We start from the raw sequence: 1,102,776 nt of genomic DNA on the forward strand, positions 1-1,102,776 counted from the left end.
CTGCTCAGTGCGGCTTGGCGGAGAAATGGGAATGAGAGAGTCTTGCTCAGAAGAAAAAAAAAGATGAGCGCAAAGAGCCGAGGCCGTGGGTGTTATTTCCCCCCCGAGTAAGCAGGCTGGAGGGTCCCACGCGGGGCAGGGGGTGACAGTGCCGCGGAACCTAGGGTCTCAGGGGTCTTGTGCTTCCAACTCGCAACGGCTTCACCCAGCCGTGCAGCCCACACTCGGGATCCTCGCTTCCCTTTTAATCGCACTTCAAAACCAGGGTAATGACTTAAAGTATGGAAAGGAAGTAGCCAACAAAGACATAACAGCTCGTTTGATCTTTCTCTGAAAGGAGATTAGGGATCACTTCATAACAGAAAATGTGCACGTGACAGCGCTGGAAAGAAAAGCCAGCAAAGAGCTGGGACCAGCCGCACGTGGGGGGTTTGTGCTCCCAGGACGCTTGGCACCTCGAGGGCAGCGGCCGAGCGGGCAGCGTGGCCAGCAAGTACCCCCACCACTGGCCCCCCAGCACACAGCCTCTCCGGCCACACACTGTCACGGAGCCAGGGGCTCCGCAGCGTGTAACTACCCCCGGCTGTCCTGAACGCACGCTCCCCGCGAGAGCTTCTCCCCAGCTCTCCTGTCTCGACCAAGTGCGAGCCTCAAGCGCTGCCTGGGTTTATGCTTTTCAGTGCCAGGATTTAGGAGAATAAAATCTAAAAGCTGGCATGAGCCATGAAGTGAAGTCGCTGCCTACAACAATAACAGCATATTTCAGTAGCTGGATTGAATATGACCCCTCTTACGCAGCAGGTCAGCAAATAAATCGAGGGATTAATTGCTGCTGTCAATATATATCTCAGCAATATCCAAACATTTACAAATGTGAGCTCAGCACTGCAGTCACAACGCCAGAGCTGGCGTGTCCAGGCCTGGCACCGGCGGCTGGTCCCACTGTGCCTCGCACCGAGCGTCAGGGACGCCGTCCGGCTCACTCTGCTTCGCTTCCAGCTCGACGCTCTCCGCAACGACTCCAGGTTCTTCCAGAGCCAGCCGTTTTCAAACCACCATTTCCCCAAGCTGGTTTTGGCCCTGGATGGTGCTCACCCCTTGCTGCACGCCCCACGGCCGCAGGGCGGTGGTCTGCTCAGCGCGGAAGGAAGGGCTCTGCTCGGCCAGCAGCCCAGCGAAGGCACCGGCCCCGCCACCACGGGCCAGCCTCAGTGGGCAGAAAGACACCAGCGAGCCCCAGGATGGGGCTGGGGAGCGGCTGCCGGGCTCACAAGAACGCGCACGCTTGCTGGTTCACTTCGTTATTTGAATTCTGCATCTTAGATTCTACTGCTAATAGAGGAAAACATTATTGAACTGGAAATGCCATTTAATTATTTTTTAAGAAATGGACTCTGGAAGGTCAGTAAATGGAAATACCAGTGAGCACGAACAGCGTGGCCAGTCTTACAGCAGCAAACGCATCCTCCGTTCTCGGGGCAAGGCAGCTGTGCCTCGATCCAGCCATCAGCCTGCACGTTACTCCTGTCCTCTGATGACCGGCGTCAAGAAATCATGGGCCCTTCTGCTCCTGAAAGAGCTTCGAGATAGATACAATGGCCTATTTATACTCAGGCATTCATCAGAGAGATTATTAATTAATATGTTTTATTAGTTCTGTTAAAATCATCTGTGCTAATTTTAGACAGGATTTTAGCAATATCATTGCATTAAGTGCAAATAACCTGGAACGAAGGGATTGTTTGTCTGAACATGGATATGAACGCCTCTCCTGGAAACGCTCTGCAGCGGGGGGAGGGAAAGCATTAACGGTCCCATCACGCCGTGTTACACAAATGGCATGTTTCACTCACGGAGGGGATTTAATGGCTTGGTGCAATAACAGCCTAAAAGCTGGCAAGGGTAAGATAATGGACTGTAAAAAAATATATGTGTATTGACACTTTTCCTCATTGTTTGGATTTCCGTAAGGCTGAATCTCCTTGGCATGCCTCGTGATACTGTGTGGGACAAGACCCTCCTCTGGCAGCCGAGGTGGGAGGGACAGGGCCCAGAACACGGCCACTCCGAGCTGCACTTGGCCAAGATCCGGCTGGGAAGTGGCAGCAAACTTCCCCATGGCTCAACCCCCTGTGCTCACATGTGGTGCTGGAGGCGCGAGGGATGCGAGGCGCGAGGGGTGAGAGGCACAAGGGATGTGAGATGTGAGGGATGTGTGAGATGCGAGGGATGTGAGGCGCGAGGCATGCGAGGCATGAGGGATGCTCGCCCGCCTCCCGCAGCAGGGGCAGGTCTTGATCCCACTTTCCGCTCCCCCGCGTGCCCGGGGAGGCGAGAGGCAGCCCCAGCCCTGCGGCAGCCGAAAGCTGGCCCCTTCTGCGCGTGCCTGCGAGCACTGGCTGACACTGAGGAGAGGCAGGCAGCAGTGGCAGCCCTCAGATATATGTCAAATTACCGTTCCAGCACAATGCACAGGCTTTAAATATAAACTTCGTGAAGAGAGGCTGACATCGCTGTCTGTCTCCAGGTCCTCAGAGTCACTTGATCATCTGCCTAACAAAACACCGAGCCCTCCCAAAGACACACCGCTGCAGGCTAAGAAATAAAGTCCCCACTAAAGACACCACAATCTGGAAGCACATCATTTCTTGTTACACAATGAGATGGCACGAGCTGGCCCCTGAAGCCTGAGATGCATTTTTTAGAGGTCTTCAACATGTGGCTTTGGTTGAAGTACTCCTGCCCGGGCTGCACTCCCACAGCCTGGGGGAATTCCTGTGTTCCCAGGGCAGCTGTGCTAGTAGCCCGTCCACGCGCCGTGAGCAGAGGCAGGCAATGCCGGAGCCGCACATCACCTGCACACGCCGCCCAGGCGCTCCCCGTGCTTTTACAAGCCTTGTAAAAGCGCTAGAGCAGGCAGCCTTGCAAGGTTTATGTTCTAACCCAGCCAGGGAGTCCAGCGCCACCGAGATCCCACCGCAGACACAGGCTTGTTTGCCTTCAGCTTCTCAACACGGGGTTATAAGGGAAAGAAATGACTTGGCTACATCCCCGAAGAGTAGCAGCAGGGCAAGAAAATGCTCTTCCAGCCCTTTGCTTGCTGTACTGGCTCCAGTCCCCAGAAGCAGCCATAGCAGAGCACCAGTGCTGCCTGGAGAAATAAACCGAGGGGTGGGAGCCGTCTGTGGAGACCCAAGGCAGTCAGCGATACAGCACTTGTGATAATTGTTCTGCGTGGAATCTCATGCACCGGTAATTATTACTCTCCCCACCTCATTATTCACTATTGTGATAGGTAGCTACACCTCTCTCTACTCCTCTCTCTCATACAAACCTCTTATTAGCACTCCCTGCGATGAAATTATTCCCCATCCCACAGCTGAAATCAGCCAGGAGCAGGCTGGCACACAAGATCATTACATTATCCTTGCCTTTCCGTGGCTCCTGTCTCCCGCGCTTGCTGTGATACCAAAAGCGGGGTCACGGGAGGGCGGCACGGGGCCCTGGTGCAGCTTCCAACGAGCTGTGGGACATGTCCTTCCCCGGGGAGAGCGCAGCAGGGGAACGCAGCAAGAACCCCCCCGCCACCTCCCACCCAGGCGGCTGTCACACCCATCTCTGCTCCAGACCACACGAGCAGGGTTCGACTAGGGCTGCTTGATCTGCTTCCCAGAAAAAAAAAAAAAAAAAAAGGAAAACTTCCACTTAGCCTTTCTTACGATCCATAAAACGCTGCTGGAGGCAGAGATAGCTGCTGATATAAAAAAGTTACAGTTGGTAAAGAGAACTTATTGCTGTTCTATGGGATGGCTGCAACTGCGAGCGCGGTGCTCCTCACGCAGAAATAAAGCACCATTGCTGTTGCCATTCCTGTATCCGTTCCCGGGAGCGCCGTGCGCCAGCGGGGCCGGGTGTCTCAGGGCGGCGTTGGCACCCGGGGCTGTCTGACTCCCTCGCTGTCTCGTCCCGCGCCTCAGCCGGTGCTGTTGACGTAGCCAGGGCCACGCAAAAGCTCTGCCGCAAGGGGAGGGCTGGCCCACGCCGGTCCAAGTGGGATACCCAACTGCTCCGCCCTGAGCAGCTGAGCGTGCCGCCTTTGCATCCCACCCCGTGGGCCAAGGGCCACGGGATTTGGCAGGAGAGGCTTAACAGAGCCACCAGAGCAGCCTAATCGACCTCAGGTGCAAGGTTATGAAAAGCTGCAGGTGGGAGGAAGGACTCTAGTGCTCTTGCCCCAGTGCTGGAGGAGGAAGAGGAGGGTGTGGTGGGCTGTGCTGTGCTGGTGGGGAGGAGGAAGGAGCACCCTGCTGCCCACCCGAGCGGGCTGGAGGTGAGGCTGGGCAGCGGGCAGCCAGGGCCTGGGCAGGCTAGGTGCAGCTCAAAAAGGGAGATCTTGCAACCCTCCCCATTCAAATCAGGAAAGCCAGCAGCCCCCAAATTCTTGTCCACAATCCATCACCTTGTTTTGCCTCCTGGAAACTCGAGAGGGGGAGGCATAAGGTGGGAGGAGGGAGGGGGCGTGTGGAAGACTAATTGCAGCTACACCTCGGGGGGGGTGGGTGCTGCAGGCATCTGGGATGGAAAAAAGCAATTTTCAACTGCAAATTGGTCGCCGGATCCTTAATGTCAGCTTGGCAGTTCCTGCACACACGGCAACCTGTTGTACCGCCTCGCCACGCGGCGCTGGGACACGGCCAGGCAGGGAACAGCACAAGCCCGCGCAGCAGCCAGGACAGTGCCCCCGCGACGATGCTCCTGCGATGGTGCTTCCAGAGGGCTCGTGGTGCTGGCAGAGGGTTCCATGCAACAGTTTAACAGCAATGTTTAAAAAGAGGAAGTTGCCATGGCAACTGCTACCCGGATTTTTTTTTTTTTTTTTTTTTTGGCAAGTCAGTACAGGGAAGTACTTGCGCTGTGTGTGCCCAGCCACGGCGCAGCGGTCACGCTCCTCTGCCCACTCTGCTCCGAGGCAGCCCACGTCCCACCGGGCCCGCTCTCCTCCATGGGCACATCTGTGGCGGCTGCTGTTGGGGGCCTGTGCCCCAGAGCGTCCCACAGCCAAGCTCACAGCGAGGTGGCCGCTCATCGCCTGCAGCCCCGAGCACGCCGTGCTCTCTCATGAGCTGTGGTTTCCTCTAGCAAGCGCTTGTCTTCCCGGCTCACCCCTGCCATGAGCGCAGCGGGCAGGAGCTTACGCTCTTCGTTAAGCAGGGACCTGCTTCTGCATCGTTCCAGAGCAGCCCAGCGTGGGGATGGCCAGCGGCTGCCCTGAGCACAGGGCGAGGGTCATCAGGGACGTAACTGTTCGTTTCCCACTTGTAATTACCTTGCATGCTGTCTTAATAGCTTAGTTGCCAACTAAGACAAGATCTTTGGTGGTAATAAAAACAGTCCCTTGGTGGGTGGGGTTTTTGGCATTTATCTCAGTTCCAAAATGAATAATTTATACAAGCCTTTATTGGAGCCCAGAGTCATACAATAAATGTTCCATGCAAACACGCTCACATATTTCAATGTTAATATCTCTCCAGCGAATTTCCCTGGCAGGCCAAGCCAGCCTGGGATTGCCACATTGCTTATTTACGTAAAATATCATAATCTCACTTTTATTTGCATTTCTGAAGTGCCATTAGGGTGATTTGGAGCATATGAGCCCAGCCAGTTGATTGCAGCTGCAGCTCCTGGTCCAGGGTGGGAAATGACTTTCAGGACTCCGAGGCAAGACGTGGCCAAGAGCAGAAATAGCTGTTGGCAGCCGGGCGCTGTGGGAACAGCCCGCGGGGTAAACGCCAGGGAGATGAGCGTTTGGGGGTTTTCAAGGGGCGGTGTGTTTGTACAGGGCTGAGCAGATGGAGACGGGAACAGCGCGTGGCACCGGGAGCTGCTGAGCCGCAGCCGGAGCCCACCCTCCTGTCTTGCTTCGGGCAGCAGAGCCCAAAGGCAGTTTAAATCCAAACCAGTTCTTGCAAGACAAGGGTGGCAGCTTTCTGCACCGATAGCTGGGCTGCACCTCCAGCCCTCCCCGAACCAGCACGCTCTTTAGGGATTTCTTCCTTTCTCAGTTAGGTGAAATTGTATCCATCCAAAATTATTTCATTGCTTAAATCCCAGTTGTAGTCTCCAGAGGCTAATTACCTTCCTCCTGCATTTGCGTCATTTACATTCCAGTCAGTTTAAGGGATATGTGATGTTTTGGAAGGAGATGTGATACCAAGAGGCAAAAATCTTCCAGAAGTAAGTGGCTTGGAAGAAAGACGCAAGAACATGCATGCAGTGAGCGCAGCCACTTTGAGATGGGTTTGATCCTCCTTCCAGCTGGGACTGGGACAGGGGAGGTGGCAGAGGGTAAGTGTCCCTCAGATGAGCACTTGCCAGTGTTTCATCTGCAGCAGAGGAGTCTCCAGCGGGAACGGAGGCGTGCGGCTTATGTTCCTCCGCATCCCCTTCAGAAAGAAATGACAAGCACCAGCTTGGTGATACTGTGCCTCTCTGAATCCAGATGTCTGGCTCCCGTACAGATTCGTGCTGCTTTTGCTGCTCACAGCAGAGAGGCAGCTTTAAGACAGGCAAAAATTATTTCCACGTTGTTGCTTTGCGCACTGTTGTCTTCAGCCAAGCTAACCATTGCTGGCGCTTTCTGATGTTCTTGGTGTGATCTGAGGCTCTCTCTAAAGCTCGGGCGTGTGCAGGCACCGGTCTCGGTGATGGAGAGGAGGGAATGGTCTCCTTGCAGCCAGGATGCCTATTGACACATCTTCTGCTTTGCTCTGCTCCACAACAGGACATGGAAATGATTTTCCAGGCATCCGCGCCTGCCACTCAAAGCCTCCTCACTCCACCATTTTAAGCACATTCTCATCTGCTTTTCTGCCATTCCTGCAAACTCCACCCGGAGCTCACGATCCACATCGGCTCACGCGGCCAGCAGTCGCGGCTCCGCAGAGCGAAGGCGGTTGGGCTGTCCCCCGCACCACGGCCGGGTGGCCAGCAGCCCTCCCGGCACTCAGCAGCTCCCGCTGCTTTAGCAGCTTTCTGGGGAATAGGAACTTGCAGTGTCGCAGGTGGGCTCAACAGGAGATATCCCAATGAAAAGCAGTAATGGTTGGCTGAGAAAACTAATTTAATTTATTTGACAAATGCTTGCAGATCTAGGGAGCAAGTGCATATATGCCTGGAAGAATCACTTCAAAGAAAGCCTATTGTGACTGCTGTCACTTGTTCCGCTCATTTTTCATATTTTTTTGCTCTTGAAAGTGATATGAGCCGGAGAGCCAGTGAAAGAGGACTTCATTTCATCCAAAAGCAAACTCAGCGGCACCCGGTGTCTTCTGGAGGATCTCAACAGGCCTTCATTGTCTGGCCGTGCCGCTGTCTGCGCAAATTTAGCGCATAGCCAGTGGGCTGCTTTAGTAGGAGTGCTGCGATTTCAGGAGAGCTGGAAATTTATATTCCCCTGTAATTGCAATAGCACACCTTAGAGCTGTTGCTGTAGCAAGAAAATGGTTCTCCTCAGTGCACTGGGGAGCTGGCAAAGATGCTGGCACAAACAGGATAATGAATGTTAGATAACTTGCGTGTTTCACAGACTGAGCTTAAATATTGAAAGAGCAGCATCCCTGCATCAGAGAGGGGCTTAAAATTATCTTAAATCTAGGGAACGTCTTCCCTTCTGCGCTCTGGGATTTGCATGGGGACCTCCCTTCAGTGTTAATGGGATTTGTGAGTGTGGAACCTACCTCAATGCATTGTGCCGCTCCTATCTCTTGTCTAAGTAAAATGAGTTTGAATTTTTCATCTTAATCACAGACTTGTGATCTGGCATAGACATTCTTGTACTGAAAAGCATCCGCTTTTACGTTCGTTCCTTGGGGTATACAACGACAAAGGCGTGAACCCGGTCTCTGCTGCCCATGCGCTGCACGCCGAGAGCACAGCTCTATCCCAGTGTGGCTTGCGTTCCAGTAGCCAGAAAACCTCAGAAATTACTCACGGCTGCAGAAACACTCCCCTTCCACGGACAGGTAAGCTCAAGCAAAACCTTTCGTGCTATTATTCACTCCTCAGCTTGGAACAGTGTTTCCAGCCCCTGGCGTGGGTCTGTAAAAGGGGTCCCGGCCCTAAAGGACCCCAGGTCAGGTGTCGGGGGTGGCTGGGGGAGCAGTGAGGATGCTACAGGCTGGGTGGCAATTCCTCGTAGCTCTTGGGACCCGGCTTCCCCAGTCCTAACATCAAGCTAATGGCTTTGGCTGTTGCTGTTACCCTGCAACTGCAGCAGCGCTCTTTGAAGTTGCTGCTGTAGTGGAATAAAAAGTTATCTCCAACCCTGCAGGGATTTGGCAAAGATGCTGGCACAAAAATAGTTTGTAATGAGCTTTAAGACATATTAATGAAGAGAAGTATAATTATTATTACTGAGTTCAATTACAGCCCTGGATTACAAATATTCTCCCACAATCCCTCAAGAAAGAAATGCATCTTGTCTCTGCAATTAAATAAACTGCATATCAAGGGGAGGGAAGAGGATTAAACTACAGAAGAAAGAATTGCTTCGACTTGACTGTGGTGGCCCCTCTCATCCTCCTGGCCAGCTATCTCTGCTTTGAGGAGAAGGATCCCTGCTCAGCACAGGGCAATGATGGTAAAAAAACATTCTTGGGGAAACTGGTGGTTGGCTTCCTTCCAGAGTCTTAGGATCTGGAATGCAGCAGTTGCCAGGTTAGTAGAATCTAATAAACCTCTTTCTGAAATATTTATGGAAGTGCACACCTGTACATTTCTGTTTTCTAAAGATGCAACCTAGGCACTTCTTAAGGGGTTTTTCCTTCCCCGGTTACTGAACGTAGAGACAAAATTGAGGAATTCGCATCTTTCCCACAAAGGAGCGTGACCGAAAGCACAAAGCGGTAAGAAATGTGTAGCTGCAAATGCAGAGCGCTGCCACGGGTCAAGTGCTGGGGAAGCTGCGCATTTGAGTGCAGGGAGCTTGACCTTGACAACGCAACTGAAATATCAGACAGCAGCAAAAACAATGCGCTCCCCGGCGAATAGCAAGATCCAGGGGCTGGAGTAGCTGCCGATGTGCCTTTGGGCTGCTTGGCCAGAGCAGCTTGCTTCTGGAGAGCGCTGAGGGAAGGAGAAGCCGGTGCTGAGCTGTGTGCTGAGCAATGAGGGGCGCTGCCTTTCGTTCACTTGCAGCAAGAAATCCAGTACTGAGAGGATTGCCCTGATGTGGGTGCTGGATGGCAAAGCACCAGGCTCCCACCCAGGGTCAGAGCAGCTCTGCTGCCTTTGACACCAGCGAAGAAAAGTCTGCTAGTGTCCAGGAGATGGTACAGGCGGTCCATGGAGCAGCGCTGCTGCCTCAGAAGATAGTGCTGCTCCTCCTGCTCCCAGAGCAGCGCGGATACTCCAAACCAGCCAGAGCGGGGCTTCAGCATAGCTCTACCAATTTGCTGCACCAAAACCTATCCTGAAACACTTCTGACATCAAGATGCACCGAGCTAAGCAGGACAGTCCTTGGTGACATTGTGGCTGTTTTTCTGCAGGCCATGAAGCAAGGACAAGTCTCAGTAAATGTATGAACACGCATGGAGACTGCGATGGCAGCGGTCCTGGGTAAGTCACCAGCTGCCTTTTTCAGCGCTGCCTAGGAACTTGGTTTCTTTTCCCACTAAGCAGGATGACAAAATCACCGCCACGCATATTGTAGTAGCTTCTCCTTAAACATGGCTATTGTCTGCAGAGGGAGCGGTTTGTCTGCCTGCACTCGTCATCTCTGGAAACGAGAGCTAACGCTTGTTTAAATTCCCTCAGAACCCGCTATCTGAATACATTTCTCCTGCAGCCTGATCCTTGTTAAATCTTTCCTACCTAGCCTTGTTCACGCACTGTTTAAGGGCTGGCTTTTCATCACACTGGCTGTAGGACACTTGTTTGTACCATGAACCCTACTGCTTTGTTCCTGCAAGCGTGCTACCCACAGGGGAACTTTTGTCCAAATAATCTCAGGTTCCCCAAAGAGAGAGCTGCCAGCTTTGCTTTCTAGTTGAAGTGACAGCAAGGAATAGATAGATTTATTCTTCTATTAGTTGGTGGCTTTCTATTCGTGTATCCTCATATCAAATCAAAGTGTCAAAATAACGTCCCCGGTATGCCAGTCACAGCTCCTGGCCAGCAGACAGACATCTGAGGAACAGATATTTTTAGTTGAAAAGGATAACCAATAAGGGTTATTTAGTGAAGAAGACCTAAGACATATGTAAGAAGAAACTGTAATGCACAAAACTTACTAGAATCTGAGAGCACTGGAATTACAGCGGCTGCCCCTCAGACTGCTGCATCTCTGCCGTGTGCCAGGCAGCTCCGGATCCTGCTGGCATCCCCAAAGCGGAGCCGTCGTGAGCCCTGGCTACAGACACTCCTTCTGGGGACAGCCTGGCTCCTGGCCGGGCACGGGGCACCGTGTGCTCAGCCAGCCAGTGTCCCAGTGGAAAAAGCAGTCTGCACTGCCACGCACCCGCCCTGGGTGTGGAAGGAGGCAAGGAGAGGGACAGAAAGACGCGGCAGTCAAGTTTCCAGCTATATGACAGCGTTTGTGTTACTACAACACTTCCAAGCTCTAAGCCTTCTTCCTAGGCTTTATTAATTCTGACTCTGTTCAAGTATTAAGCGCTATCAGTGCATGCAGGAAAAAAGCCCTAGAAACTCCCTGCTCGTGAAGGAGCTCTCAGCTGAAGCCTTTGTCCGCTTACACGATTAATCTGTCTCTGTCTGAAGTGCAGCTATTGCACACCGGGGTAGTGTCCAGGCAGCCACACTACATTTTCTTTGCAGTACGCAAGCGGTGTGGATGGCAAGGCGCACAGCCGACTGTGCAGAGAGGTGGAAGATGACTACAGTGCTGTGGCATTGTGTAACAGAGCTGCTCTTGGAAAAAAACTGCTTCAAAAGAGTCAGTACACAGGAGATCCACCAGCGACTTCTTGATGGAGGCACACTCGCATGTAGAAAATACTTAAACAGATTGTAATGAAGATCTGGCTTCATTACTGGAGCCTCGTAGGGCTGATAACTGCACCGCTCCTGTTGCACTGAAGTCCCCAGTTGGAATGAATGTGCAAACGCACTGCACTCCAGGACGCTGGAGCAGTCGTCTCGGCATGAATCCTGCCAATGGTACAATATTGCTTGCTGTTGCATGAACAAAACATGTCTCCTCTGATTGTTTTTTCCTGCTCTTTTGAGATAGATGCTGCCTGAGGATCCCCACTGGTAGAAGGTCTTCTCTGAGGTACAGTTACAGCTCTTTACATGTAACCTCTGGCATCGGTAATGGAGGGTAAAAAAAATAAGTCTAAGTACTTTTTGGATGAAGCTTGCTCCTTTTTTGGAAGGAGTTTGTGAGACTTGACAAGAGACTGACCTCAGCGATGTGTTCCACGGTCCTGCTCTACGGCGTTTCAACTGCGATTACCCTTTTTTAATTTGGGGAGCTACTGAACTGTGATAATGTTCCTGGAGTGGCTTAATCTCCCACTCCTCTAAGATATTAGGGAAAAAGATGCCTCCTCAGGAAGATGCTGACAGCTTTGCTCTGCTAAGAAGGTGCTACCTGGCCCAGCCACCTTCTCCATCTCAGACTGGTGATCACTAGTGGGGACTGCAGCTCTGCTCGGGCCAGCTCTGTCCTTGGAGATACCATTTGTCTGCCCAGCAACAGGTGACCTTTAGGAGCCAAGAATTAAATTGCTGAGGCTTTATAAACTTTGTGTTGAATTATCACAAGATAAGTGACAGAAAACGAGCAAGAGTTAATTATACTACACAGAGGGAGAAAGCCACTGCGTAGCAATCATTTCAAAGGCAAACAGAAATATTTATAGACTCAGGACTGAAAAACTTGCCACTGCACTCCGACGCGAGATGTGCTATTGATTCACAGCGCAACACTTCAGGATAGGGCTTTGACGGTCACGGGGGCCACAGCTCTGCTGAAAGGTAAGTCTCATCTCAAGCTAGGTTCAAAGGCATGTGCTAATGTGATAAAATCAGGTAACATTTTGTAAAATTAGAATTTAAAATACCCTGGCGATTTTCTATTTCCAGTCCCTCTTTAGAATTCACCATCTGCACGGCTCACTGATGGCCAGTGCAGCTGTGAGGGCTCGCAGAGCTGCTCCCACCCCGAGTCGCCCCATTGCACCACGCCACCAGCAAGTGCCCCGTGCCCCTTCCAAGGGAGGGCTGCACGCAGCTCGGTCGGGCTCGGTCGCCTTCAGGCAGTGCTTGCTGCTGCCTTGGAAGCCCACATTTCGGGTGTGTGCACGGTTCGTGCAGGCGTTCACTTCTCGGGTCTTCTGCAGCTCCCTGTCGTGCAGCGTCCCACAATGCTTCTGCTCTGCAGTCCAAGCAAAGCGCTGCAGAGTGAAGAAGCTGGGGAGAGGAGACGAACGTGATCCGGAGAGCCTGCACAGCCGGAGAGGTAGAAAGGCTTCAAAACCGACAAACATCTGAGAGCGGCCACCCTGAAGTCCCCCTCCTGCAGGACGCTGCCCTGCTTTCCCGCAGCGCTGCTGAGGATTATCCCGTGCTTGGGAGCAGTCGTGAAGCAGAACAAATCCTCAGTGGGTGTAACTCATCAACGGAGTGGCACGCTTTCACAGCAGCTGCAGACTTGGCCCGTGCTATTTTTGTATTGCCAGCAGGGACTGACTAATTCTGATGGGAGCAGAAAGAATTTGCTATTACCTGCAGACAACAGAGGGAAGAAGAGAATTCATTCCCATCCCAAAAGCAATCTCTGCAGGTGGGTTTTGAGACAGGTTTCCAGCCATCTCCCTTTGGAGACCACCAAGCAGGCTTTAAATAATCCTTTATATTTTTAGCAGCAACATAATAGTGGTGGAAATTTAATAAACTTCACTATCAAATATTTATCCCATTACACTGGCTCAAGTAATTTAAGCTGCTGAAATCAACATTGTGGTTTTATTTTTAATGAGCCCTGTGTAAAACAGCCTCTTTATCATTGTCAGGTGTGTATGGAAGAGCTGCATTTACTCAAAGCATGTTTAATCTCCCCAAAGAAACACTGATAAATAATGAACATTTACCAAAATGTTACCTGCCACTGCTAGAAAATCTACCTAGGGCTAGGCAAGCCTGGTGTTTACCGGTGCTTAGGACAGAGGAAGAGTGGGGGTTTTTGAGGTTGATTTTTTTTTTTTAAATCTAAATAAGCAAATAATGCTGAGAGTGCCCTGGGCTCCAATTCTGGACAGAGTTCAGCCTTGCTGAATGCAACGTTCCCACCTTGTCCCTTGACAGCCGGGCAGGGTAGCAATGCCAGGACGAGGGGCTTTGCTACCCACATCCAGGGAAAAGAAAGGGCAGGGGTGGGCTGGAGGAGGCAGGGAGAAGCCGATCCCTACCGAGATCCACGCCAGCTGGGAACAGCAGGCGATCAGAGCTGCTGATCATGACTGCTCTGCTCCCTGGGGTCCCCAGCAAAGAAACCCGGCAAAAAAAAAAAAAAAAAAAAAAAAAAAAAAGGGGCAGCGGGGCAAAAAGCCTTGGCAGGGAGGCGGGCTCCTTCCACGCTAGCCCGTGCGGCGATGCGGTCCCCACGGACCGCGACAGCCCGCTCTGCCCACGCGTGGCTGCGGGCGCCGCACCGCCGGTCTAACACTGACCCCCAGTGCCCGGCGCCGCTGCCGGGAGCGGCGTGTCAATTAAACACCCGTCCCCGTAGCAAGGCGACAGGAAAAAAAAGAAGGAAGCGGTAGGAAAAGGACGCTTGTTTGCGTGACTGCAGTTAAAGCAACTGTTACACGCGGGCAGGGAAAGATTTCTGTAAGCTGTTGTTCTGCTTTCTAATGGCCACAGCCCATGTAATCAGATTCCGGGAGCAACGGTAACGACTCCGTCTCAGTGGGATGCTCTGTGCCGGGAGAGGTTTACTTGCATTTGGTGAAATGCTTTAAAAATCAACGCTGCTCAAAGCAATTCAGGTCTTCGGAATGGCAGGAACCCCTGGGCAAATCAGGAACCCTGAATTCCCTGGTTAGTGTTTGCAGAGTGCTTTGGAAAGGATTTGCCGCGTAAATGCTACAGACCACGACGAAAACTGGGCACGCGCATCCCGAGCGGGGAGGATCCGACTGCCAGCAGCAGGCCCCGGGCAGGGGTCCGGCATCTCCAGTTGTTCCCGTCACAGGGAGGTCACTGCCACGCAGCTGCGCGGTCAGACAAGCATTACAATGATCCAACCTGAGATGGATTCCCTGTATTCTCTGTTTCTCAGATGTCCCCTAAGGTATTTTACTAATGAATTCCATAGTTTTTCTCTTTGCTACACTTTCTTGCAAAGCCTACGTACTCTGCTCAGTTGTGTTAATTAATTTCTTCAGATGCTGGCTTTCCACATAAGATACTAGCAAGAAATCCAAAATAAGACTGAAAAAGAGACTTCTCACATGCCAAGCATAAAGTTTCATTATGTATCATAAATTCCCTGTTATTACTGTGTCAGGGCTCTCTGGTTCCTGGTGGGAATACTCCTCAATAATGAAAAGGAAGGTCTTGCTCAATTTGAGCGGCGTGGCGTTCTCAAGACGGCAGTGTTCAGGACAGCTGCGTCACAGGGCTGCAGACCCCCTTCAGTGTTTGGGTTCTCGCTGGGATATCAGCTCATCAGGAATCCATCCAGGAGGCAGTGCCTCTGGGAGCCCAGAACGGGCAGTTCACTGTCATTACCTGAATCGGCTTGACAACATCATTTGACAGGAGAGAACAACAGCTAAACAGTTGTGTCTTCAAATCTGGAGTGCAAGTCTAACCCGTACTGCTGGCGCTTGCTCTGCCGAGGAGGCAGAGAAGGCAGCGGGCAGGAAGGTGCCGTAGCGTGGTGTGGGCAGGGAGCGAGGCTCCCTAAGCCAGTTATTAGGCAGTGCATCCTCCCCAGGTGCCGCTAATGAAAAATAACTCAGCCGCCTTAACTAAAAATAACTTTCCCACAGCAGGAAAAGACCAGCCAGTGCTCCTGCTAGGTGACTGTTTAGTTTGATAGACCTCTCACTCAACAGTTAACAGCCAGTATGTTCACAGGCAGCATTTTTTTTTTTGGCTGCTGTCCCTAGCATGTCACTAATGTTTAGCCAAATGAACTGGGAGGATTATAACAGACAGGGACACTGGTGAAAGTGACAGGCACACAGACAAGTGCTGCAAGAAGCTAATTTACACATCGCTTTCACAGCCTGAACCTCCCTTCCTGCTCAATAAGCTCATCAGCTGCTGCTTTATACCCGCCAGCCAGCTTTCATAAAAATGAGGGAGCTCACAAAGTCTTTCTTTTTTTTTTTTCTTTTGGCCTGCCTGCTTAGACAACAGATTCTAATAAAAACCACTTTTTAATATTGTTGGAAATAAGTCCTCTTTTATGTGGAAATGTGGATTTAATGTAAATAGTTTGTGCTGCTCTGATTCTCTTTAAGGGCTGCTCGGCTGTTAGCAGTCCCTGCGTAGCATTTCAAGTCACTCAGGAGACTGTGCCTGCTGCTGAGACATGGACTGATCTCAGAGGGGATCTGCATTCTCACTTGCCTCTCCCGGGGTGCTCTCTGCACTACGTGACAGTTGTTTTCTCAGAGAGGGATCAGCCATATTTCAGAAAACGCAACAACATCTGCAGTTGCAAAATTGCCACTACTTTCCCGCCAAGTGACGTGGTTATAGGGCAGAATGTGGTGACCGTAGTACAAAAGCTCTGCAAGGGAGCCCTGCCATCCGGATTTCATCTGCGCAAGGTGCTTTGTCCCTTGGAAGTGTCCAAGGCCACGCTGCAGTCTCAGGCACTTGTGGTCGTGTATCTCCACCCCCGCGTGCTGTGAGCCCACGTCTGCGCTGGGTCACTGAAGCACAAAAGTCTGCTCAGGGCTCAGCCACCGCCACCCCTGCCCTCGTCGCTCTAAGACACAGGTTAATTCTACGAAGCAGCATAAAAAGTGAGAAACATACAGTGTTATGAAAAGTATTGTTGTGGTTTAGCCCTAATCGCCACACAGTTGCTCACTCTCCCTCCCCAGCGTGATGAGGGAGAGAGTTGGGAAGAAAGGAAAACTCGTGGGTTGAGATGAAGACAGTTTACTAGAATAGCAAAGGAAAATGGTAATAGCAACAAAATATAAGGACTAAAATATACAAAATGAACGATGCACAATTTTTCACCACCCAAGGTCCCAAAGACCTGTACAGCTCATCCTGAGCAGCGATCACAGAAATCAAACCGAACAGCAAGCAAAGGAGCGAGAGAGAGAGATGCCCCCCTGGCCAACCCCCACTTATACACCAAGCGTGACGTTTACGGCATGGAATGCTCTCTTTGGCCAGTCTGGGTCAACTATTCTGTCTGTATCCCTCCCAGCATCCTGCATCTGCACATTAGCAAGACCTGGAAAGACTTGTCCTTGGTTTCTTTAGCAATAACTCATCTCATCAGGGTGTTTATCAACACTCTTCACATATGAAATCCAAACCACTTTGGCTACTGAGAGGAAAATAACTCCATCCCTGCCAAAACCAGGACAAGTATTTACTAAAATTTTCAAAATTGAATTTTTCTTACTGTTTTCAGTTTGTGGTAGAAATTAAAGCAACAACCAAGTTTTCCAACTGCAGAACCAACTGCAACAACCAAGTTTTCCAACTGTTCTTCAGCCAATTCCAGTCTGTTTACGAGACAGTATAAGTTTTCACTGCCTAATAAAAACAATCATCCGTATTCTGTGGCTGCAAGCAACAACACTGTGAGAGAGTGGAGCAAGTCGAGAAGCTTTTGGAGGAGAATATGAATTATCGCAGCCAGAGCACAAAGCACAGAAGAACCCCTGAGCACTGGGAGAAAGCGCAGAACAACGTCTCAGGCATGTCTCCGAATCTTTGCAGTTTAACCGGGAGACTTTACGCTTTTGAGAAAAAACATCTTACTTGAATACTCCCATAGGTACATTCTTGCCACTTATTTCAGCAATTTAAATTGTTGCTCATGTTTTTTAAGGACAGGATGAACAGGCAAGCATTTTATCAACTAAGTTGGATTGAGGAGCACAGGTAATATCCTCAAACCACTGCGACTTGTGGTATGGCTCTGCAGTGAGCAAGAACATTAAAGGCTGCTCTGAAGAAACAAGCTCCTGTGCCCTCAGCCGGACAGAATTATAAAAATCCCCACTGCGTCCTCCAAGCACTGAATTAACAGAAGAGAGAGCTGTAGTTTAATGTGATGGATAGAGCCCCTGGGCTCCATTGCGGCGGACACTGCCATCCCTCCTCCGGCGCAGACCGTCAGGGCACGCAGTACCTACAATTTCTGGAAACGGGGAAACGTGCTACCTCACCTCCCCCAATAAAATAAGGGAAGATAATTACATACTTAAATCTAGGTGTCGGGCTGCTTTGCTACCCAGAAATTCATTTGCTATCGTCAGAGTCCTTGAAGTTAAAGAGGGATTTGAGTTACTGACATAATTTGTTCCCTGAGGGCTGTGGAAACGAACTGAGAGGCATATCTGAATAATAACTCCCCAACCACACATTTTATAACCAGAGCTAGTGTCGCTCCAGAAGGAAGACACAATGGGAAGCAAAAGATCTGAAACGTTTATAACCTATACAGCAATCAGGCAGGATTTGTTTGATTTTCCTCTCCAGGCAGCAGCCCATCAGGGAAATGTGGAGGCAAGCTCCTCTGTTTTCACTTTGCTAAAGCTTGTTTTTAACACAACGCTGCCCGTGGGCCAAGTCTGGGCTCTGGCTCTGCGTGACGGGCCCGGGCCGGCTGCCCTGCCTGCGGCAGGCCCTGAGGCGGGCTCCCCGCCCCGGCCCGGTCTCGCCCCACCACCGAGCGGGTACAAGGGCTCCCCTCGCCCACCGTTTCGGTGTGGAGGAGCTACCAGCTCGCCCGGCACCCCGGAAGGCAGGCGAGGGCAAAGCGCGGGTGCCTCTGAGCCGAGAGGCTCCACAAGATGGCGAGCGCGGGCTCCGGCGCCCTCCCCAAGATGGCGGCGGGCGGCCCGGCGAAGCGGGCGGGCGCGGCGGCCGGAGCGCGGGGTCGGAGGCGGCCGGGGACCCGCGGCCCGGCGCTTCCATGGCGGCGGCCTCCCGGGCGCTGTGTGAAGGGGTCCCTGGAGGGCGAGCGCCCGGTAACCGGCTCTGCTCAGCCCGCGGGGGAAGCGGCGCCGGCGGCCCGCTGCCAGGAGCGGGGCGGCCCCGGGACGTTGAGCCGGGTAGGAGGGACGGGACCCGGGGCGGCCTGGGGCGGGGGGAACGGGCGGCGGAGCCGGCAGTCACAGCGTGGGGAGGGCAGCTAATTATTAACAGCTACACACTGAGCATCATCGTGAGGGAATTACCTGGAGAACTTAAGTAAATTCTTCGCCTTTCCGTGTGCGGACATGCAGTGCGGGGGGATGTTTGCGTGCTCCAGGGCCGGCTCTCGGGTTCAGGCTGTTCGGAGGCGGGACGCTCTGCGGGACCTGGGGATAGTTTGTTCTGCTGCATTAACTGCCATCTACTGCATCCCTAAGAAAATATGAAAGTGGTGATTTGCCACATACAGTGCTAATTTGTGCTTTGAGGAGTAGCTTTCCTCTGGTGATGTTCTGTACACTGTGGTTTAGTGTAAGCTATCTGCTCCTCTTTTCTTCTTCTCCTGTCCATGTTCTACTAATTATTTCTCTTAGCGATGCAGCTTTGGATGAAGGTGCTGCTCGCCTTGTTTCACCTCCAGCCTTACAACTAAAGAGATCTGGTAATTTTATTTTTATTTATTTCAAATAAGCTTTAGAATCTTTTTCTTTTTTTTCTAACAGTCTTCTTCACACAAAGTGTCTGTCAGACGACCCTCAAAGAGGCTAAAATGTGAAAAATACAGTCCAGTAAAATCGGAACTAGAAGGACTTACATGTGGAAGTGGAAACCTTGCTGCATTGGGGGAAACACCTAAAACATCTGATGGGGATCAACGTTCAGAAGATCCAGGTGACTGCAATGTAATTAAACAGAAAAAAGGTGAAAGCATTCCAGAGCGTAATGAAGACAAGCAGGAGAAGGAGTATAATGTTTCTCTCAAACCACATGCAATGAAATCAAGTGGTGCTCCATCAAAAATGGACAGTGATGAAAATCTGCACAGTCACGTCTGCAGTGAAGAGGAGAGCAGCTGTGAGAGTGTACTTTCAGATGGGTCTAGCTTGGAGGACGAAGATCTCCCGAAGACACCGATACAACTAGACAGTAGTCCTTTCCTGGATGAAGATAGCAACCAGCCAATGCCAGTGGACCGGTTCTTTGGAGACGTGGAGCTTATACAGGTAAGATGATGACAGTCTGTTTGCACTTTATGTACTCAGCTCTGTTCCACTTCAGTCTTGCATCTTCAAAATTAGGCTGGCCTCAAACTTGTAGGCAAACTGGACCAGTATTGGTAGACATCTGGAGTCATATCCCTGTCCCCTCTGATTGTCGCAATCAGAGATGAAATTAATTGCCCAGCCAAGTTAATTTCAGGTGTAAAATCTTTCTTATTTAGATTGTTTAGTCCGATTCCATAAGATAGCTATTTTTACTCATGAAGACATACACAGCTGTATTATGGAGGCACAGGGTTATTCTGTCAAAATGTCACTGGTCATTGGTTCTATATTGTGATTATTGAAATTATTGTAATTCTTTGGAAGGGAAACTGGTTGCTGGCCGCCTCTGCTTTTGGACAGATCAAGGGCCAGAACTTTAAATTCAAATCCCATGTCTGCTTTTAACATTGTGTAACTTTGGGCAAGTAATGCCCTCTTTCAGGCGTTTGGCGATGATTAGTATTTAGCTGGAGTCACGGATGGTATTTAGCAGGAATGGTGAGGATTTGTTCGTGGAGCACTTCACGCTTTCTGATTCCTTCTCGAGCCTGCAGAAGGATGCCAGCCGTCACTTTGACCATGAGCAGTGACTGGTTCAAGCAAGCTCCCCTCAAAGCTCCTCTGCTTTTAGCTATCGGTTTATGCCACTGCTTCCAGGGAAGAGGTGTGGTGGTGCCTCGTATCAGACGTGGAAGTATGTGAACTGTTGAGGTAGGAGGCCTGCCATTTGCCGCAACAGACTTTCCTTAACGATTTTGCCTTTTTCTTAAAGGATCTCCCAGCAGTTGCGCTCCCAACCACAACGATGAGCAGGCGAGAATTCAGAAGGCTACATTTCATTGCAAAAGAAGATGAGGAGGAAGAAGAGGATGTTGTCTAACAACAAACTGTAAACAAATTAAACCTTTTTTCTTTTTCTTTGCAAACACATGATGGTTGGCTATGTCACTAACATAAGGTGTCTGCGTTTGCCTTTTCTCGGAGAGAGAACTGATAGAATTTGTTTTTCTGGAATTGGCGGATATGGTTTGCCCCATGGTTAACTAGGGGCAAAGACTCATTGAATTTTCAGGGATTTGGAAATAAATTGTAATTTATCACTTTAGCACTAGTATTTAAGAGAGGGAAAAAAAACCCCAGGGAAAATAGAAGTTCTTCTTGCATTTCTTAATAATTTGAGCCTATATCTAGGGTGAAGATTTGGTTTTGCTTCTTTTTCAAAAAACACCAACAAACCGTGTCAGAACTCGGTCCTTTTTCTTTTAATCCTGCCATGTCTGCCTTGTGGCATCCAGTTAGTAATGCAGCCAGTTGACTACCCAGGAGAAAGAGGGACACTGCCTGTGTTGTGTCAGTTGTGCTGCATTGTTTACATCTGAACTAGAATAATGAAACCTCTAAAATGCAGTTCTGCTGGCAAAACTAAACGCGTGGATGTCACTGAGCTCAGCGGTGTGAGTCTCTGGAAGGTACGTATGTTTTCATTGCATGGCAGCTCTCTGAACCACCACCACCATGTGAAGCTGGCTGCTCCCCTCTCCCACCAGACCAGCTACGCGTTGCCTTTTGTAACAGCTGTGTCACCCAGCTTGTGCAGTATTGTCATTTGATTTCTGTGGGTTAGGGCTAGGAATTTTGGAAACAAATGCATTGGTGGTGATACAGGATCTCTCGGTGTTGGACTTTGTCGGTAGATGAATGAGTATTGATTGCTCAGGATACGGGTTAGTCCATCGAATTTGTTACGCTGGCCGGCAACCTCAGATGGCTTCTGGAACTGGAACAGGAACTGTTAACTCACCCGATGTTTATAATACTTCTTTGAAAATGTGATTATGCAATAAGCTTCCAGATCTTTATTGTTATAAATGGTTTCTTCTACATTTCTAAAAATACAGAGAAAATGTTATCAGCAGATGGTTTAAATAAATATTAATTTCTATAGCTATAGTCTGTTAAACATTCAAAAGCCAAACAACTTGTATATGCATGACATGTTAATTTATTCACATTTCCACTCCAGCTGATGCATTGTTTTTGTCAACCATATTTCTTGGCTCCTTCTCACTCTAACTCTGTAACACAGAAAAATCTGATTTTTTTTTTTTTTTTTAATAGCATATTCATGGTTTTCAGCACAACTCCATCTTGAAGTAGCTCTCCCAGCTTTCCTTAAATGCCATATTTGCTACTGTCTCTTTCTAGCGAACATGTTTTCACAAACACTTTAGTTTCAGCACTGTGCAGAATGGTGATTTTCAGTTTGTAGGAAGTGTGCCGCACAGATGACACTGTGTTTGTCATCAGACTCTGAGCTGTGATGCCTTCCCCCATGTCAAAACCGCGTAGTGTGCATTTCCATCTTAGTTACCGATGACATCTGTTCAGTAAGGCAGTCTGGGAGCAGGGATTCAATGCAGTGGTATTAGAAATCTTGTCTTCAATTTATTCTCATGTTGAAAAGTTTGGGAGGGGGATTGAGTGTGGTGTTTAAAGTAAAACACTACTCTCTGTAGCAAAGCTCCCACACTTCTAAGACCTAGTAAGTTCTGGCTCACACAGCAATACTATCTTAATATATTTCTGTATGGATGAGCTGCATTTGCTCAGGTAAGAAAGAGGACCAGTGACATGGGGAAAATGGAGCTTTTCCCTAGAGTGATGTTATTTACATAGCAGTAATTAGTGCTCCACTCATAAACACACTTCTCTGCGCTCAGTCTTCCTAGTCTGTCTTGATCATGCTATATTACACCCCATTAACCACCTCTGCCCCCACGTACATACACAGAAAGATGAGTGCAATTTTATTAAAAAAAAAAAAAAAAGTCCTTTACACTGACGGTCCCTGAAAGTTCAGCTGCTATCAGCTGATATTAAGAAAAAAAACAGATCAAGTATGAATTGATCTATTTGTATCTTGTAACCTGAGATAGGAAGTGTTTTTCTCAGCAGTATTCTCTAAAGCAGCAGGTAAACATGATTAGACAGTAGCACTGCTTGTATTGCTTCGAGCAAACTCCAGCTAAAGAGGCAGAAACTGTTTGATAGGAGAGGGAAATCAATGGGAAAGATGACAAAGAACAAAGGTGGTAAAAGGAAAGACATGCCAGGCCTTGTTCTTCCTTCTAGGAGAAATCAGCAGCAACTGGAGCGGTCGTGGCTGAGTGCAGGTATTTTGGTACAGCTCTGTCGCTGAATCACCCTTTAGCATACCTGAAATACAGTGGTGTCTACCTGGAACAGGCACAAAGCAAAATAATTACCCTGCAGTATTCTTTGTTTGGCTTAATGTTCAGAGAAATATGAATCTACAAGTCACCCGAGATTAGATTTAAGAAACGTTTTGTCTAAGTTTCATTTCTGTGTAATGTGAATTTTGGGCCTACGCTTGTCATGGCAAGAAAGAGATCGTAGGGCATAATCAGTGTCAGCCTCTGGCCTCGTTTTTATACTCTGACTCACTGCTGTATCTTGCCGTACTTAAGGCAGCGTGATCTCAGGAAGGCTTCTAGTGAGGGAGAAGGCAGGAGAGTAGAATTAGGCATTCTATGAATTATGTGTTGCGAGATTGCAGCTGAATTACTTAGCAAGTCTCTCTTGCCAGGGACTCCTAAATAAGTTTTTGTTTAAGAAGCTAGAGCTATTTAAAAGTGATACCACATGACATGATTTTGAAAAAAGCGTAAGTCACTTCCAGAGATAGCGCTATGAAATCTTGTGGTTTTGCTTCCTTGTTTTGTAAACTTTAGTTTTGTCACAGCTGAGATTATGATTGGTTTTCTTATGGCAGGCAATATGTACAAGTTTTAAATTATCCACAGTAAACAGCAGCTGATAGAAGTATTCCCAGTTCACTTCTCTTCCGTCTCGTGTTTTGACAGCTTCTGCCAGTTCTGGTACAACAGCACGTTTCTTCTCTATTCTTCAGTACACAAAAGAGAAAACAATATTGCCATCAAAAGTTGTTTCATAATAATCAAGTCTCCATCTTCCTTTTAGAGCCAGGTGGAATTTGAATTCTTTCACCATAACTAGGTTTATGATTTTATTCTTTCCCCGCCCTGAGGAAATTAGCTTAGCAAATCCTGTTTGCTTCATAAGTGCACAATGCCTGAAAATGGGTCTGGGGGTTTTTGCCAGAGAGGAATCTTTGCAAAGGATAACGTGGTGAGGAGGGGTATGCTTGCATACAAAGAAAATCTGAACAGAAGCAAAGCAGCTAATGAGACAGCATTATAATCTGCCTTTAAGACTTTGTTACCAGAAACAGCGACAGCATCCACGCATCTTTTATCACAAGGCACTATTCATAGCGGAGCTAACCGCATAGTGCGGGGAAGGATGAGGTAAAGACTCCGCGGCCACACCTTTCCTGCCTAGGACAAGAGCATGGAGCAGGCAAGCGTGGATTAATACTTTCTACGTACATGTGATCGAGATTCCAGGTACTGAAGAGGATTCTGCTTTCCCTGTTACCGTAGGGGTTGATAGAATGCTTACATGGGCAGTCCTCTCTGTCAAAAGGTCCCTGCAAAACAAGGCGGCTACAATGAGCGGGTCATATGGCGCGTCATCCCAGTGCGGTCCTTCTGCTTGCTGGGACTAACCGCAGACAGATCACACGCACGATGACAACATCACCCTGCCAAACATGATGCTTCGCTACACAAGCATCCAAGTAACTTTCTCCTTCCTCTAGCGTCACATCACGCCACGCGCTCCCTGCTTCAGAAAGGGCTGAACTTACCTGACAGGAGAACCATCCCTCCGCAGTGCACAGGCGGACTGCCTCCTCCTCTCTTCTGTCAAAGTAGCATCCGTTATACTTCACAGATTTCAGTTTATCTGACATCAGGTCAATTATTCTTTTGTATGTGTCTCTTGCGGTAGGATGAACATTTGAAATAAAACTACTAACCTAGGCGGGGTAGAAAAGGAAAAAAAAAAAACCAAAACCCCCAATTATTTCTTGGTGCCTATAGCAGCCTGAGGCTCTTTTCTACAATCAGTATGTTGCATCGCGTTTTATATATACGTGGTCACAGAACTGTTTTTACCAGCAGCTTGAAAATAAGTTACTTCGACAGAAACTTTTACCTCCTTCATGTAGCTTCGTATTCTGCTTTCACAACTGTATCGCATGTAGCTCGATTTGTTCTTAAAACGAGACTCTAGACCTAAAGGGAGTTAGATTGTGTTGTAACTCAGTACTTTTAGTGCTGTGCTTCTGCCTAGCTGGGCATTTATCCCTTCTTTTCACAAATGCAGTATGCACGATTTTTTTTTCTTTCCCATTTTTATTTAACTCGTTCAAGACTAGCCTGCTCTTAGCAGTTAAGAGGACCGTGCAGAGCATCTGCTTTGAGGGCAGTAGCTGATATTATAGTTGTTAAGTGTTTCTCGTTAATGTGCACACACAAGACACTAAGAGACTGAAAAGAAAATAGACTTGTTCAGGAGGAACTGCAGCAATGATTTGGAAATGGGAACTTGTAAGGAAAGTATAAAGAAAACCAACAAGGTTAGCTGGCTGATACCTGCAAATTATCAATATACTATTAGGAAATTTTTAAGAGATTGTAAATGCTGACCTATGTTAATGGGGAAAAATGTATTCTACAGTGATCTTGGATGGAGCAATAGGGAACACTGCTTTTTTTACCATTTTCTGATCGTAAATATGCATGTGTTTTAAAGAAACTTAAAACCGCATGCTACTGTAAGTGATAACTAATCCCCTGACCAGGTACCAAATCCCACCTGCCAGAAGGCCTCCCAAATTTTTGAACTACTTTTCTTTCAGAACATTAAAATTGACAAAAGTGACTCTTTTGAGCAGAGTGAGCCCCGGCGCCCCTAAGCGGGTGACGGCCATACCTTCAAACCACTTCTTGTCGTCCTCCTTCTCCTCGGCCAGGATGTTTTCGTTCAGGTTCTGGATGAGATCCGCCAACAGCTTCTGCCTCTTGGGCGCCCGCTCGTCGGAGAGCAGCTTCCGCGCCGCCTCCACGACGGCATCCCTCTGGGTGCAGAAGGCAGCCAGGAACCGCTCGATGTCGCTGGCACCTGCGGTTTGCGCGGGCGAGGCGAGGCGAGGCCGGCTGAAGGCCCTGCCCCACCGCCGCCGGTTGTTCCCCGCACCCCGCGCCTCCCCGCCCGGCCCCGGCGCACTCACAGCCCCGCCAGGTCTCTCCGGGGCCCAGCAGCACCAGCTCCGTCTGCGGCGGCAGGGCGCGGAAGTAGCTCTCGGTCAGCTCCGTCCCGTCCTCGTAGAGGCAGAGCCGGCTGCCTGCCAAGGGAAGCTGCCCCCGCGGCGGGTGAGAGCCGGGCGGGCTGGCTCCAGCGACCCCGCGCCGCGGCCCCCGGCCCGCACCTGCAGCAGCCGGCAGCCCTTCCGCAGCAGCCCGCGCAGGCTCCCGGCCGCCACCCCGAACTTCTGCGGGCTGCCGCACCCGCGCAGGCGGAAGGCCCGCAACGGCGCCTCCATCCTCCCCGGGCCCCGCCGTCCCGCCGCTGCCACCCAGCTGCGCATGCGCCCCGAGGGCCGGCTCGGGCTGGCGCGCATGCGCGGCGGCGGGCGCGGCGTTGCCATGAAACGCGGGGATGGCGCCACGGTGAGGCAAGTGGGGCCCGGGGCCTGGCCCGGCCGCTTCCCCCCTCTTCTCCTCCTCCTCCTCCTCCTCCTCCTCCCTTCCTTTTCCCCCTTGCCGAGCGAGCCTCCCCCGAGGTCCCCGCCAGACCGCCACCGTGTAGGGCGGCCTTGTCTGCGGCCCCGCCGTTCCCCCGAGCCAGCGCCGTGACGCCTCCGGGGCCTGCGGGCCGCCGCCTCCTCCTGTGGCGAAGAAGCCACGGCCGGGGCTGAAACCGGAGGGGGGGACTTAAATTAATGCCATAATATCGCTACGCTACCGGGGGGGAGAGAGGTGGGAGGCAGCGGTAGTTTTTAGCGCTTGACCTGCCTGTAGTTGCCTCCCTTCCGCTGCTGTCTGTGTCAGTGGCCTAGCTGTGTGCATAGCTGTGAAAAGGTGCTAGCTAACTTTTTGGCTAAATTCACCGTGTTCTTGATTGTTTGGTTTTTTTCCTTCAGCTCGAGTGCACGGGGGATGGTATGGGTCACTCCTGTGTGAGTTCTGGAACTCAAATAATTTCAAGTCCCATCTCAGATTAGCAGATTTAATTGGGTTTGTTGGCAACCTGCTCTACAGGTTAACCAAACCCTCATTTCACTAAGTACTCTTAAAATGCTCGGCGTAAGAATATGGTGCCAGTATTAATTAAAGACAATTCAGATTTGTAGTCATCATCATCTGACTTGACAGACCACAGGATTTAGTTCTTGGACTGTAGCGTTTCAGTGTTCTTTTATTGTCCTTCCAGGGATTAGTTTAAGCTTGACACATCATTACTTTGACCAGCTCGCTTCTGCAGGATGCCACACAAGATCGGTTTTATAGTTGTTAGTTCATCGGGACACGAAGATGGCTTCAGTGCAAAAGAGCTGATGGTTCACGCCCCGACCGTGAATGGATGGCGATCACCCCGGTACTGCCAGTGGGAGGAGTGTGCATAGTTCTGAAGCGCTGAGTTTTGAACCAGCGGGAGACGTACCATGCGTGGTCAGAGTAGCTTACAGCATCACCAGACCAAACTGATTACAAAACAAAAAGCGTTACTTTAGTCCCACAGAATCCTTATCCTGGAAAAAAAAATGTGCCTTGGTTACCACCAAAAGGCATCACATTGCATTTAAATAATCATTTAAAGAAAAAAAAAAGGGAATTATTTCTGTTCTTGTCAGTTGTCTTGGAGTTTGCAACTGCTTTGGCTTAGTATTAAAAACCCAGTCTTCTCAGCACGTCCTCTAGATGTGTACGGGGCACTTTAACATACGCATGCATGCAGTGAAGTGAAGAGAAGAGCGTTTCTGCTCTACTCTTTGGTTTCTTTTTGCAATATTTGTAGTGCTGAATTGAACTATAACAACTTTGGAAAGTTTCCTAATTAAATGCTACTCAAGTAAGTGAAGCAAAGTCATCATTAAAAAAGATGATTCGGAAATTGTGTATGTTTTCAGACTCTGTCAGTATCCACAGGAAATTGTTCTGCAGTTGGTGGAGAGATGTCGAATACGAAAACTGCAGTTGCTTGCTCACCAGTACATGATTTCAAGCAAAATTGAGTTCTACATCAGTGAAAGCTTGCCTGAATACTTTGCTCCGTATCAGTCAGAGAGGTTTCACAGACTAGGGTAAGTGAAAAAACTTTAAATGGTTTTATTCCCTTAACCAGAAAGGGCTCAGGAGGAAATAATACCCATTGTGCTTTGTATGCCACATTGATCCGCTGCGCTACAAGCGGTGAAGAGGTTCTGTGCTTGCTTAGATCTGTAATAAAGCTGAAGGTGTAGGTGTAAGAGGCGTGGTGCAGATGAACACTCTTGTCAGATGACAGCACACGTTGTTTCAGTTATGAGGGAGTTTGAAACCTTACCAAAGTACTAACCCGAGGAGCAAAAATACAGCGATGTTTTTGTACGTTTCCCCTGCTTACTTGTTCCATTTTCCTTCTCAGTTATGTCCCTCTCTCGGACAATGAAAAGACTGGTTTCAAAGCACGAGAGTTAAAATCTGTGTATATGGATGCAGTCGGCCAGTACTTGAAGCTGATTTTCCATAAAAATTATGTCAATAAATACAACTTATACGGTCAGGTAAGTTGAATTAAAAGTCCTTGCTTGGTAAGCTGGATGAGGTTTCAGTAGTACAGAACAGGCGTAGAAATCTGCTCCCTTGATTTGCAGAACCTGATAATGTTGGTTGAAAGCTCCTAGTTTATTTTGGTTTTCTTTTAAAACAGAAAATACAAATAAGAGGTTGTAAGTGATAGAATCATGACCAAGCGCATGCAACACCCAGAACACACGAGTCAAGTGCACATGCATTCTGAGTTTTAGACTGCACAGCAGGCTCTGTGCTGAAGACAAAGTACTTCCTTTGCAAACAGCTTTGCGGTCGCTGCAAGGCCACTCTTGGTCTTTAGGATCTGCTGTGGCGTTAAGCAGAAGTGTTGTACAGCCGGCCAGATACCGAAAAAGCAAATATCTGCCTCTGTTCTGCAGTGACTCTTTTCACTCCATCCCAGACCAGCAAAGGGAACAACTGATGACTGTGCAATGTGGTCCATAGATCTGATGATAAATTTTTAATGAAGCATGAAGTACTTTTAGGACTTAGTGCTTTTCTTTGCTTCTATACCACCCTGGAGACCACAGGTCCTATTTTTTAATACAATTTTTTGTTCCATTTTTTTTTTGTTTCAGTTTTCATAAGATACGGAAACAGTAATGACCTTATGCATTTCCATTTTCTTTAAATCTATCCCAGGTTGCCCTGGTAGCTATAAACATTATTGGAGATCCAGCAGACTACGGTAATGACAGCAATAATCCGGTAAGTGCAAGGCATCCTTGTCTTTTTACTGTTGCTACATGTGTTCAGTTACAGGATTCTTGGGGCAATGGAACGTCTGCTAGTTTTGTGCTGTAGCAGAGTATGTATTAATTTTAAAAAAAAAATAGTGTTATCTTGAAGCAAGAAAGCTCTCAAAAATTGAGCCTAATTTGTGGATACAAAAAAACCCACATAATCAATTGGAACATTTTCATTTTCAGCCTCTCCAAATTCTGTTTTTTCAATGTGCTCCAAAACATAAGTATTGGAAGCTTATGTTGATTATGGCAAGTCAGAATTTCTGTCCTGAACACACTTAATGTTGATGAATGGGCATTAAGGTTTTTTTTTTCCATTTCTCTCCCACAAAGCCTTCCAGAGAGAAGCTGATAGACCACTACTTAGGAATTAAATCAGATGATCCTGCCTTGGATGGAACTTTCCTTGGGTAAGGTTGTTCTTTTGCATATACCCTACAAAACGTCTACTCAGTCTAAAGTAGTTCTTAGTCTCTGTATTTTGTTAGTTCCCTGCTAGTGAAAAGAGAAGACATATATGCTCAGCCTGGTCTATTTTGGATTAGCTGAAAGTTTATTTTATCCATTTTATATCTTCAGGAAACCTGACTCCATTTCACCTCTGGATGATTTGGCTTTTGACATGTACCAGGATCCAGAAGTTGCTCAGATAATACGTAGACTGGATGAGAAGAAGCGCGAAGCTGTCCATCATGAACGCTACGATTATGCCAAGAAACTCAAACAAGCTATCGCAGACTTGCAGAAGGTGTCATTGAAAGACTGTTTATCTCTTAAGCTGAACAGTGTTCCAGTGGTCCATCAGGGACCCTAGCATTTGTGTGGAATCGTAATGAGTTCCAATATATTTACAAAATAGTATTTTTAAAATCAGATAGCTTGATTTAGTAACTTGTCTGGAAAGACTGAAATGTATACACATGTACAGTGATGGGATTCCAAGCTAGCTTGTTATACCGTCTTGTAGGTGGGGGAACGACTTGGACGGTACGAAGTAGAGAAGCGCTATGCTGTAGAGAAAGAGGATTATGATCTTGCTAAAAAGAAGAAAGAGCAAATGGAAGCGTACCGCCTGAAGGTGTATCAGCAGCTGGAGCTCCACGACCTTCTGGATGCAGAGCTGCTGGTGGGTACTGTTGTTCCTAATTCAGGAGGCTTTATCATGTAAATAGAAATGGCGGAGCAACCAAAATAAAATTCAGGGAATAAGAGTTATTCCACAGTTTTTTTTTTATGACAATTACATATGGATTTTAAGTTTTCTGCTTGGATTGTGGATTTCCCTAACCAAAGACTTACATGTGGCATTTTATGAACACGCTTAGTTCTCCATAAATTACATTAAACTGCTAAGGTCTCGAGCAAGTGACATTAGAGTCCTGAATGTTTTGCATCATTTCAGGGCTACCCAATGCAGACTAAGAAGGTACTTATATTTTGGAGGGGTGTAACAGGCTTGTGCTGGCATCAAGGCTAACCATACAGAATTAATGTGATAAGATATTTGTACAGTTTTATATTGTTCTCAGAGTGGGAAGCTTTATAATCTCTCCACACACCATCCACATAGAGTTATTTTCCGATTGTTTCATAAAGCTGCATCATGGAAATGATTACATGTCTGTGAGGTCTGACATTTACTCGAAAGCACCCAAATCTTGTTGACCGTCAGAGCTGTAGCCATACTAACTCTGATTTTAGTACGTTGTTAGCCTTGCTTTACAAAATCTCCTTCCCTTTCTCAGATTCGAAAACCCCCTGAATTGCCTTTGGAGTCTATGAGTTACGCTGGCAATCAGCACACAAAAGCTACAAGTTCACCTCTTCGTGAACACACAGAACTGCAGAAAGGAGAGCCGTGGAAAGCAGAGCCTTCGCTGGAAGGGAAGTCAGCAGATCCCACTTCTGCCGAGCCTGTTGTTCCCCGTCAGTCCCCTCCTCCTGCTGCGACTCATCCCACAACCTCCAGGGAAGTGTTTCTCAAAGAAAATGTGAGTAGCGTACCTCTCTGACTGCAGAAATCTGTCAGAGCAGTTGATCTTGTATTCAAGCTCCCAAAACAACAAGGTCTTTTGTGGTTGTTCTCATGGCTTATATGCTGTCTGAAATTGACTGAGCAGTGCCCGTCTCGTCATTGGCACTGGTCTTTCTCTTTCCTGAATTTCTTTGGGAGCTTTTACAAATGTTCATTGAGAATGTGGTTGTAGTGTAACTAACTCTAGTGACTAAAAAGAGAAAGAAAATAGTGGTATCTAGTTAGCTTGATCTTTAGGTTTTGCTGCTCCGGCTTTTGGCAAAGCTAGGGAAGACTTGCGTTGACTCTGGTAGCAGTAGTATTCTCTCTTAACAGGATGTAGACTTAAAATAATTGAACAAATAAAGCTTTATGATTTGCTGGCTTTCTGTCAACAGGTGATTTCTTTTGCAGAGGTGTGCACTTCCACAAAAGGCATTTTGTATGTGTTTTATTGCATTCTGTAGACAAGAAATAACTTTTATTCACAAGCACTGATTCCATTTATTCATGATATTATTATGGGAACTTCAACATCTGTACTTAATTGTAAAGGGATACTGCTTTGACAGGGAAAAAAAATGCATTGGGGAGAATCCAGTTAGCAATGAAACGACTTCACATCTAAGTCATTTCTCTGTTAGGCTGAATTTTTACCTTATGATGAGAGACCTCTTCCAGCTACCTGTAAACACTCTGATGAAACAATTGCGTACCTTGAGCCGGAGACAACTGAAGAGTGTATCGCTGATACCCCAAGAAGTGGCGTTACTGGGGAACCAGAACCGTTAACTGAGAAGGCACTGAGGGAGGCCAGCCCTGCTGTTGAAGTTTTTGGAGAAGCTTTGGTAAAGAACAACAAATTAAACACATATAGATTGTTGTGATCTGCGTTGAGTTGATTTGGTATGCGCTCTGTCAGCAAATACCTACTGATATGATTTTTACAAGTTCAAAGATGTTACTTAAAAATCTAAGATTAAAATTTGACCTTGGACATATGGGTGCCTGTGTTCAACGCTTGCATGATGCTGTATGCTTTATGATAGATTACTTGATGAGCTATTAAGCAGATAGCATCCAGTAGACTGCTTTAGGGTATGGCCCCTGCCAGAATACCCATAACTTGCCACTGGGAATGGTTTTTTGTAGGGAGATAAGCCATTACTGTGTTTGAAATGGTTCCCAGAGCCTGACCTGTTAATCCATTTTACTCATAGTTTTTCAAAAATATGTGCAGAAACGCCTCTTTTAATAAAAGCCACATTCCTGTAGGAAACACCTGATGATTTAATGCTTTTGAGGCTGTTTCTGTTTAAAAATGTTGAATAAATAGTGAAATATCAGTATTGACTTTTTAAGAGATAAGCTTGTTCTGTGTTCAGGTTTCAGGAGCATATTCCAAAACTTGGTCGTATCGAGAAGATGCGTTACTGGCTGTATATAAGAAGCTGATGGAAGTGCCAGTAAACACTCCAAAGGATGATTTAAAGATCATGCTGAGGGCTGCCATTTTCCTTGTAAGGAGAGCCATCAAAGACATAGTGTCTTCGGTAAGTTCTGATATGTTTGATGAGAAATGCTCCAGTGAAGAACTAGCAGCCAAAATTGTGGAACCATGTGGTGAACACACTTTAAAGAATTTAAACAAATAGCTTGTAACAAAACAAAAATCCCCAAAGAACTGAAATGTCAGCTTTTGGTTAGGATCAAGAACTGGGCACTGTCTAGCATTCAGCAGCATGGAAAATATTGTCCTGGGCTGAGTGATGAGCTTGAGAAGCGACTGCTGATGCAGTAGAGGCATAGTCTGGTTGAGCCTTTTTTTCTGTTTTTGAAGTTTGTTCAGTGTTTTCTTTTTTCTTTTTAACTTAGGTTTTTCAAGCTTCCTTGAAACTTTTAAAAATGATCATTACCCAGTATATACCAAAACACAAACTAGGAAAACTAGAAACTTCTCATTGTGTGGAAAAAACCCTCCCAAATTTGCTTTCTAGAACAGGAGACTCTTCATCCCGTCTTCGCCTTGTGGCTTCTAACTTTATTCAGGTAGGTGCCTTCCTTCAGATTACGGTTTGCTTTGCTTTAAGAATGTCACAGAGCTCACAGGTGGATAACATATAATCCAACTTGACTGCAAGTTCAGCGTTTGATGCTGTAAAGGATTACACCTTATATGGAAGGCAAAGCGGTAGCACCAACTTAGGATCTTTGCAGTGTTTTTTCTAGCCGTGTATTGTCCCCTCTGTTGTGGGGGACAGTGTGGGGAGATAGCAGCTGCTGCAGGTGCAAGAAGGGTACAACACTTACATTCTTCTTCTTAATTGCAAATGATCTACAGAGGTAAGAGCAAGAAAGTACAACGTACTTCTCAGACTGTGTTGCAATGTAATTGCATTTTTGAGTCATCTTTTGAGAGTCAACTTAGCGTTTAAAAATGCCCATTTTAAAGGACGCGGTCCATTCCTTGCTCAATGTTGACAAGGAGCAGCTGTGAATAGCCGCTAGAGGATTGCAGGCTCTATTTTTATTTTATTCTCACCTTCCTCCTCCTCATATAGTTCAATGTAAGATGGAGTGCTTGGCATTTTTCTGACAGTCCAGTTCTGTAACTTACCTGAGCATGTCTAACACTTTATCGATTTCTCAGTAGCTTTCTCTCTGATGCCAAAAGCAAGACCAAACATCTGCATAACCTTCTCTTTAAAGGCTTTGCAAGTAACTTCTGGCTGCTAAAGTAACAAATAAGCAGCTACTTCTTATGGAAGGCTTATTTCAATTTACTTAACTTGTTATAAGTAACTTAAAATAACTCTACTTTGCAAAGACAGTTCATTTTCCTTATTTAGCGTTCCTACGTGCACACTGACTCTCTGTATGTTTATAGGAAATGGCAATGAGTAGTGAAGTTAAACCACTTCAGATTATTCCAGTTCATTTGGTCCAGCTGTTAAAACCAAACTCCCCAGTACATCTGGCAATGAGTCAAGTGGAATTAGTGAATTGTCTCTTGAAAGACTTGGGAACTGAAAACTCTGGGTTTACCATCGGCAACGTCATGAAGGTAGGAGCCTGAGTTTACAGCACGTGAAGGTTTTTTTGTTGTTGTTTATTAGGGCTTGTCTGACTGTTTTGGAGTGCTTGGTGAATTACTAAGGAGAATTTGAGCCTCTTGGGTGTGGCAACACGCAACCTTGTGAGGGAGCGAGATGCCAATATGGGAAAAAAGAATCACTAGCTCAAAAAGTGTTTGCAAAAACCTGTCTGTGGGAAGATTTCTTCCACTGCAGTGAAATATTTGTCTTAAACTAATAAATGAGTCCTTAAAAAGCATGTGGGAAAACCAGCATATTTTTAAAAATTATTTTCAGTTTGCCACGGCAGCTTTGGAACACAGAGTTTATGAAGTTCGTGATGTAGCGTTGCGGATTATCTTTGACATGTACAGGAAGCACAAGGCTGCTATACTGGAATATCTTCCTCCAGATGATGCAAGCGTTCGCAAGACTGTTCTCTACAAAACACTCTTTGATGGATTTACTAAAATAGATGGTAAACTTTCTGAAGCTGAAATGAGGGTACGTAATAAGACTGTAGAACATATGTAGCTACTTTAAACATTGCATTCCACTGAGCAATGTATTGATTTCATAGCTGTGTTAGACACTCAATGGCACAGGGAGCTGAGCATCTTCAGGTGTGTTGTTAACATCACTTAGAAAAGCTACTGTTCGGTTTATTACGTATTCTCACTCTTCCAAATAAAGCCTACAAAGAATACAGAGACAGTACTCCTGAAATAATACGCAGTCATTTTGGAAAAGACACATGTACTGTTTCATGCTGGCTAGCCTTGGAAACAGTAAGCACAGAGGAAATGCTATGTGTTTCTTTCAGGTTAGTTCAGAGGAACCTGGGGGCAGGGAGGTGTTCCTGGAACTGGCCAGTCATTTGACCGAGCAGGATCTTTCCTGTGCTGCACTGACCATTTGTTCTGTGCTGATGTTTTGCAGTCTCTTCTGTATGACAGATGGTTCAAAAACTTCTGTAATTGAAAGAGTATTTCTTGACAGGCACAGAGAAAGGCAGCAACAGAAGCAGCAGAGAAACAGAAGAAGGAAGAAATAAAAGTTCTGCAAGATCAGCTGGTAGCTCTAAAGGAGATACAAGCAGAAGTTCAAGCTGGAAAGGTTATGGTGCTTCAGTTTTGATTTTTATTTTTTTAAACCTTTTTTTCCTCAAGTATCACAGACTTAGATAATTAACATTACTGTTGTCTCATTATAAACTGAAAAAAGGAGGGGAAAAAAAAGAGTCTCCATGGCATACACTGACTTTGGTTCTAGCTGTCCAGCTTAAAATTTGGGGTGTTGTTTTTCCTAAAATAGTATGAAATTTGGATTCTTTTTTATAACGGCTTTGTTTATTGTTTGGTGGAGTGTTTCTACATGTCTAAGTGTTTCTGTGTCAGCTAGAGTATACAAATTGTACTGAGTGCATCAAGGCGCTCCAAAAGTGTGCTGTGCTGCACTTCATTAGGTTTTGTATCTGAACCTTAGACAGGTAGTCAGCTACCCCGCTGCCAGAAAGTGGGACTGTTTCCATCCTCAGAAGGTTGCTGCCTCAATACCCGAGAGATTTGCTGTCGGACCAGAGGCACAAATGTTGTAATGCATTGGCTCTGCTTCTAAGCTTTTGATTCCAGAGAAAAATCAGAATATAATCTGTTCTCTTTCTCCCTGGCAAGCATCACTGTCATTAAGGAAATTTCTGACTTAAATATCTTTGTTCAATAGGAGAAAGAATCTGATTTGCAGAAGCCAAAGTATCAAGGTAGGTAATTTCAAATAGTATTAAGAAATGTAGGGATATTTCAAGATGTCTTTGAAACACTGGAGATTCTTAGTGGATTGTTGAGTTGTCTCAGTTAAAGATGTGCCAGAGTGCTTGGCTGAGTCTCGGCCTGCCATAGAGGTAACCATTACGCTCACGAAAGAAAATTTACTATCAGATAATTGGTTGATTTCTAGTAAGAAATAAGGATGTCTTGGCCTGAAGCCACTTTAGATTTCTCCCCGGCCCGAGGTAGATAATCTACTACATGAAGAAATAAGCACTAAAATATTTTACTGTTGTAGATCACTAAAGCAATAGTTTCCCAGCTGCCTGCAGGTGTGTTGTCTGTCAGTGCTTGTTTACCAATCAGGCAGTGGTATGCTTCTGTTAGTTCTTTTATCATTAAGGTCCAGAGAAGCAGTGTTTCTAGGCATGCACAAAAACTAATTAAAATGTGATCTTGGTTTTAATAGTTCTCTTTTTACAGGTTGCGAGGTAAATGAAAGCCCACAGCCTGCAGCAGCAGAGATTCCAGATGATCTTTCCTCTGTTGGAAATTACATGGATAAGTAAGTTAGATGAGCAGCTTCTAATCACCTTAAGCACTTAGGATAACTTGCACACTAATGATGTTAATAACATTTTTCAGTAGATCAAAGCTAATACCTTCAGCACGTAAACAATTAAAAAGAAAATATCTTCTAACAAATTTGGAATGATCACCAGGCAATCCTAGATGTTAATTTTTTAAAGTTCTTGGATAGTGTGACCTTGAACTTGTTTTCTGAGTAGTTGCTTGTGGGATAAGAAATTGCCACAGTTTAATGTTGAGGTGTCAGTATGAAATAAGGCACAGATATATTGTAGTTCTCACGTGTGATGTAGGATGAGGTCGCAGAGAAAGCATTTGAAAATTCTGGAGCCATGAAAGCCAGTTTTGGTGAGCTGTCCTCAATGCTTGTGTGGAATTATACTTTTCAATGTGAATAAATGTTTTGTAGTTTTGTTTACCGTACATTATATAATAATATCTGTTCATGCCCTCTCCTGCAGTCAGCAGGAGAAAATAAGGTATACCAAGATGTTGAGCTATCTTTCCAAATAGTTTCTAACAGAAGAAACAGGGTTCATGCACTTCACTCTGTGGTGTTACTGATGTTTGTGGTTTTTTCCTAGCTTATGTATTTTCTGTGGTGAAAGGAACGAATCGTTCACAGAGGAAGGATTGGATCTCCACTACTGGAAACAGTGCCCAATGTTAACCAGATGTGAGCACTGCAAACAGGTCAGGCATACACTTTCTACAGATATGACAAGACATTAGCTGTTATTGTTCTGGTTTTAAGGTGCTATAAGATATTTAATGCTAAGGTAGATGAATTCTAAACACAACTGTGTGATTTTGGGTAGTGCTTTTTGAAAAAAAGCATCATTATAAATTGTATTAGTAACCAGACTAGCATTCTTTTTCCCTTTGACATTTTGGAAAGCGAGATTTAACTTCCAAAAATCGCATAAGCAGTTTTTAAAGTACTCTTCTTATTTACTCAGTTCAGTACAAATCGTCTTGGGTGCCTCTTGCTCTGTGCAGGTGGTGGAAATAGCAGGCCTGACAGAGCATTTGTTGACTGACTGTGATAAAAAGGACAGCTTTGGGAAATGTCAACGATGCAGTGAGGCCCTTCCGAAAGATGAGCTACCCAAACATATTATGAGCAAGGCTTGCAATCGTGAGTACTTTTGAACAGAAAGGTTGAACTTCAAAAGTCGAGTCAGTCAGACTTCCAAATACTGTGTATTTTTGGCAAGTCAGACCACTTCTATTTAGGTACTGCACTGTGGATCTTGAAATCTAAGTAAATCCTCAAGAGGGAACACTTTTGGAATAAATTTCCCAGTGCTTGAAATGCTTTGCTTCTATGAATGCATATGTGGAGGATGAGTGAAGAGAACAGAAAGCCTCTACCACTTCCTTGTGGATTAAGCTCTATTGTTCCTTTTGAGCTTGTTTCAATGCAGATGATTAAACACGGAACTTATTTGAGAGCAGTTAATTATGGTAGAGTAGGAGCTGGTTTAGCCATGGGGTAGTTTTATGATCTTTGTGGTGCAAGTTCTTCTCTTGTATTTGAAATTACTATGCCTTTGCCATTCTTACATTGTTTTTCTAATCTTTTCAGCTGCCGAACCAGAAGACGTGGCAAACCATTGTCCTTTGTGCCATGACAGCTTTTCCCCGGGAGAGGAGGTAAGATTGCCTTCTGGATTGGTCTGATTTTGTTATGTCACTGGCACTGAACTCGTGTAGTCTTTTAGCACTGGCTTACACCCAATGACTTAAGAACTTGCCTGGATTATTGCTGGGCTCTGTAATGGCTGTCTCACACCCTGGAGACCATATTTGAACCTGGATCTTCTGCCCTCAAAGGTGTACGTGGGAACCCCAGGGCTACAGGCTACTCCATGTCATAGAGTCATAGAATAGCAAGGGGTGGAAGGGGCTGTTAAAGCCCACCCAGTCCAACCCCGCTGCAGGGAGCAGGGACATCTCCAACCAGATCAGGTTGCTCAGAGGCCCATCTGGCCTGGCCTGGAATGTTTCCAGGGATGGGGCATCCACCGCCTCTCTGGGCAACCTGGGCCAGTGTTTCACCACCCCCAGTGTAAATTTTTTCTTCCTTGTATCATCTGAATCTACCTCCCTCTATTTTAAAACCATTGTCCCTTGTCCTATCACAACAGGCCCTGCTGAAGGGTTTCTCCCTGTCTTTCTTATCAGCCCCCTTGAGGCACTGGAAGGCCGCCCTAAGCTCTCCCCAGAGCCTCCTCTTCTCCAGGCTGAACAGTCCCAACTCTCTCAGCCTGGCCTCACAGTCTGAGAGACTCAAAGTCTGTGTGTGACTTTCTTCCTTTCAATGGGACGTGACCCTTTGGTGCTTCTGTTCTCAAAACCAAGTTTTTTCCAAATCCTTTTTACTTTGCCCAGTGTGAGGGTATCAGAAAATATCGTAACCGAGTCTGAAATGTTTGTTGAGAAATGTATGTGTTGTTTAGATGTGGGGATTTTTTTTTTTTTTTTTTTTTACTTCTGCCAAAATTATTCTTGTAGTAATTCACATAGCCTCCAGTTTGAAGAAGCTGTCATGTTTTCTTGCAGTAGCAGCTCCTACTCCGTCAGGTTGCTGAATACTTTAACTGTTATCATAACCTTGTAGTTATGCCCTCGCTTTTTCAGTTTAAAATATGTATAGATGAAAAGATTTTCCATTTTATCTGTAAATTGTTTTTCCTGATTTCAACTCAGTTGTTAATTAAGAAAATTTAAAAAACAAAACTAATGTCACTCGCTTTTAATTTGTAGCATCTGGCTGGATTTTTTTCTGTTTTGATGTACCTTTTAAGCTGTATTTTGCATATATTAATTTTTGTTCCACTTATTAAGTCATACGGTGTTCAGGCTTTTATGAGTGAGCAGATTAAAAGGCTATTGCCATAAAGTCTGTATACAGCTCTCGTTTTCCCCGAGTTTTAAAAGGTGTATGCACACAGATAGCGACTAGATAAAAGATTGGCTCATTTTGCTGGTTTTGTAATACCACTTCTTTTTAATCGACTTTAGGCCTGGAAGTCTCACCTCATGGGCGACGATGGCTGTAAAATGAATCAACGGAGATTATCCACAATAAATAAAACTCTTCTGGTGCAGCCTGGTAAGACACTGTTTTATGATAATGATGATTATGGTTTTTACTCTGTTGCCTTTACTTAAGAAAAGTATTTCATCCTTGAAAGCAAGCTGGCTCTTAATTGCTTGTTGCATTTGCGTAACCTAGCTGGTATTTGTTTATGCAGGTATAGACTGTAGTCTACTTAGGGAGCAAATCCTCAAAAGCATTCCATAACAATTCCCAAATGAGGGCGTTAGCTGAGTTGGCTGGGGAAGCTGGCGTATTTGATCAGTTCAGTCTCGTTTCCGCACAGTAGTATGGCCGTGAAGAGAACAATCAGTGGTGATACAAACAGTTAACCACCTGGAAAGCTCCTGACCGCTGACACAGAGAACCGAGAGCCGGATTTAGCTTTTAACGTCCAATCAGAGGATGCTAATCTAATCCTAATTACAAGCTGAACTGAATAGTTAGTGCTGTGTACGGCTTTTCCTTTTCAGTTCACACCCAGGAGCTAGGCAGAATTTCTGACTCTGCAGCTTCTTCACCCGCAAAGAGAATTTGATGCTGATGTCAGGTGGTTTTTAACAGTTGTCTTTATTTACAAAGCACATGCAAAACCCTTTTATTTCCTGAGCACAGAAGTTAAACAAACAAGCTATTTTCACTGCCTGCAGCACCAGAACTCTTATGGCCAGTAACATCCAAAACCTGTCCTCCTTCAGACAGGGTTCTTCAGCCTGCTGCACGTTCAGATCGTTGCTAGAGTTAACCTCCTCTGTCTGATATTTGCTTTGCTCATACCTGTGTTTCACAGTACTCCAAATTCCTGGGAAGAACTGTTGAATTGTCTTTTTCAGCTGTCATAAGTGAACGCAGTTAAACTCAACAGTTGCCAGTCTTGAACTGGACCTACAATCATGTCTGTCTGTCTGCAGCTTTGCTGTTTCTGCTTGATAATGAGAATGCTCGTTAGTTTGCTGCTGCTTAGAATTTGTAAACATAGAAGGAACTTGAATCCTGCCTGGATAAAGCTAAAGCTCCAGGCAATCTCCTAGAGACAGGAAGGGAACCCTGACCATTTAGTCCTACCAATCCTGGTGTGAGATGCACTTCCGACTGGATGCCTGCCGAATTTTAGTTGCTAGTATCAGTCATTCAGACTTAATATATCTTGAGGATCAAAATGGGAGATAAAATTCAAGACTGGGATTAGACGTGCTTGCAATAACAATCTATATTTTCTCTTCACAGGCAAAATAGGTGGCCAGCATTTAAGGAAACCAGGTCCTTCAGGAGCAAAAGCTCAACCTCCTTCTGTAGGAAGCAAGATCCCAACCCCAAGAGGAGGCCCAAATAAAAGCACCAGCAAAACATACTCAAAGCGATGACAGGACAAGTATTTTTTCCTTTGTCTTAATAACTGGGAATATAGTTGATATTAGTTATTTAAAAATTGTGGGCAACTCGTATCCTCTTTTTCATTTGACTACATGGGGCAGTTTATCAGCCTTGAGCAGTACTTGCCTAGTCCGGTAACTGCGGTATGTAACTTTTTTGTTAGCTTTCTGTGCAGCACTGGGGTTTTCTCCTAGAAATGGGCATGTTAGAACTATGCATATGTTCTGGGACAGATCTAGCCTGCCACATCCTGTATGGCACAAGGAAGGCCATGCATTGGACTGGTTCCTCATACTAAAAAAACTCCCCAGTGAGTATGGAGTTAACGTGGCCACACTGCGTAGCTGCTGTCACAGTCAGCACCGAGGCTGGGCCCTCTTAGTGGATTGCTCTGGAGCTTGGTTCTAGCAATCTGGTTTTGAGATCCAAGCAGGAATTTCCTTAAGATCCAAAGGCCATACTCACTGGTGTGTTGGCTTTCTCTTGGGGAAGAGCAAGAAACCTAGCAAGCAGAAATTGTACTAGACTTTCAGGATAGAGCTGAAGAGCATTTGTTCTTTTAATCTAAGTGTGACACGTGTTTGCAATTACACGTCCTGAAAGGCTGGGAAGTAATGCCTGTATTAGCTGACTTCATCACCTGATTACTTCAATGTAATAACTGCAGAACGTATCGCTAATAGTTTTCTGCCAAAATTGGCTTTATAACATGCTGAAAGTAATAGCGTCAATAATTTTTGTTGTCTTGCCATCAGATGCTTGTGGTAGACAAATAGGTCGCAAGGTAAATGGCGTGTACTGGTTGGCTAGGAGATAGGCTGCCTTTGTGTACTTCTGCATTACATCTGTGCATTTACAGAGAATTTGTCATAATTAGACTTGAGGAAACACCACTGAAAATACGGATATACAATGAGCAGAAAGGCCTGTTGCAGTCGCGCAGGTTCCTTTGCTGTGGTGGTGATGTTGGTACCTTAGCAATACCGTCATTCATCTGCTATGAGGTGCACCTGGCATGCGGTGAAATGAGAAACGGATGCTCGTGTTAAAAGAAATACACGTCAGACTATGCAAAATGTGTATCTCAGTTATCTGAAAGACTTGTGTGATCCTGTCATAGATAAACTCTTGAACTGATTAACGGGAAAACAATTCCATACAGCAAAATTCTTCCTCATGTGTTTGCTAAAAGAGAAAACAAAGGAGAAACTGCAGTGTAGCTGAGGAAAGCTATGGGGTTTGTTTTCCCACTGCAAACCCTGTAGTGTGGATTTATTTGGTTCAGGTAGGGCATGTTTACATGTAGAGCCAGGAACTGCAAAGCTTTTTCAGGTGTCCTCTCCTCCAGTACAATGAAGGAAGTCATGCCGTTCTTTGGTGATTCGTTTACCCGCTGTGCCAGGATCTAGTGTGTCCTGGTAGTACGAAAGACACTATTAGTGTGTTTACGACAGCTGCCTTTTTTTTTCCCTCTATTTGTCACAATGTCAGCTAAAATGGGGGAAATCTATAGCCATTGTGAAAGCCATTTGTACTAGGCTCTAAAACTCTTGGAAGCTCTAGTTGACCTTGCAAGGAAAGGAATTGGATCCATAAGGGCCATTATAAAATGTTTCCACTCATTTTTAAAACTCCTAGAAATGTTATTTTGACAGATCACTTTGCTCTCATTAATACTCTCTGTAATTTGATGAGCTCAAGCGTGTTGCTAATGTCCGGTGAAATGGATGTCCCTCCCTCGGGTCTGCCGAGGCTCTAGGAGCATAGTGAGAAGCGGCTTTGCTGTGGAAGCCTGGCCTTCACGTATATTTCAGGTTTAGAGTTTTAAAGGCAGTGGAGCAGTACCCAAAGCACTACTTAACACCAAGAATTAGCACCAAATAAAAAAAAGCTAAAGGGCTGGTTGGATATTGCCGTATGGCACGCCGTTACGTAGGAAGTAACATGAAGTAGCTGTTCCGCGCTGCCTCCCTCGCTGTGCGCTAAGTGCCTTATGAGTCCCCTTGACAGGAGGATTGAGCCAAACCGCAAGAGCCCTGTTTGGTATGTATTAAGAGCGTGTATCGGTGGAGCTGCTGTAAAAATTAAAGTTGTGCTTTCAAATCTCACGGTTAATTCTGAAATATATCCCCAAGAAATGGCCCTTAAAAAAAAGAAAAAAAGTCTTAGTGGGGCCCTGAAAAGCTTGAATTAATAAATTTAGACCTTTTTTCCTGCTTTAGTGTACTTTCTCTCAGCTTGCTTCTAAATCCAGCTCTAATACTGAGTTTCTATAGTTAGATCTTAATTAAAGTAAACATCCATAGACTACAGCGTGTTACCATTTAATAGCTTCAAAGATAACAAGTTCTATTAAGACACAATGTACGAAGCTTTGTACCTAAAGCAGCAATCCTGACATTTCTGCTTGTAACAGGCAGTTGCTTTCCAGGATAGCGTTATTGGTGCCCACCACAGGTACAAGAATGAGTGATCATGGTAATAGAAGTAGAAGTTTTGGGGGTTGGGGTTTTTTTGCTACCACAGAGTGAATTTGCGGTATTGTTTTGTATATAGGGCACTGATTTTGTAATAGGCAGATTTTATAGTTTGCAGCCTATCTACAAGCTTTCGGATTTTACAGGTAGATCGATGCGCTTGTATTTTGAAAGTCTTTATATAAATTGTTCCTTTAACTCTTCCAAATATATATATTGATAAATACATGTACAATGGGAATATATATATATTAACAAATATATTTTTATTTCTACTTTAGCGCACAAGTTCTATTTTGAGAACCCAATTCCTTAGTCAAGCGAAATAACCATTGATTTTGTTCAGAGATTGGCATGTGCAGTGGACTGCAGGCTCACGAGCTGGTGCCCAGAGCATTTTTTCCTTTTGGACGTAAAACTGTGAGCTTTCTGTTATGCTAGTTTAATAATAATAAAAAAAACCCAACAGTGCGCAAAGGTCCTCTGTGTATTTTGGATTGGCCAGCATAGTATGCATATTGAACTGGGAAATCCAGCTCTCTCTTGCTGCTCAACCGTGGCTTTTAAACCCACTCAGCCAAAGCGTAGTTAAAATAATCAGTTAAATCCTGCGTGCAGCAGGGTATGTGCTTTCTATTTTGTAGCATTATGGGAGAACCTTTTTAAACATGCTTTAAAAAAAAAATTGGTACTTGATTTTAAACAAAAAAAAAAATTGTTTAAATTTTTTTGTTTACCAACAACCAAGCAAACCAAACGTAAAACCCCCAAGACCCTCACAAACGCTGTTAACGACAGTGAGGGTCGTATTTCCCAGCGCTGGCTGGTCTGAACAGCAGAGCAGTTGGGAGCCACATCAGACGGTTTTACCGACCTTCTCTTTTTCCCTTGGGTGGCGCTTGTTTCCCGTGTTTGTGTGCGGGGACGCTGTCCTGTGCTCAGGCTGCCTGTCTCCCTGTGCGGTTCTCGGGGCTCCGCAGCGAGCGCGGTAACTGCTTTTCTCTTTGCTCCGTGGCTGAGCACCGTAACTAACTTAGGGATCTGTTAGGGATCCCTAACTTGGGGATCCGTGTAATAACTCGTTGCAGCGTTTGCACTGCGAGAAGTTGTCATGTAGGAGATTCCTGCCTCTTCCCTGCCCTTACTTCCCACCTTACTTACCTAAGGAGCAGGAATTACGTATGCGCGAGAGAAGCGCATTACAGAGCCTTTGTCAAACAGCTTTTAAAAGACAAATGCACCGTCTTCAGCACACCACATTGTGTTTTAGGCCTTTAATTTTTTTTCAAATCCAGAATAGCTTTTTAGAAACTTTTTTCAGTGAAATATTTTAGAATGCGTAACATTCCGTGAGATTGCTGGGTGTCTTGAGACTAAAAAAATGCCCTTCTAAAGTGAAGTATAAAGTTAATATTAAACTACTCAGTGGTACAAATTGGAAACAACTTAGAAGTGAAATAATGGAAAAATTTTTAGGATGTGAAAGGACCTTCTTTGAGCACAGTGGTACCACCAATGTAATTTCTAAAGGATGATTTCACTGGGCTGCTTCCTTTCACTGAACAAACAGCCTGTGTTTTCTGCAGTGGCAAAATAAACACTGGTGTGAAAAACACAGTGAAGTTTGTTCCTGTGCCACGAAGTCTTGAGCAAAATATTCCGGAGCAAAAATGTTACACAGGTGCAGGTCTGGCTAACGGAAAGAAGATACCAAAGGGCTGGACTGGAGAACTTAAATCGGCAATGACTGTACGTCGTTATTAAAGAAAGAACAGATTGTGGTCTCTTTCTCATGGGCTATTTTCTGTCTGATCTCTTTACTGTAGCTGAATGTCAACCAAGTTGTTTTCATCCGTGTAAACTGCAGGGCTGACTCGAGAGCTGCCGGTGTCCCTGCGTGCAGGAATTCATCTGGTCTTGAGTGACTGCTTGGAGTTCCACTCCCCAAGAGAGCAATTTGTATAGATTATGCAGTTCCTAAGTACCAGATAAGCAGATAAGGTATTTAAATCCTAGAGATTTTGTTGCTATCATTTCAAGATAAAAAGTCACTTCTGTTACACATGTAAGTTATTTTTATTGCACTTACTAAATAAATTTGTTTAGCAAGTTTGGGCGGTACTGCTGCATTTCCAAGCTGTTAGAGCAGAAATGGGTGCTGGGTGGGGTGCAAGCGTGGCTGCAGCAGCAACGGTCCAGCTGTCCGGCACCGGGCTAGCAAGCGCGGTGCTGGGCACCCACGCGCTCCCTTGTTTTGGTGTTTAAGATGCCACTCGCTGCACCAACGGGCAGAGCAGGTGGCGGGCCGCTCCTCGTTTCTTCTGAGGGCCCGGTGGGATGGTGGTAGCCGGTGTTTTGGGGTCTTGGCCCGCGCGGTGCGTTACTGCGGGGCGAGGGCGCTGCCTTTCCAGCGCCAGGCGGGTGCGGGGTGGCGGTGGTCGCGGGTTTCCAGCGCCAGGCGGGTGCGGGGTGGCTGATTTCGGGGCTGAGCCGCGCCTGCCCCACCTGTCCGGGCCGGCCCTCCCGGCAGCGCGGCGGCGGGCGGGCCTTCCCGCCGAGGAGGCGGAGCGGGGCGGGCGCAGCGCGGCGCGGCGGCCATGGCGGCGGCCTGGCCGGAGCTGGAGGCGGCGGCGCGGGAGCGGCGGCGGGAGCTGGCGCTGCCCGGCGCGGCGGTGGCCGAGCGGGTGGCGGCGGGCGGGGGGCGGTTGCCGGCGGAGCTGCTGGCGCTGCCGCTGCTGCAGTCGCTGGAGCTGAGCGGGTGCGCGGCGCTGCGGGAGCTGGGCCCCGGGCTGGCCGCCGCCCTGCCCGCCCTCCACACGCTGGTGCTGAGCGACAACGCGCTGGGCCCCGCCGGGCTGGGCGCGGGGCTCGGCGGGCCGCTGCCGGCCCTCCGCCTCCTCGACCTCTCCGGCAACGGCCTGGAGGCGCTGCCCGCCGCGCTGGGAGGGGCGGCGGGCGCGGAGCCGGCGGCGGAGCCGGGGGGAGCCCTGGCCTTCCCGCAGCTGCGAAGCCTCAACCTGAGCGGTAACCGGCTGCGGGAGCTGGGCCCGGGGCTGGCCCGCGCCGCGCCGCAGCTCCAGACGCTGCTGCTCTCCGGCAACCGGCTGCAGGCGCTGCCCGGCGGGCTGCTGCCCCCCGCCGCCCTCCCCGGAGGGCCCTTCCCGCTCCTCAGCCGGCTGGAGGCGGCCGACAACGACGTGGCGGAGCTGGGCGCCGACATCGCCGCCCTGCCGGCCCTCAAGGTGGGAGCGGAGCCGGGTCCCCGCCGCCCACCCGGGTTCCCATCCTCGCCGCTGACCGCCCCGTCTCTTGTCTCTTCCAGAGCCTGGACGTGGCCAACAACCAGCTGAGGGAACTGCCCGCCGCGCTGGCCGACTGCCCCCGGCTGAAGGAGGCCAACTTCAGGGGCAACCAGCTGAAGGACAAGCGGCTGGAGAAGATGGTCAATGGCTGCCAGACGAAGGCCATCCTGGACTACCTGCGGGCTGGGGGCCGTGGGAAGGGCAAGGCCGAGAGCGCCAGAGAGGAGGCCAGGAAGAAGAAGAGGGAGAAGCAGCAGAAGAAAGATGGTGGGGATGGGGAGCAGGACGAGCTGGAGGAGGCGAGCAAGCTGCTGGTGAAGGTTCTGCACGTCTCCGAAAACCCAACGCCGTTGGTGGTCAAAGTGAGCCCGGGCGTCAGAGATGTTCGACCCTTCATTGTGTGCTGTGTGCTGAAAGGAGTGAACTTAAAGCCAGGAAATGCACTGAAGAGGTTCCTGTCCGCACAGGTAACTGCTGTGGTCTTGGTTACTCGTTTGCGACAGGAACATTGTTAGCAATGTTGGAAATGGACTGTTCTAGGCTCCTTCCAGCAGATGAGTTTCTGAAACTTCGGGTGAACTCTTCACCTGGCGGGTGGTGAGGGGATGGTGGGATGGCCGTGCAGCGCGGCCTGTGCCAGCGCGTGCCCCCTGGTCAGTCCATAATAAGCAAAACTGGTTTTCCTGAAGAACCTAACAGGAGCCAGATATTGCCATGAGAGGGCGATGAACGCACATGTATTTGTGTTGCCTCTGTTACAACAGCTTGTTAGTGCTGTGGAACCTGTTGAGAACTAGTAATAAACCCGCATCCACATTAGGAGTAGCCTGGTTTGGCTCCAGGTTTCCTAATCTGTGCTGAAACTCTTGCACCCCTAACCTTCCAACTGAGGTATTGTGACCGCAGCCTGCGCCTGGCGTGCTGCTCGCCTCTCCGTTAGATGGCAGGTGTTAGCTTCTCTCGGATTACGAGGCTCGGGTACTTGTGACTGTTTTCTGATTTAAAACTGTTTATGTTTGGGTTGTAATTCAGATAAAATTATTTCACAGGCGAAGAGAAGGGCTCCATTTAATGCAAAAACGTTGTGCAGCTAGCTCATAATGCTGCAAATATAAAATATATAAGAATGCTGAACCCTAGAAGGAATAAGTGATGTTGATATCTTTGGTATATTTTGATGACATTCTTTATGTTTTAGACTAAACTGCACGAAGATATCTGTGAAAAGCGGACAGCAGCCACAATTGCCACCCATGACTTGCAGTTGATCAAAGGTCCTCTGGTATATGACGTTCGGCCTCCTGATGAACTGAAGGTAGGGCCAGTGCCATCGGTGTGCTTTTCCACTTCTTTTCCTTTTGTTTTCTGGAACTGTATAGAATGGAAAGAATTTTTTCTTACCCTATAGATCCTAGAAACACTAACTCCTTTAGAGCTTTAATTTAGAAGCTGTACTAACTTTCTTCTTTCTTCTCCTGTAACAAAGCCTGCTTGAAGAAGCCTCATAGAGCTGTCTGGCATTACTCCAGCACCAGTTAAGGGTGCATCTGTCCAAGGACTTAAAGGAATCAGAGAAAGCAGATACAGAATTTTTTTTTCCCTCTGAAAACATTCTGCTCTTGTTTAATGTGTGCCTCTGCTTAGGGTAACTGAGGTATTGGTGTTTCAGCGTTGGTCCTTTTCCCTGTGTTGTGATGTTACCACCTTAGTGTTCCCCGGAGGTCCCTGTATTGTCGGGTGTGCCTGGAGTGCCATACAGAAAAAGACGTGCTCATTTGTATGAGTGCACCTCGAATGGCAGCAGCCTTCAAGATAACCTCATTAAAATAAATTCAGATTCTGGCACAAGCTTAGACTGTATTTGTAACTTCAACCCAGAATATAGAAAGGATACTTCAAATTCGTCATCCTTATTTATTTACACGTATCTCAGTGTGTCTGTTAATATCCTGCCTCCGGAACCCATCTCGCTGAAGGACCAGTCAGGATGCTCTGACTCTGGGGCTGATCCAAAGCATTCTGCTTTCTGGACACCTTGTGTTTGTAACTGTGCTGGGCACGTGGCCCGATCCTCAGGAATGAATTGTTCGTGTCCCAGATGGCTTACAGAGCCTTTCCTTCATGGCTTCAGTTAGGAGGCAGCAGGTTTTCACATTATTCAGTGAGTAATGACAGTGAAGGAACTGGCTAAGCAAACTGTCCGTGCCTGGTTTAGTACTAGCACACGGGCCTGTTTTTTCAGGTGGGTGTTGTAGCTCACACAAAGGTTTAAACTCGGTGCGGTCATAGTAGTCCATGTTAAATAGAAAGTGTATTTCCATACGGAATGAGGTGTTAGGAATGACAACGTACAGAAGCATGGTTTTAATTATTGACTTGCTTACAGGAGAGTTTTAATAACCCCAGTGTTTGAGTCATCCTTAAATTCAAATGTTTGTTTTCTTGCATGGTGTAGATAACGCCTCTGGGCCGAAAGGAGATCAAGGCAAAGGACCTTCTCCGTCAGCTGCAGTTAGAAGCTGAGGAGCAGAGGAAGCAGAAGAAGCGGCAGAATGTTTCCGGGTTGCACAAGTCAGTATGCTGATCTCTTGTTGTTTTTTCTCCAGGTGGATTTTGGTAACTCATACTCGTATGGAAAACAGCACTGAAGAAAATGTGCTGGAATGTGTTATGAAGCATGCTCTGTAATGGTGATGGGACTAACAAACCCAGCACGAGCTTTCGGGAGTTGAGGTGAAAAACCCTGAGCTGAATTTATGCATAAAGAGTAACCTGGAGTGAAACAAGGATGGTGACTGCCTAGCTGCATTGAGTAAATTCTTGTCATATGAATTATTCTGAGAGGTGACAAATATATTTTGAATAGCAAATAGAGAGGAAACAAGGAGGAGTGAAGCATATGTCATGCGCATCCAGTAAACGGAGCAAATCAGAGGTGCGGTAAATCTACATGTAGGAACAGATGAAATACAAAGCAGAGCGTGGCACTGCCCTGTTCAGTTTACTGCTCGTGCAGAGATCACCGCCCAGGTCCGTCACTCGTACAGTGTGGGGAAATTTGCCAAGTACACGATGGGAGAAGTGTATATCGCCGTAGTAAGTAAGTGGGAAAACTACGGAAGCTGTCTGGAGAAATCTGATACTCCTGTTTGAGCACTGGCATCTCTGAAAGCACCAGACGCGTGTCGATCTACTTTCTCAGTGCAGATATTAAAATGTGAGTTACTTTATGGTTCTAACCCATCACTTTCTGCAGCTGGTGGCTTTCCTCAGCTGTATCACCGTGATACTGTTTTGCTGAGTTTTGGTGCTTTGACTTCTGGTTTTGCTACGTGGTGGATCAGGAACACACTAATTCACTTCTGTCACTGTCTTCTGCCCTTGTGTCCAGCTGCTGTTTCAGTTGCTCACCTTTTGCTTCTTTGTTTCTCTTGGCAGGTATCTCCAGTTACTGGATGGCAAAGATAACTACCCATGTCTTGTGGATGCTGAAGGCGTTGTGATTTCTTTCCCACCAATAACTAACAGTGAGAAAACAAAGGTACTCTCTAGTAGTGAAACTATGTTGATGGGAATTAAACTGTTTCTTTTTACTGATAGATACTTAACTCCAGATTCAAAGATACACACAGTTCTGTGAAACTTGTGATTATGTTCCAAATAGAAATCTTCAAAGCCTGAATCTTCCCTGCTAGATTGTCAGATTGAGATGGATCTGGAAGTTGTATTTTTTACCATTGTAAATCTGTAAAGCTCTGGCAAGCTGTTCCAAAGGCACCAGTCTGCCTTTGCAGAGAGGGCTTCATCGAATGGCGGGAGTATGGTTTTTGACTTGTAAAGAAAGGCAGTACTTCGCCTCGGCTGCATTGAATGAAAGTCTTTCATTCAGTTTGCGTATTGAAATGTTGACACATGACTGTGGGTGAGCACACTCTCATACCTTACTTGCTTTACCTGTGAAATTCTTACAGATTAGGAAAGACACCCGTGATCTGTTTCTGGAAGTGACAAGTGATAGCAGTCTACAGATCTGCAAAGATGTCATGGACATGCTAATTCTGGTAAGAGGTTCAGTCAAATAATCCCCTCTGTTCTTGGTGTGCTCCTCAGTAAAATACTTAATTGCTCACATGTGTTGAGAAGAATATTTATTATATTATTATTATAATTATTCCCTCTCCTTTACTTACTCTTCCATTCTTGCTAAATCATATAAAGTTTTTATATTCTTATATCCTGAGCAGACCTCAAAACACGCTAGAGTAAGTAATGTTGTGTTACTGCAATTGGAAATTTATCGTTTGATTCTCAACACCTTCCCCTTGTTAGTGAGCTCATGCCTTCAGTTGCTGCCAATAAATTATTTTAGGGAGATTTCTCTCCTCAGCATGCCTGACAATTAACTTGCTTGGCCCTATCAGTGTTACAGAATTCTCTTTCAGATACTGTTAGCAGCAGGACATCTCATTAAATGCCATTCTATGTGCTTGCTTTTAATTAAAGCTTTCTTACTGAAAAGGATAAAACTTGGTATATGGCAAGTACAGGATAGTATGCTGTTAAATATTTTACAAGATACTATTTTATTTTGTGCAGTTAAGGTAACCTTTATATCACATTGGTGAAGGCTGACTGATTTGTGTAGTTGACACAAGGTGGTAACAGACAATTTCAAATGGACCAAAAGCAAACTTGTAGGATCACCGCTGACAGCAGGCTCTTGTCACTTAGAATCCAGTCCTTTGACAAGGCATGAGTTCTCTGTTAAACGTAAAAAATTAAACTGTTCAGAGGAGCAGGACCTCCTGGAGGGCACAGGAGTGACGACATCAAAAGCCCTTTCGTTTTCCTGAAAGATTCTAACCCACTGAAGAATGTTTTCACGCAGATGTTCTTCCGGAGGCTGGCCAGATCCACACCGTGGAATCAACTTGGAGCTGTTGAGGCCTTAGCCGCAGAATTAATCTTGTTTTCTCTATTTTGCTTTTAACAGAAAATTGCAGAACTGAACAGATTTACCTTGGAAAATAAGGAAGACTCGGGCTCGGATAACGAATCAGATGCTCTTTGTGGACCAGTGAATTTGAACCCCAGCCAAAATGTACAGCCGATGAATTTTCCTCTGGTAGTGGAGCAGGTTCGCGTGGTGGACACAGACGGAAACTTGAAAGTACTTTATCCTTCAAAAACTGACCTAACCACAGTGTGCTCTCTTCTGACTGTAATACGTTAGCAGCTATCAAAGCTAAGAAAATTATTCCATTTTCATTTTCTTTTTTTTTTTCTCCATATTCAACAATGCAACTTGTGTGCAGTGAGGGGTGGAGGTTTGTTTGGGTTTTTTTGTTTGTTTGTTTGTTTTTTGTTTTTTTTTTTTTTAAAGAAAAGATGCAGTGCATCCTGCCTGGGTATGTAAAAACTTTAAAGTTTGATCAAGTTACGGCAAGGAGTGTTGCATTCTTTCAGCCTTAATAGAAAGTCAGCAGTATTCTGACCAGGTAGAGGTAATAGCATCTTCTGATGAGCACATGCTGTCACCTACGGGATTTCTACGTACCGGTACTGAGAACAGAATGCAAAATTGCTTTGCTGACATCTCGTTCTGCTTAATTTTATTTTTATATCCGGAGTAATTGTGGAAATTTGATTGGTGTCAGAACTTGAGGAATGAGTTTTAAAGTGATGGTTTCTGTGTTCAGACATTAACACAGCGTCCGTTTTTAAATGGTGGGTTGAATTGGCTGCAGGGCTTTGTGTGCGTTTGGGAGCCATCATCCATTCTTGTGGAAATACCAGTTGTAGTGACCTTGTGGTGTACCCATTGAGTTACTGTTGATCGAGCACCAAATTTATTCTGGCTCCTGAAGTTCAGTTCCGTTCAGAGGGTTAACGCTGCCTTACATCGACGCTACTAAAGCTCCCCATCTCCCCAGAATACAAGCGCTCTTGCCTAGACTGACCTCCCAGAGCTTTCTGTCTCACTCCCACGTGAAGAGTGGTGGGGACATCTTCTAAAGTGCAGGTAGTTGGAGTGGTCCTGATTTTTGCAGTCTGTGGGGGACTTCTACATCTGGGCTCCTACCTGTGTGAACACAAACTGCTCCATAAGCTAGGGTAACCTACAGATGGACTTTTTCTGTCAAAAATGATACAGAGCTCTAACTGAACTTCCAGATACTGTGTCAAATACGTCCACGTGTTGGGGCTTGCGTATTGAATGGAAGAATAAAACAGTTCTTGCAGTCAGATGTCACTGTGACTTGTTTTGGCACTGGTGAGCTTTCCAGTCATGTAACTGTACAAACTTCTCAAAGCAGCCGCTGTATACTGCAAAAAAGGTAACTTAGTGCTTTCTAGCTGCTTGTAACCGAGCAGTCCTGGGGAGTCAAATGTTTCTGTGCAGACCAATGATGTGCAGTGAATTGTGCTCTGGGCCAGCTGAAACAACTGAATTGGATATTCCTGCAGAACTTTATTTTAGTAAAATTAGTTTAATTGGTTAGTAAGTCACCATCTGAAAAGCAGAGAGCAGGAGCCTGGCAACGTGTTCTGACTTGGCCGTTAGGGCTGCTTTTCAGGCGCTAAAAGACGCTACCTTGTGGGGGTCTATCTCTTTCCTTTAGCACTGGCAGGCGATGAAGTCTTTGCGTCGATGCCGTAGAGCGATGGGATCTTGACACCTTTCTGTTTCAGTATCTGATAGAACTCCATCCTTTCATTAATTATTTTCTGAAAATCAGGGATGTGTAAAGGGGTGGGAAAGCATTAGGCAGAGAGCAGTACTGCAGAGTGTTTTCTTACCTCATCAGTCCCTTGCCGGCTGCTGGAAGCAGAGTTCAAAAGAGCCATGTACCTGCATTGCCTCCAGCACCTCCTCATCCGTGACCTCTGCCTGGGGGGGCTTGCTGCCTGGCGTACTGAACGTAGCCTGAATTATTTTGCTTCGATACCTTTCAAACTTTTGATAAAAGGGGAGAGAAATAGGTATGTTAAGTCTTCGGCATTTGCATGGATTTACAGAGACTACGCTGTCAGGCTTGGACAAAGTACTAGTGAATGATGAAATGGGAAGTCTGTTTTTGTGAAATTACGGGCGGTTTGACCGGGCTTCACTGCAAATACTGTGGTAATGGTGTGTTTCTGGGTGGATCGAGTCCCTTACCCAAGTGCTGGGCTCTGTGCTTTCCATGAAAATGGCTTTAAGGTGCTGTTTGTAACTTTGTGTCAGGAAGGGTATTAGAAATCTGGCAATGTAACTGTTCTGAACTTGAGTTTCTCAAGGGCTTCTGGTATTTAAGATAAGTGATGTAAGAACGGCATGCTAAAAAGCTGGGAAGCAAATGGACTAAGTTCCCTACTCCTCCGACCCCGTGGCTGCAAAGGGAAGGACTGCAGTGCGCTGGTGCATCTCCCACTTGCTTCTGCCTAAGAATGTCTCTAAGCTTTCAGATTCTCTGCTTGAAGTGGTTGAATCGTCTCCCGGGAGGGAGGTAGGAGCCTGAAGTGAAGGAGGCTGCGCTTACCTTGCTGGTGATGCATTCGAGTGCCACTCTGGTTTGCAGTTCCCTGTGCTGCAGCGCCTCAGCTTGGCTCTGGATCGCCTCTTGGGCCTGTTGCTGCTTGCGGATGAGGATTCTGCTGGTCACAAGCTCTGCCTGCAGCTGGCTGACTGTCTGTTGTAACTCACTGATCAGCTTGTTCTGCTCAGCCAGTTGGGATTCTTGTTCTGTAACAACCTGAGGAGATACATAAATCAAGGCGTTACAGCAAGGAAGAAAGGGAGCAGGCTTGGCCGCGCCTTCCATCTGGTCCAAACACTTCTTGTATTTCCTGGGCAGAGCCTACAGACCAACAACCTTGCCAGTACTGCTAACTATTATTACTTGGCATTTCCTCTAAAACTACTGGATTGAGTAGGGTTTTTTGCATGGCGAACTCCCCCAAGCCTAAACCAAGCACAGCTAAGCAGCTAATATAAGAATTTTCTATAGTGACTTTGCAGCAAATTTACCTGTCGAAGACTCCAGTTCTCCTCCTCTACTGTCAGCGGCATTTCTTCGTGTGTCTGTTCTTCTCTCAGACTGCAAAGCTTAAGAGAAAACACCTCCAGTTTTGCAGTTCACAGGTGCACCTTTTGTCTATGAGAAAGGGAACTGCTGCCTAAAGCCTGAATTAATTCCCCGCTGCCAGCCCTCCTAACAGTGATGGCCACCGCGCTCCCAGGGCGGTACCTTGGTAGACATGGCTTGCAGCTGATTTTCTTGCTCTCTGAGCTTCTTTTGGAGCACTTCATTTTCAGATTTGGCTCTCCGCAGCTGGGATTCTTGGATCTCCAGTTGCCTTTGCAAGGAAGAGATGACACCTGTAAAGTTGGAGCACTACTGTTAAGCAAAGCCTGCCAGAAGCTTCGCGGTTCCTTTTTTCAGGTAAGCGTCAGCAGAGCTGCTGTTGTGACCATCTGAGTAGAGACCGTGGATGGAGTTAATGCCACAGCCACAGTGACACTGGCTGATAATGCACTTCTGTGGTGCTTTGCTGTGATATATATTAAACTAACTTCATTGTGTGAGGTAGGAGCTGCTCTGAGGACTAGCAGAGCCGGTAAGGCAAGCACAGGTTTGCCAGAGTGCCAAACTGCTACCGGATGCCCCAGAGTACCGCTCAGGGCTTCCTCTGCTGGGTTTCCTCACGCGCTTCGCTTCTAAGGGGAGAGCGAAAGTGGTTTCAAACAAGCGGCACTTCAGCCTCGCTCTGTAAGCGGCAGCCGAAAGCAGGAGGTTGTGCACCCATGAGAACCTAACCTGGGTGTTTTTCCAGGTCAAGGGAGCAGAGGAGAAGGGGAGCTCGGTGGCTGGGATAAGGGCGCGGCTGGGATGACAGCCCGGCTCCGGAGGCCGTCCCCGGGTACCTGTGGCCATGCTGTAGCCGTCCCTCGCTTGCCGCAGTTCTTCGCGGAGCTCTCCCTCTGCCCGCTGGGTCTCGGTGAGCGCTGCCGCCCACCCCTGCTCCTGCAGGGCCCCGCCGTCCTCGGCTTCACCGGGGGCTTCACCGGGGGCTTCACCGGGGGCTTCACCGGGGGCTTCACCGGGGGCTTCACCGGGGGCTTCACCGGGGGCCACTGCGTCCGAGCTCCTCCCTTCCATCTCCGCGCCGAGAGCCGGGGCTGCGCTCCCGGGTCGGAGGCGGCCGGGCGGGCGGGTTCGCTCCCCGCGGGGCGGAGGGGGGGACGCGCCCGGCTGCCAAGCAACGGCGGCGGGGCCGGGCCTTCCGCTTCCGGGCCGGGCCGGGCCGGGCCGGCGCCATGGGGCGGAAGAAGAAGACGCTGCACGATTACGCGGCCGAGTTCTCGGAGCTGGCGGTGAAGCGGCACCTCCTGCAGCGGGGAGCGGGCGGGGAGGCGGCGGTGGTGGTGGAGACGCTGTACTGCACCTCCTGCCAGCTGCCCATGCGGGTGCGGCGCGACCGCATCCTCGAGCATCTCTCCTCCGGCCGCCACTACCGCAACCGCCGCCTGCTCCGCCAGCACGGCCTGCGCGCCCCGCTGCTGCTGTGAGTTCCCCGCCCGCTCCCCGCCCCGTCTCCGGGCGGGCTGGGGCCGCCGAGGCTCACCGCAGACCCCCCCTCTCTGTCTCGCCCAGCTCTGCAGGTCCAGACGTCGGCCCCGGCCTGCCGCTGCAGCTCGACGCGCCCTCCCTGCTCTCCCCGCCGTCCTTCGTCCTCGCTGGCACCAGCGCTGGCTACGGCATGGTGCCCTCTCCACCCTCCTACCACAAGCCGCTGGTTCCCCTCCACGCCGTCGCCGCAAGCGCGGCTGTCCCCAGGGAAGACTCGACGCCCTCCACTTCCACCAGCTGCCCCTCCGCGCTTGCCGCCTTCCATACCAGGATCACACCCGCCCCTTCGACGCAGGCCGGCCAAAGAGGGGCTGCACCCGCGGCCCGCGATGGCCCGGCGCCCGCCTTGCCGCATGGCAGCAGCGTTGGCCTCGCCCTCTTCGGCGTAGGGCTCGTTAACAAGGCCTTGTTTCAAAGCCTGGTGGAGGAAAACAGCTGCTGCTTGCTCTACGTTGTGGAGGATCAGCTGGAGGAGGTGGAGCGTGCCTTCGGCGCCGAGTTCCTGGCCGGCACCAGGGTGCTGCGGCAGCAGGACGCCGATGTCGCGCTCAGTGATCAGCGGTACTGTCCACCACTGTCTCCCATGCGTGCTTCTTCCCCACCGTGAGGCCTGGGGCGAGTGTCTCCGCGCGAGGCTTGCTTCCCCTCTCTGGAAAATGCCGCTGCGCTGTAGCAGACCCAGACCTTGCTTGTCTGGCCCCGCGTATGGGAACAAAGTGAAGCCGAGGGGCTGTTACAGGCTGAGCCTTACGTAGTGTATCATCTACCCAGAGATGCTTCGGAAGCCCCTGAGAAGCTTAGCTTGACTCGTGTGCCCAAAAACGGTGTAAAGTCAGAGGAGTTTAGTTGCAGGCAGTTTAGTTAAGAAACGTAAGAACTTCTTTTCCTCCGTTCCCACAGAGCAATGAACGACACGCTTTCCTGCTGCCTGGCAGTGTTTCTGCCTCGGAGCAGCTGGCTGACTTCAGTGGCCCTTTTGAGGCTGAGGGAAGCAAGGATTGCTGTAAATGGGAAAGATTGTGGCGTCTGGCTTTGCAGTTGAACTGAACGAGTAACATCGAGTGGTACGGTTACAGTTCCTTCTCAAACTGGTATTTTAAATACCATTGCAGAAGTGAAAGGCCGAGCTTTTAAGAAAGGTGGAGCTGATACTGGAAGTTAAGGAATGGTGGTGAGCTAAGATGTGCCGATCGCTTGTTCAGCAGCTCTTCCACAGAAACATTTTGATTTTACCGAATGTGTTAACTAGCAGGATTTAACTCGTTTTCAAAGCACACTTTTAAAACACTTTTTCCTTTAAGATGCAGGAAAAGCAAAGCAGTTCCATTGTGCCGCTTGTAACTTGAACCTATACATGTCATCCTGTATCTCACCCTTGCAAGCAGCTACTGAGTTCCTTTTGTAACGTAACTGGTTCTTCCAGAGCAATGGGGTTTTATGTCTTTTTTTAATTCAAACCTGAAGGTGCCTGTTGTGAAAATAAATGTAACTGAAAGGCGCTTTTGAGCGTTGTTCGTTCTAGTCAAAACCTTGTCTTCACTGAAGATCTTTCTTTTCCCTTCTGCAGAGTCTCCGGAGCCATTATTTGTTCACCACCTGAAGAAGCCCCTGAGATTGTAACAGAGGCTTTACGAGCGGGTAAGGGAACGGCTGGAAGTCAGCTTTTCTCTGCGGTCAGTAGCACGCATTGAGGCAGGCCTCGTACATGTGAATGGTTTCTCCTTTCAGCAGCGTCCCTCGACTTGTGCAGACTATTTAATTGTATAATTAAAGAGAAACAGGTCCACTGACGGCTTAACACCAATGGCGTTTGTACTGTGCTCATCTCAGTACGGCCACGGGAAGTGTTGTCCTAAAGTACCCCCGGGACTCACAGGGAAGCCATCTGTTGAAACGGTCACGCTTCTTGGGGTCCGTAACCAGCTCGTAACACCTCAGCTGGAGGCCAGAAGGGAGTTAGGAGCACAGTTTCATCAAATGTGCTGTCTAGACTGTCACGATATGTGTATGTTATTGCAAGATAAAATCACTTTGTGCAAACCGCATTGCCTTCAGTCCCGCGTCCTCTGCCCTTTTGCTCAGGAAAAGGTGTGTTCTGCGAGAGGCTGCCCAGTTTTGACAGGCAGACGGCAGAAGCTTGTTTTGATGAAGCTGATAGATGTGGAAGACCGTTGGTGTGTGGATTCTACAAGTAAGACCAGTGTTTTTCTTCTGGTTTAATCTTTATAAGAAGCACATGTCTGAAAGTAGCATTGATTCCTCAGACTTTCCTGAACTTGTCCTCAAATAACTTCCTTTCACTGCTGCTTGTTAGCATTGTTCATCTGGGAGTTAATTGGGTTGGATTAATTCTTCATGCTTAATGGAGGTAAAATCTAGTGAAATGAAAGCTCCGTTTATTTTAGAATGGCCAAAGGCAGTTGAGGTCCACATCTCTGCAGTCCTTTCGAGGTTTTGCGAACGCTACAGCTGGGTCGGGGCTTCAGAGGAGGAAATATTGTGACGGCACTGTGCCGTGCTTTGAGGCAGTGTCTTGGTGTGTGGGATTGGGACGTTTTTTGCTCGTGGTTTTTCGTGCACGTGCAACCACCAGGTCAGGCAGATCTGTGATTTTATTGAGCGCGCAGCTACTGGGATCTGCTTTTCACTGCTCTGTTGGAAAGCTTTTAGTGTGCAGCGCTGTTCAGCCTGGTGATGGCCTGTGACGTTAAGCTTTTCTCATGTGTTAGACTTTCGTACGAAACTTCTGCCCACATGTATTGTGCTTTTTCTGGGTCTGAGGATCTCTCTCCTTTTTTTCCCCAGTTTGACAGCTTTGTTGCAGTAAAGTAGAAATAGCATTGAAAGAAGGCAGTGAATTAGCTATCTTCTTTAAAATAGCACAGAAAAGGGCTGCTCTTTGATTGTGTTTTTGTCATATTGAGAACTCTTCCTTTCTTCACTGATTTGCTGGTTATGTTCTGTACTTAATTGGTGTTACTCCTGCGACATGTAAGTACACGTGTTAGCAAATACAAGTGACAGCTTAGAGTGACTCTGCAACAAAAGAACAAGCAACCTTTTGAAGTTCCTTTCAGAGCAGTGTCTTCAGGCAGATGTTGACCCATCCGCTCCTTAACTTTCCACTCAAATTGAATTTCCAGACACTGGGGTCTGCACAGAGCTGTGTTTTACCTCTGACTTCTTTCTCATGCTGTTAGAAGGGATGCTGCTTGAGGATTATTAACCTTCAGGACTGCAAACCGTGCGGCCGTGAGAATTCCGCTTGATGTTAGAATTAGTGGCATATCCGATGGGAACAGATTATTAATCTTTATAAAGTGATAGTTCCACTTGTGACCTTACATCTGGACCCTTCAAGATTAAATAATTGAAGCAGAAGGGAAGTAGATTAATTTTAATTCACTTCCACTCTGTTAAACTTGCGGGAACTCGGGACCTCTGCTAAAAGCCAAGAATGCCGCTTTGAACTCGCGCTCGGCATTTAACGCCATACGCTGAGTGGCTGTGGGCTGTTAGTAAACACACCTGATTGTTTCCTGCTCCTCTGCTGAAAGCAGTTAATGTCATTGCAAACAAAACTTATTTTGACAAATACATGTGTGTTTCATATACACTAATACGTAATTACGCAAAATACCTGCCCTAACTTTTGCCTGTTCCACTTGAGTGTTGTACAGGTCTGATCCCAGGCACAAGTCGGAACCTCAGCTACAGCAGGAGCTGTGGGTGGGACTCTGAGAGGAACTGTAGGTAATTCACCGCACCTTCAAGTGCTTTGAGTCCCCTAGTTCAATTTCTTCATTGAAGTTGTTAGTTTAGATCTTCACAACTGCAGATACGAGGCTTGTTTGTAAGAAGCAGAATTAATATTGATCTTCCAAACGCTGTTGCTTTTCTCTTTGAAGGCGCTTTGACCCAGCGCTGCAGTTCTTGTACAAGAAAGTCCGCGACAGCCAGGCGCTGGGGAGGATCCACCGGATATCGGCGACTAGCAGCATATACCCAGCAGCTTCTCCGAGCTTCCTGAGAACGGCAGGTACTGAGCAGCTTTCTTCTGAAAAGTTCTTTTCAAAGGACTGGAAATGTGTCTTCCCCCGCATTCTGCTGGAACGTCTCCTGTGTTTGTGTAGCTTTAACATGCATGGGATTTATTTTGAGGAACATTTTCGTTACCAATCTTTTTTTTTGTTGTTGCATTTTTCTCTTTGCTTTCAGTATTAGTTTCTTCGGTGTAGGGGACTTTCTGTGTTGGTCTCAGTGCAGTTCAGAAATGTACATTGTGAGTTTTAAATGTGGGGACTTTAATGCCCAGTTTTGCTTCTTCCAGGTGGAATTTTTTATAATGCTGCCGTGCACGATATAGATATTATCAGTTTGTTGTTGGGAGAGAGTGCACCAGATACAATATTTTCACTGGGGCATGCGTTCTGTGCAGGTAAGAATAAATATTTTGGTAGCTTATTGTGTACCTCTGGACTTCAGTACTAAAATTGGGAAGAAGGAGTGTACAAGAGCACAGTAGCCGTGACAGAAATGTTGAAAAAACTCTGAAGTAGAGGGCAAACTTCTCAAGAAGTTGTTGTAGAAGGGGTATTTAGCAATGATTTCTGAATTTTGTCAATGAACCGCTGATGTGAAGCGGTTGCTGTAGAGGCGTCACTCTGTATGGCAGTTGAGGGATATCGAGTTTGCCAATGGAAAAGCAGAGTGCAGAAAATAATCAGCAAAGCTTTACACTTACAGGGATGTCAGCGCAGCCTCTTCCAGTCCTTTGCTTTCTCTGATTTCTCTGGCGCTTTCCCGTTGATCTCAGCGCAGTTAAAATATGAATTTATTCTGGATTGTGTCAAGCTGACGGGCACGCTCTGGGTTACCAGACTAATTTAAGCTAACCGTAAAACTGGAAGCTGCCAGAGTTTTTAAATGGAAATGCAAAGTTTTAATAAAGGTAATTGCAGCTGCCGCCAACCTTGGCTGGCTGTTGTTAGAAGGTGTAACAAGCAATGTTATAATCTACGGTAAAGCATTGAAATGCAACAAACAAAATGCCCCAGGGAGGGTTTTGTACCATCTGCCTCGTTCTAGCCGCGTGCTGGAAGTTGCCTGGTCTTGGTTGTAATAAGCTGCAGAGGCACATGTGTTTGGAAGGAGGAGCGGAAGCCTTCTCTAGGGAGAGCCACGGGCTGGGAAGGTGGAGTTCAGGCCCGGGGCTGTGTGTTTCTGCAGAGCTCGTTGTTCTCCCTCAAAATGCCGATAAAGGTAAACCGGCGGCGTACGCTGCAGAAGGCGCTTTGCTGTCGCCATTGCTTCCCCTTTGAAGGGATTGTAGAGCCCATGTCGCCTCTCGAAGGAAAACGAGCGCTTTGTAGTCGTAGTACCCGCGGGTTTGCTGTTCCTGGTGTGAGCGAGTGCCTTTTTCGTCACTCAGATATGGCCTGCTTGGAGGACGCAGACACTGTAGCGGTCAGCATGAAATTTCCTAGCGGAGCAATTGTTACTCTGGACGTCAGTCAGCACTGCACTAAGAGCTGTGATCAGAGACTAGAGGTGCGTTCTTCCCGTTAAGTCAAGTCTGTCGCGATGCCACAGGCTAGCGCAGGTTTTACCCTGCGCGTGTCCCCGTGGGGCAGGATGTGTGGTGCCCCGTGCGTACGCCGGCAGGCACTTCTCACAAACCGCCTCTCTACCTCGGCAGCTTGTGTTTATTTAATCTACAGTCCACTTCCTATTTTGTTCCCCAAATTTTGCCTCTGTTAACACGTGTTCTGTTGGCATTGTAAGCTGCATGCTGTCCTACTAGAGCAGGAGTTGATGCCTGCCCTCCCGAGGCTGAAATGTGGTCGCGCAGTTCGTTTGTTGTCTTTCCAGGGTGTTTTCAGTTGTATAGCAAGCCAAAAGTTAAGGACGTTAAAGGGGAAGAAAAGTGTAAACTTGGAGGCAAATTGTCGATTCCCAAAGTCATGAACTATAACAGATGTGTGGGCTGGATTTGGGGAGTAATATCTGTACTTAAAACAAGGCCTTTGCTGGGGTGGAAAAAAAGAGTGGAGGTGTCACATAAGCGGAAGCCACTGTTACACGTGTTACAGCACGTACCTGGTATTTTGTGTCGTGGCTGGTCCATCCAAGGGGGTGTGTCGGTTGTAACTCCTCATTTTTGGAGCTACTGTTTCACCTGCTTCTACAAGCCGGGGCTTCTATAGACTAGCCAAGAGTTTAAGACCAAAAGCACATTAGCTTAAAAACTTTATTCCCTTTCCTGTTTGCTGCCTCCCTGCAGGTTCACGGTTCTCAAGGAGCATTACGGGTAGATAATCAAAATCCTCTGGGGATTACGGAGCACGGCACTTCGGTATCCGTATGTTCACAGACCCAAGCTGATCGCTACAGAGATGCACACAGGGAGCTCTTCCGACACTTTCTGAGAACCCTGAAAGGTAGGACAAAGCTCGCGTTAATGGCTAGCGTTGCTTCGGATTTGCTTTCAGTGAAAGCTTCCAACAGCAATTGCAGTTTGGTGTTTGTGTCTGAAATCCCCAAAATAAATGAGTAGATGTGAAAACAAGGAATGAGATTCGTCGTGGTTAAGTTTAAGCCAGTGTTGTGCAGGCGATGAGCGACCTCCCTGTAAATAAAGACAGGGTTCTGAGGGCTGTGCTGCCGCCCTGACAAGCGCTGGGGTTCTCAGAGGACGCGCGTTGAGCACAACAGCGCGTGCAGCTCGATAAAACACTTGCGTGGAGTGGTCAGCCTCCGAAGGAGCTGATAGTTTGATGAAAGCACAGACAACGAACCTTGTTTCAGTAAATGAAAATTAATTACTCTGCTTCACTGGGGAGTGCACTGCTTTTCTCACTTTTAAGTTTGTGAGATGGGTGAGGGATGGAGCGTTGGTCTAAAACTGCGTTCTGAGAAGAAATGGAAATTGGGAGGGAAAATTATGTTGGACCCTGTTGTAATTTGTGGAGAAAGCAGCCATTTATAGCAGCAAGGAGACCCTCATCCAGAGTCCTGGCTTCCCAGAAGGAATGAAAATATTTCCATTCTGCTGGCTGCATTGACAAAAACACAGGGTTTTAGTCACAGGGCAGGAAGGAGAGGGGGCTGAAACTTTCTTTTTAAAATCTGAGGCTCCAGCTCTGGGAGCTGAAAAGCGATGCCGTTGTGGGCAGCGATGTGCCGGAAGGCAGAGCAAATACAAATACAAATTTCACCCAGTGCTTCCTTCCTGTCCCTGCAGGCAAGGAACCCCCCGTGGTAACCAAAGAGCAGTTCCTCTGGACCATTCAGGTTGCTGCAGCTGCTGAACAGTCCTGGAGAAACGGATCCGCTGTTGACCTGCGCAACGAAGCAATAGATTCGTCGGAAATCAAGACTGAGATCATGTGATAGGCACTGCTGTTCTCTGAGGTGAAGGGTAACTTGTGAGTTGTGCTACAGCGTGGACTTCCCACCTCATGATGTCTCCACTGTAAGCATAAAATGAGACTTGCGGTTTTGACGTTTCCACCAGGAATGCTCAGAAGCAGAGGTGCTTTTGAACCAGAAGTGCTCGACACTGAGGCTGTGGATGTTTCTCGGCACGTCAGCCAGAGCCCTTGAGAAGTTCTGGGCAGTTTCATCCAGGCAGCTTTTCCTCCTGGAGTGCTCCGCTGGCATGGAGCTCTGTTTTCCTGGGAGAAGACCGATGCTCCTCGGGCCGTGGTAAGGTGGTGTAGACCACCACCAGCCATGATGGGAACGATGCAAGTGGGTGGCTTTCCTGGCAGCTTCACAGGCGACATGGCGTAATGCGCAAAAAAAAATACGGGAGCATCCGTCTGGTCCGTGCTCATTTTCCTTCAGTATGTGCAGGAACGTGAGTTCCGTGCTGAACTTGCCTTTCAGCCTTCTATTTATTGTTTTGTTTGTTGTTTTTACTGGGTTTTCTGCATCGTTTTGAAAAGAAGGTATGATGTTGTTTTCTTGAGGAGTGAGGAAAAGAAATGAAAAAATCGGGAGGGAGATCTCCGACCGTCCTGGCGTTGGAGAGATGAGAGGCTTCGTAGTGAAGCTGTAGATTAGGGCTGTTCTGTAGAGCAGCAGTGCACTTGGGCATTTCAGAACAAGCACTGCGTTATCACAGGGGTTTTTCAGAGTGCAGCCTGTGAATTTGCGCAGGGGCCCTGTACGACATCTGTCAGCGGGACACGCAGCTGCTGGGCGGGTCGTTCGGCACCGGGGCCGAGCGTCGTCTGCAGCGCTCGCCGCAGCGGCAAGGCTGACTGGAGCTGCTGCTTTCCTTAAACACAACTGTCGTGTGTTCACGCTTTAGTAGCAAAACTGAACCGATAATCAGTGCAGGAGGGGCATCTGATTGCTTATTTTAAAGTTTGGGGTTTTTTTACAGTCCAGTGGATTTGGAATATACACCGCAGAAGAAGATAGTGCCTTCAGCGCCAGGCAAGCCTGCTGTAAACCAGTTTTGTACCTTTCTGTCCTCCTGTGGAGCTTAGGGCAGACGGAGAGATCTGACGGTCCTTGTCTGTTTCTCATACGCCGGTTTTCAAGATCTTTCAAAAGCCTTTCTTATTGTATTCAAACAACGTTCTTGCCTTGAGTGTTAGTTTAGAAATGACACTTCATGCAAGATGCTTTAGTTCAATCAATTTCCAACTCCTACATACGGGCTGTGTATGACTAAAACTAGAAACGGCAGTGACATCGATAACTCAAGACAATTCTCTCGTGGAAATTGTTTTTAACGGTGTAATTTTTCAAACTCAGAAAAGCTATGTCGTAGTGATAAAGACTACTATCGATTTCATTCTCTATTTTCTAGTCATTTATTGGAAAAAGAAGAGTTTTGCCTATAAAGAAGTAGAAAATTGCCTTTCTGTAATCACTGTAGCAGTTTATTAATAGCGAGTGGGGATCTTTGTTCTGGTCGGGTTCCAGGGCTGGCTGCACGCGGGTGGGACTGCTGCGGGGTGCACGCCTCCTTCAGTGGAGCGCTGGGCACGGGGGGCAGCCCTGGGAGCTGTCGGGGTGCGGTAGGGCTGCTGGCACACGGGGAGCACGCCGCTGCCGCACGCTGCCCCGGGCAGTAACCCTCGTGAGGAGAGTGCTCTGCTCCCTCCGGCTGGCTGTAAGGAGCAGAGGGCTGTTAACGGCACTCGTGCTGCGGCGGCTGCTCCCGCTCCTGCTGCGGCTTTGTGGTCGCTTGCGGAAGCAGGGCAGCTTCGGTCCCTTTGAGGGACACTTTGGGGCTCACGTTGGCACAGGAGGGCACTTCCCGTACAATATCAGCAATGCTTCAGTTGCCAGGTGTTGTAATTCCCACATGTGCTTTTATTGTGTTACCAAAAAAAAACCAAAACAAAGAGAAACCACAGCTATAAAAATAACACCTTTTCCAAAGATAACATGACAAAAACTCCCCTTCGTACCGTGGCTGCAGTGTATCAGTTAATGCTGCCGGAAGAAGCCTCAGCGAACATTGAAACCGTGGACGATTGTCTCAAAACCTTTAGAGTGCTTGGATTAGCTGTTATCTTGGGACGCAGGTTCACATTTCAGCAGTGCTGAGGGCTCGGGTTCCTCATCGGTGCAGTGCAGAGGGGCGCGATGGCCTCGGGATGGTGCGCTCGCCCTGGGCAGGAGAGCAGAGCCCAGCCCAGCGCTGGACGGAGAGGCAGCCGCCTCCTGCGCGCCTGGGGCTGGGAGCTGCTGCTGGACACGGAGGTGAGGGCCACGGAGGGAGGACCTGGGACCCGGGGCTGCCATCACCGCGTGTGCAGAGCTCACGCTCAATTTCCCCATCATCGTCCCTTCGAGCGGGGACAGCCACTGGCCTGCGAGGAGGAGAAGGCGCGTCTGAGGCGAGCCCTGAGTGGCGCAGGTGGGACTTGAGCTCTGCTTTTGTGCTAGTGGGTAGAGGTCCAGGGCTTTGTGAAGGGGCTCCTGGCTCCTGCCCCGGCCTGGGGGAGATGGGAAAGGGGTGGAGGTCTGCCTTCTGGAGGTCTCCAGTGCACGGGCAACGCGAGGAGACCATGCGGGAGGGGAAGGGCGCTGGGCAGCGTTGTTCCTGCACCGATTCCCTCAGGCTGCCCAAAATCTCGAGTTGCTGAAGGTTGAAGGGGCAGATAACCAGCTCCTTACCCTCCCTCCCTCCCTCCCTCCATGCAGCGGCAGCCCCCGTGCTGTGCCGTTCGGAGACCGGCTGTGGGATGTCGCCTTTCGGATGTCACCTCGCAAAATGTGCAGTCGCTGGCAGGGGAGGAAGGGAGGGAACGTGCCTGTGTCCTTGCTTTCTGCTGAGGTTTTTTTCCAGCCTGAATCAACAGACAAATTACGCCTGGAAAAACCGACCAGAAACAGAGAACAAAACTGGAAAGCTCTCATGTGGCCACCTAATCCATCCCCTGGCTCCAAAGCAGGATCAAATTTACACCTCTGTGTAATCTGCCAGGTCTAACCTGTCGGCAGAACTCCGTGTGGAGCAGGGAGGGATTATCCAGACCTCCGACTTCCCAGGAGAGTTCTCTGCTTCGCCCCCTCCTCTGCATTTGCTTGAGAAGTATTCAGAGGAGGAAAGAAATGGAATTTTGAATAGATAAGGCTGGAGACAGGATTTTCTGCATGTTTACATGCTAGAACACGAAATTAATTTACTTGGCACTCTAGTGTCTCAGGAGTAAGTATCAATTTTTATAGCTTACATGAAAATAAATCTTTTTTCTCCTTACAGCACAATGAGTACACCGTATGTACATTTGCTCCTGTTTATATACACAAATATTTAAGTACGTGAGCACAGCGGGAACTGGCACATGGGTTCTTTTCTACGAAGGACCGGAGGAAGCGGGTACTTTTGGCAGTCCCTCAGGAGAGCAGGCGGTGGGCTGTGCAGCAGTCACTGGCAGGCAGCTACAGAAAACGGACCAGGTCCGCGCCGAGTCCTCACGGCGATGAGCTGTTGGGTTTGGGCACCACGGAGAACACAGAATGGTGGTGGGTTAGCAGCGACGAAGGCTGGTCTCGCCAAGAGAAAACCGTGCCCGCTTCGCGCCGTGTCTGCGGGACGCGGGGACCCTCGGTTCAAACACAAACCGCGCAAAGCACCAGCCGGTGCCTCCCCTGCCGCGGGCAGGCAGAAAATCCGCGCTGGCTTTGCTGCGCAGGCTCGGCTGCGCTCCTCTTCCCCTCCGCCGAAGCCACCGCGGTTTCCTCGCCGGGGCAGGCGCCTCCCGTGCGGCTGGGGCCGTGCTTTCTCACACGGCTTGCAGTTCCCCTCCAGACAACACAATCACACTTCTCCAGGCGCTCAAGGCTGACAATATTTTTCACAGGGGTTTTCATTTCGCCCCCGGTCGCTTGCCGCTGCCGTCTGGAGCCCCTCAGTTGATCTCCCCCTCCGTGAATTCTTCCTTTATGGACTGTTTGCGAGATTTGCAGTCCGGGAGGTCGAACCCAAAGTCTGCCCACTCGTCGGCCCCGCCGCGGTTGGGGATGGTGATGGTGTGGCGCACGCGGAAGTGCACGGCCTCCATCACGCGCTGCCGCTGCAGCTCGCCCGAGCTGCCGATGGAGATGGTGGAGGCGTTGCTGCTGGAGCGGATGAGCTGCTGGGCCCCGTAGTCGTGGCTCTGCTTGAGCTCCTGCAGACCTCTCCAGATGATCATCCTGTACTGCTCCGGGATCTTCAGTGCTCCGAGATCCTGGAAGAACAACACCGCTGAGGCACAGCCGGTAGAGACTGATGGCACCGGCGGGAGCGGCCCTGGACCCCCGAGCTCAGGGGGGCACGAGCGCCCGGCTGTGGCGGGGCTGGACCTCCCCTGGGTCTCGGCACCAAGGCCGCGGGTGCACCCCCCAAATTTCTCCCGTGTAACCAACGGCCAGTTGACCAGTTATTCAAACGCAGCTTTGCAGGTTAGAAGTGATTTTTGGGTTTTTGGAGGGGGGGTTCACATCAAACTGATGTGAAATGGGACGCAGGTCGCAGAGCAGCGTGTGAAGCGTCCTCGGGGCGTTCATGCGGGCCAGGAGCCGCCAGCCAGGCTGCCTTCTCCTCTGGTCCTGGACCAGGAGGCTGGAGCAGCGCTCGCCCCCGGGGCCGGTGTCGTGCGCTAACGCTCCGCCGCGGGCCGTGGCTGGCTCTGCCGACACTGCGGGCTGCGGTTGTAAAGCCAAACGAGGTCGATAACCTCAGGAGCGGGGGGCCTGCGCCAGAACAAACACCGCCGTAGCAGAGAGCTGCCGGAGATCCACGTTCAAGCCAAACACAGAGACTCACGGGAGTGTTAACCGGAGAAGACAGCGAGTAAGCAATTAGTAATTACAAATGCCGACTCGGACACACAGCTCGGCGATCTGGTACAGGTTTTGGCCACACCAACCGTTCCCTGTGACAGCTTAGGGGCGGGCACAGAGTTAGTTCAGAAACTGGCCCAAAACCAGGCTCAGGTCATGCAACTGGCCCCGGCTACCAACGACAAATCATCGCGGCGGCAGCGGCTGCACTGCCAGAGCCTGCCCGTGGGTAGACGCAGCTACTGCAGCCCGCCCGGGGCAAAGCGGGACGGGGCAGGGGCTCGCTCTCAGCCAAAACACCAGCGCTGGGATTTGCAGGGCTTGCTAGGGCTCAAAGGTTTAAGGGTTTTTTTTCTTTTTCTTTTTGTTTTTTTTTTTTTTTTCTTTTTTTTTTTCTTTTCTCCCCTTCTTCTCCTTACCCTGAGGAGCTGGGGAAGCCCCCGCCTTGGTGCCGCCCTCGATATCGTCACCGAGAGCCTGGGCTTTAACGGAGACCGGCAGCGGCAGAGCAGCGATGCTCCGTGCGGGCTCAGGGACTCCCGGCGTCCCCTCCGCCGTCCCCCCTGCCAGCTTCCGCCTGAGCGGGGCTGTTTCACTCCGGGGATCCCTCAACACAAACGCCCCGGCCTGGGCTCCCTTTCTTCAGCCTCCCCAAAAATCAGCAGGGAAGATGTGAGATCGGACCGGATTGAGGGGTTCCCGCTGGCTCGCTGGGCAGGGGGTTGTTTTGCTGAGCACCTCAGCCTTTTTTTTTCTGCGTTAGGTGGAAAATCTGCCTGGGGTCTGACCTGGGGATCTCTCAGCTCCTGTGTTCCTGACAGCCTGAAGAACCAGCTGAGACCACTGCAGCTGCTACCAATGACCGAGCTACTGCTAAATCCGAAGGAGCAGAACGGAATAACTAAATGGAAGGGATAAATCCTGGGGAGCGTACATCCCGTGTGCCAGGCCGGCGCGGTTTTCCCTCTCCTGTAAGCTGCTTTTGTCCTGGTTTTTCAGATGGACAGCTGATAGACACAAGTGGTAAGAACAGATCTCCCCAAAGCATTTACCTCTATGGATAGGTTCTGCAGGTGGTAAATATTCTGTAACCCTTGTGAGGTGAAATAGTCGATGCAGTTTGGACACCCCAATCCTGTTAAAAAACTGCAGAAAAAATTTGGAAAATAAAGCGGCATATTAACTTCTCACGAACAAAAGCTGCGCTCGCGACCACCGCTCCAGCAGCAAACCGTGTTTGGGGTCCCTGGGACGGCGAGGGGGCCGCCGCCTCCGGCCCCGCCACGTTCCCGCACCCCCGCGGCACGGGGGGCTCCCGCTGCTCCGGGGGCTTTTTGTCTGTGGGGCCGCTGCGGCCGCTAATGTCACAGCGAAGCGTGGGGTTACATTCACTCCTAAAACTACGGATTTTTTTTTTTTTTTTTTTTCTCCTGATCGTCGGAGGTTTCAGCTCAGTAACTTACTCGGAATAATTTGACGTCTGCGGTCTTTTAAAGGCTGAAATGTTAAAGAGTGCCCGCAGACCTGTCAGCGCGTTCCCCACGGCAATAACCACGCGGAGCCATTTCCAGAGGCTGCCGGTACGGCAGGGAGAGGGCAAGTCCACACATCTGTGTGCTGGTTTGACGTGCGGGAAAGGCTCTCGGCGGGACGCATTTGGCGTTTCACTGGGCGGGGACGAGTTACCCAGCCAGGGGTACGTGAGGGCGGGAGAGGTTCCTAACTGGCAGGAGCTGGGCTGTGGTTTCTGAGCTGAGGACGGTCTGTGCGACTTCGCGAGCAGCGATTTCTCAGTTGGGACCAGCGGCCAGTGGACCAGTTGCCAGACAGATCTGAAGGTTAGCGTGAGGGACAACAGCAAGAAACGGCAGCGGACGAGACAGACGGGGCGTCGGACGCCCTCCCTACCTGACGAGGCTGGGGTCGGGGTTGTAGGGCGGCGGGGGGGTGCAGTGCGAGCCGGAGACCATGGACTGGGAGGAGTGGCCCCCGTTCATTTCTCCGTTGGGTTGCATGGGGTGACTGTTCAGCATGCCGGGTCCTAGGCGGCGGCCGCGTCAACGCAACAAAGGGACCCGTTAGACATCGCCCCAACCGCCGCGGCCCCCCGCGCCCGCGAGGCGAGGACCTTACCCACGGGCCCCAGGCCGGGCGCGGGGCCGGAGCCGTGCTGCGTCGGCTGCCCCACCAGCTGGTTGACGGAAGGCAGCTTGTTGATTCCTCCGCCGTGAGCTTTGTTCACGGGCGAAAGGACGGGGCCGTAGGAGGAAGGCGTCTGCAGCTGACTCCTGCTCGGGGAAACCAAGCGGGCGGTCGGTCCGCTGCGGGCGGGACGGAGCTCCCCTCCGGCCCGTCGGACCTTGCCGCCCGCTGCGGCACGGAAAAGCCGCTTTGTCGGCCCTCGCTAGGCACGAGGTGCCCGGCAGACGTGCCGTGAGCCGGCCGACCAGCCCCGGGTACTCACTGCCGCTGCAGGAGCTGCTGCTGCTGCTGCCGGTACGAGTCAACCAGCTGCTGCGGGACCAGCTCCACCAGCTCCAGGCTCTCCTTTATCTTCATCAGGATCTCGAAGTTCTCCCGGCCTCGCACCTGCAGGAGGGAACGAGCCCAGGGCTCCGCTTTGTTCCCATCCCACCTGCCCACCTTCCTCCCGGCCCCTTTTTGCCACCCCGCCCCACGAGCTGCGGCGTCACCGCGGGGCTCCCCTGGCCACGCGCGGTCACAGACGCTTTTGCTCCTGCTCAGCCGTGCGGGACACCGCGCCGCCCCGTCCTGCCCAGCACCGCGTCCCCGAGGCGTTTTCTCGCAGAGGGGACGCTGCGGCTCGCCAGCACTTACAGGCACGTAGTACATCTCCTCCTCCCCGTGCCTCCGCTTCTTGACGCCGGCCCCCAGCGCCGGGATGCCCTGAGGGCTCTGCTTGAAGGCTGGAAAGGAGAGAGGAAGAGTGTCAGGATGCTGTGCTCCGGAGGGTGGGACGCCGCTGGGAGCACCTGGGCTCCCGGATGGATTTAAGCTCAAGCCGTGCAGGATGCTCGCTGTTGGCCTGGGTTCTGGCGTTGATGAGGTCCCTTAATTAGTAATAATAATGGAGAACAAATCTAGCTGGGCGTGAAAGCCCTGCGCGCAGAGCTTTGCGCTCGAGGGAAAAGGGAGCGGGTCCTATTCGTGAGACTTCAGACTCCGTGGAGAAAGGTCAAAGCGTTGGGATGCGAATGTGGATTTGAGCCCGAGCTTCCGGAGCGCGGTGACGTCGGGCGCGATGGGAAAGGAGCGGAGCGGGAGCACGGCGTGGCTTTGAGCAGCAAGGGGTGCAGGAGCCTGGGCCCGCGGCGGAGCAGAGCCCCGAGCCCCCTCCCTCTCCCGGCGCCGCACTCACTGCGTTTGTTGGCGTTGCCGTTTTTAGCTGCACTCTCGTTCAGCGCTTGCTGCTCTCGGTAATGGTCTTCATCCGCCTTGCGGTCTCTGCCGGGGCAGGCGCAGATCCGTCCCTCGAACGATCTCCTGCCCAGGACCTGGCCGCTGGGAGGAGACAGGAACCGGTGACCACCTCTGCTCGGGCAGCGCGTCGCAGCTCGGTCCGGCACGTCACGGCCCAGCGCAGAAACCAGGCCAGCTGAGCGTCGTCCCACCCCTCCGCACGGACGGATGGCGGGGGAAGCGTTCGAGCCCCCGCGGCGCTGGGCGCCAGGAGCCCCTCAGCAGCAGCCTCCTGGGGGAAGAGGGGCTCCTGGGGCGGAGGAAGGCTCCAGGTGCCGGGGGACAAGCCAACACTGGGCTGGGTCCCGGTTTTGTGCCAGCCCTTTTCCCAGCCGGTGCCTTTCCCCTGCCGCAGGCTGGGGCGGCGGGGGGCTGCCACGTCCCCTTCCCCTGTGGGTGCTCCTTCCCCCCCCCGGCCCTCCCGCAGCCACTCACTCTCTGGTCTCCAGGGTGATGATGATGAGGATGGGCCTCCTGTTCATTCCTCCCACGCAGCTGCTGTTGCACATGAAGTTGTACAGGATGGTGGTGAACTCGGTCCCCACCTGCCCGGGAGGGGAGAGCGGGCGCTGAGCGGGGCGCGACAGGGAGCCCCAGGGAAGGGCGGTGTGGGGATGGTCCCGGCTGGGAAGAGGGGACGGTACAAGGACTGGGGGGGGCCCTGGGGTCCCCCAGAGCAGGGCTGGAGGGGGTCTCCCTTTGCACCCCGCTCCCCAGGAACGGGATGCTTCCCAGGGCTGGGAGCTGCGGATGCTCGAGCGCAGCTGCCACCGGCGCAGGGAGCAAGCAGGGCTCAGCCCGAGCTGTGCCAGGGGAAGCGGGACGCCCCTGCCCTCCGTGTCCCACCAAGCAGCCCTGTCAGCGGCGGGTTCACCCCCAGCGCAGGCAGAAGCCCGGCCGGAGGCAGGGGCTGGCCGTGCCCCCCGCCCTGGGTACCTGCGGGGGCTCGTAGGGCACCATCACGCTCTGCCTTCCCGTCACGGGGTCGTCCACGTACTGGGAGAGGTTGTTACCTTCCACCCGGATGAGGTGGCTGGCTGGGGCCGACTGGCCTGCAAGGGAAACCTCTGCATTAGAGGCCGAGGCGCTTGTCCCGCGCGGGCGGGGACCGAGCGCGGAGAGCGGCACTCACCGTCGTTGAAGTCGCGGCCCAGCTCGTGGTTTGGGCAGCGTTTCACCACCTCGGTGACGTGCTCCGCCTTCTTGTAGACGGGCATGGCCCGGATGATGGTGCCCGGGGGCGGCGGGGTGGACACCTTGATCTGGATGGGACACGTTTTTGCGATCTGACAGTAGAGTTTCTTCAGCAGCGGGGAGTACTGGAAAAGAGGGGACGCCCATCGGGTGAACGTCACTGGGCCGGGTGGGACAGCGGACGCTCCCGTCGTTGCGCTGGGCTCGGGCCGATGCTCGGCTTCGACAGGCACTCCTGGTCCCTCGGCTCCCCTCGCCCACCCACCCGCTGCCTTCTCCGCACTCCGAGGGAAACGCGAACACGGCAACGTAGCGGCGAATTAAAATAATGACTCTGTCCGGAACCGACCATACGGCAGCCGCGCTGGAGGGACCGTCCCGGCGCAAAGCCGCTCCGTGCGTCGGCAGAGGGAACGGCCCCAGCGGCGCCCGCGCTCTGCGGCAGCTCCGTGACGGATCACAGTGCCGCAAACCGCTGCTGCACATTCCCAGTGCCTTGCTGGGGACAGCGACCGAGGAAATCCAGCCTGTCCTTGCGGTAACTGTTTGTTCTCTAGGCTCAATATTTGGTTTTCCCCTGGAAATATTTAAATACGACCAGATTTGCCCACACCACATCGGATCCGCTTTCCACGTAAACCAGATTCCAGGGTTTCCCAGCGGGAGCACCCACCATGCTGTGACCTAGAGGAAATCCTGCTGAAAACCAGCGTAAACCCTCGCCCATCATCACCCAGCCTGTTTCGGAAACGTTATCTTGAGTCCAGCATCGCCGGCAGCTCCCGGCTGAGCCGAGGGCTGGGGGCACCAAGGGCACGGATGCACCGCAGCCTACAGAAGCGGTGCCGGTGAGGAGCGAGAGGGAAATTCCTCTCGCGAGGGCCGCGGACCCGCTCAGCACCAGGGCAGCTCTTGGTGGCCACCGAAGTCGGGAAGGGACCGGCAGCCCGCAGAAGCAGCGTGCCTGCCCGCGGCCCCCTGCCCGCCACAGCCCCCCGGTCCCGGGCCCACCCGAGCACCGGCGATCGCCCGCAGCAGGGCCGGCAGCGCGCCGGGCAGGGGGAGGCTGCGCCCCGCTTCGAGGAGAGGGGTGGGAAGGCAGTGCCCGTCCTTCCCCTTCCAGTAAACGCGCGTCCTGGCTCCCAGGTGCGGGGATGCGCCATTCCCTTCCACCTCACCAGTGCCACGCTGGTTTCCATCCCACAAAGAATGTGTTTGCTGTACCGGAGCCCACCCCTGCCGCGCGGGGAAGCCAGTCCCTGCATGGCGGGGCATGTTCCCGCTCCAGGTATTTTATCTCATCCCCACAACACAGCTCCCGATGCCAAAAAAATACCACCGCGCGGCGTGTTTGCGAGGGTGTTAAAGCTTGTCCCGGGCCATCCCCACGCAGGTGTGCGGAGGGTAGCGAGGCTCCCCCCCGGCCCTGCCGCCGGCCACCCGCTCTGCTCTCCCGACGGCCGATGGCCGCGGCGTTTCGGAGCCAGGGCTGCCCGAAAGCGGGGGGCTCGGCGGCACCGGGCTGGCAGGGCGGCAGGGGTGGCTCGGCCCTCGTCTTCCCCATGCCGCTGCTGCGAGCCGAGCCGGCTGGGTTTGCAGGAGGGGTCTGCACTCCCCGATCCCACCGCCCCTTCTGTAGGAGCCGAGCCACCCGTGGGCTGAGCCTCCCGGCCCGAGGGGGCTGCCCCCCAGCCTGCCGGGGCTCCTGCCACCCCGGGAAATGAGCTAACCCCTTTGCAGGTGGTGCTCGTAGGGAGGTTCCGGGAGGAGATAAAGGGGAGAGGCCGCTGCCAGGGCGAAGCGCAGCGGCTCTGGCACCGTGGGGATGCGCTGGAGCGACGGCCGGCAGCAGGTACCGGCTCCCAGGGAGGCTGGCGGGGGGCGCGTCCCAGGGGTCGGAGCCCGCTCCGTGCCAGAGCGAGCGGGAAGATGCTGCGGTCGTTAGAGGGTGCGATGGGGAGGCGGGGTGTGAAGCTGAATCCGGCAGCAGGAGTCAGTCCTCGGTGTCGGAGGCACGTGGACCTGCCCAGAGAGAGAGGATGCTTCGAAACACCACCTCTCGCTGGAATCCCCAAATCTTGCACTGGTACCCGATGGCTGTGACCGTGACTCCGCAGCCAGGTTTGCCTCCCGGGCGCGATCCCGTGCCTCCAGCCGGGATGGGGCCCCAGCCGGGAGCACGGGCGGCGCTGGGAACGCCGTTGCCCCCTCTGCGCGGCTGGAAGAGGGGCTCTTGCGCGGCCACGGCCCGCGTCACCCGCTCGCCCGCAGCGCGGCGGGGGTCCAACGCGCTCGTTCTGAGGAGCCAGCGTGGCAAAAGAAGGGTTTTTTGGAGGGGGCTCTTCCTTGCCAGGTGTTAAAATCCTGACAACTCCTGTCAAAGGAGCCTTTCATGTAGGCATTCCCGGGCAGCCCTCAACACGCCTGGGAAACAGAACTGCTCGGGAAGAGCAGAGGTGCGTTATGGCAAGCTCTTTGGTAACAAATTCTCTCGTTCTACCGTGTTATGACACGGATAAATCTCTGTTAAATAGCAGAGCGATTGCCCCGCAGGGAGAAAGGCTCCGCTCCACGCAGGCATGCCTCCGCTGATAACCTTATCGTGTCCTGACAGCTCCGGGACTGCCTTCAAAGGTCCCTCCGCAACAACAAACCGTTCCCGTAAGGAACTCCGTGCTGGTAGCTCCGGGCACGCGGAGCCAGGGCTGCGTCCCGCGCGGCCGCGCTCCCGCCTCCCCGCAGCCGCCTCTCCGGCCGCTGGCGGGGCGAAGCATGCCGGCTCCCGCAGACCCAGCCCGTTCAGGGCCGGCGGGCGAACGAGCGCCGCGTTTTTGGGGTCCCAGGAGGCTCTACATCCCCGGCGGCGTTTCCAGCCCCGAGAGCCCTGGGCAGCGTGTGCTCTCCGTAGGGGACAGCGCAATGCACGTCCTGCTCAGACGCCAAGCAGAGCAGGCGCCTCTGCTCCTACGTGGTTTTCTGCATTTGCTAATAATGTGCCCCGCGCACATCTCCGCGCGGGCCTGTGCCACACAGTGTGATTCGCTGGTCCTTGGCAGCTGAGATGCGCGCACCTGGCTTGCGGAGAGCGGAGAGGCACCGCGCGTTCCTCGAGCGCAAGACAGGACGGCTGCAAAGCGGAACGGGGGGGACCGAAATGCCGGTGTTCAATCACGCCGGCTAGTGCAGCCTCACTGCTCTGTACCCCGCTTTTGCCACGGCCACGTTTCTGCCGCCTCCGGCTCTTCACCCGCATCCTTCCTGCTCCGCAGCGTTGGGACAAGGCAACCTCGGAACCGGCCACACACGGCAGCTGGGTCACATCACTCACGCTGCCGCCAGCTCGCGGCCACTCCCGGTGCAGGGACAACATCTCGGGACGCCTGAACGCTATCCCGGCGCACCAGCGTGTCCAGCCCTCGGCCCCAAGATTGCTTTGACGCCTACAGAACAGCTTGGGTGCCTCTAGGTTCAGGTCCGGCTCTACCCCGTGGAGCATCGGTCTGCCCCCCAGCTACGTTATCACGAAGGCCACCTGGTCACAGGAAGTGTCGGAGAGCGCCTGTTACCGCACGTTTGCAGGGTTCACGTGGCAGTGTGGCCTGCAGGTGCTGCTTGGGTATAAACAGCAGTGATAGCGCTGGGCAATCTACCCAAAGCTTACATCAACTGGCAGAACTGCCCTGGGTTTTCTCTGTGGCCACGCAGCGCTCGGCGTCAGCCCTCGTCCGCTGGGGTGAAAGCATGACGCCGCCTGCACGGCCGTCCCTTCCCTGCTGCTGCGATCTGTCCTGCAGCGCACTAGGGATAACTGGAAAAGCCAAATTACTTAAACACGAGCAGTAACATCAGCGTCAACCTCTGTTTCCAGGGACTCAGCACCCTGAAGTGTCTTTAGGTGGGGCTCGTTTCACCTCTGCGTTTGAAACACGGCTACTTCTTGGGCGAGACGGAGACCACGCTGCGCGGGTGCCAGGCGTAACGGGAAGCAAGCCCACCGGTGCGACGGAGCCCCGTGGCGCAGTTGGCCCCGGTGGGGCTTTGCCGAGGTTGTCTCGGTACCACTGGTGCTGGATCCAAGGAAACATCATGAGATCCAGGTGAGCCAGTGTCCCACAACGATTCGCGGTGACCAACACGGCTGCAGCGGCGAAGCTGCGCTGAAATCCAGCCTCAGCATCCGCCGCTGCCCGCCCTGAGCAAACACCCGGGACCCGCTCCGGGAGAGCCCACCGCGCTGCTCAGACCCGCAGCACAGAGCATGGAGACGACGCGGCTTTCCCCACGGACGCCGACGGCCTCGCACGAAAAACAACCCGGATCTTCTGCGCGGAAAGACCTGCCGGCGACGTCCGCCGCCCGCCCGCGCTCCCCGGGCAGCAGGACCGCTAGGAGGATGTGTCCCAACAGATTCGGAGCTGATAAAATCTTATTTATCGTCAACTGTTGACACCGAAGCGTCTAGACTTGCCTGCTTCAGGAGGGCCGCAGCCAAGTCCTCCTTTCTCTCTTGAAGGAAATGATTTGCTCCACAATTACTTTTTCCACAAATCCTCCCCCCTCCTCCCTACCGGCCTCCTCCTCCTCTACATTCCACTCTCCTCATTAGCTCTGCTCAAGACGTGTCCGGGACTGCAGTCAATGGATCCCGGTAAAGCCACTAGCCTGGCAAGAGGGAGAGAAGAAAAGTGCTGCCTCCGGCTGCTAATTTCCTCGCGCTCGCCGGCAAGCAGCTGCAGAGCTGCATCCTGGGACAGGTTCGGGCAGATCGCAGCGCAGAGGTGATAATAATGTGTCTGTCATCTTACTCCGACATGTAGCATCTTGCAAACCGCAAATACCGTTAACCGGCTCGGACGAATCTGTTACGACAGATCCTGGAAGACGTGCCGACTGCAGAGCTAATTTTTTTCTTTCTAATTTTTTTTAATAACCATTTTTTAATCACCGGCCTATATAATTCTCACCGAGCTGGAAATTCCTGCCATTTACTATGAGCCGGGCTTGGATACGTCCAGCGCATCGCTGATGCCCAGGAGGGGAGCGCTGGCCGGTGCTCGGGGTGCAGGGTGGGCTGGGCAGCAGAGCCGCGACCGTGAGGGACACCCCAACCCCTGCCCCGGCTCTGTGCTCCCCGCACCGCGCTGGTGACGGCCAGGGCACCGCCAGCCGTGCCCGGGACAGGGAGGGGTCTCAGGGTGCCCGGCACAGCCCCGCTGCTCGCCCCGGCCCTCGGCGGCCGAGGGACCCCCATCACCCGCAGGTCCCCCAGCCCCGCTCCCACGGGCGCTGGACCGGCGCCGACGTCTCAGGGCCGGGGCTGCCCCGCAGCAGACATGGCGCAGAGAGGCTGTGTCTGCTCCAGCCTGCGTTCTTCTGTCTTTATTATCATGCCATTAGTGCTAATTAAGCACCCCCAAAGGAGTCCTCTCCCTGCCTTCACCGGTGTGCACATCCTTAAAATAACCGCCAGCCGGGATCACAGCCCTCCTGAGCCACGGCCCGACCCGCCGGCGCTGGCACCTTGGGGTGGTTTTAATCTCTTCCAGAGAGCCTGACTTCTCCCGTGCGCCCGGATACGCGGGTCCTCTGCCCAGCCGGCACCGGAGCTCCCTCTCATCCAGAACGGAAGCTGGAAATCCAGCCATGCAGTCATTTCACGCTGCGTTATCCAGACTGGATACGGGGAGCAAGCTGCAGAGAGGAGAAGCAGCTGAGCATCGGGCTTGGGAATCACTGCTGGAAACTAAATGCAAAAACCAGAGCAACGAGACCAGGCTATCGGGGGAGACCCCCACCCCTCGCAGCACCCCGGCGGCTGTGCCCGGTGGGTGGGAGCCGCCTCGCATGCTTCCCCACAGCCGCTGCCCGGAGTGGGGCACACTCAGCATCTGCATCCCCGCTCCTCCGGGCATCCTCCCAGCAACGCTCTCGTGGCGGGGACGCAGCCCCGCACAGTAAAACCCTCTGCCCCCAGCTGAAGCCACAGCCCATGGCCGCTGCCGGGCCGGAGCACGGAGATCCGCTTCTCTCTGCAGCCTCTTCGTTGTCTCAGCTCCTCCAGCCGGCCCTGCGGTCCCCATTGCCCCTGCACGTTTTGGACCCAAGCGCAGAGGAGGGGACCAGAGGAGGTGACCAGAGCAGCCGCGATTCCCCGGCCCATCCTCTCCCACCTCCTCTCCCAGCTCTCCCGCAGCCGCTCCAGCTTCCCGCGGGAGCGGCAATGCCAGGACGTCGTTCCTTGACCCGCGCATACCATGCGCGTTCGAGATAGTGGAGCTGATAGCGGGATCGTGTTGGAACATCGCACGCCGAATTCCTTTGCCTTTTCTCTTAATTCCATTGTGTCTGGCGCTCCCGGAGCCCCATCCACGCCCTCGCGAGTTGGTGGAAAGCCTCCAGTGGGCTGGCTGCCTGCGACGGGCTTCGGAGCGGCTGCTGCTGAGGTTGCTTTCCCGCTTCTGGCACGCCAAAATATCCGCGCTCCTCTGCCCGGCTACGCGGGTGAAAACAGAGATGTTTGTGACTCGGTGTCCTGAGCCACGCGTGTCCCTCGCTCATCTGCAGGCCGCTGCGGTTGGACGGGTACCTCCCAAAAACAGGGTGAGGTGCCAGGGAGAGTTTGAAGAGGGGGCTCATTTTCCACAGATGCTCCTGGAGGTTTTTCCCTCCTCTTTACAACCGCCCCTCCACCCCAGCGAGCTTCAGACAGCGACTGGAGAGGGAGAACCTGCCTCCTGCCACAGCAGTTATTGCCACCCTCCTCGCTCTGCTAGCGCCAGGCAAACCACTCCGGCTCCCCCAGTGCCCACACTCCAGCTCCAACATCCATGGGGCAACTGGGACCAGTTCGGCATGGCAGCGTCCCACTGGCCGAGCGCTGGGGCGCAGAGGGGTTTGCTGTGGGTGACTGTGGGATGTGTCCATCCTAGCAGGAGCATCTGCCCTCGGCTCCCACCCTCTCTGGCCTTTCCATCCCAGGCTCTTTGCTCCCTGGAGCCGTAGGCACCACCCCGGACGCGGCCCGGACCCCCTCGCCTGCGTAGCTCGGAGGTTTGTCCATCCGCCCCCCGGCACGGGGGCTGCGTGCGAGCCTGGGCAGCTGCCCCGCGTCGAGGGCTCGAGCCCCCGCGTCCCTTCGCAGCCGGGCTGCGGGAAGCCAAAGACCCCATTAACGCTTCGGCTGGCTCTGGCGCACACGGCAGCGCTTTAGAGAGGAGGGAGCACCGCTCTGCCGCAAACCCCACTTGAGACAAATCCTAATTATCTATCAGTTACCAGCTGGCCGGCGTGGCGAGGGGCTGCCTGTGAGAAAACAGCCGAGATGGGCTGACGGCTCCGGCGTGTACGGGCAGCGCCGGGGAAGCGGGAGCCCTCAGAGCTCCCCACAAACAGGCGGGATGCCGGCATGCCCCGTCTTGCAGCGCCGCGGCTCCCCGTCCTCCTCCCAGCCCCGTCGACGCGGCCTGCCAGAGGGGGGCTACGAACCTACGGGGAAAACCTTATTTTCAGCATCTGGCCGTTGCTCTCTGCTGATAAGAAGGCCGTTAAAAATTAAAAGGGAGGCGGCAGCAGCTTGGGGGGCTTCCTGCAGCACGGACCCGTGCGGCCGCTTCGGTTCAGAGTTTGTGGTGAGGTGCGGTGCTCGGAGCCCAGCCCGCGAGTCAGGATGTCCAACGTCACCCGGTGTCCCTCTGCAAGGACAGACCCGGCTCTGGTAACGTGAGCCCCCAACCCACGTCCCACGTCTTCATCCCTTCTCCGTTCGCCCATTTCCTAAATTTAGAAATTCAGCGTTTTAAGGCTAGAGAGGAGAGATGAGGATGCTCTGGTTGGATTCCCTACGCTGCTGGCCTAAGAGCCCTGCCACCCGTTCCGCGTGGAGCCCACCGTGCCTGCTGAAGCACAGCTTATCTTTCCCGAAATAGGCAGCCTCTTCATTTGAATACTGCCGGAGTTGGAGAATCCACCGCATTCCTTGGTAAATTGTTCCTACGGTTAATTATCCTCACTGTTAAAACACTTCCACCTGGTTTCTAGTCTGAATTTGCCTGGCTCCAGCTTCCAAGCATGGAATCTCATTTTTCCATGCGATTAAAGGGCTGCCTGCTATCAGAAGCCATCTCCTGCGCAGACCGTGATCGAGCCACCCTTGCTCTTCTCACGGGGACCTCTCGTGCAGAACGTTTCTCGTGCCTACAAGGCATCCAGCTCCAAATCTGCCGTCTCCTTTGGATCTCCCTCCCAGCCCTTCTCTGCTTTGCCAACAGAGGGGCTGAAGCGCGGACAGAACTGTACTCGGTGACGCCCTGCTCCCCCTGCCCCGGGCTCCTCGGGAGCCTCCTCTCCTGAGCGTGGGAGAATGGGTAGCGCCAGCTCTCCCGGAGGCACAGCCAGAGGGATTCAGTCAAAACCCTTCCAAACCAGGCGTCTGTTGGGCTACGCGCTTCCACCAACCAAAGCTTACGATTGTACCGAAAAACGATGCCAAATCGTTTGACAGGACAACTCGCACTGAACTATTTGGTTTGGCATCGCCCGTGCGCCAGCTGTCAGTCCCTCCTTGGCCGCGTTCTCCAAGATCCCACCCCGGATCGCGGGACGCCTGCGGAGCTGCCGGCCCAGCAGAGCCTTCCTCCGGGGCGGGGGGCTCCGTGCTGCTCCGAAACACTGCCCAGCAAACTCAGCAGCGGTCCTGGCGTAAACTATTTGGTGCAGCTAGTCTTAAAGTATCGAAAAGCCGTGAGGTTTCCCCAGCCACGGATGAAACAGGGAGCGTCTTTTAGTGCTGCTTCTTTCAAAGCACTGGGTCATCCCACACGTCCTTCAGCGCACCGAGACGGTTCCTTCAGCTTTTTCTGGCTGGACCATCACCGAGCTGTGGGGTGTCGCTGTGCCCAGCCCCACGTTCAGCTCTCCTTCCCAAGGGCCGGCGTTTCCAAACAGCTCTCCTAGTCTTGTGCGCTGCTACACTCACGCTCACAGCCTGCGTGGAGAGTCACGCTCTGTGCAGGCACCACTGTTTGTATATTGACTCACTGGCAGTATATAACGCAGGGGTTTTTTTGCCGAATTCCTTCCCCTGTTTAACCAGAACAGGCGTTCGGGCGCGGCAGCGGCGACGCAGAGCTGGAGGTGAGCGGGAGGACGGCAGCAGCCCTGTCTTCCAGCACACGGAATGCGGCCGTGCGGCTGTGACGGCGTCAGCCGAGGGGACACGGCACGAACCCGGCTGTCACCGCAGCGGCACTGCTCTTCCCGTGGAAACGTCGGCGAGCCGGCTGGCCTGCACCCACCTCGGCGGTCCTGCGCTGGTGACCATCGTGAACGAAACGTCCCCCGCGCTCTCCAGGGTGCAAGACGCTGCCGACCCGCTTCTGATCCTGTCCTGGCTCGCAGGGCTCCCGGCAGGACACAGCACGGGGCGATGCTGCGACAGGCTGGGATCCGGCCGGAGCTGCGGGCAGCTCTCAGGCAGCATCCCAGCTGGGATGGCTCCGGAGAGGGAAGGGGGCTGTCACCGGCTCCCTCACCGCATGGGGCTGCCACGGGGGGGCTCTTCCAGCTCTGTCTGCCCTTCTGGGGATAACTGGCCAGAAACACCTCAGCGGCATTTCCGATTTACTCCCTGCAGCCGCAGCGTGCATCAGCTGCGACGAGGGAAGGGTATTTCCTCACCGCTAATTAACGTGAGCACGGAGCGTATCTTCAGCAGGTCCTTCGACGTGCGTCAACACGCCCTGCCCGCCGCGCTGTCCGAGCGTCCTGCGGCACCCAGCCCGGCCCTGCCCGCGGCCGCTCCATCCCAAGGCCATCCCTGGGCACTGCCAGCTGGGGACAGCGAGCGTCCAACGCTTCCCGGCCCTCCACGCCGGGACAAGGCACCCTGCATCCGGGTGAGTTTGCTTTCCGTTCGGATGCTTTAGTGGCACGGGGATGGCTCCTGTCCCAGCGCAGGTCCTGCCCAGCTCTGCTTGTAACTGGCGTGAGTTATCCCAGGTAGGGACGGATCGGGCTGGAGTCACGTCCGACCCTGAGGACCTTCAGTTTATCCAAAACCTAATGAAATGCATCCTTCGTGCCCCTTGGTGTTCGCAGGAGACACAGACCTGGCTGCCGTAGCCCATCCCCTCCTGCACCCTCGCCCCGCGACGCCCGGAGCGCCCCGTCACGCCACGCCAGCAGCGCCCGGCCACAGCCCGGGGTCTGCCTGCGTGAAAGGACGTGCCTGCCTGCTGCGGGACGGACTGTCTTGGCAATTAAACACATCAGCTTCCAAAAACAAAAGCCATTATCACACCTGGGGCTGATGTAGCGCTGCCCTGCCCGTTTGATGCTCACGTCAAACCACAGCCACGGAGGAAACCCCGCTGCTCCCGCGTCCTGTCAGTGCTCTCGTCCCAGCCTTTCTGCTCCGCCAACATTTCCCAGGGGAGAAAACCCGCCCGCCTCATGCGTGCCGGTGAGCGGCTCTCCCAGGCGCTCGGGGAGGCGTCTGCCGCAGAAATGCCTCCGACACCGGCCACAGGTGCCTTTTTCCTTAAAAACAGGGACAGTGCTACCCTCAGCCAGGAGCCAGGGTGTGAATTTAGGACCTTTTGCCACAAAAAGCAAAGCAGCCATCGCTCCTGGGTCCCTGATCCGCAGAGGGCTCCTCTGCCAGGCTGCCGGCACAGGGCCGGACCGGCTGTGGACCGAACCTGCATCTCCGCTCCCGAGGACCGGGCTGCGGCGCCCGCACCACAGGCGGCACGATGCCATGCAGCGATGCCTCTGCGACTGAAAAACCTGCTCCGCTATTTTGCCGGGACTTCTAGAGATTAGGTTACTCCTCGGGTACGAGAAGGAACAGCGTTGGAAATGACAAGCAGGAGTTTACAGAGAATGGCCCCAGTAGACGTGAGCAGATGTCCAGCTCGCCTCTGACAGCGGTCGCTGGCAGACGCGTAGGGCAGCACCACGAGAGCAAGGCAGGTGCTTCCCCAGGACACGGCTCTGGCTTTGCCGTTTTCGGGGACATTTCCCGCGGTTTAGGGAATTGCTACCAGAGAAGTTGCATTCGAACCGCTGTGCTTCACAGCCCTTTCGGAGAAAAATCCCTGAAAAGCAAGCGCTGACATTTCCTGCGTGCTTTGCTTTCCAGGGCCACTTGCGTGGGTGAAGTCGCCGTCGGGTGGCGGCTGCGTCCTGCGGCTGCCCCGCGCCAGCGTGCCCTCTGCAAAGCATCACCGCGACGCTCCAGGTGCTCGCGGCCAGCCGAGAAAACACCATCGGCAGCGGCGAGCGCCTCTGTAGCGAAGGCAAGAAGGCATGCAACTTACTGTCCAGGTGGCCGACTTGGCGGTGCTGGATTGCTGGAAGGTCACCTCGAAGTGGTGGGGACCGGGGTAGTCGGTGTTGGAGGGGATGACGGGAGCGGGGGACATGGCGTCGAAGGTAGAGCTGGGCTGCGAGTAGGGCGAATGCGTTGGGACATTGGAGGCGTGCTCGGAGCTGTAGGGGCTGGTGGAGGCTGCTCTGCTGCCGATGCTCTGATCCATGCTGTTGTTCAGCAAATTGAACTGGGACTGGAGGAAGGGAAAAGGGGAGGAGGGAAAAAAAAAAAAAAAAGAAAACACCAGCCAGTTTAGAGACATGGAAACCTCAGCCATCCAGGTGTCCTGTTACAGCCTCCTTAAAGGGCCAGCGTGCGGGGAAGCCAGCCAAAAGCGCTCATTTGGGTGGCCCGGGTTGATGAAGAGGTCGCCACTTGTGTAAGGGACAGACCCGACACGCCAGAACCATCCCCTTCCACCCGCCCCGTCCTCGCGGGAGGCAGCCAGGTGCCGGGAGCCCTGCATCTCCAGTGCACCTGGCTGCGCAAAGCCGCTCTTCTGCTCCCCGCGGGCAGGGGCTTCCCGGGGCTCGCTGGGGTGCGGGAGATGCCCCGGGAGCCACAGCCCCATGATGGGGCTCCGCTCAGCGGTGGCCTTTCCAGCGGCCGAAGTGCCGAGGTTTGGGGAAGCCGCCCCGGCACGCGGGGGGGGCGCGAGGCCACCGCCGACCCTCTCAGGACGGCAGCACTCCCGCTGCGACGGCATCGCTCCCCGGACATCCCCCGCCCGCACGCGCTTGTCGCGAAGGTACACGTGCCCGGCGCGTCGGGAAGTGCTCCTCTGGGAAGAGCCAGCTCTGAATGGCGGTTTGCGCTATTCGTCTCCTAGCCGGGATGTTTGCTTTCCGTGGCTTTCGCTGATGCAGCTCTAATTTGGGGGAAACCTCAAACCTCCAAAGCGCGGAGCTGCGGTGCAGCGCGCTGCAGTAAGGCCACAGAGCAAACGTCCCCATCTGTGCACCTACTGGCTCTTATTCCAGACGTGCTGGACCAAATCCTGACTTTTTCCAATTTTATTTTTCTTATTCCTTTTACTGTCAGATACTTCCAGTAAGAGCCGGCAGCTCTTTTATCTGCAGGCATAGCCTAAGCGATGCTACGTTCCCAGAACCCACATGGCTAAAGCAGCCTTAACCTGGGAATCAGACCAAAAAAAATCATTTTTCTATAGTGGAGAAATAAATAAATGCTAAAAAAAAATAAAATCCCAAACGCAACTGTTTCTTAAAGCAAGTGGGATGTTTTTGTTCCCCAGAAATCTGCAACTCCCAAATTGCTCGAGGGCGTTGCAAGGCAGCAGCACCCTGGCAGCCCCAGAGGCGGGCGGCTGCCTGCGTCCCACCGGTGCCCGCGTGGAGCGGCCGTTGCTTTGCCGCTTGTGACCCCGAGTCCCCCCTTCACCCCGCTCCATCCCCCAGCTCCCTCCCGCCGCGGGGACCCTCCCTCCGGCCCCCGGCAGCTCCGGGAAAGCAGGGGCCACTGGAAGGCGTCGTCGCCGTCCCGCAGCCCGGCGGGCTCGGGCTCTGCCTGCCCCTCCGAAGGGCTGCGAGGCTCACGGCGCAGGAATCAGAGACGTGTTTTAACTTGGGATCCCAACCTCACCCAAACGTCTCCGCTGCAGAATGGTTTAGAGGCAATCACCCTTCTCCAGGAAAGTTCTCCTGTTGCCTGCATCTCTCGCAAGGCCGTTGGAGCCTGTGACTAACTGGAGGAATGCTGAACAAGACCTGGCTCGCTTTCACGCATACAGCCATTTTCTCCCCTAAAACACGTGCGCAAACCCCTCTGTTCCCTCTCACCGCCCCACAAACAGCCCTGCCGACGACGAGCCGCCCCATCCAAGCTCTCCACAGTCCCAGGCTTCACCTGGAGAAGAAGTCACAAGAAACTTCAGCAAAACAGGCGTGGAAATGGCCCGCGGAAAGCCCTCGCCGCCCAGCCGGGCACCCACAGGGACTGGGACTGCGGGGCCGGGGCGGCCGCGGCGGCGGGCGGCTGGGAGGTGTGCGGCACGAGTCACCCGTGAAAAGCAAACCCGGGACGGAGGAGAGCAGCAAGGGGAAAGGCACGGAGCTCATCAGGGCTGATCCGCAGCCCGAACAACCCACGAGCATCACGGCTGAGCCGTTTTCTTCTCCCGGGACAGCGGAACAGGCCGCACGAGCCCCCGCGCCCGGCCACGCGCCTTTTTTGGGAATGAATGGGGAGTAAGCGCTCCGCGCTTGACGAGCAAACCGGGTGACATCCAGTGCTCCCCTCGCGCACCCGGGAAAAGCAGGCTCCGTCCACGCCGCCCAGCAGAGCACGGCACACGTGCTCCCGCCGTCGCTCGTCTGCTGGCACGGGAAATAACCGGGAAGCCTTTCGCCTCCCGGCGATGCCCAGCAGCCACGGGCTCGGGAGCTGCAGGGCGGGCGAGGGGTGCGGCGACCCTTGGAAAAAGACTCCGCAAAAGTCATCCCCGCGTGATTTTGTGAGTTTGCCGTGCTTAGAGCTGGACCGCGCGCACCCGAAGCCTGCGGCTGTAAGGCTTAATGGGTGGGTAAATTGGGACCGACCCGCTGCGGAGAGCATCCCGACCTCCGCACGGGAGAGAGCCTTCCCTCGGGAAACCGGCGACCTCTTCGCACACGACGGAGACGGGAGACCCAGAGACCCCGAGCTGGGATGCCCGGCCAGCACAAAGCAAGCGGCAGCGCCCCGGGTAGCGGGGCTTCGGGAACGCGCCGGCAGGGACACCCGCGGTCAGGCGCGGGGGAAAATGACCGACTGGTTTTTAAAATTGACTAAATTTTGGAAATGTTCTGTTAAAAGACAAACGAAAAGCCAGAGTGTTTGTGTGCGTGTGTCAACAAACCCAGCACAGTGCTTGTGTGCCCGTGTCTGTAAACACACACACGACACACGTGTGTTCGCCCACACACACAAATATTCACGGGACTGCAGCCACGACCTCCTGAGTGACAGCACTGCGGCACGTACACGCTTCGTACCGACCCACGCGAGGCAAAAAAGAGGAACAAAGTAATTTCTGGTGGAGAAGCACAGCCCTGCACCTTTCTATCTCCAGCTGGTCCACGCCTGCATCCTCCTTTTCCCAGTGCCGGAGAGCAGACACAGGACTGAGGAAGCAACCTCAGGACAAGGCTGGAAACGCATCGCCTGCAAGCGCGGGTACCGCTTCATCTGCTCTTCCCTCCCAGAGCCTTTCAGCCCGGGAAGGAAAGCCTGCCCGGGGCCGCAGGCGCGTGCCGCGGGGAGGTTCCCGGTGGAAAACCCTCGGCATGTCCCAGGCAGCAGGCAGAGCCGGAGCACGCGCCCAGCTCCCGCCTCGGCGGCGCGGGATGGTTTCGGATTAAAGCGGCAAGGCAAAGCCCACTGATAACGAGGAGCACCTACCGTGGGGTAATGCTGCATCGGGTCGCTGATGTACAGCATTTTAGGCGTCTCGGGATTCACGGAGCGCTGGGAAGCGTCCTGCCACCGGAGTCATGGGGTCGGGGCGGCGGCGGGGACGGCCGGGGTGGGAAGGCAGGTGGAAGGAGGGAGAGCGGGAGCAGGGCCGGGGCGGGCAGCGCCAGGGATGCTGCGCTGGCCACCCGAGTGCCGCCGTGTGCCGGCTTTTTTGCTTTTTTCATCTCCCTTAGTTCTGTCAACTCGCTGCATCCAACAACAAAACGGGGCCCACCCCTTCTGTCCCTCATGACTGTTCATTAAAGCACAGGGCAGGCCCCAGCTTGCCCAGTGATGGACTGGGCGATACCAACCATCCCCGCTGCAGGGAGAGCGGGGGTCCGGCTCCATCACCAAACCCGGCCAGGCTCTGCTCCAGAGAGCTGCCTGCGGACGCGCTGGGCTGGAAACGCGTCTGGCCGGCACCCTTAGCGAGGCAGCTGCCCTTGCGTCGCCCAGACGGTGCAGTGACTCTGAGACAGCTCCGTGTCCGAGAGATACGGAGTTATCCCTGTCTAGGTGGATAGACAGGGAGAGATAGGGATAGCTGGGTATCTAGATGGATGGGTATGGATAGATAGGGATAAGTAGGGATAGATATGGATAGATGGATATCTAGATGGATAGATAGGGATAGATGGATATCTAGATGGATACCTAGCTGGATGGATAGGGATAGGTAGGGATAGATGGATATCTAGCTGGATGGATAGGGATAGGTAGGGATAGATGAATATCTAGATGAATAGATATAGATAGATACGGATAGATGGATATCTAGACAGATAGCTATGGACAGCTAGGGATAGATGGCTAGACAGCTCTCTAGATGGACACATATCAGGATGGACAGACGGATGGATTGATATCTGGAGTGACCAGGCAGATTTCCTTCCAACTGGAGGCCAACGGGGGAGCAGTGTTTCCTACAGCCAGCCCCCGCCATGGCAGGCTGCACGCTGAGGCAGACGAGCAGTTCAGAGCGGCCTGGTCTATTTTGAAAGGTGGGACTAGCGTGCGTCGCCCGCCTCCCCACACTGCCGTGCACATGGAGACCCACACACAAGCAGCTCAGTGGCAGCGTCGTGCGTAAAGCCTAAAGCACTGCATTGTCTCGGAGCAAAAAGGGGGGACTGAGGGGTTGTTCACATCTTTAATTACAGTGAAATTTCCCGAAACAGGTTTTTAGGAGCAATGCGGCGCCCATGCAATGCCAAGAAGGAGCGTCGCACCTGACTGGAGGGCAGGTCGCAGGGCGTTTGGGTGGCCTGCTCGCAGCCACCGAGCATCAGCACCGGCGCTGGGCGCCGCAGCACCCGCTGCTTCCCGCGCATCCGTGCCGCTCTGCCGAGCACCGTGAGCAGCAGGCATCACAGCGCGGGTCGAGCGGCCCCCTCCGCCGCGACTCCCGTGTGTCACCTTTCCTTCAGGCCGGCAGCATCACGCTATCTGTGCGTTTATCGTAACGCATGTCAGGCCGCCATGCGTTCCGGTGACGCCAGCCGGCGAGAGCTGGCCGCGGCTCACTGGGAGCTCGGCAGCGCAGCGCCCGGTTGCGCGATGGGGCCAATGTAAATATTTACTACTGGCTCATTATCCCCAGCGCGGGCCAGGAGCCGGCTCTGCCCTGCCCGTGCGCGGCACGGCCAGGGCTCAGCGGGCCCCGGCAGCACCCCAGGCTGCTCCGGTGCCCACTGGGCTCGGCTTCGGTGACAGCGGGAAGGAGAAGGAAGGCGAGGGCACGCTCAGTGAGGGGCAGCTCCCCAATTAGCGCCGCCGCCCCGCCCCAGCCCTCTGCCAAGCTCCTGCCCGCTGCAGACAAAGGCCGGGGAAGGGAGGGAAAGCAAGCGAAAAGCGAGGGAAAAAGGGGCTGGGGGAGGGGATGCAAGCCGGCGAGGAGGGAAACGGCGGCTTTCTGGAGGGAGAAAACCACCAACGGCCGGCGCTGCTTCAGGGATGCTCCCGGGAGGGCACTCCGTCTGTACCGGAGCGGGTTGTGCTCCCCTCCTGCCGAGGAGCTGGCTGCAGCGCCGGCACAGCGCAGAGCCCCTGCCGCAGGCAGCGATGCTGTCTGTAAGTCACCACTATTTTACGGCACGCTGTACCGTCCGGGCGCAGACCCGCAGTGCGGTCACCCATTACGGGTTGTCAGACCCTGCCCCCACGGCAGCGGCGCCGCACCCGCAGCAGTCGTGTTCGGTTTATGAACCTGCATCCCAAATCCTGCCCCCCAGCCCTTAACCCGCTGCGGGGAGAACAGGCTTGTGTTTGACGCCGCTCCCGTTCCTGCAGCCCCAGCGCGCTCACCATGACCGAGTCACTCATGCTTCTCATCTGGAAGACGTCCATGGTGACCTCCGTGCGGTTGGAGACCTCATTGCTGCCGGTGTGGTTGGACGGAGGGAGGTCGAAGTAGGTGCTGTCCGGTTCCCTGCGCACAAAGTGACGGCACCGTTAGCCTCCCAGCTCTCCAGCGCAGCCTGCACCGCCACCACCCAGCAACTCGTGATTCCCTTCAACCTCGTCCCTTTCTCAACTTCTCCCTCCATCCTCTGCTTTTATTTTCACAGGCGAACTGCTGCCCGGTGGGTAAAGCAAGCAGAGACGGGACGTCCTCCATCCACCCGGCTGCTCCAGCGTACCCGTCACCTCGGGACGTCTTTAGGTGAGAGGATAGCGAGGAAGGAGGAGGATGAAATGAAGCACAGTCTTCCTTGCTTGACTAGAGTGTGAGGCTCCAAGACTTGCAAAAGCCTTGATGTGACTGGAGGATGTTTAATTTGGGGTAACAGCTATTTTAATTGGGCAGCCACCAAGCCTCACGGTCTCGTGAGTGGAGAGCGATGAGTAAGAGCGCATCCTCCCAGGCTTGGTCCCTGTGTCCCCCACCACACCCCAGGGGAGGGTCCCAGCCGAAAGGAGACCTTTGCTCTGGCCCTGACACCTCCTCCATGCGGCCCTGGAGCACCTACGCACGAGACCGAGGGTGTCAGGTACCCACGCCGGCTCCAAGGGCCGCGGGTCAGGAGCATCGGCCGCGTGTGTGGGCGTTCACCAGGGCAAAGGGGTTTGGCAAGAGAAATGGTCTGAGAGGAGAGATGGGAGTCTGGGAGCAAAATTCTGAAAGTGGAAGGGGAATATTTGAAAACTGGAGCGTTCCGGCCACAGTAACGATGTGCTAACGTAGATTATAGAGCAAAGGGCCGCTTCCACCTCGGGGCAAATGATCAACCCCCACTTACAGCGTGCTCCAGAGGTGCTCAAACGTCGTGCCTTCGTCAGCTGGAGATGACTGGGACATCTTCCCGGAGGGGGAGTCCGGCAGAGGATAAACCACCCTAGGACAAAGGGGAACAGCAGGGTTAGCGTTGCCGGAGTGTTGTCCCAGGTCAGCGAAGCGGCCGGCGAAGGGCAGGAGCTTCCCACCTGGCTCCCAGCAGCACAGTGGGGACCGGCACCCCGAAGGGCCCAGCCTGGGCGGATGGCACCCCGCAGCCCCGCGGGCGAGGAGCAGCCCCGGCTCAGCCTGCCCCGGAGCCTGCCGCACCGCGGCTGGAAACACGGGCACTGCGGACCAGGACTATGGAGAACGGAATAAAACTGCCGGGCTTTCCCAGAGGGGCGGCATTTCTGGCGATGACGTCGTGGGCCAGTGTTCTTACGGATACGTGGGTGTTTTGGGAAGGGCCAAAGTGGCAGGGTGTTGGGATGTCAGCCCACTTCTCCCATTTTGGATGTCTACAGCGTGCTTCAGCACGGGGAACAGCTTCCAGCCCTGGGGAGGCTTCCCACAACGGTCCTCAGCCATCGCTTTGGGCCAGCGTCATTCAGCACAGCGCCGAGGCTCTCCGGTTAGACACAGCAACACCAAACTCTCGAGTATCGGCTCTCTGAATCAAACTGAAACCCCAAGCTGGGTGGCCAAAAAAAAAAAAAAAATCTCACAGCACGAATGAAAGCCAAGGGCACCCTTGCTGCAGCCCTGGTCCGGCCTGCGTGGTGCAGTCTCCGCTCTGCTCTGGGGTGGGGAAATCCCTCTCCACGGATCTGGGGAACACGGGAGAGACACTCCTGTCTCTGGATCGTGGCAATGCCACAGATTCAGGCCACGGGCTGTACCCCGTAGGCTGGTATATGAAATACCCTCGGCTGCCACCGGCTCCGAGCAGGCATGCCGGAAAGCGGGACCGCGGAGCTCGGAGCGCTGGCAGGAGCTCAGGCATCCCCAGCTGCCACTTCCACAGCTCCAGAAGAAATCTGTTTTGACACAGCCCTTCAGCCCTGATCCTGGTTTATCCATATCAGGCATGGGGAAGTTTTTATCCCAGGAACATCGTTTGCCAGCAGGTAAATATACTTTTCTCAGGAAGCTCTGGTTGCAGATGCCCACAAATCCAGAAAGGCACACAGACAGCTACGACACCCCGACACACAGCGCAGGTTTACGGCGGAGCCATGATGCAGATATCCTAAATCTTACCTCTTCAGACATTAAAATGACCTTCCCACTCCTAAGCAGCTTGCAAGCACATTGAGTGGAATATTGTGCCCCCCAGGGCAGGAATGCCGCCTCTGCCTTGCAGGCGCGGAAGTGTTGGTGGGAGAAAGCGCGCCATTCAGCCAGGACCGCGCGCGGGAAGCTGCGGGAAAGCCCGTTGTCCAGCCAAAGCCTTCCAAACCCTAACGCGTAGACGTAACCGGAGTCATCCTCCATCCACTCCGCTCCTCCCGCCCCTGGACAACGCTTCTTGGGCTCTTCCAAGCCGAAGGAAGCTCCCTTTGTGCCCGGCACCTCTCCCACCCCGGCAGCGGGAGCGGCAGATTTGGCGGAGCCATCTTGAGCCCCACGCTGCCTTCCTCTGCTGGCGGCCCCGCCATGCCATCATCCTCCTCCTCCCTTGCCCGCTCCCCCGAAGCAGCGGGGCCGCTTCCCTGCCCCGGCTGACACAGACATGCCCCGGGCACCTCCTGGCTCCCCATTTTACCCACGCCAGCCTTAGCATCTCGTTTCGACTCGTACCGACGTCTAATAGTGAAAGCCTGAGAACTTCCTGCTTTGGGGCTGGAGCCGCCGAGCGCGAGGGCAGCCGCTTTCTAACTGAGTGATGCTCGGGGTCGCCCGGGCCCCCTGAGTCAGCTGGGGACCGGGCGGCTGCGGGGGCCGGGAGTTAAACCGAAAGCAGGGCGGTGTCCCCCGCGGGCGGCGTTCTGCTGAGTTCTGCGACTCATCCGTGACACACAGCATCCGCTGACGCTCTTCCAGGAGGGTTTGCCACAGTGGAGGAGGGCTCGTTCCCCGCGGGTCCCATCATGGGATAGCTAGCAGTGAGAGCCTGCTGTCCTCCCATCCCTCCTCATCCCACGTGTGACACGCAGCGAAGCGGAAGGACCTACGCGGCAGCTTTGGGAAAAGGAAAAGCCGAGAGCCGAGGCAGGTGACTGCTGGTGGCCTTACCCTGCTTCCATGCTGCTTTCCCTGGCCGAGGGCTGCGGCAGCTTCAGGAAGGAGCCGGGCCTTTCCCTTCGGCGGAGAAAGCACCTCCGCGCCGCCCCGGCTGTGTGGTCATGATGGGTGACACCAGCTCTAACCACGTGGCTGCTCTCGTTTTCAAAAGGAAAAAAATCTGAATATTTTAAGGGCGTTTTGGAAGTTCCCTTTCTCTTTCAAAGCCCAACCGGCGCCTGCCAAGCCATGCTGGTATCTTCTCACGTCTGAGCCCTAAACGCCGTGGTACCAAGGGACGCTCGGGCTGCCGGCATTGTTAGCGCACGTCCCTGCTGTGGCGATCACTGCACATCTTGGGAAAGCATCTCTGCAGCAAGAATGACAGCCTGGTGCCTAAGGTGATAAAGGATCACCAAAGACTTTGCAAATGGCGTTCCCCAGGCCGGCAGCCGTGCCGATGCCAGTGTCACGCGCTCTGAAAGGAGGTGCCGTCTAGGGTCCCGATATGCAATGGCTGGTGGAGGCATTCACGTTCAGGGAATGCGGGGAAGTGCTCTGGTGGTGAGGTCCAGCAGAAGGAAAAAACATCCCACCCGGAGCAGCGGAGGCCCTGTGGCACTGCTTAATTAAAGGGGAACTAGGAAGAGCCTCAGAGACTAATTCGGCATTGCTAGAGAGGCATGACTGGATGGCTTGGATGTAATCACCCCCCCAGTGCCTCAGGCTGTGCAAAAGACACTGTGAGGCGACTAACCTGGAGCTGAACTGATCCGCAGTGGCAGAGCTAGAGATCAGCCACAGCCCAGGGTCAGCTTCTCCGTCGCTTCCAGCCCCCAGGTCTGTTTGGAGGCTATTTCGCCTCTGCCAGAACTTTGTCGGCTTCCCAGCCGAAGGGAAGAGCTGAGGTATCACCCTGACTTCTGCCCGAGGGAGCTCTCTAGCCAAGCCCCCCCAGGACGATGTAACACCTCCAGAGACCCAAATCTGCTTCATTAACTGAAGGTCTCTTTGCCCAGGGAAGGGTGCGGCAAGGGGTCCTCCGTCCCTTCTGCCTCGACGCAGCAGGGAGGCGATGGGGGATGCTTGGCGTGGCCACCCGGGACAGCCGAGACGCGGGGCTGGCACGGGGGCAGCTGGGGGAGCCTGTGGCAGGACGTGCCCCGGGTTCATCGCAGGCTTTAGAGGAAGAAAAACCGAAACACGCAAACCAGGGAGTTTGGTGCTGGGTGCCAAGGCTGCTGGCGCAACGTGCCTGTTTTCACTCGGGAGAGCCGCTCTCCGCGTGCTTCCCCAAACCCGCTCCGCCGATCGCTGGATTGCTGGTTCCCTCTGTTGCTGCTAGTCAGGGCATTGCAGGGAAACCGCACGCTGGAGAAAAAAGGCCAGGAGTACGGAGACAAAGCCTGCGGAGACGCAACCCGCCACCTTCGCATCTTTCATCTCACCCTTAACTTTAAGCCTCAGTTTTAGGCACAGAAATGTCTGCTGCTATTTCACCTCGCAATAACGTATTCACCACAATCCTGCCAGTCAGTCCACGATGAAACATGACAGCATTTTTCAGCCACCTTAAAGGGACACAAATGCAACAAACCTGTATAAAAGGGCTGTTCCTAATTCCTGAAGACTGTTGGCCCATCCTGAGAGAGGAAGGCTTTCGAGAGCCATTTCCAACTCCCCCACCAAGCTGCTGGGTATTGCTCAATGGTTTGTGAAACGGCCCCTGCACCTTCTCTCCTCCCCTCCTCTGCGCAAGGAGAACCATCAGGCTCATCCAGCCCACAGCAAATAACCTAATGTTTGCAAAATGCTAACGGATCCCGAGGTGCCAACAGTACCCCGCGCTACTGCTCATTTCTCCCAGATTATTAAATTCACACCTGCAAAAACAAGGCTTGTAAAAGCGACCAAGTCCAAGCGAGCTCCCTTGAATCTCGGGGGCCAGCAGCTTACGAACAATTTTCTTTCCAAGGCACAGGCAGGTTCGACGGCAATCCTCTCTGACGGACAGAGTCATCGACAGGCAGCTCGTGACGGGGCAGGAGGCTGAACCAGCCAGCTCTCCCTGCCTCCTCGCAGCCGAGCGTCAGCCCTGCCGAGGGACCCGGCAGTGGGCAGCCAGCCTCAGCATCCCTCCGGTACCCAGCCCCACCTCCGCTTTTCCCAGTCAAGCCTTGGCTGGTTTTTCCTCCGCAAGTGCTTTAACTCTGGATCTAAAGCACTTGGGAGCAAACTTTCCGAGGTGATTTAATATTGTGCAACTAGCCTACAAAGCAAAGCAGCCGTGAATCATCTTCCAGCTGCGTTATCGAGCTCTCGGGAGAGGGTCGTCCTGAGTAACTCCCACACACAAACAGCAAGGGGTTTCCTTTTGTCGGTTTTTTTTTTTTTTGCTCCTACCTGCTCTGGCTCCCCAAGCGTTTCGAGTTCCCCCGGAGGTCTCCCGCAGACAGGAGCGGCCTGGGATTGAGGATCTATGTTATTTACTGCCCTACAATCAAGTAGCGTCCCGGTCGCCTAGGCAATGACATTGGAGCTGTTGAAAGCTATGTGAAAAGTGAGGCGAAGGCTTGTGCGCTCCTTCCTGGAATAGGAGGCAGTTGCAAGGGGGTGGGGAATGCTCAGCCAAGCGTGCTGGGGAATTAAGCTGGTCACCAGTGCCAAAGTGACTCCGGGGCAAGCCGGCTCTCGGGGCTCCGGCAGCAGCAGCCACCCTGCAGCGCTGCGTCTGAGGTGGCTGCTGGGGCTTAATCACGATGGAGTGGGGAAGGAGACTTGACGTAGAAGGAGGCTCTTCCCCTCACCAGACCGATGGTTGAGTTGGTTTCGGGCTTGTGTTGGTCGAAATGACCAGCTCATCTCTCCTGGGGCAGCAGAGGACTGGGACAGCCCGCTGGTGGAACCAGCAAGGGCCCCGCGTTTCACTGCGCTGCTTCCCATGGTGGGAAAAATGCCTTGCAGAGACGCACGTAGAGCGGCAGTGGGTGAAGCCTGAACATTTCCGACAAAAAAAATATCAGCCATGAGACTCTGATTATCTGCATTGTGTGGATCCACTGATACACCTTCTCACTGCCACCCGTTTTCCAAAGCTACCGTTTCGCTGGCCTTTTAGCCCACGCTGGGGGAAAACGGCGAGCGGCGTTCATCGCCGCTAACCCATCGCTGCGCGCTGAAGCCGCCGGCCGCCGCTCCGAGGGTGACGGCCAGCGCTCTGCCCGCAGGCACCCACGCTGGCTGGCCGGGGCAGATGGCGGCTGCGGAGCAGCTGTCGCGTTCGGCCCCTTCCCTACCGGCAGGGCCTGGGAACAGATGCATTTCCCAGCCCCTGAACACAGCGGGGTCACTGCGGCCAGTTTTGGGGGCCCAAAGCCCTAACGCGTAACAAAAACAAGACTCAAACGATTGCTCACATGCCAAGGTTTATTTTTTAAACGGCGGTGATTGTGTTCCCCAGACAAGGAGGCCCACGAGGGGCTCGCTGCCCACCCGCAAACGCAGGGGGTGTGGGCCGGCTGGGCCCCCCGCTGCCGGGTGCCCCATTCTCCTCCCCAAAATTTCCTTATTTATTTATTCTAACCCAGTTAGCATCCTGTTTGCTGGCGCGTTTCTATTGCAACTTGGACTCGTTCTGCCCCGGCTGGGGGACCCTTCAGGACACCCCGCCTGCTCTCCTGTTGCTGGCAGTAATTAGCCAGGAGGAGTAATTAGCCGGAGGGCCCGGGCGCGGGAAAAGGGGGAGCTCCATAAGGCTGGGGAGGCCCGGCGGGCCCCGGCGGGCCGCGGGGGAGGCGGACTGCGGAATGAGGAAGGGGGAGACCGGAGTCTTACCACATTGCGCCTCATTAAACGCCTCATTTGCATAACAATTACCCTCGCGAGGCGGTTTCCCGCCCGCTTCCCGCCGCCGGCCGGCGGGCGCGGCGCGGCCGCAGGACTACAGCTCCCGGCGTGCCGCGGGGCAGCGGCTCCCCCACTCCGATTGGCTGCTCGGCCACGCGGGTCCCGCCCCTTCCGCCCGCTTCCGCCGCGGGGCGAGGGCTGGGGGGGGGGGCGGTGGCGGCGGGCGGAGCGGGCACGTTTGAATCGCGGCGCGGCCGCTTCCCCCCCCCCCCGCCTCCCGCCCCGCCATGAACTTCTCGGAGCCGTTCAAGCTCTCCGGGCTGCTCGGCAGGTTCTCCCCCGACGGCAGGTGCCTGGTGAGTAGAGGCCGCCGCCTGCGGTCGGTGTAACCGGGGCCGCTTCCCCCCCACCCCCCGGCCCCTGAGGCCGCCGTTGGGCGAAGGGCCCGAGCGGCGGCGCGGGGCCCCTCGGCACCGGGCAACGGCTTCTCCCAAGCGGTGGGGCCAGGCCGGAGCGGGCGGCACAGGGCCGGTGCCTCCCCGCCGGGCCCCCGGGGCTGCCCCCTCCCCTTCCCCGGCCGCCGGGGCCGGGCACGGAGGGGTCCTGCAAAAACGGAGCTCCGTGTGTGGGACGGCTCCGTTGCTGCGGGGCTTTTTGTCACCAAGGCCCTTAGGGTGGAGACCTGGTTAAGGCTAGGTCAATAAAATAATAGTTATGAGGCAAAGAGTAATTTTTTTTTAAAAAGTAGACTGAGTTAACCAGCCGTGGCGGAATGAATGAGGATCTCTTTATTAATACACCCCCCTCCTCCCCCCGGCTTATCTATTTTTACTGTAGCTTGCAGCAGAGCGCGGCGCACAGCAAGCCTTTCTGAAATTAAAAATCCTAATTGCGCCTGAAGCCTGCCACGACGGCAGCGCGGTGTTTTGGCACGGTCGTGGTTCGAGCCCGGCGCTGGTGCGGCGACTCAGCTTTGGTTGTGTCCCTGTGCAGGCTTCGTGCGTGCAGTACCGTCTGGTGGTTCGCGACGCGGGTACCCTGCAGATCCTCCAGCTCTACACTTGCCTGGATCAGATCCAGTACATAGAATGGTCGTCCGATTCCCTGTTCATATTGTGCGCCATGTACAAGCGAGGGATCGTTCAGGTAAGGACCAGAGCAGGAGAAAATATGTTTCCTCCTGGAGATTCGTGTGTGGTGTCAGGGCTTCTTAACGGCAAGCACTGGTTCAGTGCCTTTGCTAAAGTAACTGACACTGCTATTGATGAAACGTGGCTTCAGGATAACCCAGTATGTCATTATTTTTAAAACCACGACAAACATCTTAGTTTGAAAAAAAAAAAAAAACAAAACAAAACCCAAATTTAGAATAAAAATATTTATCAAAACAAATCAAAGCTGGAGATTGTCTTGCCAGTTTCCTAGTTCAGTAGGAGATAAACACATGCAAACTTGTTAAATGAACTAAAACTTTTTTAAAGTGTTGGATGCTCAGAATATTTCTCACAGGTTAAAAAAAAAGCCACCTTACTTTACAGTTTGTATTAACCCACAGAGGCGCGGGGCTTACTTTTGTAGTGGAATCCAGCGCCAGTCCTTCATGGCCACGGGCTTTGAGAGGCTTCCCGACCTCTCTGGTATGCGGTGCAGGAACCGGCTCTCAGCTGTAGCGTGTTCTTGTAAGCAGCGGTTTTGAGGAGCCGCTCCTTTGGTGCGCGGTCTGTCTGGTTTCCTCTCTGCCCTAGGTCTGGTCCTTGGAGCAGCCGGACTGGCACTGCAAGATAGACGAGGGCTCAGCAGGGTTGGTGGCCTCGTGCTGGAGTCCGGATGGTCGTCACATTCTCAATACAACCGAGTTCCATGTAAGTGTGAAGTCATGATTACTCTTGACGGTGTCAGATGTTACTGTCTGCCCTTTGCCTCTTAAAATAACCTACGGCTCTTAAAGCTGTAGTGGCGGTGAAGAAAGCGGATACGGTTCTCCTGTATTCTTGTATGTAATCTAGGTTAATTCCAGTTTAGATGTTATTCTGTTAACATTTTATCCTCTTGCTTCTCATGGTAAGATAGAAAATGGACACTTAGATTTGAAGGTAAAATTATGTGTTTGAGAAAAGCATAGGGGTAACTGGCATTTATTGAAGCAACTTTAGAAATGAAATGTGGTATTTGTAGCTCAGGGCTTCTAGCAAAAACCTCAAACCATAAACATTTAAAAGTAGCTATGGAATTAAAAAATATGGTCAGAAGTTTACTGACCTATGAGATGAGATTTAGTTCCAGATCCTGGAAATAACTTTCATAATTGTTTGATGTTACCTATAGGAGTCAGACCGCTGTTGATAGAACCAGTTACAAAATTAAAACACCTCTAAGTGCTTACTGGTTAAGAGCCGTATTCTGGAATCCCCACTAAGGCAGAATCCAAATCTGTTTGTGATGCTGGACACTGTGCGTGTCGGAGGGCACGTGGAAGTCTGACTCTCCGCCTTTGTAGTCTTTGGATTAGAGCTGAAGGTTCACATTATTCACTGCACTGACGAACGGGCAGAAAATAACTGAGAACTACGTGCAAGAGACTTTTCTCTTTGCTGTGTTGACTCTTTTCAAAACCGTAGATGGATATGGGATGACAAGTTATTGTGTCATAACCCTTGCTAGCACTGAATTCAGATGTTACAGTTCAAATTCTTTCTTTTTTTCATGCAAATCCCAGTCAGTGCCTGGGATTTCCACTGTCGGTGGAATTTAGATGGGAGACTGTCGTCTGTGTGTGCGGACTGGAGCTAGTGCAAATGCTGATGCTGTCAAGGAAACCTGTGAAGAAACTTGCACGCAGCTACAGTGTGTAGTTTCTGATGCACATGTGGTGGAGTTATCTAGCAAGGATGTTTAGTGCTGGCAAAGTTTTTCAGTGCTGACTAGAGTAGAGATTTTCTGGCCATAAAACAGTCTGTTTCCATTCCTCTACCCCTTTAGATAGCGGGTGTCAAGGAGCGATGAATTTAGGCCTTAGTTTTCCCAGGAATGAGTCATCCTGATGGCGATTTAAAATTAAAAAACGAGTCCAGAATTTCAGCCTGAAGTCAGAAAAGATGTGCCTGCTAGTCAGGCAGCAGTGTTTGTAGGCAGTAACCCAAACTGAGGGCTGGTGCTATGTGCTACAAGTGCGTATCTCGTGGCACGTGTGCGTGGGGGTGGACTAGCAAGTATTTATTGCCTCCCAACAGCACTTGGTTTGACCTTAGAGGATTTCATTAAGCCTTTGCCAAGTTGGCATCTGTGTTGGGATAAGTTTTCTTTCCAGCTGTAAACAGGTTGCTAAATTAGCTTTTGTCAGACAGCTGCCTGGGTTATGCTGGTGTCTGAGTTGTGTTTACTCTCTCTCTGCTAAATCCATAGTCTGGTGGGACAGGCGTGAGTGGTGCTCGAGACAGAAGCTGTCAGGATACTTAATATTGGTGCGTTATGTAGGTTATCAAATTCGGCGATGGCTCGGAGGGCTTAGGGGGGTTCCCTGCCAACCACTGCAGCTTGGCTTTGGGAGCCTGACTTTTTCAAACAGCACCAGCTAATTGCTCATCCTTGTAATTCTTCAGGTCAACATGCGAGCTCCACTGTAAGCTCACAAATAACTTTCTTATTCCTAGAAATTTTTTTTAAAGGATATGGTTGTGCTGATTTATTTCTAGCAAGCCATCCTTACTAGAAAAATTATTCATCGGCTAACTTGCAGTCGAGTTCTTTTTGTCATCGGCATTATAAAGAATAACGTTGTGGGTTTCTTGTTGTGATCGGCGTGCGGTTCCTGACTCAAGATGAGTGCAGTGGAATTCTGGCACATGCTTCCAAAATCCATTTTAGCTCTGGTCAGTCTTTTGAGATGGGCAGCAATGCTGTGTGTGCACTTAGTATTGACATAACTCTGCAAATGTGATCATTTTATTGGAGATGAGTCTGTAATAACGTGCAGGTTTCTGGCTCCCAGGATTGTTACACCATGTACAGTAATATTGAGTGGCACAAGAACCTGTCTAAATCTTTAGAGTTACTGCAGAACCAGGACGATACGCAAGGCAGCTGACTGGTACAGTCTTAGCGGAGGAAGTGTGTAGAGACCCTGTCCTTTCACTTGACAGCGGATTGTTTTTCACAATAATGGATTACTGGCAGATGCAGAGGAATTTACCGTGCTTGATTACAAAAGTGTGTGTAGTACCTAGTTACTTGCCTCAAAATTTCGGAAGTGTCTTTGTGCCCTATGTTAGCCTGAGTGTTGTGTGCGGAGGGGTCATTCCATCAGCATCTAGGAAGGAGGTCTTGCTGAGATGTAGAAAATACGTAGGCTTGTTCCTTGAACTCTTGCTATGCTGGACTGGAGGATTTCCTTCTGTTGGGGACTGTCAGCACTGCTACGCAGGCTGGTGAAGGTGAGATAGACTTGCTAGGTTTTGTCGGGCCAAAAACTATTTTTACTGGGCAGCCAGATATATTCAAAAGTACTTCCAAACTTTCTGCTTGTATTTTACAGGCACTCATGAGAAGTGGTCGGAGTAGTTGCACCTTGATTTTTCATCACCTTGTTGTTTATACCAAGCTAGAGTATAGTTCTATTAGGAAAAGCAGGTTTTGTGGGGAGGGGTAATAAAGTTACTTTTTTTCTCATTTGACTAATCAATAGCAAGACTAAGTTAGTTGGAAAAACACATACTGAAAGCCAACTGTGCAAAGTCTACCTGGAATCCGAAAAAGTTAGACCACTATATTAATTATATTGATTCATGCAGGGCACTGGAAAGCAGCCTGTTGCCCCATAGCTGTCATTTGTTACTTATTTTGTAGTGGGTGCCTCCTCTCCTGCTGAAATCCACTCTGTGAGGCAGTTCTGCGTGCCTGCAGCGTGTAACGCAGCAAGCTGATCGCGAGAAGATTCCGCAGTCCCAGTTTGTTCTGCGGAAGGTGTTGTACCAGGTATCTCTCCTCTTCCAGTGCCGTCCTTCCACTTGAATTCGTAGGCACCTGCAGAGCTTAAACACGAGCTGCAGATAAAAGATACGGAGAAAGCAAATGGATCCTCTGCTTCCTCATGACTGCCACATTTTGTGATAAATAGTTTGAAGATCAGCAGCATTGTTCTTGAGTTTCTTTTAGGAGCCATAGTTATAAACTACATACATTGTACTTTTTCTAGTGCCACTTCAGGAACTGAAGCATGAAGGAGCTTCTTGGGAACTACAACAGCAGGGGAAATAAAGTGTGTGTTTCTGTGTATATTGAAGCTAATCCTTAGTAACTGTAAATGGCTGCATTGGTTGAAAAATGCTTTCTGTCGAGGAATGTGCTCTGAATAATCTTCTGAAATCCGGTGCTGACAGACACTGCTATGTAAGGAGGCCTTGTGACCCAGTCAAGTCTGGGACAAAAGTTGACAGTCATTTGAGATGCAAGGTTGTTTAAAAGTGTGTTTTTGTCCATCGAAAATCACCAGTCTTACACCTGCCTGAAGCTGTCAATGTTGGGACGTAGTCCTGAACCCAGCGCTGGAGACTGTTTATCACGTTACCATCTAAACACTTTTTATTTCTCAGCTGTTTTTAGGCTATTTTAAAAATGCTTCTGCTTTTGGGTTTGTTTTTCCACTGCAAAACAACAGCTGAAAACTCTTCAGACACCATTATCGTTAGGATTTGAGTTTTGACAACTCCACTTAATCAAGTCATCTGCGCTAAAGAGGAAGTACCCCTCAAAATGATCACTGAAGAGTTGCTTGCTGCAGACTTAACTGACCACGATCTGTTCTCCTGCTGTAAAAGCTTTTGTCCCTTCCCCACGGAGTCTCTGAGAGAAGCAAGGAAGAGCAATGCAAGTTATTGTAACTTCTGAAGTGTTTGGCTTGCTTTTTTCACCCTTTGTGCCTTTTATGTTTCTGTCTCTCATAATCGTATCTGCTAGCTGTGAAATAGCCTCTCTCAGGCTGGCTTACGTTGGCAGCTTGGGCAACGTTGTGGAATGATGTTTCAGTTCCAGTTGGGATTGTGAAGGTTCTCCCTTTTTTCACAATTTAGTTGTAAACATATTCTTACTCCATGCAAGATAGGTGTGAAGTCCACACGTTAAGCACATAATGTAACTTTCTCGGTTTATTAAAATGTTTGAGCGTACACTAATAGAACAACTGAAAATAATCCTAGTTTTGGGACTCAAAGTGGCTTGGTTTTGCATCTTTCTAACACTAGGCCAAAACCTTCAGCTTGTGTGTTGTGAGACTTGGGCAAGAGGTTGCGATGAGCTTACAGCAGAGGGTAGAGAGGGTCTCTGATGGGCAGTTGTGTGCTGCTGTTACTGGCTTGCAGCCTTTTCAAGAGATTCTGCAGTTGGAGAGAGCATCTTCTCAGTTGTTACGAGTTGTTTTGGGTATGTAATGTGTTGTTATGGGTATGCAATGTGTGCTGTTGTGACTGATTTAGATGAAGTGCTTTGGTTATCAAAGGGCTGTAGCCCCGGTGTAATAATAGGCCTTTGTTTTCAAAGGTGTATTTCTGTGGGGTTTGTAAACCGGGTGTAAACATCCCATGGGTGTGTGTTGGTTGTGTTCTGTAGAACTCCCCAGTACTGCAGTGGCATTTCAATTTACGCTGCGTAGGCTAGAAATGCTGTGTTGGGGAGGCACGTGGGGCAATACAGCACTGCTCCAACACTATCGGCGCCTGATGTTACCGGAACTTCTGGTGTTGGTGAAGTGCGTGCTCAACAGTTAAGCGCAGAATGAACAGGGAAACCGTTATTAGTGTCTCCTCTGGGGAGTGACAAAGCTTGACGCTTTTAGAGAAGGTTCTGTCTGAACAGCACACAGAAGACCGCACCCAAGGATGAGCGGACATGGATGCAGAACGACGTTCAAAGCGAAGGTGTGCTTGCCTTTCCTCTTCTGCAGTGGAGCCTCAGGCAAGGCAGGGGTGACGGGAGGAGCTCGGCACGTGATGTGCTGTTTCTCACCTCTAGAGATTTTCCTCTTCTGATGTCCTTGATGCGAGCAGTAAGGTTTTGCCTTGTTCTGAGCTCTGAGCCCGCCTGTGTGGTCCAGGATAGAAGCGCGTTTGACGCATGGCAGGCCAGGTGAGTGTTTTGCGAGGCCGAGTAGCAGCACAAATGTGAACGTAGATGCCTTTGTCAGGAAAAATTACGATCCGGACCTCAGCATGCAAAGCTTGCAGCTGCTAAGCTCGTATTAAGTGGCTGTAGAATGCGTGTTGCGTATGCTGCGTGTTTTGGTCAAGGGAGGAGCAGCAGCGGGTACATTTAACACTGCGATTAACAGGAGCAAGCAGCATATCACTGGTGCAGTTGCTATAGAAGAATGTGAGTAGGCATTGTGTTGGTATTTTTAAAGTAAATCTTGCGTGAAGAGCAGGCTAACAATGCTGTATTTTTGTAGGTCCGGAAGTGAGCAGTTGCAGTGATAGAACTTGATTCATGTTGTTCATCTAGTGGGTTCCTCTAGGAGCTGCTAAACTTAAAGCTGGTACTATAGATGTCTAGCTGTAATTTCATACCTGCAAAATAAGGGAAGGGAACAGTAAAGGCTGCATTAAAGAGTGGGCCGATACCTTTTTAAATTTTGGGTAGAAACAGAATGAAATCCGATCTCGTTGTGCTCTTTCCTGTAATAAATTAAAAAAACCAACCTGTTGTCGCTTTGAATCTCACAAGTTTCTTTTGTATATAAAAGCAGTAGGGAGAACAGCTAATGCTGCTCTCTTACTTTGGGACTCCACAAATCTCTGGAGGGAGACAGAATTTATTAGCATTCTGTAACCTGGTTTGAATACCATGTCAGTTGCTTGAGTTGTGCTTTCTAGCAAAAATAAGAATGTCAGCAATGGGAAGAAAAAAAAAAAAGAAAAACAACTCAAAAAACCAAACCTCTGTTGCAATGCAGAGTCTGTAGCGTTACCAGGTAGAACAGATTCATAGGATGCTGCCTTGGAGTCCTTTGTCACCATTGAATTGTGCCGATTACTGCAGGGAAGGAAAATGTGCACTGAGGACAAACATGCAAAAAAAGTGTGGCAGAACCTTCCTGCCAAGACTGCTGGTGATGCTGATGGCCTGCATCTGATGAGATGGTAGACAGTGCTGAAGTTTCACTTATATAATGAGTCAGAACTAATTTCATTATTCAGTTGTTCTGAGAAAGGTAGCTTTATGACCGTGATGCTTTATTTCAAAAATAATTTTACCTGCACCTCTTCGGGAACCTCTTGCCTTGGTACCAGAAAAGGTAGGAAAACACAAGAAAAAAATGACACTGGAAACATTCCTCACTCCGGCTATAAATGCATAGCTTCACATGACTTACTGATTAATGCACATATGTCTGGTGCGGCTGCCGTTGCTAAGGGAGAGTAAGTATTTGTTTTTAATTGAATAATCTGCAGATGGCAACACGGAGCTTCCAGAATGCGGGCTGTGACCTTGAAGAGCTGCGGAGAGGCTTGTTTTGCAGCTGACTGCCTTCTCTGCAGTTTCTGTGTGTTATGGATGCACGAGCCTCCAGAAATACCCCAAACTAATGTCTAATGCCTTGCTTTGTATAGCGTGTTTCGGTTCTTTTCTAATTCTTTCAGTAATTATGTTATGTTGCCTCCTTGTGGGTGGCTGAGGAGGGAAGAGCAAAATGCAGGTTAGCTGTCAAAGCTGCGTTTGTCTAGAAGTTGAGAAATACAGCTAAATTTTCATAGTTAGTAGCCTTGTCCCAAGAGATAACCTGTCATCCATTCATAAATACAAGAAACTTGTCCTCTCTCCTACAGATTCTGTGATGAAACTGTTTTTTTCCAACTGAGAAGTGTCTGTGTATGATACGTTGACAATCACGTAGCTAATATCGGTAACTTTAATGTCAGTGAAGAGCTTTTCCCAATGTTGGTATTCTGCATCTCATATACCCCTCTAGAGTGTTCAGTGTGCTTGCGATGTTAATTTGGAATAAGTCACTTTGCTAACTGAAGGCAGTTGTGAGACAATTCCTCACAGTTACTTCTTAGGGCTTTGTTTTTTGAGCTACGTAGAATACCTGCGAAGTTTGTTTAACCACAGAAGGTATATTGATCTACTTTGTATTCTTGAATTAGGTTTATGGGCTTCTATTTACTTATCTTTTTAACCCACAAAAATAAACCAACGCTTCATTGTCTCTTTCTCTTTGTGACAGCTGCGGATAACCGTGTGGTCCTTGTGTACAAAGTCTGTGTCTTACATCAAGTACCCCAAAGCCTGTCAGCAGGGTAAGTGCCACGGATCTAGCACAGGAACGGTGTATTTTTAACATAGCAAAAGAGGAGAATGAATTTGCTGTGTGATGAGGAAGCGCGTGTCTGAGGACAGAGGCTGGCTCCTCCCAGGGACGCAGGTCTCTGAGATCGGTGCCTGTGTGCCACCTACCGCGAGCGCACCAAGACGCGCTCTGGGGCTTTCGCTCGCTGTGAATGAAGGATTACATCTGATCTGTGCGCCGCCTCTTCAGATACGCAGCTTTGTTTTGCTCACCGCTGAAGCGTTCCTTAAGCCGGTACATTAAGCTGGATGCGTTGGTGATGAGAAACAGTAATCCAAAGTGGCTTCTGTCATCTTTTACACGTGAAAAGATTTGAAAGGGAAGCTCCTGTGGCTCCTGTGTAGCCACATGGCTGTGGTTAGCAGTTTCCTGCCTGAGGCTTGCGTACAGTAATACCCTGTACCTGACAAAGGCAATTACGTATTACATATAAAATAAGGGTGGATGGGGACCAGTGCCTGGAAGTTGGCGGAGTTATGGTTTAGCTAGACTAAATGAACTGTGTATTTGAAATCTGTGTTTTTATATAACAACTGTCTGTCAGTGATCAAATGTGGGTTTTTGAAGCATGCAGTTCTGCAGTAGGTGTGAAGCTGCATCCTTAGAAATGTTGTATTCAAAGTTCAAGAATTGCCAACACGAGCAAATTAGTAAAACTGTGCATTGCCTTGATTAACGTGATCTTCTGTCAGGATATCTTTCCTTCTCTTTTTACTTCTTCTTTGAATTGGCAGTAACTGTTTTTCATTGAAGAATCGTCAGCTGTTCTGTCTTTTCTCTTTTGTTTTATTATCTTTGTCTCGCTGGCAGGGCTGGCTTTCACCAAGGACGGCCGCTATATGGCAGTAGCAGAAAGACGTGACTGCAAGGACTTCATCAGCATCTTTGTGTGCAGCGACTGGCAGCTGCTGAGAGTAAGATGTGTTCTTGCCTTCCACTGCTGCTGCGCAGGCTACAAGCGTGCGTCGCACACTGCTGTAAACTCGGTCACTCGCTCTGGTTTCAGACTTACCCATGCGTTTTCTGTCCAGCACCTGGCTCCTTCCTTGGCCTGCAAGCGTGATTCTGTAGCAGCATACTGTTCAGGAGGCCAGTATATACTATATGTCGGAAGAATTTCTGATGGAATGCAAAAGTTCACCTTTAAATTCTTCCGTGAGCTTATTTACAATAAACTATGCTACATCAATAATAACAAGAGTATCAAATGCTTGATAAAGTAATCATTTGGAATGTATAACATACATTGTTGTATTTTCTGTTTAACAATGACACTAGTCTGTGAAGGATGCACGCTGGCGTGTCTTAGAGGGCTGGATGGATCTGAGAAATTAAAACCCGATAAGAACGAGCCCGTATGTAGTATCACTGCTGGTTCAGGAATTCTGAGCCTCATTAGAGGCTGATGGCAAAATTTGGGAAATGCCACTAAATGTTTGTCATATTCCCAAGCTCTTTCCTAATGATCCTGTGCCAGTCTTTCTGAAGCATAGAATTAGGCTAGCTAGATTTTTTTACTACGTTCAGTGTAACTACTTTTCTTAAGGAGTGCTGTTCATTTTAAGGTATAGCAACTCTTTGCCCTTTCTATAAAGGGAAACCAAAGAACCAGTGAGTGCAGCACACTATTACAAAATAAAATGTTCCTATGCTGGAATACAAAAGGCTCTTTTGCATTTGTGGTAGCACTTAAAAGGATAAAACTGAGCACTGTGTTAGGTCAGATCCAACAGTATTTATTAGTATAGTATTTCATGTGTTTTTGTCGTTTCTCTTTTGCGGCAGCATTTTGACACTGAAACGCAAGATCTGTTTGGGATTGAGTGGGCTCCTAATGGCTGTGTTCTGGCAGTGTGGGATACGTGTCTGGAGGTATGAGGGAAAAGCAGATTATTTTCTTGGAGAGTCCAAGTTGGTTTGTAGCCACCATATATAAAGCAATAACTAAAATAATTAGTATTATTATTTTTTTCTTTTAAACATAATAAAAGCTGAACTCAAACCATTTTAAATGTTATACTTGTATTGGTAATGGATGTCCTGACAAGTGTATGTCAAACTGTTATGTAAATCTTTAATGACAGCAAATGATCTCATTAGCTTTCTTTCTAATTTATCTTGGGGGGAAAAAAAATGTAATTGTAAACATTGCAGAAGCCACCATTGAAATAATGAAAGAATTCTTCTCTAAGACTTCTACCACTGTACCTTCCATTACATTGCACAGCAATTTTCCAGTTAACAAAAGTACTCATCCAAAAAGTTAGCAGGGATTATATAAATGGCTACCCTTTCTGCTCTGAGTAGGTGAACTAGGCACAGAAAAGTGTCCTCCTGTGGCCATAAAGTTACGGGCAGCGTGATCAAAACAAAAGCCCTGGGAACGGGCAGGGTTGTAACCTCCTAATCACACAGCTTGCAGATGCTGAGGGAGCATGAGTGTCTGCCATAATGGCATCTGCCACTGATGGTGTTGAAAGGTGCTGGGCTGGATGGGCCATTGTTCAGGCCCAGGGGGGAACTGGGCTTTTGGGGACAGGCTGGACGTGTTCTGAGCGTGCCAAAAGAGCCAAACTGGAAGCCTAGAGCTTCTTGTCTCAAGTCACGGATAAGAGACTATGCCCTCTGTATTTAACTTGCTGCATTTTAAGCAGGAAGAGTTTGGATGGAATGGTTTTGCCTGTCTGTGGCTTTTAACAATATTATTAGTCTTTAGAATTAATCTATTTATGTTTCAGTATAAAATATTGCTGTACTCCCTCGACGGCAGACTGCTATCCACGTATCAGGCTTATGAGTGGTCACTAGGCATAAAATCCATCGCCTGGAGTCCCAGCAGTCAATTTTTGGCGATTGGCAGCTATGATGAAAAGGTAAGAACTAGGTTTGTTTACTCTCTTTTATTTAAACCATTTGTAGCGCTTTGCTATAGCAGTTCTGTTCTTGCAATGCTTTCTTCATTTAGGTGCGTATCTTGAACCATGTCACTTGGAAGAAGATCACAGAGTTTGAGCATCCAGCAACTGTTGCCAATGCAAAGACTGTAAGTACGGATCCAGAGTCCATTGAATCGTTAGCAGTGCTTTGCTGCTGCTGTTTGTACCTGAAAGAAGCAAGTAAATCCATTTCATTCTGGAGACCTTGCTTTTTCCCCTCCTAGAGTGTAAATAGGGCTCAGGAAATGGCATGAAAATTTAGGGATGTAAGAAAAACAGAGGAATCCTTTCAAGTTTGATGGAATACACACATATGATCCTCTCAGCTTTAGCACTAACAGATTCTCGGATGGCTTCTGTCATATGCCAGTGTATTTTGAGATAGATGATGAGTGCATTACAGGTTTGGGTATGCAGGTGATGACAAACTGGGAAACTTAACAGGACAGGTTTGTCTCTGCTTTATAGAATTCCCAACGGGGTTGGAACTGGATTGTGATCAGATTTACATCTTGTATGTACAAGCTCATCCAGCTCACCTAAAGAACATTCCTGTGAACATCATCATTTATTTTTATCCTTGCACACATATGCAAGGCCCAACAGATTCTGGGTCACTGGCAGCAGGTGGAGAGCTGTAGCTTTTGTTCCAAAAATCACAAGCTGTTCTCATCTGGCAAGGTGAAAAGAGCACACAGTGTAGTAGTGCTGCTTCCTCTGCAGAGGAAGGACTAGTCTTGCGTCTGGAGAGAGATCCTGTAAGAGTTTACATGCGCAGACTGTAAGTCTGCAATATTCACGTGGCTGTGGTGATGCCCCTATAACCCATTAAATGCACTTCAGCAAAACTCCTCAGAACTGAAAAATGCCCTTACTTCCAGTTAGGTGTGAAATATGTAATGGAAAACAAATGGAAATAGCTCTGTTACTATTTTACACAGACAGGAATTGCAGTTAGTGCATTTTATCCTGCTGCTTGTGTTTGGGAATAATTCATTGTAGGCACACTATTAAAATATTTTTGCTCTTTCCTTTTGCAGTATTGCACTTTGTTTGCATTTATTTGTGATATTATCTGAGTAAAGATTCCTTCTTGCAAAAATGAAATCTCTGTTCGCGTTGTGATGAAGATGATTTATTGCACTGCCAGATTTAGGCAATAAGGAATGAGGTGTATTCTGGCAGACTCATTCTGCATAGACTTCAAGGTTCATTTATTTGTCACAGGAGCGTTTTCCTGATCGTGCTTCCAAATAGTAAACGATTCACTGGGAATGCTGGATTTGGTATTTGCCTGCTGAAGCCCTTTCCTCTGCTACTGAACTAGGGGATGCTGAGATATAATACACGTGAAAATGAGTTAGTGGGATGTGGATGATTTGGTGATATCCCGTGTTCCAGTTCTCTGAGGCCCTTCTGTAGAACTCTCACTTGTTTCTTTGTAGATTGTGTATAAAGAAGTGGAGAAATCCCCATCTGCTGAAACACAGAGACTTTCTTTCCCTCCAACAAGAGCACTGGCTAATTCCCTCTTCAGCACACAAAGTAAATGTAAGCCAAAGTTTACTAAAATGAGACACTTGAGTTTTCCCCATGAAGTCTTTCAATAAATAAAGATTGTAGGCAAACTCTGCCTCTTTGATATTGGAATGGATCCTCTGGAGGCTCCGCTCGAGGCTCCCCAGTGACCTGAAGAGCTCCACGGGCAGTAAGTACCCTGCTAGAGAGGATGCTGCCTGCGTGGCGCTTTGAAGGCAGGGTACAGAACAGCAGGGTATTGTAGAAGAGAACTGCAATTGCTTGGGTGTGGAAATAGCAGCCAGATCTCAGTCGTGGAGTTGCTTGCAAAAATGGTCTTAACACTGCGTGCATTTTACTTCTGATGGGTTCAATCTATGCAATGTTATTTTATGACTTGGTACAATTGTTGCAGATAATTGCAATAGTTTATCTGATTCTAGGAATTAAGAACGTTATCATAGTGTGTGGCAGTCCTGAAAATTAAAAATAATAATTAGAAGGTGTTACAATCTTGCTGTCTGTTTTAGGATAGTAATTAATCCAGTAGTTATGAGGTTATGTAAAAAAGCAGTGTAAGAAAAAGGCCATTTGGCTTTTGTCTAAGAAGCTGTAGCTGTAGCAATGCTTTAAACTTGTCTGCAGACAACAGGCTTGGAAATATTCGAGATGGCAGACAATGTATGGTTAGTATTTGGGTTTTTTTGTTTGTTTTTACTGGCTCATTGTTTGTGGTATTGTAAATCACCTTGTTTTGCATTGGTGTTTGTAATACAAGTTAAAAGGCAGCAGAAAATTTGCTCTCTCCTTTTTTTCCATAGTTTAATCTCTGACTTGCCTGGATTTCCAGCCCTTCTTTTTTTTGTAGAAGGGCCAGAACAGTAACCTGTTTATATGAAGATGCAGTATCTTAAAACAATTGGAGTTTTTGATTGGAATGTCTTGGAGAAGAGTAAAATACAGTCCTATCACTTCAGAGATTAGGGGCTTTTTATACAGTTGGAATTTAAATATTTGGTCCATTCAAGCTTGCTTAGTAAAATACTTTGTATTTCAAATTCCAGATGACATTTCCCAGGTGCCAGTTTCTTTACAGTATATCAAACCAGCTGCTGACAGGGCAAATCCCAAAGTGGGAATTGGGATGTTGGCATTCAGTTCAGACAACTGTTTCCTGGCAACCAAAAATGGTAAGTTCCCACTGCCCCCTATTAAAGGGGAAACCTACTCATTCTATGTGGTGTGTTTTTGTAAAAGAAATGAGGACAGTAATTGGTCAGTTATTTTGCACGATAGGAAGACTTACGGCCCTACTCAAAATCAGCTCTCCGTTGTGCAGATGTGTAACTACAGAGGAAATCCAGCTTATGTCTTCTAGCGTGAAGCATTGTGAGCTGCGAGAACTGCTTATCAGTGCAGCAACTCGATCTTGGCTTTGTATTTAACAAAAACAGTATGTTCTTTACATTTCTTCAAACGTATCTCAGCTCACTCTATTGGAAATGAAATACACAAACCTTTCCTTCTCCATTTACAGCAAGTGGCTCTTGAAAGGTAAGATTCTTTGTAACCTGTAGCAGGGGGGCTTTTGATTACCTCAAGTAGTGAAAGTCCTGGAATTAATGCTTAATCTTCCCCTTCGATGGTCCTGTTTATGTCCGGATGCAACTGCTGTGGTTCAGATGCAAACCCCATCAACAGCAGTTCAATTGTGAATAATCTGATAAAAGCCAGTGAAGGGCTGGAAGACAGAGTCACTTCTTTTACACGTTTTGCAATATTTCCAAGGCCAAACTGAAGGCACTGCTAGGCAAAATCTAGTGGTGTTAAACCCACGGGGTACCTGAATGGTTTGTGTTGTGTTGGACTTCATTAGTGCCTATTTCCTTAAAAAAAAAAGTGTGATCTGTTTATCTTTCAGGTATTTACACGATTACCTCTTCCTTTCTGACAGATAACATTCCGAACGCTGTCTGGATCTGGGACATTCAAAAGCTGAAACTGTCTGTAGTCCTAGAGCAGCTGTGTGCGGTCCAGTCTTTCCAGTGGGATCCACGACAACCTCGGCTTGCCGTATGCACAGGAAACAGTAAAGTCTACTTATGGTCCCCAGCTGGCTGCGTGTCGGTGCAGGTCCCAGTGGAAGGTAAGCCTGCCTGCGGTAACTTCCACAAGCTAGCAGCAGCTTCTTATTTACAAAATATTTCTCCACTTGTAAATCGGTCCAAGCATTATCATGTAAATGGCTCAGATGTGTTCTTGGAGCTTTTTTAAAAACAGGTATTTATATCCTCAAAAAAGAGGAGTTCATAATGAGACATAGCAAACATGATAAAATATATTAAGGACAGAGCATGGGGGCTAACACTGATTTAATTGTTGCTTTAGTCACATAGTATGTTGAATTCTCTCTCAAGTTTTATATTCATACCAGTTTATTTACACAGAAGCTGTAGTTGTGCAGAATGCCAAGTGCTGAAATAAACACTCTGAAATAGCTATGGTCTTCTTGGGTATTCTGAAAACAACTGAACTACAGCAAAACGCTAATGGGGAAAGATGTGCATGTTAAACCTGATGTAAAAAGACAGAAGAATGTACGTGAACCTCAACTCGAAGTCAGCCCGTGTGAGGAGGAGTTCTATGGCTGGCAGTGATGCAAGGCCATTAGCTAGATCGTATAAATGTCTTTCTGCGTATTAAACAGAGAATAAATAGCAAAGATTGAACTCTTTCCTCTCTACACGAGGAGCAGCAGTATAATTGGGGTATGCAGCTCTGCACCGGTGAACAATCTGGTGGCATCTATTTGCATTAAACTGGCGAGTCTACAAAATCTGTGCTTGTGTATGGAGTACGGGAAAGGAGTCAGTGCCGCGGCCAGTCCGAGAACAGACTGGCTCTGCTGCAGCAGGAACAAAATCTGACACCCCATTAAGGCTTCCACGGTGGGGGACAGGTTTTTTTGCAGTGCGTGTGACTTGCCCAGCTACCTTTTCCTAGAGTGACAGGACAGAGAGCTTCTCACTGACAAACTCTGATCTGTCTCTGCAGGTGACTTCCAGATTGTGTCTCTCTCCTGGCATTCTAGTGGAGACTCCATGGCGCTGCTGAGTAAGGAGAACTTTTGTGTGTGTTACTTAGAAAGAGACGAGGTAAAATAAGTGATTTGCTTCAAAAACGTTCACAAGGTTGAGGAAGAATGAGGAAAAGGGTTAAACCCTGTTGCCCCGTTGGAAGTTTTTGTATTTATTAATTATTTATTTGAAGGACTGTACCCAAATTCCACTGTGTAAAGTACTGTGATTGCATTTGAATGAAGTGACGTAGCAACCAAAGTGTAGAGAATGAAGTCTGGATTTCAAGAAAACTTTAGTACTGATGTAGTTGAGCTTTCTCTTGAACGTTGTTAACTATGAAACCTTATTTTCTAAAATTGTAGCTGTGTGTACATAATGTATAGTTATTTAAATTTTTTTAATTTCCAATAAATATTTTGTTAGTTACGTACTTGTATGACTCTAACTATACACCAGCACTCCTCCATTCTGAAGCCTGTTTCTCTGTTACCAGCGATGGGATTATCTAGCTATGTATCCTAGCATAAGGACACAGTTATTTGCACATAACAGTGTCCAGCTTATACATCTTGCTAAGACAGCTTTTTTTTTTCTGGTGTATTAGAATTAAATACTGTAGCAGAAGTAGATACATCAGTAAGAAACTTTCCAGCAAATCAATTACTGTTAAAGCAAAACAAGTTTTGTTCAGAAAGCAGATTAAGTCATCTGTAATTTTGCTTTTCCAGACTAAGATGTTAACAGGTGACAGTTACTCTGTCTGCCTTATGGTCTACCATAAATTTATTACAGGATCATAACTGATAGTTTGGAATGATATATTATAGGCAACTGAAAGGGGGGCTTTTGCCCCAGCGACCTAGTGCCAGGCTGGAGTGGACAGTTAGCAGGGCAAGAGCAGCTGGACTGTCCTTTATCTTTAACTGAGTAGCCAACCACGGTATTCTTCAAAGGAAGGGAGCCCATTGTTCAGGAATTTATTGGATGTTTTTTCTTTTGCTACTTAATTTTATAGCCTCAGTCTCCACAAAATGAAGAACAAAGAACAAACTGAGTTGAAATTTAACTTTACTGCAAGATTAATGAAAATTAAATAAGTATCTTATAAAATGCTTTGAGAGGGGCATGCAACTGGTTGCCTTCTGTCATGCCTTCAGCTTTACGTAAGTTTCATAAACGCACATCTTTAAATTCAAAAAACCACCACTGCAACAGCATTCCTTCAGCATTGTAGTTGCACAGATAAATGCTCTGATAAGACAGCATGTATAGAAGGTCAAACACAATGAAAAAGCTTGTTAGAGTAACCTCATGAGCAATCTCGGTTGTAGTCTCTCTTAAGCTGCTTCCGAGTTTCATTACTGGACCCTTAGATGAGGTTAAGTGCACAAATAAATCAAGATGGAGATACAATGCGTAAAGTTTTATCTGTCTCCATTAAAAAGTCCTGCACTGCTGCTGCCCTCAACGAGAGCAGATTTAAGAAAAATTGCTAAGAATATAAATCTCATCAAAATAGAATTCCTTTTCGGTTTTATAAATAATAGCTTTGAAGGCAAATGTGTTTGTGAGGCTTTTGGCAATATTGTCTTTAAAGAGTCTTCTGTTCTATGGCTGCAGCAGGAACACATACATAAGAAACTAGGAAGTTAGCCTCAGCTCTTGGAGGTATTTTTCCAAAAAGCTAGCAAATGCATACACAGCCATATACTTCAGTTTACAAAGTGATAGTTCATGTACACGGCCTCTGAGCAGCCAAAACAGTACAGCTTTAACAAAATCTGACTGCTTTGCTAAAGAATGACTGACGCAGCTTTCAAAATTCTTAACAGGCATTAATCAAAATGCTACGATTACTGTGATTGCGAAGATGAATACCTCTTTAAACAATATAGATCAGTCCAAGCACACTACGTGATTTGACACCATACACAGGGCCACAACTGCAGTATGGCATGAACGTTCTACTCTACCCTGGATATCTGTGCGAAGTGTTCGTAGCAGATAGCAATTGCACTTAATTAACAGGGAAGAACATGTAGTTAGAAATGGAAAACACTGCTGCTCGCGAGCCCTGGGTAAGAACCAGCAGGAACTGTAAATTAGATACAAAATACAAGAACGACACTGCCTTATGTCTGCCTCAGATTAATCTCATCTGACCGTAACAACCAGGGCCTCCCGTGAACAGTCAGATCTACAACCACTCCGTGTCGTTCTCCTAACTTCTCCACTCTCATTATCGAGTATTCTGCCACACAGGGTGCTCTCCCCAGGAGACCAATACCAATCACTTCCCCTTGAAAAGATTAAATGCAGTGAGTTTTAAAACCCAATTTTGCCTCTTGTCATGGAATAGCCGAGTTTGGCCTCGTTGTTGATGAAGGACATCAATCCCAGGTAGGTCTCGATCAGAAGAGGACGCTCCAGCACGAGCACGCCGTTAGCCCTTCCTGGCAACGAACACTCCTTGTGGGCTTTCTTCACAGCTTGAATTAGATGAGTTTTAAAGTTTTCCAGCTGAAAGAAAAAAAAAAATCACCTTGATGTTTTTCCATTGTTTTAAAAATTACTAGGCAAACAGCTGCTGATGTTGAACTGTGAAGGATTAACACTGAAGCTGTAGTTGTGGTGGATCTTGCATGCCATGAAAAACTTTAAGTTCTGATTTAATCTTTATGATACAGTTGATTTCACACCAGGACACTATTTACATGTAATTTAAACACATGGGCTAGATGTGTAAAGATTTATCAGTAACTAATATCATCTATTTCTGACTGCAGTTCTCTTGCCCTTACCACTGACATGTTGAACTTAAATTACCACAGTGTTCTGGTTTTAAGGAACCCTTCAGAGGAAAGGAATTATTCAACAAACAACTGAGGACGACCTCAGTGAAGGTTTACAGATAGCCATTAGACTATTTGTTTAATTAGCTGGCAGTGCTAGATGAAAAGTCAGGCATCGGCCAGTCAGGCAAGCAAGAGTAGGAACACCACCAAGATCCATTTTCTTTTGGGTTTTACAGGACTCCGCACCTTTGGAAGTCTCAGCTTCCTTCTTGTCTAAGCCACTTACGGGAAGCTGGCAAAAACTGACAGTTGGGCTGCCCTGCAACTCAAAATGTGGGGAATGGGGAAATGTAGCTTACAGCTCTAGGTTCTGTCTCTTTGATTTAACGGCCTCTGTTTGATTTAACTGCTGTATCTTTTCAAAATAACCTGAGCTGTACCCAGCCTGCGGGATCAACAAGCCATCTAGAACAGGAGAGGTGACGTCCTTACCAGGCAAAGAGACGCAGCCTTCTCGTCAGCGTCTGCCATCGGATGTTCGGTGAAGGTGACGTACGGGATGTTTGTGGACCACGGGTTCCATCTGCTTATGAAGGAGGCGCGGCTTTGCTTGTCCCACTGAATTCGAATACCAGTACCTTCTCGCCTGGCAGCGAAGATAGCAGAGTTAATACGGTAAGGCTTTCGAGGCTTTGAGGCAAGTTTCATTAGGAATGTACTGTCTGGGAAAGACCTGCTTAAAACTGGAAGCTGAAATACAAGTTTGATGGTAAGCTAGAAGAGTAATAGAAGAATTCAGCCCCTGAAATATGCAAAGGTACATTCTTTTAAGAGGAGTGCAAAAAGGTTAAGCTTATTAGACACCCAGGACACAATGCCTGAACTGTACTGCCTGTGACAGCTGCCGTTTACATAGAGCCTGACATTTACGTGCAGCTTGCTAGCAATGCTAGGGTGGTGGTACATTATGCATTACACAGTGGTGATGAACCTCTGCTCCCAAATCTGTTCATCTTATCCCAAAAGTCCTTGAGCAACTCGCTTTTAACGTAACTACTAACTGTCCCAGCAAAACAGCAGCTACTCTGAGGTGGTCTGATGAAGCTTCAGCAATTGTTCACAAAGTTACGTGAGCAAAAGGAAGAATTCTCAAACTTGGCCAATGGTCAGTGGCAAAGGCTGGAAGCTCCACCTATTTACAAAAACACCACAAGAACTACAATAACATTCTAGTATTGCTATGCCAACTTACCTGTTCAGAGATTTAGATGGGAACTCAAACTCTCCGACGGAGATGGTATCAACTGCACTGAGGGAAATCCTCGTCACGTGCTGGCACTGCAGGCTGATGAAGTTGTATTTGCAGATCAGGAGGGACCAATCCGTGATAAGAACAAGACGCTCCTTCTCGTTGTTCCAGTGATCAATTCTGGTAAGATAACATCACTGAGCTGTAGAAGTTTTGATTGCTGGCTAGAAACCTCTAACAGCTTGACAGAGAGAACAGACTCACTTAGGAGAACAAATCTGAAGCCTTAGGAACGCTGTATTTTTCATTTTGGCCTTTGCTTTGAATCAGCAAGTGTGGTGAGAGGTTGAGTGTCACAACATAGTCATGTTAGGACACAGGAAAATATTGAGAAAATCAGAGTAAGTCTGAAGATCTTGAGAGCCCTAGTGCCATGTCCTGTTGTTTGAGAATAATGCTACTTACCGGGGCAGACGAGTCTCCAGCAACTCTTCCAGTCGGTGTTTAACACTGTGCTGTTAGCACGTTGCCACATTTTTACTACATTAACTGCGCTTGTTCCCGTTAACTGTGCCTTCGTGTTTTCCTGCGTAAGAGCAGTCTGTCCATGCATAAACTCATCGGTCTCCTCCAGTTTCCCGAATGGAGGACCGTACCTTTCCCCGCCAGACCCGGTTGCTGAACCATCACACCACAATGCTGTCTCATCCCTAGGGCAACCTCAGAGCGGGTCGTATTTTCACTGTAAGGGTAACGAGCTCAGCTTTTAAACAAGCACCTTTGAAATCCGCTACAGCTTATTTTTAGTGTAACTGATGCAGTTGTCTTTCCTCACACAAAATTTGTCTGCTGCTTCAACAGGAACTCTGGCGTAAGGCTGATGAGAGCAAAGCTATGCTCGTTGGGCAAAGGTAAGTGCAAACAGTGGGACCAGGCAACGGGCCGGCGCGTTCCCACCTCCCGCAAACCTTTCTGCCTCTCCCTCCCGCTCCGACTTGTGCCCCGGTAAGGGACCGAATCCCAAATCCACCCCTGCCTTCTGCTCGCCCCAAGGAGCGCTCGGGGCTCGCCAGTCTGGGAGAAGCTGTCCCCCCGTCCGGATACACTCAAAGTGTCCGCGTCCGCTCCGTTCGCTGGTGACTGAGGCGGCTGGCGGCCCGTAACCGGGTGCGCGGGCACGGCTCCGGCGAGGCAGCTTTGCGTGGAGCTGCGTTCAGCGGAGCGGATTCTGCGCGCGGTGCTGGGTTTTGTAACGCGTTAACCCGCCAGCCTTCGCCTAAATCCCTCAGTGGGCCGGATTAGGCAGAAACAGCCAGGCGACACAGGCCGCTTCCAGGCGCCTCTGTCCCGTGTGCGGGGATGGTGCGGGGCCGCCCCCCGCGGTACTCACTCGGCCAGCAGCCAGACGCTCCGCACCTCCCCGTCCTCGGCCGGCGCCACGGCCGCGCGGATCTCGCTCACCGCCTGCTCGATCGTGCCGGGCTACACGGGGAGAAGGCAGAGGGTTACGGGGTGCGGGGTCCCCGGGGCGCGCGGGGGGCAGGGGGGGGTCCGCTCCGGCGGGGCCGTACCCGGAAGACGAAGAACTCCCGCAGGCGCCCGCCGCGCGTGGCCGTGCGCACCCGTAGCGGCCGCAGGCTCTGCCGGGGCTCCGGGGGGGAGCGGGGGGCGGGCGGGTCGGTCTCCTCCGGTACCAACACCGCCGCCTCCCCGGCCGCGGGGCCGCCGGCCGGGCCGCCCTCCGCCGCCTCCCGCACCTGCAGCATGGCGGCGGGGCCGAGCGGCGCCTTCCGGGGCGGGGCGGGCTCTAGGCCGGGCCCTAGGCCGGGCCTATCCACCCGCTCGGCAACTCGGGCAGGCGCGGGCCTAACCCCGCGTGGGCCTTCGCTGTCCCGCGTGGGGCCGGGTGCGGGCTGAGTGGCACGGCCGGGGCAGCTCCCGGCGCTGCCGCGGGTTTTCCGGGCGAGGAGGGCACAGGGAACCCCGAAATGAACGCGCTGCTCCGCTCCGGTACCCCGGGCGCGGGGTCAGATGCACCCACGGAACAACGAGATTTGCGGGTCCACGGCAGCCGGTCAGAGCTGCTGTGAAGCAAATCTCGGTCAGGAGTGCAAATTCCTGAGGTGCCGTGAGACTTTCCGGGCGCGGCGCGGCAGGCGAAGCGCGGAGCGAGGCAGAGCGTTGAGTTCCGCTGCGAAAGCCCGCGCCACGCTCAGGATGCGTGATAGCGGAGGTTAAACGATGCTGGGGAATGAACGGCAAGTCAATATTTCTGCGGTCTCTGGCTTCAGCGCAGACGTTATCATCATCGCTATTTATGGAGCTGAATTCTGTCTTTGACTGCTTTCCAGGGCGGTTTCACCCCCAGCCAGAGGATGACATCTTCAGCAGGCAATCGTGCTGGGAAATGGTACAAAATTGAAAACATATTAAATTGATTTCGGATCTCTGTCTTTCACATGTGTTTCACGAATTCTCTGCTGTACTCCTTGCAGCCCGGCCCCACGTGAGCCTATTTAAATGGGAAGCCTCACTGCTTTCTTTAAAGTGACTTACAAAAGAATTGCAGAGCTGGCTTTGCGCCCCGTAACTTGGCACACCGCGCTCATAAGCTTGTGTTTTGTTTTGTTGTTTTTTTTTTTTTTAATTCCCCAGAGATTCCTCTTCTCTCCGCCGGCAGCCTGCTGGGATGGCTGCAGCCAAAGGGTGACCGCGCCGCCACCTCCTGCAGCTGCACCAGCCTGGGTCCTCTTAGGGAGCTGTCTCCTGGCCGTGTGGTAGCCAGGGTGGTCACCTGAGGCACAGTTTGGGATGGATCCCTGTCCCTGGGTGCAGAGCTGTGCTCTGGAGATGGAGCGATGCTCAGCAATGCCCACTCCCCTTCCATCGCCCTGCCTGTGGGCAGAGCTGCCAGGGGCTGGTGCCTCGCTCTGCCTGGGGTTTCACTTGGACGCCTTCCGATTCCAAATCCCACAGACCCAGCACCGCGTTTGCCAAAGCTGGACCCACGCAGAGCACCCGCTAAGTGTCAGGAAAGCTTTTGGGTAGCAGCAGTAAGTTATACTGAAAGACTAAGTGGGAGCAGTTTATGGTTTCCTACTGTAAGAAAAGTCCTAGCTTTTAAAATCCTGACAGGCGAACGGAGGCCTGAATTTATTGTGTCCTGGAGCGCTCTCCGTTGTTATAAAACATCTTAGTTGCCTTTCTTCTCTAGGAAGAATGAAAGATGTCGTCTTCCCGTCTGTCAGCCTCGGCAGATGCTTTACTTCTAAGTGGAATCACTAGCCCCTCTCACCTGCTCGTGTCTCTGACCCGAATGATTTATGCACTGCTGTGACTTTGGAAGGGTTAAGGTGTAAAAAGCAGCTGCCTCGGTTTCTTCTGAGAGCCACCAAGTTTTGGGCGTGGCTCGTTGGGGAATTTAGTCTTGATTGTCTTTCAGTGGCAAAACATGTGCACGGCACAGGCACTGAAACTGCCCAAACCTTCTTATTTTACCTCTCTCTGTTTGCCAAAGGAGAGGTCTGCCTCGAGCCGCCCCAGGCCAGCGGAGCAGTGCCCAGCTGCTGCTTTGATTCCTCCTCATCTGCTTGCCGGCAGGCTCCTGGGGCGGGAGAGTTTTAGTGCCGCATCCCTGCTCCGCTCCCTCCATCCCCGTCCTGCTGTCTCGAGTACCGTGCGCCCATCCTTCCGGGATGCCCTCTCGGAGCTCCTCGGCCAAGGCTGGCAATAACAACGGGTGGTATTTGTGGCAGCTTTTTGGAAGAGGAAACTCGGCAGTGAACCATCTCAGAATTGGGCTTGGGCACTCCTCTCTCTGTTTTCTCATTTCACAGGGGCAGGGGACTGTCACCCAGCTTCAGCAAAGTCCTTGTCAGCGCCTCTTTTTGTGCTGTTTCCCTGCGTTGTAGGGAATTTGGTGGGAAAGGGCAGGTAGCAATTTAATCTTGTTCCCCAGCTCCCTCCTTGCCCAGCGTGTCCCCCCAGCGCCCCAGGAACGGGCTGCTAACAGCACTCCAGCAGCCGAGCGCGGGTCGGATGTGTCCCTGTCTGTTTTACAGCACAGCAGGATTTCCTTGGGAAGCGATCGATTTTGTTATCTGTTAGAGTGCACAGGAGAGATAAAAATCTTGGTGGGATATTTTTAGAGCTGCTGGGAAAGAGATTTTGGGTGGTGTGTATGGAATTGGCCTTGGGTAGTGCAAAAGAGCTGTCGTTGGAGAAACAACCCCGAATCCTTTCTGCCACTGTTCTGCAGGGTTTGCCCCCTCCTCTCCTCGGGGTTGGACACAGCTGGTGGGAGGGATTTCTGACTGTCAGCGAGGAAAGAAAGGAGAGCATGTGAGGGAAAGGAGCCAGACCTGGGGACGGCGGGAGGAAAGTTTTGTTACTCCTTTGAAACGCAGGGAAGCTGCTCTTAGCGCGCGCGTGCAGGACTCGACCCCGTCTCCGGAGGAAGGTGGGCAGCGCTGGCAGGAGGATGGCTTCAGCTGTGCCGGGGGAGTAAGCCAGCACCCTGCCTGCTTTTGGAAAAGCCATCTGGGAGGTGGGCTTTTCGGAGCGCGGGAGAGCACCCCTCCTCTCTGCTTTCCCTTGGCGAGCGCTGGTTTTTGTGGTGCCCTGTGAAGTGGATTGCGACTCCGCATCAGCTGCACCCGCATGGGGCTCCGTTGCTGGGCAGAACCCAGGTCTTGTGAGCCACCGGCTCTTTGGGCTTTGTCAAGGAGCAAATGCCAGAAGGAAAAGGCACTTCAGCACATTTCACTGCAAGCAAAGCAGCGTAAGAAGCCAGGTTTGGTTTTGGAAGAAACCCAGCGACAATCTGCACTCTAATCATTTCCCATGGACCGGAGAAACTTGCTGAACTGAAACCGTTCGGGAGGAAGCATCCAGGAGGGATAAATCTGCTCTCCCTGTGCAAGAATTCCCGTGTGCTCCGACAGCATTGTCCTTTGCAAGAAAGAGAGACACCGGCCGGCTGGGAACAGGAGGTTGCCGGGAGCATCCTCCTTTGAGGAACAGGAGATCCCAAGAGGTGCTTGAGGAGGCTGTGGGATTTTCGGGGCGCCCACTGGAAGCACCTGCGGGGGAGAGGAGCCGCTGCAATGGCGTTCCGTGCGGTGGCACTGTCATTCCTCCTTGCCTTGCCAGTGTCTTCTCTTGCTTCTGGGAGCAAACTGCAGCCCCATATGTAAGTAGCAAGAAAAGAGAAGCAGAGCGGTTTTATAAAGCAGAAGCTAAATACAATATTTTAAAATCAAGGGTGAAGGCAGGAGCAGAGAGAGGGAAGGGGAGGGAGGGCCGGTCTGTGTTTCTTCATCTAGCACCAGATGTATGTAAAGGTGAACAAAAATTTGAAAATCTGGGTAGGCTTTGCTTGTAGGAGGTAACGCTCTGCTTTCAACTGCAATGTTGCTGTTGTGTGAGCACGAGAGGCGATTGTTGTGTAAATAGTTTGAACTTTCCTCACAGACCTGCTGTTTTTATTGCCCTTCATGTATCTCCTATTGCTCGTTTCTTCCCCCCTTTTGCTGTTACTCTGGCAGCACGCAGTCCGTTCTTTTTAATTAAATTTTACAGTTACAGTTTGGTGTTAATCGTTTGGCTTCATTGGAAAACCTCCTTGCAAATTTGGTCTGCTGCCAGAAGATGATCTCCCGATGCAGGGGGGTTGCTGCAATTCTTTCTGTAAATGAACCCAGTGTTGCGTGGTGCGCTGACTCCAAGCTCCTCTCCCTGGTGTTTTTAACTTTTGGGTTGGAAAGGGCTCCTTTCCAGCAGATAAAGGTTTTTGCAAGAAGATGCCTTTTCTCCCTATGTCAGAGGTTTTGTGCTCGATTACTTTCAGGACTTCTTGGATGAGACCCCAGAGATGAGATGCGCGCCAAAGTGTCGGAGCAAAGAAAGCGCCAGCGCCTGGGAAGCGCTGCTTCCCGCAGAGCATCGCTGATGATGCCCGTGCACACACAGCCCCTGCTCGGGGCACGCGGGAACCTTTCCCCGCTGTAATAAATTACACAGAAACGGGGCTGCTGCCAGCCTTGTTCTGGGGTTCTTGCAGCCCTTCTTCTGGAGGCGCAGACGGCACGGGGCTGAGGCGCCCGCGGGCGGACGCAGAGGAGGTCCAGGGGTAGGGAAATCTCGCTCTGCACCGATTGCGGCTCTCCCTGCGTGGAGACCCTCATGACCTAGAACGGCTTCTCTGGCGCTCACCATTAGCGCTGGGGACTGTTGTACTGGTGACGTGATGTGTGCGGAGCTTTACCAGCCAGCCAGCCCGGCGGTGGCCACGTGTGGGGGTGACGAAAGGGGGTTCGGGGCGAAGCTGGAGGGGGAAGGAAGCGTGCCATTAATCCCAGCGGCATCGCCGGCTCGCTGTAACTGAACGGCCTGGAGCAGTCGGATGCCAGCTGCAATCTCTATGCTTCACCACTCCAAATTATTTAGTTTAACTTTAATAGAAAGTACTTTTGTGAAAACTCTCGGCCCTTTTTGAAGAATTGGAAGCAACAGAAGCAGTCCCACAGAATGAATGGCTTGTAACTTACTACGTCAGGGATAAATGGTTCGCTCTTCCTTCTTGGGTAAAACCACTGACTCGTGTTTGCTGAAAGAGAGTTAGGATTAGAAAATACATAAAGTGCAAATGGTATTTTCCTTATTTTCTTGCTCACTGTATTATAGATATTTACTTTATATACTGGAATTAGTCTCGCAGTCCTTAGCTCTGAACGAGTGAGAAAGCATCTAAGACAGCAAACTGGATTCTGATGTAAAGCAGCATTAATAAAATGATGTATCATTTCTAGCAGCAGGATAATGTTTTCTTCCCAAACACTGTCAGAAGATGCCGATGTCGTCGGTGTTTGTGAAGGAAAAGTAGTCAGGAAAAGAAAGTTGCCCATAGCTGGTGCCTATGGAAGCGTGGAAGCACTGCACTCGTCTCTCGGCGGTGTGCAGACCCCGAACTCCTCTGTGTCTCTGTGCCAGGCCGAACGTCTGCGCGGAGCCGGAGCTGGCGATCGTGGGGCACCGGCAGCCGTGCGTCCAGGCTTTCAGCCGCCCCGTCAAAGTGTGGAAGCAGGACTGCGCAGGACGGCGGTGGTGCACGGGCTACGAGCGGAGGTACGTGTGCTTCCTTCGAGCTGGGTTTGCTCCTCGCGTGGTGAAAACGGGTCCCTTCCCACCAGCGGCAGCGGGGTGTGAGCTTGCTGCTCGCTTTGCGGCTGCGCAGGGGAGAGCCCATCGCGGTGGAGGTGAGGGCTGGGAACAGCCACCTGCGTGCCCGTCCCGCTGCCCGGGCTGCGGTCTGGCGCGGGACACAGCCCCGTAACTGCTTGGTACCCTCCGAGGGGTCCTGGTGAGCAGATGACGTGGCTGTGGCTCTCCTCCAGCCAAAAATGTGGCCGTCGTGCAAGCGGAAAATGGATACGGTTGTTTGGCTGCTCTTGGTATCCCCTGAGTCGCTGACTGGCCTTTACCGGGAGCTGGGAGACTGAGCAAGGAGGGGATGTAGAGGGAGGGCTGAGAACACGTGCAACGGTGCGAATCGTGCGCTCTTACCAGCACAGCGGCCAAACTACAGCGTGCCTCATCTTCTGCGCCCCACCTGCTCTTCTGGCCTCCTCAGGCCGTTCCAAGCCTCTACAAAGCAGTAATGACAGTGGTAGTTTCAAAGCAGCATCTTGGACTGGAGACAGCTTTTAAGTCTTGACTTTAGGAATTCCTCCCAACCTGTAATTGCCGGTAATTATCTTGGTGATGATATCTGTAATAAAGGGGCAAACAGAGTCCGTCTTTGGACTGTTTTAGAGAGAGGACTTTGAAATGATCGGTGCCCTGTCTGGGTCTACTTCAAAGGCTGGGAACGCTTCAGACCCAGCTGTCCCCGTAGTTCTTTAATGCATGGCTTTGACATTGTAAATCCAGGAGCTGAAATGAGAAAACATTCTGTCCTGCTTCATTATACATACCAGAGCAGCCTGGTGCCGAAACTGAGGGAAATACGGAGGTGAAGCCTAGAGGTGCTGTACGGGACTTCACCCAAAGAATCCTAAAAGCAAGCACAGGAGAAGGACTATCAGCAGAACCTCCCCCAGGCCAGGCTTTGTCCCGTATCCCCTTGCTCTGGACTTCTTTTGGGAGTTCCCATCGCAGCAAGCTTATCCCAACAGACAGAGGATCTCCTGCCAAGCTCCCTGGTGCTGAGCAATTGAGGGCAGTGGAGCGCGCGGTTTTGGCGTTCACGGGGATGCTACGCAGCCTCTGCCTCACCCGCTGGAGCTGCTCCAGCTGGACCCGGCTCCGGCAGCGCGGGGCTCGGGAAGCGTATTAACAGCTTGGGGATCTGCCGCACACCGGGCTGGCCTGAAATTGGCCTCCCTGCCTTTTAGTCTGTGGACGCGAGCAGGAAAATCTAGCGTCAGCTCTTCCTTTCCCTGGGACACAGGCCCTGCTCCTCAGAGAGCCCACATCTGCTCCTCAGCAGATGAACCGAGCGTCCTCTGGGCTGGGCTTCTCGTTGTTCCTGGGAAAGGGATGTTTTTGCTACTGGTTCTTTCCTGAATTAGGCAACAACAGAAGGTAGCTCTGCTCAGCCCCCAGTGATGAAACTTGGAGGGGTGACAGCCCTGTCCTGGAGGGACTGGAAGTGGATTTCCAGCAGCAGGACACAGCAGGTTTTTTAAGCCTGAGTTCCATTAGTTCTGGCTCATTCAACATCTTCTGTGCCAGGGACTCCTTAAAACACAAAAGAAAACAGAAACATTGAAGATAAGGTATCTTCTGTGTGGTTCTTTCCAGTCTGCAGCATCCAGATATCCGCAGGCCACTGGGGCTGTCAAAATATTTGCATCTCCTCGAGAACCCACTTGGGCTGACTGAAGGATCCGAAGTGTCCGATCAAGCTCACCAGGGCAGAGGGAGGAGGCTGCTTGCTGCCGTGCAGCCGTTCTCGTTTTGGGTGGAAAGGGCGGTGTTTTCCGCATCGGCCCGTGCGGTGGGTGCCTGTGGTCGCACGCTGCCCGCGTGTGCCTCCTGACGTGCCCTGCCCTCGGCGTCAGGGCTGGGCTGGGTGACAGCCCGCGGTACCCAGAGGGTGCAGAGGGATCCGCGCCGGACTGCTGGCTGTGCCGGTGCCCGAGCGACTCTAAATTGCTTTCTCAGCTGCTTCTGGAACACCAGCATTTCCTTCATAACTTGTTAACAGCTCATACAAAAAGTGGTGTCTGCTTTTATTGTTCTCAGCTGTGCGTCCACGTGCTGGCTGGCACGGAGGAGCAGCCCAGGTTTCCCTCGCGGGAAGTAACGGCTCAGCGTTCTTTAGGGGCTTTTGTAGAAACACTCAGACAAAACCAAACAACTAGCCAGAGTCAGGATAAATATTTCCAGTACACATGTACAACACATCTGCTGTGCCAAATAGTTGTTGTTGTTGTTTGTCTGACGTGCTTTGGTGGAGTAGTTTCATGTTCTGCCAAAGGAGCTTTCTAAAAATCGGCTTCAAACCTTTTATCTGTGTTTCAGTTTTCACGTACACACAGAATCAGATTTCCGGGGGGAAAAGTGTCGCTTTTATTTATTCATGCTTCTGAGCAGTCCCTGCTTTACCACCCCAACTCCTGCCCTGGAAGGTGATGAGTAGGAGTTGTTTGAGGGTCCTTCAGCTCCCACCTGCGTCGCAGAGGAGTGGAGGGTTATTGGGGGGCACAGCGGAGGGGGAACCGGGGAGGAGAACGCCCTTTCCGTCAGGGAATGGCTTCTGCCAGCCTTAACCCGCGGGAGGGGTTTTAAACACCATGGCACACAGAGCTTTTTGAGCAGCTTGGCATTCCCCTCAGGATTCTGATGACTTTTTAGCTCACCAGCCCCTTGGAGACACCTGCTCACGCTCACTAAAGCTGGACTGAAATACCTGTTGTTCTTAAAATGTAAATTTCCTTTGTTAACAGGCAGTTTGAGAGGGGCGTAGAGCTGAGAAATAGTTTAGAAAAGGAGAAAAGAGCCAGGGGTGTTACGAGGACCCGGCCACTCTGGTCTCTCGTGTTCCTGATTAAAGTAAATTAAGAAGTATTTTCATAGCATCAGCGATTATTGCCAGACCAGGTGGAAAAAAAATGCCAGTACACTTGAAACCCAAATTCCTCATTTTATTTCCATCCACCGTTAGAGTTACCACTTCCATTCTTTCCGGTTTCCGTGTTCTCAGGAATTAACGCTCTCCGCGCGGTGTCTGGTTGTGTTTCAGGACGGCGTACTACACGGGCTACAGGCAGGTGTACGCGGTGAGGTACCGGACGGCGTACAGGTGCTGCCCGGGATGGTCCTGGCTCGGAGGGGATGCCGGCTGCCTCTACCGTAAGTATCGCACGGTCCGAACGAGATTCTTCGTTTGCTGCTGCCAGTCTTGCTTTTTTGGCTGAGGGTGCTCATTTCAAGTCCTGTGCCTGCACTAAGTGTTGTAAAAATGTCTTTGAAAGGAACTGGGGTTTTTTGTTGTTTGCTTCTGTTTGGCTTTTTTTTTGCTTTTATTTATTTTAACTGTGTGTCAGAAGGATGTTTCTCTGGCTTCCCAGGAAGCGCTGTGTGTTGCTTTCTGTTTTTGGAGAATTTCCTCATGGCAGCGTGAAAGGCTTTTCAGAGTCACATTCATTTACCCAGTTGCCAAATGCTACTAAGCATTTAAGATCAAGCCCAAACTGGTGTTTCAAATGATGCTGCTGGCAGAAGCTCTGGAAAGCTGTGATCCAAGCCCTGAGAGGACTTTTCATTACAACAGCCAGTAATTGCTGTCGGTGTGACCGAGTGTGCCGGTGAGGGGTCGTTTGCCGCCTGTTGGTCTTGCTCAGCGTTTGTGAGAGCGGCTTCCTTGGAAGAGGCGGCTTTGACGAATTGCACACGGGCTGGGGAACTGGCCTGGCGCTGGGGTTCGGCTGGCGCTGGGGTTCGGCTGGTGGTGGGGTTTGGCTGGTGGTGGGGTTCAGCTGGCAGCATGTGGTGCCTTACTGGTGTGTGCTCCTTCCCCGCTCCTCGTCCTGAGAGCAGGATCCATTCATCGGCTTGCTTGTAGAGGGATGCGACGCCTCAACTCCCCTGGAAAGGTGAGTGTGTCGGGTACCGGGTCTGTTATTTGTCAGACTCGCTGAGCTTGAGCTGCCCCTGCAGAGGTCAGAGATGGCTGCAGCCCTTCCCGTCGCCGGCCCCCCCTTTAGCCAAAGGGTGAGCGTTTGGATTCGGGGCTGGTGGGATCCCGCCAGGGATGTCGCAGCAAACTGCCAGCGTGGGTGAAGTGATGGCACTCAACGTTCAAAGCGGAGACCCAGAACGTGGGATGCTTGGGTTCTGCGGCTGGCTTTCCTCCTCTTTTGTGTTTGCTCTAGTGTAATTCTCTGCAAAACAGGCGTGGAAGTATTTACTTCCCAGCTGTGCAGGGAAGCTGCAGTATGCATTCAGGTTTGCATGTGGGTCAGGCCAGGGATGTGCAAATATTAGTGTATAAGATGATTTTATGCTGCTATTGTGGAAGACAGGCAGCATTATCCTCCTGGGCCCCACATTCCCGCTTCCCGCTCCGGGCTGTGCTGCTTGACATGGGAGGCAGATGCTGCGCAGCCCCCAGCTCCTTCCCCGAAACGCTGCAGCCACATCCAGCTGGAGAAACATTTCACTTTCAATTTTGCTTCTGAAATGTTGAGAGCAAAGAAAAACCTTCTCTTGAATCAAACAAAGGTTTATCTGAGCATATGCGTAGAAATAAATGTCACCGTCGAGGCAGAACGCACATGCTCCCTGTGATACGTATTCGTTCCCTGCCCCGTTGCATAATGGAGCTCTGATCTTTTCCGAACCGGACTTTGGAGGCGCATTCCTACCCTCACCAGAGAAAAGCAGCTTTCATTTTAAGTAACAGGCAGGTGAACCAACAAAGCTTTTGGGATCTGACCTGCCTTGCCGTCAAGGGAATGAGAGCCGGCCGTGTCCCACTCCCTTGTCAAAGCGGTTTTGGTTGTAATCGACCTACAACACAGGAAAGTGTCTCCCACAGCTAGGCACCTTTTGTTCTGTGCGGAGCCTGCAGATACCTTCCCTGCACTTTGATGCTTGAAGCAAAGGTTTTACAAAAAAAAAAAAGGTGCGTCTTCCTATTGAAAAGCCCACAACACGGGGGAGCAACCCCGCTGCGCCAGAGGAAACTCCACGGGTGCCTAATGACCCGCTGTCAGCCAGCAGATAATAACCTTGGGTGAACTCAGAAAAGTGCGTTCTGCAATGATTTTTCCTGCCGAGGAAGTGAGTAATCCCATCCAGGAAGGAAGCAGAGAAAAGCCGCTGAGGGCACGCTCTTAGCTCATCGTCCTCATCGTCGGGAGCGGCACCAGGGCTGGGCGATGCTCTGCACCCGCCGCTCCCTGGAGTGACAAAGAGAGGGAGGTCCAGCTCTTTTGGAGACAAAATACTTCGACTGGCCCTGTTCATTTCAAACTTGCTGCCAATGTGATGGGCAAGGCATTGCTGTTTATTTTCTTGGCGCGAATACGTCAGTACCTGTCGCTCTCTTTTGAGTGGGTCCTGTTTACGTGTTTTCTGTGTATTATTCCCAAGAGTCACAAAGCCGGTAGATGTTTAGCAGCTGGAGTGGAAGCTGAGGAACAGGTTACAAAATCCTTGCTTTTCCCTTGCTTCCGTCCGTTAACCTTTGTATTTCAAAGTGAGAACGTGGGTGCCAGGATCAGTGAAGCGGGATTCCAGCAGGAAGGACACGAAGGCACAAGCCGAGGCCAGCGGTGCGCCCCGTGCCCTGGCCTGGCACTGGTTCACTGAAATCCGCTCCCACCTCCGCTCTGCCCTCGCGGTTGCCAGCCAACCCGCTCTGCGTTGGGCTGACCCCGGGTGCTCAAAGCATCTCAGACAATGGTCCTGCGATAGCAGCTTCTGTGGCCCTGTCCCTTTTTTAACAGGGACAGCCAGCCCTGGCGATCTCTGCCAAAGCAGAATGACACCACCTCAAAAAATTCAGCCGAAATGGCTGCCAAGCTGTTGGTGGGGTTTTAAGACGGGATGTGAACTGGCGAGCAACTTGGACAAGATGCGTGTGCTGCTTCAGGGAGGGTTGTGGCTGGCTTAAAACCACTTCACTGGAAATTTTGGTGTCGCAGGAGGGAGAAAGCAGAATGTGAGAGCATCCCTGGTGTGATAGCGTGGAACTGGTGTTTATGGCAGAGCGTTTCCAGAGTCGGAGGTTGCCAGCTCTACCCAGCTCCTGCCGGATGGCCGCTGCCCCAAGCCGGGAGCTGCTGCCCCGGTCCGCAGACTGTCCTGGTGAACCCTCCTGGTTTCTGTGTAACGAAATCCTCCGTCCTGAGCAGCTCCCAGCTTTTGGTTTGCAGGGGTGTGATGGCTTTTCCTGCTGGTGGCCTTGACCTTCGCTTGAGCATGTTCTTCTGGACCAGAAGAGAGTGTAGGAAGGACTGGCAGGGGAAAAGAGTCAGGAAATATTAGTGCACTGCTGAGGCAGGGAAACGTAGCCAGGGTGTTATATCTGTTAGAGAATTTTCTATTTTGTGCATAGCAACTGAGAGCCAGCCTGCGTTCAGTGGCTGTGCTGTGCTAAAATATGTCAGCAGGATTTGTGGCCCTTCCTTCAGAGATCGTTGGTCATGTTCCAGGCGTACAAAGGTGGGGAAGGCCGTTGCTGCTGACAGTTTAATTAGAGCTGGTGGACTCCGTACGGTGGAATCACTCCAGGAAGGACATCTTATCTTGCTTGCCCTTGGAGGCTGGCATCTCTTCCCCGCGGTGCTCTCGTTGCTCCAGATGCTGGACTGTTCATCACTTTTCTCATGGTTGGGGACTGTAGCAAAAAAAAGTAGCGTACTCCTCCTCCTCACATGCAGGTTTGTGTCTCTGAGCACTTACAGGTGAGGAAGAGGCCAGTACGGAGCTGCGAGGACAGTATCGGAGCGCGTGGGCTCTGCTGGGAGCAAGTAGCTTGGAAAGAGATGGAAAATTTCCTAGGAACACCCTGTAAAATGGCGCTGAAGCCAAGTGGGCTGAGGACTAACGGCTCCACAGAGATCTCATGAGTCTTGAAGAGTATTTGCTGCCTTTGTTCCTCTCCTGCTGTGCCATTTGAAATGGTGACGGCTGTGCCTGTTCCCTTGGAGCTGTCGGATCTCACCTCGTGAAGGTAGGGTGCCCGGTTCCCCTGCAGCGTCCCTGCTTTTTGTCCCCTCTCTTCGGCCGGCAGCCTGCTCTGCCAGTGCTGAGTGCGTTCCCGTTGCCCTCTGCCTTGGGGCGTTCATCCGCTCAGTCCCATTTGGGAAGGAAAAAGGTCAGAAGTCAAGATGCTCTTTGCGTTTTTGGCATGGCATCGGGTTCTTTCCCTGCCTGATTACGGACGGATTGACTTCTCAGTCTTGAGTGGCCTCTGAGATGCTACTTGAATTCCACGCGAGTTCAATAACGCAGTTAGAGCCCTTGCTGATTAGGATGAGGGGTCTGCATGTCTGGTAATCCTCACGATCTCCGCTTTCAGCTTGAGTTGTTGAAAAGCTGGGTCCTACCAAGTCTGTAGCTCCCGATCTGCGTGGAGAAGCTGGAGTTCAGCCTGAGACAACAGGTCTGTGCCGCGTTCAGAAATGGCTCGATGAGGCAGAAAGGGACTAAGGAGGGTGGTAAATACGGAAGAGGCTAAAGAGGAGACCACTACTAGAGGATTTAGCACATGATGACCTTGTCACAGTTGTAATGTCGCCAATGAACTGTGCAGGAGGTGCCAGTGCCAGCTCTGCCTTGCGGAAAACACGGGCTTGGCTGCACGCTCCTGCGGTTTTTACCCAGCCCTCGTTAGGATCACGCCTTGCTCTGATTTTTAGCTCAGGTAGAGGTTGAGCCTGGCCTAGGTGAAGGTTGGTGAGGAGGTGGGACGAAGTGTCGGAGTCTGAGACAGAATTGAAACCCATCCGAGCATCCCCAAGGGCTGAGTAGAAAGCAGTTTAATTTTGATCGCCTCATTAAAAGAGAAACTTTTATTAGTCACAAACGGCCTATTAAAAGGCTCCAGCGTGAGTTACCCCACACTGAACCGCGTTTCTTCCTGCCAGCTCTGCTTAGCTTCAGCTGCCAGCTGGCCGCGCAGGCCGGCATGCACGGGCACGCCGGAGCTGGCCGAGCCGGCGTCGGGGGGAGCGGCTCCATTATTTGTGGTACAGGTTGGAAGGCTCGGCAGGAAACCTGTTCGCTTAACAATTTAATTTCCCTATTAGGCTGCCTTTCCTTTGTACATCACCTCTTGGCTCCTGGAGGCTCATTGTTTTGTCAGCTGAAAGGCTTTGACTGAACTTCTGAACCTTTCGCCGAGGTACTGGTGAAACTTCTGACGAACGCTCCCCTGGGAGACCGTCTGTCCAGGCAGGGGATGGCCGCGGTTTTGTTTGGTGAGCCTGTGCGTTGCGGGAGAAATGCTGTTCCCCATCTCTCTTCCTTTAAATCAGTCTCTTGTCTCTGACTTCCCGAGGGTCCTGCCGTGCCGCATCCTCGCTAAAACCCTTTTCCAGCCTTTCCAACAGAAGATGACGATGCTTTCTGTAATTTTGCCTTTCTTTCCCGTTTTCCAGGACGGCATCGTTACTCTTTTCCCAATTGTCCACCGCATTAAATGACGTCGCTCTGAATTAGGAGCTGGTTTGCAGAAGGCTTGGAAAGCGCCGGGGCGGGAGAGCCGCCGGCCCCCAGCCCCTCTGGGCTGGGAAGTAGGTTATGGTGGTTTCCACTCCGCGTGTGCCAGCCCGCAGCACAGAGCGGGGAATTGTCCGGGTCGCTCAGGGAATCTGGGGCTCTGCCAAGAATAACACCCGCATCTCCTCATCCCCGATTTGTGTCGCTGCAATTGCTTCCAATATTTTCCATTGTTGTGCTTTGGGTCTCGAGGGCTGAGCGCCGCTGGCAAGTGGGGCGTCACGCAGCCAGGCTGGGCTTTACTGGGAGCCTGTCTAAAGTCCGGTTTTTATGTGATGAGGCGAAGGATTCGGGGAAAACCGAACCACTTTATGATGCGATTTGGCCGCTCAGTCAATTCTGTGTAATAGGGCTGAGGCCTGAAGGAAAGGGAGGAAGAAGAAGACAGCCCTCCTCGCAAGGACTTCAGGCTCAGCCCTAGGAAGTCTTGGTGCATACCTGGAGACGGGAATTCGCAGAGAGACGCTCGCGGCCAGGAGCTCCTTCTGCCTTCCCGCGTGGGAGGACGCGCGTGGGGAGGTGTTTGCGATGGCAGGCATGACACGGCATGGCTCAGCTGAGCGGGATGCTCTGAAAGAGTTCCCAGTTTCCAGTGTTCTGCACCAGCGGGCCAGCACGGGGTCGATATGGGATGGCTGCGGTCCCCAAGGATATGTGGCTATGCAAAGTGACTAAAACATCAGATGAGAAGATAACTGGCTTTCTGGAACAGCATATCATCACCATTTCATTAGTTTGGGTAGATGAGTGTTTGGACTTCAAAGCTACCTTTGTATTGCTAAATAATCTTTTTTTTTTTGAGGGGGGATTTGAAAAATCATCAGGTCCTTAAGAGAGCCGACACTGAGGCTTAAGTATTTCTGCTCTGGTGCATCTGAGGTGCAAAGTCTGGGGAGCTGGGGTATCAGTGAGAACGAGACTTGGAAGGAGCTGAAGTTATCGCTCGAGCTGGAGCGGGGTCGGCGCAAGGGAGCTCCTGCGTCACAGCCGTGCGCGTCGCCAGGCTGCTCGGACAGAGGTGTTGCTTTTCCGCAGGTGGTACTTGCTCTTTCCATCCCTGATTTTGTGTGTGTATCTTAAAGTTCCAAGTCATCTTTGAAAATACGCTGGTAGCATTGCGAATGGGTCTGCTTGTGTGCGCACAATGGGCCAGAGTGCCCCAAAAATGCAAACCCTTCCTTGCCCTGAATCTGTCTGTGATTCCTTTTGCTTCCAAACGCACAACTGGTGTTTTGGATGGGCAGGGAATATTTTATGCCAAGTGTTTGGAGCCATTTCTGAAGCCTGCACAGGGTGCCTTTTCTCCCCAGTTATAATGACACGAAGTGAAATGTGTAATCACAGACCTGCTGTTTCTGTTACTAATTAGTTACAGCTTTAGCTGGAATGGGAAGAGAACCCGGGGGCTCCCAGCTTGCAAACAGGAGGGAAAAGTTATGGACAGCGTGCGTGTCAGCTTTGCAGCTTAGAGAAGAAACAAATGGCTTTTCCGGCTGTTTTTACATATTTATTCGTTCGTTCATGTATTTGGTCCGTCTGCACTCGTGAGCCCAGGTAGCGCTGACGCAGGAGATGCCGCTGCGTTGTTTTCCCACGCGATGCGCATTCCGCGTGAGGAGCTGCAGACACATTGTGAGGGCGGCCAGGAGCACGTGGGACTCCATAGTCGGTCTGAAACGTCTCGGGCTTTTTCTTCACAAAGTGAAACCCTTGGAAATATTCTCTACCCTGACTTTCAAACAGCCCGATTGTTTAAAGGAAAGCATGGCCGCTGAAGTTTTGAGGAGAAGCCGGTTCTGGTATTATTCTGGAAGGTGCTTTCCCAGAGCATGGGATCAACCTATGCTGACCAGCAGCTCCGCTACCCCACGTCTGCCTCGGGGCTGGCAGGGCCCCCAACTCTCCTAGCAGAAGAAAAACACTGCACTTATATTTTTCCCCTATTGTTTCCACTAAAGCCAAAGATAAATGTTGTTTTTCCTTCAGCAGAGGAGGCTTGGCATCGTCCTGAGGACGCGGTGTATGTTCGCAGGTTGGTGGTTTGCTCACTGCTGGCAAGTCGCTTCCGTCAGCGCCTGCGCGGGGCAGCATCCCGTCCCAGCCGGCACGCGATCCGCCGGGAATCGCAGCGTGAGCTGCGCTTGGCTCCGTCGGCCTGGGTCTGCTCGCCGGCTTTCTGCGCTCCTTCTAGTAAATCTGCGCTCTGAGCCAACAGGTTTTGGATTGCCAGGTCTGTCTTTGGTAATCTCAGCTACTCGAAATAATTACGTTCTCTGGAGCCGTCAGCCTGGATCAGTAGGACCGAGGGCCCCTGACGCAGGTGACGGTGACACAGTTGGCGCTTGCAGCGCATTCCTTCCCAGGATGCAGAGGCTGTAACGCATCGGTCCCCGTGGCGGCTCTCTGTCCGCAGTCCAGCCCGGGCTGAGCTGGGATCTCAGGGAAACTGCTGGAGCGGGTGCTGCCAGACATCGCCAGTGCTACGGAGACAGGGAACGCTCTTTTTGCTCCCTGCCATCTGGTTTGGCACGGCTTTTGTGGAATGAGGTCCTCCCCAGTCCCGTTGCTCTTGGGTTTTGTTGCTGTTTGTTCAATGAAAGTGAAAAGGGAAAGAAAAAGAGGAGGTGTGCAGGGAAAAGAAAGAAAAGAGAAATTGGCTGGCAACACAGCTATGTCCAGATCACTGGACACAGAGAATATTTCCTTCTCTGAGTCTTTAAATGGACTTAAAAAGGAAGATAGGTGCTTGTTCTGCATCCTTACACTTTGACAAAGTGTGGCATGCATGACAGCATCACTTGTTAACAACATTTCTCCTTCTGAGATGAGCGTTTTCTAGTGGGAAATGTAAAACATTGGCTGCATTTCATGAGTTTTGAGAAACAGACGTTTTACTGAAAAAAAAAATCCTTGTTTGTGGTTTTACGCAGATGCTTTGAAAAGGTGGATTTCAGAAGCCTAATTGAGCATTCTCTGCCTCTGTGTCCATTTTACACTTCACTTGGTGAGAACAGAGAAACGTGGCTGCTCAGGCTTACGTACAGTTTAGCTCTGTTTCATCCTCGCGCCCGTTCAGAAGGTGACGCGCCTTTGGGTCGCCAGCTCTCCGGGAGAGCCCAGCCAAGAGGTAGAAAGCAACTTCTAGGGGTTTGTCCCTGAAGGATGCCTCCAATTTCAAAGCAAATAAGTTATCCTTTTTGGCACAAGACCTGGTGTGATTCCACATGAGGCATTTGCTGACTATTTCACCCCCTTGGGGAGTGGAAAAGTATTATTGCACCAACAGCCCCGCAGCTCTGCTGATGTTCTCCTGTGAGTGCTCACGTAGCCACGCTTTAAGAAGAGCCCCTAGACATTGCCTAGGTATTTTACATTGCCTAGGTATTTTACTTCCTATCCTAAATTTTGAGAGACTTTGCGTGCTGTTTGAGTATCGCCTTGTCAACTGAAAAAGAGTCGCCTCTCAGAAATGCTTCAGCGGTGTTTTTGTAAGTATTCGAGTTTGGTGCGGGGCCGTGGGAACGGGTATTTGTCAGTGCACGTAGGCTTCTGGCTGGTCTCGGGAGTGGTTCTCTCCCTCCTCCCTGCAGCTGCCTGCAGCGACGAGGTTTGCTTCAACGGCGGGAACTGCGTGGAGGGATCTGCGCAGCTCTGCCGCTGCTCCTCCGCTTTCCAGGGACCTCGCTGTCAGTACGGTAAGCGGTCTTTTCACATTCTGCCTTTAATTTTGAGTCAGAAGTGAAGAGGATAAAGAGCGAGGGATGCCCCAGTGTTGTTTTTTTTATCCTAGCCATTGTTTTATCTGCAAAACTCCAATAATCTGCTTTCTACTTTTTTTGGCCGCTGTTTGTGCTGTTTGGGGAAGGTGGATGTTTGGAAAGGAAATGCTTATCGTGACTTGCTGTGAAACGTAGCTCCGTGCTGTACAATAGCCTCCATTCCTGGCTGCCATCGGCAGAGGGATTGGCTGGAATCGGAGAAGGAAGCCGATTAAAGTTGGGTCAAACAAAGAAACCCCGGGGTCGTGGCCTGCGGGAGCGTGGCGATGGGCTGCCACATCGGAAGGGAAAATCCTTCAGCTCTGCCGAGCTGGGTCAGTTGTATCTTCGGCTAGGCTTTGCTTTGGGCCTGCTAAGCTTTATTTAATTAACCTCCGCACAATATAGAAATTCTCCCTTGAAGGTTATTGAGTTTCCTGTGTTTGGTAGTTCAGGGATGTTCTAATGTGGTGACCTGATCATCCATAGCAAACCACCGCTAAAAGCTGGAATGGTTCTCTGTGCCTCGTGTTCGGTAAGGGGCAATGTGCCTCGGGCCGTTGTAGAGAGGGACGGCTGCCCTTTCTTCCTTCAGCCTGCCAAATCTGCAAGGTTCCGGGCAGTAACAGTTACCCAACTTCTGGATTTATTACAGCAAATTAAATAAGACTTTTTTTTTTAACCGCCATTAGCATATCTCTCTTCTTTCAGACGTGGTTCCTGGCTCTTTCAGAAATGGAGGTGAGTGTGCGGCTGTAGAAGAGCTGACATCGGAATATTCCTTGGCAGGAGTCTTTTCCCAGGGAGAAGGGCTGGAGAGGAGCAAAGCCTGAAACCCTCCGGCCCCGGAGTGATGGGAACAGAGGGCGGAAAGGTGACCTGGGAGTTAATCAGCTCAGGGAAAGTGTCTGTCCTAACACCCTGTTTTGAGAGGGCAGAAGCGAGGGCTCGCCGCTTCGGCTAGCGAGGAGGCACTCAGCCCCCGGCCGCCGAGCCCGCCTGCTCTCGCGCATTTTTCATGGTGCGTCTGTTTCAAGGAACTTTAATTGCTGTTGCAATGTCAATTTAGAAGTGCTTAAAAGGCCCTTAAGTCACATTTAGATAAAACCTGTAAAGAAAAAGGGGATTCTGGCAGTCAATATACGCCGTAGATCGGCCAGGGCCTCCTTGGTGCTGTCGACTTTAGGCTCTGTTCGTTCCTCGCTCTCTTTAATCCGGGTCGTTAACTGGAGTTAGAGCTGTGTTGGTTAGTCACAGGCTTTCCGTGGGCTCCACTGGCTCACGTGTGGTGGCTGTGGGTCTCGTGCCCCGTGTTCCATCACCTGCTTGTCTCAAGCAGCACCAAGCAAGCAGTTGACATCCCGCTGCGGGGAGCCGCCGTGCCCTGCGGAGATGTAGGAGGGTGCGCGTTTGCCTGGGCTGAGCTTTGTGCTGCTGCAGTCAGGTCTAGCAGAGCCGAGCCCTGCCTGGCCCCGCTCCTGCCTCCCCGCCGCGCTGCAGGAAACCGAGCGATGCCCAGGAAACCGGGCAATCCGGCTTTAATCCGCTGCTCGCTCGGAGCGCGGTGCCTGGTTTAGTGGTTGCGGTTTAAATTCTGCGTTTTAGGTAGGATGAACAGGATGCTGCTGAGTATAAAAACAATTTTCAGTTTGTTTTGCTTTTTTTTTTTGCTTTATGTTTCTAAAACAGTCCCGCTGCAGACACAATAGTAAAGTGAGTCCAAAATATTCCACCCCCCTCCTATCTGCAGTCGAAGCATGCTACTTAAAATGCTGCTTCCCTCTCATCCTTGGCCCCCGAAGGAGCAGAGCGTGGCTGATTCTAAGGGAGGTACGCGGGCCTGCACTGCTGCTTGGGTTCATTTTGCACGTGTTACAGGGTTTTCTGGGAAACAAGCAGCCCTTAAATTGTCTCTACAATTTTTTTTGTCATAGCTTCCCTCGTACAAATGAGTAAAGTACACATCGGGCATTTTCCTGTACGGAACCTGAGAGGTAAAAAACATTTTCCCATTTGGAAATGTTTCGCGATTCCCACCATTATAATTGGTTGCAGGTTTGAAAACAAAGCACACATTTCAGAGACCCCCAAATATTTTTTTTAAAAGGGAAATGACTGGCTTATTTTGGAGAGGAAGAAAATACATCTGCAGTTCCACCGATGTTACCTGCCTCGGGCGAGGGACCCAAAATTTCTGCTTTGTGTCTTAACAGGTCAGCTTGGGGACGGCTGAGGGTTGGCTTTTATTCTGCTGCCCTGCAAAGCTTTTTGCAGGACCCGCGCGAGGCAGCAAAGGAGGACAACAGCCACTCGTGTCCCCAGCGTGCTCGGGTGCTGCGTGCCCTTCAGGCGCAAGCATCTTCAAAAAGCGTTCCCAGCTCTCAGGTTTTGTTGTAACCTTTGTTTCCATCCCGCTTTTAAGCGGATGTTGCTCCTGAAGAACTCAAAAAGACCAATGAAACTGCTGTTTTAGCCCTAGCTTGCAGAAAATTTACTTTCTTTGTCTGTCTCTTGATGCTTTCCATTATTTATAGTGTTTTCCAAAAGCCACAGTCCTTGCCACAGAGAATGTGCTGATTGAGGGTACGGGAAGATCCCAGCCACAAACCCATCTTCGTTTCTTATTGACTACAGTCAATGATTTTTCTTGGTAAATACTTTTTTTTTTTGTGGAAACCTTATTGTCTGGATTCTCATCTTCTCCTTCCCTGTTGAAGTACTCTGGGTGGTTAACTTCTGTGCCGGTCAGTCAGCATCTGTGCTGGATGTCAGTGGCAGGATGGGAGGCTGGAGGCTGTTAGGGAAAGACACGGAACGGTTAATCAGTGAATTGTTTTTTCTCACCTGTCACCTGTAGAAGAAGCTATCCTGGTATTTGAGATGAAGAGACCTTCTTGAGAAATAGTTCCCCAAAATGGAGCTGTGTGGCGTTTGACTGGGATGAAGCTGGATGCGGTCCGGCGGGTTTCTGGCGAGGCTGTTAGATGGAAGCAACGTGAAAATACCCCGGAGTGGATGGAGTTGCTCCACGGTGATATTCCGTGGGGTCACTCATCTTCCAGAAATCTCAGTGTCTGATCTTAGTGGTATCACTTTTTTCTTTTCTGGAAAGAAATACAGCCGTGTTTGTTTTAAAGGCAGGACGTCCCGTGCCCAGGCCAGGCTCCTATCGAACCTTTCAGTGGGGATATTTGCAGTGGCTGTTCCGTGTTTACCCTGGCCGCAGAACAGGCGGTACCCGGTCCGTCTGGCTTCCAGGGCGAGATGCTGTCCTTCCTGCCCTCCTGAGCTGTTGCAAGTGATAACATTTGGGCCCTCTCCATCTGCTTTAAGTCATCTCACTTCGAAGGCAGGCCTCTTGGCGAGGCTGCACGAGCCTCAGGAAGGTCTGCAGTACGTCGTGTTTACCCCGCTCGGTTTCAACGCCTTTTCTGTTGCCTCGTGCGTCCCAGTGGCTTTGTGATCCTGTTAAGTGCTGTCAGCGTAGAGATTTATCTTTTTTTTTCCCTACGCGACGTGGCATCTCCTACCTGCCCTAAGCGGGGCTTTGCTGGAGCGGCAATCCGGAGGAGGAGGCTGAGCTGGGCAGCTAGGTTGTCCCGATCCCCTTCGTCATCTTCCACGTCTGGCAGGTGAAAGGGCTGTCAATGGAGTGTCTGAGATTTGGTTTGGGCTGAGGTTCTCCAGGAGCTCCCTTTTCTGAGCTCGGGTGTAAGCGACCGACACAGGGCTGGGTGCTGGGAGGGAGGGGGTGTCGGAAAACCTGGGCGCTGCTCCGAGCCTGCCCTGCCTTCCCCGGGATCCTGGGACCGCCCGGCGCTTCAGGGTCCGGTTTTGGTGAACTCGGCGTACCCGAGTGAAGGCAGCGGCGTGGCGCCCCAGACCTCTGCACGCCGAGGGCTTGCACGTTCGTGGCAGGGACCGGCCGGCTGCGGGACAGGGCGCGTGAAGTCCGTTGTTCTCTGCATCTCGCACTGTGAATCAGCTGCTCGCCTTCAACGTTTGCTTACCCAAAACTTCACGGCAGAGTGGATCGTTTCAGCAACACTCGGGCCCGGGGGGCTCTTGTGTGGGAACTTTGCCGTGCTGTAGGGACGGGACCCTTCCTAATTAGCCTGGCTGCGTTTTGAAGGCTCGGCCAGACCGAATCTTCTGTGGCTTCGCACAAAGGAGAGGTCAGCTGTAAGCAGGCAGGGCCTGTGATTAGTGTCTGCTTTTGCAAGGCCAGCTGAAATGGCTTTGTCGCGCGTCGGGAGACCATTATTGTCTCTTCCTTTTATATCACTGCCCTCATTTACACAGGCATCCGACGTGCCCTCAGTGTTGTTGGGTTGACTAATGACCCTATTTCTCCCGCTAATCTCTCCGAGCTGTTCAGTTGGAAGCCTTTGCGGTGTGGTAGGGCCCGGGCTGCTTGGGCGGAGGGGTGGGAGAGGGGGGTTTGCTGCAGCATTTTGGGCTGGAGGTGACTTCCAAAGAGAAACAGAGGGCTGCCAAGCACTCGGAGGTCTTGAAGTCGAAACGGGGAAGATTTTGTCTTTGGAAGCCAAGGAGAGCACCTTGTAGACCTTTTCTGAGATGGAAAGGCACACGTGGTAACGCTTGTCTGGACTCGGGTGGCTTCTCTGGTGAGAAGAGCCCGAGCCTGAAGGAGATTCCTGCCAGCCCGCAGCATTGCCGCGCAGCTCTGCCTGCGGGATTTTCTCTGGTTTTTGGCTCCGAGAGGCAGTGGAACAAGGGCGGCTTGTGCAGGGCTCCGCTTCGTCCTGCACTATCTGCTTGTCCATCAGCCAGGCGTTGGGTATGTAATAGCTGGCAAACAGGTCGCACCGAGCTCTGAAAAGTTAGGGAGAGGAAACGAGCCAAGGCTATGTAGGGGTTTATTCAGTTAAAAAAAAAAAAAGTAGTTTGTGAAGCGAGTTTTGAAGAGAAGGGAAAATGTGCTGGCACTGGGGGAACAGCTGGGGTTGCACCTGCGAAACACGTTCCCTCACACTTCCATCCGCAGGGCGTGCTGGGGTCCAGCGTCCTTCACCGCGACGCACAACGCGGCATTCATCGCACGCTTCCTGGCACGGCCTCAGCCTTACAAATCTGGACGTAAGTGCAGGGCATAAGGAATAACTCCATCGTTCATATGATCTGAGTTTGTGAAGGTGAACTGGAGGGCAGCAAACGGCCTTTTGCATGTGCGCTGCCACATTTAAAGCTCTCCAGCTTCATCAGCGAGTGATGGAGCGTACACGTCGGCCAAAATATTACTGACACGTTTGTTTGAGGGAACATGATAGTGGGTGAAAAGAGTTGCTGGTCTGAGAGACTGAAATCTTTAAAGGCTTTAGTGAATTCAAAATATGGCTTTCTTTGTTCTTTTCAAGCTTTCCTTGGGTTCAACTCAAGAATTAAGGATTTCATTATCATTTAAAAGAAGTGATTGTACTGGGTGACAGAAAACGCTTGGCTCAAGTCCTTTAGATGAGTTGTAGCCTTCTGCTTAGATTTTGGCAAATAAATGGGAGAGGAATCGTATCGCTGACATTGCGCCTGTTTGATCTTTCCTGCTTTTCACGTTGAGATCTGTCAGGGTAAGAAAAGCTTGGAAGGAATGTGCTTATTGTGCCATCTGGAGAAGGCCAAATCTACACTTCGTTGTGAGGGATCCGTACCTTGGGCCAAGGCATGTGAAGTACTTGATGCCATCTTCAAAGCGATGCGTGTTCTCCCTTAGTGAGGACTGATGCTCCTCAGCACCTCCCGTGATCGCCTCCTTAATTACTCCAGTGGTGAAACGTCAGGCTTGGCTCTAATCCCCCTTCAAGGATTTCCCTGAATGTTCGCAGCCAGCTGTGACCGATTGAAAAGCAGGAGGGGGTTGTGTTTGCGAAACCTCAGCGACTCGTGAAGTTGAGCTAGGGGTCCAAAGAGCTTTACGTTTTTGGGAGCTGTGTAGCCTACCCCAGGTATTTCCTTCTCAGAAACCATCTGCTGAAGGTCAGGCTGTACGCACGGAGGTGAGTCAAGGGATATTTATATGAGAACAGATCATTTTCCAACCAACGAAAAACGCTCCAGTCTAAAAAGGGACGGCTGGGATCCCATCGTGTAATGGGTAATGAGAAGAATTCAGTAGGTGAGTGTCAAGTAGACGGAATTAATGCTGGATGCTTGGAGCGTTACTGGAGAGGACAAGGCTGTCCCTCAGGTCTGCAGCTGAGGACCATCCCTTACAGCCGCCCCCTGAGCCGGCTGGGTCCCTGAGACGAGAGAGAACGATAACGAACCGCAGCCCGGCCCAGTCTGTGCACAAGAACCGTTTCTGGGATGCGCCTCTCCTCTCTCCTGCCGCGGCCCTCGGCGGCTTGCCCCTTTGCGTTCGGCCGGTTCACGTTTTGGGAGAGAAACGGCACAGGGCACCTTAATGTGCCGGACCTGGGATCTTCCGTTGTTTTCTGGGGATCTTGTGAAAACTGGCGGCACGGGGAGCCGCGCTGGCCGAAGGCGCGAGGGAGCTGGTTGCAGGTGGTTTAGGGAGTGAAATGAGGAGTGAAATGCACACCATGGGTGGGACGTGGGGCTCCTTTTGCTGGTTTAGTGGTATAGTGTGCAGTGGCCAAGGGACGGGTGGGTTTAAAGCTGTTACAGTGAATCCAGGGGATACGGTGACTTTCCTCAGCGTACCGTTGTGCTTGGTGAGGCATCCTGGATTCCAGCCCAGCAGATGCTGAGATAATGGGTGCCAGATGTGTGGCGTCAGAGGATTCCGCTTGTGACCAGCTGCAAATTGGCCGTCACTTCCTCTACCGGACATTTTCATCATGAGAAGCTGGAGTTCCCACAATTTACTGCTGTCTCAGATGTTATCAGCCTTCTCTTTAACTAGTAAGTAAGGGGCTTGTGCAGCCCAGACTAATCACATGTAGAAAAGTCAAATTATGTATTTTGATTTCTATTTGTTCCGGACCTCAGTTATTCTTTGCCTTGATAAACTTGCCCGGAAAATTATATTCTACATTTAACTTGTAAAATGAATCCCTAGAAATCTCCAAGGATTTAAGTGAAAGAATGCCAGAGATGTTTTTGTACTTATGGGAGACCAAGACATGGCTTTGCGCTTTACGGTCTCTAGTGTAACAGGATATGCACTCTTTAAAAACGCACATTTTAAAACTGCAGTACTGCTTAAAAAGAGAACGCTGAAACTTTCCGTAGCTGGAAATGCGGCACCTTTCTTGTGCAGTGCATGGGCTTTGACCTTTTGTAACGTAATGGCGGAGAGCAGCGATATTCGAAATGCGTAGGAGAAAGAGGTGTAGCAAATGGTTTTTGGGAAACAGCAGGTCAGGGAACTTTTCCGGTTCGAAGTGATCTAGGCATTATCCCCCTGCACGGCAGTCTGGGAAAGTGCACAGCAGAATACTTGCTCCTGGCAAATAAATACATCGTTTCCGCCTTGGTTTTTCCTGGTTACTCAGGATCTCACCTCGTTAATGGTGATGATTTTGGAATGCGCAGTATTTGGAGTGCCCGAGTGTCGGAGCTGTACAACAGGTCTCTGTGACACGCAGCCGCTGAACTCCGTCCTCCTGCGTGGAGACGCTCGGTTTCCCTCCAGTTCCGCTAGCCGCACGGCGCTGCGGCTGCCTCTGTCGCGCAAACCTCTCTGAACGTTAACAACCGCTGCTTCCAGAAGGTGAATTTCAGACATTACAATTGCGATTTTTTTTTTTTTTTTTTTTTTGGCTTGTGAATGTAACAAGAAGCAAGTAGCAAAAGGGAGACAAAAGGGAGCGTGCATAAATGTCCTTTGTGGCTTGGCAGTAAACTTGCTGAGGACAACACAAAACGTGCTCATTAAGTGTTCTTCAAACCACATTGCTTTTTGTTTTTGGAAGCAATGTGATGTTTCATCCCACCATTAATTGCCTAATAGCAACTATGGCATAAACAAGTCATTTGCTATTGTAACTTTTCCAATTTATTTTTCAAGGTTCTTACTCTTGACACGTATTATTCCTTTGGGAACACGAGTGGCTTTTGTAGTGAGATATAAATGATGAGATCACTAATCAATAGTTTTACGTAGACCTTCCTCTGCTATAAACGTTACTGCAGCTCTTGAGAGCCTTGCAAAATGCTTCCCTCCTTGGGTGCTTTGTGATATTGAGCTTAATTATATGGAGACAAAGAGAGCAGGAAAAGGTTATTTTTTCCCAGGGACTTTCCAGTTCTTTAGAGTAAGGCGTGTACTGCCCGTGGCGCGTTGGTAGCCTCAAAAAGGAGGTACTGCTTGTGTTAGTGCGGCATACCGTCCAAATTCTGCCGGTTCTGCCTGGAATGACTGGGCAAAGACTGTCATAGCTGACCTTTCTGGTTAGAACCCTTCTACCCGAGGTCACAATCTTCTTTACGGTATTTCGTCACTTCTGATTCTGTTCCAGCCAAAAACTGGAGGTTTGCTGGAAGGAGCAGCTGATGGTCAGCGCTGCAGAGCTTTGAGAGATGCTGCCTTAGGATTCCTGTGAATGAAGCGTGTGGCTCCAGGAGCTTCTTGTTCGGATGAGTAAGTTTAAATCTGGTTGGGGAAATAGCTGAATGTCAAACCAGTTCTTCCCAGCCCTGTACCTCTCATTTCTTACCCTGGTAGCAGAGCTTTCTCCTTCCTCGTTGTTGCTCCTGAAAATACGTTGTCAAGCCTTACCTCCCCAGCTGAGCATTCTCTGCCAGGTCATCGTCAGCGTCCACTCAATACAGTTTTCATCACAGCTTTTGACTTTGAAAAAGGCCGTCAGTCATATTTTGTGGTCTCACTGTAATTCACGTTGTCTTCTGTCAGCCTCTTCAGCAGCCCTGCCCGGCAAGGCCACGGCTGGAGGAGCTCAATGGGAGTCCCCGTGAGACTCTGTCGGTTAGGTAGTGCTTCTGGTTTCTGGTCTGTTTTCAAGCAAAAATCAAGAGGCTGATGTTGTTTGTGGTGTTAGGGATAGACAGATTATGGATACTGTGTCAGGCTGTATCCTCCTCCTCCTGGGGAAAGAACAAATCCAGTCACCATGGGTTGTTGCAGGTGTCTGTTAGGATGCTGCTTGTTTGAATTCTCTGAAGTCTCTGGGCACGCTGTGTTTGTATACCTGGAGCTTTGCTAAATTACAGGTGCACCTGGTTTCTTCACAGAAAGCATTTTTCTTGAAATTCACTTGACTACACTCATTGTGCAACACTGGTAAGCAAAGGCAGCTGTATCTCACTGGTATCCATGGAGGGAAGTGGAATTGTAATTTGTGGATGCAATATTATAGATCAGGAATAATTATGCTGAAGTCAATGCTTTTTTCCTTTTTTTTGAATGAGAGGAGAAGATAAATTTGATTTCTTTATCCTGCTTAGTCTTCTGCTTAAATGCAGGTGTCTGGGAGAAAGAAGTGTGGGTGCTGATTTCATGTTCCAGGAGAGCGAGGTTGGCAGAGGAGCAGCGCTCTGCGATGGGCACGTAGCAGCTAATAAAGCCACTAACGGGCCCGGGTGCGTTCAGCGTCACAGCCGGAAGGGCTTGCGAAGGAGGTGTCCTCCTGATGTTTTAGCTGGAGAGATTGGAACGGCAGGTTACGTGGCTTGGCCGAGGGAAGGCAACGCAGTGAGTCTGGGATGCGTCTGGAGCCCAGATCTGCCTCCCGCTGCGTGTGCGTCTGGCGCTCAGACCCGTTCACCCATCGTCGGGCCCTATCTGAACTCTTTACTGCTTCGCCTCTTGCACAGCATTTCTTTTGAGCCCTCCCACTAGGTTTTGATAATTTTTCCCTTGATTCTGTGAGGATCTCATCAGCTTTGGGTCAGGGCGATGTAGCTAGTGAGAACAAAGCTCCATGCTTTCTCACTGCCTGGTTTCCTCAGGTACATGCCAGTAAGCCCAGCTCAGCCTGGCTGCTCTGCTGCGAGAGCAGGAGGCATAACCGGGGTCCGTCCAGAGGCAACGCGCTGAGAGCCGTGGGGACACGCCGCTGAAGATCACCTGCTGCCCGGTGAGCGCAGAGCTTCGCCCTGGCACAGACTTCTGTGCGAGACGCAATTAATAACGGGAGAAAACGGCCGCTGACATTCATACCTTCATACCTTGGCAAACCCGCTTGTGATCTCACAGAGCTGAGGTCACTTCAAAGATCTGGAAACTCTGAAGGAAGTCTCCGGCTTCTCCATGAGAGGAACCCGAGTTCTTTCCCAGGAGAGCCATCTTCCTGTCTTTCCATGAAATGCAGCTTTGGCCATACAGTGGAAAAAAAAAAAAATCATTAAACACCAGCCCTTTTGTGGAGCTCCCCAAGGGGAGCCTTGGAAAGCCTGCCAAGTACAGTATATTTTTATATTGCATCCATTATATGATGTGTCAGAAAAGAATTCTCCCCACTATGGAGAGATATTTATAGCCCATAGGTTTTATGGCAGCAGCTGAGTCGAGGGTTGCTCTGGCTGGGGCTGGCCAGACCGTTGCCTCTGACTTCAGCAGGAGAAAGTCTTCAAAGAGCGAGGGAAACCCTTGTAAAGAAACGGCCCAGCTGGGTGGTGTTACCTGTCCCACCTCTGTCTCCCAGTGACCATCGGGATGACCAATGAGAAACTTGCTAAAACGGGTGGGCAGGAGTGATCCTGGGTCCCCAGGCAGGAACGTATGCAAGAGACAGGAGCGTGTCCACAGAAACCTCACCACCATTTCTTAAGGATTTAAACCGTGGATCAACTGGGCGTTCTACCGAATGAGGACCTCAGTAGAAACCAGCGGCAGAGGACAGGAACGGGCAGAAGGTGGAGATTATCTGTGGTGATGTGGGGTGAGGTGTGGCTGAGGCTTGCAATGGGCAGGAGGCTGGGGAAACAGGGAATCGCAGGACACGGGTAGGAACATGAAATGTGTGTGTTCTCAGGGAGTGAGAACATCTGATGGAAATCTTTGTCTCACCCCTGAAGGGAAGCTGCGAGGACGATACCCGGCACAGCTAGTCATGTGTATGGAAGTGCTCTCCAATCCGCGTAGCTGTTATCTCTTGCAGATGTTCTTCCCCCAGAACATTTATGCAACCTAAAGAAGTAACTCATGCCGATCTGGCAGGTATTCGCACACATTCCAGTGGGGAAGAAGGAATTCCAACAAGCCCTTCGCTTCTGTGTTTCGATGCAGATGAAGAGGTCGCAGACATTATTTTGAGTCTCCGTGAGGTCAGGGAGGCCTCTGGGAAGCCCCTGGTCACGATTACACTGAGAAGATAATGGCCTTGGCTTGGAGGAGGCAACACAGCTGGGAAAGGCGGTGAGCAGAAATGCATCTCTGTGTCACGGGTTTACCCAACCTGACCTGCTGAAATATTTGAGCTTAATTTTCCTCTTCTTTAAAAAAAGATAAATACCTTAAAAAGTAGACAAAGTCCGTTGAGTTAAAAAAGACCTGCAAAGTCTGTGGTCAACCTAGGTCAGCTCAATGTCTTATGCAACTTTAAGTTCATAGAAGTTTAAAGCCCCAACTATGCTATTGATTCAATGTAACTTGGCCATCTAACATATTTATATCTGTGAGAGGTTTAACAGGAGCCAAAAATGATAATGCACTCATTCTGGAAAGGCTGGCTGGTACTGAAGAGGGGATTTCAGGTCGCACGTACGTGGTTGGTATGTGTAGGAACGATGCCGCTCTGATAAAATGGACCTACAGCCTCCAGTCCCTCCCTCCTGGAGCTCTCCAAAGCCCGGCTTAACGCAGGCAGTGCACATATGTGAGTGTACGTGTATGTGTGAACCTTTATCTGCATGCTGTTGGGTTTTGTACACCAACATGTCTTGACAAGCATCGCAGAAACGCCTCAGGCGCTGCCTTTCCCGTTGCAGCAGATACAGCTTTGTGCTGTGTGCTTTGTGACAAAAAGATGGTGACAAAAAATTAGAAAAGCCCAGATACATCAAAAGTTCAAAAAATTACCCATAAGTGACCAGCGAAGTTAAGATGATGTCAGTTTGGACAGAAAAATTATGGAAGAAATTATGGGTGAGCAAAAAAGCCCGTGAAAAGCAATGAACATTGCACTGAGTCGGTTTTATCTGAGCACTGCAGGAGGCTACGGAGCTGTGAAAGATAATCTGCTCCCCGCAGACCACGCAGATCGCATCAGGCATGTTCTCTTGAAAGGCTGTGCTCTTTTAAAAAAAAAAAGAGAGATTTCCTGGAGGTGCTGTCTGTCAGGGCTGTTTCAATATGGCTGTTATTGTAGAGCGGAGGAGGCAGGCTGAGTCTGGCCGAGCGCTTGATGCAATCCATGGAAAGACACTGAGTTTGTGGATGGTTAGCTGGGTAAGGATGAGAATCTGGTTAGGAATACCTGAAAAATGAGAAAATATCTAATATATCCATACAATTTCTCTTTGTTACACATCTGCTTATAGCCTTGTGCTTGGCAAATTGTCTTTTCCGCCTTCAATCCCTTCTGCGCCAGAAGCGACTCTGCCCTGCCCGAGCAGGGGCTCCACCGCTGCTCGTTGTGCGGTGAGGGTAGGAATGGAGCAGTGATCCCGTCCCGGGCCGAACACCTCTCCCTCGGTGACGTCCACGGGACTTGTGGTCCCCGGGCTGTGGCCCCGGTGTGGGCTTTCCCTAGGCAGCGGTGTGGTCTGCGGCTGATCTCCTGCACATCCCGTGGGAGAAGGGGGCTGTGAATACCAAAACCTGGGTTTCGGTGCCAAATCCCAGAGCGTGCCGAGTTGTAGAAAGGAGAAACAAAACAAAAATGGAAAACTCAACAAAGAAACAAAGAAGTACCCATCAAGCATGAATTTTCTCTGTAATTTCTGGTTTGCTGACTAACTTCACACAAGTTTGGTGGGGAGGCAGATGTGACTGTGCGGCAGCCTGCTCTCGGCTCATCGGTTTGGCAGATTTTCAGAGAAATGATTGAAAATATTTTCTTTCAACGCAAATTCGGCCACACAGGTCTGTAGGACCCAGCTGCTGATGTTGTGGTGCTACATAAGGCACATTCTCCTGTTGCCTCTAGATTGTCTACATTATTATGTCACTTTACTAACCGGGTTGTGTTGCGATGGCTGTAAAACAGAGCGGCTCACATCCCCAGCGCATCGCAGCTTTTTCCCAGTACGGGTGCGTTAATGAGGATACGCTGCAGCTACTTGATTTTCAGAAAAGAATTATGCAAAGTTTCGTCTCCGGAGTGAATGAATTCAGTTCGGCGCTGCCCGGGCCCTTCCCCGGCGGCAGGTTTGGTAAATTTTCCCGTGGCCAGAGGCAGCGGGTAGGGCCCTCTGCTCCGCCCGGGACCGTCCCGGAGCCGGGGCTCTCCTGAAGCGCCCGCAGCACCTTTGGCTGCGCTGGGATTCTTCCCCTTGCAGAGCTGCAGGGTTCTCCCTCTGGGACTGGATAAAGGTGCTTTTATCCTGACTTTAACCCCTTTTAATCTAGATCAGCTTTAGCAGGTTTTTGTTGGTTTGTGGGTTTTTTTGTTTTGTTTTTTTGTTTGTTTTTTTCAAACAAAAAGCAGCAAATTTGAGGAGATTTTTTTTGTCTTATTACAGGTCACTTCTTTACAAAAAGAAAAATTGAAAAAAAATCCTTTCTTAAAACTTATAGTTTTATCAGGGGAAAAAATCATTACGGATAGAGAAGTATATGTGTATGTGTACAATGCTACACATGTACATGCAGATTCTGTGGGAAAAGACGATTTCACAGATTTTATTTACTTCAGGAGAATTGTTTCTAAGAAATCAATCTGGAACTTGCAAAGGTGGCCACAAGCCGTTGTGGGCTTGCAAGCTGCATGTTGTGAGCTCTGGGACCCCAACCATCCCCCGGCAGTGGGTGTTTAAAAACCCGGGTGTGCAGTGCAGGCACGGACGCTGCCCTGCCGGCAGCGTAGGACCAAAGACTTCTCGTCCTGTAAATACCGAGCGTGAGGTTCAGACTTGCTCTTCTCACCTGGAATTTACCACAAAGCTCCGTGCGGCCAGCCCCCGGCTCGCGAGTGGATGTGCTGAAGGGGCAAAGGCAGGTCCTGGACTCTGGAACGCTCAGGAAAGGGAAATTCTCCCTCTGCGGTAATTAGGCAGTTAAAAATTCTTTTAGTAAAAATCGGGAAAAGATGATGATGGGAAAAGGCACCGGTGCTGTTTCTCACCAGACGGCAGCGGACGGCGGTCCGGGCGGCGCTGTGAGCTCTGCGGCCCGGCTCTCCCCACGCCAGCGGTCGTTCTCCCAGGCCTTATCGCAGGGGTGCTGAGTAGGACAGATGGTTTCTGAAACACGGCATCAGCCTGTCTCCTACTGACCGGTTCGGTGCAACATGCATCGGGATGAGCGCGAGGCCTTGGGCGCCCGTTCTGTGTTTCTGGAGCCAAGGCTGGCACTGGAGCTCTCTCGTAGCCAGTGAGGATGTGCTGGCACGGGGCCCCGCACAGCGAGACCGTTCTCTGGACCATCGCGGAGCAGAAATGGCCAGCAGCCATTCACACAGCATCCTGCCAGCTGATTTTCTGTGCCGGCAGCAGGTCAGTATCGCTGAGAGGTATTTGGGGCTGAGCCAGCTGAGGATGTGAGGTTTGCCTCTGACGGATAAGCAATTCTGTTTTCTGGGAATGGCGGTGCACCAGCGAGGAGCGTGGAAGCCGTACGGCTGTCTGCCTGGAGCGCATCTCAGAAATGCGCTCCCTGAATTTGTCATAAAGGATGTGTTTAAGTGACGAGGGAGAGGAGAGAGCTGCCGGTAATTAGCTGTTGGCGTGCGAGCGGCCGCAAGGTTGGCGAGTTGCTGGGACTCAGCCGCCGGGAAGAGTTGGCAATGGAATGGAGAAAATCTCTCACCTGCCACGCTGGGTGATTTTACTCAGTTAAGGGAAATTAAGCCACTTAAAAACTTCACCTGCAGGGATGGGGAAGAGGTGGGCACATTGTCAGCAGAGTTTGGACCCTGTGCAAATGGCTGAGAGGGTTTGTGTGGAGCGCACTTAACTTTTATGGGTCCTCAGAGTAACATACAAAGACGTTCCTTTTTCTCTGGAGGGCCACGTTCTCTGCCCCAGTCCCCAAACCCCGCCTGACGGTGTGCTTTCAAGCTGGGAAAGGACTCTGGCACTTCATGGTGTGTTTTCTGGGTGTGCTGGGAAGGGGCAGCCGTTGTTCGAGGGATAGCCAGATGCTGCCAGACTGGGGTCTCCTGGCATCTAAACTTCCTTCAGGCTATTTTTACAAGATGTTGTAAAGCCGCTTGACAATAGGCTGCGAATATTAATGGTCTCTTAGCCCGAAGGCAGATGGAAAAGTGGGAGGTTTTGTTATCAGTTTAAGTTGGTGTTTTCTTTCATGTGGGAGTGTGTAACCTCCATAAATAAAATGACCCCCAAGTCATTGTAAGGAAAATGGAATTCAAGCGCATCTTGAATTTTATGGAGAGAGTTATTTGGGAAAGAAGCAGAAAACAAACCAGGTATTGACCAATAATATCGCATAGACATCTCTCCTCTAATCAACCTCTGATTCCTGAATAGCTTTAATTTGGCGGGATGTGAGATATCTGAAGATTGGTGTTTTCAAATGAGCACAGATTAGCTGAAAAGACGTGTTACATGTGTGAAAGGTCGGTACGATATCCTCTTACGTGTTTGTAACTCTTTCTTAAAAAATGGAAAGCAACCTTGTGTATGTTCTACAAACAGAGATGAATTGAAAGATGAAGTTTCACATTTAATTTATTTGCATTTACATGGCGCTTCAGTAGATGTACGAATAGCACCCGGGACAGGAAGAAGCCTTCCTCAGGAGCAGGTTTCCGGGAGCTCCGTGACGTCCGCCGTGCGTGACTTTGGAAATCAAGTGTAGGTGGAGCCTGTGGCTGCGATTTAAGGCGACCCATACTTGGTTTCAAGGGTCTGCAGGGAACCGACGGAGGGGACCGAGTGGAGCGCTGTGCATGCGATGAGAACGTGAGCGCATGAAATCGCGGTTCCCATTGAGTCAGTACTATTCCTGGACACTGACTTTTTTTTTTCTTTTAAAAAATCTTCCAATATGGGTGAAAAGTTTCATTTTCCAGGTGATGTGAACTGTTGGAGTAATTTGGACACAGAAACCGCATGCGAATAACCTGAACGGTCTCATGCAGTCCCGCCTCCATCCGCCTCTCCCCTGCCGAGTTTTTGGGCAGTCTGCAGCAGGGTTACCTCCGTACCCACTAATATTTATGGGTGACCATGCTCTTGTCACATTTCCAAGCACCGATGAGTCTGTTTGCACTCATTTGCTATCTCGCTGCTGAGCCACGTGCCACTTTGCGCACTTTTCTTCCCTGGGATTACCTTGTAGGAAAAAGCTCGGTGTCCAGGTCCACGGCCTGCGCAGCATCGCTCTCTCGCAGCTGCCCGGATGTACCCGGGCCGTCTGCGCTGCTTTGCGGTCCCCGGTTTGCAAACCGCTAATTCAGAATGCCATGCGCTAGCTCACCTCGATACCATTTATTTTTTCCTCCCAGTGGGACCTGCCAGAGCGCGTGCGAAGGGCCACAGTTGCCTTTCGGGGGGCCGCGCGTGCCCTCGCTCGCTGTGCGCCTGGCCCACGGCTTCTCCAAGGCTCCTGCTGGCCTCTGGCCGTGGAGGCAGCGGTGCTGGAGCCGGGATCAGAGCAGAAGGAAACGGGGCTGGCTCCCGGCAGGCAGCGAGCTCCGTCGGCTCGGGGCAAGCGAAAGAAACCCAAGATTTATCTGCGGTAGCAGAGGAAACGCACAGAGCACAGTATGGCTGAAGCACGCGTTTTTGGCAAAGCTGCAGCTCGTTATTCTTCCACTCAGACCAAATGCCTTAAAACAGTATTTGTCTCCATTTTTCTGCCTTCTTTTAAGAAGGAAAAAAAAAAAAAAGTAGCTTCTTAAGCACAAATACATTTTTAGAGTGCCTTGCTTAGTGCCAAGCATCAAAAATTTCCCAACAACTGATAAATCTTTTTGAAACCTCCCCACATATTTCACATCTCTAACTGAAACTTGGCATGTCCTAGTGTGGGGTTGATTTTGATCTTCTCCGATGGCTTCCTCCTCGCTGTCTCGTCCATCTCTGTTCCCTCTGCGGGCAGAAGATGTTCCAGCGGCCGTGGCGCGGCCTGATGTGCCCAGCTGAGCGATCGGCATCTCCGATATCCCTCGTTGAGTGTTTGCTGTCTCCGATGTCCCCAGCTGAGCGTTCGGTATCTCCGATGTCCCCAGCTGAGCGTTCGGTATCTCCCCCTGGGGCTGAGGACGCACGGTGTGGGGACGCGTGGCCCATCTGTGGGAGAGGCTCCCCGTCTGCCTGGCCGGGTCCCGCTGCCCTCGCCGTCCCGAAAAGCCTGGGCAGCTGGTGCTGGGTGCTGCTGGCTGCGGGTTTTGGAGATTTCGTTCTGGCGTCACGTAGCCAGCTGGTGTGTTGTAGGTTGGGAGCCTCGGCAGCTTACGCAGTCTGGGGTTTTTTTGGACTAATTAAAGCAGCTGTCGTGTATTTCGGTGGGATGTGACACTGCGTGAACAGCAGGCATCTCCAGTGCTTATGAACAGCTTCCAGAGGGGCTTTGGGCAGGATGCTGCTCCAGAGTTAGCGGGGACGTACAGGTTTCAGCTCCTTTGGGGCCCTGGCTGTTACATCCCTCGGAGCAGAGGGAGCCTGTGTATAGGTAAGGAGGAAAACAAGGACCGTGGCGATTCTTCCGTTTTTGCCCTGTGATGAGTCGTTCACTCTGCTCAAAGGTAACTTGAGAGAGGTGCTCTCTGCTCCTCACAGGTCTGGCGCCCACGCTGCTGAGGGGAAGAGAAATCTCTGGTTTTGGTAGGCTGACGTGATTTGTTCTGGACCTGAGTGACAAAAATTAGTAGAAAATGTGTACTATGTGTATATTTTAATTATTTTCAACCTTTTAGGTTAGTCTTCTCTGAAGTAATACCATTCAGGCACCTTGCGCGGGTTTGTTTGAAGGGCTTTTGCTGGAAAGGTGCAATAGTTCTGCCACTGTGATTTAAGACAAGAAAGTAAAGCTTCTAAAGCAACAGATTTTTAGTGTAAAAAAATTCTATCTTCTCATTTTCATGAAGAAGATAGCCATTACAGAGTGATAACGAATATATTCTTATCCATGTGAGTGCCGGTGTTCATCCAGGACAGGAATCTTCTGGGAAGTGGCATCCTCAGGGTCTGAGCCTGTAATAAGGGGGTCTTTTTGGGGCTGGTTAACGTTTGTTCTTCTTGTTGCCACCGAACAGTTAACGATAGGGAAATAAGCTGTACTAAAGCCGCTGGTTTTGCTGTCGCAGTGTCCGAACTCGCCCTCATCCTCTCTTCCAGACGTGAGGAGTGCGGGGTGGGGAACGGCGGCTGGAGCGGGACGGGACGGGATGGCGCAGGTAGGGACGGGGCCTCGTCACCGCCCGGCCAGAGGAGAGGCTTTTGGGTTGTCCCTCTCCTCTCGTAGCGCGCACGCCTCTGACGTTGTTCAGCCATCATTGTTCTCTGTCTTCCACTATAAATCTCCTCCTTTCAAACCAACGTGGGAGAGAAGACGCAATTTTGTGTTTGTAAAATGAAAACACTGGATGGGATTTGTATTAGCATAGTTCCCGGAGCAAGCCTCCCCTCGCGTGGCCGTACGGCTCGAGCCTGCACCGCTGTGCGCCGCGCAGGTTCCCCATCCCTCTCTGGGGCTCCATCGTCTGCGCAGGCGCTGCTTGTCCGAGCCGGCTGGAGCGGAGAGTCGGAAAAATGCACAAAGCTATTTGCTTATCGGAGCCAAGAACAAGATAATTTTTTTTTTTGGAGTACATTGGAGTTCCCGGACTCACTGGCAGTACCAGAGTCGGTCACCTTTCCTGGGCTCCGGCAGACCAGGAGTCTGGAGCTCACACCTTCTCTGGCGCGACATCCAAACGCCCGCTGCAGAGTGCTCTGGTTGCTTGGGACGGCCGTGGTGCTCTGGTGGAGTTCTCGCGTATTTTCGGCTCTGGTTTGCTTAGCAGAAGTCCCAGAGTAGTCAAAATAATTAACAAAGACTGCTGACAAACTGGGAAAGAGTCGTTTCTGTGGATGTCAGTTTGGACATTAAAAGTTTTGCAGAAAAATGTCACTTTCTTGCCAATTTGGTACATTTGTCTTGTTTTGTTGAAAATAACTGCAAAGTATTTCCTGGCTCTGTGCCACTGTGGAGATGTGTGAAGTAAACAGCTCTGCCCTTATCTTAGCCAAGCTGAAATATTTTCGGTTTCCCCAGAATTCCCTGACGAGGATTAGCTGCTCAGATGATTAAGAGGTTCGGGATTCTGGTGGAAACAAACAATCCTTTTTTTTTTTTTTCCTTTTTTTTTTTTTTTTCTTAGGGTAGACAGTGTGAATCCCTTTGCAGATATTCCTGGAATTATTTGTGGTTAGCTGTGCCCACGCGTGCCCCTCTCCCCGCATCGCGGTGGGGGTGGTGACCCCCCAGCCCGGTGTTGGTTATCCTCCCCGCGGTTTGCACTTCTCCATCAGTCTCACTGCTGCAATGGTGGGGGGACCCTGCTGTACTCGCCGCTTTTTACCTTAATTTTTATTTTTGCATCAGATAGGAAACCCTTTCCGAATGCTAATGCACGTGGGAAGGAGAGTGGATGGGATGGGATCGGTGTCTGTGCAGACGGAGGGGCTGAGAAAAGACGAAAGGCACTGAAGTAATGTTTACAGTTTGCAAAATGTTCGGCTTTTCTTGATCAAAGCCCCGGTGGAGCCCGAGCAAAGCACCCTGGGCTTCGGAACGCGAGGTTAACTGTCTGGAGCTCTGCGCTGGCTGCGCGTGGGACCAGGAGGGTTTGGACCGCGCATCTTTCCTGGGGGTGGCCCGCAGAGACGAGTCGCGCGTTCGGAGGCCGGCAGTTTGTTTGCCTCACCCTTGTGACTCGGTTCCTGGCTCTGGGCTGGCCCGCAGTGACGGCACGCTGGTCCCTTCGGAGTCCTGCTCTTTGAAGTGTCTGCTAAACAAATAGCTACGCGGTAACATCAGCGGGATGCTGTGTGTGGAGAGGCAGAAGACTACCAGGACCCAGCATTTGCTTCTAAGCTAGAAAATTTTTTGAAGAAAGAAAATTCATTTTGGCTACATGAGGACTTCCCATCCTATCCCTCCCACTCCATTCGGAAGCAGGGGTTACAGCTCAGGCAGAGCGTGCTGCCTTTCCTGCCCAGAGCTGGTTAAAATTATGTGGATTCACTCTCGGTAGAAACATGGGAGGTGGGGAATACCATTGCAGGAGCAAGGGGCAAAAAAAGGAATTTCCTTCATGCCAGGGTGTTGGCTGCTTGGCTGATGACTGGGATCTTAAAGCAAGTGTAAAGGTTCTCCTGCAGCACTGCAAAGAAATAGAAGAAAATCTTGAGGTGTTTGGCTGCTGGAGCTTGGCACGCTTGTCAGACGCCATGATGACTCGCCATGTGACATCTTCTGAGCTACAGGACCCTCCGGTAACTTCCCACTGACGTTTCCCACTGCCAGCAACGTCCACCACGGGATGGGGTTGGGGTACGTGGCCATGTGTGGCCATGTGTGTCCATGCGTGTGCGCTGCTGGCTGAGCCCCAGCCTGGTACCTCACAGGACAACTCCTGACTTGGCCTTCTCCACGCAGCAGGCAGACAGGCCATCGCAGCAGCCGTGTTTGGCTCTCCAGTCTGTTTTCACTTCTGAGCTGAAGGGATTATAGTAAGAAAGAAAATCCTTGGATTTACTCGGTCTTGGGCTGCTTTGCCAACGCTAGCAGGAAAGGAGCCAGTTAGCTCCTGTATCCATCTGGGATGTCTGACAAGCTCACTTCACGCTGGCACTGATGGTACATCCCTGGATGGTACCAGCTCTCGTGTTTATTTACGTGGTTTGGATTTGAGCTAGTGATCCAGAGTAGCAAGGAAATATACTTTATGCAAAACTACTTCTCGTGTGATGTACCGGTATCAATAACACACAGCTGACCTGGGTGCTGGTAGAGTGTTTCTGTTTGGTTGAACATAGGACGGCTCCCCGTGTTACCATGAGCCTCTCAGGTGTTTCTGTATTTCTAATTTTATCTAGAGCCATCTGTAGAGTGGTTTGGGGATGTCGTGTGTTGGGATTTTTGGAGGAAACAAACGGGCTTTCTTTTTTGTGACAATTTTTGAGGTATGGGAAATTCTAGGGGAGCTCGAGTTCTCTTTGAACAACGTCATCTTGAGGTTTGCTACGCACTGTTCCAGGATAACGTTAGGGACCTGAAAGATGTGAAAGCCCCATTTCCAGATCCACTGGCCACCGTAACTCAGGTTTAAGTCCCATCTCAGGGAAGGGAGTTCATCTTCGCAGTGGTACCAAGCCATCCTTCAGCTTTCTTGTTTTGCTGTCGGAGGTTTTGCAGAAAACCGGGAGCCTTGCCTCGCTTTTGGAAGCATCGGTGTGCGCAGGGCTCTGCACTGGCGATAGGCATGATGGAGGGAGCCCAGCCAAGCACGCGGTGGAGAGAGCTGCTAGCAAGCGTCACAAGCCAAACCTCTAAAACACGATTCCCACAAACTGTGGTTTGTTTTATCCTTCTAAGCGCCACTTCACATAGAGAGGCATATTTGAACTTTTCGTAGCCTACTTAGGACAAGGGCACTAGCTCCAAAATGAAATGAAAATTCATGTTTTAGGGGGATTGTGTGTAGTAAAGCCAATTCAGCACACAGGGCTCTCCGTTCATTAATTACCAGCTAACATTTTCCTTACGCACATGTAGAGGGGTTCAAAAATCTGTCTGGAATATTTTTCGGCACGCAGCTTGTGACTGGTATGTGTTAAATTTCCTGCGCTGTTTATCTGACTCTTCATCAGCCAACCTTACGGCACGGCACAAGGAGCATGCGAGCTGCTAATCCGCGGAGTCAAGACGTCGTGGCTACACCGACTGGAATCTGAGGGTCCTCTCAACGTGGGCAGATGGATGCAGGTGGTGCCCAGCTTCTCCCTGACCTCAGCTGGACTCTCAGGAGACCAAAGCGGGGAGCGAGCTCCCTCAGCCCCGAGCGGCCGTTGGAGGGGCGGCCTCTGCTTCGGGCCAGCCTTTAACTGCGGGCGGCGAGCCTTCCTCTTGCAGCTCCATTCTGGTAGGTCACCGTGGGATTCATGCCAGACCAGCCTTAGCTCAGTGGGGACTTCGGGGAAGTCATCTGTACCAGTGCCGCGGGCCAGTTCATCCAGGTGCTGTTACAGAACACCCTGCTACGGGAATTTCCCCCTCTTTAAATTCCCTTTCGGATGGATCAAGGAGAGCTTGATGGCTCGCTTTGAGTAAGCCAGCTCCTGACTGGAAGAGGGAGTTTGAACTCTGCAGCTGGAAAAACTAAAAGCTCTTAGCTTTCCCAGTTTGTACTTGTTCCCGTTTCTTCCTCTAAGCTAATCCTGCAATATCTTTGTTGTTTAAAATTGAAAAAGAAAATTTAAAAAGAAGATGAAAACCTTGCCCACGGTAGCCCCAGGTAGCTGAGGGTGGAACGCTAACCCTGACCAGGTAGAACGTCCCCGTGGAAGGGTGAAGCCGGTAAAAGACGCTGAAGCCAGCGCCCGCCCGCTGCTGGCCCCTCCGTTGCGCGGCGCGTACACCAGCCACGGCTGGAAAGCTTCTCGCACCGCGCGCGTTCCCGGGGAAGCCGTGCCCGCCAGGCGATGGCTCGCCCCGCGCTGAGCTCCAGGAGCGCAGACCCCGTGCCTCAGCCCGTTCCTCCCAGTTCCCCTGCCGTCCTTCACCTCTTGCGCTTTTCTGGATGGCTTTTATCTTCCCCACTTGGCTATTTCCTCTTGACTGTAGAACGCTTTTTAAAATGCCAGAAGAAGCTTGGCTCAGGGTTTGGGTCATTTTTGGATGAAGACTCAAGCCCTCTTATTTACCTAAGCTCCTTGACCCGTGTCTGTGCAGGGCCGAATTAACTCCAGGACTTCACGCGCTGCTGAACTGTGAAGTACCACCTCGTCAGCCGTAATTTGTCTGGGTTCTGACGAGGATTTATGAATGCTAAGGCTGGATCTGAATGGAATTCCGGGAGAGTTATGGGTTGGCTCCAGCTTGGTCCCTGTTCAAAGCAGCCCTGGATGTTAGTGCTCTCCCAGCTCATTCCACGGGAAGCACTAACGGTTTGCTGCTGATTGTAGCGTGTTACCGTACCCAAACCAACTCCTAGGACTTAATCGGCTGAAGTAAATTAGGTGACAAGGAAGCTGGAGCTGGCCAAGCATAACTCATTACACAAGCAGGACTTAGTTTGTGTTCAAGCCTGATGTACTTTTGGTAGATGTGTGACACCACAGAGCCACTTGGAAAAGCCTGGCCCTCTCCTCGTTATTTATTTTTATTAGCAGTCTAAGAAAATATAAGATTGACCAAGTTTGTCACATAATTTGCTGAGTGTCAGCCGCTGTGCTCGCGTGCGTTTCTGCGGGGCAAGGCGCGCGCGCTCTTTGCCGCGGGCTGCGTGTGCCTGACCGGGAGGAATTCCCAGGTCGCGGAGCCGGCGGAAAGGTCCCCTTGGCTGGTGCTCGCGGAGTCAGGGAGTCACCGGGAGAGCTGCGCTCGCTGTGACTCATCAGCGCTGCAGGCCCGGGTGTCACACGGACAGCGTCTCAATAACCTTACTGAACGGAGGAAGGCGGTCAAAGCCATTTGTCATGGCTCTGTGGCAACGCGCATTTTTGCATGTCAACGCTGCTGGAAACATTTACAGGAAAAGTGTCAACGCTGGCCATGGTAATGGCTTAAATGTCGCTGTTCCGAGGGAGCGTTCCCAAGGCGCTGCTCCGGGCCAGCAAGGAAAATTCATACTGTCTGGCAGCGCGTTGTTTTTAAATGGGGGAAGTATTTGGTAGATCTGAAAGTGGCTTCCAGCGGGAGGGCAGCGTGCGGCTGTGCGCACAGACGCATGTCGCAAAGCGACGAGCTGGGGTGGCCGGCGCGTCGCGGGGCTTGGGGAGCGCGGGCATTGCCCCTCCAGCGCTGCCGCTCCTCCCGTCCACTCCGCGTCCTCTCTCCCGCGGTGCCGAGCATCTCCGCGGGCTCCCTGGTGACCTGCCGGGAAGGCGCGTGTCACGCGCTGGCGCATCAGCGCTTTGCCCTGATGTAACTCCTGCAGCCCATTTGTAAAAAATTTGCAGCATCTTTTAGAGAAGTTACTCTTTTTTTTTTTTTTTTTTCTGCAAAGCAACTGACACATTTTTGGGTCGGATGTTTTTGTTAAACTCGAAGTATTAATGGGAAGCACGTGGAGTGCTGCAGCGGGTGAATGCTGACGCGGTCCATGAAACGTTAGGAAGCCACTCTTGCTTGGAACGATCTGCGACGGGGACGCGTAACTGGAGCCCCCCTTCCTCTGGAAACCGCCGCGGCTCTAGCCTTGCACTGGTATTTTCTCCCTGTATTCAGCTCCTCTCTGCGTTTCAGAATTTTTCACGGAATGCTATTCATTGCAGCCTAAACCACAAGTTTTAAGTTGGAATTTTACTACGGCCAAATAATAGTGCTAAAATGTCTCCAAGCAGCAAGCCCAGCTCCCCCCCGGCTCAACCCTGCGCGCACATTGTTTCAAAACATTCCAGAAAGTTAAATGAGGCTTTTGAGCTTCCCCCTGGAAAATCCAACGAGCTATTCTTACTTCTTGTTTCATGAAGAATGTAAAATAAAATTCTAGGCTCCGGCTTGCAGGAAACGGTAATATTATGGTTTTCCTTGGAGTGCTCACAGGGGCTGCTCCTCATTTCAGTTTGAATGTGTTGATTAATTTTTTTTTTTTTAATTATTTTAAGAAAAGCCCGGTGAAGGTTCAAGGGGAGCAGGGTATCAGTTAAGGACTCACAGGGGCCTCGCTTTTTTGTCGTGGCTTCCGCTCCTCGGTCGGTAGCCGAGTGGGCCAGCCAGTGGGCGACGGGCTGGGTGCTCGCAGCGGGTGTGGGGGGAGCCTGCCCCTCGGGGGGCCCCTTCTGACCCCTCGTCGGGTGTTTTGGGGGCAAATCGGGGGCTTTATTGTGCGGTGAGGGTTCTGCTGGGCTCCCGGCCGCGTCCCCGGGGGGCTGGGGCTGCCGCAGCAGGTCCTTTGCCGCGGGTGGGTCGCGTCTTTCCACGCGTGGGTCCCGGGGGCAGCGCGGGGCTCCCGCTGCCGTCCGCCCTGCGGCGTCCCGGGCGTGCTGCCCCCGCTGCCCCCTCCCCGCTGCGGGGCCGCTCCCCAGCGCTGCGCCGCCCCGCGGGGTGCGGGACCCCGGCCCGGGGGTGCGGAGGCCCGGCCCGCTTCCACCTGCGGGGCGGGGGCAGAGGGGGCGGGACCGCCCCCCCGCGGGCAGAGCCGCTCCTCCGCGCCGCCCCGCGCAGCTCCGCGCATCGCTTCTGGGCTCCTTTGCGCTTGGGTTTTTTTTGGTTATTTTTTGTTTTTGTTTTTGTTTTTTTTTTTCCTTTCCCCCCCGGCTCTCGCAGCTCGGCACGGTTTTGTCTCCAGCGTGCTGCGGGACTCTGCGTTTTGTGGGGTTGTTCTGTTGGGTTTTTTTGGTTTTTTTTTCTTAATTTTTAAAATTTCTCTCTGCATGCCTGTCAGTGCTCCGTCATGGGACGGGAGCAGTTCTGGATGCTGCTGTGGTGCCTGGGCGTTTTGGGTGGCATCCCGGGTACCGCCGGCAATCACTACCCCTACTTCTGGAGGAACTGCTACCCCTGCTACCTGGGGCGCGCGGGACACGGAGCGGGGCGCGCCGAGCCCCGCACAGGTAGGCAGCGGGCTGGGGGCCGCGCGCGGGACCAGGCCAGTGACCCAGCGGTTGGGTGGGACAGCAGCAGCCGCAGCCCCGAAGCGGTGACCCGGCTGCGTTGGCACCGGTGCTCTGCGCCGCTACGTCGGGTTTGTTCTGCGAAGTCGCTTCTGGCAGAGGGGGAGAGAAACCGCGGTTTCCTTCCATCGGTCGCTGTGCGGCTGTGTGGCTGGGTTAGAGATAGCTACTGTGCAATATTTCTTTAAAAAACAAACGCGTGTGTTTCGTTAGGGCACGCTGATTAGTTTTTTCCCCAGTTCCAAAGGATGTCGCCCCGGTCCAGCGCAACGATGTTTTATCATGGAAAAAAATCTGCTTTTCTCTCTGTGAGGCTCTCTGAGTTTGCCTGCGTTGTACGAGTACTGTATGGCAAAGGAGGGGGCTCAGCGTTCCTCAGAGCTGGTTTATCCCTGAGGAGAATCCTCTGGCAGCAGCGGCCGGAGCCGGGAGCTGGGGGTGTGCGGGCTGTGGCTGCTGGATGCGGTCGGAGGAGCCGCGTCTCACAGGTCGCACCAGCAAATCAGAGCGTTAACAGCCGGTGCCTGCTAGTAGCAGATGGAGGTTCCAGCACAGCAGAAGGTGGGCAGTCAGCTTCCGTGGTTCTGTTTCCCGGTCAGCGAGGAGCAACACGCACAGCTCATCCCTGTCATCGGGAGGTTTACTTTCGCTTGTTTGGTTGTTTCATGAGACTTGCACTTTCTGCTGCGCTGGGTCAGGCACCGCGAGGAGGCAATACGTACTTTTTTTGCAATTTCCAATATCTTTTGTGGAACTTTTCTGTGCACTGGCTTATGGAGACGGGGATGCCAAGGGAGGTGTAAACTCTGCGAGGGCACACACACGCCTCTTTCCTCCTCTTTGGGTGCACAGCTGACTTAGCTGCAGGTAAAGTTTGTGGTTGCCTGAAGATTTAGGAAATGATAGAGAATACGTGAAGTTCACTAAAGACTTGGGATGCTTGTGAATAACATAGGCATCAAGGAATGCAGCGGGGTTAGACTAGATGACCTTTGAAGGTCCCTTCCAACTCTAACCATTCTATCATTCTAACCATGATTATTATTTGGAAACTGCTGCTGGGGAGGATGGCCCAGGTGCTGCAGGCACCTCCTGCCTGCCTAGGAGAGGTGCGGCGGGAGGAGTGCCAGCCCAAATATCTCTGAGGAGCTCTTTAAGAGCCTTCCTAAATGCCCCTTTTACAGCAAGATGAGGACTGAGGGTGCGGAGGCATTTTGACCGCACAGAATGCCCTTTCATCTTTCCTTAGCGAGTCACGGGTGCCAAGCCGAGACCAGCCAGAGGCAGGTACTGTTCCTCCTCATCCTCGTCCTGGAGGAGGGGAGGGCATCCGAGGCAGCAGAGCAGGGGGATGAGGCAGTGTCCTCTCCCACGTCTTCCTTGCGCGTTGGACCTTGCCGTTGCTGAGCCCACGGTCACCAAGGGTAGCTTGGAATAGCAGGGTCCCCGATGTCTCTGGGTTATCCCTGCAGTGCGATACACGCAAGAGACGGAGTCATGCAGGGTTTGTTTTCCTTCTAGCGCATCCCGGCCCCGTTCTGCGCCCTGAGTTTCCCAGCCGTGTCTGTAGTGCGGGGCAGTCGCAGCAACGCCGCGCTCCTCTACCCTGGAGCACCCGGCTCCGGCCATCCAGCGTGCCGCTCTCTTGGTTGGTCTCCTTCCAGTCTCTTCACTTCTTAAAATCGCTGAATTAGCTTTAGCAAACTGGTACCGGAAAGATAAAGTCGCTAAATCCCACACACGCTCATCTCGATGGATTTTAATTAACCTTTCCCTGCAGCCCTGCTCTGTAATCCCGGCTGATTGCCGCAGGGATTAGAGCCTGGCGCTGCTCTTTACCCAGATACGAACCTTCACAGCGCGTCCGCTGCCGGCGCTTCCAGCTGGGATCCGTCTCCTCCTCGGCCGTTCGGAGGAGATAAACTGCCTCCGTACCAAACATTTAGTAATTTGCAGAGCTGCAGTTGCCACTTTCTTCCCTCTGACAGGGAGCTCTTGCTGGAGATAAATCAGAGTGTTTCTTCCCAAAGGACCTGTGCGTGGTCGGGGGGTGCGCTTAACCACAGCCGTCTCCTGGCACCCTCCTCTTTTTTTTGGTTTGCTGTTTGTCTGTGCTGCATTCATTACAGCATTACCCCTTGGTCCACGTAGCCGGTGTCTGAGGTCTGACAGATTGTTTCTGTTTGGGGAAGAGGCTGACAAGAGCATCCGCTGCTTCTCGGGCGACCCTGGGTCCTTGCGGATGAGGACACGGACTCCGGTCCCCTTACGCAGCAGAGGTGTGTCCCCACCCAGTGAGTCCCACTCCCAGGCTCTCGCTGCCTTTGGTTTTCACATCTGCGTCGCTGGGCTTCGGCCGGTCCGCTGCCCTGTCCATGCCGGCACGGCGGAGCGCGCAGGCACGCGGGCTCGGCACGCTGTGTCCTGGCACGGCTCCGGGTTGCTCGGTGTCAGCTGCCCTCCTCAGAAGAGAAGCCTGTATGCTTCTAATTTTCTCTCTTTGGTATATTAATTTCAACCAGATTTTGTCAGCTCTCCAATAGGAAAATAACCTCGGCGTGCCACAAACCGCCTCTCGCAGTGCGTCACGTAGGTTTTCGGGTCTTTGTGCTGCCAAGACGCGCGCTGAGGGCAACGTGGCCCTTTGCAGGGATGCTCCGTCGTGGCCCCATCGCCGCACGGTTTGTTTATTTTTGGATGAATCACGCGCTGGCGGGCCCTGTGCGTGCCTGGGCAGGTCAGAGCTGCTGTCGCTGGGGCGGAGCGGGGCCATCCCCTCGGATCCAGAGCGGGCCCCGGCACACCGTCGTCACGGTGCCTTCTGTTTAGCGACGCGTTCGGATCAAACCAGACAAAGCCCTGCTGTTTCGCGCAGCCGTGGGCGAGCTCGCTCTCCTCTTCCCCTGCCGCAAGTGCTCGTGCGGCTGCTGCGGCAGTCGCGCCCCATGGCCCCGTGGTCTTGAGGACCGAAAGCAACAGGTCCCCACTGGAAAAATGCAAACTCTGTATCAGAGAGCCAGGCGGTAGGTAGAGCATTCGCCCAGGAGCTGCCTCTTTGTGTGCTCCTATCGGAGTATGAATTTGGGCAAATTACTCCAGAAAAAAAAACTCCAGAAGGAAATACGGGACCTGGTGGGTTCCCTCGGGAGCGTGCACAGTGAAGGCGGTGGGCTCTTCCACAGCCGGGGCGCGCGGAAGGACTGGCCGCCTTCCTGGGCCAAGGTGGGACGGGGCAGAGGGGGCCTCTGGGGTGGGCACAGCCCTCTGTAGTTACAGAGATTTAGAGGGTGAAAATCCAAAGGGGGAGGAAGAGACGTTTAGAGAGGAGATGTGGAATTATTGGGTATGAGTAATGAGGTGAAAAGAAGAAGTTTATTCAACACGCCGCTAACTTTTTTGGACGCACGCTCCAGTGTTGCTCCCGATGAGGCTGCTGCACGGGCGGCGAGCGCGCCGGGGCTCTGCAGCGTCCCAGCCGTGTAAAGCCTTCGCGGATGAAAACGATTTCATTCGAGCTACGTTGCCTTGAGAGGCATCTCAGATTCATGCCACGGCATTCTTTCCCCACCAAAAAGCTGGTTTGGATTTGGGCTGCTCCTCGTAGAGCATCACTTAGAGCTTATGTTCCACTTCAAAAATCTGTTCATTTCCCATTCTTTAGAAATTAAGTGTCTTGGAAAAAGCAGAAAGAAAATACCAAACCCTTCTAAAATGCCCAGAGGGGGAATCTGCAGTGCACCGAATGAGCAGAGGCCTGGCGTTACAGAAATGGTAACTTGCCGCCGGGATAACGAAGCCTACGGCTGCCACGGGTGCTCTGATCCTTAGGTTTCAACTTTTTAAGCAGGGAGAAGCCTTCTAATGAAAAGTATTTTGAGAAAACAGACGTTTTTTGTTATTACTGTGTAGCTCTGACACACTGAGCCAAACAAGCATGGCCTTTCCCACCTCGCTTCCCTGACCCGGTCCGTTGGCTTGCTGCTGGCGGATTTTGTTGGCAATTATTCCGATTAAGGTAAAATTAATCCAGTTCGTGTAAAATTTCAGGCTTCAGTCAAGGTTGCGTTTCTCCTTTTCCTGTGGCTTTCGAAGCGCTGTGCGTCCCCGGCGAGAGCCGGCGCTGCGGGCGGGCGAGAGCCCGCGGGAGCCGGGCGACGCTTGGGGCAGGGGCGCGGGTGCAGGCGCCGGGCGAGGCTGAGGCTCGAGCGGGTTCTGGCACCGCAGGCTTGCAAAGACACGGCCGGGACACCGCCCCGCCGTGATTCATCGAGGAAATGTTTCTTTGTCTTGTTCGTAACAGTCGTGGACGAAACGGCGCTGGTCGTCGCTCGGCTCGGCGCTGAGTCGTCCTGCTGTGTGCGTGAGTCGGCAGAGTAGCGGACATATGTACAGGTGTCCACACAAATGGCAGCAGTTAAGGAGCCGTGCCGCTCTGTCCGCAGACATCTCTCTCATTTCTAATTGCGGCCATGTGAAGGAGCCTTCTATCTCAGAAGCTTGAAATTGCCTTTGACAAACTCCTGATAAGCATCGTAGTTAGCACCATGTAGCTGGGCGCTCCAAACATTCTTCCGTTTCTTCTCGGCTCTGGAAGTCATTCCCAGTGCTCAAAGGCAATTTAAGGTCGTTGAAAGGGGAACGAGTCTCCCTTTTGCTGTCTACCTCCCTGCAGGATTTTTTTACCAAGAGCTCATGGGCTGGTTCCCACTTCAGCTCTGGAAAGGTTGCTCAGCACTTGGCAGAAGCTTTTCCTGGCTCAAAACCCCTCTTTTGTTCGAGGGCCTGCAGTTTTACCGTGGAAATGGGCACGGCTTTACTGGCCAAGCGGATTTCTTGCTGCCTCGGTTCTCCTGGGCTCGCTCTGGTCGTGGAGCTGGGGATCTGCGCGCGGAGCCTCACCGTTTGTAGTCTGCTGTTTATATTTTGGGGTCGAGCTATTAATGGGTTTTCTTTCTCGTCTTCAGCGGTGCTCCGGTTCTGAGTGCAGCTTACCACCAGAAACCCCAGGTTTTGCTGCATTGCAGCAGCAGGTCAGGTGAGCTCCAGGCATAAACGGTGTGAAACACGTTAAACGCGTTGCGAAGCACTGCGATGGGGCGCGGGACAGCGGATCCGCTGGCCTTTTTGGCACGAGGCTGAGCTGGGAGGGAGCCAGGTTTTGTGCTGCAGGAGGATGAGCCGGGCTCAGCAAGGCGAGAACATCCGCTGCCGCAGCACCGGGGCGCTGAGCCGCGCTGCTTCCCATCGTCCCCCACACCCCGCCGGTAAGGTCCGGCGTTTGCGTTTATCGTTCGTGTAGGCTGGACTGGCCCAGCCTGTTTTCAACACCTAAAGAGTAAGGGAGTGCGAAATCGTAATAAATCCATAATCTTAGAGGAAATGAGAAAAGTGACTCTTGTGAGGTGAAGAAGATGAAGGATGGTTTATGCCAAGTGACAAATAAGATGACTTTTTTTTTTTCCTCCTGATTGTATGCTTGTCCTTTAAATGTCTTGAATAGCTCGACAGATGAAACATAATGAAATGGCAATCGTGTTCCTTCTGCATTCTTTCCTCAAATCAGGAGCCAGTCAGTCAACAGAGCACCAACAACCCTGACTTCAGATACCATCGTGCCCGCTTCTCTGAACTTTTTCCCCTCTTCCCTTTTCTTTTGCAGACGTTGATGAGTGCCAGGTCCACAACGGGGGCTGCCAGCACAGATGTGTGAACACCTTTGGCTCTTATTACTGTGAATGCAAGCCAGGCTTTCGCCTGCACACAGACGGCAGGACCTGCATTGGTGAGTTGTCGTTTTAACTTTCTTGAGAGCCTCCAGTTCTTTGTGGCCCTTTTCCTGCCTATACGTGCGTGGCATTGCACACAACGCGGACCTTGGCTTACCCACCCGCAGCCATCGTCTGCGCAGGGAGTAGCAGATGGCAGCGATGCGTGGCCCGTTCCTTTGTTTCTCAGGATCCTGGTGGTCTTCCCAAACATGTTTCTATTACTAGGTTCACAACGTTTGCTGTTCTTCTGTGTGGACATTTAGACTTCTTTGCGGTTCCTTAGTTTATTCTGGATCAGGAGAAGTAAGTCAGTGCTTTGGGTGCTTCTGCTTTTGGTACAGGGTGTATCAGAGCCGGCATTTTCAGAACGAATACAGAAGCTTTTTCATAATCTAGTTTAGATCGTCAGTCATTTTCACCTCAGCTAATTTCCCTGCCCCGCACGGTGGGCACTGGGTGTGACAGACAAGTGGAAACAAGCCTGGCTGTGTGTGGAGCTGTGGCCATAATAATCTCAAAACCCTCTTTCCTGGGACGTTGGTCATGCATCCGCTTGGATGGTGTCCGTCCAGACATTACAGTTCAGATGCCAGGTCTGGCTTGCAGTTGGTTTCTGGGCCAATTTCTCAAGCTATTGTTGTTTGCCTGCCCCAAATGAGAGGCTCGGAGACACCGGGGTGGAGCCTAGCCTCTGCCTTCCAGCATCTGCTGCTGTTGTTCTTGTTAAACCGCTTCTCCCTCACAGCTTTACTTGACACATTTTTCCATGTTTTGCGGGATATTTTCATACAAGTGGAAAGAATTCCTGGGTGATGGTGTTACAATGGCCATTAGCTGGTTGTTCTCAGAATAGAGTAATGTTCTGGAGTTTGCCAAAAAAGACTGTGAGCCTGTGTGTTCCCGTTGGGGATGGCGATAGGAGCAGGAAAAAAAGCCGTCTAAGAAGGGGTACGATGCTCTAGCACGCGCAGGGAGATGTATGCTTACGGTGCCAGCTCACCGAGCGCCCTGTGTTTCGCTGGAAAAATCCAGAAGCAAAAGGATCGCCAATAAAGGAAAAAGCTGATCGTTCCCAGCCCGCTGCTCTAGCGCTGAACACGCAGACCTTCGTTCCTGGCCTCTGTTTGTTGGTATGGTTAGATAGCTGAGTTGAGTTTGAGCCCTGGAAACACTCAGGGCCAGGTTGGCCGGGGCTCTGAGCAACCTGGTCTGGTTGGAGATGTCCCTGCTCCTGGCAGGGGGGTTGGACTGGGTGGGCTTTGAAGGTCCCTTCCCACCCAAACCGTTCTGTGATTCTACCCTATAGAATAGTTGTTGCGTTGGTTGGTACCTACGAAGAGATGGGTTGCGGTGTAGGCAAAGCGTGCCGCTGCGCGGGTTGGTAGGGCTGTCCGGGCCGGTAACCGCATTGCAGGGAGCACAGCGGAGACGCTGCGGTGCCTGGCTTTCTCAGGCTGAAGGGAGAAATCGGTGGTGAGTTTTGCTCAGGAAGACCTGAGCCACCTTCCTTCCCTCCCGTGAAGTTTCAGGCACTGACTTGACTTCAACCAATAATTTTTTTTTTTCCCTGTGTGATTCTGAGAGATTAGGTCAACTGATAAAAGCTGTGTTCTCTTCAAGTCGGGATATCCTTTGATTTTGCTGGACGGTGCTGCTAAACCAGGAAAAAAAAAAACCTGCACTAAATAAAAGGAATAAAGAGAAGCGGAGGCAGTGAGACCCTGGCCGGAGGGGCAGGGGAAGGCGCTGCTGGCAGCCCCGGCGAGCAGCAGTGCTGGCCAGGCAGCGCGTTGGAGACAGAAAAACCCTATTGCCACGAAGTTTCTCGTTAAGGTCTGCAAAACCACGGATCTAATTCCTGAAATGTTTTCCGATCGCCATGAAACCACAAAGGCTGCAGCGGACCAGCTGCTCGGCCCGGGAGCGCGGGGCGAGGAGCTCGGCTCTTGCGGGTGGGCTCGGGGTGAGCGGTGCCTTTCCACCCTCTGGCTGAACTATTCTTTTCAGGCTTCCCCTTGAAAAACTTTGTTTCTGAAGATGTCAGAGAACTGGAAAAGCAGATAAAAGTCTTTTGCTGCTGTCTCTTGATGGCTTTGCACCCTTGGTAGCTGTTGGCACTGTCGTGCCTGGCACTGCAGGTGATAAAGCGAGGTACTGCGCAGGGAAACAGCGGCCGCAGGTTTCGGTAGTCACTGGGGCACCTTTCATAGCCATTGCCTATGAAGGGTATTGCGGTGCCAGGTTAAAAGGCTGTTCAGGTTTGCACTTTAGTTGGGTAGGATTGGAGGTAATGTTTTCCCTTTAAACGCATTTTTTGGGGGTGTCTGGACCTTTTACAGCAAAAGCAGAGCTTGGCTCTGCGCGCAGCCCAACGGGGACATCTTAAATCTGGTCTTTGACGTTGGCCGGAGCATCCTGGGCGGTCCGTGCCGGCAGGCACATGGCGTCCCTTGCGGGACCCCTTCCTTCAGGGGGGCGGCGTTTGCCCCCCTCCACTGTCGCGAGGGGCTCCCGGCACCTCACAGGGATTCCTGCGCCGCGGGAGCGGAGTGAACGCCTGGGGAGGGGGAAAGGAGCAGACGTTTCTCCTGAAAGTGAAACAGAGCAAAAGGAGTCATTGGACGTCCTGAAATTACCTCCTCCTTTATCAGAACCACATGGGCAGGAGGCAGGAAGCTGACATCGTCGGGTCCTTCGCCGCCGCTTCGGCGGAGGGGTGAACTCCGGTCCAAGGCAGAGGATTTAATCCCAGCCCAGTGCTTTTGTTGGCCCGCGGAGCGGAGAGATGGTCTGTGTTAGCACACAGCGTGTTTCTGGAGATGGTCTGGGGTTGGGATAAATTGGTTTGGGATTACATGATGTATCCCTGTTTGTATTAAGAGTGCTTCAGATGAAGAAATCTCAAATACAGCAGTGATTTATGTAGGGAACAGGGCTGTGCCTGAGGGTTTGTGTGGGCTTGAGCTGCGTGCGCAGAGGGCAGTGGTCTGCGTGTGCTTCCCAGAGGTTTGCAGCTGGCGTGCATTACACAGGCGACGCGCAGGTTTTAGAAAATCTGAGCTTTTCAGTGTTCGGTGATGCGTTTTTCAGCTGTTTCTTAGAACCGACAGTTTGGTGTGACGCTGCAAAAAGGGAACGTGATGCTCCATCCCAGTTACCTCTGCTTGCGGTTTCTTTTAAAGTATTAGCTCGCTGCTGCCGACGGCGAATCAATCCGAAGGAGAGGGATGGAGATGGGAAAGAGGAGAGGGGGGCTAACGGCACCGCTCGGCTCCCGTGCAGCTCCAGGGCTGCGTTCAGCAGTGCCCGGGCCACGAAGGTCAGCTGTGGGGGTACAGGGCTCGGGAAGCTCCGTTATTAAATCAGCTCCCGTATTAGGCTGCTGCGCCACGGACCTGCTCCCCGCGAGCGACCAGCACTAATGATGTCCTTGTCACCCCTTTTTATCCACTCCCCAGGCCCAAGGGGGTCAGAATCTGGGAGCTGGCGTCTTTCAGCAGCGCCGCGCTCCCTTCAGACAGCGGGGCTGGAAGTGCCATCCCTCGTGCAGACGATGAAACATCATCTGTGGAAAATCTGTCTGAGCTTTAATTGCAAAAAGCTGTGTGATGTACAGGATGACACTGGATTTGGCAGCGCTGTCGCAGAAATGTTAGGCTAGGAAAAGCATCTGGGAATGGAAATATTTTTAGAGTGGTTCTGTAAACAGAAAAAAAAAAAAAAAGAGCAGTAATTAAAACAGGGCCAGCGGTGAGGTCTGCTGGCTGTGACTCTGCAAGAAGCCGGCTAAGGAGACCTGGCGTTCGAAGGTCCTTGCTTTGGTGGAAAGACGCTCAAAGCAATTGTAACATTTCATTTGCTTTGTCGTTTTATTCCCAATTCTTAAACTGTATTGGTCTGTATCTTAGCAGAACTGCGGTGCTGCTCGAGCACCCGTCAGTCCGTGCACGGCGGGTGGCTCCACGTGATGCCGCAGGATGCGACTCGCTTTGCTGGGTACGTGGCGCGCGTGCCACGTGGCTTGCGGGCGCCGTACGGCCGGCGATGCCAGCGTTAGTCTCTTGGCAGAGAAGGACTTCTGGCTCCCGTTACCCGTGGCGGTCTGGAAGGTCCCCGCCGCGGCTGAGACGGCGGCGCGCGCCGGCCCCTTCGTCCTGGCGTGCGGGCGCGGGGCGTTTGGTGTGCTCCGAGCGGCCCGCGGACCGCTTCGGTTGGGAGCCAGGGCCAGCGGCTCTGGCAGGGCTGGGCTGTGTGTTTCCCTTCTGACAAGTTCTCTGTGAGAGGTAAGCAAGGAGGGCAGTTATTTAAGCTGCAAATTCATACCAATAACTGCAAACTGGGAGGCTATTTGAGATGTAAGATGCCTTGGCTTGTTACACGTTGGCCCAGTACCGTTCCCATATGAAGGAATGTTTTGGCAGGCAGGAGCATTGTTTTAATTTTTTTTTTTTTTTTTTTTAAAATCACTCTGAGGAGAACAAGCACATTATTTATGGGTATTTTTGAATACATGTTATTAAACACTTCAATATATCAGAATATTTTTAAGTGACCACCCATCTCTGCTAAATCTTGAACGCTGTGACTCTGACCCATAACTTTTCAGGAACGCTGAGTATTTGTTGTTCCCGTCCAAACGGATTAAAGGAAACAACATCAGCACCGCTAACATAAACCGATAGTTCTTGCTCCAGCCCTGTGTTCTGTGTGGCAGTACTTTGACCCTATGAAGTCACTTTTATTCCCCTAAATGTTGTTTAGAGGCATACAATGGGAAGTTAGCTTTTAAAAGTTTGAAATCAGAGAGCTCCTCATAGTCAAGGCTTTTTTTTTTTTTTTTTTTTGCAGGAGAACTGTTTGGAGGGAAAAAAAATAAAATATATATATATATACACACACACACACACTTTTGCTTTTTATTTTCCTCCTGTGCCAAATATTTGGGTTTCGCTAATATCCAAGGGAGGCTCAGCTGAATGACTTGCAGTACTTTGTCTGTAGGAAACAGCCTTTGGACGCTCTGCCGAGGCACTGGCAGCCCCAGCGTCCCCGCGGATTCAGGGACCTGGTGAAAGGCGGAGGCTTTTACCGGCACGTGCTTCCCAGGCTCGCCTGCTCAGCAAAGCTCCCGAGGGCACCGCGATTACCTGGTGTCAGCCTGTGGAGAGCTCCTTTTCATTAGAAATATTTTTAGCTTTCTTCTAAGCTTCCTCAGAGTCAGCGCAGGAGTTTATTCTGCAGTTTGAAAAATACGTGAGACCACAACTCGTCGTACCGTTCTGCATATGGAAACGGGGTCTGCGTTTCCACCCCAGACCACGGCCGGGTTTTGGCGGTGTCGCACCCGCACAGCTTGCACGTGCAGCGCGTTACGTCTTTCGCGCACGTTAGTGTCTCACAAGAGGAGGAGGAGCAGACTCAAGGCCAGTTCCCCCATTCCCGTAAGGGACACCTCTCCTTGGAGCAGGCTCCCTGAGATGCTCGCCCGTGAAGGAGTAGGTGGGCTACCTCAGGAGACGTGCCACGGTCTGTAAGCAGGCAAGCTGGTTTCAAGGTACATATCTCCAGTTAAACATCACGCTTTCCTTGCTTCTCCTGCAGAGAAATCTGGGATTATAAGAACAGCGAGCAGGGAGACGAGTATTTTAAGGCTGATTGATGAGAGAAAGCTTGTAAAGGGAACATAGTCCACATGTTTGGTCACAAGATCTGTTTTCTGCCGTAGCCTAGGCAAAGCCTTCTGCTTTCCAGCTCTTTGAAATCCTTCAGGCAGGGAAGCGCCTTGCGCAAGGCCACACAGAAACGCCGTGGCACGGCCAGGAGCAGCCGTCGGGAATCTCAATTCCCAATCCCGCCTGCGCTCAGGGCGAGATCGCCGTTCCTGCCGGCACGTCTCCGTGCGCTCCGGCTGCTTGCGGCATCGGTTACTCGCGGCGCAGATGGGCGCTGTCCTGCAGAAATCTGCTGGTCAAAGCGCTGAGCTGGGGGTCGTTACACCCAAAGTGCGGACACACGGGATGCATCTTAAAACATTTTTCCTTAGATGTTCCTGGAAGAGCTGATGGTGCCTGCTGGGCCTCACTCCTTGTAATCGGTGAGGTCTTTTGAGCGGCACAGAGCCAGGAACCTAATTTTCCGTATCACTTTGTTACAGGAAAACCTGAGCACGCCTGAGCACGCCTCTCTGAGCGGTAATTAAGCTGAACTAGCGGTGCCGTTGCCCCTGCAGTGACTGTCTTTGAACCAAATTACGAGAATTTTGGCAATACCAAAATTCCTGCAGTGCGGGAAGCCTGTGACACGGGTGATGCTCGTTGGGAAGCGTGCCGGTTGTCAGCTTCCCTGCCGTCTAACGCCGCAGAGGACCCAGCCCAGACCCCCACGGCCTGGGCTCACCTCCCAGGAGAGCTGCTGGTGTAGAAAAAAGTGATTTTAAGCTGCTACCTGATGCTTTTGAGCTGATCTGAACCTTTTTAAAGCACAGGGCCCCCATCTCGAGGGGGTCGGCACCGTGGTGGGCAGCCTCTCCCGTGCCCTGCGCGCAGGACAGAGTTTGGTACCAACCGCTCACAATTAGCACACATCTTGCTTCCGAATTTTGCCTGAACTTCCCGCTTTAGCACAGGAGATGCCCCAGGTTTAAGTTCCCATTAGCAGTGCTCTGCGCAAGCACGTGCCGTTTGCCCCGCTCCCGCGCGAGGGTCTCATCCAGGCACTGCTATTTTTGCGCTGAGCCTCCTGTCCCTCTGTCCCGTAGCTGTGAACACCTGCGCCCTGAGCAACGGCGGCTGCGAACACGACTGCGTGCAGGTGACGCCGACGCAGCACCGCTGCCAGTGCCGGCACAACTACCAACTGCGGGAGGACGGCAAACGCTGCGTCTGTGAGTTCCCTCGTGCGCTTCAGCCTTTTATCCAGGGGCAGCTGAGGCTTGGGGAAGGGGGAGCGCAGACTCGGATGCTCGGGTGTCAAATAGATCAGACCCGGGAGTTCCTCTCCAGACGGCTTTCTGACCAACCTGCTCCCAGCTGCGGGAGAGCGAGACGCTGAAGGGGACACGGAGCAGAAGTTTAATCTTCTCGTTTAGCGTTTGGCACTCAGGGAACAGGAGGAGGGAAGTATTTAGCTGTGGAGTTGCTAAGGGAAAAGGAACAACAGGGATGTTAGGAGTGCAGCGGTCGGTAGGGGTTTGTAGGCTCCCTCCAGGTCAGAGAGCGGCAAACCCCTTGAGAGGAGCACGGGAAACAGATTTGCCCAGGGCTTGCTCCGTCATCTCCGGAGAGGGATGTGCCCGAGCCAAGCGTCGGCTGGAAAGGTTTTACCCAGGTTAGAGCCTGCCTTTCGCAGGCCCTCGCACCACGTGAACCCTCCTGCCTGGATGGAGCAGTGAGCAGTAGCGGAGATTTTTCTGCCAGGGGGAGAACGGTCCGTCACGGGCTGCAGACTTTCTGCAGCTCTCTTCTGCCGTAAGCACGATGCCAATAAGAGCTAGGATTCTGAAACAAACCTGCTGCTTCTGCTTTGCCCTGCAGTGAGGAACCCCTGCGCCGACCGGAACGGGGGCTGCATGCACCGCTGCCTCAGCCACCGCGGCACAGCCCGCTGCGAGTGCCACCCCGGCTACCGGCTGGCGCCCGACCGCAGGGCCTGCGAAGGTATGGTCCCTACAACAGAGCTTTAATGGAGGAAAAACCACACCGGTGTCTCACAGGGTGAAGTAGTGCTCCGTCTGGGTAGCTACCAGCGTTTGGGGATTTAACGGAGCGAGGCGCAAGCCTTCCGGAGGGGTGGCATGAGAGGGCTCAGCTGATGTCTGTCCGAGAGCCCTGCTCGAGTTGTCGGGAACAACACTTGAGTTTCACGTGATCCGATTTCCTAGGAAGCTTTACTGTAATTCTGAACTCTTAACTCCATTTCTTTGTCGGTCTGGACCCCGGTGAAGAATTGAGGGTGCGAAACTTGAAATGAGTAACAATTGTCCCTTTGGGAGAATGTTTATGGCTCACCCTGCTTTGCTTGTTGGTTGCTCACCTCCCGCAGACGTGAACGAGTGTCTGGCTGGCCTCGCCACGTGTGCCCACCAGTGTCTCAACACGCGCGGCTCCTTCAAGTGCACCTGCAACCCGGGCTACGAGCTGGGGGCGGACGGCAAGCGATGCTACCGTGAGTACCGCACGCAGAGCCGGGGACGGGAGGCGGGTTCGCGTCTGCAGGCAGGTGTCAGTGCACTGGTGGGGCCCAGTCAGAGCAAGCTTTTTTTTTTTTGAAGAATTTCACAGGCAAGGTTGAGGCTTTTTACTCTCCCACTGAGATAAAAAAAAACTTTGTCTGATCTTTAAAGTTACCATGAAGCTACTTTTGCTGGTTTAGGCCATTAATTTGGAGCCGTTTGTCTCCAAAGAGGCCAAGTTCTGCTCTTGGGGACTTTGTTGGATGAGTTCAGTCAGCTGCAGATGTGTGACTGGAGGAGGAATTGAGCTGGTGAAGGGATCACATCTGCTCCCAGCAAGAAAAGAAATAAACACTATTACGCAAGAGCGAGCCAGATTGTCTGTACATCTTTGTTCAGCTCACACACGTCAGCAGGGACAGCCCAACATGGAGCAACCAGCATTTAGGGCTAGCAGCACCCATACAGACAAAAGCCACGGTGGCCGTCCCAGTGCTGGCAGCTGGTGTTACTGGAAGCCTTGATGCCCCACCTGGGCGGCTGCTGCAGCTCTCACTGGGAGCCTGACAAGGGTCTGAGGGTGAGGCTTTGCAGACCATAAACGGGTCTTGAAAGGCATCAAACTGAGAGCAACGTGAGGAACGAGGTGGTTGATGTGCTATTTAAGAGCCTAAGCTTGCACACACCTTTCTTCCTAGGAACATGGTTCATCTCACGCTGCATATTCTGTAAAACAATATCCCATCGCTCAGTTTTGCGTGCAACTGCGCGGTTGCCTTCAGCTGTTGGGGTCAGGATGCGCGATAGCCAGCAAGGCTTGCAGAGGGCTGGGTTAGGAAGCCAGGTCTGCGTCTAATAAATCGCAGCTGCCTCCTCGCCTAGCACCGTGAGTACGCAGCGGGGAACATTACCCTTTGTGGCTTCAGCTAACTGGCCCACAGGTGACAAAGAGCCCAGTTTTATTGCTGCTGAGATCTTGGCTTCCAGGTGAGCCCCTGGTAAGAGATGCTGGCTCTGGAGGGTCGCTTTTGACAGCAGGGACAGTGGAAGCACCAGCCGCAGTCGTGTTCTGACGTGGCTCCCCCAGTTTGTGTGTCTCATTGCCATAACCATTGACAATACCTCTACTTTGGTGACAACTACAGAACTAAGTAGCCTTCCTGTATGCAAAGTGTTTCTCCCTGCCCCTTCTAGCATATTTCTTTTGTGCAAACAACTCCTGGTTGTTCTTGCATTAATAAGAAAAGGAAAGACAGAGGGGCTATATCCACGTTGTGAAATCTGGAAGATAGTCTTCCACCACGGCCCAGCTTTTGTTTTGACATGCACAGATCCATTCAGGAGCATCAGGCTCTCCTTCTTTAATTCTCCTTAGGTCTGAACACACTAAAAAGTCAAAAATGTTCTTGAAGACAGAAGTTGTTTTCCTGAGGTTCAGGACTGAGTCAAAGCTCCATGGTACAAGTTCCTTCTTAACTAGACTGAAGTTTACATAAACTTTGCCAAGCTAAGATCTGTGGCTGCTATTGCTGTCCACGCCTACCATTTTTGACATGTCAGTAGCAAACGTTTCTAGCTGTAGGCATCTGGATGTTTCCGTGGTGAGCTGCGTTCTGCTGCTCCCATTTCTAGCTGGCACCAGAACAACTCTGTACTTGGGAAGACCGAGCCAACTTTTGGTTGGCAGCACATTCTGCAGCTTGTCAGGAACAGGAGCAATTTTGTCTGCAGTCTGGTTCATCTCAGAGACTGTCCAGAGCCTGCTCGACAAGTCTGTCCCTGAGAGCCATTGCCTGGGACCCATCGGTTTATTTTTGTACATCACTTCCCAGCCCAGCAGTGGCCTCTGTGCAGAACTATTTTCATCCTTTCCCCGCTGCCAATCATTCTTCTCCTCAGCAGGGCTGTGCACACAAAAAAGCACGCGCGAGGAGCTCGGCTGGAAGCTGCTGCCTGGGTGCCTGCTCGAGGGAAGGCATGGCCCCACCAGTACGCACAGACATGCAGAGTCCTAACTGGTCTGCCTTTTCCAGGGATCGAAATGGAGATTGTGAACAGCTGTGAAACCAACAACGGTGGCTGCTCGCACACGTGCCACCACACCAGCTCTGGCCCAGTCTGTACCTGTAACTTCGGCTTTCGGCTTGAAGAGGACCAGAAGACATGCACTGGTAAGGCAAGGGGAAATGTGTGTTTTACAAACACATCTCAAGTGGATGAGGGTCTCTATGCATTAGCTGCCATGTGTAGATGCACCACAAACAGGTTAAGGAGGGTAGAAACTTGCAGAGTAAAAGGAGAGGAGATATTGCTCTGCTTGACGACATCCTCAAACCCCCACTCAAGACCTACTTGGACAGCAAATCTTGACTTCAGAACTTGGTGGTTTTTCCCTGCTGAACATGGCCTTAGGCAGCACTGGCAGACGCACATCTCCGGTGGCTGTGAGCCTGCATCTAGAAGGGATGCTGCTCCAGGTGTGCCATCTTGCCTGTTGTCTCAAAGGAAGCAGCAGAGTAATGTGAGTGATGTGGTGAGTCACTCCCTGCCAGCCAAGCGTGGTTCAGCCCCACCAGCTGCTATAAAGTAGATGTTGGTAACATAAATGCTGTAAACCTGAGGCATGCACTTTGTGGTGCGTTACTCTGAGCCCCTTGCAGCAAATAACCTCATCAGGAACCCGCTGTAGTGCTCACCAGCCAGACGTCTGCACCGGCGTGGGGCTGTGGGTTACTCCTGCGCTGAGGATGGGGCTGTGGCTCTGGCTCGCACAGCAAAGCTGGGTGGGTGTTTCCGTCCTTCCGGGCACCCCAAGCTGCCAAAAATCCTGGTACCCTTCCTGCAGGTCCCTAGGGAGGTCTGTGCCTCCAGCGCCTGACCCTGAACTGAGCGCTACCCTCAAGGAACTTTATTTCTTTGCCTGCTACAGCAGCCAGTGCACTTTCTATAGCCCAGCAGTGCTATTTGTTTTCCTACCAGATGTCTCCTTGGTCCAGGCCCCTCTGGTGACAGGGGGATGCTTTACAAGCCTTCCTACTCACAGGCACTGCAGTAATTCCACCTCGTAGTGCACAAATGGAGTCCCATAAATATTGAGGGCTTGAAATGTAAAGCCCCAGGGGCTCTGCTTCCCTCCGGTTGTCCAGATCCATCCTTTGGGGACTTCATGCTGAGGTGGTGTGAAGGAACCAGGCAGTTCTCACCCCTCTCTGTACTGGACATCAGTATTTTTAGTAGGGTAAATCAGAAACCAGAGGTCAATGTTACAGCTGGAGTCACCCCCTATTTGTAAGAACACAGAACATTTAATAACGATCTCAAATGAAAATAATGGTTAACTTCCCTCCAGGATTCTGGATTCCTCCCTTGGCTGGGCAGCGTGTTGCAGGGGATGATCTGGTAACAAAGCTCACTCATTTCAACAGGAGAGCGAGAACACTAGCCCAGCATTTGGCAGTCGGATCGGTAAACGCTCACCAGAACATCAGGGAGCAAATTTAACAAGTGCCATCACCACTGCAAGGCCAGATGTGCAGTAACGTCCAGTGCCCTTTGTTTTTTTTATCCAGATGTCAATGAATGTGACACTGGTGCTCACTGTTGTCAGCAAGACTGCTACAACTATCCCGGAGGCTACGAGTGCGCCTGCTTCGCGGGGTACCGGCTCAGCGCGGACGGCTGCGGCTGCGACGGTAAGCAGACATCGCGCCGGGCTCCCGCAGGTAAGCCAGCGGCCCTGCGGTCCTTGGCCTTGCGGCGTGGCAGGAGCCGCACGGAACGGGCTGCTCCCCTCGTTCTGCATTTTGTCAGCCTCCCCAGTTTGCTTCCAGTTAAGGCAGCTCAGCCGCTCTAAGCCGAACCCAAACTCCAGGCCAGCACAACTGAAGGGCAGCAACAGGGCTTTTGAACACCCTGCGCTCAACCCAGAGCATCTCAGGGTGAGCTGGTCCAGGTCCAACTCCTCAAATTCACAGAAACCATTTTGTGTTCGACCCCAGAGGCAAACATTACCCATTTTCACCCAAGAGATGTAGGCAGATAAAAGAGTCTGCATGAAATACGGCCACGACAGTGACTGTCACAAGCTTTTATTAAAGAGAACAAGAAATTGTCCTACCTGGTTGCAAACAGACAGGCATTTCCTCCAGTTTCTCCCAGCTCGTACCGGTTTTCCTGTCAGCTCTCTGATGCCTTCTTAGCGTAAAGAACTTGGGGCTTTTTTCCTCCTGATGAGTTATTCTCACTACCAAAGCTCTCCAGTAACATTTCACAGGTGAAAAACCGAGCTTACCCACCCATTTCTACACAATTAGTGATAGATGTGGGCTGAAACCTACTTTGAAACCCAGGGCTCCCCGAGTCACCCGAGCAGCCGTGGACAGACGCGTAGCTGTCCTGCTGCCGTTCACCGGAGCATCCCGTGTTTTTCAGATGTGGATGAGTGCTCTTCAAATAACGGCGGATGTGAGCACACCTGCCAGAACCAGCTAGGGTCTTTCCAGTGTGTCTGCGAGATTGGGTACAAGCTGGACGAGGACCGAAGGAGCTGCGTCTGTAAGTGTGACATCCGTGCGACAAGCGGCACGCTACCTGCCCCTCGCCCCGCTCCCCCAGCACCCAGCACGGCTGCGCTGGGACCAGCACATGCTGGAGCTCCGTAGCCCGGCACACCACCTTTTCCAGCTTTTCCACAGCATTTACTACTGGTAGCAGTGGAAATGACTCACAGCAGCGGTGAAAAGCTGTCCCCTGACAGGGCCAGTCCTATTCCAGCCACATTACGGGACGCTTTCCAAAGGGGCGCAGAGGATTTGGGCACAGCTACGCTTACTGTAGTCTGTGGTGATGGCTGCCCAGTAACCAAAGAACCAGCACCCTTCCCACAGCCTCTGCAGTTTTCCCTTATAAGAAATAAAGGGTTTTTTTCCAGTGGTAGTGTCTTTAACCCGCCACCAAACACACTGTTACCCAGCTTACCTAGTCAGGCAGCCAACACTCGCTCTTCATCCGGTGCCCCCGGTTCCTGGAAAGGTTTTCTGGGGGCTGGGCCCAGAAGAGCAGCACTTGGTGCCTCCTCACTCTGGCAAAATGGCAAAGCCTACTCTGCCCTGGCTTTTATGGGCTTGGCAGCCCCTGCCCTGGCTCCCAAGGGTGCCTCTGCTTAGCCTGATTGCCTGCTTTAACCCTTGCCTGCCCTGCACGGGAAGGAAGCCTGTAGCTGGTACATACCCTTCCCAAAAGAAGCACCAAGCTGAAATGCATCGCTTCATTTTGTCTTGTTTAATTTCCCATAGAAGTATTAACTTGCCAGAAAAACTCACAGAATCGAGTGGCTCGGGGCAAAGGTTCAATGTGAGCTCGGTTACCAGAGGAGCCAGAGCTGCCTGTCAGGGTGAAGGCCAAAGCCTCTCCTGCAGATTTTTGAAGTCATGCCCATTCCAGCCAAACCAAACAAGCAAACAAGCTGCAAAGATTTTAGAGCTGTCGATATAGAGAGAGATAAGCAGTGCAATCAGTGCCAAATCGGATGCGCCAACCCCGTACAGATATTTCTGGTCTCCCGTTCTTATTACGGAGGCTCTGTCCTAGTAGTCACCTCTTGGCCATCTTGTCTCTTTTCCCACTCTGACGTTGTCGTCTCCCTGGCTGCTTCCCTAGCTATAGAAGACGCTGTGGAAGCTCTGGATGGCCGGCGCCCCGTTATCCGCCCGATCCCTCACGTTGCAATCCTGCGAGATGAGTTCACCCAGCTCTTTAACGACGACTATGAAGAAGAGGAGGGCGAGATGGAAGCAAGAGGAGAGCACACACTCTCAGAAAAATTTGGTGGGCACTTTGCAGCCCTGGTAAATGGCATGCTTTGCTTGGAAGCCTTCAAAATTAATCACACGTGCTGGGTTTATTTGTGTTTGGTGAGCGTCCCCACAAGACTGGTCGAGTCCCTTTTCTGCACGCGCAGAACCTGTGTTACAGCACCGATGCCTTTAGCTTTGCCGCAGCGTGGGGAACACGGCGGGGGGTTTCTCTGCGCGAACTCTCCGGGATGCTGAGGCAGCACCGGGGAAGGTTTCTCACCTGCCGTGCCTCTCGTTGCAGTCTGCTTGGAGCGCACGTTTGGCCCCGACTGCAGCCTGACCTGCGAGGACTGCCAAAACGGAGCCACGTGCAACGCGGAGGAGACCGGCTGCGACTGTCCGGCCGGCTGGACCGGCGTCCTCTGCAACCAGAGTGAGTGATGCTGGCGGGCGGCGGGCGAGGACGCTCTCCTCCTCCCTGCTCCGGGATGCGCGGGGCTGCGGCAGCCGGCTGAGCGTCGTCTCTCTCGCCCCAGCCTGCCCGGCCGGCACCTTCGGGAAGAACTGCAGCCTGGCCTGCCCCTGCCAGAACGGCGGCACCTGCGACCCCGCCACGGGCGCCTGCCGCTGCCCGCCCGGGGTGGCCGGCGAGCTCTGCCAAGACGGTAAGCCCGCGGCACGCCGTCGCCTGCTTCGCGCGGCAGCGAGGGCGAGGCGTGGGGACCTGCCGGGGTGCGGGATGCTCGCCTTGCTGCAGACGGGCAGGACGGCAGCTCTGTGGGGCCCTGAAACCACGCACAGAACACTGAGGCTTCTCTTGCGCTTTCCTTTTCTCCCTAAAACTTTTTCCTGTGAGGAAGTAGCAGTAGCGAGTTGTGAGCGATGCTCCCCAGCCTGCCCAGGTAGCTCCTTTCTGTTCCTCTCAACGTCTTGGCAGAGCATCTGCCATTATTCAGTAGAGGGCTGTTATGGCCCCTCCGATGCCACTCTGACATTCCGGTTCTGCTCCTCTGAAGCCTTAAAACGTTTTCCAGGCTCCCTTTGTAGCTGTTCACTGAAGGCATCTTTCGACTCTTGTTGACCCATCCCATCTAATACAGCCCTGCTCCGTCTGACTCAGTGGGCCACCTAGTCTTGCGTGGAAAAATGTCATTTCAGTAAGAAAAAGATGGAAAAGGGGATTCTTCACCCACCGAACAGTGCTCTGGGTAGTGTTTCTTGTCTTCGCACTGTGAGACCTTTGCAGTCCCTGTTTGCTGCTCAGCAGCGACCGCGGGCAGCCACCTACGTTGCACTGGACCTTCAGTGGCGGACACAGACAAGACTGCCAAAAACGGGTGTTCAGGGGTAAACGTGCAGACCTGTGGAGGTATCTTCTGCTGAAGAAAAGCCAAAGCACTGAAAAGTTGTGACAACAGTGGTTGCCCAAAGTGCTGCAAAAGGAGGGGTCGCTTGCTGTTGGCAGGTATTTGTTCTCCCAAAGAGTTAAAATCTGGGGGACGTAATCTAAAAACACAGGAAGAGTGAGACGATAAGAGATTCAGACAAACGGTTAGGAGCATCTGGGAACTATTACTGAAGGAGGAGAGCAAAGCAGAATATAAATGAACGCAAGCGATACCCCGACCTTCTCTTTCTGTAGGGAGGAGGTGAGTGAAGGGTACAGAGGAAAAACAGGAAGGTAAGGTGAAAGTAAACAATACAGAACTGGTCCGTTGTCCCAGGGTGGCATTTCCTTTGCTTAAACCGTCTGCTGTTCCTGCCGTGCCGGGGAAGGCGCGTGCTGCCCGGGGAGATGCTGGCCGGGCAGGGGCTGACACAGCCTGTCTGCCACGTGCTTCTCGTATTGAGGTCTGCAGCGTAACAGGGAAAGCACAGTCGGTTTATTCCCTGAACAGTGCAAATATCGCTGTTACTTATCGATAGGAATGGCCTCGTGCGTTACTGTCTCACGTATGAAAACGCGACGTCTGGCCCGTCCATTGCCTAGGTTCATTTCTGAGGTGCACAGCTTTGGGTTTGGGATGTTTTTCCTGTGCTCTGCTGGAAATAAAATGGCAGGCTCATCTTCCCAGGGAATCTCTCTCTATTACTAGGGTGCCCTAAAGGATTCTATGGGAAGCAATGCAGGAAAAAGTGCAACTGCGCCAACCGGGGTCATTGCCATCGGATTTACGGAGCCTGCCTGTGCGATCCTGGCTTATACGGGCGGTACTGCCATTTAGGTATGCTCGTCCTCATCTTTTTTATGAGATACGTGTGTATTATTCTCAGATTACAGCCTCTCTGGGTACCAGCCCCGGGAGGGGCCAGCGCTGGGTGGCAAAGCATCTGTCCCTTGCCCTGCGTCATTTGGCCTCGCGGCTCACTGACCAGCTCTTTCCCTCTGTGCCCAGCTTGCCCCAAGTGGGCGTTCGGCCCCGGCTGCTCCGAAGAGTGCGGCTGCGTGCAGCAAAACACGCAGGACTGCAACAAGAGGGACGGCTCCTGCCGATGCAAACCCGGCTACCGCGGCGAGCGCTGTGAGACGCGTGAGTGGCCATAAGGATTCACGGAGTGTCCCCCTTTCTCCTCCCTCTTTCCCCCAACTCCTTTTCTTGGGGAAACGCTCGGCTTGCTTGCCACCCTCCTAAGCCTGTCTCAGCTCTTATTCAGATTAGGAGCAAAACGTGCTGTCGGACTCGGTCGCGCGTCAGTGCTGCGGGAGCGTGCCCGTCGCTTGGGCTGGGGCGGCCGCTCTTCCCGGGCCCGTCAGGTCACGCCGGCCGCTCTTCCCTTGTGACTGTGGTTGTTAACAGAGTGTGACCCTGGCCATTTCGGGGAAGGCTGCAAGAAGAAGTGTAGCTGCTCCCCAGAGGCATCCTGCGACCACGTCACCGGAGAGTGCCAGAAGGAGTGTCCCCACGGCTACCACGGGGAGAACTGCGACCGAGGTAAGGCTCCGCGCCCGCTGCCGGCCTGCGCTTCCTCACACGTACAGGCTTTTCCTTCCCAAGACAGCAGGAAGGGGCTTCCGGAATTCTCTCAGACCCCCGAGCCCACTGCTCACAAGATGTGGAAAGCTGAAACAGCTTTGGAGGACACCGGAGCGGCGGTTTGCAGGTCTTTGCAAAGCGCTGCAGCCTCTCTAAAGCAGGGACGCAGGATCTCTCACACACAATGGGTGTTATTCAGAAAAGCAGAACAAAGTCACTTTATCCTGCCGCTTGGGCATCCCTGCTTTGGTAGATGAAGGTGACAGATATTCAGTTATCTTTTCCCCCACTTTGATATCTTTTTTGCTTCCAGGCAACCAGTGCCCAGCAGAACGGTATCGTATTTTCCGCTCTATTACAAACTCCATTTGATCTGTAAGTGTAAAAAAAAAAAAAAAAAAAAATCTCATTTACATTAGGATTTAAACTTCTGTTTCTGTGCAAAGGTTGGAGCAGATGATCCCAAAGGTCTCTCCCAACCTGGTGTTCTGTGTTTCCACGGATGAGCCTCCTGGAGCCGGTGTCTGCTCTGGCCAGGGCAGTGACCGCACCGCAGAGCTCCGTGTGTGCGCTGTAATGCTCGGGCTGCGAGGGTGCGGCGTTTCAAGATCCTGGGCGATAGTCGGGGTGTCAGAGCCTGACTTTCCTCGAACAAAGGTGGTTTGGGTGAACCCCATGGCAGTGAGTCATTGGCACGGGGCGGTGATTACAAAACACACACAGTTCTTGGAAAAGAATAACTTCTGCCAGCCTCCCAGATGATCAACGACGGAAAAGCCAGCTTCCCTCTCTTGTGAGGCTGTCTCCTTCAGAATCCAACAGAAAATGCAAAAAGTTGGACTCTTGAAGCCCACACCTGATGCCACGCTGCGTTAAGAGGCTTGCAGTGGTCAGCATCCAAATTTTGATTCGGGCATCCCGGGAGTTTCTGCGGTAACTTACGTTTCGCCAAGCATTCCATCCACGCCCACCCCAGAAGTTACAGCTATTAACCTAATTAAGCTGCTAGCACATTATTATCTTGCGTAACACCACAACCAATGGAAGGTAGCTGCTCCGTCGGTCCGACCGAAAGCCGCAGATTGCCGCAGAAAGTTCCTGTGCAAGCAAGTGCTGACGGAGCGGGACGGGGTTAGGAGGAGCGGAGGGAGCAGCTTTCGCAGGGCTCGTGCCCCCTCACGGGGTCCCGGCAGCCCCGGAGCCCCTGCTGCGGCGGGACGCTGCAGCCTCCGGAGCCACGCGGCACCGCGGCGGGCCGGGCGCTTTCGGTCGGGATATTTATAAAAAGAATAAGAAAGGAGCTTAAGCCTGTAGGGGGGAGTCACAGGAAATAACACAAATATTTGTGTAGAAATAGTAGGCTCTTGGCTGTTGTTTGGATCTGGAAATTATTAAAGGGTGAAGACAAACATCTGCCATCAATTAGCGAAGAGGAGGAATAACAAAAACTCCACTGTGTCACTTGAGATCTCCGCACTGGTGTGCTTTTCCGCCGTGATTTGCGAGTGCTGGTGCGTCTGCGTCTGCCGAAGCCTTACGAAACGTTGGCTTCTGTGAACAAAAAGGACCGCAAGCGTGGAGCTCTTTTGGGAGATTTAGTGGGATTTAGGGATCTTTGGCCCTCAGCCTGCACGTAATTAGCCGACTGCTAAACTGGAGTGAACCCGGTGTCCCGCACCCCGGCACAGAGAGGGCAGGGCAGCTCAGGTCTCGGCCCGTGGGGTGACCGCGCGTGGCCGGGGTCTGTCCCGAGCCATCGGCCGTGGTGTTGGCACTGGCTGCCGCCCGGGGTGCTGCGGCGATGGAGCAGGTTATTTCTGCAGGGTTGCCTTCACCATTTAGACACCAGCTTGGCCGCGGCTGTTGGGCATGGGATGAGTCGGTCTTGTGTGGAGAAACGCTTGTTGAAAGGACAAGCAACAGCAGAGGAGCGATGCTCAGAGACACCGAGGTGGCGGTGGGAAAGGCGAGAGGCTGGGGATAACAGAGCCGTCGCATCCGTGAGCGCGGCTCCCGGGACCCTTCCACAGCTGGGCTTTTCCCCACCGAGCCGTAGGTGCACGGGCTCCGAGCGGCCGTGTGCTCTCGGGGCAGGAGCAGGGCTGTTCTCACCCCGCTGTTTTCCATGCAGAGTGTCCGGAGGGGACGTTCGGGGCGCGCTGCCGGCGGTCCTGCTCCTGCGGAGGAGCGCCCTGCGACCGGAGCACGGGGCAGTGCCTCTGCCCGCCGGGCCGGACGGGACGCGACTGCGGCCAAGGTGAGCAGGCAGCAGCGGCCAATGCGCCGAGGTAGGGATTCAGGCGTATGGCTGTTATTTCTCTTTGGCTAAAATTAGCTTTAAAAACATCTAGTGCAATTAGAATGGGCTTCATGGGGAATTAGAGAAAAATGCAGCTTTGGATGGTAAGTCAGACGGCCTCAGCTAGCTCGGCTCTGCTGTTGGAGCTGAGTGAAGGACAAGGACGCAAACAACACACGCAATGAAAAGGGTGAAGATATTTTTGGTTGTGGCAGTCCTTAACGTAGGAAAGGAGTCTTTCTTTCCCAATGTATATTTTTAATTGCCTTCAACGTATTACTCTTTATCTGCTGGAAAACTAGAGAATCCTAAATTAAAAACTTTTACGTGATTACTCAGTGCTACAGCAGCTGGAAGCTGTTAGTCATACGGAGATGTCCTGCTCCTGAGCTGAGCGCCACAAACCCACACCTGCGCAGAGCTTACCGTGCATTTTGAACTGACTTTCTTCCAGCTGCTGAACAGGGATTCCCGCCCCAGGTTCGTCAGTTCTTTGCCTTTTACTTCTCCTCGGCTGTGACCCCGCTCTCTCCTTTCTCTCCGCCCGCGCCCCAGCTTGCCCTGAGGGTCACTGGGGACCGGGCTGCCAGGAGCTGTGTCCCGACTGCGCCAACAACGCCAGCTGCCATCCCGCCACCGGAGCCTGCCTCTGTCCGCCCGGCTACACCGGCCCTCGCTGCCAGGACGGTGAGCGCCTGCCGCCGGGTCCCTCGCACCGAGGGAGGGTTGGTGAGGTTGACCTGGCCTAGAGCAGAGCATCCTGCTACCGGCCAGGCACCGTCGTGCTCATCAGAGCCGGGCTCGGCGCCGTGCGCGCCCGCGTTCCCTCACACTTTGGGGCATGGGCTGGGTTCTTCCCTGGAAGTCCCTCTAGTCCAGTCCTCCCGGTGCATCAGCAGAGCGGGAGGTCAAACCCTGAGCCCCTCCGTTCGGCCCAGAGCTGAGCACCCACGCGCGGGCGCGGAGCACGGCGGCTCAGCAGACGCAGGCTGCGGTACGCAGCGGGGCTGCCGGGAGGGAAGTTCTTGCTGCGGGGCTGCAGCAGCCGGTTACAGCGAGCGCGTGTCTGCGTTGGCAGCGTGTCCGCCCGGCTGGTTTGGGCCAGGCTGCCAGCTGAGCTGCAGCTGCAGGAATGAAGGACATTGCCATCCCGTGACGGGGAGGTGCAGCTGCGCGCCGGGCTGGACGGGCTATAACTGCCAGAGAGGTACCGTACCCGCTCTTCGTTAGCCAGCATCGCTAGAAGACGCTGACCTGTGCAAAGCTGCGCTGTCACTCGCTTCGTTGTCGTCTTCGTGCTTCGCCTGTGCCGGAAAAAAATCTCTCTGAAATCCCTTCGGTTTCTTTGTTCTGTCCTGCCTGTGCCGTTTGCTTTTCTGTAGCGGGCTTGCTTGCAGAATGAATTCACGTCAAAGACGTGCTAGCATAGCACCCTGTCCCACGGGGTTTTCTGAGGACCTTCGGCCGCGCTGGTCCTCCTGCCTAAGCGAGCAGTTGTAATAAATGGCACTAACACGCCGAGGAGCGTCGGGGTGTTCTATCCGGAGGAGCCAAGCAAGCGGAGCTGAGGACCGCGTCCCGCCTGTGTTTCAGCCTGCGACGCAGGGCGCTGGGGCCCCGACTGTGCTCACGCCTGCAACTGCAGCAACAGCGATGGCAGCTGCAACGCAGAGACTGGGCAGTGCATCTGCGAAGCTGGCTACGTCGGCGGCCGCTGCGAGAAGAGTGAGTGCTGCCGGTCGCCCGGCTCGGCACAGGTTCCGTTCCCGGGGAAAGGCATCAGACGGGAGGTCCTTAGCTGGGCTCCTTAGCGTAGCTTCCCGGGAACGCCAGGAAAGGACGGGCGCCTCAGTCTCCTTTGCTTCTGCTTGCTAGAGTGCCCGGAGGGCTGGTTTGGGCTGAGCTGTCGGCACCAGTGCCAGTGCGACAACGGGGCCGCCTGCGACCACGTCAGCGGGGCCTGTACTTGCGGCCCGGGCTGGCGAGGAACCTTCTGTGAGCACGGTGAGTACCCGAGCCTGGGGACCCCGCGCCGTCAGCGGCTCCCGCGGACCGCGCCGGTCTGCTTAGCTGGCTTTGCCGTGCCCTTACGGCAAAGAGGATCCCTCGGGATGGTGGTGGTGCTGGGGAAAACCGCCTGTCTGCAAGCTGATAAGTCTCTGGTTTTAATTCTGAAGGGAAAAGGTCTGGGGGTAAAAAAAAAAAAAAGAAAAAAAAGACTAACAAGGAGTAAACGCACAGCCGCGTGGGTCCACACACACACAGGGTCCTGCAGCGGCCTCCCGAAGGGGTCCCTGGGTGCAGGGTCTGGCTCCCGCACCAGCCTGCGCGGTCACTTGGTGGACGGAAACCCAGTGCCGCTGCCTTTGCACCGCAGCTTTGTCCTTGAGTGTCCTTGAGTCATGGACAGGCAGCCCCTGTTCTGCTGCCGGTAACCGGTGGCCATCACACTGCTGCGGCGTTATAGCGGGAAAATTGGCCACCAAGGTGTCCCTTCTGCACTGGGAGGTCTCCAGCTCTCTGTATAGGCATTTTGTGGGGATTCATCTTTCTCTTCTGCAGCCTGTCCTGACGGGTTCTACGGACTGGAGTGCCGGGAAGCCTGCGACTGCCTGAACGGCGCCCGCTGTGACCATGTGACGGGCCAGTGCCACTGTCCCCCGGGCTGGGACGGCCCGCGCTGCGCCCAGGGTGGGTGCCGCTGTCAGGGGCCGTGGCTGAGCACATTGGTGTTGAATGTAACGCGGGCTTGGGCATCCATCAGAGCGTCCCTAACAGATAAAACGATCCGTGTTTGGATGCCAGCCGCCTGTAGCACGCGGCTGTTATTTCCCCGTAGCACCGCAGGGCTGGTCGCGTGCCAGCGTGGGTTCCTCTCCCGGCCGAGTGCATTTGGGATGGCTGGGAGGATTCTGGCGGACGCAGGTCATACCTGCTGCCTGACAGTTGTGCCTGCTTCTGCTCCCACGCAGCGTGCCAGGAGAACAGGTACGGTGAGAACTGCAGCCAGACCTGCAGCTGCTTCAACAACGCCACGTGCCACCACGTCAGCGGCCGCTGTCTCTGCGCGGCTGGCTGGACGGGACCCGCGTGCCAGCAAGGTAACGCGCCCTGCCCGGGCTGGCTGCTTCCTCTGCCCGCGCGCGTTAAAAACCCCTTTCCCTGGGCGCGTCGCAGTTTTCGGTGGAGTAGCGGCTACGGAAAGCCAAGACTGTAGGATAGCAAGGCAGGATGGCAAGGACGATCCGAATTAGCTGTGCGGCGCTTCCCGATTCATTCACAAAGGGAGAAACCGAGAGTTTGCCCCAGAAATTGCGGTTCTGTAGCAGCACGAGGGGCAAGGGCTTGGCCCTCCACCGCGCTGAGTTCAGACGCCGTGTCAGCGATGCCTTGGCGCACAGCTCAGCGAAACGGTGCACAGGAACAGTTATTCCTGTGCTTTAATGGCTGTTTTTAACTCTGCCAATCCCCGGTTCTGGGTCTCGGAGAGGAGATGTTCCGCAGCTCAGGACCGAAGGCGTAGGTTACCAACGGAGCGTCTCTGAACTCACCCAGCCTTTTTTTCTTGTGTGTATTTGCCACCACCAGCACCAAGGCGGCTGTAAAGCCATCAGGCACCCAGTGCCGTGTGTCACACCGGCCTCTTACCTGAGAGGGTTAAAATTCCAGATGTCTTTACGTGGGCAGCTAAGCATCCTCAGCACAGCCTCAGCTCCTCTCCCTGCCTCTCACTGCGAGCGATCACGGCTTCATTTTTGTATCCGTCCACCCACCTTTCCCTCTGGCAGCCTACCAGAGGTGCGGTGTCTGCCTTCGGACCCGCATTCTGACCTGCGTTTTCCACCTGGTTTTCCCCTCAGCGTGCCCGGCGGGTTTCTATGGGATGAGCTGCCGCCAGCGCTGCCTCTGCCAAAACGGTGGCACCTGCGACCCCGCCACGGGGGTCTGTGCTTGCCCCGAGGGGTGGACGGGGCTGGCCTGCGAGCTGGGTGAGTGGCACATCGGCAGCGCTGGGGAGTGGGCTCTGGCACAAGCTTGTCCCGTTCTGGGCTCGTTTTCCCCCAAAAGGGTCGGGGGGTTGCCTGCACGGCGCTGGTGGTGTGTGCCCACGGGTAAGGGGGTCCCGCTCAGGGGAGGTGGGTGCCGGGGCGCGTTTCACCGTGTGCCTTCTCGCAGAGTGCGCGCAAGGACAGCACGGGGCCGACTGCCGGCAGCGCTGCGAGTGCCGGCACGGGGGGCTCTGCCAGCGCCAGGGCGGCCGCTGCCTCTGCCAGCCCGGCTGGACGGGCGAGAAGTGCGAGAGCCGTAAGTGGGGTGCTGGGGGGGGGTCCTGCCCCGGGGTACCGCGTGCTGCCGCGGTGCTGAGGCACAAGGGCATGCGGGGGACCAGCAGACTTTCAAGCAAAGACACAAGATTTGGACTTTAGCACCGCAGGCAGAGCTGGCGGGTGCTGCGATTCCGGCCGCGTGCCCACCGCTGCGCTTTCTGCTTTGCTTTGCGGGCTGTGCTAAAAGCGACGGAGCGCGCAGAGGCGACCGTGCCAGAGGGACACGGCTGGGGCCAAAAGCAGTCAAAGCAGAAGCCAAGTGAAGCTGTTGTTCCATTTATTTTAGGAGTAACAGAACATCATCTCCTTTCCGTTCTTCCTTCCCTGTATCTGGCCCTAACACTGACCCTAAATGCCTGCCTTCAGCCCCAAGCCCCCCACAATTACATCTCTCCTTCGGGTGCTGCTCTTTCACCGTAACGCACACCCCGGCAGTCCCTTCGCTGGGAGGAAGGGTTGAAAGGGCTGTTGGTCTCACCAAGAGTAGTGACAGGGACTGGCATCGAGTATCAGCCCAGCAAGGAGAGAGCCACACGCTTCCTCCCCTTTCGAGGGCTAGGACGCCTCAGCCTGGCCCGTGCCTTGTAGGACGGCGTGAAAGCCATGGCTTAGTCGGGTGACGTTGCTTGTCAGCTGAACTTGGCCGCGGCATCCAACCTGCAGCTCATCCGGCCAGGATTCTGCCGCATCCTCAGGCACATCGTCCCCTCCCAGCACTGTGCCGCACGCTTCCAAAAAACCCAGCGCCTGGAAGCCCCAGCAGCATGGTCCCCTGTCTCAGGGCAGCCGGGGTGGAGACTAGGAGGGGTGGGCGGCCGGGGGGTTTTGGCTTCGGGAGCCCCTCTGGTCCTGGCCATCTCACCATCTCAGCCCGGGGACGTTCCGTGCCTCACCCTGCCCGCAGTGGCCAGCACTGGGCTCACCCACAGGTCCAGGGTAGGTGACCACCTTCACGTGCTGGCAGAGGCCACCGGTCTTGTCACAGCTTGGCCAGAAGGAAAGGGACATCAATAGTGTGATGTGTGCCTGTGAAAAAAGACCAGCATTGCCTTTTTTTGGTGTAACTGGTGGCCTCTCCTGTGTTTGCGTGTCCGCAGCTTGTCCAGAGGGGCGGTTCGGGGCGCGCTGCGAAGAGCTCTGCGACTGCGGGGACGGCGCGTCGTGCCACCACGTTACCGGCGCCTGCGACTGCCCCCGTGGCTGGTGGGGCCGCCGCTGCGAGAAAGGTGAGAGCATCCCTTCATCCGCACAGGAGCCGGCCCCGCTCCACGAGGCCTTTCGGGGAGTAACCTGGAGGCCAGTCAGGAGCCGACCGTCCCCCTGCCTGTTGTCCCACAGCCTGCCTGCCGGGTTCCTTCGGGAAGGACTGTGCCGGCCGCTGCGCCTGTCCCCCGGGAGCGCCCTGCGATCACGTCACCGGCCGGTGCGGCTGCCCGCCGGGCTTTACCGGCTCCGGATGCGAAAAATGTACGAAGGAGGGAGCGATCCTCTTGGAGTTTTGCTGACAGGCTCTGGGAACATGATGGGTCAAGCAATTGCTACGTAAAATAGAGGGGGGGAAAAAATAGAAAAAAAAGAAAAAAAACCCAAACAACTGAGAGTGAGCTGTGCCAAGGAACAACTCACATTTTGGCAGCTGGGCGTGTGCCCGCAGAATGTTCGGAAAGCACCGGCAGCCAAGTGGGAAAGCGGAGCCCTGTATTTATCCCAGGGATTAGCAATAACTCCGTGCGAAACGAGCTCCCGAGGGTACGAGCAAGTCTGGAAGAGCCGGAGGCGTGCGAGTGCTTTCCCTACCCCGCAGTGGGGGTGTAGGTGTGGGGATGGACGCTTGCAGGAGTGTGAGGGCAGGTAGGGCTAGCATTGTGAAAGACACCTAATGCCTTTAAGTGCTCAGTTTTCTTCCCAGTCCCCGTCTTTCCTGGAGTCAGGGAACCATCTGCGTGCTGGGAACGGGCTCCCGTTGCTTTTTGGGTGGCAGAGAACTGTCGCTGTCATGACTTCCTGAATCCTGGCTTAAAATAAAAAGGGGGAAAAAAAAAAAAAAAAAAGTCCTACGCGGAGGGGTGGGGTAGCTCCTGCTAAGCAAATCCGAGGCCTCACCGCCTTCTCTCCCGACAGCCTGCCCGCCAGGGACCTTCGGCGAGGGCTGCGCTCAGACCTGCCAGTGCGCCGGAGCCGCCCGGGAGTGCCACCCGCTCACCGGCGCCTGCGTCTGCGCCCCCGGCTTCCACGGCCCCGCCTGCCAGCTGAGTGAGCGCCCGCCTGGTTCCTCTTCCGCGTCACACGCCTCCGCTGCGCGCTGCCCGAGGCTGCTGCCGCGGCGCGGTGCCGGGAGCGCCGGCGGTGTCGGTGCAGAGCCACGGCCCGACGGCGCTGGGCTGGCTGCCGGAGAATCCTCAGCTCGAGGAGCGGCCGGCTCGCTGCGGTGGCCTCAAAACGCGGGTTCCCACGGGGTGTCTGCCCTGGTTTCTTGCCGTGGTCACCTGTGTCCTCGTCGGCGCGGCTGAGGGCTGGTTTGTTCTGTCCTTAACTGGTGCCAGCTCTGGCAGCGCGGAGCTGAGCCTGTCCAGGCAAGCGTGGTCTCGCTGCCGTGTCCGAGCCTGGCCCCGAGCTCTCTGACCTCTGTGGTGTCCTCAGTGACTAATTTGCACGTAGGAGTTCATGTAAACAAAGCATCATCCTCATCTGCGCTCAGGACGGGGGTTTTTTGCCATTTTCCTTTTGACTTGTGGGCTATTTACTGGCGATACCATCAGCAGAGAGGTTCCGACTGGACCGAAGCGCCTTGGCATCGCTGCTTGTTTGCCATGAGATTCCTTAAAAGCGCTGAGCCGCCGGCGCCTCGGAGCAGCTGCCGCGGTTCCGCTCCTGGGCGGGAGGGCAGGGACACCCAAGCCTGGCTTGCAGGAGCTTGCGGGGTGTACGGGTGACGTCCGGCCCACCCTGCTCCTGCCAAGGGATGCGCGTGTGCGAGCTGCGCGCCCTTGGTGCAGCGGGCTGAGCTGTAAGCGCTCTGGAGCAGCTCCGTGCCGCAAACAGGGTCAGAAACCTTCCTCTCTGATGGCATGGCTGTACAACTCCCTGTGGTGGATTTTTCCAGGGTGTTTGGACCTCGTTCCTGTCTTTTTAGGATTTTTTTTTTTTTTTTTTTTTTTCCCCCCGCAGAGTGTTCCCCTGGATGGTACGGCCATGACTGTGAAAAACCATGCACGTGCAAGAACGGGGGCCAGTGTGACACCGCCACGGGGACGTGCCACTGCCCGCCTGGCTACATCGGCGCCGACTGCGGCGTTGGTGAGTGCGGGGTCAGCGGGGGGACGCGGGGGCGCGCAGGGGGTTCCTCAGCCGGCGGCGAGCAGTGCTGGGCGCGGGTCCCGCGGGAGACGAGATGACAGTCTGCGCTGCGCTCCTTTGCTGGCTGCCTTACCCACGGAGAAATTTCCTTGCTCCGTTCGCTTTATGCCCAAATGATTTCTCCGCTCCGACGGGGCTGACACGCCGCCCCTTGCACCACACCATCACCGCATTGCTCGCTCTCTCTGCTAAAAATGCCTCGCTCCTGCGGCAGAAGGAAACCTAGAACCTCTTTTCCTGGCCTGACCAGTGACAGGGGTCCCACTCCGCTGCCCCCGTGCCACGGCAAAGTTCCCCCTTTCCAGCCTCCGGCTGTGCCTCGGCGTGGCCAAGGCAGCTCACGGTCTTCCTCCTGCCAGGATGTCCCGCCGGCCGCTACGGGAAGGGCTGCGCAGGGGTCTGCTCCTGCGGGACTGCCGCCACCTGTCACCACGTCACCGGAGAGTGCCTGTGCCCGCCGGGAAGAGTTGGGCCCACCTGCGAACAAGGTAAATCCCAGCTGCAGGGCCGTGCGTCGGGACAAGCAGGAATTCCTAAGCGGGAGCCCGTTTCCTCGCCCTGCGCCCGCTGCCACCGCCTCTTGTCCCGCAGGCTGTGGGACGCACCGGTACGGGGTGGGCTGCCAGCAGACCTGCTCCTGCCGCAATGGCGGGCTGTGCGACGCGGCCGATGGCTCCTGCTCCTGTGCACCCGGCTGGACGGGGAAATCCTGCGAGTTCGGTAAAGCTCCCTGGGGTGCCTTGTCCTGCGCCGGCCCCGTAACTGCTGAGCTCGCTCAGCTTGGTTCAAACTGGGTCCGGTTTCCGTTGTGCCCACCGATTCTGCCTTATCATGGCACTTTTAACGGTCAGACTTGGTGATCTTAGAGGTCCTTTCCAACTGTAACGATCCTACGATCGTGTCACAGCCCTGTAAAGTGCAGGACCGGGGCCGTGGCCGGCTCTGCGCCCGCTGAGCAGCTCTGTCGCTGTGTCCATCCCGCAGAATGCCCGCCGGGACGGTACGGTGCCGACTGCCAGCTCCGCTGCGCCTGCCTGCACAACGCCACCTGCGACCCGGGGACGGGCGCCTGCCGCTGCTCCGCCGGCCGCTACGGGCCCCTGTGCGAACACAGTGAGTCGCAGCGGCGGGAAGGCCTCCGGCTCCACAGGGAAAGGGGTGGTGTTTCCTACAGCTGACCCGGAGAGCGGGACCATGGGGCGAAGGTGTGACCCACCGCAGTCGCACGCGTGGCTGTGTGCACCCGTGGGCTCTCCCTCCCACACCGGTGCACACAGCGAGCCCTTTCCGGGCAGCAGAAGCGGGATTTCTGTTCTCTGCATGGGACGGCTGGATCCAGATGTGCCGTTCCGAGGCAGCTGGGCACGCACAACGCCGCTGCGTGGCTTAGCAGCGGCCGAGCAAACGCTCCGGAGCTGAGATGCTGCTCTGCCAAGAATTGCGTTAATTTGGGAGAAAGAGGCTCGCTGCTTCTCTCTGGTGGGCTGCTGGAGGCTTTGCTGCAGCGGCAGCCGCGGCTCAGCCTGCGCTCAAACCCAGCCGTCTGTATGAGCGCTCCATCCCACCCATCCCAGGTTGTCCCCCCGGCTTCCACGGAGCCGGCTGCCGGCAGCGCTGCGACTGCGAGCACGGAGCAGGCTGCGACCCAGCCACCGGCCGCTGCCGGTGTCCCGCCGGGCTGGGTGGCGAGCGCTGCCAGACAGGTACCCCGTCCTCCCCGGCTGCCCTGCAAAGCGGCGCGATCCCAAGGGCTGTCCCGTAGCGCGTGTGCCGCATCTCGCCTCTCCAACGCAGGCTGCAAGGAAGGGACGTACGGCGAGGGCTGCCAGCGGCTCTGCGACTGCCTCGGCGACGCGCCCTGCGATCCCGCCTCGGGGCGCTGCCTGTGTCCCCCCGGGAAAACCGGCCCCACGTGTGGGTCAGGTGGGTAGAGCCACGGCCCGGGGAGGCGAAAGGGGACAGTGCAAGAGGGGGGTTGACAGCAGGCGAGAAGCCCACTCCCAAACTGGTCTTGTTGGAGCTGAATTCTCATGGAAGGGAGATTTCTTTTCTTTTTTTTCTTCTGTGTTCCCTCAAAGAGGGCACCTGAGCAGGGCAGTCACCTCTTCATCCTCTCCCGGTAGTCAGACCTGGATGCGTGCGCACCCCCAGCCCTTCTGTTTAGCTCACCAGCATCACAAGGCTGAGGCTGAGACCTTGTTGGCCTTGGGATGCTCTGATGTCCCGTATCACCCAGCTCAACAGCAGGCTGGGCTGGGGGTGCTGAGGGGAAAAAGCTCCGCTCGCCGCGTGGCAGAGATGCCGGCGCTGAGCCGCAGGAGCAGGCTGAGCCCCTCTCTGTCCCCGCACCAGACTGCCGGCCGAACACCTACGGCCCGGGCTGCGGCCTGCCCTGCCAGTGTGGCCCCGGCAGCGCCTCCTGCGACGCTGGGACCGGCCGGTGCCTCTGCCTGCGTGGGTACGCGGGACCGACGTGCCGGGAAGGTAAGGCGCAGGCGCAGGTGAGCACCGCTGGATGCCCGCGGCGGGGGGAGCCGGAAAAAGCCGCAGCTGCCGGGGGGATGCTGTGGTACCCGTGCTCGGGGCGTGGCTCGCGCCATGGCGGGTTGGTTTTGGTAGCAGCAGTGCCAACTGGAACCAGTAACAGAGGGTGGCACCTGCCTCTTCCCGAAGCCCTCGTTTGGTACGATATAATCACGAGGGAAAAAGCAGGCTGCACGCCGACAGTGCTGTGGGAATAAAGCCGGTGAGCAGCCGAACCCCAGACGTGCCCGTGGGTAAAGCCAGGACGCCGAGCCCCCTCTTTTCTGGGCACTCTGGAACAAAACCATCCCACGGTGGGAAACCACCCGCCGTATTTCTGGCCAAAGCACGGCAGAACCCGTTGGCGCAGAGTGAGCGCCCCGCGGGGCCGGCTGGCCGACGGTCTGCCTTGCCTTGCAGGTGCGACGCCTCGGCTGCCCCCGGCCGAGCCCCCCTCCCTGGGCCCAGGTCAGTAACGGACCCCGACGAGCGGCCCGCGGCGCATCGCATCACGGCGCCGTAGCATCTCCGCGACACGGCGCGCGCCGTGAGGGCTGACCTGTCCCGGCTTCCCTTCCAGCCGCGCAGCCCCCGGCACCCACCGGCTCACCTCGGCCGCCGGGTGGGCTCCGGCCAGCCCAGCAGTAGGTCCTGCCGCCACCGGTGCCACCAAACAGCCACCTGAAGAAGCCAACGAACTATTTAACGAACTTCTTCACAAGCCATGTGAGCGGTTATCGTTTTTTGTGACAGACTAAGCTGCTGCTTTCGGAGATGTCTGAGTGAGGCCGAAGCTCCAAGCGTAACCTGTTCAGCACAGCCCGGCATGCCGACACCGGCGCAGATCCTCGGCTGGACACCAGCGTAGATCCTCGGCCGGACACCGGCAGGAACCTTTGAGCAGTGATGCTCCTGGCCAGCGAACTCTGATAGCGTGTGGCGAATCGCTGGCCTTCATCTTTTGGGTGCCGGGCTTGGGCGGGGGCTGAAATTATGCTCAAAAGTAGGCATTCATGTAACGATATTTATGGGAAGCTGTACGAGAGCGTTGTCAGAGCGGACAGCTGAACGTGCCCGGCTCTGCTGAGACCACGCTGCCTGCAGAAGCACGACCTCACGGCGTTATTTTCCCACCGCGGTTGAAGCCCGGAGCTGGGAAGGGGACGGAGGCAGGAGGAGCAGCCAGGAGCTCCACAGCCGCGGTCGGCTCCCGGCTCGGGCGAGTGTGGAGTCATGGCAAAGCCCGGGGACCACAAGAGCCCCCGGCCTGCAGCCCACCCGGGCCAGGACCCTCCTCTCTTTGCACAAAGCTCTGGGGTGGGCGCAGCCCGGGAGCTGACAAGGTCAAGAGAAACCAGGCTGGAAGAAGGAGACGGGACGGTCCCGTCCCGCCGCATCTGCCTCTGCTGCCACTGCAGCGCAGCCCTGCCCCGGTGCTCGGCCGTTAAATTATTCCCACAGGGGCCAACTGAAAATAATAAAAGGATTGTTTCTTTTCCTGATGGAATTTATTTTAATCTGTATATAACTTGTAATTTTTTGCTAATTCTTTTCTTATTTTATTTCTTCCTTAACAGTATTTTTTGCATTAGCTATCATGATTGTGAAGAAATAATGTTAATATAAGCGTGTAGTGAAGGACCAAAACGGCGTCGTTACAGTCGTGCGTTGTGTGAGTGGTGACCAGGGAGGAGGGAGGTTTTGTCCGTGTGCCAAATGACCCCGACCAGCCCTGCCCGTCGCTGCCGGTTCTCCCGACAATCACACCTTTTGGTACCTTTGCCTTTCGCTGACCGCTGCAGCCGCGGGGCCGGCGAGCGATGCCACCGCGCCGCGTGTCCGGTGAGCGAGGTGCCCCGGTGGCCCCAGGAGAGCACGGAACCTCGCGCAGCCGTGAGCATCGGGACAGCTCGCTCCTGTCCCGTTACAGCACGGTCCCGTCCTGTCACAGCAGGACAGCCTGCGCCACACTCCCGGAGCATCTGTGTGGAGTAAACCGTGCGTCTGAGCACGCGACCACAGCCACTCCTTACCTCTATTTTTTTATATCATGATTTTTTTCCTAATGGGTTGTTTCCTTCCTCTTTTCACGTAGCTAGTGTCTCTCGTTTCGGATCCCATCTCCTCTCATTTAGCACTGATGAAAAGTTTTAATCCCTCCCCCATTAACAGAAATAAACAGAGAGCCTCACTCAATTTCTATTTATCTGGTGTCTCTCAGTGAATTACACTTGAAATGCGCCGCACCCCACAGCGGGTTTTTAGCCGGCCGGTCCCAAGATGTGCGCACGCCGAGGACGAGCAGCGGCCAGGAAGACGCTGCCGTCAGAAGGAAGCTTTACTTTAGGGCTCGCGATGGGGAAGCCTGGCTCCGCAGCGCCCATCCGGCACGGAGCGGTTGCGCTGGGGGACGCCGCTCAGCTCTGCCGGCTTAAACCTGGGACACGCCCGCGCTGCCGACGCCGCGTGCGGTTCTGCTTTGGGCACGGAGAACAGGCCTTCCGCTGGGAGCCGGGAATTTATTGCTAATCCAATTAATCCGTTAGCAGTTCAGTCACAACAGACGCAGGACAAAATGCTGCCCCGGTCAATCCAAAGCCAGAAATCGCTGCTGACCCCCACCTTCTGCCCAGGCACCCCCACCTGCCCACCTCGGGATGGGGAAGGCAGCCGGGAGCCGCAGCATTGCTGCTCTCCGTGCCCCGGCACATCACTTCCCTCCGGCTGCAGCATCCCCTTTCCAGCCCGAGGGCCGATGCCGGGGGAACTCCGCCTGCACCAGCCTGCGGCGCCTGCCAGTGCGGCAACGGGCTGGAAGCCATCACCTCACCCAGCCGAGGGCACGGCCGCCTTCAAAAGAACCAGGAATAATTGTGAAGGGAAAAAAGAGGGAAGAATTGGGTCAAGGAACAAGCCTAGCATATAGATTTAAATTCCTAAAAATTCTTGATTCAGGTGTGCGCTCCCCATGCCCCAGGTCCTCCAGCCACCAGGCATCGGCCCAGACGGCAGCAGGGAGCGAGATGGCGGCACGAGCCGCGCCACGGGTCCGGGACGCGGCCGCAGCCGTTTCAGCGTAAGCCAGCGCCCCGGCTGCCTCTCGAAGCCCGTGCCGGCGCTGGCTGGGAGCACTCGGACACCAGGTCTCACATTCATTTGCTGCTGTCACGGCCGCCACAAAGACCGGTCCTGAACGATAAGATCTGCCGCCTGTGACCGCTCGAGACACGAAATTCAAGACGAGAGGATCTCCCGCTCCCTTCTCGCTACGGGCGCAGTCCGCAGAGGTCTGGAGACCCCCGAAACGAGTCACAACAGAGCACCCCTCCTCGGCCGTGAGCCTACACGTCGGTCTCTATCCGCAGCCGCTCCATCCGGCGCACGTTGCACTCCACCGCCGCGCGGCTGGTGATCTGCCGGGCGCAGGCCTGGGGAAACCAGCCCCTCTCGCCGTCCCTCAGCCGCTCGCCCCAGCACCAGCCTAGGAGAGGAGCAGAGCCGGTCACGCAAGGAGGGACGCGCGTGGGACGAGGGGGCTGCACCGCTCCCCTTCCCATGGAGGAGCCGGAGGCGTCCAGGGAAAGCGTCGCAGCGGAGGAGGGTTTTTGGTGCCTGTTCTGGGGTGGTTGCTCTCCCTTGCGAGGTCTCTGCCGCTGGCTGCCCGCCACAGCCTGCGCACGGCATCACCGGTGCTGCCGCAGCAGCCGCCCGCGGCCAGGCCACCTCCACCAACCCACCAGCCAGCGAGACGGACCCCGCCAGTGGCTCTGAAAATTCCTAAAATCTCAGTTCACTGGGATCACTGAAGCTGTTCCCCCCAGCGCAGCTCTGCTCCCCGCTCGCGGACACTCACCGTCCTCTGCACCCAGCACCAGGACGACGTCAGCCTGCTGCAGGGACATCTCGTCCGCCTCCTTAGCCAGGTAGGCGCGGGTTATCTCCACCTGGCTCAGCTCTGCAGGGGACAGCAGGGACCCCGTGAGAGGGCACGGCCGGGAAACGCAGCCTGGCACACGCGGCCGGCACCCCTGCTCGGCCGCGCCCCTCCTGCTGCCCCCTCCACGCACACGGGATGGGGAAACCAAATCTTATCGACGGCTTGAGGAATTCCTGGAATTTCACTGGGCCTCCAGGAAATGTATTTAAGGGTTATTGTGCACGATAACTTAACGGGAGGCAACTCCTAACAAGCAAGGCGCGGTACCCTGACGGCTCCTCTCCACTGACACGCGCCCTCAGCCCCTTCTCTGGCGAGAACGCGCCCGCAAACGCTCCCCGCACGCCAGTACCTCCTTTAGGAGTGGTGTCAGGCTTCTCCTTCTCTCGGTGCATCAGCGCAGCAATCCACCGCGCCCGGTCGCTCCTGGCAGAGGGAAAACCCGTGTTACGGAGAAAGCCTTAGGGGCGGCATCTGTGTCGCCCGCAGGGGCTGGGAAATTCCCAGCAGGAAAGACGAAGGCTTGCAAGGGAAGTCAGACGGAGCAAACATCACGCTCGGAGCATTCAACGTAAATACTTCACAAGCAGGCACTCACAGCGTCTCTGCTGACAGCACGATCTCCTCCCGTCGGCCCTCGCTGTCCTTCTCCATCACCACCCGCAGCAGGTGCCCGCCGGCCGCCCCGCGGGCCGTGCCGCCACTCCCGGGCTTGCCGGGAGGAGGGGAAGGCGGGTCGGCGTTCTCCATCTTCTCCACCGTGATCTGGTCCAGCGTGGCGTAGTTCATCACGGTGTAGCTCTCCTCGCTGCGGCAAAGACGGCAGCGGCGCCTCAGCGGGTGCGGCCGGCGGCGACCGAGCGGCCTCCCGGTGCCGGCTCAGAGCCCCGGCGGGTGAAGTTCAGGGGGCATCGCCAGGGCCACCGTGGCGGTGAGGACAGGAGCTGGTGCCCGGGGTGGGACACGGCTCTGGGGGCTCACCGGCCGCACACGAACAGACGCGGGGCCGAGGGCTGTGGAGCTGCCCTTCTGGCTAACAGGGGATGCGTCGCTGAAGGGCAAAACAGGGACACCTTGGGAATTTCTTAGGCTACGTGCTGCTTGGGAAATGGATTTTAACCCCCTCGTCCTTTTCCAGGGGAAGGAAGGGGACCAGGCAGCCTCACCTCTTCTTCTTGGTTATGATCAGGACATCGTTGAACACGAAGAGGTAGCAGAGCCTGCCGGCGCCTCGGCGGAAGATGCCCGCCTCCTCCGACAGCAGCAGGTACAGCTCTCCCCGCTTCAGCAGCCAGCGGGAAGCGGAGATCAGCGGGAAAGGCTGAAAAAGAGACGGAGAAAGTCTGACCTACCACCTGTCTCACAAGCAGCAGGCAAAAAAAAAAAATCAGGTGAAGAAGCGGCCCCTGGGGCCGGCCGGGATGGACACATCACAGGCTTTGAAACGTCTTTAAAATTCCAGGAGATTTTCCAGGGGGAGCGGAGCAGCCGTGCAGCCCGAGACGCAGCCCCCCGAACCGCAGCAGTGGGGCACGGCTCGAGGCCGCACACAGCCCGTTGGGAAGCTGCCCGCAGCGCTTACAAAGCCGCAGAGAATTTTTTTTTCCCTTCATTTCCACAACCCCTCACCTTCTTCTTTCCAAACTCCAGCTGTTTCTGCAGGGTGTACATCTGCTCCGTCCGCTCCATCGCGCGAGCGCCCTCGTTGCAGCTCTTCACCAGCTGGGAAAGGGAAAAAACACCACGAGGAGAACGGGGGGACGCCGATCCCACCTGCCCCGTGCCAGCACGGGCGCTGCCGGCGAAGGGTCGGGCGGCCGCCCCGCTCCCCTGAGGAGGAGAAACACCGACGGGAAGGAAGAAAGATGGGCCAAAGAGGAAAGAAGAACAGATGACAAGAAAAAGGAAAAAAACCAAGATCAGGTGAAAAAGGTGAGCAAGGGAGAAGATGTGTGCATCCATTTGGAGCAGAGAAACCTCCCGTGAACCGACGCAGGGAGGAAAACCAGAGGCCAGGTCGGCAGGCTGGGGGCAGAGCGCGGGGCCGGCGCCGGAGGAGGAAAGGCGGAGAGCTGGCCGCCGGCCTCACCTTGCTGATGGCCTTCAGAGCTCTGCTGGCAGCGTCGTACGCTGCGGTGCACGCCTTGGTTTTCTGACAGACGGTCTAGAATTCCAAGATATGGCACTTTAGAGACATAACAAGACAGAGAACCGTGCATCCACCGCTTCCCTGGGACTTCAGGGTGTGACACGCGCTCGAGCCGTTCCCGATGGCCAGCCCGGCAGCGGGACAGCGCTCAAAGCAAGGTTTAACAGCGCTGGGAATCGGGTTTCTGCTGGGGCTTTCACATCGGATACGTGCCCCAGCATCACCATCGCCCCGCGCGTCCCCCTGACCCTCACTCCCAGCCCCTTACAGACCGGGAGCCGTTACCAGAAACCCCACATCCAGTAGTTTTCCTGTTCAAAGGTCCAGAAGTCCTGGATTTCAATGAAGCAGAGAAGGGAACAGCACTTCAGAGGCGCCAAGCAACGCCGCCGCGTGCCTTACTCACATCTAAGAGCAGAGGCAGCCGCGTTACTCTCTGCATAGGGAGGATGAGAAACGATATCATCGGCAGGCCTCCACATTCGGGTTTCCGTTCAATTTGTTTCAGGGTCTCCTTAAACAAGGGGTTTGTGGTTCTGGAACAGGACAAGAGAGCTCCGTTAGCGCCGTTCTTCAGTTATCAAGACTTGCCAGCAGCTTTCCGCGCAGCGCAGCGGCGGCACTGCCTCTGGCACAGCTGGGGCGGAAAGCGGGCCGGTCCGTTAGCAGGAAAAGCACCTGGAGGTGCTGAGGCCACCAAAAGGCAGGCAAAGCTGCAGCTGAGCCCGCACCAGACACAAACTCAACCTGTACCACCAGTATGATGAACACGGCGTCCCTCACACACCCCGTACATGTTACTGGCCTTGGCAAGACCCATCTGACTTCAGGACGTGGTGGCATCACCCCAACCCATCCCCATCCTTCACCCTTCTCACAGCACAACACAAATCCCATCCGAATCACCCGACACAGGCACACTGAGGTCCTGGAGCTGAGCTCTGCTCAGGAGACAGCCTTCCCCAGGGACGAGGACACCACCACCGCCCCGCGAGCATCCCCGCAGCCCGGGGAGCCCGCGTAGGCATCTCCCGCGCGCCGAGGCCTGAGCGCACGGCAGCACTCACAGCAGCTTCTGAAGTGTCCTCTGCTGGTAGACCTCGTTGGAGCAGTAGCTGACGTACGGGCTGAAGCGGTTGGAGGCGTGTTCTTCCACTATGTCGCTGATGTCAGGAATCAGGAGGTGCTCCTGGTGTCGCTTCTCTAGCTCTTCAAAGAAGCTAGAGAGAGGATTTCAAATCCCCTCGCTACGTGACTTGGACAAACCAAACCCATAAATGTTTAACAGCGTTCCCACTGCAACTTTTCCCCAGTTTTCCCAAAGGAGACGAGGCTCTGGATCCCTTCGACGCGGGGCCAGCTCCACGCAGCTGAGACGCCCACGTCTCCCACACGTGCTTCCTCCATTCCCGCACGAGGTCCCTCCTCTGCCCTAGTTCTCCAGGAAGGTTCATTCCCGCCCAGCTGTGGGAAGCCACGCGCCCGCGCAGCGGTTCCCAGGCCTGCCGCAGCCCCGCCTGCGCTCTCCTGCCACGCTTTCCCGCGGCTCGCCGGCCACCCCGAGCATCAGCTCCCAAGGGCGTTTGCTCTCCAGCTCCCAGGGAGCAGAGGCCACGCTCACACTGGCTCCTGGAAGGCGCGGTTTCAATTTTGGCACCCGAGCGATCCCCCAGCCGCTCGCTGCAGCGCCTCGGCTGCCCCGTGCCACGCTTTCGGCAAAAGCCAGGCTGCAGCTGCGCGGCTGAGCTGCAGCAGTACCGGCTCCTCCTGCCCGTCCCACCAGCCCAGGGACACCCGAGCAGGAATTTCCAGGCAAACAGGAGCATCCAGGCACAGGGATGGGGGCTCAGCCAGTTTTTGGTGCCTGACTGCAGCTGTGCAACTGAGCACCACTGCTATAACCCGTTAAAAAAGCGGGTGTCAGGGTAACGGACCCTGACGCTGGGGTCTCGAGCCTGCAACAGCAGGAAGCCTCTGCGGGGAGCGTGCCGCGACACGAGGCACTGGGAAGAAGGGCAACAGCTGGGACGTCTCAGTACCTCCAGCGATCCAAGGGCCGGTTGGTTTTACACCGCAAATACTCGGAGCTCCGGAGTCCCTCCTCCAGGCCTGCCGCGTCCCCAACCCGCGCCGCCGGCCCCCACTTGCCTGGTGCTGACGGTCAGGATGTCGCCGACGTTGGAGAAGAGGTGGTGGTGCTCCGTCTGCGTCATGGTCTCCTTCAGCGCCTCCGACCTCATGAAGTGGCACACCAGGACACCCAGGCTGTGCATGTAGGAGTACTCGGAGGTGATGATCTCAAACATGGCCTGAAAACAGCGGGGCAGGGCAGGGCTAACAGCACGAGCTGACTGACCGAGGCCGGGAGTGAAAACTCACCAAATCTTATTTACGTGCAGGTGGCACGAAGCCACTGGAAAAGACTTTGCTCCAGCAGCACAGCGTTCCCTGCATCGCCTCGTGCATCGCCTGGCCTACACCAATAACCTCAGCGTGTTTTAGCACTTTTACTCATTGACAAGCCGCAGAACTAAGACGTTTTGCGTCCCAGTGGCTACGTCCCACCAGCACCTGAAGGAGCTGCCTGCGTCCCAGCCACGATGTGTGGAGCCCTGCCAACGCTGCCTGGTCCCAGCGCTGCTGGCGGCAGCAGCGCCAAAAACCCTGTACGCAGCTGCCGAGCCCAAGGCCGAGCCCTCCTGCTCCGAGCCCACCCCTGTGCGCGAGGGCTGCGATGCTGCGCTCCCGGCCACGTCCAAGGCCCCTCTCACCTCCTGCCGCTTGCGCTCCTCGGCCGGTATCTTCTGCAGGATGCCCGCTTCCAGCACCTGCGGGCGAGAGGCCAGGCTGAGCAGACGCCCTCACCGCCCACCAGCGCTCCTCGTACGCCCTCCAGTGAGGTCTCGGGCCCTGCCCGGCCCCGCACACCCCGCTGGCTGCCCCGCGGCAGCATCTCCCACCGCCACGGCATCTCTCGCGGCTCCACAGCCTGCGGCGGTCAGCCAACACACCGCGAGCAGCGGCAAGGGCGAGCGGGGCTATTCGGGCTCCGCAGGCTGGGCTGCTGCCCCTACCTCCGGGAGCTGGCTCCAGGTCACCTGCGCCGGGCGGTAGCTCCGCACCACGATAGCGGCATCCGGAGGGGATGGCTCCTCTGGGATGGATTCCTCCAGCAAATCCTCGTCTGACTCATGGCTGATGGAGTTCAGCCCTCTCTCACGGATTTCCTGGTAGAGCTGGGGCTCTGCAGAGGAAGGGGCGCGGGGTCAGCGAAGCCTCTCCCCGCCGCGGCCCACGACTTCCCTTCCCACCGCCGCCTCGGCCACAAGCGTGGCGAGCCAGGGCCAGCGCCGAGCCCACGCTTCGCCCAGCACCAATGAACCAGCAGCTCCCGCTCCCGACGCCTTCCCGCAGCCAGTGCGCCGCTCTCCCGCCTTTGCCCAGCGCAAGGAAAGCCGGGAGGGCTCCAGCCTCCAGCACGGCAGCAACGGGAGCACCGTCATGCCCCGGGGAGTGGGAAATGGAACGAAAAGCCGCTGCCCCGGGGCCAAGCGGCAGCGCAGGCGGCAAAGGGACCCAGGGATGCGCGCGGCTGAGGAGCGGCTCGGTTCCCGGCGAGGCAACGGGAGCTGGCGCTCGCGGGAAGACGGCAGGCAGCACTCACGGTCCTTGAACGAGCCGCCACGCTTCTGCACCCGCCTGCGCCCAAAGGTTCTCTGCAAGAGGAAGAGGAGGAGAACGCGCTGCAGTGTTTCTGTGGCTCTGGGAAGCGTTCAGCTCCTTCAGGAAAGGGGAGAAGCTCCCTGCACGGCCAGGCAGCAACCACCACCCTGTTCTTCCAGCCCGGTTTTTTGCCTGAGCCCTTGTTTGCCTTGCAGAAGTGACTCAGCTCTCACCTTGCGTTATCGGGGTCACGATCTAAACCGTTCTGCAGCTGCCTTGCCCGTCTGTCTGCCTCACTCCCGGACTTTGCACCGGAGTCTCCTTTTCCCCAGACCGGCTTCACCCACGTCTGTGCACACCCAGCCGCCACCTCGGAGCCGCGCACCCGGCCCACCCCGCCCTGAAACACGCCCCAGCCGCCCGCCGAGGAGCGGGCGCCCCGCAGCCGCACTCCCCACGAAAGCCACATGAGCCGTTTCGGGGCTCCGCGGGGCCCGCAGCACCTGCGGGTGACACACAGGCCTCCCAAGGCACAGCGTCACGTCAGCCCCGCCAGCTCCGTGCTGGGCTCGCGCAGCTCCGTAACTGACGGCAGCTGCAGGGAAAAGGCTCTGCAGGCCCCCCGGCAGCAGCCCATCGGCAGGAAAGCGGGGGCTCGACCCCCCCCACCCCACAGCAACCAGCGCAAAACCCACCTTGCTCCTGCCGGGGCTGCGGCTGCGGCTGCCCTCCTCCGACACGGGTTTCAGTGAGGGGACGGTGCTCGCCGGCTCCAGCTCTGCGCCCAGGCCCTTCATGGCCGCGCGGTAGGACATGTTCCTCAGGTTGCGCTTCAGCGTCCCCCCACTGTCGTCCTCCACCTCCTCCTCCACAGAGAGGTCGGGGACAGACGCCCGCTTCGGGTTGGGGCCCAGGGGCTCCCGGCTCGACCCAGCTGCCCCGAAGCTCTGGTGCCGGCAGGGGTTGTTCTTGGTCTTGGTGGAGACAGCCAAGCTTTTGGGGATCATCTGCTGGGTTCCCACCTTCAGGGCGGCCGGGCTGTCCGTGCTGAGGACGACGCGGTGGGGCTCGGCCGAGGGGGGAGAGCCCGTGGCTGGGAGCGAGGTGGTGTCGGGCGCCGTGGTGGAGCTGCGCTTCCCGGGAGGGAAGGTCGGGCTGGGGGGCTCTGGCCGCATGGGGTGGCATCGGTACTCCAGGAGAAAGGTCTGGTCACCCACAGGGCTACCAGGGGCGCTCCGGGACATGGCGGCGGCACTGGGAACCAGAAAGCTGCATAAGACAGATGAACAGCAGATGGAACGACTTTTCCCAGTGAGGCAGAGGGCACTGACGCTTGGCCACGGCCAGCAGACCACAGGGAACCTCAGGGCAGCGCAGGACCCAGCCGCTGCTTTCCCCGGGCGCCGTACGCAGATAGAGCCCGTACAGACGCACTTGTGATGCTCTCGCTGCTGCGCATCCCTCTCGGGGCTGCCCACTGTGCAGGAGCCGGGCTGGGGGCTGCCGAAGCCCACGGCTGGCTTCAGGCAGAGCGGTGCAGGCACCTGAGCGAGCAGCCAGGGCAGGCCCGGAGCAGCGCCAAGCCCCGCGTCCCCCCCATCCCCTCCAAGGAGCCGGGGTGCCGCCAGCCTCCTGCCCCTCCAGCCTCCCCCAGGCCGACCTGCTGGGAAAACCCCGACGGGTGCCTTGCTGCCAGTCCCGTCCTCAAAGCCTGTACCTGCCCCAAACCACCCCGAGGAGCCGCTCCGCACCGCACACAGAATCACCTGAAGTCCCTAAAGCTCCTCATTCGGGGTGAAGCAACCCGTCTCCTCCCGCGCCACGCCGTACCTCGCTCCTACGGAACACGCACCTGACAGCGCTTTACACCCGCTGCCTACCACGTTATATAATTTGAGGAAAAACTATGGTTTAATTCCTCTAAGCTGAGATCTCATCGTCATCATCATCTCCCAGCTGCTCCTTTTCAAAGACCAGGAAACAGAAACCAAGGCTTGAACGCGTCTCCCTGCCCCAGCGACCGCAGCAGGACAAACCAGGCCCAGCGACAACGGCTCGCTGGATCAGGATGCAGCTTGGTCTCCCGTCCTGGATGCGGGACGGGCGCCGCTTGGGCAGAGGTCTGCCAAACGCCCCGCAGATGAGCCACGCACCTCATCCTCCTCTCACCCCCGTCTCGGCCGAGGACCAAGCGCACCCCAAGAGCTGGTGCCGATAACCAGAGACGGGCACACCCCATTTCGGAGGCGCTGGGTGCTCCAGCACCCCCGGGTGTCCGGTGCCGGAACGCCCCGCGTCCCGGGAGTTTGCGGGGACGGCAGCGCGGCGGGGCTGAGCCCCCGGGACACCGCACACAGACACCCCCCCCCCCCGCTGCCCGTGCCCCCGCCCCTGCCCGCACAAAGGCCCCGCCGAGGCCGCTGTGGCCGGGCCGGCGAGGGGACGGAGCCCCCGGCGGCCCCCGCCTCCTCCGGGGGAGCGCAGCGCCGGGGGTCGGGGCGGGGGGCGCAGGCGGAGGAGCCGGGCCCGGCTCGGGGGTCCCCGCCCGGCAGCCGCTGGCTCCGGAGCCCCGGTCCCACCCGCAGCCCCGCACCTACCCGCGGCCCCGGAGCGCAGCGCGGCTGCGGGGCGGGGCGGGGCGGGGCCGCCCCGGGGAGGGGCCGGTCGGGGGCCCCGGGATCCGGATGCGCCGGGTGCGCGCAGCCGGTTGCTCCGGGCGAGCTGAGGCGCGCTCACCCCTCTGCGCCCACCCCGGGGCCCGGGACCGGGCAGGAACGAAGAATTCGCCAAACTGCCGCAAAACCTGGGGTTTGCCGCTCCTTGGCATCGCCGCGGGTGCGCGCACAGCAGCTCCCCCGCAGCCCCGGGACCCCCAGAACCCCCCAGTCCCCAAAGTCTCCTCCCCAGGGTCACTGGGGGTTACGGGGTCACCCCGTCCCCAGCAGACACCGGGTTGTTTCGGGCGGACCGGCGACCATTGCTCACGAAGGGCACGGCCAAGGCTCGCCGTTGCGGCTGAAGCTCCTCCACCCCCACAAAACCTCCGTTTCGGGGGCTTTGGCACCCCCGGCCCTCAGCCGCGAGGCACGGGGAAAAGGGGCTCCCAGGGCCAGGACTCGACAGCCGCCCAGTAAGGCCAGGCTGACGGTGCTCTGTATTTACTGGGAACAGACTCTTCCTTGACCTTCTTTTGCCCCCTGCTCTGATTTTCCTCCCTCAAAAAAAAAAAAAAAAAAAAAAAAAGAGGAGCCTTTTTCTCACTGGTTTATGGTGAATCTCAAGTGCTGTCTGGCTGACAAAGCCCACTTGTCAGCAATATTCTGTTAAAAGACTCTGTTCTCATCTCTCCCAGGCCTGCCTGACAATCGCTCTATTATCAGAGCTTTCTTACCCGACAGATTTTTGCCTTTTCCCTCCGGGGCTAATAAGGAGAAAGGCTGCCAGCCACCACGCAGAGGCAGAGGGTTTCTACTCAAGAGTGCGGCCGAGACCGAACCCTCGCACGGCGAGCTCCAGGGAAGGGCGATTACGCTGTACGTGGGACACCATCACTTGGTCGCGATGAATGGCTTTGTGAAGCAGAGACCTTTCATCGGTTTCGTAATGCGCGGTGTTAGCTCAAAGACCCGGCTTTCAAGTCATTTTGGCTCCCAGGGCCCCCGCCGAAACATCCGACCGCTCTCGCTGGATAGCTCGCTAGCTCTCAGCTCGCAGCTGTGAAAGGAAATATCCTGGACGTTTTTAGACAGCTCACCAATCCTCTGCCCCAGCCCCGACCGCTCCCACCCTCCCCCGTGCAAACCCCCCCGTCGGAAGGACGCGGGCACGGCTCAGCGGCACAACCTGGCCCTTCCGCACCTCGGGGCAAGGAGGGGTGTCCGGTATTTCATTTTTTGAAGTATTACAAAAAACATTTTCAAGTTTTACAAACCCAGCACACAAAACATCAGACACGGTTACCGCAGGGGCGGTGAGGGCTGGTTGCGGTTTTGCCAGGCTGTTCCCCGAGGAAACGTTTCGCTCACTGCGCGTTCCGCGCTGCACGGGCGCTCGTCCCACGTAGCCCTCGGACGAGGACGCGGCCGCGCAGCCGCCCCTCCTCAGGGAAACCCGGGCACCGCCGCAGAGCCCGGCGCGGCTTTCGGGAGGACGCGTGACCAGAGGAGAGGTGGAGGATGGCTTCCTTCTGCGCCCGAGCGAGCCGCTTGCAACGAGGAGGAATAACAACGGTTATTTCTGCAGACGATAACGATGCTGAAATCCAATTTTTCCTTTTTTTTTTTTTTTTTTGTCAGACTCGTTCTTCCTGTCAGCCACCCTGTCAGTTCCCATTTCTGGTACGTTCCCCTCAGCTCTCGGCCTCGCTCGTCCGTGCCGTGCCTCGCCTTTACAACTCACCTTCCAGCAAAGAAAGAAGGCAACCCGTCCGAACAGCCCGGCACCGTGAGATCTGTCGTGTCTCTCTACCACTCTTCCAAGGAAAAAAGCTCACAGGGCCACTGCTTATAAAAGCACACAGGTTTATTGCATATCAATCTCATGTATAAATTCATCGTAGCATTGGAAAGATTACATTTGGTATACATTCCTATTCTACAGCATTAACCTCAAAATCAGCTTTGTCTATTCATTATTTTAAAGGAATTTCTCTACACAAGTACATTTGTCTTTTATCACAAGCATCAAAAGGAAATTTGTAAAATCGCTTTTTTAATTATTTTCTACACTTCATATCTTTTATTTCATTATGCTCCCAAACAAAGCGATTTCATATTTAATTAATAACTGCCAACACTTTTTTTTTTTTTTTTCCTTCCTTGGCAGTTCAAGGCTTCTAGCCTCGGACGCAGAATCTAATCACATATACAATAAGTGCATCTACGGAATTTTTTTCTTTTTAATAAAAATTTCACAAACAGACACAATAATGACTGCTAAACACAAGTCATGCACAGTTTACTTATAAACATAACAGAAGCAATATACAATCAAGAATGATATGGAACAAGCACCATCCTCTTTCTCAATGTTTTTTAAACATTATATGAAAACCAGACATTTACAATTGATTTTAAAAAAAACACTATACAGTCCTAAAGGAAAAAAAAAAACAAAACAAACCAAACCCTAAATCATATCTGTATTGTAACAATGGGAAAAGGAATGACATAGGATGCGCGGATCTATGATTCTCGCAAGCACAATATATATATGTTTTAAATTACATCTTCTGCAGGCTGGAAATGACATCAGGGCAAAACATCTCCCGCTTTGAAGAGAGCAACGAGAATGTAAAGTACATTGAGAATTACTTTCAGAATTACTTTGTTCACATGTGAATTGCACATTTGGAAATCAAAGCTGCCTTTTTTTTCTTTTTCATTCTTTTTTTCCAAAGTGGTAATAAGAATTAACGACAGAAGAAAGAGAAAAATAATCTCGGAATCATTCAATAACATTTTAATCACAGTATCACTCAACACTACAGAGAAAAAGCTTCATGGCTTTGTGAGAACACTACTGACCATCGCCTGGGAGCGGAGGGTTTTGCCCTTACGTTACCAGCACGGAGCCGCGCGGCCGGACGGCGTCGCTCCCGGCCCAGCGCCGGCGGGCAGAGCCGGGCGGGCTCCTACACCATGACGCTTTCCCCCTTCCCCCGCCACACACACACACACAGTACAGCACGTAAAACTCGACCGAGAGTCAGTAGATTGAAATGGGCTGAGGGGAGGGGGCTCACAATCCAGTGCTTTGATGCTTAAGAGTCTACACATGTTCACCTCGTTGTGCAAGTGCTTTTCGAAACGCTCCGCGTGAAGGGAAAAAGCAGCCGTTGCCAAGAACGCCTGTGGAAGTCTAAGTGCTGATGAGGGAGGAACCGAAAGCTTCCACTACTCTGCTTCAAGCAAGACAGAAACCAAGCTTTGTGTTGCGTCCCGAGCGCAGCTGCGTGAACGCGGCCGGCGTTTCGCCGTTTGACCCGCTGGGTTTGGCTTTGCTGCTGGCACCCGCCGGCTCCCGGGGAGCCCTGCGCACCCAACTCCCTTCTGCTGCCACTGCCGAGCGCGGCACCCGCCGCCGGAACCCCCGCATGCAAACAGCAAGGCAGGCGCTGCCGACCTGCCCGCGCCTGGCATGTCCCGCGGCAGAACCCGGCACAGCTCAGCACGTCCCGCGACAGAACCCAACGTAGCTCAGCACGTCCCGCGACAGAACCCAACGTAGCTCAGCACGTCCCATGGCAGAACCCAGCGTAGCTCAGCGCGTCCCATGGCAGAACCCAGCACAGCTCAGCACGTCCCGCGACAGAACCCAGCGTAGCTCAGCGCGTCCCATGGCAGAACCCGGCGTAGCTCAGCACATCCCGCGACAGAACCCAGCGTAGCTCAGCACGTCCCATGGCAGAACCCAGCGTAGCTCAGCGCGTCCCATGGCAGAACCCAGCACAGCTCAGCACGTCCCGCGACAGAACCCAGCGTAGCTCAGCGCGTCCCATGGCAGAACCCGGCGTAGCTCAGCACATCCCGCGGGAGAACCCGGCGTAGCTCAGCACATCCCGCGGGAGAACCCAGCGTAGCTCAGCGCGTCCCGCGACAGAACCCGGCGTAGCTCAGCGCGTCCCATGGCAGAACCCAGCGTAGCTCAGCACGTCCCACGGCAGAACCCGGCACAGCTCAGCGCGTCCCGCGGCAGAACCCGGCACAGCTCAGCACATCCCGCGGCAGAACCCGGCACAGCTCAGCACGTCCCGCGGCAGAACCACGGGGATTCACATCAGCACTGGCTGCTGGGCTCCGAGCGGGCGGGAGGAGGGGAAGCGCGTACGTCAGGCCTATTTTCTCCCCCTAACCAGCTCAGGCAGCAAGATCTCTCTGTGGTCAAAGCCGCGTTCAGGAGAAGCAAGAACCCTTCTCGGTGCAGCCTCACCCAGCAGCTGTCCTTATCTGTTACACAAAAAATTCACAGGCCTTCTCCCCTCTCCTCCTTGCCGTTGCAGCAATACGGCTACGAGACGTGAAAACACTTTTAATAAATAGCTCCTACACAAACAGCCTTGCTTTACACCCCGCCTCGAGCGGCTCCCCGGCTCCCAAACCAACCGCAGGCCACACGCCAGCCACCCCGCGCTCTACGCGCCGGGACCGCGGCTCGCGAGCACACGGCGCTGGCGGTGCCGGCTCCAGGGCACCCAGCGCCGGGAAGCAAGCTGCGCTCCGACGGCAGAGCCCTCCGCGACGCGCGCACGCGCCCCTCGGGAACGTCCCTCACAGCACGGGGTGGCTTTTCTCTGCAACAGCAAACCAAAACGGAGACATCTGCCACGAGCTGCAACGCGCTTCGAGTGCAATCGAACGAAAGCTAGGAGATAACGAGAGACTGGGTGAGGCTGGCTGCTTATTTAACTGTGGAAAAATTAAAACTTGTCATCAGTGCTAAATTAGAGGAGTTGGGAGATCCTACAACAAACAGAGACGCTGGCTAGAGAAAAGGGGAAGAAAACCGAAGTAGGAAATATTAAAAGAAAAAAAAAAATCATTTCATGATTTTAAAAATGGTATTTTTACCGTCCTTAATCCCTGGCTGGGCTGTGCCTCCCCGGCCCCGGCCAGGACGGTGGCCCCTGCTCTGCAGAGCCGCAGGGAGCACCAGCAGCCCCGCCCCGGAGAACGCGACCGCGCGAGCTCGGGCGGCGTCAGGAGCTGCGGACAAACCCTGCTTCCGAGGAAACAACGCAACGGACAGGAGGGCTGCGGAACTGAAGGGGAGACCCCCTACCCCCCAAATAAATCCCCACTGTAACATCTGCATTTCTCAGTGCTTGGCCCACATTTCGGAGACCAGCTCGCTGCTGCTCCCCCAGATGCTCCGTCCCCTCCTCGTGCTGAGGAGCGTGATGCCGACCTCTTCAGATTGCCTCGACCGTGAACAAAACATCGGCCCAGAGCGCGCAAACGCTTACTACCGGCACAGATCTTGGCCCCGCCAGGCAGGCAGTGCTGCGGGCTCTGCCACAGAGATGCTCGGACGCACGCTTTACCCCAGGAGATGCTCCGGGAGCCCCGGGGTGCAGCGCAGGCTCTCATGCTGTGACGGGACAGGACCGATCTGTCTGAGGCTTAACTTGGCTACGTTCCTGTGCCTTCCCGGAGCAGGGTTTGGGAACTGCAGGGCCGGACAGTCCTGTCGGGGCCCAGCGCTTCTCCGGGCTGTGCTGGCGGCGCAGGCGAGCATCCACCGGAGGAGCCTCCACGCGTGCCAGGGAGCGAAGCCGGGAGCTGCTGGGCCGGTCAGGGCTCACGAGCCGGAGGCTTTCCCAGAGCAGGACGTGGGCGTGCACCCCGATGCTGCGAAGAGCGAGTCTGCCAAGGAGCCAGCGTTGCCACCAGCTCGCCACGCTGCGCACCCTCGGCAGAGCTGCCCACGGCCCCCGGCTCTGTCGGCTGCTCCTTCCCAGGGCGGCAGCACCCAGGGGAGGCACCGCGTTCCCCAACTCCCGGGTCTGCGCTTGTCCCGGAGGGTGGCAGGGGCTGCTGGTGGGACACGCAGCGCGGTGCGCCCGACAGCTCCTGGGCCTTTCGCCGGCGCTTCGCTCGCCCTGCGGAGCCTGGCTCGGTGGAAGGGGACGTGGGGAGCGGCTGCTCGCTTTCTGCTGGAGGCTGCGTTTGCTTTCCCACTGGCCGGGGAAATAAATAGAAACCTGCGTCTGATACAGTGGTCAGCGAAAGGCAAAGGTACCAAAAGGTGTGATTGTCGGGAGAACCGGCAGCAACGGGCAGGGCTGGTCGGGGTCATTTGGCACACGGACAAAACCTCCCTCCTCCCTGGTCACCACTCACACAACGCACGACCGTAACGACGCCGTTTTGGTCCTTCACTACACGCTTATATTAACATTATTTCTTCACAATCATGATAGCTAATGCAAAAAATACTGTTAAGGAAGAAATAAAATAAGAAAAGAATTAGCAAAAAATTACAAGTTATATACAGATTAAAATAAATTCCATCAGGAAAAGAAACAATCCTTTTATTATTTTCAGTTGGCCCCTGTGGGAATAATTTAACGGCCGAGCACCGGGGCAGGGCTGCGCTGCAGCGGCAGCAGAGGCAGATGCGGCGGGACGGGACCGTCCCGTCTCCTTCTTCCAGCCTGGTTTCTCTTGACCTTGTCAGCTCCCGGGCTGCGCCCACCCCAGAGCTTTGTGCAAATACCTGAAGCAGTTCGGGTTACGCTGACTGGTGGTCTCAGCGCCTTGGGCACTTTCACAGGATGTTGTGGAAAACCAAAAGGGAAGGGTAAATTTTCTTGGAAAATAGGCTGATGCTGCTAATTTACTTTTTGTTCCTTCTGTAGCAAAGCCGCCCTAGATGCTCTCCTCCCTGGGCAGCCTGAGGCTCCCGGCTATCTAAAACCAGCCTCATGCACGCTCTTGGGTGCAAAGGGTGAACGGCAAAGGCATCGCTCCTAACACAACCTCCGCTCTATCTGAGGAGCCGTTTCCTGTGTTTTAGCATGCTGGAACGAGGCGCTGCCGTTGTTTCCCCACACTGGACTGGCACAGCAGCCTTCATCCATTCTTTTCCGTGTCAAGCAGGCAGAGAGGCTACGCGCGTCAAGCATTTACAGGCAGACACGCTGTGCGCTGTTTCTCCGAAATCAGCCACTAACCCAGCTCTGCCAGCAGTTACTACCTGATACAGTACTTACTAGAAGCACACCCCAGCACTAAAATATGGTGGAATTAATGGCAAAAGTTCCCCTCAGCTTCACTGGCTTTGATGCAGCCTCCGCCCAGCCAGCTCCCCGGAGCTCCTCCGGCTCCCAGAACTGCAACGGGCGAGACGCAAAGGGACGCGTTTGCGCTCGGTGGCAGCAGCAGCCCGCTCCTCGACATTTCTAATTCTTAGCCGCTGCAATTCGAAAATTCTCAGCATTCACATTCTGAACTTTATGTGTGTAGCCAGTGTTTTCCTTTGCAAGGCCTAACCGCTTTCCTGACTGCTCTGTAATTCGGTTTTACCTGCAAAATCCCTGCCCCAGCAGCAGACTGCAACTGCAGTGTAGAACGGCACAAACACCACAGTATTTCTGGAGGCTGCTTTGTATCAGTAAGGAAGATGAGACTTTGAAGCGATTTAAAATCACTCATCAAATATGTGCGGGCAATTTTAGAGTCAGAGAGACAATCAGATCCTCAGCTATGTGCTTGAATAGAGGGCTGCACCCCCGAGGCTGCTGAAGCCAGGAAACATTCATTTTCCTACTGGAATTACGGGCCGAACAGCAGCGTGCGCTGCACAAGCAATCACCCAGCATACCAAAGCAACTGCACGAGCCTGAGATGCCCGCCGCAATTCCCAGATGCTATCAACACGGAAAGGACGTCACTCTCAAAAAACCCTGGGAGAGAAATTACATGTGTCCGAACCGCCCCTCGCCAGGCGAGGCTCGCCAACCACACACGCTTTCTCACACACAGCTACACCCCTCCAGGCGAGGCTTTACCCCGGGACCCCTCCGACTGGGACAGTCCAAGCGTTTGCAGCAGCTCAGGCGCAGGGGCTGGGACCCACGCACGGCTCAGTGCCGCCCCCCCCTCACCAGCAGACTTTCCAAGCGTGGCTTTTTCGGAAACGCTCCGGATGCTTCAAGTCCGAGCAGCAGCTTGGGCTGGCAGGCGCTGGTAGAGATGGAAAGCGCGCTGAAGTGTGCAGCTGAGGCACGGACAGAAGGGCACTCGGGGCACAGCCCACGACCGTGAACCACGTATTTGCGTGATACATCAACAACCCCAACCTCAGCAACGCGCCGCGCCGCAGCTTGCTCAACGGCGACACTGCGAACGGTGCATCGAGACTGCAGGCAACGTGGCCTCACGCTGGAGCAGCTCTGCGCCGTGCCAGCAGGATTTGTTGGGAACAAAGGATGGGACGGTATGTCTGTGGGAGCACAGAATTTCAGATTCTTCCGGGGGTCAATTAAATGGGTTGAATTTACCCTTCCCTGGTATAACTCCAGTGACTGTGTAAGAATTGCACCAGGGACAGGCCGCACCTGGCTCTCCTTCCGTACTCCCTCACTGTTCAGCTGAATGGAAAGGAAATGCTACCGAACGTTTCAAGCTTCCATGTACACGCAGGCGTTACTGGCTCAGTGATACTGTTCTGGATTGTTAGAGGGGCCAATGTTTGATTGCACTGTTGCAATTCGTGTCTTGCTCGTGCTGTTCCTACAGACTGTGAAATCCCAGGGCTGCATCAGGGTTATCCAGTTTTGGAGAGGTTCCTTCTGATAAATTAGAAATGAAAACTCCGGAGAGATAAAAATGCAGGACTTGTAGGTCGGATGCGACAGGTTTCCTTCTCAGCCGAAAGTCCAGACGACTCCCTGAGGCCCTCTCATCCATCTTCTGCTTGCTAGGATTTTTGCTAGGATAATTGCAGCACCACCGCCTCCTCGCTTGAACTCTGGCCAGTGCCTTGTGGACCTCTCAGAGGTGGTTGATGGGGTTAAAGGTCCCCGACTCTGAAGCTGCTCCTGCCATGTCCAACCAAGCACCCAGAGAGTTCTGGGAGGACGTGTGGAGGGGAGCGTTCTCAGACAGGGACAGCATCATTGCATAAGCCTGGAGGAGAAGAGAGTAATGCAGAGGACACGCGTGAACACACTCGCAGGACAGGCTCTAACAAACCGTGAGAAGCACAGCTCCATCCAACCACGCGGGAGCTGTAGGCCAGCCAGCAGCCTTTGGCCTGGGCCAAGAACCTTGCCAGCAGGTCTACGTTTACACCCGCACCCTGGGATGACACCCACCACTCCAACTACGCAGAGTTATAGGCAGTTGTAGGGTTACTCGGGAGAGGCCATCACCCCCCGGGCTTTCATGGCCCCAAATCCGTTCTGTGCCAGCTCTGCTCCTGGTCACAAAGCCACACACTCCATTCTGGGCGCTGCTCTCAGGGAAAGCGGCTGCGTGCAGAGTGCCCATTGCTTTGTTTTGTTCTTTAAAAAAGTACACCTACAGACAAGCAAGCGGCTAAGCCAGGCTGGGGCCCGGCCGCACGGCCCAGAAACGGCGCAGCAACAGCCACGCCAGCTGTAACCTGATGGGCAGCGGGCTGCTCGCCCCGGCTCACCGCCCGGCGTGAGCCCGCTGGTGCCCGAGGAACCTGCACATATGTGTTTAGGAACACAGGCACTACCAGCGTGCTCCTACGTTCTTGTTGGGGGGTGGATTTATTGCTGCTGAGAAAAACACAGCAAGACTCCCATTTTCTCTGTAACAATCTGCTGGCTTGCTCACCTAGATGCTCCTTCCAGCACCCACACGGGTGATGTGCAGACTCAGGCAGATGACAGCCTCACATTCTGGGGGTGGGAGCCAACGTAACGGCCACCCATGATCTGAACCAGAGGAGGACATGCTCCCCACCCTCCCTGGTCTACGTGAGCTGGGGTAACGTATGCTCCTACTCTGCAAGGAAATGGTGGCCGTGCAGCCCTCTCCTTCACGCCGAGGTTGCACCCACCCACACAGGACAACAGACAAAGACCATACATCATCTGGGACACCAGCACGACGCTCGGTACGGTAGGGCCCTCAGCAATGGTGACACCATACTAACCAGTCATCCAACTTCAGCCTCTCCTCTTAAAAGCCGACAGTCAGCTCTACCTGTCAAGTCCACACATCCGTGTATTTGAGGCGTGTGCTGGAAGAGGCCCACAGCCTGAGGACACGCACACTCCTAAAACGGCCTAAGAGACAGCCAGCCCCAAAGGAGGGCTGCGCTGTGCACACAAACATTTTACTATCACACTTCCTGCACAAGAGATGGTCCAAACCAAAAATACCCTGGCCCCCATCCAAGCACAGGCCGGACCCGACAACGCAGCACAGATTTTAGAAGCGCAAGCTGTTCCTAGGCGGTTAGTACTTTGGGCACATTAGTAACAGGACACACGTGAGAGTCAGGCAAGTAGCTTGTGTTTGAATTGGTTTCACCCGGAAAAAAGCTGCGTCCTATCCCTGAGCAGACCTTCCCCAGCCTCAGCACCAGCACCTGCTATGAAGGCAGACAAATCTGGGGAGAAGACAAATAAAAAATCATGTTCTGCTTGGCAACTGCATTGAGCTACTGCTTTGCTGGATATTTCAAATAGATGTCAGCACAAATTCTGTCGCTTGAAGGTTAGAGAGGGACTCCAAGGGACCAGCTGTACTCATCCCCATGAAGGGTCGAGTACCCTCTCTCCAGTCCAGGCTGGTGACGTAACTTCATTGAACAGTTCTTTTGTGGGAATCCTTTTGTAGGGATCAAGAGATGAACTTCATCAAACCAGAATGAGCATTTTGGGTTAATGAAAAAGCAGAAAGCACAAACAGATCTGCCCCATACCTCCAGATTTTTCTCAAAACTCCAGTAGGTGCTGAGATGTCGTTCTGAGGTTTCTTGGTGGGTCTGAACTGGTCTAGCTCCCAGGGCAGATTCCCATTTTACAGCTTGCTTTTAGAAACCAGGGAGATAAATGAGGAAGTCCCCTAGACTTGCCGGACTGCAGGTCCTGGAAATACTACTGTCTCTTACACCTTTCATAATCAAACCCAAGGATTCTTTATCACTCTGCAGACCAAACCTTGAGTTTCTTAGTATCATGGAGTGGTTTGGGTTGGCAGGGACCATTCAAGCCCACCCAGTCCAACCCCCCTGCAGGGAGCAGGGACATCTCCAACCAGATCAGGTTGCTCAGAGCCCCGTCCAACCTGGCCTGGAATGTTTCCAGGGATGGGGCATCCACCACCTCTCTGGGCAACCTGGGCCAGTGCTCTACAACCCTCAGTGTAAAAAAATTTCTTCCTCATATCCAATCCAAATCGACCTCCCTCTATTTTAAAACGCTAAGCCCCCTTTAGGGACTGGCAGGCCGCTATAAGGTCTCCTCAGAGCCCTCTCTTCTCCAGGCTGAACATATACCAACTGAAGACCCATCACAAAGTGTAAACAAGTAATATTTATAACCACATTTATACAGACAGGTAAAAACAGACAGATGCTTCTATCTTTCTATGTAAGCATGGTCTCACAGCACAGGCTACATGATAAACTGATCTGGTGACCTAAACCTGACGCCCCCTCCATTTCTCCTCCATTTCAGTATAGTTGCAACAAGGCACAGCTCACATATGATTCATGCATTACAGTCCGAATTCCTGCTCACTGGAAGGGGGACGTAACCCTTAGCTAAAGGAAGCCAGCTGCTTGCTAATCCTATCGTACGTGCTGGCGGCAAGCTAGAGAAAATGTTCTGTCAGATACCTACCTGGTTTTTAGCCTGCCTGTACAGAGTCTGTTTTATTGTCTCAGAGTCTAAGGTGGAATTAAACACATCTTTAACTTCAAACGCTTCCTCGGCTGCTTTGCGAAGATCCAGCCCCTTCCCAAAATTCGGCATCTGCTCCAAATCTAACAAGCCGGCTTCGTCCTCCTCAATACACCTGTACCAATGACCAGGGGAAGGGGTTGACCCGTCGTTAGCTCGCCTCGCCGATCACATCTAGCCAGCGTGAGTGCTGCTAACCCCGTGCCTGCATGCACACACCATGGGGGCCTCACAAGCCACATGCGTGAACGGACAGACAGACAAACACGAAAACGACACAAAGTGCAAGGAGCAAAGAAGAAGTGGAGAGCACGACTACGCACAAACAAGCATTGGTGCTACAGGTATTTGTGATTCAGCATGGCTACTATTCACTTTGGTCTTCTATCTAGGTGGTGTCTGCTCTTTGAACTGTCTGGCGTTGGGTCAATGTCTGAAGAACACTGCTGCATTTTCTTTGAGTCGCAGTGAAAATAACGATGCACTGAAATCAAGTAAGATACTACTTTGCATCATGGGACATTTGTTACGAACACCAGTTGGGAAACTGAGGCAAACTGAGGAAAAAGAAAGCTAAGCCTATATTATGTGCAAAAAACTTTAATTTTAAAGGTGTCTAGGTATGGCTTGACCTTGGGAAGAAAAAAACTTCACTTTTTCCCAGATCTCCCAGAACTCCAATCGAAGTCAGCAACTTTTTGCTGCAACTAAAACGGATAGCAGCTCAAAATGGATTGCATATATGTGTCTGCTTCCTTGCCCTGACCAGTGTTTTAGAGAGAAAGACATTATCCGCTGAACTGCGGTACCCGGGCAATGCTGTTCTCTGTGTTGGACTAACTGTTCTCCTGACACAAACTTCTCGAGTCTCAGATATACACCTTATCACAGATTCTCCTTGCAGTCCACTTGTTTTGTGTCCCCCACCACGGTGAAAATGGAATCTCTCAGGTGAATGCTTAAATCAAACTGGAGGTATGACGCATGGCTTGAAAAATAAAACAACAGCACTCACAATCTACCACGGACACAGGGTCAGAAGTCTGAGCCCCCTTTGACTTCTCAGAGGGAATGGCCCACCTCACCTTCGGGTGTGGTCAAAGCTCATGGTGAGAGATGTGGGCTCTTCATCTTCTTCATCCTCAAATGCTCCTCGGGGCTCTGCGGTGGGTGATACCGTTTCATCCTGTGACTTCCCTGTCAGGCTGTCATCATCTTCCTCTTCCAGTTCTTCATCTTCATCATCCACATCTTCTGTTTTCTCATTTGCTAATCCATGACACTGGGAATTGCCATCAATATCCTGGATTTCTGGCCTGAAATATTTGGTCAAGGAGGAGAAGAAGAAAAAAGAAACAAAAAGATATGTCAAATGCATAAATCATGCATTTTCACTGTATTGCGAGACTTTGATAATTTTATAAATATATATGAATACAGAGCCACAGTTATGTATACACTGCAAGGAAAAGGAAAAACAACATGTTTCAGGCATTTAAAAATCAGCCTTCACGGTGTCTTACAAGGCTAATAAGCATGTCAAGTATATACCAATCCCAATGCTTTTCAAGCTAGAATTTTGTCTGGTTTGGATTTAAATGATGGCTTGCCACCTCTTAAAACGTAACATCTGTGGGACAAGCAGCTTCCCTGCCTCTCTGTGCTCCTGCATTCTAACAATCTCCCTTCGAACAACCAGAAGGAGGAAGCGTCCTCACGGTGTAATCTAGCAGCCAGTTTAAATTCTCTCTCGTATTTCTTCTGCTACCAATGCCCAGATGGACGTAGCAGACTCCACAAAACCGGGAGTTTTGCATTAGGGGAAGAGAACGAGAGCAGGATCACTAGTGCTGCGGAGCTGGAGCCCAACAGGACGCCACCAAGTGACAGAAAGTACGATTCACATCTTCACCAGAAACTGTACAGCAGCACGTCCCACACATCTTACTGTTCTTCACACAGATCGCATCATCGTCTGGGTTTCTTATACTTACATTCTGGGCTTAAACCTTGGCATTAAACAGCTATTTGTGAAGAGAGGGTAGCAGCAGGTGAAGCATCACTCAGCCAAAATAAGGCTTGTGAAATGGATAGATTTGAAACAAACGCGGAGACTAGAAAAGCAGGCGCCTCCAGCTTCCGTAACCGTACTCTCTGTGATGGAACAGTGGTTTCACGGCAGAAGGTAACGGTTCAACAACCACATTTCTATCTAAAGAATAAATTGTGTTTTCTCACAAGCGCTGTGCTGCAGCCGGCGGCAGCAGTCAGCCTGCCTGTCTCCTAACTTAAGTCACTTTCTGAAAAGACTTAACGCTGGGCTTAGAAGTCGAATGCAACTGTTTGTTCCAAATTGTTAATGCTGTCTCTTTTGAGCGTTTTAAATCAAGCAGTGCAGGACACAAGCTGACTAGTCTTTCAACCACGTGAACAATACATGTCACCAGAATATTTTATTTGCTTGTCTACCTTTTATCTGCTAAGGTTGACGCTTGATTCATCTCACTATTTGCAATAAAATTTCTGATTTCAGAGAAATACGAATCCTCTTTTTCATCTAAAAGTGCATGGTTGTCTGATTCCGAGTTCGGGGAAGAGGCACTGGTCCCAAGGTGGTTTGTAATGACTCCAGAGTGCTGGCTCACTGAGCGAGAGAAACAAGAAAAGAGAACAGGAGAAACAATCAGATATTGCCAAAGCTCCTATGAAGAGGAAAGATAAAGGAGGTTATGCAACAATCCTCTCACTGTACACTAATGACTTTACATTTAAGAGAAACCTCATGGATCAAAGCTGCAAAAGGAAGCTCATGTTTTCCAGACTGGTTCTACAGGGAGAAATACAGGTGACATTTAGCATTTACGGATGGTATATACAATTTAAGAACCACTATCCATTGCATAGCTGTGTGTCTGTAACTTTTCAATATTTTTTTCCCTAGGCTGGGAAACCACTTAGGTGGCCGCACGACGAGCTGGCGTTTGCTTTTTGCTACCTAAGAAACAGTGCTTCACACAAAGGCTTCCCAAGGTGACCAGTAAGACCAGACCATGGTGTCTTCTCCCTCCAGGGCTCCAAGGGAACCGCAGAGTAACGCCCCTTCCTACCTGGAACGTTCTCATGTTCGTGTTTCTTAAGGTGTCGGTCCAAGTTGGTCTGCTGCCCAAAGCATCGGTTACACAGGTGACATTTGAATGGCTTCTCCTTGTTATGGATGTTTCGAACGTGCCGCTGGAGGTTGGAGGAGATGCTGAATGACCTGTCACAGTATTTACACCTGAAAAATAGAAGCAAATGCCAAAGAGTGCAACGTGAGGGAAAAAAAAATAAAAAGAAAAATCTGTCTATCAGAAAACCAGAAAATGTTGGTCTATAAATCTTTACACAGCTGAGGACCTGGGAAGCACAAGGCATTAATCATTCGAGACAAATCTGATATTATTGTTATTCCAGGAGCAAAAAGAAAGGATTAGGATTAATTAAGAAGTGAGCCATCCGAACAAATATGAATTTTAAACTAAATAATTACTTTTCCACACATGAATGTATAAACAGGAAAGGTGAATATATTTCTTCCACTCTTCTCATTTTGTAGGGGAAGTAGGTAAAATATGGCTGTGGAGGGAGGAAAAAAGACAACAGGCAGAGGAGAAAGAAGGGAGGTTAAACGTACAAAATAGTTGTTAGGTAGCATATCCCTACATGACACAGTCATCTGGACATACAGGGAACTCCAGATTATTTGTGAAATTCCTTGTGGTACTCAAGATGTAGGCAGTGCAGCACGCCTTCAAAGGCAATGATGGTTATTATTACAGAACAATAGCTCCCAGGAAATACACCGTAGTTTCCAAACAGGGTAAGATTTACTCCACGTAGCAAATATCTGGTTTATGACGATAAAACGTGGAATGCAAGGAGCCAAGCCAGAGCGCTCAGGGAAACTGTGAGTGAAGAAATGTTCCCTCCGAAACAAACCTCTGCAGGACCCACGGTGGATGTGCTGGAAGCTCGTTCAAAGCTGCCATCCCCTTCTCTGGACTCAGATCCCCTCTAAATAAAACCAAGGCTTTGCTAAACCGGGCTGCTCGGTGAACCCGGACCCCTGCTCCCCTCCCAGCGCAGGAGGAGGAGGAGGAGGAGGCAGCCGCTGTACTGAAGAGGGCAGCTTTGAGCCACAGTGAAGAGCTTCAGTACAAAACTACAGAAAATCCAACTCCTCCTTGAATCTGCCCGAATCCCTCATTAGATGTCCCTTTAAATACGTCACTTGTACCTCAACAAAGCTGCTTTCCTCACAGCTCTACTTCCAAACCCACGAGAAGCAGAATCCCTTCTCCGCTGCCCACCCTTGCAAATCCTGTACGCTTGGGGACAAAATAAAAACTCTTCCTAAGCCCTTGTAAGTCCGCAACAAAACCGCCTGCTACAGCAGGACCCCTCTCTGTGCTCCTCTCACAGAGAGCAAAATTTGCCCCACGGAGCAGAGCGACCATCCGATGAGGCACGAAGACGGTGGTGGCTTCGTGCGCGTTGTGGGAACGCTGCTAGCTCATTGTGTGAGGGGGGCACGCAACTCCCCTTGTGTCTGTCCCTCGGGCGTGAACCTGGATTTGCCTCCGCGCTAAGGACACAGTATGGGATCCTACAAACGCAACAGGTTCAAATGCAAGCGTAAAAAATCTACGCTGTGAAACGCACACACAAATTCCAGATGTGCCACAGCTGGGATTTTTATTTAGTCTCTGAAAATAAATTGGTATTATTTTTGGAAATAGCAGAGATATATTTATGAAACACTCTCTCTCACTGAATGTTTATGGAGTCCACGTCCACCTCCGAATTGCCTACTGTTAAATCACCAAAAAGAATAAAGATATTTCAAATAATGAGCCTTTATTATGATTAACCTAGGAAAAGAGCAAAATCTGTTTTTAAACCACAGTTTTTTCAGCCTTAAGGTTTTTTTTTTTCATTTTTTCAAAAAACTGAATTGAACTACTAAAAACCCCAAGATGTCATCTGAACACCAGCAAGAACAAGCACCGTTCATACACTGAGAGGTAAGCACGCACAGATGTCCAGCTCTTATTCTCCTGCGATCTGCTCGCAACCAGCGATCCCGCTTTCAGGAGCTGCCAGGCTTCAGCAGCTTCTACTCCTCAGCGCTTCAGAAAACCGCCGTGTCCAAAAGAGCCGGTAGCCCAGCATCCCTGATACTCTGCAGGACTTTCAGAAGCAGTTTTGCCCTGCGCAGTTCTACTGGTATTGTACCATCACCCCCCCCCCTCCTCTCTGCTGGTGCCCAAAGTTTCACTCCCTGCCCGTCCCCACCAGCTCTATGCCCTCCTAAGCCAAGCTCTCCGTTCCCAGTGCCTGCCCAGTGCCTGGCACAACGGGGGCACTGGGGCTCCCAAGCGCTGCCGTGCCCTGGCCGCCCCAGTTGCCCCTCGCCCGCCTTACTCACACGAGCAGTCCCAGGGACTTCAAAGGGAGCGCCCGCCTGCGCCGGGCAGAGCGACCTGGCCTCCTGTATGTCCATTTATTTAGATGTTCAGGAAGTCTTTGAAAAGTTTGCTTTGACAGGTCCTTGCTCTAACTATGAGCTATGTGGATGCAGGTTAGGGTAGGGAGAAAGGATAAAGAGCTTGTTAGAAAAATAGGAAACAGAGGGGCATTGGGAAGGAGCAATAGCTAACGTCTGAAAGCAAAGGGATGAGGGAGACGTACTGCGTTATTTGTGGTCCCAGAGGGGTCGGTGCTTGGATCTCTGCTGGCTTTAATCTAAATAAATGACCCAGACAGAGGAACCAGCTTAAACTCAGGGAAGAGGTGAACACAGAGGAAGAAGAAAACTCCAAAGAAACAGTATTTGCTTTGTAAACACACTGACAAAACGCTAGTAAAGTTTCTTCCTTATCAGTTTAAAGTAACAAACTAATGGGCTAAAAAAAATACCACGGGGGAGTGAATGATAGCTACGAACGAGGCAAAGCTGGAGCTGGGGAGCTCTGCGGAGCAGCAGGCAACCCTGGCGAGCCCCAGGGAACGCGGGTGCCCAGCGGAACACGGCTGGACGGGGAAAACTGGCCTGCAAAACCCGGTAACACAGGAAGGAGTAACAGCTAATGGGCGCACGGCTACGCCAGTTTGGTAACACTTCAGATGTGACAGTAAGGCATTTGATAACGCGCTTTGTAAAGTTTCAACAGCGTGACAGCACTTGCAAAATTTTACACTTATTTGGTGATCAATGGGAGCTGTAAAGAGAGAATTGCAGTAACAAAGCATAAAACACACAGACAGCTCCTCCTGCTCTGAGCAACTCTTCATCTCCAGTGCATTTATACCAGGGATGAATTTAGGCTACATTTAAAAAAAAAGAAAACGAGAAAGAAGAGATTTATACTGAACTATGTGCAATCTTAAATGACACGGTACACATCAGCTTTAGTTGTTAGTTTCAGCTTAATGCAGATAACAGGACATGGGGGCCTGAAAGGAAATTAAAGAAAAACAAATTCAAAACAGACGCCAGGAAGCACATCTTTATAGGAGGAATCACAGCCTTACAGGCAATGCTCGGGACTGGGTGTAACTCAGGAATCAATTAGATGGCATCCTGGAGGGAACGGGCATTTGAAAGAAGAAGAAAAAAAAAAAGCTTTTAGTTGTTCCCAGTCCAGGTTTTATGTAGTTTATGCGATTCCAGAGAATTAAAACAAAACTAAGAAGCAAATCTACAACTACAACACAACGTTATGTCCCCGTGCTCCAAGCTCAGGCAGCCTCGCTGAGAACTGCCTGCTCTGGATTGCGCTTGGTAAGCTCCAGACGACAACAAAGTCCTGGTTTTTACAACCGGAGTTTCCAGGTATGACAGGATTTTACAAGCCCAACTTATTTTGCATTTCTGTGAAAGAAACAGTGCCGTCCAATAGTCCTTCTTACCACTGGGTTTTGAAATACAAACTACTGAATTTAGATTTGATGGGGAAAAGAAGAGTGCAAAGAAGCGTGTCGAATTTCCCTGTACAGCATACTGCTTTGTCTTTTCAAATCCGTGGATTTTTAGGAAGTGCATTACCAGGTATTTCTTACTCTTCAAAAAACACGTAACATTTTACAAAAAGAATTAATTTGCCTCCTTATTGCTAATGTGCTATTAATTCCCACTTTATACATCATTAAACAGACACCTCGGAAGTTTAAGTGACTTGGTAAAAACACACCACTTACCAACGACCACGAGGAATCAAACCAAAGCACCTCATTTTCTGCCCTGCCTGTTTCTGAATCTACACCGGGACATTGGGTCAGTTTACGTTAGCTCTAAGAACATTTCCATTCATATTTGGATGAATACGTTAACACTGACAGAGTCAAAAGAAAAAACTTTTAAACAATCAAAAGTTATAAGAAAGACATCAGTAAAACAGCGGAAAGTCAGCAACCTCCTTTTACCTGCATAAAGTCAGCACTTAAAATCAAGCTTCCAAAACAATTATTGCTGCAAAAGCTGGAAATTTCAGTTCTCAGAGAGCAAAAGAAAATCAATGACAATTAAGCTCTTCTGTAAACCAGCACTAACTCTCAGGAGTGCCATTATAACGCAACATTGTCCAGAAGTCAAACCTCTCTTACAAAAAAAACACACAGGCCATTTTCTGGGAGAAGACCAGATCAAATAAATCTTTATTTTCCTAACCTTTGTTAAGTTGCGAGTCTCCTTTTTTGGAAGAAAACTGAACTAACAATCTCTGAATAATCGGGAGCAAGCGGTTTAGTCAGACAGGGGTGCGCAGCGAATACCCAGTGTTCATTCAAGGCGTATCAAATAACGCAACCCAAAGAATCAGAACGGGGAATAGTTCCAAAATACATGTCTGCTTTAGAGAGGGGTTTTTTATTTTTAATTTACCTAATGTCTACACTCCAAATTCTGTACGACTCTGTATGGAAAAAAAAAAAGTGACTCCACGAGTACCAGGGATTATGATGTGGGAGAGAGCAGCTTCTTTAGTTAAACTAAGCATAAAAATGTGATGTATTTGACCACCTGGCCTTTTGCTGCTCATAAATTTATTTGTGTTTCTCTTTATATAATAACTATAACATTAGCTTTGCTGTGAACTTATGGCTGTGGATGGAAATACCATAATATCAGCTACCAAAACCAAAACTGTTTGAATTGTTGCTGTTGTTTGACAATGCACAGAACACTTACTCACACTACGGAAAACACAATGCTTGATCTTCTGTGAGCGCTCAACTTATCATCCATTCAGTTTTGCTGGTATATGTGTCTATTCTAACAAGAAATCAACTAAAGCATGCTTTTTTGCCAAAGTTTTTGGAAACTGACTGCAACACATTAGGAGAAAATACTGGGGGAAAAAATTCCCACTCGGTCTGCCATGAGAAACATTCCTTCATATACCTACATACACACACATCCTTACATGTATTTTCCTGTGAGTTTTACTCAGATTTAAAGCACTCACTTGAACAGGAGTCCCTCTAGGAGAAGCAGCACCTGTGTGTGCCCAGGCGGGAACTCCGTGCCTGCACGCAGGGTGCTGCCCAGGGGAAGAGATGGCCGTTTTTGCAATGAGCCCCTTTGCACAGACGCCATGCAAACTGAAGTATAAAAATCAGATCACCTTGTCCACAACTAACAGAAAATAGTTCAGCTTTCTACCTCAAACACCCATCTGAACAGTGTGCAGATTTCCCCCTCTAATCACTCCTTTTAAACTTTGTGATTTGAGGTAAGATACTCCCCAACTTAGATTTTTAAAGCAGATATATGACAGGGCTTTTCTTTTATTCTGGTTGTTTTTTGATCCACTACTCCAGGCACCTTTGATATGCATTAAGAAAAGAAAAAAAAAATCTAGCTAGACCCAGCAGTTAATGTACTGGCAAGCCCTTCAAAACAGCCCGATTTTCAGAGACATTCAGCACCTTCAGCTGTCCTTGAGATGAATGGTTAACGTGAGTGTTAAACAACACTGCAAATCAGACCGCTCATTTGCCAGCATACATCTAAATATAAGTTAAGTGTCTATCTTCAAGCTGCCAAGCCTGATTATTTTTGGCTGGTACACATAATATACAATCCTATGAATCACTGTATGTAATGCTACAGGACTGCGGTATTACGTTGGCACAGCTTTACAGGAAGGAGAAAAAACAACACAGTGGTGAATGAGGAGTGTGTTGGGAATGGGGTTTTATCTGGGGGGCAACATCACCTGTAGGGCTGCTCTCCAGTGTGTGTCCGCAGATGCCTTGTCAGATTTGCTGAGCGCGGGAAGATCTTACCGCAGTACCTAGAGAGTGAAAGCCAAAGCAACCGTCAGTGCATGAAAGTCCTGCCACCACATCATTTACAAACCCTGTATCGCCAGCTACCATCGGCCTCACTCCTTTTGATACCGCTCCCAAAACCTGAAAATCCCTTTGTGCACTCACAGCTCTAGGCACCACTGTACTGAGGGGGGGGAAAACGTGGAGGTAAGCACTAACAGCGCGACCCACCCCGAATAACGGGATTCACAGCAGTGAGACACTGGGTTAACCCATTTCCATCAGAGATGCAGAACAACGGTCGGTTATGCTGCCCCATTGCAGGGGCAGGAAAAAGGAAAAACCACTGTAAGAACGCCCAGTTCAGACCCAAATGCTGACTGAGCTTATCTTGGAGGCCTGGGCAGGTACAGAGGAACACAGTGACCATCCCCAGAGTATTCTCCCAGCTTCCATCTGAGGGTGAAGATCCTCCTGAGCCTGAGGTTGTGTCCAATACCCTTTTGCCGAGTTCCTTCCATCTATTTTTCCAAAAGCTTGTGACATCCTCAGCTTCCTACAGCGATGAGTTCCCCTGCTGAACCGTGTTGTGCACAAGAACCTCCTGCTTGCTGGAACCTGTCCCTCAGGTACTGCATGCGGTACCACCTCGTTCCCGCATTAGGATACGAGTGGTTAATCACTGGCTGGTCACATTGCCCATTGCTTGAGATTCTTATAGATAACCTTTACAGAGCTGTTTAGTTACTGATCATACAGAATCTGCTTGATCATCTTCCTCAGAATTCACAGACTTTTCTCGACAAATGTTGCAGCACTGTTACTGTTATCAGGATATACTGCGGCGAGACTGACCATCTGCTTGGAGTAAGGAAATGCAGCAATAGGACATGAAATAAGATAATAAATCTGATTCACAGCAAACTCAAAAGGAAGAGAGGTATAAATAAAAACATTAATTAGGAAATAAAGTATTAATTATGAAGGGCTGCATTCTATGACTGTGAAACCTGATGTTTAATGTCACAGAAGGAACGTATGAGTAGATGGCCTTGAGATGAACGGTTAATGTGAGTGCTAATGACAGTGAAAATCCAAATACTGACTTGCTAGTGTTCATCTAAACTTAAGTTTAGTCCCTATTTTAGGCAGAAACCTCAAATTTCTAAATAACTCAACTGAAATTTGACCCCATAGCTTTGACCCCAAAGTTGAACATAAGAGATGCACCAAATAAAACCCAGTGATCTGCTCCAATATGAGCTTTTAGAGCTGCAACGGATACGTAAGTATTGCTGTGGGTACAACTGTGTTTGAAAAAGTGGTCTACTGTATGGCATGTTTAAAACTGCACTATTTTGTATAGCTGAGATTGCACTCACATTGGAAACCGTGACATTTGCTGCCACACACAGGAGACTTGGCTCGGAGATTTCTGTTTGCTTGACAATCTCCAGATCTGCTCTCAAGGTTATTAAAAATTACAAAGAAAATAGAAGATGCTGATTTTCTACCAGACAAAACAAGCTATTTCAGAGGGAATTAGTCATCAGAATGCTCTGTTCTAATTCTGCTGCGTCTTGTTTTTCCGCCCACCCCTCCCGAGACAGTAAAGATGTCCACGTGAAGTTGCTCTGTTGCACGCTGGTGTCTGATGCAGCTTCCCATGCGAGGTGGCATCCTCCCAGGGCCGCCTCCACAAGTTGGGGGCACGGTCCCACTTCTGTGGGGTGCCCGGGCCCTTACCTGCAGGTGTAACGCTCCTTGCCCTTGCGCAGGATGGGATCGGATAGCGTGGGTGGCGGAGATCGGAAGTTGAAGGGATGATGCGGAAGGGGCTGCAGGGAAGTGCCAGTGTCTGCCTTCATGGCTGCAAAACTCTCCAGTTTCTCTGTCATCGTTTCTATGGCTGACATCTACAAGCACAAGGCAAGATCTCATGTCATAAAACTCCACAGGAAGAACAAGATCTGATGCATTAAACATGTCTTTTAGCACTACTGTGTTGGTCAAAGCCTGTTGCTGATGTTTGCTGTCACGCTCAGACGCTCGCTGCACAGCGTGAAATGGAGCCACTGAACCCAGCCAGGAAAGGCTCAGAGAAACCAGAAGATGTAACTGGCAAAGTCATGCAGTAAGCATCACACCTCAGAAACTGGGCACTTGTTTACCTTCTGCAACGTCCATGTGCTGACTTTCAGCATTTCAGATTACAAATCATCTCAGAATACGCTTGGCTTCCCTTTTTCCAGGGATGACACTGAAGTTAGACACCCTGGTCAACTGCAGGATGTAGAACTCACCGACCAAACCCTCCTCTCAAACTCAGAACAAAGTTTTGGGAAGCAAGGAGGTCTGACTTCTCATCAGCCTCCAGATTTCAAACGGCACGTGACACCCTCACACGGGCCCGGAGGGACAGCAGGAGCGAGCTGCGGGCAGGCAGGTAGGACCCCAGGTTAGAAAAGACAGAGAAGTTCTGGGTCGGAGGCAGAAGAACCCTGGCCAACGCAGAGCGGGAGCACAGGAGGATGTGTGACCACTCATCAGGGAGCTGAGATGGGGGAGAGGCTGAGGCTAGAGGGGTGAAGAAGGAGCAGCTGGGGAAGAGGAGGAGTTAAGATCCGACTCAGGATGGAGAGGGTCCCCAGAGAGTTTGTCTAGCAAAGAGGCCAACGTTTAATTACATGTAAGAAAGGTTCAGAAGCCACTGAAGGTAATGGAAGGATGGGTGGGAGATGGCTGAGCTTCCTGGAGTGAGAGGGAATTCCAGCCAAAACACTCTACATGAGCTGTGGCGGGATGAGTTACGGTTGGGAGGACCACAGCCCACGCACTGACAGCCCGTTCCGATGGGAGCAGCAGGCACACCGGCCTAGAGATGAGATGCCGAATAAAACGCTTCAGGCTGCCTTTATCAGCTCTAGTTGGTATGACTCAGCAACGGCCACGTTCTCATGTAAAGGCTGGATTAAATACCACACCAGAAAGAGGGAGAAAGGGAAAAACCTGGAGATATAGGAGAAGGGAAAGCAAAAAACTTGTGTGCAAAAAAAAGAATACGCATAAAAATCCTACCTAAAGAAAATCACTTTTACTTTCGTTAGAGCAAAACAGGAAATCCAAATCCAAGAGAGAAATGCAACTCGGAGGACTACGCTGACATCTCCAGTGCTCAATTTTATGCACTCTTGAGAGCACTTTCAAGATACCAAGCAGAAAACAGGGATAAAACAAACAAGGCAGCAATAAAGCTGCCTCCTCCCTGCAGATGACATCACCGGGAAAGAAGGGAGCGCCGGGGGGAGCGGGAGCCTGAATGGAGAGCCAGCCGGAGCGCCGGGGGACAGCGGGCGAGCGGAAGGCGGGAGGAAGCCATATATCAGAACTAGATGCTCTATTGTACAGGAAGGGCTGACCTTTTGCACGTTTACACTTTATTAAACTGGGCTCGGGGGGGGGGGGGGGGAGAGCCAAGATATTGTTTAAAATGTATGACTATAAAAAAAAGTTGTCTTAATCACCAACGAATACATTGTGGAAGGCTGACAGCCATTCATAAGCTGTAAAAAAGAGGAGTAGTAAAACCCATTTCCCGATAATAGATCCACGGCCCCTTGGTTGGAGGCTCCCAGCCCATGATAAATAGTAAGTAACACTTAGCGCCAGCCACTTGAAAAGGTTACTTGATCATTTACAGCAAAAGCTCTGCCCCAGCTGCCAGTCATGTAACAAAACCACCACGTTAAAACGCTATCCGGATCTTTCAGAGCTCTGCCACTCAGCCCTGCGCCGGAGTACCTGGAGATAGCTTTTGTTGTGCCCTGTTCTTTAGGCACTTAGTCAGAGATGTTTGCTGCCTTGATAGACGTAGGCTCATTTTAAAATTCTAAACACCGGCCACAGCCTCTCCAGTGGTAAAGGCACTTTGCTATTTAGGGAACAACTGTCTGGTTATAATAAAAAAGAAGGGGAGAAGAAAAGAAACTTAACAGGTGAGAAAAGGTTTGCCATTAAGTTATCAAAAAGTTACACCATTTATTTATGTTGTCTGGAGTTTCATTTAAAAGAGACAATGTAAGAATAACTCCCATTAGAGCAGAGAAACTCCTGTCAAAGACTGGCTAAGAAATAAAAGTTGCCTGAAATTCATTTTGAGAGAGAAAGCATCTTCTGAAGGCTTGGTCTTTATCACATCTTCTGGCTTAACCACACCCACTCAGGGCCCTCTAGGAGAGCTGGGGAATTACTCGCAGGAGAAAAGGTTGAGACCATGCTCGTGTTTAGAGTGAGAGAAACACAGGTACAGCATGACCCGGTACATGAACACTGGACCTAACGAAGAAGACAGAAGCAGGAGCCCCTGAAAACATGATTTCTCAGGAAAACATCCAGGATAACACTGTATGGGGATCCGGTAGTAAAGATCTCCCATATTCTTGAACGTATGACCCGTCTTTGTTCACCGCATTTGAAATACCCGACCGATGACATAGCATGGGAACAGCAACTCCCTGCATCAAGCGATCTTTACGCAGCAACCCACTTCATGAAAAATCAGTTACCAGGAAGTTTCGGGCTCGAGTGATTGTAAATTTCAGGCGATTCTGCGTGATAAGCTGTTAGAGATAACCAGACCTTCCACATCTTTTCCTTGCCATGGGAAGAGGACGTGGTCAGGATTTTGGGAACAATGTTAACAACCTTCCACCCAACGCTTGCTCCTGCTCAGGGTTTGTAGGTTTCTCATCGTCTTGTTGGGTTGCTTTGCCACACTAGCTCCTCCCTGCTATCAGATTCTTTACAGGCAGATATCCCCACTATTCTAACTCACACAAACACAGGATGTTCCTGGCCAGCCTGTCACCATTATCCAGCCTGTATGAAGGAAAAATCGGGGGAAGTTATTAACCAAACTCTGAGGCTGATGCGAAACAATGAGGGAACTAAGTTTAGCTGTGAAAGCAACCAGCATCCAGCTTTCACAAACCTGCAAGTTATTTATCTAAGGTGGGAAACGTGATCAGAGAACAATGCATGTGAATATAAAGGAGAGCACAATAACGACCGCAGAGCTCAGCTCCCAGCGCGTGTTCACAGAGGAGAGACGGAGGATAGCCGGTGACCGTCACGCTGCAGAGGCTGTCGGTGACCGTCACACTGTTACTGTCATGAGGCAAGAAACCCTAAGGGCAACGAGTAACACCGAGTAACAACAAGCTCTCTTCTCAGGGAGCTCAGCTATCGCTTGTAAAACACAGGGGTTTGTAAACTGGGGTTGATTCTCGTGAACAGGCTCGGTTGCTCCAGACTTAGCTGTGCCTTTCAAAGACTCTGCGTGAAAGGCCTGGCCTGGCCCGGCTGCGCTGCGGGCTGACGGGCTGGCGTTCCCGGTCCACTCTCAAACGGGAAAAGCTATCCAGCAGCGTTTCTTGCTGCTCTGCAGTGACTCAGACCCGAAGGAGGCGCATAGGGAGCAAATACCCCTGAGCTGTCAGAAGAACAGAGACCAGAGCAGCTGTGCAGAAAGGAAGGAATACAAGTTCTGCACCAAGTGACCCAGCACCTTTTGGCGCAGGCAGAACTGATCCCTGACTCTCATTGCCCTGCACCTTCACGCTTTCTAGATGAGTAAGGGAACGTCAGGCAGGTATAAAACGGCACTGCTGGGATGTGCACAGTCCTTCTCCACTTTGCTCTACTGCAAACAACTGCACCAGGTGATCCCCACGGAAAAATTACGCAGGCATTCTGGCAAGGGAAAGGGGAGGCTGGCAGACCACATGAGTTGTCCAGATCTCTTCCCTGTTCTTCCGCTAATGCAAAAGAAACAGCAAGGCATAACAACCATCATCCTCAAACCAGGCATGAAATTAGAAGTATAGGAAAGTATCTGGTGGAAAATAGCGGAGCTTCCAGTCAGGCCCTTGGCTGAGAAAGAGCCCGACCCAAGTGCCCTGTTCGTACCGGCTCCATTTCAGACTTCTCGGCACCCAACCAACGCTACACGATCACGTCACTGCTTTTACCTGGGGGTGAAAAAGCAGCGGGGAGGGTCGCAGGTACTTCTCCTTGAGGGCACCCACGGGGTCTGTCACCTTCCGCTTCTCCACCCTGCTGGACAACAACACAGAGGGTTACATACCTTACAGGGCTGCAGGCGGCACAGAAACAGCCAGAGCGTCGGCAGAGGTGTTTAAGTTACACACGTGAGGCTATTCTACTGGCACAAACAGCTGTTCTGCTGGACACCACTAAGTATGACCCACAAGTTCCCCTACAAAAGGCACTGGAAACAATACCAAAATGGGCCCTCTCCTTTGGGCAATGTGTTTTTAGCCATCAGACTGACAACTAAGGAAATATTTTGATCTTCCTGTGTCGGAGCTAGTGCCTCTGCCACAGTGGTTTCTAAGCCTCTGCTGTTGTGAAATATCATGAAAAAACCCACATTTACAGCAAAAGCAATGTTGAAGTGGGAGAAGCTCTCGAGTCCACAGCAGGGAGCCGCTGCAAGGAAAAAAAATTGCCTTTGAGAGTTCGTCTTTATCTTAAGAGTTAACACTGGGCCGGACTTTGCAGCCCCAAGGGTGCTGAAACCATTAGGTGTTTCACATTCATTTTCTGCCTTGCAGCTGAGATATAATTTGCACTGAGTTTCTTTGGCAAGCGCATGTGGACAACAATTCAAAAAGTTAGGAAGTGGTGGGAGATTCCTGAAGCGACGAAGGAACCCAAGTACTTCTGATGTCACCGGTGCACTGAAATACTCCACGCTTAAGCACCTCACTACGCAGGAATGATCCTGAAGTTAGGCTCCTGTTTTTGAAAATATTGGCTTTGCTTTCACAAAATATTCCACTTGCAGGGAACCTATGGAGTTGAATCACCAAAAAGAGAAACTGAAATGTCTTCTGTAGGAAAAAAGCGTTATGAAAGTAACTCCACTAAACGCAGCCGCATCCTTAAATTACTGGAACAGAGTCCATCTCAGCTAAACCAGCAGAAATCCAATAGTAAGAGTCATTTTAACTACATTAGTCCAGCAGAAATGAGAGCAAATTATTTTGCTGCATTTCAGCTGATTGGTGTGTGGATCAAATTACCAAAGAGTTTAAAAGAAGTCACACAGAGTGCTATTCAGCAAACTGTATTTAATCTGCATTTAATTTTTCCTGGGTAGAAGAAAAGAGAAGAGCTGGATCTGAAATGCAGTCAGAACTACTGTGCTTTGGAAGGTATGTGGTCCATGGGCATGAGTTTTCAGAGAAACAACAATCTGTACAACAGTACGTAAAAAGTTTCTCCCTGACACAAGGTAACACAGCAAACCGCGGCGAGCAGCACCCCGACCGGGGAAGCCTTTCCCTCCTGACGTGACGAAATCGGCCGCGATGCCCAGGGGAACGCCCGCGGGACCCTGGCTGTCCCAGGAGACGGCCCCACGTGCATCACCAAGCGAAGCGACAGCGCTTCGCACAGCTTTGCCATCCCTCTCCCCATGTCAGGCACTGAGAACACAGCAAACGCACAAACGTCCCCGTCAGAGCCGAATTCCGCAGCGACCGGAGGATTAAGCTGATCTTTTCAGCCCAGTGCCTGAGAACGTTACCTTAACGAGGCTGAGCTAAAAACCGCACTGATTTCAGGCTGTCTGGCTGCATTAAATTGTATCACCAGGAGAAAATGTCAAGGATTTAAGTGGCCTTTGGGAGAAAAACGAAGGAGCCAAATGATGTGAGAGAGCCTGATAAAGAGAAGTTTAGAAACAAAATATTTCTCTATTTTTTAAGCTGGGACTTGGAAGCTCTGCCGTTTAGCTCATTACATCAGAAGTCTGAGTCGCAAGCAACTCCACCACTGACTTTCTATTTTAATGTATTACTAAAACTACATGCATCCCGTGGAATGCAACAGACGATGCCCCCATCCTTCACTTCCATCTGTCTTCTGGACCTTTGCAGTTTTCCCGAGGCTGCTATTTTAATTGGCAACGGCTTTTCCAACCCATGTTTTTTTAACATTCCTACCGAGAGCGCCCAGAGGTGGCAGGATCCTAAGCTAACTCCAAGCTTTTGCCTTTCTATCCCATTTATTTATTTTTTTTCCACTACTTTTTACGAAAATAAATGCCGGACTGTGTAGATTTTTCCAGGAGGAGATGAGCAGGGAGGGTCCCAGACAGAACACACGACAGGTCCCGGGTTGTGATGGAGCCATTTCCATCACAGACGGTGAGCGTGTAAGCAAGCGACACAGCATCAACCCTGAGAGCGCTGGCAAAGCCAGAGACGCTTTCTTAACAGCAAGCAAGGAGGGCTCGCTAATCCCCATCTCAGCTGACAGCTCTGGCCCGGCTAGACACTGACATCATTTTTTCCCACAGTTATCAACCGCACAACAGCAGCCAGGCAGTGACACAGGTGCTGCTCTCCTGGCCTGCCTCTCCGGCCGGCAGTGACGGCCACGCCGCCCCTCGCTGTTCGCAGCCCTTTGAACGCTCACGCGAACCGTCCCGGCGCTGACATAACCGCTCCGCGGTGACCAGGAGTCTTTCCAGCGCTAAGAAAACACCAGCTTCTGCAGCACAGCCACGACTGCCCCGCAGGCCGGGCGGCAGCTAGGCTCGCCACGCAGCCCCGCGCCACGCCAGGGACATTCAGCTCAAGTCACGCTGAAGGCACAAACCATCCACTCCCAGGAGCGGGCTGTTCCACCAGACACCGAACCCAGGCGCTCTCGGCCAAGCCCGCCTACTGAAACGGATGGTTACGAAGCATCCTGTCCTGAGGGAGAACTAACTGCCATGTTAATGTCTAAATCAAACTAGTCCGGGATACCTCTTTTCACTGCCCTTTGCCAAAAACAAGCAAACGCTATTTGCACAAATACACCTCAGCCACGGCAGGAAGATAACAAACATCGGGCCAGTGCCCGGGTGGGTAACAGGAAAACTCACTGGTATTCTCCCCTTAAAGCTTAAGATAATTTGCCTTTAGAAAGGCGTTTTATAAAAAGCTCTAAAACAACAAAAACCACAAGTCTCCACTGCACACCTTCTTCTGAACTCATTCCTGCTGGAAGTTTGACTGGCATTTGGGTAACTTCATCCAGCCTGCTTCACACATGCTTCCCACATTCAGCTCCTGCTGGGCGTGACACAACGAATGGGGCCTTCCTCAAAACCCACCCATTCCGAGTGAAACGAGAACATTCGTATCTTCTGAGAAAGGTAAGTCTGCAAGAAATGCACGTGGGAGAGATCTGGATACTAACACGCTACCACGTATTTACACAGTACTTGGTACTCCAGACTTAAAAACGTTCCAAAGGCTGGGTCCACAACAGCAGTTCCTACGAACTGACAAATTCTAAGGAATTAGAAAGAACAAGGGAGGCAGGGAGGAAGAAAGGTGAAGTGGCTCACAAAAGGCCATCAAGTAAGTCAGTGGGAGAGCTGCATTTCCAGGCTCCCAGGGCTCCTGACTCATTCCCAAGCCATGAGAGCCCGGGCTCCGAGGCATCTGAACTCTGCATTCTTATCGAATCAAACCTCTGGAATTTCCCCAGCAGAAGTGCCATCTTAGTGTTGGCTCGTGGGAGAGTCCTTAAATAGGTCAAGTTTCTTCTTTATCAAAATAAGGACGTGTTCTTTATACGTATTGATTACGAGCACTCCCTTCAGTTATTCAGCCCTTTTGATTCAGAAAATTCAGCGTGCTGTGACAAAGGAGTGAGAAGTACAATCAGCTGCAGCAGACTTTCACTGCTCTGTCTAAACAACCCACATCCCGATCTGCCTCAAGTTGCGATGCTGTCAGCTAGAAAATCAGCTCGTTAGAGGAAATGCTTAAGGCAGGGTATGTTAATACCTGTAAATGGGGTCCATGAAAAAGGGTGATGGCTTAGCGTAATGCAGGGACGGCTGCTGAGGCAGTTGAGACTGGGAAATCTTGGGTAAGACTTCACTTGCCATCAGCTTCCTCTCCCCATAAATGTGGTTTTTCCGGGGCTCTCTCCCTCCGTTCTGACTGGCTCGGATGCGGTTGCCGATGCTCAGATCCAGTGGCTGTTCTTCCCCTGAGGATGGGGCTGGCAGGACCTTAGGTGGTGGCAAGATTGGCTTAATCTCTTTTGGCTTTGTGGTGAGATCGAAGGGCGACTCCGAGCTGGTGCTGCCTACCTTGTGGAGGTCCCTGGGTGACTTTGGTTCTGCCTTGACCAGCAAGTTGTGATTGAGGGTCCGCTCTGTAAAAGGGTAGAGTGAATGGGGGAAATTGGGGAGGAACTGAAAAGGGAACATGGAATGATACGGGAGCGAACCCATCTTTTTCTCCTGCATCCCCATAAAGCCAGGCCCAAAATATTTCTCTGCGATGGAGGCGATGGCTTTAATAGAGTCATTAGCTGCTCCCGTGGTAGGGAGCAAGTGCTCTTCGGGGGGAGGAAAGAAGGAATGCTGAGAATAGAAGAGAGGGATCTCACTCGTGTTGTTGGCGGAACTTGCAGACACAGAGCTGCTGACAAAATCTGGCTTGCTCTCTGTTTGTTTGCTCTTATCTTTCGTTTTGTCCCTGTCGCTCTCTGCATCACTGTCCAGGTCAGAACCGGTGCCAGTAGTGGTGTCCAGATCTGTGCCCGTGGTTGTATTGACATCCTCAAAGTCACTGCCATCGGACATGTCACTGTTCCTGGCTTTTAGCTTCTCCAGGTAGGAGTTTTCCAGGCTGCTTTCACATTTCTCCTCTCCTGAAGTGGCCTGGTTGCTGTTGCTCACTGCTGAGATCAGAGGAAGTGCTGGGTTCCCAAGGGGGCTCGGAAGCTTTGCGTCTTGAGTGTGGTTGAGGGGACTTTTGAGCAGTTGTGTGGGTGGTAACAAGGGGGGCCTAGGGTACAGAGACGGTGGGAAAATCCCTGGGAATCCCGGAGTGAGGGCAGGAAATGCTGGGGGGGCAGGTGAGAATGGAAGACCCCCCGGGTGCGGGCGGGATGGAAAATAATCGTTAAATCCCAAGCTGGCATGATTGAGGTTGGGAGAGGGCTTGGATTTGTCCATCATGGAAGTGGGCGTTAGGGGCAGGCCAGGGGCAAAAATCCCCCCCGGGCTGTAATGGTTCTTGCCCTCGCAGAAGCGCCGGTGTTTGTTGAGAGAAGAGGTAGTGCTGAACATCTGGCCGCAGTCCTTGCATTTGATCTGGGTGCGACAGTCCGCGTGCATCCGCTTGTGACGGCAGAGGTTGGAGAACTGCGTGTAGGACTTGTGACAGACCTCACCTAAAGCATCAACAGAAACCAACAACAAAAGCAATATGAAATTAACAGCAAACGGCAGGGGACTCACGAGAGCTTCACCGGTGCCCCCCAGCCCTTCCCCCCGCCGCTGAAACCGTGCTTGCCCGAAGAGAGAAGAAAAGAGGTAAAAAGCAGGCTATGGCTATATGCTGAACTGGATCTCTAGAAACCCAGCTCCACATTTCTCCTGCTCATGCTTCCCTACGCAACTTTCGGCACGCCGTTTAGTTTCTTTGTGCCTCGCTCTCCCTGGATAAAATCAGGCTAATGCGTTTATCTGATCGCTTCAGTTTGCAAGCACGTGGGAAAAGCTGCCTCCCCCTCTTTAAATGTTTATGCAGGACTCGGCCTCGCCGGGCTGTGGTCCTGGCTATGTTCAGAAAAGGAAGAGGCAGCCCTGGGAATCCTGGCCGAGGACGCACAAGAGAGGCGAGGGGGAGCGGGCTGGAAGACCCCAGGAGCAGCCAACAAAGCAACGCTGCGCCTGAACCCCAGCCGCCGGCCAGCTGCCACGGGCCAGGCTCACAGAGGCGACCATCCCAGAAATAAAAACACATTTCCCTTTCCACAACCCTCCTTCCTAGAGAACTTCTCAACAAGCGACTCTCTACAGAAATCTGAGGGCACGTGCTGGTCCTGCTCAAATCTTTTTTTCGGAATTTTCAGTAAAGATAATCATGCATTTTAATGACAGTATGTATTTCTATTAGCTAGTCTGCTCTCCCTGCAGTCCTGGCATGGCAGGAAGCACTGAAGGCTGAAGGGAGAAGAACTTTGCCTCATTTAATCAACCCTACCCTGCCTTTAACGCCACTAATTGTAAGTAACCGCTCCATGGGGATGTTCTATCAACACTTTGCCAGCCAGGCCTCAGTTCACCTACAAGTGGGGTGAGCTCTTCGTCAAAATAGTAAGACACCCCAGCAATGCTAAGTTAACGTTACATCAGCGTTTTCTTTAACGACCTGTAAATACTGAGCTTTCAAAATGTGACTGTTTATGACCTCTTTCCCCTACAGACTTTGCTGGTGTGGAAGGAACAGGGCAAAGTAAGAAAAAATCCCACCCAACCTTTTCTATATATCAAAACGCTGTAACTTGTTACTATCTGATGCCTCTTTCAACACAAGAATAAATCCTACTTCTTAGGGAATTAGCGCGCTCTTCTTTCACAGCAGAACTGCTGTTATCACCATTTTGTAACCACTGAAACTGAGACAAAGAGAGGGAAGGCAATTGTTCAGAGCTGGGCCGGCAAGGACCCCAATCCAAATTTTTCCGACACCCTGTCCTCCAACTCAGTGATGAAGGGGTCCTTCCTCCCTCCCTCCCAGCTTTTACTGATAGGTACACGCAAGCCTGAGTTGTCCTATGTTTTTTCTAAATCTTTAGGATTTACATCAGTGCTTGAATATCAAATGACTGTCAGGAGAATATTTCACTGGCAGCTCGGAAGGGAACTCCTTTCCATTGAAACTCAAAGCAAAGATTATTGAAATCTAACAAATTCGATATTTCAGTTCAAATGAGCACCCCAAAGTCCAGTGGATTGTCACCAAAGGGTCTGCCCTTTGGATTGCACTAGAAATTTAATAGGAACTGCCTTTCCTCAGAGAATGTCAACATTTCTGCTTTGGGCTTAGACACAGCAAGGAGCTGCAAAGGACACACAAACAGAAGGAGAACTAGAAAGTCATCAGAAAAGTTTCAGTGTTTAAGTAACAGCTTTTCCAAATCAGTATGCTCAGGCCATGCCTAGTTTTTGGCAACCACACCTTAAAACCTTTTGCCAGTTCTTCTGAACCACTATTATTGAACACGTACAGTTTTGTGGCTGCTGCATGTATTATTTCAGCTATCTTAACTTTCAAAGAAGGGGTTTACTTAGTTTTTTACTTCATTTTAAAACGTTTTCCTAAAGAATACCTAAAGGAAACACTTCTCAGTTTGTTTCCCGTAAAGCTAACGGTCTATTAACTACAACAATCCCTGTTTCCATGGAAGTTTAAGCAGAAGGATGTGTCAGCATCCGCATAACACGAGTCCCCCGGAGCAGTCCTGCCCCTCCGGGCTGTTCCCGTGCTTTGCTATTACAAGAGATGCGCTTGCCACGGGCCAGTCCGAGGGATGCCAAGCGCCGTGCCCCTACAAGGGCTGCCAGGCCAACGTCAGGAGAGCCAGTTCACCGCTGCCTCTCTCGGTTTTGATGCTACTTTAGCTGCTTGACCCTTGGTTCTAGAAAGGGTCAGTCCTTCTCTTGTCCTGCGCAAAACCAGCATCTGTAGAGCGTGGCAGTTACTGCGCACGTCCAAATGAACAGGTAGGTGCACATACTTCCGCGTAAGGATACCATGAGTAAGCTCCCTCTCAAATTTACTCATCATATCTGAAGAAATGTCTCATTTGGGTGGATTTCTTTAAAAGATGTTTGTATCCTTTTCTTTCCAAAACAAAACTACCCCTTTCTAACTTTACCCACCTCCCTTGCCACGTGCCAAGGGGTGCTATACTGTGGTTTAGAAGATGCACACAAGTTTATAATAAATGGCTCATCTGCTCAAGCAGGTTGTACCACAACTGAGGGCACCTGCTGTCAGCTTTCACTGCCTCAACACCATGTGGCGTTTGCGTTGTTTTTATTGTATGCATTCACACGACAAAAAAGAAGTTATACTCTTCCCCTGCGGCAAAACTTTATGAGAAGACTAAGGATAACAAAAGCAAAGTTTTCCAAGGGACTCAGGCTCCTTTTTCCCATTCTCCATCACAGGAAGAGTTCCTAGACGGGTCTGATGCACAAAGTTCCCTAAAGAAAAGTGCGACAGGTATGAGAGCTCACATCACCATTCTAAAATAAGGAAAACTGGAAAATTTTTGTTTAAGTCTTCAGTTATCAATGATTTCGTAACTCTGCATATACTATCCCCTCTTGCTGTTCTGTGTTCTGCAGTCATAAGGTTATCATTTGGGGTTTTTTTAGAGCCAAATATAATATCGTAACAAACAAGCAAACACACTCCCCCCACACAAACCCTTCTGGTCCACTGAACGGGCAAGAAACCCCCCCAGCGAATCCCACCTCCAGGCTCCCCTCAAGCTGCTAATGGGTTCCATATTCATGCCTGCGACTCCACCTGGCACATCTGAACCAGGCAGAATCAGGCTCAAGCTGCTCCACACACTGATTTAGACTGACAACTCCCTAATTCTTATGAGGTGAGAGTGAGGAGATTATGAGAAGAAATCATTCATCTCGCTGCAGCAATACTATGAGATCCAAATTATCTCTTTCATGTGCCCGTCATCAAATGAAAGATTGCATCAAAATGAGCAATACGAGTATTTTTTCTTCCTCCACTGACACCCATCTGATTATCTCAGAACACATTAATGAAACGAGTCTCCCAGGATACTCTTGCATGCTGTTCCCATTATACCAATAGGGAAAAAAGGCAGAAGGGGGTTCAGCGGCTTCCCTACCCTGACATCAAAGCCTGGAATCAAACACAGATCCCGTTCTGTGCCTGAACTACGCTTTCTGAGGAGTGTCAGGAAGTAGTCCCTAAAGTTTCTATAGCTTTGTTGTGACACCATCCACTTTTCTGCAGAGTTCTCAAAATCCAATAGGTGCTGTGTCAATTAAAAATATATACAACCCCGAGAACGACAAGAGATGAGACGAATGGCTCTCAAGGGAAAATGCCCTTTTGGAAATATTCCAATAAAGAGAGCACTACGGACACGGTTAATCTGCTATTTATTAGGCTTCCAAGCATTACCAAGATGAAACATGCAGTAAATAAAGGAAGAAAAAACTCTTTTTAAAAAACACCTTCTTCTCCCCTCTGTGACTATTCCAAATTCTTTATAACGGCTATGGGATTTGAGGCACCCCTCAAAAACATTTCCATCAGGCTGTGTCAGCTATTTATTTATGTCACCAACATGAACATTCAAAAATTATTAAGGAAAAAAAGATGAGAGAAAGAAAAGATATGAGAAAATGGCATCGCTAGGACTGCTGAGAGACTCAGCTTTTAACTTGTCAAGAAAGTCAAAAACTGCCACGAATGTTTACTGAAAAAACAGGGAGCATGCAAAAAAAAAAAAAAAAAAAATTGCTGGGGAATTTCATCTTGTGCTCTGACCTATAAAATTACAGCGGCTGCTCGCAGAGGGACAGCCAGTGCTGGGGGGCCCCGCAGGATACGCGCAATTATAGCAAAAGCCCGAGCTCCGTGATGGCCATGACAACTTACATATGAAAGGTTTGACAGTACTGTGAATGTGCTTGTGTTGTTTGAGGCCAGACGAGGTGGCAAAGGTTTTGCCGCAGTCCGGGCAGGCATGGGCGCGCGCTCCGACGTGCTGGGAACGGATGTGCCGCTGGAGGTTGCTGGGGTCGGTAAACACCTGAAAGAGAAAAGCCTTGAGGGAGGGGAGGCAAAGCAGTAGGGAGAAGAGGGTAGATGTGAAAAGCTTGACTATTATTTTTTCCAGTTTTTGACACCACTGCTCCTGGCACAAGGAGTGCAGGATATTCACCTCCCACGGCAAACAGACGATGAACCGCGTAGGGCTGAGCCGTGCTGCTGGCACGCTCTCCAAAGTGTGGTGCTTGCAGTTTAACAGCTCTTTGCTTCCACACCTCTGCCCTCCCAGCGCTCACCTGCCACCCCCCTGGCAGCCTCTCCAGTACCTGGGAAAAGGCCAAAGGCGCGTTGCTCGGGGCAAGGCTGAGCTCCACATCCCAACCGAGATGCCGGGGCCAGCCGAGCACACCTCTCTCCCTGGGTTACCACGCTCCACACCACTGCCGGGCCACCAGCACGGGTCACCCATCCTCTGGACCCCCTCCCTTCCCCCGGGTCCCAGCACCCCCTCCCAGGCGCAGCTGCCCACGGTTACCACGTCCTGCGCCGTACCTTAACACAGTTTTCACATTCAAACCGTTTCCCACTGTCGTGAGACATCTGGTGACGAATCAGGTTGGATTTCCAGTTGAAAGCCTTGGGACACTGGTCGCACTTGTACTCCCTCTCCTCGGTGTGGATCACCATGTGCTGCTCCAGGCTGGGAAAGACAGACAGGCTGACCTCGCACGCCGCGCGGCAGCCCACCGCCCGGGCCGGCAGCGAGCGGAGCCCGGCCCCGAGCGCCCACCTGAACCGGGCACTGACTGCCAAGGCATATACTGTTACCGAACCCCTGCCCCGAGTCAGGGGGGTCTGAAACCGAGAGAGGTGATTAGAGACGGCGACAGAGAAAGAGGCCGTGGGGTCGGAGGGGGCTCCAGGACCAACTGCTGCCGCAGAGCGCGACCGCAAAAGCCTTTGTGAAAAGGAGGTGAGCAGCACATCGGCCATCAGAGGTGCAGCGACACACAAATACTACTTCTTTTTTTGGCATTTACTTCAAAAATGGAAGCTGCCCTACTCTGCCTCAAAACGTCGCTGCGTTTTATGATATTTCTTATTAAATACCCAAGTCCATTTACAAGGGGGAAAAGGAAGGTAAAACCAGACCTGACCCTGCAGGTTCCTGAAGGGAAAAACGAGCACTTTGTGACCAAGACTTCTACGGCATCCCCACAGGGAAAGACAAGATATTAGCTGTTGCTGCTGAGACTATCGTGTTGCCGTTTTCGTGGGCACAAAGCCCACGGCTTCCCAGAACACAGCAACTTAACGTTGGAAAGAAACATGATAAGGTGCAAACACATTTCACTTCTAAATGTCAGACATCTTTTATTACTTAACTCGGCAATTTCAACTTCTGCCAACTGGCAGCTTCTCCCAAACCAGGAGGACGATGGCAAACCGAAGTGGCTGCTGGAGCAGGGCCACGGCAGGGATGGCTTTCCGAGGAAGGCACGGGGTGCCCTGCCTCCCCTACGCCCGAGCCTCTCCCCGTGCATCAGCAGCCAGCGCTCCGCCGGGCCACCCGACCAGGTGTGACACGCAGGGGAAGGCACTGCCGGGGCAGCGGGGCGGGTACGGAGCCTGGGAAACCATTCCGTTGAAGTCTGGGATGCTGTAAAACATACTCAGCAGGCTGGAAACTGCACCGCTCAGACCAGACCTCAGAAACAAAGGAGGAAAACGCGCGTCCTTTGCTGCCTTCAGGGCAGTTTAACGGGAGTTACAAACGCTCCTCCTTACTGTGAGCAATGATGAAGGACGAACTTATGCGAAATCTGCTGCTGCCTGAAATCCCCTGCAGATCGATATTAAACCACTCATACAGAACTTTAAAGCACGGCTATATTTTTTATAGGAACATTAAAACTAAACACTACTAGAAAATCCTGCCAGTCTTCATTAAATGCTGCAGGACAGCTTCCCAGCCCGTAACTCCTGGGCATCTCCAAGGACCCGAGGGATTTAGGCCCCTAGGAATCGACTCAGCCTTGCCACCTCCTCAGGACCACGCTGCTCTCACTGTTCAGATGGCTACGGGGACCTGCATCCCCGCGGGACTGTGTGCCAACAGGTACCGCCGGCCTGCACGCTGATGGAGCGCGACGGACCCGAAGCTGGAGTCCGCCGAAATTCCCAGTGTAAGGACTAATTGCACTGACACCTTTGTGTCCTGAGGGCGTTTGCTGGCACATGAACAAGGGCAAATGTGTAGAAGACGGCTTCATCACAAGCAGGTTTGGTGGGACTGCCACCTGCCTGGCAACTCCACATGCCAATCTAAGCAGCCACCAGCCTGCTACTCCCTTGAAGAACCTCCTCCTCCTTCCAGCCAGACAGTTAATATTCATGAACATGCCCCTAATAAACTGCCAATTCACTAATTCTGAAGAAGCAATATTCATTTTGCTAAAGAAACGGTGTTCTTAATACTACAAAATTTTTTACACATGCAAAGAAATAGATCCCTTTCACACACATATACAAAAACACGGTCCTGTTAACTGTGATTTACGAGTTTATTTAGAGCAAATATGGACAAACTAATACGCTGTTTAGAGGCAAGTACCTACTGGGATTAGCAAAACATTTATTTCTTTAGTCAGCTGCTAAATGCCCAATTTCAGTTCCCCAGTGGCACTCCTGATTTGGTCTGTATTAACTTCTGAAAAATTATAAGACCATCTAGGTGCGCTGACTGGATATATTCTGTGTTTTAGCGGCTTGCTTTGTACACAAAATGCAGCAGATTGATGGGGCAGGGATAGACGTGGACGTTCTCTCCCAGCTTCACTAAATCCGTCAGCGTGCGGTACACTGAATAGCGATGTTGCTAACTTTATCTTTCCCCTGTTTAAAAAAATGGCTTCATGTTATTTGCTTAAAAAAATCCCAACTCAACTCTTTGGAATCAATGGTCTAAAAGGCAACGCAGCCACTGAGCCCAGGCGCTCCTCTCACCACTCCAGACATCCTAGGACTTGGAGTTTAGCTGGAAACACCTTGAAAATGCCTCTCTGCCACCTAAGCGTGCTCAAAAATTGGAAACCCACGATAGAACACGCATGGACCTTTGCCTCAAGCTTGAGATGTTTGTGGGGCATGTCCCGAATTAACATAAAAACTACAGAGTGCTGGAAGCTGAAGAGGAGAAGGTTTCTAACACAGCTAGAGAGAAGGAAGAACCGGAATTTCTACTAAAAATCATAAATATTTAAAACATTTAAAGGAAGTTCTCCTCTTGTCAGGTAAAAAAAAAATTAAGAGAATTGCAGCCTCCTAGTATCTAACCAAAAGCAGCCAACGCAGAACCACGAGGTGAGGAATAAAGCCACCAAACCGTGCTCACAGGACCACGGCAGGGTACCACTGGCAGCCCGTATCTATTGCCAACGCTTAGAACGCCCCCAGCACAGCCAAGAGCCGAGCTCTTTCAGTACAGAGAAACTGGTGAGATGTTCTTCACGTTTCACCTTTCCCTACATTTTTTAAAATGGATTTTTCTCTTCATTTACCTAGATAAAAGATCTGAAAGTAACAATATAATTCAGTTCAAAATGACTAATCCTACTGAACACCATCTTTTTAAATTAACTAAAACGAAACAGGTCTTACACCGGCTTTAAGCTCAATGTTTTTGCTTTGCTTACATACTACATGACAGAGGATTGCAGTTCTCATAATTTTATAACAAATCTTGCTATGCGTGGTGTTTGCTCACCTAAGAGGTCAACTGAAATGAGTATGTGAGAACTCCTGCCTCTGGTAAACAGATAAAACTCTAGTCCTCATGCTGTGGAGAAAACCTTGAAAATGCAGTCCAAGAGCTAAAGTCTTAGGATGCAAATAAACACAAGCCTAAAATGATTTTTTAAAAATCCTCAACTTTTTAAAACTGGCTCCTAATACTTAACCTTTTGAGTCTCACATTGCAAACGAATCAGAAATCTCAAAGATCTCTGCTTTAAAGTTGCATTTGATTACCACCACATTACACTTGGAAGATGGACATTTTCACTTAAAACTTATTGGGACAAATAATTTTTCCTTTAAAAAAAAGTTTAATTCTTGTTTAGAGCTGCCTTATAACAACATGTGAATAATTATTGCAAATAAAAATATGAGATGGAGAATATCTTGTCTTGTTTATCTTGTAATTAAAACATAAAATTTGATTGGAAGAGAAATTTTTAATTGCTTCTTCAAGATCAAATAGGAGCTTATGACCATGTTAAGAGTTCTTGGTATAACAGCGCCTCTTTATACCCACTGATCTCAAACGGCCAAGAATTACATATTTAAAAAGTCTCCATTCAAATATTGGCAGAATGTAATACCACTGTTCTCCCTCAGACCCAGATGACACAGGAGCAGCTGCTGCAAAGATTAAGGTGAAATAAAATGCTGTCCAATAGCTAAGGACACTGAAGGATCCTAAATCTGCTTTCCTGAACCCGATGGAGAAAGGAAAGCCAGACTCCCGTAGCCGTCCTGAACCACCCAGGTCCCACCTTGGTCCCACGTTTGCCATCACCGGACAGGAGCACGCAGGAGTAAGGGAGAAGGGCAGGCCAGAGGAGTGTCTGGCAATTTTCCGGTACCTGTATTTATTGGGGAACATCCTCTCACAGTCTTTGCACTCATAGACCTGTCCATCTCCAAGACCTTCTTGCTTGATCTCGTCATTCAGGGTCTCGTACAGCGAGCTGACGGCGTTGCAGGCGTACTTCTTGTGTCGCCGCAGGTCGAGCTTTGACTGAAAAAGTTCATCGCAGTCCTCGCAGCGAAACGTGTGCTCTTCTACAACAGACAGAGAAGACAATTTTGGCTTGTGCATCAGGATGTTCAAGCAAGTCTAATTATTCTACCCAACACTGGGCTTGTAAAGAAAGTGTAATATTCTGTGAGGATCTATTAAACAAACAGACAGAGAGGAAACTTGCAAGTGACAGGAGGGAGAAACTAAGGTAGGCTGTGCCAGCAGACTGCTTTCACTTTAAGCATTAAGAAAAAAAAATAAATCACACAAACAGAAGAGATCTCGTTTTCTTTGTGTCCTGGGCTCTGCTGAGACGTAGTGACCTACAAGAATTAGCAGACACACAAAACAGGGGGGCTATTTCTGGAGTCGCGCGTTTCTTTGCAATGAGGTTTTTTGAAAATACAAATGAGCTCTTCCCCAAAAGGGGCTGCCAGGGAAAAAAGGAACAAACCATACTCGAAGTCAGACAGTGGGAAAAGCAAATTGCCACAGCACAAACTCAGGGAAGCTCCTCGCTAACGTTGTCCCCTTAACTCGTCCCACACAACTGCAGACGCGCAGCGTACCATCAGACCCGAGGAGCTCAAAACCAGAGTCCCACAGAAGAAAGAAAAGGGAGCCAAATTCTTTGTTGTTGTGCTGGTCTGGGTTTTTTTTTTTAACAAAAAAAAAAAAAGATCTAATGGACATAATAAATTATTGTAGTCAAGGTCAAACAAATTAAAAAGAGGGCAGCTATTATTAAGTTTACAAGGCAGCATCCTGACCATGGTGCCAAGCCAAACAATCAGCTCAGAGCTGTAAATTTTCCAGGACGACCTCTGCGAGGAAGTCGGGAGAGCTCTGGGTTTCTCCACCCGGCAGCCAGTTCGAAACAGAAGCTTCCCAGCCACCACTTCGTCACCAGCGCCACATTCCCTGTCCTCTATCCTCTTCCTCTGGACTCCGGGGCTCTGTTTCATGTTAAGTTTTAGGCTCTTCTTCTGACAACTTCACTTTCAAAAGGAAAGCTTGTGGTAAAACGTATTAGCTCAGAGGGAAGAGTGGAAATATTCTTGTAAGAGATGCAGCCAAAAGCCAGCACTGTGATGGAGCAGATCCACCCCGGAGCGCTGCTGCTCGGCGGGCAAGGGGACAACGGGATGACGCGTGCCGCGTCTTTGGGCTGCTTCTCTGCCTGGAGCCGGTCTCAAAATCTGCAACCTTTCGGCAAACCCTTGGTTTAAAGTACCCCACATACTTGTTTGCCCAAAGTTTTGCACAATTACAACCACTTAGGCTGTGCTTTAAGGCCTGAAATGGTGATTTATATAAATCAGGGTTAATTTTGTTAGAAGTGTGGCAGGAGTACGAGCACAGGCAGTGTCACACCCAGAGACCGCCGCCTCCCCGCCTGCACTCGGGCAATAATCTTCTTTCTCTGTTTCTCTCGATACAGCATATTTAAACTCAGGCTGTGGTTTTCGACCCGAGCACGCTGGGGAGTCTGCGACTTGCTTCTGCGGTGACTAAGAAAGACAAGATCCCGTAAGCTGCTACAGCAAGCTATGTAGGCAGACGAAACCCAAAGTGGTCCACACCTACACGGAAAGTATCGACATCTCCACAAACTGGAAAAAGTCAAACACAGCTGAAAAAGAAAATATCACTACGACACAATCAGCGAAGCCTTGCTATTTATCCAAGCAGCGTGTCTAGTGATGCTGGGCCCAGTGCACGCAAGGAATTAATAAAATACAGAGATGCTCTAGCATTTCCTGAACTGCAGAAGAGAGGGATGTAAAAAGAAATAAAATCCACCGGGACAACGTTTTCCTTTGGGGGAATTTTGACTAAAAAAGGAGACCTAAGGGAAGGTCAAGAAACAGCGTGAACCACACAATGCTACCGACCAAAATTCACCACTTCATCTGCACGTGTTTATGGACCAAAAGTGTTCTTAGTGTGAAAGCACCAAGTAAGGGGGGCGAGGGCTGCGATTAGGTGTGTTCAGGCACCTTTTCACTCTCCACACACCCCTAACTCGGGTGAGAAGAGAGAAGTCTGACAGCATCGGGTGTCCCAAACGCACGCGCTGCGTGGGCTGAGGCCATAATCTCATCATGCCATCTCTCCTCGTTATTAATGAGCTCACGCTAGCTCTCACGCACACTGAAACAAGTGTTTATCTGCTCCACCGTTCAGTTTTCACAGTCTGAGACGTCAGGCTGGACGTTGGCGCTGATAAACACGACCTTACTTTTGTTCTGGCTGTGACTCCTAGAGACGCAGGCTGGACAGACGTTCACTTGCCTCATGCAGCCCACCGAACTGTGCAGTAACAGGATAAATCCCTCAGCAACTCCAGATAACGTGGAACTGCTCTGGCAAGGTGCTCGTCTACCTCAGAACTCACCCTGCAAATCAAACGTTTCCCCTCTTTCCTCTTTTGTAAACACAGCAATGGTGCAACATTAAGTTGGCTTTTTTTTTTTTTTGCAGAAGCAATTGAAAGCCCTCTGGTCTGGGAACTCCCAGGTACTTTCACCTCTTAAGAATCTCCTACAAAACTCCCAGCATCTTGCAAGCTCAAAATGACAGCTCCCCAGACCTGAAAACTAGGAATGGAGGACACAGATTATTATTATGTTTTTCTTTTTTGACTTCAGAGAAAATGCATTAAAAGACCTTCTGCAAATCCATACTAACTGCTTCCCACTTCAGCTTGAGATGTATACAATTAATTGTATCTTATTTCACACAAACTACCCTCCAGAACCAGAAATCCACTTAGAGTCTGGAAAACTAGCCATGGAGAATAATTTATTATACACTTGACTAAAGATGGGCAACTCGCAAGCGCCCAGCCCCACAGTGCACAACCTGGCACAGCACTACCTGTTGTTATCAACGACGGTGACGTGGTTTTGTCCTTTCTATGCGATCACAGAGTAGGCAGAGAGACAGATGAAATACTTTCACAGCCTCAGTAATAACTGAAGAGATTTTGCTTCTAATGCCCCTTGTCCTTTGGCAGCAGAACGACAGATCTCGCACAAGCTACGCGCAATATAACGCGATCCTCAGTCGGTAGAAGCTGGCAGAGCTGCGCTGACACAAGCTGAGGAGCGGCCCCGTCAGATTTTTATTAAGAAATCTAAGAAACAAGACAGCTCAGCTGAGGCACGTGCATTTTTTGCTTTGGCATTTGCATACTTTCGGAGCTACACAGATTTTACAGCTCTAGCCCTTGCACGTCACTAACTTGAAAAAAACCTGTCTATTTTGTACAAGCTCGCACTTCAGTAACAACAACATTCCTCTTCTATCAGCGAACACAGCAGCTCTTTCACAGGTAGAGAAGATGGATGGTAAGAAAAGAAATGCATGTGCTTCAGAACAGATGAGTTTGGAAAAAGAAATTTTTTATTGAAAAGAAGAATTAAGAGAACTGACAAAAATACGATTAAAAGCCTTCTAGTCACGTGTTATACGTGCAGCCACTGGTTGCAAATATTATTTTGATGCTCAGACAGCTTAACGAGAGGATGAACTGACTGGCTGCTCGAGTAGCTGACTGTATCGTACCAATATCCCATTCCTCCAGCATTCCTGCTTCTGAACTTTAGAAGATGAGAGATCAGACTTCTCAATAAACACCGCTGCAGGGAAAGGAACAGACCTGCAGACTAAGGGCCAGACCATCCCCCTGCAAAAATGACGCCCAGTAACAGACAAGGCTCAGGACTGAGCTAAGACAGCCTGGCATCTACTTTGTGTCTTTATATCAGACAGCCAGTTTGCAGACTTCAGGTTCATTAAAGTTCTTTTATCTTCTTTAAGCACCAAAAATAAAAATATTGCCCTTCAAAACAAGTTCTCGTTAAGTTTTCTTCTTACATTAAGCACCACAAATGAAAACACTGCCCTTCAAAAAAGGTTAGTGCTCCTGTATCTTACAGGGAGAAGGGGATCAAAAGAAAAGAAAAATCCAGCTACAAAAAAATTGCTGCCTGTTCCCTCTGTCTTGTTTGTCAAATCTGTGGTTATACGTGTCTATCTTAAGTTCCATCAGTAACACTCAGGACAAAGCAGGAATGTAGCAGAAAAATAAATCAGTGCCTAATAGCTTTCAGAGAAACCAAGGGGAACACAATTATGTGGCATCTACATGCTAATCTACCAGACTTGAATCTCAAAGGAGTTCAAGTGCCCTACTCAAAATTCCTGCAGTGATAAGGGGTCTGCTGTGTTTGGCTGGGGTTTGGAGAAAAGATTTTTATGATAATTATCTTTGTGCGGAACGATTTTGCATTTTCTTTCTTGTTAATTCAGAATCGAAACAGGGGTGCGAGGCAGCAGGAAGATAGCATTACTGAAAGTAAAAAGTATTAGGAAGTCAAATATTTAATGTTGGCCTATTATAATTCGAAAGCAATTACATGACAAAAGCACTAGACATTACCGGGAAGACACAGATAAAGGTTACGTAATGGCAAAGATGGAAAACAAGGAGCACTTTTTGCTCGTTCACATAAAAGCCTATTAGAAACAGAAATGCAAAACAGTGAGTTTGCTTTCTGATTTCCCCCTGACATCAAAAAAAAAAAAGGTATGTGCTACTCCATCATTACGAATACAGAAATTATTTATCACTGTTTGCTGGTCTCAAGAGCATTATTAACTTTTTGGGGGAGAACAGTGATAAAATAACCCCAAATCTGACATCTCAGGGAGACAGCAGCTACCGCACCGCCTGTTCATCCGCTTCAGCCAGCGACCTTCAGCAAAGAGCTTTCAGCAGCACTACTCCTCACACCATCCCTTTTTCAGAATATTTCAAACTAACTGTGCGTGTCGTACGTATACTCCTAAAGAGTTTCACTGCAAATGTGAACCTGAAAATTACAGTCATACACAGGTAAAAGAAAATAAATGTATTTTACCACATCCAGGTAAGACAACTCAAATTTTCAGTGCTTAATTATGTAGAATAGCGTTTCCAGCTAATAGTTTAAACCAGACTGGTAGATGAGAATCTATTTATAGAAATTAGCCATCAAATGATAACGTGAAACCTGCAACAGGCTCAATGAATGAACAGAAAAAGACATAAGCAATCTGCTCTAATAATCTCTTCACTTGAGAAAATTCATGTACCTTTTACTTTGTTCTCTAACTTTCACTGTCACCAAAGATCAAGGAAACTAAGAACCTTACAAAAGAGAGCAGGACTTTGCAAGTCCAGACTGATTTTCCTCTCATTTCCGGATCACGACCTACCTCACAGGAGCTTTCTGCAATGCTCTGTTACGACAGGGTTTTGTACTCATCTCAGAAGATGTGGATTTGCCAAAAAAAAAACATTTTAAAACAAGAATCTGTGCAAATTTTGATTACTCTAGATATGTCTGTGCTGTGGCCTTGTTTTTATAATACTTTTGGGGACGGTGTAGCACATCTTTCCCAGTTTTCCTAAGAGATCTCTCCCACTGCACAGAGTGTTCGCATCGACAGGCTCTGTCACTTTGGGATACCAGACATCAGGCAGAGTCTCAGACCAACGCTGAGAAAAGCACTGTAACAAAAAAAAATAAAAGATCCTGGCGACACTCTCAGATTGCCAGAATATTTCAGACCATGTGTCCCGCTAACCTGCCCTCCCGCCGCTGACAAGATCCCACAACAGCTACTCCAGGGAAGCACGCAAGGAGCAGGTGAGCAGCAACCTGTCCCAGGGAACGCCGCCTCCCAGCTGCCCCTCCAGTGAATCAGCTCAGCCCGCGCTCCCTTCCCAAACCCCTGCGTTATATCTGGAATCTTACTGTAGGAATGCTGGCTGTTCTTACTCGGCAGTCCCAGATCTTTCTGGTTCTCGGTGAAACTAAAATTGAACCCAAAGCTTTCAACAATCTAACAGAACGACAAGCAGAAAGCTTCGTGCTGCTTCTTATTAAAAAGGTAAGTACTGTACAGCATCTCTGTGCACCATGAAAAAGGAAGAACTCAAAGTCGTCTCTTCTTTCTCTTTTTCCCATCCCCCTCTACGTGTCCCCTTGAATTTTACACAGCACTGTTCCGGTGCAGGAAGAACACACAAAAATCTTGGCACATTGCTCCTAGCTTACTAGCAAATGCTCACTTAACCTGGAAAGCATCACACAGTCTTAGATAGTCTGTATGATTATTGGACTTCCGTAATTACCAGCAGGATATTCAGTGGAAAATCGTTATGCTAATATACGAAGAAGTGAACAAGGCTTAGTCTTTCAGGCTGCTCCACACACAACAGGCAGTTAAGGAAACTTCTCCCTGTGCGAGCCTGAGCTATGCACCTCGTCCTGCAATACCAACCCACTGCAAGGCAGGAGAGACACTGCAGTCATAAAAATATTACCTGTCTTTTAAAAACAGCCATTCTTTTGGCCTTCACAGCATCATTTCAGGGTTTCAGAGGTGCCTATGTTCTAGCAAAAACAATTCTAGCAATGACTTGTCCATCCTCTACATGTAATCTAAAGCTGGACAGTCCAGTGTTTGCAAGCCCTGGAATGGTTTGCTCCATTTTTGTTACACCCAAAGAAACACGGTGACCCTTGGAATTAAAAAGGCACCTCCAAACATACACAAAACCACAACGTTCCTCAAACAGAAGAAGCAAATTCATCTGTTGCATGCCTTCAGGTTAATAAAAATTGCTTGCTATCGTTGACTAAGACGGCTGTTCTCACCAAAGAAAGCGTGAAAAAAAGCATAAAACATTAACATTACAGAAGGGGCAGGTACCGGATCAGGTTTTTGTCCCAGTTCAGCACTAGCTGAGGTTCTCAGCGTTCCCAGGTTTGCGGTGAGAGGTGCAAAAAGGTCCTGTCTAGCAAAACGAGCCTTACCTTCCATGCTGGGCGCCATGTTCCCAAGTGAATAACCACCTTCCTTCAAATACACCAAGAGCTCTTCTCCTGGCTCAATTTCTTTAATAACTTTATAATAGATCTGGGAATCAGAAACAGAAATTGAGAGACATGTTAAATATGCAAAGATTTGCATTTTACATTTTAACCAATAACTCAAATTATGCCAGCTAATAGGGGAGGCTGTCACTTGATTTCTGTGATAATTGCTACTCAGAGCTCTTTTTTCCTGCCTTTATTTTACCCTATGTGTGTCAGCGTTCCACGCGGCTCGGACAAGAAGGTAACAGCCTCTCTCCTTCGAATGACAAAATCTTCCCATTGTTTTCCCTACCTCAGTGTATTTGTTATAGCGAGGAGAAGATTCAACTGATGGAATTGACGCATTCCAGTCTCTGCTCCACTCAGCCAAAACTGGCCTGATGATTAGAGAGCTGAATTAGCGTACCTTCAGGGAATCATTCTGTGGAGCGCTCTCACTGAGAGCCTGAGGATCTGAGCCCTGAAGACAAAATCTGAGCCATTCCAGGGGAGCAGCTCACCCCCATTCAGAGCTCCTGCCTAACCACAGACCCTGGACCTTCCGAAACGTGCTGAGTACCGCACTGTCCACCTGCTGAGCCTTCATCGTTACGCTGGAGAACAAACCCAGGAACAGAACCAGACTTCAGCCGGGGCAGAGACCCCAGACCAGCGGTGTGCCCTGTGCACACTGCCATGCGAAGTCTTCAGAACGTGGCTCAGAGGATAGCTCGCCCTTACGCAGGTTTCCTGAACCAAAATGGATTCTCCCACTCCAAGGAGAACAAGCTCCGTAACTTCAACTGGGAGGGCATTTCACGAAACCCTCCGCAAGGAAAACCAGGAAAAACAGCGGCAGAAGAAAATCAACAGCAGGATGGGAGTTTGTGTGCCTGACAGAGGAGGACCAGAACTGCATGAAATCAGAGACGCTCAGCGTCTGCCTGTTTTCCCAAATTTTTAGAGTGTCCTGGACTCTGTCCTCTTCTAACAGTAATACTGTGAGAATTCTACAGCCAACAGTTCCGAACTGCAAAGTTTTCTCAGCACTGCCTTTAATCGCAACGCACGCCGTTCTTTTCCAGGATACCAACCACGATTTCCCCAGCACGACTCCCTAAGTTATCTGCCGCTCGGGCTCCGCCGATCCACCGCTCACGGGGAAGGAAGACACAGACCCTCCATCGCCCGCGCGTCGCCGCCACCCCGCTTTGTTGCGGTCCTTGGCGGGAAGCGCGAGGCCTCGGCGGGAGCAGCAGGTGCCCGGGCCGCTCTGCTCCGCGGCTGGGCCGCCCCGTCCCAAGAGCTGCCCAGGTTTGGGGGGCGCGGCGGCACCGCTCCCCGCAGCGGGACGGGGGAGCCCAGGCACCGCTCAGAACTCTTCCTCCGGGCTGAGTGCGGGAACCTCCCGGCGGGCTGACGCCCCGCGTTACCCCCAGACGTAAAGCCGCTGGCCGCAAGCCGCACCGCCCCGTGTTCCTTAACCCCACGCACCCGCTGTCGTTCATCCCGCAGCCGGCACCGCTCCGGGGAAGCGAGCTCCCGCGCCCCTCCCGCGGGCAGGCGCTGCCCGGTGCTCCCCCCGCCCCGCCGCGCCCCGCTCGGGCTCCTCCGCAGCCGGACAGCCCGGCACGGCCCGCAGCCGCCGGCGGGAACGGCGGGAGCGCGGGCCCCGGCCGCCCCAGCAGGGGGCAGGCTCCGCCCGCCGCCGCGCCCGGCTCCCGCCGCCGCCCGCGGGGTCCCGGCCCGGGGAAGGACGGGGCCGCCTGACCTGTGGGGCTCCGGGCGAGGCGCAGCGGCTCCGGGGCACGGCCGGAGGCGGCAGGCAGCCCCCCCCGCCACCACCCTCCGCGGGCCGGCCGGGGAGGGAAGGGAAGTTGGGGCTGGAAGGGGCCGGGGGGTCTCTGCAGCGCCTGGGCCGCAGCGCCCGGAGCCGGCGGGAGCGGCGGTCGCCGGTATCAGCAGGAGGGGACATGGCCCCCGCCAACGCAGGGCAGCCTTCGCAAACCCCTTCGGTACAGTCAGGGTGTCTGAGCTCTCTGGTTGCCTCCGCTGGCCCCCTCCTAAGCACGGCCTAAGCCTCCCCCCAACTACATCTGCAAATTCATCGAAATGGTAACACCTCCTGCACAAACGGACTCGCACAACCTGACAGAAAGGGCCGTGAAATCTCTTAACTGGGAGCTTCGAACCGGCGGCAGCAGTGACACAGTAACAAAACCGAACGTTTACGACAAGAAATGAAACGTAACCGCTTGTGATTTACACGGTGTCCCCCACTGCACAGAAACCCGTCCTCGCACGCGCCGGGATCCTCAGCGTGACTTTCATCACCATTTTCCACTGGTTTGTAACCAGTTCTTCCACCAGAGACACATCCACCCTCATCCCGCGCGTCACCTAGCCGATACACAACCAGGAAAAGCGAACTGTGCCACTGGAAGGACCCGAGTACCTCACTGTGCAGCGCTTTCAGGAATGTGTGCAAAACTGACAGCAAGACCCACGCCTAAGTACAGATACACAAACACGAACGTACTTCTGAAAGATTGCACTTCACTGTTTCACGTGGATCGGCTAGTTACATTTCTGTGGATTTCACTGCAAACCACAAGCAGCATAAAATTCTCCTTTCTCTCGTTATTTTTTTCATTTGCACTTCAACTCTCTTTCCTGCCTGCTCGTTCAACAAGAAAAGCTTTTCCCAGGACATAACTGCACTGAGTTTAAAGGCATACCTGCCTGAAAAACAAAAGAGGCTAAGGAATAAGCACGGACTCCTTAAAACAGAACTCACTTGCAGCTAGCTAAGAGAAAAAGAACTCAAAATAGCTATTAACAGCCCCTTTCAGCTAGTAATCCAAAACCAAATCAGCACTAAAATGCAAACCACGATCTAAAGGGTATGCCCAGGTCACAGGTACACTCACAAACCATACACTGGAAAAACCCTTCAGAGCTGTAATACTAAATGCTAACATCGCCACTGCCTCGTAATCTTCAGCTCCTTTACCCCTCCTGTTTGTCCTCAGGACAAAGTAGCTGCCCGTGTATAAAACCATGTCTGTTACAGTCTTTCCAGAAATATAGCACAAGCTTCATTAATGATTGCGAAAGGTTGGATTCTGCTGGAGTCACATTAATTTCATCAAACATTTCATTATAATAATTAACTTCATCTTGCAATCATGCTACTGATGGTCTGAATTAATTAAAATTAGTGCTGTGTTCCCTTTCCTATTTTATTTGTTGTGCACTGAAAAAGATCAGATTTACTAATCCATCAGAATATTTATATAAAACTTCCACACATCACCATTTCTTATTTCTCACAACAAAAGGGGTAGTTCTCCTAATTACCAGTCCCTTTTATTTAACACGGAATAGTTAACAATATAAGTAGAGTTTGGGTAACGCTCTCACAGACGATTGAAAACACTGCATTTCTTGATTTTTATCAAAATTATTCTAGGCATGGAGCACTAGAGGAAGGAAAAAAAAAAAGGAAAGCAAAAAAACCGTAGAGGAATCCTTTTCCAGCCTGCGCTTGATATACAGATCTGCTCTCTAACCGCCTCTGCGCTGTAAACTCGGTGTAACAGAAAGCTGGCGCGGGCTCTGTCGCTTTGCAGCACGCAGCCAAGCAGTTTGGTACGATTACTGAAAGTATCGCTAACGCAGAACCGCAGCACGCGATGGCATTCTGAGGCTGCGCTCCCTCAGAGCGGAGCACAAAGTCATCAAAGCTGGGCATCTTTTCTCTGCAAAAAGAGCGTCCTGGAGACAGACACCGCTCAGAAACAGCGCGGTAATTGTGTCAGCGTTTCCAGCATCGAGGCAATAGATGGAGACGAAACGCGTCAAGTGAGGAAAGCATGTCCGAGTATGACCTCATTATTTAGGTATCCCTCACGAGAAACAGCGCTGTTTACCTGCCGCGTGAGTTACGTCCGCTATTTATCTTAGCCTCACTGCAGCAACGCGTTTGTACTTCGGGGAAAAAAGAGCGTTAGAGAAAACAGCTGCAGTGTTTACCTAACAATCAAAACCCACAGCCACTAATTGCATCAGCGTGCAGCAGAAGTGATGGATAAAGACAATTAAAATGAGCTAAAAACGGCTGCTTTACGCTGCTGTCTTGCAAACAGTTATCTACACTAGCAGTCCAATAAAATAACAAGGCAAACGTTCCTACCTACTCTTCGTCTAAGACAACTATCAGAGCCGGGTATGTGTCTGGCTGGCTCACGGAGCGGTGAACACGTAAAAGTTTGGCCTCGTGTACTTCTGGCCAGGACGCGGCTGCACATTTTGCTTTTGTTCAGATGTTTTCCTCCTCTGGAGTAGCCTTCCCTTTGTTTCCACTAAGCCACATTGCTTTTTATTTCCTCGTTTTAAGGCATTGTATTACATACTTTGGAATCCTGAGCGGAGTCACAGAACAGGTATGTAAAATACATATAAAGTCTCTCTAATATCCACACACATAAAAGATTCGCTTATTAAACAGAGGCCTGATTTTTTCCGTCACTAGCTCCTGTTAGTCCTTCTTTTTTTCCAACATATGTCACACAAAACAAAAGCAGCAGCTATCGTCCTGAGAGCAAGCTCATGGCTATCCTATTTATTACATACACTGTTCAAGAATACAGACTCCTGAATAAGAACAGCCAAACTGCTGAAGTGTTTGCCCCGTGAAGGAAGCAGTAACACCACGAAAAAATAAAACAGAAGCACGCGCCGTTTTCCAGACGCGTTTAGCAAATCATATCATTTTTCTACCCTCCTTTTCCAGACCTTCTTTGGAAACACAATTATCTCAGTCAATCAAGGATCTTCTGTTCTTTTCAAATACCTACCAAGTCAGAATAAATATAAAGAAAACTGGCTAACATTATTTTACATTTGAAAACTGGTTTCACAATTGAAAAACAGTTAATGAAATGACTCAACTAATCTCTTTCTAAATAGCAGCATTTTAATCTGTACATTGGGGGGGAAAGCACTCAAGAGGTCCAGATTCTGCTGTCAATTTCTTCACTAAAAATACAGGAAAATCTTCCCTACGTTCCTGGGAATGTTCCCAAGTTACAGGAGTGTAAAGGAGGACAGAATGTGTCTGGGGTTGGGGGGAGGCGCACAGGACCATCTCCCCTTTTCAGGAAAAAAATAAACTTGATTATTTTTTTCCTGAAAAGCAAATGGCTTCGATTAAAGACTTGTCCTGGCTCTTATCATCACAATGCTGCTTAGTTATTTTTGTGGCTAATCTTTTATTGCAAGAGCTTTTCTCTTCTTTACGTACTTGCAAACAAAACCCCAAATCTTTGCGTGCCTACTGAACAGGAATCATAAAGCTTTTCTCTCTATTTTTTGAGTCTGTTATGGAAAAAAAAAAAAAGTACCCTGCTAGCAATGTGAAATTAATTAAAGTTAAAACCAGCAGCGTTAAGAGATAGCACTAGGTAGAAATCAGCAATGCTTAGTCACTCTGGAAATTTATAGCACGTGTCCGGCTTTCGGAGTCACCCTGGTAGGGCCCGCGCCCCCTCCGTTCTCACCCGCGGGGCGCTCAGAGCACCCGCACCCAGCAGCATCTCCCCTTCAGCGAACTGCGCTCGGGGTGTTGTGCACAAGAAGGAAAGGCTGAAGCAGACACAAATTGAGTTTTCTAAACAGATCCCGCAGGGAAAACAAGGGGATTCATTTTTAGAGCACGCAACGGCCCCGGCCACAAACACACGCTGCTGCCAGGAGCCCGGCTCAGCGCCCTTGAACGCAGCGCAGCCATCACTCCAAGAGAGCTGCTCACACTCACGGCTATCTGCAGGAAAACCGATCTGTAACACCTCCCCCCGCCTTTCATTAGCACGGGACTCACACTGACACCAGCTACACAAAAAGTACTGAAGGGTAAAAACATTTTGCACCCTCCGGCCAGGTCTGACTGCAGCACCTTTGAAAGCTTTTGCTCTGCTGTTCGGTACTCCGGTATTTCTTAGGACCGGGATGAAGAACTTGCTTTTGCAATCTAGTAATTTTATTTTGCGTGCCTAAGAGTTCAACTTCAGGGGGTTTGTATGCAAAAGGCACCTTGGCTACTTGAGAATTATGAAATCGCTGAGCGTGATGAAAGCACTATCAGCTCAGGCGAGGATGCTTATGGACTGTTCGACATTTTTCTTTTCTATTTATATTTGCATTTTACTCTCTCAGTTTTTGTGACAACCAAATACACTCACAGCCATCCTTATCCTCTGAACCTTCACAATCCAAAAGAATCATTATCAGTTTCAAATGAAAGAAGCAGCCACATTGCTTCCAGGAGAGAAAGCCGTGAGACCTGGTTTTGTGTGGCAGTGGTATGAGAGAAAACTTGGAATGAATAGGAAATTCCAGACAAACACGGTTAAATTGTCTCCTCTATAAATAATAATAGAAAAATCCACAAGGATTTTAACGCGCTGCTGATTGCTCTAAATACTGCTGCCGTTCAAATGAGTCCAGAGGCTGTCACAACCACGGCTGAGGAGTTAGTATATCCTTACTTCGGCTTTACCTCTCCCCTAAAGCATCCAGTGCCTCTAGTTATCAATCACCATCATCTGCTGCCTGTGACACTGGATTTTTTCATTCCCACCAGCTGGCCTGACCTAAGACTCTTCAATCTTTCGGGAAAGGAGGCTGAGGGGGAGACAACATTTTGCTTTGCTACTGTTCCATTATATTCTGCACCTTTTTATTTTCTTCCTCCTGAGACACATTTGCTCGCTACCCACCCCCTTTTAAGTAACTTTTAGTTAATTTATTTGATAAGAACTTGTAAAAGAGCAGTCATTACAGAGAAAATATAAAGAAAACAAGATGACTGTGTATGATAAACAGCTGTTCTTTCCAATCAGATAGCTGCACGCACTAAAAATACGCACAACCAAAAATCTCCAGATGAGGGACAAGCACAGAAGGACACGCAGTGGACTGGGCTTAGAATAAAATGTGATACAGCCTTCAGGTTTGTGGTAAATTTTGTGTATGTACATAGTCCTTAATCCAAGCACTTATAAAAAACAAGTTAACATTTTAAAAAGAAATGTGGATTCACTTAAAAAATTCTGTATCTACTCAGTTTCTTTCCCCAGCCTAAGATTTTTTTTTTTTTTAAGAAACTCAAATTTGAAGTACTTGGTTTTTCTCTTCCTTTAACATGTGCACTTTTCTACTGACGCTGGCAAAAATTCTCAATAACACCTTCACCACCCTTTTGCAAGGATGAATGCTGGGCAAAAAGTCACCTGCAGAGACTGTTGAGCAAAGCTCTGCTGTTAAGAAGTGAACATACCTAGCTGGCTAAAGCTGCAGCTGCATGCGAAGTGCTGGAAAGTATTAGACAGCGTGTGCAGTTGCATTGGTCCTGCTGAATCTTCTGGGAGTCCAGAAGGGTACCCTCAGCCCGCTGGCCTGGGCTCAGACAAGCTGTGGGGTGCACAGAAGGGAACAGAGACTCCTGCACACCAGCGTTTGCTGCGCAGAATGAAGGGTGGTCAAAGACCTGAGTGACAGGTACGGGAAAATGTAATGGCCCCTGAGACATTCATCCTGTCATTCTGTGAAACTGAGACACAGGAGCAGCCCTGGGTGTCTCACAGACAGCCCCGAGCAGCTCACGGCGCAAGACGCGGAGCTGATGATAAATGTTGGCTCTTGGTTGTGAGGCTCCTTGTCGTAAGAGCCCTTGTGAGTAGTGGTGAGTGGGCACTGAAGCAATCAGCAGCTCATTTGAGCTAAGCAGCCTGAAATTTAGAGCTTTGTGCCTCAATCTCTTCTAGCTTGCTTAAATCATGAACATTTGTGATATTTTTGTACTTTTTTTTCTGCATCTAAAGTTATTTTAAAGCTTTTTAAAACAGGAACTAAGTTCACAAAGTGGGCACTCTGAGCTATTCTCATTTTACATGAGTTGGCTTACTTCAGATTGACTCTGCTTCCCTGTCAGCACAGGTTTTTAAACGTTTTTGTTAGGAGTGTACTTTTCCATCCTCAGTGCATTCTCTGCGTGCATCCATACGAGGCTCCTGTTTGCTAACGGGTAATAACATTAAGAGTGCATTTCTCATTTAAGTTAGGTCTGAAACAGTAACTGATACCGGAATTGTGCTCAAATTGAGGTTTGTGAAGCTCCCCGCTTGGATTGCTCATCTTGAATCCATTTTTGGGTTGAAGCTTCAAAGAACTTTACAGACATTAGCTAGCATTATCAAAATCCTATTCAATCGATGTGATATCCCTCACCCGCACCCCACCTCGGGACTGCTCCACCAGCATTTCTGTAATAAGCCTGTTCGGTTTTTCCCTTTCCTCCTCCTCAGCAGACTCCCAAAGCATCTCCCCTCTTAAACACAGACAACAACTGAGCTTACAGCTTGGAATCGCGCTCCCGACCCACCACTGGCTACTGGTAACATAAACTTTCTACAGAAGTGATGGCAATGAAATTCCAACACTGGTTCCCATTTGTCTCGTCGTGTTTTGTTAACGTAACCTGTGTTTCACACCACGTGTTAACGTTTCACACCAGCTTCCCCATCACATATGGAGTCAGGGACTGGACAACCACCTGAGTCCAGGGGGTTCAGATCATTTTTGGAACGCCGCAGCGGAGCTGCTGAATGGATGAATCCCTCCGGCACTTCCACTATCCACTGTCCTCTGGCCAACCCACCCCAGTATCTGTCGCAGTGGTGAGGTGAGCAGAGCCACCTCGTAATTGCCAAAGTCATTACCTGGTCGTTAACGTGACAGACAGCTAGATTCTGTTCATCGCAGGAGCAGGCCACGCGGATGTACTTCAGCCAGTTCCCAGCTCCGCTCTGGCTAGCATCAATACAAAACTTCTCACTTCCCAGGTCATCAGCGATCTGCAGAAGAGGAGAAGAAGAAACACATGGTCACCTGATATCAAATGATAGCTACAGAAAGAAGAAAGAAAGGAGAATTCTTTGCAATGCAGGATTCCAGACAAGAAATAGAAAGGAGAAAGCTGGATGTATATATAATTAATAGAGAGACAAGACTAAAATCAGCTCTTTGGCATAATCTGAAGTTCCTGGTTAGCAGAACCTCCAAGGACATGCATCAGTCATCCATGAGGAACAGGCTCAGGATTACCATTGTTATGGAGACAAACACACGGGGCTGGTACCCACACCAGCTTAAGTAACCAAAGCAGGTAACTGCTCCAAACTGTACTGGTTTTAACAACAAGGTCCTTAACCTACTCCATCTTCACGTTATCTATTTTATCCTTTCACACAAGATCAGTATAAATAAAAAATACAAACATTTTTGAGTAAACTTTCAAAACAGGTCACTTTCCACAGTGCTGCGAAATTACATTTTTTAAAATGCTGTAATAAATGGTGCCTCTGTTCATACAGCTACAACACAACAAATCACTGACACTAGAGGATCTGTTTGGTTGAAGGCGAGATAAAATTTAGCCAGCGTGCAAAGGAGGAATTCTTCCAAATCAAACTCCTCAAATACTTAAAAGTCCAGATGTTGAAAAAAGGTTAATTAAAGGGTTGTGGTCTAAAGAATACCACTGGTTTACCAGGAAGAGACTTAGCACTTTTTCTTTCTTAAGACAGTAAAGCAAGTTCGATGTTTGGTGACATAGACACAGAAGAGATGCTCAGCATTCCATGCCGATGTTTGTGATGATCCTTTTTGCAACTCACTCAAAAAAGCACATTTGCAAAATTACACAGCACATCACCAAAACGAGGAAAAGCTGAGTCCCAAGTATGGCAAGACAACATTCTGCTCGTAAGTGGGCCTCCTTACTACAGAAACTCCTTTTTTCTTAGACGTGGATTTCCCTCTACCCCTGCTAGACCCTGTGTCATTGCAAATTATTTCAGTCATCAAAAGCTCTTAACGTGCTTTTACCAGCAATTAATTCTCTCAAAATCTCATGGGATACGGTAATACTTTCCCATCTATTTCAAGACAGAGGAAAAAGAAGAGGTAGGAACAAAGGAAAGGGAAAACTAAAACACAGCGATGATAGCAACAAATCAAGTGTAAGGACAGGCGGAGAAATCCCGGAGCGACGCCACCAGCCGAGACTGTGGCTTCCCAGCTGCAAACACCCATGGAGCGTCCGGACACGGCACCCCCGGCCTCAGCATCGCCAAGCATCCCACCTCTCTGCACCGGTCCCGGCAGACGTACCCCGGCCTCCCGCGCCCAGCACTCACCATTTTTTCTCAAGCTACGTGTATTAAAATGCAGAAAGGGAAAATCATGCCAGTAGCGTTTGGCTTCTTCCTTCCTGACCAAAATGTGGTACTGAAACTCCACTGAAATCCCGCATTTTCTCCCAGAATCTGTGTGTGTTTGGGACAGACCTGGTGAGAGGAAGAAGCCTCCCTGTGTCCAGTTTCACGAACCCCTGGCTTGGCAACACTCCAGCAGTTGCTCTCAGCCGGCGGCAGTTAGCTGAGCGCTAGGCACGGTCTCTAGCAATGGCGAAGCGCAGGAGCTCCAAGAGCTGCATCAGAATAACGCACCAAAGTCTTTTAGACAAAACCTACGCATGGCAGCTCCATGCACCCAAAGCTCCTTTAGCTCGATAACACGCTTGTCACAGTTTCCTAATAAACTCACTTTGTAGCTCAAGAAATGAGGCAGGGAGGTGGACACTGGAGGTGTCCTCGCATGCTCCCATGCTTTCAGGTTACCGCTCCGGCTCCGTCCCCGGCGCAGAGCCCCACCTGATGCTGGCGGCAGCTCTGTGGGTCAGGCTCACGGGTGTCAGACCAAGATAACGATAATGGAACACATAATAAGTGGTCCCTTCAGGCAAGTTTGGCTTCCATGACTTCCTCAGAACACAGCAGCAGGAGCAGCGACGGAGTTTAGTTTTCAATTCAACTGTCTCGGCCATAGAACATCATCCTTCCTCTTGGAGAAAAGCCCTGCCTTGTCCATGCCTCGCGTTCCAGCCTCCTGAGTCAGTAAAAGCGCGGGCAGTGTCCTCTGCCACGCTGCCCCAGTTCATTCTAGACCAGATCTATCTGCTCACGTTCAGTACGTGAGAGAGAGCTCCCCTGCCCAAACCAATACCTAATCCACAAGCCAAAAACCGCATCGCAAGACATTTTCTGCTGGCGATCTTCTTAAAATTACACTAGCAAATTCTGGTTTACGTGAGCTAATCCTCAGTCATGTGTTTCATTTTCATCTTGTTCGTTTTGTTTTCAAAGCCACTCCAGGAGCAGCAGTCCCCCCCGTGTGTTCTCGCACGCCGCGCACGTGGCTCACTGCCACCGGAGGTTTCACGACGCGCCGCAGCGAAGCCAGCAGCCGTGCGGGCGCAAGGGCAGCTCTCAGGCTCGCTGCCCTTGGGTCGCAGCGGCTTTGCGGTAGAGAATAGAGAAACGAGAGATGCTCAGGCACGCGGGGACTGCTGCGCAGTGAACACAAATCTTTTGCCCATTTCCACAAATTTCACCCCATGCCACCTAGTTCATCCTAAATTATCCAGCCCTGCCCCTCAGAGTTCTTAAAAAAAAAAAAAGCGTTCTTAATGTGGGTTGAAAAACTCTACTGGGTTTGTTCAAGCTAAAAAACCAATAACTTTTGTTTTATCTCAGGGAACCTCTAGGAGCATGGAGGCTGACTGAAGCTGTTGACTGTTGTGAGATTAGAGCACTTGTCTTGGCCTTACTGACCCCAAATTAGCTAACGAAGTGGAAAAGGCAAGCCAGCACCTGGAGGGGCTGGAGGGGGGACACACCCAGGCAGAAAGTGATAACAGCTCCCATGGAAATCAGAAATCTTTTGGAAAACAAGACCGAGAAGAACTGTTAATGTTCAGCTGTCCATTTGAAGCCACGCTGGGTACACAGCACAAAGTTTTTAACGGTTTGGACAAGCCGCAGCCCACGAACCCCCCAGTACCATTAATTTATACAGCAGCAATCAGTGGAATGAAGCCACCCGGGGAATACAGTACAGCAAACTCCAGGCCTGCGCAGACAGCCTGGTTTAGTTCACAGCCGCGTCTCACAGACACCCTCTCTCAAACTCTAGAATTGCTTGGTTGGAGGCACTCGGACAGTGCTGGGAAAACCCAGATTTCGGCTCCAGTTCACCAAGTGCTTTGCAGGGCCCCTGCACAAGGCTTTAGAATAAGGCTAGAAATCACCTGAAACTCCGTGGTTTCATCTGAGTGGAGCTTTAAAACCCAAACAGGGGGTGTGAAATCTCACAGATCGAAATGAGAAGGAGGTGGTATGAAACCCTGAGAACCTGAGCCCCCGTTCTTCACACACACTCGCTCTCCTCCGTAAATAGAATAAGGCATCACGACCCACGGCCCAGCAGCATCACGGAGCGGGGGTTTGCATCTCTACCCCTTCTCGAACGCCGCACTGTTGTTGTTATCAATAGGGAAGCTTTCTCACTGGAACAGGTGGAAAGCTAAGGAAGTGTTACAGAGGTAGGAGAGAGGGGACAGAGCGTTCCCAGCAGTACTGGGACAGCAGTAAGTCACCACTTGCCAGCTGAAGCACAGTGAAGCAGCTACGCGGGTTCTCCTATCCCACTACACCATTAGTAACACTCATCAGGAATGAGTAAAAATCAGTCACAATAGGGTGTAATTACCTGGAACAGGTGATCAGCAAAGTTGTTTGGAATGGCTGGTCTGCAGTTTAAACCCCTGTAAGTCTAGATTTATCTAGCTCTCTAACTTTCAAGGAGCATTTTCTGCCCAATGAATAATAGCATGTGTTTCTGCGCGCCCACGATCCAGGAGCAAACCAAGGGAAGTCCAGGTTAAACTAGTAGTTATTTAGTCCCTGGCAGGCAGCTGTTCATTAGATACTTGCAATTTATCTAGGTACAAAAATAAAAGCAAGCTACTATCTACAAGAACACAAACTAGTCTTACAAATCTTGCTTTTAAATGACAATCGTTCCATTAAAACATCGGTATCTGCAAATACAGAGCGTATGCCTTTCCCCTGCAGCTGAAGTAAGAAATACAGGTGACGTCTCCAGGGCTGGCGAATACCTTACATGTTGATTTACTGGGATGCCTCAATATTTGTCTAACAAAGCATCAAACTATCTGGAAAGGATGGGTTTTCTCAGACACGTGTAACCAACAGATCACACAAAGTGCCTCAGGACCAGTTCCAGAGCAGGGGCGTTCTTGAGCTCGTTGTGGTTGACACCTCTAATTAAAGATCAAGTTCACACGCTCACGCTCTTTTCAGATGTTCGATATGAAAGTTATATCACAATTTAAAAAGTACTGAGAAATCTAACAGTAATCACCAATTACTATCCGCAGTATTTATTTTTTCCCCTGTCAAATGTGCACACACAGAGTAATATTCTAAGTCCCTCTTCCCCCCACCTTAAAAAACTCCAGAAAAACAAACTGAAATCTTTCACCACATCTTCTTCCAGTTTAGACCAAAAGGAAATCAGAACTTTCCTCTGCCGAAATTCTTCAAACCAACTGTTTACAAGTCACTGTCAGTCACAAAAAAGACATTCTGTCTGAAGGCTCGCTTTTGGAACGCACAGACATCATCCATTTTTATGTTTTTTAGAAGAAGCATGACCAGCACAAAGAGATGACCAATGCTCTGAAGAAGACCAAATGGAGAAAGAAAAGGGAGGCCAACAGCATTACCTACGGGCAGATGAAAGAGAGCCAAGGGAAGCCCAGAGGGACTCACCCCGCCGCAGACAGCTGGAAGGCTCCGTTCACCACCACCACCTCAGCTGGGATGTACCCATTAAAACAGCCTTATCTAGCCCTACTAAAGCAACTGGTTATTCCCAGCTAGGACCAGAACTGAGTCCATCTCTATCAAGGACTGATCACTAGCTTTAATCACGAGACCACTCATCCGTAGATGTCCCTGCTTCCCTGGACAGGTGAAGGCTGACATCACATACTTAGCACCAACAGGAAAAAAAAAAAAAAAAAAAAAAAAAGATGTCATAGGAAGAAAAAATGCAGCAGCAAATCACATGTAATTAGCAGGAATCTGACCTGGTGGAGTTGAAATTTGATGTACTTCTGCTCGCTCTCTGCGCTCAGGCGAGCTCTGAGATCAGTGAGGGAGCAGAGAAATCCAGACAGGAAAAGAAGTTATCAGAGGAAAAGGGGCGGGGGCGGGGGGGGGGGCGGGGAGATAAAGGAGGAGAGAAAAAGAGAAAACAAATTTATGATTAGGAATTGGTGACATTTTTACAAATCTAAAACTATCAAGGGCTGAGACTGCAGGCAGTTTCAGGGCAACGCGCTTCCCCTTCGCGATGATCCAAGGTGTGGACTGCAGCCCTCCCCCAAAGCTGCGTTCCCTGCGCGAACACGTTTCGCCTGTCTCACCCTTTCCCCGAGCTAACCTACGGGTCTGGGACAGGCGCGGGCCTTGCAGAGCTGCTGGAAACGTACGCTCTCCTCTGGATTGCGGCCTGTGGGCCTTCTCATAGCGTTAATTATTGTGGGAGCACTTCCTTCGGCTCGTCTCCCTCCGATCAGTCTTCCGTTTTATCCCACCCCACCATGGATTTCTCATTGCTTTTTTTTCATTGAACATGCCAAAACCTAAGTTCATCTTTTTTCCATCTGCCGCCAATGGTGAGTTCAGTTTATAGTTATACTTAACCCAGGCACCTCCCATCGCTTTTGTCTCCAAACTTTTCTACGACTCCACGAAATCCAGCAGTTCATGGAAGCGTTCTCAGCTCGGCTCCCTTTCCTTGCCGGTAACAGTGCTCTGTCCTGCTGGGACGTTTGCTCTCTTTTCACAGAACGCTACCTCTCGCCCACCCCGCAGGCCCCATCCTTCTCCTCCTCAGTCTGGCCGGGCAAAGCCAACGCACCTTCCCGCTCGTTCGGATTACGGGGTTTAAACTGGCCCGCTGCAGAGACACGGACGCTGGATCCAGACCCGGCACGCTGGCTGTGCTTGCGGCTCAGGCTCATCTCTACCCAGCCAAAAGGAAATGGTTGTCATGTTCCAGGGCTCGCTTTGCAGCTTCATCTGCTGTCTGCGGAACAGCGTTCAGGGTTTGAATCCAAAGGGCTCATTGATCTCGCAAAGGCTCTGTTCCATAATTTATTAACATCAGAAATGCTGAGTTATGAAGCAAAAGTTATGGAAAAATTCTCTTGAACGTTTACAATTTTTTTTGCACATCATTTGAGGTTTCCTGCTTCTCTAATTTGTGGGCTCTCTGCTGGGTTGTTTCTTTCACGTTTTAATGGGCAGCGTCCAACATTTGGCCTCCGCAGAGGTGTGCTGTAGGACTGGAATGCCTGGGGATCTGTCGTCAGTTAGCTTAATGGATTCCTAGTGTGCATGAAGAAACGAAGCAACCATGAGTTTGCCATCAGTGACCCAGCGTCCTGTTGCTATAACATCCCTCCCCAGAAGCCGAAAGTGTAATAAACCTTCTCATCCCATAGTTGCAGGATCTGCCTTTGACAGTTTGGCTGATGTACGCATTTTATTTGGCAGGAGTTAGAGGGAGACTTTTTTTTTTTTTCCCTTTTTGCTTTAATGACCCACAAGCTGATTTAGAGCAATAAACTGTTGCCATGAAGTTTTGTTGTGTTTCTTTTAAATAAAGGGGAGGGAGGGACTGCTACAATTTATGACTTTCAGAAGTAACTGAAACAGAAAGTCCATTCTTGCCACAAAATGAAGAGAAAAAGACTTCATCCAGCGAAACACCTCTGTCAATGTGTAGACATGAAGCCTAGATGAACTCATAAATCCAAGCACTCTGCCTGCAATTAAGCAGGCTTCCTGGTGATTTGACAAAGAGTTAATGAGAAACGTGTCAGACAAAACCAGGTCACAGCACTGCAAACCGATGGGAAGAGCAGCCGAGCCAAACCCAGCTCATTCGCTGTCCCCAGCTTAGGGCCACGGGAAAAGCTCTAAGTATGTTCAGCAAGAACTACTTCTCTTTGTCTACATTTCTTGTCCAGACACAAGGTCCTCCAGCACAGCCCGGAGCCAGCTCCCCCTCCCCAGAAATGCCAGATGATAAAGAGAAAATGCTACCCCCTGAAAGCCTCTACCTGCACCTTACGGGTGCGCAGGATACCTCTCGCCATCACCCTCAGCGAGCTACCAAGGCCCTCGTCCTCACAACGCTCGTGCACGCCCACGGGACGCATGTACACACGTGCTCCAGGGGCTCCAGGCTCGCGTTCTAAGTGCTATTCAGTGATGGCAGGACCAGAGAACTTAATTCATCTGCAAATGACTTCCCAGCTTTGTGAACTGGCCGCGTGGCCATCCTCAGGAGCGTCCTCAGCATCCACATTTGCTCCAGACTTTCATGCTTTCAGCAGAGTGGCTGGGTGGACAGAAACCACCGGCTCTGTGACCAAAGCCCAGCGAATCCAAACACTGGGAAAGCTCAGAGGAGAGGAGAAGAGATCTTTACAGATCTCCTCCTGTCAAACAAGGATGTTGCTGTCTCGTCAGTACTGAGAAAGAGCCGGGAGCACCACGCGCGTGAGGCAACCCAGCCGGATTGCACCGAGGCCAGTGGGACCTGCGATGACGGGCAGAGGCAGGAGCGAGCGACCGCTGCCGTTCCCGGTGCTGCTGCTGGCTCGTGGGAGGCAGCTGGGCCGCGGCAGCCCATGGGAGAGAGACCGATTCAGGTTTTTAAAAGAATGAATGTTTTTGAACTTTCACTCCCACTCAAGCCACACGTCTGGAGTGGAAATTTTCCACTGGTGTATGCAGTTCTGAGTCCGCTGTTGTGCTACTGTATTATCTGGTTTCATGAAGGATCTGGAGGAAAAACATCAGCAAGCTGTAGGGAAGGCTGTTACTGAGACAGACTTTTGTTACAGAAAAATAACCTTCTCATTCTTTTTTTGACCACATCTAAAGAACACAAGACATCACATGAAACAAGGCTGTTTTTTACCAAAAGGTCCTGTTCCACTTCCAAAGCGGAGGAGTCTGGACGGCTCGCACAAGCTCTGTAAGCGAGGCTGAATTTCTCGAGCATACTTGAATCCAGCCGAGCCTTTTGACGGCCTGCCCATTATTAACTGCTGTTCTCTTACGCACCAGCACAGACCAGCCAGCGAGTATTTCCTCTATGTCAGTCAGCTTTGCATGAGGACAAAAAAAATCTGCAAAATTGCAGTGTCATCGGCGTGTCCTTCAAGCACAGCAGATTCATTCCAGCTGAACGTACATCAGACCTGACCGTAAATACAAAGCCTCGCAGGAGAAACGGGCGGCAGCAATAATCACACAGCACACCATCTACGGAGCGCGTTAAACGCGACCTCCATCAACGCATCTCCTGCTCTACAAAGCAGCTTGATGCAACAGGCACCACGGTGTTTCACACGCCGTATCGATTACGTGGTGGTGCAAGTTCTGTGCAAAGGGGTAAGGAGGAGAGGCCAAGAAGTCTTGAGAAGAAGCAACACCGGCTCTGCTTTCCCTCTCCTGCACATACCACTCCTCAGATTCTTGCTTCGGAGGTGTAGCTTTGCTACTCAGAAGACAACCCCGAATAACACAGGACGTCAAAGGAGGTGCTATCAACACCAACTCCTGTTGATGCATGAAACCAATTCCACCCCCTTGTATTTCTCTCCCACCCTCATCCTCTTTGAGGGCAATCAGCGAAGCTCGCACAGCAACATCTAATCACCACGCAGAAAAACATAAAGTAAAAACGTCAAAACAGAAGACGACTTTCAAGATGATGGCAGGCATTTGTCTCAACAAAAGCTCATTTTTCACCAGTAACGTAAGTCTTACCACACTGACTTAAATTAAACAGTAAACCGTAAAAAATTATGCTTGAATCAAATCACAGGGTTGCCTCAGATATTGTACACACAAGTCAAGAAAGGGATTTCCAGCTTTCTGTAATATACACACACAAAAACTCTGATGCTTTCCTTCTCCCTAAAGAGTTCAAGACATCACAAATACTTTTGTATTCCTCTTCATTTTCCCTCATTTTAAAAATAGTAATTAGCAAAGTTCTAAAAGCTTAATAGATGAAAAATAAACGGGAACTGGAGAGAAGTCTTGCCATGATACACAAAAACCAGAGACTCCTTGCAGGCAGATGAGGATTTAGACTGGCAGGACATTTCATTTCACTTGATCGGGAAGAGGGAGCAGAAGCAAAACGTAAGAAGCAGAGCAGCGCTGAACTTCCAGTGCCCACCCAAGGGATTAAACCAGCCAGGATTCCCTTGCAGTCCCTACTTCAAGATACAAAACGCTTTAGGGTACGATTATCCTGGTACTGTTTCAAAAGGATGATGGTGCTAAAACGGCCCTGAAAATGAAGAGTGCCAGTTAGCCGAGGGGGAGGAAGACCAGAGCAGCGCTCCTGGCAAAGGGAAGCAAACACAGGCTCGGAAGCCAAACAGAACGTTATTGTAGTACAAGGGGAACACTTTCTGGTGGTAATTTCTCCAGGAGTCCTCTTCCCGCTTGTGACACAGCTCCCCAAACAGCTCTCCTCAGCCTTTTCTCCCCAGCGCTCCGGCTCAATGAGCTTTGCTGTTTTTCATAAGATTTCTTCCTAGATTTCCCTAAGCAGTACACCGGTCTGTCGTACAGGACACAAATCTCAGCAGCCGCCACCCTGCCGCAGTGGGGAGGTTTACAACTCCGGAGTGCTCGCTAAGCAACGCACCTGGCTCGCCACCGCTTTGAACAGATTTGTAAGGCTTCAAGTCTTTGCCTCGCTGCTCTGCAAGCTTCTCAGAGGCATCTCGATGATGCCCAGCCTTGGGGAATTTTGCCACTTTTAGCAGCCAGGCATGCCTTTCGCAAATGGCAATGCTGTCCTACAAACGTCCGATTCCTGGCGCGACAGTGCCGAAGAAACAGGAAGGTGCCCACGGAAGTCCCACCGCTCTCTTTCTGATCGCTTCTCCTTCTTGCCTGCCCAGTATTTGCAGTCCCTGGGCAGGCTGAGTCCTGCGGCACGGTGGAGATGCCAGTTCCACGCAGATCTTTTGTTAGAAATACTCACTCATGTGCTGCCAAGGGCCAAAAAGGAATGATTCTCAGCAGAAGTTACGATGAGCCGCTGCTGACTGAGCGTTAGGGAACACTACAGCCCCCTCAGGCGCAGAGCAATAGATGCCATACAAAGCGTTAATTTTTGTAAATTCTGCAAATCAGGGCCCGCAAATCACACGGTTCTCTTAAAATTCATGAGATGATAAAAATGTTGATGGATTCTTTTTGCTTTCTGAGCCTGCTGTCTGTAATTGATTCACCCTGGGGTTCCCCCGTGCGTGGCAATTCGGAAACCCGAGGTCCCGCACCGATCGCTGGTTTCCGGGAACAAGCTTTACACTGAACATCAGAAGTGGCAGGACAAGCATCATCTGTTACGATGAAACCAAAGAAATTGGCTCCTTCTCCTTATTCCTACTCAAAAGGTGCTACTGCTGCAACGAAAACACAGCCGGCCTTAAAAATAAATTCTGATCAGCTTCTTCAGGTGCGTTCTGGGTGCTTCTCTAGATCAGTACGGATGGGAGGTACTGCTGCTTGCTTTAAATCATTTCTTATTACTACAGCCTTATTTTAGTAACGTTTTGGGAATGGAGCTGTGGAACACCACTAACATGTAGACCTCTTCAGAGTGATTTATTGAGAGCACCGAGTGCCAAAACCATTTGCCGCATTTTACACTCTGGCCAAAAAAGTAGCAGAGACTTCAAGCGCCCATTCATAGTGCTAATATCAATTACTGAACACCAGCCTTTTACAGCGTGAGCAGAGCCCACCGAAGGACCTGGCACGGGAAGATCCAGGTGAAATGACGTTGTCTTCTGGCCTCCTCCTCGGGAAGGATCCAGACTGAATCTGACAGTGCTGCCAGCTCCGTTCCCTTCCCTTGGCTCTCACAGCTTAGACTTGCACATTAATAATATACAAAACAAATTAGAACATCAATTATCCAGGTACCTCAGGGAAAGGGGGATAAATTCAGATAGCGGTGGTTCTTGACATGGCATGTATTTTCCATGTAATGAACAGATTTGGGGATATAAGGCCCAAGATCAAGTAACAGGAAGAGGCAGATAGCTGACACCCAGATAATTAACCCCGTGTCCTGTGGCATCTTTGATGGACTCAACTTCCGTGTCTCACTCCCTAAAGCTGAGAAGAGAATTATTCTTAAAGATACAGAGTTATCCTGCCACGCGGTTTGGCACTGGGGCCATGTTTTGAACACCCCAGTACACCAGAAAATCAAACTTTCTGTCAGGGAATTAAAATTTCTGGGAATTAAAACTACGGGGAATCAAAATTACTGTCAGAGGAGGCTGTAAGCAATGTAACAAGACCAAGCTGATAAATCTCTGGAGAGATAGGAAAGGCCATGAGGTTTTATTCTGTACGTGACTGGTGCCAGTGACATCCACGCAGCGACAGACACCGTGGTGGGCTCACCTCTGTCTTCACCTGGGTGCACGAGCCCCGGCCTCGGGTACTATTTAACGTGGCTCAGGCTGGTCACGGCTGACTGTACCAGACGCAGCTGTGCATAGAAGGGCATCACCACCAAAAAAGCACCCAGAGGTGCGGTTCAGAGAGCAAAGCCAGCAAGGGAATGAAACCTGAGCAGAGATGGGTATAATGCTCTTCCAGCACAAAACTTACTAGCAACGACGCGCTAGTAGTCGGGGGATTATTGCCCCTCCGTACTTCTCACGTCAGCATATATAACGGCAAGCAAGCAGTCTAGGAATACTCGTCTGGAAGTGCGTAAGTGAATACTTTTCCATACATCAGCTTTAAATGCCTTGAGTTTACAGCCCAAGAGGGTGGCATACTACCATAGCTCTAGCCATGACCTTACATTTTCAGCACAGAGATTTAAAAAAAGGAAAAAAATATATATACATATATATATACCCTCCCCCAGGCGACAGCGCCGTGAGCGCAGCTGCACCAAGGTTTCACTTACACAGGAAACCCCCCAAAGGTGCCGCGCTCCGACCAGGAAGCCTGCTCCCCGTAACCTTTCTTATCACAAGTGAGCACGGCAGCTGCTTTGCAGGCTGCTCTCGTGCTCTTTAGAGGTGTGAAACAGATGAATTTGTGAACTAGGCTGGCACTGAGAAAAAGAACGAAAGGATATTATAGGTTTCCCTCGCGAGCGACGCAGCCGATCAAAAACAGGAACACAGAGCCCCGTTTAAAGAGCTCCGAAAACAAAGCGGCCATCGCACTTCAAGCCAAAGAGAAATTTTCTCTTGATGTAGTAACAATGCACTGCTCACCTCTTGTAAAGCTGAAACGTGTGATTTCTGTAGAGCTGGTATTTACCAAAAACACGACCAGAAGAAGGTGCAAAAACCAGGCGATGAAGCCTCCGCACCCCTTCCACAGCAGCACCGGAGGCTCCCACCCGGCCAAGCTGCATCCTGCACAAAAGCTGCCGGCTGATTTATTTCACAAATACATACAAACACGATGGCAAGAGCCCTTCCCGGCACGAGGCAGAACCCGTTCCCTCGGCGAGGCCAGCTATCCGGTGTGGGAGACGGGGAGAGGGAGGCAGTTCCTCAGGTAGTGCCTCCTCTCTGCTTCGGGCTTGGAGAAGCGAGCAGCGAAGCGTCCAGGCTTATTTCGTCCCTTTGCCTTGCAGCACAGGGACATCTGCTGAACAGCGAGAGCAGGGTAAGGAAAGCAGATCCTCAGGGCACCTCCAGCTTCCAGGGAATCTGCTCCTAGGCTACTTGGCCTCCTGATGGAGATGAAGATTGTCCATACACTCCACATCCTGAAGGAGAACTTCAATTTGTAATTCTTACGCACGGTTTGTCTTCAGTCCAAGTGTCACTAAAAAAAGAACTGGGGACACCAAGGTGGACACCTTTGCCTTGAGTGGTTTGTTTCTGCACCAAAAAAAAAAAAGTTTTTGGAGCCCCTTCCTATCCAAAGGTACAAAAGGTTTTTACAGACGGGGAGCCATCCCTGACAGCTACCTGCAAGTCAGCATCGTTCTCACCCAACTGATGCACATAAACAAACAAAACGAGCAAAGCAACTTTCCTTCAGATTTATGCATTGAATGTAGTAGTTTTGCCCTCTAACACAGTTACCCAAACTGTAAAAGAATTCTGGGGTGCTCATTTTTCACCAAAATCTTGGAACCAATGATCTTCCTGCTAGTTAAACAATCCGACACCCAGAAGAGGCTTACAAATCTGTTCCCCGGTAAGGAAGGCATGTGAGTTGGGAGGCCAGGCCAGTGCCATCTCTAAGATGTTTGAGACACGGTGACATCCCGGAGCTGACCGCGTTTATTCCTCTAGTGCTCTGGTGTTGCTGTAGAACCCCAGTACGGAGACTCGCTGGCCCATCTGGTCCGTCTCCCAGCCAGAAGAGGACTGCTCTCCGCGGGACGTTCGCCAGGCCTTTTCCCATAGCCTTCCGCAGGGCTCCAGCAGCTCCTCTGCTCCAGGGGGAGGCAGAGGAACACGGCCCAGTTCCACTGCCCAGTTTTACCCCACCACTACTGCTTGTGACCTCTCTCTCCACGCACAGAGAACCCTGGGACGTGACAACGTCTCGTTATGCTGTTTGCTAGAAGTAGCGACACGCGTGGGTCTCAGCGCAGGGAGCCTCTTATCTCCAGAGGTTTTACCTCCACACACCAGCCCAGAACAGTTACCTTCCTTTTCTGGCATTTGCTCCCTCCAAAGAAATTGGACTGTTACCCTCTCTCACTCAAATATTCGGAAATCTCTTTTTTAAAAAAGCAAACTCTAGAATTCTTCAAGCCAAAACTTGCTGCTCTTTTCAAAATTATGACCAATGAAGGACTGATTTAATGATTTCCTTCTAAAACGTGCTGATTTGACCCCTCTGCAGCTGAACCTAACCGAGTATCTCGTCTGACATCACAAACCGAAATCCAAGTCACAAGGAAGTACAAGGGTAAATCGCACAGTCCCAAGTGCCGCCCGGATGAACTTTACCCCGAGCCAATTCACCTACTTATGAAATGAGACATCCCGGGGAATTGATTCCGATGATAAATCTGCCCTTTGAGTACGCTGAGAAACAACATTTCAAAACCTCCAGCTCGGATCTCCTACCATCTCTGGGTCAAAAGACAGTTCAGCAGAGCGACGCGGTTAAGGGAGCTGCTCAGATGCAAAGCCGCGGCCCGGCGTCAGGCGAATGCCTCAGCTCAGGTTATTTTGCTTAGGCAATTCCAACACATCTGGTTCTCTGACAGCGGGGCTCAAAACAAAACACTCTGACATACCACATACCTTGCACTGCCCGAGCGGGCCAGGTTTGAGTTAGGGGGATCCCGGTAACTCCACACAGAATTTCTTATCTTCTGTGGATGCTTGCCTCAAGTCCCGGAGACGCTGCTGAACAACTAAAGCACTTCAATCCACCCTCTCATCCAACAGGAGAAGACTTCTCCTCTTTTTAAGATGAGTTGTTTTGAAGCCAAATGAAAGGAAAAAAAAAAAGAAAAAAAAAAAAGAAAAAAAAAGAAGGAAAAAAACCCCCAACATCTGCCTTTTATAGCAATTTTCTCAACCATCATAAAGCCAGACTTCGATCCAGAAGATAAGGACCCAGATGACTTGCTGTCCCGAATGGCCCCACTACACCTCAGCCGTTGAAATGAAGGACAGTACATCAGGAAAAGGGAACCCCCTTCCCACCCAGCTGCTCTGTTCCTGCGGGTTGTCAGGGAAGACGTTTGCTCCCTGTTCAGAGTTTGCTCGCTACCGGGATGTCAGAATCACAACTACCATTGCATCTACTGCGACACGCACCTTCCCCCGGGCCGACCGCAAGAAAACCCCACTGGCCTCGGGCAAACGCGAGAGAGGACACAAAGCAAAATGCCCGGAAAGAGAGGGTCGAGGGCTTTTTCACTCTATGAGCAGCACAGAAGACGATGTTATTTTCTCAACTCAACTCTCAGGCACACTACATGCGAGGATGATCGCTCCTCTTCCAACTGAACACTTTGCCGCTACTGAAACACTCTTGGAAAAAAAATCCAAAGACTTCAGGTATTTGGAAGGGTCCACCTGATAATAATCCCAGAGTCGTCTTCATTAACAGAGACCCTTTTTTTTTTTTTTTTTTTTTGCAACAGCTTTCTCCTTAACTTATTCTGAAGTTAAAACCCATAGATTACAGAAGACAGGACTTCACAAATTCCTTCCAACCATAATAAAAAGTATTAATTTAATGCTAAGTAGGGAGCACCCTCTCCCATTTTTAGCATGCAAAATAATTGAAAATTGTTGGTGAAAACCAACATTGTCTTCATTCCCTTCGCAAATGCCTACGCAGTAAGCTGAAGCAACTTCACAACTGTTGACACAGTTTATTGAGACCTAATCCTACAGCCTTAAAAAAAATTTGACAGCATAGTATTCCACGGCAGAAACGATCCCTGTCTGTATCTGACAGCCCCCCGAGCTCCCCAAGGATGGACATAAATCCAGCTATACCAAATTAAAGCTGAACATACATAAGCCTCATAGCATTTTAATTGGGGCAATTCTTAACTTTTTTTGGAAGAACTATACAATAGCGGCGTCTACAGAGATGATATGACACACATGCTTTCTCCTTTGAGCTGCCTGCTTTTATTAATTACTCTGGCAGAGATGTATTTATATTGATGCTGTCAGTGCGTGACCAAAACCTCATGGACAAAAATGGCTTAATTACAGCAGAAAAACGTGGTGTATGGGTGGTTAGCAAAGCCGCTCTTTAAAGTCAGTAAAACTTTCATAAGCGATTAGGTAAAAATAAATCTTTGGAAAACATTTGCACCAAATATGCCTTTTACATTTCACACTGAAGCACATCACTGCAGAACGCCCGACGTGGGCGCGTGGACTCCATCATCCGCTGGCTGCTCCTCGGGGCTGGTTCCTCAGGGCTTCAGCTCTCTTCCTTCTCTGCTGGGATTAACAAACCTACCTCTTCTGTCCGAAACCGCGTCCCGTTCTCTATTTTGTTGTTAACTTCAGAAAACAAGCCAAGAGGGGATGAAGCTACACCCTGCCTTGCAATGGCCAGTGTGCACCAGTAGGCCGTTACTGGGAAAAGAGTGAACCAGTAGCAGGGGCTCTGCCAGCTCTGTTTTCCTGTCTGTTTCCAGGAGCAAAAAGGAGGAGTGTCTGTCTGTAAATATAAATATAAATACAAATGTTTGTAAACGGCTTTGAGGATGGAAAGAGCGTTTGGAAAACAAAGCTGCCCTGGCACACGCTACCCCAGGCCTTGTGCTAAGGTCCAACAGCAGACACAGCAGATCGTGCTAAATTAAAGCATTTCTCTCTGGGGCACTGTCCCTGTCACTTGAAATCAGGCAGCCAGAAATCAGAGAAGCCAGGAAAGCAGAGGTGCAGGGAGGGACGGGTGCAGGGGATGGCACCGCGGGGCAGCCCCGTCCCTCGGCACAACGCTCCCCTTGTCGACGGACAACGTTCCTCAGAGACACGCTGCCTCAGACCAAAGCCATAGATGTCGATCTCACATTCTAATAAATAAAAATAAATATCTGACCTCAAGTAAAAGATCCTTCGTTTGACACTCCTAATCGTTTTTTATACTTCAAGTTCAGTTTTTACTGGACGGGATCCAGTCATCCCATGGTAATGTAACAGTCTTTTTCTTTGCGTGAACAAAAGTCCTTTTCTAGTCCTGAGGGCCCTCAAGTTTATCCAAATATTCTCAGTTTACCACCAGCCCCTTTTGGACCCGACAGATCCCATACAAGCGCACTTTGTATCTCCGGCACCGCGCCGCGGGGCCGGGCGCTGGGGACGAAGCCGCCTGGCCGGAAGGAGCCGAGCACGTGGCCGGCGGAGACGCCTGCCCTCCCGTCCTCCTCCCCGACCAAGGGCCGATAGCACCGCGGCGAGAAAATACACACGCGGAGCAGCTCCTCCTCCGTCCCGCCACCTCCCCAGGAAGAATGTTTGGAAATGGTAAATAGTCTTTTCCATGTTTCTACATCAGTTCTTATTTTGGCTAAGCCTGTCCAGTCTGTTCGCAGCTGCCAAACGCATGAAGTAATGAGAAAGCATAGGGAGAGCGCTGACTTCACGCCAGCAGCGCTGCAGCTAACACACCCAGTACGTTCTGCGGCTGTCAGCACGTCCCTGCAGCGGACCTCATTAGCAAATCCCACTTGAACAACCAGAGGAGACGCGTTCCTTGGTGCCACCTTCCTCCTCCCGCGCACGACGCCCGACCTGCCCGTCCTTCACCTGGCTGAGGCAGCGGCTGCGGAGCCCACATCCCAGCGCCGCGTCCCCCGCTGCCCCCGGACGGGACCTGCAGCCGGGGATGCTGCCCACATCGGCCCCGGAGCCTGTCAGGGACGCGGAGGAGCAGCGAAGAGGCAGGCGGGACACAAAGGGCTCACCTGGAGCGCGTGACTCCTGCCCGGCAGCCGGGGACGCGGCTCTGGACACCCGTGGCCTGGTGCACACAACGCTGCGCCGGGTTAGGTTATCACAACCCATCCCTAGTACAAACAAAGCGCGTTCCCTGTGGGTTAGAATGAAAATTCCTCTCTGGAATAACAACATATTGGGGTACACAAAGGGACCGCAGCCCTCGGGAGAGGAGAGACGAAGCAGACTTTCACCCTACGCAGCGCTGGTACGGCTGCTGACGGGGCAGCGCGCCCCAAGAAAAGGGGCAGAGGAACCGGGGACGGCGCAGGGCAGAGCAGGGGAACGAGCCCAGGCCTAGAAACACCACTGCGAGGCAAGCGGGAAGAACTGGGGTTGCTCAGCCTCGAGCAGTGATGGGATGTAACAGCAGTCTTCGGTTCTGACACCAGGAGCTGTCTAACGCTCAAGAGGGATGCCCTAAAGGCCAATCCCCTACAGAGACCGCGGAGCCTCTGCCTGTAAGGAACAGGTCAGACAGCTGCCCAAAACACCCGGGGGACCCTGGGCTGGCCAGGGAGCGGGACCAGGCGGCTTCTGCAGCCTCTGTACGACTGAACGCGCTGCAGTAAAATAAAACGATCGGGCCACCTGCTTTGAACAAACACAAAAACCAAGGGTTTCACAGAAACCAGAATCATTACCAATAGGGGAAAATCTTAAGCAATTAAATTTGTCGCACACCTCCTGGTCCTTTTGGGACCAGAGCTGAACAGGACAGGACCCCAGGAGAGAGGCGCCAGCCCGCACCCACGGCCCAGCCCCAGAGAGAGGAGGTGTGGGCCTGCCTCTCCCACCCCGAATCTCTGCTCCGGAGGGTCGCCCGCCGGACCCAGCACCCTCTGCACCCCAGGGCCAGCCCAGCCGCCGGACCCAGCACCCTCTGCACCCCAGGGCCAGCCCAGCCGCCGGACCAGCACCCTGGGCCCGTGGTACGCTCACAGAGAAGCTGGCAGAGCAGAGCAGTAGTGCCCATCAGAACGACTGCACTGGGAATGGAGGCTGTGCGGTGAGCGGACGGATAATACAACGTTGTTACCTGGTCACGGCTGGAATAGCTGTGAGCTACTCCCAAGCACCTATTCAGCAAGGGCTGCTGTTTGAGGGGAAAAATGTTCAGCAGAAATTCTTTCTCTCATTGAAATAGCACAGGAACACAATACATCCAACCCCTTCCAATGAGTACACTGTGATAAATTTTACAAATACTTGCACTATGAACGGTCATTTTATTTACACAAGTCTTGCCCACACGATGAAACAAAAATTTCAGCAGATAAAGGCCCATAAATCTCTTTCCCTTATTACGACGACTGCTAGCTGAGGAAAATGAAGCCAGCTTATCCCTGGAACACGTGCTGCGTTTTTGACGGGGGGTTTGCAATAACGCGCGCGAGAGCATAGCTGAGCCCAGCGCTGTAATTTCCATGGGGCCGAGTGCCACAGGTGCACTAATATAGGCATTAGTGAATGATTAGGCCTCGTAAAATATATGAATGCTGTTTCTTTAAGAAGCCATAAAATTTTATTGAGGAAAAAATCCATGTGTAAGGCTTTTGGTTCGTTTCATGCGGTCATTCAGAATTTCACTCATTTCTGACAGGACTATGATAATTAAAACTGCGGCCTGGGTCTGGTTTCTATAAAGTCCATCTGGCCTTCCGCGATGGAGAGTTTTGGAAGTATGTAATTGCCTGGGCAGCAAATAACTATTTTGCCATCCGCAGTAGTTTAATTTTGTCCCTGCAGCAGGGGAGCTAAGTCAGAGGGGCAAAAGATCATTAACGTCTGCGGCCAGAAAGAGGGGCTCCCGGCGCCGTCGGAGGGCCCGTATTTGTTGAAATGCTTGACACCAACGGGCCCCATTAATGCACGGGTTAGAGACAATCTGTGGAAAAGGGTCTATTATAAAGGGATTATTGGGAAGTGGTCTGTAGTTGGGGGTGGGTGCGATTGAAGGACTTAAAACTGTTACATTAACCCTTAGGGCATTCCGAGTGGTAACAAACCTGGCATTAAAGAGCTGGGGTTTGTCACGATTTCTTCACTTCCCTCTTTCTCTGCCACAAGGTCAAAGAGATTATAAACATCCCTACTGCACTCTCCTCAGTCACAAAGATGCAGCTTGTTTTCTGTCCGCTTTATGGCCGCGGCCGGCTGCCCCGCCTCCTACGCCCACCCCAAACAGAATCATTAAATGAGAAAAGAAATCGCAAAAGACAGATAACAGCAATTATTATTTTTATATATATATATATATATATGTATGTATTTACTTATATATCGAAAGAAAGCCAACAGAGGTGGAGCAGTGACAGAAGCAGCTCTAGAGCTCTGTGCAAACACCCAAAATATGGCTGTTTGTATTTCGCTTGACTCAAAACCAAGCGGGAAATTTCACGCTTGTGAGCCGATACCTTTGCCGGCAAGAGCAAGATTTGGTTGAGTCCTAGGGAACTACACCCCGCTGTCCCGAAACAAACTGAATCACTTCTTTGTTTCATCCTCTTCCTTTCTGGTTTCACTTCACAGAAGCCCACTTAAATACAGATTGTTTCATTTACTTCTCAAACAGCATTTTGTGTGATTTCTTTGTCTTGTCACTTGGATGTGTATGTCTCCCATGAGAGACAAAAAAAGCGTGTCGGGCATTATGAGGCTGAAGCTAACGAAGTGATCAAAATCTGCATCACCAAAGGCAGGCACGTTACCCATCAGCCAGAGCTGCTCACATCTTCCTATTTTTTTTTTATACGTAAGCACACACTAACTAGTCTCCTTTTCCCTCTGGCGTTTAGTTTTCTGCTTGTGCCCAGCACGTATAGCGCCGTTTGATGCCAAGGATACCTGTGCAGTGTTTCTGACGACACAGATGGTATTTCTGTTATGAAACCACAGCGCGCTGAACATCGCGTGAGCGACCTGCCTGCTCTGTGTTTTGAACCCCACTGCTCTCATGTCAAATTTTTGGAAAGCTCTTATCTCTGCAAATAGCTCTGCACACACTGTTGAGCTCAGCTATGCGCTATTTACCCAGTGACTTCTCTAACAACGTGGTCTTCTGCTTCGTTCTGCTTGGATTCAAGAGCAAGTCCAACGAAAACATGTTTCTGTTTGGCCCAAGGATGAGGTACTGCTATGCCAGCCATCTAAAAAGACGAGGAGATTCAGGATCAGCTGAACTCTGAGTGCTTAGAAACTCAATTTGTGGGATAAGAGGTAGAAAGCGTCACAAAAAATTATGAAAAGATCAAACGCAGCGATGCATGAGAAAATAAAACATGTCTCAAGGTGGGAAACACACTGCTCCCTGAAATCCTGAAACACCTGCGTGTCACCTCAGGATTCCCGTGTTCTCTGCACTGCAGCAGTGAGATGGAGGAGGGAAAGACCAGAAAGAGGACACCACCTCCAGGCACGGGGCAGACCCGATAGCCAGAGGATGGTCCTCCTCCTTTGGCTGCAACTTGTCAACGTGACAAATTATTTACACAGGCGTGCATCACCACAACCTCAACGACTGCCATCATCAGCTACGTCAAGCGCAATTTTCTCCTGAATAAGTGGCTTTTGTTTTGCTTTCTTTCCAAGGCTTCATTCATTTAATGCGATCTTGTATGATCCTCCAATCAATCACTCGATTCACAGTGTGTTTACTACTGAGAGCACGGCAAAACGCCCGCGGCTGTAAGCGTCCCGTTTCCTTCAGGGCTGGACAATACTGTGATACAGGAACGCTAGTTACTGGCTTCACTTCACTGGGCTGCTCTGGAAACGCTGAGAGAAAACATGTGTGTCTTAACTGTTCCCTAGACCCCACTTGAAAGAACAACAGCAGATATCACAGTGGAAAACACACTTTATAGAGAATTATTGAAACCGCAACTCTTCCAATACAGTAGAAGGTCTGTTTTCTTTGGCAGGCCCATCTCTGCTCACCACAACAGTCTCACAGCATAAACTACAGTCAGAAATTATCAACGTTTAAAAATAGCTCTGCTTGGAAGAACAATGAGCTTGATTAAAAATCAAAAATTACCAAAGAAAAAGGTTTTAAAACCCTTCTCTTACAGGGTTATTCTCCACCCCAATCCACAGAAGCTTGTATACACCGAGCAGTTATGAAGACCGATCTCCTAATTAACAACATTTTGAAGTTGCTATTGCTGGTTCGTGTCCGTGTTTGCTGCTGGGTGCCCTGACCCGTTTGATGTGTGTACCTGGCAGGGCACCGGTTCCCTGCACGGTGCAGGCAGAGGGGACGGCCACACAGAAGACACCGCAAAGGCGCGACGAGCAGCCTCCCTTTTCTCAAGTGAGACACTAAAATGGAAGCCCCAGAGCCACCGCTTGCTTTTAAACAACAGTCTTTTCCAGGGAGGCAACACCTCCGGGGTTTCTATGCCATGCAGGAAGCACAGCTAGATACAACCTTATTTTGGATGATCTTACCGCAAATTAACCCAAACCCAAACTCAATCAATAGCATCCACAGAAAGGCAGGACTTCAGAATCAGTACAGATACCAACACGGTAATGACGGCAGGTTGAAGTGCGTTAAAGCCAGCCTGCGTTTCAAAGGAGGGCACCCAAATCGCAGACCCGTGGCACCCGCCGTTCACTGCGGAGCGCGACCGCAGAGCGCTGGGCCCGCAGCCACACCTCGCTGCAGCGGCTGCTGGCGCTGCTCGGGGGACGCTGCCCAGCCGACACCAGGCCGGATCGCCAAACGCGTGTCTGTACTGAATCAAACATCAACAGTTTTGCTGGAAAAAAAACAAATTTGAAACCCAAGTTCCTAATCCAGATTGTTAATAGACAGCCATCACAGCACGATCACGGGAGGAAAATTCTCCCCAAACTCCCATTTTCTCTCGACCGGGGTCTCAAGCTCAGCCCTCCTCTAACTGCAACGGGATGCGAGACTGCTAACTTACTCGATACAGGGAGCAATCCGGTGTGGCAACAGTTGTTCCAAGGAAAACATGAGAGTTTTTCACTTTTCAAACTCAAATGATATGGAAGATTCAGGAGGTTTTTTTAAGAAAACGTGTTTGACGATCACCTACAGCGACAGCAGTGCGTGCCTGCCCTTACGCAGGACACAAACCAAAGTGGCCTTAGCAAACAAAGCGCTTTCTAGGAGCTTCAAAATGCAAACGCCATGTTTAGTAAGGCTGTTCTTACAATAATCTATCCTAGATAATGCCAAGTAAAGATTTTTTAAATACTATTCTGAAATACACACTGCATACTTAATGCTCTTAATTAGAATTGCCATTACCTTCATTAGATAATACTAAAAACAACTGGCTACAATCTTAATCAGCAAATCAAACAGATCCGAACGAACTCACCTCCAAAATTTGCTAGCATCCCTTCACACAGCTATCAGAGCGCGAGCAGAATTATTTACCCACAGCTTCTGCTGCAACAGTTTGCAGTCAACTCCCCTGAAGATTTTATTTTCCTGTGCCACAGAAATCACAGCAACGGTGCTATTTTTTTTTCCTGGAAATCACATTAAAAATATTCTGTTCTCCTAAAGATACTATAGATGCATTAAACCTGCATCTTCTCTAAATCAAAGAGGGAAATTTTGCTAAGCAAAGTAAGAACAGGATTGCCAAAAATCCTGAAAAGGTCTCTCAGAAGGAAAAAAAAAAACAAAACAGAATAAAAGAAGCTGTGAAAGTTTATGAGGATAAACACTGATGACAGGTGGAGTAGAAGCTGAAATCTGAACTCCAAAGTAACTGCAAATAAAGATTTGTTACAGATGGTTTTAATATGACCTAACACTGGGATGCCAGCTACAGTATCACTTTTTGCTGTAGGCTGGACAAAACTAATAATCCAGTTATGGAAACACGCTACGCCAGCACAGACACCTACGGAACAAACGGCCGTCAGCACACGCGAGTTATACTCCGAGGAGAGCGAGACAGGGTCAGTGAAACGCCGATAGAGACACGTCGCTGGAGTCAGCAACAACACCTATTTAATACATGACATCAAGTAAGCCCCTCATACACAGGCACGGTTACAAACGTGTCTCGCGTCATGTATGTGCGTGTACGCGTGTGCACAGGGGTGTGTGCATGATGGAAGCGTTGCCTCCTGGCACGCGTTAAATCTGAGCCACTGATCTTTTGATGGTGGAGAATAACAATTCTCTATTTTCTGAAGACCGCATTTGGCAAATGTTGGGTTGTTTTTCCCCTTCGCCTTTGCTAAAGGACAGCGTAAGCTGACAATACCAGCCCTAGTGGTTACCATTGTTTGAGAATGACTTTTCAGAAGGGACCATTTGGCCTTTTCTCGGCTACTAACACTCTTCTATTTTATTCAGGGCACCCAGAGTCCATTTCCCTCAAAACGGTTTGAATTGTGTGGTATCCTCACCACTCTGCCGGTGCGAATCGTTGCGCACACTGAGGGTTTGCAGAGGAAACAAATAAGATAAAAATCATATAATCCCCTTTCATACGGCCAAATCATCTCCAGTAGCCTGGATCCCTTTGTGAAGAGCACTGTTTGCTCTCCCAAAGATGCTGGAGATGGTGGGACACCGCAGCTGGGTCCAGGCGGCTCCCTGTTCCGGCAGCCAGCTCTGCGGCGTCGAGCTGGGCACCAACACCAAACTAACGAGCCCCAGCGCTGACGGGGGAAAACGTCACAGACTGGAAAAACTCCTTCCATGCTGTTTTTTCTCTGGCAAATCTTAGCAAAAAAAGCATCCGAGAGCAAGCGACGGAAGACTACGCTGACACTCCACATTTCTGGCTCCCAGTGCTTCAGAGCAGTGACCCCGGGCACGTCATCGTCCCTGACCCGCTCCCAAATGTCTGTATGCGTTCCTGCATGCGCCCACGCTGCGGGTGCTGGCTCGCACGGTCCCACCCAGCAGCCCAGCCGCACGCGGCCGGGTTCACGCGGAGCTCCCGCTTTGCCGTATCCTGTCGTACTCGAGCACCCACACACGGGGAACCGGAAGATGCCTATCGTGGTTGTGTTTGAACGGTATCGGTGGTCGCTGAACTGGCGCAGTCCCACCCTGCTAGCGCTGAGCTGAAGGCTGGAAACCCCATCTCTCCAGAGATGCCGTCATCGGAGAGCAGGGACCGCTCACCCTGCCCCGGCTCCTCCCGAGCCCCGCGACTGCCACCGATGCTGCCATGACGTACACACAGCTCCTCCCTTCCCCAGTGCTCCGTGGTACCACTGCAGGTGACAGAGCAAGGGAAAGAAGACTTGTTTCCCCCATAAATTCATTATTTGGGCAGCTGGACCCTCTCAGAGAAGTAAACAAACCAGATCTTAGGGAGAGCTGTGAAGTTCTTGTTTCTGAGCACTGACCTCCACCCCGATTTCTGGAATCTCTACGTAATTTCAAAAGCAAAATCCAGCTGAAACATGCTTGGTTGCTACATCTTTGTCTAGACTCCCGGCATATAACCCAGTTGGCAGGTTTCAGCGTTCTTGCCGAGATCAATGACAGCTAACCTACTGCACCACAGCTGCGGGAGGATCGGGGGTTTTTTCACAGCAGGGTAAATATGAAATGCAAGTCAGGGTAGGAAATCTGCATTGTTACTGCTCTTCCCAGGATCAGCTGCCTTATTTATTTGTCATTGCTGCTTCAATCAACTTTTAGAGAAACAAATGTAAAAGCTATTAAAGAAAGAAAAACTTAGCAGGATTTTCAGAAGTGCCAAACACCCGGACATTTTAAGCCATAACTGAATAGAAAAAAGAACATTAAATCAGTAGTGTCTGAACTAAATGCATAAATGAAGCCGCTCAGGATCACGTTATCGGATCAGCCACTTGAACAAATTAATACTGCTAATGGCAGACAAAGGGAAGCTAACTTTCTCTGCCCACAGCAATATATATAGGTGTTTTATTTTATTTTTACTGGTTTTATATATCCTTCTGATAGGCATAGAGTAAAACAAGGGACAGATCAGTAAAGACCTAAACACACTGTGTGAAAAGCAAGCGAAAAGGCTCCTCCGCGGCAGCCTCCTCTCACCAGTGCCACCCCTCAAAACACAGACCAGTGGCCTTACTGGAATAACGAGCAGTTCCTCTCAACGGCCAGTAAGATTCCCTGCGTTTACCTAAGAATACTGGAATGGGTAGCTGGAGAGCTTTCCCTACAAAGCCATGCCAGGCACCTCTGAGAGCTTCCGCGTGGAAAACGAACTCATCCTCCTCACAGAGCATGGCTGACGGGCATCTGCGGAGCACAGCCTTCGTAACGGACCGGCCGGAAGGTACGGCGGGGTTGGTGGTGCGCCATAGCTCATAACACCAAATGGAGTCATCCATAAATCCAACATCAGTAATAATAAAATGTTACCACTCACCTTGTGTAACTTTTATTTTACACTCGATTAACTTTTATTACCAACTCCAAAGAATAAAGGCATTCTTACTGTACAGAATTAGAAACAGCTTTTTGGGGGAAAAAAAAAAAAAAAGAATGCATTCTAGTACGAGGGGCTGCATCCTCTGGCAGCTTAGACATCTCAAGAACAAACGCACGTCTAATTCAGCACTAAGAGAGAAACAGCCTTACCTGTCTCGAGACTTGCCAGGTAACCCCATGCTGTACTGACACGCCGCGCTCCGCACCTCCGGGACCAAACTCAAGCCATACGCTGAGGTCAGAGATCCCCGAGCTCTGTATGTACAACAGCCCAGTGTGACAGCAACTGGTTCAGCAATTACTGTTTTCTAATTGCAGCAAAAGAAGACCCCACTGCACAAAGTGATTGTTAAGATCATCAAGGCAGACGCATCTGAACTACAAGCAACAAGCAAACTGCTTCCCAGGAATTTGGGCCAGTAAACGCAGGAGGAAGCCACACCTTTCTATATTTCCTTTAACTCACGATGCTTATTTTCTGAAACTTTTATGAATGTCAGTCACGAAGAGGCTATTGTGAATAAGCCATTGTTTGTCAAACCGGACAGTGCCCTCGGCCATCGCGCCTGGGAAGTCGGGGGACGTCTAATGTCTGTTTTTAATACGGGCCGAGTCCCTCTTCCCCTCCTGGTTAGTATAATTTTATACTGGGTGGACATATTTAGGGCCTGAATGGCTTGACAGCAATGATTAATACCCTGCATTAGGAGATTCCAGTGAAAGTATTCAGGAGCACGCTGTGCAGTTTGGTTCTCATCAGATGGTCAGGTCTACGGGCCTATTAAAAACAGCAGGAGAGCTGCAGACTTAATCACAGAGGCTGGGCCCGTGGAGGGAGGAAGAGCGAGAGACAAAAAACGGAGAGAACGAACAGAATGACAGCGCAGAGGCACACGAGAGCGCGGTTTAACTTGCGCTCAAACCAGCCACGAAACCAGGTGAGGTTTTCGTTAAAATCCGTGACCAAAAATGATTCAAAGGTAAAATCTCTCCTCAAAGCCGGAGCAGGTAAGGTTGGAAGACTGTTAGGGACAGTAACAAAGGGCTGAAGGTAAAAATTACTTATGATCTAATAGCAAAAATTTCAGAAAGACAAAGTAAGACTCAAGGCAGAACAGGTAATGCTCAATATGGCAGTAGGCCCGGGAAAAAATGCGTCAAAACTGGTTTAGGAGAGAAATCGGAGAAAATGAGCCCCCCAGAGAACAGCACCCGTAAGTCATTACCGTCGTTTGGTGCCTTGCTGTTAGTTCACAGAGTCGGAGTCGTCTCGGCATGGCTGGAAACCTCGTCACAAAACACGGGCCCAAGCGAGGTGCCCAGTAACCCGGCAGGAACGCCGACAACTTCGGGCGTAGCACGGCTGAAGCCCGCACAGCCGCCTGCCCCTCGGCACGCAGGACAGTATCCTTCCTACGCATACAATCAATGACTCGCAGTGAAGAACTGCAGATGCTCTCCCAGGCAAGGCTGACAGCCTAATCTGTGTAATTAAATATTCAGCACCCTCCATCCGAACTGATGGGGATGTTGAGCTTGGAAGTCCCCAGTGCAGGGACACCTTTGTGTCTGAGGAACTCGGGACAATGTACTTAGCAAGAAGAGTGGGGATTTTTGGCCATTTCTCTCGTAGAGGAGACGACAGAGACATGGAGGCAAGCACAGAGCTCAGCTGTAGGAAGGGATGTGCTCCGGGCAGCGGGCGAGGAGGAGGAACCACCACGGCAGCTGCCTCGTTACCTGAAGGGAACGGAGCAGAGACCCGGTTCTGTAACGGCGTTCTCCAGAACGTGAGGAAGCACTCAAGGCTGGTCAGTAACACTTCACGCACTGCTGGAGCCTACCTGGCTCCCGGTGTTCCACTTGCTAACGGTTTTCCTCTCACCCCTTTCTCTGGCGCTCAGAGGTTTCAGATATTAACGATCCTTGAAACCTTACCCTACCCCATCTTCCCCGTTCTCCCCATGGTTCTGTGCAGGGCTGGGGATGACAGAAGGATTTGCTCTCCACCACAGCAGAATAATCAAGCCAACCACACGAAGATGTTAAGTTTATCTTACTGAAGAGCCTGGAACTTAGCAAGGGCTGGGTATTTATTCTGTTATCCAGAAAATAGTCTAATAGAGCACTAAATAGATTACACGCCTGTCTCACGAGAAACATCCTGTTCCAACAAAACAAAGCCATCGGCACCAATTCAACTCCCAGGACGTCCCATACAGCTTAATCCCAACAGCAATCCCGGCACTCGCTCCCCACCCCTCAGAACCAGGAGACGCGCCGCAGCTAGAGGTCCCGGCGCAGGGCGGACACGGCGTCTCAGACCCCGGCTCCGTGTCCCCCGACCAAGACGAGTCAGATGGACGGAGGGGCAGGAGGCAGCTGCGAGCCCGGGCTCAGGCCTCGCCTCGTAATGACAGGATTTCTCTGGGAAACCCAGCTTGTGTGCTGGGAAGAAAAGCTGTAAAATATCTACAGGGTAAATATAAAGGTTCTACGCTGTCGCTCCTTGAGACTAACTAGACAAGCTAAACAGATTAATGGATTGTGACACCTTTTATGGGACCGGTCGGGCCATTAAAACCCTACGTGTTACTCACCTGGTCTGCTATAAAGTACAAAGCCTGCTAGCAGGAAGGATGCAATGCCAGCAGAATGCTGCTCGATACCAAATGGAGTTGAAAGTCCTCCTTCTTTCGAGAAAATGGCTAAAATCCACAAACATGGGCAGCGAAGTTCCTCCAGTTCGAAACAAAGGACCAGCAAGGTGCTGTGACTGCCCTCACATCTTCCATTTTGTAATTCTGGCAGAGAACTTTCAAATTACATCTATTTATTTTCTCCCACACGTACAAAATTCAAATAAAAGTAATAAAAAAGATCAAGGCTTCATCCTTCCCAGGTACTCCTGCCACTAATAATGGCCACAGATTGCAAGAAAGCGACCAATAATAAAAAAAAAGGCTTAACAACACGGTCACTGCAGAGCTGATCTTTTAAAGAATTTAAAAGAAAGAACTGGAGCAATGACAGAAGTTCTGTTTTCCTGGAATAAACAGGACATTGGCTGAGGTGAGCATGGACTTAGGATTGCATTACTATTTTTCCAGTTTCTGTGTTGATCTCAAAGGTAACCATCACCTCCACTACTGAAAAGCAATATCCCGGCACCTCCCACAGCACACCGGGCAAAGAGGCCGAGCGCTGCACCGATCCTCGAGAACTTCTCGTGAACTTCAGAGCCTGGCTAAGAACAACCATTCAAAAGTTCAAGTATTTTCCCGAAACCTCTCCAGATGTACCCAATATGTGGATTCTTCCTTCTGTATTTGAAAGCGTATAAGGATGCCCTCACCGTTCAGTGTCCAGGTACGAAACAAACAAAAATTACAACTTGGTGAATACTGGAGATATTTTTTCTTTAAATTTTCAGTCATTTTTAATGAATTCTCCCAATGCATTTCTGGACCCCATCAGTTTCCAATTCCCACAAATTTGTACAAAGTCAATATTTGCTTGCCAGAACTTTGCACAAAGCTGCATTGAAACGCTGGACAAAGCACGCGGCATTCGCATGTGCGATGGCCAACCAGAGCATTTTTTCTACAATCGCCTCATTGTCGAACAAAAAAAGATTCACTTTGCTGTCAAAGGAACGCAGCCGAGATCACATATACGTCCTATCAATTGCTTTCATGAATCCGTGTGGTTTAGAACATCCACCCAAAGTATAACCAGAAGGTTTGATAAAAGAAATTGATGGCATGTTGATCAACTGGTAGAATTTTAGGAACGCTGATGGAGTCACTAACTTTTGCTTATTAAAAAAAGGAGGAACTTTGGCTATTTTTACAGTGTTTGGTGAAAGTTCAGTCGTTAAACTGAGCTTCTCTGCTCCTAACGGAGAGGGCGTACTCCGGCCGGGTTCTGAGCCGCTCTCCATCAGCTGCTCTCGACTGCTGGGGCCTCCTGGGGAAGACTGCCCGTCCACGGAGGTGAGCGCTGGGATGTGGTAACCGGGGCCTTCGTTTGGTGGGGCTGTCACCTTTCAGCAGCACTGAATTTATGTTAAAAAACAAATCATCGTTAAAACCCCGACAACACACAAACGGCCTGTAACAAAGCCCCTGAGGTGTTCAAAGTCTGCAAATCCCCTTTTTTTTGAACGTCTGAATAACAACAAACCCAAAACAATAATTAATTCTTCTTCAATGCACAGACCCAGTTCAGTAACAAGCGCTAAAAATACATCTGAACCTTAGAAACAAAAGAGAAGGCACAGAGCACTTTGAAAGTTTGCCCCAATGATTAAATAAATTAGACCTGAGCTGCTAAGAAGGGAAGGACAGAGAGTTCACCACCAGCACAAGACGTTGCCAGGTCTCGACTTGTTTACGAAGAGAAAAAGGGGGGAAACCAGCACATTTGAACAAATTTCCAAATTCCAGGCATTTTGTATTATTAAGTGACAATATGATTTTCAAATCTAGGCAATCACATGTCATGTCTGAATAACGCAAACACCATGCCCTCTGACACAGCGCTGACAGCTGCCAAGCCACGACCGCTACCGCGGAGGGAAGGGGACCAGCCAAGCGTCCTCCACGCAGAGGAGAGACCAACATCGAAAGCCATGATGGAGCTCTTCTTTTGACGTGTCCCAAAAAGCTGCTTTTTCCCCTCCCTCACGGCCGGGGCACCTCCCAAGTCCAGTGCAGGCTCTCCTGCCAACCGCGACGCTGCCGGTCACCGCCGAGGCTGACGCTCCCACACTTCAGGAGCATCCTGCCTGGGCGCTGCGACGTGACCCCATCCCAGCTCCCCGAGAACTACAGGGAGACTCCGTCTTCTCCACACTAAAATATTGTTATTGAAATCCTACGCTTTTTTTTGTGGGACATGAGGAATGCTCCCTTCACATATTTAGAATCATCATTGAGAAAGAAGATTGTCTGGGGACAGCAACACTTTTGATACGTGTTTGGTGGCAAAAAGGATTTAACTGAGCCTTCCTACATTTAAACTGGACTTACCACCCACGACCCACACGCAGAGCTAACTGGAGCCCCAGATTTTCAGTCATATTCAGAACTGCTAATCTAATGCAACAATTCTCTTTAGACACGGAAGGAACACAGGGTTTCTGTGACAGCACTCCACCGAGCCCGGGCAGAGATTTCTCGTACCCCACTGCTTTCCCATCGCTCGGACCAGCTCTGGGAGCTGCAGAAAGAATGAAGCATTTGGAAGCATCTTTTTTTTTTTTTTTTTTTTTTTTTATTGGGTGCTTGAACGTGATGGACAGCAAAAGAATACGGGGACAGGACTTCTAAACACCCTACTGATATCTTCACATTATTTGGATATGCCGGTTATCAGTGGGGCAGCAACTTCAGCTATGACCTCATTAACTAATGTGGCCACATCAGCACCTCTCCACAGCCTTTATCACTCATCATGTGTCATAATGCAGCCCGTTGACACCTCCTAGTGAATACCGGTTGTATCTTATCTCCTGCAGGGCTAGGACCCTCGCTGGGAGACAGAGAGCACGTCTAGGAATGCAGCTCGGAGACAAGTTCACCAGCGGCAGCTGACAGGGGATGATTTCTCAAACAAACACCGAGCGGGAAATTAATGGGCTTTGGTTTGCCACTGACAATGCCGAGCTGAAACACATTAACTCCTGACTGCTATAATTTAAGAATTATTATTGTAATTTCAGACCAAAGCTACTGGGACACTTCCATCACTCGGCATCCAGAACACAGCTGCTTTACTCTCCTGTCATCGCCGTGGCATGAGCAAGGTCCAGTATCTTTCATTTACCAAAACACAGACTTGTTCCAGGTGGCTAGGCAGCACAATTCACTTCCCATAGCCGAAAAGCACAACGGTATTTCCTCCCCGTTTCTTCACGTAAAAATCCTTCTTTTGCACCTCTGGATGTTGGGAGAAAAAGCAGCACACCCAAAGTACAGCAGCTCCCAACCAGCCGGCGTGGAGATTAAAATGATGCCAGGGTCTCTCACCTTGTTTTAGCCACTCTTACTCTTCTAAAGATGCTCTTCCAAGGGTGTATTTTGCTGGGAAAATGGCGCAGTTATTGACGCACAAGGAGCACTCAGCAGGGCAGGGCGCGAAGCACAGGGATGGACGGGGTGGTTCCGAGTCACCAGCGTACGTATTTTCAGAGTCACAGGGACCCCTCTACACATTCTGCCGCTGTTAAAACAAAATACAGCGGGCACGCGTATTTTCAGCTAACTCAGATGGGCCTGTTAAATGGTATATCAAAGGAAAAAATCAACCAACCCAGACAGCGTGGAAAAATTAATCAGATTTAAATGAAAATAAAGATAACATCATAGCCACTGTGAGCGCGTTGGTCACTCCTGACTGAATCAGGAGGGCTTCCTAGATGGAAATAGGCAACGGCCACAGCAAAGGTGGCGCATCCCGCCAAACCTAGACAGGAACAATACCCTGCCGCTTCCCTCTCGCGGCGTGCCGCCGGCCAGCCCGCTCTGTTTAGAGCGGCGAATAGCAAAGATGATCTGCTGCTCAGGGCATTGGAGTGGGATGGCATAAAGCTCGGGCACGTGCCCTGGCACGTCTCTGACGCAACTTCCAGAGTTCTGTCACTTTTTTTTCTTAATGTTATAAATTTGTGGTAATAATCTTTTCCCTGACTTCATTTAGACCTCTAGCCGTTAGAAGCAGCCATTCTACAATAATTACAGGAGGCGGGTAAAACCTGAAACTCCCATCCTACAGACTGGAAACTGCAAATACAGTGACAGTGGTAATTACAGCCCAAGCTCTCACCGCACGCTCAGCACAGCGGCAGCCAGTGCCAGCCCCAGACCGCGTAATCGCTTTGCGCCAGACAAATGCCAAAGTTTGCTAAATTAGTTTACAGCTTAGAATTAAAACCAAGCAAGCAAGCCAGCAAAAGCGCCTCCCTGAGATCTGGCATCATACTGCAAAAGGTCCATCTGCTGTTGCGGGTCTTCTGCCCGGCACTGGGGTGAGCTAGAGGCCGCCAACAACAGTCGCTGGACTGGGCAGCTGGACCCTCGGGAGCGATTCTGTCTGCCGCTCTCCCGGTAAAACACAACTTCTCTTAAATGATACGGCGTGCTTTTCTTACCGCTTTAAGGTGTACAGAGTACTAAAATGTAGTTTGCATACCAACTTGAATGTTCTCTTTTTTCCAATTGTCTTTTATTCTCTGCTTCTTAAAAAAGCATCTTGCTCTCAGTTATGTTTTTTTCTTCTGTAAACGGGATCACTAGGAAAGACCAGCTTGTGGGCTCTAACGGCTGTAAAATTCACAAGCCGGACAATGTGGTTCCCAGCAGCTAAACTATGAAAAATCACTCAATCTTCCACGTTATTTTCTCATATCCAAACCCCGTTATTGAGTCTGGAGAGTAAAAGATCCCTTACAATCAACACTGGGATAAAGCCCTTCCTTTCTCTATGCCTTTTCCAGACTTAAAACCAGATCTTTTATTAAACCACATTAACCTAAACATCCTCCCTTTATTTCTCCCCCGCTGGGTAACACCATGTCAGAACACGAGCTGCCAGAAAACCTCCATGTCCTGCTGAAAGCTGTAAGAGAGGCTGACTGAACGCACAGAACAGAAAACATAAACACGTCGCGCTGACATATTTTGCGTGGATTAAGCTGACCAGGAACATCAGAATGACTTTTCTCAAATGATATAAAAAAAAGCAAAACCTGATAAACATTTTCTATACCCAGCATGCCAGGAAACGCCATTTTTTTAAAAATAGAGTAAAACCAGGCTGCTCGAGGAAGGTTCCGCTCCAGCAGAAGTGGCTAAGCACACCACAAAGCCCACATTGTTCCGAGCGCGCACAGCCAACGCACCTTTGTGCCCTCCACAGGCAGCATCGTCTGGTGGCCTGCGCACCGGGCTACTGGCCCAGCTCCCCGGCGTCTGTGGGCAGCCCACTCAGCCCTGCCGCGTTTCAGCTTCTCGTGGCCGCTGACCGCCGTCCATCCCCTTCGGATGGTGTCCTGGTTAATTGCTGGTGTTCAGGAAGGGCCCTGGAGCCTGGACGGGACGATGCCAACGCAGTGGAGGTCTCGGGGAGCTCTCCAACGTGCCCCCGATGGGACACGCTCCGTCACGCTGAGTCGCAGTGTGTGACCGTGTCTCTTGCCAGACCAAGTCACACCAGACCTGGCCCACCTTTGAGAGCGACTCTTCTAAGGAGAAACCGGTATGAAACACAACACTTCTTGGCCATGTCTCCATTCTGAAAACTCCATCTCCAAATGAAATTTCATTTCATAACAAATACTATGCTTTTTTCCAAATTGTTCTTCTTTAAACTTTTCTTTTCCTCCCAGTAAGAAAAATAAAAAGACCAAAACTGAACTCCTGATGGTTATTTTTGAGTGGCCACAGAATTTAAAGCATTATGGCAGTATTCCCTCCATGTGGAAGCACTTTTTCTCGTCACCTGCATTACTGCTGTAGGTACATAGGCTTTCTGGTAACAGAACAGTTGTGGAATTTTTTAATGTCACATTTTTCAAATGTCAGATGTCTCCAGGGCCTAATACAGCCTTTGTTAGAAGTCAAAATACGTACATAATTACTGATAGTCTCATGAGTCAGAGCGACAGGACAGCCCAGCGGTCTCTCAGCGGGCTGTAGCATGAGGCTTTGCTCTCACCCACAATTTAACAGACAGAGCTGCTTGCCACCGCCCATGGAGGCCCACATGGACAGGTCTGCGCGTACACCCGCCCTTCAAACCCATGAGCGCGTGTGCACGCGCATACGTGAACATACGCCATCAGACATCAACCGCGAGCATGGAAAGGTTCACACGCGGGACGTGCGGCATCGCGCTGAACTCCTCTGCGCAGCCCAGACACAGTTTTTCCATACTCTCTGCCTTTTCCGGACAATTATCTTGAATTCCAGTACACATTCCAATTTGTTTTCATGGGAGGAGTTCTTTGCGTGAGCTGATGATACGCCCTTGTCTCTTAAATGTAAAGGATCAGTTTGTTTTTCTGAAGACCATCCAAGAGAACTCGTCCCCTGTGAATGATGACGTTTAGTTAATAATTCAGCACTGTGTTGCCTGCTGAATTTTCTGAATCAAAATACGATCAATGGGAAGCAGTTGGTTATTGAGTTCTCTGTCGGTTTTATTTCCTGAAGACATGGAAGGGAGCGCACAGGATACCTGCTGTGCAGCGCACGCTGCTGAAAAGTTACACTGGATCGATGCAAGTTTGCCAAAAATAATTATTCTCTCAGGGAATGTTCAAGACGCTCTTTGATGCAGCGACCTCGTAAAGTCAAAGCTTGGGAAGTGCAAAGACTTTTGCCTGCATGGGTGTTTTCTTAGAAACTGAAGAGATTTTGCAAATAAATACCTATGCTTCAGCAGCCTACTTCTAATTTTTTAGAAAAAAAAATTGTGCGTGGCTCAATGGGTGCCTTGCTAATCCACCTCACAAAGAGGTGATAAGGAATCCAGCGACACACGCCGTCAGACATCCTTCCCCCGTACCTCCCTAAGGACTAAAACACGACAAAGTGGGGATCCCACCGTGATGTTTGTGAATCCTGCAACGCCCTAATACCGAACCACCGTGCCGCACAGCGCTGTTCCAGTGAGAACCACCAAAAAGCGCCCTCCAGTAACGCCAACAAAGAGAAACGGATCCGAAGATGTGAACCGGGCTGTTTTCTCCCCCAGATTCAGAGCTGCGGCTTGGGTGTTCAGAAAGTGCCTAGTGTTTGCATAAGATGGGGTCTTACTTTCTCTGCTCCTTTTAAGTTCCCTGCAACCTTGCAGGTGTGGGTTGATTCATTTTTTTCTCTTTTTCTTCTTTTTTCGTGAAGATTGATTACATGCTAAGCACGGTTTCTCTAGCGAGCGCTCACATCTCTAATTATTAGCACTGCCAACTTTTCCACCACAGTGCTCAGTGTCAGATAAAGGAAATCTGGCCCTGTCTGTTCTGTAACTGATACCAGCTCCATAGTGACAGTCCCTGACCTAAGGACCCCAGGCTTTGTGTAGCGCTACATCTTTACTCTGCCGAGAATGGAGTCCACACAGATCAAAAAATCACCAATATTAATTAAATCACAGATACTGTTATCGCTTCACTGAATAATGGGCTTTTCCAAGCCACGCTGAGCAGCCTCAGCAACGCTTTTCTACTGACGACATTCAAAATCTCAGATTTCATCTTACCCGCAACCTATTTGAATTACTGGTTACCACACGATGATAATGATAAAACCTGTTAAAAATCTACCTGTGCACAGCGCAATACTCTACAGACACATATTTAGATTCTGGATGATTCTTTTTCTAATGGAAAAAATCGTTAACCTAATTACTCAATATGTATCAGCAGCCTGCCTGCAAAGCGGACGTCCTGGCAGCGTGACGTGTACCAGCAGCGGGGACATTCTGGCAATGTCTGGCACGGCAGGCTCGAAGTAACAGAATTTGGGGTTTATAAGTACATCAGTAACAGCATCACCTGCGATCAACGGCACTTTTTTTTAGGGATACCTCAGCATACCACAAGCATTCAATCCTGAGATTTCCTAAAACTCTTGTTCCACACAGCACACCAGGGTATCCGTCGAGGTACGTGACTCGCACGGGTGCTCCAAGGCAGTACAGAATCCAGAACAAAGTCTGGGAATTCTATTTTTTTCCTGAGTGGCTTTTTCAAGCATTGCATCAGAATTAGACAGATACCTGCAAGAGCTGCTTGTGGCGCGAGTAAGCTACTGTGGCTAAGGGAGAATACCTTTACAAGGGAATTTATTAAAGCCTGATGTATCAATCCTTCCTTTTTCTATTCTTCAGGGCTCTCCAAACCTAGAGAGCATATTCAGAATATAGACATTTTCTTTCAGAACTTCACGGCCAAGTCTAGCTGTCACGACTGCAGGAGCTGTCTGGATGCTTTCCACTGATGACTGCACTGGGAAATTCTGTAATTATTCACAAGAGGACTGGCCAATGCCAGCCAACTCCATCCACTTCTTTCGGACAACAACAGAGACATGGAGGCACAAAACAACTGCAAATGGGTCAAAAAAAAAAAAAAAAAGCAAGCTTCCTTTCCTACCTCCACTCTAAAAGCAAGAACAGTGAAAAATGATTTTTCAATACTGCAGAAATTCTAAGGTCCAACCAACCCGTGAGTGAATCCAGCCTGAGCGTGCCATTTCTCAAACACATCCCAACCATGGGAAGGACCTGACCTGGAGGAACCTTAAACCACCACCCCCTGCAGCCACCTGAACGCTGCTGGAGCCCTAAGACCCCTCCAGCAACAGCTGCTCACACACGCCGCCCCGCTCCTTCCTCCCACGGCGCAGAACGGGTGCGCCGCGTCAACAGAGCCCCGCGCTCCAAGAGCTCTAGGAACGTCTGAAAGCAGAAGCTGCTACTGCAGTTGGGAGTCGATTTTTAAATGTTCATAATAAAACCACAACTGTAATCAATATGAAAATACCTATTGCAATAATTTCAATACTTCCATTAATTACTTCGTTAGCTTTATTGGTTTGATAACTCTCTCAGTTTTCAGTCCTTCGGATTTCCGTATGGATCGGAGGCAGGGGCAGAGCTGAGAGAGGTTTTCCACGCGGGGCAGGAACCGTGCGGGCAGGATGCCTTACGGTGCTGAGGCACCGTCTGGAGAACGGGAGTCCAATAAACTGAGTCACACGGCAAAAGATAACGGAGGGCGATCAGAGCCCAGTTTAAAGGCTGCTGAGGCAGACATTTACAAATATTAACATTTCTTTTAATATTTAAAACTGACCTGCATTTCCCTTTTCCAAGAAGCACCTACTGTAAATAAGCACTGAAATAACCTAACACCACACATTCAGCAACATGCACAGTTTTCCACTGGAATTCCCTTTCAGATTAACACGTCCGCGGATTCCTAAAGCCAAAACCTAAAGGTAAAGTGCCACAGACCTGCAGAGCTGCTTGGCTCCTCTGAAATGACATTTAATTCATTTTGTTGCTGAATAATTTTTAAGTAATTTGCTTTGTGACTGAGGAACCACCTTTCTCACAGACCAGTCCTCACTAAGCCTAAAGGATCATTTCACATATCCAAAGGACTCGGCCCAAACAGCAGAACGGTGTAAGGTAGGAACGTCAATCCAACCTTCAGACACGTTCTCCACCGCTGAGGGGACCAGGCAGGGCCAAACCCAAAGCTGGAGAGGACGCTGAGCTGCTGGGCTCCAGCGTGCTACCGCGCGCCCACGCGTCCCAGAGGCCATCGCCTCACGGCAGCGCTGGATCCTGCTGGATTCAAGGCTGCCCTTCCCAAGTCATAGTCTGGGCTGCCACGCCTACAACCCTGCCGAGGCAAACAGACTCCCAAGAAAATAGTACAGAATTTCACGGCACGTTGATGCAACTCGAAGGAGAAACATTTTCAAATGGCGCAATGCTATTCTGAGGAGGGTTTTCCCCATTTCCACAGGGCCCCACAGATGGAAAAAGCACTGCTAGCAAGTGTTGCTGCCTTGTCATTAGGAGAGTTAGCAAAAATATTTCCTACCCTCTCCGGTTACATCGACGGGCGACACGAGCGCTCGGACTCGGCGTGCTCAGCAGCAGGGAATGCATCCTCCCGCCGCAAGTCCCGCCGCGGTCGCTGGCTGTTTGAGAGAGGAGCTGCACAATAAATCCCGGTTTGTTCATTACCAGCATTAAAACGTCTGTAAAACGAAACCTTGCAGCTCAGGGAGCCTCATGCAGACACCGGGCAGCAGCATCCCTCAGAGATACGGAGCCCGGGTCGGCTGCACGACACACAAAAACTTTGGCCTTACTGTCCACAGCGGCGGCTGGTTTGTTCTCGGGCTGCGATGATATTTTATGTGAAACAGGTACAAAATAAACGGGTTTGCAGGGAGCAGGTGAATTTCTGTGTGAACGCATCGAGTCCGTTTACAACAGAAAACTGGAATGGACGGACCATGCTAAAAGCTGTTGGATAAAAACGTTTGTAGAAACATTTTCCACCGAAATAGGTTGGTGTTTTAACTTGTTCACTTAGCGCGAGGCCGGCAAACCTGGCGTTCGCTTGTTTCTGCACCTCCACAGACCACAGAGTGGTGTGACGGGCCACGGTGCAGGGGCAAACGTAGCACCTTCAGACACCTTCCGAACTCAGGCCCCTACGCTCCCCTCGCAAACCTGAGTTCCTTTTTCACAAAATAAATACAATCGCCCTTCACGGGTGATGAGACGATGCATTTTACGTTAATTACCAGAAGCCGGTGTGTTTTTCAGCCTTAACCGTTCTTTGTGGAATAGCAGGGATGCGGCGGTGCCCTCCCTTGGCCCGCTAACGACATCTGACTGTACAGCGTGGTTATTTTCTCTGTCTCGAGAAATCATTGCAGCTGGGCGAAAAATCAGTGTAACAGGCGCTTTTTGACATCCAGAATGTTGTCCTTCCTCCTTAAACTCTTTTTCACAACTTCTTTTCATGACAGTTATTAAAGGCATGTTGATTACTTGTATAATTGACTGGTACTGCTGGTAACAACACAGCAGCCTAATTGAAATGTATGAGAAACAATTACGTGTAATTGGAATCAATTAATTGATGATTTTCTGGGAAACTGCTGCTTGATGCAGGCGAATTCTAATTACATTTACACAGTCTAGGAAGAAAACCTGAAATCACATTATAGATTTTGAAGTGACGCTGTGTTATTTTCATCAGACCAATTTCTGCTGAAGCACAAGTTTGCGACCCGAGGAGGGGAGGAGAGCTGCCCCAGCACCGTTTCTCCCGACCCACCGCGCAGCGACGAGCGGACCAAAGCCCACCCGGGTGGGCTCTGCCCGGGACACCCACGCGCAGCCTGGGTCTGGACACGGGGGTGGCTCTGGGACACCCGCCCCGCACTGTGCGCGTGGCTCTTGAGGGCTCAGCCCCCCACCGCCTTCCCGGAGGCAGGAGGGGTTTGATCCTTAGAGCAATATCTACGGCTCTTCCGCAGCCACGCTGACGTTCATAGCTTGTTCTGCAGGGGAAACTTACAGACCGATTTCCAAAACCTCTCTCAAACTTCTGCCCGTAGTTTTGTCTTCCTGCAGACTCAAAACATCACTAGAAAGGGAAAAAAGGCGTCGGGTGGAGAGAGGGGACTCAGGAGCGTAGCGCTCTCACACCTAGCTGTTGGCCTGCCGTAACGCCCGGGCACTCCCGGCCCGGGGACCGGGCGCGCTGTCCCTTCTCCCCCCAGCACCCCGCCAGCCTTCCCAGCAAGGCAAGGGGTCAAGAGAAAGGGAGAGCAGGAGGCGCGCTGGCGAGGGGAGCAGGGGTCAGCACCGTTCCTGCCGAGGAACGCTAAATGGTACTATTGCGTCGGTTGTAAACACACAAAACAAACTCCGCGGGCCAGCGGCTGCCTTTCTCCGTCGCCTCGGAGCAGAGCCGCCCGTCAGCGTGAAGCTGAGTGTCTCTCCCTTATCAGATGGGAGCAGGCTGGGGTTTCACCGTCCTGACTCCTGCCTTCTCCCCGCATTCATTCCCGCTTCCTGCTCTCTGAAAGTCAAGCTCCCATTCACAAAAGACCGGCCTTATCTCCTTACCTCTTGACCCTGAATCATGGCTGCAAATACAGGATTTTATTTCTGCCGGGCAGCTAACAGGTGACAAAGTCCTTCGGCTCTGTGTCTTTAAAGAATAAAAGAACTGCCATCTTCCGACATATTTTTGTGTTAAATACAGTAGATCTCGATCCACAAAACACCTTTAAAACAATCTACCCTTTATGAACACATCTTAGAAATTAGGACATTTGCAGTAAAATCAGAATCACCTTGCATTCTGAGGATTTTCAGCAATACAAAAGGTCGGTTGCAGTGAATTCTCTTTTGCTGAAGCCCCAAATTCAAAGTGACTCTCAGACAACTGGCCACTTCGCTGAAGACGCCCTACATAACAGCCCTTATCGGAACTGACTTTCATACTTAAGCCTGGCTTTGAGAGAGGTTTATCAGGTCTCACAGCCATGCCACTTGAGCTGAGGAGCCTCAGCGAGGAAGGGACTCCAGGCAATGAAGGTACCTACAACACGAGTGCCCATGAAAATTTAAGGTGGCAGAAATACACGTGTTACGTTAATGATTTGGGAGAAAAAAAACATTTACTTGTGAGACATTTAAACTTCTACTGTTCAAAATTAACTTTAAGCCTTCAAAAGCCTAATGATGATGATTTTTTTACCAACCCATATTTAAATCAGGCGTTACCCCTGCGGACGTACGCCCTGCCCTCAATCCCTGCTCCGCGGCAGGGAGTGTGAGCAGGCTTTCACAACCCAGCCTGCAGCTCTACTTAACATTTTGCAAATTGAAACCATCCAAATCCTCCAAACCGCACAGTAAAATGGTTTTTCATATTTATGGCCACTAAAACTTCTGCTACAATTTCTTCTACAATACATCTTACTGTCGAAGTGAAGCACTGACGCAAACAAAAGCTGACCATGCTACCTGCGCTGCCACAGAGCCGCGGAGAGCATCCCCTGCGGCGCGTGACCGAGGGCGGTACAGCGAGCTCCCCGTCCGGCCTCACCCAGAGCCACCTGGATAACGGGAGGAAACGGTTCCCCAGGGAATCACCCCACAGGCCGGGCGATCCCACGGGACGGTGCGCTCCTCGCTCCGACGGGTGACCGGGTGGAACGGGACAGTACACACGCACCCGAGGAACGCCGGCCAGGACCCCACCACTATTTATTAAAAAGAATTCAGTGCTACCTCTGCAAACTTGTCCCAGGCGAGCAGTGTCAGATAAAAGTGACATGAAAGCATTTCTCTCCAGCGCACGCAGAGCCCTCCCGTGTCCCACGGCAGGACCGTGCGAGCTGACAGTGCACAGTGGCCACCAAATTGCTCAGCAAACTATGTCATGTACAAGATAGCACAAAGAGCCTGCATCTAACAAAGTGTCCGTGGTCCTTTGAACTCGTGATGAGCTTTGTGTGTTCTCTCCTCTTTATTTTTGTAACTGCTCCAGACCCCGAGGCCGGTGGTGTAAAAAGATCAAGACAGGAGCAACAGATGCTTGGTCTGAGGGGCAAGAGAGACAGACAGACATTTGCTACTGATACAGGTATGATCCCACACCACAAGTATGATCCCACGCCACCAGGATTTCAGATTGGTCCTTTTGGATGCACGGTAAAAGAAAGGAACTCTTTTGCCAGCGCAGCTATTTCCTTTGATATGAAGACCAAAAAACATAAGTACTACCTCAAAAATATCTGCCCTTCCCTGAGAATCCTGTAGCAATTTGTACACATCAGCCGAGAGCAGAGCAAAGAGAAGTGACTGGCTTAAAATCAGAGAATAAAAGAGAGAGGAAGGAACACACCACTGAAGTCCTGACTGCCAGCTAGAGGCCACCACCTCAGCAGGAAACGGAGTTTCAATTCATGAAGCATCACTGGTTAGACTGCCAAAACCTCCTCACGCCTCCTGCAAAGCCAGCCTCCTCCTTTCCCCGGCTGACTGAAGCACACGCACACGAGCTGTGAGTGGGACATCCCTTTTCCATGAAACGTTTGGGAGGAATCAGACCCTCTGAAGGAGGAGTTTGGAAGGAGTTTTCTGGTGAGATTAATACGGCACACATTTTTCACAACGTTGCTGTAATTAAAGCGTCCCAGTTTGAGTAATGAATGTCCAATCTACAGGTGATCAGCAGAAGCTTTCAGCTTCGTTTTCATCCCCTCTTAATCGGTTTATCACCTTTCCAAGCAGCCTGAACAAACAGCTACTACGGTTAACCTGGAATGAATGATTCAGATGACCTTTCTCCCTAGCCAAGAGAAGGAAAAATGTCCTAATTTCAAGACATTTTTACTAGATGTAAAAGCTTTTTTAAGGTGGGACATTCTTCCTTGATGCTCCTCCTCTGCCCTAAACACAGCCAAGTGCAGCACCCCAGCTGTCAGTGCAATGGATTTCCCGTGACCAGCAGGTAGGTCGGTGAGCTGACACGTTCTGATGGTATCAGCAACACCACCAGCCTGAAGGTCAAATAACTTATGGCCAGCACAAACAGAATTACTGAAATAGGCCAACCTAACTTCCTTGGCCATAGCTGCATACGGCCACACAGAAGGGTAAGGGCGCAACGAAATGGGCGCAGCAGCCGAGTCCTTTCATCCCAGATGCAAAGAAACAGATTAAAGAAAATGCGTGGATGGGGACTGGTGCAAACTTACAAAAAGCTGGCCCAAAGCTGTCAATCGTAAGGTATTGCTGCCTTCGCCACTGATCTTGCAGAAGCCACAAGAAGTTTTACTTTCTGTGGTTTGGGTTTGGTTTTTTTTCAGGGCGCCTGGATATTTTGGATGCCTGAGAGGAGAGATGAAAGGTTGTGGTTATCAGTGGGGCTGCGTGCCCCACATCTAAGAAATGCGGAGGAGATGCCCCTGTGCTGTGGCTCACGGACGGAACTTCAGTGCACGGTGAGGCACCTGGAAGATACCGGAATTAGGACGGGGCCCAAGCAGAGCCCAGTCTATCCCAGTAACGAGACACTCATTTCAGAAGAGTTGCTAGCTCACCGATTTTTAGAGCACACTTCACCTCCCTGTGAAAGCACTGAGACTTTCCACGTTATAATCAGAGAAAATCCAAAGTCCGGATGCCAGCCCCATGCTCCAGACAAGCTCATGCCGACACAGGGTTGCCTGTCACAATAAACGGACACGTACACGCTCAGCATTTCTGCCCGATGCACCAGAACGGCGTATTAAAACACGCACACACAGGCTCTGACGGGCCGTACACCCGCTGAGGGGCACTGCCTTCCTTCAATTTCCAGTTTTTCAACTTTGACAAATTTTCCTACGGATAATATTTTACTACTTTTTTTTTTCCTTTTTTTTTTTTCCCCAGAACCTGCAGAAACAGCAGCGCGAGGCAATTTAACTCCGCATTCAATCTCCTACGATAACAGGTTATCTACATAGCAGCCTGCAGGTCGGGCCTCCCATAATGAGAGATGCCTGGCAGTTGACTGAAAGCTGATTCCTGTCAGAAGCTATTTTCTCTCCGAGACAGAGGAGACATTGTGCCCCTTGGTGCTTGAGTGTGGCCTTGGCTACTGCCAAAAGACCACCTTTTTTTTTTTTCTCTTCGCTGAGACAAAACAGAATCCCCCTGCTGTCAGCTCTATCTGGAGCTGCTGAAAGGAGATGTATAAGCCCAGTAACGCTGCTGAGGAGATAACTGTCAAACAGCATGAAAAACGCTGCCTATCTGCCGGGCGGAGGAACTGACGCACCATGGAGGCTACAACTCAATGCTCAACAGTTCTTGGCATCTGTGAGGTCTCTTTCTTAGTTGTTTTTTAATACCCTGGTGAAAGAAAACACTGTAGGCACCAGTGGGATTCCGAACCTGTTGCTACTCACCGAGCGCCCCGGGAGCTGGTCAACCGGGTGGCTCCTGGAGATGGGGAAACGGGCTTTGTTCTCCTTGAAAGGGGAGGGAAAACGGGCCGACACCGTGGCGTGCGGCGTGAATGTGAACTAGATTTTCAACCTGGTTTACTGTGCTGGGCTGACTGGGATAGAAAAACAGACCCGAAGAGAACTCAACGTGTGCACCGAAGTCACAAGAACGATACTCTGCGTAGCTGAGAAGTTGGGTTTGTTACCGAAGGCTTTGGCCACTGTAGCTGCGCACAAACCCACAGGCAAAGCAGTCCGCACTGACCTAGAACAGAAACTGTACATGGAGCACATACAGAAATTACAGAAGCATTTTAAAAGAGATCAAACACAGCATGGATGAACATAAGAAAACAGTACACAACTATTTGTAATTATCACTAGAAACAGGTGAACGGATGTCTTCCTCCCTGGCATAAGCTGAAGGCACAGCTGTAAGACACCAACCCTTGCGTTACGCTGCCTTCCGGGCCAGCCGTTTATCAGGGTGGGCTCCAAAAGCGTCATCAACCACCATCAGGAGCTAAGTACTCCTACATCATCCACATCTCTGCTTCCAGAGATTGCAGCTGGCCAACCAAGGTGTTTACTCAACACCACGCCTAACAAACACTCTGCATTTCAATTACTTCTGAAGACATAAAACCATACAGTGCACAAACAAGGACGTTAGTAACAGCAGGCAATAAAAAAACAAGCAAAAAATCACTCCTATTCCAATTTTTAAAAGTTAAACTCCCTTTCACAGCACTGAAAGTACAAAGGTAATTAAGTTACATAAAATATACGGAGAATGCTCCTCATTTTTTATGTATTTGAGAATGAAAAGAACGCAAATTCCATCAACGTAAGAAAAAGGCTGCAGTGTCCAGTCCCTTAAAGTAAGAATACGGGGGACTAGTCCAGATTTGATTGTGCTGCTCTCCTACAAATCTCTATGCAACATCAGTGCCCTTAGGGTAATGCAAAGTCAAGTTCAGAATCATTAGTTGGCAGGGAGGTTTTGCTCCCAAGTGCCTTTTTTTCTTTTTTTTTTTTTTTCTCCAAAACGCCCTTTTTGCTCCCAAAAGCTTTTGGCAGGCTTTCTTACGCAGCTCATGTCAGGGCGCTCAGCAGTGTTACGAGTACTTGCCTCACTCATGAAAGACGGCCTTTTTGCAGAATGGGGGGCTTTGCACAGACTCAGATTCTCAAATTACTCCTGGAAGTTCACTCTAACTTTTTATTCTCCACTGGGAATGTTTTGTCCGTAGCTTCCCATGAAGCGTCTCATTCTGTGATCACCACCGTCCTGGACAGCCTGGCCCCCAGTCTGGGTGGCACTGCCCTTCACATTACCTCTTGTTGACACCACACCACCAAACAGATGAGAAAGGTATGTCTACGCCAAATTCCAGAGCACCAAATTGTAGCAGACAAGTATCTCCTTTAAAAAGGTTTACAGAAAAATCAGTTTCATATTATGAGTTCTTTGGGGTGAACTGTCGATCTGTTACATCAAAGAGTGTTAATTGATTAAACCGTAATTGATTTTAAATGGTTGATCTGGAGGTACAACATGGCAGAAATACACCCAAATCAAGAGTAACACCTGCAGTAATCCCTGCTGCTCTCTTAGGGCTTAACTCCACGTATTACAAACGACTTGGCTACTCACGGTCAGCCCAGTGCATCCTTGCGGACATTTTCTGAGCGAGAGCTTTGACAAAACATGAGTTAAGTATTTAGGTGTCAGGCGTTTCAAGTGCAGTTACAGTCATAAGCACAATGCAGTCTTCACTATTTAAAATGAAACATTTCTGTGAGGTTATACTAAAACATAGCGAGGACTTGAGAAGCAATTAACACCATGTGAAGTCCTAGGATTGCACGGCGGTCAACAATTTTCTACCTCCTGAACCGACCGGTCCCAAGCCTCACGGATGAGCTCCAGGCTGGAGCCATGCGGGAATGCGGGGGATGCAACAGCGGCCGGCCCTGCTCCCCTCTGACCCGGGAAAATCTGCTGCGGACCATCGCACCCAGAACACCACCGCCAGACCAAGCCCCGCAGCAATTATTGTCGTATTTGAACGTAGGAAGCATTGACCCTCCCTCTGGTGCTGCTCTGTCCTGCACCCACACCTCGCCACGCACCCTGAAGTAAGCTGTCTTCCACATGCATATTTTTTAATAATACATGAAATGAGAAGGTTTCCCCCTTTTTATTTCCTCACGCTTTCCACCTGGTTTGGTACGTTTTCTAGGGGCCCTGTACAGTGTTCTCCAGCAGCAGGGACTTCCACAATCCATACATATCACTGTAAAAATCTATATATGTATGTACATGTGTACATTATGTGTGTGTATATTGCTCAGAGATGGAGCTCTGAGCAGCCTGATGGAGTTGGAGATGTCCCTGCTCCTTGCAGGGCGGTTGCACCAGACGGCCTTTAAAGGTTCCTTCCAACCCAAACCGTTCTATGATTCTATGATAAATTTTACCTTAAACTTACGTCCACATGAGCTCATGTCTTAATGCCTACAGGCATCCTTTTCCATTAATGGAGCTTCATCAGGCTAAAAGGTTTGGGGAGGAAAGCATCCACCAGATGTTTCAACCCAGCCCTTGAGTCTTTTGGAAACTTCTAACAAAAAAGTGCAAATTGAAATCAGAACAGAGCAGGGACACAGCACACGATAAACTACTGCTTAAACCATCACGACGCAGACCTCAATCCACAAAGTGATTAATCAGATACCTTCTTTGTGTTTTCATAAATGATAAGTAAATCCACTTAGTTTATATGAATTGTGCCTGCAGGGATTCCTTCCTCCTCACCCCTGTGCTAACTCTGGGATGGCAGCGAGCCAGAAGCGAGCAAATACTAGCATTTTTGAATTATGTCAACTTGTATGTTTATTTCTTTTCTCAGGGAAAAAAAATCAGTCTAGAAGGAATTGCTGCTTTCATTATTTAGTTCTGCTTTTCCTACACTTAACCACAATATCGTTATCAAAGCATCCCTTGATAAGTCAAATACAAACTCTTCCATCTATGAGTTTGCCAGCATGGCCAAGTGGAGTAACCATTACTTTCCCCTTTACTGAACGGAAGAACAATCTTCGCTCACAGTGTATACCTAAAAGTATTTTAAATTACAGATTTTTATGTGTTTACATACCTAATAGCAGAGAAGCCACTTGAGAGCTTATCAGCCACAATAAAGGGAACAGAACTTCAGGGCTTTGGTGGTAAGGCTTGGACCTTCGCCACTGGAAAGCTTAGATCAGTCTGAGAAACGCTCCCAACATCATTACATAAGATATCAAACTGCTACCGAGGGTGGCAACAGGCTGCAAATAGGCTGAAAAAAGCCCCTGACGTTTCTTCAAGGTTCCTGTAGACTTCTGAAGCAGAGCTTTTACTGCCGCGGATTAAGGGATGAGGACCCGCTCAGCTTTAGTAACTCCAGTCTTTTCCACACAAACTCCACGTCCCATATAACAATTGCAGAAATTACCATCGGGGCTCGGCTTCTACCATCAAGACAGACTCTCCTTGGTCAGCATCTAGCTCGTAGGTGAGAAGTGGCAAATTGCCACATTGAAACGTGCGTTGCTCCGTTCAAGCCCCTGTTTCACCCTCCAGAACACTGATAACCATCCAAGAGATTAACCCAGCTGCGGACAGCGTGGCAGCCCATCGTATCCCATCGGCAATGAAAAAATAATAAACCACAAATCCCTGTTGAATTAAAAAATCACTTCAGATGTGGGATTGAAGGCAAAACTAATGAGCGCTGTAGCAAGCTCAACAATCGAGCATTTTTCTTAAAATGCAAGCCCTTAGAGCAAAGAGGCCATAAATTGTACAAGAATCAGAAGCCTCCACTTTTTAAGAGAGGCACCTCTGCCAGCCTGGGTGCCTTTGATCAGAAATATTACCGAAGAGAGGAGAAACCCGAACGTGTGAATTAATGACTCTCCGAGCTGCGTGGCCGAGTCAGGAAGCCTGCTATTTAGCTAAAGCCCCGTGATACGTACGGGGAGAGTGTTATCTAAACCACTCGGATGACTATAAAATATCTTAACAGCTTCTGCTGCTTAGCTGGAAGCAGGGCTCCCCCAGTATCTAATATGAAACAAGTGGCCTGGCCTGTGAAAGGCAGCTCTATATTCGGAGGCCGCAGCGGCTGGAAGCTATGGGGTCGTCTCAGAAGCTCTCAATTGTTTTTAAATTCTGTTTTTACAAGGAGCGTGAGATTTATAGGCTCTTGAGGGGAAGAAAATGATGTAACTTGAGTAAATCAACAGGCCATTTATTCCTGGCCCTGTTTCCTCTCTGTCACTGAGCTCTGGAAGCGGCCCCCAAGCGCTCCCTCCTCCGAAGCGGCAGCCCCGAGCGCAGACCCCTCGCAGGGACGGTTAAAGGCCCCGCTCCTTTTTCCTGGCTTTTTCCCTGAAGGTGTGGGGCCAGCCCCCTGCGCTTCCCCCCGCGGAAATCGGGAACCCGCAGCCGACGTTGCGCTTGCCAGCCGGGCATCGGGCTGCGGAGAGCGGGCACACGCAGGTTTGCTCCGTCCCGGGACAAAGGCGCCGGCAGCTGCCAGAGGGGTCAATTTGGAGGTGTCTGGCGAGAACGTTTCGCAGAGCAGCGCGCTGCAAACAGAAGTGAGCTCAGCAACAGAGGGGCGGGGGGTATGGAGAGAAGAGGTGGATTTTTTTCCCCATTTTTTTCCCTCTCACATTCCTGTTCTCTAATGATAATGGATTAGTTCATTATAAACAATTTCCTAACTGCTCCTAAACCTTCAGCTTAGTTTAATTGCTGCTCGGTGACCACCACCTCATGAAGTGATGCCTACTGAACAGCAGCCCAGGACAAAGAGGGATGACTTTCCTTCCAAGGCACCTTAATTTGGGTAAAATGTCTTTTTTGCCCTTCACCCTGAGGGACCAGCTCAGCACAGGCACCAAGTGCCGCTGCGCTCACGGGGCAGGACGCAGCGGGGCCCAGGAGGGTCAGTTCCCATCCCGGGGCCTGCTGTGATCTCCCTAGGATGCTTCTCAGATGAAAACGTGACTTGGAGGGCGCGGAAAAGCGTGGGCACGAGGCGGGTACCCGCTGCAAGCGGCTCCCACAGCGCGCGTCGGCCACCGCTGAGCTGAAGCTTGCTCAGCGCCATTCCTGCGAGGCCCGGGGTCTCTAAGCGTGCTCGCTGCCACGCAGACCCGGGGGAGGCTTTCACACAGGAGCGTGTGTTTGATAATGACTTATTTCACAGAACAAACCTGAGCGGCTGAACAGCCTGCTCCCAAACCAGGTATGCCTACGGGCTCCAAATTAGAACAACATTTTAACCTTTGCACTCTTCAAATTTCAGGCCTTGTTACCATCCCCTAATTTGCTCCCTTAACCTTGACCAGAGAAGGAATTTTTTTTATTTTTTAATTTTTTTTAATAAACAGCATCTGATGGATGTACACTGTAAATAGCAGACCTTTACTCCCCCATCTCCTCTTTTTCACTGCTCTGCCTCTTCAACAGCGCAAAAAAAACTTTTGTTTCCTGCTGACACACAGCTGCCTTCAAGTTGCTGCTGCAGCAAGCAGGGCAATTTTACCTCCCGGGTCAGCCAGCCAGGTTGACCCCTCACCTTTGACAGTGATCTTTATCTAGACTCCATCTTAATTATTTATCTCAGGAAGGTCAGAAAGAAAATGCCTCTCTCAGGACCCCTGCGGCTTCGGCCTGCAGAACTTGTTAAAATGCAAGTTCTTTGAGGATGGTAATTCGACCACGCCAGCTAAGAAACCGATGCACCACTTTTATAACAATTAGGAAATGCTGATATTTAGAAAATTGCTCTCAGCCTTAAACCTAGCAATCGAGAAACCTCTCTCACGAAACTTTAACACTCAGAAGGGCCAGTAGGTCTTTGCTACTAAGAATGTAAAAGATTTTACATCATTTTGAAATCCATTAACATATTTTTGGCGTAAAGTTTAAAAGCTTAAGAAAGACAAAAACCTCAGATAAAATAAAATTTAAAACCTCTTGGAAAATACAGGTAACACTTATGCAAAGAATTCTGCAGAACTTCCGTGGTATTAGAGCTGAAACAGTTGTAAGCAAAGCTTTAATAAAGTTATTAAAAATTTAGTACTTTGTCTTCCTTGCAACGGTACTTCACAGCACAATTTAAGAAAAGCCACACACACAATAAAAGGAAGAAAAAGGGGAAAAAAGCTTGTAGTAAAAAACCGGGGTATAATTTTCTTCAATCAACTCCAGCTCATGACTGCAATTACCCCAAATCTCTCCGAACCTTGCTGTGATACACCAGGGACAGGTCTTGGAGCCTCTGTGGGTGGCAACCTTTCATCTGCCTCTCAAACTGTTCTTTATTGTAAGGTTTCAAATTAGTGCTAGCAGCAATGAGCAAATTTGATAATTCGATCTCAAATTAGTTAATGTAATGTGCCAGGAACCACTAACTAAGGCACGGCAAAGATGAAAATGTATCTTTGCAGACTCAGGATGCAAGGTTAACCAGCCTGACATTTCATATTTGAAAAGTTGCTTTTTATTTTAATTAAAATGAAATTTTGCTTTAAATGTCCCCTTTCTTTTCCCGCGGTGTATTTTTCTCATCCTGCGCGCAAAAACGTACTGTAAATACGTGAGGCACGCACTCTTTCGTGACACCCCACAGCTTGTGTGTGACCCAGAGAGCTGTGAACTGGGTGGAAATCATCAGGGTCACAGGTACCGACTGGGCCGCTGTGAGCTAACTGGGGGTATGTTTCCATGGCAGCTTTCAATGAAACCAGCCAGTGCTTCGCCTTTCAGATCCTTATCTCCAGTTTACCCAAACTCATTTGTTCGGGAAATCAAGATGAAATATTTAACCAAAAAAAAAAAAAAAAAAAACAGATGCAGATTTTCCCAGAGATTTTTGGGTCTGACAGGTTGGACTACAAGGGCCTTTCATGACACCTTGGTGGTTTTGCTTCTCTGTAAAAATGAAGCCAGAGAGATCAGGTTTGATCTTTATGCACTTCTGTTTGTCTTGGAAGAACTTCTCGTCCACCTCTAGACTCACCTTTTCTTTTCAGGGCAATTAAACCAGCTACAAAGCTGACACCAGTCCTTCCAGTATACAGGAAGAGTCGTGTTCAAGACCCTTCTTCTGAAACCGTCTGTGGACTTCTGACACCTTATAACTCATCTTTCTTTCAGTTAAAAACTTCCATTAAAATTTACCAAATCTGTTATTAGTTTCAGCCTCCTGAAAAGGAACTTTCTGGTGAATAAAGAGTTTTTAACATTAAAAAAAAAAAAAAAAAAAAAAAAAGTTGTCATAGTCTGGAGTACCAGCAGGTCTGTCTGGACTAGATGAGCACAAGCGGTATAATAAAACGTGTAAAACTTTCCAAAAACACATCACAGACACTAACACGGGAAGCTTCAGTTCCTCTCTAGGCATCATTCTGCACGGAGAGTACCGGTCGCTGTCTGCACTGGATTTGTCTTCACTGGCAGACTCACTCAATACACTTATTCGGACAGTCTGCATTACATCTGAATCTAGAGAAAACTCGAGACAACACAGACAAGCTGAGGAGCCACACAGGAAAATCGATTCCCCATATAAAATCAACTTCATTTGTTGTTTGGTTTATTTCTTTTTTGGTTTTGGCTAGGAGGGAAAGATAGCTGCTGGAGGGGAAAAAAGTGAACGGATAAAAAAATTGATAGAACAGCAGTTCTGGAAGACAGCGGGGAGCAGGGATGCCTGTGTGCACTGACATTACCTGCAGCGATCATTCCAGTGCTTGACAGTTTGTTTTAAACTCTGAGAAGCTGTGAAGCAAATTCTGGAAATTAAAATGGAACGAAGGACTGGAAAGGGTTTGAAAAGTGTCACTGTTCCGCCGGACTCCGCACCTCCGTCGGAGCTGAAGGGCCTCCGGCACGGAGCCGAGTGACAGATGATTCTACCCTGCAATGTTTTAAAACGGAACAGAAGACGTTCTTTATCTGTGTGGTCTGAGCTCATTTACTCCAGGAGAAATCTCCAGCTCCTGCCCGACTGAAAGCCAGGTCTTGTTCTCCCATCTGATGGATGAATGGAATTCAGAAGTTTGATACTGTCCCCTGAGACGTCATTTAAATCCACAGATACGCTCAGCAAGCAGGTAAAGTTATAATGTCATTCCACAGGCTCATCTCTCCGGCTCCCCTCTCCCTTCCTCTCACATACGAGCCTGTCTTCACTTTTCCTTGTTCTAAATCATAGCACCTCTAAAGGAATTATCACATTTTCTCTCTTTGGAGATGTCTGTCTGGTTTCATATGTTTTGCTACGAAACGATAAAACAGAAAAGCAAGCTCTCACACACAGCTTCTTAATCACCTGGCTACTAAAGCTAGCTATCAAACCCTGGTTTCTTTGTTATTTTTAAGATATGTAAACAAATAAGGGAAAGTAAAAGTTCCTGTCACTTCTCACTGCAAAGCTGTACTGATGCAAGCTACAGAGTGTCAGCTCTCCCACTTATTTCTGCAAGGTGGGAAAAATACAGCAGAGTCAATACTGCGCTGGCAGACACAGCATTCCTGTGTGACAAACTTACCCATCTCCTTGAGATCCAAACATAAATCCCATGCTCTACCCTAATCTTTTCCGAAGTATTTTTGGCAGTTTGATTTATTTTGCCTGTCCCGCTGCTGCTGCAGATTCAAAACTTTGAAAGCAAAAGCACGCAGCAGAGCAGCAGCAGAAGAGAAGCAAGCCCTTTTTTTTTGGAGCAAATGACTCATTTACTGCATTGACACCCCCATAGATTCTTCTCCAGAACGGACTGCGCTCTGGGGTAACTGCTGCTGAACTTGACATAAAAGAAATTCTTCCCAGTATAGCAACATATAGAATACGAGGGGCCGATTACCCACCAAAGCTCGGTCAGTCCATCCCAAATCAGCCAGCGCTAGCCCGCACCTCCTCTGCGCCTGTGACGTCCCCTTCGCTTTGGCACTAAAAGGGCTCCAAGACAGTTGGAGCTGCTACTGCTGTAATCCATACAAGATGAATAGGGGAAAAGCCTGAAATAAAACCCAAGCTTCCTGCCCCATGTGTCTGCCAGACTGCTGGTAAAAGGTCAGGGGCATCCTCACTCCAGACTGGTAATTGCAAAAAATGAAGGAGGTGAACCCTAACCAGCAGATCAAAGGGGGAGAGGATTTTACAGGGAACAGACTGGCTACAGCGGCACAACATTAGGGGAAAAAACTATCTTGTAATAGCAAAAAGCCAGATAATTAGCACTGCCTCCATGAATCAGTCAGATACCGAGTAAAACTTAGCAGATAACTAAATATAACGATCGCTAGCCAACTGTCTGTTCCTACTGAAGTACAACACGTTGATGCGTTAGGTCAGTAAATTTTCTCTGGAAGTTGTAACAGCCAGCCAAGTGCTGGAAAACTTCCTTTTCATTGACTGGGAAAGAACAGAACGGCAGCAGGATCAGGATCTTCCCAATCCCCAGAATATTTCGTGCACACCATACCTGAGCAAGCAACAACTAGAGAGGACACCCGAGGCCAGGGTGGCAGTGTCGGCCCTGGCCGCGTCGCTCCCTCCCTCCCAAGCAGCCGCGCTCTCTGCCGCGTTATCTGGAGCCGGGGAAGGAATGGGAGATCTGGTTTCACCCGCGATGTGCAGGGACGCACAAACCAGAATTCGAAGAGAAGAGACCACGCTGACGGTACGCTCCCCCGGCCCTCCCTGCCTCCGCGGGACTTGCTCCCTCCGGCGCCGCTCTGCCCACGCGCGGGTACGGCGGCACGGCCGGAGGGCTCCCTACCCACCACCTGCAGCCCAAACCCTCTTCTACGTTCACTCCTTTTAAAAAGATCTGAAACGTCTTCTAAGCCGAATAACTAACGCTTTCTCTCTCCCAAGGCAGGTAGAGTTTGGCTGTAAACGCAAACACTGCGCAGAGCCACCCATGCTGGCTGGGCGTTAAAAGGAATTCCCTGCTTTCAGGTCTGTGTATTTAACAAACTAATCCATTAATGACATTTCCTAGTTAAATGAACGAGATTATGCAACTAAACAATATTTTGCAACCAAAACGGATAATAAATCAAGCCTTTGGAAGTGCGAATGGCGCTCACATTTATTCCTTTAATACTTCCCGGTTTTGCAAGCTGGGCCAGCTCCAGAGATAATGTATTACAAACTTTCCCGCTGAAGGATCTGGGTTCCTCCAGGCTTGATTCCAGTTATAACTGGCAGCTAATACTTTCACACATTCACAAATCCCTAACTCCTCCCCAAGAGCAGAGGAGAGCGGAGAGGTTTTGGCGTGGGTCAGCAGAATTTGGAGTGTGACAGAAACGGATGGGAAGTGATGCAGCCCTCTTTAAACACCAGGCTCTAACAGCCAGAGCCCTCCCTAAATGGATGCTCGTTACGTTACACGCTCAGATATACAGGGGTACACATCTGCACTCCTATGTAATGCTCTGAAAAAAACCTAAAATTAATGTATGGAAATACAGCATCACAAATTTTCTTTCGGTCCTGTAGAAGTGCCACTATATGCCTCTGCAAAATACGCTTCTGCAAAAACTAACCATGCCGTTCACACAAATAACACCTGCACAGTATTCAAGAAATGTTTGCAACAGACACTGCCATGAATTTGCAATGGGCATAGCCTGGTATTTCATTTTTCCTAAGCCCAAACTACCCGCTTCCAGGCAAGCCCCAGCAGAGAAACCAAAAAGCAAAATAAGAGGCCGAGCTGGTGTTTTCAGAGACAGAGCTGGAGCCTGCCATGGGGTGAAGCTCGCAGGAGTTTCTTGTCTTCCAGCAGAACCCAGATCACACCAGAAGGATCCAGGAGAACGCAAGACACCACGAAGACACGGCCGGACGCTTTAACAGCTCGCTGCGCGCTCCGATGCAGCTGGTGAAGTTCCTCCCTCGGCAGCCGCTGCGCAGGAGCGTTACTGGCGCGCAAGGAGCAGGGTTACCCAGCAGAATGAGCAACCTACAGCCCCGGAGCATCTCCCAACGACACACCTTGGGTTTCCACCGCTGGCTTCCCACCCTGGCCTTTAGCCCGTCACCCAGTCTCTCGGAGTTCAGTTTGCTACCTGCAAGAAACAATGCTAATACTCGTGTTTGTGACAGGGGTAGCAGAGGAATTAGCCGGTGCCTACACAGACCCTTGCAAACGGAAAGAGCCAAATATGCCGTCAGGCTGAGGACAGAAACAAATTTCTTGATTCCTACATTGCCAGTCAATTAAATATCACACACTACCTCAAATCTAACCCCAAAAAAGCTTCACAGATGGCATCCTAATGATGGCATACACACTACCAAGTGCACGCAGAAGAAACTCAAAACTCTAAGCATCAGCCAGCGATCATCAGATGCACCAAGCAAACTCAAACACGGTGACTTTATGGAATAAAAATTCTGTGAGGTGCAGGAAAGGAGATTGTTTCAGAATGACTCACGAGAAATTTATTGAGAAAACTATTCCAGTTTCCCAAATGCACTCCTTACTTTTCAAAATGCATGTTAGCAGACATTATGCATTGTAAAATACTTCTCCACCGTATCTGACAACACCTATATCCAAGACCCTCAAGCACCTTTCAGAAGTTATTTCTGGAAATGTTGAATCTCATAACAGCAATAAAAGGAAAATATTGTTGTAGCCAAAATAAATGTCTATTTGGAACATGTTTAAAAAGCATTGGAATATTTGTGTAAGTTTGAAATACTAGCCTTCACAGAAGAACAGCCTGACTGTTGAGAGATATCAAGGAGCAGGATAAATGTATAAAGACCTCATGGTCGATTTGTCTATTTGAAGGAAGTGCTCAGCAAGATAAAACTCTGAACTCTGATTCTTTCACAGTCAAATCGCAATCCTGTTCTATCCTCTACCAAATCAGTTATAAGGCACGAAATCTAAACCGACAGCTAAGAACAGCCTCAGCACTGCGTACTTCGATCAGGTCGCTACGGACCAGGTTTGTGCTGCGCACAGGGTCAGGCAGCTGAGCGCACATGGAACCCTCTGAGAAACACAGGCACGAGAGATGAGAGCCCACCAAGGATGGGCAAAAACACTCACAATTCAAGCACAAATGGGAGAAAACTGTATTTCAAGTTTCCACTAAAACTAGACTGGGTTTAAACTTGGTTTTTTTTTTTTTCCCAAGGAAAAAATCCCCAACCCTCTCTCACAGTTGTAGCCACTTTACATCTGCCTAATGAGATCAGAAACAAGTGCTTTGGTCTGTGCAAGGGCCAACGAGATCCAGTCCAGAAAAACTCCAATCTTTCACCCAAAATCTGACCATCCAACTGTGCACTATGAAGTAAGTATCTCTCAGGTCAAGCCTCCCTTTTGGTGCAGTCTGATACGTAAGCGACGCTCAGGCAGGAAGGAATGGGGCAGACAGCAGGAGAAGAACTTTTGCCTAATGAAGTGAAATACACTCCTCCCATAAACAGCCCTTATACGTGTTCCCTCTCCCCAAAAAAGGGATGCAAGACACACATTTAAGGCTCTAACTAGAGTAATTTCAGTTATTTTGTCTGAACTTAACTGAGATCTGGACCAACGGCACTGCAACCTCCCTCCCTTTTTCTTCTGCTTTGAGACTCAACACTCAGACCTGGCAAATCTTTTTACTTTATTTTTTCCTTTTCCAGAAAGAAAACCAGATGATAAAATAGATCAACTCTAGAAATATAATGTATGGGTTCAGGTTTGTTGTTTTTTTTTAACAGAAACAACAATAATGCTTCTCTCAAGCTAGGAACGGTATCTAGGAACAGTGGAATGATTGTTGTAGGAGTGAATCTGGTTTTCATTAGAGGGAAGTGATGGGTCCAATTTCTGCTGGGGACTGTTTGCTTGCATCTCTTGTTTGTGTTCTGCGTTGGCAGTTAACCCTTTCACTGACGAGGAGCGGAGCCGCGTCCCGCCCACGCAGGGACCGCGCGCTTACGTCGGACCCTGAAGTCTACGCAGAACAGCGTAAAGTTACTCCAGGCCATGTTTGCAGCCAAGCTTAGTGCACAGGGAAGCTTTTGTCTTTGGTTTCAAGTTGGAAGGAATTTAGAAATCGATTATGGGCTGGAGAGACTGTTACACATCTATACTTACAGATACATGTATCTCGCTCTCTCTAGACGCACATCTATAAATTAGCTAACGCTGCACGCACACGAATCAAGAGCAGGTTGACTTTTGCGTCGCTCGGTGGCCCCCAGGTGCCTTTGGCCCTTGTGAAAGCTGCCATGAACTAATTACTACAGAGATACCAAGGCAAAGTCAGCAGTGAAAACTTCTGAATTGCTAGCTTCTACTTCAATAAACTACTTTAAATTATATCATTATTGATTTCATAGTACATTATATTAGATTACATTATACTATAGTATTACATTATAATATCTATATTATATCTACATTAGCGTATCAGCATATACTAATTTCACCAGCAAACTGTTGTTCTGTATTCCATCCGAGTTTCACATTCTCCAGACATAATAAAATCCCACAGTCACACAACGGTAACGAATTCCTGGATTAAATTCACTTTTTTTTAATTCCCAAGTTTCTATGAATTAACTGTCAAACTCTGCAGTGTATTCACTACTCGGAGCTACTGGCTGTGTGCGTGTTTGTGAATACGTCTTGATTTACAGACGCTTCGCGAGCAGTTCATCCCAGATCTAGTCTGTATTCCTTACATTGATAAAATCTCCTGTATCTGACTAGCTACAAACAAGCGTCTCCATTAAATTTTCACAAGACAAGGATGGAAGTATTGAAACCTTCTCTATTTATGAGTTACTTCATCAATATCAGTAACATCATTTATATTATTTATTAATTAAAATGGGATAAATGAATGGGTATAAACGCAGTTAGTAAAAAATATTTAAAAGTATAATTCCATTTTTAAGGTATTTACTATATACATATCACTGAAGAGAATTTGCAAGCCTTCATAATTCTGAACTGTATTTCCATGTATTTGTTCTCCAGTGGGAAATGGGGGAGTCGGCACTGCGCAAGCCCAAAAGCCGAACCCGTCCCAGCTCCGGGACGGCAGCGGCTGCCCTGCTCTCTGCAGGGACGGGTCGGGGGTCTGGGGGACGCGGGGCTGCCTGCACCCCACGGCTCCGGCCCCACGGACTCCGCCACGAGCGGCGTGCTGGGCCGAGCCACGCTCATCTGCCCCCTCCGCGGCGAGCACCGTCCCAACAACACCCAACGGGCTTGGATTTCAGAGGCAGAAGGATTTTTTTTTTTTTTTCCAGGTGTGCTCAGGGTCACTTTGCAAGATGCAGACTTAAGCATCTCACCGCTGGTTTTAACGCGTTAAAAACAAGTCAGCCTGGGAAACCACGCAGCAGAACTGCCGCTGAACAGGCCGAAGCGGTGTGGCACCCACCAGGCCCTGCCGGCAGGTACGCAGTCTCTCTAAGAAATGGGAACTGGGTACTGGCACACTTTCACCCTAAAGATTTTTTAAAATGCATCAATTTTGCAGTAACCAGCCCAAACAAACGTGGTTATACGTGGCAAAGTTTTCATGTGTTTTTCAGATCTCTGGGTAACGTAAGCAACTCGGATCACCTGCAGCTGGTTATAAACCCTAAAACTTTCCTCATGGTAGTTTAATAAATAATATCCTACCTTTACACAGCACTGTTCACACCATACCCTCCCAAAAAGAGCAGGGCACAACAACGTGTTGTGAAACATGAAACTCAGGGTTTCATTTCCTTCACAGACCTTGAACCCGGCGCAAATCGGCTGCGAGGTTTGCAAGCTCCGGCAGGACCCTACCGAAGGCGCGGTGCCGCTCTCAGGGTTAATTCTTAGGGCTTATCATTTGTCTCATCGCTGTGCTCGGAAAGCTCTGAGGCAGTGAGATCCATTGTTCTGGGTGCTCTTCACAGAGGCAAGCGAGCACAGTCTCTGCCAAGAGGAATTCGTCGTCAATGCCCCCTTTTCTGCAGCAAATTCATTGTACACCCACACAGCATCCCACTGCAACGCTGAAGTATTTTCAAGAAAAAAAATGCGGGTGAGATACATGCAGTAAATAAGCAAAGAGGGCAAGATCATCAACGTCAGGCTGATCTGATACTGCAGACTTTACATACGTAATACAAGAGACCCAAAAGAAAACGGCACTGTCTGGCCCTAAATATCAGAATTAGACACAACGTGGATGTCCAAGCTTTAATTATTAGGTTTGATTCACCTCCAGATCAGGTGGGATGGAAACGCTAAGCAGAACGCACTAGGATAAAACATTTGCTTGAAATGAGATCTCCTGGCCTCTCCTCTTTTCTCATCAAGCCATCTCCCATACCAATCCCAACACCCTGAACTGGGATGGCATCACTCACAAAACCATTCGCAGACCAGACTTTAGAGATAAAACAACAATCTTGCCCAGTTCAACAACCACCTCCACCCATCTGTACCCTGCTCTGAACAGACCTGCCCCGCCGCGTTGCCCTTGGCTCTGTTCCTGTCCGTGAAAACTAGAGGAACCCCCCAAACCTCTAACCCCTCCAGTGTCACCATCCTCAGAGCACAAACCTTCACAAATAAATAATGGGAAAAAATCACGTTGTCAAAAGGCTTCTGGGTTAGAGAAATCCAAAGATCCTGCCAGCCACTAAACTAATACATGCAGAAGGTAAAGAAGATTAAAAGAAGCTGTCACCACCTATTGCTAAAATTGTTTTCTGCCCTCCTCTTTCAGCCAGTCTGCATTTTGCTGGTTCTGTGGAAGATGTTATCTTGGAAGGAAAATCCTGCTCTTCCTTTTAGTGCAGGGAAACCTGGTAGACACCCTCCTCTTTGTGCTGAACACATTCCTATAGACACATGCCACAAACGAGCACCAAGATCCTAACGGCGAGGGGCTTCCCTTTGCGTCCGCGCCCTCAGCCCCGTCCCAGCTCACGTGCAGCACAGCCACAGCACGGCAGGTCGGGAAGGGTCTGCGGAGGCACGCATACGGCAGCATCTCCCCCTCCGTGCCCTACGCCAACACATTTCAGGCTCGCCGAAGCAACGTACTGTACGCCTTTTGTCTGTTCAGATAATTCCTTGAACCACTTTAAAGATCTTTTGCTGCACTCCATACATTTATTATAAACTAGGTGTCTTAAGCCAAAACATTAATTGCATCTTCTAGAAAGGAAAAAACCAACTCCATTCAGTAACGTATTCATCAAGGGGCTGATTGACGCAGCCAGAACCGGGGTTTTAAATTCAAGCTGTAGAGGAGGACAGAGCGCCGGGAGTTTCTCGCATTCAGCTGCAGTAATCTCACCTCTCTGCGGTTTATCTCTGCAAGTCGGATAATTTATCCTCCTCGTGGCAAGACAAAAAGGGAACTTGGCAGAGGGGGCAAGACAAAAGTAGACATTTTGTAGCTGCTAAGTGCTAACGTTTCTGAAGATAATTTTTGCAAAAGGTTTCTAAACAGCCCCTGTCAGCCAAGTTGTATTTTGTTATTTCAAAGTGACTGTGGGAGTCTAATCCAGTTCAAACCCTTTGTAAATTTTAATGGAAATGTTCGCACACAAAGGGCAAAAAAATGCTTAGCTGCTGCTAGATATTCAGTAAATCTAAATCTAATTTGCACTCCTAATCAGCAGTACAGTCCCAGCAACGCCTGTTGTTTCTCTGTTTTCTTACTGCAATTTCAGCTGCGGTACCTATGTTATATGAAAACACAGCTTTATATACAGCCATATACACAATTCAATATACTGATCAAAATGCAGCTTTAATTAAAAAAAAAACAACAATGGTACGCTGCTCTAACTTATAAGTGTGTGGAGTAGAAAAAAAAAAGATGATATTCATCAAAGATGAAGTGGGCTTTATTTTACACTTAGGGAAGATGATAAACATCGTCGTGCATATTAAAGCCACGTTTTCCCTGAAGCAGGCGAGCAAAGTACCTTTTTCAGTCCAAAAGAAGGAATGAGAGCTGGCTGACTCTGCCCAGAATGAAAAGGAGACGGGACCGGAGACAGAGCTCCCCTGACACCTATGCAGGGAGGACATCGCACTGTCCCACCGATGGAGAGCCGTGCTTCCCAACGGTGGCTGATAAAGAGCAGAAGAAATCCTAGGAAAGAAATGTCAATGCTCAGTGCTTAAACGGAATCAAATACTTACAGGTATGAATTAAACACAATTTTGTTGCTGACAGACAAAACCACTGTGCCCATTTTGCAGATAGCGACCTGAGGTGCAGAGAAGGACCGCGGCCCACCAGTGTCAGGAGACTGAACAGCCTTGACCTACAATACTTGGGTCTAACTGCCTAATCTGGGTCTTCAGAAATTTTGGGCCTCACTAATTATGGATAATCCTACCAAAAATGAAGTTCATCAGGATCAGACAGAGGACCTCCTTCATCGCCCAGCCTGGAAGGTTAAGCACAGTGCGATACGTATTAGAAGATGACGTCATAAGGCATTCCTTTCTCGTCAATGTTTTAGTACTTTACTAGCTTTACATTACCACGGTTATTCCTGAAGTTTGCCACCTTTTTTTGCCAGCAACAGAGCAAACTTAAGAAGTAGCAGTAATATTATTAAACTTGCAATTTATTAAAATAATCACAGAATAGGAAAGCAATTTAACGGATAAGGCCTGCCTGTGGCCAAATTCAAGCAGCCGTTCAGAGACCCCAAAGTCAGAACCAAACTGAAACCTTTCCACAGATTTTTCACTTTGCCAGCACACCGTTTTGCACAGATCAAATACATCACAAGTACTCATGCCTGTTATGGATGAGCAACATACACGTGTGAGTAGAGCAAATAGCTAACGAGGAGATGTTTGGGGAGTTCTCTTCATCACGGGAACAAGTTTTATTATTCCAGTACCCACACGTCAGAAACCACAGCTGAAGATGGGATTGCCTTTGGTTGGGTTTTAGTTTGGGCTAACAGTTACGATTTCACAGTACGAAAAGGCCCTTGAGGAACAATCACAAGTCCGAAAGGAAAGGGAATAGGTGAGAAAGATGGATAGAGAATATAAAGAAATTGTTACTCTGTGAACAGATAACAAATTATTTGCAGAGAACCTCGGGGCCCACGCAGGTGCCGGGCTGGACGCACCCCACGGCTGAGCTCCGGCCACGGGCACTCACTGCACAACTCCAGCGCTGGGACAGGGAACCAAACCCACAAACCATCCCGGGGAGCTCCCCGGCCACCTCACTGCTTCCCGACCGAAGATTCGCCCAAGCAGGTGATGTTATTGGTGGCTTTTTAACGCAGATGTTTGCAACTCTCTAAATATCATCCTTCAAAAAGACATTTTTCACAATCTTGGAAATGCAATTATAAAAGTCTGAAAAGCTCCCTAAAAAGCTCTGCAATAGGAACACGTAGAGAGAAAATACCCTAAGCTTATTGACAGCATAAATGCAACCATATGCTGTGGAGTGCTGCAACGTAAACAAAAATGTTTAGAACGGTGAAAAATCTTGAGAAATGTTTTTGAATGTATCTAAAAGAATTATGAAATTCTGTCTAAGAATATATAGCTGATAAATTTAATTACTATCTTTCACCATTTTTATTCATTTAAACCCATTTCAATACACTAGTGTGTAGTATCTTTCTTAAGCGGGACACTGAAATTCTAGGTTATACATTTGCCCTCAACAGAAAAGGCTTAATTTTAAAAGTTACAAACACTTTCTTTGAAAAAAATGACGCTTTTAAGGCGTCTCATGATGATAAAACTGCCCCCCCCCCCCCCCCACCCAGCGGAGGGCACAAGCTGACCAGAGCCGATTATTGAAATTCTGAGGCTGAGATTTCCAAACAGCTCCGGAGGAATTCGGCACGTGCTTCCCCCCGGCTCGCCCCTCGGCTGGGCACACAGCTCCTTCACGCGTGACCTGCGCCCCCCACCCAAGAGAGGGCTGCACAAACCGCCCTGCCTGGGACGGCCCTGACGAGCCCCACGCTCGTACCCAGAAACACTTCAGTTGTGCAAACACTTCGGAGTTTTCACTACTCAGCACCCTTGTGCCATCAAATTCCTCTCCTCGGATGCTTCGCGAAGGGCCGGGCTGCTCACCGCCGCGGTGCAGGCCTCTTCGGAGGAAAATCAGCTACGGGCACGCCGGCACGTAACACGACAAAACTCCGGGAGAAGCTGCCCAGCCAAGACCACGCCGCAGCACAGAAACCCAAACCGATACCAGCAACTCGCTACGACAGCGCAAAAGTCCCGGCCTGGAAACCCGATTGTTTGGCCGAACAATCTCAGGACGAGTGCGACAGGAACAGCCATTCATTTCTCCATCCTCCGTTATCATGAGAAAATGTCCTATAAAGTAACTCTTGTTCGTGTCCTTTATCCTCAAATTTATAACTGCCTCAGACAGTGCAGTCAAGGGTGAAGGTTATTTGTGTCATACTTGCCAAGAAAGTGCCCCTTTCAACACTTAAGGAACACAGTCAAACTGCAGATAAAGCAGCAGACAAAAACGATTCTGTCTTTTTCAAGTATTATTTATCTCCTCTGTGCTCTTTGTCTCCCTTACGGTGGAGATACGAGCTAGAGTAGGATTCACAGACTCAAATCCTCAAACCCAAGTCTGTAATTTAATTTTCTTTCATGTGAAACTGACATCAGATGGGAACACCAAGGGTCGAACTTGGAACTTTAGGAGTTCTTTTGCCTAAGAAATAGGCCTCAAGTCGATACCCAAAAAATTGTGTGATAAAACTAAGGGCAAAGCTTAATGCAAAATGCCCTATGGGAAGCTCAGCTGGGCCAAATATTTTTGGTTTTTTCCTAGTTAGGTGAAGTTTGCCAGTAAGTAAAGAGACGTTATGATACCTCGCAGTGCACTAAAGGGAGGACAGGCGGGAGGCCGCGAGGTGCTCGCCGAGGAGCAGAAGGAGCTCGTCCTCAGGATTAAGTCTCACCTCATTTGCTCTGCAGCAGATTCTCGGGCACGACAAGGCATGGCTTAGGTTTATGCAAAGATCAGATCATTTTTCCCTCATGCCACGGTCGCTCACAAAACAGTTCCTGCTGCGAGCAGGAGGCTGAGGTGCGGGCGGAAGCCGGCGGTGCCGGTTCGGGAGAGGCGGCCTTCTGCCCCGCTGCCCCGCTCGGGGGCCGGGCCCTCTCCTAATAACACTGGTAAGACAGTTAATAAGACTCCCGATGAATGATTAGTATGGATTTCTGCACTGCTAATTTCCGTAACTATCACTCTTTGAAAGACAGCTCCAGGGATTTTGGGTCCGGGGTGCCTCTGTCTCTCCAAACACAGAGCTGCATTATACGACACGGTTCAAATTGGCGTATCCCGTTTCACCGATCTAATGTGCGCTGCACTTTAAAATGATACAATATTTTGAAACATGCAACTGCTTTACTGATACTGTCTGTGCCTAAAAGCCTCGGTGCAGCTCCAACAATGGCTCCTATCTTATTCTTTTGAAAGTAATACAAAGCCTTGGCATGCGCTTGGTGCTTTTTTACCCGTCGCTTTGAGACTGCGCGTGGAGATCCGCTTCCACGCGGAGAGCGGCCCTTCCTCCCAGCGCCAAGCACGCGCTCCCGGTTGCCGCCGCACCGCTGTGACGGCAGGGCTGCGTTCAACGGTCACGCTGGTAAAAACACCACACGGTTCCTACCCACCCTTTGCAAAAGGAAATTGTGGCCTCTTCGTTCTGAGACGGGCACCCAGGAGCACGCGGGGTTTTGAGCCGGCCCCAGCGTCCAGGCACGGGCCCAAGCAAGGAGGAAAGCATCCAGAAATTTTTATTACAATTTTTCTCCACAATGCAGAGGGATCTGGGATGACAAACTCCATACAAACCAGCAAAGCAGGGAACAGAAATTTTGTGTAAACGCAAAGCACGAGAGAGGAGTCCCACGTTCTTTCGCACTCATGCCAGGCCCCTCCATCCCTCCTCGGTAAAAAGGTTGTATTTAGGCCAAAGCAGGCACTTTGACACAGTCCAATTTTGCAAACTTCTTGGACAGGTCATTCTATTGTAAAACAAAACAAAAAAACCCCCCACAATTTGAATGAATTTTTCTCCATCTATCTATTCATACGTGCGGACACCCTCACTCAACTTTGAGTTTAGAACAAGCAAAGCTGAATCGGTCCCATAACTTTTCCTTTTCGCAGATCGTTCCTGTGCTGGTGATCTCTTGGAAGCAGCATTTTCTGTAGCGGTCATCAACCCCAGTACTGAGAATTTAACCTGGGATTCCGGAGGCAAACCAAAAAAACAAACTAACCCCAAAGCCATCAAATGAATTAATTACCCAGAACTGCCACTGCTCGGTTTAACCAGCCCTCCTGAATCCTGGTTAGAATACAAGATTAAAGCACAAAGTCAATCTTGGAGGAGTATTTATGCATATAGATAACACTACATGCAAACTACTTATGTATTATATTAAACAAAGTGTATTTTCATAAATTACATATTGTCATTTTCGTACTCGGCCTCAAGAGTACTCTGCATTGGACATGGCAGTGAAAATACCTGAAAGCTTGAGACAATGTCCAAGTTCCTGTCAGAATGGAATGTAATTAGTGCAAATTAAGCAGCATCCTGAAAAGCAGGAGGTCAGAGAGAACTGGCAGGGTCGAACTGGGTCATTACCAAGCATTTTTACAGCGAGGCGAGCAGTAGGGATACCAAGTTATCTATTGCCACTGCAGCCTGAACTCTGGCTCTGCGTCCCAGACCTGCTTTTCCACACAGAGCGGGACTGGGATCCATCAACTGTATCAGCAGCAGCCAAAGAGCCACCGACTAAAACGACAAAGAAATCAATGCAGTTGTTCTTTTCGTCTCCTTTTAGATTTCGCTTTTTAAAATTGGAGAAAGCAAAGTGGAGTCATCAAACCCCATGGACTGTCACATTTTCCTGCTTGGTTTTGTGACAAGAGATGGCTCGGGAGGAAAAGCTTTAAAACTATATCCAGCAAAGTTTAAGTTTAAAGACTTAAAACTATATCCAGCAATGGGTATGTTCAAGTAAGGTACTGCAAATCTGCTCGTAAACGTCCACCATTTGCCTCCTCTGCAGGCTTGAAAAAGATGCCCTTAGGCCATTTCTGTCTCCTGAGTAGTCCCTTCCTCTGTGTTCAAAGATTTCCAAAACTCCACTTCACAGATGACATGAGAATATTTGACCAGAATGAACCAATTTTATAGACACATACGCATACACCCTCGCACTCAGGTACAGATACACATATAAATACATAGGGAGATGCGTACATCAGTGCTGACTACTGGAGAGTAACCTTGTGGGTAGGTATCTCAGTTGTTGGCCATCCCAATCTTCCGGGTTGGAAATCCTACAAGAACAGGTTCTGCCCTGCTATGTTTGGATAAGAGGAATTTTTCACAACATACTTTGCAGCCATGTGCTCGAACTGTCAGGCATCCTGAACAACATTTCTTTATAACAACGCAGTCTCTAACGAGTCATAACTGCAAAGTGGTAGGTGGGATAAGACTGTCCTCTTGAGCATCAACTACAATTTTTAAGTCGTTCGCCCTAACAAAACTATTGCAAATTTCTGTTAGTGCAGTAAAACTCAGAGTTTTGCCTGTTCAGTGAACACGGAGCTTCTCCCCTGCAGAACAGCACTTCACGAGCTGTTCTGTTCTACAGAATGAACGTCCTGGAAGAAAATGTGCACTGTGTGGAGATTTTGAAAAGGTACACAGTACATTAGGCATCCAGCGCTGACCAAAAGGCATATGGACCACAGTGTTCTCTCAAGCCAATGTGAGATTTCTGACAAAATCGCCTCGAGTTGGTAGCTGTACTAGCTGAACTGGTAGCTGTATGTGTTTTAAATACAACTGAAATAATTTTGACGTGTAGTGCTGAAAAGGGACTTCACGGTGAATAATCTCCCTGGCTGTTTTCTGTATTAGAAGCACGAACACCAATCTCTTCTCACAGACCCAAGACAGTTTCTGTAAATTCTTTCTTTCTGTCATACCGGAATTTTACATACCAGAAAAAGCTGCGGGAAGATGAAGGTGAGAAAGATAACTCTGAGTAGGTCACATGCTGGTTTAGGTGAGCTTTTCATGCATTTCCACTCAGTAGCTGAGTACACCAGGATCTCAATGGTATAGACTTTTTCTTGTGTCTGACAAAACACTAAAAAACCCCTCCAGCATGACAACAAAAAATAAATATCAAAAGAACATTTGAAGAGCTCGATAAATTGATCATATTCTGCTGAACCTTCACCCTTGTAACGATAGTACCATTTAAATGCTAATGTCATTTTTAAAAAAGTCAATTACAGGAGTTTTAAAGTAATGGAGTCAGCAGTCTTGATGTAAATCTGTTATATTAATCTGCTCCGTACACTGTATCCATGGGCACTGATGCATTCACCCCCTTTTCCCTGGAGGTAATGTTCCCTCGCAGTGGTACCAGTAATTGAATCAAGTTGATACAGACACCAAAAATATTGTAAGTCTTGTAGGTAATGAAAAGCATATGTTGATAAAGCCAGTTGCTGTACTTTTGGATAGAAGAGCACTGACATTTGGGAAGTTCAAAATTGGAATTAACCCTTTGATGATTAAGTGACCTGAACATGTCTTTACAAACTCTGCTGATTTCACTGAGAAAAACTGCTTGAAAACCACCCTGAGACAGCTGAGATCCTTCACCTCCCATTGTCCCAGCGTACTCCAAATTAAATTCACTTCCATAATGCAGGATTTTTTCCAATATTTTATCAAACTGGTTCAGACAAAATGGGAGAGGATCAGAGAACAAACATTGCTCAGGTTCAAGTTAATTTTCTGCACCTTCTCTTCTGGCCTAACCGAAGCTGGGAAGTCACAGTGAAAGAGACGTTTGGGCTGTGCTTTCCCTGCACAGGTAAAAAGGATGCAGCAGAAATCTGCAGGGGCCAGCCCCTCCTGACCAGATTTTGGGTACGGTTCTAAACTGAATACACTCTGATAAATCAGGCATCTGCAACCAGAGGTTTGTCACCTCTCAAACCAACTGTTACAGGTGTATTACAATAAAAATAGCCTAAGAATGTCTCATAAATTCATGGAAAGCAAGCTGAAAATGCAAGAAAATAATAATATATTCCTCCTGTTGTGCTATGTTGAAATATATATATATATATATATAAAAAAAACATTTGAAGAGGGACTTTTAGTTGGGAGCAAACTTGGACAAAGCCCTATATTTTGCAGTTCCTGAGCCCATCTTGGCCCATAATGAACTATTTGAGCTATTTCGATTCAAACAGAAGCGGCACACAGCGTACAGTAACCCGGGGGTTTATAGCCAGGGTTCCTGGGCATGCTGAGAACCCCTTTGGTGCACGGGGGCCAGAAGAGCAGAGCGCAGAAGGTGGACAGTGCTCGGACTTCAGCCCAGAAGCTTGCGGTGGGGCTCAAAGGGCTCCACAGACGTGCAGCTTTCCCTGCTCCCACAACTTGTTAACGCTGAAACGTCCCTCACGTTAAACAACACTAATTTTGGTTCATGAAAACAGGAGATTATGAACACCAGGAGACAGGCTGAACTCCCTGGCTTACGACTTGGAAGCACTGGAAAGACCTGCACCTACCTGTGCGTTTCTCTACATACGTGCATAAAGACGTATCACCATTTATCACAGAAGATAAAGCCTTCTAAGTATTTCTAGACAGTAAGGGTTATAAAAAAATAAAAGACTAACCAAACACATTTTTGTAAGTAGCAATAATAAGTGAATTGCATTCACCGTTACTCTGAAACAGAAAGAGTACTTCCAGACACAGAAAATTGTCATTGAATATATTCAACTTCTTATATAAACATGTGGCTGGTTTTGCTGCTAAGAAGGGGTTGGTTAACGGTTCATCAAGATTTTCCTGCTTCTGCCCTTTGTGAATTAATTTTCAAGTGTAGGTCTAATAAAATTTTAGCAAATGTCACACACACATGCCATAGAAATATTTCCAGCGCCATTATAAATCTGAACAACTTGGAACAGGGTACTCACAGTTATTTTGTTAGCTTAGGGCCTTATTCTGCTATGGTTCAGGGGTTAAAGGGATCCGCGCAGCATTAAAACAAGGTTCAGGCAGCTCCAAGTTAACCACAAATTCAGAACATGTCTAACAACATTTCAACATTCTCAAAACCTGGAACTTTTCCCAAAATACTGCAGGCTCTAATATCTTGAGAAATCAATCTAGAATTTCAGAACAGTTGCGTTGCTACCAAAGCCACTTGATACCCACATTACAGCCTTTTCCCTCCGCACTCCCGCTCCGGGCCGGGCGGAGGGAGCAGGGGGCCGGCATCCTCTGGCCTGGCTCCCAGAGCGGGCAGACGGACGTCACCGTGCCATCTCCGCTCTCGGGGACACCCCCGAGCACAACACGGAATATATAATCACACAACAAAGCAAAGAATCCCGCGTTAGCCAGGCTGCCAAATTCTCCACGTCGGTATGCAAAAAGTGGTATTTTTTCAACAGTCTCTGGAATAATTTAATAAACTGACTTACAAGGCAACATTTAGCTACTTCCAGAGAAATCTTCTAGTTAAATTTTTTTGCTGTTTGTGCAAAATTGAAAAGCACCATTCTGGCACAAAACTGAAGTATTTTAATACTAAAAGCATCCGAGGGCTTTGGGGGGTTTGTTTGCCTGTTTGTTTTAGCGTTTGTTTTTAAACTTCTGAGCTGTACCTCATTCCTAACAAACCTTCCCACACAGCTCTGCTCTCAGTGCCCTGGAAGTCAAGTATCCAGGAACAGTTTATTTTATTGGAATAATAATACCCAGAAAAGCGCTGTCATTTTTGATGTAGTGTTCACAGACCCACTATTAGGAACAGAACCGCAATCCTTACGGACTTGATAGAGACATAAACTGCTGCGCGGCTGCTTTGAAACCAAACCCTCCTCGAAGCTGACACTTGGAAACAAAAGCGTGTATTTGTTCAAGCAAATTCTTCTCCTGCTTAGACCAATGTAAAAGGGAAAAACTCTTCCCGTGGAAGAAATATTTGCGTAATCAGTGCTGGAATTTAGCCACTCATCCTTTATTAACAGTACCTCTGAGCAGACCTGCGATAGTGAGTAAAAAACACAAGACTTTCTCTCTTCCAAAGGAGAACTTTGAACTAAAGCTACTCTAACCTTAATGCTGGGAACTTTAACACTGGCTTTTGTCGAGAGGAACCAGGTATCTCTCATTCTGGTTTTGCTGAAAGCCAAAGGCCTGGCAACTAAAAAGAAAAAAAAAAAAAGTTACCTCCAAGTTCAGGTCTGGAACAAAGTGTATTCTGCTTGATGGGAGACCGCCTTTGAAGCGAGACTTGGTCCCCTTGAAAAACCCCACGAGCTGGGCTGCTCCCAGCCAGGCCGGTGCTGGGGCTGTGCCTCAGTTTCCCTGGGATGGAGAAGGGAAAGCAGCAGCACCCACGGTGAAATAAAAACAGGGAGAAGTCTCGGCAGTTTTGAAGCCGGCGAGCATCTCTGTGCGGGCTCCACCAGGGCTGGGAGTGGGCCCGGAGGGTGAATTCCTACCGAGGAGCAAAACTCGCTGAAGTTCTGAGGAAGAGCAGGGTGAGGCTGTGCCCCGGACGTTATCAAGGCCCCAGAAACGCTGGAGGGGTCAGTTCGGGGGTGCGGGGGAGACGCGGGTGATTTTAGCTGTCACACCTCCCCGAGCCGCGGCAGCGCCCGCCTCCCGCCGACAGGGGGCGCCGTGGGCCCGGCTGTGCGGCGCGGCGCGGCGGGGGGCAGCGGGGCCGGGGGGGGGCAGTGGGGGGGCTCCGGGCCTTCCCCGCCGCCGCTTTCCCCGCGCCGAAACGGCGGGCACGGGCTCCGCGAAACCCCGCAAACGCGGGCACCTCCGCACCGCCTGGAACGCCTGAACCGGAGCGGAGTACGAGAGAGGGCGGCTAATTCAGCACGCTTTAAAAACGCCATGCGCGTCTGTTTAAATTCGCCATCTCATGCCCCGCGTTAACGCTCCCGTTTCTGTTTTAATGGCACGTAACCTTAACGGGGTTCACGTGGAGTTAAGAAGAGCTGAGCTTAATCCTAGGCCGTGGCTCCTTCATCCTGACCCGTTACTCCACGAGTGCCAGAGCTCCGACCAGTTCACACCCCAGCAGCGCCCATGCTGCCGTGGCGAAGGCCCCAGCAAAGGCCAGTTTTCCGAAAAGGCCAAGAGAAGGCAAGTTATCCAAAGGGACAAGGCCAGTTTTCCAAAGGCCTTTCCCTCCCCAGGAGCTCCCACAGACGGGAAGGGGCAGGAGCCCGTGCCGCCCGAACGCGGGACTCACCCATGCTGCCCTTCCGCTTATTTCCCAGAACCGTTTTTAAACGGGAGTTACAACAAATCCATCTTTTATTTTGGTACAGACCAAACAAAAACATTTTAAAACAGCGTTAAGAGACAATGAAATCCAAACAGTTTCCGGAGGAAGAAACGCAGTGAAAGGGCCAGGAGGGATTACACACGCCGCAGAGGCCTCCAGCGAATTCACCGTGCGTTTACAGCAACACTTCCCCGGGATGCACACAAACAGTACGCAAAACCGATGGACCGGCTGCGGAGAGAGTGACAATAACTGCCCGAAACCAGGAAACTACAAACAAACTGCAAGTAAAGACTGCTTGTTTGTTTGTAATTTTTTTTTTTCTTTTTGCATTTGTTTCTAAAGTAACAAGTAAAAACAAATGCAGACTGTACCCTCCCGCAACCTGCTGTTTCTTCTGCCCCAGGTCTGCTCTGGCAGAGGATGGTTTTCTAACTGTTCCAAGTTTTGCCTGGCAAAGCAACACTCATCTTTCGTGAGCAGAAACCACTTTTAAACTGGGGTTTAAGAAATTGTGGAATTGGACCTGGGAAAAGGGGTAACTACTTAAATCTTTCTGACTCAAAGACAAACAACACCCAGAAAAGGCAGTCATCCTGCGTGTCTGCCACAGCCATAGCCCAGATCAACTTCTTAGCCTCTAAAAAGAAGTTACCGTCTTGTGTCTTGATTTGATATTTGCATCTGATTCTCCTGTTTTGATACGAAATCAAGGCCACAAAAATATTCCTAAAATATCTGCGCAGATCAGGGCAGAGAAAAGGTCTGAAGCAGGACTGACATACCTGCGCCAGCAATCATCCTCGCGTAGACACAGCCTTTCTAGCAGAGAGCTCTCCCCTGCGTGGTTTGCCGTACTGACCGTCAGCTTTCCGACACTAATAAAAAGCTTTGCTGATAAAGTTACAACCAAACTGCAATTACTTTGCCGGAAATAGGTATTTCTGGTGTTTTTCAGTGGCTCCACATGCAAACACAGCCAAAGAAACGTGCTAAGAAAACTCAGTCCTGTGGTATTTTTGTCACAAAATTTTGCACCTGAATTTTTGGATCCAAGTACAACCAGCCCTTTAGCCCTTCGTGTCAGCAATGCAGGTGCAGCAAGATGGCAGGGGTGGTTATTTTTAAGTTAAATTCTTTGTTAGCCTACTTCAGGGGACCCGCTGCTCTCAGTTTCCTTGCAAATGTTAAGATTTTTTAACTCCTCTCATAAAAAAAGAGAGTGCTCTTCCAATTGAAACTTGGACGTATTTGCTCATAGGCGCATATTTTACAGTTAGAAAATTTAAAAAACAAACGGTTCAGACATTTTTATAGGCATAAAAATGAAAGCCAAGTTGGTTAGTGGTTTCAGATGCTTTCTATTTGCAAATCAAAAAGGGCTTCATTTATAAATTGAAATTGTACTGGCTGCTAATCCTGAAGGCAGACTAAGGCCTTTGGCTCTACTTGAAGAAGTAGAAAAAATGCATTTTAAAGACAAATTATTTCATTTGGAAAAATGAGTGCTGTGGTTGGACAGCGGCACACTCGAATTTCTTTACCATAACCTTGCTCTCAAATGCGTAACTCAGGTCCGCGGCCTTCAGGGGATAATTTTTACTTTTGTATTGCAGCAGAACTCTCGGAGCACCAGGCTGTTTATCCCAGGTGCTGCACCACCACTGCGCTGAGGAAACTTCCAGTCCTGCGCCTCCTAAAGGCAAAGTCCGGTCTCCTCTGGTTTGGGAATGGGAACTGATGAAGCGAGAGGGTGAAGCAAGCTGCTCAAGCAGTCACAGCAAGGCTGTGCTAAGGTAAGAAATGGACCCACATCCCTCAGACCGCAGCTGCTCTTCTCTCCTGCGCTAGCTGCCCAAACTTAAGGAGCTCCCCCCTTTATGAAGCACCGGTAATAAGTTTTTTTATTAGTACAATGATTATTGTTGCCATTGAGTAACACACTGAGGTACCTTGCGGAAGACTGGGTAGTAGCGTTATTAACTGTTAGTCTGCACTGCCATTTAATGCTGGAACTTGTCACTAAACGGTGCATCTTCTGAAATGGTAAGGATGACGTTTCTGGACAAGATGTAGAAAATGGTAAATTGTTTTAAAAGGTGAGTACAGAAAGCAGGGAGAAATGAAATAGGACTGAATTATCTTTCTACACCTAAGAGAAGGCTGGACACTAGTCTCTCCATTTCTTCCTTACTTATTTTCCCTCATCCTGATGCACTCACTGCAAGATAAGTCTGCTACCTGCTGAGCTCGGCTCACTCACTCATCATCCTGCGGAGAGTATGAAAACCCGCAGAGACAATGCCAGCTTTGCACCCAGCTATTCACACAACTGTAAATGCTTATACAATAAGCAGTGTAACCACTTAACAGACCCAGAACATCTTGTTTCTGTCTTCAGCACTTCACGCTTGCCTCACAAAAAAACAACTGTATTTCAGTGAGGAGCTCCTTCGGCATTCCTCGCTATACTGTCATAGCACCTAGGAAACCCAGGCAAGGACGGGCACCTTGTAGTAAATGCTAAGTAGTCAAGTGATGAAGAAAACAGGTCCTACTTCAAGGAATCAGGAGGTCAAGAGTGAAGCAAGACATAAAAGTTAGACGCAACAAAGAAAGAAGGGCAAGGTGGGAAGAGATGAAGCAGCCATTCTGGGTGGCTGGGGGTTTGCTGTTTTGTTCCCGAGCTCATCACGTACAGTTTCGTGATAAGTGATCACTTTCAGTACGCTCCCAGGGATCAAGGCAAACTCATAGACTTAAAAGTTGATCAGAAAAAATGGCAATGGGTGCAAGGACAAATGCGGCGCAAAACTAACAGCAGTTTGAAACCATGGGCCAAACTTAAACCTTCCTCTAGCGAACAGTTAGATAGATACATGAAACATGCAGAAAATACTTGCTCCTGTTATCAGCGGGTTTCCCAACAAAACACAGAATGTATTCACCTGAGCATCAACTCCATTATTTTAATTCCCTGAACAATTACTGGTTCTCTTTCTGGTTCATGGCTTGTAGTATCCAATCTCATCCTCCTTTGCCTGCTGTTTAAATTTCTCTCTCTCTCTCATGGAAAAGAAAATCTCTGGTACTGGTGGAGTGTCTCCCCCTCAGCTTCCCTCGCTGAGATCATGCCTTGTTATCACACCAAGGCAGCACTGTTTGCTGTCTCCTGGAATTGTTTTTGCTCAAGTCAGACTTTTTTTTGTTTTTTTTTTCTGAGGGAGGGCGTTTTGTACTTTATAGCAAAATAAGAATGATTTCTTACAAGAGAAACAATTTTGTTATTACAGAGTCCCTCTGTAGCTGTATTTGAAAAGCTGTTCACTTGCTCATACACAGAAGACGGCCAGCAGACCTAACCATGCAGCTTTTTTTTCTTAACACCTTCCATATGCCACATATCAATCCTTAGCTTCCTATAAATGATAAGTACCACTTATTTTGATTATTCGCAGTTGTTTTGGGAGTTCATATGCGATAGGCTTCTCTCTCAGTCTCTCACCTCCTCCCCCAAACCGTCTGCGGCCACTCTGTACTGTCTGGGAGCGGGACCAGGGTGGTTTTCTGTTCACGGTGCTATTACAACAGAAAGGTAAAGTTCCCAGTGCTCACCACCACCGTTACAATGCCATATGACATTCAGCTGTCTGCTGGACTCCTCACAGAGCAGGCTCAGGGTTTGGAAGCGACAGCTACAACAGGCAGCTGTGAGTACCCCTGTATGCCAGCTGAAAGCACTACGGAGGCTGCCTTGGTTTTTTAGTACCAAAAAAAAATTGTCCCAAAATTTCATTTTCCTGTTTGCAAGTATGTCTGGTTCCTTCTCCAGCCCCTCCCAGGAAGGGGTGAGATTTCAGCCACACTCCTCGAGCATCAGGTGCCCTGTCACTGCCGACTCCCAGTAAAAGGCTACTCGTTTGCTTTTTTCTTTTCTATTCTCCTCCGCGCTGGGAAAAATCCCTGATAGGGCCTCACTTCTTTTGGACAATGCACCCCACGAACGCCATCCCCGGTGCAGGCATCCTCCAGAAGAGGCTGGAGCCGGGCAGGCTGTGTGCCGGCTCTGTGCGGCCCGCGCTGAAAGCACAGAGCGCCTCAATGTTCCCCTCTCGCTGTGAGGGCCGGCGCGGCCGCCCTCGCTCGCGGCAGGGCTCGTTACCCGCCGGTGCGAGCTACCTTCAGAGCTGCCGGCAGCTAACCACAGCTGTGGGCTGAACAGTATCGCCCCTTATTCTCCAACGTGTCCATGACCTCCTGTCATCTGAATGCCTTGTTCTTTTTCAACGCTTTGATCTGACCACATTTACCCAAAAAAACAACTGCTTCTTGGGGGCCCCGACCTCAGACTGCGTCAGTATCACAAAACAACGTTTTATTCGCTTCCCTATCCTCCAAACGTATGGGAGATCAGCAGCTGTCTTCACCACTCAAGGAGAAGAGCTGTACGCACCTCAGTGAGATCCATCGACCCGGTTCATCCAGCCACTGCCCGTGCGAATACGCAGAAAACTTCCCTGCTATCCCTGATCCTTTAATAAAGGAGGCATGCACAAAATTCCCGGAGTGTCTTATTTCTTTTTAAAACACGTGAGAGCCTAGTCCACAAGTAGCCTCACTCAGCCAAAACTGTATTTTTAGGGAAAAAAAAAAGGCTGCATTTTGGTAAGTTTTTAAAAATCAGCCCAGATGAAATTTGGAATACTGATCTGCTGAAAAGGCATGGACATAAACGAGAACTTACTCTCCATCACCTTCTGCCTGAGGAGCTAACGTTATGGAACAGAGATCTAGCACCCCGCTGCAGATTTCGCTGTACAAGGACAAACCTGAAAAGCAAGCAGATGCAGACCAGGATTTAAAAGCAGCTGGTCTGAGAATTTTCCAGCTTGTAGCCATCTCCAAGGATGTTTAAAAAACTCCAGTAAAGTAAGGGACCAAAGGAGAACTGATTACACAGAATAAAACCTGAACTATTTTTTAATTCTCAAAAACCTGAGTCTTTTTTAAATCCTCGAAAGTGCTTTAACATGGGCTTAATGCTTTATTGACCCTTTTGCTGTTATTTTCTTAGAACCATATATATGATTTCTACAGATACAAAGTGCCAATAAAACCTAAAAAACCGGTCATGAGGTACTTCTCGTGCACAGCTAACTACGGAGGATCAGTAATCTAGCAAGTCTGGAGTACCTGCATCCTCTGTGGTGTTTCAGAGCAACCTCAGAGCCCTCAGCAGGAGCAGGTTCTCGGGTTAAAAGCTGATGGTATACGATGTACAACCTGATTTTTGAAGACCTTTCAGATGCAACTGAATTGTGAACGCTGCCTTGTTAGAAGCCTCCTCTGTCCTTTCAGTTTAACGAGATAGCTGTATACATTTTGTGCTAAAATACAAAATCTATCAGTTCATTAACACCTGGGCAATGCTTTATTCCAGGGGCTCTTTACAGTAACTGCAGGGTTTTTTCCTCACAGTCGAGCGTCCAAAGCCACAGAACAAACCATGAATCTCGCAGGGTTCTTGTAATGGCTTTTAAGCCTTACGTTGTGGGCTGTTTATGGCGCAGTTGCATTTGCTTTAGAGGTTTGTTTTAATGCTGTTGGTGTTATTTAGGGAGATATTAAATCCAAACAGCTTTATGGTTGCTAATAAACATCTATTACCATTACAGACGTTCTGATGGAAAAGCCTCATACAGGTGCTTTCTCTGAACTATGCAGATTTGATTGATTAGGCCACAGTAGTTTATTTTACACTTCAGTGGTCACTAAATCTATCGTTAAGATTAAAAATTGCAGTTCGTGCAGTCTGGGAATAACTTTCACACTCAAGCTGTAAAATAAAAGTCACTTTACCAAAATTCTGTGGGGAAAAAACCACAACACATAGAGCAGGTTAAAAGAAGAAAAGTTTTGTAACACCTTATTCAGCTCTGTTCAGAAGATGGATCTCTTCCTCTAATGTGCATCACGCATACCGTCAAGCCAAAGACGTCCAGAAAAGCAAGATATGTGGCAAGATTTTCTTAAAGCACTTGGAAACCCTGCGTACTGGAGGGCTCTGGGATACAAGCATCACTAAAGCAAGCATGGCGTAAAACACAAGGAAAACTCAGGTTTGGAACCAGCAGAGAACTCAAGTATTTGTTACTTCTAAGCATGTAAACAAGATACAAGAATTGTTAATTAGGAACATCATTTGCTCTGTGTATTGCAGACTAAGGCAATAAATGAGGAATCTGCAATATTTTAGTATAAAAAAATACTATTCAAGATTGCAGCAAGTTCTGCTGCAAGGAGATTAATCAAGCATGCTTAACAGACTGTACGGAGTAGATATTAGAGAAACTTTTTTCCAAAGATTTATACTGAGGGTGCTACTTCAATGTATTTTATTTCTTCAGCTCCTGCATTAAATTTAATAAAGGCCTAATTAAAATATAGCAATACAGGCTTGCAGCTCGAGACCCACATCTTGCAGTCACGGAATTGAATTCTCGTTCTTTTTCCCACTCCCCTTCTAAGCTTGTTGCTGAGAGTAGGGTGGGCGATTTCCCTAGTAATTCTCCATTTAGGAAAGAACTGCTCAGATCATGGATTGGTGAGAAGATGCTTTGAAACTTACTAAAAAAAAGAAAGGAAAAAGTCATCAGTTCAACTGCTGCCATTGTTCTTTAAGCCTCGGCCTGAAGTTAACGCAAGGATGGTTACTGAGTCTTCACAGGACCTGCAGTAACGGTTCCAAGAGCTGGGACAGCCCTCAAGATCCGCGGGACCACGGCTAGCACAGCAGAATGTGAAGGTGTGAGACGGAGAGCTGGGATTTTTGTACTGAGGTACAGCAGAGGCAGCTCCTCATTTTGTTTGAAGCCGTTCTTTCCTTGTGCTGACGGTTTTGACCTGCCCATCCCACTCGGAGCGGGACCATTCCGCTGAGGAAACAGCCCCGTCCGACACGCAGCTGAAGGAGCAGCGTTTAGAAAAGGAAGTTGGTGGACTTTAAGCGTGACATTTGCACTAACAATTCCGATTCAAACGCAGTGTCATTTATTACTGTCTCTTGTATTAGCCTCACCACAGTGCCCACTGGCTCCGACTCTATCCCCCCGCCGTGCCGCAGAAGTCGAGCTTGCCTGCCTGCCTAACAGCGTTCAGACAGTGACCACCAGGGAGAAGGTTGATAAATGGCCGGTTTATAATGCTGTCATGCCAGTTTTGTCCTTTGGGAAATGTGTGTCTCTCTCAAAACAGCTTATTACCAACCTGTGGCTGAGGCAATGATCAATCAAACTGATCAGATATGGCAAACATGGTAACTGATATAAAGAAGATTTCTTACTACACAGTTTGAGGTTAACATGACAAATGATAGAGTGAGAAAGAATAACTTACAGGGAAAAAAAAAAAAAAGCCCATTAAACGCTGAACTTCAAAGTAGCTTTAGGAAGCAGAGTTAACAACAATCCCTTTTAACATGCACTCATATTCCCTGAATGTGTTCCCTTCCAAACTCCTCGTACAATCCAGAAGGAATGTTTTTGTGAACATACAGCCTGACTGCAAAGAGAAATTTAAGCCACCTAAGCACATCTTCAGTGCTGGGATATGATGGTGTCTGTAATAGGACAGATGCTCGGGTGCCAGGAAAGACAAAATCTGTTCTGTCCCAGGGGACTGAGTTGTGTCATACACTGAAGTTTGGAGTCTTACAGCCAGCACAGTACCCTACACACAACTTGAAATTTCCATTTTCTTAAATTTTCAGGAGGGAAGCAGCATGACAGAGCGTTGGACTGGAACTCAGGCAAAGAAACCCTGCGTTTTACTCCCCCAGCCAGCCACTGCCTGATGGGCTCAGTCTCGAACAGTCATTTCACACCTTGCACTTCAGTTTCTCCATCAGCGGAACGGAGATGAAGGATCTCAGTTTTCAGAGCGGATTCTGTCCCTTCCACCTGGTACCAGGGCTGAGCGGCACGCTACGCAGCACGCTTATCCCACAGCGCAGAGGCAACCTGCCTGGGAGTTTCAGCAGACCATCTCCCTCAGACTTTCTCATGTACTTACTCTGTAAGAGGTCGGGGCTGTCACTTATGAAGAATACATACACTGCCTAACACAGAAAAGCTTTGAACCTGAGTACTTTGCTGCAGTCTAAATAATAAAGGTCAATATGCAAGCGGCTCTGCCACTGCTGACAGCAACGGAGAGAGTTCGGGTGAAAAGCCTAGAGCAGAGACACATCACATCTTGTCAAAATCCCCAAATATTTTGAGATATTCTATCCTCAGCCAGAGCACAGCTATCTGAGAATGATACTCTTGCCAAACTTCATCTTTTTGCCGTCAGAACCATGGAGAAAGAGCGGTGACATTCTCTATACTGTGCATAACCCAACTGTAATGCAATGGCTTTTCCAGAACACAGACAGAAATATACTTTGCCAAACAAGCTCTGACTGTGGCTCCGTTTTGTCCCTTTTCATTAGCAGGCTTTCTCCGAGTGGTCAGATTATTAAATGCCCTTTGAGCTTCGTTGGTCACACAGTTCAGAGCTCAAGTCTGGCAGAACTGGGCGTAGAATCTGACCCGTTACCTTTTTGGGTCTGGAAGAGGGAGCATCCCGCGCAGTATCAGCACGTGTACCTGTACTTCTGACCGCTGGAGAGTTGTTACAGTGGCTGTCGAGCCTCTGGCAAACATCTGATATTATTCACTTGACTGAGTTTGTGAAAACGAAGCCTTATTTGCTAGCAAAATTAATGGGAAAAGAGTCTTCAATGAGACAATAATTTATAGCTTCTGCAGCAGCTAGCATGTACAATGAAATTCATCTGTGTTCTTCACAGTAGACGCAAATAATAGGGAAAAAAGGTGTGGATTTATTTTCAGAAAACATTGTCTGTTATTTCAAAATCAGGTTCTTAGCTAGGTATTTTATGAAATCCTTCCAAATTTGATGAAGGTTGAAATAAATGGGCCTTTGTCCCCCTCACCGTACCACTGCATTTAATGAAATAAAATTAGTGAAATAAAAATCTACTGTGTGGCTCCACACCAGAGATCAGATAATACGAACAACTCGCAACATATCTTTAATTTTGTGTTACACTGAAAATTGAGAGATATTCAAACAGGTTTAGAAACGTATACGTTCAGCATTAATTGCCGTTAGTTCACAGAAAAGCGAGCGCTGCAAAAACACATCCTTTTCCTTGAAACTCAGCTCTCTGATCTGGTCCCAAACACCAACTCTTTGCCTTTCACACACAGAAAACTGCGAACAGAAAAGCCAGAAATGCACCAGACAATCAAATACGTATAATGGCTACCAAACTCGGTTCTTCTCCCCCTCCTTTTTTTAACAGATAGGTTTTAGACTCTGTAATAATCATGCAGCTAAGATACAAGGTCTCTTGTTGGCAATAACCTACATGACATGACTTAGAAGGCAGGTGTTACTGTAATTAGCTATTGTTTGACTATCAAAAGTCAGAGCTGATTAAAGCCACTAAGTACAAGTGCACTATTTTATTTCAAAGAATATTATGAACTGCATGCTGGGACTCTTTCACTGCGGACCTACCTTCCGGAGTCTGCTAAGAGCCCATGCCAGCAGTAATCAAAACTAAAATCTGCATAAACCTTCAGGGTTTTAATTCAAGCAGAGCCCTTTCATTAGAAATATGTTACTTTATGAAATCTGGTCGCCAGCAAGGGGAGAAAAATGTGACTTCTTAAGAAAAGTGAATGGCATCTCTTTAGTGATTAACCCAAGATTAATGGAGGCTCCTACTGCTAGGCCTAAGTCCATTTTATTGCTAATTCATTTAGGTACTATTTCAGATGTACTTGATGAAAGTCACCTGCTAAGAAGTCATGTTTTGGCAAGCAAGGATAGCCATTATGGTCAAATCCCAAATAGAATTTTTATTAAAGAAGCTTTGAAAAGTGTCTCGTATTAGTCTTTCAGAGACATACTATTTAATGTACTCAATTAGTTAAAAATTTGGGGCCCAAGTCACTAATCAAACATTCATAAAGCTTTTCTTCTAATGTTTTTGTCTACATGCATCTTTAATGTTCCAGGTAGGATGAACGCTGTACTGAGCAGGGACATTTATATACAGACAAAAGAAGCAATACTAAGACTTCCCAAGAAGTGGGTGGGATTTGGGATAAGTGCTCGGCTGGATACGCGAAATGTTGGCTTGGCAGAGCATCTCTTTGTTCCCCGCGATACCGTGAGGAGCGGGGACTTATGCAAATCACGTGTTCCTAAACTGTACATAATCGTTTGGCCTTGGCTTGCATGTACATTTATAACACGAGGTTTGATCTCCTAACACAAATCATTTTAGTTTTAGGCTTTTCTGCACTTTGTTCTTTTTATAAATTAGAGTTTAGGAGATGTAATGATCAGAGAGCACACACAACTGCTTTGTCACGTATGCTCTGTACACGAGAGCCGTTCTACACAGACAAACCCACCCGAAGTTCAGGCCTTGTTTGCAGCTGGCTGCAGTCTGGTCAAGCTTTATCTTGATCCATGGACACTTCCACGTGCTCTCATCACACCCGTGTTATGTTTTTATACCCCTCACTGTGAGAGAGACAGCGCTCCATCAGACACCCTCAGCTCTGACGGGTGAGCTCTTCTGCCCTGTTTTGTTCGGATGCGAACGCCCCGACAGCCAGGCCAGCAACGCTCGCTCTGCAGAGACACAAAGCGTATCTAGAGGTGCTTCCGATGGTCAGACATGTAACTGTGCCCTTCTTTTCCAAAAAGTGGATCTAAGTCCAAAGGGAGTAAAAAATAACGACAGGTGAGAAAGATGCACGCTGCTCTTGCTCAGCTCCTCGCTAGCCAGGCACGTTCAGTGACAGAGTGTTTCCTAAAACCAGCAGTTATTGACTGTTGATAACCACTGCTGATAACCGTCACGTGTCTGAGCTGTCCCCACCATTCTGGGTGTACTTACTTGCTCACGTATAAAGACACAGGCCTGAGAAATCCCACACAATAGCCTCCCCGGCCCCGCTTTGCAACGGCAAAGAACGAGACCACTTTAGGGCAGGAAGCGTCCAACCCGACGGTGTGTGGTTTGGGGATCCCAGCTTGTTTGGGCTGAGCCAGCTCCGCACCGGGGCGATGACTGACTCTGTAATCAGCTGCCGGGACCCAGCAGCACGCGCGTGACCCGAACTCTACAAAATCCCGCTTTGCTTTTTCACAAGGTGTTTGCAAATCCCTGATCTTTGGTTGCAATCACTGTGCAAGCAGGCAAATACGTGCCCTGCTTCCCCCGAGCTGCCCAGGGCTGCAAAAGGAAAGCAGATTGTTTCTTGCTCATCCGTCTTCCCGAGGGCTCGGCTTTAACTGCCGACGACGGAGCTATCCCAGAAATCACATGGGATGACAGCTCTGGATCAAGTCATGCTCTGCTCCTTACCCTCCTGCCTTCTCTGGGGGATGCAAAGGAGCGGGCACCCTGCACAGCCGAATTCCCTGGCCACGGCGCAGGGCCCTGCGCTGGGGAGCGGCAGGAGATAAGGGTCCATCAGCTCCACTACCCACGCTGGGAAAGCGGGACCACGCTCACCGTGGGACATTTGAGAAAGGCAACTTCCCCTTACTCTCAGCAGCGAGGATTTAGCAGAACCCAGTAATGCATGAATGTTACCCGGGGCAGGGAAACGATCCCAAATTTCCCTTCAGCACAAGGCTAGAGTTTTAAGGAAGATCTCCCAAGGTCCCTTTCCCAGCAGACTGCTGCTTCGCTCCTGCTCCGTGCCCTGGGTCACCGGAGTCCTACAGCCAGCCTTCACTGGCTCCGTGCAACGGGTGCAGACACACCTATACAGGTGTGTATGAAACCAGGACAAACATAGAAGGATTTTTTTTTTAAGTCTATTTTCTTCAGAAATGTCTTCGAAGTTTCAATTTAAACAGATGTCTCTGCATGGAGATGAAGGGAGAGAACAATATACACGTGTGTGCGATGCTACAAAGCTGAAGATGTCCTGCAGCAGAGGAAGTGTGAGGTGACCTAAGGTTTCCTCTTTGTCTCCTGGAAACACTGAACACTTCTAAACATAACAATCTAGTTCCTAAACTTTTTTTTTTTAAATGACTGAGACAGTTTCCAAAATATTTACTGGGCTTGTTAGAATTAGCAGAAGCAACAAAAGCAGAGATGCGTCTGCATGATGTCAGGACAGAGCCTTGCTCGGGCACTCACTGTGACACCCCAGCCTTTACCGCTGTTACGCGCTGCACCGCGGATGCTGATGGGTGCCTGTCAACATTCCTATCAAGGGAAGCGAGGAGATTTCCAACACTCCACTAGCAATATTCAGAATTGTTAGAAACGGCAGCCCGTTCTGTGGCAGAATTCTCCTCTGTGGCGACGGGACAAAAATCAGCACAGACATTGAAAATACTTCACAGACGGGAACGTACTACTGCGAGAGCCGCCTACGTGTGATAACGGCGTTAACCTAATCTGTTCCCCCTTGTGTGCCGGGGCACTCATACGTGCAAATCTCGTCCCGTTCAACTGTGTGTGTTCACCTCCGAAGCCCTTCGGTGATTCAGATCTGCGCCTTACTATCCTATAATACCCTCGCCTAACAGTTCTTTTTAAATGCATGTGTTAATTATCTTGCCACCGCTGTAATTTCTCCCTGTAGTCCATTAATTAAGAGGTCACAATCTAAGAGCATGTTTACCCAATAAGCTTTCTTTTTTAATTATCCTAATTGCTTGGATACTGACAAAGACTCTATCCCTCCCCTTTCTCTGAGTGGATTAGAAAACGACGTTTCAAAGCCCCACACAATGATGGGTTTGTAAAACACACACACATATATGTATGACTGCAATGTTCAAACACCAAAGGCCAGCAAGACACAAGATATTACACTTGTATGGCTATATACAATGTAGATACAAATGGTTCTTCATTAGTTTATCTATTAGCCTGGAATGTTATATTGATGAGGAAAAATTTAAGCAAAACTTTTAAATCTTCAGTGCTCGGAACAAGAACTGATAGACGCATACAACTTGTTCTATTCTGGAGACCATCAGAGTCAGAAACGCATCTCTCCCTGCACCTACGTGGATGCCTTTGGATAAATGCAAGTGGAGGGGGGAAAAAAAAGAAAAAAAAGAAGAAAAAAAAAGGCTAAAGGCTTTTACTGCAGCAAAGATCAATTTCCCCATCCCCACAACATTGCCTTCCCATAGGTCACACCTTGGCAGGCTGGGCCAAATACTTTTTTTACTGACTGAGCAAAATTCAACAGACAAAAATCTCTACCACTTAAAAATGTTAAACTCCTCCTTTTGTCAAGCTTTTAAAATAGAAAAGTAGCTATTTGAATTCCAGATAGGATTTTAATGCAACAATTAGTAGAGGTTATGTCCAGAAAAATTACTGCTGTGTCAGAATGTGAAACAACATTTGATGTGTCAACTAAAGGAAATTTTTTTGTTTTAATAAAGCAAACGTCTCATTCAGACTAGTCATCTCGGGAACTATATAACAGAAGTATAATTACTTAGAAATTGCTTAGGTAAGCGTGATTGATGCATGGTAAATAGATGTTTCCAGCACTTATTGTTTCTTCCTGATGGATTAGGAAGAGTTGTTTAACAGTTCATTTGACCAGTCTCTCCTGGTGTTTCTTGAGTCTGGCTGTGCCAGTCAGCACCAGCAGTTCCTGGTAGTTTAAGTCTCTTTAATAAAGATTAAGATGTCAGAGGTCCTGCATTGCACAAAATCCCAATTTTATTAACTTCTCATTATCAGCTGAAATATGACGTGCATTTCTTTTCATCTAAAGTAAGGCACTTTCTCAAGGGAAAGAACAGATATATAACATACATTTATGATTATCAAAGGTGGGTTTGTTCCAACCTCGACCGATGTTGGTGAACATTTCCTCACATGATGGATACCACGTACATTGATATTTCTCCTCCAGAAAGCCTTCGGGTATTTCACGACTGTGGACCGTCACAACATATCACTGAGCTGGCAGTGTGAACCGTGGGCTGGAATACTCACACCACAGCGCTAAAGTCAACAGGGTTCTCATTGAAGAGTGGCACCACGCGATGTACGGGGCAGAAACACCCAACCTCCAAAGCCACTCAACAGGAGAAGTAAAACACTGGCCCTGGTTACACTCAGCCAGCGTTCCCCTCTTCGTGCTCTGCACATCGAGGAAGACAACAGAGTGCAAGCACAAGGACGAGGCGACGCTCATTAAAACAGATCACAGAAGCATTCAAAGTCCGCGCTCTCACCAGAAACGCAGATAAGTTGAATACTGTCTGTGTGAACTTAGGCAGCAACCGATAAAAGCTCCATCGCGGAAGGCAGCAGCACGGCGCAGCACCCAAATACGGTCGCTTTTGAGAGACTTCTTGTTCGTCTCACACGTATTCTAACCAGGCTCTCACACCAGATAGCTACGGGGCAACGGCACATGAACGCTCAGCCACGTCCTGTCCCTGTGTGATCCTCAGAGCCACACTTTTAAGGGATTTCTGAAAGCTGACGAATTCATGTGTTTCGCATGTTTTAAGGAAAGCCTTTGACGTACTTCTTGTTTTCAAGCCTGTCTATTGCAGGAAGGAAGCAGCTGGCACTGTGTGTACTTTCCCAGAACAGAATTACTCTCGCTGGAAACCACTCCACAGAAAGAGTTAAGAGGCAGAAACGGTTCCTCTAGCACAGCGTTCATCCTGCGCTGAGGGATCAGAGCCACCCCCGGCTTTCCAGCGCGGCCCTCGGGAGGGTTAAGCTCTATTACTTCTGGTCTCTGACACTGCTAATGGCACTCTCAAACTAATTGCATTTCTATACCTATACATATGTCGAGGCAACAAATAAGCCCTTTAATCAAACAGCTTCATCTACGTCTAATTAATTCAATTTCCGTGCCTTTTTAAGAGCACAGGAACATACAGAGATAAAGACGATAGGGTACATTCTGCTGCCAGCTGACAATTCCACCCCGCTCCAGCCTCCCTCAGGATTTAGACTAGTTCTGCGTGCCACCATCCTGAATCGTTCCTATTTCTGCTGCTCGACACTCCGCGGATTCATGCCAAAGACCGAAGGTAACAAGCGGTGCCCATGTGGAATTAGTTACAATTACCTCTTGTGTTTGATTACACATTTAGATCATTTTTTGCTTCCATCAGAACCTGTACTCGTCTTGTCTTTGCACACACAACAATGCAGTGCGAGAAGACTGCGGCATCAGCTGAGCAAACACCACGGTGGTTGTTTGCATGTCCAGACCTAACGTAAAGTCTACGGTTTGAGGGCCAGCCACCGACTTTGAAGGAAATGCTGATTCCTCTTCCACATTCACCCCTTTGATAAAATAGGTCAACGTATCAGAAAAAAACCCACCCCATCCATATTTAGGAAAGAGAAATACATCGGCCGTAAGCTGCCGATTTCAAAGGTATGTATGTACAAAAGGCACGATAAGCGGGCGCTGAATAGCTAGGAGTGGCAATTATCAGTTACACATATCGTTATAGTCTCTCCACTTTTCAATAGCGCAGAGCTCCTAATACCATGTTTACTGGAGCAGGTAAAAGGGGACCCTTAATACTGTGCAAATACGCCTTACCAAAGGACTTTGCTTTCTCACCTATTCCTGGGCTTTTCAAATCAGCATTATTAATTGGCTGCCTTATCGCTAAGTGCTGGCTGGCAGTTAAAGGATGTTTCCACCCATTGCAACGATACATAGAAACTGAGCAATGTCAGCCACAAGGACAAACAGCTTCCATGTTGGAACAGAAAGATATTTTGACGCCTTAAATCTTCTTTGTAAAAGCACAATGCATTTCAGCATTAATTTGCGATCCTTTAGGGCATCTGTTATTCCATGTTCCATCATCCTTGCTTTTCCTTATTACGCTAGTTCAGATCTCTGGCTTACAGTTACAAGTACTAGGGCTTCTTTTTTTTTTTTCCCTTTCTCCTTTTCTTTTTCTCTGCTTTTCTATTCTTTCACATGTATAAATAGGTGTTTTAGAATCCGGATCAGCTAGTTTCCACACTAGGAAACTCAACCGCACAGGAGTTTAGGAGCTCACTTTCCACCCTTCAGACCAACTTTCTCTTGACCCACCAGCTCTCCTGAGCACCAAATCCACTTGAAAATGGAGAAAAATGTTTGGCTGATAAGTAATACTGTAAACAAAGAGCACAAAACTTCCTGGGCATCATTAAAGAAAAGCCAAAAAGTGTAAAATGAGAAGAAAAGCGTTCACCGCCCCACCTCACGTGTTTAGTGCGCCACGGCCTGCCCGGAGAAGGAAAGGGCAGGTTCAGCCTCCCTGCGTCGCTCGCTCCACGGCTTGCGTTCACGCCGATTCACGAGAGAAACGCGTAAGCACCATAAAACCCCCCGAGGCCAGAAGCGATCCCGGGAAGTCACCTAGGCTATCCCATACTCTCACGCCGGACTGGGAATATCCCATCCAGCAGGCAGGTATTTGTCTAAACCTCTGAAGAGTTTCAGTGGCACGTATTTTATCTCCTCCCTGGAGAGACTGCTCAGGTACTAAACTATTCCAGTATTTCCTTTTTCTTCACATCTAACCCAAGTCTTTCTTGCTGTAAGGCTGCCTTCTCCTCATCTTATTCTGACGCATGTGTGATACAGATGATCACCCTTTAGGTTAATGCAGAATTTGAATTTGAGCTTCAGCTGTTTATTGTACAGAATGACACCTGCTTATCTTAAAGAAATTTTCCTGTAGAAGCACAATCAGATCAAATTTATTTATTGAAAGTGTTTCTGTTTCTTTTAAATAGAGTTTCCCTCTGCCACCATGCTGCCTTTGCAGTTGTGACCCACAAGATAAAATGCTCAGCAGGTTTTTCCCCTTTTTTTTTTAAAAAAAAAGGAAATGGTTATTCATTTAGGTAGGTACTTAAAGAAAAATCAAACAAATATTTGATGTGCTGTGCAAGCACGAAAAGGGGGAGCACTGTGTAAGCACAGTAAATGCAGGTGAACTGTTTTATGTGAGCGAAAGCAAACTGGGGGAAGCAGGGCTCTAACAAAGGTAAATCCTGGCTGTGCAAACACCGAGAGAGGGATGGCTATTCACACACAGGAGAGAGTTACCAAACACATGGCTAATGTAAGTCAGGGGTTGACATACTTAAGCATCACAGGAAGAGAGTGCAGAACGCACAAGACTGACAGAACCAGCAGAGATACGGGATGACATCGTGTGATCAACAGATTTTTTTGTTCCTACCCAAAGGGTCCTGCACATTTGCTGATTTCCGCTAAATATTAATTTAACCACATATCTGAAAAATATATTCTCCCTCTTCAAAGTCTAAAAATGTTAAGAGTTTTTCTCTGGCATAATATTATGACAGTAAAAGCAACTGTTTCCCATCATTCCTGCAGATCTGCGCAGGACTGCATCCATCTGAAGGCAGTTTGGGGCTAGGGCCAAATCTCCCAGTGTTGCCATCAGGCATTTTTTGGTTGTCCATCCCTCTGGGAATAAATCACTGGCATACGAGTTTGTTGTTCATAGTATTTACCATTCACTTCCTATCTAGTCCTCTTCTAAAGTCTGCTCGTTATGTCAGCCACATCTATGTCTGTGGTTCTGCTTCGTTAAGGACCAATCCACTCAGATACAGTAAAAGAAAAGGTCCACGCTCTTTAACGCTACTACACCCCTGCAAGAAGGAAAGCACACACTCAAAGCCTTGTCCAGCTCTAAAGCATTTCTGAACTTTCAGAGAAAAAGAAAAAAAAAATCCATTAGCTGCTTTTCTCATCATTTATGTACATAATTTCTGAGACTTCAAAACTTTGGCTGGCATTACAAACAGAACAGAGAAAATACAAGGAAACCTATTTCTTGGGTATTTCCAGCCCAGTTACTGTGAGGAATTAGAAGAAATTAATTTAAAAAACCATCGTGTGCAAGGTTTTTGTCAATGTTTTCCAGACCCAAGGGGTTTCTGATGAATTTCAGAGACGTATCCAAACTTCTACGCCAGTTTCCAAAGCAAACAAGAGCGCAAACTCTGACATTCATCACGGACTTGTTTGCCAGCCTTCCTATCATACAGCAAAAAGGGCCATTGAAACTCAGCTCAGAGTCACCGGCTTTCACGGCCACGGCCATTTCGGTAGCCCCCGTCTGCGTAACATGTTTAAGTCACAAGAACACAAACATTCATACAGCAAATGCCCAAAGCCTTGGTCCAGGTTCAGAAATAGCACAGACATAGCAGGATTAAACAATCAGCCTTGGTTTTCTGACTTCATTACTCTGAGAAAATCTTGTTATCTGAATAATAATAATTAATGTGTCTACTACTTCGTATTATGACTTCTTTTCTCCGGCTTAAATAACTGTACAAAGCAAAAATCATCGTACAGCTGCGTGAATAGCAAGCTGAGCACAAAGACCGTTGCCTGAAGTCATCCCAGCTCTGGGAGGAGGATGGGGTTTCCTGGATGCCGCTACCGCAGGCATCAGACGCCCACCAAGACAGCAGTACCTAGAAAAAATGCGACTGATCTTCAAGTCTGACATTTCCGTACACCAGCGCAGCCCAGTTGTGACCAAGGGCGGCACAGAAGCTGAGCTTTGCCGAGCAGGCGACGCGCTGCTGTCCGCTGTGAAGCTCTCAAAGCAAAGACCAAACAAGCACACGGCGAACAGCAGAGCTGGAACAGGAGATGGGACACCATTCAAACTAGAAGTTTTTATTGGCGAAAGGACCAGCAAATACAAACTGCCAGGAATAAATTGACGTTGGAACTTAGAAGACATGTTCTAGTCACTGGAAGACAAAAAGCCTGAAAGAAATTATCTTACTACGGGGGGGCACAATCTACGAATGAAACGTTGCCCATCCTTACTGCATGAACTGTGGGAAATGGGACACATAACCCAACGGGATTGCTCCAGAGCTCTGTGCCCACCAGGAATTGGGTGAAAAAGAAACACCACCCGTACTACGCATATGAGCGAACAGAGGAGGAATTATGTCAGAATAAAGACCACTACAGCTCCAGACAGACTGAGGTAGGGCTGAGCGCCTCAGGAGACTGACAGCGTTTTTCTCCGTGCACAGAATCACAGGGGAACCTGGGCTCCTTCAGACCTTAACTCCTTCCACCAGTTTGCCAGGATTCACCTTTTTAAAGCAAATTATTAATCTCGATTTCACGGAAGTGGTAGCTGGGCAGGAGGCTGCTTGAATCTGCCCATATAGCTCAGCAGGTAGCCCCAAGCTGTTTCTGAACATAACTTCGATACGACAGAAGATTTTTTTTATTTCAGCTACTTATAGGACACATTAAGCCTAAATAGAAGCATGAGAAAAACTTATTATAAAGTTTATAAACTATTTTATAATGTATTCCACAGCTTTCTGTACTTCTTTTCTATACTTCTACATTCTATTTTAAAATGGGAAGGCGGGGGGAAGAAGGAAAAAAATAATCAGTCGCTTGGGTAAGGGTTTAAGCACTTAATTTAGGTTCCTCTAATTCTACTACTTTTTTTTTCTTTTTTTTTTCTTAAGTGTGCGATCTTTCTGCGCGCGTTAACAGCTGGTCAAGTAGTACATGCAAAACTGTAAATTTCAAAGAAAAGTAACCAGACTTCAAATCCCTGCAGCTGCCCAACGGGAGAGAAACTGTCACTAAAAAACCCTCTGCGGCGTTAAGAGAGACAATGTTTGTTCTTCTCAGCTCAGGAATTTAATCCAGGGATTTTCAACACTTAATATCAAGCTAAAGCTAAAAATTGAGTGAAAATTACTTAAGCCATAACCGAAGATGGAAGGATAAAGTTAAATTTTCGCACGATTTTTCCCATGATCTTAAGGCTATGTGTCTGCCAGAAGGAAGTGACCACCCATTCAATAAAGGTAAAAGCGAAGGCAATCAGATAGAGAATTATCAGAGCATTGCTAGCGATCAGAAGGACAGCGTGCGGGGCTGCGAGGCTTGGCAAGCAACGGTGCGTCCCGCGCCCACGTGTGAGCAAAGCCCGGTGCGCCTCAGCCGGGTCCAGGGCATCGGTCTCCGCGCGGGGCTCGCTGCGGCCGCGCTCCGTACTCGCTGGGCACGAGTTCTGCGATGAGCTGCTAAATTTAGAAATTGCTGAGCAGCTCGTCGGGAGAAGAAAAATAAAATACGTATCTGACTTCCAGGTTGCAATCAAATAACTAACTCAGAGGTCATCCTCAACAACTCGGAGGTAACTATAAACAGCATTAGCTTTTTTCAGACTTTGTGCGTCTTCTCACCATTACCCTGAGAAATACCCACACACGAGAACACTCAGATCTGCCCATTTTAGCAGCACCAAAGCCGTAGGTCCCCTGAACCTTACACTGAGGCTCCTGAACACAAAATCCGGAGTCGATCCACGCACGCAGCGGCTGTGTCCCGTTTTCCTGGTTGCCAGCTGCAGCTCTCAGCCCAGGGCAGAAGAGATGCTGCCAGCGAGCAGGGACCAACCCTGACCGCACTGGGAGGCCTGAAAAGGAATGATGCCCACGGAGAATCCTGGACACACCGCAGCCCCCCCAACCGCTGCTTTATCCCCTCCTCGGGCAGGACAAACCCAGCCCCCCAAGCCCCTCTTCTCCCCGAATTAGCATGCGGGGGATTTTGGACTCTGAACTCGGCAAGCCCTCGTCGGTTTGAACGCTACGTAAACGCTCACTGCTATTGTAGATACCAACTCAGCCTACAAGTGATTGTACATTTCCCAAAACTATTTGGTTGAAAAACTACAATTTGATTAAATCAATGTATTCACAGAAATTAAAATTTCTCAGAAGTTAAAGGAAATAACCTGAAAGTATAACTCAGTTAGGTTTAAGTGAAGTATTTTTGGCCCAACTCAAAATGAAATAAAGTTTTGAAAACTCATGATGTTGTGAAAAGAAACGTCCGTATTGAGTAAAAAAAAAATTGAGGACAACCATTGCAGCCAAAATTTTCTCATTACCCTCAAGTAAGATTTTCTATTGCAGGTTTTAGCATGCAGCCCTCGCTCGTGCAACTCCATACCCGCCACAGAGAGCAAAGGGAGCGAACTGCATTTGCTTACAGAGTGCTGAAATTTCCCCGGGTAAAGCCAGAAGGTGCTACTGAGCATCACTGCAAAGCTGACTTCTAGTAATTATTTTTCTCTCAGAACTGCCCTATGAAAAATAAATTTGGGCTTTTTTTTCTTTTTTTCAGAACGCGTATTTTATAACAACCACCTCATCTTAGCTAAAACCCATCTAACTGGCATCGTCAAAATATACTGCACTCCTGGAACGTGCGCGGGGCTACAGTCAGATCTTTACTGCTTTGTACGCCTATTTCTAGAGCAAAATAGAAAAAAAAAAAAAAAAGAAAAAAGAACAAGCAATTTTTGTTTTGCTGTGATAGATATATTTAATTATAGGTCACTGGCATCCCGTTTCCTGCTTTTTGGCTTTTCTCTTTTTCAAGCCGCACCATAGGTGCTAGGAGCCAGCTTCAAGTCACTCTCCTGCTATTGCCCCTCTCCCTTCTCTTTCCTCCCCAATTACTGTCCAGATTTTTCTTTTTAGCGAGCGAGCTCCAACAGGCCTCCTACCCAAGATATATTCTCTAATAGCCGCACGACGTGATTAACCGAGGCAGCACACACCTCGAGATCACAGATTACGTTACCAGAACCATCTGGCTTCCATAACGTATGTAACGTACACGATAAATCCTGACTCCAAATTTCACTCTGGAACAGAAACCTGTCCTGCTCGGTGCGATCTGCTCTCACAACACTGACGTACGCTCCCAGTACCGTGCTGGCAGCTCCCTCCTCGCTGCGGTACCTACGGGCTCCAGTCTGCTCGCGCTCCCAGTCCATCCCGGGTGAGGCTCTGGGCCCAGGTCCAGTTCCAGGAACACGGCCTGGCACGATTCCTCCGCATCCATGGAGGAGTCGCGGAGCGGGCCGAGGTGGGGGCTACCTTCCAAGTTAACACACGGTTTTGAAATCCCAGAGGCTATCATTCCAAAATTTGTGATGTTTTGTCTACTCTGGTGATTTAAGGTTTGTCAGAAAATGTCAGAAAGGCCACGAGGCCAAGGGCTTCCTGATGACTGAGGATTTTCTTTCACATGACCTTCCTGAAGTTGATTTTGGGCTCCAGACAGTGCTGCCTTCAGCTCTGACAGGGGCCGGCTGGCAGCAGATTCATGGGGATCTCTGGGGCATTCTGGCATTTTTAAACTGAGCGGAGGCTGTAATACCTCCTAATCATCCAGAATATTATTTCAGGAGTAATCGTCTCACAGGCGGCACGTAAATGCCAGCCTTTCAGTTTGTTAGCAGAAAAAATAGTGTGTGCTCAAAGGTATGCAAGCCATTTAAAACATATCTTGACTGAAATGGATAAACACGTATGCAGAGAGTTTTTAATTTCATATATGATATTGCATGTGCTTCTTCAACGAGGAATCCCTGAAATTAATTACAGACACACACAGAGAAGCAGGATTGCGAGAGAAGTGTTAAAACCGTTGATGTGTGCTTGTGAACGCTTTCGCAGAATAAAGAGAGCTCACTCCCTAGGACATGTGGGTTTCGCACTATTTAGGAAGCTCTCAGCTATAAAAAAAGTTTATAAATCTTAAATTTGCATATCTTTAGCATAACCGATTACTCAGCCAAAAAGTCTTACAAGTCTCCTTTATCCGCATTGTTCCGCAGAGCTGCCCGACCTCGCCGCCCCGCAGCCAGCGGCGGAAAACGCCGCTCCACAGGTGAGCTGCCAACCGCACAGCGCGGCCGAGAAAGGTAAATAACGCGAGGTGAGCGGCAGTTGACCGTGCTCCTCAACAGAACATAAAATATTTTGAACCACTTACAAAAAAAGGAACAGAATTAATTACTTGACCAGCTAGCTAATGAATTACCATTTCTGCCTTAATGGGATGAGGTCGTGCTGATGCTGAAATACGACTCTGACGCCTACTATAAATTACTGGTGGAGTGGTTTTGGCTTTTTTCCCCCTCGAGCAGACCTCTAGCCGGGCACAGGGGTGAAACAAGACAGGAATTTGGACTTGACTCTACTGCTCACACCTCCCATTCAAGCCGGCGTGAGCGGGTTGGTTTGTTCTGTCAAGGGAACAGCCTCCCGCCTTCTCACTCCCAAAAAAGCCTAGTTGGTTTGGTTAATAACTCGACGCCGCCGCAGAGTCCGCGCGTTTACGTTTGAGATGTTATACGAAGACAAGGTGACCTCTCGTAACTGTCTCTGCCTGAAGTTAAACGGACACTTTTATCGTACGAGATACTGCTCAGCAGTGTCATTTGGAACTCCGTGTATAAATAGCTCAGCAGTACATTTCAGACACTTTCCTCTCCGCTACAGCAATTCGCTTATGCAAGAAATTAAGACCGCAGGTTATAAAGGTTATTAATTATTAGTTAGGTTATTAACCGCAGGTTATTAGTGCTAGAAAACAAATCAAAGTCATTGCTCTTTGGTTGACACTGGTGGCTGCCGTGATGTAGCAATGAACTCGCCTAGGGCAAAGGGAGGAACAGAACCATCTTAATTTACAAAAAGGTCTTACTTAAAGTAGTATGAGGAGTTGACACCGTATCCATACTTGGCACGACCTTGCCAACAGAGAACGTGGTCATTGCCATTAACCACCCTCATCACCTGTACTCCCAAGACTCCCGGGATGGAGACCTGCGCTGAGGCACGCTGTTCACATCCCATCGTGAAGCATGTGGCTACGGTTGACTCCAAGATACCAGAGATAGGGAGAGAGCAAACTTAACCACTGCCAGTCCTCTTAACTTGGCCGGATTATTGGTTCGAAGCCCCCAGAGACCTCCTTACGGAGTCATTGTCATACACACAGACTACACAATGGAGCCCAAACATCTGCATCACTGAAATTAAACCTATAGTGTTATTTCTGCAAAATAATTTAACCATCACTTTCTTCGCCGACTTTTCTGTGCCAGCCTTACACCTTTTTTTACTTTACATGCTTCATTTCAGCAAAATCAAGGATGCAAACTTCTTAGAAGTACTTAGTTTCCATGGAAACCTAAGCTGACCGCAACATTATTGTTCTCAAGAGGGAACTGACTTTACTATATGTTCATTCACTGAATTAATGGACTCCTGGTTCTTTTATTAGCAGCTCTCCAACAATGGAAAGAGAGAAACGTTATAAAAAAGACTCTCAGACAACTGTCCACTCTTTTGTCCGGGGCTTATTGGAATGACGCAAGTCTATTCAAAGGAAGATTATAAAAATCAACTCAAAGCTGCCTCTGTTTGTGGCAGCTAAACATACCTTTATTTCCTAAAGACACAACCTATAAAAACAAGCACATTAAAGCTCTTTCCGAATCGATGACTGTAAGGCAGTGACGGTGTTGAAACTGGACTGTAACTGTGCTCACCGGGCGCTGTTACACCATCTCCAGGACCCCGGGAAGCATCGTTAACCTCCAGGTCCGGTCGCCGTGCAGCGCCATCCCCGAGCTCTCGACAGTCTGGCACATTTTATAAGAACACGCTTTCCTTTTTAAGCTAAGCACACAAAAGCAGGTGGTATTTTTAAAACAATTCTGCCTGGCTAATAGTGTAAATCCTCAGTAAGTATGAAGAATGTTTTCAAACCACTAAAACCGGGGGTTCTTCAACATACAGAACTGGAAGATGAAGAAATATCCCTGAAATCTGGAGCTTAAAATCTTTGCTAACAGTTTTAGAACATATTTGATAGCTATAGATAATAAATACATTCTATGTTAAATGCAGAAGTGCGAATGCTTTGTGCGAAGCGCTGCAGATGCAGGAACTGTAAACAGCCCCAGTCCCAATCTCCAGCTCCATCTCTCTCTGCGTGTTTAATATCGGGACAGGGCATGCTGCGGCCCGAGGCTGTATGGCCCGGCTAGTAATTGCTCCACAAAAGACAGCTAACAGTTCCCCTGCTCTTCCCTAACTACCTTCCTGACTGCTTATTGAAGTCTGATTTCTGGCTCCTCTGGGTCATCATTCATCAGCGCTACAGATCCCACCGGGAGCGACCGGCCAGACCCCTCCATATCCCCTGTTGCCAGGGGCCATTTCTGACGGCCCGTGATATAGAAAATGTCTTCACAGCAATCCAGTGGGACGAACTACGGTTATAATACCCAAATAATCATTTTGCAAATTATCATAATTATCAATCAATCATCCTGTGTGAACAATGTGTTTCTGAAGTATCAGATGGTTCCTGTGACCTGTAGCATTTTGTATATAATAATAAACCCAGAGAGATTTATGGCCCTGGCCCGGGCTGTATCCGCAGGAACAAAACATTCGTTGGGTTTTACTTTTGTTTCAGGAATAAAAGCTTTCCATCTACCTTGGTTCCTTGTTTACTGTTTGATGCTTTCTAAGAGGCCGAGATTTCTAATCTTACCCACTTTCTTACAGTAACTTTATTTAAAAAAGAAAAAAAAAAAATCTTTGTGATCTGGGAGCAGAGAATAAATTACCGTGCTGAACACACTGCTTTATAGTGTCACCAGCATTACATTGCCAGCTTGTGGGATTCTGCAATGCGACTATGAAGGGGGGGGAAATAGGGGGAAAAAATGGGTTTTGTCTTCAGTTTTTGCTGTTGTGTTTTGTGCAATACCAGATTGAATGCAACTCTTTTGAAGCCGATAGCATCTCCCGCTCCCTGTGCAGTATATTCTCGTTAATGGAGAAATTCAGGCTCTCCAGAAAGTCAAAGAATAAATTTAAAGCCTTTTGCCAAATGCCTATCCTATTGGATTTTGATAAGACGGCTATTGAGCTTTAATAATGTCTTCTATCCTTTTTCAGCTGGCCCTTAACATGTCTCTTTATTTGTCCCTAAAGCCTCTTCAGCGATGCCTTTTTATTACAAGTCTCTCAGCTCGCTCTCAGGGGAGACAGGGTCGACAAGAGTGATAGATAGATAACTCTATAGATTATCTCCCACAGATGTTTTCTCTCCAGTAGCCCCTCAGGCTATTCCCTCTAAGTAAACAGAAACTAAATAGAGACTCCACTGAAGAGAGAAGTCCCTGAGGTCTCTTGTCACCACCGCCAGAAAAACAGCCCGTCCGGAGGAGGCTGCCGGGAGCTCTACCCAGAGCCCAACCAGCGGCCAAAGTGACTTTGAGAGGAGAGAGAAAGACACCTACCATCGCTGCCTGGGAAAAAGGTGTCTTGTCACGGACGCTGGCCCTGTTTCCTGCTGCAGGAAGTCTACATCTTTCATCTCCCTCGCAAAGTTAAATCAAAGTGACAACGAAGATAATGATAACAGGCCTTTTTTTTTTCTCCAATATATTCAATGCAGTGGAGAAGCTTAGACAATCCAGAGCAACAGAACACGTGAGCTGCTCTGTAAGGAAAATAAACAGCCTGCAGGAGGATGGCTTGGAGAAAAAGACACGGGAATACGGGACAATACACCCGCAGGTATAACTTACACGTTTCTGCACATCTCTCAGCGTATCCATTCAGTTCACTAAAACAGAGCGAGTCTCCTATTTGAGCATTACTTTCACAATCGATTATTTAAAATTAAACAGGATGAGGAGCTGATGTGCATTTGCGCAAGGTTAACTAAATATCAGCAAGCAAAGTGGATAAAAGGGAAACTGGTGAGGAGTACCTCACTTCTAGTCTACGGCACAGCACATTTCCAGGTAAGGAAAGATGATCCTGGATACAGGTCCTTTAATGACATTGCGAGAAATCTCAATTCTTGTGAGCCACCACGAACAAACAAACCAGCTTTCTGCCGTTAGCGTGCCCAGCAGAGACAGCAGTAACACAAACTGAGTCATACCGGCCCTCGTGGGAAAATACTTCTTATTTTGCTCCAAGCCAAAAAAGGGCCAGCTTTATTATATAATATAGTAGTGTCTGCTATGCTATGTCTTCAGACTTTTCATTACCTTTAGTTTATGAAAATTTACATAATAGAGCTTTTTTTTTCCTGGCAGCTTAAGAGCAGAAATAATACGGGGGTTAATTTTTAAGCAGAGATTGCTTCCTGTGCATCTTTCTATACCTCTCACTGCTATCATGCTTCCCTGCCCTGATCTTTTTTTGTTTTTTACTACTTTTATAGATTTTCTAGAGATTTTTTTCTCTTTCTAGTCCCTGTTACTAGCCAATTCTGAACCTGTGATGCAGCCATCAGTCAAACGAGCCACTGAAAATGACGGTACCTCTGCTTGGCTCTGCTTCCTTCCCTCCCAGTTTAAACCAGCCCACCCACTACAGTTACATTTGTCTTCAGTCACCTTCGCACCACCAACTTATCTCTGAAGGAACAGGAATAAATTGAAGTCAAATCTCAACCATTGTGTCTTCAGGATATGACAACTGGATGATTTAGTGAGGGTGCAAGAGGAAATCTTCCCCCACGAGGATTTGGAGCAAAACGCTAGAGTACTACTTACAAACAATTTTCAGATACGACAAAAATTGTACAGAATTATTTTTCATTCTTTATTTTTCACTTTCTCCTGACTGAAAAGCTGTCTAGCAGTAGTCTTTTCACAAGCCATAAAGTTTAGACTTGAACTCTTTACCTTACTGCTTTGACCTTTTTTACCCGAGCTGTAAAATCCTACTGCCCATCCTTCAATAAATTTATCACCTCATAAACTCCCGCTAGTGCTTCTCCACAATGCATTTAAAAGACAGAAGTGGAAGGCCAGTCCTTCCCTCTTGTCAAATATCATAATTGTCCAGTTTTATACCTGCTGTACAGGAAAATACTTAGGTACACAGTATTTTTCAAAGACCTGTAGTTTTTACAACATTCTCCTCTCAAATAAAAGTGATGGAGTTTAATTACAAAACCATCTACTGAACGTATAAAGCTGCCAGCTGAACGTTTCCTTCTACCCGTTTCATACAAAGCCTGCGCTCTTTAGGGTAATGCAGATTCCGCGAGATAGGGATGCAGAATTTATTTGTGATATTGTAATTAAAGACTGAGAAGAAATAGCAGAGCAGTCCTGAGCCATGCAGAATTTACGCCATCCTTGTGATAAGTGCGTTGTGATAATAAGAACCTGCCGCCTCGTCACCAGGCCTGTTCAGACAAAAGGATCCCACAGAGGCAGAGACAAACACCCAATGAGTTATGGCGATGAAGAAGGTAAAAAGTTCAGCAGTGTTGCGATAGGCCCTTTGCAAGGTCATGGGATGGTCAAAGGACATCTCATGTTGGAAGCCTGGCTTGCTAAAATCAAAGCTTATTTTTCTTGACGTGGTAAGAATAGAACGGTCCATACCGACATGTGTCTAAATATCTTTTCCCAAACTACCTCTGGAGCCTGACAAGTATTGTATTTCACTTTGTTTGGCAGGGTGAAACAAGTGTTTCCGTTTAGCTTTCGGAGTTAAGGAACAGCACTGAAGCTCGCCTCAGCGGATGGAGAGAAATGGCAGTTGCTGCAAGTTCCAGTTTAAAATACTTTCCACTTTCAAGAACTCCCGGTTTATGAACAGGACGGTGAATATCCATCATAAGACAATTGCATACGAACAGAATTACAGCTCATTATTGCACCAGGGCCGCGCCACCTCCAGACGTCCAGAGAGGCTACGATCCAACCCCACTTGTAACGCTTCACTTGGGTAAAGCTGTTAACCAGAGAGAGCCGTGGAAGGATGATCATTTCAGTGGGACTGAGAGTAACCCCAACCAAAACAGCAGTCTGGCTACCGAAATATGTAGTGTTGAGGCCGCCTCGCAGCTACTGTGAAGAAATTTATACAGCTGGGCTGTATTTGGAACACATTTTTCTCTGGTCAGTATTACCGTTTAAGCATCACAATATGATGAAAAGCACCAGCAATACATCATGTGAGTTAAATGTTCTCCTTTCACATACCTACTCCTTCTCCCTTGGACTCCACATAAGCCGCATTTACGTGGTGAAGAGACCTCTAAAAATTTAGCACTTTTAACAAAGGACCAACATTTTCTTTTACTGGAAAAGAGGTAAATGAGGTTTTTTCGATTTGGACGGGTAGCTGTTCATATTTGTAGCTGAGTCAAGGATCATTTCAAACTAATATTTTCTTTTTCGTAAATACCGGAATCACAAAAAGACAGAAAAATATGCCAACAGAACCACAATACTTAATCCAAAAAAGCAAATATTGGAAAACTTTCACGATGCTATTGCAATACACACCTCTGTTCAAAAGTAAGAGGAGAAAACAGTGTCTAGGTGTATTTCACCGCCCGACAGTAAAACAACTTGCATAGGATTGATCCGTATCCTACCTTTTTTATATTGCCCTCTTGGGAGGCCACCTCAGGATCAGTCAGTATTTGCTAAGAAAAAACAAACAGGAAAAAAATTAAGTTGAATTGCAATTAAGAATGTTATAAAATAACAAAGTTTATTATTACTATTGTTATATTTAAAGGCCAAAATTGTCAACTGCAACAGAGCGACGCAGACATTGAAGTTAGATAGAAGGCTTATACCAGAACTACCATTATATTCTCTCACACATTTTAAGTTTTTCTGTAACTTCTACAAATAATTTCTTTAGATTTGGTTGAGGAGAAGATTTGTTTCTTTCCCAAGTGGCAGGTGATGTAGAGTATAGGCACTACGAGGATGGAGACCTGGGGGTTCTCCAAAAACGAGTCCCTCTCGAACAGGCGACCGAAGCCGGCTGCTGGGCCCGGTTGGAGGAACAGTGATGGGATCAGGACTGGTGACAGCTGCGCTCCCACCATCCCTGTGCGACGATGGGGGCACCTTTCCCCCCACAAACACAAACGCTCTTCCCTCCAGCAACCAGGTGCTCAGCCAAGAACTTCACAGCACACCAGTAGCTGCATCCTAACGGCAGGGGCTGACCGCGGGGTCGGGGCCGTGGGATGTTCGGCACCTCAGCGCTTCCAGCAGCCACACAGGAAGCTCTTTAATTCGTCCTCCGACGGAGGTGCGGTGATACAAGTCATTAAAACGCTGCTGTGTTGCACCTCCGATTAGATGCAGGTCAGGAGGCATTCAGGGAGGTCAAGTACCTCAACTTTATATCACACCAGATAGCCCCGTCAGGATAAACACGCTCTACACGGACTGGATCGAGCAGCCAACTCCAGAATTTCAGTGTTTTTGCTGACCTCAGTGGGGATCTTGGCTGTCTAAGGCTAAACAACTGCTAGGGTAGAGTCGAGGTACGGAGGACTTCCGCACCCAGGCAATGTATTTTGGCAGAATAAAGCTCCAAGGAACAGAGATCAAAATGCAAGGAAACCCAGGATAAAAAGAGAATGGTTGTACATCACAAAGGAACCTTAGTTTAAAAAAAAAATAAAATAAAAAAAAAGGGCAGGAGAGGCAAGGAGGCTCTGCTGCGTTTCAGCAGCTGAGGATTTGGCCCAACGTTCTTGGACCCTTGTGACCATGCCAGGTAAGATTGACCAATTTACAAATTTAAAACATGCCGGCAAATATCTCCCGGCTCAGGTGCAATAACAACGTGTCCTGTTTTAAGTAAGAATCCTCAGCCATTCTGTACTTTACAACAGCTCTAACAGACACTGAAACCGCGGTTGAGAAAGCAGCTGAAAGCAAACAGGACCAAGAGGTGAAGACCAGAGCAATAAAACCCCGTGTGCTCCTGCACTCGTGTGCGCACACAGCCATGCTGAAATCGCCCCGAAAGTTAAATATCTGTCACGCCCAGCTGGCAGCACGTGTCACCGCGCTGCTGGAGAATCGCTGACTGCTCTCACACGCAGAGCCCTTGCAGCTCCCGTTACTTTCGCTGGGAACCAGCAACCCTCAAAAGCCTTTTGAGAATTAGGCCATGAAAATTTCAGAGCTGCAATATAAATATACCTCTGCCAAATGACTTTAAAGCCTTCGCGGAACACTGCTGCTTCCAAATGAAGACACTTAACTATAATTATTACATGCAAAAAATCTTTAAAAACAATTGGTTAAGTATGTGCATTCAGAGTGCATAATCCACCCGTTCAACATGACCGTAAACGTAGAGGGGGAAAAAAAACTAAAATGAAGTGCAAATTGGGCTGTGGTAGAGTCCTATATAAACAGGCTTAAGAGTCAGGAATTCCTGAGTCTGAATCTAAATGCCAACACAAGCTTCCTTTTGTTGGTTTGGACAGATCTGCGCTCAAGAGGCAAGTTCTGTTTCTCAAACCGTATTTATTTTTTTCCCTTTCAATTCATAGCAGATCCCAAATTTCAGAATTCTTTGAGAACAGAATTTCAGTATTTCATAGATGTTTAAAAATGGTACTTCTACAGAAAATCCTCAGTAGCTGTTCATCTAACTGTTCATTTAGAATATTTCCAAATGGCTGATTTTTGACAAGGTGAAATATTTTTTTCAGTTTCCTTCTATTACAGAACTTCTAGGGAAACAAATCTTGATTTCGTGAAGAACTTCAGTTTTGATGGAACCATCTTCACACTCAAACTGCCAGAACATTTACGTGTGGGCAACGGAATTTTTGCAGCAGTGGGAGCTTAGGAACTCTTTTTAGGTTATGCTTTCCATCTTTCCTTTACACCAGATTTTAAAAAAGAAAGATGATTGTGTCCAAAATCCAACGGCGTGGGACTAAGTTCTTCCACAGACCGTCTGCATCAGCTTGGACATGGCCCACGACCCGATGTCCCTAAATCTCCCGTTTGCCCATGGCAGTGGAGCAGGCTAACAGTTTACCGTTGAAATGGTTTTGGTGTTTGGTGGGGTGTGGTGTGTACTGTGTGTAGGGGCAGAGGAGAGATCCCAAATCCTCCTGCTGCCAGGGCTCGGACAGAACCTGCAGAAACCTTCATGGGCTGTGGAAGGAATTTCAGAATCCTTCCGCACTCCTGGTCCGGAATGAAAACGGTCTGACACCACCACAGCAGTCAGAGCAGGTACGCCGGCGGGCTGTGAGCTCCGCAGGGCGACCGGCCTGCGAGCCCGCTCCGCGACACAGGGAGAACGCGGAGACCGCAACGCTGCGATGTAAACCCTGCCTCCTAATTACGGGAGAAAGGGGGAAAGTAAGTACCAGATGCGATGTTTATTAATAAGAATAACAAAAGATACTTTGAAAACCTACTCATTGGGTAATTTTAGCGCAGGCTGGATCTCATCTTATGCGAATGCCATACGACTAAATATAGTGCTTGACGTGCACCGTGGGCTGCGCCTTTGCAGTTAACACAGATGTTCTTAAATGTACTCAAAATTTACACCATATGCTTTTTCTATCAACTGATATGTTGATTTTAGCCAAAAGACAGACATATCAGCAGCAGCCATGTCAGAAAAACTTGTGTTTCAGGACTCTGGTTGGAGGTGTATCTCCTCCGGCCGCGGAGGAACTTCGCTGCCTTTCATTTCCCGGATTCGGCAAACTGGTGGCAACTGAATCCCGAGTGAGTTACATTAGTTAGGGATGTGCTATAATTTTTGCAAAGCCTCCTGAATGTATACTAAACATGTCAAGTAACACCATGTGATTCTTTTTGAAAAACAGTTTACAAGCTGGCATTCTCCAGCTGCAGTTAACCCTGATTTGATTACATTACCGAGACAGATCACAATGAGCTTATGTAAATAGTAACGTTATCCATTCATTCCCTGAGCTCAGATAAACTGTCATTTAAAAAAAAAAAAAACAAACCCAAACTTAAATAGGGACGGCTTGATGCATTCGGCAAGCTCTCACGGCGAAGATGACAGACTAGAACCTGCCGCTGCTCTGTCACCGTGAATCTCGATTTTTAAGAAGTATTTCCATGTCTGCTCCGAGTTGGAAAGAGAAGAGAACGCCCAGTGATTCCACACCAGTCAGTATGCAGATAATGCCACTTTTTTCAGGAACTTGTTCTTTATCATCTGATTCTCCAGTAGGGCCTCAGCCCATCCCTACTGAGGTCAGGGGGACGTAAAGCTGAGCAAGCCGTGCAGGATTTAACTCGGAGCGCGGGTGCGTGCCCCCGACGCGCACCCTGTCCGAGCTATCCCGCTCTGCAGAGCCCTCGGCACCGCGCGTCCCTGGCCAGCACAGCGGCACGGGGACATCGCCTTCAGCTCGAACCCAGGCTGTGCCAGCTGCGCTGCCTTAAACCTGCCTCTCCTTCAGGGAACGCCATGCAGCTGACTGTAAGAAAAACTATCTCGTTTTGCCTTAAATTAGCTGAGGGACTCTGATGCTCACTTGCTGGCCCTGGCCCAGGCAGGTGTTTAAGCGAGCAGGACAGCGCCGGATACAGGAGGTTGGTACGGAAAGATGGATCTCTTCAACTCTCTGCCAGGAGACGCTGGCTCACTTGGCTCTACCACGTACAGAGGTTTTTAACAGCTTTATGCCTCTCTTTGTCTGGCGTTAGCAAATATCACACCAGCGTTCTCACTTCCTGGTGCCCAAGGACAATTTTACAAAAAAACCCAAGACGTGGGATGTATTTTTCGTTGTTACTATTTGCCCGAGACACGAAAAGCCGTTACTCATTGTACTGACAAACGCTGCAGCAGTACAGAGCTCAGCAGCTCTGCCATTCACAGCTCCGCAGCAGCAAATGCACGAGCAGGAGAGGGTTTGTTGTTTATTAGCAATTTGCCCATTTTGATGTGAAACCAAAAAGCTAATTTGTGCAAAATGTAACCCTATCACAACAGCTGCTGCTTTTCGAGTTCTTACGTGAAGTTTGGCGTTATATATAAAAATCTTCTACTGTATACGGCCAGGTTATCAAAAACCTTCTCCTTCTATCACATAGTCTAGATGTGTCAGTAACCACATAAAAACTTCATCCTGGATCCCACAGAACTTCCAAACAGCACACTGAACCAGTACAAAATCTGTCAAACTCATTTCCAAACAATCATTACATAAATATAGAAAAAAAATAAAGGATATATTTTGCAAGCTCTGAACTCTCCATGGAATAAAAGTTTCTTCTTGAAAAGGCTATAAATTGAGGTTCTATAGTAAATTAGTGGCAAAATTCTCAGACTATTGTGCCTCCCAGCTGAATAAACTGGAATTATTAATTATCTGATCTGTTGTCACCAAAGCTGTAAGACCTGAAACGCAAACGGAACTATTGGTTCTCTGCATGAGCGTTAGACGGATGGCCAAGCAGAGTTTCGTGAGCTGCAGCAGCTTGTGCAGAAAGCATTCAGGGTGTCAATCCAGCTCCCGATGTTATTTGAGTATTGGCAGGGAACGAGCTGGTTTAATGTTAATTTTAATCCAGATGTTTTCTGTGTAAACACTTTCACCTGTAGTTTGCATGTGTTTTTACCTTCCAGCACAGAGAGACGCTCTCCATCGGAGCTTCCTGAAGTTCCTTAAACACTGTGATGATTAATGTCCATTTTTGATACTTGATGCTTTTGTCTTTATAAATACAACATCACTCAGCTAGGAAAGCCTTGCCCAGGAATGTCTTTAAAGCACGACCATCCCGAGACCCCCCAAGATTAAAAAGCACTATAATGCGATTTGTGCATACAAGAGGGACTCTGTTGGTAACAGACCTTGAAGGAAGGTCGGGACTAAAGAACCATATGAGCATGGTATTAAAGAAAATACATATAAAACACAATAAATCTGACCCGGGATTGTCAAGTTTACACTGTGTTTCTTTACCGTCATTTGGTTTTCCACTGGGAAGCTGTCCCACCACCGCACAGACTGCTGAAGCAGCAGCCTATTCAAACCCTTCGGCCTCCTTTGCAGGTCAGAGCAAAGAGGATGAGCAAGACAAGCTTCCAAAAACTGCAATAGCGTGGCGTGGGCTCACCCTGGTGATGACTGTAAGCACGTTGCTGAATTTTGCATTCAGGAGGTGGAACAGTCCCGTAACACACATCAGCTAACTGCCCTCCAACAGCCAAGTCACAGAGATGATGCTCTTTCAGAGTAAAGCCAGAGGGAGAAGGAACCACAGAAAACCATTTCGGCACTTAAGAATTTTTTCCCATTAGCCGTATTTTTAAAATACAGAGATTTTATAGCACATTCTGGCCAACAATTTACCAAAATTTTACATTTTCTATAGTAAGTAAATTTGTGAAGCCCTGTTAACTTGAGGAAATTTTCAATATCCTGCCTGGGGAATTTGAAACGAATGTGCCTGGAATTAAGAGGAAAGGGAGGCAAGCTCTTGTCTGAGAGGAGGAATTTCCTTTCCTGGCTGGTGAGCGAAGGAGGATGAACAGCACTGCTCTGAGTGGCAAGAAACAAGCCAAGGGCTGAAAAGAGTATAAAGAATAAACCAACCATTCAGTGCTAAGGGCAACCCCAGCACAATTGGGAACACTGTAGAGCAGCCAAAGCGTGGTTTGTGGACCAGTAACAGTCCGCAAAGCCGTGGTATGCACTCCACAGACCATTTTATAACCATTTATTTTGCAGCTGAAAGTCTGAACAACAAGGTGGTGCAGTGCTGCATGAAAAACGTTCAAAATTAGGAGGGAGCCCTGGCCCTGAATTTCTGGTGATCTGCTGCAGGAACACCTCTGCACTTGCTCACGTCTTATCCTGTACGGCTTCACAGAGGGATCGCTCCTGTTTGCCAGCTTTTGGGGAACAAAATGCAGTTTACAGAGGTGAATCACTACAGGTTGTTCCAAAGGATGTTCAAAAGAAAGGAACATGACCTTTTAGGGAGAAACAGCACCTTTCACCACACGAAACCAACCTCCGTGCCTCCGGAAAGGTGTGGGGAAGCGTCAGGGGCAGGTACATTAAGAAGAGTGAATGTCAAACATCAAGAATATGTTTAAGAACAAAGGCTGCAAGGAAGAAAATAAACATGCCATTTACACACGTGGTATCGCAACTTCTGGATTGCTTTTTAAAGACAGAACTGCTCCGTGACATTGTGGTCAAGTTCAACTGTAAATACCAGAAGTTAAACAGAATCTAATGGAGAGCATTGGTAATGACTTCAATAAGCTGAGGACTCGAGACTTGCAGCCAAGACAAATAAGAGAGGGTACTGATTAGTAAATGTCACCATTTCTCTTGCCAAGCACTCAGGGACTGGTGATAGGAGAGTATTAAATATAATCTCACAGCCTTTAGGGGCTCTTTGATTTTATATCGCATTCTTATCGGCTTCTTAAAGTCCCGTGTTAATGAGCACGAGAAACGCACTCGATAGCTCGGCAGTTTTGCTAAAAGAAAATGTATTTCATTCACTACGTGTGCTCCTCGGGTCCAAGTCAGAGATGCCGTTCCCTTTCGTGCGGCGCCACATCTAACCTCCCTCTCTCCTCCTCCATCTCAGCAGCCCAGCGTCACCTTTAGCAGCCATCCACCTGCTAGTACTGCTTGAAAGAAATAGCTTCTGCCAGCTACAGGGACCGAGATCTTTAAGGACCCTGGAGCAAAGATGAAGCATTTACATGATTAGTGCTCAGCCACAGCATCCCCCTTTTGCAACAGGTAGTGACCCTTGGAAGAAGAGTAAGTCCCAATTACTAACGTAAGCCTGCAAGTCTCTTGTCTAGTATTTTGCTCACTTCTTCAGTCACCTCCCAGAAAAGAAATATGTAACAGCACACATGAGGAAAAAAAATTAAATTAAATTAATTATGATTTTCTTTAAAAAATACTCTTACAAATATGACCTTGAACCCCTTTTTCCTGAAGGGAAATTCCATTATAAAGCTGAATTCTGACAAGACGAAAGGGACACTCCTATGTCCAGCATTGAGCAGTGTGTGCAGGCGAAGGATTGAAACAGAAGTTGTAAGTATTGAATCGGATCTGTATTTACTGAGTTTGTTCATCTTCAAACCTGCGAACATACCCAGCAGACTTTACGCTAAATAAAATATGAGCACAATGTGCTTCTGAACTGCAAACCAGTTACACCTTCACTCTACCCACCGGGAAACGGGAACAGAATGGAAGCTGAGCTAAATTCTGTCTGCCATTGAACTACACAACACAATCACTTAATGTATCTAGAGCTATTTATTAACTGAGCAAAAAATCATCCTGAGGAGTGAAGTGCAGTGTTTCAGGTAACAGATACAGCGCTGCTGTGTGCAGCAAGGTAAATGGATTGGAGGGTTAGCTTTACTCATACAGGATCCATCTGTTCTCGACCCTTTTTGGTTATAAAAATGACCTTGATATTGACAGAATGATATAAATGAACTTCCGCTGTACTTCATATATTGATAACCTGTTTGTTAAGATGATCAGTAATAATCATAAGTAAATAAAGAGCGATCATACGTCATCCTGTAATGGCAACGTCGACTTGCACTTGATCTGGCATATGGAGACCTGTGGGCTGCGGCCGAAGAGCTCGTACTTCACATTAAATTGCAGCCGTTCCAGCCAGGACACACACTGACACTGAAATTTATTTACGGCGATGCACTCAAATCTTAGTATCTAACCATACATGTTATGGGTGGAACATCCTAGCGAATACCGTCAAAGGGCAGAAGCATCTTGAAATGGATTCAACAAATACACCATCTGGTCCCCAGAATAATCCATTATTCGAACCCCAGTCACTTACGGCTCCCTTTGGGCGAGGTTCACATACAGCTAATCGACTGACCTGCCTTCATTCTTGGTATCGCTGGGGTGGCATTCATTTCCAGTTCCGTTGGAAAGACTTTCCCAGACTTCCTGCCCTTCTCCCTTCAGTGAGGGAGAAGAGCTTAAGCACCTCCAAATCTATATGGCAACATCAACACTATTTCTTTTTTTCTTACAAAATCCCCTTCACAGAATCATAGAATCATAGAATGGTTAGGGTTGGAAGGGACCTTCAAAGGTCATCTAGTCCAACCCCCTTCATCATAGACAAAGTCTTGCCATTGATGCTGAAACAGACTGGCACCAATACTGTAGGAAACTGGAAAGTCTCAGCACTCCCATCTCCCCACGCATACAGTTGGCAGAGAGCAGGACTAGGATTAGATGTGCCAAGGTAAAAGATTTCCTTCTTCAGGTCCCGAGATACAGAGCACGGCCAGCTGGCTGTGGCTTCTCCCATCACCCATGCCGAACGATACAGCCTCCATCCTTATTTAAATGTCATAATGATACAGTTAAGAATTTGAGAAAGAACAGAGATAAACAACCTCATTTCATTCTCTTCCTCACAGCCTAAAAAGACACCGATAAGAATTATGAATTGTTTTACCACATTTAAAGAGGATATAACAAATAATTTTTTTTCTTAGGCAGGCTTGCCTGTCTGAGTTCAAAAGCCAAACCTCCTCTCTGCCGAAGTAACACACAACTTCCCCGAGCTCACGGGAAGCGTTCTACTTCCCCACACGCAAACACGTCAAATCATGAGCACAAACAGAAAAGCCAACTTGCAAGTCACGGCATACAGAACTTGCCAAAAATCCAGCTCAAGAAACTGCAGCTATATCTAGAGCTTGTCCACAGCTCCATCAAAATAATGGCCTTCAACGTAACCAGACAGTCCACCACAGTTAAATAGCTAAGCTGTGACATGTAGATTTTCAATCATTAATCACACTTGAAGGAAAATAACGCCAATATGCAACGTTCCCACCAATTTCTAAAGTCTGAAGGGGACAGGGAAATGCCCTGTCTCATTTAGCAGCTTAGTTTTGCTGCTCGCCCTGTGAAAGGAAGGAATGAAAACAGCAGCCCTCCCAATAGCCGGTACCGTCTAGGGGGAGCACGGGCCGTCTGGGAACGTGTCCCGGCCTGGCACTCCGGCAGGAAGGATGGGCTGCGTCAATCTGACACCCATCAGCAGGAGAACCCAACTGTCACTTTAACATGACAAGGTCACAGTCACTGTGATGCAGAAGAAAAATGGCCCATTAAAGCCTGAGGAGAACTGGAAGAGAAACATAAGGCCGATTATGGGCCATTCGAGTCCTATTCCTTTTAGCAGAAGTGCTCGGTGCTCCTTTGCAGGGACGATCCTTTCTGCAAGACACATGAGAAGACAGTGACTAGCACAGCCACCACAGGCGCTTGCCACAGAGAGCCTGAAGGAAGTTACATCACTGAACTCTCATCTCGTTCAGCAAAATAAGTCTCTGATAACTGGAGACATGGAGAGCCTTCCGCGGGCTTGAAACAGGAGGGCAATTTCCTGTGCTCTGTGTTTCCCTCACGGTGTGATCCCTGTTAAAGCACAAGGAACCATTTCTGCTACTGCGTGTGACCCTCTCCTGCCACTTGTCCTCAGGCACGGAACACGTTCTTCTTCGGAGCTGGGAGGTTAACTTGGAGAGGAATTGCCTGCAGTGATGTTCCGTGCAAGGAGAGAGAACAACAGAGGGGCAGAAAAGGGCATTTTGTCTTCCTGTATTCCAAAGGCATATTAAGCAAATGACACTCCATAACGAAGTTAAAAGGGAGTTATTCCATGGACTCACTTCAGCCATCCGCACAACCACTTATTTAAAAAGCATACGGTGCTGTTTTATCTGAATTGATAGGGGGTGCCAGGTGAGTTCCCTTTTAAGAGCTGTAGAAACAATCTCAGACAGAACTGGATAATATTATGCTTGGAATGATAATATTGTGTTTGGAAAAGGTCAATATTTTATTTAATCAGCCAGACAGAGAGTGGGTGGCAATTTCAATGCATTTTCTTGAGACAGGAATTCAGGGAGTCCAAACGGAAATACGTTACTGTTTTTTCTCGGGCTGCTGATGTCTTCCACAGGTAGGAATTTGTGTTCAGAGCCTTCAAGGGCATGATCTAATAGGGCCGGTGTAGCTCCAGTGCTTCTTTGGAGGGCACGTCATCCTGAGCGCCTACAGCTTCACTTCGCATCCCGTTTGTGAACCAGCTCTGTTTCAGCAACCGACAAATCAGAGAATTACAACTGCAAGCTAAAAAAACCCCTAAATCTAAGGCAATCTTTAATCTTTAGAGCATCTGTATAAACAGAAATATGAATTGCTTCTCAAAATAAATCCATGACAGCACATCATATGCCATGCTGTGTGTCATGCGCTCAGGAGGAGGCAGGCAGTTTCCACTTTCCCAAGCATACGGAACAGTCACCGAGATGTAACACTTCATGGCTGCAAGACTGTTACTTGGTTTGGTCCCTTTTCCAAAGCCTCCTAAAATAAAGGTAGTAAAAAAAAATTCAAGAGTGAGAGAACTTTTGTCTATGTAGCTATTTGGCATGTGTCCCAAGTAAGCTTCTAGAAAGGATGGAACCTCAAGAGTAAATCCCTCAAAAGCCTCTCAAAGGCTTTTTAAGTAATTCCTGGGAGAGAAGACCTAAACCTCCTGGTTAGAAGCGGAAGGATGCACTGAGCCTCTGAAGAACTCCGAAGATGAAGGAATGTGAGTTTTTAGCTCGCTATGAACCCTTACCCTACGGATGCCACGAGCTACCTCTCGAGGAACGCTGCCTGTTGTTCCAGGCAGTGTGTTCTGGCCGTACGCGCTTCTGCACTCTCTGCAAAAGGTGGGAGATATCCACCTCAGAAGCTCAAATCTGCTGCTTGCTTCTTCCAATACAGCCTCAGAGAAAGACTAATCACAGCTGAAAATCTCCCGATTGTCGCCTGATGTAGCTCAACACATCTCCATACCGCACAGATAACTTCTGGCCCTGGACAAGCCGTCCTGAGATGTGGATTATCAGTAAGATACAGCAGCTTTTCCCTGAGCCTCTGTCCCCACACTGAATCCCCCAGGAAAAGCACTGAGGATCTTTTTCTTTCCCTTGCCTCTGTTTCAGAAACAGTACCAGGTCTGGCTTGGCACCTACCTTTGCCTTTTCTAGAGGAGGCCTGGAGAGCACAACGGGCGCCTGCCTGCCAGCACAAGCGCCACAGCGAAGGAGAAGAGGTTCAGTGCCAAACCGTACCGAACGCCGTGTGCTCCAGTCTTACAGTAAATGGCAATCAGACACCTTTATTCTCTATGTTCCTCAGTATATATATTTCTCTTTTCTCCAAACTGAACAATTCCACACTACGTCTTTTCCAGAGGGTCTTTCCACAGCATAACTCACTCTTCCGCTCTGCCCTTGAACCTCCTTTCGGCCAAACTCTAATTTGGGGCACCACTCAGATGGTTTGCCGAGGCAACACCATCCTCCCATCTGTTTAAATAACAATTCTCTGTTTAATGTGACTTGAAAGAGTGTGGTCTTTACACATTCTCACATTGTATCTGCTTTTTCAGACAGCTGTTGAGCTCAGAGCAGAGAGTTTCAGGCATCGGGGGGGTTGTTTTGCTTTAGAAGTTCATACAATAAAGCAGCGATAGGGTATGTGAAAACTGGGGTGGGCAGTAATACACCAACACACATCTTCAGAGTCTCACAAACCACAAAAAAACACTATGTTCTATTTTCTAGAGGTGCTTGGATGCACCTCTGATTATCAAAAAGCTCCTTCTGAACATGAGGCAAGGATTCTTTAATTTTCCTTGCTGCATTCTTTTCACCAGCTTCTCCAGACGAGCTGCTGGAGGTCTGAGGGCAACGTTCCCTGAACAGCAAGATCAGGGTGCGAATGTACCACGGAATCCAGAACGATGGCTGCGTACTGGTAACACCGCCAGTTACGGCAGGCTCCGTGGCGAGGGAAAGCCCACCGCAGGCTGAGCTCCCGGAGACAGACAGGTTTTAAAACACCACCTCGCCTTTAAGCACCCGGGCTGCTACTCCCCAGGACAGAGGGAAGCCCGAATCAGACAGAACGCTGATGAAAAGAGCCAACGGATAACTAGAGAAATGAGCTTATAAATACAGCCAGGACAATTTCTTGAGGCTGGAGAACTTTACCGTTATCTGTCTGCTCGCGTTTTCTTGATTAGACATCTTCTCGGTAAAAACACCTCACAGCCAGCCACTTCAAAAAGACACTTGCCAAGACACTTCCCCCCAGCTTTGACCACAAGCTTTGAGCAATGGTCCTGGCTGTCAGCGTGCTTGCTCAGAAAATGCTGAAATCTCCGCACAAAACTTGCCTGAAGTAAGGCAAAATGGCTGATAGATTTTTTTTTTTTCTTAAATGGTTGTTTGCTGTCAGAATTGAAATGGATTGTACATTTGGAGCTTCTTTCAGAACAGTACCAGGAAAAAAAAAAACTTTTTTTTTTCATTAAAAGTTCTGAAAAGCACACACAGCCCTCGTTGTTGTTAAACACCCCAAATGGAGTTCTGAAGAAAATCTTAGGAGATCCAGCTCCGAGTATTGATTACATGGAGTTTTTTAATCTTGTGCCAAAAGGAACACTGAGGTTAAAAGATGGCTCCATACATGATCTTGCCAAATAGCGTTTTTGTTTATATCTTAAAAACTACCACCAATAGATCATAGACAAAGAAATGTCCATAATGTATCCAGATGCTGGAAAGTAAATGTATTTAAGCCACTGAAGAGGGTTTAATGAAGCAAAGCAGTTTTTTAACTGCTAGCCCAAAGTAAATAATCACTGATTTGAGTAGAGTTACGAGATCCTATCTTACTCACCAAACAATCTGAATGTGCCATCAAGGAAGCTGCTGCTTTGTGGGAATAACATAACAGCAGTTTAACATTCTCACAACCTTGGTCCTCGTCTTCCTCAACACCCTGAACCTCTTGGGACTGAGAAAGCATAAAGCAAGCACTGCAAAAGCAGCAAAGCTCCCTTGTACTCATCGGTCTGTACTGCTGGGTCAGCCGGTCCTGTCCCGACTGAAGGGACGGGAGGATGGACTCATCGGTGAACGGCTGCGGTGATCCCCCCATGTGTCCATGGCACCTGTTTGGACCAAGCTGGAAACAGACCAAAACCTGGCAAGTTGGATGGGACCGGCTGCTCTTTCTCCCAGCACAAACAGATGAACCGCTAGAAAACCAATATTGCAGCTTTTACACAGAAAAACACAATCACCTTCAACTGAACGTTCACACGTTTCTTGCTGAAGGCTATTCTACTGCTCTGAATATTTGCCATCGTTAGGTTGTGCTAGGGTTCAGACAGTTCCATGAGGGACTGAGAGGCTGGGGATGAGTTTGGGGTGTCTTCCATTTCTCAGGAGACACCTCCTCACCGCATCCGTCCATTCCAGGCTTCCTAAATATCGCCACTGTATTTAAGATGTGCTTTTTTAACACGTGGAAGTAATTTGCTTTTGTTGTTGTTTAAAACAATAAAATAATGATTTCTGGTATTAGGATAAGCAATGGAATAAAGCAGAGAAGCAAGAAAAAAAAACTCAAAACATTCTACATTATTCAGCACCTGTTTTGCTACAGCCAAGGCCCTCAACTTGACTGTACAACTGTATCTCCTCCTTCCCTAATCCAGGGATTGGGATTCAGCCTGTTGGTGAGAAGAACGTTAAAATTACAAGCAAAAGCAACAATCTGGCTGACATCTAGCTGGGACAGAAGCTCAACTCGTTTAATCCCTCACCTTCAAAGACTTGCTTCTATGCTCTCACTTCTGCCAGTTTATACGGTTTCCAAATTGTATTTTGGTTCAAATAATAAAAAGTGAGAAGAGAATTTTACAACAACGTATCCAGGCTGAACTAGTTGGTGAACGTACTACAGAGTGTAATTCACGCTTCTGAAAGTAGAAGTTCCTTAAGCAAGAGTCCTCAAAACCAAACCAAACAAGAGGTGAAATATCCACTTCAACTGCTGCGGAATAAGCTCAACAGATACATCTACTCCATTCTTTCATTCAGAAAGCACACCGGGTGGTGTTCCGCAGGCATTCTGCACGGAAACAATTCTTCAGGTGAAAAGGAAAATTCCTCCTGTATTGGCAAACAAGCACAAGAGAGCGTTTCCATCTCTCCTTCGCTCTCAGCCTTCTGTCTATAGAACCAGTGCAGCTTTCATACTGCTTCCCACCTTTGAGGATGCGCGATGAAACGACCAGGTGAGCAAAACCAATAAAATATTGACAAAGAAGGAAGAATCCGGCCTTACTGTTGGTTTTCTCTCGTGCATGTACAAAAAACATGATGTTCTGTAGAGGGAGATGTAGCCCTGTAGAACTGCTGCCCCAAGTCACTTAAAAAGAACACACAAAGCAGCCTTTGCAGCATTTTCTCATGAGCCATGCCACTAGAATTCAAGTTATATGCGTTTGTGTTATCTGCATTTATTTCTCACTGATTCTGGGCAATCTGGTTCAATTATGAATTTGACTGCTTTTTTTTGCAGAATATAAAATCCTTTTCCTTGCACCATATAATTGTGTTCCACAGCAGAAGCGGTATTCATCATCGCCCCGCTGTCCCCTAGCCTAAAAGATAAAACATCCACAGGGTAATAAATGTCAAACTATGATTATTGATGCTTTCAGTTAAATTGATTATCTATTTGAGGTGCATAGCACGGTGATTTATTGCTGTCTCTTTACGTTGCACTTGGCACAATGGCTTCCCTGAAAGGTGAGCATTTTGATTGTTTCAATAGATTTTCTATTAAATCTGATTTTTCAAAAGTGGCTCGCAGCCTCCCTAGTGCTTGGTTAACTGAAACGGCACCTGATCGAGCCTGAAATATGCTACCTGCTTTCTGTTATCTGCTGGAGCACAGGGGTTAGGAAGCAGTATGTGAGAACAGAAAAGGAAAACTTCTGTTTGAGTGATAATGGACAGAACACATCCTTGATTTACATCCACATTCAAAACTTTCATTTACAGACTGCATTAGACAAAAAGCGCGTGCAGTCTTGGGCTTTGCTGAGTACTACCCACCTCAGCAGAGAGATGAGATGACCTTCGGCTCGTCGCTGGCATTGTGTTTTTATTAGTTTCAGATAACAGCAGCTATAAAATTCCAAGACATTTGCTCGCCAATGATAATTAGCAGCTGCTTCACAAACAACGCCTTTGTTGGCTGCGTCATGGTTAAGGTGACACAAGCTGACCTTTATCTGATCGTTTACTTGAGGAAATGCCTTGTGTGGCTGGAAAACCTGGTACCAGCTTCACTGCCGCTGCCTCTCCAAACCACAGCACAGTTTGTTTCAAAAAGCAAATCTGGCTCAAAACCACCTATGGTCTCAGCAAGCTATGCTTGTTTTGTGAAATGCAGGAAACCGGCATGAGAAAATCATGATTCTCTTAATGTGCTGTTCTTGCTAGCTATGACAGCAAATCTGCAAAACTTGTCTTCAAGCAGGTAGATGTAGAGAAGCTCAGTAATAAAGCCCATCATTTTCACGGGGAAAAAAAAATCAGTGGTGATAAGCCGCTGACTTTAAACTTGAGACAGGGGCAGTTTTTTCTCCATTATTCCCCTCATCCGGTATTCCCAAGCCATGGGGGAGCATCACGCCAGATAACCTTGTGACTGAACTTCCCAGTGCTATGCTCTGCCTGACCGAGTTTCTCATCGTTTATTATTGGGAGCACCCAGGACAAAAGACTGAAGCTCAGTTGAGACAGCTGACACATAGACTGGGAAGAAGAGTCTGCCTAAAAGACCTTGTGAAAAAAGTAAACGCAACAGATAAACAGTAAGAACAGAAAAAGAGAAGGATTACTATCCCAATTTTACAGACAAGACTGAGACAAGAAATTAGGTGTCGTGTCCAAACCACACAGTCTCTGGCATTTAGAAATTGAGTTTCAAGCTCCTTAGACCTAATCTTAACAATCAGGCTGTCATTCCTCCTCAGATGCAAACACCTTTGACCCCAGTAAGCTCAGAATTACACACACATCAATTCAGACTTTGAAGCCTGGCTTATCTCTCAGGAGTGTAACTGTCCCCTCCGCTATAACTAAGAGCTATCTGAGTAAAAAACAAACAATCTAGGAGAAAAAAAAAAGAGAAAAACAAAATCCCTACAGCTCAGGTCAGAACTAACTATTTAAAATTTGCTGTGTGCTACCCCCATCTTGGCACAGCCCAAAGTGCTTTCTAATTTCTGTATATATATTGAACACAAACGGAAACGTGACCAACTTGAGAGAGGAACCACAGGAAGTACCAAAAAAGCCAAAGTAACCGTGCAGAAGAGGTAAGGGCAAATATTACAGCAGCATTTCCATTTGTTAGTGTTGGCCGCTCGTGAGAATGCAGAATCCAGGCTGAAATCTGGTCATCAAACAATGGTGAACGCCAGCTACGAGTTTCTAACGTACTCCTATTTGAAAAGTCAACTCTCTGATAGCTTGAGTTCATCAGAACATCATTCCGGGGAGCTCAGAACAAGCGACATGACCCCTGCAAGCCCCTGGGATTTTAGGAAGGGTCCCCTTTCACAGTATCAGACCCACCTCTTGTTGACCTGGAAGAGCAGGTAAGAAAAGCCCTCCACGCTGGCCTGGCAGCAGCACCTGCCCCGGCTGCCAAAGGTCAGGCTTCAGAAAAGATGTTTGGAGATCCCTACTGCTGGAACAGGTTTTCCAGCACTGGACGTGTGGGTCCCCACAGCTACCAGCCATCCATCGGGGCAGCCAGCATTGGTTTATTGGGCTGTGAAACTCACTGAGAAAAAAAAAAAGAGTATGAGAAGGACCACAAGGAACCCGGAATTTGGACAAACTCTTCTTAAAACTACAGATCAAGGCCAATTTGCTTAGCTGTTTCTGAACATCAAGGCTATTTCCACAAAAAGATAAATATATGTGTACTGCAAACTGTATGTGGCCAGCCACTACCCCTGCAGCAGAGGTTAGAAAATGTGACATCTGGTTTCCAAAGGATCTCTGTGTGGCCACGCACAGTTGTAATTATAGCAACAATTTGTAGAGAACATGCATGTATTTTTTTTGCTTGAAGGACGACGCTAAGGGCTTGGAAGAAAACAAAAAAAAAATCAGGAAACCCCATATGACGGAGGGCACCAACTTCCCTCCTTAGCACACATCGCAAGCTCCTAGATGCACGGAAATAAATTCAAAGGATCTCTGTGGTGAGGGTTCCTGCGCTGCTCCGTGTCCGCGGGCTGACTGACAGAATGTGCCCGTTGTGGGAGCAGCGGCTCGGAGGTGGAGGTGTTTGCATATGTAAAGTCCCTGGACTGCTTCCAGTCCGGCAGAACTGAGAAAAAAGCGCGTGCAGTAGGACGCAGGAGGAACACGGCGTTCCGGCTCATCCTGCCGCCTTGCCTGGCTTCTGGCCTGGGGTGCACGTCCGTGTCCGCACACGGCGAGGAAGCACACCCCGTATCGCTCCTGGCTCCTGCTCTGAGCACTCGCTTTTCACTGGCTGACAAAAACAAAAAATGACTGAGCGCCTCAAGGGGACTTGGTGTCTTTTCTTTCATTTGACTTGAGAAATAACCAAATTCCTTCACCCTGAAAAATTTCTGAACCATGAGTACCACTCCCTTCAGCACCGATTGTCCACCAATGCTTTCCTCACTGAGGCCATGCGCACACGAGGTCACGGCAAGCCTGAGGAACACGGTCCACTATTCACTCTCTGCATTCTTTGGAAAGCAGGATAACAAAAAAAAAAACCAAACACCAAAACCAAAAAGAACTACTTGAGCATTTATTGCTGCTTCCCATACAAGTTTCTTCTTAAAATTATGTTTCAAATTGTATGAGGCAAAGTTCTGCCCCAGGAAAGGCAAAGAAAATGAAAACTGAAATGGAGGTAACTGCAGTTACTCACTCAAGCACAGACTGTCTCCACCAGCCCCAACAAAAACTTCCTAAATCCTCCCAGAAGTTTGAATCGCTCTCTCCTTTCCTTTCCTTTCCTTCCTGTACTAGATGCTACCAAAGGGAACTCCCTCCCGGATCCACCGACGGGCTTGGTTTCCACACAAAGAGTGCTGGAGCTCCCCGTTCTGGCAGTAAGCATTGGGAAAGGTCTGTCTCAAAAAGGAAACACACGTTTGGCCTTCCATTCTGTGACATTCAAACCTGGAACCCCAAATAAACTGCTTTTTCTCTCTCCCTCTCTTCCTATCAGCTACGCAGTGCCGTTTTCGTACCAGATCATAAATCGCTGCCTGCTGAGACTCACGCGAAAGAAGAAGTTGTAAACTGAGTCTTAGGAACAGCATCTTCACTCCTGACACAAAGAAACCAACACGTTTGTACCTCAGAGTTACTGGACTAAAGGCAATGTCCTTTTTTCTTTTTTTTTTTAATGGGGACACATTGGAAACGTTCCTGTCTTATCAGGGCAGCCGTACACAGCTATCAGCAATAACCACGATGGCTGGACTGGGCTGTGCGCAGAGAACCGGGCAGGCATCTGCTCTGTTTAACGCACAGGAAGCACAGGGCAGGTTTTAAGAAGTATGCAGAGGATGTAATGGAGCCTCTAATGTGTTTAGGTTTCTCCAGTGGAATCTAGCTTTATCAGAAAACAAAGGTCCTGATGGGATTATCAGCAGAAAGAAACCCAGAACCTGTCTCATTAGGAAGGGGGCTGTGGAGATTGTTATGTCAAGGTGCAACAGCTTCCTTCCATGCAAAACTGAAAGCTGCTTCTGTATATCAGCCTCCCCCACCAAACTGGCTGGAATTCTGGGCCCGTGTTTAAGAATTTTAGCACAAATAAATCCGTGCTTGCCTCACGTTGATTCCTCATAGAAAGGAAAGATAAACTAAGATGTGTCTCTAGCACACTGAAGTTGCTCTAGAAGAGGCATCAGTATCTTCGCAAAATAAAACGTTACTTTCCAGCAGCTTATTAAGAAGCGTACAAAGCTCAGCCGCGTTAGACATCCGAGTGCTGCAACGCGCTGCCCCTCGCGATGAAGCAAATGAACGTCTGAAGCTGACAAGCACTTCAACACCTTCAACATCACCGTTCCATCTTCAGCTAGTTACTCCTCACCATACCCAGCCCTGGAGCAAGGCAGAAATAGGAACCAAAAGTATAGGGAACTTTTTCACAGGCAGATAAGGCTGCCATTCAGAAAGTAATTATTTGTGAACTTGATCCTTGTTGTGGTTTTTTTGTTGTTGTTACGTGATTAATACAACAACTACAATAATTACTTCAATTCAAAGACCAGCCTGTATAATATAAAAATGAGTCATGTCAATCTGTGAGTCTCAGCTCTGCTCAGTGAAGCTGTATAACAGGAAAATATCAAGGTAAAGCCAAGAAAACCAAAGCTGGTGCCTTCTGGATCTCTCAAAGGACAGCATGGACAATTCAGATCACTCGAGAGCTTCATAGAATCCAGATTTACATCCTGGCTACAGTATTACAGTACGCTCAGAATAGCGTTTGGATTCGAGAGCCCTTGATGGGACCATGAAATAAACAAACACAGATATTTTAAACAGAGAACCACAACAGCGCTGACAAACTCCACAGATTTTTTATTTGCCTTCCACGTCCCGCAGACGCGCGCTGTTCTCGCCCCTTTGTCAGGTCGCTGGCACCCTCCAGCAGTTCCCAAGGATGCCGCTCTTCGCGCGGTACGACGCATCCAAATCCGTTACCCGCACACAAGCAATACGCAGCAGTACCACTGCTCTCTTTAAGGAGCAACGGCGACGCTTGGTTTTGCTCAGGATGCAGAGCAACGGCCTGAGCCTCCATCTCCAGCACGCTAAGCTCAGTCTAATATCTGTGCGGGAACAAAGGGGTGCCTGGTGCTACCGGTTGCGTCCCAAAACGGTCACAGGCGGAGGAGAGCGGTGTTTCACCCCGCTGCAGCTCTCCGGGGTCTCTGTCTCCAGGCGGGAGGAGAGGATGAGGCCAGACCCCTCGCCGCTGCCGAGCGCAGCCCTCCTCCCCTTCCTCTCCCGTGCCCCCCTTCCGCCGCACCCCACCATCCCCTCGCCTCCCCCACCAGCACCAACTAAAAAAGGGAAAGAATGAGAAAGTGAGTCCTCTGTAGCTGGCACGGCAGACAATGTGTGTCTTGTGTGAGTAATTTAGCACTATGGCCAGTCAATCTGGTTTCTGGGCCCGATGCCCTGACCCTCTTTAGAGCGGCTCTCTCTCTCCAGCACAGTGTGAAACATTTCCTTTCACAGCACTGACACTTTGCAGATTGAGACGTCAGGCCTGTCCAACTGCAGCAAATTAGCAATTTTTCTTTTACTAATTGGAAATAAAAATGTTTGCTAAGGGAATAATTTGTAGGAATGCAGTGTTAGGTTTCCGGCTTTTTATAAGGATGCTTTAAACTTTATACTTGTCCACTTTTCCTCTGTTTTGATGCCTTGCACTGTAAATTTTAATAGGTTGCTCGACTGTTAACTTTACAGTCTCAGCCTTCCAAAGGATTAAACGAAGTTTTAATTTATCTTCCTCTCCAAGGCAGCAGGGTCGTCTGAACGCAGTGCCTAGCAGAGCTCGCCCACCTCTCAGGAAGCAAAGACAGACAGCTTGAAAGGGTTAAAAACATACACGGCTACGTGGCATCTGGATGAACCTCGGCCGGGCGGTTTGTTTGCGAAGCCTTCAGTTCACAGCTCTCCGGAGTTCCCTACTAGCATGGTGCAGAGAGATGGGTAGCAGATTCAGGAATGCTTTTCAGCGTTAACCTGCCAGAAACGGGCAATTTCATAATTCCAAACGCGCGCGTTAGCGCGGTGGCTGCGCCCCAAACAAACACAAAGCGTAACGACCGGCTCCCGTCTCTCCGCTGGTAAGGAAGCGGGGCGAGGGGGCTCCTTCCCCTTTTTTCAGCTCGTTTGCGCTAACACAGCTTTGCCCATTCAGCGAGGAAATATTCATACTTTGGGCCGGGTTTGGTGGTGACGGTGTCTGGATTTTTAAACTCCTTTCCCGTGCAAAAGTGGGTTCGGGACAGTTTGATCTGTTCGATCCTAAAAATCACTCTGCAGTTCAGAAGTGGCACACAAATGGCAGTCAATAAAGATCTCCTCAAATAAAATAAAAGTTCTTCAAGAAAGTGGGATCAGGAAAGAGCCACCTATAATCTAGAGAAACCTGCTAAAAAACCTAGAAATGAAAGCAACGTGCCCTTTTGCTGAAATACACTATTTTAGCGCAAGGTCTCTGCAGTTCTTAAGGCACGGAGCGTCTTCCTGCGAACCGCGCTCGGGCCGCAGTACATGAGCTCTGACAACAATGCCAGCGCATAAAGAGTTACTGTTCTTTCCCCCTGCACCCCCCCCACCATAAAGCATTTGACAGCCATGCCTAATAATTCTTTCTGGTGTGGTTTTTCTTTTTCTTGATGTCTTTATGTGAATATGAAGCCGCAGTGAAAGGCTTTGGGTGACCCCCGTGAGAGAGGAGAAGTATGAACTACAGAGAAAGAGAGTGAGATATAGACTCCCCGCCGAGACATCGGCATCTTCTCTGGCAGCTCACAACTTGGCTTCAGAGGGCCTTTGTGAAGGAAAAAGGACTCTTCTTCACTCAGGCGGTGACAATAGGTGTTTTGTCAGAGAGGGACAGGATAAAAAGCAGGGGGTGGGAGGCGAGATCATCATCGGCAAGGGGCTAGCCTTTGGGGCCTGCAGATGTTGGAAGGAGGATGATTTATTGCTCCAGTGTCCTCAGTGGCATTTGGCTACCTTCCCAGAGCCCGGCACTGGTGGCTGGGTGGGAGGAGAGAACGCGGCACAAGGCATCTCCATCCCTTCTATGGGCAAAGCTGGGGGCTGCTGGGGGGGCAGCCGGGACGGGACGGCCCTCGCGGGACCGAGCCTTGCCCCGAAACCGCCGTGCGGAGAACGCGTTGTACAGCAGCTACTCCTAAACCACGCTATCACAAAGAATTGAGAAAAATACTTCCGACTTCTGCCTCGACAGGTCTAGCAGAAAAAAGGTGCAATGGCTGCCCATGCATTACAGGCACTGACAACCCAGCAACAGGACAACTTTGTGCGTAGAACAGCCAGGCCCAACAAAGCCATCTTCATCTGAAAGCTAAAACCGAGAAGCTTGGGGGTGTTTTTGCGGCTGTGAACACACAGATTATCCTTCCCCAGGCCCGGTTACCAACCGGTATAACCAAGGCTATCTGTGCGTGGCCGTACCTTTGCCCGCTCATTAACAACGGAGCGAGCAGAGCCGAGGTGCAAAGCTTTCTGCTGCAGGCCAAGCAGGCTCTGCATCCCGCCGACGCATCCCAAAGACAATCTGGTCTGGTGTGCGAACGGGAGGGAGAGATCTGACGCCTGTTTCTCGCTTCGAAACTACAGAAAGGCTCCGGAGCAGGGAAGGAGGATTTAGGCAAATCAGCTGAGAAAAGGAACCAATATTTTGGAAGTCTCTCCATAGCCCCCCAAGAAAAAAAAAAATCTCAGAACCATTTGAAGTTTGCCTACTGCTCCATATATCCAGTATATTGAAAAGTGTCCCAGATCACCGAGCCAGGAAATTCTGGATAATTTCCAAGAAAAAGGAATCACAGCCTAGCAAGAAATACACACCAAGACAGTATATTGCCAGCAGTTTGATTTAGGACTGTTGCTGCAGCTCCTTTCCTCTTTTAATATACAGTTTTCCACCACACTTTCTATATAAATACTGTATCCTACGGCTGACAGCCTCTTTTAGTAGATTTATCCGTTACTGGATTTACTAAAAATGTTTTCTGCTGAAACAAGGGCACATGCTTCACCTCAGCAAAAGACAAATTCAGAGGCAGTATTAAAATACAAACCCAGTAAATCCTAGACAAGATAGATGCAAAGAAAAACTTTTAGAGTAATTTTGCACAGAAACTGCCAGATAGAAAACCTAGCAAACTGGAAGACAAAATGCAAAAGTGTAAAGTGAGTGAAAAAGGCATGAAAGAAAATCTACCAAATCCCTGAGGTGACTGCCACAATAATAACGCTTAACAAAAACCCGCTACTAAGGAGCGCTGTTAGCTTCAACTGCCGAGACCCAGCAGCACCTATTATGAAGGAAACCTCAAAATGCTTTACTAAGTTCCCACCACACTTTTCTGCGTGGACTCAAAACTGTTATATCCATGTTCAGAAGGAAGGGAAGCATTCGGAGAATAAGTGACACGTCCGAGGTCACACACAGAGTCAACGGCAGAGTCAACAGAAGAGTAAGCAGACCTTTGCTTAAAATCCCTTGGCTTTGACTGCTAGACAATGGCTCCCCCTCCCACGTAATCAACCAGTTATGGAACGGCACAAATGCATATTTGCAGGACTAAATACGTTCACTTGAGAATAAAAATGGTTGGATGGTTATCTATAAATTATATGACGTTATCCAGACCTCTCTGGTTTGGACGTTGGATAGAAATTTGATGAATTACAAGCAAGACACAAATGTTGTAAGAGAAGCTTTGCCTTGACTATTTCTCTTGGTCTCTGCAAAAAGGAAAAATTGCAGAGATATACCGAAAGAACGCGGTCCCCACAGATCTGAGTTTTCCAAAACCTCTCAAGTTATTATTGTTATTCCTGAGATTAGATTGTTTGTCACTATTGGCATTTAATACTCTACTACTCATCTTGCCGCAAACTGAGGTTTTCTAACATAAAGCAGTGACCACCAAGTCTGAGCAAAAAAATCTGTCTAAAAGGCGAAAGAAATAGTCATCTGGACTTTCACAGACCGTCGTGCCTCAAATGCGTCACGTTTTCTGATGAAATTATTAATGCTACTCTGTGAGTAAATCTCACACAGTTTGCACATCTCAGGAGTTGTAATTAAAATAACCAAGTTGGTTTTTCCTTCATTTCCATTTGTGGAGACTGCGTGCGCGTGTGCTCACATACGTACAGCTTCTCCTCACTGGAGCGCGCACATCCTGCACAGCGCGTGGTGTCAAGCTCCCTGGCTCCTGAAGGACGTCACGGTACTGGAAGTAGAATATATGTCAAAGTACGCTGTAAGGGAACACGCTGTTAAAAGCTGGCTTTGTCTAGTTTTTATTTTTTTTTTTTAAATAGGCAGTGTTTGGACTACAGACATGGATAATACTGCATCTTTAATGCTTTGCAACAAATTGCCACATCAGCACTAAATACCTCCACTTAATTTTTCATTTGGATACGATGAAGCATTTTTTCCCATGGAAGGAAAAGTCTGGTCTTTGTGATCGTGGCACTGCCAGCCCAAGTTACAGTAAAGGTTAATCACAAACAAGAGACAAGTAAAGTAGACAAAGAGCATCATACACTTCACTTTTCAATGGATGTTTTCATAAATGTATGAATAATTTAAATTATCATTGCCGAGTATTTATTCGAGTGTTTCAGGGGAAAAAAATGCCTCCTCTTTTTTTTCCCCTCCTTGATTCTTTTCATTTCTGTCTCATCTCTTTTATGTGCTGCATCGGCTGTTTTCTTGCCATCTGAATCAGTTTTTTGGAACAATGGGATGTATGAGGGCTGAGGGGGCAGTTGAAGAATACAGCCCTTGTTGTACACTCTGTGACTTGACATTGATTAATGAGGGTGCGGACATGGGCAGAATTTGATAGAGAGAGAAGGGGAAATTGGAGGACCTGAGGGCACCAGAAGGAGGAGGGCAAGGAGATGACAGAGAGAAGACAAGAGCGATGCCAGTGACTCTGCGTAGTATGTGGAAACAGTGAGCGGCAGAAGTCACACCACTCGGGGCCATCTACCGTGGAAGATCCGACACAGCCAGAGAGGCTTCCCGGATCACGAGGAAGACCTGACAGCGACAGCGGGGCATTTCAGAGACAGTCACACCTCTCTCTAGGTTTAACCTGCGCGTCAAGACTCGTTGTGTCAACACAAGCTTTTCCTTCGTATGAACGTTTGCCCCCCAAAAAAAAACCTGCAGAAAAAGCTTTGTTGCTTCCCCTATTCTTTCACGCATACCTCGGTCTCCACCCTGTTGGTTTACTTTCAAAACCTAAATACACGGAGGTTGGTAACCTTTTCTGCAGGAGTCTAACACCTACGACTGTCCTTAAAGAGAACATTCAGATCGAGGCTTCCTGGATGTCAGGGGAGGGCTAGGTTGGTACCGCTTTGGAGAGAGAGGAGTTTTACAAATCCTATCATTTCAGTGGGATGTCTTTTATTTACTCAAGTAAATAAATCAGAAGTATTAATGTTGGTCAGAAAAAAAAGTAACATTCATACACTGAAAAGCCAGAGATGTTTTTGGTTGGCTGAATGTTTGGGGGATGTGGTGTGGTGGTTTTTGTTTTTGTTTTGTTTTGTTTTGTTTTTAAAGAAACCCACCTTCCCTTTTCAGAAGTATAGGCCTACAATGTGCTTGGGCAGTCAGTGAAGCTGTGGGAGAACGTTTCTTGGCTCTTGCTGGGTGGCTCAGGTTTAATGAAGCCTGAAGCATACAGTCACCAGGTTTTCTTCAGTTATACTAAATTGGAAAAAATTAAGTGTATAATAGAGAGATTCAAAAAGCAGAACAAACAATGAAAAATGACTGCAATCTCTTAAGATCCTGTGAAATTTTTTTTTGCACACAGAAATCTTCAGATTTCTTTTCATAACGGAGCAGACAAAAGCACTTAAATATGATTAAACAGAATTTGAGGTTTGTTGCTTCAAACTTAGCATCATTCTGACCTGTTTTTTCACTGAGGTGCCAGTATACTTGCTCTTATATACGTTCTACACTACTAACGAAAAGCGCAAGTCCAAGTAACAAAAATCTTACGTCTAAGATATATTGGATTTAACAGCTCCGTAAGTTATGTGTAGGCGTGGTATCGCCTAGAGGAACGGGCTGGGTCTCCATTTTGCAGAATCGCAATTGTTGATTAATTGAAAATAATACCCGAAGTAAAATCAAGGAAATAACCCGATACAAATTACAAGGTGGCAAATAAGAAATGCCGGGCATGGCACCTGGCCTAGGGCTACAGAGAGGCGGTGAAGACACCTAGGCCCTGAGGTGGCACTCCAGTTGGCCCACAGCCATTCCTCCGCAGAAAACTGGTGCTGCTCGGCAGCACTGTCCCCAAGAGGCCGGCCAAGGAGGGTGGACAGACAGGACTCTTCCCCACCCCGCTCCAGGACGGACTGCAGGCCTCTCCTGCTCCTAGGATGCACCGCTGATCTGGGACCTGGACACAGTTGGAATTCAGGATAAACAAGATGAGTGCATCAACACAGCACAAGATACAAGCAGAGAGCTGTCACCTGTCTCTCAGATAAAGTGTTTGCTCATTCTACTGTTTCAAGGTGGAACCGGATGGCATCCGTTGGAACTAGTAACTCTTCGGCCTGTCTTGTTGGATCCTGCCCTCTGCAAAGGAAGGTGAAGCCTGCTGGCTCAGACCGAACTGAAGCGGCCACCAAAGCGCTCAAAAGCCACCTGGAAGCTGTACACCGATCTGTGTGATGCTCGGTTAGCTTCCTGGAAACGGCTTCATCGAAGAAGGTGATGTATCGAGAACACGGTGGCTTTGGGAAAGCTGCGTTAGGAGTGAAATACAGCACGTTTGGTACAGTACAGACAGGACCTGCAGTACGGCTTGTAATCATTACTCCTAAAAACATCAATAAACTTATCTTACTAATCAAAAATATTTACAGAAACCACTCCTGATGAAACCTGGAAACAAAGCTGCCATTTCAGTAACTTCAGTCAGAGAAAGGGAATCCACCCCAAAACCGCAACAGCCCAGTTCTCAGACTCACATTGAAACTGGCATTCTCCGCCGCGCCAGATAAATTCGATATCTGCCAGACTACGGACTGTTCATGTGCTAATCTGACTCAGACTCTCATTCAGGGCTGTTCTCCTTTGCATAAAACATTAAATGTTCGTTTAAGGGGACAGTTGTCCCCACACCCCGTGTGAGCGCTCTCCCGACCAGCCTTGCTGGCCGCTCTAAGCACCATCCATTTTCCCTTCACCTGGGCGACAGCGAGAGATCCTGGTTTTGCCGACGTGTACATAAAACAAATGCAGAAAAGTTTCACAGATGAGTACAGAACCTCCTCCCGGTCTCTCATCTGCCATGACCACCACCGGCTTTAATCTCTCACCCAAAGAGCGACACAAAAATACTACGCATGGACATCGGTCGCCTCCGGGTTGTTAGATGCACGCGGCCTGTTTGAGCACCAGCGATTTCTGCCTGCAAAGGCAAAAGCAGCATCCTGCCCCCCAGCCCCTGGCCGAGCGCAACGTCGTAGGCTTTTTCACGCCGAGTCCTCCAGCGTTTCCCTTTCTCCCTCTCCTCTCTGCATCCAAGACAAGCAGCTCAGCGATCACCTGCGATGGCAGCCACAGAGGGTGACCTGAGCCCTAGAGCTACTGCGGGAACAAATGAGAGAGCTTAACTAGAGCAAGACTGGCATAAAAAGGAAAGAGAAAAAAAGAGAGGAACAAAGATTCCGTCCAATTTGCTCTTTTCGGCATTGTAAAAACTGGCCTGTTTCCCAGTATATCACTCTGCCATTGAATAAGGTCAATTGCAGAGCAGTTCTTCAGTCATCCTGATGGGTTTTCATGAGAAAGTGAATGGAGTGCAAATTAGCCAAAGTCGTCAGAAGCTTTTTTACTGTCACTCTAAGCCTGACAGTCCAAAGGAAAATGAGGATTAATAAATCTAACGAACTTTCTCTATTATCCAAGCCAGGTTAGGAAACTATTTATTGTCTCTCTTTTTCTATGTTTCATCCATTTTGCCTACTGTGGTGAAGCATTTCAAGAAGAAAGAAACAACAGACGCATGCACACACACGCTTGCACGCACACACAGAGCTTAACCTCTCCAAATCTGCTAGACAGAGCCACAGACATACCAGAAAATAAAGGCGCTGGCACCACGCAAGCAAACTGAGATTTTAAAATAATTCTCTTGTACACATCATATAGTTTTATATGAATCCTTATAGCTGTGGTTTCTATTAACTAATATGTGTTCAACGTGCTAAACATACATATTTCATGGGAGAAAGAATAATGACTGCTACCAAGTCTTAAAAATTATCCTTTTTTTTTAAGATAAAATATTGGTTTTAAATTAAGGGGGAAAATTTTTTTAACAATTATATCCACATGGGTGAAGTAGATTTTAGTGTAGTTTCTATTTTTTTTTTTCTTAATAGAATAAAGCATTTCAGTAGCTACTGGTCTAGAATGCAAATCTTTACTGATTTATTAAAAGCATTTGTATTTGGGTAGCTTTTGGAAGACCAGCTTAACCCAGAGAGAGCTGCCTGGAACACTCTCAGAGACCAGGAGGTCATGCCAAGCCTGGCACCAAGGCAACGCGTAACATCTCTAGGGTCCACTTAGCATTTTCGTTTGGGGGGTTCCAGCCTGTCTGTATGTATATACATATATATTTATGTATGTATGTGAATGTACGTGCATATTCCAGTCCAGCATAATGGAAATCTGCCCACCTCCACAGTTGGACAGAACATTATCCCACGTAATCTGTAATGCATCGGTAAAGTAGTTTTCATTCAAGAATCTCAAAGTCCTTAAAAACTTTCAGGACTCAGGCCTCGTTGTCTGAAAATAGATGTACATGTTTTTAGGATATGTATATGTTTTCGGAATGCATGTTTTAAGCACCAATTAAACATTTCACATCTGTGGTAAAACGGGGGAAAGGAGACAAAGAGAGCAGTCACTTGCTAACGTCCTCGGAAATAAACGTCTGGGGCGACACCAGCACTAATTTCAGGTCAACTGGTTCCTACTGTAATCTTAACAAAAAGTGATCAAACTCCTGATTTCCCAGGTTTAGAAACACAGGAATGGCAGAAAGAAGCAAAATGCACTGTAAACAAAAGTTTGGCATCAGGAGCCTAATAAAAACGCCCCTAGAACTACGAATAGGGACAAAGATGATAAGAGAACACTGAACTAGTCACACACAAAACAAAATTCTTTTTTAGACGACAATGCTGAACATCAACACTAGCACAGTCTAAAATGATGCAATTTTTCATCTTCTTTCTGATAACCATGAAAAATGTTATTTCAAATCTTGGCTCTTGCTTTGTGTTGGCACTGACAATAAGTGTATTCCTCGCCCATTGTAATTTGGTAAACTTCTTTCATCAATAAGAAGGGAAAAGGGGCAAAGGAGAAAACACAAGGCTACATTCTGGAAGCTACTCAAAAATATTTACTTTAACTTCTTCCATATTTCTTTGAGACAACAAAAATTGTAGCAAAAAAAGCATTAAATACGTAGTTTGACATATTCATGGCTGCAGTGGGTAACAAACCAGTTTCAAGTGAAGTCAGAGAGTTTGTTTCAACACTTTGTTTTCACCTTTTATGCGAAGACACTTATCAGAATAAATTCCCCCTGAGGAAGCTCATGCTGCAATCTGACTAACCGAAGAAAAATTGTTTAGCATTCAAAGCAATCTGGGGTTTGTTGAGATTTCCCGTCTCCTACTTTTACAGTCACTTGTCATTCCATTTAATAAGAGAGAAAACTTTCCTGACCATCTAAATTATGCCATTCAAGATATTAAGGAAAACACACATACCCCAAAGTAAAGGTAAAATTATGCTGCAATCATCAAATCAGCCTTCTCTTCTTTATCCCATCTGTATATTCTCCTCGTAAACGCTCAAGTACTGCCTAGAAAGCTACAAGAGCAGCACAGTCCTACCTGCTTGCCACTTAAATTGCTGGTATTTTAATCTCATCAAAGAATCAGAGTTTTTCTTCCTGCTGTTTTGACTTTGCTGTCTCTTAGTCTTGTCACATTCACTAGTTTTGAATAAGTGCAGAACTTGCATTTACAGAATTTGCAATTTGCAAGATTGTTTAAGTGATTTATCAAATGCTTTGATTGAACACTTATTGCTGTTTCAGTTCTGAATTTCATTTAAATTGACTCGGCTTGACATAAGCCTTTAGAGCGAACGCAGAAACGAGTCCGGGCTGCGTCAGGTACGGCACGAGGGGAAAAAAGTTCCAGCGGCAGCCACAGCACTTCTGGAACAGGACACCGATAGAATCGGCCAAGCAATATATTCCTTGTTAAGATTCTATGTCAGATAAAACCGGAATACGAACAGCTAGACAGGCTTTCTCTCACTACAGATCCAACACAACGTCTCTGCAGGTAGGCCGGCAAGACACAGAGCATCCAGCATCACCCCGGTTTCTAAAACGGAAACTTGGCATTACCGGTGTCTGCGGAGCGCAAGGGTCCGCAACCTCGGTGTGCTCTGCACAGCCACCGAGACCACATCACTTAACGAGAAGTTACCACCACTTTGCACCCACAGACAGCATACAGGTCGGAGCAACGCCGGTCTCTAAGGAGCTTTGAAGCATCTGCAAAGTTGAAAAATGGTAAATTTTTGTCATCAAATGGATGATGCCCTTCTGGGGGATACTAAGCAAACTGAGGGCAAATGAGTTTGAAGATCTACATAGAAACCTACTGCCACTCCAGAAGGGGTGCAGCAAAACTCTTCCCATCAGATCAGAAAGTGATGCACCACAGACAACTATCACTGAAAGATTTTTTTTTTTTTTTAAACATGAAAAAGAAAAAACATCTGTAACCACAAACTTCCTTAGGATTCACCTCTACGATAGTGTACTAAGTGTGCACCCTGCATAAACTTTTTAGTACATTGTATTTACCCCGTTCCAAAGCTCCTGGTCACCAGATGAACGAACTGACGCCACCGGAGGTGACGCAAGTGATCGCGTACCTGACTGACACACTCCTGGCCCGCAGAGGCACGGGTCAGCTCTGGCAAGGAGAAGGCTCAGCCTCAGAATTTTCTTATCCACTTTATACTGAAATAGTCAATGTTTGATCTCCAAAGGATGCTGCAAATCCATTCCTTCCTTCAGGATTTCAGTGAAGAACATGGACGCTGAAATGGGCACGCTGATTGCGAATGGCTGTGAACCTAGCAACGGCGCTGGCAGCCAACTCTTTGAGTCTGGCTGCTCCCATCCATCGCAGGTGAGGCCACAGGTTAACCTCTACCGATTTACATCCATAAATATTATAGAGTCTTTTAGACCTGGCATTTCCTAATAACAAATAAATAAATGTTTATGGCTTTTGTTCCTAATTTTGCTGAAGTTCATGAGATTTTACAGAGCTTTACCAAACCATCTAACAGTTCCCCGTGCATGTTTAACACCTAGCGCTCGATTGAGGAACCATTTGAAATTAACTATTAGCATATTAAATTCCTGCCAGAGAGGGGCTTCCCTACTGTTTCATAGTTTAAGGTAGAACAAATACACTCTCCAAGAGCATTTGCTGTCTGCCACATCACTTTCAACGGTGTAACCATTTAGAAACAAAACTTAGAGATTACTAAAAGCACACACATGCTATAATAAATCTCTCCAGAAATAACAAGCAGCAGTGGGCCAAAGCCAGAGTGGATTTTAAGCACCCAGGATTCCGAGGTGATCAGATACAGAGTTTTCACCATTAATAACAAGCAAGCAAAGATCGACTAAACAAAGATAATTTGTTTCAGTTCATGGGAGATTAAAATTACATCCTTCTGCAGCGTAACAGTTGTGAGTCTTTCTTACTAAACCTGTTGTCTTTCAGGCTCATGGCATTTTCAATGCTTCCTCCAAACTCATGTGGGATAATGCACTTCCAAAAAGTAGGCTCTAGGTATGCAATTCTTAAAATCAACCACTCAACACGCATCCAAATAAAAGTGAGCTTTCCTACCCATTCTCCCCAAGAAAGGAAGCTCAGAGCCCTTTTATGCATTGTGAATGGCCCACCTAATTTAGACTGAATTATACCCTAACCTTCATTTCCCCTTTACTTCTTTGCTCCATTCAGCAGTTTCTGACTTCAGCTAATTCACTAACAATCCCAGCTGGTCCTTCCCAGCTCCCAGTTCTTTAGCACATTGTCCAAGGAAACTATGTGCTCCCATCTACACTGGTATTCCACTCTCCAATTAACCTACTGCTGAGAGGCTTTACCCCTTTCCACCATCCATTCCTCTGCACATACATTTTTTTTTTAACCTCTTCCTTCTTGAATTAAAGTTTATAAGATCTCTTCCAGGTGAGAAGGTGTTAAATTTATTTGCTAAACGTGGTGCTGGTTACACAGGAAGACATAACACAGGATCAGGCGATAGCTATGAAAAAATAATCTGGTTGATCCAGAGTGCGTTTCAAAGCCAAGTATTAAGGCGCAGATGTTTAAGATACAAGTAAACAAATAACAAAAGAATTTCAACACTTGCTGTATGACAGGCATATGCTTGTTCTTATGACTGAAACCACGCCGAGTACCGAAGGTCAGCCAGAGGTATGGCTGGTATTTGATCTACGCAGCCCTGCAGTAGCACTGCTTGAGACACGTAGATGGATTTTCTCCTCTCGTTATTTAAAAACAATCAATCACTTTTCTATTATACAATTATAACTCCGGTGACATTAAAATGAATGCCTGTACCCATGCAGCCACGTGTTCTTTGCTGTGTAAGTTTTACCACGTCTGCAAGAGATAACACTTCTGTATTTCAGCTCTATTTTACCTGGTACTTTAGCACAGTTTTGCCTGGTCAGGGACAGAGATGATGATCCCCGTTACTGGGTGCCTGATCATCACTCATCTCCTTGCACGAACAGAATCAACCAGGCCAGAAACAGTTCTGTTATCTCGGGATAAAAGCCAAGACTTCAACACCTTGAAGCCCCCTGTCCAACGACGATGTAGTTACACACAGAAAATTCCCGCAGCAAGCGTTCATGCACCTCTCTCGACCCGCACTAGAGACGTCTCTCCTCTGTTACGGTGGGTCTGCACGCAGCCTGCGCTGATTGAAAAGCGTCCTCCTCCTACTTAAACTGCTGCAGTAATTCCAAAAAGTCTTTCCTAGTGTAGATTAAGACCACATTTTAAAAGACCTCAACTTCAATGTGTGCTTCCTGAAAGCCATTAACATTTCATTTTCTGACACAAGCGTCGTCTTTCCAGGGAAATGGCACAGATCTCATTGTTGACGAGATCCTACATAAACCAAAGATCGTGAAAACGTAACTGATGGCTGTTAAACACCTACCTCTCCCAACTCCTCCTCTCTTGTACATTTGCTCAGAACCAAGTGAGCATAATAGCAGCACAGTGCTCAGAAAGTGGTTTTCAGAATCAGGCGGTGAGAAAGTCAATACGGAGCAGCGTGTCCATTTGTTTTGATTTATCTCACTAACTTCAATTGACAGTTAATTCATCAGAGTGGGAAAATGCCAGTCTAGTGAAAACACAGCTCATGAAGGAAAGAGAACAGAGTGGAAAACGTAGAGTGTGGATAATACGGGTAATAAATTAAAGGATACAGTATCAGTATTTTACCAGCCACATTCCGAATTTGCTATATTCCTACTTTCACCAATTACACTTCATAGTAAGCAGTAGATTTCCACATGCATTTACTGACACACATCTCACACAGCCCCTTACAAAATGAAGCGACTTTGAACAACAGGAACAGACTCCCAGCTTACCGGTAAGATCAGTCACATGGAATTTGCATAGGTTTAAATCTCAGTAAACAGAATCTCTTTCACAAACGGTGTTTCAGGAGGCACGAGCCACACACCAATACTGGAAGGTAAATGCAGACCTATGGAGCATCGTACGGAGCGATTCACGGACTATCAGAAATTGGTGAAGTTTATATTCCTGGCAGCCAAGAGAGGATAATGACAAAACAAGAAAATATAAAGATTTTCTCTTTCCTCCCCTATCTCTAACTTGTACCCTTCCCTCCTCTCCTGAACGTGTGAATTATTTCAGACAGCAGGGAATGGAAGATTCACATCTTCGTAAGGTCCTAAGAAACGTCCCGAGCAGACAATGGCCTGCGCAGCCCAGAAGCCTTAGCAGGGCAGTGCATCCCCCTCTCATCCGGGGCACGAGTTGCTGTGTTCCCTCTTTCAGTCCCTCAGCTCCTCCCTTTACGTCATTTGTTATCACCCAGAAACATTTCATTTCTCCCTGAGGTTTTTTTTAGTGGTTTCTTCCCCCCCCCCCTTTAATGCTCCCCTCTCCCAAAGGACAGCATCAAGGACATTTTTAGGGCGGGTCTTTGCCTGCCCTTATGACAACAGAATCTGGTGGCAGTATTTGGGGAGCACATGCCAGCCTGGCCAATTTCCACTGCATTCTTCTTGCAGCCCTCCAGCTTCCAGAGCCACTGTGTAGCAGGTATGAGAGAGAACATCCCCGCTTCGTCCTGCCCATACATCCATTTATGGACTGGATCCACACCGTCCCAGTCCTCCCTGCAGCTTCTGATCTACCCGCCTCCGCAGGCAGCATGGTCTGGAATTCGCTTTTCACTACGTAAAGCTGTACTTGCTTGTATTTGATGTAAACACTTTTTCTACTACTTTCATCAAATGCTCCTACTACATTATTTCTTAGACAGCAATTCCAAATTCCCTTTACTTCAACAGTATCTACTGTACTCCACAACCTTCTTCTCTCCAGACTCTGGAAATCCAGATTTTCTAGTTATTCCTCCTAGGACAGTTGTTCAGTCTTGGAAATGTTAATTGCCCCCCTCTATCCTTTCTCCAGCTCTGCTCTACCGCTCCTCACACCAGAGCTGCAGGACAGAGGCACACCAAGGTCCATACAGCAGCACAATGATGTCCTCTACCTTCTCCTCAGCATCCCTCCTGGTAAGCCCAGCGCACTGTTGACTTTTTTTGGCTGCCACTGCACGCTGAGACAAGAACCGCAAGCTCTCCTCCCTGCGTTCTGTCTGCCAGGCTGAAGCTCAGCGTTGCACAGACACAGCTTAGATTATCCTGCATTACGTGACCTTACAGTTATCCAAACGGAAGTGAACCTGCGAGCGTTTTTGCACACCCACTCAAGTTTTGCAGGGTTTGTGACATCTTGGTCAGCACCATGGATGTTTAACTTGCATCTGTAAAGTCCTGCTAGTCCACTTCACAGTAAACCCCAATTTCTGCTCCAAAGAACATGGCCAACTTGACAAGGATCTGAACTTCCTGGCTTTTTTTTTTTTTTTTAATCAAGCTTGTATGCTTATTAAAAGCTAAGCACAGCTGCAGAGGACTGTAAGAAATTAAGCTTCTTTCTGTACATTTCCCAGGAAACTGGACAAGGGCCAAAAATAATCTGTCCCGTTTGAAGTAAGTATCTGCATTTCGCCTCAACAACTCTCCAGAAAGGAGCCTTTTTATCTCCCTTCCACGCTGCTGAAATTCATTTTGGAGATGATATAAGCACTTATGAATAGCAAAAGACACTTAACTTCTGAGAGGGGAAGCGTCTGTAAATCCGTACTCAGAACAAGAGTTTAGTGAGAATTTAAGAGATGAGCTGCACACACCTTTTGTCTGCATGCAAGTAAATACACAAGGTGCAGGCTTCGTAACAGGGCAGGACTTCTGCATTATTAAGCTCTCTCAATAAGCACAATCACTGCTGAGAGCAAGAAGGACTGCATCAACTCAAAATCCTACGACTTCCATGTTACTGGCTAAAAGACTGCACAAATATGGATTGGCAACACAGGAGATATAAAGAAATCACAGCCTGAACGGAAGTTCAGACCCAAATACCTAAACTAAATCAGAACTCTTCCGAAGGCGTAGAAAAGTCTAGATGTTTCTGCTATCATCACAAGCCGCTGCATTTCAAGGGCTTTTATTGCTCAGAACGGAAAATACCAGTTACCACAGCAGGGTCTGTTGGTCCGTATGGTCACAGAAAGATACCGAAGTCTCACAGCCAAAATGCAAGGTTTGTCCAGTGCATAGGCTAAACTCCTCAGAACCTAAAAATAATTTCAAAACATCGGTCTTTTATCCGCATCCGGTTTCTAGACCTCTTGTGGCTGATGTTCGGCACCGCCTGACGCTGCAACGTGAGCGTCGCCAGCTGCCTCGCAGGCACGGTGTTGCCCTGCCACTCACTTGACCGCTCCCACGCGCCCCCCTCGCCCGTGGTTCCATCCTGTGCCTCTTCCTCCTTTGTCACCCAAAGTTCAAACAGTCCAACACGTTCAAATATATCAAAGGTTCAGATAATCTACCGACGGTGTAAAATCCGCTTGCATTAAGTTTTTACAAGCAGACGTGTCTGCCGCTCGGCCGGCACCAGCAGCTCTGCACGAGCGGGTCCCAAGGAAGCGCGGCCCTTGTGCTTCCGGAGAAGATGGACACGCAACAACACAGCACGAGCAACCACCACCACCGCCGCTGTCAGCGGCTGAGTCGCTGGAGCTGTCTCCAACTCCTCCCTTGCAAAAGCTTTCAAGTCAACTCAATTAAAGCAATCCACCACAATGACGTTTTACAGCAAGGATCCCCCCCGGCCCTCGACTGAGCAGATTCTGATTTAACAGTAATGTTCCAAAGTTGTTAAGAACCCTTTCTTTCATTACATAAAAGATGAAGAAAGCTGTAAGGTATAAGCACTAAAGAGATACCTGGTGTCTCACGGTGTTAGGGTGGAATGAGTCGATTCCAGTGAAGCTCCCAACAGCTGCCTGTGTTGCACGGACAGGACGTTCACCCAAACCATCGCTGACAACCCTCCCCTCCTTCGAGAGACAAATATTTATTCCCCTCCTCACAGCAAGTTCTTTGCACTGTGGCTGTTGTCAGCTAAAAGTGGATCTTTTATTTTACATCAGGCTTTCTGACACTTGTCAAGTTCCCTTTAAAATAAAATTTCACCTCTTGCAGCAGTAAAATCATGCTCCCAATAAAATTTTTGCTGGTCTGCTGCACAAAAATACCTTTAGTACGTACATGTGTAATCCAGTTTTAAAAATTTGCTTTAAATCAATAAATTGGGTTTAAATTTGCACGAACTCCTTGTTAACAGCTGTGGAAAACACGCAGCCCGGCTCGCTGGGAGGCAGTTTTCTGCACGGCCCGCACCCCTCCTGCGCCTCCCGGGGACGGACTGGCCTACCAGCGCCCAGCGCAGCCGGGGAGCTCGGTTACTGCCCAGACCTACCACTTTCTGACTTCGGGACGGGAGGTTTATCCCGTTCCCCACATCACTCTTCTTCTCCAAACATTGGGCTTTGGCGATTCCCCCCCGCCCCTTCCCGTCCCCTCACTCCAAGTTTAAGGCAGTTCACCACTTACGGTCATTTACAGCTTACATCTCAGTAAATCCAGAAGGTGTCTGATGAAAAAGAGGGACTAGCCAAGCATCTTAATCCCCCTGTTCATTCATGCTCTCTGTAATGTTCTTTCAGGCCTCTGCTGAGAGACTCGGCTGAAATGAAGGCTGATAAATTAGTCTGGAGGGAAACAAGGCAGATTCTGCTTGTAAAAGGTCATTCCAACTTTGTTCTGGGTGAGGGTTTATCTTGACTGCAGCTGCGACAGACAATGGCCGGGGCCTAAACGGCAGAAATCCTAGCTCTGCTCATGAAATTACTGTGCTGATAAGGGAGAATGGACTTCAGTGAGATCTAAATGGGAAAAGGGAGGTGGGGGACAAGGGTGAAATGTAGGTATTTTGGAACATGATTGAACGGGGATGACACAATAAGATGTACAATTAAAGCAATGACTTGCCCAGGCGTTATCTGGAAGTGAAGAAACATACTGCTCGCTAATCAGATCAAAAGGAAGAAAATACCCACTCCTGTGCGCTGCACACACCGCCTCAGCACAAACGCAGGCACAAGCGGGCTGAACGCTGCCGTTTCTGTACGGGCAAGGCCATGAAACGCAGTAAACACAAAGGTGATTCTTAAAGATCAGGGCTTCTGCACGACGGCATCACTCACTGCACACTGCAGCGCTCTGGGACACGGAGACTGACTTCGCTAGCAACACCTCGCCAAGGGCAGGCTGAATAAGCCCCGCTCAGGAGCGCGTGCAAGCAGGACAGCTGGGTGAGAATACTCCGCAGTGAAAAGCACTTGCATTTTTTTTAAGCACATTTTGTGCATTTCTGGGGCAAAGCGAGTAAGTGATGGCAAGTTGTGACGAAGCGCTCTCCAGCCCGTGCTTCCCGATGTGTACGCAGATCGACTCTCCTTGCGAGAGCGATGCCTCTCCTTTATTTACACACCTCACTCGAACGTGCACGTCTCTGATCAAGGCAAACACGTTAAACGGTCACGGCACGCTGTGACCAGTCTGGATCCCGGTTACGCTAACCAGCTTCCACTCAGCCCCTCGCGTTATCTGTTTGCTTTCAGAGGGGACAGAGAGAACCAGGAAATGAGGGGCGATGCACAAATGAGTCGAGGTGGATTTTTTACACAGACACTTCGCATAGCAGCTGGCCTGAGCCACAACTTGAGGAGACAAAGCACACGATTAGTAGTAACATTTCCAAAGACACTGCTACGCACAGAAACCCTCCTTCCACTCTGACCGGCCAGTTCGTCACCGTGTCCGACCACGAGACCTCCTCCTGCCGACGTGCTTCTTCCATCAGCATTTCTAACCGTGACTCAAACTGCACACCTTCCTTGGATAAACAGCCCGTGTTTTCCAAAGTTACCAACTTTCAGTACAAGGACTGTCTCATTTTGTACAGGCCCCAGTACTTTGCTGTGATGAAATGCACAAAGAGAAAAAGATGAGTAATTAAACAATCTGTTAACAAGTGAAGAACAAAGGCCCACCTCCGTCCCACTACTTCGGAGAGAGCGACAGACTCTACTTCTCATTTTCACCTCTATGTACAACAACATAACTCCCACGCATCTCCAGAGCCAAATAAGAAGCAAATGAAGTGCCCAAACGTGCGAAGTGCTAAATCCCACAAACTAAGCGTTGCTACATTTAGCAGTTCTCCAGATCTGCAGTGCTGCTCCGTATTTGCTATGGGAAGAGAAGGACGGTGCCAAATTATGCAGAGAATGTGATGTCTCCTTCCTCTAAAAGTAATTAACGTAACACTTTACTCTGCAAAATTCACTGTTGTTACTTCTTCCATCATAAAAGATATTTCATTTAAAACCTTCAGACTTTGTGATTAACCAGGAACTCAAATGAGAGTCACGGAAAGGTTTGCTAATGCCACGAACCATTGGGAGCCTAAACACAGCTCTAAGCATTTAAGCCTTGACTCAAAGTTGAGTAATGACTTTCTCTGATGTCTTAGCACAAGGTTCCTGGAACAAGCTGTACAGAGAAGGGACCCCTGGAAAATAACTGGGTGAACGCCGAAGTCCAAGCGAGGTGTGGGTGGCCTACCTGCAAGCAGGAAAGGCGCAGCAGCTCAGAGCGCGGCAGACAGTTCCCAGGGTCCCTACACAACTTCAGCGCGTCCCTGTACCGCGAGCTGGCGCTGGAGGCCTCCAGGCCATACCAGCACACGTGCGGTACCGGCTGGTAAGCAGCACAAGGGCTGTCTTCTCAACCACAAACCCAGCCCTCATTACCACGCAGAAGCAGCCCAAGAACTGCAAAGCAAGTTACCGGGCATTGCTTCCACCTTCGGGAACGGCAACCAAGAGAGCCCACAGAGTGACGCCTCCTTTCGAGTCCCACGTATGCTTGTGTTCAACTCTAACTTATCGATCGTTTCCTTTACAAAAGCCTACTGTGCTTCAGTGCTCCATCAGCCAGGCTTTTCGGGGAACAGACAAAATAAAGGTGGATTTCTATGAAGGTTAACATTCCAGAGGAAGCAGCAGTGCCCTGTATTCTGCAAGGCTTTTCACAACGAAAAGAGCTATTTTTCAAACCCTGTGGTCACTACTGAGCTATTCGTGGGATTTTCTTTTCCTCCTTTTTTTTTTTAATTTTTTTTTTTTTTTTTTTTTAAGTGTGGATGATAAAATAGTGTTTCAGAGCTGGTATTCATGGATGTCTCTCGAAGACGAAAAGAAAATATTTATTTCCTTTTTCTGCTTGTGAATCAGAACGTTCTATTTAAAGAAAGTGCCCTCTGCCGGATTGCTCATGAGTTATTACCCCTTATGGAAATAAAGGAGAAATATCAAGAGGTATTCTTAGTCATTCCCTTCCCCTGTCTCTTCTTTTTTTTCATTAATTCCTTATATACCCATGTTTTAGAGAAGTGCCTAAGATAGAGCAAGATATCTTGGCATTCCTGGGCCTAAAAAAGACTTACTCGTTTAACCTTGACATTGAAGCATTTGGTGAAACATCAAAAAATGGTACAAATCTCAATCATTTCACTTGGATGTCATAAGGTGCATTTTTCACTTTTGTCCAGGGCTGAAATTCATAAATTAACCCCCTCCGATAGCTTCAGTTGTAGAGAATGAGGTTTTGCCTTTGGTACAATAAGCAGTTCCCCTGCATCCCTCCTCAACTTTTTTTTTTTTTTTTTTTTGCTTATGTTTCCTGAACCAAAAGCTAGTGGCATGTACTTACTGGCATGCTTTTAACACCAGGCACAGGAAGCAGCCTAACAATTGACAGGACCTGGAAGCTGACTCTTCCCTTCCTCACGATGGTCGCCTACCTCCAGAACAAAGGCCATGGAGCGTGGAGAATTAAAGTGTCGATGTTCTCAGCACAGCTGTTCTCTGGACAAGGGACAGTATCTAGCACGTACAAAGCTGAGCAACTTTATTGGCCCAAAATCGCACAGTATTTAGAATATTTAGAGTTCAGTAAGTTTTTTTTTTTCCTCCTTGAGATTATTTTTTTCCACTCGAGTGCCAGGTTCTAGTCTAAAGCAAAAGCCTATCTGCACTTTGCTACCGCGTGTATATGTAGGTGCTCTCTACAGGTGCCACAGCTAGCGGCTGTGGGCAACCTGGGAGCTCCAGAGTGCTCTTACACCCTGCTCACCTTACAAATCTTCTCTTTTTCAGAATTATTCTAGTCAAACAAAACGTTGAGAAACCGTGAAGTAACCTCGCGCAGGAAACGTAACATGGAACATCTACGGAACGGCCACACGCGCTGTTCTCCAGCCGTCTCCAAGACCGCGCATTCCCTGCAAGAGCCGTAGATGTGCTCTGAAAACAGTAATTCACACGCTCTTCTCCCTGAGCGAGGGACGCTGTTACAGTAACGTTATGTGCAAGCCAAAGGGAAAGGCAGAGGCCAGAGAAAATGAATGAATCAGAAGACACACGAAGAAAAACTACAAGGAAATGTCATCACATCCTTTCAGCCTGAAAGCTGAAAGAACATTAGCAGGAGATGAGTGCAAACAGGTTTGGGATTTCTTTGCTCATTTAGAGGACTCATACTTCTTTTAGCATCTTTTGTTGAGAAACAGGACAGACAAGAACACGCTGCGTTAACAAACTGCAGCAGCTTTTAAAGGTAAATGAGGGAATTTGGGCTGTATGTTCTTTTAGCTGGGAAGCGTGACAAAACCATCCCAGTTAAAAGAATGTATGGTCTCCTTCCTATTTTAGTATTTTCAAGACTTAAGGAAATACAATATAATTCTCCTCTCAGCAATCAAGGCCAGTCGCGTGAAGTAAATTTTCCTTGGCACTTGTAAGTATTTCTAAAAATCAAACAATCAAAATAAACAAAAAAAGACCCTCACACCAAAATGTAAATACTCTGTTTTGTGGGAATGGGGAGGCTGGACTGCTATGAATCACTGACACTGTAAAGTCTGCTCAAACACCAGCAGTTTTCCACTGGCACAGATGCGAAGCCAAGAACGCTCGCTGCATCCTTAGCTGCCAGCTCTTATTTTTTCCACAGTTATTTGTCTTTCATGGGACAGCTTCTATCTGCACCCTGAAGTACTAAAGGAAAGCACTTATTCTTCACATGGAAAGCTGCTGCCTGCCTTTCGCACTTCAGTATAAGGGAAGTCTCTTGTGTGGCAGCAAATAATCTCTTAAAAGACAAATTAAAACAAAGGGACCAATAAGTGTGTTTTATGAATGGTATTTACCCTGCAAAGCAAGCTGAGCTAAAAGCATCTCTGATGGCTTCCAAATGCCCTAGAATTCAGTTCCTAAATTTCCCTCCAGGATGTGATTCCTATTCTTCTCCCAGTTAGCAAAATAAGCAGTGCTATGATAAATATCTTTATTTACTCAACAAAGTGATCAAAATCATTATGCCCTTTTTTTCTTTTTTTTTCAGGTCCCAGAGGCAATAAAGCAAAAACACGCTGTGATTTATTTGGGGTCCTCTGAATGGTATGTTCTGTGTCAGCGGGCAAGGAAGTAATGGGATCAGGAGAGCAGAGCAGAAACGCAATCACGTCACGCTAAATAATCGCCAGGCTCTTACTTTGGGTGGTGTCTTTTAAGGAAAAAAGGGGGATAAACACGACGGGCAGAGCAGTGTCAGGGAAGGAGGCACACCGTCCGACACCGCACTTACTGATTCACCTCCGTGAGCGGGCGGGGGCCGGAACACCGACACATCTCATTTATTTTTATGAAATGAGCATGAATCACTCACTGCCATCCCGGGTTAAAAAACCCCTTGAATAATAGGTGTGGTTTCATTTCAAGAATATTTTTAAAAACATATTCCACAAAGCAAATGTTGTGGGAAAAATATATAAAGAAACAAGACAGTAAAGACTTGTACAGATCAAGTAGGACACGTATTCCCCCAGTCCTGAACCTCCTCTCCAGCTGAAAGGAAAAACACCTCCAAAAAAAAAAAAACAACAAAACCCACATATCTCTTTTTCAAGATATGGCAAGTAACACATGGCAATCTGTATTCCCTATGATGTTTTAGGCTATTAGGGGAAATAATGAGCAAAGCTGAAAGTTTCAGCAAATAGCATTCTTCTTCTACCTCCTGCAGCTAGATGTTCTACATCAGAGCCAGGTTCGGATCAAACAGCTCAGATGAAAAGAGCTGGCCCCTACCTCCAAACAGGAGCCCGTGTTTCTTCAGGACTTCGAAGAAATGCAGTTAACTGTTTCGTTTCATTTTAATTGTCGCAAATCTGCTCTTATCAAAGTTTGAAAAGAGAAAGATATTTCTGCAGCATTCATGCCTTGGATAGGAGAGAGACTCATTTTCAAATCAAAGCCCTTAATAGCACATTTTCCAGCCTCACAAAATGGATTTTTTTTTTAAATACAGAAATCAGAAGAAACAGATCTTAATTGTGAAGCACAAACAGAAGCATTTCAAAATTTGTGTTGTATTTTAATATGCTGAATTAGCATGCCTAAGCTTTAGTAAAAACCTCCCCAGAACACAATAAACACGCCTTCCTACACACCTACACGAGAAGAGTCTGCTTGCACCGCCTCCCGCACCGTTTGACCCTTTACGCCATCGGCAGCAACCGGGACCCGTTACAGACAGGCACAAGGCCAAAGACACTAAGAACCGTGCATACTGAGCACGTTCAGAGGCCAGATAGGCTTTTTTTAAGCACAAAGATGCATCCTATACCACATGAACAGCAGTTTCTAGCAGAACTGAGAGGTTGCTAATGAACATCCACATCACATTGGGATGTGAAGCATTCTGAGATACCACCACCACTTCTGTTGACACTCTTAGTTCATCAAAGTGTGACAACAAAGTTCCTGTGGTGAAGGGCAAGAACTTTTTGTGCAAAAGGTAGAAATACTCCTAAAATTAAGGAACAGAGGACTTCTAAAAACAAACAAAAACGGGCCGGGTGTTCAGGATTTGAGGGGTTGGGGTTGGGGTGTCCACAGAAGTGGCAATATCAACAGTACAAACTGCAGGGAATGAACTGAGAAATACGAACAGAGAAGAAGGTTGGGTGTGAAGAACAAGCATCTTCTCCTGAAGTAAAAACACTAATCTAACTAACGGAACAGTCAATTAAAGTGTAACAGTAATATCTCTATTAGCCAGCACTAAGGAGTTACGGGCAAGGAGTGTTACGCCAGCATTCAACGTTCAAGTCACTGCAAGTCAAAACTACCAGTTAGAGAAGTATTGTCAAAAATAATGTCAGTAAAAGTCTACTCAACAAGTTATAGGGTGACAAAAACTCCTCCTCTTCTCTTTTTTCTCTTCCTGTCAGTTGTCTGCCTACTCAATTATACTAACAGAGGGTGGAAACATAGCCCAAGTTACTATTCTCTAGCACAAGTGAGATCGTGAAAAGCTGCCTAGAATACCTCTGTGAGGCTTTTCCAACCCTACACACAAAGGGAACCGCTCAGAAACCAACACGCAGGCAGAGATGGCATTTATTACATTAATTCTGCGTTAGCACATGAAGGTACCTGTGTGTCTGCTGTTCCCAGGTAAAATGCTGAAGGTACTGAGTGACTAAAAGCAGCTTTCTGAACTTTCTATAAACACACTGGGAAGTAGAAAACTTCAGGAGGTATCTGCACGTACAAGTAACGTCAAAAGAGATAGAGTCAGGGTGGGTCCAGGACAGTGTTTGAGGACATCTGATGGAGGACAAATAGTCCTTCCCTTCAGGTATGAAACCTATCTGCCAAATCAGAGAACAAAAGAATGCCGCTGCAATGTGAGAAGCGCCACAGAGAAAGAAAGTTTGTTCAATTACACTACAAAAATAAATAGTATCGCAAAGTCAACGCAGACTGAAGTTAATAGATACGGCTCATATCAGGCCTGGCGTTCAGTGCAGAATGGATACAGGGAACATTTCTTAAAAACATTAATGCAAACACAAACTTTTATCAGAAATACAAAACAAGGACAAAGTCTTGCCAAGGTTATAGAAAAAAAGATCTGCATTACTCAATTTGGTCTGACTTCCAGCAGCCGAGGAGGACAGCACTTTGTTCCAAAAAAAAAAAAAAAAAAAAAATCATTGTCTTAAAAAAAAAAAAGCCACCTACAAATACTAGGTTCAGAAAAAGAGACTTCACCTTTCTGTAGGAGCCAGTTCCACATGGCAGCCTACAAATAATCAACATTGCATACTGCTAGAGGAACACAGTGCTTTGTTTCAGAGAGACGTCAGTGTGACCGGCACACCAGGTAGGTCCAGCTCCATCACACAGCCTCCCTGCATCAGACACCTACTTCCAGTGCACTAACAGGGACGGGTTTACCCCAAAAACCCACGGTTTGAAGCTAATATAGTACTACTAATCAAATATTCTGTAATGAAATGCACAAGAAAAGCAGCTGACACAAAGGTGAACTTCTGAGGAAGGCCATCGGGCGCGGGGGGGAATCAAAACTCTCAGCTGGATTTCCCTTCTTTCCCTGCATCAGGACAGAAAAGGAAACGCTCAGCTCATTCAACCGAACTCTGATTTCAGCTCTTCAGACATTTCCTACTGCAGAACACCAAAACATGACTGAATTTTGTTTTTATAGCAAGTATTTTTGCTTTTTCCTGCACTTCCGATAAATTTTAAAAGTAAACAAAAGCATCTGGACATACAGAACCTAACCGTTCACAATCAAGAGTGTCAATGAAATCAGACACAATCTCAAAAGCTGATGCTGAAGTCTGGCCTTTTTGCCTTTGTTCTCTAAGAACACAGGGCTTCCACGCCTGCACTGCCGGCTTGCCCTCTGGCTAAGTCTCACCGGTTTATCCCTTAGTTGCTTCCCACCTCCGTACTCCCCAAAAGTTTTTAAACCACAGGTTCACATCAATTAGTGGTTGAAAGAAAAAAAACAGGTCAAGTTACTGCTTCAGCCAGGGGAAAAAGGGGGTAAAATTCAGCTGCCACGTATTTTGAGGGCCAGGGCCAGCTTACCAAAGCCAGACCTCTCCGAACAGCTGTCCCAGATGCAGTCCCTTCCTCGAGACAAAGGACAGCAGATCTGGTGCGGAGCAGGGGTGTTGTAGCGTTGGGGTGGACAGTGCAGAAGCAGTTATATATTATATATTCCATAATGGACACGGGCGCACTGGGATAGGACTGTGGAGCATAAATCCTAGGCTGCATATCGCTGTTCGCAGAACCTACTGTCATTTACAATAATTCTTAGGGGTATGGATATTTTCAAACCAGTAATACAGGAGCAGAAGAAACCACAATGGTTTCTGGGAAGATCCCAGAAAAGCAGGGAGAAAGACATGAGTTCTGGCACAGTGGTGGTTTTCCTACTGAAGATCGTTTTTTGTTTAGCTCTTAGGAAAAAATGACTTTCACATTTCTTTATCTTTGCTGCAGAACAAGAACTCAAGAACATCTAGGGTGTTAATGGGTACATGCTATTTTTCTCTGAGCAGTTAATAGCGCCTGCACAGCTAACATGGGCTGGAAGTCAAAGGTAACATACCCAACTACAAAACATGACGCGACTCATCATATTCCTTCCATTGTGACAAGTTCCGAACACAATTTGAAAATGACAACCACTTTAAGAAGTGACCCAACATCATTTAAAACCAACCTTCTAAAATGGGGCCAGAGCAGTATTTGCAGCCCAGGACGCTATCTTAAAACGGGTTTCTGTTGCTGTTTAAATATTGCATGTAATCGGGGATGCACAATAACGAAGGGAAACGCGGCATGAGCAAAGTCACTACTTCTGTCCCCAGGCCAGCAGGACTCCATCTAGCATTATGAACAGTTTGCACAGAAGACAAACGAATGTGGTTATCACATTCAACACGCTTACCTCCCATCCAAAGTTTGTTTCCTTTAACGTGCTCCTCTGTACTGTCATATACGGTCCAAATCTTTCCCCAACTTCAATCTTCTTTTTGGCCCAAATCCCTAGCCCTGCCCCTGGAATCGAAGATTCTCTGAGTTCAAAATCTGGTGGGATTGGAATGTCATCAGGAATGTAGACGGGAGCTTCATAAGGTGAGCCCTCCTTGGGAGTGAAGTCCTCACTGGTGGGAAAGGGTGACGGAGGTCCGACAGGAATGGGGGACATAATACTGTCCTCTGTTTCCTCCTCTGCACTTTCGCCAGCAAGGAGATCGGGGTCGGTCTCGTACATATTATTTACAATCTCGCTGTCACCTAAAAGGGGAAACAGCAGAACAAAACACACTGAAATACTCACGCGAACATTAGTTAATCTCTGCCTGGGACAAAGTTTCATAAAGCCTGGTTTACATGCTTTAAGGATAGAAGTAGTGGCAGAAATAAAGATAATTCTCACCTACAGAACTCAGGTAAAACTGAGGTGAGAATATTTATGCTGGTTGCACAATATTCAGAGCTACTGAAGGATGAGAGGGAAGCTAACTGCAGGCCTGGCGGGTTAGAGCGGGTCGAGAGGGAAGAAACTACAGAAGAGGTGTTCGATGTGCCCTGCAACCATTTATTGTTTTAACTGGCTCAATATATTTCATAGAGGAAATAAGAGGAATTAATGTAAAGTCTGGCTTAAGTTTGACAAGAACTGTTCGCCTAGTATTTGGGTTTCTTGGGTTCAGCGCGTCATGCAGCAGAAGCCGTGGCTGGTGCGACCACCCAGCTCACCAACGCGGTACGTCTCTGCAAGGTACCTTCCCAGGTGGAACACAGCATCACGGGTTTGTCACACCGCTTCAAGGCTCGTGTGTCCTACATGCTTTAAACAGTGAGCATTTTAAGCTACGCTCGCAACCCCAGTTCAGATGTTGTTTCACTGAACCCCACAGGACAGGGATCTGGTTTGCAGTACTGCTACAACGGTCAAAGACAAAGCTAGGGAAAGTTGTGCACCTCCTTCTATTCCACACAACATCTCATGAACTAGACAGAGACCAATTAAACCGAGAAGCATAACAACAATTATACTGAGGAATAAAAAAAAAAAAAACACACAAGAAGATTTGAAAGGGTTGTTTATAGAATAAAGGCAAAATTTTAAGTAGGAGGAGTTAACATTACTAGCCAGAATTGATAACCGCATCCAGTGAGAAACACCAAGCCAAATCTTTCACGCGTAGCATCGTCAGTCTAATGACAGCACGGTTCAGCTCAGCGCCTACTAAAGGCCGGCAATCTAATTAGCCCAGAGGAGAGGATGGGAGCACGTGTGTGTGTTCAGGGAAAACAACCAACCCCCCAAAAGTAAACACCCTTAACCATGCAAGGATTTTGAAGTTTCATTTTCCAGCAAATTATTACACTTCAGAGAATTACAAGTCAGTTCCATTATTAAACCTGTAACAACGCGCATCCCTTTTCTTGTTTGATATTGGCTTGTACAAAAATATTCGTCAAACATCCCATCCTCTTCCATCACTTGCCAAAAACAAATATCTGAGACACATTTACCAAACGAAAGAAAACTAGATTAAAAAGCTGCCTGAGAGCACAGGAGTTGACTGAGAAGTTTTCAGAAAAATGCTTTTAACCAGAAAATGATAGTCTGCTGAATCCAAAATGCTCGCTCAGACACGCATTTCAGTGATTTCACGGCAGAACTCTGCTTGCTGGGTGCAGTGCTGCTAACAAACTGCCACATTTCCTCCAGATTCCTTTACGGCTCAGCCAGAGAGGTCCATCTTCCAGGGCAGCCCTGCCGTAAGGACGCCGAGGGCTCTCTCCGGCTGTTAGAGCCGGAGTCACCCACACCTGCAGGTCTAACAGCACCTCAGCCACATTTCCACATCAGAGCCTGGACAACACCGCTGCAGCTCCGCTTGGACTTTCCCTCTCCGTCACTGGGCCATAAATGCAGGGAGTCACACCTGAGGAGGTGTCAAATCTCGGAACCCAAGAATACATTTCATTTTTCTATTTTCAGAACAAAACACTCCCATCATTTCAAAATCAATTGTCTCCTTTCTTCCTTCGCTTTCTTGACCACACAAAATTTTGAAATTTAAGTCTTTTGATTACAAAACGAATATATATATATATTTTTTTTAATGTGTTATTATTTTTTACAAAGTTCCCCAAAGACAGAACACTGTTTTGATCAACTTTCCTTTGGACTTGTAGACAGTGAAATTCCCACAGTCCAACCACATTCTGATGTACTTCTGTTTGGAATATGCTTATTCTTACCAAATGCAGTTATTATTATTATTATTATTACTGTGATTCTAGTGCTGAAAGCTCCTATTCAGCCTGATTAACCAGCCCTGGTTAATTAACAGAATTTCCCTCTAACTAAAAAAAGAACACTTTTACTCTAATGGTTTGAGATTAGAAAGTAAGTTTCAGACATCTTCCCTGAAAGCAACTAAGAAACAAAAAAATAATTACTACGTCTCTTCAAAGTGTTTCCCACATTAATTGGAGTGCTCATTAGCATATTAGGATACCTTATTTGAATTGATTGTGATGAACCGGTATTCACATGCTCCATATCAAACTGAAGGAGAACTGATATCGCTTCCAAATACAGGGGTTTAGCTGGCAAGAAAACTGTGGTTGCAACGGAAAGTTGGGTAAAATGTTCAAGTAGTATTCCAAAAATACCAGGCAGTAAGAAAATTGAGATTTATTGTGCAAAGGAAAAACGCTTCACTTGAAATTGCATTTACTGAAAGTTAGTTGCAGCTACACCATAATAAAAGCAGGGTTATTAATCACAGATTACTCCTAAATTAACAAAAATACAAGTATTCCCATTAGCTGGTGCATCAGCTTTGTAGCCTACAATTTTAGCCGTTAATTCAAACTCAGCATGGATTATTTTTTCCTTCCAATTCTGTAGCTCACAGAGCAAAAAGGGACATCTGTTAGCACCCAACTTTTTCAACACTAAACAAAAGACACCGTATCTGTTGAAGGGGGAAGCATCTCAAAGAACTGCAAACAAAATATTATTCCAGGAGGGAAATCTCAGAGCAGAACCTCTGAAAGAGGCGCACTGAAATGCAGAATCAGATTTAACAGAGGGAACGGTGCAAAAGTAGTGGCAAGCAACTGAGATGGATGAATAAACTGACTTTGAAAAAGGCAAGGTTTGAGTAGATGATCCGCACTGACCAAAAAATCAGCTGAGCTTTCCAGTTCTGATTCCTGAAAATCTGCCTGATAAGAATAAAACTGGTATGGAGATGGTCTAATTTATTAATTTAATGTTAAATCATTTCCATTAATCAGAAAATTACACATAGACTGAACAACTGCTCCTGATCAAAAAAAAAAGAGCAGTACCCAAAGTAATTCCCAAGCATTCCCATCAGAGAAGCGATGACGATCCTGAAGCATCTTCCAGTAGGCTCTAGCATCTCATAACGTGAACTGTTACCACGAAGAGTCAACAGAGCCACGGCAGCTAAAGATTCAGGGCAAATAAGCTGAGAACCAGGCCCTGTAGACACAGAACAGTTACACCCAGAACCAGATAGTACTCCAGCGCAATTCTCTGGAGGCGGCTGTCACTCTCTGGCTGCATAAGGGCATCCCCGCTGACCAGGTCCTACAGGAACACATCTGTGCTGATGCCAAACATCAGTACAAACATGAAATAAGCCTGAGAACCAAGCTACACAGCCAGTTCTGAACACGCTAAAGAAAGGGGAAAAAAAAAAAAAAAAAAAAAAAGGAAGGAAAAAGAAAAACAGCAAGACCCAGGGAGCCTGAAATACATAAAAGACAGGAAGCTTGAGAGTGAAAACTGCAGACGCAGAGGGTAACAGCATTTGGGGGCTTTTCCAAGAGGAGTCAATTGCTGAGCTACAACATCCATATGTAACGAAAACGGAGCTTTTTTTCATCCGAAAAGGAAAAAAGGGGTGGGGGTGGGGAACAGACGAAGGGGAAAAGAAAAACACATTTGTCATACAATACAAGGAGCTGAAGTATTTTGGGAGCAGATTTGCCGTCTCTCCATTAAACATGAGGCAGCATGACTGTGCTTTCACTGCGCAGTGGTTTCCACTACGATAACAACTCCAACAAGCGCCGCTTTGTGGGCCACGCAGCAACCAGAGGGACTCCCACGGCGCGTATTAATGACTGACCTCTGAGGTAACGGGGGGGAAACAGCACCCAACCAAAATCACCGTTTTCACTGCAGAATGGAAGACAGTTCTGGCTGCCAAAGAGAATCCATGAGGGAAGAACAGCTGAAAAAGTAAGGCTTGGCTTAATGTATACATACTACATCTCTTCTCCATCCTCAGAATACACCTTCTGTGCGAAAGACATCTCCTCCTCTATTTTTTTTTTATGCCTAATAAAGATTTTCCTGAGTTCATGCCTAGGAAACCTGGTGGCAGACTTTACTACAGGAGAGGATTTTCATTCCTTTGCCAACATTTTTTTTCCTCCAGCTTTTGAGAAATACAGAGAACTGCCTGCTACGGCTTACCAAGGCTTCCTCTGCTGAAAAGCGCAACCCTCCTTGCTCAAACATGTCACCAGAAACAGGCTTTCATGAGCATGATATACGCCATAATCCTGAAAATACTTGTGGTTGCTGTAAATGTTTTCTCTCCTAGCATTAGCAAGTCAAATTATTTTCTACTCTATGATTAGCCTCTTTTGCACTTAAGAAACAGGAATTCCAACTGAGTTGAAAAGCAAAACTAGGTTTATTGGAGCACGACCTGTGAATATTTTCCAATGATACAGTGAAGTATAAAGACACCTCGCTACTGAACGCTGGTAATTTAATTTCTTCTATGGCACAGTCAGGTCGGTTCTGATTAAATTTTCATTTACTCTGAAGTTGAACCCACATCTGACTGACCTTGTATTTCAAGAGAAAACATATAACATGGGTAATCTTTTCCTTCTGCCTTTTGAGCGGCTAAAAACAGTTACCGGGGACTGGCAACAGTGACAATGAATCAGAACATTTTTGTGTCACCATCGTTCTGATACAAGAGATAGCGCACGGCATCTGCGTAAGCAGAACCACCGAACAGGTACGTGTGCGCACCTTGGGTTTGTCACACATCAAATATTCAGGTCAATAGCTTTTGCACAGTACTTATTAACGGCCAGGGCTGTCAGGGAAGACTGGAGCTGCTCCTGTACCTGTCACTCCCTCCATGCACTGCCAGCGGAACCGAAGCCCCAGATCCGGAGGCGGCAGCGCGTGTTCGGCCAGCACAGTGCCGTGTCCACCCTTCCAACCCGCCGGGCCTGCCTGGCCCAGAGCATCACCAGAGCACCCAGCCAGCACGCCTCCTGCGCCTCTGAAGTGGCGAGTCCTGCTGTGAAAGAGCTCCCAGAGACACCAGCTAAACCTAAAACATACAGATCTTCTCCCCAAGTCATGTTTAGTCCAGGGATTTTAGGCAAATTCAAAGCTGCGGTTTAGTTTTGATTAGAGCTGAAGCATCTGCGACAAGGCCATCTACTCACACTACATCTTCAGTACCATTTATGAACCTCCGTGCTCTTCTCAGCATTACCCTAGACGTAACACAACCAGTTTAAGAAAAAACAAACAAACAAAAAAAAAACAAAACAAAAAACCCAAAACGTAGACCATCTTGTTGTTTAGGAACAATCTTCAGTTCTGCTGAGTTCCACCACAAATTAGCTGGCGGCTCTCAAGAGCTGTACGTGGGACGTGGTCACTCACTGATGACAACCATGCTGTCCTACATCTGCCCCTCTTCTAACGGCAAGAATTTCAAAGCTCTGGAATGTCTGGTTACTTGAAAAGCAGCACAGAAATACAACTTGACCTTATTGTTATTGTCATGAAACTAAAATTAGTCCTTCAGAGCCCACTAGCAAAATGACTCAGTAAAGAGCCCCATTGAAAGGCTGTTTCCACAGATAATCAGATATGGACACAGGCTGAAAATCTGTGTGACACCAACGAGGTTCCTGCAACAATGGGAGCGATGCTTTCGCACTGGTAGAGCCCTCATGAATAATCTGTTTAGCAGCTGTAAGGAAAGAAAAAGAAAGTCTGGTGTTAAAGGAAATGGTGGTAAAAGGAACAATGCGTTAGATTTCGGGTGGGGGTTTTGTAGGTTTTGTATTGGTTTTTGTAACATGTTTATTATTATTACCATTCTGCTAAGGAAATAGATACTGATCTGAACGGACTAAGCATCTTTTACATCCACAGACGCCGCAAAGAACATCTCCGACGCCTTCGCCAGGGACACTTACAGAGCACACCAAGAATGTGTTAACACTGGGCAACCAGTGTCTGACCAGTAAGCACGATCTGCCTCGAATTTCACTGACCTGGACATAAATACCAAACTGGGCCCGATCCCTCCTGCCTTCAGTCCTCAGACCTCCCATGGGGAGCAACGGGAATGGCCAGAGCGCAGAGAACACGGGACCGGCCCGTAACACGTGCCACACCCCATGGCTCCGTGCTGTTGGCTGACACGCGGTGACTTTCCAGGCTCAAATTTGGCAGACGGCTCCAGAACGGGGTGTTCACAGAAAACAGCTCATTTTCACTTGCGCATAAAACAACGCAGGCTGAAGGCCACAACGCTGCCAGGCCAGAGGATGCTCTTGTCAAATTGGTCTGCGTTAATGCAACATATGTGTAAAAAACCAGGTATTTTAATTCTCTACACAAGGAGAAGAACTACGGCGCCCACTGAACTCATACTTTGCTGCAGGAGCTAAGCTGGAACCTCAGGCCCAAGAAAAGAATCTGAGCAAAAGCACAGAAAATACAAAAAATATGCACGCAGAGTTGTGACTTCGTACTTTGGACTGAAACAAGAGTGACAGATGGACAGACTCTTCTTCCTTAGGGATTAATTGGTTGTTGGGAAGTTTTTTTTACTTAATTATTCAAACTTTGCAACTCATTCCTAGTTGTAAGTTTAGAAACGCATACAGATATTAAAATCGCAGCATTGCCTAGAACTGTGTGTTATGGGGCTATTATAGAAAAGGCATCAGCGTAAGAACACCTACTAGGCCGGGGATTCCCTGGGATTCATCTCCATTTTTTTTCATTCCAGAGGAAGAGCAGTGGGTGATCTCAAACCCAACCCAACGAGGGACGTCACCAGCACCTTTACAGCTACACAGAGCGTACCAAGGCTCCTGCTCTGTATGGATTTCCCTCTAGAAACATTCCCCAGGGAAGAAGACCAAAGAATCAAACAAATCATTCCAGATAGAGTGCTACATTGGAAGGAAGGCGTGGAATACTTCATGCCTCCAGAAAACAAGACCGCCTGCATTTTTAACGCTGGGGTGACAGGTTTCTGTCTCTGCTGTACTCTCAGTATGTTTCATCAGTAAAAATAAAATCATTTTTACGACCGATTTGTAGACCAGCAGAGCTGGAACGAATCAGCAACATTACAGCCTCATTCAGCCAAGAGTGTAAATACTTACATTAAGCAAGCACGCGCTTAACTCCTGCCAACAACTGACAGGGTTCATTACTCTGAGTACTGTGCTGCCCATCGATAAATGACTTCAGGTAAATTATAACACGTACCTATCCCATCCCCTGCCTTACTCCATTCGGAATTCTGCACAAACCTCGCTCCCCGCTCCGCATTGTCCTGAGGAGGGCAGAAAGCTGACAGCCAGGCGTAGACCTAAACTTAGAAGACACATCTATAAATCACAAAGGACGCTCGAAAGCACCAAAGAGCACCCACCCAAACAGAGACTTGAGAAGAGGGAATGATCTCAGTGATCAGATTGCCACCTGATGGCCACAGCTGAAATACAATAGAAAATGAGAAACCTGCTCCTTACTTGGGCTGAATCTGATTGGCCTTGGTTACAAAGCCGGATTTCCACAAATTTGAAGCGCTTTGCAGCACCAGCAACTGGCATCCCACCTCACACGGGCTCACGTTCTTTGGGATGCAGGTCTTCTGCAGCACGCTTTGCAAACGGGAGCATCAAAATAAAAAAGTCCAGGTGTCCAACACAATCCTCAAGAAGACTCCATTGTTCAGTTCATCTCGGAACGGTCTCCCAGCCACCCTCCTGGTGAAGGCAACCAACTCCCAATTGTCAGCAAGATGGTTCACCTACACACACTTCCCTCAACACACGGGGAGCCTTCAGACTGAAGAAAACAACGGCCGGTATTAGTAACACCTCAAAGAGTTAGCGTACGTAAGCCAAAGACCTAAAATTCAGTGCAAGACCATCTCTGGAAGCCAGTCTAAAATATTTGGGTTTCCTTCTACCAGAAAGGATGCAAACTGGTGCCCCAAGTGTGGTGACAGGAATTATTCCTCTTTCATGAAGGATGGAACTGAAGCATTAAATGCTTTACGGCCATACAGAAATGGCTTTTCCTCCCTCCACAGACAGGATTTGTTTAATATTAATGGCTGGAAAATAAAGAATAAGATCTTGAGCCTGTCACACAATTTCTTCCTTCCATTCACTGCAAGAACCTTTCTCCCCCATCTAAGCTGTACTGGTCGGTAGCCACAGCGTTTGCCAGGGGATGCCGGTCAGAAAGCAAGACGTTCAGCCACCAAACCAGAAGCTGCCAAAGAGCAACCTCCTGCAAGCACTGGGGAGGAGGAGAAGCAAATTCTGCTCTAAATGAACATTTAGAAATGTCTTTTTTCTCCTTCGTTCATTCATGAAAACCCTTCATATTCACAAGTTTTGCAGCTGCACAAAGACTCGGGCGATAGCTGCACAGGGAGGGAAGTGGTCACAAGAGGGAAGTGGTTTTCCCAACGTGCCAGCGTGCCAACGCAGGGCCACACGATCCGTTCTGACCTCTGAGAAATTATACTGCTAACACAATCCTCTCTAATTTTTTAGTTTAATGGGTGCTTCTGCCACAACTTGCTGTGATTTTGCCTACTTTTTCCCTCCCTAGATGCTGAACATAGCTAGAAACATCCAGCTTGAAACAGTATTTTTCTTCCCTTTGGTTATCTCTGATTTTTTCCCACCCCTAAACCCTAGGCCTTCAGTAACAGATGATGCTATTGCATAAAGCACATCAGATACATTTCTCAGTGAAGTAAGCCTCTTTCTTCTTTACAACACAGATTTTCACAGGCTCCCCAACTTTATCATCTGAAAGTAGCCAAAATATGACAATTAAAGGAGCTAGGGACAACCAGAATGGCTCTGGGTGGGGATCTGGCATTTCACACGCCCTGCTCAAGGCGCAAGGCTTGCGCAGTTGCGATAGGCTCAGTCACAAGTTACTGACACCGTGAATAAACCCTTCCTACTCAGCTCCGGCCGCCTGCCGGGCTCCAGCTCTCTTCGCTTGCTGGTCAGTATTCTCCCTTAAAACACTGCGATTGCGTTTCACTTGTGCACTACGAAGCACGGCATTTCGGGAATGCTCAGGAAGCAGGAAGATGCTGATTTTGTACAGGGGATCCTGGAAACCAGTGCTCAGGCACCACAGTCCTGCCAGACCCGGCTGCTGACGGCCAAGCTCGCTGCACCTCAGGAACATCGCCGTCTGGCAACGACCACCTGACAAACCCGAGCAGATCAGGCCGTCCTAACACACCTGCCGTCGCAGGACTATCCATGGAAATTTTGATTTCTACATGGCATTGAAATTAAGTCCAAAGCAGGCACTTAACGCGTTTTAACGCCTCTCCTGTGTACAATTTCAGAGAAGAGCAAAGCCACGTGCACCGCTCACCAGGACACTTCCCAGTTCCTGCTGTACCGAGCGCCCTGCTCTGTCACTCCAGTTACTCCGCTTTCAATCCGTGTTTAAGGACGGAACGCTGGAAACTTCCCCACACCTCTCCCTAATGCAGAACTGCTGCAGAACGCATTAAAAACCGACGTAGTTCTGGAGAACACCAGAACTGCAGAGTTACCCAGGGACAGGGACAGCGAGGGATGGGGCAGGAGGAGGAGACAGGATGAAGGAAAAGGAAAAGGACAGTGATAAAAACTGAACCTTTACAAACACGCCACCTTTCCAGGTTTAATTTGTATATTCATTTTTCAAGTTTCACATTTATGGTCTGTTTGGTTTTAATTGTAATGACGCCTCTCAAAGCACAGGCAAGTCCTTTTATTAAAAAGAAAAGCGCTGACACCAGCCGTGAGCTGTGAGGGCAGCCGGTGACTGAGGCGGGACAGAGGCAACCGGACCTGCTTTTCCACAAACATTCTAAAAAAGCAGTTGCCTCAGAGCCTGGCTGTAAGAACGGGTATTAAGGACTTAAAGTGCCTCTGGTTTTAAGTAAAAAAAAAATAAGTGTTTTCTTTTATTAAGGGATTTCTGCTGGCAGAAATGAAGAATAAAGCTCGGAACAGTATTTCAATGGGTTCCTTAATACGCATTTTCCTCCAGTAAAACCAGCGGGGAAAGTGTCCAAATTACTCTCCACTAAACGCCAGTATTCTATTTCCACTAAAAGTCTACTTCAGCCAGGCATCAAAAATAATTCCACACGAGATCCTTTTAGAACCAAACTCTTCGAGAATGTTGTTGCCCGTAACTACACTTTACCTGATCTGTGTTCAGTATTTTGTTTTATATTTGAATTCAAGACGGTATTTCTACAACTCATGCTATGTTAAAAAATTAATTCAAGGCATGTTTGGATGCAGTAGATAAAGCAGGTTCTTTTAATTAAAAAAAAAAAGCTCTACTATTTTATTATTAAAGCCACTGGCAAAAAATATTAGCCTTTGGGATTTCTGTCTCTAAACTATTTACAACATAATAGCTCCAGTGAAGCGTCACAAGAAGTGTACAGCGTATTTCGGAGTCGTAACAAACATTTGTGACGAATCTACAGAAATAATGCAGCAGAAGGAAAATCTGGAAATGAAGGGATGAAAGTCTGAAGAAAATGCTCCACTTCATAAAGAAAAATCATAATTGCTTTTCAGAGGTTTGCTTATTTTTGCTACAAAATACCTCCCCTTTAAAAAGCTATAAAACTATAGCAATGCTCCAACTCTACAGAAATTTCTTTGTTGGAAATGCATAAAGTGCAACTTCAAAAATGACGGCGAGATAAATTCTCCACAAGAGAAATGCAGCCTATTCAGAATAAACAAATAAATGCAGCCCGAGCAGCTCTGCAAACGCTAACAAACGATGCTGGGTATTTCTCTCAGTCCTGGATGTCAAACCAGAGAACGAGAATAAAGCGTTTGTGAGTCTCCAAAAGGAGACCTTGCAATTGGAATTCACATCTTTGCCAAGCGAAAGCTTTTCGGCTGTTGTCACCGTCTCATTGTCATTCCGCTCACTGCGGTTCCCCAGGGTCCGGAGCAGGAGCACCGGCGTTATTAACACGGCAGATTAATAGCAGGGGGAAACGACATTTTCACAAACACGCTAAATATTAATATTAATCGATAATAATTGCTATTTCCGAACGTGAGCCGGACAAACGCAGCCGGGCAGGGAGAGAGGAGGGCGGGCAGCGCCGGGGAAGGGACGGTGTCACCAGGCTGCAGGGAATGAAAGGAACCAGTGAATCAATGCAGGGCCCCGGGCTGAGCCGTGAGGTGGGTGTCAAGAGCAGCGCTCTGTTTTCGCAGGCACAGAGGCACACATTTTAACGCCACAATGTGAGCTGGATTTTCCACCCCTCGCCAAAAAAACTCCAGGGAAGCTCACCAATTTTATACCACGTAATAAACGGCAGAGCTCGGCAAAAACAGTGACAAACTGCTCCACGCTGTTCTTACCATCCTGAGTAACGCTGTGCTCTGCGGATCGGATTTTCCTCACCATCCACAACACTATACAGATTTTTAAAAATTCAGATAATGCAAATTTACCAAATTTCTAGATTTGTATTTCAAGCTATTTCCTACCACCTACTTCTTCTTTAAAGCCAAAACATCTGTAAAACTTGTTGCATTCTTTCTAATTAATTAATCCAGTCAAGTTTTTAAAATTCAGTCTATGAAAATCTTTACCATTATCTCACATAGTTTTTAATTATGACCAGCAGAAGTAGAATGCAGAGCCATATAGCTAAAGAGGTTCCCAAACGATCCACCACACGACGTCTGCGTTGCCTGGACCAAATCAAACCATTCCAGCCTCAGGCCTCTGAGCAGAACACAAATCCCACTCGGTCACGGAGCCGAGCCATCCTAGAGCCGCGTATGGCCAACGGAGTTTTTATTCACAGAATTCAAGGACACATTTTCACAGCAGTCTCAAACGTCAGTTTGACGCGAGAATCACGTTTTTCCAGACCTGAAAGATCGGTGCAAAAACTCCTTTCTGTGCAGAAGAGGCTGCCCAGAACAGGACACACACAGGGCTGGCAAACACCAAGCTGAAGGTTTTCTCTCTGGCGATTTCACACAACCGCACTGACTGGCGCGCTGAAGGAACGCGCACGGTCGCTGTGCACCGACGAGAGCAAACCTTGTGATGGCCAGAATGGGGACACAGCACTGCACCCCCATAGGCACCGAGCCCCTCCGTGCTGGTTCTGCCCCTCCGTGCGTCTAACTCCCGGGTTTGCGGCACAGCCTGGCTTCACCTGTTACTCGAAAGTGCCCTGGCTGTGGCTGCTGTTCTGAGCTCCCGCTCACAACCCTCAGCTTCTCACAGGATAGCGTGGTTCGGCCACAGTCCCGCGTCGCCGTCCCAAGCCTACGACTGAGAACGGGCAGGGCTCTGCAGAGAGGCATCTCTGGTCTGACTGGGAAGAGCTCCCTCGCAGAGTGCCGTTAACCACAGAGACAAGTTTCTGTGATCAGACAGCGGCTGGGAGCAGAGGCTTCTGTTCAAAAATCAACTGGAAATGGCCTTCTCACTTTCTACGGATTCCCTTCCAGAGCTGACGGAACACCGTGGGGTTTTACAGCCAGCCGCCGGCTGGCCTTGAGTTTCATTTCACATCCTTAACTTGCCTCTAGAGCCCACCGAGCCTCACGGTGGCCTTGAAACCACCACGAGAGTCACAAGTAACTGTTTTCTCTGTCTCCTGGGCATCTTCTGCATACCTAGAGCACCTTGTGGTCATATTCCCAAGTCCTTTTCTCATAACCATTAGAAGAAGGAATTACTAACCGATTTTCCTTAACAGTAATTGCCCACAGATTCACGATGCACAGCTTTACAGAGGGAAAAACATTGCAACAATCGAGCACCACGACGGCAACTGAACCTCAAATTTGCATCTGACCTTTGTGGCCAAGAGCCACCCTTCACTAAATCCATTCAGTCAACTTCCAACACACATTTAACCTGTCAGATATAAACATGGAAATATGGAAACTTCAGCAAAGCCTGACTCAGAGGTTTACCAAGTATTTCCCACCATTAGGCGGAGGAGTCAAGTTACGGATATTATGGGAACCAAACTGAACTCCCTTCCTGGGCCCAGCACCTTTCCTCCCACCACCAGCATTCGGATGGATTACAGAAACGTTTAACTACTATGAAAAAAATGGAATTTTAATGGGGCAAGCAATGATAGTAATAAACACAATTTTTTTTTTAAATCGCGTCCTCTGCAGAGATCTCTATTTCTCCTCAGAACGTTTCACATCCTAGTTTTGATAAATGTTGGCACTGTGAGCATCTCTGCAGAGACTGCTGTTTGGGGCATTTTTTTCCCTGATCACTCAAGTGCCCTTTAAAAACAGGCTTTCCTCTCTATAAGAAAAACAAAAGTACCTGACAAAGAACTAAACCTCTGTTTAATCCCAGTGTGTTTTTCCACTGAAGTCTACTTACAAGTCACTTCATACTGAGAAGGTGTTCCTAGACTTTGCAAAATGTAGGACAGGAACGAGAGCGGGACACACCACCACAGGCAACCCTTCCCAAATGCTTTGGGAACAAACACTGTGAAACAGGTCGGTTTCCTGAGCATTCCGTTGGGCTACAGGACCTGCCCAAGGAGCTAGGAATAGATGTCCAGCAAAGCGGATACATCCATAGGAATCTCACGATCTCCAACGGAAATTCACCCCATGCCCGGGAACCCTGCGGTACTTTCAGACCCACTCCAGTCACAGTCACACCACGGTATGCTTACGGCTTGGCCCGACAGATCCATTTTCAAGCTGATTTCATTAGGTGCTGTTTTAAGTCAGAGCATGGGAAGGCGTGGAAGCAGGAGGGAGACGGGGCATTTGCAGGGCACATCCCACATCCGGACAGCGGTACGCCGTCCCGCTTCCCTCCGCTCTTTTCCAAAGCAATCTTGGGTGCTGCACCCACCACCTGGCCCTATTTAAAGCCACTACATTATTCTAAAAAGGATTATTTATACTGAAAACGCTCCCGGGACTACTGTATTTGTATTTCAGGGCTGCTGCATCCCCTATTTCCTCACTGCTTTAATATAGCCCGAGGCAGAGCGGGTGAAATGACTTGCGATGCCACTGTAATTTTTATCAAGGCTTGTTCCTGGTAAAAAGCCTCTTTGTTTCAAAGAAATGTGATTTGGCCTTTTTCCTCCTCTGCTCTATTCCTTGGTTAATATACCACTTCCACCTGCCCCGGGGCTATGAAAGGTATTCCATGGAATTGGTCAAATCTCACTGTTTTTCTTCTAAATCACAACTGGCTTTTTTTCCTCGACCCTTGCTAAGCACTATCTAAGCTGACAGTCTGAACTTGAGATTTTATTTGTGCCTTAACTCTTCAGCTCCTGGATTTTAACGGTCACATGGCCACGTTAAAGAGACGCACGTCAGGACCGGTCAATCTGCCGCGGCAAAGGAGACCGCAGCGATCGGGAGCAAAGTCAGCTGTCTCTGAAAGAGGTATATTCAGCCATGCATTCATTGAGTATAAATTTGAACACTAGTATCTTCTGCCCATTCATGTAGTTTAAAAAACACTTTTCAAGGATAATTGCAGAAGAGCGTATTAGAAGTCAATATAAACGGAAAAAAACACGTAACGAAGCATGCAAGAATTTAGATGTGGCATTGTGGAAGCTCCAATTCCACACTGATAACAATTCTTTCAGAGATATGTATTGCAACAGCTTGATGTAAGTTAAAACTCAGTAGGAATTATTTAAAAAAAAAAAATTCTCTTCAAATCGAAAGTCCAGGCTAACAAAAACATACGAAAGAAAAAAAGAGTGGTATAGACAGCTAACGGGCTGAAATACATTGCGCAAGCAGACTTTGGCTGCCAGAGGCCCATGATCCTAAGTAAAGAGAACAGGCTTCCCTCAAGTAAAAGGCATGATTAAAATTACAATTAAAACCCAAAAACCCACAAGACAACAGGGAAAGAGACCCGAGTCTTGACAGCCTCACCATTTTTTTGCTAGACTGGTTCTTTTACGGAGATTCACCACAACGGTATTTGCTCGAGGAAAACATAAATCTTTTCCCGAGTCACACCTCCAGCCTCCTCCTCTGGAAATAAAGACGTAAGGCAAACCCCGCCACGCGCCCCGCCCGGCCCGCTAACGAGCCCAACGAGCAACATGGAATAGCGGGTTAGAGCAGCACAAGGTAACTGAACCTTCACACCAGGTGAGGCAGCCAGCCTCCATCAGAGTCTGGACATGGGACCCAAAGCTTGATTTCTACGACTTAAATGTTCACATGCAGACGAACCAGTGCTTCTGCACCAGCACCTACAGAACAAGAAACCAACACAGAAGCGCTTGGAGAAATATTATTCTTTCAAAACTCCTCACAGCAATTCCATTCAAAATGACACAGCTTTGAAATTTTATTTCATTGGAACAAAGGTACAAGCTCAGATTTTTTTTTTTTTTTTAATAACATGCTCCAAAATATTTCAGTTCAACATTGCCAAATCACTTCAAGTTCGAGATATTTCAGCATAGCTTAATGGAACAATGAACATTTTAGCCTTGTAAAAAAATTTCCTTTCTTGTTGGAAGTTAAATAATACTGATAAACTCCCACACAGCAATTAGGATTTATTCAACATATGTTGCCCAGTTTTATGTGAAAACTTTTTACAACTGAACAGACATGGTTCTTGGCCTAATTTCCTAGCTCCAGGTATCTCTATAAGCTGACAAATGTTATTAAAAATCTGAACATATCTACAGTGTCTTAGACAAGAACCAAACAACATGTATTTCATTTAGTACAGTATTGTTTTATGAAGTTCCAGTGGACTTTTACACGCGTTACTACGTTTAAATTGATAGTTTTCAAACTCTTCTCAAAAGACAGGCTCTGTTTCTTATGTACCACAAAAAAAAATTGGTTTTGAACACAGTAATGCTTAACCCAGATCTGGGATTGCTTAATCAAGTTTTAATTTATTCTCTCCTTCATTGACAAATAAGGCAGATTCTCCTACGAAACGGACGCCAAACCCCGTGTTCAAGTACACCAATAAAATTCACTTCGGGAGCAGAAGCTTAGGCAAGATGTTGTATAAATCTCCTGGATTTATACAATCCCGTCTGTCCCTAATACCATGTACAAATTATAAATCAGGTGTCCCAGTATTTTTTTAGACATCTCTAAACTGGTCATCTTTGGAATAAAGTGTCCCGTTTACCAGCACGCAGAGGCCCTGCAACCAGTGAAAGCACAGAGGATGAACACTTCACCTCGGAGAAAAGCATGAAACCTGTGCAATGCACCGTTATCCAATGCACTACTGCCTTTTCCCACAGGAACTGGAGTCACGATCCTAACGGGATCTCCGACAGTCAAAACCCAGCCATGCTTTGCTTACTGTGTAGCCGGAAAAGAGCATCTCCATCCTGAATTACACCCCAACTAATAATCCCTGATGCAGGAAGTTTTCGCTACTGTTCAGCGATTTGAACGCATTTCTAAATGTTGCTACCCATATAATCGTCTCTGCGTAAAGTGGATTAAAATCATAAAAATAGCATTCTGCTTTCTGGTGGTTGTTCTTCTGAGATCGTTTTCCTAGATGCAGCAAACACGCGTACATTAAATTAAATTCAGACACGAAAAAAGTTCATTAAGAGCAACACAACCCAAATGCATACAAAGCCTTTACTTCTCCCAAGGTAGTATCTACACCTTGCTGTAAAGCGCCGTGCATTTTTAAGTACTGTAAATATTTCTCCTCGTGTTCACAAGACTGTCTCTGTGAGAGCATCTTTGTGGAAAAGAGAAGACACGTAGCGTGCAAGGCCGCCTCTCCTGAAGCACACACAGCAGAGCTGCAGGATCGCTGCTGCACCCCAGTCTGCAGAGAGAAGCTGGTCACTTAACGGTCATCCCAGCATAACATTGAGGTCTTTTGTTTGTTTGTTTTTAAAGCTTCCTCATCTTTTCCTTCTCTAATTCCTGCATTTTCCTGCTCCCTGGACAGCCAAATATACAATAACTTAGAAAATGTTAAAGATCTCTGACAGGTCAAGTGGTCTTTTTCGTCATACGCATGACTTTAGAACGGTGACATTGCTTGAAAATTTCCCACACGTATTTGATAAAACAAATAAGGCCTTAGAGCAGCGTTTTCGGCATTTCTTTTCTACTTAACGCTAGGATTTTCAAATGGTTCTTCATTGGTCAGCTTGGCAAGAGTGTAAAAATTGCACTAATACAAAGAGGAGCCGCTCAAAGCGCCCCGATCATTCCGTAAGAGAGCATCTATCTCCAGCGGCTCCGGAAACCAGCACCACCAGGACTCAAGCAGGGTTTCCACCAGTCTCCCTGGAATCTGAGGGGCTGGTGGGCTGCACCTTGCGTAATATGCTCTATAGATTGCATCTGTAAGGCAATTACCTTACTAATAGGACCCAACATTTCTCACCAGCACAGACAGAATCAAAACTCCTCACGAAACCAAGCCAAACATAGCTCACTAGTTAACAGCTAACCAAGCACAGACCCCTGCTGCAGCGTCAAAAAACTCTGCGGACTTCTTCAAGGACGCTGCCTTTGCCATGCCGTTTCTTGCTCCCACATCCCGTCCTCTCACATTGTTGTCTGCAAAGCCACCAACGAGAAGCACAGCCTCTCCTGGAGCACCTCTCCACGCCCAGGCTGGGTAGGGAGTGTGAACAGTGACTTCAGTACCAGTGCAACCAGAGCGTGACTGGGCAGGGAGCTGACAGAAAGGAAGAAGCTAGCCAGCAGCGCTCAGCAAGATGGAGAGGTGGCTTTGCCCCAGTCCTGGGCCCTAGAGTGGCCAGGGCATGCTGGACACATCCTTGAAAGACTGACGAGAGATGTTGATCCACTACTTATTAATATTAAACATTCATCCTCACACCACCAGATCAAACCTCTTTTGTTGTCCCTCTCTCCTCCCTCCCAAGGCAAACACAAACTCAAACTTTCAAAAAGCCCCTGCGCATCTGAACAAACCTCTCTGGAGCACAAACAAAACCCCCAACAACACTTGCCACATCCCATCACAACTGTAATAAAGATGTTTATAGTTTTAACCATCAAATAAAGTGCTTAACTCCACCGAGCTTGTCCCCTCCACTCAGTCACTCCACAGCTTCATTTAGCAGGCCAGTGGTAAAAAAAATTCATTAATTTTTATTAACAGGGAGAGCCATTTGTTCCCTGTGACAATATTTGACTTGTCGAAATGATTTTCACCTCTGCCATGAGGTGCGCGCTCCCCACATACATCACCCGATTACTCCAGGAGCGGCCAGAGTTGCAGTCATTAGCCAGTGAATTAACGACAATCCACAGCGCTATTAATCACGCTGACAAAAGCGTTAGCTTGCTGCTGACCCGAGCACGGCTCTGGGACACGAGCAGAGGAAAGGAGAGCACAGCCACAGGGCTAGGAAAGAAAGGAATTTTATTCTTTTTTTTTTTTTTTAAGCTGCTGAGGCAGGGAAAAAAGGGATAGAGAGAGAAATTAGCCAGTGGGAGTGGAGCAGAGCAAGCTAGAAATGAAAAGTGCGGAAGGCAGAAAGGTGCTCAGAGAAGGAGGAAAGAAGGAGAAACATCAAGTCACCTATTATAACTCAAAAGTACTTCCATGAGGCACCATGGATTCATTCCTTTTTAATTGTCTAGGTGGTTCAGGAAGCCTATTCCACCGCCCTTCACCAGGGGATAGCAGGGCTCCGAACGGGCTGGAGCGACCTGGGCAGCTCAGCAGCAAGTTCCCATCCCAGCCTGCCCTCCTCTCCCCACCCACGCAGTCTCTGCAGCTTTGCGTATTGACAGAAGCCAAAAGCAGTGGTGGGACATAAGGTAGCGCTTCGGACGAGAAAAATACCCACTGCCCCTTCCACCGTCCCTGCCGGAACTTCCGAGAGGAAGGAGGCGGGAATGGCAACCTCCTAGATCAGCAGCACTTCCCAGGGGTCGCTTCTGGAAATCCTTGGAAACAGGGTTGGTTTGAGCAAAGCTTCTTCCCAAAGGCCTCTCCTCTCCCCTCAACGATTTCAAGTAACCACATTTCATAAGGAACCGAATGAATCCTCCTATTCTGCCCCTAAAATAAGGGTCTCTGAACGCTGCTGGCTTCCAGATCATCCAGCACTCTTGCCTGGAAACGCTTCGAAAGAAACTGTCGGTCTAACACACGGCGCCTTCTGGCATACAGCCCCATTTTTTTGCTTTAACTTGGCTTCTAATTTCAAGTTTCTGAGCTCTGTGTAAAATATTTAGGAAAGATATGCTCCAAACCCAAAAACTACAACTCTCTGAAAATCTGCTTTTTTTTGAAATGGCCCAGTCTCTGTGCTCTTTACGACAGTGCTGCAGTAACCAAAACCAACACATGTATTTGACTGCGATTTTTAAATTGAAAAAGCGTCAGCAGAAATAGCCAAAAAGGGAAATCTGCAGAAGCGCAGCTCCCGTACGAACCACGAGGTAGGAGACTTACACACGCTCTGCGGCAGCGGAAGACCGGGGAACAGAATGAGGTTTGCAGTAATTCCGTATGTTCCTGCTGCATTGTACAAGCGATGGCAAAGAAACCGCATTCCTCCGGCCCTGCCCCGTGCCACCAGTCCGTAACTCCCACTAAGGCCCTTTCAACAGTGAGACCATTGATAGTCATGAAGATGATAAAACCATGGTGAGAATTCAAAAAATCTCTTTCAAAAGTTTTTCCTGCTTTTTTTTTTTCCCCATTCATGACCTAAGAAGGGATTTAAGGGAGAATTTTCAGAAGTGCTCGGTGGGTTCTCCCCCCAGTTACGAAAGCACACAGCACGCCACTGCCACTCGGGCTGCCGCAGCCCAGACCACGAGGACCCGGCCCCAAAGGCGCTGCCGGGGCGTCGGCAGCGTACCACCACCTCCGACAGACAGCACGCCTCCGCTGCGACCCCCCGGCTGCTAATCAATTCTCTGCACTCTCAGTTCCCGCGGTCACAGCTGATCTTTCTCTAAACCCCTTTTCTAAAAGCAGTGGAACTGCCACCAAACAGGTTGATGCTGTTTCACTCTGACCATACAGAATAATTTTAGAACCTGTTTCTTGTTACTCACTTTCACCGCTTTAATTCTCCTTTTACAGTGAGGAATGTCGTAAGGAAAGCCGGGCTCGGAAATCCATGATTTCCTGCCAGTTAATTCATTTCAGCAAAACAGAGGGCAAGGTGATATTCTGTGCGGATACAGTAGTGACCAGGGGCTGTAAGGGATTCCATCTGCTACCATTTTCTCTGCGCTGCCGACAGCACCAGGTACCCACCTTGTGCCAATTTATACTCTTCCACCCTGAAGCCATCTTCTCCCATGTACAACTTCTATGAATTTAGACATCAAAGCAGGAACAAGAGCTGGTCTAGGTGCAAACCACTAACCCTGGTTTGACAGCAGACCGCTCACCCGTCTGGATTAGCAAAGGTTCCTATGCCTTATGCACCACACAATCAACTACCTTTCATTTTTTTCAGAGCTCTGGTTTAATGCAAAAATAGCATTAATGCCAATAAGCAGCATTCTACTTAAAATTTGTGCTGCGTGGAACACCTGCCTGGAGTCACTGTTCCAGGACTGGCTCAGCAGCTGGATGATGCTCATCAAAGATGATTGCAAAATCACGGCTTTCTAGGGCATCCACCTCGCTGAGGCAGGAGCTCTTCCTCCCTCCCAGTCCGATTCCCTGGCTCACATAGAGAGCACAACTGCTGGAGGACACGAAGGAAAGAGACGGGGAAAGAAACACTCGGCCTCACCACCCCCTCTCCTGCAGATCTAGCCCAGGAGTCTCTCCAGCTTCCCCAGTAACATGACGTTCGGCAGCCCCATCTCCCCCGTCACGGGCAGGAGATCCCTGGTGTGGGTAAGGAAATAAAGTCAGCTGTCTCGTTTAACAACTGGGGGTTGTCTCTCCATCCACCACCTGCTCAGCCCGTTGGCGCCCAGGCTGGTTACACTCTTCACTATTGATTATCAAGGTTTCCATTGAGACTTGATAGCTAAATGCAAAAGGATTTGCTGTAAAACCCGATACAACTCCCTTAGTCCTGGAGAGGTCTCTACATGTAGATCCAGGCGACACAGCAGCTCTTCCTCCCGGATTACTCCGGCTAGAATACTTTTGTTCTTTGGGCTCTACATGATTCACATTCCAGGCTGCCCAGTATCACCACCAAAACACAAGGTCTTCTCTTCCCTACAGCTTGGACTTTGCCAGGCCACAGCACACAACAGTCAACTGCCGTTGAACAAGCAGTTTTTCTGCCTTTGAAGCTATTATAAAGAAAAATATTTAAGATAAAAATATTTTTACATTTTGCTTCTGACTGGCCAGCAATATTCCCACATTGTTTGAAATATTAACTGTTACCAAAGGGAACTTAAAGCGTTCTCTAAGAGGAAAATTCTTATGCTCTCAACCAGGTGTCTAAATGACTGTTATTTTTCACTGTTTGTTCTTCAGGAAAAAAATGCAGATGAACTGAAAAGACAGCAATCAAAATTAGCACTTTATTTTTATTTAGAACTAAATACAGCTACTGTCTTGTAATATTGCCTGTTAGTAACAAAATCTGCCTGGAACAACAAAACCAAAAAAACCTCTTCCCAGATGCTCAAGAAAGCTCTATACTCTGTAAAGAATTTTTTAAAATAAATAAATAAATAAATTTAAATGTTTCTATCTTCTCAGCGCTTAAACTTAGGTTGCGCAGCACCAAACTTCAGACCCCACCTCTGCACCGAGTTGGTGCCAAGCCTGTCCTTTTCCTTTCCTTTTCATGCCCATTCTCATTCCATCCCCCTTTCAACAGGTCGGTTTGCATCTCCCCTGAAAATCTTTTACTTACCTGACTCTGCGTTCAGCGCCTTCCTTCCTGCGTTACCTAGTGTTTCATTCTGCACTCAACTTCAAACACAGCATGCGTGGAAGTTATCACAGAAAGTTCTCTTTTTGAAATGATATTTTTTAAAAATTACTTTCCTTAAACCAGTGATAGGCATGACTAGCTCACTATTTTAGCTGCAGCACCTCTGTCTCTCTTCGATCTGTGCTCTGCATCCTACTGATCTACAAAAAGTCAGGAGCAAAAACCGGGATGTGCAGATACAGCAAACGACAAAAGCCGTGACAGCACGCTGCTGTGCTGCCCCACAAGATAAAGTTAGGAAACCTTTTCAATCCGTTCCTAGATATGATCCTTGCTATCCCAGATCATGATTTTTTTTAGTTCATTCTTAAAGAAAAAATTCATTTAAAGAATTCAATGCATTATTAAATGACAGTAGATTTTTTCAAGGTTTTCAGTTACCTGAAAATTTTAAAAAACTTAAAATCAACTCAATTCATAGTGGAATCCGGTTGTCTAAATCTAGGACATCTTTGTCCTTTCATGCTTTGTCTTTTCCTTTTTTAAATTTAGGTCATTTCAGGTCACAGCTAATATTCTAGCTTTTCTGAAATAAAACTCTACAAAAAAATATTCAAGCCTCTGTTTGGACATTCTCATTATTTTCCATTTTCCTGATTGAAGCTGTTTTCCAAATTCTACCTCCAATATTTTTTTTCTTCTTTTATAAATCAATTAGCTGTTTAAAAAACCCTCAACATTACTTAAATCTGGACAGATACCCTATGCAGAGATGGGAATTTATCACTCGTCGCTTTTTCTGGAATTCTAAGATTCATCAAAGCATTTACGTAAATATGGGGAAACTGAGCAAGCGCATCTGAACTGGATCATCTCCATAGTCGTGCACACCAGCATCCGTGTCAAGTTTGTCCTGCCTTTGTAAACACAGGTTCAGAGATCCAGAGATCACAAAAAGGAAAATTTGGCGCTTAATGTTTTTTTCCGTACCACTTTCTGGCTGCTTTATATCTTCTTCTGAAATGCATGGTGAATGAAAACATTAAATGTTTCACAGACTTTTTAACTTAGGGTCCTCATCCCCACATATTTTTCATATTACTCATATTCCCCTGCTTGAGTTAAACTCAAACAGGCCTGGAACAACCTCATTAACATAAAACCACATGATAATAGGAAACAGAGCCTTTTAATGGTTTATTTTCTTATTATCTTGTGATATATTTCATCTTCTCCCCCTTTTCAGAGTGCTACTACATTCTGTTTTCACTCTGCTCACCGGGTCTGGCCGAGCCCCGGCGCGGCAGCGGGGAGCGATCCCACGTACGCCGCCACATTTCCTTAGGCCTGGGCGCTTCCGAGCTCACGGGCTACGAAACACAACATCACCACCTTGGGACACACACCAGGCCCAAACTCTTCACGCCCCAAAACATCTTCCACTGCTATAGAGCAGCTGCGGTGTTGCTGCCCTGTCACCATCCGAGAAATTCAGTGACAACGCAGACTGGTCTGCGCCCCTCGCCGTCCGCTGATGGGAACCCCCCTTTTTCCCCTCAGTTCCTCTGCTTTCGCTCGCTGCCCTTGCAGCTCACCAGTGTGGGTGCTTGGAACGCTGTAGAAGCTGATTTGGGTTCGATCACACCACCCAGTTTGGGGCCAGGGCAAGCCAAAAGGCCCCAGTAAAGGGTACAAAATGGCCTGTGAATCATTTTTATTTAACGTATCAGCATGCTATGCTTACCCTGACCTTACCCTGCCACATGGCATCTCTGAAAACAAGTCTTTACCCTCTACATTTTGTAATAATTCATGGGCTTAGATGGCCAGGGAAGCTCTTTTGCAAGAACACATTTTCTTTTTTCCCAAGATGACAATTTCAAAATTCTGGAGTTGCAACATTTTCTATGAAGGCTAAAGGAATCAGAACTTAATGAGAAACTGCATCTGTCTCAGGATGGCTCTTCTAACTTATTTCAGTCATTCTTACTTTTCATAATGAACTAAAAAAAAAAATCTTTACAGGATTTCTGCTTTAAAATATTTACTTTTATTATCTCACCATTTAAACATGCCTTAAAAAGCTTTCACAACAGCTTAAACGCTAAAGAATGGCTACAATTTCCTTGCTATTTTGTACACGGTAACTTAAACCCTAATTAATCAAAGAACACAAGGTAAGTGCGTTATGTCTGACTATAAAGTACATTAAATACAGTCAATGAATACTAAGTTAATCTGCCGCTTGAGAGGCTCAGCAGCAGCCTCAGACTCGTCTTTAAAAAGGCATGGCAATTTCTGGGATCACATTCTATCATAGCTCAAAGTAGGCTCTCTGAATAAACGGGAGATGGAAATCAGTGAGATATATTAGCACCCGGATATATTTTTCATTTCCCTCTGTCTCTGCTTCCAGAAGAATATTGGTGATGAATTTGCAAATGGTTCTGGATTATGACAGAGTTTTTTACCCTTCATTATTTATCCCCCCACTGAACACCTCTATTAGAGATTACAGTGACAAATGCATGAATAAAAGGCAAAGACAATATTTTAGCACCGCGGTGTAAATCTCCTTTTACGCATTATTAATTTAAAGAAATCCATTATGCCGTCCAGCTCGGAGGGGAAGACAAGGTTACGTAAGAACTGTCACAGGCAGCCGGGGGTCAGCCGCAGACAGAGCCCCGCTGCCGTCACCGCGCCATGCTCGGTTCTGGGAAATCTGCTTTTCTTTCATATTCTTCTCCTCTTAATTTCTGTGTTTGTTTTTATTTCACACAGGCAAGAGGTGCCCGGCAGCCTGGATGAGTTCTGCCTGTCTCAGACCGGACACCCCACAGGCGGAAAGGCGACCGGTGTGCCTCCAGTGTGGATCATTCTCCAGGTCCCATGGAGGGGCATGGAAGGAGCCACGCATCAAGGACGAGGGAGGAACAAACGCTCCTCCTCTGCCAAGTCGGCACGTTTGGCCGTCTGCTGGGATTGCAAAGAGAACGGTGATGGGAGAGGAAGGAGAGAAACCCGCACTTACTGAAGAAGGGGGTGGTTCTGCCGTGGGCCCTTACGACACCGTGACCTGGACCAGGGCCCAAACTTGGACCACACCAGCCACCCGCAAGCTCTTAGGTAGCAAAAACAGTGATCCTACCCTACCTAGGCTCCTGTTTGTAAAGCCTTCCATATGTGCTTTCTCCACAAGCCTTTGAAACAAATGAACAAAAATTATTCCTTCTCCCCTCCTTCCCCTTTTCTTTTCCCGAAGACAGGGTTTAAATCTTGGGCAGTACCCTAGGACACAGAGCTAGGCAAGGCTTTGCGCAGAATCTCCCTCTCCAGCCCTCCAGCAGAGCAAGCAGGGGAGGAAATGCTGCTCCTATCAAGGGGAAGGAAATAGGAAAACAGATGGAAAGTACTCAGAATTGGAACAAGTGCGGTTTAAACAATACAACAGGTCCCTTTTACTCCAAAATAACAGAACACTTCTGTGGAAATCTGTATACAATCATGCCATCGACAACAAAGATAACAGGGACATAATTCTGTGAACCTGAACCGAGGGTACTTTGTGTGAGAGATGCTAATCGCCACACACAATCTCCCTACAGCTCCATCATGCAAGCCCAAGCCTTTGATTTCACTTGATTTATTTTTTTAAATCTTGCAACAAAAGACTTAGGACTAAAATACCCGTGGCTTACACCTACCAGTGGCTTAAAAAATACCCACCCATTTGCAAGAATTTATCACCAGTGCATTTCTTATGCTGCAATGACTGAATTATTTGCAGTTTGCCTACCCAACAAATCTGCAGTGCTTTTTCACTGACCGTCCTCTAAGAGATTACACGTTGCTCTGATTAAGCTCAATCCTAACACACTTACTGACGAAACAACGGAGCGCAAAGAGTTCACCGGGACTCTCTCTCCCCGTGCTTAAACGAAAGCGTGAGCCCCTCAGCGGATACTAAGGATGAGCAGTGCTGGAACAAACACACAACTGGAACGTCTGAAAACGAGAGCTTTCGGTTCTGTTTCCTGCATCACTGTGGGTTTAGGCACTTGAGACCTTGTGTTTGAAAACGGAGGGTTTAAACACACAGCCATTTAAACATTACAACAGCATAGATTAAGCGCCTACTCCTGCTCCCATTGACAAGAAAGTTAATCTCCCAGTTTTAAAGAGATCAGCAACAAACTCAAACTGAAAGGTTCTCACACGTTAGGTCTTTGTCCTTCAAAAGAGGAACATTTTATCACAGTATTTGTACTGCACGTTGTCACCTGAGCCTTGTTGCTATCTCTCTACCTGGTGCTTCGTGCAGCATCCCAGGGTGCTCCGCTGAGGTCTACATCCCAAATTCAGGCTCTCCATGCAAATAGCAAGAGGGCCTAAAGAAGGACCAACACAGCTGGGGAAAAGCAGACCCCAGAAGAGTGGAAATTTTGTTCTGAAAGGTCAGATAAGGTTTGCATGGTAATTGGTGAAATTCTTTGATTTTACGCACAGGACATACTGAATATACCCCATATGAGTCTACAATAGTTCTGCCTCAGCTCCGAGTCAAAAGAAAGCAAATAAACACAAAGGAGGAGGAAAAAGACCAAATACTAGGCTTCTCAAAAGCTACAGTCTGACTTGATCTACTTGTTCTCTCAGGGGTGTTGGAAACGTCTCTCAATCATTGACTTTTAAAATATGTTTTGGGGAAATAGCTAGATTTGGAATTTTTTTTAGGTCATATATTATGAAGTACAAAAAAAATTCCATCCCTTCATAGCTGACAGGACACTGGGAAACAAACGCTTTCAAACATACTGTTTTAAGCTTTCCAGACTGAGTTTAGATGTCCCAGCGCTTGCTGTCCCGTTAGAAACATCAAAAAGGAAACGTCTGTGTAGAATGCAGGTACTTTTTGAAAAATTGGGTTTCTCTCAGATGTTTAATATTGGAAACTTAAGCTCACTAGTTCTCTTTCAAAATGTAGACTATGGTTCACTGATTTCTTTCCTTCTGAACTGAGGATCCCAGTCAAGGGGGTTGAAAATAAGATACTTAATAGTAATTTTAAACCCCTAATTTGTTGGCCCTCCCCCACGCTCCCTATACCTTCACAATAAATCCTTTGAAAAACTGGAAATGCTTTAGTGAAAAGACTGATGGGAAATGTTAAAAAATATCATGCGACCAACATCAAGTTATCTCTGTTATTTTAGGCAAAACATATTTCCTGCTTTTTTCCCTTCAGACTTACTTAAAGTCTGCTGTAGAGCTCGGGCTTGAGACCGTTCTGTCAATCAGTGGTTCGGAGGTCACTCACATCGGGGTTTCACCAGTGTACAAACCTCCTTCTGTGGAAGCGCCTTCACCTGCACAAAGCCCCGGTGTCGGCAGCGTAACCGCAGCAAGCCACGGCTTACACCGGTGCGGCGGGTCTGCGTGGGAAGAGCTGAACCCAGCTCAGCCACACAAAACCAGCTGCGAATTCCAGCGCCACCAACAAGGCCCCAGCCCTGCGAAGAGGGTCTGCGCAGAAGGAGGGCGGGCTGCAGAAGGAACTTGTGTGATTCTCTGATTTCTGGGACAGGGGATCCCTTGTACGAAGGCTTTTCCTCCACAGCGACTCAGCTTTTAAAACATTAACATTTTATAAAACGCAACACCTGAAAGCCCACGGTGTCACTCTCTGCATCACAAATGTCTGAAAAACTCCTAAGGGAACTATCGCAACTTTCTAAAATTTATGTCAAAATCACAGAAATATTTCCATAGCCCCTCACTGAGGTTGATGAAAAGGGTCATTACTGCACCTCAGCGATCCTGTCCTAATAAAAAAGAAATTAGTCTGTTTAATAACAGTGCATAATGAAGACTGTAGAATAAAGCAGTGGACAATTTGTCAGTGATTAGAAGGTCAATGGGTCAACTTATGAACAACTGAGCCGCTTCACCTGAGGGTAGCCAGTTCTGTAAGAGGAGAAAGCCCCTCCTTTGTCTCAGCTATCTCACCGCCCCACATTATCAAAATAAAGCTGGAACTCATCAGTCACAAGGGAGACACAGCCAGGTAACTACAGTGTCTATCAGCAGAACCTGGAATTCTCACGGTTTGTTTGAAACACTTCGCAAAAACAAGACTTATTTTTCCAAACGCAAATACTTTCCCCCTTTTTTAGAAATGGCAAATTGCGCTTTCATCACAACTTATGGGATTACATCACTTCTGCAGAAATTTTTTTTTATGGCAGTCATCTCAAATGGGCAAGTCTGTAGAAATAACAAAGTTTTTGCTCGATTTGGTTTGTAATTCCTGCACCATTTACCTCTGATCCCCTCCTGGACAATTCAAGATCTATTAAACACAATGCCACGCTGGTCTCATTGCTGAACAATCCACTGCAAAAAATGCTTCTTGAGAAACCTATAAAGGTGAATTATTACCTGCCAACCCTCAAATTCCAAACTCTGTATTTTTCCACAAACAGTTGCTGATATTGCTTACAGCTAAAACAAGAGGAAGCCATGTTCCTCACACTGTGCAAGGTTTTGGTGACGTTGTCAGCTGAGAGGAAAATTTAGAACCGTGAACTGCAGGTTCATGAGATCTTCCAGGTATCCCGCAGGAATTTGCATATACATTTGGGGGCCAGATTTTGCCCTCAAACGTCTGCACCTAGCCCCAATTCAAACTACAGTTTGTGGGCAAAGCAATGTAATTTATATTGTCTACAACCACGATCATCTTGTGCTAGATGCCAGAGAGACGAGAACTACACAAAATCTCTGCCCAAAAAGCTTTAGACCTGAACAAACACAAAACCATGGAATTTTTATCCCAGTGGAACAGATGAGAAACTAAACCCTAGAGATAGGAAGTGGTTTGGCCAAGGTGATAGCGCGGGGGCTAGGAAACCCTCTGCTTTTACTAAATCCTATTTTAAAGCCTTTGCTGCAAAACCATCTTTCCTTTTCGCTCCTGGGGCTCGTGCTGGGCTACAGAAACAGCTGAACCCGACTGCCAGGGATCTCTGGGGCAGGCGCTCAGGTCATCTTGAACGTGAGCAGAAACCAGTCCTGGTCCCAATTCACGCAGTGCTCTGCGACAGAAGAGGAACAATCGATCCTGCAAAGCGCCGAGCGCGTTTCCTGGAAGTATCCCATCCAGTTCAACAGAAGTCCCCCGCCTCTAAGCACTGAGCTTTAAAGTTTCTTAAAGATTACAGTATCACCTTGGCAAAGCTCTGCGCTAACAGCCCATTTAGGTATGTGGCATAGTGTGACCTGATATTCCTGTGCTCCTTTTGAAAATTTAATTCACAAGTAGATAACAAAGAACATCTCTGATCTTTGAAACGTCCGAAAGTTCCCTCCAAACCTATATGAACGCAAATAACTACTATTTTACTGTAAAACAAACAAACAAACAAAGTTAATGTAGATTATTCTATTTCTTTCTAACAAAGATTAAAGAAGGTTAAAAATATTAGCAACGATTTTCAGGGCACATATGCGTGCACACGCACAGAATCAGGTAAAGCATCTCTGTTTCATAAGATCAGGTTCCATCCAGAGTCAAGGGACAGAAAAGCTTGCTGAATTTGAATTGATAATAACATTGTGACTTGAGCTCCAAGGAATTCTCTCCCCCTTGCAACCACCTTTTTTTTTTTTTTTCCTTCAAATAATTAAATTGGATGAGGCAAGATACCTGATCAGTTAACTTTTCCATCCCTCCATCTCCAATGAAATGAAATCTAGCAACAAGTTTTTGCAAAAGATTGTGTTCTATGCCAGTGGGTCAGCGGCCAATTTAACCATAACAAATAATAGTCTAGTCTTTCAGAGTTTCAACTATTTTTTTTTTAAGGGGAAAAAAAGAATCTGAGTGCTAGAAGACAGTTTGGATTTCCTCTGCATTTTTACGCTGCCAAGTCACCAGCACGTTTTCCCTCTGGCTGGCTAGCACATCTCCCTCGTGAACACGTGCAAACCGCAGCCTCAGACAATCCTGCGGCAGCAAAGGCACCGACATCAACTGCAGGCGTATCTGCGCTGAAATCACGTCATTTCTTAACAGCACAAAACGCAGGGAACATCCGGAATCAGTGCAACTTTCCTGGCTTTGCTGTCTGCATTCTGCAACTTCGATGGCTCTGGCTGTGGAGGAGTTAAAATATTTCAGTTCTGAATTAAGAACAGTGAAAGTTCTAGTCCACAGACACTTTTTTTTCTCCTTTCCAGCGGTGATTGGCTTCCCCTGCACCTCTTTTGTTTTGAGAATTTCGGAGTACGCAGACTTGTGTAATGCAGAGATTGCCTCCAATTTAATTTAGTTGTTTTGTCTTTTATCGTAACGGAAACGAGCACAGGATCCCTCTCAGGCGTTTTGCCATACGAAAGGATGCAGACTTTACTCCTCTGGTTTCCCAGAACAATGGGGGAGGGAGAGCAGGGGGAGAAGGATTAAATAATACGCTGAGGGTAACACAGCACCTTCTGCACAGCTAGCAACTCCCAAAAACCTGCTCCTGGACTCTACGAATTGATATTTGCCTAAGCGTTACACATAGTCTGCTAGACGTCGTCCCCCAGTAACGTCAAAGAGCCCGTGCTGCATTGCATGGAGAAGAGCACGCCAACGAGCGACCCGATGAGCATGTCCTCTGCTTCTGGATCTGCAGTTCACCATGGGTTCAAATGGGGAGAGATGACATTCGTTATAAATTTAGCTCCTTACTATGCTAACAGATTGTGTTTTCTCTGAATGTGTTGGATTTTTTAAGTATCTGTGAAGAGGCTGGAGTAATCACGCTCAGTTAATTGGTTTCTCACATAATTCACTTCAGCTTTTTGCCGTTCAGGTTTCTTCCCGCAAGTCAGTGGCAAAAGTGCTATCAAACACGATGCGATGTGAGCGGACCTCGAGAAACTACCTGTGTGAACCGCAGGGCTGGTACTGCCAACTCCAGTGCAAACCAGTGCCCCAGCTGGACAACCAGCATCTTCAAACAAGGGAATAACAAATAATGACTGTTGTCTTTCACAGAATAAATATTTGAGCTAATAATCATTCAGGAGAAATATGCAAAGCCTTCAGGATTTACAAACATTTTTCCAAATCCCTGGCATTCAGCCAAGCACTTCACAGAATCTTATGCTATGAGGCACAAATCAAACCACAGGTGCAGAGAAGACAACCATTTCGGTTTTTCATTTCCAGTACCCTCCAATACTAACACTCCGCACTATTTTTCAGACAGCACGTTTCCAGGATGGATGGAGGCCCCAGATCTACGTGAAATGGTACATTCAACTTCTGCCTGTGAGATGACACTTAGACCTCATCAAATTCACAGACGACAAGTAGCCATCCTCCTGTTCAGCCAGATGAAAAGTTCCAAGAAATATCACGCCGAAGGGATGAAGGGAAGAGGTAATACTGAGGAGCGGAAGATGTATGACTACTTGTGACCAGTAAGCCTGCTTCTACTCTAACACACACACTAGGCAAATTCATGATTTCTGGCACCAACTGCAAGGGATTATGAACCCAGCAGGTTTTATCCTGCTGGACAAGATGTCTGTCAGGATCAGATCACCTAACCCCATTCTTACATGCAAATAAAAATCTCTTAGTCAATATTACTGGAGTGATTTCCACGGCAGTGCTTTGTCTTGCCTTTAATTCTCTGCGTTTTACAGTAAACTAGCTGATACTTCTCCTGGAAAAGATTAATGGGTACAGGAACTTTAAGACGCACAACATCCTTCCCAGCTCCTGGAAGGAATGTAACTGAAGTGCTAGTAGCATCCATGAGTAGCAGCAACGTTCAGAGAAGACCAGGCAGACAAATCATCATCTGGGCGTTCTGGAGCGTTCCCACAAGGACGGCACGATACCGGGGATGTTGCGTTCAGTCTGCAATCACATCCCCATTCGCTCCTTCACTGTGCGCGCTGGGTGCAAAAGAAATGAGCATTGTCTGCATTAAAAAACCCTGGGGATGGAAACCTGTTTCAGATATGAGGTCAGAAGTAGAAGAGGAAACTTTGCCCTCTTACTTGATCCTTGGAGACACATCCTGATCAGAAAAGCACACACACACGCCTCCCAGGGACTACGAAACAGCCAGAGATATTCTAAGTGAGAACTGAGACGTATTTGCAAAACCAGACACACACGCCACTTGTTCCCCAGAAAGAAATATCCTCTTGATGGGCATTTTGACAAAGGTCACATATCAAGAGAGACTATGCAATTTTTTTAAAGAGAATAACCAAGTAGATTTTAATTTTAAAACCACTTTACATTGTCAGGGAATCCTCATTTACTGACATGAGAACAGACTTTTGAGAGAGAAGTTTCAAGGAAACATGATGCACATCTATTTTTAGCCATGAATAACTATTTAAAGAAAGGTCAAAATATTAATTCAACACACAACAGTACTTTCAATCTTATAACCCAGCATTTACACACAAGAATAAGAAAATAAAGCCACAAGCACATTGAGCGCAATAATTTTGTGCACTTAGCAACTGGCTTTAAGCTTTATTAACAGCTTCCAGGAAACCCGGGGCATAGACTCTGCCGAGCCCCAAATTTCAGCAGCGCACAGGAACTGGAATTTGCCACTGTCCCCCTTTAGGCAGAAGAACGTGAAAGATGAACTATTACTGTACAGCATATTTTGACAGGGCCAACAGGGACTGGGGTTTTGGAGCTTGGAAGTTCTGACTACACCTCCAAGAACTGTCAGGTACCACACCAGTATTGCCCCTGTGAAGGTGAAACAACACAACATCTCCATTTTAATCAAGGAATACCTAACGAACCTTGAACAGTCGCAAAGGAAACCCTACACTGGATACAGAGAGCTTCTGTTAACACTGGCAAGGGGACAATCAGCTGTGGACCTACCCCTCGGTCTCTCAGCTTCTATCTAGAAGCCCAGGAGACACAGAAGTCAGAGCAATGGACCTTGATAGATCTTTAGTAATGCAGTCAGTTTCAGGAGCCACAACTTAAACATTACCGTCACAGTCAGGTACTGGAAAGGCAACACATGATGAGACGGCAGCAGTACGGGGCTGTAAACACCATCAGCTTAATATTTACATAAACCAGGACAGACAGCTCTCCACGCATCGCTCTGCGCGCCTGCAGAATGGCAGCACTGAGGTGATTTGCCCTTTAGGGATGAAAGAGATTATCAGCGCATTATAATAATTATCTTAACTATATGCCAAATACCTAAGTATTTGAGAATAAATAACACAAAACCAGCACATGCAGACACTTTTCAAAAGCTCTTTCCCAATACGTCGTATAAGCCATGTGATCTGATAATCCGCGTTAAACGGAGAGAGCGGATTACACGGAATCATACCATACGATGCTGCTGAATCGTAACACGCTACAAACACGGGATCAGACACTCATTTGTCGGTGTGTCAGATAAATTCAAATGGCTCCTCCTCGATCCTTTAGCTAACTCGTTAGCCACAGCGTTCCGTGATTTGCTGGAAACACACGCAGAGTGCCAAGTTTCTGATTACACTGGTAACCTCTTCTCTAAACATGATTCGGCAAGACGAAACACGCACACCTAGAAGTGCAAGAGTGCTTCTGCTACAGGGGCAAAGGGGCGGAGAGGCGAGGGGAAGAAACCCGCACACAACACAACACAAACAAAGCCAAACCCTTCTTAGGTATTCGTCCACCTGCTTGGGCTGCACAGGACTGTGGCAAAGCAAACAAAATCCCCACGCTATCAGCAGATAGCACAGTTCATGGTTAACGTCAAGGAGCACAGAACACACCTCTTCAGGAACGGCAGCAGCTCAAACAACTTCAGAAAAAAAGAAAACCCTCACACCCACAATCTCAGGAAGGGTGGATGTCCCTGGCTTCCAAAAATCAAAAAACAACGTAAACGAGATCACTGCTGCCACATATACAAGTCAACAGGGAGAACCCAAAATATCCTCTAATCCCCACAAAGCAGAATTTTTCAGGTGGCTCATTTTCACTACGTGAAGCCCAGAAGGTCCTGACAAATCTTTCTCCCCACACACAAACCTTTTTCTCAAGCCATCTTTAGTTCCAAACGGAAGACTATAAAATATCTTTATTAAAGTTTGGTCTTAGACTAGCCAAGAGGGCAATAACGCTGCGGCTCTCCATCTAGCGCACACACTTCCCCCCGATGATGAAGTCAGGGACCGCGGTGTGATGGCTCTCCCTACCTTCCCGATCAATAACTGGCTACGACTATAGGTCAAATGAATGGAAAGCACCTGGGGAGCTCGCTGCAGGAGCAAGTCCTCACTGTGACAGCAACCCTGGAGAGCAGGAGATAGCTAGTGTGACCCAGTCAGACAAATTAGATAATTAAATGGAAACAGGCTAGATAAATTGCACTTTCTTAATTGGGTTATCAAGAAACAATAGTGACTACGAATGACCTCACTGTCTGTGTAGTCTAACACTTCTCTCTGTAGGAACTAGGAGGGAGTTATTCGTCTAGGCGAGGGTTATTGTTGGCCTAGAAAATGAATGCTTAAGAATAACACTTTTTTTTTTTCCCCTTCTCACCAGAAGCCATTACAGATAGAAATCTAGGTCTGCTGATGTGGAGGTGGGAGTGGGCATGGGATGCAAAGAAAAGGATTGCACGAACCTTGCATTAAAAATTAATAGCGTTCTCACCAAAGTTAACCAATGTGCAGCAGATGACTGGTGCTAAAGTCTCGACTTGCTCACACCCACAAGTTTGTCACCACTTGAAACGTTCACACAAAACGGTTGTGTGCTCTGTGTGCGTGTGCTAGAGAGAAATAAAATATTGCAAATGTTTCTAAGGTGCTGCAGAGAACACAGTGATCAGAAGGGCAAGGGACTGGGAATCAGTCACCCTCAGTCAGGCCAAAAAAGAACTCATAATTGAGATTTTTATGGCTCAAATCTTCACTGCTCCATAAAGCCGTAAGTGCACATGTGCACATATTCATGGAAGTTGGCACTGGGAGAGAGTAAGACAGAAGAGAGAGGAGGAAAAGTTCTTAACTTCCCAGTCTGTAAAGTATCTGTACCCCTCTACCAAGAGTGGTGGCCGACCAGGGACTGGTATGAACATTTCCCTCTCTTCCAAGATAGCTACGCAAGGTCCGCACTGCAGTCACCCATTGTCTCTCTGGCTCCCCAATAACACAGAGACTCTTCGCTTGCACCTACTACTACATTTTAACAGGAAAGAATTATTAACAAGAACCACTTCACGTTTGCCTGCGCTGCCAGGCAGAGTGACCACTTATTTTTCTTCCATAGTGCCGGTCTGAAAACAGACCCAGGAAAACATCACTCTAAAAATGAGCGTATGCTGCAGCTGAGCCAATCAAATATTTAGAGATATCACCTCTTAAGCAAAACGTGAATTACATCCACTTCTTACTAGATTGCTACAGAACAGAGTCTAAAGCTATCTGAATTCAGTATTTTAAAATATTTTAACTAATGTCCCAATCTTGATATTAGCTGTTGAACTACCACTCCATCATCCTCAGATCCTGTTTAAAAAAAAAAATTAAAATCACATCCAGAACTCCTGTGGAGAAAACACACGAAACAACTCACATGCTTACTGCGCGTAACACAGAACGGCCAAGCGCAAGGGTGGAAAACCGAACATACACTTTAAAAGAACAAGCATATGGCTCATGTTTAGAAACCTCTCTGGACTCCACAGCCCCGAAGCTACAGGCTGCACTGAAGCCCAAGCTCAACTCAGTCTTGGTTATCTGTCTGCTGTATTTTGTTAAAACAGCCCCTCTGCCCTTCACGGAGTTAATGAACATTATGATCTTACTCTTGCCCAGTTACTAACATCCCGAAATTGACTCCAGTTCCACACACACTTCCATTTACTTCTGTTCTCCATTTACAATGCAGAAAGTAGCTGTACCCGACAAAGTAGCAGTACAAATGCATTATCGGATGTTTGCAGCTTGTTAGCTTAAATTTTAAGCACTTCCTCAAAGACAGCACTACCTAAACCCGCTTTTACTCAAGGTTCCTATTAAGATACCACATTCTCTATCCTTATTTTCATTCAAAATGACAGGAAACCAAAACCATCAAGTGTAGACCTTCTATTTAAGCCTGCAAGAGACCTAATGAAAAACATAACTAGAGGCTGCTTCCAAGAACGTGTTTGAGACTCTCTGACTATGAAAATGAGACTGACACCCTTCAGCCAGTTACCCACCACGAGACACTGGCAGGTTTGGGTATTTTGAGACCCAAACAATAATGTCAAGAAAAAGAAAGGAAGACTTCCACTTTTTCTGCACCTTTTGTTCAAAGATCTCAAGCACTCGGGCAACGTCTCCAACCTCACCGAAGCAGTGGAGTACTGACATTCTCACTGTTAGCAACAGGCAACCTGAGGCATGGAGAAAACAGATCCAAGAGAGCATCCTATTGCTCCTAGACAATGGACACCTGAGGAAAAAAATGAACGCAAACAAAAAAAAAGTCATGTCCTGGTTGACCAGTTTAAGGCAATCCCGTGCACAGCACTCGTAACTTCCTGTGTCCCTGTCCACTCAATATTAACAGGCTGGCCGAAAACAGAATGCTTTCAGAAAGAAAAGACAGCAAGGCTTTCTATGTTGAGAAACATCAGAAGTTTACTCCATCAGATACAAGTTTCCTCAAAGCCCCTCAGGACACCGGCTGCCTAGTTGGATCCACTGCAACGAACAGGCAACTGGAAAACATCCCAGTCCTGTTTCTCTCACTCCCATAGGCAGAATGGCCCCCTAACCCCATCTTAAATGAGAAATTGTTCTCATCATCTTTTGTAAATGGGTTTTTCTCTGTCTGTGGATGGGATTCCCTCCCACATACATGCATTTAAAAAAAAAAAAATCAGAAAAGAGCTATATTAAATTAAATATCTCTACAGGCTGACGTTTAACAAGGTAACTACAAGCATGAATTTTAGCACGCAAAGTGTTCTAATTTTATCTTGTTAAAATCAGGCATCCAAATAAATCTTTAATTATTACAAATTTGGATTTCCTGTGACTGACCATTCGCGCTGAATTCAAGCCGAGTACTAATTACATCCAATTTTAGCTGAAGTTAATTTTTCTCCTAAACTTTTTTCAATAAATTAATTAAACAATCCCCACAGCTGCTGCCAGAGAACTAAAATTTGCTTTTAAATTCACTCACTCAGCCCCTTCTAAAAGGAACGAAGCCATGAAGGTTACCTCAAAAGCAGTATCAGTGATGGATAATTTGCCTTTATGTACTAGATCAATGTGTGTGGGTTCAACATAAAAATATCCGTTACCGCTCAGGAGATTTACATGAACCTTCGGCAGTCCTGCTTTACAGTCAAGCAGGGGAGAGTTAATTATTTCTCCAGAATTTATCTTCCGAATGGATATTCACTCGGTCTGTTATTCACGCTACTTTGTAATGAACTCTGCTCTTTCCTACTTTTCTCCCAGGAAGTCGCAATCGAAGACAAAAGCCTGCAGATGATAGACAAGGGCAGAGGCCATGTCCAGCTTTGATATCTTGTTGATAACGTATTGTACAATTAGATCAATTTGACAATTTCCATTATGGCTGATAAAATATTTATTGAGCCTTGGAGATGATGTCTGATCCCTGTGCCATTTGTTTCACTAATGGGGGAGATATTTACCAAATCAGTGAAAAGCATTCAAATTTCAGATCCTCATAGCCTCCTCAACATTAGATTTGCAAATTACCGGCTGAAGCCATAAATTACAGCCCAGCAGAGCCAGACTGATGCCAAGCTGACAAGGTAGGTAGATGGCTTGCGATGACATTGTTTCATAGAAGCATTAATCACGGCAGGAAAGAAAATACTCTCAAATTGGGCCATAAGTCTAAATATTAAGGAATGAGAAGCAGGTTGCTGGGAGATAGCTTTAGCTGCAGCTGGAAAATTAGGAAATGAAAAACCCTTTCTATTATTTAACAAATCATCTTAATAATGTTTTACGCTGTAGTGCCAGCAAGTAAACGGAATTCCTATTCCTTCCCATTTGCTCTTTATTCTCACTGCTCTTTAATAGGAATATTAATAATCTGAGGATTGGTGCAGATGTAGCCCAAGCTGTATTTTTCTTCTGCCACAGGTTAACTTAAAAAGGATAAATACTGAAAGAAAATACAATTTTAACTTCCATGTTTAAACCATTTGCTTTGTCAGCAACACCAACGGAGGCTACAGCTCCTCTTCTGCTATTACGTTCAAGGTCAAGCGTACGTTTACTTATGTGCCAGCCAAACTTATTAAAATCTCTCAACTCAGATATCCAGCTTACTGTGAAACAGAGACGGCGTTCCATAATCTTAGGAAAATATATACATGTATCATTGTTGATTACATTCGAGCCCTGCTGATTAATTTAGAGAAAACCACCACCGTACAGGGATGATTATACAATGGACAGCTTAAAATGTTTCCCTGCTAACAGCATTGTCAAGACCCAGCACCTTACAGCACATCGGCCAAGGGAGATTCATAGCATGCCGTGACTAACCTAGGTTGAAGGTGACATATTTGTCCAGCAGACGTAATTAAAGGTATAATATCGGTGCTAGAGGTCAGAGTTGTAGAGTCCTAAGGCAAAAGCACTTTGAAAGAAAAAGCTCTGAAATAAGGGAATGAAGAATGATGTTGGTCAAGAGTCTGACACCTCTCTAGCTAAAATTGCAAAGGTTTGTTCTCAGCAGGCCTGATGCTCACGTTTTCCTACCTTTCACCAGCAAAAAAGCAGGTCACCCAGGGTTCAGAAGTCCCAACTGGAGCCGAGTCGCTAAAGCGCTGTGCCTAACAGTTCCCATCATAACACACTGACGGTGAGATTGCCAACAGAACTCAGCACTCACTGCACACCCAAATCTTCAGAAAACTTCAGCTGTTACTCAGTGCCTAAACGGAATCTGGGCATCACAACGCCCAGTTTTTAGACACTCTACTGGTATTAGGCATCTATTCTCCCTTTAGAAGTCGATGGGGAAGCTAGACAAGGATTCATAAAGAACCATGACACTGAGCAGGGAAGCGCTTGTATAGTTTAGTCACTTACAGTTTGTGACAATAAAATGCTAAAGAATGGGTTTGCCTTAAGCTTTGTCTTTGTCAAAAGCTTAAGCAGGATCTTTGTTAGCTGGATTTGTGGGTTCCGTCAAAAGGAGCAGAAGATGACCATAATGGTCTCCTGTAGTGTAACCCCTCCTCCCGTTCCCAAGGGAAGACGTCATTTCCTCTCTTCACTGGGGAAAAATGTCTTAATCGCTAGGGCCTGCATACCATCAACCGTGCCTGCTGAAGCGGTTCCTCCTGCAGAAAGCGAGACAACCAGAAGACGCCCCAATCAGCTAAACTATTGCCTAAGGTTTTAAAGACTCTCTCCCCATTAACAGAAGTTGTGCAAGTAAAATAGTAATTGCATCTTGTTGATAAATTTTCTGAAAACCAAAGAAACTTTTAATGCAGTATCGTCAAAACAGAGTGAGATGACCCACATCTTGGAAGCTGTATTTCTCAGCACAGTACACATTTCGTGTAACCTCTCCTACACAAGTATTCTTCAGTCTGCATTTTAGCATTTTGACACGTGATGACATAGGGGTGCAGAAAATTCACCTTCAAGCTCTCAGGAAAGCCCTTGCTACCCTCATAGATTCGTTGCGGGAAGAAATGATCTGGTGTGTGTAAAACAAGAGCTGATGGAACCCTCTCTCAGGATGCTCTGGAGTTGAGAAAAAAAAGCTGAACTCTGTATTGCCTCTGACTTCCTAAAATCTTTGCAGCTTTGCAAAGGCACCTTCATGCTCATGCAATCTCTCACACATTTTGCCAGACCGCAGATTCGAAACAGCTATAAATCCCTCTTCATTGCACTCCCCAACACCCTCACTCAGTAATTCACCCTGGTCAAGGGAGAAGGTTACTACACCTTTAAGAGTGAAATCCGAAAGCAGCGCTGTGTTTTGTTTGAGATAGCAAAGTTATTGTCCTTTGCGCTGTCTGGCAACCCCTTCTGTCCCTTGGATTTATCTCACACACATGATGCAGCTTTGTGGAAGGGATCGGGAGAGACTTTGCATTCCTCTGGTAGGATGATATGAGTTTGTATCTAAATCTGTTCCATATGACCCACCTCACATGGTTAGTGTCTCGCCGATTCACTTGTAAAGGTCAAGAAGTATTTCAGCTGAGGCTTCAAAGTCAAAGGGTTTGTTAATAAAAAAAAAACCCTACTGATAGAATCAGGACTTCAAAAAAAAATACTGCGACCATTGCCTATTCTTTCGTACAGGTATCTTTAGGGACCACAGGTGCAAGGGTGAGGCTTCATTTGTGGGAGTGCGGGTGCAGTGTTAAGGGTCTCACAACCTTTCTACCTTAGATGACTGAGCCTTAAAAAAATCTGGGATAACTAAAATCCTTCCATGTCCAACAAAATTTGCTAAGTCAAGAGAGGAGGGTTTCTCAATAGATTTTTAACAAACGATATTTTTTGAACCAATTGAGACACTTGTTTTCTTCTGGCCCATCAGAACCTGGAAGTGCAAAGCTGTACAGAAAAATATTTAAACCTCTCCAAAACCTACAAAATGTAAAGATGAAGCAAGTTCAAAACCATATCCCAAAGTCTCCCAGATCATCTGTCTCAATAATGAGCTGCTGGAAACCACTGGAAGTGAATGGGGCCAATACTGATCCCAATTTTGTTAACCAGATTGCTCTCACCACGTCACAACCTTGATGGAAGTACTCTGTTCAAATCAACACTTCAACACAAGCAAAAATTCAGAGTTTATCTTTGGCAAACCAGTTCTCCTTTCTCTAGACAGCACAGCCTCACAGCGTACCAAGTACCTCGACTCCACTCCCGTATATATTTTTGGGAGATGGTGACAGACGGCATATCCCAGACTACTGGAATCAGTACAGCAGAAAGCAGTCGATATTTTTGTAAGAAGAGAATTTGTGGGATGGGTGTAAAGTACACTTGACATTTTATATTGCATGCAACAATTTTTAGAATTTTAATCTAAACATTTGAAGTTCCAAACCGTGACAGTCAAAGCAGAGATCTGAAAGGAATTAACAGAGAGAACTAAGTTTCTAGCTGGGTTTGCTTCACTTTCCGATTCTTGAGAGCTGGACTCACGCTCGGGGTGTAGCTATGGCAGTAAGACTCTCCCAGGCCATCAAGTTTGTATAAAAACTTACGGTGCAGCAGTAACTCCATGGAGGCTGCCAGTGTCCACAGTTACTTCGAAATACACGTCATGTGTTAACGTGCCGCTCTTTCATTAACTATCCCACACAGCCTGTCACAAGACCTTATTGATGCAGCCATCCAGCCTACAAGTATCAGTGCCATTCTCCTGGCAAGGCTGAAGTACAAGCCAGTTTGAAAAACGGTACCAAGGTTTTATTTAGATACTTTCAGAAAAGCCTCGCAGAACTCATGGCAACTCCCAAGCACTTTACAAATTCTCACTACGTACCAAACAACCAGACCACAGCCAGCCACATCTGGAACAGGTTGGAGGTGGATAATCAGATCGCTAATAAACTGCCAAAAAGGCAGATAAAACCACTTCATTTTGTTGTGCTCTTCCATGTGCTTTAGGAAAAATGAGACTAAAATACCCACGCACAACTAACACTAACTGCTTTGTCCGAAAGCAGCACTACCAGCATCTGACTACTCCGCCTGCCCCCCATGGAAAGCACAGCTGGTCCCTCTGTGTTTGAATCCACAACTCTGAGACTCACAGCTGTCTGGAAAACTGATGTTTTGACTTACACAATTTTCAGAAAGCATTGATTTCCATAGCATATGATTCTATGATTTACAGCCTGAGCACATCTTTATTGCTAGGGCTACTCCATTTAGAATTGTCTGGCACAATTCTGCTCCAGAGTTACACAAAACTCCCACCAGCAATCTGTCCATTTAAAACTACAAAAAAAAAGGAAGAGAGAGGAAAAGTGCAAATTGAGACTAGAATGTTGCATAGCGAAGCCAAGAAACAGGAGTTTGCACTGGGATACAGACAGTGCTGCGGTATGCCTGGGGACCAGCAGAGAAGGTGACAGAACTCCTGGGCAGGAGGCTGTGGAGCTGCACAGTACGTCATCAGGTTTCTGAAGGTCAAGAACTCTTTGCAAGACTTGTCAGGAACTGAAGTGCCATACTTCCCTGGAGTGTGTTACAGAGCTGGTTCAGAAATAATCCCATCCATATTTCCATTATCTGTTTGCTCTAGAGATCTTTTCCTAGATCCAAGTAGTAGCAAATCTGGGTGCCCAGAATGAGTTATTACGGGGAAACCAAGCATACCTCCAACAAATAAGCAAGCTCATGAGAAAACAGCAGAGGTATAACATAGCCAACCCTTACACATTCCAAAATCTTATGTCACAATACAGCCGAGCATGAAGTCAGCTTTAATCCGACCATCATTAGGTAGGTCTGAAGATCATCAACAGAGATAGAACCGTGAATGGCACCACACAAAGGCAAAATGCTTTGAAATACTTCTCTAAGGGTCTGATCTTCGGGGAAAGGAAATCAAGCCTATTTCTAACCAATAGCTAACAGGAAGATTTAGGTAGCTGTTTTCCATCCTAATGTTTCTGCTGAAGTTTGACAGCAAAATAGGTGTGCTGCAGTTGTGTGCTTCACCTCTTTGAGGGATTTGCAGACAGTATGGAAATACCTGTTTCTCATCAGGCAACATGGCCCCTATAACTACCAGTGATACTGTTCAATGCCAACCATTTAAAAAGATAAATCTATGAAAAATGCCTTATTTAAAAAAAAAAAAATCCCTATTGGCATTGGCTGAGGTGATTTGAGGCTCTGATGTCTTAACACAGACAAGCAATAGAAGAATTTGTTCAGAATTTGTATTAGAAAATCTCGTTGTTGCTACCAGTTTAAACGTTAAAATCCATCCAACTGCTTTAAATCAGGTTTGACTACATCCTGCTTCACTCTTGGTTCACAGGACTCAGCTTGCCCTTGGTCAATTTACAACCAAAATACCTCCATGCTCAATCCTACATCATCATTTCTGAAGAAGTCCTTTTCCGCTATCGGCATTCGTAGTTCCTCAGAAATCAGGAGTTTACCACTAGACGTATGATGTACACGTGCATATACATCCAACAGGCTAGACTGACTCTGATTAAATACTGCACTCTTCTCAAAGTCCACTAGAATATCAACACAAGGTCTTGCAATATCCTTACCAAAAGAAAGGCAGAGAACGAAAGGCGAGGTGAAATGACAATACAATTTATCCTTCACGGCCAACGCAATCACCAAAATACGGGAGTCGATGACTGCACATCGAGTTGATGTGTCTGCAATACACAGTCGTGTTTATCAAGAACTAGTTTGAAGTCACAAACTCATTTCACACAGACCACCAGCCAAGGACAGGAGGAAGTTTTTGTACAATGCCCTGTATATGACCTACACGGACTACAGAACTACGATCACCACTCGAAACCTCCCCAGTACTGCACATTCATGAGTAGCTTGTACCCCCTCAAATGAAACATCAGAAAATTAACAACTGGCCATCTGAACAAGACCTGATTAGACACCAGGCAGCAGACAGCTAGTACCCCACGCAAAATCAGCCCTCAACTTCCTTCCCGATACAGCCGCTTAAAACAGTTACCATCCGCACTTGCATATCGTGAAGGTCTCAAAACTACCGAAGGGTAAGATTTAGGAACCTGTCTTCATTTTCAGAGATCACATGAACATGCAAAGGCCTAAGTGCTATTTACAGTCAGTGGCATCTGTTCTCCGTACCTTAACACCAGGTCACTATTAGTATAACGAATCCAAGGCTCATTTACACTAGCACTGGGAAGACCACTTGCCCCAGTTTTCCCTCTCATTTAGAGACAGCTTCTACAACCTTGTCTCTCCAACAGACCTTGTGGGTGGCCAGTGTTTTCACTGCTGCACTTGCAACTTCTACTTTTAATCCCCTTGCTAATACCTCAGCCTGATTTGCTTTACTGGCGATAGATAAGTCATGTTTCTGGGTCCCGCGCACAGTGACCGGACACCACCTCTCAGTGGCTTGCAAGCAAGCTCCATCGCTAAACAAAAGGCAGTCTGTTTGGTCACCCTTCCTTCAGAGAGGCTTAAGAACATTTTTGTCATTTTTGAACAGCTAAAATCTCACAGATGGAAAAAAAAAAAAAGTTGTCTAATCTCTTTAAATTTAATCTTTACTTTCTGAAAAATCTGAGCACAGATGCTTAGTGCTGGACTATGTTCCATTAGACTAATTAGGTCAAGATTATCTAAAATGGTATGACTCCACCAACTCAATTTAAATTCCCTCCCTCCTGTCCCTAAAGTTGCACTGTTTGGAATTTTATTCCCTTTTTTCTCTCTACTCCCCCAGAGAGCACAAAGTGTGTGGGCAACTATTATTAAAAAGCAACAAATGAATAAAACAAAATCTGAATGAATGCTGCAGGAAAATCTAAGGGATTCTCCTCTTGGTCTTCAGCATCAGTCCAGAAAATTTACTAACAATTCCTGACTTCAGGACAACCATGCTCCATGGTACTAGTGAAAAAAAAAAAGTGCTTATATTCTTATATTTTGCTTTGTTTACAACATGGATTCAACTCAGCACTTTTATTATTCAACAGTTTTGTGTTAATGAAAAAAAAGATATGCTATTTTTATTTCTTTTCCTCATTTTTTGAGGCTTTCACAAAGTTTTCAATATTTTGTACCCATTACAGCATAGAATAATTGATACACATTAAAGCAAAACGTAAAACAGCTGGTGGATTTAAGAACAAACTTTTAAAGAGATTTGCTTGCACTGCCTATCTATCAGAACACCCAGCGCTATCTGGCACACCAGTCCATCCACCTGCCCCTCAGCCCGGCCTGCGTGCCTGGCTTTCAGTGCCTGTATTTTTCCAATAAAGATTTCCCATGTTCTTCACAGCCGGGATGACAGTGGGCTGCCTGGTTTGCCGGTTGAAGATTAACACAAATACCTAAGAAAACAAAGGATACGTTTGGGGTTCCCAACTCACCTCAGAGTCTCAATCTCACTGAAAGCAGTGAGATTTCCATACCTTTCAGAAAGGTATGGAAATAGCCTCTCAAATTTCACGTTACCTGAGCCTTGTAACTAATTACTCAAAGTGATCAAACAAAACCAACATGAATGAACAATCTTAATCATTATTTTTATCCATGTGCTTACATAAGTCTTCACAGACTGATAGATTTTGCTTTTAATTCCTTCTATACTTGCTTTACTATTAAAGTCTTAAAGGAAAATGAAAAGAATCCTGACCACGGGTGTAAGTCTCCCATCCCTTCCTCCAGTCAAGCAAAAATCGGTCATTTAGGCAGGGAAAGTGTAAGGGAAACAGGGGTGCAGACTCACACAGCAAACTCTCAGCAATTTACGTTACCTTAGTTCACCTGATGCACTTAACACTTCACATTAACTTCAAAATCAATTAAATTCAGAGCAGTTAAAAAGCATTAATTCAGCACTTGGCTATTTTAAGACTGTCTGAACAGTCCACAAAGCGCTGCTGAGCCACATAACGTTAACAGCCCCAAAACCATTCTAAACGCTGCTTTTCATGACTCTTCCCAGTAGCTAACTATCCGAGCAGAAATCGGGCAGATCTCTTCAAGTCTCCGAAGAGATACACGGTGAACGGATAAGCTGCACTGGCCTAGGAAGGCCTGTCTGTGCACCTCAAACACCCAAACTTTGCCGCTGTTGATGTTCAGCTATACCAGCAGCCTGGTCCCCGGTCCCAGAGAACAGCATGTCCTGAACCCAACCAAAACCACCATTCACAAAGGAGCGTGGTAGATATCTCGGATTCTGCAGGTTAGAGATATATCAGCTGCAGATATCTGGACAAGTTCTGGTTTTTTACTCAAATTAAGGAGATTTCTCCTGCTCATGCTTCTTGGGTGCGGGCCTCCATGTTTATCAACAGTCAAAAATCCACAGACAGGTCAGGAAAAAGATAAATGACTAGGTAAATTACACCAAGAGGTTTTCCAAGTCAAACAATTCAAAACAAAATACTGCTATGATTGCTACATGTTTAAAACAGACAAGGAACTAGGAACAATATTGCAAGTGACCATCCTGCACTGTCATAACTGAAATATATAAATCTTTTCTACCATGCTAGTGAAATTAAAATGCTCTGCAGATAGTGTGCTCCGCACACTTTCAGAGAAGACTGTGTTTTAGCCACACCTTTTGTTATCAAATCATCCTTCAACAAGGAGCTGAAATTTTAGCGAATCGTATCTATCAAAACAAAGGATCAGAAACAGCAGATAACTCTAGCTTCAGTCACATCCCAGCTTCTGAAGTTCTCCAAACAGTAGTATCAGTCTCTGAAATTGAGTCAAACTACAAACGCAATCATACTCACTAAATTTTGCTATTTTGGAAAGAAATAGCATCATATCATACTACTGAAACTGGAATTATGAAGTGAGACAAGAAACAGAATGAAAATGGCTTTGGCATGGACTAAGCAAAACGTCACCAACATTAACAGCTAAGCTTAAATCAATGAACTGGTATTACTTAAAAACATGATAAAATTTATTCACATAATCAATTCCATCATCATCACTGGTCAGAGAATGAAATACAAGAAAAAATGTGCTTATGCACACAAGTGACTGGAAGAACTAGTTGCAAATTAATTTGTTTACAAAGATGTGCCATCATCATCAAGATGCAACAGGCAGTTCTCAATAGAATAGACTAAAATCAGCTCCTATAAAACAATGCTTTCCTACTGTTTTAAGCACCTTAGATTACAAAATACAAATCAATGTTAAAACTGGAGAGATTTCCCCCCACACACACACAGATTCTTATTTTCATTATTTGGCTAGTTTTGCCCACTTGCATTTTGCCTTGCTTGGACAAAGAACAAATCTGGAGAGCTTCATATACAGCTTGTGGTCAGCAGACTTTCTGGTTTCTTCTAAATGACGTGCTATCATGTTTTCGTTTCCACCTTTGAAGAAACACTGCTATATTTTTAAAAAATATTTATTTTACACATTTTTCATGCTAACGATTTAATCTGCATTTAATTTTCCTATAAGTTATATCTTTTTTTACTGATTCAGGGTTCAAATAGTTGAAAAATTGTCCCATTTCCAAACTGCTGGTTTGGGGTTTGGTTTGGTTTGTTGAATGTGCTATAATACAGACCAACTTTAAACAGATGTTAAAATATGAGGGAGGAATAGTTCGAGACTTTAAGAACAGGGACATAGTGACAGATCGTGAAACAGTTAAGCTATTACCTTGGCACACACGAGTTCCCAGCTTTGCCACAGACTCCTCTGGTGACCCTTGTTAATTCACCAGTAAGATCAACTGACCCAAGTGCCACTGAACCTGACCAAGTGTTAACACCAGCTGCTCTCCATCGCCTCTCCATCCAGCACACTGCCCCACTAGCTGCTGCTTCTACTGGTTCTATCGAATTTTCTGCATAAAAATAACATACGATGTTAAAAGGCCTCGCTTTCTTGTACTGTTACGGACTGCAAAGAGTTGACGAAACGAACAGTTAAATTGTCAAATTCCAAGGGTCGCCCACATCTGGCAGGGAGCAAGGACAGCAGGCGAGGGCAGGCCGGGCGCCGCAGCCAGCGCAGCAGCAGCTGGGTCAGTTCTGCTGACCGAGTGCCCGCGCAGCTCTGACGGATGAGCGCGGAGGGCCGACAAGGTTACTGCCCCGCCACCACCAGCCCGGCCCCTGCAGCACAGATGTCGAAGATGCTGAGCATCAGCTCCTGACCTGCTGCAGTTCACAGCGTTAACGTTGTAAGGAAAATCAGGAGCTGCGATGGTTTACTTTAAAAGTTTCATAATGGAATTCTGTTTCCTCTCTGTAAAACGGGGACGGTAGCACAGTGCTACCTCAGAGAGGCAATGCAACACCAATTACATTATGTATGCTGAAGTTTATGCTAAGATCAAAAGCATCCACTCGCTCAATAAGCAGAGTAAAATAAAGCAGAATTGGGTCGAAGGTGATCTATCCATCTTGCTGATATTTTCAAGTTTTCTTTTCTCCAGATACAAATTTTAATATTTTTACCTTTTTTACATGCTATTAGGATGGCAGGGACAACCCAGAATAACTCCATGACAAACAGCCACGGGAGAAAAAGATGTGAGTTTCTGCTTTGAGTCAGATATCGTGGGCTGGGTGTTTGCTTCTCCCTCTCGCAATCAATTCGATCCTGATGACAAGAAACACCCTTTAGAAAAGGCGTTATCAAAACTTCTAGTTAGCTTCAGGGTAAATGCTTCGAGAAAGTCAAAAGTTCCACAGAATTTTAGCAGAGTAGGCCTAAAGCAACTCCTTTTTCATCCTACAAACATTTAAACACAAGCGTAACTTTGCACACTCATTTACCCAGTGATGCGTATCAAATGTGAGTTTGTTGTCATTTCCTTTTCTTAAAAATACGTTTTGTCCAACTTAATATGGAAATTAAGACAGAGGATCAGTTATTAATATGTTCTTTCAATTTTTGGAGGATATGAATCTCTTCTTTGGCAGAACAGCATAATAGTCCATTTATCAGTGAGGAAAGTCTCCAGAGGAATGAGATTTTTATTTCAAATACGCTTCTGCAGTTATTGGAAAAGATTCAGCATTTTTCTTGGAGAAATGTCATTAAAGTAGAAAGATGAGGGAAATGCTTGTATGCAACATAGGCTTTTCACCGATAGCAGACTGGTGCCCGTCTGGACAGATCCCTGAAGACACAAGCAATCCCAATTAAATCATGAGCACGGAGCCTTGCCTACACAGAGCTGAAATCTAGATCAAGACCTTGTAATGTCAGCTTCGAAATTTCCCTGGCAATTGCATCACACAGCCTACCAATACAAAAAAAAGCTACAGTACAGGCAAGCATCTCCCTTCTCTTTCTATTTCAGCAACTCGTACCTCTAAGGGAAAAAAAAAAAACAAACCACCAAGAAATCCTAAATGCTGCATTCAGGAAAGTGTGAAAGGAATGAATTTGAGATGTACTGTCAATGAGCTAAGGGTTAGCTGATTAAGCTCAGTCTGATAACATTCTGTAATATTTCAGTGACTTCTATGGCATGAAATACAATACAGATTTGATCTCTCTCACATGAACTCAGTGAAGTAATAAATATTTCCCTACAGAATAATTTTCCTGTAAGCAGAGATTTACTGTAACCCAAATTGCAATTTACTCATTTCAGAGAGTTAAAAACTAATCAGGCTCTCACTAGAACTGACATCACTGGAAGGATTCCACAGAACGATTACGCTCCCAAACAGTATCCACAGTAAGAAAATTGTTATAGATGTTTTTCATTCACTAAGTTGGGAGCGGTGGTGATTTTTGTTCTCTTTCTAGCCATCTAGAAGACAGGGGAAAAAAAATAAGTTTATTAAAAGGAAAACAATAAACAATAGCGGCCTTTTAGAGACTGGGCGGTTATGTTTAGAACTAACATTTCCAAAATTCAGTTCTCAGGAACTAAACACAATCAAGCTTGGGTATAAAACTTTTGCAAGTAAAACAATGAAAACTATACTGGGTACAGCAGAATTCCCTGCCTTGTAAAGGTTAATTCTCTTTCCTCACTCTCACAAATCCAGAAGAAAAAATGATGTATTCGCTGCACCAAGAATTGTTAAATAACATCTTCCCAATAAGCCAAAATCACGTGTAGCAAAGAGGAGAACAATATTCAAGAAAAACTGTGTAAAAAAAAAAACATATTTGGGGAAGGTGGGCTTCTGGCAAGTACAAACACAGCCGTTAATGGATTTTTTAATAACTCTGTGCCACACAGTAATAGCGAACCACCTGCCAAAAGCACAGCAGGGTCAAGCAAGTGTCACATACACGTTACCGCCAAAGAAATTCTGTGACCGTCTACTCTGACCTTCCACAGCAACCGCCACTGAAATAGTCTCATATAATGGCACGATGGGTTTCTAGCTTGCTGTTTGTCTCATCTGTTCTCTTTTCCTTTACTTCCACGTTTATTTTGTTGCAAATACCACCTAAAATAAAAAGAAGCATTTTACGATGCCCACACTTCTCCCCTTCCCCAACAGCACTCTTTGCTCCCAGCCCAACTACGATTCCACAATTATTTGATGAGGGCGAGTGCCATAACACACTCTGAGTGAATCAAACCCAAAGGCAGGCAGAACAAACGATACAGCGTGTGTATGCGTGTACGTGTAGAAATCAATCACTCCAGGTTTCTCTGGCTTTCGGCTGCCAGCAGCTGAGCGGCGACGCTGAGAGCGCGCGTGCGCCTGCTCAGGGGGGTCGTGCAGCACCGTTTGGCTCTGCGATCCCCACGCGCAGCTTCTCTGAGCTCAGCCCTGCAAAGAAACTTCTCCTGCTCAGCTCGGCTGCTGCAAAGAATCTCACTTTGCCAACCTTGTGTGGCCTGCACACCTCCCCCAGCCGCAGCCAGAGCGGGCATGGCTTCCCCTCCCGGCCTCGCCCCGTGACATCCCCCTTTCCCCACCAAGGGGGCCCTGCGCACCCCAGACAGCCAGCCTGGCCTGCTGGCAGTGTGGCCAAGGTAGCCCCTGGACACCATGGCCAGCGCGGGCATCCAAGCGCCGCTGGCCACCACGCACATGGCTCGGCAGCTGCCTGGGCACGTGGCCCAAGGTAGGCCCGGGCCTCGGCCTTCCGGCCAGGCCTAGGTCCGGGCTGGGCCCTGGCCCTCAGAGGCCAGGCCTGGGCCCCGCAGCCCCCATGGGAGGCGCGGGGGGCCTGCTGCCACCCGGCCCCGCGGGCGCAGCTCCCCTCTGGTTTCTTGGGGCAGGTCAGAATATTTAAACAGTTGTATATTCAAAGACCACAATGGAGGGAAGAGAATTACCTAAGGACAGGGTTAGCCTGTTTGATCAATGCATAATCAGATAACTGCTCCAGCTTTTTTACAAGTCTTTAAGCAAAGATCAGCCACTCAAATTCTAATTCCTTTTGCTAATTAAGCAGCCTGTTAATTGCTCTCGGGGTCTCTAATGCCATGTCATTATGCTTTTTAACAGCCTGCTTGACATCAATAGGGCTGCAAGCTCCACACAAACAAAGCGGGCATCTAGCACTTACTGAATTAGGCTAATGCCGGCGTTGGAGCCGGGCACTGGCACGTCGCCTCCAGCGGGCGGCATTTCATTATCGTTTCATCATCCCTCACGGGAAGGAAGAGGGGGAAAAAAAAAAAAAAAAAAGCAAGTTACAAATGTTCAACACTTGCCACCGCGGGCTGCTCAAAGTGCCGAACCTGCGGAGCCAGGCGGGCAGCGCGCCCCGCTCCCCCCGGCACCGCCCGCCCGCGGCGGCACCGGCCCGGCCCGCGCTGCTCCGCGGCGGGGCCCGCCCGGGCTCGGCTGCGGCTCCGGCTGCGGGCAGGGCCCCATCCCCCGGCCGGGGCCTAAGCATAACATGTGGCTGCAGCTGAGGGACTCCAGTTTCCGCACTCCATTAGTCCGGGAGAAATTCCACCGGTGAACCGCTGAGTGAGGGGCCTTGTCTGCCTGTCACAGATTACTCTCCGGGAGGGCAGTGGCAGGGAGGGAGCGCTGCTTGCACCCCCGAGGGGTTTAACCATGACTTTTCAGAGGGGTTTAACCGTGACTTTTATTTCAACGGGCACGCACGCAAAGATACGAAGGCGCACGGTTTTTCGAGGCTGGCGGGGAGGAAAGGCAGCGTGAAACGCACAGGGCCCCTTCCTAGCAGAGGCCGGGGAGGAAGCGGTGTGTGAGGAATTGTTCCTGGGCTGCCACGGGTGACCGCCAGCCCCGCCGAGGCCGGGGGTCCCAGGGCGGTGGGATGAAGGGCTGAGAGGCTGAGCGAGGCCTGGCCCGCGCCAGTCGAGCATTCACGGCGGTGGATCCAGCGCCCTACGCGTAGCACGCACAGGAGGCCTCAGAGGCGCGCTGAGCTTTACAGCACCGAGCGACACCGCTGCAGAACCCCAAAGCATTACCTTATCCAAGCCTCGGCCATCAGGCACTGCAGCCCTCACCACAGGGGACTTCAACTATGCACCTCCAACTCCGCTCACACCGTCCCATGAGCTGCTTTCATTGCTATTTTCAGAGAAAACAGGCTGCTCCAGCTGAATGCGTCCCTTAATGTTACCAGCCTATCTTTGCAACAAAAGCTGCACAGCTCCGGGTGCAGGTACCAGCCGGGGGGTCACTCTGCAAAGCAGCTGCTCAATTTAGCCCCGAGAGCAAAGTGTGATCATTAGTTATGAGAGGTCAAGTTAAAACTCGGCTTTACAAGAACTTCCAGACCCTGAGAACTGCAGTTAGGAATCTCACCCTTAATGTGAGATCACCTAAAAATGCACCGATCTTCCCTGTTACTGAACAGCCATCATTCCTGTCAGCGAATGAGAAAGGAAGTAAAGCTAGAAAATAGCCTTGATTTCTCTGCCTCTGAGGAGTAATGTTTACAGACAGCACAGAGATCTTGGCATCCTCAACATGTCAGTATCTGAATGACCTATGCTATTAAAGAGTCACTCTTATAGTGCATGGAAAATATTTTCAGTTCTAATAAGAATACATAAATCGTATTATGTTGCCAGACAGGACAAGTTCAGATGAAGTAAAAAACCATGAACAAGCTGCAAGACCAGACCGAGATCTCCACTGAAGCAGAGTCAAAACAAGGTAACTAAACCAAAGTGCAAGTTGTACTGGATGCACCCAAACTCAACTGTTCTCATTTCAGTCTTTATTTTGACATCATTTAAAGATATTGCCAGTAACCTGAGTGAAGAATTCGGCATACAAAGAGATATCAAAAAATCCAGTAGCACAATAAAAATAACTCATATCCTAAAAAGAATGGGTGCAAGCACAAACCACCTCTTCCCAGCATTTGTTTCTTAAGAAGACTGAGGTCCCAATCTTGAAAATGCTTATGAACATTCCTAATTTTTCACCAGTTTGTAGCCGCACAGATGTGATTTAAGGGGAACTCCTCATATTGACAGAGCTAAGCACATTCTTAAACCACAGGCACAGCAATTCATTCTTAAAGTGCAAAGCTTAAAGAACACAATGTAAGAAATAAAAGGTCTTTTAAATAAATTATTAAAGCATATTTTTGTATTTTGCAGCAGAAATAAAAAATGCCAAAATGCTTCAGTAGTCTGCAAAATATTAATTTGTCAGACATCTTAAATAATGAGATAGAATAGGTAGCAGAATTTACAAAACGCTGGGCATCAATTAATAGAACAAGAAATAATTACTATTAAAACTAAATTAGGGATGACTCCTCTGTTGTCTCGACGATCAGATGTTTGGTTTCCACTATCAGGCTGTTTACTGACTCTTGATGCAGAAACGTGGTGTTTGGACAAGACGGATTCTAGGTCTGAGCTGGTCCCATCAAAAGCATCAGCAGCCCTGCTGCTCCCTTCGTGCTTTCAGCACAGTTTCACACTCCTTTGAGCTGCTTTTTAAAGCAATTGGTCTCCCAAGCTCTCTTATATTTTAAATAATGCTTGAGAGCATCCAAGAGATGCATCTTTGGTAGAAACACTGAGCTTCATCCCTGACTGCAAAGTCCAGAAATCGGAGAGGCGTGCCCAGCGCTGTTAAGATAACTGCAGAGGTGCGTCGTGAGGCCACGCAGGGCATCGCAGCATCCGCGCTGTTATTAGGATCTCAGAGCTGAGAGCAGAGTGACAGAAGCCATCTTTCAGCACAAAAACCTGTACATGGGGAATTCTCACAGGCAGCAAACAGGCAAGCGAATCAGACTTTGAGATCTGAATTCAGTATTGACTAGGAAGTGACCTGACCCCCCTCAGCTGCTGTCCTCTCCTCCTCCCCAAGCGAGGATCACTTAACAGAGGAGGCATTGCTGGTTTTGACAACCTGACTGGACTTAGTAGGTGCCTGCTTGGGGCCACTCTTCATTGCTGAGCTCCAAGAATAAAGAGAAAGTCTTGGGTACATCTCGCAGGAACTTTTGTCTAAGTTTTCTCAGTTTCTCATCCAAACCACAGCTTCACCTCAAAATAGCTAAAAATGTGATGGTTAGGGAACCTTGCCTGGTAGAGAATGGGAATTTTAACCTACGTCCCTCTCATTGCAGGTAAATGCTTTACTGTCAGGCTGGAAAAGAAGTTGCTCTCCCCAGTGCTCTCCCTCCGCCGGGGAACTGGTGTTTATTGCAGCAGAAGCCTTACATCTGCCTGCGTGGGGTTGTTTGCAGGCAGGTGACAGGTTGAGGGAGACCCACGTTTAAATTCCAGCTCCAGGTTAAGCAGTCAGAAATCTGAATCTGCACCTTCATCCCAAGCAATTGCCCTACTTACTAAGTATTTTGGAGACCAAATCCGTCTGGATTTTAATGCAAATGCTTTAAGATCTCCATTTTGTCCCTGTGCAAGTTTAAATCAAATTTTATAAACTCATTTATTTTTTCAGTAATGAAGTTCTTGTTTGTTAGCACAGTGAGGCCAGGCCTCTCTAACCCAGCTCTTCTCACACACCCCTTTCCCCACTTCTTTTTCATTATCTCCTCTCCTGCTCTTCAGTGTAATCCATCTTTCCCTCAGCCTCTTCCTCCTCTCTTTTCCTCCGTTCCTTACTCTGTCCATTTTCAATCAGCAGTAGCAGTATCCTCGCTATTACTGACAGTTTCCATCTGGTTGCTATCTCCCTGTGCGAGCTGTAGTCTGGGAAACTCTCCATGTTGTCCTCTTCCCCTCACCATTTCCTTTGCGGCTCTGGCAGGAATGGCTAGCGCTCTTCAAACAACCGGCGGAATAATGAGACAGGACGAGCATGGTCTGCCCAGAGATCTGCACTGGTCTGTACCCACAGCCTTCAAAATTTCTGTTCCAGTGTCACCAGCAGAACTCATTTTAGACTGCTTCCCTTTAAACTTTGCTTTGTTTTAGCTGCTCGAATCAATCTCCGCAGTTCAGACTGTAGCTCGTATCAAACGTGCCTAGTTATTAGCCAAGTTAAAACACCCATTTCCAGCTTCATTTTGATTTCAAGTAAATTTTGGCACATCAGAATGAGAAATATTTAGTATGTGACCTTCTGCACTGTGGGGTTGTCTAAGGAACTGCTGTTGCTGGTATCATACAGAATTAACCCTTTGGCTGTTGACTTCATATTTATTTTATAAATGAGAAAAAGCAATCTGTGATCTCCCAGATATGCTGCTGTTTGTAAGTGGAATTAATCCGAGGTCCCCATGTATGTTCATTTAGGTACAGATATTTATGTGCATGCGTGCGACAGGTAAAAATGCATATGCACAGAGAGCATAATTTTCTGCATCTCCTATGTCTGCTGCAGGACAGTAACACAATTAAGTCACCGTGACTGAGACAGTTATCCGTACAGAAAGTAAAATGAGATGTCCGCAGCATGCTGAGGAGTTTTTAAACATGTGGGAATAAAGTACAGAAACTCTGGAGAGTCATGCAGCTAATGAGCAATAAATACACACTGGCACACCCTCATCAATTTTAAAGTCTTGGTATGAAAAGAATGTAATTAATTAAGATATGTTGATTTATAAGAGGTGACATAACAAGATGGATAGAGAAATCTTTTCCCTCCAATCTGTCATGGTTTCTTTCTAGAAGACAGCCCAACATGCGACGATGCCCTCCTCGGACAGTTGTAAAGAAATCAGCTGGAGTTTTGTTTTGTCTTTCCCCACTATCGTAAGGAATATAAACTTCCTTTTCAACCCTTGTTTGCATTTGGCACAACTATATTTAAAATGAAACCATTCTAAAGGCATAAGAGGGGAAAAAAAAAAAGAGTTGAAAGAATTGTATTTAGAAAAATCCTTTCCACTTTTTTACTGTATTACGTTTCCGCGCATCGAAACATGAACCCTGTTTCCCTTTCTCCCCCCTTAGGTCAGATGACTTTTTTTGTAACTTGGCATACAGACAGTCTGGTATAAGACAGGACTGTAGCATTTGTTGAGTCAAGATGTTTAATTTTTTTTCACTCACATAATGATCCTTTTTTCCCTCCAGCCACTTGAGTTTTGTTTATGTTGCTTGAGCCCTAAACTAATACATGAATTCTCTTCACTGCCAAGATGACGACTTCGGCACCAGGCTAGACGAGCCAAAGAGGACTACGCTCACTTTTAAGGACAGAGGTATTTTAAAAGACTTTTTTCCAGTTGTAACAAATCAAATGCATTAAAGGAAACAACGGCTGTTGCGAGAGCTACTGGACTTCAAGGAGGAACTGGGAGAGTTTTATTTTCTTTGCAAGCACTTGACTTTTGCTAGGGGGCACTTTGCTCCTGTGCCAACTCTGGCTTATATTTTATTATTCTTAGAACAAAAGGTTGCAGTAATTAGAATTGGGGAAGTTGCGCTCAAAGAAACTGAGTCATCAGATAAATTTGATATCATTAAGTGGTTATTAAAAGGTGGGATTTTTAAAAAGAAGAATAACTGCTTCAATATATTGGTTTTGTCCTGTCAGGAAAAGATGAATGAGAACTACAGCTACTTTCACTCAGGCTAGACATGTAAACCTTGAACTTAATGACTGATGAGCAAAATTTTTTCTCTTCCAAGTGCAGATGGGCAAATCACTTGTAATTTCAAAACTCAAGAAAATCTAATTTTACCAGGAGAAAGCGACGCACTGTCCAAATGTTTCCCAAGCAAGAGCTTTAGGTGCTTGTTGAAGAAAAAAAAAAAAAAAGCCAAACAACATTTCTTATAATGTGATCCATATTCTACCACATGCACATTTAATATAAAAGTTATGTTTGATATATACCGCCTTAGCATTTTTTATTTTAACTGAAAGCCTTTTGTTCTGTCAAGATTATAGTAGGATTTGCTTTCATTTTTCATGATGTTTCACTCCATACATCACTAACATTAGCAGGACTTAATAAGTGCCCACCTTCTCCTTCCCCCCGCCCTGCCTGAGGTCTTTTGATGCACAGTCCTCAAGAATCTTCAGATGTTCGACATTGTTTGAGAAGTGGCCTCTCCATACCCCAGTATCAGAGATAATGAAGAGGACGAGTCCATAAAATGCCATGTGGTGCTAGCAACACCGTAAGCAAAATGTTTTGCAGCTTTAAATTCTGCCCTTGGTATGGTCTCTGTAATGGGCTTCCCTTCCTCCTTTTCTCTGCTGCAGATTCACATCTGTTTCTCTGCATTTTGAAACTGTGTTCATTTTTCACTGCTGCCCTTTGTCCCACACTTACTAGCTCTCGCCAAGGGCTTCATTTCACTTATTGAATAAGCGAGAGGCACTGCAGACGAGAGAGCTTCAGGACAAAGCTCAAACTTCTATTAGGCCTCAACAAAAATGTTTTTGTTCCCTATCAAGGAACTTTTTCCTGTTGCTTGTTGTTGGGTTTTTTTTTTTGTTTTTAATTAACATTTGTAGTTTGTAATTGCCCAAACAATGCAGTTTCAAACCTTTAAAACAAATAAACAGTAGATGCAACAAAAAAATCTATATTATCTGTTACCAGAAAAACTTTGTACGAGAAAATCCCACTTGTCCTTCACCCGCTTAAGTCTGCAGTGCTTGGCTGTATCTGCAAACACAGCGCGTTTCTGCTTCCAAGAGCCTGGTTTCTTTATGCGTCTGCACTTGTGCAAGCACTCCGCTAACGTACATTTTCACGTCTCTGGCAGCATACGCATCGCGCTGGAAAGCAGGCGGGACTTTCTGGGAATGCCCTGCCAAGGCATCCCCGGCTACGCCTGGCTCCTTCCCTCCGGCCTCTCCTCCAGTCCCAGCACTAATTGCTGTGTTTTACTGCGCAACAAAACTGCAGAGAAGAGACCAGCCGCGTAGGTTTTCCCAACACAGGATTTTTAACATGTTAACCAGTTTATTTATATCCTGTTGCTAATCTCAATACTGAAGAGCTCTTCCTCGGTATCTAACACTTAACTATCATACTAACAGCTTACTGTCTGCCTGTGAAATTATTTCGCTCCTGTGGCTATGTTCATTATGCCACAAGCACGTGAGTCAAAGATAGGGTTTTTTTTTTCTTACCAAATTATCATCCCACTACAGTGCTAGTGTTATAAACCCTCTTGTGAAACTACGAGGTTCAGGAAATATTTCTAAGTGTGTGTTGCTCAGCCTAAGATTATTGATGATGTCTATGTGCAACCCATTTTTCCCCTCGCTGTATTTCTTTAAAAGCACTCAGTCTCCTCCTATTTGAAGCCCATCTGATGCTACAGCCTGGGATACCCCCGTTACTTGCACAGGTTTCATTAGTAATTATATTCTGGTTTTGAAGCTTCAAAAGGCGTGGAACATAAAAGCCAACAACACGTGTACTTTTATAACTGCTACATCCAAGGAGAAAGTAAAGAGTGACTGCAAGCTGCACGTGTGTTGGTTTAGTGCACCTCCCCGACATGTAAGTAAATCTTTGGCCCAAGAGAAGAAACCCTGTGAGAGACCAGCAATGCTACCCCCTCACCCCTGGGTGGGCCCTAACTGCACTCTCTCTGCTAGGGGAAACAACTTCAGAAACACGAGCGAGAGGTGTCTCTCATCCCTCACCATTCCCATTTAATCCACGATGGCTTTCTGTCATTAACACAAACCTTACATCCTAGCTTCCCTGCTCACGGTGCCACGAATACGCTGTGTAATTAAGCACAGGCCCTTGTGTTCCCTGTCAGCAGTAACGGCCCTTGTGCTGCAAACACAGGCGAGGAATGAACGGTCATCAATTAGCCATCCACCTTGCTTTTGCTTAGGTATTCAGCATTGTATTTCTTCTGCATCCGGTACCCGTGCATCTTCTGGTCTCGCTATGTTATCACAGCTGGTACCGTTACAGTTCGGTTTAGGTTCTGTCTGCTGACAAGGAGTATTTGAGGGAGTTATCTTCATACCCCAACCAGTTTGTAGCCTTCTGACTTTCTCAGCTCTTGTTTACTGCAGGAGTTTTAAGTGTGGATGGGCTTCTCAAGGGCAGCCCAACTCTATTTACACTTGTTCCAGTCTCTGGTAATTTAAGCCCGTAAGTCAAAGTGAACAACTGGTGACATTAATGAGGCTTCAGAAGAATGAAATTGGTGGTAACTTGCATCCCACGGGAGGGGTGGTGACGATGGAAAAGGGAAACTTAATATTTGTGAAATTAAATAATACCCAATAAACAAAAGGTCTAAAACAGACTCTATCCATCTTTTTAATTATTTGGGGTTGGTGTTTCATTGGTTTTTGGTTGGGTTTTTTTTTGTGTGTGGTTTTTTTGGGGTTTTTATTTTGGTTTTTTTTTTAACTAGAACTCGACTGTTAAAAGTATTTCTGTATTCCCTAGCCTCCTATGGGGCTTAGAACACGTGATATTAAAAGCCATAACATTGCTCTTAGAGCGTCGGGAGGGGTTTAATTGCACAAAGCATCTTTCTCTAGAGAGCTGAATTCAAATTCATGCCGTGGTTTTCAGACACTCCCTAGCACAAACTTGCCAGGTTACCATCACAAGGGAATTTAGCATCCCGACAGCAGCATCTGTGGGGGGAAGCCCACAGGGCTCCCACAGGTCTGCACTTGAAAAGGACCACCCAGTTTCACACAGGACATGGGTAAACTGGGAGAGAGAAGAAAAAAAGGGTTAAGCAAAATTTGAGAGGCAAAACCTGCAGCCTTGTTCAGGTGTCTCCATTTGGTCACCAAAACTAGAGCTCCCAAACTCATTTTAAAGACCTTAGGGAGTCACGTATCGGGTTCTTCAATGCAGTGTAAAATATTAGGATCTATGTTGGAAGATAGGAAGAAGGAGGAGGGGAGGAAAAAAAGCAGGGAAATAGAGCAGCTGATTTTTGTTCACAAGGAAATTTCTCATTTGCCTGCTTTCCCTAACAGCACAACAAATCTTTACAGCCCTTGCACTTGTTGAATTTGGTCAAAGAATAGTTACACATCACTGTCGCATTAAAAATAGTTAAAAGGAAGGAAAAAAACAACCCTAAAATACATCTTTCAAAGTAGGTGGCTTTCAGAGTTCTACTCCATCCAAGGTCTTCATGTTTACACTTAAATTTGTCAGATTCTTCCTGTCCCCGGCTCCCCATCTGAACAAATCAGCACATGAATATTTACAAAGACGCGGAAGAAGGTAATTGTCCCCCGAGTTCTTTTCAATTGAAATATCATTTCAAGCTGGAATCATGCTCAAGATAATTAAAAAGGATTCCAAAGGGACAAACCCATCCCCAGCTCACCCATACGGCAGCACAATGGGCTACCACTGTGCAAGCGAGCAGGCCTGATGGCACTTTATTTAACACGTCTGTCTTGCCTTGATGAGCAGCTGGCCTGGTGAATCGCAAGGAAGACGTGCGACAGGACAAGCGATGCTGACAGACACAGCCTGTGCCTGTTCATAAAAGGGAAACAGCGAGAGCTCTCTGCAGAGCAGGGCACTGTCCCACTCCGTCGCAGCATGGAATCGATGCGTTTCGAGATGAATTCACGAGGGAAGTTTGGAGGGGGCGGGGGAATAGGAAGCATTAGGCACTGATAAAAACTGGAGCAGGAACCGGCATCACCACGCCAGCAAACTTTGCCAGGAGCAAAGAGAAACCAGGCCGTTAAATCATGCTATGAGTTTCTCCCTCTGCAAAATATTTATGCCAACGTGCAGAGTTTTCTTAAACCGTGTCCTCTATTAGCACTTGCTTTCATTCAAATTAGGGCCACAATAAAGACAAATGGCTGTGGCAGGTCCAATGCATTTTTACTTGTCAAACACAACGCGCATACGTTCCTTCATGTGCAGCTGGCTGTTAAGGTAGCTAGCCGCAGTAGCCCGATACGCCACACATAACCCGTAACGTGCATCTAGGCTCTTTCCAGAGTTCCCGTTTTAGACAAAATGCCTCTGAAAATGCAGAGCGTCCCTCTTTAATGCGATGCACATACAGGCGTGCAAATCCCCCGTGCTGCACAGGTGAGGAATCCTTTGGCCACTCGCTTTGGCCACAGACACGTCTAGGCTTTCTGATTTTCTTACAGAAAACAAAATTAGTAGATTCCTTTGAGATACCTGAGTGGGGAATTAGCTTTAATTTATTATATACATCAACTGATTCCAATTAACGCCTCAGTGAGGCAATACATTTATTAAAGCTAAGCAGAAAAGAGGTGTAAGCCTTTCCTGGGATTTTCGGAGCTTGCCCCCACCCCACCACCCCTACGACATGCAATTTCTCTGGCCCAAGCAACCGTGTTACAAGGGAAGACAAGCCAAAATAAATGCAAAACTCTCCTTTTTCCTCTAGCTTCTTTGAGCACACATTATGCATAAATTACAGGAAAAAAAAAAAAAAGAAAAAAGATTATACAAGCCAGTTTTTCTGCTTCTTAGTGGGTTTAAATTGCTGGTGTTCAAGAAAACTCAGAAAAACAGAGGCAACGTTTGAAATGTATGTAAAATGGCTTCGCTTTCTCGTTCTCAGCATATCATTTCTATTATTTTAGTACTGTCTGACAACCAGAAGCAGTGAGATCATGTCAGTAACCACGCCAGCCAGACAACACTGAGACTAAACTTCTCTCTGCCGGCCCCCTCTCCCCAATACACACCCCCAAATCTGATTTTAAGCCAGGTCAGCTCCCACGGAGCAGAGATCCTTAACTGGCAACTCAGCTCTCTCTTCTCCAACCTCCTTGCCTCCAGCAGTAAAAGCAAGGTATATGAGCATTCCCTCTTCCCCAGTAGTCCTGGGAAGAGGATGTCAGTCAAAAAAGTATTTAAGCAGCAATTCCGGCTTCGCAATGGCTCTTATGCCATAGCAATTGCCTTTTGGCTTCTCCATCGCCCTCGGAATGCGTGATTGGTATGAAAACACAACAGGTCCCCCCGCCCTCGCGAGGTGAGCGTGCAGGGTGAGACAGGGCGGCTGGGGCACAGAGACCGGTCTGCCACGGGCTCTCCATCCACTGAACGGCACAGGTGGGAACAGAATCGCGGCCGCCCCAGTTCCCCAGTTTACCCTCATGGAGTGCACCAGACCGAACCCAGGAGCTGCACACGCTGCGGGAGCTACGGCGAGGCTGCCGCTGGTGATGTGGAGGTGCAGTACCCGTAACAAGTGGAAGTGAAAGTTGGTATTTAGTCCATCCTGGAGAATTTAATCAAATCTTTCCCATTTATGAAGGATGCATGTGCATGAGACACATCTGCAGGACTTGGCCTTCTGCAGGAGTCCAGCAGTACCACCTTTCCATTTAAGCTTCATCAACTCTTAATCTGCATTGCATCAGTGTTGATGAGACAAGGATAGCAGGGGGAACATGCAGTCTTTCAGAGGCTGCAGTGCATTTATTTTTAAATTGATTTATTTTACAAAGTGTCCGTATAGGTAGTGGTAACTCATGTGCATTCTAGTACCTCCATACAAACTGAAAATACATTATTTTAATTACATACTACACCATTAAAAATGTTTACGTTGTTCATGGCTAGATTTCCCCATTATTTATTTCTATATATTTTGCTTGGAATTAATTTGCTGGTTTTTTATTAAATGGCCTTCATATACGCTCCTCCTATCCAGAGCATAGTTATATATATAATTTTTCTCTAGTAAAAAACACTTGCTGCCTTCCCAAAAGTTCCTTCAGATGAGATAACGCCTATTTATCTAAAATATCAAATGGGGAGAGAGAAATACCAACAGAGAAACTGATAGGCACACAAGAGGCTTGCTTTCCTCCTCTTTCTGAAGAGACTTTAAAGCTGAATAAACACCTTGGAAAAGCACAAGCAATATACGGATCTCCTGGGCTCTGAACCTGACCTTTCCAAGTTAAAAATACACATTTTCGAGGCTGATCCTGCAAACCCTTGCTCACACGAGCAGTCCGACTGATTCCATTCCTGCGAGCCGAGCCCGCGGTGGGATCTCGAGGATGGGATCTACCAGGTCGTGCTGAAGTTTGTTAATTCTTTCTGTTTTCTTCATCAAGCAAAAGCATTTGTGCGATGTCTCCTCAGCACTAATTTCATGCTCCTGATGATTAGCATATCAATCTAAAAGCATGTGTTCGTCTGTCCAAGGGATTTTTCTTTTTCCATATTCAATACGACACTAATCTTATTAGCTCAGGTAAACAACTAATAGCTATTAGAGAGTGCCATTTATCAGAAAACAGTTAACCCTTTGGAGCACGCCGGATGAAGGGAAAACTCTCAAAGCGACAGGAATGAATATTTTTAATAAAACATACTCAAACATAGCAGATTAGGTGTGTTTTACCCTGGGCTCTCGCCTCCATTGCTCTTCCCAAAGCTGTTGGAGGCTTTTGAGAGGTGAAAAGAGGAGGGACGGGACTGAGTCTGAGCACTCAAACGCAAAAGTGGCCCATCAGGAAACTTCCAGCTCCGCAAAGCCCCAGATTAAAGCTCCTCGCTGCTGGCATGATATATACCGTTGCCAAAGTAAGGCTTCAGCATCCCTCTGCCATGGGGCGGCCGCCCCCCGCTCCGGCTCGCAGCCAGAAGCCGTGGGTCCGGCTGTATTGGGTGCAGGGGAAGGGGCTGCTCGCCGGCCCTGGAAAAGGACGGAAGGGAAGGGCGCAGCCAGGGTGGCAATCGCAGCAGGACTCTGGACTTGCTGATGGGCGGGGAGGAGTCTCGAGAGCCTTGCTTAATAAAAGAAAAAACCAAACTGGCCCCTAAAAAAATGTGTGTCAGCTGGGGGGGTAGCCAGCAGAAAACCTAAAAGCTCAGCAGAGTTGCACCAAAGGCTTTGAGCACCGGCAGTTGGTCCATCCAGGTGCAGGCAGCTCCTCAGAGATGGCATCTGAGCTTTCCTGCTGCTCTGGAAGAGATGCAGGGGTGCACACCCTGCGCGGAGGTGGGGGGTGGCTTCCACTCACCTCACTTTGGGGCATTTTTCAGACTCTTCCCTTCATTACAGTGGCATTTCAGGCTCACACATAAACACACACACATTCTTACTCCTCTTCCTCGACTCCAGAGGAGGAAGGGAAGAGGAGACCATATCTGCCTGCGTCCAGGCCTGCAGGAGCTACCGAGATCCCTGAAGGGTTCTCTCCCACCTCACCTCATCCCCCAGAAGCTCCCCTTTCCTTTGCGAGCACTGCTCCCTCGTAGAGAGCCCGCAGACCTCATCCCCTGCCTTCTGTCACTTGTGGGAGGCGAAGAGAACATCAGCGCAACGCTTAACACAAATTAACTCCTCAGTGCAACCAGCAGCTGCAAAGAACACAGCTGTGGGAAACAAAAGAGTTAGAGCGGGTCCAGGTATCGGAAATCCTGCCGGACAAGGGGCTGGCGCTTGGGGAAGAGCAGACGCGTCCCTGCCCGCTGACGCAGCGTGGCATTACACGCACGGCGGGGATCAGACCTACAGGCAAGCTCTGCCTGCCCCAAATGATGGCCAGCTATTTTTTCCCCATACATATGTAAATGCATAGTTGGATTGAAGAAGGGGCATATTTCTGCATTGTGCAGCTAAATAGCATAGAAAACAGCATCCCATCAGTTCTTCTGAGTCCCACATAGAGTGAACCCAGTTTATACCAACTGGAAGTTTTGGGAAAAGGAGTGGACAAAGACTGGGGGGGGGGGGCGGCGTATTCTTTTTATGTGCACAGTCTCCCTTGAAGTCCACAAAATAATTTTTTTTTTCCCCCCCTCTTCATAAATACTCAATTCCACATCCCTGTCCCCAAGGGAAAAAAACCCAAAACACCAAAACCAAGAGAAGGCCTGGAAGAAAGCACAAAATGGCCAAAGCCTGGCAGCCCCCAGCACCGTGCCAGAGCTCCGCAAAGGCACAGACCCTGCCCATCGCTGTTCCCATCAGGGAGGGAAGGGCTCCCAGAACAGGCTCCCCTCAGCCTCTGAAACGCTAACTGCGCAGAGCCCCCCTTCCAGGTCGTACGGCGTGCTGGAGACGGCGCCATGCGCGCACCAAACACAGGCACTATCAGCACATCTCCTCTCCTGCCGTACAAACGCCGTTCGCAAGGTCTGGAGCTCTCCTGCCTGATGGAGTATTGATCCCCCGGAGTGCAAAGTCCAGCATGCCATTAGTCCAATCTGTTTTCAAGCTGACACAATCCCATCATTTGTCATCTTCTCCTGTCCTGCTGTGTTTGTTTAGGAGCAGGATATTTGCTTTATCTGTCACTTTCCAGTCCTCGCTGTATTCTTTACCTGACAGGGAGTTTATTGGGTCCCCAGTTTTCTCAGAGTCATTAACAAGGGAGATCTTGACATGCTGATGAGATCACTGGAAAATGATGATGTCGATGGCTTGGAGAGCGTTCATGAATTACGATCCAAGTATGTTTTAAGGAAGGATTTTTTTTTTTTTTTAATTTGAATCTAGATTTCAGTGGAGAAGTTTCTGAAGAACATTTCATTTTCTACAGCCAGCATGAAAAAGGCCAGCAGAAGGCTGGCAGGTGACTTGATTCAGTGAGAACACTTGAGAAAAACAGTAACTACCGTCAAAATTTCTTTAAAGGAAGCATGGAAATACCTGCACTACCCTCAGTTATGAAAAGCGGAGCAGACAGCTTGCAGAAAACATCCATGTGCATAAAACACAGGAGCACGTTGTGTGCTTGTTGTATTACAAACTTGCAGTTTTCCGCTTCATGTTTGGTGTTTAAGAGATGTTTGCATCTCATAACACAGCTCACAAACATCTCCAAAATGGAAAGTTCCATTTGATCATTTTCATCAACCTCATCACTCACTGCTGGCTGTAGAAATGCTTCGTTAGCTTGCACAGAAATCTGTTAGGATAACCACTGGTACTTCTACACTTAGGGGCATGAAAAGCACCACAAGAACAGCATCTGTTTATCGTCCGACAACCAACATTTATAGCCGATTGATGAATTTATTTGGGTTTTAATGGAGATAACCCACAGTGGAGCAGCAGAGCCCCATGGCTCAAGTGACCAACGCCACTGATGGCAAGTAGTGCCGAACCAGCTCCCGAGGCAGGCGTTTCTTTTCATAAAGCACTGGCCTCTGACTTTGGCTCATGCTTGTAAACAGTGAATACACGTATAGAAATCTGCATCAGCACACAGGAGTTTTCACACGGAAAGAGGAGACTTAGGATTTCAGCTCTTGCTCCTCTGACATAATTCAGTGTTTTTGTTGAAGGCAATACGCACTTTTGAAGTTTGCAGTTTCCACTGGAGCTTCACAAGTTTTGTTACTGCAGGATCTTAAAATAAATACAAGCAAGACAATTCTCCCCAGGCTAAGAAAGCAACAAGGCACTCACACACTTCAGTAAGTGTTTAATTACAAAGAAAGTTGCGGGTGCCCGGGAGCTGAAACTGCCGCTACCGCGCCGTCTCGCCGGCGCAGCTGGCACGGCTCTCCTGGCAGCGTCGGTTATCCTCTCCTCTCCCAAGGTTCAGCAGAGCGCTTTCCGCTGCCTGTCGTGGCAGGGGATCGGGCCCTCCCCACCCCACCCCTGCCGCTGCGTAGGCTTCCCATTGCGCTTCCTGCGCTGAAGCACAGCGTGTGCCACGCTGACCGCTGCACACGCGGCAAAATTCATCTGCGTTGCAGACCAGCTTCAGCCAAGCCCTGAAAATGTCTTATTTTCTGCAGAAGCGTCCCCATCGCACCAAAGCTTCCTTCACAACGCAGGCGCCAGTCCGAGCGCGCAGTAACAGCCCTGTGCAAGTGCAGGTTCTGCTTTTGTCCTTCACTGCTGTGTAATAATTTACTCGCTATCAGAGCCCTTCCGAAAGACGTACTGCTCGTAACTACTCGCTCTTCTTGCCTTTCCCCGTTTGTCTTTGGAACAGCAGGCAGAGCACTTTGAGATACAAAGTCACCAGGGACACACCAATATCTTTTTCTATCTCCCAAATTCTCCAAACTTGATTTTCTCGAGCCTAGGTGATAATACAGTGCTTTTCACGTCTCCTCTCTTTGTGCACTTACCTGTTCTTTCTGGCTTTTTAAAGTACATTACCCAGTTTTTGATCAAAATATGTTCTGTACGGTGGGGAAAGCAGTAAAAAGATAGGGAGGAAGTAAATAGGCAGCCTGGGTAATTTAGGAGGTGGCGTTTCAGGGGTTCTAGAAACCTCTAGCCGTGCAATATCCCTGAGAGATTTGGATTAGGTAGGCTGGAGATCACAGGATACACTCTTCAATAAAATTTTAAGCATTCTCATTAGCTAACAGAAGCGCGTACGCAGAACGCAGCTGTACAGCTGTTGCGGATTGTCTGCGCCCACGGCGCCGCGGAGGCAGAGCGCGCGGCGCTCCCGGCCAAGGAGGGCAGGGCCGGCCGGGGCCAGGGCACCCGCACCGCGCTCCGCGTCCCCGGCACTCGGACGCGCAGATGTTATCCGAGTTTACTGCCAGTTCTGCTCATTGCTTGCAGGTTACTGAAGTAATTGGTTGAACCAAGGAAAAAAAAAAGCAAACTACTGCTAATAATATAATAAAAGCAAATTCTAGCCAGTACAATAAAAACAGGAGGCAGTTTATGCCTTCTGAGCGAACAGTATGTGAATTTATGGACAAACAGGCCTCTGCGTTCTCTCCTTTACACATATTGGGGATAAGGTTACATTTTATTTGTGGGGAATTTTATGGCAGTAAAGCTCATTCATTAAAGAAAGAAAGAGAGAAGAGAAAAAACAGATGATTGTTGCCCAGAAATTCTCATCAGTTCTCCCCCAGTTGTTTATCCTTTAACTTTTTAAAGGAATTTTTAGACAAAGATGCTTTCTTTCTCCTCTGAAGAAAAAAAAAAAAAAAAGAAAAAAAAAAGGGGGGGGGGGGAAGACGTACAGTTTCAGCCAGGCGCTTTTCAAACCTCTTTAGGCAGCACCCTGAAAACAACTTTCCCTTTAACGAAGACCTTTCTGGTCCTCTCTTCAATATTCACTTAAAAAAAAATTAAAACTTCACAAGTTCATAAGGACGGATCCCTGGGTAGGACTTTTATTAAGTCCTTTCTATTTACTTCCTACCTAGATAAGATCTTAATCACAGCCCCCAAATTATCCGCAATGACATTTATCAACTCTAGTCATCTTTTCTTTAGCATGCTCCGCCTGACCAGTCGGCTTTTCTTCCACCCCTTCCTTTCAATGGAAGTTAATTTCGAGTACATGATTTATCTTGCTGGGCTAACAGCGCCGAGGCAGCCCACCTTTTCAAAGGGCTGGCCAGGGAGTGAATTATAGCAGAGTTGTCCAGTGATTGCGTTCCATAGGGAAGGAGAATAGGCAGCCAGTATGTTGCCCTGATGTGGCGCTGGGACCTTTTCAGCAACCGAAGAAAAAAAGATTGGGCCTCTGACCGTGGGGCTGACAGGCAAGCGTTATATCAGCAGACAAAGGCTCGAATACCTGAAAGGATCAGAACTCCATGTACTCCGAGATGTGATGTTGTTTACAACACCGTACGCTGACCCTGTCCTGAATTTACATGATATCAGCGCAGCGCTCTTTGAACCTTTCCTCGTCCTTCTCCCCGCATCCTCGCGCAGCCATTAGCATACAGAGAATTAGCAGCGACCACATTAAATCCACCAACACTTGGAAATCCTTCGCACGCATTCTGCGGCAAGCGTTGCTGAAATGTATAATTTCCCTGCATGCCCTGTATACATCCAGGGGCTCTGTTTGGTTTGGCAGTGGGTTTCATTCAGTATCTATTAACATTCAGCTTCTATTTGTAAAGGGCATGTACAACCCACTCAAGTACATATTTGGCACAAGCCACAGCCATTTAGTGTTGGTCCAGGAGTACAGCTGGTGCCATCTGGGGCAGGAGAATAAGAATCTTTCACAGCGATCTCAAAAGCTGTGTTTTCATGTTCCTTGTTCCTTCGCTGCGTTATACGGATGGGGGTGGTTTATGAATACGCTCCGGTTTAGAGTTAGCGGCTCGCCCAGAGCCGTGAGCTCCGACTGCGTCGGGAGGGGATGGCTCTGGTAGTTTTGAGGTGCCGTTCCAACAAGCACCCCAAATCTGCAGAGTCCCAGCTACCAACAGCCAAACAACCTGGAAGCCCTCCAATTTTCACGCAGCAAGGAAGATTTCCAGCACTTTCTGGTTTACTTCTAGAAAACTAGGTATCTCCTTGCTAATAATCCCACTTTCCCTACCAACAGGGCTGGGAAATTCAGAAAGTACAGCTTGTCTGAGGGACAGGGAGGGAATGTCTCCAACCTAACAGGAGATTCTGCAGGGTTTAGTGCAGAAGTTTCAGCTGGTTCTCAACACATGGCACAACCGCTCAAGTCAGCAGTGAAAGGAAATTTCTTAGATGATAAAAAAAAAAAAAAATCACTTGACACTGTTGAAAAACCTGGGGCCAGATGACTTGAAGTCTTCTGCATCCACTTAGCTGCTTATTTTCCTGTTTGCTGAGTAATTCTGGATGGTATGCTACACAACTCTAACACCTCACACTGACGCAGGAGAAATAAAAGCCCTTCACGTTCCGGGTGCTACCTCCACTCCGACCCTCCCCTTCCCGCAGAGCGCAGGACAGCCCGTCCCTGGGGACCGCCAGCTTGGGACGCCCGCCTGCCGTGCTGTGCTGCTGGCAGTTCCATTGGCGTGACCCAGGCCAGCCTGCCTGCAATTTTCTGCTCAGGCCAGGCATTTGCTCCTCTCTTTTAACCAGGTGGAATTTGTTTTCTCAGTACATGCTACCTTTTACTGCTTTCGTGGCTCTATGGAAAGATGCACATTTCTTTTAGTTGGGTTTGTTTGGATTGAGGGGAAGGGTGATACTGCTTTGAAGAGACCAGTGACATTTTGGACGGTCCACTGCAAATTTAACAGGAACACAACTCAATTACATCCATACAGACCTGCTCAGCCTTCTGAAAAGCAAACACTTATTTGCCCCACTTGTTACCGAGGCAGAATACAAGCAGCCGCCTCCCAAACCTTTCAGAAAGCTTGTATTTCCCTGCACGACTTTTAAAACGCTGTTCTCCACTGCCCACGTTACTTGAGCTTTTGTTATGTTCCAGCAGAAAGCTGGGAATTCAGCAAGCCGCATTCCTCCACAAGCCACCACAACTGTCAAACTTGTGAGTGAGCAGCGGGAATTCTTTACAAAGTGGAAACCTTTGGTTAGTTCTCATTCCATTTGCAATGGTTCAGATAATGTTCACCATTCAACGCAAAACTTGGGTAAAGATACAGTGCTTTATAAAAAAAAAAACAAAATAATCAGGCTTTTCTCCCCTTTGTACCACGGTGCAGCTGTTAAAGCTGACGCGCTCCTCACAGCAGAGTCACATGCAATAATAATTCTGCATGTGAGCTGGCCTGAACGCAATGTAGAATTTTCTTGAATTGCTTTACTAGCCTAGCTCTCAACGTCCTGCAATAAGCAGCTTCTGGACAAGAGCTGAAATACGAGCTCCGCGATTCTCTTTTGGTTGGGCGCATCACTCACATGATACTGTTTCTATTCTGCAATTGGTGAAGACACAGGAAGTCAGAAGCAAATTCCTGGGGATTTTTTTTTTATGTCCAAACAGAAATTTAAGTTCTGTTACCACAGATACACGCTATTCCCAACACGGCTCCACCGGCACAAGGCCGGTGGGAGAGTCATTAACAGTGAAAACCACAGGGCTAAACACAGCCCCAAATTATCACTGGTAAGCATCTCTCATCCAGTCAAGAGAAACATATATGCAGCATGATACATATAATTAAGTATTACACCTACAAGTTATCCAATAAGTTGATAACCAGAACAGGTATTCATCCCTTAATCGTTCTTTGCCCAACCGTCTGGCGCCATCCTGGTGCTGATGTTTTCCGGTTCCTTAGGAGCCATTGCTTATGGGAACAGCAAAAACCCTGAGCACCTCCAGGGTTAGTAAGAGACATCTGATTCCTTGAAATTTTGCAAACCCTCATCCTTTTAACATCTGCCTGGGGGGTCACACACACCTCTTTCCCAACCTCATCTCTACAAAGAAGGGCATGAATCAGCAATTGAAAAAATCAACACATACACACGGGGACAAAACCCATTTCCAGGTTTTACGGACATAAAATTTACCAACATTTTACGAAGAGTAAAGATCGATGTATTTTGTTCCAAGACATGCACTTCTATTCTACTGATAAACATGATTTGATAAAGATTAAGTCACTGTTCTTAGTAAGAGAAATATATCTCCTTAAAAGTTAAAACTGTATGTACCTATACTTGAGTATGAAATTGCCTCTCATTCCACTTCAGATCATCTTGTGACAGTCAAATGCATTGCACAAAGTGTGAACACAGCCACTTCTGTCACTGGAATTCCGTACTCCGTGGCCCGTGATTCTGTAAGCACATACAAGACAAACGGCATTCTGATGGAACCAGCGTGCCTAGCTTTGTTTCATTATTCACATGGTTGGATTTCAACAACGTAAGAACAAACTGCAGAGGTGAAGAGGGGAGAACATAATGAGGAGCGTAACAAAACGCAAGAGCACATTAAGGTGTTAAAAGGGTTGGAAGTGTGAAACCCAAAAATAAACATTCTGCTTAATAGATGAAGGTACTGTTGTGATGTATGCTAACCAAATCAATATCTGAGATCACGGTAAGAGGGCTTGCGTTTCCAGCTGCTGCAAGGCCACAAAAGCCGAACAGATTGTATTTGGAGCAGACCTTACCACTGCAGTGTTCTGCGGTATCACAAGCCTGCGTTTAGTAGCATATAAACCGTGTTACTCTTTATTTATGTTAGGATTAACTTTGTGGATTGACACTGAAGAAATGTAAAAAGAGTTTTAAACCCCCTCACTTTTGTGATCTTTTCCTAACCACAGTAGCTGCTTTCAGCTAACCTGACTGGCAATAAAGGCAACGGGATTTCGAGCGCTTGCTTTAGCAGGAGCCTCCTGAACACACTCCCATTTGGACACTGCCTTTGCAAGGGCTGTTGAAATGGAACCAGTTGGGACTTCCCCCATCTCAGGTGTTAACATTCAAAACAACAACCCAAACAAAAACACCTCTCCCAAGCGATGAAAGTACTACTCTCCTTATTCTCCCCATGTTGAAAGTATATTACCACAGTGGGCCAGCAGGAAATTAAACATTTTGTGAGAAAACAATCAAAGCAAACAAAGCAAACACAGCTGATGAAACACAAGGTGAGGTTCAGATTAGTTTCTGACTGGAGACTATCCCAAGACCGACGGGAAAGATGCACAACGGCGCACATATTTCCGTAGCTGATGAGCCCACCCTACCCTGCTTAAATCTGGAGAGTGGAAGCAATCCCAACCCCCATAGGAAATTCTGTCATCCCCAAAGGAAGACCGCAACTACAGAATGGAGGAGCTGGATGGAGCACAGCTGTCAGGAGCAAGAGATGGCATCCAGCGAAAGACCCTGAACAGATCATCCCAGGGGAAAAAACAAACCCAACAGGCTTTCTCCAGCCACAGGACAGACAGAGCCCGGTGGGACAGGCATCCTCACACTCTTGCTGTCTCTCAGGAACCAGGAAGCTTAGTTCCCTTCAACACACGCCCTTTGTGCTAAGGCATAATTTATTCACTAGTCCAACTTCGATTTAGTTAACCTATGCTAAACTGAACTAAATCAAGCCAGGCCTGGATTAATCTGAAATAGCAATGTTCATGAAATATTTTAGCTCAGTTCAAATGGGTCCTTGGAATAAAATGCTTTGTTTAGACCACTGAGACTACTGCAAATCCCAGTATGGAACACACCCTAAGAAAATGGCTTCCCTATGCGTTAGTATTAGACACACAATCAGATAGCATCTTTCAGGCACAAGATGACCTCCAGAGATCATTTCCAACCAACTCTTCTACAATCCAGCAAGTACAGCCTTCATCTGCACAATGGATTTGGACGAAGTTTGCCTGAGGCCCGTTTGAGATATCTTTGCTTCGTTCAGCCGCACAGGGTGCTGGGGTCAAGCCTCAGAGAAAGGTAGGCATTTTGCTGAGGTAGACAGTAAGGAACTTGCAAGCATGAACATCTGCGTTCAACCATTACCGCACAGCTCCCCCAGATTTCCTAGATGTGGAGAGACCCGCGTCCAGGGTCCCACACAAGGAGACATCTAGCAAACCTGGGACGATCCCTGGTGACGCTTTTGCAGATTAAGACCCACAGATGCCAACCTAAAGCCCAGGCAGCGGAGTTCGGAGGAAGCTGAAGCGTGCCGCTGAGGGGAGGCTGGTTTGCCAAAAGGCCAATCCACACACAAAGAGAGGCCTGTCGTTGTGGAGGAGGTCCATCTTCATGGCAAATCTGACAAATGTCTTATTATTACTATTATTTTTTTTTTTAAGTGGGCTTGTTCTCTCTGGGTCATTTTACTCAAGCCTGCCCAACCTTGGTAATAATGAGCTGAGGCTGGTTAAGCAGCTAATTAGCATGCCGTTTGTTAGACAAGTTAAGAATGTAATTATTGTGAGTAGGCAGAGCCTGCCGATGGAATGCATTTTGAAGGTTACCATAGGAATCCTTCCTTGGTCTATTCATTCTGTGTAATACTAATCACTATCATAAGGAAGGGATTGCTTGGATATAGACTGTAGGTTAACATCTGATTAGATTTCCAGTGAACAAAGCAACTCAGGCAGTTTGTTTGTTAACCCTTTTGGGGCCTGCCGAAGTGTCCTGACCTGCGCAAAGAACCTCACGCTCTTGGCTCCCCCTCCCCTGCCCGGGTCTGAAGTCGCAGCGTCCTGCTGCAGAGCGCAGGGCTCTGATTGCCGAGGGCGGGCTGAAGGCAGGCCTCCAAACGCGTGGAAATTGGTGAGGTGTTCACCAGAGCTGCCACGGCACGCCATCTCTTGCTACTTTTTTTTCCAGTTGTGATTGGTTGGGTTCAAGTTGTGCTGGATAATTCAAAGATCCAATTAAAACAGTAACTAGAGAAAACCAAAGAGCAGAACTACAGCATTATTCTTTGTTTATTTAAAATATGTGGTTCCTCAGGCACACGGTGTGGAATCCCGAAAACAAACATCCTGGGCACAAGTCCATCCTAGCACTATGGCAGCCCCACCCTGTAGCACTTACATGGGAGGTCGGTTTGCTCTTCCAGCGAGGAGCTAACCACCAGCCCTCGCTGCCTCACGGTGGAAAGCCCAGGGCAAGCGTACTGCGCTGCAGGGAGCACGCGGGCCATCAGGCCCTCCAGCAAGGCTGCGCAGGCACAAACGCTGCCAAAGGATGCTCACGTTTGACAGGCCTCAGATGCCTGGGGGGGTTGGAACAATGAGCTCAGCACCTCCGTGTTCCTTTAGTCAGGTCAGCAGAAGAACCCCAAGGGGCCTGAAAACCAGCCTTATCTCCCACCCTCAGAAGAGTTTGTCCCACAGCAGATGCTTCGGTGGAGCGTTGGGGAGCGAAGCGTCCACAAGCTGTACCGGCTCAATGCAATTCTTCTGTGGATGAAGAGCAGCGCTCCGTTTAAAGAGTGCAAGCGTGCTACCTCTTGTCAGAAGGGAAATTCATGTAAATTTGTCCTTTGTTCCCCTGTCCCCAAAAGTCACAGTCGGCAGAGATCACCAGTACGGCTCTAAAGAGCCGTGGATGTTCATTAAATCGCCTCTGCATATTTTGCTCTTTTTTCTCCTCAAGGCTGCCTACCAAAAACCTCTCAGTGGTGTTCCTTAGCTCTTATCCTAAAAATATTATAAAAGAGGAAGTAGTGAATACCACAATCTGAGTGCATTCTGTGTCCAGCACCATGCTGTTCGCCGCTCACTGGCGAGGCCCAAGTCTCGGTGGGAATTTACAATTCATCGGCGACCGAACTATTTTAATGTTATCAACACATCTTTACCCTGGCATAGGAGTGTGTGACTTACGAAGAGAGAAGCAATTTGCTTCATGAATTTCATCCTTTGTTATTGAAAGCTGCTGGATTTGGATGTATAAAGACCTGTGCCATTAAGCCACAGGGCAGAAGCATCCTATGGGTTAACAAGTTTGTTTGCTTGTTATTATTATTTTTTAAATACAAATTACTTTAAAAGTAGCATTATGTAGGACTCTGAAGGTGCTTTACTTAAATCTTGTGCCTCTTCCAAAAGATTGTAGAATATGAAGAAAAATGAATGGAACAGTCCGTGATCTCAATTCAGTAGGAAAATACCAGCTGATTTCTAACCAAATTAATGTATATAATTCAGTGGGTTTGCAATTGTCCAATCCAGTGTGCCTCTAAATAACTGTATTTATTAGAAAATGGGGATTTATTAAAACGAATTTGTCTGCTGTCTTTTTAAGAAAATTTTAAAAGATAAAGGAGGATCAGTGTGAAAAGACAATTTGACATTTACTGTACAGCTCCTCTTTTGTTACAAATGCTGTCTGCTTCAAATGAGAGCTCTGATTTGTAAAGACAAGACTCTTAAAAGTAAGAGTGAAGTTGAAATAAATGTCGAAGGTTACTGAAATAAAGTGTTTCTATTGACCAAATCCATTTTTTCAAATAATTAATAATTTGTGGACTGCTTGGAACAGCGGCAATTCCCACAGAACAAACCCCTCTTGGCTGTGGCACAGTTCAGCACGAACCGATTGCCACCACGCGCGCGCTCGGCTAGAGGGTGGCTGCGGCGGTTTTGCCCCAATGCTCCACTTCCCTCAGCCAACGTTGGTCAACATTGCGCGAGTGCGCGATGGGTAAAGAATGACACCACAATATGCGTCACCGCTCTGGCAATTTCATTACAAACCCTTTTGCATTAATGTAGGCTTCTCGAAATAACACAGTTTTGTGAGAGACCAACTCTAGCTTTTCCTTCAGCAAAAGTTGAGAACTGAGACAATTTTAGACAGGAAGAAAAAGAAAAAAAAAAAAAAAAAAAAAAAAGACAGACTTCCTGAAATAGCAAAGGACTAGATCGCTCTTTCATACAAAGGTTGGAAAAAGCAAAAAAAGTTCTTTGTATTATTTCAAATACAAAAAACTCAAAACATTACTTTTGTAAAGTTAGTGTATAAAAACAAGAAGCCAGGAAACTAAGAGGAATAATATTTCAATCCAGCTTCCACTAGATTACCAGATTCAACAAAAAATAGGAAAAAAAAGTGTTCTTTGCAAACTATTGTTCTCAAGCCAGTTCTTTCACTCTATTTCTGGCTAATTAAATTAATCTGGTAAGCAGGTGTAAACCCACTTGTTTAAGCACTGGTTTGGTTGCTAAAAGGAGAGATTGGAGGTATTTGCACAGTAAGAGATTTGTACAAGGGAGCGTTAAACCCTATCAACAGAGGAAACTCCACTCAGGATGCAGAAAATCCTGTTTAGCACTTACCAAATCGTACCAAACGTGACACGCGGCCTGCTTCTAATCCAGTGTACTAACACGGAGGTGAAGAACAACCATCTCTTTTCCTAAACTTAAGAGTCCGAGCGCTTGTTGAATGTGTTCTTCATAGCTGAGATTGTACACGGTAAGTAGAGGTAGATCAGTGCTGCTGTCCTTTGACGCTTGCACTGCACAGGCAATCGGCAGTACGCTCAGGTTTGGTTCAGGAACCCAACCTTTAATTGCAATGGAGAACTTTTTCCATGTGCACTTTATTTTGCAGAAATATAAACTGACCAGGCTACCGATAAAGATTGCAGACAAGCACATCATCAAGCACCCTAGTCATCACCAAAGGCAAGGGAATTTTTAATAAAAACAAATAAAATCCAATTAGAGAAAAAAAAAGAATATCAACAACGAGCCAGAATTTAGTCTCACCTACATAGAGTTATAATGGACGACTCTCGATTTCCAAATATTACAAATTGATTTGGTGAGATTATTGTAATTTGGCACTAAGGAACAGCAGCTGATATGAAAAATGCTTGATTTCTGTTTACAAGTGTGTTTGACCTTTCTCTGGGTTGTTAGCGTACTGGAGAAGAATGACAGTTCACCACCTGGAGAGCAGAGGAACCTGTACCAAACCTTTTGAACAATGGACCCCCAACCCAACGCCTTCTTTTCAAACACATCAAGCTCATTATCTAACACTTGGTCCACCAACCAGGCATGCACGTCCCTGTGTGCTACATTTCAGAAGAACTTCTGTGAACCACCAAAAACAATGGGACAACACCCATTCCCACTGAGGCGTCTACAGGTGGGAGGGCAGAGCGTGCTGGCATTGCGAAGAACGCTGTGAGGGTGAGCGTAAGGGGAGGAGGAGGAGGAGTGAATCACAGCGGTACAAGCAGGGACTGTGTGTCCTGCGTCCTCACAGGGCTGGCCCTTGCCAAAGACCCTTCAGAGAAGAAGCAGTGGTAGTGTTGCCTGTGGTCTCCTTCAGACATTACATCTGCTCAAAATATTCCTCCTTTCTCCAGCTCCCACCGGAGCCCCGCCCCTCAGCTCCAGCAGCTGAGCAAGTGTGCTACAAAACCCATGCAAAAATATTCACCTCGGGTCCGCTGCAGCCATCCCTCCCAAGACAACCTGGGTGGCAGAGGGTCTCTGGCAGGGCACCTAGAGCCCGTGCCTGGGCATTGCCAAAAGGCTGGTTCCTCCCTTAGGGACCCCGCAAGAGTATCATACCATTGTTCTGGGACTCCCTGGACTACACGAGGAGATCTCTTTGCCCGAACCACCTTGCACAGGAGGATGCTCCTTCCTAATACTCCACCTCATTTATTTCAATGGTGAGGATGCTGGACAGTCAAGCAAAATGGCCATTTCATTTACCTCCTTCAGCAATAACAACCTGCAACAACAATTAACATCCCTCCTCTTTTCCCCAGCCCAAAGTCCTTTTGCTCTTCCCCCTCCCACCCGCCCCTTCCAGATTTGCTCCTGTTTTTCGTCTATTTGTGAAGGTGCCCAAGACAGGAGCTCACTTAATACGTTCCCTTACGCTTGTGGCGCAACAGCCTATTCAGTACAGATAAGCCCCTTTAGAAATGAAGGGGAATTTAATTCAGTGCTTGAGTGACAGCAGGAAGATTTATCCCCTCAGTAGACAATACGGCTTTTGGGGCTTTAATCTTGCCCAGACAATGGGCTGTTTCTCGGCCCTCATCTTGTGCTTTTCCCACGATGTTCGGTGATTAACCAGGGCTCCATTGGATGGAAGCCACTATCTCTCATTTAAGAGTGTTTGCGCCTCTGTCAAGGACCAGGGCGGGAGGGAGGTGGGAAGAAGAGAAAGGAAGGGGAGGGGGGAAAAGTTTAACTCATCTGGGAGAAATGCTGCAAGGCCTAGACCGGGCCCAGACAGATGCCCGCGCTATCTGCAGTAGGCAGGGCTGGTTGACAAAGCAGATGGATACTGGCATTGTCACCTCCGGGAGAGCGCTGGGCAGGGCCCTATTGATTTATTTCAACAAACAGAAGCTCCTCATTTATTTCATTACGGCCTTTATTTGGAAAAGCACTCGTCGCACGCTGAAATCCACGGGTCCTTAGATACGTGCTGCCTAAATTTAAGCATAAGTGCTTCTCTAAAAAGGAAGGAAGCGACGCACGCTCTGAAGCCTGCTCTTAAATCAGCCACTGTGCTCACCGTTTCCAGCAAGAAGCTGGAAATTCTGCGCTTTCCTACCAAAGCTCCTCAGATGCCATAGCAAAGGACAACCACACAGAGCTGGTACATCAGAAACACCTGCAAAAGATAGCAGGTACTCTGAACACCTTACAGTGGAGGCAATTATCACCATACCTGCATCGCACGGAGCATTACAGATGATTTCATTTCATTGATGAAGACCACTTCATTAGGAAGAGCAGCACTAGTAGGTTTTCACATCCCTAGCGAGGGGCAACCATTACTGTTACTCTAATTTATAAATTAGCCTTTGTGGGGGAGAAAAAAAAAAAGTTTTACATAGTTCTTACTGAAATAATATATTCTGGACAGCAATGATTCGATTTTGGTAATGAGCAGAAATGCAGGTTTAGCCTCAAAATAACATCACACTCTTCTGAGTGGATGTTTATCACAGTAACTCTGCCAATTCAGTCATAACAGTCAATATTAAGGCACTGCGGCGTTAAGATCTTTTTAGATTGAAAAGTTCCACCAAACTAATGTAATTTTTCATTTTGATGGAATTTTATTGTCAGTATGTGTTCCAGAGTCCTGTTTATTATGAAAATTAGATTGCTACATGCACCTTCCATCGCAGACTTTCTGAACTCCCCCAGAACACAACAGTAGCCCGTTGGACACTGAGCAGGGGGACGGGACTGAGAAGTTCCTCTCCGGTGCGCAGGGACTGCAAGGGAAGGAAACATAGAGTCTCTCGTCTTTCTCAGGGGCACTGGAGCAGAGCAACAGGACTTCTGCAGGCTCATGCAGTTGTGGTTGATAAATTCCTTAGCGATCCTAACTTGGTGTCTACTTCCTGAACCACTAAACAAAGCAGCAACTGGAGGAGAACCACTGCACACAAATGGCTGCAGAACTAAAAAATTAACAAGTTTAGTTTTGAAAGAGGAATGGTTTTCTTCACTCCTGGGACCTGCCCACTGGGAAAAACCTTGCAACAATTGAGGAAAATCAGTCCTATAAGGACAGAGGGCTCTCCTACAGGCTTCCTGCTCCCAGCTGGCCAAGGGGCACGGTCTCATCAGATCACATCACTTACACTTTGGTACCTGTAGGCATCGGCTATGGCCAGAGCACAACAGCATCAGGTACTGCAATTACACGGCCAAAACAGCCTGGGGTCTAAAGTGCCGGCTGGCATTGACCGCTCCTGCCAGACGCGTCAACACGAAGCTTCTTCCCTACGGCCAGCGGACCGGCTCAACAGTGCTTTGTTGTAGCTATCGCACATTTTTCATTCTCTCATCCTACAGCTGCATATTTGGATGACTCAATCAGCTGAAAAAAAAAAAAAATTGCTATGTTCTCTTTTGTTGATGTGACTGTTTGGGAGCAGCTGAGCCAAAAAGCAAGAGCATATGTTCCTCCCTGCACAGAGACTGGAGTGTGTAATCCAATAGACACAGCCGAGTCGAGGCCACCAACAGACCCACTGCCCGCTGAGAAACAGGCACGCGGCTGGTACACAGGGTGCCCAAAGGATGGCACATGTTCTTCCTCTGAGAGAACGCTCCCTCAGTCCACTGAGAGAGAGGTGGCTGCTATCTCAATTAACCTGGAACTAATAATGACCTGGTGTTTATTGCCTTACAAAAAGAAAAGGGGTGCGGGGAAACAGTAGACAGTGCTGTTCCATGCAAGCGCTCCCCTTCCCATCGCTGGGTTTGCAGTGGCAGTCGCTTTTGGAGGCCTGCAGCAAACAGCAAGGAGAAATGTTCTGTACATGTTCCCTCCAGTTGGAATAATTTTTGGCACAAAACCGTGGAAACCGAATGACATGCGTGGGCTGCCATTCATGACAGGGCAGGGGTGCCTGCCTGCTCCCAAGGGGCGATCCCGCGGGCTCTGACCAACAGCCCAAGTAAGCAGAGATGCTCAGCCTCATCTGCAGAGCCTCGTGTAAACTACAACCTAGCATTGCCTCAACTATCACAATTTGCCTCCTTTTCTCCATCCTTTGAATCTACAAATTTCTGAATTTCCAGGTTTCAGTAATCAACAAAAAAAAAAAAAAACTGAAGCAGCCTACAAGATTGTTCAGGCAGCAGATGAAAGTCTGAGAGCAATACAAATTACTGAAGTCTGCATTGTTAATTACACGTGATGACACCTTTCGTCCCTATTAAATTTACCTTCACAGTAGATGTTTTCATACTACTTTGTTTTTATTTCTGCACTAAGAAAATTAACATGGAAAACAATCAGAGCCTTTAAGCCTCAACACACGTTAATATGGGCCCACTAGAGGATATAGTTTAAGATTTTCTTAACATCATATTTGGAACTTCTCAGTTCCTTCAACCACAAGTTCAAGTCCCTGGGGAGTCACTCAAGTTCTTCAGTCTCTAATGAGATCAGCTGAGTGAATGGGGGGTTTGAGTGGCCTTTAAGTGTAAATGGGTTGAAAAGAAAAGGTTCTATAGAATAGTTTAAGGTTTTAGTCCTATTCTTGGTTTGTTGTTTGGTTTTGGTGGTTTTTTTGGTTTGTTCCCCCCCCCCCCTAAATTTGACCACAGTCAGGCTGCACTGTGGGACACGCTGGGGACCGCCAGCCCACCACCCCTCACGGGCCAGCGTTTCTGCGCACACACCTCCAGGAACCTCCAGGACAGGAATCACGAGTTTGCAGAATAAAGTCTATAAAGCACATGCCATCAGGAGGTGTTTAAACAGCCAACAGCCCGCTATCTCGTACCAGGGACTCCCTGTCTGCACTCTTTGCCCTCTTCCTTTTGGCTTTGACTCCTGTAAACCCATTTAAGGCTCCTTTGAGGGCTTGCTGTGGTTCCTGGGAACCTTTCAATGCCTTTAGACTGCGCTGAAACGGGCCTTTAGCACACCGAGCCGAGAAGCACGTCTGTACATCCCCTCGCGTGCTCTAAATGCAGGAGGGCTTTGCTTTGCTTTTGCTGCACCTCTGTCTTAAAAGATAAAGGCCCTGTCTTCCCCAGCACTTGATGTAAATTCAGCAAGTGCGAGACCAGTGGCTTCTAGCAAGCGACCAAAGCTGCCTACAGCTGGGCAACCCACAGCCCTTTCTCTTCCCCCACAAAGCATCAGCGCCCACCAGCAACTCCGGGCCCGCTGCAAGTCAGTAACTGGGGCTACACGGGCATACTGCGATACTCCATCTTGCCTTCCAAGCGACTTCAAACAGTTTTTCTGTTCTATTTTAAATGGTGAATGCAGGGGGGAGGGATGGAGGAAAGAACATGAGAGGAACAAAAATAAGATTAAAATAAAAGACTATATAGGGAGCCCACAGAAAAACAAACGTCAAGGCCCAATTCCCATGTCGTCTCAACCACTGTGAACCCAGAGGCACTCCATTTAACTCAGAGAGATCAAACTGTGGCTTATAATTTTTACAGCACCTTTGTCTGGCCCAGCATTTAGAGGAAGTGGGGAAAGTAGAAGGAAAATTATTCTTTACAGGCTTCCTGAAAACTATGAGGGACTTTTGCGGTGGGTAAAACAGATTTGCATTTAGAAGGAATGTGTCATAAAAATCGAATTTATTTTGCAAACACCCCCGCCCCCAATCCCTCTGGTCCCCAAACCCCAGCCAGCACCAGCCATAGGCAGCACTGCAGGGAGGGGGACGCATCGGTGGCTGACAAAGGACACAGGAGCTCCTTCACCCTGCAGCCAGCCCCCTTCTTTCAGAGATACCGTTGCAGTAGGTCCTGGATGCAAAGGCTTTTGCATCCCATACTTGAAGCTACGCTTTCCCTCCTCTCTCTCGCATTTCCAGTGCAACCACCAAAGCAAGCAATAAGGTCCCTGCGCAACGGGGCCACGACCAAGGAGAGACCCCACAGCAAGAGAGGGGCTGTGCTGGGCTCTCCTGTTGGATAGCGAGAAGGAAAAACTCCCGCAGGCACAGCAGCAATGGGAACGAGTGGCCGGTGCGCATGGAGACAGGCTGACACCCTTCCAAACATGAAATAATTCCTGCAGCCATCGAGCCGGGCTCTTACACAGGATGGTGGAGTGCCCTGCTTCAAGACGGGTCATCTCAGACCCAGAGGGCCACATCTGTGATGCAAATCTGATGGGCTAGACATTGCAATACCTTCGACCCCCAAGTAGCAGCCAGACATTTAGCAACACTGCAGGCTGCAGAGAGACCGCTGATCATCGCCACGTCTTTTGATTGCCGGTTCAGCATCACATCAGCCATACCCTGGGTGCTCCCTTCACCACATCTATTCCCCGGAGAGCGCAGGTGATGGCTGCCGTTTGCCGGGGCTGAACTCCGGCTGAACCAGAGGAGGCCAAGGTTGCTGAACAGTGACAAGTGGCATGGTACAAGTGCTGAGCCAAGCTGGCAGCGTGGCACAGTCCAGCAAGGCACGTGTTTCTGGTTCCTGCCCCAAACTGGGCAACACAGACAGTTTTCTGCTTGTATGTGTCAAAATATCCTGTGGTACACGCAAATACAGCTCACCGCTGCTTCAGAGGAGCCCTCTGGAGCCAAGATGCTCCTCTAAGGAAGGAAACACCACTCATCTGCAGTAACCAGTGTCCCTTCACCCTCTTGACTTTAGGAAAAGTATTTCTAATGGCTGCTTTCAGCTCATTCAGGCTGGCTGCTTTGCGAGAAGCTGCTGAGAGGGGAGATCAGGAACACATCAGGCCCACTTTTCCAGCAATTGCTCACACTTTGCGGAGGTCTCCTCTCTCTGCACACCCTCTACAGCTCCTGAGATGAATCTGTGGGACTCACTCAACACTGCGTGACACTGCATTTCTATCTGATCTCCAGGTTATTATTAGCACGCTTACGTGGAGTGGTTCCAGAGCTACAAAGTCAAAAGCAAGCCAGCGATTCAGGTGACTGAGATGGGATACAAGACTTGAAGGGAAAAAGACCCACCTTATGCTACTTGCAGATATTTTTGCTTTGGATTTCTGATCCAGTGGAGCCCTGCCCACAAACACATACTGTTCGACAAAACTGACGTTGCCTTAACTCATCTAAGGTTATTATTTCTGCTGCAGTGATCCCCAGAGGCCTCTGACACTGGACATTGTGCCGCTTGTTAGCAAGAGTCCTTTCCCCAAAGAACTAACAAATCCTTATGTAGCTTGTAAAGGGTGCAGAGCAAAGAGAAGTGACCACGCAAAGGTTATCCCACAGGGTCGTGGCAGAGCCAGAAATCTTGCCTTCCTGAATCGGAGTCCTGTATCCCCAAAGCTAGCCCAGCTTAGAACAGGTTAGTCCAAACCACGCACATCTGCCCCCAGCGCAAAAAAAAAAAAAGGTGTTAAATAGAATTAAATAAAATCTCTGCATCCACCATTTGCTTTATAGGTTACACTCAAAATTAAACTGGCTTAGCAGCTTGTTTGCTGCCTTGGAGTTTAGCAGCACAAAGCACTTCAAGAAGTGTAAAACCCTTTGCCCTTCACCAGTCCTTGCCCAAAGCCACCAAGTGACACGATAGCTATTATACGTAGAAGCTCACCTTGTTTTTCTAATAGGTTTTTGTTTCAAGCATCTTTAACTTCCCCAGCCCCGGGTCAGCTAACATAAAAGCACGAGTATTCAGGAAGCTTCTTTGCTTTAGAATCGCTGCATTTTGGCAACAGCACTAACTCTTCACGAAATTACTCCTTTTCCTCAAATAATCCACTTAAATACATATCGAAGCAATGTGTCTGTAGAAGCTGCAGGCACTGCAATAACACAACTCCTACCCGAGATCGCGTCAGGTGTTCTATTTATAGGGCCTTTCAGTTAAACAGGCAGGTGTGCGCGTTTGCTTCGGAATATCTACAGTCTCTATAAATAGAGAGATCCTTTCCCATCGTCAGCTGTTTGACAATTCCTATTAACCTGGTTGACGCTAGATGTTATGAATCAGTTCTAACACAGAGGATTTTCCCCAGATAAGTCTCTCAGAACATAATCATGCCAACTCACTGCTGCTTGTCACACACATGCAAGACTTCAGAGGCAGCAGAACCCATTCGTTAAGGAAGATATGCTTAGACTTTTGTCCTGACCCAGCACAGGAGGTACAACTGACAGGCCAAGGGATCAAAGTCTCCCCTTTATCAACACGCACTTGGCAGAAATGTAAACTTCCCCATATATGGCTTCATAAATTTGTTTGAACTTACTGAAAAACCAGCTAAGGATGTTTCAAGGAGTGAAAACTCACTGGCACTTTCAGCCTCAGATTCTGAATAAGAAAGGCAACCCAGGCACCTTATACTGTGGAAGAAAATTTTTTTCTTCCATCTACTGTTTTTAAGTTTCCAGGGGAGAAGAACTGTGTTAAGATTAGCATATTTGGTATCTTTCCATATCAACAGAGAGAAAAAAAATAAAAGAAAGTATAAGAAGATTTTTTTTCATATAAAAGTAATTGGTTTGATAGTGAACTGCTTATTTATTTACAGAACTAATTAATTTGTGCAAATCCTAATCAAAAGATTACACTGCATCTAATCAACCTGCCCATCACTGGCTGTCCCAGTTGCAGAAGGCAGACAAGAGAAGAGCAGATAAGTCCAATGAGAAATAAACACAAATGAAGAGCAACCTTATCAGAAGGAATTATCAGCTGCAAGATGGGCAACTAGCAGTGCTGAACATGTCTCAGTGTAGATCAGTGAGAGCTGACCAGACTCATGCAGCTCTGCAATTTCTGCAGTTCTTCACAAGATGTTTTCTAAAGGTGAATTGTTCAAGAAGTTTGATTTTGAAATTTCATTGTTACATTAAAAAAAAAATCTTGGGTTCTGGTGAAAGAAAACACATCAATTCTGTCATGGTATGTTTTGTGTATTCCTTTTGTCCGTATTTCTGCAGCCATCCTTGCCCTAGAGCAAAATGCGACCGCTGTAGTACAGCGGAACAACTGCTGAAGGACCTGGAAACTACTCTGTGGGCTCCAGTGATCCCTCAGAGAAGGAGGACCGATGTGAAACTCTGTGGCTCCCAGGCTGGTGTTCCATCTGGAAAGCACAACAGCCAAATTCAGAAGATCAGATCCAAAAGCCAAAATGGCTTGTCACAGGTTGAAATTCTAACTGAGAATAAAGACAAAATGAAGGACTGCCAATGGCTGTAAAACACCAAAGCCAACAGCAACAAATTAGGTGTGCATTTAGATTTCATAGCTGCAGTGCAGTGGTTTTTATTGACAAGAGAAATACCTGGAGCAGTAGGATGTTAAAGTCTATCAAGCAGATACGCTCAGAGACAAATAAGCCAGTACCGATCAGGACACTAGAAATGAAAGGAACCCGTAAGAAATCTTAAAGATGCAGCTGGTGGCACCACAGCAACACGCTACTACATTCAGGGAATAGTTTACAATTATTCTAAGCAGATTCACATGCAAAAACACCTGCAATGTTTTTTTCTGAATAAAGGGACTATTAAAACAGAGTAATCAGTAAAGCAAATAGAAACACATACCAGACCTCTGCTAGCACCCAGCCTGATCCAGTGCTCTTCACGTTTTACTGCCCTGGAAATCTTGTATCTATGGGTCTGATGCAGCAGAGAAACAGACTGCTCCCCAGAAGTCAGAGCCACATCGCTTGGGTAAAGAAAACACCCAAGGCTCTTTCCTAAGGACTAGCAAAATTGCTCTACCTGGCCAGCCATAGGCTTCAAAGAGGAGGAATTTGAGATGTGGGTTTTGTCTGCAAAAAAAAGGCAAGACAACAGCTAGAGACAGAAAGAGGAAGGAAAGAGGGGGAAGAATTAAGAAGGAAGTGCCAGTTCTTCGACACCTTTTTGATGGAGTTAGATTTGCAAAGCAGAACATACCCCTTCCCTTTCACTAGCCCACCCTGCCTAATCTGATTTTAAAAGAACTCCCTAGAATGAATCATCGCTCTGCCGCATGTGCTGCCACGGCTTTGCCCTTGCAGGGTTCTGCATGTTCGCCTTCGCGCTGCACTCTCGATTCACTCCACAGCACTGCGCGGGGTTAGCAGGAGCAGTTCTAGCCATAAACCCCAGCCAGGTCTGGGATGGAGGTGCTTAAAGCGCCTCCAAAGGATGGACACAAATGGCAGCTGCCCTCCGGCACAGCGCCTGCAGGATATGGCGGCATGTCCCCTGGGGACCAATGATTTCAAAGCAGGCCAGAGTCCAGGTTTGAAATCCCCCTCTAATGGGTATGTAAATGCCTCGGGTTTTGCTTTCACTGCTACTAACCATTTGCCAGCAAACTTATCTTATTCGTCAAGCCCAGTTTCTCTCTCATTTATCGCCCCAAAACCCAGAGGGGCTTGATTTTTATGAGGTGCTGAGCAACCACAGCTCCTGTTCACTTACACTGCGGTTGGAGGTGGGAGGGCAAGGATGCTCAGCTCAGCACCTCCGAGAAGCAGGCCCCAAGAAAGGACGCCGAGCGCGTCCTTACGGAACACGCAAACTGGCTGAGCAACCGGGCACCTACGGCTGGGACCCGCCACTTCACGCAGCCCCAGAGGCACGGTCACTTCTGGACCTGCACCCCTGAGTTGCCACCTGGCTCTTTACCCATGAAAGAGGGAAAGAACAGGCTTTGGAGAAAGGTTTCTCTTGGCATGCAGCTCTGCCCTACTTGACACCAACAGCCGAGTTGCCTGCTCTGAAATCTGTGTGGTAATACAACTGAACTGAAGGGCTAAAGGCGTTCTTCAATGGTAGTGCCGGCAGTTGCACTCAGTAAACTGAGCCTCTCTTACTTGTTCTGATAGCGGGATGCTCTCAAGACAGCGCAGATGTCCGATTCCTGTGTTTCCCTGTGTTTGGAATCACAGTGAGAAATATGTCCCTTTCTGGTGGATGAGCAGTTGCGCACACGTTCGTGTGGCTGATGTGGGGAGTGCAATGACTGGACGAGAGGTAAACGGGAGCGCACGCACTGTCGCCTTCGCTCTGTCCGCGCGCTGCAGAATGCCACACAACAGCCAGCGCCTTTGTGCATCTCTTGCATCTTTCAAGGTCCCGGAGCATCTCCCAGGTGGAGTCCAAGGGGATTGCTTTTATAAAGTACCTCAGGAACAAAAAAATCCATCTCAAAGCAAGAACAATCTGTGACGCATGGTATTCTAATTGCTGTGTGTGAGGCCCAGCTGTAATGGAAACAGTTGTGTACATACACAGCAAGCACCATATAACACGGTCTGTGTCAGGAGAGAAAGATGAAGACTCACCCAAGGTCACACAGGGAGTTCCTAACAAGACCAAGAACAGATCCCAGATGTCCTGCATCCCAGCCCACCTTGTCAGATGTGATAGTCTTCATTTTTTCCTCAGTAACTCTTGTATATGATTACAATTCACAGGCGCATAACAGTGTCACTGAGGGACAACACAGATGCGCTCCTTGCCAGCTGACGCCGATATTTGTAAGGCAGATGATGGAAATAGTAGCGGTCTCTATGTTCCGATTGACAAGGAAAAAGGATTTGACAGGTCATTAACAAGTATCCTGATGGCTGCACGGTGCTGCATGGACGGAGTAACAGCCACTCCTCCTTGGAGAGCGCGGGGCATAGCTCAATTTTTGCAACAGTGTTGTGAGCTTTTCCATAAAAAAAATTAAATAGAGCACTCACTTTGTGATCTACCATGGCAAATGCAACCGAAGCTGAAGGCAGGCAGGCTCACCCTTCCCTAGCATTAGGCTATTTGCTGTGCTGGGAGCCATCCACTTCTCCTCACTCTCGGTGCTGTTCAGAACAGCCGCACTCATCCCAGCAGCGGACAGAGGGAGGAGGCGTGATTTAGTGAGCAGGGCACCGGCTCTCGCCTTATCTGAGCCACAGACCAACGTATGACCACAGGCAAGTTACTTCTCTCTTCACCGCTCTTTTTTCACATTTTTCTCCCTAGGTTAGGCTAATGACGGGATCTTGGGCCACCTGATTTGACAGATCTCACAGGTCTGAGCTGTTTTTAAAGCAGACCAAAGCCTGCTTCACAGCAGCATTTATTGCACTGTGCATCTGTACAGCTCCCTGCGTGCTGGGACAGTGATTTCAGCCGAGACTGGGACAGGACCCAAAATGCAAATTGGTAATTCATATAATTAGGAAAACCCATTCAAATAATTATTTCCCTTCATTTCTCTGTCATCATTAAAAAAGTAACATGGTAAACTGAATTAAGATGTCAATTAGAAAACCAAACCAGAAGTGTTCAGTAACACCAGCAAGAAAAAAATTCCTCTGTGCCAAAATTTACATTAAAAAAAAAAAAAAAAAACGAGTTTACCCTGGCAAGGCTACAACTTTTCTCTCTGAACTTTGTAAAACTTCATCCCCAAATGGATTGATTTCTACATTATCTGACATTTCCTCATTAGCTTCTTTCCTTTCTCTCTTTTCTTTGCAAAAAGGCCCTTGAGTCTAACAATGTCAGAAGTCTCTGAAATTTGACAGATCTTACATTTCCAGCTCATTTTCTAATGAGTTTGTACATCAGGACTGATTAGTGTAATAAAGAATTCATGAAGCAAATAAATGTAACATGAAGACACCTTGAAGAGAGGAAAGAAAGAGCAAGTCAAATATGTTGAGAAAAGGTCTGGCCTTTTTAACCTTCATTTAATCGTTCTGACAAAGACACTTCATCAAAGAGACTTGGCAGGTATTTGGACTTTGTGCACATAAATACCAGGCTTTGAACTTTTTCTCCCCTGCATTACCCAGGAGAACCCATCATTAGCCTAATTTAGGCAACTTCTTATCAAACCAGGCTTTTGCTAACCATCTCCTGACCTGCTGAACATGACTTAGGCACGGCACAGGATGAAATGCATCCTTGGTGACCAGTTGGCACGGGCACCCTCCCCGTCGCGAGGATTCGATTTCTCAGCCATTTCAGTGTACGCGCTCGAGCCATTTGTAAATCGCCAGGCAGACTTCCTGAAGGACAGCAACCATCTCACAATCTGAAGTCTTCAGGAAATTAGCTCTCCTCTCCATTAATGTAAATCTCAAGCAACCCTGCCAAGCAGAAGTACTGCAGTTTTTCCACAACAGCTACTGCTTCCCCATGTAAAAAAAAAAAAAAAAGAAAAAGCCACAGAAGAAAAGCACGTTCACTTGTAAGACTCACATCTGTAGATTCATTTGCATTTTATTTTCACCATATTCACTATCACTTTTCTGTCATCTTTTACTTAGCTTTCAATACAGCTTGACACCCCTCCACTCCCCAAGTTAGCTGAACTAAATAAGTGCACAAAGACAGTTTCCTCCTGGATACAAACTTTTTCAGGGGAGAATTGGCAAAGAGCAACCACCCAGATGTTCAGATCCTATGGGAAGGAAACACCAGTATGTTTTAATTTTGTTTATGCTTATTCACAGAATAAAAATAAAATAAAAATTTTGGGTTTTTTGAATAGGAGTGGATTTAATCTCTGTGCTAAAGAAACTCTAAATTTGAGACGTTTGTATGGAAAACAAGCCAGAGGGTTTTTGACCAGCTTTAGTTTGGAATCTTTTGCACCCCGGACATGGCTCTTGGCATCAGAGGCCTCAGACCCAGCGGGAAGTTGCACACGCTATTGTAGTAGCCAGTGTAACAGTAACTAATACTAACAAAGAATAATTCTATTACGTATGTTCAGATGAGTAAACTAAATTTCATGAGAGTTTCAGTATTCAGATCTATTTCACTGCCAAGTAAGAGTGAATAAGGCTCTATGAAATACAGCAAAGCAAACTTGCCGCTTGCGTCCAGGATCCCTTCAGGGTTATTTGGTCAGTTGTAACCACTGCTCTCCTTGTAAGAGAGGCTCGCTTGGCCTTAACCCAGATGTAATATAGTCAGGACTCCTTAGGAAGCTGCAAGAAGATTCTTTTGAATAGGGACTATGCGTAAGATAGTTCAAAAGAGTTCTTGTCCCGTACAGATTAGATCTGCATTTCTTCTTCAGAAGAAAGCAAAAACCCACAAGGAAAAAAAAAAAAAAAAAAAAGGAAACCTCAAATAGTTCAACGTGCATTCCCTCAGCATTTCGGTCCTCAAGAGCAAGGAGCCCTTTGCCACCTTGGGGTGACTGACTTCCCCCATGAGCTGGATGTGCACAGAGCATCTGATGAGGAGTCACGGCAAAATCATTCTTCCTGGGCCTCACTGAAGATCCACTGTCCTTTGCAAAAGTCTCTGGCTGATTTCTGCACCCGCACTGATCACTGCTGTCACTAAGGATTCTGTGCACAGAAGCACGGACTGTGCAACAGTTGTGTAGTCGGGGAGACACCTGACCTACACACGGCATTCCGGGCACTCCAGCAGCCTGCAACCTCTCGTGACTGTGCATCACCTGGTTCTGCAGTGAGAACCACCTCTGTTCCTGTTAAAGCTTTCATGGTGAAAAGTTTCACTAGGAAAAAAAATTATATAACTATCAATCTAAATCTGATTGTCCTCGAAATTATAAAATGTAATCACCTTTGAGGTTTTTCCTGCTAATGTTTTAAACTGATGTCTGTTTAAAAAATTCACTAAGAGCAATAGTATAGGAATGCTCCCCCCCCACACTTCTTATTTTCTGTGCCCTTTTGACCTCATTTATCCTAGCCACCTTATTTACCCTTATTCTCCTTTTGCATCTGATCATACCCTGCATCCTCTTTATTCTTATCTTCCATCGCCTCAGCTCTTCTCTCTCCAAGTTCTGCAATGCTCTGGCCCAAACCCCATCCCTCCTTCACCTTCCGCTTTCAAAGACATTTACCTACCTCTTAACCGAATATTACAAGAGAAAAGCTATTTCCTTCATTGTACCGCTGCTCTGGCTTTACTGCTACCCTTTGCAAAGTTTTCGTGGAGAGTAAAGCTCGTGTTATTTCCGAAAGGGAAAATACGAACTCTGGGTTCGCACAGCCACAGGCTGATGCACTGCGGGGTGTGTTTGTCTCCCGATGCACTTGAACCTTTTTTTCTTCCTTTCTTACACACTTTTAGAAAACTTGAATAAGCAGCATTGCTATGGCAGCAGGTAACAATCAGGACTGTTTTCCAGAAAACTACAGGAAAAATCAATACAAGTGAGAAGATGGTCAGAAACCTAAAGTAGTAATAGAATACGGGGGAAAAACTGTCCAGCCATTTTGGCATACCAAATCATTTATAATATAGATGATAAAAACAAGGTACAATCTAATTAGTATGGGCTTGGCAAACTTCCAGCATGCTGAACTAAATAAATGTTCTGTATTTGTTTTATAGCACAGAGAACCATTTATATTGTCATCACAGCGCCTGAGGGATAACTTTCCTGGAGTAACGCTCCATACCACAGTAGTGCAATACTGGCCCTTCATTTTTAATTCAGGCCTTCCAAACCATGGCTCGAATCCCGCTCATTTCACTGCTTCTGCACCTCTCTCTTCTGGAAAATCACAGAAACACTGCAGAAACGTCAGGGCGAGACGGGAACCTCCTGGTCCCAGCGCCCCGCAGAGCTGGGGCTCAGTCACGGCAGAGCTGGACAGAGGCTTCCAGCAAAAACTTTTATGGAAAAAGACACTTCCCGGTTTTCTCTTTCTGATCAGACTGGCCAGCAAACAAACTGAATCTTTTTCCATCTTTCCCCCTCCCCACATTTCCAGTAGCCAAATGGAAAAGGAAAACTCCATAACATTTATTGAAACAGAAGTTTCCATATGTTTTCCTGAGTAGTGTCCAACTCCTCATCCTCCCTAAAAACATGAAAACTCCGTTTCAAGACCTTAGTTTTGAAACTTTCAAAGCTGCTTGGTGTCCAGGGACAAATCTTTCACAGCCCACACCAAGCAGCCCCTGTGTCCCCTGGGCTCCGGCACCCAACCCGCCTGACCCAGGTGCTGGCTGTGCCCCGCTCCGGGCTCCGACAGCTCCCGCAGCTCTCCTCCAAGCCTCCCTAAAGCTGTGTGACACTAACCAAGGCGAACTTCCAGGTAATTCCACCACCCCACCACTTCTGTTAATAAACTTCTTGATTTGGACTAACCACATTAAACAGTTCCACCGCGGCAGCAGAAACACTCATTCTCACACAGGAGAGCAGTGGCTCAGGGACACCTTTTTTCCCAGGGAGGAGCGAGTTTGGCCGTGTGAAGCTCTGGTCATCTCCAGTTCACCCGAGAGGAGATGGCAATGGTTATGGTTAGCGTTTGGAAGGCGCTGGGGGCAAAGGCCAAAGCTCGCCAGGAGAAGGGACCATCCATCCCAGTTTAACAGCATCCTGCAGACCCTGCCACACACTGGCACTCTTCTGGGGCCAACTACAGGCCAAAGTCTTGTGTTTAAATACAACTTTTTCAACAATCATTTACAAAACAAAGTCAAGACTTTTGATAAAGTGTGTTGTGAAGAGGTGGAAGATAGAAATACATGCAACTGTCCTCTTCCAGGCCTCGCTTTTTTTTTTATTTAGCTCCGATTTTAACAAGAGCAAAAGGACACCTCTACCCTTTAAAATATAAAATATCTATGAAAACTGCTAATACAAATTATAGTTTGAAGATGGAAGCTGACAGTCCAAAATAAGTTACACTAACCTCATAAAAGGCGAGGTCAAAGAGACTGCGCTGTGGTTTCCCAGGCTGACCTCCTGTACAACAAGACTTCCTCAAATTAATTCCTGTTTGGTACATGCAGACCTTTGAGGAGGCATCAAACCTCAGTGTTTAAATTGCCAGCAGTAAAATTCAAGTCAGTGGCAAATTGTCTGAGCCTGGAAACACTGTCCCGGGCAGGTTTTAAGAACACACTCAGCAAACCTGTGTACTTTTTGTTTTTAAATAAAGGCTTGCGCTAAATTGGGTGTTGTCACACCTTTAGGGAATTGAATCAAATGGTGCTGTCAGGTGAGCACTTTAAGATGGCATTCGTGTCACCTTTTCACTTCCTCTTCATTAAACTGGACAGATTGAGCTTCTAGAACAGCAGGCAAACTGTTTATTTCTGGGGTTATAGCCGCACGTTTTCATTAGAAATTATGCATGAAGGTTTATGTTACAGACAACAAAATGTGTTTTTTGTTGTTGTTCTTTTAAAAGTTCATTTCACAATGAAATCCAGCCCCTAATCACAAACAGAGAATAGCAAAACAAGATGTATATAATCCTCTTTATTTAAAGGTTTTAATGAAATTAAATTTGAAGATACTACAGCAGGGTCCTACGCACTGCTCCCAGCTGAAAGGGAAGAAATGAACTGGCTTTAAAATGAAACAGGTTTCTCGTCTGACTGCAAGTTACAGGATGTTGGTAGTGAACCAATTAAAACACATCTTAAAACGATAAATACAAACCAAATGTACATTATCAGCATGTTCAGCCTTTTGTTTCTCGGTTCTATTTTGTATCTGCTTATTGCAATCATATGTGTTTTGAAGGAGGGGGAAAATCAAATCATTTTAGGAAATAATAAATAAAGAATTCAGTGGAGGAAACAAAGGAGGACTGCATTTATTTGAACATAAAATAAACCGTGCCTTTAGAGAGTATGTTAAGAAAGAAGCCACAATGTTCACGGATCAGTGGAGCTCAGAAATATCTAGGAAATATTTAAAAAAAAAAAAAATCTGTCTCCATTGAAGACAGTAAGTGGCATCTCTAGAATATTCTGCAAGAGGAAAGAGCCTGCTGCAGAGATGCTGTCTGGCTCTCCAGTGAAAGACATCCCGGCACGGTCAACAAGGAATTGTCATCCTGCCTGCTCCACCTTTCAGCCCCTCATTTCACCGGGAAAGAGCAATTAAACCAGGATGTTCACCACTTTTCTCCTGCCCAAGATCCCAGCTTCTTTAGATACACCTTTTTATCTGGCCATTTTTGTCATCTGAAGCATTAGCAGCCTGCCTTCTAAACGTATAGCATCTCTGTTTACCCCAGCATCACTGGAGCAGCTGGGTGAAATTAGCAGTCTGAATTTCACTGCTGTTTCCACACGAATATTGACATTTCCACAAACACTTAGAAATTAGCGCTGGAAGAAAACTGTCATTTCTGTCATGCAACAGAGTTTTCTACAGTTGCAATGAATGGGATTAAGTATCTGTGTGTATAAATATATAAAAAAAAAAATTACAGCAGCTACAGGCATTCACTATTTTCACAGTAAAATAGATGGATTTTTAGAAGTGAAAAAATGTTTCACTTTGCAGAAGTCCCAGAAACACAGATTTGTTTTCCCTACACTTTTCTTTCCCCAGTTTTCCCTTTCCCAAAGCATGATTTTTTTTCTTATTTATCTGTCCCCAATCCCATAACCCAAGTGGATATTTCTTAATGAAAATCTGCAGAACGTTTGCACAATTTTTTCATTATTTAAGGCTGCAGGTAAGTAGCTGCATAGTCCTGTGCTTAGCGGAAGGAAGTATTGAAAATCTCCTTTGCTATTCCTTGTTTCACGGTTTATAACGTGATACTTATAAATACTTTGGTAGCAGATTAAGCTCCAGAGAAACGAAAACATTTAAGAAAGAGCACAAAGCCTGCAAGTGTCCAAATGAGGGACCAGAAACTCTGCCTTAAGCTCCAGGAGGGGGTTTATGAGATGTAGTGCCATGTGCCATACAATACAAGATAAACATCTGTTGTTATTTCAGTAAACTTAAATCAGATGTGAAGCTTTTTCTTTGGGGGATAGTGGCACAAAGAAAGATCTATTTTTTCCCCCTCTCTCCTTACCAAGGTGGCCATATCCTATGCCAGGAAGACTAGGAGAAGATTCTGGAGGGGACTGAAATAAATCCCGTTAAAACAATACAGTGGTGATAAAGTGACCTTCTGGAACTTTTACTGTACCCTAGGCCTTCAGCCTCGGCTTTCAGCCCAGAGAGACATTTATTAATGAGGCGGCCAATACTGAAAGCACTGAGGATGAGTTATTACACCCACATACTAAAGAACAAGTCCAAAACTGGATTACTCCAATGCAAAGACCTTTATAGTTTTTGGTGGGCTTCGGATTAAGCCTCCTGAAGCCGCCAAGGTGACCACCCTGTGGTGGACAGCTGCTCTGCGGTACCCTCAAGGTACGGAGGGAAATGCTTAGAACCCCACGCTCACCTCAAGCCATCACAAGCTTGTGAGGTTGCTGTTCAAAGAAGGGTGCTTTGCTCCAGGCCGTTCCCATCAGTTGGGCGAAAAGTCTTCCTTCGGAGTTTCCAAGTGAAAGATGCCCCTTTCCTAAAGTGGGCAGTACCCCCTAGACACCCGTCTATGCCCCGCACAGAGTACTTGTTCCTGCAAGGATTTGGGAGTTCAGTGCCAGGAAAGGGCACGAAGCATCCCAGAGGGGGTACCACGGCCGTCTGCTGGATACCTAGGGCACCTTCTGCAGCTCCAGACAGGATGGGTCCCCCTCCACCCCTGACACCTGCTTTGGCCTTTAGACAACGAAGGCTGCGAGGATGAACTTGCTTACACAGAAGATAAAATCAAAATAAGCTAGCCCTGATCTGCCATTGTAAGCCCACGCTGGTTTGCCATCAGTGACGCACTTTGATTAAACAAAATCAAATAGTTCAGTTTGGTATGTGATATTCCCCATTTTAAATTGTAAAGGATCAGTCTTAATTGCTGACTTTGACAGCTTGTCTACTTTTCTCATTACACACTGTAAGCTGCAAGGTACAGCTAAATTAATATTCCAAGCTGTTTCTGCTCTGGACACATTAAAAGGGACCTTGCACCCAGAGCACCAGCCAGCATATGGAGCTCAGCTCTCCCAGCCTCAGGGCAGAACTGCCGGGGGTTACGCGGGACCACTGGAGACGTTGTAAAAAGGAAATTTTGCAAGGTACGGTTCCAGGAGCTGTGCTTGCTTGTGTTGCTCTGCACAGTGGTTACCAGCAGCGCAAATGAACCATAGACCGAACGCAGAACTCCGGATAAAGTAACAGCAATCTGCCTTTGTGTCCCATTCCAGATGTATTTCTGTTCAGCTTTTAATTCGGAAATTTTGTGGCAGAAAGCGATTTAACAATGCACTTTTAATGACCCAATATATATATAGATATCTTTTGTTTCATTTTTATTTACCTTAGCAGCATACTAAAATGTAACCAGCATACTTCGGTTTTTTACATTATATTTTAATTAGTGTTTTTATATATGAAAGACAAAGACACTACTCAGTACAAACACACATCTACTGTGCTGCATTTCCCAAGGCATATAATTTAATACCCAGAACACCAAGTCTCTCTCCATCAAAATTAATATTCCCTTGCTGGGCACAGGCCTTGGTCCATCTGGTAGCTGGGCTTTAGGATCTGTGTGAGGAAGGAACAATGTTTGTTGTTCTTGCAGAAGCACTTAATGTTTTATAAACTCGTGAAACTTCACAGAAGAATTAGTATCACTGTGAAAGTAACTCAGGGCCAGCAGATGTGCCCCACAATTAATTAATTCTAAGTGGGGTTTTTGTTTCCTTTTCTTTTTAATATCATGTGTTCAAGAGGGACAATGCAAGAGGAAAGACCAGGACTTTCCCCAAAATGAGAGGGGAATGCAGCCCTTCTTAGCATCACATGTTGCTTATTCCACTCTGCCTGTGTATTTTCTTACATATTTTCACGATGCAAACCCTTCCCAACAGCAGCAGAAGACAACCCCAGCAGCGAAGAGCAGATAACCACGGCCCCACAGTGCAAACCCCCGCGGCACAGGGGATGCTCAGAGCCACTTGTGGGGAAGAGTTCAGCCAAGACAGAGGCTCCGATGCCCCCTGAACCAACCCACTGACTCTTCCCTGCTTCTCTCCTCAGGATCCCTGCTTGCTCTCTCTTCCTTGACCATCCTCAACACTGACAAAACCATTCTGCACTAAATTTGGACCAGGAAAGCCTAGAAGCAGCAAGCACACATGGCCCCTCAAAAGATGACTTTGGTTCAGAGTTGCTCCAGGCTGCAGGTTCAGGCTTTTCCTCTCCATCCATAACGGTCTGGCCATCTACAATGTTAATCCTGTGCAACGTTTATGGAACATTCCTCTCCTCCTCCTCCAAAGCAAGTGCAAATACTGTTTGGCAAAGAGGAACTACCCACAAGGAAAGAGTTCCTCAGAGCAGTTGCACTAGAACTTGAACTAACCATAACATAACACGTCTGAATAATACTGTGAAAAATATATAAAATATGTTATGGCATTAAAAGTTTAAACATCATAAATCTTCAGCGTGCTATTTACTAGGCTGAGAAGGTGATAGAAACAACATTCTGAAGTGGAATGAGAAAAGAAAAGAAAACGTAGCACGGAGGCCAGAGTGCAATGAAAGCCCCCAGGACCGGGCTAAAAAACTCAGCTTTGGAAGCAGCGTTGGCCTCGGCTTTGCACAGCCACAGCTGGGAGAATTCACCTCAGCACTGCGAACACACCTTCACAGCAAACTGCTTCCTTAGTGCTCTGGAAAAAGATTTTTAAGAAACTTACCAAAAGAGATTAGAATTTAGAAGATAAAAAAAAAAAGCAGGTCAGAATTAGCAGCAAAGGAAAAGAATATCACCAATAAAATGAGGTTCTCGAGGTGCCATCATGGTGCCCTGTTCCCTCCGTGCGGCTCAAGCACTCCATTGCAAACCAGTGGTTGTGAGGGGGGAGAGCATACAGAAAACGGAGATTAAAATTGACAGCTACAAGATTTGCTCTAGCATTTGCCAAATTTCAATACTAATTCACAGTTCAAGTTTAAATCCAAAAAGCCTTTTTGTCAATTTTCAAGTTGGAACCTCGCTGAAGTATTGGATTGGTTTGAGCTTCTTCCTACCTACATGGGTACTGATTTATTGCTTCAGGCTCTGCACTACATTTCAGCAAATAGAATATTTAAGTAGTTACTGTGAAAAATATTTAAACAGGCAACTGCAAATTTTGCAAACTGTCAGTCCAAACCATGGATAAGTTATCTGGAGGCTGTGAGTGCAGAGAAACAGGATTTCTTTTTTTGTTCTCTTGAGGGCTAGGGAGGATGCTTTTTTTCCCCTTTAGGGGATGGCTGCATATACAAACGTTCACCAAGAAATCAGCAAAAGCCTGACTTCTTTGCTCCTTGAACTGGTGATTTACAGGAAACCCTATAAGACTGTAAAATCGCTTTCTTCACAGAACTCCTGTTCCCTTAACTCCCTCAAACACTGTTTACCAGTCGAGCAAATTATAATTGGTATGAGAATGCTGTTAGGGATAAGAGCTGCACATACAAACCTAGAGATGGTCCCAAGCAGTGCGGCCACCCCAACATTTAGCTGCTGTTCACCTTGACACATTGTCCACACAGACAGAGCTTGGACTGGGACCGCAGACGACTCCTCATGCAAACTAACCTTATTTCAGTTATAATACAGAACAAATCCAATTTTCATCTCTAACTGTGAATTTTTCTAGCTTTTGTAGCTTCGAGTCAGCTCATTAACATTACTTAGACATCGTTTTTATAGTTGAATTATACTGTGTTTATACTGTGGAATTCCATTACTTAATTGCTTCACTACTGGAAGTTTCAGTGGGGTTCTCATTTTTCGCATAAATCTTGAGAATAAACATGTTTCTGTATTTCTCTTACTTAATTAAGTGCATATTTCATAAAAATAGCCAACATAGACAAATTAAGCAAGGCATCATTTGTTTAATCAAATGGGAAACTCACGCCGCATGTAAATGGGGAAACCTCAAAAGCTGTGGCATTTGCTTCCGGTAACTGCCAGAGCCCAGGGATTCCTCCAGACTATCCAAAACCCGTCCAGCCTACAAATAAAAATGCGCTGGGAATCACTCACGCAGTGTTCTCACAGCAAAGACAGCCCCAACGCATATAAAACCGTGAACCAGGTCCCTGCAGGACCCCAGGGAGTAGTGTGGGTGCATGGATGCGACACCCATAGCGTAAAGGGGGGAAGGAAGCCGTGCGTGGCCGGTCCCTCCGCCTCCTGCCAAGGACAATCATATCAGCAGATTGTGTCACATCAAGCGACCCTAACGTGGAACACGACTGACGCATCTCTCCCAGGAAATCGGCTCTGGGTCCAGTTTGGGTTTGTTTTCTTCAGGCTTTTATCTAGAAAAAGTGTAGAAGTTCCATGTAGATCACTGCAGCAATGGGGTTTGGGGGTGTTTTTTTTTGTTTTTTTTCCCCTGTATGTAGCAAAATTAGTATGTAGCCAAGTGACTCTGGGTGACAGGGCTTTAATAAAAATCCATCAGTAGCACACAGGGACAACAGTCCAGCACTTTCCCTCTCCTAGTGTGGAAACAGCAAGCAGAAGAGACATTCTTGCAATGAAGGAGAGAAGCAAGAAGTGAAATTGAGAAATAACAGGAATAAGTGCCGAGTTTTAGGTCAATGGTGGGATTATTTTTTTCTTTCAACAGTTTCCTTCCTCCTCTGTACAGAAGTTTTCACAACTAAATATGTTTGGTTTGAAGCATAACAAGGAATAAAATAGTGCCTTACAATTAATAATTACTAAAATGTTAACAGCTATTTTGCATGATGTAAGCTAAGGAAAAGAGACATACACTTAAACATTTGTTCCCCCCAGAATAAGATCTCGTCTCATTCTAACCATGCATTCGTTTTAATTCTAACTTCTCTTCTTACATATCTTTACCATGTGTAGGTCAAGGTATAGGGATAGAATTTGGGCTTTTTCTGCAACTGCAAAATAACTCTCAGAATTCACTTCCTCTGCAGACAAACTGTTTTGCTTTTTAAAGCTGGTATCTGTTGTCATTCCAGCTGTCCCTTTTCTACAGGGCCAGTTAGGTACTGTGTATTTATCGCATAGTGCAAGTCCACTCCATAGCAGCCCAAGAGACCCTTTCCAAAATTCCAACACTTGACTTGCAAGAACTCCTTTTGCCAGAAACAGCTCCTACAATAATTGTGTAGACAGAACTCATTCAGAAGGAACCTCTAAAATAAAGATGCTTTCCTTGAATGAGCAGTGAGCACCAAACCAGGAGGCCTTTGCAGCTCGTTATCCCAGAGGCGGCACCATCACGGATACAGCTGCCCTGTCCTTACAGGAATTATGCCTTGCGAGTCAGCGCCATGTGCTTAGAGTTAACAAACACGTTTACTGAAAGATCCTATTTTGAGCAACCTTTTACTCAAACATCAAAACTGTTTAGAAATTATCACCTGTCTTGGCAGAGCAGCAGTAGCTAAACAATGCAGGCATCTGGATTCTGCGTTTTGGTCAGCCTTAGTGGCTGGCATTGAACGTCAGCCCCACTCATCGCTCTCTGAAACACCGCCAGATTCTTACTTCCTAAATGAAACCTGCCCGAACAGTGACATTCCATTTCACTGGAGTCCTGGAGGAATCCGGTGATTTATGGAAACCAGTTACTCACACTTGAAGCCTGGGCTAAATAATCATCAATAATTTATCAATATTTTTAATATGACACTATGGACTCTGATTTTTCTTCCGCAGAGACATCTGTCACACCATAAATAACCTCCCTACTACACCAGAGATCTGTCTGCTGGACCGACCTCTGAAGTAAAGCCCTGCTCAATCTGGCCAGTGCTGCCAGCAGCAGCAGCAGCTCGCTACGTGGGTTTGCAGTGGGTCAGGAAAACATCGAGTGGGAAGGCTGGATGGAGGCAGGTACCTTCACTAGACACTTTCAGGTGTCAGGCAACACAGCACAGAAAGAACCAAGAGTATCTATCTTTTGGACCTTCCTTTGATAACAAGAGCTTCTGGAGGCACGCACTTGTCAAGATACGCCTTTCTTCTCAGTAGCTCCGTGGTTTGCCTGTAGCGCAGGTCACTTGCCTGAGCAGATGAAGAACGCCTCATCCCAACCACAGCTCGCACGGGCTGGCTCAGCTGCCCAGCGACAGCTTCATTTGTGAACCACCTTCTCCAGGTACCATGGCTTGACAGGAATGAATACCCTGGTTTAACTAAGACAGCATCGGAAAGGACTCGATCGTACAGACAGGTGCCTCAAACAGCAGTTGTTCTAGTCTTAATATTTAGGTGCTACAATGCTTGTAGCAAAGGATTGAAGCATTTCCATTTCACCACAGGAGAGAAAGATGAAGAGGAATAGTGATGTTCTTGAAGTGTTTGTCTTAACAAGTACCAGTTCTCAGTTGCAGGGGACAAAACTAAAAGGCAATTTGACCCACTGAAATAACGGCTGTAGTCTGAAGGGAATGCAAAGCCTGGTACCTCTCCCATAGAGATACACAAGATTCTGTTGATTTTTTCCTTTTCTGAATGCAAGCGAGAAGTTGTTCCTCCCACAGCCCAGTGCAGCATGAACTGTGAGATCAGCACTTACTTGTACCACGTGTTTCCGTGTGCAAGCTGGAGTATGACAACCAAAATTATTGCAATTTTTAAGGGATTAGAAATGAAAATAGCAATTCTAGATGACAGAAAAAATGGTTTCACTTTGATCAAAGTGACCTAGCTCACGCATTTCAGAACTCAAGTCTGATTTTTAGATGTGTATTTAGTTTTAAGACTGCAGCTAGCAGTGAGAACAAACAATCCTGGATCTCCCAGGCACAGTTTGGGGGGGGGGGGGGTCTAAGGTCACAACAATTTCAGTTGCATTTGAAAATGGCCAGTGCTTCCCAACACAACTTCACACTGTTTAAAACATAAACCAGCAATAGATTTTGGAAGTCAAATAAGAAAGGGTAGTGAAAGATTTGGGGGGGAAAAAAAAAAAGTTTATGTAATGCAGAGAAAAATGTATACATAAAATCGCTATTTTGAGAGCAGTGCCTTTTTCTCCTTTCCCTCTCTTATCTTTATTCTACCGGCTCCCTTGAGAGCAAGAAGTAGGCAGGTGGGAGAACAGAGGACCATAAGTTCGGGCTCCATCACAAAAATGTTTCCCTACAAGCATAACTTTACCCTTGTAAATAACGCCGCTTGCTCTGAAAGACACATTTGCTGAGGAGTTCAGGACAGGAATTGAAACTGCAGTCACCCAGACATTCTTCCTAGCTCCTCCAGCGTGGGTATTCCATTACAGACATTGTCCCAGCACCTCCCATCCCACAGGAAAAGGGGGATTCCTCATTTTAAACTCTCCGCTTACCTCCAACACATCATGTTTACCATCATTAGCCTACCTGCAGGACACTGAAGGCAGAAAACCTGATCTGAAGCGCCTCTTCGTCTATTTCTGATACTAAAACCTTTTCCTTTGGCTCCAACACCTTGCATTAAAAATTTCGCTCTTCATCAGCTGTAGTCACAAAATCTAATACACTAATTAAAGTAATTAATGTGGTGAATTTTTGGCCCACAGTACTGAAAGTGATAGAAGGCAATACAACGAACCAGCAGACACACTGGTGAGTTTTTCCCTTTCTTGACAAAACAGAAACCAGACAAAATCATGACCAAGACAGTTCCCAGGCAGGTGAATCCGCAGGAGGAGCGGACTGGGGTGCCTCTCGACTCTCCTGCCCTGCCGCTTACAGCGGATCACGGCTTGGCCCACCATCTCCCCTCGTTAGCTCTCGGGATATAATCACCCTTGCACTAGCCACCTTTCCAAGTTGGAAATGAAACACCGGAGTACCGTATTTCAAGCTGGATGCCAACATGCCAACTCCAGTATCTTACTCCTAAGTAACAGGAGTTTTGCACCTTGCTGTAATGGCGTATTCTACTTTTAATGTATGTTTTGCCTCACTAAGATATGATTTTAAATGGACTTAAAGGCATCAGGAATTGGGACAGTAAAAACTCTAATGCTTCCAAATTTAGCTCACGCGTTCTTACTCGTATCTACAATATGAAGTCTTCTCCTGCATCCAAAAGCAAGGGGGGGTTACATTCCTTAAGTGTTTTTCTGCAACTGGAAGGAGTTTTTTACAGCAGGCTACCTTAAAGATCCAGGGATGTCATTTGGCCTCAGAAAAGAGTCACTTCTGTATGAGTGCCACGATGTCTGGAGGAGTCCCTAACCGACCTTTACCAATGGAACATTACTACACAGCACGTTTTAAAGGGAACATGACATACAAGAAAACTTTCACTTCCAGCAGGCTGGGTTGTGTCCTACACACCTGCACGGTGAGCAGTGCCGCACAGCAGTGCGGGGGGGTTTAGTCCTGGCTGGCACAGGACTGCAATGAAACACTGATACTTCTTGTAAACCCCAAAACGTTTAACATGCTGGCAGAGAGGTGCCTTTAATCTCATTTCACATGTAAAGTCCTCTCCCCTTGAAAAAAAAGCTCTTCGTCCTACAGAAACCATCCGCAGTGCGTAAACTAGCCAGTGGCCATGGCTTTCAAAGCAAACCCCGAAGTATTATTCCATTTTCCGCTGAATAAAAGTATTGAGGTTTCTTTGTCAGAGCAAAGCGAGGCTGGATTCCTTTATCCCCCTGCCCTTTCCGCTCACAATGCCATACTCTGTTTGGTGGGCCAAGGAGGGGAGTCTCCCAAGAGATCCCAACAGGATTCAGTCTGCTGGTAATGGACTCCTAATAGTTGCTAGAACCATCAGCCTCCTCCACAGTTCTCTTTGAACGAGGGTAGTCTGTCAGGAGAGGGAAGCAATTTAAAACCACTGGTAAAGAGAGAGCTTAGGTAGGGAAAAAAGAATGATTTCTTATCAAAGCTGCCAGGAGAGAAGCCCCAGGTGGTACGGCAGAGGGGGATCCCAAACACCAACCGCCAGCCCAGCATTAGCAGATGAGACTCAGTAACCAACAGCAGCTTTTAGCAGCTCAGCCCAGCCCTCAGAGGGTGGCGATTAACGCCTCTGCTGCAGGCAAGGGGAGGACAGAAACCAGCGCCCTGGGAGGTTTGCGGTGCCGGCATTGCTCCGAAGCAAGACCCGCAGGTTGTTAGCCATCCGACCCAAACCTGACGCTTCAGAAGAGTCTGCTCAGAGAACACTCATGTCTGATACATGTACGTACATGTGTGAGGAGACCAGAGAGTAGGAAGCCATGAGAACACGTGGCGTGCTCAGCCTTTAGACGCGAGCACTGACAGAGTTCTGTAACCCTGCTGGGGCCGATCTCTCGACACAAAGAGGATGGGCACAGCAGACTGACTTTTGGAATGATTTTTCAGATTGGCTCTGTTGCTGGGCCATATCAGAGAGGTGGGTCAGCCCCTAAGAACTGCCCCGTTCTATTTCATTTCTCATCTTAAGCGAAACTGAATTCTCAGTTCCCTACTTTTCTATGAAGAATCAAAGCAGTTTGTGTAAGAAACAAGCAAAGTTCTGGAAATAAAGCATGCTGTCAGGCAAAGAAACAAAAGGATCTGCTTTCACCAAAAGCTGTGATGTACAAACACCTACATGCAGAGATAAATTCTAAAGCATTGTTTTGGGACAGGAAACATCCCAGACTTCAGTACATACAATTTAGAGTTCTTCCAATACCTTTAAGTGCGTGGGGAGAAACGTAATCTGTTTTGATAACTCTTTACATTAAACAGTGATAAATAATTAAATATGTTTAACTGTTTCATTAACTAAAGATAGATTGAGAGGGCTCCATAGATAGAATATACATCAAAAAGATTAAGGCTGGCTATAAATTCCCCTGATGTTTTATGACACCATTTGTATTCTGTCACTCACTAGCTTTATGTATAGTCCAAGCTGTGAACTGAATACCCCATTCAGAAAGCCACTCACTCTGCATGTTATTGCAATTTAATATTTTCACACACAGACACATCATTATCTTGGAACCTGACACTGCAAGGAGAATTCAGTAATTTTTCAAGAGTGTTTTTTTTTTTTGTTCAAATGTGAGCACTGAGGCACAAGACTGATCTAAATGACCACTCTTCCAATATTTAGTCCCTAGACAGACAGATGAGTGGGTAGATATTCATCTGTGTTTCCAGGGATTCTTCTCATTTCAAACATGTATGATGTGATTTCACTGAAAGAACTGAAAAGAAAGATTAAGAATCTATCATTAACAAGAAGATTACCCATTACATAGTTACAGATTGCGACTGAACTAGATTTTTTATATATTTATATATATATATATGCGCGCGTGTGTGTATACATATATATATATATATATAGACAGGGAAGCTCTCAAAGTTGTCCCTTCAGTCTTCAATTACTGAAATGTGGCTATGGAATGAGATTATTCCAGTTATGCTAGGAAGAAGCACTGAACATACATTCATCTAGGCTGTTTGAGAAGATTCAGGCATCTAGCTCCTCAAATTACAGGTTAAAACCACCTATTTGTTTATCAATATTTTAAAAGTGAGGTCACATCAGAAGAAGGACTTTAGAAGCAGAGACAAAGGCACAACTGATTTCATCCATGGAAATAAGTATATCTTATACCAGACCCTTGGTAGCTAATCATTAACGAGCATTACATCCAAACTCAGATATAAGAAAAAAATCCTTGTATGCAAATAGCATTGATGTTCCAAAGAGTTCAGTGCCTTGAGGGCCTGCTCCAAAGTCCAGTGGAGTCAATGGAAGGCCTACCATGAACTTCAGCAGGTTTCGGGTTCTGAGCAGTAAGGCTGCAAGGCTGCTTTTTGCGAGTAAATGTCTGGCCGTGGCGAAGGTTCCCTCAGACAGCGATCAGCTAGGCAAGGTTAAGGGGAAACTTCCGCTGTGGAATTTGCGTTTCCTGGTCAGAGTTAGCCTCTATTTGCCCTAAGTTGTGCCCTCAGCATTTCCATTAGGAAAGAAAGGAGGGTTCCAAACCAAAGCAACGCTCCAGAAATCTTCCATAGGTTGTTTCCTTCTCTCCCCTCACCTCATTTATTAAAGCACTGGCTTCTCCAGTAAACGACGGGGGAAGTCTCTGGGCACAGAGAGTGGGTAGGAGCATGTCTGAGCTCTGTGCTGTGATCTAGGCTGAGTTACTGACCCACGAGAACCTCCGCTTCCCCAGACAAGCCAAGCAGGTGCTTCCTTCCACCGCTTGGACAGAGAATTCACCAATATAATGGGAGTCAACCCAATAGCACGGCTGTAGACATACAGAAGAGATGCTTAATAGAATTAATGCTGTGGCGGAGACATTTCTCTGGTTAGCGCCTCGACTTGTTTCAGACTGCTAAACAACAATACTTTGGAGAAAAAAAAAACCAAACAGTTACTGTCCATTGGGTAAAAATAGATTTATAGATAGGTGTTAAATGCTGGCTCCTTTTCCTGATCTACTGGAACAGACAGCACTATTACATAAATCAATATTTAGCTGGGGTATCGACTCCCAGATCGTACAAGAAACTTTCTGGTTATGGCTAGAGGCTACGCGCGTGACTACTGGCACCAAGCCTCTGCTCTTTCAGGACGCAGAGGTCTACACAGTAACTGAAGAATGACACAAAAAATGCTCTTTTATCTGAAGAGGGAGTTAAAAAGTAATACATAAGCTTAAAAAGGAAATGAAATAGATACAGATGTTAAAGGCCTACATGTTTTAAAGTATCAACCACCTGGCTGCTTGTCTGAACAGTTAGAGAATCCAGAAGTGACTTTTCTGAGGCATATTTAACAGGTTGGTATCTATTTTGCTTCACAGGTACACGCTTTTTAATAGAAATAATCGTAACACTCCCTTCCCATCCAATAAACAGTTTGAAGAGGCACTAGAATTTACCTCAAGGGCCTTAACTGCACAGATATTCTACATGCCTGGAAAACCATGCATCTCCTCTGGTCTGAGGAAGCACCAGCAGCTCCGCAGGCATTTCCTCGAGACGACCCATGAAGTTCACCCAGATTCCCTGAAGGGTCACCTTCAGCCACTGGTAAAATCCCTGCTTCAGAGACACCATCGCGAACAGAAGACGAAGAACCAACTTCTATTCTGAACTTTATCTGGATAAATACTTGAAGAGTATCCTAGCAGGAAGAATTTAAGAACTCCCAAAGTAGCAAAGATCTGGTTTTTATTCATTATATATGGGATATACGAGCAGAATTGTTTCTGAGCAGAGGGCTTTTCAAAGTTCTCCATGAGGTATCAACTGCGTTTTAAATATGACTATTGTGCCATGTAGGGATTTAAGTTTATTGTATTCCTATGTGATAATTCTAAAATAAAATGTATGATCACTTGCAAGTTGTGCATGTTCTTTATTTTACATTTATGTAATAAAATATAAAATGAAAACAGTCCTTTTCTATAAACAGAAAAAAATGGTAAAGCAATTTTATACTACATGAACTTCAAGCACAGCCATTTAAAAATTAATTTACATGATTGAGCCCAAAAGGTCCATTCACTGTGAAATATAAAACACTAAATACTATCCTGAAAGGAAAGAAAATGCCAGACTACATGTAAACAAAAGCATTTTTTATAAGCATCTGAGACTGAATAAGATATTTTTAGCTCAATCTGAAACTTGTGAAAAAAAAAATCTGATCCAGTAAATTTAGCAAAAACATCCCAACGACCTCAGTGGGAACAAAACACGAAGATCATTAACGAGACGTTTATCTAAAAATCAAAGGCAGGTATGCATATCCCTCCCATTTTACAGATGAAGTAGTTGAGGGTAAATTATTTGCTTAAGCTAGTAAAGTTTATTCATCAGCTTAGCAAAAAAAAAAAAAAAAAAAATATATATATATAATTCCTGTCTTTTCTGCATCCCAGACCAATCTCTGATCGACTAATCTTGTTTCAACATGCTCAAAGTTTGGTGGTTTTTTTGGTTTAGCAATAGCAGCGCAGGGCTCCACCCCCAGTTCCACTGCTGCACAATTCCACTTTTCCGTGTTCTGAGCAGAACTTCACATCCAACTTTCCATGTTTCCCCACAGCCAGCGAATCAGACACTCAAAGCACAATAACGCTGGGCTGAGAGAATAAATAGGTGTGCTAAATATAGCCTTTACGCAGGAGACCGGTTCCTGGCGTAGGGTTGGCCTGAGCCTCAGGTGAAGCTGCTCTGCGCGGGAGGCTTATGTAGCCAGGAGGGAAAAGTCTCCTTCTTCCCCCGTCCTGCCGCTTCCCCCCGGCCGCCCGCGCAGCCCAGGAGCAGGGCTGGGCTCTCCGGCCACCCCTGCCACAAGCCAAAACGCCGTCACGGTCCCATTCCCACCCGTGCTGTGCAGTTCACTGGCACCACCTCCGCCTCCCTCCAGACCCAGTTGCTCCTCAGCCTGACTGGGGAAATCGCGTTTACCTTCCTTAGTCCCCCTGAGGTGGTTTTCTACCCAGTAGAAGAAATAAAGCTTATGCTGTTTTTTATTTCCCCTGTAATACCAATAAAACAATAACTCGATATCACTTCTAACAAAACACCGCTGCTATAAAGTTAAAGATATGGAAAAGAAAATTAACTACTGTTTATGACAGCAGTGGAAGGGGAAAAATAAATAAATAAAAGCACAATGCGTGCAAGGGAACAGATGGCTTATGTCCAGCATGGCCCATCTTCTGTATATTACTTCTTTGGAAAGGAAGTCCATGCCACTTCAGAAAATAGCAATCTGTCTAAAATATGCTCAGGGTATATAATTGATCATTCCGTAAGTTAAGGGGGAAAAAAAAAAAAAAAAAAAAAAACAAACACGCAAGCTACATTTCTCCACCAGAGAGATCTGGTGGAGACGCTAAAAGTGAATCCCCTTAAACCAGCTATATACCAATATTTGTATATTTTATGCACATACAGACAAAATCTCTTGGGTCATGTCCTCAGCTGGTGAAAATTAGTTTCATCAATGTTGATACTGATTTACATGAGTTGAGGATCTGGCCTCATTTAAAAAAAAAAAAATCCTGAATGTTGTCAGTTTAACCCCAGTTTCCACAGAAGAGAATTAGGCACGCGTGTTCTGCTCAGTGTTATTCACTGATTATACATGCATCTTAAACCAACGCTGTGTGCACTTACACATGAAAGATATATGTATTAACAAAAACAAAGAACGGTTTTGCGGCTAAATCGTGGTATCTGAAAAATACCTTGCCTAATGAAGTGCAGGAAATGGAGCTGTGAGCCAGATAAAGTGCCAGGTTCTGCCCCCGGCTCCGGGTCGAAGTCCTGCGGAGCAGCTCTGCATTGCTGAGCACAGGTTTATCTGGCCCTTCCCGCAACCTCACGGAGTCACACCAGAAATCTCTTCTCGGGAGCACACCAGGAGAGGGATGTATGCACCCTCCCCTCTCTCAGAAGACCAGAGAAATACTCAGAATTACTTTACGTGCTACCTGGTGTGCAACATCTTAAAGAAAAGCTAGTAGAGAGGGGAGGTGGTGTTTGAAATGATGCTGAATTTCATTATGTTCTTAGTCTCCACTTCTAGGAGAAAAAAAAAAATAAAAATAAAAAAATCTGTTCCTTGCACTTCCCTTACAAAAAGATAGGCTTGCAAACTGCTACAAGAAAATTCATTTTAAAAAAATACACAGGGAAGTGCGCGTCAGTCAGCGCTAACAGTGCATCTTCAAACAGGGAGCCTCAGACAGACAGGCGTGGATTTTCTACAGGGGAAGCAACCTATGAATCGTTCAATAAAACGTACGTGCGATAATGAATAGCCAGCCTTCTTTGGTGGTGATAAGATATTTTAACTAAAAACATCAGGGCATGTTTAAAAAATGATTACAAATTATTTTAACAGTGTATTTGCAGAGGGTTATAAAAACAGCTATAATATTTTTGTCTTGGATTCTAGAATTACCAGTGTGACAGCTAGCGCAGTAATGATTTGTTTCAAATGCCAGTGTTTAAGCTGTATAAAGCTGATTTTATACATTTTTCCAGTAGGCCGCATTGTAGTTAATGAAATTAAACACACCAATCGCATTTGTCCCCAGGGGATGAGGAACTGAACACGCCACTGGTTTATTTTTTTATTAAAATAAATTGCAGCCAGCAAGATGGACTAATTGCATACAGAATTGAAAAAGAAACATTCCATTGATATAATTAAGCCAATTTTCATGGACAAAAATAGTTATAGTGGATATAAAATAAGCAGAGTATTCACTGCAGTTTGACTTCTCCCCACCCTCTCTATTTTGCACAGAACATTAACTATTAAACAAATATGTATCTCAAACGGGCTGACAGCGTTATCTAGCAATGATGGCTAAATTGATCCCAATAACCGACGCCGGCGCATTGTGTCTCATAGCTTTGGTGAGGAGTTCATCAGCCAAAAAATAAAAATAAAAATAAAAAAAAAAACAGGCCAGCAAAAAACCTACCACAGCGAAATATTACCTTAAAACAAAACACCTGAAAGATGTAAAACTATCAAGACAAAAGTAAATCACCACCCAGTTTATTTTGGTCTGACATTTCACCCCAAAAGCTTGAGCAGTCACTTTTTTGGAGAGCTGTGGCCAGCCTCCCCCAGTTTTGTCCGTAGTATTACGAAAAGCAAGCAGCTAAGAGAAGATGAAGTCTTTCCACACCAGCTCAACAGAGACCAAGATTTACCGTGATAGCAGCATTATTCTGTGGCCTACTGGAAATAATTTGGCTGTCTCAGCCCATTTTCAGCTGGAAAGTGTCTCCCCTAGAGAACCAGCGGCCTTGTTTGCAGTACAAAAGTGGGTTCAGTGGCACCAGAAAATGCCTCACGGACTTGCTGTCGCAAAGCACACCTTTGGGGTGACACGATGAAAGCTCGTCTGAGCAGAAACTTTCCTTTCTCCCACTGTCCTGCACACCAAGCGACTGCGAATTGGTACCTTGGCACAGAGCAGCACTTTACTCCGTGGAAAAGGAGTCCAGATTCCAGCCCTACCTAGCGATGTTAAGCACACATCATGACCCTTACCACAGGGAAATTTCTTCCCAATTACAAAAAAAAAAGCAAGCTGCTTATTCAGGTTATGAGCCTTCAGAAGCACGAAGAAGTACACTTATTCCAGGGATGAGAGTCATATTTCATTTTTATTAGCAAAGAGGGCCACATCATTCACTGAATGAAGCAAAGGAAAAAAAACTCTTCGGGACAGGGACACTCTGTTACAGATTTGGACGCTACATAATGCACAACCTACTGCAATAAAAATAAAAATAAACAGCCCATGAGTAGGTAGCGGTGATGCATGAAAATCCATTAAGAAAATAAAAGAAATAATAAGGTCATAGATCTTTTCCACTACGACATCACTGACCTGAAATTCCTCCAGAAAAAAAAAAAAAGGGGGGGGACATATTTAAGATCAGAAAACACAGCAGTAATTTTGGTGTGGAATGCTGTGGAGTACTGACATATCAACAGGCTGTTATCCAGAGAGTGGAAACAAATGTGTTTGCACATATCCTTCAGATGGCTCCGTTCTCAGCTGCAGATGGACGCTGTGTGTACATGCATTTATTGATAGGCTGGTTACTTACCCCTGCAGGATTAAAAATATCTTTCGGGAAACAGGCACGAGAAAAATCATTATTCAGCTAAGATTTTCATCCTTTCAGTTAGCATTCAGAATTGTGTGAGTTTATCATTCAAATAATCTCTAACTGGAAAAAAATAAACATATCCAGTAGTAGCGGGAGAGCCATCAAGTTGTAGAAACAAAGCATGAGCTTGCCCTGGCCCACAGAGAGCACACACGGTCTTACGTGCCATCGGCCTTGCACTGCAGGAAAGGCCTAGATTGTAAATGTAGATTTACATTTTGTTCCAATAAACAATTTCTCACACTAAGTTTACTGCAACAGGAAGGAAAAAAAAAATAGAGCAAATGTAAATTTTACAGTCAGAAGGGCAAAAGCATGTCTGGAAAACGGGGGCTCTTTTCCTGATCCCGTCACCAGGAGCGGGCAGGGATCCTCTGGCAGGGCATCGCCCATGCTGCCTCCGCTTCCCCGGCTCTGCCCCGGGACGTACGCCTTCCCTGCCATCAGGGTGGCTCTGAGCCTTACCGCAGCAGTGTTGGCAAATCTCTTTAGGCCTTTGTCTTGGAAGCACTACATTAAATAGCACAGAGCTTTTGTAAAATATATAAGCTGTAATAATCATAGCTGTAATAACAATAATAATGCTTTTCACTCAATAGGGCCTTTCCTTCTGAGAATCTTGGGGTGCTTTACAAAACACGACCGAACGCAGCCATGCCGCAGAAGGACGATTCCCTCAAGCAGAAGATTCCCTTGTCACTCACTCCAGGCATTCCAGTTCAGCCGAGGCCGGCCGGCGCAGGTGTAACACCCGTGCCGCAGCCCGGCTGGAGCCTTCCTCCAGCGCTGGCCACGCAGCGCTTACACCCGACGGAGGACCTGGAGTATTATTACAGCGAGCAGCAGATGAATTACACTGCTCCCGTGTCGTGAAATCCTAGCTCCCACATTGCGTTTTGCCCAGAAGCGCGTGGAGATTGTGCGCGGTTCAGGTACGCCAGGCTGTCTCCCATTTGATAATTCAGAATCCTGCCCATTTCAAAGTCTTATTATACCAGCAACGTGTGACAGAGCACCAGATCGTGTCTGTGTGCTGAACGGAAGAGCAGCTCTTTGCTCTTTCTGACCTCAGTGTCTTCCCCAGGTATTTTTAATAGCAACCCTTAGAAATATGCTTGTTTTAATTTTTCCCCTTAGTTCATTAAAGATCTAATTGGCTATTGCTGAACTTGACCTTATACTGCAGTTCAAATACCAAGTCTAAAAATAAGGCAGCTTTATTTGCTGTTAAAGTTTTTAAAATACAAGTCACAATTTCTGCACATAACATACTGGCTCAGGATCGCGCGGTACCTGTGATTTTACTGTGTTGCAAGACCTTTGTATGTGCACTGTCAGCTCAACAGACACATACATCTGCACAGACACGTCCTGCATCCGCACGGCGTTTTTATAGGACACGGGAATTTAGTGAAATGGGAATATTGTACCATTCTTTGATGCCCTTGATAAAGTTACGTTTATACACGCGCACACCAGTGCCCTGCGCTGCAAACACAGCACACCATGCAAACGCTTCGCACACCGGCTGCACGGACACCCGCAAGCACTGCCGCTACCACAGGCCAAAATTCAGTCCCCGGTTTGTGTCGCCTTTGGCACTTTAGCACCCTGAACCTGCTAGCCCGCGGGCAAGCTCCGCGTCAGCCACCCGAGCCATTCCTCCCGGTTCTTCCCGGGACAAGAGAGAGGAAGCGCTTTGCAGTAGTTCCCTCTGCAGTTCGCAAATAAATCATGTGGGTAAACTAATAAATTATATTTGTAGAATTTGGATCTATATTTTTTTTAAGATTAAACGGATCTTAAACCCCTTGGTAATTTTGGTTGAAGCGCTAATTGCGCATCACATTCAGTAGCGGATCCCCCCCTCACTGAACAAACCCGGGGGAGGCCGAACAGACCCCGCTGCTGGCCGCCCGGCTTGGCGAGCGTCCGGCCACCGAGGGAACGGCCCCGGGGCGGCTTCTCCCTGTCCTGCCCGGGGCTGCTTTCTCCGTTAGCATCAGGGTCCCGGGGAGCCGGGTAGGGATAGGGCAGAAGAAGGCGGAGGGGGGGGCAGAAAAAAAAACAAACAAAAAAAAAACCACACACCAAAAAACCCCAACGAAAAGCGTGATACGCGTCCGCCCGCCGTGCGCTGCGGCGTCGGACCCAGCCGCACGCCGAGAAGCGGAGCGGGGACCCCGGCCCCTGCGCTCGCTGGTCCTTTTCCCCCCACTGTCTCGTTAACTTTAATTAAAAAAAAAAAAAAAATTTAGGGGCGAGGGGCAGCCCCCAGGCGCGGGCCAGGGGCTTGGGCTGGGTGCCGCTCCCTGCAGCGCTCAGCCCGGCCAGCGTCTCCCAGCGCGAATGTTTGGTCAGAACCCGCGACCCACCCCGGTACCCACCGGGCACCCAGCCCCGTGCGGTTCGGAGTTTATATTTGTGCTCCGCAACCGTAATTCGGGGATTTCGGAATGGAACGAATTCACCTCAAACGAGCAGCGCCCGGCTCGTTTATTTGCCGCTTCATGAGCGGAACGGGAACCGTCAGCTGTTGTGGAAGCTTCTCCCTGGCCACCAATATTTTATTTTCTTGCCGAAGGACGGGGCCCTCTCCTACCTGCCCCGGCTCGGAGCCCTCCAGGGCTACCGGCCCGCTGGCCAAAACCGCCGGGCACCGTTCACCCGCGGGGCTGCCGCCCCTCCTCGACCCCATCACTCCGGCTCCGGCCCCAGGGGCGAGGGGCAAAGCGAGAGCGGTCCCCGGCTCCGGCCCACCCCCGCCTTGCTCCTGGACACTCGGATTAAAACTCCCGAGAATTCCCCTTCCCCCCTCCCCAGCCCTGTGCGGTTCCCCCCCTTCCCAAGTCAGGTAACAGAACCGAATTCCCAGCGGAGCCTCACGTCTGCTTAAAATATTGCCCAAAGAGATGAATTCTGCAGCGTCAGGCTCTGATGCCCCGCACGCCGCCTGTGCGTGGCCTCACCCGGGGCAGGGACCCGCGGGGGCTTCGTGCGGTGCCTTGCCCGTGTAAACGCAAAACCCGCACGCCCGTATCCGCGTTTAACCTGTTTTGCAAATAAATACTCCTGGGATATTGAAACCTTAGCTTTGAACTACTGTTTGGAACCGTGATCCCTAAAAAATCCTCGGCTGAAACCCCATAAACCGTTGGGCCTTGTATTGCGTTCAACACCTGATTTTAATCAGACCTTAGCTTTCCGCACAGACACGGCTGCTGCTGCGGGAGGGAACCGGTCGCTTCCCGGCACCGGGGGCCCGGCTCATCTACCTGGCACCTAAAATATTCAGGCACTGGAAACCTCTTCGGTCCTTCAGCTGCGGAAGCTTTGCTCACCGCTACCGAGCCGGGAGAGCACGGGGGATCGCACCCGCAGCGAAAGGCGTGTGAGCACCGCACACCCGGGCACGCATCTGTAGAAAAACCGGGATCCTGCATTGCACACCCGTACGGGCACACATCTGGAAAAAAAAAAAAAAAAAAAAAAAAAAAAAACCAACAAAAACCCGAGATTCTGCGTTGCACACAAAACCCAGGATCCTGCATTGCACACATCTGTAAAAACCCAGGACCTTCACTGCACACCCGTACAGGCACACATCTGCAAAAAAAACCGAGATCCTGCATTGGACACATCTGTAAAAACTCGGGATCCTGCACTGCACACGCGAGCACACATCTGTAAAAGCCCGCACCCTGCGCTGCACACCCGTACGGGCACACGTCTGCAAAAACCCGGTGCCTTTTACAGAAGCAAAAAGAAGAGAAGGGGGAAAAAAAAAAAAAAAAAAAAAAAAAAAGAGAGAATAGAAATATTCCACTCTAGTCCACCTCGCTTTCACAGCCAAGCGAGCTCTGAAAATTACTCTTCTCCTTAACAATTTAAAACAATAAGTGATGACTTTTAAAAAAAGTTATTATTTGAACGGGGGCGTTTAAAGCGTGTGTTTATTGAAAAAACCAAGCAGGATTAGCTGAAGGAGCCCTTCCCGAGCGGAGTGACCGGGACGCGCCGGCAGCGCTGCCCACGCCGTGAGCCGTGCCCACGGACGCGCGAGGCTGTGAGGTGCGGCCACGGACAGGGAACCCCCGGCCTCGGGGCCGGTTTGGGGGTACAGGGGCGGCCGGCGCTCGGGCTGAAGTAGAAGGGAGCTCCGAATAACGAACTGCGAGTGCGGAACAAACCCGGGAGCCCACGCATGAGCGCGCTGCCCGGTGCCCGCGCCCCCGGGTTTGAAGCTACGCCCGGAATTTCACCCAAAGCGGAGTTTGCCGGGGGGCTCCGGCTGCCCCTCACCTGAGCAGCACCCCCCCCCCCCCACGAGCTGCCGCGACCCGCGTGGGGCCGTTTCCACGAGGGGGGGACGCGAGGGGGTGGGCTCCGCACCGCCTCCCCCGCCAGCTCCCAGCCCGGCCGGGAGCCTCTTTGCGAAAATCGCCGGAATTGAACCCAAACCGGCGCCGCCGCTCTCCGGACCTTGCCGCGGGCGCTACGAGCGGAGCTCCCGGCAGCCTCCCGCTACCCCGCACAGAGCCAGAGCGAAACAGAAACTAAATAATAACAAATATTATTATTATAATAATCAATAGTAGAGAAAGACAGCGAGACTGTCCGGGCACTCCGCAGCACCGAGCCCGAGTTCATCGGCGAGGAAACAGACGAAGAATTTCCGAGCGGACCCTACGGAGCGGGGCAGAAGCAGCCCCGCTCTGCCCCGCCGAAAGCCCAGCCCAAAATCGACTCGAGCGGGAGAAGGGGAAAGGGTCCGGTGGAAGACGGAGGGAAAGGCTGCGCGAGACTCGCGGGCTGTAATTCCACCCCCAAGTAAATTTTAAAAAATTAAAAATTAAAGACACTCCCCCACGCTCCCCTCCCCCAGACCTTCTTAACCCCCAGCTGGGACACCCGAGCTGCCTTCGGGATCTTCCCTCTGGACCTGCGAATCCAAAGCCCCTGACTGAGCACGGATCCATATTTTTCCTACAAATTCTCTTCCTTCCCTCTCCTCGGCGATTGTTCCCGAGACTGGAAGGGTTTCTTCCCCCCCCCCCCAACCCCCCGCCGTGTCCCCCCCCCAGCGCTGGGTCTCTCCGCGGATGCCAAACGCAGACCTCTAGCGCCCACTATTTCAAAAGCCAGGAATATTATTTCACAAGACTTGGAACGACTCAATAAAAAAAAAAAAAAAAAAAAAAAAAAAAAAAAAAGTTGCTATCCCCTTTCGTCAACTTCCAGCTAACTTTCGCTTTTCTCCCCCGGCCCCGCGCCGCTCGCCGCCGGCCCGCGCAGCCCCGCGGTAGCGCGCCCGGGCGCAGCGCGCAGCAGCGCGGAGAAGCGCGGAAGGAGCGCGGAGAAGAGCGGTGCCCGCGGCGGCGGGGCGGGAGAGGGGCCGGAGCCCCCCGCGCAGCCCCCGGCCGCGGCCCGGCCGGCGGGGAGGGGGCGGGAGAAGGGAACGGAGGGACCTACTTTTGGGCAGTTTCCTGGCCCGCGCCTTGGATCGCATCGCGGCGGCTGGCGGCTGCCGCTGCTCCCCGCGCCCCGGAGCAGCCACACACTATCTTCATCTCCCGAGCATTGTCAGTTTGGACACCTTCGCACATGCGCACAGAGCATTCAATCTGACACCCTCACCAGCGCCAAAAAAACTTTCCAATGTATTCATCATCATCAGGGCTTTTTTTTTTTTTTTTTCTTCCTCCCTCCCCTGTCCTATCCTCTTCTCCAGACCACTTATCTCTCCCCCCTCCTCTCTCCCAGCCTTCCCCTGATCTGCCCCTTTAAGAAAAATCAGCCCTCTCCGCTCCTCACCCTCTGCGCGCTGACCTTACCCACCGGACAGTATTTAAGGATCACGGTGCCATCCTATAAAGAGGTGATTATCGTTATGTTCTCTTCTTCTTACTGCTACTGCTAAATAGCCATGCTGTAGAGAGAGTTTGTTAACGGATGTGAGCTTGTAACTGTACCTATTTTAGACATGCTTTTATTTGTGATCTGAAAAAAAAATATTTATTCACGGCAACTTTTCAGTCGGCGTCTGTCGTTATTTTCTGCCTTTTTACCCTTTCTCCCGCCTTGCTCCCAGTTTCCCCTTCCCTTTTACCCTTTCCCTTGCCTTGCTCCCAGTCTCCCCTTCCTTTTTACCCTTTCCCTTGCCTTGCTCCCAGTTTCCCCTTCCTTTTTGCCCTTTCCCCTTCCTTTTTACCCTTCCCCTCGCCTTGATCCCATTTCCCCTTCTTTTTCACCCTTTCCCCCCGCCTTGCTCCCAGCTTCCCCTTCCTTTTTACTCTCGGCTCAGGGGCACGCGTAACTTTTAAACCCGCATAATTTGCGTTTTGCCCTCTCCCGTCATTTCTCGCGTTTCCACCGGGACATTTCTGCTCGCCACGGTCGCCCCAAAGCCTTTCCCGTTTTCCTCCCCCGAGTCGATTCGCTCGTGGTTTACCGAGACCCCCCTCCCCACGCTCCCCTTCCGCGGGGCGCGGACCGGCCCTGCACTTCCCCGGGCAGGGCAGGGGTTTGGGGGGGTTGCCGGGCCGCGGAACTCCCGCGGGGTTGCCGCTTTTCTTCTGCGTTTCAGGTGGAAGCGCTCCCCAGGGACGCGGGAAGCCAGGAGACGCGCGAGAAAAAAAGACGGGAAAAGACCCCAAAAGCGCGCAGGAGCCGCCCGGGAGCGAAGGTAGAGAGCGCGGAGCCGCTTTGAAGAGAGGAGCGAAGTGCAAATAGCCCGGTGATTGATGTGCTGCCTTTGACTGCGGAGAAAGCGCTATTTTAATTCAAGTGGCCAGGTCAGATGGTCACGGCAGAAGGTTGAAAGGTAGGATTTAATGAGATTAATATGGAGAGGGGGAGAGAGCGCGCGGCTCCAGAAACGTCCCGTAAAACACCGGGACTCGGGGTGCCGACCCGCGCCGGGGCTCGGCCAGCGGAAAAACCGGGAGCCCTCTCGCTGCACAAAAAAAAAAAAAAAAAAAAAAAAGCGAAGCCAAACTTGCGGGGGTGCGGCAGGTCCCCGCTGGAAGCCATCCTGCCAGCTGCACTCTTGCCCTGCAGGTGGAACTGGGGAGGGGGGAACGCTCTTGCTAATTACCGGTTTTCCCCTCCTCAATAAACTCTTTAATTGCAAAATGGGAGCGGGGCCCTTTCAGATGCTGCCGAGGAGCCAGCGGTGAAGGGAAGGGTGGCGGAGCCGGAGTCCAAATAAAATAAATACGGCCGAAGGGAACCCGCGGCCACGTGTCGCCCGAGATGTTGACACGGTGCCCGTGGATCCCTGCCCCGGGGACGCCGCTTCACGGCGCGGCCGGCACCCCGAGGTTGGAAAAACAAGCTTTTCCCAGCTTCGCCGGGGAAACAGGAGCTCTAATGTTCCCAATCCGCGAAATATTCCTGCCGACGACCTCGGAGTCGAGCTGCCTCCCGCGTCCCCGTCTCCCCCCGCCCCCCGCCGAGCTGCTCACGGGACAGAGATTTCAGTTTGAAAAAAAAAATCTCTTCCCGGGTTATTTCTCCCCGTTATTCCAGCGGTCTTCTAGCAGAAGACGCCGGGATGCGGCCAGCCCCGGGCCCCCACATCCCCCGCAAACAAAGGGCACGGAGGGCTGGGGCGGCGGGCACAAGCTCGGGATTTTTCTTTCCTTGCCAAAAATCCCCAGCACTCGGATTCCGCCGAGGTAAATAAGCGGACCCGCTCGCAGATATTTTGGGAGACGCAAAACGCTTTTCGGGGGTGTGCGGGGCTGGGGGGGGGGGGGGGTGGTCCTCCAGGCCTCAGCTGATGCTTCTGCAAACGAAGCCACGCAAAAGCGATGGCAAAGCGGCTGCAGAGCCGGCGCCAGCCCAGTCCGGCCCAGCGTGGCCCTCGCGTTTGCCGAGGCGACCGATTTTATTTTCTTGCGTATTTCCCCCCCCCCCGCCCCTCGCTCACCCAGCACAGCCCACCCGAGCATCCCGTGGCCGCCCACCGCCTTTACAGTTTTACACCTGTTTGAGCGCGTGTCGCTTCCACGGGGAACGGCAAATTCACCAGCGTGAAGGAAGGGAAAGGGGGCTAGGAAGCATCTTGGCTCCCCCCACATCCCGGGTGGCTGCTGAGGACTCAGCACAGGGAGCCGCGGTGGCAGCCCCGACGCCTGCGGACACGCGTGGGTTTGCGAGGAGCTCAGCCCAAGTCACCCCTGAAACCGGCCGAAGGGGAAAACGAACTTCCCCCCGAGGGTGGCCGCTTTTCCAGCGAGCCTTAATAATTACCCACTCCAGCCTCTTCCCCTTCCCACCACACGCGTGTCGGGGGACAGGGACCCGCCGGGCAGGGTGGCTGGATGGGGGGGGGGGTGGTGCAGGCAAGCCGAGGGTGGAAATCTGGCTCTTGGGGGTTGATATCACCCTCCCCAGCCCCTCTTCGCACCTCCGTCTCCACTTCCCTCGCCCCACGAACACGCATTCCAACCCACGGGCACACGCATCTCAACGGGGGCCCACGGCAGCTCTTTAAGGGGCTGGGATTTACGGGTGGGTTCCCTGGCATTTTCCCTACAAGCCCCCCGCCCCCCCCCCCCGTTCCCAGGTATTTTGCCAAGCCCGCTCCCAAAATGCGCTCCAGGTGCGAGACCCCCGACCGGTTTTGTTCCAAACCGGATGAAACGCCGCTGGATCCCACCCCCTCCACGCGAGTCCCGAGCTCGGGGGTGAGCACTAGGCACTCGGGGCTGTTACGCACAAGTATTTTTTAAAGCAGTAAAGAACATTAAAATGGTTGCGACAGTCCGGCTTGTCCGGCAGCCGGGAAGCCCTTTCCCTTCCCAAGGATTTTCGTATAAATCACTTATTGTTTCTGCACAACGTTGCGGGGGGATTAGACCGAGAATTAATATTTTAAACCCCGCAAGATACTCGCGGCAGGGCTGATCCCGGCCGGGCTCAGCGAGCCCCGCACGGCTCAGAATTTCCACGCTTCCCGAGGGATTTTTCCCTACCTCATCCGCGCTTCTCGAGGGATTTTTCCCTGGCTCACCTGCCGCGGGTGAGCGCACCCCGCGCTGCCATCGGGGTCTGCCCTCTCTCCTCGCCACCCGAGCCCCTCAACTCCACCAGTACCGAGGATTTCGGGGATCCGGGACCGGTTAGGGACGGCCGGGACCCATCGGGGAGCCCTCGCCCCCTGCACCGAGCGGGCGGGGAGAAGATAAAAGTTTGGGCTGCTTTCAACAGCAGCGGCTCTGCTGCCCGGGCTGGGGCGAGGGGGAGAAACATTTAAAAATTAGGGGTGTTTTTAAAAATAAAATTAATTTCGAAAAGTCTGTAAGGCCGGCTGCAGCCTGGCCGCGGTGAGGAGCCCGGGCTGGCCAGCCCCGAGCCAGGTTCGCGCCTGGCCTCGCCAGGGTCTCTGCCCGCCCGGTGCCGGTACCGGTGCCCGCAGCCGCGGTGGCGGAGCCGCCCCGGCGCCCCTCGTACGCGGGTATGGGGGGATCGGGGCTGGGCCGGCGAGGAGCAGCACCCACCCGGCAGCTCCTCTCCTGAAAGCACCTATTTGCACGCTCATTGGTTTTAAAATCTTTTTTTATATATATATTTTTAACCCGAAAACCTTCGAGAAGCTGCAGAATAAACACCGCTCTGAGCAAGGCAGAAATGTCTGCATTTTATACAGGAAAAAAAAAAATTAAGTCACTCTTACTGGTCCTCTTAGCAATGAAATACACGGGGGGAAGGTTGATATAATTGCAAAACCTGTACATGCACGTTCCTGTCCTGCAGCTCGCTTTCCTGATACTTCAGCTGCACCGAAATCAGTCTTTGCATCAAAATGCGTTTATCAGATTTTTTTTTTCTTATTTCCAGAAGAAAACACCAGCTCATCTGGCCATGAAAAAATACCGTGTAAATCGCTATTTAAGATTTTTCAAAAAACATGTTCAGCTATAAGAATTCCTTCGAATTCGTTACACTCCGCCATGCAAGGCGACGCCTTGCTGGTCCACGGTAAGGTAAAAATGCATGTCCTAAAATAAGTCGTAAAGAGAAAAGCGACATTTACATTTGAATATCTAACTTGAGCAGTACGATAATTGCAATCGTAAAAGATCGCGCACTGCTGTCTCTGCACCGCCAGCCCCTGAATAGGGAGTTTCGGGGGAGGTGAACGCAGCACTTCTGGTCACGACAGTCCCTTGGAATTAGGGGAAATTAAGGAGTTATTTTTTTTTTTTTTAGACGTTTGATCAAAATATTTTTGCCCGGCGAACGCTTGCCCGATGAAAGCGAAACGGGAACGCCGGGCGCGGAGAGAGTTCCGCGGAGAAGGAGCCCGAGCCCCTCGGGCGGGGCGGGGGGGGTTCTCCTCCCCCTGGGCTGGGGACAGCCCTGTCCCGCGGGAGGTGGCCCTGGGAAGCGGGGAGCAGGCCGGCGATTTTCGGTCAAACCGAAATGCGGTGTTTCGGAAGAGGCTGAGCGGACCCGCGCCGCCCTTCCCCCCGGAATTGGCAGCCCCCCGCCCGCGGGTGGGCGCCTTTAACCCCTTCGGGGAGGGGAGACCCCCCCCCCCCAACCTCCCCACGCTGTTTGCCGGCGGGCGGCCCAGCGCTGCGCAGGTGCGGAGCCCTCGCTACTGAGGGCTGTGGCGGAGCCGGCTGGGTAATTATTAGCTATTAATTGAGTTCGAGACCTTTTACGGCTGTGGGAAATGACGAGCCCGACCACTAATCCCGAGAAGGGGTCTGCGCCCAGAAACCCACCCCGGGCGGGCCGGGCCTGACGCCATGGCCCCGGGGGCGGGGAAAGCACCAACGAAAAAAAAAAATCATTAGGTGAAAATTATAGAAACTTTAAAACTGAGGGATTTATCTACGAGATCCCTTCGGGGGCTGCCACGCGGGAGCGGGGGGAAAAGGGGTCCCCCCGCTCCCTCACCCCGGGACCCGACAAAGGTGAGGGGCTGCTCGGGGGGTCCCGGGAATCCTCCCTGTTTGCTCCCCAACACTGGCGTCCCTCTCACCGGCTCCGTTTCCACATAGCCTTATCTTTACACGCTTCCACCTTCCAATTAAACTTCCCCAAATTGCCAAAAAGCCTTATTTGCATGCGAGGGGCTCCGCTCAAAGATGCTAACTTATTGTCTCCTCTCAGAACTTAACATTTCTCTCTTCAGTTCCCGCTTGAAAGAAGTTTTAGAACAGTATTCAAAGACTGTCCAAACGAACAAAACCTCCCCCTTCGCTAGGGAGAGAAATCCGGTGTATTCAATAAGAGGGCATATTCTCAGAAGTTTGCAGATTTGGTTTTAAAGGCTGTATTGTTCGTGCCTTTTTCCTCAAACTTTTTTTTTTTTTCCAGAGAACGGCTCACATGCCTGCAAAGGATTATTAAAATAAAACATCATAGAGCCTTTTTTTCCTCCTCTCCTTTTTTCACTGTTTAGAATTACTTTTCTGGAAGAGCTTTCCAAGCAGCCCCCTCCGCCCCCCAAGTCATAATTAAGAACACTTTTTTTTTTCTAGCAAACAGGAAAAGTAAAGAATCAAACCCTTTCCTAAACGTTCCTTTCTCTTTAAACACTGACAGAGTTCCGTGCTTCGGAAATCCTTATCTGTTACAAATACACCTGAAAATATTCCTGCTGCTGCATAGATGTTGTTCATCCACAGCAGAACAAACGCAAGCAGCGAGGCTTTCATACCAGGCAAAGCTAGAAGAATCTCTGCAGGCATAAAATAAACGCAAACTACAATTCTTACTGGGTTCTCAAAAGCTGTTTAAAAGGTGACAGGATCTCTGCCTTCAAATGCCCCCATCCCCGTACTTTTATTTTTAAGATTAAAAGAAGATGGTCCAAAGAGCTGGGGATGCAGGACTCCTCCTGGGAATGCGATAAACTGCAAAAAGCCAGTGGCAACCCATTTATGATTAACTCCTTTTTATAAAGGTGCATAATGGAAGTGAACAGGGACCCGACGGGACATGAACATATTTTATCCATTTAATACAAAACAGCTTTAAAAAAAAAGTCTTTTAAAAAAACGCGGTTCAGAGCATAACTCAAGGGCCGGAGGGAGAGGGAAAAACCCAACCCTGATGGGGTGTGATGTGATGCTGCCGTGATCCGTGGCTGCCCGGGGAGGGTGCGGGACAAACCGCGGGCCAGGCTGGTCCCACGCGTGTCCCGGCCCTGCGGGTCCCGGCGGGGTGGGGGCAGCCCCTCAGCTCGGGGGGGTTCCCCAGAGATTAAAGTGTTCAACACACCCTAGAAGGGACTGCTGTCACATCTGTGTACCCCCAGAGCCCGTGGCAAAACCATCAGTACCAAAAAAAAAAAAAAAAAAAAAAAAAATTAGGTTTTTCAACCGTAGGGAACCACAAGTTCATTCAGATTCACAAATTAATGAAGACTTACTGCAGAAAGTAACTGCAAGAACATGTGTTAAAATGCAACAGAAAGAATTTCATCGATTTCCATGAGAGGTGGATTGCATCCAGGAAGAATGAGTCAACCTCATTCCTTGAGTAACACTCTCAGAACTGAAGGGAACTACACCAGCCATGGATTCGGATCATCTCATGCATGTGTGTCCCTATTTAATGTATTGCTGTCAGTTCGTTATCTCTTCAGTGTTGTTATGGGTCAGACAGAGCTAGACAGGAATTTTTCACAAGTGCTTCTCATCACTGCAAATTAATTATTTGACAAATCCCCGTCCCCCCCAATATCACATCAGTTACAAGTAACTATTCAGCCAGAGCCACACACACAAGACAAGACGATGCAGCGCAGGAAAGACCAGCTTAGTGTGTAGGGCACATGGAGGAAGAAACAGAAGCTCTTCTACGTGTCACAGCAATGCCTGTGCTCCAGGCTGTTTGTCCTGCTGCTAATTCTTGTCTCTCCTTTATCCACATACCTAGTGTTAAACTGCAAGGTTTTGGGTTAGCTTCCATGGAGGAGATGAAAATTCTTGAAGCTACTGTTTCCTAACGAGCTCTGTTCTTACACAACAGAGGGATGCAATTCATTTCAGAAGAAAAAGCAGCATCATTAAGTATCGAGAAATCTTTCTTTAGCCACACACACAGTCACTGCAGTAGTGTTTTATTTTACAGGTGGAAGAATAAACTACTTCGTACTTTGAGAGATTCAGGCTGAAATCTCAGAATACAGTGACAGGAGCAATGGAGAGACGAACAGTAATGCACTGTCAGAGTTTTGGTCTTTGCCTTCAGAAACCCAAAGCTGCACACAGACCCTCCCACACCCTTATTAATGCACAAAAAGCACATCAAACATCAGAAGCAAGATTTGGCTTTTCAGCCTCCCTGTTTGGTTTTTACCCCACAAACTGGCTACATGAGGGCTTGTGGCAATCCCACAGGAGTTCGGTTTTGCTGTTAGCACAAGGAGGCAGAGCTAGTGATGAGCTGATTGATGAATAGTTAAAAACCAAACTCCACTTTTAAAAAGTGGTTAGAAAATTAAATGCAAATATATACAAAATAGCCAATGGTTTCTATGAATATAAATGTCTGTCTACCTTATGACCGCTATTTTCCAGCCAGCTTTCCAACCAGTGCAGCCTCTGCGCTTCTCTATCTACAATTGTACCATTTATAAGCCAGTAGCCCACCTTGCCCATACGCTTGTTCCTACAGTGACTCATATTCCATTGGGTTTATTCCTGTGAAGACTTGTGCTAAAACAGAGGAAAGAGCAGAACCTTCAGGGAAGGAACACTACATTTTGGAAAGCACCAGACATTCACTAATCCCCAACAAAAAATGAAAACACTAACATCCTGCGTAGGAGAAAGGCTTTTACAATTGGTATAGCATTAAAAGTAAAAAAAATTCACTTGATATGTGGGTCAAACAAAAGCCTTGCTGAATAATATTGTCTACTCAATGCCTTAAAAAAAAAAATAGTCTTCCTAGAAGAGTACACTTGGGGAGAAAAACTCACAAATTGCCCAGCTAAGGCATGGCAGATTAACCTTACTTTCATTTTATCAATCTATTGAAGCCCCTCCAACAAAGTTCCTTGGAAAAAAGCTTACCACTGCATGCTGGTAGTATTTGCTGAATTCAAGAAGAAATTAAGTACCTGGCACTTTATCTCCAAGTGGCAGCTCCAAAGTAGCACACCACAAGCACAGCTGTGTACCTAGTCTGTGTGCTACAGGTGCCTAGGATCTGCAGGGGAATTTTTTCCCCACCTTTGTAATTAAGTAGCAGCACGTGACAGCTGCCCAAGAGCTCAAACAGCCACAGCTCACCACTCCCCACACCAGCCGTGCAGTTTGGAGTGCGCAAGGGATGCGCAGTCAAGCCCCTCGCTTTGCAGACACCATCTGTGTGATTCCAGCTCTAGCACACGTTTAACAGCTACAAAACGTCAGGATTGGCAGAGTCCTGCAGCTACAACTCTACCCAAATTATAAAGACATTCAGATACCAATCATCTCCAACACTGTCTGTAAGCGTCAAGGTTAGCATTCAGTTACTCTCTTTATATTAAGGGGAAAAAAAACAAAGACAAGGAACTCTCCAGGTAACAGTTGGTCTGACAAGTTGCAACTCAGGAATCCCAAGGGCACTGTTCCCAGGACTAGTTCCACCCCTGCCTCATCATTTCTGTACACCAAAATGCAAAAACCAAGTTGTGACACTTCCCATTACAATAAGCAAGGTACCTGCCAGCCAGAGCACGTGTTTCTGAAAACTGACCAGAGCAACTGCCTACAGAGGCATAAGCTGCTGTGACTCCCATCCTTCTCAGTTTTATCGCATCACCTGCTGCCTCAGGCATTTCACAGGAGGTAAACCCAGAACTTCGCCACTGCCAGAAAGGCAAAGTTACTCCTGAGGCCCAGTGTGGGTAGGATATTCCTACCCACAGGGCAAGCAACTGCAAAACCCAACTAAAGACCTGAACACAGCATTAAAGGTTCCCAAGCCAGAACGGACCCTGGCTATTCCCTTTTTCTCATGGTATCATTGCCCATTGCCTTGATCCCTTTACTAAAGTAGTCCCATTTCCTACTTTTCCCTAGCAGGCTGGCAGATTAAGCCTTTGGGCGAAGGCAGAGCTCTCTCATGAGATTGTCACCTCTAAAAAAAAAAAAAAAGTCATACAAAGGTCCCAAAAAAGGATGAAGTGTTTTATACGGAAGTGGCATGGCAAGCTGCAAACATGAATCCATTAAATAGAAAAGGACATTTTATTTCTGCAAGCCTCTCTCAGAATCTTGTTTAATTCAATTCATTTACTGTACTGAAGTTGCCCGCTACTGCTGGAAGAGTAGCTTCCAGACTCACTGATGGAAGACTATAGGAGCAAAATGCTATTATGGTAGGATACCTACATCCTCTATGCCCTAACAGAGCTATGCAGGATACTTTAAAAGAGCTCCCAGTTTTCAGAACAAACCATCTTTGAAGCTGCCATGTAAACAACAGCAAAGAGCCAAGAGGGCAGGCAAGCACATTGCACCAAAACAAATGCAGCAGTAATGCAAATATTCTGGCTCCGAGTCCTGCGGTTAGACTATGTCGTCTGATGTTACACAGGGTATTCTCAAAAATCAGAGTCCCTGCCGAGAAGCTTTGCACAACACTGTCGTACACCGCCCTTAGCCTGTGAAAAACTTGTGTACTGCTCAGCAGTTAGCTACAGTCTCACAACAGTGCCAGTAGTACTGTTTCCTGATGCATACCTCAAGGCCTTCTCATATTTTCACTCCGGATTCTTTTAGTACCCGGAAACAGATACATCATGAGTTGCTTGACTACCATTCAGCTGCAGTTTTGTTCCTTCAGAATAAATGAGATGGGGAAATAGTTTCATTTCTCTGAAGTATAAAGTTAAATAGAGTGAACTGAGAAGTTTCTTTAAAAATAATGGAGTGAGATCACCCGTACAGTGATTTTAAATGGCTCAAATAAGAGCAGTGCTTGCATTTAGCAGGCACATCCTGAGGAACAGGAGGCTCTCTCAGTTTCAGCCACTTGGGTGCATTACAAGGGGGACTGCTCATTCATATGGGGAACATATTTTCTATACAGTTATTACTAACAGCTTTTTAACTCCACTTTTAAGCAACCCAGAATGTGAATCAATTAAAGATCACAAAAGGACTTGACATTTTCAAGGGAATTTGAGTCTTAATCAATTATTTTTGTCACAAAGCTCAGCTGAATGAACCATCTAGGCAGCGAAACACTTCATTCCTAAGCATATCCACCCCTAAATCTGGGCTGGCAGGGCACAAGAGGGGTGTAAAGAATGATTGCAAAATAGTAAAACCCAGTGAAGTCACAACAGGAGAAAGAGTGGCCAGTGTACCCTGACTTCTTCTCAAAATAGTTAAGAGTTGCTGCTCTTTGAGACTAACACTCAGCTTTGCAAAAGCTCTGGCAACAACGCAGGTCAGCATTTCTGCATTGTAATCACCCCAGCCCTTGATTTTTACAGCTGGACCTGTTTATCACAGCCCCACTCTCACTAGAAAAGAAAAAAAAAAAACTATCACTTTAAACAAAGCCATTCAAAACTCCGTGTTTTATAAGTAAATCATAGAAAACAAGATTTATGTTCTCAGTGTTGTCATTCACCTAGACACTGCTGGTTTTGCAAGCAAACAACTGTTTAGTATTTCTCCCCCTACTAAACACATACAAACACTGAGATTGTTTATTTGCTCATCCTCCAGGTTGTTGGAGTCATACTTCTGACCATTTCACCATTTAGTCATTTCATACAAGCATTATCAGACAACTAAATTCTGGATGCTTCTGTATTAGTAATACCCCAAAATTTATCATACATATAGTCCAGATCTGGAAAACACTCAGGCAACTTTAGGCATAAGAACTGTCACACACTCACAGAAGCAAGAGGTGATCTATTAAAGAATATCCAAAACCCAGAACACATCACCCAAGAACAGAATCACAACGTGCAGAACTGCCTATTCAATGGGTAAACCCAATATTTTTATCACTCAAGTGGCTGCATTTTATTAAAAAAAAAATCATAATAAGAATTTTATTCTGGAAGGATGAGAAAAAAATGTTAAACATGTTTTTATGGGAGAAACAGAGATACAGACCTAGCCTGAAAAATGAAAATCTCTCATGCCCTGATCTATAAATAAAACAGTTGGGCTTTTCTTTTATACTAAATTTAAAGGAAAGTCTTTTCCATGGAGAGTTTTCTTTAAAGCAAACTATGCCCCAGAAGGACTTTAATGATGGTGTTTCGAACAAGCAGCATGGATGAATTAAACAATAAATACAGTAAGAAAGCAGCTGTATTTTTGTGTAATAGAAGCAGTTGAATGTGTAGTTCCATCATGGCTGTGTTCTCAGAGAAAAGGACCATTCCCAACAGTTCTCACCCAGATTGCAATAACAGTTTTCCTTCACCTGGTACTCCAGGACCTTGGCTCAGGTGCCATTTGCCCTTTAGCATCACAAAAACCTTCAAAGTTAGCTCCAGTCACCATCAAGCAGAAATTCCAAGGTCTACTAGCATAGACAGTACCAAATTACCCAGCTCTCTTCTGTGTTATCCCTGGGCGACGCAGGGAAAGGGGAGGAAAAATACTTGGCTCTCCTTGATAAAGTCAGGCCAGGTCTCTCACCACCATCCAGAAATCAGAGCCTAACTGCTTGTCTTTATTCCACTGCTTCCCTTGGAAGACAAACCCAAGGTCTTCTGTAATTACTCAGTCCAGAAATCACCAAGATATCTCTTCTCCTCACAAAAATCTCACAACATCCTAACAGGAGCCAGAAGTTTAAAAAAAAAAAAAAAATTCAAAAAGACACCAAAAAAAGTCTCCAGCAATTTATCTGAACATACACAAAATTCTACGATTGAAGCAAGCTCAGGAGATGCGGTGGCACCACAGAAGAGCCTCCTGTACTTTTCAAGAACAGCAGCATTTGCTTGTTAGCCTAGCAACAGCCAGTAATTATTTTCATTTGATGTTCCAAACAGATACTACCACCTTAACCTCCTGGCCAAAGCTGTTACTCAGAACTGCCAGATATGCACCACGTTCCACACCAGAAACAACACCATTTCAATCAGAGCAGAGGATAGATCTCCTTTTCCTTTAATTTGCTTTCAGCCTTGAAGCTTCCTATCCTTCAACTTTTCTAGAAAGGAAATTGTTTTACTTACAAGGTCTGCATCTGCTGCTTTCTTCTTCCTCTGCAGTGATGTCTCTTGACACATAGGAATGGGGCATCTGTACTGATAACATCAGAATCCATCAAATCTGTAAGAAAAGTTGCACTATTAAGTTGAGAAAAAACAATTTATTTCCTTATAGTAGAGTGGCTTCCCCCTCCCAAATCCCACTGATGCCTAGCCCCTGGGGTAGCAGGGGGGACTCCAAAACTCCTGAGGTAACTCCAAATCCTACTGTGGCCTAACCTCTGTGGTAGCAGGGTAGGGACTCCAAAACCCAGCAGTTTTCTTTTTACACAGTACAAAAACTACAAACATTGCAGAGGCTCTTACGGGTTACCCAGTCCTTCACTGATGTGCAATTTTTCCAGCACAAGCTTAACTGATACACACACAATACAGATACACAAAACAAGAATACAAAGCAGCTTGTATTGTGCTGCTGCAGCTCTGATTCTCTCCCTTCTAATCCTCAATTCACCACCTCAAAATAGCTGAAAAAATACAAACCTGAAAAAAGTTGTGGAGCCTCCCAGCCCACAAGTCAGCACAGAGAGGCCTCCACACGCAGCCGTTCCCTGACAGAAAATGGAGCCTTCCAGGAAGCGGCTCCCAGGTGCCTATCCAGAGTTAATTGACTTGAGGAGGGGACTCTAATTAAGGTGAGCAGAGCCAGCTGGATGTGATTCAGCAGGTGCGAGCAGGCCTCTGGGCTCTGGGCTCAGCTGTGCTTTGAGGGCAGCAGCAAACATGGCGCCCGTCCCACCTGAGATGGGCCCTGCGCCCGCGAGGGGAATTTCTCCGTGGATGTGCCGGCGGCTGGGAAGCATGAGATGGAATTGCGGCCCTGGATTGTTCCCCAAGCACGCCGACTACCTGGAGAGACGCCTACTGCGTGTTCTAAGAAATGGAGATTTGCTATGTTATGAAGAGAGATAAAACACCTGTGTTGAAACAACTCAGCTCACCAAATCTAAAGCCAGGCAATTAATGAATTTTAGGTGGGCTGTCAATAGTGACATGCAAAGCTCATCCCATGTCATACAAATACCCCTCCACCCCCTTTCATACGCTTATGGTGGCTTGGAAAAGCCAACGATGGCAGCACTGGTGACTATGGGACAGATTTTGTCTCACAGATGATTTAACTGTTAGGCATCCCAAAGGATCTGTGTTTAACACACGTGACATTTCCAATGCTTAGACTCTTCTATTTGTAGTAACTGAATGTTTTGTAAACATAAAGACTGAACTTCCTCATGCATACCCTGGAAATGCGCAAAACATAATCAATGTCATTCGACCTGCTGATATTTCCATTTCCAGAAGAGAGCAGGAACTTTGGAAAAAAAAAAAGAAAAAACAAGTCTTTCTGAGCAAATTCTGATGTATAGGATGTGACATAATGGTGCAAAAACTTTTGGCAAAACCCAGAGATTTTAAATTGCTCTGCTCTATTTTGCTGTGGTGGGAGTTTTAATGCAGCGTGCTTTGCCTAGAACTGACACAAAAGAGCAGACGATCACCTCGAGTGTGTTACAGGGAAGAACAAAGCAATTTCCCGGACAAAAATAAATTGAATTCAGTATGCTGTTTAGAGGTCACAGTAAACAGAAGTGTTTGATGTAACGGATGCTTTCTGGCTGCTAGGGAACCTTTCAAGGGCCCGCGCACAGGAGGGAGGTGACAGGTACCTGCTACAGAGAGGTGAAAGAGGACAGAACTTTATTTCCCTTTTCACAAAACAATTTGCTGGGCTCCTCATATTTGGCTGGGCCCTGTCAGAGCGGAGCAGATGGCAGCACGCTGCCACACCAGCTCGGCCGCGGCTCCGTGAGGTGAAGGGGTCCAGGTCCCAGCACTCACCTGCACAGGGGTGTTTTGTCAGGGTTGGCTCCTTCAAGAGTGACTGACTGGCCGTGCGGAGGCTGTGGGCTAGGAAGGGGCCAGTGCAAAGGTGATGTTGCTCTTGCAATCCCCCTTAAATAAAGCAGTGTCTTTCAGGGGGCCGCTCCACCTGCCAGGTGCTCTTCAGGCGAGGGCAGAAGGTGTTCCTCTATCAGAAAAAAAATTACTTTTTTGCTCAGATGGCCACGGCGCCAGCGATGTAGCTTTATTTGCTTTATTCCCCATGCATCGGCGCAGGGAGGAGACGCTTGTGTGATGGTTTGCATTTAAAGCATCTCACCTGTGCACCTTCATCTTTGCACAGTCCCCAGCAAACTGGCCTCTGCAGACCTCTTTCGAAAGCCGCTTGCCGTGTGTCGCAGTGCTCGGGGTTTATTAGCGTGCTCAGAAGCGTAGCTTTTAGTGCCGTGGCTGTTGCCCGTAACGGCAGAAGTGCACTGCAAAAGCCCTCTCTGCAAGTGTGAGCGGTGAGGACGTCCTGCGCACGCTGATGCTAACACTGCCTGCTTGTACATTCTTTCTTTTTCTCTTCCCTCTCTCTTTCTCTAATGAAATCTTTCCATATTATTAATGGCTGGGGTGGATCTATAGAGTGTGTTCCTTCCAGGACTTTCTTGTTTGCTGTAGTCTTCACATTTTCCAGTTAATTTCCTATTTTCCTGCTCTAAAACCCCTGCCAAAAAAAAAAATCCCTGAAGCATACTTTGGTACTTGAACAGAAAAAAAGCAAACACTGGAGAATAGACATTTGATCCAGACCCTTGTAAATCAGTAGCAATTTTCCCCTCAAATATGAGTCATTTTCATCAGTGGCTGACAGTTCGTCAAGGTGAGTTTTTATCTAATTAACTATGCAGATGCATTTCAATCACTAAAATAGGGAGCACTGTGTCATATCATTTATGTGAAATTAGTTGTCCAAGAGCATTCAGTCAAAACATAAAGACTGGACTTATGATAGGCTATTTAATCAGGTTCCTTTAGGAATTAAATGATTAGGTATGAAATTAATGAAATGGATTTATGCCTAGATATTCTAAATGACACTAGCTCTCATAGCTGACGAAGAAACAGGTACTCAAGAAAAAGCTCCTCACTCATGGACTGGAATATTAGAAACAAAAGTGGCTATGTAATCCCCCATGGAAAGAATTATTTCGGTTTCATGTAATCCCTCAGCGGAAAAACCTGGAAACATTACAAACTGCACTGATATTAGAGCCCAAGTGCATGATGGTGCCAACTGGAACAGGTTAGGAGTTGGGGAATTCCTTAGGACACTCGAGGAAGATAAAAATCCTGAAGTAATTTCATGGATTATTGTTGTTTTTAATCCCTTCTGTGGCTTCTGAAAGAAAATCCTCGCACATTTAGTTGCTCATAACATGGACACGTCCCTGTAAACATAAACTGAAAATAAAAGCAGTTGGACATCAGTCAAACTGGTGGAGCTGCTATTGAATGACTCAGGCAGCCTGAGATGTGAGACTGGTTATTTCAGTGTATAACGCTGGTAATCTGGGGCTGAGCTAATTCTATTTCTGGGCGTGATCCACTGTTCTTTGCCGGAGGATGAAGTAGCAGGTGACTGTAAGGGACGTTTTGCTCTGGACACCCCCACCCCTCGCTTGCTCTGCGGGGACAGACGCTCTCATCCCCGGGAAGCCCTAGGCTGTCAAGAGACCTCCGCGCCGGTGGGAAAGGCGCATTTCGCGGTGCGGCAGCTCGCAGCATCACCTCCCCAAGACCGTGCAAGGCTGCAGTCAAAACAGAGGAGGTCGATCTGCCTGAAGCGGGACACAGCACAGCCCTACAACATCACCACCTCAAATAGGAACTACTTGGACTAAATCTATTTTTTATTTTAAATATCCTAGGTTACATTTTTGTTTGTTCATTTCTTCCAGCCTTCAGACACAACTTTCTAATAACAAAAATAATCTCTCTCTGAAAAGGTATTGCTCTAAATATCTTTAATCTTTTCCACAGTATTTAAGCATCACAGAAATTGAACTGATGCTCAGAAGACACAGGTGCAGATTCAGTTTCACTGATATACATAAAGAAGACAATTAAATTAGGAACCCCGTCCCAAAAGATTTTTTCTTCAGTAAATGGAGTGATAAAAGCCCAGCAGCTTGCAGGTGGGTGAAGTCTCTCTCTCTCTGTCTCCTCACTGTTCATCTTAACCAGATTTTGAAGTTGTTTGCTTTGGTTGTAGCAGGTTAGATGGGATGAATCCAGATCTTGGTGACTTGCCCTAGAAAGCTTGCGACAGATCTGGAAATAAAACCTCCAAGAGGGCAAGCTGGAGGTTATCCAGCTACTCTGGATATGCAGGGATCCATTCCTCTCCTCATTAAGGAATAATGATCTCACCTCAGAAAAAAAAACCCCAATTTTGAAGTAAATCCACTGAAAGCAGTGGGTTTAAAACAGTGCAGCTGAAATCAGCATCTGGACTATTGTCTTGGATACCTTAAAAGTCCGTGATTTCCTCCTCTAGAGGCATGTGCTTCAAGGAAATACATATTGCTTTGGCTGAGAGCGCGCACTTCAGAGAATGTCATCAGACCACCAGCGCCGCTTAATAGTTCTGCTCTGTTCTTCTGAGAAATACTGTTTTCTGTAGGAATTCGGGAATGACCCATAGAAACAACTTTGGCAGCGCGTGTATTTCCCTTTGGATTTGTCAGGGTAGCAAAGGATCTGAAGAGCTGAATCTTTCCAAATCTTCTCAGCTCATCTGCATTACAAGGACTCAGTGGCTCACCAGTGGTTCCTCGCTTAGTCCGAGGCTCTGACATTAGCAGGGTTACGTTTGATCCAAGATGTCTCGAGAACCGCAGGGAGAGTAATGTTTTCTAACACCATCAGACTCCCCTCTCTATTCTTGGAGAGGGAGATTCATTGCAAAAACAAGCAGTAAATTCTCAAAGGCTGCAAGAGCGCAGTGCTGAGGGCCAGACAAATTAAGACAGATGTTCTGAACTTTGGGATAGCCAGGATGTGGTTTCGTGCGGCCGGCCATGTGAAGGCTCTCAGAACATCCTCCCGTCTCAGACACAAGAATGAAGCAGATAGCGTAATGAGACACAATAAATCGAATCCAAGAGGACTGTGGCAGCTGGGGTTGCAAACCTGCGGCCGCTCTCAGGGCGTGCAAACAGAGTCCACTGCTTGGCCAACTTTCCCAACTAGATTCGCACATTCCCATTTCACGGTCCTGAAAAAGGTAAAGGAGGAAAGTGTGGGCAAGTGTTTGAGAGATGGGAAAATGATTTGTCGGGAAGTTTTCCCCCACTGAAGCCTGCTTTCCTGGCTGTTCAGAAAAGCTTGCAGAGCTCTCTTAGCCAGCCCTACAAACGTTCAGCAGGGTTCAGGCCTGTCTTAGATTGTGTGATGCAGCTCTTGCATCCCTGGTGAGTTAGTTTTATTTTCTTTATGTTAACTACACAGAAGCACAATTCAAGAAGAAAAATGCTTTTTTTTTAAAATCCAAAACCATTGGAAAATTAACAGGCAAAAGCAAATGAGAACGATACCCAAAGTCAGTGAAGATACTTAATTCTTCCAGTGCTCTTTTAAGGAAGCCTGATGCTGTGGCTCGGATTTGACACCCATGGGAAGTATATCTGGGGCTTGCAGTGAGAAAGAAGAGTTTCTACCACTTTTTTTTTTCCAGCAAAAAGAAAAAGCTCAAACATGACTGACAGCTGTCACACCACAGCACATTAAATTACTTCCATACTGTCAATTGTGGTCACAATTTTTCCATCATCAAATTTATCTGTTGGGGTTTTTTTTTTTGTTTGGTTTTTTTTTGTTTGTTTGTTTGTTTGTTTTTCCCTGTTCTTCTCTTTTCTTCTATATAAATATCAGACTGTGGACACAGAACAAATCGCCTTGGTGGGAATGGTCATTAAAGACATGGGTAATATACATGCTTATTGTCCCACATGCTTTTCCATTTAAAATATTTGGCCTGAGAATGTGGGAGGTAAAGAACTTATATTTTGAGGTCTTTATAAAACATAGCTTACATCCCTTGATTTATGCTCCCTGGGACTTGCTCTATGTAAAACATTTAACTAGCTATACTTTAGATAAAAGAACCATCTGAAGCATTGGTTGTTTTGGAGTTTCTCATTCTTTTCTCTCATATATCTTCATAAAATTTAAGTGCCAGGCACAATATTTTAAGTTCAGAACCTTTCCTCTTGTTCCTGAGTTCTCTTTTCTTTAGCAATGTTTATAATATCACTTTAATGTTCTCCCCTACAGCCGAGCTCTGAGGACCGACATAGCCCCCAGTTCCTCAAAGCAGCACAGTGCACCTATCGAAGCAGGGGATCGGCATTTTAGTTCCAATTTTGCCACTAAGGACATGAGACAAAGTGTGCAAAATGCAATTCATGCAAAATGAATGATGACGTGGCAGCTTCCACTGGCACCAGCGTCCAGAGAAGCGCAGCGATATAACCTGGGGTGAGACCCTCGGCCCGCAGGTGCTCCAGAGTCCCCCTTGGCAAAGCAGGGAGGCACAAGGTGTTGAAGATCTAAAACCAGCTGAGTGGGTAGGGCCAAAACATCAGCAGCCCCTCCCTGCTTGGATCAGAGGTCTTGTGCGACATCTCTTTAGCAAACCTACTGCCTGGCGACACATTCTTGAGCAGCGACAAATAGATGTGCTTGTGCATCTGCCAGTGCAGCATCTCCGTGTCCCTTGTCCTGTCCTTCAGCCTTCATCACCATTTGGGACGCACGTGCACACACTGGGGCAGTTTGGCCTTGCAGCTATGACACTCGATGGGGATGCAGAAAACTCCGAATTAAATTCCTGGCTCTGCTACACACTTTGGTCGGGCTCTGAGCCAGGTGGTTATTTCCACCTGTCTCTGTTTCCCTTTGCTAAAACAGTGACGGGACCATTTATTTTCTTCTGCCCTGTGCGCAGAGCTCCGTGGGCGGTTCTCCACGGTGTAGGACGGTGGTGCGCAGAGGCACCTCAGCTTGCTCAAACGCGCTCCCCACGGAGAGCTGCTCAGCCACGTTCACATTCGGCTAACTTGCTCATGCAAGAAATAGGGGTACCGAGGAGGTCCAGGCGCCGTGCAAGAAGACCTCTCCTGCTTGTGCAGCGCTGGCCATGCCCAGCACGGCGGTGCGAAGCGCAGACGCGCCGTCGGGACCAAGGGCAGCCTTGGCGTCCGTCCTGTTGGGCCTTCGTGTTGGGTAAACAGTCAGAGCTTCTACCAGCTATTACTGTAGCCATAGATACACTGCCCTTAGAGAAATCAGAATCAATTTAGGCACCTAATACTGGGATGTCTGTGAGTGAATTGGTTTTGAATTAATCGAGTACAACAAGGCAGTGAAAGCCCATGTAACATGTTGGTCTGGAAACTGCTGCAGCCCTGGGGACGGAACGACAATTCATATTTTACGCTGTGAATTTTTTATTAAGGGCAGTTTTTTTATTTTTTATTATTGAATATGAATATTTTACACGTCCGGGTTCAGAACAATGCTTTTTTTGGCTGCCTCTGCACTTTTCATGGTTGTGTACCCTTGCATTGCATAACTGAGAGAGATCCATTTACACACAGGGGGAAAGGGGACTAATGAATCTCAGCAAAGCTAACTTTACTGTGTGTGAAAAAAAGCACTCTGAAGTTTTCCAAATAAAAAAAAAATAATACGTACATATATAAAATACTTGCATGGAATGGCTTAATAAAAATCAGTGTGTGTGCATGTTCGTGTGGGTGTGTGCGCGACGGCTGCAGAGCCTCCCTCAGCCAGAGCCACATCTGCCTCCACGCAGCGACACCTCCGCTGGGAAAAAGCTCTGCAGCATTCTTACCTCCTTCGCATCAGATCCCTCATACTCGGGTACTCTCACCTGGCCCTTCCCGAAGTTGGAGCAATGGAGGTGGGCCTGCCAATTTCTCGGTAAATGAACTGACGGAGCTGCCCATACTCAGCTGCAGGACAGGTATTTATCTGCCTTTGGTGACGCCGTTACCCTTTCTGGCCACCTCTAAATGTCTGCAGAGCTTGTTTGCACACTGGTCTCCACAGAACACCCCTGCAAAGTCTGCCTTCTGCAGACCCTTAGCCTCACCGCTCCTTCTTAGGCATTCCCGGCTGCGCCGGGTCTCCGCTGAACCTTGCTAGCCGCTGCTCTGCTCGGCCGCATTGCTGAGCATCTTTGACAAGCGCCGTGCTCCCACCAGCAGCTGTTGTTTCTGTCAGTGGCAGGCTGCACACGCTGGCCTGCTGGCATCGCTTCATTCCGGCCACGGATGGTGAAGAAATGCTTAATTTACCCAGACAATTCGGATCTGACCTGGCTTGCTAAGCCTGGCTACCGGCCCTGGGGTGGCCAGACAGCGAGTGTGGGATTTCTGAACTTCTGCAAGTTCAGGCCTCTCTGGACCGTGCCCCAAGCAGCATCCTGGCTGGGGAAACAAAGGGGCTCATTTCCCTCCCTTCCTCTGCCTGGTCTGAAGAGGTGCACTTGGCTCTCCACCCGGTTGCTTTCAGAACAAGCCGTCCATCACCATCCTCCTTCAAGAATCTGCAAGGCAGCGGTGAGGGCACCTTTTGCGGCAGCGTGCTCACACGGCTCAGCGTGGATGAGCGCAGGGGACAGGCAATTTGAATAATAAAGATAACAATTATTTGTCTAGCTTATATTTGAACCCAGCCTTTTTGTCGTGCACATGATAACAGGGAGGAGAGGGAGAAAGCAAGAGCTCTTGTACGGTTCTGGAGAGCTGGCAGCCAAAACCGGGCAGGGTGACAAGAACCACATTGTTCTGGGTAATCAGTGTGCATTGTCCCAGGCTGGTATTGCTGCATACCAATAAAACCTTTAAATTCACAGGGAAGAGGAAAGTGCAAAATGATGAATTGTTTGACATTTAAAAGAAAATAAAGAGCTGCTGCTGGATGGAAACTTAAATGATACTTGGGGAGGGAGGGAAAAAATTACCAGGAGCAGGTTCGGATTGTTTTGTAATTCCAGTGCAAATTTCACAAATGATTTTGTGTTTCTGATCTTGTGGCCCCAGAGTCACAGATCTTCGCACTGGTACATGCTCTTATAGTGCTTACCCCACATAGCTCGCAGGGTGAGTAAAGGATGGAACAAAAGATGGGTGTTTGTAAGCGGGAACCGATGCCTGATGAGCCCAAGATTAAACTCTTCGAATCACTGGTAAATCTAAGAATTAGCTCAGGTCTCACTGGTCCCATACTCACTAGACTAGTGTTGCTTTCTTGAGGCCAGGAAGATCCCCAAGCACTTACAATTTAAATCCTCTACGTGTCTACAGGACAGGTAAAGCATAGCTGGAAATACGTCAGAGGAAGGATTCCTGGAATTCATTTGCTATGGCATGAGGGCCAAGGGAATAAGGTCCCAGACCTCAGACCTCTTCAAAGCAAAACTGAAATATAAATGAAGTAATGAATTTCCAGCACCCTGTGCAGTGGCAGAAGCACAAGGTGACCAGGAGACTGAAGAGGCTGATATGAAGTCTGGAGTCATGGAACACGTGCCAACTTCTGCTATCTTGTTGTGCGTCCTTGAGCAAAGTCATGTCGAGGAGGTAAATGGAAACAGCCAGGCCAAACCAGTACCGTGGGTGTTACGTCCCTGTAATAACCATCTGTTGAATGATTTTCAGCCAGGAGCAGCTGAACCAGGTTCCCTGATGTAAAACATGTTTGGTACCAGTGAGTCCATCCTGGATTACATCAGGCTGTGTCTTGTGCTGCGAGGGTGAAATCTCATTAGAAGCGCACACAGAGCTCTGCTAGGTGTCACTCTCCAAACACATTTTGTGTCTGCATCTGGGTTTGCACAGTTACCATGCTTTTTCCTTTTCTTTCCTCCTCCTAGACAGCAACCTTGAGTTGCACTGTTCGCTCAGGTTCCCTCTGCTCTCCAGCACGCTGTTGGTTTTTTTTTTTATTTTCCTTTGCATTAGATTATTGGGGCAGGACTCTAAACACTGAAGTTACAGCGAATCCCTCCTCATGTGGAAGTCAGCGAGCTGTAAAATATTTAAACTGTCTATAGTTGTAGCTCGTTTGTTTACACGTTTCCAGTGGGCTGCTAAAAGGTAACACACTGCAATAGAAGAAAGATCCAAGATTGCTGATTCAGAGTTCATAGCAGCTCTGAAAGTGCTCTGAACGCTGGCATTATCGTGATGGAGTAGTAGATATCTCGAGTTTCTGAAGCCTCAGGGCCCAAGTGGAGCAGGACAGCTGCGTGCTTTACTCCGGACCCTGCTTTATGCTTTCGCTCCGATCATTGGGGAAAATGCGGTTAGGTGGAGTCATCCTCAAATCTTCCTCCGCTCCCCTGCCGACATCCTCCGCAGCTGGGTCTTTTTATTTTTCCACTTTCCCTGCTGAGGAAGTGCTCCAGGGCTCAGTGGGCAACTGAACGCGGAGTTAGATGTGCTTTCTTCAGAGTGCCTGTAAGTGTCTTGGAGAAAAGGAGGAGTGCTGTGATTCTTCAAGGGGCAGCGCGAGGAGGCAAGGGATGACGAATCAGTCCCAAGGCAGCAGAGGGCATCAACGAGTTTGAAGATTCATCTCCAGAGCGGAATGGAAACAGCCAGACGTCCTATCGAATGATTACAAGACAGATTTCAGGTCTTTTCCTATTTTCATGTTAGTCTTGAACAGAATCAAGAGGTTCTCAGGTATATCGTGAGGGGTTTTTTTCCCAAAATTTTTGAACGATATATAAATCATCGTGCTAATCAGTTTCACAAATGATGATGAGATTGCTAATGCCTGACTGGATGTGGTGCGTGTATTTGCAGGTATGGATAAAGGTGATCTCTGTAAATGCATAATTTTCAAGTTGTTTATTTGAATGCAAATTTCGTTACTGAAAATTCACACCTTTGTTATGAATTTCGTAGTTCACTTTGGAAATCCAATCATTTATCCACGATATTTATGCTAGTCAAGCTTATGTGGTGGAACCATTTATAAAAATTGAGCCTGGCAAGGCAGATTTGCTTAGTAATTCAAGGAAATATTTGCAGGATTATTTTGTCACTTTCCCTACCTCTCGGTGATGAGGTAGAGGAGCAGCATTTTCTCCTAACATTCCGTTTTTCCCAAAGGAGAATGAGTGCCAGCTAGGGACCAATGCCTCCACCTTCTCTTAGATGCCTGACCTCCAAATACTTGTTCAGGAGTTGTCTAAGAACAAACCCAAACCTTTCACCTTGTGCTCCTTGATTCATTTGCTAATCATAAGTGGCATTACATTCAGCTTTCTAAATGCAGTCTCACATAGTCCTTACGCTAGAACATCAGCGAAATGACAAATGGAGGCAACGTTTTATGAGATGGGCCAGACAACCACGCAGCAAGGCCGCTGATAGCGCAGAGACATTCTGGGTCGGCGAGCTCTGCTTTAACAGCCAGACCAACTTATTTTTGTTTTGTGAGCAAAAACAAATTTAGAAGTTCGCTCCCCTCTGAGCTCCTTCAGGGCTCAGAGATCTCCAGCGCTATGGCCAGGGGTCAGCAATACCCCGGAGCCCTCTATTTCTCCATCAGAGCTCTCTTTCCACTCTTTGGAAGTTTACAGCGGGTGGCAGGGAGCCAGCCCCCACGGGCATGGGATGGACGTGGCTTGCTCTCAAGTGTTTAAACGTCTGACAAACTGTTTGCAGTTCTAGCAGGGATCAACACTTTTCTAGAATTAAAACCAACATCTTGGAGAGCAAAAATGCTCTGAACAAGGACTCTTTCTTCAACGCAATGCACAAGGGACCTTTCTTTAGTAAGCTATAAAATCACTTACTATAAATCAATTATTTTTGTGCTGATTTATTAACTGCTCTCCAGCTGTTCAGACTGGCACTTAAAAAAAATTCCTGGATGGTCCTACTGAAATTTGCAAAAGCATTTTCTCTGGAGCCCTGTTGGTCTAACCTTGTTACACTCTTCCCTGGTAACCCACATATTCCTAAATATTCTTAAGCTGCCAAGGATGGAAGCATCAATCCACCTGGAGGACATCTGATCTTGTGGCAAGATGGGATGTCCTCATGGCAACTTGACATGAGTTGTGTTGGGAACTCCTGCCTCGAGCTCCTTCTTGGAGCCTCTCCTTGAAATCTCGGAAAGAGTCGATCTGCCCAATGACAGCACGTTCCTTAGGATGTTGGACTGGATATGCTCACAACACTTGGCGATGCTCTGGAGAACCATCCCCCAACCCATAACCCTGGGATTCTGGCCTCTGCAGGCACAAAAAGCTCTTCAGGAGCTCAGAACAGCTGGTCTCCCACCTTGACATGGCAAAATCCAGCCATGTAGCAGGTAACAGCCTTTGTGGATGGGGATTGTGACAGTGACACCATCGCCATTGTCCAGCATGGTATCCCACAACAGCAGCAGTCACCAAACAGGGTCCCTGTTCCCCTGACAGACCAGCCTTACGCTGTCCAGAGCCGATGTCAAAAATCACCGCCTGGCTCCCTGCCGCTCTGGAGCCAGACATTCTGCGCGGGACGGTGCTGTCCCTGGCCAGGGCTGCTGGCACAGAGTTGAGCTCACGATCCTCCACGGCTGTGCTGGCAGCACCGCTCCCTCCGGAGAGCCGGCACTGCAGAGCATTTTGATTTGGGAGTGAAACTGGGTGTTCCTACTTCCCAGATAAATTATAGCAGAGAATCAATGGATTTTTTCAGACCCTCAGGCACAGAGGAGGGTCGGTTACAGTAATTGCATTTGCATTGATTTATATTTGGATTCTGTTTGGGGTTTTGCTGGGTTTCTAAAGGAAACATTTTTAATGAGGTCAGAAATAAAGCGAGAGCTAGTTTTAGAATACAAACCCCAGATATCTCACAGACCTTAGCGGGACGAGTCTCCCAGCAGAGGAGGTAACGCTGTTCCCCGGAGGGCTCCAAGGCTGCGAGCCAGCTCAGGCGTCACCGCATCCCTGTGACATGTGCACACCTGTAAACTCCGCGGAGGGGAAGGGGAAAGGAGGTGACAAACAGCAATATCCTCGTTGCCAATGTTTGCAATGTTTCATTTTCAGACAGGTTTTGTCAGCCGATAACGCGTCAGCTGGCAATTCACCCAGGCTGATGCGTAGGTCATGGACCACGAATGTATCCCTGTAACAAGTCCAAGAGCTTTTTTTCCCCTCAGAACAGAATAGCATGTATTGCAAAATACATGCATGACAACAATTAAATTTTGCACAAGTGCCTCTGGCCTAGCTAAGACTCTACAGATATTTCCAAGAGTTGGTGAAGGTCAGGACAATTTTGCCTGCCTGTAAGTATTAACTGAATTACCAGTTTGCTTTTCTGAATAATGTCTGCACTGGAAGCAGACCCCTTTCAACTGAACCCTTTCTGATCCTTTCTAGGAAACTCCAGAAAGTATTTTTAGACAGTTAGAATGATGTTTGGCACTGGTTATGGCATTCTGGAATATTTTTTTCCCTGTCCTTGTTACTTAATTTAAACACTATTTTCTGGTAAAAATCGCGAAAGTGAAATAATAATTTCTGCCTCTTGCTGGTTTAAAAAACCCTGACAGCTTTAAACAATGCTTCTAAAACCTTCTAGTGCAAAGAAATTCCTTCCCGTAAGGAGTCCATATCCTAGGCGGCTGACAAGCTGACCTGCCTGCAAATAAACAGATGTCTTCCTCCCATGCTTCCCTTTCCCATTCCGCACTTTGCTGAGAACAAACTCTCCACTGCAAGTTCGTTCAAAAGGATTTAAAATATCCTAGATCTTCACAACGGATCCCCATTTCACATCTAATTGTTGTTGCTTTATTTTTCTTTAAATTTTGCTTCAAGAGAAGATTTCCCAATGAAGGAAATTTCTATAGCTTTGAATCCAATCAGATCTGACAATCAAAATCCGTTTACAGAGAAAATTTCCTTTTTTAAAAAAAAAAAAGCACTATATAACTTTGGTTTGAATCCTTGGCTGCCAGAGTTTAATTGCTTCTCCTTGTGCCTCTAAATCCAGGGCAGCTTCAAAGGAAGGGTGGCTTCTATTAAATTTAATTACTTTTTCCTGCAGCTTGCATGGCAAAGGTGCCAGCTCCTAAATGAAGGTGGTTATGAATCAGAGGCAGATTCCAAGCAAAGATATATATTAAACAGAAATTTTAAGTGTAAGCAAACGACCTCTTTGTACAGAGATGTTTATACCCCAGATGAACTACTGAGAAAAAAAACCCAAGCCATCTAACAAGGGATCAGCTCCATGCGTGTTATTTCCATTCTGCTCAGATTCCAGACGTGTTTGTGTTAAATGCCGCTCCATCCATTCGAGCAATTTCTCTAATCCTCTTAATATTTGTGTACATATATTTCCCTGTGTGGCACACTTGTTTTCATGCATGCTTCTACATTAATGTCAACAGGTGTCCCGATCGTTTACGAGGTTGTTATATGCATCGCCCTGGAAGCCCCATTTAATCCTGCGTGGTCTGCGTGCTGCTCGCAGCAAAGCACTCCGTCTTGAACATGATGTTGAGTATTAAAAATGGGGAATATTGGCTGGGATTATTAAATGGCAGTTGAACCTGGATGCAAGAATGCTCATCTGTTCCCTCATATTGGTTCTGTCGTAAATCACCTTCAAAAGGGCAGGGGTGAATTAATCTTGTTACTATAGGGTTTGTGATAAAATAAGCTAAACACAAACAGTAATTTCACTTAAGTACTGTAAACTGAACTCATAGAAGAGACAACATGAGACATCACAAATTTCTCACGCTCACCTGGTGGCATGGCTTACGCCGATGTGACAAGATTTCATCAGCTGGAACGTTTGACTGCTGTGAAGCAATGCATTAAATACATCAAAAAGATGAAAATAAGAAAAAAACAAGAGGCTGGCATGTGGTGGACATGAGTCTCAAGGCAGAGAGTCATGCAAACAGAAGTATACTGCCTTTTTACGTACAGGAGTAAGGTAGCACTTTCTGGGATATCCCAGAAAGAAACCAAGGATTTATTAAAGCGCTAAAGCTTAAGTGTTAGAAGTCTCTGCTTTTACAGCTGAAAGATCACAGTTACAGAACCATCCCCTGGAGCATGCAGAGGATTTGTGTAACAAATAGGAGTGCGTTTATGGAGTGAACCCAAATGCATCAGAAATAAATATTACAAGAGAAAAAGTGAGGAAAAGAGGGCATTTCAACCCAGTGAAGTGTGAACGAGGAGGGGCAAAACTCTGTTCAGAATACCACCACTGAAACCGAACGGGGGGCAGACAGAATGGAGGCGGCTGAGCCTTCTCCATGCCCTAAAAACCCGGAGCGCACGGAAGAATCCAGCGCGTCGGATGCTGCGGCAACAATGGATGCCTTTACCCCGTGAGCCTGTCAGCACGCGACGCTTACCCTGTGCCGCAAGTCGTGCTGGCACAGATACAACCCAGATTTGTTTCTATCGAGATGGCGCCTGGAAACCAGTCGGACTTTCCCAAGGACGGCAGAAACAAACAGCAAAAGGCCCTGCTCAAAAGGATTCATCCTGAGAAGTGAGATGTAATGGGTGGGCGAGACAAAGCAGCAGGTCGGGGTGGAAGGTGAGGGAGACAGCGTGAAAGAAATCCGGGGCCGAGAGCAGTTCTTAGCCAGTAAGAAGCAGTAATCACCATCACAGATGCTTAGCTCTAACAACTTGACAAGATCCCTTTCTTCACATAGGAGCTGTGTTTGATTGCTCCCATACTTGTTTCCATCCCAAATCCCCGTTTTGCAATGTCTTCGTGACACTCCAAACATCCACAGAGCTCTTTGAAGTTGAATTTTAATGTGTTTATTGACACCAGTTATGATATTTCAAAACACATGGGCTACAAATTGTTACCACGCACTCCTAGTGTTTACAGTAATCCCCGTATTAAAACAAACTCAGCCTTTCCTGATGATTTTAAATCTTCTTGCTGACTCACTTGCCTGTGTTTATTTAAACTCCTGTTGAGGGTTTTTTTTTTAATATTCAACACTTTTGAAACATTAAAAAAAAACCCTATCTGCAGATTTCATATACTTCTGAAACATTTTATGTTCATTTTTATGGCCAAAAATCCTCCTTTTTGCTTTTCCTTGCAGGTCTGTGACTTGCACTGTGGGCTTCCCGTGCTCAGGTGCCGCGGTTAAGGCGATGGGCAGCTCCAGAAGCTCCTGAGGAACTCGAAGCTGCCCGGCGGTCCAAGCTGAGGGCTGCAACGGGGCTTGGCCACACTCAGGGGCTCGTGCTCAGCCACGGAGGGCCGAAGGAGCTGCCTGCCCGGCTGCTGGAAGCAGCCAGGCCACAGCAGGCACTTGGACGTGGACGCTGTCGAGTCGCTCCGGAGCGTGCGTCTCGCCAGCGTCTGTGGCTCTGGGCCACAAAGAGTCTCAGCAACTCAGAGCCAGGCCCTCCACCACACGGCATGAAACAAAAACGTTTAAAAACTCTCATGTTTTAGTGTCTACTGTTACAAGTGAACAGTCTTATAAAAGTCCCTATAAACCATGAGACAGGCCTGGACTCCTCGTACGGGCTCCGGGACCCTTTCGGCACCAAACCTGCTTGGTGATGCCCTGGGCAGCTGCACCAAGCCACGCCGGGGAGGAGGGAGCGGGACGCCCTCCTGTTGGTGCCCCCAGACAGACCCTCTGGGGGGCAAAGCCCAACAGACCTGTGCGTTTTGGCAGAGAACAGCAGCACTGGGGAAGGGAGTAAAATCCATGTTTGCTAAACAGAAAAAAAAAGGATCTAAACTGGGGGGAAATACATTTGTTTTATAATACCTAAAAGGTATTGGAGGCAGGGAAATCGAAATTGTAAACAAATTATAAAATATTTTTTGAAAGTTGCAACGCATCATCCTTTTAAAAGAAACTTAAATTACTGCATTGCTAAATTGGAACAGCTCTGGGGACTCATTCCCAGACTTCTGCTCCTTAGACTCAGAAAGTCTAACCAGCATCTCCAGGGCGGCTGGGTTTAATAGTGTCATCTAAAAGGTAATAAACCCTGCAAGTGACGAACAACTGGGAGGCTGCAGAACCCACTGGGCTTCAAATTTAATTCAGATGATTTGGAAATCAGCATCTGAGAACTACTCGGAGTTCACTTGTTATTTTCCACGTTGGAGAAAAGAAAATAAGAGTCATACCTAGGAAATGCCATAAATTATGCATATAGAGAAGGTATGCTTGAAAATTTGTATATTTAAAATAATATTCTTGATTACTTGAAAATGAAGAGAAGTCCAGGAAAAGACTTATGTTGTCTGAACGCCCTGAATCAGGCAAAACAATTTCACTGACCTGAGCTCCAATCACCCATCCCCAAATTAACCTTTCCTGGGGAAATGGCAACGCTTTTTACAATCCTGGGAGAGCACTCCCCGCTCAGACCACGTCAGGACGAGTGGCTGGTACCAAGACGTTGGCTGGCGCTCTGACAACTGCCTGCGGCTCGCGTGTGCCGTTCCGTGTCACGCGTAAGGCTCTGTGTCTGCTCAGATAGGAGCCTTTATAAAAGAAATCAGAGATGTTGGGAGTTTTAAGACTGTACGACGGAAAAAAGAAAAAGCAGGGCTCTCTTACCCTGGGAAAACTGTTAATTCAGCATTAAATACATAAAGAGCTGTTCTGGAATCTCCTCGGTGCTTTATATAGCCACCTACCACTACCTCCAACACTGTTCCAGTGGCTGTCGGGCTTGGGCTTCGGAGCAAATTGTTAAAAGCTGCGTCTGAGGTATGAAAGCGACAAGTGGAACCCATTCCCATGAAGTATGCAGGATCGCTGGAGCGGGGCCAGCGGTTTAGGTCAAAACTCAGTCACATGTCCTGCTAGCTGGTCCGGAACATCCTTCAAATCCAGCTAAGCAAACAGCTCGGAGAGCCCTGCGCCAAGCGCCAGCTCCAGCTGGCACCCTGGTACATTTTATCCTACAGTTGTTGCAGTTTTGGAGGTTATGAAAAGTTTACTAATGAGAAACATTTCAGGACACCGTGCCAACAATTTAGGCTGAAGGAAGAGCTGTAACGACACGAGCATATATAACTTTGGTGGAAAGTCTGAAACATCGGTTCCACACCCTGAGAACTGCCTCTCTGTTTATAAATCCCAACAATTCTCAACATCAAGAGAAATCTGTCTGCTTGCTCTTAAGATGTTTACATTGTGCTTTCTAAATATTTAAAACCATTGATGAAATTAAAGACAACTTTCACGATGCTGTGTTCCTCAGTTACTTGGTTCAGTTTGGTTTGCAGGGCCAGCTCTTCTTTCGTAAACAGGCATTGGATGTAGCAAAAGGGTGCGGGAGCTCTGAGCAGCCAGGGATTCTCAACAAACGATTCTGGTAACCAAGAAAACCCTCTTTAAATGGCGGTACCAGATTTGTTTGGAAATAATACATTGTTTTGATTTCTAAGGAGGAAGCACTTGCAAGCACCGCTGTTTTTTCACTAGCTCAGACAGGCAGTCAGACTGTCAAGTGATGAGTTCAGCTTCCAGCATCCACTTCGATGCACAAGCCCACCACCAAACCGTATCCGACAGGAGAAAAAGCAGCAAACCCCAAGACAAGCTTCCTCTTCTCCCTGGTTTGAGCGGAGCCATTCCAGCGGGTGCTGCCGGAACTGCGCGCACCCAAGCAGTGTGCTGTGTGCCCAGAGATGCTGCTTGCTTGGCCTGCTTTTTAACGGCTACAGATACTGAGATGCTCCGACACGGGGATGGATGAAGTAGTACCTACAAAGGCAAAATACTGCACGTGTTTCTCCTTGAATCTGGGCTTGTGAAAAAAAAAATGTCCCATTTTACAAATGAATATCAGCAACGCAGGTGGTAAAAAACCCAGACATTTGAGATGGAGAAGATGGGATGGGTGGGTGGTGGAAAAGCTACCTCTCAGGTCACCAGCATTGACTATAGCCCGTTTGAGTGTTGTTCAGCATCAGAGAAAAGGAAAGGCAAGGAATCATTACACTGGCTTCTCACCACAAAACAATTTAAAGAACTTTCTCAGCCGCTGTGATTACCTCTTTTCATTTTCAAAGTCCTCCTCTGGCTGGTGCTCCAGCTGGCATTCAGCTGACAGAAAAAGAAAATAAACGCACGGTTCCCAGAGGGGTTCTAGCAGAATACTCAACATGTAAGAAGTGAAAGAAGAAATACTGAAAGTGCAAGCAAAACCTCTGTTCCCATCTTCGCTCCAAGACAATATTTGGGTGCAGCAGGAGTGCAGAGCAGTGTTTGTCTATCTACCAGTGCTATTCATCACTACGCTTACCATATTTTCCTTTTCTTTCCATAACTCCTGGCTTCGCTCATGTCTGGGTGTTTTCTAACCAGCCTTAAGGCAATAAATCAAAGCTGTCAGGGTTGGAAGAAAATTAATGTGAGAAATTGTTCCAAAGGCCACCAGCCTTTTCCCTACTCCATGAGCTGTGTTAATCCAGGATTCCTCAATAGCTTTCAATGTTTTGCTATTTTCACAAGGTTTTGAGGCTACAGATGCATTTTTTGAAGGATGGCTTTGAACTGTATCCTATAAGATACCAAACTCCTGGGGTTTCTTAAGATTTCATAGAGAAGTGAGGGTGCTCCGCACGAGTCCAAACCCAACCCTAGGCCATCTCTGGCCAAGCCACAAGCAAAACCCAGATCCAGAGTTGGAACACATCAGGGTCTGATCTTCTCATGAAGAAAAAGGCCAAATGAATCAAAACCAATCCTGTTCCTATGCCCCGTAGTGATGACGCTGGTTGAATTATTCATTGCGAGTTATTTACCCAAAAACACGGCTAGCAGTTATGCCGAATACATTACGTGCAAGTTCTGATCTCTTGTTTCATTACTCACTCTGTTCCGTACCACTCGGAAACTCCAGCCTCTTTATTTTTGAAAGTCTCTTTCCAGAGTCCGAGAAAAAGAACACTTGGGAAACAACCTTCAGCCGGTGCTGATCTGGTACGGCAAATACGTCCCTGGGAAAGGACAGCCTGGCAGTTAAGGCATTTTCCCAGAACGCAGGAAAGCAATGTTCTCACCCTGTTCAGCTGGGATGAACTCCACAACCCCGGGCAGATCACTTGGTTCCCTCTACCTCTGGCTGCATGTTTATAAAATGGACGTAGTGTTTCTCTCTTTAAGATACTGTGAGGCTAGATATGTTAAAGATGATGAATTGCCTGGTTACGATGGAAACGTGAAAAGCACCTAATGGGGATGGATGAATTTAGATATAGATCCACCTGACTGAAAAAATCATGAGCAATTGAGAGCTTCGTTAAGGAAAATTCGTCATATTGTAATCAGAAGAATTGTGGGAGCCACTCAAAACTTCCTTTAAAAGAAAGCACCGGCTTATGAGATTTCTCTCCGGGTAGACACTGAAAGTTTTCCCTTGTATATTTTCAAACCTTCACGTTTAATTTATCTCTTTAAATTTGTCTCCAAAGGCTTGGGATGTTTAGGCAGCAACTAAAATTCTTGTACTACCAAACAAAAATCATTAAAAGCAGAGCAGTGATTGCAGGAAACAGCCCAGAAGTCTGAAGGCTGGGACATATTGAGGAAGAAGTTCAATTCCAAAACTAAAATCTCAGGAGCCGTTTAAAGAGAAAGTACTGAGCGACTGCTGAATGCAACGGCAGCGGTGTTCCTCCGCGGGGAGACTGCTGATTGAATTACATCCTCCCAAAACCGGCTGCTCCCCGCCTCTTGGATCAGACCTCATCTGCCAGCCGCTCAACCAGCCACCCAGAGGCAGCTCAGCTCAGAGTTTTGTCCAAGCACAAATCGAGCAAAACTTCAAAACCCAGGCCGGCGTTTGCACATTAATCTCTGTTGCAGAGCCAATGGACAGAACCCACTTGTCGTTTCTTTTGCCCAGGTCCTAAATAAACATGAGATTTGCTTTCTTAGCGCTCAGAACCTGACTGATGAATCGGTTTTTTACAAAGGTATTTAAAATACGGAGGTTCCTGCCCTCCTGCAACACATCCAATTATAACAATTTTGAGGCATTTCAAACTTCAGTCCTCAACCTACTCCTCATTGTCCTGTCAAATTATCCAGGTCTTTGACGTGGAAAGCCGTTATTTGCAAAGACTCCCAGTAGCTGCACTTACTGACGCAAGCCTGGGCAGCTTTGGGAGCTTAAAAATGGGTTTGCCATTGCGAGCGGCTCATCGGGTTACGGTTGTGTCTCGGTGGGGTAAAGCACTCAAGGCTTTCAATCGCGGCAAGCCCTGCTGACTCAGGGAACGAAAGCTATGGAGCTGCTGGCAAAGGAAACGCTAATAATTAAAGCGGTAATCGTGACTCCGGGGCAAGAAATAAATGCCTATGGGGTGACGAGAGATTGAATAAACAAAGCAAATAAGAGCTTCACGCTGCACAACGCTGCAGAGCGGTGATTACAGCTGGCAGCACAGCCCCCCGACCTTCTGCGCCAGCACGACAGGGACCGCGAGGTAAGGCTCCCGAAAAGGCCCGCAGGCGGGGCGTCGGGCGGGAGAGGCTTGGGAGGCACGCAGCTCCGCATGCATCACCCGCTCTCCGTGTTCTGTGGAGGAAAGGCTCTCACCCAAATGCTGGAAAACCAGCACCACGCTCCAAGGGCTTGCGCTGGGCTCCCCAAAGCGTCGCACTCTTCCCGCGACAGAACGGCCTCTCATCTGCTGTAAAAGTGGCGGATGCTCCCCTTGGACACGATGGGTCCGTGCCAGTGTTAAAATCAAGAGCACTAACACCATTTGTAGTTTTTTGGCTAGAGGTGGTCTCCTTTGGGAACCACATGCACCATAAAATATTTTGGAGGTATTATTATTGAAACAGAGATATTGATTGTGAAATGACAACAGCAGCGGTAGAAAGCAATAACGATGGCTTTGGCCTTGCACCGCACATTACAGCCGAGGTTCTCCAAACCGTTTCCAAACAACTACCTCCCTCCTCTCTGAACTCTGAGAGGATTGTCAGCTGCTTAATTATAGTGGAAATAAATAATACAAATACTTTACTGATAAAAATTTTCCACGCAAGTCACTGCGTCTCCATGGTGCTAGCAGGTCGTACACTTAAAGAAAACGCTGTGTGCAACAGTGAACGGGGACAGATGCGCAGCATCCTATCTGGAAAGGAAGCGAACTATCCACATGTTTAGTTCCAGACTGCACTAAGATCCCTGAAAACACCAGTTTTCTATGAAGTACGACGTCGTTCACAGAGAAATCCTGGGTAACTCACGGCGGGTGAAGTGCTGCGCGCCTCCGAGGAAGCGCAAGCCCTCCCAGACTGGGACAGCCAGTGAGCAGCGGGGTCTCTCCCCGAAGGGCTGCGCGAAGATGCTGAGTAAAGCCCAGCCCCAGCGAAACCTGGCCCCTTGGGACGGGCAGATAACTCAATTTACTGTCAGTCAGGCGCCGGGTTCCACCTCCTTGTTTACAGAACGTAATAATACCCTGCCGTATCTGGCTTGCACAAGGGACTAAGCGAAGTAATCTGACAGCAAAAATAAGCCAACAAAAGAAGTCTTTAAATACATCAAAGGGAAAGTGTGCTACTACCTGCTGGACCATCACCACAAGCCCTACCGCTGGGTCCCTGCTCCGAAGCAGGGATGAACTTCATCTTCCTGCCTCCGGGGCCACCGGTCAGGAAATGCTTTGCTCCTGCTCGTTAGGCCTGCTGTTTGTTATACAGGATTTGCAATACTTAAAATTAATGCAAGTCTTCTCTTCCCAGTCCGGAGATTGTTCTTCCCGAGGAATAAATTTCACCCTTCATCCTCAGGTTGCAGATAGGAGGCTACTAAATTTGGTCCAGGAAATCCTTGCCAGGAAGGCACTTAATTTCAATAATAAAGACAACTGGGGAGGAACTCTGGTCCAGGATATTAGGAGCAGAAAGTAAAAATCTGCTGTTACACCATCAGTAAAATACGGCGTTGCAAAGCAGACTCCTTACAGAAAGGACTGGGAGTCCATCACTAAATACAGCTAAGAAAAAGCTCAGTGGTTTTTTTATTTTTTCATTTGCGGGTGTTTCTTTCTCTCTAACAAAACTGGCCTAATGATGGGAGTAATTAAATTATAACGCTCACACTATTGTTTGAATAAGGCAAACTCCCTCACATGCCATTAATGTAGTACTGCCAAGAGCAGCCAGGGAACAGCCTCAACAATAGCGAGGATTTTCCAGCTCACTGTGCGATTTGATCTCTATAAACCTCCCATAACATATACCGTACGGCAGTAAATCATTTATAACATTATTATCCGCCCATCTGGGATCCGAGTGCAACCACGAAGACAACGCAAGAAATCTGGGCTCCTTTCAGCACTCTGCGAAATGAACCTCGTTGGTAAGATGTCGTTAATTCAGCAATTCAACAACGAGATCACGCTCCCGACAGGAGGAACCGTGCTTTCCATTGGCTCCCTTCCTAGCATTTCCCATGGCTCTGGTATTTTTATTCTGCAGCATTGCTGAGACTTTCACTTGTATTTCAAAACGGTTATTGCTTGAGTGTGGTTGGTTGGTTGGTTGCAGCCCAGTTCCTAGTGAAAGAAGGAAGTGGTTTCGGAGGAAAAAAAAAAAAAAAACAACAAAAAAACACGACCATGTTTTCCAAGTCAGCATCAGACTTTACTCCCAGCTTAGCTTTGGTGAAAAGCCTTCTGAAGTCTCCAGCTCTGTCTGCTGCCGCCCAGCAAGTCATTAGGGCTTCGCGTGAGGTGGTGTGGAGCCATCAGATACACCCTTCCTGCCCCAGGTTGTCACCAGCTATGGACACCAGCAAAAAAGGGCGTTAAAACGCCCTCCTGTGGAGCTTTGCTTTACCTGCCATGGTCTATATCTCAGTGATATTCCTCCTGCATGAACATCAGCCCAGCTGAAAACTCAGAGGTGACACAAGACTGTGTGCCCCCCCTCACAGAGAATCTGCACATTTGTACCAAAGCCTGTAAAACACGACAGCTGCCAGTTTCACCCCACAGACGAAATTCCAAGCCGAAACCACAAAGTCAATTCAGGCAGTAGGTCGTTGCCTACAGCTTGACCAAAGAAACCGTTTGCACAATCATCTGGGAACAATTTCTGCCAAATTCCACGCAGATCAAATGAATGGATGCTCAAATATTAAAAATTATTAATTAAAACAAGAGACCACTGCTCCAGCCACTCCCTACAGCGCAAACCACAGCCTCCAGAAGGCTGGCTTTCACCAGGCCCACAGTAGCACGTGTACGAGCGGGAGAGGACGGTAGGCCTGTCCTGGAAGAGCCGGCTCTTCCGCAAGAGCGGTAGGGAAAGAGGAACGAGTCAGAGGGAGCGGGGGAAAGCGCGCGGCGCTGGCCGTGGTATGAAGAACTCGTGAGCGTGGTAGAAGATAATTTTCTGTACAATTTCTCAGCATAAAAACCAGTAATGGAAAGCTAGGGCAGTGCCACCGCAACTGTCAGCAAGCTGCCTATAATCACGTTCGTATTAGCAATGAACTTGCAAACTTTTCTGTACACACCTACAACAATATTAGCGTTAAATAAAAGTGACAGAGTTCACCAAGTCTATTCAAAGCATCATTTATTTCAGAGCCTCCGAATAATTTTATCTAGGCTTAATCAATACATATACATTAATCTATCTAAAGTGGTTACCTAAACCCAAGCCAGTTCTTTGGCTACAAGCTGATGGTTTTTCACAATAAAGTTCTTCAGAATAAAAGGAGAAATTAACTGCTTTTATACTGAGCTGTTATTAATCCAAAGAAAAGTATCAAGAAAGAGATCGACTTTCAAACAGCTACCCACTGCCCCTTAATTATTTGCTGCAATTAATGTTTTTGAGAAGATTATTTTTTTAATGTATTGAGCCACAAGAGTAGATTTTTTTGGGGTAAACATTAAAAGATAATATTAGATAAGCCCCCAACAAAACCTACAGTCCTCTATCCGTCGCGTCACAAGAGCGAACACAAACCGTGCCATCCGTGTCTTTGGGGGAATAAAACCCACCAGTTTAAGCAGCCAAGAAGAGAAGTGTCCAGCCCACAGCCACTGCTCTTTAAATTGCAAATGCCTCTGCCTGCGCGGGCTCGGTGTCCCTGCGCGATCAGCTGGCCAAGCACAATACCTTTCATTTCTTTACAAAGCCGGGGATGGCTGTCAGGCCCTCCTTTTCCTAAGGATGCCAAATTCAATCCAGCTCCTTTCTAGGACGCCCTTCCTGAAACCCATCCAAATCTCATCTCTCCGGTCCTCGTGCTGACCTGTCCGGGCTGCGGTAGGTAGCGAGCAAAGCCTTTTTTTCATCAACTCAATCCCCAGCCCTCCTCAAATGTCGTATCTTTTCAACATACCTGACGGGGCAAAGCACACCTTGGCTCTGGCTCTGCTGAGGCTGAGCACTCAGATGGCTTTGCTGGAAGCTGAACAATAGCTGAGCGAGGCTGAGATTTGTTCCGTTTGGAAGAACCTCAAACCATACCTGAATGGCTGGGCTTTCCTCTCTTTGTCACATCAGCAGCTGGGGCCCAGAGCAGCCTGCGTGTCGTCATTGTGATAATGGTGGATGAATGGAGCAGCCTCCTCACGGGTCACTGAGCACAGTCCTCAGCCCCACCACCCAAAATCCCAGTGCCCCAGTCGACCAGCAGCTCTCCTCGCCCAGCTTGGTCAGCCATCTCCTCCACTGCATGACACGAGCCATCTGCAAGGAAGAGGGGAGCAAGAGACATCACCTGTAGGATTTATCTGGAAGGCTTTAATGACATCACCTGCTTTGCTAGCCTATTCCAAATAAGCTGCAGCTGTGGATATCTCCTGGTGTCACGGATCTCCTTTCCAGGCTCCTTCTCCCTGTGTCGTACCCACACCCTCGGCCGTACCTCGCTAAGGCACCAGAGAACGGGCACCTATGCCTGGTAATCCCCTGTGACACATTCACTGGCAAAGCTAAATCACACAAAGTTCTCAAAATAAAAACCAATACCAAATTACAGATTTGAAAATAGGGACCAGAGCCATCTTCTATTCTTTTCTTGCTTGCAACTTCTCTTTTCATTTGGGCTGAAACAGCATCTTATCCTTTCAGCCAGTTTCAAATATTTGGCTTGCAACAATCTTTACGGTGGCTCAAACATTGCCCAGGTGGCACATTTCATTTATCTTTTTTTCTTGTTATCACAGACCATCTTCTGGCAGTGTCTTCGTTTGTCTGATTTTGAGTGATGACCTCTATCTGAGGAATTAAAACTTGGCATTTCGTAGTCAGGAACTGAATTAGCTGGTAGCAGACGTGGAAGCGAGCAAAAGTGATGGAAATGAAAGGTTACTGTTAGTACGCACAGCTCACTCCCTAAGTTTTAAGCAGGAACCTGCATGGGTTTTCAGCACTGCTTGAGATGAATACGGTTGGTTTGGGGGAGTTTCACAAGGAGATTCGTATGCTTTGCGTAGCTCACCACACCATCCTCCTTTCGTAGAAAATCTACAGCAGCAGACTTGTTTTCAAGTTGAGAACCTACTAAAACGCACATTTCCCACTTCTTTTATTCTTAGCATGAAGCTCATTGCACTGTTAACATTTCAGAGTTTCCCCAGGCCAAGCACTGCCGTGAGAAAATGTTCAGGCGCTGGGAACGCATGCCGTGTTCCGCGACAGCACGCACCAAAAGCAAGCAGGTCCCCGTCTAACACACGCGTACTTACCGGGGTGGGGGGGGTATTTAGCCTAATCTAACCTGAATGCCTGTTTGTAACGTAAGTGAATGTCTAAACCGATTATTAAATGTAACAGCAATAGCTTTTTTTTTTTGTGAAAATCACTGGGATTATTCACATTCTAGAGGAGAGGAAAGTCGAGAAGAGCGTCTCAGTAACATGATCTGCCAAAACAGGACGGAAACCCTTTAATAGCACCTTGCCAGAAACAATGCATGGCAGAGTCTGTTTTAAACAAGATGATTTTCCAGAATATTGTTACTGACTTTTTGTATAGTGTTAGTGAGTTTTGTGTACACTAATAAAAAATGAAAGCTGCTATTAAAAACAAATCAATGGGCTGTACCTGGTTTTGATCACACAAGAGCTGGCCATTTGCATCGGTATTTGCAGCATCTGTTCCAATTAAGACTTGTTTTCTGCTTTAAAGATATTAGTCCAATCACTAGTGTTCTGTTGAAAACATGAATAGGGCATTGTTCTGGCAGAACGCAGTTAAACAGACTCCACAGACTCTATTAAACAGCTTTGCTACCCAATTAGAATGGGAAGGAGGCAGGCAGACACGACTGCACTGGGCACCCTCTGTTCCACATGTATTTTTATGGATCCATAGTCAATGAAAAGAGTTAACGTGGAACACGTGTTGGGAAAACACAGGCTGCACGCTGTCGCAGAGCAGGGCAAATGGGGCATCAGGCAATTTATCAGGATTTAATGGACACAAAACTCAATGATAATAACGACTGCGTGTGAAACAACGCCCAAGAACGGTGAACCACACTACCTCCACGTGAGGAAAATAAGTGTTTGAAGCTTGGCAACACGGAATCCTCGAAGTCTTTAAGCAGGACTCTGTTCGCCTTTGTCTGGGTGTTGCCTTAGGTGGCTGTAGACCTCAGGCTGATGACCGCGATGGGACTTTTCCGGGGTGTTCTGTACTTGTCAAAGTGGGTATTTACTGCAGACAGCTTGAGGGCTGATACGGCTGTACAACAACGCTCAGTAGGGATGGCGTGGTGTCCGATGGACCACATTGCACGTGATACCAGAGTGGAGATTAATAAGCAGTACCTATTTCCTCCATTTAATTAATGAGGGCTAGAAAAACACTATAGGAGTGAGAAAAATTTATAAGACATTCTGCTAAGAAATAACAGTTGAGAGTGTGCTACTTGTTGATGGGTAGCAGGAGAACAGTTAAAAATGGGTTACTGCAATAGCAGCGCTGCGGAAGCTCCCCACAGCACCAAGGGCAGGAATCAGGGCTTCCCACAAAAGCAGCCTGAATCCCGAGAAGCGAACCACACTTCAAACACCTCAGCACTGGTGATATTCCTTCTTCACGAACCGCCCATCTGCAGTCCAAGCCAGGCGAGGGTAACACTACAGGGACCGCCCACAAGGTTTTGGGCTCCATCTCCAGGCCCGCAAGCTGCCTTTCCTTCAATGAACATTCTCACCTGCCTTGGACCCCGTCCCACACGCTTCGGGTCCGCAGCGGGGGCACGGGGACACACCTGGGTTACCCCAGGTTTGGCAGAGCTGCTGCGCTTGCTACCGGCTCTTTGCTGGATGCACCTGGGGAGGAGGCCACCGGGAGAAGGACCCCAGGCGACAGCGGGAGTCTGGCTTTTCCCAGACGCAGCAGGGATCGGACACCCAGGCCTCATGGCATATGCAGGGAAATGTACCTTGTGTCCCCTGCTGCAATTTTATAAGGTATTACATACGCTTCTGGGTCTCGGAGCTGCTGCTGCCTTGACTCCAGCTAATTAGCTTTTGTAGCTTTGATGGATGGATTGATTCAGCAGTTAAACGGAGATAAATTAACTGTCTATCTAAAGAGAGTTTAAGTGAGGAGGGAATTCCGATTAGAATGTTATTTCATGCAGTGCTGCTCCTCTTTCTCAGCAAATCCTGAACACCACCCGCCTCCCTCACAGAGAGCCCACCGAGCACTCCGGCTCGGACCCGCAGAGCTCTCCAGGAGCTTAGCACGGCCTTCAGACCCTTTTTTGGGTCGAGCGTTTGGCACAAACCAACGACGCTGCAATGATTTCTACAGGCTGAAGAACTGGTCTATGGAATCTAATTTCCTAAGCCTTTCAGGAGCATCTGAAATGTATTTTATTCTGAAACCCATTAGAATGCCCAAAATCCAGCAAAAAGTTTGATTTTCTATTCACTCTAAAGGACTTTTATGTTAAATGTGTTGGGTTTTTTTTGGCCTAGAGTGAGAACACCTATAAATTTTTTTAAAAGGTGTAATTGCAGAACTAATATAAAAATCTTTAACAACTGTGATAAGGGCTTAGAGAAAGACAGGTTTTGTTAAAATTGCATGCATCATTGAAATACCTCAATGTGCAAATAGTTTTAAAAAATAAATACAGCCATCACCTAAATATGTGAAACAAATATGCATCAAGCTACGTGAATTTTAGATCATTTCATGTAAATACTGACTGCTAAAGCTTTCCAACTGACAAAATTAAGGCAACAGAGAATGCCACTTTACTTGCATCCTCATACACTCAACAGTCCTGGAATGGAACCAACGGGGGAAAAGAAACAAAAACAAGCAAATGCAACGTAAAAAATAGCGCTTAACATTTCTGTAGACATGGCCAATGAAAGCTGGCACAAGGATGAACTTCTCTGGATGCCTCACCTCTTCACTAAGAGTAATGTGCTGGCACTGGAGAGGCTGGCACTTACCCTCAGCCAACTTTGTCATCTCTTCACTCAGGTGCTGGAACACACGCGCCCCATATTCAGGTCACAAAGCATAAAAAAGTGCCTTGTTTTACGGTGAAAGTGTAAAAAAGACTGATGAAGAGAGTAATTAAGCAGCCTCTAGGCAGAACAAAATAAAGGTTTTCTGGTCTCTTCCTAAAATACCCTGACTTTGAGACAACCTATCTGAACAATCTTCTTTCTTGACCTTGCTCAGCTTTGGTTGTCCAATTTCACCAGTTAGCTGTTCCACAGTGGGGGAGGAAGATGACCTTTTTGTGGTAAAAAATGTGAATCCTACCCTATTGCCTGCATTTAATCATCTCTGTCTATTCCCCTCTCTTCAATCCAGCACAAAAGCCACTTTCTCCAAGGGCCAGAGCGTAACAACCTGTCTGGTTCAGCCATCGAGTACCAGGTGCTGGGCCCAGCTCTCCCAAATGCCGGTGCCACCTTGCCCCAAGCCCCACAAGCCCTTTTCCCATCTCCCGGTGGGAGCTCAGACGCTCGCTTCCTGTTGCAACGCATCTCCTCTGTAATTCCCACCTGGCTGCGTCCTACACCACTGGTCTTCTGCAGGGAGGACGCTCAGGGATGAACATGCTCCCGGAAGAGATGAGTGGGTAGAAGTAAACCAGAAAGGGACATCTCTCATACAAAGCACTTTTTTTTTTTTTTTAAACTTCCAGAACCTTAAGGAGGCTCAGTCACAGCAAGGAGAGCCAAGGGTATGAGATTTTTCTTTTCTCTTGAAGAAGCTGTAGATACATTAAAACTAATTACTCCTTGTTTTGTGCTCCAGTAGGATGAGAAATTCCGATTAAGTCAGGATAGGAATTAATGCCAGCGGACAAATTCTTTTGCTGTGTGAAAAGAACCAACCAGGCAGAATTCAGGGGCAGAGCTGTTACGGTGCACGGCCAGATCTCGTCACGGTGAAGGGGGCCATGCCCCGCCGCCCGCAGCCCCATCTACTTGGCTTCCTGTGAAAAGCCAACGGCCCAACCGGCTTGCTGCCGGCCATTCCCTTCACACCCAGAAGGCAACGGTGGATTGTAGCGTCGCTGGACTACTTCACAGAACACCTGACTAGATGAACACAACACCTAAAAATGCAAATCTAACGAATTTTTAATAATAGACTCAATTCTTTCTCTACAGGAAAGAAACCACTGATGACAGCCTTCACTGTAGAAATGCAGTATTCCATAAATATGTTCAAACAGGTAAAATTTGGGGAAGTGAATTTGCAATTTAGACACCATTCATGGCCCCAGCACAGTCAAGCTCCTATAGATTCTGCATCCCAAAAAAAAACCAAACCGAACTTTGTGTACTTTCTGTAGCTCACCTATGCAGCAAGGACGGTCATGATTTCTGATAAACAAAAGCGACAGAATCTTATCCCAAGGTCTTTACAGAACAACATGAAAGATTAATTGTGAATCAATACCCTGATAAGGCAGAGAGGGAGCGGGCCGAGCCGGGAGGCCGCAGCTGCGGAAGCAGTGCCCCGTGCCGGCTGCCGGGCAGCGCGGCATTCCCGTGGGCAGAGACGGCCCCGGCCCTTGGAGGGGCTGCTGACAATCTCCATGTCACGGGGGCGGTTTGGGTGCACCTGGAGCTCTCAAAATGTCGTACCATTTCCTGTAATGCACACTTTTTTGAATATTGCTTTAAAAATTGAAAAAAATAGTTGTGTTCATTGCTTTTTTCTTTGCTTTTGCAACAGAAACGAGCGCAGCTTTAATAACTTCAGCAGCCTCCTCAGCTGCAGCACGTGGACAAAGACTGTCTGTTAGCCGTCGACGGCGATTCACGTGGAAACTCCAGACAAAACTTGCGTTACCTCCGCCTCTTGCTACGGCACGTGCCCGCAGAAGGCGCAGCGGCAGCGAGCGGTCACATCCCGCGTCTCCGCGAGCTTCCTCGGGGCGCAGGCAGGTCCGTGTGCCAAGCGGGCTCGCTTTCGTTCGCAGGGAGATCTGAAAGAGAGATTTCGGGTTTGTCAAGTGCTTCCAAGCTCTGAGTGCAAATTATTGTTATTAATAGGATATTTCAGCCTGTCTGGGTGAACTGCGCAAACAGCAGCAATATTGCCCAGGGCTTCTCATGTTTGTGCACTTCAAGCAGATCGCCTTACTCTCTGTAAGCGAGTAAGCACAGTTTTGTGTCACATCTGACTTTTTTTTTTTGTCTTTCCGAAGCTGTTTAGCTTTTTGTTTTTATTTTAACTGTTTATTTCTTTAACAGCTCATTATTTTCAGGGGGCTCCTGTGTCTCATTACACACAGGTCAGTTCTAGGAGGAAATTTGTCCTTTACACACGTTTATTCTGCCTAAAAACATAATCCTAAGTGTTTCCTACTCTGCTGATAGTCGTCTGTATATAGACTCTTCTGTGCTTTATGTTAGAATCTTTGTGTGAGATGTTTTACTTGCCAAAGGGAACCAGAGAAAGTCAAATACCTCCAGAAAATATTCTTGATCTGTTCTAATTTAGCCTATGTGCAAGAATTTTCACTCAATAAGACTAGCTGGGGGAAAAAAAAAGAAGTAAATCTTTCATCGCTTATATTGCCGGTGTTATTTCAACAGAACAGAAGAACTCTATCTCCATCACAAAATTTAATCACCTTCCCAGGTCTCAAGAGGCTCCGAGACAAATAGCCACAGACTAAAAAGCAGAGAAGGTTGGTACAGACAGCACGCAGATAGAAGAGATCTGAAATTCCAGCTGCGTACGTGCACCACAGGCATCTTCTGGCATTTGCCAAATGATGCAAAAAAGCTCACGAACGCGGATTTCTTTTGTGGCAGCTTCATCACTGCACCATCCCGTCTAACCAGAAATTCATCTGGAACGTATGTTATTTGGGTTCTTTCTGCTTTTTCTTTGGCCTAAAGTAGAGACAGGCATTGCGCAGATGCTCCCAAATGTCTCCTCCTATAACCCACAGTTTAACTCCAGGCTCATCTAATTCAGGAGGGAAAGGTCGGCGGTTTTTCAGGTGTTGATCTCTTTCCTGCAGGTTCTTGCACTTCCTATGTACTTAAAGCAGAGATGCCCTTTGGTTGTGCGTGGCGCAGGGAATTTGAGTCGTCCCTGTGCTCGGCCACAGCGCGATGGTACAAAGCCCCTCAAATCTCAGTCTCGCCTAGGTCCAGGAGGGGCATGTCCTGTGGTCTGCCCCGGTTTCTCCATAACACAGCGATGGAAGCTGCAAAGACCGCTGTATTCGAGGAGCAGCCTCCCGATGATGCGCTGAGGCGACGGGGCGTGATTTCACCCGTTCTGTAAATGCGGGTGATGCAGGACGCGGCGAACCCACGCTGACTCACAGCGCCCCGGCCACAACACCGTTAACGGGGTGGTTCAGAAACAGGCAGAAAAACCTGAGAAGATGCAACAAAAGATGTGAGAGGGGATGTCCGCTTCTGCCTGACACACTGCTTCCTTTCGAGGAGCCAGAAGACTGTCGTCCCACCCGCACCGCCGCACGAGACGCCTTTCCGCTGTGCCATCCCAAGAGCGGCACAGCTCCGCGCCCAGCACGCCCCACAGCCAGGAGCGAAGCCCTGGTGCAGAATTTAAATAACCCGCTGGCCCGGAGGGGACCAGCAGAACCAAGGTAACGCTGCATCAAAACTCAGATTTCTTAAGACATACATCGCTCACGTGCTGCGTCACAGAAGAGAAGTCCCAGGGTAAAAGTCCCATCACCCTGCCCGCCTCTTGCGCGCGAAGGCGTAACGCCCGTCCCAGCCTTCCGCGGCACGGCGGCTTTGCTGGGCACAGAGCCGCTCCCAGGCGCGAGCGCAACGAGGACGTTAACGTATTCAGAGGAGCGCAGCTGGCACCTTCCTCAACGAACGCTTCAGTCACCCAAGCACGCAACAATCAACGCACTTCCACGAAGCTGAGATTTTGAGGGACTGAGAGGAGAAGATAATTCTGAGCAGCACTCTTTCTTGCCGAGATCACAGTTGGTAGGAACTGGGTCTCCTGAGGCTCTTTGACCCAGTGAACAGCTGGGGGACGGTTGCAGTTTTAGGATATGTCCAAGTTTAACAGCCCTATCAGATCCAGCTTTTTCTTTTTTTTTTTTTTTTTTTTTTCTTGAGAGAAAGGTGGAATTTCCACCACAAAATAATGAGTTCTATTATTTTAGCTACCAGAGAGCCTCAGCAGGCCACCGCAACACTCGGACACTATCACCTCTGGCTCGTGGCCACTGGAGGACAATTTTCCCAGCCTGTCTCTGTCCCCCCTCCAGCACTGGGGTCTGGAGCCAGTGGTGTCTCTGAAGATTAGGTGGGGCCACCTCTTTTTGCCACCGGCAACGTCACACAGCATTGCGGGCGATGCGCTCCTTGCTTTTACCCATCTCTTCTCTCACGAAGAGCTCCCACAGGCGCGGCACGTTTGGTGCGCACCGCTGATTAAAATGACACCTCAACCGATAGACTCTTGCGAAAGAAAACTGGTTAAAAAAAGAAAAACAGTGCTCAAAAGAATCTGGGAAGCTGATTTTCAGCTTCAAACAAATCAGAGAGAGAAAGAGGGGCTGGGGAGGGCAAGAGGGAGGAAAAAAAGCCAAGTTGCGGAACCACTGAATTACCCTTCATTCTAGGAGCCCGGCCAATCCAGCATACGAATGATTGCACAGACAGTTCCAAAAATGACACATACGCTCTCTGCCTGGCGCACTCATGGCAAACCCGCGGCAACGAGTTCTTTTTTTTTTAATGCCCCGGAATTCCCATGAAAGCGGCAAAAGGAGCCAAAGCGAGAGGAGCTGAGCTGGTCAAACATCGCAGTAGCGCCCTATATTTAAACACTTCTGCCGGCCCTTCGGTTACCAAACGCCACTCCAGCCGGGGCAGCCCTTTGCCCAATACCGTCTTTCAAAATAGAAGCCCAGGAAAGGCTATGACCTGTCAGTCCCGTTAACTTTTTTTTTTTTTTTTTTTAAAAAAAAAAAAAAAATTTAACATACCTTGTCAGATATCCAGCCTCTTACAAAGGAGGTAAGTCTCTCTCTGGTGTTTTTTTGGAAGGAAAATGTGGCATGCACCTATTTCGTTTCATTCTGTGCCAGGACCTATAAAGTTACTGCGGGCTGCAACTCCTGCCAAGTTCTAAAGGTGACAGGGCAATGGGCACCCAAAGGACGCTTCTATCAATGCCCTTTTATTTCCCTCTCCTTCCCCTTCCACCAAGCTTTTTTTTTTTTTTTTCTAATAGAATTACTCTTATCTGCAAGTGATTTAAACTCTAAGGTTTACAGAAGATTTAAAGAGTGCGAACACAGTTGGAATGTTTTAAACTAACAGTACAAGTTGCATTTTAAGAAAATAATTAACTCCCAGGGGAGGTGCGGTTCTTGGAGTAATGACAGATTCAAGGCTGGCTTTCCCTATATGGAGTTTCCAAATAATAAAATATCTTCGGTTCCCTACTGGTGTCAGATGAGAACCTGTTAGTGTGCTAGTTGCTAGTGGACTGTCATGGGTTTGGGGGCTTTTTTTGTTGTTTTTTTTTTTTTTCAGTAAGCCCATTAGCGTTTTAAAGACACAGTACACAGTAGGTAACCTTGCATGCAAAGCTTTAGCAGAAAATATTGTAAATGCATTGAGTTTACTGCTTACAACCTTTCCTCATCCTTTCTTCTTGCTGAAAAAAAAAAACAAAAAACAAAAAACCCCACTTCCCTCTTATTTTGCAGTTCTGGGTCCTTAATGTCTCTGTTCTTGCTGAGGACTTCTCCTCGCCAGGGACAAGCCATAACGCAGACGTGCGCATGACACCCACCTCCATCTCACGCGCCACCGCCCTACGGCCAGCGCTAGCCGTGACACGGGGCAGCCACCCGACAAGGGCCAAGAGCAGTTGCAAACCCCCCGTTAAGAAGGCTGCTACAGCCAGGCCTAGACGGACGACAGTTAGCTGTCAGCCTTAGAAGTTTGGGCAGGAGAAGAGAGTTGCTTGGCCAGTCACTAGGTGTCTTTGGGTCCAAACCCAAGGCTTTTGCTCTGACAGCATACAAAATCTCCAAACCTTTGGCCTTTAAGGTGAAAGACAAGTACTCCTGTGCTTACCTAGTAATATCCTTTACTGAAACCTAATAATGTGCTTTAATCCTTTGACCATGCAAACCCTGGCATTTTGATCGGAGAAATGTTCACTTGAGCTTTGGGGGTTTGATGAAGGGAACGGACCAGCCAGTTAATGGAAACAGAACGTTCTGGAGGGCTGTAAGACACCCAGCGGGTATGGGGAAGAGAGGGATGGCTTTGACACCTGCTCTACTTTCAATTAATAGTTGTGTGACAGGTATCTTTCAAGCAGCTTGACTAAAGAAGGGTCAGAAGATGAATGTGAACGATGAACCCTGTGATGCAAAACACATTTAACAAGATACTCACAGAAAAAAGGGCACGATGTACACAAGTTGTATCTCGTGTCATGTATACCCATGTCATTTATTTTCCCCAATGAAAAAAAAACAGATGATCAGATTATATGATTTAAACACTCACGACTTGGCTTAGAAGCGTCCCCGGGATCGATGGGTACCAGCTCCATCCAAGTTCCACACAGCTAGCCTCCTGAAGTTTAAGGCTCCAGCAGCACACAGACGCACGCCTGTTCTCAAATACACTCTTCAGCCTCTCAGGGATAGCGCTTTCCACAAATTTAATTACTTGCAAAACCTTTGGTCATTAACACCCAACCTAAATTCTATTGCAGGTCACAGGCTATTAAAAAAAATAAAGTGTCCATGCTCCCTAAACAATGATTTGTTTAACTGTAGCTTTGATTAAAACTGAAGCCACAACAACACGGGAATCCTACTGCTAACGTACTCACCCTGTTACTCTATCTGCTAGAAGCAGTTACGAGGTAATTATTTCTTCCCAAGTTTTTGTATGACGCTTCATGATACCCTTAGCCATCCCTCAGGCCACAGAATTACTGCGTGTGTGTAGAGAAGGGCCAAAATATCTAGTCACCACGATGAAACGCACCCCCATAATTTGCTAAGGCCAGCCCACCACCAAAGCTGTGCTTAAAGACAGCGAGGATCACTTTTGGAGAAGGTTTTGTACTGGTCTGCTGTTTGAGGTAGGACCTCAGCCAGACAGAACTAACCCCTATTGAATACCAAGCCAAAAACGATGGTGCGAGCCACGTTCCTGTCAGTGGGGCGGCTGCAGGCGCACCCCACAAACTCCACGTGTGGAGGCAGATCTTTGCTGCCTTCCTGTGGAACGGGCTCCGTCAGGGATGCAGTGCAGCTGCTGCTCCTGTATCTACTACAGCTTCTTTGCTAGGCTGGCTCAAGGCAACGCAAGGCCCAGGCCTGGCGCTCCTGGAACGAAGCTGGCTGGAGAATGACACATAACTAAATCCGAACGCGTGTACTCACAAAGGGAGAGCCCTCTCGGGCTGCCTGCAGTAGGGATATTTTATTGCTTTCATAATATTTTCCGGGTTTTGAAACGCAAACCACATGTTTAATATTTTTTCAAAATTTACACATTGCACTTGCTGGGTAGTGTTCGTTCTAGCACCCGCAGCCCCAGGCCTTTCTCAAAAACAAAGAGACGGAGACCAAACCCTGCTGCCGCAGCTCCTGGGCAGCCCCGCTGCTGAAGTCCCAAATCCCTGGGTGCGCTCCTCGCCTACTTGGGTTTTACAGGGCAATAAAATGTTAATTTAGATTATCTTGTCATCAAGGAAATCCTTAACATCCAAATAAAGGACAAGAAGCTTGACAGCTTGCTGATTGGGAGGGGAGAAAGTAAACGGTTAGAAATGCTCTAAGCTGGGTTCACCTGGGGTGTAAACCTCTTAAAACGAGTTAGTTCCACCACAGATTGGTTTGGCCGCAGGCAGAAGAGACCGAGGCTCCGGGATCAAGGAATGTTTGCCCGCTGCTCAGCTGCACGGTTCCTGCTGCTTGCCACCAGGAAGGAGAGTCCTCCTCTTGTATTCAGAGGAAGGGATTTTGAGTGAATAATTCCACATTTCTGGGGGGGTAGCGAGAATTGATCTCTTGCAGTTGCAGCATTGTTACTTTGGGGGAAAAGGCCCAGTTCCAGCTGGCAGCGAGGGGCAAGAGCGGCTCTGCCCCCAGAGCAGAGATCTCTCTTGCCTTCCCCTACGAAGGTGTAGGTGAAGATGCTTGGCAGGTTGTTCATCACGCCGTGCCTCGCAGACGGAGCTCTGTGCCCATTTTAAAGAGCCTCCAGCAGGTATATGAGACGTTTACGATCACATCCGTGCTCTTATCCCCCAAACTCAAGCTATCGATCACTTCAAAATACAGCGGAGGCTGAAAGTAAATGCAAACCAGGCATCAGCAGGGAAAGCTTTCTGTCCCGGTTTGGAGGGCTGGAATCTACAGCTGCTGTGTACGCGTATGGAACACAGCATCGGCTCAGTCACAGCGAGGATGTTCACTGGAATACAGTCACTCGTCTTTTGCAAATAATTCATTAATTAATTAATCTGAAAGTTGGTAAAAAATACATATTTTACTTATTTACAAGTTTAAAAGTTGTTGGGTTTTTTAAGCAGCAGATAGAATCTGGAAGTTATTAGACAAATCCTGTTTTCCACACCTCAGAGGAGAGACTTCTCTGAAACCAAATCCTCCTTTACATCGCTACCAGCTCCTCTTCACGATTGAGAAGTTGAGGTGAGCGTCTAAACTTTCCAGTATTGCTCCAGAAGGTAATGGGTAGATTCCCAAATTTTTAAAGATATTCATTTAAAGATAAACACAAAGATTTTCAAAAGCAGCCAGGAATGGCTCTTGGAATCCCTTGTATGATCCCATCAGGAGAACTGTGGTTACTGGACGTTACGGGTGTTGTAACAACAACGGAATTATCCTGTGCCTCGGGGACAATCACAGCCGATTGTGCTCATATTCACATCCAATTTGCTGCCAAGCAATCAGTGGGATCTACGCGCGGAAGACCCTCTGTTTGTAAATCACGTCCTGTAAGCGAAGGCCAATTCCCTCACGGGAAATCAATGGGAATTAGACACCCAAGAGCTTTTGAAAACCCCGTTAAGTAGCTATTGCATCTGTAGGTTCCCTTTAAAATCTATCACTCTCCACTTGAGCCTAATGGGCGTTGAATCAAGCCCTTGATGCTTTCTGGCTTTTCCCTCACTACTTCTGCCTGGTGAGCACCCACACGGATCAGGATCCGTGCCTCACAGTCCACAGAAAATGAAGATCCTTGCCGTAATAGTTGTGGTGCTTTTACACGGAATCACGGTGGGAAAGCTCCTGGAATTTTGGCATGCAGCGTGAGATGGGCAGCGACTCACCCAGCCCCTCTTTTTTGCTGGTGCCGCATACATTCATAAAGAACGCCATGTTTTTATCATAGAAAATGCCGGCAGCGGACATTTAACGAGCATACAAAATATTGGGGAGCTATGTTTGTCGTTACATGTTTTAACGAGCATATTCTCCATGAAGGAGCCCTGCGTCCCCCAGGCAGGATACAGCCCACACTGCGCTACGTGTTGCTTTGATTAGGACTCATTTTAACGGAATAACAGGTTAAAAATGCACATAAAACTCACAGAAAGGGCCCACGTTTCTGTGTCAGGGCTCCTCTAACCTGACTCTCTTGCAGCCACCTCTCTTCACTCCCGTTGCCTCACAAGAAAAGCAGAGTAGCTGGCACATTTGTTCCAACTCCTGTTGTGCCGCAGCGTTGCCAGAAGACTCCGGTTGTTGTCAAAGGCATTCTTAGATCTCCGCAACGTGAGAACCTTCCCTGACAGATGAACAGCATCATCTAGGGGCCAGAGATGATCCACACTAGGAATCACACGTGCCAGACCGAGGAAGCGCATGGAGAGCCACAAAGCACTGCTCCTGAGCAGGACAGTCCATCCCGCGAGAGCCCCATGGCTTTCTTCTTAGCTGAAGTAACGCACTGGGCAGTGTCTTATATCAAGAAAACAAAACACAGTTGAGCTGGTTCCCAATTACAAGTCGCAGTCACTTTGGGGAATTTTCCCAGCAGGATGCAATTACCCCGGACCGGGGAAAGCAACCCAGAGCGCCTTTGCCCTGGGCTGGAGGGATGCAGAGCAGCCTTCTTCAGAAGTTGCATGGTCACGATAACATCACAACAGAAGTTGCCTAAAAAGCCTCCAGAGATCTGGCTAACGTGACTACAAGAGGTCCAAATGGGAGCTGGCTTACCCTGTGCCTGCCCAGCGTGCCGCTAGCCCTCATCCCTCGCTTGCCATCCAAACCCCAAGCAAGGCAGAGTCTGGGAGAAAAGGTTCTCATAGCAGTGAACACAACGCCCAGCCACCCCACACGCTGAAATCTGTAGAACAATTTCCTCAGCAGTGTCAGCAGTGCCGAATCCAGCTCAGGACAGGCGGCTGAGCACGTTAGGGTCATCAGCCCTCCGGCCGGTTTCCCGATTCAAATCGCCACCTCCTGCAAGCTGTAGTTTGACTCCTAAATCAACAGATTTCTGTAGGGATGCAACACATTTTTACAGCAGTGATGATTCTAAATCACATTGTGTCCAGAGGGAAGCGATATTCAGTGCGTGAATGAAAATTGTAAAAACAAACAAACAAATGATCCCATCCCCAGGGGACAATTACCGTCAATTGCTCTCATACGCTCATCCAATTTGCTGCCAAGAAATTTAGACTGTTGGGATTTACACATGGAAGAATCCCTGCGAGGCAAGAGAGTCCTAAATGACAGCCAATTTTCCTGTAGGAAATGATGATTTGCAACCAAAACTCTCTGTTGCCGCGCGGCAGATATCAGTCTGAGACCAAGAATTTATGTGAACTTCTGATTACCAAAATCCCGTTGTCACAGCTACGTAAGCACATTAGCTAATTTGTCTGCTGTCCTCAATTTGAGATACTATATTAGTAAGTGCTTTTACCACAACAATATAATGAAAAATGTGATTTCCTTGACTCGTAGCAGCGGGGACAAAGGAGTTGTTCGCCTTTTGCTGGGTAGACGAATGCTCACACTTTTGGAGAACAAAAGCCTCATTTCTTGGGATAGAGCCTTAAGCGGCGGGGGTAAAGACTAGAGCACGTTTAACACCTAACAGACGAAGCAGACGCAGATCCCACGTGGGACGCAGGGCTCAAAGCAGCCTGGTTAATTGCTGCGTCACGTAACGTGGCTTCCAAAAAATACATACGCAGAGCTCCGAGCCAAACAAGTCTAACTGAATAGCTACTTCTAGGGACTCAAAAATAAGCCCGTTCTGCAAGACACCGTCAGCCAGAGGCAGAACGGCAAGAAACCAAGCAAAGGACCTGGACTCATGCTTAAAGCCAAGCCTAGGTATAAACGCTTTGTTGGACTGGGGGCTAACAGAAGAGATGGCTGGACAACGACGGCGGCCAGGCAAAAAACTGGTCAGGTTCCTCGTTACAGGTTTCCAACTGGCTTTGGCTTGGCCACTGAGAGCCTGAGGTGGGGCAACTCCCAACTAAAAAGCCATACTGGCACAAAGGAAAATGGAACAGAAGAGTGTTTAAGGTACATAAACCCACCCCGATCGAAAACAAGCCAATAATGAAATAATGGAGGTCCCGACAGTCCATGTTCTCAAACGCAGAGTTTGGGGCGATCCCTGGCTATTATTTTCACAATACCTTGCATTCATTACTTTATTTAAAAATGGTGTACTGTGTCTGGAAAACAGGAAGTAAGCCATAAATCTCTAGTTTAAAAGCCATCTGAAGCCTGTGGACCAGATATGTTCTCAATCAGTAGTCAGGCAGTAAATAAACATTTATATACAGCAACTGCTCTCAACCAGCCTGACCTCCGGCTATTACAGGGCACATAAAGAGGAAATTTGTTTAGTCCCGTAAAAGCCCAGGCAATATATCAATAGATTATTAAAAATGGAAACAATGTAGGCTAATGGATTATATTGATTTTAATAAACATAAGTATATGGGATTCAACGATAAGAGTCAGATATGACATCCTTCCAAGCTCACCTTTAGGGATCTCTCCTAAAATTAGCAAAACTAGATCTGTCAAGAATATCAGTGACTGCTATTTTTTGCTTTGCAGACTGACGTATTTTTGGCTGAGGGACTTAAATTGGAAGGTTTGCATTTTTATTTCTGCCTGTGAACCATGAACGCAGTCAAAAAATAAAACTTGTACATCTTTTAATGTCGTTGCTGCCCAGAAAAAAATGTCAAGCAATTGCAGGCTGTCCTCAGGCACGCTAGATGAAAGCGCCCAGATGCTGCTGGGGTTTTCAGATCGCTCACGCTCGCTGCAGCTGCTATCGGTGGCAGATACCGAAGCCAGAGTCTCTTATGTTTTGATGCCCGGCAGGATGCTCAGGTAGTGGCAGTGCAGTCCGATGATGACTCCCAAGGCTGAAACCAGCCAGGCACCTCTGTGTTTGCATCGGTTCTGACAATGCTGAAACCCAGCAACCTTGCAAATCCATCTGATTCTTACAACATCTCTTTATCTTAGAAACAGTTGCCACACGCCCTGCATCGGTGTCAGAATCCTCCGATATTTGTCCACTGGTAGGGTATTTTTTCCCTCCGCCGTTCTGCCGAGCGGCAGGCTGCCTTTGAAGAGATCTCGTCAACTTGCCCGCCACGCCTGCTCCCCTTTCATTTGACCTGGGGGCTCAGTCAGTGTTGTTTTGAAAAATGACTTTTCTTTTTAACCTTAGGAGAAAGTTTGTGGAAGAATTAAAGTCACCAGCCGGGCATTCTCAGGGATAAGGGAACAGAGAGGCTTAACAAAAAAAACAGGGAAAGGCAGCCCTGCAGATCAAACTGCACCAGTAACGGTGACAGAACATTTCTGGGGTGAGGGAGCTATGAGGTCTGTTAGCATACTCCAAACGTCGGGGTAGGGAAACGGTGTTCTGTGTGGTAACTGGGTCAGCGTGATTGCAAGTTTAGTCCACCACAGCAATTATATCCAGACTATATTAAAGCAACTCTTGATGCTAAAGAGTGGCACCATGGACAAAACCTAAGCTGCTTTTCCACGAGGAGGAAAGCTTTTCCACCGGCAGCAAGGCATAAGTGCGTATACCCCAGTTGTTTACCAGTTCAGAAGATCTAAATTCACACTCCCCTTAAAGATCACACGAAGTAAATCCAAGTCCCTAATTATGAACATCCTTAAAACTTGGAGTAACTCCGCTCTGACCTTTGTGGAAGGTTAGAGTGTCTTCCTAATTTATAGGAAGGACGTGTGTCATGCATTTTATTGTACCAATCAAACAGTTCTTGAAAGCAAATAAATGCAGGGCTAACCTGAAACACCTTAGAGTTTGGATGCATACCCAGAAGTTGAATACTTAGGAGACAGCCATCTGAACTGCCCAGGATTGTTGACATCACAAAGAACGGTTATATGAAATGACTTATCTTGCTGCCTACAAGTAAAAAGTGGAAAATAAAGGAACAAGGCAGAAGGAGTTCCTTTCACTGAATTGCTAGAGATTGTCAGACAGTGACAGTTGTCCTCCTCTGTACGTTACGTGCTTCCCATTCCTTTCCTTGCAAAAGGAGGGATTAAAAGCAGGCAAGCGTACATGACCATTTATTAACTCGAAAGATCTTGGTTTCCTCCACAGACAAAATTCCGCGTAATACTTGTTGCGTGTTTTTCCCGATTACAAACCGAAGGCTGAAGTCTCTATTTAGTGTCAATTGTTTTCTAAGGAAGAATACAAGACTAAACTTACAGTAGATTTCTGCCACTGTTCATTAGCCCCCAATGGCAGAAATAACACCCTTGCAAAATCCCGAATCCCTCACAAATTACAGTAATCTACAATTATAAACTACAGTGTTAATGAGGTTTGATTGCCTGCTATTTGTGATGCCACCTATAAATGCCACTTACACTTTACAGCAGATTGACGTTAACAATCTGTTTTGAGAAGATCACTAATAGTCAAATGGACTTTTATGAACACCTTTTGTGATTTCGGTTTGTTACCTAGAAACCAAGCGCGGCCACAGAGCATTTATCCTCACCATGGCCGCATCCATTTGACTCTCCCCGTCACCGCGATTTCCCTTCTGATACTGATCTTTATGCGGGAGGGCCGCTTTTCTTAATTAAGGAGAGTAGCATCTGAATTTTTATGCTTGACCTCCAATCAACAGTATTTTGGTAAGTCTCTAAGAGGACTAATTGTGTCATTCATATACTTAAGGGATAATGTGCCTTGCAGAGCAGTACCGAAGGCAATAAACAGCTTTTACAAGAGATTAAACGCCCAAGCACAGCTAAAGCATTTAGATAACTGCAAAAGCCATTTGTTGACACTGCTCTGATGCCAAAACCCACTTGTCTTACACAGTTCTACTCATAAAAAAAAGCAGAAAAAAACCTCACAGCCATTGCTTTTCTTCCTTCTTTAGAGATCTGTGCTTTTGTCACAAAGGTGTTTCTTCAGAAAGTTAAGTAACTTTTTGGGTGGTTTGCTGAAGAAAGAAAACAAAAGAAAAGCTCTAAGGCAGGCCTTCAGAGATGTGCTGTTTTCAGAGAGTGGATTCAATTTCCGGAGCAGGAGAAATCTTGGACTGATTGACTTGAACTGAACCTGGACTTGTGCTTCTTTTCTCGGCAGCAGCACTGACACGATCAGTCAGAACGAACCTAGGAGGAACACGCCAACAAGTAAAAGCAATATTTGGGGTGCTTGGGGAACCAAAGAACCAAACCATACAGGGGTTTTTGCAGAGATGTAGTATTAAAAAAAACTAGCTGGGAAAATATGAAGCCAGGCTGCTGTGGAAAGGAGGAAATGAAAGACTAGAAAAAGTAAAGATCTAATTCAACTTCTGTATTTCATCACGCTTGACTCTCAGAAGTTGACAGCAATTAAAATCCGATGGCTAAACGCCGCTCACCGCGTCTAGCGACGCGGGAGTCACAAGGACCAGCCTAAATGCGAGCAGCGGGTCCACAGCTGTGGGTCCCTCCGGCTCCGCGGTCCCCAGGCACCGCTTAACGCTGCCGAGGGCGCAGAGATCAGCGCAGCCCCACAGCTTCACCGCCTGCAGAGCCACCCCAGCACAGAGCCAGGCACCCACGGTAACCACGGCCCCGTGCCTTTAGGGCGTTCTGAGCTGAGCCAAAAACAGAGGGAGAAACTGAATTTCCTCCCCCTCCCAAGAGCTCTGAGCAAAAGGGTCTTTTTTTTAAAAAATTTGTCTGAATTTCTGGTAAATAAACTTTAAAACTGACAATTAAATGATATTTGGACAGCCAATAGCTCAGGATAAGATGTTACCGGTGTCATCTCTTCTGGGTTTGTTTTCTAAATCAGAGGGAACGTTTCCTAGTCGGAAGCAGAAGAGCCAGGGCAGAAAAGGATGTTTGAAGTTCAGAGTGGAGAAAGAAAAATAAACCATTTGTGCCAGAGTGTTATTGTCTCCGTCTCATGGCAGACAATTCCCAGTAAACGCTCCAGCAGCAAGGCCAAGCCACTGAGGTAATTGCCAGAGATGTCCAAGGCAGACTGTTTGGACAAACCTGAGGGAAGTGAGGAACAGGTTGCCTGCGTTTTAACCCCTCAGTTCAGGCTGCCCCTAGCCCGTGTGGGATCACAAACGCACCCCAGGATGCTGGGTGCTTTTAACTCTGCACAACTCCACTGTGCGTTCTCCATCATGCAGAATCTGGCTGCGCCTGGCCAGAGGAAGGAGCATGTTTGCTTTGTGATGCAGTTCTCTCTTTTCTTAACTCAGAACTTCCCAGGGGAATGAGCTGGTCCCACACCAGCGCTGCTCGTATCCACCTGCTCCCACCTCCCGTGCCCTCAGGCCCACACTGGCTGGCTCCGCTGCCATAGGAGGCAGAGGAAAAATTGGAGGGATGCTCAGGTAAATGGATTTCTCTATTTTTCTTCCATCAAACGTATCTGCATTTACTTTTCAGACCTTTGGGAAAACTTTGTATCTTCACCAGGTCCTTGCTCGTACGCCGCAGCCAGGAGAAGGGAATTCACGCATCCCCTGCACAAGTTAAGCACATAAACTGCCGCAAAATATTAACACAGATATGAAGCTATTAGAATAAACCTCCCTCCACAAACAGACTTTAAACACGGGTAACCCAGATAACAGTAAAATAAAAGGGCGCATTAAAGTTATATCCCTTTAAAAAATTAAACAAATCAGTTTCATAGTGATAGGCACTTCAGAAAGCTGACGTTTGAAAGTCTAAGGGCAAGTCAATAAGGCGTCGCTAATTGGAGAACAAACTGACATTCACGAGCAAACAAGGTAATAGACAGTTAATGCAGCGGAGAAGGGGGCGAACAGCAGCAATCCGGGCCGAATAATGGAAAAGGACCAATTGAGCAAATTCGAAGTGCAAACATTCTGATCCCAGCCTGCTTAGCAGGGAGCAGCGACAGGCTCGCAGCCGTAATAGGGTTATTGGGGCTGTTGTCTTTGCAGAATGAATGTGTCAACCAAAAAAAATAAATCCACATAACGGCAAATGAATCCGGGTTACTAAGTGCACGCAGTGATAAGGGTCGGGTGGGTAAATACGAGTGGCTGCTCAGCACTGATAGATGTCTGAAACAACAGCGAGCAATCAGCGGCTGGCCCCTGCATTGCTTAATGGTGCGTTATCTTAATATAAAAATTACCAGGAGGCAAAAACCAGAGGACTCACTGGAGTTAAGCTCTTCCTTCCACAGAGGCCTACAGCATGGCGACAAAGAGTAGATCTGGGGGGACTGGGGACCTCTTTCTCAGTCACAGACATTAACACTGGAAGGCTCAGTAGGATTGCATGGCTTAATATTTTGCCAAAAGCATGTCCTGAACTCTCCCAGTGCTTCCTGCACACAGTTCCTTCTGGATGAATCAATGCACAAGGCCCAGAGTCACATCCCCACTGACGGAAAGAGTTTTCCTAGGCCGTGGGCTCACCACAGGCCTTAAGTTGTTGTAACACCGCTGCTACACAGACTAAAACGGCACATGGCAACTTCTTTAGGGTCTTTTCTTTAAAACCGATGGGAGGATTTGAGAATGTTTAAGGGAACAAGCAGAGAAGTGATATTTTATTGCCTTTCTGTGACTGGTGGCATAGCTTTAGGTCTAGGAAGGGAGAAGCGAGGAGGACAGGAGACACAAGATAGGGAGAGGCAAGACTGGAGCTACAGAGCTGAGTTTAGTTCTCTCACTCTAGTCCTTCAAATACAAAGACTATGTTCATTCTGAGCAGTTATAAGTAAAAAAAAAAAAAAAAAATTGGTAACCAGAAAGCTTTTGATTTCTCAGCAAGAATCATCTCCACCCCATCCCACTAGAACTTGCTCAAAAAGTCAAGGTCTGATTTCAGAAGTATAAGTGAAATTTTTTAGTTATGACTTCAGTCAAGTTTAATGTTCAAGAATACTTAACCAACTTCTGGATTTTGTGCTTTCTTTCCCAGTACAGTCATACAAAGGGCTTTTTACATATTTATTTATAGTTGCTTTTGTGCACCTTCCATTCTAATTGCATTGCCTATTAAACATCTTTCTTCCCAGCATTATTCAGAAAATAGCTAGGAATTCCCTGCCCCCCTCACCCCCTCCCTCCCCGAGGTGCTAGGATGTGTCCAAGCTCTTCACACAGCCCAGCCGGGAGAACGGAGAACAGACCCCCCGGTCCCATGCAGGATGTGCACGATTTTTATCATCTAGCATCTAATATCGGGTTACGCCTTCGCCAGACTTCCTTATCCCGTGCCCTCAAGTTCGGCAACCACCACTGCAACAGCTAATACTAACCATTTACGTGGCGTCTCAGGCATTTTGTCTAAAATTAATGAAGTCCAGCCATTGCCAATTAACATCATGCTCTTTACCCCACTCCTCTGAAACCGATTAATGTTACCCCAGCGCTTTAAGGCTTCTATTCGCCCATGAACAAGTCCGTTTGCCATCCTATGGTTTGGATCAAAAAGACGGCCAGTGCTTGCCGCACAGCTTCAAACTTTTTTTCTGGGTTTACCCTGCGCCTGCAGAGAGAAAACCACATTAGAGGGTGGGTAACGAGCCCCATGTGCCACCTGACGAGGCCATGATCTCTGCTTCAACTCCCTTCGATCCATCAGCTCCTCTCAACACTCTTGGCCGAGAAGGAGCGATTTCTTTTGTCAGAGTCTCTGGTGTCCATGGATTAATCTAGAGCTGCCAATCTAGGGCTGCAGATGATTTTCTGCAGACAGTTATCTGCCCTTACCCCAACCCGCAGAGACAGCTTTTAGAGCCTTTCTTGATTAACACATTTCCTCTCAGCTCTGAATTCCAGACCTAGGATTCAAGGTGACTATAAACACAGACGACAAGCAACAATGCTGCTGAATATAAACCATGTTTAGTACCTTTCTGTGTTTAAGATGTTAAGACCATTTTTGAATCCCATTACTCTGATTTCAACTACTGTACCATCTTCAGTAGAGTTTTCCCTGTTTTTCTTTTTTTTTTTTTAAAAAAAAACCTGACAAATTTCCCCATCTCCCTCCCTGCTATAGATGGTTTTATACAAACTTCCCCAGTGCCTTTCCTCTTCAGAAACTTGGATCCCATCCAATCCCAGTTTAGCCCTTGAAGACTCTTAAATATCCCAAAAAGACACTTTTTGTCATCAAAGAAACATTTTTGTGTTCAGACAGCGCTCAGAATAGATCTGGGAAGATTTTTAGATATGTCTATATTAGGAGCGACTAAACCAGAACGGATATAATAAGCAGCAGCTTTTTGCAACCGAATAGGCCGCTTTTTTCTTCCTCTCCGAGCAACTCATAGCCGGATTTGGGATACGCGATGAGCCGCGTGGAAGCTGCATCGCTAACAAAAAGAAAGGCTTTTGCGTCTAAGTCTCCAGCACTGCATTTCCTCCGTGCGTACATGAAAGAGCCCATGCGTGAGGAGGGATCTCCAGTGCGGCGTGCTTTCTAACAGACTCCACTGCCTGTTAACGATAACCTCATTTATTTTTGCCGGCACACAGAGTGCTCACATGGCTAATATCGATAGTTGTCTGAGTCTCTTAAAGCCTGCAAATTAACTGACTACACACAACCAAATTATGGAAACACAGTTGTGAAGGATGCTTTCTCCAACGCATTGACTCGTGTAATTGATGACAACCGTTTCCTTTCTACCCGGTTGCTGCTCCGTATAGCGAGAGGCAGCGTGAATCGCGTATCCTCTATTGCCAAGCGACGGCCAAGATTAAGCAGATGCTCACTAGGGTATTATCCCTTGTGCAAACAAATGATAATTTCCTTCATAAGGAAAATTGACCTGACCCATAAGGAATTATGTACGTGTGGGCTGTGCTGTCTGTTCTGACTTTCTTCCCCACCAGCCAGGATGCCCAGGGACTCTCATTTACCTCTGTACGACCCAAGGAGCACCTTGCTGAGGGTAACGAGACTGTACCTGGGTGGAGGTGACAAGGGGAACAAATGATGGGAAAAGCTGGAGACCTGCATCTAGAATATCTTACTGGAAAGTCGCAATCTCATGAAAGCACAGTGGTGACAATGTGGCTCTTGCACACTATATATGCAATTCTTCGTCCCCTAAGAGGGGACAAACTGGCCTAGAATAAGGACGTAACAAAGAACTTGGCAGGAGGTCACGACAGGCAGGAACCTTCATCTCTGAAGACCACGGTCCTGCTCTGTTCCCACACCACCGCCTTCTCCAGCAGCATTTGGCAAATTCCTCAGCCCGAGTTTGTCGCACGCGTTTAAGCATCTGACTGCATATGCGCGTGCCATAATTTGCAGCAGATTTCTCACCCGTTTGCTTTCACCACTATGGTTCCTACGGAGGTAATTACCTCTGAGGATTCGGACCGCAGCTGTAGCTGGTAAAGGGGAGCTCGCAACACTGCTCTCCAACAGCTCGCGATGGGACTCAGCGCTTGCGGGATTTCCACATGCTGATGCACCACTGAAGTTGGATCGCAATAAATGGTGGCTGGAAAGATGAACGGTCTCAGTATGGCAGTGGGACCTTTGAGAACTCTGGCATGTTGGTGTCTCAGAAGGCACCTCAGAATCATAGAATCATAGAATAGTTAGAGTTGGAAGGGACCTTCAACGGTCATCTAGTCCAACAACTACATAAATAAGTCTGGAAAAGCTTCAGGAGGACCAGCCCAGGCCACAGGGGAGCCCTCAGAACAGCTAGGCTCATGAAAAATCGATATTAGAAATGTTTGGTTAGACAAAGAGCAGCACATCCCTTAAGCTGCTGTTTGCGTGTGTTCTATAAGAGTCACTCCCACAACCACAGCATTTTCATCAGGACCAGCACGTATTTAAAGCTGAGTAAAACACCCCGATCACAGAGCGCAGCTACGCGCTAAGTGGCATTTGGACAAGGTCATCTTTGAGGTACAATCCATGGGTGTGAATAGAATTAAACCAAGGAAAATTTGGGTTTAATGCATTTAAATTACAGCAAGTCTTCCTCATCGGCTGTGTATTTCTAGAACATTATGAAGTTATTCCTGTATTCCCCTTTCAAATCCTGTTTTTGAGGACCATCTGCCAGAGCCGGGCCAGCCCTGCTCTCCAGCCTTGGTGAAGCAAGGTCATGGTGTCCACACAAGACACAGCTGGCTTCCGGCGGCTGCCCGGCCTGTCCACATAGCGGCTATTAAACCTTCCTTGGTGTGCATCGTTCCTTCATCAACATCTTGGATTGGAAAAAAAAAAAAAAATAAAAATCACAGCTTCATCTATGTGAGCAGGGAGCTTCTTCCCTCGGAGCCTGGGTCCCACGGGGGCCCCGGTCCAGAACACGCACGCTGTTTTCAGCACGTGATCAACCCCAGCAGCGCCGACTGCCACAAAAGGCCCTTCCCCCAAATAACTCCCCGTTCAGAAAAACCTCCAGACAGGCTTCTGTCTCAGCGCTGACGCGCTGCCCATGCTCTAGGCATTAACAAGTTTGTACAGACAGTTGCAGCACAACAGACGTCGCACTTAATGAGACCGTCTGAGGGCAACTGCTAGCAAAGAAGTCAGCGCACCGGGATACAAAAGATCCCGAAGTTTATTTTACCCGGAGTTAAAGTAAGGACTGCACAGGGGTAGCTCATTGTTCTGTTTTCATAAAGTCGTTTAAGTAGCAAATGGCCCCTGAAACTGATACCACGATTGGAGTCATGGTGGAAGACATATTGAATTAATGATGCAGGTGTGGGTTGTTGCTCCAAAAAACTTTTTTATAGCAACAGTGGGAGAGGAGAAGGGGAGGGGGCGGGGAAGCGAAATGAAAAGATTTGGTCTATGTTATGTTTTTCTAATATTTGAATTTTAGCTAAGATTGCTCTTTCTCCTCTCTTTAATATATTGTTTTAAATAAAAAATGCTAATAAATCTTGAGAGAAATATGTCATAGTGGAGTTTAAAAACTGTAGTGCAATATATAACAGTTCATAAAATATTCTATTCAAATAGCCAAAATCGGAGTGCGTTTGGACCAGAAGTAGTTAACTGCAGGAACAGCATTTTATTAGCTACTAAAATTAAGAAAGAGTACTGCTGTTTCACAGCCAGATAATTAAGTACCGTTTTCTCTTTTTTAATACTATAAAATTAAACTTCCTGTTTAAATGGCCTGGTGGGGGCTGTCGGCAAAGGGTCGTCTGATGAGCCCTGCGGGCAAATCCAGAAACACAACATAGCACTTATTCACACAAGACTTTAACAGGGTGGAAAACACTGATTGAGGGGAAAAAAAATGCTGCAGTAAGCGAAAAATTGCAGGTAATAAATCAGAGATCCATTTTTTCACATCATTTTGGCTAATCCATTAAATCTCGGTGCAAAGGAATCTATCAGAAACAGAAGCCACTGCCTTCACTTCTACGTCTCCAAATGTTATTGGAACTCCATCAGCAGTGAAAGAGCCCAGTTAAACCCAGGGCATTGATGAGATGTTCCAGTCACGCCCGGCCACCAGCTCCTCCTGGCTCCTCTCGCGTCGGTGGCGGTTTTGCTGAGTCTGTCCTTTGGCAGGGCTCGCGCTCTGCCACTTCAGCAGGGGGAAGTTTTCCCCACTTTGTTTTACAATGCACTTTCCCCCCCAGTCTCTCTCAATGCCTACCCAAAAGTAGTTGTTAGCAGCAGAATAACGCCTCGGTTAACAGCCGAGAGTAGGCGCACTTCTTTCACCCATCAGCCTTGTCCCTTGATGAATCTGAGGTGCTTGCGCACACACAGCCTAAGAGCCACCCTACTGCCAGACCTGCTGGTCATGTGGCAGTTCTATCAACAGCTGGAGAGGTTAAAACCACGCCTGAAGGCTTACTGAGTCGTAAAACATCATCTTCAGTTTTACCAAACACTACAAGTGCAACTGCTGCTGGTCTGCTCAAGTATTTTCTGTTTTGTCCAAAACCACATACTAATAAAATGCTTCCCCATACCACAAAATTACCAAAGAAATCACAACGTTATGGTTAAGGCACTTCATTAGGATTTGGGAGATCCAGACCATTCCTTCCTTTGCAGACAATGTCCTTTGGACCCTACACAAACCACTCGGTGGGAACTGGCCCCCGCCACAGGTTAGCATCCCAATAACGAGGAACCTGGTCTGACCTTCTCACTAAGGCACTTAAATTGCTCCCCAGCCTACGCGAAGATGGGAGAATCCACCTCATCTTTAAAAAAACCCCAACATTCACAGCTTGGGGTTGATGGCCCCTCAGTATGCGTGTACTCAGGTGCCTACCAGTGCCGTTCCCTTTGCTCCTGAGCACACGGAGCCCTGCAGCCACGGCCCCGCGCACGGACTGCGCTGCTCCCTGGGACCATCTTCCTCAAGGAGCCCACGGGCACGGGCTCAGGGTAGTTGAGGGAACCACACGCTCCCCCTAAGAGACTTACTTTTGTACCACCTTATAGGAGGGGAAGATCAGGTCTGTGCAGAGCAGGCAGTTCCGATTCATAAATAATTCTGGGATGTTAAAATTCATGGGGTTTTGTTAGCTGAGAGGGAAACTCCAAAATACCAAAATCAATTGAGTAATTTAAAGCCTGGACTGACTGAATATTTTAGTACATCAAAACATTACTTCAGTTTCAAATTTCCACCAGTATGTGTTCATTCTGTACTACAGAAAACACAAAAAATTGTAGAAGAAATCATAGTGACACTCGATAACACTATGACCACGGTCTGCTTCCTTCTGCTGCAGCTTTTTGCTTACATTTTTCTTCTGAAACAAAAATTCAGGAAAATTTGACTTAGCTGTGTGAAGCATTTTAATGTAATGTGGTTTCGGCGACATTTCTGTCTAGCACCAGAGCATCACATTTTGTTTGCAAAAAAATCTCAGAAGAATGTAGGATTTGCTCCGCTCAGCATTTCTCATCGTGAGTTACCACTGGTTCCTTGGAAGCTCAACACTGCAGAAGTCTGGAGAGCCTTAGGGACTGGGTTGGTTGGTTTTTGGTTGTGTAGGGTTTCCCTTTTTTTTTTTTTTGTTTGTTTGCTTGAGGTTTTTCCTCTCAAGAATAGGGACAGAAAAGAACAGGACCTGCTTGTGTCCATCCTTTTTGTTCTCTTTCCTCATGGCTTCCTGAAATCTGGGTAAAGCCCACCCGGCCCAGCATCACCCAATTCCCTCATGAGATCCAGGGGACAATTTTTACCTCGTCTCACTTGAGCGCAAGCGCACAAAGCCCCCCAGCATCCCCGAGCCCAACTGTTCACACAGCAAGACAACGACATTCCCCACAGACCGAGCCCGGCCCCTGGCAAACAGCAGTTCCTACTGGAAGGAATCAATTCTCATTTTCACAAATAAACAAAGCAAAGACAAAACAAACAATGATTCTTCCGGTGCTTCAGCCCCCATGCTGAAAGTGACCCAAAAGAAAAAAAAAAACAAAAAAAAAAGAAACCAAACAAAAAACCAGTGGTGAGGCCACTTCTCCTGCCTGGCCCAGCAAGACCCAGCTAGCTCCGTCAAGTGCCATCAGCAGGGAATCTTTAGCAGTATCCAAACTTATTTTCCTGGTTTAACTTCAGCCGTTCCCAAGTGTCCCACTTCACCAACCCCAAGTGTCCACAGTAGCCATGAAACTTTATTGAAGGCTTTGTTCGCAAAACCCTTCCGTGCATTATGGTAACGTAACACCACATTTTCATAGCAAAATACGTTGCAAACCTTGAAAGAGAAAATAAAGTCTTTTATGTTGCTATTAAGTTTGCGTAAAGCCTGGTTATCGGGTTTCGTCCCTCTGTTCTTCTGGGGCCGGTGCATCAGATTGCCGGGCGGATAAGCCCCTGGAACGGCGGGATCTCCTTCAAGCACCCCGCGCACGCACGACGGGCGCTCTCCGGGAGAGACTAAACACTCGAACTGCCTCCCAGTGAAGAAGTGCTTTGCATTAGAGCGATAATAAACCGCTTCTGGGAGTACAGCCACGCTATGCAATGTTTAGTCTCATTTAATCTAATATTGGTTGCTAATGGGCTCTGATCTTGCTTGTACACGTAAGGAACTCATGCCAAGTGGTCAAGTGTTGAGATTAGCTTTTGCATTTCATTTGGAGCACTCAACGCTTGATACCCGAGTAGGTCAGTACGAGCTACTTTTAAAATCAAATATCAAGACCTGAAAACACAAGAGTTATAAACTAAAACTATTTTTTTTAATATTTATTTCCTATTCACTTTAAAAATTATAGCGAGCATACAAAGAGATGGACAAGGACACTCACTATAAGGGGTAAATGTTTAGAAAAAGGGATGTTTAAGTTCTTCTGGAATATTTATTTGTTTTTAGAAAGTGTCAGAACACAGCAGTATTTACCCTACGTTAAGGTCTGTGAGAGAAAGTAAGTAGCAGAACACCTTTTAGGTTTTGTTTTGCTGAATTACAGAGGTTTAGATAAGATTAAAAACCATCACATTAAGGAAAAATAAATTGTGTAGGTTTTTCCTTGGGCTAAAAGGGACACAATTGCTTTTATCCAAAGCAGCATCCTACCACTACAGGTGCTAATGACATCCCTGAATAAGACCAGCTCTGATTTTACTCTTCCCCAATTTTTTCATACGTTCATTTCACTCTACGCTCAGGTAAGTTTTTTCCCCAGTTTGGTTCACATGGTTCTCAGCTGTATTTGACTTGGTCGATCTGCAATTGCAATGCTACACACAGCACTGCAAATACGAGTTGGCAGTACTCACCAATACACGTGGAACAGCCTTTTTGACACAACGGGTCACGTGGCAGCACGCATAGCGCTGAAATGCAGTATTACGAAATTATTGTCGAAACGGCAATGCTGTTCTCATAGAAGAGCTCCCTGAACACTGTTTTCTCTCGCCATGACCATGTACAGCAGGTAGGACAGCAAAACGCCTCTTGAACTAAAACGCACGGCTCCCAGGAGGGCTTCCCCGCGCCGACGGGGCAAGATGAGGTTTGGTCAGCTACCGAAAGCTCGGGCCAGCTTGACTGCAAGTTTCTTTTAAATACAGGAAGAGTTCAGACAGACTCTCAGTGAACCCGAGATGAATTTCCAGCCCTCAAACCCCACAGACACGCATGGGCCGGGTGAGTTTCGGTGTGGAATTTTAGGGTTCATTAGCGCAGTGAAAGCCCCAAGAAACGACAACTCATATGGAGTTCCCAAAATCTGTCCCAGCCTCTCCCTACCAAACGCTGCTCCAGCCGCTACCTGCCTAGGTGAGACCTACTTTTCATCTTTCAGAAACTCACTTTTATTGCACAGACCCACTCCCTTCTTTTCTGAATGCCAGGCAAACAGAGCAGTAATCTCGGCATGAGACTCCCTAATTGGCAGCAGAGCGCCGGCCCGGCCAACATCTGCAGCTGGTTTCGGCGATAATAAATCAGGGGTGGGGGGGTTCAGCACAGCAAGCTGCCAAGGAGCTTTCCTTTCCCCGTTCAGCCCAGGAACGGGAAGACAACGGGGCGAACCGGGGCAGCCCCGGTGCGCTGAGGTGGTTAGAGAGGACAAAAACCGTCGGGTGTGTCTACAGCCCGCCATCGGTCTCCACTCTGACTTGCAGCTTTCTAAGAAACAAGCCGGGCCGCGTCACACAGGGCAGACAGCAAACACCCTTCTCCCACCACTGAGCACCATCCTGTCCAGGAAACCTTGAAAACACCAAACATTCAAACACGGGCACAAACGCGGGAGCAACTGCTTCCCAGAAAGGAAGGGTCTCTACCCCAGTCCTAAGGGGGTTTCGGAGCTGCCCGAGTTCACGGCCGCTCTGTGATCACCTAACGCTCGCTGCAAACACTTCTGCAGAGAAGTTTACAATCAGACGAGATGCTCAGACCCAAACGCTGGGTTTCTCCATGTGCCTGTAGTACCGACAGCTCAACGCAGCCCTTGGCTCAAAAACCCAGGTCAAGCAAACCATGGATGTGAGATAATCCTAATTCTGAACAGGGAAACTCAGACTAGAGGGAAAAAAAAAATAAAAAATCAAAGGCTTAAACAGTTGTCCAAAACAACTAAGAAAGTGAGATTTGTAGCTGAAAGCACAGAACTCTTAATTTAAGTGCCGCTGAGTCTTTCCTGCTGAGCCTTGCAGCACAGGTTTGCACTGAGATTTGGGGCAGGTTTTTTAAAATCAGATTGCTCGGGTAGCGAGCCACGCCAAAGAGGCTGGCTGCAAGGGCCATGGCACAGCGCTCACTCACATCCACACCCAGCTATATTCTTATAGGGAGAAAAAAAATACCTCAGAGAACACATTTTTAATTAAAACAATTTGGTTACAGAGCTGCTGAATAACAAGATACAGGTCCCATTGGCCAGCACTCCCTTTGTTTTTGCAGCCGAGCGCCCTCCACACCGCCAGCTTCTGAAAGGCACTGTGCACGGTGCTCCTCACGCGGACAAGCCACTGCAGATGATGTTCCGCAGTGAAGCCCTGCTGCATCCTCCACAGCTTTTCACCCGCCGTCAGGAGCATTTCCCTTAGCTCTTGATGCTGGGACGCACTAAGGTGCCCTTGCTGTTCCCAGCCAAGGAACTTTACTCTCCAGCAGCTTTACTCTTCCCTCCACAAGAGAAGGGAAACTGGAAGAGAAGCACCAAGTGGTTTGAGCTTTCCTGAGCGTGGGCTGAGCTGGGAGCTGTGTATCTGCAGCTGGGTGAAACCAGCTGGCCTTGACTAGGTCCTTTCGAACCCCAATGAGCAGTTGTTTCTGTTGCACTGGAGAAGAGTGGTTTGAACTGCAAGTGAAAGACCTCAGGTCACGGCACAGTGAAAACGATCCTCCCATTTTAGACATGCTGTCCATTCAAAGAGCATACATTGTAGACTCTGCCTTTCAGAGTGGCCAGTGCCTTAATAATTCTTTTCTGCAAGAGACTTCTACCAATAGTCTTCACACTAACATTTCCCTCCCCAGAGCAAGTCAGTCACCTGGCTCTCAAGGCCACCTTCACACCAACCCCATATTTGCACTAGAATGCCTTCTGCAGCCTTGGGTATTTAAGGCATTTTGCGACCTTCATTCACAGTTCTGCCCGTCCCATGTAGTTTGGTCCCAGTCTTTCCTTCAGCCTTAGCACCTTGCCACCTCACACTGCCATTTTGAAGGTTCCCCTTCCAAGTACCACTACCCAGCGTGGTCTGGTACCACTACTGCAAGAGCTATCTTCCACAGGAAACGTTCACCTCGCTTACAAAGTCATGGTTACTGTTGGTCTGAATCTAGTTACGCTAGCAAAGCACACCTCTGTAGTGCAAAAATCACTAAAGAATGCTGAAGAGTGATTCAGCTACAGGACAATTTAGTCTTTTAAAAAGCAGCAATAATAATTAGCACAATTAAGAATATGTCTGCCACTTACTACCATGCCACCTTTGACAATGGTAAACAATCAGGTATTACACTACTTGGAAGCAACGATTCACATTTGCAAAAGTAATATCTGCCAGGAAGTATTTCTTGAGCTTATTTAAGCCCTAAAATCTGTGGAAGGAGCTGTGCATGATATCCTGTTTGAAGGCATTTCTAATTTAAATTAACGACCTGAAGGATATCTCAAGGCAATAATGATCTTATTGTACTAAATCCTGCAATAGCTGAAGTGAATTATAAATTCCTCTAACTGATTTAGTGGTTAACATTCTGAATCGCAGCTAACCGACGCAATGCTCTCCCAGTTCCAGCATCAGATTAGATGAAACCATATCGGCTGTCTTCAACCTCCCCGGCCGGTTTGGAACAGTCAGCGAAAAATGTTCTCTGTCTGCATTGGTGGAGAGCAGAGCGGCCCGGGAGGTGGTAAGCCTACAGACCTCGGGGAAGGCAACCGCATTTCATCCGGGCACCTCATTTCCAGCACTTGGCTCGACAGAGATGCTGGAGTGCCTGCGAAGCGGAGGAACCGACTTGCAGACATGGAGTAGGAAGGGCGAGCTCACCAGCAAGAGGAGACCTGCTCCCCACAAAGACAACTGGAGATTTGTCACCGACTTGATAAAAAGCAGGACTTGACCAGACAAGAAACTCCCCAAAATTGACATTGCTCCCAAAACGACTCCCAAAAATATGCCATTCGCTAATGGTAAGGATCGTTCTTGCCCTGGTGATGATTTGCTCATTTGTAAGTCCATATGTCACGTGTATACAGAACATAATAAAAAAATAAGATGGATAAAATTTCCCTTTGAAAAGGCATCGAACCAAATTGCCCCTGAAAAAAGTGCTTTCAGCAGCCGAGAAATGCAGCCTGTTACTTCACTTGCGGGCCAAACTTCTCATGAAGCAGTTGGTCAGGACTTGCATTTTGTATTTGCTTCATGTGAATACACAAGTCTTCCTCCCTGGGTAATCGAAGGGAGTTATCTGTAGCTTGGCACAGCCTATTTTACACATCACCTGCATTCTCTCAAATTTTGCCATCTCTTACTCTGTTCAAGATGCAGGAAGCAAAGCATTTTCCTCAAACACGGCTCTACTTCAAACTAAAGATATTGTCAGTGTTAGGGTTTGTGCCCTGTTGTGAACCTAGAGGACATACACCAAGCTGTAAAACCTGAGTTACTAGAAGTATTAGCCAAGCCACAGCCCATTTCCAAGCGACATCTCAACAGGTTTATTGTTGTGATACCTGACTGGGAGGAAGTCGGTGTTTTCAACTCTGCTTCCTTTGGAGCTGAGCAGACTTGTTTGAACCCCTAATTCAAAACACAGCTTTACCGTTCCCAGCCCATGTGGCGAAAAAACTGCTGGTGTGAGTGCAAGTAAATCACCGGTACTTAATAATTAATTATTAACAAGAACCTTGGAAAAGTGGGACTGCTGAGCTGCATATATTTCTGGCTACGGTCATCCTGACGAGACATTTCAGCAGTGAGTAACGACCTCTCGGCACTCCTCCACATCTTAACGCCCGCAGCGAGCGCGGAACAGGGCTGCTACGGCTGCCATTGTTCTTTTCACTGTTTTCCCTACTTGTGCCTAACTGCGTTCTTCAACAAGGAATCAAGTCAATACTTAGAGACACCAGGATGCCACGTAGCAGCCGCACAACATAAAAATCTCCCCGTCTTGTAAACCGCTAGTTCATTTTCCTTGTTCCTCTCCTTCCCGGTATACAGGTTATTATTTTAAGGCACTTTTCTCAGGGACAAACCTTGCCTCCCATTATTTCTAGCTTGTACTCAGTGTTGAAAGCCTGAAAAAAAAATGATAAATTAAATGAGAAGGAAATGTTTAAGGGTTCCTATTCATAACAAAAATACTTAAGGCAGCTTGGGCCATGAATCTTCCAGAAGCAAGTTGAGATGCACATAAAGAACCTGATTCAGGAGAGAAGTGTGGAGGACTTTCACGGATGCCTGCTGTTCGGTGGATTTATGGGGGTAGAAGCTGGTATGTGGGTAGGGTCCAGGCAAGTAATTAGTTCCTTGCAGAACTCAAATACGGGGTTAGCTCTTTCCAATTGTTCAAAGGCTTTTTACCCAAACAGTGGGTCAGCAACAAGCAGGTCTGCTTTCGCATCGTCCAGCGTCTGCGTGTTCCGTGGCTGGACACCGCACTGAACTGGTTGCCCCTTGCGTGTGAAGATTAATGAATGATCAAGTCCTGGGTTTTTGTCAGCAGAGACACGTGCATCTAATTAAAGGGTTCAGAAATCTGGCAGAAAAGTCCCATGGTTTTTCAAAGCCACCCAAAGTTTTTGTTTGGTTTAATTTTCCAGTTATGCCCAGTTAATAGGGATTAGCTTACAAACCTCATTTACCTTTTTCTACGTACGTCAGCTCTTGAGCTAACATAGTGGGGAAACAGCTAGATCCATAAATCCTGTGGATTTAAATCATGTGTTTACCCACGGAACGGGAATAGGCCTGGAGCATGGCAGAGAGGTGCCCTGTCATCGTGTCTCGCTCGGACACAGAGGACCACCTTTTGGGTTCGCTCCCCATCATCCGTCCTCTCAGCTCTGATGATTTTCAACAAGTGTCAACTCCTGCCAGCAAACCAAAGCTTTAGGTTGTTGTTTAGTTGTTTTTTTTGGTTTTTTTTTTTTCCAGTCTTGGAACCCACAAACTGAACCAGGCCCACCCATTTCACATAAACAAACAAACCCAAGCACAAATTCTACAAGAACTGGACGGAATGTTTAAATTTCCTTTTACCGGCTGGAGAAGGTACAGCCCTGCCACAAAGGGAAGCTCCCTTCCGTTCGCACCGTTCCTTAGGCAATAAGAGAATAACACCTGACCACGTTACTGGAATAGCTCACTCTAAACTGGGGCAAAACGAGCCCGGGCAGCCTCGCTGCTGGCCGTACGGCAGCGGAGCCCAGGAGCCGGTGAGCAACAGCCCGGGCGCACGGGATAACCAGACCTGGAAATAACCTAAGCACACGCTAATCAGCCCGCGTCTGGCCCGCTGCTGGTGGGGAATAAAACAATCTTTAAGCCTGCGTAAAATGGTGAAACATATTCATCCTTAATTTGAACCACCTCAACACTCCGCCGTGCTGAGCGCCGAGGCCTTCATGTCTAATATCTCCTAACGTCCAAATTTGCCTGGACTTTCAATTATCCAGACAATAATGAAAACATGTTGGTGAGGCAAGCATCGGGTTACAATCACAAATTCTTACTTCAATAACAGCCATAAAACAGAGACCTAAAGCATGTTTTTTGCTTTTTTTCCAAACATTAGCAACTCATCTGATACTTAGTCCAAGGATCCAGTTTCCTGCAAGCTGATGACATGCGAGACCACAACCCTGAGGCTGATATTAAATTATACATATATACATATATAAATATACAGAAAGAAAACCTGTGAAATTACAGACACAGATGTGTTATTGGTGTCATAATTTTTTTCCATTAAACACCGTATTAGGTTTATCCCCTTTCTATACTTGAAAATCTTCACATATAAAAGATGAATAGCGACTTCTCAAGGGGATCCTTGTGGTTTAACCTTGTTACGGGAGGTCAAACGCAACATACAAACTATATTGGTACAAAGATGACTGTAAAATGGAATTAGCCTTTTGCTCTCCGTTCAAATGGAAAGGAAGCAAACTTTCGTGTTTCTGAACCCCTCCTGCCTCCAAACCCCAAAAGGGACCTGGGCGCACCGGCCTCGGAGCATCCTGAGGAGCACATTTTGTGGACAAAGAGCTAAAACCGTGTCCCCCAGAGCCTGACATTCCACTTTTGAAATGCAGAACCACAATAATTTAGGTTTGAAGTAGTCCAGACTCCCACACCTTCTCACTGCTGACCCCCAGCTCTAATAACTCGCGCTCCTCTCACGCGCACCAGACCAACCTGCTCAGCTCACGCGGGTGCAAGCTTCTCTGACAGCACTCCGGTCTTCCGTGCGGCAGGAAGATGGGGCTCCTTTAAATTAAAAAAAAAAAAAAGAAAAAGAAAAAATGATCATTAGAAACAGAGGTGGTGAGAAGAGATGTTGGAAAGAGAACTCAACTTCCTGTCCTTTCTCAGCCGCTCTGCCAGCCCTGCATGCCCCCCACGCACAGCTCAGGAAGGTGGCTCTTTATTTGCACCCATTCCATTTTCCAGTACTGCCAGCTTTCACATATCTACGATGATCCCGTGATTTCTTAAAAGGGGACATAGACACAAAATACTAACTCCTCCAGCATCAGGGGCCTTTTTTCTTGACCCACACCCTCCTGACCCCATGGGCCTACGCTTCCATCTGTCTCACCAGAAGGGTTAGCAGCAGCCAGCGTGCGGAGGGAAGCCTGTGCTGTGCCCAGTTTCCAGTATGGGAATGGTCTCAGCTTCAAGCCCACCCCTTGAGGCAGCTGGGTTAGAGGCTGGGGATGAGCAACAACAGCTATGCTGCTGAAATAAGGGGGGGGACAGGGTGCAGCAGTGCTAGAAGAAGTTTGTGAGACAGCTAGGCAGCGTACTGACTCCTGCCGCAGCATTTTCCACAAGGGTCTCGTGGCCAGTCTAGAAGGGCACATCCAACGGTTCCCTCTCACTTTCCTACAGCCAACCTCAGATCTCCCCAGCCCAAGCCACGCAGCTCCAGTTTGTGAACGTCCCGCCTCCCCCCCCAACCACCAGACACAGGAACAAATCTCTCACAACATCTTTCACTGTGGGGAAACTTTTTGGGTTCCTAGAGAAAAAGGCTTGAACGTACCAGCCAACTTCCCAGCAGCCAGAGGAGCACCAGCGGAGGGGAGCAGGCAGGAGCAGAGCCTGCTTTATGAGCACTGCCCATCACACCTCTCAACCCACAGCTGCCTTCCCCAGCCCTTGATGGCCAGGGAACAAGCTCCAGCTCATCTTAACCTAATTAGCTAATTAGCAGAGAAGGTTAATTCTTCATCTGCTAGATTAAACGACGACATACAGTGCAGAACAATTAGGCCCACGTTGAATTTACGACGGTTTTTCCCTGTATTAAACCAACTTTGATAATGCGATAGCGAGGGAGGCAGCACTGCTATCTAACTCAGGGCGTTACCGACACGCTTCAAACCTGTGCCTCTCACCCAGGCACACCGCAGGGATTCGGTGCAATGAGGGCTGAGAGCCGTGCCCCAGGTTTGGATCAGGTTTTCCCGGTATTTTGTTGGCTGCCATGGGATATAAGGAGATAAACGTGGGAATAAGGAGCACGGTCTGTAGCAAGAACATCTCACAAGTAGCCAAGCAGAGAAAGTAATTCCCACCACAATAATTAATAACTCCAGATAATTATGATAGAGACCCTATCAAGTGCCATCCGAAGAGAAACCTCAAATCCTTATTTTCTCGTAATGCCCTCAGCAGCATATCCTAAGGAAAAACTTCCTTCTCCTCCAGATGCTCAGCAGGCGAGACATCTGCAGGCCGTATGAATTTTACAGTCCCATGAACAGAAACACAAAGCGTAAGAACTTGCAAAGGAAGACACCAGCAGCCACACAATAAAGATCTTCGTTATTTTTCCTTGACGTTTTCATGACAGAATTCATGTAGAACATAAAAAAAAAAAGCATAAGGCATGTTTACTGGATGTTTTATAGTTCAATAAAACATAAATAAACAGCGTTTTAGATCAAAGCTACATGAATAAGGAAGCGCTGTGGCTTCTGAGACCCAACGAATAGATCACACAAGCTGAGGTTGAAAGAAGCGCTCCGTGCAACACCACCGCCTGAGCACGGAGCTCGTCGCGAGCGGTCACTGCCGGTCGGAAAGATCCAGATCTCCTTACAGGCAGTGGAAAGGCTGCTACTGAAATCCGTCCATTTCTGGAGCAAGTCCTGGCCGTTCTGAGCAGCGCAGGTCACTCTGCGTGCCACGTGTAAAGAGAAGAGTTCTCCCTGAACTGTCCCCCTCCCGTGGATATATCCCTGCCTTCTCACCCTTTGCTTTCGGCTGGATGCACACCTGCACCCGCAGAAGAATGACCGGGCTCAGGAGGTTCCCTCACCAATTTCATTCCTGTTACATAGATGAGAGCATCTGCAGGGCTGTGGTTGCGTGTGATGCCAGCAACCCTTGAAAACACATATGCAGACCAACGCCTGGCTTAGTCACCTCCAAATCCAAAGCCTAACGCATCTTGGTTGCCATCCTGACAAACCTCTTCTCCGTCAGCTCAAAAGAACAGCACACGAAGTCAGACATGTGGAGTTTTTATTAGGGCCATACGTTGGCGTGCGCCAGAATAAACTCAGAGCATACCTGCACACGTATTCCAGGATCTTCTGCGGTTTGCTTTTCCATTCCTGCCAGAAACTGTGTGGATTATGACTTTTAAGCGTTATTGACGATCGTGCCTCCGTCTGTTTCCTGGTCTGCGTTTCATATTGTGTTCTTCGCATGGCTACGGGCTTTCGCAGTTATTTTGGTCCCACGTGTCCTAATATGGGGCAGTGGGAGCTGGAAACACCGCACAGAGCTCATCTTGGTCTGCGTTCGTCCACGCAATGCCAGGGCACTGCCGGCCACTTCCAAGCAGCTACGCCAAGCCGGCTGGCAGGCCTCACACACGCTGTCAGGCAGAGACCCATCACCGCTTTACCAAGCTGGAAAAAAAAAAAAAAAGTCTCTTTGCTAAGGATTCCCACCTGGGCCTGGAGTGCCATCCCGGTGGCAGCACGGCCCGCGGTGGCACAAACCCGCTCCCCCCGGTAGTTTCTCGGTATTTCGAAGGTGCCTGTGGCCGAGCGGTAAACCTCGCCGCGGCCCAGGGTCTGCGGCGGCCGCGAGGATTCCCAGCCCGCGCTCGCTCAAGTGTACGAATGGAAACGGCCTTTTCCTGCCTGCCTTTGTGGTGACTGTGCCCAGCACCTGAAGGCCAGGCTGTGCTTTTTCTGCCTCACACATCATCACCCTCCGCCTGAATTAACTGGCAAGACTGGTGATGATGCGTGAGGCCAAACAGAATCCAGCCCGAGCTGCCAGGGATGCCGTGGCTCCGCAGTGCTGACAGGGCTGGAAAAAAAACTACACGCGGATCTTAGAAAGTTGGATCCTGAATCTCTCAAACGAGTCCGAGCTGCAGGACGGGGCCCCGGAGATGCAGAGGCTGGGAGGCACGGAGGGATGGGAGGCACAGAAGGATGGACGACCACTGCTCCCCAAAAGTCCCGGCCGAGGGCTGCCCGTTGCCTGGGGTCCCTGTCACTGCGGGGGGACGGGAGGGTCCCTCCCCAGCCTGCGCAGCCCCTTTCGCTGTTCTGGTTTCGGCAGGGGTAGGAGCGCGGGAGGCGCGGGGGGAGAGGATGCTTTCTGCAGGCATTTTTTGTTCTTGGTCCGGCTTTTTCTACCAGCGCGAGATCTGCCGCGCTCTGGGCTGAGGCCACCAGCACATCTCCCCTCAGCCTGGCTGGGGAACAGTCACGGCCTCGCCGAGGAGACACAGCGGATCGGGAAATGCGGGAGAAGGACAGCACTTCCGCCCTCACCTTCCCCATCCCGCAGCCGGAGCACCGTGCTGTCCCAGAAAAAGTGCCCAGTCCGACGGCACAGGGACGGGACACCCCTCTGCAGGACCGTCCCACGGCGCTGCGGGCAGACCGGGCTGTCCCTGCGCACACTGCAGCGGGTAATTTTATACCAAATGTGCTTGTCTAAAAATATCTCACTTCTGTGTTTTTTGACCATATGCCCAGGATCATGAAAATTTTTCCGTAGGAAAAAAAGCTGAAAAAAACCCTAAAACCCATAACATCTTGGAATGATTTGACGACTTTCTTCTTAGGACATTCTCTCCTTTTTATAACATGATGGGGTTTCTCCTGAATTTAAAACATCAATTTGGCCTAACATGAGGAGAGCGTTCATTCTTCCAACCCATAAAGATCAGAGACTATAAACTGTTGTTTCTTAAATGTTTCACGGCAAAAGGCACTCAAAGCATAACATTAACACAAAGTTTTTCTGTAAAACAATCTGGGAAGTGTAATCTCTGTAAGAGGTTTTTTATGCACCATGGCTAATTGTTCCTGACAGTATGATTTTACGTCGGGCATTTTTTTGTAAATTCAACACCATTCACACTTTATGGCAGGTAATATTCCTTACAACTGCTAAAATCTTGACCATGGCTAAATTACTGTTGCAGAATGATTTATTTTTTTTTTTAAACTGCAAAATATTGGGAGCAAATTCTCTCCTGTCTTGCAGCTTGTGCCACTACAGAGAGCCTTGAGATTCTTCCATGACGGGGTTCCACACCGAGTCAAACGGAGCTTTTTACACGTTTTGCACACATCGACGGGCGAAGCGCGTCGCGGCACGCCAACGTCTCGTGCTCTGCCCGGTGCTGCTAGCGTCTCGCGGTCACAACGGGCCCGCGGCCACCTTTGCGGCAGAAGGGATGGAGGAAGGTGGAGATGTTTCCAGCCTTCAAGGCAGAACGCGTGACTCCTTAAAATTCAAATTCTTGAACCATTTTAAGAGGCTGTGTTTGAAATGTTGCGATTGTACGGAGCCTGGGTCAGGATCACTTCATGCCTGTGGTCGCCTACACCAAGCTGAAGGTGGCAACGTGAATCAGACGCTGGTTTTACCTAGTTGTTACCACAAGGCACCTGTCCTGCCAGCAAAATTTGTATTGTAGAAGAGAACCTGAACCAGGGCGCGGAGACGTGAGAACGCGCACAGCTGGCTGCGTTTCGGCAGAGCTCTGCGCAAGCCCGGACTGTGCTGAGAGCATCGCGCGGCTCACGCTCTTGTCCCCAGACACAACTTCTAACCAGTTAAAACAAAAGAATCACAAAATCAGTTTTACTTGTTTAAAAATCCCTGCCCGTGCTTTAAACCAGTGCCACAATTGCCAAGCAGACTGCTCTGACCAGTAAATCCGTTATGTGCTTCTCTACTTACAGTTTGCGGGCATTTCTATTCCGTATATTTGATTGAAATAAATGCCAAATAGAAGTTAACCATCTGACATACACATTGTGGAGCCCAGGAGATAAAAAGATGCACAAATGTTTTGTGTGCCCAGCATTCAATACAGGGACTGCAGCATTCAGAGATGAGCAACTTACAAAAGCTCTGGGTTTTACTGGAGAAAATGTTCATTTTGGGAAAAAAGAGAAGCACTCCTCTGTGTTCTTTTCTCTTGCACCTCCACAGCAGGAATGCGATAACATACCTACACCGTGCTTCGAAATTAGAGGAAGGTTTAAAAACCTGAGTCATAAGCAACAGCCACTTTCTGAGTATTTCTTACAAGAAATTCTTCAAACCCACAAAACGCGATCTGCAGAAGGCTGGTCCTTCACTGGTAAAATCCTCATGCTGCATCAAGGACACGGTGGGCACCAAGGACGAGGAGCGTTCTTTCTCCTGCCAGGAAAGTGACTAGTTTATGGCATCTCTCTGACCGTGGCCGTACTGTTCCCCACGGACTTCACTCTCATCCACATCCCAGGGGTCAACTCCGACAGCAGTCGGGACTGGTCCAGCCTACGCTGCCCGCCCGAGTTACTCGTGTATTAGCTCTGATTCATACGCACACACACGCATGAAAAAACTCCTTTCGTCCAACTCACCGTACCTTATAAAATATGGGTTATAAAAACTTTATGGAGCCTGCTCCTCCGAGGGGCTCATTCCAAAGGGCAGTACGCAAAACCCAACTCTTTTATTGCCCGGCAGAAAAAGGGCTCAGTCTACGCCGCGCACCTCCTACGAATCTGAAACAGGATTGGGCTTCCAAACGGACCACACAGCCTTGACCGGGTTGCTTCAAGGGCAGCGAATGAATTTGTGTCTGAAGTAAACTGGCAGGTGAGAAAACACTAGTCCTTTCTCCTAGCAATGCCCCCTCGCCCCACTGATGCGCAGTTTCACCGTAAAGGTCAAAGAGAGGGTGACCGCGCAAAGGACAGGCCTTGCACAATAACCCCGGAGAGGCACGTCATGCCCAAAAATCGTGGGCAGCCTTAAACCACCTTTGCTAGAGACAAAGGTCTCCACCTGAAGTGACTTCGCTTGAGCTGACTCGCTCACGGCTGAGAGGGAAGCTCCAGCGCATTTAGGAGCAAAGGGACTGATCCCCTCCCAAAAGGGAGAATTCCCCTCCCGGCACAGAAGGAGCGATAATAAATGCCCAGACTGTGATATTTATGAAAATTAGAGAGTAAATCAGGCTCAATGCTGTGAACAAATAAAACATTTTATGTGGAGGCTCAGGCCAAATCAAAACAGCTCCCACTTCTTCTCTCCATCCATCCCCCAAACCCCTGCACTGGGGTTTCGCCTCCCGCTCTGCTCCGTCTGTTCCTTCCCGTTGTTCTGCCTGAAATTCCCCCGCCACGTCCGCTTCAAGCCCTCGCCCAGGACAGTGAACTTCGTCCTTTAGAGACCAGGCTGCCCTCCCAGCTTTCCAGTTTTGGTTCAGCCTTGCACCAGCCACTGAACCATACTTTTTTAAGATACAACAAACAGGACACAGCAGGTTCTGCAGATGGAGCTGCCTCTCAACCACCACCAACAGATTCTGAAACGCCTTTAAAATCTGTAGCATTATCTGTACAGTGTCAGAGACTCATCACTGGCTTGTGTCTTGGGGTTATTCTGGGATAACGAAGATATTTATTTCTTAAGAGAATAAATTTGGGTCCTATTCTACAGGCAAGCCAGTTCTGACCAGCAAAGCTCTCCTAGCACACGATTTAATCTCACCGCTTTTCACCGGACCGCAGCTTACGCTTGACTTTGCTGAGGAAGGTTGCATAGAGGCACTAAGTACTTCAAACTGTGACAAAAATGAGGGAATCACCTTCATCGAGATCACCTTTCGATGGTATCTACCAACACAAAGGTAAAGGTAATTTCAAGGTGAATCCTTCAGGATAACAGGATGGACAAGCTGCACAGTCACAAAAGTTGCGGAATTCAGTGCTGTTCTGGTGACCTTCGCTCAGTGTTTATTTTTCTTGCACTGAAAGGCAATTTAAACGCAGTGTTACTCCATTTGCATTCTGACAGCGGCCCAGCACGTTGGAAACCGTGCCAGCCGGCACGGCGCTTTCCTCTGCCAGCTTTCTAAAGGACCCGGCACGACAGCCGCAGCGTCGGGATGCTTTGGCACCAACATCCTGAACAAGGGTAATGAGAATAACGAACACTCCTAATAACAATATTTCGGGACTCTCACGCCATATCTAGCTTTACTCTCATGGTTCCCGAACCGGATTCTTAACTCAGGTGATCTGGACCAGTTCGCCCTCAGATTTATTTTACACTTGTTCAGCAAATCAGTTTCCTAGGTGCGCAGTTGAATAATTCATCATACTTTTTTCTAGGATGGAGAAGTTACTAAAAGGTTTCTTTCTTCTATAAAGCATTTTCATGTTTGAGTATTAATTTTTAAAATCTCCTGTAAATCCACAGTACTTTCCAGTTGTTCGCCTCGCCTTTTTCAAATTTATCATTACAGCTTGTGAGGGCGCATGCACGCACACGTATACAAAGTTGCACAAACAGATGCTCACGTATTTCATCCTCATCTTTCTATCCTGATACTCGCTCCCCAGGCACAGCGTGTCCACCGCCCAGCACGTGTCCAGATCGATCCTTGTTGAGAAACACAACTGCAAGTCTGCCAAGCTGAAGGTGGGTGGGAAGTCTCTGGAACTGAAGGACTGAACTCATGGTCCATAGAAGAAGACCTTCACCGGTCCAGAGCTCCATCCTCCATCATTACCAGATGGATGCTGCGCTGCTAGGTAAGCTCCCGGCCCAAAAATCGTTCCCTGTCTCTGGATGGAGAGGAGCGAGGCTTATCCCAGGCCTCAGGTACCGCCCAGCCAAGGGATGACCACACAGCACCTTCTGCAGAAGATTCCTGAAATTCACACTGGGCCAGTTTCCCTGGCACCTCACTTATAAAGTCGCTAGCGTGACTTTGGGGTTTGTAATAATAAGTACCGTAAAATATAACATTACATTGTGTGTGATACTAAGCCGATACAGCTTCTCCATCAGGGACCAGACAGGCCGTACGGCAGCACGCAAGTGTCCTGTTTCTGCTATCTGCTCGTTCTGTTTTGTATGCCCACCTTTGCCGGGAAATGGAGTATTTTAAAAGCTTCAGCAGCTCCATGAGGTCACTGCAGCTACAGAAAGCTGTAAAAACTGCCTGGGTTGATGGTTCAAGCAGCCACAGGTCTTTTTCATTACAGAACAGATATAACCCTATGAAATTATTATAATAATAACATCATTTATTTCAACAGGACTGAAGCAAAAAAGCTTTATGATGGTGTTTTATATGCAACATGTGCACTATAAATATTTCCATAAAAACATACATTAAAATATAAAGTTGGCAAAAAGAAATCAAAAGTGAGGAGGAAAAAAAAAAAAAAAAAGAAAAACCCAGTTAAACAAGCATTAAACCATAAGCCATGGAGTAGTGAATAACGAGCCCTTGCCAGTCACGGCAACAGGCCGTTCTTTCTCTGCTTTCAGCTGCTTCCAAACGCGAAGGTAGGAGCCAAGCCAGCCACGGAGGGGACAGGTCAGGGAGCGATTGGCCCGAGGTCTCGGGCAGGAGCACGCGGCTGAAACAGGAGCTGAAGGCAGCCCCTGGAGATCCATCGGCGAGGCAGAGCGGGGCCGTCACGGGCCGCCCTGGGCTGTCGCCTCATCAAGGAGCCCAGACCTGCGACCAGGATTCGGAGTCCCACGAAGCGTGCTCTGCGATGGGACCTCTCGCAGTACCTGTCACGACGCTGGAAGAAACCCTCTGCCCTTACGGCCGGCGTCGGGCAAAAGCCCCGCACCAGAGCTCCCTCCCCCTCCTAAAAACCAGTTTAAGGGCTCACAGTTATTGGTCCCTTCTGTCTTCAAACACAGCAAGGCCTGAAAAGAAGCTGCGTATCTTTTGATGGCCACCGAGGACCAGGACCTCTCGGGTACCACAGCGGGTCTGAGCCATCCCAGCGCGGCTGGAAGACTCGACGGCTCGGCTGCCAACACGCAGCAGGCAGTGTTTACGCCAGCGAACGCCCTCGCAACACAACTCCGCTTCCCGGGCCAATTCTGCTGTAATTCATCATCCCCAAGCTAACTTGTCAGATTGGTTTGTCTACAAATATGTTCACACTTGGAAATACCTCCCTTCTGCGAACAGCAATCCATTAAACATGCATCTCTCTGTTTTCCCCATCTCGCTCTCTGTACATAAAATAAGTTCTCCTCCCTTGTCCTCAGCAAATGCCTATTCCACATTTTTGCATGTTTTAAATATTCACGCATATGAAAGAAGCTGCAAAAACATTGCATGGCTTATTTATTATTTAGCATACACACTTTTTCCTGCAGAATACCAAAATAAAAACATTTTAGTCTATTTTTTTTTCATTCCCTTTGTATTTCATTGCCATTACTCTGCTTATTAAAGTTTAAAACCGGCTTTGTTTCCTGACAGTTGGGATTTACACGCCTTTCTCTCAGGGAACGTATTTGTACCTGCCAACGCGACGGCAGAGGAGGGGTGAGATGCTGCCGGAACTTTTGGCTCGCCATGTAAGGGTCCAGCGCGTCTCTTGAAATCTCAGGTCACGTGAGCATGGCTGCTGGAGGGGCTCAGAGAATTAAACTAGGAGTATTAACACACACTGACCCTAGGGTTTAAAAGAGCTCTGAGCTCAGATTCGAAGCCTACAGCTACTGAAGGATAAACAGAAGGGCATTTTACTGCTGACAATAAAATCTCTGGAGTAAATATTGCCACGTGTCAATCTTTCCACAAGAGTCACCTGGTCCATAGATTTTCAGGCCAGCTCAAAAAGATGGCTCCGGATGGCCCCTTAAACAGGGACACCAAAGAACGTCACGCAGTAATGTCTCCATCAAAGCCTTAACAACTGCTTGGGTTGTGGCATCTCTCCTGGAATGAGACACCAATCTCGGTCCAAAGGCTGGAAGAGACGGAGCGTTCACCGGGTCCCTCAGGAGGCCGCTCCAACGGTAAATCATCTTCATCCTCAGACATGCGTGCTCTAGTTTCTGTTATTTTTGCACTGCTGTCACACTCCACAAATATCTCGTTCACTCCAGGAATTACTTGTACAGAAGAGCCCCGCACGGCTGGAGCTGAATCTGGCATCAGACAGCAGAGTTAACTTTTCCAAGTGTTCGCTCTGCAGCAGCAACCTAATAACCACCAATACTCTAAGGCAAGTCGGAACAGTGCCACCGTAATGCTGCCACGTTTTCCGTGTCTGCGCGCGGCAGACAAAGCAATGGAAGCACCTTGTGTCCCCACCACCACTGCGCTTCAGCCTTGACCTGAGGAGACCACCTGCGGGAGCGCGGCGTGGGCTCTGGCTCTGCGGCCGTCACAGCTCACCCTGCCGCTGACACCGCTAACGACGCTGCCAGATGGTACGCTCGTTCCAGCAACTTGGGCACCTTTCCATTAGGAACTGGACGGGAACCAAGAGCTCTGTTCCCATAGGTCACTCCACAGACATAACTACCAACCTGGTCTGGATTCAAACGACTGGCCCAGTGTGAAAAGAGCTGGATCTTGTAACTGGTGCTGTAAAAAGTGACTACTTTTTTTTTTAAAAAGAAAAGTTCACTGCTCCTGGAATCAGACGGTTGTGCATGTTCCATGTGATGGGCTTTAGTGCTCCAACGATACATCGGGAAAGGCATTTCAGGCAGAGATAGGCAGCACAGCTAGTTTTCAGCATATTTATGTGCTATTTTACAACACAGAAGTTACGCAGCACGTTGTAAAGCACCTAGTACCTTATACGCGCCACGCAAACACTATGTTATTGTGGACTGCAGAATATAAGGGTGCCTTGCCAGGGAGCAGCACCGGCTAACTTAAAATACACTTTATGTTCTTTTACTCTGTGTTTTTTGCACCTTTCCTCCCTACAGAATGCAAACACCCTGTCTGTACCCGACTTTGGGGTGTACACGCATATCTGTGTACACACACCGCACAACTGGAAATAGCCAAACCTTGCCCACGCTCCCAGAAAGAAGAGAATTATTTTTCCTTACCTTCCAGATAGAAAGGAATACCATCACATCAGGCAATCCAGTTACACCGACATGAAACCAGTCTGGGAGAATTAACCCAAGTCCTCCAGCCTTTCTGTGGGCTAAATCAGGACTTCACTGCCCTGAGGAACGCCGGTACTAAACCCATTGAGCTGAACCTGAAAAGAAGCAGAAGTTTTCCTTATGGCCACATCGTGCTCAGAGAACAACTGGCATCTTCTGGGAACATTCCTCACTTTTCCCTTTCTAATTTACCTTGAGCTATGGACTAGAGAGATTTTCACGTGTCTCCACACCACCACACTGTTCCCAAACCGTGGCAGGATGCTTTGCCTTGTTACATGTTAATGGTAATGATGTCACTGATTAGCTGGGGACTGTGCAATTATATATTTAATTAATGCACAGGGTTATTTCGAAGGTGGGACGTCAAGAACTCCGGGCACTGCTGCGTGTGACCTCCTGTGCGTTCCCCAAGAGCCAGGCATGCTCCACGTTCCGCCCCGACGGAAGGATGATCCTTCTCTCAGCGACCCCGTAACCGAAGTGTTACACTAAAGCTTCGGCGCCCAACACACGCGGCAGCGCCCATGGCCCAAATCCAGACCCACGGAGGCTCCCCTTTCTCCCAGGCTCACCAGGCGGAGCGCAGGTAAGAGCTTTGCACCCTGCTGCCTGCTGCCGGGGCTGGAAGGCAGGGGTTGTTTCTCGTTACTGGTTTGTAGTGGTAAAGTCAGGAAGTGTCATCATCACAAAATGCTTCCCAGTTCTCAATGCACAAAATGCTAAACTGGTGTGTGTGCATGAGCGCGTGCACGTGAGTGCGTTTGAGCACTAAATACTACGGAGGGAAAGAAGGACAGGGTAATACTGGGAGACAGAAAGAACAGAAAAACACAAAGACCAGGATTCTGGAACATTTCAGTGTCCTGTTGACTCCCAAGATTGGAGCAGGCAGGTACAGCCCAAAGACAGCATGAGCTAAATGTGGGCCAAGCTCTAACACACAGCAGGAACGTCTAATTTTAGTCTGTCCAGTTTTGGCAATGTCACTTTTAATTGCACGGCTCATTTGAATTGTAAAACACCTTTAAAAGCTAACTAGTAAAAGGAAATAGGCCATATTTTCTAGACTAACAGTCATATTCAATTTTAACTGCAACAAAATTGGTTTTAAACAGTTAATGCACATCAGGACTGGAGTTACCGGAGAGAACACACGGCCTGCAAACGTACATGTAGAGGTTTCAGGCCTTTAATCGAGACAGCATCCAGCTCACTTTGGGGCAATGCCTCTGCAAATTTTTTTGGGCGACCCACCATTTGCTGGTATTTTTTCCCAGCTAACAAGTTGCAGACCTCCACATTGTGCGCGTTGCAGTCAACTGCATTGTGCACTTTGGATTTTCACACACAGGACTTCGTGATGCGCTAATCGACCTGAGAAGCAGGAGTGCCAGACCAGTTCCTCTTGCTCCAGCACACGCAAGTGGGGCTGGCTTCCCACGGTGCAGGATGGGTGAAATGCCCCTGTGGCAGGGAGCAGTGTCCTTTTCCAGTCCAATTTCCAAAAAGCACAGACTTCAACAGGTACACAAATACCTTGTGCTGTTAAAAATTTGGATACTAAGTAAAATTTATTTAATAACTAGATTGTTGTGCCAGTTTAGGATTTGAAAAAAGAAAAAAAAAAAAAAAAAAGTGTTTTACCAGAAGAGAAGATTTTCTGAAAATCTGAGCTGAAGCCAAGAAGCGTTTTTTCATCAGCTGCAGCGAGGCAGGATTTTCTCTCACGTTGAGTACACTGGGCAATCTTCAAAATTCGTGATTCTGTGAATGAAGCCCAGGTAAGCACCTGGTGGCACCGCTGAATATGGATGAGAAGAGATTCGTGGCCAACTGCTCATGGTCAGCAGAGGAAGGAAAAATACCGGGAAGGGCATTTAAATAATACTCACGTTTGTGAAATAATTAGCCACCATCCTGGAAGCACAGACCTGAGGACCGGACTATGTAACGGCTTCTAGCCTTGATTGGGCAGAACCCCATTCAGCGCCAGTTTCCGCAAAGCACCCTCTGGTTCCGCACGGGAAGGGCTACCATCGGAGAGCTGCAATTGCAGGAAAAGTGCCGTCCGGCTTTTGCAAGAGCAAAATCCCGCTGAGCCAGTGATGGAGGTGAATATTTAAGGACTTTGCCGCTAGCATAACCTGTGCCGCCACCTGAACCACACTTGACAAAGAGTGCTTTTCTGTTGCTGCTGATTGTGCTGCGCACATAAACCAGCAAATCCTCCTGGAGACACGGCTCTCTGCCTCCCTCTAGAGAGATTGGTATGGCATTCACTAGTGTCAAACGACTTCTTTTGCTTTTGTTAGCATGGAGTCAGTGGGCTTCTAACCTGCTCTTTAGGTCTTCCCAAAACATTTAGGAAGGCTGACACGCCAGCCGAGCTCTTCCGTCATTTTTGGTGCCATACGGCCCCCACACCTCCAGAGAAGGACCTGTTACGGCTCCACGGATGAACTTTGTGTCCTCACACAGCCAAATCCCTGCTGCGACCATGAAACAAAAAAATGCCTATTAAGGATTCTAACTCTACATCTGCCCGTTTTCTGATATCTCACTTTCTTAAGTACATTTTGCTCTCACATTTTTCTCAGTTTTGGTTGTTCATTGCCTTAGCACCTGAAACACGCTGCTGCTGCACCATCGCTCACCCGTGTCAGCTTGTCCTGTGGGATGAGCAGAACGCTCGGAGGAGCCAGCCCTCCCCACTGCTGGGGAACCACGGGAACAGCCTGAAAATCGGTGTACAGTGTGAGCTGGGCAGTGGGATAAAGAGTCAAACTCCCTGCAACGCCCTCCTGCAACCCTGAAACAGCTTTAAATAGGAGAGCCTGTGGCAGCAGTTACACTGGGAAAATGGGAAAGTCAGACATCTCCCCTCCAAAACATCCAAGACAAACAGCAACAAGGAGTATTCCACAGACTGGGCCGAGGCTCGGCGCAGCCCTTGCCATAAACAAGCCGAGGAAGACGATGAGGCAATTGGAAAGGGGCTCGCCTCAACTTCCTAAATCTTCCTCTCGCTTCCACAGCGCAGTTGTGCCAGCTCCGTAAACACAGGCGAGAGGCTCGCCGAGAGCGCAGGCCAAGGGCTCCGCTCCGCCTGAACCTGGCTTGTTAACGGCTTGGTGTCAAAACGGAAATGCTCTTAAAAAAACCAACTATGCCAATGATGGCCCAGAAAAATGTGACCAATTTAAGAACTCTGTCAAGGTAAAGAAAGAAAAAAAAAAAAAAAGTGACTTTCCCAGGTCAACATCCTGACAAAATTTAAGCAGAAGCTCCTGCAACTGTTTTGTACGCAGGCGTTGTGGGGGTGCGTGCGGGAGTGGGAAATGGGCACACGCTGCGAGCCAGGAGAGTCCCACAGTAAACACCACACATGCAGAACAGAGCCCTAGGAGCACCTAAAAGAAAGCGCTTTACACAGCTTGAATTTGTGGCTCACATTTTACCTGGGGCTCACATCTTTTTGAGATCCAAAATCAAGGCAAGGCTCATACCCCTGTGTGCGAGACGTGGTTATTTACACCAAGGACGGTAAATCAATCTGCAGTTGCATCTGAGAAGGCATTTTGAGGCCTAGTTGCTCACACAGGTACCGCGGTGGGTAGCGTGGAACGCGTTTCTAACAGGAGTGGCAGTGCCGGAACGAGCGGTGGGTTCAGCAAACTCACCCCCGCTAGCGTTTCCTTTTCGTCCAGAACAGAGACCCGCAGGCGCCCCGTGGATGCGGCTGCCTCCCTATCTTCACGTGCGCTCCGTCAGCCCCTCACCTGCAGGCACCAGAGAGCAACGCATGAAACTCACAAAAGAATTTGTAACCAAAAATGTCACCTCTTACTCTCTTTGGTCCAGATTTCACACGGTTTTTAAGGCCATGTCTAAATTTAATCTCCAGAACTCTGAAATTATCCCTGTAGACCTATTTACACGTTAAAGGTTATGCATGTTATCTATCTTACAAAAATCATGTACAGCTGGAAGGTGTTACTTATTAGAAAGAATTGTTCAAATAATTTTAATAAACAATGCCTAATCTGAGGTTTCCGTAAGAATTTTTGTTTTGTTTTGCTTTGAATATCCTTAATACCTGAAAACACAAAGTCTTCTCCCGAGACACACAAGTCACATTTTTCCTCCTCGTAATGTATCACGCCCCTTCTGAGGTGTCCAAAACTTGATGCAAGATCTTAGGGGGACTAAATTCTATTCTTTCCCCTTAAGCCTAACGAGTCATTAGAAAAGGCAAGTGGGAAATAGCATGGCAATTAAAAACAGAATATGGAGTAAAAAATTAAAGTAATGCATCCTTGGACTATAATTTAGAGAATTTATTAGTCATAAAACCTTGATGAGTTATTCCTATGACAAAACCTGTAATAAGAAGAAAAAAAAAAATGACAAAAATAACGAACACATTTGTATGACAGTAATTGTAACAAGTATAGGGAATGAGAGAACTCTCCTTAGGATGGATTTAGCTTCATAATTACAATCATATGGATAACTTTTAATGTCATTGTTTTGGTAATTTATTGTTAATTTTATCTGGGAAACCTTTCCACTGAAACTACTTGCATTTTTATCTTTCAAAAATAAACAGGTCTCTTTTCTTCCGTGAAACAAACTGCTGAGAGCTGTGCAAAAAAGTTCCACCAGAAAAGCCAGGAGCGATGAAACGAGTCTGCTGGTGGGTTTTGGAGCAATCCCTGTCTGCCGACGGGGTTTGCAGAGCTCTGCAAACGTGATTTATATATTTGGGTGGGACTGCAAAATTAAGCAGCTTCATCTATGTGGGAAGGGCACGGTAAGGGTGTCTAAACAAAAGCAGGCAGATGGCTGATGTGAGCCACTACAAAAATAAATAACTGGGGTTCATCCAGCAAATGAAAACTCTCCTGTTCAATTACAGGCCCATAGGGAGCAGCCGGGGCGGCAGGATCAGACCTTTAAGTGCTGAAGACAGATTTACACATCAGCAGCAAAGTCTGGCCTTCGGAACACCAGCCGCTATCTGGGTTCCCCCCTGCAAGAGCGAACTGTCGGCACGGCACAGGCAGACCGCTGTGCCCGGCCTCGCAAACGCCGATACCGTGTTCACAGAAACCCAGCTGGACTAATTCCAAGCTTTATTTCAATTTCTCGGTGGTAGGACCCACCTAGGCTTAGGTGTTGTGTTTCAAGCCTGCCCGAGAGACAAGGGACCCCCGGGAGGAGCGGGCAGTACTCTTTGGAAGGACTCGCAACCCCTTTGTACAGTATCTGGGGTTACTCCGTTTGAAATACCGCAGGAAGCAGGAAAGGAAAGATTTGAATTAGACGCTGCATATTGAATTTCAGAATTAGAAACCAGATCCTCCTGAAATCCCACCTGCAAACAAACTCTAGGCACAGGCAGTTCTGGGACTAAGATTTAATGTATCGCTTCTAGCTCAACTCCCACCCTGCTGCACTTCCTCCCCATTACATTTCTTTATGCATCTCCCCAGGAGACAGATTCCGTGTCTGATCCATGTTTCAGCCGTGAACAGTCCACAAGCAAACAAAAAATAACAAGCAATAAAGAGATAGACCTGCAGCGGCGTGTCGTCAATAATACATGCCGCCGCTTCGCCCGGTTAAGTGACAGTGTTCCTCCGTTGTGCGTGTCAAGGCTCATTTAATTTCCCACGCAGCGAGCGTCCTGACAGGCGGGTGAGTAACTCCTTTCTGGTCCTCGATGTATTTAATGGGTGTCTATGAGCCGGTGGGAAGCCGGGGTCCTCCCAGAACCGTATGATCTCCGCCAGAAATAAACATCAGTTGGAATGGAAGGGCTCTGATAGGCACAATCTGTTAGCGGCAAATTGAACTGTCACCCGTGTATGTCATGTTCATTTGGCTGATTAAGGAGATATTAATCTACTGTCATTGTTACAGTATCTGTCATCCTGGGGAAAAAAAAACCCAAGGATACGCAGGCAGCTTTTCTGGATATATATAGACACAGAGAGGGGGAAGCAGAGGTGTGCAGAATACAAATGAAACTCTAATCTGCTACCAACATTGAGCCAACAACAACGATTACAGGTGCACGTACAGAGCAGACAACGGGTCCCATTCCAGGGATGCTGAAGCTGGGTTCTGGCTGTTTTTGAGTACCCCTCAAAGGCTGGAGGATGAACTCTGCAGGCATGACAACTCCTCAGAATACAAACATGTTCAGCCATCTGCACAAGGGGTATGATAAGGTGTCACGATCAGGAGTTCCTGACGCCACGTTTCATTATTTCAGGAGGCAGCATCACATACCTTCATCACCATCTTTGGCAAAGGAGTGTAGAGACACCAACTATTTTTCCTGAGCGGCTTCAAGGGAGGAAGCTCTTGCAACGGTGAACACGTCTCGCGTTAAAGCCTTTTTTGTTCCTCAGACACCAGGACCTGTTTCTGAAATGCGTGGCACTGAACACACATAAAACATCCAGAGCAACGCTGAAAAAAAAACAAAAAACAAAAAACCCCAAACAATCTCAGCTCGTCTGCCAGACAATCTTTTCCTTTCTTCTACCTCTTTGTGCCTTTTTTTACCTGTTTGTCTGGTAGCAGAAGCAACTCCTACATCCTGTTCTCAGGACCATCCTTTCCACCATTTTATCTGAAATGAGATCACTCCTGAGCTAGATTATCATTTTCAAAGTAAACTCCACGAAATCTGAAGATGCCACATCTGCTACGGAATAACAGCGCACTGAACGTGATCTGAGGATTAAGCACAAAATGCCTCCAATTTAGGGTAATTAAGAATGGTGGTGACTCACAGCAGCACATAGTGAGAGTGAACACTGACTACAGATTCCCTCAGAGAAAATGAGAAAGGAAGAAATTCAGGTTTAGTGTACAGATACAGCTCCCACTGTCTTTCACTTGAAAATTCTGGTAAATAAGTTTAAACTTGGGGGCAGTGTCAGATGGAGATAGTTCAGGTGCTGCTTTGCAGAATCCTTTAATGAGAGGCAGGCTGTCACAGCTTTTATTTAAGAGCACAGCTGCCATTTAAACAGGATTTTAATGAATATGCACACACAAAATCTTGTCTGCATAGATTCTTACTCATTTTTGTAGTGGAAACATTAATACAACCTGAAAAGCCTGAGAATACATCATTAAAAATAAAGCTGCTAGTTCCACATTTTCTAGGATGAGAAAATATATGCTAAGCCCCCCCACCCCCCTTACTTCTGCAACAGTCTTCATAGTTTCTGTTTGAGTCAATAACTATTTTAATATGGGGAGTTTAGAAAAGTTTGATTCAAATTCCTTTGACACAGTTCCATCAACATCCAGTTATAGAGCCATTCTGCATATGACTCATTAAATATTTAAAAGATTCCTATTATTGAATTAACTATTTATTGATTTATAATTTAAAAGATTTATGCTTGGCCATTAAAAAAAATTCCAAGCTGACTTTCACTTAAAGAGATGTCAGGTGCCATTTGCTGCTAGTGAATGTCTAATGTACCCTTTTCACCCCTGGAGTGAAGAAAGGACAATTACTCAAGGCCCTCTGGTTCAATATTCATACTGTTGAGATGCTGAGGTCTGTGCTTGCTTTTTTTTCCTGCGGCATTAGGTCATGCTCAGCAGCGTCTATCCATTCCACAAAATCTCAGCCTCCATGGAAATGCACAGCTTGTAGTTTCTCTCCTGTTACATTTATTGATTTGCATCCTGGATGAATTTTGCAAGCCTTACGAGACTTTCTGATTATATTCTTGTGGCAATGTTCTTGCTGAGGTCATAAACGCAAAGGGATAAACACACACAGACACACTCAGGCAGAGCGGATCCTTCTCTTCCATCACCGCTCTTACAGGGCCCGATTTTAAAAAGGTTTTCAGATTGGGAGCCTGGCCTGTGGGAAATAATGGGTTTTTCTAAAATTAGGAATGGATTTAAGAGCTCTGCTGAATTGAGACCACAGAAATTAAAATATACCCTGAGCACTGTAATATTAACTCCCAGTTTTAAACCCAACACTTACCAGGCTATTGCTTTGCTCTTTCTGTACGGAGCTGGAGTAAACAATATTAATATGTTGCCTTTATTTAGCACCTTTAATCTGAGGCTCACAAACTGCTTTGCCATCATTAATTATTAAAATCTGAAAGAGCCCCTGAGGGGTGCCTATTATTATAATACTCCTTTTACAAATGAGTAAACTGATGCACAGGAAGGTTAAGTGACTTGCTGAAGGCCACACAAAGAGTCCCCACCAGAGCCAGCTAGAGTCTTACAAAGAGGAGAAAAAGGGGATAGAGAGGAATAAATGCACCGTCTGCCCTAACTGTACAAACTCACGACATTCCCAAATACAGCCAGAAATACTACTTGGATCTGAAGGAAAGAAAGTAACACAAAACATGGGAATTACATTTTTCTGTACGCAGCTAGTAAGGGTCTGCTTCAGATAATGATCTCTCACTGTTTGTTTTACTTTTGACTTTGGGGACCCAAGTTTTAGTGATACACATTTTTCTACAACCCATTCTTGGCTCTATATCAAACCCACACAGAGTAATTAGCACAGGTCCGTCAGACAAAACCATAGCAGAGTAATGCGTTATAATGTAGAAATTGTTGCTCCAGTTTCTCCAATCTGCAAATTACAAATAAAGATCGCGATGAATTGAAAAGGCTGCTTGCTCTAAGTAGTAATTATTTCAAGCCTCCCATATAGCTTTCCTTACAGTATTGCTGGGGGGGTTTGGGATTAACCCTAGAAAAATAATTTTTGAAGTATCAGGCACGAAACTGTAATAAACTGAGGTAAAATTGATACAACAAGGAAAAAAGAGGGTATTACGGAGCCAGAGAAGAGGAAGCTCACTCCAGTGTGATATGGGAGAATACTTAAACAAATATATATATACACACGTGTACCTATGTTTGCCTTTTCTTCATTCCTCAGAAACAGGCACTGGACAGTAACACTTGGACTCTGGCGAAGGTACAGGAGGTCAGCTCAAATCAGGAAGAAAAAAAGGTGAGGCTCGAGACTAGTGAACTCCATACCTGCTCCCTAGCAATGACATCCAGATAGGCTCTTTCAGTTCCAGTTGTTCAGACCAACGCTTTGGGATGCACGCCCCCGTGCTCTACGCCCCGCTCTGCTGCGGGAGCCCTGCTGCCACAGACAAGCCGCTGGCAGAACAGACCCTGCCACTCAGATCTCCTTGGATTAGCCCGCAAGGTCCCCGCTGAACGCAGACAAATTCCATGCAGATCTACTATTTTCTTTCTCTGCTGCAAAACGGGAATAGCAGTCCCCACCGAGAAGTGCGGTGTGACCTTGGTTGGTTTATAGATGTACTCTCTCTGTAAATGAAAGGAGCTATATATGTCCCATACCTGACTGCAAAAAATATATCACAACTGGCCACAGCTGTCAGATTTTTGTTTCCTTTTCCCTTTCACGGGTGATGGATCCACAGCAACGCTGTCTCCTGTGGCATTTCTTTCCCAAGCAGTGGGTTAGAGCTGTTCACAACACAGGCTTACAAATCTTCTTCTGACCCACTCAGAAAACGATAGGCAGTGATTTATTTTAAGCACTGACATCCCCACTTGGGAAAACGTTTGTTCTAGAGTGGCCATGGCCTGTGAAGTGCTAGGAGGGGTGTGTGGGACAGGGCTTGGCAGGGCTGGGAAGCTGTGATCTGGCTCCCAGTGGAGTCCTCACCTGGTGCCCAGCAGCATCTGAACCGGCACGAGCAGACAGCTCTGGTACGAGTACGGGAAGGGATGAAGATTCGCCCCTCCAGGGACCGCGCTGACAGACAGGCTCTTTATCAGCTATGTCACTTGTAATGGACTGGAAACAGAAAAGCCCACAACAAGAAGTCAAAAAGAGTGTCCGCCTCTCTCTGCAGACCAGGAACTCTCAAGCAGTCAAAGATAAACCATCTGCCCCGCTAGCCCCGACTAGGAGCTGCATGCTCACAACTTGTTGGCTGTCCAAGGCAGCAGAACACACAGCAGAGTCCCACTGGAATTTCCACAAACCCTTGGCCATTCAGCCAGTTCCACCGGCTGTCACGGTACCTTGTCCTCCAGAGCCGTACAACGAGCAGCCTGGCTGACAAATGCCCCAACACTGAGGAACAGTTTTTAAATCTGAACTACACATATTCCAGAGCCAGATCAGAGCTATGTGTTGTTTAGATGTCCGTGCAAATTTCAGACGCTTCTCAGAACTTCTCTGAGCAATCTGATCCGATCAGGAAGCAGGCTCCTTTCCTCTGCTTTTCAGATGAACCTGTGACAAACGTTCCCGAGCTGCAGGCACGTTATCAATGGTGCTCAGGTAATTTCAGTGCTGTCCATACCCCTCGCTGTCCATACGCCGTCGCTGAACGCAAGTGCCTCCTCCTGCTCACAGGTGTTGCTTGACCTAGGATCCAGAAGTCACTGCCAAGGTAAAGGTAAGGAAAAGTTGTGAGGATGTAATCTGATCTTTGGCAATATACATCACTGCAGAAAACTTGCATCTGAACATTGAATAACCCAAAATACTTGCTCTGTAATTTATAGCCAGGCCAAAATTATTTGCCTTCATTTGCAAGTTTTTTAATACTAATCCTAGATAGCCATCACAGCAGCAATACAGTGTGTCATGTTTCATCTTAAAACGAAATCCTGAGTTTTATGGGACAATATACAATGCTTACTTATACATATGCAATCACACAGAGTAGTCAGGAACATATGCAGGGAGAAGTAGCTATATTGCTTTGATATTTAAGTACCTGCGAATTACAACATTGCTATGTAAATACATGCACGCACAGAGACAGGCAGACTGGAAAGGATACATACATGAATAGGCTAATTCAAAATGAGTGGAGGCAAAATGAATTATTCACTGGAGGTTTTTCATCTGCATTATTCACATGATGCATTGGAACACAATTATCCACTTGGTCAGTAGACCTCTGCCCAAAGTTTACTGTGCTGGACTTGCTGAAGAGACAAAAAAAAAAAAAAAAAGGTTATTTCACAAATTGAGGTTCAACCCAGCTCTGCATTTAACAGTAATCACGGCACACCAAGATTAATAGAACACCATTCAGTGACTGAGAAAGCAAGTTATGATGAAGAAGCTGTTGAAACAGGAAACACTTGATTTCCCAGGAGTCCCGTAAATCCACCCCTGATGTCCTTTCAAATTCTCTGTTATTGCTGCAAAAATTTTAAACACCGGTAAGAGGGTGAAACGGCTGACATACTCATTTACCACGAGAAGAATTGTGTTCTGGGCCTGCCTTTGCAAACTGGTTCAATGTGCTTAGCAGATACATCAAAAAAGAGACCTCCTCGGAGGGGCACTGGAATGCGCGATGGTACCGGGGGTCGGCCGCAGCTCAGCACCTCCCTGCCTTTGTTTTGCCTCAGCGTTACCGCTTAGCACCCCCTTGCTCTCCCACGGCATTCCTCCCCTTCAGCGTCTTATTTTGGGGTCTCCAAACTTTCACGTGCCTGTAACGTCGTGCCCTGGTAAAGGGCTTGCAGGGTACTTCTGCGCCGTACGTTGCTTCTAACGTTCTAGCGACAGCACGCCATAAATCTTTGCTAGGCACGCAGCAATCCAGCCAAGAGAACTCTAATACCATAGGATTTATTTTATTTTATTCTGTTTATTTTAAGTCGACTAATTTTATACTAAATTAGGTCTGATGCTGTTCTGGGTATTTTGCCAACTTTTAAATTGAGCCACCCATGAAGAGCAGGGCAGGTACCATCTCACAGCAAGATGGCAGCTTCATTTAGCTGCAGATCAGTTAAAGGCAGACCCAGAAACAGGAGAGAATACTACAGAGAGGTTTTTTTTTTGTTTAAAAATCTACTGATTCTCCACACGTTTTGTGATCCATAATTAAGAGCCATTGCAGCTGTCATCAGCACAGTAGCCCATCTAAACACTGCAGAAAATATGATTTTCACAATTCAGAACCTACATTCCCTCAGTGCAGGGAATCTGGGTTCAATTTTCAGCTCGGTTACAGATGCCCCACCTTTCCGTCGACGAGTCGCTCCCTCCGTGACTTAGTCCACCGCTCACCAATGTGTGCGCAGCCTGCTTTGTTGGCCATGCAGCCTATTTAGACTGCAAGGTAACACCACTGCAACTATTTTCCACCATAAGGATCCCTTGACGTAAATGCCTCATCACGACATTAAAAATGGCAGTGTTGAGAAACTGATAACCGGCATGTGATTCCTGAAGAGTCACAGAAAGAGGAGGCTATAGTGTCCGCACATGGTCTGTGTTTGCTATTGTGCTGAGAAACTAATTTTTCAATATCAAAAATTGCCTTTTCTTCCTGTGTGCTGAAGCACTATTGATTTTTAACTGCATTCTTTACTTTTTCACCAAATAATAAAGAACAAAATATAGATTTAAACCCACACTTGTCTCAACATCTTTGTTTACATGCTTTCCCCCCTATATGTCACTTCTATTGAAATATTTTTGTGCATGGAAAAAAGTTCACTGTGCTGCTTTCCACAGCAGTATCAGCAAGTCAAAAGCACTACTCGCCAAGGAATAAATTCCCTTTCCATGCATCAGACTGGTATTCTTCCTGCGAGGATGACGAGCACCTACTGTATTTCTGTGCTTGGGAAAGAGACGCTTTTAAAAGCGGCTTTCACAGCCAATACTTTAGATTCAGTAAATCCAAGTGAACAAGAAAAATGTTTTTTGCCCTTTTCATTTTACTGTCATGTGATGGAGATGCCATCAGCTCTCCATATTCAGTGGTCCTTGAGCGCAGCACGAATTCTGGTCCTGGAGCCAGCTGCTTCTGCCATCAAACACCGCCAGCCTCCATCCTCATTGCTGGAGTTTAAGAACGCAAAACACATTTTAACCAACAGGTCACATTTACCAAATCCTAGCCATGCATGACTTTATTATGTGAACAGTCAATTCTTATGTTTCTTCATCAAGGAGTTTTTCTTCCTGCTTGCTCAGCTGTACAGTGTCTCTGAATTTTTTTTTTTGGCTTGAGGTCTCTGCCTAATTATCTGTAACCTTCTGTTCGAAGATCGCTGTCCTGGCCTGATAAAAACCAGTAACTTTGAAAACAAACTGGGTCTTAATTTTCCTTGACAGCCCTTCTTTAAACATGTGGGCAAAGCCCTGGCTTAATTAAATGCACATTCGTATTCCAAACAAATTAAGTACAATTAAGGACTCTGAGTTATGGGTATCTATCACTCGGCGATGTTTTTGTAAAAATTACCACATTTAGATCAAACACAGAGGACCCTTTGCTTAATTGCTTCATTAGGGCCCGATGCAATAGGCTTCATAAATACGGGGTCTGATGTCTCTTTGGGAATTGCCCAAAAGACGGCTCTTAAAGTAATTGCTTCCACATTTCTCCCCGTGCAATGTTCCTGTGCTCACTGATGGAAATGGGATGGCTCTCAGACATGGAAGTGAATGCGGGTCCCGTCCTGTCTTCCAGCACCATGACTCCTGCACAGCTCGGGGCGGGCAGGTTTGGGCCCCTGGTTATTTACCTGTCCCGTTCCTGTGAGGAGTCCGGCGATTCAGACAGGGCAAGGCGTACGCTGGCAGCACAGCGCTTTTCTCATACGTCACCCATAGATCCCGCAGACTGAGGTAAACAGCATGCTCTGGGATTATTTCTCCAGAAGTTGCTCTGAAGCAATACTGAACTCGCAGCAAACACTAGATAGGTATGTCTTCACATCTTTTACTAGTTCTATCCCTTTAATTCTTACAAATGCAGTTATTATGACCCTCTAAAGAGAAAGTCTATTTACAACGATCGCTTTAGCTGAACACAACCTACTTTTGATTAAATTAAGATGTCCTTCAAACACACCTAGAGTGAGGAATGCAGTTAGGGGGAGCCCAGATTTAACCCTTGCTCAGATTGAAGCCATTCAGCGCATACGTATAATGTGGATGTAGAAAGGAACTGGGGCACAGTTTTTTCTGATGAGATGTAGAAAGAGCAGCAAAAGAAGACACGCCACTCTTCCCCTTCTTGCATTTGTTTTCTGGCTTACTTGGCAGACTCAGGAGATCTGTATTTTCACTGTGGAAGCCAAAATAACCAGTGTGCACCCAGAAGCAACAATAATGATTGCAGCAGAGCTAAGAGGTAATGGGAGCTACCTTGACAGAACAATGAGAAACGGCATGTCACTCTCAAATGAAATGTTTGCAGCATTTTGGATTTTGGTTTAAATATTCCTGTTTTTTACCAAGAAAAAAGTGTAACTAAAAGGTTTTCCTCTCCAATTCTTTCTCTTCCAGCTTCCTTTGTATCTATTTTTTTTTTCATTTTTCATTTACTCTTAAAAAAAAAGCCATCTTCCCCACAGAAAATACTTCCAAATTTTTATCTCATGCTAAAAATACACAGAAAGACATTGTTTCTTTGATGAAACATTTTAGTTTGTAGAAAAGTGCAGTTTCTTCACCGAGATCATCACTAGTTGCGCAGAACTCCTAGCAAGTTAAATCCATGCTAGTGAAAACGGCTGTAGAGGGGTTGAGCTATTTCATTTATGAACAATATTATTGCAGCATGTTAGTGTAATTTTCATCATGGCCACACTGACAAGATCAGTGTTGGCAAAAGCGGAGACAGATGCAGCAGAAAAAGTAGAAAACAGGCAACAAAAACATCAGCACTGCTGCTGCAGCAGTAGGAGTTCTCCAAACATCAAGTTAAGACAAGGTCCGGCTCCCGTATTGCCCTGCTGGAAGTAAATTAAATCATCCAGAACAGAGTTTTCCATGGCCCAGCTGATGAACGTTTGGGCTGGAGATACCCCTCTCCCACAAAAGGGCAGAACCACCCTTCCCCTGACATTTCATTAAGCATCTGCAGGTTGGTAGCTCTGCTGTCTAACACCACTGCGCCGCCATCGTTAACCTAACTGTAACGGAGGGTCTGACCATCAATCCTTTGGGCCACCTCAGCCTCCAGATCTGCTGATTTATCCCGCAGATAACAGCAGGATAAAGAACTTCGCAGTCATAAAGCGTGCGCTAACAGCTCTTCCGTAAAACATAAGTCAGCCTGATTTCCACAAGTTATACAAGTCCATCAACCTCCAGTGGCCAAAGAAACATAGCTGTTTATTTTCTGCCTGCTTCATTCTCCAGACCAATTTTCCTCAATGCTAAAGTAAAAAAATGAACGGCAGAATGTCCAGTTCATGACTGGATGGCTGGCAACAGAAATCCTATTTCCAAACTGACCCCTGCTTTCCAGCATGGCATTCATTAATTCCACAGTCTCACATTTCTAGGAAGATGTCAGTCATGTATGTGATTTTTCTATCAGCTATTAATGCCAGATCACAAGGTGAGAAAGCAGGGGTTTTAATCTCAAGACCCTCAGGAGATGGAGCTGCATACATTTGGTGTGAGCCATGTGTCTGGAAATGTCAAGGACAAATATTTTTAAAGTAAGGAGCGTTCGTATCCATGTGTAATCTTAAGTACCACAGAAGTGATCCAAAACACAGCCCTTTTCTCCTCGTTACGACTGTTTGGCTGTAGCAAGCACATAGCTGCTGCTTCCCAGGAATTAAGTTTAAATCACCTAATCAGGCACCTATGCATTTAGGAACTTGCATATTCATCCTGAGTGACATTTTAAAGCTCTCCTAAAGGATCTGCCCATGGTAGAGTGTTTAGTTTTTCATCTGTAGAAAGGAAAAGTTGTACTGTAGGAAGAATAAAAGTTCCCTGTCTCCAAAAATTGCCTGTTCCTTCTTTTTCAACATGAGACTAGTTCCTCTCCTCTGTCTTTTTTGTCATTCCCCATTAGGTTATTTTCCCATGGTCTGCAAAATCAGGCAGTGAATTTATTACAAGTCCCTGATTTCAGACCTAATTACAGATTCCACCTTCTTAAGAAATGCACAAAATTCCATTTTCTTTCCATCCTAATAACCGAATCCCATTATAATCCAGGTGTCAGCATATAGATGTGCTACCGCTGCTGGAACAGAAGTAACTAAATTACTGAGAAATACACAGAAACCCTATTAAAATGCCACTTATGTACATTTATTTGTAACATAACATACAAAGAACTAGCACTGTGCTTCACTTTTTCTCCTACAAGTTCCACTGAAAATCTAACACAGTGAAAGGTTCCTTCAAATCTGTGATGTCAGAAAAGCAGAAAAAGACCAAGCTTCTCCAAGTTTTTTGTAAATTATGGACTTGCTGGTTACCAGTTCAAGAAATGCCACAGTCGAGAGTGGGAACAGAACCTTACCCTAGCAGACGAACTCTTGCCAGGAGGGTGTACTGATGCCTGCCATGGGAGGGCTACAATGGTAGACTGCAGCGTTACCATCCTGTGGATCTTCGTGGGAACACTAGTGAACAGGGAGAAAGAACAGTTATGTCCAACAACAGAAAACTCTCTGCCTCACCAGCCCAGAGCATCATCAACAGTTGAAGAAAACATTCATGACACCTACTTCACCCACCACGGCCCACTGCCGCAACCAAGGAACGCTATTTAACTAACAGAGTGTGGCAACCAGTCCCTCATTTGCCCTTCACACGCTGTCACCAATTTCCTTTCCATGGGCCTACTTACTTATAATCATTCAAGTTCAAGACTAAAAGGGTGTAAAAATTGTCAGTCTCCCTACTGATGTGAACCAGGTGTGCGCATTCGTGTGTTACCACGTAGAGAAAGAGAAAGCTCTACAGAAACCCTGATGGTGTGCACCCTTCTGAAATCTTTTCCTAGATAGCGGCTCCATTGCTTGAAATACAGAACCGAGTCCGCTTTGAGCTGCTAACTGCTATATAAAATATTATCCTACTTACTGCATACAGTTACAAACATCTTGTATCTGGAAGCAACAAGGGAGAAGGCTCCTTTATCAAGTCAATCTCCAATTCCGTTATGCTCCCCTACAACAGTTTCCGTAAACATTCAGCAATTTTCAGTGTCTGAGTTGCGCAGCTGAAGAGGTGCATAAACAGGCTCCACTGAAATGTGAAGATGACTGATAATGTACTAACATTGAGACCCCTTGCTGTGATTATTACCCCCTGAGTGCTCCTTACAGAATGTGCCTCTTATCTCACACTGACAACGCTAATAGAATATGCATAGCCCTATTAGCATACAAGATAATAGCACCCTGGAGGGGACAGAGCCATAAAACTTTAAGTAGAAATCAAAACAGAAGAAGGAAGAAAAAGGGAACATTGTCACAAGCCAAAAAGAAAAAAAAAAAAAGGGAGCCTGAGGGCAAATTTTGCTGCAGAAAACACACATAGTCATAATTCTTGTGCTAGTCACCATGCAAATGGTAATAGTCTTTAGTCCCATGAATACTATCAGTGCCATGTTTGCTGTGAAACATTAATTGAGATAATGTGCCCCTTTCGGATGCAGCAGGGAGTCGTATGTCAAATTGTACCACAACAAAATTATGGCAACATCTGCAAGAAACACACGAGAGCAATTGGGGTACCTTGCATCGGGTAAGTCCAACTGGGTCTTCACCTTTGCAGATGGAGTCTGCGGAAGAGCTGGAGTCTGCACGGGGAGGCAAGCAGCTGTCACTGCAGACGACACGCGCGCGTACCTGTAGCGTACCGCTTTTCAGCTGCTGCACAGTTAAAAGCTTCGCAGGTTAGATGTGTTATCTCTTGACCCTACTTCAGTCGCTGGATTAAACCTCAAGCAGCTCTTTGAATGCCAAAGCCTTTCTTTAGTCACGTCTGCCCACCGCATTCACATTTGTTCCGTGTAACCGTCCATTGTACCAGACCTTTCACTGCTCACCCATAGCTGGCAGCCAGCCACGCATTCATATGCTTTCCATCTTACAGCAATAGCCAAAGTAAATCTTTCAGTGCTTGGCACAAGAGTGTGAATTCAATAAAAAAAGGCTTCAAACAAGTTTGAGATGGCTTGTCTCTAAACAAACGAAGAACAGCGAGCTTTTTTAATGCTCATTGTGGTTCAGTTCCTGCCTACAGCTAAATCCAGATAACCCTCAGCAGCACTGACAACCCTGTCTGGTAAAATAGTCACCTGTCAAGTGGGCATGAAAATATCCACACATCTAGGCTCAGGGGGGTTGGAGGGAAGTGACCTGCTTCTTACCAGGAGCTTCACCAGGGGGAATCAAAGGTCCTTGTTGTCTTCTTTGTGAGATCTGAAACTTTCCAATATTAGTGCTGAATGCACAGGACCCCGGGGTAATCGCTCCACAGAGCGCTGTACGCTTTTTCCTTTACAGAAAGATGGTGTCAGGAGGTAACAAGCACGGGATCCCTGTGGTGCATTTTGAAGCATCATGCAAAGTTTTCTGGGATTCCTCCTAGCATTCACCGCGGTTTCTATAGAGCTAAACTCTTTGTAAAGTGGCTTTGTGTTGCAAAGTTTTGCAGCTTGTGGGAGTCCGCCTCACTTCATTTTGGTTGATGGTACTTTATGCTGAAGGTTTCAGCAATTAGAACACAGTGGGAAAAGACTCTGGTAAAGAAAAAACAGCATATTTTGGAAAAAGGAAAGTGGAGTGAAGACTAGAGGAAAGATTCCTAACATAATTCCTATGTGTCTCTGTGTGTGTGTGTTTGTGCATGCATACAACCTCTGCATCTATGTCACCACAGGAAAAACAGCTCACCTCAAAAACATACAGATTTTAGAGACTGCTGAAGTACTTTCTTTAACGTTCTTTTGTGCTTGATAGAAACTCTGGAAAAACTCCTTTCTTCCTGGAAAGATAACAAAACACCAGTGTATGTAGTATAGGAACTACTGTTACCTCATGCGAATCACGGATGTGCAATTCTCATAGGTTTTCTCCATCCTAATTTTTCAGACTCGGACTGTCTGACTAGTCTTACTATCAGGACTTAAACAAGGAAATGCTAATTCCACAAAAAAAAAAACCGCATCCCAGCACTGGCCAAGGCTAAGGCAATGCCTAGTACCTGCACCTGAAGAACAAACAGCTACTAAATCTGGGTCCAAACGGGCTCTCTGAGGCATGGCTCCAGAACACTGAGCGATGGCTCCTGTCACTCAAGCACAGCTGGGAAATCTCACTGAATGTTGGTCAGTGCTTGGCCTATGTGGGAGGAAAATTGTGTACCTTGTGTGATTAGCAGTTACCCCCATTTAAATTGCTTTCTGTATGCAAAAAAAAAAAAAAAAAAATTAAAACGCAAAAATTTGGCAGAAAACTTCAGAAATGTTGAGCCATGACAATGAGAATAGAGAAAAGTGTGTGTACTTTAGATGAAAGTGAGTTACCTGACTGAATCACACCTTTGTTCAGCAAGGCACCTTCACACAGACTTATTTCTAAAAGTTTAGCATACAAATGTCAAGGTTTTGCTTGTGAATATTTCCTGGTTAGAACAGTAGACAACCTCCCAGTAGAAAAACTGCCAGTTGCATATTACTTACATAATTACTTCATCCAGAGAAGTATAGGTGCTCCACACAGCAAGGTTCTGGGTATGAGAGAGAGAAACACAGAGCATGCGCGCACTTCAGAGAGACAAACAGGGAGAGACAGCATTATCAGCCAGCTCATTTTAACAGCAGTCATTTAATGCACAAGTAATTCTTCCAGAATAAATAAGTATTTGTTTTCCCTATACAAAGGCATAACTTTTACGGATATTATCTCCAAGGATCCTCAGCAGCCCAGGACACAGCAAGGTAATACAGTGCGGTCTGGATGCTGTTATGTATTTATTAAGTTGTATCAGGGCCCATTTAGTAGCAGCTCTGCAGTTTATCACGTAAATATCGAATGCCAAATACAAAAGAGAAGAAAATAGCAACATAAAAAATTTATCTTTTGGGGGGAGGAGAGGGAGAAAGGGAGAGAGAATGGTGCTGATAATGTGATTGTGCCTTCAGCAATAGTGGCTAATATCCTTCTGCAAGGGGCGCGGTGTAAAAATATTCCAGAGCTGGGGGAGGAGAAGTGAAGAGAGGGGAGCCTAGCTGTTGTTTGTTTGTTTTAAAGCGTATTCTGGTTGCAGGCTAGGTCAGCGGGTGGCCAGACTGAGAAAATGAGTCCCCCGGGCTGTAATAATTGTAACTGTCAGGGAAAAAAAGTCAAGGTCTTAGATAGCAGTGGTCTGCTCTGACTTCTGACCATGGAGAAATATATATGAAAACTATTGCCTGGGGCACTACGGGAAGAAACCGAGAGGTTTTAACTCGTGGTGGCTTGTGCTTATGAATTGGAAAACTCATTTTGCACCTTGGTGGTTTGTATCTTTCTGATTATTTTCATTTGCAGTATAGATGAAGCTAGAGGTATTCCTTTTCTTTACACCCAAATTTGTGACGCAATGAACACCTATTTCTAGACTAGCTTTGCATTTCTGAGTCCCAAACAGCATGGAGGCTTATAATTGATCTTTTAACAGTGGATATTCGCAAGGAGAGTCTGAATTTGATTATCTCTTGCAGTGCACTCATTATTTACCTGAGTGGCCACAGCTGTCTTCAATGGATTAATCCAGAATTACACACAGGTAACTTCACTGAGGTCACGAGAAGTATTCCTAGCATAAAAGCAGTGCAAGAGAGAGGTAAGAGGGTGAAGAATTTAAACCACACAAGATTAAACTTTGCAAACAGGAGGAGAAAAAAAACAAAAAACAAACAAAAAAAACCCATAAAACCTGGGGGTTTTTCGTTTGGTTGGTTGTTTGGGTTTTTTTGGTTTTTTTGTTTGTTTGTTTGTTTGTTGCTTTGGTTTTTTGTTTGGTTTTTTTTGTTTGTTTTGTTTTGTTTTTAATTATTCAGCCATGGATTGGCTAGCTAACTGGCCAGGCTTTTTGTGAATCAACAATTTGCCCCTTTATTTAAGGAAGTATGGGAGCTCTAAGGAAAAGTTTGCTAACAAACCTAAGCCAAAAAGCAAACATTTGCAATAGCAGGCTGGGAGCCTGGATGCATCCTTCCCCTCTCATTTTGGATCTTTGCACCAAAAAAACAAAGGAAGGAGAGACAAAGCTGTGCACACAGATCTCCTGGTGAGAAAAAAGGACATGCAGTTCTTTGAATATTCCCTCCTCACCTCGCTCTCAGATTCCCATGCACCTTTGTTGTACTGGCCCTGACTTTATACCATCCATGGGGACTGAGTAGGAAAGACAGTCAAAAAAAAAAAAAAATGCTGGACAGCCAGCCAACCAGCTCATGTGGCTGGTACATGCACAGAGCAGAGGGACATTTCTGAGAAGCATCTTTGCCTGCACAACTCAGCATTCTTGAATATGTTTCTTACACACCATGAAGGAAAGACAACTGTCTGAAGTGGAAAAGATAATGCAAAATCCATTGTCTTTGGCTGGAGAACACACTCTGATGCCGAGAAGCTTCCTCATCAAAATCCATGTCTCTCTGCAAAATGTGCTGGCTTCAATCAAATGTGGTTTTTTTCACTGTAAAATGCTTTGTTCAAACATTCCAGCTTCTCTAATAGCCTTCTAATGTGAATTAATTAGTAAATATAATTCCATTAATATGAATTAGTATGTGGAATTGAAAATAGCGAGACCCCGATAAACTATATAAACATCAAACAGCAATTAATCCCAGTCTGATGGTGACAACAGCATGTAAGGCTTGCTGGTAAAAGAGGATAATTATTGCCAGAATGTGATTTACTTGTTGAAAGTCACCGTAATGGTGAGTTGGATAACTTTTATGGACCCCATCTGTACTTTACTCACCTTCCTTAGAGCCTGTCTGTGTCTTGTGAGGAAAGTACAGCATCTGTAACGGAGACAGAGAGAGCAGTAATGACAGCAGTAACTAAGTCCAGTGGAGCAAACAGACTTACATATGAGGAAAGAATATAACAATGGTACTCATGTGTTTCAGTGTTACATAAACAGCTCCCCTGCTTTGTCTCCCAGTAGCCCCAGATCTCTGTAGTACACATTGTTCATTACATTTCACAGAGCGTCAGCAGAAATAAGAGATACGGCTTGTGAAAAGAGGGACACCAATTTAGGACCCTCTTTGAAGTTCCTTCTCCTCTCTAACAAGGCAGTACTGAGACTCAAATACCAAAAAAGAAACACCAGTTCCTCTGGCCTGATCAGAATAACAGAGCCCAGACACTTTCCCCTCTCTTACCCTGCACCAGATCTAGTAAGGTTTGCTTGGGAAAGGTCTATTTTTCAAAATAGCATCCAGTATGGATTTAAAGATTTCAGGCACAGAAAAGCTACCGCTCCCATTTGATAGCTGTTCCAGCAGCTAAGGATTTCCAGTGACAGGAATAATTTACCTTATTTGAATTTGTCTCCTCACTAGCGGGCTTTTTTTTCTGCTAATGTGAGGGCTTCTTCAGGACTTTGTCTTCTCTACCTGTGAAGACACTTATACATGGTAACCATATTGCCCCTGAATCTTCATTTTACCAATAAATACTGGTTCACACAGGCCCATCCCAAGTCTTGGAACGAGGAATGTGGTCACTGGGTAAGCAAAACGCGCTAGTACAACAGAAACTCCTGCAACACCAAAAGCTTCCTGCTGTGAAGACAGGAGCAGGAGGCCAAAGTGGAAATCTCAACCCCTAAGGGACTTTCATAATTTTGAATCTTTTTGAGCCTTTGCTTACTGACAAGCTCACCCTGAAGACAGGCACAGGAATTCATGGAGCTCCCCTCTCCTGAGCATTTCGGAAACGCCAGCTGGCTGCACTATTTTATTTGCAGGAAGGAGACAAAGGTCCAGCTGTACCCCTGTGCAGTGGGCTCCCTTCACGCCCGGCTGAGGCGCAGCGCCATGCTACAGCAGAGGGGTTTCGGCAGCTCTACCTGTAGCTTGCTAGTGCACCTTGTGCCCCGACAAGCAAATGATTGCTCGAGCGATTTTCTATTTTCAGGTGAAGGTGGTACATGCAGAAGATCTCAATGTCACTACAGAGAAGGGAGGGAGGCTGTAAGGAGGAGGAAGGCAGGAACCTTCACAACTAATGTCAATTTTCTGCATCAAATATTTTGATAATTAAACAAAGCTGATCAAGAGAGGAAAACAGCATGTCTCCAGAGCTCCGGAAGCAGAGGCCCATTAAATAGAAGAGTCAGAAAGTGCCAGAGGCGGCAGCCTCAGATTAATGGCACTCCAGTAATAGATTTTCCCAGGCACAGTCACACAGGAGACAACTACTGTGTAGCCAGAGCAGCGACGAGGCCGTTAAAGCAACAGTAACATTAAATCACCTGGTACCACGGGGCGAGGGGATGGATGGGAGCGCATCGGCTTCGGCACTGCGGAAGGTGTAAAGCTCAATCTGCTTTCAGGCAAAGGGACTGGATCCCAGTGGTCATTTACAGCAGGGAAAGTAGGCAGCGCAGACGTAGGACGCATATCAAAACAGATAAACAGTAGTTCCAGAAGGAGGGCGAGCTGAGCACAAATATCTCTTCCTGAAATGGAGAAGCAGGCATTAAACATCACGGCGTTTGGTTTTGCTGAGACTCACCATGCCTGTCTTGGTTCAGTTGTCGTTCTTTTCTTACCCACTTATCAAGTACCAGTTTTACCTCTAGCGTTTCCCCACTGCCTTTCAGGGTGCTAAAGCACCGTTTGGAACTTGTTTAAATGCAGCTAAACTTCAGGAAGGGATGGCAGCAGGATGGGGAAGCAGCCCTGCTTGGTTATTATCAAGTCAGTTCTATCTCAGCGTTTGAACTGCTCCTCCTTGAAACGTCCACCTTGTCTAAAGCATTTCTTTCCAGTTTTATAATATAATAATAACAGAAATAAGGGCTTCTTCCAAGCCGGGCTGGCATGGATTACAGTCCACCGCAAGAGTACTTCGCTCCCAGCTGGGATGTATGGAAACCAGATGAAGTGGCTGAAAATCGGAAACAACTTTTAGACGTCCTTGAATCCTGATACGATCACATCACAGGGATGGGTTAAATTTATGATCTTATCTAGGATTTTTGTTTGTAATCAATCCCAGACCTACTGGCTATCACTCACTATAAGCTTATGATTTCCCGGTGCTAACAAGGAAAAGTTGGGACATCAAACTATGAAGGAGCAAAGCCAAGCTATGATATTAGCAGATAGGATCAGAACTGGAATGCAACAACAACCACCTCCCAAAAAAACCCCCACACTACAAAACAAAAGGAAAACGATAGCCTTCTGCAGCCTGTAAATTTTTGCCTTTGTCTCTTTTGGCCCATGCTTCTTCATACATAAACTATGCTGTGTGCACAAAACCCCTGTTTCCAGGCAGAAAGATTTGAGGATAAAAGCTAACAAAAACTAAACTGAAACGGAATACCCTGAAATCAAAGTACAGCTTCAGCGTGGAATACAGTTGCTATCTTTAATCATGCATATGCAGCGAGACATGCAGCAAAACGCACCAATTTCCTATTCTTCTCCCTCTGAGGTTATAGTAATCTCGTTGTACTTACGCTGCTTATTTTGCTGGCTTGCCTACCACATTTATCGTGCCAGAGCCTGAACCTTTTGCAGGTGACTTGGACAGCAAATGGCTAAGAGTATCTGTCGAGCAGACCTGGCCCTGGTAGCTCTCTTTGCTTACCGCATGCAATTAAAGAGAAGAACTGCAAACCAGGGATGCAGCCCACGGCACTAGGATCTAGCCAATTCTAGACATTAGGCAGCTTTTACAATTCCAGCTCCAACATACGAATACAGAAGTTGCATATATTTGCACATGATATCTCCCATTTTGATTAAAAGAGAGGCTTGTTTTCATTCAGTATTAGAGCCAGTGTAAGTCAGGGCAGAATAACTGCTCTTCCCTGTTTACCGCTCTGTTTTCCAGGGTCTCTTGCACATTCACGCACAGCAGACCAAACTTGCATTGCTTTGGAGTCTCCCTCATACTCAGCCATGACAAAGACACACTGAAATTTGGACAACATTTCAGGCTAATTGTGTCATCAAAGCTTGTTTGAGCATGGTCCTTCAGATGGCAGGAATGGCAGGGCAGCAGGAGTGAACAGCCAAGGGCAAGTGCATTATTTCAACTGGTTCCCTTTCTCAGGTTTCCAGATCCTCCAGAGCTCCTTGCACGCCTCTTCCTGGGGATCCTGGCATCAGCGGCATATCCTGACGCTCTGCTTATCTGCGATGGGCTGAAGAGAAACAGACTTTAAAGGCCAGATACCCTGCACGCAGATTAAATGTCGATGTTAAAGTGTACCCCCTACAACAGTTGTGTTATAACATGTAGATGCAGCAAATTTCCCCGACAGGTGACTGCTGAGCTGCAAATAAGCATCTCAGACAGTTTAGAAGCCACTGGGAACATCCCTGCTCAGCATTCTGAGCAGCCCTTCACACAGCGAGGAGCTTCCAAATCCACACTGAATTGCTTTCTTCTCAACTTCACATGGATTAGCTCCGAGACTAACAGTGTGACGAATCTGTTAATGTTTCAACAGGCAAGTCTTAATTTTGTACATACCCTTCAGTCATTTTCCATATGGAAATGGAAATGTTTTTTTCACAGACAGTCTGTTAATATTTTCAATATAGGCATAAAAAGATTGTTCAAAGTGAAAAAGTTTCAACTGGGAGGCATTCAGAGGTTTTAAAAAAATAGAATTTTGGGCAGTACCTATGGGTTTTGTAAAAAAAAAAAAAACATTGTATCTACCGTATAAATGGAATAGATATGTTTAGAGCAGAACAGGTTTAGCAGCTTGCCTAGGATCACTCCAAGTTGGAATGTAATCTATGAATCCCAAGCTCCAAACCCAACCCAAAGGGGCTTTCTCATAGCTACGAGAGCATCTTCAAACCTGCCTGTGGTTCAGGAGCTCGCAGCCAGCCCCATGCAAGCAGCAGCCTACAGAATAATGAGTCCCCCAAAGCAAACAGAACTGAAACGGGGAAATAGCCACGGCCAGGCTCTTTTATTGTGAATAAATCAGATCTATAAATCAAGGGTGACTCAGCTGAAGTTACTGGTGTTGCTCTCCTTTGGAATTAATGGATCAGAATCCGGTCCACACATTTCACACATTTCTGCGAATCAACATTTGTAACTGTATCAGTAGCCTGGAATGTCCCTAATTGGCACCAAATGTGAAACAGCTCATTACCTGGGCAAGGCAAACGGCAGGAGAGAGATGTCAGAAACTGAACGGAAAGTACAAGTAGAAACAGAAAGAGCAAACAAGTTCCACACACAGATAGGAACTGAGGTGTAACAAGCATTAAATAATAGCTATAAAATTTTATGCGGGTACATGAATTACAATATTATTTCTTCCAAACTGATGCTCACAGTAAAGGTGTGTGATGTTTTCCTCTCTCTGTGATGTAAAAATGACTCATAAAATCAGTATGTAACAGTATTTGTGTTGTGTAAATATCTTGCAAGTTTGTACATTGGTGACACTGAGATTTATGCACATGTAGAATCTTTTGAACCTACTTGACTGCAAATGGCTTCCAAACCAGCTGTGGAAATATTGTGTTACCCGTGAGCTTAGTAACTCCCCAATACAGGTGTACGCTTCGGGGTCGATGGCCCTTGCGCTACCTAATAAAAGATACGGGTTGGGATCTGTAAAGGAACTCGAGGAGAAAGACACCCATAACGTGCTGAAATCGTAGCGTCAGGCAGCCAGCTCGGTTGTTAATCTTCAAAAAAGAAAGTGCTTGAGGATCCTGATGTTTATTCAAGCAAATAAACTTAATAAATCCTGTTAAAATGTTACTAAGAGTTTTACTGCTCTACTTGAGATTTGTACCCTCAAGTCTGAACGCCAGCTGAGGAAAGGAAGTACTATTAACTAATGCAGAAAATAAAACCCTGCTTTACTCGCAACAAAGGTAACTTCTTGACATTCCCAACAGCAACAAACCGTAAGTTTGAACGATGCCACAACAGCAAGGCCAGCACAGAGATGTTAACTTTCTACTATCAGAACACTTTGGATCAGGTTCATGATGAAAAGCAGCAATTAAATGGTAACAACTACCTGTCCACACCTTCCTTTCTGAATTAACCAAGTCTCCAGAGGCATCTTAAGCACATCCTGAGATGAACCACACATGCCTACTAACTGGTCTTTGCTTGACGACCAAATTGTGGTGCTTCCTTCAGTAGATGTCCGGGATTCCACCTTTTTCTTCAGGGTCTCTCCTTTTCGCATTCCTACCTTTTCTAAACTGAAAAATAGAAGCTGACACTTGTTCTGGACAGCGAAGGCACCCTGGTCTCAGAAATCGATCACTTGGAGGCAAGGGAACTGCAGCACAACCACCAACCTTTAAGACTAATTCCTTGGGACGGGGGTGAGGGTGAGGTGCATCACAGGCGCAGCAAAGATCGATACGATTTGGGTTTTTGTTTGCCGCGAGCGGGTAACCCCCGCCAGCATGCAACACAACAAGATCTACTTAAAACACAGACAAGGTCGAAAGGCGACCTTTCCAAACCGGCCAGCCACGCTGCCTCGCAATGAGCGTTAGTACCACATCATTATCTTCTGATAAAACTCAGTTACTCTCCGGCAAAAACCCATAAATCACAAGGCTTCACCCAATCAGGGTTCTGTCACTGTAACTAAACAATGACTCCGAAAACGCTACATTTCTATTGGCTGTGACAGGGGGATATAAATCTGCCCCCGGCCAATCCAGCGCAGGCAGCAGGGCATGTCAGGAGGGGTGACAGCCAATCAAGGCCTCGGCCCAGGAGAGATCACAATCTCCCCGTGTTTGGTAAAGGGGACGCTCACCACACTTGTAGGAGCTGCTGAAGTGTCCCTAATTTTACAATACGGTGAAATGTTATTTTGGTTATCGCTGCCGAGAAAGGTCAATTTGTGCTCGGAAAGGTTGTGTGTCGCAGTCAGCACACGCTGGGAAACAGATTTCCTCCTCGCCACCCTCGCAGGTACGGAAATCCTGGGGGTTTATTGGGCATTTCGTTGGGAAACCTCAAAGTGGGCATCGTTCTTTGTGCAGCAGCCTCTGCACGAGGTCCCACCCCATGATTTTAGCAGCAGCGGCGCACAGGACCCCCCCCTCACCCCCCACCACGCTTTGTGAGGCGTCAGCACGGTAGGGAGAAACCAGGGCGTGCAAGCCGGCAGCCTCCTGAGCCCGGCTGCAGCCGAGACTTCTGCCAGCTGTGTGGGGCACATCTGGACCCTGCCTGGGGGCGCACACAGGTGAGCTGTGGCCATGGCACGAGGCTGGCGGAAAGGCCCCCTGAGGTCAAATTCCCGTGAGAGAAAGAGGCACTAAGGGCTGGATAAAGCTTTTAAAGCATAAGGTCTCACCTGAATTGTGTTTTTCCCCAGTTTCAGCAGTGCACCAGAAACTAATAATTCCTAGTCCACTGGCGAAATCACAACATAGCCTGAGCTTGGACATCTCCTCAGCTCAAAGATACCAGCTTCACCTCGTGCTCCGCAGCGCAATCCTTCATTACGTGCACCCGCACGCTCCCACTCCCGCCTAACACCCCTGCAATTGCCTCGGATTTATACCACGCCAGTGACTTGCTGTGCATGCTGAAAATCACCACTGTGCCTCAAAGGGTCACGTTGTTGTTTGCTCACCCGTCAGTCAGATTGGAACCTGCCAGAACACCAAATCTTCCCAGCACACTGGTTCTCACATGGCCCCCAGTGAGCTCTACCCAGCCAGAAGGGCATTGCCTGGCCCCAGCTGTCCCCCAGCCTCTCCCATTCCCCACGCCCTTTAAGGAATTCGAACTGCCACACAAAATCATAGGCTTTCTCTTCCCCTTCCAAGCCTTTTTGAGGCTCTGTTTCCACACCAGTGGAAGGGACCTGCCCTTCCCTCCCAGTGCATAGGAGCAGCTATCGGCAGCTCCCTCCTGAACAATTTCATCACGTCACCTCCCTTTCTTCTCAGGAGGGGAACTACTGGAACTCCAGCTACTTACCTTATTCTTCCTCCTCCCCAGCCTGTCATCCATAATCCAACATTGTACCTTCATCACAGCTTATAGGAACTACTTACGAGAGCCAAACTCATTGCTAAGACAGCATTCAACCTCCTCAGCTTTTGTAGACAGCAAACTGAGGCGCCAAGAGAGGAGAATCCTTTTCCCTAAGATAATTCAAAAAAAAGAGAGCAGAGAGTGAGCTCCTGAGATCTCAATTCACAATATGCAGTTTGTTCCTCTCAGGGTTTCTCTTCTGAAAGCTCTCACGGAGAGGCCAGTGCCTGAGAGGGAATCTCCGAGATGGACAAACTGCGCCCATTGAGAATCGCTACTTCCAAAGGGAGACAAAAGCTCTAACCAGGCACTTTGCCTTTGGAGATGGGCAGCTCTCCTTCAAGGGGAAAACTGCTGTGTGAACTGGCCCTAAAATTTAATTTGCTCTTTAAAAAAAAATCCCTGTGTTGGCATTTCAAGCAGGACTTTAGTGATTTACAACAGGGAGTGACATTTCAAAAAAAGATAATGTGGGTAATGAATTATTTGCTGATCCAAACGAACAATTGGACATACCTACTTTTCATGGATTTAATCTTTGCCGAGGCGTTAGCTAGCAAGCATGAAATATCACTTTTCGGAGGCATTTTGTTGCATTTATGCAGTGTACAATTACATTAGGCAGCTTTATGACACATTGACTCGGTCGAGTGTGATGCAATGTAATACAACCAAAGTAATACGAGCTTTTAAATGCAACATGATGGCAAAAATCCATCTCAGATCTGATCTTTGTTTCATTTCAGATGCCAACTGTCATAATTCACTGAGTGTGAAATCCTTCTGGTTTTGCTCATGTGAGCAGCTCTACCAAAGGCGGTGGGATGTACCCATGTCAGCAAGGATGCAGCAGCATTGGACCAAACCGGGGTGAAAGCACGGGAATGAATCAGTGGCATTAGCCAGTATGCATCTTTAAACTGCAACCCAAAAAGCCATAGATCAGAACTGCAACCCAATTCACACAGGGTTAAAACTAGCACATTCAAATCTAGCAGAAAAGCCCACACTATTTTTTAATTCTGTTTTGCTAGGCAGGAGTTTGCTCCCCTCGCTGTCTTTTGCCTGCATAGAGCAGGAAATTGTGCGTATGCCGGCTTTTGCAGGGAACCCAGCTGGCATTCCCTGATCTACTGCTGCTCAAGAAGCTCATCAGAGAAGATTTTATCAAAATCTTGATAACAAGCAACGCATGATAATCCCTTCCAGTGATTTCCTATAAGCAATGCCCTGTACTTGAATGGGAACGGTCAAAGCAAACACAGATAAGGGGTAGGATACAAGTTTGTTTCTTTATCCTGTCTCTCTGCGTTTGTTTTTCCTCCTGTGAGATATTTCAACTCCGCTCTTCTGCACGACTGGACCACGCTGTCAGGATCGGACGGTAGACAGAAATGTGTCCATTTGAATTTTGATTCTGATCCTGGGATATTTCTAACTCTCTCCATATCCTTGATAGATAATGGTTTAATAAGCGATCTGTTTTTTATTTAAAGGGTCGGTAGTAAAACCCAGATCACATTTCTCACTTGGTGGGTTAAAAAACCGCTTACGCTCATTTCTGCAATGTAAAACGACACTATATCAAATCAAACATTTCCAGATGTGGCCAGCTTGCGTATGGAAGTGCAAGAGGAGCGAGCATTTATGGACAAGGTTTCCCAGGTTTTTTTTTTAACAGGATTGGAACCCCACCTACTGGCAAAGACTGTTACAGTAATGTCAAGACAAGAACCCATACAGAGTTCATTCCTTGACGAGAAGCTACGCGCCTGCAATGAGGTTCCTAAACACGTCGCCTGATTTCCATACAGGCTGAGTACGGCTGGAGTCAACGTGGGCACCTCAGTGCTTGGCACTTACAAAATCAGAGCCTTAAGAGTGTCCTAAAGAGCTGAATTTTTTCCCAATGCATCTAGTAATTTAGAAAACATCAGCTTTAGTAAAGTAATTTTGGTCCTAATTTTGATAATCTAGGTCAGATCAGCCTTACACAGCCCTTGCTTAAATAATGATACCAAAAGTCTGAACGATCATATTCTAGCAGTGCACAATCATGAAGTAAGTGATACCCTCTATGGTATGGCACTTTGGGCAGATGGAAAACTAAGACAGTCAGAAACTAGACAGGATGGAAGAATGTAATTCTAAATGTCCTCATCTGAGTTAGACGACTCTGAAAGGAAGAGTTCTTCTAGTTCACTCAGAATTCAGGGAAAACACCCCATCACTGCCTATGTTACAGCTTTCCCATGAAAACAAAAATGAAGAAACCATCCTAGAGACTAGTTATGCAATCTTTGGTCTTGCGCAAATAGTCTAATGAGAAATAGAAAAAATGGAATTGTAACATGTTTCAAAGGCAGGTAATTTAAAAAAAAAAAAAGAAATTCACAGAAAGTAATTATCTACCACTGGAGATCAATGGTTTAACATTCCCAAATGAGACTTTCCACTTGCAGCCAGAACAACAGACCATTCCAAAGACAGAAAACCTACACCTCTTATTGCTCCACCACTGCCATTTTATCAGCACTAACCCAGACCGTCCCAGGTTTGATTTCACCACAAAACAAAGTGTTGCAACACGTTCTCTGGAGAAACCACAAGCATAGACTGAGGAGATAGATGGAAGAGGGTGCTACAGAAAAAACTTCCAGCCCATTTCCAAAGGGACTCATTGCTTCAGGAAAACCACGCTGACTCTCCAGCAGCTGCTGTGCATGGACTATTCCACCTTTTTTTTTTTTTTTTCCATTTCTTGAGGGCAGCACAGTAGAAAGATTTTAAGAGCTGCCTCCTTGGAGACGTGCACAGATCTGCGCAGGAACCAATACAATTTGTGACAGCAGACTGACAGTCCCCTGAAGAAATGTCCTCAGGACAGAAGCAACTGGAGGTGGGTGCATGCCTGATGTGAATCCGTCTAGAAATGCGAGCTCACGGCGAGGAACTGTGCTGGTTCAATAGGGGGATCTCTGTTAGGGGAGAACTCCCCTCTGCTTCTGAAAAATACCACCTCCTCTACCACTTACACATCAGTCTGGGCTTAAGTCTCAAAAGAGAGAGTTCCTGTAACGTTTGCCCTTAAGTACCCGCTGCAAAATACAAGAAAGTTGTGAAGGGAGACCAGCTCCCTGGCAGTGTGTTCTTTTGCTCTTACCCCGTATGCAGCAGAGAATCCAGGTCAAAGTCTACCACTGTAATGACACAGAAGGAAAAAGTCCAGATGCTGCCTGACGAAGAGGAGAGATTGGGCTATTTGTGGTATCTGGCGTATGTACCAGGCATGTCCAAATATGAAGAAAAAAAAAAGTCTCTATCCTGGGCCAAAGTACTGAGAAGAAAAAGGTTTCCAGGATGTGAGTCAAAGTCCTGGAAGCATTTTCCTTGATGAACGAATGATAACAGAAAGGTAAGTTAAAGCACCAAGCTAGCTGGCTAGATAAGGCTGAGGGAGACACTTACGCTTCCTGTCTATGAGAAAGGCAGTAAGACATGCAAACTGAGAGTGCTAGCTTCCAAGAGTTTCTTCTGCATATGGAGAAAATAACTTCCTTAAAAGTTGCACTTCCAGCACACCTGGGCACTGGCATGAAATGGCAAACAGAGGATTGGTTATACCTGGCCCGACAGAAGACCCAACAGGTCCCATCTGCCACAGGGACACCATCTGTATGGGTTGCCAACCCTCTCCTGGCCCCTGCCCCTATGCCTGCCACCTTTTGGAGCCCAAGCAGCTGCACCAAGCTTATACAGAGGGGTTTCTGAACAAAAAAAAAAAAAAAAAAAAAAAGAAGTTTGCATCAGCATTGGGCTTGCTTGTTCTGCTATCTTCTGTGATCAAAGAATTGAAACAGCTGCATGTCTCAGCTCACTGGCAATAAAACCTGCAGTTGATTGGCTTTGTCCTAACCCCACAGCTACAGGGAAAGTGCAACCACTGAAACAGGGGGAAAAAAGAAAAAAGAAAAAAAAAAAAAAAAAAGCAATCACCCAAGCTGCATTTAGCCACACTCTGCATCCTCCAACCTGCAATCTCTTAAGTGCCACTTACTCAATTAATCCAAGCTCTTCTACTTTAAAAGCAAAGCTGTAACATATTTAAACAGCTTAGAAACTCTACTCAACAAGCCATGCTCCCTATCTTATTCATCGGCTGCAGGAGTGGCTGTGCATTAACTAAGAAAGCACACGATTCGATTAACGCTTCCACTGCCGCTTCGCTGCTGCTGCTAATTTCTGCTGGAATCCTGCTAAGGCTGAAGTTTCTCAGCTTTTTTTAGGAGGGTGGATCTCATCTCAGTAGGGACTGTCTTTTGGACCAGCTCCTAGAACATCCTTGCAGAGCTATAGTAACTATTTTTATAGGCAAGTTTTATTAGGAAAGTATTTTAAATGGCCTTTGAATGCAATTTAGCAGCTGGAAATAAGGCGGTGTGCCAGCACCATGTGACCAGACAATCTGTGGAGCACTAACAAGTGCTACCAGAGTTGATCAGGACTCTCTAGACTGTGCATGAAAACCCACGATAGACTACGCCAGGAACATTCAACAAGCCAGAAGGTGCCCTTAAACTGCAAATGCCTGAAAGGCTGAGCTTTGCTATTCCTGGATCCCTTACTAGAAAAGGCCCTACCTTCAGAGGTGTCCTGAAGGACACGTTTAGAGCTGAAATAGGGATGGAAATGGTGGGTTTATTACACAGCGGAGGTCAGCTTGCCATAAACACATGTAAGGACATAAGTGGTACAACTTGCACTTCTGTACTGGTCAGTGAGTGTGGAAAAGGAGCGCGAGTCAGATGCGTAAGGGGTTGGTCCTGGATGAATGACCGAGGGTATAAAATGAAGTACCCAAACACACAGGGCCCAACGTATTCATCTTCTGCCACATACCCCAATAAAGCAGGAAAAGATCTGCTTGCTTATCCGTTTTGACCAGGGCCGAGTTTGATTCTGAACAAAGGTCTTTTTATCCTCCACTTCCATTCAAGCATTCCTCTGAGCGCGCACAGGACTCTGTGTTGTCAGACCCAAGGAGACCTCTCTTTCCAAATGCTTTTCATGCTTTCTGTATAGCAAACATCTCCCCCAAGAACTATCACAGCACTCGGCAGTAACGCTTAACGTAAGTAACGAGAGCCTGCTGGACAGACTGGGAACGTGTCCCGGGAAGGCAGGAGATGAGAGCTGAGAGCTGGCAGGCTTCAGCCCTGTGACACGGGAGAAGCGACCCTTCATTGATTCTATCTGGAAGATGGGCTCCGTCATCTGAGGAGCTGGGGCAGATGCCTCCACCAGATGGTTAGAAAACCCCTGAAAGACAAAGCTACCCATAGGAAAAAGCTGTCACAAGCTCCTCGCACAAGACTGCTTACTGTTTTTTAAAGGATGCCTGTATCTCCTGTTCCCATCGGAGCACAGCACGCAGCATTTCACAACACAGATCTGGATTCCGAAAAGCGCTGAGCACACACTAGGTTCTGTTGCCGCGGCCACGGTCTTCTGCGTGGCTAGGCTACAGCAAGTAACCAGACTGGCACCACTGCGATCAGATGACTAGGAAAGTAAAAAACAAAGCTTGAAATAGCTGAAGACCCAGTTCTAATCTCAAGCTGTACTGGCACAGCTGCATGTGGAATTACTGTGGTTTAAACTCATGCAAATGAGAGTGGAAACTGGCCTCCAGTACAAGTGCACGCTGAGGGAAAAGACAGCTTTCCTTTTAGACGTGACCCCAATTGTACAGTCTGAGATTCAATTAAGTTCTGCTTTCCTGACATCTCCTTCCAAATAAAGGCTCAGTCTTTGCGCTAGGCATTTAAAAAAAAATAAAATAAAACAAAATTCATACATTTGGCAGGACCTGGGCATTCCTGCTACTAAATTGTTCTGTACTTTATGCAAAATTTTGATGTATTAAAGAGAAGGGGAGTAGCCTCTTTGACTAGTGTCCAACTGTTTAGAACTGCTAAATGTGAGTTTTCGCCCGTGTTTACATGTGGAATGGAACACGGCCATTCAACCACAAAATGTTCCCAAAGCAAACATCCAAAACCTGGTTGCTGGCAAGGTACGCTGAAGAATCGCCTGAAACCAGTCATTCACAGAATGCCAAAACAACAGATTTCCATTGGTAGAAAGTACGCGAGGTTATTTTCTTACCTCCTGGGAAGAGGCCACTGCAAGCGACAGGAAACGGCAACTGGCGAAGCCGAATGTAGGCTCAGGGTTTTTTCACTCGGAGGGAGAAAGAAGATTGGTGTTATTTCAGATGTGCAGAAAAGCATGCCGTAACACAATAAAGCTAGCACACGTTGCCCATAGCATGCGTGGGCCACCTGAATGAGAGCGCACCTATTCTGCTAAGCCAAGAACAGCTAAGCGATACAGAAATAACGCAACAGAGGTAAAGGCAAACAGAGACAAAGCAACTCAGGCAGGACACAGCAGCTCCAGACATTTGTCAGAGGGGAAGGTGAGATCGGGGGTGACCTGTGTTCCTTCAAACAAGGGCCCACATTTTTGTGACAGTCCATATTTTTCTAATCCTGGATTGTGTCACTGTAGCTCTACGCTTACTTAGATAAATGAAAATACATACTTGAAGTTGGCACGCAGCAGAAAGAACATAACAACATGCTGATATCACCCTTTGGGATGTTGCAAGAAGGAAGAAATCTATGAAACAGGGCAAGAAATTACATCCCTGCAAAAAATGTAAGTAATAGCTCAGGACACAGCTGGGACGGATCCTTCCTAAAGCGCGTAAGTTTTAGAGTGATTTCTGGAGAATCCACTCCATTTCACACAGTGCTAAGAGATCCACCCCTCTTGCATTTTCAAAACTTTTTCCAGAGGTGACTGTCCTCCTGTTCTTTGGCCGACAGACGTGCCTGTTCACGTCTCCTCTGCCATGTCCTGTGAAAGCCAAGCCAGGGTCCACAGACTGGATCTGTTTTCCAGGATTTGCCTCCAATGTTATTTGTCCTTGTCAAAACACTGTGTCCCAGAGCAGCCAGGTTCCCTGGTACCTCCCGGCAGCAGCTGTGTGCTGGCTCTGGCAGGGGAACTTGGGCATAGGAGGGAAAAGCTGGGCATTAGCCATCGCCTGCTTCCAGTTGGTATGGGAGAGCCAGGCTTAGCTCCCAGGGAAAGCGTCAGCAAGGAAATGTGCTTAGAGGGGAAGCTAAACCAGGAGCTTTTTCCTAGCTCTACTCTATCGCACCAGAGCACGCTCATGGTCCCTGCAACCATAGTTTTCCTTGAACCGCATCAGCCAGCCTTCAGGTGGTTGTGAGGGCTCGGCAGCAACCCACCCGAGCTTCCCAAGGAGAAGGAGCCTGGGACGCGGGTCCCCTCACCAGCCCCGGCCTTGGGTCTCGCTACTGCAACGGCCTTTTAAAAGACCTGCATAACCTATGTGCAACGGCAGCCCTCTCCTGTTTCACAGAAGAAGGTCACGACCGCTTTCTGCCACCGTCAGCTTTCCATCGTACTCATGCTCTGCGCCTCTCCACTTTCCAGTGCGCAGCAGAAGCCATGGGTGCACCATACCTTACCCACCTTGCCACCTCTGATCTCTTGCCCTGCTTCTCTCGCATCTATGAGACTTATAGAGACTTAACGCGATTGCTAACCCACCAACAAATAACCATGTTCCACCATAATGTTTTATTTTCTCCCGCATGTTAACACCTCCCCACCAGCTGAGTGATCCCTGTACACACCCAGTTCTTGTTATTATTCTGCCTGTGCATTGACACCTTGTTGTACGAGCCACATTGATGGATTGCAGGTGCCCCTCGCTATGAAACTGGCCAACAACCCACTCACAAATTTGCTCCACTTGTTAATATTAAAATCATATGGCCAATGCCTTCCTAAATTGATTCAGGCTTGAGGTAACGCTGCCTCACAGTAGGAAGAGGGTTGCAGCAGGCTTTCTGCAGGCCCTGCTATTTATGGTAAACACTCCACTTTGTTGAAATAACATAAAATTTTGAGATAAACCTATTCTAGCAAAGGAAACATTAAAGTGCCACCATCTCTGCCTTACAGCACTAAAACAAGTTGCATGGCAGCTGCCCCGCGTGGTACAGAGGTAAATCTTGAAGACCTGAGGACCACATGTTCTCTGCTTTGATGGAAACGGTCAGCAAAAGATTGGAAGTGCTCCTACTGGTTTGATTATCTTTGCTTCGTGAGTACACAGTAGAGTGGGAACACAAGGAAATTTCTTTTTTTATAGCTTTATCTGGTTACAAAGCTGTCTAGACAGTGTCAGGCAGGGTTCTGCCTCTGATGTTTGTGGCGATGTGGACTCTGCTGACCCACGACTGCAAAGGGGCTGCAAAGAGTAGCGGAAATTTTGCAAGGTAAAGACCAGCTTAGGTCCTCAAGAATCACTGCCTGCCAAACCTGGAAGGATGCAAGAGAATATTAGCTGGTGCTCCTTCATTACGCAGAAGAGCGAGGGAATCCCTCTTTAAACTCCCAGTTACAAAACTTTGGGCTGACCTTTTATACGGATTGGCTACAGAAAGAGCGACGCTGGTTTTCACCTTCCCACACAATGTATTTCATTCTGTGGCGTTTTCTGCAGGTCCCAATATGATCTCTTGGGAGTCCAGCCACCATCAAAAAGAAAACAACGCACCTTAAAAGCCTTCAAACATAACACATTCTCTCAAATATTGATGATGTGCATGTACTCCTTTCATGCTCTGCTGTCTGAAAAATATTTTAACAGGTAGATTGTCAACGATGTCTGACGGCTATCTGAACCCATAACTTTACCGGTATTCCAAGAGATAAGCCCCAAGCTGTGGTTCATTTGCCTGCGGTGACACAGAGGGCTGGAGCTGTTACAGCAACGAACACGCTTGCCAGAGCGCCAGGCAGGAAACACGGTTACTGCACGGTGCCAGAGCATCCAGCCAGACTTGAGGAATTTGCTTGTTTTCTGCCAACTCCTCTCATGGAACAGAAAAACAAAGTAGCATGAAACATGTCCCTCGGTGCTGGCACGGTCCTAGCAAGAATCCCTTGCCAGCCAAGGCTGTTTCCTTCCTTTAAAAAGGTGGCCACCCTAATTTTTATCATTAACATACACAGCTTCATTATATAGCCTGATCAGCAGATCCTTAGCTACTCCAGTTGTGCTCGGATGACTGTGACACAGGTATTACAGAGACCACACCGAACGAGAGCGTTTCTTCTGACATTTGTAACGCCTTGCCAAGCAAAGTAGAATGGCTGTCATAAGCCATCAGGATCCCACCTTGCTCTGACACTAACCTGTTGAGTTAAACTGTTCAGCGCAAGAAAGTTTGAGGTCGGACTGCAAACAGAAATGGTGGAAGTATTGTTCTAAGACACCAACAATTCAAATGAGCAAAGGTCCAGGCAAACAACCTACGGAATAGTGTTCAGCTGGCCCAGAGAACACCATTTATTATCTGCCATGGCTACTGTGAATCCAACTGGAGTAATTTTATGGTTGTGAATGTCAGTGAAAGACATCAGAAATCTATGAGATTTTCCTGCAAATCCTATTTACATGTCAAAAATAAGAAAAAGTAGGAAGAGCGTGTGATTCTGCAATTAATAGTTACTCTAAAGAGAGAAGTTTATATGCCACCATTATACATTTATCACAAAAATTCCAAGGAATGTGTTTCAAAGAATGAGCGATAGCGCATGCTCCAGGATATCCTGTTAATCCTTCACAGAAAAAAACTGTGGCTTCCCTCCACAGATACAAACTTCAAAGCTTTGACCAAGATTCCTTCCATTTACTTCTAAGATATTCAAGTTATGGGCATATACATTTAAGTGTTCGGAATTTACTCTTTGCAGGAACTGGAGTTAGGGATCACACTTAGGACAAACTCAGCCTTGGGTGCAGATAGTTATTTGAACTCTAGATGCCAGACAGAAAAGCAGAGGGAGAATTTGAGGAGGCATGCAGACACAGAATCATTATCAGAACAAATCAGTTGAAGGCTGAGAGCTGCTAACAACGTCATAAAACAAATGTATGCAACTTCCAGGGGGATTTTCCCAGAATAATTGCATGCTCTTGCCCAGTACTGCTTGAGAAGGCCACCCCAGAAGTTGATGGTTTACGGTAGTTGAAGTGGGATTAGCCTTCATGAAAGACTCAGGAATACTTTTTCTCAGTGAAAGTTTACAATAATATTTTAAAGACTCTCAACCAACACCCATACTTAAGCTTTGAAAACAGATAATGCATTTTTAATGGGATTGCACATCTGACAAGGAATTTGACTAATTCCTCTGATAGCAGACAGCTTCCTCCCCATAATTCATCTCAAAAGGATCAAAAATCAAAACACTCCCTACCATCTTTGGAATGGCCCCCCTCGCTCCTCTCTGCCTGGAAAGGATCAGATCAATTCCAGCGATTCAATGGCAAGAGAACAGAGCGCCAGACACCCGACCTCCCCGCAGTCTGCTCTACCAAAATAAGGGCTGGAGTCAAGAACCCGACCTCCCCGCAGTCTGCTCTACCAAAATAAGGGCTGGAGTCAAGAACCCGACCTCCCTGCAGTCTGTTCTACCAAAATAAGGGCTGGAGTCAAGAACCCGACCTCCCTGCAGTCTGCTCTACCAAAAGAAGGGCTGGAGTCAAGAAGAGAAGCAGGCAAAAGCCCATTGAGCTGTTGACACCGAGTCTGTTGCTTCAGAGACATTTGGCAACCAGTGTTTTGGCTATCCGGCTGTAGCAGAGTGTAGCTACCAAAACCTTCAAAGTTGCTTGAGTCAGGTCTTTGCTCTGGTGAACCAACAGTTGTGAAGCCCTGGGAGACGCCTGAATCCGAGGTATTTTAAAAGGAAAAGCACGAGAGTTTTCATTAGCTTTTTTTTATGATTTGCCCTAATGAGGATTTCCTACTCATATGTTTTCCCATATACTAAACATTTCTCCAAACGAGGAGACAAGTCAGCACTCTCCACAATCACCCAGCTGTGCCTTTAATGCCACACGCAGCATAATCCCTTGTAGATGAGCCCCAGCACAAAACCCAGCAAAGTCTGTCAAGGCGTTTTTAGCATTTGTTCTGCTAAAAAAACAAGAAAAAAACCCTGAGGTATTAGGGTGCACTAATCTTTAGAAAGGTTAATTTATTCATAGAGATTTTGACAGAGATGTATGGCTGGGCTAAAGTCCCAGGCACTTCTTCCCAAGGGGAACTGCTAGTGCCGAGACAGCTTTCCTGACATAAGAAGAGAGAGGCTTCACAAACAGACCCAAACTGCATTAACTCGGGGGCTCCCTGCATTTAGAGCACTTCTGCTTTCTGCGACCGGCAACCGAAGCTTCCCCCGCCCCAACCAAACTTCAGCTGCCTGTGGACAAAGCAGGAGGAGCCCTGTCATCCTAGAGACCGTGGTCCTACATGAACTGCAGACAGCAAAAGTACTGCTTTCTCGTAATGAACCTCTTTCCTGTTTTCCAGCAGGCATCTCCCCTGTGAGCAAACTGAGAGGTGCTCCAGAGCGGCGTGAGCTGACGTTAACACGGCACGGACAGCACGTGATGCTGTCCTGATGAGAGAGATCTCCTTTCACCTATGTCTCTTCAGCCAGACGATGCTTCTGCTTGATTCTTCAGAATAACGTTTTGGATTTCCAGACAACAACTTGGTTACTTGTTCTTGGGCCAAATTTTAATGAAACTAAACAAAATTTATTTTTCTGGATATTTTGGGACCTCTTTTTCAAAATACCAGAAGATAAATCCATGGATGCTCCAACAGGACGCATCACGCCAAAATAAATTCTAATCTTGAAATAAAACACATTAGAAAGGAAAGGGGGCCAAAATTTTAAGATAACTGATCAGGTCCTATTTTTTCCACTGGGAGCAGAGCCTGCCCCACAACCGTACAAAGATCACCTGCAGATTAGAATTTTTTTTACCTTTTCAAAGTTAGGCATGGAGGATGTGGCAGAAGCCGGTTGAATCTCGTCTCTGCAGAGGCCTCTGGGACCTGTCAGGACACTGTAGGAAGCCAGCCTGATAACTGATTTGGTTCCTTCTTTTTAATTTGCTTTGGGTCTGTGCAATTAAAACTAAAGTTTCCAGCGGCTGTGGAAGGATAGAGCTAATTGGTGACTGCCCTCCGATTTCTGCAGCAATTCTTTAATGTCAGGAATACCTGTGCTGTTTCTTTCAGGCTCTTGACTCATAAAGCAACTTAATCCTGCTGACAGTTAGGTGAGCCGTATCCCAGGCTGCCCTGGTAAGAATGCAGCCAGCAGGTCCAGGAAAATGATCCTCTACTCCTAATTCCTATTGCGTCTGGAGCACTGGGTCCAGTTTGGAGCTCACCAGTTTAGGAAATATGCTGACAGACTGGAGCAAAGCCAGGCACAAGCCACCAAAATGATGGGCTGGAGCACAGGACTTACAGGGAGAACCTGAGAGGTGGGTCTGTGCAGCACACAGAGAAAGCCAAAGGGAGATCTCACTGCTGATTACCAGTACCTGATCAGAAGACACAAAGAAGACAGAGCCAGGCTCTTCTTGGAGGTGCACAGCAACCGGATAGGGACAACAGACGCAAGTTGGAAGACGGAAAATTCCACATAGATGTAAGGAAACCTTCCTTTACCATGAGGGTAGTCGAACACTAGAATAGGTTGTCCAGAGAGATTGTGGAGTTTCTGTCCTTGGTGGTGTTCAAGACTCAACTTGATATGGCCCCAAGTAACCTGATTTAAATAAACCTGCTTTGAAAACCAGGTTGGAATAGATGACCTCTAGAGATCCTTTCCAACCAGCGTTCTGTTAATTCTATGATTTCTTTCGGTGGACGTCCACTGAAGGAAGTCTCAGACACGCTGGACACATGCTACAAGAAATGACTCTCCATATAGCTTTGTGAGTCAGGCACAGCTGGGAGCTCTGCACATTTTCCTTGTGCTGCAAAGCAGCGCCCATTTGTTCCCACAAAGAGAAGGTTTTGCCTGAGCTGTTTGTGCACAGCACTTGGCTGGACAAGGATCTCCAACTGCCAGAGCACAACCTACACCTGAACGAAGAGCTCATCTACGCTTAGAGGATCCACCTCCTCTGACAGTCTACACGTGCAGACTATTTTGTCCATCATATCTCATTTCCACTCGTAACGTCTCCTCCGGTGCTAAAATCAGAACTGGCCCATCTGCAGCAAGCCTTGTTTGCTCTCCTTGTTTTCACCTGCATCTCTAGCACGGCAAAGGACAGGGGACCAGCTTAGCCAGCGTGAGCCAAAGGCAATAAGGCTCTGCTGACCATAGCTAGTTAACTGCTAGTTTAGGTTATTAACCTCTCACACTTAATGAGAGTCCTGAGGCTGCTCAAGCCACAAGACTAAATTCCTCCTAACCACAAACATGGAATCCTCATTAATACGAATCTGAGACACTTTCCTGGGAAGAAATAATTTGTAGAATACAGAATCTACCCAGAAGCAAACGATGCTGGATTTAGAAATAGTTTGAAACTTCTGCAGTTCAGTTTAATTTGTCCCCAAGGAGAGGGAGGAAGGTCTGGACCAAGAAATGGATTTTAATTTTTAGTTGCCAGGTGTCACCAAACCTTAACAAGAAAGTTTTCTGATGCTTTCCCCAACACCCCCAAATACTTTTAATTATTTTCTGGGGAATTTTACTTGAAAAATGATCTATTTCTAACTGAATTTAAGCCTGTGTTACACAAACAGTAAACCAGCTTGTTTGAAAGTAATCTGTGCCCAAGGGCTAGCAGAGGAATAAAAATAAATAAAGTATGAGAGCTTTTACAAAACCACAGACACCACTAGGCTTTCCAGGTCTGAAGGAAGAAAATCTCATTCTGTAGACTCCCTTTTATATTTCTGTAAGTTAATTTTTTTAAAGATGTGTTACAATGGACATACAGATAAATTTCCCAACAATCAGCACCTGCTGCCTCTGAAGGGGACTGCGGCAGCGTACAGCAGTGTACAGCAACTAGTGAGCACAGGAAGCAGAGTTAATTGCATTAATTTGACATTACAGAAGGTAAGGGTTTAGCAACAAACGACTACTCATTTTCAGCTCAATTGTTGATCTTACCACAAAGCCAATGCTCCAGGATTTCCTTGATGGCCACAACCGATCAAGGTCCCTGTGTTTACACTGGATCCCCACAATCAGCTCTGCGTATGCTCCCTCATCTCAGGACCATCAACCCCGTTCACATGGTACCTGAGCTTCAGGAGTGGTTCCCCAGCCAAGTCCTGGCCAGCCCCCTCGCAGCTGAGCCTGTCAAGCAGAGAAAAGCTTTTGCCAGCAGCGTAGCCGGCAATGTGAGCAGAGATGGACAGGTGGCACATCTCTCGGAGGTGGTGTAATCCTAGCAGGGCGTTCTAACGCACCATGGCTTTGAAGTAACACGTAAGCCTTTCTCCCAGGTGGGATTACACTGTAACAGAAGCAGGAGGTTGCTTTCCCCAATTGTTCTGTCCATTGTCTGAAATACAAATCCCCTGCTGCTAACCTCAAAGCGCGGCGGTGACAGGTGAAACCTAAAGACTACAGGAAGGTAGAGGGATTTCTCTGAAGTAAGACTGGAAGGATCTTAACCTTGTGCTGCCAAGATAACGCCCTGTGGGAAACCGCGGTTCAGGAACTCACATCCTCTGATAGGAACAACCCACCGCAACTGCTTCGGAATAAACGTCCTGGAAAGCAGCAGTGTGTAACGCATTATCCCCCGGTGTCTGAGCTACTGTGCTGGCAAAAGCTTTTCATAATGACAATCACAGCCCCCCCTCCACTGGTTTGCATTACAGAAAACACGGTACAACAGAAAGCCAATTCCTCTGCACGGCAATTGGGTCTGGACTTACTCCAAGCAGTCACTATCTAACAATCTCCTTCCAAGAGTTCCCACTCACTTCTCCCGTATCAATCTATTTTTATGTTGGTATCTTGTTTTAATCTTTTCTTTCACATGGATGCGAGCGCAGTACCAAGAGCAGATGTGGCTCATTTATGCGTACGGCGAGTCTCAGGCACAATGCATTTACAGAGCTTTCTCAGGTGTGTTTGTTTGGCTTCTGTAACACATACACAGCGCTTGTCATCAGGTTTATTTCTGGCAGGTTTGGTTGAAATTTGAAGGATCAGTGGGATGATTTTTCCTCTAATTCAAAAACTTTTTTGCAGTTTTAGTAGCAAAGGGATATTTTGTCAAATATGAAACATTCATGTGAAAATGTATTTTTTTTTCTGTAAGAAATGGCTTTTTGACCAAAACAGTTATTTTAATTTTGATTGCAAAATAATTATTTCATTATTGCTTGGCTTGCAGATGTGTTGGAATTCCCCAAAATACGAGAACATAAAATTTCTGCCAGCTCTACCCACAGGGTCTGTTATCGTCTCGGGTACGACAGCGATGGCCCTGCCAGGCCAAATCTGAGCTAAGGAAGGCACAGAGGTAGCATGAGCTGCTGCCACCCACACTGCCCATGGACAAGGAGCATTCCACCAGCACGAAATTCACTTCAAACCACACATCACGCAGCAGCGAATTTAAACAAGAACCCACAACACAACGGCAAGTAATAATGGACTATGCAGGTTTCATTCCTGCTGGTCATCACTAGCTCAAGTGACAAATAAATTCCACAGGCTTCCACCTCTTCCTGAAACACAAGAGCTTTCAGGGATCAGCAAGGATCAAGACAAGCCATCGGTACTGCCAAAGCCTCTCAGCAATGGGAGCTGCTCAGCTTTCCTCCGCTTCCGAGGACCACAGAGTGTGGTCACCCTCGCAGCCCCTTATCTCCTTTAAACTGCTGCTGTATTTTAAACGTCCTGCTGCAAGTGTCATTTCAGTGTAAGTTAACCCCTCTCAATGGAGCTATACCAGAGTGTCCCCGATTTACTGGATAGCAAGATCTACTTCGTAACGCCATTCAAAGTAAGTAGTTTTCACTACCAAGTTCAGAATCTACGAGTAGCTTTAGTAAGCAAACAAGCACAAGCATGGCACAAATCCCCTTCCGAACAGATGTCAGAGAGCCCAAAGACGGATTTTTACAGCAATTTTCCTTCCTTTCAACCTTCTCTCAGTGATGCATTTGATCGAAGACTGTGTCCTATCACCTCATGACTAATTCACATTTACGAGCATGTAACAACCATTTCTTCCACAGCTTCCCTCTACCTGTGCATAGTATTGGTGTTGAAGTCACCTACTGAAGAGCTCCCTTTTGTGCAGCAGATGGGTTGATGATATTTGTATTACTTTTGAAAACATACATAAAAGAAAGAAGAAACATCAGGGAAAGACAAAAGGCACAGCCTACTGCAACACGCTCAGCAATTTTACATCTCACTGTCAGTGTGCCACCTCCTGCCAGAGGCGACAGGGCACGCACAACCATGACTCACAGCATTTAACAGATTCCACTGCACGTACCGTAGCCTGACTTCCAGCCAAAACTGGCTCTGATACCTCCTTCTGACCTTTCTTTCTTCTCTGAATAGCACAGGCAACGATGCTGGAGGCTCATTTGGGCATGCGTTTCCGAATAACGATTCTGATACCTCTATGATTTTTGCTAGGTTGGGCTTGGGTTTTTTTTTGACATTTTACACAGGACAGATGTTGTCACCAAGGCTGCTCTTGTAAACAAGATATGGAGATGGTCTGGATTGGGTTACCTTGGTGAAATAGTTTAAAATAAATAAAAGGATGGTTGGTCTCTCTCGGATGAATTAGCTTGATTGGAACTGTCAGATTAAAAAGGCCTAAATAAACAGAGTTGTGCATCTACCCTTAATGGAGTTAAGGGCCCAGGACAAGTAGTAAAGATACACAAAACGGAAAGCCTAGATGATGGAATTCCTTCCTGCGCAGACACGGCTGATATGTATGTAAGTATCTCCTAAACCCCAGCCTAAACAGGGTCTTGGATTCACAGAGACCACGGATTTAGTTCACAACACCCACTAAAAGCTACGCTTGTTCTTTTTCCCTGCTAATAAATAATTTCATAGAAAGATAAAAATATTAGTCAAGGCCATCTAGAGATGAGAGACACCACCGCTGCTGCCTGTAATTCCAGAGCCCAGGGTAAGATGGGATGCTGCTCCACAAACTGTGCTTTGGATGGGTTCAACAACGTCCTTAAAAATCAAAGCTCTTGCACTACTCTGCCTCCTTCCACAGGATTACTTACGTTCTAGTCTAATTACGGGGCTCTTGCACAGGCTCTCCCTTCCACTTGTGTCCCGTAACAAATTCTTCACTGGCTGCTCTGAACTGCTGAGCCATTTTTGGTATCGTGTAGCAGACAGGTCCTGGCATGGAGGCGTACGGATGTCAGTGATGGATGAGTCTTCCTGCATAAAACTTTCTCATGATGTTGCATAGTTGTTCCAGGATGAAAGATACGTAAGTGTAGATGTTCACAGCTTTTCAGAAGGAAACACAGAATTCAATGTTATCCTCCAACTCCAGTCAGTACATTTAAAAGACCCAGAGTAACTGTGTTACTGTGGTGCAATAGAAAAACACTGATAATTAAAGACTCTGACTCTTTTTACAGTACTATCCTTTCTTATATTTACCACCTTGAGCTGTTCAGACTGATATTTTCAAAGTCTGTCTCAGATCCAAGTTTTTTCCCCCAAAAAATAATTTAAAATAGCTCATCTGTGGGTTGGTTTGTTTGTACACAAATAAAATGTAAAGAAAATTGTATTGTTTTGCCATGCTAAATATAATCTATAAATGGCACGGCCGAAAACGTCTAGGAAGATTAGATTTCAGGTTATTAGAAATTACTGGATGCTGTGCCTCTCCCAGCTAACAGCTATGAACACAGCACAGAAACAGAGGTACCTACACAAAGAATTTGGCCCACAGCAAACATATATTATTGTAAAGTTGTCTAGAAAATAGATGCTGTTCAGACCAGAAATTACCTTAAATGACTGTTGAGTTGACTGGGTTACAATATTTTAAGGATCATAAAAATAAATATAGTTGTCCAAACAGTGCGATGCAGTGTATTGCCAAGTAAAACAGCGCTCATGAAGGGGTGCTTACCCCGCGTAGCACGGGGCTGCCTGTAAACTACAGGAACCGGGATGAAGTGACTCTTTGTTCGGTCTGTGTGTTTAAAAATTGACGAGTGCTCCGTGGTATCAATCATGCCTGTCAGACAGCACAAGTGCAGATCTGTTACACTTAAAGGGTTGTCAAACGAGACATGATTTAATTTGTCATTTTTTTTCTCTCTCTCTCTTAGTGCAGCATGCACGTGCTCTTCATTACTCTTCATCATCAGGAAAATGAATACATTTTTTGTATAATTTTTTTTCTCCAAGAGGGTGGAGGGATGGTTGTTTACCAATGACCCAGCACTTGTGAAGAGATCATAAGCAGCTGTTCCCTACATGCCCTCACGATCGGAGAATTTAACTAAAGCCGTGGGAGGAGTGGGATAGGAGAAGGGGCTATTTGGTCCATTTTTTCAATAGACAAAGGCCCCAGTCCCACACAGCTCTGCAAACAGGCTGCGGGAACAGAGTCTTTGGAGCTTGTCCTGCGTTCTATTTCCTCAGTAAATTTTCCTCTTCAAACTTCTCTAAAAAATTTTAACACGGTATCTTCACATTACATTTTTGGGAGCACAATTGTCAGGGAGTTTTACCCACTTCAGGACCGCAAGATTTCATTTTAAAACTTTCTGACTTGTCTAACTCTGTGAGCATGGTTTATTTTATTCTTGGGAGAAGCTTTACCTGTTGTCGTAATCCAGGAAGTAAAGCAGATATACGAAATACCAGAACGTTGTGGAAAAAGATTAACTCATTATTTTCACAGTTTGTGTGGGATTTTTTTCCATTTAAGATAAAGAATGAATGGTGAAGGAGAAAAGAAACAATACAAGGAGAGTAATATTGCAATAGGAAAAAGAAATATTACTGACTGATAAGTATACTTTTAAAAATTGGTGGGAAACCTGAAGCTACATCCCCAGAAGAGCTTTTAGAGTGCAGTTACACTTTTTCCCTTCAAAAACAAGTCTAAACTAATAAAAATGTTCTTAACTCTAGGCAGAACTCCAAATACTTCATGAACCAGGTAAATTCCTTCGGCTCCCAGTGGGAGCCGATGTCCCAGAATTGTCCAAGGACGCCACAGTTTGGCCTCATACTTAACAATGCTCTCACAGTATAAAGCTTTACCTTATCCAAAGTGGAGAACCTCCCGCAAAGCACGCAGCAGAACCAAGGCTGTATGGTGCTTTTCTGCAGGCACTGGGCAGAGATAGGTGTTTCCCCTGTCTATAGATGAGAAAACTAGAACATCTCCAGAGTGAGTGAATGTCACTTGTCCGGTCAGTGAAATGGACTCAAACTCTGGAACAACGCCGCCAAATAGTGTAAATAAATCTGCTTCCAATGAGCCTGGAACATCCTGAGCCCAGGTCATAAGCTATTGCCTGAGCTTGGGACTGCAGGAATTCAGGTGAGATCCAGCTGCATCTTTCCATTAACATTTCATTCACCCCCAGAAGTTGGACAGGAAAGTCTAAAAACCCCGTCTTTTCATTTTTAACAACACCTCTCTTTCTCTGCCGTAAACAATCTGTCTGTTTTCTGCAAACACATTTCTCATACGGCCAGGACTAGGCCAGCTCAAAAGTAGATGTCATGAGAAACTCCTTCCAAACACAACAATGACAGTCCTGTCTCGCATGAAGGAGAGTCCAAACTGAAGCCTTACTTATTCTAGGATTTCCTATGGAAAGATTTTACAGGTCCCCAATGAAAGCGAGCTTGAATTAAGTACAGTGCTAAACTGGTCTATCTCAGGCATGTTCCATCTCGGTATATCAGCAAGGTCATTTTCTGAAATGCTTCTAACAGATGAACCTAGCCATACAGCATCAGAAATTATGAAATAGCAACTGTTAACAAGTTTCTTCATATTTTACCTGGTGATCCTTAGGTAGCACTTAGGTCCACAAAGCAGTAAATGCCACCTGTAATTTAATCCAGGACTGGGGGACAGAAATTACACAGTGAGTAGCAGAGTGAGGCATCTAAACTTTACAGATTGTCCATGCACTGATGCCCACTCTGAGTACCTGGAAGTTTTAAAGGACAGGCGTTCATTCAATGTCAGTCTTAACGGCAATGAGTACTGTCAGGAGGGAAACACTTACAAGGATTGGGGTCAAAATCAGAGCTTTCAAGGTGAAAAGGCACCTTCTACAATCCTGAGAAGAAAAGGTATCCAAGTGGAGGGCCCTGGGGAGAATATATGTAGTTTGGCTGAAGCAAAAGAAGTGAAGTAGAAGGGGGTAAAACATCAGCAGAACTGCGTGTCACGTCAGAAGGGAACACCCCAAATACTGAGCTTCACTCTAGCTTTTCAAATCCAGAATTAAAAAAAGAAGAACTTGAAATTCAGCATCTTGAAACATGTTTTCAATTTGTTTAAAAGAACAATTAAAACAGGAAAACAGAAACTGTAGGGAACTTTTTTTTTTTAAACACACAACGAAAACTAAGAAAAAAAAAAAGGAATTTGAAAAGGACGATGCTTTCAAGATTTCTTTGAAGATCTCTGCTTACTTTTGTCCTAACAACAATTGAAATGCAACGGAAAAACCATTCTTCAGAAACAGTAGAAAGCACTTGAGAATATTAAAGGGTTTCTGTCCCAGCTAATTTAAGGAAAAGGAGCAAAGTTTGACGGATCTCCCATTCTGGCACAACATGAGCTATTGTTCCTTTGAAACTTATTTAATTTACTCTTTACTTCTCTTGAATGTATCGCAAGGTGAACGCAAGACACCTAAATGACTACAATGAAACATAACTAACTTATTCTGATCTTCCTACGACCCACAGCGATCCAAAGTGTGCATTGTGCAAAAGGGATCCTTTCTGCAGAGCACACAATTAACTTGCTGACTTTCTTCCTCTCCAAACAAGTTTCATGCCAGAGCCAGAGGCAGATTCAGCCAAGGATTAGGCATGGTCTGCATGTCTTACCTACTCAGACCGTATTCCTGTTAGCAGTGCAGTAAAAGTCTCAAATTCCTAATATCTAAGAAAGCCAGAGAAGGTATTTGTTACCGACACGATTTTGATATGTTCAAAGGACCATTTAATACTGTAGGACGGCCAAAACATTTTCATACAAATACCCTACTTGGAAACCCAGTCAGAATCCTGGACCTTGAAGGACGTGAATAGGACCAAGAGATGAAGAGTTGCCTTACTGGATAGTGACGGTGCTTTTCTTTCTTGGATCCTGTCTTACTCGAGGCATAGATATTTTTCTGCCACAGCCCATTGAGCATCTTTCACAACGCTGCCTCAGATAGTTTTTCCGGACTGTATTTTAATACCAAAAAATGTAGCCAGGACGTGAGGGGACCAACTAGGATAACTGTATTCCTCGCTGTAAAGGAGCCTATATAATATACATTAAGCTCGTGCAAGTCAAATAAGAGCAATCCCAAGTCTTCTCCTATGCCACAAGCCACAGAGCAGTCCCCAGTGTCCAAAAACTAACCAGTCCTTCTGAAGGACAAGCACTAAAAGAGAGAACAGGAAAACCCAAGCACACCGCTAACACCTGCAGACTCTACAAGTAGCAGGGAATTTCTTTTACTTGATGACTGTCACAAACGAAATATCGCCAATCCATAGAGAAAGACAAAAACCAAATACAAGGGCAAAAGACAAAAACCAAATACAAGGCTCAGCTGTAGCCTTAAATTTGGCCTTTCCAAGCATCCCATCTGCAGGAGACCAGATATGCAAACCCACTAACCAACAACTCAGGAGCATTTCAGAACTGCTGTTCCTCGAGTAGCCAACAACAGTGCGGGCAACAAGAAGGACAGCAGGCCTTAAGCCCACGCTGGACGGTTTTGCTGAACTGAGTCCCAAATCCTGCTTTACCTATTAATGTGAATAGCCCTATTGAATTCAATTGGACTGCTTATGGGAATACGGACAGAAAACTTTGGCTCTACTTTGGTAAACTAAACTTCAGGAACAGTCTGAGTATACCATAACAAAGACCCCAAAGCCAGCAAGCATCATGAAAGGAGCTTATTTCATTACTAAATCAATTTATAAGTATAAACAGAGAGTTATCTGACTAAAATATGGGTATTGCCTACTTGAAATACTGCACCTCAGACTTACTGAATGTCACCACTAGGCATCCCTTAAGGAAGCAGGCAGCGTGCTGCCTTTGGATGCCCCAGCTATAAATCACCAGATTTCCTGCAGTCTGCCTGGAATAGTGGAGAGTAGCCAAAATTACATGAAGTGCTATTTGTGTGCTATTAGTTGTGGGGTGGGAGGGGGAGGAGTGTGGGAAGGAAAAAGGGGAAGAAGGAAAACCACTTTCTTAATAGTTCCTACAATGTTTGGAAGACATTCATTCATAGCACCCATTTATCAGGCTTCCATGTAATAACTCCAGGCCAAAAAAAAAAAAAAAAAAAAAAAAAGCCTGAAGGGGAGGTAGGTGGGGAGAGGAAATCAGGGATACTAGCTTTTAAGGGGGAAAAATTGGAATGTTGTCAATGTTTCCATTTAAAAGACGTAATTACAAAGTAATGTTTGTGTCTAGGTGCCCTTCAGAGGTAGCAGATGATGTCAATTCGTTCTGCTCCGCGGTTTTATATCCAAACAATAGTCCAGTCTTGGACAGAACTTTTCAGATTTTACATTCAGTCAACTGCAGCCTCCCACACTCCAGATGCATTCTTATTAACTTTAAAAACGTCATTCTGATAGCTGGAAAAACCTGCCAGCCGTGAAGGCCAGGTCCTGCAGCAGCCATGGCACAGCAAAGGACAAGAGCCTCTGAGACACCGCTAGGCCACGGCCGGAGCATCCCCGGGTTATTCTAAGAAAGGGATGCCATGACGTGTTGATAGGATGTGTGTATTAAACAAGGGATATTTATGAAAGAAAAGTCACACCCACGGCGTTCCACAGCCTGAGTTCCAGCTTTGCAGCTTGTTCTCGCTAACGACTGAAACATCGCGTAGTGGCCAGGTGAGAGCCTTCAGGGGAGCGTTCCCATTTTCTAACACGAAAAATGAAAAGGTGAGCAATTAGCCCCCGGTACCTAATTTCATCATGAACTTGAAAAATGCAGCAGGAACCAAAAAACTGAAATTAAACAATGTGTGTATGTGGAGCTGAAGACAGAGGATGGTAGCAAGCCGTTATTAGAGCATTAGAGCTGTCAGGAGTGACCTCCCCTGCTGAGTACTGATACTAGCTTAAACGCAAAAATCTTGCATCAACTGTCATTGCAAGAAAGACAGATCTCAATGCAGCTAGAGAACAAGTTCTTTTTCTTATATTTTAGCGGATCTCATTCACAGTTGTCTTTTGATGTTTCTAGCCGAGAGAACATTTTCACAAAACAAAATAAAACAAAAAAAATCTCTTTGGGAATCCCTGTTGGTGCGATGTTTTTGATTAGTGCTAATGTTTTTCTGGCCGGCTGTGAAAATGCATTTAACTATAATTGACTAGGCATTGTAATTCCAAAACTTTATGAAAGAAAAATCCACAGAGTGACAATCTGATACAGAAATCTGGCAAAAGATGATGTGTCTTGCCCCTCAGAGACGAGTTTAATGGAATAAAAATATTGATCTAATAGAAAGATTGGATATACGTTTTCCTATGGCCTTCAGTATTATCTAGGGGGTAGGGGAGAAAATTCTTAACGTGGAGACCTATTCATATTTGGAATAGTTTCCCCTTAAAGGAAATGGTGTAATTGTAATTTCAGCACTCACTGCACTGAAAACCAGACAAAGCACTGAAGACTGTACCGCAGAGGGGAACTCTACGCTGGCTGACGACACGAGTCCATCTTCCCCAATTCCAATTTCTACGATTCCATGATTTCCTTTTTCACTGAAACTGGAAGCAGGGGAGAGAGAGGCAGGAGGAGAAAAGAACAGAATTTCCTCGCTAGGATCACAGTTACACCAGTGCTGTATTCGGCCAGTCAGAGATGGACTCAAATACCATTTCCATTTCCTGAGGAGCTGCTTTTTGTGGTAGCCATAAGGAAACCATGTGTTTTCTCCTCTCAACCTCAGAACTAGAAAACGCAAGCCTGGCTGATTATCATACTGTAAATTTCAGAGAGTACTTTTAAATAATGCTCTAAATTGGACCTTCTTGTGGGAAAGACAAATCTGTCAAGAGAACAGACTTTTTAATTTGTGAAACAAGGAGCTCAGCTGTACGGCAGTAACAATGACACCATCAATTTGGTTCTAATAGTTGATACTGAACTGAAAGGGGATGACGGAGATGGAATACAGCACTGACTGCATGGCATCAGGCAACTGTCCACTGCTCTCCCTTCTGGTTCGTTTTAACCACTGAAAGAGTTGCGGATGATTTCTCTCTCTTTACATTTGGAAAGGAAAGAAAACAAAAAAAAAAAAAAAAAAGAAGAAAAGGCGACTGAAAAAAAAAGAACAACCCAAAAGACCACTGCGGATAAAGAAAAAATCGCAGCATCGAATCAATTAATGCGAGTTCTTCCCAACTTCCATGCAAGCTTTGCCTTCAATTAGCATGATCTCACTGAACCCTCTTGTGCAGGCCTGGAGCAAAAGCAATGGAAACTTTCTCCCTTCTTGTTTTAATCTTTCACCAAGTCCTGACTTTCGCCTCCAGCCCGTCTAATTGAAACTAATCTTCGCGGGCGAGGCCTGTCTCTTTCCCTTAATCCCTCTCTAAGGAAGCTCACATGGTCCCAATTACAGCCACACCGGCCCCTTTTATTCCCCTCCTCGTCTCCTTCTGCCAGTTTCATTTTTTGAAAGTTTGCATTATTAACTCCATGCTTGCGAGTTCCTGTCTGTCACGGGGGCCTAGAGATGTTATCACTGGTTGCCGATGTATAAGGTTACCATGAAAGCATTTTATGGATTACATTTTGCAAAAAGGCGATAGAGGGCATGATAGCTAGCACAGTGGCGAGCTTTATAGGAGTTTATATCTGCAATAAATGAGAGGCCAAGGAAGTGTTTATCTTGGACTTAAGTGTATACCTGCTTAGTTATCTGGAGGCAGAGACAATAACAGCTAAGAAGGGATCGCTGACATTGACTACAAGGGTTTCACAGCGATGCTTATGAGATGGGCTGCTGCCCTGGGAGGAAAGCAGGCCAGAGACACAACCGAGGAGCCCAGCTGAAGAATGTGGTTAACATTACAGAGTTAATGAGGTTATAGGAAGGCAAAAGATAGCACTCCCTGGTTCCCAAGCTGGCTCCTAATCCCAAGTCAAAGCCTAGCCCACTGGCACTGAAGCTCAAACTATTTATTAAAAATAGGAAGAGAAAGAAAATTGTCTTTTTCCCTTTTTTTTTTTTTATACTTCCTTCTCACAACTTGCCGAGTCCCAGGCAATAGCTTCTGTGTTCCCCCAGTGCCATGATTTATTGCTTGCTTACATAGTTTCTGGTTCAAAGCTAGGTGCATAAATCAATCATGGTGGTTGCTCCCCTGAATACGTTCATTTGAACGTCTCGGCTGTAGCCCTGAGAAAGGCTGCTTAGCACCACCACAGCAGCCTCCCTCCTTTCCATCCCCAAAGTTCGCTCTGGATTTCTTTGAGCGCTAGCACACGCACCCCGAAATGACCCTCCCAACCTTATCTGCCTTCTTAAGCAGGACAGCAGCCATGTAAGAGAAGGCAGTCTTCCCCCATGGCACTGGCAGTGCAGATGGCATCACTGCTGGGCTAGCTGATAACAGGCAAACGAAGGAACAGCAGGTGCGATCACACTAAGCAGCAGCTATGGTCTTAATAATCACCAGTGGTTCTATGGTTTAGGCTATAAACAACCAAACCCACCAACTGCTGCCAGTAACCAGAAGCTGGAGCAGATATTCACATCACCAAAATATAGCTCAACTCCAGAACCACAAACCTGTCCATTTCTCATTCAAGGTGGACAGCAGCTGAAGTCTCACCTTTCTATAGCAGAAGAATGTAGCACCACAACCATCTAGGATATTCAGTTGCCTAAATAAAGTAGTATTTCCTCATACTGTTTCCTTTCCCTTTGGAGAGGAAGGAAAAGCAAGGGGAAGAATCACACGTGGCAGATGTGAATGACACCTCTTCGAAGGGAGGTGACACCACAGCTTTAGGTACCCAGCTCAGCTGGTTTAGCCCATGATCCCCCTGGATCCTAGGAGAGAGGCTTCTTTTCCTTCTTCTCAGCCATTCGAGCTAGGGTACCTAAATTACAAGGTACTGGAAAGGGTGAATGCTGCAGGAGTTCTGGATTTTAGCTCTACAGATGCTTTTTTTTTTTTTTTTAATCTCAAAATATGGAAAACACTGATCTGACTAAATGAGCTAAAAAATAGAAATCTAGAAATTCCTGAAGTAAACATTTGAAAACACTTTATCATTTTTGTCAATCAAAATGTCTTTTCTGCATTTCAAACCACTCAATTTTTTAGCATTTTGAACATTTTTTTAAAAATATCTTTACTTCAGTTCACTAAAGTTTGAAAGCAAAAAAGTCACTTAAACCAAAAAAAATGACAACCGCATTTTTTACAATGTCAAAATAACATATTTGGACAAACTCAAAGCATTTTTCCAAAACACAATCCAAGTCAAGAATTTGTCAGAAACCTTTCCCACAAGGAAAACTGGCATTTTTAGGAAGGAATAATAACTTGCACATCTGGATAATGAATTCTTGGCCAACACTAACTCATGAACTGTGGTCTAGTTAGCAGCAGTTCCACCTGTAGAACTGCAGCAGACCCATAGTTAGATCCTCAAGGAATCAGCCACAGAGTAGACACTACAGCTATTTCAGTTACTCTTGCGTGAAGCCTGCTCACACTTTGGCTGTAAATGCTCCTAATCTTGCTCTATAATGGAAATACAATATGTGCTTTTCTCCAGTGTTTTTTTCAGCATGGAAATCTTCATGACTCATTTGTCATCATTTCAGTGTCTTTCATAAGAAACTCCTAATAAATGCCTGAAAATCTCACCCTTCATTAACAAAAATGTTTCTGCCTTCTACAGTTGAGAGTCAAGCTTGAAAATCCCTCCCCTCCTCAAGTTTAGAATGATAACTTGATAAAATAATGAAATAATCAAGGCTGCTTTAAGTCTAGCCGCTAGAGGTGCTGAGGTAGAGTAGTCTGGTGCAGTATTTTTAAAGTTTGTTCTGCTAATACAGATTTTATAAAGAGAAAACACATCAACACATGCTTATATATGTATGCATGCATGTGATTCTTGATGTCTCCTTCCTTTCTCCTGGGAGATTACATTGCCTTTGAACACATTTATGCCCACCTCCTTTTTTTTGGCCTAGAAAGCACAGTCAGCAAGAAACTTCACATTGCAACCTCTAGTTTGCTGCTGAATTTTTCACATGTGAGCTGAGAAGTGAAAACTCATAGCACAACATCATACATTTTATGGCACAGCAAGAACAGGTCATTCTTTTCCTTTGCCTGGGATATTTATGAGGACTTAGAGAATGATTAACGGTGGGGGTTGGTGGAAATGAATCCTTCTAAACAGTGAAGCTTTGGATTCTCCAACCAAACGAATGGCTTTTATTCCAGATTTATGATCTTCTCACAGCCTGGCTGTGATGAGTAATGACCTATCTTCACACTATTAAAGAATTTATTATGACTATTTATCACCAAAGTAACATAACAAGATTTGAAGAGGCACACAATAATGCTAGGAGAGCAGCCAACATTGTCTTAGCTGTTAGCTTGTCCAAATACCATATAGCTGAAGTGAGGCTAGCAGAGGAGAGTGTCTACTTCTGAGCACGTGCTCAGAGGGGAAAGTATTATGGGATAGTGTGTGGCTAGGTAGGAGAAAGTCCAGAGTCCAAAGAGGTAAGCATACAAGGGGAATATCTCCAAGGGAAGGAGTGACAGAGAACCTAATTGTGTGCACACACACATCTGTTTTTCCCTCTTTTTTCCAGGCTTAATGATGGGGAGGGAAAGAGATCTCCAAGATGATAACTATGTATGTAGGCTAATGAGGCTGTTCCCAACGGAGAATGAACCCCTCTAACGGCTGAGTAAATGAGACCCTAGAGATGTTGCCCTCAGCAGAAAGAGCTTTCAGAAAACAGAGTCAGTGATGCTGAGTGAATGGTGAGTACTCTGGATCAGAGGGATGCTCTCTGAGGATGTCGTAGGTGCCATGCAACATTTTTCATACCACTAACTTTGAATTCCCCAGTTTTCAGTTATAAAACTATCAGAATAACAGCTGCCTTCAAGACTTTTCAAGTTGGTAATGTAGCTTGAGCCCAGCACATATGATAAAAATCCACAGCATTTCTGCTCCTTTGCTGGCTTTGAACTCAGCACTAACACTCTAGCTGACCTCAGTGCCAGCTATCAGAAAGTCTCATAGAGGAGTTTCAAAATTCGCTCCATCATATGAGCTAACTGCTAAAAACATGGTCTCTGAAAGAAACATAGTCCAGCAGAGCAAGCCATCTACTTACAAGAGACTACAGCCTCTCCTGTTAGATGGCTTTTCCTCTTTGCAGTGGGTCGCATTCTGATGGCAGCTCTACCCATGGAATCAGGAGCAGTAATGGATTGCCTCCAGAGTCTCGGCATGTAAGCAAGATCAGGCCGTTTCACTTTTGAAGCATGCTGTCAGTAAATGTCACATTTTATTTTGCTTCTGAAAGACAAATATGGCAACACACATTTTGTTATCAGGCCAAAAGAATTATAACTGTATTTTGCTGAAAGCAATGTTGATTTGGATTTAGCCTAACACTGCTTGTAAAACTGAATTACATTGGATTTGTTCTAAACAGCTGTGACGTTAGGATCTTTACATGCGCACACACACTCACTCTGCTGGCTACAGTAAAACTGCAATTGACACTCAAGGGAAAGGCAGCTCCTCTCAAAAGCACAGGAAGTCTCTATCCACTCTATCCAGGCCTCAGGAGCCAGTGAAGTAAGTGAGAAGAGAGAATTCATAGGAAAGTCTGGCTTCTAGATAGCTGTAGATGATCTAATACCAAGTCAAACACAGACACAGGGAGCAGAACCTACACGGGTCCCTGGAATCTCATTGAGTCTCCAGCCAACAGACCCCACAACCAAAACGTAACACTGAGTTTCGTAACACTCCCATTCCCCTGACACAAGAACTCAGTACTAACGGCCCACACGCTGAAAACACCGTGCAAATTCTAGGCCATAAGCCTGTCTGAGGGTGCAAAGCCCAAAGACAGTGGGCACCACTGAAGCAAATACAGCAGTTGGAATTTAAAGAGGAAATCAGTGGTGCTGGACTAGACTCAAATATCTGATACAACTAGAGAGGCATCCACTTACTGAAGGCTTATACATCTTCCCAGTGAAGCGTGACTGAGCAGAATTGCAAGGGGCAGATGCAAGAAGTTTGCAAGATGCAAGACAATACAAAAGTGTTTGCATCGCACCCTTCTGCACTGCCATCCCAGTGCACCACAGGCACGTTATGGACAATCCTGGATGTACTTACTGGTAGGGAACTTCCTCCTGGCCCACCTCTTGTATGGATGCTCAGGTGTTTCTAACAACGCGAAAGACCTCGTGTACAGTTAAGGACTAACAAAATACTCAGCCACAAAAGAAAAGATGTGTGCAAAGCTATGCCTGTCCTCCAGAAAGTAAAGACCTCATAGTGCTCATCGCTTTCTGCTATAAATATCAATGGCGTTGTTTTATCTTGTTTTCTTCAATGAAAATGGAGGGCAATGTGAATATATACCTGTCAAAACAGTTCCAAAATCATAACACTATTTCATACATTTTCTTTCCTAGAAAAAGACTACAAACACCTGAAAGATGTTATTGCTGCTCCCTAAAGGGACTACAGGAAAGCCCCCAAATTCCAGGGAGAAAAGCAGAGAAGCCCACAGAACAGAGCAGAGCCCTACTTACTGCTAAGTCTACAGACTGATGTCTGAGATTGCTGTACTACGACACCAGCGACAGAAACCACCTGACCCATTCTGCTGTACCTGGGTTATCTAATGATCAGCCGAGATGGGACAACAGGCAGAAAAGGAACGGGAGGCTTCCTCGCGCAAAGGGGGAGGCTGTTCCCTTCCTCACTGGCAGAACAGCTGTGAGAAATAGACCCTTGTCCTTCCTAGTGCTCCAGGTTATGATGTTGGCTTCCTCTCTCCACAGAGCGCTCTGTCACAGAGGCAAGGAAGGTTTACGCTATAAGGGCCCAGTTCAAAGACTGCTGATAGCTCATTACTTTCTGATGGAGTTTAGATCAGGTCTAACATCTGAGGCAGTGGTTCCTCTCTTTCCACAATGTATTTTTGTTCCATAATCCAAAGAGTTCCAAGAAATATCACAGGGTCAAGCGCCAGTCTGAGCCAGCCTACTTTCAGGGTAGGATCCCAAGTCTGCTAGCTTTGGGCTTCCGTGGTCGCAGTGTCTCAGCTGCTCTAACCAAGCTGCTGTGTTGACCTCTGATATAATTTTCTTCATGAAGACAGGCCTAGTTACTAGGTAGAGCCTAGCTGCGGCAGCTAGTTCTAGTTTAACTACGTAAGTGGATGAGAGGGCTCACTAATAAAACAATGATGGTTTCTGTGTTTCCAGAACATAATCTCAAACCCAATATACCAATGCCGGGCTCCAAGTTCCCAAACTCCATCTGTAGCAATCATTAAATAAACTCTTAACAGTGTCTTCTGTAGCTTTTAATAGACTGGAGTACTTACACTGTCAGCTTTTACTGGGCAAGATGTAATTTTCCAATAAACACGACCTCTTCCAAAAAGCAGCACTTTCTGAACTTTTTCCAGAATCCAAAGGTTTTGGCTGCAGCTGCAGCAATGGGAATCGAATTATAAAAACAAAATCCCTCCTTTCACTCCATGCTTTCAAATGTTTTTCCAGGGCTGAAATGAGAGGCGCACTCACTATTTGTTTCTGCTTCTGTTGGCTTTTAAAAGCACAAGAGGGTAAAGGAGCTGGACGGCTGTACCTTTCACAGCTTGCTTATGTACACAGTGCCACAACCTTTGCGTCGTGCTGTGAGCAGCTGCGCTGCAATTGTATTAGTCTGACTGACTGTAAACTGTGCGGTAATATGTAAAACATATTGTGAGTGATGATGACTAATTGGAGAACATCTTGCAAGATACTCTAAACGTGTGTAAAATGTCATCCAGCTGTAAGCTGCATTCTGTCCTGTTTGCCCTTTATTACTTATCAGGGCTTCAGGGCTCAACAGCAACTTTACAGATGAATGGTATAAGAAGAAGTAGCCCTTGTTTCAGCCTCCTCCACCTTTAGTAACTGATAATTGATCAACGAAATTTAGGTATCAAGTTCTGGTTTTCTAATAGTCTAGAGGAGCTTGTTTGTCAGTGAGGAACTTGGATAAATCAGCCACCATTTGGGGAAAAAAAAAAAAAGCAAAACCCAGCCTAAAAAACCAACGGCCACCCCCCCACTCCCTGCCATCGTATTCTAAAATCTCCCTGTTTCTAGTGCTCTCACAGAGCGACTGACCTCTACTGTCACACTCCTCGCATTGGCACTGCTGCAAATGCCAGAGACACAGGGTAATAGCATCTGGTTCAAAAAGCCAGCAGCTCCTACATTCAAAAGGGAGAAGCTACCTCTTGGAAGGAGTGGGTTAGCTGCCTATTACAGGAACCAAGACTTGCACTGGAGGAAATACTAGGTTTGCTCCATTGTCAGAACACCAGCCAGTCATGCTGATCTACCTAAAACATTCTCTTCCAGCAGGGAAGGTATTCCCCATCTCAGAAAGCAATTCAGTATTTATCTGTAAGAGCCATTCTCTGCAAGTGATAAAGCCAAATCATTTGAAGTCCCCTGCAAAATTTAAGTCTGTTAAATTCTTTAGAATTACAGATACCAGACTCAATGGGATATAGCAGTGAAACTTATCTTTTAATGGACATAAAAAGTGGATCATCTCTTTTCTTAAATACCGTTATGCAACATACTCTGGAAGCAAAGAAGATCTTACAGTTACGAATAAGAGATTAACCAGACCGGCCCAGAATAGCTGTGCCAGTTTTAATAAGAGGTACGCTTTATAAAAGCATAGCTGTCCTGTTGTGCTAGTATTGCTTGCCTATGGGATACGTGAACAGCAATTGCCACGCAACACATCCACGATCGAAGTACATAGCAGGTAAATTACAACAGATTCTGATCACTAAAGTGTTACAGCTTTTGTCTAGAGAAGCCTCTAAAGCTGAAATCATGTAGGATTCCACAGAAAATGGGAAGTCCTCATTAAAAGAGAGCAATTGGTGTGTACAAGGAGACTCCTCAGGACCGTACAGTAACGTCTCCAGACACTTACACTGCAGATGCCCTATGCCTTCACAGCATAACATGCACAGAAAAACCTTCAGCAACAGATCCCCAACAATATCCCCCATTGTTCGGTTTAGCTCGCACCGGTCTGAAACAATAGGTTGGTTGTAGTCCCAATAAGCTGGAACATATCTGCTATCTGGTGTGCAGGCAACAGGGAGGTTAGCTAAGGGTAAAAATAATTCTGTCCTCCTTGGTGCTGAAAACCCTTTCATTTGTACTGATATTCAAGGCTCTAATTTAAACAGGGACCATCTCTTTCTGAACACATCTGACTGGCAGCGCAGGATAGAATTTCAGCTGTATGGTCTAGCTTGTCCATTATGCATTTAAACACTGTCAAGACGACGCTAATAAACCTCACCATGACCACTGCTCCCGAGGGATCAGAACCAGCTCCTCTGAAAGCCACAGAGTTTTTAGAGATGACCAATAATTAGCAGTGGAGTTTGGTTTCCTGTACCAGACCACGAGCACAGGCAGGACCCAAGGGAGCCTTCGCAAGAGCTTCATCGGTTGCTGGTTCGCCCCTCTGCACGCACAGTGTGCCTCAGGTGGAGCTCACAGACACCGAACACAGCAGTCTGCCAGTGACCTGGTATTCACCTCCACCACTGGTGCTTTAACAGAGCAGTTTTGTTCCTCCCTGTAGTGGAGGGCGTCCAAACAGCAAATGTTCAGTGAGGGCAGGAAGAGCGTTTGAAGCAAATTCTTGCAGAAATAAATGTGAATTTACTTAACTTACCATGTCTCCTGCTTTTCCCCTCAGCCCCCCTTTTCCTTCCTACTGCTATTCCTCAATAGCATCCCTCTACTTTCCAAGTCATCCTTCACACTCACCACTGTGTACCTCTCTGCTTTTTGCCACCCACTGCCTGTTTCTTTATTTTCTTTTTCTAATTTCTTTCCCCTACCTCCATCTCAAAACAGACTTCTTTCCAGGTGAGAATATTTTACTCAGTGATTCTATTGAAACACATTGTAAAAGAACTAACTCTTGCTGCTCTTAGCTCCTCAGAACACACTCATGTAAACCAGCCGAGCAAAAGGGCCGGGGCACCAGCAGAATCAAGCCTGCACGGAAATATTTGTTTCCTGTGTTTCTTCCTCTAAATGGGTCTGAGGTTTTATGGCTTTGTCAGCCACACAGATTTTGTCATGAGTTTCAGCATTCTGCATTAAGCTGCAGCTTTTGCATGTCTGTGTTTACAAGCTAATTGAGCTTTCCTTTATAATGAGTTTCTACCTCTCATGTTACGGACCGCAGCTTGAACGCTAGAAATACAAAGCTTCAAAATCCAAAATTTATAACAATAACTTTCCACAATAAACTTATGGTTTTAAGCCAACCTCATCATTTTGAGGTTCAGTTCATGTTTTCAGGCTCCTTGGCAAGTAATTATACTAAAGTTTGATGCTCCAATACTGCAGAACACCAAACTCTAAAAGCCAGATATCCACATTTTTCCTAAGCACAGCGAGAGAAACTCGACGGGTCAGTTCCTGCTCTAAAGGCTTAGGGTAGAAAGGGGAAGAGTCAGTCAGCAAACAGCCAGGTGAACGCAGCACTTCATCCACCCTGCAACAATTTAAACACATACACTTAAGTAACAGTCCTCCCTTCATGACAGTTTCACCCTCTCCATCCTGCTGGTCTAAATTTCCCTGCTAGAACGGGCTCTGAAGAAACACTTTCTGAAACAGAAGTGATTCTCTTCATTCATCTGCTGGGATACGTTCCTTGCTTGCAACCTGACAACACAATTCCCAGCACTGAAGTTTGCTCTGAGAGGTAGCCACTAACACCAGGTGCCTTTGCCACCCACCGAGTGCCTGGGAAGAGTTAAATACTCTCCCATTCAAGCTCAGAGCTCTTTGCAGGCCAGCAATGTTCAGAATAATATGCAGGTTGTCATTAAGTATGTTGTATTAATACTTGGTATTAAATTTTAATAGAGTGATTACAGAGGAGAAAAATTGTACCTCAGATTAGAAAGGTATTAAAGAGTTCGGAAAAAAAATCTTTATTTTGAAAGAAGCATTTATCAGGTAACTCATCAGACTATTTATTCTTCATAACACTTTGGCAGGATGTTCAGAATAGGGCAAGCCTTCCCATTAATACAATCAGAGATTCAGCAACATCTGTTCTTCACTTTTGTTCATCTCAACAATATAAACTGGAAGTATGTTTCCAAATCTAAAAAGGCACCTAACTGAAAGGGCCTGGACATCCATTCCTCCCAGTCTATTCGCTATCAGTGAAGTACAGTGAGTCTACTGACTAGGGAACCTCTTTAAGTAAACCCATCAATTCAGATACTGATGAAAAATAAACAAACAAAAAAATCCCAGCAACTTTCATTTGGCAAATCCATTGCAAACCAAACACAAGCCAGGGTTCAACTGGATCCCAGAGTCACAGCTCACGGGCCTCCATGGGGATTTTTATGGTGTCCAGTTCTCCCTCAAACTACCTGGAAGGCTTCATATTTTCCAAAGGGAGGAAAATGGTTGCACTGGGACAGCATTGGAACCATTGATCTCAGAGGCCCAGATTCTCCAGTAGCCGAAGGAAACAAAGAAGCTAGTGTTTTCTGGGAATAAGATGGAAGAAAAATAATTTTGTCTGAACTAGCACTTTTCAGTGAAAACTCTTTATGTCAGAAAATTCACAGCTAAGTCTATTGATGGGAAAAATATAAATATCTTGTCCCGTTGCTTTGAATCATCCTGACTGACTGCCGTGTCCTGACCCAAGACACAGCCGATCAAGGAATATTACAAGGAAGTTCTTTCCCTTGAATGCCTCATGGCATCAGCAGCAGAACAGCTTGTAAGAAGGAGCTCTTTTCAAGTAAAGCTGGTTACAAAAACATGTCTTAGAAATATTTCGGTAGAAGCAGAAGAGAAGATTCCAATTTTCTTTTGAAATTACTTATTTAGTTTTGTATTCTGCAACATAAAGAAATAAAGATGAAACTGGAATGAAACAGATTTTTAGTCTAACAGGACCACAGAAACACAGACATCTATATAGTTTTTGTTTCATGGAAGTCTTTCACTGCCTTTTTTTTTCCCCCTATTTTCAAATAGAAAATACTGAGTGTTTCCGGAAGTGACCAGTCCAAGCCCTGCTCTGGCTTCCTTATATACACAGGCATTTATAAAAGGCAGAAAATAATGTTTACTGTTAATTGTCAATAGCAGCCTTGCTGCCCTAACTTCTTATTTCCTTCAGGTGCACCTTGAAGACATATCAAACAAACACAGAGCCAGCAGAGAGCCTGAATAAGCTAGTGTCTCTGGACTTTCATTAGCAGAAAAGCCACAGTTAATTTCCTAAAGAAAAAAGGAAATTGAAGGGTTGGTTTTAATCTTGTCCCGGACTGAGTGAATCCAAGAGTTGAAGCAAATGGTATCCCCATAAATCTAACAGCAGCCACAGTGAAACATTATCCCGTGCCTTTTTTAGGAAGTACTTAGTGTAAGAAGTAGCAGAAATGGTTAGTGGAAACAGACCCTTGCCTCAGTGCTGCAGCCATTCCTTGATGCTGTGACCCTACCAGATGTGTCCGTTTCAGAGGCAGCACCAGGGCCAGATAAGGACCCTCACCATGGAATTAATCAGTTCCCATTTTCTTAACCCCTCATGTGCCTGCGCAGGGGGACTGCGAGCACCTAAAGGTTCTGGGGCCATCCAGTGCCGAGAAAGATGTGGTCAAACCTTACTTGCTCCCTGCAGCCCTAGCAAGAGAATAGAAATCCAACCAGCCCATGGGATGTTGGCAATTCAGTAGGGTGCCCTCGCAGCCTGGGCCCAGAAAGGAGCACCCATGAGCTTAAGGCCGCTGCTTGGAACCAACAGGCTTCATGACGACAGCAAAAAGAAGCCCTCTGCCCTGGCCTGGACTTTTCACCAGCACAATGTATTTGCAAAACACTGATAGGAGTTCAGAGTCCCAGGTCCCCGCTCGGACTGCGACCTCACACCCTCATTTGGGGTACTTGTCCTTAGACATTCTTTATCTCCCACAGCGCACCACAGATAATCCCTGGAGTAGCTCTACATGCACCCCTGCAAGTTGAATTTCATATCTGGCTTCTCTCAAACTCACCTATAGCCATTTCTTGACTTTGGCAACAGAGTCTAGCATTGTCTGAGGCAGGGCTAGTGCTCCAGTCAGTTCTCCCAGCAACCTGTTCACTTCTCACCTGTTCCTGCTGGTTCTGGTAATCCCAGTGCCTGAACTAGTCAGGAATCATTCGGATAGAGATGGGCACCCATACCTGACTGCTGTCATCCACGGAGGGAGCGGGGAATTCAAACCCTGCAGGAAGAGACAAGCTTACGTGGTTAATGTGGTGGATGACTAAACTGGAAAACAAAGGGATGCCCTTGAAATGAAACGGGGGAAGCTGAAATTAAAACTTAGGAAGAGCCTCAAGAGAAAAGTGTACCTTTTGGAGAGTAAGAGGAAGCACTAGTATCTGAACTCACTAATAACTAGCAGGAAAACTACTGTGCTCTCTCTGCCCACCTGTGCCTGAGCAACATTATTTCAAGCTTCCTCATGTTGTGTTTTTTATTTAATTTTCCAGCGAACACACTCTTTTATCATCCAGAACCGTGAAAGTAAATTAAGAAGAAATGGTTTTCTTTCAATTAGACTCACAGTTGCTTTGAGTAACTGCCTATAATTCTATTTAATGAAAAAATAAAATCATTATTCCAGTTCTGCCTGTGCCCTGTGACAAGCACACAGACGGGCCCCATTAGCAAGCACTGTAGATTTACTTAATTAGAAAAATATTTTGTTTTCTCCAATTTTTAAAAAAGGAGAGAGAGAAAAAAAGAAGCAAAAAGAAACCTCCAGGCACAATATTAATCTAACCTGTTACCTAGTGCTTAATAACTTATAAACTAAAGGCATCTATCAATCTATAATTTAGTTTTCCCTTTGATCTGTTCTAGCATTTGGTTCACAGCCTAGTCAGCAGGCTGGTGCTGTCCTACCCTTTCTGTTTCGCTTCTAAGCACGAGGTCCTGTACCCCTGCCTAAGCACTAACCAACTCCCAAACCCGGATCTCAGCTCAAGTCTATCAGTGTTGAACTTGAGGCTGGGCCTGTCTGCAGAAGCAAAGGCTGTTCGGCGTGCGTGGCTCCGGCTGCTCGTTTCCAAGACCACTGCCAGCGCAAGCCGGTCAGAGCCTGCATTCAGACAGGTCCCACCAAAGGGCCAGCTAATCTCGGGGAAATCAATGGGACTCTTCTACCAGTTCCTACCCATTTTACCTCTGCCCTAAGTATCCCAACCCTCTGTCTCCTTCCTTTAGCTCCACATGATGCTAACGGACAGGAGACTTTAAGGACATGATCTGCAGTTGTAAGTGACTGCCTTGACAGTGAGTGTTTCAGGATCCGGATTTAAAAGTTTGAGAACAAATATCCTGCTCTTCAGTTCCTTTGTTGGTCTCAGCAGCATCTCCACAGCAGAAGAGCAGAATGTCAAAGGGGCAATTAAACAGCACTGACCAGAAACAAAAGCCCCACTGTGCCAAGCACAGTGTGCTCTTCATGCAACGAGAGTTCAAACAAGGATGCTCTCTGGCAAGGAAGACTAAACTCCACATTTCTGATAACCACAGACCTCCTTATGGAGCTTCTACTGGACTGCTGGTAAAAGAAAGCAGAAAGTCCAGTGGCGATCCTTCAGCACAGCTGCATGCCTGGCACTAGGTGTCAGAGTTTCCTGGCTTTTATGGGTTACTTGAAACAATGCACTTTCATTTTATCTGCATCTTGCTTTTTTACGATGATTACTACTCCACTGTAGCACGAATGCCTCCAAGAAGAGGAAGTTTCAATTAGGATGCTGAAACCCTAAGCTGTAGTTTTATGGCTTTAAATTAACATATAGAGATTTGCTCCAGGTACCGTAACAAAATCAACATCCAGCCATGCTATCTGATTACACGAGCTGATAAAGAATTTATGGAACATAGCACAGGAAGCTCTCTCTTTACTGGCCGCCATTCCACAGGGCAGTGCCCCTCGCAAGGAAATGATGGGGCCAGTGGCAGAGGAGATAAAACGCACTAGGCTGGATCCTCAGCTGGCATAAATCAGCCATGCTTCACTGACTGGGCCACTGCTTGAGCCGTACTGGGCTGTGGGTCTGGCTGGAGCACTATAGACTTGCTTGTCACTCTTGGCTCATGCAACAATTTATCCCCTTTTCGGCATTTACTGTCTTTTCTCTGGTAAAATTGCACACAAACCTACAAGGACTGTAGTTTCTCAGCTGTACCCTTCTTCTGTCATCATCATCTCAGTTGGTAAACTACCTGAACAGATGTCCTCTGTGTGTGTATTTGTAAAGTATGTGACAATTCTTCTCAAGTATCTGAGGAAAAGGGACGAATTGCCAGCATCTGATCTCTTCTGTCTATTAAGAGATTAGGTAAATCAGCAAACACTTAATGCAAGCTTCCCCCCACTTCAGGTGGGCCCTGAACTATTATGGAGTCATGCTAGCAGTAAGCAGCTAGTTCTGCCTCCAAATGACTCAGCTCTGGGCTTCTGTAGACTGAAAGACGCAACAGGGAGGTCAAAGTGAGACCTGGATTTTTTTCCTCCGCTCAACAAACAACTGCTTCACGAGGTGGATGGTGTCACTGGGCTGCCGTTCATACGGGAACTGAGCACCATGGCTTGTTACGGCATGGCACAGTTGGCTGTAGTTAGTGACAGGACTACCGCTTGCTAAGCTGAGCTCACTTTGTCCGGGTTCAAAGTTACACAAACAAACTTTCAAAACCAAAAAGATGGTCATATCATAGTCATTGGCCAAACTACCTTGAACACAGTTGGAATACAGTGTTCAGCACAGACAGTGATTCGGGGCTGCGTTTCATTTTTGGGAGGTAGGATAGTTGCAAACACAAAACGCGAAGCAGTCTGGAGGGCATTCCTCAGAGATGTTCTGCATTATTATAAATTACACAGGCTCTTAAGAAGAAAAATGTTTGGCTAAATTCCTAGTCCTAGTTTGAAAGGAAGCTGCTCCTGCAGTGCAAGATCTCACTCAACTACCATCCATAGCCAGAAACACAACTCTTTTTTGCTCCAAAGTTCACTGAACTTCTTCGCTTTCCAGTTATTGCAACTCAAAGCCTGCCTGAGCTGGGAACTTTCAGATTTTCACCCATCCTTACAAACTATCTTGAATTAATAAGGGACAGTGATGTGCCAGCGGATAAATTTAAAAGTCTAAAAATAAAAATCTTTCAGTCTGAAAAGAAAAAAAAAAAAAAAAAAAGAAAAAGAAGACAGACAAAGCTTTTGAGCCCTCCACCATTAACTCCTTCATTACGTCTTACATCTATAGAGTTGGGATTTTGCAAGCAGCCACTCAGAGAAAATTCTGTGTGCTGAACTCACAAACCAGCAGCTTCCTGCTTTTGTGTTAGCCCCATTTAACCACACAAAAATAAAATTTTAAAAGTATTTCCAAAGAGGACCATCTCTATCCTCACAAACAGTGCACTGGTACCCTCTACTGGTAATGTTTTGTCATGGCAGAAGGATGGGCGTTGTATTACCAATAACGACAGTTGCATTGAAGTTGTAACACCTTTTAAGTTTAATTTTATGCAAGCATATTTTTCATTACACATCATAAGAATAACAGTCTTTATAATGATGGAGAGAATCCCTAGATTCCTGCGGAAAAAGGAAGCCAGCCTGATTTTGGATCAAACCTGCAGCGCAATGAGGTTTGTCAGATTCCAAATCTCCCTATCATGCACCATGGATGTTCTGCAGCCACATCACAAAAACTGTCTGGTTTCAGACCTTAGGTCCACTCTGCTATCCTGACGCAGGACCAACAATACCCAAACCATCCCTTACAGATGTTTATCTAACCCATTCCTAAAGTCTCTGGTGACAGACATTCCACAACCTCCTTGGACAATGCGTTCTCATGTTATGACAAAATTCCTATTGCCTTTCATCAAATGATTGATTCTTGATCAAACGAGAAGTGCTCTTGGCAGACTAATGTGGAATAATTCCCAGACCGACATTTTATCCATTGTATAAGCAACAGGGTGAGCCTCATGTGGATAGCTTACCCATCAAGGATCTCAGCACATGCACAGAAATCCAAATGCCACACAGATCAGTGCCCATTTGCACCGCACGTCTGCCATCAGACACACTGGGCAACAGCAGCTATAAACCGCCGTTTGCATTTCCCCTTCCTATCAAGATTTTCCTTCCTTTAATCATTATGTCCTTTGTAGTAATAAGACCCAATTCCAGCTCTCCATTTAACTTATGAATGTAACAACAACAAAAAAGTATTAAAAAGAAAAACAAGCAAAAAACCCCACTTCAAAATGCATGTGAGCTAGCTATTATTTACTGTAACGTATATCGTGAAATGGAAGTATGACAAATCTGCAAAAAGGAGCCTAAGCTAGCCTTGGTTAGACAGGCACTGTAATCAGGGTATCGCTGGCGTTCCAAACACTGCCAGCACGGTATTGCATGAAGCAGGGACCAGGACACTGCAGGAACGACAAGCGGAATCAAATCAAATCACAGCAAAGAGGGCCTAGAAGCAACAGGATTAAATTAGGATTGTTGTCAAAACTAGCCTCATGGCGCTTTAGTTGATCATGCTGGAATCTCTGCTTTCCTAGTGTCTATTTAACGCAACTATTTGGAAGAGAAGGGCAGTTCCTCTTAGAATGCTGCCAGAGCCTTCTGCAGAAACAACACCTCCTTGTAAAAGGAAGCACAGACACCTGAAGTGTGAGCGTGTGCGCACACGTGTGCACATGCCTGTGTTAGCCACGTCGCACAAGTGCAAGCACAGCGCTGCAGCAGGGAATAGCACTGAAAAAACACACTCATCTGACTTCATTAATCGAACTCTTGCTCATGTATCAAAGTGCAGCACGTTTTCTTGTAAAAATGATTAAGCTGCTAATTAAGCTGTTTATAACTTGTTTCCCTGGTTGCTAATGATAATTAACATGCAAATTAGCTGAGGGAAGAGAGGCACAGGGGTCCTCAGTTCATTACCAAGTTAATTACTGTTTGCATACTTAAACATAACAGTTATAAATGGTGGCATTTAATGTAATGGCCAAGATGATAATTATACCAACGACATTTTGAAAAGTCATTTCACTGTGTGCTATTTTTCTGGGTAATTAATGTTTCCATGGCTGGTTGATAAACTTTGTTCAAACCAATATGAGCTGGAAACTTAGTGTAACCAAATAAGTTATCCCTTAACAACATTTTCTTATCCTTGTTTGTTTGTAAAGCAGGGAAGGAATGAGAGGAAATAAAAGCAGTAAATTTCAGCATTAACAGAGGAGGAATAAAGCGAGGTGGTTAACACTGTCTGTTTAATTTGAGTTGACAGCATATCTACCGAGATGTTGCAACAGCTTCCTTTTTTTATACCTCACCGTTTGTTATTCTTTTATGTTACAGGGGTGCTAGCAGATCCCCTCTGAGATTCAGCCCATCATACTCATCATACCAGGCACTGCCCTTGGCCTCAGAAGCTTATAACCTAAATAAACATGGTAAACAACATATCACAAAAAATAAATTTGCTAATGGCCATTTTGCACTGAGAAGAATGGAAGCAGAGAGCACGATTTTTTTTTTTTACCACCACCTGCGTGGCGTATTGAGGACTTTGTTCAAGCAAACCTGCTCCAATGACTTCCTCACTGGACACAAAGGCGCTGGGCTAGTTGAAAAGTCAGCCGACATCAGACCTATTGGAGCAGACAAGGAAAATTGCAACTTTGCAGAAGACTGAAGCCCTCACAGGTATGCAAGAACCACATGCAGTTTCAGTAACTTGGAAAAGCCATTACTTTAAAGTTACTGTTACTCCTTGGAGACACTTCATTCACATCATGAACCTTTTGTTCAAACACAAGCACATCTATCTACCTGTCTGCAGAGTAGGCAGATCCACTTTACTACCTCATACAGAGAGCTGCTTCAGGACTCCCAGCACAAGGAGAACCAATTAAATTATGTGATTCCACTGCTGAACCCCACAGTTAAACCATACACAATAACTGACGCAGCAAAGTATGTGTGTGGTGACCTTTGGGGGTTTTCTGCTGTTACTGCTTTAATCTCTGGAATATAAACAAAGGGATCATTTCTTTCTCTAATGGAGTGACAACCTTTTTCTTGTAATCTTGCTCAAGTGCACCTTAATCCTGCTCTTTATGAAGGAGCTCTGCAATCCTTCACATTATCATTCTTGTTGGAGTGAACAGAGATGAAAACAGTCCAGTGCATAGAGAGATCACTTTGGCTTTCTGTGACCATATACCTTTATGCACGCAGAGAGCCCCAAGACATTTAATGTATTAACACATTTATATTAAAGCCTGGCAAAGCCAAGTGAAAAGTTAAGACAGTCATTTCCTCAAGGCTTTACTGAGAAGCTTGAGCAAAGGGGTAAATTTTGTAATACTCAGCCAGATCCAGAGTGATTGGGTCAGACTACAAAAGGACAAGGCTAAAACTTCTCCGACCCTTCATATGCTGTTCTTTATACAATATGATAGACTGCTGTTTGGTTTGACCTTGTATGAAGAACAGCAAATAAAAGGCTGGCTGAGAACTTGAATATCCTGAAAAGAAACACGTTGTGTGCGCTTTCCTACCAGATAACGTTAGGAAGTAGATCTGTCAATAACAAAGCTTAGAGGTCTCCATTTGGATCTGCTGTTCTAACCCGAAGGAACAGCAGCAGCTGTGGTCACAGGGATACGGTGCCGGGGTGCAGATTTCCTTCACGAGAGAAGAATATCCTCACTCAGTTTGATAACAGTTACCAGCAGTCTAACTCTCCTAGCAGACTGCGGGTGTGGAATTAAATAGGGATGAAATTTCATCATGTGGCTTAGTACATCACCAGAGCTTCTTGACTTCAGTGTTGTGGGCATTCAGTCACTCAGCCTGTGTAATTTAGTAAAAGTCATCTTCATTCCCTAGCCTGCATGCCTACGCCAGCCTAAATGAAACCAGAATTTGGTGTCAGCTCCCCAACCCCAACAGCTCAGAATGAAGAATGTTAGTCAAATAAATCAAAGATCTTTAAGTTACAATGCCCCACCCCATTACACTTCTTTCTATCAAACAAAATTTGTTCTCTACTTTTTAAGGCCAAGTTTTCTGTATCAAATGCATGTATTACTGGTTTCTCACCCTCAGCCCTAGCTCCACCTAGCACTCAAACGCCCTGAGGGGAGGGACTTGTTACATGCACTGAGAGCCTCTAAAAGAAATAACTGCAAGATTTCTCACTCATGTCTCTTTGAAAAGCGTTACTGCAGACATGTGTTAGTGTATCTCCTGCTTTGCAAAGCTTTCCACTTATTGTGCCGTGTTTACTCCCTCCCCATCCACCTCCCTTTAAAAATTTATCAGTCATCGGAGACATCACAAGGAGCTATTGTAGCATACTTAATATTTAATGTTTAGATAAACATCTCCACACCTTCCCTCTCCCCCCACCCTGCATTTTTACAGTCCTAGAAACAGGGCTTGCTACATCTACCTCATAGGACAAACAGCAAATTATCCGGTGGCTTGAGAAAAACGTTAGGAGCCAGGGCCTCTAAGTTACATTGCTGGTTCTGCCATTTATAACAACAGGTTTTCACACTGGGTTCTAGTCACATACCTCAGGTATCAGGCCACAGTCCTTTCCACCAGAAAAACACTCTTTTTCCATCAGCACTGAGTTTTTGTTCTTGGCTGTTTCTCTTGCTCCTTTAAAGATTTAAATTAGGAATCTAAATTTATCTAAGCTTAAGTTTGATGCACAACTTAAAACTGGCTGTATTCATGCCGCCTGCTTTATAACCCCAAGTTAGCAAAATAATTTCTTCATGTTGCTGCTACCTTTCTGGCCAACCATATTGGTTGTAAGAACATCCCTGAAACCATTCATGTGTAACAGTGAGGACACTGGATTCTTAACTGAACTGGGACTCCATGCTAGAAATGACGAATGGAGGATACCGGCATCCTCCATGTTCTTTGTCTCTACAAGGCAAAACGTGGCTGGAAGCAACTTCCACACCACTCAGTCATGCAGCAAAGTCAAATTATGGATAATGATTTTTGCAGCCTGGACCACAATCCATTGAAGGCACCGGTCTCATTTTTATTCCCACAAGCTGTGCGTGAACCTCAGTGGAGGGGCACAGGCACACACATTTGATCAACCCAGTTCCTTTTAATGTGACTTCTATTTCAGAACTGTTTCTTTTTATGCCCTCAAGTCTTTTGTGGCAATATCACCTGTGGCCTAATGTGACAGCAATGCTAAATTATATCTTGATGGCTAATTAGGGTAATTAAAGTGAAAGTAATCAAATCAAAGTAATGGGCAAACTCTTAATAAAGTGGCAAAAAATCTCTATTAATCATAGAAGAGTTTTCTCTTTTGAATGTCAAAGAACATTGATAAGGAAAAGGCTGGACTTAAAAATGGCCCTGGCTTAAAGGAACATCATCGGTCTAAACACTCCTAAAGACATAACTGACCGCTAAGCACATTTTTTAAAAATTCAGGGTAAAATCGCAGGCTGCACGACAGAGTTTGCTGCTTTTGGTAACTAATTCACTTTATCTCGTCCCACCGAGGGTCAAGGGACCCGCTGCACTTCTCCTGAGGTTTGGTTTCCCGCCCTACGCCCCTTCCCGCCACTCGGGTCTCTCAGCAGAGGGGCAGCAAAGCGCAAGCAAAGCCAAAGCAGCCCGTCCCGAACGGCACCGCCAAGTCCCGCCACCGACGCGGGAAGGGGCTGCCGCGGGGCCGGAGCCACCCCGGGGCACAAACTTGCAGTACCCGCAGCCGCAGGCCTGGTTTTTTCCCGCCGCCCCCGTTGCGGGGCCGCAGGGGGAAGGCAGGCGGCATGGGCGGCTGCCGCCGCGCAGGCCCGCTCCCCTGCCCGCCCGCGGAGCCGGGGCTGTGCTGGCGGTCTCCAGGCAACGGAGCGCCTGGCTGCCCGGCCCTGCTCTCCGTCCCGTCTCCATCTGCCTCGCCTCACCTCACCTCAGCTCGCCTCGCGTCGCCCCAGGAGCTCGGCGGCGAGAGCAGGCCCCCGCCGAGGCCCATCGCAAGGCGGCGGCGGCAGCCCCAGGCCCGCTCGGCAGCGCCCGGCCGCTCCCGCCGACGGCCGCTCTCAGGCGTTGCTTCCCACTCGTCCGCTCCCGCCGACGGCCGCTCTCAGGTATTTCCCGCTCTCAGGTGTTCGTGCTCTGGGCCCGGCGGTGGGGGATTTCCCGCGCTCCTGAGGGCCGCCCACCGGGAGGGCTCGGCCTTGCACCCCTGGGGCCGAGGAGCAGGCTCGGGTCCTTGCGCTGAACCGCATCGTTCCCACTGACCCCTCAGGTGGAAATGGGGAGAAGCTGCACGTTTTCTTCTCGCTTTCCTCATTCTTCAAGGCAAAGGAAGAAAGGCAAGTGGCGGGCCAAGCATCAAGGTGCTGTGCGGTCTCCTCTTTGTCCACCGCCAGGACTGACATACTGTCTGGTGATTAAAAATTTATCAAACTGACATCTCAGCCAGAGAGGACAAAGCCCAGTAGGCCCCCCAGCCCTGCATCCTGGGCCATCAGTGGGTTAGGGAACACAGAGAAGGTTGTGTGGCTCCTTTCTGGCCAATGTTACATGGCTGTGGACTGGGAACCTCTGTACTGTTTCTTTTCTTTATGTTGCTTCCCCAGTAAGCCTGTCAGTGACAAAATGCTGGCTTTTCGCAGGACCTAGGCTTGCTTGTGTCTGTCAATTGGAAAGCTGCCCCCCAAGCGAAAAAAAAAAAGCTGTGTTCCTGATTTTCTGTTTTACAGGCACTAGGCACATTTCCTCTGTGATGCTGCTTGGTGAATATACAAGTGCAGAAAATGTCACCTCAAGATCTCGCCACACTGCTCTGCAAAGAAGGGGACCACCATCTCACCCAGCACGAGTTCCCAGTAGCCACTGCTTTCTACATGGCTGCCTTCAGCTGCAGTGCCCCCACAGCAGTACAGAAAGTGAACTCCTTAGACAAAGAGCTCTGGGAAAAAGTGATAGCCACCCTGGAGATGTGGTGCAAAGGCAAGAATCAGATTCCCAAGATCCAGAGCAAGAATTTGGCCGTTGTCTCCCTCAATGTGGGAATAGCTGCCATCTTTCTCTCCACCCTAAGTCCCGACAACGTGGTATCCTCAGTATGTAAACTGGAGACCCTGCTCAGGCGAGGATGCTTAGAGGAGGTGGTGAGTCAATGCAATACCCTGCTCAATGCTAACCCGAAGGATTCCATGGAGCTGCTGCTGCTGAGGGCGTTGGCATGGGTGCTGTCAGGGACACAAGTTAGGAAGGGAGTTGCGGACTATATCCAAGTGTTTGTGATGCATCGGGCTGAGGCAGTGGCCTATGTGTGTACTAGGCAAAGGGAACACCTGCCACAGATTATCCAGGCCTTTTCTAATTATCTCTCAACAAATCAGAAAGAAAGCCCAGACTGCAGTTCCTTGGACCAGTGGCTGGGCAACTGCTATGACTTCCTGTCTGCAGTGGCACCGGATGATAGCTGGGTTTGCAGGGTGCAGGCAGCTTACCTCTTTAAGAAACACAAATTTGAGGAGTGTGTGGCAGTTTGTAGCAAGGCCCTCAAGGGCTTCTCTGCTGATAATAATGTCAGAGACGAGAAAGCTTTGGGTCTGCTCTTGGAACGGGCTGCTGCATATTTCTTCTTGGGTGGACGGATGCAGGAAATGATGCAGGATTTAGCAGAAGCCTTTGCAGCAACCCCTGGTCAGGCAATGAAACACTTTGAAGAGCTTTTCTCACCACATGACACTGAGAAGATAGAAGAACAGGCTAGAACTGTCCTGGAGGTGAAGTTTGCAGCATACAGGGAGGCTGTGCGTGCTCGGACTGAACTTAGAGGCAGTCATGGTACTGAACTGCTCCCTTCTGTCATCCAGACAGTCCAATTCCTCCTTCAGATCTCCCCAGGGTCCAAACGTGAGCTCAGTGTTCGGCTAGCAGACTGCCATCTCCTGCATGGACACACCAGAACTGCCCTGGATATCTGTGACCAGCTCTTGGCAGCAGAGCAGAAAACTTACTACAATACTCTCTTAGCATTGCGAGGATTCTGCTTCCTTCATGCTCACGACCATCAGCAAGCCCTGCAGGACTTTCAAAAGGTCATTGAGCATGATTCCCCGCATCCTAACAGCTGTATTAAAGCTTTGTGTGGGCGTGGACTTATCCGGATTTCTGGTGGCAGCCACTATTTGGCAGCCCTGGATTATATCACAGCTTGCCAGTTAAAGCTGGAAGAAACCGTCTTCACAATCAAGTCCTATGTGCCGTGGAACCAAAGAGGACTGCTGCTAAAGGTTCTCCAGGAAGAAGGACAGAAGATGCTCCAGAAGAAGAGGTACCTAGAAGGCAGTTCAGCCTGTGGGCAGTAAAAGAAACAGGGCTGGGCAGATTCCTAACGGAAAGAGAGCGGACTGAGCAGTAGAGAGGGTACTTGTTTCAGATAACTGAAAACAAGATATAGTTCCTTTTAAAGTTCCTAATAACATAACAGGTTGAAATAAAACTGCATAAGTGTGGCAATTCCAGCAAAATACTGGTTTGCTGGTGTGTCAGGATGCGATAGGGCCCACGTAGCCAAATGAGCTCGATCTTTCTATGGAAGTTAGTCCACGATAGACCGATTAGCCTAAGCTGGGAGCGAGCAAAATGTCAGGACATCGGATGTGACAGAGATTTCTCATCTAAAGGAGTACATACACCCATAATAAAACAGATTCGTTGGTGCTGGCTGGCTCCTTTCACTCTCAGCTCTGAAGTGAAGGATTTGGTGGGCTATGAAGTACCAAGCCCCTAGAGAGTGTCCTTCCAAGGACCTGTCCTTCCAAGACGGAGCTGAGGTGCTTCTATGCGCATACGTGGTGCTGGCAATCCCAATTCTTTTTTCAATGCTAACTATATTAATATCGTATTTAAGGCTGGGAGATCTGAGACAGGAACACTGAACTATTCCAGTTAAATCCATTAAAACCTGAGTTTGAAGGTAGAACAAGGACTCTGAGGTTTTAATACTTAAAAAGCATCTTTCTAAATGTTAGAAAAGATTGCTCATCATAGTAGTATCTTTACTAGTTTTTTGTTTCTTCCAACACAAAACAAGTTTCAGTGTTTCATTTTCAAAGTTTTATCTGACCACTCCAGGAAGTCTTCCCTTTTCTCCGAAACGGAATTTTTCTATTACTTTCTCAGTTTTCCCTCATGTGAAATACTAATATTTCAGGGGTAAACTTCAAATTTTCAAGTGGGAAATAGCATGTGAAAGTTCATCTCAGTGGCTGCTCTTTAAAACTAATACCCACATTTGTTTAGTCTCTTAAACATTTTGGTACGATTATGGCCTTTTCCTGCAGTTGCATGGCGCACATTTCACACTCGGTCCTGGAGGACAGAAAAAATATGTTAACTTATTCAGTGTTGCACTGGCAGATCAGGGAACAGACACAAGCCCCCTTAGACACGGGTCACTGCTTCTGGAACAAGAAGCTGCCTATTAACACAGTTCTTCCGAGTCCATGCGAATATTAATGCACAGCTCTTCCTTAGAAATGGCTTTTTTTTTTCTTTTCACTATCAGCATTACTTTTTCCTTTTCCCATTGTGGTATCAGCTGCAACCACAGATATGAATCATGATTTGTTGACCTTTCTTTAGAGCCACAACTGCTTAAGAATATGTTTTTATAAAGAGGGATTATGATTGTGGAATTAAGTGGCAGAAATATTTATGGTGCTCGATATGGTAAAATGTATCACCCATTTTGATACTGGACTGATAACCTGCTTCTTAGCTTCCAGGTGAGACAAAGAGGCTCTGTTACTCTCATTAGATTTTTTTCCTTTAAGGTGATCGTTTGGGGTTTTTTTGTTTGTTTGTTTGTTTGTTTTTTCTCCAGAGATGCCCCTGGGGTTTACCAGCTGGCTTCTCTCTTGGTGGAGCTGGACACTTCTGATGAAGCATCACGGATCCTTTGTGCTGATGCCCTGTACCAGATGGGCTGTGTAGAAGAAGCTCACAAACTGCTTTTACTAGCACTCTCAGGGAATCCACAAAGGTCTCCCACCCTGGCTAGACTTGCACTTCTGCAACTGAAGAAGGGTTTCATGTATGATGGCAACCAGGTAAGGAGCACCCGGCTGGCAGAGCAAATGAGAGAGTTATCAGCGACGGTAGAGTCAAGAGGGTCAACAAACCTTTTGGCTGATACAGAAGATGCATGGTAGAACTCAGGAGGGACCGCTTTATAGGCATAGGCTTGCCAGAGGGTGTTCCAAGAGCTTTCAGTTTCCCAGCACAGTGCTCTGCTTGCCTCCTGCTCCTCAGTGTTGCTGTAAGGCTCTGAGTAAAAGCCTCAGTGTGAGGCCACCTCACCCCATCGCACAACCTGGGATGGGTTTTCCAGGGAGGCTGCACCTACCCCAACCTGTGCTTCAAGACATTTCTCAGGAATGGTGGCAAACTGGTAGATAGAGGCCTCCTAAGTAGGCTTTTCTGTCTGAGCACAGGCCACACAAGGACTCCTAGCTAAGTACAGCCCATTCGTCACATGCTATTCAATGGCACTTCACATCAGACTTGAACTAGGCAGAGCGTCCCGCCCCTGGTGACAGTATTGATGGGACTGGCAATTTTCCCCTAGAGAAGAGAAAGCATAACTACTACCTAACTGATTATCCTAATGAAGCATTGTGGGGGTTGTGGGGCGGGGAAAGAAACAAAATCAGAAGCTCAAATATCAGTTTGTAGTTTTCTTTCTTTTGTGGCTGATGACTTGTGCTTGAAACCATGAAAGAGATTCCAACATGTTGCTTCTCCTACCAAAGATTACGAAGCCGAATTACCAGGTTCTGCCATCAGAGGGAACTATTGCATTTTTTTTAAAAATTAGTAGCCAAAAAGAGAAAGGTTTTATTGTCACTGCTTCATTACTCCCTATGAAAAAATAAAAGTTTTGTATAATTTGCTGCCTTTGGGAAGGCTATTAATGAATGACATTACTTTATGAGAGTTCATATCCTTGGAAGTTGGATTCCTATCTGCAGCTTCTGCTACAAGTTCTAGATAGAACGTATGTGTCACCAAAAATTTCTCTTCAAAATGTTTTTGTCCCACCTGCTTGTCAGCACCCAGACAATTGTACCTATTGATAAAAATAGAGAAATTAATAAGTTCAATGGTTTTGTCTGGCGCATCAAGATAACTTTGATCTTGTCCTGGCTTCTCTGGCTCAGATTTGAATGCTGAGTACCTGCTAAGCACATTTGCTTTACTGGAGGAAACACCTTTTGATTCTTTTCCTTAGGAAATGTAGTAAAAACATGCTTGGTGATTTTCACTCTAGTGAATGGAGGCAAAGATACCGTATATCAGGCAAGATTCTTCTTCAGGAGGACAGTAGTTTGTGGATTTGAATCCGTACTTTTCCCAGATTCTCAACAGCAATACTAAAAGACAGGCACAGTACTTCACTGGTTTTCCATTAATTCACTGGTTTCAATTTTACAGTCAAAAGGTGTCACTGGAATCCTGTTCCACAGAAATTTTCTCTCTTTGGGGCAGTCATTCTGTGGTTCAGCTGTATTTATAAAACCAGTTAACTGCCAGCCTGGAAAAGATGCTGCCCAAAGTAAGCAAAGCAGCATTATCTATGTCCCCATAATTATTTTCACAGCTGTAGTGGTGGTGGGAAAAGATAAGAAGTAATGTTTTCTCCCAACACGCATTTACAACAGGGCCAGCTGAAGAGCTAAGTAAAAGGAATTCACAGTCCTTCCCTGGACCATGGCTGGCTAGAGCCCTGGTGAAACGTGAGGAAACACTGAATAAAAGCATACTTGTCTCACCAGACACTAATATTTCCAGTTTTAGCATGACTTCATTTATCTTTTCATGCCAATCTTTTCTCTTCTGCATTTTCTCTCACATTGTTAAGCTGCTAAAGAAAGTGATCCGAATTGGAGATACCTCCTGCCTCCTGCCAATCATGGACATTTTCAAAGATGAAGACAGGAAGCTGATGCAAACTCACTGCCGTTTCAGAGCACTGACCATCCTGAAGGACAAACAGGAGGACACTGGCATCAAAGAGGCCATTGCCTACCTTTCCTTTGCCATCATTGCTTCAGGTAGGGTTATCAATATACTGATAGGAGATTTACTTCTCTGGGAAATCAGATCAGCGGGTAGGGAAGCATGTCCAAACAATTCTCATCTGTCATTTCCCCACTGAGAAGATTGAAACAGTAGAGTTACAAAGGCAGGTGAAGAGCGGGATAAAATTTGTTTAAAGTAGCAACTCATCTGGACCATGAAATGGTGCAATTAAACAGTGGCTGCAGTTCTTACAGTACCATAAGTAGCTTGTGAATGCCTTGAAATGCATTGCAAGGGCGCAGTTTGGTTCTACAGGGACATCAGCCCCTCCCCTTTTCTTTGCTTGTCCAGAAGACGCAGTATGTGATTTTGTTATGTTGGTTTTTGTTCCAACACACCCATGAATGCATCGTTCCAGTGCAAAAGAGTGAATGCACTCACTCACATGCATCATTATCCTAGCTTTTCCTAAGGAGAGAGAGATCAGGCTAACATGGAAATGCTTCTGGCACATTCCAAGTAAAAGCATGTTCATATGGAAATCTGCCTTTCACTCTGAGCAAATGTTATGACAGCAGCATCAAGAAGAAAAGAGATTGGTTTATGAAAATGGGAAAAAAACCCCGTATATTGCTTTGAGATGGTTCCATTTCACAGCCCGTGCATTCCAGCTTATCAACTCCCCACCTGCTAGAACAGATGCTTGTTAAGAAATAGATATTGTCTTTATGGGATCCAAGTGATAGAGCTCCAGAGCGATAATAACCTTTGGTACAGAAGTTTTGGACCATATCAGGAAGGAGAAAAAGCCTCATTATTGTAAAAGAATTGCTAGGAGCCCATCTGCTGGCTCATCTCTGCAGGCAGCTGTGCAAGACGCTGCATTTGCTGACCTCCCTATGAAAAAATATTTACAGTGGCACTGATGATTTATCATCCAGTATTAGGATGCCACGATTACTGATTGCAACCCTGGGCAAATTAAGATCCTTGTCAAAATTGCCTTGAAAGGAAGGGGCATGTGGATGGCAGAAAGATATATGCTCTGCAACCAGTGAATTAATGGACCATGATTTTCATTGCCAACTATCTGTGTTTATTTGGGCAGTACTTATTTAAAAGCAGTGAAAAAAAGAATCTTGGTATCACAAATCCCAGTGTATATTAAGTGTGGCAGTGAATTAGTCAGTCCTGTCTGGACTACTGTTTTGTCCAGAACAGTGTATACCTTCTGACTCCACTTTATTAAAACAATGGCCTCGTGCCTCCATCCCCACATATCTTCCTCTTAGAGCTTTTTTCTCTCATTTGTGCTGCTTCTATTCCATCATACTAAAATCTCTAAGGATTCCTTCTAATGAGTTGGATCCTAATCCAGCTCAGATCCTGAGATGATGGTCATGTCGTTGATAGGTTGCCTCCATTTGCTGCACATTAATGATGTCTTTGGAGAAAGGTGTGGTGGGGGGATAGATGTGGAGATACAAAGACATTCCCTTTTACAATAGCCTCATCTTCTTTTTGCTGCTTTCCAGAGCATCATCACAATGCTGTCTTTTAGAAGTCCACATGAAAATGCATGGAAGACTTTTGGGCAGAATAACAAAGGGCAAAACTTTCCAGATCTCAAAAACTGATAGAAGTAATTTCGTGACAACTGGCAAACATGGAATTTCTCTATACTGTCAGCTGGCTCGGTCTGGGTATCCCAGAGAAGGTAGAAAAAAAAAAATTGCCTGCGTGGGAAGGTTGAGTGCTTAATAATTGCAGGCCACTCTTTTTGCTTCCTTTGGCTGTTCTTGAGGAGACCCACTCTTGCTGAAGCCTTGAGGCAATCAGAAAAGCAGTCATGGATATTTGAGGAGAGATAATGTTGATTGACATGCATATTTGTTTTTATTAGAAACCGGGAAGCTTCTGAGCTAATTGAGCAATGTGATTTTATGATTTTCATTCTGTTACCTTTTCCACTCATTCAGTTTTTTATTACAATGTTCTTTTGGCATACTTAACTAGACTGAAGACTCTTTGAAGTGGGGCCTGTGTTTTTGGTGTGCCTGGCACGGTGTGGTTCCTTTTCCTGCCTGGAAAGTTACAGTTGAGTCACACTAGGACAGTTACAGTTATAAATCAAATTGCAGCCATACAACTACTCTCAGCAAAAGTGCCCTTTCTTTCTGTAAAGCACTGTTAGAATTTTTTTTCCTTTCTGTAAATATAATTATATATATATATACACACATATCTTTTTATCTATTTCCAGAACTGGTTCTTCTGTTTATAACAAGAAGAATCTTTTTTTTTTTTTTTTTTAATTCATCTTAGCAGCAAAATATATCCCCTGAAAAGGTTTTTTGCACATACTGCAGCCCAGACTTTTTTATTGGTCTGGGCTTGCCTGTCCCTTGGTGTACAGCAAGCATGAAGATACACTGGTTTCTGCTGTCAGGCATCCATAAGTGAGAAACATGGCTAGCTTTATGTCACAGAAGGGCCAGGTTCACATTCACATTGGTGGGTGGGCCTACTGGTCTGTGGGAAAGCTTTTAGGCTGACGTAACACCCAAACTGCTTTGTCTCTATGTCCCATTACTGTTTCTGTGGCTTGTGTCAAACACATAGAAATTATCCCAGCCAGCCATGAAAGAAGTGTTTCCCAAGTCAGATGATATACAAAGAAAGAGAGTGCTTTTTCTGAGGTCAGATAGGCATTTTGCAGCAAAGCTAAACATTGAACTCCAGTCCTGAGCAGCAGCACTGAACCACAACTCGCTATTTCCCTGCAGGACAATACTGGCATGTACACCACAAGACCTAGAACATCAGAATAGTCTTATCTTTGTAATATACACTAGAAAACACTTGCAGGATTTCACCAAAGAAGAATAATTCTTTGACAGAATTCTGCTAGCCTCAGCAGGACACTTCACTGACTCAGTACTGTTTTGGAAACCAACCTAATATAGATTCTTTTTTTCCTTTCAACTCAGAACTGATGGTATGCAACAGGAATTCCACTGGCAGCAAAAATAAAGGAAACTACCACTTAAGTACTGTCGTTGTACTTCATCAGGTATCCTCAGGCAAAGTGAAATTTTTCTGTAGCTTCATATGTATATGCTTGGATATCCTCTCTAGCACCCTCTTTGTTCTCCTTCCAGTCACATCTGTGGATTGCAGTTTCTTACCATAGCACTTTTGCCTCCATCCAGCACACCCCTCTTATTCCACCCTTGCCACAGCTCTGAATAAAGTGGTACTTACTTTTCATTCCTGCAGTCTCCAAAACACAACATGTAGGTCTACTGCATTGTTTTCACTCAGCCTCTTCGAAGCCCTTCAGTGGGGCTCAGCGGTCTGCAGACACTGGGATTTCCTGCACCCTGTTTTAGAGCAGTAGATTTGAAACATTTCAAGAAAGTATGGCTGTGTGTCTCTCCTCCAGGTGGTTATGATGAAGATTGCCTTCTCATCAGGGCTCGATGTTATGGGCGCCTTGGTCAGAAGAAAACTGCTATTTTTGATTTTAATGCTGTCCTAAAGGAGGACCCTAGGAATGTGCAAGCTCTGAGTGGACGAGGATTCATCTACCTTGCTCTGAAGCAGCAGAAGGTATTATTGCTGTATCGATTCACTGGTGATTTTTCTGATAGTATTAAGCAATAGTAGCGTGAGGTGCCACAGGCTGTGTCATGGACTCACTGAAATGAAAAGACTTTCTCACAGAATTTGGTCAGTGAACAATCTTGTTTTGGCTGGGTGTACAAGTAGTCCACTTGATGTTACTGATTTGCTTTCCCAAGTCTAGAGAGAGGAAGACTAAACTTTCATCATAGATCTTACTGTCACTTCCATGCATTGATTTGCGATGCTGCAAACTCTCCCCTGTGTTTGACCTCACATTTCCATGACATGATGTTGTGTAAGATGAAATGCAGCAATAGGAGGAAAAAGAAAGAACAGTTTCAAGGTTTAGCGAGTCCCTCTCCATCTGTGAAAAGCTCATGTGTGCAATTAGTGTTACAGTGAACTCTGGAGATTGCAGTATGTCATTGCCTGGAAATCATGGCAGATGTTTGCATGGTTTATCTGCTTCTAATACACTCAGTAGCCTTACACTTTTATCACACCAGTCCTACCGTGAACTTGAAATGGTGCATCTCCAGTTGGGTGCGTGGATTTGTGCTGGTTTATCCTGGCTGAGCCAAATCCTGCTTTCACTTAATCACTCACAGCGTCTCTTTCTTGTTGCTGTTAGAATTTTTTTCAATTATAATCTGAGGAGTTCAAAACACTTTGCAAATAGTCATTCAAACCTGACTTTATGCTTTTATATCAGCTTTGCAAGGGGAAAAGATGGAGCACAAAGACAGGGAAGAGCAAAGAGCTTCCAAAGGTGTGCAGCTGACCTGTGGGACAGCAGAGAACTGAAAGCACCTGAGAGAAAAAAATTATCAATACATAGTTATTGCTACCATTTCATTTTTTGGTCTTGTTTTCACATAGGAGGCAGTGCAAGATTTGACCTCAGCACTGAAGGTGGAGGCAGGAGCAGTGATCCCAGCAATCCTGTCTTTAAAGCACGAAGCCCAAGGGTTGATCACTCAGTGGCTTCTTCAGCATGGCAGGACTGCATTAACTGAGCTTGTTGCTACTAAAGACCTCTCAAAAGAAGAAACCCTCAGGGATCTTCTCATGATTGCAAAAGCACTAATTAAAATTTGCAAAGATTCACAATATCACATCTTCTACACAGATGTTTTGATTGCAAATGGTAAGTTCCCCTTGTTTTAGCTGATCAGACTAAGTGAATGAGCAGTAAATGAAAAGAAAGTGAATGTTAAATGGCAAGTGTATTGCTGTATAGTACTTTTAAAGAGAGGTTTGCAAATGTTTTGGGAAAGAGTATGAAGTAATTAATACCCTTAGATGTAGACTGGGGGCAGGCAACCTAAATCCTGCTTTAGTAAGTTTTCTGACATCTCTCTCTCTCCACGTGGAATGGGTGATAAAGCTTGTACTGGTGTTAACCAACAGGAAGGTATGAAGAGGCACTTTATCACCTTCAGGAAGCATTTGGCCACTCTCTTGCTGATGACTTTGCTAGCGCAAGACTAGCTGTGCTGCAGCTGAAGAAGAGGAACGTGCCTGTGGCAGCTCACTCATTCAGCATCCTAGCTAAGAGAGATGAAAGGGAGTTGGGCTTTCTCCTGAACTTCGTAGACGCTAAGCAACAGCAGCATCTCTCTCAGGTACAATGATTTTTTTTATGCGACATCTGTGGATTCAGTAGGGAAATAAATGGGAAGCAAAATTAGGCTGCAAAGATTTTCCCTGCCTTGTCTTGAACAGAAGTATGTGGGAAGACCATTTATCAGATGAACAAGGAACAAATTAGCTTCTTCCTCCAGCCTTCACTTCAGCCAGATCAGGGAGTTGAACCCAAACTTCTTTCATTGCAGTGACCTTGCTTCAGTCTCTGATAATTCATCATTACCACTTCTTACCACTTGGGGGAATTTCTTTTTGGTCTCCCTAACATGAGACGCGTTTAATCCCAATGCTAAAATGAACCGGATGTGAGAGGCGGCAGCTAGAGATTTAACAAGGTCATTGCTAGTATTGTACGCTGTACGAGTTACATGGTAGTCGTAGCTGCTTCTGGGGAAGGGGAATTAATGTTTTGTTCGTTTTCTTGATAAAATCATAGAATCACAGAACGGTTTAGGTTGGAAGGGACCTTTAAAGGCCACCCAGTCCAACCCCCCTGCAGGGAGCAGGGACATCTCCAACCAGATCAGGTTGCTCAGAGCCCCGGCCAACCTGGCCTTGAACGTTTCCAGGCATGGGGCACCCACCGCCTCTCTGGGCAACCTGTTCCCAGTGCTTCACTGTGAAACTGAAGGTTCTGATTCAGTCACATTAAATGCTTCAATCCTTTTGTATAACATTAGAAATTTAAATATATTCACGTTTTTACAGAATGACTAGCCTTTGAGGTTGGTATTGGATTTCTTAGCTAAAACTGTTTGACACAAAAATGGCACATCGGTCTAGTCTACCCAAGTATGTATTTTTCAGTATTTTTTTCAAGTTACTCTCCTGAAGTGCATCCTGCTCTGAGAAAGCATCTCCAGTAACAGACAGGATAAGGTCAGATTGATGATGAGGAGTTTTAACGTTCACTCAAGCATCTGCAATTCTGATTACCCAGAAGCTCTGTGTTCTGAGAATCAGTTTGCTTCCTTTTATTCAATTTGTAGATTGTGTGCACCCTGGTGAGAAGCTATATTGTTATGCTTTCTCCTAGTTATAAAACAAACAACATGTTGATATACTTAATGCATCTGGAGAGGAGTACTTTGTATGTATTTTAGCAAAACAGCAGGAGGATATAAGTAAACAAGTATTAATTTACTGGTCCCTAAGTATACTCCATTATAGAGAAAAGAGCCTCTCTCTTCTGAATAATATAAAAAATTCAGTCTTATGGGGAAGAGTTTGAACATTTTAGAGCAAATTTGCAATCTTTCACTGTATAAAGTTGCTAAAGGTACAATCAAGAATGTGTCTAAGGAGGCGGCTATAAATGAAGACAAGTTTTACAGCTGAATTTCCCTTGCTGCCCTGTCACTCATTCTGTAAGGAAATCTCACAGCTAAGTTCATCCATGCTGCTTTCTGAGAAAACACAGGAGGGATTTTCTTATGCTGTCAATAAGGAAAAAAAAAACAACAACAAAAACCACACACCACAACAACAAACTAATTTTTGTACAGCTTGAAATGCACTGATGTGTTAGGAACTCACTGGTGCCACAGATTAGTGCAACCTTTAAAATGGGAGAGCTACTTTATTTCTGTCTTTTTTTGACAGCTGTGGAACAGAGTCTTGAATAAAGCCCCTTACTAGTGGCTTATGTAGCATGAAAGATTTCTCTGTCACTTAAGAGAATAGGGATACCTGGACTCATTTCAAGGCTGAAACTCAACGCCAGTGTTGCAAGTAAAATAGATTTTTTTTTTCTTTTTAATCTTTAATCTTGTGCTTTTGTTCAACTGAGTAAACATTTGGACTCAAGCACCTGGGAGTCTTTCCATATTCTCTAATCTTCAATGATTTACTGAGTGTGATTGCTTTTATTAATGATTAGCCCAGAATCACTTTTTTCTTTTTTAAGTACATGTATTTCATGACGTACATCACTTTGCTTTGTATGTACTTTGCTGCGGAGGGGAAGGAATTGGTTAACTCACCTGCTTCGTGTCTCAAAGGATTTTCCAGTAGCATTTCCTTTTGCCTGCAAGGTTATTCCAGTTTGTGTGTGAAAGGAAGATCTCAGTAAAAGTGACAAAGCTTACAGACAGAATTAGTGCCAGAAAATCCAGTGACGGCCTTACTTTGCCATGGCTCCTAACTACAGTGTCAGGGAAGGCGTTCTTTCTGTCACCTCCATTTCACAAATAAGGAGTCTGAAGCAAAGAGTTTAGTGGTTTACGCTCAGCCCTCAGCCTCGGCACTCCACGCACAAAAGTATTACTGCCACATTGTTTTAGAGTGTTTGGAGATTACAGGCATTATAGAAATGTGTCATCATTATCTTGGATCTGGTCTGAAAAGCTAAAAATAATTCTACATAAGCTGAATAGGAAAGGGTGGAGGAAGGAGAGCTCCTTGATGTACTGATTTTTTTCATGAAAAACAAAGCAATAAAATTCTTCCATTATTTATAGCCTAAGGGGTCCCGTGCTAAGAAATTTGTAAACAACTGGGACAGCCACATGGGAATAAGAATCTGAAAGATTTATTAAACTGCAAAAGGTCAGAGGAAGGGAGTTTGCTTGCTGCTAGCGCAGCTTCAACCCTTCAGTTTCCTATGTCAGAGGTTAAATGCATGACAGATTGCTAGCTCCTTGTTCAGATCCTCAAGTCATCTTTTTGTATTTATCTTTGTTCAGAAGATGATGCACAAATAAGCTGCTAATTAGTCTGGCTATGGTAGACACCAAAAATGGGTCCCAGCTCAGTTCCTTCAAGTTAGGCAGAGCCAAAAGAGAATCCAGGTGCCTAGTGCCCATGTTTACTCCATCAGTGAAGATAAGAGAGAATCATTTATTCTCAGATGCGTCTTTTTCCTCCAAGTATGATAGGAAGCCACAGATCTTGTGGCTTGCTTACTTTCAGGACTGTGAGTGAGATGTGAAGAAGTCAAAGCGGTGGCTCTGTTAATAAATGGCAATACTGTATCTGGTGCAGTAAAACCAAAATGATCCTGGTTACCATGCTAGCAGGTTCAGCATTAGATTAATCATTCAGGAGAATAACAAAAATTATATTTTTCTTCTGCCATTGAGACAACAAATGCACTTTAAAGGCTGCAAATTACAGTTTAACTATACAAGACATTTTGAGGAACCATGCTGTGCTCTTTAGAGCAATGGGATCTAGGACTTTAGAATTTCTAGGGGGAAAAAAAAAAAAAAAAAATCTTTTTTCAGGATGCTCCTCACATGCAGATGCAATTCCACCTTGATCCCTTGATAAAATACTGCCACTGAGAAAACACTTGCATTGACTATTTGCCTTAAAAACACTTGAAAGGACAAACTAAATTTGCTACTCTTTGAAATGTTTACACAGATATCTGAGATGTTTTTGGCCAGAACTATTAAAGCCGGTGATTGGCACTATCAGTGAGAGGTCCTGTCTCTGTTTCTGTGTGTGGAAGCTGAGGGACTCTCCAATAAAGATGGCTACATAAAGGATTTGACATTCCTTTATAGCAAAATAACTGGGGTAGAACTCTTCATAAACTGTGAGGAATGGCTAAATTATTTCTTGCCACTGGACTCAGATGAGGTGCTTGACCTGCAGTATCGATCCATTTAATCCAGAACCTGTTTACCTTAGTTCTATTAAACAGCAATCAATTCTAATCTAAGTCAACCAAAATAAAAAGACAACGCACACAAAGAGAATGGAAGACCTGAACCGGCTGTCAAGTGTGGCTATGGAGACAGCGGCTAGGCTAACTGAATTTTGGGGAGCCACAGGCATCCAAAGGAAGTGTGTGATGTCCCATAGAATGAGAGTGATGAAAACATTTATCCTGCACTTGAAATCTCAGCTTGTTTGGCTCAGCCTTCTGTAAGACTTAAGCTGCTAGTGACAGCCTTGTTTATTACTTAAATATTCACTCTGCTGTAGCACATTAAAAGCTTTGTTTATTACCAATAAAGGGAAATAATGAGAAATCCATTTGAGGCAAATAGTTCTAATGGAGTTTTCTTTATTGACCTCTATGAACCTAAAAAGGCTCCTTCTGCCGTCTCTTTACTTGTTTTTCCCTTCAGACAAGGGCAGGTAGTTCACTTAAACTTGAGATTAATGATTAGCAAAGCCATCATTGGCCATTTTTTCCTACAGCTTGGGTAAACCTCAGTAGAGATTAACCTTCATTATTAGCACATGCAAATATTTGTGGGGCAGTGCGTGGGGCTAACTATCTATTGACCATTGATCATCTATTGACCATCAATTGATTTACTGATGCAGTTTCCATATAGTCACCTGTTAGAGCAGACCATGGCAGAAATTTGGTTTCACAGACTGAACACTCTACTTTTATAGTTTGGTCCAATTCAGTTTCCAGTTGATATGTAATTCCTAAGGAATGTAAGCAGTTCAGAAGAAATGTTCTGAGAAAGTTTTAGCAAAACATGCAGAAACAACGTGTGGTTCAGAAACTCTTGAGATAACAGCAAGCGCCCATTGATCTGAGATTTTTACATCTGCATGCAAAAAAAATATGCCAATGATATGTTCTCCAACTAGATGCAATTTCAACATTTGAAAACATATCCAAAATTTCTTAGTGTCTGTGTCTACCTGATGGCCAGTCCAGACTAGATATTTTACTCTTTTTTTCCCCACTTTTAATAGCTAATATTAAGTAACTTTCTGTCCGCAGGTAGCTGCCCAAGAAGGAAAAGTGCTGATTAAAGAACATCGCTATGAGAAGGCTCTTGGTTATTACACCCTGGCTGTCTTGACAAGCAAAGATAATCCAAGGTACCTCCGACAGAGGGCTGCTTGCCTTCTGCACCTGAAAAAATATGACAAAGCTTTAGAAGATATGGAGAAAGTGATCCAGAAGCATGGCCGTAACAGCCTTAAAACACGCGTTGAGAACCACTGCTTGAAAGGACGCCTGCTACTGTCAATGGCTGAGGAAGAAGCAGCAGTTAAGCAGTACATTGAGGCACTGCAGTTAGACGAATCTATGGCATTGTGCAGCATCATGAATGGCCCTGGCAGTGAAATTTTAACCAAAACTTTTCATAAGATTGCACAATACAATTTTGAAATGCAGCATTATGAAGAGGCCTGGAAAATCACGGACTATGGTCTTAAAATTGATAAAAATACTGAACTTAAAAAGCTGAAAACAAGACTTAAGCGAGAGGCATCGAGCTGTAGCGTACATTAATTTGTCTGGTTTGGGATTTTCCATTGTCTGATTGCTTTCTAGTTTGTTTGTGAGGCTTCAAGAATAAGGGAAGGATGCGAAGCTCATGATAAATATGCAATGGACATGGCACTGAATATGGTACAGCTAGACTAGGAGCAGAAAGCTTCAGGTAGTGAAACTGAACTGACCAAGAGAGCTATGAGAAAAAGGGAAATTACGGCATTAAGTACTCTTTAAAATTATTGTGGATGTATGTGAACTCCTGCTTGTGAAGAAAGTGTATTGTCTGACTAACTAACACATTGGTTCCAATCATAGCAAAGCAAATCATTCAAATAGCTTACAGTTTATGAATAATCATCACATATTTCCTTGCTATTTATTTGATTAGCTTTAACACATTTGTAACAAAGTAACGTTTGTAATGTGTTTTATATTTGTGAAAGACCGTGTGTTACACCGCTCAGATGACCTACTCCTGAATGGAAGGAACTGCCCTTGTCACAGTCTAGTGTATTTGCAAAGATCAGCACCAGCACAGGGGAGTAGGAGCTGGACAAATGTCAAGTAAACTGTTTTTCTGTCGCAGGGAACATAGATACTATGAACGGTGAGACTCAGATGAAACATCCAATCGAGTGACTAATACCCTGTTATCTGGGACACACAGGCAGCTGTACTCCAGACTTCACCTTGGACTTCCAGATCCCTGTGTCTCATCTTGCCAGCGCAGATAATGGAGATAATCTTTCAGTAGGGGCGTCTACAAGAGCCCGTTAAATATAATCTATCACACTCCTGGCTATTTGTGCACGAAAGTGAGCGATGTGCAAGTCAGGGTTGAAGGCAACAGCCAAGATGGCAATGTGATTGCTCTGCAGTGATTCAGCACTCGTTCCTCATCACCCAGGCTGGACAGCATGGGAATCAACATCTCGCGTGCTCGGAAGGGTTTTGCCTGCTGTCGTATATACAGCTTCGCCCCGCGTAAGGACAGCTGGACTTGGGGGGCAGCACACCGATAGTGCTGGTGTACCCAATTTCTGCGTGGTTTGGCGTTTCGGCTGTGCGATAGCAGTCTCTAGCTGAGTTTGGAGGCGGTATGCCCATGCTGTGCAAAAAAGGAAACAGTGAGGTGGAGCCCAGAACATCAGACTTGTATATTTGTTTTGACTGCTCCAAGTGAATTTGTCCCAGTGTTTTTGGAGTGTGATAATACAGCCGTGGAGAAAAATAGAAACTACTATTGAAAACAACGATCAAAGCAGTACTGAGAACCGCTCTCCTGCTTTGATGAGGATGAAAGGGAAATGGAACATTTTCTTTTTTGTTACATTGTTTTCTGAAAGGCAACATTCCAGAAACTTCATTCAGCAGCCATGCAATGGACCAAATAGGCAATGATACCATCTGTACCCTTGCGTCTTTTTCTTCTTCTCTGCATGTACCTTTTTTTTTCTTCCCTAAGAGCACAGGTAAGAGTGGCCTTCTTTCCTTTCAAATTCAAGAAAAGTTACTCTGATTTTAATCCTAGTGGCACTGATGCATACTTTTTGCTCCTAATTGGCATCAAGATGCTACAGGATAGTTTCTTTCCACACATAAAACTATATCCTTAAACAAATGTTAGCTACATTTGCAAGCTGAAAGAAATAACTTTGCTGATTTTTCTTCAAGTAGTAATCAAGAGATAGGAATTTCTCTATGTCTCATGCTGAAATTTTTGAGAAGTAGTTGTTCAGGGTTTGGGAATTTTTTTTTTGCTTGATTTTTGTTTTTGGTTTTTGATTGAATGGAATAATAAATCTCTTTACAGCTTCACATTGCAGTTCTGTTAGCATTGCCTCTTTCAGTTGCAGTTTGATTCAGTGTCAGTCAGCCGATAGTTTCTCTCTTTAACAGTTTGATCCTTCTGCGGCTTTAAAACAGAATAGTTTCAGTTGGAAGGCATCTACAGTTATCACCTCGTCTGACTGCCTGACCACTTCACGGCTGACCAAACGGTAAAGGACATTGTTTATTATTATTAAGGACATTGTCCAATTGCCTCGTAACACTGACAGATCTGGGGCATCAGCCACCTCTAGGAAGCCTCTTCCACTGTTTGACCACTCTTTTGGTAAAGGAAGTTTCCTAATATCTAGTCTGAGATATCTGTCTATACAACGTACTTGCATCGTATAGATACTTGAGACAATGTGTATATAGTCTCCTTTGCCACAATTAAAATTGCTGAAGATGTTCCATAACCATGGAAATACAGACATGCAAAGAACACACAGATGCTCAGCTGCACTCAAGTGAAATAACTTAATTACAGAGAAACCATGAATTTGCTTCTCCTCCCAGTTATCCATGCTGACAGATAGGAATAATATTGGTACAAAAACTGTATGAAGAAGGGATCGGGGCTTAAATCAAAAAGAGAACAAAACAGTCCACAGAGCCTACTGGATCAGTAGCCTTTCTGCTGAGAGCGGCAGTACCAACTTTCTGACTTTTACTGGGTAATTTCTAATGAACTGAGTATTTCTTAAAGCCCCAAGTCTTTCCATTATGTAAAAACAGGATACTCAGCTTTTCTCAGATCACCTGATAGTCATGGAAAGTACTGGGAAAACAATCTAGTTGTCCTGTCTCCAAGGTTAATATTCCAGCCATTAGCCTGGGCTGCCTCTTGGGAAGTTTGGGGGATTTGGGCATGGTTTTTTTGTTAAGTGATATATTATTCTTTGCCACTCTGAATAGAGGGCAGTTATTGCCCCTAAGTAAATTTTTCTTTAAAAATAGGGACCACGTGCATCCCGGCAAGATTGCTGCAGAGTTATGCTGAGGAAAAATTTGTTTTCAGGTGCCTATAGCTGCTGTTTCTTTAGGCACCAGGAAGGCACATAACTTCTTATCTATTTCTCCTGATCTAGATTAATGGCTGCTTCTCTCAGCAGATCCTAACTGTTCTCATCAGCGTTTTTATTTGTTTCTTTTCTCTGTCCTCTTTCTGTGCCTACTAAACTACTGTGATCGAAGTCCTTATCTTTGCCTGTGCCTAAGCTTCTGATTTGTTCTTTATTTCTCTGTTATGGGCTTGCTTTTCCAACTAATTTCTCGGAATATCGAATAGATCTCTCTGATTAGTCACAGTAAGAGAGGCTTGATTAGCAGCATCACTGCATTATGCACGCCTAGCACAATTTCACACTCACCACAACCCATTCTGACACTCATTTCCTGGAGTCCTGGGGAACAGACAGGATTAAATGTAACCCATCTATTTCCACTGCTGCCCAGCCTGTGCACCTAATGGCCAAAGCACCCCCACACCTGCAGATTCGCATACCTCCACCACTGGACTGCACTGTGCTTTGCCAGAAGGTGGTCTCTTTCAAAGCGCAACATGCTGCAGTCTGCAGGGAAGGAGTCCTCTCTGAGTACCCAGCACTTTTAATAAACAGTCCCCATCACTGGTGCTGGTTATAACTCAGGCTAATTGTGATCTTTCGTTCAGTACTGGTGAGGCCAGAAGACCATTTGAGATGCCTTAGTAGGATCACTGCACGTGAGTCTGGCTCTAGCCAGGCTGCTGCTATGTTAAACAAGCTATCACGGCAATCGGCAGAGAGGGCATTGTTCCCACTAGGGAGCTATCCTTGGCTCCTTTCCTTTCAGCCCAGTCTCCCCTGCCAGCAAGTTGTGCACCAGAAATCTATCCGTATTTATCAACAAACATCTTTCCCTCCAGGCTGATAAGTCTCATTCTTATCTGTTGCCATACCCATGTCAGGATCTGGGACTACTCAGCTGAATCACCTCCCTCATTATATACATGCCATTTTCTAACAGGATATTGTTTCCACTTCTGCCAGACTAAAGAGTCTGGATAGAAAACCTGCAGTGGTCATTTCTGTATGTTTCTTTAATGTTAAGCTGCAATTCATCAAGATTGTGGAGCTCTTTCCAGCTGCTATGAGACAAATCCCTCATTCTGAACATGCAGCTGACGGTTGAAGTTATTTAGAAAAGGAACTCTATTGTAACACTTGCTCCTTGAACGTCTCTTGTGCAGAGTGCTTTCGGACATATTCGTAGGGCATGCTGCTGTAACTGTCAGAGAACTGAAGAATTCAAGTACATTTATATGAATCAACACCGATGCAATCAAGGGGAGAGTATGGCCTGATAACCTATGTAAATAGTGTAACTAGATACCCATTTATTTGTGAGCCAGCCTGAAGCTACATTTATTGCAAGGAAAGATTAAATACCTGCAGTTTATTCAACTCTGAGCTGTATGCAGACACTACCAAATATTTCTTTACTCCCTATGAATTTTGTTCCTTTAAAGTGTTCTGCAGCCTTAGTAACGCACCAGTTAGGCTGTAATAACTGCAGCAAGAGTACCTTAGACAGAGCTAAACTTTGAACTCTTCTGATCTCATAAGGTTTTATTTTCTTTAAAATCATATCATTCCCATTTATTTTTCCTGTTTCAGTTAGGTGCTCCCAGGTACAAAGAGATTCTAAACACATCAGCCAACTTCAGCAACTGATCAAGTGCATTTTTGAAGCTGACACATTGCCTGGGAAGTCACTGTCCTTACTTTCCGTCTAATTCACCGTGCTTCCCAGATTTAGATCATGGTGGAAATTTGGCTCTGGCTTGCAGGCGTGCAAACCCAGGAACTTTAATGAGTTTCCGTGTGCATAAGTGAGGACATTCCGCTTGACTTGCAGAGGCAGATGTTTCACCTTAATGACAGCTAATCTAAAAGCCGTTTCTTTTACTGTCACTTCCCTGTGGAAGATTAACCGTGTTATCATTGTGCTGCTTCTGCATCAAGCAATTTCCAATTTGCCAGGGCTCTGAGGAGTCACTGTCACCATTAATTTAGTGTGTGACATGAAATTATCACTGGCATTATAGTCTGCCTTTGGAGTCTTGGCTATTTCACTCATATTTCAGCTAAACTGGTCTATGTTGGAACCTGTTGGTTCAGTCAGCCGTTACTCAATGACACCTTAAGGAAAGTGACTCATTATGTAGAAGGCACAACACTCCAGAGTTGGGGGATTCGGAAGGCTCCTTCTCCTCCTACTCCTGCTGCGGGTTCCAGGAATGACTTTTTCATATTCGTTTGTTCTGTAGGATGCCAAAGAATACTGCAGACCTGCACCTGCCTCACAGGTGTATACAACTCCAACACCCCAAGAACGGGGCCAGTGGTTTATTTAGTCACAAAAGTTTTTGGAGGGTAGAAGACAAATACAGGAGGATATTGCTGTTTGTAGCATTCAGCAGGTGAGACTGTATGAGGACAGGTGAGGAACAAATCTCCATCCCAAATGGCAAGGCCAGAGAACATGAGCCAGTTCCAAAGCTATGTCAGCAAAGAGTGGAAGACAATCACAATCATAGTGATGTTATTTTCAGTTTCTCACCAATGGACTGGCAGTAGGTATGCCAGTGAAAAAACACAGCTTCTGTTCTGGTCAGCTGCCACTGCCCACTCTTGCCCTTCCCTTTTGTCACAGCCTGGTGCCACTGACCCAGACCTCAATACAGATGTATAACCTACGCATATAAGACTTGCACAACTATTTCAATTTATTTAATTTCCAAAGTTTATTTTGGACGTACAATGCATGGCCAAAACCTACTTGAGACCTTGCCAAGTCTACTCCGAGTTCCTGAGAACCTGTTCTGCATGCCATACAGGACTGAGCTTCACCTGGCAGATTAGCTGGGGCTTTAGGTGCCTTCCCATCCAACCTGATCGCATCTGTATGTTCCCTGCACGATTCCAAAAAGTCAAGAGTTCCAGAGAATAAACTAGCATAAGGATTTCCCCACAGACTGTAAAGGAAATTAAGAACAGTATCTGATAATAAGTTTGCATGTCTCATTCCTGAACCGCATCACAGTAAATGAGAAAATTGAGCTGTAAAGCCAGAGGGGGAATGTAGGAGGGAGCAGGAAATACAGGAGGATGTTAATCATTCCATTCCATTCCTGTTTTGCATTTTGTTATGCCCCTCAGTTGTACTTTCATCTCCAGGTCAGTGCTGCGTGTGCTTAATGCAACCTAGCAAATATGCTTCACGGGTGTCACATAACGTGATGCACAGGGATCTGAAGTCACCAGGGAGCTATATTTTTGGATCCAGATCAGTAGTGGATGAAATGAAAAACTGACAGTGATTAGTATTTTCCCACTTAAAATGACCAACTCGTGGAGCATCTTGATTGCTTAGAAACCTCAGATGTCATATTAGAAGACATTCAAACACTGGTAATGTACTCGATATGTTCTCTAAAAGTCACATAAAAATCTTAAAATATTAGGAACACCTCTGAGTGCCGGTAACAGTGTAGGGTTTGTTCCTTTACCATAGAGTTTTAACAATAGAAACATTTATACCTTGCTGTTTTCTTATTTTTGCAACCTTGCCAACAGTATTTTTGCAATCCTCTTTCTTTTCTTCTCGCGCACCATTCGTCCATTCTTGGGCAATAAAGTCTACTTACTGGAGAAAACAGGTAATTAGCCATCTACATAAATTACCCTGTGACTACATCATTAATGTGTTTGGATATTTTAATTGATTGCATTCTCAACTGGTTTGGATGGCTTAAATGCCAGCTAATGCAATCCAATTAAGTCTCCTAATAAACCTGACTGATGAACTGCAATATAATAACACATCAAGCAGAGATGTAGAGGGAAATGCCACAGAACTGACAGTTTAGAATAGACCATTTCATTTTGAAAGACCCAAATCACTTCTCAACAGGGAAACTTCTAATTGACTGTAACTAGTGGTGGATTTGGTATCCAAGACCTGATTCAACACACCTTTTAAGCACATGCTTAAGTCAATGCCTATCCACAGAACATTTTTTGTAGAATCATAGAACAGTCCAGGTTGGAAGGGATCTCAAAGGATCACCTGAGCCAGCCTCTTCTGGGAAAGGGAGCCTAGATGAGATTATCTAGCAGCTTGTCCAATCGCATCTTGAAAACCTCCAGTGATGCGGACTGTACCACATCCCTGGGGCAGCTGTTCCAGTGATTGATTGTTCTCAGTGTTAAACAAAAAAAATAAAAATACATTATTTCTTGTGTCAAGATGAAACCTTTCCTAGTGCAACTTGCACCCCTTGCCCCTTGTCTCCTCCACATGGCTCTTTGTGAAGAGAGAGCCTCCGTCCTCTTTGTAGCTTCCTTTTATATACTGAAACATGATGATGAGGTTCCCCCTGAGCTTTCACTCTTACAGGGAGAAAAAAAAACTTAACTCCTTCAGTATTTCCTCACATGGCAGTTCTCCAGCCCATCGATCATCGTGGCCTTCCTCTGGACCTTCTCCAGTCTGTCTACATAAGTCTGTAACTGATTGAGGTTCCTCTCAAAAGCTTCCACTATAATTGTCCTCTCCACTCCATAACATGTGCTAAAATGTATTGCTATTTCTGAATTTATTTATTTCCTAGACTTTTCAGACTCATAGGGATATCAATTTATTCCTATTCAAAGACATCCAAAAAGTTTATTCAACAAATATGTGAAGCAACAAGAGTTCTAAAGGTAAGATTAGGAGGTTTTATCCCACATTTATTTTAAGCTAAGCTAAACTAAGTAGTAATCTTACCAGAAAACTGCCTGTTGGTAGTCTGCAATCAGTCACTTGAGTACCGCTGTAGCGTTCAGGTTTCTCAAGTTGATTGCATTGCTATTATCTTTCTTATATTACACGCAAATAGCAATACACATCAGACCTTATTAATGAAGGCTCTCATTCTACAAACACTGGACCACTCATATTTCAAAAGATTCTCATACTATAGACACTGCAATAGGGGTTTAAAAAAAAAGCAGCAAAGAAACAAAACAGACAAGGTGGGAGAGAAGAAATGAACAGTAAATACTACAGATACTTTTTAAAATTATTTTGAAAAGCCTAAGTCCTGTTGCCTAAAAGAATGAGTTAAGAACCTGTGTAAACTAAAGGAATAAAGAAACTCAGTGCTGTCAGTTTATCCTGGAGACAGTAACTTGAGCAACTTGGTAACTATCTCTAGGTAGCAGCAATGCAAAGGAGATTTCAGGCAACACAGGAGTCTCTTAAAAATATATTATTCAAACAAAACTAGATGAGGGAGGTAGAAGTTAAACAAACTCATACTGGAATATGATGCAAACTTACAATAGTGCCCTGCAAGCAACTTAAAGATGGTGTCGTGTCTTTATGTCAGCTCTGGAGGTCTTTTTCTAAGCCCAAACAGAGGTTACAGATTTCAGGGAGTAATCTGTGTGAAATTCTCTGCTCTGTTCTGCCAGACAGGACATCATAGCTCATCCAGCATCAGTGTCTAATCTTGACTTTGATTCCCTGTGTGACTTTGTTTCATCAGTGAAATGAGGGTAATACTCTATTGCAGATGCTTGTCAGTATCTCTTAGTTCTAAGTACAAAGTGCTTTGAAAGATACATTATTCTTACATTTTACATTCTTGGAAAAGAGATACAGATTCTCATCAAACCCTTTCCCCACTCAGTGGTGCTGGTAAAGGTCACCCCTCTGTTCTGTGTCTGATACTCGCTTGTTTATTTGCACAGCTGTCTCTGGCACAAGTAAAGGCAGAGTCAGCCCTCACTGGGAACAAGAAAGCATCTGGGCATCCCACAACACACAGCCTGCTGGTACAGATTTAGTGTTTACTTTGTTGACAGTGGCAAGGGTTGAGAAACAATAAAAACATTTTGACACCTTCTTACAGGGACGGCACTGCCCCAGAGTCTTTGCTGTGCGTGGAATCCACGTGCCGCTTCGGCGCACCCTGTCCTGTGTGCAGAGTTGGCTGCTTTGCAGAGTGAACTACACATCAACCACCTAGTACCTAACGGGAAACTCGAACCAGAGGTGCATCTAGAATTCAACTCCTTCTCTAGTCAGCAGTCAGGTACCTCTCTGCATCTCCAGAGCCAGGGTCTGTTACTGCTGGAAAGCACCTCCAGCAGTTACTGTGTGAAATAAGCAACCAGCCCTTCTACCTTCTTTTCTCCTGCAGCTCCTGATCCTGCCACAGCCACTCTCCACACAACCAGCTGTTCATTCAGGATGCAAGTTCATTACGTATTCACACTGAATGACGCAAACCTCCTAGCTTCCACACTGGCGTCCTGATTGTCAGTGGGCATGCATGAAAGAGGTAAGATATGGGTGAAAAGGGGAAGTTTGCTAAAACTTAAGCATATTTATAAATATTTTGATAATTCAGGACTTCCCACCATGGACAGTCTTGTCAAAACCAATTTATTGGTAACAATTTATTGAAGAGGATCTTAGGGTTTTGTCTTCTATGTTCAACTAAATGACGTGTGCATGGTGCTTAAATGCATATGACTACGGTTATATACTCTAAATTTTTCAACTGGTCTGAATATCTTTCCTTGGAAAATCAACTATCTTCTGCAAGATATAAACAGTACATTTAATGGATATTACAGCTGAAATTTGTATGTGCTCTGCAGCCAAAAACAATTTCAAGTAAAATACTTTAAATTCATTTTGTTTGTAATCCATCTTCCCATACCGTAAAATAATGTAAAAATATACCTTTTAAGGGCATGCACATATAATTTTCAGTTGTTGTGTCATTAAAAATGTAATTGCAATATTCATCACTGTACTGAAATTAAGTGTATGGAAAATGAGATGCTGTCTTCCAGAAGTCTTCCTGCCATAGATATTTGAAAAATCTCTTGGGAAAGACAAAGCATGTCATGTAAAATGAGAGTTTTCCTAAGAATCAATTACTGTAACAGGAGAGACTTTTCTAAATCCTAGCAAGCTAGGAAATCATCTTGTCCACTTAAGGACAGCATTGCTCATGCCTGCTGCACAATTTATTTTCCAGTCTAGATATGAAATCAACTGATTCCAAATACGGGGGAAAGGGTTAATTCTCCCTGATAAGTCTCTGAGCAGAGCATTTAATTCATTGGGCATTCTAAGCCACCTGTGTGAGAGTGAACGTACAAGGGAAAGGGAGAGGGAGATGCAGGCACAGTACTTTGCAAGACCGTTATTGAGGGCAGCCTGTTAGAGATCAATGCTGATAATAAGAATATGCATTTGCTTCTGATTGCCAGAAAACAAACATTCCAATGGCATCCCAGAAACTACAGAAGCCACCTGACATCTGCAGCTGAAAAACATTCTCTACAAGGCAGAGGTAAGACAACTTCACATTTTTACCTGCTTCTCTGTGCAAAGTGCATGCATTTAGAAATTGATTGCAGAAATATTTGCATACTTTTTATAGCTAATACCAGGAGCATCTGATTTTTTCCCATCTGATTATGTTCAAGAGACCATTATCTCTAAAGGAAGGGTGAGTGAAGAGTTTTGAAACATCATTAAACTTCAAGGCTTTCCCAATTCAAATCTGTTTCAGATGTACATCTACTAGGAGTTATTTACACTACATACATCTGGTAGCCAGCTAGCTAGAAGAAGATATTTGAGCACTGATTTTTTTTTTTTTTAATGCTAGCTGATAGCTGACAGAGCTACAGTGGCTTTCAGAGACAAACCCATTATTTTTGAGCGCAGCAAGCTATCCTCTGTAGCCTGCGTCCCTGCTACAATAAATCAGAGGGCAGCATCCAGCCATTGTCCTGCAGTCACTCGTTGTGCTGATTTACTGGGGCTAGGCTCTTTGGTTGTTTGGTTTTTAATGTCAGCCTGTAGCTTCACATTGTCTTCTGTATTTAAGGTAAAGCGTACACCAGACTCATTTCTCTCACAGTTTCTTAAATACTCCTTTCACTCTTCAGAAAGCAACTGCTTAGACTGAGGCTAATAAAGACATTTACTAACACTTGACAGTAGTGGAATAGCGCATACTCTTTTGGTTACTGAACAATACTAGTGTTGTTGACAGCAAATTTGTCCGTTTTAGGCATACATTATAAATCTTGGTTCAGGTGAGCTTTCCTATTTAGATTAATTCAAATATACAGTCTGTGTATATCTTTCAAATATATCTTTGTGTCGTCTGTGAACCTGAACGTTGAATCCCAGGTCACAACAGAGATTAGCTATCTTTCTAAACTCGTGGTTCTTTATTATACTAAAGACAAAAAAAACCCCTCTTAAGTTAAATAGAACACAATATCCCGTATTTCTGTGTTTTCCTCTATTGAAAGAGGAAAGGGTTCAGAAAGAAATCAGAAAGGAAAAAAGCAGACATGTAGGACAAAAAAAGGATTAAATTCATTGGTAAACTACTTGTCTTTGTTTTCTCACCTGTGGATGACTTTTCAAAACAAGCTGCTTTTGCTGTTTGTAGCTGAGACAAGGAAATATCTTTTCACAGAGCAATTTCTGTTAAATTACTATTGGAAGAAAACTGTCCACCCAACACACATAGGAATTTTAATTGCTAGATTTTGTAGTGTTGTTCTTTTTGAATGTGCATGTCAGAGAAATCTGTATGTATAGCATTTGTATATGTGCATACGTTATAGAATTGGGAAATGAAACAGTAAGAGAAGTTTTCCAGCTAATATGTTCTCATTTCTAAAGCCAGAGTCAAAGCATATAATCAAGTAATACTTAAGCAACACCCTTTCTGCAAGATTTGTGCTGAATTTTCAGACGCATTAGTGCGTGATGAAGTGTAGGGTCCTTTCCAGCCCTTCCCTGGAAGCTGCATCTGTGTTACACTGGTTTGATAATAGCGCTGCTGCGTCAAAACAGAGATAGCTCTTCACGCTTTGATGTGCCAGCAATACCCAGAACAGAAGGTTTGGCCATTCCAGATGAATAAATTTATAGAAAAGTTACACGTCATAGCCACATCACGCTCCACTAGGAGCTGCACTGAATTCTTGGGGAGTGTCCCATTGCAAGTCGCTGCCAAGGCCATCCCAGTAAAGCCCTCCGAAAGCCCCCGCATCAACCACCTTGTACAAAAGCGATGTTGTGACACAAGTTGCATGCCCACATCACTCAAAAGGCTTTGGATGACTGCCTAAGAAAAACCTTAAGATCTATATGTGGCTTTTTACATGGGCAAAGTATTCAGGGCAAAGTACAAAACCCTAGCATCCAGAGGTATGTGACTTTCTCTCACACCTTAGTAGGGATCAGTTTATAAGGAGATACAAAGTGGAACAGAGAAAGTGTTGTTACCATGGTAACAATACTTAAAACACACCATACTAAAGATGATGTCAGCACCACGTCCTCTTTGGTTTTGATTGCTTCAGGACACCGAACTGTTTATACATTTGATGTAGCTGTTCAACACCTGCAGGAGAACCCGAGAGCTGGGATATAACTACCCTATTGTTCACACAGTCCCCGATCTTCCTGAAGTATCTAGAGAGCAGCAACCACTAGAACATCTATGCAGATGACCCAGCACATTCAATTACATCAATACTAAACACAACAAGTCATCTTAGTGCAACCTGAACAAGTTGTTGGGAGCTCATAGTCAGTACTGAGGAAAGACTGTGCAAAACCTCAGGATGGCAGGAAGCTAAATTAGATAACAGAGTCTCATCTAATCCTAGCACAGTGTTTTTAAGGTACACGTAATCGATGGTAAAGCAAACATATGCAGAGACAAAAAATACACAGCTTTTCATCTTTAGAATCAGTTCCTTCTCAATGAAGAGCTGAAGGTCAATTTGACATGGTAGGCAGCTAAGACATAGCAACCAAACTTGTGAGAAAGGTAGTAATATCCTTGAATACTATATTCTCTCAGCACAGCGTCCCAGGTATAGCCATGGCTATTCCAGGTTCTCCAAGGGAAATATGAAAACAAAAATATTCACAGCCCTGAATCAAATAGTGTCCCAGGCAAGTGAGGTACCAGCTAGACTGTTTACTTTTCAGGGCTGAAACTCTGTGACTATAAATTTCTCCCAGACTTGAGAAACTTTCCCAAGAAGAAAAGCATTGCATAAAAACTCCAGACCAGCTCGCTTCCCTCTATAGTGGAACCACAATCGTCTGTGCAGTTTGAGATGCCTTATGCCTGAGGAAGCACCTCTCTAGTAAACAGTCATTCGTGGGGTCTTAAAGTTCACAGTAAAAACATCCTAAAAGGAGGCAGATCTCCAGATTGGCTACTCAAGTCTCACCCCTCCGGGATCCAAGCGTAAAAATCTATGATTTGAGGCTTTTTAAAAACTACAACCCATTGCAAGTTCTTTACAAATCCAAATTCCAGTAACAGAAGAACCTCCTTTAGCTACAAAGCAAGCAAAAAGGGAAAAATCCTTTCAAAGCAGCCCAATACAGACAGCAAATGCCTCGTTGCTTCGTGTGTTTTGTGTCTCAATTGCTTTGGGGAAGGGTGTGTTTTCTAGTAACTGAAAACTCCTACTATTTCTCAATTTCTGGAAAAAGAAATCCCCAGATCAATGTTCATCTTCACATTATTGTAATCAGAGATTACACTTTTTAAGCTAATTTTTAGGATAAGGGTCTAATGGATTGTGAACTAGAGCAGCAGATGAAAGACTAGCACATGAAAATTTCTGCAGGCAGTGACTGCCATTGTAGCTTTGACAAGTCACAGCACTTTCCTGTGCCTCAGTTTCCACATCAAGGTATAAAGGAAGTGAACTTCTCTTAGCAATTTCTAGTTGAAATGCACTGCAGAAATAAATTTTTTAAAAAATTAATATTTTAGTAAAATGTGAGATTTAGGGAAAAAAACAACAACAACAACAAAAACCCGCTTATATTTTGCATGATCAGATCTCCTTTACCATAAAGGCTGTAAGGTGATACTGAGACTGTGCCAGAAACCAAAATAGGTGTTTCCCCTTAGGGCAATGAACAGAACAGAGACCTCACTGCACTAGCAGAGCGCTGTCAAAATGACGGATTACTCTGTTCCAGTGACCACACAAAGTTGCTCAAGACAATCAAAATTAATAGTTCTGCAAATATGTCCTTTACAGTTGCTGATGCTTCTCCTCTTACAGAAGAATAGCACTTTTTTTGCTGGGGTTTTGTTTTCCTACCTTCTTACAGCACAGCAACTAGATATTTCTTACCAGATTTTCCATCATGAAGAGAAACATCTAGCAAAACCAAGATACATCATTCTTAAACCCAAATCATACTGTGTGGGATTGCTATCTCTGTGTCTATCATTATGTATTTTATAGCTCATGTCTCCCCTCACAAATCTCAGCACAAACCAGAAATGTATCATGTCACAAGATCCTTTCACACCCATAAGAGTCCTTTACAAAATATTCAAGTTTTTCACCCTGAGCATGTCTGTACTAAGAGGATAATTCTGCTCTCTCACACATGATTACAGCTCCCTTGACTGTCTCTAATATTAGCTCTGCTTGCCCCTCTGTAGTGAGGGGGAAGTTGCCAACAAATGCACCAGGTAGAAGAAAAACTTATTTCCTTCTGAGTTAAAAGGTATGAAAGGATTCCCTTCAGGAATGTCCACATCAAATTTTCCCAGTGTATTTCATCAGCTGAAGCGTTCAATAGTTTATTTCACCAGTACCTTAAGAACAATGACCAATATCAGCTGCTTTGTGTCCAGCACATGGGATTTTGTTATTTGCTCTCTGTATATTCTGTATCATTTAATTGTCTGAAAGGACACACTGATGGGATATTAATTAGTTGCAACAATTGTTCCTAAGCTTGTCAGCCATTCTCCGGTTGTATTCAGAGCCTGTTTTCACTCTGCCTCACTGTCAGGCACATCCTATTGGCTTCCAATTTGCTTGGTTACACCTGAAAAAGACCTAAGAGACTTAAATTATGTGCTGTGTTTGCCAGACAGTCCAAATTTGAATCTTAAGAGGATAAAAACAACTGTTCCCAATAGAAAGTGGTATTTATAGTCAGGTATTAATAATCCGTTACTTCTCTGCAATAATGGCAAACTTCTGGATGACTGCTTTGGGTTGTGCACTGCTATTGCTCACCCAGGTGCTGACTTAGTGCAGAAAAACAGGTAAAGACATCATTTAAAATAGAATCTGGAGGAACACGATAAACTTACTAATCCATTTTCTCCCTTTTCTTACCTTCTCTAACCCAAACCAGGCTCAGCGCTACCTAAACCATTTGTCACTGATACCTGCCTGAGAACTGACAATGGAAGTATTTTCATTACAAATAGCAAGCAGTTAATTTCAGAGCTAAACTGCAAGAGTAAGAGGAATACAAAATATTTGTCACTACTGAGTTTCCAGTCTAAGGTTCAGATCAGCCTAACATAACCTTTAGAAAATTCAAGCCAATGCCACTGCTACACCCAAGTACGTTCCTTGTACTTCCTATTGGAAACAGTACACCTTCTCCTCAGCTCTGCCAAGGAAGCGAAGCCTTTAGAGATACAGGAAAAGATTCTTGATCTAGTTCCCACTTCCTCTCCAAATTAAAAAAAAAGAAAGGGATGTAGTATTTTCTTATTATTAGGTTAATGCTTTCGGAAGGAACCTATTAATTTTCTCATGACATACGAGAGATCTATGTTCTTGGTGCTCATCTGTGACCTCAATTAAGTTGCTTTGGGCCATGCTCCAATCATTTATTGCAGATGTTACTTAGGACTTTGTAAGTCCTCTGTCTCTTGGGGACCTGGGGGGCTCGGGTCTGCCCCCTGACTAGCAGGCAGGCAGGCTCACTCACAGCCCTCCTAGCCTCAGAGACCCTGTTAGTCACAATGGCTACAACAGGCAACCATAGAAAGCAGTAGGAATAAAGCCTTTAGATTCTTGGCATCTTGATTCCCCACCTGTAAAACAGGCAAAATAACGCCCGTCAGTATCTTCTAGCCACATTAAAAGAATAACTGCATTAATCCTATGAGGCGCTTGCCTGTTGCAATGCTATGGACCTTAACTAGGTCAGCTTTCCTCAGAACCAGCCACACGGTATGGTAACAATAAAACTGTTCAGCAGTAAGGAAGATTCACATACGTAGGTGTCCTGGTTTAGCCCCACTCAGCAGCCAAAATACCACGCGGTCGCTCGCACACTCCGCCCTTGCCACCTCCCCCTCCCCAGTGGGCTGGGGAGGAGAATCAGGAAAGAAATGCAAAACTTGTGAGATGGGATACAAAGAGTTTAACAGAACAGCAGAGGAAGATAAAACAATAACAGAATAAACTCAAGCATGTAATTTCCAGTACAATAGCTCACGGTGGATCCTGATGCCCAGCTCCTCCTAAGAAGCAGAACCTGTCCCTCAGCACTGTCCCCACTTCATACCCTGAGTATAACCAGCCACAGGGGCCACCAGCTCCAGCGCCTCTCCCAGCTCAGGTGAGAATTAACTCTATCCTAGCCAGAACCAGGACAGTAGGAAACAAACCTTTTCTGAGCTGTAGAACTTCCTGCAAACAGAAATAAGAGATCACTCAACTCATCTTAACTGTATAGCTTTGTCCGTATAAGCAGCCTTCCCTTCTGTAGCTAGTTTTCACATATGGACACCCAGGATCCTCAAGTGCATCTATTTCTTTCAGATCTTTGTGTTCTTATACTTCTCTTCAGATGGTGGGATGAGAATAGCTGCCCTCACACTTGACAGAAGCCTAAGATAACATGACTCACGGGGGGGGGGGGGGGGGGGAATAAAAATAAAAATAAATTTTAAAAGGTAAATTCTCATAGGGGTTTTGAGGCAGAATACAGACCAGAAGAGGAGGCTTAGACTGCTGGCGGAAGAAACTGGCATTCATTGTTTCCTAACCCATTCACGGAAGCAGGTCTGCATTCAAATTCTTGGAACATTCCGCATGTGCGTTCCCAGTAAACGGGGCTGCCACAAAGAAATCCCTGCTCTGCCCTCCGCACTTCCTCCTGAACACATACAAAACTTGGAGTGCTGGTGAAACACTCAGGTCGAGAGAGGTACCAACTTTAAAATTTATGTAGTGTGAACTTTGGCAGTGAGTTATACTAGCTCGATAAACCAGCCTGCAGGGAAAAAAAAAAAAAAAAAACAAAAACCCTACAAAACCAAAAACCTGCTTCTCCCCATTCCAAAGTCAGTTCTGGAAAAGAATAAAATAAAAAGCAAGGGAAATCACATGCCTGTCCTGCTTTTGCTTTTACAGTCTTTCCTAGTTGTTAGCAGATAGATTTCCAGGCAGTAGCATAAAAGAATTCTGTGCATAGCCTGCAACAATCTATAAATCTGTGTTTTCAAAAAGCAGCTGTTCCTGCACATTGTGCCCAAAAGCTGCCAGCGCTCTCAGGGCCAGAGGGTTTCAATAGCTTTGCACCTCTCTGACTTCCCGCTCCTTCTGTGAGCGCGGTGGCCAAATAACCTGGTGGCAGATGTCAGGAAAGCTGGAGGAAACTCAGGAGAAGCTGCAGCAGAGCGCAGCCTGTGCCGCTTGCGGGCTCGGAGCGCGCAGCCCTGGCTGCTGCTGCGATGCAGCCCCTCCTCCCCGCGGCTCAGGAGCCTTTGCGGAGCTGGGAGCTTCACACGGCTGAGCGCAGAAGTTTGAGCATGGCTCTGAGAAGACTGAGCAGCTGGAGGTCACAAACTCCTGCAGACCTGGGAGCTGCCACGCGTTCCAGGAGCCTTCCACTTTCCAAACCCTTCATCTCCGCTGAGGACAGAGCAGACGCAGCTCAGAGGCGCTCGCACCTGGAAAGATCTCTTTTTGGATTCTGCTGCTGGTAACAGAGCTCTGCAAATCTACTCACATCCACAAAGGAAAAGAAAGAGGAAGAGTCTTTGAAACAGGAAGATACTTTTTGAAGTGTGGAGTGGAAGGAGGTCGTTTTCCCCTTCCAACCCTGTTTGGGAGAAAGGAGTTGACCAACCTGGTCATGAGACTTTTCCATACTTCCCAAAGCAGGCTCCTGAAGTTGTGACACTGCCCCACTGAGAGCCTAGGGTAGTGTGGTCCAGAGCAGCCCCCCAGCAGCACACCCTGAGTGCAGACAATCTGCTGGGCACAGGAGATGGAGAATGAGGTTGGCAAGTCTGTGGACAATCAAATGGACAAATACATGTAATAATTTGGAAGTTTTCTTTATCCTTGCTTTTATTCTGCTTCCTCCTTCTCCCTGATTTGTCATGCATTTATCCCTATATTGTTTTAGCTATGCTGTTAATTCTTTCTTACCCTCCTCAATTTAGAGTTACCATAATGGGGAAATCAGAAAGTCAAATGGATATTGTGGAAAAATCAGCAAAATCTGGGAAGAAATCCTGGAGCTTTGTGGCAATCGGTCTGGCTGTCTTGCTGCTCCTCATGACTTGTGCAGTGGTCGCCCTGGTGATCCTGTATGCCAGCAGCAGAGGTAAGGAACTTGTGAATAATTATCCTCTTCCCTCTGCAAACAATATACAAGTCTTTTTGCACAGCTAAATGAAAACAAAAATACAGGGAGACAGTGAGGTCACCTCTGCGAGGAACTTGGCTCTCTCTGCCTTATTCCAAGCTCATGCACAGGGAGGATTACTTGAATTTATTTCATTTTTAAATTATGCAACGCAAGATTCTATGGTTTTAATTAATTCTATGCATTTTATCAAATTCAGCATTGTTTTTATAAAGGTTAAAAAGTGTTGCACTGTTTCAGAGGGGAAGGAGTGTGTCTGTGTGCAAGGCTTGACATGTCCCTATTTTGTAGAAACTCAAGTCAAGATTCATTATCGCGAGGAGTGATAAAGCAACAGCACATCTAAAGGGGAAGTTGCTTATTACAATGTGCAAGTTTTTTTTAAAAAAAAAAAAGTCAGTGTGCTGCTGCGGAAAGGGAGACTTTTTTTTAGTGTTACATCAATTTGATCTCTAGGTGAGATTTGGTTCCGTGAGTTTCATGCCAGGAACTTGACAATGAGGTGTATTGCTTTGAAGTGCTTTGCCTAAGCACGTTAACTACAGAGCATGCTCACTCTCAAAACTAAGTTTTTCCACTGGCAAACCAAATGCAAAGTCCTATTTTAAAATTCTGTGAAGCAATCAACATGATTGGTAGCAGCACCTGCCTCATGTTTGTCATTTCCATGGATGCCTCTTGGATTCAGAGCTTCACTGAAACACTAGAGAATAAAACTAAGAAACATGAATAGCAAAACTGAAGCAAGGCATTGTTTTCTCCTTACGTTGTCTCTGCAACCCCTGCCTGCAGCGAACTGCTTTCTTCAGCACTTGTAAGTACAACAATAATTCATGAGAAAAGCATTTGTATTGTTTACTCCTTTTGCTACCAGCAATTGAATGTTACCAGCATTTGTTCCAGCGTTAGATGAAATCTGAGTATTTGGTATTCATAATGCTCATCAGAAAGTTGCTTGTATTTATTCTGTTATCTCAGGAGACAGGAGGAAAAAAGTGCCCAAAGCCAGGTCCTAGGGTAGGAGTTTCTGCATTAAAATACTGAGCTATGCAGACTTCTGTTGCTTGCATACCTAAAGGCTTTGAGAAATCTGCTCTGCATCTTGTTTCTTGGGTTCAGGTAAATCAGAAGTCAGGTATTAATAATATTTGCCCGAATATTGGTCTGTCATCCAAATCAATGGGAAGAGTCTGTGCACATAAAGCACATGCCAACTATTCCTTTTTTTTTTTATGAAAGCCTTATCTATGAGAAAGAAGTTCCAAAAATCTAAATATTTTGCAGGGTCCTATCAGCAGTTCAGCTTTCATTGGAAATGTTTCCCACATTCAGATGTTCCCGAGCAAAATGTGAGTGCAAGGTGATTGCAGACCTGCTGTGCTGCTTGTCCTGAACAGCGTGCAGCTCCTGCCGGCTGTTTTCTCATGCCTTAAGGGAGTGTTTTCGGCACTGACAGTAAGTTTCTCCCTCTCTCAGCTTACATTTAAGTGTACAGAGTTGAACTACTGCAGTAGGAGACACCACGGTGCAGTCATACCCTGGCGCAGGCGCTAGCTTTAGGAAATTCAGAGGTAGGAACTGAGCAGCAGGAACTTCAGTCTACACCGCGGTTCAGATGAGTGCCTGTATGCGCTATCTGGGTCTCACACTGAGAAAGCGAGAGCTCTTCGGTTCAACCAGTGAATGTCCCTGCAGAACAGGAACATTTTTTGGCTTGAAAAGTTTTGTCCAAATACTCCACTTAGTTCTGTTTTGATTTTACACCTAGGGCCTTACCCAAGTGCTCAGAGAAATGGCTGAAATCTCTCTCAGACTTACCAAGTGAAGAGTGTGTGTTGCTCAAAGCTGTGTAACATAAATCCTACACAGCAACGGGGCGGGTGGGGGGGAGTAGCTGAGCAGCGTTCTTGTGATAGTACCAAGAATGTTATCTTTGGGATGCTTTTATTTCTAATTTCACTCAAGTATTAATTTTGAAATGCGTATCAGATGCTGCGTAATTTACTAGGAGCAGATTCAGATTTGCTACTTCATCTTTGTACATCCTTTATCAGAATGACACAACCCAGACAGGCTTCTGAAGAATAATTCTGTTTGGCTAATGGAAAACTAAAAGGATTACCTGTCCTGGCTTGTGTTCTTGCTTTTTTTTATTTATGAAGATATATAACTTTGTGGATTAGGGAGTATATTTTTGTTCTGCTTATGTATCGCTTGCAGAAGAGCATTATGGTGCATGAAACAGGCCTCTAGTGATAGCAATAATGCATATAACATGTTAATACTGACCTATTCTTATCTATATACCCAGACAAACAAACACTGAAGCTCTCACAGCAATGCAGTTACATAGTTCTAGAAGCAGTTTGGGGATTTTTGACATCCAAAGAAGTTTTCATTCCCATAAAACTCTGTCTAAATACACTAAAAGAAAATACAGTGTAGAGTAGTATTTGGGTGATCATAGAAAGGGAGACAGACAGATTTGAAGTAATTTGTTTTGGAATCTGCACGCACCATGCTCTCAATCTTTCCATCACACCCACACATACTTGTTTGCAGTCTTTTCACAGCTCTCTTAGCTATGTTCTACAAATATTTACTAAACTCCAAGTCTCGTCACTTGTTGGAAAGGTTACAGTCTGAAGAACATTTCAAACACTTACTGTCGTTGACACATCAAGTCACAGTCAGTGACTTCTCCAGACAACTTAGAGTTACAGACAGCTTACATTCTCACCGAACTGCTGATCCTGACTACCCAAAAGTCTTGTTATTAGTTTGATTGATAATTTCATTCCCTTTCTGGCTTCCAGGTTTGTAGAGTTTCTCACAAGTAAGATTCACAGATTATTTGTTTTGTGGAGGTGTGTCTGCATCCCCCAGGTTATCACTATTCACATCTGTTGTATAGGCTGCTTGAAAGCTAGAGGGCATGCTTCTGCACCTCCGCTCTGCATCTTTACACAGGCTACAAACAAATGAACAAAGAGAAATACAACACTTGGACTAAGAAGCACCTTGTTCCAGGAGTGGATTTCAAAAAGCCCTGTTATGCTCCTGCATTTCCTGTGCTGTGAATGCGATTAATGTGTGCTTGAATAATAGATTCGCAAGAACCTGCTGACTAGGGGCAAGATCTAAACTGGTCACTGGCACGCTAAGGAGGGTTTGTGGCCGAGATCCGGCTTGTCTCCTAGACTGCTGCCTAGTCATTCTTTGACTTTGTGAACATTCATTAATGAGGCATCCATTCAAAAGAGATGGAGAATTTAAAGAAGTGGCAGCTAAGACAAAAGTCAGGATGAAGTGACATCCGGGTTGCAAGACTTCCCAGTTCTACTCAGCTGGAGCTACATGAACGTAAAGTGTGAGTGTGGCATGACGTAGGCCATACAGGGCTGCAAAGGTGGGCAAATACTCAGTTTACTGATTCTCACATGAAATTCTGCCTCAGCCATGCTTACAGATAAATTATAGGTAAGAAATCATAAGAAAGGTGGAATAAAAACCAAACACTTGTGTTATGGAGTCCGTTTGAAGATGCTGACATCTGGTATAGACAGCCCTCTCAGAGGAAAAAGGCTAAATTTGGCAATTACATTATTTGTTGCAAACACTTCGCTGTTATAACAGCAACAAAAGCAGCCTGCAGCGCTGACAGCACTTCTGCAGATGAGAGCTGTGTCAGAAATACACGAGGTGCTGAAAGGTAAAACCCACACTTTTCTGCCTGATGACAACTGGAGATGTAATTGTTCCAACGTGTGCCATCCCCAGCCATCTGCAGTCCTCGAAACACACATGGGGAAAAACACTGAACACAAACTGTGTGCATCAGAGACTGTAGAGAATGATTTGCTTCACTTTTGTTGTCTACAAAGGAACTCCAATAAGGCTGTGAAAAGCAGTCTGTATTTTTAAAAATTGTCACTCAAGAGATGAACTGCTGAAGAGGACAGTGGTGCTCTACAGATCTCAGCAGTTATTCTTACATCCTGCTGCTGACCAATAAGTGTAAAACTGTTCAGTGGCTTCTTGTAAAGTCAAATTAAGACAATAGAATTCTCTGCAGTGAATCCAGTAGGGCCTGAAGCATGTCCCAGCTCTACCACGTTTCAGGGGAGCAACTGACCCCTGAACTAGCATCTGGAGTGCTTATTTTCCCTCATTTTCTTCCATCTAGAGTAGTCCCACAGCCAAGGTGATTTTATTTAGCTCCATTAAACCTTCCCTTATTAATTCGCTGATGGTGCTGTCAGACTGAAAGTGAGGAAAGCCTTTGGTATGCAGAGGGTTCAACAGTTCTTTGCTACTTAAAAGACTATCAATAGAGCAAGAGCATGACTTTTAACAAAGAAAATGCAAGGGTAATACTGTAGGGGTCCTGAATTTTGAGAGCCATGAAGGAAGTTAGTACTGCACAAAGTAGTTCCAGTGATAAAAATCTTTCTAGTCCATTTCTGAGATCCCTCTTTGAAAGGTATACCCAAGGAAGGATGTCTCAGAGGCAGGAAAATGGAGTGCTTCATTTTAAAAGAGAAAAAAAAATGTTATAAAAAGCTACATCCTAGATGAACCTGGCTGTGGGAGGTAAGGTTTGATAGGAGGAAACTAGTATCGATTCCTCCGAAACCCTTCCACTGATGTGTTTAGTTTCTGTGCAGCAGGGGGAATGCAGGATTCAGAGCTGAACAGCCTGTACGAGTTTTCCTCTGCTACAAATCACTATCTTCACGTCAAACAGGAGCCCGTGCCTCACTTACTATTTTATATCAGAAATTTCCCATCACATCCAGCTAAATCCTGCTAGACGTTCATTTTGTTTCAGCTTTCAGGCTTTGTAGAACACTAGCCCAAGTCGTCCCTCCCACGTCTGTGCTTGCAGCAGCCTTTGTCCGTGGATGGCAAGGGAGAAGTCTCTACGTCTTCATAGCTCAGTCTGTCAGCAATATCTAACCAGGGAGGAAAATAGAGAGAAATACCTGACTTCATACCAAAAACCTGGGCAGTTGTTTTCAGAGAAGTAGTTTGAGAAAATGAAGTGCATAGAGTTGCCTCGCTGAGACTTGAGAAGCTGCATTTTGTATTTTTGTATTTCTTTGTTACTTGTCGTTCAAAAGGTACAGGGCCTCAGTCCAGTGAGCAGAGACCCAACAGATGCATTGTGAAGTAAAACAGGGCAGTGTTAGTCAGATCTCACATAGAGGCAGGTTGGCTTGGTCCTTTGTCAGGAATGGTACTGAGGCATAAAAGAAATAATTGATAGAAAGACAAAGGAGCCACTTTTAGAAGTAAACTGAGAGCCCCTCACTAGCTATTTCTAAGTATCTGGTTTTGTGGCAGAGTTACAGAGCCCTGAGTGTGCAACCAAGGTTTCAAAACAGATTTGGCTTCCCTGCTTATTCAGCTCAATTACATTTTCACAGTCACAAGGGCTTTTTTGAATGTGGGGAGTTAGACTCTTGTTGAAAGCAGCTGGATTCCAGCAACTGAAGTTAGACATTGTCAAGTTATAGCAGAGAGAGCAGGTTTAATTAACCAAAAAAAAAACCAAACCCCAAAAAAAACAAAAACCAAAAACAAAACCCACAAGGGCTTAATTTGAGTCCTCCGTGGGATACGATGAGACAAATACAGCATTATTTGTAGTACAGATATCGTTCTCACCTTGCTGATTGCTGTTTCTCCTTTATGGAAGATTTCTGTATGCCATTGAACTGCTGGTTTCTTTTCCCCAAAAGGATTCTTTTTTTGTTTGTGGGAAGTACCCTGGGTTTTTAGGTTTGTTTTGTTTGTTGTTTGGGGTTTGTTTGTTTGATTTTTTTTAATTATTAGAGAGTTTATGAAACCCCCAAAATTGGGGGTAGCTTCATCCAGTATGGAGAGAGGAGCGGAAAAAAAAAGTTAAACCTCTCTATGTGAAGCTTCACATTGTTACACATACTTTGCTCATCCCATGGTCAGATTGCTAGATAGTAAACTATAAAGCATGCAGTTATTGTAATGCAGATCTGCTCCCACGCAGCACGGCGGCATTCAGCTGAGCCCTGGATGCTACATTCCCAATCACAGTGGAGGCTTTTTATGTTGCTTCCACCGATGAACTTCAAAGCCCTCTTTTCTTCCCTACTGCTTTATTTCTATCTGAACCACTGTGATCTTGTTTGCTCTCATGTAAAACACTTGTTTGCATTGGACAGAGGTTCTTTAGTAACTCGTTTCTGCAGACATCGTAGTGTTTGCAGAAACAAACAAAGAGTTTAAAAACATGGTTAATCCTGTCGGAAAGTAAGGCTATCACGCTTTTGTTTTCCAGTGTGGAACCAAGCAGTTGTCTGTTTCAGCAGAAAGAGTTACGTGTTCATGTACAAAGGCTTCGATGCAAGTCTGCAGCAGAACTTACGGCTCTGAACTCACATCAAGACCCTCTGTAGTCGCTGCCATCAAACTCATAGCAATGTATTTATTGTAGAGCACAAAGCAGTACAAGCTGGGGACTGTTTCAGTTCCAGTTTCTGCTCACGACTCATACGTTAGAAGTGCACAGGCTTTTTCTGGATCTTCTCCACTGGAAGACTTTCACAAGCCAAGACTAAGCAGTCAAAAATAGAAAAATAATAGCAAAGAGTAACGCTTTCCAGCTTCTGCTGGAATTCTGCAGGAATAAGCATACAGACCCATTTCCCCCTGTAGAGGCACATAATTTTCTTCTATTTTAGAAGTCACAGCAAAATGCTTCTGCTAAGGTTTCATTGCCTGTGCTCCCTCTCAGATTCCTTGTTACATCACTCATCACTCCTTCTCTGCAGGCTGAATCCACCAAGTCACGAGGGTCCGCAGAATTCCTGTTTGATTGCTTTCAGACTATTGAGGAAAGTGATCAACAGGACTGAGCCAAGGTCTTGATGGAAGAAAACCCATATTTTACTAGAGAGGTGTCTCATGTCACAACCAAAACAGCTGATCCTAGTACACCCCTTAGCTCTTAGCATAGTTTGTACTACACTTGGATCTGCTACTTGAAGCACTGAGAGGCAGAGATGACCAATAATGACTTCACTGGACTTTTCCAGGCTCACCTCAAAGGTGAAATGCAGACTTGAACATAGGTCCACGGTCTCCATTAGACACTATTTCCTGAGCTGTAAACACAACTGATTTGGGAGCAGCCTCTGCTGAACAGCAAGGAGTAACCTTAAAGGGCATATCTGAAATTTTGACCAAACATAGGTCCGTTTCCTGCTCCCTCCTCCCCGCACTTAGAGAAGTAAACATAATTTGTTTTCTTAAATTTGATCTTTGACTCCAACCAGTGTGACAGCAGTAATCCAGCTATGGACTTTCTGCCCCCTGTTTAAACCTCGCAGTTATGGTTACTTTGAAGATCATGAAAGAACTCAGATATTCAAAGCATTTTAGTAGATTATCAGAAAGACTGTGGAGACAGTTAGCAGGTTTTAAAAAAAAGTCTTATTCTCCTTCCAAGAGAGTAAAAACTCACTGTCAAGCCTGTTGTAGTACTGCTTCCAATAGATTTTCCTCGTAAGTCTGTCAATAAGAGATGTCTTCACAGTTGTCATTTGGTATCATTTACTGGCACTAATATTCACTTGCTTGCTCTAAAACCAAACGGAGCTGTCACTAAGGTCAGGCTGCTGGCGAGTGACATTGGTAACAAATTATTTCCAGAACAACTAATTCTACCTGTTTTCTTGTTCCCGTCCCTGCAGGCACTCACTACAACACCAATTCAGGCAATGTCTGTACCACACCCGGATGCGTTACAGCAGGTAATGATTGTGACTCTGAACAATTATTGCAGAGGTGATGTTTTACGTGGTGTTATTTCTACCAAACCTGAATAAACAATAGTTCAGGCTTGAAGAATGAAGTTGAAAAGGAATGAAATTTCCCGTTGGGCTAGATACACATTGCTTTTACTGTCAAAGTCAGCAAGTTCAGCTGTCCTCAGATACAGGTCCATGTGTAAACGCTAAGCAAAACCCCCCTATTCTTCTCCACAGTACACTTTCTTTGTCACCAGGAGTATCATTCATAAGGAATTATTACAGTAGAATTGCCAGTGAGTGGTCAACAGTTTGCTGGCTCTGTCCTGAGCCACTAGTACGTGGATTGACCAGCACAGTCCATGTCTCTGAAGGACAGTAAAGGGGCCCCTTAGACCAAATTTTAATCTCAAAAAGAACGCATTCTACACATGGGGCTATTCACCTTCTTTTTTTTGGCATTTCCTTGTACACCTCAAGAGAGGTAAGAGTGCAGCACAGATATTCCCAGCTGCCCCCTGGAACCACTGACTTCATAGGTGGGCATCTAAGCCAGAGCCCGGGCAGAGCACTGAGCAGCACACTCGTCCCTGTAAAGTGAGAATTATTCTCCTGTGGGAGAATTATTCTGCCATTCCAAGGCTCCCTCTGTAAAGCAGTCCAGTTGCGGTGCAAGCGTCTGCTGTCAGATGCTCTCTTGCACTTTTAAGCAGAGAATAGGATCCTTTGAGTCATAATACGTGAGAATGAGTCTTTTCCACTATAGGCAGCGTAAGCAAGGTGCCTTCTTGCCAAGCAGCTTCTTGACAGTGTTTGGTTGTCCCAGAGATTACTGGGCAGCCTGTGGAATTCAACTCTCTGATTTTGATGCCTAGCTGCTAGAATAATTCAGAATATGGACCCAACAGCTGACCCTTGCAAGGATTTCTACCAGTATGCCTGTGGGGGCTGGCTGAACCGGCATGTTATCCCAGAAACTAGCTCCAGATACAGCATTTTTGACATCCTGAGAGATGAGCTGGAGATCATCTTAAAAGGTAAGATGTTATTTACTATATATTATACAGGGAAATAAACTTCCAGAGAAGTGTTGATTGGGATTATTTTTCTCTAATTCTTTAATCTCTACATCTCTTACTACACCCATTTTGTGGGAACATCCTGTTCCCACTAAAAATTAGCCAGTGGTGCTTTAGTACTAATTTAAAAGGAGCAGGAGAAGCTGTATGGATGTCCTTGTTCCTAACACTTTAGCCGTTAATAGCTCCTCTAAAGCACGCTCTAGTTTCACAGTAACTGAAGCCTACAGTAACAAGTATTTATCAATCATAGCCCTGAATTCTCAGGGATTTCTGTGAAAAGATCAAAGTGCTTCGGAGCAAAAAAATCTCACTGCAGTGGTTCCTTCCCCAGGTGTGCTGGAGACTTCAGATCAAGGGGATAGAGAAGCATTTCAGAAAGCTAAAACACTTTACAAGTCATGCATGAATGAGAGTGAGTCTCTTCTTATTCCATCAATTCTCTTGTTCAATACCAAATGTACAAAAGTACCGATGTCCTTTTAAGCAAAAGCCTAGTCAGTATCTGTCTAATCTGCATGGCCTTGCCTGGAGAGCGCATCTTCAGAGGGATGAAGATGCCTTGGTACATCACTGAGGCTTACCATGCACATTCTGGGATGCAGAAAGGCTAGATGTTTGCTACCTACTTCTGGTGTCAATGCTAAACCTTCCCTTATGAATCCAAGAGCGTGTCCCATTTCATCCTTTCCTAACACATTCAGTCAAAATCAGTACTGAAGTCAACAGAAGTTCCTGGATTTTTTGGGGGCGTTTTTCTTTTTTACTTTTCCGAAGACTAGTGTAGGAGACAGCTGGTATCTCTGTTTTCTGCTATGACAAATTCAGTTTCAGGTTTAAACTGTTAGGCCCATTACTTATGGGTTTTTGTTTGTTTGTTTTTTTTCCCCCCTTTCTCTCTCCTTCTTTTCCCCCCTCCTATGAAAAAAATATAGTAATTTTCTTTTCCTCTCTCAGATGTTATAGAGCAGCGAGATTCATTGCCTCTGCTAGAAGCCTTAGCGATAGTTGGAGATTGGCCAGTGGCTTCTGCAGACTGGAATAAGACCAAAGGTAATGCTGTGCCTGAAAGAGTTCAGTAGTGTTCAGTCAGAATTCTTTACTGCACTAAGGAGACTACTGCCATCAAATGGGTGATTTATACTTCGTACAGGCAATTGCGTATATGTAGTGTGGGTGCCTCAACTCCGGAAGCGTTCAAGGCCAGGTGGGATGGGGCTCTGAGCAACCTGGGCTGGTGGAACGTGTCCCTGCCCAGGGCAGGGGGCTTGGAACCAGATGGTCTTAAGTTCTATTATTTATTTTTATGTATTTATATATATATATATATATGTTTTTATATATATATAATATTATATATAATAATATATAATATAAAAATCTCATGTTTATGATATGTATAAAAATATATATAAAGTAATCAGTAAATGACTTTTACATCACTGAAACAGATGGTCAGTCTAGCAATTTCTAGCTGCTACAGGAATGTCCATACAAGTGTTCTCACATCACGTCCAGTTTGGTTCTAAACAACTTCAGCAATAAGTTTGCAAACTATACAACTTTAATCAGGCCTGATACACATAATTTATCAATTGTATTTCCCCTTTTATCTCCCAGAGCCAAATTGGAGCATGGAAGAAAAACTCTCCATAATGAACTCCAGATTTAACAAACGTGTCCTCATTGACATGTTTGTATGGAACGATGACCAGGATTCCAGCAGACACATCATTTATGTAAGAAAAAAAAAGAAAAAATCACAGGGAATTTCTTATATGCCAGGATCATAATGGCTAGTTATTTACACTGCATACAGGTTAGCTTCGTATAAGTCAGTGGATGTGCACGTTACTGGCAAAATGTATGCAACAGTTCTGTACCCCAAGTGGCAGATCTGTCTCATCGTCACATCAGGAAACGTTTCATGGTAGCCTAAGTTGTTTGAGTTAAAAAAAAAAGAAAGAAAAAAATCAATAGAACTTTGCTGATTTATAGCATTTAAGGGTTGTAAATTCTTGTAACTTGCGAAATGATGGTGAGGTTTTGTATATGTAGCAGGAAACCATGTTTTTGAAACATACAAATAATATTTCAGAGTTTGTTCATGTATGCTTATGCATAAAGTCTAGCCCTCAAGTGAAACAGCTTCTTTTCTAAGTTGATTACATTTATTCTTAGATCTCAATGGTTACTGAAAGATTTTGCTTAATAACCCATGCTAAGTATCCATCCTGTCCTTATCTAGAAATCCAGATTCAGAAGTTGTACCTTCTATCTCCCTCCAGTTCCTAGAAAGCTAAAATTCTTTGCTTGTTTGGTAAGAGTGTACTGTTGTCACTTCAACACTGAAAGGATGGCACGTGCAGCGTTCCGTGGTGCCTTTCAGGGATGCCTTTGGACACCACCAGTTCCTGTTCACCACTAACTAGAGAAATGTATGATTTCCTTCAGATTGACCAGCCAAGCTTAGGAATGCCATCCAGGGATTACTACTTCAATGGGGGCAACTATCAAAGAGTAAGTATTCCTTGTAATTTATTTATTATGTGCTACTGAAATGACTTTATTACTTCTCTGTGTTTTGGAAGATCAAATATATGAATCTGCATGTTACGTAACAGTCAGAACTAGGCTGTGACATTCATTGTTACATTTTTTTCCTAATTATGCCAAAATTTTAAGTTTACAAAAAGACTGAACAACTGTATAAATATCAAGCCTTCCCAGAATTGGCCAATTCATACAGATAAGAAGGTTATGGGAGAATAATCATCATGTTTCTTAGCTTCAAATAGTCTCTAATTTTGAGACATAACCTGCACTGAAAATGTGAATCTATCTTGGATTCACTTGTATCTTCTTCTAAAGCCACTTGTTCTGGATACTATTTTACAAGATACTGGAAAGAGGGATTATAGGGGTTGTAGAGGCAGATGAAGACATCAGTGAGACTAGTTTTCTTCTTACTTCAATGTGTTTGACTGTATTCTTATATGTAAGAGTAAAATATAGTCCTGTGGAGTTTTTGAGATTGTTTTGTATCATGAGACAGATGAACAGAAGCTGGCCATCTATAAAGGTGTGGAAGCAATTTCCATGCAGTTGTGTTGGGAGCTGCAGACAGCTGCTGGAACTAGGATTCTGTTCTGCACATTTCACCTATATATTGGCAGTTAAAGTAGAAAAGAGGGATATTTGTGAATTGTTGCATGAAAGTCAGGCTTAGACTGACTTATAGTAGGTATGAAAGTGAGGTACAGTACACAGACAATGCTAAAATAGAAAAAAAAACAGTACTGCTTAATACAGTTTTGATTTGAAGGTATAAAGAGGGACCGAGGCAGTGTTTTTAATCTTCATGAATAAGGAGGAGACACAACCCCTTTTTATTTGCTATTTAACAGCTCACTTCCTACAGACAATAAACCAAACCCTGATGACCCAGTCTCCCCCTGTGCTTAGTCCAGCATCTTTTGGCAAACCTCCTGCTGAGGCCTGTGGGAGTCTGGCCTGATTAAGGCCTCAGCATTCAGCCTAAAAACACAAATCATCATCATGTAAGTGCCCACACTCAATTTCACAACAGTCGCCGTATTTATCTGGTTTCCAAGGTCTACGGAGGAAGAAAAATACACAAGAATAGGTAGTACTAAGCTTTCCTATATCAGGCATCAGCACTCCCTCAGCAGCCAGATATCTTTCCAAGGTCCATTCTGACACATAAATCACAGCCATTAAAAAAATAAAGCAAAAGGTATCACTGGGAACCATCTGAGACAGAGCTTTTCTTTCAGACAGTAAGAGCAGAGAGTTTGTAAGACTGATGCTATTAGTTTCAGTGAAGTTAAACCTTCCAAGTTTACCTTGGTATTTTGGCTAGTAGGGATCACTGTTCCCATAATGTAAGTCAAGGCACAGAGCTCTCTCTTTGCTCAGGTAGTATTTCTAAGTCAGAACACCAGAGAGTTGCACAGAAAAGCAGGAAGTGCTACTTCCACTGTATTTTGAGACTGGCAACTGCACTGTAAGGTATTCCAGGATGAACAGAGCTCCTAGGAATGGCAGGAGTATCTATTATAGTAGGAAAATAAAAAAAAAATTTGAGTGGGGAGGGTTGTATTGGAAACAAGGGCAGAGGCTGTGACCCCTGGGCCAGACTTTCACAGCACACTGTAAAACTAAAATAACAAATAATGGTTTGCTGAATGAGAAATAATAGACAGCAGCTCTCCCCCGCTGGGCCCCCACCCCAAATCCTACACACGTTTTGTTTCTTGCATGCAGGTGAGAGAAGCTTATCTGCAGTTCATGATCACCATTGCCAAAATGATCCGGGAAGACAAGAATATGTCTAGAGATGATTCCTTTGTCCAAGAGGAAATGGCAAAGGTCATGGAGCTTGAAACAGAGATTGCAAATGTGAGTACAGAACTCAAGAACTTCTCAGGATGCTGAGAGGTGCAAGGGGTGAGAGGCTCTCGCTCTTTTGTGTGGCAGTTTTCAACACAGCAGAAAACTTATGGCCTAGAAGAAAGTAGGAGGAAAGACAGCCTGTGCCATGAGCAGCCTAGAAATCAGAGCCTCTGTGTGCATAATTGTGTTTACTGATTACGCTGCTACTGTGTCTACTCTAGTCCTAGCCATATTTATTTTTGGAAGTCTCCTAAAGCAGGATAATCTATCTTCTGCTGAACATACACTATGATAACACCAGGGCTAGCTCCCTTGTGTCCTTTGAAGTCTACAGCACCCTAAAAATCTCTAAGAGCTTAGTCTTCCATTCTAAAGAGGATAGAGGGAAGCCACCTAGTTCAACATATATTGAAACATTATTGAATCAGGCAGGGTCTGAGTTCTGGGACTGAAATTTAGAGAAGAGCACTGGGCACCATGAAATGAGCTCTCTTTTTCAAAATAATGTAGTTTATTCGCATATTCTTTGAGTGTGTATGTGTGCATGCAGTTTCAGCCATTGACACTTGTATCAGTTGATTCCAGTAGTAACCTTGTGAATGTCTTCAGGCAACCACCCCAGCAGAAGAAAGGCATGATGTAACCTTGTTGTACAACAAAATGACCTTAAAAGAGCTACAGGAAAAGTTTGCATTGAACGTAAGTGTTTAATGAGCAATCTAATACTTTCAGCCTCTTATTACTATGCCAATTAGAAATGGCTTCATGAGTTTATCAGTGATACAACAAAGAGGTATAAAGTGATTCCCATTCTTAATCTTGTCCTCAAAGTCTTTAAAAAAAAAAAAAAGCATTTTTCAGTAGAAAAATGCTACAATTGTATTCAATCCCATAGACTGTAGAAATTCTAGCCAGTTACTAAGGCACTTAACCACCTGGCATCAGTATATGTCTTTCTGTCTGCCTAGGAATTCAACTGGACCCTCTTCATCCAAGGGGTTATGTCTTCAGTAAGCGTTCAGGTTGACCCAGAAGAAGAAGTTGTTGTGTATGGCATGCCCTACTTGCAAGAGCTGAAAGCAATTATCTCAAAGTACTCAGCAAGGTAAAGAAACCAGAGAATATCCAAGACAAAAGTCACAGGAGGATTGTGGAAATGTAAATTGGGCCTGCTTGCTAGTTCTGCCGGAGCTTCTGAGAAAAATGACACCACTTCACTATAAAATCTGGGTAATGTCTTCTGAGGTTCTAGGGTCCCAAAGTACTGTGGTACTAGGTGTCTGCTAGCTTACTGCTTACGTGCTTAGAAGAGGTTCGGTGGAAAGAAAAAAAAACCAAACAAAAAAAACCCACAGGCTTAGCTCTTGTTACACTCTAGAAAAAAAAAAATGAATCCCTGAACACTGAACAGACGTGGTAGTGTAGTCCTCAGTCTGGATGCCTCTGCAGCAAGCCAGGCTGTTAGATAAGAACAGTCCCTTGTCAATGCTGTGAAAATTATGACTGGCAACAATTGTTTCCTTTCTCATTCAAAATTAAGATACCTCTCTGACTCTCTGCACTAGTATTGCCTTTTACAGGGGATTAAACTCCGCTTTGCTTTTCCATGCAGCACCATCCAGAACTACCTCATTTGGCGACTGGTAATTGATCGAGTCAGCAGCTTGAGCCGGCGTTTCAAGGATGCTCGGGCCAGCTACAGGAAGGTATTTCCTCTCTTCCTCAGGAGACCATAGAGCATAGAACTGGAAGAGAGAGTCCTGCAGTCACCAGATCAAGCCCTTATCAGTACAATGAGATTATTATGTCCTGAAATCCCCAAACAAATCTAAGAACAGCAGTCACAACAATAGAAACCTTTGTCCCAGGTTAACCTCTTCTGTAGGCAATAATTTAGAAAAAAAGAGATGCGTAGGCAGAATTAATCCTTGCATTGCAGGCACTTTATGGGACAACACTGGAAGAAGCTCGCTGGAGGGAGTGTGTGAGTTACGTCAACAACAACATGGAGAACGCAGTGGGAGCAATGTATGTCAGGGAGACATTTGCTGGTGAGAGCAAGAGGATGGTATGTAGCCTCCCCATCACACTATTGTTCATCTACAGTGCCCGTTCCCCTCCATGTGACCTCCCAGCCCATTTTCTCTGCTAAAGATAATCAGCCAAGAGTCAGGAGGCATAAAAAACCCCTCATTTACGATGCTCTTAAATGCCAAGTCCCATGTTTTAGAGTATAGAATTTGGGGACATCACCCTTCAGTAGGAAGCTTTTTACCCCTCCTTGCTGTGCCTGGGAAAAATAGCATGTCAATGATGAGTTTCTTATTGCCTCTCTTTCAGGTCCGAGATTTAATAGATAAGATTCGTGAAGTGTTCATCGAGACTTTAGATGAGTTACAGTGGATGGATGAGGCATCTAAAGAGAAAGCTCGTGAGAAGGTCAGAGATAACAAGGAACTTCAGTATTCAGTCATAAATATGACATCTTTAGAGTTTTGTAACTTTATAAAAAGTTATTTTATACAGAAGCATGTTATAACACAGGAGAGCAGATGGCCCCAAATGCCAACTAGAATGACAACGGAATACAATGCAATCCCCCACAGAAAACTTACTTTTTATTGACTTTAGGACCATCAGCACTGTTCCAATAGCAAGAAAAAAAAAAAAATCAGCAAGCAACATTAAACAAGGGTTAAGCCCAATCCCTGTCAGATGGTGCTGTAGGGTCTGCAAGTCTACCACAGTGGCTGGGATCCATATTTTAAAAAAGAAAAAAAAAAAATCTCACTAGGCAGTAGTGTTTAAATATTTGCATCCAGTTTTTCACAAACAGGTCAACAATAGCAGTAAGGAATTTGAACTATGTATTCAAACCTAAAAAAAACCCACAAAAAAAACCAAAACACCCCACCACACACACAGAATACCAACAAAAACCACAGTAAAGAGGAAACATTAAACTCTTTTCTTCTAGGCAATGGCAATCAAAGAACAAATTGGCTATCCAGATTATATTTTGGAAGATCAGGATGAAAAACTAGATCAGGAATATGCCAATGTAAGTATGCTGTGCATACCTCAGGAAGTACCTCAGTATAAAACCTACACTTATTGTGCAACTGTCATTCCCAAGTGACCGGACAGCATACAAAAATTGATTGTGTTGAACATTTTAATAAACAAATGCATGCAAAGAACTAACCATTAAGTGATACCTTGCAATCAAAACATACCTTCAGTAGTATGAGGAATTCTTCTTTCCTCAAAGCTTACTAATACACTTGAATATCTGGTTTTGGTTTTTTTTTTTGTAGTTAAACTTCAGTGAACACAATTATTTTGAAAACATTCTGGAAAACCTGAGAGCTGGAGCCCAGAAGAGCTTGAAAAAGCTTCGAGAGAGAGTTGACCAAGATATGTAAGTTTCCCGACTGCATGCTACAGAAAATCTAAGTTCTGAAATAATGGTTATTGTGTTTAAGTCATATGCTGTAGATAGCTGAGAATGCTTATGTCAGATCTTTTAAGCTATTTCCTGGAATCAAACAAGTAGTTCACTGCCTCTTGTGGTAGGAATTCATCCAGTTCTCTCGGAATCACTCTAATCCTTCATCAAGCAGCTTCATGTTCGGATACTACATTGAAACTACTTAACACAAGAGCAGTGACAGATCTTTGACAACTCAGCAAGGAGGAGACAAGATAAACAATACCATGGAACCTCTGAATATTTATATTCAGATTTAAAAAAAAAAGCTTAAAATACTCTGGCCAGTATTCTGTTGGAAATAAGCCGATTTTAGGGAAGTTGAACACCAGATCTAATTTATGTCCATTTCTACACAATTACTTCACACTGCAGCTGGTCAAATGTGAACATATTTTTCAGGAACTTCCTGTTACAGGTTCATGTTTGGCTGCACCATGATCCCTTCTTTGACTCCATAAATGCATCCTGAGTAAGCCACAGGTCTTAGCCTGTGTTGCCCTACCTGTTACCTCACAGTCCTCTACTCTTTAGGCAAATCCTCAGGGCTAGCACTAGCCTTAAAACAATCCAATAAAAGCAGCATGTTCATTAATTGTTACTGACAGCGCCAAGGTGAGCAGCTGGCACCATGACCAGTAAGACGCATTACTACACAACATCACCAGGACAACGCCGCCCGTCCTTTAAGTGCAGTTGAGTTCCTGCCAAGCCCATGATATGGATACATCCCAGAAATCCTCAATCCTTCCTTATATGCAGCCTGCATTTTTTAATAATTAAATAAAAGGAATGTATAAAAAACCCAACAACTAACTTTGTGTGCAACATTTATTTTTAGATGGATAATTGGAGCTGCAGTGGTCAATGCATTCTATTCCCCCAATCGGAACCAGATAGGTAGGTTTGCAACAGTTTTAAACAGCTGCATGGAACTAATTAATTGGTTGGGGTTTTTTTTGCACAACAAGGGCACTGATCTGCTATCCAGAGGCGATCCTGCCTGCGCCCTTATGGAAATCCTGGGCAAGGTAGACAGGCTGTGCTTTTCAAGCAGTCACTTTGTTGACGAATATTCCACTCTGCCGGCCCCGCCTTGGCAGGCATCATTTATATACTGTCACTGGAACAGCCTGGTGTTTGGAAGCCCAAGACAGTAACTGCTGCTGTACGAGTGCCAGCTTCAGACCAGAGAACGCACCCACTGTGTTTCCACATTCCTGATAAACATACAGGCAGCTCTCCAGTTTGCTCTCTGTACTGAAACTGTATTGATAAGAGGCATCCCAGACTAAAGGAACCTGCCTCTGCTTACAGAGTCTCAGATCTGGGAGTTTTTGCAGAGTTGCTAGGCTGACCTTGCTTGTTCTTAGCAGGGCAGAGCTCCCTGATCTGAGCTCATGATCAGAAGTTCAGGTTAAGTCTGCAGAGACTGTAGAGTTGATGCTGAATTCCAAGCACCCCAAACAGGAGAGGAACCAAATCATTCTACCAAGTAGTGCTTATTCAAATTCCCAAACTGCCAGGAAGATCTGCTATCCAAGTACTGCCAAATACTGTAAGAGGAAAAATCCATCCCTTCCTTAGGCCAGACAGCAACTCTATCCTGCTCACAGGGCAAAGGCCAGAAATGGAAAGCAATCCAACCAACCAAGGGAGAGCTCAGATAATTGCTAAAAGCAAAAACATCTGAAGTGCTCATGATTTAGCCCTCCAGCCTCACCAGAAAAAGCTGGTTTCCTTTTGTGTAGTTTCCACTTACCTCTGTACTGTAGGTGCAGTAAAGGCTGTGACCAGTCCTTCAGCCATAGCAGGGCTCTCCTTCCATTTCCTAGTGCACATCATCTGGAGCTGTGCTTGCAGCCACCCTCAGGCTCCCTTTTTATCCATGGTGGTTTTAGCTGATCGTGATCAGCTGTGAGCCAGTTTGCCAGGCAGGGAACTCGGCTCTTAAAGAAGACTGCTTCCTCTACAATTTTCTCTGTATAAGTAATATGGAAGTAACTGGTTGAAGCAACTCGAAGATGAATATGCATGTCAAAAACCCAAGCATAGCCACCCACAGTAGTGTAGATGTCAGCTAAATCCTGTTTCTTCCTGACTCTAGTTTGAGGAAAAACATTTTCCACGGTACTTTCAGTTTCCTGCTTCTGTCCTACTGCAGTCTGTCTTAGATGTTTTCTCCCCAAAATTGTACAGATAAAATCTTCTATATAGTCAAAAAGATTTTTGTCTCTAAATGAAATATTTGCTATATAATGTCAATATCTCACTTCTTAGAAACTATCTTATTAGAATGAATTGCTTGCAGTCTTCATTGCTGTAGAAGCATATATGCTTTTCATCTTACGTGGATGGGACAAGGACCCAGTCCTGTTGGTTCTATGTGAGGCTTTTCCCAGTAGACGGAGGAAGGACAGACCTTCTCCTGCCCCCCACCCCAGACTGGCACCCAAGTGCACGTGGTATCTGTAGGAATCCCTACTGTGCGTGTTTTACACACCGAGTAGTGTCGGTAAGGAGCATACGATTGCTAACCTTTCCTTAACAAAAATAAAGCAATCAAACATCCATTAGTTCCCTTATAAAATGGCTCTAGAACACAAACTGTACTTCTCTCCAAAGGACGGTGACTAAACATTTTGTTCTTGACTGACTGCAGCATACATTATAGATCAAATCAGGCTGAAGTTGAAGTGTCAGGGATGCTTGGTTCTCAAACAAGGAGATATTGTAGTTGCAGATGTGCTAAATTAAACCTTTATTAACTTGTCGTTTTCCATTTATCAAGAGAAACAATTCCACATGAGGAGGCATGATGTTGTTTCTAATCATTTTATATTTTATGTTCCTTCCTGATCGGTAAACCAAGCAAACAGTCTGCCTGCAAAGTATGCAAAAATAAAGCTGCCTTACGGTATCTCCCTCTCTCTCCCCCTCTTTGCAGTTTTTCCTGCTGGGATTCTACAGCCCCCCTTCTTCAGCAAACAGCAACCCCAGGCCCTGAACTTCGGAGGGATCGGGATGGTTATTGGCCATGAAATCACTCACGGGTTTGATGACAATGGTGAGGGGATAACTGAGAAAATGTTATTCTTTCAGTTGCACTCATTGCACTGTAAGGAATTGAAGTTACACACTGCTGTGAGTGAAGCAGCCGCACGCGCACCATCACGTTCCGCAGAGTCGCTATCTGGGAGCGGTACAGGCACACTGTTAATGCTCTGTTGAACATTTTGCCGTGAGTGTTTCATGAACTAAGCAGGTCACACAAGAAGTAAGCAGATGTTAAAAATAAATTGAGTCAGTGACAGTTCTGAGGAAAAGCTGTTACTTTTACAGCATCCTCAGGTTGGAAATACGATGCAAGCAGATATGCTGGCTCCTAAAGAGAAATGAAATCTGTGAAATACATTCCTGGGACAGAAGAGCGGTCAGTAGTGTTTTGAAATCACACAAGACTTTTTTTTTCCCAACACGAATGTTTGAAATAAATTAACTGTAGTATCCTTCTAGAATGCTATGTAAAATTGGGCAAAAACTCACTTCTGATACTGTAAGCCAGTAATTTCTTACGCATGGCTTTTCTTCAATGTGGTTTTTTTTAATGTTAATTAAGGTTGTGCAGATTACACATGAGCACACAATACAGCCTCAGAAGTCTAGAGCCATAGCAAATAAAAAACATGCGCTAGCCAGAGAGCTGAGAACACAAACACCAGAACTGCAATTCCAGATTTCTCCTGCTGCGGCACAGTAATTAATTCTCTGGGAACCTCACTTCTGTCACATGGACACACAGAATAAGCAGCTGGGACACCTCAGAGGTGGCGGAAAGTTTTGTTACATGATGTCTGCATAAGCCAGTTTTAAATAAAACTAGGCCTTAATGCTATACCTGAAGTTGGGGCTGCTGACTGAACGGGAAATAGCTGAATTGATAGAGATTAATATAAATGAGATATTAATACCTAAATATAAGTATAGAGGTGAAAGGACTGCAGTTGATCTTGTCCATCTCCTTGTGCCAAAGCAGAATCAACTGTGCCAAAAACATTTCTGATAAATCTCTGTGGCACAGACCGTCTACGTCGAAGGAGGAAAGAGGGGAGGAAGTGCAGCTCTTACATTAAAAACTAGCAGGTGCTACACTGGAAGAACCGTTTCTCTAACATACTCTCACTCAAACCTTTCCTTTTTCTTGGATTTTCGTACAGGTAGGAACTTTGATAAAGATGGGAATATGTTTGACTGGTGGAGCAATTTCTCAGCTACGCATTTCAAGGAGCAGTCTCGTTGCATGGTTTATCAGTATGGGAACTACACATGGGAGCTTGCTGGAGGACAAAATGTAAGTAACACCAACCACTTCCACACCCCTGTTCTTTTAAACAGAAAAATAAGGAATGTAAATGGAGAATTTCTGCAGACGGTGAGCATAAAACCCCACATGCTGCAGGCTAGCTCACGGTGAACTGGGCCCGTGTGTGCTTTTGCTGCCCGACCCTATGAGGTGTTTCTTGCAAGGAGCAGGGGGAAGCTGGTGTTTGCTACTTTTGCTGGTGCTGCTAGCATGTATTCTGCCCAGCAGCCCGTGTTCTGTTCATGTTATACGCATATATACTTTCTCTATTCTATTCTACAGCTTTTACCCTATTAATTTTTTATTTTCATTCTCTGCTTTCTTTGCCCTAGCACAAAGTCACTGCTTCCTTCTGTTCCAGACATGACTGTCTGTCTGTGATGTACGACTGTGCTTCAGCTGAGGTTCTGCGGGTTGCTAATGTTACTGATGACAGAGTAAATGAATGATTCTTCTTTTACAGGTCAGCGGAATAAGCACGTTAGGAGAAAATATTGCAGATAACGGAGGAGTCCGACAGGCTTACAAGGTAACTTTCAAATATACTGCAAGTTAACTTTACCCCTGGGGTTCAGCAGTGGGGTAACCTATTCTGTCACTAAAAAAATGACTGTTAACATGTTATTACCGTATTCAAAAACGTAAAGCCTCAATGGCATATCTAGAAGCTTGTGTCCCCATAGATCCAGTCACAGTGTAGGACTGCTGGCATTCCAGCACCCAGGAGAAGCCCCCCTGATTCTCCTAGCCATACTTTGAGGCACTGCAGTGCTTGATGTCACGTACTTCTGCAGGTAAACAAGGGCAGTGTTCCTAAATAGGCACAGCATTAGCTAGGAGAAAGGTAGAACACCCCGCATTTTCTAAAGCCCCTAATTCTGAAAATGGCATCTACAACTTCAAACAGCTTGTCACGTGGCAACAGAGCACTCATTTCTTGGCAACACCATTTGGTGATACTATGAAGCAGAGCATCTGGGCTTCCCAAGTTTATTTCTGTGACACTTTTTATCTTTGATCTCAAAAGTGACACATCAGGTAGGGCATGAAGGGAACAGATGGAAATACCATCCCTTTCCCAAGGGGGATACAGATCCTATTTACCAAAATATCTGTCTCTGAAAGCCTAGCTCCTCCTGTTGCTTGCTTTATGTGTTTTATAGCCTTTAGGACAATATCACAAGGAAGTCCCTTCTACCTTCTTGCTATTTATTTCCCATGCAGCTAGAAAGCAGGATAGACTTGCAAGTATTGATAATCTCAGAACTGCCCGCCTCTTCCCAAGGTAAAATGTCGCTTCAAGCAGTCAGTTATTTTCAAAACAAGAGAAATGCAACTGGCATCTCAGAGCACTGCCTCCATGCTGTGGTTGAAAAACCATGTTGTTACCTGTTACAAACACTATTGCAATCACCTTATTTCTCCTGCTCTACCAGAGGAAGTCAGCTTCCAGACTCAGGGCAGTCCAGCGTCGTTAATCCCCCGGGTTTACAACCGTCGGTATGAGTAAGCACACAGTAGTTACCAGCACAAAGGCTCTTTCCATGCGGTGTGAGCATGGGATGGTCTTTTCTGCGAATAATCCTAAATGATGTCACAGGAAAACTTTTTATCTCTGGTCTTTTATCTTCTGAATATGGCAGCAGGTAAGGGTGTTTCTAGAAGAACATCCTGAATTTTCAGAAATCTAAACTCATGATTCTGACCCTGAGGGACAGCATTAAAATAAATTACTTTGTGAAAGTGAATACGTACTTGGTTCTAAAAGCTATTACACGTGTGGAAGAGTAGCGCAGTGTGACATAAACTGCCTACATGCAGCATCCTCCCGTGCTCTGTGGTGCTGAACGTATTTTTACCCTCAGCTCTGCCTTTTCTGTTTGGTGTGCTTTGGGACTGTCTCAGCAACTAAGAGGACAAGGGAACAGACGTTTGACATTAACCAGCATGAGGACGCATTAACTTGTCTCCATCATGTCAATATACCTAAAAAAAGAAAATTGGCCAATTAATGCCTAACAATAACAGGTAATGGATTTAACATTGAGCAAGGTTATTATCTGCTCCTGTATGAGCAGTTACCTGAAGAGATAAAAATCATCACCACAGAACTGTGGGGAAGACTTAACACTTTATTTCCAGATACAAATTCCTATAGAAAAAGTCAGTGAAAGCTGATGATTTTACTTCAAACTGCAGTCATGGGCATTCAGCGTCCGTAGCATTTTTTATTTAATATGTATCACCAGCTATACTTGAAACTTCCTCATAGCAGTCACACATAGCCGTTCTTGCTGAGACACAACAGCAACCGGACGGTCCATCAGGGCAGAGGCACACCTTTCGCTAAAACGGCGCCTGCCACAGTGCTGAGGGAATTCCAAACAGATCTCCAGGTGACTCTGTAAAGAACATGCGTAGCTTCTTGCCGTTAAGGTCAACTGGCCAACAATAATTGCTACTATAAAACTCCCCTTCTATATAAGAGTTTGGTATTTTTTCCTGTTTTATAACAGTTTTCAGTTCAGAGATTACTGTACTTAAGAAGCCAAATGCAAATTATCTTTGTGTTTAATTTTTTTATTAAAGTCAGCAGAGTACTTAAAATGACAGCTTTTTCATAAGATTAGCTGTACTGTTTGTATTAGAAAGAGAAAAAAATACAAAAATACAGAAGGGAAGACATGCTGGGTTTATATGCATTGTGACTAAAATCTCTCACCCCAAAATAACATTCCAAGCGCCCATCACGACTGAACAGGCCATCCTGCTGCTTCTCCCAACTGAAGCTGTGATCTTTTCTAGGCCTACCTAAAATGGCTGGAACGGGAAGGGAAGGAGCCAAAGCTGCCTGGACTGAATCTGTCCCACAAACAGCTTTTCTTCCTCAATTTTGCCCAGGTAAGAACACTTGGATGCAGCCACTACATAAGGCATGAAAGCAGAAATCAGGTTATCCTAAAGGAAAAAATCACCACCTGGACAGCCATTCACCACTGGCTGCAGCCAACAAAAGGCCCTCGAGACAGATGTGAGACAGATGGGTTAGTGATTAGAGGAAAGAGTGTTCAATAACTTTTGTGAGGGCACCACTGAAACCTGCTGGAGTGAGGAGATAGAGAGCAGGACACCTACCAACACAAAGGCGTGTCAGACAATTGGGGACTTATCGGGGACAACGACTTTCAAGAGCTTGACATTTCATGTAAATGTTGCTTCCACTAACATTTATGGGAAAACTCCTTCTGCTTTCGATACAGACAGGGTTTCACATCCATTTTTTAACACGTGCTGGAGAAAACCAAATGCCTGAGCAATATCAAGCCAACAGCCCTGAAACAGGAATACAAATTCAGATCACAGATGTTGCTACCGGTTCCATTTATTTTCTTCTACACCACTTTACTACAACGCAGAAACAATAAAGTCTGCCAAGCTGAATTTCACCCTTCAGCCTGGATGAGAAACCCCCGTATGTTGACACTCTCAGAGTAAGCAATATTTAACAGTAGGTCCAAGATTTGACACAGTGTTGTGCCTCAGATGCTTGTACTGAAGCTCACCCGCTTGAGGAAACGCAGGGGTGAAATCAGAAGCTAATAAATCTACCCGAAGCATCAGACCCTGATCCAAGAACTTGATAAAACAAAAACTAATTAGTAAATAATTGTGTCTGTTCTGCCTCCTCTATAAAACGCACTCCAACTATATTGTAACAATTTGCGATGGCTCTTAAGAAAAAGTTTGAAGAACAGGGAGAAGGTCCCCAAACAGAATTCCCTTTAATCCTGACCTATTAATTATTAATCTTCCTTCTCTAGGTTTGGTGTGGCTCCTACAGAGCAGAATACGCCAGCCAGTCAATAAAGACAGATGTTCACAGCCCTCTGAAGTACAGGTGGGTTTCACTAACATCCGCTAACTGGTAACGGACTTGGTTCAGCCCATTGCACCAGTAAAAGGAGAGCAGCCCATTGCAGCAGCTGTGTTCTACCAGACGTACATCTCAACTAGCTTTCAGAATTCCTCCCGTAGCTCGCAGGACGCTGCGGAAGAGCACAGTCCTTTACCTGGCCTGGTGAATTTGCCAGTCTCTCAAGAATGGAGCAGAACCCACTTACTGTGTGCCCTGTTGGTTCTAGTGCTTCGCTAGCCGTACGAGCTCTATTTTTCTTGCATAAAGTATCCCATATCCTGAGACTGTAATGGCGTTATGAGACTCTCAATCAGTTCACAGACATAGCTTTCTGTTTTCCAGAGCAATAATCTCCATGCACCGTACCCATGTAAACAAGTTCCCTCTCTTTGTTTAGGGTGATGGGATCTTTGCAGAACTTTGAAGCATTCTCAGAGGTGTTCCACTGCAAGAAAGGCACAGCCATGCATCCCGCAGAGAAATGCAGAGTGTGGTAGCCAAAAACCACGTCCTCTGGTGACACAACAGACGGTTCTTGCCAACGATGTGCCTGACGGTCTCCCATTCAGTCCCAGCCAAGGCTGACGCTGCAGCTGCTGCAGTGAGAACCACGGAACCTCCGGCACCCAAGCTCTCCCAGTCCCACCGGGAAGCACGCCGGTACCCAGTGACTGTGGGCTGTGCTGAAGGCCCCGGTATGCTCCAGAACAGAAATGACTGTTTCACATGACATGCTGACTGTTACGAAGACACTGCATCAGGGTTACAAAGACTAATTCTTAACTAAAAAACAAAACCAACAGACACCTAGGTATCTATTTTTCAGAAAGGAACAATAATTTTAATATGTCTTACAACTTCGCCTTCTGAGACTCAGCAAACCTGGTTGGGGTGTGTCACTGAACTGCTTCCCAGTATTCTGACTCAGTTGCTGGTAAATCCTTCCCAAATTCAGGTTAGAGCTAGTTTGAACTCTCGTGCTGTCTGTGTACTGGCACTTTGATGACTGCTTTGTTGTGAGATTGCTGTTTGTCGCGGTGTGTTACAAAGTGAGCTGTGTGTCACGATGCCCGGCGGCTGCTGCCTTCCTGCAAAGCTGCGCTCTCCCGCTGCACTTGAGCTCCTCTACTCCAAAGAACAACTGTGACATGTCCTTAAAGTGAGCTGTCACTAGAGAGAAATCGCATTTTTAGGAGAACAAATTCTGTTATTATGGTTAAAATTACAGGGTCCTTCCCATCAGATATATGTAAAGTGATGCTTATTCTTGTAGAAAGTGTATAAAATACTTTTTGCCAAATAGCGAACATGTATCCATGGAAACAATTAAGCTGTTCTTAATTCTGTGCCTTTTCATTTTGCCATAGGCTATTTTTCAGTATTTACACTTGAAAATGTAACGCGTATTAATTTTTAATTAAAAAAAAAAAGATTACGATAGCCAATTCAACAAGCATTTTACTACAGAGAGTTTTGGGTGTCTTTCCTCAGTAAGCATTCCAATTTAATGACAATATTTTAATTTGCCAACACTGAATAGTTATTTTTAAATACCCTTCCAGCCAACGCTTTCCTTTCTCGCACAGAAATCACTGGAAAGCAAGATGGTAACTCCTACTGCTTAGCTGACAAAGTGCCCAATCACACTGTTCATTTGCTTCACAGATTTCGTTAGCACAGTAGCAAAGACTTGATTACCTAAACAACAGGGAAGGAAATTAAAATCACTTAACGGAAGCACCTTTCCCACAAGAGACGAGCCACTGAAGGAGCGTGGCCCTTTGACGGGAAGAGCTGGCTAAACCACCCAGGGAAACCCTCCCGATTTTTATATGAATTGTACCTGCTGCAGTGAAATCAGTCTACACTAAAAACCGACAATGAAGAAATGGGGAAGAGGAGAGTGCACTAACAGGCTCTGAGGGCCCCTTTTTTTTAAAGAAAAAAAAAAAAAAGACAATATTCATGCCAATTCTATTATTTTCTGCCTACCATCATGAGAGGGGCAGGAGGCCGACACATCCATGTCTGGGAGAATTCCAAAGACTTAAGTTCTGCGTAACAACAGTGCTTTAAGACATTTGCAACTGGCTGTCGAAGACAAGCCTAATGATGCTCCATTCTGGTTTTTATTCGCTTTAAAAGAGTTTTTGCTCTTGAATTAACCAAACGCTCCTGTCTCATGCCTTGTTAAAACTGACCGCCGTACAGACCAGGTCTGCGTTTGCCCCTGACGGGATTACGCGTGCAATAGGCTGGGGAACTTATTCTTCTAAATTGCTCTTTGTCTGTACAAAAGCTGACATGATCTACAAGCCTCCTTAGCACGAGATGCTGTCCAAGTTGTGTTCTGCCCATTAAGTGAGGTTCACCTTTCTAATCACATCTCAAATTGATGTTCGTAGAAAGATCATTTGACTACTGTTTCCTACTGGAAGGATTTTTATTTGTTTTAACATTAGATGACTGGTTACGGGACAGTCTCGTGCTAGTTATTGCTCTTCGTGACCACATTCACGGGACAGTTCTGGCCCTGAGAATTGCATTGTTTTACGTTTCACTGCACTCTCAGCGGAGGGCCTACGAAACTGCTTCACGCTAGATTGCTGAGGGAGCTCAGGGAGTGACAACAGTACGCCTGTGCCAGGCAAGGGAAACGGCACATGGGCGTGCAGAGGTCAGGTGGAGGAGGTTCACGCGGCTGGCAATTTAATTACTCCGTAAAATCATTAAGCTCTGGAGATGTGCCATTAGGAGTTCTGGCACATGCAGCTGCTAAAGGGATAATTAAAATGTGCCTGGGAGCTTCCATTTCAAGTTATTATTACAGCACATGGATGTTACTTTATTTTTTCACCTAAGTTTGTTACGTCTCCCACCTGCAGAAGACTCTTCCCATCTGCCGCTCTGCGTCTGTGCCAGCACAACCCAAGAGCATAAGCTGCAGCCTCCCTTCACAGCCCCACGCACGCCCTGCCATCCCACCCCTACTGCGTCCACCCTCCCCTCTCCAGGTACAGCCCCCGACACCGCACCAGCTCCGCATGACCTCGATAAACAAGAGCAAAGCGATCGACTCCAAACAGCTAGGAGACGGCACTCCCTACCCACCACTGTGCTACTTCTCCATAACGGCACGGACAAGGTGCACAGAGGAGGAGATGCGCTACCGTACGTGAGAAACAACTCCAGCTGAGGACAGGGGCAGCAGCGGGGTTTCACCGACGTTAACCCACCAGTGAGTGAACATCTACAAAGAGATAAATGCAGAGACTTTCAAATGAAGACCGTGCCTTGTTAAGCAGGGTCTGTTCCTGTGCACTTAGCTCACCGCGTGGCGTTAGGTTTCCATCTGACACCAGAGCCACCTGCAAGCTTCCCTTCCATCTCAGTTTAACACAATTGCCAATTCAAAGTTGGGAGCGGAGGTGGTAACACCTTTCCAGAAGATCCCGGTCCTGACCAGATTCAGCTTCAAACATCTTCAGTCTGTAAGTAAAAATTTTCCAGCACAGCTGGTTATTGTCGTGTGGTACAATCAATCATCCCACTGTCCAGGCATTCTGCTGGACTGTCTGGCGTCTGATCGTCACGTTGCACGTTGCTGCTGGCAGCAGCTGCACACTGGGTTTGTGACCACCAGCGGCAGGGACGGGACACAGCTTTACACGCATTCCGCCTCTGAGAGCCAGTGCTGGCAGCAGAGGGACCACTTGCTGTGGGACTATCATTTATCCCATCATCAGGTGACGATTCAGCTACAGCTGGCTCCCCCATTTCAAATCAGGACAGCAACTTCAGCCGCAACGCACACCCGCTCCTACCTGCGGTTCCACACTTTCTGCAGCAGCTGCAGAGCTGTGATGACTTTTCAGTTCTTTTCAAAGGAACAGAATCGCCTGCGGAGCCCTGCACCAGACCTTCTTTTTCTCCACCTGCACAAGTAAACAACATATTTACTGTTAGGTAAGAGTGAAATTGTCCTCAAAACAAGATCTGTAATTTTTTTAAAGGAACTCCCGATCATCCAGAGCTTTCACTCCTGAAACAGGGCTTATGAACTCCAGGAAGAAACAAGATGCATAACCTGCCGAGCTTTCAGACGTGAAGGGTTCTCCACACACATACTGCCCTACCCCAGCCCATGCAATCTGTCGGACGGTGAGACCGCCTCGCACGCACGGTCCTTCTGTTGTCATTTGCAGCTGCCACCGGGCCAAGTTCTGTACAACACACGTTTGTATGTCCCAGTCAGAGACCCTGGTGAACAGCCTCCGTTTTAGCCCCCTCTGACACCCCTCACCCCAGCCGCAACAGAGCACCTTAATCAGTAGCCAAGAGTGGACAAATACCTGTAACTGGCCAGAAGAAAATACTTTAGCCTAGTGGAAAATCCTGTACTGAGAGGTGTTTTGCTGCAGATCTGATTTCATTTTAGACTCGTGGGCAATTAGGCACCAGAGAAGCTTTAGTACACACTTAGGAAAAGAAGAAACATTCAAATTCCATGTTTTCCAGAATGAGAATTGAGGTCTTTCCTTCTCCCATGCTGCCACCTTGTGACAGATCAGGCTCCGACCTCCAAAACAGACCAAAAGATGCATCTACGCGTTAGCAAGTTTCTTCAGGCTCCATCAAACACACACTTGCTGCAGACATTGAACACACTGCTGCTATGGCAAGCACTCAAAAAAAAACATTTTTTAGTTGGTAGCTTGCCGATCCCAGTCTGACGCTGCATGACTGCGCAGAGCTCCCATCTTATCTACAGCGCCTTCTTCCAACGAGGACTGAAGTCACAGGAACGAAGGGTTCCCACCCAGGCCCAACTGCCTGGCGGCATCCTTTAAAGGGTCTTTCCAGTGGGCAGCGGGACAAACTTGGTTTCTCAAGTCAACGGGACACACAAGCTGAAATGTCCTTTGCGGTGCTGGCCCCAGAACTCTAACCACAGGTTACCGCTTCCTCCAAGCCTCACCTCTCCAGCCTCAGGAGTAAAGAAACAGCAAAGTTCCTGTGCTGTTTTAGATACATCTCTCTCTCTTCTGATCATCTAATAACTATGGGGTGAGAGGACAGATATTTCTTCGCAAAAACATCTTTGGAGCCATTGCTGCCCAAGCACTACAATAAATCCCTCCTCCAGACGACGACACTGAACAACAGTAAGAGGAAAGCTTCGGGCCAGCACGGTCTTTGTAAATGACCAGGTGATTACTGCAGAGACTCTGCCTCGTCGCCTGTTTTCCCCACACTCACGTCAACGTAATATTCCTGCAACCTCCTTTCAGGTTTGGTTGACATCGCCAGGCAGTCTTGGCGGGTTTTCTTTTCGCTCCTGCTTTCACAGCAGCACCAGCACAGCATTGCGCACTCCGATTTCCCCAGGCGGGCCTCGCGAAACTGCGACACAGAAGATGTCTCTGTTAGACGCACCAGAGACAAATGAGGTCTGCGGCATCCTGGAGCGAGCAGACAATCGGTTCCAAATTGGTGATGGTTTTCCTGCTCTGGTGGGGTTTTTCTCAGTGACCATCTGAATCACCAGCTCTTGCGGTGCTCCACTTCCTCCTTGCCCCAGGTCAACCGCGCGGGAGGGTACAAGCCTGCTTAATTTGTGCTGACATCTTCACGCCTCCCGGCCAGCACACACGCTGTTCCCTCACACAATTGGCCACAGTATGGAGCTTTTTTTTTAATTTGAACCACGCTGTGCAATTCACATGACACTGTAGTCAGTGCACCCTGTGACAGGAGCATTTGCTTTCTGAGGTAAGACAGCAGCAGCCCTGTAACTGGAGACTCCAGTGTCAGGTTTGGGAAGATCCACGTACGTGCCCTTGCCCAGGAGCTTCCACGCAGCAAGGGCATTGCAAGGTGCGGAAGGCAGAGCCCCGGTCGAGGCCAGAATCCAAGCCTTCGTTGTTAGGAGAGAAGGAGGAGGGGGGAAAGTAACCCTAGATCTTGGGCAGGGGATCGGAGGGGATTAGTTCAAGACTAAGTAGCAGGAAGTCTGTTCATGAACACCTGTTTGTGCATCTCCTTGCTTGGTCACCAAGCTGGCAGGGACCAGGGCCACCGTTCCACCTGCACCTGTCTGAACCCTCTGGCTGGTTCCAGTCCAAAGCTGTGATCCCAGATTAGGAGACCTGAATCTGCCTCAGTTCAGCGTCCATCTAACCCTGGATTATGTGGTATAATCACGGTGTCTCTGGGACAGCACCTGCAGAATATTTTGCTGCAGATCTTAACCGCTTTAAGAAAGAACAGTCTTCTGCAGCCGGGCTCTGGTCCAAGCAGGGTGCACGCAGCCTACCTGTGTTCGAGCGTACCACGTGGACAGCACGTGAAGGCTGTACGTTCACCTTCCAGAACAGGATCCACCAGCTACAAAGGTGCTGTGGGTAACACTGAACTTCCATTAACACAGACAATGTCAAATTCCACCCCTTGAAAAAGGAAAAATAGCACTACAAATCTGTTTCCAATAGCGTAGTGGTCTACGGTCCACTTTTTAAAAGCTTCATTCCCTACTTGTTTTGGTGGGCTTTTTTCCCAGTGTTTTTTTTTCTGCTGCAAGGTCACGACAGACCCCTGTAAGCTGCTTGGAAAACATAGCCAGAAATAAATGTAATATTCCCTAGTACACATAGGGAAATGAAATTACTCAAAGGTAAGTGATATTGAAGGCATCAGACAAAGAAAACTCTTTGTTCCTTCTAACTTTGATTATTTTGAAAGCTCTAGCCTTAGGAAGCATCAAACCAGAATAAATAATTGTGTGTCAACAATACATCAGTGGTGGCTTTTAAAAAGGACTCTCCTTTATGTTGAGTAGCATTTTGCGGGGGCAAAAACCTTTAAATGGAAGCAAGAGACCTGCAGAGTCCTAAGTTCTACGGCATCAAGGAACCGATTAAGTTATCCTTTACAAACACCGTTCAGATACTCGTGAGAGAAGCGATGGGAAGCACTTTGCGTCAGTGAGATGACTGTTAAAAGAATTCTACTCCAGTACTGCTGGGAAAAAAAAATAAACTCTCCACATAATTTCTGTGCTTCCTCAAGTGGCCCTGTGCGTCTGTCCGCGTACAAACCACTACAGAGTCACACACAGAAACTGGGAGGTGGAAAAGATTTTATAAAGTCTCTGGCAGCGGCTGATGCCTGGTATCTGATGGTTAAAACGAAGCAGACAGAATCACGTGAGGCACACACTTGAACAACCCCGCTTTTCCGTGTTCTCTGGCAATGGTGGTGATTACAGGCGTCGAGGTCTCTGTGTCCCAAGCCAGTTCACTTGCTGGGTAACACAACAAAACCGTGCCCTCGTTACTGGTGCTATTCACATACAGCAGCATCTCCAGCCCCGAAATGCCTGTCGCTTTACAACGTTACCGCCAAGAACTCCAGAGCGAGAGCGTGTCTGGGGACTCTGTCACCTACCTGTGGCTCCTACCACAGAGCCCGCATTCCTTTTAGCAATAAAAAACCTATCAGTGATAAAACGTGGCGGAACAAGCCATTCCTCGTCACAACAAAAGACAAATGAAAATCTGCAGAAGCAAGCGGCGTGTGACTGCTGGCTAATGTAACTGCATGATGTATTTCCAGCCCAAACATTCCATAACATCACACGGCAATTGCAGAATGATCACATTCCTTTTATCAAAATAGAATGTTTTTCACCTAGCTGGTTATCGTCATCAGTTTATTGTCACAACAAGGGAATTAGCACTGAGCGGTAGGTGATTTCCCTGGTCTGTGGACGCATCTGAGGGATGCAAGGTACTGCTGGCTCAGGCACGCCTCCCGAACTCTGAGGGGGGACGCTGGAGGAGTCCTAATTCAGGTAGGCACAACAGCAACAAAAGGCCTCACCCGGTTTGTGTGTCCTGGGCAGGGTAGCACTCACCCGTCCGCGTCTGCAGGACCTCACCACCGCTCTGCACGCAGCACGGCTCTCCCCAGGGCCTTTGGGGGATGGTTTATTTGCCCTTCTGAGCTCTCAGAGAAGAAATTGTGGGGAGGCACTAGAGGATACAAAGCACTGCCACGACTGAGCCTGTTTCCTCTCAGTACCAGGTGAAAAACCTGTGTGAAAGGACTCAGGTGCCTGCAGGGAGGCCAGGTGGCCGAGTGTAAGGCTTGTTACTCAGAGGAGCGGGTTCTGTGTGGCTGGGAGGGGCAGTGACTGAGGAAATGCTCCGTTTGATTCAGCTGAGAGAATCTGGGTGACAGTAGCACTTGCGCACTTCTTGGGGTTCAGGGTGTCAGTACTCACGTGATGGGAGCCACGAGAAGTTACAGAGTAGATGTGAGCTCCTTTTGCTTTACACAAACTCCCACCGCTTTGACAGATGAACATATTCGCCTTTTTCAGAGGCGCAAGAGGCTGCACATCCCTCAGAGGGAGAGGACTCAGACAGAAGTTGCACACAATGCATTTTATTGCTCTCTACAAACCCAGAGACGCATACACAGTATGCACGTGAGCCACAGGGCTGTCCCAGCACTGGGAGAAACACTATCCAGCATGAATTCAACCACTCAAAACAGACAAAAATCATTATTATAATGAAAATGCTAGAAAAAGCATCGCATACACCCCAAATGTATAACATTGACCATTAAGCCTTTTAGCTACTCCTTTTTCTTTAACATAAAGCAGTAACGTACTCTTTCTCTAAATCGAAAAAAGCAGCAAAACAGTAGAAATATTCCACGTAGTTTCCTAGCTCTGTTCAGCTGACACACTTTACGTACTAGGACTATCAAAGGGTCACTGGGGAAATCCAGAAACAAAGCAAAACCCATCTTTGATGCTGCACAGGTTACAGGCAAACAGATTTTAACCAAGTGTGCAGGAACCAAAGGGAGTAAATTCACCCTCTGGAGTGACTGAGCAAACCAGCGTCGCCAGTCAGGCCAGAGCAAAGCTGATGGCTCTTACAAGCAATATGAGAGAAATCTCTCCTACAGCAATTCCCGTCTGTCACAACCGCAACATTTACAAAAACACCCTCCTCCATCGTGAGGAGTTCGCCCCCCGACTGGGCGGCACGCTGCGTACCGTTATCACCAGCGCCCACAGCTAGAACAGCACTCAGCAGAACGCCTGAACTGTTGCCAAAGGATCCCACCAAAGGCAAAAGTTTGCCATTCTTTTCAGACATAAATAAAATACAGGGGGAAATAAAATTCCCTACAGCAGAGAGGATCAGAGCTGGACTATCAGATGCAGTCAGATCCTTCCTCTGGACTGGAAAACCACAGGGCGGCAACGTAAGGACTCCCCTGACTACCAGGGCCTCCAGAGAGTACCGGCATCCTTCGGAGATGCTTGCTTCAGGGTGCTGGCGTTCCCAGGGGAAAAGGCGATCTCCGTAGCAGCTGACTGGCTCTTCTGGAAGTGGCTTAAAAGTTTGGTCTGTGTGTCAGTTCGGACTTTATGAAGAGAGAGGAAATGGAAAGCTTCTTGCAAACACCTAGAGTAGCCCTCTCTGAAGTCGAACTGAGAGCTTTTATGGAAGGGTCCTGCAGCTAGAGAAGGGAAGAGAAGAGGGAGGGGGGAGAAAGAGTAGGTTAGAGCAGTTGTTCGTGGCTAGAGATTGGTAAGATTGTCATAGATTTGCAGGAAGCTAGAGACTGAAACAAAATTCAATACTCACTCCTCATCTGCAGCTGGCTCTGCTGTTTCAGGTAGCTGACGGTCATCTCCAGGACGTCGGCTTTCTCCAGCTTGGAGTTGGGCTGGTGTCTCTGAAACTCCTTCTCCAGGAGCAGTTTCAGCTGCTCGATGCTGCTGTTAATCCGGTCACGGCGCATCTTCTCCACCACCGGCTTCCTCAGCTGTAAAAAGCAAAGGAACAGAGCCCTATTATTAGAAGGATCTTCTCTCTGCCATTTCACAGGACTGTTTGGTGCCCATCACTGGTCCTGAGCAATGTGGACCAGTTTCCCAGCTGGTGCAAACTGCTATGAGAACAGTCTTGCTGCGCCTGGACTTACTTTGTTTTTCTCCTTTGGTGTCAGCAGGTTGTCGGGCTCCATGAAAACAGTGCTGGGAGCCATCTGTCCTGGGAAAGGCAGGAAGGTCTCGGAGTGGAAGTCCAGGGGAAACGTGTTGCTGGAAGCTGCCTCTCCCTGATATTTATACTGTGCAACCTCACAGAGAGTCTGTGGGTCTCCGGCTCGGCGGAGTTTCCCACACTGCACAGCCAATCAGGGAGACAGGCAGCACAATAGGAGAAGCATCCATTCTTGCATGCTCCGCTGCCGGTGAATAGCCTGCGGATAATGACCTTCTCCCAGATGAGCAGGTGGGGAGTGCGCGGTACGTGAAAGGCTAGGATCAGAATTACGCGTCAGAAGCTGGGAAAGAGCTGGCCTTCAGTGGGAAAAGGCTGCTGACTAATGCCGCAGATCAATGGCATTCCAGACGCAGCCCCGGGTTCACATGCACGGAGGACGGAGGAGGTCAGCTGCGGATGGCGGGAAACGAACCGCTGCGTGGGGCTGCGCTCCTCTCTGGGGACGCACGGAGGCACACGCTCGGCCGTGCACAAACGCACAGGCGCACACCAGCATTTGCTGGCTCTCTGAGACAAAGAGCAGAATTTCTTTAAATCCACTCACCTTGCTTTCTCAGCAAGGCAGAGCCAGTTGTTCGCCCTCAGGTGACTGTGACACTGGTTTTGCCCATGTGAAACAGAAAACAGCTTTCCCAGTTTGTCTTGCTGCAAATAAATACATTTAATTGTAAGTACACAGTTATTGAAAACATTTTCTGCTTTCATCTTTGTTCTCTTATGACCCCGTTAGAACACTCAAGCCGTGCCACAAGCACTTTATGTTTCTATTTCAAATACCCGCAAGACAAATCCGCAAGGAGAAGGATCTCAGGATGTTTTGGGATCAGTTCCGTCTCACGTGCTCCTTTCTCACTTCCTCCCCAAAATGTGTTTTACTCCAATTATTTTCATTTAATCTATGCACAAAGGAAAATCGAGCGCAGAAGAAATTAACATAGCCCATGAAGTTACGAGAAACGGAATTCCTGATTCCCCACCCTCCGCTGGGGCAGTTCCTACACTGAGATGCAGTCTTTGCTCGACAGGCGCCTGCAGCTGGGAGCGTTAACGGTCTTGCTGTTTGGATCCTACAAATGCACAGCCAGAGATTCACGTTGGAAAACTTGAGCCACACCTGCCTGCATTTATCCTGCCCCCCCCAGCCAGTACTGCTGGTTGTTACGAGCTCTAACCTCAGACGGACGCGAGAAGGAGGGAACGGCAGCGATGGTTTCTGCGTCCCCTGGACCTATTTAATGTGAATACACAGAGACACGGACACACCTCTCTCTCCCTCTGCAACTCACGACTTGTAAGACCAGGTAAGGCTTAACTGACCTCTTCCAGGATCTGCCCCTCCATCCCTATTGTGCTGCTTTTGAATGGGCTCCCTTCTTTTCCTACAGAGCAGCAGCTGTCGAGCTCCGAGTCTTTTATGTCAAGTTGTGGGAAAGCTTTTGTGACACCATTTCACATGTTCTCCTCAAAGCTTGTGGATTATCTTTGAGCCCATGTAATGCCGCCTCTGAAACAAACCTTTTGCTCCGTGCATCCCTCTTGGGGAGATTCTCTGAAACAGAAACTCCTGAGTAGCAACTCACTTCTTGAGCTCGTTAATCAGCTGCATGAAGAAGAAATATGCCAATCCCGTGATCAGCAGGGTCCACAGAAATTTCCAGAACAGCTCCGCTGGCCCGCGTTTGGCCAGGCCAAAGCCAAGTGGAAAGGAGCAGGAGATGGCTGTGCCAATGCTTTGCACTGCGATAGTGGTTGCGCGCTTGGCACAATCAAGGGGTCAGTGCTTGAAATCGCTTCTCCATTAGGATCCAAACTGCCCTAAAGCCTGCTACTGAGCAGGCTGGATGCTAAAGAATCAGATCTTTAGAATGTGTGTGGTAATCAAAATTACAATATTCAAGGTATTGTTGTGAGGTGAACGTAGCAAAATCTCCCCAAGGCGGTAAATCCACCTAGGCTCCCACTTCCTCACTCTGTGTCACATATGAATTTTAGAGCATCTAAAATAAAAACATATCTTTAAAATAGCTTTTTATTTTCTCTTTGGCTTCACAGTCTGTGAGGGGAAAAAACAGCCAATTGCTGACCATCTTGCAAGAGTTACTCAAATTAGATGCCCAGTTACCCAAAATAGACGCTCTGCTTGTGCTGTGGTTGGAAAACCTAAAGAAAAGCGATAACAAAAATTCCTCCCTGTTGTAAAGTTAGCAGAGTCAGTGGACTTTGCACTGAGGAGAATGAATTCTGAATTACACACCTTCCATTGCGGTTCCACATCTACACAATATTGCACAGAAAACGTATTCAGATCCCAAGATACCGGGTCTGGGCAAGATGTTTGAAATACGGCGTTAGCAATGGCCTTCCCCCAGAATCTCTGCCGGATGTTAGCTCTTTAGGAAGGCTTAAAGATTCTGCTGCTTTCCCAAGTCTTGCGAGATGCTGGTTGCTCCCGTTGCCTCTCCTGGTACGCGCTGCCCAGATGGCCTTTTGGGAGCAGGAGTTCCCACTGAGCACAAAGCAGAGGCAAGCACCGTTGCTAATGCGGTTTGTAGCCGGGCACACTTCCTTTGTGACAGGGATGAATATTGTTAAGAACGGGTGTGGGAAACTCAGAGGTACACAGACTTCCCCAGCCTTCTGTTAGTACGTCGTTTAAACGTGGGAGCAGGGGCAGAGCAATGCCGCTGAGCAGAGAACGGGAAAGGCAGCAAAAGGTAGGAGACCCAATTAGCGCCGAGTCCTACAGACCATCCTGAGGTGAAAAACAAAACGGGTCCAATCCTAAGGGCCGTACTTGGATCCTCTCTGAAGTCAGTAGAGGCTTTGGGCTCCACGTAGGCTGGACTGCAGCTTTTGTACCTCCTGTATTTACTAGCGTAAATACAAATTACCTCTACACCTACAGTGGGATTTTTCAAAAACTTCATCAGCAAAATTTAAGCCTGAATTTTCACCCTGCCAAACAGCAATACCAGAATCTGGTCTATTGTTTCCCAATTCTTTCATCCAAGCAACACGGAATATGTTACAACTATTAATGAGTATAAAAGCTTCCTCATAGTATTACTGGTATAAAATCTGATCTAATTTTCTTAAAAGTCAAGCCCAGCTCCTATAGCTCTCTATGGGTCATAAAAAAAGCATCATGATATCCTCGTGGTCCACAGGAGTCACCTTTTTCCCTTAACACCGTGCAGCAAAGAGGGGCAAAAATCCCCTTGCAAATCTGCAGTGATGGCAGCCTGAAGGTGACCCGTGTCGGTTCTGTTCCCAAGCGCGGTATTTCCAAGTTTGCTGGAGGAAAGCCCGCCAACTGCCATGTGGAGCTGGGAGTCAGCGCCCTGGACCATTACGAGTGACAGGCTGCAGTGGTTGCCATAACATCTGGGCAAGGCGGAGGTACGGAGCACCCCGGGGTACGCGCTGGCTGTCCAGTGGCGCCTGGTAGCAGGGTCTTCTGGACCTGCCCGAGAGTCCATGGACAGCACTACCGAAAAACCACGTCATTTTTCTGGGCAAAGCTGAACCCAGGCAGCACCTCACCTACAGCAGAGGGTCTCCAAGCCGGCAGGAGGAAATCGGTCCTGTATTTAAATTACAGCAAACAGCAATTCACATTAACACGCCTGGGCAATGAAGGACTGGAGGAGCTTCTGCAGCAGTTCGCTGTAGCTCACAAGCAGCGTGACTAAAATCAAGGCTCTGTGTTTCCTGGGACGTATTAAATAAATCTGGGGAATTAAAGAGGCAAAGAGAATACATGGCTCAGAAGTCTTAGTGTGGGCCAAAACCACCTGTGTCACCTCCAGTGGGACAATTTTCTTTGGCCTTACTGGTGGGTGAGCAAGATTCTGCTCCTGCAGCTCCTTTCCCTGTCACCTCCTCCCAGCCCTCCCTCACGCTGCTGCTGGGCAGTCCCCTGTTTGAGCCTGGCACGACTTCTGTTGGTCTGCGTGGCTTCCTTCACCTTTTTCCTTTTGCCCAGGGTTTATTTTCCCTTCATGAAGTTTTTATAATCTGATTTTTCGTTCCGTCACTCTTTTCCCCTCTGTCTGTCACAGGCAGATGTGGTCTGAGGACAGGAGTGTCTTACAGACCCGCGGACTGTGTGAGTGTGGAGCTCCCTCCAGGTTCCCACACCGCTCCCCTATTCACCGCATTCAGGCCGAGGATAAAGGAAGTGTGCCATGCTACAAGCTGAATTAGAAATGGTGTTTGACTTCCCTTTGTACTTCACAGAAACCTTGCTCTGGGTAGACCATCTGCATCGCACTCGCTGCGGAGAAACCCATTGATCAAGGGCTGTCAGCCCAGCTGGGGGAACTTGGGAAAGTAATTCCCTGTGCCACTTCAGTTCTTCAGGGCTTAACATCTGGCTGGAGGGGGAGGCGACAGTTGATGGTTTAACAGTCGTGCTTCCTTTCAAGGTTGGGATGCTGTTTTGATCCCCGATAAGCCTTTCTGAAATCTTGATTTTAATAACATGGAAAGCATCCAGAAGACTAGGAATAATGCACTGGCTTTGCATTTTCAAAGTGCTTTACAAATGCCACCTAATGAAATCTCAGCAACCTCCCCCGTGAGATAAGGATGTATTATTAGCAATGTTCCACAAAGGAAGAAAAATCAGGCAGACAGGAGAGAACCACAATTTCAGTATTTCAAGTAGCCTACCGGTTGCAGTGCTGCTATTGACAAGTGGCTATTTGAGACATCTGGTTTGCAAGGATGCTCAGCACTCACTTTTGTTTTAATTAGCTTTGGCATCTCTGAAAAGGAGCCAGCTCCCAAGCTTGTGGGAGAATTTGAATTACCGGCCCGGACCACGCTCGCAGTCATGCACCACCCTGATAAGCAGATGAAAAGTTCTCCTTTGTACCCAAGTTCAGTGGTGGTTTTTGAAAACGTTGTTTAACACAATCTGTTCAAGCCCATGAAATGGCTGAAAAGGAAGATGCGCTCAAATCCTTGATCAGGAAATACTTAATGATCTATTAAACAGAAATTAACTTGATATCTCTAGAAAGTAAACTGAGTTTTAACTTGTTTATTCATGCTCCTGAGGACCTACCAAAACCAAACCCCCTATCTTAAGCTGCAGCTGTCCTCAGCCCTTGTGCAGATCTGTCAGCACCACCTAATTTTGATCCGCTGCCTCCCAACAGTTCAGGTTATCCGGGCTTGGAGCTGCTTGGAGGGGAGGATGCAGTGTGCCCTGAATTACATGAACTCTCACAGTTTATAAGGGAATTTCAGGCCCAAGACACTTGGCCTGTATAAAACCAGCGCCTTAAAAGCGAGAAAGGAGCCGTGCTGCTTTAGCTAACACGTGCAGCGCTATCTGCAGCCGCAGCGTTGTGTGCTGACCATCGGTCGTATCCAAAAGGTGTCTGCAGTCCCCTGATGGCAGCTCCTGGGGACTTCACCCAGATCCCCAGTACCTCGTGCTGCAGGTGATCGTAGGAGAATCACCTTCAGGTGACAAACTGCTTCCCAAGGTAGGGAACAATCAAATGAGGCTCAGGGGACGCCAGGGAAGTCAGTGACTGCTATCTCCCCTTTCCACCACGGCCCCAGCTAGAGCTGAGTGATTAAATATCCGACACACGCAGACGGGATGAATTGCTGCTCCTGTAGGGAGAGGTGACTGCCCTCCTATCTGCCACGAACACGCCGTTCCCGTCTTGTCAATGACGGCAAGTGGTTGTCGGGCCTCACAAACCACGCTCCCAGTTCTCAACCTGCCCCTCTGAAGTATTCTCTCTGCAGGATACCTTCGCTTTGGCAGCACTGTTTGGTAAGTCTTGTGATTCTTATCATGAGACTCATCACACTCATGGCCTCTAGTAAGACCTCATGTCCAAGCCTCATGATTCTATAAAGAGAGAGGATTAACAATCTCAATCCAAACAAAGTCCAAATGCTCAATAATCAAAAGGTAAGTTTAAAAATAAATAAATAAATAAATAAATCCTTGGGCAGAGCTGAGTAGGGGACTGACTGATGGGGTCTGTATTTTGGAGGAGTCTTGGGGAGCGGCTGCTCCCACTGAAGCCGCCGGTATCCGGCGTGCTCCGCAGCAAAACTCAAACCCATCTGGTAGCACGTGTGAGAGAGCTGCTGGGTTGCTGGGATGGGGAACGGTGTCGTTGCTGAGATCATAACTAACTCAGCACTGCCTGCCGTAACTACAGAGCGAGGTGCAGCCGAGTCCCCGGGAAAAGCAGAGGGACAGGACAGATTCCTTGGTTTTCTACATGAGTTTTTGAAGGAGGAGGGTGGTAAACACATAACAGGGTGGCTCCCGCAAAGCCTGCTCCCAGGGCAATGTGTTCCTTTGAGCCATAATTGATCCCTGCCATCAGGCACCAGCCTGCTCTCCCCCAGGGTCAGCGCTTTCCCACATCCAAGCCCATTATCCCACAGACCATGCCTTTTGTACAACACACTCCAGCCATTCATGTGCAAAGCAGCTGTAATCCCCAGACCTTTCAGAGTCAATATACCAGGAAATAATAAATCCCTCTTGTGCACTCTTGAATATGCTGAGAGGTGACTTGTGGGAATTTCAGCTGGGCAGAAAAATAATAAGTTCTCCTTAATTTTTAATTATTTGGAATACTCACTGTAGAAAGACTGTGTCACTGGTGCATGACTATTTCAGGGTCACCCACAGAAATTGCTTTTGCCTCTAACAACCCTGAAAATGCAGATCAAATTGTCTCATATGTTTCTTAATGATCAAAGTCCACTCTCCTTCCCTTGCGCACCTGGGAATGGCAGAATGTGAAGCATTCTGCATCTGAAGAAAACCTAATTTAAAAAAGTTAAACCTGTGAAGAACGTACTTTACAGTAACAAAAGATCTCTTTTTGCCAGGGTTCTAATGTCTAAAGGAGGCAAGATAATGCCATGCTAATGACATTTAATGGAATATTTTAAACAATGGGTCTAATAACAACGTAACCTCTTCCCCTGAAAGGGGCAGATTTCACGCTGTCGGTCAGGCAGCAGAACTACGCTTGGCTTGTGAGAGCAGACGCAGCCAATCCCGAACAGCAAGTTTGGCGGGATGATTTCTTTATCTACTGCCTCCCATGCCAAACCACTTTTTAAACTATTTACTGTGTAGAATGTCGTATCAGTGAAGCACCCTGAGTCATGAGAGCACGAGGATGATGAAGGGAAGTGGTCACACTGCAAGGACGTGTGGTGCTCAAATCTAGGGATCTTAAACATTAGGATGCATCCACCCAGCAACAGTAAGGTACGGCTGTGGCACAACATACAGACCCAAGAGTCTCATCGAGCCTTCAGAGAAAATTTCTACGCAGATGTGTCAGCACAGATCTACCTGGGACCCTGGAAGGTGTTCTCATTGCTCCTGTTTTCCTCAGTGATGCTGCCGCTAGCACACTACCTGTGAAAGTGAGATCAGAGCTAGCGTGCTCCTAAAAAGCCTTCCATTTTACCTGTGTAAAGAAGCCTTTCCAGCAGCGCTAGCCATGGGCTGGCCTGAGGAAGAGACAAAAACCCACTTGAGATTGCACCCAGGACGGATCCTGCAAGGTCCTGCTCTCCAGGCGACAAAGGGGTGTCCCACCTCTGCCAGGCTCCCAACAGATGGGAAGAAAAACTCCTCTGCAAGACAGTGAGGAGAGACCTGGAGCCTTTCCTTCTCCACTTCCTTCTGGCGGGTGTTCACCCGTATCCCCAAACGGGACAGCCAGTGCGGCAGTCGAGCTCGATATTCCTGCTGGCCGCCCCACGTGTGAACCAGTGTCTCTGCCCCCTTGCCCCATCTTGCCCCCTTCTCCTGGTGAATGCAGACCTCCGAGAAACCCCTGCCTGCACGGTGAAACATGTGCTTCTCAGCCTTACTGGGTGAAAAAGCCATGCAAGTTCATCGTGCCTGGACAGGAGTGCAGGCTCCACAAAGGAGTTATTAGCACCAGGCCGTGTGGGTTTGAATTTCTCTGCGTTTCCCATACTTTTCCCCTATTGATACCATTTCTCCTTTGGACAATGGAAGCGTGCCTTGCAACTACTCACGACATTAGTGACGGTGCTTGAGCCTGAATGATTTAAAGGGAGAGAATCCAACTCCCAAAAGACCATCTGGCTATCAGTTATAATACAGCAATAAAGGTCAGGGCTGCTTCTCAGGAGTTGGGAAAAAGATGGGTTTTGACACTGAAGAGTCTCTTCAGCCAGCTTGGTACATGCCTACCTGTCAGCTCTTCGCTTCGAGGCCTGCCGCCATCGCTCCCTCGCTAGGAAAGGGATCACACGGGACATCGGCCTTTGGAGGAAGGCCAGCCAAAGAACACAGGAAAAAGGGCAACACCTTATTCTAGCTGGCGAAAGCTAGGGCACCGTCTCTGGGCTGCATCTTATTTTGTATCATAATCCTTTGAGTGCTTCAAAGTGCTCATGAGATGTCTTGTCTCCTGGCTTTCCCACAACACAGGGAATAAAGGGCTCCGAGGAGAACATCTGCCCTTCACAAAGGGCTAAGCCCATTCAGGCCCACACAATGAAAACCATGAAGCTGGCTATTTCAGTGAGACTTCCCTCCTTCCTGTCAACTGCCCCTTAAACTCAGGCTTCACTTCAGGATTTCCAAGTAAGAAATTGTCTTTGGCTTTCTTACCTCACTGCACACTTCCCTCCACCGTTTCCATTTCCCGGTTCTCAGCCACGCTCCTGTGCACAAGCGGTGCGCTCGGAAAAGACAAGCGCTCCTCTGCCTCGGGCACGACGGGCTAGACCCTCGGATGGCAGGACACAGCACACCTTTTCTCAGGTAGGTTCTGGGTTATTTTCGGTGCTGCCTCAAGGACTCATCCAGGCGGAGACTTTTCTCCTAAAACAAAATCAAAACTGACCTAAAGCATCCACACAGCTTTATTATTTTTCTCGCCTTTAGCACAAAAGAAACAATGTTTGCTTAATTTTTGTTGAAATTTTCATGCAAATACAAGCAAGCAGCACCAGCCCCATTTTCCAGATAAGAAAATGGAGTGGGGATGACATGCTAAAGGTTACACTGGGAGGTAATTAACGTCATCTCTGAGATATCACGTTCTGCCAGCTGCGGCAGGTCCAGCCCACACCGGGGCAGCGTGATGCCCCTTGGTCAGATGGGAACAGAGTGCACCAGAAACCCCAGGCAAGGAGCAGCATCCGAAGATGGGTCTCAGCTACTAAATCCCATTCATGACCTGCCTCTGCCTTCCCAAGGCCTAGGGCTTCTGGGTTGAATCTGCTGGTATTCTTCAGCCTATCTTAACCATCATTCTTGTAAATGTCTGTATGACAGAGAGCAGAAAAGGGAAAAGAAAGAGCTACAGGGGTGACTACGCATGGGCCCAGTTCTGCTAGGAGGTGTGCGGCTGTCCTTGAAGGCAATGGGAATGCTGATCCAACGAACTCACAGTCCTCGGTGTGTGAGGAGAAAAACAGAGGTTACCATCTCCACTTGCTCCCCATTCCCTGTTTATTCACCCTCTCCAGCCAGTATCCCGATGGTAGATTCTCCACAGCACTTAGAAGCATCATGCAGACAAACGTGTCCTTTCACAGGGATAACACTCTGGCCCAGCCGTTGGAAGCATAATGACTGCATGGCCAAGCACAAACGCGCCCACGCTGGCACCTGGGAGGCTGGCCGTGAAATGCCCTCTCTAAAAAGAGCAGAGATGTCCTTGGTGCTGTTGATTTTGACCCTAAGAGTGCTCCCCTTCTTTTCCCGCCTTCCCCCAAAAGCGTGCCTCCTCCACGCCACAAATGTGCCTGGCACATGCAGGGGCTCAGGAATGCCATTGATCCCAGAGAACCAGCTGGAGGGTCAGCGCTTTCCCAGATCCTGGGCAGCCCCAAGGAGCCATGCTGCACCCTCCACCAGCCAACGTGGGCAGAAGGTTATTCTCTCCAGGGCATTTGCGATCAATCTACCATGCACTAATAGATGCTTCCTCTATTGTTCAGCTGTGCGCCTGGATTGGCGGAATGGCTGTGGGAAACACCAGCGATCCCCAGACTCACGTATCTGCTGAAGCTCCCTGGTGTATAAATAGCGGCAGCCGGTGACTGCCAAAGCACAGCCTTGCGCTCAGCACAGCAGCCCGACGTGGGGTCCGTGCCCAGCACTGAGAGCACTAAGAATGGCTCCCAGTAATGCTCTCATGATCCACGTGGAGGAGAAACTGCTGCCAAAAGAAAAGAATAAAGTAAGTAGAGCCCCTGACGGAGTTGGAGAGGCTGGTCTGGGCTCTATGCAATGGGCTGCCTCTATCAAATAAATACTGCGTGGGGAAAGATGAGACAAGGAGGGAGAAAGCAGTCTGGGGGAATGTAAATGGGTTAGAAGAGTGATAAAGGAGACTATATAGCTTTTTACAAATTAAATGGAGCGGGGAACAGATAGGCTGCACCACAAAGCTCTCCTACCAAAAGAAAGTGCCTTTGAACATATGTGTATCAGTGCATCAGAAGGGGAATTTAGGTCAGGTCTCAGAAAATCCTTAACAATCTGCTCCACCTCTCTTGCAGCTGAGGAAGCCGGTGGTGGAGAAGATGCGCCGTGACCGGATTAACAGCAGCATCGAGCAGCTGAAAATGCTCCTGGAGAAGGAGTTTCAGAGACACCAGCCCAACTCCAAGCTGGAGAAAGCCGACGTCCTGGAAGTGGCTGTCAGCTACCTGAAGCAGCAGAGCCAGCTGCAGGACCAAGGTGAGTGCAGAGCACGCACTGCGCCCCACGGAAAGCCCACTGCCCCGGGCCTTTGCCCGCACGCAGAGCCCTGGCCCTGAAGCACGCAGGGGCCATAACACACCAGGTCCAGTCACTTGAGCAAGGCTGCTGGACTCGGGCTCCTGAAAGACACTTAACGCATGAATCACCACTGTCCCATGTTTTGGTCATGATCTTAACCCACTGCATTTGCTTCTTTCTTTCTTTTCTAGTGTTCATTCACAAGAATCTAGAGCAGGAGTTCAACAGCGGCTACCTGCGGTGCCTCAAGGAAGCTATGCATTTTCTGTCCTACCATGAACCCAAGAAGGAAGCTCAGGTGCAGCTGATCAAGCATTTCTGCAAAGCCCAGATGGGTGCAGATGTTGTGTACTCTCCTGCTCTGCGCAGCCCACCTTTCTCACCCTGCCTGTTCGCCAGAAAGCAGCCTGCCCAGAAGACTGCGGCTGCTGCTCCAACCATCTGGAGACCCTGGTAGACCTGCTGAACTTCGCTTTATTCCTATGTTTTGCTACAAAAACTAGAGGGACCTGTGATTTACTAGTTCCTCTTGAAAGTAGGAAACATTGCTTTCCAAAGGTGGGAGGGGGGCAGTTACTGTTTTTCTGTCACAAGAAATGAGGGTCGCTGAGTAGTTTCCCTTCATAGTGAAGGAACGCGTGTGTGTATCTTGCAGCAAATTTGCTGCTTTTACTGGTGGCTCCAAAGAGGGGACCAAGTTCTGCCATGATTTAGAGCTGATGTATTGACCTTCCTACAGCAGGAGTGCTCTGCAGAATGTATTTTGTATCTCAAAGAGCATTCAGCCTTTACCTTTCGAGTGAAAGTTGTTACTAAGAAATGCTGATCCTTCCAAGTTTCCTACGCTATTTTTAGTTTACCTTCCTGCAGAATGCTATGATGATAACAGACAGCTCCAGGGAAAAAGTCTTTTAATGTCAGTATGCCTACTCCCAGTGGAGGGATAATTGATGCCTTTTGTAAAGGACATGCCTGCGATATCCCTTAAGGAAAACCGAGAGGAAGGGAGGCAATAAGTACTCTATAATCATCCTCTGAACATGCTAAAGAGCTTAAAAAGCTTTTATAAAGTTGTGATGTATTCATCCTGTGTGATGTTCAGCTTTCATGTCTTCATTGTACTATACAATAAAAATGCTTTTAGTCATGAATCCTTTGGTTTGAAATTATTAAAGTGGCTAACGCTCCTGGACTAGTGTTGCATCTAGACTCCTCCTGCAGTGGGGAAGCTGTCAGGAGATGTCATATTTCTGAGCCCTTTGTTCCACTACGCAGTTTATATTTGTAAAATTCATTTGGCAGCACAGGATTTCAGATCCTGCAACGAAGCAGCCTCTGGAAAAGTTATCAATTTCACCTCCATTTTAATTTTTGAAGTGAGATACTGAGAGGTGTAGACCCAGATATTTAACAGCAACCTATTCAGACTTCAGCAAATCACTAACTTCACAGCCAGTTTAATTTCCCTCTGTTCCCTATTAATTTACCCACCAACCTAAGTTCAGTCTTACACTTTCTGGCCATTTAGGAGATAGCAACATGCAAAACTCATCACTTCCAAAGAGTTTGACACCTGACCCTGCTTGGGGATCTCACCCTCCTCTGTGAAACCACATGCAGTGCGCTGAACTAGTTTTTGTTGTCTTTTAATTTTAGCACCTTCTGCCATGTAAATATGAACGCGGTTAGGCAATAACAGAATTGCTTTCTTTACTGAAGTGAAATCTGCCCATGTATGGCTAAAAGTATCTAAAACTTGACAGCAAACAGAGACTGAAAAAGTATTTCTTCTCCTAACTTGCTTCCCCATACTCTTCTCTTCATCAAACATTTTATTCTCTTTCTCTGACACCCACCTAAGGCTCCAAACACGCCAGGAACAAAGCCTGTGCTTCTGAGCTGAGGAACTGCCACACTCCACCAGGCTTTTGAGCGTTTTTCCGTCCAGCCCGTTGCAGAGATGGTCTCTCTGCCAAGTATCTTTTAGATGATCCTCCCTTAATTTTTTTTCAGTCTGCCTCAATTCAGAAAACAAGTCTAGCATATCCTCTATCTACAGGCCACATGGTTCCTGTCTCCTGAGGATTAAGTCAGCTGCACGCTGGTGATATGAGGACCTGATGTAAAGGATGTGCTTGTCCTTCTCCCACACAGCTATACAAAGAGGGAATGGATGAGGTGAACAAGCAAAAAGGGATTCAGAAAGTATTTGAGGAAGCAGGAAAACAAGCACAAGAAGGGGATCCCTAAAGCCACCCTTGAACACTGAAATACCAACAGCCTCTCCAAGACCCAGCACTCTCCCCAGTAACATTGGCCCACTTTTCCTTAGAAGAGTTCCCATTCATTGCTCAGCGGGGACTATTCACCTCTTATTTTCCCTTCTCTTCAAACTAAAATAAATCTGCACAAATAATCAGTTCACAAAGCTATTACCCAACCACAGTAACACACCGATTTGGATATACGGCAGGGAATCCTCTCGTTCCTCCAGAGATACAGTAACAGCATCAGTCACCATTGCTCAACAATTTCAGCTCAGATTCCCCGGGAGGGATGCACTCGAAAAACTTTGTTTCTAGCATACGCTTTTTTCCTTAAACAAAAGGAAACCTGGAATATCTGATCTTGTCAAGGGGCTGCTGAGTTAAGCACTAAGCAAACCCCGATCTGCAAAGCTGACAAGATCAAACTGCATTCAAACGCTGCTAGCTGTATCTGGCCAGTCCTCACTTGTTTCCTGACGAAACCCTTTGTTGTAGGTATGGAAAAGACCAAAAAACCAGCTAGCCAGGTCAGGAACGTACGGCTCTACCTCATTACGGCTGCACGGATCATTTTGGTTATTATTTTACCCTGAACGCACGAGCTGGTTGAGTGCTCTTCATCCGTCTGCCAATGCAATACCAGTTCTGCAATCCTTCAGAGGCTGATGCCAAAACAATGACTAAATTAATAAATAATTCGTAAGAGATATTTTTAGATTTTGTGGTTGCTTAGTGATCTTGAAAAATTCAGTTCACCTTGCCGTGCTCAACTTGTCTTTCTCACTTAGTACAAGCTTCTGAATCCCAGCAAAACTCAAGCTGTTCATTCACGCCGGTGCATTTTTAAACTGCGCCTAATTAAGGCAGTTTGCAGATAGAAAGTTTGGGGGAGTTCAGACTCAATCAAAATGCAACGTGCCCCCAAGCACACCGCAACCTGACTGCGCACCACAGAGACTGGGAAGTCACACGTGGCAGGGAGGAGTCTGTTGCTACTACGTGGACGGAGATCTGCAGCGAGCGTGTCACCGCCCAAGTAAACCGCGCTGTGAATGTCCCAGTTGGCAGCATCGCTGCGGTTTGTTTCAAACGGACAGCATGAAGGGAAAACAGAAAAGGAAACGCAGGAAGAGCCACACAAACTGAAGGCTGCTGGATTTGAACCCAGTCTCTCTAGTTCCAGGCTAACACAGGAACAGCCTGTAGAAATCACAACCGTGCAAAACTCGTGTGAGATCACAGCCCAGAACTCCTGCCACCCATGTTGGCACAAATCTGGAGAGACAGGGCTGCTGCCACTCACAGCACAAGGTCTGGTTCTCACTTAGGCTGAGCCCACATTACGTTACTCTGGCTATAGCGGGGGAGACAATCATGCTCGGCTGCCGGTGTTCACGGGGCTCAGACCCGCTGTTAGCAGAGCCGTGTAAGGGACAGAAACACTAAGCGCCTCCTTCCTGGCCAGCGGGAAGAAACCAGGCCCCTCCAGAAAGCCTCCCTTTGCTCCAGGGAGGCAGTTCTAGGGCCGGTGCAAGCGCACGGCTTCTGTTTTTCACCAAAGGCTTTCCCCTCCGGGCTTTAGTTTACCAATTACTTCAGCGTTAAAAGCCAGACCTCCAGATTCACCACCCTTAGCACAGCAAAGGTTATGTTTACAATTTATTAATTATTATCACTTATAATAATTGAACGCAAAACTGCTTATTGCTCCTGTGTCCCCTGGGGTGACTCTCCCCTGCCCCAACACATTCCCACCCTTAGGGAAGATGTTGTTTATTATGCTGATCCCACAGCCCAGGAATACTCTCCTGACAAAGCCCCTATTAACCTCAGAGTGTGGGCCTGAGTTTCTCAGAGTTTCCCACACTTTCTTCCCTATTTATGACATTCAAAGGGACCACAAAGGAAGCGTGCCTCACAACAGCCCACATTAGTGACGCTTTTTGGCTCTGCATTGTGGTGACCAGCAATTCCTGTCCTGATAGACCATCTGGAGAGCTATTTTCCCAAGGAGCACATTGATCGATCAGTATTATGCCAGAGCCCTTTTAAAACTTGGGAACGTTATGCTCTTTGACACTAAATAGGTGTCTCGAGAGGAGTTGTCAGAAAGATTTTTAAACCATTTAAGGAAAGCACAGGAAAAAAAAATTGTAATTATCTCTTTAAAAACATCATCAATAGCATTTGTGAGACAGGCTGACATGAATGTAGGAAATGGTCTAAAATGAAAATGCTCAAAAAGTTATACAGAAAGGAAAGCTTTAAGCCATCAAGTTGTGTGCTGTAAGCACAGCCCCAGATGTACAAGGGCACTGCTTTCTAGATCCGCGTAACAGACAACACAATTCTGGTTTTCTGTACCCTTCCCTGACAGTCCGCCTTCCCCCAGACCTGTTGCTACATTGCAACACGCTGAGCTCCCCTCCACGGAAAGCCAGGCGTCACAGGGGCTAAGAAAGCTGCCAGTTGGTATTGCAAGAGGGAGCAGCTTTTGTGAAAACAGCGCGTGCACCAGGTCTGCGCCTGGGCTGGAATCACCACCTACAAACCAGAAGCCAAAAGCTCCACGGCCCAGTACTGTTTCCTAGGCTGGCGGCCTTGCAGCGGTGTGATTTACGGTCTACAATGAATACAGTCCTGCTGATGCTAGTCTTGGGCTTGGGTAGCTAGCGTGGCTGAATCCTCTGGGGCTGTTCCTCAGCTCAAAGCAACCTCCAGCACACAGATTGCTCACCATAGCTCGGGGTCGAGCGGTGAGGCTCTACAGTTGGAGACAATTAACATGGTGCTTCTTGCCTTAGGAAAAGCTAGGACTCCTGCCTGACACGCAAGGTCTGTAAGCACAGACATTGACAACTGCTCACATACTTCTGTTTCCCCTTACACTCTTCAGTATCTATACAAAGCGAGAGTGGAGACACCTCCCTGTCTTCACGGATGATTTTGTAGACTGCATCTTCATGATGCAACTCATGACTGCGCTGCGATTCAGAGAGGAACAAGGCCGCTACGGGAGCGAGCCTCTGTCCCCAGCATAAGCCGTCATCTCTCAAGAGCGGGTCCAGATTTCACATCATCCTCCAAAGAAGGGAATTACGATGTCACATTTAGTCAGCTCCGCATGTTTGGCAGTTTTGGGGATCTGTTTCTTTTAATCCTTCATTCCAAAAAGAGGGAAACCCCTGCTTCTGAGCTTCAGACAATCGATCTTTCACTCTGGCTCTGCAGCGACAGCCAGAAAGGCACGGACTCCTCCCACGGATACAAAGGATGGTGACAAAGATCTGGATCACAAACGTCTTTCAGTGGGACAGACTATTGCAATAACAGCTGAATTTTAAGAGACCAAACTAATTACAAACTTTTGATGAGGAGCAACTGGAGTGCCTACAGCACAGGATTTTCTTTCCTTACTGAAATCTCTGCAGAAAGTTGCACACTGCAGCCAGTTGCGTAATGAAGATATTCTACCGACAGCCTCAGTACAGACGATTTATTATTCTGAAGCATCAGCTGGGAAATATTATTGCCCTTAAGTTTTCAGGCCTTTCAAACCAAAGGAAGGGGAAAATATTTGTTTCTCTTTTATCCATTAACATGTACAGAGGGTAGGTGTGGCGGGCAAGGGGGGAACCGAAGATCTGCTGTCTTTTCAACGGACAGCGAGAAGGGGAGGGAAGCCGGGAGCTCGCGAGCCCAGCGGGCTGCTGTTCCGCGTGCTCGCTGCGAGGCAGCACGCCTGCTTCACCATTCACATCAGATGGCGCGAGCCCACGGCTCCCAGGATTTCCCACGTCGCCCCATTCAGCGTTAAACTGCCAACAAAAGAAGTGTGCCTCTGTGGGGCCCGAGAAGAAAGCCAACGCCTGCTGCACCATCTGCCCAGCACTTAGGGGAAGGGATAATGCTTTAATCGGTGGGAGCTGGTTTAGCCTCTTAGAGTCCAGCGGCATTGTGCTGGGCATAGGATGGCATTATTTAAAAAGCACTCATTTCATATTTCCACAACGGAAAAGTGGGTCAAAGCTTCCCTCCCATCTACTGCGCCCGCTGCCGCTGCAAACGTTCCTTCCCGCACGGTGCGTGGCAGGACCTGCCGTCCGTTGCCTCTCACGTGACCCGAGAGACGCAAAAAGCCCTGCGCTTGACTTCAAGCTCCGATAACGGCACAAATACACACAGCCGGGGATCGCCCTGGCCACAAGCAATGCTGCTGACTACAAGCTGACAAAATAATTCAGGGAACTGATTTTGAACAGGACTCGTACTCCCTGGTCAAATACAGGTTTTTGACAATCGTCAATTAGAATTGTTACACCCTAAGTGATCCATCTAAATGTAATATGTCTTTGGGCTGGACAGGGAGGAGGGGAGAAGGGCTGACCTATGAAAATCGCTGCATGAGAAGGCAGGAAGTTAAAAGGGGCTTTGTAAGCCTCAGGTTAATAAGTAGTTACAGGATCATCCTTTGCAGGATCATATCCTTTTATGCAACAATCCTGTGTGTGCTGGAACACATTGCTACCTGCGTACCCACAGACACAGGTTTGGCCCTGGCTTACAGAGAGGGATGCGGAGGGCAGGTGAAACAGGCTGACCGCGCTTGACAGCGAAATGAAAGGTTTCCTTTCTGGTTTTGAAAGGCAGGCACAGGAAATAGGTAGGGTTTTCATGAATGTTGTTGTAGTAAGAAACAGGTATTAAAAAAAAAAAAACAACACCTCCAACCTGCTAGCCTATTAGCAAGAAGCTAGGTTTACTCCCTGGCCTAGCCTTTGAAAAAAAACATCTCCAACAGGCAGCTTTAATCCCAGATTCTATCTGGTCCTTTCCACTGCCTTACCCGTGTTCATAGCAATACACATGGCATGTATACTGCGAAAGCTCAAAATCGAACAGAGTCCCAGGATATCCTAGCACCTGTATCTGCATTCTAAAAGCGGGAGAATACAAGCAAAGTAACAGACAAGAATTGGCTTTTCACTGCATCTCAGTTGTCTGTAAAGGGAAAATATATTTAGGTGCTTTACGTGAAAACTCAGGACCAAGGGAACAGTGAGGCATTTGCCAAGTGCCATGAAATTAAACAGGATGTGTTTGGGAAAGGCATCACAATCATTACATGTCACGGGCAGCCATAGGAAAGCCCAGATTACCCAAACAAAAGCAAGGAAGAGCTCCGACTATAACTTACAGTGGGATTTTTAAGTATTTAAACAATGGAGAGGAAAATATTGCAAGCTAACTGCTTAGTGCAAATTGCTTTAAAGGTTCTTCCCTTGATTTTAGTCTTTAGTTGCCTGAAAATTATCTGGTACTGTATTCATCTAAGCACGGTTTAATGTCGATGAAAAGGTTTAGTCCCTCTAATTCTGCATCTTTTCCTTTTCAACCTGTCTTTTTGTCGTGGGCACAGAGCATTATCTCTTCCTGGGATCAGTCTTCTGTGCTTAATTTCACCACAGCCTGGGAAAAGGCAGCACATTGAGACGTTGACGTTCCCAACATCAGGCAGAAGTTTGATTATAATGACGGCAAACGCTTTCCCACGTTCTTACCCCAGCGCCGTAATGCCAAGCCCTATTGTGTCACACGCTCCCCAGTCCACCTGCTCCTTTGGGAGCAGGGTATTATCCCCAGGCAATTCACAGTCAATTTGCCATGCTGTAATAGATGCTTTCTCTATTGTCCCAGGGCACGCATGGATTGGCTATCGACTGTGGGAAACTCAAAGTCGCTTCGGACCCATACATTTGTATGCAGCCACGGCGTATAAATAGAGGAACCCCCACCTCCCTTCTCCACCCGCTAACCAGCGAGCTCTGAGCTGAAACCAGCACTTGGGATAATGGCACCCAGCGCTCTCTCCCTGGAAATCCTAACACCCAAAGAGAAGAACAGAGTAAGTATCCGCTGCCTCCGTGGCCGCGAGGGCAAAGAGCTGAGAAGGGCCCAGCTCCTTCGGTAGCAGGTTATATCAGGAGGGGAAGCGGAAAAGCTCACGGCTAACTGTCCTCTTCCCATTTTGTGTTACAGCTCAGGAAACCCATTGTAGAGAAACTGCGTCGTGATCGGATTAACAGCAGCATCGAGCAGCTGAAACTGCTCTTGGAGAAGGAGTTTCAGAGACACCAGCCCAACTCTAAGCTGGAGAAAGCCGACGTCCTGGAGATGACCGTCAGCTACCTGAAATACAGCCGAGGTGAGTACACCCCCGGTCTTTTAGGCAAAAGATCGCAGCCCGTACTTTTAGGCAAAACTCCAGCCTGAGTTTCCCTGTGTAACACTTCTCTCCTCTTCTGCCCTTGCAGCTTTTGCAGCACCTGCCAAAAGCCTCCAGCAGGATTACTGTGAAGGGTACGCCTGGTGCCTCAAGGAAGCTCTGCAATTCCTGTCTCTCCATTCGGCAAACACAGAAACCCGGATGAAGCTCATCTGCCACTTCCAGAGGTCACAAGCAGTGCCTAAGGACTCTGGTTCTTCTTCTACACCCGCTTACAGCCACCAGCCCCCTGCAAAACAAGCGGCACTGAAACCCTCCTGCAGCCTCTGGAGGCCTTGGTAGGCCAAGAGCACGCTTACGTTTTTCCTGGACATTTGCTCATATTCCGGAGGAGACCGTGACTTGCCATGCAAGCGCCCCCACTCCTCTCACGAGCAGGGAAGAATGTTTTCCTTCGGCAGGGCATTACGATGCTTGGATGCCTGCTTCCCTTCTTCCAGAAGGACTGAAATGAGCCCACCACGTGGAGAGAAAGTTATTCTAAAAGAATGTGAGATGTAATCCTCCTGCTAGGATGTCTGAGAGGAGTTGTTCAGAGAGGAACGCCGACTGCTCTTAACCTCAGTGAGGTTGTACGTGTATATCTGTTCAGAAAGCAGTAACTTCTAAGATGTTCAAGCTAGCGTTTTCAAAAGCGTCCGTTCAGGAGGAGCCCTTTCCTCCGACCTGCCCCACTCCAGACTCCCAAGCCATCCACACCCGGCTGCGGCCGTGGGGGCCCAGGGAGTCTCAAGCGGAGCAGCTAGCCTAACCAGACACGTTTGAAAAGCTAGCTTTCCTGTGGCTGCCATCATGGGCTCTATGATATTTGTAGACTGTACTGAGCTTGCTCTGAAAATGGTTAAACCATAACTCAAACTACGTAGAGGAAATTCCTCGGGATGTCTTGCTCACAAAATCAGAGTACTGTTTGTGAGGTTCAGGATATGTACGCCTTTTATAAAGGCAAAAGCTCGGTTTCATATCCTTATAGGAAAGAAAGTTACGGCTGTGTTGTCGATTTTACATGAAATATTTATCAAAGTCTTTCATAAAAGGCAACTGTACAAATTATATTTACTCTTTGGTACCCTACCACTGGGAGAGAATGTGACTTCATTACCATCCTTGGAGGATGCTGTGATATGTTACGTGTGAGATGTACCAATTGTATAATCTGTGCCAGAAACTATCTTGAGCTTCAGAAGTTGCAGAAACTTCTAACAGTACAAAAATAAATAAAATCTAGTTAACAAATCCAGCAAGTTATTCTTTCTTGAGTAGTTTTCATAACTTATTTCCCTGTGGTCCCTGGGGTTAAAGGAAACAAGACAAAAGATTTCAGGAAAGCAAAGATATTCAGAATTGGTATTTAATTGCCTCAGCATTTTTGTGTCCATTTGGAACCCCTGCAATGCTGTTTTCCACAGCAGAGAACACCAAAACGCCAAACCTGAGCGCTCTCAACGCGAGACACAAATAGAGGTGCGCCTAACCAAGAAATTCTGTGGAAATTCAGCCCCAAGAGACTCCTCAAGGAAGGTCACAGCAAGGGCAAAGTCAGGAAAATTTATGCCTGACTCCCAAACGCAGAAAACAGAAGTTTGCCAAGGCACTTTATGTTACATTCCGTGTTCTTGCGGCGTTTATCTGAGCCACAAAACAGGCTCGAAATGCAGGGAATTTAAATCTAGCTTTTTGTCTCCCCTCAAGCGCGGCACTGCCCTTGCTAGCGACACAAGTAAGAGGACAACCAGGGGATGGAATAAGAGGAGGACAACCAGGGGACCGCGGACATCGCTGTCTGGTGGGCGCGGTGCCCACCAGGCCCCAGACCTCCCCGCTGGGAGCGGGTTCTGCGCCGGCTCGCTCCCTCCTTCCCTGAAAACCTCGGGCAACCCCCTCGCACCCCTCTGCCGCTCATCTCCGCCCCGCCGCCCTTGCTGCGGCGCCTACAGCCCCGCTCCCCCCCACCGCCGCCCGTTGCCGCGCAGCCCCACTCACGTTGGCTGCGCCCCGCGCTGTGGCTCCTCCCCCTCCCCCGCCCCCCCCCCCCGCCTCTTCCCGCCGGCGGGAAGGGCGGCGGCCTCCGCTCGCGCCCGCCCGCCTCATTAGCATAACCCACGCGCCCGCCTCGTTAGTATGCAGATGTATGCGCATACATTTGCATGCCGATGAGGCCAGGCGAGGAGTGGGTCGCGTTCAAAATGGCGGAGCGGGGCGGGCGAGGTAGCGGCGGTCACGGCAGTTTGGACAAGAGCATCACCCTCCCGCCCGACGAAATCTTTCGCAACCTGGAGAACGCCAAGCGCTTCGCCATAGACATCGGTAACCGGGGGTGGCGAGGGGAGCGGAGCGGCGGGAAGGGGGCGATGGTGGAGGAGCGGGCGGCGGCCTCGGCCCGTTGCGGGGACTCACCGGGGCCGGGCAGGCCGGGGGGGCCGCGGGGTACGCTGGGAAATGCAGTCCCCTGAGGCGGCGGGGCGGGCGCGGGCGGCGGGCCGTGCACTACAGCTACCGGTGGGTGCGGCGGCGGGGGGGCGGCGCGGAGCACGACGGGACCGGGAGTCCCGGCGGCGAAGGGCACTGCAAGGCCCAGCGTGCCGGCCGCGGCTGGTAACGGGCCGCGGAGGGAAGCGGGTTAGGGACAGCCTGGGGCTGCCCTTGGCAGGGGGAGGCGACCTCAGCGGGCCCGGGCGGCCGGCCCTGCCCGAAGGGGATCGGGGCCCGCGAACCGGGGCTACGCAGCGACCTGGGGCGAGGGGACGGTGCACCGGCGGCCCTAGGCCCGAGCGGGAAGCAACGCTGCGGATCCCCCACCCCACCCCGACCGACCCTAATACCTGGCCGCGGCGAGCTGGGCGCTGCCTGCGCCCCTCCGTGCTCCTGAAACGGGCCCTGAAGAAGAAAGAGGGCAGGGGGAAGCTGCTGTTCCGCCTGCCCCGGCAAAGCAGGGTGGCTGCAGAGATGGGTGGGTTTGGCTCGGGTCGGGGGCCTGTAACAGCAGCCAGCTGTGCTTGGTTCCTCAGTCACCCCCATGTCCTGTGCGTAAGCCCGAGAACACAACATTCCCAACAACACAGCATTCCCGAGCGTCCAACAGCCTGCCCCGGGGGGCAGATAGAATAATGCACAAAGTGACACCTGAGCACTGCAGCAAGGAACTGTGCTGGTGTGGGGGGCTGTGCTGGGACGCAGCTGAGCTAGGTCTGTTACCAAACTTCACCTGTGCGGGGATTACTGCTCATTCTGTGGGGGTCTGCAAAACCAAAAATGCCAGTCCACACATTTTTGCTTCTGTTTTGCAGTTCAGGTCAGTGGAACTGTTTACTAGGGAAGCCAGAAGAAAAATATTCTTCAGCCAGAGTACCATATGATACTAGTGCAAGCTTCCATTAGCCCTCTCGTTAACACTGCTCAGGGTAATGTAAGCTGAACATGTAGTGGGAATAATATATACACCATAGTGTATGATCTTGTCATATCATAAGTCTACTTCACTCCCTCAGAAGCTACTTGTTTCATGCCCATTAAAATAACAGCTGGACTTGGTCCTTTCTGTGGGTCAGAGTGGAATTAGAGTTATGGGATTAGTTACAAAGCCTAGTTACATGTCTCAGCTGGTGTTCTGGATGGATTTAAGTCTTAAAAACAGGGAGAGGAAGGAGAGAATGTTTAAAGCATAGCTTAGATACCTTTATCTGGTGATAAATTAATTGCTGAAACACCTGTGTTGTTATCAGTGTTGTACAAACAGTATGACATTCCAACACAAGCTTCACAATTCCTCTACTTGGAGATTCGGAAGGAAGTTTTTCCTCATAGCACAGAGCTACTGAGTTTAGTTTAAAAAAAAGAAAAGCAAACACCACAAAAGGTAAGAAAAAGCTCACCTTTAAGCACTGAGCTAGCAGAACAGGGTTTGGATTTTGTTTACAAGAAACTTCAAAGCATTAGCTAGTACACTGAAATAAGATCTGAGGTCAGGAAAGCTTTATTGCTTTTGTTACTGTGAATGTCTGTCAGTGATCACTCTTCAGTTCACCTCACTTGAATTTTCTGGAGAAAACCAGCTGTTTTTCTCTAGAGGTTCCAAAAGTTCTCTCATTTATTTGAGCACTATGGAAGAAATGAGAGGACTGTTATGAAGGCAAAGCTATAAGCACTAGCAGATTATTTTTCACTTGCCCATGCTGCATTTCTTGATTACACTTATTTATAAGGCAGCAGAGCATAGGGCCACTGCATTTAGCCATTATATTATGATCTAACATTGTCAGGTTTTTATTTGCTATTTTGGCTTTAATCTTAACCCAGTAGTTGGTCGTAACTACTGCCCGTCTTGAACACAACCTGTTCCGAGATGCATGGTAAACTTACTGAAAGGGGTCACGTGCCAAATCTTTGTCAAGAGGCAAATAATGCATGCAGACTTGAAATCAACTACACCTTAGGCCTACAGCACTGAGAGATATACCGCTCAACTGGCTTGTACTCCTGTTCTGAGAGCATGGATGCAAAGTTAGAACTGACTTTCTGTACAGGTGAGTGTGGTTATGGTCTGCAGCCCAGGGCACCTTTTATGCAGAGTTAAAATTAAGGGGTTTTCTCCAACAGCCAAAGCAGCCTAAAGGTTTTTGACGCAAACAGATCCCTTAATCAGATCCTAGTACTCACAAATGGTTGAAAAAGTATTTTTCTTTCTGAAGGAGAAAATAAAAGCTTGTTTTAACAAAAATAACCCAGCTTTGACAACATCCTTCAGGCTCAAATATCTACTTGATATCAGAAGCACCAGCAGGTACTGTGTTGTCCTAAGGAAAGTCAGTCAGTGCAGTTATTCAGTTTAACTTCAGAAATTGACTTTTGGAGGTCAGATGCAAAGACAGAACAGATAGGGCAAGTGGTTAAGTTCTGCTTCAAGATGAGAGTTGCCAGTTTTATTGTCTTGGTGCAAGCAGACTCAAGGCCTGAAGAGAAGAGCGTGATGAGGCTGGTCTGCTTGGACTTGCATGTTGGTAATGGCACTAACTGGTATGCTTGAGGAACATAATTCTAGGTGTTCTTTACCCTAAAGCCAAGAATAGTCTTGCAAAATAGTTACTCAGTAGAGTCATCTTCTAACCAGCTATGAATTTGTAGCTTGTCCTTGGAAGCAGGTTAAGAATATTTACTTGGGTGTTCCTGATGAAACACTTGGATTGTGCATATGGCATGCATTACTTCATTGTGGCAAACCTACTTACAAAATCATCTTATAAGCAGCAGATTTGGGGGTTTCTATAAAGAGTTTTCAAACAAGATAAGTAATATATGTGCTAGCCTAGCCAATTAAGAACTTCCACTTATTTCTGCTCATCTTCAGTCATTCCCACATCAGTTGGGCATAAGCTCAACTTGTGGAGCCACTCCCACAGGTAGTGCGTTCAGAATTTACCGTACCAAATCAGTTTCTAGGCAAGGTTTCTTTGGCTCACTGCATTGTGCATTTAGCTTAATTATATCTGGCTTCACCTGAGGAGATCTTAAAAACCAAAGAACTCTTAGGTAAAGCATACATAAACATAAGTTATATTGTTTGCTCTAAGGTGAGGCGTTAATCATAACTTGTCATCTTTTTATTAACAGGTGGTTCATTAACTAAGTTGGCTTATTATTCAACTGTGCAGCACAAAGTGGCAAGAGTGAGATCCTTTGATCATTCTGGAAAGGTGAGAATTGTATCATTAATCAGCTGCCTACAATTGACTCCTAAGAGTAAAATACTGCACTGTCTTCTCATAGTAGAATGGAAGTCTCATCTGAAGCCCATCTAGTAACCTGTTCTGTATAAAACTTCTTCTAGAACTTTCTTACAGTTTAAGTATGACCTTCTGTAATGTCTGTAACTCTGTCGCAACTGCAGCGTTTATTTTAGACACTCCTAGCGTGTACTGACACTTACAGCCATCCTTAGCATTTGTAGTGTCGCTCCTGTTAATAACCCTTTGCCATATTCCAGGGAAAAATCAGCCATTAGCATGGGTTTGGCAATTACTTTTGCTCTGCAAGCTTAATATAGCTCTAGATCTAAATTCACCGGTGATACATCGTACGTGTTCTCTTTACTGAAAGACTGATTGCAGGGCTTCAGAGTTGTGCAGCCCATGCCCAGGCAAATTCAATTACATTCCTTGCTGTCTTGGAAGTGCTTGTATTGCTGGTTAGTGCTTGAAATAGTTATTTTCTAGACAGATAAGTATGTTATTTTTGTAAAATAAGACCCTGTACAAGTATGTTTTATCATACAGAGATACTTCATGCATGTCTAATGCACAGGAGAATTGCTTATATGTGCAACTTAAGGAGAGCCAAGATTTGTTGAAACTGTATTCTTTGAAAGTAGCTTGGGACATTATATTTTTAATAGCATTAATAGTTTCAATGCAAAAGAAGCACAGGTATTGATGTTCAGTAGTTTAACATATAACCTTGTTTCTCAAGGATTTTGATCTATAAGAAGTTGTTTTCTCTTTTAAAGGACATAGAAAATGAACCCTTGTATGAAATATCAGTTCAGGAGGAGATTACAGCTCGACTTCACTTCATTAAATTTGAAAACACTTATATTGAAACGTGCCTAGATTTCATCAAAGACCATCTTGTCAATACAGAGACAAAAGTCATCAAAGCTACAGGTGGTGGTGCCTATAAATTCAAAGATCTTATTGAGAAGAAATTGGGGTTGAAGTAAGTGGAACTGTTTAAACATTATTATAAGAGCTTATTTTTTTCTTTGAGATTTTAGAAGGCTAACTTTCCATTTTGCCCATCTGCCCCACAAGATTGAAGCCATAGAATGTGCGCGTGCATCTTGGTCAGAGCAGGCAGAACCGACTTGTTAGTGAAGATGAGCTGCAAAAAGATAACTGTATCGCTAACTGCCAGGGTAGAGGTGCAGGAACAGAGCCAACAGACAGGAGCACAGGGTTCAGGAGAAAGGCAGTAAAAAGAGGAAAGCAGGGTATTATAGCTTTTTTTTTCTATAAAGGATCTAACTTGCACCTACTCCATTTTTAAGTTAAATTAGTCTGTATTGTGATTATGGTAATGGTTTTTACTTCTCACCTCTCAACTAGCACCATCTCAGTGATGGTATCCTAGCTCTCAGTAGCATGTTTTGGACATACTATTGAACTCTAACGAAGCAGAGATCCACAAACCTACAGTGGTATATAAAGTTAAGTAGTATTTGAAATAAAGTAGTAAGTAATTAGTAAATTCATTACTAACAAGAATTTTAATTGGGAATCCTTGATCAGCTACTGTGATGAGGGATGTTTAAGTGTGTCAGTCTTTCTGCTTAAAGTTTAAGGATAAAATCCACAAGGCAACTTTATTATTACAAGCCAAAACACTGCTGGCAAACACTTTTTTCCAAACTCTGTAGTTGCCTAGGTTCTCAAGTTAGAGTTGCAAAAGCTTCTGACACTTTTCCATGCATACTCAGAAAAAGAATAATTACTATGATATAGTAATTTACTATATAGCTCCTACCTAAACTTTCTGCAGAAGCACAGGCTTGCAGGAGATTAAAGGGCAGTCCCATGAATTTACAGCGTCATGAGTTTACCATGCAAACATCTTTATCAAACACCATATGCTAAAAAGCTGCTGTAAGTATAGATAAAAATGTCAGTAATTTACACCAATATAAAACATTACCTGATGTTACTGGGGAGACCATCAAGGCACCTCTCATGCTGGAATTCTGTGTAGTACATGCTTCAGTTCCTGAGGTACCTTGTTCCTCTTCTTTTATACTACCTTTTCAAATTAGTTTCTTCATCTGATAGGTAGGATTCTGCTAATGTTTTTTCAAACCAGCCTACATCAGTACCTTATTGGCTGTTACTAAGTGTCAATTAATCAAGATAAGGAGGCAATTCCCCCCTTTTCTCATGGGGTGCACCTGGCTTTGTGACTTTTTTTTTTTCATTTGGTCATGACGTGCTCAATTGGTCCACAGGCCCAAAAAGCAGCACCTTCTTATCCTGACAAGGCATTCTGTGTCGAGATGTACATTTGTGCTTTGTTTATGTATTCTCAACAAGTCTTATGATATTTCATGTAAGATATTTAGCGTATTTCATTTAATAAATTTACCATAGATCAGTAACAAGACATAGGATAAAGAAGTTTATGGAAGTCAGTAAGTGTTAGCTGATCATTCGTCTGATCTAAATTGTGTATCATGTTCCCAGACTGCATATGCAGGATGTGTACTGTTGTGAATCCTATTATTCCTGTGAGAAGTCTTTTTTTCCTGTATTTAGTAATCCCAGTAGTAGGCTCCTTGCAGTCACTTTAATCTGTCATAAAAGAGTGCTGAAATGCTGGGGGGGGACCTTTTTTCCCTTATTGACAAGAAAGGGGAAGAGAAAAATAGAAAACTACAGTGGGTTACTATCTCCTGTTTGTAAAGTCTTTAAAAACTAGTGTTCTAAAAGCACACTTGCTTTTCAGTAGGACTGTGACATTTACGTAAGGAGTTTTCTTCTCCCCCTTCCCCTCAGAGTAGATAAAGAAGATGTAATGACCTGCCTAATTAAAGGATGCAACTTCGTGCTAAGGAACATACCCCATGAAGTATTTGCATACCAGAAAGACTCAGATACAGAATTCCGATTTCAGACGAACCACCCAAATATTTTCCCGTATTTACTGGTGAATATTGGCTCTGGGGTTTCTATAGTGAAGGTGAGTGGTTGCTAAAATGTTTTGTGGTAGAATTTGAAACAGTGATCTGAAACTTCTTGCTTCTTTAGATTTCTGGTTGTTTGTTCTTGGGTAATACAAAGTTCAGAAAGAAAATAATCTTTTTTTTTTTAATTTCAATTTCTTGAATTTCTTCAATTTCTTATGGTTCACTACCGTAGTTTCTTGTTAATCACATTTAACTCTGTGTTTAGAGAAGTTGTTACAGTAACTGATGAGGACAAGGGCTGTCAGATCAGAGTTATTTTTAATATTTGTTTGTTTGTTTTGGTACACTGTTGAGGGGACCAAATTTTATGTCTGTATTTAGGATTATTGGCCAAGAATTAAATACAAAGATTTCAGAAACTGCTTGTAGTGTAAGTATGTGGAACATGAATCTCTGGAAACTTCTCACCTGATATTTACACAGTTAAATAGTTCCGCTTACAGTAATTCCACTGTTCAAAAAACCCCACATGCTCTCATATTTAACAGTGTTTATAGTTATAATCGGATTTTGTAGACAAATCTGCCTTGTTTTATTGACAGGTAGAAACAGAAGACAAATTTGAATGGATTGGAGGGAGCTCAATTGGAGGTGGAACCTTCTGGGGTCTTGGAGCACTGCTCACAAAAACAAAGGTATCGAAGTGTCAGTTTTAAGGGGAGTGGGATTAAATGAGGTGCGAAGAGGAAGCCTGAAGTCTTGGAATGCCTAACTTTTTGAGTAGGGAGAAATAGTTATTTTAAGTAATGTTTGTACAGGAAACCAGAAGTAAGTCCAACATTAGTGTACTAGAAGGTGAAAAAAAATGTCTGTCTCTTGGGGAGTTTTACCTTTTATTCAGAGTTTTCCTTTTTATTCAAAGCATTGCTGCCCTTGTGCAGAAACAGAACAGGGAGTTCTGCAACGCTCAGGGCAATTTTAATACTCTCCATTAGGTGCTTGCGGTCCTGTTAGATAACAAGGCTGAGCCCTTGACTTATGTTCGTATTTTCGACGCTTCTGATGCATAAAAGGAAGCTTTAAATGCAAAAAGATACTAGCAGAATATAGGGACAAAAATGGTAAGATGCTAACTGGTGGCAAATCGTAGTCCTGCTTGGAATGCAAGGATTTTGTCAACAAGGACAAATAATGTCTATAATGCAGAGAACAGCTTCCTCAAAGTGGCCTGTTAATTTTCTATACTCTATCTCAACATGAAATGCCTACCTTGTTCATGCAGTATTATCTGCAGAGAGCACCCAATTACTGCATGATGTCTGGGAGTAGAGAGGAGGAATTCTAACTCTGTTACACATTGCAGTTTCAGGGGTTTGTCCTTTAAATCCCAGGTTGGTAATCTGCCAGAATAAGGCCTGATTTAGTACTGCTCACCTAACTCAGATCTCAAATCATGCTGGTTTTTCCTGTCTCAAGGATCCACGTGGCTTAAATAGGTGTCCCTAAATGTCAACACTGTAGAAAAAGCTAGAATTACATACGCACCAAGTAAGAAAATGTCAAAGGGAAGATGCATACTTGCAGTGTTTTGTTTGATGCTTTTAAAATAGAAATCCTAGAACATGATAATGTCTGCTCTTAATTCTCTCTTGATTTTTGTAGAAGAAATTGAGGTTAACAGACTTAGAGATTAAGTATTGCTATAATGCAAATTGCATGCAAGTTTAATTTCAGGGACATTAAGTCTGCCTTTACTGGAGCAGAATTGCATTAGTCTTTTGGTTTTTAAACATTTTTTTCTTACGCCTTGAAGACATAATTCTGTTTGCTCTTAGTTACTGTGGTTTTGACTTCATTCCAAGACAAGAGATGCATCAGGCTTCTGACTATTTTGTATGTGCTGATCCATCTCTAGTTTTCAGGGGAAATTCAACAAATTGTTTGCAGATAACTGCAGATGACTGAAGAGGGCGGTTGTGCTTTTTGTCAGTAAAGCAGCTCCCTTTAAGATCAGGCTGTCTGATAAGATATGGATGCTGGATATGTCCCTGTAATTAGAAATCACGTATCTTTTGCTGGCAGGGTTGATTCTAAGACAAGCCAAACCCCCTGCTTTTGGTCAGTAAAGGTGCTGCAAAAATCTGGGTTTATGAGCAAGGCTTTTTGGCTGTCCAGGAAAGCTAGAGTAACTCTGCTTCTCATCCTCAGAAATTTGATGAATTGCTGCAACTGGCTTCAAAGGGACAGCACACAAATGTAGACATGCTGGTGAAAGATGTGTATGGAGGCGCCTACCAGACCCTGGGGCTAAGTGGAAATCTGATAGCTAGCAGCTTCGGGAAGTCTACTACAGCAGATAAAGGTATTGGTGTATAAATATCTACCCAGGATTACACTTAATACTTTATATTGCCTCATGGCATGGATTTGCTCCTTGTGCTAGCTTCCTGTGAACACTTAAGTGGATGGAAAAATCGTTGCCAGCTTCACCAGTATAAACATACCTTGCCTGATGCATCTCCCTGTGTTACGCGTGCTGGGCTGAGAGGGGACAGGGAGCACTGCTTGAGTTGCTGCCGTTATTTGGAGGAGTTGTTTGAAACTATTGAGAAGTGCAGCCATCTCCTCTGGCCCCTGGAAATCTGATGCGTGTAACGATCTACCAAGTAGAGCTGGAAAATAATCACCAGTCCTTTTCATGATCTTGCCTATGTGTGTTTTGCCTGCACAATATTTTATTGATTAAAAAATATTATATAGTAGTGCCTTACAAGCAGGCATTCACATTGCCGGTGTGGGATTGAGTAGGTCTAGGCAAACAAGAAAAATAGGTGTTTAGTTAGCCCCATGTTAATCCATTCCTGTGGAAATGCATGTGGCTTTCTCGGTCCAGAAAAGGACCTGTGGCAGTGATTTACTATAACTTGCAGTTTTACTTGCAGCATTGTAGTAAAACGCTTGCAGTGCATCTCAGATCAAGACAAATGGATGAACCGTCATCTTTCCTCCAGCTGTAGGCTGTTAGAAAAATACAGTCCGTCTGAGCATTCTTCAGCTGTGTTTAATTTGGCTTACCATTTCTTTCCTTTAAGAATTTTCCAAGGAAGATATGGCAAAAAGTTTACTACATATGATCAGCAATGACATTGGTCAGCTCGCCTGCCTCTATGCCAAACTCCATAACTTAGATAAAATCTATTTTGGAGGATTCTTTATTCGGGGTCACCCTGTTACCATGCGCACAATAACCTACAGCATCAACTTCTTCTCCAAGGTAATGGAAACAGAGATTTCCTAATAGCAAATTCACATGTTTAGTTATCTTTCTAGGTTGTTGGGAGACGTTGATAAATGAATTTGCACATGAAGTAAACTTAGAGGGCTGCTGTTTAGGTAGGTAAGGCAGGGCTATAAAGATCTTTTGTGGGAAGGGTAAAATAAATGTGAATTCTCTAGAAGTTCTGTCTGGCCTCTCTTTCTCTCTCTCCCCCTCCCTCCCTCTCTCTTTTTCTTTATTATTTTTTTTTGATTGACAGTCTGTCTTATAGCTGCCAAGTAACGAGTTTTCACTATTTTCTTAGATAGTTATCATTGTTATTCAATTCCTCTTGCTGACTTGCATCTATTTCTTTTCACCCCCTAGGCTATGCAATGTGGGATTGTTCTGCTGAGATAGGTAGCAGTTGGGATCAGAGGGTTTTTTTGTGGTTTGCTTGTTGTTAAAAAAGAAGAAAAAAAACGAAACCCAAAAAACAACTTAGCTGTAGTTCTTAGCAGGTTTTAAAGCTGTGGAAAATACTGAAGATTTTTCACTAGAAAAACAGTCAAGTCCAAAAACTCACTTAACTGTTGTTACAGGTAGATTAGTTCCTGCACTTTTGCAATTTTATAGAATAGGTGACACTTTTTTTTTTTTCTTATCTCGGTGCTTCAGGCAAGAGACCCTTGTATGCTGCTCCCCCCTCCCCATTTATTTCATCATCACAGTCCCTTTCTGTAAAATTTTGTTGGGTTTCAAGAAAACTATTGCAAAACTACGGCTTTAGATTCGTGCAAGAACAGCTTTATCAGTGATTCAAATTGAAATCTCCCTGTGAATCGTAGCTGATCTTTTCTTGTGGCTTACCTGAGTGTTAATTTTTCTGATAGCCGCTGCCGCAGCCGTAGCTGATTTGCCTTTAGAGAAGGCAGCGTCTCGTCCAGCCCTGCCTGGGGAAGCTGAGGGACCCTGGTGCTGGGATGGAGGCTGTTATTCTCCCTAGCAGTCGTGTATTACAGTAACAATTCAACTGACTGATTTGATGGGGGAAATGCTTGCCTATGGATAATATACAGAGTGTCTGTATGTTGTTGAATGTTAAACAGCAGTGTAATGACATAAAGATAACAAGCAGTGTCGTGAATGTGTTGGACACGCGGTGGCACACGCTTTTGTTGACCTAGAAATCAGATGACCTTGTATTTCCCGCCTGTTCAAGCAAGAGGAGTTGAATATTCCTGGAATGATGCAGTGGTCTTTTCCAGTGAAGGCACTGGCTTCCCTCTGCTTCTGTGGTTGTGCAGGCTTAGAATACACACTACTGCTGCATGTGACTTTTTTTCCCCGGCTGTTTAATAATTGTGGAATGATGTCTGTAGGCAGCTCCTCCTGAAGCTGTGTTTCAGAAGCACCATTAAAGTAACTGAATGTGTTAGATTGTAGCACAAGCTAATATTACCATCTTCTAGTTGTTTCTATTAAATTAAAGTGTAAAACTAGTGACGAAGAAGTACATACTAGCCATCAGGGACCATCCAATTGCAATGTTTCATATTGTGGCAGGGAGAGGTTCAGGCATTGTTCCTGAGACATGAAGGCTACCTGGGAGCCATTGGGGCATTTTTAAAAGGAGCTGAACAAGACAGTAAGTACAGCACTGCTATGTTCTGTATATGCTGTGTTCTGAAATGTCAGTGTAATGTCCAAGTTTCTCTTAAGAGGCTGCATGTAAGTCGTTGCCTAAATAAATACATTTGGCACTAATAAACACAGATGCTGGGCTTGAGTTTTATATATTCTGGCAGGGACATCTTAATTTCTCACTGTTTTTCCGGCTCACCTTTGAGAAGCCAGCAGGATTTGGCTCTTCTCTTTTCTGCATTTCTGCAAAGAGCACTCATGACTAAATCAAACTGGGGAAATGTGGTTTCTGAGAGCTTTCCCCTCTTTAATAAGAGACCAGCTTCTGAATTCAGTTAATGTACTGAGGAAGACCAGCATCTCAAAACTTTGTTCGTTTGAGAGTGAAAAGCCTCACAAACTTTTATGAAGGATGAGACAATTCTGTCCAGCATTCTTTGGGTATAGGGTGCTTTGGTTGAATCCTGCCATTTTTATTTTCTTTTTTTTGTATTGTTAATGTACTAGCAAGCCATTCGGCATCTTAGTTATAGGGGAACAGACAGTGATGTTAATGGTACGTGGTTTTAGTAAATATCAAATATGCCTCAGAATAATGGATGTGGGGTTCTTTTCATACCCATTTTAAAGATATGGGCAAGGAACCAGCTACTGAGGAATTAAAGACATTGTTTCTGCAGCATGTACTGTACATCTGAACTTGATTAAACTTTTTCTCAAATAAAAAAAAATCTAGAAGTAACTTTAGTATTTATATGAAACTTACGTTATGCTTTAGGAGTTTTGGAATTATATTTTCTTAATAACGGATCTAGATTTCAAAGTAAGAAGTTGTCTCTGTGATCACTGATAGGGCTTTGAAGGCATGCTGGTTATAGTCCTTTAATGACCAAAAAAAAAGAATTTTAGAACTTCATCTTATGTCTCATTCAGGCTGAAGCTCTTTAGTGCTAGGTAATTCACTGAGTGGTTAAAACATTTCTTTTGGGGGCAGAGGTAAAAGTTATGCTTATTTATAAAGACAAGGGAAAATGGCTTTTGTAGTGAAGCAGCTTCTCTGAAGGGATGCTATCTCTAGACTCACACATGGGAGTATTTTCAGTTTTATTTTCAGATTATGTGTGTCTGTCTTTCTCTTTTCTAGATCCAAATCAGTATAGCTGGGGAGAGAATTATGCTGGGAGTTCTGGTCTTATGAGCACATCACCCGATGTTTACCCTATGCAGAGAACAAGGAGTGGTACAGTATGTGGTTGTCTTTTCTAGAACCGAGTGCCTTCCCTTAGTAATGGTGATCTGAAAATCGATGATTATTCCCAAGCTAGTTGCTTCTTGCCCCTGGGACTCCTGCTTACCAAAAGAAGTGACTAACGTGGTATCTTGTGTCGTGTGTGATGTTGTCTTGTGTCCTGTGTGATGGTTTGATTTAATGTTTCATAAAAACAGGTTGTGGCTGCTACTTTGCCTTACTCTCCTTCGCCAAAGTGGTGGGGGGAAACACTCACCTGTTATCCTTTCTCTGAAGTAGCTGGATTTTGCTACAGTTGAAATATTATGCTTCAGAATTTTGAATCTGATGTTCCACTGTCTTTAAGCAGCGTTTATTTACTTCCTGTGAGAAGAGAAATATGTAATTGGACAGAAGAGCAGGAGCCCAGTCATCTCTTAAATACACTGACAATAGAGTAATTCCGATTTGACAGTGAAGCTAGCATACAGTAAGCAATCAGAAAATACCTTAAGGTTCTTAAAATATTCCAACACTGCATCTACTGAAGTGCTTTTGGAAAGAAGCTAGAATAGTAGAGCTCATTGTGTTTTACTGTCTTTTACCGGTCCGCATGCCAGTGTTTTTCATGTTGAATTATTTTAAATTTCTCCATTGTTGATTTATCTCCTCCCAGTTTTCAGGAATTACTTTACTACGCTGTCTATAGGGTGCAGGGGGGAGGAGAAGGTATTGGCTTTGTCAGTTGTCTTCTCTTGGTTGCTAGGCTTTTGTAGGCCTGAAGAGGAGGTGCAGAACTCTTACTGAATGGTTTCCCAGACCAAACCTTAACATAAGTCCACCATGAGCTGCAGATTATGGATTTTGTGGGTTGTGCCTATATAAAAAAAAAAAGTAATTTAAAGCTCTGCCATAACTGAAATTATTCTAATGAAATTGTGGATTGCAGATATGACTGAAAAATAATAATGTGATCCTTCCCAATCATAAAACATATGACAGGTTTTTTTAAAAAGTATTTATGCAGATCTAATGATCTCCTGTTGTTTGTCAGCCCTTTAATCTGTGAAAAGACTTATTTTTTTTTTCCATGCTGGCAGTGATACAGAAGTCTCAAACCAGCTGTAACGTGCTGTCCACAGTTTCTCCATTTTGAATTCTTCTGTCACTTGGCACTCTCCTTGTTCACATGAAGTGACATCTCTTTGCAACAATCGTAGTTCAGAAATATCCAATTTCAGCAGTGACATTAATACCAAAGACAGTCTTTCTATAGCAACCACTTTGGTTTATGTACACAAAGTCTTGTTACGTTGTGGGCTTTCCTTTACTTAGTCTGAACGTTTCTAGGCCATGCAGTGTTTGCAAAGGCAATGCGATTAGATCGTTCCATAAAATGAAGATAAATGTGCACAGGTTTTTTTAGACACAAGATATAAGGTACACTTTGTGCAGAGCTGTGTAACTATACATATTTCATGTGAATTTAATCTCTATCCTTAGAAATTTGGTCCCAAGGTTCATTTTCACAAGCTGTAAGGAAAAGTTTTGGAGACTTGATCAGGATTCTAAACAGAAGTTGTAAAGCAGCACAGCAAAGTTCCTTTACAAAGAAGCCTGTGCTCAGCAATTTTTGCTCATGTCTTTGAGTCTGATAGCCCGGCAGATTTGACAGTACTGGGGAGGAAGGAAAGGAAAATAATAAAAATAGGGGGCCTGTAGTAAGTTTTCAACATGAAACCTGGTAATCTCTGTGATAGGGTGGTCATGGATAAATAATCCATGCAGGGGAGTGGATTATTTATGATGGCATATGCTCTGATATAGTTGTCAGTCTGAACTGTGGATGGACTTCTGTAGCCCTTGTAGTAGTTTCATTTGTTATGAATCAACTTCTGCGTAAGTTCTAATAAATCTCTTTCATTTTGCACTTAGTTTGACATGCTTGAAATGGATCGGTTGGAGAGACCGCTTGTTAACCTGCCGCTGCTGAAAGACCCATCAACCTATATTCCGGACACTGTTGACCTCACAGATGACGCCATGGCCAGAAAATACTGGCTCACCTGTTTTGAGGAGGCGCTGGATGGGGTAAATGTCACAAACCGGCCGTATGTATGAATGATGTAGGTATTTAGCAAACAGATCTGTGGACCAATGTGTTTACCTTGCAAAACATACCTGCTGCGTCCAACCTGTTACGTGTAAGCGCAGTTCCTCTTTCCCCTGTTAGCAGAGGCATCTGACTTTGTCCAGGTCTCCAAAGGAAGTGCTTGGTACCTTCAAAGGCAGAAGTATTCTTCTCCTGTGGTGCTGGCAGGCAGGGTGGTTATACAGTTGAAGTCCAAAAAGGCAAAGGCCAAAGATCCTTGCATTGCTCTTACTCTTGGGAGCAGTCCTACTGACTTACCGCTACTTTTGTGTTCGACCAGCATGAGTTAATCAGCCACGAATTGTTTTTTTCTGCACTGTGAAACTGACTCAGTCAGTGCATGCTGGTATTTAAGAGCTACGTATATTTAGTAAGCAAATCCAGTTCCTCCTGAGTCTGTGTCAGGAGGAGAATTGCTGGAAAGAGCACAGAGGCAACACATTGGCTTGACCTTTCTGTGCTAAAGTAAAAAAAGAACATAAGGGATTGATGTGGACTTAAATTTATGCTTGTTCCTTCTTTATGTGGATGTGTGGGAGGGAGTTGTTATTTTTTTTTCCCCTTCCTGTAAGTAGTTAGAACTTGTATTTCATTTCTGAAAGTACAGTGTTGAAAATAAACTTTAAATCTTTGGGGAAGAGCAGAGGGATTTAGAATTATTCTTTGGTGGCTGGAGTAAAGGAAAGCTGGAAGATACTGTGTGGGAGGGACTAGATAGCATGCAGGCACTGAACGGTGTAGCAGATGGAGGGGTTACATTTCAGACTGAACTTCAGATCAGTTACATGGAGGAAGAATTTGTTTGGTGACTTCAGTCTTGCCTCACTTCTCTACCAGGTGGCAAAGCGTGCTGCAGCCAGTCAACCAGACTCCGTTGATGCACTGGAGAGAGCTGAAAAGTTCCGACAGAAATACTGGAATAAGCTCCAGACGCTCAGGCAGCAGCCTTTGTAAGTGTCTTTATTTTCCCTTTTTCATCACTTGCTGCTTCTGTTGAGCAGAGCAAATTAAAAACTAACTAAAAGCTTATTAGGCTATGAAGTAGAGCAACTGAAAGCTAAGTAGGCTGAAGGCTATAGCACGTTGATGTGCCAGACATCAGGTCCTCTGCATAGAACTTTTGGATCTAATATATTGGAATTTAACAGAAAAATTGTATCTCAGCAGAAAAATTAGTATTCAAAATTATTACATGGTTATTAAAAATGGTCTGTCATTGCTCTGAACACTTTCCCTCTGTGTTTAAATAAACTATATAGTAGATTTGCCATTTAGAGACAGTGTTTAGCACAAGTGGCACGTAAATACTTTTAACTCATATGCTTGTGTGACGTGCTATGACTTGCAGAGGAAACAGAAGAGAAAATAACTTTCTTCTGTTTGAAGTAGTTGATTTTTTTTTTTCTTTTCCCTGTTTAAAGTGCATATGGTACCTTAACAGTTAGAAGTCTTTTGGATACAAGGGAACACTGTTTAAACGAGTTCAATTTTCCGGATCCCTATTCAAAGGTAAGTTGTTCTTGCTTTACAGGGTGGACTACATGTAAGTTTGAGACATTTTTTCCTTACTCTGAAACTGGTATAAGTGATGGCATGTGGGGGAGGGATTAGTAACCAGCTACCCCGCAGCAGTTTTAACCAGCTGGTGGTTGTCACTGAGGAGAAACAGCAGTGAGTAATGGGATATAACGCCTTTGACCTCTAACGTGCTCGTGGGGAGGATAATGCTGACCAAAAATATTAGCAGCTGCAATTGTCTGGTACTGCAGAGAAGTGAATTGATGGTGTCAGTCCTGTTCCTCAGTGCACATCAGATTGTGACTTACTCCTTCAGCGAGGAGATGTTTCCTTAGTTTAGAAATGAGGAAACTGCATGGAGAAGCCTGCGCTTCTGATTATGGGGTGCTTCACAAGTGACCTGAGAATTCCAATTTTGAGGACAGTCGGTTTATTTCCCTTTGTTCGTAGGCTCCTGCTGCCATCTGACAGACTTCAGGAATTTTTTCTTTTTTTTTCTGTCCTCATTCTCATAATTCTCTTCATGGTGTAGAAACAATTTTCAAATTTAAAAAAAGCTATGTGTAGCTATGCAAGTACCTTCCAATGAATGTGAGCTGCAGACAGTTGTAAAAGACACTCGGCATTGTTATCTTGTAGAGCAGTTAACAATCTCAACAGCTCCATGCTAAAGTCACCAGTGCTATGAACTCGCGTTTCTGTGTCCTTTAACTGCCTTCAAGAGTGTGTTCTCTTCTTTCCTGCCGCCCCCCCCGAAGGAAAGAAAAGGAAAGGGGGGGGTGTTCATAAACAGATAGTTATCCTCCCCCACCTCATCACGTTCAAAAAAGGCCTGAAAAAACCCCAGCCCTTCACACGTTCCCTTCCTTGCTGAGGCAGTCTGTCCTTAAACAACACTGTGCTCCTTTCCTACCTGTTGTCTCTGGATTAACTTACTGCTATGCTGTTGAAGGATTCTTGACTACTTGTTGTAATTTTTGAGAGACTCAGCAGAGCTGAGTTGCAGTGTATACAAATGCACAACCTCTATCTCTCAAAAATACTTGTTGCCGCTGTGCAGCTGTTAACTCTTTGTATTTTATTCTGTAACGTAATAGGGTTGGGGGAGAGGTTATGTGAAGTCAGTATTTCTCAGAAAGAACTTTCTGTAGGTCTGGTCCTCCCCACTTGTCTGTGTGGACATATAAATAATAACAACACCAGTGTCTGGTTAGAGACTTCTTTTCTGACTGTTGATATATTTCTACAAAATACATAGAAGGTTCTCTCTAGCTGTGTTGTCAGATGTTACATTCCCTCCAAGAAAGCAGTGAAAAAAGAGGTGAGGTGGCTTTTACTTATGTTTGCTTTTCAGTAATTCAGACAAGAGATTGCCAAGAAGAGCTCTTGATGGTACCCAGTATCACTTTTAGATTTTTAAAGCTAACTAGCTATGTAACACTGGTCTGACAGGAGATAGAAGCAGAGAAAAAAAATTCAAGAGCTTTTAAGCATCTGGGCTGATGAAACTGATGATGCAAAAGTAAAAAGAAAACTTCTCCAGTTTTTGTAAAACTGGTAGTGGTCAGCCTTCTCATGGTAATTACCTGGGTTTGATGGATTGTGTCACTACTAAAAGTTCTTTTGTGTGTCCACTCTCCCATTCCCCAGTCTGATCAAGGTCTGTTGCACCTCTGACTTAAGAAAAGTAATTCTTGGGCTACAGAACATATCCTAGCACTAATAAAACTTTTTATTAGAATCCCAGGAAACTTTTTTCTTGTTGATATTAAGCATGCTGATAACAGTAACTTGTTGGTCCATTAGAGGCCATGAACGTAGAGGAGAATGCTTGAACGTGGTCTTGGGACTGAGACAACCAATGATGGGTAAGAAATTTTTGTCTATAAATCCAATGTTTCATGTCTTTCTTACAGGTAAAGCAGAAAGAAAATGGCATAGCCTTAAAATGTTTTCAAAGCGTAATCGAATCTTTGGATTCATTAGGCTGGGAGGAGAGGCAGTTTGCTCTGGTGAAAGGACTTCTTGCGGGGAATGTCTTTGACTGGGGAGCAAAAGCAGTCTCAGAGTAGGTGTTAAATATTTTAAAAGCACCCTTTTAAGATACAGCATATCCAATTGTTCTTTAAAAAAAATAATAAAGTGCACCAATCTAAGTTTAACTGTAGTTTGTATTTCACCGTAATCAAATGTTGGTTGTTTATTTACAAGCAGGAAAGTTTACATTCCCACCCTTTAAGTCTAGCAGACATGTCACTGAATTTTGATTTAAGCAACAGAGCATTTAATAGTCTAGTCTGGCTGCTTTGCTTACAGCGTTGTTATTAGCCCTGCTTTTGAGTATGTGTTGTGCTATGTTCCTAGAATAGAAAATACGCTATTCTTTAATTTTCTGCACCCTCCAGTTGTCCTGGTATCACAGTATATATTCAGTGGGCTGTGAGTTCGGTTGGGTAGTCTCTTTTGATGACTAAATACTAATTCTGTTTGATCAACATACATTTCTGTTACTATTTGGAGAGCTGCTTTTTTTTACCCCTTATATCCTGTCAGCTGCCATGAATTCATTTGAGGATATTAATGCCAACAGCCTTGAAATATTTTTGATTTTTCAATTCTAGAACTTTCTTTTTGTGGGGCTGATAATATAGATCCAAGAGCATGTGAGAGGGATGCTCTTACAGCTGACATTCAGCACTTCCTTTCCCTTTCTGCATCTCTGAGGAGTTCTCCCTCTGATTAAGTAAAGAGAAGTCCACTGAATCACGAGGTGATTCAAGGCTACATGGGTGTTCTTGGTCTTGTGTTACCTCTGATGTTGCCCACAACCAGAGAGGTGACCTGACACCGGTTAGAGCTGTTTGTCTGCTTGCCACTCCTGCTAAGCTACCTCTCATTCTCTTTAAGGGAGGAACTGAGAGGTTCGGACTGAGTCAAAGGTCTCGTAGTACTAGATTCAAGGATCTTTAAGAGACTGACTGGCAAGCATTGCCCATGTGGTGTAGTACTTTAGCAGGCTGCTCAGAATCTAGCCATCTCGTTATGTAAATCCTCGTCACCACCTCAGTGTTTGGGGCTGCTTTGCTATACGTATTGCCAATAACAGTAGCTTTTAAAGCCTGTGTCTGGTTATTTTAATTCCTTTTTATACAACTTTAAAAAAAAATTTTGTAGAGCAGCCTTCAGATTAGTCTTTGTAAAGCACTGTTTTACCATGCAGATATTTTAGATCATGACTACACTTTATGGTGGTCTGCAGACCAACAGGTGTCTTTTTTGCTTGTAGTCTAGTACCTGCAAACATTTGTATAGTGCTGAAGCTTTTTTCTTCTAGCGTAAGAACTGTAATTTAATGTACTTCTGAGCCTTTCATTTTTAACTTAAGCACAAAGTATCTCAGTCATGGGACTTAGCCACCCTGCCCATTACAACTGATGCAATAAAAGTGCTGACCACCTGCTAAAGAAATGTTTGAATTACACTCCTGGGAGATGAAGTTGTTTAACTGTGTACCCTCTGTTTCTCTTCTGATACAGTGTTCTGGAGTCTGAGCCACAGTTTGGATTTGAAGAAGCCAAGTCAAAGCTACAAGGTATAGGGAGATCTGTGGTGGTGGTTGGAACTGGCTGTTGTGTTCGTATGAGAGCAGAGGAAGGTGTGAACGTGTTCATTGTGGCAGCTCTGCTGCCCAGATGGCAAGAAATGAGTCGTACTTGGTAGGGTTATCTGAAAGTACAGGCTACAGAGTTTTAGTGGAATGTTCCTGTTTGTGTTCCAAAGGAACTGAAATCTGAAAGTCTCTCTCCTTGAACAGGAGAGAACAGTCCTGGCTGCACAGAGATGCAGAGTATCTTGCCCATGCTAGTTTTGGTAACTGTTGTAATCCTGTCAAGGAGACGGTGTCCTGCGAGGTACAACACTGTCCATGCTAGGATGAGTGGTTAGATAGCCGACATGCATGGCTCCACTGCTTTATTATGAAAATTCCATTTCAAGACTGCTGTAATTAAGCTATTCCCATAATGAAGAGCTGAGGAACGCTTTGAATCTATGTCTTTAACATGCAAAACCTCAGCTCAAATGCTTTAGCATCCTGCTTTTCATAATGTACAGAATTACTGTTTTCTTAAAGAAATGCTAACGTGATTTTGTCTGTGACGCAGAACGGCCCTGGTTAGAAGATTCCTACAGTCAGTGGCTAGAGCGACTGAAGGTACGCCTCCACAATTGTTACTAACCACTGAACAATTAAATACATCAATCATAAACCCACCTTATAAATCTTGAGGTTTTAAAACAGATTTAACAGAACTCTGTTCAGACAACTCAAAATAAATTCTAGTGACACAGTACCAGTAATTCAGCAGCCTTACCACGGAGAAAGGAATAAAAGAAATCAGTGTGACGCTTCATTACTTACCCAGCTTCTTAGCTGAATTCCTTCAGAAACTGCAGCTTTTGGAACCCAGCCGCTCTCAAAGCGGGTCCAAAGTAGCCAAATTGTGCCCCTTCTCCATCAGGGCACCTATTTCTGTACAAGTAGACCCATAACTTTGAAAACTCGCATCCAAATGTAGTGGTGGGATTGCTCCTCCATCTGAGCAGCCAGCCTAAAGCCGACATTAACTTAGGAGCTGGCTGAAAGTAATTACCTTATCAATTAGCAAAGCTGTTTTGCCCTGTGTGATCTCTATTACTGTTTAATTAAGGTTAATTGCAAAGCTTTTGTTTCTTTGTGTAACTCTCTATGTTGGCAGGATAGCCAGAAGGTTTGGTAGGGGTAGACTTGTGAATCCTTATGTATTGCCTCTTAAACCAAAAGTATCAGCTAATCTTATAGAAGAGTGATAATTAAGGAACTTCAGCACTGTGCTGACACTTTCATTAGGAATTAAGCATTGTTCACTGTAGCAATTCCTCTGCTGGTCTGAACTGGAGTGAACTAAGTTTCATAACATCAGCTGTAGAACAAATTAAAAGGTTAATGGAGAATAGGAAATATCTTTTCATTTTAGGATGTCACTGCCCCCAGCAGTCCATCCTGCCCTTTCCTGGCAGAAGGGAATCCTGTTCACCCTACAGCATGCTAGCTTAAAACAGCCACCAAGGTAGGTTCACCTGGTAACCAGCGCGTTCACGCAGGCAGCTGCCCACGCTGCTGCGCCTGTTCTAGAGAGGGGCATTCTCCAGCTGCACGGCGTAACAAAACGCTAGCTAGCGCCAGCCGGGAGGATTCCAGCCCAAGTGCCCGCTGTTCGGAGCCCCTGGAGTGCGCTCCTGGTCAGAGCTGCCGGAGTTAGGCGTGTCTTTCATTGGCAGATGTAGGTTTTGTGAATGGAGCTTGAAAGACCTCTCTCAAATGTAACTACAGGCTGTTTTAAACAACTGTGCAAAGTCAGCATTAGGGAAACTGATTTCTCCTAAGCCCGAGGGTAGGTGATGTTCTGATGAGTCGTGCTGCTACTAGGTAACCAGGCCTGCCCACCTGTTTAGGGTGTAAAATGTGGGGTCGTGAAGTGAGTGGTTTTAAATAACAGAAATTCTTCACTGAAATGAATTGTCACCTCAATCCTGAATACGTTGGTTTTCTCTTACAGGAGGGCCCCCCTCATAAATGTGCCTTAATTTTCGCAGATAACAGTGGAATAGACATAATTCTAGGAGTCTTTCCTTTTGTCAGAGAGCTCCTTTCTAGAGGGACAGAGGTAAGTGACTCTCTTTGTGAATTCATTGTGAAACTGAGGTCTGGGCCGCCAGCCTTCCTCTTTGCATTTCCTGTTTTGTACAAAAGTCTGGCAAGGGGGGCTTTTTCTAAACAAACAAGCAGCTCTGACACACTATGCGGGCTGCATTAACCGGTGAACTCTCCTGCCATCTTCTCCTCAGGTCATACTGGCTTGTAACTCTGGCCCTGCCCTAAATGATGTCACCTACAGTGAATCCCTGATTGTCACCGAACGGATAGCAGCAATGGACCCCGTTATTCAGTAAGCGCGTAACCCCTCTTCCTTACGCAGTGTACAATACGCAGAAGGAAACGGCAAGGTCCTTGTTACGTACTTAGTTTGTATTTAACTGTGTTTAGTAGTGTCTGACACCTGCACCCTGGAAGCAAGGTAAGGCAGATAATTTACTGTCATTAAGGTGAAAAAACTAGAAACTGGGTCTTTCTTGAACATCTGTAATTCTATTTCTTGCCTGTTTCTTCCCTGGTAAGCACTCAAGCTGCTAAAACGTAATTTTTCTTTGTTAAAAACAATCGAGGGAAACACGTCTATTTCACAGAGCGTATCCCCCACAGGGATAGCTGACTAAACAGTGCTTTTGCTCAAGGCAGCATTGTTTCTTGCTGAAGTCAGCAGGAAAAGAAGCCTTTGCAAAGAATACTTAGCTATTCTTTGTCATCTGGCTTATTGCCTGCTTTGCATGACCCTGTTGAGGTAGCTGTTTAACTTTTTTCTCTCTCTTTTGGTTTTTTTTTTTTTTTTTTTTTTTTTTAAATAAAGATCTGCACTGAGGGAGGAGAAGCTGCTGTTGGTTCAGACGGGGTCGAGTTCTCCGTGTCTGGATCTAAGGTACATTGGCAAAGCACCACTTTGCTCTGTGTCTCAGCTGCAGGATGGTCAGAGACAGCTCTGGAGTGTCCCAGCCACCTCTCCTCAAACACAACCCTTTCACAAAGCTGTTAAGAGCTGTTAGTCAGGATTTACAGACTGTAATACTGACCAAGCCTTACGAGTTGTTGGACATCTTATTTGTCATGGCTGCGTTCAGCAGTGACACATCGTCAGCTTCATGCACAGCTTAGCTGTGGATGGTGTAACATCTTGCACACGACCAGGAAATGCACTTGACCGTAAGCAGCATTTCATGTTGTTAACCTGATTATTTTTCATCGGTTTCTCTGTAGGAGACAGAACGTACCTGTGTTTCCTGGGAAATCCCAATTCTGCGTGCATTTAATGAAGCTTTTAAACCTACGTGTCAGTCTCATGTCCCTTGATTTAAAGTGTTTCTGTTGATTGGCATCAGAAATGCCATATCCCACCACATTTTATGTAAAAGCCCTTGGAACAGCCTGTCTTTCATGTGCACTGTGTATGAGGACGACAGTTTCTAACCCAGACCTCTCATTTCAGCCGACTGGATAAAGGTTTGGCTGTGCTGGTCCGAGAACGGAAGACAGACTTGGTTATCATTGAAGGCATGGGTCGCGCCATCCACACCAATTACTACGCGGCCCTGAAGTGCGAGAGCCTCAAGCTTGCTGTTATCAAAAACTCGTGGCTCGCCGATCGTCTCGGAGGGAAAATCTTCAGTGTCATTTTTAAGTACGAAGTGCCATGTAAATGAGAGGGATCTGGCCAGCCGCGTGAACAGGAGCAGCAGAATGGACTTGCACTAGTTTTACTTTAACTGTAAAGAATGTATTTTTATTACAACAGGGAAAAGAGTTCACAGGAAATTCCATATTTATATTGTGCTTTTGTGACTTAAAAAGCAACAATATGATTCACTCTATAGTATACACACTCAAATATATATATGTATATCACTCATTGTTTATTTTGGTAAGTGTTTATTTTAATGCTGCAGTATTTGTGATGAAAAGACTTTATTTTTTTGTTCTGTGAGACATTCATATAGAAATATATTTAAATGTCAACGAAACCTTTTTTTATACATCTCTGCCTACTCTGCCAGCAGTGACATGGCATATACCAAATAGTTTTTACAGCGCTGAGTGAATCTGACATTGCGTTTTCCACGTCAGCTTTTAAACTTACCTAAATTGTTTCACGCTTTTCGAATTAATTTGAGTGAAGGACTGATCCACCTCTGACCTAACCAACGCTGCTTAAGCTGTATTTAACATGGAACTGTTGTGATCCGAGAGCGCGTAGCGTTAACTGAACAGCCCTGGCTTACCAGCAGTTGGACGGGAGGGGAATCTTGCGGCTGTCCTCGCGTACTCAGCAGCAGCTGGAAGCTGACTCTCGCTACATTCCCCTCAAAGTGCCCGGGCAGTGCGTTGTTCAGGAACACCCAGCTATTTTCCTGTCACAGGCATCTTAGTTTCTGTTGCCTTCAGTTCTTTAACTAAGAATTGGTTTCTTCGATGCAGTGCAGTTAAAGCCATTTCCAAGTAACTGAACTTGGTTTTTCCCCTCTATCAGGTGTGCAGTACAGAAACGGAGTAATTTAACCATTAATTTGCAAACCAGCATGTACACGCATCAGTCATTCCAGCTTGACTGGAGAACTAATATGCAGCGAGATAACTGTTCCCCGTGAGTTTCAGAGAGGATTCTTTGAGACCAAGAGAAGAATGCACAATACCCGTGACACACTGCCCCACCCTTGCCTGCTGAACTTGTACTCCGTTTGATTGACTGATGACCACGCTTCACGCTCTAGTACTGTTGGAGTTCAGCTATCAGTCGTCTTCCTAAATACTTCCTGATCAGGTTAACCAGGACAAAAACCCTCTCTAGCTGAACAGCGACCCCTCCCCTGTGAGGGGGAACTGACAGAGGCCCAGTCCCTGTCTGCCTTTGTCTCGTCATTCTTTAATTGCGTGGTCTCCCTCCCTCGGGTTTTAGGCCAGGGCAGAGAATGCAGCGTAAACCCTGCATTTTGGGGGGTTATGCGACATTACTGTCGTTTCTGATTCAGAAATGACCTTCACAGTGACCAGCATCTTCTGCTTAGAGGAGGGGAAGAGCACAGTCTGCCTATAACTAAAATGTTGAAGCAGCAGTTGTTCTTGATCAGAACAGTGAGATGAGAGCTTTAATTTTCAGGACTGTACCTCATACTGCAATTAGTGAGCAGAGGCGTCATTAACCTGTCCCACATCACTTACTCCTACAGGCGTTCATGTACTTGCACAGTAAACTTCGGAACTGAATACGGATCCACCATCCTGCCCTCGCAACTTCATCTTACCGGGTTGGGAACCCCCCACGTTCTGTAACAGTTACGCTCTAGCCCTCAGCGATTTACGTTCTTCCAGGCCACTTCACTTTCTGCTGTACCCAGCTCCACCACCAATCCAGAAGCGTGCTCTGTGTGTTTGTAATTAGAAAGCTAACACTCTAGACTTACAGAAAAACAGCTTTCTACAGTGATGTGGTTCCTAAGAAATACAGACGCTATAAACCTAATACAGGCCCATTCCTGAAGCAACTCTTCAGCGTTAGCCCTCCCTTAAGCCTCCTGGCTTGGTCTTGTGCTCTCTTTTATACGTAGACGAGCGCATATTTCTTCCGTGAAAATGGAGCAACAAGATTTCTGAAAAACAAACGGGAAAGGAACAAGAAGGTGAGCTGTTCTGTGTCACAGAATCCACCTTCTGAGTGCGCACACCCCATCCGTAGGGAGGGACGGGGAACAGGAACACCGAGGTGCGCACGCAGGTGCTGGTGCCGGTTCGTGTACGTGTGTTCTCCTGCTTGTCAAATGACTTAATAGCCATACTTGAGAATAAACTTGTTACTGATGGTTTACTGTCCTCTGTACACACTCAGCATACCGGAATGCAGTTTGGCTGCCTGGGAACTACGCTAAATGTTTATGCTTAATATTGGGGGGGAGGAGGAGTTAGTTTTGTGGTCTAAACTGGGTAACTATAATAAAATATCACACAGCGCAAGCTATGAAGTTTCAGAGCTTTACAGAGTAAAGAGGAAGCACATCTTCTCCCTCACCCCGCTACCTTGCTTTCCTTGGAAGCAGCAGGGGCACTGTGGGACTCCACGTCCTGCAGCGTGGCGCGCTGGTGCCTAGCTTGTTCCTGCTAAACCGAGGGGACGCAAGGAAATGGGACAGGATACAACTGTCGCCTACCTTTACGTGTCCAGCAGCGCGTCTGCTCTTGTTCAAGAGCTCCGCCACAGCTGCAATCACCCCCAGTGCCAGGCCAATTGCAAGCGTAAGGAAGAGCCCGCCCAGAGCCTGCGGCTGCAGGGGGCTCCAGCGGTCTCTGCTTTTGTGAAGGCAGCTGGTCTCCCACCACTTGTTACGCAGGTAGTCGAGGTCCCCCGATTCGCGCAGTTTGAGCACAGCGATGGAGAGCTTCTTAGTCCACTGGGATGCTGGCAGTAGAACGAAAGAGAGAGAAGAGTGGGAGAGGTCACAGCCCCTGTCATATTATTATGCAATCTGCTGCTGACCTACCAAGAGGTGTGGTAATACCTGCAGAAGAATGACAGAGCCGGTGCTTTGAGAAATCCAAGCAGTCAGGCTCCGCAAGAGAACAAACCATCTACCCTGCAAACTACATTTGGAGCTCTGCATTACTGGGACCAAGGCGAACAAAAACAACACCCCACAGGAACCAATGCCACCTCTGAGAGCTGGAATTTTGTGCTGTTACAGTTCAAAGTAAATGTCAGTGAGCGCTAATGGTAATTCGTCTACTGAATGAAAACTGACGTACTGCCGATCTGCTCACACTAGATTATTAGTGTTAACGCAGAAAATGTGTGCAAGGTTCAGGACCTGGCTGTGCCAGGCTCTTTGCTCTATTGTCTGCTACTTCCAACCCATGAAATCCAGGTGGAGAAGTGGGACAGAAGCGTGCTGTGACTAACCCTGAGCAGTGGCAATGCCAAATCCTCTGGCTCCGATAACTTCAGGGGCCCTGATCAAATTGCAGTGCCTGGCAGCTGCGAGGTCTTGAGAGATCGATTCACCAATGAAGGCGTAGTTGGACTCCATCACACGCTCAACGGCTTCCTGGTAGGTTTTGACCAAAACGTGGTCTCGTCTCTTGTCCATATATTCATAGATCATCTGATGGATGGGATTCTTGGAGTTCTGCAGCCCAAAAACCCAAGTGTCAAACTGAAGCATAAAACAATCATCCAAAAAACTCTGCATATACGTGCAATGGTTGCAAAATAAGAGAAAGAATAAGCGCACTTAAACCATTGCCCCTCGAACCATCTGTATGGAAAACTAGCACATAGCTAGCACAGATCCCTCTGACGCACAGCGTTACAGGGACATAAATATTAAATACTTCCCACCCACCCTCCCCTCAGAAACAACCCCTGCAGGCACCCAGTTAATGTATCCAGAAATGAACCCCGTGTTGAAGGTTCACAAGGGTACCCCCTGAAGACCAGCGCTGCTTTCTAAAAGAGAGCCCCTTACAAAAACAGAGTCCTCTGCATGCTTTTCTCTCTGAGGACAGGTGGAAGAAGAGATGAACAAAACAACAGATACCACTAACATTGCTTGAAGCGTTACAGGAAAACTGATGCAGTCTACAGTGCCGAGGGTGGTGTAAGGAGCGAGACAACCTGCCCCCAGCTCGACAGCTCTGTGGCACGTGTGTATGTGCACAATTAGGTTCTCTGCACCTTAAAGAAGTAGAAAGTAGAGGAGCCGTCCAGCGTCCCAAACTCAAGCTTTCTTTGTTTCACAAGATCTTCAAAAGTCTCTATGGGGAGCTGCTCGCTGCCAGAACTCAGCAGAGCGGTGAAGTTGGCGATGTAGGCAGCCAGCAAGGCGATGGTGAACAGCCACCAGACAGCAGCGACGACCCGCACAGAGACCGCTTTGGGCCGAGGGGTGACACCTGCACGAGCAGAGGAGCCGGGAAAACATACGGGAGGTGACGTGGTGTGAGAGAGACACCAAGGACTTTAGATCCATGAGCCTGAGTTAAAGACTTCCTTTTAAACAAATCCAAGCTGCAAAACTTGCCCTGCAGCTACTTAATGCGCAAGCTGGAAAAGACCCGCTGTGGTTTGAACTGCATCAGTACTGCGGGCAGTGCAGAGCTAAGGAACAGCAGTGGCCAAAACCAACAAAAAACTCCACAAAGCTCCAGCGCGATGGTTAGTGTGACATTCCCTAGAGCAGAAAATACGCATTCCTCACCCGAAGCCAGCCAGCTGTACAATTCCAACCAGTTTGTAATCCAAGCTCCCCAAGCTGGGAGCTTTATTGCTGCCAAGTGTCCCTGTTGGAACACCTCGTCCCTCAAAAGGCCAGTACACCAGCGGTACAGGCAGATGGGAGCTGGAGATACAACCAGCTTAAAAACCCACCCTGCTCCCAGCGCTGCTTTGCTGCAGTCCCCCCAGCTCACCTTGCAGGGCAAGTGCTCCCGCGCCAAACCAGAGGCTGTTTAAGAAGGTGAAGTGGTTCTCTTCGTTCTTTGGCTCATTCCATTCGCAGGGGCTCAGTCTGTGGGAAAGTGACAGGATAAAACCAGACATTTGGGGGAAAAATACAAATAATCCTGCAGTGCAACTGCAACAATGCAGACGGCCTGGACCATGGCAGCTCCTCCTTCACCTGAGTTCCAGTTTAACCAGTGCAAAGTACTCCTGCCCAATGCCTCAACTAGTTTGCAACAGTGGTGGCTCAGGGGGTCCTGACACTTTCTTCCTGAGCCACAGCATAATCGCGCCTCCCTGGCACACCTGAGCGGCAACACTGGCTCAGTTCCGTGATATCGGACTGACGGCTGCTCCTTGGAGCAAGGAAATTGTGCATAAAACTAGAAAAGCAGCAACAGAGCTGCCCCTCAAAGCAAAATGCACCCTGGTACCTTCTTTAAAACTCAGATCTCTTCAGAGCTGAGAAAGCAGCTGACTTGAACAAAATCTGTGAAAACTTCATTTATACCTGGCAACAAGAAAGAGGCAGAAGCACGTCAGCACGTAAGCAAACAAAAGGCCGGTCCAGGTCTCCTTACTGAACGGAGCCAAGAAGTGGAAGAAAGACATCTCCTGAGAGACGGTGTCTTTCCGAAGCAAGATTCCAATCCCAGTCTGCAGGAAGGGTGTGGTGAAGGAGACCACCTCTTCCCTTGCTGACGTGACTGTCAACGGAGCCACTGCAATGTCTGCTTCCTGTAAGACAGAGAAAAAAAATTAATCAACCATCCAACCTACCTGAAAATCCCTGTCACTCAAACAGAACGTTTCCGGGCTTAGCGGGCAGGCGTCTACAGGGCAAATCACTTCTCTCTGGCAACAGACAGCTATTGTCTGAGACTGCCAGCTCCAAGAAACAGGACAGTTTTCCATTTTGCACCGTTCATAGTGGGTGCTGGTTGGTATCCGGGGCTTCTGGTTTCCTACTCCAGCGTCACACACACAAGCTGAGGCTGTGCACCACAAACCACGTGGGTTTCGTTTACCAAAACCAGAAGGCGTGCTCCTTTCCTTTTCCAGCTGCATCCACACGGCTGACGGCTGTACTAAGTTCAGAGAAGCAAAGAAGGTGTAATTCAAGTGTTACCAACAGACGACAGAACGCTAGCCACAGGGAACGGCACGTAATGGGGTACGGTGTGCGTACAAGCACCTCCTCGCAGAGTCCAAGGGGTGACCACTCTGAGAGAGACAAGTTTCACCTAATGGCTGTGTTCAAGGTCAGTTTTCCTCAAAGCCGTTACCTTTGACTCGTTAGGGAGCTAGGATGGCTGTACAGTCCCTCAGGCTACAAAGAAACCCTGGGAGGCCTCCGAGACAAGACAAGCACTGCACCAGAAGTGCCTGGCTGTAACAGTGATTTCCTGCTACGGCCATTGTTTTCTTGTTCCTTATTTTCCATATCTGCAGGACAAAACCAACTACAGCTCTTGCTATTCCTTGGTTCTAGACAACAGGCAGGGTGACTCCAAGTTGCTTAGGCCCTCAGCAAATTCTAATGAAGTCCAAGAGCCGCTAGCGCTGTTTTTTCCTTCTAGAGCTGCAGTTTGTCAAAAATACAAACGGAAATTACCTGTCTCAAAATTTCGCCGATCATCCCCGTCCAGTTCCCTCTGGAAGAGACGGCGCCGTACCGCCCGTCGCCCACCACCTTCACCCTGTAGCTGAAGCGGAGCATGGCAGCCAGCGCTTTCAGCAGATCGATGCAGTAGCCCTCCAGTTCCGCACCCCTCACCATGACGTAAGGATCTTCCTGCAGATTGAGGGGAAAACACACAATTACACACTCGCACATATTTCCGTTGCAGGACAGAGACAACACGGAGGGAACATTGCAACACTCAGGTGTTGCTGAACACAGCAATCACTTCCAGAAGTGTATGCCCAGTCCACTTTGGGGGCTGACTTGGACGGCCCTCAAATCCTCCCACTGCAAACTACAGACAGCTTGCACCCCTACACCCGGAGCCAGCCCTCCAAAAAACAGTGACGAACAGGGCTATGGGTGCCACAGGCAGCCCAAAAAAGCACCCGCAAATACATGGGTGGGGAAAAAGGCCAAGTGCAGTTCCAGCTGGCTCCGAGCCGCTGTCAGCGCTGTGTCACTGCCTTACCAGGATCGTGGTGACAGTCAAAGTGGGAAGACCCTCTTCTGGTCCCCTGGAGTCACTGCCCTGCAAATGAAAAAATAAAGAAGAAATAATTGCATTTCAAAGCCCCAGACATGGCCCCATGTTGCTAGGGGTTAAATTACAAATTGGAGTGGCTGTCGGGGAGTGCGTGTGTGTGTTAAACCAGTACAAATCTGCCCCTGTACGCCGCAGCAACCTCACCACTGCTCCCCAGCAGTAATTAATGAATCACTGTACGGCGTCTTGTCAGCAAACTTTGTCCAAATAAAGCTAATTTTAAACGTTGCCCCAGTTCTTCAGATACGCTGTGTCACGAACTGCCCGGAGCTGGACGCAGCCATTTCAAGCTGTGTTAGAGATGGACAAGACAGACCCACAGTCCAGCAAAACTGAACAAATCAGACAAGTTTATGGTACCTGCGCAAAAACCTCTTTAAAAGCAGGTGGTAAATGCTGTATGAGACAAGTTCTGTCTCTACCCGTGCCATCTGGACATTCAATTGTATTTCCCAGTGCTACCATAACCAACCCTCCATCATTTTTGGCTGGAAAGCCTTCAGGACGAACACCCTCCAGCGTTCTGGCAGGTCAGAGTTTAATGACATTGGCCATCTTTCTTCTAAAGCCTGAGGAGTTGCGTCCCACACAGATCCTTTTATGTTACAGGCAGACTTTGGAAACAAAACACACATCTTAGGAACTAATAAAGGTGTCTCTGCATGTTCAGATGCGTATGGATTTTCTTCAATGTTAAGAAATTTATTAAGATCAGAAGTAACGCAATAATTCTGGTTTTCTGTAAGCCACGAAGCCAGGGCGATAGGCAGGTTCCTCCCTGGGCTGAATTTTGAATTCTGGACAAAAGATTGAGTAAAAAAAAAAAGCATAGACACATACACAGACTTAGAAATGGCCATCACTAGCCGTGAAAAGATATCTAAAATAATAACTCTCCACAGAAGCACTGCACACTATGACCCCACCTATTTCTGCATTATTTCTGCAACACCTCTTGCACGTGTGCCTTCAGTAGTAGCTCTGCACCAATGAACCTACACATACCTTACTCACAGCATCCTCATTCCTCGTAGATCCTGAAAAACACAGCAACAAAATCAACTTTTGCAGGGCTTATATTTACAGCTCCCTAAAAGTGCCGTTTAACGCCCTCATTTTGTACTGCACATAAATGACAATGATCATGGAGCTCACAAGCTCACGGCGCAGCTGACGTGCCGCAGTTTATCGAGTTTTTCCCCATTCACAGCACAGCGTTAGTGTGAAAGAGAAGCACAAGCAGATGCAGCCAGGTGCAGGATACAGAAGGCTCTGGTTGTAACTTCACAATTACGGCTGTCGCTCACACGCTGAGGAGCGCATTCCGCAGAATTAAATGCCCTATTTCCTTACTGCCCTCCCTGCCAAGGTGAAAAGCCAGCTCTCCCGTACTTCACACAACCAAGATTTCCCCCTAACTCCTGCAAAACCTTCTCTACCCCTAAGGAAAAACCCCGAAAACAACCAGAAGTTCCCCACCATCAAGTTCCAAGACACCAGGTTGCCTCATTCCTCCCTTCCCCTGCTAAGGACAGGGCAGCCCGGGGGCTGCACCACAGGGCAGAAACCCTTCTCCACCACCTCCTGCTCCCTTCCTCCCTCAAATTATAAGCACCCTGACTTCGCGTTCCTGTGAAAATCAAAACCTTCAGAAGGGCCGTGACCTAAAGCAGGAACCATCAGCAACAGCACTGAAGGAGAAGGACCAGGAAGCCTGTCTTTTGTTGCCTGTTCTCCGTATCCCATCGAGGAGCAGAGTAAGGGAAGTTCATAAAACTGACAGAGTTCACGCCAATAAGAGCCAGGGCAGCCCTGCAGACAGCAACGCAGTCGACAAATTGTCAAATCTGCTACTGACCTTTTCTGTATTGCTTCTCCTTCCTATGCCTCAGCTTCTCATTTGTAAAACAAAGATAACGAGCCTTCCCTCTTTGGCAGAAACGCCGAGATCCACTAGTGAAAGTACTACTACTGAGCACGATCAGGCTTCTGCTCTGCTGTGTGACTTTTAACAAGTCCTGGTAAATTATCTGATCCACAGCTTCCCTCTTCACAATACTCGGAGAACACCTCAATCCCAGCCCAGCTGCGAGAGAGCTAAGCTACAGCGACTGAGGTGCAGAATCAAAACCACAGTTGTGTCAGTGTACGACTCATTAATTGCCCAGGAAGGTTTTTCTACAATGTGCACAGCATTGCTCCTTGGAATCAAAGGTTTCACAGTGCAAAAGCCAAAAACCCCTCAAGATAAAACAAGAAATTCAGGGTGTTTTCACTCTTCCAAGCAAAAGCTGTGTGTTTTTCATTAAATACAACAACATAGTCATTCATTATGTATTCTCCACTCTTTGGCTTTGCATTTTCTGGCCTTGTGCTAAACTCCACATTATTGTAAAACAAAACCTGTTTTTTCCCCTCTCCACCACAGTTCTCCATGGGAGCTGGAAATCCGCAAAGAAGTTCTCTTGTCTCCCTTTAGAAACTCAATAAAGCTAGTCAAAACTCTTTGAGCCTCCTTTTGGAAGACCTGCTAGGGTTTCTTGGAAGAACACAGGCTGTACTGAGGGCTCCAGCCCCCCCACCGCGGCACTGGATGCAGCTGTTCAAAGCCCCATTGTAAGGACCCCAAAGGACTGTCGGTAACCAAGCTGCAGCCCCAACTCCAAGTTCACGGCAGTGACACTTCGCAGAAGCCAAGTCCTCATTGTGAGACTCTACAAAAACATGGCAAAGACAAGAGGCTCATCCCTCCACTCCACCATGGTTACAAAAATCGGCCTTGTCCTTACTCCAGCCTTCCGACGGGAGATGACTCCCTGCCTCACTTCATGTGAAAAAGCCGGTAGGACTGTTCAGATCTGGCTACCTCACCCCATTTTCTGCCCCATCCTCCCGCTCTAGGCTAGCATCCTTGCGTTTGCAGTAATCTTGCAAGGTCAAGCGACTGCTTAGCCTGAGGCTGGACTCCAGACATAGAACACCCACAGAAAGCCACAATAAGACTGAAACAATAGCATTTGTTGTTCAGGGGCAAAAGCAAACTCCCCAGTTCCTCAAACCGAGAGCAACGTGTGATCCTGTGCAGCAGCCCCTGGCTCCTTCCACTGTCTCTTAGGAACTTGAGGGGAAATCATAGAATCATAGAATGGTTTGGGTTGGAAGGGACCTTCAAAGTCCAACCCCCCTGCAAGGAGCAGGGACATCCCTGACTAGATCCGGTTGCTCAGAGCCTCATCCAGCCTGGCCTTGAGCGTTTCCAGGGATGGGACACCCACCACCTTTCTGGGCAACCTGTTCCAGTGCTCTACAACTCTCATTGTAAAAATGCAGCATTACCCTTTGTCTACAAAAAGTCCTGGGACTCACAGAGCAGACACCTTCATTCAGGGCGCTAAATCCCCTCTTCTTCCCAAAGCAGGCCACGAGCAGAGGGGCCAAACAAGGACCACAGAAAACATGACCCACAGAGGAACAGAGTTAATCGGTGTACCTTGCTGCAATCCAAGGGAGCACAGGCTCAAAGGAGTGCAGGTTTAACCACAACAATGGTGTTCAAGGACACCTAACCACCCTTTTTTCTGGGCTTTTTCATCTTCCCCAATCTCTCTCACCTGATTCACAACTACGGCAGCAAAGACACTCAGTAACAGCACTCACCACACGATAAACTCACAATCAGAATCTGTAACAACAAAGCGATGTCTTAATAACCAAGTCGAAGGTAAATTCTTAGACTAAGACAGAATCCTGTAAGCACTAGCAGTTAAAGAGCAAAAGAACACTCTGTAAAGAAGAACAAAACCAGATCTGGATGCAGCCAGCATTTTTTGGCCGTTTTTCTCACCTGCCTGCCTTGATTCTCTCAGGAGCAGCATGGTTGCAATCACACAGAACACGAGGTGAAGAGCTTTGTCCATCGGAGCAGAAGTATCTACTGCCTAAAGGAAACTTCCTGCTGGAGATGAAAGGCAAGAGTTAAAGCTGGCTTTACAGTTCCTCACTGCTGGGTTAAAATCACTATGTCCTGGATTTTCTGCACCTAATTCAGAAGAATCCCAACTCAAACAAAGATCTCCAGGTGAAAACACAGCCGCTCCTGAGACCAGCCGTAACAAATAGCAAAGCAAAGATCCTGGTGGACACCTCACTGCAGCAAGAGGGACGTAACGAACCTCTGAAATGGATTTATCCCCTGGTCGCTGCAGTTTCTCTGGCAGGCAGCTCTCCGGGAAGGCGCGGCGAGCCGTGGCCGCGCGTGGGCTCTGGAGAGGGGCGGCTGTGTGCGCGCTAACGAGGGCAGGGCAGGGGTCTGCAGGGACAGGAAAGGCAGAAACCAGCCTGGGCTGCTCCTGGGCACTGCGCCCTTACGCTCTGAGAAGCAGAAAGTGCTGTTAAAGAAATGGTAGTAACAGGGTGAGGCACCAGGAAAACAACCTCCTCCAGGTGGGTCTCATTTGGGGGGCTTAAAAGCAAAATCTTAATCTCACTTTCCATTCGAGTTGCAGAAAACAGAGGTGTTTATTTCATTTGCACCAAAATGATCTGAAGGAAAGCTGTTTCACCCTGCATCGAAAGACATGAGAAACGGTTTCTGAAGCTCTCTTTTGTCTCAACCTCCTACTCTTACCTGAAGAAGGAAAAAGGGGTAGGGGGGAGGAGGGTGAAAACCAGAATATGTTATTAACTTTTTTCATTTCAAATTCTGCAAAATTTCTGCATGGCTTGAAATAATTTTACATTTGTCACTGTAAAACAGCAACAGAACTATGAAAAACAACCAATTCCAGATTATATTACGTGTCAAGCTGCTGCAGTATTTTTTATTGTATTTGTTGTCAGTGTCAAACAAGGCTCAGGACACCATTATGCCAGAAACCATTAAAAATGTCCAAGGAAACTGACCCTTTAGGAGACTATGTAGGAAAAAAAATCCTACATATGGTATTGCTTGCTTCTGACTGATGCTCAGAAAACTCTGGCTTCAGTTTATGTTACCCTCATCAACTTTTATTAAATTTTCTCCAAACCTGTACTCCTGTGAAAACTCCTGACATTGCAGCTCAGCGCTTTCCCCCACTGATTTTTCTCTACATTTTTCACCTAGTAAGAGAAGGTAAAATGTACACAGAAGATTCTTTCTGGGTTAAATTTAAATGCTGTCCTTTCTGTTGTTGTTACAAAAATGACTTCCAAATGGGATTATTTTGATCCTTGTGAAAGGATCAAAGGAGAAGACTGACATTTGAGTTACGGATCAGACTACATTTTCTAAGAAGTACCTGTAGAAGGCAGACAAAGCAGCAGTTACTGCTAGCTGCTGCCGGAGCAGCAGATGAGCTGGACAGGACACACACAGGAAGGGCAGCAGCAGGCTTCAGGTGGAGCCAGTGAGCAGCTGTGTGTTCCTGGTAGATCTGACCTGTAAATTACTGCTATTTTTTCCTAACAATTCAATACATACTACAAACTGATCTTTATTTCAGGTATTTCAGCTTCAAAAGAAGCTCATCAGAGCTGGCAATATCTTGCTTGCATCACCTTGACAAGAAAGAGTTGTTAACACAGGGGCTGCTGGCTGTCTAAAACTACAAACTGAGTGCAAACACGTGCAAAAACGTTTTTGCAAAGGCTAACACACTTCCCTAGCTCCAGTTTAGTACTAGGGTAATTCAAGGACAGACAGAATCAGAATAATGGCAGAGCAGAGGAGTTTAGTGCCTCCCAGTGTGTAAAGAGACACCACTTAAATTCACCACCGCAATATCCATTCACCAGCCACCTGAGGAGGTACTACAAAATTTTCCCACGCTGGCTTTACAGCAAAACAAACTAAGGATTTCAAAAGTTCCTCTGCTAGAACCAGCTTTCAAAATGTCAAACAAAAAAGACAACACCACTCCTCAACCAGTCCTCCGCATGCAGTGCTGGAGGCAGGCATCGGTATTAAAACAGCAGTGGAAAAGATGAATGACCAGCAGCTAGGAAGGGGGGAACCTGCGGCACACAGGCTTTGGTCCTCGTCATCACCTAGAAGAAGAGGAGCAGTGATGAAGGCAGTGTGTCACTTACAGCAATTCTGTCAGCCTCTCCTAGTTCCGGCTGTCTGACTGGGTTCGAGCAGAAGCAACTCGCTGCACGGGCAGGATGGCACTGCTGGAGCCCTGCATGCTCGCAGGCTGCGACGCTGTTATAGAGACAGAAGAGGGAGGAGCCAGGCTGAGCCAGAGCTTTGGCAGAACGTGCCAGCCGGTACCTGGGGTTTGGGGAAGGAGAGGAGGAGACTACACCCAGCAAAAAGACAACGTTTGGAAGCTGAATACCACACTCAGATTCAGCAAATGCTATTTCTGGCCTGCTCTGTGGTCCTGTAAGTCTCCTGTCTTTAGAACAGTGTCCTGTCGAGCTGTACCCATCTCCTGTCTGTCACCCATATAAGGTGCTCAAGACTTTCTCACTCCAAGACTTTCTGTGGCTGTCTTGGGAGATCAGCTGGAGGATTCATGTTTAACACCAAAACCCCTGACTCCCCAGACTGTTACGTACATCTAGTATTTGCAATGCCGAGACAGCTGAAGCCTGAGCTTCAGGGTAAACCATTAAACTCCTCTCTGGATTGTACAGTTCTGTTTAATACTCAGCCACCGAAGTGAAACTCCTGCCCCCTTCCTCCTGTCATTTACTACTGTCACTTCAAAAGCGAAGTGAGCTAAAATACACCCTATTTGGTTCTGCTGGCCAGGTCATTTATAAATACACGCATCGAGGCACGGAGAAGCAGAGTAAACTCTGGCAGCTCATCCTGTGGAACTTGCCAAGAGAAGTAAGAAAAAAAACTTTACTCCCTGCTTGGCTTCCCACACTATTCAAGATGGACAAATTCTTCAGCAGCTTGCACATCTTCCCTAAGCTTTTTCTATACATGCCACTGAGTAAATCAGTTATGCAACACCAACACAGCTTGCCTTCTGCAGAGTCAAAAATTGCTTACATTTCAATAAAAACATGTTTAGAAGACTGGATTTGGTGAAGCTTGCCCTGACAGAGTTCAAGCCTCGACTCACGGCTCACTGTGATGAGTCCTTGGAGCACTTCTAATGCACTTCACACCCAAGATGGAGTAAATAATTTTTGCAATATAAATTACAGCAAGATGCTAAGATACGTTATAAACAATAATTACATCCTCTCTATAGGACGAAACAGAAAAAGAATCCAAAAAGATCTATTCACCTGGGATTTCTCCGAGAGGCTTTGACCTGGTTACTGGTTCCGCTCCAGGTGCTGTCTTTGGTAATTTGAATGTGATTTGGTCCTCACATTCTCACCCCACAGCTATGCCCTAGAGATTCTGGCAAAGGGCTGCATGTAGGGGGAAATTATAAAAAAAAAAAAAAAAAAATCAGATAAGCTGAGGTTTCCAGCTGCTTTTCATGACTATTTTCTAGGCTTCAATAAGATGCACATTAAGGTATGTGATTTTTCACCGCTGGCAGCTAACAAGAGCTGATAAGCTCCACTACAAGCAGCTGAAAACATCTCAGCACAGACAAAATTAGTTTTAAAAGATACAATCAAATGTTCATAATCAGTGTTATTAAACACTGAGCTGGAGGAATACGCACCATAAATCCCCAGTCCAGCCACGTATAATACACTGCTTGCGATTTGGAAACTTTGGAGATACGCACCTGAGAATCTGGTTGTGATACCCTAATCAGCACGAACCTTTCCATTTGTAAACCAAGCAGTATGAAATTGGAAATGGAATAAAATTATCGATCATATCATCATCGTGGGAGTTAGTCTTCAGAATAAAATGAGACTTTTAAGCATCTCAGTAGCTTTTAGGTCAGTTACTGACCTTCTTGAAGAATAACAATTTCAACTGCCTTTTTGAATCCGACCACAGCTGCAACCCGGCTTCTGTTCCGCTGCCTGACCTCCGAACAGAGCACACAACCATTAAACACTGGCAGCTACGCTGTGGCAAGCAGTGACTACCACAAAGTGAACGTTCCTACCTTAGCAGACGGCGTGCACTGACCACTGTGGTTTCGTGCGCAACATGTGTCTACATTCCCTCTGCCTGCAGTTTCACACGGGGGAAGAAGAACCTGCATTTCCTTCTCGATTATCATATGAATGGTAGAGCAGATCATAAAGAGAACAAGAGCAGTGAGGCATTCATAAAATGAAAACCAGTGCTGGTTTCAACTCCTGACTCCCTCTGCTGTTACCGAATCTTTCTTGCTTCCCTTACCGTTTCAGAGAACAACCTGCTTGCTGAGATCTGAAAAAGCAATTTTCCTCTTCCTCCATGAAGACTGGAAGAATGCAGAGCAAAACCACTTAGTGAGCTTCTGCTGCTTAACTGTGTAGGTACCATGAAATAAATTCCATTCACAGGATTAAATGGACAAATCTTACGCAGTGTAACAAAAAAGCTGGAGAGGCAGTGACTATTAATTCGGAAGCAGGAGGTGCAAAATTCACATGTACCCAAGTTAAATACACATACGGGTTTTTACAAATGTGGACAAAGATAAATGTTTTGAACTGCTACGTGGTACTGTCTTCTGTGAGGTGCATTAATTTAACAAGTGTTGCTGAATCAATTAAAGATAAAAATAATCCGATTTTTAAACTTGGTCATTGAAAAGACACAAATAGGCCTTTTAAACATGAACTTTCTAAAGCTGTCAAGTTGCATGTACTTTCTTGCTTTAAAGATAAAAAAGCAGCAACTCCCTGCAGCTTTTCAGCCCTAAAACTAAAATATTACAGAGTGATTTTTCGTCTAGAGAATGTTAATGAAATTTGCTTTGTGTTAAGACAATGTGAGGCTAATCTCGGCAGCTCACACGTTCCGCTGCTGCTTTACCTGTTTTCCCTTAGCGACCGCGGTGATACTGTAGGGTTACTCCATGCATGTTCCAAACTTCCGTTGCACAAACCTCAAGGGCCTCCCATCCAAATTACGAAGACAAGCAATGAAGATCTGAGCCAGGATGGAAAACTGAGAGAATATGTTTAGACAAAACATACTGCAGACCGTCTGAAGAGATTTCATCACAGAATCTGACCCCTCCCAGCCCCCATTTCCGTGTCATGATGACAAAATTAGCCTTACATTTTGATATCTCTGAGTTTGTTGCCAAGTGATACATACTAAAATTAGAACTAGCCTGCAATCCACAAGATTGATGACCCTTCCAGGACAGAGTACCAAGTACGACGTGCTTTCACTGGCCCTTTGCTGGGACAGGAAGAGAAGAGAAGCTGGTTTTGAATGAGACAGGTGAAAAGCAAATTTTTGCTGCAGTACTTTCAGCCAGCCTTTAAACAACCTCAGTGATGAAACAGGGCTGTCTCTCTCACCTGGAGAGCTGTAACAGGATAGCTTAGGTCCTTGGATTAGGTCTGTTTAGCTACTAATTACATGAGTTTCCCTAGAATTTTCATCTTCACAGCTGTAAATACCTGCCAAAGACATCGCTCACAACAATCCGCGTGCTGTGTACCACAACAGAGTGCCAGGCTCTACCAATACCTGCATGCATTCTGGCGGACCTGAGAAAATCTGAGCTGCATCTGAAATGGCTACCACTCTGAAAAAGAGTAAAATCAAATGTTATCCACTAAGGAATTTTTCAGACAAGGCAAATAGAATTAACCATGTTTGGATACCACAACTTCCAAACAGCACAGAAAGTGTTACTTTACAGCCCAAGAGTCCACAGCTGGAAGGTTAAATATGTTTATTTTAGTAGTGTAAGGTGATTTTACAAACAGATTTTTAGATTTTTCAATATACACAAAAGAATCATTACAAACAAAAGCAAAATATCTTCTCAATAATAGGGACTCTATGCAGCCTGCAATAAAATTAAACCTCTGTTTCTCTTTAAAATGCATCTCAGTAAACATTCTTTTCCATCACTGATAAAATGTACATCTATAATAAACAACACAATAACTGGGGGGAAATATCCCTAAAAAAAAAAGGTTAAAAAAATGGGAAGGAAAAATTATTATTCTCTTTAGGTTGGTATTTAATTCTAAATATGTCCATCTAAAAAAATTAAATATCTCTCTTCTTTTTAAAACACATCATTGAAAATTTGGATGGCAGTGCAATACAGAAATAGTAAAATTCATCCCAAAAGTGCTATGTACAGCAGCATTGTTAAAGTACCACAAAGAAGGGACGGTGCTGTTTTCCAGATGACTAGCATGCTTTTTAGCAGTTTCTGAACCCAAGTCAGAAGTTTCCTGTCTGCTGTAGTAATTCCCTTCTCTCTCCTGTCTCATTCCCGTGGTTATGTTTGAGACAAGGATCAGTCACAGTTCAGCGTGTGCATGTGTACATGTATGTGCAGGGATTTATTTGCAAACACACAGATGTGTGTACATATATATATTTTATATATAGAAACAAGCTTGGTTTAAAAATCATTGCTTTGGAACATAGTGAGAGCTCTTCTTCTAAGAGTGAGACAGTACGGATTCTCACTGAAATAAACGGGGCCACCATGGAAGATGGGCTGCATTTGCTAGGCTGTTAATTCATGAAACCGTTACGCTGCAATTTTGACTATTTCCCAGAGAAGACACCCTCAGAGGCCTCAAACTCTTCCAGAAAACAAAACAGAACAGGGAACATGATTTTAAATCCAGCCTCTTTTCATGGATCCACAATTTCTAAGTGCAAAATTTACCTCAGCTGTCACCCAGACGTTTCTCTATTATAAGCAGCAGTTACTGAAATTAGTAAATATGAGATTTGCGCAGAGCAAACTGCAAATGCAAGTAAGTGGTCACACTCAGAGGAGGCCAGATGTGAGGCTGGGAGAAGTGTGATTAAAAAAAGGATTTCAGATCACTAGGAGTGTAAAAGTGTAAGTCTCCGATTTCACTTGATTGTTCTGTTTCCACACAGTGCTGACAAATTCAACACAGCTGTTCTTCTGGAGCCGTGATATGAAATGCCCTTAGGATGAAGGGAAGGCCGGGAAGCGCTAAGCCCCACGAGGGTATTCGTGCCTCTCGGGTCACTGTGTGTTGTTTTGACGGGAATGTAAACATCGCCGTATCAGTGCTGCCCAGGATTACAGTTTCAGCATAAAGAAGACTTCCGTGTCGGCGTTATAATCCGTTTGGTTCTTAGGCTGGGACGTAAACACGGCGGGAGAAACGACGTCCATGCAAACTGCTTTTGCGACGCTGCAGGCTCCCTCTGGATTGCCCCTCTCCTCAATGGGACTGCCGCTGAGCTGGCCCAGGCCTTGCAGCCGCTGTCTCTCCTGGGCTTGCTTAGCCCTGTTGGCTATGTACCGCACCCTGCTCTGACTGCGCGACGAGGACCTGCGGAGGAGTCCCAGGCTCTCCCCTTCCTCTTCAGATTCAGCTGGATCGAGGCTGATAGGGGAAGTGATATCGTTCTCCTGCTGGAAGGCGGTCAGCTTCTTGAGCTGCTCAGTCAGTTCATCCTGGGATTTGACTGAGGATCTCAGGCTTGAAGAGCGGCGCTGCTCCCGCATTGATCGCGTGACAAAACTCCTGCTGATGCTACGGTATTTGCTTTCAAAAGTGCACACAATATCATCGGAGGTAAGGTCTCCGAGACTCTTGGATTTTGCCTGGTTATTCCCAACCATATCCTGTGCTTTGGATTTGTTAGAAGACTGTTTGAGACTTTCTATGTAGAGCCTGCTCCAGGTATGCCTTCTAGGAATGGATGAGAATGCATCTTGAGGACTCCTGGCAAGAGGACGGGGACACAGTTCATCTGCTGGCAGCTGGTCAGACCTCAGGTTAGGATTGGATTTGCTCTTGCTCACCATTGGCATCTCGTTACCAGACGTCGTCGCAGACCGTGGGCGCATACCCTTTCTTACGGCAAGGGGCTCAAAATTTTCATGACGGATGCCAAGATCTGGGAGGCTTTTGCGAGCTAGATTGGGGAGAGAGAGATCAATCACAGTGTCATTGGAGGACATGCTGGAAGAGGAAGACATGCTGTCGCGATGATTACTGCAATCTAGCTTGCTCCAGATCCGGTCGTTAACAGTGGCATCAAAGTATACTTCTGCTGCTGGAGACAGGCTACTTGGAATTTTTATTAAGGCTGAGGAGTCTGACCTTTTCAGTCCTTCACTCTTTGACCTTCTTACTAACATGTAAGAGCTTGTCTGAGAAACAGGAACAGGTAGAGCCTGTGCGGCCTGGGCCTTCTGGAAAGTGTCTGGAGGCAAAGTTGTCTGTGTGCTGTTAATCACGTTGTTTTGCTGCAGTAGAACAGCTGCTGAGCTAAGTTTTAGCCCTTTGGCTTCAGTGGTGCTTTTCACATCTGGTAATACCTGATCTCGTAGGCCATTTTGCTTCTGGCCATTTTCACCAGGCTGGCCAGCAGTCTTACCACCAGCCACCAGCAGCCAGGCTTTTTGAGGACGCGCTGCCAATCCACACTGATCTTCAGCTTTACTGCAGGCCTGTGTCCAACCATTTTCCTCTTTGAGACTTCCTGCCACGCTTGTCCTCACGTCTTCTTGGACTCCTAAACTTGTGTCAGCTGCTCTTGTGACTCCCTGCACTGGGTCTTCTGCAGCCAGATTTGTTCTTTGTTCTCGAGCGAGCAGAGACTCTTGAGGCTGGCTGGATGTGCCGCTTGCTTCCGATCGAGATTCGGTGGAATGATCAGACACAGACCCTTCTTCAGAATCACTGTAAGGAGCAACGGGCAGAGGGAGGAAAAGGCTGGCGTGATGGTTTTCATTGGCAATGACAGGCTCTTCGGTGATAGTTTCTAGGCTGCATAAAGAAGTGACTGACCTCTGTATTGAGAAATGGCAGACATCTACAGGGGAGACAAGAAAAGACAGGAAAAAGAAACAAGAAAAACAGAGATTCAGGGTTAATTAGCTATTAAAACTTGCAGTTTAGCTGAAGATCTATTCTTTATGTACTATCATTTTGTTTTTAAGGTAGTAGTTGTCTATATTAATAATAATTTTAAAAATAACTTAAGATTTCAACCACCTGGCTAAAGGTGTTTCTGCTCATTCAGTTTTAGCTGCACAAAAGCCCTGTTGCTTTCAAAAAATCTCACTCCATGTGACTTTTCTGATGATGTTATTCAAAAAACTCTTGTACCCTTCAATTTATTTGTGTCCTTGTCTCCCCTTTTCTTCCTGCACCATCAAGCACCACTTGATTTGCTCTTTTCCTCCCTTTCAGCACTCAAACATGTCAGTGTATCAGATCAGATCATCTCATATCTGTATAATAATGAGACCACCACTGCCCAACCAACAGATACGATCCCAATGATCAGTTAACTCAGAAGAGAAACAACGTAGGACTTCTGGAGTAGATTACAAATCTAATTATCTGTATGCACACAATGGAACTCCTCAAAGTGCCTTTTAAACTAAAACCTTAAACAGACTTTGTTGTCCTAAAAAAGTTTGTCATTTCTTTTCCAAAAAACCATACAGACGCACGCTTCACGAACAGCAGGCTGGCAGCACAATCCTGAAGAACCACTACAGCCACCGAGAAGAAAACGCTCCGTCCGTTCGCAGCGTTTACAACCCGCACCCCGAGAGCCACAGCAATCATGCCAAAACGACCGTTTCCACAGCGCAAACATGCATTCCAGAACTAGCAAGCACCACTGAGCCAGACCACAACCTTAAGAATATAAAGTAGGTAATTGTAAGGTAGGAAGCAAACAAAAACCAGGAGTACAGGCAACAAGGTGCTTGAACCCGTGACACTGAGGAGACAGTTACCTTTGACTTGCTTGTCCTTTCAGTTCTTAACTAGAGAGAGACAGTGTGCATGTAGAATAATAGGACAGAACAGAGGAAAAATCCAGTTAATGTAGGGAAGGCAGGTGCGGATAACGGGATAAATTAGTGCTGAGGGAGGGAAGGGAACAGACAGAAATATTCACGCGTTTTTGTAGGATCCTAAGAATTTCCGACCAACCAGAGCACTCAAGGGAATCCGTAAATGGACAGGTATTAAGTCCCTTATTTTGTCACAGAATAAAAGACAATTTTTGTTACTGTTCAAGAAATGCACTCCACTGGACTGGGGAATGGAAGCTGCTCTCCTCTTCTCCAAAGCCCTCTCCTGTTGCTACGGAAAAAAGTTATCTACATTGCCAAGAAATGCCAAGGGAATACTGGGCCTTTCCTGTCAGCACCAGCGTTTCCAGCCCAGCCCAGTGACAAGGCAGCTGTCCAACGGCCTGCGCCACATTCGCTGAGCGCTCCTTCTCCCCACCCAGGCTAGGCCATCAGCGTCGGTTACAGCACAGCTACACAGCAGAACCACAGAAGGATTTGGGTGGGAAGGGACCTTCAAAGGTCACCCAGTCCAACCCCCTGCAAGGGGCAGGGACATCTCCAACCACATCAGGTTGCTCAGAGCCCCGTCCAACCTGGCCTTGAACGTTTCCAGGGATGGGGCATCCACCGCCTCTCTGGGTAACCTGCTCCAGTGCTGTACAACCCTCAGTGTAAAAATTTTTTCCTAGAATGCTGGACTCTGTAATGCTGTTGCCACGAAGGGGACAACTGGAGACTCTCGTTTCCTGTCCCGTCCTTGTGGCACTTCCCACCAACAGCACGTTCATTATGAAAAGCAGCCATATTAGGCTAACGTTGCCGGTTTCCTTGGTTTCTTGGCCCAAGGCGCTAAAATAGCAGGCGGATGGGGGAAGCGTGCTGTTTGTGCAACCCCAGTGATTGTCACTGGATCATCAACATCCGGGCCAAGTGCCTATCTCACCATTTTAAACGTTTGCTGATTCCACGCTTGAGAAGTCAGATGGATTTAATCAAATTTCAAGCATATCACAATATTTATTTAGGGATTTGGGGGGAGCTGGCAGGGGAGCTGGCACTGATAATGGGAAATGGTTTCATATGTCACACTGCTCAGAGCTTATGAAAAGCCTAATGCCAATAATTGAGGCACAGAAAGAGTTCTGTTGCTCTGGATTAGTTTCAAGTCATGGGAATCGGCAAACTTCTTCCCCCTCCTGCATTGTCCTGGTATTTGCCTAAAAGCTCAAAGCAGATATTATAAAAAAAGATGTAAAAAAAAGAATTAAAAAGAGAAAGAAAGTGAAATTGTAGACACTCAACCAGACTAAGTTGATCAAACAAACAGAGTATTTTAAATTTCTGCATGAGGCTTTCAAAGAAGCCCAACTATAGGTGCGCAGTCAGAATCTATTAGTAAAAAAAGGGATTACATCTTGGGAAGCACCAAAGCCACCTAACTGTTCCTGCAAATGTAACCATCAATGTCCAAATTTCTTGGACAATGTAGTGGGAGGGGGAGGGATCTGAAGAGAAGCTCTTACAGACAAAAGCTGTAGTTCTATACTTCTTCTTCACAGTTCTATGAAACAAAGAAAATCTTGTAAAAATCTCTTCCCTTCCCTCCCCTCCCTGCCAAATCATGAGAAAAAAAACCAACCAGTTTCCTTATTAAAATGTATCCCTTGATTGCCTCCCTTCCTATCCTCCATCTTCACAGACACACAGTTCATGAGTAAAGATGCAGCCACGCGATCCCAGTGACCACGTGCACATTCCCAGCCTGAAACAGCTATAAACCGCTGCAGCTTAAGCAGCTTTCCTTTGAACGGACACACTGAACGCTGCAGCTGGGACACGCGAACCCCTCCACCTCGCTTAGCTGGTGGCAGGTAACACCAGGCCACAGACCTTGCTGCGTTGTAAGCAACTGTGCCCTCAGGTCACAGCCAAACCACACACACTACCCTGAGCACCTCTGTAAATGTCTGCACGCTGGGGATTTAGCCATCTGGGACCAGAATGGCCTGCTACGTTCATAAAGTGTGAGCTACGTTCATAAAGTGTGAGCTACGTTCATAAAGTGTGAGCTCCTGAATAACCCAGACCAGAGAGTTCCATCCAATAACCCCTGAACTGACGGCAATCATTTTGCAAGTTCTTTGAGGGAGGAACGGGTTTTATTGTTAGCAGAGTGCACATTAGATATCATTTCTGTTTGTTAATGTGGGTTTCCCATATTCAATCTCTACTTAATGCTCTGGTTTGGATCTTAAAATTTACTTAGTATCATACCACATTCACTTAAAAAAAAAAAACAAACAAAAAACCAACCAAAAACCCAAACCCAAGAAAACAAAAAAGCCCTGAACAAACAACCCAAACATTCATGGACTATTGACAGTTTACTACTGCAGATGATTAGCTAGGCATGGAAAGGACTAATCTAAACCAGACACGTCTAGGAAAAAAATAAAATAAAAATATTTATGCAGACTATTTTTCTGTCATTGCCAAAAATAAAGATAAAGAGCTCTTGATAGCAAAACAACATACAGGAGCTTCTAAGTAAAGATGCTATGCAGAAAGCTGAGACAACGACGTGGTCTAAGGTGGAGAAGGGTGAAGAAAATCTGGTCTTACCAGTAAAGAATATAGGGGATTTACTTCGAATTTCCTCCAATTTTTGAACGAACAAGGCATTCATTTCCCTCTGTAGGGTGCCCACTTGCCTTCGAGAAGTTTCAGAACAGCGCTTGGGGAACTCTGGACTTCCAAGGCTTTCTAGACTGCTGGAGTTGGAGGATATAGAGCCATTGCTGGCTGCAACCAAGTTGACAGTGCTTCCATACTTGCCACCTGTTTGGCACTGCCACCGCTGCCGGGAATGAGCCTTTAATCCGTGACATTTAGATTCAACATGTTTCTTCCCCGGGGTCACAAAAGACTGGGTGCTCCTTGTTAGATCATCGGCAGTTCCAGGGCTGCTGCAAGACTGCAAATCTGATTGCCGCCTGGGCTGACCTCTAACAGCCCAGGTTTCTAGCTCTAACCTCTCTTCTCCAGTTATACTGCTATACTGGTCATGGTGAAGTATATCCTTAGCAATAGGCCTGGTAGGATTGTCACTCTGCTTGCATTCTAGATCTGGGCTTTCTTTGGAACCAATCATGCATTTCATGCAATTGGTGGCCACTCCAATCCTACCAGAGCTGTTGATGGCACAGCGTGCAAAGACGCTTTGCTTCTCGCTCTGGTGCTCCTGAAGCCGGACCCTGTTAGACCTCTGTAAGGGTTCACTGAAAGCAGCACCCCCTGGAGCACCACTTTGGCTTTTGGCTTTACGAGAACCATGGGCCTTACCTTTCAACCCCTTGCCATGTACCTCCCCGCTGCCACCACCTCTGGGAGCTGGTGACAGGGACACACTTTCTGGCTCTTGCTCAAAGCGAGGCTGCGAGCCAGCTTCCACTTCGCGGTCTTCACTGGCTCCTTCAGAGCTGTTGTCTTTTGTGTCAAAAGCAATTTCAGGAAAGCCCTTCTTGTTCTTCTTCTGGCTCTTGGTGGGCGCGCTGGCTGTCCGTCTCAAGATGTGGCTGCTAAAGGAATGTTTGCGATGGAGCTGACCAGCAGCATGACTGTCCAGAGAGGCCTGCTTTGGATTTCTGAGAAACAGGCCTTTTAGACCTAGAGCTTGTTTGGTCTGGAAAATAAAAATAAAATAAAATGCAATAAAAAAAAAGTCATTAGTATGAAATGCAAATCTTCCTTTGGGCACAGGAACTCATGTCCAAATGACCAGTTCACATGTGCACACACAGGGTCTCCTGCCACGTTCCTACATCAGCATGATAACTAAACCAGAAACAGGACAGAGATTAGGAATGAAAAAAATCAGTAACAGCAGCTTTGCAAAATTTCACATCTTTTTTGGCTCAGCTATGTTTTTAGATAAAATTTTGCATCCAGGCTTATCTCTGTATTTGTCATCATTTTTGAACTAGCGTATGGCTATTTACAACATAAACATTCGATATTGAAAGGAAAAAGTAAAAAAATGTAAATACTTCAGTCTACAAGGGTCTAATTCTGAAAGCTGAAGAGTTTCTCAGTGTGTGTTAAAAGCCACAAAGCCTGAGGTGTTTGTTTGTAATATCACACGTTTCTGACTCCTTACGACTAAAGTCGAAGTGCTTCCTGGGGGGCTGGCTTTTCAGTTTTGTTTTTTTAAACACACAGCGTTGTGAGGCACGGCTCAGTTTTCCTCCACAATGTGCACATTTAAAACAACTCCGTCCCAACAGTTTAACGGCATGGATGTACTGCAGAACCTGGAGGAGGTACAGGAAACCAACTCGCTACAGGAATCCGAGGGTACGTGGAGCCTGGCAGGCGTGTTGCACCCAAAGCATCCGAGTTTAAAGTACGTGGTGTAAACGCTTCCTCTGAACGGCCGCAGAGGAATGAGTACAGCTGAGCTGCTGCACTGTGACTTCACGTTCTAGCAAACCCTGCTCCACCAGGAAACCCTGAGCAAGGCTTCTCCATTGCACCATAATAAAAATAAAACAACAAATACTGCAAGCTTATGTTATCTTTAAGTGTTGTTACCAGCTTTGGGGCCTTGTCCAAGTTAAGTCCAGCTGGAAAATACAGTAAAAAAAACCCAAAACCAAAAGGCACATTTATCAATAAAATAAATAATAATAAATTGGATGTTCAAATGAAGATTTACGTTCTTTAGGAACTGTTGACAAATAAACAGTGGACAAAAGAATATCCTATTTTGTTTTTCAGTGTAAAGGAGTTCTACACTTCAATGGAATTGAGCAGCTGAACTATGTGTGTGACAAAAGATCAAACATTTCTCTTTCTACCTGTGTAGCCACGTTTTGATCATTTCCTACCATACAACACTTATCCAAAGACACTCAGGTATGTGCTCATCACTGAAGAAACACACTATGAACAAGTGAAGTTAGTCAGGGTGGTAATACATGACTTCATACATGTCAGTACTTATTTAAGCATTGAACATACATTCACCATCATCAATCTCCCACCATCATACAACCGATTTCCATTTCAGCGGAACAGTTTCAGCATTCCTGTGAACATTCCAGGTGTACTTGCCAACTGTTAAACCAACAGGCTGATGCCTGGTGAAGGGTATGGGGGTTTGTTCTGTTCGTAGAGCCTCCTGCACATAGACCACTTACAGCAGAGAAAGAGGTAGTTTCCTTCCCAGTTAGGCCAGACTCTCTTTAGGAGCTGTAGCATAAAGGATGAATAAAAATCTGGTCATGACAAAATCTGGTCAGCACCCGTGCTTGTTGGCACTTGCTGTCAGCTCCATTTTTGCCCTGTAACATCAGGCGAGGTGACATTTCTGCAGGGCCAAACAACGGCACAGAAATGTTTAATTTAAATTAGTAAATTATCTTGCACCCCAAAATACTTGAGTGCACGCTTACGCATTTCAGGTTTTGCTTTGTAGGACGTAACAGACAGGTATTAGCTGCACTGCGCCGTCAGCCGGGGTTAAAAGCTGCTCTTATTCCAAAGTGTTCTGTGCAATCTGGCACACGGGACCAAGGTTTATTTGTATGACACAAGGCCCAGTGAAAGCATTCAGCATATTATTTTTATAATTCACTGATGTTCAGTTACCACATGCCAAGATCCAGTGTGAGGAGGAGATGATTAAAAAAGGACCCAAAATGCCCTTTAAAAGCATAAGATAAACAAGGTAGGAGCTGATTTTTCCCATACAAGGCAGAGAAAATGTAATTTAAATATTGATACACTTCCGTGAGAGCCAGACTATCAAACAGCCTGCTTGGATCATTGTGGATTTACTTTCACTAGAAAGCTTCAAAACAAGATTACGCGTTTGTTCAGGAGCGAAGGGAAGAAAGCACTCCGCACCCATTGAGACGAGCTGGCAAGTACATTCACTGATTGCTGTAAAGATCAGACAATATAAACATTTGCAAAACCCAGAAAAACACTGTCATAGATACACAGACACAAAGAATATCCAACAAAAAGAAAAGCGAAGCACTGATGGCACGGGTGACGCGCAGTGCAGGGCCCGGGTATCGCTCTAGCTTAGGTAGTGCGTCTTTGTTAAGCTAGCCACTGTTGCTTGAATCAACGGAGTGATTCAAGAACCCAAAGGCAAATTTGGTTAACTTAGGATTAAAAAAAAAAAATGTTTGAAAAAAGGAAAATAAAAAAAAAGAGAGCCATTTTGATGGAGATCCAGGACATGTGCTTTCAGCTTCCTGTTCAGCTTTTACAGGGCTATTCCGTTCTTTAAAGCGGGCTTGAAAAACAGCACAAGAGGCTTTCCCGCAATTTAGCAAACAATTCACTGTTAATGTTCTTTTCCACGTGAAAGAAGTGGTTTGAATTGTAATTCACTAGAGAAAAGATGGCAGAGGTAGAGACTCAAAGAGGGGAGAAAGGGTGGGTACAGAAGGACTTTTATCCTGGATCTACTTCATGTATGGAAGGCTCTCCGGCGGATCAAGGACCCAACCAACAGAACTGACCAAGTCAAATGTCGCAATTCACGTGACATGAGTTGAAGAGCTTCAAAATGCTAATAAGGGAACACTGATGCAACTGGAGGCATGCAGGTGTGTGGTGGTGGTCACTACACCTCCCTGAGACAGGAGGGGGTACCTTCAAGGTGTCTAAAAACGCTCTGCTTCTAAAAGTAGACTTTTTTGGACATAGAGAAGCCCACTGAAATCACAAACAGACAGAGTAAAGGCAAAACAACAGTGAGGGTGGATCTCAGAGATATGCACATCTAGAAAAACACAAGAAATCCTGCAATGCATGAATAGACTACAGAAGAGACAGAGACAAAGCAAAGCGTCTCCAGGAAACAGTGCAATCGAGAAAGAGATTTCAGTTAAACACAAGTTAAGGTAAAAAAAAAATCTTAGACTCTGCTTCAGTAATATTAAGTGACTGAGAGGGTGGAATATCTACATCTAGAAAAAAGCCCCAAAATGTTAGTGTTTGCATCAGAATATCTGGATTAATAAAAGATGGGTAAAACCAGGCTGGTAACTGAGATGATTTTTCTGCTCAAATTTCTGTTAACTGAAAAATCAAAGCAGAGTGTGATTCAGAGAGACCAAAACAGAAAGGGCTGTGTAGTATTTGTCCCATATTTTCAGTAGCTCTTATTAAAAATTATAATTTTTTTAAAAGCTCCACATACAACCTTTCCTTTCAAATCCTTGTATTTTAATCATATCAGTGCACAGCACCAGCATCTTAACACCAGCAAACCCAAAGACACCGCAATGATAATGAGAGGCAATAAGGGATCTCTAACAGCCTTGGAACGTGACAAGGGAATACAGCAACCACAAAAACCAAATCAGTGCAGCAGATTGGAAGCTAGTGGATAAGGACAGGGAGGAGACACCCTGATACACAAGGGTCTTTCAGTTGTTTAAAACACTTACCAAGAAAATCTAATGTCCTCAAAATAGCTGCCCAAATTTAAACGGGCACGTTGCCCCGCTGCAAATTATAACTATCATCAGCCAGTTACTCAGGAAGAAGCCAATAAGAGCAAATAATTATGAAAGGCTAGGTAAAGTAGGGGTTAAAAAAGAGATAATGCCTTGCAATTTTGCCAAAGAACATTTGAGGTGAAAACTCTTAAAACATTTACAGCAACTATGAACAGTGTCTCTCATGAAACACTGCTACAAAGAGCAGTGACTTGGAAGCTGATGAAGTTAACTAATCAATTTTGCTTTTTAAGAATTGTTTTAATTCAATTCCTTTCACATGAACAGCACCACACGGTAAGAACTCAGAATTCCCAGTCTATTCAACGCTGCCGTCTGCTGTCCCGATGCTGATATTACAGCTTGCTACTACAGAAAGCTCAGCCTGTCACCGCAAGTGGATATAAACTGGTTTGGGGATTCTCAAGGCACTGTAAGATACTTAGCTACCTGAATTCCATTGAAATTAATACCACAGAAGTAACCAAATCCAGTGAACCACGAGGAAAGAAGCTATCTGGTTCTCAGCTGGCCTAGGAAAAGTTTGGAATTAGGGCTTTACTTTCAGTTTGGAGCTATTCATGTGAATTTAGATCTAGCACCCAGATAGGTGTATTTCTCCTGCATGTGAAGCAAACGCACTCTTAATAACAGATAATGAGTGAACATAAGTCCAACAACTGTCAGTAGGATCATCTTTCCTCTGCATTTTAACTGTTATTATGGAAAAACCCCAAAGCAAATAACCATTAAATTTAAAATGTGAAAGTATCAGGCAGACAGAGCCTTTACAGAATAAGCTGTGCAGGCAACCAGCGCTGACGGTTCAGGTGTACGACTCTGTGCAGCCCTTACTGTACTGGACACAACCGTAATTATTGATATAAATCTGTGCATGCTGCAGTGAAATAACCTTCCCCTGCGGCTCCCCCAAAAAGGCGCTGCAAGAAACCCTTTCTGTAACTTTTCCTAAGACTTCCCTTTATCTCCAGGAAGATCTCAGGCTACCATGACAATCACAGAGATGAAGTTTGCGATAGTTGAACAAATCTGTTAGCTTGGACCTTAACTCCCTGGGCTTCCCTAGCGTGATACGAAATCCCGTCAGTTCATTTCCGTGTGCGAGCTGTATGAGATCACACCGGAGGCACTCACCTTACCACAGATGTCATTAATGGCCACATGAACAAAGATGGACGCCTCTTCTATACCTTCCAGGTACACGTGTCGGTAACCTGAAACAGAGCCAACAAAGCTGACAAGGAGTTGAAACAGGTGATAGAAAGAACCTTTCCCTTCATCAACAGCAAAAGTAATCAACCACTTTTTTTTTTGCCCAGCCTCTCCCTGCAATAAGCATCCAGGCTTGTGTGTCATCTAGCCACACTCAGTTATCTAAGGGTCACACCACCTACAAACTTAACTGCCATTTCTTCTTATCCCCTTTATTTATAAAAAAAAAACCAAACTCATGTCCTGTTTTCCCCTACATCCATTATTGCTGCTGTCAATCTGTGATTTAAACTTGCCTACATTTCCTCCTCAGAACTTACAGTCTGTTATTAATACTGCGAAACCAAGGTCATTTCATTGAGACTGGGTGTTTGTTTTCAGTCTTAAACACAACCTTTTTTCTTCATTTTGAAAGAAAAGAAAAATATACATGGAAGTTTTAATGAGAAAGAAGACTGAATAGAATACAGAAATAGGAAACTGACAGGAAATGGCATTTAATAACCTGGACCCATGACTAGAATTTCACCATTTCTGACTTACCCGGCATCATACTGCTGAAAGCTATCGTTCTCTGCCCAATAAAATCACGCCCAATGGGATCGTGGTCCCACACAAGGAACCGAACCAGTGCAATCTCTGGCATGTGCACTGTGAACACCAACGTTTCCTCCCACATTGGGTTAAAACCTTGAAATGAAGAAATTGGCTTTTAGATATTTCGTTCACGAGATGCGAGAAGAAAGAAGAATGCCTACGTAAGCAATGCCTAAACTGCCATGTCATTCTAGTTTTCCTAATAGTTTGATCATTGTTCTTGGAAAATCCAGTCCTCCCACTCACTTCAGTGGGAGACACAACAGCACAAGAATTTGTAAGAGACAAAGTTGGATCTTGCTTAAGGTTGGCCCTGCTTTCAGGAGGTGTTTGGAGAACCTGACTTTCTTTTGACCATAGCAAGCCCAAAACACCCTTCTCTGATACACAATGGGAAGTCAGACAAAGAACTTGTTTTACACCAAGACCTTCACAACATTATACCAACTCAGTCGAACAATTCAAGATCCAAGTCTGATTAACATCAAGAATGCTTAAATCAATTTTTCAGTGCTTTTCCATAATAAGCACCAAATTTCAGCCATAAAAACATAAAAACCCACATAATCTTACCATTATCATCAACTACTCTAGTTTGTTCTTTGAAGCAATCAACAGGTAAGCCTATAACTTCTACTTCAACAAATGGATCTATGATCTGGAAAAAAGAAAGTAAGAAATATTGAAAAGAAAGAATGACAAAGATGAAATTCAAGCACATGGCTTTTACAATGTGGGCATTTTATGCTATTATCTTAATAATTATTGGTCCTGAGCCCTTCTGTAACGGATTATTACGCTGATAAGAGATCTCTGGTTAAACCCCCTAAAAGCATAATTTAGAGTAATCATGTTGTATGCATTTGGAATAATTTCTCTGCTCTATTTTATTTCTCTATTCTAAAATGAACTTTAAACACTGGTCTTATGAAGAACATTTTCTAATTTAGCGGATATTTGAGTAAAAGCTTTAAAATCTATTCAGAACAGACATTACGATAAATATGTTCTAACGCAGCAAGATTAAAAAAATCCTGAAGAGAATCATCTGTTAAAAGTCTCAGTGTCATCATGACACAATGGACAAGGCAATGGTCAAAACAAATGGGAGATACGAGTTCTGCCTCTGGCCGATCGGATTTTTCATCTCCTGTTACTACCTTCTATTGCTGGAAAAAAAGTCTGCTTAGAATGTAAGCTTGAAAAACCAGAGCATGTCTTGTAGAAGGTTGCTGTAACTACCTAAGACTAGGAAGCCCTTGACTCTGTTGAGACCTCTTTTAATTAAATATTCTGTGGAGTATTTGGAGGCTGATGGCAAAATTCATATAAAATTGAAGCATGTAGAAATTCATTTGAGAGGTTTGATTCTAATTGCTAAAAGGAAACTTTAATTCTGGCAAAACTTCATTCTAGCGTTCATTAAAGACAAATATTTAATAAAGTCACGTGGATGACATTGCAACAGCAATAAACAGCACAAGAAATGAAGAAGAAAGTTGCCAAAAGGTTGCAAGTCTGGCTCCTTTTAGTCTGATATTTCATTAAGTGAAGTTGCCAGGGGTTTTATGAAACAAATAAGAGAGCATAAAAAAAACCTCACACAACAGAAGCCAAAATGAAGGACAGAAAGAAAACATGTAATAATCCTGTGCCAGAAGGAGAACCAGGAGCAGATTCACGCAGGCAGACGGAAGGACTCCCCACAAACTCTGCTTGCCTTGCCTGACAAGCTCAGCAGTTTTCTACGTTTACAGTTTTTAAGAGCCAGACTGACTTGGCTCTATTTGCAAGGGTGTTTTGGAGGAAGGAGGACATTTAGAGTACTATGGAGTACTATGAGGAGAAAATCATCACTATGAGGTTATTTGCCCATTTTTGCTTCCCCTGGAGGCACAGTATTGACAACTGGAGGAAAAACAAAGCATTGCTGTGATGCTTAGAAGTGAAGAAAACCACCTAAAGATCTAGGATGCTAATGACCTGATTTATTAATGCTCTATGCCTCTTGACAGACAACTGCAGGAAGTTAAATCCTCATCCTTAGCCCAGTCAGTGTGGAAATAAACCTTCTCTAACACAGAAGAACAATCACCGATTGTCCCATACCTCTCCTCTGTCTCCCAGCATGGAATCACGTGGTTTTGGGAGTTGTTGACCACTGATAATTCTTAGAATCAGCTGTTTCTTTAATTGACCAGGCAGTGGGTCTTCAGAATTTGGATTAAAGATGCCTGTAAGAATGAGAAATCACATAATGTGAAAGAAGTGCAATTTTGTGGATTACTTCATTTATGGATACGTCCTGGCTTATTTGCCTTTAGCATCAGAAATGCATTTTTAAACAAACCATAATAAGGATCCACACCCACTCTTCTGATGCAATAAGTGATCCAATTATTCTGCTCATGTTTCTTACCTTGACACATGCAGTTTGGTTTGAGGACATAGCCACAATTCCCATTGGCACTAAATTTGGCCCGGTTCAGTTGCAGCATCCTTCCCTCTGACTGGTAGTTTAGTGCAACTATTTAAAAAAAAAAAAAAAAAGGTATATTACTTATATTACTTACTTGTTGTTTGTAGAACCAAGTTAAAGGAAGGACAGCTAAGTACATTTTCACATTTGACTTCTTGGATGCAAAAACGCAAATGTTTTATGAAAAAGAATTCTCTTACATAACATACATCACAGCTTCAGGGAGAGAAGCTCTCCAAAAGAGCCTGAAATCTGAAGTCCTCTTGCATTTGAGAAGTTCATTTATTTCCGTTTATCAGACAACTACCTGCATGTTAGATGCATGTCTGAGGTAATCTATCTAGCTAACAACACAGACAGTACCAAGGAGGACTCAGCTGTCAGTAAAGCTGGATAAGCAGAGAACTCGTAGTATTTTAAGGAGTGATTCCAGAGCTCCTATTAAAATTTCCCTCCCAAAATAAAACAAAAACAAACAATTTTTCTTTCTGCTCACCAAGCTGGCAGCCAGCGTTCCAGAACGGCTGGGGATTGTAGTTGCTAGAGTCCACACGGTAAGATGACGGGTAGATGCGGGACAACTGATGCTGGTTGAAACGCAGATACTGTGCTGGCTTTTGCTGCAGTATCTGGTAGGCTTTTGTTTCACTGAAAGATGAAACCTGCCAGCTGGAAGAGACTGCAAAAAAGAGAGGAGGAAATTAGATGTAATGCCCTTATTTATTTATTAGCTAGGTAAAGCATTCAAAACTACGTAGCCCTAGTTCATTATAACTATCAAGCATCATTTGATTACATCCCACTCAAAGGGAACTATGCTTTTCTTATATTACAGCAAGATCACTCTGCTTATTGGAGGAGTTATGGTTGGGAAAATGAAGCTGAATATAATTAATGACCCGAATCTTCATTAACAAGTTTTTTAAAAAGTTCTCTAAGATGTTTTGAATTTGCTCAAGGAAAGTATGTTTTCTGGCAAGCAATTCTCTCTGTCTGATACTTTTAACTAAAACTTGATTCCTGTCAAATAATATGTGGAAAACTTAGAAAGAGGACTGAAATATTCTAGAAATTTAATGCTGATATTTCATCAGCTTCGACTTAAAAATCTAAACTTCAAGTTAGAAATGCTCTTTAGGCCATTCTGCCGTACCATTACCATAACTAAGTCCTCTATTACTTCTCGGGATGTAAGTGTTGTGTAGCAGTTTTCATACAAGCTAGCAAAGACTACATGTGTACCACTTACTAGCTGTAGTAACTTTGTCTCCTTTGTGGAAGCTGTCATACAACTCTAGGCTCACTTTATGGATTCTGAATGGCAAGTGGTCGGCTACTTCAAAATAATCTAGCTTTAGTGTGTGCAGCTCTTCTGTTAGCAACTTTTCAGGGTGAGGGAGAAACAAAGAGAACACTAGCTTTTAATAAGAAAGTATGTACGAATATAAACCTTTCAATCTCTTTGTATAGCAATTATTTTCAGCAGACTTTTAGTTCAACCTACTTTCAGTTTCAACATCATGGATGCCAACAGACTTTGTGTATTTCACCAGGTCAGAGAGCGCCCTGGACAGCTTCATTGTTTTCTTCTGTCGGTTGATCCTAGCAAGATAAAACAAATTAATTTCCCATTAATTAAGGGGTACATTTTAATCTTTAAAATTTCAAAATAAATCAGAATAAAGAAATATAAGAAGGTTTTCTTTCACCAAGGAGTTAGTTAATAGTTTTATACCACATAGATGGTCACGGCAAAGCACAGAAGTTGTGGAACCAACATGAAAGTATACAGAACGAGTAAGTCCTGTTCTTACATGGCAGACGTAAGTGTTCACCTACTAAGATCTAGTGGGGAGGACTCTAAATTGCTTTGACCAAAGGGTGGAGTACCTCTTCACATATGTATTTACTTCTCAAGTCAAGTGCTAACAAAAAACCCACTTTTTAAATCCCAGAGAAACAGCAAGAAAGTGATGCTCTGATCCTCCTCATTTGCTTCAAGTTGTCAGTAACAGCACATCTACTGACCTCCCAAAGAAACTTCCAAAGTGTCCTACAGAACTGCTTGATCTGATTTCTTACTTTTGAAGCTTAAGCAACCATTCTGCAAAGGATCTTTGATGTTAGGTTTTTGAAGAGGCAATTTCAAAAGAAAAAATCATCACCTGAATGTCATTACAGCTTCATGTGGCAAATTATAAAACAAACAAACAAAAAAATCATCTGGGGACCTGATACACTGCAAATCCACCTTAATGGATTCACTGGGCCACCAGTTAAATGGCCTGTATGTCAGCTGGAAGAGATGGTAAGAGCACAAAACACATACAAGCTCCACTCTACTTTGCTAATTAGTCTGAATGGCATCAAGAGATCATTCTGACCATCTTGTGGCAAACATCGGATCTACCCTTATACCAGATTCCTGTCACATGCCTGCAGCCTTCAACAAGTTGGCTTCTAGACCTGGAGCATATCTGTTTATTGGGCACATTTATGTAGGTGTCTTTTTTAGAAACAAAATTGCCAGATCACTTGTGAACAAACCTGCTGTAATGTACGGAGCTCCTGGCTAAATTTCCTTGAGAATCTGAGTCATCCTCACCCTCTTCCAGACTTGTTGCCTTTTTCAATTTGCTTCCTTTTTTCTGTGCCACAAGGAAACAAAACCATATCATCATCACTGCCTGATCAACATTTGAGCAGCTGGATATAATTCTGCTTTTTTATGCTGATGAGTATGTTACTTACAGAAGAGGGGAAATGACAGCTTTTGTAATACTCAGCACTGCAGAACGATAGACATGCACATGGGGAAGACTCTGTCCAAGGTCAGAGCCTTTTTATAAAGGAATCACCAATCCTCAGATAAAAGGTGCAAATTAATTTTTACATTTTTCAGATTAGATCTTGGATACTTTTAGACCTTGATGTAAATGGAAACTACCTGTTATGCACAATTATAACCAGTTACCCAGCGTATCTGTTCTGTGAATAGTCTGACAGCAAGCCTCTGCCAGAAAATGCAGTTATGATGCTCTTCTCCAGCACTGTCTGCAAAGAAAAACCTTATCCAAGAATATGACATCTAGCGTAGGCCTAATCTACGAAGTGGCTCACCTTGCGTTTAGAAAAACTGCCCATCAGTGACCGGCTGTGCCGTTTACTGGTACTGAAGTCTTCCCCAGATTCCACATCATCCTCAAGTTTACTCTGAAGCAACTGAACAGAAAGAATCATGTAGCAGATCAAATAGAGTGCGACAGACAGCGTATTTGAATATTATCAGAAATAGTGTGGGAAGCAATCCTCCCTAAAGTGTCAGTAGAACTGGACCAGACCAATGCAGGCCCTTTTTTTTTAAACATAAGCTGAGTACCAGACCTTGTATCCCAGCAATAACTGCAGTGATCTTTGTCCATAGGAACTTTCAGAGCAGACAGAAATCACACAAATATCTAACCTCAATTTTATTTTCAGGCAAAGTTTGAATGCCCTCATGCCACATACATGCATTGACACCAGACTGGTTTGTAGGTTAATATTTTAAAAGCGTTCTTTAACATGACTGACTTCTGCCAATTACGCAGTTTTACTAGGATGCTCCACAGTAAGGAAGAAACAAAATGCTCATAAACCCTAAAAATGTATATGCTTCATCAGTGCCTCTGGTTTTTAAAGATGACCTTATGGTTTTATTGTTCCCTAGACTAACAAAACACAGACTATTCCGGTTAACACCTACACAAAAGGATTCTTGAAGCCTTGGCCTTGTAGGTGCTCTTACAAGAATAACTGATACATTACGTAAATCGTTAGGCTTAAAAGACCATACAAAACTCATGCCATCGAAAGTTTGGGGAAGCTGATTTTTAGTTCTCACCCAGTTTTAATCCCTAGTTAGTTGCTCATTATTGGCAGATCTCCAATGTTCTCCATTTGCATGCAACAATCTTCCTAAGCTTTCTGTGGCTTGTTACAAATTCTAAAATGACAGTGCCCCAAGTTCACGAAGTGTAGTCTGTGGGCTGAGTACATTTTCATAAATAAGCATTAGTACAAAATTAGAATAGCAATGTAAATGCATAGAACATAGAGAACCAAGGAAAAAAAAGCCCAACTTTCAGATGCACTTTTTATAATGGAAAATAAAATTCTCTCTCTTGAAAAGTCATTTCATGTGTACATTTCATGCTCCAATTGCTGTGTGAGCAAGAAAAAAAGCTTTGTGTATCTGACAGTGATGTTCACCTGGCATCATCACTAACTGAACGAATTCAGCTATGAATCTGAAGTCAGTAATATATGATTTATTCAGTAAGCTAATAAAACATAACAAATTCTAAACACTTCTTTCTGGGAAGTCATTGGAGAAAGTCACTGGACTTTGGAGAAAAAGGTGGTTAGCATTTCAATTTGTATTTTGAAGGACTGCCATACTTCATTATTCATCTGCAATAACAGACCTTCCCTCTGCACCAAGTGTGAATCCTAAAACCAGCTAAAATTAAAACATCATTATCAGCAAATTGAAAAGAAGCTTCTACTAAATGGACATAAATGCAAGAAGTATTCTTCCTCATAATACAGCTTTTATATAAGTTATATGATATTATTTATGTAATAAAACATGCTCACCTTCTTACTATCTGATTTTAGACCAGACTTTCCTGATGACGGTAGAGTGGTAACTGTAAAATTGTTTGGATCTTCACAGTCACGGATTTTGGATTCCTTTATCAATGAGTCAAGTTTTTTCTTTGCAATATTCTCCACTCTTTTCCTATTAGTAGAAGCCTACAAACAAAACAGAATCATTAAACTAGGCAATGATGAAAAAAGGCTTAGTAATTCCAGCCAGGATTGACGCAAACTAAAATGTTATGTGCAAGAAAAAAGAAAAAGAGGTTCTTCACTTGCATCGCGTGAAGCAGTTACCTGCAGCTCAGTATCAGGGTTACTGTACGGTACGGAAACGTAGAGGCCCTGAAGTAGATGTTTGATCTAAAGTGTAAACAGATCACCTGAAGTGATGAGAGAGTACAACTAATTAAGCAGTTCTAATTAAACCAAGACTGACCGTTTGCAGAGCTATTCAGAGTAATGTCTGTTGCAAGCCAAGGATGTGCTAACATAGAAACAGTTATTACAGAGATGACTTCCCAGACTGAACTGGACTAACATACGCTGTGCTCTGCAGCACATACTTAGTAAAAAATTGGATCTGTTCCAGCATGCTGTCCAATAAGCCACTCTTCACAGGAATTTAATGGTAATGGCTACTTGTGGAAACTGAGTAGATGGTATTTCTCTCACACGCTGGTGTTGATGGACAGCATTCATATGCCATGAATGCCATGTCAAGGTTGACTTTGCAGCTACAACAGATGCAGGACTCTACTGGATGGAATGGGAGAAGCCTTAGAATCTTTATTTCAGCAGCTCAAGGCGAAAATGTAAGAGAACTCCTGTTCCCTCCTGTGTACATCATAGCCCATGTGAGGAAGTGGGGAAACAAAAAATAGAAATCTAGAGTTTTCTTTTTCATCCATGAGGCAGAAACTCACAATCCCAGGTCTTTTAAGAGGTGACAGATTGTGTTTTCTCAGTAGGCCTTAAGAATTCCCAGTTAAATTTGTCACGAAACAAGCGATGATTTTCTGAGCTCTTCAAAATTTGGCTTGGAAAGCAAACCAGGTGTAGCAAATCTCAGATTTGAAGCATCAGTAAACCTCACAGCAAAGCGAACTGTTAGTAACAAAGACAATGAGGTCAGCAAAGCAATGGCTACCAAGCCTTTAGTGAGAATAAACCCACCCAGCCACAACATGTTACTACCTCGTTTTATTATGAAAGACTACACTCCTCTTACTGGCATTCATTTCTCCATTTGTTTAATTGAAGAAAAATAAACATTACTTTACTTCTTTTTATAACTAGTGTATGTGTGGTTAAACCTGCCTTGTTCCCTTTGGATACTGCAAACAGTCCGCCGTGCTTGGGATACAGACAAAAGAACTGGAAAGCAAGCTGAGCAAACTTTGGTGATCACAGTGAAGTTCCAAAGTCAAGAAATGTCCAATTCTCATTTTGTGCCATTTGCATAATTCTAGTTTCCCTATACAGTCGACTATACAGGTAGCCCCTAAGTGGGTTGTAAAAGCTTTTGGTCTGGCTTTCAACCCATTTTCTCCCTGTTCAAATGGTCATGGCCTTGATACCAGGGCAGGTCTTACACAGCTGGAAAGCCTCCTGGACTGAACTGTATCACCACTGTCTGTCCAACACCTTCCACTTTGAAAAGATGCATCACGTAACAAGAAAGTGTCAGAAAATATGAAGTATTAAAACATCACAGATCTTAGCTTTAAAATATTGAAAAGTGATATGCTAAAACATATTAATTTTTAAAAACAAACAAATTCTTTTCCCCCTTTGCTAGACTTATTCATAAAGAAGTTTCTCTTTTAGTTTTAGGTGAAAAGGATCAAACCCATAACAGAAAACGAGGAAATAGCCTGAGGGAGAGAGGACTGGAAATGCAATCTCTCCTCAAGGCAATTTAGTTTATGAAATTAAATGGTTTTGCTGGGTATTTTATATTGGCTCTGTACGATGCAATGTCACTTGTCAGAAGATTGAAGTGACCAAAACCTGACTTCTAAAAAGGATTAAGAAATAGAGATTTTCAGATTGAAGCAAGCAGATATTAAAATATTCTCCCTTTTTAACACATCCTCACAGCAAAAATCAACTGACCCAGCACTCAGCAAGCCAAAGAGATGCTCTGTAACAATGACCACAATTTGACATGAGTAGAAATTTTATTTTCCTTTTTGCATTTGAGGGGAAGAACACTACGATGCAATAAAGAATCATGAGATATTACTATTTAAAATATTAAAAGACAAAATTCCAGACTTGAAACATAACCACTAGAACTGGTGCTGCCTAGTATGCATTTTGTCACATCTGTCCCCGTGAAGGTTCAGAACCTAAAGATGAATCCCAAAGATAAGACCACATCCACATTCCAGAGAACTCGTACAAGGTTTCTTCTCACAGGAATGCAAAACATAGCACACGTTTACATTCAAATGGTCACTTAACTTACATCTCCATTCATTAGTTTACAGTCATCATCAATCTCATCAGCACTGTCCTCATCAGAAACTTCACCTTCCTCTGCATCATCACTGATGTTGGCTGGAAGTTTCTTCCCCTAGAAGATAAAATGAAAGGCATAGGCAGGTTAGCATGCAGCTCTTGCTATCACACTTTTTTTTTTTTTTCCTTCAAAAAAAAAAAAAAAAAGAGAAGTTACTCAAAGCATGCAACCCATTTCTTACTGATTGAGAAGGCGTTTATTCAGAACTTTAAGTACCAGGTTCTTAAAGACTGGTTTTTGTAAACTGACTTAAATGTTAAGCTATAACCAGGCAGAAATCATAATCATCACAAACAAAGAGGGATGGAACAAACAAAACAGGTTTTTACCTTAACCAGTATCTTTCCTTTAAGACTTGCTGGTGAAGGGAGCGTGCTGGAATCATCACCGTGCACAGAAGACAGATCCAGCTTGTCCCCCAGAATTTCTGTAAGATACTGAGCCATCTTCTTCTGCTGAATGACACTGCAATGGTTCTCAATTGACAAGATAACAGGGTACCTGGCGGAGACATAAGCAAGTATCAACAACTGCAGATTTAGCTTTTCTAGCACAGAGGAGAAGGGTTATTATGGGCGGAGCCATCCCTGTATCAGACATCACCACCACTACCACTGAAATCCAAAGGGGCTGAATAAATCAGTGTGGGCACTGATGCCCCACTACTCGCTCCAAACCGAATGGTCCATTTTTGACAGCCACGGGATAATTAAATTTCTGCAATCTGATTTGATGCATTTTTTTTTCCAGAGCACACTTTTCACCTTCCTACACTACCCAGTCCTGATCTCCACTTCATACCAAAGCAATTCCAGCAAGCCACACATAAGGAAAACCTAAGAGCCAGTGCCTTCAACTCTCCTCTCCAATCTGCGCTTCAGCCCTTTTGTACTCTCACAGGTAAAAGGTCCCAAGAACTGGAAAGATCCCCAAAGGGGCTTTGTTTTTACCTTCCCACTTCCAAAAACCAAGTTATAAACCTGTCATTAGTTCTTCCATGAAAACTTTTCTAGCTAGCAACAGAGCAGTGTCATACAAACACTTCTGCAGGTAAAGCCTCTTCTACAGTCAGTATTATTTCTAGATTTTTTTTTTTATTGTTGATTCTCCAGGCTGAGGCCAAGAAGTAACAATCCCCAGTTGTACAAAAAAGCATCAAGATAAGATTTGTGAAACATCGATTCCAGTGTGTTTGGTGCCATATAGAAGCACCCTGAAGATGGATTTTGGTTTAGAGATGGTGCATTTTTAGGATAAGCGTAAAAGCCAGTATACAGTGCAGTTTTGTAGGGCTGAATTATGAGGGATTCATTAATTTAAAAACTAATTATGAATAAAAAGATGTCTGTCCTGACACTGGCCCTCATTAGCTCCTCATCAGGAAAAATGAGGCTTTCAGCCAGACAATGTCTTCGGCACAAAACGTTCCCAGTTGATGACTACAGTTCAATTCCTAGCTTTGCAGGAAGCAGCTCCTTAGCTGAATTTGCAGCTCACCAACAGCTATGCCTCCAGCCTGTCCTGGGGAAGAAAATACCTGCAAGTCTGAAATATGTTTCGTTCAGTACCGAACTCTGATGAGCATCAATATTTATCAAGAAAAAAACCCACCACAAATAATAAGTTGTAATGCAGTCCCAGTTGACCTTTCTGTAAAGCTTTAAGAATTGCGACAATTTCAGAAACATTGCTATATATTCTGCTGCTCAGCTTTCCTCTGCTTTATTTACCATGTCTTCAGGCCAACTCCAAAAACATCAGGCTCAGAACAAGTGGGCTGGGCCAAAATTTCAGTGCAAGTTCAGCTCTGCTGATGAAGGCAGAGGGACTGCTTTGGAGAAGCTACTGGAAACTTTTACAGAGATAAATTTATTTATCTTAAATATATATATATATATGTTGACATACACATTTTGACTCTTCGGAGGAGGACAGTACTGCCAAGATGTGTGAAACTTCCATTGTGTAACTCTCTGATTTCCTGAGCAATGCACAGGTAGGGAAAATAATCTGTTTCTCTTGAACACTCCACTTTCTCCACAGCTGGGCTCCTGTCTCTTTGTATTCCTTTGCTGCCTGACTTGCTTCCTACCCCTGGAGCAACCAGCCAACTGTAGCCTTGGCATCACTGGAGTGCACGTCCAGAGGCACGTGGTTAAACCATCAGCTATTTGCTAAAAACATTCACCGTCAAAACATGTTCATCCTTTTGTCTTCTATGAATGGGATAAAGACAGATGCACAACTATGTACGGAATGCCCCTACTCAGTCAGTTTTGCCTTGTTATTTCTTTCTGAAGGCTTTCTCCCCACAGAAAACAACTCAGAATTCTGCCCGGCTTAGGCAGGAACAGGATTTTCAGGATTTTCACTGACTGCCTTTAAAGGACACCCAGGAACGCTCCAGTTTACAGCCCTGAGACTCAAAAGTTGCCAGACTGTGTACATACTCATTCTTGACAAAGGCATATTTGTTGATCGTTTCAATCACATCTTTGAAGAGAATTTTGGAAGTCAAAGTGTATCCATGGTGGACAATTGGTTCACCGTCCGGCCCATCCCAGCAGTCAACTGTAGAACAGAAACAATGACACCCATCAGACAAGGAACATCTGGGGCCACCATCTGTGGAAGACTACGAGACCCTGCAACTCCCTGCAGCAACACAGTCACACATGTACCCAGCAAAGCAAGGTACAAGTTCATTCCCACCCTTCATCTCTGTCTCCCTCTCACTGTGCTGAACGCCCTTCCTTTGAAGAAACTCCCTGGCCTTGATATTCTACTGCGTTCAGGCAACCAGGTTCATTGTTTGGGAAAGCCCCAAACAAAAAAGATTTCATTTAGTAAGTGCTGAGGAGTATTACGACAGGAAGAGAGATGACATAGTATAGCATTACTTGTATTATGCTACTGCTAAACCTGAGAAGGAAAGCAGTGAATCTTAGCCAAGCTTCTCACACCACAAACAAAGCCAAGACTTGGACATCTCTAGCCCTCCTCAGATTTTGCCTAACCTTATACTCATTTACAATCATATTTCCATTTTTCCTCTACCCAGTTACCATGTCTTCTGCAGAGGTCATGAGTTTTCTTTTAGAGAGGAGAAACAAAACTACGGAGCCTACTGATGATTGGTGTTTGATCTTTACCTTCTACGCAACGACAGCCAGATTGTAGCACCCATGCATACATGTCCACCCTAGACTGGGACATCAGTTGATCTCCCATGAGGTAGGTATTATGTGAAGAGGTAATGAAATAGTGGCTCAGAGGATAACTCATGTCCTGATTCACTTGGTAGTGGTCTGGGTTGAAGATGTCCCCTGATGGACTTCGCATGTAATTGGTGAAACCTGCAAACAAACAATACTATAAATAACACAGTTTTGTCCTTTTTGTTGCAGCTGAGGATGCAAGGCAATGCAGACACATGAATGAGTATGAATGGGCAAAGAACACTGTACTATTATTTTACTACTACTGAAGTGCCTCCAGGTGTGGAGAAGACATGAGAAAAATAACTTCTCCACGTGTGTGTGTGGACACCTGCGCACATGTGCATACACGTATATGCATGCAGCTAAATATCTGTTTTTTAAGCAGTTTGTTCTTCTTTGTCAGTACCAAAACCAGCAACGTGTCCCTCGTCAGCTTCTCAGTCACCTCTGTTCACTCTTGTCATCAATGCACTCTAGAAACCTCCTGCGCTAGATAAGCTCTAGATTAGACATGTTGTCTCCTGTCACTCTTCCAGCAAGATACTGAAGTGGTTAAAGTCTCCCGTACGGAGCAGAGCCTGCTAATGTTAAGCTTTTCCCAGTTGCCTCAAAATGACTCTGTCTTCTTCTTCCTCCTGATCAGATCTGTAGCAGACACTCAGCAGAATGTCACCCATGTTGGACTGCTCTCTAATCCTAACCCATAACCTATCAACTGTTTTACAATCCATTCTTAGGCAAAGCAATTTTACAGATCAGGCTAGTTTTTAAAAAGTTTTTCTTTACAGTACGAAAAACTACAATTGTCTGAAAAGCCTAATCTGACCTTCCAAGCTATGAGGAAGGCAAGATAACGAACCTGATTATTCATTGTTTATTTGACTGCCACTGACTATAAAGCAGAAAATAAAAACATGAATATGTCAACTGCTACACTCACTTGGCATTAGTATAAGCTTTAAAATAAACTGAAAATTTACTCTGAAAATAGAAGAGACCTGAATCTATTCTAAGCAACTATTGTTTTTTTTTGAAAAAAACAAAAAAAACAAAAAAAACCAAAAAACCACCTTACACAATATACCAGAAACTACCCACTTCTTCATGCAGCAAACCAAACTGAACTTGCATTTTGCCACTTTTCACTCCCAGAAATGGACAAGACTGATTTTCAAAAAGTCCTAGAACTTTTGCACAAAAACTAACTCCTGAGGAACGTACTCTGTCCTTGAGTCAATAATATCTGGCAGAAGATTTACTATTTAAGTAATATCATCCCACTTCACATGTTTACTCTGGATCAGATCACTCCTCTTACTAAAACTTAAAAGGATTTCCAAAAATACCTGCAGGAATGATGCAACTAAATTCTACTGTATTTTCCAAAAGCACAAATAAAACACATCCAGCTCCAGCTGACCTTCAATGACTGCTGCTTCATCATGATATGTACCTCTCAAAATCTTCCAAAGGGTACCAATTTCCCCTTTGGTTCCTCAGCAAACTGTAGATGTTAAAAAAAGCCCTACAGAAAAGCAGACTCTATACAACATGACACAATTCTATGGCTGTGTATGATGCAAACAAATGCGATATTCTGATAAGCATTTAAACAGTTGCCTCTCTCCCACACAAGCTGCACCAGCCAGCTTACCATCAATTCCCAGAGCTCCCTCCTTCTTGTTCTCCAGGCATGGTTCAAACTTGCTGATGATCTCCAGGCAGTGCTCTTTAGTCACGTTTGTCATCTGTAAAAGTAGCAAAACCGAAGTGTTAACTAGCAATCACAGCTTCTGCTGGCTCTTTCCTCTGTGGACAGTTTAACAACTGGCCAGATCATCCATAGTGGTACCGAGGATTTCCAGTTACCCAGTGAGATTCCCAGTCCTGTCAATCAGTGTCAGGTCAGATAAGAACCAGACCGCTTTGTGAAACGTTTCCATCCCACTGGCAGCTGCCTGATGGCAGCCAATAAAGACCCAGTTCTGCTTTGTAGGTCAAATCTGGTTAGAGTGGTGTTAGGCACACGGAGCACCCAAACAGAACAAGCTTTGTCACAAACCAATGGGATTTCTTCTCGTCTAGGATTAAAGAATCAGTTTGCATTATCAAAGGGTTTTTACTTCAAAATCAAACAAAAAAAAAAAAGGCTCATCTTTATGCAGCAGACAGAAAAATCAGTTACTAGCAGGGTAACAGGAAAACAGGACATAATGCTCTCAGAAAGCTCCTCGAGGAAATGGGGCTGTTCACTCTGGAGAAGAGGAGGCTCCGGGGAGACCTTAGAGTGGTCTTCCAGTGCCTAAAGGGGGCTACAAGGGGAGAAACTCTTCAGCAGGACCTGTTGTGACAGGACAAGGGACAATGATTTTAAAATAGAGGGAGGTAGATTCAGACTGGAAATAAGGAAGAAATTCTTTATGCTGAGGGTGGTGAAGCACTGTCCCAGATTGCCCAGAGAGGCGGTGGATGCCCCATCCCTGGAAACATTCCAGGCCAGGTTGGCCGGGGCTCTGAGCAACCTGATCTGGTTGGAGATGTCCCTGCTCCTTGCAGGGGGGTTGGACTGGGTGGCCTTTACCGGTCCCTACTATCCCAAACTATTCTATGAGTCTATGATAAAGGGAAATGCATGTTTACAAATGTTAGCATTTATAAGAAAAAGGCCATTTATGATAAGCTGTAGCTTTTTTTATCTTGCAATGTTTTCATCATTCAACTTTAACACTACTATTTAATATCCCTTCTATTTACTGTTGATTTATCCTCTAATTATTATCCCAGCTATTATTTAATATTCCTGTCCTGAGTGGCCCAGCAAATCCTCTCCATCAGATGCTGCCCATGACACGTGAACACACAGCCCTTGTCACCAGAGGGGGCTGCCAATCAAGTGACCACGTTGACGACTGTTTTGGCATCGTGGAATCTTTGCTTAGGGGGAAATGAAACCACCAGCATATCTACTACCAGATCAATGCCTTTTCTGGGAGTAATTTAAAATCGAATTAATAAACGTAAAAAAGGAAGGAAAAAAAAACCCTAACCCTTTATTTGCCTGTACGTTATATGTTTGCTGGGTTCAAAAGAAAAAGCTGTGGAACACCAGAAGGCTTTTCTGGTACAGCTCCAGACGCGCAGAATGAACACACTTATTTTTCGCTGTCCATATTGTATGGGAAAGAGTAGCACGAGGCAAGGGAGGGAAGCCCCACTGGCACGAGCTGTCCATGTCAGTGATTAGCTGAGCTGATTCGTGTCCCGTGGCTAGTGTTCACCTTCCTCTACATCATCTGGAGGATCAATTGACCAATGAAATGGAAACATACCCCACTGACCTAAAAAGATAACTGCCAGAGAGGTGGCTTTTTTATTCATTCCTTTTTTAGACAACTTTTGAAACTGATGGAGATTTATGATTTACAGGCATGCAGCTTCAAAAGAGATCATGACAGAAAAAAAAGGCAAAGAGTAGTCAATGCATTTGTTCCTGCACTGACTGCATCTTGCTGTCCAATTATTTTTCCTCACTTCAGAATCTTCCACAAGTCTCTAGATGAAAGATCACAGGATTGTTCAAGGACCTCAGGAAGTCATTCAGCCCAAAATCCTGCCCAAAGCAGGGTCAGCTACAAGGTCACATCAGTTAGCTTAGAGCACTGCCAAGCCTGCTCCTCAAAACCAACAAGGATGGAGGCTGCACAACCTCTCCAGGCAACCTATTCCAATGGATCAATGTCCTCACGGTACAGATATTAGATGCCTTGCCATCTTCTGGTCTGCCAAATTACTATATACCAGAAAGACCCAAACTTGTTCTGACCAAGGGGTATTTGGGACGGGAGTAAAAGTGTTAGGCTTCCAGGTAGCTTGGCTGCAAAGATTCCTAACACCATAAAGGTTCAAGTCAGTGATGGAGGAAGCAGAGCAGCGGGCACGTATGTGGTCCACCACACACAGAGGCAAGAAACTTTCACATTTCATCATTAGAAAATAAGAATACATCAACACTAGGTTCCTTTTTCATCAAAACATATACAAACTGTCAGAAAATGGACAGAAAATGGACTTCCGTAACTTCAATGTGCACAAGTGACTGATGGAGATAATTTCTAACCTGACTGATGTAGGCTAGCCCCTCGCTAAACCCAGCAACACAAGTGGGTGGCGTTTACTGCAACCCAGCACGTAGTTTGCTGGTATTTTGCTGAATGTGCATAAACAACTCTAAGCACTCTAAGTACAGGAACACCTCAATACCTGAATAGCAGAGCTTATAAAGCTGTGAATTAACATCTCTGAGGAGCTGTAAAATGTCTCAGATTCATAAGCAACATTAAATACCATGCTTATCATTATCTACCGGCTGCTGCCACCACCACACCCCCCCATATTATTATACAGATCATATACACACTACCTGGCTTGTCAGACAACAATACTTCACCTGTTTCAGATCAACAAAATGGGAAAACAGTCTTTAAGACTCACTCCAGCAATGGAGTTAAAGCACCAAGAGACAATTTAATATGTACTACAATATATCCTCAAAAAGCTTTCCAGACTTGAATAATCCTCTCAACAGCTCTTCAAAAACATAATCTTCTAATTTACACACTGAAATAATGTGACAAAGTAATTCAGTGTCTCCTCATGGACAATGCACTAAGTTAAAAGCAGAGCCAGAAACACCGTCTTTGCACCTGGGTACTGAACATTGGGAAAAGACAGATGCTGGTGGAACGGTCCTAAGAGAACACGTGAAAAAGAAACTAGAGACTCTATTTAGGGAGACAACAAAAGAGCCTACAGAAAAAAAGAGGTAGTGAGAGCAAGAAGCTTCAATAAATAGTCACGTCAGCCTACAAGACGAAAATCAAGAGGCATCCAGCTGTCCATTTTTCACACGCACGACAACAAAGTTTGCACCCCTGTGAAAAAGCAATGCATTCCCAATGGCAAACAGAAAGGCACAGGGACTGGAAGTCTTTCCTGGCTAGGGCTTACCTTCTGCTCAGTCTCCAAAAAGCGTCTCAGGTCATCCGTGTCTAGGTAGTCCTTGTGGTTGCTGTAGGTGAGCATTAGCAGGTACAAATCGCGCCGCGTTGACATCATCTTATAGAAGGCGCAGAACTCGTCAAAGCCCAGCGTGCCCTGGTTATCGTCCGTATCAGCCTCCTGCGTTACACAGCAATAAGGCAATGAGACACTCAATTGCCCCGCAATAGTCTGAACAAACTTTAAATAAACAAATTTCTGCATGAGAATAAAGTAATAATGAAATTAAATGCAGGCTGACGCTGCCCGACACAGCTACTCACTGTACGGCCCGCTAGAACAGACTGATTCATCAGGCAGATGTTGTCATACGGATGCTTTGCATAGCTTTCTGCTTTGAACCTCTAAAATACATGCGTAAGAGCACGAGCCAAGAAACAACTTCTAATGTCTTAATTGTTCCACAGGGAACCCTGCTTGAAGGATTTCTTCTGTCTATGGCAATGAAGACAGCGTACTCTGCAGCACAGAACAGAACATGCCTATGTCTGGCAGAATTACCCAGGCACATTTTCTTGAGAAGAATGAGAACCCAAGTCATCTTGAAATTAATTTTATATCCAGGATTTGGGAGGATATCTAGTAAATCTACGGTCATAAACTAATAAGATCTGCAAGAATGCTAATTTTTCAAATAAAGAAAAAATAATCAGTAAATGCCACTATATTCTGTGGTATAGCTATCCCCTACGACACGTATGTTTGCTGGTTCTTCACCTCTGGGGGTCAGGTGCCCCAGCCTGTGACCCAAGCCACCTTCAGTTCTATCCGCAACACTACTTACTGTTTGCACACAGCAGAGAGAGAATTTCTTCAAAGAAATCTTGTGAGAGCCTGATCGCAATGGGACCCACCCAGTGACACAACTAATTGGAGGAGAGATTGTAGAATTACCGTGTTTCCTAAAAGCCTGTTCATAAAAGCGTGAAAAAATTAAAGAGAAATTCTGCCAGGGGAAAATCCAATGGTTCCCAGACAGGACAGGCAACACTTGCATATTTTATGAAAAAAAAAGCTTCTCCAGCACTCCCTGCTTTGTTCTCAGTAAGGGAGTTGCCAGCATACTGCTTTGCTCACCTTCACTGTAGACGAGTTTAGGCACATTTCAGGACACAAAATTTAAAAATAAGTAAATCAGGCAATTTTTTACCAAATCTTCATGTTTTTCACCAATTCCTTCACGTACGGCCATACATGGGCACTTTATCAGTTGAGGAAAATGCTGATAACAAGCTCTCACACCCAGGGACAGAAGCACCGAGCAGCCTTCCCAACGCACTTCTGTCCCGGCACGCAGGTGTCGGCGCACAGTTCCTTGCCAAGAGCCAAGCACTGCCATCGCCCTGCCTTTTATTCTAATGCACCCACAGAGATTTTTACAAACTGACACAAACTGTCTCCTCTTTCCTTGCTCCCAAAGGACACCCCACGCTTGCTCCCTACCCTTCAGTCTTGACAGACCTCACTATTTTGTCTCTTTGCCGAGCCTGTCTCGGCCACAACACGGAAGCTGGCAGCGCTATGGAGGAAGCGGCTGGAAGAACGAGTCGCCGTGAAGTCACAGATGAAGCTTCTTTAGAAATGAGCCCCAGGTGAAAATATGAATGTGTTTGTGGGCAAGAAGTAGCTAATAAAAATGGCTTTTCCCATTGTAAGTGTAGCAAGATTTTTTTAAACAACTCACTACTTTTTAAACTAGAAAAATTAACATTCCAGGTAACTGTCTTCAAGACCTACATATAACCTACCCCATTCTATCTTAAAATACTTGGTGTAGCTATTTCATTAACCAAGAGATTTGATTTTTAATTTCAAGGCTGCTTAATACTCCAATTCTAAGCTCTCAAAGAGCAATGACATTTTCAGTTGAGGCCAGTCAGTTTAACTATGCGTTGCATGTGGAAAAAGCAAACCTATTCTTCCTCGTTAACGGTATTTCTAAAGCATTCAATATGTGCAGTAATTGCCATTGATTACAAACAGTAAAAACAGAACATAGCATAAAATAAGCGCATTTTTTTTTGCCAGGAAAGTTTTACCCAGTCTCGTCTATTCGGTTTGCATCAATCCTATGGTTCATCCTGGAAAGAGAGTCACTTTAATTGACTAATTTTAATGAGTTTTTAAACTCAGTTCCTCACTGAGCTACATCCATTAGCCTAGTACTTGCTGGTATGAAAGAAAAATACTGAAGAAAAAAAAAAGTAATGGGTAAAATCCCTTGATGTTCCCTGGCTGTACATGCATGATTCTCAAAGGCTTTTGAGCCTGGAATGTGTCCCAGAACTGAATTATTGAAAATCCAGCGATCACCGGGCTAGGATGACTTTGCAGTACACATGAAGCAGTGCTCAAACAGCCGCCATTCAACCTGTGAGATTTTCAGGCACCTAAATGTACATAAGTTTCTTAAGGTCCATACACACCCCGTCCAGACACTGAACCAGAAAATTAAACCAGGTGAGAAGCCCTCCCCTCCCATACCCTCAGAAGGTACAGCCTGCACCCCAGGGGCACCCATTCTGCGTGCAGAAACAACCAGGACCTGACACAGGAGCACGTACTCTTGCAGAGACAGAACTGCAACCGTTCATGCCAATAGCCGGTACTTTCAGAATTTAAATAACTTTCCGCTGGCAGCAGACATCTGTTTTGCACAAACTGGTGTTTAATGGAATAGCCTCATGTGAAATTGTTTAGGGTCATAATCATACAGCTCTAAATTCATCAACTGGATAATTTATCACCTGTAGAAGTGAAAGACAAACTGACATTTTTTTCTTCCCCGAACAAGAGCAAAGGCAAAGGGGAGGGTATCTGCCAGTTTCTGGTGACCAGCAGTTCCTTCCACTGAAAAATGTTTTTCTATTTGAAAATGTCTATGGTGTTGAAATGCAATAATGTGCAACAGCAGGGACAAATCTACAGGTAAAATACTAGCCTGACGCGTACACTAGGATAACTGTACCAGCGAATTACGGAAAACTTTCCAGTAGCCTTTCCTTCCCTCCCATACCCTTGAGTTGCCGTGGTTTGCAGAGTTACCCTGTTTTCCATGCGCCATTTGAGCATATTTTACCATTGCGGACCCACAGAGTAACTGACATTGCACAGAAGATGCAATCAGACAGGCTTCAGCGTCAGCTGTCAGCAGGGTGAAGGAAAGAGCAGAAAGAGATGCAAGCTGAAAAAACATTCAACCGGGAGGCATTAGAACAAATACACACAGCCATGGAGAACGCAGCTTTCAAGGTTCATTTTTTCCCCAGTCAGACTAGTCAGAAGATTTCCAAGTTACATTCCTTACCCAAATTATTCTCCAACACTCTTCTCTTCTACTATGGTTAAGAGGCCATGAAGTGGGTCTGTAACTGTCCACGGCAAAACGCAGCGGCTGCATTGGTTTCTAACTGAGGGAAGCGATCGCTTCGCCTTCCTTTCTTTTGTCAAAGAGTTACAAGAATGACAGTTTCGTGTTCAAAGGGAATACAAAATCACCCATCCAATTGTACACATCCAATTATTGTTCAGGTTTGTGTTAAAATACCTGACTTATCAGAAGTCATGCTGACGGCCACTGTTCTCGCCTTCTCCTTGATCCCACACCGAGCTACCCGTCCCGGGCAGGAAACGACGTTTCCACGAGTCTGCACAGAGAGCTCACTGAGCTACGCAACATTCTGGAAGTTCTTTAAGGAACAAGAGCGGCTATACTAAAGTTTGTTTGCGCAAGACTTATAAACTGTAAGATAAAGCCTCAGCTGACTGTTTATTTTTATTTTTATTGTTCTTTAGCAATGGAACAATTCTATAATTAGTGGCTGTCATCACCAAAAGTGATGGTTTCACTTTCATTCAAGGTTCTTAACACCATCTAAATGTTGAAGCTTAGGGTTTACATTTCTTACCATCCCTCTCTGTATGGATCAGCTTCACATACAAGTAGGTAGTTCTCTAGGGAATACTAAATTCAGTAGAATGATATAGATCTCTCCTAAATGATAAACAGAGTCGAATTTTTTCATCTTAGCAGAGACGGTGTCAAAAACAAGAGCAGTCATTCACTAGCAGGAATCAGTAAGATGATTCCAAAGACTCTGAAATGACTTCAGGTTTCTGTTTCACAGGACAGGAGCTTTCTAATATTCTTGCCCTAGTGCATTAAAAGCAGGATTAAAAATAAAAAAGGGATCTTTACACTTTGGCAATACCAAAAGTGCCACTTGTTTCAAAGCGGTCTTCTAGCTCCACAGCAATAGGAAACAGTATGTGTCCAAGCAGTTTCATTCCATAAGTACTTTATCAAGCCAGGAACAATCACTCAAAACAAGAGTAAAAGCTTTGGAAAATGAAGACATGAACTTCAAGAAATCTTTAATCAGTCTTGTATCGATCGCAAACTGCCCAGGGGTTGCACAACCTCAGTAAATGCTCGGAATAAAAGATGGCTCAGTCTGCAAGCACCAGCAGGGAACAGAATTACCTTTGCCTTGCCACAGATCTTTGTGTGACCTTACGCAATTCGCTTAGTCGTGCTTCAGTTTTGTGAAACACGGCTTATAACATTTCCCTGCCTTAAGTTAGGCAAAACTCACATATTCAGCTACACACAATGCCTTGGATGGATTTAGACTGTCTAGAAAGCCATTGGTAGATAGGTATTTGATCTCTTTCGGTGCTACTGGAATTCCAGTATTTAGTTTTCTCTGAAACAACCTCTCACAGCCTTTCCAAGAGAACATTATGTAAAATACCAGAGCTGCTGGAAAATCATACTGGGATGTCCCTGACTCAGAGTAGTGCTAAAGTCATGGCAGTTCGCTACGCTGAAAACTATGGATTCAACTTCTGCTTAGGTCCTTCACACAGCAAACTTTTGGATTATGAAAGCATGCGCATCTCCATAGCTCAGTTGCTCAGTAAATTGGGTCACGGTCAGCAGAATGCATTGTCAAACAAATAGCTCTTAGCAGTGCAAAAAACATGACCGATACGGAAGTTTGCACACTGGATATTTTATTAGTACCGGTTACTGGAGGATATCGGATACTTTACTGGATGATATCTGTTAGAGAGAACATAACCAGAGGAGGAAACGTGACTGAGTTTCAGATCAACAAGTACAGCAAAAAAGTAATCTTTGTATTGTGTGTATTTACGTTATGTAACACCAGAAGGTACCTGGTGTAATGCCTTTTTCTATGAATAACAATTTGTCTGTGACGTGTTTCTGGAGCTCTCTTCAATTTACCAAATGGACTGTGTACAATCTCTCAGCAGAGTGGAAACGAACCAGCTGCTGAAGTATTTACAATGTCTCCTGTTAGGTTCCATGTTACATCTCCAGCAGCTCAACCCATTTCCATTTCTTACCTTAAACATTTGCTTGACTTTCTGGCGGGGTAGGTTCACGTTCAGTTTGTGCATTAGCTGCAGCACTTCACTAATACTCAGACTGCCGTCACCGTTTTTATCCGCCTCATCAAATGTCTGCTTCAACCACATTGAACAGGAGTTAAGGAACAGCATGGAATATCAAGGGATATTACTGAACATTATGCACCTATGATTTTGTTCCCGTTAGGAAAGACTGTATATGAGGCTGGGGATGAAAGAAAGTTCAATGTAATACATAATATAATATAATTCTACTCGTGTTATTTCAGTAAGTTTCTAGACTTGCTATGCTCAACACGCAGCACGTGCTACCTACCTGTACTGCAGGACAGAAGAACTGACTTCTGAGCAAACTGCAACGTTGCATCACGCTCTGTCCTGTATATCCAAATGAAATGGACAGCTTTACACTGGGAGTAACACATGAAAGAATATACCTGTGTGTTTTTCAGTGCACTCCAGCCATTCATCTCCAAATCTTGCCCAGAACAATCCTCCTCAAGGACTCCTCTCTCGGTCTCTGAAAACAGGGAATAAATACAGTGGGAACTGCTTTGAAGCTTTGAGCCTACTGCTTACTTTTAGCAAAACAAACAGTTCAAGGAATGCCTACGCTATTGATAGCTCTCCACCACTGGGAAATACTCTCAGACAGTACAAGAAGGATATTGGTCTCTGGTCCTTTGGCGTTTTGAGAGGCTGTCTTCATCACTGATCCCTGCCATCAGGTATTTCAGCCCTGTGATCCAGGTGCGTGCTTCGTCTCCACTGGAAGATACCAGGTCAAGAGATTCCATGTGGTCTCCATAGTAGATGCTGAAGCAGCAGTTGGGATCAAAACTGCCATCGGCATAGCGCTGAAAGATCTCCGATTGCTTCCCCTCACAAACCTCCTGAATAGAGTCGATAGAAACTAGAATGACAAAAGCATGTAGTTTGTTAATGACTGTGTGCACGCCCTAGGTCAGACAGGACACATTTATCCTGGGCAGAAATCATGTAGTGAAAAGGCCTAAACCTCCTACTGAGAGGTCCCCAATGCACACAGGTTGTGCCTGCAACTCATTTACAACATACTACGCTGCTGCAACACGCATAGCTAACAACAGCAGCTTAATCTTCATAAACTATTAATCATAAAATCATTTACTGCCCTTTAAATTCAAGTACAACATTCTTCTTGATCACCTGTGAATGAACCAAATCCTTTATGCTCATTGCAGACGACACCAAACTGGGCGGGAGCGTTGATCTGCTGGAGCGTAGGAGGGCTCTGCAGAGGGACCTGGACAGGCTGGATCGACGGGCCGAGGTCAGTTGTATGAGGTTCAACAAGGCAAAGCGCCAGGTCCTGCACTTTGGTCACAACAACCCCAATGCAACGCTACAGGCTTGGGGAAGAGCGGCTGGAAGCTGCCCAGCGAAAGGGAGCTGAGGGTGCTGGTTGACAGCTGGCTGAACATGAGCCAGCAGTGGCCAACACCATCATGGCTTGCGTCAGGAACACCGTGGCCAGCAGGAGGAGGGAAGTGATCATGCCCTTGTACCCAGCAGTGGTGAGGCCGCACCTCGAATACTGTGTGCAGTTTTGGGCCCCTCAGTACAAGGACGCTGAGGTGCTGGAGCACATCCAGAGAAGGACAATGAAGCTGGTGAAGGGTCTGGAGAACAAGTCTTATGAGGAGCGGCTGAGGGAACTGTGATTGTTTAGTCTGGAGAAGAGGAGGCTGAGGGGAGATCTTATTGTTCTCTACAATTGCCTGAAAGGAGGTTGTAGGAAGGTGGGTGCTGGTCTCTTCTCTCAAGTAACTTGTTATAGGATTAGAGGAAATGGTCTCAAGTTGTATCAGGGGAGGTTTAGATTGGATATTAGGAAAAATTTCTTTACTGACAGAGTGGTCAAGCGTTTGAACAGACTGCTCAGGGAAGTGTTGCAGTCACCGTCCCTGGAGGTGTTCAAAAAAAGTGTAGACGTGGCACTTCAGGACATGGTTTAGTAGGCATGGTGGTGTTGGGTTGATAGTTGGACTTGATGATCTCAGAGGTCTTTTCCCACCGTAATGATTCTATGACTTGTTTATAAGAGGGCAAGACTCTAAAAGGAATCAGAAGAAAGGTTCTGCGGTTGACACTCACTTTTAGCTTTCTCGTTCTTTCGAGAGGGTCTCCAGCGAATACATGACTTGTGCTCATCCAAGTAATAGAAGCGGACCAGCCCTTTGGAACTGCCACGGAGTTTGATCATTTGGGTACCAGCTTGCATGGAACTCATACATCTTTCCACTGAAGAGAGAAAAAAAGTGATATCAGTAAATCAGACTTTGCTCTCACATTTTGCCTTTTCAGGAAGAAAATATAACAAGCAGCTGCCAAATTAATGGTTTAAATTACAAAGGGTAAGATTTCCTGTACTGTCTAATATAAGAGCTCAGGTTATATGATCAAAAAGTCAAAAAGATTCTTCACAGCTGTGGACTTATCTGTAAATGTGAAAGCAAAAATACCCAAGAGAAGCAAAGCAGAGTAAAAAGAAATGGAAAAAAATTAATTTATCTTCCTGTGCTTTAGAGCTCATATTCAGACAAATTCAGTTAATTTACTCAAGAAAAGAAGGTTCAACAAAATAGATTCATTTGAAAGCCGTTCACTAATAATAAAAGAAAATTCAAATTGAAAGCCACAATTCTGTATAGTACATTGTTTAATGAAATACGGAGAGAAGGTGTTAAATTAAGAACATGTAATCTCTCATCTAACATTTTATTTCGTAAAGCTGGTCCCTTGCTTTCAATCACAGACGCCCTTAGATGGAATCGATGTGGCCAGCAGGTAGTAGCTGTAAACGCAAATGTTGTGTTACAGCTCAGGAGCCCTACTAAAAACCGAGAAATGAGAGAAGTATGAACACCTCACCTGTTACAAAGCACAAAATAATAAAGAAGCACCAAAATAAGAGTACAGTTTATACAACAGATATTTATTTTGCTTTTATGTGAAGTAAGAACATACTCTTCAGCTGTTGAAATGTTAATAAGCACCCTTGGATAGCTTTTTCAATGCAGTTGTTCGTGCCTGTAGCAGGATCGCTCACCCAGCCCCACCCAGAGCACACAGCACCTCAGCAGCCACTCTGCTCCCAGTTCCAGCTGATCCGGACACGGGATCCTTCTTTGGTGATGCAACGCACGATGGCAACTTGTGTTTGCAGACACAGACCCGAGTTCAGCTCTGTTCTGCGCACCGGGCAACTGAATGCTCAGGCCATACCGAACACTTGTTTTAACCATCTGTTATCTTTTGGTTTTGGTGACTCAAGGAAAGGAAAGCACAAGAAACATCTTCCTTCTTGTGCCAGGAGAAGAGCAGCAGCTTTTCCGGATCCTAACAACACGAAAGGAGGAAAACCTGTAAGGTAACGCAGAGGCATGGCCAGCCAAAGACCGGGAGATTGAGATGGAGAGGGGAACTGCACCTCCACATCTCCACGTACACATGTGCACTGAAACATACCAAAGGGGAAAAAAAAAATCATAGTGGTGCTCATATCAAACAAAAAATGAGGTTTTTTCTTCTGAAGTCTTTCACAGCAGGTAAATGAGAACAGCACACTGACAGGAGGCAAGTGTAACTGCTTCTCCTTACCATTGTTCAGATACCTTCTTTAAGGATTTGTTTCTACACTTCAAATAAAAACCCCTCAGCCTTGCAATGAACCATTTTTTGGAAGAAATGGCTCCTATCTTCAGTTAAGGCTGAATTTTCTTCTGAGTTAAATAATATTTTGCACATCAATGGTACTTTTTTGCAGAATCCAGTTGAGGTTCGCTCTCTGTTGATCTAATGAGTTGCCTCAATTTGTGTCTGGACAAAATACAGAGAGAGAGAAGACAGACCTCTGTACTGCGGCAAAAAGCAATGTCACAGCGGAGCGGGGAACGAACACGGAACACTTCATTCCAGTCCATTGCTCTCACTGAGCGACACTAGACTGATGCGGGGAAAAGACTCCAAGCGTTTTTTCCTAGTTCATAGTAACATTTACAGCTACCATAAAAAGTTTTAAAGTAACAATAAATAACAAAACTACACAAATCATAAATCCCCACAATTTGTCCTGATACAAGAAATAAACAAAGAGCCTATTTTCGTGCTTATTGTTAGAAAGATGTTCTAACATCTGTTAATTATTTATGGTTCAGTAGCAATATTGTCTTTTCGGAGTTTCTGGGTTTGATGTAAATGTGAGAAGGAGTGGGAGTATTTTAGCATGTGAGGATGAAAAGAAGTTAGAAGGATTGAGTCACTGAGTATTTTTATACATGGACCAGCCTTGTCAAAAGCCTCCCATCCAAACGTGACTGCGGCCGCGGGCTGTGTCGCACAGCGCTGGCCCTGGCCAGCCTCCCCTTTCAGAAGGGCAGCACCACCACACCGCTCAGCCCAGCTCCGCGCTGCTGACAGGCTCTGACACGACGTATCCTGATCCTGGCTAAACCGGCCGCTCTTCTACGTACTGTCAGGAGAGGAAAACGAAATTCAGAGGCTTATTTCTCTGTGGGGCCTCCAGAAGATGGTGAAGATGCAGAAGATGTTGGTGAGCCTAGAAACACCCCTCCAGCACACATGCACTCTAAGGGCAAGTTGTTCCCTGAAAATATTACCAGAGCAAGCCAGCTTTCCCACGTGCAAGCAGAGGACTCCCACACTAGTCATATATTCAGCACTGCAAATCCATTGAGATATTTTAATTGCTAGATTTTTAAAATGTCTCACTGGAAGTGGCTTTGCAGCTATAACCGGCACACCAATAGGTAAACCAAAAACTGACTGATCCAACTATTCCTGCCAGGAATAGCAGTTTCAGTCTAGACAGGAGCCATCAAGTATTTTTAAAAATCCATATACAAATATAATAACATAAATACATATAAAATATGTAATATATAAAATATATCCAGTACAGCGTGGTGGGAATTCTGTTCAGCTGAAAAGTCTTGGAATTAGAAGATATGTTGAAAATTCTGCATAGGAACTGTACAATTGATTTCTGTGAGCATCTCCATGACAGTTCACCGTACCACTGCCCTCATAAAAGTTCTGAGAATGTCACTTCTGAGCCTGAAGACATTCACTCAAGCAATGGCTTTAACGTTAACTCTTGCTGCAGCAACCTGGTTTTGCTTCGTATACAGGCACCTACGCGAACGGAACACATTTGTAGTAATTCCTACCTGACACTATGCCTTATGAACCAAATGAATTGCTATTAAAACCGACTTCTGCTACATAGAGATTTTAGCATCCTGTGGTATATAATGGAGGCAAACCATCTTATCTTTATTTATAGTCTTTAAACTTTACTTATTTACTTATTGTATATTTATTTTTTCTTTACTATTACATATTTAAAATACAGTCTTTTCCTTACAACATGAACTCACTGAGGGACATACTGGTTCGGTTTTCTCTTACATGAAAACTGGACTGTCCCTACTGGGTGGATTTTATTTCACACACACACAAAGAAAACTCCCAAACCAAAAGAAAAACCGCAAGCAACCAATTAAAAAAAAAACAAAAACAAAAACAAAAAACCCCACATAGAACAAAAAAAAAAAAAACAAACCCAAAACCAGAACAGGAGACATTGTCAAGCAGCGAGTGGCACGATCAAGAGTTAAGCTAAGGTTTTCTGTCTACAGTGTTCCCAGACTGGGTGCAGCAGGCTGATTCACATCGTTATGCCAGGATCCAACTACAAAACAAACCACATCCAACTTCATTCATCTTCATTTGTTTCATTTTGCATTCCTACAGCCTCTTAAACCAACCATCTTACTACCAGTGCAAGAACTTCTTCTCCCTTACTCGCTCTCACTGACTCAAGTCTCAATAAATTTCAGGACTCCACTATTCTTTTCACTGGCAAAAAAAAAAAAAAAATTAAAGTATCTTTGAAAAAGAAAATTTCTATATAATTCTGCCAGCAATGGCTGAGAGAGTGTTTGCTGAATATAAGAGAGAACGCAAGACTGCATCCGTCCTTAAAGCACACAACGCTTAATAAAGGAGAGGTTAATGGGAGAAGAGATGCTGTTAATCCTCTAGAAATTAGGGTGCTTAACTCCAGGTCAGTCTGTCGGCTCTCCGTCTCTCGATTGAGACTCCAGCAGCCATCTGGATCCAGAGAGACGCAGAAGCAGAGTAGGATGGCATTTCTGGACCGCTGCAAAAATTCCCATTAGTTTCTAAGCTATACCTCCTACTTTCTTGTTAAAAAGAAAAATAAATAAATCTTTGATTGGTGAAGCTGACAGATGAGGAGGACAAAAAAGTGCTTTCAAGGCAACCGGTGGTTCTGGTCAAGGCCACTGCAGATTTCCTTATCAGCCATGAGTGGCTCAGGAAGACTGCTATTAAAATGCATTTACTAGAACAGGAAACCACATTTCCAACGAGGTTTGCTGGTTTTATTACCTATTTAAAAGAAAGGCTGCTCTAAAGCAGAAAGGGACCATTCTCCGATAGCCAGTGAAGCTTAAGATATTGCCATTGTATATCAGTATTCAGAAAACAACCTCCCAAGAGTCCAGTGACTACTATGGAAGAGACAGAGATATTTATAAACGCTGATTTCAAAGACTGAAAACTACATATACTGCAAGAAAAATCAAAGAGTTAAGAGGTGTACAAATCCTGGCAGGTAGCAAACCTATCTTACTGTGGGTATGGAGAGGGAGATAGATTCCATCTATGCTGTAAAAAAATTTCAGAAGGTCCACACATGTCAAAACGTACAACATCGCATTTGCTTTTCCAGAGGAATGTGAAGAAATCAGTAATGAAACTGTAACTGAGAAGTTCCTCAAAACCAAAAGAACTGCACTAGCAACCTGCAAAGTAACAGGACTAAGGCTATGGCTCCAGTTCTTCTTTTCCGCTCCCCCACACTACTGCTAGACAAAGTTGTCACTAAATAAAACTTAAACACGAAACCTTTCACGATTATCTTGTTCAGTTAAGTGGCCGGTGTCCAGCCTGCATCTTACCAATATGGCCGATTTTCCACCTCGGGGAAGCTACGATGCTGCCACCAACCCAGAAAAACTCTTCAGCCAGACGGGCCACTGAGAACTTATTTTGACGCAAGGGACTTTTTGAGGCATCCATATCTGAGCCAAAGGGCAGCTTCGGAACTGAAAACAATTGCAGGCCTCAGCAGAGATCAAGGTGTAGCACACATTTTCAATGCAATAGCATAAAAATATTATCAGAAAAAAAAACCAAACAAGATAATTGGTGATTTCCAATATCCGGTGGTATTTTTCAGGTTGTTACAGAGCAGTTTCACAGTAAATGTAGGCCTCCTCCCCTGTCCAGATTTAGAATATAAAATCCCAGCAAAATCCTTTTTACTCTATGTGACGTACCTATGTGTCTGATTTTGAGGATGGGGTGGGTTTCAGTTCAACGTTTCAAAGCAGCAGCACGACGGACACAGACAGGGTCGTGAGGCAAGATGTCATGGAGATGAATCCATCCCTGGACAGAGAGGGCTCCTGATGATATTCTCTCTCCTTTGCTACATTATCAGCTGCTAAGCATCCACCAAGACATGATACCAGTTAACAGCTGTTGGTTCTCCACGCCGCTTCCTCCTTCCGACAGCGATTCCCACATAGAGGTCCCCCTTTTCTATATTTGATTAGTAACAGATCTGCAAGTCCCACTCCTGCTGAGGGCTCTACTTGCTCTTCAAAAGCAACCAACGATATCCATTGCAGTAAAGAAGTGCGAAGTTAACAGTAAAATCCGTTCCCCTTTCTGCCCTCCCGAGCCACCCTTGCCTTTCACTGTGAATCTGTGCGGGTGCTTAAGCTCTTCAGTCTCTTTCCAGGTCTGAAAAAAAATGAACAATCACATTTTCTTCTTGTGCAGCTCTTCACGATATCATTGTAACCGTCTTCATCTTTTCTCAGAAGGTTCTCCTCAGTATTTTAAAAGATGCCCGATAAAAGACAGAACATTTCTCTCTAGGCAGTAAAAACTAGACACGATGCAAACACAGCAACGCATGTTTGCTTGAAACCCTAAATCCGTCATACGCACTAATCCTAAAGCCGTGGTTCTGCCCTATCCAGTCAAGGGATTTAGGTGACATGTTACAGATGTAGGGAAAAAAAAAGGTTTAAGGAAAAAATGTTTTCTTGTTCTGCGCCTATGTTAGCACAGCTTTCCACCTCAAACCCGTTTGGGAATGTCTTTGCAAACCGACACCACCCTGCAGAAGATGCTGGCTTAGGAGACAAGCTGCAGAGAACAGGCGCTGTACACAGAAACCAGGAACAGCGAGGGGGCTTGAAAACCGACAGAGAAAAGCAGGTACGGATTAATTTTTAAAAAGCACTAAATCACTACCTCATTCCATTTGAAATGCATCCATTACACTCCAGATACAGAAATCTGTCATTTCTGTTATCACAACCTCTTAATCCACATTAAGTTTTCAGTACAATACGCAATTGCTCTTGCCATCTGTGATCCGCACAAGAGCCTAACACGCTTCTGGCTTGATGAGCTGAACACAAATTGCCCGTTTAAAAACACATTCATTAAGCGCTTCCTACTCCTCCTTTCTCAGTTTGAAAAAGCTTTAGAGTAGTTAATTCCAGAGATGATTCACTCTCAATTAGAAGTTGTTTATCTCACCACCTGTGCCCAGAGTTCTTGCATTGGGCTGGACTCAGAGTTTCACCACAGATTAACTCCAAAGAAAAACCAAACTGGGTCTGCACTAAGGGTCAGCGGTGGCAATAAAGCTACGTACACCCATGTCACCTTCTGCTGCTTGTTCGAACACTTTGGCAATAGCCTTCCACCCTCCTAAGGCATCTTTCAAGAGTCATTTAGCGAGGTAAATGCAAAATAGCTCTCATCAGAGGAGGAGCAACTTCTGCAAAGAAGCATACACTCATACAACAGAAAACTGCTCCACAGAAGGCAAGAACCCACGAGCTACTGTTCCACAGATCCTAGTCCTTTTTTTCAGAGGAAGCAAGATCTAGCATGGGCCAGAATGAGACCTGAGAAATGTGAGCTTAATTACCTGCTCTACCCCATGTTCCTCTGAATTTCTTACATAAATCCGTAAACAGCTTCGCGGGTAATTTCCATGCTACAGAAATAAGATCTTAAATGGGGAGAATGACACTGTTGTACCTCACAAGGGAAGAGATACAACTAAACGTTAAGGCTCTCCATTATAAGAAGACAGAGTTAAGGTAAAATTTTGCAATAAACCAAAAGTATTGTGGCTGTTTAGCTCCTTTTTTTTTTTCTCTTGCAGCACCGATGAGAAGGATTCCTTGCAGTCTTCCAGGCTGTACATTCAACAAAATCTCAGTAGCTGGCACTCTGTGTGCCAGACAGCAAAAGGTACTCCTTTGAAAATTCAAAACGTAATTCTGCAAGGACATCTTAGATTCGGCATTAACCATTTCTGTGTTACCAGCCTGGGGACAAAGGGAAGGCAGAGAGTGAAACAGAACTCTTTTGGCAGCATTGCTCAAGATACTAGTTTCACAGTTCAGAATTAGAATTCTGCACAAAAAGGACTTTGAATGTGGATTTGTTTTCATTTGAGTAGAGAAATGCCAGTGATTTATAGCACCAGAAAAGAAGAACTACATCAATATTTGAGTTAGATTTAGATTCGTAATGCAAAGCCCACCTGGAGAAGGTTAATTTAAATCCTTTTAGTTTGCACTATCAGTCCATCCTTCAGGCCTCCTGAGAAGACGATCACATAAACAGAGAAAAATAAAACCTTTCGAAAAGCCCATTTACTGATTCTGCTGGGTACTGGGTAACAGTGTGGGAAAGCAAAAGGAAACAACAAGGGGTTAACCGTGGCATAATCCCTCTCCCAACTCTTGAAGCACACTGAGCTCAGGACTTAGGGTCTAAGCCTATTGAAAAGGGTTTCTATTCTTGCCTCACTTGACATCCTCAGAAAAACCTTGCTCACCTGACACAATATGCAGATTAAAGACTTCTTTCCATGGCACTTTAGAAACGTATTATTCTGAGTGTAACAAAGGCTTTTGATGCCACAAAAAGATCTGAAAACCAACAATGTTTGAGTCTGCAAATTGGCTCAGCTAAAAGCAGAACTGAGAACACTTGATGAACAATGCTAGAATGTCAAAAGTCATCTAAAAGAAGGTATTTGCTTCAAGAACAGCAGAAAGCCAGACTCCATCAGACAGAGAAAGAGCATCTTGCAGAAGATACAGGAGCACAACATACACATGGTTTGGAAGATGAAGAAAAGTGAGCAAAATGGAGATCCTCCTGCGAGAAATGGGATTATCATTAATGCAATCCATCAGGATGGATGGGTTCCTTCCCAGCGTACAGGCTTTACTGCTCAGGGAGGGGAAAAGTCTTAAAAATTATTTCATACATAGGGAAACAGCTGTAGGCTTTAGTGTAGAAAAGACAAAACTGAAAATTCCAATGCAGGGTATTTCAAATACACAGGCCAGCCTCTGACCTCTCTTTTGTTTTCTGTGCAACAGGATTCAAGCAGAAGACACAACAAAGGCACGCAAGAGGAAAATTAGGCTCACAGCGTCGCAAGAAGCCTGAACATATCAGGCAACGGCACGCTGACAACTTCCATACTTCAGCTGTCCACCAGTTGAAAATGTCACAGAAAATACTTGAGGTGTACTTAATAAACTCATTTGCAAAGTTCAACCTATTGATCACCAGAGACATTAAATATTACAGACCTGATACTGGAATCGACCTGCAGATCCCCAAGGATTAGAGTTGTAACTTCACAGCTATGTGCTCCGTTTATCCCTGCATGAACACACTACAGACCCAGTTTACCAGATTAACAAACTAACCTCATCACAAGAGGCTGATTCTAAAACACTTAGAAACGCATGGGCAGCAATTTAAAACTAACTTTAATATAGGCATCGCTATTTCCCACTTCCTATCCAGGGAAATCTTGCTTCTAATGGCTGCAGAATAAAAAGAAAATTATTGTCTACCCACAGCACAAGTCATAAAGTAAAAGGAGGAAAGAAACATTTTTAATATCATCTGGCACGCTGCCATGGATCTGTAGACTCTCTCTCACGCTTGCCTTCATCCTCCCCATGACGCTCTCAGCTGTAAACACCAGTCAAAAAGCCCTGGAAAAACCGCAGAAGGTACAGTTACATCGTAGATACCCCAGCCCCAGATCCTCATATGAGGTAGCAGGCTGTTACTGGCCCTGGAGTACTAACACTGCGATGGTTTTAAGGGAAATAAAAGCAAAGAAATCCCGTTGAAACGCACTTCACTAAGTACAGTTTAGAAACACATCTGAATGACAGCAAAGGTTCAAAACCCAGCACACACAAGCACGAACAGGAGGAGCACAGAAAGGTTGACTTGATGAACCAAAATCATGATGCTCATTCACTGCTTCTAAATGTGAGTTATGTTTCTTCCCTCTCCCCCAGAAATGCTGCTTCCTAAAGGCCTAAAGCAGCACGACCTAGACAGCAAGACCAGCCGACTTAGTTTCCATTTCTCAGGTGCTGGAGCCATTTGCCTTTGGGTTCCCACGGTGCTCCATGTTCTTCCACTGCTATGGGTCTGTGTGCAATGGCTCCTGTGTTTCTGGTATGACCTCTTCCCAAGAAGAGGCATTTGGGGAGTACACGCTGACGGAACATAGACAACATCTGCTGTATTTTCTATTTTTGACTGACAACTAAAACTTCTGCATTAGTTACATTAAGAATTCACTACAACCACTTTCAGATGGTCTGGCAAGTTCCACGGAAGGCAAAAATCCAGATGCATGGAGACTCAGAACCAGAATTCCTGCACTCATTCCATCGCCCGTTCACGGCCTCAGAACGGAGAGCACTGGCTGCACCACAGCCTTATCCCAACTGTCCGTAAGCTGCCTTCTCCTTAATTCTAACACAGCCCCACTCTACTGACCTTTGGCATGGACACAGAGCTATAGCTGTCGCAGGCTGCTGGACCATCTGGCCGGCAACGCTAAGAGCAGTAATCCACACTCCAGATTAAAGGCACACATTTTCCCCGGGCCAAGTGGAAGCCAGGTTATTCACTAGCTCATGTTTCTCACCCACGACGCTCCAAAGCTGAAAATTCTGCACTGGCTCAGAATATACTCAAGCTATTCAGCCTGACTGAAATGCATCTGCCTTCCGTATGCACCAATTTACAAGGCCACTAATTCCACCGGGAGCAAGAGCAGCGGCTCTAAGTGGCACATCCTGGTGCCAGTACTGGAATTCACAACGGGCAAGCCCTGAGACAGCTGCTTTAGTAAGCAACCGCAAACATGAATATTTCCAGAGCTTTCCAAAACTGGTTAGAAAATCACCTTATTACAATGAACTGATCCCCAAATCCCTCAAATTATTGTATTCACATAAAGGAATATTCATGGAACCGGGACCCAGCAGCGGCACTAACATAATGACAACTATTAGTCTGCCTCCACCCATGATGCTTCGTTCTCTTGAGCTCATCTGAAAAAAAACATGTAATTATTTTAATTGCGTGAGAATAGGCTTGGTGTTTTGAGCCTTTGAGTGGGTTTTGCATTAAGGAAGACTGTTTCTTTAATAAACGTATTAAGTTTTTTGTGTCATGTTTTATCAATGAAACTGTAAAAATATTAACTTACTTGGACTTAAAATATGTACCATCTTTGAGATATTTCAACAGTTTTTGTCTTCAATGATTAAAACATAACAACAGTAGCCTACTAAGAAACACTACCAACAATTCTGACACTGGTTTTGGCAAAGGAAATTCAATTTCCAAGATATCTTCATTTTCAAAGCTATTTGAACTATTTTTCTTGCAAAGCTATAATAATGACTTTTTTTTTATTGTAGAAAAATGTCAGCATAAAATAAAGATTTTTAAGTCTATAAATGCTGCTCTAAGATCTCCTTGTTTCCAACCTCTGGCTTGTGTAAGAAAATGTCTCTACACACTTAATTGAACTAAGATCTTAAACTCTTTACATTTAAAGATCTTTCCGCACTTTACCATCTGTTCAGTGACACGGGTCATAAACACTGAAAGGGAGATTAAGGCAGGTTTGGAGGGAAGAAATCCATCAATATTATTGAATGCTTTCTCTTAAAATATCTCTGAGAATTCAAGAATCCAAGGCAAAACTGGTAGAGGCAGACAAGACAGACTGAAAGGCATTCAGAAAAAACATCTACTACTGAAACGCATCACCACAGATTGATTTTAACTCACACACTTTGCTTCTGTATTTGGGTGAATTTTATTATACTCTACCTGTAAAAGATTCAGAACTCTTCTAGACCTTCCTTTTGCACCATGTACCTTTGAAAATAAGTGACAGACTCCTTATTTCTTCAAATATAAACATATTTCATGGAAAATATTAAAAATGGAGCTGCACTGCCTCTAGGAATAACTCGGTCTCTGTCTTGATTCAATGCATCCAAGAGACAGCCTTACGAGGGCATGCTGTAAACCCAGAGAGAACAGTGGGGCCAAGCCACCGAGCTTCAGTTCACAGCGGAGATGAAGCTCATCGTGCCCTCTCTCAGAAATGCAGGCAGATCACACGGCAGCACAGAGCCGCAGGAACACACAGAAGAAACTGCAAGGTCCTTGCTTGGTTACAAGGGTTTCTCTGGGAAGATGCAGCTGAGAGGTGAGAGCGGAGAGCTTCCTCTCCGCTGGCTGAAAATAAAATGTCAGAATCACTCATATAAAAAAAATCAGAAATCTGTCTGCAGCGAGGCAAACATGGCGGCTTGTATTTAAACATGCTGGGAGCCAGAGTCCTGTGCCCAGGAACTTCAGTAAAGAAACGTATCCAGCTCCCATCCTACTGACTTCATTCTATGAACTACAACGATCAAGCGTGCCACTTACCCGTCGAAGGACATTACAAAGTTGCAGCCTCTATTTACAGGCCTGAGGAAAAAAAAAATATTTATCTAGATTTTAAATATCACAATAACTTGAAAAAAATCCGATTTTGCTCAGAACCATATTGTGGCTTTGAACTTTGTAACAGGGACTTACCTGATCTTCAACATTTTCTTTGGACTAGCAGGAGAAGGGGTGGGGAGGTGACAATATACTTTTCATTAATTATTAGCTGTTTCAGAAAATAAATCATTTTTTCTTGTTTCTGCCTTAGAAGAAAAGATAAAGTGCACACTCACATCCCTGTTAACACTGTAATGGGTGGCTGTTCATGAAACTGAAATGAGTAAGTAAAGCAGTAATTTTGTAATCTGAATCTACACCACAGTTTACAAGACGCAATCAGTGTGTATTCTGAAGAAAAGAGAGCATGAAGCACTGAGCAATGAAGACAGAAACGGGATTTTTAAAATGACGGAGGGCACTGAAGTTTCTGGTAGCGCCTGTAACCACAGCGCTTGACCACACAGACTGCGCAAGGTGCAGATTAAACGCAGCTGGATCTCCCACAAGCTCAAATAACACAAACGCACTTTTTGGGAGATCATTGCCTCGCGTTCAACTCCACAGAAGCTGGAGGTTTTAATATCTGTAACAGAATTACCAAGAAAGCACAGTCACTCATCAGCTTCTTATTTTCCTCTCAAAAGCAGATCGCTTCACAGAGCCCGGCATCTGTAAATCATAAACCAACTGCAGGTCTTTTTGTAAGCTCGGAAGAAGCCCGTAATTGTGGTTTTCTTCATGGAGGAGCCACCTGCTGTGATCCCAAAGGTAAAGATTACAAACAGCAAGAAGCAAAGTCGCACAGTGAGTGCAGGCTGCTGAGCTGAAGTCCACAGCAAGGTCAGTGACTGCAAGCCAGCAGTTTATTGCCCAATCTTTTCAGTCTTGGATTCGGTATCGTTCAGGTAAAGCTGCAGGAAGTAAAGTAACTGCTTCTGGGCTCCTACAGGAGAAGTATTGTGATCTTTTGCTGTGGTGTCCAACATTCACCCCAGTTTGAAACAAAGCAGCCTGACGGATTCGTTTCCTCCCAGGGTGCAGAACCAGAAGGCAAGCAGGCATCTGGAGGCTGATGGAAGAGTCAGCTTGCTGGCCGAACTGTCAAAATGGGATCTTCAGAAAATCTTTCACAGAGATCCACTTTTAACAGTGTTTCTGGGCTTTGTTCAGTCCTGGGCTGGTCCATGTTCATTCCGTATCAGGCCACATCATGCCACAAAATTTAGTTGCTCTCTGCCACGTAATGCCTTTAGATCTGCAGAGGCCAACGCTGACTACCCTTCCTTCTGTAATTACCCAAAACAGGAAAGCTTTCCCTTTGAGCTGAACTAAATTCACATTCACCATACAAATGATTCTATCTAGGGACAGAAGGGACAGGAAGCATGAGAATCTGCAGGTAAGGTATCAGCTTTTGAAGCTGTCCACGTAGCATTAACAGTGAATTTTCTTTGCAATGTTTCTCTCTTTTTTTATATCAAACTGAAGATCAGGTATCTGTAAACCATCCATAACTGGGGTCAGAATGGCAAAAAAAGTCTGTGCATCTTTAGTAACAAGGCAAAATCAGTAGATATGATGCTGGAGAAATAAAGAACATGCGTGTATTGATTTTTTTCTTGGTGACCTACATTGCAAGAATAATCACCTTGATTATATCAAGTCCTCACCAGAAGAGTTTTAAAGAATCCTTGCAAATGGTGAAACAGAAATAATACCCAAGAAAGTGGATCATACCTGTCTAAGTCAGTTTAATTACAAGCCATGTTAGTAGCAGGACCTTAAAAGCAAATTCTGGTTCCTTTCTTTTGCGTTTTTCAATTCATCATAAAATTAACATAACTATAATCATTCAACAAATTAACAGATTTCATCTTAAAAAAAAAAATCGTTCTACTATAAAAGGGTGATGATTCTGAACAAGCAGTATTTAATTGTATCGGATTTCTATTGGACTTATCTTGTATTCTGTATTATAAATAGTACCTAATTCATTCAATATCAGAGACAACGATGCCACCGGAAGAAACGCATTAACACTACAAACCAGACAGCCTGTTCAGAACCACTGCTCTTCCCACCGCATCTGAATACATTAGGAAAATAGCCAAAGTTCGTCCTTTGGATCAGAACAAACATTTCTGACAGGAAAAGAAGATGCACGTAGCCCAATTTTCTCCAGCATACTGAATTTGTGAAATCTCACGTTTTTAGTTTCACTTAGTTTCACATACACATTTTTTTAAGAATGGCACTGGTCTTTATTAGAGCAATAAATACATTAATAAAGTGTTTAAAAAAGGGAAAGAAGTGTAAGTAATCTCTATTCCAGAGGCACATAAAGGGTCAAAAGCCTGAGAAGGATTCCTTGTATGCTGCCTCAGGATGTCACTAGATGAGAAATACATCAAATCACTTCACTTGCAGTAATAAACCATGCTTTCTTTTCCCCAGTGTTTAACACCCTTCGACTCATATTAGTTACTTTGTACCCTACGTTTTTGGTAACAAACAGGTAGAACTGCATAAGGCAAGCAGAAGGCGCATGCCAGCACATTTCAGATCTCTATTGACTTCACGTCGTTATTTCTGCTTGTGTAAAGTGCATTTGATCAGTCCTTCCACTGATGCGAGGAGAGCACTGAGCCTCAGGAACATTTTTCAATTGCTTTTGGCAAGTACGATGGACTGCACGAGGTGCAAGTCAGTAAGGAAAACAGGCCTGAAGTGTTTCCTGAAGACAAAAATAAGCCTTTTCTTACCCTAATTAGTTCACCGATCCTTCTTTTGGACAATAGATGCACGATGCTCATTGTTCCTCTCACTCCACCGCACTCAGAGCAAGGGTGGCTGGATGTATTAGCTTCTTCAGCTGAGCTCTGGTCATATTTCCATTCTACAGATCTAACTGCAGCTAATCCAAACCTCCTGCTAAATCAAGGGAGCTGATTCTGCTTTCCATCAAGATGCTGTAAAGCCTTAAAATGATTTTTAAAAGGTTATCCTGATTTACAATAGATAATCTGAAAACAGATTACTTGTGCTTCCCGGGTTAGAGATGTTGGATCTCAACTCCAAATCCAGCGAAGTCACTGGAATGATACGTTTCGAAACCAAAGCCCAATTCACCACCAACACAGACTTCATTGGACATGAGAGGTGGAAACAACTTCCACCTCAAGTACAAAAAAAAAAAAAAATCATGCTAAATCATAGTAACAGAGTAAATGTAGAGCATGCAATACACATTTTTATTTGACAATAAAACATATGCATTTGTCATAAATATCAAGTATAGAGATACATTCGGCTGTACACAGGGTAAGCAGGTAAGTCACGCACAAGCCAGTTTGTAACTGGCTTGGCAAAAGGATGAAAGAACTCTCTCATAGAATCCCAGCTTTCCAACCTCTCCCAGAGCACCAGGACCATCAGTCTGAACCCAGACAGTACTGCAGACTTTGAGTCTTCAGTTGTATCTATTACACCTGATCCTTAGCTGCAGCAAGGCAGAAAAGAACAACCCTAAAACAGTTTTAATAGCAATATAAAGATTACAAAGCCTTCATCAATATGGCTTTTTTTGCAGAAATTTTTTTTCTCTCCTCCATGAAGTGGGGAAACAGCTGACACAGCATACGGCTACACGACAGCCAGCATGTTAGTACCCCTCCTTATAAATGTTTTAGCAGTAGATCATATGAAGAATTCTAGAGGCATTCATCTACTATGGAATTACTGGCTTCAGTTGCATCACCACTGCCCTACACCTAAGTGAGAGGAGAATCACATTTCCTCTTAATCCTACAGATGACAGCAAGAAGGTGGCCACTCTTTAAAAACAAACTTCATTCAACCGCCTTGCCTGTAGCTTCAGCTCATGGAACCTCTGCTCTTTTAAGTTTCCCCATTTGTTTTCAAGATGCTTCCACTAGCTAGCTTAGGACGACACCATCTGGCAGAAACACTGAGTTAGTGAACATCCTTAGATCTCAGTCTCAGCATTTTCTAACTGCAAACAAGGAATGAACCTGAATCCCTGCTGCGTGGATGGCTCTCCAGGGAGAGGCCCTCTCTCTCGTACCTGTTTTCAAGAGCTGGAAGCTGAATCTAGGAGTAAGAAGTCAAGAGGACTTTGGGTGACAAAATTCCTGCTCCATCATACTTTCCTCAAGGGCCTTGTCTGTTCAAGGTACAAATGAATCCACAATGGTACGTCAGGTTTCAGAGAACAACAATTAGATGAGGAATACTTGGGCTGTCCCATCATGACACTTTCAAAACCAGAATATTTTGGTTTTCAGTCCTGAAACACTTGCTAGAAAATGCAATCAATAAAACTATGTTAAATGAAAATGTCTCAATCAAATTGTACCATTTCAATCAACTCAATCCAAAACTTGGGGGATTTACGGCTTATTTACATTTAAGAAAATCACCTTCTTCCCTTGGAACAACAAAAATTCTTGCACATAGGAAATAGTTCCTCAACATTCTTCATATTTAGCGTCTTGTAAAATTAAAGCTTGCACGCTTCCAAATCTCCAGACTCTATGCCAGCAATTTGGCACAGGTAAATAAACCCTTATGCCAAGTTTTAAAATACGCTTCAAATTTTTTGCTATTTAAATAAATATTGACAATGCTTAAGTGCATCTCAGCATCTTTGCTTCACTCTTAACAAATCTCAAAGGAAAATATTGGTTAATGTTTTCCTACTCGTCTGATGCAGACTGAGACTTTCATTATTTACCTGATTCATCTGCATAGCTCTCACAATCATTAAATATATCACGGACCAGGAGTATTCTTGGCTCTGATAGTATCTTAGTTAATAAAGAATGTGATTACCAAAATGGACACAAAATACAGAAAAAAAAAACCAATGGCTGTTTCTATTTACAATAGAAGATTTATCTACATTATGTTCCATGGATATCCTCTTTTTAAAAATTATAATTCTACTCTACAGTGAGACTCTTCCAAGCCAATTTGCTTTAATTTTCATATTCGCGTCCTCCTTCAGTTACTGGAGCAGTCCTTGCTGCAGTGATTAGTGACTACACAGGTACAGCCACACCTGTCTGCATTACCTTTTCTCACTGTTGGAATGAATAGCATTGCTTTAGCTTCTTTTTGGTATGCTAATAAAAAAAAAAAAAAAAGACACGGAGGAGTCAAAACCAGAGCTACTGGATGCCAGGTTTGGTCCCAACACCTAAATACCAAGTTAGATACAAGCATTTTCCCACTTTGGTAGAGTTTTAAGCTAGATATGATTTTTTCAGCCAATTTTACAAAAGTGAACTTTAATGAGTGTGTCCTTCAACAGATATGGCACTCAGACACTGAGGAACATCTGACTAGGTATCCTTAGTTGAAAATACAGGGAGTCAGGGCTACCACTCTGCCTTCCCCAAGACATGAAGGTGTTAGAACAGTATCCAGCGCGCACAGAGCAGCTTTTCAGAGCACACAGACGTCACACTTCTTTACTTGTTGCGTAACTATTGGAAAACCACATGGCTAAGAGGCATATAATACAAAATGGGCAGAGACAAGCAACTAGGCATTGGATTCAATTAAAATATATCACAGGTAAGGGTTTCTCTCTGGGCTTTTGCCAAATAAATCATTAAGGATATAAAGCTTTTAAAAAATAAAAACTGGGCTGTTGAGAATTGGGTTTGAATGAATATAATTTCTTAAGAAGCCATCAGTGCAGGAGGTATGACCTCAAAGTTCAAATTGCAGAAAACTGCAGCATAGTTTGAACAGCTCGAGGCAGCTCGCAGCGAGCGCTGGATGCATCCCAGTGTAACTCCACCAGTGACAACTTCAACCCAGACTGAATCTATCCACTCTTCTTGTTCGATCGGTATGAAAGAACTATAGCTAATTAGAATCAAATCACATATTTCAAAAAATTAAAACAATGCAGCTGATTCAGAATAGTACTGGCATCTCTTCTCTTGTCTAATGTGGGTAGCAGAAAGTCTACAGCTAAAAATAGCAAGCCTTTCTTTACGGTGACAGCTAGCTACTTAAGGGAGCAGAAAAGGGACAAGAATACACCTGGAGTGCTCCCCCCTTGCCCTCTTCATGCAGGAAGCAGCAGCCATTAGCGATGCATGTATTATTTAAGGTTTGGTGCTAACAGGAGGCAAAGGTACGGCACAGCAAAGGCTGCCTTAAGAAACTGCTATATATTTGTTTTAAGCATTTAAGTTTGAAAAACAGAAAACAAGTGTCCAAGAGAGCTCTGTAAACTACACTTTTCTCTGTAAAGAAACTAATTTCCCTCCAAAAGGTGGTTAAAATAACATTTCCCCTTACCTTTATCTGGGCTGAGGCATTTAACAGTGCTTGCATCATCCATATTCCAGTGAGAGAATCAAATGAACAAAACACCAGAGGAAGCAGCAAAGACCATATGTACATCACTGATATTTCAAAAGGCTCTTCTAAATAATGAGAAAAATAACACTGCACGTCGGTCTTTAATGTAACATCAGAAGGTTCCTAAGGATGCTTGCTGCTTCTGGTCTGAGCAAGCTCGTTTTTATTCCCTGTCTAGTAGTGTTTCAGGAGCTGCTGACAGGTAGAAACCAGCACAGGAGCTCAATGAATGTTACCAGCCTTTCACTGCAACTCAAGTGTTCAGCCACCTGGGACAACCGTTCATTAACTCTTTGTTTCCCCACTCTCAGACAGGATATATGGATGCATTTTGCTTCACTCTTTCAAAAAAAGACTGAAGGAAAAACTTGTGGGTGGTAGGAAACAAAAGATAACTCACATTTAATTCCTCTGGGCTGTATTTCATTCAGTAGACAACAAACATCAATGGGGTGCTACTTCATTTAAGAAGGAAAAAAAAATATATTTTTTATGCTAATGCCTCCCCTGTGTCCATACAGCATCCTACAAATTGTTAAAGTATCCTCCCATACTTAACTTGAGAAAGCAAGTCTACAGTTACCGACAAAAAGAGAAAGATGTTCTTGCCAACGGGATTCCACTGCTCATTCTTAAGGTCAAGATGAGTACTGATGTTACAATACAAGCTCTTAATCAGGGCAATAACGTGATTGTCCACGCTCTTCTGCTTAGAACCGTAACGATGTGTGAACGGCTCACAGTGCCACAGGCTGTGATTTTCTCTATATGATGGTGAAGCCTAAAAGTTCCAACCAGGAATGCTTCCTGCCTGTCCTACATGCCACTGAAACACACAGGATGAGACAAGTTGTGCCTTTGAGAATTTGAAATCTATATAAACAGATAAAGAAATAGAAAAAAAAATATTCTCTCCTTTAGAAAAGGAAAACTGATGCATGGGAACAGGGTAACGAGGATAACAGTATCCTGCTCAAAGTACACGGCACAGCTGCTACAGAACCCCACAGGCCTTCACCCCACACCGATTCAGCTGGCATTGTTGTTCTCGACCCTCTCCCACCCCAAGGCAGTGAAAGCAATCCGTTTCTGCTGTCTGACATTGCTCTGTTGCCTTGTAACACTTCAGATCAATCCTGACCTACTTAAGTGCCTATGTGAGGTGCTGTGTAACGCTTGCAATTACCGTTCTCCCACCCCGTTCAGTCTTTCCAGACTAGAAATGTTGAGTCTCATTCACGGTTTGCAGTTGTTACAGGTAGATTGTCCTGGTGTTTTCATTCCTTCTGTATCATCTTTGCTTTTTACGCATCAGTTAGCATGGCAAACAGATCAAGATCTTTGCAAGATGTGACACAAAAGCCCTGCAGTTTTCATGTAGGCATGAATCCCGCGGTCCTTACCATGATTTCAGAATTTGGCTGAAGTCTATTTTCAGCAAAACATTATCCTGTTTGCTTACTCATTTTCAACGCTAGCTACGTCCACTGAGATACCATCTCCTGAGCAACCCAGTTCCGGAGCACTTGAGGAGCACTTATTCCAGAAGCCTCCTGGGGCACAGTGTATTTACACCACATTACGTTTGGCTCGTTCCTATTGCATCCACTGCATTTTTAATACATGTTTATCACGGCAAACACTGAGGACCCTTGCTGCTGTACTGCACGGTGCAAGCTCAAGCTGACATAACGCACATGACAGTGGCAATGGCTGAAGGCACAAAGATACTGCACACACCAATGTTTTTTTTTTAAACGTAAAGAAACCATAAATTGCATAATAGGTTGCGGTCTGGCAGTCATCATCCTCCAAACTTTTGAAGAAGATGATAATTTCATATACAGTCTGCCTGACTACCGATACACCACCTACTCAAGGATAATCAGGGACAATTCTCTACACAGAAAGCTATATAGATTTCACGCGCTAGTAAATTAATAGCTATTAAAAGACTCCAGTCCTCAACAAAAGCAAGTCAAGAACTAATTTAAGAGTATTTGAAAGGCAAAATGTTTGCAGCAGCTGTATATATTCTGAATGCACACAGCAAACCCTCACTGCATCCAGTATTCCTCCAGTGTTTTCCGTCCAATTTGGACTTGTATATTCAATTTCAATAAACTAACACAGCAGGTAAAACTCATTTACGAAGGACATAGCATCGTCCTGTGCCCACGAGGGAAGCTGATTGTCAGTAATGGAAGTGTTGTTATTTGAAACAAAATGCTGAGAAAAGAGGCATTCTGGGAGGTAGTATTTTCCCGTTCAAAGCTAATAGATTTTGATGTGACAATTATCTTCAGGACCACAAGAAAGGCAGCTCCAAAACTAACAATGAAAATGAATCAAAAGTCATTTATAAGAGCATGAACACAATGAAATTTTGATCTGATTTATTGGTGTGTGGAAAAATAATCCATATAAGAGTGGCAAATTATCTTGCCTTTTTTTCTTTATAATTTTTTTTTCTCTGTCTTCCTCTGTATTGAATCCTACCTGGGTAAAACTATTCATAGGTTGCCCTGGAACTTCAGAAAGAGAAGAAATTAGAAACTGAGACAATAACAATGAGAAGGACCTCTTGCCCTTACGTTCAGACTGTTGTTACCAAGAAAGTCTGTTTATAAAATGACTTTCCAGATTCTGTCTATCCTGAAACAAACCGGGTTTCTTGGATGCACAGGACCAACAAGCCCCTTCTCTTAACATCCACAACTACACCGTGCAATGCATTTAACAGATCGTTCCAGGTTTATCCGAAAAGTAGCTAGCATTCCTGCGCCAGGGTTCTTATTTCCTGTGGGCAAGTACAGGTTATCAACAAATCTCTGCCTTGCATTGTAAGGGAGAAGCAGGGCCAGTCGTGAGGCTCAGAAAATGTCTCTAAGAGATCATCCCTGGGGAACACAGGGAGAGGAAGCTTTCCCACTGCAGGCTAAGCTCAATATATTGCCTAGAGACACATCTCCCATGCAACATCATCTGTTCTTCACAACTTCATCAAGAGACAGAGCAAATTAAATGATAACAGCTAAGAATCATCAACTAATTCACTGATTAGCCACTCAAATTGATCAAAGCTTGTTGCTTTTCCAGAGTTTTCTTTTTTTTTAAATATAGAAATGTTAATTACTTATATGTGAGACTTAATAGATTCAGAATCAGTGTTTAGTTACTGTACCATACCAATTCCACAAAATAAAATGTTTTATTTCTCTGGGAGTTTTTTTGCTATGCAGTTAAAACAGGGTCACAGAACAAGCGTCAGAGAAACATCTGAATGCATTCACAACACATGCAAATTTTTTGAATTAAAGAAAACCCAGATTGTGCTAGCATAGAGGCCAAAGCTTTTTACAACTAAAAGATGCTCTCACTCTAAGTAACATGTACCCAAAACCACAAGAGATTTCTGTACGAAGAGCCAGTCCACTGACTCTTGAAATCTAGGACAAATTTTTATCTGGCTTTCACGGGCTCTGAATCACACCCAGAAGTGTGTACGTGACAGGGAAAGGTCACTGGCACTCCAATTTGGAAAGCACAGTGCTAGCACAGAACAAACCTATGCCATGGTAAGGTCCACGTTACACAAAGCGCAGCACGCACAAATTCCTTCACTCTCCCTTCTCAACTACCCAGTTCTACTGCCCGGAGCAGAAGAGCAACTTGTGGTGTAGCACTATCACGTCAGAGATTCGTGTCCTAAGAAGGGACAAGAATTGTTTCCATTTCTGCTTTCTGAACCGTGCAGAGAAAGCACAATGTAATGCCGCCGACGAGCTTACACTTCTAGTTAGAACAGCGAAGCCGTTACGTGGCAAAGTTCTGACCTTGCTTGTGTTCAGCTAAGGCTGAGCAGCACAGCGCTGTATCCGATGCGCTACTGCTTTCACCTGTAAAATACAGCAACCTTTCCTAGTGTCCTTAACATTCACTGCGATCAACTTCATCACACGGCTAGACTCACCGGTAACCGGAGACATCCAGTCCATTCGGGATACAAGTCTATCACTGACATCTGCCACGCAGCCACAGCGCTTCAGCTCTGGCCACCATCCTGGTGAGCCAACCAGGAAAGGAACCAGGCACTTCTCGAGCAGCAGCATGAACTACCTAAGCCCCAACAAATAACCAAAGCTTTGCCTTGTGACAGTGCCACACGCTATAAGGTCACATTATGATTTGACTATATATTCCCCTGCACACTCATCCTTCATCCTGAGGCTCCAGAGGTACTGCTGTCACATATTATCACCTCCTAAGCCTTGTTTCCTGATAGAAATAACACATCTTACTGCCCAGCCCAGCAGAGAGTTGCCATTTCTGGGGACAAAATAAGGCAACTGGGAAATGTGGCACAAGAACCTTCTACTGCACTTAAGACAAAGAGGAGACTCTAACATCCACAACACCAAGGACACTCTAAATAACTTACGAAAGTAGCATACTTAGCTCCCACTGAAAGCCACCAAACTCCATGCCAGATAGTTCCATATCTCACAATTCATGGCATCACTTCAAGACCTTCTATAAATCAACTTCAACACATGTGGGTGTTTGTTCTTAAGGTTTTGTTCCCATAGTTACCACTGTACTTTACACAGGAGAAAACGGCAGGTGGCAAAGACAGAACAAAATCTTCATTCTTTTAACATATGAAGAATTAGGAAGTTTCAAATTAAGGTTTTAGAGACAGTTACCAAGACTAACACAATCAGATCAGCAAACTATGGGATTGTTACATATGTTTATTACTCAGTTGACAGTAAATTCAGCAATGTTCAAGAAAATTATAAATTTCCAGCCTTGCATCTGATGATGCCGTGGGGCTGGACAATCCAGTGCAGAAATATAGTTTCCCCTTTTTTTTCTAATTTGAAATACTGCTCAGGTCCCCCAATACCTTTGCATGTGGTTTCTGCAGAGAACAGGTAAAGAAGCCCAGCGCACTGTGTACAAAATAGATTTCTTGCAACAAAATTATCTTTGTGATATAAAAACAGTAAAAAAAAAAAAAAAAACAAAAAAACCAAAAAAAACCAACAAACAGTCTGTTCGACCAAAGTAACAATTTAGCTGAAGGTTCCTATCAAAATTATCACAGCTTGCAAGGTAATACGTTTTCCATTTGCAATTAAAATAGCGGGTAAAATGCACTGACATTTTGTCAACGTTTTGTCACTGACTTTATGTCAACATTTGGTATCTTGGCAAGCTACTCATGGTTCTTTCTTATCTAGAGTGCCAGCATCCACTTGAAGCTGTTTGGACGTTCCCCTGGAGCTCCAATATCTTCAGTACTGAAGAGGTTCTAATGTTCTAGACTCAAAATGAGATGGGCTTTTAAGGAAATATTTATCAGCTCTTTGTTCTGCTGATCTCAGAACGCAGTCTGCCCCCGTCAATTACGACTGATAAAAAGAATTCTTAACAATTCCTGCTGCAAGTATCTTTTCTCCGTCATACTAGCTGATGTCAAAACTAATCTTTCTAAAACCCATGTTATTTACTGCAGGCCACTAAGCAGCTTTTAAATTTAACGTTAGGTCACTAATAAAACCCTGGATTACCCACCAGGTTCACCAGCAAGACGATGCTGTTACAGTGAGCGTTCAGTCTCCAGCAGCTTCTCAGAACCCCCGCTGCTGGGCTGGCAACGGCAATCGGCTGAGGAATACGAAACACAACCCAAATGAAAGATAGGCAGGGAGAGCTCATGTGCTGAGACAGGAGAGATATTATAAACGTGAGGAGCTAGCAGTGTAAGAACCCTGTGAGTAAAGGTTTTTAAAACAGAGGAAAAATATCCTCTAGCTTAGCATCCCGTTAATAATTGCCATTATACTGTAACCATCCCCAACACTGCAGTTTGGGTAGGAATACAGTTTACTGATGCAATATTCTGCACGTTAGCAAAGAGCTGTTGTTTCCAGGCAAGAAAATGAATTACTAACCAAAGGCACAACCTTTCGATGATTGGTAATGACAGCAAAGTTCACTCCTTTCAGCAGTAGTTATGGTGGGCTTAGTGCTCTTCAAAATGTACTCTATTTCTGTATTGCAAAGCCCAACAAGTAAAATTTCTGGTGAAGACCAGAAGGCAAGAAAACACAGAGAAAGTTGCTTTAACTGAGCTGATTTAACCTGATTTTTTCACCACAGCACGTCTGAGTAAATAACAGGCACAATATTTATTATTTCAGTCTTAGCTCCTTTTCTAATTCATAGACTGGAAGGATTTAAATACTTTGTTGGCATACTTTCTTCAAAGACCCATAAATCATCTTGGCCATTCAAGGTTTTGAGGGAACCCCCATTCTTCCAAGAAAATCTGTGTTAAGCAAGGTTGGAAGGCACTTGTGTCTAGTGAAGAAGGGGGAAAGGCTATAAAGAAAGAAGGGAAAGGCACTTTTAAATAGATCTTGGGGTCTTACAAAGCCTTAAGAACTAAAGCTGAACACCTAACATGCTGAACTAGAACCGAAGAGTTCTCAGACACTTTGATGGGAAGAGCACTCTGTAGTGCTACAACTTGAGCAAAACATACACCATCAGTGTTCACGCCACATTGCTCCTTCCCATGGTGTTTTATAAACAAGTTTCCAGCGTGTTTTCAGACTTCTGACTAAAAAATGAGAGAAAGACAATCATCTGGGCCACCGTGCTCAAGCAAAACCACTTGGGTAAGGAGTTTACATTGTCTGCAGAAGATAAAATCTACAGCTGCTCCAGTGACAGCTGCAGACAGGTACAAGGCTTGGGCAGTTTGCTGCTGGAATGTATGCTACTTATTTTAAGATAATTAAAAGCAAAATGTAAAAATCCTTTGGCTTGCTGCTCCTCTTTGTCCCCTCAGGCTTTATAATTGAAAAGTCAAATGCTGTATTATATCTTGCTGTACAATTGCTCTCACAGTGTTATCATTACATACCTAACCAACTACAAGCAGCCCATATTCAGCAGCAAAAAAACAACCTTTGGGAGCGACTATGTGGCTACGCAGATGCCTTGCCTCCAGCCATAGCTGTTTCCAAGATGTATGAAGTCTGTACAGAGTTCTCAGGCAAACATCTATCTGCCTTCAGGAACCAGACAGCTAGGGGAAGGCAGATCTTAAAGGTGTACAAGGAAGGAGTTGTGTTTGATGTACAACCCTGCACTGTGGTATTCCTAATGTCTGTGTTTTATGGGGGAAAAAAGGAAGCAAAATATTTTTATTCACCCACAAAGAAGTCTCTACCAGAAGTTATACAGTGAAGCTGAAGTACACAAGTGGGAACATTCCCACTGTTAATGTGTGTGAAGAATCACTAGTACCCCCAACATCAAGTAGTAGTTTATTAGAACACATCAACCAGTGAAATTTTGATGTCTCTGCTATTTAAGATTAGAAGATACTAAGCCTTTCTAAAGACCGGTCTCAGAATCTGGAGTCTTAGCATCCCTCTTTGAAGGACCTTTTTGCCAGCAGGAGGACATTTCTCAGTAACAAGATGCATACGCCAATCATCCAGCTTCAACCACAGACAGGAGAGATGGCAGTCAAATCCTCATTCTGTCACAGCCACCCTGAGGAGCATCATGAGCCACTTAATTACTCTTGGCCAAATTTTCAAAGATGTTTAGGCCAGTAGATACGTACTTAAGTACCTAATTTTTCAGAATCTACTTCCTATTTACTTGAAGAGAACTCGGTCATCTAGAACTTTCACAGACTGCATTAGCTGTCTACACGTATCTGGAAATGCAAGTAATTTAAAAACCCATCCAACCTTAAACCAGAGATTTTTAATCTGCTGCCTTCAGGCAAATTGCAAAGCATTCGGTTATCAAGTTAATAAAGTCTACCTGCATACTTTTCAGAAAGCTGCATTAACTGAATTTCAAATTCACATCAACCAAAACCAAGCCAAACTTTACCATAACAGCTATATTAGCCACCGCGGATCGTAACATTGGTACTCGCTAACTTTGAATTGTTTGAATGTCTCCCCCGTGGCTTATAGCCCATTCTTGAAATCAAAATGGCCAGAAATAGCACAAGCAGCATAAAGAAAAAAAACCCCACTGCTCTTTCAGAAGAAATCTCATCTACTTCCATATTCACACCTTTAAAGTACAATCTCAAAGGGGACGACCAGAGCACACGGCGTCCCTCCCCAGCTGTGAGGGACTTACCTTTCACCTCTGTTAGCACATGGCAGGGCCGTATTCAGTACCAAGTACAAACTGCAGCCTGAGAAATAGTTTACAGGAACGTACGCACCTCTGAAAGGACTGACTTTCCACCCGTTCTGATCTGCTCTGCACGAGTGTGTGTTTGAGTACATAGAGCACTGAACATGACATCAGGCTTAATTTGTCATTCAGCTACTAACCTAAGGATCATTTCTCTTCTCGGTGACTCTGCTGTTCCTACCTCCCAACCCTTTCCATGCTTATCTACTCAGTTTTGTAAACTCCTCAAGAGAGGGGCTCAATCTCAGCCGCTACAGCACAGGCCAGGTTATTACAGACTCATCCAAACAACAGAGACATACAGCTCACAGATTAACACTAAATTACCTCAGATCCCTTTGTTTCTCCACATAATCCTTTTTCTCCCCTTAAAAATGTAAATGCATTAAGATTCTTGCTTGAATGCAGCCCAACACAATTCCATTATTCTATTTTTCTTCTGTTGGTAGTGGAAAGGAGCATGCTCTCCGCCCCCTTCTCTGTGTGTGTTCGTGTTACTGCTTTTGACATGCTTTTACCCTACAGCCTGTATCTGCACGGCGCAATTTCCTCCAAGAAGCCAGCGTCAGTGCTGTTAGAGAGCTGTGGAAAAGGCACAAAACAACCACCGTAAAAAGAGAATCACGGCTGCCAGAACGACATGAACTGTCCTTATCAAGAACATGCTTCATGATAAATTGCATCTTTGTTGTGGACTGTGGACAGGATACCCAAAGGAATGGAGCACAGAAACACGTTGATCTTTTCATCTTTCAGGAAAGAGAGCAGACAGAACATGTGACGTACGTGACAAAATGTTGTAGTAAGTACCATTTGGAAGTGACATCTGTCCTGAGCTAATTCTCTCCCCAACATCAGAACTTGAAATTCACTCAGTCACAGCTATACCCGGATTTCTGAACAAAGACACACTTTTCAGCCAGTTGAGCCATGAAGGGCTGAAAAATGCACAGTGAGGTGGTCTTAATTACCAATTAGTAATAGAAGACAACATATGTTTGCATATACAAAAAGCAGCTGTGTTGCACTCAGCTCCATTGTTCCAAATAAACTGAAAAAGAAAAACTCATTACTCTGTATAAGCGCTAAGTAGATGGAGCATTCATGCTTTGTTAAACTTTCCAGACACTCGAGGGTGTTTGAAATTATGATGCATGTTAAATTTAAGCAGATTTATTATCTAGGGGTTCTGAATGTAACAAACACTTCACCGCCTCACATTTCCTACTTAAAAAATAGCAAGTTTTTTGAACACAACACACATGTACCTTGTGTAGGTCTAACAGAAAGCCTTTAGTCACATAGATACTCTGAAGCAACAATTAGTGTCAAATTTTAAATGCTTTCCTATAGCTTTTTTGTTCATGTGCACACTTCAAGTGCCCGTGAGAGCAGTTACAGTAAAGCAGGCTTCCAAAAGTGCTGAGCATTTGTAAGCCAAAGGGAGCTTTGGGTACTTTGCACTGGAAGTTTTTACATAAAAAGTTTCATCATTGTGCTGGTTTTGGCAGGAACAGGAGTCGATTTTCTTCCGAGTAGCTGGTATGGGACTACGTTCGGATTTGCGCTGAAAGCAGCATGGCTACTACAGGGCTGTCTGAGTTACCACCGAGCAGTGCTTACACTGGGTCAGAGCCCGGTCTGGCTCTCACCCCATCCCACCAGCAAGCAGGCTGGAGCCGCAACAAGAAGTTGGGAGGGGACACTGCCAGGACCACTGACCCCAGTTGCCCAGAGGAATATTCCAGACCGTGTGGGGTCATGCTGAGTATACAGAGCTGGGAGAGGAGGAAGGGTGGGGGGGATGTTCGGAGTGATGGTGTTTGCCCTGCCTCCTTGGAGAGAGCTGAACACCTGCCTGCTGATGCGAAGTAGTGAATGAATTCCTTGGTTTGCTTTGCTTGTGCGCGTGGCTTTTGCTTTACCTATTAAACTGTTTTTATCTCAACACATGAGTTTTCTCACTTTTACTCTTCCAGTTCTCTCCCCATCTCACTGCGGGGGGAGTAGAGGGAGTGGCTCTCTGGTGCTTAGTTACCAGCTGGGGTTAAACTACAACAATCATGAAAACCTTTTAAAGCGGAGAACTCTAGCTAACACACTCCGATCACCCTGCCTGCTACCAAAATGAGAACAAAACAATCTGCACTACAAGGCCTCATCTTTAGATAGTTGCAACTCCAATACATTTGATTTTGGATGAACATTTTTCAAACTTTGTTTTCACAATGAAATTGAAGCAGAGGATAAAGATGCAGCTACACAAGGAAATCAGTACAGAGTGTGGAAATTCTACGTCACTAACTGCACTAATTTGGACTCCGGATACTTATTAAGATGAACTCACTCACCTTTCTGCACAGTAAAAAGGCATTTCAAAACAGAAGTTATTCCAGTGTACGTTGCATTTTGCAATACAGAACAAATTTCCTAAGCAGATGCTATAGGGAGAAGGGTGCAAATTCCAGTGTCAGATGTTCAGTGTATAGATGAACACCCAGAATGAGATCTCCAAGTCCTACTGGAAAATTTAGGGCTTGTTTCTTTACTTCCAAGCACTCTTATGCAATGCTTTAATTTAAACTATCCTGAGTACTGGTGCAGAATTAATCAGGTCAGTGAAAGGAGACTGCTAGTCCTGATTACTACACATTTAAATATTTCTTTTCACTGTCAGTTCAACTGTCACTCTTCTATTTTCAAATTGGTTTCAAACTCAAGACCCACAGGGCAGGGGGCAAGTCCTTCCCCCAAAAGGCCACTGACAAAAGGCCAACACCCTCAGCTCTTGAGGTTTTTCCCCTTTTTTCTACAGCTTGTTTACTGGATTGTTAGGCATTCTGGCAGCAAATTGAAGGGGGTGGGGAAGAAGACGAGCTGCCACATTTCTAAAATTAGCATCTTCTGTCTCTGAGAAGCCTGTGGAGATTTAAAAAATTAGGTTTCTCTGCAAGATGCAGAGAGATGTGGAATTTAAACTGCGTTACACAACTGAAGTCTTAAGCTCTGTTTCATACCAGACAGCTAGTTCACCGTTCCTTTTCCTCCCTTGCTCCTACCTGTCAGTCAGAGACTATTACCGCAAAATACCAAGTCCATTTCATTATATAAAGTAATTGAATTCATTTGCCCTGTCATCCACGAGCAGCTTACGACATCTTCCACAGGAGCTTGCCCATGAAGTCACAGACTCACTCCCTTTTACAGCTCGCTCCCGCTGGGCTATCAGAAAGGCATCGTGTGGATCACAATTCCCTGTTCAGTGTGGTTTTCCTTCCCTCAGCTGTATTTTTTTTGGTCCTCAGGTACCCGGTAACGCCCTGCTCAGAGAATGTGTTGTGTCCTTCAGTCTTTAAAAAGTAAACATTCAGCACAGAAGCTGCTGTGGTTAACGGCTGTATCACATACGCACATGTGGATATAGCCATCACTGTACTAATTCTAATTTCAGAGCAGAATTAGTGACAAGTTTTTAAACACACATATGGCCAGGAAAACACAGTTACAAGTGACAATATTTTGATCTTTGTTATTTATTAATAAAACCCAGCACTAAAGCACTGATTGTGCCTCGGTTCCTTGTCAGTCACACTCACGCTACCAGTACCTGTTGCCCTGTACAGAAGTATCAGAAGCAGAAACAGATGTGAGTTCCAAAATCTTAGCTCTGAATGTTGGTTTTTCACAGGTGAGCTTTAAGTTAGAAATCAAAGAGACTCAGGAATGAAACTCAAAACTCTTTCCAAGAAACAATAAGTGTGCCAAAGTCTTACTTTGGTTTACCTCCTGAAAGGAACCAAAAAACTCAGGCATGAAACAAATGCAGGCTGGCACAGACAGAGGTAAAACATATAGGACTGGAAATTTTTGTTCCAAAATTCCCTTTTTTTTTTTTTCAGCAATTATATTTATTCCACTCCTGTTACAACTCTCAGTTCATGTCTTGTAACAACTGCATTTGCTTAGATCATCTCGCACCACTTCTTTTAGACATCAAACACAGAATCATCAAACCATAGAATGGTTTGGGTTGGAAGGCACCTTTAAAGGCCACCCAGTCCAACCCCCCTGCAACGAGCAGGGACATCTCCAACCGGATCAGGTTGCTCAGGGCCATCAGTGGACAATATTGCAGCAGAGAACTGTGAAAAGAATTCAGAAGGTTTTTTCCCATGATTTCTACAAAGGAAAGTGCCCAGAATAGTACATGTATTTTGGATCAAAATGGTTTGTTTCATCAAAATAGTTACAGACTTTAAAGCACAGGATATACTAATATTTACTATGTTAAATAGATATAATATATAGCATATATATAAGTAATATATATTAATATATTTAACCTCAAGTGAGAGGAGATGTTTCAAAACAACCAAAAAATCTGCACATTTTGTTCCAAAACTGAAGAAACAGGTTTATTTGAGAATTCTGTGAGATACTTTTGTATTTTTAATCTGAAATGAAAAACAAACAAAAATTTAAATTTTACAAAATATTTCACATTTGGTGAAACTCCACAGATCCAAAGTAAGTTATTTCATTTCATTCAAGTCACTCTATCCATCTCTAGTTTAGATTTTTACTATAAAATTCTTCTGGACCTGCTTTGAGTCTTGAAGTTTAATAAGAGATGGTCTTTTCAAGTACTTCCCGACTGGAGACAGAAAAATCTACATAAACCTGAGCCAAACTCAACAGACATGAGATTAGGCCTTGTCACATTCTGAGAGCTGTCCTGCAAATATCGCAAAGATGCTGTAATTCATAGCTTCACACAGGAACTTGCTGCAAGTTAAGTCTCTATACATATCTCTACAGACCACTGCTAAATTAAAACTGTCCCCCCTTTTAGCTATTTCCTACTAAGTAAACGAAAGCTCAGAGCTCCATTTATTCTATTAGGCAGTCTGAGCACAAAAAAAAAAATAGCTTGCATGCAGCAGTTTCACTGTTCTTCGTGATATCCTCTATCCAATTTGCTTGCTCTTACCTCTCAGGCACAGCCCTTAGAAATTCCCAGGATCAGCCTTCATTACCAAAAGCTGAGCTTACTTAAAGGTGACCAACAGCTCCAAAGCATGAAAAAACCCACTCTTTTTTTAAGGGAAACCCCTGCCCCTGAATTTAGTCTCATCCTCCCTGTCCACAGGCCCTGGCTTGTTCATTCTTGGTAACAAATTATGAATACTCCCCCCACCTCACATCTGTTACTCAAATCACCAGCTAAATAATGTATGAGTAAATGAAGAGACTCCTCTGAGGGAAGAGCACTGTGGGGGACTGAACTTTGAATCGTGTGCTACAGCAGCAAGCATCAAAGCTTTACTGTCAGGTTTGACCTCAGCTGGGTTTTATTTTTCAAAAGGGTAGAACTAACCTCTTACAAACATGAGTGGCTGAACAGCAGGGGCATGGCATGAAAGCTTGCCCGGAAATGCAGGAGAAGAATGAACCTCCAAAAGAAGAAACTTGCTAAAAGCACATGGATATCTAAGGTCTTCACTGTCTTGTATCAGTCTGAACTGGGACAGGTTGCAAGTGAATTGGTGATTTTCACCAGAAATACACCGGCAGTTAATTCCCACTTAAAAAGAGAACTGATGCAATCTGAAAATATAAAACCTGCAAATAAAATAAAAAGGTGAAGAATGGCTGCTGAAGGAGGTTTCTGGACTCTTGTTAAGCTTAGAATTGTAGAAAATTAGAATAAAGACAAGTGCCAGTTCTGGACAATATTCACCTAATCAAACCACAGCCACGCAGCTACACCTAGTAAGATCATTAACTTCGTTATCCTTAGTAGTTCATTGAGACACATTTACAAACACGTGCAATTATAGTTTCTGTTCTGCAGAGATCTTACTGCTGCTTCAGGCAAAAAGAATCTGCAAAACACATCTGTAAAACTGCATTTCAAAGCAATGCCTTCGGAAAGGGGAAAATGGGCATTACCATCCTGCGTGAGGCCATATCTTCACGTAAGACAACCAAGGTGTATTCCTGGAGCATCCAATTAAAGCTTGTTAGACTCACATTTGCATTAATTAGAAATGAACCAAAATGGACCTAACAGACCAAAAGATGAAGGAAGTGTCCTAGTGCCATGAAGGGAAGGAGAGGGGAGTTATTTTATCCTTGGATGCCTTATCTAAATACACATGGTACCCAAGGAGTATCCAGTATTATCTGGAAGTGCTTGTTTTAGACAATCTGAGGCATTACTAAAGATATCTGATCATTAGCTGGCATGATGAATTCCCTACCAATATTATAAAGATAAGCAATTTGTCTTCATCCACATAAACCGGTTGAGTTTGGCAGCACTACTTTTAGTTTCATCCCGTGGATGCGTAAAAGCTTCATTACAAGTCAGTCTTTAAGTCCATTTACTGTACTCATTATCTTAATATTCTGCCCTTCTCTTGAAATGCAGACAACCTCCTGATTTACACCAAGCAAGCTGAACTGTTACTTGTTAAAAGTTTGTGACAAATTCCTAACATAGACAGACTGCCCTGGAGCAGGAAGCATGCACTTACACGGCAGCTTTCTTCCTCTCAGAAGTCTCCACTGACGCAAGTTCTGAGAGACGTTGCTATGAAAATCCACGTTTGACTATTCCACCTGAGAGTTTATCTGAGATACGTGCAGGCTGATTAAAAAAAAAAAGTCTAGCTTGTGTTCTGTTGTTACAATTAAATCAATGACATGTATTGTCGGTGCCCTACATCCTCAGCACATAATAATTATCTACAAACTTCGTAACACAATTTCCTGAGCTACACCCGGGGGCTGATTTTTCCCAGCCACTAGATGGAAGAGTAAGGAAACTTAAGACACTATGGGTTGCATCTGGTGATAAAAACCGCATCATTTACTAGAGATGTAGCAGACAATCTGTTTAACAGCCACTATTCCTGATTTAATTTAAAAACAAATAGTCACAAAATACAAGCATATTGGCAGGCTAAACATAAAAGCTGTGGATGCAAACTCAGTTCAGTTCAAATTCACTTCCATGGAAAGCATGAGCATCCCCTGTTTGGGTGCTGAGGACAGATACAGTATTTATTTCTCCGTTATAAAAATGAATGGAACAGTCTGTCTCTACATCATCTCTTGTCCCTAAATTACCTGGTTATGGTGCGTGTTTCACAAGAAAAAAAAATAGCATGGGACCTTCACAATTCCCACACACCTCTAATTTTTGTTGTTGATCAGAAGAAATCTTGAGGCAAAGTGGGAAACCTGCAGAACTTGGATGTTACTTGAAGTCATTTAGCAACTTTTACTGAGAAGTAAACAGCAAACTGCACACAGCACAATCAGTCAAGTCGTCTGAATTCACAACAGGAAAGAAAATCAGGTTCCAAATCAGACAGTAAAAGAACCCAGCACAGACCGTCTGGTGGTAGTCAATGGCAAAGTCAGTCTGATACCAAAACTGTATCTGTGGGACATCATGGCCATGAACACAATGCAGAGAATACAGGCTTTATCCCTGTCCCACCTGTCTGTAAGAAGCCTGAATCTAGCATGTAACACTTGCACCACTGAACAATCTATCCCAGTGGAGGATTAACCATAAACATCTCAATAGTACTGTGACAAACGTATGCTAGAAGAGCGAGGAAGGTTATATAAAGCCCATGGTGGGAAGAAAAATGCAAGAATAGAACTGTTCCACTGGAAGAATATCTCTGGTTTTGTGGGCACAGAAAAAAAACCAGCAAGGTAGCACTACAACCTGCAAGACAGTTAAGCGGTTGTTCAATAGAGCTTAGAATAAACTCCAGTCTCCCCATTTAACATTTTCTGAGAACCTAGCATTTTCTGAGAAAGGTCTGTAGGTGCTTTTACCGGTTAGATGCTTTCAGTGTGTTAACTTTAATTTACTTGTCAGTCATTTACTTGACTAATTATCTGCTCAAAACGGCTCATCATGCAGGATACCTGAAGTGTTACAACCATTAAAGATGCGATAGCTGTATCCTCAAACAGAACAAAGACACAAGTAACATCATCCTCTACAGAAATACGCTTTGTCATAAAGCATGTAACTGACACACGTGTACACAAAACCACACAACACTGGACAATTCATGTAAGATCTAAACATGTTCATGGCTTAAATGAACTATGCACCACAGCCAAAGAGAGGAGTGACTGCACGATCAAATCTGACCAGCATAACCTCCAAGAGCAAACTGTATAACTACAGAGAACGGAGGTACATCCGACCTGCGTGGCTGTTAGCACAAGGGACTATTCCAGAGAGCAATGGTTAATGACATGAAGAAACGATGCACAGAGTTTAGCACACTGCATTGTTGTGCAGCCCCTCTTATTTAAAAGCAAACCTTTGCTTCCTCCATCAGTAAAGTTTGCAAGGTACAGTTAAACGTAACATCTACAGCTAGAGCTCAACTGCTCTGAAGTAAACAAATTTGTCAGGGAATTCTGAATTGCGCTATCTTTAGCGTTACATTTCCCTGAAGCAGTACATATTTCACTTACTGTAAGTGGAATGGATTTTCATTTACTTAACAGTCTTTTTATTAATCTAGATACCACTGCCATAATTAATAAAACATGACTGCTTAGAGATAAAAGAGCTTTTGGAATGACAGTGTGCTGATAAGGTCTAAAAAAAATATCTTCTAAACAAAGAGGGTCAAACAGCTAAATAAATATCTCTGGACAAGTGAGAAAAAAGGAAGAGCAATGTGATGTTATCAAAGTACTACTAAAAAACAACTGTGCCCATAAGCACGAGTACAATTTATCCTCTAGCTAAAACTCTAGTGTATATGGTAAAAAGAATAAATCCACCTACTGTGCTTCTGCGGTGGGCTTCCTAAATCCATTGTCTTCTAGAAATAAGCTTATTTTTTTCAAATCCCTATGTTAGAATGTAAAAATGCTCAACATTTTCCTTTCGTCTTGCTCCCTCTTCTGCAAGTCCCTTTTTCTGTGCGTGTGAGACAGCAGTTCAAATTTCATCCCATGTATTAGCTCAGTCACTGAGGAATCACTGTCAGTTTTCCGATAGTACAAGCTCTGTACTGTACACAACACCCGAGGAAGCAGGGGGAGAGAAAAGAGGTAGGATTTTATCTAAACTACTTTTTGCTGGCACAATTAACTCCTCACTGACTGACATCTTCCTGGTATCTCTAGTGTCAGTTGACACTGAAACATCCACCCTGCTAAGGCAACAGGGAATGCTTTGTGACAGCTGTTTAATGCTCGTGTTTCTTCTTTTAAGATTTCCTACGCTTTTCTCTTCCACTGCTTAATGAGGAGCTACAGTCAGACACCACCACAGCCATGATTTCTTACAAACATATGAGGTAGCCCTTCTTCAGTTATGCCTGAGCGACTGAGGATCACAAATCCTATGAACTTCTAGACATCTCTAATAGAGATTTATTCTCCACCAACTAATGCTTGCTGCTTCTTCGGATAGAGTATATAAAACCTCTAACCCTGAACACCCGAAATAACAGAAAAAGGGAACACACACTTGCTAGTAGAATTTCTCTCATCATTAGCGCTAACATTAGTTTCTCAGCAACAGCATCCACACCAACTCAGAAGGTATCTTTCTCAGAAAGATCTCCTGAATGATTTAAGATATGTTTGGCTTAATGCTACTGAATCTCAGGCATTCAAAGCAGCAATATGATTCCCCATCGTTGCGAGCACGATCCTTGAGACTCCCTCTGATCAGGAGCTAAGGAGTCTGTCTCACACTAAGGAAAAAAATTAACAAAAACTTTAAAATAATCTAATTCACTCTTCTATATAAATCATTAAGGGTCTATTTTGTGCAGAGCGTTTTCAGCATAAAAGGTCCATAACAGAACAGCTTCTCTTCACATTGGCTACATAGGTTTAACTCATGGTTTGTATCTCTGAAATAATGAGTTCAAAAGTAGAGTATTCTCTTTTTTTTTTTTACTATATAGCCAGTGATACAGCTGAAGAATCCTGGATTTGCCTAGAAGATAGCAGCAGACACGCATAAAGCATTTCCTCATAGTTAATTAACTGTAGAAAACCACTATGATTTGCTTCAGAAGACAACCGAATATATTTGTTCTTTCAAGAAACAAAGCATTCCTCTCTGATAAAGTATTTAACCTCAGATAGAACTGACAGATAAAATTCTGATGCGAACAAAGATAAAAAGAAAACTCCGTGTAGATGAAGGGCATTTAAATGTTTGGAAGGTAAGCAGTACCTAAAGCCAGGCAGGTTTCACAGTATTACACAGTCAGGCATGGCTTGGATTTTAAAAAGCCATTTGCCGAACTCCACATGCAAATCACAGCCAGACAACAGTCCATGGGTAAGGCACAGAGGCTAAGAGTCACCTGGCTCTGCCTGCATCCCGTGACTTGCAGGGGGATGAAGTTTACCAGAACTATCAGCAGATACAAATAATGTACTTGGGAGAAAATGTATGAGGGAGAGACTCGGCTTTCGCTTGCAGAGCTTACAGGAACAGCATCTTTCCAAGCCGATTTGATTGACAGATTTATTCACAGCTAATGGCTGTATCTGAAGATCTTCCCACAGATAATGCCAATATAGTTAAACTTTGTTAAAGAATACTGGATTCCCCTCCTCCCGTCTTTGACAAACACGCAGGCTAAGCACCCCTCCAATGAATGAAAGGAACATATTTTTCTCCTCGCAGCATCAGAAAGACTTTATTTTTGATTGCTCCAGCACTGGTTCAGTCAATCCAGAACTTAGTTTACTACCTCTAAGCATACTGCACTTATTGTAACCATCTCACTGAGCATTATTTGTACTCATTTCACTAGTTTCTAAGAATCAAACTATAAAGAAATACAACTTCCCTGCTACCAAATACTCACACCTATCAAGAACTTGTCTTCTGCCTTGCAACTGGCAGCAGTTTTGAGGGAACACAGCAGTAGTTGCCCTAGGTGATAACCCCAAGCGATGTCAGGCACAACAGCTCTAGCAATAACAGTACTCTGACAGAACTGGTTCTAAGGCAGCAAGAGACCTTCCAAACCTGCATTCTAGAAGGATGAAGTGAATGTTTGGAGGCTATGAAAATATTAGCACACATGCAGTGCAGTCTTCTGTGATGTCTCTCTTTCACCGGGAGCCTGCACAGTATTGGTCATATATGTGAGAAGATTCATACTTATGCATCATGTTTTTGTCATTAAACAGTTCCTGTGAACAGTATAATAACCACGGAAGAGGCATAGCTAGATAAATATAACTTCTTGTGCCAAAGTCTCCTTGCTGTCCTTTTCAGTTAGGTTTGTGCTCATGATACCCGCTACGCGTGTCTGTATTCACCCAGTAGATGGCAATAGCGATACAGACAGACCATTGTATTACCAGTATTCTTACCCAGCCTCTGGAATGTGTGTGCAAACAGTACTATTTATTCTGTTTGAAGTGTCCGATTTCCCACTACACACTTCTAAAAATCTTTACAGGCAGCAACAGATATATAAGAGAAAGAGCAAGAAACCTTGAGGGGGTAGATTTGGGTGGAGGTGGCAGAAGAAACAGAAGGTAACATTCAGGTGATTTAGTTTGTAATCTGTGTTCAATCATAAAAGCTCTTAACACCAGCCCACCAAAAATTTAATATGCCTCAAGCTTCATCTCAACAAAATATTCCCACTTCTTCCACAAGTGACACAAAAAAGGATCCATCAACATCACAGCAGTGGCTTGGATCAGACAGCACTGTGATACTGACAGCTTATTACTCGGTTGGTGCGGTCTTAGTCCAAAGTCAAGAAGGGTTTGGTCAGTCTCCTCTCCAAGACTGGTTATTTCTGGAAGGGCAATACAACCTGCTCACAGATTCTCTAGAGAGCTTTAAATTGTCTTGGAGTAATAGAATAGTCTTCAGCACCTCAAAAAAGGCAGTCTGAGTTGAATTTCCACTCACTAGAAAGGTTTAACCCATCAAACCTGTAATTTTTTTCCCTTTCAAACTTCAAAGAGAAGACCTAATGAATAAGTTACAGAAATGAAAATCTGAGATGCAGATTTCTACTATAAAGTTAACATATGGCTATGTCTACATGTGTAGTACACTGCTTTTATTTCCCTAGTACAGAAAAAAACCACCGATTCTGCAACATAGTTCAGTCAGCACCTTTTATCTTGTTTTCACTAGTTAACTTCTATAGAAGAACAGAGCTAGCATATAAACTAGCTATTCAAGTAACTCTCCCCTTTTTATTATAGTCGCGTGACTTCAACAGCACACAGCAAAGAAAGGTGAGGCCAAACTGCAATATTCCTACCGACAACGGAGAACGACCAACACATCAGACCTCCGTCTTAAGTACCTTCATGATTCCCATTGCTGTTTCTGACAGTTTCTCAACCTTCCACACATTTATCCTCACAAAACTCTACTAAGATGAAGACAGGTAGCTATTAGTATTTCATGGTTCTAAACCAAAATCACTACCCAACGTCAAAGGACGTGTGAATTGGAGACAACAAACCGGAGACCTCTGCTCCATCGCAGGTGTCAAATTCCACAGTATTTAGGCTCCCAACTTTCACCACATTTCAGTGGGACTGTCTGTGCCTAGATAGGAGATAGGAGACTAAATACCTTTAGGCATCTTGGCACAGAGCCTCCAAGAACTACACTGCAATATACATTAGAAAAACAGGCAAACAAAAACCCCAACCAAACAAAACAAAGAAAGAAATGAATGAAGAAACCTTGACAGTTTTCCATTGCCTATTGAATTTATTTGGGCTGAATGGCAAGGCTTAAAAAACTCACTTGATCCAAACTGATATCTTTAAGAAAACAAATATACATTGCTCAGACAGGAAAAAGAAATAGATGAATCACATCAGCTGAAAGACAACACACCACTGTTCAGCACGTTCAAAATGAAATTCAAGATCCTCATACACTGCTGGGTCCAGATTTACTACTGAGCTATCCCCTGTATCATCACTTATCCTACAGAAGGGTTGGAAATAGACACAAACCAGAGTAGCAGTATTGTAAGGCCACTCTGTGTAGGTAAAGAGAGGTAACAGCTGAGACAATTCAGGTTGTGGAGTGCTTGCGTTAGTCTAAACACAAGCTAGAAGGTTTAGAGATTTGTGTTGCTTTTGTATGAGGAGACCAGAGATCAAGATCATTAAACTGGTCTGAAATAATAATCTGTAACCTGGGTTCAAGTGCTTCAATCTGGACTCTTAAGACTGAGCCTTCTGCACAGCCCTTTTCGAGTGGAGAGGTGGGAGAGAAGCAGGGACTGCATCCAGAGCCAAATGTCTTCCTGGTACCTTCTGTCATATACGATTCGCAAATCTCTGCCCTACATCAGACGTATGTGATGTCCGTATGGATAAAATCAAGAGCACCGCTGCCCTCTGGCGTTAAGTTACAGCCAAACATGACCTTCTGTATTGAAAAAGGACCCCAGGACCAGAAGTTGCTCTTGTCATCAAGTAATTCAAGATACTTTCTCCTTTACAACGCACACTACATTACACAAGTAACCCATTTTCTTACAATTCTGTCATCTCTTAATAGGAGATAAAACAGCTCAAAGACTGAATTCTTTCAAACAATTTTTCTTCTAAGACTTTAACACTATTGAAGAATGCTACATGAGCACGGACAACAGAAAACAGCCTTTTTCACAAACTGAAAATGGATTCAGTTTCACTGTTTCATCAGTCCTCAGATCTGCTCCAGCACCACCTGAGATGAAAAGATATCAGTTTGTGATCTCTCAGGCAAAACACCCAGCCAAATATTTGGCTGCTTATTTGCATGTATATGCCTGCAAATGGAACAAATTTTGTTTTAAAGAACTGAAATTCTGGCTAGAGATTGTCAGTCACATTCTGAATCTGCATTAGGAAGCAGTAGAAGCCTAAACTCAGGGAAATTTTAGGCTGAACTGAGCTCAAGTAATAACAGAGAAATACATCTCAATCTATTTAGCTCTACCGTTCCAGCTCTCAGGTTCTCACAGACAGAGTGCTAAACCTCAGAGCTGCAGACACACTCATCAGTTGCAGCATAACTTACCAACGTCCAAATGTTCACACCTCTCCGACGAATGCAGTTAATACTGTTAATTTGTTGCTTACCCAGAAGCCTTAATAAAAATTCATCCAGTATAGTATAGGCAGAAACACTTTTGTGCCCTCTGTTTACATCCTTTAAAAATATTTGTGCATTCTAGGACAAATCTGCCGCTCTGATACACATAAGTTTACTTCCAAAGAAGTAATTGTCTTATGTCCAAGGCACAAATTTACACTGGAGAAATCCCTCACACAGGCGAAATGTTTGTTTGAGAACTTGGGGGCAGATACCAACTTTTTGCTGCAACTCCCTATGTATGTGTAACAAGCACCTAATAAAACTAATAATAATGCTAACTCATGAGTGCAGTCTGAGGAGGACCACAAGGGAATTCTCTACCCAGACTAGGCAGTGCCTACCAACGGGAGCAGGCATATATAGCTGGCTGCCACACAAGCTGCTGTTATCTCCATTTTAACCACGTGAAGGACAGAGCAAGGATTCAGCTCATCCAGGATAATGCAAAAAGCGAGCAGCAGAATTTGGAAACTGCTGGCTGCCATCCTTGTGTACAGTTCACAGACACGCAGCTCATTCCTCACAGCCCTGCTCTAGGTCTTTATTGAATATCTGAAAACGTTATCCTGACAAAAGTAAAGCACACCTTTTCCCTTGGATTCTTAGCATGTCAGTCCCTTGCAGATTTAAATTAGGCATCCCTAAATGCAACCAACTGGTACCTAGGATACATGAGCGCGCTAAGAGAACATTTGCCTTATACAACAGATGCTTCACTTATTAAACAGCCCTTCATCATAAAAGACATGGCTTTTTTCCTAACACAAAATCATCTAGATCTCATTTTTTAAAAATCCGTATGTCTAGGTAGGGCAGCTTAGGCTTATTTTTTTATTGGTCTGGTTGGTTGGGGTTTAAGCAGAAGAGAATAAATAATACACCAAAGTCATTCTCACCTAACTCAGTATTTCTAGCTACACAAAACTTCCAGGCCTCAGATTCTTTGGGGGCCTACAGATAATATTTTGTAGGACAGTTCCCAAGTAGCTGATATCAGTCACTCTCTAGAAGATCTTACCATAGTTATTTCATTTCTAAATTGTTTAGGTTGAACATTATTATTTGTATTTCAGCAGGGGTAATAAGGACCCAAAGATGACTGGGAAGTGTCTGTTGTGCAGGAATAGCAACTCCTATTTATAATCAAAGTAAGAGACAACAGAAGGACAAAGTGAAGTTACAAAAACAGTCATCAAGAAGTCAGTAACAGAATCAGAACTAGAATCTGGGTCTGCTGATCAGTCCAGTATTATATCCTTAGATTCATGACTTTTTGACAACAATCTTTTCAGATTTGATTCAAACTGCATCAACAAAAACCAAACCCAAACCAGTACCCATTCTTCAGTCACTCTCAAATACATGCAGAACTCCTAGAACCACAAGATCAGTTCACGTTTTAACTGACGGGCAGTTTACAGAAATCTAGCTTTAATTTAGGTTACTTCCAGACAGCTGATACTAATTCACATTTTATCACTTGTGTGTCTGTTCTGCAGCTAAACTTGTATCCTGGAATGGTCTGGGTTGGAAGGGACCTTTAAAGATCACCTTGTCCAATCCCCCCTGCCCGGACATAAGCACTGCTCATGCAGACAAGCAGCGTGTTAGAGCCACATGCTGAAGGCCATCGTAGGTACTTCTCCAGGCTAATCTGATGTACTATGTATCTAAGCAAACAAGATTTTGCATGTCTGTGCACAATGCTCTCTCATCAGATTACAAGGGAAAAGTGAGTCTAGACATGCCAGAACATATTTGAAAAATAGAGGATTACCAAATTTGTCCTATACCTCCTTGATTTTGGACTTTCCCAATGCTGCTGTAATAATGTTGAATCACATCATACAGCAAAATTACGTAAAAGTTCATTGCATTCCATTCAGATTTCCTTTTTACATAGCAATCTTATTCCTCACCCATATACAGCCTACACAGAAAAGCAGAGGTTTTATTTCAAAAAAAACCAACAAGTTTTGAAAACACTTGTCTCAACTGGTGAAACAAATCAGAAAACTGCAGAAGAATGCTAAGAGTTTCAAGCCATCTAAGATTAACAAGTATGGTACAGATGTAGATTGCAGGTAGCTATGACACTGTGGGATCAAATGATCAATTGAGGAGCACTTTTTTAACTGCATGGCTTTATTCCAACCAGTGATTTAACTCTCCAGCTCCATCCTTTCCTAAATTTTCTTGCAGATACATTCACCCAAATGAGAAAGCTGAAGTGTTACGTTCGACAGCATAGGCTTGATAAAGTTGAAATATCGTATTTGAAAGCATAGGCTACTCAAGACAACAGCTCAACAGTATTATCATCACTTCTGTTTAGATTGCTGAGTATTTATTACAATACAAAGGCAGAATAAGAGCTGCCACTGCACTACACAGCATTTAAACTGAGTCACAGAAAGAGTTAATTAGGGAGTTATGAAAAAACTCAAGTGGGTGTTCTGAAGGAGCCTGCAAAGGGATTCCTGAGCTGCAGACCAGCTTTTGTTCAGGTTCAGACCCACTTGCATTGGAATGCTGGAAGTGCTGCACAGGCACAATGAAGACTTTCTCTCTTTGCACTTTGTCCTACGTACCCACACTGCCAGAGCTTTATGTACAGAAGGATATAATGGACAATTCTTGTTCAGGAGGCAAATTCCAATTCATCCTACAAATAAAAAGCGGTTCCTCAAAAGCCAGTTTATACAATAAAGCAATAACTTGAACATACCATCTTACTACCAAAAAACACACAAGTTATGTGACATACCTACAGCACCGCTACATTTCTGCGCCTTTCTTTTTCAAACCCCTTGCAAACTAATTTATGAGAAAGAGCTAGAAAAAAAGATATCATTATCTGAAGTGAGAGGCAGGAAACAATTTTTGTAAATATTTCTTTTTCTATTGATACACTAGTATTGAGGTAACCTTCCCCAGAGCACACGAACAAGCATATCTCCGCATGCTGAGGAACCACAAGATATGAACCGAACAGCTTGCAGAGTCAAGGAAAAGAGAGCTTAAGAGCTGTGCAAAGGCAAGAGAGGACAGTGGAATGCTCAAGATCCCACTACAGGCCTTCAGTATTCAAGAGATTGTCAGCTAAGCATAATACCTCTTGGGAAAGGTTGAGTACTTCAGCACAGGGTTCTTGCATTGGTAGTGATCATGACACTCAAAGCAAACTTCATTTAGCCAACTGCTTGGGCATTTGCCTAAGTTGCAACAATGCAAACAGGACACTGATAGAGGCTCAGCAGACTTTTGAAAGAATAAAAAAAGATCCTAAAGCACTGATGAAAAAATGTGGATGCAGTAACACATGCATAATAGCAAAATCAGTTAGTGTTTGCAAGAAGTTAAACATTTGTCCATTTCCTTTAGATTATCTTTCAAGGAAAAATATGCGTTATGGTTATTTTTAAAAAATAAAAAGCAGAACAGATAAAAAGTGAACAGATGCTCCACTTACCTGCATAAATATTCTATATTTATTCTTGAATTTAATTATTTACTGCATATAGTGAACCCAAAAAGCACATTTAGATGATGATCAAACATGAGGGCTCCCTTTACTAGGAAAAAACTAGTATCACTAAATATAAAAAGATAAAGATAAGAATTAGTGTAGTGACAGTTAATTATGGATTTTATTTTCACTGACAAGCTCTTTTAACACAACTACAATACAAATACATTCAGCCCCATTAATGTAAGTGAAAAATACACATATTAGCCCAAATTGTTAGCCATCAGAAAGCTAAATTGGTCTCACAATTGCTGGAAATTTGGCCAAAATTATGATATTGGTTCCAGTGAGAGCCCAACCAAAACTTTAGTGTTGTCTGCTTCATGACCATAGACAGTAAATGAGAATGTATTTCAAGTAAATGAGTCTTGTGATGAATACACAAAGTTACGACTAAAATCTTGGGCTAAATCGACTTTTGGGTTGTTTGTTTTAAATGCAACAAACCAACTCCTCCTCCTTTAGGTCTCTCCCATAGCACAAATTCATCTGCCACAGACATCAGTTACACAATTCCTTTCCTCCTACCCAATCTCCAGTCAACATCTGACATGCAAGATCACATCTGTAATCTCCAGATCTTTCTAAGAGACGAGCTCGTTTTCCTCTGCACAAGCTGTCAACGCTCAGAAAAGAGCAACAGCTAACAATAGTTATTCTTTGAGCTCTGCATCTCTCAGCTCAATTCAGACAACTTCATGGCACAAAGCCACAACCTGAGGCGGTATAAATCACGCTCTCATCAACTTCAAGAAAGATTTTCCAGAAGCATTTGAAAGAATCAAGGAAAAAAAGTTGCAATCAGTTTTGACAGTCTCATCTTATGATACTAATTTACATTTTTAAAATATGTGGCCCAAAATGTTTTGCTTTCAGAAACAGGTTGGGTTTTCCTTGCTGCTTTCATGGCCTTCATGAACACATGGCTGTGTTCTACTGCAATGATTCCTCATGGTTTTCCCAGCATTTAGCATTCCCGTGGGAATATATCTGGTAAAGATTAACAAAAAAAAATATTTAGGAGCACTTGGTGCTGCTAAATAAAGGAGCCTGGTTGAATGCCAAAAAGCAGTTCATCAGCACCTCCGCTGGAACCACCCACAAAAAGGATAACGCTACCACTGGTTCTCTCTCATTAGTATGAATTGCTTTCACAAGAAAAATATTTTTTTTCCTCACAAAAAGATTCACCATACCTTACTGCCTTCTTAAGAGTAATTCAGCAAACACAAACATTTACTCTAGCAAAGCTGCATAGACCAATTTCCATAATTCTTATGAATTTCCTTTCTCCTACAATCCTCCTCCCTCTCAAATCCACTGTTCTTAAGAACATTATTTCAATCTAAAGCCTTTCCTGTTTTAGGATCAAGGACCAACATGAGATGCTTCAGAGATCTATGGAAATAAAACGTGCAATGTCAGGTATGAAAATATGTATTTTTTCCCCTCCTGCTAGATATAATCCTGATCACTGCTGGTTCTGGATTAAACCCTAAAAATGAGGCTTGAGATATGATTGATACCATTTATTAAATGGGACATCTCATTTCCACCTACATTCAAAAGCCAGTTCTTGTCGGCCATCTCCTGCATACCTGTCTTGCAAAGACAAGTGATACACATTCCTTTTAAATTCCAGTACTTACCTCTTAAGCTACCAGGACTTTAAGACTTCTATTTATTTTCTCTCTCTCATCTGTGTTTACATGTCTTGTCAGCTTCATTTTTACATGTATTATTTCCAATCTACATTAATTGCCAATTGGAGCTACAAGTCACCAGACTACTATCCACTGAAGATATTCCAGCTAATTCATTCATGTCTCAGAAAAACACCTCTGCTAACCAGCATTGGAAAGAGCTAAAAATGCAAAGGTCAAATTCAAAATGGGCAAGTCTGCATTCTTTCAGATGAGTGTTAACTTTTATTAGTCACATTTTCAAAATAAAGCAGATGTTCTTATCCCCAACAGATAACGGGTAAGCAGTCAGTCTAATACGGGGTTCCTACTGCATTTGGACATGAAAATATAAGAGCAGGAGTGCAGTTTCTCTGTATGGTTGCTTGGTTTTATACTTGAAAATCCACTTATGTTGGAAATACATTACTTGACAAACACATAGACCTTACATTCTCACAGACACAATGAAAGGCACACAGCGAGGAGCAGGGATGCATCTGTTGTAAAGGCACCAACGCTATGATTCTTTGTCAACAAGTCATGGATGATATGCACGTCACCTGTGGTTTCAAAAGCAGATAGGCATGTATCTCCCAATATGCATATTTATCTTCGAAGACATTTTAAACATTCCCTGCCACGAGAGACGAAGATGAGAAGTGATCACAGGCATTTTACGGGAAGTACGCACACCTCACTTACGACACAAGTCCGACAGTGATTCAGAGACAGTTTGTTACTGATGCAAACTTGTGTTGTCAAGGTCAAGTAAATAAGAGTACTCTTACGTTGTCCTTCCAATCTACCTGTAAATTTTGTCATGTCCCATTTTTGGCTATACCATTATTATTTACAGCCACAAAAGACAACACATCGAGATTCTAGTCAGCACATCAGGTAAGGGCAACATTTGTATTTTTCCTTGACTTGTGAGTAGAAGGCAGTTTCCCATCTATTTAAGCACATCTCAAAAACACTCCAATCATTTATATATAAATGATAAATGTCACCGGTTACATGAAGATACTATGCTATTTAGCATGTCTTGGGAAACACTGGTCACATTAGAGTCATAATCTTATGTTATCATGTCACAAAAGGGTTCATAATTTATACTGTACTTAATGAACACTGAAAAAGCAAGGAGTTCGTTCATGCAAAATAGTTTATAGAACACACACATAAATTTCACCTTCCATTAAAATCACCAAGGAACTAACTGTTTTTAATGGAGGAAAGAGTTTAGAGGTCAGGGACTTAGTCTAGGTGTCAGTTTAAAACAGTGAGCCAAAAAAGGCTCAGTTTTAATCATATCTTACTGCATGTTAGAGGACTTGCTACTAGTAGGTAAACACAACACCACGCTGACAAACAAATAAAAGCATTTCCTAAGACTGTAAATTTCATCATGCAAAGGCTCCAGTCTAAGAATGTGTGATGAGAAAATTCTAGCTATTCTACACATGAAGGTCCCTTCCCATGACTCAAATGTCACAGACTGCGCGTACAAGCAAGGCCATTAAAGATTGATTCAGAGACATCCTTGTTGTACAAAGCAATAGTCCACATTTTATTTTCAACTTGCTACAATTTTTGCCTTCCAATACCAACCCATTCCATTCCTGGCCTGTAAAGGGTGCTTACAGTCTCATATGCCAGCAGCTACTGGAACAGGTCAAACATAGGCCAAAGTAGTGACACTTTGTTTGCTGGTTCTGGTGGGGGGTTGTGTGGCCTCTTTCATTTTGGGGATGGGGCTGTTTGGGGTTGTTTGTTTGATTGTTTTTTAAATACACTTCACCCAAACTGTAGTCATCACATCCACTACACAGAAAAAGAAAGAAAAGACACCAGCACAATTCCCTCAGACAAATTTAAGGAAAACTAGAAGTTTCATATGAAATCTCAATACAGTAAAAGTAAATTGGGAGGAAAATAAAGTATTTTCAATAGCCAACTATTAGAGAAAAGGACAGTTATCTTTCACTTACCTATTGTGATGATGTTTGCAGACAGGAAAAGGAAACAGTTTCCATTACGGAGCACGAGCTCTTCCCTTTCTGTCAAATCCCCTGCCACAGATTTTGGAGAAGTCAGAGCCATCTCAAGCTTTCAGAGCAGCCTAACAAGAGGCTGGGCTTGCTCCAAGTCAAACAAAGTATTTCAGAACAGATATCTGCAGAAAGATTCAGTTGAGTAATAAAAGTATCTGAGAAAAATCAAGAATTTCAGGTTGTTGCTGGCTTACTTCGGAAGTCACAGCAAGTGCCTTCTTTGGGATTCCACATTCAGAAGACTGTCCTGGTTTAATCCTGCTGACATATATTCCACGCATTGAAGAGCAGAATTTATAGTATCAGTGCGGAGAAAGAACTACCTCTGAGTTCTTGATGGTCTGGATGGAATAGTCTTGATAGAGCAGGTGTGACGACCCTTCCTAGGAGCAAAATAGTTACAAGTATTCAGTGTATCTTCCCAGGGTCTCTTGCATGTTGCAAACCTGGAGAAGACAGGAAGTTGCTTTAAGTGTTTATTATACAATATTTACTGCAGGAACATTGCTAGATGACATAAAATGGACTGATGTCAGCAGTTCCTTATACCCAGATAGCTGTTCTCTCCCTCACACCAGTATTTTCTACAATCATAGCAAACTATGTTTTTGGCAGCAGCAATTTCTCCAGAAGTTGGAGAAGCTGGATTTATTTTATATATATATATACACACACCTCTCTCTCTCTACACACACATGCATATATATACACACATACACTTAATGATTCTCCACAATCAGGGGAGGTATCAGCTATATTCCCAAAGGACAGCTTTGAGAGCTATCTGCTGTGATGTTGACTTGTTCATCCAGTTCAGTCTCTTATCCTTTAAAACTCTTTTCTCCTCTTACATGCCACCAGCTGTCTCCACACTGTATCTCTTATTGTTGTCAGGCATTCTCCTTCCCTTTTCTTACCTATCTCCTGCCCATTGGCTACAGAAGACTCACCTTTCCAAAACTTTCAGACAGATACCTTCCTCAGAGGAAGAAGGTCAAAGGCTCACTCCAAAACAGCAATCACACAAGACAGCAACTCGGGATCCCAGCTTATGCTGGTAACTGTTTGAATCTATGGGAGTCTCCTCCAGTTTCTAATTACAAGCTGAGCTCTGAAACATTGCCCTAACATGTTTTGTTGTGAAAGCACAGTTCCAGTTTGACATTATTTTAAAAGAGAGAGGGCAGTGAGGCATCACTGTTAATTTACAGTGAGTAGAAATAGAGTGGGGGGTGAGACATTTGTAGCAAAGAGATGTCCTTGTTAACAGCATCTGCTAGTCTGAAGTTGTACCTCTCCTTGGTTTTGGTCCCTTATTTAAATTCTTTGGGAAGTAATTTCCTCTCCATAGCTATCTTTTCACCAAGCCCCACCTTCTCTGTTTAGAGGCAGCATGTCAGTCAATGAGGTAACATCAGAGCCAAAGCATAACATCTTCATACACGGGACAGTAGTGCTTAGCAGTATTAATCCTGTATAAACTAAGTGTCACTAAAATAACTTGTTTCCACATTTAAATAGGAAATATCTTGAAGGGTATCCCATGACTCTGAAATAATTTCAGGCATATCAGTGGGTAAAATTCATTCGGTGAAGAATGTGCTTACTACAGCTGGAGTCACTAAAACTGAAATTATAAACTTAGCACGGATTTCATAAACTGAGTGGATTGAAAGGGGAGGGAGGTAAAAGGTTATCAGAGATGCTCCCCCAAATACACATCCTTGGACATGCTGCCATCTGTCTCCATAATTATATCCGTTCATCATTGCCTGACATATACATAAGTAGTTAAAAGAATACAGAGCAAACATTCTGCTTTAGACTGAACAAAACCAATTCATACATTTCTGTGTATTCATTTTGTGCATCCCAAAATATTTTTTCCTTTAAGTTAAACCTTGAATTAACACTGAAAATATATTTACATATACACACAGAGCTGACTTGCCAAGGCTCATTCTAAGCTTGTTCTGTATATACTTTTCACTAGACCCTTTACTGAGGCACATTTGTGATTCTGACACTTTTTGAAGTCCAGCTGCAACTCCTTGGCTTATAGGATTATTTGCTCCTACACATAAACTGTGCCTTCCATGACACCAGAGAAAACGTAAGCATTCACACCTCTTTCCTGGCAAGACACGTCATTTTAATCCTGGAGGTGTACCTCTTGCTGCAGTGCATTTGGAGATGTTCTGACGAAACTGAAACTGTTTCTTTCAGTTCTTATTGATCTGATAAAAAGAAGTTATTACCACTACTGCATCTAGAATATTCTACCATGCATATAATATAGATGGCATAGCAGCCTGCTGAACTAATACTACGCATGTCGAGCAGGAGTAGGAGCAAGATACTTGAAGCAAGCAGGTGTCAGAGTAGATCCTGGACTGAACTCGGCAGCAAGCCTGAGCTACCTACCAATAGAATCGGGGGGCAGACACCAACTTTTTGCTGCAACTCCCTGTATGTGTAACAAGCACCTAATAAAACAGAATACTAATTGACAGCTGTAGTCTGCTGTCATGACCACCCTGTAAAAGCATGTTCATAGATCTATTGATCTCGCTCCTATTTTCAGATATAGCTGTCTACATGACAGCACTTGCTTTCTTGGTTGCTACTAACTACTGTCTTATCAGCATTATGGAGTTTGCAAACTGAACCACACACCTCGGGTGCCTGTGTAAGGTGACAATATGAGAAACTTATCCTACAACTACTGGTCAACTTCTCCCACAAGCTGTCTGCTAAATGCTGCTCTAACAGAAGATTAACAGTGCCCAAACTCTCCTTTGAGTGTATCGAATCTATAACCCTTTCCAGATACTACTGTGGTTTTACTGGCTGTTTTAAAAATCAAGGACAAAAGAAACCCTGCAACCTTTTACCTGTATCCAATCCAACCCACACATCTCATACCACAGACAACAGAAAATATCACCACCTAGTCATGGTGCTTTGTCCTCTCCTCTCTTTTCCTGCCTAGCTCTCAAACATGGAATTTCTGGAGGATTCTGAAATCCAAAGCAGATATTGAAGAGTTAGCCAAAGCAAATTTTAAAAAGCCTTTTTTTTGTGTGTCTGCCTTTCAGTGTGAAAGTCGTGGGGTAAAGCAGCTTCCAAAATTAAGTATGTCTGTTTCAACTGTGAGTGAACACAAACAGACATTTTAAAATGGAAGAAAATCTTAAACAACTTCTGTTTCTGGTTAGCACACGTTCTTCAAAGAAGCATGTACCACGCATACCTTGTTCTCTTTATTTTTTTAAAGGAATTAGAGTTGTCCCTTTTTTCTGATGTCTACCCACTACCTATAAAATCCTTAAACACAAGTCTCTTAGGAATGACAGTCTTGTTATCTCTACACCCAGTACCTCGTACAGGTCTCCCTGAAAGGGTTAATGCAACTGAAACAAGAACAACATGTTAAAAAAAATAGAAATAACTTCAGCAAATGAATTATCCTAGCTTTTACATACAGAGCAAGAGCATTGTAATAAGGTTAAACCAAAGAAAAAGACCACACAGCCAGAAGATAGTCAGTGCACACACTACCTCAAACATTTCTGTATGTCAGTGACTAGAAGATATCTGAATATAGCTGCTGAAACTCAGTATTCAACTGCGCAAACGATTTACAAAGAACCAGATTCCTCATTGGAAGGGACAGCCTGGTCTGCATGCAGTGCTGATCCTGCTTTGCACAGAAGGCTGTACCAAATGACCCACCTTCTGAGGTTCCCTCAGACTTTAATTATTCCAGGAACTGACATGAATTTATGTCTTAAGGTAGAAATTGTACAATACTCATCAGGAGAATTAATGACCCTGTAACCCCCCAGGTCCTTATCTGGATTAAAATACAAGATGAATAATTTTTGTTAATGGCTTTTGTAGAATTATCAAAGATCCCAAAGTTAACAAAGAGCTGTCAGACTCCTTTAACAGCACCACCTTATCCAGTTGTGAGGTCATTAAAACATGCAAATGCTTTAACAGTAAAGCCCTTGTTCTCAGATAAAGTGAGCAACATTTGCTTAAGATTAAACTTTTCTGTTGTTACATTTGTTGTGGCTGCTATGCCCATACATTATTTATACTTTCCATTTACGTAAACTTTTCCTGAAGACAAAATATGGCAAGACAGAGCATAGCTGAGGAAAAGTCTGAAGATATGACCCTGCCTTGATCACTCCCCTGTAGCCTCTCCCTATACATTCCAAAACCAAAGCTAGGTACCAAAGCTTCCTTGTCGAACTTTCCCATCCTACTCAATAACTATCTTCAAAATTTCCTGAGCATGACAAAATATACAATGTCAAGAAAGGCAGACTGAATACAAGGAAGATGTGACGTAGCTATAGGTAGATAGATAAGTGCACAGTTGTTCAGTATATTTGCTTTCACTGTACCTGGCCCCTGATTTACAGTGAATGAGAAGAGACTCCAGAAGGGTTTTTTTTAGAGCTTTAAGAGAGAACCAAAGCTAAACATTAGAAGTAATTTCAGGAGTTAAATCAACTGAAAAAGCCAAAACTGCACTCAACAGCATTTCTAAAGCTACTCCATTGCATAACCTGAGCAAGTACTTCTACATTTGACAGGTACTGCCTCGCAGCAAGCGAGTTATCTGTCTGCTTTGGTCATCTGCAACTTCGCCTAACCACAATTTTATAGCCACTAGCCACAAAGCGTCATTTCTGGTATACATGCATTAAGTGTTTAACCCTGAGATTAATCCAGGAAGCCACAGCTCATAGGACAGATTAAACTGCTCTAACATTGACACAGGATCTATCCATTTCCTTTTCAGAAAGATGAACTGGTTGGCAGTTATTTTCCCAGACTCTCTCTCTTCTTTGCTTTAGGGGTTTTTTTTGAGAGGCCATTTCCTTTGTACAAAGTTCAATCACTGTGACTCATTATACACCAAAGAACATATCCATGAGATTGAGGAAGACTTAATGGGCTGTTCATGCTGGTACATACTGGCATCACGTCAGTGAAAGCAGACAAGCTGTAGTACTTCACATTGTATGAGGATATGGCTCCCTGAATTTTTTATTGTCTTGAGTCATGTCAGATTCACATTGTTTACTTTTTTTTCCTGATCTGAAAGTGAAGCTATTGTGACTCAGCTGATCTCTAAATGTCTTCTGTTTTCATGCAAAAGAAGTTCTTTCTTCACTCAGTCCCACTGAGTGGGACTTCTGTATCAGGACCTCAGACTTCACTCTCTTCTCCTCTTCCTCTTCAGCATACCTGTATTGTTTTAAACACAGGTCTGGCCCTGGCCTCCCTCCCCAAAACAGCAAGCTCAATGTCCCCCAAAATCCCGGGCAGCAACAGAAAAGTACACAGTTAATTCTTTAAAATACAGCAGGATTCAAATTGGTATCTCAGAACAAGATTCGGGGGGCAGATTTCTTATTGAAGTAAATGAAAGAAGCTCAGTTGGCTTTCCTGGAAAATTTCTTGTGAAGATCACATGATGAAAAATATCAGCTACATTCTCTAAAAACATTTCACCTCTGTTACACTAGGAAACACTCTGGCCTTTGAGAATAGCACTGCTCATTGACAAAAGTCACAAAGTAGTCAAAAGAGAGCAACCGTATCTGTTCAGACCACATGAACAAGCTTTAAACTGACCGCTCAGGTTGAGAGCCCCACCTGTGTATTATTGTGTGAGGTTCCGTATTCCCGTAGAAAACAGGAGTTAAAACTCTAGAGGCCTGATAGGTATCACTTACAGACAAAAAAAAAAAGAAAGCTGTGTACACCATTAACAATCCTTCAGCCATTTTTATATCACTGTCGTATTTAAAGTTTAACCCCCAAAGATCTGCTTTTGTGTTCAGGGAGGTATCGTGTGGCACCCTCCAGAACTCAGACAAGCTCTGATATCCTTCCAGAACAGATACACTGATACTGTGGATGAAACAAAAAACCCAGGACATCGCTTAAACCTGAATATTTTGATCAGGAAACAGATCAATAGGATAAAAGATCAAATGGGAGAAAAAAAATACTTTAAAGCATCTGAATCTGAGACTTGGGATTTGCTTTTAAACTCTACTGTGGTTCACTATGACATGCTGTTCATTTTAAAGAATGCAACTCCATTCACTAGGCAATTCCATTCAAGATAACTTGCACGCCCAGGCATGTTATTTCACATCCAAAGCAACTGCAAAATGAAAGAAGTCTGCTTCAGTCCTACGGAAGAAGGGGGTAAGCACACACCTTAGGGTGTGATACAACATTCTTTTTCCCAAGGGACAGAGCATGCACAGAACAAACTGGCATGTGATACAGAGTTCTCTGGCAAAACAATTCCATTAAAAATGTAAGGGAGAGCACAGAAAAGGTAATAAAGAAAAGAGGACATCAGAATATCTTCCTGGCAGCCTGATGCATACACCTTACATCCAGAACACAGTCATCCTACTTAAAATGAACACTTAAGATTGGTCAGCTTTTCTTCACCCACTGCTTACAGCTTCACCTAGAGCTGCACACGCAGGAGAGCCCTGCATTTTTGCTGAATGATGTAACTGAATAATCCTTATGCAAGTAAGGAGACTTCTTATTAAATCCAAATAATTTATTTCAGGCTTACATTGACTGTGCCATATTACTTTAGCATTTACTTTACAAAACAAAAATTTGTAACGATTTCTATATATAAGGGATAGACTTGTTTGTCCTCTCCTTTCCTATTTATCCTGGGTTGCCAAAAATCCTCAGTTTCACAATCATTACTTGTTGCTAGCCAGTTCCCAGACCTATCTGAATTGACAGTGGCAACACAGCACACAGCAGCCTCTTGCTTCTTAAGAACACTTGCATTTCTTAACAGCAAGGGAAAACTAGAAATTTTTATTAAAAGAGCAAAGGGACCTAATTATGCAAGTCTTTAAATCTCATCCAATAGCTTGGCTCAGAAGCACTTTGCAACTACAAGTTTCATACTATAGCCCGTGAAAAACAAAAAGCCTCAGAGAAGGAATGGGGAGAGGAAGATCTCGGTGTTAGGAGACAGACAGGAAGTGACTATTGCTGGAAAAGCTAAGCTTTTACTGCACATGGGAATTTGTGAGTCACATTAAAGAGGAGACGCAGATTATGGGCTCCCATGCCAAGCAAGAGATTGCAATCTCTTGTAATCAAGAGATCTATAACACTAATAATGGTCATACTCTGAATTAGGTTAGCAGCCTTGGTCACTCTCCAGAAGTCCAACTTTTTTTTTTCAGCCTCATCTACAGAGACAGGAATTTATTTTAAGAATAATGCCTATGACCTTTAATCAAGCTGCTTTAGTTCTATATAGCAGTTTATTGCTGTACTGATCAATCTCTTAGATAGTAAGGAATGACTTAGGCTGGGGGAGTCAGAAAGGAGGTGGCAACATGTGTTCTCCTTTTGCAAGTCAGTGGCAAATGACCAGCTTTCTCCTGAGGATGCCTAGTAGGGCCAGATACAAAAGTGTAAGCAGAACAACAGTAAGAGAGAATAGGAAATAAAATGAATATATCTTGTCAGATAAATGGTCTGGGAACCACTCAATCCATCCCCATTTTGTCAAATAGAGAGCAGTGACACACACTGACTAGTGAACTTGCTAGAAGGTAGCAAGTCCCTAGTCTAACGCAATAAATGTTAAAGTACAGCTCTGCTTTGTTCACCACCTTATTGTGGACTTTAGTACTTTGTTAGTCAATAAATAACATTATTTCAATAACCTCATCTCATTCAGAATCTGTTTAAGCTCAGGAGGGGAAGAAAGAAGTGGGATAGGTCACTTTATACTGTAGGAGACAAAAAACCTATGAAGTTATTTAACAAAGGATGACACAAAACCAAAACCATAGAACGCAAGCTCGCTATCCAAGGTGTATAGCACCAAATCCACCAAGTGGTTTCTAAGTGTAAAGAAAAACCACACACCCCCACCCCCAAATCCACACACCAGAGGCCAGCTCTAAGTGGGCATTACAACAGTCAGTAAACCCCATCTTTATCAGAGACTCACTCCAAAGCCCAAGGAGTTTATGCAAGCCTTCCTGGCAATTTCAGCCACCCGACAACCTGTCTTCAGCTCCACTCATAGCCAGCTGCCTCTGTCCAATCCAATGCAGCCATATCCCTGACACACCAGATCAAGCAGAATGTATTTCACTTAGTTCTTGCAGCAATCTCACTAAATAATACCAGCAGATAACACATTGCAAAGTTCTCTGGTTTTCACTGGCTCCTCTGCAGGCTGCTTCTAGGCACCTCAATTGCACACTTCCATTGTTTCCTCAGGCTCCACTCCTTGCTCTCCATTTTTTTTTCCCCACAAACAGAATACGAATGTTTTCAGTTAAAAGCAGAGAAAAATTCTAGAACATATATTCCAACATCTAAGGGCACTAGGAAATCTGGAATAACAAGTCGGGGTGGGGGACTACATTGAAGGGGAGAAGAGGCAGGGAGGAGCTTCTTTTAAGTTATTTTATACTAACTAGTCCTGCAAGGAGAGCTATGAAGAGACATCCTCTTAACATCAGATTCAACACAAAAAGTGGTATTGCAAGTTTCCGCATAACGGCCTTCGGCAAACAACAGCTGGAGAGGCTGGGAACTACATAGTTTTTGCAGCACTTCCAATCTCTCCCAGGAATGTTAACATGTAAAGCTCCTTCACCTTCCCACCTGATTTCCCTCTTAATTTCTGAGGTAATCCAGAGCTCCCTGACAACTTAAGATGTGAGAAGATTCTCCAGGAGCCATTCCTTAATTAAATGGAAGTGAGTGAGGCTGTGACAAAGAAATGCAGGGCTAGATCAGAACCAGGTAGACAAAAAGCAATCTCTCACATTGCATGCTGTATTTCTAACTCAAACAGATCTGAAAGCCTCACTCAGCTAATGCTTTCAGGCCCAGAGATATAAGGAAACTGCACTTCTAAAATTATTTCAATGCTTATTTTAACATTTACCTCATACTTGCTTGAAATCCAACCTCAGAGGGATCAAACAGTGAGCTCTTTAACAAATGCGATCCAAAGGCCCGCAGGCTACTTTCAAGCAGCTAGAGGTATAGCAACAAAGTTCTCACGTAGCTCTTCTTGTCAATAGAGCCCGATGCACTTGAGTCACAGAGTGTATTTTATTGTGGCCATTTTGCACCTGAGGAAGTTGTTCATGACATGTAGCCTGAAGTATCATCTCCCCATCCAGAACTCTATCCTCTTCATTTTCTCATCTCTTAAGTGAACACTTCAGGATTTTGGTTCAATTCCTATTTGAAAATCAAAGAATTTTTCAAGTGTGAATTCCAGCTACCACTGTTCCTTTTGTTAGCCATTATGCCTCCTGCAGAAAACAGAAACCAGCATTCTCAAAACGCTGAAATGTTAGACCTGCTTGTTTTGATGTCTGCACACAAAATTTCTGTCAATAATGCACAGACTCATGTGCAGCCTGCCAGACAGTAACATACAGAATAACAACAGGAAGAGAAGTCAGAACTTTGCCTAAGCATGTGAAAAGATTTGTCACAGCCTGCAGTTTTACAGGTACCTATCCAATGACTTTACTGTGTACTTATGTGTGCTGAAGGCAAGTGCTCCACCCCAACAAAATGGAGGCAGATTAAACAATGAATAAAAGGTTTGGAAATTCCCTATGGATTTAGAGTCTATATTCTAGGCAGTGATGTGGAAGTCCAGAACTTCATCATGACTTGCAGCAAATACTGTGCTGAGATGTTCCACAAAGCGGCCACATACGTTATGCTTGGTTCAGGGGCCAGGGAGGGAGAATAGCTGTCCCTCTGGAACAGGACTTGGCTCACGTTATCCAAGCCTTTTCTTCACGATCATCCGATCCTGAATGCATGGTCTATATCTACTACTCACTTCATATATGCCATTAAGAATTATTCACAGTAAGTAGTATGCAGGAAGGTTTGCTATCATTGAGCACGGCAGGCAGTATCAAAGGGAGCAGGGGTTAACTCACAAATAGGGCCAAGAGAGGAAGTAAGCAAAAGGAAATTCAGGCATAACACTGAAGAATATATTACAACAGTAAGATCAGATTAATCTGAAGTATATCATGGGAAGCAGTGGGTTATTTTATAGATAACCAATGTAGAACTGAGATATCTTAGTTTATGACAAATGTATTGCAGTAAATTCAGATGATCCTTAGTAACCAAGAGACTGTCTTCACTGAAAAATCTCTTCAGCCTCATCCTACTACCCACTGAACATTTTCTCAGCTCTGGACAAATTAACAGGACTAACAAGAAGAAATTGCAGTGATATTCACAAATAAGTTGGTCCCTTTTAATTATATTTAAGAATTGAGTGCTCTGTACCTTTCATTTTAAAAACAAAGTAAGCTTGTAATGTTTGCAAACCATGAATATAGAACTTTAGAAAAACCATACATTCTGTATCTTTTATTCCTAATCAAGATTAAATATTCTTCTATAAAAATAATTTAAATCTTTCACCTCTACAGCTTTTTACAAAATGTGAATGTTATCAACAATTTCTTACAGTGGGAAGGACTTCCTGCAGCTACATCCACTTTGATGCTCTCAGACAATTTAGGGTAAGTATGCAGTAGCTTTTAATTCAGCATAAATCACAGAAATTATGAATGCCACATAAGAAGACAGCAAAAGCCTTTTCAGATAACATAAAAGGCGCTTGGCCATAAACTAGAAAGTTATCTTTTTGGGAAAGCCAGAACAAAAACCATCCAAAAGCAAGGAATGACTGAAAATTTTGCAATGGTCTCTAGGACATGAATTTAATAGGTTTGACACAAATTTACAGGCAAGACATTCCACTGAAAATTCTCATTTACTTACCAACGACAAGGCATGAGTTAACAAACCATCCATGTATCTGTGGCCCTGGAAGACTTGTGATTCTACAAAATGAGAATCTCCATGAGTTGCAACAATCAGAGAAAAAATTTCCAAGAGTAACATAAGGATTAGACAAACTAACGAAACAAACCTCAGATTTAAATTCTCCTAGGTTTAGACAGGAAGCCACACCTTAGGCAGGTGATTGGAATGATAGATTCTTTGGGCTGAGGATCAAAATACGATGCATTACAGGAGCTGCTCTTCCCAACATAGTCATTAAATGTAAGAATCAGCAACCCTTTAGTGTTTCAAAATTCAGTTAGACAGATTTATATTATACAAGTATGTATGATAGAAGTAGAAAAAATATGGTAAAATATTTTTCTTATTAAATAAAAGAGCCCACTGTTACCTGGCCTGCCAACTCAAATGTAGCTATATCCAGTCACGGTCTCTAGTCTACATTTAACCAACCTCCAGTGCCCAGAAGCAATCTAAAACAAGTAGTTCACCTACGGAAGATACTGAAGAGCTCAGAGACAAGCTAGCATGTATTCATCTGTTCTTCACACTGGTACTGAGGTCATTAGAATGCAGCAGCTATGACACCACGCAATCTTGCCCGCACTTAGATAACTAGGACATTTCATCAGTGGCCACTGACCTTCCCTCACAGCCCGCTGTCCTTCATTTGGACTGAACAGTTCCTTCATACCTTATCTTACTAGGCAAAAAAGAATTCTCCCCAGCCAAAGGGTTTTTTTTCCTCCTCTCAGTAAGAACAGAAAAAGCTCTCTTAATAGACAAAACTTTGACCACTTTCTTTTGAACAATGAAGAAACAACTTAACTTTGAGCTAGATTCTGAAGACGGCATCAGTTTCTTATCTCAAACTTAACACAGTCAGTAGTGGATCTTACTCTACTTCTACTTTATTTTTTAACAGTTGAATCTACCTCTACCATGAAATAAAACACGAGTCTAGAAATTATCACCCTTAGGATCTGGGGTATGTTTAAGACCTACATCTAAACTCTGGAGCCCGAGGCATTTGAAGCATACACAGCACTAGCAATTTGGCCATCCATATTATTTGCCATATCTCTGCAATCGTAGCCCGCATTTTTATGCCAGGAAAGAACTGAAAATTCCTTCTCCGCAGCCCAAAACAACGACCGGGGGGGGGGGCGGGGGGGCGGGGGGAAGAAGCCAAACAATGCATACTCTTTCAAAGGGTCGTGTGTGTCTCTGCTCCAAGACTTAGCAACTGTTTATTCACAGAATCAGCCAGGTTATATTACTTAACTGGTATTTTACTTAAATCTCTAAAGTTTGTTACATCAACTTCTCTTATCCAAGTCAGTTTTAGTTTTGGCTTAGTATACCTGTGAAAGCTCGGCTCAGATTATCACTTTGGAACAAATGCGCTAGTCTCTTGTGTTGAAGAAAGCAATTGTCCAGTTCGAAAAGTCTAAACTTAAATCACAAATGCAGTTTGCTTCATCCCTACGAGCTCAGAGAATTTAAAAAACTGAGGACTAACAGAATTCCAAGGTTCCTGAACCACAATAAAACAAGCATTAGACATCATACTCTTTCCATTCTCCTTCTTCCTTAAAAAAGACAAAAGTAGCAGCAAACTCTGTTGCAATCATAAAGCTATATATATATATATTCCTGCTGTAGCACATTATAAAATTTGTTGCTAACTTCCAAGAGTGAGCAAAAGTGTTAAAAGTAGACCAAAATTACTCCTGAAAGAGAAAGTAGCAAATTAAAATAAAACAAAACCAAACAAAACCCCCCACACACCTGCGTCTCCTCTCTCTGGATAGCGCAGACAAGCTGTCCCAGCTTCTTTGCACGGTGCATCGGAACCTTCACAAGCGTGACAAAAAAAGGGGGGGACGGAACTGCAAAGTCTGAGGCCGAAGGCTCCGCCCCTGCATTTTACATGTTAAGGGCTCTCAGCTCACTGATCACAAAGCACCTCTTACAGCCCTTATTCAAACAGTTCAGCTCCAGGGTAACAAGTTCAAAGTGGGAGGAGGCAAAGGAATCAGAGGGTGGTAACAGTCCTGAACAGACATTTCGTTCCTTTCACATCTGCAGAACCTGTTCTTCCGGTTGGAAGCTGAAACATCTGCCTGTTGCCGGGTTTGAAAGCTGCGCTCCAAGCCTCTTCAGTACTAGCAGGTCTGCAGTTATTAAACCATATTTAATAATGCACAGACAAGCAACATGTGGGAGGAAAAGTTAATCATTACTGCACGCTGAGTTTGTTTTACATTTTGGACTTCCTTATGTTAATGTCAGTGAAGCAACTCACTGCTTTATCAGGTCTGTTATAAGAAAAAGTAGAAAAGCATGCAATGGAAATAAAGTCTGCACAGCAATTTGTCTTATAAAAGCTTAAGTAAAACACAGCAGATAAATTTTAAGAGATATGGCAGTTTTCTGCAGTTGACAATATAAATCAGAACACAAAGCAGAAGAAACAGATATTTTTCTCGCACACTAATGTGTAACAACTAACATTAGTCCAATGTTGCTGTATGTGATGAAGGGAACAATCAGCTGTGTCCATCCCAGGGTGTTCTACTATGTCACTTCCACTATCAGCTGGACCATGACACTGGTAAACGATCACAGTAGGCCAACAATCTCTATAATAACTCTCATGATGCAGTGTATTCAAGAGACTTTCATCAGGTTATTAAGCAGCATTCGAAAGGTACTAGAGCCTCAGGTCCTTAAGGTACGGCTGCTGTGGGTTTTCAGCTTAATACCCTTAACTGCTTAGTACTAGGCTAGGAAAAAGCGGTAGTTCATTATTTTACAAAAACGCACTACTTGTACAGTCTGCATTCAGATCAGCCACTTCTCCCTTTCTAAGTCTTTTAACTCATTATTTTGCTTTTGCCATAGGATGGAATCTGTGGGATTTGGCCCAGACCTACATGGAATAATCCCAGACACTATGAAATACTTTTTTTTTTTTTTTTGGATGGGAGGTGGTGGTGTAAACAATTCTAGTTGTAGAATTTCCCTCCACTGCTCCTCAGTCCTAGCAGTAATTTTTGTTGGCAGGTTTTGTCTGGGGGTTGTGTCCCCCCACAGAGCAATGAATAAGTACTCCTATTTGGGGGATTATATGTTCCCCATTGTACAAAATAGTATTGTCTGTAAGTGTTGCAGGTTTTAGCCCAAATTCTATGTATAGCAAATTCTGTGAAGCAAACGGAAAAAATCTCAGTGTAAAACAACAACGAGGGCTAATTCAGAAGATCTAAACTTTCTACATAGTAGAAACATAAAAAAGGAAAAGATAAAACAAAAGGAAGAAACAACATTTGCAAATACAAAAAGCTTCCTTCAAGTGAGAGGTGAGCCTCAGCTACACCAACACACAGAAACACTGCACAGTGCTAGAACAGGAACCATCTCATGTCACATTCATAGGACTACCAAGAAAGGATCACTTACAAATCCATTTTCATAGAACAACTGTGCTTTCTCAAAATCACTATTCTCCAAAAAGGAAGTATGCAGAATCATACAGAGGTGAGGAAGAGGAAGGAAGGAAGAAGTAAGGCATAATTCATTGAATACTCCACACATCACAAAACATTTGCCAATTCATGTTCCCTTCCTCAGACTTTGAAGAATTGGCCAGCGGTTCTCACTCCCATATGATCACTGAACAGTTTCATTTTCAGTGTGGATATGTACAGAACTTGATTTCACTACCAATGAGTTTCAGCCTCACTTTTAATCAGCAGTCACAAATCACTGTGCAAAGTAACACTTTGTAGTCCTTTTGTTTAATAAGCCCAGCTTCACAAAACAAAACTAAAACAACTGTTTTCCTGCAACCTGCTTAGAGAAAGAGAAGTTACCCAAAATGTGCAGAATAAACACAAGTTTGAGTTTAGACTGACATGCACAGCACAACACTGGCCGTCCACAGGCAGCGGGTTTTTTTTATTCCCTTGCAAAATCTAGCTACAGCAGAAGAAATTTCACTGCATGACCTATGCACTACCAAGGCAGTAACAGGAAGAACATAGGGAAAAAAGTGAGAGACAGAATAAATCGGGCAAAAGTGGAAGGCAGAACAAATAAAGATGTGTCTCTCACTAGTTAAGTATCCTGAAAATCCCCAAGAGTTTGCACGATTGAACGTTTAATATTTAATTATTTCACTTTGTTACTTCTCAACTAACAGTCCTACCTAATGCTTTAAATTGTTTTGTTGTTTTAATTTGCCTATTTTGTATTTTTTTCCTGAACATTCACACTTCTTAACTGTTATTCGTTTACAAAGAGCGAAATCAACATTCCCTTACTAAAGTACTACTATTAAAAAAAAAAAAAAAAAAGGCTGTCGGCTATAGACCTATTCACAAGAGCAACTTCTTATCAGTAGTGAGGGTTGGTCTGGCTGAGAACAGAGGTCTTCCTGTTTCAGGCTCAATAACTACTCTCTCGTGGTCTCCTCTTATCATTTATTTCATTTATAAACAGAAGCTACAGAATGTTAGCTTCTTTTCTGCAAAATAAGGATGTGAAGCTATTAGGGGAAATACAGGACAGAAAAAAATAGCTGCTTATCTATATTTCAATGTGACTAAATAGAAAATAAATTACTAAATAAACACATACACACAGAGACATCTTTCCTAATATGGATTAATTTAAGAAATTTCAAATCATTATTTATTGCAGAATTTACTCCTTTCTGTACAACATATCAGAGCCTAACACTGTGCTTATGAAAGTCAGTGCTACCTTGCAGGTAGCTCTGGAAAATACTGCAAGCATTGTTTGCAAATAAAAAAAAAAAAAAAAAAAACCAAACCACCAAACTCAACAACCCAAAACAAAAAATGCCAGGATTTATCCTACATAGAACTCAATTTCTTCATGACACTGTGATAACAGCGTGAATTCAGAACGATCAGTAAATAATTAATGAGTTGACCTCATAAAATACCGATGCAAAGAACAGACAAACACACACAAAACGGAAGCAGTTACCATATAGCACTTAAAACTGCTTACAATTTGGATTTTCAGCTGTTATTAAGGTCAGTTTGGGTTTTCCACTGCAAAAAGTAAGAATAGATCCTGCAATCAGTTACGTAAACTTCTACTGCACTGTAAGTTTATTACCTCATTCTTCTTACAGCTTTCAGATACGCTTTGACTGTGCTATTAAAAATAACTAACTCTACTAAAAAGAGAAAGAAATAGTATTACTTACCACACAACCCCTCCAAATATAAAATTTTTAAGGAATGAAAATCTGACCTTCAGAAGCCTAAACTTATCTTCAGCTTTATAAATGGTTTCCAATCCAATAAGTAAGTGATTATTAGCCAGCACTTCAGCTTTGCAAAAAACATCTCTTGAGCTCTTCTTTGGTTTCCTGACCTATCAAGCAAGAAAATGATATTTACCCTCTCGAATAAAATGGCAACAAACATTTACCTTGCACACTTCATAAAACATGTATCTCATTCAGAGCACAAACAAGAAATTACAGCTGGCACTCTGATCAACTTCTCTAACAGCTCTTCCCAATCAAGCGGGTGTCACCCTAGGCTGAGTTAGCTGCTCTAAGGAAATATCACCCTTTGCTCCTAACTGCCCCTAGCTTATGTTCCAGTTTTCCCAGGTGCAACTGATTTAAGAGATATTAACCTCTTGATTGCTGAAGGAAATCATAGGACACAAGACAAAGGAAATACTACCTATCACAGTCAGTGGAAAGATTAAACTATGATTAGGATACACTTGTTGCACTGCCTGTGCAATGTTGAAATAGCAACCAATGTTTTTGTGGTGCGAAAGTTACCAAGTCCCCTAATTTTAACCACAGCCTTCCCATGTATTTTTCTTAACAGCTGAGCTGTTAGACACATGAGAGAACATGGAAATCACAGCTCTCACTTAAAACAAAAATTAAAACATGTGGGAGTATGAGGTGAACTGGAATTCTGAACCAAATGATCCAATGATTGGTCAATTGGTTTTAGTTTTGCATTTTTAAAAAATACTGTAATTTAGGGTAGCAGCTTCAAGTTGCTTAACTTGAGATGTATCAGGTCACCATGATACATCAAAATTTAAGCGGGAAGTGCACAACAGATGTGAAAATTTCACATTCCATATCCATTTCACATGGGATATTTTGTTATGCAGGTGCTCCCTCTACTGTTTTACTAAATAAAGTGTTCTAATGTTTTTCCTTAATTGCATTAATTTTATAGCTACAGAAAGAACGATCTGCAGTTTCATTTATGTTATACACCATTCCATACGCTAGCAAATAAAAATTTGAGTTGCACCTGGAGCAAGGAGGGAGGGAATAGGAATGCATTACTTGGGTGTAGATTCATCACAGCTTTGCTTGTAATTTACAGCTTTTGGTGCAGCTGAATTAGAACTTTGATGTCACAAGCCGTGTTGCTAATAACAGACTGCTGAAAACTAAAGGACTACAAATATCCAGTTTGCTTGTGTTCGTCAGGAGGCAGCCTTTCTTTCTGTTTCTCAGCACTGAGAAGAAATAAAAAAAGTACAAGCTCCAAGTCCTTCACATTACTTTCATATTAGCCTGTTAACTCTTCTGGAAAACACCTATTTTAATCCAATTGTAAGTAGTTTTCTCACCTAAATCGATTTTATTGCAGAACTGTTTAATTTCCCCTTCAGTTAAGCATGTTGCACAACTTAATTCATAACTATGTGACATGAAAATCTGCTAAAAAATATATGCAACCCATATTTTGACAAAAATGAATGTATTGGGCTTCAAGATGCTTATAGGTAGCAAGCATTTTCAAAATGCTGCTACCTTTGTCAAAAAAAAGCCATTGTTTGTGGGATGTAAAAAAAAAAAAAAAAAAAAAAAAAAAAAAAAAAAAAGAGTTAAAACTAGTCACACCTAAACAGCCTCATAGCAGACAATGCAATTCCGCCTGTCTCCATCAAGAGGCCAATAAGGCCAAGAGTCCACGCTCAAGTCTCTAAATAAATTCACAACTAGACACAACCTCAGAGCATTTTATCAGAAACTCCGTTGCCTAACGCCTAAATTCACTCATCTTTCTCTCTGCAAATCCCTTATTTTACCTGCGAATCAACCACAAAAGGGAACCACCCGGCTGACACGCTGCGGCCGGATTCCCGCCTTCGCCCGGCCCTGGCCGCCTACCTCCGCCAGAGGCGGCCCGGGCTGGCGGCCCCCGCCCCGCGGCGGGAAGCAGCCGCGGCGCCCTCCCCGTGGGAGGCCGGCCATAATGGAGCCGCCCTGCCCCTTCTGGGGGCCGGGCCAGGCCGCCCCGCCCCTTCTGAGGGCCGGGCCGCCCCCCACGCAGGGTCACGTCTCCCTCCGCGGGCGATGGCGCTGGCGGGCCCGGCGCAGCTGGTGCGCGGCGGGCAGAAGGACGAGCTGTACCGGAGCGGGCTGCGGAGCGGGGCCGGTACCGCGCTGCACGGGCTCGCAGGTAATGGCTCCCTCAGTCGCTCCGAAATCCGGCGGCGGCAGCGGACCCCCCGGCCCCCCCCCGCGCAGCGCCGCGGTACCTGACAGCTCTGGGATGGGGTGATGGCGGGGGCCGATCCATGGCGGGGGCGGGGGGGTGCTGGTCCAGTGCTGAGCTCTGTCCGAATTTCACGTCAAGTGACTGCAAGGATCCCCCTCCCTTAGGTGCCAAGAAGTGGCTGGAATGGAGGAAGGAGATTGAACTGCTTTCTGATGTAGCCTACTTCGTCCTTACCACTTTGTCAGGTAACGTGCCTCGTCACTTCCCAGCCAGCGTTCCACCTAAAGTGAGAAATGAGCCGGTTGTTGGCGACCACCAACTGGAATGAGACTGCTTGACGGTGATTTTCTTTAATGTGGGGTGTTTGTTCCTTTGTTTTGTTCTTCTATAACTGCCTTTTATTAAAGATGAAACCACTAAATTGTCAGAAGTTTGAGTTCAAGTCCGGCAGTTTATCAACCCTGATGTATGTTCTTTTAAAAGCAAAATTCTTTTTAAAAGGGATGCATGACACTATGAAAAAGTATCCCTGCTTTAAGCCTAAAACCATTGCAGATACTGATGCTGCAGATACTGATGTAAATGTAACGCCCCCCTCATTGAACATAGAAAAATGCAACTATTTCTGAAACCTGAAGTGTTCTGACCTGGGCAGCCCATCACCACTGCTCAACCGTACAGAGTGACACTGCAAGTGCTGTCTTACCCTGCATGTTTTCTGTTACTCGCATTATTCAGGTTATCAGACTCTGGGTGAAGAGTATGTTAACATCGTTCAAGTTGACTCAACCAAGAAAAGGGTACCTTCTTTTCTTCGACGGGCCATCTTCGTTTCTCTTCACGCTGTAGTACCCTATTGCTTAGAAAAGGGATTCCTGCATCTGGAACATGAGTTGCAGATGGAAGCTGATGAGCCCAGAACCTCACAGAGCAACCCAGCACCTGGCTTATCCAACAGGACCTTAATACGAAACTGGATACAGAAACAAGTTGGGGAGTTTACAGAACAGCAGAAGAAAAGAGTCTTACAAATTGTGTATGTTCTTAAACAATGCATACCTTTGCTTCATCGATTACATCTGGCAGTATTCTACATAAACGGCACTTTCTATCACCTGTCTAAAAGAATCGCAGGAATCACCTATGTAAGTGGATGTATTTCCTGTTTGAAGATGGTGTCCACTGCAGTATTTTGGTGTCTTTTGGGACGCCACGTGTGAAAAAGGGATATAGAATTTGGCTGTAGCTGAATATGGGCAGAGCAGACTGGGTGAGAGGGAAATTTTTAATGCTATGTAGAGGGGTAATGAGTCCCTACAGTTAAAAGGTTATGGCTAATAAATGTGAATGTACTGTCAGAAGTAAATAACCTGTGTCACTTCAGAAGACAGACCGGACTAGGCAGTATTCTGCAAATACAGAAAAACAGAGAAGTGGCTCAGTACATGTTTAGATAGCATTTTTTTCTATATAAAGAGCTTCATTTCACATTATCTTTTCAGTAACTGTATTTCCAAAAAACAGCAGGCACTGGCCCAGAAATATGTATAGACAGATAACTCCTCAACAATTCCCAATGTCAATGTGGAAAAGAGGTGTCTGACCACTTGCTCAGAGCTACATAAAAAAAAAAAAAAAACCAAACCAATTAAAGCAGCAGCTCTCACAGACAGACAGACCCATCAAGACAACCGATCTTTGCACAAAGAGCACTTAAGTGTAGGCTGGCTGAATGCAATGCATCCAGGACATGTCAGACCTCCTGAGAGGTAGCAAGTTGATGAGTCCTAGAAACATATCAATTTTTTGTACAGAAATGATAATCCCAAGTAAAGAGTTTATTGATATGGGGACAGGAGTGGCACAGTTTCATAAAACCACAGTAACAAAACATCTCTCTTTTTGTGAACTATGTAGCTGCGTTTTGGAGGACTGCAAGGAGAAGATCAGAGTATTCGATCAAGTTACAAGTTTCTTGGAATAATTTCACTCTTCCATCTTCTTCTAACAATTGGTGTTCAGATGTACAGCTTCAAACAGAAGCAGAGAGCAAGGCAGGAATGGAAACTACACCGCAACCTAGCTCATCAAAAGTACGATGATTTTTACTTACTAGGAAAGAGGTGGAAGCAATGCTGGGAAGTGTAATAGCTTTCATGAACAGGGAGAACACTGGAGTGATACTTTGACTTAAGTAAGAACCTGATGTAATGTAACATTTAATGCATTCCTCATTGTTTTAAACATCTCTTAGATTTTATGCTTTGCTTTCATGTTTTTGAAATCTTCACAAAAAGGGTTAATACTTTGAGAGGGGGTTTGCTTTAGCAATGTGTTAGCAAATATTTCTTACAAGCAGGTTAAATAAAATTAAGTAATGTATAACTATGTTAATTAGAAATACGATCAAGGAAAAAACTACTGGGCGCCACTCCTGCTGCACTTTGTGTTTGGAAGAACGGAGACATACAACAGCCACACCTTGCGGCCACCTGTTCTGCTGGGAATGCATCACAGAGTGGTGTAACACCAGAGTAAGTACAAAGGACAAATGGCGGCTGGAAGGGGTAAACGTGATGAAATTTCTATTTCAAAATACCTGTCAGCCTAAGTGTTGAAATAACACCCTTTCTCTCCAAAATCTGTCTTGACACTAAAATCAGTATGGCCAAAGGCACGTATTTAAATGCACTAAGGTCACAGCTGTGCAAGCTGTTACAGTTCTACAATAGATTCACATTTGAAGACACAAAATAGAGTGCAGCTTATGATAAGCTACTGCCTTGCTAACACCATCCTGATGGAAATCAGGAAACATTAAGAGTCACTTCAGATTTGCTTGTAAAGACCTAGCTAACGTTCATCAGTCTTGCCTCAACAGCATCAGAAGCTGTGGTAGAAACTTTCAGCCAGCTGCAGGAAGGAGTGGTAATCTATTTAATTACTCAGATGTGTTTTCCAAGGCTGTGAAAATAGATGCTTTTCTTATGGAGTAGTCAGATTCATTTAATCCTTAAAAATATATATATATATATATACTTTGCCTAACACAAATCATACCACCTGCCCCTCCACTTACTTTTTTTCAGCTTATCAGCTGTTTGTTTGTGAAAGAGAAATGTAATGCAGGCAGCAAATGTTACAAACTCAAAGCTGATAATTAGCAAGCAGATGCAAAATTGATTTGTACCTACCTTCCAAAATTTTAGTTTGGGCTTTTATAGTTTCCAGTAGGAATCTGAAGCATAATGAACTAAAGTTTCCACAAACATTTTCAAAGTTTGATTAGTATAATTTAGGTAAATGATACTTTTGCACTGTGGCCTTATTCAAGCTTATTTGGTCCCTTACGTGGTTGGGCATCAATTGAAAAAAAAAAAAAGTTGTTCTTGTAATCTAGAATGAAAATTAGTCCTCACTTCCTGTAACACCTCTTGACAGGAAAATTAAAGAAGAACTTCAAATGAGTTAGCATTAGAAATTGCCCTACTGAGTCCCTGCTTGAAGTATCTTCAAATAATGTGGAGGCAATAGGAATTTGAATATAGCATAAGTACACTGAAAGGACTACTGACAATTTCAGTTGTCAGTTTTCAGTGTGCGTACGAGCTGACAATAGAGCTCTATCTGTCAGAGGACATTTGTTTTAGACCATTTTTTTGCATTGTTGACAACTCTAAAGCTGTCCTAGATGCACATATCTGTGGGTAACCAGTATTAAAAATGCATTACACAGTGACATTTCAGACCTGAAAACATCCATTCACTGTAATTGAATCTTTATCTTATTCTTTGCCCTAAAGACTTTGGTAACTAATTTACTGCTTGAAGAGCAGTTCAATGTCCATGGTACAGGATTTGTTGCAGATACAGACACTTAAGCTTGTTTTTACTTAACACTGACAACAATTGTTACCATTTCAGTAACTTTTAGTCTTTTGAAATGTGCTAACCTAATAAATCCTCCAACTCTCCTACTGGATTCACTGAGCAAAGATACAAAAATTTAAGAGCTCTGATATAGAGAACTAAGAATACCTTATAACACACAGTCGCTATCTTTAAATACTACTTCTAGTGTACATGAGTAAATGTCTCCTCATCCTGGCTCTAACTGTAGTTTTTTTCTGATTCCACTTGTTAGCAAAATTAACTGAAGTAGTAGTATTGCCACCTAGATTAAAAAAAAACAAATAAAAACCAAAAGAAAACCATGTAGTTTTTAAGCACTTGTATCACCTCAAGTTGCTCTTTAAATTGTGCTAGCTTAGAGTGCTTTACATGGTTAAGCTTGCATCACAAACTGGACTGAAAAAAATTGTTTTTAAATTATGGATGCTGATTATTTTCTAGACGTAGCTAAACAGTTATATTTGGACTTTTTTAAACTTTTAAATACAGCAATTCAGTACATCTGTCTAATGTCTTTTTCTTTGTAGACAGAGTGTCCACTGTGCAGAGAGAAGTTTCATCCTCAGAAACTGATCTACCTACGTCACTATCAACTGTAAAGAAAAAATCTATTCTGTTTCATGAGAAGGGTCTCAGCTCTCACCCCCTTTATAAAAGTTGTCATACAGCCTGAGTTAGTCCAAGAGACTTTATTATAAAATTGGTAACTGCCTGTGCAAGGTAGCACTTCATTCCTGTTTTACAGAATAAATCTATTTCTGCCTCTACCCTTCTGTTTCTAACATTGTTCTTGACCACATTAAAAATGTCTAAGAAGCGCTTAAGACAAATGTAATAGTTTTCTTCACTTTGGACAATGGAATATTTAAATCAGATTCTCATTTACTAAATATAAGTGTAGATAACAAGTCTTCCAACCTTTCATAGCATGCTTAAGGTATTAGTAAAATTCTACAATTTGCCAGACTCCCTTTCTCCTGTAACGTAATAATGAGTCTGTGCTGTAGACTTCAGGGGAAAAGGACAAAAGCTGTATACAAATCCTTAGTTTAACTGCCATGGAAATTCTGATGATAAATGCATGTCATGTACCATTTTGTTTTCATAACAAAGTTAACAATAAAGCAGGTTTCCTTGATTTGACAAACTCTGAATTTCCCTTAGATCAACAGAAGCAACAAAAGCAAACCCATAGCAGTGCAGACTGCTTCGCACACTGATCAATTAGCATTCAGCTTCCAAACTCAAAGCTCTTCCATCACTATTAGATATCAAGACTCTTCATCAAATATTCTAGACATTTAGACTATGGCAATGTAACAAGTGTTGTCTCAAAAAAGCCCTAGCATGCTTACTAATAGAAACTAAGCTCAACTATAAAACGTTGGTTTTATAACACAGTTTAAGTTTTGTCTGTGAGGTGTTTTCTACAGTGTAACACAGAGAAGCAGCTGATTTCAGCCGTAAGACCCCCTCTGCTCTTTATGGCAGTAAGGGCTATTTCAGCTAAGCCAATATTTTAGAGTATACAGGAGGAGGGATTCAGCAGCATCACCTCGTCAAGGTTTATTCCCGTAAGTTATTATTAGTTCAGTTATACAAGTATTTGGAGCAGCAGGGAAAAAGACAACTGTCAGTTGTTAAGTCATTCTTGCATGACAGAAAATGTATAAGATGAATTTATTTGTATTCTTTAAATACAGATGGAGAGAAAAAGCAAGATGATCCTCTCTGTGGATCATGAGTTACAGTTTCAATAAATCTTTCACAAATGGCACTGAATATGGACTTGGAGTGGCAAGGGGGAGGTGTGCTACAGTAAGAGCACTTCTTTTAAGATGGTTATTTGTCCTGCAGAGATACTGGTTAGCTAGTTAACAGTTAAATCTCCAACTGTTATCATAAAACCCCAATAAAATTAGTTTAACTTTTCATCATATCTATAAATGGAATAAAAAAATAGCTGCTGGTAACTATGCAAACACTTCATCATTACTGTACAAAAGTGGTTTTCAGAGCTGCAATACCATCCCTTTCTTACACCAGAAAAAACTTTCAGGCATCCCTCACCTATTTAAAACTTAGAAATTTAAAAGGCAACAGTGGAATAAAAATGGTACATACCACAAATCAAAACATGACTACCTAAGGAAATCACTGCCTGATCTCCTTACTGAGAAAACAGTAAGGGAAAAACATTTAGTGGCACCTAAAAACAAACAGGAAACAATCAATGACTGGGAAGTATCTGTCAAGTTGTCAAGCCAAGTTTTTCATGCATTCTGTAAAGGTAGTTTATTTTTAGCACTGGTAAGTGATAATAATAGAGCAAAGTCTAACAAAATGCCATTAAACCTGTCTGGCTGTTGCATGCTGAGAGTCAGCTAGGGAACTATACCGTTGTCCCAACATCATCTACAATCCATATTTGAAAACTTAATCCCAACGAATGTAGAGCATCTATGCCTACCTGAGAATGAGAAGGCATTAATCTCAAGCTGCCACTAAAGTTTGAAATTAAATGGAGGTAAAAATGTCTACTTTGCAATTAATGTCGTTAACACTCTGTTGTTTAGTAGGAGTAATCCCAATTGCTAATTTTAATATTAATAAACATAATAAAAATAATATTTTTTCCCTGATTTCCCCACATTATTCAAAACTCCAGCAAACCTGAAGACAACTTCTCCAAGTCAGTGCTTTCAGATTTTTAGGCAACAAACTGCAAGCATCCATGACTGGTACTTTAAGGCCCTTCCTGGATACTGTGTTTCCATAATCTTAAATTTTGACATTACTAGTTTCCACGCTGCTAATAAAACACAAACACGCAAACAAAAAACAACAGGTCAATGTGCACTAAAACCACCTGTCATTTTCCCAGGATTACTGAAGGCTGAATTCCAGAGCTCCATAACGACTTCATTTCACAAAATCAGATGAAAGGGTTCCTACCTACATTTTCCAATTAGGTGTCTGTTGAAGTTGCCACTATTCTCCATTCAGAATCTTCAAAGGGCTAATCTTTTCCTACCTTCTGCAAGTGAATGCTCCCTGAAGAGTTGAAAAAGGCATTGCATGAAGATAAACTGAGGATAACCATTATTGTAAAGGAGCCATAAATACTGTTCGATCAATGTATGTATATAAAGATAGAGAACAAGTAAAGGGGGACACTGTCTTTTAATAAATTTTGGAATTAAAAAGTCACTTAATAAAACTGCACTTGTATCACATGAAAAAGTTTACATGCAGGTCATTTAACTCTGATTTTTTTTTTTTTTTTTTTTCCCATAGAAAATGAAAAGCTGTGTTAAAACCCACACCGTTTGTCTGCTATGGCCAGTTTGGGTGTATTCTGAAAGGGCTGCATAAAGTCAGCTTAAATTAATCAAGAAACCCTTAAGTATGAAAGAAACTCCAACTAGTAACAATTAAAATATTTTTATAATTCCAGGTCCTCAAAGAAAATTGTGATAGTTTGAACAAAGTCTTGAGTCATCACGAAAAAGCCCAATTTTAGCATCTGCTAGGAGATGGAATGGTGAAACTGGCATTAAAACCCAACATGAATCAGTTACTTGAGAAGCTATGAGTATTTTTTCCCCTACTGCAAACGCCATAATTGAGTAATTTCTTATTCCTATCTATATTTGTTTGGTTATAACTCAGTAATGCCATGCATTTAGGAAACTGGCTTAAGTTCTGCATCTATTTAGGTCTACTGAATTTTTCTATGAAAACAGCACACAGCCATGAAGCAGAAAACAGCATCATGTGTGCCATCTTACATTTTTTTCTCCACATATGTGCACAGCACTTCAGGGTGATATTAAGCAGGAGAACTATGTAAAAATATCCAACTCTAAGCCATTAATCTCTCCAGTGCAATGGATCCTGAAAGAAATACATTATCCCAAATCCACGGGATTATCCAAAGTTTCTCCAACTTCTTACAAAAGACAATAAACTCAATGCAATTTGGTTAGAATGCCAGTTTCTTCAAGAAACCAATACTTTGGATAAAATAGCAAGATCCTCTTAAAATGAAAATTCAACCGCTTTGTCACCACTCTGTTAATCATTTTTTATGAAGAAAAAAGGCATTGTTACAATGGCTCAAAATCGTTCCTTTAGTTAGAAGTAGAATTGGTCAACAAGTTGATTGCATCTTCTAGCTAGCAAAGGTCTTTCCCACATCTTCTTTCCCTTTGTATTTCCTCTTGCCGTGTGTGAAGGGTATATATCTGTACTTTATCATGTGCTGTAAAGAGAAAAGATCAATTTTTGAAGCAAGAAACATTAATATTTACAAAAACATTTTATAATACACATTGTAAATGACAAAGTCCTCTAGAAAGACAGTTCTTCAGTACTGTAAATATAAGTTCTTCAGTATTCAGTTTACATCTAAATAGAAGTATGAGCCCAATCTTATAAATCTCAAATTTGGGTATACCCAGCAACTTCTACAGTATAGTGAACATAATTGATTGGGGGATCACAGGAAACTGGAGAGAGCCCAGAGGTATTCATTCCTTACTACCCTTTAATCTTTAGTCTGTAACTTGGCATAACAGTACGTATCCAAAATTCTGAATGTCCGGGAAAAAAATGGTTCTCTTTTTACAATGCCAACAAACCAATAGTAATGTGTTTAAAATTACTTGAATTAGTTGCTTATGTTGTTCCTCCCCTTCTCTCCATCTATTTTCTCACACCAACTTGTCAGAACTTCCCTTTTCACCCATCAGAGATCCTACAAGACCTCTTCATTAAAAATAGCCATAATTAACCGAAGAAAGGAAGTGGATGAGATTGTAAGGCTCATCCTGCATAAAACCCCAATACTGAACTTTAAGATTGAAACCTTCATAAAGTAAGCGTAAGATTTTGTAATGTGGTGTATGAAGACTTCTTTTACCAGGTATTTTTATTTCCCACTGTCAGTAATTTGCTCAAAGTCACAAATACGTAACACTTGCACTAATGTTTGACGTGTTAGTTGTTCAAGTTCCTTTAGTAAAAGAGGTGTGTGCAACACATTTAATACCTCTGGAGTGCTCAACTGGATGGACAGTTTGGAACAATACTGTAAATTCTGACATCACAAATGCTACTATCTATTCTTGGCAAGTTACCTTGATTTGCCTCTTCATAGTGATACAAAATAGCATAATGAAGTACATCACAAGGATGGGCCAAAAAACAGGAACGTTGAAAGCCTCGAAGAATGTACATGCCATAGCAACCAGGATTCCTTTAGTGGCAGAGTGCCTTAAAAATAATATTAACAATTAATCCTTCAACCCCAGCTACCACTAACTTGATGCAGATATTTATATTTTTCAAAAACAGAGCATGGGCAGATGGATCCACTCACCAGAATTTAAACTCTGGGAGCCTTCTAATGAAAGGCCGAAATTCTTCATTTTGCCTTGTAGGTAGGGAAGGACCGTCATCTGAAAAAAAAAAAAAACACAGAAAAGAAAAAACCAAACCACAAACTCCCTCACACTAATTTTCCACACTATTCAGACTCCACTTTTTTTACTTTTTATCTTTTAAGAAGACAAAACAAAACTTTCACTGTTACACATAGATTCCAGTCACAGCGGCTGTTTTAATGTAACTTAACATTGATTTCCCCAAAGAAAATCAATAACAGAAATGAGTGCCAGGTCACTTGAGTTACTATGGGGAGAACTTAAGTCACATAAACCTTCTTTCAAAACATAGAAAATTAATACAATATGGAATACGTTCAAGGCCTGGGGAATAAAAAAAAAAAAAAAAAAAAAAGACAAGTTTTCCAGTAACTCCTGATGTCAAGTTGTACAGATTCTTTGCAAGTCTGAAAATACGTCATGCTAAAAACATACATCTCTACACTACTGTATCAGACACAAAGAGCTGGAAGTTTGACTAAGTTCAAAATGATCGCAAAATGAACTATTCATCATACCTGAATCTTCCATTAAAGAGGGGTCTACCTTTGGCGACAAGAAAGCTATGAAGAGATTTAGATGGTAGATTCCCAAGGCATATGTCACAATGTACCAACCCTGAAGCAGGCAGGGAAAAAAGAGCTAAGATTAAAGTCTTCCTGAAAACCATTTTCAGATACTGATTTTTCAACAAGACTAAACAACTTGGGTTTTTGCTTCCTTAAAAAGTGCTTTTCTACATCCTCACATTAACACAAAAAGTTTTCTGGACTTGTTAAAAAAATATTAAAAATTCTCACTGAATAAAATAAGCATGCTGACTCTATGAAAAGATTAAATCACCTTTATGAATCTATTTCTTTTATTTGTGTACTGACAGATAACATATGTAACAGTTTCCATTTAAAGCTACCTAAACACTGGCTAAGCTACATGTTTTCTAAGGTACACTACTGTAAACCTAATATATCAATCAAAACAAGCCTTAGAACATGAGAGTAGTGCAAAGCCCTCATGTATTGATGGATTTAATATGAAAGCTTTCCTCAGGAATTTGGGCTCTATATTCATAGAAAAAAAAACAAATGCAGCATAAAAGTAGTAAACAGCATAAAACCATCACTTTTAAAATCATCTTTGCAGGCTTCAGTCTCTTAAATGTTCCTATTCCATCTGCACAGCTTTCACGTTCAACCTGTAATCTTCAGGTTTTGGGAATAACAATTCTCAAGTTTTTAACTGAATTGCAGTTTGGCATGAAATAGAGGCATCTGATTAGCGGAGAAATGGTCTGCTGCTGGCCTGCGGTGAGCAAAATGCTGAAAAAGCAATTCTTTATGGTTTGCATGAAAGAAGCTAACCACTGGCTCCTGAACATGTCATTACATAGCTTTAACATAAAAGTAAAAACTTCGTTGCAACAGAGTTTTCAGAGGTTTATTATGTAATTTCATCAGAACTAAAGGAGTATTTTCACTTTCTGTTGCCATCAGGTGAATATCCTCAAGCATTCGCACATCCTCTGCTCTGAAGCGGTAAGCAACAAGATGTGTTCTTGCTTCAGACTAATTTACCTTCTACTGTGTGCTAAATTATACCACACGTAATTCTGAAGTAAGATCATACCTCAAAAACAGTCTCAACACAAAAAATTGAACAGTAACGATATCTAAAACTACTTTAGCAGTAAATCCAGTTTTCTTACCTGCAGTAAATAAACTCTAATCATGTAGATAAAACTCAGCCCCAAAGTTACAATCCATCGCACTGCAGTATATGGAGTAGATTTGTCTAACCAGGATTGGTAGATCTAGGAAGAAACATTAAGTGTACATCTGTAAAACACATGATGCACAATGAATAAAGTTTATTTTAGGCTAGCATTAGAAATAGTAAGCGTTTGTGAAGAGCATTTTGGGAAGGAGGGTTATGTGAAACATTTGTATTCTTTATTACAAATAAACTGAATTAAACATAAACATACTTACAAGCATTTGCAAAGTTCAGTATTTTTACAAAGTCAAAAACCAAATCCTTATGCTTGGAGCATAGAGAATTCTTAATATTTTATGCAAGTTCACTTTTCTTAAGATGAATCTGACATGAAATCTGAAGTCGCTCCTCATTTTTGACAATAACACATTTTCACTGTGCAACGTCACATGTATACACATTAAATATTCCATGAAGCTACATATTACAATACTTGTTATCTATTTTTAAAAGGCTTCAAAATAAATCTTTTGTACAGATTTTAGTATTTCAACAAGTCATCTAAAAAGTAATGAGTTTAAACAGCTGCATTGAGACCTGCTTCCAACAGAGTCAGAAAAACACTACAGAAAACCAACCTGTCCGAGTCTTGAGAAAAATCTATAGACCACAGAAGGCTTTCCATGCACAGACTCACCAATACTGTCCCCTTCTGACATGGTTGCTGTGGAAACAAAACAGGATACACAGGTAACGTTTAAAACAAAAATCTAAGCTCAGTGAAGCTTTACAGTACATGATCTGAACCAGCATTTACATAGGATACTGTTTTAGATTGCCCTGTTTGAAACAAATTATTTTTAATGAAGTATTCTTAAATAGAGGACATTTATTAAAAAAAAATTAATTTCCAAAATAAATTGTCAAGAAAGCAAAGAACAGGGTATTTTACAAAGGCAGACGGGATCCAACTAATTTTAGGGAGAGGGGGAAAAGAAAAGTCCATACAGAAATGCATGAATGAGCCTTGTTAGACATCTTCACCTTGATAAGGCAGGAGCTGAGTTAAAACATCTAAGCATTGAGATATGAACTGCAGCACCACCCTCCTGTCACCTCAGTTTCTAAAGGCAAAAAACAAAACCAAAATAAATACTTTTTTTTTAAAAGCTGCTTAGGATTTTTAAATACTGAGTAACTAGATAGTGCAGAAGTTAACCACAGGTATACAGAGTCCTGGAGCTAAAGACAAAAAGCTCTACCACAAGTACCTAAACCAAAACACTGCCCACTGCTAGAATTATTCAATGAGTTTATCTGTCTCTTGAACATGAAGAGCTTACCAGTCACAGAAACTTTTATGCATGAGCAAAACTGTATAGTAAAGGGGCCAGGATTCTGAACTCTGGCTAAAAAAAAATTAACCACGGGAATTACTTTTCAGTACATGGTTCTGCTACCAATTTAAGATCTTTATTTTTCTTTTCAGTTAAGCTCATCTAAGTTTTACAGTTCACTTCAAGACATAAAACAAACAAAATAAAACTGATTCTAAACAGAAACCTTTTTGCCACATCACCAAAAGCAATCCCTGACATTACTTCCTGGAGCCCTCATCTGTGGGTGGGACTACATAACTCTGGGATAGTGGGAGTACTTGCAGCCCTATGTTAACATCTCAAGACCCTCAAATGATAATATTGAGATATGAAACATTACTAAATCAGAAAAATGTAAGTTATCTTAGATGCTGCGATACCATGACTGCTGCAAAAAATAATTTGAGACCAAGGACAATTTGGGGAGGCACAGAACCTTAAAGTTATGCATTTTTTCTGTAAATATCTGAAAACTAAATCCTATGGAATAATTACTTAAAAAAAAAAAAAGAGCCCTGTTACACTTAAAAATAGACCTGCAGACCACTTTAATTCAAGCTATAGCTAAAACGAAAAAAATATCAAATAGAAACTCATGCAATACAGATATAGTCTTTTTCATTACAGGCAAAGAGAAATTATTATTATTCTCCCCATTCACCGCACTGCAGAAGAAATAAGTTGCTCAGCATTATTAGCTGAGTATAATTTTATGCTTTATTTTCTTTTTCTTTAGAAAGTCCTGAGGTATAAAACCGCAGGAAAAAGATATTCAATCTATTGATCAGACAGCAATTCTCTAAAGATCATGAACATAACGCCTCTCGTATTCTCAAAATTAATTTTACAGACACATCCACACCAAGCACAAGCTATAAGCAGACCGAACATTACAGGTTCGTCCACGTTAACCTAAGCAGATCAAGTGAAGAATCGTGTGCATAAGGCTACCGACGGCTCTACGACAGAGCCAGTATTTTGCTTGGCGTAAAAAGTTACATTATATGTGACTACATATGATTATTTATCATACATACAGCTGTTCCACAGGAGACTAAGAAACACAACCAGCTAACACTGTTGTACTGAAAAGAAACCTCTCACTTGCTCAGTTTAAGTAGCACAGGCTCAAGTACATCACATGACACAGCTTAGAATTTGAGTTAATATTTTTTAACACATTAAAACTTTACTGAAAAACATCTGTAACTAGACGATGATCAGGAAAAGCAGTCTTTGGCATTGCTTTGAAGACAGTTTACAGCTGAGAAGACAAGTCAGAGTTCATTGGTTTAAGGGAATAACTAAATCTAAACAGTAGCAATCCCTCTTTCATAACATAACATAAGACTTTACTGTTCAGCATAATGGGTTATGATAACCCTTCAGCCATTTCAGTAAAGCCAATAATCAGAAAGATACACAAAGATTACTATAACAAACAATTGAATAGTTGCTACTAGCAGAATACAGACCGCTACTAAAACTACATCATATTAAAGTGTTTTTCTCTTCTGAAAAATACTAAGTAGGTGAATGAATAACCTTCAACAATTATGCTTTTTACTACAATTGTTATGATAATGTAATTACCAATACCACTGCATCGCTGAGGTCTGAAAAATGGGACCGGGGCAGTAAAGACATTTAACTTTTCCCTCACATCATCACAGAGTTTTCAGACAACTCCCTGACCACAGTATAGATTTTTCTTAAATTTACAGTACAAATCACAGAATCATAGAACGGTTAGAGTCGGAAGGGACCAACACATAATAATTATGAGGCACATAATTAGCAAAAGCACATTTCTGCTCATACAAGTTTCCTTATCTTACAGAGAAAATGTCTTTGAAGAGCAACACACCACAGCGATTGCTTAATAGCAGGGTGAACGGACAACCATGGGGAAAATAACCCATTGGTTGTGCAAACTGTTGGTTTTTTTTTTTTTTTTTTTAAATTCTAAAAAACACATCGTTTAATTTTATCCAGTCCACGGCCGCCTGGCCTGCCAGGCCCTCACCACCGCCGAAGGGCAGCAGCTGCACGGCACCTGCGCTCCCTGCCTCACCCGGGAACGGGGACTCCCCGGGCAAAGCAAAGCGCTGCCCTCCGGCACCAGCCCCGCCGCCAGAGGCAGCGGCCGGCAGCGCGGCCCGCAGGAGGGCCTAGGCCGCGGATGAGGTCGCCGAGGCCGAAAAAGCCCCCGCGCTGCCAGAAGTGGCCCCGACTCCAGGCGCCCTCCCGCCCGCCCGGGGCCCGCCACCGCCTCCGCAGCCGCCAGCGCGGAGGCGCAAGGTCCCGCCCCTGCCGCCCCGGGCTCTGGCCGGGCCCCAGGCGCCGCCGCGGGGCTCCCGCTACTCACAGACACCCAAGCCGGGTTCTTCCTTCCGTTCCCCCTCCCCCCACTTCCACAAAACCCAATATGGCGTCGCTAGCGGGGAGAAAAATCACTTCCGCATCCGGGGCAAGAGGGGCGGGACGAACACTCGGTACTGCCCCGCCATTGGCCCCGCGGAGGGGAAGCGGGCGTTGCCGCGGCGCCGAGCAGTGAAGGGGAAGTGGGCGGCGCCATGGGTGGCGGGGTGCGGTTGCTGTTGCGGTCCCGGCTGCGGGCAGCCGCTGCGCCACCGGTAGGCGAAGCGTGCCCGCCCTCCAGCTCGCGCTGTGGGCGGGGCGCAGGCACTGCGCGCGGCGGCGCCTGGCGCGCTCGCCCGGCTGCCCCCGGGGGGGCGCCCCGCCCGGCCCCGCCCGGCCCCGCCCCTCGCGCGCGCGCGCGCGGCCAATGGGCGCGAGGAGGGCGCTGCCGCCAGCCAGCGCCTGCGCGGAGCAGACGGCGGGAAGGCGGCGAGGCGGCGCGAGGTGAGGGCCGCGCCGATGGCTCCGGTTGTGGCGAGCCTGGGGCCGCGCCTCCGCCATCTTCCCTTCCCGCGGGGCAGGCCCTCGACCCGCCTCAGCCTGGCCCCTCGCCTGGAGGGGCGAGGGCGAGTCTCCTGCGGCCGCGAAGTCCGGTCTCTCGTTAAGATGAAGAGACGCTAAGCCCTCGCTCCTGCGTTTAGGCTGATGTAAATACAGACGCTTTTCCTCCCGTGGGTTGGCTCTGTTTGCTGTGCTAGCGTCTGTGTTCCATGCCAAGGTAGCGTAGTTGCTAACGCTGTAGCTTCTGGCTGTTTCTGTGTATTCAGTAACGCTTGTAATGCCCTTTAGGTATTTAAGAGCCTGGGTTCCCATTATAATGTAAAATTAATATACCTAGTAAGCAAAGCAATATATTTATCTTCATGTAAATGTTGTTTGTACTGAAATTTAAAAATAGTTATCCCAGAGTGAAGTTAGCCCTATTACTTTTGTATTGTTAGTTATTCAGTATTCAATATAATCTTTCTGTATTGTTCAAAAAATTTCAGTTGTCTTCTCTTTTAACACGGTGGGCAGGGGGCTGCGTGGAGGCCTCAGGTGAGGCTTGTCAGAGGAACCGGGGCCCTGACCTGACGAGTGTCAGTGAACTGAGCTTGCAGCAGTCCTTTTAGTTTCCTCCTTCTTTTTGAAAAACGGTGTCATTTGTATCTTTGCACCTTTTGCATGCTGTAAGACAAAACAAGAAGGAAGATTCCCCTCTTTGTGCGCAATACAGTAAATGTTCATTACCTGTAAAATTAGCATAGCTGTAGAGCTTAAGACTGCTGGGAAAGTCACATCGTTGACTTGAAGAGTTTGAAAAAATGATTTCATTCTGTTCTATTAGATCCAATAGGGAAAAAATTAATTTAATGGATTTAGGATTTCTGCCTTGTGTGTATTTTGTAAATCCCTTCAACTAGAGTCGATGTTTAAATGCTAAGATAGTAAGCTTTAAGAAAGTCTAAAGCATGTTAGGTTGCTAACAATACAAAGATACAAATGGAGTCATATAAAGGAGAAAAATATGAGAAAGTTTCAACTTTTGAGTTGAAAACAGGTGGACATTTATCTGTCAAAAGGAGCTGGAGGTATTGTTTTATTTTCTAGGTCAGAACAAGCTGTTCTTTAAAGATGGAAGTGACTACAAGGGCAAGTTTGTCAATGGAGAAATTACAGGGAATGTATTTCAATTCTGGGCATCAACAGGTGAGCCTGTAACTATTACATACCCTTAAAAAAGTGCCAATCCTATTAAATTCTGATATATAAGTACATATCATAAGCAGCCAAACTGATTTAGTTCAAGTTGTCAGTGTTTCATGGCGTTTATTGAAGAGTTGTGGTTTTCAGCTTTTCCTGTTGACCTCTCGATCTAGGCTGAGCTAACTTTCCATCACTTCAGAAAGTTAATCAAATATGTTAACGGTAGAAACCAGAAACACACTTATCATTGACTTTTGATAACAGTCTCAGTCCTTCAGAGATGTGCTCATATGCAGGCTTGTGCTTCTAATGAAGTGCTCCGCAAGATCAAGGCAAAGATGTTAAAGGATTTCTAGAACTTGAATAAACTATCCATTAAGGAGGGACATATGCATGATTTACTAAGGGAACATTTCAATGAATTAATCTCTCTCCTAGCATCCTGAGCAGAAAGAAATTCTTTGATTAAAGGTCTGTCCCAGTAAGTAGCCTCAGAGAAGAATTTCTCCCATTTCTGTTTATTCCTATACAGGTAAGTCAGTGACTTCTCCACTTGCCTAACCCCTTTAGTCAACAATCTGTAAGGCTGACAGAAAATAAAGGATAACGACATGGAATACAGTGGATTATGTAAGTAAATTGGATAAATATTGAACAGAAAAATAGTTGTCTGTCATTGTAGGATCCCATGTGCATCAGGAAATTCACAGTACAGTACTTCTAGTGCTAAGCAGCTGGATTTTCAGGCTTTGACACAGAATACTTGAATGAGTACATGTAATCAAAAAGCTGTTAGGGTGGCTATGAACTTCAAGTACTTCTTTTATACATTCCTTAACCATAAAAGAACATACTATAAATCTTTTCTTTTTAACATCACTGTCAGTTTTAAAGACTAGAAGGATTATGATTCTTTAGCTTTAAAATAAAGACTGAACGAGCATGTTTGTCGTTGTCATTAGGCAGCATTAATAGTAGAAAAGTAGTTGTTAATTATAAACTTCTCGGCTTTTAGAATGTCTTCTCTTCATGCTCTGTAAGTAAAATATCACTTATTGGTGAACACTAAATATATTTAAAAAATGGAGCCATGTTTGACAGTTCTGTTGTTTTTTTTTTTTTTTTTGTCTGTGTTTATCTCTCTCATATATTTGGTTCAAGGGAACGCTTACTGTGATCAGTTTATGTTTGGAAAGCTCCATGGACACAAAGCCTTGCAATATAAAGATGGTGGAAAATGTGAAGGAGAGTTCTTCTGTGAAATGAGAGAAGGTAAGTCAAGAATCTTTGACTCTTTGAGTAAGCTTTGTTTAAAATTTACTCTGTCAAGACTGAACAGACCTGTTTATGGTGCCTAAATGCAATTATTTAATGATTTTGTTTTTCACAGGTGGCTTTGTTCTACTGAAGGCCAGGAAAGTAAGTTCTTGTTCTTGCTTCAGGCCGACTTAATCTGTGAGAATTAGGTTTTGTTTCAGAAATAAGAGCTATAAAATGCTGAGTAATGTTTGAGTAAGTATTTAGGAGTTGTAATATTTAATAAAATGTGGAGATGGAAAAAAGCTGTTACTGGATATAATGACCAAGGGAAAAGGCTGTACTCGTAAGATATTAAGATTCATAAAACAGCTGTGACTGTCACAATTAACAAACAGTTGAGTAACATAGCATGAAAAATGGAAATGTTGCCTTAAATGAATTGCCTCTATGCAGCTGATTGATTTTCAAACACAATGAATTGTTAATCAGGAGAAGTTTTATGGCTGGCTCTGTTGCTTAGTTGCTTTTTCATATTTAGGAATAAAATGTTTTAAAATACACTTAAATGAAAAAGATTACAGGTGAATTCTAGGACACTCATACTTCAGAGTACAGCTTGGTTGGCTGAATTTGTAACAATTAGATCATAAGAGAATTAGATACTTTAACAGCCTATCTGCTGATTAATTGGCTGCAGCCTTTGAGACAATTGGAGTAAATTTGAGGGCTCCTGAAAGCTGAAGTAATACTGTTCCGGTTTTTATTCAGTTTCAGTCTAGCAGGACTAAAACTGTTGGGTTCTTGCATGTGTTTAAGGCAGAGTTTAGGTACAGTCACTCAGGTTTGTAAATAATTTCTTAATTGACTCAAATGTTACCAAAGTAGTATCCCTGTATTTGCACTGAAGTCAAGTTACTCCGTGGTGCTAGTGCTTGCAGTACCACTGAACAGTAACGTCTTTGGAGCAGCAGTTTCGTTGTGTATGCAGTCAGTTGCATGTACTGATTTTACTGTAGACATTAATCCCGTATAAAAACTATGTGTTGAGGGTTTTTTCCTCACATTTGGAGTTTACTGTGCATAGTACCAATTGCTATGATTTTATTGAAAGTAGAGAACATTCTGCTAATTTAAGTCAACTATAATTTGGAAAAAAATCAGAAGACTGGGAAGTTGCTGAGTACTTACCAGAAATGATCAGGCTCAAAATGAATGAATAAACAAGCTTCTAATTTCCAAATTTTTGAGGGGCGTATAATTATCTTTCTCTCTAATTAAAAGTTGCTGAACTGTGCTATTTCACTGGTCACTTGAAGTTCAGGGAAAGGACTCTAAGAGCGTGGACTAGATTTGACTGCCACTGCTTATTGTTACAGGCTCGCTTTCTGATAGTCTGGTGTGTGAGGTCACCCAATTTGTTTTCATTTAATAATTTTTTAATTTGTTTTTCACTGTTTTAGGAACGAGGGTAATTATGAAGGAGCCTGGATTCTAGACAAGTGTCAAGGTCATGGAATATTGCCTTGTGTTGTTGGAGCAGTGTTATGAGGTATATAAAGATGACTTATGAGAAACTGTACTGATTTATTTGGAAAAGCTCAAAGGATGATAGTAGAGGATGCTTCAGGCAGATAAACAGAAAAGGTCTATGTTTAGAACTAGTACTGTTAGTTAATTTAAAAATTCAGTCCCCATTTTTAATTGAGTAACAAGTGAAAAGATTTCAAATTTGGCTGGTGCTTTTTTTTTTAACATATTCAAATAGTATTTTGTACAGTTGAACTTCAGATTCAATTTCACTTTGACTTTTCTTGGATATGTAGCCTATTTGGGAGCTTTCTTGTGATTATTATTTGGAGTATTCCTTATTTGTAGAACAGGAGTAAAAGTAATGATTTGAGGGGAGGAGGAAATGTATGTATGTATAAGCACAAATGGATACTCATAGTCACACCTGCTTCGAGACAGAAAGGTCAAGGAATACACTTTCAGTGTAAACTAAACAGGATAAGATGTGGTTGTAGCACGTAAATGAATTACTGTATGACAAGTCAAGAATAGGATTCTGTCATTGCAGTCAGTGCCTGAGAGTTGGAAAAACATTAAGTCACAGGCAAAATTGCACTGAATACTGTTTATGTGGTTAAAATAGAGCATAAAATACTCTGATATCTTACAGTTCAGTCTGCTGTTGGTATATACATGAGCAAGTATCTTGTCTTTTCAGTTAAGCGTTTGGTTTTTTGTTTTTTTTTTTTTTTTTACACCTCTCGGGGCACCCAGATTTTTTTAAAAATATGCATTAAACAAAAATGGTGTTGTTATAATAGCTTCTCACTTCTTGAGACTTTGAAGACAGGATATTTTATTTATATATATTGTTGTGTGCATTTGTGCACACTCAGTTTTGTACCACTGGGTGTCTCTCTAGCATCTGTTTTGAGACTGAATTAGTAAATTACTCAAGCTTACACTTGTTCAGTAACTGGTCTGTTTCTGTAGGATTATAAGCATTTAGTACTGTATTTAAGTTTACACTGGATATGTGCTCAAAAATGACAAGGCACTTTGGCCAAAAAAAAAAATCCTGACAGTACTGACAACAGTATCTTCAGAGATTCAGATCGATTAAATGTCCAGTAAACAAGCAATAACTATAACTATCTCAACAAAGGAGTCTGGTAATAACTTTGATTTATCTACTGCCTAACCATAACTTATTTATCATTGGGTAAAAATGTTGTCAAGAGATGCAAGACAGAAACCATGACTGAATGCTAGGGAACATAGAACAGAGCACTTGAAAGCTGCTGATTTAAAAAAAAAAAAAAAGCAAACAAACAAAAAAAAACCAACCAAAACAAACCCTAAACCAAAAAAACTCCAAAAACCCAGTGACCTGTGGTGGCCTGTCTGGTCTTTGTGCATTTGTATGTGTGCACAGATTTGAGAATGAAAGAAAACAGTGACATGTAAATTAAGTTTACAGAGGTTAATGAAGTAAAACACTGATTTTCTTCATGCAAGTGTTTCCTTTCTGTGATTTCTCATTTCTAGCTGCTGCATAAGCCCCAGTAAGCAGATGCTGTGTTCCATTCTGTCCCTGTTGCTGCTTCTTTGTGTGTTTTGGCTGTGTTTAGTTTGTCTTCTTTCCCAGAGGAAGGCCTGCTGTTTGATACACCTGTTAACCGCACTAAACAGGTGGCAAGCCTTATGGGCTTTTTCACCTGCAGGCTTTTGTTCCCCTGCCCCCCCTAGAATCTGTTTCAGTTACCTGTTTGGAAGAGTCATCATCTGAGTTCTGGTGCAAATTAATTAAATTACTGAAATACAAATTGGTCAGAATTATACTGCATACCAGTGGATAATATGAAATTTGAGGATGCAGTAAATCTTCACAAATCTTGAATATGATTATGGTTGCAATATAATGATATATGATATAAAATATAAATAAAGCTATTGCTGATATCAAGACCATGAATAGGTCGTCTTGCTAGTAAGTGTTGAGCTCTATTATTTTAATTTATTCTGTAACATGTCTTGATTTAAAATTATATTCATACTTTGTATTTATTTCTTTTTTCAAGGACCAAAAGCACTGAGAAGTTCTTATCTTTTATATATATTAAGCCAGTGTGTTTTCCTTTATTAAAAGTTTTTGAGTGTCAATAACTTTCTGAAATGTTGTGTAGAAGCTCATTGAAGTTTGAGGGGGAAATAAAGCCTTGTGTGTCTTTTGCCATGAACTAATTTACATTTGAGACTATGGTTCTTGGAATAGATGTAGATCCTTCCAATTTCTAAAACCGGTCTGTATAGTATGAGCTATCTGAAAATACTCTGTGAGATTAGTCAGGGTATGCTGGAGTAACTCTGTGTATTTAAATATAGGTATATTTGTCTAAATTAATGTCAGCTGAGGCTGTACACTGTAATGCCAAAGATATTTATAAAGGAAAGCGTGGTTCAGTTTTTACTTAAATCTGTTAAGTAATTTTAACATGATGTTTTAAGATCAGGCCCCTGCAAATAAATTTGATGAATGGTTGAAGCCAAATAATGAAAATGATTGATAAAAGGTCAAATTAGAGCATGTGGAAATCATGTATTGTTAGAGGCAGGTAAGTTTGAATTTGAAATAAACTGGATTAATTGCAATAAAATGTATAATAGCCACTAGTTGAAAAAGGGAAACCTTATCAATTAGCTGGAAATTGCTTCTTGAGATAAAAAAGAAGTGGTAAGTACTCATGACCCGTTTACAACATCTTTTTCTGTAATCATGAAGGGACATCTTTGAACACCTTCCCTGCCACACGATGTTGTGAGGAACTAGCATTTAAAAGGTTGTTAATTTCTGAATAAAAATTGACAAAATTTATATCCATAAAAGTTAGTGTTTGAAAATCTTACTTAGAAAGAGACTACACCAAGTAAAGCTACATGTGAATTTCTGTAGCTAATTTACTACTGTGTAGTTGTTTTCTTAGAACTAGTTGTTTCGAAGTTGTCACCCCAATGAATAAATTACTAACATCCCAGGTTTTTTAAACACAAAATGAGTCATGCTAACCTATTTAAGTAGCCTGTTGCAAAAGTGAATTAATATGATAATATGACCTTGTGAAATTATTACTGTTCATGTGCTAAATGTTCTTATTTATTATCCATAATGTTTAATTGTGGTTTAAACAAATTCCATATAAACACATTTACTTTAGAGTTTAGAAATTGCAATTACATTCTGCAGTTACCAGAATAAATTCCTTATTACTTATTAGGATAGGAGGATTTCTGTGGTTGCTAACTGATGATAAACAACTCCGCCTTCATCTGTTACTGTTCTTCCTGAACTTCTTTATTTCTGTTTTGGTCTCTACTAGTAGATTGCAATGTCTTTGTGTCTACTGCATTGTATGTCTCTGAATCACAGAAAATACAGGACCTTACTAAAACTCAAGGATTCTGTTTTGTTTAAAGCAGAATTTCCTGTTCCAGTTTAAAAACAAAACCAAACACAAAAAAGCTCATGGTGTGATACAGCACATCACTGGAAGCTTGTAGCTGTTTCTCCATTTCCTGCTCCCCTTTGTCTATTAACTGGTAGCTCTTTTTCTGGAGGCCCCTGTGTCACTCTGGTTGTTGATGACTTTGTTTCTCTGCATAAATGTGTGATGTATAGATAGTGCTTATGTGGACGTCAGCATTTCCAAACCTTGCATGTGTTGCATTGCTAAGCAACTTTTAGCAACACTTATCTCTCGTCCTTATGCCATCTGGAAAAGAGGATTAGACAAGGAAATGTGCCAGAGAGAGACAAAGGCAAATCTAAGAAAGAGGTGGCTTAATTACTTAAGAGAATGAGTGACATTAATAGTAGGCAATCATCAGAATTGATTGAAAGCAAGCACAATGCCTTTACAGGTAGTGATAAGGAACCACTGAGAAAGGTTGCATATTTTATACCCCCCATCCTTTTTCTATCCCTAGAGGAAGCGTACATAACTGAATCCTATTGTATGTTTACCTACAATGATGCAAGTTGAAGGCCCCTATGATTTCGATACATAATTTAGGTACAATTCCAGTTACAGTGAGTATTTTTCTAGACCTTCTCGCAGTTGTTATGTACATTCAGGACCATAACTAGCTGACTACTGTTTTAAAAGTCTTTTCCACTAGGCAGAGATTATGAAAATGCCAGTGAAGCTTGAAGGTTGTGTACATTAGAGTTACCAACAGTACTGTTAGCATGGGGATAACTGCTAAAGGATAGCATCGTGTGCTTTAAAGTGATGGAAGGAGTCGGCCAAGCAAGTAGTATCAGAAGTCTATTTCCAAAGAACTGCTTTGTCTTTGCTTTTATGTTATAGCTTAAATCTGTAATTGCTAAAGGTGTAAACAAAGTGCTACAATTTTAGCCGCTAAATCCATCTGGAGTTTCAACTGGGTTCACACACATTTTGGGATTATAGTAGCACTTCAGTTGGTACCTCTCCTGTTATGACATGAAAAGCCAGGTATCCAACTTAATGTAACCATGATCACTTTAGATTTTAAATATTCTTATTCTCTACTTCCGTGTGTCTTCTAACATTAAAAGAATGCTGTCTGAGAACTAAACAGGATTTAGTACTGCGTAAAACAAGTGACGTTTGTTACTGAGTTGTTTCACTGCCCATACCTGTACTTTGACCATTGTCTGGTTATTTCCTTATCAGTTTCAACTTGAAACTCTTCCAATAACATGGGAACAATTCAGACTAACTTTCAGTGCCAGCTCCATGTTTTTTACACCTATCTTTGAATAGAAGTGCATACTGCAATATACAGTATTATACTCTCTTCTCACATCTGAATCTACTATTTGTGATTGTGACCCTCCCTGTTCTGTCAACAAATACCAGTGAAATGTCTGACAGATTTTCCTGTCCTCCCTTGGTATAGGACCACAAAGATGACTCGGTTGCCTCTGCTATTACTTAATGTTAATCAAATAGTGTCTGTGAACTAATTGTCTCAGGGTTGTACGATACTGAGTAGGAAAGGGTACTCTAGAAAAGTAGAGTCTACATCTAGAAAAATGTTCGTGATGACGTAATACTGAATTGCATGATTACATGTGCAAGTTTAATGTTGCTAGAAACTTGTAATTGCCTCATACCTAAGCTGCTGTGGTATTTGGCTTTGCAGCCTTAGAATTCTTCAAACTTTTATTTTACATAAAGGGTATCTCTTGGGTCACATGCAGTCCAGATTTAAATAACTGAAGCTTTTTGGAATTGAGTTTGGTACACTATTTCACTTTTCACAATCTTTAAAAAGCAAAATAATGTGTGATTCTGTATGTGACAGAGCAGTTATTCATTCTTGCCATGTAATTTAATGCAATGTAATATATGAACTGAGGGACCTCACATAATAGTATCCCACAGTAACAAACCTTGGGCAAGAAATGTTTGATTCTCCCTCTCTTTTCCCTTTAGAGGAGTGCCACATAATCCTTGGTTGTTGTGTGGTCTCCAATTCAACTTTTCACACAAATGTTGGAAGGGTATTTATAAAAAGCCCTGAGGACCACCCACTTTGCTATTGAAAATTGGCTGAAATAATACCTTCTTTATAATTTAGCTGTAGTGTTGTCGAAATTTAAAATCCATGTGTATTTCTGTTTAAAGGGGCAGTGGAGAAATGACGTGTTCAATGAATGGAGCACTATAGTTAATTGTTCTGCTGACATCTGTGATGGACTGTGGATCAATGGCTACCCTGCTGGTACGTACATTCATTATGCTGTCCAGTTATTAACAAGTCTTTGGCATAATGCTTTGGTTGTCCCTCTTTTGATTCATATGATCTGACTGTAGTGTTTAGCATCCTCCAAGTACTCAATTCTCCTAAAATGCATAGTTTTGTAGAGCAAGAGGGACAGCTATTTGTCTGAGACCTTTTCTAAAGGGAGGGAGCTGTTCATTCATATTAAATGCAGAACTACAGTGCCTATCTAATATTCTTGTAATGGATCTTTATTCTTGCAATGAGAGAGAGGGTTTTTTGGTTTTAATAAGTTGGATTTTTAATTTCAAAGTGAAAGTATTTTTGAATTAAGAGATTGGAAAGATAGCAAAAGAAACAAACTGTGTGTGCATGCATGGTATGCATGTGTATGAGTAATCCCAATTAGTTTAAATTATGTAATTGAAAATAGTAAAAAATTGCTCAGCAGGTTATAATTTGTTAAGCACAGAGCAGAAATAAATGCCATCGTAATGTGAAGACATGGACTCAATGGCTTAACAGAAAGCTTTTCTAATCCAATTGACTTCTGCATGAGGGGACTGTTTACATAGGATACAGTAGTTCTAACTTGAGTGCAGCTGGTCAAGAGATGCTCATAAGTGAATTGTTTTTATTGCCTCAAATGTGAGTGTATCACCTCAAAGGATATGATCCAAAAAACTTGAAATACAGCATTCATGCATATGCTCTTGGTGTCAAGCAGCAAAATCATATGGAATAGAACTCAGAAGATCTGTGCAGCAGCCCATATTAAGAATATTTGCATGTCAAAATCTCTACTGTAGGATGTTAAAACTCTGAAAATTAAAGACTTAATCAAAAAAATCAGAAGAATATAATTCACCTGATTGCTTTATTTCTATCTTTGGTATTAGATATACTTGTAATGCTAGGTCGTACTTTCAGAACCCGGAATTTTCTGTAAAGGAATAAGTTTTTGGAGGTTTCGTAAGTCTCACAGTAAAGTGCTTCTTTAATCTAGTCAGAGTTGGTAGTAATCAAAATTCATAGCTATATTCAGTCCCTATAGAATGTTGTGATGGTCTGTTTCATGATTAGTTAGCAGATGTTAACTTTAACAGGCCTTTTTTTTTGGCACTGTAAGCTGAACAATAAGGAATTGAATAGGTCTTGAAGAAATCTCTACACAATCATGGAAGTATTCTCTTCAGATTACTATAAGGATATATTTGAAGAGAGAAAATTTGTTCCACTCCTGTTCATTGGGTACTTAGAAGACTTAATTTTCCCTTTTCTCAGCAGTGCAATCATTTGCATTCTGTATTAAGAAAGCGTGATATTCCTGTTTATTGATAAAACTTAATTGTTTTTTACATCTTTTTAAAATGCATTTTTGTGGAAGTCAAGGTTATTCACAGGACTTCAGTTTGAAATAAATGTCTAGATAAGTGTTTCAGGCAGAGCAATAGCTTGGCTTTTGTGAAGAAACTGCCTTCATTGAAAGTAATGAGTGTGTATCTTCTTCCCATCCTTCTGGGAACACAAGTTTGCTTTAATGTCATGATTGTCCAAGCTGAGTAGGGATTATATTGTTTACTCTGTCTTTGCGAGGTGTTCACTTTCACAAGCGTTGGAGGCTCTGAATGACTTGGGCAGCGTTTTACCTGTGCGTGTTTGCTAGCTTTCTGTTGGGACTCTGCAACAACTGTATCTACCAAAGCTCCAAGTGATTTTTACCTATACGAGTGAGCTGTTTGGTTGATGAGCTGCATTTGTATTACTTTACCTTGAATATATGGTTACTTTCAATTTTACAATAGTTATGTCTGGAGAGATATGAGATCGTAATTATTTCCTTCACTTTCTCCTGTTCCCAAAACAACAATGATGTGAGAATAAGTTTTATAGGTGCTCAATACAAGAACCTACTGTCCTCAGTCCATTTTTAAATAAGCAACATGAAGATAAAATCATAAGCAAAAAATTTTACTCTTCGTTGATTTTTCCCTCAGAATAATATTTTAACTGGAGTAACTTCTAATGCTGGCTTACGTGGCAAGGTTTTGATAATGGGGGGCTGCATGGATGGCCTCTGTCAGAAGAGGCCAGGGGCTGCCCTGTGCTGGACACAGCTGGCTCTGCAACAGATCCGCTGCTGACCAAAGCTGTGCCCATCAGCAAAGCTGGTGACACCCCTGTGAAAGTATGTTTAAGAAAGGGTAAAACACTGCATAACAGTGAGGGGAAAACAGTGCAAGAAATAATCCTGTAGAGACTGAGGTGAGAGGAGGAGATTCACCAGATATCAAAGCAGATATTTCTCCTGCAGCCTGTGGAAGCTTTGGAAGAAACTGGTGGAGCAGGCATTTCTGAGGAGCCCATGAAGAGGACCGCAGTGGAACAGATACACTGCAGCCCATGGAGGACCCCACACCACAGCAGTTGCACTCAGGAGCAGATTCTCCCGACAGGAACTGTGACTTGTGGAGGACCTGTGCTGGAGGAGGGGAAAAACATGAGGAGGAAGGAGGAGCAGAGAGGGACTGTTAGGGATTGACCACAACTGCCCCCCATTCTTCATCTCCCTGCACTGCTTTAGGAGGTAGAGGAGTTGCGAATGAAGGAGTGAAGTTGAGCTTGGGGAAAAAAGGGAGTGAGATGGGGCGGGAAGATGTTGTTTTAATTTATCTATGTTTCTCACTATTCAAGCCTATCTTAATTTGCAATAAATAATTTTCCCGGAGTCTGTTTTGCCCGTGGTGGCAGTCAGTAAACAATCTCCCTGTCTTTGTCTTGATCCATGAGCCTTTGCATCTTATTTTCATCCCACCTTGCTGTTGAGGAGAGGAAGTGGAGAGCACTTGGGTCAGCATGTGGCGGCTAGCCAAGGTCAACCCACCAGAAATGCTATGAAAGATTTAACAAATAAAGCTATAATGGATCATTCTGTTAAATGGATTATGATTTGGTTGAGATTTTCTTTCACCTCAGTAGTAATTTTTAACGTTTTTGTTAGTTTTAACCTTAGTCATCTTCATCAGCCATTGACTTTCCCCTGTTTAATGCTGCTGGCCAAAATAGAGAGTTCTACTGCCTCTTTGAGTAAGAAGTACGGTGAGAGTGTTTTATGCTCTGACTTAAAAACTTTACCTGACCTTGTAACATTGTGATACAGTAACAGTAAGAGATAGTCAATGTATAATTCTGGCCCACTAACTCTTCGTTGCTTTTTTTTGATGATCAGCGGTGAATCATCAGGGTCTGGAGATCTGGACTGGCATCAGAAGCCACCAAAACCTGTCAAGTTCTGCTGCCAACTTATTTGAGTTAATTGAAGAAACTGAGAGGAAACCAGTTAACTGCTGTGTATGTAATGTGGGGAAGAGCCAATTTCATTATATGTTTCCCTTGGTTAATGTGTGTATGCAGTAATCCAAAACCTGTTAGTTGGTATACTAACTTCATAAATTACAGCAAATATGCAAGTATTATACCCTAAAAATAGTAGCAAATACCTTTTTTCTGTGCTGAGATGTTTTTGTGATTGTCAACTATACTTTTATAATGTAATATCGAGCCTTTAAAGACTGCAAGTTGTTTACTGCCATCCCCCACCCCCAGCTGGTGGCTTCTGACTATTCAAGGAAGGATTCTCTATTCAACGAAGTACAAAAAGCTCTGCCTTCAAAAAACAGGAGCATAAAAATTGTTCTTCTAAATATTGATTTGCAATCGTAAATTAATAATTGATTTTTGAAGTATTGATAAATTCCCTAAAGTCCCTGGAAACTGCTGAATGTGCTAATACTTCTAAGAAGCCAAGAACGTTTAAATCTCACTGAAATTTGTTTCAAAAATCTCACTCAACATTTGATCGCTCTATATATTTTAATAGTAACAATTTTCTTTTTTCTCTGTGAAGGATAATAGCTGATGTCTGAATTGTAAATACTCAACAATAATTATTTCAAGTACGGTATCAGATGAAATAGAATCTACAGTGAAGTATTTATTTGAAGCTGTGAAACTTGATTCTTTGTTTATTAGGGAAGTCACTGCTTTAAGTTTGTGCAGCACTTCAACAGAACTTGGAAAACACAGAATTATATATCCCCATTTGTCAACTATTATCTCTGTTTGACAAAATCTACTAAAGTTTTTGGAGAGGTTCATTATGCTTAATGTATGTTTTCTGCTGTATACTCAGCTGTAAATTTAATATACTGAGAACCTAATGACTGTCAAGGTAAATTTATTCTTATATTTGGACTTAATTAAGACTTTAAAACCTGTCAATGCAAACAGACAAAAATGTCAAAATTATTTTCTTTCACTGGATTTGAGTGTATAAGCTGTCTTTTAACATATGTTACATCTGGGAACTGAAATCTACCATTTCTGTTATTAGCAGTTCTGGATTTGCGCTAGCTGATTTACCAATCCCTAAGGGAGACAGAGCCAGAATTTGCATCTGACACTCTGTGTGGAGCGGGAGATGCTTCAAGCAGCCAGCATGGTGAGTAAAGATAATGGATTAGTTGACTGCTCAGCTTTTTGGTTAACTGGAAAATGAAAAAGTCTCTTTGCATAGCAGTAAAGTAACTTGAGAGTATAAGAAACTGCCTTTGTAATACACACAGACAGTTCTTAAGTTTTGGGGTTTTTTTAAACACAGAGCACTGAATTTCTCATAATAAATATAACAAAAAAAAATTTATGACTGCTTCAATTTTAGGAGAGAAGTCTATCCCTCCTAGGGTTTCTTTTCAGTTATTTTAATCAGGCAAAACATACTGGTGTGCGGTAAGGTCAAAAGAGCTCATGTAATAGTTCAATAAGACAACTAATTTAGTAAGAATGAAAAGGACCTAATATTTGAATCTAGGGTCCAGATTTTATCCTCTTCAGTAGTGTTCAGAAATGCTGCCAGTGCTTCGTATATTTCTCATAACAACTTTGACAGGTGAAACTGGTCCCATAAATGCCGCAGGTACAGTATCTTCAATTGTGGGAGTGCTGGTTTCAGGAAAAGTCAGAAACATTCAGCTATAAGCCATTTTACATTTATATAAAATATTCAAGCAGGTGGTGCAGGCAGAAATTTTTAATTTTTTCCTGACTTAATACTCTTGTGATTTTTGTCATGTCTGATTTTTAATTCTTGGTAAATGGACAGCCAACAAGCTTTTGCCTGTGAATTATTTTGATGCTGGAGTAACCAGTTCTAGTACTGCCAGTCCAAGCAGTGAAGTCAAGAGTCAAACTACTCTTCCTTCAGAAGGATTAGGATTCTAAACGTGGTAAATTTTGTTCTGTTTGTTTATATTGTGAGATTTGAAACACCAGAATTGACAAAGTCTTACTCTGTATCCATAACACTAGAAGACATAACACTTTCTCTTGATCCCCTAATTGCAACAAAGATGTTTAAGAGAAAAACGCAAAATAGTGCTGGCCATGTAGTCAAATCACAAGAGTTAGTGACTTTGATTTGAAGTTTCAAATTTGATACTTCTGAGAAAGGTTTTTCTTGACCACTTGGTTGCTGGTACTGCAGAGGTGACTGTCCTAGCTATGTGTTACTTTGTGAAATGCATGAAAAACAAGCAGTTGCATTTGCAATCCGTGTGCAAATCCTGTCTGTGACTCATGCAATTTAATCAATTAGAAACAAAATCTCTTGTGACTCTCTGGAGGGGATACCATATGTTGCAAAAGAAAAAGCACTTTTAGAGGAGGCATATCAGTGTTTTTGGGAAGATGGCATTGCAGAGAAAACGCAGAAAATGTGTTTTATTAGGACTTCAAAAAAAACCCTAGTAATTCTTTTACATAGTTCATTGAGCTAAAGACAGTTTTGGCTTTTCAGGGCATCCTGTTGTTACAGGCAGTCAGCCATGGTTTTCTAGTCTTAGTGTCATGACTTGGGTATGCGTCTTTGTGTGCATGTGCACCTGTACTTACGTAGGTGGAGTAATATATGTACAAATAATTGCTTTGTTTTCCGTAAGTTTGAAACATTCTTCTGTCCTGTAAAAAGATGGAACAACAAAGTGACAGTGCAACAGCCACACGTGTTGATCCTAGCCATCCCTCTGTCTCCTGCTGTCCTGCCCTTATCATTTTCATTGTCACACTGGCATGCCTAATTTGCAAAAGATTACTAGTTCATGGAGTTCTGTTTTGTCCTTTCAGTTGTTTTATAACTCACTGAAACAAATGAAAAGCACTTAACTCTTGAAGTATTTTAAGATATCCCAAAACTACCAGTATTAAATAATTAGTCCTTTTGTTTGGCTTATTCCAAGGGCATTTCACTGCCAGATCTTTGGGTCACGCATAAAAATAATTTCCTTTTGTTGCCTGTTTGTGATGGTCACTTAATGTCAGCGTTACTTCAGCAGGACCTCTTGGATGCAGAGAATTCTAGTCTGCTTTTAAATATCCTTCAAACACAGATGTTTGCTTTACTTGATGTTCAGTGATTAGAAAATGTCAGCTGCAGCAGAGTGTGAGGACTCCGCTACTCTGTCATCTGAATTGTATTTAAGAGTACAATGTGTTTATGGTGCCAGAATTTTGAAGAGTTAGGCTTTTATTTTTTAATTTTTAAGTGTTCTGTTGAGGTCATGTCCAGAGTGATTTCTTCGTAAGATAGGGTTGTCTTTCTGAGTGTTCATGGCAGACAAATAGCAGGACTTCTCAGAGTTAACTAATCATAATTGATTTCAGTGGACGGATTGTGTGTTGGGTCAGGGACATTGGAATAATTGGTACTGGAAGGCAAGTTAGATGAAGTGAGACGGAGCAGGTAGAAAGAGGGGGAGCAGATGCCTATGAGACTGGAAGGAATGAAGGGAGGAAGAAAGAGAAGGAAGGAAAAGAAGAGTGAAGAACACTTGAAGAGCTATTGCAAGATTCTTAACTCCAGCAATTGCTCTACTGATTTCTGATTCTTATTTCTGTTTTTGAAGAGAAATGTTGGCAAACTGAAAAGACCTTGGGAGTAACCTCTGCTGATGGGTAAATGATGAGATCCTTGAGGCTTTCGTGCATCACTGCCTATAGTGTGGATATAATCGTGCAGTGATGGAGAATCATCCAGTTTTTATCCAGTATTGATGAACCGTCACTGAAAGAGTTCCAAGAGGTTTTGTTGTTCAGTAATAACATATATGTAGCTATTGTTTAAATATGGATGTTTTTACATATTTCATAGAGGTAATGAGATCCACGACCATGAAAGATGTATTAGATGTAGTTTGACTGTAAAGTCTCTTTAGTTACTATTTAGTAACACGTATCTTATGCCTACGATTAATTTCTAGTAGTTTCATGATATTGACCAAGCAAGTAAGCTTGGTATCAATGGAGCTCTTAATTTTGGTTTGTTTGTTTTTTTTTCTTAGTACTAGTGATTTATTTTTACAGTATTTTTTGTTTCAGTATTATTTTCCAGGAGTCTTTTTAGAAAAGATAATAATGACTGCTTAAAGAATTATTAGATACATCAGTAAATGGATTTAGAGTAGCAATGTTATTTGGTTATTTCAGTTTGCTATGCTAAGGGAAGCAACGCGTGCATGTTGAAGAATGTTCTCTTCTGTATTCCTAATGTTATTACAAGACATCAGTGTAATAAAGAAATTTCCAGGCACTGGTATTGGTGACATAATCTTGCTAGTTGTCCAGATTGTTTTAATCACTCTGGTTTACATTTACTTCATATCATCACATTTCTGCTGCATCAGCTAAAATATTTTTCATATTTCTGGATTGAAGAACATTATTGTGCTACATGTCTTAAATTGAGGGGAATTTACAAGTCTGAGTAACAAGCTTTGAATTGAAAACAGGGCTAGGAATGTATGGAGCTTTTGAATTAAGCCAACGCAAATGTCACTGGTTTATTGTTTAGAAGATTGAAGCTGTAAAAAAAAAAAAAAAAAATCAAGTTTTGACTTCTACTCTTTGTAGGTTGCAAGTGCTTAGCCTTAAGTATTTTGCCATCTAATTCAAGCTTATCACTATTCGATGCTTCTTTCACTCCCTAACTCCAACTGAGTTCCACTGAAAGTGTCTCTAAGTGAGATACTTTTTTGAAGGTTCATTATGGATGAATGAATTGCCTTTTTATTTTACCGTTGTTAGCATTCAACTGATAACATTGGATTTTAATGAGGAACAAAACACAGTTAGGTAAAGTAGTAACTGATAATTTTAGTTGGTTATTTAAGCAGCAAGATCATAGTTCAACTAGACCTACATTAAAATAACTGACTAAGCAGGATACAAGACAAACAAGTCTGGATTTCCAAGATTGGAGCTCATGGAACTGTAGGCAGTTGGCTTAACAAAAAAGGTAACAAAAAAGAGCTACTCTTCACATCATTATGTCATAGCTCCAACCTAACAAAAAGCTAACTGTGTGCGTAAATTTAAACACATAATAAATGCTTTAATGGATATGATGTGTGTAATTAAATAATCGGGGGGGGGAGGTGGAATTATTCTGTGCCACTCCGTATTTAAAATGTTTTGTTTGTAATAGTGCTAAAGTTTTATTTCTGACCTTGATAATTCAGGAGAATACATATCTAATCTTTACATATCACTCTTTACTGAAATAGTGATCAAACACTGGAGTGGGCTGTCCAAGGAAGTAGTGGAGTCACCATCCCTCGAGGTGTTCAAAGAAAGTGTGGCACTGCAGGACGTGGTTTAGTAGGCATGGTGGTGTTAGGTTGACGGTTGGACTTGGTGATCTTGCAGGTCTCTTCCAACCTTAAGATTTTATGATATTAATCTGTACCAGAAATAACTTGACTGTAAATGTTTTGGGATTGTCCTTTAATTAGCAATACTCAATTTGATTAATTGAAATTTTAGATTCATCAAAGTGAGTAAGTTTATGGTGAGAGAGATTATTTTTGCAGGATTTTATACATTGCAATTTACCAGAAAAGGAAGGAGTAAGTATGATGATTGATCTTTGGAGCATGCAGGAGAGCCAAGCCAAACCTGCATCTTTTCACACGTAGTTGGACATGTTATAATGTAAGGATTTGGAGCAATTTGATACCTGCTAAAGCAAAGTGCCTGCGAAAAATGTCCTATTTTCTCCCCACTATTTCTTCTTCCAAGAAGCCCTTTTTAGACTGTTTGACAAAAGTGAATGTGTAACTTAATTCAGCAACAGCATCAGATGACACACACGCTGTCATATGTTAGTTAAAAAAAAAAAGAAAAGAAAAATAGTTACCATAACAACTGACTCACCACTTGTATTTGCAAGAGAGAGTATCTTCTAAGAAAGTGTTATAGGTCAGTCACATGCATGTTAGTAGTGTTTTCAGTGAAAAAGAATGAAATGTTTTTTCATAGGTGACAACAATTTTTTTTCTCCTTACTCAAGTAGAGGTTTGGTATCAGAAATAAGATTGTGATCATGTCCGTAACTGGAAGCAGCAGCAACTAAGTATGTTTAAAAAGAAAACAAAAACCCTCAACCCTGAATGCTTGATTTCTAATCATATTAAGGAATAGTCTGGACAGCTGACCAGACAGAATCTGTATTAAACAGTGGAATAACAACACTATCAGGTGCCTTTTTTTTTTTTCCTTAAACTTACTGTTTTTTTTTAATCTTGAAGACTCAGAACAGTCTATTTGTATTTTTGATTCATTGTTGAATATCTGATTCTGCTCATGTTTGAGGTCAGTAGTTTTACTTTTGACATCTGTGTTGGCATGATCAAACATTAACATGATTTATTTTATATTTTGTGTCATCTTTTCTGAGCTAACTTCAAAGCCCCCTTCCCTATCCATGTTTCCCACTTCTCCACTGAAAACCTGAAATTCTTGACATCATCAGTAGAAGCAGCCTGAGGATCAGCAAAGATTTCTTTGAAGACTTGTTAATAATTTCCACTACAGACAAATATTCTGCGGAAAAAAAAGGTTTTGACTCTACCCCCTCTTTCCTGCGGGCAGTGACAAATAAAGAATTTCTGCGAAATCAGATTATTTTAAATCTGCCTTTTCATAGGTTTTCCTGGGTGGGGACAAAGGGGAACTGCAGCTATAATTAGGTTTCTACTCTATTTTCTTGTTTTGTTTTTATCTGACCTGTGTTTCAGCTAGCAGTTTCTGGTTTTTTTTTAGCTGATAGGTATTTGCTGTAATTTTGATTATTTTATCTGGAATTTTATGTCATAATTACCATATTTCAAAAGTGAAGAACCCTGACTTCTCCACACCTGACATGGAAAAAGAAATATGAGGTTTTGGACTCATGTAAATTCGTCATCTAAGGAGAAATAATTTTTCATTAACAACAATATGTAAGTTTAATATCTAAACTGTCTGCAATAACTTTATTTCCTGAACAGTTTCCCTTTTCTACTAAAGGTCTGAAAAGACACTTACTTGGGTATAGTAATGAGAACCTGTTAGAGCCCACAGTTCTGTATTCAGTTGATCTGTGTGCAGCCCTTCCTCAGAATTGCTGCTTCTCATTGATTTCTCTGCACCACGAGGGGGTTCCTTGAAAGAACGAATTAGTCTTAGTGTGCGTAAGTTCTGTGAATTTAAATGTACATGTTTAACTCCGTGAGACAAGCATCAGGACGAGAGACTCAATATAATTACATGGCCAGAGCATGCTATCTCATGGTTGTCTGTAGTATCTCAAGAGATCTCTGTTGTACTCGCTGGAACAAAGTGTGGTTATGTAGTATTTCACTGTTTGTCTCATGAGATTTTGAAGTAGAGCTAGTAACAGAATTGCAGAATCTGCCTTTTCCACTGCAGTTTCTTTTAATGTTCCTTAAAATGATGCTACTTAGATTTTAAAAGTAATAGGGGAAATCTGCATTCTAAATATCTACATGAATTTTAAATCTATTGCTCAAATAATAATGAAAATATTGTTTTAATGGACCTAAAAGAAAGACGTTGAATGTTTCCTCAGCTGCCTCTATAGCAACTGGAATAAAATATTACTAATGGTCATAGCAGATCTTTGTTGTATTGCCATGGTTTGATGTGAACATTTGAAAAAAAAAATTGGCATTAGAAGCACTGTTATAGGTATCTATGGAAATTACTGTGTTTATTTTGAGTCTATTTGCTGTATGTGCACAGTAATCTTTACAAATTTTAGAGAGACTTTACGTAACAAAACTGCATTTTTTTAATAATAGTGTTAGAAGATACAAGTTACAGCATACCCTGCACATTTTACAATTAACAGGTGTAGGGGTACGCTGACTTTGCTGTGCGCAACCATGCATCTGAGACTAGAACCAAATTTTGAGGCCCATACAGGTCTCTCTAGTATTGTCCTTTTGTGTATTGAGAATGTTTTGTAGCTTTCATTTGCTCTTTTCTCACTTCTCATGAACCTCTCCCTCTGCTGAAAGAACACGTCATTCCCAGATGTTAAAACAATTATTGTGTATATCCCTAAAAGTAGGAATAGATATAAAATAAAAGATATCACCACTATCCATAACTTTTTTTTAGCTTTGAGGAGGAAAAAGACCAATGAGTGAACCTGCTCTATTGACAAATGAACTAACAGGTGGTGAAAGGGAAAAAAGAATACTAGAACTGGGAACTTCCATTGAACTGATACCTTGGGGGAAAAATCAGTTCAAAAAAGCAAAGCCATGGTCATCTGAACTGTTACTTTTTTAAAACCGTGTGAAACTTGAGAATAATAATTTTGTCAGGAGTTCAATAACTTCAAGATTTCAATAAAACATGTGAATGTGGGTTTATAAAATCTCATCTCAAAGATTGTTCTCTGGCAGATGGGTATGTTTCTGTTGCTGTTTCAGTGCAACAGGGTGAGATTTTTCACTGAACGTTAGATACGTAGTATTGTAAGGTAGGTTCATGTTGTTGTAGATTTTGGTTTCTTTTTTATTTTTGCTGAACTGTGTCCTGCAGCATTTCCTGATATTAAACAGAGTTCATAGAATCATAGAATGGGGTTCTCTGTGCAAAGATGGTACTCTTTGAAGAATGAGTTCCATTGCAGTCAAACTGAGTTTTATGGACTCCTCAGTCTCAGTACAGCAAAGCCTTTCATAAACCATCTAAGATATTTTCAAGACAATGAGATTTAAGCATATTTTTACAATTTTTACATCTGGTAGCTTGTGTGGATGAATAATCTCAAGATCATATTTTACTCAAGGCTTATATTGCATTGAATGTTTAAATTAAAAAAGAAAAGATAGGCTAAGCTAGAGTAGGCTTTCTTGTATTGCTGTAGGGGGAATATTGAAGAAGAGTACAAAGCATTTGTACGCGAGGGTGCAGCCTAGCTGGAGGTAAAATAGTAAGGAATAGTTGTTAAATGAGTATTTTGCAGATTATACCTTTGGGGGTTTTTGTATCAAGGTTTTTGGAGTCTTCTTTCTCTAAAAATGACGCAGACTTTGGGTAGGACTGGCATATTTCTTCTTACTTCATTGGTGGAAATGGTTGTGAGTTGTTTCAGGCCTTTCGTATACAGAGAACCTAAACCGAAATGGAAATCATATTACTGTCTTTTAATTGGTTGAATTAAATATGTTCCTTCCAGTCACTCCCATCTTGTTTCTTCCTCTACTTCATTCCAAGTATTTTGAGACTTTTTGCAATGTAGTACTTAAGCTTGTGTTTAGAGTGAATTACCCTTTAGGTAAACATCTGTCTGTGCAGAAATAATTAACAGAGATGATCTCTTTTCCCCCCACTACATTTTTTTTTTCTTTTTTGTGCGAATGAAACAAGCTGGGTATGTACACCCATACCCAGAGAGTGTACCACCTTCTGTCTGCTGCTGTAATTGACCAATCAATGTGCTGTGTATCTATATATGTGAGCGTTCCCTGAAACTACTCTGCAATCACTATTTTGATTTTTAACCATTTTTCTCTTGGTGGCAATGTCTGGATAATGGCTGCTCCAGAACTTAGTGAGTTAGGACTTTTCTGTTGTGTTGTTCACCCCTACCCTCATACCTTCTCCCCAAAACTCCCTTATTTTCATTAAGGGGGGAAAGTTAGGTGGTCGTTTCTCTTCTGTGATTTTTGTAATCTTAATATTAATTGAAATATTTGTTAATATTCATTTAAAATAAGTATGCTATAATATTGGAAAATCTTTGTGAGAAAACAAAAAAAGGAAGACAAGTCCTGTTTGTACAGATCTGTACTAGAATATGTGTAAAAGTTGGTATCTGCTTTGCTTTACTGCAACTTCTGTAGCCTATGATATGTTTCCCAGGGGTAATTATGTTATTCTGAGACTTCTTAATTGTTTTTTTTAAAAAGATAAATTATTGGATGGTAAAAGGAATTAAGCTTTCATGTCAAAGTTCTTACTTTGAGTTTATATACATCCAAGTCCTTATATGACCATTTATCTTGTCAACAAAACCCAAAAACCACAAAGGACAACCTAGATAATATTTTAAGACTTCTCAAGTTTGTATTTTTACTGAAAGTGCTTTTGCTGGTGTCAATTATATCTATATGTTCTCATAAAATGAGACATTTTCATTTAGGATTTTTAATGAGCAGAATTTCTTTGTTTTCATTTATTCTACTTGTATCTTCAGTCTAAATAAAACAAAGCTGTAGTCCCAAGCATTATGGAAAACAGATTTTGATTATTTTATTTTTTAGTTTCCCCTGGTAGATACACAGAAGTAGAAGCTACTTCTGAAAACGTAGATGTTGTGATGTAGTGATGACCTTTGGAAAAAACTGTTTGAGTCGGGTCCAGAAACTTCTAGCGTACTCTATTTTGACCTCTAAAATATTTCCCTCTCTAAATCATGCAGTAAAATAATTTGGGATTTTGAATCTGCCTACATAGGAAGATAATTCTGAGCTTTGATAAGAGTTATGTTAATTTTGGTGCTAAGTTTAAGGAAATTTAAAAAAAAAAAAGAGCTTTCGTTGCTTTGGGTCTTTGGTTTGTTTTGTTTGAAACTTTCAGACTGTCTGCTTGGCATTTTGCTTAAAAGAAAAGCCATGCTCACACATATGGAAGATTGCCAGATACTCTAAACCCTATTTTGGTTAAATTACAGTACCCAGATTTCGGTAACAAAGCACATTGATTTTATATTCAAAAAGATTTTTATATTTAGTCTGTTAACCTTTTGTAATTCCCACCCACAGCTTTAAACTGTAGAACATTTTTATGCTAATTGTTGTCAGTAGGGTATCTGCCATGGCCCCTTGGTAATTTAAATCCATTCAATTGTAATGCAGGTGCTGATAATTGCAGAACTGTTATTGTCTGACTGGCTGCAGAATATTTGTCTCAAGCAATTCTTTTCAAATCGGATTTGAGAACACTTTTTTAAAATATCACATTTGAAGATAGCCTTACATCATATTTACAGTAAAGAAAACAATCATAAGGATTTCTCCTCTCATTTCTAAGACAGTTTTACACACAGTTTTAAAAAAGGCTTCACTGTGGCAGATTCTAAGGTTCAACAGCTATTGTGTAGTTTGAAAAATGTCTGTTAGTCCCTTTTGGTTTTGGGTGTTTGTAGGAATTTTTGTCTAGCAGTTTCTGAAAATACGGTTGGGGTAATATCATGATCCAGTGAATATGACATGGGAAGAAAAAAGATTTTGTGTTCTGAGCCCAGATCATCGGAGTGATGTTGGCCAGATTACTTCCTTCTTGTCCTACTTTTTTCAGTATAAAATAATGACATTATTTTTCCTTTACACATCTCAAAACATTGCATTTAATCTGAACTGCGTTATAGCAAACAAAAACCTGTCCTATAATCTTAATGGGCATATATGGATGTGTTTTCTATCCGTAAGAAAATATTCTTTATTTTACTAGAATCTTCGTTATATTCTTTGTAAGGTCTATGTAGTGCAGAGTTAATGATTATGCAATAGCGCTTTGTTTGGAATACACAATATGCTAAAGTGCTGCCTGGGAAAATATTTTAAATACAGAGTAGTCATTACTTTTATTAAATGATTATAATTTTAGTGGATTGGATGAACCCTCCCTCTGAGTGAAGTCTTTGTTTCCACAGGATGATTTAATATGGATGAGAGTCATTTTCATAAGAAAAACCTTTGGTTAACTGAAGTTGCTTACAGAGAGGAAGGTAAATTAAGGATCAAAAATAGCAGCTTTTTGTAGTCTCTACTGTAAGGTGTTTTGGTTTTTTTTTTTTTTTTTTTTCAATTAAGAACATTTGAATTCAATATTAATTTCCGAAGATCAAATTAAAAAGGTGTTCAAACAGTTTAATGGCAGTGATGAATAGTAGTGAAATTGATTGCTGTAGGCTGGAGTTCCAGGTTCCTGACTGGGAGTGTGGCACTCTCAGCAGAATAGGTCTCGGGGTTCAGGATGGGCTGGCTGGTTTTGGCTCTGTTCCGTTGTGGAGATGTAGCTATGTAACTGTCGCAGTGTCTGGTTGTGGTAATAGAGTGATTAACTCCAGTGAGTTGGCATTAAAACACAGAACACAAGATTCACTCCTGTTTCCTCATGCCCCTTTATAACTATTTGTCTGGACCTACCGACTGACGTTCTGGGGATCTGGACACTTTGTTTCTTCTTTTAGCTTCACCCTGAAATAGTTAATTTGGCTTATTTTGAAGTCAAATGAATTGATATTGCAACTACAAGAAAAAAAATCTGTGGAGGTTAAATTACCTAGAGTGTAATATTTTAATGTCTCAGTGAATATTCAGATTTAATTGGCTAAAAACTTCAGTGGTGAACAGCTGACGAGTAGAGCTTCTGCTCTGCCTAGGAGTTACTGCTCGTACTGGAAGACTGTCCATTTAATTCTCCTTTTCAGGTCCCGTTGAACAAACAATAAATCTGTTCTTAAATGATTAAACTAAACCTGTCCAATGGTCTTTTGAACTAGAGATTTTTTGTAGTTCTGGTGGATAGGTTTATTATCTTTACTGTCTTATTCATGTAGCTAAAGTAATATGAACCCATTGAGATAAATAGGTGGGGCTTTTTTTTCATATAAATGTACATTCTAACTCATGTAGTACTTTAAATCCCTTCTAGTGCGTGTTGTCTGTGTATAGAAACTTAAATGCAGCCGTTATGATCGTTTTGGGGAGTAAACTGACTGGAGCTACGTACTTGGAATTCTTATTGACTCAACTTCCCTGATTTAGGATTTGGGGAATTGTGTTTATTTATACTACAATTATGCTGGTGCTAGTAATGGTTCTTTTTTCTTCTCTAAGTTTTGTAATGCAGGAGTATACTCAGTAAGGTCTTTACCCTGTGGCAAGACAACTCAACAGCATAAACCAAGAATAATATAGAACCCTTAGTTCTTAAATGCTTTGGGTTTTGTCAAATTAACCTAAAACCTGGCTCTGACATTCTGTTAGGGTTTTTTGTTAATTGAAGTTAGCTTTGTAAGATACTAATGGAACAGAATTTTCTCAGTTAACAGTTTGTCAGTCTTGGTGCCTTCGTGGTTTATGTTTTTCAACTAGCAGTGAAAGCAAACTATTTGTTAAATGTGTTGTCTGTGTTTCACATTAGGGAGGTTTGAATTTTGCTATTAGAAGCATGCAATTGTGTTTTCCGTATGGAAACTCTGGCAGCCTATCTGTGTGTGGTTGTTTTTATTACAGGTAATTTGAAAGAAAAAGTTGTCTATGCTGAACTAAATGGTGCAAGACTCATTTAACAGAAATGCATGTGAGAAGAGATCCTTTAACACACTCCTTTCTGCCATTTGATTTCATGGATGCTATAAATTAATTAGATTCAAATTTTTGTTTTGTGTGCCTACACATATTTTGCATAATATTCTACTGAGTGCATTATTGTAGATACATTGCACTTGATAATTTTCTTTCGGATCAGTAGTGAAAGTCAGTAACTTCAGTTAATAATAGTTTATTTAACAAAAGTTAAATATATTTTGCTTTCTGCTGAATAGATCATCTTTCCTTTTTTTTTTTTTTTTTCCCCCTCCCTCACCCCCCCCCCCAGCTGTTTGGTAAATTGACTCTAACATTCGAGCCTAATGCCCTGTGTCTGGTCACCTTTAAATGAAACATCTATTACCTCAGGACCGATAACTCTTATTTTTAAAAAAGTTCAGTTAAATAAGGATAATATTAGCTGTTTGTAGCAGACCAAATGCTGTAATAACTATTTGCAGGCCGTTAATAAACGTTACGTCTGTAGCTGTAGGTTTACTGCCTTGTCATCCTTACTGAGGGTTGTTCACTGCCAGTATTCCTTCCTTCCTTTCCCCAACCACTGCTCCTCCCCGGCCCTCAACTTCTGGCTTGATGTCCTACACAAGTGATTAGTGTGCTGTAATTGAATTGGCTGTAAAAAGATAATTAGTTGATATTTCACTCCCAGAGAGGTCAAGCTGCCCTATCTTGAATGGTTGTTATGAAAGTATTGTCCTGCTGGTGCTTATCCCTTGAAGGTGGCGTGTGATCTTGGTCTTGCTGATAGTAACTGTTGTAATTAAAGTTAACATGAAGGAGGTGCTTAAGGAGTGATTCTTGGATGTGGATGCTTTAGCTTCACTTGGAAAGCATGTGAAGTTGGAGTTTATAAACCGTGTTAGGTAATGGTCTTGGTAGTACATTTTCAATGCCTGGCACAGTACTGTCTCACTTGCTCTAAACCTTCATTGTGCCGTATTACCAGTAATGGTGGACAACAGGAATATGAGTAGAGGTGTTTAAGGTTTCTGAGATGACTGACGTGAAATCCGGTCAGGTACCTTGCAACCACTGATCCTAAAAACCTTTCTTTGAAGAGCTGCTGGTTTTGAGATTATTTCAGCTAAAGATGGGCATGAATAATTTTTTTAATAAATGGATTATCTAAATGTAGGACTTCCACTGGTGTTAAAGAGGTTCTTAAATAAACAAGAGAGCAAAATTCTACAAGTGACTCTCTTGGAAAAGGTGGGAAGACTTTATAAATGGGATTTGGGTTCACTGTCTCCTATGAACATTGTATTTAATTATTTGCTTTGTGTATTTACAACTGTATTAGAGAAGAATTGGGTGACGCAGTAAGTCTTCTGTAGGCGTAACAGCTATGGCACTTACTATTTTTAAAGACTACTCACAACTGTAGACTAAGTGACAATTAGATAATTCTGCCATTCCTAGTAAGCCAGGTACATAGTGTTTACTTTCCTGTGCATCGGTGTGGGGCGATTTGCTCAAGGCCATGCGATGAACCAGGGTGTGAATTCGAGTTGTCTGTTTCTGGTGCTTCCTCAGATCACAGGGCTGTAGCAGCTGTAGTCTGTACTTGTTACTGTATCCCGACATTCACTGTGTCAATAAATACATCATGGGCAAACCTCCTGAAGGCTCGTGTTAAACAGGAAAACGTTTGCACCAGGTGTATTCCTCTTTCTTTCCTAAAGGGTCAGTGATGTTTCTTCTCTGCACTGTTAATGAAAAGTTGAATGGGGTCTCTTTTTTTTTTTTAACTTGATTTCCCATCCCTGATGACAGTTATACTACCTTTGTGACTACAGTGCACTGCTAAAATTACTTAGTGTTAAACACGTCCTTCAAAACTGTGTAGCACAAAAACTATCAAGTAATAATTTTTTAAAAGATTAATTTTAATGACACAGGGACCTTTCTGGAACTGTTAGTGCATTAAGAACCTGGAGTTATTCTGTAAGCAGCGTAGTTCTTATCCATTGCTCGGAGAATAAATACTGCTACTACAGCAAAAGCTAATGGAGAGAAAGATGTTATTTAATGTCCTTGCAGAGGAAAAGACTTAACTTTTGTCTTGCCGTATAGTGATAAAGTTATGGCACTGTGGAGATAACTGCAGCATTCACAGCTAGAAATTACTTTAAGGTATTCTAGCTAGGATAAAGTATTACAGTTATATTATTTTTCACACATCACCCCACGGAATTTGAGACAAGCACTACTATTTCTAGGTTTTGTCCTGAATTATTCAACAACAGATTTCCAGCACAAAAATATTCCTGCCAGGATGGGAAATCACCTACTGAAGCGTTCTCCTGTCTTCTGATTTGTGTCATGAAATGCTTCTTCAAGTTTCCAGTCATTAAGAACATGACCAAAACAGCCTTCTAGCAGGTTTTGCAGGGAACAGAAGTTATTTAATTGTGAAATTCGTGTTCCTGCAGGGTGGGCTGGTATGAAATTATCATGAGTAGTTGCATTATTATGTAATTGTTCACTATGTTGGTTGTGACAAAAACTACACCAGATAGCATCAGTTCCGTTACATCTGAATGAGAAGAGGAAAAAAGCCCTCTGTTTTGTGTAATGCAGTCAATGGAATTTCTCAGGCTTTGCAGTACTTCTTTCAGTGGGGTCCTGAAGAATATTTCAGAAAAGGAAGAAAAGTAAAAGCTATGAAACTTCTGTCAAAGCAACCTTAATGTAAATTACTGTATTTGCATGGATATGCTACACTGAAGTAAAACAGTGGCGTAGGCATTTCAAAATTCCATGAAATAGTCCAGAAAAAAACCTGGTCTGGAACTGAAGGCTTGAAACTGTATTGGGAGAGTTCTAGGAAAAAACCTAGATACTATTGTTTGAACTGAGAAAGTGAGATGTGCCCAAAAGGTCAGGTATAGATAAGGTAACTGTTTACTTCACTCCCAGTAAGATTTTAGTGCTAAAAAAGAAGAGCAGATAAGAGTTTCAGACCAGACAATCTGATACAACTTCTGATTACAATTTATTTTGACTGTTGAGTTGTACATTCTGGCTTTTATATTTTTTATTATTTGACTCTAGTTACTGTAGAGGATGCTAATAGTTTAGTGACCAGAGAACAATTTTGTTTACAGAAATAAATAATAGGAAATCATGAGATAATCTTAATATATGTAAATCAAAATCCACCATATTCAAGTAGTGATGATTTTGCAGTTATTCTTAAATTATGAATGCAAAGGAAACACTAGAGCATCGTAAATGACACCATTTTTGGCACTTTCCTTAAGCAGTACAGATATACTATTCCCCCCCTGTAGAAAGGAGGCAAAAAGCCAAGTGGCAGGATATCTGCGGAGAAAGCTGACAAGATTACAGTCTTGTGGGACAAATGGAAGACAGCAGGTATGTGTGAATCAGTATTCCTGCTGCTCAGCTGGAGAACACTGTCTGCCGAAAGCAGTTTTTGTCTCTTTGCAATACACCACTGCTAATTGGAATTAATCTTTTGGACAGACGGCCCTGTCTTTTTCTTAGCTGACCACTGTAATATAATATTGCCTTTCACATTTTATGCCAGTACATCTTTTAGTTCCTTATAACATGGGCTTGTGCTTGCAAGAACAGTGTTTCTCAGTACTTATTTTGGAGGGTGTTTGGTGTTGGGTTTTTTGGGTGTTTGGAGTTTTTTTTAAGCGTGTTTCTTGTTTTATTAGAGCTCTTGTCCCTATTTCAAATGAAGTAGGTGTAGGAGGTTTCACTACACCATTAAAATTGCCATCAATTTTACTACCTGTTTTTTCAGCTTAGTTTTGCAGTCTGCTCTGATTTCTGTGTTGCTGTGATTACAATGGCTAATTACATTTAACCTTGCCAGTTTAAAATGGTTTGGTGTATTTAAACGAACCTCCATGATTGCATTACATATGATATAGATAGCCAGTTAAAAAGAAGAGTTACATGGAAAGAAAAACTTCTCTGCCTACTAGGTTAGTCAGATTTTGCAAGGGTGACTTGACAACTGTGGCAACATAAAAATTGCAGTTTATTTCAGCACAGAAAATCTAAATTAGACTCAGCATGTGTAAATTGCTTCATATGTATGTTGAAAAGAAGAGAATAGTAGAAATATTTTTTTAACAGCGTAGTTTCCTCAAAGCAGTGTTTCTTTCATGATACTGCTTAGATATGAATTAAAAATATATTTTTAGCTTCTGGATGACTTTATGCTCTTTCAGTTGTTTTCTGAGAGAGTGCATGTGCAAGTAGACCTCCTAGTCCTTTTTGTATCCAGTATTCTCATACAGATGTTTTTGCTAGGTGACTAACTGGAAGAATAAACTGTCATTTCAAGTACACTGAATAAACCTTCCTTTTTATAAGTAGCGTATGAGAACATAGTAAATAAAAAGTCTGGTTTCTCGTAACCATTTAATCGATACGCAACTCTGAGAGCAATACAGAATCTTTCCATGATCCAGCCACAGATGTGTTTGCATTAAGGCTGTGGTATGAGATGACAGTAAATGAAATTGCAGCTACAGCAGCAAGTATTAGGGGGAAATGAAAATTCCTGACTCAGAGGAGCAGGGCAATGACAGAAAGACTCCTCATTATAGATCTTTTCATATGGAAAAGAATGACTGGTAAATGAGGTTTCTGTGACACAGAGGATGGAAATACAGTTGGACGTTCATGCAGAAATTGTGCTCACTGTACAAAACAAATAGAAGAATAGGGGATATCTGATTTGCATTTCTTAACTGACAGAATGAGTATGGAGCTATGTTCTGAGACGGATGACAGTTGCAACAGTAAGGGAAAGGTATTTTTTACCTTTCCTATTATTCAAGTTGTGATGAAAGTAAATTTTACTATAGCCTGCTTATTGATAACTTTTCCAGTGTTTGCTTTAATTTATTTACTCTACAATTGGTTACAGGGTTTTTTAAAATGCTGACTTCAGCAAATCTGCCATGATTACTAATTCTCCACCTTTTTCATTAGTTCAGCTGATAGTAAAGCATAAAATAATTACGATGGGACTTGCTGACATGAGCAGGCATAGTGACTCTAGTGTCTAATCAGTGTTGGTCCCACTGATTTGCAGTAGCTTCTCTAGCAGACAAGGTGTTTCGTCATCTTTAACCAATATGAGAAGTCACCTTTATGTCAAAATAGACAGGACAGCTGCATTCCAACCCCTTAGTGTGAAGCTATTTTGCTTTATCCTATTAAGTGGTCTAGAGAGTTGCAAATTTCCACATTTCTGGATCTAGAATAGTTGGAGGTGCCTTCACATAGGACACCATCTCACTTCTATGATTTGTTTTTGAGCGTAAGATACCTTAATATTTTTATTTTACATACTTGAAGAAATAGGAGAGAGAAAAGGCTTCCTTTCAGTCAAGCTTAGTTAGACTTTTATGCTATAATGTGAAGGCTTTGTACTTGTGTGCTGAGAAGAGGATCTACCGTTTCAGTTACTTGAGAGGTATTACTTAATTTTAAATATTTTATACAATCAAATATCAGGAATGACCTATATAATCAGTGTCTGTAGAAAAAAGTGCTGAAGTTTCAGGCAGGTCCCTTAATGTACTGGCGTCTGTCTTGCACATTGATCTTCACTGCTGTCTGGTAATCCCCTCAAACTTACAGTAAATCCTACATCGAGTCATTAGTTAGCTTCACCTAGAAGTCAGTCTCTGCCTACAGCCACTCCATTATCACCTGGTGTACGTCAAACAATAGAAATGATTGAAACAGGAACTCCTCCAGTTCTGTGAAGATTAAGAATGGCACACCACCCTGTAATTTAGGGAGTTGTGCAAGTCTTCATTTGCATTAGCAGAATAGTGCAGATTGTGTTGAATTATTTCACTGAAATATCTTCAGGTTTTGAAAGATTTACTGTGCCTTATGTTGTTTGTTTTGGAGTGTTCTGGTTTGGTGGTAATGGATTTTGTGGTTGGTTTAAATGTATGTGTCTTCATGTGAAGATGGAACTAAGTTTTATCAATTATCTAAAAGCTCAGAAAGTGGCACATTTGAGTCTCAGTGCTGGTTTTAAGCCTTGAGAGCCACCTTAAAACTCTGAATTACATATATAAATAGCTGAATTTAGTTTTAACTCTATCAGCCAATTTTATTTCCTTTATTAGTAAAAAGAACTTTTTTCATGTGTGACACTGACAGTTACTGCAAGCAGAGATTTGTTGTCACATATTTTTGTTTTCTTCAGTTACGTGGTACGTAGGGTCACGTTTGATGACATTTTGTGTTATAATTCAAACTAATTGAAATATGTATTTATTTGAAACCTGGATGAAGCTGGCTGATGTAGCTTTACATATATTCTTCTGACTTTACTGACTTTGAATAGTATAGACAGGAGAGTATTTAATCATGCCAAAAGCGTGATTGGATGTTACGTAGTCATGACTTAAGATACTTTTATTTTATTTTATTTTATTTAATTTTTTTTTTTTTTTTGGTCTCTGGCTTCTCCATCCTGTTGGCACTGTTTTTAATCAACTGGGTATGCTTTAAGGTAACACATCGTATGTTCACAGGAGAACGGCCATTTTCATTGTGACTGCATTGTCATCTTTTCTATCAGGAGTGTTGGTCAGGACACTTATGTTTAGGAAAAAGAAGCAACAGTAATTTAAGAAACTTATTCAGCACTAAAAGTGGATTCAGTTATTTTAGAAGAACTGGAATTTCTTTGACACCTAATTCTGCAGCTGTAACTCACATCAGTGCTGCACATTTGATTTCAGGATTTTGGAGGAAAATAATGTTTACAGAATTGGACGTTAGTTGATAAGTGGCAGGGCTATACCAACTTCTTTTTTTTCCCAGTTAAGATGTATTTAGTTTTAGTTCTATAAAAAGCATTGTTTTATACACTAGATAGTGTATTGTCATCTGGGATATGCCAAATTGTTGCAGCTAGTGATATGGTAGACTTACTGTGGCTACAAGTAAGATTTTTCTGGAAATTTCAGGACAGCAGTGAGCAAGCAGAATATTTTCTGTGTTAGAATTTATGCTTTGGACTTCAACATTTTATATGCAATGTTTAATCAAAAACTATAGGTCCTACATATGAGTAACATGCAAGTGGAAAGTTGGTTTATCTGATCTCAAGATGCACTTTTTTATTCCATTACCCATTTTAGTACATTGGTTTAAATAGATTGGTCTCAGCTGTTGAGGCAGAAGCAGCTTGCTGTTTTTCCATAGCAAAGGTCGCTGTGCATCAGGGTGGTCAGGTGGGTGGCAAATATGACTTAAAATAAGTTTTAATTTCATACTGCCATCTTGCTTTACTTGAAAAGGATTCTTTTAATTGCATGGTCATTTTATTCATGCAGGAAAAATTCCTTGTATATTACAGAACTTCGCTGTCTGATGGAGATCCCTGTCAGCTCTTGAGGAACATGGAATAGCTGAGGGTGGGCTTGATTTAGTGTATGAAGTGTGGGACTGTACCCAACAACGTCTGAAAGTTTCATATGAATCTTTGAGTTGGCTAGTGTAAAGATGGAAGAGGAAATGTCAACTTCCTTTATTATTTATTCTGAGCAATATTAATTACCTGGTTTGTGATTGGAAAAAAGCAACAGCCCCATGCAGAACGTAGCCAAGCACCAAGCCCTAATCCAATCAGCCTGATGTATGCAGAAAGTTTACGGAATGACCTTGTGCATAATTACGCATTTGATGGCTGTTAGTAAATGGCACAAATGGAATCTGACATACATTATAGCACATTAATGATTGCCTTTCTCCCTCCGTCCTCTTCTGTACAGAAAAATGATTTTAATTAAGACTTCTGTGATTAGTCATTTAATCAGTCATTAGACCAATACAGATGGAGTCAATTAATTTTTTTTTACACTTGAATAGAGATTTGATGCTACTGCAAAGCGTACAATCTATTTTTTTAACATTGTATCATGGGCAATTGCCTTGATGTCTGTCTAGTAAGTGTACATTACTCTTCTGAAAACTGGGTAGCGTTTACAGCACATGAGTGTTATGGCAACTAGAGGTATATTTTATTACATGCTCTTCAGATTTTAATGCATCAGTTCTGTTTTGAATTGAGACTGATGATTGTTCTTGTTATGGAGCATCCTTTATTTTTTCAGGAGTAGTAAGGCAGAGTTGCCTTTTAAATGTATTCAGCATCTCCTAATGAATTTTGTTACAAATGATAATACTTAGTAATTTAGTGCCAAATTTCATGCAAGAATTTCAAATGTTTTATGAACCTACGGGCTTGTTTCGTTTGATGTGGGAAGACTTGGTGGATTCAAAGAAATGACGTGTATGTAACTGAAATGACGTGCTAAAAATCGTAAGAGGAGTTGAGTGATCACCCTCCATGTTAGATCAACAACAGCTGAAATGACTCACTGGCTGTAGATCACAGTCATTGGTCATTTACAGGACAAGAAGAGAACAGAAGGTATTTTTTGTCTTTTAGAACTATTTTAGAATGGGTCTTCACCTATTGTTGTGGTTGGCTGATATACCTTCTCTTTTAAAGATAGCACTCCAAAACAATATCAAAGCTTATTTAAGAGAACTTCCATTTTTATTCTACGAGCAAGTAAATACAGAGAAAAATAGCTGATGAAACTTTCATGCTGTTTTTATTCACTGCTCTGTGTTGGCTCATAAAGCAGCACTGGTTGTTTCTAGTGGTGTGCTTTTGTTGAGGTTCTTATTGCCCTCTTTAAAAAAAACCACAAAAACTCCAGATTTTCTTCTTGAGGATACATTGTGGATAAAACTGGAAAACAAAACATGATATAAATTATTAAAGAAAGTGTTACCTTGAATCAACACTCTTGCCACTCATGCCAAACTAAGTTCAGTGGTAAGAAAATCTGATGGGAAATTGTTAGTTTTAAAGAGAGATTTTAAGGGATGGTATGGTGTAGGAACAGGCAGAGTAGCTTAGATCTTGAAAATATTGGTTTGTATGACTTGAGCAGACCTATGGAAGGTCAGGTGGGAGCAGTGAAAATCTTCAACAGTACAGGAAACATACAGAAAATCATTGTATTAGGTCTTGTTTATATTCAGGAGTGTAGAACAGAAATGTCTGTGTTCTGTGCTTATGTTTCCGCAGTATTACAACTGCATCTGCCAGCTCCATCGTGTTCCATCCATATTTTCACTTATCAGAAAGCAAGATGGATTCAAGGGTAACATTTGCAAAAGCAACTAGCTGTTTTCTCGTGGACTTACACTGTCACCTGTATGTCTCCACGTTCCATTGTGTTTTCTGGTGCTCGTGCTTTCTGGTGAAGCACTGTGCTTCACCAGTCAGTCTAGCTACTTGGGATGTTCTGAGCATCAGGTTGCACGGAAGGGAAGAAGCAGAATGTCTCCAGTGTAACAACTGAATTAACTGCAAACAAGATACAAGTTTCCTCTATCAAATGATAACCTGGTGTGCTAGGTATAGGAGATGAACTGCAAATGGGGAAGTGTTAGTGCAGGAAGTACAAGGAGATCTGGTAAGTTTTGTTTGCATTTTAAATGTGAATGAGTAATTACTGTTAAGCAGTTAATTAGAAAGAGCCTAATGTAAGACTACCCTGTGACATGAGGGAAGATTGCAAAAAGAATGACTTATGAGTCCCTGTCTGGAAAAATTATTTGATAAAAAAGGACAGTCAAATGCTGAGGCAGTGTTGTCTCCTAACAGAGAGTAGGAAAGAAATTCGGCTGGACCAGTAACAAACAGGCTCTGCGGAGTGGTACCTTGGAATAAGTACAAGTGGAGATCCCGCTGCATGAAGTAGTACATCAATTAGTTTGTTAATTCACTGCCACCCAAACCTCTTGAGTCCATTTCCAATGTAAATTGAAAACAAGGCAAGTGAAATCTGTGGGAGTAAGTGGGGTTAAGAGTCTCTGCTAACAGCGAATTTTTGTGTTTGGTGTTTCTGGTCCCTTCTGCTGTGTTGTGCCCATGCCGGGGGATCAGAGGGAGCTGTCCAGCCTGCGCGTTGAGTGGCTTCCCGTGAGGTCACATCCTCACCAAGCCAGTAGTTGGGCTTGGTGGGCTGTGGCAGAGGCAAAAGGGAAAGGAGTAGATTGATTTGTGTCTTTCTTAAGAAAGCTTTTAAAGATTGAAAAATGAGCCCTGTCTTGTCTAGCCCAGGAATAATAAATAAAAGCAGGTGTGAGGTGTTGGAATTGAAAACAGCTGGATATAATGGATGTGATCGGACTTCTCTAGAGCTTCAGTCTTTGATCCCTGTGGCTCAGTGTGAGTATTTCCCTCCTGATGCAATGCAGAAATCATAAATAGAACACAGCACGTGGAAGGATTCCTGGACTTAGAAAGGAGGAAGAAACAAACCACAGTCAAGTCTCTCTATGCTCACTTTTCCTTCACTTGTATGTATACCTCAGCAACCTTTTGTAATGTGTTCTACTAATCCTCATTGTCCGTTTCTTGGTGTTTGCAGCAAGGCATGTCATTACTAAGGGGTAAAATTCTAAAATTAGAAGCCTTTGGAAATCTGTGTTGCAACTGCAATCTACCTTAATTCAGAGCCATTTTTTTTTGAAGATGTATAATGATCCCCACTGCGTTTTTCATGTAGCTTTTGCACAAACACGTCTTCCCAATTAAAGTAAACACTGAACCATCACTATAAATTGCAATGAAATGCCTCGCTGTACCATTAAAATGATCTGATATTCAATTGAAGTATAGAGTCATCCAGCCTTATTCTGTAGCTTGAATCTTGTCAAATCCTGACCGTTGTGGTCTGCCAGAGGATGGGTTTGTCCACTGGAAAAACTCTGCCATCTGATTTAGAGAGTTCCGTACAAGGAATGGATAGGACGAGCAATTCAGTTGATTAGAGCTAACATGGTAGTTGAGATGACCTCAAATGATTCATTACACTTGTCTGAGACAGCAGGACTCAAAAATAGGAATAGTGCAATTCTATCCTACCAGTAATGTTTTGTTTTGTTTTTTATTTAACCTGGGTTTGAAATGCTTTGTATGTTGGAATGAATGCTTTGCTGTGGATGTGGAGGAGTATGTAAAAGAAACAGAGAAATACCCACTGAAGTAAATGACATGTGGGTTTGTTCTTGGTGTTTATTCTGTTCCAAGAGTAATGATAAGATTCATCAGGGTCACGCTTGGAAGCTGTCTTGCAAAGTAGATCATTTAGAAAAACATTTTGGCACCCTGCTGTTTTGTCATATATGCGAAGCGGGTTTTGCCAAAAGAAAATTGTAGAAACTGCTGTCATAGAGTACAAAATCATTGGATTTATAATAGAGAGCCAGTGGCAAGAATTCATTATACATTCACACCTGCAGATAAAGAGCATCTAAAATGGGAAGTTTTATTCCACTCATCTTTGATCCTGATATTATTAGCTTATATTAGCATCATCCTACACTAGATTCTGGAATTGGAGCGGATATGAATTCCATCCATTACTTTTTTCATGTAAGTCATTCTTTCTGTACAGCAACTGTGTCCTGTGTTTAGAGCAGTGGTTCTGGATACTGAGACTCTTGGTTTCTGTTCTTGAGACTTGATTCAGTCTGGACTTTTTTTACCATATAGACTCTGTATTCAACTAAGAAATCAATAGTGCATTGAATTTTTCTGATTTTAATTGATGGGGAAAATGGAATCTGAGTTATTATCCAGAATTAATTCCACTTGATATAAAAAGTATTTCCACAAAAGCGTGTAGATTTACTTACGTAGTCCACCTTAGTACATTTGCTGTTTTAATCTGGAAATTTAGAGAAATTAACCCATATCTCTTGAACTACATGCTCTTCAAGTGGAGTAGAAAATAAAACTAGTAGTGTAGCGCTGAGACAGCAGCCAAATTTGAAACCAGCATAGCGTTTTGTATTGAGTCAAGCAATCTTACTGTTGTCTTTGTTTCCCAAAGGTCACAATACTGACAGAACAGTGGGAGGAGTGGTAGAATGCACCTCTGTAGAGTGTGGAGATGCCCCTGCATTTCTGAGAGAGATTGATAGGAAATCCTTTAAACATTTTATAAAAAGAAGGCCAATCAATTGATAGATTCGTCTCTAATGGAGAATTACACTGGCTGTCCCTAGAACTAAAAGAAACACTGTATGAAATGTAAAGTTTTCCAAATAGGTGATTTTAGTTTTGTACAAAGAGAAAACAATGTTAAAAATAGGATTTTATAGGTCCACAGATCAAACTACTTGACTTAAAAATTCTGTTCACCAGCATGGAGTCCTCCTGGAATTTATAGAACATGCCATTCTCAGTGTATCAGACACATTTGTCATCTTGCCTGCTTGTGGAATATCTTCTGGTAGACTGGGATTTTTTTTTCCCATATACATTAAATGATTGGCAAGATTTAGTAATTTCTACAGTATACTCTGGCAAATATTTGCTCAATTCTCTTTCAGCAAATATTGTTATTAAATGCTTCGTTGTTAGGAGACGTCTATGCCTAGGGACAGTTAACTCATTGAAAATCTTAACAAAAGTCTGTGGAACAATTTTTGTTTGCTACTTCACTCCCTATGTAGAGTGAGACTTGAAGCAGTAGTGACCTTGGCCCCTGAAGGTGTCTTACGGCAGACTCCACTAAGAAGTGAAGTGCTCCTTTTGAGACCTTTCCTCAGCGATAGTGAGCCGGAGTGCCTTCGTACAGGTGGAATATACCGGTTTTCTTTCCCATCACAAGCGCTCATTTGTACAACTGTGATTAACTGTGAAGGCTTCTAAATCAAACTAGATGGCAGATTCTGCAACTCCTCCCATGATATATTTGATCTGTGGCTGCTGAAGTTCTAACAAAGGGAAGAGAAAATGATACTCCATTTCTAATTAAAGAAGTAATTTTCCTTTGCAAATAGACTTTTTATCTCAGCTACAGTGTTAAGGATCAATGGGTTGTCACATGTATGTCTTTTTAATAAATGCCAGCTGAGATGACATTAAAGTGATAGACTGATCACTGTAATCAATGCAATTCAAAATTGCTTTATGTCTTAAATGAACCCGGTTCCTTTCTGTGATTCTCCTACAGTTAACATTGAGCAATGAAGTACAAGGTTATATCTTAGCTTGAAGTAAAAAGTGATGATGATATGGAATTAAAATTTTTTTGCATAACTGCAGGTTTTGCAGTTTAACTGCTGTTTTTATGGAATTCAAAGGACCTTGCTATGTATTCTTATTGGAAAAAAAAAACAATAAGAGCAAAAAAATAAATTTGAAGTAGAAGAAAATAATGTGAAGCTTCCCTTTTCTTCCCCCTGCACTATCAGCCTCCCACAAAAAGAGGGAGTGGCCAAGGCTTACTAAGATTTTTATTTGCTTAGTTGTCTTACCTTAAGCCGTGAGTCTTGAAACTCCAAACCACAAAAATTACTCAACTCATAGGCAGTTAGAATTGGTATTTAAGTATGAACCTGTAGTTCCTCTTAAAAGAATACCTGTGTATATGTTGTGCAGCACTGACGCCAAACATAGGCTTATCCGTATTGTTTAAAATGATACTGGTATGTTTGGTGTCCCATAAGCACACCTTCCGTGGCTCCTGACACAGCGACACATCTGTGAAAGCGGCTCTGCTGATGAGAGCTGTGCAGTTGGTGATGATACAGAAGGCAAACAGAACACCAGAGAACAGTAATTTTGAGCTAAAGGAATCTTTCCGTACCGTTATTCTCACAGTCTAATCAGTGTCTTTAAAATCTATTTATGCGGAATACTTTAGAACTCTTCTCCTGTTCTGGGTTTATTTTTTCAAAACCCTAGAGGTTCTGTAAAAACTCTCAGGATCCTTATAAACCCTTTTATTTCTCTTAAAGTTGGCAGACTGACAGGCTTTAGTTGTGCTTAGTGCTAAATTATTTATCTTCCTTTTCCCTCCTAGCCTTGACTTCTGAATCTTTAACTTGACTCTTGGGATGTATCTTCTTTTCTTTTTTTCCTCCTCTTTAAAGTGAAGCCATTTTAATCTTTTGTCTTTAGTGTTTTACCATTAAAAAAGTGCATGCGCAGTTTCAATGTGTCGGTATGTTTAAGATGCATTGTCTGATTTTTGTGATTGTAGTTCAAAGTGTAACAAGGTCTTATAAACCATTTTATGTTCACTTGTATATGATTCTTGCTCATCACCTGCATTCAGCAGTAGATCTCAAATTGATTAATATTTTTTAAAAATGCCATTCTTACTCTATCTCATATGATGTGTTATACAACAGTCTTGAGGCTTTCTCTTCTAGGATCAAAATCTTTTAATTGCCAAGAGTTTTTCAATAGTGATGTTGAACTGCTAGTAAAATAAAGTTAAGCACATAATCTCCTTTAAATCCTTCTTCACGTGGAGTACAGTGTAGTGTCACTACATCAGTCTTTCTGATGGGACATAAGCACACAATTAAATACCTTCCTAATAATCATGTTATTGTTTGCTTTAAGTTATTTATGTCCTAATAACTTTCAAGTAGGAAGGAAGTGAATAAATGGTAGAAGAGAGAACCTTTTTCATTTTCATTGCTCCTCAGTAGTGAGAAGTGTTTGTTTTTACAAAACACAAGGATAACTATGTAAATACTAGCTTTTTTCAATATGTTTTAAGCTTTCTGATGTACAAGGAGTTTCATACACTATATATGTACAAGGATGTATTTTCTGATGTACAAGGAGTTTCATATCGACATGTATGCTGTGAAGTGTGAATAAGGTGTACACTGTTTTAACATAGGTGGCTTTGTAGTCTCCAGTCTAACGTGGTTGTGACTTGGTACTTGTTAGTCGCTTCCTCATACATAATTTTCAAAGTGGTTTTTTTATCTTGCAAATATGTTTACACGTTTTAAAGTTGTTACATCAATTGGTAATGTTTGTCTTATTTTGACAAAGAAGGCAACACGGCTTCAGGATACGGAAGAAGAGTCTTCAGCTGTCTTATGAGCTAATAACAAGCTAATATCAGCATGAGAGTACGCATTGGTATTGGTAGTAACAATAGATTTATTCTACTTTTTAGATCTCAGATGACATCCAAAGAACAAAGGCTAGAAAAAGATCAGCACCTCATAAAGAATTCTAAGACATTACAAGGTAAAGATCTTTTTTCCCCTGTCTGTATTATCATATTCATCAACTGAAAAGCTGTAGAAGCTGATTTATTGTATAACTTCAGGACTGAACATATTGATCATGAAGATTATGTCAATTCTTAAATTACTTCTAGGATTAGTGAAGAAAGCCAATCAAATTTTCTTAAAACTTTTTCTTTCAAAACATTTATCTTCAGTGTCTTGCTGAAGTGTCTAATATGTCATGTATCTGACAATTTTGGGTGCTACTTTGAATTAGGATTCTGTTGTTTCTGATATTCTCTGAAACCATTATACTTGTCTTGTACATTATTATAAACAAGATTGTGGGAGCCTTCAGACTCCTGCTCCTACAACATCAAAAAGCAAAGTCACATGTAGAAGGAAGCTTTCATTGACGTTTACTTTGAAATTAAAAATGTGGCAATAGTATCAGAAGGTGTGAATAAATGCTTGTTCTTCAGGCTACACAGGAATAGGAGAGGCAGCGCAATGTGCTCTCCATTGGGTCCAGATCCTCAGTTCCCATCAAATAATGTCACAGAGTTGTGCTGGTGAGGTTGTATCTATTTGTTTAAGTCACAAAATTGGTATTAACTGTTCAAGGGAAAATGGTGGTATCTCCTGCTGGAGGGAAAAAAATTAAAAAAGCCCTGCCTTTTATTTCCTTAAAATGGATGATGTGTACTTGTGCTGTAGTGAGTTTTATTAGTCATTTTAAAAACTCAGATATTTGCTATTTCTTTAAAAACCTGACTGACAAAGGCCATTGTTATTGGCGGAGTCATGCTTCCTTGATACATTTGTTACTGTGAGCTTGTAGCATCCCTTACATACAGTGTAAGAGTAATGGGATGGAAGATCACCTTTATTCACTCTTGTCAAAGTGCACATTCTTTACAAAAATGTATTTTGGAACATATTTCCAAGGGGCATGATAAATTTCTGTGTCACTTGGTGTCTGTAAGCCCTGATCCTAACTTCCCCTTCCAGCTTAAGCCTATGGATCTGCATACATGTGAGTTTAAAGTGTGCAGAGTGTTAAAAACGCCTCTTATCCGTCTCAAATATTCTAGTTTTGTCTGTCTTCATTTCAAGTTGTTGACGAGGTTTTATTAGACTGTTCAAATTGCAGTGCATGAAACTTGCTAGAGTACTTCTGTTTCATTTTTACTCCCATTAGTATTAAACAGGAACTTTCTATTCTCTTCTTGAAGTTGGTGACCTCTGAAGGATTTGAACTCTGAGAGTTTCATTGGTGGAAAAATATCTGCTATCATATTCCTGAAAGCCTATGGCTCATTAACTTGTGTCTATTAATGGCTGCAAAATTCATAAACCTTTACATAATGATTTTCTTTAACTGTAGTACTATTAATTTTTATGGTAATTTTACTGTTATTTATGATCGTCGAAAGAGTCTGTTGGAAAAAGAGAGAATCTCACATGGCTTCCAATTTGTAGGTCCTTCTGTGCCGTACAGTAATTGTTGCAGGCTCTATTAAAGATGAAGGAGGTTACAAGCTTTGACTTTATAAGGTGAAAGTAATTCTTTGAAGGGAACGTTATATTGTTAATAGTGATTGCAATTGATTACTCAAAGAGCTAGAGTCATCCATTCAGTAATTCTATTCAGTTTTACTACTTTAAGGGTTTAAAATGTTTGTCTCATCTGAGGGATCCTAACTTCTTTATCTGTCTGCTTACCAGTTTGAGGAGTTTTTACACTCTTAAAAAAAAAACACCAAAAAGATGAACAAACAAACCCCAACAACCCTGTAATTATAAGCAGTTCAGGTTAAAAAGTTAAATTACTGTGTTATCTTAAAAAAAAAATTTGAGAAAAAAACAATCTGCACTTCTGTTTATCTCTCTGGAATATACAGAATGTATGGTAGTTCACGATCTATACTGCACATGGGGTAGAGATGCTTTAAAAGGCTCTTGTCTGGATAACATACTACGCCAGAAGTAGAGGAGCTAACAGGTATTTTCCATAAGATGCACAGTAAATACCCTATATTTGGTCCTTTTCACAGGATAATTCAGGCAAGAGATGTTGAGTTTTAGGATGCGTTAGATTGTTTTACTTGGCATGCTACAGATCCGTAGATTCCTCTAAGAAATTCTTTTCTGTTCATAGTTCAGAGCTAGCACTAAAAGCTGCGGCCTGAAATCTTGTTAAAGGTTTGCGTGTGAAAAGACTTCAGGTCAGAGTTTGAGTCTGTCATTTAGGATTTTTTTTTCCTCTAGGTTTGAGGTCTGTAGTAGCTTAAAAATATTTGTTTTGGAAGGGAGTACAGGTATACATGCTTATGGGACTGGCCTGTTGTTTGTTTTATTATCTGAGAGCTTTTGAGAGAAAGTATCATACATAGACACCAGCTGTTATTAAAATCCTATATTACCATAAATCACTGTTTAAATTACCATTGAGGTGTCTTTGCTATCTTAACTGTGTGTTGTCTTGGGAGATAATTGTATTTACTAATAAATTATAGTCCTAATTGGTAGCACAAATTGTCATGCTATCAACGATTGTGTTATCTTTTATTTATGATTTAGCAGAGATAACAGAATTTGGTATTGGAATGGTATAATTTTTTCATACTTTGCTTTACTACTTCTTAGGATTGTAAATTTTTTTCCTCTCACTTCTCTGTTTGTGTACTGAAACTGTTTTGTTTGGGGGAGGTTTTGCTTTATTCTTTCTCTATTTGAAATGTTTAATTCCCAACTTTCCCATATCTTTTTCAGGCCAATATATGCTTATGGTCCATGAAGTGACCATGCCCCCATTCCTGGGCCAGACTCTCACACCTGCCTTCAAACTCTTGAAATTTTCCAGAGGAAACCAAAACCAAGAGCAAAGATTCTTTCCAAGTCACCAGCAACTGAAAAGGATCAAACCCCACAGCCAGGGCTCTTATCTTGAGGCACACTGAAGTCAATGGAATTTTTCCCATTGAATGCAGTGGAAGTTGGATTCAGTCTTTGCATCCCAATCACATTTGTAAGGCTTTACATGCAGGAATGGGGCTTCCGTTTTGAAGGTCATAGTCTTCTAATAGCCAAGAAAATAATTGACTTCAAGATCCATGTTGTGGTCATCTTCTTACTGTTAACATTTTAGAAGAAAAATATATGTTCTCTATAGAGAACATTTTTCAGTATATGTTTGGGGGGTTGCTTTTAAGAATGTTGATCAAATAATACAGTAAATTAATCTTTGACAGTTGTAATCACATCTCTAATAACGTTTTGAAATTGCTTCGTGCAATTCTCATTCATGAAGTACCTCTGTTGCATGAGGACAAACTGATGGAGAATCTACCAGCTTCAAACAGCAAGTTTTCAAAATAATTATTTATCAACTTTGAATCTTACTGATTTTTGTGCAGATTTATCTAATGATTGCAAACAACAGAGAACATTTCCACTAGGAAAATTATGCTGATGTACTTACCTTGTCGTATACATTAATGTCCATGTATTCACTGTATGAAGAAACTTTCACTTGAAGAGGGAGGTAGGAATCCTCTAAAAGCCTCCTGACTGAAGTCCAGTGCCTTTGCATGTGGATCAGTTGTAGACTATATCTGCAAAGGGGAGGGCTAGAGTTAATTTACATCACTGAATCAAAAGTCATGACTAGGCCTTCTCTTGGATGTCCGTTGTTGAAGCAAATAGAAGACTTCAAAGTGAAAGCAGATAAAGCACCTCATAATCAAACTCTGAGGACGTTCTCCCTCAAGAGCCTCTTGAGGTAGAAATCAGCTTTGGAAATGCAGATGTGGCAGTGCAAGACGTGCCCGTGGCATTCCATAACCTGTAAAATCTTGACTTTTTAACCTTCAGAATATATCTGATTCATCATTGGCGTCTTTTGCTCCTCCTTTGGAGATGAACTTTATTGTTTCTTTCGCACTTTCTTACAATGGAACCAGTCTGTTTGAATAGTATTAGCAGTTACAAATAACAGCAGTGTTTGGCACTTTTCCTCAGCCTTCATTCCAGAATCTCCTGTTCCTTGAAGTTATGGCCAAAATTTCACACCAAGATCAAGAAGTTCACTATGAAGTCCCAGGTTTGGTGCAGCTGCATTACACTTGGCTCAGTTATCACAGTGGCTCTTTCAGGCCTTACTCTAATGAGCTGAACAAAGGATAAATGAGATCAGTTGAATTACCTAGCATTTTACCACTTGCTTAGTGCGTACATGGATGATTTCTGTGAGTCGGCTGAGATGATAACCAGTAAGTTCTTGATAACCCCATGATAACTTATGTCTCTGAAGTTGTTAACCCTTTAATCTCCCTGTAAGGATGGTTTTGTAGTTCTACAGATGGAGAAACAGAAATTTGGTTTAGTACAAGGGACCTCAGAGCTTGGCAGTAGAACCCAGAAACCTCGACTTTGGTAGTCCTCTGCAATGCAACTGAATAATAGCTCTGGTGTTTCACATTTTGTTTTCAAGAGATCTTTATTGATTCTGAGCATTATTGCATGCTTTTTTAACTATAAGAAAAAGCCCCTCACTATGAAAAAAGTGATTTATTTGCAAGTATTGTAAATGCATGAGCTCCTTAGTGTCACGGGTGTCCGGCTGCTTTGTCACCAAGTAAATAACTTCTTTATTATTAGCCGGAACAAAGATGTTTTCTGTCATTTATCAAATACATGATCAACTGCTATGTGTTGACCAAAAGATGTATCAAATGCTATAATCAAAAAGGCTTTACTCTTCTCTGGGCAGATTTTATCGCTTCACTTGCCCTCTGAAATATGCTTTTTAATGAGCAGAAAGCCTGAAGTCTTCCTGCGAGTGGACCTTGTTAACCAGTCATTTGTGAATTCTTTTTAGACTACAGAATAATGAGCTACATTTCCTATTGATGTAATGGCCTAATTTTGAACAACTGCATGCTCTAACATCGTGTCTCTTAGGACAAAGAGAGCTACAGGAACTACGTCTCTTAGAAAAGCAGGATTCTCTTTTTCTCAGACTTGTCTATTTAGAAGTCTAATTTTCAAAGATGTTATTTAAGCCAGCTAGGTCACTATCCCTTTCCCTGCTACCATGCAGACAGTGGCTCAGTAAAACCAATAAACCAGAAATTCATGATGATTCTTTCCCCAGTGACATTTGTTGGATCGTGTGTTAGCATTATGGAGACTGTACGTAAGAGCCAGGATCTCAAAACGTAACAATAAATGAGCTGGTTTGATATTTTGTAGTATTTCCATGTGGGTTTCCTTCTCGTGGAAACTGCATGCTGGTACGTGTTACGTTTGAACACTTCGTTTGGGAGTGTAGAGGGAGTAACAGTAAGTTCTGCAAGGCAAGGGTATTTAGTGGCTTGGCCTTTCATGCACTGATTTACTGTACAGCACTCAGTAATTTTCAAAAAAGGAGTTTTACAAACATACAGACAATTTTAGTGACAAGATTTGGATTTTGTTTTCATGTAAAGCTTAGGCACTTTGCTTTAAAGTAATGTCCCAAGAGAGACAAATTTTAAATTTAAAATTTCTGAATCTCCTGCTGGCTACCATCTTTCTTGAGATTATTACTTAATAATACCTAAATGTAGCAAGTCTTTCTGTAGTGTGGTGGATGTGCAGAATGGATCATTATCACACTGTGTACTTTAAGACTCAGTATGAAACAGGAGAAAACTCAAACTGAATATTGCTAGTGAAGATACGCAGGAGACACAGCTACATCACATTTTAAAATTTCCTTTAGAGCTCGGTAATGCCGGCGGTGTGTCTCTTAGCATCAATAGTAAACTAAGCATCGTTTTTATTCCTCCTTTGTTTAGTTTGTCGTAATTCAGTCCAAATTTGGGGCTGGAAAGGTTATACCACAAATAATCTGAGATCTTTAAAAAAATGAGTAACTTTCCTATTTTATAGGATTGCAGAATGTGCAATTGAAGCCAAAGCCTCCTTTTGAGTACACGGCCCAGTGACAGCAAAATAACAGACCACAACTAGTGAGAAGATCATTTATTCTGGGGTTGTAAAACACTCAGGGGCTGTGGTCATCTAGAAATCGTAGGTTGTATGAGCTGCATTTTTATACCTTTAAAGTTTACTACAGTGGCTAGTGTATTTGATATAAATTCTACAGACAACAATTGTGTTAACTGTACTGCAGGTTTATAGTTTATTAAAAAATACTGGGCTAAATCCTGATGTCAGTGAAATCTGTTAAATTCCTCCCAGATCTATCTTGTACATAGATCATGTAAAACATCTGCATTCCAAGTAATTTGTTTCTCCTGTCAGTAATTACGTCTGTATAGGGATAGGTGAAGTCTTAAATACGCGGTCCTCAAGGAGCTGGCATAATTCCAGGGACAGCTTGAATGACCTTTCATCGCATTGGTTTTGCTTTTTGTTTGTGTTCGTCTACTTAGTTCACCACTTGGAATTCTGTATTTCTATATATGATGATGCTACTTAAAATGAGATCTTCATTCTTAATTTGAGTCTCTAACTGCTGCAGGATTGCAAAGTGTTTGACTGTTTTACTCTTTCTAACTTTTACTGTTTTTACCAACACAAATTGTACTCTTAATGTGAAGAGCGCTCTTCAGTGTACTTGAACATAACTCTATTCCCATTCTATCCCACAAACACTTCTCACAGATGACTTTTCAAAGATTTTGAAGAGAATTGGTAATTTCAGTGTGCGCACTTTGAACAGATACTTATTGTGATAAATATGATCACAATATATATTATTAGAATATATATTCTGTACTGATCAAATATTGAGGTAGGCATAAGGAATTACGATTTCAGAATACACATGCTTCCTCAATTGATTAAACTGATAGAATTTTGCTGAAGTTAATGGCATTGTCTGACATCTCTTCTATTTGGAGCAAGGATTTGACTCTTATTGAAATGCAGTAAGTTACTAGTGTGTGGTATTCACTGGAACTACAGCAGTTTACCTCTGCTGAAGATCTGACCTACCTATCTTAAATTCACGCAGCATCCATGTCCCTTAACTCAGAATTGCTTTTTCAACTTCAGATGAAAAAACTGAGGCAGAGAGAGATTAATAATTTTTTTAAGGATAAAATACAAAAATGGCAATGTAAAATGGAAACAGATACCTATAGGGGTGCTTTTTTGTTTTTTTTTAACATTTTCCACTTCTATTCCTAGAACTCTTCATTTATTTTTCTTTTATCTTTATCTTTTTTGTTCATTTTTCTTCAGTAGAGTTGAAATCAGCTCCATTTTGTGTTCTTAACGTGAAGATTGTTCTGTTAAGCAAACAGAAAGGCAGGGAACTATGGCACAGTACTGGAAGTTATCCAAGATAACCCACAGCAGACACTGCGTATTTTTTCAATTCCAGCAAAGCTAGTACCAGTTCATTAATAGAAATACTCTGTGGGAGATGCAACAATCTCTATTTAATCTTAAAGTAAATCAGTAACTAGTTGTATGTATACTTTATGGCATTGCAGTTTGGTCTATCTGCTATTTTGAAATACTTTTTAGAGGAAACAGTCGCATCTAGGATAGAATTTCTTTGTACTCTCTAATTTTTAGTAGTAATTGCATAGATTTGCAACAGAAGGAGTGATTCTAGCAGGAGATTGTGACGAAGATGACCTTGAATTTGAAGTCTTTCTGCGTTTTTATAAGTGCTTTCCCCATCACTGTGGGGGTCAGGAGTGGAGCAGAAAAGTGAAGGTAATAAGAAAGGAGACATTCTCTTTGTTTTGTTGTGTACATGTATTGTAGTGAAGGTGAACTCAGAAAGTTATACCTAATGCTTTCCCATCTTCTTCCAGATATTGCTTTTCACTCTTTCAAACCACACTTCTGTGGAGGATTGTCTTTGTTTTATTACAGAGATGTACAATTTACCCCCTAGCTATCAAGGTGACCAGTGTTTAGAATTTAATTTGCTTACATCCCATTTGTTTCTGCAGTCTTTGAAAAGGCCAGCAGGTAACATTGTTCACGGTTTCACAAGATTTTGATTTAATGTTTTCTTAGTAGTTTAATGAAATACAGTTACTTTTCTTCTGTACCAGAAATGTGTTCTGTAGCCAGTCTGTCCCTAATTGTAGGTCCCATGTCCCGGGACATAAGGAACAGATAACACCGTTTGGTTTGCATGGTAAATGGTGGCTAGGAGTATGAAAATACCTTAATAAGAGACCTCATTTGATCAGCAATCACGTAGTTCCAAAAGCAGTCTGTTGGCCTATAAATGGATTTGCAATGGCCCAGTGTGGGGGCTGACTGGGGAATGATTCCATCTGTAGCTCTGCAATCAGTGACTGGAAATCTCAAATGAACTCATTTGAAAAGCAGGAGTTGGATACCAGTCCTTCCTGGCCGCGTGGGTAAGACATGGTGGCAGCACTTCAGGCCATCGGAGGAGATACAATCGACGAATATTTCTGTCATGGAAGAAAGGAAAATGAATAACTTATTTTTAAAATCTTGATTGATATAGGAGTCAGGTGGCAATTAATTCAGGAAATTAAACCAGTGAAAATCCCAATCTATACAGGAATGGTTTACAAGAGAATAGGCTGGTTTTTTTTTTTCCTCTGGCAAAATTTTTCATTCAGTGATTTCCACAGTATTTCAATAAAAATTTTGCCTCTTTCCTCCCACTGGCTACAGTAGGCTACTGAGAATGTGATGCCACTGAGCAGTTTATCTGCTACTTGGACAGTTCTTTAAGGAGAAAGTCTTAATTTAAATGTCTTTTGAGAGAGATCGCCTTGATACTGCGTCAGAGGTCTTCTGTTGGTAGCATAGAGTGTTAGAAGCAATCCTCTTTTTTGACGAAGAAAAACTTGGGACCAGAACAACCCCAGCTCCTTTCATGACAATTCCAGAGCCAAAGGGAAGAGCATAGAAGCCAGGAAATGACAGCATCTTTTCTATGAAGCTATTTTTTCTCTGAATGTCCATGCATCTTCCTTGTAGTCTTTGGACCTGATACTGACATTTCAGAATAAATATTGTTTATCATGAGCTTCATTGTGGTAGTAAAATCTGCAAAGGAGGGCTTAACTCTACCTCGGTTTTCTTTAGTCCTGCAGAATGTATTGAGTACTGAGTCCTATAGTAGTATCTAGAAGGCAGATTTCCATATATGATGAGATGGTTGTTGGTTTGAGAATGTTACATTCCAGCGGGATGATGTATTAAATGATTATATAGTCCATAATTTTTGAAGTAACTGACAGCATCTATGTACCCAGTCACAATGTATAATCCAGAAAGACAGCATAGACACAGAATTGAAAATACGGAATTGAAAGAGATTTTTGAAGACCTGGAGTGAAACCTTTAGCGAAGAAGTGCTGGTGCGGTGCATCTGCAGAATAAGGTTTTGTATAATGCCATGGAATTAGAAAATAGATAATATGGTTATTGCTTAAGGCTCAGGAAGCAGTATTACATCTCTTTGATGGTTTGTAATTTTATAGATATAAATAAGTTGGGATGTTCTGTTTTGGTGGTACCTACATGCTGGAGTCCTTCATTACTTGGGTATGAGCATGAATAGTTAGCTGGGCACTAATGCATGTGGGAGATGCGGGGTCTTGATCGATTCTGGTGCTTGTTGAATCGGTCGGACTCAAACTGATATTTTTAAGTGAAACCCCAGTGATCTCAGTGGAGTAATAGAAAATAAAATCAGGACTGAATAGGTGGTGCTGATGCTACGAGCTGAAAGCAATGTAGCTAGGTTTTTTTTGTTTTATTAGGCACCCATTCATAAAGCATAGAATCTTTCAATTGAAACAGATTGTTCATCCTTAAATTCCTTAGGGGCTGTAAAGGACAGTGTTAGCGTGCCACTGTTCTCCTACAATAGCATAAACTATGTTAATCAATTTAAATGTACAGGAAGTTTTTGAATGCTGTTTGAATTACAGCCGCCACCACAGAGGTAAGAAGCTAGAGGGAAACAAAGTACAAGTGGAGCAGGACAAACGAAGGGGAGTCACCAGTGAACAGACACGTTCTGTGTCTCAGTTCTATCACCAAAGAGGAGTTTGCGAAGTATTTGGATGCTGGATCTGCCAAGACACTTAGTGGCAGGATTGTGTAGTTTTATTCTTCCTCTGTTGGCTTCAGTCAACAGTAGGACTGTGGAAACTGGGGCGAAGTCTGGAGTGACATTTCTGATTGTGTTGATTTCTGCTGCAAGGATATACTCTGTCCCAGAACAGCTGCCGTCTCGCCCAGATCACAAGGCAAATCCCTGATGGGGAAATAGTCACTGTCTTCTGGCTGCTTGATTGAATGGAATTTTTTACCCATAGGGTTTTGTGAACATGCTCTGAATTTCAACTACTTACCTAAATAATAACTTCTTCAGAAGTTTTGAAGGTAAGGCAATACAATGAATTTGATGAATTTTGGTCTGCTTTATTCTAGGTGGGGAAAAAATACCAAAGTTCTATCTTCTTCTGTCAGAATTCTGAAATCCAGAACTGCATAATGCTATGAACCTGAATGTCAAATGTTTAGAGACATCTCAGAGTAGAAAAGCATAATTCTAAAAAAAAAAAAAAGCCAAAAAAAAAAAACCAGAAAACACCCCACAAAACCCTAAGCTTGAAACAAGCCAATAGAAGAAAATGGAAAAATAGCTGAAGATGAATGTCCAACACTGCAGCTGATTATATTGACGTAGTTCAGCTGACTTCAGTAGAGATAAGGCTATAGCACAAGTTTCAAAATACAAACCTCTATTATTTATTAGGCTTCCTTGTACAGATAACCTTGTTAATTCATATTTGAAAATTATGTGCAAAATTGGAGTATTTGCCTTGCCCAATGGAAACCACCATCCATTTCTGATCCTTTTCTGCTTCTGTGAAGAAAATAAAAATAAGAGACATGTAGAACAGAGAAAAGCAATTAATAATGTTCCATAATCATAGAATCATCATAGAATCACAGAATGGTTAGGGTTGGAAGGGACTTCCAAAGGTCATGTAGTCCAACCCCCCTGCAAGGAGCTCTGGCCAACCTGGCCTTGAACGTTTCCAGGGATGGGGCATCCACCGCCTCTCTGGGCAACCTGAATGGTGAGGAATACCTACTTGGAAATTGGGAAAGAAATTGTTTGGGAAGCATGATTTGACACTGGTTGGTGCTTTTTTAGAAGGCTACACTTTTTGTCTCAGTGGTAGCACACAGGTGCTGTGGTTGCCATGGAAAGGTGCATGTTTTGTTGTGAGTGCTATAAATAGTCACGTTATTGGCCAAAAGCAAGTGAAGATCCTGCTCTGGTGTTGCGGTCACAAAGGTTTATGTGCTGATTTACATGGTAAATTAAATGCACGTAAAGACAACCACCTTGGTGTGTTTCTATGTTTGGAAGTACCTGCCAAATATGGAGTCATTCTTTCGTAAATGATAAGTACTTCACAACTTCTAACTTTAAGTGACTGTGAATGAGATTTTGGTATGGTCTTTCCAATGTTCTGTCTCACAGACTGTGCCCTGACCTCAGGGGGAGCAGCCCAGTGGGTAGTTGTACACAGAGCAGAACTGAAGTTGAGAATATATGATCTTTGTACCCAGATCTACTGCAGATGTGCTGCTGTGGAGTAATTCTCTGTATTTGAGAAGAAAAAGCAGTAGAAAAGGTTAAAATATCTCCTGTATTGAGAAGGAAAAGCTTATGTCTCCGATGTTTCTAAACATTTTGAGATCTTTGGGTGAAGGATGCAAAACATTACTGTGGCACTTCTGGACACTGCATTTGGCCTGTCCTTCCTGTGGACAGGTCAGGTTTTGTAGTAGCATGGGCATAAGGGTTAAACCGGGATTTTTTCAGAGTTGTATGCAAGTTGGACTGCACTTAAAGAGCTGTTGTCAGAGTAATTCCAAATCCACGCGCGTTAACAAGTAGCACGTAACACTGCAGTTTGATTGCTCCAGGCAATGGCAGAATTGCAGTGAGTCTCACAACACTGCCTTATGCTACAGCCACACTGCTTTGATGATTATAAAGAATTGTATCAGTTTGCCTGTGTAATTCAGTCAATTTTTAAAAATCTGGCATCATCTCAGCCTAGTGGGAGGAATTTTTCAGGACTGAAAAAGTACGATGATAAAAAATTACAAACCCACTCCTATCCCAACTTCCTGCTCCCCAGTTGGAGCTTTTACAAACTAAATTCTCCTCTGTAATTGGAAACACAGCAGACTTGTGTTTTCTGTGCTACATCATCTGTAGGAAATACTATAAATGTTTGTTATGGAAACATTTGCCTAATCATCCCTGTAAAATTTTTGAAAAGCAAAGAAAACAGCCAGACTACTTAGTGCATGACACAGCAATACAGACAGCCACACCAGGAGAGGTACTCTGTTCTCAGTAATTGAATTTCTGTTACAAAACACGTCCTTAGTAAAAAGACACGTGGAAGGATGATGTCCTCTTTGAGTCCTAGTACACAGTCTTCTCAGTAACACCACCTTTAATTCTGAAGTCACTCTGTTTGTCAGGCTGTCATTAACTACCAGAGAGCACAGTCTAGAGGTGCAAGAAATCTTTTTCCATTATTGTAAAGGAAAGTTGCATATAAAAAATTCCCTGTTATTCAGTAACGATGGAGGGTTTACTAACTGAGAAAATAAGATAGATGGGCAGATTAATTCCTTATGGAAATAGGTACGCAGATCTGACGTTAGCAGCTTTGCAATCACGTGCTGTGGCAATAGCGTACCTAAGATCATGATCCTCAAGCAGTAGTGTTTCCCATTTTTCTCTTGGAGCTGTATCAATGAGATAAGTGACTTATTTGTCAAAGGATTTGATATTGTTTCCCACACTATGTTCTGATTATTGCTTTACTAATTTCCTTAGCTTCATTTCAATTTATTACAAAACAAACGATCAAGGAAAACTTTTGGTGTTTATAGCAATACGGAAAATTAGTCAGAATTTTTCAACTGTATGGACTTTGCCTGGAAAAGATGGAAGTGCAGGAAAAAAATTGCAGTATGCATGCACACATCTCTTCACAGAAACTGCCTTAATTGTTTCTGGATTTGTAATTGCAGGAGTGCTCAGCAGTGTTACATGATACACGCTCTCGGGTCATGCTGGAGTGACAGCTCTGGACACTCCAGCATGAGATGTTTCGAGAGCAGAAGCAGAATAAACTTGTCGTTTCCACCTTGGAAAGTTCACTTTGCTTTTGCTTTTCAGATTGCTAGCCGGGCTGCTCACCAGCGCCAGTGTGGTGTAAGCACCTCTTAATTAGCAACTGGGTTGAGTTTTCCAAGTCATTGTAAATAACCCGTGAATATCCAGGAGAAGCCACTCGATGCCATTTGTTACTGAATCTTTTTGGTCAACTGACAGCAATACCCATTATACAGTTCTTGTAGTCCTTTGGCTAGTAGGATCCAGGCCAGCCTTCCGTCTCCTGTAATTCCGTCGCTGTCAGCAGCAGTCCCCTTTTGAACACGGCTGGAAGGAGTGCAGAGGGAGTACAGTTCTCGGAGCTTCCTGATCTCGCACCATCATCCCATGTCCCCCTTTTTCTGTCATACAGAAGGAGTGGTTGTTCCGTGTCGAACAGGCTGTAGCTGAAGGCTTCCTGGTTTAGGGTGAGATTTAGGTACCTCTTCTAATACTCAGCTAGGGAATGAAGGAAAGGATTGGGAAATGTTGCGACTGTGATACTAGTATTTTGAGAAGTGCAGTGAAAGCTTTATCCGTAACACTTCAAGTATTGCTGCTGTTAATATATTCTGAGGGAGAGATGGATGCAGATAGAAGAAGTTTCTTGGATGCGCAGCAATAGAAATGCTCTGGTTTTCATTCTTTGCAGACAGGGCGAGCAGTTGCTTTAAAAAATGAGTTAACAGTCAACCTATCTGGAATATATTTTTCAAAAGTTTGGAGTGTTTCCATCAGTATGTAAGTATTAAGAAATATATCATAAAAGCCAGTTGGCCTCATAAACTTTGAATCTAGTACCAGTTAATTGTATCAAGTTGCAGTTCTTTTAATATTTTCTATGTAAGGGGTCAGAGTTCCGCAAACATGTTTCTGGAGTTGTTGGCAGCTAAAAGAGAGAGGCTGCTTTATTGCTCTTTCATAACTGTTCTGATTTCCACAGCCAAGAAAGCACCATTACAGTTTTTATTATTTTTAATTTTAAAAATGCTTTAGAAAATATATTACCCAAGGACACCTGCAGAAGCAGAAAAGTTCTGAAATTTTGGAAACTAGTTCTGCTTTGGAAAGAGACATTTTCTTTTATAGGCTAAAGTAAACAAAAAATTTCAAAACCTTTTTGTGGCTTTGTAGCAGTGCTAAACTTCACTTGATAAGCCATCTTTCTGCTTAATATCATCTGGTCACATCTTCACTGTGCTTGTAAACCAAGACCAATCTTTGCTTTCATTGCATCTTCATTCTTAACACACATGTGATATTCCCCCCCCCCCCCTTTTTTTTTTTAATCTATTCAGTGGGTAGAGGCAGTAAGTTTTAAGAGAGACTGCAGATGTAACTGTCAGCTCCTCTGGTCCCATGTCAAGATGGAATTATGTAATCACAGAAATTAGAGATGGAAAAAGCCCATTAGGTCATCTTGTCCATGTCTCCTGCCAGTTCCTAATGACTCCCTGCAGCATGTTCTCCACTGAATTGTTAGCTTAGTTCTGGACAGTTCTTCTGAAAGGACTGCAAAGCCCGTCCTGTGATCCTCTGTAAGCATCTTTCACTTGTCTGTTTTTAGTCTTATATGACAGGGCCAGATTGTATCCATATTACTCCTGTAATGCAAATAATAAGAGCAGTTGGCGTTTTTGTCAAATAAATTATTTGGGTTTTAGAACCAAGCCTACATCTTCTGGTTTTGGTAACTGGCTGAGAAAGTAAAAGGCAGCTAAGAATTTCCGCAGTACATCTCACCTGTTCTTGTATCTTGTACAAATGGTTCGTGATTTCTGCATGTTTACTGGCAATGTGCTGAATTGTTTCTGGGAATAGTTCTTGGTCTATGGGGCTTTCACAAGCAGCTTCGAGTGATCCAGAACTGAAATGACAACCAGTTTGGTTAAATACTGACGTGTGACATTTTATAATCCCTTATAGGTTAAAATTAACCCAGTTTAAGTGACAAACGTGGCAGCAGGGAAAGGTCTGGCAAATAATGCAGGAGGCAAGTCTCATCTTTAACCCTGCCACACCATGGAATCATAAGTAATTTTATCTATTTGTGCCTCAGCTTGCCATATGTAAGTAGTGTTGGGGGATGAAATGGCAGTGCAGTTACCTTTCTCAGTAAGCCTCTGTGAAAGTGTAGGAGACTTTGAAATTCCTGGATACATGGTGGTAAAGAACAGCGATCATCACTGTTGTCTGTAAGGATTATTTAATAACTTCAACTCAACTGGATTTGAAAACTTCTTCTCTACATTCCACTCTGCTGCTGAAGTGCCGGAGGAAAGATTTTATAACTGGTTGCGTGAGTACTGCTGCTCCCCAGCTGACAGGTGATAGTTGTCCATTACACAAATGTTCCCTTCTATTGGGCTGCTTCTCATTGCCTTCGTGTTAAGCAACGTTTGCGTTATTTTATTGTGTTGACCATGTGGAGGTCAGAGAGCAGACTATAGAATTGCACAGTCCCTCCCGTCAACTGGAAGGGAAAGCAAGACTGTGAGAGGAGCCCAGTGCAAACAGCTAGACATCATTAAGTTGGGCTTTGCGGTACGTGACAGCTCTCCATACAAAGATACAGGGCAGTGCGCTCAGACAAGAGCTGATAGTTTTGCAGAGCTTGGTTCCAGCGCAGCAATTGTGTATTAGTACCAAGCAGACTGCGAGAAGACTCACATGTAGCAGGTTTCTGTAAGACATGGAGGAGTTGGGTTTGTGACTGGGAGAAAACAGGCCTATGAATTCCCTTCTTTCAATCCGCAGCCATATGTTAATTTTCACATGTTCTGGGAGTACGACAGAAATGCCTTCTTCAGAGGGTATGCTAATTTCCTTCCTAGGGATCTTTGTGCATCGCTTCTGTGAACGTAAGGCTCATCTGTCAGAATATTTCAGATAGGAAAAAAAAAGCTTATACTTTTGAGAGACAATGGACACAAACTGAAATACTTTTTTCTTCTGTTTAAATAGAATTTCCTGTATTTTCACTAAGAGTATCATTGAACAGTGGAACAGTTTGCCCAAAGAGCTTGCTTATGAAGTCTCTGTCCTTGGAGATACTGAGAATATGACTGGACAGGGCCCTGAGCAGGCTCTCCTGTTTGATCCTGCTTTGAGCAGGGAGGTTGGACTGGAACTCCAGAGGTCCTGTCCAGCCACTATGTTTCTGTGACTTTGCGACTATCAGAAGGGCCCCAAATGTGGAAAAAGAGGGATTTTTATCTTGGAAAGGGACAGAATTATCCAGATTTAAGACAGCTAACTTCAACTTTTGAATCTTCTGTGTCTATCTTTCTGAAAAATATTCTGGCCAATTCCTAGACTAAAATTCAGGGTTTCAAATAGAATGGTACTCTCCTTACATTGTTTTTACTCTTCAGTCTCACCACGAAACCTAGTCATTGCCACTCCTGATCTTGATTTCATAAGTTTCCTTTACATTTCTAGAAAAAAGAAACAGGCACTGCCCACGCAGGGCTGCAGGGAACCTCCGTTATCCTGGTGTCAGCCACTGGTTTCTCAAGAAGGCCTCCAGGATTGCTGAGTCTTTGTTAGCCTACAGGAGCCTGCTCTCCTCTGTGGTCCAACCAGTCATGGTTAAGGACCATAGCCTTTCTTTCCATGAAACCACCTGTACGTTGTGAGAAAGTGAGGGAGGAAGAAAGTCGCTGGTAAACCCAAACCGATGCTGCTGCTTGGCAGCAACTGCGTTTTCATAAAGCTTGTGTGTCCATTATAGGATACTTTAGCATCTTGCAGAATGCAAGGCAATAGAGAAAGTAAATATTTTTCATTAAAAATCCTTTATGTTCTCATTAAGCAGTCATTTTGAAGTATAAATTATCAGATTTAGAAAGTTTTGAGAGGCATTTATATAATAATGTTATACAGTCTTCATGGTCTATTGGGAAGAGGAGAATTTCACTGTTTAAAAGAAAAAAAAAAAGCACTGCTATAGGACATTGTGAAATGATAAATAAGTAGGTGAGAGCTTGCCCCAGGTGCTGTAATTATTTTCCCTTTCCTTTCTTTTCCCTAAATATCTAATTTAGGTAGCATTATTCTGATAGGTAGTAAAATACAAATGTGATGAATAGAAGAGCTATAGCTGAACTGGCAGTTCTCTCCCAGAGAAATGAACAGCTGGTTTACTTTGGCCATTTTCCAAAACCCACAAAGAGTTAAATTGCATTGACTGACTCTACAAAGAACTAAGACATTTGTCTTCACTATGACTGCAGTGTCTTCTCTTGAAGAACTTACTATTTTAACCCTCTCTATGCCTTTTGAGGTGCCCCTGGATCGCCCTCAGGGACACTGCCCTGATAAGGACGTAAGGAAGAAATTGCGTGGGAATTGTGAAGAAAAACAGGTGGTCCTGCTGCTTCCCACTAGAACTTTAATTCTGATTTGTTTATATGTTTACCTAATAATGCAAATCAGGAAGGATATAAAGAGTTGATGGGGTTAAACTGGAAGTGCTCTAATTGCTGCCTGGAGGGGGAAGGAGAATGGAGTAGTGTGAGTGTGAGAGCTGGCTGGCTTTGGCTTCGTCCCAACCACGGAGGGTATGGAGGGTATGAGGCTCTCCCTGTGTTTCCTGCCTAGCGTGGGGTCACCTCACATGCCTTCTCTCTTCCACTTTCCCTTTGTCTTGAAATTGCTTTTGGTTAACATCTGGAACTTTTTTTTTGTATCAACATCATTTCCTTAACTAGAGCAGAGCATTTTCATGACTGGGGAATTCCTACGGTTTGAGATCAGCCAGAAAAAAAGTCAGACGGTTTGGCTTCACTTCCCTTCTCTCTCTTTTTTCTAATTTGTGAAGAAGTGCGTCTGAAATTTGTGTAATGCCTAGTCTCACTCCACTGAAAAAATTAAAATTCCTTAAAAGGAATACAGCATGTTCCAGGTTTTACTAGAAACCTTTGTTTATCTTTGAGGCTCTAAAAGCTATTGCACATACCGTCTTAGGGACACAGGATTGCAGTTTAGTGTCTGTAGCAATTCTGATCTGAAACATGAAGCATGTTGTGAACTCCACTTACGAGTCACAGCTCCTCTAGGAAAGTGTATGAGAGGTATGCGGGGATCATCCATCACCGCAGGGGAAGGCAAATGCTTTTTAACTTCAAACACAAATGTTTAAAACAGAGTGAAGAGTGCGGGCTTTGGAATTTCCATGGGAATGTAGGAAATTGAATGTTTGTTACATTTGGAATTTCATACTGAGCTGGAAACCCAAACTTTTCATGCTGTCACTTTAATAACATCAAGTGGTGATGAATTTTTTGTTCTTTCTGGCACCCAGAAGGAAGCCTTTCCTAACCTAAGTTCCTGCGAGTGTGACATACAACAGTAAGGAAGAGCGGCCCCCTGCGTAATACCTGTCTTGTTCCGTCTGAACGCACCTTCGGTGCATTCTCTGCTAGATAGAAGCCAGTGCTCCATTAGTCATGGTTACTTGGTTATTTTCAGAGTGCAACATACTGAGCTGATCCTTGATATCGGTCTTTTTCATGCTGCCTTTTGGGGCAGTCCTCAAGTGTGTGTTCTTTCCACACAGAATTTTTGCTGCCCCAAACTCTACTTTGTTGCGATTTTGCCCTCTTTGTGGCTGACATATAAAGATCTTCAAATGTAGATGGTGCAGAACCTGGAATATTTCTGAAAATTACGTTTGAGGATTCTCAACCATCATATTCCTGGAAAGAGAGAATGGTCAGAGGTACATAATTGGGTTTCAGTGGTAAGGAAGGACTAGTCTTATTGGAAATGCCTCAAGTAGAGAAGAGACCTTAGCAACTGCGCATCTCCCTCAAAACTGTGTTTTGAGAAATGTCTCTCTTTGCTGACCCAAACTTTCCTTTGTTTCTTTAGCTAGTCATTTTCTTTGTAGCTGTGCTGTTTAAAGTTCTGTAGTAATGAGATGCTGGGAGGTTTATGCTGTTACTTGGCTTATTCTGGGAGCAGAAGATGGTAGTCTGCAGTTGCTGAAAAGTCAGTTAAAATGGATGCACAGTGATACTCTACCCCACAGTACCTTTTCTTCAGCTTTGAGATAGCAGCTATGTAGAAATGTTGAGATACAGACCAATTTTGTATGGGATCTGTTTCCTTATGTGAGCTTTTTGGAAGCCATTACATGGTTTTTAACTAATCCTGTTGCTAGTACCTTGAAAACTTCATTGCTCTCATTTTTTCCTTCACCTACATGCACGTACACTTTTGAAATATTGCATTCACAATTTCAGCAGCCTACAGAGAGCAAGGTGTGTACAGTCAACTTGGAAAGAGTGTTAAATACCCGCATGCTGCTCCCGCATACTGTTCCACGCCAAACACAGTAACACTCAACCTTGAACTTGCATTTCTTATCGTGAGTGTGCTGTTGATACAGTAAGCTGTTTGAGTCTATATAAAGCAATATTATGTGCTTTTATAAACATGAAAGCAGCACAGGAGATGCAACTCAGTATGTCCAAGGCCGCAGAGGGAGTCAGTAGCGGAGCTGATGCTGGAGTTCAGAGATTGTTTCAAAAGTTAGGAACTTCAGCAAAGATTTTCCAAATCATCCAGGGGGGCTGGGAGCATCAGGCCGGCATTCCATTTCAGTGACTCTGTATACACAGCCTCATGTCTTTGTGCTGTCTGTGAATAGCACTGGCTGCAGTGCCAGTGGAGTACTGGTGCACTTGTCATTGTGTGAGTGACCCTCTTCACTTTGACAGTCTTGATACAGTTAGGACTTGGACCCTCTCTCTAAATCTGACAAAAACTTAATAAATACTTGCACGCCTCCAAAAGGAATCAAAATGTCTCTTGCTTCAGTGATCTGTTTCCTAAGAGTGAGATGATCTTAACATTTCTTTCCAAATGCTTTTTAGACTCTGTTCCTCCTTGGCTCTTCTTCGTTGTGAAAAGTTGGGTTTGGTTTCTTGGCCTGCTTTTTCACTCACATAGTTAATCTTCCTCTGGCTCCTGATAAGCTGCCAAGTGTTTAAAATCTGCTTTGGTATTCCCTTGTAAAAGAGATTGGATTTGCTAGAGTTCATCACTGTAAGCTATTTCTCAGTTTTCAGTGTTTATTTTGCTACAAGAGCTTTCTAGCAAACGCACGAACAAACCCACCCCCTGTTTTACTGGTTACTCATTGTCAGGAGTATGAACTGTCATTGCACTTCTAATGAATTCCATCCTTTCCTCTAGCACAAACACTGCTGCTCTCCTTTGTCATGATTTTGTCCAGACTCAGTGGGACTCCTGTCTCCGAGCTGGTGCAGCTCTTGGCTGGTTATGGAGCTCTTCGGATGTTAGCCAGGCTACGTGCTTTATGTAGATCATTCTGGAAATACTTCAAATGAGCTTGCTTCATATCTCAGTCAGCAAACTCTGCTCCTAACTCCACGCTAATATTCAGAATTTTTTCCCTGGAAGGGCTGATTTCTACTTCTTTTGCTGTGCTGCCGCAGTACTGTACACTGCAGGCAGCCATAGTTTACCCACTGGACATTAATTAGTACCTTGCCTTTCGCTGTGGCCAATGTGACTCTGAAACGCAAATTTATAGATCTGTACCTACAGGACACATTTATCATCATCTGATCTGGCTTTCTGCAAAGCGCAGGCTAGAGATTTATACCTGGCACAGAAGCCATTAGCAGGTATTGGATGAATAGGAATCTGGGCAAGAGGGGTAGATCCTTTCCTCAGATTTCATTAAAAAGCTGATGTTGGGATTGGTAGATTTAGGGGTGTTCCTTTTGAATGGTAAGACTTTCCTGAAACATATTCATCAGCATGCTGGGTGAAGAGAGTATTGTGAGGGTATCGATGCCCATGATACTTTCTGCATGTTTCTTATCTAGGCTGAGATTTGACTACCAAGTCAGGAACTGGTTATCCTTATCCTGTACCTGAATATTCCTATGATCCTCCAGTTCCATTTTATAGTTCTTCCTGAAAGGTTTACTTTCTGTGTTCAGATGTGTGGTCTTGCACTTACAGAAAAAGATCCTGTTGCTGTTGGTTTGTTTTTCTTGCATCATATAGAGTTTGTGCAAATGGGAATTTGCTCAGGCTCTGTGTCTTTTTGAACTCCCTGGGACCCAGTCATCAGCCAACAGTTAAGGTTCTGGTTTAAAATGTCCTTTGCTTCTGGGCTGAGGGAATAAAAGAAAAATTAGTGGTGTTCTCAGAATTCATACTGCCAAAGCCAGCTGCTAGTGGGTTTTTAACGTTCCTTGTTTGGTTCTGAAATGTATAGTCATCCAGTGTCTGAGATTCTTTTTACCTATTAGTTTGTCAAGTAGCACTTTGAAAAAGGTTTAGAGCAAAAAGAAAGTTGTGCGTAGGTAGAAAAAACTTCCCTCTGCTTGTAGCAACATTTTAGGAACAGCCACCCAGCATTTCTTCTGTGTTGGTGCTTTTCAGTGTTCTTTGTGTGAGTCTTTCACATAGAAACAGGGTGATAAGAACACTTTTAATAGGCAAATGCAAGTGTAAAATAATACACTCCAGTTCCATCACCTGGTACCAAAACTTATTTATTAGAATATTTATTTTATTTATTAGAATATTTATTTTATTTATTAGAATATTTATTTCACTCCAATTCAAATACTGACAAAATGTCATATCAATATTGTCCATTTTAATTTTGAAAATATTTGATACGCTGTTTGACTTTTGCACATGTGGAAGTCATGTGGCCTTAGAAGCTAAAAATTAATCTCTATGGGAGAATATAATCCTGTATTTTCAGCATAAGACAAAAGCAAGAAATATAGAAAGTGACACTGAAGAAGACAGAGATTCAGGAAAATGAGAGAAACTTCAAGATCTCAGGATTTTCAGTGTTGATTAAACCTGTAAGGCTTTTGATGTTCATATAGCTGTAATTATACTGCATACTTATTAAAACAGTTTCTGCCACTAACAAATGTTGTTTTCACCGAGCGCTTGATCCGTGAGATATGGCTGCTAACGAGAAATAGGTGCTTAGTAAGGGAATCTGCAAGATCCACCGAAGTACAGCAAAGTTTTAACTGACCCATAGGGTGTTGTGTTGATTCTTTTACATAAGTGTCAAATTCAATCCATGACATTTCTTATTACCAATAATCTAAATTGCTAATGGGGAAAAATAGAGCCCATGCAACAGTTTCCGCCTTTATTTATGATTTAAGAACAGTTTTATCAAATAGCTATGCCTTAAAATAAAAAACATCTGGCTGGCAGAAGTGCCCTGTCAGCAGACAGCGGCGATTACACTGGGGCCAAACAACATCTTAATGAGTTACAAGGCAGGCCAACTGATGAGGAGGGGAGCAGTTCAAAGCTACGTAAATCTGTGGCTAATTTCATCCTTTTATTTAATGCATTTCCTCCCCCGTCCCGTGCTCCTTTTTTAAAAATTTAAATCTCAGACCAGAAGACGTTTCACCGGAAGTGAACTCAAGGCTAACCATTGACTAACAGAGTGGACGCCAACAGGAAATGTTGATCTGTGTTAACATTTTTGCTTTTAATTTATCGTACCATAATATATACAGCGAGCCCCAGCTATTTGAATGAATTTTGGCAAGGGGCACTGGTGGGATGACAAACGAGAGCATTTAAGCAAAAGACTACTTACTGAGCCTGACAATCTTTCCATTTTCCTTTTCCTTTAATGTCAATACCTAGTATTTCTGGAAGAACTTCAAGCTTGTTTGGCTCTTTCTCCAGCTTCCTGCTCTCTGCCGCAGCTAGCCATGCGTACAGTCTCGCTGTTGTGTCTGAGGTGGCTTTCTTCTTCATCGGCCCTGTCAGGGCTCACCAAGTGGCTTCCACGAAGTCACTCAGGACCTCTGTGACAAACTGTTTTCTGAGCCACAAACGAGCAAGCAAAACACTGGACACTCCCCTGTCTTCATGGAGTGGTGTCATCTCATACTGTTGTTATATATAACATCATGTGTGTGTCAAAGATTAAAAAAGCCAGGGGCCCTTGACACTCAGACCCATTGCCAGATTTCATTTTCCACAAAAGCAATGGGATTTTTGTAATAAATTGTACACCCAGCAAATAGTGGTTCGCCTCTCGGTCCACCAAGTTGCTGCTGCAGAGTCACAGACTTGATAGTTGGTGTTGACTCCCTCTTTGGTTTTGCTCCATCCAGCAAGGGAATCTTGAAAGCTGTGGGAGTTTCTCCTCCTCTGGGACTTGTAACACATTCTGTGTTTTCTGTTAGTCATCAGTACCCATCAGCCAGATAGTGAGTACAGTATTTTGTTCATGATGCCAAGACCCCTATTCTTGTAATAATTCAGAAATGTATTTCGTAGATATTTCCATTCATACTAAGGTATAAAAAGCATTGTAGTTTTGGATCTGCATTCTCTTTCTAACAAATACAGATTAAAACAACCTATTGTTAGATGATTGTTATGGAAATAATAAAAGGAATCATTTAATGTTTGAGAAGATCAAATCAGCATCTAATTTTTAGAGTAAAAATCAACATTTGATCTCATATCTTGTGTCATCTGACATACTTGTACAGCACCAAATAAATACAGCCTTTAATTTTTTTGTTTCATCAGCATTGCAACTGTAGAGACGGTAATCTAGAACCTGAATTCCATGAGTAGCCTGGAGCCCCCCCTCCTTTTTTTTTTTTAATGGTGCAGGAAGGGTAGGAACATAGCTTTTATATTTCAAAATATACAGGAAAAAATTAATGGGATGTAGATATAAAGAGTGCCGTTGCCAAAATGAACTGGGGGATGTGAGGGAACTGCATTCTGTCTCTGGTGTTGCTGATGATTTCCTGCCCTTACCAGTGCTCTTACCAGACACTTAACCTGTAACCACCAGAAATAGTCCTGCTTTCCCCTTCACTCTGGAGAAAATGAGAAGCGACCCTGAAAAAATGAAACCTGATTTGCTCAGATCTGTAGGGAAAGTATTGGGTTTTGCCAGGCTCTCCCAACTCACACTCAGAGCCAAGGAGCCGGATGCCTTATGTTTGTGTCCTGATCCTGTTTTGCCTCACAGACAGTGAGGGCAAGAGCAAAGCCAAAATGCGGAGTGAATTCAGGAGTACTTCATTTCTTCAGAATCACATATGGCCTAGTTCCTACGGGGGCATCTCTTTTTAGATCCATATTCTGTTCTTGTTTCATTCCACACTTTTGTAAGACAGTGGGCGTGTGGTCATAGGGAGAAAAGAGAAGCTGAGATGAAATACAGAGGACTGCTAGCACAACTTCCCTGCATCTCTCTCTTCTGTGGATTACTTGAGCATTTGTAGAAACAAGACTTGAGTAAAACATGCCCACCTGGACCTGTACGTTGTAGTTCCCTCTCTGTTAGTGCTCCCACCGTCCCGCAGTGCGGTGCAGCCCCGTTATCTCATGAAGAGCGGGGAGGATGACTCTGTGCTGCCGAGTTTCTGGATTCTATTTTGAGCCGTTAACATTACGGATGGGGCAATGCTACATGGGTGCAAAGCAAGTGCATTTCGGTTGTTTGAAGATGCGTGCCCAACGAGGAAGGGTCAGGGAGCGAGATCAGAAGTTTTGTGACGAGACTGTGGAAAGTATGGGAGCCATCAGGAGATGCTTGGCCATGTAATGAGTGTCAGTGTTTTACTTTTCCAAGCAGAAAACAAGTGCCATTTGAGGCTTTCTCTTCTTGAATGAATAAAAAAATATTTTCCCCCTTTGATGTTTCATTGGGGATTTCAGCTGAGCAAATGGCGGTGGGAGGAAGCTTGAAGGTGAGCCTGGATGCACAGGCGTGGGTGAGCCATCAGCCAGGTGCTGAACCTGAGCTCTTTACTGCCACGGCCTCGGGCAGCGGGGTCTGTCAGGCTCAGAGAGCAGGTGAAAGAGTAGAGAAAGTAACAATCTGTATTTCAGCATTCGGCTCGGGAGAAACGTGTATCTCTGGGTAAGAGGTATCCTCCCAGGGGCTTAATCCAAACACTGTATTTCAAATTTTGAATTTTTCCAGCTTCAGTTTAAAGCCATTGCTTCTTCCTAGGCTCAAGAGTAATCTGATGCCTAATGTTTTCATCTTGCATGCTGTATTTAAGTCACCTGTCAATCTTATTTTTGAGCTATTAAATAGTTTTCTTGGTCTAAAACTTATCTTAGTACAAGCTATATTCTCCAGACCTCAAATAATTTCAGCCTATGTTAGTTCTTTGCGTTGTTTCTAATTTTTCAAATATAGTTGTTGGAAAGTTTTGTAAGTTATGCTAGTGTTACCAGTGCCCCATGTGAGGTTAAAATCATCTACTGCCTGTTTCCATATTTATACATGCCATAATGTTAGCTGTTTGCCAATGTTTTATTAGAGTAAAAAAAAAAAAAAAAGACTTGGGAAAGGACTGAAAAGGGCAGTACAACTATTTTCCACTTTATCAACATGTCTTGAGAGATGAAACTTTAAATTTCATTTAAGACTTTTTGCAGAAGATATTCATCACTTATAAGCCACTTTTTAATATTAAAAACTTCGCAAGTCCCTGTTGTCTTCACACGCAGTTGTACAGAACCCTTAGATGGCTTCACTGAACATGCTGGTGGGACAGGCCTGCAAACAGCTGGAATCTGGATCACCCGGGGGCTCTGGAATTGTCCTTGGTCTCCGTAATGTGAAAGTTAATCAGCAGCGATATGTAGAAACGAGCTCTGCTTTCCAATTCTGCTGATTCCAGCATATATGGAATGTAATACAGTGACAGTTAGAAAGCGTGGAGTCATGAGTTCGCTATGATAATATGGCACGCTGAAGGAAGCCCAGCTCTCCAGTAACAGTGGAAAGCAGCACTCCCTGAAATACGTACGTGTGTCTGCTCGTGTTCCAAGGGTTGCTGGGTGGGGCCGTGAGGAGAGGCGAGAGCAGCTGTGCTGGTGAAACAGGGGGAGTAAAAGTTTGAATTATTGTTAACATGTGTACCGCTGTACTCAACCCCCGACTTGATCGCTCACGTGAACACAGCGTAGTGCTGGATAAACCCCCTCTGCGTGCCTTTGGATTCCAAAACGTGTCGTAAGGGAAGACTAACAGCATTGGGAAGGAATCTTTTCCTTGGGATGAAGGTTTTATTTCCTTGCCTGGTACTTTTGGAAGCCTTTCAAAAAGCTGAAGGCAAAATAAAAAAATAATCCTAAGATGGAGTGTTAAAAACTGCCCAGTGTCTTGTTTAATTAGCATAGCGAGCAAGCCCAAAGGAGCAAACTGCAAGCAAGGCATAAGGCTGTGGTCTTGGAAAGGCCAATTCTTCCCTGTGAATTAGTCTAAAAAAATTTAGGAGTTATTGCTCTTTGGGAAGTTTGCAGTTTGGTAGGGGAAAAGAAAAGCTTAGTTCTAAGAAAAAATATTTTCCTCTGCTATAAGGAAATGGTCTAAAACAATTTTCTTGAAATAGGGAGATTTGTTTCTGTTATACAGGATTGAAAGAATTTTGCTTTCACATCTGCTTTCTGCCCTTTATTGCAATCCCTAGAGAAATGCTGAAGTCTTTCTGGTTTCATCCCTCAGTAACATCCCACTGCCCAAATCCTGCCCCAGCACTCACCTTGCAACTCATGAAGAGGAATCTGCATCTAGTGACAACAGCTGAATAAGTTCAGGAGATGAAGAAATGAGAGCAACTGATGTCAGTGGGACTGCAGTTTTTTTACCCCAACTGAAAATGATGTTTAATCATTTTCCCAGAAGGATGGTTGAGACCCCAGTATGGCCCTGTTATTGAACCATGTCGCGCTCCAGTTCTTCCTCACTTACAAATCAAGTACCAACCTTCTCTACCTCCTTCTCACTGATGCTTAAGAAGAGCAAAGATACGTTACCGTTGCGGACGAGTTCTATGGAATGAACTGCAGCCAAAGGAATAAAATGCAAAGTTAATTACTATCTTACAGCCAAGCTGGTTTTCAAGGGCTCTTACAATGCTCCTCTCAGCCACAGCAGAACCATGAGCAGTGCAGGAGAGAGGTTTTCTTGTGAGGGGGCTTGCTACAGCGTGCTACGTTTCAGATGCGTGACGTGGTATAAAAAAAAAGGAAAACGAGTCCTGTGCCTAATTGCCATTAGAAGGGAGGTATTGCGTTAACCCTGATCCCAAACACAGGGAAGCTCAGCAGATTTTAGTGCAGCCTTTTGACTGACAGAGGCTGAAGAATGCGCTCAGTGGGCTAGCAGAGGATCTGGGCAGGCGTGCTTGAGCGCTAGCACGATTTGTGTACACAGCTCGTCCCATTTCCCAGTAATGATGCAGCTGCACTTTTGCTAGCAGCAGCACAGTCAGGCTAGCTACCTAGTAATTAATAGATATATGAATTTTAAGACCAGAAAAGACTGTTATCATCGTCTAATATGATCTGTTGTGTAATTTCTCTCTATTCATTCCTGCCTCGGATTCGGTGGTGGTGCTGGAAGTGGAGTGTGGGATTGCACCGAGAGCTCATCTTCTGCTGTTTCCCATTGTTTCCAAATATATGAGCCTATACTGCAATACAATGAAAAACATTTTTTCTGTATAAACCTTACAGAGTATCTCATATTTTTTTCTTAGAGGTGATAAGTACTGTTCGTTATTCTCCTTGTTGCCTTTTGTTTCTATTCTAAATTCTCTACGCTTTCTAACTCTAGTTTATAGTTGTTGCTATCAGTTTCTCTTATTTCATCTATGCGTTTTGTAGAATTAGCTGTATGATTACTTTGGCATCCTTAGTGTTTTATAAATGGTTTTATCTGGTTTTAACTGACTTAACATTCTTTACTGTTAGTGAGATTGCCTTTTTTTCCCAAGAAGTAAATGCTGTTATATAGTCTGCAAATATAACTCACATCTTTCTTTTATTTCCTCTAAGCCTTTTTCTCTTATAATTGTTTTTGTCATAGTGAAATTGTCCACTTTAAAGCAGGAAGTATGTGTATTACTGCTTCAGCCTTTATTTTCCCAAAACAAATACAATAAAATAATATTCTGACACCACTAATCTTTTATTATTAGATAAATTTCTTTTCACTTCTCAAAAATTTCCACTATGCCAGATACAATAGTTTTTGAAGGAGAAAATGATTGGTATCCTTTGTAAACTGGAATAATTTTTTGTTTGTGTGTTTCTGGCAGCATGAGACCTTCAGCAGACAGTATGAAGACTGAAATCACTCACTGTGATACCTTTTTCCTACCCATTTCAAACAGATGTTTAAGAAGTGGACATTTATTTCTCTGCTGTGAGGAAGTGTGAGTTCTCCAGTAAAGGGAACATGACCTGTGGGGTAGCGGTTCACAGACCTGATGAGGAGAGGGCAGTGCTGGTGTGATGGGATCCTGTGTAACAGCTCCTCCCGTGGGTCGTGAATGGGAGTGAGCTCTTGGGCTTCAGAGCTGAAAACCTAAATCCTTTCCTCATGAATTACAGAACGCTTGCCTCCGCTGTCAGTGGTGAAATGTTACCCCCATCAGCAAAGGGACAGTAAGGTAACTACAGGGTGCCTGGTGTACTAGAGCAGGTAGCATTTACACAAACAAGATGCTTTTTCTGGAGTGTTGCTCAAGAGTAGAAAATAGGAATCTGTTCAAAATATAAGAGCAAATCAAAACTGAAATACGGTATTGAGAAATGCAAGAGAGGAAAGACAAAGGCACACACAATGTGTATTATTTGCCGTGTAAGTAACTACTCAGGGCAGGCGTGTTCACGTCAGCAGGCTTACTCTTAGGTAAGTCCAAAGCTGGCAGCAGAGGAAGCAGGGGGAAAAACAGAGCAGCACATCAGGATGAGTGCAGGAGCTGGCAATTGCTGTGGTAAAGACAGGAAGACAGTATGGAAATGTGAGGTCAGAGTTGGCATCGCCCTGCGTAAGCCTTGAAATATGACCTACCGGCTATGGGCAGGATAATATCCTAAACAGAGAAAGCATTATCAGTGCCTTCTGAATTGTGTCCGATATCCTCGAAAGTACCGTACACGGAGAGGCAGCCGTATCACGTGTGTGCTGTGTGTATTATTTGTTCATCGCCTCGCTGTCAAACAGGGCTACTTACAAAGGTGCCACCAGCATTCAACTGGATAATCTCTGTTCTTGTCGTTTGTCACTGCTCAGAATGATCTCAGTCCAGAACTGTTTGTATACGGCTGTAGCCACAGAATGTCTTTTGTTTTCTGATATCGCAGCTGAATGCTGGACTTGTGGGTAATTGGTTCATTTCCATAACTTACTGTATGTTCTTATGAGAGGGAAACGTATATAGTCACTCTCCTACAAAGGGCTGCTGGGATCTCTCTGGAGACTTGATGTCTACTTTATTGTCATTATTTTTCTTAGTCTAAAATAAGATGTTTTGAATTTTAAAAAATGTGTATTTTAGTTTTTGCTGTGAAGGGAAGCAAGTGGTCCAGTTATAAGGGAGGAAATAGTCTCACGGTTTCTTTGGATGGCTGTGGTATTTGCATGTGGTACAGCAGAAATCCTTCTTTTCCTGGCCGTAGATCTCCTTGCCCCTGTGTGCACACTGCAGCCGCACCTGCAGGCTGCGAGGCTCCAGGGACTGGCCTCAGCGCTGCTCCCATCAGGCGGGTCCCGAAGGACCCCAGTGAAATCACAGCTCTGCTCTGCTTTACAGCCTGCCCCGCCGTGAATGTTGCATCTGTAGGTGTGGTGGGCAAATTGGCATCCTAAAGAAGGGGGCTGAGGCATTTCGTGCTAAGGAGACAGGTACTAGCTAAAGTCACCTTGTTGCCTGGAATGGAAAACTTCCGTTAAGTTTTCTCCTTGTTCCCGTGTTTGAAATGGGGTTTAGCTGGTGAAGAGAGGTGAATGCAATGAGTAACGGAGGAAGGAGCACACCGAAGACAGAACATAAGCAGGAGACAGGAGAAAAAGAGAATAGCAAGAGAGAGTGCAAGAATAAGGATGAGGTGACGAAGGAGCAGTAGGGGAGGTACCACGTGGCTGGTCCGTGGGCTACTCCAGCACGCGTTGCGTGCCCCTACCTGAGCACTGAACTGTCCATGTGCTTGGAAACAGCTCAGTGTACTTAAAAAAGAAAAATAGATCATAGACTGGCCAATCCCTGATAAAACAGTGTGTATATTGGTTTTGTACCATTCTGAAGAGCAGTCTGTATATTATCTTGATATAAAAAAGAAACAGCCTTTTTATTGACTGTTGTTCTGTGCAGCTTTTCCCCTACGCTTGGTTTTCTCTGAATAATTTATGCTACAGGCTGCAGTGAAGTGTAAACCCTCAATGTGTTTGTAAATAAGTGGGTTCAGGTATTGGAAGACACCTAGCCACATGACGACCAAGCTCCACATGGGTTATTTTTCCTAGTTTCCCAATGCTGTGCTTGTGTGCTGAGCTCCACCTGTGCTGGTTTGCAGCATTGCCGCACCCGTAGGAATGAGGTTCATCCATTTTCTGAGTGCAGTGTGTTTCCTAATCGGCAGCAGTAATGTCCTGAAATTCAGATAGTTAAAATAGTGTTGGACCTCGTCAGCTCTTAGGTGAGAAAACAGCCTTTAAGGGAAACTGGAGAGATTTTTGGAAAGGTGGTATTTAACAGGTGATACTCCTCCCTCCAAGGTTCTGAAGTAGTCAATGCCCTAACCCGAGGTGACTAAATATCTGTCACGGGAGAAGTGATACCTCAAGTTTATAAAGCATGGGTTCTTCTTTTGCGTTCAAAAAAAGTAGTGAAAGACAATGCTCTTTCTTGGTCTCCTTTTTCCTTTTTATATTCTGTCTGTTTCCCTGAATACTCATCCCCTGCCCTGTCCATGTGAATTGTTAGTGCGCCATTTGTCTGTCTGTCTGTGCGTCTCTGCAGGGTACCGAACGTTTGCAGTCTCCTTTGCAGCTCTGCCCTTTCTGAAGGGGCTGTGGGTGTTTCACTTGGTTTCTTTGAATCTGAACCTTGTGAGACAAGGAAGAGACAGCAAGCAGAAGCTTTCATGTGTCTGGCAGCTGCCTTCCTATCACAGTCAAGATCTGATTTCATTCCTGAAAGGTCCCATTGTTCCCAGTAAGGACTGTGAAATAGTTACTTGTTGAGTGACAGTGAATGGGAGGGCAGCTGGGGAGGCAGGGATGGTTCTCCATGAACAGCTCACAGCTGTGCGCTAGGATGGCAGATGTGAGGATTTGACACCCCCTTTCCCCCCCAGGACGGAGCATGGGAAGCTGCTGGGTGAGACTGGATGGCAAAGGCCGTTCCAGATCTCAATAAGGACTTTCTCAAAGAGATGGGTGCTCTTTTGTACAAGTTATTCCCAAAAGGAGCGTGTGTCAGATTTTTGATCCCGGTTATTGACTAAAAAGAAAAGTTGTATAGAACGCGGACAGAATAACGCCGTGTGTGGCTGGTGTGGCTGGGAATGTATGCACAAGTCAGAGAGTCTCGATAAGCAAATGGCTGGTCACACATGTAAATTCTACTTGTTTTTCTTGACTCTAGGAACCACACTTAGCATCTTCAGCCTGTTTTTATGAAAGTAAGTTCTGCACACAGCTCTAAGATTTCTAGCATTTATTAGTTTGTCCATAGTTGTTCCAAGTGACTAGTTCTTCATCCTTTCCAAGGGGACACTGTTCTACTAGCTTCAAATAGATTGTTCCCAGTAGTTGTGCTGACATTTCATTGCTCCTGAATTTATCCTGTTATATTTTCACTCAGCAATACCACTCCTTTTTTTTTTTAAGACATTACACACTTATTAAGTTTATATCTTACTGTTTGTTTTCACGTCTCTCACATTATTTGTTGACTGGCTGAATAGTGAGCCAAAAGTTAAAGTTTGGGGCTTTCTGAGATTTGGACTAATTAGTGGGACAGTAAATATGTTAATCCACAAAGTAAAAGAGCTTCAAATGCCACTCAAAATGCCTGCAAAAATGAGGAATAAATTTTAAGGGAACATTTCAAACTTCCAAGGTCCTCCAATCAAAATTTAGAGACAAGACAAGGCAAGAATAGGAGGGAGACCAAAATTTATTTCACATCTGTTTTGGAAACAAAGTGGTAGACAGCTGAGAGCTTCCTTACGTTGCACTTCATACTTTTCTGGAGTTGGAGTTTGCGGGAAAACGAGAGTTGGAAATTGAGCAGCTGCTAATGTTGATGAAGGGCCTTTTGTCGTGATCATCATGTTGTACCCTGTGGAGGGGTCTCGTGTTAGAAAAAGTGAGGAGTGAAAATTGCATTGCATGTTATAGAGCAGTCTTGCTGTTGCCCCCAGGAAAGTGGACGCATCTCGTGTAATGTCTGGCTCGAGAATGTAACAGCTTCAGCTGCAGGAGCTTCACAGTGCAGCGACCGTGCAGCTTGTTCAACACATAAACCGCGGTACAGTTCCAGAGCATCACTAACCACAGGCTCCATTCTTGAAAGAATCTTAATGGTTCCAGTTGAAGTGTGGAGGCCAGCCATTGGGAGTCAGAGGTAGAGACAGATCCTAGAATTTATGTGATACTGCATTCTGTTGTGGGCAGAGCTTTCTCTGTGGCTTTTTTGAGTTCAAGTATCTCTAAGTAGTAAACGTTGTGTTGCGAAAGTCTCTCTCCCACCACAGTAAATCCCTTCCCATTTGACAGATGGGAAAATTTTGTTGAACAAAGATAAAATTGGTTTCATGTCATACAGCACCTGGGCAGCAGACATGACAGGAGAATACTGATTCTGTGCTTTACTGTTACACACTGTGCTCTGTACTCTGCCCTCTGCAAAGCAATAGAACCTCCTACAGTTTCTGAGGTGAAGCTATTTTCTAGTAAACTTTCTCAGCTTAAACTGGTAAAAAGAAAAATAAGGCTGCTGCAAAAGAATAGGTGATTATAACAATAAATTAAACTGTGGGGCTCACGGTGGGAAGATCATCAAATCTTCTTTTCCTGTAACGGCGTGTTCTTATACTTCAGCAACAGGATATTTGAGAAATGGTGTAAAGCAAAAACCTCCAGCTGCTCTCTCCTAGACAGAGGAACGCTCCAGAAATACAGCCAGTGGGTGGCCCAGCTTCTGTCACTTGCGGTACTGATGTTTTCAAGCAAGCAGGCTACGGCTAGCACCTACTGCGGTGACTCATATGGCTAGGTATATAAAGACACCGCAAATGGCAAGCGGCAGTCTCTAGACCTTGGGGGTTCGGGGAGAACTGGTAGGAGCAGCACAAGCTGTCATTTGGCTCGGAATGGGAACAATTGCACTTTCTGAAAGCTGGTCTTAGTCTTACAGGGAGGGAGTTCCTGTTGGGAATGAATGCCATTTGCATGCTCCTTTACCCTGGCCTTCAACAGCCCATAGTTATTTGAAGTCTTTAAATAAAATAGGACAAAAGCAGCTACCTGCATGGAGTCTGTAAATGCTTTTAGGACAGAGAGTAATTTGTCCTCCAGGCAGACAGACCTAACATCGGTATTCCTCACCCCATCCCTGTTCCCAAAGCCCTGAGTCAGATCATCCTCAGATTCCCTGCCGTAGTCGCAAGAGAGTTCTTGAACTCAGAGGTGTTAGCTTTAGAGAGACTGAGATTACATCAGGGCCAGACCTAGGTGTTCTTCTGAATGCAATTCTGAACTGCTTCCAGCAGTTTGTTACCTCCCGTCCTGGGCCTGCAATGAGGAACATCACCTCCCGTGGCCCGAGTAGCTGGTCAGGTCAACGGCAGAGCTTGAGGATCAGGTATGGGATAGGCGTCCATGAAAGAGCACAAACCCTTTAACAGACACAGTTCTACATGCACACACACGTGCACACTGCAAAATACTTGTCTCTATGTAAAAACTGCATGCAGCCGTAATGCGAGTTTTGCCCAAATAACCGGTAGTGCCTCTCCGTAACGGAACATTCACCGACGAGCGAGCGCTGCATGGACACGTACCTGATTCTGGGCTCAGTCCACATCCTCCTTTGCTTTCTGCAAAGCCACCTCCAGCGCACAAATAACCACAGCTCAAGCTGATGCTCAAACATGTGTGTTCAGGTCACCAAAAATACTTCCACAAATAAACTGTATGGGCGCACTCATGTATTGCAATAAAAATGCTCTTCAGCGTATTTACACATACAGAACCTTCCTGCTCGCAGGAACAAAAACCACACAAGCGGCGCATACGTAGACACGCATCCACAAAAGACAGGAATCACTCAGCAGCTGTAGTGTTTATGCTGGCAGGAGGACGTCAGTCACTGAGCAGCCTGCCTCCAAACAGATGTTTGATTGTTTTTGGGTTGCGGTTTAATTGTTGGATAGTGTTCCAGCACTCAGAGGGGATCGAAAATACTCCAGGTCTGCAGCTGCAGCAAATGCCAGCCTTAAAACAAGGCGGATTCTGAAATCATTGCTCGGGGGGAAACTGCTTGCACAGGAAACCTTAGCCAAGCTCTGCATTAATACTACTTTGAAGTCAGAAAATTAATCTCTGCCATTTAAAAAAGTTCTGTTTTTTCAGGGCCTTTTGTAAGTTTATCTAAGACAAGCCAATTCCTTCTGGGCAACTGTGACAGTTTATTGACTTGCCCAGGCTTAGAGACTTTATTCTGTCTCTCTTCGTTTTCCAGAAAATCTTTCCTGGATTCTGTCCTGCACTTCAAGGCTCCTGCTGGAAGTGAGAACCAACTCATTAATTAGTGTCCTAGTTGCTAGTCAGTTTTTATTTCATTAAAGGACTTACTCAAAAGAATTGACCTTTGTCAATAAGAATGAGTATTGCAAGACTGTCTCGGCTTCTCCAGCCACATAAAGTAGCAGGTCGCGTTGTCTGGAAACAGATGCTGGGACGTTAAGATGGGTGGCAGGTGAAGGAGCGTGTGGGACAAATGCCTCACATTTACCTGAGATTTGTGGGGAGAAACAAACAGAAGGGAGCGTGTGGCTGTTCTCTTGAGGACTATAAGGGAGAGACATTGAGAAACTCCATGAGGGGTAAGGAGATATTTAGAGCATCCCCCAAAGAAAACTTTACTGAACATAATCAAAAATCAAAAGTGTGCATTTAAGCAAGCATTTTGGATTCATTTAGAAGGATAATCGCACCACTGACTCTCTTGACTCATAATGTTCCTTGGGAACAGTTTCTTTGAAGTAGCCACGGCAGTGTTGGGCCTGTCGTTGTCAGGATTCTGGCATCCTTAAGAAGATCCTATGATTGCCTGCTGCAAGGGAGGCAAACGGGATCTGTGTCCAGTCAGTGCTGTGTCTTACGAGCAGCTTGCGATGTGGAATGTTGTATAGGATCTCTGTTATCTACGGTGCAAACGTAGAGCAGGTGACTGAGGGTTCCTTTGGGGTGAAGGACACCGAATACTTGCAAGTTCTTGTGACTGTTGTAAATATGAATGAATCCTCTGTGTGGCCTTTTAAAAACATAAACATTGTAAAATTAAATATTTTTTCTCTATTCTTTTGAAATTAAGATGGATATTTCCTGCAAGACTGCAGAGGAAAAGCATAGACCCAAGCCCAGAAACCAGCTTTCCTAGTTTCATCTGGCATTAGGCAGTACATACAGAGGACAGACAGTCAATTATTCCTTTGGTTTTCCAGACCAATCCTAGAATATGCATAGGAAAAAATATCCTGAAAAGATAGCCAAGAAAAGAGCAAAGAGCTTCTGTGCAGGGTCTGTCTCATTCCCAAAAATCCACACAGATTCTGTTGGTGTCCCATGCAGTGCTACCTTGACAACCCCAGACCCAAAAGCTGGAGATTTAATAGGTGTCAGGAGCAAAGACTGGAGCAACAAACTAATTTAATGGCCCATCAGAGCAAACTATGACATCATGGAAGTTGCTTGGTCAGCCCTAGGTTAGGTAAGCCTCAGCACAGCTGTCTCAACTAGATTCTCCATTGCAGACTTCCTCAGCTCTGAATTCTGGGCCCTGTATGGGGTTTTTTACTGACATTTTTCCATTTCCATTCCTCTCCTTCCCTTGGAAAAAAAGAACGACTATGATTCCAGTATTTGTTCCAGTTTCTGTAAACTGCCACTCCTGCTGAACTGACCTGTCCAGAGGGTGTTCCTTTCAGCTCACACATACGAGTCAGGAAAATAAAGAATTTGAAGCTTAAACCCGTTAAAATCTATTTTGTACAATTTGGGGGACAGATGAAAGCAGTGGTGGGCCTGCCTCAGAGCCATGTTGTTTTCTTCCTGGATTTCTGCTACAGCTTGTTTTATCTTCCTGTAGTCTGATACTGGATGGTAATTTTTAATCTTCTGAGGCAAAACCAGTTTTCTTGTCATACGTATGCACACTGTCACAGTGATATATTCACTTCCATACTCCATTAGAATACGAATTAAATATATTTTAATATCTTTCCATTCATCCAACATTCTTTCCAAGCCTTGTGACTCTCCCAAATCTTATTCTTGACCTCTGTGTTAAGTCCTTGTTGTCTTTCTTTTCCCACAGCTTTCAACTACGTTACTAAGTGTCTTCTTATTACCACCCATTTGCTACCTAACATCAGTTTCAAGATTTTTAGCAGAATGCTGAAAGCTCTGCTAAAGCTCCGTGTTTGTTTCTGTCTCCTCAAACTGTTTTCCATGTTGTGTTAATCCTTCTCTGCTTTTCTGAAACCCTTCCGGAAGTACTCCACCGTATTATTTAAAACAGTCTCCTAAACCTAACTCCTCTAACAGTCACAGTCTATGTAAATCTTGTAGTTTTAAAAAAACCAACTATGCTAATCCATCAAAAATATTTCACTGGTTTGTATGTGATGAGCTACCCTGGAATCACTCCAGTTTAGACGGCAGGCTGCTTGGAGCAGGGACTGCGTTTGCTTCTCTTCCCTGCATTATGTTGAACAGAACCCCTAATACAGTATTAACTTGAACAAAAAAGAGCTTTTGATTCAGGTAATGTCGGATGTGTTTAGATCCAAGCCAGGTTCTACTCCTGTTATGCAAATACTGCCAACCGGACCGACACTGGAGGTTGCTCCAGTCTAAAAACAAGTCTTGCAGTTCATACTAAATGAAGAGGCACTCAGGCAAAAACCTCTCATACACCCAAATTTTCTGCGGTGAAATTCAAAGTACACTTATATGTACCGCTAACAGTGGCTTACACTCACTTCAGACCATTACTAAGGTTTTTACAAGAGCAATTATCTTTGTAGGTGGATGAAACTGCCAAAGAAAGATCTAAAGCAACAAAGGTGTAAAACCAAACACAGTAAAGCAGTCAAGTTATCTTAGCAATCCCACTGGAAAACTTATGTAATGCAGAGAAAGGCAGCAGAAAGATCGTCAGTGACCAAGCAGAGTTAGTTATCTGCATGCGACAACAGATACTTGTGAACTTCATCAAAAATCAAAGGGCTTTTCTGAATCACAGAGCTTTTGTGTTCTGCGGGAAAGCCCAAAACTACAATCCAGGCAACCAGTTTCTCAATGATTTTTAAATTTACTGTTAGCAGTTCAATGGTGCCAAAATCCAGCAACAGATAAAACTCAAAATGGAAAATTCCTGGCATAAGAAGAATAATTTATCATCTACTTAATACATTTTCTGAGCGGAGATTTCAAACTGGAAATGAGCAGTGGAGGGAAGGCTAATCCTGTCGCGTTGTCTCTCCTCGTGGGAAGAACGGAATCATTCACTGAGCTAGGACTCCAGCAGAAGAGCAGTCCAGTGGCTCTCAGCCCTGTTAGCAGTAATTTTTAATCACCTGGGAAAATATTATCACTTCCTCTGTGGGTTTTCAGTCAGGCAACGTCCAAATACAAGATAGACAGGTGGGTAGATAGAGGCTGAGTGGTCCGCTAAGGTCGCGCTTCCCTTCTCCTGTTCCTCCAGACAGAGCTGGGTGGAAGGAGCCTGCTAGTGCTCAACCCGGCCTATGTTCAGAAGCGCCTTGGGATTTTCAATCTGCCACTTGAAGCACACTTTTAAAGCCTCCTGTCTAACTGGGAAAAAAAGCTGAAGGAGTTAGTTTAGTTAATTTAGTTCTATTCCATTCCTTGAACAGAACTAAAGCTGCTAAACCATGATCCTGATGTTGCTCAAGTGTTGGCTTTTGTTTGGTTGAACAAGTTCAATTGAGCTATAATTCTTGAAAAAAACACCTTTTTCCTAGTCTGGACAAAACCTAAGGGCTCTAAAAACCAAGCACAAAAGGCCCAAGTTAAGACAGGCCCAAGTTAAGACAGGACAGCTATGATTCAGGCGTAACTACTGTTCTTCCAACTGCCTTTCTTAGATCCTGCCGAACGAGTAATAATGAGAAAGCGTCAAACGTGTGAGAATTCGGCTCTTCACCTTTTCATGTGGCTGATTCTTTTATTAAGCCGATCTTTGAAAGGAAAGGAAAAATAGGAACCGCATTCTTTCCTGCACAAACTCCCTACAGGTAGTTTTCCAGGAGCATATATATTTTTTAAACAATTACTTCCAATCCTGGACTGGCTTTATGCTCTGAGATGCCATTTCAAACATGATTCCCCCCATAACCAAGATGTTTCTCCCCCTCCCACTCTCTCCCTCCCTCCCACCACCCAGTTCAGCCGTGCAGCGCTGTTCTTTCAAAGTTTTCTTGAGGGAGTATCCTGCATCATCCTGCCAAGCGATGCTCTGCATGGTGACACGATGGAGCAGTACCGTGACCTGCCGTTCCTGCCAAAGGCTCGTCCAGAGGGAGGTGGAGTGCATGTGCTGGCTGCAAGAGAGCTCAGGGAGGGGAAGAGCTGAATAATTTATGCCTTTTGCTTTACAGCCCTATCCAAGGCCCTTTTAATTCTTTCCTGTTTGTTTTTCTCCCTCCTGTGGCAGCATTTAGTCATCTCCTCACAGTGTGTCTGAGGGAAGAGAAGGGAGAAGGGAAGGGAAATGGAGTGTTTCCGTATCATTCTTCCCAAAGTGAGTTGTACAATTTACAGCTTAAGCAGATCAAACCCATGGGTCTGGGCTACTGAATGTTGCTTACAACCATGCTGCTGTAAGGGAAGGGGTAAAGTCAGAGCTAATCTCTCAGGTGTTCCTCAGAAATGTAGTGTCAGCACATGTAATTCTTCATTCCTTTGAGACATGTTTCCTTCATTTTATTTGAAAATTACTTGAGACCAACTGGCAATGCGTGGAAATTTGGAGAACTGGATGTAAACTGTAATGAAAGGAGTACGCATGGACTAAACTTGGAACAGGCTAGCAATTAATCCAAGCATTCAGCCTGTCTTTAAAAAAATCACAACCACCCAGGAACAAGCGCGATGTGCAGTTCTTACTGGTGGTGACTTCTGCCAGTAATATTGGATCATACTCCTACTGTCATGTAGGTCTAATCCTGCTTCTACTGAGATAAAGATTCCCCTGGATATTTTGGTGTCCATAAGCTGAGGACTTCATCTAACCTAATTAAAAAATAAGTACAGATTGTGCTGTGATTCAGTTTCCAATCACTTTTCTCCAACTCTTCTTACGCCATCCATGCCAGAACACCCAGTGCACCGAGCACCCATGATGGTTCAGACTTGCTTTAGAGCCACGTAAGTAAAATACACTCTTTAGGGAAGACTAGTAAAACATTTTTTAAAAATAAACAAGAAATGTTCTCACCGATCTAAGATATAATTAACTCTGTTTGCATGGATACAAACATTCTGTCAGATTTAAATGAATATAAATGGTTGTTCAAAAAAAAAGGAAAGGATTCTTTTTTTAAAGAGCATAGTCTGCTCTAATGGGATCTAATAACTCTTAATAGTCCTCCATAAAAGTAATAGTGTACTTAAATCTCCACTTGGCAATAATCTGGCGCAGAAAAAAGTGCATTTTAAAAATGGGAACAGCTCAAGGCTGCATGTTCCCAGCCAGCAACGACAAGCTGAAACAATACAAGGAATCCAGATAATGAAGCACATATGTCTTTCCAGTACCACGCGAGTCAACAGCTTCCTCATTTACGCAATCAAAAGGGGAAAAACAGCCCCCCGTTAGTCCCAGCACCCGAGGTGAAGGGGTAAGGCCTGCAAAACTAAATAAGCCCTCATATCAGCGTTGACCAAGATTTATAGAACTGAGCTCACTTTGTGCTTTGATTTCTTTTCTCTTTTGCCTTCCTCTCTCTTTCTTCCCGGTATATACATTTGCAGACCTAGGGCCTCTGGGAAGGCAGATTAGAGCCAGCCCGAGAGGTTTATATAAACTAAATGAGGCACATGGCAAGATGCCTGGCATGAAGCGTAGGGCCCGATTCATAAAACAGTTCAGAAGCATACACAGAAGGTTTAAAATGGAGGGGTCTCTTGGCCATCGATTGCAGCAGAGTTTCTCAATGGAGCCCGGGCTGCTGTGCACTGAGAAGCCTTTGCGGTTTCCATTCACAAGGCAAACGTCCCATTTTACACAGCTGGAGACTGAGGCCTAAGCGACAGCGTACTGTATAAGCAGTCAGCGCAGTGTGCTAGGAAAGAGAAGGAACCCGTTTCAGTAGTTCTTTCCGTACTTTGAAGTATCCCCCTCAAGGTGACCCAGACTGATGGTGCGGAGTGTGCGGCTGCCAGCGTCCAGCTCCAGCCATCGGAGTGTGATGCGTTGCGCCAGTGTCAAGGTTTGACCTTTGCCTCCTGTTACACGTGGCTGTAAGACTGCATTTCCATTTGCTGCCTGTCTGCCACACTACACAATACCTTTTTTAAACCCTGGATACAGAGGGGAGGGGTAAAAGCAAAAAAAAAATTGAGGAAAAAACGGTATTTCTTTTCAGGATGTACTTGAATGAAAACCAGCACATTTTTCGGTTTGAGTTTTAAAGTCATCTTTCATTTGTAATCAACTGAGAACACTCCCGAATCTACTGCTCTAAAACAAGAGTGGCAGCTTGAGGCTGTGTGTTTGGGAAAATGATTCCATTTGACTTCAGAGTGATTTCTTTTTTCATAATGGGAGTAAGAACTCCCCCCGGACTGACTGACAGCAGAGCCCATTAACTGCAGAGGCCAAAGGGGAAATTGATAAGTGAGCGGTTTGGCCACGAAATGAGGTGAGCTAATTTGCAGAGGAATGAATATTTCTGCGCATCTGGTGGCTGGCCTGCCTGCGATAGCGTGGATAAACGGCACGCAAAAGTGAGTATTTGGCTGCTTAACAGTAGACAGCAATGGCCCCAGAACTCCCTAGTGATTTGGAACTTGCAGAAATTCTCTGCATTACCAAAGATTTTCATTTTTTTTTAACTAAGCTCTTCTTTCCTGCCGAAATGTGTTCATAGCTCTGTTCAAAGTAGCAGTGAAGAGAGACTGTTTAGGTGCAGTCACAGATGTTTCCCCCGTTCGCGTGATCTACGTGAAGCAGATATGATTCCATGCCATGTTATCTCAGAGATTACTGGTGGACAAGTTTCAAAAGGTTTGAAATTTGCAAATAATTGATTTGGAGGAGCTCCCACAACAGTGAAACTTCTTTGGACCTTATCAAAACTCCCTGTCCGCAGTGGATCTGTGCTAGCGGCCACAGACGGCTGACACGGGAAAGGGAGCCCTCAGCGCCCAGAGCAGAAGGGATGCGAGTTAGTCAGGCACAGCAAGAAAAGGAAATCACTTCTGTGACTTCTCTGGAGGGAAACTTTCACAGAATTATGTTCTCTAGGAACGTGCTCATTTTCCAGAATCAATTTGGTTCTGATTTAGTGAATAAAAAAGGGCAATTTAATATTTTAAATATGATCATTTTATTAGTGAAGTAGACTGGGATGACTACGGGATTTTTCAGGAGAGTGACCTTACCAAAAAGTTAGGAAAAATCTCTCTTTTCTGGTGAGAAGATAGAAGGAAATCCAGTGGAAATTTTGATGCTTTTTTATGAAAAATCCGTCTTTGGAAAACTAGCATTGTTTTTTTAACCAATCATTTTAAAGGAAGTATTTACAATACACCTGCCGAACACCCTTTCCTACTATTAGGGAAAAAAACATATTTGAAAGTAATAAAACCATATGGAAAGTGATGTTTACACAGTGAGAAGTACATGAAGCAGTGACCCATGCATGATTCTTGCGTATTTTTCAACCTAAGTGCTTTGCATCATCAACAGGGAAGATGCTCTCTTGGTTTGTTTCTGTGTCAGGCTCTCGCCTCCCAGACAGAAAATGAGGGAATTCAGCAGCTCCCTCTCTTCTCGCATGCTGACAGCTCTTGCTGTTGAAGCCTTCCAGAAGGGACCTTCTCTCCAAAAGTGGGAAATAATTTCCCTCTATTCTGTGAAAATTCCTGCAGGCCCTCCCCACTGCTGGTCCCTGCACCCACAGGTAAAGGAGGGCCGTTTGGGGTTCCCTGAGATCAGACAGGCAGCGCGTACGACGGCTTCCACGTGTACCACAGCTTCCGCAGAGCTGTACAACGGCTGAGCTGATGACACTCAACACAAAGAGTTGTTTTCTGATGACTCAAGGACAAGTTGTGAGAGAATGAGGGATAATGTTGCCGGGTGGCTCAGTTTCGGCAGCCGTTACTCAAGAGCTGGGGTTTGTGAGAACGAAGCCACCACAGCGTTGAGACTGCTAGTTGTGAACAGAGTGATGGGAACATTTATTTCCAGTTCTTTGCAACTCTCCGTACCCTGACCCATTATTTAGAGTACGTGCTGCATTCCACTATGAAGACAAGGGCAATCCCCGGATTACACCTGGATGTTCACCCTGTGTGCTCGCGGGGATTAGTCCTTGCAGAACTTCACATGTCTGGACTAGAGCAGGGGGGTAAAATTGCAACAGCAGAAGCTCTTCCAGGGGAGTCTTTTAGAGATGTCCCTTGAATTAACAAGGATGAGGACACAGAGCCTACTAATTAGTTCTACTGAAATGTTCTTCCTACATATTTTTGTTTTTGGAAAAGCAACAGAGTGGAATTATGAAATGTGTAGTCTTGTTTGTCAGAATCAGCTGCCTTCTTTCTGAAAGCACTTTATGAGAGAAGGGCTGAAGAACATGAGAAATAACAGGCTTCGCTCTGGGAGTGTTAATTGCCATTTCTCATTTGTTGCTATTCTCCTGCTAAATCAGCTTGCATACATAAAATCATGAAATCCACAATTTTAAAAGTTGTTGCCATTAACTTTTTGTTTTGTGGAGGTAGCTGAAAGGCAAAAGATAGAATTCGGAGATAGCTGTTAAAGGAGAGAAGCGAGGTCTTTAAGGAGAACTGTCTTTTACAGACCAAGTGTCACAATCGGAAGCAGCAGCCAAGTGATTTGGTACAAAAGGACAGAGAACTGACTTGGTATTTGTATAAAATAGAAAAAAAAGGAAGCCAGAGCAACTTCACAAAGTGATGTAAAGCTGGAATAAAGCTTGTGAGGCCAAGCAAGGCACAGCAAAATGGAGAAGATGAGAATGAAGACCGCAGGATGATTTATCTCAGCCAATCGGTTTCATTTATTATTACGTACTTTTATCTCTTCTTTCCATTAAAACAGAGTGGTTTGTCTTCCATGATTATAGAGGACACATTGCTTGCTCCACGCCTTTTTTTTGTCTTCAGTCTCCATTGCTCTCCTGCTGTGTCAGCTGTACCGTACTGCGCTGTGCTGCTGAGGAGCACTGCTGTTCCGGTGACCTGAGGTGATTTTTCCTGTTCTCATTCTCAGTTCCATGGTGAACTGCACTCTGGAACATGGCAGAGGGAATAGCCGATTGCATGGCTGCTTTCTCCTTTCGCCAGTGAAACTATGACACTCAGTCCTGTCTCAGCCAAGTCTTGTCTGCAGCATCGACATCTACCAGCCCCCGTGCAAATCCTCTTTTTTTTGTCCTGCAGCTGAGAACCAGATTCTCCAGTTCATTGACCCAGCTTCATCCGTCTCTTTGCAGGCAACCAGCTGCATGAAAAAGTGGATCTTTCACTGTCAGTAAACTTGATTACCGGTGGACCAACAGGAAGAATGAGTTACATAATTGAAAATGCATTTCCAAAGACTAAACGTATTAGGAAGATGAGTTTGTTTTTTTCAGCTGCTGTCATGAAGGAAAGCACTGTGTAGGAGGACAGGCAATGTCTTTGAAAACTGTTCAGCCTATTTACAGCCCCTGTCAGAGTCAGATTAATTATTTTATATCAAAATGATACACAATCAATATTTTTTCATTATCCTTGTAGTTTGGTTAGAAATAATAACCAGATCAAGCTCTGGGTTTGCATATCCTGGGGCCTTCGAAGGGAATAGTTGTGTCTCAGGGCCATGAGAGCTTTATAAATCTGCCTGGATTTAAGTAAATGTTATATGATAATTTTACAGTGCATGTAAACTGCTACATTTCACAAAAACTCAGATCTCTAATCCCAGTAATCCAAAAATGAAGAACTTTGTAATGACATATCTTGTGTATTTTTTTTGTCAAAGTAAATGCAAAATGCCACTTCTAATATGAATTCACATTTCTATTAATTTCTTATATCCCTTTTGTGCAACGGAAAATGATGAAACAAAGTGTGTGGCAAATACTGTGCAGCCACAGGTTTGTGCCAGCCCAGCAAAGCAGGTCTGCTGATTTTGCACCGCTTTAGTCTGTGGTCAAAGCCCCTGGGGAGACAGGTACAGTGCAGCGTGCCGTGCTGTGTCCGGCAGCCTCTCCCACAGCGACGCTCTGGCTCTGGAGAAGACTCTGAACGCGTTTAAGAACCACCAGCCTGAGAACCCTGCCACACAAATTTTACAGAAATTGCGGTGAAAATAGCAACTGCCGCAGAGCTTTGCCCTCTATGCCCAGTGATGGCTGGAGTCCTGCGGCGTGAGTGGTCCTGGCCTCCCGCAGAGCCTGCCCGGAGCCAGGGAGAGAGCCACTGCTCTGTGCTCCGCTCCTCGGGCTCCTGGCAGCAGCTCTGCTCAGGAAATTGTAACAGAGACCAGAGACATAGCATGGAACTTGCAAAGAGAGCTGGGTACATTCCTGGAAAGAAAGCTGCAGCAAAAACTGTCAGGGCCACTGAAGGAGATACCACATAGCTCCTCCATTTTCATTTTTGCTTGTCTGTGTCACGTGCACATCGTGTGCTGTTGCCCTGATGCTTAGGTGCTCTCAGGTCGCGCATCCTGAGTGACGCCTTTTCACTCCAGGTCTGCATTTTCAGAATTCTCAAGTTTTGTGGGGCTCAAGTCAGACTTCGGAGTTTGGATTGGTGTCTTCTAGAAGTGGAGCCACCTAAACCAGGAAGAAAATTCCTGAGGCAAAAGCTAAGTGAGGCTGTCTGACTGTCATTCTGTGGTTGCACGCGCTGTAATTTTCATACATAGAAGATCTATGTCGTCAGCTGTATGCATCTCGAAATTCTGATGGGGCTGTACCTTAGAAAAGAGTGTGGGTTGTGTTTGTTATTTTATCTCAAAGTTTCTGTTTTAAATGGGAAGGAGCACACGCTGCAGAGAATTGCAGCTTGCCATTCAGTATACCAAATATAACTGGTTGTTCAGTTTCAGAATTCTGTAAGGCTCCTGATTGCTTCAGAATCAGCCATGAAATACAGCGTTAGGCGCTGTGGTGTTTCCAGGAGACGGATTTCTGGGCTATGAAGTGCCGTATAGAGAACTTTGAAAGAACTCTCATCCTGCAAGTACTTTACTTGCACATCTTGAGTACCTTGCAGAAGGTCTCGTGGGCCATGGCTATGCATTTGGCTTAGGAAAAAAGTAGGCAGTTCTATGTTCTCAGCATGGCTAAATCTCCTTGTTCTCAGTGTGGAGTGGCTGGTGGTCCGCTCTTAACAGCCCCTGGCTGACATGGTTTCCAGCTGCAGGTGTCTGGGTACAGACCTACCAGCAGTGACTAAGGCTACGCCGCAGCTCTGTGCTGAGAGGTAAACCTCTCCTTCACCATGGGCGGGCAAGGACCGCTCTACACCCATTCCCAGGGCAGGGCTGTGACATGCATGTGATAACGTCCTCGTCTTTCAGCTCCTGAGACTTTAGACAGGTTACCTTAATTTGGTATTAAAATCGATTTAATTTTATATTTTTATCCAAGTTCTTGCAGTATCTGGAAGTTTAAGCTAAAGAGCAGTTACTCAGAGGTGAATTACAGGTATGGCTTAGATCTGCGTAACGCCTGTCACAAGGAGGGCCATCCATCGAGCACTGCTGCTACGGGGCGTCACCATATAAAGCATCACTTTCAACTGCTCTGTCATTTCTTTGTTTGCGCTGCCAGCTCCTACCTATTTATCCAGGATGTGGTGGAGACAGTAAAGAGGTTAAGCTGAAACTGGGAGGAAATTCTGTCCTGGTTGCTGGTGCCCGTACGTCATAGATAATCGGAGTAAAAATCTTAAAGCGCTGAAAATGAGTAGCATATAACTTATAGACTGCACCAAGTCTGTAACCTTGTTGTACTTACATAAAGTGATTGCATTTTGATTGCCTGTTGAATAAGTCTGATTATTCTTTAAGTGTCACTTTGGAATGGAGCCTGAAGGTACAATATAAAATAATTGAATTGAGTGTAAAGTTCCAGCTGGTAACCTTGTCAGTAATTTGAACAAAGATCTTGTATCTGTAATTCAGAGAACTGTAGATGTGAATGTGAAGTGGATTCTGCTAACACTTAGGAAATTTCCCCCCTCTTTCCCGCTCCCCCCCCCCAGTGTAACTTCTGTTCTTACGAACAAGCTCATTTAAATCGAATTAACGTACCAGTTGACGGCAGCACACTGGAATTAGAACTGTATGGTTGGCTCAGATTTATTTCATGCTATATCACAGTATGAACTTGAGGAACGATTTCCAGGGACTAATTACCACATTATGCTGAGCTGCGCCGTAACTACAATGAGTGAGCGACAGGATTCTTTTTTATCTTTTCTAAGCTATTTGTTGCAATTTTTGAGCCCCTTAGCGAAACTTTAAAAAATAGGAATCCTCGAATTGTAGTCAGATGTTCTTTAAGAAGTGACAAAACCTGCTGTCACTGAGGTCCTGGATATAAAATCCAGCCCCTCAGAACTTCTGAGAGTGGGCTTGAGCGTGTTGGTAATGGGAGGTTTGGCAGCTGCGGTCCCCGCGCCGGGTTCGGCGCTGCTCTGTGATGAACGTGCCGTCACGAGGAACGTAGGGCAGTGGGTTGACCGTAAGACACTTACAGTTTGTCTTGCCTGTAAATTTAATTCAGGGGCTCTTCAGCAGTTGGTGACAGCAGCCCTGCAGACTTGTCCTCGCAATACCCTCGCACTTTGCAGGTGCTGCGTTACAGCCGGGCAAACCGGCCTCTGAGGACACAGGCAGGAGTTCAGGAGCTCTTCTGTTTATCAGGACAGCCATTTATTTCCCAGGGACACTGAAGATGAAATCACCTGGTTGCTGTTATCCAGTATTTTCTCACCATTTTATTTTGCGCATAAATGAATGAGAAATTTCCTTTGCAAATCCAAGCAGCTTCCTTCTCAAATTCTAGCGTATTAGTAACTGCGATAGTTATCTCGTGGAGAAAACAAAATACTGAGGAATTGAAGTACAGTGCTACTTGGGATATGAAAATCACACACAACTTATTTTATGTTGCTTATAATCTGTATTCAGCTAGAAATAAGGTTATTCATCTCTTATCAAAATTTAGGATGTACTTCTTTATTGCAGAGGCAGCTTCCTTAGTTAGCCACTTCCAAACATGGAAGCCAACCTGTTGCACACACCGGGATAAATGGTATGTTACTATGGCATTTGGGATGCCGCCTTATTTACTCAGCTCTTTAGCCCCGTGTTGCTAAGACGCAAGGCTGATGCACAGAACAACAGGCCGTCCTAGTCTTCAGATAATAAGGTCGAAGTACAAAGTCAGTAGGATGTAATTTTCCGCAAATGGAATGTGTGCTAATTAGAAAGATTTGATATTTTAAATACTGTTTGAAGTCAATGCTTTCTGATCAAAATAGAATAGTTATTAATACAATCTAATTCACTACTTTGGTTTAATAACTGGTAAATTTGCCAACTTGAAACATGCTAAAAACACGCGTGTGTGTGTGTCTCTTGTACACGCCTTGGCCAGTGGCCACGTGCCATAGCTAGTGACACCAGCGCCGTGATTTACCCTCTCTGAGCAGCCGTGTCTCACTTCATGAAAGGCTTTAACGAAGCAGTGCCAGCCGTTCCATGGTGCCGTTATACCTCCCTCCTCTGATGGCTCCCTTCTCGTGTCCCAGCTGGTATTCCTTGGAGCTCTGCCTTTGGTACACCGCCATATATTCTTTGCAAATATGCCACAGCTATTCACTTTTCCTTTGCAAATGACTCACATTAGCTTCTATTGTTGTTGCGTGTCAGTGAGCATATAGTTCCTTCAACTTACTAGCTGCTATTATTTTTCTCTAGCTATTTTCCATTTAGATGCATTTCCTCCCAAGTGTTATGAAAAGATATATATTTTTTTTCCTTTACTTGGAGTTTGTAAAGCTTTTGCCATAGATAAGTATCTCCCGCAGGATTGTCTACAGACAATATGAGAGATGGTGGTGGAGGTTGGTCTTTTTCCGTCTGCGGTGTTTCTCCCCCCCCCCCGAAATGTATGTACATGCCTGCCCCTTCTTTCTGGATACATGTGGGAAGTAACTGGTGTGGGAGAACAAGGAGTGTCAAGTGCAGACACATATGTGTTTGCAGAGAAGAGGGATCGTTTTGGGAATACCTGTGGAAGTGCGTTGTGGAGATAGACTTCTCTGAGTATATAAGCAGTGGGAGTGGGTAAAAGTGTCTGTGTACCCATCCATCCTGATCTATACTGGTCTGATTTTATCCCAGTTAGCATCTATACCCTGTGTACAATCATACAGACTTCAGTTAATTCACTCTGTGCTTTGCAACCATGCTGCATTTCCATGCTGGTGCGGAATGCCAGCGATCAGTGGAGATGTACTTTTCAGTCTCCAGGAAGTCAGAGGTGTCCTCTCGTCAGTAGGAGAGGACAAGCATTCTCACAGGGTCTTGTTCAGGTTGGCGCAGCATCTACGCACTCGGGTTGTGATGTGAACTATTTAACACCTTTAAGTGTTCAAAACTGGAAATCTTACAAAACAAAATTGCCTCAAAAGAGTCGTTAACAGCTTGAAGAGGTTGGACAGTAAAAAACGAAGGCCAAGCTTGCCCTTTTTCTTTCTGTTGTGCCCTGTACTTTTTGGAAGGAATTTTACTGGAGTATGGATTGCAGTATTTGTCCTGCAGTATTTACGCTGCGCTTCTAATATTGTATTGCAAGTCCTACAAGTTCAGAACGCAGACCACGGTACCAAAGCCAGAGTGGAGACAGTAGATGTCCAGTAGTGCTGTGGTACAGATAGAGAGCTCCAGCACCAGAGCCGGTGGTAGCCTGACCCTCCCTCCTGCGTAGCAAAGTCTGAGAAGTCTTAGCATTTATCTCTCCTGTAGCATAAACAGACACACTCGGAATTTTTTTCTTTAAGACTTGAATAAAAGTAATCCAGCCATTTCTACTAAAGATAAAATTTCCTTCGGAGGCAGTTGGAGAGGCGAGTTGCACGCAGTGAAGGACTCTCAGGATGCCTTTCAGGCTGCAGGAAATAGAGGATAACTGCATTAACGCTCAAGATTATTTTCTGCACTGCGTGCTGTCTGAGCTGTGCCAGACCCTCTGCTCGTAACGGCAGCACAGAACACAAACCGCACACAGGAGTACGTTCTGAGACAGTGAACCAAGTGAGTTTGCAGAGACAGCTTACCTTAAGACTAACCATGGATTACGCCTTTCACCCGCGTATCAATACGCAAGGGTGTAATGTACGTGCTGTAACTTGGGCATAGTTTGTTGGTTTAAAAACACATGCTTTTCACAAGGCTTAGCAAAACATTTGCATTTTGGAGAAACGGTAGTTTTGTAGAGTGTTTTGCTGGAACTCGGGAGCTCATAGTTTCAGCTTCTGTTCTGGCACATACTGCCTCTAGTACTGTGTCGGTCTGCAGTAGCAACGCAGCTTGTCTTCTGCGTTTCATTCAAAGTAGAGAGAAGATAGGATGCAACTAGAAGAGTTGCTCTTGAAAGACTTTCACACACTCAGATAGCAGAAACAGTGTGAAATCAGCGCTGGTGCCTGTGCTATGAGTCACCTAACTTTATGTTGTCACAGCAGTATGTATATTTTTAGGATGTGGAAAAAATTATAAGAGCAAATATTTTGTACAAATAACATGATTTCAATTCCTCTCTTGAATATTTGATCGTTCCACTGGTCAGGTAAGAGGCACTGTTACTGCAGCTGAACGGTAAGGATAAAGCAGACCTACTGGTAACGTAGCACAAAAGAGATGCTCTCTACTTAGATCAAGCAGGCACAAATTGGAAGGGAGGGAGATGGAACAATTTTTCACATAACCGTAATTGTGTGCTAATTATATCATGGAATGAAAGCAATTGCCCAATTATAAGACAATGTATCACTCTATCACAGGCAGCGCTTTGAAGGTTTATGTACTTCAAATTACTGTGACATTCCCAGGGCTCCTCTGTTTACACATTCGTCTCAACATCTTCTAGCAACAGCAGTACTATGACTAAAGCCATTAATTAATATATTCCCTGTGTCTTTGCAGAAGTTAGAGTCCTGTTCAGGATGAATTTATGCTGTTTGTGAAGTAGCGTGATTTTCCTATTACACTGCTAATGACCACTCTGGGTTTGATAACTGAGGGGAGATGAGGTGGGTTTTCTCCTCTGCTCTCCTTGCAAATGTTTTTCTGTCAGTGTGCTCTCTGTATTACTGGATTCGTGTTCTTCTCTGACTTTTAATATGATTGTATTCCTCCCCCCATGACAGTACAGTCGCCAGTCAAGGCATTATTGCTTTCTTGAAATGCAGAATGAGTGAGAGGAAAATCTTGACCAGTAAATCTATTCTCTTCTTCTTTTACGATCTTTTACCAAGAATGCATTGTACCTTGACCAGTATGACCGTTTTGTTAGCTGGCAATAGGTGTGTGTCACTGCAGGCAGGTAAAATCGTATTGTATGCAAGTCCATAACAGCATTAATCAAGCTGGACTGACTAACAACCAGAGTGAACATTCAGTGACAGAGGCTTCAGCGTGGTTTGTGAAAACCTGACAAGAACCCCACGTGTGTGGTCAGATAGCTCTGCTGTACAGAAGTTTAAGTGTTTCCATCTTCCCAACTACTGTTGCTTATCCTTGCAAGATTAAACCTGATGTAAAACCGCCTGTAAAACTACATAGGAGTCAAGCCTTCATTTGCTATTAACCACTTGTTCATTAAATAGACAAAACCTGTCCCCAAAGCACTGGGATTCTTCTTTGTCCTTATCATGACAAGACCCCATCCTTGCCCATCACTTGAAATACATCCCACTGGTTAAGCCACGTTGTATCTGCTGCTACACCTTTCCTGTCCACCGACCTCTGAGCCCCAAAGCACAGAAAATCAGTGAGGGCGGAGCAGCACTGCTTCCTCGGATGCTTCCATGCTCCTTCTGATAACCAATGGTATGACGAGTTAAACTGTGCTGTACTGGGCATTGCAGCATGCCTAACGCGTCATCAAATAGCTTGTGCTTTGGACCTTGAGGAGGATGGATCCTTCCGGGGAGCGGTCACCCCCAGAGCACCTGTATCCGTAGCAGCAGCAGACGAGGAGATGGGATCTCTCAAGCAAAGAGATCAGAGGATTTTCTGCGTACTGTTGGTCAAACCCAAATTGTCAGACCTCACATATAAATCAATATGCTGTCAACATGGATCTTGGCGTGCTGGGAACCAGTTAATAAACAGGCTGCCGCATTCTATACGAGCTGCAGTTCGCAGATAGATTGAAGGTGCAGCCCCGAGTACAGCACGCTGCAATATGCCTTGCTGTCAAAGGAAAAACTAGGGAGTGTTGACTTATTCAGCAGTTTCACACAAGGACAGGCTTGACAGGTGGCACCAGAATGTGAGGTCTGTTTCAGATTCTTTCATTAATTTTTTGCAAACTTTAGTGGCTTTTGAAAGGAACCATATTGACAACACTAGAGGCTGCACTCTGCTATTTATCTGTAAAATATGGACGGGAAGGGATAGTGCAGGCATACCTGTCTGCTGATTTTCCTGGCTGAAAAGCATTAGCTCTTCTCTACGATGGTTTGTGGGCGTGAGAATGCAGTTGTGTCGTTCCTGAGGGTCTCTGTGCAGAGCCGTAAGGGTAAAATGACCTTTTCTGGCCTGTACATGTTTCGGTGAGGTACAGGGGGATGTGTCTCCATCACTGACTGCCTGGCTAGGGAGCCAGGCAGGGCCAATCTATTTATAGGAGCCCTTCCGCTCGGAGAGCTGGGCTGAGACTAGAAAAAGTTATTTCCTAACTGGCTCGTGATTTATGGTAACTGGATACCAGCAACCCTCACCCCTCTTTAAAGGGGACAAAGAAACAAACAGAGGCCTGCTGATCACTTCGCTCCTGAAACAACTGCCCAAGTGCTTCAGAAACGTCACACTTGGAGACTTCGTATTTGGTTAAGGACACTGAGATGCTCATTGCAGTTCAATAATACCACAGTCTGCAAAGTCTGAACGGGAGTTAGTCTTCACTGGCTGCAGAAATCACAGGAGAGGACGACTTTGCAGGCTCTTACAGCCGCTCCACGTCCAGGGCTCACAGAAGTCAACTGTGCCTGTTGGAAGAACTCCTGTGGACTTAAATGGGTTTAGAATCAAGCCTTAATATGGATTGCCAGAAAATGCGGAGGCAGCTTCAAAGGGCCAGTTGACAGGACACAACACTTGTTCAAATCTCTGATATTCTCTTCAAATTATTTTCTCTGCTTAGAGGCTAATCAAGGGTTTCTGAGCTGTTTCCTCTTGTTAAAATACCAAAGGAGCCTCAGGCGATAATATCTAGCATCTTCATTGGAACTGCTTGTCAACTGTACGGCATCACGTTGTTCCACTTTATTTTTTTTGTTTTATTTTTAAAGGTATCTGCTTGGGTTTATAGTTATTGATGGTATTTATTTTCATAAGTTTATCAAAACCTGTTGGTACCTTGCCATTTTTGCCATTCTTTGTGAAACAAGTTTTATGGCTATCAGTACAGTATTAAATTAATGGCTGTCTGGATCGCAAACATCACCGTTCAAAGTGCTGGTAATTGGCACCTCAACATATATTCCCAGCAGAGGCCAAGGACCAGATAGCTTCAGAGATGGAATGACCATCTGCCTCTTCTTGGTGGTTCCTCATGGTTGACTGGGCAATGTCAGGAAAGCTTGTCTGCTTTACCTTTCTTGGGGACAAGTCAAGGATTTCTCTACCACCCATCTGGTACCTGATCCTGGCATTATATTCTTTATTTTTAGGATAATGTCTTCCCCTCCTCCCCTCTTCCCCATGGCAAAGCATTTTAAATTAATTTAATTTAATACTTTTTTTTTTTTAAGTGGCATCTTAGACAGTGGAGACAAACGCATGACTTGCTGTCCCCTGCGTTTTGCTTCCACCGGTGATGCTGGTGGATAGCCTCCTTCCCTGATGCCGTGCAGCCTAGGTGTTTGGCATCTCTGAGTACCCAAGAGCTTGGTATCTTCCTTCCCTGCACTGCTCTGATATTAATGCTTTGGCACATAAAAAATGCCAACAGATGCCATCAAGTGTAAAGAGACAGGTGGTGCCAGTGCGTCAGAGGAGGGACTTCCTCCAGAAAGATGGCACTTGCTGCGTTATGTAGGCTGCCCGTGCAAATCCCTACCCGCGTGACATCCAGCTCCTTGTGAGACGTCCTGATGTCCTTGTGAGCCGGCACAATGCCATTCGCAGCCCAGGAATAGAAACCTCGGGGAGGTACTCTTTGAAAAACAGATTTTACATAGTATTTTTGTAAGTGGTGTTTCATGCTGCATCTGTGTGTCACGCAGAAGTCAGTACGGCACAGTGGACCGGGCACAAGTCTGCGAGTGAGGTAACGGTTTGGTCTTTGTCACCGCTGTGTGCATTTGGTGAAGTGGCTGCATCTTCAGGTTCCCATCTGTAAAAGTGTTGTGGCCAGATTTCATAAAGCCTTTGGGTTTTTGTGTTATGCAGCTGTAGGGCTGCTCTCTTGTGTCAGAGATATCAAATAAGAACACTAAAGACTTTATGCGTACAAGTTTACTGTTCTCCCACAGTCTTTTTCACTCTTGCCTTCATGCCAGAGGTTTTCTGTATTTCCTCTTACCCCTTCCATATTTTGCTTCATCTTTCCAGTCACATAACGATTAGATGAGCTATGAGCCCAGACCTTTCTTTTGGCATCAGAATCCTTCGACAGATAATAGGCTTAATTCTCTAATATAGGCAGACAGCTTAATTAAATACCTAATCCCCAGACAACGAAAAAAATGTTTTGTCTGTGTTTTATGTCACTACTGACCTTTTCAATAACTCACCATTATATCATCACTCTCGTGTGTTAGTTCAGGGTTCTGGAATCCAGGGTGGAAGGTACGGTTCTGTCTTTTGTCTCCCGTACGTGGCCCAGATGTCATCCTTGTAACAAAGCCACACAAATGCAGTTGACCATACTTCCATTCTGCACCTCTGAGTTACTCCTCTGTGGCTATATTCTGTCATCTGGAGGCCTCTCGGGATGAGGGCTGTGTTATTGCAGACACAGAAACATCATCCTTGCTTCTAAAATGTAGGACCTACTGGAAAGGATTGGGAAAAGGCGAAAATCAAATAGCTTTGCTTTTGCACAAGTATTTGCCTTGCTAAAAATACTTTAAGGTGCCACTAAGCTCACCGGTCCGTCAAGTCGTGAGGAATTTTCTGACAGGATCTATCAAGGGTGCCAGTTCTATGACCCGCATGTCAGATACGCTCTGCCAAATCAATCTTCGCATGCCTGCTAACCGAAATGCATCTTCTGGCTGGGTGCGGGGTTCGCGACTCTGATTCCAGATAAGAGCTTCTGGTAGTATGCCAGCAAAGGGCTACGGGCTGTGGGTTACTTCCCTCTTCCACTTCTGCGAGGGACCTGTCCCGCCAGACACTGGGATACCAGTGGGCTGGTGTCTAACCGGAGTGAAGTATTGGCACCCTGCCATAGCGGAGTGCCCAGATGCGGGTCTGCGTGTTCTGTCTGGAGGCCAGGCTCCTTACAATCTTTCACTAACCCCACTTTCTGAGTGTGGGGGGCTCAGTTTTTACATTTTTTTCCTTACCACCACTGAATGTTAAAGCTGAAGGGGGGTCGCAGGAATAATGGACGGCAGAAGTTGCCTGCTGCAGCTTTGCAGGAGATAAAGGGCGCTCCCTTGTCTCCTCTCCAGAAGGGCTCTGCTCCTTTCCCAGCGACGCTGTGAGCTGTTGCTAAGGCAGTGGCTCTGCTGTAACACAGCGTTCTCTCCCTCATTGTGTTTATGAGCAGGTGGAGCAGAAATTGCTTGGTTTCTACACAAATAGCTATAGAACAAATGTACCGAAGGAAATGGGGGTGGGTGGAGATCCACAACACAATTAACATGAAAATAAAAGATGTGAGAACGTGCCATATCTGAATAGTAAATATAGAAATAAAGTTGATTGTTGAGCACCTTCTCCGTGTGAGGCAGTCCAGTTCAGAGGATCAGACTGAACATCAGGAAACCAGTTTTATTCTTAGCTCTTCCACTAGCCCGCTGAATGGTTTTAGCCAAGGTATTTTCTGATTGCGTGCTTCAGTTTTTCCATCTTTATGGAGGATTGCTGATTCCTATAAAGATGTATGACAGCTGCTACAGAAAAGCACTGGTTGACATCTGGATTTTACTATCACAAGAAGCAGGAATTTGGTGAAGTACTAGAAAGGGCCATTGCTGAAGATGAGTTCAGAAGGACACTAGGAGAAAAAAAAGGAAAAAAAGTATACAGCAAAGAAAAATGATTCACTGGGGAGGCTGTTTGTGTTCCTGTTTAGTATGATTTTACAAGGCCAGAGAAGTGGAATCCAAACCCTCTCAAGTCCGTTTACATCACCGCTCTGGATCTGCAGACGTCGTTACCTTGACATTAGTGTCGAACCGTTCGCGGGGCTGGCGTTAGCACAGCGCGTTTTGCCGTGCATCAGACACATCGCACGGCGGAGGAAAACAAAGGCAGATGAAGTGAGAAGTGGGAGTCATGAATCATTTAAAAAGAAATAGCACACACAGAGCCCACCGTAAGGAGAATGACAGCGTCACCGTTCGGAGCGCTGCCAGCCGCTGAGAGTGCAGCCGCCACGGCGTGGGGAAAGAAGGCGTGTGCTTTCTGGAGCTCAGACAGGCACCTTCTTCCACTGACTGTCCTCCTGACTGGAACTGAGGGCTTCGGTAACACAATTAATGTCTACCCACTGCTTTCTCAGATGCTGTCTGTACAGGAGCACTTGCACACGCAGACGTGTAACACTCTGCTGCTGTGCACCGCGCTGGAGCCACCCACACGGCGCTGCCAGGAGCTGGAGAGGATCCTCTCTTGTTCCTGTTCTGCACCTACCTTGCGTATGCTCTAGGGCCTGGTTCTGACTTCACTCTCGAGTTCTACACTGGTATGACTTTGGTGATTTATACGGCTGCAACTGTCCTTGTAAACGGAGGGAGCAGCCCCTGACCGCCTCCACCTGCACCCCTCACCCCTCTACCCGTGAGCGCAGGGCCAGGCACCCAGCCCGTGCTTGAGCTGCAGCGTAGGGGTGCCTGGCTTTAGCTGTGTCGCCCCCGTGCCTGGCCCACACGCACCCTCATGTGTCGTGACCTCACATTGAGTTGCTGGCTTGACCTCAGACCAGCCTCATCGTCAGGAGCCTGCCGTCCTTGGCCCTGCTGTGCTCCCTTGCTCACGCGCGGTGGGACTGGTGCTGGCTGGAGAGGCCCCTTGCCCTCGCAGGCTTGTTCCTGCGCTTGGCTCGCAAACCCGAGAGCAGCAGGCTCTCCTTGCTCTCTGACACTCTTATTTGCTGATAACGCAGGGCTTGCATTTTTGTCTTTCAGATCTATACTCTGCTTGCTCCTGAGAAGAATTGCCATTGTCCCGTGTTGTTTTGGTTTTGAACAAATCAGCAAGCTTTTCCCCTGTGACTTTCTCCTTTTGAAATCCTAGGATATTAAAAGCTAATTCTTTCCTCTGTCCTTAATGAATGAATTTAAAGTTCTTGATAGTCTGGGTTTCTGAACTTGGTTTTCTGTCCTGAAGTATGTCCCGGAGTTCCTGTTCATGGTGTGGTAGCCCATACAGGTGTCCTTTGGCTTTCTCCTCACATCAGTACCTTCTCCTGGATGCTGGCTTACTCCAGCATTCCAGGTGATTGTAAAGTAGTTTCCCCTCTTTATTAATTCCTTAGTTACTAATTTTGTTACTAATTAGTTACTAATTTTGAATTGTTGCTGCTTTGCTGTTGTAGCCTGTACTGAACAAATTGTGAGTTTCATGAGATTTGCACCATATTAACCTCTGTAGAAATAATCACTCGGTGCCACCCAGGTCCACGACAGACTCTCGAAGCGGTGAATATGCAAAGGAAATTATGAATCAAGCACTGTGTTAGTTAGGAACAGTCTGGGCCATCAGAGAAGGCAAGGTCAGTGGTTTTTAGAGGGTTTTAGAGACCACGAGCATAAAGTGAGCATTCTTGCATCACAAGTAGACTGTAAAGCTCTAATGATCGTCATGAGTGAAAAGGTAAATTGGTAAAAGGCCATTTAAAGGAACCTGACTTGAGTCACCACAGAGGGCCCTTGTCTCACAAACTAAAGCCTAGGGGAACTCTTGGGCTCAGATCTTGCATTCTCTGTAGATAAAACATGCGTCTATCTTGCTTTTGTCTTTAATCTCACTTTAAAACTATTTACTGTATTTTACCAGCAATGACCCTGAGTTTCATGAAAAAACATGCTGAGTTTTGCGGAGTTTATATAGTTAAAATAAAATTACTTGCTGAATTATAGGTTAAGTGTTGGGGTTTATTTCAAGTGAAAGAAAAAAAAAGCAAGTTTACTGAAATGATCTAGTTTCCTTGACATACTGTAGAAGCAAAAAGAAAAACTCAAGTCACTTAATGCAAAAAAAAAAAAAAAAAAGGAAGAAAGAAAAAAAAACCCCAACTGCCAAGACAACATTTTTAACACTTACACCAGACAAACTGTTGGATTTCAAATTGGCAAACAGTCTGTTATGACAGTCCTTTGATGGAGCAATTCATAGAAAGAAAACTATCAGGAAGACTCCGCTCTAAGCAAGTGGAGCTTCTAATCAAGAAGACGATGCTACTCAAGTCTAGATCAAAAAAGAGTCGCAGAAATGGAAGCCTTGATTCCCCAGTGAAGTTTGTGTGGGTAGAACCGATTGCAGAATCCTGAAGCAGCTGTGGCGATGCCAGGCATTCCTGCACCGTGCCGTGTGTGCGGTTCCACGTCCTTATTGCCCTCTGGCTGGCGGGTTTTAGCACCATGCAACCTCCAGTTCTCTGAACAACGGTGGGAATACCGGCATTTTCAGCAACCTTTCTTTTCTAGCAGGCCGATCCATCCTGCGTTCTAAACCCAGAGGGCTCATTTGGGTCTCCTTGAGTAGCTGCTCATGTGAAGTAGCCCAAAGGACTCAGCATCACACAATTGCTGAGGGCTTCTGCTGCTCGGTGCTGCTGCCCCGTATGCCCTCGCCTGTGAGGGTCTGAGGCTTCGTCCCGCGTCTGTGTACAATGGACGCTGTAGGGCAAGAGTTCGGGGAAGAATCCTGTCACCCATTTCTTTCAAGCTTTCACTTTGCTTAAAATACCCTCAGGTATTTCAGGAGTTGGGCTTTTTTTAAGTTCAGTATTGCCAATCTTATACTAATAGAAGCATAAGCCTGTACTTCAAAATCATGAGTGGCATAATTATGACTTTAAAAATAGCACACTTTTTCATAAAGGCTGAGGTATTCAGATGACACTCAAGCAGCTGCATCTTCAAGAGAACCAGCACGTATTATGGTATTGCTAATAAAATTGTAAGTACTGGCAACACAGTACTTCATGTAATCACAGTCTTCAGAATTTGTATTCATTACTTGAATTATTTTGAACTGCCACATCACATTGCATGCAAGTACATCTAACGCGCAGTCTAGTTTGTGACCTGGTGGCCACCTAGTAATTATGACGCTAGGCTCCAGTTTGGATCTGGCTTTGCTTTTTGTCACAGGCTTTGTACCTTGAGGAAAATCAACATTCAGCCTCAGCTGGGAGGTACATCTTGATGCTGCAGTTAGATCAGAATTGTGGACAGTGTGCCGTACCTCCCGCTACACTGCCTGCTAGGGGCGTGGAGAAACTTTCACAAATTGCCCAAAATTAGACACATTCAGGTATTCGGGTACCGTACTTCACAGCCTCAGCTTTAAAGTAGGAGTAACAGCACTGCTTTATATCACAGAGAAATTAAAGACTTTGAAGCATCTAATCTAATCAGAAGTGCTACAAAGTGTTGTTAATTATGGTTAATTTGTTCTCTGACTGGCTGTACATAATTTTTAGCATGAGGTTCTCTGATACAATGATGATGAGGACGAAACAGGGATCTTCATATGATTTTCTGTGATTGTCAATGTGAAATTCACTTGCCATGTATTTCCAGCAAAGTGTGCATAAAATTCACTGTCACAGCAAAGAATATTCAACCAGAAATATCGGAACAAAAGCTTTAACTGATGGTGATAACTGCGGTATTTTCTGAATGAGTGGCAGGTGCTCCTGTTTACGTGCTGTTCTCACAGACCCTCCTTTTTCATTCAGGCAGGTTGATTCACAAAAACGTGTGCTGTTTGTGTAATCAAACAAGTGGGTTAGGAGAAAATAACTCTACAAATTCCTGTTGGGCTCTACTTTTCTCTTTAAACTTTTTTTCTTTGTTGCTGCACAGCGGCAAGACTGCTTAAACTTTAACTCGCTGAAATGGATGTGCTACACCTACAGCTGGATGAATAATTCAGTTCCTCCTCGCTGCCTGACTTCGCTGGAAGAAAAGAGGAGGGTCCCTGAGGGTCCGAATGTGTGAACAGAGGGGAAGGGGAAGGCTAATTAATTACACATTTACAGTGGGGAATACTTTAAAAAAAATCCACTTAAGTACTGTTTTTTGTTACATATTGCTGATCACAGCTGAGAGCATAATACCAAGGCAACCGAATTCTTGGAAACTTAACTCTCTGAGGGCTGAAAGGAAGAGAAAACCAACCCAATCCCAAACACCAGGGCTGCGTTCCGTTAGATAAATCCTTCGACTGAGGAATGATTCATCACCTGCTGATGTCAGATTCGTTACTGATGCAATTGCAATGTGAATTTCTTTTCTTCTCCGTGTTATTTTCAGAGATTTTCTTTCTGAAAGCAGTGCTGAGCTGGCTGCATCTCCCGGAGCGTTAAGGCAACGTGGTAGTATTACCATTGACACCAGGGATGCAAATTATTTTTCTCTTGGCACAAGAAAGATTTTTGCTGCCAAGAGAACTAGCTCTAGGTTAAGCTTTTTTTAAATACTGTAAACTATTTTAGTAGCAGCAAAATACTGTTACTTGGTGGTACGTGATCTCTGACTATTTTTAATGCCCCCGTGACAGAGCTGCAGCATGCCTTCCAGTGTACACGCACAGGCGTTTTCTGAGGGAATCGAGGCCCCTTTTCTAGCTGGACCATTGCCATTCTCTGCACAACAAACCAGAACTGCAGTTGGAACTGATTTTTTTCAAATGGCTCTGGAATTATCTCTCTCCAACAAAAAACTACCAATTCAGAAGCAATTTTTAATGACTGCTTTTGTTTCATATTCCCATGTGGGTTTATTATTCTTTGTCATTTTCTTCTCTAAAAATTGAACAGACTTTGATCCTCCATTGCTCTGCATCTTTAGTAAAAGCAATGTGCTTTCTAAAAACCTGCTTTATTTCATTCCAAAGCTGGTCATGACACAGTAAGTGCTTGGGAAGATGGTGATTATTGAATGTTTGTGCATTTTGAGGCATTCCTGTATCCAGCAGGGAAAACCAGTTGGAAATTCACTGCCGTAGATACGCTTCCTTTACACTGTACCTGTTTCAATCTTCTGGCAGGCTGAAGTACATTATTCCACCTTCTGACTTGGCTTCCCCATCTGTAAAGTGGAGTCAGTGCATTTATTCCATACAGTTACCTTGTTTTTGATTACCTGATGTGATAGGACACTGCTCTGCTGCAGTACAAAGTAATCGAAGTTGAGGATAATTATGAACTGGAGAACCACATCTATGAACTGAGGTACAGGGCGGGGGGCTCTCGTTTCTCACATGCAAGCTTTGCTCATTTAAATACGCATCTAAAAACAGGGAGAAGGTAGCTGTTTGCTAAAGGCACAAAGCTGAGCTTGAGGAAACCTGGACTCTTCCTGGTGCTGTCACAGACTGCGATCTCGGGTGATTCTTGGTGGATAAGCATCCTTCTGGCTGTTTTAACTGGAGTGAAAACAGTCTAATTTTTTTTTTTTAGTACATGAGCAGCACCAGGCACAATAGGTAGCAGTGTCAACTGAGGCTTTAGGAGATGCTGTAACATAAAAGTTTCTGAGAATGTTCAGAGCAATTCAGTTCTGGATTAACATACAGCTGACAGGAGATGGGCAATCACCTACTCTTCAGTGCAGGCAGGGGCCGTATCCTTCCCCCAGCTATTCTTGTCCAGACCCATTATTCCAGAACTACTGGATGTGCCCGCGCCTCTCTGCGGCGCAGCTTCCACAATGAGGTCACCTGCAGCTTGGAAGTACAGCTGCTTCCCTTGCCTTCATTTTTAATTCATAGGATTGTTGTGGGTGTTGTTTTTTTTAATCTGCTGTTTATTCTGCAAGCCCCTTTTGGGCACATTGATGCCTCCAGCAAGCTTTGTGTGCCAGGGAATTATGGGTCCAGAGATTCTGCAAATCTGCATCCCAGCCAAAGCTTTTGAAAGCTGCTGCTTTTGAATGCCATGCGTTTGGCTCGCACCCTTCCTTTCCTCTCTGTCTGTCTCTCTCTTGCTCTCTTCCTCCCTTTCCCTCTCTTCCCTCCTCTTTCTCTCCCTCTCTCCCCCTCTTGCTCCTCTTTTCTCCACTTCTCCCTTTCCCCTTGTCCCTCCTGCCCCCCCTTCTCTCTTCCTCCCCTTTCCCTCTCCCTTTCCCTTCTTTTTTCCCTCTTTCTCACCTAGTGATCTCATCAGGAAGATGGGGAACTGCCTGCACTGCATGGTGAACAACTTGGCTGGGAGGACTAAAGGGCGCTTTTCCCCTCACAAAGACGAGCTAGCTTGAGGATGGAGAGTATTCCTCCAGTCCGCACGTAAGCTTGCACGCGCTGTATAAATTCCCGCCTGAGCACCCCTCAGTACGTCAGACAGCCGGAGAAGGTGTTCTGACATTCAGCTCCTCCATCACAACCCTGCGATGTCGATCCCGTTGCTCCATCAGTAGGGACAACATCCTCTCCTTCCTAGTTCTGTCTTCCTGACTCTTTATTTTATTTTTAAATATTAGAGCTCTCTGGGTTTCCCTAGTAAATCGGTGTGTGTGTGAAGAGCTGGGTACTTGTAGCTGGAGGCTGTTTTCCCCCGAGATGGACTGCAAGCATTTTTTCTAAAACCGTCTCTTCTTTCCATCACTCCTCCTGTCCTCTCCTCCCCCGCCCGAGCCTCGGCGAGCTCAGCTGCACATAATGACATCCAATCTGTTCAGGAAAAGAAAAAAACAGGAGGGGGAGAATATTTCCCTTTGATTTATACAGAAGCTGAGTTGGCAGAGAACTCAGCTCAGGGGTGGGTGGAAGGGGAACCAGAAAGCAGATTTGCGATGCATGGGCATACTCTCCCCTGGGGTGGTGCCAGTCGGCACAGCAGCCAAAGCCGCCAGAGAAGCTTTGCAGGTTTCGTGTGTGCGCCCAAGGCATCCTCCTTCCCAGCGCATTGCTATCGCCGTGCAAACACACACCCCCAGTCTGGGGTTAATTTCATTTTAAAATGACGTTCGAGATAACACAGGCCGGCTCATTAGCAGTAGACAAAACACATAGATCCCTGTGTAAAGACAGACTCAGAAGAGGGAGAGGTCAGCAACCAAGCACGTTTCGCATTCCAGCAGCCAGTCTTGGAGCCGGGGTCAGTTCTTACGTGAGGAGGATGTGGCTAGGTTCGGCGTGAACGGATAACGAAAAAAAAGGCAAGAGAATCTTGTGCTGTAGTTTAGGCACTGGAGTGGGATCTTCTGGCAAAAACCATAATGTCAGGTCAGTGAAGTCATATTGATGTGTATCATATCACAGAGGATGCTTCCTAGCATTTTGTACCCACAGTTTTCATTCATATAAGACAACATCCAAGAAGAAATCAAAAGCAGCCCTGGTTTTCTGTTTGATTGCTTTGGGAGCGATTACGAGTGGAAAGGGCAGCACGAGGTAGATGCAGGATACGTGGGCTGGGTCCATCAAGTCCTAATCAAGGATGCAGAGTCTCCTACCTCCATTTTGAGCCAGCACACGATTCTTCCAAAACGCTTCAGCTCTGGTCTGTCATATCCTTACTGCTCCATTTAAAGTCTGCCTTCAGCTCACACATTGGGAACTTTATTTGTGCGCACAGATGGTGACCTGCCACAGTCCTGCACTCCCACCTGTAGCCGGTTCGTAGGATTCCTATGCACAAACTTCACCCAGCATATGATATTTAAAAGCACAACTGTATTAACTGCTCTGTTATAGCCTTGCATAAGCAGTTACCAGCATAAGCAGTTACAGTTCCTAGCATAAGCAGTTACCAGCGCATTGTTTTCCCTTTATGAGAGTCTCACCAACCCGACTAAGCCGGAGACACCGCTGAGCAGGAGGGTGATGATCAGCGGGGTCAGAGCAGAGAAGGGAGGCAGGCGCAGCACCTTCAGGGCGTCCGCTGTTGTTCGCAGAGTGAGCTCTGGGTCCTTTCTCTCTCCTCTGCTCTGAGCCGCCTCTGTTTATCCCCTCAGCAGATTCAGTGGCAGAGCACTGACCAGGCGTTGGTGCACGCACGGCCAGCGCATGCAGCAAGGCTGCCAAGTCCGTGCCGCGCTGGCTAACAGCGGTTCCCGGACAGCAGCAACATCCTGCTCCATAACAACCCTCCTGGCTCCCCTCCCCGAGGTAACCCCCCTCCTGGCTCCCCTCCCCGAGGTAACCCCCCTCCTAGCTCCCCTCTCCAAGGTTGCATTCTCACAGCTGTGTGCAGCTTGCAATTTCCCACAGTGGCCCTTCACGGACCATCACTGAAATCCCTCACACACCACCCTTGCACACAGACGCTGCTCTGCTTGCATCACAGATCTAACCTGCTGCTTTGCCAGTATCTGTGCCCCTTCCTCACCTTCCCACTGACCTGGGTTTTGTTGTTCAGCTATTTTCAGCCTTCATCCTAGGCTGGAGTATTTTCTGCTGGTCTACACCTCAGACCTGTTTTGATTGAAAGCTGTTAGCTACACCGAGGTGTGGGGATGTCTGCTCTAGACAGTATTATTGTGGCAGTTAACTACCACGACCAAACCACAGAAATTGTGAGTGAAATTACTTTAGCCCACTGGATAAACTGGTATCTGCGCACCATTTCAGTACAACACTGAATGCATCTCATGGACAGAACAAAACTTAATGAGCGCAGCAATAATTTGCCATGGATAACCTGTAGTGAAACCGATACTGGCTTGTCGTGTAGTTAAGTTTTGCAACAAGGCGGGATCAGGTACAGAGAATGGAAAGCACTGCAGACCCCAGTGCATGAGAATGGGTGTCTATTTTATGGGGCACTCTCCATCGATTCTGAGTGATTGCTTGAATACTTTCCAGCTAAAATGGTACCTCGGCCCAGTCTGAGGGCCACAGAGAGGGATAAACACTGGCAAGTGAACTTGATGTGGACAGCAGAATCCAGATTGCCTTAGAAATTAACTGTGTGTGTCTGTTGTTATTAGAGATTTAACCGGATGACCTGACAATAACTAATGGGGAGCTAAATTGAGAAGGTCTGTCTCTGTTTGGAGAACCATCCCTGACACCTAGCTGTTCTCACCAGTACGCACACCCCGCGTACTCTGACCTCCCTGCGTTTAATACCCAGACTGATGTGCGAACTTGGTGGGATGCGACTTCGTGTCTGCCCAGAGGCGGTCCCCAGGGAAAGCGCAGGGATGCGTATGTTCCCAGAGACGATATGCATGGCAGGGTCGTTTGTGACCAGCTGTGAAGAGGCAATGCCGGAACTGGCTCATTGGCCGGGCTCTCCCTGGCGCAGACCCACCTGAGACACAAAGCCAAGCAAGAGCCAGGGCTGTCAGCTTGCAGCAGGCTCATCCGTTGAGTGTCCAGGTTAAAAGACTGTGCTGAACAGATCAGCAGTGACTGCTCTGGCACAGCAACACAGTTCCTCTTGTGTGCGTAATCCTGATGTTTGCATTCTCAGTGCCCCTCCTCCAAAGGACTCAGAAGATTTAACTGCATTTCAATAATTTAATTCCTAACCTCTAGAAAGGTAGGTGAGCATTCTTACTCTCTAGATAGGTCACCAGGGCATCCAAAGGTGACACGGTTCTCCTAGGAAATAAAAGACACAGAGTGTGGAATAGAAGCCTGACTTCATGTCTTCTGGTGATGTTCAGAAATACCTGTTCAATTCATTGTGACTTTAATGGCATTTGTAGAGCTCTGGGTCAGGCCCCAAGACCTTGGTGGCCACAGGTGAACAGCCAAGCAGATGTTGTGTATTTAGTTCTGAACAGTACTGGGCATTCAATTCTGTTTTACTGCAAGGTGGGGCAGGGGATCACACTTGACAGACAGGAATCCATAGAACGATATAGAATAATTGAGTCAGCCCCACTTTATAGGTTTATTTCATTGTTCACAATACTAGAATATAAACTAAGGATCCAGAAAAGTCAAAACTGCTGCGCTAAGTGCTAAACAGTGGAAGGCAGTCCCAGCCTCAACAAATTTGCAGTCTCACTAAACGTACAGGGTACGATGGAGGGCAGGGGAAAACAAGGATCTTCAGGGCTCTGCCCCAGGGCAATGGCACCAGGCTTCCCTGGCTCTCCAGCCAGGACAATGTGGCTTCTTCGCTTCCCTTTCAAATTCTCCTGGTTGTTGGTCTCTGTTCTCTAGCACAGTTTGGTTGGTTCAGGGGAGCTGGGGAATCGACATGGCTATAAGCCTGGCTTGCTTTTGAGCGAAGAGCAGCCTGCGAGCGTCGTACTTGGTCACAGTTGTGCCATCTCTGAGCACCTTGCTTCCCGTTTGTGCCACGGTGGGCTGGCACCTGTCCTGGGGACACTTTATTTGTCATCCGCAATGTCCTGGGGGGACTCAAGCTGATCATAGCCAGATGGCCTGTGGCCAGAATTGCAGGAAAACTGAATTGCTAAGACAATCCCCTTCTATTTTACTCCTCACAACAGGTATCTAGTCTCAGTATCCATCTGGATGATAATTAAAACTCAAGTCCTAAACTCTCCCCTGTAGTCTCTCACAGGTCTTCCCCTGAGTAAAATTTCAGTCTTCAGCTATCCCCTTCAATTGCAGGGTAAGAACAAAGTAGTTTCCAGTTTTCTACACAGGCTTGTGCGTGTGTGCATGTATCTATAAATAAACAAACCAATATTCTGGTGACTGACTTGCTCCCCTCCCCTGCCTCGGGAGCATCTTGTTCCATCTCCCTGCAGCAGAACAGTGAGCCGGAATGAAATGCCTGAGTCCTGGTAAGTACCATCAGCAGAGCAGCTGGGAGAAGAATATCAGAGGGAAATGCACAAGTGCACTGGCATTTATTTATTTCCTGGGGATATTTATATAGGACAGACCTCAGAGCACAAGTGCACTTGATGCTTCTGTCAACTCAGGAGGGGAATAAGACTGAAACACAGACTCTACTGTGCATTTTTTGCTCCCAGAGCCCCCATTAACTGCCATGGATGGACCTCAAGGCTCTGAAGGCTACTATGATTGAATCCTCACGCCTGACGACTGCTCGTTGGAGGCAAACAACCATGCAAGGCTGACAACACTGTAGAACGAGATTAACTGCGATCACAAATTTGATTGTTGTGTTAGTTCTCAGGTCCGTAGCTCCTGAGGACCACTTAGCTCAATGAGCCCTAACTCTGTAACTGAGAAAAGATTAATACGCAGCTTACCACAAACTGCTGTCGTTCCTCCTCTCTCCCTACAGCGTGCGCAGCCCTTTGAGATGACAAGTGGGGGAAACCGTATGGCATTCTGCTAAGGCAGGGCACCAGGCAGTCAAGGCTCTGGTTCTTTTCGTAGCCTTTAGTAAATCACTTGTGGGCTTCCGGCTACCCTAGATGTGCTTTATGTGGGGTGATGAGCACTGGAAAACCTCTAAGGTTTAGAGGAGTCTTCCAAGAAGTCCTTGTTTTCTTGTGCCTTTAACAGACTGTGTGTTACCCACACAAAATCCAGTTCTGATAGATGCTGAGAGTCTCATCATCACTCTGAATGCCTCTCTGCAATTATTTTTTTTGCAATTTTTTTTCTAGGACCCTGCATTTTTTGGCTCACTTGTTTATATCTGGACTTAATTTTCCTATGCTTGTACAGTGTTTTGTATGTTGAACCGAGACCAGAACCATACAATTAATGTCACTTAGTATTCCCATGAGCTAGTAAACATGATCTTTATCTGAACTGGCTTTTCTTTTACTCTGCAAAGCAAGCTTACAGCTGCTGAAGTTTTGCGTGAAATCAGCAGCCCAGTTTTACTCAGTCCGCTGCCTCGCCGTAGTTTCTCTATGGATAGCTAGCTTGTCTGATGAAGATTTAGCATGCTGGAATCACTCAGATGTCTGCCCCATCCTCCTGTTCTCCTGTTAGGATTATCAAAACTGGGCAGTGCTAGTCCAGCGTTACAGATTAGAAGCTGAACATTGTTTAGCTGGTTATACAAATGGCAGGGCCCCTGTGTGGTTGCTCTGACTGCTTGGTTTCTATAATGTTTCCTCCTGAAGGAAAGGAGTTCCTGGAAAAGGAGATCTGTGTTTCCACAATCAGATGCAAACCTGCATGCAGACAAGTATAAAGAAGGAAAAGCCATCAGTATCCCCCTTTATTTGGTAAAAAAAAATTATCTTATTGATTAGTAGGAAAAGCAGGAGCATCCCAATGTCATTAAATTGCTCAGTATTCCTTCTGTTTAGGAGCTACTATTGAGAAAACAGCACTCCGTATCCTACTGGTTTTTTTCCTTCACAGCTGATGTGCACCAAATTGTTTCTGTAATTGACATAATCTGTATTCTATTCTCATTAGATTATTCCCTCCTACAAATATTCCTCCTAGGTTTTCATCCATGAAATGACCTGCTATAATACAAGCTGTCCCAGTGAGAACTGGTACTTACAGGAGTAAGGCTTACAGCCCTTGATCCCAAGATGTTTCGGCTTTAGTCACTCCGTTCCTGTCTCGCCCTGCAGGGAGGCAGGGTGCCGGCACACAACACAGCAAGCCAGGAACATTGGATTCACCGCCACGGATTCCTTTGCCCGTGTCTGCCTATTTGATTTAAAAATATATACATGCCAAGGGGGTTGATGTGTCTCTTGTGCCCCATTTAGCATCTGCTGAGCGTCCCGGAGCAGCCTGCAGTGTAACACAACTCACTGGAGGATAGATTTGATAAAGGGAAAAACAAGGCAATTGATACCCGCAGGCTCCAGAAGTCTTCAGACTGATTCTTGCTGACTACAGGCAACAAAGCAATTTATGGCAACATGGTTGAAAGTTCCTTTTATTTCGAAGCTGCTAAACCCTCCCTGGCACTTAAAGTCACTTTTCATAAGGCAAACCCAGTGAGCTCGCTGGCTTCCCAAGATCTCAGCCCCAGGAAGCTTTTAACAGGAGTCAAAAGAGACATTAAGCACTGGGGAGGAATCAGGGAGACATAAAACAGAAATTAGGGTTTAACACAGGGCCATGAGGAGCTCAGTAAAGAAGAGGCAATTTTTTTTCATGTGCTGTTTCTTTTTTCTGGTGTTTCCCTTTTGGTCAGACCTTCAGCGTAGCTTTTGCTGCGGAAGTGGCCCACTTTGTCCGATGAATGAAGTGCGCTCTGCAGATGGAAGCTGGGGTGTTCGGAAGAGGGTGTTTGGAAAGTGGTAGCCAGATTATTTTATTTTAAGGCTCTATTGCGGCAAAAGGCAGGAAAACAGACAGGGGGGAGAGTAGTGAGTGGTTCACTGGCACTGATTGTCTACCACAGCAGGTTCAGCACTTAAATTTGAGTGACTTCTCTCTCCAGATGGTTGGTGGGAGCTGACTACCCAGATCTTTGCATAGCACGCTCCATAATGAAAACGTATGGCATCGCTTGCTATCTTTTAAAAGCTTTTTTCTTCAACCCAAGTATAGCTCACTGTATTACGGATCCCTTCCTTGCCTGATGCGGAAAAAAATGGGTATCTGCCATACGCCTAACCAGGGACTCTGAGCTTAGGAGATCCTTTCTTTCAAGACAGACTGGCTCCTGCTTTTACAACTGCACAATCCTCCAATAATGTAAGTGTAGTCTTCCGTCCTTTTGCTGCTGCCACTGCTGCTCTCTTCACTTCCACTTGAACTGAGGCTTGTTTCTCTCCCCAGCCATGTCATAAAATTATTCCAAAAAATGCAGAGGGTTAACACTGATTAAAATACCGGTTTTCTTACCATCCAACTGTACTGATTCTTGAAAAACAATAAGCAATGTAGGAGGATTTACTAATTAGAAGTACCCCCACGAAAAGCATGTCACGAGAAGTTGATAGAATGCCTTTAATTTTACATACTGTGTTGTCAGTTTGCGTGCTTTTCCCTGTCCTCAGTATTCAGTATAACAGGTGATTCGTACTCGGTCGCTGATTCTGTGAGAACTGAGAAATTCAGGTAATCTAAAGAACGTATCGTTTTATCCTCTCACAAACAAACAGTTATTTTATGGAAGGTAAACAGACTTATAGAGGTGTCATCTTCAGAAATGCTGGACAGACAACATTTCCAGTCACGGCAGGGTGCACCGTGTCAGGCTTTTCTGGAAGTGCAGTGTAGTGTCACTTGCCCCATAGCAGCTAGTGATTTTGCTTGAATGAGGAACAGAACTATGTTCTTCTGAGTTCCGGTGCCCAAACCAAACTACTTCCCTCAGTATTGTAAAACAGACAAAAAGTCAAATAGGTTTTGCTCCAGTATAAACTACAAGCTGTAATTCATTGTAACTGAGGTTCATATAAAATTACCATGTACACTTCTTTATACCTATCAGTTCTCAGTGGCATCTCGACTGGTTTCTTGTCTGAAGCACCCAGGTCACTAAGCTCTGCCCATTTTCAATATAGAACTACTTCCACGTTCTGTAACTTCATTTTCTGGATAAGAAAAACCACAGATGTGCCCTCTTTAATATGTCCCTGGAGTCCAGTGACCTTGTTTGTTTGTTTTCTCAGTGGTGTCGGGATTTTGCATCTGAATCATTAGATGAACCTGGCTTAGACTGGATTCTGCTGAGTCCTTGCCAGGCAAGGGCAAGTCTAGGTTCCTAGACAGCCATTCCCATGCTCCCGTTAACCTCAGCTTATGTGTTACACATGATATGTGTAACACGCTGGATTCCCTTTGTTTCCTCCACTTTTTATTTTCCATCCGAGACATGGCGTGAACTGGGAAATGCAGTCAATGAGAAAAATACCCAGGAAATAGAAGCCATAAACAAAAATGACTGGTGGAGTCCCAGTGAGGTCTGGAGTACAGTTGTTGAAACAGAGCACTGGTGACCCAGAAAGATCTGACGCTGAACAGAATGCTTTCAAGCTGGAAATGTGGGACAAAGATGGCATGGACGAGTTGGTTATGGTCTCATCTTTTCTTTTGTAGGCTCTATTCCAGATGTAGCCTTAAAATAATAGCAGCATGTTGGACCCACAAAAGGGCAAGCCTGAGAGTTAGGAACCCTCGTCTGTTGTGAGATTCACACGGTAACTTTGCCTTTCTAAACCTGGAGAGCTGCCTTTTAGCAGATCCCAATAGTCAGAGCTGGAGGCGCATCATCAGAATAATTCTGCTTCCATTTCAGGCCTCGTAAATACATACCTTCACAACCTATTTGTGGGACTTGTAGAAAGAAGAAAATACCTGATGCTAACGTCTGAGATGTGCTGCACAGGAGAGGCAGTTCTTCCCAGCCTTAAAAATCTGTAAGCCTGTGTAAATGACCAGACATTCAACAACCAGAAGCCTCAGGCTTTATCCATTAGCACAAGGCGAACAGGGAAAGTGTATTATTCTCAAGAAACAGGACTAAAGAGGGGATAGTATGTGTTGTTCTCAATGGGAGAGACTTGCTTTCGAACTCTGGAAAACGTGGATGCTTCTCACAGATGTTGAAAAGAAAACAGAGGGGTTTGGACTCTGACATACGGTGTAGATGCTAAGCCAGCTTGAAAATGTTGGCATCAGTTATCTCAGGTTTTAAATAAGGGCTACTGAGATTTTTCCTCTTTTTTGAGGCTAAATCCCAGTAAATGCCAAAGTTCACTACACCTAGTTAAATTAAAAGTTTGTTATTTAAACAACAAAGGCAACAACTAGAACACCCTTCATTGTCCCATGCTGGCCTAACCCTACGGAACAAGTTAGCAAGCAGGTATTTGTCGTTTGCGGGCCGTTTGAAGCAGCCATCGCCGTGACGGTGTGTTTTCTGGGGTTTGTGTGACAGGCTCCAGGATCTGTTCACAGTTCTTGACCTTTGGCGAGTTACCTGGCTTTCCTGCCTCCATCTTCACCGCAGTGAAATGCAAAGCGTACATTTGTATCTGTCAGGCCTAAAATGAAATCCGCAAAGGGCTCTGACGGTTACGATAGTATTCCAGAGCAGGACACTGTACACAGGGACAGCGCCAAGTTTCAGTTATTTTCTTTAAGTAATAGAAAGCATAATGGTAAAAATAATCTAGTTATGATAAATTGAGATGGATTGAAAACTGGCTGAACGGCTGGGCCTGGAGGATTCCGGCCAGTGGCACAAAGTCCAGCTGGAGCCAGATCGGAAGTGGTGTACCCCAGGGGCTGATACTGGGACCAACAGCATATAGCAACTTCATTAACAGCCTGGATGACGGGGCAGACCGCACCCTCAGTAACTGTGCAGATGATAACTGGGAGTGACTGGCACACCAGCTGCTTGTGCTGCCATTCAGAGGGACCTCGACAGGCTGGAGGACTCAGCAAAGAAGAACCTCATGAGGCCCAGCAAAAGGAAATGCGAAGTCTTGCACCCAGGGAGGAGTGACCCCAGGCACCAGTACACGCTGTGGGCTGACTGGCTGGAAAGCAGCTTTGCAGAGAAGAGTCCTGGGGTCCCAGTGGTCAACAAGCTGACCGTAAGGCAGCAATGCATCCTCACAGGAAGGAAGGCCAGCACCATCCTGGGCTGCATGAGGAGGAGTGCTGCCAGCGGTTTGAGGAAGGTGATCCTTTCCCTCCACTCAGCACCGGTGAGGCCACATCTGGAGCACTGCGTCAAGGTCTGGGCTCCCTGGTACAAGAAATAAATGGACTTCTGCTCAGTCCGGACACAAGAAAAAGCTTTTTAATGTGAGGACGGTCAAACACTGGAACAGGCTGCTCAGGCAGGTTGTGCAGTGTCCATTCCTGGATAAACTCAAAGCCGGACTGGACGTGGTGCTGAGCAAAGCGCTGTAGCTGACCCTGCAGAGCGGCTGGACGAGATTATCTCAGCCTCAGTGGTTCTGTGGTAAACTACATCCTTGTTTGTGTCATCGTGAGGGCTCTCATGTGACTCAAAAATCTTTCGGTTCTAAGAATTTCAGAGTCTTAACATTAATTTAAATGGGAGTGAGATCTAGTTCCAAGATGTCAGAATGGCAGAAAGCTTTTTATGTCCTAAGGCTCCTGGGCACCTTTTACTGGAATTAACTCTGGGCTTTTTTCCCTTCAGATATTCTCCAGCCTTTGCAAAGGAAACTGCAGTAACAAATCAGATTCTGCAGTAACACATTTTAAGTCCTCAAGCAAAATTCAGCAGTTTTAGAGGGACAGCATAAAAGGGAATGGGGGGGGGAGAGTGGGGTGGGAAGTATTTCTAATCCCTTTAATATTTTAAAATTTAATTATTTCCAAATTGGGTTAGTGAGACTGACAAGAATACTGCATCTAAAGCATGGAGCCCAGAGGCAGCATTGGAAAATGAGAAGAGAAATTAATAATAAAAAACCCCTATTGCTTCAAGGCAGCAGACTGGAACACTGACATTCCATTACTCCGTCTGTCTGCTGAATTCATTTAGCATCTGTGGCCTAAATAGGCTGGGTTTAAAGAGGCACGCTCCAGTTTTTATGTTGGAAGGGGGTGGGGGCTGTCAGAGGAGTTTTCTTCCTTGAAAGCTGTCTCGGGAAGGCCCTGGTTAACAGGGCAGGGTAATGCTAGCCTCTCAGCAGTTGTAGTTAAAATACTATTTTGGAGTGTTGGGTAATGCCGTACAGATTGGGGTCTGCACCTAGCATTAGGGCCGCGGCAGTTCCGTTTCTGAGGGCACAGCTGGAGCAATCAAGTTGTGTATGTCTAAATGTGCAAAGGCACGACAGCAGCCGTCCCCAGCGTCGCTGGACTCAAGGTGTTAGAAGTGCAGATTGTCAAAATGCTCTCCTCCCCTCTTCTCTGGTGAACGCAGTGTTGCCCAGCAGCACAGCATTCCTTGACACAAACCGTTCTCGGTCAGGAGTGCCACCCAGACGTCACTGCAGCAGTTGCTGCAGCACAGTTTCTTCCTCAGGACGCTCCTGTCCCGCTGCTGGCTCCCTCCACCTTGCAGGGCTGTGTGAGATCCAAGATCAAAAGCCTGAGGCAGGCTGGCGGCAGCGCTACGGAGAACCTCCATGGATCTGCTGGTGGCTAGATAGATGGCTTGGCAGCAGGCAGGAAGGGAAAGAAGGGAGGGATTCTCCACTTTATTTCCTAGAAACATACAAGTGTTTCACTTTGGTATATTTTCTGAAACATCTGGCTACCAGGAGGATAAAAGGTACCAGTGTAACCTCCCAGTAAGATCAATTGTTTAAAGCTTTCTGTGTATTTCCAGTCGTCTTTGGCTTCCTCCCCATGATTAGAAGAACATGTCTGTGCATTTCCTTGGAGTAGAATGTAACGTACTCTGTATGGTTCTATATTTTTTCTGTTTCCATTTTATGCAAATAATCCTTTATTCCCTTTCCCCCAGTTTATCATCTTCAAGGTCTTTGTGTAAATTATGCAGAAAGGAAACTTTATGGAAAGTCATATATAAGCTGTTAAAATCGGGCTTTTCTCCTCCTCCTCATTGTTCTTTGCTCTCAGTGTGGATTTTATCAAAAGTTTTTGTCGAGTTTAATGGACATTACCCAACAGACAGAAGGCATGGTAAAAAATTTTACTGATGGAACACAGCTGAGCTTTTTGATTTCAAGCATAGAGGGTCTTATCCAGCGAGACTCTCGGAGCTACCCACGAAGTCCAAGTCTTCAACTCCCAGTAGCTCAGTGAATCCCCGTGGGCTCCTGGACCTTGTTAAGCGTCAACTGGTGGAGAATTATTTCACCCAGTCTTGAAGGAAAGAGGAAAGGCTAGATCCTCTGATTTCTTCAGGAAGTGTGCTAGGAGTAAAGCATCACAGACTGCCCATAGTTGCTATCTAGTTTGCTGTCAAGGAGATACTGCTGATTTCTGAAAAAAATTTAATCTGGCTAATATTTTGGATCTGAAGGAATCTTCCCAGTTGTCGTCCAGCCGTAATCAACGCTGACACCGGCATCCTCCAGCAAAACAACTCCTGCCCTAACAATGTATTCACAGTTTTGTTCCTCTCTCTGGCTTTTTTTTTCCATCACTGAATACCATTGTCTCCTCCTTTGGTCTTTTGCTTGATTCTGCAGACATGGAAGTCAGAGGTAAATTGGTTTAAGAATGTAGTTGCTAAGTGTAAAGATTGCAGCAATGCTTCTTGATATTGTATTAATGCTTCGCTTACAGCCTCGGCCTTGGCCACTACTAAAACCGTATACTCTGTAAACTTTTTTGCTTTGTCTTGAAGTAGTTATTTACGCTTCCAGGAAGGCTATCTTTTTTTTTTTTTTTTTTGCATTTCAACAGAATTGAAAATAAATACCAGGCCTGCATCTTCCCAAGCACGTGTGCTGCAGGGAAGCCTGACTGAGGAGAGCCAGCCTCTGGAGAGGTGCTTTTAAAAAATTGCATTATTCCTTCTTTCTCCCGTTAGGCTGCAGTCCAGCCACATTTACCTTTGCTTTTACTTAAACATATTTCTTTCCTGTTCAGCAACAGTCTGGTCTTAGGCAAATCTCCTGGGAGACCTGGCTAAAAGGCACCTGTGCTACACAGACAAACCCGTTACAGAGCTGCGGTGCTCTCTCTTGGCTAAAGCAGCAATATTTCACCACGGCTCACGCTCCTCCCCACTGTTCTTAAGGGATTCATCTCCACCACAAAGGAAACATCCTGCAGTGTCGAAAGAGGACTTAATTTCACTTATCATTATTTCACAGAATGGGAACTGTAGAGTCAGAAATCACCAGAGAATTTTCTGCAGTTTTCATTGAATTCTTTCTGCTTTGGGCTCACAACTATTTCTTCCAACTCACGGCCTTTTCTACTAAGCTTCCTGCTTTCTTTAGCCACTCACCTCTGCCTTTCCTTTTTTTCTCCCTGTAGATAAATAACTCCTAATTAGACCCATGCCCAAAATTATCCAGGTTTGCTTGCTCTCTCCTTATTCACCTTGCTTGTGTGTCCGCATAGCAGTGCCTTGTCTATCTTGCTAACAAACTATTCTGTAATCATATCAAAATTAGCACACAGAGTTATTTTTGTTGAGCATACATATGTAACTGTTAGAGATGTGATTATTGGTGGTAAGAAGAAATCATGGATTGCAATGATTTCACTTGCATTTGAGAGGTCGTGTCCCTTTAAGAACCCTCCTTTGGGGGTAGCTTGGTTCATTTTTCGGAGAAGAAGCAACGCCCACCCCCAGGTTGTTTCTGGACCGAAGTAATTGCTGTGACTCCTCAGGTCCCAGACAACCAATAGGTAATTAGTTCCAATTAAGTTCTCTCGCAGGTGCTTATAAAGTTGCCATTTGGAGGCGGCAGCTTCTCCTGCGAGGTGAGCAGAGCAGTGGCAGAGCAGATTGACCCTGTATTGTGTCGCTTTTTTTTTTAAACAGGGGTATGTATGAGGTATCTTTTTACTTTTAGAGGTGTGACTGCGCAGTGTGGGTCCTTGTTGGATTTCTCCTCCTGTTAAAAAATAAAGACAAGCGAGAAGTAACCTCAGAGTAACGGGCGCGTGTGAGTTACGCTGAGGAAGGGCCCAGGGGATGCACAGCGCTTGGGTTTTACCATGGAGTAAGCCAGGCAGGATTGCTCCCAGCAGGTTACTAACCTCACCTGGTTCACCTCGTGGTAAGTCTGAAGGGAGGTGTTTTCCTTGCAGAGAGTTTGGGTGTTTTAGGGAAGTTGAGCTTGAGTCGTCTGAGAACTAAGTAAAGCAAGGGCCTCACCGTTTTCTTATGTTGCCCTTTTACTGGTGTCGCTCTGTTGTGTTTGTCAGAGCTGCTTCTCATCCTTACCTGAGGAAGAGAAAGATCCTGGCTTTAGTTTCAGCCTGTTGCTTTATGAGGGAGGCAGGAGGGAATTACAGAACCTGTATTTAAGGAGAAAAAGTGTCTATGAACCTGGTAGGTGACTAAAAGCACAAAAAAACCCCTGCAACTTTTAATCCCTTTCTGGATTGTTGTTGTTTCTGTTTGTCTGCCCTTACTGGTGGTGTTTGTTATGCTATCTTTGTAGCTATGTACTGGCACTTTTTAAATAAAAGTGCTCTGTTTCAGATTTGCAGGTTGCAATGGGTGCTGCTCTCCATGCTTGCATCTAGTTATTGTTCGGGCCTGCTGCTCTGAATTTCAGTTTGTGGCAGCAGTTTGAGCTAAAATAGTGCTTTTTACTGTAGATTGCAGAAAGTAAGTGTGTGTAAGACACTAGTAATGTTAATCTCCTCCCAAAATAGTGCCAGCATTGCTTCACCTGCTGTTGTAGTTACACAATGTAGATTCCTCCCCCTCTGTGGTTTGCACAAAGCCTCGGCCATGTTCCCTTACACAGCTGGGGACAATAGCTGCTTCAGGGGCAGTAATTACCAGGTGGAGCTGCTTAACCTGGGTTTCATAGCAGACGGGACTAAACGCCCTTCAGGATGCTCTCTAGGCTTGTCCTCTCTCCACCTGGGAGGCCCTTTGAGCTGGGTGGCCGCTGCTCCCACAGCGCTTGGTTTGGGCTACGCGAGTGCAGTGTGTGCCGTGTTGTGGAAGCGGGCACCCTCTGGAAAGATCAGAAAGCTGCGTGGCTATTTCATGGATTCCAGTATTCTTCTGTCTCATTGTTGCTCACAAGCTCCATAAAATCTTCCATGGTAGCATACAGAAAAAGAAGAAAAATGACAGCAGTTTGTCTCCCATTGCAATTGAAACCATGAACTCTACCAGTATTCAACAAGTGACTGATGAAACCTCAGACAGCTCTGGTCATCAAAGTATTAAAAAAGCTTGTTTAAGTATAGTCCTTCTTGGCAAATGCATAGGACTAGAAGGTTTTAGTATCTTTTACAAAAGCTGCTGTATCTGGCAGGATTTTTGAGACCACCTGGGATATCTTACTGGCCACTGATTTTGGTGGCAGGTAGGCCTATGCGCTCTTGAAAATCTAAGTATTATCTACAGGTTCAGTTACTTAAATGCTTTTAAAAGCTACACACTTCATCCTGCGCCACTTGCCGTGTACTGTACCTCATTACAAAAAAGGAGGATAAGTGCAACCAATAAAAATATTCTGGTTTGCTTGAAAATTAGAATATTAAGATAGTGCTTTTTAAAATCCAACTATTTATCTGTAATTTACTCTGCATCGGCATTACATGCCTTCAGGAGTAGTAGCAAGTGAGCCCATGTAGTCAGTTTGGCTCAATTTATGCATCTTTCCTACATATGATCAAATAAATGGGTTTGTGATTCCTACAGAAATAACTTCATGATACAGGGATCATGTATGTTGTTTTTGCAACATAATGTGCAGTGAAATCTCTGATGTAACGGATTAAATGCCACCTATCCAGTTTGTGATAAACACTTTTCAGAGACCGTTTATCTTTTCTGAGAAAAAGCACTGGATCTATCTTTTATGTACATGTAATATCCAGGTGTTACGCAATTATGTTTTCTTGCTTATGAGATCTTTATTGAGGAGAAAAGAAAACGATACAACCTGTCTTGCGATTGCTAATTTGTTCTTTTACTCTGCCTCAGACAGGCTGTGTTCCTAAACCAGTCAACATTACGTGGCTGAGATGGAGCAGGAATGGCAGACGGGTTGTTACTGATGACTGAAGCCAAACATGAATCATCGGAGGAGAGGATAAGGTCGTTACACCGTGCAAGTGAAAAAGGTACCTAGATTTATGTGGTGGGTTTTGAGGCAGCAAATTGTTACTAGAACTTGTATTCTACTCTGTCACTCGTGTTTGTGTTGTGCTGCCTTCTCATGTGGTATAATATCTGGTTACGAGAATGGGAAGGAAGACATAGGGAGAATGCAGACAGGCAATCTAACTCTTGGGGGAAAATCATACAACACTCTTCCTTGTTATTTGTACAATTCATTTGATAGCACACACTTTACTTGTATCATTATTTCTACTGACTTCTGATACTTTATTCACTCAGTTAAAAACACATTTACAAAATACATGTTTCAATTTACTGGCTTTCTTAATTGTTCCTCCATCGCTGTGTTTGACATGGCAAAGACTAGCAAACTTTGCCCAGGTGAGAATAGATATATTTCAAATAGTATGCAACACTTTGTTCCATCTTCTGTTTTCTGTGTGCTACATCCTGCAAAAAAAAAAGTGTTTTAATAACTAGAATAATATTTACTAGTTTCCATCTTCTATCTATAAATCTGGAAACTTGATTACTGAGAGTATGTGGGCTTTAGTGGCAAAGGAAAAAAGTCTATCGCCATCTATTATTAGCCCAGAAAAAAACTATTATTTTTCCTTTTTTGTATTTTTTTTTAAACACAATAATATCTCTTTCTAGTGATATAACTCAGTCACTTCTTATCCCAACTATGTGTAGATCTTTGGGCTGTAAACCTATCACTTTTCTCAGATTGCGAAATTCCTAACTTGATTCAGAAAATGGCACTGGCCTGAATACAAAGTGCCACACTTTATGTGGGAGGCAGAAGACAGGAAAAATGTTGTGGCAGGTGGCTTAAAATAAATAAGAATAAAACAAGTTCTGTTTGAAACTGCTTGGAGCTTTGAAATGTTCGAAGCGGTCGCTGCAAAGCCGGGTTGCTTTGGAGAGCACTTGGGAGAAGGTCGGTTGCAATTATAATATGGTTTTGCAATTTTTCCGCATGGATATTTTTACAAACATCACGGTGTGTGTGCGCGTTTGCATCCTAGGAGATACATAAACTAACCTTGAAATACCACACCAAGACCCTAATTATAAATCCAGATTCTGGGTACGTATCATGGACCTGTGTGTTAAATATAATGCACCTGAGACTAGGATTTGGCCTTAAAGCTGCAGTTTTACTTAAGTTTTTCTCTGCCTGGATTATAATTTTAGAAATGTGAATAAGAAACTGTGCAGATGCTAACCAGATGCTAATATCAAACTGTAGTTCAACATGTTTCCATGTAATAACTACAGTGTTACTATGGTGATAACAGATTCACTAGAGGTTTGATTTAATAAAGCAGGATTGCGTGTTAGTATCTGTACAGTTGCCATAGTTTTAGCCAAACAATTGTGCTGCTTCTGACGGAATTGATGGTGTTGCCACTGAGCGTAGTTTCCCTTGTAAATCTGTTTTTTTTCAGAAATAAATTTGCTATGTAAGCAGGTTCTAGTATATCGTTTTACTTGACCTCTTCTCTCCAATGGCAAAAAAAGAATAGTTATTAATATGAGCATAAAAGCCATTTTGCTTAGTTTTTTTCTTTCTCCAACTGCCCAAGACTTCCCCAGAAAGCCTAGGAAGCTGGAATAAGCAAAGGATCTAAACTGGCTTTCACATGAGATCATGTGTATTTGCAAGTGGTAGAGAAGTGGCAGTTTTATTGCCACCCATCCAAGAAACCAAGTGATAGGAACTCGCATGCTGTTACTTTAAGTGAATAAACTGCAGTCTGATACTGCAGGCCAGATTCTGCTGTAAGTTCTGGAGTTAGCAGCTCAATAGATTTGTGTCGTTGGTCTGAACGCACACCAGGAGAGCTGCGTATGCTTTCGCTCTTGCACTTCGGTTCTGATCTTCCTGGCCTTGCATCCTGTCTAATCATTTGCAGATCTACAGGGCAGCTACCAGCACCGTGAGAAGAGAAAGCAGAGTTTCCACTCGCGGTGCTCTGTACAAGGCACACGGAAGTTTGGTCCAAATGAGTCAATTTCTTCCCTGACCTCAGAGCGAGTACTATTCCTTTTCGAACCAGCAGAAAGCTTTGTAGCTTTTTATGGTGCAGGATCTTCTTAACCCTCTGTAGCTCTGCTTACATCGATGCGGTTGCATGGAATGGAAGGCAGCGCATGGGTCAGAACTGGGAACTCATCTGTTTCTATGAGACCAAGAGGAGTTTTTGGCTTTTATGTCTTAATAATAGAAGTAATAATAACAATAATTAATAACTATAATGATAGTTATAATCTTCCAGCTGAACATGTGCGATTTGTACTGCCTCAGCATTCTTCCCCGGCAGAGCCTCATTGCTATTCAGCACATTGCCATTTCTGTCACTGCTCTCTGCACTTTGGGGCTGGAATCCTTGGGGAGCCTCGCAGCTGTCAGACTGACTTCCATCATTTCTCCCTAAGCCGGGAGACAAATCGCCCAGCCTAGACCTCACCATCGAACTTGCCATCTGAGTGATAAAGTGCTGCCTCCCCGTTCAGAGAAACAGTTTGGCCTGTGAGGATGGGGAGGCTGGCTTGAGTATTGATGCAGTTCGGGTTTTGGTGTCCCTTCTTTAGTCTTTAGGAGCTGTTTTGTGCTTATTTTGAAGGGGGGGAGGGGGGAACCAACGAAAAACCAAACCAAAACCCGTGGGCTGGGCTCGGCCGCTGCAGAGGCCACCAGCGGCCCGCCACCTCAGCCCCGCGGGGAGCGGGCGGGGCGGAGGCTGCTCGGGGCCCGGCCCCCCAGGCCCTGGGCCTCTCGCAGGGACGTAACCCCGCGGCGCTTCCCGCCCGTCTGCGGCCGAGCCGGCGGCGCCGCCCGCGCCCCGGGTGCTGGCGCTGCCCCGGCTCCGGGGGAAGGCGGGCGGGGCGCGGAGCAGCCGGACGGGGCGGGCGCCGCCCGCCAGGGGGCGCCGCCGGGGCTCTTAAAGGGGCCGTCCCTGCGCGCTGTCGGTGAGGGAGCAGCCCCGGCGCGGGGCCCCGGGCAGGGGTAGCGGCAGCAGAGGGCCCCGCTCCTCCTCCCTCGCCTTGCCCTTGGCAGGACCCCGGCTGCGGCGCGGGTTCCGCCGCTCCGCTCCGCAGCTGCGGCCTCCTCCCCCCTTCCCGTGCCCCGCAGCGGCAGCGCGCGGGGCCTGAGCGCCATGGGCCTGAGGCGGCGCGAGCGCCGGCGGCGGCCGCCATTTCGCCGCGGGCAGAGGCCGGGTGGGGAGCAGCGTCCTCGCGTGTCGGCGCTCGCCCGAGGCCGCGGCTGGGCGCGGGGCCCGTTGTCCGCCGCTGCGGCGAGGCCCCTTCCCCGCTGGGGTGGGCCCGCACCGGGGAGGTGCTGGAGGAGCGGCCTTTCCAGGGCTGCGCTTGGCAGAAGCAGCGTCGCTTTCTTGTCTGCTGAGGAGTCCGCCTTGCTGCTGCTGAGGGGTGTGGAGGTGGAGGAGAGACGGCAGCTGTGTTCGGAAACTGGTTGTGCATGGAGAGCTGTACCGAAAGGAAGTAGCTGAGCGGTTAAAAGGCCCTTTCCTAGGAGGGAATCTCAGTCGTGCTCACATTCAGTTGGGAGCTGAGAGAAGCGGGCTGTGAAGCACAGGACTTCCCCTGTGGCACACCTGTGCGTGGTGCCGGGTTGAGAAGGAAGCACTGCTGAAGTGCCAGGGCCACAGACAGGCCGTATACCGAGGAATCTAGCTCAGCACAGTGCTCTGACCCGTTCTTCCTCCTCAGGGCACTTTATGGAAGTTTTTCGTCATAAGAGGAGGAAATGAGTCAAAGAGGTGAGGTTGACTGGAAATATGCTATTAGAATCTACTTTTGGGTTCTAAAGGCAAGGGAGTGGGTTTTTATGTCTAGAGCAAGTGATAGCTCAGCTGTTCTCCAGCCACTTGTATCTTGCCCTAAAATGAAGGTTGCCCATGTACTTTTGAAGGTCAAATATATCCCCTAAAGCATGGCACACCTCTCAGTTTCTCATCTTAAATAAGTACATGGATGTTCAGCCCTTCAAGTAAGCAGTCCCCTATGTCCCTGTCTCCTCATCCTAGGTCTGTCCCAGATGTTTGGGTTCCAGAAAAACAAACAGCTCTCAATCCCTGGGAGCATGTTTCTGGGAGAGGAAGACATCTGGGTTTCTTAAGGTAGCAGTCCTCTTGGGGACGACATCTGATGCCTTTATCAGTGGATTATGCTTTTCTCTAGATCATGTTTGAGGCCAAGATTTGACCTGGAATTAAAAAGTCTATGACAAAACAGCACTTCACAGAGCTGACTTGTTTTCTTGGTGATCTCCCTAATGACTTTCTCCTCTCCCTGTTCTCTGAGGATCTAGATTAAAAACAAAATAACACAATTCTTCCAAACTCAGTGTTTTCTCTTTAGCTTCTTGATTCTAAGTAGCTGATTAGTAGTTTCCTGATGAGAATTTTCATCTGCTCTTGAAATACAGCCTGTTTCTTCAAAATAGCTGAAGTTTAATGAAACTTAGAGATGCACTTTCGAGTCCCTATTTCCAGATGGTTTTATTGTTTCTTTGCTCATTTTGCAGGCAGGATTGATGGCTGTTCTACCTTTGGTTTTGTAATCATCATATGGCTGTCTCTTGAAGATGCTCAGAGTTGGTGATAAAACACGTTTAAATCTGACATAAATATGCTGGAAGTTAAAAAACAAGCTACACTATTTCTTTTTCTTCAGAACATTATGAAGTCAGTTAGCATCAGATCTGAAATGCATTCACTTTCAGGTCTTTCACTTTCTTCTTTCCACCACCTCGGCTTTTAATTATGGCTGTTAAGTAGAGTACAAGCCAGACATGGCATTTAGCAGCCTAATTCTACCATCCTTCTTTATTTCCATTTCCTTTGCTATAGGCATCCACAAATGCATATACAAGTGGGTACCTCTGACATTTCCAAATTGCAATTTGACAGTGTCAGAAAGGTTCATGAATTATTAAAATGTCTCAGCATCACAAAGGTTGGAAAATTACATATAATTTGACAAAACAGGCACACACAGAAAAAGAAAACCCCACCCAGGCATTCCCAAATCAAGAGAGCACCTTTAAAACTTTCCCTTGAGTTTGCTTAAAAAGCTTGAATAGTAGGAGAGATGCATGAGTCATTCTCTCTCTGTCTCTCTCTAGAACAGGAAAGCTAGCAGAGGGTGGAGGCATGTCAGCACATAGTGTGGTACACTTTAAAATATCAGCTGAAATGACTAGGCTGAAGAAGTGGGAGGACTGATATTAGTCACACGCTATTACACAGTTCAGAAGATGAAGGAGGAAGGCATTACTGGACAGGCATATGCCACTTGGCCCAACCTTTTAAAATGTCTATCTTGACTACAGATCTCTTAATTCTTTCTTCAGAATGCCTCTGTTTGCCTTGCATTGTGAGCAAGATTCATTATCTTGGCCATACAGAGAAGAGAACAGCTGAGATGTTAGAAAAATGGTCGAGTTTACCACATAGACAGTGTCGGCAACTTACATCCGCAATCGTTTCGCTCCAACCTTTTGTTCCGTGTTCCACTGGACAAGCGCAAGAGCTGTTGCAGTGTTCCAGCTCCATGAGCATTAGTAGGAAGGATGGGGATCTGTGTAGGAGGCGCCAAGATCACGGAGAGATCTTCGATACGATTTCCTGCCCCGCTGCAAGCAATTCTGTGTTAGCTGTCTGCACAGTGAAGTAATTTGTTCTCTGTTTCTCAGGCCCTGTACCTTCACCGTTCTTGGCATTTACAACATTATGCGGACTTGGCTTACCTCGCTGAGAAACAGACTGCATTTTTGCTGGTGACCACAATACAGAGGCCAAGAACTTGGAAGTAAGCGCTACCTCAGGCTTTGTGATTGCAGTAGTAGCCGAAATTAATTTGGTTCAAGAAAAGGGGCAGTGTGTCCTTTGGATGTGTGAATCTCCCAGGTATAATGGAAAAAAAAGCTTTTTGAACACTGGAATCTTTCTTAGTGTTGAATATTTACTTTTCTTCAGTGTCTGCAGCTGAAGGATTTTGAACCTCAGTTCACCTCTCTGTGCTCATCTTGCTCTCCTAAAGCGTCTGAAACTATTATTTAAATCTACTTTATGTCCAGAAATTAGGATAAATGACCTGTCAATTTTAGCGAGAAGCAGCTGGTATAGCCTCAAATTGAGCTCAGGAGTTGTATTTTCCAGTTTGTGTGAACTGCTTGTCCATGGTACCTTTCAATGGACTGCAAAAAAATCTTGAAGCCAAATCAGTAATAGAAATGCAGATTGTGCGGCATAAGATCTTGCCTTGTCCTGGGTTGAGCGTGGATACATCCAAATTTAACTACAAGGCTCTGCATCTCCCATCTTTCCCAAGCTATCTGGTTTTGATAGTTTTTATGTCTAGGCCACGTCCCTGGTGCAAAGCAATTAGTTGTGCTGAGTAAATCTGGAGCTGCGTTATAAACCGCCTTGGGTGGTAAGACAGAGGGGTGGTCGCTGTTTTGCCCAGGTCTTCGTGTAGCGTGTCCCTCTACTTACCGATGTTTTCCAAAGGTGGGAATAGGTTTGTACATAGATAAACTCATCAATAAATACAAACAACAGTTTGCTGGTCGGACCCTCTGCTTGGCCCTGTGGAGGTTTACAGGATACAGCCCTTTGTGTAGCTGAATTTTTAACAGGAGGTGTTTCATTAAATAACCCAGATCTTGCCTCTGTTCTATATTGCTTTATCTCTCTGCAGTACATCTGATAATCTTATATATCACGTTTAAGCAAGCCAGAAATAAAACCTGCAACAGACCTTCCTAGTTGTCTGTGACTGTCTTGAGAAGCACTTCCATCAGCCCTGTGAACCAGCGTGTTCTTGCCTACATTTCAGCCTGTTTGCCATGTGCAAATATTTCCTGTAGTACCACTCCTCGAGAAATATTTTAGGTGTCAGATATAATACCTTTTTCTTTAAAAGGAAGCAAAAAAACGTCATGATCATTTTCTCTAATTTTCTGACAAATTCTGAAATTAATTATTGGAATTGTACCATTCCTCTACCCTAATTGGATAGCTGGAGAGTGTCTTAACAGCTGTCAAGAATTCTCAAGTGAGTAAGATACAGTGCTAACGTGTATGAGAGTTTTTTATGAGTGAGCTGTACTAGCTGATGTTATTAAATCATTTCACTTGTTAGAACATCCAGAGAAGTTTACCTTTCCCTCTGGTTAACGTGCTCTGGATGCTGGCCACAGCTTTTTTATGGCATATATTGAAATCTCCTTCCCATAACCATTATTTTAAGGATAATAAGGGCAATAGCAGGCAAAGAAAAAAGACACTCTTGCCTCTCATGGTGAAACTCTAGCTTACCGAGTGCATTTGTTTGCTTTTTTGATTTATTTTCTTTTGATCAGAACCATCTGACCCTCATGTTTAAAGGAACATTCTTGTGCACTTTTGAAGCCTGCCCACTATAACATCAGTTTTGCAGCCTGCAGCAAAAAGAGCAGGCAGATGCAGACTTAGCTGATAGTTAACAAATCTGTCTCTCTTGGCGTGCAGAATCCACACCTGGAGCGTATCAGCAGCATCCTTAGTCCCTGTGCAGGGGGTGAACATCCAGGTTGCAAAGTTATAGATTCGCTCAGTTTGTCAGAATTTTCTTACCTGTGCGAAATACTGTACAGTTTACTTTCATTAACCTTCCCTGTCAGTGTTTGGAGTGGCAACTTTCTTGCTCAGTTTGAAATACATTTTCTTCTCCTCTGCACAGAAGATATTCCCAGTCTCTCCCTTACACGTGCTGTTTTTAAAGACAAAACCAAAAATACTGTATGCTAAGAGAAGTGCACCCAGCAGCACAACAAAAATGCGCTAACAAGTCAGCCGGTATACACCCATTTCGTGCACAGAACCAAGATCAGTGCTTTAGCGGTGAGATCATGCAGGCTTTGGGAGGAAACAAAGAAAACAGATGAGGATTGCTCTGATGTGTGGGCTCCATATTTTATGTTCTGAAGTCTCCACTGTCAGAACAGAGCAGTAGACAGTTTGTGTTTAGTTTATTCCAGAATGTCAGAATAGAGAAGCAGTTCCTTTCTTGGGACTGTGTTTCTTGTTCTTTGAGAGTGCAGTTTCCTTTGTCAGTGAAGCTGATTGAAGTTGGCTTTGCCTCCAAATTGTATCATCTCACCCCTTTCCTTTTGCAGGCATGCAGGCAGTCATGATTGTGCAGTTGGTCATTGAGATGAGGAGGCTGAGAACTAAAGCTTTTTTCTTTTTTTTTTTTTTTTTTTTTTTTCCCTTGCCATATCAGCTCCGTGATCTGGCTGACTGCTATGTTAAGGCTCATTTGGTTCAAGAAGGGGAGCAAGAGCTGGAGATGACAGTCCACAGCTTTTGGCAGCAGGACAGGTTACTGGTTTAGTAGATTGTGAACCAATACCTTCCCTAACTCCCGATTAGTATTGGAAGAGTTTCTTTATGCTTGAAGTTCTGTTGGCTTTCAGATGCTCATTATCTCATTGTATAAATACACCTCTGGTTTAATTTTGGGTTTAGTGTTCTCATTAAGGGGTTACTTTTGACTTACAGGAGTCTGAGGTTAGAAACTGGCCCTAATAACATTTCTCCTTGTATGATTTATCTCTGATTATATGTGCTTTGTAAGTCTGCCATGTAACAAGTAACCTGTTAAAAGTGAGCACGGTTGTGTGTTTAGCAAGTTTCTAACACAGACCTGTGCAGGCAGTACTAGGGAGGGCTGTGCTATGCACAGAGATTTTAGTGCAGTCAGCGACCGGGTACTTCTCTGCAAATCATTCCTAACGTCTTATTTCATTATCAGACCTAAAATAGGTCACTTTGTGGCTTTGAATTCTGTAGTAAATCTGTTCAGGTGACCTCACAGCAGCATCCTACAGCCTAGCATGGTGGGTCGGAGCAGCAACAATTTCTTCACAGCGTGAACCTGCCACTGCCCTTCCTGGTTTTGCTTTGAAGTAGGTCAAGTCTGTGAACTGCTAAGACTCTGTGGATCCCTCATTTATTTTACCATTCTGCCTTCAGAATGTGGAGTAGAGAGATCGCCTGCTTCATTCTGCCTGAGCACTAGCAGCTTCGGTGCAGAAAACACAGATAGTGCATGCTAGGCCTGAATTGGAAAGGCTCTCAGTAGCATCGTACTTCAGCTTATGGATAATTTGCAAAGGGAAGCTCTCAAAAGAGTTGTTTCCAGTCAGTTGTTTACTGAGGATTCTTTTCTTCCCTATTCCTTTTCTTTGGCTTTCTGGAAGTGTTGCTGTTCATCAGCTGTTTGAATAGATAATGTAAGCTGCATAACCACATTTAAGGTTTTATTTAGGGTTATCTCAGTCTGCATAGCTTGAGGAGAAATCCTGACATCCAGAAGAGTCATCTGGGACTTCACACTTTGAGACGGCCTACTTGGAGCGCAATGGTGGCAGTGGAATGTGTTGAGGGAGGAGGGAGACAAGAGGCAGGGAGAGTATTGACTTTCTGGTCATGGGTAGACAAACCCTGTAAAGACTTGAGTAACTGAAAATATCTCTGGCTTTGTCTGTGTGTTTCTAACTGGGATACAGGATGTCCAGCATCTCCTCACTAACTGACCAGGGTGTGCTAGAACTGCCTTGTATTTGTCTTCTTGCCGTCTTGCTTGAACCGCAGCAGGTTAGAGATTAATTCCAATTACCTAAACTTTACTGATTTGTCCCATAAATATCTAGCTCTCACATGTGGCAAACTTTCCATTCTGGTCATCATACAAATGTGGTTTTCATAACAAAATTACTTCTAATAAACAGCAGTATCATTATTTAACCCAATTAAGCAGAAAAATACAGATTATTTTTCCTTACCAATGAGAAATATAGAGTGCAGAGCTGTAGTGTGAGGTCTTTACTAGATGTACCTGAGTGACCCATTTGAAATGCCGAGGGTCCTTTGAGCCCGTCTCCATTTGTTAGGTTTGTGTACAGCATCTAGCGCAACGACCTTTAAATTGTATGTCTTCTACCAGAAGAAAGTAACAACTACTAGATGGACCTCTACCTACCTTCCACAAGAACTCGCTAAAGCAAACTGTTCCTCCTCAAGGCTTCCTTCGGTTTTACCCGTTGTGCAGGGAAAAGCACGAGTCCAGCTTTTGATTTCCTGGTTCTTTTAGTAAATTGTTGATGTTTGAGGAAGGTTGAATATGAGCTTTGATTTCCCCCCTGTTCCCCTTTCATTTTCTAAATTTGCACTTTAACATTTTACACTGCAACTTTCATCTGCATGTTGGGTTTTTAGTTTGGTTGTTTGATAGTCTAGGTTCTGTCTAGGCGGTCGGGTGGTGGTCCCCGCGTGGGAACAGTGGGTAGTCAAGCCGTGCCCGTAGTTAGGGTATGCTGTGCTCATTCTTATCTTCAGTTTCAATTAATTTTTGGATTAAGTCATGTTTTCAAATTATTACTGTACATCTGTGAACCAGTACTTAGTCAGAATTTCAAACAATAATGTGGCAATACACTTATCTGTTTTATAGATAGTTCTAATTGGTTTCACTGCTGTCTTGAAGCAGTTCGAACATAGTGTTTTGTTCCCCGCTCAGCTATGTAGTGGGGGATCATTTTGATATTTTGTGGTAACAGTGGCCACAAGGGTAAAAAAGTTATTTCTGCTCTATTTTTTGATTGCTCTCTAAAATTAATGAGGGGTTAATATTGTTGATAGTGTGTCCTGATAAGACAAAAACCTTTTTTATTACTTTTAAGTGTGGATTAATCTTGGAGGACAGCACCCTTTCCTTAGCTAAGCCAATCAAATAACCCACATGATTAAGTATTAGTAATGAAATGGTACACTGTTGTTGCTACTCAGGAACAAATCTGCCCTTGTCTTATGAAAAAAAAACACTTCAAGAATTTTGTTCCTACGTACGATGTTGGAATTGGTTTATAATTCACTATGTTTATCTCCATCTAATAGTCCACTGTGCGCAACTGAAAAATTCCTGTCTAAACTGCAGGAAGCTTGACAGCAGCTGCTGTTGTCTTTAAAAATGACTTCTGAACTTTTCCTGAAAATGCAAAACTTCGTCTTTTTAGGGGTGTCTGTCTTGACTTCTTAATTTGTAGTTACAAACCATGTGGGAATGTGCTCTAACCAGCTAAAGAATACTTTAACCTTACTGTCATGAGCATGTTGCTTGCTTTCACGCTCTATATATACTAAGTGATGAAATCCTATATTCTGCATCGCATATAGCTGTATTTAGCCTGTGGTGGATCAGTGGTAGAATCATCTTTAGGTACCAAGAGGCTGTGAATATATATGACAACCGTGGTTGCAGACAGAATAGAATTATAATGGAAATACATTTCATCTATATATTTTGGCATCATGCTGTCAGTTGATGTCATTTTTATTTTAAGTTAAATGTTGGGTTCTTTGTTTTATCTTGTGTATGCATGTGTCTGTGCACAAGTCTTGATCTCAAGCAAACACTTTGGGGAAATACAAGAACTTTGAGCAAAAAAAAAAAAAAAGCTCAGATCCACTCTGAATAGTAGACAGGATTTGAACTAGGACTCCTGTTAGCAGTGGTGCTCTGTCTCTTCTGTCTGGCAGGCTCAGTCCTGAACCCGGGCCACAACGCCTATTTGTACTGTGTACGTGTATTTCTCACATAGTGCTCATCTTCTCATGTAACTGCTTTCTGTTGTTCTGACATGTATGGGTTCACACATAACCCAAGGCTTTAGTAGTATTATGTACAATTATTTGAAATCATTACCCGCGTGTCCAAAAGAAAGCTAGCAGAAATAAAAAAGCAATATATTTTTTTTTTTTCTTTCCCGTTTCATTGATGTTTCATGGTTTGGCTAAGACCTTTCTATTTTTTTTTGAGTTGCTACCATACAGCTTTTTCATGTAGACCTCTTTGGAACTGTTCTTTGATGTCTAGGCTATTTAAGCCAAAATTCTGTTCATTTTTTCCTGGCGGCAGCTACTTCACAGTGAGTACATTAATTAAAATTTGTGCTTGTCAAAGACTGTGCCTTCAGTTTTTTTGCCATAGCAGAATGAGTCTTTTCTTTAGTCCAGCTATCACAGTGCAGCCTTAGAGGCAGGCAGCATGGATTTTGAGATGTGAAGAGCAAAACATCGTCCTGGGAGCACCAATGTGAGCCTTACTGTGCTTCTGTGCTCTTATATGGGCTCCTGGTTTGTAGTAGTGCTGTTCACCAACATCTGCTGTGTTGAACAGATTTGAGAAATTATTATTTTATATTCTAGATAGCATAAATACAAATAGCTGTCAGAATTGTCCAAGCCACTTGCTATCAGTCTGACACATGAACTGAAAAGTTCTTTATGATAAAAGATACTTGGGGTGGAAAGGTGGCAAACATTCTGCTGCTGGCGTTCTGTCCCACTGCCAAACTTCTCAAAATCCTTCTTTACCTTTTTAAATATCTTTTTATACTGGTTTGTGTTAAGATCCTGCTTAATACAAGTATTATTTCACAGCTTCAAGCAAGTGACACAAGGAAATCTACAAGCAATCTACATTTTTAGAACAAAATCCAGATGACATTTAACAGAAAATTAATGTCTAATTAAGTCTTTAGGCCTTACTGGAGTGTCTGTCACTGAGTTCTGGAGTTTTTCTATTTCCTTCTCAAATAGGGATTTTCTTTTCACATTGTTCAGTTGGATTTACAAGCTGGTAAAAACAAGTACAAAATGTTACCACTGTTTCATTTTTTTTCATCGCATGGGAAAGCAAAGTTTCCTGTTAGAACAGGTATTCTCAAGTTTCACTAGTGAGCGTTGGATGACAGCCCTAAAGCAAACACGTAGAGCTTTGTCACTGATACGGATGGGAGTACGTCCCAAAGATACTTGGCAGCTGGTCTCCTCCTTTATTAATGATGCTACACAACTAGCTCTTACATAAAGGCTTGTCGCTAGTGCATTTCTAAGGAGGGTATATATAGTTTTCCCGATTTTATTGACTGAGGAAGTTAAGGTCTAGAGAAAGGAAATGATTCTCCACAGAGTCTGGAGAGGAAATGGAGTCCAGAATTCTGTATAATAGACCATGTAGACAATGTAACGTGCCCTAAAATAACTATTACGTTTCAGATACGCCTGTGTTGCTCTGCATTCCAAAGAAATAAAGTATCTGTTGCTCTTCTTCTTAAGCAACTGTCCCTCTTTCTCTCTTTTTTTCCAGCTAATGTCTTGTCTTGGAGCCAGGATGTGAAAACACAGATGACTTGTGCCCAGCAAAATTTTTGGTAAGTCGATTAAATTTCAGACTTGAACAAAAGGAGTATGGTCAGTGATCCTGCTGTAAGGCTTTTCTTACTGCTCAATTAGTTGCAGTAGAGCAGGAAGCGTCCAGCTGTTCAGTCAGACATTACTACTGACATGCTTGTGACAGCAGTTGAAGCTGTGGCTTTCAAGAGGATAGCAGGGAAGACAGCCCACTGCAAGGAAGGTGCAGAGGAGGAAATGGTGCTGGGAAAATGGTGTCAGTGGAGCCAAGAATGCAGAACCCCCTTTATTTGCTCTGTGACTTCAGGTCTCAGCCCGGCTCTTTGAAACTGTGACTGAAAGTACTCAGCAGAAGAGTAATAATGTTTTTCCATAACAGCATTGTTTGTCCCTGTTGATGTCCTTGTGCAAAACACAAATCTTGAAACAGCTTGGCTCAGCCGCTAAATGGATTCAGTCTCCTCTGAAAGCTCTTGCCTCTGTGGGGCCCTTACACAGCATGGAGACACTGAACCAGATGCTGGCAGGTCTCTTGTTGTGCACAGTTTGTCTTTTTTTTGTTTATCTGCCATGAGTAAACTCAGTGGTCCTATCTTGTTCTTGTCAGACTAATGCCATCTGTGATGGGTGTTCTCCAAGGTCAAGGGGAGTTGCCTGTGCCCGGTGGCCTTCGAAGCTTAGTCCACTGAGTTCAGGGAGGTCTTTGCAGTTAACTATTTGGGAATCAGGAGCTACAGCCTGATTTTGTTTACTCCTGTAGTTAGGTCTGTGTAAGGAATCCCCATATTCATTCATTCTTTCCATCCATGGGTACTAAAGCAGGCAGCACCAGCTGCAAAGCACTGGTTAAAAAGACGACTTCCCATTGGCTGTAAATCATGATTGCCATGGTCAGTTAAAGTCAGAAAACGGGATGGTTGGAGGAGAGGGGGAGAGGAGGAAGGATTATGGGGTCTTGCAGCTGTTTTCACATCCTCTCTCCAATAGAAGTTCTACAATTAGTAGCAAGGATTTTATGCAGGAAGACTTGGAAGAAATCAGATTGCACAAATGCTTTTTTTTTTTTTTTTCCAAGAGCTGCCATAAGTTGCCTTACTCCATGTTACTTTAATCCTGTTTTTTCTCTCCCTGTGGAACTCCAAAGTGACAGCGCTTTAAATGGAAAGATTTGCAGCAAGCCATCAGTCATTATGCATGGAGGATATATCTCCTGGTTTAGTCTTGCTTGTGCTTCCATAAATCAGCATAGCTAAAATATTTGTGGTTGTCTGTAGGAGATTTATGCAGGTGGGAGATTAGAATCAGTCTGTCATTTTTGTGGGGGAAGTGAGAGATGGAACGGGCTGGGGAACGCTGGCTTGCAGGAAGGAAGGATTTATAATAATGTCGGGGGATATTTAGGGGTTCCATAGAGACAATTAGCGAAAAGTCTGCCTGTGTCTCTGTGTACGTGTGTACGCATCTCTGTGATTTGGAAACAGGCTGTTGCTTCCCTGCATCATTTTTCAGTTGTCTGTTTGGAGTGAGACATTCTATGGAAGCATTCCTTTTCTCAGATCTGCCCGATCTATAACATTGACTCCACTGACCCTAATGTTTCACTGGTTCATAACAGCTATGGACGTGGCCCCCTGACTTCACTGGAGATACTGATTTACACCAGCTGATATCCCCATGCTTTATTGCGGTGCGACAGAAGCAGCCCCCCAGGAACGCTAGGGATGGAACAGCTGTAAGTGTCCTTTAGGCCTCTGCTGGTTAATCTTCCCTCCGCAGTCTCAGGCAAAGGCCAGGACCGAGCTGTTTGAAGGTCATCACTGTAGCTTCTCTTTTGCATTGTTACTGATGAGATCAACCTTGTTCCGAAGTGCTTGTAGTTTAGGCAAGGTTCAGCAGGCAATGGGGGAGGCTGCGGAGTCCCAAAACCTTGAAAGTACATTTTGGAAAGCTTAAAAAGAAGTGCTGCGTAAAATATGACACTCAAAAGTTCTCTAGCCTTCTTTCTGTTTCTCTAATAGTGGTTTTCTGATTTTTCTCTGTTTTGCACCCTCGGATTCTGTTTTTTTTTCTCCCTAGTTTTACTTTAGACTGAGCTGTAATATGATACAGCTAGTCCAGCAGCAGCCTAGGGAGTCCTGTGTAATTCCAGCAGACGTGTCCACATAGTCCTGTCCTGCAGGATTCCTCTAGGATTAGAGGAAGGGGCAACTCCACCTACAGGACTCCCATCACACTGACCAGTGGTACCAGGACCTGACGAGGTGAAAAATCACCCTCTAGTTAGTTGAGCCAAAGTGAAAGCCTCCAGAGCTTTACTAACAGAGCAGAGATGCTTTGCCAGTACTAGTTGGGGAGGAGGAAGTTGTGAAAGGACCTATTAACAGCTTTGAAGTATTATTGCTGTGCTGTGTCACTATCATGTATTCTATTAAGTAAAAATAATTTCCAGGGATGTGTGTAATATGAAGGGACAGAGATACTAGTCTTAAATCATTTTTTTCCTGTTCTCTGTCTTTGCCAAGTCCCTATAAATCCTTGCAGTTGTAGAGACAGCCCAAAAAAACTGCTAACATTTTCAACGACAGAGCATAACACTGAATACGGATAGTTGAAAAATTTCTGTCAAAACTGTGTTTAATGGAAAATAGAGTTTTGATAAAACAGCATTTTCACCAAAAATAGCTGCTTTCCATGGAGAATGTTAGTTTTTCACTGCAATATTTTGACAGAAATTTTAAAATCTTGGGCTGAAAGATGTACAGCTGTTCAAGTCCGTCTAGTGCCACTCGCATTTCTTCACCTCTTCAAATTTGAAGTATTTTGCCAACTCTTTGATTTTAACATTGTGATACGTCGAAGTTTTTGTCAAGCCCACCTCTAGATTCATGTCATAGGACTTTTAGGGTCATGTTTAAAAAACTGAGTTTGTATGTCTTTCAAAGGTGGACAAGAAAACCTCTTGAAAATGCGATCCAAGTACATCAGGAATTAGAAAACAAAGGAAGCAAAGGAAAATTTTATTTTCTTGTTTCAAATAACTCAAGATTTTTGAGCCATTAAAAAATATTTCTATATAGAAAGTGTTTCACAGTCTGATTAATTATTTTGAGTATGTTTCTCTGATGGTGCTTTTTTGCATAAATTTCAAAGTTATGATTTGTTAACCAAACTAGGAAAGGAATGTTAAAACACAAAACCAAAACCACCTTAATTTTCTGCTGTGAGGTGAGTGATAATGATGTGTCCCTTACCAGGCTGTGGTAAGATTTATTGGAAGTGTGTAAAACATTGTGTGATCTTAATATGCCTATGTATTGGTTAGGTTTTGTAACACAGGTAGGCAAGCGTCAAGCAGCTCTGTTCTGGCAGGTCTAGGTTAACTGCAGGGGTGGCGTAGCAGAAGCTGGCGTACAGACCCCTTGCGAGGGGGACATCGCGCGGGATACTTGCTGCGTTGGGTGGGCTGGGAGGAAGCCTGTGATACCAGCTCCTTACCACTGTTGCTCTCCGTGCTGGCTAAATTAAATCTGCATGAGAACAGATACACAGCGTCGGGTAGAAGATTTGTCTAGCTTAATATCCTGGCTCGGGTAATTGTTCATGTCACGTGCCCAGGGAAGAGTAGGAGAACAGAGCAAATGTGCGTGGTGCCTACCCAGTGTAGGCTCCCAGCCTCTGTGCTTGGAGGTCGTGAGCCACAAGTCCTGCTTTTTGATATAGGGTTTGTTATGTTTCTTCTGCTGTTTGTTGAATTACTTTTTTAATTTTAGCACCCACAACATGCAGTGCGAGGAGTTGAAGTTCTCTGCACAGAAATTGTTCTGTGCCTTTACCTCTCCCTTGCTCCATTTTTCTGTACCTTTTCCAGTTCTACTATTTTCTTTTTTAAAAATGATGGGGAAGAGAAATACTGAATCTGAATGTGGGCATACTCAGAAATTTACCTCGTGATGTGAAAACACTTTCTGTTTTGTTTTCCTGTTCTAGTGATTCCTCACATTCTCTTTGCCTTTCCGAATGTCCTTGAGTATGATGCTGTTTTCACAGAGCTTTTTTGTTACAACCTGAAGATGTAGCTGCATGGCAGCTAGAATTGGTTTGGCTGTGTTAAAGTGACACCTTTGTTGTACTGATCAAAAGGACTAAGAGAGCGAGAGAGGTGAAAAGGAGCAGGGAAGCCTCAGAGCCCTGTGGGCAGGAAGCGTGTTTGTGCTTTCACTAGCGGAGATTCTGAATGTTTCTCGTTATAGCTGGTATTGATTCACGCTTTGAAATCCCTTTTTTAATTCCAAAGCTATCTGTGTGAAATGCTGTTGTCATTGTTTATGCCAGGACAGGAGCAGTGTGAGGGTGTGGAATAGAGGTCTAACGAGGTAGGGCTCTGGCAGGTGCTAAACAGTGCTTGTTCCAAACTGGACCTGCAGTCCAGTGGAAGTGTTGTAACTGGGATATTAATTTCTGCCTTTTTTTCCATTTTATTTTGGTTTGCGTGGGTTCTCTGTTCAGAAGATAGTGTTCACGTAGCAAAACTTTATTCTAGTAAGCATCTGGAAATCTTAGACTGTGTCCATACCAGTAAAATCAAGGATGCCTGGGAATGTTCCCAGGAATGTTCCTCAAACGTGGAATATGATACTGTACTACTGAAGTGCTGGAATGCTTCTTGGCAGAATTTTGGCCCGTGCCAGCTAGTGTTTTTTTAAACTGTTCCCAGGTATGGTTTGAAGCTGGAGCCCATTCCCAGTAAGTAGTTACATGGAGTCACTGTGTTTCAGAGACTTAAGAGAGGTTTCTCATATGGGCATGAGCTGTTCTCTGTCAGCTGCTCGTGGTGTTTGGGAACATTCCTAGGCAGGTTTAATTTGCTGATGTAAGTATCTGTTACACGAAGTTCAAATCTGGCTATCCCCCCTTTTGCTTTTCATGCTTTTAAAGGTTGTGGTAGTACCCATGAACATATTCCAGGAGGTTGTTTACATGGTGTTTATTTTAAATGATGCTCCAGCGGGTGTCATTGTAGCTGTTCTGTGTTTAGTGATTTCCTTTGATCAGGCAGAAATATGGTGATTTAAAATGTTGTTCACGGGCATGAACTTTATGCAGCAGTGTGTCTGAATATGTAATAAACTTTTGAACAATATTAATTATTTTCTGATGTGCTGGCTGTAAAGAAAGATCAAAGATGTACTTTCTAGAGCTATGTTCATATGTAGTAGGAAGTTCCCACCCCCAAAATACTACAGTTTCAAGAGCTAACCTTCAAAAGAAGTGTCTTTGGTTCAGCCTTTTGTTGATTTGAGAGTCCAGGAAATGCAGCATAGTGGCTAATGTGAAATTCAGGCACTTGTGTGTTGTAAAAATGAACATGTGAACAGGTATGGGCTCAATATATTGATTGCAGGCATCTTTTTTTAATGTGTTCGTGAGAAACTAACAGTTACTGTGGCTCTTCATTTTACTATTGTTTAAATTAGATTTAAATATAATGTAATTAAAGATCTATTTTTAATATATAGCATATATTTATAATAAGTAAGATGACAATGCTCAAGATTTTGCTTACACGTTCTGAATAATTTGGAATTCATTAGATGTGTCAATATGAATTAGAAACAAGTGCTTTCTTCTTTGGGTTCTGGGGTCTGAATTTGGGGGGTGGCTCTATTTCTGGTAGAATCCTTACCCTCTAACAAGAAGTGGTAGTGAATGGGCCTGAGTGATTCTGGAGAGCGAGAGCGCCTGGTGCGTGTAGAGTAAGTGAAGTGCCAGTAATAGGGCAGAGCTGGAAAGCGGAACGTGTAATTGAGACACGAGAGAAATAAACGCTCTGATGATGGGAGCTGCACGCTTGCAGGAGATGTTCCTACCCGAGCGCTAGCAGCTTCACAGCTCCTTTAAAACAAGACATCGAGCAGATGCCAGTTTACTGGTTTCCATGGTGACTGGTACTCTGATGTGCCAATGCTGTGACCTCAGTGATCACTTGAGCACGAATATAAGTAAAGTTGGTCAAGAGTTAGGTCCAGCACCGAGACCTGCACACCCTGCTCTTACCTGGCAGAGGGGAAGGAACTTGGGCCCCCGCGGCGTGGCTCAGCTGACATTTCCGATGACGTGGCCCAGCCACGAACTCAGCTGCTGTCAGAGAGGATGGTTGTCCTCAGCCTTAGCTCACAGAGGACTTTCCTACTGACTCACTGGCAAGGTGACAGACATTAGCAGTTTGAGAGTGTGCAGCCCCTGAACGTCAGTGTGAGTCCGTCCATTGCCTCCGGGGGCTCCAAATCCAGCCTGCAGAACTGGCCTGTAGAAGTCCAGGCTTCCATAACCAAATCACAGAGCTTGTAGAAAAAAATTTCCCAGACTTATTTGAAACCAAGTTTTTACATTGTTTGAGATGAAACGCTTATCAAGGTTTACAAGCCTTCCTGGTAAATTTTACCAATGTGTGGGGGGAATTCCCTGCAGGGGGTGGTGGTAAATGTTGAGGAAAGAGCCACAGTGTAATTGTGAAAGCCTGAGAAACCATGGAGGGGTTTTCAAATGAATTTTTCAGGTTTGTTCACAGCTTGGCTGAAGAGCAGCTGTCGGAAACAAACCTCCTGAGAACTGAAACCTCTGAGTCTAGCTCAGAGTTGCAATTCTGTAACACAGGGAATTTAAGCATTTCATTGTTGGGGAAATGAAACTGGGCACTGCTGTACTTCACTTGGTGAGAAAGCAGCGCTTTCTGTGTGGCTTGGACTTCACTACAGGGCAGTTTTCAAGATAAAAGAAAAGGAAAGGGTTATTTTAAATTGGCTTTAGCCCTTATATGTCTGAGAAGGGAAATATTTTTGTTTAAAATTTCAGAACTAATCATTAGTGGCTTAATTGAGAGGCATTGAGCATTATTTTTAAAGCATTGGGTCCCTGTAGCTGCTGCCTTAAGTCAGCTGGAGAGAGAGACAGGTGTTCGTTGCAGGATGAATGAGCAAAGATGTCATCTTTGTTCTCCCACTCCAAACTGAAGGGCTCATTTTTGGTGCTGGGATCGGGCGTGGAACTGGTGTTCTATCACAGAAGCAAAAGTACATGAAGACTTTTCCTATCTGTCAGTGAAACGAGGGGATACTGGGGTAGAAACAAGCCTGTTCTAACAGAAGTCAAAGATAACCGAGTTGTTCTCCTCTTTTAAAGCTCCTTGGGTAACCAAAGCTATCTTTGCAAGTAGGAGAGATGCCAATATGGTGCACAATTACATATTTGCAGCTTGTTCTTGAGCCCATTTGCTTGTGAGATTAGCTTTCTTCATTAATTTATGCTCCAGCCTTGGACACTTGACAGTATGTTCTTTCCCTGCATCGCAGCTGAATTGCATCCCAGTGAAAGGCTCCACATGAGAAGCATTCAGAGAGATGGTGCTTTGGATTTTTGTTAGGAGAAATCTAGCTTCAGGCAGCTGCACAGTGTGCAGTGTCCCTGTTTTCAGATTGTAGAGGGCTTTTTCCTAAGCAACTTTTTACCAGACCAGCTCGTATTTTTGCTATGTATGCAGGCTCCCTGAGCACATGTAAACAATCTCCTGAAATATGTCCATGGCAGTATCAGATTAAGGATTACAATATGCTTTTTAGCTGTTTTCTCTGTATGCGGGACAACGTGAAATACGGAGCATGCTTCCCTTAGGATTCTTCCCTTTTATAACCTAAATTTCTGGATTAATTTGTTCCAACAAATCATGAAGAATTAATGTGGAACAGACAATTTTTTTTTATAAGGTATATTATAAATTTGATCACACTTTAAAATTGATGTCATTAGATTGAGATTTTCAAAGACTCTTAAGTGCTTTACTGTCCAGTGATTTAAATTAGAATCTATATCTTTTGAAGGTCTGCGACTTTTATCTTTTAATTGTCACTATAATAAAGAGGTGGGGGTTTTTTAAGCCTGCCTGTCATTGTGATAACCTCGTCTTCTAGTGTCCACCCTACAAGACCTCCCCTGGTTTTATCTCTAAAGCACCGAGTTCTTTGAATGAGTTTTCGTTTGTTCTCAGCTAGATAAGCAGTATCCTTGTGATATCCACTTGCTGCACTGTCTTCCTTGATGCATACGGCCCGTGTGGTTAAGTCTTTACCAGATTAGCGCTTATCAGTCTGCACGAGTGCAGCCTGGACACTCTTCTTGTATCTCCAGGGTTACGTTAAAGACCAGTCTGCCCTGTAGGTTAACACCGTCTCAGATATATGTGAAAAGTATGCACCTGTTGCAGGTGGCTTGTTGGAAGAGGCAGTATCCGTTTTCCTGGTAATACACAAGTACTTCTGGAGCATGAAAAATATTGGCAGAGGAAAATGTTGTGCTGAAGAAAGTGCTGTTGCGCAGATGCACTGTATTGTAAACTCTGACTAAATCGGATTTCGTGCAAGCAGCTCACTTATGTAATGGGTAATTGAAGTATGGCATAAGTGCACATGATTTGCATTCATGCTGAGGGAAAAAAAATCCACAGAAAAACCCAGTCAATGGGCAGGTTGTTGCCAGGACAAAGTAACGTTGCTTTGGAGATAAAGAGACATTTTATATTTCATGAGGCTCTTGTGTCATAGGAACCCAGAGATGGCACCAATGCTAACGCAGGCGGTGCAGGTAGCAATCGGGGCGTACGTTTGGTGGAAGGAAGAGCAGGTCACCCGTTCTCTTGCCTCCAACCTGAACTGCACAGTATTTCTGTGTTCACTGATGTAACTGGGACTGACAGCTAACCAACAACTGTGGAATCCTCCCAGGTGTGTTCTTACAGAGGTGACAGACATTCAGCCCCATGAGGGAAAAATTTCACTGCAGGATTTTTCCCATTGGGAATGGAGTTTGCTTTGGGGAAGACAAGGGGAGGAGAAAAAAGCCCTGGAGCATTGGCAATGGTTTTGTAGGTCATGAGCTATGACAGTGAGTCAAAAACATGCCTTGGTGATTTCTGCCAGGTGGCTTAGGGCTTTGGTTCCCCAGAATTTCGGCTGCTTGTAAGAGATAAAACCAGGTCTCGGAGGAAAAGGGAGGGGAATTTTTTTTTTCCAGAAAAATTTCACTGGATGAGGTGCCTTGCTTCATGGCTGATTGGAACACAAGTCTCAGACAGATAAATAGCGTTGTCTAAAAAGAGATAAGTGTGTCTGGTTTTGTACCTGGCTTTCAAAGGTATCATTCATAGCGTAGAAAAGCATTTGAGGTGTCTGAAAATACGTTCAGCAGTTGAGTTCACTTACGACTTTCTTACTCATCCCACTAAAAGTGCCAGAGAAATAAAGCTATTCCTTGTATCGTTTGAAAGTGAACAGGAAATACTCCCAGATGTTCAAGAAAAGCACCAGTTGTAACAGGATGCCTAAAATTCAGGGGACTTGAATATCCCTGCCTTTCTTCCATGAACTTTGGTGCAATCGTTCAGATCATACAAGTGACTGGTAAGCATCCGATTGCTTTGATTACCCAAAGCGTAATGAAAAATCAGGACTGAGAAATCTGATAACTTCTTGAGGAAGCAACATTTTTTAAGGAATTCTAGTTAACTTCCCAGTATTGGTTTTGTGAATCCAGCCTGTGGTAGGTGTGAGCCTGTTACGGCTTCTCATTGGGAATCTTTGCTGTTTCTGACCTTCAGTGTGAGGTTAGTCTTTGGACCGCAGAGATGCTCGGACCAGTCTCCGGTGTGGCAGCCAAGATAACAGCCATTACACGTGGTAATGAGTTATACTGAGTCTCAATTCGTATACATTTTGTAAATGATTAATAGCTGCTTCAGTAAATAATTATTAACCCTAACGTGTGTAGTGCCCCGACCTGTAAAATGTTTATAACATCTGTGAATGGTTTATTGCCTCCGTATAACCTGCTTGTACATGGACACGTAGGATGAGCTGGACTAAGCGCAGGAGCAGGGAAGCAGAGGACAGGGTGTTTGGCCTCTGTTATTAAGATCCAGTGGATTCTTGTGACAGGGTGGGGATGTGAGACCCTACATAGCTCTGCGAGCACAGGCAGAAAGCCATCTCCCTCTGCACGTGCACTGTTTAGTGTACATTAGCTAGAATTTGTGAGAGCCCTTTATGGACACGGGATTTATCTTGACGCTACGGATAAGAAGGTATTATGATGACTGACAGCTGGAAGAAAATGGGGAAGTGCCGCCTTGTTTCAGTGCTAGAAGGCACCGGATGGCTCTCAGGGGTGTTGCATTTCCATTGCTGGCTTGCGTGGTACTGAAGAGTCAGTTCCTTCCTTTCTCAGTGCTGTTCGTTCTCCAGCTGCTTTGTTTGACTGGCCATCTACATCACAAATAGTTTGCGGCTGGGTCTGAATCTCATGCAATTTGATCCTCCAAATTCTACCCAAATGTAAACAATCAACAATATACCAAATTATGAGTAGTAAAAATCACAAATATCTTCCAGTATAATTGTGATAAATAAACATATTTTCCTTTATTTTCTCTTTCATCTTTCATTTAATGATGCTTTTGTGTCTGGCTTCAGTCACTCGCATTTCCTCCATTTGGACTGACTTTGGGTGTGAAGTTCAGCAGCTGTACCTTTTTCCTGTGTTCTCTCTCACTGCTGTGGTATGTGAAATTGCAGCTTTTTGTGTAACAGACAGTTTCTTATGTGACTACATTGGCCAGAAAACAGTGCAATATCAAATAGGTGGAAATCTGTACTGCTGTTGCCTAGGAGAGCCTAGGCCACCCGCTGCGTCCCCCCTCCAGAACCCAGAGCTGTAAGGGAGCTCTGAGGATACTGTAGTGTTCAGTTAAATCTGGATTAACTCCAGCGCCTTGGCACTTGTGTTCTTTTTTTGTGGACCCTCTTCTTTCCACAGGCTCATTCATGGGGCTAGAATAACATAAATATAAGCATAAAAATAACAAAGTACCTCTTTTCTAGATCTGGGTACCAGAACCGAGATGAACATGTGATACGATCATGTGAAGGCCACGTTAGCGTCGCCCTGCAGACGCTCCCTGAGGCATATAAAAAGCCCACGGAAAAACATCAACACAAATACTAGGAGTATCGTATGATCATAGAATGGTTTGTGTTGGAAGGGGGCTCTGAAGATCATCCAGTCCAAACCCTAAATATATTTTCCCTCATGTTTTCTGCCCTAATCCAAGAGCCAGCGTGTGGACTTAGGAGAGAGCAAGGTGAAGTCTCTGTTTTTGATGAGCATCCCATTAGGAAAGTAGAATCTGTGAGAAGCAGAGAGCTGCCAAAATAATTTGCTGTCTGTTTTTACTGGTTGGTTTACGTTCAATAAGTACCCGGACGGTTGTGCTGCTGAGTCTTTGGAGAGTGGAGACTGGGAAGGAGGGAAGGGTTATGAGCAATTCTGTGCTTTTTTTGGGGTGCAGTTTATTTAGCACCTCAGCAAGATTTAACACGATAACTCTTTACATCTTAGCACGTACTCAGAGAGGTAGAATGTCATAAAGGTGTCTGGTAAACAGCTGTTCCAGTCTTTATAAGCTGCTGGGAAGGTGTGCATCGTTCTGAATGAACATGGAAGCAGCTGCAGCTTTGGAAGCTTCCAATTCCTGAATAATTGCTTTGGACATCTCTTCCACTTTGGCAGTTGTGGCTGTGGTGATTGTCGTTTACAGTAATAGACAGTACCTTTTACTGAACCAACTGATAACACTAGAAAAATAGATTCACTTTCAGGCAGTTAAGTCCTCCTTGGGATTTATTAACACTTCTTGGATTATTGCACCTAGCTAATGAATGTACAGAATGCAGAGGGAATCTTCTCTGCAGGCTTCTGACAGTTGAGTACAGTTAGTGGCATTTTCTTACTAGTTTAGCTCCTTTGAAAACCATTCTGATAAACACGAGAAGTCGTCTTCTTGGAAGGGTTCATAAAAGTGTTGATGATACGAAATCCGGAAACCTACAGTAATACCAGGATTTAACACATTGTCAGAACTGTCTGAAATTAAGTTAGAGAAAATTAATGTGTATGAATCTCAATCTGATTTTTCTTTTTGGAGGGAAATGATTAGTACCTAGCAGGAGTAGATCAGGATAGCTTGCTGTCAAGATTCTCCTTTTACTGGTAGTGAGGATGTGTCACGTGCTTTGATAATGGCGATACACATCTCATTGCTGCAAGATCACCAGAAAATACCTCAAGGTATTTGCAAGGCTTAACGACAGAATAATTAATCAAGAGTATTTGAGGAAGATGTTTTGTTAGGTCTGTTCACTTTCTGGCTTTTAACTTGAGACACTTTAGGCAGCTGATTTTCAGAAAATATGAGTGACTGAAGCTCTTATTCTGTTGGATAGCCAAAATTAGCACCTGTTTTTAAATAATTATTTTTTTAAAATAAAATTTGAAATGGGCATTCTGCCCAAGATCATGCTAGAAGATGGCAAAATCCAAAACGCAACTCAAGATGCTTGCTGCAGCTCCCCAAACTGTTACGAGGTTTAAACGAAAAATATGCAGGGAGGAAAGAAATGCCTTACTGGATGGGTCTGACATGTTCTGTGCCGCACCAGAGGCTCAGCAGGGTGAGCTCAGCGGGGATTTCCACCGTGAGTAAAACTCCTGCTTCTTGGAGGTGTATCATCTCTGGGCTGGCTCATTCTTTTTCCATGTAGCTGGCTATCCGTCATATTTGACGGAGAAATTGCTATGACAAAATGCTAAAAGCTCTTGCTCTGGGGTATTTTTAATCTACTGTAGGTGAAAGATCAGAACACATTTTTGGAAGATTTATGTGTCATACCCTTGTGCTGGGCTGGATAGGATAAATGGGAGGTGACAAACTACAGGACACGAGATTTAAACTGTTGACCTCTGGCATTAAGAGTCATCACAACTGTATGTTACCACATTTATGTTCAGGAGTTAAAGGCTTTGCTCTGAGGAATCCCATACATGCTTAGCAGAGGTATGGAAACACAGCTCTTCACTCAGTCTTTAAGCTTTATTGTGGTGATCAGTAGTTAAACCTCCTCGCAGGCCATTGTGGATTTTAGTGCAGAATATTTGTAAGCAATCTTTCAAGTCTTTGGGTCGTTTGTGCAGAATAACACATCTCAGTTTCTTGAAAAGGGCGTAGCTACTTAATGCCAGTTCAGCTTGAGCAGACTCATCATTTTTCACTGATCCTTTAATAGTCCAGTCTTTCAAACTGCTTCCCAGCTCTAGGATCTCTGTTAACTGTGTCCATTTCTGAAACAAAAGCGCTGATAGAGTAAAAAGGCTTTGGGATGTATGAAACACTGTTTGAGTGTTCTGCTGAACTGAGCCCCACATTTCTGCAGTGCATCATAATGCGAGAGAATAATAGGGAGAGGATGGATACATGCAGCTGCTCCTCTGCCTGGGTGACAGATGGAATCGAAACATTATCAAGCCTGTTTAGAAAACAGGGAGAGCAATGAAGAAGAGAGGGTGAAGCTGATGGAGTGGAAGGCGAGTTGAAAAGCGATGGCTGAAGGGAAGGACTGAGCTTGCTGCAAGTTGAGGCACTGCTCTTGCCAGTCACTGGGCTGGAACCCGTCCCGTGTAGAAGATCACGGTATTTCATTGTCTTTAGTGCTGTCCTGAGTTTTTTCAGGTGTGTGTAGCTGACCAGCTGACTCCGAGTTCAGATACAGGCTCTATGCAATATTGAGTGCTGTTCCTGGTGTTCGTAATGCCGTGCGTGCTGCCTAAATTACACATCGTTACGAGGGGCACATCACCAATTAGTATATGGATTTGTTCTGCATGTGCAAATCTTTTCTTGGGCTGAGGAAGTGTCACACAGAGACTTGGCTGAAGAAGAAAAGAAAACAGTTTAATCTTAAATTGTAATTGTCATCCTCAGGCTAATGATAAGCAATATTATGGCCTGCATATCGGCTGTAATTAAGCAGTAAGACACAACAAGGTGTATGTTACAGAGAGATAACACAGTGCTTAAGAGGCAGTGACCTGCAAAGCACATTATCTCCCAGCTGCACGAGCCCTGCAGAGTCAGTGTGTACACGTGTGGCGCAGATCCACTGTCCCCTCTTCCACCGCCTCCAGTCTGCTTTGCAAGGTGCAAAAATTGGAACGGATTTTCCTATTGCTTGTTGTGCTGTGTGATTTTAAAAAAACCTTCCTTTTTCTGTTAGTCAACTTCTGCACATATAACAAGGCAGTATGAAACGTTCTGAATTATTGTTCACTGGAGTTCTGGGAAATCAGCAGAACCTAAAGTGAGGCCCTTCAGTGTTTTCTTAGAGAAGCAGGTATGGAGTACGCAGGGAAGGATTCTCACTGATGATGCAAGTCCCAACCCGTCAGCAACCCTTCATTTGCTCCAGGAAGGACTTCCTGTTGTTTTCGAAGATAGCGGAGGGAGCTTTGAGCTGGAACATAGTGTTAGATGACATTTGTTTCAAAGTGGAATTGATTTTTTGGTTAGAATTAAAGATCGGAAGTGTGCCGCTTGTACTGTTTGTACTCACAGGAGAGCCTTTCCTTTCAAGGTACCGTTGCCAACGTAAATGCCCTGTATAGACTGACTGAAGGATGATGCTACGTGAGTGGCTGAACTAAAACTAGGGCTGAGAGTGTGGCATAAGCACTAAAAAATTACACATCCAGAAAACAAAGGGGATTAAAGATCTGAGTTCTGTTTCTTTGAGGAGAATGCATGGTTTCTGTTGTACAGCATAGGAATCCTAATGTAAAACTTGGGTTGGAGGAGGGAACCCTGGTGAGTGAGACCTTCCAAACAGCGACGGAAAATGTGGAACGGGATCAGTTCTTCCCTGTGGAGTCCTGTCAGGGTGTGTCTGATCTGGGGGGAGGTCTGCTGAAGGGAAGGGAGGTGGTGACGGGGAGCGGCATGTGGCCCTTCCCTGTGACATCCAGCTCTCCGCAGAGCGTCCCGAAGGAGGGCTGAGTGCAGGTCTCTGTACCACGTTTTAGTGGCATATTCGTGGTGCAGGACGGATGTGTCTTTGTGATCATAGGCAGATATTGTGAATGTTTTAATTTTCAAACAATCAGCATTTTGAGGCTTATTCCTTATGTTACCTCTAATGCAGTTTTGCAGAGGAAAAAACTTTGTTGCTGTTGATCAACAAAATTTTCAGTTTAAGCATCGTGGACATGGATCTACTGCCTCTTGGTATTGGGCAGCTATGTATGATTGTACAAAATGAATATAAAGTACAGTAGATCAAATTGCTTAGTTTTGTTCCTGTGTAACAGTCTGTCTCATGCTTAGTTATTGATGGGTTCCCCCCTCAGCTGTACAAATTGAATTCCAGATGTCAAATTAGAAAGTCACCGTGAGCTTTGTAAACAGACTACTGCCAGTTTCTTCTAGGCAGGATGAGAAGAGCAGCGGTAACTGAGGTGGGAAGAGAAGTGTCTTTTCCAATGTCTTGTAGCCAATAATTGCCAGAACAGAATATGTAAATTTTATTTCCTCTTTTTTTGCTGATGTTACCTATTGAAATGGGTGGGTACTTATTAGCCAGGTGCAGGATTTCAGCAGTCTGGAAGGACAATCCTCTTGCAGCCCAAGTTGTACTAGACATTGTCAGCAGCAGAGAGAGGTTCTTAGGGTTTGAATGGCACTTAGCCCATCTGGACCCTGATTTCAGTTGGATGTCCTAGATATTACTGTGATAAAAATACAAATAAATGAAGTTGGGCTTCATATAAGAACAGAGAGACAAGGCAGAGACAACAGAAAGAGCTCTCTTCCTCAGAGCCCTTCTGCTGGGTGAGACACTGTTTCTGATTACGGCGGTAGCGCTGGAAGTGCCTGCTAGATGTCTGGTGATAATCCATCCAGAGCAATTACAAGGCCTCCGTCACCAGCAGGGGCTGAGCCACAGGCTCTTATCTGGGAAAATTGATGGAAGAGAAGGGGGGAGCGAGGGAAGAAATCAATGCTGTTCACCGGTGTTATCTGGGAAATGGAATTAAGCAGCATGGGATCCCTGCTTTATGCGCTGGGAGAGCCAGAGCCCAGAGAATCTGTTTGCAGTAAGCTCAGTCCTTGGGCAGGGCAGGTGGGGAGCCACGCGTTGCTGCGGCTGGGTGTCCAGTAAGGTCACTGGGACCCGGGTGTGCAGGAGGAGTTCGGCGCTGACCAACGTGCAGAACCTTTAACCTGATAGCACCAGTTCCACTTGTGTCTGCTCGCGGGCTTAATGTACCATTCTGTGTTCTTGTTCTTGTTCTGGTGTAGCCCAAAGTATCTCACTGCTCACCACATCCCACTTTCTACATGCAAAGCACTGTAGAGAAAGCAACTATGATGACACAGTAGTCTTCAGTAAAGGAGTTTGTGCAGCTCAAGAGCGTCTGGTGCTACAGGTCTTGGAGCTGAGTCCTGCTGAGAGCACATGTAGCTGCTCTTGTTCCAGGAACTCAAAACATGGTGTAGGTAAACAGGCTTTTTATAAATTTCTGTTTGTAAGCTTTCTTCACAAGATAACGATGAACACTCAAGCTCATAGTCTGACCTCCTTTGAAGCAGTAAAATCTCATTTTCCTTTGACCTGGGTAGACTTCCTCCTGTCCTGCAGTGTTTTTCTCTTGCAGTTCGAAGACTTAGGGTAAGTGCTAGAAGGGCAGAGGGCTGGGATAGCTGGGCTGGCATAGGCTCTGGGGAAGTACTTAAAAGCATGAAATTATCAAGGTTCCAGATTAAGGAGCTGACTCAGCAGAAAACAAACACAAAAGTAAATCCCAAAAGATGAGCCAGAAATCCCGTGAATACGGTGCAGAACAATTCAACTAAATCAGCTCAGAGCAGAGATCTGTGGAAACTTTTTTCCCTCGCAAATAAGCGTGTGGGAATTTGCACTGCAGTCAGGTATACTTAAAGTGCGCATAAGCCATCTAATAAAAATTCCGCTGGAGCGTACGTCATGCAGCTGTGTTTTATTATATTTGTGCTCTCTGCCTACTGACAGTGCCTTTATAACTGGATTACTCACGTATCATTATTAACTCTGACACTCCTGGGTTTTTACTGCTTCCCTGGTTCCTGTCATCTTCTGCAAGTTTGATCCCTCCTTGCAGACATGCCAAGATGTATTTCTTTAATATCTTTTCAGCAAATGAATGTGGGAGCACATCAAAAGTGCGGTTTGGATACCATGGGCGGTATCCAAAACTTGCACCGAAACTCCCTACCAAGCCTCTGCTGCGTATGTGTTGAGGTTCCCTTTGCTCCGTCCGTTGGGTGTAAATAAGGGGTGCTGCTGAAATGGAAGTGGCTGAGGTGCAGCGCTGGGCTCTGGTTTAAGCCTACACCTGAGATTCCATAGCCGTTTGTCAGGTGTGCTCCGTAGAGCGTTTCGGTTTCCTGTGTGTGCCGTGTCCAGAGTGAGCCGATCCAGGTGTCTGCCTGTGGGGTTTGGGTTCTTTTCCTGGTGCCTGAGTAACAGAAGCCATTGAACGAGACCTAAAGACTCTTTACTTCAGGCCTCAGGAAATGTGATCTTTATTTCTGGTCGCCAGCAGCTAGCTTGAGCTTGGGTCAGTTCATCTCACTTTGCTGGCGATTTTTTTCTCCCCGCCCCCCGTTTGTTGTTGTCCCTGTTTGAATGAAAGCTCTCTGGGGCAGGGACTGCTGTTCACTAAGCACGTGTAGAGAGCTGGGCACCGAGCGGGCTGGGGCCTCTGTTAGACTTTCAGACTATTTCTGGTTTGTGAAATTAAGGTGAACTCGAGGGGTGCTCGGGCATACCAAGTGCTTCGAGTCAGCTTTCTGTGCACTGGCCAGCTTTAGCTGAACTCAGGCCATCAGTTATCTCAAAGTATTTCTGTTGTGCTCGGGAAGATCAGATCCCTGGATTTTTGGTTGTGGACTGGGCTGCAGCTTACTGAGCCCGTGCATTCGGAAGCCGTTCCCCTTCCCTGCAGGAGCTTCCTGCTTGAGAACGCCCGGAGTTCGGCAGGAGCCTGCAAGCAAGCGTAGTGAGCTCTTGCGCCCGTGGGAACAGGGACGGTGCAGGTGGGTTGGGATGGGAAAAGAGGTTACAACCAATCGAGTCACCAGTAGTGGACATACCTGTAGTGCTTCTTGCAATGTGGAAAATGTATTTTAATTATAGCAACAACTTGGCAGCCAGGATATGCAAAAACATTTCCTCCAGCGCTGCTCCCTTCACCTAGCTTACACTGACAGCGTAGAAAGAGAAGACACCGTGTTGATACTCAAGGAACCAGGGCAGTGACGATGTGGATGCGCTTTTGTTTCTGAAGGACTCAAAGGTGTTTGACTGAGTAGGTTCAGGTCTGGTTCCTAGTATTTTGGTTCTTAAGGAAATTAAAGTTATTCTGGCAGAAAAACTGGAATTGTCTGAACCCAGTTACTCCTTAATCATAAACACGAGACAGCCCAACTGCTCTTTCTAACCAGTACGTGTCGTTGCACTCGGGATTCCTCGGTGACAGGGTATCTAATGATGTTTTCAGCCTCTCTTATTAAGACTTACCCTCCAAATCTGGTTTGGTTTTGTTTCTCTAACAACAATAGCATAAGAAGTCAGTCAAAGAAAAGCTTGTCATGAGTGACCATGAGCATTTTGGACATCTCGGTTTCTTGCTGCCCAGTAAGAAACACTCTGATGGGCACCTGACTGGATAATGCTGCCTTGGAAACAGGGCTCTGCTCAGCGTGTCCCCGCTGCCTGCTCAGGCTCACAAACCCCTTCCGAACTGGTTTACAAGGGCAAATCAAACTGGTGTCCCTGATGCACGGCTGTAGCTGGAAGGTCCAGGGTGTTTTTTGTGTGTTTTTTTTTCATTTTATATAGAAGTTAGTTAGGAAAAAAAAAAAATCTCATTTTGTGGGTCTCTTCAAGTTTTGCCAAATTTTGAGTTCAGGAGAGTGGAGGAGGCAAATGAAATACTTCGCTTTGTGTGTTTGTGCTTGTAATCAATGTCAGTTAAATGAAAGCTCCTGGAATACAGAGCAGCCAGATAAATTTGGGATAGCTGAAAAGGGACAGTCCAAGAATAAGGGAGGTGTCTGGTAGGCCTGGGTAGCTGGAGTCAGGCATCAGAGATTTCCATCCGTGGGGCCAAGCCGTATTTCCAAGTTCGCCTCAGCTAACTTTAGGAAGAAACTAGAACAAACAAGGTTTATTCCTCAATTCTTTTGAAAACTGTGGAAGTGCTGCATGTTCCTTATCCGAGCTGGCAACCTGGCACGACGCAGGGCCGGTACTGCTGCAGTTCTGGCTGGAACGGCCAAAGACGAGCCGGTCTCGGGGGGTCACCATCTTCCTGCCAGGAGGGCTTCTCTGTACAAAGAGCTGGCCTGCCACAGCACTGTGTCAGCACGGGGCGCTGAGCGAGCGTGAAGCCGTTTTTGTGGGCTGGGAAAATTTCTACCTTGTTTTTGTCTCCTTGCATGGTAATTTTGGAGTGTTTTATCAGTGTAGTGGAGTAGGATCTGTATCTACGTGAATTTGAGTTATTTGACTGATTTGCAGTTGAATGGTAAGTGAAGTTTTTCCCCGTGTTCCTAATTGAAGGAATTCTACTATTCCAAGTTAAGAAAATGAGCTGGTGAATTCTTTAAAGAGCTGGGAATGTGACTCCTGCCCCTTGTGACAGAAGAATGTCTTGCTTTCTTTAAAGCCATTTTGCTTCAAAATGGGATATTTTCCAAAGATACTAAAAAGTTCAAAGCAAATGTCCATGTGATGTGCTGACAGAAACAGCTGGTCTTCCTGGAAGTGCTTGGCAGTCTGGTCTCTTCAGACCTGTTTTTTTTTTGTGTACAGAATCTGAGGAACAAAGTTACTGAAGTGTATTGCTCAAGTACATCAGGAGACTTGAAAGATTTTTTTCACCTGTATACGTTAACTACAGAAGGTAATTGTCAATAGAGGAAAACCTTACTGATTCCGCTTGGTACCGAAAATGAGTGAAAACACGATTTTGCTGCCAGTCATTTGGGGGCAGGAATCGCTGATGCAGGTGCAGCCCATTCCTTCAGGCTTTGGATGTGCCAAACACGCAGGTGTAAGCTGAAAAAGCTGGACAGCTTCTGCAAGCTCGCTTGGATACGCTGGTTGGTGTTTGCAGATTCCAGCCTGAATCTGTTCGCTTAGGACCTCCAGGAATTGCCTCTGCATTGGTTCTGGGTTTCTGGAAACGCTAATGGGGCCATTCACCTACGGCCCCTCAGACAGAGTTCTTGGTACGTTTAGTTGTGTGAGAAGACGCTATATTCCGCATGTGTGAAGTCAGCTGGTAACGCTTTGTCATTCAGTATCTGGTTACTGTCTTTCATTTTTTCCCAGATAAGTTTCTGTCATGGAGCTGTTACAGGAACTCTGCTCCAAAACCAAATTCGTCCCTGCAACAATTCCTGGGCTGTTGTGGCTTGTACACATCTCTTCTTCGTTTCCAGCAAATGCACCAATTTTAATTTTTTTTTTTTTTTTTTTTCCTCCCTGCTAGGAGCAAGAGAATGAAATACAGATTTGATTCCCAGTACACTTGAGTTGGGAGTGTCCACTGGAGTCACAGGTAGGAAGCGTTTCTGGTAATGAACTCTGCTTTCACGGGCGGTTCTGTGCTGCCTGTCGGCAGAAGGAACTGGAGTAGAGCAATGGAGACAGCAATACAGGGGCCAGGACAGCTTGGGCTGTAATTATGCTACAAAATGAGATTTTAGCAAAAGAGCCTCTTCAGCGCAGGAACAGGAGGCCTGCAGCAGAGAAGACGGAATCGAAGTCTCACCATTTCAAGTGGTTTCTTTTGGGCTGCAGGTTATAATACAACAGCTGAAGAGAGAAAGAATGGAGAAAGGGTCTGACTTTTACATGGTAAGCATTTTGAATTTAGGCTGAATGGTGGTGTGGGGCTAATGGTGGGTAAAGCCAAGTGCCCTGCTGCAGTTTGTCTGGGTTGAAGAGAACTCAGTCATAATGTACAACAGCGGAATGTCTTTATAGGCAGTTCTAGCAAACGCCAGAGAAAGAGGGGCATTGCTCTGAACTCTGAACCGAACGCAGAGACCCTGGTGTTCAGCCAGGAGCTCATCGTTAACTAGAAGGCTTCCAGCCTGGAGAGTTCCAGCATCATTGGTGAGCAATGTTCCCGTAGCTTCAATCACACCGAAGAGCAAGAGTGGCTGGATCACTTTTGCATCTCTAATACTTACAAAAAACTGGCGTACAGCTTTTTGTGTCTGTGCTCATTTTGTCAACAAGGGCACGGGGGGAGAACAAAAAAGCTCATGGACCAGTGGAAATGTGGGGTGCGTGAGGCAGAGCGCTGTGTCAGTGTGGCGGGCCAGGGACCTTCACCAAACGTCACCTTCTGTAGAGCAAGAGGCAGCAGCTCAGCCTGGTTCTGCCCACTGGTGAGACCCAGGTGGCAGAAACAGGGAATAAACAACTCCTTAGAAAGCAAGGCTGCAGCGAGTCAGAAATGTGAAGTAAAAATGATTTTTTTTTTAAGCTGGCCGCTCATTCTCTGGCTTTTGCACTGTTTTACAAGGGCATGTTAAGAAATGTACCGGAGCTGTGGAAATTCTGCAGCCGTTTCTCAGAAAACCATGAGAGAATTACTTTAACATATGTTTCCATCTTCTACTTTTTACATTTTTCCCCTCTTGTATTTCTTTACTTGACCTGGTACAAACTTTTATATGCTTACAATTGTCATTA

The 1,102,776-nt window shown here is 45.7% G+C and overlaps 22 protein-coding genes and 4 long non-coding RNA genes across 52 annotated transcripts; 15 read left to right on the forward strand and 11 right to left on the reverse strand.

Annotated features, from left to right (window-relative positions):
• Positions 1-5,439: 5,439 nt before the first annotated feature.
• Positions 5,440-18,595, reverse strand: LOC147598148 (uncharacterized). Its single transcript, XR_015260792.1, has 2 exons — positions 18,412-18,595; positions 5,440-12,748 (listed from the first exon to the last, which is right to left on the reverse strand). It is a non-coding gene; the product is annotated as an uncharacterized LOC147598148 (long non-coding RNA).
• C21H1orf174 (chromosome 21 C1orf174 homolog) lies at positions 18,025-20,341 on the forward strand. The gene is made up of 3 exons (XM_086764279.1): positions 18,025-18,285; positions 18,871-19,371; positions 20,186-20,341. Exons 1-3 carry the CDS (start codon positions 18,025-18,027, stop codon positions 20,291-20,293), a joined length of 870 nt encoding a protein of 289 aa, XP_086620405.1. The 3' UTR covers positions 20,294-20,341.
• Positions 20,342-20,659: 318 nt separating this feature from the next.
• Positions 20,660-25,903, reverse strand: DFFB (DNA fragmentation factor subunit beta). Of its 2 annotated transcripts, none has more exons than XM_086764278.1 (7): positions 25,790-25,903; positions 25,592-25,718; positions 25,294-25,482; positions 24,514-24,593; positions 24,164-24,334; positions 23,844-23,944; positions 20,660-21,299 (listed from the first exon to the last, which is right to left on the reverse strand). In XM_086764278.1, exons 1-7 carry the CDS (start codon positions 25,901-25,903, stop codon positions 21,206-21,208), a joined length of 876 nt encoding a protein of 291 aa, XP_086620404.1. In that variant the 3' UTR covers positions 20,660-21,205. The 2 variants fall into 2 exon arrangements, with proteins under 2 accessions (XP_086620404.1, XP_086620403.1); XM_086764277.1 differs by lacking the exon at positions 20,660-21,299 and adding an exon at positions 22,208-23,338.
• A 331-nt stretch (positions 25,904-26,234) lies between these two features.
• CEP104 (centrosomal protein 104) lies at positions 26,235-45,413 on the forward strand. 2 transcript variants are annotated; one of them, XM_010121914.2, is made up of 22 exons: positions 26,235-26,339; positions 26,794-26,958; positions 27,491-27,664; positions 27,988-28,126; positions 28,800-28,865; positions 29,237-29,313; positions 29,483-29,651; positions 29,871-30,029; positions 30,649-30,894; positions 31,562-31,765; positions 32,303-32,470; positions 32,793-32,966; positions 33,805-33,981; positions 34,289-34,495; positions 34,991-35,107; positions 35,714-35,750; positions 36,241-36,322; positions 36,930-37,038; positions 37,345-37,483; positions 37,934-38,001; positions 39,373-39,463; positions 40,676-45,413. In XM_010121914.2, exons 2-22 carry the CDS (start codon positions 26,846-26,848, stop codon positions 40,810-40,812), a joined length of 2,853 nt encoding a protein of 950 aa, XP_010120216.2. In that variant the 5' UTR covers positions 26,235-26,339; positions 26,794-26,845; the 3' UTR covers positions 40,813-45,413. The 2 variants fall into 2 exon arrangements, with proteins under 2 accessions (XP_010120216.2, XP_086620701.1); XM_086764575.1 differs by lacking the exon at positions 26,235-26,339 and adding an exon at positions 26,405-26,441.
• Positions 45,414-45,893: 480 nt separating this feature from the next.
• LRRC47 (leucine rich repeat containing 47) lies at positions 45,894-52,847 on the forward strand. The gene is made up of 7 exons (XM_086764612.1): positions 45,894-46,541; positions 46,622-47,068; positions 47,800-47,916; positions 49,057-49,172; positions 50,040-50,142; positions 50,573-50,662; positions 51,595-52,847. Exons 1-7 carry the CDS (start codon positions 45,897-45,899, stop codon positions 51,832-51,834), a joined length of 1,758 nt encoding a protein of 585 aa, XP_086620738.1. The 5' UTR covers positions 45,894-45,896; the 3' UTR covers positions 51,835-52,847.
• A 206-nt stretch (positions 52,848-53,053) lies between these two features.
• On the reverse strand, positions 53,054-55,801 carry CCDC27 (coiled-coil domain containing 27). Of its 3 annotated transcripts, XM_086764615.1 has the most exons (7): positions 55,510-55,801; positions 54,833-54,963; positions 54,613-54,690; positions 54,125-54,337; positions 53,455-53,559; positions 53,197-53,330; positions 53,054-53,115 (listed from the first exon to the last, which is right to left on the reverse strand). In XM_086764615.1, exons 1-6 carry the CDS (start codon positions 55,742-55,744, stop codon positions 53,208-53,210), a joined length of 885 nt encoding a protein of 294 aa, XP_086620741.1. In that variant the 5' UTR covers positions 55,745-55,801; the 3' UTR covers positions 53,054-53,115; positions 53,197-53,207. The 3 variants fall into 3 exon arrangements, with proteins under 3 accessions (XP_086620741.1, XP_086620740.1, XP_086620742.1); XM_086764614.1 differs by having other exon boundaries at positions 53,054-53,330; XM_086764616.1 differs by lacking the exon at positions 54,613-54,690 and having other exon boundaries at positions 53,054-53,330.
• Positions 55,802-55,902: 101 nt separating this feature from the next.
• On the forward strand, positions 55,903-65,099 carry LOC147598150 (uncharacterized). The gene is made up of 9 exons (XM_086764481.1): positions 55,903-56,150; positions 56,240-56,776; positions 57,783-57,853; positions 58,298-58,406; positions 60,124-60,254; positions 60,546-60,653; positions 61,647-61,765; positions 62,499-62,655; positions 63,459-65,099. The coding sequence occupies exons 1-9, from the start codon at positions 55,903-55,905 to the stop codon at positions 63,605-63,607; spliced, it is 1,629 nt and encodes a 542-aa protein (XP_086620607.1). The 3' UTR covers positions 63,608-65,099.
• Positions 65,100-66,959: 1,860 nt separating this feature from the next.
• On the reverse strand, positions 66,960-93,550 carry TP73 (tumor protein p73). Of its 4 annotated transcripts, XM_086764477.1 has the most exons (14): positions 93,466-93,550; positions 91,253-91,348; positions 90,318-90,441; positions 84,505-84,750; positions 73,125-73,311; positions 72,929-73,044; positions 72,428-72,537; positions 71,892-72,034; positions 71,351-71,439; positions 70,977-71,101; positions 70,646-70,800; positions 70,421-70,553; positions 69,565-69,658; positions 66,960-67,917 (listed from the first exon to the last, which is right to left on the reverse strand). In XM_086764477.1, exons 1-14 carry the CDS (start codon positions 93,474-93,476, stop codon positions 67,597-67,599), a joined length of 1,950 nt encoding a protein of 649 aa, XP_086620603.1. In that variant the 5' UTR covers positions 93,477-93,550; the 3' UTR covers positions 66,960-67,596. The 4 variants fall into 4 exon arrangements, with proteins under 4 accessions (XP_086620603.1, XP_086620604.1, XP_086620605.1 ...); XM_086764478.1 differs by lacking the exons at positions 90,318-90,441; positions 91,253-91,348; positions 93,466-93,550 and adding an exon at positions 87,957-87,995; XM_086764479.1 differs by lacking the exons at positions 69,565-69,658; positions 90,318-90,441; positions 91,253-91,348; positions 93,466-93,550 and adding an exon at positions 87,957-87,995 and having other exon boundaries at positions 70,421-70,534; positions 70,646-70,671; positions 70,978-71,101.
• Positions 93,551-97,512: 3,962 nt separating this feature from the next.
• On the forward strand, positions 97,513-114,596 carry WRAP73 (WD repeat containing, antisense to TP73). Of its 2 annotated transcripts, none has more exons than XM_086764452.1 (12): positions 97,513-97,655; positions 98,293-98,445; positions 99,045-99,161; positions 106,514-106,586; positions 107,447-107,550; positions 108,422-108,508; positions 109,375-109,509; positions 109,602-109,679; positions 111,018-111,123; positions 112,155-112,280; positions 113,045-113,236; positions 114,145-114,596. In XM_086764452.1, the coding sequence occupies exons 1-12, from the start codon at positions 97,587-97,589 to the stop codon at positions 114,252-114,254; spliced, it is 1,350 nt and encodes a 449-aa protein (XP_086620578.1). In that variant the 5' UTR covers positions 97,513-97,586; the 3' UTR covers positions 114,255-114,596. The 2 variants fall into 2 exon arrangements, with proteins under 2 accessions (XP_086620578.1, XP_086620579.1); XM_086764453.1 differs by having other exon boundaries at positions 111,018-111,117.
• Positions 114,597-115,221: 625 nt separating this feature from the next.
• Positions 115,222-119,995, reverse strand: TPRG1L (tumor protein p63 regulated 1 like). Its single transcript, XM_086764454.1, has 5 exons — positions 119,786-119,995; positions 119,605-119,696; positions 118,218-118,394; positions 117,458-117,611; positions 115,222-116,690 (listed from the first exon to the last, which is right to left on the reverse strand). Exons 1-5 carry the CDS (start codon positions 119,978-119,980, stop codon positions 116,496-116,498), a joined length of 813 nt encoding a protein of 270 aa, XP_086620580.1. The 5' UTR covers positions 119,981-119,995; the 3' UTR covers positions 115,222-116,495.
• Positions 119,996-122,409: 2,414 nt separating this feature from the next.
• Positions 122,410-200,946, forward strand: MEGF6 (multiple EGF like domains 6). 4 transcript variants are annotated; one of them, XM_086764672.1, is made up of 37 exons: positions 122,410-123,405; positions 125,205-125,339; positions 128,461-128,570; positions 169,197-169,319; positions 176,063-176,188; positions 176,838-176,960; positions 177,346-177,468; positions 179,509-179,646; positions 181,045-181,167; positions 181,907-182,029; positions 183,134-183,301; positions 183,572-183,703; positions 183,807-183,935; positions 185,367-185,495; positions 185,667-185,801; positions 186,069-186,203; positions 188,377-188,502; positions 189,100-189,231; positions 189,623-189,751; positions 190,138-190,269; positions 190,420-190,548; positions 191,107-191,235; positions 191,517-191,645; positions 192,405-192,533; positions 192,721-192,849; positions 193,970-194,098; positions 194,211-194,339; positions 194,994-195,125; positions 196,041-196,169; positions 196,589-196,717; positions 196,821-196,949; positions 197,214-197,342; positions 197,804-197,932; positions 198,024-198,152; positions 198,582-198,713; positions 199,173-199,220; positions 199,333-200,946. In XM_086764672.1, exons 1-37 carry the CDS (start codon positions 123,320-123,322, stop codon positions 199,398-199,400), a joined length of 4,614 nt encoding a protein of 1,537 aa, XP_086620798.1. In that variant the 5' UTR covers positions 122,410-123,319; the 3' UTR covers positions 199,401-200,946. The 4 variants fall into 4 exon arrangements, with proteins under 4 accessions (XP_086620798.1, XP_086620799.1, XP_086620800.1 ...); XM_086764673.1 differs by lacking the exon at positions 199,173-199,220; XM_086764674.1 differs by lacking the exon at positions 198,582-198,713.
• Positions 200,947-201,504: 558 nt separating this feature from the next.
• ARHGEF16 (Rho guanine nucleotide exchange factor 16) lies at positions 201,505-211,122 on the reverse strand. Of its 5 annotated transcripts, none has more exons than XM_086764677.1 (15): positions 211,099-211,116; positions 209,197-209,755; positions 208,503-208,554; positions 207,913-208,082; positions 207,610-207,666; positions 206,987-207,147; positions 205,906-206,058; positions 205,245-205,374; positions 204,779-204,853; positions 204,319-204,411; positions 203,856-204,010; positions 203,288-203,497; positions 203,042-203,115; positions 202,606-202,707; positions 201,505-202,233 (listed from the first exon to the last, which is right to left on the reverse strand). In XM_086764677.1, the coding sequence occupies exons 2-15, from the start codon at positions 209,743-209,745 to the stop codon at positions 202,094-202,096; spliced, it is 2,121 nt and encodes a 706-aa protein (XP_086620803.1). In that variant the 5' UTR covers positions 209,746-209,755; positions 211,099-211,116; the 3' UTR covers positions 201,505-202,093. The 5 variants fall into 5 exon arrangements, with proteins under 5 accessions (XP_086620803.1, XP_086620804.1, XP_086620802.1 ...); XM_086764678.1 differs by lacking the exon at positions 211,099-211,116 and adding an exon at positions 210,354-210,780; XM_086764676.1 differs by lacking the exon at positions 211,099-211,116 and adding an exon at positions 210,268-210,780.
• A 6,384-nt stretch (positions 211,123-217,506) lies between these two features.
• Positions 217,507-535,001, reverse strand: PRDM16 (PR/SET domain 16). 2 transcript variants are annotated; one of them, XM_086764499.1, is made up of 17 exons: positions 534,880-535,001; positions 416,937-417,286; positions 369,959-370,009; positions 268,363-268,497; positions 259,541-259,643; positions 252,511-252,709; positions 248,417-248,564; positions 247,751-247,904; positions 242,072-243,473; positions 238,229-238,316; positions 233,946-234,115; positions 232,145-232,222; positions 225,995-226,164; positions 225,357-225,531; positions 223,973-224,203; positions 222,828-223,002; positions 217,507-220,131 (listed from the first exon to the last, which is right to left on the reverse strand). In XM_086764499.1, the coding sequence occupies exons 1-17, from the start codon at positions 534,914-534,916 to the stop codon at positions 219,997-219,999; spliced, it is 3,801 nt and encodes a 1,266-aa protein (XP_086620625.1). In that variant the 5' UTR covers positions 534,917-535,001; the 3' UTR covers positions 217,507-219,996. The 2 variants fall into 2 exon arrangements, with proteins under 2 accessions (XP_086620625.1, XP_086620624.1); XM_086764498.1 differs by lacking the exon at positions 222,828-223,002 and having other exon boundaries at positions 219,997-220,131.
• Positions 534,947-543,490, forward strand: LOC147598154 (uncharacterized). 3 transcript variants are annotated; one of them, XR_015260835.1, is made up of 4 exons: positions 534,947-535,067; positions 535,171-535,285; positions 535,994-536,230; positions 537,980-539,016. It is a non-coding gene; the product is annotated as an uncharacterized LOC147598154 (long non-coding RNA). The 3 variants fall into 3 exon arrangements; XR_015260837.1 differs by lacking the exons at positions 534,947-535,067; positions 537,980-539,016 and adding an exon at positions 542,506-543,490 and having other exon boundaries at positions 535,176-535,285; XR_015260836.1 differs by lacking the exons at positions 534,947-535,067; positions 537,980-539,016 and adding an exon at positions 539,626-540,791 and having other exon boundaries at positions 535,176-535,285.
• A 151,441-nt stretch (positions 543,491-694,931) lies between these two features.
• TTC34 (tetratricopeptide repeat domain 34) lies at positions 694,932-711,477 on the forward strand. Its single transcript, XM_086764651.1, has 8 exons — positions 694,932-695,008; positions 695,627-697,212; positions 698,767-698,992; positions 700,804-700,996; positions 704,410-704,576; positions 705,471-705,738; positions 706,002-706,216; positions 710,935-711,477. The coding sequence occupies exons 2-8, from the start codon at positions 695,681-695,683 to the stop codon at positions 711,451-711,453; spliced, it is 3,120 nt and encodes a 1,039-aa protein (XP_086620777.1). The 5' UTR covers positions 694,932-695,008; positions 695,627-695,680; the 3' UTR covers positions 711,454-711,477.
• Positions 711,478-728,862: 17,385 nt separating this feature from the next.
• Positions 728,863-756,322, forward strand: MMEL1 (membrane metalloendopeptidase like 1). Its single transcript, XM_086764645.1, has 23 exons — positions 728,863-729,473; positions 729,602-729,765; positions 737,541-737,600; positions 738,473-738,634; positions 739,011-739,091; positions 739,634-739,729; positions 740,297-740,415; positions 741,131-741,196; positions 742,964-743,098; positions 743,702-743,791; positions 744,061-744,197; positions 744,705-744,798; positions 745,032-745,160; positions 745,433-745,531; positions 746,070-746,153; positions 746,410-746,513; positions 747,424-747,482; positions 749,530-749,649; positions 750,800-750,933; positions 751,409-751,474; positions 753,751-753,846; positions 754,767-754,843; positions 755,259-756,322. Exons 1-23 carry the CDS (start codon positions 729,424-729,426, stop codon positions 755,356-755,358), a joined length of 2,322 nt encoding a protein of 773 aa, XP_086620771.1. The 5' UTR covers positions 728,863-729,423; the 3' UTR covers positions 755,359-756,322.
• Positions 756,323-763,328: 7,006 nt separating this feature from the next.
• LOC104477881 (transcription factor HES-5-like) lies at positions 763,329-773,833 on the reverse strand. 3 transcript variants are annotated; one of them, XM_086764708.1, is made up of 4 exons: positions 773,609-773,833; positions 764,873-765,600; positions 764,533-764,713; positions 763,329-764,404 (listed from the first exon to the last, which is right to left on the reverse strand). In XM_086764708.1, exons 2-4 carry the CDS (start codon positions 764,933-764,935, stop codon positions 764,163-764,165), a joined length of 486 nt encoding a protein of 161 aa, XP_086620834.1. In that variant the 5' UTR covers positions 764,936-765,600; positions 773,609-773,833; the 3' UTR covers positions 763,329-764,162. The 3 variants fall into 3 exon arrangements, with proteins under 3 accessions (XP_086620834.1, XP_086620836.1, XP_086620835.1); XM_086764710.1 differs by lacking the exon at positions 773,609-773,833 and having other exon boundaries at positions 765,500-765,689; XM_086764709.1 differs by lacking the exon at positions 773,609-773,833 and having other exon boundaries at positions 764,873-765,689.
• Positions 773,834-775,110: 1,277 nt separating this feature from the next.
• LOC104478047 (transcription factor HES-5) lies at positions 775,111-776,189 on the forward strand. Of its 2 annotated transcripts, none has more exons than XM_086764622.1 (3): positions 775,111-775,187; positions 775,510-775,705; positions 775,924-776,189. In XM_086764622.1, exons 1-3 carry the CDS (start codon positions 775,122-775,124, stop codon positions 776,187-776,189), a joined length of 528 nt encoding a protein of 175 aa, XP_086620748.1. In that variant the 5' UTR covers positions 775,111-775,121. The 2 variants fall into 2 exon arrangements, with proteins under 2 accessions (XP_086620748.1, XP_086620749.1); XM_086764623.1 differs by having other exon boundaries at positions 775,510-775,690.
• Positions 776,190-783,850: 7,661 nt separating this feature from the next.
• LOC104478046 (transcription factor HES-5) lies at positions 783,851-784,567 on the forward strand. The gene is made up of 3 exons (XM_010118301.2): positions 783,851-783,904; positions 784,039-784,204; positions 784,314-784,567. Exons 1-3 carry the CDS (start codon positions 783,851-783,853, stop codon positions 784,565-784,567), a joined length of 474 nt encoding a protein of 157 aa, XP_010116603.1.
• A 1,817-nt stretch (positions 784,568-786,384) lies between these two features.
• PANK4 (pantothenate kinase 4 (inactive)) lies at positions 786,385-812,252 on the forward strand. Of its 3 annotated transcripts, XM_086764723.1 has the most exons (19): positions 786,385-786,592; positions 789,893-789,975; positions 790,785-790,993; positions 792,820-793,003; positions 793,553-793,645; positions 795,159-795,312; positions 796,043-796,224; positions 797,773-797,854; positions 798,995-799,095; positions 801,014-801,169; positions 802,068-802,180; positions 802,652-802,739; positions 804,665-804,816; positions 806,285-806,340; positions 806,912-806,961; positions 808,346-808,453; positions 808,635-808,735; positions 809,255-809,323; positions 809,888-812,252. In XM_086764723.1, the coding sequence occupies exons 1-19, from the start codon at positions 786,433-786,435 to the stop codon at positions 810,099-810,101; spliced, it is 2,355 nt and encodes a 784-aa protein (XP_086620849.1). In that variant the 5' UTR covers positions 786,385-786,432; the 3' UTR covers positions 810,102-812,252. The 3 variants fall into 3 exon arrangements, with proteins under 3 accessions (XP_086620849.1, XP_086620850.1, XP_086620851.1); XM_086764724.1 differs by lacking the exons at positions 796,043-796,224; positions 797,773-797,854; XM_086764725.1 differs by lacking the exons at positions 786,385-786,592; positions 789,893-789,975; positions 790,785-790,993 and adding an exon at positions 791,979-792,042.
• Positions 810,308-823,289, reverse strand: LOC104486494 (putative glutamate receptor). Its single transcript, XM_010129197.2, has 11 exons — positions 823,183-823,289; positions 820,958-821,068; positions 818,119-818,150; positions 817,039-817,098; positions 816,498-816,677; positions 815,394-815,620; positions 814,852-814,949; positions 814,118-814,335; positions 813,344-813,569; positions 812,598-812,845; positions 810,308-812,042 (listed from the first exon to the last, which is right to left on the reverse strand). Exons 2-11 carry the CDS (start codon positions 821,028-821,030, stop codon positions 811,959-811,961), a joined length of 1,446 nt encoding a protein of 481 aa, XP_010127499.1. The 5' UTR covers positions 821,031-821,068; positions 823,183-823,289; the 3' UTR covers positions 810,308-811,958.
• Positions 823,290-826,854: 3,565 nt separating this feature from the next.
• PLCH2 (phospholipase C eta 2) lies at positions 826,855-928,947 on the reverse strand. Its single transcript, XM_086764471.1, has 25 exons — positions 926,451-928,947; positions 924,636-924,697; positions 922,750-923,125; positions 913,692-914,200; positions 865,779-865,925; positions 864,312-864,555; positions 863,619-863,748; positions 858,195-858,365; positions 854,842-854,935; positions 853,119-853,322; positions 852,417-852,537; positions 850,296-850,467; positions 849,913-850,020; positions 847,437-847,595; positions 845,919-846,020; positions 845,346-845,446; positions 844,303-844,400; positions 843,295-843,477; positions 842,739-842,846; positions 842,429-842,553; positions 840,893-840,977; positions 840,266-840,412; positions 839,645-839,724; positions 834,312-834,651; positions 826,855-829,969 (listed from the first exon to the last, which is right to left on the reverse strand). Exons 4-25 carry the CDS (start codon positions 913,801-913,803, stop codon positions 828,222-828,224), a joined length of 4,779 nt encoding a protein of 1,592 aa, XP_086620597.1. The 5' UTR covers positions 913,804-914,200; positions 922,750-923,125; positions 924,636-924,697; positions 926,451-928,947; the 3' UTR covers positions 826,855-828,221.
• Positions 928,948-932,019: 3,072 nt separating this feature from the next.
• PEX10 (peroxisomal biogenesis factor 10) lies at positions 932,020-936,745 on the forward strand. Its single transcript, XM_086764406.1, has 6 exons — positions 932,020-932,152; positions 932,356-932,436; positions 932,930-933,336; positions 934,109-934,284; positions 934,590-934,725; positions 936,631-936,745. The coding sequence occupies exons 1-6, from the start codon at positions 932,047-932,049 to the stop codon at positions 936,700-936,702; spliced, it is 978 nt and encodes a 325-aa protein (XP_086620532.1). The 5' UTR covers positions 932,020-932,046; the 3' UTR covers positions 936,703-936,745.
• Positions 936,746-939,267: 2,522 nt separating this feature from the next.
• On the reverse strand, positions 939,268-947,106 carry RER1 (retention in endoplasmic reticulum sorting receptor 1). Of its 3 annotated transcripts, none has more exons than XM_086764408.1 (8): positions 947,011-947,099; positions 944,308-944,387; positions 943,902-943,987; positions 943,256-943,360; positions 942,069-942,168; positions 941,487-941,565; positions 941,245-941,380; positions 939,268-940,367 (listed from the first exon to the last, which is right to left on the reverse strand). In XM_086764408.1, exons 3-8 carry the CDS (start codon positions 943,980-943,982, stop codon positions 940,278-940,280), a joined length of 591 nt encoding a protein of 196 aa, XP_086620534.1. In that variant the 5' UTR covers positions 943,983-943,987; positions 944,308-944,387; positions 947,011-947,099; the 3' UTR covers positions 939,268-940,277. The 3 variants fall into 3 exon arrangements, with proteins under 3 accessions (XP_086620534.1, XP_086620535.1, XP_086620536.1); XM_086764409.1 differs by lacking the exon at positions 947,011-947,099 and adding an exon at positions 946,669-946,687; XM_086764410.1 differs by lacking the exon at positions 944,308-944,387 and having other exon boundaries at positions 947,011-947,106.
• A 420-nt stretch (positions 947,107-947,526) lies between these two features.
• LOC147598155 (uncharacterized) lies at positions 947,527-951,552 on the forward strand. The gene is made up of 6 exons (XR_015260869.1): positions 947,527-947,781; positions 948,654-948,752; positions 949,282-949,379; positions 949,911-950,021; positions 950,140-950,261; positions 951,470-951,552. It is a non-coding gene; the product is annotated as an uncharacterized LOC147598155 (long non-coding RNA).
• A 5,636-nt stretch (positions 951,553-957,188) lies between these two features.
• On the forward strand, positions 957,189-977,376 carry LOC147598156 (uncharacterized). 2 transcript variants are annotated; one of them, XR_015260871.1, is made up of 5 exons: positions 957,189-957,287; positions 959,602-959,874; positions 960,517-960,638; positions 961,681-961,788; positions 977,326-977,376. It is a non-coding gene; the product is annotated as an uncharacterized LOC147598156 (long non-coding RNA). The 2 variants fall into 2 exon arrangements; XR_015260870.1 differs by having other exon boundaries at positions 961,684-961,788.
• The last annotated feature ends 125,400 nt before the right edge of the window (positions 977,377-1,102,776 follow it).

Source organism: Chlamydotis macqueenii, chromosome 21 (genome assembly GCF_036417535.1).
Source record: "Chlamydotis macqueenii isolate bChlMac1 chromosome 21, bChlMac1.mat, whole genome shotgun sequence".
Taxonomy (NCBI): domain Eukaryota; kingdom Metazoa; phylum Chordata; class Aves; order Otidiformes; family Otididae; genus Chlamydotis; species Chlamydotis macqueenii.

Bases quoted from the DNA above. Each gene is read 5' to 3' on its own strand.
- LOC104478046 (XM_010118301.2), top strand. From the start codon at position 783,851: ATGGCACCCAGCGCTCTCTCCCTGGAAATCCTAACACCCAAAGAGAAG. The intron at 783,905-784,038 runs GTAAGTATCCGC...TTTGTGTTACAG, and splicing joins CACCCAAAGAGAAGAACAGA to CTCAGGAAACCCATTGTAGA. The intron at 784,205-784,313 runs GTGAGTACACCC...CTGCCCTTGCAG, and splicing joins CTACCTGAAATACAGCCGAG to CTTTTGCAGCACCTGCCAAA.
- LOC147598150 (XM_086764481.1), top strand. From the start codon at position 55,903: ATGGGGCGGAAGAAGAAGACGCTGCACGATTACGCGGCCGAGTTCTCG. The intron at 56,151-56,239 runs GTGAGTTCCCCG...TGTCTCGCCCAG, and splicing joins CTGCGCGCCCCGCTGCTGCT to CTCTGCAGGTCCAGACGTCG. The intron at 61,766-62,498 runs GTGCGTTCTTCC...GCCTCCCTGCAG, and splicing joins GCTGTGATCAGAGACTAGAG to GTTCACGGTTCTCAAGGAGC.
- CCDC27 (XM_086764615.1), bottom strand. From the start codon at position 55,744: ATGGAAGGGAGGAGCTCGGACGCAGTGGCCCCCGGTGAAGCCCCCGGT. The intron at 54,338-54,612 runs GTAAATTTGCTG...GTATCTCCTCAG, and splicing joins AGAACTGGAGTCTTCGACAG to GTTGTTACAGAACAAGAATC. The intron at 53,331-53,454 runs GTACATGGCTCT...CCTGATTTTCAG, and splicing joins AGGTGCTGGAGGCAATGCAG to AAAATAATTAATGAAAGGAT.
- MMEL1 (XM_086764645.1), top strand. From the start codon at position 729,424: ATGGAGAATGAGGTTGGCAAGTCTGTGGACAATCAAATGGACAAATAC. The intron at 737,601-738,472 runs GTAATGATTGTG...TTTGATGCCTAG, and splicing joins ACCCGGATGCGTTACAGCAG to CTGCTAGAATAATTCAGAAT. The intron at 754,844-755,258 runs GTGGGTTTCACT...CTCTTTGTTTAG, and splicing joins CACAGCCCTCTGAAGTACAG to GGTGATGGGATCTTTGCAGA.
- TTC34 (XM_086764651.1), top strand. From the start codon at position 695,681: ATGTCACCTCAAGATCTCGCCACACTGCTCTGCAAAGAAGGGGACCAC. The intron at 697,213-698,766 runs GTACCTAGAAGG...TTTTTTCTCCAG, and splicing joins AAGATGCTCCAGAAGAAGAG to AGATGCCCCTGGGGTTTACC. The intron at 700,997-704,409 runs GTAGGGTTATCA...TCTCTCCTCCAG, and splicing joins CTTTGCCATCATTGCTTCAG to GTGGTTATGATGAAGATTGC.
- DFFB (XM_086764277.1), bottom strand. From the start codon at position 25,903: ATGGAGGCGCCGTTGCGGGCCTTCCGCCTGCGCGGGTGCGGCAGCCCG. The intron at 25,719-25,789 runs GTGCGGGCCGGG...CCGCGGGGGCAG, and splicing joins AGGGCTGCCGGCTGCTGCAG to CTTCCCTTGGCAGGCAGCCG. The intron at 25,483-25,591 runs GTGAGTGCGCCG...CGCAAACCGCAG, and splicing joins CGGAGAGACCTGGCGGGGCT to GTGCCAGCGACATCGAGCGG.
- PLCH2 (XM_086764471.1), bottom strand. From the start codon at position 913,803: ATGGCTCTGACTTCTCCAAAATCTGTGGCAGGGGATTTGACAGAAAGG. The intron at 843,478-844,302 runs GTAGGTTGAACT...TCTTTTTTGCAG, and splicing joins CCATGATGTTGAAACTGAAA to TCTCTTCCAGCTGGCAGGTT. The intron at 829,970-834,311 runs GTAAGGCCCATG...TCTCCCCTGTAG, and splicing joins ACATGGCAAGGGGTTGAAAG to ATGTCTGCCATTTCTCAATA.
- TP73 (XM_086764477.1), bottom strand. The intron at 72,538-72,928 runs GTACCCAGGGCG...CCTCCCGGGCAG, and splicing joins TGCCCTACGAGCCCCCGCAG to GTGGGGACCGAGTTCACCAC. The intron at 70,801-70,976 runs GTGAGTACCCGG...TTCCCCGAGCAG, and splicing joins CAGCAGCTCCTGCAGCGGCA to GAGTCAGCTGCAGACGCCTT.
- LRRC47 (XM_086764612.1), top strand. From the start codon at position 45,897: ATGGCGGCGGCCTGGCCGGAGCTGGAGGCGGCGGCGCGGGAGCGGCGG. The intron at 47,069-47,799 runs GTAACTGCTGTG...TTTATGTTTTAG, and splicing joins AGAGGTTCCTGTCCGCACAG to ACTAAACTGCACGAAGATAT. The intron at 47,917-49,056 runs GTAGGGCCAGTG...TGCATGGTGTAG, and splicing joins GGCCTCCTGATGAACTGAAG to ATAACGCCTCTGGGCCGAAA.
- TPRG1L (XM_086764454.1), bottom strand. From the start codon at position 119,980: ATGCTGCAGGTGCGGGAGGCGGCGGAGGGCGGCCCGGCCGGCGGCCCC. The intron at 119,697-119,785 runs GTACGGCCCCGC...CTCCCCGTGTAG, and splicing joins GGGAGTTCTTCGTCTTCCGG to CCCGGCACGATCGAGCAGGC. The intron at 118,395-119,604 runs GTGAGTACCGCG...TTATCTTACCAG, and splicing joins AGCGTCTGGCTGCTGGCCGA to AATTGATCACTGGAACAACG.
- MEGF6 (XM_086764672.1), top strand. From the start codon at position 123,320: ATGGCGTTCCGTGCGGTGGCACTGTCATTCCTCCTTGCCTTGCCAGTG. The intron at 185,496-185,666 runs GTATGCTCGTCC...CTCTGTGCCCAG, and splicing joins CGGGCGGTACTGCCATTTAG to CTTGCCCCAAGTGGGCGTTC. The intron at 195,126-196,040 runs GTGAGCGCCCGC...TTCCCCCCGCAG, and splicing joins CGGCCCCGCCTGCCAGCTGA to AGTGTTCCCCTGGATGGTAC.
- ARHGEF16 (XM_086764676.1), bottom strand. From the start codon at position 210,290: ATGAGGAGCTTTAGGGACTTCAG. The intron at 202,708-203,041 runs GTACTGGCGTGC...TGTCCCCTGCAG, and splicing joins TGACACCACTCCTAAAGGAG to AGCTGAGCCAGGTGGAGATA. The intron at 202,234-202,605 runs GTGAGTGTCCGC...CTCCTCTCCTAG, and splicing joins GGTGCTGGGTGCAGAGGACG to GCTGGTGCTGGGGCGAGCGG.
- WRAP73 (XM_086764452.1), top strand. From the start codon at position 97,587: ATGAACTTCTCGGAGCCGTTCAAGCTCTCCGGGCTGCTCGGCAGGTTC. The intron at 98,446-99,044 runs GTAAGGACCAGA...TCTCTGCCCTAG, and splicing joins ACAAGCGAGGGATCGTTCAG to GTCTGGTCCTTGGAGCAGCC. The intron at 106,587-107,446 runs GTAAGTGCCACG...TCTCGCTGGCAG, and splicing joins CCCCAAAGCCTGTCAGCAGG to GGCTGGCTTTCACCAAGGAC.
- LOC104478047 (XM_086764622.1), top strand. From the start codon at position 775,122: ATGGCTCCCAGTAATGCTCTCATGATCCACGTGGAGGAGAAACTGCTG. The intron at 775,188-775,509 runs GTAAGTAGAGCC...CCTCTCTTGCAG, and splicing joins TGCCAAAAGAAAAGAATAAA to CTGAGGAAGCCGGTGGTGGA. The intron at 775,706-775,923 runs GCACTGCGCCCC...TTTCTTTTCTAG, and splicing joins CCAAGGTGAGTGCAGAGCAC to TGTTCATTCACAAGAATCTA.
- LOC104477881 (XM_086764708.1), bottom strand. From the start codon at position 764,935: ATGGCTCCCAGCACTGTTTTCATGGAGCCCGACAACCTGCTGACACCA. The intron at 764,714-764,872 runs GTAAGTCCAGGC...TGCTTTTTACAG, and splicing joins CACCAAAGGAGAAAAACAAA to CTGAGGAAGCCGGTGGTGGA. The intron at 764,405-764,532 runs GTGAGTATTGAA...TCCCTTCTCTAG, and splicing joins GAGCCAGCTGCAGATGAGGA to CTGCAGGACCCTTCCATAAA.
- LOC104486494 (XM_010129197.2), bottom strand. From the start codon at position 821,030: ATGGACAAAGCTCTTCACCTCGTGTTCTGTGTGATTGCAACCATGCTG. The intron at 815,621-816,497 runs GTAATTTCCGTT...TCTGTCTTACAG, and splicing joins TCGGCGAAATTTTGAGACAG to GAAGCAGACATTGCAGTGGC. The intron at 813,570-814,117 runs GTGCAGAGAACC...TTTGGGCTGCAG, and splicing joins CTACTTTCTACTTCTTTAAG to AACTCCAAGAATCCCATCCA.
- RER1 (XM_086764410.1), bottom strand. From the start codon at position 943,982: ATGTCAGAAGGGGACAGTATTGGTGAGTCTGTGCATGGAAAGCCTTCT. The intron at 942,169-943,255 runs GTAAGAAAACTG...TGCCTGCTTCAG, and splicing joins TTAGAGTTTATTTACTGCAG to GGTTGGTACATTGTGACATA. The intron at 940,368-941,244 runs GTAACTTGCCAA...TTCTCTTTACAG, and splicing joins CTATGAAGAGGCAAATCAAG to CACATGATAAAGTACAGATA.
- CEP104 (XM_010121914.2), top strand. From the start codon at position 26,846: ATGCCACACAAGATCGGTTTTATAGTTGTTAGTTCATCGGGACACGAA. The intron at 27,665-27,987 runs GTAAGTGAAAAA...TTTCCTTCTCAG, and splicing joins GAGAGGTTTCACAGACTAGG to TTATGTCCCTCTCTCGGACA. The intron at 39,464-40,675 runs GTAAGACACTGT...TTCTCTTCACAG, and splicing joins AACTCTTCTGGTGCAGCCTG to GCAAAATAGGTGGCCAGCAT.
- C21H1orf174 (XM_086764279.1), top strand. From the start codon at position 18,025: ATGGCGAGCGCGGGCTCCGGCGCCCTCCCCAAGATGGCGGCGGGCGGC. The intron at 18,286-18,870 runs GTAGGAGGGACG...TTTTTCTAACAG, and splicing joins GCCCCGGGACGTTGAGCCGG to TCTTCTTCACACAAAGTGTC. The intron at 19,372-20,185 runs GTAAGATGATGA...TTTTTCTTAAAG, and splicing joins GAGACGTGGAGCTTATACAG to GATCTCCCAGCAGTTGCGCT.
- PRDM16 (XM_086764499.1), bottom strand. From the start codon at position 534,916: ATGCGATCCAAGGCGCGGGCCAGGAAACTGCCCAAAA. The intron at 224,204-225,356 runs GTAGACAAGCAA...CAAATATTTCAG, and splicing joins TCAACCTTAGCAGATAAAAG to GCCAGAAATCCAGGATATTG. The intron at 223,003-223,972 runs GTGAGGTGGGCC...TCATTGGTACAG, and splicing joins AGCTTTGACCACACCCGAAG to GTGTATTGAGGAGGACGAAG.
- PANK4 (XM_086764723.1), top strand. From the start codon at position 786,433: ATGCCGATGAGGCCAGGCGAGGAGTGGGTCGCGTTCAAAATGGCGGAG. The intron at 802,181-802,651 runs GTAAGTGTCTTT...CCCTGTTTAAAG, and splicing joins ACGCTCAGGCAGCAGCCTTT to TGCATATGGTACCTTAACAG. The intron at 808,736-809,254 runs GTAAGCGCGTAA...TTTTAAATAAAG, and splicing joins GCAATGGACCCCGTTATTCA to ATCTGCACTGAGGGAGGAGA.
- PEX10 (XM_086764406.1), top strand. From the start codon at position 932,047: ATGGCGCTGGCGGGCCCGGCGCAGCTGGTGCGCGGCGGGCAGAAGGAC. The intron at 932,437-932,929 runs GTAACGTGCCTC...CGCATTATTCAG, and splicing joins CGTCCTTACCACTTTGTCAG to GTTATCAGACTCTGGGTGAA. The intron at 934,726-936,630 runs GTAAGTACAAAG...TTTTCTTTGTAG, and splicing joins CAGAGTGGTGTAACACCAGA to ACAGAGTGTCCACTGTGCAG.